General features: G+C 40.9%; 5 protein-coding genes and 2 long non-coding RNA genes across 57 annotated transcripts; 4 read left to right on the top strand and 3 right to left on the bottom strand.

Moving 5' to 3' along the window:
* Positions 1 to 1,559: 1,559 nt before the first annotated feature.
* Positions 1,560 to 10,886, top strand: NME1 (NME/NM23 nucleoside diphosphate kinase 1). Of its 3 annotated transcripts, NM_001204876.1 has the most exons (5): positions 1,637 to 1,740; positions 4,088 to 4,217; positions 8,687 to 8,788; positions 9,969 to 10,081; positions 10,540 to 10,886. In NM_001204876.1, the coding sequence occupies exons 2-5, from the start codon at positions 4,092 to 4,094 to the stop codon at positions 10,655 to 10,657; spliced, it is 459 nt and encodes a 152-aa protein (NP_001191805.1). In that variant the 5' UTR covers positions 1,637 to 1,740; positions 4,088 to 4,091; the 3' UTR covers positions 10,658 to 10,886. The 3 variants fall into 3 exon arrangements, with proteins under 3 accessions (XP_035153744.1, NP_001191805.1, XP_008995604.1); XM_035297853.3 differs by lacking the exon at positions 4,088 to 4,217 and having other exon boundaries at positions 1,560 to 1,740; positions 10,540 to 10,859; XM_008997356.5 differs by lacking the exon at positions 9,969 to 10,081 and having other exon boundaries at positions 1,683 to 1,740; positions 10,540 to 10,859.
* A 4,117-nt stretch (positions 10,887 to 15,003) lies between these two features.
* Positions 15,004 to 21,283, top strand: NME2 (NME/NM23 nucleoside diphosphate kinase 2). Of its 2 annotated transcripts, none has more exons than XM_035297860.2 (5): positions 15,004 to 15,097; positions 15,970 to 16,099; positions 17,674 to 17,775; positions 19,166 to 19,278; positions 21,027 to 21,283. In XM_035297860.2, exons 2-5 carry the CDS (start codon positions 15,974 to 15,976, stop codon positions 21,142 to 21,144), a joined length of 459 nt encoding a protein of 152 aa, XP_035153751.1. In that variant the 5' UTR covers positions 15,004 to 15,097; positions 15,970 to 15,973; the 3' UTR covers positions 21,145 to 21,283. The 2 variants fall into 2 exon arrangements, with proteins under 2 accessions (XP_035153751.1, NP_001191806.1); NM_001204877.1 differs by lacking the exon at positions 15,004 to 15,097 and adding an exon at positions 15,428 to 15,654.
* Positions 21,284 to 25,743: 4,460 nt separating this feature from the next.
* MBTD1 (mbt domain containing 1) lies at positions 25,744 to 103,840 on the bottom strand. 40 transcript variants are annotated; one of them, XM_035301183.3, is made up of 19 exons: positions 103,008 to 103,041; positions 102,026 to 102,089; positions 97,943 to 98,041; positions 74,366 to 74,567; positions 70,343 to 70,482; positions 68,932 to 69,046; positions 67,326 to 67,408; positions 56,853 to 56,970; positions 53,551 to 53,685; positions 52,878 to 52,966; positions 52,429 to 52,663; positions 51,766 to 51,821; positions 51,337 to 51,441; positions 44,946 to 45,093; positions 43,180 to 43,262; positions 42,545 to 42,779; positions 41,965 to 42,042; positions 36,330 to 36,521; positions 25,744 to 28,968 (listed from the first exon to the last, which is right to left on the bottom strand). In XM_035301183.3, exons 4-19 carry the CDS (start codon positions 74,517 to 74,519, stop codon positions 28,850 to 28,852), a joined length of 2,085 nt encoding a protein of 694 aa, XP_035157074.1. In that variant the 5' UTR covers positions 74,520 to 74,567; positions 97,943 to 98,041; positions 102,026 to 102,089; positions 103,008 to 103,041; the 3' UTR covers positions 25,744 to 28,849. The 40 variants fall into 40 exon arrangements, 39 of the variants coding, with proteins under 39 accessions (XP_035157074.1, XP_078230276.1, XP_035157069.1 ...); XM_078374150.1 differs by lacking the exon at positions 97,943 to 98,041 and adding an exon at positions 80,904 to 81,025; XM_035301178.3 differs by lacking the exon at positions 103,008 to 103,041 and adding an exon at positions 102,724 to 102,961.
* UTP18 (UTP18 small subunit processome component) lies at positions 103,441 to 134,509 on the top strand. 2 transcript variants are annotated; one of them, XR_001911739.4, is made up of 14 exons: positions 103,441 to 103,814; positions 106,158 to 106,270; positions 109,464 to 109,562; positions 111,769 to 111,836; positions 113,827 to 113,915; positions 115,613 to 115,738; positions 116,895 to 117,069; positions 120,040 to 120,140; positions 120,423 to 120,513; positions 122,182 to 122,305; positions 125,095 to 125,174; positions 131,996 to 132,138; positions 133,533 to 133,571; positions 134,357 to 134,509. XR_001911739.4 is itself a non-coding variant. In XM_002748415.6 (14 exons), exons 1-13 carry the CDS (start codon positions 103,473 to 103,475, stop codon positions 133,555 to 133,557), a joined length of 1,671 nt encoding a protein of 556 aa, XP_002748461.4. In that variant the 5' UTR covers positions 103,441 to 103,472; the 3' UTR covers positions 133,558 to 133,571; positions 134,357 to 134,509. The 2 variants fall into 2 exon arrangements, 1 of the variants encoding a protein (XP_002748461.4); XM_002748415.6 differs by having other exon boundaries at positions 125,000 to 125,174.
* Positions 134,510 to 525,501: 390,992 nt separating this feature from the next.
* CA10 (carbonic anhydrase 10) lies at positions 525,502 to 1,069,378 on the bottom strand. 8 transcript variants are annotated; one of them, XM_078374145.1, is made up of 11 exons: positions 1,068,653 to 1,069,378; positions 1,067,105 to 1,067,729; positions 977,578 to 977,652; positions 930,555 to 930,687; positions 827,731 to 827,873; positions 642,355 to 642,540; positions 547,961 to 548,056; positions 543,495 to 543,567; positions 530,593 to 530,747; positions 528,570 to 528,744; positions 525,502 to 526,796 (listed from the first exon to the last, which is right to left on the bottom strand). In XM_078374145.1, the coding sequence occupies exons 4-11, from the start codon at positions 930,556 to 930,558 to the stop codon at positions 526,774 to 526,776; spliced, it is 855 nt and encodes a 284-aa protein (XP_078230271.1). In that variant the 5' UTR covers positions 930,559 to 930,687; positions 977,578 to 977,652; positions 1,067,105 to 1,067,729; positions 1,068,653 to 1,069,378; the 3' UTR covers positions 525,502 to 526,773. The 8 variants fall into 8 exon arrangements, with proteins under 8 accessions (XP_078230271.1, XP_078230270.1, XP_078230272.1 ...); XM_078374144.1 differs by having other exon boundaries at positions 1,067,105 to 1,067,726; XM_078374146.1 differs by having other exon boundaries at positions 1,069,297 to 1,069,378.
* On the top strand, positions 557,742 to 568,417 carry LOC103793261 (uncharacterized). The gene is made up of 4 exons (XR_008481634.2): positions 557,742 to 557,917; positions 560,724 to 560,884; positions 563,708 to 563,783; positions 568,307 to 568,417. It is a non-coding gene; the product is annotated as an uncharacterized LOC103793261 (long non-coding RNA).
* Positions 1,069,379 to 1,080,145: 10,767 nt separating the features above from the next.
* Positions 1,080,146 to 1,117,745, bottom strand: LOC118153445 (uncharacterized). Its single transcript, XR_004742663.3, has 3 exons — positions 1,117,712 to 1,117,745; positions 1,117,256 to 1,117,340; positions 1,080,146 to 1,081,802 (listed from the first exon to the last, which is right to left on the bottom strand). It is a non-coding gene; the product is annotated as an uncharacterized LOC118153445 (long non-coding RNA).
* Positions 1,117,746 to 1,119,297: the final 1,552 nt, after the last annotated feature.

Raw genomic sequence — 1,119,297 nt, 5'->3', positions numbered from 1 at the left:
CCACCATGCCCAGCTAATTTTTTTTTGTATTTTTAGTAGAGACGGGGTTTTACCATATTGACCAGGATGGTCTTGATCTCTTGACCTCGTGATCCACCTGCCTCGGCCTCCCAAAGTGCTGGGATTACAGGCTTGAGCCACTGCGCCCGGCCTTTACATTTAAATCTATGATTCGAGTTAATTTTGTATGAGATGTGAGTTTTAGATTGAGGTTAATTTTTTGCGTCTATATTTGTCCAATTGCTCCAGCATCATTTGTTGAAAAGGCTCCTGATTCCATTTTTGTACCTTTCCCCATTCAGTTCCCCTTAAGAGCAGTGAGAATTTTTTTTCCCCTGAAAACGTTTATCAGTGATGATGTCACGGCTTGTGCAAAATCTGTACTAGCATCTCACAACATAAGATTTGGCTCTGGCCGGGAGCGGTGGGTCAAGCCTGTAATCCCTGCACTTTGTGAGGCTAAGGCAGATGTATCAAGGGGTCAGGAGATCGAGACCATCCTGGTTAACACTGTGAAACCCCGTCTCTACTAAAAATATAAAAATTAGCCAGGCATGATGGTGCGGGCCTGTAGTCCCAGCTACTCGCGAGGCTGAGGCAGGAGAATCGCTTGAACCCGGGAGGCAGAGATTGTAGTGAGTGGAGATTCTGCCATTGCACACCAGGCGGGGTGACAGAGCCAGACAATGTCTAAACAAATGAATAAGTAAGCAAGTAGGAAATCAACGGCCAGTCATGGCAGCTCACGCCTGTAATCCCAGCACTTTAGGAGGCCAAGGTGGGTGGATCACCAGGTCAAAAGTTCGAGACCAGCCTGGCCAACATGGTGAAACCCATCTCTACTAAAAATACAGAATTAGCCAGGCATGGTGGCAGGCCCCTGTAGTCACAGCTACTCGGGAGGCTGAGGCAGGAGAATCGCTTGAAAGCGGGAGACGGAGGTTGCACCGCGCCACTGCACTCCAGCCTAAGCGATAGAGCAAGACTCTGTCTCAGAGAAAAGATTTGGCTCTATTCTAACCGTGTTTTCTGCCACTCGATGCCCACCGTAATGCCTGGCTCTTAGAGGATCACTGGGCTTGCCCCCTCACTTCAGGCAGGTCTGTTCTATTATCACTTCCTCAGAGATTTCTCTGGCCTTCTCTTCACAGCACTTACATAATATGATCTATTACATATTAATTTGCTTATTTGTTTCGTTTTCGTATACTCCCATCCCTCCCAGAAGCTACAAGAGAGCATACTGTTGTATCCCTAGGGCCTAGAATACACATAGTGTACTCAATAGTAGGTGCACATAGTAGGTACTCAGTAAACAATATATTGCTTGACAGGCTAGAAGAGGTGAAGAAACACAAAGCAGGAGCGAAAAGTCTACTAGGTCAGGCGCTTTTTGGACTTCATGAAACGTGTGAGCGCCACCTCTCGGGAAGCCAATTTGCTCGCGAACGAAGGAAGTGAGTCAGAGAACTCGGGGGTGGAGGGAAGAAAGCACGCAGCTAACCGGAAGAGCCTGAAGAAGCTAGCGCCGGAAGTTAAACAGCAGAAAGTTGTTCCCTAGATTGACTGCCTACTCCCAAGAGGAAGCGTGGGCAAACGGTGTTCGGCAAAATGGGCTCTCTGGCAGCGGATCTGCGCAGAAGCGTTCCCTGCGTACAAGTGCTGCTAACCACGTGGAGCCCAGAGGCATTTCGGGTGCTGGAGGCTGCAGCCGGAGTTCAAGCCCAAGCTGCTGGAGGGGTAAGAGGAGTTTGGGATCCTCAGAGAAAAGGGAAAGAAATGGAGTTGCGAGAGTGGGGGAGGTGAGGCGGCTTAGTGAAGAAGAGAGTTCAGCTCTGAGAGGCGGCGAGGAGGATCTGATGCGAGGAAAGGCAGGGAGTGCCTGTGGACAGGTGCAGACCGGTCGGCGCGTGTCCCACGCTACGTGGACTCGCCATTGTCGGTGGCCGCTTTTCTTGTCAGGCCGCGACGACAGGGCTGTGCCTTATTTGTCTCTGTGGAGTGCAGTGCCGGGCATGGAGTTGGCGCTCAGTAAGTGCTTGCTGAATGACACGCGTGTGTGTGTCATTCATTCAACAGGCACTGAGTGCTTACTGTTGTGTCACTGGGATCGATGTGGACGGACATTTTTAGGGGCTATTTCTGGTGCTTTATCCCTATTTTTCTTTTTTTAATTTTTTTTTTTAAGTTGCTGCGTGACTCGGATTTAGTCCTATTTTCTCCTGGACAATCTATGCTTGTCCCAAGCCCCATCGGGAGATTCTCCACAGTCTTTGGGCATTCTCTCTCTCTCTCTCTCTCTCTCTCTCTCTCTCTCTAAGTTGCAGGGCGATGCTCATTTAAGACATTTTTTTTTTTTTTTGCTGTTATTGACTGCTAGTCCCTGTGGCTAGGTACCATAGACCTACACAGGAGTAAACCAACTTGGTGTGCAGGCCAGAGACCGGTGGGGAGGCAGACACACAAACAGAGAATTGGACTACAGTGCTAAGATGCTGTAAGAAGAGGTTAACTAAAGGACAGGAAGGTGGGGCCAAGGGGTGGTGCTGCTGTCTACTTTAGGAATTGTCTTTCAAGTCGAGGGGCCTCCTGTCTCAAGCTGTGATACAGGGTAGGTCATGAGCCCAGTCTTCTGTAAAATGAAGAGCTGAAATAGGTGCTCTATAGGCTTCCTTTCAGTATGATGCCCCATATCAGATATTACTGTCTTTAGTTCTCCCACACCCCACTGTTTTTTGGCTACTCAAAATATTCCTTGTATAAGGTGTAGCATATGTTACGAGAATGGATTAATGGGTTAGGAATTCTGGGTTTTGACCTTCATTCTGATGTTCTGGTCCTGTTTCCTAGTTTGTAAAATGAAGGGGGTTGCAACGATATATTCTGTAAAACTCTTAATGCTATGGCTGTGGCATTAAGTCAAACTATTATTCACACTACCTTGTACCAGACATCACTTTCACATTAGTAAAACTTTTATCAATGTAGTTTTCCCCAAGCTGGATTCTTGAGAAAGATAGTGCCTTGTTTTTACATCCTGTATCTTAGTTCCACCACAGTGTTTGTTACACAGTAGATGCTTGAAAGAAGCTTATTGGCCGGGTGCTGTGGTTCATGCCTGTAATTCCAGCACTTTGGGAGGCCGAGGTGGGCAGATCATGAGATCAAGAGATCAAGACCATCCTGGCCAACATGGTGACACCCTGTCTCTACTAAAAATACAAAAATTAGCTGGGCATGGTGAGCACCTGTAGTCCCAGCTACTAGGGAGGTTGAGGCAGGAGAATTGCTTCAACCCAGGAAGCAGAGGTTGCAGTGACCTGAGATCGTGCCATTGCACTCCAGCCTGGTGACAGAGCGAGACTCTGTCTCAAAAAAAAAAAAAATGTTTATTAAATCAAATGGGGGCCAGCCTGAGGCTCACGCCTGTAATCCCAGCACCATGGGAGGCCGAGGCAGGTGGATCACTTGAGGTGAGGAGTTGAGACCACCCTGGCCAACATGGTAAAACCCCGTTTCTACTTAAAAAAAAATACAAAAATTACCTGGATGTGGTGGCGCTTGCCTGTTGTCCCAATTACTCGGGAGGTTGAGGTGGGAGAATTGCTTGAACCTGGGAAACAGAGGTTGCAGTGAGCTGAGATCATGCCACTGCACTTCATCCTGGGTGACAAAGCAAGACCCAATACAAAAAACAAAAAAATCAAATGGGGCTTGGTGCGATGGCTCATGGCCGTAATCCTAGCACTTTGGTAGGCTGGGGTAGATGGGTCACTTGAGGACAGGAGTTTGAAACCAGCCTGGGCAACATGGTGAAACCCCATCTCTTGAGAAAAAAGCAAAAGAAATAAAAATAAAATAAATCAAATGGGATAGATATTACAGTCCTTGCTTTTGGACCATTCCCCAGTTTGACATATTAGTTCATTGATGAGAGGACTAGGGAGGAATTGGGTTTTTACCAGAGGGAGACCTGGAGCTGACCCAACAGATTTAAAGCAGCTTTATGGGATAATCCGCTTGAGAAGGATGACAATGTAGGCAAGCGATTCCGTGCTGTTTCATTCCTCTACCTGCCTATCCCCAGGACCATGGCCAACTGTGAGCGTACCTTCATTGCGATCAAACCAGATGGGGTCCAGCGGGGTCTTGTGGGAGAGATTATCAAGCGTTTTGAGCAGAAGGGGTTCCGCCTTGTTGGTCTGAAATTCATGCAGGTACGTGGACTTCATTGTTCCCATTTTGATTCCTTTGTAGTATAGGAGAACACTGTGATGAACCTGCTTCTCCCGACCTTTCTTACTTAAACTTCTCCATGGTAGAGTGAACACAAACGTCTTGAGACCTGGAAACTCCTCAGTGCCCTAGCGCTGGGCTACGTCTTGGAACAAACCAAGTTATTTAGGATTTTCCGAAATAGTCTCTGTAATATGAGGTGCATTGCTAAGGGAAAAGCAGAGCAGAGTTCCACATATGACTGTACTTCTGTAATTTCTGATTCAGAGCTGGGCATGTTTTTCTTGGTCTTGAGCTTCCTGAGCAGGTAATTTTAGAGAGATTTTTTTCCCCCTTTGAGACTTATCATCATCCTACCATCATCAATTACTAGACACTAATAAATGCTTAGTGTCTAGCATATATTAGGTATCATAGGAGCTTGTGGAGGAAAACTATGGTTTTGCTTTTGGGGAGGTTCTTCTGAAATAGGAGAAAGCAGATGCACCTGCAAGCTACTTAAAAAGCAGTCTTTTGATAAATGTAAAGGATGGATTGACCAAGAACCCGTCTTCAAACAAATTCCAGAGATTAGAATTCAAATTCTTGGCTGGGCGAGGTGCAGTGGCTCACGCCTGTAATCCCAGAACTTTGGGAAGCCAGGGCGGGCTGATCACTTGAGGTCAGGAGTTGCAGACTAGCCTGGCTAACATGGCAAAACCCTGTCTCTACTAAAAATACAACAATTAGCCGGGTGTCAGGGCAGGTGCCTGTAATCCCAGCTACTTGGGAAGCTGGCTGAGATATAATAATTGTTTGAACCCAGGAGGGGGAGGTTGCAATGAGCTGAGATTGTACCGCACTGCAGCCTGAGTACAGAGGGAGACTGTCTCCCCCTCCCCCCCAAAAAAAGAATACCAATTCTCAAATCAGATAGGTGACAGTTTGTTTTCCTCAAAGGGAATCAATTTTGGACCCTTCTAGTGCATTTTAAAATTTAGTTTGACTTGCAATTTACTTCCTATGTGATGTTTTTAGGAAAACTGCTTTGGGGCCGGCTCAGTGACTCGGGCCTGTAATCCCAGCAGTTTGGGAGCCTCCGTCTTAAAAAAAAGAAAGAAAAAACTGCTTTAATGTAAGAGAGGGTAGACTGATGTTCATGCTGAGAGGAGAATGTGGTGTCCAAGGTTAACGAGCTGGCATCTAATAAAGGTTTTCTTGCTGCATCACCCCATGGCAGAATGGAAGGGCAAGAGAGCGCAAGAGTGAGAGAGAGAGCTAGAGAGAGAGCACGATGGGGACTGACCTTGATTTTATAACATACCTACTCCTGAGATAAGACATTATTCATGAGGGTGAAGCCCTCATGACCTAAATACCTGCCAGTAGGCCCCACCTCCCAACATTGTTACATTGGGAATTAAATTTCCAACATGTGAACTTCGGGGGCCACATTCAAAGCACAGCAGAAGGTAAAATGAAATGAATGTGTTGTTGATCAGGCATTTACCATCTGCTGGCACATGTGTTTTCTGATTTAGTCTTCATGCCAGCCTTGAGAAGTCCTTATTCCTGTTCTCATGGTTGTTAGTGATGAGCAGCCTAAGGCTTGGAGAGCTTCAGTGATGTGCCTGATAGCATACAGTCAGTGAAGACACTGGGATTTTAACTTGAGGCTCTCTGACCTTTGAGTGCGGACATTTTCTCCTTTACATTTAATTTCCTATCAAGGATATGTGGGTTTGGTGAAGAATGAATGGAAGGATAGCTGCCATGACTCAAAAGGGGCATTTAAATCTGGTGTGGAGGTAGGAAGCAAGGGGGAACTTGAGCTTCTCAGCCCCTGAGCCCTTAAAAAAGCCTGTAATCTGTTTTGCAGACTAAGCATAATTAGTTAGGGCCTGTATGGTGGCTCACACCTGTAATCCCAGCATTTTGGGAGGCCAAGGCGGGCAGATCATTTGAGGTCAGGAGTTCAAGACCAGCCTAGCCAACATGGTAAAACCCCATCTCTACTAAAAATGCAAAGTTTAGCCAGGTGTGGTGGCACATGCCTGTAGACCCAGGTACCACGGAGGCTGAGTCAGGAGGGTGGCTTGAACTCTGGAGGTGGAGGTTGAAGTGAGTGGATTTCAAGTCACTGCACTCCGGGCTGGGCAACAGAGCAAGACCCTGTCTCAAAAATAGATAATCAGTTATCGGTGTAGTGGTGCACACCTGTAGTCCTAGTTACTGAGAGTCTGAGATGAGAGGATTGCTTGAGCCTGGGAGTTTGAGGCCGCAGTGAGCTATGATCATGCCACTGCACTCCAGCCTGGGTGACAGAGAGACCCTATCCCAAAACAAACAGCAACAACAAAAAGGTAATTGGAACCAATTAATAGATTTAAAAGAGGACTCTGGTAAGGGAAAGTGACCTCAGTGTCGGTTAGGAGACTTGTACTGCAAAAGTCTTCATTTGGATAGGAAAGGACAGGGTGAGGATTGGATCCCTACCACGGAATGATTATATGGCCATATAGTTTTACTTTGGCAAGTGATGATCAACTGGTGGCTGAATGATGGGGCTTCTCAGCAGCCAGTCTCCACATTTGTGAGTGTCTCTAATGTGTGCGATATGCGTTATACAGTGCAATACCACAGAGCTGGAAAAACCAGGGGACCCTGTTAGACTTTAACAAGCATATATGCAGTACAAGAGAGAACACAGCCAGGCTGAGTTGAAACTACAGATGATTTGTTCTCTAGCTAACGTGATTTTTTCCCGCATATTAGCCTTGGAGTGTGAGAGGTTCTAATTCATTTTTCAGCAAAATTATTTATTGCTAGATGTCATGCACTTTTGTGTGGTTTGTAGATACCTTTGGGAATCACATGGTCATCATGCTGGGCTTTTATCCTCTGAATAAACGTGAAATATCCCTGGGTAATGGCCTGGTTTAGTTTGCTGCTCATCAAATGCCAAGACTTTCTTTCTGGTGTCCTTCTAACATTTTATTTGGGGTTTACTCTGGGAATGGAATTTATTGTAGTGTTAATTTTCCCATCTAAAATGAGATGCTTGAGGGCCAAGCATTGTGGCTCACACCTGTAAGCCCAGTATTTTGGGAAGCCGAGGCCGGAGGATCTCTTGAGTCCAAGAGTTTGAGACCTGCCTAGGCAACATAGTGAGACCCTATCTCTATAAATAATTTTTTAAAATTAGCCAGGAATGGCCAGGTGTGGTGCCTTATGCCTGTAATCCCAGCACTTTGGGGGGCTGAGGCAGGCAGATCACCTGAGGTCAGGAGTTTGAGACCAGCCTGGCCAACATGATGAAACCCCAGATCTACTGAAAATACAAAAATTGTCTGGGCATGGTGGTGGGTGCCTGTAATCCCAGCTATTTGGGAGGCTGAGGCAGGAGAATTGCTTGAATCTGGGAAGCAGAGGTTGCAGTGAGCAGAGATCACTCCACTGCACTCCAGCCTGGGCAACAGAGGGAGACTCTGTCTCAAAAAAAAAAAAGAAAGAAAATTAGCCAGGTCTGATGGTGTGTTTCTATCTACTAAGGAGTCTGAGGAGGATCACTTGAGCCTGGGAATTTGAGGTGTTTTTTTTTTTATTTATTTTTTTTAACACAGTCTGTCACCCAGGCTGGAGTGCAGTGGCATAATCTCAGCTCACTGCAACCTCTGCCTCACAGGTTCAAGTGATTCTCCTGCCTTAGTCTCCCGAGTAGCTGAGACTACAGGTGTGTGCCACCACATCTGGCTAATCTTTGTATTTTTAGTAGAGACAGGCTTTCACTATGTTGGCCAGGCTGGTCTTGAACTCCTGACCTCGTGATCCGCCGGTCTGGGCCTCCCAAAGTACTGGGATTATAGGTGTGAGCCACAGTGCCTGGCCTTTTTTGTTTTGTTTTGTTTTTGAGACGGTGTTTCACCCTTGTTGCCCAGGCTGGAGTGTAATGGCATGAGCTCAGCTCACCACAACCTCTACCTCCTGAGTTCCAGGGTTTCTCCTGTCTCAGCCTCCCAGGTAGCTGGGATTACAGGCATGCACCACCATACCTGGCTAATTTTGTATTTTAAGTAGAGACGGGGTTTCTCCGTGTTGGTCAGGCTAGTCTTGAACTCCTGACCTCAGGCGATCCTCCCACCTCGACTTCTTAAAGCGCTGGGATTATAGGTGTGAGCCAACACAATGCCTGGCCTAGAGTTTGAGGTTTTTTTTTAATGAGAGAGCTGGATTTAATTTTAATGTTCTGTGGTTTTATTCTTAATAGGGAGATAATTGGTATAAAATTATAGAAGCACTTTTGAGTCCTGTCACTGCTCCCTTCCAGTGTGGAGAATGAATTGGGTTACAACAGAATCAGTGAGCCCAGCCGCTCATGTTTTACATAGCAGGGTGGGTGAGGGGGAATTAAATGGATTGCATGTTCTTAGATGGTTTGGGGGCCATTCTCATTCTTTCTCATGTTGAATAGGCCTCTGAAGACCTTCTCAAGGAACACTACATCGACCTGAAGGACCGTCCATTCTTTGCTGGCCTGGTGAAATACATGCACTCAGGGCCGGTAGTTGCCATGGTGAGTGCCTGTGTGGGATACTCCAAGCATGCATTGCTTGTGATCTGTGCCAGGCTCTCTTCTAGACGCTGGGGATACAGTCGTGAATGAGAACAAATAGATATGTTTTCATATATCAGCTAATGGTTAGTGATATGCCCAGAAATGAAATAGGTTAGTTACAGGCCCAGAAATGAATAGGAGTAGCAAGTGATCACTTGACATTAGATGATCAAAGAACGCAATTTTTTTTTTTTTTTGAGATGGAGTTTCGCTGTTGTTACCCAGACTGGAGTGCAATGGCATGATCTCGGCTCACTGCAACTTCCGCCTCCTGGGTTCAAGCAATTCTCCTGCCTCAGCCTCCCAAGTAGCTGGGACTACAGGCGCGTACCACCATGCCCAGCTAATTTTGGTATTTTTAGTAGAGATGGGGTTTCACCTTGTTGACCAGGATGGTCTCGATCTCTTGACCTCATGATCCACCCACCTCAGCCTCCCAAAGTGCTGCGATTATAGGCGTGAGCCACCGTGCCCGGCTATTTTTTTTTTTTTTTAAGATGGGGTTTCACCATGTTGGTCAGGCTGGTCTTGAACTCCTGACCTCAGGTGATCTGCCCGCTTTGGCCTCCAAAGTGCTTGGATTACAGGCGTGAGCCACCACGCCCAGCCAAGAATGCAATTTCAAGCTCAGCCTTAATGACAAGAAGCAGCCAGCCACGTACAGAATCACAGTGAAGAGCATTTCCAGCCAAGAAAACAGCATGCACAAAAGGCCCAGGATGGGAATGAGCTTGGCGTTTTGAAGTACAGAAAGAGAGTTGAAATGCCTGAAGCCTGATGGCTGGGAGGGAAGTTGGGGTGGGAGGAGTTCAGAGGCATGGGCAAGGGCCCCTCTCTTGGGGGAGTGTGTTGACCATGTACTTCCTGAGTGCTGCGAAGCTACTGGACCCTTCACATTTGGGATTTTAAAGAGGCTGCTCTGGTTGCTGTATAGGGAATGCATTGTAGAAAGGCAAGCCTGAGGGCAGGGAGACCAGGTTCCCGAATGCTGGAACAAGTGAATACTCTAAACATTGGTTCAGTGAGTGAATGTCATCTTATGGAGCCTTTGTATTTTTCCTTTTTTGAATTAATAGTTACCAGATTTTCTGCTGAGATTGGTTTTCTTCCTTGACCTTATCTTCTTCTGTCCTTGGAGGTCTGGGAGGGGCTGAATGTGGTGAAGACAGGCCGAGTCATGCTCGGGGAGACCAACCCTGCGGACTCCAAGCCTGGGACCATCCGTGGAGACTTCTGCATACAAGTTGGCAGGTGAGATGTTGGTGTTCTCCCTGCTTTTCCAAATTCTGGTTTAGTTGCCATAAGGATTCGGGTTTCTAAGGCTGGAGGTAGACATGATACCATATGCAGGTTGATTTTATTGGAGTTTCTTGTTTTCTTCCTTGTTAAGTTGGTGGTTTGGCTTTGGTTGTTAATATCACTGTGGTTGTACCTCTCTTACACAAAGTGTAGAACCTGGTACAACATACTTTGCTGGCCAGAGTCTTTCCCGAAGGCTCTCACTGTTTGCACCAGTGTGACCAGGAAGGCTGGATGTGGGGAGGGCATTCATCACCGTTATATAATGGCCACTGTAGGCTTTTTCTTTTAACACAGTCTAATGTCCATGGAGCTTCAGCTTTTATGCTGCAGTGGCTGTAGATTTCTGGCAATGGGCGCATTTGAATCCTTCTGGTCTTGGTAATGTGACTGTCTCTTTCTCCACCCAGGAACATCATACATGGCAGCGATTCCGTGGAGAGTGCAGAGAAGGAGATCGGCTTGTGGTTTCACCCTGAGGAACTGGTAGATTACAAGAGCTGTGCTCAGAACTGGATCTATGAATGACCAGACGGCAGACCACAATGCTTTTCACATTCATTTCCCCTCCTTCCCGCGGGCAGAGGACCAGGCTGTAGGAAATCTAGTTATTTACAGGAGCTTCTTCATAATCTGAAGGGAAACTCTTGGAGCTGTGAGTGCTCCCTGTACAGTGTTACCATCCCCTACCTCGGATTAAAATGCTTCCTCCCACCAGAGGATTCATGGAGTTGGCTACTTGGTTTTGCTTTTTTTTTTTTTTTCATGTACACGGAATAACCTGACCTAATAGAGAGTGTAAATACTATATAAATCATTTATATTGATTTCTCACATACACACAGGCATTGCCTGCCTCTCTCCTTAACCCTTGCATCCTTTCCACCCTGGGCACTGAGCCAGCCAACAGGCATGTATGGAGCATCTGCGAGGCGGCCAAGACTGGACTAGGTGCAGAGGATTCATCAGAAGTAAAAGAAAGTATGAGGGCTGGGTGTGGTGGCTTGTGCTTGTGATCACAGCTACTTGGGAGGCTAAGGTGGGAGACCAGCCTGGGCAACATAGCAAGACTGTCTCATTTAAAAAAAAAAATAGCCCAGGAATGATGGCTCATGCCTTTAATCCCAATGATTCAGGAAGCTGGCAGGGAGAATCACTAGAGGCCAGAAGTTCAAGTCCAGCGTGGGCAACATAACAAGACACGTGTTTACAAGAAAATTAGACAGCTCTAGTGCTGTGCACCTTTAGTCCTAGCTGTTAGGGAGGCATAGGCAGGAGGATTGCTTGTGCCCAGGAGTTCAAGGCTGCAGTGAGCCATGATCCTGCTATTGTACTTCAGCCTGGGCGACAGAGTGAAAGCAGTCTCTTAAATAAAAATAAAAAGATATCCATCCTGTTCTTGAGAAGCTCTTGGAGATTCAGTGAATGGGGGAGTGTGAGAAGTTGTAATTACTCCAAATATCAGAAAAGCTAGGTAGACAATATGCCTGGAGCCTTGAGATGGCCTCAAATGAAGCTGGAGCTCTTGTAAGTAGCTTTGATTTGTTAGGATATTGATATGGTTGCTTTAACAGAGACAAGACAGAAATATACTTCTCTTTCATTTGAAAGTTAAAGTGTGGGCTGAGTGTGGTGGCTCACGTCTGTAATCCCAGCATTTTGGGAGGCCGAGGCGAGTGGATCACCTGAGGTCAGGAGTTCAAGACCAGCCTGGCCAACCTGGTGAAACCCTGTCTCTACTAAAAATACAGAAATGAGCTGGGTGTGGTGGGCACCTGTAATCCCAGCTACTCAGGAGGTTGAGGCAGAAGAATTGCTTGAACCCAGGAGGTGGAGGTTTTAGTGAGTCGAGATCACGCCCTTACGCTCCAGCCTGGGTAGCAAGAGCAAAACTCTGTCTTGAAAAAAAAAAAAAAAAACAATCAAGTGTGGTTGGGTGCGGTGACTCATGCCTATAGTCCCAGCACTTTGGGAGACTAAGGCAGGAGGATTTCTTGAGCCCAGGAGTTTGAGGTGTTTTTGTTTTGTTTTGTTTTTTTTGAGGCTGAGTTTCGCTCTTGTTACCCAGGCTGTAGTGCAATGGCGTGATCTCGGCTCACCTTAACCTCCACCTCCTGGGTTCAGGCAATTCTCCTGCCTCAGCCTCCTGAGTAGCTGGGATTACAGGCGTGCGCCACCATGCCCAGCTAATTTTTTGTATTTTTAGTAGAGACAGGGTTTCACCATGTTGACCAGGACGGTCTCGATTTCTTGACCTCATGATCCACCCGCCTTGGCCTCCCAAAGTGCTGGGATTACAGGTGTGAGCCACCGCACCCGGCCAAGGTGGGTTTTTATGTTTGTTTTTAAGATGGAGTCTTGCTCTGTCACCCAGGCTGGAGTGCAGTGGCACAATCTCAGCTCACTGCAATCTCTGCTTCCCGGGTTCAAGTGATTCTCCTGCTGTAGTCTCCTGAGTAGCTGAGACAACAGGGCCTTTGGGAGGCCCAGGCAGGCCGATCGCTTGAGTTCAGCAGTTTGAGACCAGCCTGGGTGACAAAGTGAGACCTCATCTCTACCAAACATTAAAAAATTCGTTGGGTGCAGTGGTACATTCCTGTAGTCCCAGCTACTCAGGAGGCTGAGGTAGGAGGACTGCTTGAGGCTGGGAGGTTGGAGCAGTAACCTGTGATCCTGCCTCTGCACTCTAGTCTGGGTGACAGAGTGAGACCCTGTCTTCCAAAAAAAAGCTCAGGCTGGGCACGGTAGCTCACGCCTGTAATCCCAGCACTTTGGGAGGCCAAGGCGGGTGGATCATGAGGTCAGGAGATGGAGACCATCCTGGCCAACATGGTGAAACCCCATCTCAAAAAAAAAAAAAAAAAAAAAAAAGGCTGGGCACAGTGGCTCACGCCTGTAATCCCAGCACTTTGGGAGGCTGAGGCGGGTGGATCACAAGGTCAAGAGATCAAGACCATCCTGGTCAACATGGTGAAACCCCGTCTCTACTAAAAATACAAAAAATTAGCTGGGCATGGTGGCGCACACCTGTAATCCCAGCTACTCTGGAGGCTGAGGCAGGAGAATTGCCTGAACCCAGGAGGCAGAGGTTGCGGTGAGCTGGGATCGCACCATTGCACTCCGGCCTGGGTAACTCCATCTAAAAAAAAAAAAAAAGAAAAAGAAAAATCCCTAGCTGTTCAGTAGGGGTGGTGATGGTGATGGTGGTAAGGCTCCAATCCTTAAGGTGGTCTACACACACCTGGCTCCTTCTAATCAGTCCTACTTGGATTACCACCCCATGTCCCTACCTGCAAGTTGGGAAGGGAAGTGGAAGAAGCATCCCTTTTAAAGAGACAACTCTGATTTACAACCTTCACTTTCTCTCACATCCCATTGGAACTTAGTCATATGGCTGCATCTAGCTGCAAGAGAAACTGGAATTTTTGTTTCTTTTTGAGACAGGATCTCGCTCTGTCACCTAGGATGGAGTGCCGTGGCGTTATCACAGCAGTTCACTGCAGCCTTGCCCTCTCTGGGCCCAAGTGATCCTCCTACCTCAACCTCCTGAGTAGCTGGGACTGCAGGCACATGCCACCACACCCAGCTAATTTTTGTATTTTCTGTAGAGATAGGGTTTCATTGGCCAGGGACCGTGACTCAGGCCTGTAATCCCAGCACTTTGGGAGGCTGAGGCAGTTGGATCATGAGGTCAGGAGTTCGAGACCATCCTGGCCAACATAGTGAAACCTTGTCTCTACTAAAAATACAAAAAAAAAAAAAAAAAAAAAAAAGAGAGAGAGAGAGATGTTGCCCAGGCTGGTCTCCAACTGCTGGGCTCAAGCAATCTGCCTGCCTGGGCATCCCAAAGTGCTAGGATTATAGCGTGAGCCACTGCGCCCAGCCTGAGGGTTTTTCTTATCTTTCTGTTCATCTGGCTTCGGTAGAGGCAACAGAAGGGAAGGGACTTCTCATGATGGGGGAAAAAAGGGTAGCTGGGTTGGGCTGCCTTTACGGACTGATGAGGGTGAGATAAATTTCTGTTAATATTTCACATGGTGTGACCTGTTTGTTTTGGGGCATCAGATGAGCATACCAGGACTTGTGTGTAGTGAAGCTGGAGGGTTACAACCTCCCCAGCTAAAGACAGTCTTCCCAGGAAGGAAAGAAGAGGTGAGAGCAGAGGTGTGGTCTTGACTGTACCCTAAGTAGCCATCAGTGACCTGACCAAGGGGCAAATAGCCCTCCACCAGACAGAGAAAAGTCCATGAAATTTCCAGACCTGTTTCCATAGTTGACATTTGGTAATCCAAATGAGAGTGTGCCCCCAAACGAGGGCACGTGGCAGTCGTTGTCAATGTCTGCTGGGCTCTGTAACTAGAAGTTTGGAAAGCAGATGAGGTATAACAGAGGCCAGGTTGCCATCCATCTGGCCAGTGACAAGTGATCAGCGCAGTGCTAGGGGTACTCGGGTGATTTGTGGTCAGCTCAGAGTCTTGAGGGGAAGTAAGTAGGCTTCCACCATCTCAGGGCAGCACCACCGCTGTGCTGCTGTCAGTGCTGCAGGTGCTGAGAGGAGGGGCTTGTGACTACCCCAGGGAAGCTGGGCACCACCAAAGGGAGCTTGTTTGCCAGGCACATGGCAAGTTGGAATTGTCTACAAGTTGATGACAGCCCTGATCTCTGTGATAGGATCTTGATTCTCCTCAGCGTCCAGGGGCGAGGCTCAGGGCGAACTGAAAACTTGACCACATTTTAGTGCCGGGTGGGCATGGTTCCCCATCTCAGGGTGGGAGTAGGGTGTCTGATTGGGGCTCGAAATGTAGGTGGGGAGGTGGCAGCCAGGGAGCAGGGCATCCTGCGAAAAGAGCATCTCGGTAAGGAGTCTGAACGCCATTCCTGCAGGTGAGGGAGTCATCAAGGCAGAGCAGAGGCAGGACCAGATGGCTGTTTGAGGTGCTGAGCGAGGCTCCCGGCTTTCAGGGAGAGGTAAGATCGAGGCCCGTTTGGAGGCTGAGGCTTAACCAGGGCTCAAGCAGCGGGAAGGGAAGGCTGGACTTCAGAGGTAGGGAGGATAAGGACAGTGGGTGCACCATGGGGAGGGAGAATCAATTCAAGGTTAACGCCAGTGCTCGGGCGGATGGTGAAAGCAGCAGATGGCCCTGACCGGGGAGGGAACTCGAGCACAGGAGCAGGGTGTGTGTGTGTGTGCTTGTGCGTGTGTGTAGAAGCTTTTGGGGTCACGGGAAGTACTGAGAGGTGAGGAGTGGGATTTGGGACGTAAGAATCACTTCCTGTCTCTGGATCCGTCTCGATCTCTGCCCAGCGAGGGCGCGCCCCGGTTGGGCGTGGGCACTGCGTTGTAGGGCCGCGTCCGGCCGGGCGGGTGGGGAGTCCCCGCGGGTTGGGCGGCCCGGCCTTCTGGGGTGTGGCCGCAGCGCGCTCCGCCCCGCGCCCCTCCTCCGCCGCTGGCTCCGGGTGTGGTGGTCGCTCCAGCTCTCTGCTCCGGCACCGCAGCGCCGCCGCCCGGCCCCGCCAGCTTTCCGGTAAGGCTTGGGGGCGCATCCCCTGGCGACTCCTCCGGCTTCCTAATCCGCTTGCGCGGCCGCGGGTCTGTGGGTGGCCCTCGATTTCCCGCAAGTCCTGCCCGGGGTCGGAGCGGGAGATTTCCTTGCCGCGTGAGCCCCGCGGGCCTCCGGGCTCCGCACAGGGACGCCGGCCCTGAGCGGGCGGAAGCGCCCGGGAAGCCACGTGTCCCTGCGGCCGCGCGCGGTGGGGGAGGCGGGCCCGGCGGCGCCCACGTGGCCTCCGCCCCCCGGACCGGACTAGCCCGGGCCCTGACTGCACCTCTCGCCCGGCAGGACCATGGCCAACCTCGAGCGTACCTTCATCGCCATCAAGCCAGACGGCGTGCAGCGCGGCCTGGTGGGCGAGATCATCAAGCGCTTCGAGCAGAAGGGGTTCCGCCTCGTGGCCATGAAGTTCCTCCGGGTAACTTGCCCCGGTCGCCCCTTCCCCAGCTGCAGCTGGCTCGTGGGTGTTTTTTTCTCCCGGCAGCGGTTTATCCGCGTTGCCTTTCCGAGTCCATTTCGCGCCCACTAGAATCCTTTTGCCCTCTGCCCCCGCCCACGGCTGCTCGGGCCTGGAGACCTTTTCCCGAGGCGGTGGGGACAGACGCCCTTGGGAAGGTGAACCGCGGGTAGCGTGACTCGCACTCTGGGTTTGGCTTCCTTCCCGCGGGCCGCCACCTGCCTACCCGCCGCAGGTGGCGGCAGGGAGCGGAGTAAACCCCGGGCGCCAGACCCCTGCGCTTGCCCACGCGGGTCCACCTAGGCACAGAATGGAGGTTTGGAATCTTTTGTGCTTTAGTCTGAAACTACAAGTTCCAGTGCGGTGCCCCTCCTTTAGCATGGGGTAGGAACTGTATTTTCCACATTAAATTTGGGGCACAGATCTGAATCCCTACACTTTGGGGTTAGTATCTAAGTACTGAAATTTAACCAAGCTCGTCGGTGAAGAAGACAGTGTTCTCAGTTATCATCTGAAATATTTAAAAGGGTATTGTGCGTAGTCCAGGGGGGTTTAATATGACCTCTGCCTGACATATGACTTGACATATGTACTTAAGTTGCAGCCACAATTTAACTCCCTAAATCTAGATCCTCAAACCACCTACTTCTTAGGATTACAAAATCCTCAGTGTCACTTGACAGTATGAGAGTGTTTTTACGATTAGAACAGTCTTGGCCAGGTGCGGGGCTCACAATACTCTCAGCGATTTGGGAGGCAGAGATGGGTGGAGCCCAGGAGTTGGAGATCAGTCTGAGCCACATGACAAGCCCCTGTCTCTACCAAAAATTAAAAAAAAAAAAGATTAACTGGGCATGGTTGAGTGCACCTGTAGTTCTAACTACCTGAGAGACTGAAGTGGGAAAATCACTTGAGACCTGGAAGTTGAGGCTGCAGTGAGCCGTGCTTGTGCCACTGCTTTCCAGCCTGGGTGATGTGAGACCCTGTCTCCTAAAACAAACTGAAACAACAAACCAAAAAAGAACAATCTTCCTGCTAAAATGGCGTTAGTTTCGTGGTTTGGATGGGATTTTGAAAATATTTCTATGAATTGGCCGGGCGCAGTGGCTCACGCCTGTAATCCCGGCACTTTGGTAGGCTGAGGTGAGTGGATCATGGGGTCAGGAGATCGAGACTATCCTGGTTTACACGGTGAAACCCCGTCTCTACTAAAAATACGAAAAAATTGGTTGGGCGTGGGGGCGCATGCCTGTAATCCCAGCTATTCGGGAGGCTGAGGCAGGAGAATCGCTTCAACCCGAGAGGCGGAGGTTGCAGTGAGCGAAGATCCACCACTGCACTCCAGCCTGGGCAACAGGAGCGATCTCTGTCTCAAAAACAAATTTTTTTTTTAATATATCTATCTCCACACACTTATGTGGGCTAGAATGGAAAACCGGACTTTTAGAGACCCTGCTATACTAATGGGAGGTTCAGAGGTTGGGATGGAATCTTTCCAGCTGTATTCTTAACTGGCACCTCCTCTCGAATGCCAGGCCTCTGAGGAACACCTGAAGCAGCATTACATTGACCTGAAAGACCGCCCATTCTTCCCTGGGCTGGTGAAGTACATGAACTCAGGGCCAGTTGTGGCCATGGTGAGTGCTTGTGGGGAATATGGAAAATGAAGAAAAAGTGCTCAGCTTTTTTAGACATCTCCCTCAGCTAATCTAAATCATTTTATGAATGGAACCTGCTGAAGTTACTTAACTGAGCAACTAGGAGCTTGGGAGGAGAAAGCAAAATCAGACCTTAGAAATGGGAAGGATATTAGCTGGGCATGGGTGCACGCCTGTAATCCCAGTTGCTCGGGAAGCTGCGGCAGGAGAATTGCTTGGACCCAGGAGGCGAGGTTGCAGTGAGCCCAGATCCGCCACTGACCTCCAGCCTGGGTGATAGAGCGATACTCTGTCTCAACAAAAAAAAGAAAGAAAAGAAAAAAGAAATGGAAGGGTGTTTTCAGGTAGCTTTCTACGTTTTCAGGTAGAATCTCATTGTCTATAAGAGTGCTGCATTTCTGGGCCAGGCGCAGTGGCTCACGCCTGTAATCCCAGCACTTTGGGAGGCTGAGGCGGGTGGATCACCTGAGGCCAGGAGTTCAAGACCAGCTTGGCCAACATGGTGAGACTCCGTTTCTACTAAAAAAATACAAAAATTAGCTGGGCGTGGTAGCATGTGCCTGTAGTCCCAGCTACTCGGGAGGCTGAGGCAGGAGAATTGCTTGAACGTGGGAGGCGGAGGTTGCAGTGAGCCAAGATTGCACCCCTGCACTCCACCTTGATGCCTGCTGACAGACTCTATCTCAAAAAAAAAAAAATTGTTAAATTTCTTCAATTTGACAGGTGTTTTAGACTTTAATGTTTCCTAGATTAAAAAACTTTTTCCTATTTTCTTATATTTTTCCATGAAATTTCTGAATTTTTCCATGAAAAATTCAAATATAAGAAGCAGAAGTTTGGAATCCTATACTAGATGTGGTTTCTTCTGGATGGCGCCGATGATGTCCAGCTGGGAGTGCAGAGAATAGGAGAGAGTGAAATAGGGAGGCACTGAAATTGTTGAAAGTACACCTATTTCCTGTTCACCAAGTGTGACGTTTTCTTCCTTCTGCTGTCCCTGGAATACTTTCTGTAGAATGCTAGTCTTCATTTTCCCTGTTCTAGCAGTCTCCTGGGATGCCCTTCCCACCGATCTAGTCCAGTCTGGCCACTTTTGCCTTTCTTCTGTGTTTATGGCTGCATAAGGATTCTTCAACATTGTTTATCTGTCTCAGCTAAACTGGGAAGTCCCCAAGTTGGGTGGACTTTTCTTTGAATCCTAGTAATACATTTGGAATGGAGTTTTTATTTAGGCCTCTACTCTGTGCTGGGGTCAGCTGATAATATCACTGATTGGTCTTATTGATGTGTCCTGTCAGGTAGGAATAAATGTTAGCCCCTAGCTGTCCTGAGTGGCAGATCTGATGTAAATTCATTTCACACTGTCCAGGTCTGGGAGGGGCTGAATGTGGTGAAGACAGGTCGAGTGATGCTTGGGGAGACCAATCCAGCAGATTCTAAGCCAGGCACCATTCGTGGGGACTTCTGCATTCAGGTTGGCAGGTAAGTCCAGGGACAGGAGGGTGGATGACTTTTGTGCAACACCATTTAAAGCAGACATTAAGTGCATCCTACTTTTTGAAGAATGTGAACTTATAGTTACTATTTTTTTCTTGAGATGGAGTCTTGCTCTGTTGCCCAGGCTGGAGTGCACTGGTGCCATCTCAGCTCACTGCAGCCTCCACCTCCCGGTTCAAGCGATCCTCCTGTCTCAACCTCCCAAGTAGCTGGGATTATAGGTGCATGCCACTATGCTGGCTAATTTTTGTATTTTTGGTAGAGATGGGGTTTCACCATGTTGGCCAGACTCGTCTCCAACTCCTGACCTCAAGTGATTCACCCGCCTCGGCCTCGGAAGGTGGTGGGATTACAGACATGAGGTACTGCACCTGGCCTGAACTTTTAAATTAGGTGGTGATTATCATTGTATAAAAGCTTTCAGCCCAGGGGATCACGCTTGTAATCCGAGCACTTTGGGAGGCTGAGGCGGGTGGATCACCTGAGATGAGGAGTTTGAGACCAGCCTGGTCAACATGGTGAAACCCTGTCTCTACTAAAAATAAAAAATTAGTTGGGCGTGGTGGTGCATGCTTGTAATCCTAGCTACTCAGGAGGCTGAGACAGAATTTCTGGAACCCGGGATGAGGAGGCTACAGTGAGCTGAGATCACGCCACTGTACTCTAGCCTGGGCAACAAGAGCTAAACTCCATCTCAAAAAAAAAAAAAAAGGCTGGGCATGGTGGCTCACGCCTGTAATCCCAGCATTATAGGAGGCTGAGGTGGGCAGATCATGAAGTCAGGAGTTTGAGACCAGCCTGGTTAACATGGTAAAACCCCATCTCTACTAAAAATACAAAAAATTAGCTAGGTATGGTGGCATGCGCCTGTAGTCCCAGCTACTCAGGAGGCTGAGGCAGGAGAATTGCTTGAACTCAGGAGGCGGAGGTTGCAGTGAGCTGAGGTCTTGCCACTGCACCCCAGCCTGGGCGACAGAGTGAGACTCTGTCTCAAAAAAAAAGCTGTCATAGATTGCTTATTCCCTAGGTAAGCTTTCATAGATTGCTTATTCACTAGGTTAATTTTAAGCAAGATACTACAAGGGAGCTCTATATGGTGGTTCCTATGTAGCACAGAAGACAATGCTAGGTGTGGAGAAGGGAAGATTTCTAGCCATGAGTACTTTGTCCCTGGGTGTGTCGCTTAACCATTTGGTTCCCTCGCCTGTACACAGTCTATTCAAAACCTTTACAAAGTTGTGAGGTTCAAGTGGAATAAAGGGATTGTTATTAATAAGCAGTGTTATGTCATGGCTGGGCTTTGCAAATCAGAGTTGTAAGATGCAGTGGAACTGGCCTATGACAATGAACACATCATATCTAGTTGGGATGTTGATCTGGAGTGCGTTTGAATATTACCGTATTTTCCAAAATTTGAGGAGGAATGCTTTATGTTATCAGCAATCTTGGGGTACACGCACTATTTTGATGGTGGGTGCTGGACTTGAAAGCATAATACAGTTAAACAAGGAGTGTTTGGAACCAAGCACCTTTACAGTTGTATATCTGCTTTTGAGAGGAAACACTTTGGGGGTATAAATGGGTCTGCTGCTTCAAGTGGCAGTTTGGCTGAAAAAGTCTGGAGTGGCTGTCCGTTGCTGTACCCATGATACAGACTTCTGCACTTTAAAACACGGTGACAAAAAAAAAGAAATGAACAAAACACAGTGACTAGCAATTGTTTTCTTTCTTAGGAACATCATTCATGGCAGTGACTCAGTAAAAAGTGCTGACAAAGAAATCAGCCTGTGGTTTAAGCCTGAAGAACTGGTTGACTACAAGTCTTGTGCTCATGACTGGGTCTATGAATAAGAGGGGACACAGCAGCAGTCTCCTTCAGCCCGGCTTGGTGTGTCCCTGGACACAGCTCTTCATTCCACTGACTTAGAAGCAACAGGATTGATCGTTCTTTTGTAGAGCATATTTGCCAGTAAAGCCTTTGGAAACTGGACACTGTCTCCTTGTGCTTATTTGATACTGAGTTGAAAGAAGTGACTTGGTTCCCTGGCTATATAGTAGCATTATCTGCATCTAAATCCTGCTTATTGTCAAAGAATAATTGATCCTTCTAAGAACCTGGGTATACCTCAAGTCACTCTATGAGGGAAAATGGTAGGGCTGAAGAGGAAAAGCATGGCCCTCGCTGTGTATCTAAGGAAACGAATAAGGAAATCAAACTAAGCATCCCAACTACTTTAGCTAATGCATAAATGTATATTCCTGTATGAGAGATTTTTATGGCTGGGCGCCACGGGTCACGCCTGTAATCCCCTCACTTTGGGAGGTCAAGGCGGGTGGACCATCTGAGGTCAGGAGTTTGAGACAAGCTTGGAGCCTGGCCGACGTGGTGAAACCTGTCTCTACTAAAAATACAATTAGCCAGGCATGGTGGCAGGCACCTGTAATCCCAGCTACTAGCTACTCGGGAGGCTGAGGCAGGAGAATGGCTTGAACCCGGGAGGTGGAGGTTGCAGTGAGCCACGATCGTGCCATTGCACTCCAGCCTGGGAAACGAGAGTAAGACTCCATCTCAAAAAAAAAAAAAAGTAAAAGCTAAATGTCACTCCTGTGTATGATAATCCTATGCTTTTAATTTATACTGCGACAGTAGCTGTAAGACAATAACATTGTGATTTAAGTACATATTTGGTCTCTGCCTCTGGTTCCTGGCACACAGCTCCTAAAACCCTGGTAATCTCAAATGTTAGGTTCCTTATATGCTAATGAGATAACTGGTGGCTATAGGAGCTCCTGGATAGTCTCCCTACAACCCCCAAGAAGAGGAGAGCGGCTAAGGTTGAATTACACAATCAGCCACGCCTATGTAATGAAGCCTCCATAAAACCCCTAAAGAATATGGTGTGGGGAGCTTCCAGATTGCTGAGGTGCTTGGCGGGTGGTACACTCTGAGGGCCGTGGAAGCTCCATGCCATTTTCCACATACCCTGCCCCATGCATCTGGTCCATTTATATCCTCTCTTTTAGAGATGGAAGTCTCGCTATGTTGTCCAGGCTAGCCTTTAACTCCTGGGCTCAAACAATCCTCCCAACTCAGCCTCCTGAGTAGCTGGGATCACAGATGCACACCAGCTATATCCTTTATTGAACCAATAAATATAAGCAGTTGTTCCCCGAGTTCTATGACCCTTTCCAGCAAATTAACTGAATCTAAGGAACAGGTCATGGGAATCCTTAATTTACAGCCAATTCCTCAGAAGAACAAAGTTGTAACCTGGGCCGGGCGTGGTGGTGCGTGCCTGTAGTCCTGGCTACTCGGGAGGCTGAGGTGGGAGGATCACTTGAGCCCAGGAGTTCTGGTTTATAGTGTGCTATGCTGATCAGGTGTTTGGCATCAATATGGTGACCTCCCAGGAGTGGGGGACCGCCAGATTGCCTAAGGAGGGGTGAACCAGCCCAGGTTGGAAATGGAGCAGGTCAAAACTCCCGTGCTGATCAGTAGTGGGATCGTGCTAGTGAATAGCCACTGCACTCCAGCCTGGGCAACATGGCGAGACCCCATCTCTTAAAAAAAAAAAAAAGTTGTAACCTGGGGCTTGCAATTGGCATCTGAAATGGGGGCAGTCTTGGAGGCTGGAGTCCTTAACCTGTGTGATCTGAATCCAGGTAGACAACATCAGAATTGAAGGAGAGGACACCCACCTGGTAACTGCAGAGAAACGCTCGGTGTGAAGGGAAATGGCCCCTTACATCTGGTGTCAGAAGCGTTGAGGTCAGTGACAGAATAGGGAGAAAACAATTTTCCTTTGGAATGATGTAATACTTTTAATGTTTTAGTACAAAAAAGCCTGTCTAGATTCTAGTTTCAACAATTGATAAGTTTAACATTTTAAAAATCATTCCTCAATTTCAAATGTAATTCATCTATATTTATATGTTACATTCTCATCAGAGGTAAGCGAAGTTTGATATTCCTGAGCACCTGCATCTCACTGCTCCTTGGTGACACTGATGCAGGCTGGTGGAGGTACCTGGGTTAGGAGCAGCAGCAAAGCACGGGCTTACTCTGCCCGGGCTGTTCAAAGAACTTTACAGACACGCATTCATTGCACCTTCATGACTCTGGGGAGGCAGGCACCAGTTTACAACGGAGGAAACTGAGCCGCGTTACATAACTAGCCAGTGGAGGAGGAGCCAGTTTCCAGCCTGAGAGCTGGCTTCAGACTCCATGCCCATGGCCACTATGCTTTACTGCCGCCATTTTTTTTTTAAACTGCTTTTAAATAGTTTCCCGACTGAGTGAGGAACTGAGTTTGGAGGGTAAGTGACCTCAATCTGTAGTGGTAAAAGCTGAGTAAGGTTTTGGATGTTACGACTCAATTTGTTAGAATTGAATGAGAAATACTGGTTCACAGCTGTAATCCAGCACTTTAGGCCGAGGCAGTGAGACAGGTGGATCACCTGAGGTCGGGAGTTTGAGAACAGCCAGACCAACATGGTGAAACCCTGTTACTACTAAAAATGCAAAATTAGCCGTGTGGTGATGCATGCCTGTAATCCCAGCTACTAGGAAAGTTGAGGCAAGAGAATAGCTTGAACCAGGGAGGTGGGGGTTGCAGTTAGCTGAGATCGCACCACTGCACTCCAGCCTGGGTGACAGAGCGAGACTCCATCTCAAAAAAAAAAAAAAAAAAAACACAAAAAAAAGGAAAAAAGAAAAATATATTTATCAAAACTCATGGGATAGTAAATGAGCACCAACCTGGGAATTCCAGCTTACTAAGGCAACTGTTCAAATCACATAAGGAAGAAAGCAGGGCAGAAATTAGGCTTCTGTTTTCCTTGGAATGCATTATATTTTTCATATATATGTATTTCCATATTTTATATATATATTTCTATATTATATATATAGATGGAGTCTTACACTGTCACCCAGGCTGGAGTACAGTGGTGTGATCTTGGCTCACTGCAACTTTAGCCTCCCGGGATCAAGCGATTCTCCTGCCTCAGCCTCCTGAGTGGCACTGGAATTAATTACAGACACCCACCACCACACCCACTTAATTTTTGTATTTTTAGTATAGACAGGGTTTCACCATGTTGGTCAGGATGATCTCAATCTCCTGACCTCATGATCCACACGCCTCGGCCTCCCAAAGTGCTGGGATTACAGGCACGAGCCACTGCGCCCAGCCCCATTTTATATTAATATATTTTTTATTTCTTTGAGACCGTTTCCCTCTTGCTGTCCAGGCTGGAGTGCAATGGTGCGATCTCAGCTTACCACAACCTCCGCCTTCCGGGTTCAATAGATTCTCCTGCCTCAGCCTCCTAAGTAGCTGGGATTACAGGCATGTGCCACCATGTCCGGCTAATTTGGTATTTTTAGTTGATATGGGGTTTCTCTATGTTGGTCAGGGTGGTGTTGAACTCCTGACCTCAGGTGAACCACCTGCCTCAGCCTTCCAAAGTGCTGGGATTACACGTGTGAGCCACTATGCCTGGCCAAATGCATTACATTTTTCTAAAGTGTGAAATTGATCCCTGAAGAGACCCAGTCCATTCATTACTATCTTACATATCCTTTTCCAATTCATAAATATCTCTACCAACTGCATGTGCAGTGAAAGTTGAATAATTTTCCAAAGAAGCCAGCTGTGGGTAAAGGAAGGCTTTTTTGCATTCCCTTTTAATGTTAAGGGCAAGAGCTAGCTGGGACACTTTATTTACATCTGATTAATTTTGCTGCTGAGGTTAATGGAGTTAAAAAATCAAGTCTCATCTGGGCACAGTGGCTCACGCCTGTAATCCCAGCACTTTGGGAGGCCGAGGCGGGTGGATCACGAGGTCAAGAGATCGAGACCATCCTGGTCAACATGGTGAAACCCCGTCTCTACCAAAAATACAAAAAATTAGCTGGGCATGGTGGCACGTGCCTGTAATCCCAGCTACTCAGGAGGCTGAAGCAGGACAATTGCCTGAACCCAGGAGGCGGAGGTTGCGGTGAGCCGAGATCGCGTCATTGCACTCCAGCCTGGGTAATAAGAGTGAAACTCCGTCTCAAAAATAAATAAATAAATAAAAATAAAAAAATAAAAAGTCTCCTACTAAGCATGCCAACCCCAAAACACAATGTTCTAGCTAAGGTGATTTAATTTCCCCATACAGGTTTCTATTCACCTTGGCTCCTGCTGTGGTTTTTGCCCTTTCCCTCCCTGCCCATGAAATTCCACCACCAATGCACCTGGTCCATAAGTCTAACCATACTACTCTTGGCTCCCTCATGAGCTGGTGGTAATTCTTCCTCACAGCACTCATGTGCCTGCTATTCCTTATTAGAGGAAAGGACTGAGCCAACGTTCATAGGGGTCTGTGACTGTTTATAGCGGGCACGCAATAGAAAAGCAACCCCCCAAACCAAAGCATGTTAAAGAACCACTCAAATCCAGCTTAACTTTAACATTTTATTTTGTGTAAAAAAGGGCAAATTTAGTGAATTATTTTCATCTTGTACACAAAGTTATAGTTTTAATGCTTTTCACATCCATGCGGAAAATTTGCAATTTGGTAAAAATGAAAGGAACATAAATTTCTCCAAAGGAATTTTTCACGCCATTATATATACACTTCATGAGAAAGTTTCAAACACTTTCTCAATGATCACGAGTTACCAAGAAAATAAAAGATTAAATTTGTACAGTTATTGATCTATATATCAAATACATACAGAAATGATGTAAAAACCTTATGCAGTTTACTTTGACTCTGTCCTCAAAAGATTTGCCCAGGGACAGATGCTTTTCTTTTGTATAAATGACTGTGGCTTTATTTAAAATATGAAAATCAAAGGAAGAAACCCAGTTTAATCACAGTATTTTTAAAATCCCTTCCCAATATTAAAGGATCATTACCAATATATAGCACCATAATACAAATATTGATGGGAGAGGGTATTCACATCACGCAAAATTAATAATAATAAAAACAAACAAACACTGAAAACCCGTGTTAGTATCGTAGAATAAGAAGTTGATAACAGCTTTAGCTTTCCTCATACACAGCAAGGAAAAGGTTAAAGAGTTTAAACTACCAAAAGTCCCCAAATAAATCCTAACAGGAAAAAACAAAACAAAACAGAAAAACAAACCAAAGGTCAGCAGTACATTTTGAACCGTAAAGGAGAATGGGGCGGCTGAGTTGTATAACTGGAGTTATGGCTAAGACATAAATCTCCGCTGCATTCATTTTTTTTGTCAGCAGCAGGAGTTAGTGTGAACAATAAAGAGGGCTTTAGGTTGTGTTTAGACTGTAGGAAAGTCCTTACCAACCTTCAACTGCTGGTCACGGGATCAAGACAAGAAACACTTCATGAATTAGGAAATTCTAAAACACTCAGAGCCTGGTTTTGCTGTAGAATTGGAAGCTTATGAAAGCTGGCTGTAAATGAGCATTTCATATATTACCAGGACTGACTGGCTCCAAATCATCTCTTTCCTGGTTTATTCAGTTCCCCATGGAGCCCCTAAATCCAAGGTACTGGCAGAGTACACCATACAACAGGCTTCTTGTGCCTGTACTGTGGAATCAGTCCTGGGTTTCATTCAGTGAGCCTGAGAATAAAGACTGCTGTAACCCTTGCTTTGGAATACTTCTACGCTTTAAGTTTACGAGAAGATTTTTCAAAGTTAGATATGGGAAGTGTGAGGATGTCACATTTACAGTAGGTCCCTCTCAGCAATGTTAAGATAAATATCCAGTAATTTAACAGCTGAATTCACATACATTTGACACATGAGAATCAACTTGTGTTGATGTAATCTGCATTTATGCCCCTAAAGAGTAGGTATTAAGAAATGGTGACATGCGATTCCATACATTCTTACACTATAAAGTAACAAATTTTACTTCCAGTAGCTATTACAAAACCTTATGTTATTAACCCCTCTTGCATAGAATGAGGTAAACCTGTGCGTATTACCAATGTTATTATTCCCAAAAGTAGAGCAATATTTTAGAAAATAAATTGCTGGTTTTTTAACGTTCTATGCATTTTAAAATTCAAACAAAAATCTTACCTAAAATGGTCTCCTGGGGCTTTCCATTAACTTTTTTTAAAGCATTCCATAGGCTGAAGGACCATAGAGGTTAATCATTTTGATTAATTTCTAATTAGCCCTACCTATATTCCAGAGAAGATGGTCAATATCACCACTCTGAAGAGGCCAGGCTAAGACCCAGAAGCACTTCTAGAACAGATGCAATTAATTCCTGAGAGTTTAGTTTATGAACCTCACTGGTAAACGCTAGAGCGCTCTCATTCAGTCACAGCTCAGTAGAAAGTTAGAAAATGCAGAGAGCAAACCTTTCACCAATTTACCCTTGTATCCTTTTTTTTTTTTTTTAAAGGAAGCCATGTGAATTTTAAAACAGGGAATGTTCAAAAATGGTCCAAATCGGTTATTAAAACAAGTCCTGAATACAATTAAAGACAATTGTGTGTGTGTGTGTGTGTATGGAATTTTAAGAAAATTAAATTCTCTTTCAAATTAGTTTTCTAACAAATCCAGGATAGATAAAAGCAGAGCTGGAATGATTTTGAAATCTAAACTTATTTTGGCTTTGAATGATTTTCAATCCGATTCTCCTGATAATACAGAACATCTCATTTTGGTTGTGGTTATACCAAGTTGTTATCTCACAGACAGAGGGAAATGGCAGAGAAATGATCAGAATCCCTTTTGTGGGGTATTTTTTTCAGTAAGGAAAACAAAATAAACTTAGGACAATATTGCATTTTCCCCAACCCCTCAACATGTAGACGGAGATCCTGTATATCCTGTCAACCATTCCAGTTTAACACTTTAGTGTTAGGATAATTTAAATCATTTTTTAATTAAAACAGAACATATGAAAGTATCCAGAGTTCTTCCAGTTTCATATAGAACTCCAAATAAATTTTCACAGAATGTAAAATATTTCTGTACAAACATTTAAAATGGGCTGTGATAAAATGCCAACAAGCAGAAATAAGGACCCTTTCCATGACCTATGTGGTGATGACCCCTCCATGAGGAGTTCAGTTGCATATTTCTGCAGCAAAGGAAGCTGGAGATGTGACTGGCCTAACTTCTAAAAATCCCAAAATCTCCCAACAGGTACCAAAAAGGTTCATTTGTAATGACAGTTCATTTGCATTTAACAACTATATCCTTCTTAAATCATTTCCTTCAATCCTGCTACCTAAACTTTAATCTTACCAAAAAAGTTAGAATTTCAGTTCTTGTTAACAATGCACATAAATCCAAACTTGGAAAATATTACAAAATTCTTTCAAAAGCTTCAAATACAACACAAAAATTGTCCATCTTTATAAATTGAAAATTTCCCCACCCCCCCGACTAAAATAGTTTCCCCACCCACCTGAAAAATCTGGAACTGAAATCTTCTATGTTTAGCAAAATGTCCCAGTAGAACAGCCCCCTGTACAGCTGGATTGATTATAAATCAGTCCTGTGTAAAATCCTTCCCCTCCCGCCCTCACAGTTTCTGAGCCACCTCACGGCTCTTGTTTGATGTAGAAGTTGGCAGAGCCATTGCTTTCCTGATCAGAAGCTCCTTGGAGGAAATTATAATCCTCTCCATCCAGCAACTCCTCTTTCAGCTGCAGTGTCGTCACTGAATGAAAGAGAGAGAAACATATGGGCTACTAAGTCTCGCTAGAGTACTCAGATTGCCTGTAATCTTCATGTTCCATAAGCCTTACAGTTAGTAAGACTTCTTCATTTCCTCAGTAACTTAAAGTTAAATCCCTGAAGTATGAGCATTCAGTTAATTTTAATTTTCAAAGTATATTAGCAGTTAAGGAATGTTCTGGAAAGGAATAATACTGCATGAGGAACACTGCACAATGGACATCGTCAATGAAATGTGTGGGGTAATAATGCTCACTAATCTGGGAGAGAATTTTGTTTATGATTAAGTATTCACTTTTACGTCAATGTTTGTACAATCATGTAGTTCTTGCACGGTTCTTAAGTAAAATCTTTTTTTTTTTTTTTTTTGAGACAGAGCCTCACTCTGTCACTAGGCTGAAGCACAGTGGCATAATCTTAGCTCACTGCAATCTCTGCCTCTCGGGTTCAAGTGATTCCTGTCTCAGCCTCCTGAGTACTGGGATTACAGGCATGTAATCCCGGCTAATTTTTTGTACTTTAGTAGAGACAGGGTTTTGTCATGTTGGCCAGGATGGTCTAAATCTTCTGACCTCGTGATCCACCTGCCTTGGCCTCTTAAATACAATCTTTAATAATTCTCAATACAATAAATATGACTTTAATATATTATTATTCCCAGGAGTCCTTTTTTCTTTTTGAGACTTTTTGTCTTGCCAGGTTGGAGTGCAGTGGCGCCATTTTGGCTAACTGCAACCTCTGTCTCTCAGGTTCAAGCGATTCCCCTACCTCAGCCTCCTGAGTAGCTGGGACTACAGGTGTTTGCCACCACGCCCAGCTAATTTTTGTATTTTTAGTAGAGATGAGATTTCACCCCTTCCAGGATGGTCTCAATCTCTTGATCTCATGAGCCACCTACCCCAGCCTCCCAAAGTGCTGGGATTATAGGCACGAGCCACCATGCTCGCCCCCAAGGCGTACTTTTATTAAAAATACTCTCTGAGGAAAAAGATAGAAATCTGATGTTAAATAGAAACATTAAAAAATTATCTATAAATTGGCCAGGCGTGGTGGCTCATGCCTGTACTCCCAACACTTTGGAAGGCCAAAGCCGGTGGATCACCTGAGGTCAGGAGTTCTAGAACAGCGTGGCCAACATGGTAAAACCCCGTCTCTACAAAAAAATTAGCTGGACATGGTGGTGTGAGCCTATATAGTCCCAGCTACTTGGGCTGAAGCGAGAGAATAGCTTGAACTTGGGCGACAGAGGTTGGCAGTGAGCTGAGATCACACCACTACACTCCAGCCTGGGCAACAGAACGAGACTCCATCTCTATAAAAAAAAAAAAAGCCATAAATTATATAAGGATGTAACACATATTTATAAAAAATAAATCTGGGCACAGTGGCTCACGCCTATAATCCCAGCACTTTGGGAGGCTTAGAAGGGCAGATCACAAGGTCAGGAGTTTGAGACCAGTCTGGTCAACATAGTGAAAATCACTTGCTACTAAAAATACAAGAAATTAGCCAGGTGTGGTTGTGTACACCTGTAATCCCTGCTGCTCGGGAGGCTGAGGCAGGAGAATCATGTGAATCTGGGAGGCAGAGGTTGCAGTGAGCCAAGATCCTGACATTGCACTCCGGCCCCAGCAACAGTGTGACTCTACTTCCAAAAATGAAAGAACAAAGAAAAAACAATCTGGGCTGGATGTGGTGGCCGCCTGGGCAACGTAGCAAATTCCTATCTCTACGAAAAAAAGAAAAAAATGAAAGAGCTGGGTATGGTGGTGCAAGCCTGTAGTCCCATAGTACAGTGACCTATGATTGTGTCATTGCACTCTAGCCTGAGTGACAGAGCGAGACCCTGTGTACCTCCCCTCTACCAAGAAAAATGAACATTCAATTCCTGAGCTGGGTGTGGCAGCTTACAGTTCTAGCTATGTGGGAGGACATGGCAGGAGGTAAGTTCAAGGCTGAGTGCCTGCCGGAGTTCTTATCTGATAACTTACTTTTTAATGAAAACCAATTAACAGCATAGTCATGTTTCCATAGGTCTTTAGTATGGAAAACTGCCTTTCAGTGTCATATACATATATTAAGACACAGGGGGGGTCTCACTATGTTGCCCAGGCTGGCCTTGAACTCCTAGCCTCAAGCAACCTGCTGCCTCAGCCTCCTGAGTAGCTGGGATTACAGTAGTGCGCCAATGCACTTGGCTCAGTTTCCAGTATTTTTAGGTGGAGCTTAGGTTTCTGAGTAGCCACAGAAGTCATGCTAGCAGAATTTGTAGTGACAAGAGGGCTCTTTCTAATCCACGAGCAAGGATGGAGAGAAAGAAATTTCATCTTTTTGGGTCCAAACTGGTCTTCAGCAAAAATTTTAGGCTGAGTTTAACTCTGAGATTTTCCTATCTTCTTTCATAAATGCTTCTTGTTACTGGCCCTCAACACATTTATCTAGTACCACAAGATTGCCCTGTGTAAAGCCTACAGAACTTTTCCATTCAAAAGCAACTTGTCTGCATTTTTTTCCCCTAATGAAAACGACCTCAGCAGCTGGGTGTGGTGGCTCACGACTGTAATCCAAGCACTTTGGAGGCCAAGGCGGACAGATCACCTGAGGTCAGGAGTTCAAGACCAGCTTGACCAACATGGTGAAACCCCATCTTAAAAAAAAACAAAAAACAAAACAACAAAATGGCCTCAGCTAGGTTATCAGATACTAGTTTCAGTAACTAGCAACCTCTACAGATGTGTTCAGATTTCTTTTTTTCTGTCACTCAGGCTAGAGTGCAATGGTGTGATCTCAGCTCACTGCAACCTCTACTTCCAGGATTCAAGTGATTCTCCAGTCTCAGCCTTCTGAGTAGCTGGGATTACAGACACCTGCCACCATACCTGGCTAATTTTTAAATTTTTAGTAGAGACAGGGTTTCTCCATGTTGGCCAGTTTGGTCTCAAACTCCTGACCACAGGTGATCCGCCCTCCTCGGCCTCCCAAAGTGCTGGGATTACAGCTATAAGCCACCACGCCCAGCTGTGTTCAGGTTTCTTAAAAAGTTACTGTCTAACCAAAGTTGAGCTCAAATAATTTAAAGAACAGATGAGGTGGTCTCTTGTGCTAACATATCCACTGGAATCTAGTACCACGGTGAGCAATGCTACCTTCTTCCCCAACTTCCTTAGCATACATGAATCTGCTAAATCAGAAGTCAGAAACTGCTTTTTCCACTCTTGCTTGGGCCCTGTGCATTTTTTTTTTGAGACATAATCTGACTCCATCACCCACACTGGAGTGCAATGGCGTGATCTCAGCTCACTGCAACTTCTGCCTCCTGGGTTCAAGTGACTCTCATGCCTCTGCCTCCTGAGTGGCTGAGATTACAGGTGTGCACTACCATGCTCGGTGAATTCTTTTGTATTTTTGTAAAGATGAGGTTTCACCATGTTGACCAGGCTGGTCTCGAACTCCTAGCCTCATGTTATTTGCCCACCTTGGCCTCCCAAAGTGTTGGGATCACAGGTGTGAGCCACTGCGCCCGGTCTCTTTACACATTTGAATGGTTCTTTATGCATTTGACTGGGTATTTCAAAACAAGAGATTTCGCATGAAAATCTGAAAAGTAGATAGACTTGGCAACATGAGTGCAGCATCCTTAAATTGCTGTGATCAATGGGAACTGACTGGCTACTATCCCCTGAATCTGGGCAGCTTGAGATCTGTCCATCACAGAGCTCACCACCCATGCTGCCCACAATACTCACTTAGGTAACCACCAGCCCCTGCAGGCATCTGGTTCCAAATCAAAGGTAAAAGTTTCGTTTTACTCTATTTCGTATCTTTTCATTAATAAAGGAAGTGAGAGGATACACATCATGGGATGTGAACTGAAAACTGCTCATACAGAGAAAAAAAAGTCAATTTAGAGCAGAATGAGAACTCAATAGAGTACTGGATACGTAGTATATCATTTAAGTTTTTCATGAGGCAAAGGCAGCCTCATATGTAGAATAATATTAAAATTGCTACAACCTTTTTTTTTTTTTTGAGACGGAGTCCCCTTCTCTCGCCCAGGCTGGAGTGCAGTGGTGCAATCTTGGCTCACTGCAACCTCCGTCTCCTGGGTTCAAGTGGCTCTCCTCCTTCAGCCTCCTGAATAGCTGGGATTACAGGTACGCAACCCCACGCCAAGCTAATTTTTTTGGATTTTTAGTAGAGACGGGGTTTCACCATGTTGGCCAGGTTGGTCTTGAACTCCTGACCTTGTGATCCGCCCACCTCAGCCTCCCAAAGTGCTGGGATTACAGGTGTGAGCCACTGCACCCAGCCTTGCTACAACTTTTAAAGTAAAATAGTACAGTCAGAGAAATACTTCAGGTCTTTATTTTCTTTTTTAGTAGAAATGGGGTTTCACCATGTTGGTCAGGTTGGTCTTGAACTCCTGACCTCATGATCCGCCCACCTTGGTCTCCCCAAGTGCTGGATTACAGGTGCGAGCTGCCATGCCTGGCCCATGTCTTGATTTTAGTTACAAGCAATTAGTTTAAAAAGAAAAGTCGCTGACATCTTACTTGCTAATTTAAAGAATAATCTTTTTTTTTTTTTGAGACGGAGTTTTGCTCTGTCATCCAGGCTGAAGTGCAGTGGAACAATCTCGGATCCCTGCAACCTAAGCCTCCCAGGTTCAAGCGATTCTCCTGCCTCAGCCTCCCAAGTAGCTGGGATTACAGGTGTGTACCACCACGCCTGGCTAATTTTTGTATTTTTAGAAGAGATGAGGTTTCCCCATATTCCCCATGCCAGGCTGGTTTCGAACTCCTGACCTCAGGTGATCCACCTGCCTTGGCCTCCCAAAGTGCTGGGATTACAGGTGTAAGCCACTGTGCCCAGCCAAGAAAAATCTTTTGAGAGACAGCAATTTATTTGGTACTGGTTTTGGTATTAGTGATCAAAAATTTAACTGGCCAAAGACAGAAAAGTGAATACATTATGCATATATTCATAGCAAACAAACACCCATCGGACTGTTAAAAGGTACAGCCAACAAGACTGTGCAGATCATTCTTCCTCTCATCAAAAAAATTACTTAATATAAATAAAAATGTTTTTATGAGGAACAGCATCAAGTGTATAACAGTTATCCTTCAACTCTAACCAGCATGCAGTGATTCAGTGTGAGGGCCATTTTAACAATACTTAGAACATATACACATGGACAAGAAAACAAACCCAGGTTTCATTAAAGGTGCAGTACCCACAATAAAAGGTTGATTAAAACAGTATCTTGTTATATGATGACTGGATGGCTAAATGAATGAGAAAAGAATTATCGTGGTTCAAGATCAAACATGTTTCATTCAAACAGATGTTTTTTAAAAAAATGCAAGCAGCAGCTGAGATTCTAAAGCATATCCTGAAACTATATGTAATACCACTAACAACAAATTTCTGGATTATGCTTCTAGTTATGTTAAAATATGAAAATGATGTGCTAAAAAAAGTCACTCAAGATAAAGGTGAAACACTCACTCAGATGTGCAATGTTTTAATGCAGAGTTTCATTGTTTTCATGGAATCTAAAGCAAAGCCTGTCTGGTATCTTCACATGAATCATTTCTCCTTTCCAGGCCTTCTCAATAAATGATGGATGAAATAAAACAGATCCTGTGGTTGAATGTCACTTTCTTATATGAATGCCTTTTCTTAGCTCCCATTTTAGAAGGCAGTCACTTTGTTGACACTAATCACTAACATTTCAGGAGATAAGCTAACTGAAATCATTCTTCCAGTTACAAAGCCCAAAAATAATAAACTCTCTCAACAGCTAAGGAAATGATAGCTTTCAAATAGTTAAGGTAGCAATGTAGTCCCTACTTAGTTTCATCAGAGAAAAATCACAAGTCCCACAAACTCAGCTCAGAAGATACTAGAAACACCAGTGGAAGAAGGAAGTCACAAAGGGGGCCAGGGTAGTTTCCATCTAGTACGTCTACTCCAAATGCTGGGGTTTTGCCAGTGCCAGAAGTTGTTTTAAATGAATCAGTAACCTATCACGAAATGTGACATACATCTTCAAAATCAGCCTCATGCTTAAAGAAAATACATCCAAGATGCAATAAAAACTCAAATACATTTGGAACTCGCAATAGCCTTAACACCAGACTATTTCACACAAAAGTGCAAAAGGAAAAAAGCTAAACAGACAAGCAAAGAAACTGGAATGCTCTTTAGACTTTGAGCATTTTTCTGTTAAAGGGCAGGTAACACTGGACTGACAAATCCTAATTTGTTTTTCATATGAAAGAAGTAATTTCCTCTGAATAGGAGAATATCACCACGATCTTCAGAGAAACAGACTGGGAAGGGGCAAGATGACCTAATACATTGTGAGGGAGGCAAAAGCTAAGGAACACATCCTAAAATGGCAAAAAACCTCAAACAACCAACAACAGAAACAAACAAGAAAACCCCTTTAGGTGCAAAATATTAGCGAACAGAAGAATGAGAAGAAAACAGAGCTAGGTAACAAGTTCCATCTAGGTTTTCAACACCCAAGACCTTTTACAGAATGCTGATTAGAGAAAACACTTTAGTCTAAAAGCAATAGTTAGCATATGACAGAACATATGCCAAGGCAAGTATAACTTTGGCTTTGAAGCTTTAAGTGAAGTCCTTCTCAGACCCTATGATAATACCAAGCCTGTTCTTAGTAATTACAAAGGGCAAAACCTTCTGCAGTCTTCTTTACAATCTACTACCTTGGCCTAACTAATTAAACTCAAACAAATTCATTTACCATTTAATCGCTCTACACATATGATCATGAACTTGCAGAAATAATAAAATACAAATATTGTATTTCCAAATTTGTAATTCAACTAAAACTGTGATCACTTAACTGCCAAAACTGAAATTAAACTGGAATTCAAAACACATCCTTTCCATGGACGAGACACTAGGAAATGTTATGAACAAAGCCTCGTTCTTGTGTCTGATTAATCAGACAGACTTATCCCTAATGACGCACTTTATCCTCAAGTCAAGCCACATACAATTCTGCAATGAGGAATGTTCAAAACCATGAAATATTACAAGTTGCCTCGCAATTCTAGAACTTGAAATTATAACTACCCTTATTTGAAGCTCAGAAGTATTTTATAACAAAGTAAAAATCCTTCCCTGATGTTTTGTCCTAGTGAAGTGACTATTAAGGACTAGTGAAATGAATTCTTTAGTTGAAAGAAAAAGAAAAAAAAATTCAATGAGTCAGCATCTGTCATGCCAGACCATGCTTTGTCTCCCACCACCCTACCCAGAAGTTTTACCCTCTAAAGTACCTGAGGTGCTGATGTGACTAATTACCTGTTTTGAGGCTGGGACTGAACTCTCGGCTAGTGCTGGGAGGTGGGAAGGCCTCCGGGGCTGTCTGTGCTGGAAGGGTTCGATATGGAGGAGGAGTCAACTCTTCGTCACCAGAGAAGCTCCTCCGCACCCCACCTGTCATGGGCAGGCTCGACAAACTGACAGGCTTCTTCCCAACTGGCATCTTCCTCTCTAAATATCAAGTCAGACTAAAGTAAGCTTTCACTTACATGCGTGGTAAGAAAAGTGCATTATATAACTAGGAAAGTTGTGTTGCACAGGACACTGAAAAGAGAACCAATTATGCAAAGTTTGTATTTCTGAAAACAAGAGAGAGGGTGAGTGTGTGTTGGGGGGGATGGTTTCTACTCTCTGAGAGTCTGGTAATACTTGTTCTGACTCTCAAGTAAATTTAAAACAAAACAAAGTAAAATGAATTACAGAGAGCTTTAAGAACAGCTGGCTAATTTCTTTCAAGAGAGTCTCTGCTTGAGGTGGGGTAAAAAGTCAATGGAAGAAAGAAAGGGTCTTAAAACACTATTTTTAGGGTAGCATTCATCGCTCATATAGGCCCAAACACTGGTGGAGAAATCAAAGCAAAACAGTTTAAATGAATTATCTGGGTGCAGGATGTTATTGATATGAGATGTGCGCCCCTAACTTTTAGTTTACAATTCACTTTTAGAAAATCTAATTCTCACTCTGAAAAGTATTTCCAAATTCAAAGCTTATTGCCTGCAAATTCTTAAGCAATCTGATTTATTCTGAAACAAATTTATCAGGCTGGGCATGGTGGCTCATGCCTGTAATCCCAGCACCTTGGGAGGCCAAGGCAGAAGAATGATGATGGCTTGAGGCCAGGAGTTTAAGATCAGCCTGGGCAACATAGTGAGACCTGTGTCTACAAAAAATAAAAAAAATTAGCTAGGCATGGCCAGAGTTTGAGGTGGGAGATTTGCTTGAGCCCAGGGGTTCAAGGCTGCAGTGAGCTATGAATGCACTGCTGTGCTCCAGGCTGAATAACAAAGTGAGACTCTGTCTCAAAAAAAAAAAAGAAAAAAAAAATTATCACACCCTTCAGCTACAGTTTTCTATACAAATATAAGCCTTCCAAGACATGTACAGTGCCTTTTGCCAACCAAAAAATACTGTGAACTCTGTAAATACTGCAGAACCAAGCACAGAGGCTCATGCATGCAATCCCAGGACTTTGGGAGGCCGAGATGGGCAGAACATCTGAGTTCAGGAGTTCAAGACCAGCCTGGCCAACATGGTGAAACCCTCTGTACTAAAATACAAAAAATAGCTGGGTGCAGTGGCACGTGCCTGTAATTCCAGCTACTTGGGAGGCTGAGGCAGGAGAATCGCTTGAACTGGGGAGGCAGAGGTTGTGGTGGTGAGCCGAGATCACACCACTGCACTCCAGCCTGCGTGACACAGCAAGACTCTTATCTCAAAAAAAATAAATAAATAAATAAAAAGTCAGAAGAATCCTTATCTTTGTGACTGAGTTATGTCTGTTTTCTTCCAGATGATAGAATGAACCAAGTATAAACAATAAAAAATTATGCTTCACAAAATCAAAACTAAAAGGTAAATCTACACAGTATTCCTATGTAAAGTGATGTGGGATTTAAGCTGTCACTGAGTAGATCCAATACTCAAGAGCCAAACCAAAATCACACGCAGCAACAACTTAAGACTTTCCTAACATACTATCTACTCGAGATAAACACGCAAGGAGAAACATCCAACTCTGACTACTTAGAGAAGTCCCTGAAAATGGTGAGATTTAAAGCAGAAATTACTGCTGCTTTTCCTGCTCTAGAATTACCACACCTTAAGAGAAAGAGGCTTTTGAAACCGTACAGTGTATAAGATTCTTTTGGCAGAACATTCTAATCTCAAGTGTTAGTAGTAACTATGCCTCCTTCAGGGCATGAACACAGCCTACTACCAAGCAAGCTAGACCAATGAAGCCAGTTAGCTATTTCTGTGTAAAACAAGTACTACCAGAATATACCACTAGCAGATGATTTTAAGTTCAAAAAGACCAATGAGCTATCAGATGAAACAACAAAGCCAGAATATGATAATCTCCCAAGGCAAACTTAAAAACAAACAAAAGGTTTTACAGCCCATCTGGTATTGATGTCAGTCTGCCTGCAATGGATGACAGGTTTCTAAACCCCAAATTCTTTATTTGTGTTACTAAAGTTAGTGAGAAAACTTTCTAACAAACTGTCGAGTAATATAAAAAAATAAGAAGAGGCAGCACCATTAGAGTGAAAAACTGCCGCTTCTTAATACGGCACTATACTTCCTTATCTAATTTCAACATTCAAAAAGTTTTTAAAAAAAGCTTTGCAACAAAGCCGTTATATCACTTGGTGATAACTATGATTTTTATTTGGCCCATTTAATGTAAATGTTTATATATATATATATATATATATATTTGCTTTAGAAAATGCTTCAGAGTCTGGAGTGTTACATAATGTATGTTACACAGACTGTATTTCTCTTCTAAAGTCTGAAAAAATTCTGAATTCCAAAGCACATCTGGTCCCAAGGGCATCTAATGAGGTCCATGGTTCTTTTCTATGTTCAAAGAACAATTAAAGGCATTAGAAATGTTGTCATACTATTAGGAAATATTAAAACATTATAGTTAAGGAATATAATATGTTACATGTAGACCAAAATTCATTTTTTTTAGTGAATCCAGAACTGTGGTCATGGTAAGTATCATTAAAAACTGGGATGCTAATATTACTTCATTAATTACATATTTCCTTCCATATTTCTAGCCCATTAATTCAAAATAATTTAAACCCCACAAGCCCGAAACAAATCCTATAAGAGTCACACTGAGGGAGGCAAATGAACTGTCTACACAAAACTCACATATTTGTTCTAAAAAGCAATGTCATATAGCCACTGAGTAATAAAAATCATTCTTAATTTGACATCTTGGAAAGAAAGTTCTGAAATTCCAAATTCTTATCCAACATAAAGTGAAAGCAGATGTTATTTACTTCACAGAAAGCTTAGTGATCATACCTACTATTGTCAGTCCACTGACATAAATGACGTTCCCATGTGAATTCTTCCTACTCATTTACAGATACATGAGAACTCCCTTTCATCTGCCTGGTTTGGCAAAAATAATTCTGGACCTGTGGGAGGCTTGTGCCTATAAACAGAGGTCAAGAGACAGGCCTGTTGGTTGCTACTTGTGTGAGACTGACCTGGGGTTTGTGCTGGGAGAAAGCCTGTTTTTCAAAGTACCAGTACAGTGGACAGTAGAAATTTTTGTTTCCCACTTAACAAGCAAACATCAGAAAGGTAAGAACAGAGTGTATTTGATTCTTCTTGCCATTTCAGTCTCTAGGTTGTTAATGAGGCAGATCAGCACATACCTGAGCATACATGACAAGTCATCTGGAAAAACCTGTTTCAGTTTTAATTCTTAAGTGTACTTTTAACATTTTAAATAGCTTGCCTTTCATTCTTTCTTTTTTTTTTTTATAAAGACGGGTTTCACCATGTTGGTCAGGCTGGTCTTGAACTCCCGACCTCAGGTGATCCGCCCGCCTTGGCCTCCAAAGTGCTTGGATTATAGGCGTGAGCCACCACGCCCAGCCACTTGCTTGCTTTTCTTTTTTTTCCATGTTGCCCAGGCTGGTCTCAAGCCATCTGCCCACCTTGGCCTCCCAAAGTAGCTGGGATTACAAGCATGAGCCACTGTGCCCAGCCTAATTAAAAAATATCTTTACTCGCCAGGTGTCATGGCTCACGCCTGTAATCCCAGCACTTCCAGAGGCCAAGGAGAACAGATCACAAGGTCAGGAGATGGAGACCAACCTGGCCAACGTGGTGAAATCTCGTCTTTACTAAAAATACAAAAATTAGCTGGGCGTGGTGGCACGCACCTGTCATCCCTCAGGGGGCTGAGGCAGGAGAATTGTTTGAACCCGGGAGGCGGAGGTTGTAGTGAGCCGAGATTGCGCCACTGCACTCTAGCCTGGCAACAGAGCAAGACTCTGTCTCAAAAAAAAAAAAAAAAAAAAATCTTTAAAATAAAAATTGGCCTGACTCAGCAGATCACGCCTGTAATCCCAGCACTTTGGGAGGCTGAGGCGGGCAGATGGAACAAATGAACACAGGAGTTTGAGACCAGCCTGGGCAACATGGTGAGACAACATTTCTATAAAAATATAAAAGCTAGCTGGGCATGGTGGTATACTCCTGTAGTAGCAGCTACTCCAGGGTCTGAGGTAGGAGGGTTGTTTGTACCTGGGAAGTTGAAGACGTATCCCAGCCTGTGCAACAGAGTGAGACTCTGTCCCAAAAACAAACAAACAAACAAAAAACCTTATCTAAGAAAGAAATGAAATATGGCCAGGTGTGGTGGCTCATGCCTGTAATTCCAGCACTTTGGGAAGCTAAGATTTCTAAGCAGATCGCTTGAGCCCAGAAGTTTGAGACCAGCCTGGGCAACATGGCGAGACCCTGTCTCTAAAAAAAATCCCTCCCCTTTCTTGGCAGCACGTGCCTGTGGTCCAAGCTACTCAGGAGGCTGGGTGGGAGGACTGCTTGAGCCAGGGAAGGTCAAGGCTGTAGTGAGCAGAGATTGCGTTCCTGCACTCCATTCCAGCCTGGGCAACAAAGTGAGACCCTGCCTCTCAAAAAAAAAAAAAAAAAAAAAAAAAAAAAAAAAAAAAAAAAAAATTAAATATTCCATGACAAGTTTTATGAAGAGAGAAAGCTATGACTTTCTATGGTGGGGAAGTAAGATTTTAAAAAATCAAATATGGTTAATATATTTTATATTACTTTGGCTATAAATGCCAGCAACAATTCACTGTAAGGTAAAATATGGTACAGAAAGCATTTCTAGAAAAATTTGCTGAAGCATGACTTTGTTAGCCATCAACCTGGATTTCTTACCAGTATCACTCTAGAAAGTTTTGCTAAGAAAAATGGGTTTATTAGGCTTCACATCTACTGTAACCATCAAGTGTCTGCTAATTTTTTTTTCTTTGAGACGGAGTCTTGCTCTGTTGCCCAGGCTAGAGTGCAGTGGCACTATCTTAGCTCACTGCAACTTACGCCTCCTGGGTTCAAGCGATTCTCCTGCCTCAGCCTCCCAAGTAGCTGGGACTACAGGCGCATGCCATCACGCCCGGCTAATTTTTTGCATTTTTAGTAGAGACGGGGTTTCACTGTGTTAGCCAGGATGGTCTCGATCTCCTGACCTCAAGTGATCCACCCGCCTTGGCCTCCCAAAATGCTGGGATTACAGGCATGAGCTACCGTGCCCGGCCGCTAATTTATTTTTTTAAATAGTTTTTAAAAAGGATTAACTTCTAATGGTTTTACATATTATTTCAAGAATCATTCACAGGCTCTATTCTTTACCACATATGCTTTAAATACTGTGGTAATAATTTCCCCTGTCAGTAAAATATATTGAAAGGGTTTGCCTTTTATGGCATACTGCACCTTTAAGCATAATACATAATGCACAATCATCAGTTCTCACAAGAGATATCATTTTCTGTCCAAGAATACTGTGATTCCAATTAGTTAACAATTAGAAAATGTATGTGAACACCACGTGGTGACCCACTTTTCTTATGTCCTTTGTATTGCTGGGACTTAGCCTTTTTCTTCTGTTTCGATGAAGCTGATTGGTTTTCTCTTGATGCTGAAAAATAAAAGGGAAAATTGGTACCAAATAATTGCTTACAACTTAGATGATACAGTTGTCTAGATACAACTTAGATGAACTGTCTTTACCAAGACCATTAAACTCATTTAAGTACATGATGCTTTGAAAATAAGGGTACTTGTTCCCACAAAACCATAGCCTCAACAAGAGAGATTCCACTATTTACTCAAAAGTATTTATTACATACCAACAAACTTTTAGTCTATAATTTTTAACTCACTAAAATAGTAAGTCTAGTTTAATTTGGTGACTGTTGTGCTTCTATAGTCATTATGTAATTGACTACTGGGTTCACACTGCCATGGTACACATGGTCTGATTCTGTGATATTGTTGTTGAGTCTTAATGTCTTACCTGGCAACCAATCAGACATAGGTATATTCTTGTCCTGTGAGCTCACAAGATGATTTATGTGAGATAGTCCTCTGGAGAATTGCTGATTTTTACAAAAGGACACCTTTTCTGTATACCAACTTACACTGTGATGCAGGAGGCTGTAGCTGATATCCAGTTAACTGACACCACCCTACAGGATAGAGGTCAGGGGACTCACAGTCTACCCACTGATCATACTCTTCTTCCCATCCATCAAAATGTATCCTCAAGAGACGATGAATAATTCGAGTTACTGTGGCTACACAAATTAAACGTGGCTCCATGAGATCTACTGCTTCTAATTTCATTCCTACACGAAATCCGTGATTTGGAACATCCTGACACAGAGAAGAAAACATTAATATTGGTATAAAGAAGAAAGAATGTGCAACCCTACTATCACTAAGAAAGCCAAAAACAGAAGCAAGTAGCCAAATAACGTAATTTAAACCATAAATTTCAAATAATTCTTTAAATATAATACGAAGGTGAAGTATTTAAGAACTAGTTAGGAAAAGTATTCATTTCTATTTCACTCAGATTAAAAATGAAACATAATTTGGAAACAAGTTTCGATTCCTAGATAAAAGAAACTTATATTGTTTCCTTGCTATATTATGCTTATTTATATCTCCACTAAGAAATTTTAATCTAAGGCAAAGACATTTTTATTAACATACATTCTATTTGTGGGGCATCACAACGTCCTCACGTAATTATACTCCCACTTAAATTTACCTTATTAAATAGTTTTACTGGTGCTGCAATGGAGCCAGTTTCCCTGAGGTAGTCAAACCATTTAAAAGGAAGTTTTGTGTAACCTAAAAAACACAACTGGTTTAAGTCTGGGTTCATTTAAAATTCGCATAATATGAAGATGCAGACAAAAAGTAACAGTGCACAAAATCTCAAGGGCATAGGTTATATGATCAACTTTATTTTTTTTGAGACAGGGTCTTGCTCTATCACCCAGGCTGGAGTGCAGTGGCGCCCTCAACGGCTTACTGCAGCCTCAATCTCCAGGGTTTAAGTGATCCTCCTGCCTTAGTCTATTAGCTGGGACTACAGGTGCATGCCTCTGTGACAGGATAATTTTTTTGCTGTTTTTAGTAGAGACAAGGTCTCCCTACGTTGCCCAGTTTTTCTCAAACTCCTAGTCTCGAGCAATCCTCCTGCTTCAGTCTCCCAAAGTCCTGGGATTACAGGTGTAAACCACTGCATCTGGCCTATATGATTAATTTTTAACTCATGCTAATACTGCCAAGTGCAATAATTCCTCCATGTTACATAGATTTCTCTCCCTTTTCTAGAAACACTGGTGTGCCTACTTACTCTAACACAGAAGTGGCTCTCTTTTTCTGTTTACTATAAGGATATATTTTTGCTCCTTCAATCCTATACTTTAGAAGAGTCTAGCACCTAACACTGTGGAGTGATATTTTTCTTTCCTTCCAAGAAAGAAACCTAGCCGAGCAAATACTACTTTTATAGACCTCTGTTATAGCTTTCCTCCTTTCTTAGAGAAACAACTTAATGCTCAAATACTAAAATCGGGAAAAACACTGGTTAAACCATAAGTAAAACAGTAATCTTTTTAAAAGTCTACCTAGGGCTGGATGCAGTGGTGCATGCCTACAATCCCAGCACACTGGGAAGCCAAGGTAGGTGTCTACAGGGCAAAACGCGGTCTCTATGAAAAATAAAAAAATTAGCTGTGTATGGTGGTGCATGCCTGTAATTCTGCTACTTGGGATGGGAGGCAGGAGAATCACTTGAGCCTGGGAGGCAGAGGCTGTAGAGAGTTGAAATAGCACCACTGCATTCCAGCCTGGGTGACAGAGAGAGACTGTCTTCAAAAAAAAAAAAAAAAAAAAAAAGTCCACATAGCTAAGTGTGATGGTTCATCCCTAATCCCAGCACTTTGGGGAGACTGAGGTGGGAGAATCACTTGAGGCCAGGACTTCAAGACCAGCTTTGGGTAACATAGTGAGATTCCCATCTGTACGTACATACAAAGAAAAAAGAAAAAAAAAGTCAGGCATGATTGTGCTTTTCAGCTGTAGTTTCTGCTATTAAGGAGGCTGAGGTGGGAGGATTGCTTGGGCCCAGGAGTTGGAAGCTACTGTGAGCTATGATTGTGCCATGGGCACAATTCAACCTGGGCAACAAAGCAAGACCCTGTCTTTATTGGGGGAAAAAAAATCATCAATGCCATAAGCCTATTGAACCTATATTACCGATTCAACAGAGTATGAGAATACCAATTCATATTATAAAATACACAGATGCTCAGGAAAAATTCTATACTACTGTAATTTATTAAAGTAAGCTAGAATACAGTACTTTATGTTTTTAGAGCAACCTACAGCTCTTGCATGTATGTGTATCCACACACATTATATCTACTCTGCAAGAAAACCTAGGGCTGCGTTAAGTGTTGTTAACAGAAACCATGTAAGAAGAAAGCAAGAATTAAAATCCAGTGTTTACATTAGATGAAGTACCTCTGGGTGGAGTAAGTTCAATCATGTTAATTTCACAGAAACCGACAGGGAAAATAGAAGGAGAGGTTGCATGATAACAGAACCAGTCAGATCCGTCTGCTGCTTCTGAGCCATCGATCCCAATCATCAGGAATCCGTCAGCTAGCACCTTTCAAATTAAGAGAATCCTAAGTACTTGAAATTAGATACCACTATTATAAAAATAATATTTTGACATTCTAAAATAAAGGAAAAATCTATTATATAAAGGTCTCTTAAAAGTAAAACAAGCTTCTTTATTGAGTTATGTTAACAGAAGTTCCAATGAAAAAAATCTATGTAAATTCTAGCGTGTTCCAGAAATAAAAGCAGGATTACTTAGAACTGACCTCAGAGGTTTGGGAAATGCAGTGCCTTTGACCATGGCTATAGCCACCTGCTGTTGCAGCATCATGAAACTGGACTGAGTGCTCTTAAAATTTACCCATCTAATCTCAGCTAAGCTCCAAGTCCTACTTGGTAACACTTTTACTTCTTTCTTTTTGATTTATCGCAGAGTTTTTCTGACCTGTCTCCACCTTCTTCAAGCTCCAACTTGATCTCTTTTATGCTACAGATAACCATACTCCTCTATGGCAGATGCTAAGGATGGTCCATGTAAGGGTCCTCTTGTTCCTTTCTTCAAGCCTCAGAGACTGTTGTAACAAGTACCTCACTCCCCCTTTTTGAGTAAAGGTCTCCCTCTGTCACTCAGGCTAGAGTGTAATTGTGCGAACATGGCTCACTGCAGCCTTGACCTCCCCAGCTCAAGCAATCCTTCTGTCTCTGCTTCCCAAGTAGCTAGGACTACAGGTGCACACCATCACACTTGGCTAATTTTTAAATTTTCATTTTATAGAGACGGGGCCTCACCATGTTGCTCAGGCTGATCTCAAACTCCTGGGCTCAACTGATCCTTGTGCCTCGGACAAGGATCCCAAAGTGCTGGGATTACAGGCACGAGCCACCTTGCCCAGCTTCCCCCCACACCCTCCCCCTCTTTTTTCTGAGACAGAGTTTTACTTTTGTCTCTCAGGCTGGAGTGTGATGGTGCAATCTCGGCTCACTGCAACCTCCACCTCCAGGGTTCAAGTGATTGTCCTGCCTCAGCCTCCCAAGTAGCTGGGATTACAGGCATGCGCCATCATGCCCGGCTAATTTTTGTATTTTTAGTAGAGATGGGGTTTCGTCATGTTGGCCAGATTAGTCTCAAACTCCTGACCTCAGGTGATCCACCCACCTCAGCCAGGCTGCCCCTCTTTTTAAAACTAAGACAAACTGGCCGGGTGCAGGGGCTCATACTTGTAATACCAGTACTTTGGGAAGCTGAGGTGGCCGGATCACCTGAGGTTGGGAGTTTGAGACCAGCCTGACCAACATGGAGAAACCCACCTTTACTAAAAATACAAAATCAGCTGGGTGTGGTGGTGCATGCCTGTAATCCCAGCTACGTGGGAGGCTGAGGCAGGAGCTGAGGCTCCTGCAGTCAGGAGGTGGAAGCTATAGTAAGCTGAGATCATGCCACTGCATTCTAGCCTAGGCAGTAAGAGTGAAACTCCATCTCAAAAAAAAAAAACAAAAAACAAAAAACTAGGCGCGGTGGTTCACGCCTGTAATTCCAGCACTTTGGGAGGCCGAGACAGGTGGGTCACGAAGTCAAGAGATGGAGACCACCCTGGTCAACATGGTGAAACCCCGTCTCTACTAAAAATACAAAAAATTAGCTAGGCATGGTGGTGCACACCTGTAATCCCAGCTACTCAGGAGGCTGAGGCAGGAGAATTGCCTGAACCCAGGAGGCAGAGGTTGCAGTGAGCCGAGATCGCGTCATTGCACTCCAGCCTGGGTAACAAGAGTGAAACTCAGTCTCAAAAAACAAACAAACAAACAAACAAAAAACAACCAACCAACCAACCAACCAACCAACCAACCAACCAACCAACCAAACCTCCCACCCCCAAAAAACACTCTAAGACAAACTTCCCCATCTTGCCCTATTACCACTGGAATTATGATCTCAAAAGAGCATCTCTTACACTCTAATGTTTCCCAGTTTCCATTATACTAAAAATATTTTGGCTGGGTGTGGTGGCTAATGCCTGTAATCCCAGTGCTTTGGGAGGCCCAGGAGGGCTGATCACCTGAGGTCAGAAGTTCGAGACCAGCTTGGCCAACATGGCAAAACCTTGTCTCCACTAAAAATATAAAAATTAGCTGGCTGGGTGCGGTGGCTCAAGCCTGTAATCCCAGCACTTTGGGAGGCTGAGGCGGGTGGATCACGAGGTCAGGAGATCGAGACCATCCTGGTCAACATGGTGAAACCCCATCTCTACTAAAAAACATACAAAAAAAAAAAAAAAATTAGCTGGGCATGGTGGCGCGTGCCTGTAATCCCAGCTACTCAGGAGGCTGAGGCAGGAGAATTGCCTGAACCCAGGAGGCAAAGGTTGCCGTGAGCTGAGATCGCGCCATTGCACTCCAGCCTGGGTAACAAGCGCGAAATTCCGTTTCAAAAAAAAAAAAAAAAAAATTAGCTGAGCGTGGTGGTGGGCACCTGTAATCCCAGTACTTGGAAGGCTGAGGCAGGGAGAATTGACTGAACCCAGGAGGCGGAGATTGCAGTGAGCCGAGACTGCACCACTGTATTCCAGCCTGGGTGACAGAGTAAGACTCCATCTAAATAAAAAAAAAATTTACTTTGAAATAGATAAAAATTATAGAATAAACTCTGTTCACCCAGAGACTCAAGTTACATACTATGCAACTCCCTGCAGTCTGATTTTTGTCTTTATCTACTCTTTTATTGTGTGTGTGTGTGTGTGTGTGTGTGTGTGTGTCTGTGTATCTATATACATACATATTTTTTTTCTGAGATGGAGTCTCACTTTGTTGATCAGGCTGGAGTGCCATGGTGTAATCTCAGCTCACTGCAACCTCCCCTTCCCAGGTTCAAGTAATTCTCCTGCCTCAGCCTCCTGAGTAGCTGGGATTACAGGTGCTCAACATCACATTTGACTGATTTTTATATTTTTAGTAGAGATGGGGTTTCACCATGTTAACTGGGCTGGTCTTGAACTCCTGGCCTCAAGTGATCCTCTTGCTTCTGCCTCCCAAATATTCTTTTATATATTTGTTGAATTTTTGCTTTTGGCTATCTTTTTTCCTACAGTATTTTGCCTTTATCTAAACTGCTAAGTTCATGAATAAACTCCTAGTTTGCCCAACCCTATGGCCTTTTCTCCCAGCACTACTTTCCTCAAACTTGAGCCTCACTAAATATCTTTTGAGACAAGGTCACCCAGGCTGGGATGCAGTAGTGTGATCACGGCTCACTGCAGCCAACTTCCCTGAGCTCAGGTGATCCACCATAGCCTCCTGGGCAGCTGGGACTATAGGTATACCACCACACCCAGCCAACTTTGTAGAGACAGGGTTGTCCTATTGCTTAGGCTGGTTGAGAACTCCTGGGGGCCATAGCAGGCTCAAGGGATCTGCTTGCCTCTGCCTCCCAAAGTGCTAGGATTACAAGTGTGAGCTACCGCACCCAGCCTGCTCTTAACTTTCTGAAACATTTTCTCCTAGTCTCGTAACACATTCTGGTCTACCAATCAATCTTCTCAACCTTCTGATCATTCTTTCTCAATTCCTTTCGGTACTTGGCTCCTTCACCTCCAACCTTCAAGTTTCTGATTGCAGCTCTTCTTTCTGTTTTGATGACCTTATCCACCTCAGTACTACAATGATCAACTTCTAAACCGGTGATTCCTAAGGTTTTATCATGAGTTTGCCTCCCTTCCAGTGTCTTGGTCCAGCATTTTACTTGCGTGCTGAACGTATTCTTGGCGTTAGTACAGGGTATCAAATCCGTTAACACTTCTTACGGATTAGAGGTAATCAATCACCGTGTTCCACAACTCTATCTCACCTTGCCATTAATCTCTGTCTTGACTTTGATATCCTGTTTGATATCACTGCTTTCAGCCATCCTCTATGGATTCTGCCCCTCTTACACAGTAAAACTTTCCTTCAGTCTGATCTCCGTTCAGGCCAGAACCTTTACCAAGCTATCCTGTCTACTAAAGAACTCTTGGGTGACCTGACCAAGTGTTTAAAGCCTGTAATACTGGTTCCACGTTATCTTTTTTTTTTTTTTTGAGACGGAGTTTCGCTGTTGTTACCCAGGCTGGAGTGCAATGGCATGATCTCAGCTCACCACAACCTCCGCTTTCTGGGTTCAAGCAATTCTCCTGCCTCAGCCTCCCGAGTGGCTGGGACTACAGGCACACGCCACCATGCCCAGCTAATTTTTATATTGGTTCCACGTTATCTTTTGGTCTCTTCCCCCAAGTTCCTTTCTTTGGTTATTTCTACATGTTAAACATGTATACTAACTTTCCTACCCTCAAGCTTGACAGCTTTGCCTAAGACTTCTGGACAGAACTACCCCACTTACATGGGATTCCTTTCTTCATTCTTTTAAATACAGCTGACTGGACAAGAAACTTGTATGCATCATGTATGGAACCAAACCAAAGGCTTAGCTCAGCTATTCAGACTCTGTCTCAGTAATTAGAACACACACAGAGACTACTGTCAAGTCATGGGTAGGAGCTGGATCTGAAAGGATCCCACCTCAGCCTCCCAAAGTACTGGAATTATAAGCATGAGCCACCACACCTAGCCTTTATTGGGATTCTGATTGTGTCGATATGGAGGTCACGGAAATCCATGTTTTTTGTTTGTTTGTTTTGCTGTTGGTTGAGATGGAGTCTTGCTCTATGACTAAGGCTAGAGTGCACTGGCACAATATCAGTTCACTGCAATCTCCACCTCCCGGGTTCAAGCGCTTCTCTTGCCTCAGTCTTTTGAGTAGCTGGGATTATAGGCAAGCACCACCACACCTGGCTAATTTTTGTATTTTTAGTGGAGATGGGGTTTCATCATGTTGACCAGGCTGGTCTTAAACTCCTGACCTCAAGTGATCCACTCACCTTGGCCTCTCAAAGTACTGGGGCATCCAGCCTTTTCTTTTTCTTTTTAACATGATTGAGAGTGTTTCGGGAATCTGTGTTTTAAATCTTATCAGCTTGTTCTGCTCATTAGTCAGGAAAAGAGGAAGAACAGGGTTTGGAGCCAGTCTTGTCTAGCTGTGTGACCATGTGACATGACAGCTATCGTAACTGTTTTTCTTTTATCTAAAGGTTTTAAATGGTTGAGATGCAAATCACGATATAAGTTACATCTTTATGTAAGTAGATTTTCCATCAGTGGTTCTTGACCATGGCTGTACATGAGATTCACCTAGAGCCTTAAAAAAAAACACCAATGTTAGCCAGGCATGGCGGCTCCTGTTTGTAATACCAGTTACTCAGAAGGCTGAGGCAGGAGGATTGCTTGAGCTCAGGAGTTCGAGACTATCCTGGGTAATACACTGAGACCCCACTGCTAAGAAAACAACAACGACAAAATTAGCTGGGTGTGGTGGCATGCACCTGTTGTCCCAGCTACTTGGGAGGCTGAGGCAGGAGGACTGCTTCAGCCTGGGAGGGAGGCAGAGGTTGCAGTGAGCTGAGATTGTGTTACTAAACTCCAGCCTGGGCAAGAGAGTGAGACCACATCTAAAAAAAAATGCTGGGTGCCGTGGCTCCCGGCTACAATCCCAGCACTTTAGGAGGACTGCTTGAGCCCAGTAGTCTGAGACCAGCCTGGGCAACCTAGGGAGACCCTGTAGCTACAAAAATAAAACTAAGAAAATTAGCCAGGCATGATAGCACACACCTGTGGTCCCAGCCACTCTGGAGGCTGAGGTCATTGGAGCCTGTGATCACAGTACTGCACTCTAGCCTGGGCAAGAGAGAGAGAGAGAGACAGACAGAGAGAGAGAGAGAGAGAGAGAGACTGTGCCTCAAAAAAAATGAATAAACCAACCAAAAAACCCGAAGACCCTCTCTTCTAGGCCTTTTAGTAAGAGCAGTTTCAGATGAGAGGGAAAAGAGAAAAGAAGCAATAAAGTACTACGAAAAAGAAGAAAAAGGCCTAAAAAGGAAACATTGGAAACTCAAGATACACTTGGCCTTGTTACAATTCCGAATTGGACTAGTCTTGACTAGAAGTAACGTAAATATTTTTCCTCTAAATTAGGATATACTTCCACAAATAAATGTAGCAGACTCAAAGTGACAATCCTGACAATAAACTATATAGGAAAGATCAGAGAATTCAAATTTATTTTGAAATTCCTAGCAACCTCCTCCCTATTAAAGATACACACATACACATTTGATGTCAAAATGAATATGCTTGGAGACTCCTTCTATTGCTTACACCCAAATCCTATCATTTCATTTCTATGTTTTAAAACCCATTAACTTACCTTTCTAATGGTTGCGACACATATAGTAGAAAGATTTAACGGGTCTATAGCTTCCAATTTCATTCCTTCCTTGAACCATTCCCCACTCTGGTCTACTTCTTTTACCTAAAGAATTATATGAAAGCACATCTACTGTTACTAATGTTGTTATTTTAATAACTAAAATATTACCAATGTGAAAAGATTTACCAGGTACCTTCTCCTACCTACCTAATATTATAACTCCAACTTCCACTAAGGTTTAGAGAGAATTCAGACAGACAGAATTTAAGAATAATCATAATAAAGAGTTGTGACACCTATGGATTTACAAGTCTTAATTCTCTTAAGTGAACATATGTAATTGTGATTTCCATCATTTTAGGAAAAAACCCACAACCCTCTTTCAAACCTAATTTACAAATGAGGGTTCTTATAAAAACTTCTTACCTTAGCAAATAAATGTGGTGGTGTATCAAAATGTCCATCCTGTTTCTTTGTAATATCTACAAGGAAAAGTTACACACTAATCTGTCAGCATTTGTGAGAAGACCAAAAACCACGTTCTTTGAAGGCTTCAAACTCTCAAAGTATGTCACACTATAAAACATGGCAAAAAGACATGCCTTCTACATTTGGGATGAATACTATCCTTTAATAGTCTTTTCTCTCTTCAGCGTACATGTGCAGCATATATGCTTCTAAATACATTTAGCCAATTTTAATGCTCATAGTTTTAATGTAATTCCCTAGAGAATTACAACTTTAGAAGTATGTTTTCATGTGCTTAGTATTAAATCTACCACATTTAATCTCGCTGTTTTGATTAAAACTGAATGAAAAGGGAAAGGTATCTTTAGATCTTTCAAATGGGCTGAATAATAAAAGAAACAATTGTAGTTGTGACCAAAAGTGCATTCGTTTGGAGAACAAGTGGAAGGAGTATAAAAAAATTTACTAGGACACCAATATGGTGTGAACCTCCACTAATTAAGGTTGAATAAGCATCCCAAACCAACTATGTTTGATCTACGCAATACTGTAGAGAAAAGTAACTAGTATAATTCAACCTCAATGATACTTTCGACAGGAGTTCTTGTGATAGGTGCTTACCAGATCTTTTGAAACGATGACCTATGCTTCGAGACCAACCGATATGATGAATCAATGGGCTATGCATATGGCACCAGAAGTCATCTGTTCTATCTTCGCTTTCTTCATACACTAGTCTTAATCTTCCTCCAATTACACTTTCCACAACTGCTACTCGTGTTCGACACAAATGCCTCTTGTCAACCACTTCTACTCTCATGCAAGGTTTGAAAGGATACTGCATACTCTCTGAAACCTTAAAACAAAAGAATACAAAAAAAAAAAAAAAAACTGCTCGAAATTTGTGACAAATGTCTACAAGGAATTTTCGTATTATACTGTAAAAAATACTGAATGTGCTTGAAATATAACACAGATCATCAGGTTCACAAAATTAAACCAATTCTTTAAAAATGTTTGTTACCCTTGTTTTATAGAGCTCTTCAGTCTTTATAAGATCCTGTTTTTACCTTTTGTGAGAAATCAGGAGGAAGTGTTTTGGCACCAGTGAGTCGTTTCACTAAAAAAGCTTTCCAGTTTGTATACTTATGCTGAATAGCTAAAATAGAAGAAATAACCAGTTACACTTTGCAAAAAAGAAGTGCTTCATAAACTGTTTTAAAAAAGGTAACAAATTTCCTTGCAAGTCAGACTACTAACATTCTGAAAAGTAAATATACAGAAAGCAAGTATAGGTCTTGCCAGCAAAAGGCTGCTTGACACCAAAAAAAATTATTTTAATTTCTTTGTTTTTTTTTGAGATGGAGTCTTGCTCTGTCGCCCAGGCTGGAGTGTAGTGGTGCAATCTCAGCTCAGGAGTGATTGCAACCTCCATCTCCTGGGTTCAAGCGATTTTTCTGCCTCTGCCTCCTGAGTAGCTGGGCTACAGGCACACGCCAACATGCCGGGCTAATTTTTGTACTTTTAGTAAAGACAGGGTGTCGCCATGTTGGTTGGTCAGGCTGGTCTCAAACTCCTGACCTCAACTGATTCACCTGCCTTGGCCTCCCAAAGTGCTGGGATTACACGCATGAGTCCCTATGCCAGGTCTTTAATTTCCATATTACTTTAACATTACTATGTGTAAAACAGCATTAAAGTACACATATATAAAATTACAGTAAGGGTAAATGAGCTACTTACTTCTAGGAGGAACAAGAGGTTTTCCGCTGGCTGCACACCAACCAACTGGATGGATATCAGAACCACATATATTGCACCAAAAGTCCAGAGCAGAGTCACTTTCAAATCCTTCATATCTTAAAAGGGCGTTGTAACCTGAAACCCAGAATTAAATCACTACACAGTAATAAAATTAAATAAAACAGTAGAGCATCTGATAGCAGTTGTCAAACTAGTGTCTATCTGCAGTAGAATCACCTGAAGGGTTTGTTAACAGACAGATGGCTGGGTCCCACTCCAGAGATTCTGATTTTGTAGATCTTGGGTGGAACTGAGAATATGCCTTTTTAACAAGTCCTCAGGTGATGCTCTTGCTGCTGGTCTAGGGACCAAACTTTGAGAAGCATTTGTTCAGTGTAGTTAGTTCAACTGTTTTCAGAGCATGGCATCCTTGAATGTATTTCAACTGTACCCATAATTTCTTTTTCTTTTCTTTCTTGAGATGGAGTCTTGCTCTGTTGCCTAGGCTGGAGTGCAGAGGCACGATCTTGCCTCACTATAACCTTGACCTCCTGGGTTTAAGTGATTCTCTTACCTCACATTCCTGAGTAGCTGGGATTACAGATATATATATATAATTATGTATATAACATATATATTATATAATATATAATATAAAACATAAATATGTATTATTTATATTATATATAATTACATATATGAATTTATGGAGATAGGATCTTGCTCTATCACTCAGGTTGGAGTGTACTAGTATGATCTTGGCTTGCTGCACCTCCACCTCCTGGGTTCAAGTGATTCTCCTACCTCAGCCTCCAAGTAGCTGGGATTACAGGTATGTGCCACCACGCCCAGCTAATGTTTGTATTTTGAAGAGACACGGTTTCACCATGTTGGTCAAGCTGGTCTTGAACTCCCGATCTCAGGTGATCTGCTCGCCTTGGTCTCCCAAAGTGCTAGGAATACAGGCATGAGCCACTGTGTCTGACCTTAAAGTATATTTCAAAGAAATTGCTTTATCCAGCAGCTTAGGTGGACAATTACTCCTCGGTAATTTCAATGTGGCTACTTTAAGAATCTAAATTTTTCTGTCCTATGTATTTAGAAATGAGATTTGAATATGCCAGGTAAAAAGTTTAATAAACACAAAGAAAATCATGTAAAATGAGTTAAAAACTGTATGTCCTAGGCTAATAGGAATCCTTGTTCTTGGAAAGCACAAAAAATAAGTAATATATCCTATTTATAATTTTATAAACTTTCTGACGATAAAAGATTCAGATTTAATTTAAGGCCTTTAATGAAATAGAAAAGGGCCAATATATGTGTATTGCAGGTTAGGAGCCAAGTTCAGTCAGCATTTTCATGTCTGTGAAAATTTATATCATTAAACGTTCAGTTTTAAAATTCAGTAATTTCACAGAACGATTTATGAGTTTGCTAATTATTGCTGAACTCTAGCTTCTGGTTAACATTAGGCTTACTTCCACAATGGGATTAAAGAGGCTTAAAAGAAGATACATGATGCAATTAGATAAACAAGAAATGTAAAATCAGAGATGGAAGGCTGAAGTAACTTTTCGACAGTAAATGCACTGATCTTAAGAGCTATTTAAATGTAACTAACTTAAACACCCAGGACAAAAATAATATGCTGTTGTTTTAAATTACAGTGTAGAGAATAAGCATTTGCTGAATGCTTATACAGCAGGGAAAATGTTACAAGAAAAAGATGGGGAATTGACCTGGATAATACAGTTAAGTACAGAGATGGGACACTCTTGCAAGAGGTGACAAAAATGTGCTGTATGAAGGTGACAGGGAGATTGGCCTCATTACAATGGACCATTTATGCTGGAGAACAACAATACATCTGGCACATGGTATATGGTGCAACTCATCAATAACCATAAAAACTGGCCATCGGCTGGGTGCGGTGGCTCACGCCTGTAATCCCAGCACTTTGGGAGGCCGAGGCGGGTGGATCACGAGGTCAAGAGATCGAGACCATCCTGGTCAACAAGGTGAAACCCTGTCTCTACTAAAAATACAAAAATTAGCTGGGCATGGTGGTGTGTGCCTGTAGTCCCAGCTACTTGGGAGGCTGAGGCAGGAGAATTGCTTGAACCCAGGAGGCAGAGGTTGCGGTGAGCCGAGATCGTGCCATTGCACTCCAGTCTGGGTAACAACAGCGAAACTCCGTCTCAAAAAAAAAAAAACTGGCCATCTTGATCCTTTAAAAAGCCATTAAAAATGCTTGAACAGAAAAACAAAATAATTTTTAGGTCAATTAAGTCAATTAGCAGTACACAGTAGAGCAGTCTGCAGAGTGTTTTGAGGCAAATGCCAGAAATGAGACTAGAGAGAATAGGAGGAGTTACGTATCTGTCACAGTAGTAATTGAAGATAACTTTTCTATTGAGTGGCTGCCTGCCTCTTCTTTATACTGCCCGACTACACTAGTCACTGAGTATCTTACCATATTAATGGCTGTAGTATTCAACATTTGACAGATGTGAGCATGCTGGAAAAAATACAAGTTTTACAATTCTGGACCCCATCCTCTGTCCACATTGCCTATTATAGTAGATACCTAACATGTTTATTTCATGAGCAGTAAAGGGCTTGGTATGGTAGAAGCAGTGGGAATAAAGAGAAAGGAAGAACCCAAGATATATATTTGTCAATACTTGTATAAATTTGGTATTAAGGTTCTTACGACTTTTTTAATATGGAGAATGGGTCTTGCCATATTGCCCAGGTGAGTCTTGAACTCCTAGGCTCAAGCTGTCCTCCTGCCTCTGCCCCACTAAGAGCTGTGATTACAGGCATAAGCCACCGTGGCCAGCTCTTATCACTTTTTTTAGCACCTCAACTTTCGATACTTTTCAAAGTAACATATACATTATGACCAATATATCTGGTCTGTTGCTGGATTATTTTTATGGCTGTGACCTAAGAATGGCTTTTACATTTTTAATGGCTGAATACATAACAATTCATGATACATAACAATAAAATGAAGTTCAAATGTCCTATAAATAAGGTTCTACTGGAACACAGTTAAGTCCATTTGTTTATGTACTGCTAAGGACGCTTTCATGCTATGATGATAGAGATGAGCAGCTGTGATAGAGATCAGATTGCCTGCAAAGGTGAAAATACTTGTTTGGCTTTTCACAGAAAACAATTTGCCAACCCCTGCCCTATATCATATTTTTATTTGGCAATACTTGCAAAATTGATAAACATGCTTTTTTACAAAAGTTTACAAGGATTACTAAATGATTATTCATGCTTTTCACCTGCTAATTTTACAATTCCAGCAATCCAGAAGACTTTGGTAGGTAGGCTGCAGTCTGTATTGGGAACTTCTACTCTCACATTTTCTGAGATATCACCCCAGCAGGTCCCCATAGGTGCCTGTCATATAAACATCATTAAATTATTGTCTTATTAAGAGAAAGCCTAAAACATATGAATGAAAATTAAGCATTACCATCAATAATAGGAATGTTAAACTAAAAATGTCATTTTAATTCATATTTATTTAATTTGTTTCATAGAATGCTATCTGGAAAAAGCCAGTGTCAGGGACAAAGGAGAGCATTCACATATATTAGACTAGGTCCATGCTGACTTCAAAATTTGATACTGTCCTAATACAAGATTTAAGCAGCAACTTTTCTAAGAGCAGAATTACAAACTCGATAGCAGGTTTCACAGGATTAAGCTGATTTAAGAAATTTATTATTTTTAATATGTACTGAATGAATACTTCACCCTAGATGTGGCCAGAGAGCAGAAAGAAAAACAATTCCAGTCAGCAACGTGGTTTCCAACAACATGAATAAGAGAAATGAAACTAGATTATTTGTATATTTAATTTAAGTTAAATTCACAGACTATAAATCTAGTCCATGAAGATGGACATGAGGGAAAAGCACTGCAGAGTTATTAAGAAGGTGGCATTGAAGAGTTTTGGAGATGAGTACCATGGTAAACTATTTAAATTATTATTTCAAAATTTCCCATGCAGAAATTGCTAGAAAGAGAAAACTTCCAATGTTAGAACTAGTAATCACTAGCTTTCCACAGCAAATGGTTAAGATGGGGACTCGGAAAATCAATTAAATGAGCATCACGAAGGGATTTTCCGAAATCTAACAGATGTTCCCAGAGTACTGTTTCCATTACATTTTAACCTTTAAAACTCAAGGCAATTCACAACTACTTGGAACTTATGCAATGGGAAATTAAGTCAAATAAGCAAATTTAAGAATATAAATGCTGATAATACTAAACAGTTTGTGTTGCTCTGGACAATGAGTTCCTCATTAAATTTAGAACCTTGATCATAAAGAAAAGGATTGTGTGAGGTTATAGAAGACTTGAGAGTATGAACAAATCAGGAAAAACCAAAATAGCCTCAAAGCTCAAAGATGAACAGAGATATCTAGGAGTTACATGAACTAGCCAATTTGAACACTGGGCAAATGTTCTCCATGCAAGGACCCTCCTACTTTGGTGGATGCTAACCCAACAGGAGGATTAGCCTAAAACAATATTAAACCCCTACCCTCTCAAGAGTTTCTGGAATTTCTGAAGGAGAGGAAGAGAATGTCAAATACTAAAGTTGAATAAGTCTAGAAACCAAAGACAGAATCAATTAATAGCTACAGGTTTAAGTAAGCAATGAGTGTACCTCAGTAACTTGACAATATGGACTATCTCAACTATTTACAGTTCTGGAAGGGTACAAACAATTATCTCTCCGAGTTGTGCAAAAGATAATATATTCATTGTGACTACCTCTTCCTTTTTTTTTTTAAACTGAAAGACTGGACTCTTCAGGTTCTGCTATCTTTCCCTTATATCATTCTAGACTGTAGGGCCATCCCTATTGCCAGCAGATATGATCATAAAAGGAGAAACTAGAAGGAAAACAGGTAACATAGATTAAGCTAACATATATTAACACAAAAGGCATGTATTCATTTATGTGAGGATGTACCATTTACAGCAGTTAAATGAATGCAGTACAGCATCCATCCCTCTTTGGTTACCAAATCTGTGAATAGGGTTTATTTTTCATTGAGAAGAAAGAGGCATGCTTGTGCTAATGAGTTGGGGGTCAGGTTGGCACACTGCTAAGTTAGTTTGGCATATAGGACTCCCTTTTGAGCTAAATGTGACAATCTGTCATATTGACTTTCATTTCTTTAAAGCCTTACATTTGCTGAAAGAAAAATTTTAATCATATTTTATTAAAGAAAACAAAATGTCAATATGCTTGCTTAAAAAATAATGTTCACTTGGTGGAGAATATGATGTTTTGGTCCCTACAGTCTGGATTGGTATAGGAGAAAGTAGCAGAAAGTGACATTTGTTCTTGCCTGTAAGGTTGTGGTTCTGCTAGGCCCTCTTAAACCAATCCATATGGTTTATTCTAAGAAAAAAATGAAGAAACAAAAAACATCAACAAGAAAGAGCACCACGGTCATAGCATAGTATGTGCTCAATGTGTTGAAACAATATGGTAATTTCAGATATGTCTGCCCTTTTGTTTAAAATGAATATTCTTAAACTGTAGAAGACTAAATGACCCAAGGCTTGACAGCCATCTTCATCCAAGTCATCTGTCTTCTCTTGCTGGCAGGAGGGATACCTCTGAAAGTCTGGATTGGCATAGCCTGAACTAGCAGAACCATAATTTACAGGTAACAACAAATTTACCTTCCAGACTCAGGACGCGAGGTCCACCTCAGGCTCCTCCCAAACAAGGAAGATCTGCTCCACCACTTCCTGCTCCAGGGCCACTCGTGAGGGCTATCTGGGAGCGACTCTCCTTCCCTGCAAGGTAAGCTGTCATCAGGTCCTGCAGGACATGGCCAAATCCAAATGCTAAGGGGTCCCCAACACAAATGTATGACAACCTCCACCTGACTGTAAGAGAATAACTGGGTGGGAAGTCTTATTTCCTGTACTTCAAGATCATTCCCAGATAGTCCAATGGCTCAGCCGGCTAGTATTCAGACTCTCAGAGGGCTAATGCACTGCACATAGAATGCTTTATGGCAGAGACAGAGATTTCCCTCCGCAGAGCTGCCAACCACAGATAACCATACCATCTTGAATATTAATCTGTAAGTGGGCAGAGATAAGATCTGAAGTCGCATATAGGTAACCAAGAAGGAATATTTATCCCAGTGAGATGGCAAACGTACAAAAAGCCACCATTAAAATGCCTTCAGACTAATAGGCATATGATTACTAAAGTACATCTAGCAGAGAATGATGAAATATTATTTGGCCAAAAATGGGAGAAAACATTACAGAAATTTAAGTAGAAAGAAATCAGAGTTCCTAAGTACTACTTACTAGAATTGGTAGAAAGTAGAAAAAGAAAAAAAACCTGTTCCTATATTCTCCAGAGTCCACTCACCTTTTTTTTTTTTTTAAAATTTTATTTATTTAAGATGGGGTTTCACCGTGTTGGTCAGGCTGGTCTCGAACTCCTAACCTCGTGATCCTCCCACCTCGGTCTCCCAAAGTGCTGGGATTACAGGCATGAACCACCGTGCCCAGCCACCTTTTTTGTTTTTTTTTTTTTTTGAGGCAAAGTTTTTTCCGCTCTTGTCACCCAGGCTGGAGTGTAATGGCACAATCTCGGCTCACTGCAACCTTCCCCTCCTGGGTTCAAGTGATTCATGCACTACCATGCCCAGCTTTTTGTATTTTTAGTAGAGACGGGATTTCTACATGTTCATCAGGCTGGTCTCAAACTCCCAATCTCAGGCAATCTGCCCGCCTTGGCCTCTCGAAGTGCTGGGATTACAGGCATGAGTCACCATGCCTGGTCATTTTTTTTTTTTTTTTTTTTTTTTGAGACAGTCTTACTCTGTCACCCAGGCTGGAGTGAAGTGGCAAGATCTCAGCTCATTGAACCTACGCCTCCTCGTTTCAAGCCATTCTCCTGCCTCAACTTCCGAGTAGCTGGGATTTACAGGTGCGTATGACCAAGCCTAATTTTTGTATTTTTAGTAGAGACAGGGTTTCACCATGTTGGCCGGGCTGGTCTCTACTCCTGACCTCAGGTGATCCGCCTGCCTTGGCCTCCCAAAGTGCTGAGATTATAGGTGTGAGCCACAATGCCCAATCTCTGCTCACCTTTTGACTTGATACCAGAATCTATCTTTTGGGTGGTGGCAGCAGACAGATGGGGAGTCCAAGGAGAGGACAAAAAGGAAAATGGGATACCTGGGGCAGAAGTAAGATTAAGGCTGAGATAATGCTATGCATATGTAAAAAGAGGAAGCACTGGCTAGTAATTTGCAAGGTGGCTGGGCCAGATGGCTGGTGCCTATAAGCCTATAATCCCAGCACTTAGGGAGGACAAGGCGGGTGGATCACCTGAGGTAAGGAGTTCAAGACAAGCCTGGCCAGCATGGAGAAACCCTGTCTCTTGGCTGGATGTGGTGGCACATGTTTGTAGTTCTAGCTACTCAGGAGGCTGAGGCAGGAGAATCGCTTGAAACCAGAAGACTGCAGGAGGCTGCTGTGAGACGGGATCGTGCCACTGCACTTCAGCCTGGGCAACAGAGCAAGACTCCGTCTCCAAAATAAAAATAAAAATAAAAAAATAGTCCATAATTCCATATTAAACCAATATTATTAAAGAACCAGCCTGGTGTGGTGGCAGCACTCTGGGAGGCCAAGGTGGGCAGATCACTTGAGGCCAGAAGTTCAAGACCAGCCTGGCCAACAAGGTAAAACCCCATGTCTAACACAACTACAAAAATTAGTCAGGTGTGGAAGCATGCACCTATAGTCCCATCTAGTCAGCAGGCTGAAGCAGGAGAATCGCTGAACCCTGCAAGCGGAGTTTGTAGTGAGCCAAAATGGTGCCACTGCACTCCAGCCTAAGCAACAGAGTGAGACTCCATCTTAGAAAAAAATAACAAATAAAACAAATTAAAGTTAGGTTTTCTTTAAAATATAACAGAAAGATAGGGCCAGGTGCCATGGCTCATGCCTGTAATCCCAGTACTTTGGGAGGCAAAGCTGGGAGGATTGCTTGTACCCAGTGGTTCACAATTAGCCTGGGCAACATGGTGAAACCCCGTCTTTACTAACAATAGAAAAAATTAATACAAAAATTAGCTGGATATGGTGGGGTGTGCCTGTAGTCCCAGCTACTTGCGAAGTTAAGTTGGGAGAGTCACCTGAGCCCAAGAAGTCGAGGCTGCAGTAAGCTGTAATCATGCTTACACTGCACTCTAGCCTGGGCGACAAGAGTGAGGCTGTTTAAAAAAAAAGACGGGTGATGTTTATTATGTTAGAGTCCACTGCTTTCCTGGAGAGAGTTTATTTCATGGCAACACTTATTCTAGCTAAATGAAATGGAGCACTAACAAATACCAGAAACTAATTTAAGTTTTATTTCCATTAGAAAAAAAAATCCTGTAATCTAGGATGCTATACTGAAGATTTTAACTTTAGTTAAAATGGAGATGAAGTAATATGATTAATTTCCAACCTTCCATAGAGTCCCGTGTGTGGGGTCATGACTAGGAAAAAAACAAAAATAACTTTACTTAAAAAAGATTTTACTAATAAGCACAAAACTGAGAATTAAATCACGAGTTTTACTATAAACTACTGTTACTATACACACACAAAAGGGCTTTTTTTTTCTTCCTTAAAACCTAAAGTATGTATGATACACACTGCAAAAAAACATGGTAATTTTATCCCTTCAAAAAAAGCTGACATACATACATGTCAGGCACAAGAAAGAGAATTAGAATATGTCACATAAGTAACAAGAGGTATCTGTGGAGGCAGAAAGAAAAAGTATGCAGCCAGGTGCAGTGGCTCATGCCTGTAATCCCAGCACTTTGGGAGGCTGAGGCGGGTGGATCACGAAGTCAGGAGTTCGAGACCAGCCTGATCAACATGGTGAAACAATGTCTCTACTAAAAATACAAAAATTAGCCAGGTGTGGTGGCGTGGGTCTGTAATCCTAGCCACTCAGGAGGCTGAGGCAGGAGAATCGCTTGAGCCTTGGAGGTGGAGGTTGCAGTGAGCTGAGAGATTCTGCCACTGCACTCCAGCCTGGGCAACAGAACAAGACTCCACATAAAAAAAAAAAAACAAAAAAAACAAAAAAAGAGAAAAAGTATGTTAATTCAGCTGAAAAGTTTCTGCATATATGTATACAGAGGACTTTTTTTGGTACAAACTATAACTGTATTTAAGAAAACAGGATAGTTTCAGCATTTCTGGTCTTAGTAAAGACAGCATCAGTAAGACATGAGATTATTAGTTTAGGTACCCAACAGAAAAAATCTGAAGTCTGTAAATATATAACTGAAAGAAGACGACTTTAGCTTTTATATGGCTTTATGTACATTTATACATTTTGACCCATGCTAGAATACATAGGAAAAAACAGTTTTATTTGATTTCACATGGCAAATAATGGGAACTAGGAGTGCTTCAATTTAAAGTCTTAATTAAAAAAATTATAAAGAGTACTTTTTAGAGACAAGGTCTCACTCTGCCATCTAGGTGGGAGTGCAGTGGTATGATCATGGTTAACTGGAGCCCTGACCTTCTGGGTTCAAGCGATCCTTCCCTTTCAGCCTCCTGAGTGGCTGGGACTACAGGCATGTGCTACCACACCCAGCTAATTAAAATTTTTTTTTTTTGTAGAAATGAGGTCTTACTATGTTGCCCAGGCTGGTCGCAAACCCTTGAGTTCAAGTGATCCTCCTGCCTTGGCCTCCCAAAGTGTTGGGAATTCAGGTGTGAGCCGCTGCTCTTGGCCTAGAATGCTTTAAAGCTAAATATTCTGAATACATATAAATCAACTCGAGGCTCCAACAGGTTAAAGTTAAATTACTAACAGTAAATAATCTATAAACTTCTTTTATCTATACATTGCAACTAACTGGCATATGATACTGTATTAGTATTTTGGAAATTTTTCCACCATTAGGATAGATATGGATACTGCTCTTAGTGGCTTAAAAAAAAAAAAACAAAAAGAAAGACTTGCGTTATGAAAAATGGGTTAAAGCCCAAAGCTGAAAATTATAGTTCAGCTACTCAAAAAAGAAGCCACTAAGAGCAGTATCCATATCTACCCTAATGGTGCAATGCTAGAAGCAAGAATTCTTCAGATGGACTTGCTGAACCAGATGATTTTAAAGATGCCTTCTACCTTAGTGACCATATGATCTATTATTAATTAAAAGTGATATTACTCAATTTAGTGATTTCCAACCTCAGGAACCACCAAGGATGGGTGTTCAATTGTCAGGAGGCAAGGCTGTGGTAGTAACACCCCATCCCTGCCAGACCAATCAATGCAGTTTCCTCTTATCCTGTGTTCTGAGGTCTGAGTATGATTTTTATTAGAAAAAAGGGGAATTCTTGCCCAATGTATGGCCAGGGGGAAAAAGAAAGGGCAATTATGAAGCTTAAATAAAAGTCTGGAAAACCCTTAAATATAATGAAAGATATATCAGCCAATCATTAACATACAGATTTTTAAGGCGGGGGAGAAGAGAGAGAGAGAGAGAGAAAGAGAGAGAGAGAGAGAGAGTGTGTGTGTGTGTGTGTGTGTGTGTGTGTGTGTATTTGCAGAGATAGGGTCTTGCTATATTGACCAGGCTGGCCTCAAGCCATCTTCCTATCTTGGCCTCCCAAAATGTTGGCATTACAGGTATGAGACATTGTCCCAGCCCAAGTAGATATATTAAGTGACAACTGGGGCTTGATTTCCATTGCTGATTGTCAAAAAAAATTGTCAAATATTGTGTAATTGAGTGATTGAGTATAAGCCACTATGCAGAGTTACAGGAATTATCAAAAAGGATATAAACCTATGATCTATTCTATAGAAAGTTCATTCTCAGAAGCTTAAAAACAGACCATGGAAAGAAGAATTATATTCTTGAAATTCTATTCTATGATTTTAGAACTAATCACAATAATATCTAAGTGCTGGAAAACAGAAAGTGTTTACCTGGGATCCTTATTCTAGAAGAGGTTGGGTTAAGTTAAAGAAGCCAGGGCTGTCATTCAATCACAACAGCTCTGCTTCCATGTTACACTCTGGGTGTTCTTTCATAAATTATGTTTCAAAAGAATTCCCTAGGAGCAGGAAAGGCTCCCAACTTGTGCTCAAGTAGAAGAGAAGGCAGGTGCAGAGTCTGGAACAAGGAGGCTCTTCCTGACTAATGAACCAGTTTCAGAGCAAGTATCAAGTCTTAGAAGACTTTGATGATACAAGGGAGAATCTTGTGCTACCCATAGCTCGTGACAATAGGTTTTCTAAAGTCAAAGCTACTAACTCCCCTTTGAGACCCAGAAAACTGTCTCAGAGGGGACAACCAGGAAGAGTCAACTCTAAAGGACAAAATCTAGTGCAGCATGAGGTCTGACTCCCTTAGCCAAATGGCTTCAAATGAATACGCTGGTTAAGGTTAGAGAGCAAATTCTGAACAAAAACATACTAAGGAATTACTAATACAGGTTTTTCCTGTTTGATAAGGCAGTAAAGAGAAGTAAATGGAACAGGAAAGCACTGGGTCCACATAACTGAGGAACAGATGGCTCACTTCTGAGTGACAAAGCAGAGGCTCCACATTCTTATCATTAATCATGCAGTAAGGTTAGCTGCTCAATTCCGTATGATAGAATATTTCAATCTCAAAAAAGGCAGAGTTGAACAAAAGTAAATCAAGTTTTATAATCCTAGAGATTTCCTCATAAAGAACTTTAATATAGTATAACAATTCAAATATTTGGACAGACAATAAAATATTATGCTTCTGGGACTGAAATGCTATTCTTTTTAATACCCTGACTACCTACAGAAAATAGTTCAACATGGTTTATAATATACAAACACATACCAAGAGAGAGAAAAGCAATCCAGAAGGAGACAACAGACAAATGTTCTAGGAATCTGAGATGAAAGAGTTACTGTAACTGATAATTCTGAGCTTCTAAGTACCAGGAAAGCAATATCCCAAGAGAAGAGAGTTAATGATTTTCTTTTTAAAAATCTCTCTTTAAAGCTGCTATTGCTATGTATGGAATATCTCTCAAAAATGTGACACTATTCTCAACATTACAGCAAAATAAATCAGCTACTTTACACGGAAATAAGATTTCATTAAGGCAACATGTCACTGACTAAGGGCTTCACTGTACTTTCAAGAATGAGAATTAGTAAATTTACATGCTTGACTTCGACCAAAATCCTTTACTGGTCATGAATGAGTGAAAATTCATATAAGATTCCTACAACAGAAACCCAAGCTCAGCTTTGTTCAATGCTGTTATCTAAAAATAAAGCCCTATATTATTATTATGATTTTTGATACTAAGTCTCGCTCTATTGCCCAGGCTGGAGTACAATGGTGCAATCTCAGCTTACTGCTACCTCTGCCTCCCAGGTTCAAGTGATTCTCGTGCTTCAGCCTCTCCAGTAGCTGGGAGTATAGGCACCTGCCATCACGCCTGGCTAATCTTTGTATCTTTAGTAAAAATGGGATTTCACCACATTGCCAGGCTAGTCTTGAACTTCTGACCTCAGGTGATCTGCCTGCCTCGGCCTCCCCACATGCTGGGATTACAGGCGTGAGCCACTGCACCTGGCCTAAAGCCCTAAATTAACAAAATGTTAAGTGCAAACAAAATTTCACGTATTTTCTAAATTCTCTTTTCTTCTTAGACATGGACAACAGCAGATTGGCTCTTTAAGTATTAATTAAAGTTGTAGTCAGGTTAAAAATAGTATTGGAGAGAATTAATCAAATCTAAAGGAATAAAATAATCAAAAGGAAAGAACTTGTTATCAGATACATTTTAAACATAATTATAAATTATTTTAAATGCTCTGTAACAATCCACTTGCCAAAAAGAATACCTTTTAAAGGGTTTCTCATGATATGTATATAGATATATACACAACACATATTTCAGCTCTCTATGTTACTAATAGTTCCTTGTTTTTGTAACTTAACATTTGGAGACAAAAAACTAGAAAAAAGATCATTCCTCTTCTGAATTAGCAGATCAAATTGCAGATTTAAGTAACATACATAATGACTGGTTTCTGTTAGGTCAAATCATATGACATTGTCAATATGTACTATTTTTGATATACAATACTAGCAATTTCATTTACTTTTGTTTTTTGTAGAAAAGAGGTCTCACTATGTAGCCCAGGATGGTCTTGAACCCCTGGCCTCAAGTGATCTTCCTGCTTCATTCTCCCAAGTTGCTATGAATTCAGTGTAAGCCACTGTGCCTGGACAAAACTAGCAGTTCAACTTGATAGGAAAATCTGACATGGCTGAGTGTGGTGGCTCATACCTATAATCCCAGCATTCCGGGAGGCCAAGGTGAGAGGACTGCTTGATGTCAGAAGTTTGACACTAGCCCGGGCAACACAGCAAGACCCTATCTTTACAAAAAGTTAAATAAATAAATAAATATAAAAGAAAATTAGATGAGACTAGTACTTCTCCCTGTTTAAAATAACTTCAAACTGCAATTTCTTTATAGGAAACTTGTACTTATAAAACTTATACAAGTTCTTTTTACTTATTATTAAGTATAATAACAAAAGAAGCATTTCAATTACAAGGTATAAAAACAAAACACCTTCTAAGGATAAGACGCTTAGGTGTTATTGTACCTTCAGATTTAAACAATGACTCAGTACTTCAAAATAAGGTGAGCAATTCTGTACTTACATGTTTAAAACAGGTAACTGGAGCCGCTATAAAGCTATTGCTATTAATGTAGTTACCCCAGCTGAAACCTTCCATGGAGACTGCTGAAATAAAACAAATTCAGATACATTATAACCCTCAAATCTTTTATTTGTAAGAAGGTTATTGTTAAAATGTGTGCAAGGACATAAAATTAACTTATCCCATGTAAAGAACATTTTCTTTATGTAAAGATCAAATAACTTCTCTAAATAGCTTTAGTTTATACCATATTTGCAAACAAACAGGAGTTTCTTAACTGTTCTATACATGAGACATGCTCCTGAGGAAGTAAGGTACAAGCTCTTCAGTTAAGGGGAGCAAAGAGCAGTTGAGAGAAGTGTCTAGAATGACAAATACTGTTACGGCTGCTTTTGTGTTTTATTTCCATTCAGTTCTTGCCATGAACCTCAGTGAGATATCTACCCCACATCACTTTCAATTGCTTCACTTTCTACTTATCTCCTTGCCTTTGTACTTCTATTAAGAATCTTCTGGCTGGGTGCTGTGGCTCACGCCTGTAATCCCAGCACTCTGGGAGGCGGAGGTGGGGAGGATCCTTTGAAGTCGGGAGTTTGAGAACAGCCTGGCCAACATGGTAAAACCCCATGTCTACTAAAAATACAAAAATTAGCTGGGCACTGTGGTGCCTGCCTGTAGTCCCAGCTACTTGGGAGACTGAGGCAGGAGAATGCCTTGAATCAAGGAAGCGGAGGTTGCAGTGAGCTGAGATCATGCCACTGCACTCCAGCCTGGGGGACAGAGTGAGACTCCATCTCAACAAAAAAAGAATCTGTTAGGCCAGGCGCAGTGGCTCACATCTGTAATCCCAGCATGCTGGGAGGCTGAAGCGGGTAGATCACCTGAGGTTACGAGTTCCAGATCAGCCTGGCCAATATGGTGAAACCCCGACTACTAAAAATACAAAAATTAACCGAGTATGGTGGCGTGCACCTGTAGTCTCAGCTATTCAGGAAGCTGAGGCATGAGAATCACTTGAACCCATAAGGCAGAGGTTACAGTGAGCCAAGATCACACCACTAGACTCCAGCCTGGGTAACAGAGCAAGGCTCTGTCTCCAAAAAAAAAAAAAAAAAAAAAATCTTTTATTAGAAATGGTCCTTTCCTTAATCCTTCTTCTCACTACTCTTCCTCCCTCAATCCCTTTGAAGCCTGCTGAATGTCCTATTTCTTTCCCTGATATCTTCACAATGCTACCTATTATTCACAGCACAGAGAATCAGTACATGAAAAATAAGCAATAAATCAAATAAAAACATTGAGGATTGAAGATCTTGTTGCATAAAAAAGTAAAAAAAAAAGAAAAGAAAGACTAAAAAAATGCCAAAAAAACCAAAAAACATTAAGGAGATTGCCAAAAGCACTTTAACTTATACATGCAACTATTCTCTTCTAGAGTAATTTATCAAAATCAAAACCACCATTAGGAAGCTTAGAACCGTAATGTGCTAACAGGACATAGAAACAGCTTAGTCAAACACACAGAATTCAAAATTATAATGTCATTAATTAAAACTAAATCAATTAATGTCAAATATTTCACCTCTGTCAGATTCACCAATATTACCTGCTTTTGTCTTTGCTTGATTTTGCAAGGTAGCTTGATACTGAGCATATGCGGCTAGCTTAGCAACTAAAGGCTGTTTCTGAAGAACTTTTGCTTTCTTTGTTGGAGGCTTACCCTAAAACAAGAAGAGTTAAGTAAATAGGATTCTTTTTCATCCCCACAACACCACAATTTAACTGGACTGCATACTACTCATTCTGCTTAAGTAAACATTGAGGGTTTAGAAAATTATTAAAGCAGAGGAAACATACAAGAATTTTAACATGAGAAATTTTTTCTGGAGTTCTGCTACAATGTAGATATCTACTGTGGGTAGCAGAGCTGGCATAGACTACAACAGCAATATGCAAATTAATATGTTAATAAAAAATTATATCCCACAAGATGTTAAAATACAGGCTGTGGTGGATACTTGATTCCTTCTTATAGTAGATAGAACCAGTGGTTATTTACTCATGCAGGTTGCCAAGCATTGCTATTTATATGGTAAGAGAAGATAATTTAATGTTCAAAGAGCAAGTGACTGAGGTTTATACCTTTAGTGCTAACGCAAAAGATCAATGACAAAATGATCATGGGCCAAATTCACAGTGTGACAAACTGCCATCCATTTGGGTACAGACCACTGCTCAGGATCTTTAGGTACTGTCTATCTGAAATATAGAAATACATCTAAGTGATGTATTTCCTTAATTTGGAGTACTTAAATAACCCTTTTAGTGCTATATAATGATCACAATAATAAATGAGAAGACTGTGATCATCCAATAAAAATACTGCAAAAATCGGTTAAGTTAATGCCTTTAAAAAGTTGTTTACATCTTACAATAGTAAAAACTTAGTCAAATGGTCAAGTCTCCAGTCATTTTGTAGGCACTGATATAAATTTAAAGCAAGACGATTTTCTTTCCATACCACAAGTGTTGTCAAAAGGTTAGTTGGATTAACCAAATACATTTGGTCAAGGTAGCAAATGGATTGTACTAAAGAGTACAAAGTGAGAACGGTGAGAAAATAAAACCAGAGATTAAATTATTCCCTCCCAAATGCTGAAGAGTCTACCTTGATGTAGAAGGAAAGGAAACAAGAGGAAACAAGGGGAACAGGAAAATGGCTTCGATTTCTGTACGTAAAAAAGTGTTTATACTTATTTGGAAAAAGGATATTTAAATTAACTTACACAAATAATAGTTTATTTTGGATAGTATGCCTTATTGCCTTATTCATTTAAAATAGTTTTTCAATTTTATAGGCTGAATAAACTTTGGGGCTCACATGTTTCCTAAAGATGTCGGTATAAAATGACATCTGACTAAGTGGGCAGAGGTGGAGTGCAGTGAATTCCAGTCAAATGGCAGAGAAATGGCGAAAGCCATAGAAATAATGGATATAAATATGAAGGTTTCTGTACCGTTACCTGAAGTCTGGCCAAAATGCTTGCCTTCTTGGAGTTTGACGAGTAACTTCTGGAACATGAAACGCTACAGAAACGCTTTGTTTTAGAGTAAAAAGCATCTCGGACGCCAACCATCCCACACATCTCACAGGTAGCTAATTAAAATAAAAACACTGGAGTTATGATCACATAATAAAATCAATCTTCATCTAACAGTTTAATAATTTCTCCAACCATCTGAAAGTTTTAATTGAAGAATTTGCCTTGAACATTACTTCTACCTCCTATGCAAATAATAAAGAGGCCTGCACAGAGGAGTCAGAGAGAACAGTGGCATCGTGCCATGGTGATGGGTTCTAGAAGGTCTGATAGTAGCTTGAGGTCTGAAAGGCTTTAAAAAAGGTCAACAGAAACAGGACAAACAGCTAAGCTGGATTCAACTATCATTTCCATAGTGCTTACCATTTGCCAGGCATTTTCATATACAATGAATTCCAGCTTTTGAAATGATTACACATTAAAGATGGCAAGTGCCACACAACTGAATATTAAAAACAAAGTATAACACATGTCTTTAAAATACTGCAATGGTTGAAACCTAAAAAGGAGTAATATTCAGAAAAATGCCAAGAGCAATATGAGGATTCCTTCAAGCTATGTTTAGGGGACAAGAAGAAAGGTTCAAAGTTTGAGGTAGAGGCCAGGTACAGTGACTCATGTTGATAATTGCAGAACTCTGGGAGGCCAAGACAGGAAAACTGCTTGAGGCCAGGAGTATGAGACTAGCCTGGGCAAGAAAGCAAGATCCAGTCTCTTCAAAAAATAAAAATAAATGTAAAAAAGAGCCAGGCCTGGTGGCACACACCTATAGTCTCAGCTATTCAGGAGGCTGAGGCGGGAGGATTGCTTAAGTCCAGGAGTTCATGGTCACAGTGAGCTATCATTGCACCACTGCACTCTAGCCTGGACAACGGAAGGAGATCCTGTCTCAAAAAAAAAAAAAAGTTTGACGGAGGTGCTCTATTATTAACCAGTGACGGTGGGAAACAGCAGAACTCTTGACTACTATTCCATAATAGATAATAATCGGAAAGGTAAAATTAGACAAGGTTCACAAGAATTAAAGTTCGAAAAAGATAAACAACAAGTAACATAGCAAATCACTGCTTTAGTGAGTTAAAAGTCTCCACCCAAACAGATAAACTGGAGAGGCCTGTAGTGTAACTGGTACAGTTGGCTCTGTGCTTCCATGGGTTTTAAACCTGTGGATTCAATCAAAAGCAGACTGAAAATACTTGGGGAAAAAAATTGTGTCTGTACTGAACATATACAGACTGTTTTTTTCTTCTTATTCTCTAAACAGTATAGTATTAACAATTATTTGCATGGCATTTACATTGTATTAGGTATTATAAGTAATCTAGACATTTTAAAGTATATAGAAGGATGTGTACAAGTTATATGCAGATACATTTTCTTTAAGAAACTTGGAACATTTATGAATTTTGGTATCTGAGGGAGGTCTTGGAACGAATCCCCCATGGATACCAAGGGACAACTGTACTTACAAATCTATGAGAAATCTTGGAAAAAAGATAAATTGCTAGAAGATTGCAGGTGAACAAAGGGTATCTACTGGGAGAAAAAACTGAATGGTTTTCTGTTGCAAAAATTCTAGAACAGATTGTTAAAGAAGGTTCCCTGACCACCTAGACAGAAAAGTGGTGATCCCAAGGAAACAGTAAATCTTTGCCAAGAATGACACATGTCAAACTAGAATTCCCACAGGTAGGATGCAAGTTCCATCAGGACATGGAGCTTTTTCTGTGTCATACATCTGCATATCTCCAGTATTTAAAAAAGATGTTAGCACACACAAAGCTTCAATAAACATTATTCCCTTTTATGATAGGATTACTAGACTGCTATGTTATAATCAAACCATGGCAAGAATATACACTAACCCAAGTTAACACATTTGACAAAATCTCATGTAGCTTTGACAACAGAATTGAGAAATTTCAGCTAAAGTAGAGGACACCAGGTAGGTTTTAACTGGTAGGATGTCCACCCCCAGTAAGCCCTGATAAATAAAGTTTTTTGATATGGTCTGCAGGACTCTCTATCAGCCCCTGTGCTGTTCATCTTTTTAACCAAAAGACTAGAATAGGACGAACAGGGTGGAATTATCAAAACTGTAAATGATATAAAACTGAAAGATTAGATGACACAGCATTCAACATTAGATGACAGAATTAGCTATCAAAAATTTCTAAGACTAGGCTAGGTGCAGTGGCTCATGCCTGTAATCCCAGCACTTTGGGAGGCCGAAGCAGGCAGATCGATTGAGCTCAGGAGTTTGAGACCAGCCTGGGTAATATAGTGAAAATTGTGCATCTCTGAAAAAAACACAAAAATTAGCCAGGTGTGGTAGAATGTGCCTATAGTACCTGCTACTTGGGAGGCCGACGGGAGAGGATCACCTGAGTTCGGGAGGCAGAGACTGCACTGAGCTGAGATCTTGCCATTGCACGCCTGCCTGGGTAACAGAGCAAGACTGTCTCTAAATAAGTAAATAAATATTTCTAGGCCTGGTATGATGGTTCACCCCTGTAATCCCAGCACTTTGGGAGGCTGAGGCAGGTGGATCACTTGAGGTCAGGCGTTTGAGACTAGCCTGGCCAACATGGTGAAACCCCATCTTTACTAAAAACACAAAAATATGCCAGGCATCAGGCATGGTGGTGCAGGCCTGTAGTCCCAGCTACTCGGGAGACTGAGTCAGGAGAATTGCTTGAACCTAGGAGGCGGAGGCTGTAGTGAGTCAAGATTACACCACTATACTCCAGCCTGGGCAACAGAGTGAGACTGTCTCAAAAAATAAAAATTAAAAAAAAATCCTAAGACTGAAAGCAAGAAAAAGGTTACACAGAGAGATCCAAAGTCCTACACCTTGAGTTTAAAAAGTTAACTGCAGTAAGACTAATTTAAACTGGTTTAGTTTATGTAGTAAAGGTCAAAGGACATCAGTTATTTACAAGTTCATTATTATTTTCAAGAAAGCTAAAGCAATTTTGGTGGCACACTGGAAACAGTATCTCGAAAAAAGGAGCTAAAGGTTGAACAATCTTCTGCCCTCACACAGGGTGACCAACTATTTGCTTGGGTCTCACATTTTCTGGATAGTAAAACCAGGACAGTTCCAGACAAATCAGGATGAACTGTTACCCTACTACCACATAATCTGAAGTATCCCCAGAACACAGTGACCAGGATATTGAGGAATTAAATCACTGTGACCCACCATGAGAGAAATGGCTGAAGCAACTATGGCTTCTTGGCAAGCCTAAGAGATAAACTAGAATGAAGCGTTCTAGTGTGGAAAAAAAAGATGTCGTTAGAAAAAGGATTAGAATTATTCTGTGTAGGTTTAAATAAAAAGTGAAACTTTCCAGACTCCCAGAAGCAAAGCTAAAAAGGCAAAACCAAGACCAAAAGATAAAAGTTGGAGGAAGGAAATTTGGTTTATAAAGAGACTATTCTAGTAATTTGAGATACTAAGAAATGAAACTGCTTCCTTTTGCGTTTCCTTTTTCTTTTTCAAGCCAGGTTTTAGGCAGAAAGAAATTCCTTACTGAGTCAGAGAATACCCCAATCTCCAGTAATGTTAAAACAGAAATTATAAGGAAGTCATATAGAGGAGGGAGCCCAGTCTTGAATGTCTCTTTCGACTCCTTAAGCCTATGATCCTACGCACTTGCACTGTTACACAGGCATTTCTTATTTAATTACTGAATTTATGTCCACATGAAGTTTCTCATGGGCCTTTTGTTTTTTACTCTGTTGTATTTGCTTTCCACTAGGAGGTAGGCAAAATAAAGAGTTAAACACCAACTCAGTGATCTTATCTCCAACTATAAACATCAGGCTTTATCTCTTCAAACTGCCTCTTAGTATGGAGAAATGACAGAAGAAATTAAATGAAAACACACCCTTAAACATAAAGCCGTATAACAGGTAAAGGTTATAAATACTCACCCATGCCAGATTTACCATCTGGGTACGTGTAGACTTGCCCATTGTTTTTGATAATTGGGAGATTAGAAGGTAAAGGAGCGACTTCTTCCTCACTCTCTTCAGAGCTGGAGCTGCTGCTTGTGTCCTCACTGCAGCTATCATAACCGTCAAACATCCCGAAAGAATCTCTTCTTTTCCTTTCAGATCGTGAAGAATGTTCAGTCTTTGAAGTAGAGAAACCAGTGACACATGACACAGCACTCATATACACCCCCTAAAAGACCTTAGCAAAAATTCTGGTAACAGATTTGACAAATGAAAATGTAGCCCTGAGAAATAACCATTTTATTTTCATTTCTTTATTTTTTTAATTTTTTGAGACAGAGTCTTGCTCTGTTACCCAGGCTGGAGTGCAGTGGCACAATCTTGGTTCACGGTAACCTCAACCTCCTGGGCACAGATGATTCTCCCACTTTGGCCTCCTGAGTAGCTGGGACTACAGGCAAGTGCCACCGTGCCAGAAAAATTTTTATGTTTATTTTGTAGGGATAGTTACAGGCTATTAGCATTTTTTAGGGTTTTGCCATGTTGCCCAGGCGGGTTTTTAATTCCTGGTCTCAATCTGACCGCCCTGACCTCCCAAAGTGTTCGGATTATGGGTGTCAGCCACCATGCCCAGCCTGATCATTTTTATTTTATAGTGAAAAGCTAGAGGTTTGTATTAAAATGGAATTCTCCACTTTTATGAGGCTAGGCTGGTTTTGAACTCCTGAACTCAGGTGATTTGCCCACCTCAGCCTCTCAAAGTGCTGGGATTACAGGCGTGAGCCACCTGGCCCAGTGGCTTTTATAATCATAGTTTTCACAGAGGCTTGTCTACTATTAATATATAGCCAGCTTGGTTAGTAGCTAATGTAAGTTTATTGACCCTTAAATGTCAACCCAGAATATCTTATTCTGACTCTATTTTCAGGGAATGTAGCCTTGAAATTTTAGGAGGTCAATTATTACAGATATTTTGTTTTCAATAGTTACAGGCTATTAGCATTTTTTAAAAAAGTACCATGGTCAAAGATGTTTGGGAAATTTTCCTCCTATCAAGGTCTTCTGGAGACTTTAATAGGCTTATGAACATATGATGATTAAAGCAGAATATACAATATGCAGTTTTCTCCAGAGTATCTTTTAGGACTGTTTTAGAGAAATGTTCTCTCATGTTTTCCATGGGCCTAGCACACACAGGAAATGATCATCTGCACAACACAAGGGAAATAAGCCCCTAGATGCACCCAGCCTAAGGCCTCTGACTGTCCTAAGTATCGTAGGAATGACTATTTTGACATACTCCTAATCTAAGGCACAGCAGTTGGTAAGCTTTATTTCACTTAGGGAATGTGGTTTTCTAAAGTCTTTTTTGTACTTTTATTCCCCCTGCAAACACTATTGATGACTTATCAAGTATTTTCTTATACATTAGGATAGAATATTAGTGACTAAATATTAATATGTAAACTATAATTGATTTGCCCTATGTTAAACATACCTTTTATTCACTATGAGGGTGCTTAGCTGGAAACTCCCAGGTTAGACCAAAACCCCTGAAAGGGCCTGCAACTTCACTGAACGGGTGAGTGAGAAAGAACCTGATTACATGCAAAAGATCTACAAGGGAACATTTCAGGTCCGTGCTCTGGGTGAATAGGCTTCTCTAGGATTTTGTAATCACAGGCCTGCTCTCAAGAATAAGTTTGAGGTTGAAATTTTCCCTCCCCTCTATGGTCAGGGAATTCCCAGGCCGAGACGTTAAAGTGGTTCCAGGCTACTAGTGCCCTTTGATACCTAGCAGAAGCAATCCTAAATTAGATCAGGGAATAAGTCACCTACCGTTCAGGCCTTTCAGCATTCCCACAGATTTTATCAAGTATGAGTGCACAATCAAATAGTAAACACATAATAAGCAATCTACCATAAGCAAGCATCAGCAGAAAGTGATTAAGAATCCCTAATACTTTGGGCATTGGAATTGACAGCGACAGAACATAAAATAACCATTATGAGTTGTTTAATAAGAAGTAAAAATATTACTGAAAAATAAGAAAGTATATAAAACAAACGCACACCAACTTATTAGACACGGATAAAGAGAATTAGGAAATGGAAGATACATGATAAACACTCAAAATGCAGCGAAGAAAAATACAAAACTGGAAAATAAGATGTTAAAATAAGAGAACAGAATGTAAAGATCCAAAAAAAGTCTAGTAAGAATTCTAAAGGAATGAATATGGAGAATGGAGAAGGCAATGTTGAATTAGATACTGACTAAGAATTCGGCAGAAATGAGAACATGAATTAGGCCAGACACAGTGGCTCATGTCTATACTCCCAGAACTTTTGGGAGACCACTTTGTGGCTCAGGCTGGTCTCAAACTCCTGCTTAAGGCCAGGAGTTTGAGACCAGCCTGAGCCACAAAGTGAGACACTGCCTCTACAAAAACAAAAAAAAATTAGGCAGCTGTTGTGGTATGTGCTTGTGGTCCCACCTACTCAGGAGACTGAGACAAGAGGCACCCTTGAGCCCAGGAGGTTGAGTCTGCAGTGAGCTGTGAGTGCACCACTGCATTCCGGCCTGAGCAAGAGTGAGACCTTCTCTCTCTCTCTCACACACACACACACACACACACACACGAGAGAGAGAGAGAGAGAGAGAGAGAGAGAGAGAGAGAGAGAGAGAGAGAGAGAAAGAACATGAATTCACAGATAAAACTATAATGTAAATTAAGCACAACAAAAAGATACCCACACCTAAGCAGATCACAGTAAAACTGCAGAACACCAAAGGAAAGATATTAAAAAGCAACCAATAACCACAATGCAGCTCAGCAGTCAACAAGCTCTGCTCAGGTACACAGTCCAATCCATTGCTTAGTACCTGACCATTCAATATGAGCAGACAGGCAGGGATCACCGATCATTTGAAAAAGGCCTCTAAGATTATGAAAGACCAAAACAAATCTCCAGGAAAAATGCATCTATAGAAAACAGAAGAAATACAGAAAAAAAACCCCAAAGTCTTCAGAGATTTAAGAATAGGATACTATCAGAGAACAAGATAGATCTTGGAATTTAAAAACAAAAATGGCAAAATAAATTCAATAAATGAATGATAAAGTCAAGAAAATCTCTCAAAAAGCATGTGTGTGGGTATACATGAGACAAAAAGCTAGGCAAAAAGAAAGAAAAACGTAAGAGTTCAATCTAGAAGATCCGTAATCCAATTAAGAGATATTCAAGAAACAGAAAACAGATGGGAAGAAAGTTACTTTTATAAAAGAAAAAAAAAAAACCTCCCAAGACCAAAATGGAGTGTCCATATTTAAAGAGACCATATTGGCCCAGATTAACGACTTAAAAAATTTTTTATACTAACATGCATCATTAAAACAATTCAGAACTGTGCCGATACTGGTAATAAAAGCTTCAACACTATGCTACACAAAAAGAGAAGGGTATCAAAGTATCAGTGGGCTTCTGAACAGCAAGACTGACAAATGTATTGTCTTCAGATTTCTAAAGAAAAAAATTCTTATCAGATAATCTATACTCAAAGCTCCAAGTGAAAATAAATAAAATTAAAAACAGAAAAAAGGGGAAAAAAATGAAAACAATGTTGGTTTTTTGAGAACCATAAAACTGATAAACCTCAAATCAGAGATAGAAAAAAAAGAAAGACACAAATATTCTAATACAAATAAAAGAAGTAACAAGTCCAGGCGTGGTGGCTCACACCTGTAATCCCAGCACTCTGAGAGGCCGAGGTAGGCGGATCACCTGAGGTCAGGAGTTCGAGACCAATCTGGCCAATGTAATGAAACCCCATCTCTACTAAAAATACAAAAATTAACTGGGTGTTGTGGCATACTCCTGTAGTCCCAGCTACTTGGGAGGCTGAGGCAGGAAAATTGACTGAAGCCACGAGGCAGAGGTTTCAGTGAGCTGAGATCGTGCCACTGCACTCCAGCCTGGGACACAGAACACACTTTGTGTGTGGGGGGCGGGGGGAGGAGAAACAAGTAAGTAACATTGCTGCAGATTCTATAGATATTAAAAATATTATCAACAACCTTATGACACTAAATGTGACAACTTGGATGAAATGGACAAATTCATTCAGAGACACAGAACCAAATGTCACTCATAAAAAAGATAACCAAATAATTCTGTTATCTACCGAATTTAGTTTTCAATAGAAACTAAATTTGTTAAAGATCTTCCCACAAATGAAACTCTAGGCTCAAATCGTTTTATTGGGGAATTCTACTTAGGAAATACTATAGACTTTATACCAACTTTTCTAGAATATTGAACAGGATGAAACAGTTTCCAAACTCATTCTATTAGGTCAGCATTACTTTGTTTCCCAAACCAGATAAAGCCATCAGAAGAAAACTACAGAATAATATCATGAATATAGAATGCAATTTTTTTTTTTTTTTTTTGAGACAGAGTCTCACTCAGTTGTCTAGGCTAGAGTCCAGCAGTGAGATCTTGGCTCACTGTGACTTCTGCCTCCTGGGTTCAAGCTCTTCTTGTGCCTTAGCCTCCTGAGTAGCTGGGATCACAGGTGTGTGCCACCATATCCGGCTAATTTTTGTATTTTTAGTAGAGGCGGGTTTCACCACATTGGTCAGGCTGGTCTCGAACTCCCGACCTCAGGTAATCCACCTGCCTTGGCCACCCAAAGCACTGGGATTACAGGTGTGAGCCATCATGCCCAACTGGATGAAAATATTAACAAAAAATTTTAGCAGGCTGAACCTAACAATATATAAAAAGAACACAGCATGACTAAATATGTTTCTTCCAGGAATGTAAAACTAATTCAACATTTGAAAAATCAACAAATTCACCACATTAACAGACCAAAGAGGAGCCATATAATCACCTTGAAATATGCAGAAAATGCACTTGATAAAATCCGACATTGATCCCTGAGATAAATATTCTTAGCAAACTAAGAATAAACTTCCTCACCTGATAAAGAGCATTTAGGAAAATTCTAATGCTAGCATCATACTTAATGGCAAAAGGCTGCCTTCTTTCCCCATAAGACCATATTGTACACTTTTGTTCAACACTGTATTAGAAGTTCTAATCAGTGCAATAAGGCACAAAAAAGAAGGGACTCCATATTCGAAAAGGAGTAAATACATCTTTATTCCCAGAAAAAATAATTACGTAGAAAATCTGATGCAATCTATGAAAAGCTATTGGGACAAATAAGCGAATTCAGCAAAACTGGAGGACACATTAACAAAGAAAAATTAGTTGTGTTTTTACATAGCAACAAACAACTGGAAACTGAAACTTTAAAACACTATTTACAATACTGTTGAAAATGACGAAACAATTGGGGATAAATCTGGTAAAAGATGTACAAGTCTGGTATCTTGAAATGACAAAATGTGGCTTAAAAAAATCTTTGTTTTTTGAGACGGAGTCTCTTTCTGTCATCCAAGCTGGAGTACAGTGGCATGACCTCGGCTCACTGCAACCTCTGCCTCCTGGGTTCAAGCAATTGATTCTCCTGCCTCAGCCTCAGAAGCTGAGCTTACAGGCGTGTACCACCATGCCCAGCTAATTTTTGTATTTTTAGTAGAGACAGGGTTTCACCATTTTGGCCAGGATGGTCTCGAACTCTTGATCTTGTGATCCAACCGCCTCGGCCTCCCAATGTGCTGGGATTACTGGCATGAGCCAGCGCGCCCAGCCTGTTTTTATTTTTTTGAGATGGGGTCTCACACTGTTGGCCAGGCTGGGGTGCAGTGGCATGATCTCAGCTCACTGCAACCTTCACCTCCTGGGTTGAAGCAATTCTCCTGCCTCCCGAGTAGCTAGGATTATAGGCATGTGCCCCTATGCCCAGCTAATTGTTGTACTTTTAGGAGAGAAAGGGTTTCACCATGTTGGCCAGGATGGTCTCAAACTCCTGGACTGAAGTGATCTGCTTGCCTCGGCCTCCCAAAGCTGGGATTACAGGCATGAACCGCTGCGTCCGGCCTATGTTTTCTATGACACTTTGTGTATAGCTCATCAAGGTCAGCCTTGTTCATCTTCTATCCTCCTAGTATGTGGCACAGTTCAATGGTGTGGCACAAGGCCTGAGGCAGGGAGGTCCCTGATGCCCTCGCAGGCCCTGGAGGAACCTCCATTGCCTCTCCCTGTTTGCTTGTATATCTATAGATGTATATGGTCAACTGATTTTTGACAAAGCTCAAAAAGCAATTTAGTAGAGGAAAAAAAATAGTCTTTGAACAAATGGTGCTAGAAGAATTAAGAAATTCATATGCCAAAGTACCACTTAAATCCATACTTCACATCATATATAAAAATTAACTGAAAGGCCAGGCGCGGTGGCTTAAGCCTGTAATCCCAGCACTTTGGGAGGCCAAGGCAGGCGGATCACCTGAGGTCAGTAGTTCAAGACCATCCTGGCCAACACAGTGAAACCCCATCTCTACGAAAAATACAAACATTAGCTGTGTGTGGTGGTGGGTACCTGTATTGTCAGCTACTTGGGAGGCTGAGGTGGAAGAATCACTTGAATCCAGGAGGTGGAGGTTGCAGTGAGTTAAGATCGTGACATTACATTCCAGTCTGGGCAAAAGTGCGAGACTCCATCTCAAAAAAGAAGAAAAAAAAGAAAAAAAATTCATAAACCAGATTTTGTCAAAATTAAGAATTTCTGCTCTCTGAAAGACAATGGTAAGAGAGTAAGACGCAGACTGGGAAAAAATATTTGCAAATCACAGATTTGATAAGGAATTTCTTTCTAGAAGTATTAAAACTCAATGACTGAAATAACTCAATTTAAAAAAAGGGGCAAAAGATCTAAACAGAAATTCAAAGATATACAGATGGCCAATTAACAATATGAAAAGATACTCAACATCACCTGTCACTGAGAAAACACAAATTAAAACCACAAAAAACTGTAACATACCTATTAGAATGGCTAAAATTTATAAAAGTCCTATACAGTAAGTATGGCAAATAGAATTCTCATATATTATGGATGGGAATGTAAAATGGTACAAACATGTTGGAAAGCAGGGTCTTTTTCTTTTTTTTTGAAATGAAGTCTTGCTGTCACCCAGGCTGGAGTGCAATAGCATGATCTCGACTCACCGTTCCTTCCACCTCCCAGGTTCAAGCTATTCTTCTGCCTCAGCCTCCTGAGTAACTGGGATTACTGGTGCCTGCCACCATGCCCAGCTAATAGTTTTGTATTTTTAGTAGAGACAGAGTTTTACTATGTTGGCCAGGCTGGTCTCAAACTCCTGACCTCGTGATCCACCTGCCTTGGCCTCCCAAAGTGCTAGAATTACAGGCTTGAACTACTGCGCCTGGCCCAGGCAGTTTCTTAAAAAGTTAAACAATTACCTACCACCCATTCCACTCACAGATACGTATCTGAGAGAAATAAAGGCATCAGCCCATACAAAGACATAAACACCAATGATCATGATAGCCCCAAACTGGAAACAATCTAAATGCCCATCAATAAGTGATTACACAAATTGTGGTACATCCATACAATGATTCCATTTTGCTCCTCGGTAATAAAAAGGAATGAATTATTGATATACACAGTGTGGATAAACCTCATAATAATTATGAGTGAAAGCCAGACCCCCAAAATGTCTTACTGTATGACTTTTTACAAATGCAAACTAGCTGTACAGTGACAGAGGCAGGTCAGTAATTACCTGGGGATGGGGTAAGGGCCAGGAGTGGAAAAGAGGAGTTATAAAGGAGTGTGAGGAAACTCTTAGAGATGAGGTAATATACTGTTTTGATTGTGGTGATGGTTTCATAAGCGTACACCTATGTTTACATGCAGTTAAATTTTGTCAATTTTTACTTCAATAAAGCCATTAAAAAAATCTATATCCAGCCAAATTATCAACCATGTCTAATGGCAGAAAATGTATTTTCAGATATGCCTCTGAAGCCCCTTCAAAAATCTTAGTTCCCATGTTCACTTTTTCTCAGGAGATGATTAGAAAATACGCTTCATTATAACATCAAAGTAGCCAAGAAAGAAGAAGAATGGTTGACTTAGGAACTAAAAATGATTCAATACAGCACAGAAGTAAAAAGAGCTTCTAAAGCAATGATAAAGGATGTCTCAGGGTTACAGCTGTATATAGCAGATTTAGACAGCAGTGTTAGGGAGAGAGGATGGACGACGGCTCTGGAAAGGCTCTAGGAAAAATATGAATTTTTGTGTTTGGAACTTGTTGCAGCAGCATGTGGAAAAAGGCCACAGAAACTTTCAACACTGACTAAATGAAAAAAATGAACCAATCAGTAACTGCAGGAAACAAAGTTGTATCAGAAAGGAAATAGTACAGTGACTGGCTGGGAAGCTGTAAATACTATTTCTGTACTATATAAACACTAGCAATGTAAACAAAACTGTGATAAAAGTCAATGAAGTGGGCTTGGCACGGTAGCTCAGGCTCGTAATCCCAGAACTTTGGGGAGCTGAGGTGGACAGATCACTTGAGACCAGTCTGGCTAACATGGTGAAACTCGTCTCCACGAAAAATACATAAATTAACTGGATGTGGTGGTGCAAGCCTGTAGTCCCAGCTATTTGGGAGGCAGAGGCAGGGGAACTGCTTGAAATTGGGAGGTGGAGGCTGCAGTGAGCCGAGATCACACCACTGCACTCCAGCTTGGGCAACCAAGCAAGTCTCCGTCTCAAAAAAAAGTCAATGAAGTGGGTAAGTGTGAAAACAAGGTGACTCATTTCCCAATGAGAGTTAAAAAGCGAATTTTAAAAATCAACTTGAATAGAAACAGTTTAGGGGATAGAGATTAAAAGAGCAAATGTCTATTTGTATCAACTAATACATTTTTATTTTTCATAAAGCTTAATTCATTAAATTTAAATTACTGCCCTTTATTATAAGATCATGCCCTTTTTACTTTCATTTAAGGATGGTTATAGGTTTTTACTATTAAATACTTACCTTTTTATTTATAAATTTGTAAGTTACTTAAGTTCCAACAATAAAAGAACATCTGGACACTCTTTATCCTGACTGACCAATGATTAACATTTTCTCCCAATTATTCCTCTCTATACTTTCCCCCCTCAACCATTAATCAGTGGTTTATATGCTTTAAGCCCTTTCACTTCTAAATCGGAACTAGAAGCACAGCTCAGGATTTCTTAACCTTGGCAGTATTACTTTGGGCCAGAAAATGCTTTGCTGTAGGAGGCGAGTCTGTACATTATAAGATGTATAGTATCATTTCTGGTAGCAACACTCGCTTTTATCCCCTAGCTGTGACAACCAAAAACATCTTTAGACATTGCCAAATGACCCCTGGGAGAAAAAAAAAATGTCAGTTGAGAACTACTGCCTCATTCTTCAATGCACCTTTCCTAATAGAAGGATATTCTCTTACATAACCACAGGTCAGCTATCATCTTCAAGGAATTTAACATAAACCCAATACTTAATCATCTCATCTACCGTCCATACTCCAGTTTTGTCAACTGATTCAACAAAACCCTTCTTTACAGGATCTTTCTTCAGTCCAGGATCATATATTTCATTTGTCATGTGCCTTAGTCTTCAATGTAGGAGACCTTATCTTTTAAAATATTTGATGTCTTTTAAGAATGCAGTCCCTTTAAGACATTTTATCCTTTTTCTATAAATCTGTAACTATTCTCAAAGTAGTTTTTTCTTATTTTTTGAGAAGCTATAAGTTTTACAGAAAAAGTGAAAATTTTGTAGAGTTCATGTATGCGCTAGTTTCCCTAATTAACATCTTACATTAATATTGAACACGCTAAAATAAAAGAAACACTGATACATATACCGTCACTAGAGCCTATTCATTTTTACTGTTCTTTTTACATTCCAAGATCCCATAGTACATTTAGTTACTGTAAGTCTTCATTACTTAAGTTGTCCTACGGCTTCTCTTGGTTGTGACAATTTCTCAGGTTTTCCTGTTTTTTTTCTTTTTTTTTTTTTATGAGCTTGACAGTTTTGAGGAATCTTCGTCAAATATTTTGCAGACTGTTGTACGGGAATTTGTCTGATAGCTTCATTATCAGGCTGGAGTTAGTTTTTGGCAGGTACATCACAGAGGTAAAGTGTCCTTTGTATCACAGCATTTCAATGATCTTGATCATCTGGTTGAGGTAGTGTTTATCAGCTTTCTCTGCTGTGAAGTTACTTTGAATCTCTTCCCAAACTGTACTCTTTGGAAGAAAGTGATTATGTATACCCCACATATAAGGAGCAGGGAGTTAGTTAGACTCCCCTCCTTGAGAGTGAAGTATTCCTATGAAGTATCTGGAATTCTTCTGCATAGATTTCCTTTTTTAAAAAATAAAAATTTCCTCATTTTAGGTTTTAGGTGTCCACAGGATTACAGTCAGGTTGCACTACCTAACTGATGCTATCATTTTCAAGGCATCAAATCCAGATGCATGATGTCCATCTGTCCCTTACTGGGGATGTTAACTTTTTCTTTCTTTTTTTTTTTGAGACAGGTTTGGTCTCCCTTTGTTACCCAGGCTGGAGTGCAGGGATGTGATTTTGGCTCACTGCAACCTCCACCTCCAGGGTTCAAGCAATCCTTCTGTCTCAACCTCCTGAATGTCTGGGATTACACATGTGTGCCACCTTGCCCAGCTAATTTTTCTCTACTGTACTTTTATTTTCTTTAATAAGCAATCTATGGGAGGCACTTGCAGAAAATTCAAATATTCAGCTCACTAAATTTTCACTCCAGATTTAGACTCCAATAATTCTGGCCCAATCTCTCACCGTGATGATTTCCCAACCCCAACATTCCCTCTATGTTTATCAGTCATCATTCTCTAAGGAAGAGCTCTCTTTTTATTATTGGTATCAACTCATAGATTTCTATTTTTCAATGTTATATTTTTTATTTTTTGAGATAGAGTCTTGCTGTTGCCCAGGCTGGAAAGCAGTGGCACGATCTTGGCTCACCGCAACCTCTGCCTCCCAGGTGCAAGTGATTCTTCTGCTTCAGCCTCCCAAGTAGCTGGGATTACAGGTGCCTGCCACCATGCCTGGCTGGTTTTTTTGGTACTTTTAGTAGAGACAGGTTTTTAGCATGTTGGCCAGGCTGGTTTTGAACTCCTGACCTCAAGCGATCTGCCCACCTTGGCCTCCCAAGGTGCTAGGATTACAGGCATGAGCCACGACACTCAGACTACTTTTCAAGGTTTTATAACTCATCATTAATTATCTGGGGATCATATTGTCCCAGGGTAGGCCAGTGAAAGCCCCTTAGAGCCTTTTCCTGTGTCACTGACATGCCTCTAACAATTTTTTGAGCATTTCCCTACTTTCTGGCATAACAAGATATTCCAGGCTTATCTTATAACCAGTTCTCTGTCCCAGCCCTGGAACCAAACATTTCTCCAAACAGCCTTGGTATCTTTTAGCGGGGAATAATATAAGAAATAAAGATCTAGGCATTCCATATACTTATTGCTATTTGGTTATCTCTTTGATTCTAGGCCCTTTCAGTGGACAAAAAATATATACACACATGTATGTGACATATGTATACATACATGTATTTTAGAAAATTAGGAGTTCACACTTAAATGCCCAATTCCAAGCAATCCCCACAGGGCTTTCTTCTCACCTTCCCACACTTCACATTTGTGTCTCTTTGACAGAATGCTGGCTCTTAACAAAAACGTGTCTACTCAACTGTTCAATCCTTTTAGACATTTAAATAGTTATAGAAGCATTACATCATACCACTTCAAAAAGCAGTTTTCAATATTTCTTTGCAGTCACTTCTCTCTAGACTGAATACTGAGTATTAAAAGTTACTTGGATTATTTATTTCAATGCGGTTATTACTGATTTGAAGTAAGTTAGAATCGGTTTGCTTTTGGTTTTTAATCTCCTCCATCATCCTTATTGAATTAGTTTCATTTTTTGGGGGGACTACTGAGAAGATCATCCTTCCAGCAAAAATAAAGAACTATACAAACAGCTGCAACTCAAAGAAATGTCATTTCCTTCCCTGCCTCACCACCCACCCTGTTAAGTGCGTAACCAACTTTATCACTTTCTGGTTCATTTTTCTTGTTTGTGTACATTTTGAAAAAGTAAACAGCTATACGTACAGGTATACATAAGTTTTCTTATTTCCATTTCTTAACCAAAGTCCCATACTGTATTCCTGTCCTTTGTTTTTACTGCTTTAGAAATATATTCTGGAAATCACTCCATTTCAGTGTATTGACATCTGCCTTAATCTTCCGGCAGCTGCACAGTACTGCACTGTGCTATGTTTATTCAACCAATCTCTCCTTTCAACATTCAGATTTCAGTGTTTTGCCGTTACAAATATGCTGCAGCAAATTTATGCATCTGTGTTTTTATACTGTGCAGGGTATGTAACTCCAGGGTATATTCTCAGAAATGGGATTGCTGGGTAGGATATGTATATATGTAATTTTGTTAGATATTGCCAAATTCCACTCCAAAGAAATGTTATCATTTGCACCAGCAATAGTGACAGTGCTTGTTTCCCCAGAGGCACTGGGAATGTATTGTTAAGTATCTGAATTTTTCCCAAAATGATGGATGAAAAATGGTATGCCAGTGTAGTTGCCACTGTCGTCTTTTTTCTTTTTTTGAGATAGTCTTGCTCTGTTGCCCAAGCTGGAGTGCAGTGGCGCAATCTCAGCTCACTGCAACCTCCACCACCGGATTCAAGTGATTCTCCTGGCTTCAGCCTCCCAAATAGCTGGGATTACAGGCATGCACTACCATGCCCAGCTAATTTTTATATTTTTAGTAGAGATGGGGTTTCACTATGTTGGCCAGGCTGGTCTCAAACTCCTGATCTCATGTGATCCACCCACCTTGGCCTCCCAAAGTGCTGGGATTACAGGTGTGAGCCACCATGCCTGGCCTGTCATTTTTTTCCTTAAACCTTCTATTTGGAAATAACTTTGAACTTTCAGAAAAGTTAGGATAATAGTCCAATGAAGTCCTGTGTACTCTACTCAAATTCACCAACTACTAATATTTTGCCCCATTTTCTTCTTCTCTAAACACGTAGTTTTTCTGAACAATTTGAAAGTTAAAAAAAAAATTAAAAAAAAAAAAAAAAAGAAAGTATCCCAAAATAACTCAATGTGCATTTCCTTGGAATAAAAACATTTTCTTATAACTGGAACATCTTTATCAATTTTAGAAAATCTGACAATATATGATACTTTTCCCTAATTTACCATCCTACATTCCAACTGACTCAATGTCTTTACAGCACTCCCTCCTCCAAGTCCAGGATCACATAAAAACTAAAAAGTTGTATTTATCTTTTTAGTTTCCCTTAGTCTGGAAGATTAGTTGTAATTTTTTTTAGACACAGGGTCTCAGTATGTTGACCAGACTGGACTCAAACTCTTGGTGTCAAGTGATCCTCCCACCACAGCCTCCTGAGTAGCTGGGATTACAAGTGTACACCACCATGTTTGGTTTGAAATTATTTTTCAAGAATGCAAGCAAGCCCCTTCCCCCTTAAAAGAATGCTTCTTATTTGAGGTTCATCTGATGTGTCCTTAAGAGACTCTGGTTATGTACCCCATAATATTACATTTGTCCTCAGGATATTGTATCCAGAGGCACAAGATTTCTACCCGTCTCTCACCAGTGATATTAATTTTGATTACTCTGTCAAGGTGCAGTCCAGCTTTCCACTGTATACTGTGTATTTCTCCTTGCAATAAGCAACCTCAGGGACACACAGAAATATGAACACACTATTTCTCATTGAAATTTCACTGACATTCTTAAATTTGGCATTCAATGATAGCTTGTACTAAAGCAAACATTAATATGTGTCTGCAAAATGATTTTCCAACTCCAGCACTTTTTCCTTACTAGCCAGCAAGAAATCCTGCCATCACCCCCTTTTATGCACATACCTACCTATTCATTATCAGTATGAATTTACTATTTTTTTCCCAATGGTTTATCATTCACCATTCTTCTTCTGGGGCTCAAAATATCTCACATTTGGCCAAGATGATGCTACTGAACTCTTTCCTGTCTTTTTTTTTTTTTTTTTTTTGAGACAGTCTCCCTTTATTGCCCAGGCTAGAGTACAGTGGTGTGATCTCAAGTCACTGCAATCTCCGTCTCCCAGGTTCAAGTAATTTTTGTGCCTAAGCCTTCTGAATAGCTGGGATTATAGTTATGAACCAACAAGTCAGGCAAATTTTTGTATTCTTAGTAGACGCAGGGTTTCGCCATGCTGGCCAGGCTGGTCTCAAGCTCCTGGCCTCAAGTGATCTTCCTGATTCAGCCTCCCGAAGTGCTGGGATTACAGACGCAACCCACTGTGCCATGCCTCCTGTGTCCTTTTGCCATACTTCCATCATTTTTTTGAGGAATGCCTTTCCAGGCTCAATTTATACCTATGCTGCTCCAGCCCTGAAATCAATAATTTCTCCTAGAAACTCTAGTCCTTATTAGTGAAGAACTGGTATTGAAAGCCAAGATCTGGGAACTCGGTGCAGTTTTCCAGAGCATTTTTTGTATCTTCTTTTGTATGGTTTGTCTGTGCCCACCTTTTGCCTTTTTTTTTTTTAAAGGTTTTTAGTGTTAATTTTCTTCAAAGTTCTTTGCATTGAGAAATTTCATTTATCCTTTATCTGTATGTATGGAAAATTGTGATTTTGCCCATGAGGTTTTTCCACATATATTTAAAATATCTTAGCGAAATTTATCAGCATTTTATTTTACTGTACCTTGATTATGAGTCCAAACTTTTTCCTAAAGCATGGTACAAAAAAAATTTCCCATATTTTTTCCTGGCATTTATATAGTTTTCATATTTAGATCTGATGTGTCTGGAATTTGATGATGATGAATGGCACGAAGAACAGCTCTAACAATACCTTTTTTCCCCCAAATGGCTGTCTAGTTGCGCCAACATCCTTTATCAAAACGTTCATCTTTGTCTCAGTGATTTAAATACCACTTTAAGTGCTAGGTTTCCATATGTAGTTGTGTTCATTTCTGGATTTCATACTATTTCATTGATCTATTCTTGCGCCAATGTCTTGCTTTTTGAATCATTAAGGGTTTGTAATGTATTTTGATTATCTTGTAGAGCTAGAGATCCCCTCAAAAATCTTTTAATGTTTTTACATTCTTGCATGTATATTTTTCCAAGTGCACTTCAGTATTAGATAGCTCAACGCTATACCAAAAAGTTCTTAGTCTTTTTATTAGGATCTCATTAAATTTCTAGGTAACTTTGGAAAAAGTGACATTTTGATGTCTAAAGAACAATGGATGTCTTTCCATTTCTTCAAGTCTGCTTTGTGTCTTTTGAGAATATTTTATATAGCTTGCTTCACATAGGTTTTTAACAATGTTTTAAAAAAGAAAATCCTTAGGAATTTAATTACCAGTTGAGTATTCCTTATCCAAAATACTTGGGACCAGAAGTGTTTCAGAGTTTGGAGTATGTGCACATACGTAGTAAGATATCTTGGGGATGGGACCCAAGTCTCAACACAAAATTCACTTGTTTCATATCCAACACATAGCCTGAAGATAATTTTATACAGTACAAGAAAACTTTTGTGCATAAAATAAGGTGTGTGTACACTGAACCAGCAGAAAGCAAAGGTGTCACTATCTCAGTTGCCTAAGTGGTTGATCTGTGGTGTCATGTCTATGCTCAAAGAGTTTCAAATTTCGGAGCATTCTGGACTTTGGGTTTTTGGATTAGGGATGCTCAAACTATGTTTTGTTGTTGCTATTGTAATTTTCTCTTGTTATATTTTCTTAACTGGTTATTTTCTCAGTACATGAAGATTTATTTTATATTTTATATTTTAAGGTAGTTTTGTCACTGATTTTCTAAGGCTTTCCAGATAAACAATCATGTCACTAACAAAGAATCTTTTCTTTTCCCACTTGTATGCTTCTTTTTTTCTTTTCTATCTGTATTGGTTCATATTTCCAGTATAATGTTAAGTCACGAGAAAATGGGCATCCTTACTTTATTCTCAATTGTGGTGTTTCTTAATAAGATTCTGGCTTTAGGGTTAAGGCTATGTACGTATGCATATATGATTATTTACAAAAATCAAAATATTGTATGTTAAGGAAGTATTCATCCATTCCCATTTTCTGAAGCTTTTGTTAGGAACAGGTGTTGAATTTTCTCATAGGCTTTTCCAGCTCCTATAAAGAGAACACAACTTTTCTCTTTTGACCGAGTAACATGGTGAATTACATAAATAGACTTCCAAATACTGAATCATCCTTGTATTCCGTTATAAAACTCATTTCATCAAAATGTATTTTTGTAATGTGGTGTGAGAGACTACACAATAATAGTTTTCCATTATTATTTGCACTTGGTATCTCTGTAATTTTCATTTTTTGAGCTATCTTTATCAGGCTCAGAAATCAGTATTACTTTTTTTTTTTTTTTTGAGTCAGGGTCTTACTCTATTGCCCAGGCTAGAGTGCAGTTGGCATAATCTTGGCTCACTGCAGCCTCAACCCTCCTGGGCTCAAGTGATCCTCCCACCCCACCCTCCTAAGTAGCTGGGACTATAGGCACACACCACAGTGCTCAGCTAATTTTTTAATAGAGATGAAGTCTCACTATATTGCCCAGGTTGATCTCAAACTCCTGGGTCAAGTGATCCTCCTGCCTTGGCCTCCCAAAATGTTGGGATTACAGGTGTGAGCCACTGCACACAGTCCAGTACTACTCGTGTCATAAAAATAATTAGCTTTCCATTTTCTATATTCATGTAGTATTGGGAGTATCTGGTCAGGCAGAATTACCCTGTGAAAGCACTTGGGCCTGGTGTTCGGTGGGACAGTTCTTTGATAAACTTTTATTTCTTCTGGGAAAACTGGTCTTATTTTCTTTTAATTTCTAATGAGGTCAATTTTATTAAACTCTATTTTCCTAAGAAATTATCCATTTCATCTAGGTTTTGTAATGTATTTTGTAGAGATGTGCAAAATAGTTCTGTATGATTTTCTCAATTTCCTCTGTATCCAATGTTATTTTCCTCTTGTCGTTTCTTAAAATTTTATTTGTACCTTCTTCCTTTTCCCACTTGGTTAAATTATCTATTATGTGACTCTTCCCCTAAGGGTTGAAGATTGATTCATCAACTAGATGTATAATTTTTCTGTTCTTTAACTCATTAACTTTTATTTCTTTTCTTGTTCTTTTGGCTTACTTTGTTAATTTCTGAATTGGGAATTTATTTTCATTTATGTAAGTATTTAGGGCTATGGATTTTCCTTGGCTCACTGCTTTAAATGTACTCCACAGATTCTGGCATGTAGTATTTTCATTATCACCATTTTCCAGAAACTGTGCAATTTGTGTTTCCCTTTTACCTGTCAAACTTTTAAAAACTGAGGCATGCTGTTGAACACTTATCAAAATATAGGACTTTCTTTCACTCTAGAAAGCTCCTTCCTGTACTTTCCCACTCGATTGCTCCCCAATAGTGAGTTCTATCAGCTTTGGCTAAATTTTGTATATATTGAAGATTTTATATAAATGGCATAAAACTGTACAAATATTTCTGTCTAATTTCTTCCAGTGAGCATAGTATTTTTGAGATTTATCCATGTTATATGTATAAATGGTTTATTTTTATTGCTGAGTAATATTCTTCAACGTATCAGCTCTTTCTGCATCCAGATTCTGCTATGAATAAAGCTGCCACGAAAATTCTGGTACAAGGTTTTCTGTGAATACATAATACAAGGTTTCTTCATTTTCAAGATGGAAGTGAAATGTCTTTTTGCTTTTTGGATTTTTGTTTTCTTGTATGGGACCTACTGCTTTTTTAATAGATGGACAATTTTTGTGAATATTTTGTGTTTAAAAAGAACATATTCTCTGGCCAGGAGTGATGGCTCACACCTATAATCTCAGTACTTTGGGAGGCCAAGGTGGGAAGACTGCTTGAGCCCAGGAGCTTGAGACCAGCTTGGGCAACATGGCAAGACTTTATCGCTACAAAAAAAAAAAAAAAAAAAAAAAAAAATCAGCTGGGCATGGTGATGGGCACCTGTGGCCCAGCTACTTGGGAGGCCGAGGTGGGGTGGGGAGGTCAAGGCTGCATTGAGCTGTGATCATGCCATTGTAATCCAGTCTGGGAGACAGGGTCGGGGAGAAGGGAGAGAATATATTCTTGGTTATTAGGGATATACTCATAGATTTGCATTATGTTATTTGTATCTTTTATATCCTTTTTAATCCACTACATCTTGTGCTAAGTGTCAAAGTTTCCTGATTTTAGTTTTTTATTTCTTATGTTTTATATAGATTTTGCTTTATACAGATTGTTGCTGTGCTATTTGGTGCACATTTAACTGTTATTCTTCGCTGTGAATCATGGTTTTTAGCATTATAAACTGTTCTCCCTTGTCTGATTTAATGCTTTTTTTGGTTTGAATTCAACTTTGCTATCAGCATTGCCAGTCTTGCATTCTTGGGGTTTCTATTTGCCTGACACATCTTTGTCCAGACCTTTATGTTTGCTCTCAATTCTCCACATATTTTATAATTAGGGGGTGCATTATGTACTGTATACCTTTTTTCCCCGTTGTAGCATGGTTTTCTTTGTCCCTCAGTATTTTGGAAAGTTCTCCTAATGCTTATCTTTATATTAATAGCATTTACAGTACCTCATATCTTTTTTCTTACCTCATCTTTTCTATTTGGTCTTTAGATGGTATTCTCTGACTCCTTCATATTACTTAAACTACAGTAGTTAATCTTATTCTAATTCTGAGAAGAACAGTTCTAGATAGGGTCTTGTTCTATTGCCCAGGCAGGAGTACAGTTGAGCCAACACTGCTCTCTGCAGCCTTGATCTCCTGGACTCAAATGATCCTCCTACTTCAGCCTGAGTAGTTGGGACTAGAGGCATGAGCCACCACACCTGGCTAATTAACCTTTTTTTGTTGTTGTTGCAGCGACTGGGTCTCACTATGTTGCCCAGGCTGGTCTCTAAGTCCTAGGCTCAAATAATCCACCCACCCTGGCCTCCCAAAGTGCTGGGATTACAGATGTGAGCCACCACACATGGCCTTAAGTTTTTCCTTTTCTTTCTCTCTCCTCTCCCATTATATTTTAGTTGCATTCTTTTTATTTTGTCAGAATGTATGTTTATGTACTACTCTATTCTCTAGGTCCCTACTATTCATTTTAATCTTAGTTCAAAAGATGCCTGAAATACTTATTGTCATAGTCTTTTTGCAGGAATTTCTCAAACATCTCTTTTAGATAAAAGTCATCCTTTTAGTGTATCCTCAGAAGAGGTGAATACAGTATTCCCTGAGTTCTTACATGTTCAAACTATCATTCTACAGTCTTAATACCTGAACAACAGTTGGCTGGATATAAAATCTTTGGCTAGCAGTTACTTTCCTCATGCTGCTCCACTGTCTTGCTTTGTTTGTTGCTTTTGAGAAATCTGACACTGGTCTAATTCTCCTGCCTCTATCTTGCCTCTGTGTCACTAGGCTTTGCCTAGAGACCCTGAAAATTCTTTGTATTTTTAGAGTCATACAGCTTTACTAGGAAATATGCTTGAGTGTGCCTTCTGGTATGATCTTCAGATCTCTTTTCACTTCCAGAAAGTTCTCTTGGATTATCGTTTTAAATATTATTTTCTCTTCTTGAAGGACATCAACGATATACATTAGACTTTTGATCCACCTCCCATTTCAACTTTGTCAATTTTCAAAACAAAGATCTCAGCTCAATTATCCCATTTTCCTGCTTCTCTTCAATATGTTTTATTACATCTGCATTTGAATTTGTCGTATGGGAATATTAAAACTTCATTATTTGCATGATTTAATCTTTTTTTCTTATTTTTCCGTTTAATCTACTTCATGCTCATTCTTAATGCTTTTTGTTCCTGAGTTTTGTATTTGTCTCAGAATATTAAATTTTATTTTTCAAATCCCCAAACATTGGTTTGAAAATGTTTAATTTCACTTGGAGTGTTATGTCAATCTTTTCCTGCTTTTTTGATGGTGGTAGATCTTCATCAGCTGACATGGCTGATTCACATTTCCTGTTTGTTTTTCTTACAGTAGTTCTATATGAATATGGCCTGCTCTATTTCTGTTCATTTCATAGGCAGAGCTCCTAGTTCAAGAACATCCTCTTCTCTAAGTTCAGTTTCTTTCTTTTCCTGAAGAATTTTTTCTTCTTCCTTCTTCTTCACTGCCATGTCTCCAAGTCTTCATCTTTCCTTATGAGGCAATGCTTATAATTTAAAGCTACCAATTCTGGAACTGCTTACCTTTAAGCTCTTCTCCTATACATAGGGCTGTGAACTATCAAACTCCAGACCTATAAGCAATGTTTTGGAACTACTTTTGGATTTTCTCTTTCTGGGAGAGGATCTTTGTACCTTGTGTAAAACTTTCATGCTCCCATACCTCTTTTAGTAAATTTGTCAAGACTTTCCTTTCCCACTCTTAACCCCCAGAGGAATGAGCATAAGGAGCGTTTGGAATTTGGTTCATTTCTCTACCTATAAGAATCTACAAATCTCTATAGGTAGAGAAATAAACTAAATTTATGAGTTGAACTCATAAACACATTTCATCCCATGGGAGTTTACCTGTAAATTCTACAATAACCTAATATTGGACTTGCTCTGTTGTCCAGGCCGGACTGCAGCAGCACGATTTTGACCCCCGGGGTTCAAGCGAGCCTCCTGAGAAGCTGGGAATACAGGCATGTGCCATAACACTTGGCTAATTTTTGTATTTTTGATAGAGATGGGGTTTTGCCGTATTGGCCAGGCTGGTCTCAAATTCCTGGCCTCAAGTGATTTGCCCACTTCAGCCTCCCAAAGTGTTGGGATTAGAGGCATGAGCCACCGCACCCAGCCATACTGGACTATTTTTGTTATTGATCTGTTATGGTTACTATTATATTATTTGTAATATGCTCATTATGTATCAGGCATAGTCAGTGCTTAATCTGTAGTGGTGCATTTAAACCTTACAAGTATTACTCTCATTTTATGGGAGGAAACAACGGCTCAAATAGGCTAAGCAACTTGCCCAAGATCATATAACTACCACGAACACTAATAATATGAATTATGGGACTACTTTTAAAATGCTTTGAATTTTAACCTTCTTCCCCACCTCCAATACTGTTTCTGTCGCTAGCCTCTGTAAGCACAGAAAACAAACATCAAATAAGTATGTTTCAAGTAATGTGTCTTCTTGAACATTTTGTTCTTCAAAATAAAACTTGAGGCCAGGTATGGTGGCTCACACCTGTTATTCCAGCACTTTGGCAGAACAAGGTAGGTGGACCACTTCAAGTCAGGAGTCCCAGACCAGCCTGGCCAATATGGTGAAACCCCATGTCTAGTAAAAATACAAAAATCAGCCAGACGTGGTGGTGGGCACGTGTAGTCCCAGCTACTAGGGTGGCTGAGGCAGGAGAATCTCTTGAACCCGGGAGGGAGAGGGTGCAGGGAGCCATGATTGTGCCACTGCATTCCAACCTGGGTGATAGAGTAAGATTCTGTCTTAAAAAACAAATGGACAAACAAAACAAAACCAAAAAACAGAAAATCATATTAGATGACTACTTAAGGTCTTGAACATAGGGAGATGGGATGACAGCAGGTAGGTAAACCTTGCTTTGTATTTGGGTGTATATGCTAATTCCCTATCTACTATAAAGTCAGCAGATAATGTCTAAATTCATACACTAAATAAATAAGCCTAAACTTTTGAATTAGAGATAGATACTAGATGAAAAAGCTAAAAGAATGAAAGTAGTTATCTTGCCAGAGCTGAACTGGGACAGGAACCATTTTTTTGGGAGTACTTTTAGCATTGTTTAATTATCATACTATCAAGTGTATTACTTTGATAAAAATAAAAGTTAATTTTTATGAAGTATATAGTACATTAAAAAAAGTAAGTTGGTGAATATTGAGAGACTGATATCTGGTATTTGGCAAATACATGTGGGAAAAATAGTGCTCATACATAGTTGGTAGGAAGGTAAACTTACACCATTTTCTTGGAAAGTGATTTGACATTACATATGAAAACTTAAAATGGCTATGCCTTTTGACTAGGTAATTCCATTTTTAGGAATCTGTGCTTCAGAAATACTCATACATAAAAGGACAAAGGATCTTTGTAGAAGGATGTCTACTAATGTAATAATATTGAAAAACGAGACAATCTAATAATCAGCAGGGGAATGATGAGCAACAGGTAAAATACTGAGTGGAAAAAATAAATCACAATATATAGTAGAATAAAATATATCACAGTATGACTCACTTTTTATTCAAAGAAATATACACTGGCATATACACAGATTGATATATGTATGTTTGTATGTGCACTAAGAAAGACCTTAGGAGTAGCTAAAATTTTAGCAAGTTGAGAGTAGGATGGGAAGATAAATCTAACTTTTTACTATTTTTTTTAAACATCATAGGTGTTCTTTTATAATGAAAAATAAAAGGTTTTTATAGTGACAAAATTAAAGAAGAGAGCACAAATCACAACAGAACTTCACTGTCCTACTGTAATTGTCACCTAGGTAAAACTTCCTCCCTATGAAATCTATAAAGGAATTAAGAGGCATAGTCATTAACTTATTGGTATAATCAAACGGAAACAAAACATCTCTAGGAGAAATGACAGAAAACACTTGAAATCTTAAATGCAGGTGTCAATAAATATGCAGCTAAGTAATATTTAGTAGTATCATTTCAATATGAATAAACTCATCAGATATGAATAAACTCATCAGGAGTCAACCAATTCTTCATTAACCAAAACCACTGGAAGCAGTGGCTCACATAATTTTCAAAGTTCTATATTTAGCTATGGAACAAATATTTTATAGAACCTTAAATTTCAATGTTGTATGTATGAGATCATGAAGTTCAATACAGAAATTAATACATATTCTCTGATGACTGACCTTGATAGGAGCTCAAGGGCTATTTAGCTCCTGCAGGCCTCTTTTTCATTCTATTATACCATGAGGATGAAAGCAGAGTCTGATGTAGTGATAAAACTCATCAGTGTAAAGAGAAATGCCTTCGTTCTTTCTAAGCTTACTATTATAAGGAGCATAAATGGTAAGGATTTGGGATTACTGGTTTTTTATTTCCTACAAATTCAATGTGTAAGAATAAAGTCATGTCAATGATACAATCAAGAGGAAACCAAAAGCAATAATATTTTAAATAACCCATCTAAAGAAATGGAAAAACACCCAGGAAAATGACAGGAGAGGACAATATTCTATATAGCAGTATTTTAAGATTTAAAGCAACAGTGAGCAAAAGGAAGTAATTCTTTGATCTACAAGAAACACAAATTTCTGCCTCTTTGGGCTCAACTTCTAGTCCTACCATTATGACTTTGGATGTAACAATTACTTGGGTCTCAGTTTCCCTCTCTTCTAAATAAGGAAAACATCACTTACCACACAGGAAGGATGTATGATAAAATAAAATAATTCACATGAATAGGCTTTCAGATCTCCTGAAGAAAGCTATGAATCCTTAAGTACGAACCTGGAAAGCTAATTAAAAATAAGATGACCATATCAAAATTAAGTCTGCAACACACAGTGGCCTAGAGGTTCCCTAAGATCATTATTAGCTATCAATTCTACCCCAAATAACAGTGTAAATGTAGTCTGAATGATCAAACAAGATCATTTATTAGTATGTTAACTTAGAGAAAATAAACAGCTTATTCAGTGTCATATTGACTTGATACAACCTAAAAACACTTCATTTAAAATGGTAACATTCTCCTGGTGTTAACCTTTTAAAAATATATTTGGAACTGGTTGCTTAGAAGATATATAACCACTGAACAATATTAACTACAGGGTATTAATAATTAAACAAAGTTGGGTTAAACACACACAAGGGGGATACTTTTCTGGTGTATAAAATAATCTCTAGCAGTCTTAGAAGTCTAAAAGTAAAGTAATAGATGATGATAATTTTTTTTTTTTCCTTTTTGAGACAGTGTCTCACTCCATCGCCCAGGCTGGAGTAGTGGCACAATCATGGCTCACTTCAACCTTGGCCTCCCAGACTCAAGCAATCCTCCTACCTCAGTCACCCGAGTAGCTGGGACCAGAGGCATGTGCCACCACACTTGACTAATTTTTGTATTTTTTTTTTTTTTTTTTGTAGAGACAGGGTTTTGCCATGTTGCCCAGGCTGATCTTGAACTCCTGGGCTCAAGTAATCTGCCTGCCTCGGCCTCCCAAAGTGTTGGGATTACAGGCATGAGCCACCACACCTGGCTGATATTAACCAATGTTTACTGAATGATATATACAAATCATTATGCTTAGCACCAGAAATACAAAGAAATATTAGACTTAACATTCTTGTCCTACAATTAGACTGCAAACTGTGGTCAAATAATTGGGCCACAACATTTAACTAATGAGTATTCTATACAACCAGTTTTAAAAGACGAGCAGTAGGAACTAAACAGCAAAAAAGAATAAAGGAGGAAATCCTGGGAACACATATTAACATTTTAACTTATGACTTGTCTCACCTTTTATAGCAGCTTACATTTTTTTAAGCAGTGGGCATAACATCCGAGTGGAGGTTTACAGAAACTACAAGGAGTCAGGGCTGATGTTCACCCCGTATTTCATATAAGGAAAGTGAAGCTTTCAAAGAGGTTACGCAACTTGCCTAAGATCACAGCTCAGAGAGCTAGCTGGCCGACTGTCCAGAGCTCACTTCTACCACACTAAATTCTGAATTATCAGTGCTAAAGTGAGAACTTGAAGGGACCTCAGACATCTCCTAATGGAGTGCTTCCCTAACCAACCTGATAAACTTTCTGGGTATACCTTAAAAACACATTCCCACAACCCACTGCAGACTTCCTAAATAACTTGTAGGAGAGAGGTTTTGCATTTTAACAAGAGCTCTCAAGAAGTGATTCTAATGAGAAGTCATGCTTAGAAAACACTGCACTAATATATCTGTATGTCCAGTATGCCAGACATCTGGCTGCTTAAATTTACGTTGACTGAAACAGTAAAATTAAAAATTGAGTTCTTCAATTTTTAGTTTCACTAGCTACATTCCAAGTGCTCAACAGCCACATGTGGCTAGTGGCTACCACAACTGAACAGCAAAAATACAGGAAATTTCCATCATTGCAGAAAGTTCTATTGGATTATGCTGATACTAGATCAACCATTCAATTGCCATAAGAAAACTGAGGCACAAGATCTCGTCCATCAAGGCTATGGAGATAGTCAGCCGTAGAACTGCGACACCAACCTCACTGCCAGCGCCCCTCCTACTGTATCACTTCATCCTATCTCATATTCAGGGTTTGTTCAAATGGGAATTATTTCCTTTTCACCTTTTCTTGTGGGTTCCAGCAAAGTAAGAAGAGAAATTCTAAATTTGTATATTAAAAAAACCCCCTAAGAACCTAAGAAAAAGTTTATTAAAAAAAGATTAAATCAGTCTGCAATTTGCATAAAATCAAGTCATCTTGGACAGTTAAGAATACTGTGGTGTGAGGAGACATAGCTTATCTTGTATTAACTATTGTAGTCCTTTCTCTTATTGTCCTGATGCTTTCATTCTCTTTCTTGAATTCGAAACCCTCTGACTAATGATACTAAGAGTGAAAGGTTAAATCTTATTTAGCAAACATTTTAAAGATGAAAAATTGAGAGATAGCAAAGAGCAACCCAGAGAATGTCACTTGTTTAATGTTAGAATCTGGTAACTCAGACCACTGAGCACTCTTCGCTTTTAGCAATTCAGTGGTTTAGTATTTACACTAATGTTGTTTTCACTTTTAAACTACAGTTTATGGCTTCCTTTGACCACTGTGCTATGTTTGAAAACTAGTTAAAATAAGTTGTTTTAATTTTCAACATAATTGAGGGGCCAAAAGCAGCACTGTAACATCTAGAAAGGTTTAGGTAATAAGGTCAACATATAACCAGCTTTAAAAACTATGGCAGTGTCTTTAAAAATAAAACCAGTTGTTCCTGTCTAGTATGTTTAGAATGCAAATGTCTCCAAAGTCAGTCAACTTAAGTCATGACAGTTCATGTTTAAAGCTGGGAAACAACTTGGAACTCCTTATTAAAATGTTAAAAACCCAATTATTACAGCTCTATTGATTTTTTCACTAGCTAAATTCTAGTGAGTAGATTTAGAAGAAATATTTTATATCAAACATTACATAAAGTTAGAAATTGGATGGTTAAAAAACATGACCCAACGTAAGGCACTATGGACAAATACTTATTCAAGACAGATGTTGCCATAATTTGCAAGGTACTCGCAAGCATTCAGTATGGTGTTCTATATAAATAGAAGCTACCTGTTATTCAGAGAAGGAGGTAGTGCAAAGAAAAAAAAAAGATCATTTCTTTCTGAACACTCTTTGGTGTTGAGGTAAACAAATGAAAAATAAAATAACAGCCTAACACAAGAGCAAAGCAACAGTCTCTAAGTTATAAAAGGAGGAGAGAAAAATCGAGTTTAACCTTTGAAACAGGAGACTGGGGCTTAAGGTGTAATTTATTTGCTGGCTTTTAGATCAGAGGCATTATTTCTACACCGTATCTATTATGTCTTGACCCCCACTTGACTATATTAGAGAGAAACAAGTACATCCAAGATTCTTAAGCCAACACAACTACTTTTGGAGGCAGCATGGCTCATCAAATGAAGAAGTATGTTAGAAAAACGTCCAGTGACAATAGTTTCAACGGAACTGTCTCAACCACCCACTGATAAATACTGGTGCATGTGAGTATAAGGAAAGGAGAATTGAAATACTGTAAACTCTAAACAAGTATTAAAATGGTCCATAAATTTCAAATCTCATAATAGAGAGAGTTGAAAAAAAACGAAGAGTAAAAGCATTTGGAAGAGGGGCCCTTGGAGGAAAGACCAGCTTCCAAGGAACACAGGTCAAATGAGTGGAGGCGGTAGTTCTTCTAATCATCCCCTCTACCAGGTGATGCTTCAGTACTATCCTTAACAGGCAATTTTAGACATCCTTAGAAGTGATTTAGGAAACAAGCAAATGTGCTTTGTGATACAAGAACTACGGAGATAATGTTGAAATTTCTAACTTCAAAAAGATGCACTAGTGAGAGAAAACAGACACGAAATTCCCATATTCTAATTCTCTAGCTTCCTGTAGAAAAATATCATCTTTAGGCATGTAAGCCAGCACATTTGACACTGACCCTGCAAAGTTTTCGGCTGGCCCTCACTATCTCTCAGCCCCCCTCTTCCTCCACTTCCCTGCTGTTCTTTCCTGGCACACAAAATATAGGCCAATGAGCAGTGGGTGGGTGAGGAGGATGTGAGAGAAAATTTGAGAAGTAAAAAAAGGAGCAACTTAACCAGGACATGAATGAGACTGAAGGGTCTAACAAGGGTAGGCAAACAACAATTAGAACTACTGAAAAATGGGCTTTCCCGGGCAGTAGTGAGCGCTCAGTGCTTTTAGGGGTTTAAGCAGGGGCCAGGCTACCTACCACTTGTCAGAGAGGCTGCAGAGGGAACGGCTGCTTTGGATGACCTCTAATGTCTCTTCCGACTCTGAAATGTTAGGATTCTTATTTCACAAAGGAGAACGCAATAATCATAGAAGCCCACTGACTGGGAACCCTTTTAAATACGCAGCCTTGGAGGCTGATTCCCAAACACCACTCCCACCTCTCCCGCACGTGCCCACCCCGCCCCCTTTCAATATTTCCACCTCCACGTGCAAATTGCCTCGCGGCACTGGCCCCAAGGCGGATAGACACCTTCCCCTGCAAAGCACCAAAACTATGCTCGCCCTCCTTCCAAAGAAGTGAGGACTACTACACTCTCCCACCCAGGGTGGCTAAAAAAGGAAAAGTCTCAGATCCAGCCTTTCTCCCCTAGCCAGAGCAGGGGACGGGGACGGGGGCGGGACACAGAGAAAAACTTTCTTCTCAAAATTTTCTTCCAGAGGGTGGAGGAAATGGAGAGAACCCCAACGAGTCCGGGGCTGAGGGGGTGGGGGGAGGGGAACCCCTGAATCGTTTAACGGCTGGAAGGGGGAGGGGGACTCCAGAGGTTGAGGGGGCGTGGGATGGAGAAGCAGGCCAGGGAGCGGGGTCAGGGAGCTGCGGGGTTCCTGGGGTCGGGGAGCTGCAGGCGTCCCCCCGACCTGGCACACAAAGCGGCTGCCGCGCTCGGCTCTCACCAGATCCTTTGTGTTTTCCATCAGGGCCTCATGGGTAGGGGTTGTCCGTGCTCCCCGAGCCCGCGGCGCCCCCTCCCAGGGCTGGGGGCAGGTGCCTCTCCCCGGGACTGCGGCGATACAGGGGGCCCCCGGCTGGGTCCAGACCGGTGGCGGCTGCGGCAGCCCCCGGATTTCCCCCCTTTAACTCGGGTGGCCCCAGGATATCAACAACATTAGCATAGCCCTCCCTCCCCAGCGCGCCTGCGCCGTGACCCGCGCCCCGATTGGCCCACTTCCCTACATACCCTCCTCTCTCGCTTCCAGCGTGGGACCCTCGGCAGGCTCCGTACTCCACGGACCGTACCAAGACGAAGGGTGGAAAGCTTATCGAGGCTTGTGTCAAGTCCAGTGATTAAAGTCAGGAGGAAAAGTAGAAGTTTCATTCAGTCGTCCCAGTGTATAATTGGGCTTTCTTGAGCTCCTTTCAATATGTTGCAGCTGCGAAGTTGTGTTGGAAAAATTTTCCACTCCAGTCACGCCGCTTCCCTCTACACCCGGAAGATTGGACCTCCCGGAGGAACTCCCACACGGGGCGGGGCCGGCTAGGGGAGCGGGAGTTACGTAGAGGGAGGGAGTGTTGGTCACGTGGCAAGGGGCTGCGCAGGCTCCTTCCAGCCCCCGGGGCTCCGGCGGCGGCGGACAGAGAGTCGCCTGGGCGCATGCGCAGCGAGGTTCCACGTGAGCGCCTGCGTTTCTCCTCAAACCCAAGGATGCCGCCGGAACGGAGGAAACGAATGAAACTGGATCGGAGAACAGGAGCAAAGCCGAAGCGGAAGCCCGGAACGAGGCCAGATTGGAAAGCGAGAGCCGGACCGGGCGGGCCGCCCCAAAAGGCTGCCCGTTCATCCCAGCGGAAACCGCCGGCTCGGCCGAGCGCGGCCGCCGCTGCAATCGCAGTCGCGGCGGCCGAGGAGGAGAGACGGCTTCGGCAGCGGAACCGTCTGACGCTGGAGGAGGACAAACCGGCCGTGGAGCGGTGCCTGGAGGAGCTGGTCTTCGGCGAAGTCGAGGACGACGAGGACGAGCTGCTGCGGCGTCTGCGAGGCCGGCGGGTGAGGGAGGCCGCGGCGCGCGGTCTGGGCGCGCTGGGGCGGGGCGCGCGGTGGGCGGTGAAGCTCCGGGGGGCGGAGCCTGGGCGACCTGCGCCGGCGGGGAGCGCTCAGGTGGGAGGGAGCCCGAGAACGCGGGTGCCGAGGGTCGCAGCTGCGGGTCCCTCGCCTCCCAGCGCTGGACTGAAAGTCTCTGGAGGGCGGGGACCGCGCCTTTCTCCGCCCCCGGAGGCGCCGCTCTTCGGGTATCCGCTTTGCGAACTGTGGTCTTGAGCATCTTTCGCTGCTGCTCCGCTCCTCTAGTCTCTCCCCAAACTGAGCCTGGTCGTTTGATCACCTGCCTCAATTCCTTGTGATTCAGAAATTCCATTTGGCTAATGGAATCAGTTAGTTGGCACGGGCCTGGGCATCTATCTGGGTTTTAACTATCTTCCCCATGTGACAATGAGACACACCGTCTTTTGAGACTGATCGTGTATTCGTCCATTTAGCAAAATATTGGTGAACCTGTTTGTTGCCAGATACCCAATCTGGCAATGGCAAACGCTGCGTGATTGATCTTACTTTTTGCACACATTTTGCCATTCCTTTAGTTCTATATCTGGCTTTTCTTGAGAGATAGAATCCCAGACATTGTTCGAGGCACTGGAGGAGACACAGCAATGGACGAAACTGCCAAAAACCCTGCCCTTTTGGAGCTTGTATGCTAGTGGCAGAGACAAGATAGATGAAATAAATGAGTAAACTTCAGGTTTGTTGGTGACAAGTGCTGAAGAGAAAAAAGGACATTCGGGAAAGCAGGATGAGCTTGTGTAGAGGAGGCCTGTTAAATTTTAGATGGCGGGGGCCGAGGAAAGCTCACTGAGAATTACCCAGTCCATGTTTATTACACGAATGCTGACCTAGCTAATGTCAGCTGCTTATCAGAGCCTCCTTTGGGTGCTTGTGGGAGAAGTGGCAGCCATCTATTTGGGAAGTAGAGAACTACCACTGGAAAAATGCTGAACTGTGACAGCTTTGTCGTCTGGAAAAGGACCAGTGTACTGAGGTGGGCGCTGTTGGGTTTGAAGGCACGTAGACTGGTAGTAGAGCAAGTAGAAATCACTTGGACATTTCTATCGTGGTTTTGGGAAGCTCAAGCTCACTTCAAGGGATGTTCTGTGGTCTAGGTTTAGATTTGATAGTATAACTTTATGGTATAAATTCATAATTTTATAATTTAGATTTGATGTTATAAACGTATTTACTAGTTATTTAATGATATAGTCTCACCCTGTCACCCAGACTGGAGTGCAGCAGCCCCAATTAGTCTTCCAGCTCTCTTATGCTAATAGTAACTGGTTGCTCTTCCTGTTCGTCACAGATAATTATATCTGCACAACGCTTTAAAGTAAGCTCAGAAGGCAGCTTCATCCTCCTAGGCTCAATTGATCCTCCTACCTCAGCCTCCCAAGTAGCTGGGACCACAGGTGCACACCACCACACCCAGTTAATTTTTAAAATGTTTTGGCTGGTCGCGGTGGCTCACACCTGTAATCCCAGCACTTTGGGAGGCCGAGGTGGGTGGATCAGGAGGTCAGGAGATCGAGACCATCCTGGCTAACACAGTGAAATACGGTCTCTACTAAAAATACAAAAAATTAGCCTGGTGTAGTGGCACGTGCCTGTAGTGTCAGCTATTAGGGAGGCTGAGGCAGGAGAATCGCTTGAACCTGAGAGGCAGAAGTTGTGGTGAGCCGAGATGGCACCACTGCACTCCAGCATGGGTGACAGAGTTAGACTCCATCTCCCCCCTAAAAAAAAAAATTTGTAGAGACAACGTCTCCCTATGTTGCCCAGGCTGGTCTCGAACTCCTGGTCCCAAGCAGCCCTCCCACCTTGACCCAAGTGTTGTGATTACAGTCATCGTGAGCTACTGTGCTCTGCTGGTCTAAAGTTTCTTAAGAAGGTAGGAAGTCAGAAACGGTTTAGGAAAATAAATCTTTGACTCTAGTTTGGCTCCTAGTCCTGTAATTTCTGTAGCTTTGGCATTTCTCCTGCTTCTTTTTTCATCTGTGGACTCACCTTTTGTTCTTGTCTTACTTGGTGTCCTTTCTGCATGTTGAGTGTTAACCTTTTCTCCTTGACTGTTCCATCTTGCCTCACCTATCCAGTCGGTGGTGCAATCCTCTGGTTTCTTCATTTTCTGCCCCTGCCTGCAGCATTTACAGTGGTAGCATTCCATTCCATTCTTTATCAGAGGGCAGTAGAAAAAACATTCTATGAGCCATTTGTCTGTAAGGCCTGTGTGTCTGCAATCATGGGATAGGAAAAAAACAGTGCTCGAGGGTGTTTTGTCTGCTGTAGGTTCAAAGACATGAAGACTCGGGTGACTCAGAAGTGGAGAATGAAGCAAAAGATAATTTTCCACCTCAAAAGAAGCCAGTTTGGGTGGATGAAGAAGATGAAGATGAGGAAATGTAAGTTGTGGAACTTTTCTTCCAAATCCCTCTGGAGACTTTAAAAGTTATTTTGCAGATTTTAAAACCATTCTTTTTATGAATTTGTGATTATATGAAGATTTGAAAACTATGTGCAAGTATAGAAAAGATCTCATCGTTCTTAATCCCACCACCAAGGGAGAACTGCTGTTGATATGTTGTCATACTTTTCTGTCTCATTATCCTCTTCTTTGCTGTGTACAGTAGCTAAGACAATACAGTGTTTAAAGTCAGATCTCAGTTTGCCTCCTCATTTGGCCAGTTTCTAATTGACCATTGGCAGTTTGGAACCTACATTTTTTTCCTTTTTGAAATGGGCACAATGGTAGTAACTATCAGAAGTTTGTGGAATTAAACAAAATAGTACATGTAGAACTTTTAGCACAGTGCCTGAAACTGAGTAAAGGCTAAAAAGCAGGTAGCTCACACTGTAGGAACTGTCATAGATGAGAATATACTGTATGCTGGATTTAACATTTTGACTTTTTCCACGTAAAATTACTTTGTAAGGGTTTTTCTGTACTTAAAAAAAATAGACATTTGAAAATGGCTGTGTTGTAGTCCATTATGTGAATTAACCATAATTTATGTGGCTATTGTTGGGTAGATTTTCTTTTTCCCTTTTTTAAAAAAAATTATTGTTTTTTTGAGATGAAATCTTTCTCTATCACCCAGGCTGGAGTGCAGTGGTGCGATCTTGGCTCACTGCAGCCTCCGCCTCCCAGGTTCAAGTGGTTGTCCATCCTCAGCGTCCCGAGTAGCTGGGACTGCAGGGCGCACCACCACACCTGGCTAATTTTTGTATTTTTAGTAGAGATGGGGTTTTGCCATGTTAGCCAGGCTGGTCTCAAACTCCTGACCTCAAGTGATATGGCTTCCCAAAGTGCTGGGATTACAGGTGTGAACCACTGCGCCCAGCCTTATTTTTCCCTTTAAATTTGCCAAGACCAGCTTAGTTGTAGAGACCCCAATCCAGGTGGCGCTGAGGGAATTAAGAAACAGAAACAAAGATAGAGTGCAAAAGCAGGATCAGAGTGGGACGTCAGGGAACTAACAGCATTTCCCAGCTGAGAGCCCAGAGTAGACTCTCACCCACGTATTTATTCTTTGTGAACAAGTGATTATTTTTAATAAGCAGGTGCTCAGTGTTTCTTCATGGAATAAAGATAGACTAAACAGGCACATAGTGCCTGTTCACTACTAAAATAAAAATAAGCTAGAAAGCACTCTCTGTGAGTCAGCAATGGGGACAAGGTCATGTGTCCTGTGTTTTGGGAACTGGTATAACTAGTGCATGACCAGTACATATCACCTCCTAGTCTAGCAGTTTTCTGCTTGGGGATGGCTTGGTGTTCCTTGCCATCACTTCTCAGAAAACAGCATATCTCAGCATTAATGTTTATCACATCTTTATGAATAAACCTTTGTTCATTTTCTAATTTATTGCCTTAAGAAAGATTCTTTGAAGTAGAAGTACATGATCAAAGAGCACAGTTATGTTTTAAGACTCTTGATAAGTACTTCCAGACTGCAAGCTATGAGGTCCTACCAGTTTACCTTCCCATTGAAAGGTGTCAGTTTTAGTTTATTCTTAGAAGCAATGATTTATTTATTTTTTTCAGACTTTGTCAGTTTGGTGATGGGTACTATCTCTACTTAATTTATTTTGAGAAAACGTTTTTGTGTTCAGTCATTGTCATTTCATTTTTTTTTTTTTGAGACTCTCAACCTTTCATCCAGGCTGGAGTTCAGTGGCGCGATTTTGGCTCACTGCAACCTCTGCCTCCCAGGTTCAAGCAGTTCTGCTTCAGCCTCCCAAATAGCTGGGACTACAGGTGCATGCCACCATGCCCAGCTAATTTTGTATTTTTGATAGAGACAGGGTTTCACCATGTTGGCCAGGCTGGTCTTGAACTTTTGACCTCAAGTGATCCACCTGCCTCGGCCTCCCAAAGTGCTGGGATTACAGACATGAGCCACCACACTTGGCCTCATTTCTTATAAATATTCTTATTATGTGTTTGTCTATTGGAGACTTTTAAAATAATCTTGGTATATTAGTTCCTGAACATATTGAGAACTTCAAACCATTGTATGTTAGATTTATTGTAGGTTTTCCGCCAGCTTGCTGTGCATAGAAGTTTTAAATTTTTATGTAGTCAATCTGTGAATGTTTTCTTTTGTTATTTTTACTACTGTTTTTAATAGTAAATTGTTCTTTATTAGAGACAGATGGTTGCCCATATTTTTACTTCATAGTATTTTAAGGTTTGCTCTTTTTTTGAGTCTTAGTTTCACTCTTCTTGCCCAGGCGGCGGGAGTATAGTGGCGCGATCTTGGCTCACTGCAACCTCTGCCTCCTGGGTTCAGGCGATTCCCCTGCCTCAGCCTTTCAAGTAGCTGGGATTACAGTTAACTGCTACCACAGTGGACTAATTTTTGTATTTTTGTTAGAGATGGGGTTCGACCATGTTGGCCCGGCTAGTCTCGAACTCCCAACCTCCAGTGATCCGGCCATCTTGGCATCCTAAAGTGCTGGGATTACAGGCAAGAGCCACTGCACCTGGATTTTTTTTTTTTTGAGATAGAGTCTCACTCTTTTCCCCAGGCTGGAGTGCAGTGGTGCCATCTGGGCTCACTGCAGCCTCTGCCTTCTGAGTTTAAGTGATTCTTCTGCCTCAGCCTCCTGAGTAGCTAGGACTACAGGCACGTGCCACCATGCCCAGATAATTTCTGTATTTTTAGTAGAGACAATGTTTTAGCATGTTGGCCAGGCTGGTCTCGAACTCCTGACCTCAAGTGATTGACCCACCTCAGCCTCCCAAAGTGCTGGGATTACAGGCATGAGCCACCATGTCCAGCCTAAGGTTTGCTCTTTATTTATTTAACTCTTTGATTTACCTGGATTTATTTTGGAGAATTTAATAAACTGTGTGTAGATGAGTCATGATCAATTTTCTCAAATACTAGCTCTCCAAAGTGTAAACTCGATGATCTGAAAATTAGAGTCTACTTTTTTGTTTTAGGAAGAACAGAAAATGCATATGAAATGTTCACATTTAAAAATCTTGACCTATATTGTTTCATTAAACATTTTTCTCCCAGTGCTAAAAGCAGCAACTATTTATAACTCTTTAAAAGTTGTTTAACATTTGCTGTTCTGTTTTCATAGGGTTGACATGGTGAACAATCGGTTTCGGAAAGATATGATGAAAAATGCTAGTGAAAGTCAACTTTCGAAAGACAACCTTAAGAAGAGACTTAAAGAAGAGTGAGTGTTCTTTTAAATGTGATTTACCAAGAGGTGTATATAACCATCACGCAGTCGTTAACTGAACCGCTTCTTGTGTAGTTTTCCATTTTGAAACAGTAAGAGCACTGCTATTGCAGGCAGTGACTAAATTTCTGTAGTTTTTGGGGAGAGGGGGCAAAACAGAAACATAAAATTTGGAAAAAACTTAACAATCTTACTGCTCAAATACAATCAGTAAAAATATTGCTTACTTGCTTGTTCATTTGCATATGGTAAACCATAATTTTATAATGTGAACATTTTCAAAAATTGTAAATGGCTGCCACCTGGGTTCAATTTTTTTTTTTTTAAACATTTTGTCGTATTTGCTTTATATATTTGGGGGATGTGTGTGAGTTCCCAATCTATTTGAGAGTAAGGTACAGATAATGTGACACTCTGCCTATAAATTTGTCAATGTTCATCTCTTAAAATTAAGGACATTTTCCTTCATATTCACAATACTATTGTCACACCTAAGAAAATTAGTAACTTATGGCTAGTCCATGTTAGTTTTTTAAATTGTTGTAAGGTACATACATTTTATTTGGATTTTATGTCCCTTAAATTTATTTTACTTAATTCATTTTTCTCTAGATAGGCTCTCACTCTGTCACTCAGGTTGAAATGGAGTGGTGCCTTCATAGTTCATAGCGGCCTATACCTCCTGGGCTCCCCATAGCTGGGGCTACAGGCATGTGCCACCTTAATTTTTAAACGTTTTTGTAGAAATGGGGACGTACTATGTTGCTCTTGAGCACCTGGGCTCAAGAAATCCTCCCACCTCAGCCTCCTGAGTAGCTGGTACTGCAGGTGCGTGCCATCATGCCCAGCTAATTTTTGTATTCTTTTGTAGAGATGAAGTTTTTCGCCGTGTCATCCAGGCTGGTCTTGAACCCCTGGGCTCAAGCAGTTCGCCCACCTTCACCTCCCAAAGTGCTGGGATTTCAGACGTGAGCCACTGTGCCCAGCCATACCTGTTCTTAAGTGGTCAGACCTGTTGTCTTGTAGAATATCCCAAATTCTGAAATTTTAGGATTCTTTTTTTTATTTATGTGAAATTCACATAACGGTATTAGCCATTTAAAGTGTAAATGTGGTGGCATTTAGTATTCAGAAGGTTGTGCCACCACCTCTTCAATCTAGTTCTAAAACTTCTTTATTTTTTTTGGTTCTAAAACATTTTTATCACCTCAAAAGAAAACTCTCCATTAATTAGTCACTCGGCATTTCCTCTTCTCTCAATCTAATTATTTTTTTCTTTATGTTGTGTAACTTGTTCTGTCATCTGTATTTTCTGTTAAGTTGGGCTTTAAGGCTTGGTTAGAATTCAGTTTACATGTTTCGATGAGGAGTATGTTAAGATGATGTGTTCCATACACTGCCCCTCAAAGTCTGTATCAGCCTCTTTCAAGTCTGATCTTTTTCTCAGCTTTGTTCCAGAGTCTTATAAAATGCCTTTGGGGAAATTCTTGGTGGTAATAGGGTTCATCTTGTTTATTTCCCTTCTCTGAGGGATCACAGTTCTATATGCTGTCATCCAGTTTCCGAGAAAAGTTGTTTCATATATTTTGTTCAGGTTTCTAGTTGTTTATGGCTAGTGGGCTTAGTTTGGTGAGCTAGTCTGTATTTCTGCATTAAAAAATTAAAATAACTCTTTGCCCTCTTCCAGATACCAGATTTTAAGAACACAACTATCATGCTTCTCTTAAAGCTTACTTTTTCTAGAGTGAAATGCTTCTATTTTATTCAGATGATGATGTTTTGTATATTCTTACCAATCTGGTCAATTTGTTTCAGACATGTTCTAGTGTGTAGTAGTGTGTAGTCTGTGTACTATGGCGTTGGCTTAAAACCACAAAGAGACTTCTTTACTTAGTCCTGTTATCTGGGGTGTGTTGATATGAACAAATAAGACAACCATGTAACTAGAGGAAGATAATTAACAATAAACATGTATCCAGGACTAGTTTAAGTGGGCAGAGGTTTATGAAAGTTTCCAATATAGGTGGGTGGGGACTGTTCTGTGTGAGTTAAGGTAATAACGTCTGTTCTTAAAGGTAGTTACTTCTTTGGAAGAGATTCTATACAGGGTTATCCAACCTATTTGCTTTAACCATACGTATCAAGCTGTATGGACATGTAGTTGTTGCCATAAATTTATTTTTCATATATTTTTGCTTAGATTCCAGCATGCCATGGGAGGAGTACCTGCCTGGGCAGAGACTAATAAGCGGAAATCATCTTCAGATGGTGAGTGTCGCTATCTCTGTTTAAATTAGTATGTAAGTCCCTGTTCCTGTTTGTTATTATTTGAACTTTCTTCTGAAGCTCATTAAAACCTGGTAGTTCTTGCCTGACACAGTGGCTCATGCCTGTAATCTCAGCAGTTTAGGAGCCCGAGGTGAGTGGATCGCTTGAGCCCAGGAGTTCAAGACCAGAGTGGGTGACATGGCGAAATCTCATCTCTACAAAAAATACAAAAATTAGTCAAACATGTTGGTGTGTTTCTGTAGTCCCAGCTACTCAGGAGGCTGGTGGGAAGTTGCTTGAGCCAGGGAGGTCTAGGGTGTGATGAACTGTGATGGTGCCACTGTACTCTAGCCTGGGTGACAAAGTGAGACCCTGTCTCAAACCCCAAAAAATCGTTTTTGATTGTAGGTTTTAAGTTTATCTTGTACCATAGCTATTTTCTGCTTTTTCGATCTTTTGAGTTTAACTTTTATAAATATGGATGGCTTAGCTAAAATCTGGTTTGTGTAATTGGAGTTACACATTTTAGACTTGGAATTAACCTCTGAAATCTTGAGAGTCCAGAGTATATCCTCTTACATCATGTAGGAGCTCCTTCCTTAGCATCCTTGATGTCTGATGAGCTTCAATTTGATTATGACCACCACCTCTGTCCCCTTTCTCCCTGCCCTGTTAGTCTTTATGGTATGTAAATACAGAGAGTCCATACAAAGAGCCAGTGTTTTATATAATTATGTTAGAAAAGACAATCTGTTATTAAGTAGAAATTGACCATCTTTTTTCTAGCCAGTTGCATTTAGAGCTTGAAGGAATCTTGTTTTTAGTCAAGTTATCTTGTCAGTATTTGCCTGGTTATATTTCATTGAGTGCTGGACATTGCATATAAAAATAATGTAGATTAATTAGAACTAGGATGGTGGTGTATATGTTTAGTTCTAGGTAGATAGCTTGGCAGGGAACACTAGCAATCCCAGAACATCTTATTTTGATGAGGAATTGTGAAGATTCAAAGCTGAGTTTCAGTTTTTGGAAGATTTTCTTATAATTCTGATTTCACCTTTAATCCTAGTGGTAGACTTTTGTGGCCCCAATCCAAAATCTGGTTGTTTACCAGACCCTGTCAAGAAGCTTAGAGCTAGTTCTTGCCTTCTTAGCTCCACAAGTGTTTTAAGTTTGCTCAGCTTCTTAGCTGTCTCCACTAGAATCATCAGTTATCTCCAGGAGAAAAGCAGCTCTATCAGCTTTTTGAAGTTTCTGTTACATAGATTGCTGACATTGGTCTTTCAGTCAGCTAAAAGTTCTAATTCTTTTTCATGTGAATTGTTAAGCCAGATCAGTAGCCAACGTATTGCCAAGTTTGCCATAATTATGAGTTGCTCTTTTAAATGAAATGCTGGCTTTAAACTTTTATTTCACTTCATCTTGTTTTAGTAACCATCTGTGTATGTGTTAGTCTCTCATTCCAGAATTAAACTTTGATTTTAACTATGGATGTTAAGCTTTGTGTCATCTTTTTCTTCTCCTTTAAATGTTTCTTTATTCCTTTTTTTTGCAGTTTTGCTTTTACCAATTGCACTTTAAAAAAAGCAATTGAGGGCCGGGTGCGGTGGCTCACACCTGTAATCCCAGCACTTTGGGAGGCTGAGGCAGGTGGATCACGAGGTCAAGAGATCGCGACCATCCTGGTCAACATGGTGAAACCCCGTCTCTACTAAAAATAGAAAAAAGTAGCTGGGCATGGTGGCGCGTGCCTGTAGTCCCAGCTACTCACGAGGCTGAGGCAGGAGCATTGCCTGAACCCAGGAGGCGGAGGTTGCGGTGAGCCGAGATCGCGCCATTGCACTCCAGCCTGGGTAACAAGAGCGAAACTCCGTCTCAAAAAAAAAAAAAAAAAAAAAAAAGAAAGAAAATATATTCATAGAAGTTTGGGGTAGGGGAAGGGCCAGCTCACTGATTCTAAAGGTCAGCCTTCTGGGTTTGTTTGACTTAGATGAAAGTGAAGAGGATGAAGATGATTTGTTGCAAAGGACTGGGAATTTCATATCCACATCAACTTCTCTTCCAAGAGGAATCTTGAAGGTGAGAATCAGTGAAGTTGGGGGACCCTATCCAACTACTTACTTCTGCAGTTTAATCTGCTTCCCAGTTACAGATGTATGGATTCCTATTATCTGTCGGATTAAATATGTTTGCTGTAATTTTACCCTGGTAATACTTATGTTATTTTTTTTTTTTTTTCCTTTTGCAAAAATGTTCAAGAGGTTTTATGTTCCCATTGCTTGAGCCCAGGAGTTTGAAGCTACAGTGAACTGTGATGGAACCACTACACTTTAGCCCGGGTGAAAGCGAGACCCTATCTCTAAAATATAAATAAATAAATCAATTTCCCAATAATTCTAGGAATCCTGTTTCGTTTATCTTCATTTTCATTGGCATCAGCCTGGTCCATACTGCTGTCATCTCTTATCTGGCATATTGCAGTAGCTTTGTGACTGGTCTCTCTACTTCCACTTTACCTCTTTTTAAATGATTCTTCGTATAGCAGCCCAGAGGGATCTTTTAAAAATAAAGTATCAGGTCATGTCTCATTGCTTTTTGAACACTTTTGAATTCCTTGTTGTATTCTACACTGCCCTTTACAATCTGGCTTCTGCCTGCATCCTTAGCCTCATCTCAGACCTGTTTTCCATGATTTCCCACTTGAGTCACACAAGTCTTTCTGTTTCTTGAATATGCTGGGTCCTTTCTTGCCTGTAACCCTTTGCTCTTGCCCTTTTGTTCTGCCTGTCTTGTCTTCAGGCAATCCTAATGACTAGCTCATTCTTACGTTTCTGCTCAAATGGCATCTTAGACAAGACTTAAGTGGTCTACACTCTTCACTTTCAAACTTATCACCATGTCTAGCTTGTTCATTGTGCTAACCAGTTGCCTACCTAGCATAGTACTTTAAATATCTGTCATATTAACAGATCTCTTTGTGACATAGATATCTTTCCTTACTATACAATGGCATAAGTAATTAGATGGGGCAGGGGAACCTATTATGATAAATTACTAGGAAATAGAGTGGTTTTGTCTCCTCCCACCTTATGAGGACAATTCATTTAGCCCTTCACAGGGTGAATTCACTTTCATTAAATATGTAACTTACCATAAAAATATAACATCACTGGTTACAAACAAAACACATACTTTTGTTTTTAACTGAATTTAAAAGATTTAAGGGAAAACCTGTAAAACCAAGTAAATAACAAAATAGTCCAGGTGATGCACGAGATTACCATTACTTTAAACCTGGAACCAGGTACCCTATGAGAAGGAAGTAAGCAGTCTGTGCCAATCAGACCTGTGGGGACAACTGCACAGTACCTCTTGCATTTGTGCCATGAATGCACAGGTGCCACGGCCAAAGTAGAAGTTTTAAGTGAAATTTCCCCAGAAGCGAAAGTCTCTTAACACAAGTGTATGTATTTTGGGGAAATGACTACATACTAGTGCTCCAGGAATGAGGAATACATTCAGATTTCTAGATGTGGAAAGCACTTTAATGATTTAATCTTTTTATTTGAAAGATGGTAAAAATGGATTCTTGTGTGGTAAAGTGACTTGCTAGTTGGTGCCAGAGCTGTGGTCTTTTTTTTTCTTTGAGTTGTGGTCCTTTGTTTACCATTCCAGTGCATTTTTTTCTGCATTATAAAGGATAGTATCTTCATGCTGTAAAGAAAACAATGTTAATTCATTTGAATTGGTAAAATCCCAGCTTTCATTTTCTGTAGATGAAGAACTGCCAGCATGCTAATGCTGAACGTCCTACTGCTGCTCGCATCTCATCTGTGCAGTTCCATCCTGGTGCACAGATTGTGATGGTCGCTGGATTAGATAACGCTGTATCACTATTTCAGGTATGCATCTTTACTTACTTATTTCTAATGTATTAATTTTATTTAAAAACGAGACATTTGCAACCCGAAATGCAAAAACAGTGAAAAAAATATTCATGGCTAAAATGTCATACCCCAAAGTGTAGCTAAGTCTCACAGAAGTGAGAGTTCGTTTGCTTGGAAATGCTAAATGGAACATCCAGTCGGCATACTGCCCCTGCTTCTTTCTCCAAAGTTTATTGTCACTGTTGTCAAGCACAGCTGCTCACCCCTTGCCTGCTCATAGTTTTGGTAGCTCACCATCTCTTGCCCACTCAGATTTTTATTGAATGCACCTGTGTATGACTTCAATGTACAAGGAGCCATAATGGGGATTTGGAGTAAAGTGTTTTTCTTCCACTGAAGAAGAAAAATTTTTACTAAGTTTTACTATGTTATAAAACTTAGTAAAATATTGGTTTAAAATAATTGAGAAGTGATGAATATATTAATCATGTAAGTGAATATAGTATCTCTACAAAAACATGTTTTTTAAATTTTCTGGTGAGTTATTTGAGCAAAGCGATAATATGAACTCATGTCTTTGCTGCGTCTTCCATGTTTATTCATTTAACACTGATGTACTCTGATAGTTTCGTGGGTTGCAACAATAAACAGACCTGGCCCTTCACTTAAGGATGTGACTCTCTGATGGGGGTGCAGATGGTGAACACATGATTCCAAATGTAACCATTCAGTCCTGCAGATGCTTCATAGTATCTCCTTGTGGATAGGGTATCCCAGCTTTCTTTTAGAGAATACTGCTTGGTCCAGTTCATGTAGTTTGGATGGGGCTGACTCCATCTCCTTATCTGTGGGTGGACAAACTCAAGAAATTAGTAAGGCAAGGTATGGGGAAGGAGCATGGAGCCTCCGTGCCTTCTTAGGACATGCCGCCTCCCCAGCACCTACATGTGTTCAGCAACCCAGAAGCTCTCTGAACCCTTTCTGTTAAGATGTTTATGAAGGCCTGTTGACATAGGCATGATGGATTAAATAATTGGCCATTGCTACTTAACTCAACCCTCAGCCCCTTGGTTATGTATTTTTAAATGAACACTTGTAGTGAAATGCATATACTACCAGGATACAGGGTCCATGGAAATAATCAAAACAACCATTTTGTACTTCCTTACAGGTTGATGGAAAAACAAATCCTAAAATCCAGAGCATCTATTTGGAAAGGTTTCCAATCTTTAAGGCTTGTTTTAGTGCTAATGGGGAAGAAGTTTTAGCCACCAGTACCCACAGCAAGGTTCTTTATGTCTATGACATGCTAGCTGGAAAGTTAATTCCTGTGCATCAAGTGAGAGGTAAGATTTGTATTGAACACACACAACCAATCATTTTCCCTAAGGTGAGTTTATGTAACTGTGTTTACAACTACTTTTTTCACTCCATAGGATTCTTAAAAGTAACAGTTTCTTTAGGCATAGTATTTGGAAAACGTCATTTTGCTTTTGAGATAACATGTTTGAATGAAACCAGTGAACTTTTTAATTAAACTCTTATGGCATGATCATAGTTTGGAAATATATATTCCTCCTAAACCAGATAAGTAATTGCAAATATTTGGCTGTAAAGTTAGCAGTTGATGCAGCAGTCGAAACATGAGCCATGGAGCTAGAAGACCTGGGTTCCATTTCTCTGGACAAACTTTTTCACCCTCTGGACTTCAGGAAACTTGGATATCCTCTAGTTTTAGTGTTATTTATAATAAAATTTTAATTTATATCTGAAGGGAATAAAGCACTGCTTTTGGAGGTACTTCCGTATTTTAAAGAATGAACTACTTAAAAAATAATGCTTTTTTAGCAGGTGAAAATTTATCTGCCCTCTACCATACCCATTCTTCTCCTGTATTTCCCTACTCTTTTACCCCAAAATACACCGAAACCTTCATGCATCCTTTGGGAACCAAAGCCCTTCTAATGAGGTTGTCTGGCTAATCTCAGGAGGTAGTGTTGGCATATGGCACGGATCACTGGTGCTCTCCCTATTAAACTGCACGTGCGTATAGCTGGAAAGGACAAGAGTAGCTCTCTATAATCATTTTTCTACTAGTGGTTGAAAGTGGATGGGGCCAACTTCAGAAACATTTATGATGTTTATCTTCAGCATTTTCAATCTTTGCTTTCTTATGTTTCTGACACTTTGAATGATACTTTCCAAGTAGATCCTTGGTTTATCTAATTATACTCTAAGGTAGAGCTTCTCAGAGTTAATGTGCATGTGAATCACCTGGAGATCTCATTAAGCGGCAGATTCTGATTCCATAGGTCTTGGTGGGTTGATTCTGCATTTCTGATTCTCTCAGGTGATGATGATGCTATGGTCCATGGACCTCACTTGGTTAAAAAGCCTGAAAACATCTTCTCATATTGAAATAGAAAACAATATGTAGTAGTTATTATTATCATAATATATATTTTTTGAGACGGAGTTTCGCTCTTGTTACCCAGGCTGGAGTGCAATGGCGCGATCTCGGCTCACCGCAACCTCTGCCTCCTGGGTTCAGGCAATTCTCCTGCCTCAGCCTCCTGAGTAGCTGGGACTACAGGCACACGCCGCCATGCCCAGCTAATTTTTGTATTTTTAGTAGAGACGGGGTTTCACCATGTTGACCAGGATGGTCTCGATCTCTTGACCTCGTGATCCACCCGCCTCGGCCTCCCCAAATGCTGGGATTACAGGCTTGAGCCACCACGCCCGGCCGATTATTTTTACATATCATTTCACTAATCAAAAGTAATGGACTTCAGCTTCTCCTTGCCTTGCACCCTCTTGGGAGAAAGCACACCATGTGTTGGCCAGCATACAGTTAGTGATCTTTACTGTGGATCTGCTAGGTGTGCAGGAGTGGGTGTCCAGTCACCAAGTGCTTTTGAGACATGGCACTGATCTTTCCTTCCCAGTATTTCTCCTTTTCTCTTTCCACTTTCACATTTCCACTGCCTGATACCGTGCTATTAGGATTAGGTCTATAGGGGTTTCCAGCTGTGGCTTCGCATGGTGCTAAAAGAAGCCTCCCGTCCTTGCCTCATCATGTAATGATACCTTCCTTATGTTTCGAACTACTTCAGTATGCTTTAGTCATTACATATGGTTTACTCAGAAACTGAATTCAAATTATTGTTAATAGGGGTACTGAAGTGCCTTTCATCATAAGGAGACTGGTCATCAGCAGAAGTAACCCCAGTTTTGGAATAATGTGTGTCTGAAATGATATTGGGGAACATGAGTCCAAGCAAGAGAACTAAACTATAATCTTTGGGAGGCAGGACTAGAGTGGGGCCCAATTTGAAGTAGTGGGAAGTAGCCTTAATCAGCGTTTTCCTGTAGTAGAACAAGGGTCCTTAACCAGATTTTTGTAAATCCTTTATCTCTGATTGATATTTTAACTCAGCAACTTTACATTTAAAAAATAAAGACATAGATTTTTGGCTAGGCAATATATTCACATAGTATAAAAATCTAATATGTACAATCGAATGGATAGTGGAAACTCTTCTGCTATATCTCCCTGGCCACCTACTTTCTTTCCTTGGAGGTAGCCAGTTGTATGCATTCTTACACATCCTATTAGGTAACTTTTTAATGAGTAACTTGGCTCTGTAAGCCTTTCAATATTAGGAGGAGTCTCTTGTATAGTCAATATTAACTTTTCAAGCACGGAAAAAGAGACATATCCTTTTGTAAATACCTAGCTCTTCTATGATTTGGTTACATGACTCACATCCAGAGATGCTAGTCAGTCATTAAGTAAACTGACATTTTGTGAAAAGTTGTTTCTGTCTTACGAAGATGAGACTCCTGTCCATCATGGGATGCTTAGTAGGTGGCCAGCAACTAGTTTATGTATGTTTTTATGTTTTTGGCTGTCTCTAATGGCAGTGTATTTCCCTTCTGGTAATGAACTTTGTAACAGAAGTATACTTTATCCTTTTAGTTAATTAGAGGTATTACTGTGTATATTTGGAAAATTAGTTGATACGTTTACAGTTTAGCAGTTTAGAGACCCGAATCTCTGGCCTACAAGCAAAATGGTGAATGCTAATCAGGACAAAGAAGAGAAGTTTGCTAAGTGCTTTGTAGTGACTTTATGTTTGGGTCGTTTGGGTCAGTGATGCCTGGGTTTAGACTTATTCAGGGCCTGAGCCAGGGTTTTCTTTAATTTGAGCCACTTACATATTTCAAAAGGTAAGAAACTTGTTTGTCAATAGATGATAGTTTTATTGAAAACTATATTAAACTTTATCTAATTGCATCATCTCCTTTCTTAGGTTTGAAAGAGAAGATAGTGAGGAGCTTTGAAGTCTCCCCAGATGGGTCCTTCTTGCTCATAAATGGCATTGCTGGGTATTTGCATTTGCTGTCAATGAAGGTAAAGCATTATGATTACTATGTGTTCTTCCCCAACAAGACATTAGTGTAGGGATACTCTTGAACCTTAACTCAGTGTGTCCTTAAATCTGCACCTCCAAGTAGAGGAGCATAGGTGGGACTTGGAGAGAAGTTGTGGGCAATTGGGAGGGACCTTTTGATTACAGGGAAAAACAAAGTTGAGTAGGTACTAGAAAACAGAGAACTAGGTTGTTTTTCCTCTACATGTGTGATTCTTCTGTACACTTTCTAGCAGTTTGATAAATATTATTTATGGTTTTAGACCAAAGAACTGATTGGAAGCATGAAAATTAATGGAAGGGTTGCAGCATCCACCTTCTCTTCAGATAGTAAGAAAGTATATACCTCTTCGGGTAAGTCAATGACATGAAAGAAGCTAAGGATTTTTTTACATTTTAAATTTTGATCCTGGCACGGTGGCTCACGCCTCTAATCCCAGCACTTTGGGAGGCCGAGGTGGGCGGATCACTTGAGGTCATGGGTTCGAGACCAGCCTGGCCAACATGGTAAAACCCTACTAAAAATACAAAAAGTAGCCGGGCATGGTGGCACGGGCCTGTAATCCCAGCTTGGCTGAGGTGGGAGAATAGTTTGAACCCAGGAGGCAGAGGTTGCAGTGAGCTGTGCTCGTCCAGCTGGACTGCTGTCCAGCCTGGGGGACAGAATGAGACTCTGTCTCTAAATAAATAAATGAATAAATTTTAGTCATTTATCCTGGGCCACAGAGCGAGAGTCTGTCTCAAAAAATAAAAAATAGTGGCTCATGCCTGTATTCCCAGCACTTTGGGAGACTGAGGCAAGTGGATCATTTGAGGTCAGGAGTTTAAGACCAGCCTGGCCAACATGGTGAGACCCTGACTCTACTAAAAATACAAAATTTAGCCAGGCGTAGTGGCGCGTGCCGGTAATCCTAGCTAGTTGGGAGGCTGAGGCAGGAGAATTGTTTGAACCTGGGAGACAGAGGCTCATTGATAATATATTCCTGAAAGGAAAGATATTGAGATATTGAGAAAAGGAAGAGATAAAATAGTGAGGATCCACTTTTGAGAGGGTTGTAGTGTCATTACAGTAAACTATTTATGCTTATTCATAAGCTTGTGTTTAGCATTTTTTATCATTTACATAACTTGGTAATAGATAAATTTCGTGTGTCTTCTTAATTATAAATTCCTGTGGTCTGAATCAGTTCATTTTTCACTTCTTCCTCCTCCATCATCATTAAAAGTTTGGTATCTAAATCACTAACCTTGCCTATTAGGTACTCTAATGACTGTCGATAGATGTTGGAAGAGCTATGCTACTGAATGGTGTTTTTTTCTGCTTCAGATTTTTACTCCAGTAATTTATCTGAGTGAAACACCGCAGCTTTTTCTAAAAGTTCAACTCAAACCAACAAATTGTGATTTTTTTCTTGTAAACCTAAAGGTATTGTCTATTAATGACTAATTGATGCAGTTTTCTTCTATATATATGTGAATGTATACAAGAACTATTCTTAGGCTTATATATTCTTATATAAGAACTATTCTTAGTTTTATAAACTATTCTTAGGCTGGGCAACTATTCTCACACCTGTAATCCTAGCACTTTGGGAGTCTGAGGTGGGTGGATCACCTGAGGTTAGGAGTTTGAGAGCAGCCTGGCCAGCATGGTGAAACCCTATCTCTACTAAAAATACAAAAATTAACTGGGCGTGGTGGCACATGCCTGTAATCCCAGCTACTTGGGAGGCTAAGGCAGGAAAATTGCTTGAAGCCAGGAGAAGGAGGTTGCAGTGAGCCAAGAAGGTGCCATTGCACTCCAGTCTGGGTGCCAAGAGCAAAACTTCATCTCAAAAAAAAAAAAAAAAAAAAGAAAAGAAAAATATTCTTAGTTCAGTAGTCCAGTTTTCTAGAACTAGGAGGGTTATGATAGGTCTATTTGTAGTCTGTTGTACTATTCAGAGGAACTGAGAGTGGTCAGTTTACTTGCCTTTCAAGTTTAAAGTAAAATTAACACTCTTTTTTGGCCCTTTTATTAAGGGGATGGAGAAGTTTATGTTTGGGATGTGAACTCAAGGAAATGCCTTAACAGATTTGTTGATGAAGGCAGTTTATATGGATTAAGCATTGCCACATCTAGGAATGGACAGTATGTTGCTTGTGGGTAAGTAAAGAGAGGTTATTGTAACCTTAATCACATTGTGCTGACGAGAATATGATAAGGAATTGAGTATACTAGATGGTGCATGAGTAGTTCTTTTTATAAACTATTCAGTAATATGAAATTGGTGAACTCAGCTGAGCCTTTTGTATTTTATCATCTTTGTGCAGTGTTTAATAATAATAACACAGCAGTTCTCCCCTTATCTGGAGTTTCACGGTTTGTGTTTTTAGTTACCTGTGTTAATCACAATCTGAAAATACATAAATTATTTTGAGAGCAAGAGACCACATTCACATAACTTTTATTGCACTATAATATTATAATTGTTCTATTTTATTATTATTGTTTTAGTCTCTTACTATGCCTAATTTATAAACGTGTGTATAGGAGAAAACATAGTACACATAGGATTTAGTAATCCACAATTTGAGGCATCCACTGGAGGTCTTGGAACATACCCCTATAGGTAAGGAGGGTTTACTCTAATTGCAGTTGAATACTTTTGTAGCAAAGAAAATGCTGGCCCTACCTTATATCATTGTATTTTTATCCTATATTTGAAATACCTGTTTGATCACAGCAAGTTTTCCTATGATTATTTTCAGTTTCTTTTTTTTTTTTTGAGACAGAGTTTTGCTCTTGTTACCCGGGCTGGAGTGCAATGGCGTGATCTCAGCTCACCACAACATCCGCCTCCTGGGTTCAGACAGTTCTCCTGCCTCAGCCTCCTGAGTAGCTGGGATTACAGTCATGCACCACCATGCCCAGCTAATTTTTTTGTATTTTTAGTAGAGACGGGGTTTTACCATGTTGACCAGGATGGTCTCAATCTCTTGACCTTGTGATCCACCCGCCTCAGCCTCCCAAAGTGCTGGGATTACAGGCTTGAGCCACTGTGCCCGGCCCAGTTTCTTGTCATTGATGAGGAGATAGAATAAGTAACTTTAGTTGGGTTTAAATCTTAAAGATACCTACAGCATTTTTTCTTCATCCAGTTGGAGGTATAAATAAAAAACATGTTCCTTGGAAATACCATTTATTAGTATTGTAGAAACTTTAAAAATACTATCTAGAACACATTTGTGCTATTACTGAAAAAATTGGTTATTACATTGGGGAAAACATGGCTCTGTTCCACTTGATTCTGAAGATGCAGGGTAGGAGGATGAGGCATTGGATACTTGGCAGTAATTCTAAGCTACCTTGCTAAATCACTAATTAGCACCCATAATTCTATAACTTTAAGGAATATGCTTTTATGATTTTCTTAGATCAAACCCAGTTGAGCCATGAAATGATTTCAGTCAAATCCTCCCTGGGGTTGGAAGTCAAGGGGTCTTGCTGTCCAGAAACTTAGTATACTCTCTACTCTTTGATCACTCCCTCCTTCAAGGTTAAAACTGGGGAAACTGCTTGTATATATATCCCTACCACCATTTACAAATTTGGCTTGGGAAGGCTGTGGAACTTGGAGACCAGGCCATCTGCCTTAGGCAGTAGAACAGTGACAGATCCCTTGGAGGAGGAGTGCCCAGATGAAGGCCCCTTCTTTTCCCTTCCAGTCACCATACCTGTGTCAAGCCTGTAGTGAGGACATCTCAGCACAAGCCAAGACTTTGCCAGAGTAGTGTGTGCTATGGCAGCGATTCATGAGTAGCAGATCTGGGAATAAAGCGCCTTTAAAACAAAGACTGGTTTAAACTCATAAGTAATTTTAAGCAGAACTGTATTTGCCTCTTTGTGGGGCAAGAAAAACTGCACAAAAAGGACCTTCACTCAAATTTGTGAAGCCAATGAAGTTAGTGTTTTTCTGGTCCTTGCTCTCTCTCTTTTCTATCACTTTTTATTAGTCCCCTTTCAAGGGCCTATACAGGAAAGAATCTAATACTATAGCTTAAACTCATTTAATTTTAATTGCCCTTCAGTGTAATTGAATTCTGATGTGCTTGGCCAAACACCATTTAAGCCTTCAGAATCTTTTAAGTTATTCTTAAAGAATCTCAAGCAAATCTTTAAGCTTTTAGAAGAGGAAGAAAGGGACAGGGAGATGAGCCTTGAGGTCACTGTAGCAATAGGCATGCATCAGGTAATGAGTCACTAGGACAGTGGGAATGGGAATAGGGGAATAGGCACAGGATGTTTGTAATGTATTTGGTAAGTGCTTGGAAGATGGAGAGTGGGAGAGAAGCATTCACATTCTCAGAGTCCAGGCCTGTGTGCAACCAGAGGAGTGGAATTGTCATTGAAGGGAAGGGGGAGGAGGAGGGGTGATGGTGTTAGAAGAGATCATATGCATGTGGTGGCCCCCAACAGACCGTTAGGAATGCAGTGCATAGTTAGGACTAAAGGCACTGATTTAGATGTGGTGGGTGATTAGGTGCTCTGGGGGAGTAAATGAGATGAATGAGACACTAGAAGTAGGTTGGAGAAAGAGGTGACTGTGAAGGAAACAGGATGCAAGAAGAGTCTGTAAAGTTCAGCCTTCAAGAAGTCAACTAAAGGGGGAGAATTTGAATTCCGTTTTCAGCCGGTTGGAGGTTCTTGAGGACATTTGTTGCTATAGTGGCTGTGACTGGTCTCTTTGTAACACATGATTCCTGCAAATACCAGTTTGTAAGGTTAAATCTGTCACTCAGGTTTTGAAAGCCCTTTTACTTGTTTTTAAATCTATTTTAATCCCTTTTCTCTTTGTAGTTCTAATTGTGGAGTGGTAAATATATACAATCAAGATTCTTGTCTCCAAGAAACAAACCCAAAGCCAATAAAAGCTGTAATGAACTTGGTTACAGGTGTTACTTCGCTGACCTTCAATCCAACTACAGAAATCTTGGCAATTGCTTCAGAAAAAATGAAAGAAGCCGTCAGATTGGTAAATATTTCATTACCCCTTTATCATTGTTAATTTTTAAATTTAAGTTGAAATCATGGAAGAGTAATAGGAAAGGAGAGTGTTGAATTGTTTTTAAAATAGTGACTTCTTTTGATGTAGAAATGATGAGTATTGTAGCTTTTGAATGTAGTTGTGGGAAGGGTGCACAATAGCCACACATTTGTATTATGTCATTTCTTTTAGGAAAGGTCTGCTGTCCATTCTCACCATTCCTAAAGTGGTGGTCCTCATTTTCAGAGGTTTCTTTTTCTTTCTTTCCTTCCTTCCTTCCTTCCTTCCTTCCTTCCTTCCTTCCTTCCTTCCTTCCTTCCTTCCTTCCTTCCTTCCTTCCTTCCTTTCTTTCTTTTCTTTCTTTCTTCTTTCTTTCTTTCTTTTTTTGAGACGGAGTTTCGCTGTTGTTACCCAGACTGGAGTGCAATGGCACGATCTCGGCTCACCGCAATCTCCGCCTTCTGGGTTCAAGCAGTTCTCCTGCCTCAGCCTCCCAAGTAGCTGGGACTACAGGCACGCACCACCATGCCCAGCTAATTTTTGTATTTTTAGTAGAGACGGAGTTTCATCATGTTGACCAGGATGGTCTCAATCTCTTGACCTCGTCATCCACCTGCCTCAGCCTCCCAAAGTGCTGGGATTATAGGTGTGAGCCACTGCGCCTGGCCCAGAGGTTTCTTTCAGTGTTAATGTTAAGGACTGTTTTTAAGGCAGACACTTCATTCCTTCACAATTTTCTTTTCTCATCTACCTTTTAAAGGCCTGTTGTCTTCACAGAACAGAGGCAATTCTTAGGTTTTGAAAGTCAGTTGAACTTGAAAATTAAATTGTATAAAAGTACTGTAATTTAAATAGCTAGGTAGTTCTTGTGAATATACCCTCTGTATCAGGAATCCTCAGGACCACCTCCAGGTTTGGTGGCTAACTAGAAAGACTTATAGGACTCTGCATATGTTCATTGAACTCATGGCTAAAATTTATTGCAGTGAAAAGGATACTAAGCAAAATCAGCAAAGGGAAAAGGTACATGGGGTAAAGTCTGTAGGAAAGAGTCCTCTCCTAGTGGAGCCACACAGGACGGGTTTAATTCCTCCAGTAAAAGAGTTCTGATAACATCTGTTAAGTGTTTTCTTCCTGGGAAGTTCATTAGAGACTCACTGTTGAAGGTTTTTATTGGGGGTTCATATAGGTACCGTTTGCCTAGCATGTATCGAAATTCTAGATTCCCAGAAGAAAAGCCAGGTGTTTAGCATAAACTGCATTGTTTGTACAAACAGTTTAGGCACAGTGAGCTACCCATATCATTTAGGAACGTTTAATGCTAGTATAAGGAACTGCAGGCTAGTCACCATGCGATGGCCACCCTTGTAAGCAGACCTTTCTAAGGATACTGGCTTCAGGCCTATGTAAACTCTTTTCTGCCCAGCCTCAGAGCTTAGCTTAAATATCACCCCATCTCTGTGAAGTTTCCTGCCCTTCAAGCAGAACCAATTTCCTCATTCATTTAACAGTTTTTTTGCTCAAGGCACCAGGTATATAGAAGAAATAGAACTTTGAATAGCAGTATTATGTTTGCTGCTGTTATGTGTATACTACCAGATTGTACACACTTTACAAAGTGTGTTATTTTTATTGTGCTCACTTGGTAAAAAGGCTTGCATCTGCCATCAGCTTTGTATTAGAGCGTATAGTTTACAAAGATTTACAAAGAGTTCTGCAAAAAATTTGAGCCAAGTAACAGTTCTTCAGAGGATTAACCTGACCAAAATAAATAGTTAACAAAGGCTAGAATTATGATTTAGATTCCACATTTTTTTTTCTAGCAGTTCATTGGTTTTCTGACTGAATTCTGCAAGGCTCTAGATTCTGCACAGGTCTTTATATGGCATGTAGATCAAGGAGGAGGCTAAGCTCCTACTTGTATCATACAGAGCAGTGTCACTGTTGTCTGTGGCATATACTGGGATTCTGCATGTGATTTCCCAGGCCTGTAATCCCAGAACTTTGGGAAGCTGAGGTGGGTGTATCACTTGAGGTCAGGAGTTTAAGACCAGTCTGGCCAACATGATGAAACCTCTTCTGTACTAAAAATACAAAAATGAGCTGGGCGTGGCAGTGGGTGCCTGTAATCCAAGCATCTGTGGAGGCTGAGGCGCAGGAGATTCACTTGAGCCCAGGAGGTGGAGGTTGTAGTGAGCCAAGATCGTGCCTCTGCACTCCAGCCTGGGTGACAGAAGAAGATTCTGTCTCAAAAACAACAAAAAGAAATTTTGTTTTTTTATTATACTTTAAATTATGAGATACATGTGCAGGTTTGTTACATAGGTATACACGTGCCATGGTGGTTTGCCGCACAAAAAGAAATGTTTTGCCGGAAAAAGAGTGTGAAAAATACAGCATAGGATTTTATTGCCTCTCTGTTGAACGAATCATTTGATAAATGAGAAGGTTCTAATTCAAGTCAGCTTTAAAATCCCTGCTCCTCTAATGGGAGTGGTGTACTAGTAATATTAACCTGTTGCACTAGTAGGAGACTCAGAAGTCAAATTCCTATTACATCTACAATTTTGGATGTAGTAGAACCGTCACGGAACTTCCCACCCATTAAATCAAGGATAAGTGAGTGTTTACTTCTTGAATTTTGATATCTGGACACTTAATTGTCATGATAGAAATGGTATTAGAAAGGCTGGCCACTGTGGCTCATGCCTGTAATCCCAGCACTTTGGGAGTCTGAGGCGGTGGGATCACCTAGTGCTAATAAGGGAGCTATAAATAGATGTCAGAACACAGCATAGTTTTAACCAGGTGGGATCATTGGCCTGAGGGAGGATTCACAATGCAGTGAGAGAGTACACTGGGGAATTTAGCAGGTAGATACTACTGATCTCTTAGGAGGACATTGTAAACAACCCCCCTCCTTTCCCTGATATTCCCAGTCTGTAGCAGAGATAAAGTTTAAGAATAGATCAGGTGTGGTGGCTCACACCTTAATCCCAGCACTTTGAGAGGCTAAGGAAAGAGGAACACTTGAGGCCAGGAGTTTGAGACTCGCCTGGGCAATATAGTGAGACCCTGCCTCTCTCTATGAATTTTAAGTTTAAAAATAAGTTTTCTGTAAGTTGGCATTTATCTTTCACCAGAAGGACATACTGTCCCATTGTGTGACTCCATGCTCCTGTGTATGGTTTTGTAGGTTATTTGTTGCATTGGGGGCACCATGGCCTAGAGGGATACCATTTACATCAGAGACTGTGTGTGTATTTACCACAAGTTTTCTGGTGCTGTGTTTTGTCTATTTAGCTACAAAAATAAGTAGCCACCTTCTGGTAAAAAACCCAGTTACACAGACTAGGCATGTTGGGTCACTCCGGGCAGATCACCTGAAGTTGGGAGTTTGAGACTAGTCTGACTAACATGGAGAAACCCCATCTCTACTAAAAATATAAAATTAGCTGGGTGTGGTGGCGCATGCCTGTAATCCCAGCTACTTGGGAGGCTGAGGCAGAAGAATCACTAGAACTTGGGAGGCAGAGGTTGCAACGAGCTGAGATTGTACCACTGCCTGGGCAGCAAGAGCAAAACTGTGTCTCAAGAAAAAATCCAGTTACACTCTTATTTTTAAATATACAATGGTATGTCTTATTTATTATTCTATTTTTTTGCTCTTATTTGTAATTAGCAATTGATTTCATTATACATGAATCCAAATTAGGAGACCATTTTCCCCCAAATTTGGTTGGAAATAAAAAGCTGGTATAGCCGGGCATGGTGGCTCACGCCTGTAATCCCAGCACTTTGGGAGGCTGAGGCGGGTGGATCACGAGGTCAAGAGATCGAGACCATCCTGGTCAACATGGTGAAACCCCGTCTCTACTAAAAATACAAAAAATTAGCTGGGCATGGTGGTGCGTGCCTGTAATCCCAGCTACTCAGGATGCTGAGGCAGGAGAATTGCCTGAATACAGGAGGCGGAGGTTGTGGTGAGCCGAGATCGGGCCATTGCACTCCAGCCTGGGTAACAAGAGCGAAACTCCGTCTCAAAAAAAAAAAAAAAAAAAAAAGCTGGTATATTAGTATATTAGTTTTCACACTGCTATAAAGAATGCCACCTGAGACTGGGTAATTTACAAAGCAAAGAGGTTTAATTAACTCACATTCCCCATGGCTTGGAAGGGGTCAGGAAACTTATAATCGTGGTGGACGGGGAAGCAGGTACCTTCTTCACAAGGTGGCAGGAGAGAGTAGTGGTGCAAAGAAGGAACTTCCAAACACTTAGAGAACCATCAGAGCTCATGAGAACTCACTATCATGAGAAAAGCATGGGGGAAACTGCCCCCATAATCCAATCACCTCCCTCCCTCTACACCTGGGGATTACAATTAGAGATGAGATTTGGATGGGGACACAACTAAACCATATCAGCTGGTTTAACATAATTATCTTTAAGAAGTCATTGCTGGGTGGTGGCTTACACCTGTAATCCTGGCACTTCAGGAGGCCAAAGCAGGGGATCCTTTTGAGGACAGGAGTTCGAGACCAGCCTGGCCAACATGGTGACACCCCAGTTTTTACTAAAAATACAAAAATTAGCTGGGTGTGGTGGTGCACACCTATAATCCCGCTACTCAGGCGGCTGAGACAGAAGAATTGCTGGAACCCCGGAGGCAGAGGTTGCAGTAAGCTGAGATCGCACCATTGCACTCCAGCCTGGGCAACAGAGAGACTCCAACTCAAAAAAAAAAATAATAATAATTCAGATAGGTTGATTCTGGTGTATTTTGATTAGGAAGAGTCAGAAAACCAGCTCCCCAAACTTCAGAGTCATTCCAGGAGCGTTGGTGAGTGAATGCCTGAGGCATGGTTTCATAGTATCAGGTGAATAGGGTGGGAACAAAAGGCAGAGGTAGAACAGCTTTCTCCTTAGCCTTTGCAGCAAATGTTTTTCTCCTGATCATCTGCTCTCCTGATACTTTGGATCATCTGTTCATACTTGGCACATGCCTGGAGGATACAAACTTACAGTAATCCAAGAAAAACACAGTTAAGCCAAGGTACTTATCACACATTTATATAATACCTGCCTTCCCAAATTAAATGTAAATAAATTTTGCAATATCCATGTTGTGGCTTCTCGCTGTAAAACAGGAATCTGCTTTACTATGTGCTTGAAGAAATACCTATACTCAAAGTAATTTCTTGAAGAACCTGTATAAAGAGTGGTATTTAAAAACTTCAGACAGGAAGATCAAATTGGGGTACTGCCAGCTTCTTAGCTTTAATGGGTCAAGACCACTTCTCATTAGCACCGTTACCTTCACATTGATGCCATGCTGTGCAGGCAGAACCTGCCTTCTGGCAAAGTTGAGAATAATTGAATGTGGCTTGGAGAGTCACTGTAAACAGTATTTTCTTGACAAAATGGTCAGTAAGTATGTATTAGAGGGAATTTGGCCCAGTGTGTGACTGACTGAAACCAGTTTAATGGGTGTATGTATCAGTGGGTTTTACCTAGCACTTGTCTGTGAAAATCACTTCAATTGATTGTATAAAGTCTGACCTAAAAGTGTAGAGGATGAGAAACTGCCCAGGTGAGTAGCTGAGTGATACACTCGTATGTATTAGAACATGTATGAAGATGCTGTATCTCTTGGGAGAGCTAGAGAACTTCTGAAGGTGAGTGTTGTTAACAATTGTGACCTAAAGCTAACTGCTTCCTTACCTGGGTTTTATTCAACCACTAATTGGGTGAGGACCTGTCTCAACTCTCTTGAACTTAGGAAGTAGACTCTGGAGAAAGACTGTGTGTTCCTCCTCATGCTTAGGCCTGGCTTTGAGGTGAGCTTTGGGCTTTCTCTAAATTGGAACAGTTTCACTTGGAGTTAGGTTTTCATGATTCAGCCCTCTTTGAGGAGAAATTGTAAAAGGAAAAGAGCATATATAATAGTTGAAAATTAAAAGTATAAAATAGCAATTTTATTATATTAGAATATATGTGGTATGACTTTGCCTAGGCTTCAGTTACGTAAAATCAGACTCTGTATATAATGTTTAATTTTTTTTTCACCATCTAACCAGGTGAATCTTCATAATGTCTAAAAATCTCTTTCCCCTTTGATCAGATTTTATCATTCTTTACTGTGGTCGTTAAGCTAGAGTGGGTACTTTTCGCTTTAGTTTATTCATTAATTTATTAAGCAAACATTTGAATCTCTGAGGCATCATGCTAGATGCTGTATTGATGTTTTATCTCTGTCCTCCTTTCCTGCTCAGTTAATAACACATTAAAGATCAGATTTTACAGTGTGTACACACCAACACAGAGTGGAATAATAGACATCGGAGACTTGGAAGGGTGGGAGTATGGGAGCGGGAGTAAGGGGTGAGAAATTATCTGATGGGTACAGTGTGTATCAAGCTTGTCCAACTTTCTTAAGCTCATCACCTGTTGTTAGTGTATTTTATGTGTGGCCCAAGACAATTCTTCCACTGTGGCCCAGGGAAGCCAAAAGATTTGACACCCTATCCACCGTTGGAGTGATGGTGACACTAAGAGCCCAGACTTCACCACTATGCAGGAGAGCCATGTAGCAAAACTGCAGTCGTGTCTCTTAACTCTAAAAATAAAGTGAAAAAAAAATTAAAGATCAAAGCTTAATTTTGGAATAGTTTTCTGGACTAATAGACTACTTTCTTGTGTACTACAATCAGAATGGGCTTTTTGTTTGAGCAGATAGAATGAAGATGACGATGTAAGAAACGTGAGTTACAAGTCTTTGCAGTTTAAAACTTTTTATTATCTCCCACAGGTTCATCTTCCCTCCTGTACAGTATTTTCAAACTTCCCAGTCATTAAGAAGAAGAATATTTCTCATGTTCATACCATGGATTTTTCTCCCAGAAGTGGATACTTTGCTTTGGGGAATGAAAAGGGCAAGGCCCTGATGTATAGGTAGGTATTATTTGTGATTAAAAATCAGAGGTACCTATAAACTAGTTCTGACAATATGAAGAGATACTATATATTTCTAATTCTACAATTAATTGTAGCATATTCATCTTGACTCTCATCTTCATTATCTTAAGTTGTGTATTTTTATACCATAAAATGTCACTAGCAGAAAAGTTCACCTGGTGAATATATATATTTTTTGGAAAGCAATATTTTGAGAATGTCAAACTGAGGAAAAGTAGCCAATAGATTAACTTTCGCTGATTTGATAAATCAGTTTACTCCACTAGATTTAATTGATTTCTTTTTAAAAGGTGTTTCTTTCCCTGTAGCTGTAAGCTGTAAATAAGGGTATTAACCATAAAGGTAACCAGAACTTAAATGTGCTGTCCAGGTTCTTTTCTTTACCCAACATACTTGGCTATAAAACAGGAACAAACAAAACCTAATGGCATCATTGCTAGAAGATAGAGGTGACAAGGTGGATCTTTCAGAGAGAGCTAAAGAGCTTTCAGTAGAAAACCTGTGATGTAGATCACAGCCCTCTTTCCTTGCTCCCGTTGGTAGTGAATGCTACATAGAACCCTTTATGTCTGTGTGCTTTAGGGAATGCCTGCTTTCAAAATGAACTGAAATCGGGAGTGAAGAAAAGGAGAAATGTAAATTGGTTTTGAGCAAATAGTTGTGAAAGGAGAATATACCAGACAATAAATTGGTTTTAAGTTCTACTTACTTTGAGAGGAAAATGGGTCATGCCAGGATAATGTCATCAGTCTCATTTCAGATCAGATTTGGTGTGGTTCTATTTCAGTTTGCATTTTATAAAAGGATGCAGATTCTTTTTTTTTTTTTTAAGATGGGGTTTCACCATGTTGGTCAGCTGGTCTTGAATTCCTGACCTCAAGTGATCCACCCACCTTGGCCTCCAAAGTGCTTGGATTACAGGCATCAGCCACTGCGCCCGGCCAGGATGCAGATTCTTACTGCACTTAGAATTCTCTTCCAAATCCTTTGGTATTTTTATAACTGAAAATTTCTTTTTTCTAAGACCCAAAGGCCATTATATTTTTCACCAGAACATTGCTGTTTAGAATGATACTATTTCTGGCTATACCAGTAGCTGGGATGGACTGATGACATTTTTATTGATTATGTCTGATCAGGTATTTCATAAACCCTCATGTGAAACTTTGGAGTAAGCTTACTCATGTTATCTAAAAATCTGAGATAACATTCAGATCCTCCGGACTGTTAGATGGAGGAGTCTGAACCTAACTGCCTGTGATTACTTATTTTTGCCACTAAAATCTTCCTAAGTGCCATTCTGTGATCTCATTGAAAATACTGTGGGTAATTACAAAGTTGTTTAGATGACTTATTTTTTACTTTTTTAGGTTGCACCATTACTCAGACTTCTAAAGAGACTATTTGAAGTAAGAAAACCCTTTTCTTACAAATTCTGCAGGTTTTAAGGTTACACCCATTGCTGTTAGTTGGTAGAAGCAGCACATTAGCTGAGCTTTGTTTCTCTGCCCCTAGGTTACTGCATCTTTATTTAGAGGGGTGGGATGGAAGTAAATCAGGAACTGTCTAGCTGGACTTGAACCTTTCTTGGGAATTTCTTATCTCAAATCACAACAATCTGGCTGGATTCTTCTGAGTTCTGAAATCTAATATTGCATTCGGTAATTGTCATCAAAATTGTAATTACTGAACATGTTTAATCCACAAAAGACTTAATAACACAGAGAGATGGATCTTCAGATATAGCTATGGCTTGTATGGGCTTAAATCCTCTTATCATATATATGTTTCTTGAGAGATTGCAAGCAGTTTGGCCTATTTCACGGAGTAGATAATGGGGCTGGCCATTAGTTCCGCTTCCCCGTATTTAAAATCGTAGAACATCCGTCCTTTCTCTTGGCTTCCTTTCAGGCCTGAGATGTGGTGGTTCTGAGATTGAGCTTTGCAGTTGACCTCTTCATCACCCAGTTGACTGTCTCCTCAGAGATTAATGACTGTTGAGAGACTTTGAGAATGCAGATGGATTTAATTAGGAAAAGGGATTTTTAAAGGTACAGGCATTTTGGGCAAAGCTTTAGCTAGGAAGGGAAAGCAGTTTAGCTGTCCTGACTCTAAAGATTACATTGCCAGCACATGTTTGTTGATGACCCGCAGCTATAAATCAGGTATGTAATGTCTTTTGTTCTTTCCTCAGGTCCAGTTGAGTCACAAGAGAAGCCTGTCTTGATAATATCGTCTCAGAAACTTTCTGGAATGTGTGATAATATTTGGAAAATGATTTATAGAGCCAGCTGTGCTTAAGAGCCAGTAATGTCTTAATAAACATGTGGCAGCTTTTGTTTGAAAATAAGTGTATGTGGTTCTTCCCTCCACCCCCAACACACACACACACACAAACTTGGATGCATTTAAGACTAAATGTGAGAAATTAGAAACACCTGTCTGTAGCTAAAAATAATATAAGCAGATTTTCTCATACTTCGCAGCTAACCCTGATGGGTATTTTCCCCCATCTCTCCATGCTTCAGGGTATCAGCTAACAGATAGTCTCATGAGATGTGGAGGTCAGTCTGTTTGATAAGAGAGCAGTGAAATCTCACATAGTGAACTTTGAACTTCCAAGTCTTCCAGGAAAGGTGATTTTGGAAATGAAAAGGCTTTTCTGGGCTTATTACTTCATCATTGTTACTGTTATTTGGAGAGAAGGCACAGTAAACCTGGTAGTCTTGTCCTATGGATTATTAGCCACAGCCCTTTCTGGAAATGTTTGTTATGTCATCTTAAATGTTTAATTTGGATTTCAAGGTTGACAGCTGGCTCTATAGTTTTCTTATAGCCTTGTTTGAAACTAGTCCTTACATTTCTTAGGAAAAACTGACACTATATCATGCATTTAAGAAGTATTACAGGGGTTGGGAGGGTGTTAGGAGAACTATCAAGTTAGGTCTAATAGCTTTCAGCCCCACCATCTACTAAAACATGGAAAAGAGAAGTCAGGGTGGAGGAGGGAGTTTTTTCAGCAACAGGGAGTAGCTCTGCCCAGTGAAGTAATAGGTCCCAGGTCCTTCATGTCTTCAAGGCTCTCCTAGGTCCACTGGAGAGGATGTAGGACATAGGGCAGTCCAATAGGTGTGGGTTACATTAACTTAGCCCAGCACTTTTCTAAAAGAACATTTTCTCTTGAGATAACTATTGCTATCTGATTGTGGAGACCCTTCCCCTACTTCCTCCTTTTTCAGCAACTTTTTTCATATTAAATAATGTTAACGCTAAAACCTGAAGTTCCTGAAACCAGGGGGCTTGTCAGTGCTGTTTGGCTCTCCCATTGCTAGAGGGCAGCATTGGATCACATGAATATTGAAGGCAAGTCTTTTGGAGCTTTTTCCTGTCACCTTGTCCTGAGCTTCAGCTAAATTGTTTCAGAAACGGACACCAAGCCTTATATGTGCTTATTTTGCCTATGGTTTTCAGTTCCCAGAAGTGTGACGATTTATAGGAACTTACTGTAGAGAAAATGATGGAAGCAGAATCTAAATTTTAGCTGTTCTTTGTTAAACTCTCTAGATCATTTTTATACTCTACTGGGAGTAGAATAAGAATCCAGTTCTAATCTCCAAGGTAGACAGATGTGCTATTTGTTCTACGGAGAGATGCTACTAATTCTGTGTCTTGTATTTTAATGTTTATTTTTCCCCCTCAGTGGAAGTTAAGAGATTTGAGTCAGGCTCTCATTGTGATGCCTTGTAACCGGTGCCAAGCTAATTCTTCAAGGAAATGAGATCCACAGCCATGAACTTTACAAATTCTCTTTTGGCAGTTTCTGTGACAGCATGAAATGCATGCTATGGCTCATTTCCCTGTTTGGCGGGGGGAGACCATCTTGAGCTGTGAGGTGATATTTTGCCATCCAGAGCCACATAGGATGTTCTTGTGTATACTTTGAGTGATAAATTGACAAGTTGAAATCTTTGATGTATCCCATTCATCTCTCCCCCCATCCTCACTAATATTTAGTGAACTGAAGAATTTTATTAGTCTTTTGAAGAAGTTTCCTCTGTTTAAACAAAGTATAGATTAAAAGTCATTTGCCTTACTGATGGGTGTTAAGTGTGTGTGGATGTGTGTGTTTCTGGTGAGTATATGTAACTTGTTCTAAGCAGACCAGCTGTAGGGTTTGTAAGCATAGCTGCATCTCCAGTTTGGGTACAGGATGGAGCCAAGCAAATACCCATGAGGTCAGGTGCTTGCTCACACCTTTGAAGAGTTCTTAAGTTACTTGGGATGATACTCAAATGCATCTGCAAAGTCATTATGAGGGACAATTTCTTGATCCACAAGGGGCGGGGTTTCAAAGGCAGGAGTTTCTTGGCTCCACCCCTCCATCCGGGAACCAAAGGAGTTTCAAATGTAAAGTTCTTTAGGTTTCCGGAGCAGGCTAGGTAGAGAAATCCAGGTGGGCTCCTTTGTTCAAAAACCTGCCAAAAGCTCTGGGAGGAGCCGGCTCTGTAGCTCAGAGTTGTGAACCAGATAGCCAATCTGGTATCAAAGACAAAGATCAATCACTCCAGAGGACGTTTGAAAGAACTCTCACTGGACGAGAACACGAGTGAGAAAAGAATAACTCCAGGGTTAAAACGCCGCTGCTCTTTACCTATGTGGATATCCGTCTCCAGATTCCCCTCCCAAAACAGTGTGGGAGCTCTCTCTGTCTTTCTCTCTCACTGCCTAATAAATCACTTTTCTGCAAAACTCTTTGGGACCACGATATTTATTCGGTAAGCTCGCCGCGCTTCCGTGGCCCCTTTCCCCATTCTTCCAGGTAAGAGAGGCCAAGGACCTCATCAGAACGGGGAGGGAGCTGAGTATGCAGCCCTGCACCGTTACAATTATACAAGAAACAAAGTATTTTCCATTTTTTTATTTTAAACAAATAGAGGCTGGGGCAAGAGGCTTGGGGAGAAAGTAGGCTGTGGGGGTGCGGATAGCATTTCTGACCCCCTGGTGCTGTTATTGTGCTGACATCAGCATATATACATAGAATTTCCTCTGTGAGGAAAATAGCTGTCACTTTACAGGGAAGTAAGTTGAGGTTTCAAGAGATTGAACATCTTGGTCCCAAAGCCATCATCTTGACAGATCAGTGGTCCACAAAGCAGGATTTGCATACCTTAAGGGTATGAGATACAGCCCTTTAGATTGTGGGAAGGAAATATTAGAACTTCTATGCTGTGTAAAAAGTATTTTTGTTCCATAATGTATTCATCATATAGGTAACTTAGAAACAGGGTTTTGGGGGTTTTTTTTTGGTTGTTTTGAGACAGTTTTGGTCTGGTTGCCCAGGCTGGAGTGTAATGTCGTGATCTTGGCTCACTGCAACCTCTGCCTCCTAGGTTCAAGCAATTCTCCTGCCTCAGCCTCCCAAGTAGCTCATTATAGGTGCCTGCCACCACTCCCAGCTTTTTTTTTTTTTTTTTTTTTTTAATTTTTAGTAGAGATAGCATTTCACCATGTTGGGCAGGCTGGTCTTGAACACCTGACCTCAGGTGAGCCACCAACCTCAGCCTCCCAAAGTGCTGGGATTACAGGCAAGAGCCACCATGCCCAGCCATAAACAGGTATGTTTACATTGGGGGTACATTCAATGTACATACACACACACACACACACACACACACATATATTTTGGGACAGGGTCTTGCTTTATCACCCAGGCGGGAGTACCGTGGTGTGATTGTGGTTCACTGCAGCCTCAATCTCCCAGGTTCAAGAGATCCTCCCACCTCAGCCTCCTGAGTGGCTGGGACTACAGAGGTATGCCACCACACCCACATGGCAAAACCCCATCTATACTAAAAAATACAAAAATTAGCCAGGAGTGGTGGTACATGCCTGTAATCCCAGCTCCTTGGGAGGTTGAGGCAGGAGAATCACTTGAACCCAGGAGGCAGAGGTTGCAGTGAGTTGAGATTTCGCTACTATTCTCCAGCCTGGAGACAGAGAGAGACTCCATCTCAGAAAAAAAAAAAAAAAAAAAAAGGATGAGAGATTAGTATAATAGTATGCATCACCTAGATTCAAAGACATCAGGTTGTGGAAATCTTTATATCCTCACCCACAAACTCTGTTTTATTTTGAAGCAAAGACAAGATGTATTATTTCATCTGTAGTATATACAGAGATGTGTTTTAAGAATGTAAATGTTAACATGCTATGCTTGCTTAAAATTCTTCAACAGCTCTTCTCTCCCACTCTTTAATTTCCTCATACGTAGAAAGGGCATAAAAACAGACCTGCCTTGTGGGATGAGTTATGACAGCACCTGGCCCAGAACACATTCTCAGTGAATGTTAGTTACCATCATTATAATCATTTTGACGGTGGTCAGCTGCAAGATGATGTTCAAGCTCCTTAGCTTCTTAGAAAGGCCTGTTATTTTGGCCTTTTCACATCTCTCCAGCTTTCTCACTTCTATGATGCTGCACAAATCTTGAGCTACTTGTGATTTCCCTGAATAAGCCAAGCTGTTGTTCTCCTCCATGACTTTGTTTTGCTAATGTTTCTTCCTTGCTTTTTCCTTTGCTTCCTTTCAAACGTTGCTTATCTAGCAAGACTTGGTTGGCATTTCTTGTCTACATTTTTTGACTCTAAATGGTAAACGGGATGGACTTTTACTATAGTACCTAAATGGTAAACTGGGTGGACTTTTGATATAATACCCTTTATTTTATTTGTTTATTCACTACTAGATGTTGTTCATAATCTCATGAGTGAAAAATGATTCCTATTATTTTATTTTACTTTTTGAGACAAAGTCACGCTCTGTTGCCAGGCTGGAGTGTAGTGGCACAATCTCAGCTCACTGCAACCTCTGCCTCCTGGGTTCAAGCAATTCTCCTGCCTCAGCCTCCCAAGTAGCTGGGACTACAGGCATGGGCCACCATGCCCAGGTAATTTTTGTATTTTTAGTAGAGATGGGGTTTTACCATGTTGGCCAGGATGGTCTCAATCTCTTGACCTGGTGATCCACCCGCTTTGGCCTCCCAAAGTGCTGGGATTACAGGCATGAGCCATCGTGCCCCGTCAATTATTCCTATTATTATTTTAGTTTGCTCAAGCTGTGATTTTGATTTCTCTCACTGAAAAATGGGCAACGCAATGTAAATCAGGTAATTTACATTGTTAGAGAGGTTTATGCTAGTTCATCAGGGAAAGCAATACTTTCCTGCCTCCACATTCTTGACATGTATTTGTTAACTCATTTCTTTCCTGTTATATTTTATTCACCTTTGTGTCGCCAGCATTTAGTTCAATGCTTGCTCCATATATTAGATATATAATTTTATAAACTTAAAAAATATGATGATTAGCCGGGCGCAGTGGCTCACGCCTGTCATCCCAGCACTTTGGGAGGCCGAGGCAGGCAGATCACAAGGTCAGGAGTTTGAGACCAGCCTGGCCAATATGATAAAAGCCCGTCTCTACTAAAAATACAAAAATTAGCTAGGCATAGTGGCTCATGCTTGTAGTCCCAGCTACTACTCAGGCTGTGGTAGGAGAATTGCTTGAACCTAGGAGGCGAAGGTTGCAGTGAGCCGAGATCACACCACTGCACTCTAGCCTGGATAACAGAGTGAGACTCTGACTCAAAAAAGCAAACAAACAAAAATGACGATTACATATAGAACAAAAAGTTGGCAACAAAGAGTCAAACTCAATAAAACATTTGAGGAAATTATTCTGAGCCAAATATGAGTGAGCAAGGCCCAATGCAGATTCTCAAGAGATCCTGAGAACATGTGCCCAAGGTGCTTGGGTTACAGCTTGATTTTAGACATTTTAGGGGGACAGATGTGTGAAAGGAAAATAAATCTTGGGACCCCAAAATCACTAAGCTAAAGGGAAAAGTCAAGCTGGGAACTGCTTAGGGCAAACCTGTCTTCCATTCTATTCAGTCATCCCTCTGCTCACTGAGATAAATGCATGTCTGATTGCCTCCTTTGGAAAGGTTAATCAGAAACTCAAAAGAATGCAACCATTTGTCTCTCATCTACCTGAGACCTGGAAGCCCCCTCTCTGCTTCAAGTTGTTCTGCCTTTCTGGGCTGAACCAAAGTACCTCTTACATATATTGGTTGATGTTTCATGTCTCTCTAAAGTGTATAAAACCAAGCTATGCCCCAATTGCCTTGGGCACATGTCTTCAGGACCTCTTGAGGCTGGGTAACGGGTGTGCATCTTCAACTTTGGCAAAATTAACTTTCTAAATTAATGGAGACTGTCTTAGATACAAGCAGACATCAGTGGGTATATACGTAAGGTATACATTGGTTGGGTCTGGAATGGTTGGACGACTTGAAGGGCTGGAGGGTTTCCAACTTGTAGGTGGATTGAAAGATTTTCTAGCTTGGGTGCAGTGGCTTATACCTGTAATCCCAGCACTTTGAAAGGCTGAAGTGGGAGGACTGCTTGAGCCCAGGAATTCAAGACCAGCCTAGGCAACATAGTGAGACCCCATGTCTGCAAAAAATTTTAAAAATTAGCCATGTGCGGTGGTGCGTGCCTGTAGTCTCAGCTACATGGAAAGTGGGAGGATAGCTCGAGCCCAAGAATTCGAGGCTGCAGTGAGCCACTGCTCTCCAGCCTGGGTGACACAGTGAGATCTTGTCTTTCCTCCTGCACCATCCTCCGCCCCCGCCAAAATATCCCCAAAGATTTTCTGATTGACAATTGGTTGAAAGAGTTAGGTTATTATCTAAAGACCTGAAATCAATAAAAAGCAACTTTTGGGTTAAGATAAGGTGTTGTGGAATCCAAAGTTCTTATTATTGCAGATGAAGCCTCTAGGTAGCTGGCTTCAGGGAGAATAGATGGCAAATGTCTCTTATCAGACCCATAAAGGTACCAGATTCTTAATTAAATATCTCCTGGATCAGGAAAAGACCTGGAAAGGGAAGAGGATTCTCTACAGAATGTGGATTTTCCCTAAAAGAGAGCTTTGTAGGGCTGTTTCAAAATATGTCAAAGAAATATATTTTTGGGTAGACTATTTGTATTCTCTCAGGGCCTGCTATCTGTCATGTGATGCTATACTAGAGACATGTTGGAATTTGGTATCTTACTGTTACAAAGAGTTTCTTTTATCAATCTTAAGATCTCTATTTTAATGATAATGCTGGTCAGCTGTGCCTGAATTCCATAGGGAGGAGGGTATACCAAGGGAGGTTCAGCCTTCCTTCCTACCATGGCCTTAACTGGTTTTTCAGGTTGACTTTGGAAATGCCCTTGGCTGAGAGGTGGTTGTCCATTCAGTCATTTTATTTTTGGCTTACAGAGTAAATATGAAGTGAGGGCTAAAAGCACATTTTCTGAATCCCATGTCAAAATACATGGACTAACTGGGGATTTTTGTGCCATTTTCAGATGTAAGATGCTGTCTTGGAGGTATGGTATGAATGTAGAAAAGATGAAAATTTTGTGTATTTTGATGGTTTGTACAGAGAGCAAATCAGAATATTTGGAATTGGGACTATTTGGGGTTTTAAATTGTAAAGAAGAGCATAAGAGGGAATGCTGAGGCATAAGGAGAGATGAACTGTAGGTTGCTGTAGGCAAAATTCAAGTCAGTTTTTAAAATAGATGATGAGTTGAAAATAAACCATGAAACTGAATTAGCCAGCAGCTGGCAAATGCATTTTCTCATTGACAGCTAAACAGTGATAAAATCCCCTCACTGTAGATCCTACCTCCCTTTCAGAAAGCACATATGGGCTTGCCATAGTAAAATAAAATCAAATTCCCAAAAGTTCCAGTAAGTTTATATGCTGTCATTTTTATATGCCTCCTGTTCTCCACCAAACCCTTGCTTCCTCAAACGCAACATCTTCCTTCTGCTGCCCTCATCTGGATTTTCAGGTCATCCATCCACCCATCCATCCCTCCTCCCCTCCACCCAATGAGAATCAATGGAGTTCCTGTGGATGTCAGGCACTGTGTGGTTCACGCCGGATTCCCAGCACTTACAGAGGCAAAGTCATAGATTAGTCAATTACAAGTTGGACAAACATGACCGAAAGAGAAACAGTGAGGAAGGAGACCGAAGCGTCCAAGATCACCTCCCCCTTGACTTCCACACCGCATTTCAATAGAAGAAAAGGCTGACTGCCTGGCGCCTCCTAAATCGCCTTCCTATCGAGAGCAGGCATAGTATAGGGGAATCTCTCCGGAAGACACTGTTTTAAAGATCAAATCACCACTCCACTCCTCCTCCATCGACCAAGACCCTTTCACATGTAATTTCTAAAACTGTAAACCCAAGACCCTTTCACATGTAATTTCTAAAACTGTAAACCCAAGACCCTTTCACGTGTAAGACCAAGAGTTGTAAGCCTATATAAAGGCAGAGCTTCTCTTTGTTAGAGGAGCGTGGCTGTTAGACAACCACGTCGCCTTGCTACCGGCTGAAATAACCTCTTCCTTCCTAATTCAGTGTCCAAGAGGTCTGTTTATCGCAGCCCTTCCTGCTTCAGCAGGACCTGGTCTGAAGGGTCCTAGAAGTCTTCCTGAGGAAGCTATGTTTAAGCTGAATTCAGAAGAGTGAGTAGAAGTTGGCCAGGAGTATTTCATCTCAGCTGCCTCGCCTGGCTCCATTTCTCCCCAGGCCTGCCCTCCCTTGTCCTCTGGAATTCCTTGTCCTACTATGAAAGCTCCCTGTGCATGTATTGACTGCTGCTCTTTTGGGATCCCTGGGTTCTCCCTGAAGCTCCTGGGTCTCCAGTGGGCCTCTCCTCTTTGATGGCTCTGCCCACCTCCCCATTTCAGTTTGGCAACAGAATGCTCTTGTGGGCCGAGCCTGGTGGCTCACGCCTGTAATCCCAGCACTTTGGGAGGCCACGGTGGGCAGATTTCTTGAGCCCAGGAGTTCAAGACTAACCTGGACAACATGGTGAAACCTGTTTCTACAAAAAAAAAAAAAAATAATACAAAAAATTATCCAGGTGTGGGTGGCACACACCCATAGTGCCAGTTAATCTGGAGGCTGAGCCCAGGAGGTCAAGGGTACAATGAGCTGTGGTCATGTCACTGCACTTCAGCCTGGGTGACAGAGTGAGACCGTGTCTCAAAGAAAGAAAAAATTGCTACTATGACTCTTCCTTCTTACACAGTGCTCTAATATGACTTTTATAGGATCCGGTAATCATTTTGTCTTATTTCCAAACTTTTCTTATCATAGCATTGCTACATTGATAAGGCATTTAGCACTGGGTCCAGCACAGGGTAAGCTCTTCATATATATTACTCCTACTATTATTTTTAAAAGACTCTCATAGTACATTGAATATACCAGGATCTTCATAACTGCTGACTCTTCTCCGTTTATCCCAGTGCTCATGGGCCAGGCAAGGCAGAGAAGATAGAGTTGTAGGAATCAAATGTTTACTGAGTACCTTAGAGATCGTGTGGTTCTGACAATGGGAAGGCTGTGTCCAAGGTTACACAACTTGTTAATTAATGTTAGAGCTGGACCTGGGATCCAGGTCTTCGTACTTGAGCATAGGTGTCCTGATTTGTGCTTTAATGCTGTTTCTGTGACAGTACCCCACGCTCTTCCAGTCTCTTTGGGGTCTCTGTCTTTTATCACTAGAAAGTGAGAAAGGCCTTGACTCTGCTCTATGAAGTCTTTTTTGGTTTCCTCTGCAAAAAGTGGACTATCTCATGTAACCCCAGAAACTGGGAATTTTCTCCAGAGAGCATCCCTATCTGTCTTTCAGGGATGTGGTGGGGTTGGGGAAGGATAAAATGCCCCCTCCTGCTACTTACCAGAGTCTGACTCATCTGAGCATTTGGAGGACCTATATCCTGGAATCTCCCTACATTCCTCAATCTTTGCTTACAAGTGTCCTTGAAGCATCCCTCTGCTTTGCTTCGGGAGGAATTGCCTTGTAGGCAACAGTTCATACCTACAGTCATCTTCTGTTGCAGAGTTTTAAGTACACAAGGTCCTTTTAGAGATGTGCTCCAGGAGGCAGTATGGCATCAGAGTTAAGAACGCAGAACCTGGAGTTAGTCTGCTTGGGTTTAATGTCAGCCTTAACTTGGGCAATTATTTAAACTCTCCAAGTCTCAGTTTCTTCGCCTGTAAAAGAGGGACAACAATCAAGGCTACTTCAGAGGGCTGTTGGAGATTTAAGAGGTGCTATGATGTATAAAGCACATGGCCCACTGCCTGGTACATAGCAAGCTTTCAATAAATGCCAGCTGTTATTATTTTCTCATCTGAACCCTGCAGCAGCCTTGGGAGATAGTCAGGGCAGGTGTTATTAACCCTTCTATACCCCTGGGAAGACTGAGCTTCAGAAATGTTAAATGACTTGATCTGAGGTCACAAAGCCAGTGAATGGCAGTCAGGACCAGAGGTGGCCTGACTCTGAGTTCAGTGTACCTTCTCCCTCTGAGTGGCCTCTGAAATGAATGGTACTTCCATTGGGGACCTGCCTGACCGACTTTCATGTCTGTGAATTCTCTTTCCTTCCAGCTTCTCCTCCTCTTGTCAGAATTCTGCCTGGTGTTAGTCTCCAGAAACCGACCAGTCTCAAAACGCTACCTATCTCTGTGAGGCCAGGATGCAGGCCTCACAGGAGGATTCAGGAGGGCTACTCAGTCACTGGAAGGCTGGTGAGTTCCTGCTCACGCAGCGAAAGCATGGAGCCTTCAGCTGGGATTTAACTTAGTCGTCTATTGGGTGAAATTACGTTGAATCCCTTCAACTTGAAATAAAATCTAACATATGTTTGTGCATTTGAAAATTGCAGAATGATTCAATTTTATATGAAGTATTGTAATATATACATGATATTACTGAAAATATACTAATAAGCTTTTACTTGCATTTTATACAAAGGATAACTTCTTATGCAAGGCCTCTGGGCTTCTTGCTTTTATATGTTACCAAGAACATTCCATTTTGTTGAGTAAAAGCATTGAGTTTCATTCTTCTTTGTTGTCTGATAGGTTGGCAGTGTGGGAATATTGCTTGCTTATTTTCTTCCCTCTTGAGTATTCACTCCTGAAACAAAGGGCAGTTTCACCTGTTGACCGGGTGAAGCTGGGTAAGTTGTTGAAGCTCTCTCTGAGGATCATCTGAAATGATGATTCTTACCTCACAGACCTGTGTAAAGGATTCAACGAGTTGATGTATTGTAAAGAGCCTTGCATAGCACTGTCCTTGACATTTAGTAGGGGCTTGGTCAGCCTGAGTTCATCTTATGTGTGTATCTCAGTCCTTCACATTTATCCATTCATAGTAACATTCATGACTCCATTTGTTCCGAAACCTGTGAGGCACATGGGACCAGCATGAATTTGAAATAAAGAAATATATGGCTAAATTGCTTTATAAAAACCTTTATCAGTTTATACTACCATCAACTCTGTGAGTGAAAGTTCCCAATTTACTTAAGCATACTTCCACTGCTTTTATTGAAAAATAAAACACAGATACAAAAACCCACACCTAACACATACACGGCTTAATGAATTATTGAAGTGAATACCATCCGAGATAAGAAGTAGAACTCTGCCACCCACCCCAGAACCTGTGCCCCTTTCCCGCATCCCAATTGCCTACCCCTCCCTCTCTGTACAGTCACTCTCCCGACTTTTGTAGAAATCACTTACTTGCTTTTTAACGTTTTTTTAATACTCCAAATGTGCATCTCAAGATACTCTAGTCTTGCTCATTTAAAAAAAGTGGTAATTTTTTAAAGCCTCTGTTATTCTGTAAATTCTTCCTCCATCCCTTTTTTTTTTCTTTACAATTTACCTGTAGAAGAATTCAGGCCATTCGACTTATAGAGTTTCCTGCAGTCTGGGTTTTGCTGATTGCATACTCATGGTGCAGTTAAACATATTCCTCAGTCTTCGGTGTTTTCTACAAATTGACAGGTAGTTCAGAGACTGGATTAGAACTCAGGTTCAGTCTCTTTGGGAAGATATAGGCATGGCCATAGGAAATGGATAATATCCAATGGTGTCTTTATTTTGGGTTTGTAACCATTCATATGTACTGAGGGCTGCAGAATGGTGATATTCTATCATTTCTTTTCCACGTGTTAGTTGAAACACTTTTATAAAGGGAAACTCACCCTTGTTTGTTATTTGTTTACCCAGTGGCACAGTTCCTATAGGAAAGGCTAGATTAATGCTAGAGTTTTTACCTTTTACCTACTGGTTTTCGAGACAATGAATTAGTTCCCTATCATCCTCTGAGAGTGACCAATCATTTAAAAATATCATTATGAATTCATATAATGATTCAAATTTGTGTTTAAATTTGAATAGTTTAAATATATTTGATGGGTTTTAGTCTATTGCAAAGGTTTAAATATATTTGATGGGTTTTAGTTTATTGCAAGCTTGTCTAGCTTAGGCCCCTGGTCTGTATGCAGCCCAGACAGCTTTGAATGTGGCCTAACACAAATTTGTAAACTTTCTTAAAACATTATGAGATTTTTTTTTTTTAAGCTCATCAGCTGTTGTTAGTGTTAGTGTATTTTGTGTGTGGCCTAAGAGAAGTCTTCTTCCAGTGTGGCCCAGGGAAGCCAAAAGATTGGATACCCCTGGTCTGTTGTAATTATGATCATTGAAGCTCAAGTTGTCCCCCATCTTTGGTCAGTGGAAGATTTTTCAGGTTTGATCCTAAGCCCTTTTGATGTGACCGTAGTGGTTTTTTATAGTTTCCTTATTATTGGGCAGGAGGAAGTGTTCCAGACTCATGTTGTATATTTCCTGCTCGAGTCATAGAATGAGCCGTTTCTCTGAGAATCACTGGTTTCTTTGGATAAGAAATTGTGATGGTTAATACTGTCAACTTGATTGAATTGAAAGATGCAAAGTATTGTTCCTGGGTGTGTCTGTGAGGGTGTTGCCAAAGGAAATTAACATTTGACTCAGTGGACAGGGAGAGGCAGACCCACCCTCAATCAGAATGGGCACAATCTGAGCTCAATCTAATCAGCTACCAGCACAGCTAGAATAAAGCAGGCAGAAGATGGAAAGAACAGACTTGCTAGGTCTTCCGACCTTCATCTTTCTCCCGTGCCAGATGCTTCCTGCCCTCGAACATCAGACTCCAAGCTCTTCAGCTTTTGGACTCTGGTTTGCCAGGGCTTTCTGACCTTTAGCCACAGACCGAAGATTGTACTTTTGGCTTCTCTACTTTGAAGGTGTTAGGACTCGAGCTGACTTCCTTGCTTCTTAGCTTGCAGATGGCCTATTGTAGGACTTCACTTTGCCACTGTGTGAGTCAGTACTGCTTAATAAACTCCCCCTTATATATACATCTATCCTATTAGTCCTGTTCCTCTAGAGAAGCCTAAGACAAAATTGTACATCAAGACCACAATCTGTTAGTGATGATCATTACTACTGAGGCTGGGTCTTCTATCTAGACCTTTTCAATAAACAAAAGTGGGGGTACATGAGGTAAGGAATTTATTTTATGTTGACAACATTTGTCTGTGCCTTTTAAAATTGAAGATCAGTTTTACTGGATATAAAATCTTTGGCTCTTTCTTTCCTTGGGTATCTTAAATATGTGAATTCCGTTTTCTTTTACCATAAAGTATTGCTGTTGAAGAGTCTGTTAATAAGCTGAATTTCTTTTCCTTCTTAAATCATGTACTCTAATTTTCTTTATAGCTAAAGACTTTTATTCAAAGTACAGTAATTTTACCAGAATGTCTTGGTACTGGTCTTCCGGGTAAATATTCTCAAAGATGAGTTCTGCTTTTTAAATATGAAGCTTGAAATCATTTTTTTTATTTCAGGAAAGTTTTCTTGAATTATAGTTTTTAGTGTCTGCTCTGTTCCCTTGTTTCAGTTTTCCTTTGAGAGTTTATTATCTGTATGTATGATCTTTGCCTGTCTTCACTATTTGTCAATTTCTCTTGAGTTCTATTTATCTCTTCATTTTTTTAAGATTTTTTTCCTGTTTTTCTCCTATTTCTGTCTCTCTTTTTTTTCTGAATAGAGATGGGGTCTCCCTATGTTTCCCAGGCTGGTCTTAAACTCCTGGGTTCAAGTGATCCTACTGCCTGCGCCTCTTAAAGTGCTGAGATTATAGGCACGAGCCACCATGCTGGGGCCTCACGTATTTCTCTTGAGACACATGTGTTTATTTGATCTTGTGTTCTTTCTAGTTTAGTCTTCAGTTCTGAAATGTTTTTTCTCTCAATTCTTTCCTGAATTCTGTTACGTCACTTCTGACTTTTTCTGATTTATAATGTTCTTTTATGTCTTGTAGTTTAAAAAATGTGTTTGAGCTTGGAAACTGTAATGGTTTTATGGAAGAGTCTTTCTGGTGTGCAGTTTCTCCTAAACATCAGGCCCAATCCTGGAAGTAAATGCTGAGTCCTACTCCTTAGAGCCAGACATTTGGCCTTTAGCCCTTTCTTCTGATAGCTGCTATCTCTATGTAATACGATAATACTACTATTCCATGGTTTATCTTCTTTAGACATTTTATGTTTACTTCCTTCTGTAACATTTAAATGAGAATTTATCTCTATTGCACCAGTCTTGCTTTCCCTATTCAGTCCTCCCAATACAGTAATTTTATTATGTTTTGTTGTTTTATTATGACTAAGTGAATATTATTAACTAGAAATGGAAATGGCATATTTTGATTACAATTAATTTATTATATTGCCTTCTTTTATCATGTCTTCCTTTTGTTTTTGTGTTTTCCTCTGGCTGTGCCATTAGATCAAACAGTGCTCTGTTTTCCCAAATCTTCCCTCTGCTCCCATCTGGACTCTGGGATTCTCCTTGCCTGCTCTCTTGGTGGTTGGCCTCTGTCTCCTGATTCCCACATTCTCCATTTTCTTGGTTTAGTCCCTTGCTTTTTCCTATCACATTCTCAAGTAATTTTCTAAAATAGGATGTATTGGAAGTAAATTTTCTGAGAACTTAAAAATATCTACTTGAATCTGAAAATCAAACCCGTTAGAATTCTGAGGCATTGTTCTTCCGGTAGACAATATTACTGTTCTGAAATCTGATACTATTCTGATTCTATTTACTTTCAAAGCAATTTTTAAATTTTTTGCCTTTTTCTTTGGAAGGCTTTAGAATCCATTCTTTATTTTTGGTACTGCAGGATTTTACGATAATGTCCCTTGGTTTGTGTCTTTTTGCATCCCTCGTTCTGGGTTCTCCGTGGAACTTGGTATCTGTCAACAGCTCTGGGAATTAACTTGAACTGTTTCATCAATAATTCTATTGTCTCTAGTTTTTCTGTTTCTCTCTCTATACCAGGACTCCTAAGTCAATAGTTAGATTTTGGACTTCTTGAATTAAAATATCTCTCATTTTTTCCTCCTATATCTTCTGTCTCTATTTTTTGTTCTGCTTTCTGACTTTATCTTCTGACTTTTTTTGTAAAATTTTCATAGTTTAGCAGATATTTTTAAATTTATTGAACTCTTGTTTTTCAACTTTATTTTCCATAAAGGCTTCTTATTTTATGGATGCAATATCTACTCTCTTTTAAGAAAATAATGATAGAGTTTTAGGTTACAATGATACTTTTTCTTATTTGTCCTTTTTTATGTTGTAGAGTTTTATTTATTATGTACTTAAAAAATTTTTTTCCCCCATCTTTCTCAGGAAATCTGGTGATTCCTGGCTGGTCCTCAATTTTTTTTTTTTTTTTTTGTGACTGAGTCTCCTCCTGTTGCCAGGCTGGAGAGCAGTGGCGCCATCTTGGCTCACTGCAACCTCTGCCTCCCAGGTTCAAGCGATTCTCCTGCCTTAGCCAACCGAGTAGCTGGTACTACAGGCATGAGCCACCGTGCCTGGCTAATTTTGTGTTTTTAGAAGAGATGGGGTTTCTCCATGTTGGTCAGGCTGGTCTCAAACTCCGACCTCAGGTGATTCGCCCGCCTCGGTCTCCCAAAGTGCTGAGATTACAGGCGTGAGCCGCTATACCTGGTGAGACTACGCTTACTTAGTTGGGTTCTCTTTTGTGGTGTAGGTGCTGGGAAGTTGCATTAAGCAGAAATCTGATTTACATTCTGCTAGATACTGAAATGAATGCAATGAAATAGGTTTACTGCATTTGATTCTATGAGTTTGCCTTATTACCTCAATATTTCTAGGTGGTGACAAAACAAAGACTTAGGGTGTCGGAGAGTCTTTGGAACATCAGGACTGTATTTGGAACATCACGACTGGAGCCAGGCTCTGGCTCAGAATTCCAGTTTCTCATGTCCAGGCTTTCCTTCTTTGCTTCCTTACTGTTCCCACTGTACCTGGTACCTGCTAATCTTCGTCTCTTGTGGTTTGGAGCAACAGCTAAGTCATCTTTGTGTCTACCACATTGAACACAGTGCCTAGTGCAAAACAGGCAGTTGATGGACAAATGATCACTTAGATGATCAGGTTTACAATTTGTATTATTTGTTTATATATCTGCTTCTTCCTATAAGAATATCAGTGTCTCGAGGGTAGGGATCTGGTCCTATTCGTTTTTGAAACTCTCTGGCCTCGTGTTTATTAATAAGACTAAGTGGGAAGAGAATATCAAAGACCTTTAACAAAGGACCATCGTTTTTGTGTGTCCTGGTGTTTTAAGAGATGAAAGTGCTTTTGCAGCTGTGGCTTCTAAGACTAAGAGAAGAGATTGAACAAAGCCAAATTTACTCAAAGCACAACATATCTGTGCACGTATTCAGGTCTGTCTCCAGCATCCCAGTCAGAGCAGCAGTCCCTCCCTCCATAGTCTGATACAGATTTCAGACTTGCATCTCCCTAGGACAATACCACTTGCACCATTGGAAAAATGCATTCTTGCTTACTCTAGCAGCTGATTAAATTCTAGTTCCCCATGATGCCTGGAACTTGCTTGAGGACTGGTGGAGTACCTAGACTGTAGACTTCATTCTGAAGTCCCACGAACTCCCAAAGAACCCACCATACAGCCCATGATGCAGGCACACTTCAGGTACCACAACCATATGACTACAGGCCCACTACTTCTTGAAAGCCAAAGGGGACCTGCCTCTCTTGGGGCTGGCCTGCCTCTCTTGGGGAAGCCAATCTAGATGGCTTCAGAGGCCTCTGTGTGTTCCATATCCTTGCCATGTTCCTTGGGCCATGCAATACTGATGATGATTCAAACAATTTTTTAGTGAGCACTTATCAGTGTACCAGGTGCTGTGCTAAATGTGCTTCAAACAACATTTCATTGAACTCCCACGATTCAATGAATTCATTTTTATGGCAGATGAAGGCTCTGAGAAGTTAGGCAATTTTTCTCCAGGTCACAGTACAAGTAAGTAGAAGAGCCAGGACTCAAACTCAGGCTTGTTAGGAGTGTCTAAAATCCATGTTCCTAATAACTTGTAGCATGAGACTTCCCAGAAGCAAGCTGTGAGATGGAGATTTGTATGCAGGAGATTTATGAGGGAATGTGCTTGGGATCAACACCGATGGAAAGAATGAGTTGGAAGCAGGAGGGGGCAGATAAAGAAGCTGAGCACTGATGAAGTCCTAATAAAAGCCTCCACCAGCTCCCAGGGAACTCTGAAGCTGGGGTGGCCCTTTAGAATCATCCTAAGTTGGGACATAGAAACTGGAAAGAGGAGAAACCTACAAAATAATTAAGAAACAGTTTTACATTGTCACTCCAGGGAAGCTTGTTAGTTTATTCACTTAACTTGCCCATTCATTCATTGATTCATTTGTTCATTCATTCAGTGTGCCAGATTAGGTGCTGGATTCTGGGGCGGGGGTGAGGTACAAAGATGGGGTCGTCTTAGTTAGTTTGGGCTCCTGTAACAAAAATCAAGACAGGGTGGCTTATAAACAGCAGACATTGACGTATAGTTCTGGAGGCTGGAAGTCAGATCAGGGGCACAACAACCTTCTAGTGAGGGCCCTCTTCTGGGTTGCAGACTGCTGACTTCTTATCCTCAAGCTGCAGAAAGAGCTAGAGAGCTCGCTGGGGTCTCTTTTGTAAGGTACTAATCCCATTCATGAGGGTGGAGTCACCTTCATAACCTAATTACTCCCAAAGGCCGCACCTCCATTATCCCCTTGGGGTTAGGATTTCAGTGTATGAATTCTGGGGAAACACACTTAGTCCATGACAGGGGCCAAGGGAGTGAGGTGGGGTCAGAAACCAAGGCCCTCAGATGTGTGTGTGGCTGGGTGGTGGGTAAGAAAGTCACCGATGTGGTTTCTCCACATGTCCTCTTTATCCAGGCTCTTTGATTCTTCCCAAGAGGGAGGAGACCAGCATTGGGAAGAAAAGAGAAGAGAGGTGGCAAATTATTACCCATTAAGTTCCGGAGCCACAGGAGCAGGCGTAAAGTAGAAAGATTTGGAAAGAAGGTGTGATCAGTGGAAATCAGATTTTCCTCCTCTCCTTCTGCTGGGACAGATGAAGATGTGACGGGCACAGGGGATGGACATAAGAGAAGCCATGGTAGGGAGGGCTGGTTAGGAAAAAATGGGTGGTGGGGAAAACATACTAGTTAACTCTTCAAAATTTATCCCAGGGCAGAGGATTGCAGGTGTGTGGACAGGAGATAAAGAGAGCAGATGAATTTCAGGGGCCAGGGAAAAATCAATAGTCAGGGTGGTTGGAGGCTGACACCAAAGGGGTGTGTCTCTGCTGGGTTATGTGGATCTCAGGCTGGTGTTGGGTCCAGGAGGGTCTGACCTTGCAGTGATGGACCAAGATGAGGCTGAGTGGGTGAAGGGTGAGAGCACAGGCCTGCGAGAAGGTAAAGAGTTTGCCCATAAAAAAGGGGACGTAGCGGTTTCTACACGAGGTCCTATCATCCACCCCAGGCTGGTTTCTAGGAAAAAGGACCCATGGTCTGAAGCACAAGGGAGTATTGGCAGGGAGCTAAGTCACTTGCAGAGGCCTTTCTGAATGGTGGGTTCTGAGGTGACTGTAGCCAGGTGTGGTGTCTCCACCCCTGGCCTTGCGTGGAGATCCCCGGAAGCGAAGCTACAGGGACAAAGCAGAAGGAAGGGGATGTAGGCAGTGACTGTGTCCCCCTAAAATTCATGCTGATGTCCTAACCCCTGGTAACTTGGAATGTGAATGTATTTGGAGACAGGGTCTCTAAATAGGTCATTAAGATAAAATGAGGTCATATGGTGGGTCTCAACCAATATGACCGGTGTGTTTACAAGAAGAGATCAGGACACAGAAAACACACAGAGAGCTGATCAGGTGGACACACAGCAAGCTAAAGAGAGAGGCTGCCAACGAAACCAACTGTCAGAGTTCTAGCCTCCAAATCTGTGAGAACATAAGATTCTGTGGCTTAAGGCACCCAGCTTGTGGTACTTTGCTATGGCAGACCTGGCCAGCTGTGAACAATAGCCATTTGATTTCTTCTCTAAGTAGATTCCAGGCACGCTGTCCTTGCTTCGCAGATGCTTACTGAGCACTTGCTGAGTCCTGCACCCAGCTGGCTGCTCGGGAAAGTGAGGGGCGCGAGGCACTGTCTCCCCTTGCAGAGCTCACTAGAGGAATAAACCTTTGTAGAGGAAGGTTTGATGGGCCTTTCTGGAAGAAGTACTCATAGGAAAACCCAAAAGCTCAACAGATACTGTCTCCTTGGATAACATTAGCAGCTATGATCTCCATCTTCCCATGGCGTTAGGGATTCAGATACCAAGGATCAGAGAAGGAAGTTCAGCATCACAAGGCAGGAAGAGGAAGAAATCTGGACACTGCTTCCTAACTCTAAACTGCGTCATTTCTTGTGTATCTCATTAGCTCTTCCCGATGGCACCCATCAACTTTAGCATACTGGCCAGCTGGAATAGATGTCCTTTGGCATTCTTAAGATCTGAGACTGTGATGGTTAATTTTAGGGCATCAACTTGGCTGGGTCGAGGAATGCCTCAGTGGCTGGGTGGATCATCATTCCTGGGTGTGTCTGTGAGAGGGTTTCCAGAGGAGATTCACATGTGAGCCAGCGGGCTGGGAGGAAGACCCGTTCTCAGTGTGAGTGGGCATCATCCAATCAGCTCAAAGTCAGGCTGGGACAAACAGGCAGAAGAAGGAGGATACTCTCTCTCCCCTTTCTGGAGCAGGATGCCTTTTCTCCTTGGACATCAGACTGCAGGCTTTTGGATTCTAGGACTTGTACCAACAGCTTCACAAGGGGTCTCAGGCTTTCAGCCTCCAAGGAGGGTCTGTGCTGTTGGCCTCCCTGATTCTGAGGCATCCAGACTTGGACTGAGACATGCGGGCTTCTCTGATTCTCTAGCTTGCGGATGGCCTATCACGTTACTTCTCCGCCTCTGTAATCACATGGGCCAGTGCCCCCTAACACATTTCTTTTCACATATTCTACTGGTTCTGTCTCTCTGGAGAACCTTGGCTAATACAGACACGGAGCATTTGAAATGAGAGTATTTCTGATCCTGTTCCTCAAGAAGCAGTGGGTCAGAGCACACCTCTTTAACTTCTGAATGTTCTCACAGTTAGAAAGAATCAGTTTCAGGTGATTTTGAAGAGCCCACTTGGATTTCACTCTCCAGCTCTTAGGAAGCTCAGGCTTCCTTATTTCCTCTAGGATTTTCCTTTCTTGCTAGGGAGAGAGGCTCCCCAACCACTGCCCAGCCCATGGGACACACTGAATCTGGTGGTGGATGCTCTGACCTGTGGTGCGTGATCGGTAAACCTTGGGGCACTTGAGGGAGGGGGAGGAGCAGGTGGCAGCTCAATAAGAAAGACGAGAGGCATATAATTGCCACTGATATTTGCAGCTGCTGTAAATCCCCTCGAAGAGACCCTGCCTCTCAATGGGTTGCTTTCACGGGGAGATGTGATCCACCTCGATGAATCACTTGTGGCTTCATTAGTCTCTCCCCGACATTTAATAGTAGCTAAAACCCAGCCCTCCAGGGCCAGGCTTAGGCCACCCACACCAGGAGGAAAAGTGTCAGGCTGGGAGGCTCAAGTCAACAAGGGACAGGGCTGGTTTTCCTCCTGTGAGGAGCAAATCTGTTGCTACCAGGGAAGATTAAATACAAAGATAGAGAAATAAACAAAAAAACACTGGTCGTAAGATGCTTAGAAAGTAGGGGAAAAAGAGAGCTGGCATTTATAGAGCACTCAAATCCTTCCTGAGCTCGAACATTCTGGATTCTTCCCAAACGTCTGTCTGCTATACATATATCATCTCATTTCATCTTCACCAAGGGCCTCCGATTATTGATTTATTTATTCATTTATTTTTTTGAGACAGGGTCTTGCTGTCCTAGGCTGAAGTGTGGTGGTGTGATCTTGGCTCACTGCAACCTCTGCCTCTCAGATCAAGTAATTCTCCTGCCTTAGCTTCCCAAGTAGCTGGGACTATAGGCATGCGCCACCATGTTGTCTAATTTTTTTTTTGTATATATATATATATATATATATTTTTTTTTTTTTTTTAGCAGAGATGGCATTTCACCATGTTGGCCAGGCTGGTTTTAAACTCCTGACCTCAGTTGATTCGCTTGTTTCAGTCTCCCAAAGTTTTGTGATTACAGGTATAAGCCACCGTATCCAGTCCATTTTATTATTTTAATTTTAATTTTTTTTTGAGACAGGGTCTGGTTCTGTTATTCAGACTGGAGTGTGCAATCTTTGCTCACTGCAGCCTCTGCCTTCTAGACTCAGGGGATCCTCCCACCTTGGCCTCCTGAGTAGCTGGGACCACAGGCACACGCCATCATGCTTGGCAAATATTTTGTATTTTTAGTAGAGATGGGGTTTTGCCATGTTGCCCAGGCTGGTCTCCAACTCCTGAGCTCAAAAGATCCGCCTGCCTTAACTTTCCAAAATGCTGGGATTACAGGCATGAGCTACCACATGTAGCCTGATTATTCATTTTAGAGAGAAGAAACGGAGACCCTGGGAGCTTAAGGATCTCGCTTGGCTGCCCAGGTGTAAGGGCTGTGGAAGTCTCAGTTTACGTTCCTCATACTCTTCCAGTGCAGCCCACACATTCAAAATGAGGGTTGGCATACTACAGGCTGCAGGCTAAGTCCACCACACTGCCAGTTTCTGTGTGGCCTATGATCTAGGAATGGGTTTTACATTTTTTTTCCTCTTTTTGAGACAGTCTTGCTCTGACACTCAGGCTGGGGTGCAGTGGCCCGACCTCTGCAGCCTTTGCTTCCTGGACTCAAGTGATCCTCCCACCTCAGGCACTGATGAAGCTGGACTACGAGTGCATACCACCATGCTCAGCTGGTTAAATTTTTTTTTTTTTTTTTTTTGTAGAGACAAAGTCTCATTATATTGTCTAGGTTGGTCTTGAACTCCTGGATTCAAGTGGTCCTCCAGCTTTGCCTTCTCGGTTGCAGTGAGCCGAGATTGCACTGCTGCACTCCAATCTGGGCAACAAAGCCAGACCCTGTGTCAAAAAAATAAAATGAAATGAATAATCACAGGCCCTGGGTGAAGATTAAATGAGAGTGTGGGCATGAGCCACTGCACCTGGCCTTTTAACATTTTTTAGTAGTCAAAAAAATAAATAAATAATATTTGATGACACATGAAAACTGATATTCAGATTTTGGTGTCCATAAATAAAGTTTTATTGGAACACAGAGCTGCTCATTTACTTATGGATTATCTCTGGCTGCTTTTGCCCAACCATGACAGAGTTGAATAGTCTTGACAGAGACACTGTGGACAGCCATGCTTAAAAATATGTACTAACTGGACTTTTACAGAAAAAGCTCACTAACCCCATTCAAACTGATTCCCAGTCATCCTAAATGACAGGGAAAGATGGATAGAGTTCAGACATGGATGCACATTTTATTGATAACCAACTTTGTTAGACATAATTAAACACTCACAATTCCAGAAACATCAAACACTGTTCCATCACCAGCCAGGAATGGTCCCATGAGGGCTTTAGGATTTATAAGCATCATTAAATATTGAAGTAAAGACTTCTCAGCCACTTCAATGATTTGCCTTGAAGGTACTTAATATTTTCAAGTAAATGCCAGGGTTGGAGTTTTGAATGTAACTGGAAGAGTTTGTTCATTTCTTTGTCCCTTGATTATCGTGTGCATGTGATTACTGCAAACAAAAAGAATGTTTATACTTCCCCCAAAGTTGCTCAGCTCAGGGTTTGTGGCTACCTAATTTATCAATGGTGGTGGTAGATATCATGTTTGTCCATTTCAGGTAAAAAGGAAGCAAAGGAAGAAAGAGAAAAGACGACAACCCACATAGGCTGTTAACCAGGTCAGTGGTTTTATTGTCACGCGCTTTTAAAAGAACATGCACGAGTGAGCTGTCTCACTTTCCAGTCCAAGAGTGTTTGATTCCTCTGTGATGAAAAATTCCGTGACCTGGCAGGAAAACACCCCAAGAAGGGCAGGAGGGAAAAATTCTTTCTCTTTGTTTTCCAATACGGCTTTCTTTGATTCAAGAAGGGTCTCCTCTCCTCTACATCGCTGTCCTGCTCATGACCCCAGAAGATCTCAGGTTGAGTGTGTTTGTCCTATGCCTTCTTCAAGCTTCACCTCTTCTGTGAGCCTCCTAGGTGGGCTCCTTCTGGCTAAATCTTCCTCCTCACTGTTGCCATTATATCTTAGGCAAGCACCTGACTTATCCAAAGGTACATGCCTTATCGTAGAATACTAGTCTGTTTACTTAGCTATTTTCCCATGACTATGGGCTTTTTAAGAGGTGCTGTGTTATTTTTTTACTTCTATACCCTCAGCACCCCAAACAGTACCCAATACAAAGCTGTTCTTCACTAAATATGGATTAATTGAATAATGAATAGGGTTGGGGGCATTTTCAGGGAGGGTGTCCACTGGGCTGAAATTCTGGGGCCTGAATGCATCAGTCCTTTCTCCTCTGGATGAGAAAGAAGAGGGACAGTACCCATTAGACCCCAAGGGAAGCCTTCTGCAGCCCAAAAGACCCCTTTGATCAGAAGACAGACGAAACAGTTCTAAAGAAAGTGAATGTGAAGATTCAGACTTTAAAATGAGCCTTGCAGACCTGCTGGCAGTGACAAGAATTACTTGTGGACAGCACCTTGTGGTTCCCACGACCCCATTTAGATCTCATCATGATCCTGTGGAGTGGACGTTATTTTCTGCTTTACAGGGGAGAGAGGCCAAACTCATGAACTGACCTCTCTGACATCGCTTACTTCAACAGTTAAGTGATGACTCAAGCTTGGCCTTTTGTTCTAGAACCCAGTACGCTTTCCTTCAGGAGGAAATCTACCTCTCTTTATGATGGTGACTTCAAAGAAAATTCTAACCTCTTTTATTCTTGCTTTCTGGTAATCTTCAACTAGGTAATTATCCCGTTCTTACTCATTAACTGTTCTCCCTCAAAATGAAAGATCGATGCACCTGTGCCTTCTGTCCGGGCTTTTAGTTGCTGTCTTCCTAGCATTTTAGTCCTAGAAGCTTGTCCTTCAGGGTGGTGGAAGGAGCTAGACGGGGGACAGGGTTCTGACCTTAGAGCATGCAGGATTTAAAGCAGGAGGGCCAAATTCAGTCATCAGATGTGGGCACCAGAGGCGTGCCTGAGATGGGGGCTGTGGGAAATGTGTGTGAAGCTGCTGAAAATGAGGATGGAATGGACACCAAGAGCCAGGTCATGGCCCAGCCAAAGGGTCTGTAACAATGGCTGCAAGAGGGACTGTGGGTCAGGGTGGACACCTGGGTGCTTGGGAGGGAAGTTCACTTCTGCACCAGAGCAGGAGCCATGCCTGCTTTTCATTCCTTTTTTCTTAGCCACTGAATTTGGAATGGGGCCTGGTGTCGTCTGGGGTGGAGAAGATGCGGAATTCACTGTGGCCAGGTTCACAGCACAGCCAGGGGAACCACTGTAGCCTCCACATGGAACCATTTAATGGCTCGGGTGGGTTTGTACGACAGATTATGAAACCTGGGTCTTTGTAAGGTATGGACACAGGGGAAGGGTCTGAGACCAGTGCTCCCGTGTGGCTCATGGCGTTGGGTACTGTGCTGGGCACACAGTGGGTGATAAGTTCAATAAATGGCACCCTCAGCCATCCCATTAGGCAGCCCCAAAACCAAGAGTCAATCTTGGTGCTTCCTCCTTTTACCCTCCAGTCACTGAGTCTGTCAGTGATACTGCTGTAATAGCTCTGCACTCTGCCCGTGATTCTTTAACTGGTAGCTACCACGCTAGTACAAGCCCACATCACTTTTCTCCTGAAGTTCTGTAACATTCTCACGTCTGTTCTCCTCACATGCCCTGGAGCCTGCACTGTCTCTGATGCCTATCATTCCCAACCTGCATCCAGGGATCTTTTATTATTGATTTATTTATTTTAGCTTCAGGGGGCTACGTATGCTTGTTTATTACATGTGTATATTGCATACTGGTAAGGATTGGGCTTCTAGTGTGCCTATTACCCAAATAGTGAACACTGTACCCTGTAGGAAAATTTTCAACTCCCCCCTCCCTCTTCCTGCTATAAAAATGCAAATCTGATCATATCTGGAACTCCCCTTTCACCCCATTCCTTGTTTTTTTGAGACTGAGTTTCACTCTTATTGCCCAGGCTGGAGTGCAGTGTTGTCATCTCAGCTCACTGCAACCTCCACCTCCGAGGTTCAAACAGTTCTCCTGCCTCAGCCTCCCAAGTAGCTAGGATTACAGGAGTGTGCCACCACACCCAGCTTATTTTTTGTGTTTTTAGTAGAGACAGGATGTCACCATGTTGACCAGGCTGGTTTCGAATTCCAGCCCTCAGGTGACCCACCCACCTTGGCCTCCCAAAGTGCTGGGATTACAGGCATGAGCCCCTCCCCCCCCGCCCCTTTTTTTGAGATGATCTCACTGTCTCCCAGGCTGGAGTGCAGTGGTGTGATCAAGGCTCACTGCAGCTTTGACCTACTGGGTTCAATCCATTCTTCCGCCTCAGCCTCCCAAGTAGCTGGGATTACAGGTGTGCACCACCACGCCTAGCCCCATCATGCCTTAGATCACATCTCAAGTATTATTTTATTTTCTTTCTTTTTTTTTTTTTTGAGACAGAGTCTCACTCTGTTGCCCAGATGGGAGTTCAGTGGTGTGATCTTGGCTCACTGCAACCTCTGTCTCCCAAGGTCAAGCAATTAATTCTCTGCCTCAGCCTCCCGTGCAGCTGAGAGAACAGGCACTCACCACCATGCCGGCTAATTTTTGTATTTTTAGCAGAGACAGAGGTTGCACCATGTTGGCCAGGCTGGTCTCGAACTCCTGACCTCAGGTGATCTGCTCACCTCAGCCTTCTAAAGTTCTGGGATTACAGGTGTGAGCCACTGCACCCAGCCACAAGCATTGTTTTCTTCAACCAGGTCAGGTCTTTCTGTAATTTGCTCTCAAAGTATCATGTACTGTTCCTTCCATGCCCTAATCAGGTTTTTTAGGCATACAGGCATACTGGTTTTTTTTTTTTTGCATGTGACATATTAATTCATTTTCCCTCCACTAGACACTAAATGCTATGAGAAGAAGGACTGTGCTTATTTTTGCTCATCCATGACCGTGTTTCCCAAGCAACTGATACTTGGTCGGTTAAATGAATAAATAAATAAGTACATTTCAGTGAATGAAGGAATGAATGCATAAATGGATGGAGATGAGAATAACGACGCATGGCCGCCTGTTGTGCGGGGATTGAAGGGAACACAGAACAAGACAGGGCATTAGGCTGCGACCCCTTGTCTTCTGCAAGAGTGTGGAGACTCATTTCTGAAACACTTCCTTAAAAACATGTATTATTGGCCAAGCATGGTGGCTCATGCCTGTAATCACAGCACTTTGGGAGGCCGAGGTGGCCAATCACCTGAGGTCAGCAGTTCGAAACCAGCCTGGCTCACCTGGCGACACCCCATTTTTACTAAAAATGCAAAAATTAGCTGGGCATGGTGGTGTACGCCTATAAGCACAGCTACTCAGGAGGTTGAGGCAGGAGAATCACTTGAACCTGGGAGGTGGAGGTTGCAGTGAGCTGAGATTGTACTTTTTTTTGACTCTGTTGCACTCCAGCCTAGGCAACAGTCTCAAACCAAACCAAACCAAACCAAACCACACCATGTTTTATTATTCTAAGAGGCTTCCCTAAATGTATGTAGCTGTAGAAAAGTAAAACTGGAATCACATAATGTAATCTGACCCCCCAAAAAGCTAATTTGTTCTTATCTAGGCAAAATTAAACAAACTAGAGATTATAATGTAACATGAGTGAATCTCTTAGAACTAAGAGGAAGGGAGAGGAGAATAGGAAAGGTGAGTACATAGGATGGGTCTGTACAGTCTTATGTGACTTCTTTTGGCTTCTTGGTGCTCGAATGATTTTAGCTTTGGGCCAAAGGCATTTGCCTCAGTGTGCTGCTGTCTCTGGAAACCAGCCCTCCTCTTCTTGTTGCACCTCCCAGGTGAGGTGCCTCAGGACTGTTGATTTGACCCCACTTTACAGATGCTACCGCTGAGGCTGCATGAACACAATAACTGGGCCAGAGACAATAAACGTGCTTTTCCCTCCGCCCAAGCTTCTCCTTCATCCAGTGCACACACAGCGCTCCATAAATGAAAACGATTCCTACTGTCACCAGAATCCACCCTTACTCACCGTAGCAGGCTGAGACAAAACTTATCCCCCAAACCCATGCTGTGCTGGTGCCCAAACAACCAGTCTAGCCCCCAGTCTCTGTCTCCTTTACCTCCCTGGCTCAGTGCTCTTGGAGTGGATTGAGGAGGGGTGGGGCAGTGGAGGAGGAGGGCCGGGGAAGAGGGCAGAGTTGTGTCAGTGAGTACTGATGGTGTCGTGGGAAGTTCCCAGGCTTTGGAGTCAAGTATACCTACGTTCAGATTATGGCTGTCCTTGTAGCAATTTATTAAACCTTTCTGAGACTTTGCATTCTCATCTGTGAAATGAGCTTGGTAGGAACTACCTTGCAGGATTGCTGTAAGGATTGAATATGGAAGGCAGCCAGCACAGACACTGCATGCAGTTGGGACCCCTTAGGGTTTGCTTATTTTTCTTTTTATGTCTCTCCTTTTGGAAGTACACACGGTGCAGAAGATGGGTGTGCATTTTGCAGCCAAACTGATTTGGGCGAGATCCTGGCTTGATCATGGACTAGCTGTGTGGTTTTGTACAAGTGGCTTAACCTCTCAGAGACTTTATTTCTTTGTCTACAAACTAGGGATAGCAGATGGGGGAGGGTCTGCCTTGCAAGTTGAGAATTACACAGGAAACCGTGTGCTCGGTGCCTGATGCAGAGTCTGGGAGTGAATTCATTACATGTAAATTTCCTTTTCTTGTTCTTTTGTGGATTGATGGAGTGATTCATAGTTATTTGCCCATCTAGGGGTGATCGAATCTTATAAAACACACACACAAACACAAACAAAAACACACTCGGAAGGAGATGTGAGCCCAGGAATAGCCCTGCAGAATATTAACGAAGACATCTGCTTTCACAGCCTGTCTACACAAAGGGCTGCTGTGGATCCCGCTTGCGTTGGTATGCTGGTGGTGCACCAGAACTACAGCTTTGTACAAGACAGGGCCTCTGCCTCTGACAGACTCTGCTCTGTCTGGCCCATGCAGCTTCCAAGACATCCTAGATGACAAAACTCCCCCTGTTATTTCAGGAAGTGAAGATCCTTTCATTTCACTTATAAAAATGGCCATTAAAATAAATCCAAAACTTCACGTCCTAAGCTAACCCCTGAGGGCGTTTTTCTACATTTGTCCACAGATGAGGGAGAAACGTTCCTTCTAGAGTTGTTCTTAGCACCAAGGTTTCTTTTTTTTTGAAAGCTAGCAAGAGCTGAGTGTTCCGTGAAGAGACTCGTGCTTTGCTCTGACATTGCCAGTTCTCTGAAAGCTCCCGATGCATCCATGTTTCATCAGTTTTATGTGAAACGTGGACAGCGGGAAAAGGGTTTCTATGAAACTTCTGCCTGCCTCAAACTATATGTAAATGGATTTTGGGCTTTGGAGTGAGACTCACCTGTTTACCAACCATTTACTTACCTTGAGCAGACGCCTTAATCTTTTGGAGCCTCGGTTTTCTCACTTGTAAAATGGGAGAGGCAGGAGAATCAGCAGTTCAGAAGCTTGTTATGAACTGCTATGGTGTTTGTTCAGCATCCAGCATGAAACAGTATAGATACTGGGCAGTGTTCCCCTTTCCTTCTCGTCATTTTTACAGAGGTCAGTTCAAAGGGTGAGTGAATTAAGGGTGATTATGCCAAGCTCCCTCAAACAGGCCATGAGTATAGTTGGCCACCTGGCTGAAGAGGACAGTAGGCCTCTAGATTGCTTGTAGGCAGCGGCTTTCAGGGCTCAGGACCTGCTTGTCCAGGCAAGGCAAGGTGTAAAGGAAAACTGGGGTTGCACGTGATGTAGACGCAGGTCCCTGGGGTCTCTCTCCTCTGCTTATTGGATGGCACCTTCCCACCTGTCCTTTTTCACCATAGTCATTTGACAGTTGTGGCCCCGGCAGATGAGACTTCCTTTCCCAGTGTTCAGGTGACATCCCCTGGGCACTGAGGGCTTCCAGGTGTGAGGCTGGTGACTTTTTGACTGGCTGTGGTTTAAGCAGCGCCTGCTGATCAGTTAACTGATGCTTGCTTCAGGTGATTTCTTCTCCCCTCCCCAACTCCTCCCCTCCCTATTCACCAGGTCATTTTGTCTGCCCTTCCCCTTTCAGGGTGGATTGGTGGGAGAAGCATAGCTCTTCGTGTCAGACCACAAATTTGGGCTCACCATCATCATGTGTGACTTCTGATGATATGTAACCTCTCCAAGTCTCAGTTTTTTTATCTGTAAAATAAGGAGATTATGCCTGTCTCAGCATTTCTAAAATACCTTCTATGGAGTTCTGGTTTGGTGGGTTGCCACAGGTGTCACATAAACAAAGAAACGTGATTTGGAAAGTACTGGCAATGCTGGGTCAGGTGAAGATAAAGACACTTCTTCACTGCAGGACTTCTTGCAATGCCAATCTTCAAGAAGGGCATATAATATTCAACATTTCCAAACCTATGTTACCACTTTTTTTTTTAAACAAACAGAACTTCCCCTTAGACATGAAAGGTGATATAATGCAGTGGTGAAGGACGCAGGCTTGGGAGCCAGATGGCCTGAGCACAAGCCCCACCTTTGTTCCTTACTAATTGAATCAGTTGTTTACTGCCATGTGACAATGGACCACAAGCATAGTGGCTGAAAACAATGCACTTTTGTTATATTAAAGTTGCCATGGGTCTGGAATCCAGGAGAGCTGAGCTGAGTCATTGCTTTAGTGCCTCTCATGAGGCTTCACTCAAGGTCCTGGCAAGGGTTGGGTTCTCATCTGAAGTCTCTGCTGGGGAAGGATCTGCTTCCAAGCCAATGGGACTGTTGTTAGGACTCACTTAGTTCCCTGTGAGCTGTTGGCTGGAGATGTGGGCTTTTTCCAGCATAACCTTCTGCCTCATTAAACACAGTGAAAAAGATAGTCCGCTAGCAAGATGGAAGGCACGATCTCATGTAGCCTAATCATGGATGTAACAGCCTGTCTCCTTTGCTATATTCTATTGGTTAGAAGCAGTCAGTAGGCCAGCCCACACTCAAGGAGAGAGACTATGCAGTGGTATGGATACCCGAAGGTGGGGTCTTCAAAGACCATCTGAGAGCCTGCCTGTCCCAGTAGTTGTGTGACTTTGGGCAATAACTGAATTCTTCTCATCTGTAACATTGGTATGGTAATAATAACATCTTTATAAAGTTGTTGTGATTAAATGAACACATGTAAAACAGTGCTTGGCACATAATAGGCCCTATCTAAATATTTGTCTTTATAGTTAACTAGACCGGTGTCTGGCATATAAAGAAAGCACAGTAAACATTGGTTGAATCAATGCGATTGTAGTTCCATTGCAGTTACATGGAACATGGTTTGGGAAGGCTGCCCTACTTAAGAATGCTGCAAGAGTTCAATGTGGGAAGCTATGTGAAGCGCCTAGCACAGTCCCAGGCACTTGCTAGGTCCCCTCCTACTTCCAGGTTTGGACGTACAGCTGAGATTAAAAGCTCAAGAGAGGTCAGGTCCCAGTTTCTCCCTCTGTTCGTCTCCTCCTTCTCTCCCTCCCTTTCTCTTTCTCCTTCCCTCCTACACCAATAGTAATTTTCTCGGTACAGTGCCTGGTTGGTGCCATCAGCAGTTAAACGCTTCATAGTGGCTCTGGATGAGGCTGGCAATGACAATTAAGTGTACTTCAGGGGCCTGGGCGGAGACGGAAATGAGGTGAATGGGGAAAAAGAGAATAAAGGTCTAAGGAACTGGAAAAAAAGACACAGAAAGGACCACTTTGAAGAGCAATGTTATTTTTTCTCTATGTACCTAAGAGTTTTGAGATGCTTTAATAATCACTCTTAGAATCTTACAAGTACTCTTGCATATTTTCTTCCATCCTGGCTTCCCTTAATCACCATATTCAAAGCAGATATTTCTTCTTAGTCTTCTCCTCTGAAAATTGTTGCCTCATGTCTACTTTTAAGTGAATTAAAACTGAGCCAATGAGTTAATGAAAATAACTTACGGCCAGATGTGGTGGCTCACGCCTGTAATCTCAGCACTTTGGGAGGCCGAGGCAGGTGGATCACTTGAGTTCAGGAGTTCAAGTGGTGAACTTCGCCTGGCCAAGATGGTGAAACCACATCTCTACTAAAAATATAAAAATTAGCCGGGCATGGTGGTGAGTGCCTGTCATCTCAGCTGCACGGGAGGCTGAGGCAGAGAATTGCTTGACCTTGGGAGGCAGAGGTTGCAGTGAGCTGAGATCGCACCACTGCACTGCAGCCTGGGCGACAGAGCAAGACTCTCTCAAAAAAACAAAAACAAAAGCAAAAAACAGCTGACATCAGTCTGGTGCTCTGGATTTGCAACCTTGTATTTGAAACTCGCAACAACCCAGGGAGGTGGGTACTGGAATATTGCTGTTTTCTTCATTTTATGGTGGAGAGAAAGTTTGAGGATGCTGACGTGATCTTGTCAGCATCAGGACATCTGATGTAAACATACATAAAACAGTGCTTGGCAAATAACAGGCCTTATATAAACATTTGTCTTTATAGTTACCTAGACCCTCAGCATCTAACCCCCAGCCAAGGTGTTCTTCCCACTCAGTCATTCATAGGCAGTTCATATTAATGGCAGCTTATTCGCAAACCCAGGCCATTCTACAAAAACATTATCTGTTGGCTGTCAGTTGGGGATCAATGAACGTCTTTAGTTTTGAGAAACAGTTATCAGACTCTTCCTACTGAGCCTCCCAGAGTCTTACAAGACACTCTCATGTTGTAATTTGCCTTCTTTCAACCAGCAAAGGAATGGTTGGAAGCCAAGCTAGGTAAGGGGAGTGGCTGCCTAGGATGTCTTGGTTTGTCTGGAAGGCTTTTTGGTGTCTTTTGGCTCTATCCCTTATGCTGGCTGTCCTCCAGGGAGCAGGCTGGGCACAGGGCTGTGATGCCAGTGACTGGGCACTCAGACCCCTCTTGTTCCATCAGTGTCCAGAAAGGGGCCAACAGCAGCAGCTTCTGGATGCATTCCTCTTTGCTCTCTTGGGGAGGCCAGTCCCGAGCACACTTTTCTCTTGGTGATGTGCTGGATCCAAAGACTTGGTTGGATCCTTCTCCCATGTCCATATTGCTTTTGTCCTGTGGTTCCCAATCAGGGGTGATTTTATGTGTACTTCCTCCCTCCTGGAGACATTTGGCAATGTCTGGAGACAGTTTGGATGGTCACAGCTGGGTGGGGAGGAGGGATTGTTATGGGTATTTAGGGGTGGAGGCCAGGGCTGCAGCTAAACATCCTAAAAAGCACAGGACTGCCTTGCCACAAGAAATAATTACCCAGACAAAATGTCAGCAGTGCTAAGGTTGACAAATCCAGCTTAGCTCTATTCTTTTTTTTTGTCTCCCGAGATGGAGTCTAGGTCTGTCACCCAGGCTGGAGTGCAGTGGCGTGATCTTGGTTCACTACAACCTCCGCCTCCTGAGTTCAAGCAATTCTCCTGCCTTAGCCTCCCAAGTAGCTGGGATTATAGCCTGCCACCACACCCAGCTAATTTGTATTTTCAGTAGGGATGGGGTTTCACTGTGTTGGCCAGGCTGATCTCGAACTCCTGACATTGTGATCTGCCCAACTTGGCCTCCCAAAGCGCTGGGATTACAAGTGTGAGCCACCGTGCCCAGCCAGCTCTATTCTTTTAGGAGGCCCAGTGGGTCTGGAGGTTGAGCTGGAAGAAGAAGGAAACTGGGTGTTTGTCTTTTTTACATCTCAGAGTACTCTGTAGGGATGGGCTCAGGCTGCTAAGGAGGTACTTGTCTTCAGGGCACCCCATCACTGCCCCCAGCAACTCCTACTTATCTAGCTCTCCTTGACCTGTGTTAATTCTGTTTTAAACCAGTACTGTTTGACTGGCAGAGGCATCTCCCCCCGAGTTCCTATGCCTGGCCTGCTTTTGGCCGTGGCCTTGATGGCTCCAGTTGGGAATCCATGTGTTACTGTTTGGAGAGAGTCATATTTTTTACAGCAACATAACCCATTTTACCTTTACAGTAATTGTTTTGGAATAAGAAGTAATCATCCAGGACTGACCAACTTGCTTTTCTAAGCGCTCCTTTCTCACTCCTGGCAAATTGCTTTGAGAATTGAACAAAGCCCGGCTCAATCATGCAGGGTATCCATTCCAAAGGAGCCGGTGAAGTAAATCTGTGTTAAGCCAGCTCGAGTCATGCCTCCTCCTCCCTTTTCCCAAGGATCAAATAGTGAGCGTGTGCTTCATTCCACACGCCCCTCTGTCTTGGGGATGGGTGCTTTAAGCCCGGGGCTTGACCTGGGCATTTGCGACGCTCACGGGACTGCAGAGGAATCTTGGTGCAATAGACTGTGGTATTAAAGAGCTTTTGGTCCTGGGGGCTGAGGTCGGAGTTAGCACTTTCCACGTGGCTGTTGAAGTTAATTTATGGAAGGCTTTCCCTGATGTATGTCCTGTGGAATGTTAAATAGGGATTGATTGAAGAACTAGTCAAATGGGTTGGAGAACTCATGTTTTTTGTTGCAAGACTTCTCAAGGTCTTTAAATGGTTAACGAGCTGTGTGACTTGATATAGCGACAAATTTGTTTGGTCTTAGAACTCTGTTTTTATGGAGCATCTCCCAAGGTGAGTGATCTGCTGAAAAGGATGTCATCATATTGGAAAGGGGAAGAATTCCATCTCCTCCTCGCTCCCCTCCTCCCCCTTCCCTGCCCCTTCCTTCCTTTCCTGTGATACGATACAAGATTGTTGTTCTGGGAGAAGTCCTCTTTTCATTCATAAAATGAAGTTTTGTGAGGCATCGAGGTCTGATGGAAGCAATCATAGGTGCTCCCACCTCAAGGACTTCAAAAGTGCGTCTCCCTCTCTTGCCCAAGCTAACTCCTGCTTATTCATTTTCCTGGGCTCAGTTTACACATCACATCCTTAAAAAAGCTTTTCCTGGGCCTTGGCTCAGGGAATATCTGGGATCATAGCCCAGATCAGCTGCTTGCTAGCTGCCTGAACTCACTGGTTCAGTTGTCAACATAAGATTGCAAGAGAACTCATGTATATATTTCTGTGTATTCCTGGCGCTTGTATTTGAAGTCCAAGAAGAGGACTGTGATTATTTCTTACTTGTAGGATGATGGCAATGTCAGCAGTGCTGACAAACCCAGTTTGTAAGAAGAGCTCTTGGCTGGGTGTGGTGGCTTGAGCCGGTAATCCCAGCACTTTGGGAGGCCAAGGTGGGAGGATTGCTTGAGCCCAGTAGTTTGAGACCAGCCTGGGCAACATAGGTAGAACTCATCTCTACTAAAAATAAAAAAATTAGCTGGGCGTAGTGGTGCACACCTGTAATCCCAACTACTTGGAGGCTGAGGTGGGAGGATTGCTTGAGCCCAGGAAGTTGAGGCTACAGTGAGCTGAGACTGTGCTACTGCATTCCAGCCTGGGTGATAGAGTGAGATGCTGCCTCAAAAAAAAAAAAAAAAATTCTTGCCCTGGGTGTAGATGGGGTCTTCACTGAGTCCTGTGCTGTGCGTAGTTCTTCCTGCACGCCAGCCTCCTCTGTGCTCTGAGGGGTAGAAAAGGAGCACCAGAATGCGAATCGGGAGCCCAGGGTTCCAGGCTAAACTTCAATTATACTCCCAGGGTTTGAGGTATGCGGAGCTGTAACACGCTGATCTCCAGAAGTAATTTATTTCTATTTGTGTCATCTCCCACAAATGCTATTGTGAGAACTGCTGCCATCTTGGTTGTATGTGACTGGGAGTCAAAATGAACAGGTACAGCACCAGCGACCACCCCTGCAGCACCAGAAGGCTTATGAATCAAGTCTCAGAGCAGCTCTGCGGGCTTGTTGTCTCAGGAGATGCCAAACCACAGCCCTTCTATTCATTCTCTCATGAGTTCAGCAGACACTGATTGAGCCTGACCCTGAGCCAGGCTCCATCACGGCAGGGTACGGGGCATACAGAATGAATGAGACAGTGTCCTTAACTCAAAGCGATCGTCCTCAGTTTCTCCAGACCAGAGGAACCAACCTTCCCACTGCTGTGTCTCTAATCTGCAGTCAGGTGCAGTCAAACTTCTTGAGTCCAGTTTGCATAGTGGCAGCTGTTCCTCTCATTCATCTATGTTGCCTCTTGCCTCAGGGGTGCAGCCTCTTAGTTTATAGGCCAAGAATTTTAGGGGGATCTTTCTACTCCTCTCCACAGACCTCTACCCTGGCCCATGGAGGTGAGAACCTTTGCTCTCATGCCCCCCTGCTCAGGGAAGTACTGCCGGGTAAGCTCTGTTCCTTTCTCCACCCTCCTGTTTCTTTTCATTAGAGGACTGGTTGAATCATGTTTTGCTGCTGGGTGGGGTTCCTAGTGCCTCAGCAGTGGGAAAGAGGCTCTACTCTATCTTTGTTTTTTTTTTTTTTGAGACAGAGTCTCTCTCTGTTGCCCAGGCTGGAGTGCAGTGGCGTGATCTCGGCTCACTGCAACTTCTGCCTCCCAGGTTCAAGCAATTCCGTTGCCTCAGCCTCCCAAGTAGCTGGGACTGCAGGTGCACACCACCACGCCCAGCTAATTTTTTGTATTTTTTTTCAGTAGATACAGGGTTTCACCAAGTTGCCCAGACTGGTTGCAAACTCTGGAGCTCAGACAATCCGCCTGCCTCGGCCTCCCAAAGTACTGGGATTACAGGCATGAGCCACCCTGTCTGGCCCACTCTGCCTTTTTGACCTGTTTGCCCCAGGACTAAAAGACCTCAGTTCTCACTCCAAGCCTGTCCAGGTGAGGCATCCTCAAGGTCTGGTGGGTTCTAAAGTCTAGTTCTGGGGCAGGTGTCAGAGGCCTCCACTTTGGCCTCTGTCTAATCTGTGTTTGCCATTCCAGCTTTGTCAGAGGGCTCCACTTTTGGTGGTTTGGGGGTATAAAACTGGTCTTTCATAAATGGGAAACTCTAGTTCCCCTTGTCTTGGTTAGCTGGTCAGCGAGAGGGGAAGAGTCGGTGCCTGTGTTCTGGCTCCAGCCCTGACCCAGACCTCTAAACTTCAAAGAGGAGATGGTGAGGGCCCTGCTCAAGGTCCTGAGGACTCTCAGAAGATGTGGGACTTGAATTCATGTCTCCTGATTCTTGGTGCAGTGCCCCCTCCCATACCCTCTCTCCTCCTCAAATGGACAGAACTCACCAGTTGGCTCTCTGCTTGTTGAAAAGAGGGTATTGCTGGGTAGACACAATGATAAAAATATGGAATCTAGACCCAGAGAAAATTGGGTTTCAACATTTTGAATTTTCCCTTACATCTTAATTCCCTCCTCTGGAAACAGGGTTAATCAGGATGTTTTTCTCAGTGTTATGACAAGCACGAAATGAAAGAATCCACATACCATACGCAACACAGTGCCTGGAACAGAGCAATTGCTCTGTAAATGTGACCTATTTTCACGTCATATCAAATGAAACTTCACACTAGAAAAATTTGTCCCAAGAAGAGGAAAACAGTATCCAGCTGATTGTAAAGTACCAGCTGTGGCATTTTCCTAATGAACAGCATATCAGCTCAGTTTTTGAGGAGGAGTAATTCCTGTTGGAATTTACCTGGGTATTGTAACTGTTCCCTACTGGCCGTGTGGCCCAGGCTGAATGCTCTCAGTATATACATCTAGAACACTGCAGGCGCCAATATCTATAAATAGGGAGGAAGCTATAAATGAGAGCTCATTAAGTTCTTACTGACTGCTGAAAAGTAAATTAGAAAAAACAAACAGAGCTGAACATTTGTGTAAACCTCAATCTTTTTGATGTTTTTCAATTAGCAGAGCCATTTTTCATGGGAAAAATTAATGGCTGTCAGGTGCCACCTGGCTTATAGGATCCAGTGACAATTTGTTTTAATGACCACTTTCTACCTCTGGATTCAGGTAGGCATGACCAGTTACAGGCCATTGACAGTGGCAGGAGGCAGAGGGGAGTGGGCCTTTAGGGAGCATGGCCTCCATGCCAGGTGCGGTGACAGGCTTGCCATGCATGCCCTTCCTTGAATTTCCTCCATGGCCCAATGAAGCTGTTGTTATGCTCATTTTATACATGGGGTTCTGAGAGGTGAAGAAATTGCCCAAGGTCACACATAGATGTGCAGGGCAGTCTGATTCTATAGTTTGCGTTGATTCCACTAAACCACATTCTGCAGAGGGAGAAAGATTTGGCAGGAAGGAGGGAGGTGTTTGGTGATCTCTGGCAGGCAGCCTGCAACAAGGGTGGGGTTGAACCAAGTGGTGGGGGTTGACATGGGCAGAATCCAGCAGAAAGGACCCTGGTGTGGGAGATACTTAGGATTCTGTTAGTGTGGAGGTCTCTCTTGGAATAGCAAAGCATTTGTCACCAGTCTGGAGCTCAGAGTGGCGGTCCAGTCCCTGGCAGAGAGACAGTGAGAGCAAATCAGGAGCCAGGCAGATTGTCGATTTCAGAAGGGACTTGAGTTAGCAGGTGCTCAGTATATACTCAGTCAGACCACTGCATTGTTGATGAGGCCAAGAAACTAGAGGCAGACACTAAGTTAAAGGCCACCTCGAATGCTGGGACCACCCCATTGGCAATGGTGCAGTAGCAAGGAAGACTGATGCAGAGGGGACACATTCCATCTGGAGCTGCCTTTGGGAGGGAAGTAAAGGGAAGAACCTACACGTGGAGTCAGAAGCCTCAGCTGTGGGCAGGGCAGGAGCAGTGGGGCAGGCCTGAGAGCCAGGCAGGGGCTAATGACCATGATGACAGCTTTCATGGATTGTGGGATGGGCCCTTTTATGCATAATCTTTAATCCTGAAATAACTTCAAGAGATAGGCACTACTATCTCTTTTTGTAGATGGGGAAATGCAAGTGCAGAGAGGTGAGGTCACTCGCTTGTGGGCACACAGTGGCCATCTGGCAGAGCAGAAATGAAAACCCAAAGATCTGTGCATGTTCCTCCCACCCCCATACTGCCTCCCTGCCATCCCTATTCAAAACAGATAATTACTTTCTCCATTCACTGTTTCCTCCCTGCCCTGCCTGTAACTGACCAACGCCAGTCTGCAGAAACAGCAGTGGTCTTGGATCTAATTTTCTGGTCATTATAACCGAGACTGCAGAGAACATCTTGGCTCTAGGGACGAATCTGTCTGATGACAGTGCACACGTGAGCTCCTTCCTAGGCTGGGGGTGAAGCCACTGGACCTGACAGTTGCAACTTACTCTCATTTTTGGTAGTGCATGACTGGGCAAGAGAAGAAAAAACCTGCTAAGTGATTCTTTTATTTTAAAGAGTATTTCCCCAAGGTGCAGGAATCGGCCGTTGGGATCCGAGCTTCTGTTCCAGGGGAGGGCGATTTAGGAACAGCTCTGCCTTCCTCAGGCAGGGCAGGGACTCAGTGACCTTGGAAGGATTCCTTGCAGCCGCAGGCTCCTCTTAGGAGTTTTGCTGACTGGTTTGAACTTGACTTTGTACCTGGCAGTAGACAGAAGTGTTAAGGTTTTTTATAGGTCTCTCCGTTTTCTTTCCTCTTCTCTTTCTAATTGCTGAGGTTCATAATTACTCTGTTCACCCTTTTGTAGTTGGATGACTGATTTTTGTTGTTGTTGCTCTTTCTTTGGGCAGTTTGAATATTCTTTGAGGTACACCCCTAGGAGCCTTCCAGAAGCCACATTCTTCTTCTGGGCAATTCTAGGGAGATGGTGTTTGTTCCAACCCTGGCCTTGCTGTTTGACTGTTAACGGTTTATTCTCTGTCTCTGTTCCTCTCTCTTTACAGGATTATTTATATACCAGTTCATCTACCCACCAATAGTCAGTTTATCTATTTAACTATCCATTTGTTCCTCCATGGATGTCATGGTTCTGCATTAGCAAAGATTATGATGCTTGGCTGAGGCACAGCCTTGTAGACTACTCATGCTTTCATGTAGCCGTAGAAAGCAAAGAGTTAAATAAAACATGAAAAATGCAGTCAATCTCAAACCTTGTTGAAATTTATCATTTTTCTTTCTTTCTTTCTTTCTTTCTTTTTTTTTTTTTTTTGAGACAGTCTCTGTCGCCAGAGAGACTCCAGGCTGGAGTGCAGTGGCACAATCTCGGCTTACTGCAACCTCTGCCTCCCAGGTTCAAGCAATTCTCCTGCCTCAGCCTCCTGAGTAGCTGGGATTACAGGCACGTGCCACCGTGCCCAGCTAATTTTTTTTGTATTTTTAGTAGAGACAGGGTTTCACCATGTTGGCCAGGATGGTCTCGATCTCTTGACCTCGTGATCTGCCCACCTTGGCCTCCCAAAGTGCTGGGATTACAGGCTTGAGCCACCACGTCTGGCCCAAAATTTATCATTTTTCTTTTGGGCCCTAAAAGGTTCTCTTCTTGTCTGTGTTGGAGACGGAGCAGAAAGAAAATCAGCTTTATGTCAATGGGGTTTTAGATCTCATCCAGAGGTCAGATTTGTAAGGTTGAAGGAATTAGGTGGGCACCCAAAGGTGAGGACAGCTGCTGATTGATCTCTCCTGACTGCCCACAGGGCTGGTCTCTGGGTCTTGTACCTAGATCTCAGGTGAGGGAGGGTTTGGGAATCACTGCTTGTCCTTGATCACTTTGTTCTACAGAGTCACCCCCAGATACCCATTCACAATTCTGTGTAAGTAACCTTGGAATGGGGAGGTTCTGGTACATTTTTAGGTGCCTATCTGATTTCCTTTTATGTTTTTCAGAATTAATCCACTTTAATTTTTAAACCTTTTTTTTTTTAGATGGAGTCTCACTCTGTTGCCCAGGTTGGAATGCAGTGGCATGATCTCAGCTCACTGCAACCTCTGCCTCCTGGGTTAAAACCATTCTCCTGCTTCAGCCTACCAAGCTAGGACTACAGGTGCGTGCCACCATACCTGGCTAGTTTTCGTATTTTTAGTAGAGACAGGGTTTCACTATGTTGGCCAGGCTGGTCTTGAACTCCTGACCTTAAGAGATCCTCCTGCCTCAGCCTCCCAAAGTGCTGAGATTACAGGTGTGAGCCACCATGCCTGGCTAATTTAAACTTTTAATTGATAAATAATAATCATATATATTTATGGGGTACAATGTGATGTTTCCATACATGTAGACATTGTGAAATTGATAAAATCAAGCTAATGAACATATCCATCACCTCAATATTTAGCATTTTTTTGTGGTGAGAACATTTAAAATCTACTTCTATGAGTTCAGCTTTTGAAGATTTCTTATATGGTTGGGTACAGTGGCTCATCTCTGTAATCTGAGCACTTTGGGAGGCTGAGACGGGTGGATCACCTAATGTGGTGTTCGCGCCAAAGGCTCGAGACAGTTAGTTGACTTGCCCAGTTTGGCTGCTGGACCTGTACTGCATTTCCTCACCTTGAGGGCTGTCAAGTGAGACAAAAGGACCGTGAGCTGATTCACTAAAAGCAACAACAGGATGCAAAGCAAAGGCCTGCAGTTTATGAGGACATTGTGCTGTCTGCTTCCATGTCCCCCCTCAGTCTCTGTGTAAGCAATAAACTTGCTGCAATTGAAATGTCTAAGAGGAGCAGAGACCTCTGCCCATATTTTCCCTGGAGCCAAGCCTTTGTTTTAGCTCCTGATGAAAAACAGGTTTAACCAGCCACCTTAAGGGTGCCATTGTATCTTTGGAATGTAAAATCATTGAAATGTAAACTACTACCACTAGCCCCCTTAAACTGCTTCCTGAGCAGGATATCACAAGCCCTGGATATCTTTTTTATGAAGTTTCTGTTTCCTTTATGTCTACCCCTTTGTTTCTTTCTGCTGAGATGAGGTAAATGTAAACAAGACAAAAGGTATAAAAGCTGTAACCCACAAAAATAAATTTGCTGCGTTTTGGCCATAATCTTCACGCAGCCTTCCAGACTCTACTTTTCTATATTCTTTCTTTTCCGCGCACTCTCTCTCTCAGGTTGAACGAGACATCTACGTTGGCGGTCTCGGGGACTCCCGCAGGTCGGTAGTCCCCCGGCAGACGTGCCGGACCCCGACAACCTAAGGTCAGGAGTTCGAGACCAACCTGACCAATATAGTGAAATCCTGTCTCTACTAAAAATAAAAAAATTAGCTGGGTGTCGTGGCTGTAGTCCCAGCTATTTGGGAGACTGAGACAGGAGAATTGCTTGAGCCTGGGAGATGGAGGTTGCAGTAAGGTTGCACTCCAGCCTGGGCGACAGAGCGAGATGCCATCTCAAAAAAATAAAAAGAAAAAAAGGATTCCATATATATGCGAGATCATGTGTAGTATTTGTCTTTCTGTGCCTGGCTTATATCACTGAGCATAATGTCATCTAGATTCATCCATATCTTCTTGTTTTTCAAGGCTGGATAGTATTCTATTGTACATACAGACACCACATTTTAAAACCCATTTATTCATCCATGGGCACTTACGTTTTTTCCAGATCTTGGCTATTGTAAATGATGTGGCAATGAACATGGGATGCAGACATCTGCTCGACATACTGATCTCAATTCCTTTGAATATATACCCGGAAGTGGGATTGGTGAATCATATGGCAGTTCTGCTTTCAATTTTGTGAGGAGCCACCATACTGTTTTCCACAATGACTGTCCTCGTTTCCATTCCCACCAATGATGTACAGGAGTTCCCCTTTCTCTACGTCTTTGGCAGCATTTGTTAATTTTTGAAAAGAGCCATTCTAACTAGGGTACAGTGATATTTTACTGTGGCCTTGATTTGCATTTCCCTAGTGATTACTGATATTGGGCATTTTTTCATATATCTGTTGGTCACTTACACAGCCTTTTGAGAAATGGATATTCAGATCTTCTGCCCATTTTAAAATAGAGTGGGCCGGGTGCAGTGGCTCATGCCTGTTATCCCTGCACTTTGGGAGGCTGAGGCAGCTGGATCGCTTGAGCTCAGGAGTTTGAGACCAGCCTGGGCAACATGATGAAGCCCTATCTTTACTAAAACCAAAACCAACACCAAAGCCACAACCAAAACAGAAAATTAGCTGAGTATGGTGGCACACACCTGTTCCAGTTTAAGATTAAGTAGTCCCAGCTACTCAAGAGACTGAAGTGGGAAGATCACTTGAGCTGGGGAGGTGGATATTGCAGTGAGCCAAGATCATGCCACTGTACTCCAGCCTGGGTGATAGAGTGAGAGCTTGTCTCAAAAACAAAACACACAAACAAACAAGAGTTATTTGTTTTCCTATTACTGAGTAGTTTGAGTTCCTTATGTATTTTGGATGTTAGTGCCTTTATCTAATGCATGATTTGCAAATATTTTTTTCCTGTCTATAGGTTATCTCTTCACCCTGTTGTTTTCTTTGCTGTGCAGAAGCTTTTCAGCTTGATACAATCCCATTTGTCTATTTTTGCTTTTGTTGCCAGTGCTTTTGAGGTAAATGATATCCAAGAAATAATTTCCAAGACCAATGTTGTAGAGCTTTCCCTGTTTTCTTCGCCTAGTTTTATAGGTTCCTATCTGCCTTTCTTAATAGCCATTCATGGAGAAGCCAGGACAAGCTGCTGGTACTCCAGGGGCTGTAGTTTCTCTGCTTGTCTTTGTTCTCCTAGAATATTCTGAGTTGAATAAAATAGTGTTACGTCACCCTTCTATTTCCATCAATGTGTGAGACTAGCTTTTATACAATGGCTATTTTTAAAACTTCTTAGATATTTGAACTCGATTTCAAGCAGTTTTGCTGAATTTAGAGTCCCATATTGACAATTTTTTGATAGTGTAATATCAAACAATGAAGTTTTATCTTGTCGTTTTCTGCAGCAAAAAGGAAAGGGACATCTCTTGTAAATATGCTGTCTAAAGTTGTAAACTGTCCTTTTTTGAAAGGGACATTTCTTGAAAGGGATCATTTTAAGAGTGAGGATCCTGATGTCAGATCCCCTGGGTTCAAATCCCAGCTCCACCACTGATTTTCTATGTTACCCAGGGCGAATTACTGAACCTTTCTATGCCTCATTCTCCTTATCTGTAAGACACAGAAATGACACTAGTAATTACTATGGATTGGCCAGCAGTGCTGTGGATTGGCTTGCTCAATCTCCATTCCAGTCTCCTTCTAGGCCGCCTTCCCGTACTATGGAGCCTGGAAAGCAACAATCTATGTTTTTCAGAGGCTTTGCAGCTAGGGCTTAGAATACCGTGTAGGGTCTAATTGTAATTAGAGACATTTGCCCAGGTATTAGAAGGCCAAGTGAGGCCTCGCACAGGCCTTCATCCTGACCCTTCTGCTGGCAAGCAAGGGAGTACGAGTACAAGGTTTCATTACACTGTTCTAATATCCTCTCCCTGCCTTCTGGAATGAGCAGTAGTTATGCAGACAGTATTTGGGGGCAGAGAATTCCCCATTCTGGCTTGTGACCTCTGGCTCACTGCACTGGGGCTGTGTCATGGACTTAGTAGTCGAGCGTCAACCTTAGAAATAGCATCTCCCAAAATTAACCAGTTCTTACTGTTCTGGAAATCAGTCCTGGCACCTAGTCTGGAGCCTACTCCTCCAGCTCTTCCAATGATTCTGTAGTGCCTAACTTCTTTTATTAAATCTCTTTCTGCTTAAGCTACCCAGAGTTGTTCCAGTTTCCTTCCTTCCTTCCTTCCTTCCTTCCTTCCTTCCTTCCTTCCTTCCTTCCTTCCTTCCCTTCTCCTTCTCCCTCCCTCCCTCCCTCCCTCCCTCCCTCCCTCCCTCCCTCCCTCCTTCCCTCCTTCCCTCCTTCCCTCCTTCCCTCCTTCCCTCCTTCCCCCCTTCCTTCCTTCCTTCCTTCCTTCCTTCCTTCCTTCCTTCCTTCCTTCCTTCCTTCCTTCCTTCCTTCCTTCCTTTCTGATGGAGTCTTGCTCTGTTGCCCAGGCTAGAGTACAATGGTGCAATCTCAGCTCACTGCAACCCCCACCTCTCCGGTTCAAGCAGTTCTCCTGCCTCCGCCTCCTGAGTAGCTGGGATTACAGGCGTGCCACCATGCCCAGTTAATTTTTGTATTTTTAGTAGAGACGAGGTTTCACTGTATTGGCCAGGCTGGTCTCAAACTGCTGACCTCGTGATCCACCTACCTCAGCCTCCCAAAGTGTTGGGATCACAGGTGTGAGCCACTGCTCCTGGCCTGAACCAGTTTCTTATACTAAACCCCAGCTGATATGGTTGGCGTGAGAATTCAAGGAGGTCATGAAAGTCCTATACTGCAGTGCCTGGCACATGGTTAGCATGGTCACTGTTTAACAAGTATCTGTTATTATCACCATCCATTGCTGTCCTCATTATTCCATTTCAAATGTGTCCTTTCTTCCTGGACTGGCTGTTGGTCTGAAATGAGGTGATTTGAATAGAATGCTCCTAAGGCCCCCTCTGGCTGAGCCATTCTAGGATTTTAAGGATGTCTAACCCTGCTCTAGCTGCTATAACAAAATACTATTACTGGTGGAAGGTATCCCAGTTACTGTCAGTGAATGCATATGGTCTACAGCAACCTCAGTTCTTGCCTCCTCAGAAGAAAGAATTTGACTGAGGGACATGATGCAGAAAAAGAGACTGAGGCAAGTTTCAGAGAAGGAGTGGAAGTTTATTTAAATTGGCTTTAGAACAAGAAAGAGAGTATGCTTGGAGGAAACCCAAGTGGGCACGTGAAGGTCAAGTGAGGAGTTTAACTGCGATCCTAGGACTTTATAGGCCAAGCCTTTCCCAGGATTCTTCTCTGAGGATGGGCTGCCCACAAGTGAAGTGCCCTTCTTATGCTTGGGAAGTGAGAACATGCAATGTGCTTAGGAAGCTGTATGCCCATCTGAGGCTTTTCCTCCCTTTTCCAGTGGAGTGCCCCGGAAGGGCATACTCCATCATTTTGTCTCTTAATGCAGATGCCCGGGAAGTTGCTTCTTCCTGGGCATCTGCAGTCAATTAACCCTTTAGTACAACAGGTGTGGACCTTCAGGAATGGCCTCTCCCTGGTGCTGACTGCCGATTTATCATTTTTATTTAATTCTTTATTTTTTTGAGACAGGGTCTCCCTTTGTCACCCAGGCTGGAGTGCAGTGGTGCAATCTTGGCTCACTGCAACCTCAGCCTCCCAGCTTCAAGCAATTCTCCTTCCTCAGCTTCCTGAGTAGCTGGGATTACAGGCATGTGCTACCACAGCCCTGGCTAACTTTTGTATTTTCAGTAGAGACAGGGTTTCAGCATATTGATCAGGATGGTCTCGAACTCCCAGCCTCAAGTGATCCACCTGCCTCGGCCTCCCAAAGTGCTGGGATTATAGGCATGAGCCACTGCACCTGGACTTAACACTTTTAGAGAGAAAAGGTCATAATTGCTGAACCATCACCCCACACTGTTAGTGGGTGTCTAACTACCGCTCATGCCTGTCTAACTACCTGTAACATTACCATAGACTGGGTGGGTTAACAACAGACATTTATTTCTCACAGTTCTAGAGGCTGGAATTCCAAGATCAGGGTGCCATCATGGTGGAGTTCTCGTGAGGGCCCTCCCCCTGGCTTGTGGATGGCCTCTGTCTCACAGTAGCCTCCTTCTCACTGTATCCTTGCATGGTGAATAGAGGTCTTTAGTCTCTTGTTGTAATGACATGATTCCCATTGTGGGGGCCCCACCCTCATGACCTTATCTAAACCTAATTACCTCCCAAAGGCCCCCCCCCCCAATACCATCACCTTAGGCATTAGGGATTTAACATATGAATTTTTGTGGGGACACCAACACTCAGTCCATAACAAAAGGTCAGGATACAATCTAAGGTGAGGGGAACCCAGCAGGTTCTCTGTATATGCAGCAAAAACACCAGGGGAGAGTCTGCAGGTGAGCTTAGGCCAGCGCTGTCCAGAGTTGCTGCCTGGCAGGGTTTCTGGGTCTGATCTTTTATGACAGAACACAACTTTTCTCTGTATTGACTTCAATGGAAGGATCCCTGCTGCCACCCTCTCGGGTTTCTTTTACATGCTCATAGCTCTATGGCTTGAGAGAACCTCTCACAATCAAACCAGCTTGGACTTGATAACTCTATACAGACAAATGAATGAGACATCCTCCCAGGAATTCTAGTGTTGGAAAGAGCACCAGGCTGGGAGTCAGAAGTCTCAGGTCCTAGCTCTGTTACTTATTTACCTGTGTGTGATAAGTAGAATTTTTGATGCTGCAAAAGAAGTAGCACTCGAATATAAATTTCCCCAGCAAGGCAATTTACTTCTGCAGAAGGATGCGGCTCACAGATGGAACAGTGTTGAGTATCCACCTGGACAAGGGAGGAAGGGGTACTTATGCCTGATGGGGTCGCCCTTACTGCTGTGTCGTTCCCCTTTTGGCTAGGGTTAGACCGCACAAGCTAGACTAATCCTGATTGGCTATTTTAAAGAGAGCAGGGGTCTGAGCTGGAGTGGCAGGGTGGGTGTTTTGGTGGGAAGGACGGTAATGGGTGGTCAGAGCAGGGAGCCAGGGGTGACCCAGGTCAAAGAAGGTGACCGGAGCAGGTGACTGAAGCAGATGACCAGAATGAGTCAGGACAGAGTCAGGGGCTGGGGGAACAGATGTTAGCTACTGATTAGAACTGGTGGAGAAGGTTGTTTACTGGAATTACAAGGAAGATAAACTTTAAAATAGGTAATTGAAGAATAAGAGAGCTGAACACACTGACATACTGATTCTTTGAAGAGAACTTGGGGTTCACTATATCTAACATGTGTAACCTTGGACAACCCTTCCCGTCTTTGAGCCTCAGTTCCCTATTTGTAAAAGGATTCAGGGCCAGCTCATTGCCCTCTCAGCACGGGGGATGGGAGATGGTTTCTAAGTCCCCTTTTGCAGGAATGTCTTATAATTCTTCATTCATTCTAGGAGCATTCTTTGCTTTTCATATTCAAATAGCCTTGTTCTTGCATCTCTTTTCTCTTTTACCCAATCCAGTTGGCATCACTCAAAGTACTTTTTAAGATTTTATGACTTTTCTGAAATAATTTTCCGAGTCTGACTAGTTCTTTGATCCATCCTTTGTGTTTTTCCTTTGGGGTGTGGGTAGGGGAAGGAGTGGGTCATTCAGGGAGAAGGCTTCCTTCTGGGCTGCTGATAGCTGCTGGGGCCACGAGGGGGTGTCTTTGCTGCTGTGGACTTGGCATAGGCAGAGTTAGGTTTGGATCACACTGCTCTGCTCTGAGAGCTGTTGTCTGGCTGCTTATGGTGCAAGGACTGAGTTTCTTTGTCACCCTGCCGTTTTACTCTGGATAGCTATAGTGTGGAGTGGGCAGCTAGAGTGCTGTTGTATTGAATGCTGACAAAGCACTGGAAAACCAGAAAATGGGGTACAGGAGATGCGAACCCCTCTTTGTTGATATCTTGTATTTGTAGCATCTCTCAAATGTGAACTCCCTAATCGTTGACCCTCACTGGTATTTATTTCTACCATAGCAAAGCACACAAACCAGGAGGCTTAAAACAACAGAAACTGGGCTGGGCGCGGTGGCTCATGCCTGTAATCCCAGTATTTTGGAAGGCCGAGGCAGGTGGATCACCTGAAGTCAGGAGTTTGAGATCAGGCTGGCCAACATGGTCAAACCCTGTCTTTACTAAAAATACAAAAATTAGCTGGGCATGGTGGCGGGTGCCTGTAATCCCAGTTCCTCGGAAGACTGAGGCAGGAGAATCGCTGGAACCCGGGAGGTGGATGTTGCCGTGAGCCGAGATCGCACCATTGCACTCCAGCCTGGTCAGCAAAGAGCAAAACTCTGTCTCAAAAAACAGAAACAAAACAAAAACACAACAGAAACCAACTGTCACAGTTCTGGAGGTTAGACGTCTGAAATCGAGTTGTTGGCAGGGCCACACTCGCTCTGAAACCTGGAGCCAGGAGAGGCCTTCCTTGCTTCTTCCTAGCTTCTGGTGGTGGTGGCAATTCTTGGGTTCCTTGGCTTGCACCTGTAGCGCTTCAGTCCCTGCTTCTGTTGTCTCAAAGCATTCTCCCCTTGAGTATATGTGTGTTTTCTAATGAGACCAGTTATATTGGATGAAGGGCTGCCCTATTCCAGGATGACCTCATTTTAACTAATTACATCTGCAGTCATCTTATTTCCCAATAAGGTAACATTTTCTGGTACTGGGAGTTAGGTGTTTGTCATATCTTTTTGGGGGATACAGTACAAGCCATCACATTACTGTGAGATATCTTTATCCTTATTTTTGTAGGTGAAAAAATAGGCTCAGAGATATCTGTGACTCCTATAGTTCACACAGATAGCAAGTGGCAGAGTCAGAATTTAGGGTATGATTTGCCTGATTCCAGTATGTCTGTGCTTTTGTGATAACAGCTTTTCCATCCCAGCGTCTGGAGTACCTGGGACAGAGGGACCTGCTGAAGGATTGGGGAGTGTGTGTTAAACATGCCTGGGCCTGGGCATTTGTATTTTAAATAAGCTGCCCAGGTGCTTCTGAGACATACTAAAAGTTGGGAACCCTTGCATTACATCTTGGTTCCTGTCTCAGGCTAAGGGAGTTGGGGAGTTGAACAGCTGCTGATTGTTCAGATGGAAAGGGGTGGTGGGTGGGTAGTAAGAGTCTAAACTGGCATCTCTCAAACCTCACTGTGCACATGAATCATCTGGGGATCTTGTGAAAATGCAGATTCAGAGTCTAGAGTACTGGGGAGGGAGCTGTGATTCTGCATTTCTAGCAAGTTCTTAGGTGTTGCTGATGCAGAGGCTGTGCGGACCACACTTAGAGTGGAGGTGTCCTAGATAGGACATGGTGGGTGACAAATCAAGGATGGATCCTCCATTCTGCCTACACATGAAGACCACCTGGTGGGTTTTTGACATTTGAATCTCCAGCTCCCACCCCTAGAGAGAACTGGTATTTTTAAAAAGCTTCTTGAGCAAGTCCACTGTGTGGCCAAAATTAGGACTCACTATTTTTTTTTAAAATTTATTTATTATATTTTAAATTCTGGGGTACATGTGCAGAACACACAGGTTTGTTACATAGGTATACACATGCCATGGTGGTTTGCTGCATCCATCACCCCGTCATCTATATTAGCTATTTCTCCTAATGCTATCCCTCCCCTATCCCCCAACTCCCTGCTATCCCTCTCCTAGTCCCCCACCCCCTGACAGACCCTGGTGTGTGATATTCCCCTCCCTGTGTCCATATGTTCTCATTGTTCAACACCCACTTATGAGTGAGAACATGCAGTGTTTGGTTTTCTGTTCTTGTGTCAGTTTGCTGAGAATGATGGTTTCCAGCTTCATTCATGTCCCTGCAAAGGACATGAACTCATCTTTTTTTTTTACGGCTGCATAGTATTCCATGGTGAATATGTGCCACATTTTCCTTATGCAGTCTATCTTTGATGGGCATTTGGGTTGGTTCCAAGTCTTTGCTACTGTGAACAGTGCCATAATAAACATACATGTGCATGTGTCTTTATAATAGAATGAATTATAATCCTTTGGGTATATACCCAGTAATGGGATTGCTGAGGACCCAGTATTTTTTTTTGAGACGGAATTTCACTCTTGTTACCCAGGCTGGAGTGCAATGATGCGATCTCGGCTCACCACAACCTCCGTCCCCTGGGTTCAGGCAATTCTCCTGCCTCAGCCTCCCGAGTAGCCGGGATCACAGGCACACGCCACCGTGCCCAGCTATTTTTTGTAATTTTTAGTAGAGATGGGGTTCCACCATGCCGACCAGGATGGTCTCGATCTGCCGACCTCGTGATCCACCCGCCTTGGCCTCCCAAACTGCTGGGATTACAGGCTTGAGCCACTGCGCCTGGCCTTTTTTTTTTTTCTTTTAATTTTTTATTGCATTTTAGGTTTTGGGGTACATGTGCAGAACATGCAAGACAGTTGCATAGGTACACACATGGCAGTGTGTTTTGCTTCCTTTCTCCCCTTCATCCACATTTGGCATTTCTCCCCAGGCTATCCCTCCCCAGCTTCCCCTCCACCGCTGGCCCTCCCCTTTTACCCCCAATAGGCCCCAGTGTTTAATACTCCCCTCCCTGTGTCCATGTGTTCTCAGTTTTCATCACCCGCCTATGAGTGAGAATATGCGGTATTTCATTTTCTGTTCTTGTGTCAGTTTGCTGAGAATGATGTTCTCCAGATTCATCCATGTCCCTACAAATGACACAAACTCATCATTTCTGATTGCTGCATAATATTCCATGGTGTATATGTGCCACATTTTCCCAATCCAGTCTATCATAATCAATGGGCATTTGGGTTGGTTCCAGGTTTTGCTATTGTAAACAGTGCTGCAATGAACATTCGTGTGCATGTGTCCTTATAGTAGAACGATTTATAGTCCTTTGGATATATACCCAGTAATGGGATTGCTGGGTCAAATGGAATTTCTATTTCTAAGGCCTTGAGGAATCGCCACACTGTCTTCCACAATGGTTGAACTAATTTACACTCCCACCAACAGTGTAAAAGTGTTCCTTTTTCTCCACATCCTCTCCAGCATCTGTTGTCTCCAGATTTTTTAATGATCGCCATTCTAACTGGCGTGAGATGGTATCTCAATGTGGTTTTGATTTGCATCTCTCTAATGACCAGTGATGATTAGCATTTTTTCATATGATTGTTGGCCTCATATATGTCTTCTTTTGTAAAGTGTCTGTTCATATGCTTTGCCTATTTTTGAATGGGCTTGTTTGTTTTTTTCCTGTAAATCTGAGTTCTTTGTAAATTCTGGATATCAGCCCTTTGTCAGATGGGTAAACTGCAAAAATTTTTTCCTGTTCTGTTGGTTGCCGATTCACTCTAGTGACTGTTTCTTTTGCTGCGCAGAAGCTGTGGAGTTTCATTAGGTCCCATTTGTCTATTTTGGCTTTTGTTGCCAATGCTTTTGGTGTTTTGTTCATGATGTCCTTGCCTACTCCTATGTCCTGGATAGTTTTGCCTAGATTTCCTTCTAGGGTTTTTATGGTGCCAGGTCTTATGTTTAAGTCTTTAATCCATCTGGAATTAATTTTAGTGTAATGTGTCAGGAAGGGGTCCAGTTTCTGCTTTCTGCACATGGCTAGTCAGTTTTCCCAACACCATTTATTAAACAGGGAATCCTTTCCCCATTGCTTGTTTTTGTTGGGTTTATTAAAGATTGTATGGTTGTAGATATGCTGTGTTGCCTCCAATGCCTCTGTTTTGTTCCATTGGTCTATATTTCTGTTTTGGTACCAGTACCATGCTGTTTTGATTACTGTAGCCTTGTAATATAGTTTGAAATCTGGTAGTGTGATGCCTCCCGCTGTGTTCTTTTTGCTTAGAATTGACTTGGCTATGCGGGCTCTCTTTTGGTTCCATATGAAGTTCATGGTGGTTTTTTCCAGTTCTGTGAAGAAAGTCAATGGTAGCTTGATGGGGATAGCGTTGATGCTGTAAATTACTTTGGGCAGTATAGCCATTTTCACGATGTTAATTCTTCCTAACCATGAACATGGGATGTTTCTCCATCTGTTTGTGTCCTCTCTGATTTCGTTGAGCAGTGGTTTGTAGTTTTCCTTGAAGAGGTCCCTTACGTTCCTTGTGAGTTGCATTCCTAGGTATTTTATTCTTTTTGTAGCAATTGTGAATGGTAGTTCGTTCTTGATTTGGCTTTCTTTAAGTCTGTTATTGGTGTATAGGAATGCTTGTGATTTTTGCACATTGATTTTATATCCTGAGACTTTGCTGAAGTTGCTTATCAGTTTCAGGAGTTTTTGGGCTAAGGCGATGGGGTCTTCTAGGTATACTATCATGTCGTCTGCAAATAGAGACAATTTGGCTTCCACCTTTCCTATTTGAATGCCCTTTATTTCTTTTTCTTGCCTGATTTTTCTGGCTAGAACTTCTAGTACTATATTGAATAGGAGTGGTGAAAGAGGGCATCCTTGTCTAGTGCCGGATTTCACAGGGAATGCTTCCAGTTTTTGCCCATTCAGTATGATATTGGGTGTTGGTTTGTCGTAAATAGCTTTTATTACTTTGAGATATGTTCCATCAATACCGAGTTTATTGAGGGTTTTTAGCATAAAGGGCTGTGGAATTTTGTCAAATGCCTTCTCTGCGTCAATTGAGATAATCATGTGGTTTTTGTTTTTGGTTCTGTTTATGTGGTGAATTACGTTTATAGACTTGCGTATATTGAACCAGCCTTGCATCCCCGGGATGAATCCTACTTGATCATGATGGATAAGTTTTTTGATGTGCTGTTGCAATCGGCTTGCCAATATTTTATTGAAGATTTTTGCATCTATGTTCATCATGGATATTAGCCTGAAGTTTTCTTTTCTTGTTGGATCTCTGCCGGGTTTTGGTATCTGGATGATGCTGGTCTCATAAAATGATTTGGGAAGGATTCCCTCTTTTTGGATTATTTGGAATAGTTTCAGAAGGAACGGTACCAGCTCCTCTTTGAGTGTCTGGTAGAATTCAGCTGTGAACCCATCTGGACCTGGGCTTTTTTTGTGTGGTAGGCTCTTAATTGCTGCCTCGACTTCTGACCTTGTTATTGGTCTATTCATAGTTTCAGCTTCCTCCTGGTTTAGGCTTGGGAGGATGCAGGTGTCCAGGAATCTATCCATTTCTTCCAGGTTTACTAGTTTATGTGCATAGAGTTGTTTATAATATTCGCTGATGATGGTTTGAATTTCTGTGGAATCTGTGGTGATTTCCCCTTTATCACTTTTTATTGCATCTATTTGGTTGTTCTCTCTTTTCTTTTTTATCAATCTGGCTAGTGGTTTGTCTATTTTGTTGATCTTTTCAAAAAACCAGCTCTTGGATTTATTGATTTTTTGAAGGGTTTTTCGTGTCTCTATCTCCTTCCGTTCAGCTCTGATCTTAGTTATTTCTTGTCTTCTGCTAGGTTTTGAGTTTTTTTGATCTTGCTCCTCTAGCTCTTTCAGTTTTGATGAAAGGGTGTCAATTTTGGATCTCTCCATTCTCCTCAATATGGGCACTTGTTGCTATATATTTTCCTCTAGAGACTGCTTTAAATGTGTCCCAGAGATTCTGGCATGTTGTGTGTTCGTTCTCATTGGTTTCGAAGAACTTCTTTATTTCTGCCTTCATTTCATTGTTTATCCAGTCAACATTCAAGAGCCAGTTGTTCAGTTTCCATGAAGCTGTGCGGTTCTGGGTTGGTTTCTGTATTATGAGTTCTAACTTGATTGCACTATGGTCTGAGAGGCTGTTTGTTATGATTTCAGTTGTTTTGCATTTGCTGAGGAGTGCTTTACTTCCAATTATGTGGTCAATTTTAGAGTAGGTGTGATGTGGTGCTGAGAAGAATGTATATTTTGTGGATTTGGGGTGGAGAGTTCTGTAAATATCTATCAGGTTTGCTTGTTCCAGGTCTGAGTTCAAGCCCTGGATATTCTTGATTTTCTGTCTGGTTGATCTGCCTATTATTGACAGTGGAGTGTTAAAGTCGCCCACTATTATTGTGTGGGAGTCTAAGTCTCTTTGTAAGTCATTAAGAACTTGCTTTATGTATCTGGGTGCTCCTGTATTGGGTCCATATATGTTTAGGATTGTTAGCTCTTCTTGTTGTATTGATCCTTTTATCATTATGTAATGGTCTTCTTTGTCTCTTTTGATCTTTGTTGCTTTAAAGTCTATTTTATCGGAGATGAGAATTGCAACTCCTGCTTTTTTTTGCTCTCCATTTGCTTGGTAAATCTTCCTCCATCCCTTTATTTTGAGCCTTTGTGTATCCTTGCATGTGAGATGGGTTTCTTGGATACTGCACACTGATGGGTTTTGGTTTTTTATCCCATTTGCCAGTCTGTGTCTTTTGATTTGTGCATTTAGTCCATCTACATATAGGGTTAATATTGTTATATATGAATTTGATACTGCCATTTTGATGCTAGCTGGCTGTTTTGCCCGTTAGTTGATGTAGATTCTTCATTATGTTGATGCTCTTTAGCATTTAGTGTGATTTTGGAATGGCTGGTACTGGTTGTTCCTTTCTATGTGTAGTGCCTCTTTCAGGAGCTCTTGTAAAGCAGGCCTGGTGGTAACAAAATCTCTGAGTACTTGCTTGTTCGCAAAGGATTTCATTTTTCCTTCACTTATGAAGCTCAGTTTAGCTGGATATGAAATTCTGGGTTGAAAGTTATTTTCTTTAAGGATGTTGAATATTGGCCCCCACTCTCTTCTGGCTTGTAGAGTTTCTGCCGAGAGATCTGCTGTGAGTCTGATGGGCTTCCCTTTGTGGGTGACCTGACCTTTCTCTCTGGCTGCCCTTAGTATTTTCTCCTTTATTTCAACCCTGGTGAATCTGATGATTATGTGCCTTGGGGTTGCTCTTCTTGCGGAATATCTTTGTGGTGTTCTCTGTATTTCCTGCATTTGAGTGTTGGCCTGCCTTGCTAGGTGGGGGAAGTTTTCCTGGATGATGTCCTGAAGAGTCTTTTCCAGCTTGGATTCATTCTCTTCGTCACATTCTGGTACACCTATCAAACATATGTTAGGTCTCTTCACATAGTCCCACATTTCTTGGAGACTTTGTTCATTCCTTTTTGCGCTTTTTTCTCTAATCTTGGTTTCTTGTTTTATTTCATTGAGTTGATCTTCGACTTCTGATATTCTTTCTTCTGCTTGGTCAATTCGGCTGTTGAAACTTGTACATGCTTCGCAAAGTTCTCGTATTGTGTTTTTCAGCTCCTTCAATTCATTCATATTCCTCTCTAAGTTATCCATTCTTGTTATCATTTCCTCGAATCTTTTTTCAAGGTTCTTAGTTTCTTTGCATTGATTTAAAACATGTTCTTTTAGCTCACAAAAGTTTCTCATTATCCACCTTCTGAAGTCTAATTCCGTCATTTCGTCACAGTCATTCTCCGTCCAGCTTTGTTCCCTTGCTGGTGAGGAGTTTTGGTCCTTTGTAGGAGTCGAGGTGTTCTGGTTTTTGGTGTTTTCCTCCTTTTTGCGCTGGTTTCTTCCCATCTTTGTGGATTTATCCACCTGTCGTCTGAGTAGTTGCTGACTTTTCGATTGGGTCTCTGAGTGGACGCCCAGATTGTTGATGATGAAGTATTTCTGTTACTTGGTTTTCCTTCTACCAGTCTAGCCCGTCCACTGTATGACTGCTGAGGTCCACTCCAGGCCCTGCTTGTCTGGGGTGCACCTATAGCGGCCTCTGCGCGTTCACCGAGAGCTTCAATCCTGGGTTGTTCTCACCGCGCCATCTTGAGTCTGTCTCCGGACCCAGTATTTTTAAGCATGGTGAGGGGTGTCAGGATGCATATACAGAGTGGGTGTCTGCTTTTTTGTTGTCCTGCACTTTTTCCTTTGGAAAGTCTCCGTCCTGCCCCTACTGATTTGTGGCTGCTTATCTGGAGGCTGAATTCAGAGCCAAAGAATGAGGTCTGGTTCACTTGGTTGGAGGGGGTGGGGCAGGGACTCTTCCTGTGCCCCACTGTCATTTATGCCAGAGCTCTGAGTGCTGAGTTTTCCCAGGGGCTCTGAAAATTAGAGTGGGTTGTTGTTTTCTAGCTGGTGTTCAGGCCTCCAGTTTCCTCCTTTAAAGTGCTGCCTGCCTCACCCAACAACTTTCTGACTCAAATCCGCAGGCTCAATTCCTCTTCTTATCTACTCCAGCCTTGGGATGGCATCTCTGATAAGTTCTGCCACATCCATTGTTAGGTTCACGACCATGCCACAGGGCATGTTGAAGTCCAGAGGGAGTGGGTGGATGAGCAGAAAGAGCGCTTAGGGGGCCATAGTCAGGTGAGTTATTATTTTTTTCAGCAGCAGCTCTCATTGACCGCTTTCTCACACTGTTCACCCCGTCTCAGCTGCTTGGGCTGGCGGCCTCCACACATAGCCACATGGCCTGCTCTCCCTTGCCTTCAGGGTCAACAACTTAACTCTTTCTCTCTTTGGGCACCAGTGCGCACCATGCCATGGCTCCCCTCTTTCCATCTTGCAGTTGGACAGCTTTGGCTCTCTCTTTGTCTGGGCACTAGAATGCCTGCAGAGAGTCAACAGGGCAATTAGACCTTTTATAGACAATAGAGGTGTAGAGCCAAGTGATGGCCTTCCCATGTTATGTGTATGGTAATGAGTGGAGTTATACACCTGTGCTCTGAACTTGCTGAGTCACATGGGATGTAAACATCCTAACTCGGCCTATCCTTGCCCAAAGTACAGCCGTGTTCCTTACACCCATGCAGTTCATATTGGGTAGAAACAGATCCAATGTGCAGTATATAGACTATGCTTATTTAACCTCCCTCCCTAACAGCCCTTCTTCCCACCCCCATATTTTTACTGGATTTGGTCCCAAGGCTTCTGATTTTAACCATTGTACTGATACAGAAGGGCTGGGTTCCCAGCTAAACCCCACCCTTAAGCCTGCAACTGTACCCTAAGTGAAAATGGCTGATCCCATTTTCTGTCCAAATGTTGCCTTTTTGGCTGCTCGCCCATATCCTGTGCCCGTCAAAGACTTTAGCTGGCAGAGCAACACAGGAAGCCGAGCATCGAGGATACAGGTGGCTAGGCAGTGAGCAGAGAAGCAACTGAGCACTGAAGACTATGGATAGAAGTGGCTGACTTCAGACAGTATGGCTTCCGAGAGGGGCCTGGTGGAAGATGGCTGAACTTCGGGGAAAGATCCCTTCCCATCCCCTTTCCAGCCTCCCTTTCCACTGAGAGCCACCCACCACTCAACAGTCTTCCGCATTCATCACTTTTCAAACGGTTCATGTGACCTGATTCTTCCTGGACGCTGGACAAGAACCCAGGTACTGAGAGGGCAGGGGCTGCCACCCTGACCCTCCACTGAGCTGGCTGGCACTTGGCTGATCCCGGATGGCAGAACTGAAAGAGCACTGGTTGTAACATGCTTGGACGCCACTGTGGGTCCCACACAGAGCCTGCTCCCACCAGAGAAGAGTGACTGGCGGGTTCCAGTTCTGTTTCCAGTTCCAGTGTTTGCTCGCTTGGATTCCTGCATAGGCTTACTCACACGCTCCCTCCTGCGAGGAGTGGCCAGTGGCAGGCTGACTGAAATGAGCCACTCCTGTTCCTGCTCGCAAAGGGGGTCAAGGGAACTGTCTAGTCTCAGCATTGACCAAAACTGTTCATGAACCCCTGTGGTGGGTAGTGGTTTAGGGCAGCAGTGGTCGTGGGAGACATTTTAATCCTGTGCATTAGTTTTCTGATGTGTAAAATGGAGCTAGTGGCAGCATCTGCCTCATAGCATTATGAGTGTGTGGGATGAATTAACTGGGATGATTTCTGTAAAGCATTTTGGGCAGTGCCTGCGCATGAAATGTATCTTCAAGGCACTGGCTGGCCACAGCCTGGGTGAGACGAACCTTTAGGGCCATCTGCTGCCCAGAGCTCAGGACTCTGCTTTTCTGTCTCTCTAGAAAGGGACAAAATGGGGAGGTTGGCAAAGGGGACTTTGGGTCAACTTGTTCCTCACCAAGATCTGTCTTTTTCTTTCCATTCTTCTTCCTTCTCTGAGTTTAATTTTTTAAAAGCCACCCTTCTAGAGTAAATTAAATTGTTTAATGAGACAATATGATGTGGTGGTTAGAAGCATGGACTCTGAAATCCACTAACTAGAAGCTGTGCCATTGTGGACAAATACTTCCCCTCTCTGTCTCAGCTTCCTTATCTGTAAAACAGGGATCACAATGGTACCTGTCTCCTAGTGCCATCGAGATAGTGCAGATGGGCAGCGCACAGGGCAGAGCCTGGTGCTTAGAAAGTACTCGGTCTCTGTTATTACTGACTGCAAGCCTGGCAGCAGCCCTATATTATAGGGCTTCACATCTCCTTTAATCCCCCAACTACCCTACGAGGAAGGAGGTATCACCTCCGTTTCACAGATTAGGAAATGGAGGCTTAGAGGTTTGTGAAATGGGTTCAGATCACATAACTAATAAGTAGTGGAGCCGAGATTTGAACCTTGGAAGTTTAGCTAAAAAGCCTGAGATCTTTCTTCTCCAGGGATTCTTAACGGGGGTCCCACAACGCCTAGTAGATTATTTGTGATTTTCGTTGGGTTTGGGGACTCTTAAATTGTTTCAAAATCAGGCGTTTGTGTTTTTGGGAAATCAGGGTCAAGATCAGGGTCCGTTGCTTTCTTTAGATCCACAGAATGAACTACTGCATGATTCCAACTTTCTTATAAGATAGAAAAATTATTTAATGAACTCCAAATGTATGAAACTGCCATTGTTGAGATGAGGCAATTAATTGGGCTGTAATGCAGATGGACTCCTAGAATTAATAATTTCCATGTTCATACTCTGTGCACACCACTCTAGTGCCTCTAGTGCCATTTCAGCCCCTGTGGTTCTGGGCAGTCTCAGTCAGAAGGATAGCATGCTTCAGAAAGCCTGCAGTCCCCCTGCGGAGGTAGACCCAGAGTCCTGGGTTTCACTGCCAGCACTGCGTCTAACCCTCGGGGCTTTTTCCTCTTTGTGTGTAACATGTGAGGATTGCCCTGCTGCACTCTGAGTCTCTCTGATGTCTTTCCTATGTGAAATCAAGATGGAGATCAGGAGTTGCCTTCCTTAAATAAGGGCAGGCACGTTGTGGGTAGACAGAAGAATGGAAACATAACTGGTCAGCCATTCATCTGCTGCATCTGGGGATGGACCTAAGTTGGGCAGGAGCCTCACATATCACTCCTCCTCTCCTTTCTCCATGCTACGGCCACTACTGAGGACTGCAGAGTCAGAGATGGAGAAGGCCATGGAGGCATCTCTTAATTTACCCCGTCATGCTACTGAGCAAACTGAGGCCCAGAGATGGGGAATGCCTTACATAAGGTCACATGGCTAGCATCTGGATTGGGACTTAAGCCCAAGTTTCCAGAATCCAAATCTGATGTCTACTTACAAAACCAACTAGTACACAAAGAGATCTAGGGGCCTTCTCAGGACTACTCAAATATGATAAATCTGGGGTCTGGCGGAATCCTGGGACACATTTCTGCAAATGCTGTTCTCTTTCCCAGTGCCTCATCATGGACATGCCTTTCTGTGGGACGTTCTTACCCATCCAGACCTTCATTCACTGCAGGAGGGGAGAGGGGAGGATGAAAGGAGAATATCAGCTCCAGCGTGTGTGCCTCTGTCCTGGGCAAGAGGGAGTGTCCATGCCCTTGCTACTTGGCATTCTGCCAAAGACTGGCTGTTATTGTGAGCACATTCCCAGCCTGCCAGCCTCTTTTTTTCCCTACAGGGGTATGGGCTTCCTAAGGGGAATTGGATATAGCCTTTTATGTCCCATTCTTATGTGGCAGATCCCAATAATAAGGGAAAAAAGACTGCGCCAGGAGCTTTCCTTCCATCCCTGTGACTGTTCTCAGGGCTCCCTTGACTGCTTTGGGAAACTCTGGGTTTGCTCTTCAAATCCTGGATGGGGAAGCCAGGGGACTGGAAAGCAGGCCGGCCCTGATGATGGCCGGCCCTGATGATGGCCGGCCCTGCTTCACTTGGCCATCTTACCCACAGTCTGGAGTGGAAACAGGTCCAATAACCTGACTGTGGGTTCTGGGTAGTCAGAGCCAGGGCAGGTCTGTGTTCTGGTAGGGGCTGCGAGGAGGCCTGCCTCATACACAGTTAGTGGCAGTACCTGAAGGCAGTGAGGAGGTGTGGTATGTACACTGCCTTTCACAACTGCAGAAATGGCCACTGATTTCTTTCATCCTCCTCAGTGGCCTCGAAGCCCCTGGACAGAGCTTTCTACCAGAGCATTATTTCCCTTAAGGGTTGGCTCAGATCACTTTGACTATTCTGCATCTGTTGTGCGCAGTGAACATACTTGTGGGGCAACTACTTGGTGCCTGTGAAAAACACTTAGGCAGTGTCAGTTGTTTTAATTGAACGCAAAGAAGAGAGTGATTGATTTTTTCTGAGTGATATCAGAGAGAGCTTTCCAAGGGTGACTATTTTGTTTCCTGTTTTTGCTGAAACTTGTTTCTCAAGGAATTCTTCAGATAATCTTAGGCTAATGGCTTCCTGCTTATTTAATGTAAAAAGTGGGAAGGGATTTCTACTTTTTTGTTTTTTTTTTTTTTTAAGACAGGGTTTCACCATGTTGGCCAGGCTGGTCTTGAACTCCTGACCTCAGGTGATCTGCCCGCCTCAGCCTCCCAAAGTGCTGAGATTACAGGTGTGAGCCACTATGCCTGGTCTAGGGATTTCTACTTTTTAAAGGGAACAGCTTTAATAAAGACATGGGCTTATTCAGAGGAGGGAGTACAGACAGGGGCGGTGGAAGTCAGATAGTACAGGTTCTTATATGCCACGCAAGGGATCTTAGGTTTTATCCTTTGGTGTGAGGGAGTCAGGGAAGGTTGTTAACTGACAGAACAGCAAGATTGGCTCTGTTTTTGAGACAGGTAAGTCACTTTGGGTAAAAGAAAACTTTAGACAATGTAAATTTAACAGAGTTTATTTGAGCAAAGTACAATTCATGAATTGGGCAGCACTCAGAACCAGGAGAGGCTGAGAGCTTTCATAGGCTGAACATGGAAGTAAAGTAGAGAAATCATCTGACTGGCAGCAGGTAGGCATTTGCTTTATTTGGGCAAATATGATTGGCCGAAGCTTGGCCATTTGTGGTTGGCTGAAGCTGGCTATTTGTTACCAAATATATATTCCTAGTTAGGTTGCAGTCTGTTACTAAGTTAGGTTGCAGTTTGTTATTTAGGAACTCAAAATACCAGACAGCCTTAGGCTGATGACCCACTGCTTATTTAATTTAACACTTTGGTGGCTGTGTTGGCAATAGGTTGTAGAGAAAAGATCAGAGACAGAAAATCACTCTGCATCCATCATATTTCCTGGGTAATCTGTGATGATTACTTTGTGTTTTTTGAGACAAGGTCTCTTTCTGTCTCCCAGGTTGGAGTGCAGTGGTGTGATCTTGGCTCATGGCAACCTCTGCTTCCTGGGTTCATGTGATTCTCCTACCTCAGCCTCCTGAGTAGCTGGGACTATAGGTGTGCACCACCATGCGCAGCTAATTTTTGTATTTTTAATAGAGAAAGGGTTTCACCATGCTGGCCAGGCTGGTCTCAAACTCCTGACTTCAGGTAATCCATCCAGCTTGGCCTCCCAAAGTGCTGGGATTACAGGTGTGTGCCACTGCTCCCAGCTGATGATTACTTTTTACTATGACTCTTTGAAGAAGTTAAGGTTACCTTTTTGGAAGGAACCAACCAACTAACCAACCAGCTAATCAACCAACCCACACATCCACCTCAATTTTATGAGGACTCTATATAGCCAAGATTTTACTTTACTTGGTGCTTATTAAAAGAAGTAAAAATTAAAAAAGCAAATCTAAAATTGCCTCTGGGATTCCTTGACTAGACTTAATATGGATTGAAGCTTGATGTGGAAACTCCCTGAAGTACTTTGGAAGCAACAGACAAATGGGTTGATTATTGCTTTTCCTTTGTTATAAGAACTTGAAAGAGTTTTGCAGTCAGACAACCTGGATCCTGAATTGATTTGTTTATTCATTTTTGAGACATAGTTTGGCTCTGTCGTCATGCCAGAGTGCAGTGTTGTGATCTCAGCTCACTGCAACCTCCATCTCCCAGGTTCAAGTGATTCTCGTGCCTCAGCCTCCTGAGTAGCTGGGATTAATAGGCACCTGCCAGCACGCCCAGCTAATTTTTGCATTTTTATTAGAGATTGGGTTTCATCATGTTGATCAGGCTGGTTTTGAACTCCTGGCCTTAAGTGATCCACCTGCCTCAGCTTCCCAAAGTGCTGGGATTACAGATGTTAGCCATCGCACTTGGCCTGGATCCTGAATTTAAATGCCATCATTGCTACTTACTAGCTTTGTATCCTTGGTTAAATTTCTTTGTCTTTCTGAGCCTCAGTTCACCCAATTGCAAAATGCAGATAATATCTAATTCAGAGGATGAAATGACAGGTGTGTTTAAGGTACTTTCTGTGGGCATTGGGTAGATGTGCTCCATTGTGGACTATGCGTGTTGATAGAAAGCAGTTGTCAGAGTGGTTTCTCAGTGTGGGCATCTCTCTAAGCCTGACCTTCCAGACCACCTATGAGTCATTACCTCCTTCAGTATATGTGACTGAGCATCCATGACATGCCTGGTGGAGAAGAACTGGGCATGCCTGGTGGAGAATGAGAAGCTGGGACAACATGGCATGAGAGAGAGCACCCGCTCTGGGAGCTCAGAGATTTGTGCCAGCAGCAGGATGGGTTTTCTCTCCTAATTCTGTTTCTCCCTGGTTGGTTATTAGCACACCTTGTTCCTCCCGATTGAGAAGTGCTTAAGTGGGAGCTGCTACAGCTAGGGGCAGCATCCCTGGTGGCATGCTGGTGGTAGGGGAAACCAGATGGGGACAAAGAGCCAGTCAGGACACATGTGGCTGATCACCTCTGGACCCAGGAGGATTCAGCTACTCAGTTCCTAGTTTCTCCAATTGTAGATTCCCTATCCCTGTTCTTTTCATGGTTCATAGTTTTTTTCTTTAAAGTAAAAGGTAACATGCATCATCACCTGTGAAAAAAGGGGAAAAATAAAACAAACACAAAAAGTAACATACACCATAAATATCCTTCTCCTAAAAGTATATCTTACTATCTGCCCGTTCATCCATCCATCATAACAGTGGCTGACGTGTGAAGGTTTACCAAGTGCCAGCCACTGTGCTGTGAGGTTTGCAGAGGAGGTCCTTATAGCGCCTTATAGCAACTCTGTGAGAGATGCCACTGTTGTCCCTGTTTCTAAGGTGAGAACATAAGATACACGGAGGTTAAGGAATTTGCCCAAGGCCACAAATTAGGAAGTGGCAAAGCCAACCAGGAACTCCACTGGCCAGGCGCCAAAGCCCAAGCCCTGATCCCCTACTGGGGCCATGCTGCTTCTCTGCTAGTCGATGGCATGGAGAGATGTCTGCAGGGGCTTGCCCCAAGTACTAATGCTGGCTAGATCAGAGTGACTGCATTTGGGGTGACTTGTGACTTTAGTCTTTAAATTCTTCAGGCGTTTCAATTTTTAAATATGAGCATGGATCATTTTTATAATAGCGCAATTAAAAAAAACTAGTTGCAGAGAATCCTCAAAGCATATGATTTGGGGAATGGGAAACAGAAAGCAGGGATTTTTTTTTTTTTTTTTTTTTTGGTAGGGGGCAGACAAAGGAGAGGGCTAGGAGGAGGGAGAAGAAACTGATTTTGACCATCATCTCAGGGTGCTCATCACTGGATGGGTCCTCCTCCACTGCCTTGCTGTCTCTCGGCCACAAGATGGCAATCACAGCACAAGGACGGATGGGATCCAGCCTCCTGGAAGGAACGCTGTGCGTGTGTCTCCCAGCTACAGAGAAGATTCCCTAATGGATAGTTGGGGGAAGGGGCTTTTAGAGAGGGACTGAAAAGCTGACATCCCCTGCTGACCCAGACTCCAGGCAGTCCAGCAGTCATAGTTAGCCACTTCCATTTGCAGTAACCCCATACCTCTTCCCAGAACACAGCTACATTGTCCATTTTGCTTTCAGATGAAAGAGACATAGAGACAAAATGACACAGAGGTTTCTGGGCACAGAATGAGTGCCAGTGAGCCTGGAGAATGGGTTACTTGTAATCTGTGGGGTTATTTATCCTGTGATGTGATAGATTCTTTTTTTTTTTTCTTCCATGGATAGAAATTAATGCTGGCCTTCTAGATGCAGAGGCTACAAAGCAAATCCCATGGTAGTCAGCTGGTGGTCTTCTCTGGGGTCTTCCCAGGTGGGTATCTGGGTAGGGCAGCTTCCATGGAGGCTCAGCTTTTGGGAGATTCCCAGGGAGGAAGACTATCAAGAAAAGACTGGGCTTGGTTCCTGTAGTGAAACTGGGGAAGTGCACAGGCGAATGGAGAGGAAACTTTGAGTGGGATCATGGCATTTCTACCACTTAAGATGCCCAGCTGGGCATACCTGGATTGGACTCAGGCCAGGGAAGTGAAGGCAGGACTCCTGTATCAGTTAGCACTAGTGACTCTAACAGATGAAACTTAAAATCTCGGCTGCTTACCACAATAGAAGTTCATTTCCTGCTTGTGTAAGGTTCAAAATGGCTGATCCTGATCAGCTAGTGGATACTTCTTCTTCAAATGGGGATCCAAGCACCCAACCTCCTTCCAACTTGGGACTCTTCCATTTTCAACATGTGGCTTCTACAGACTTAGAAGAAGTGGAAAGAACCTGGAGGACCACCCATGGGTGGAATTCTAGCCAGGCCCAATGTAGGTGGAAGCATCACTTCCACCTTCATTCCATTGGCCAGAAATAAGTCATGTGGCCAACCCTAACTACAAAGGAGAATGGGAAATGTAGTCTAGTCTGTGCCTGGGAGAATGAGGAAACAGGGTTTGTGTATAACCAGCCATCTCTGCCCCAGACTCATTCTTTATATGGAGGATAGAGTTTATTCCAAATGAATAATCAGATTTGCACAGACAGATACTCATGCACAAAGATGGTCATTGATCTGTTATTATAAAAGTAAATGTTTAGAATCAATGTACACGTTTAACCATAACGTACTAAAGAACTTACAGTCTACTCACACAAAAGTGTCACACAGACGTGTCAGAGGCAGTCCCCAAAATTGTGTGGTGGAAGAACATGTTGGCCCTTCGGAAATCACAGTGCTTTGTTAAGTAGCAATCTCAGGAAGCCTTAGGGTTCACGTGGGGCACAAATAAATTCAAATAGGCATCACCTATTTTCATTTCAGTGTTCTACCACTTAGAGTTATGCACAAAATATTTACTTTAAATATAACCCTTTAGAATATTCTCTCTGTATTTCTAAGAACATATTTCCTCAAAAGCAGAATGTACAATTGAATTATATTGCAGACTTTGTAGGAGACTACTTAATTCACTTTTTATCTCCCTGGTTCAGATACTGACTCCCACCCGGATCATAGCATCACAGGGCAGAGACTGTGTCAGGCTTGTTTACTGCTCTACACACAGTGAGGCGTCCAGAGCAGGCATTTGGTAAATATTTATTGACTCAAGTTGAATTGAATGGGATGATGTCAAATGAAAAAAAAAAACAGCTGGAGTAAAAACAAGGGGAAAAAAATAAATGTATGGTATGATGCCAGCTATGTAAAGAGAAGTTCAGATATGCATCTGAAAAGACTGCAAGAGAACATTTCAGCACAATGGGATTGCCTCTTGTTCTTTCACTTAGGGTGGTCTCTATTTTCCATTCCTTTTACAGTGAACCATTTGCATAATCATTTACAGCTCTCATGTACGTGGTCAAGATGAAAATTAAAGAATGCTGCTGTAGGGACCACAAAGGTACTTTGGGAAAGGTGTCACAGGGTGAGGGATACAATACTTCCTGGAGGTGATGGGCAGGTAGGTGGGGGAGCTACTTACATCACTTATGCTTAGACCCTTGTTCTGGGAACGGGGCCAGAGCCCAGGCTGGATGCAGGGAGCTGGGAGCACTTCTTTGTCGCATCCTCATCCTGATCCCTCTTGACTGTCCCTCTGAAATGTGAGCCTGTCCCTCATCTGTGCTGACAGTGTGTAGGTTTCACCTCTGGGGAGAGGTGTGGGTAGGCTGTCATCACAGGCTGGGTAGGCAGTTCTGTATCTCTTCTAGAAACCTCCCCACCCTCCTAGGATTATCAGTAAAATACAGGACACAGGTTGAATTTGAATTTCAGATAAACAATGAGCAATATTTTAGTATGAATATGTCCCAAATATTTCTTTTTTTTATTTTTATTTTATTTATTTTATTTTTTAAATTTTTTATTGGATTTTAGGTTTTGGGGTACATGAGCAGAGCATGCAAGACAGTTGCATAGGTATGCACATGGCAGTGTGCTTTGCTTTGCTTCTCCCCTTCACCCACATTTGGCATTTCTCACCAGGCTATCCCTCCCCACCTCCCCCTCCCACTGGCCGTCCCCTTTTCCCCCCAATAGACCCCAGTGTTTAGTACTCCCCTTTCTGTGTCCATGTGTTCTCATTTTTCATCACCCGCCTATGAGTGAGAATATGCGGTGTTTCATTTTCTGTTCTTGTGTCAGTTTGCTGAGGATGATGTTCTCCAGATTCATCCATGTCACTCTTTGTATAACATCACCAAGCTAAAGAGCCTTGTTTAGGTGAAGTGGCCTGCTTTGTAAACAATGAAGTCGTCCGAGCCTTGTTGGTGGCCACCTCAACGCAGTTGTAACTTCAGCTTCTTCACTTCCTCTCCTCACTTCCCTTTGCTTTTCTCAGTCTCTACATTCCTCCCACAGGACGGCCAGCAGCAGTGTCTGAACTGAAGGCCGCATTGCCTGTCTCAGGGTATGTGACTTCGGGATGTTTTTCTTGGAGAAGCCCACCTGGGGCGGATCAGACCCTGATGGATAGCTTTTGAGGGTTCATCCCTTCCTGGACAGCATCTTTTTTTCTGGCCAACTCTGCCCCTTATTGGGTTGCTATCTCCCAGGCCTCTGTTTCCCCAGGTCCTCAATAAGGTTGCAAGGCTCCCAGCTTCTCCTGGAGTCTCTTTTCTCTGAAAGCAGCATCCTGCCTTTTTGAAGTTTTCTCAAGACAGCCCAGGTTTATAGTGGAATATATCTGGATAAAAATGACAAACATTTCCATTGTAAAACATTTCTGAGACATTTAAAAACATTCACGAAAGCCAGGCTGTGGTGTGCTGACTTTGAATGGGTGTAGCGGGGAAAGAGGGTTCGGGAGTGGGTGTATGGTAAGAAAAAGACATTTGCAGTCAGAGAAGCAGGAGTGGAGTTGCAGACTGAGCTTGGAGTCTTGGAAGCCTTCACAATTGCTGGGAAGCAGAGGAAGTGCTAGAGTCCACAAAGGGGAAACGGAAGCAGAGAACAAAATAATCTTGCAAGCAAATGAGGCAAATAGGGGTTCCAAGCAGAATATGCAGGGTTTGACTTGGTTCCAGCAGATGATGCCTTTGATAGGCAGCTGTGAGCCCTCCTGCTGGAGATGCCAGGGAGTGGGTCTGACTGAGAGCATGGCCCACTCTCTCACAGGTCCTTACTTCTTCTTCTTCTTCTTCTTTTTTTTTAGTAGAGATGGGGTTTTACCATGTTGGCCACGATAGTCTTGATCTCTTAACCTAGTGATCCGCTCGCCTTGGCCTCCCAAAGTGCTGGGATTACAGGTGGAAGCCACCGTACCTGGCCAGGTCCTTACTTCTTATACTCATCAACTGAAAGCCAAATCAGTCCTTTGTGTTGCTTTTGGTTTTGAAAAGCAAACTTTCAGAGGAGGGTTGAGAATAAATTGTCCATGAATATGGAATGTTCCATTTTTCAAAACTTTAGTTTGAACCATATACATTTCGGAGACCTAGCTGCTTTGGTCTTAGAAAAACAGCAATTTTTAGGCCAGGCACAGTGGCTCACACCTGTAATCCCAGCACTTTGGGAGGCCGAGGTGGGCAGATCACTTGACGCCAGGAGTTCGAGACCAGCCTGGTCAACATGGTGAAACTGCATCTCTACTAAAAATCCAAAAATTAGCCAGGCATGGTGGTGAGTGCCTGTAATCCCACCTACTCAGGAGGCTGAGGCACAAGAATCACTTGAACCCTGGGGGGCAGAGTTTGCAGTGAGCTGAGACTGTGCCACTGCACTTCAGCCTGGGCAATAGAATGAGACTCCATCAAACAAAAACAAAAACAAAACAAAACAAAACAACAATTTTATATGCTACAGTCATAAAACGACACACAAGTACAGACACACACATGCACATAAACACAAACCATCGTGGAAGATAAACTCTTGCTGCCAGGGCTTGGTAACGGGGCTCTGAATGGCCAGCCTTGTCGCAGACAGCTGCTGTGGCTGACGTTGTGATACAAGGTCTCCTGGAGTTTTTTCTCATAATTTTAAATGGAAACAAACAATTTGCCCAATCTCCTCTACTTAATCAGCACCTTATTCTGGAGAAACTGCTTTGCTTCTGGTTTCTCCATAAGACTCCCAGCCTTGAAGTTCTCTGGCCCATCCCAGGGAACCAGGGCAGGGTCCTGTTAGGGTTAAGTTCTCTTTGCCATAAATGTCAAATTATTTTTGGAACATGAGCCATATCCTGAATTGTTTTGTGTATCACTATTGTTAACCTATGTATTAGTTATAACTGAGAGGCGCCTGAACCTTCATGTTGTCAAAAGACCACCTGGATTCACTGCTTTCCAACCATTGTCCTATGCCTGTGACCCTGTGACCTCCTGAGATGTCCATGATGGGTAAAAAGCAAAATACTCGTCTAGTAAGAGACGACATGTCCCCAAGAATGTGGGCAGGATGTGGAAACTGCATCCTGGAAGGTAAAGCAGGATCAGGGCCCTTAAAACAGCAAGAGTCACGGAATTTCAATGAGGCCGATGACAGAATAAACTGGCAAAGGCCAGAAACCAGGGTAGGAGAGTGTTCAGCCTGTGAGTATTCATGTGGACAGTAGTCCGTTGAGATGAGTGATTTCTTCTTTGATTGTCCTATCCTGTTTCCTTTATTGAACCTCATCAATACATTGAAGGGAGTAATTCCTACCTCATAGGGTGGGATTGAGTATCTGAGGAAGCAAGGTAAGTGGAAGCATGTTATAAATGGTAAAGCTGTATGTAAATGCCATGTGTGATGAATAGTGAGAACTTCCTTCCTGGGGGGTCAGTTAAGGGAGAAGGGAGGTAGTAGACTTTGAGAATCTGACCACCAGGGAGTGGTTCTAGTAACCTAGGGCAGAAGAATGGACTGTAATTCTGGGTGGGTGAACAGGAATGGAGCCGGATTGCTAGGAAACCAGCCTCAGTCCTGCTGGAATGAAGGATGTGATGAACGGTGCTAAATGCACATGATAAATTCAGGCTCTTCTGAGCTTCCAGAGACTGAGGGTTACCCCTGCACTGCTGCTACCATTGTGTAGCTTTGGCCTGCTATTTCCTCAGGGATCTGGAAACATAGAGGCCCTGGGAATGGCTCCCTTACAGACTATTCTCCAAGGGCTCAGAGAGGGTATGTTGTAGTGTAATGTTCCCCAAGCAGAAGTAACCATAAAACATGTAATTAATTAGTGGCTAATTTTTTGAGATAGGGTCTCATTCTATCACCCAGGCTGGAGTACAGTTACATGATCATAACTCACTGCAGATTCAAACTCCTGGGCTCAAGGGATCCTCCCACCTTAGCCTCCCGAGTAGTTAGGACTGCAGGCATGCACTACCATGCTTGGCTGATTTTGAAAATTTTTTTTGTGGTGATGGGGTCTCACTATATTGCCCAGGCTGGTCTTTTTTTTTTTTTTTTTGAGTTCTATAAATGTTTATTAAGTTTACTTGTTCTGGATCTGAGTTCAAGTCCTGGATATCCTTGTTAATTTTTTGTCTCATTGATCTATCTAATACTGATGTTGAAATCTCCCTCTACTACTGTGTGGGAGTCCAAGTCTCTTTACAAGTCTTATGTATCCTGTATTGGGTGCGTACACATCCAGGATTGTCAGCTCTTCTTGTTGCGTTGATCCTTTTACCATCTTTGCCTCTTTTGATCTTTCTTGCTTTAAAATTCATTCCATCAGAGGCGAGAATTGCAACCTCTACTTTTTATTTATTTATTTATTTATTTTTGCTCTCCATTTGGTTGACAAATCTTTCTCCATCCCTTTGTTTTGACTCTTTATGTATCCTTGCATGTAAGATGGGTCTGGATGCAGCATACCAATGGGTTTTGCCTGTATCTTTTGATTGGGGGATTTAGTCAATTTAAATTTAAGGTTATTGCCATTTGATGTTAGCTGGCTATTTTGCCCATTAGTTGATATAAATTCTTCATTATGTTGATACTCTTTACTTTTTGGTATATTTTTAGAAAGGCTAATACTGGTTGTTCCTTACTATGTGTAATGCTTCTTTCAGAAGCTCTTGTAAAGCAGGCCTGGTGGTAATGAAGTCTCTGAGTACTTGGTTATTCACAAAAGGTTTTATTTTTCCTTCGATTGTAAAGCTTAGTTTGGCTGGATGTGAAATTCTGGGTTGAAAGTTCTTTTCTTTAAGGATGTTGAATATTGGCCCCCACTCTCTTCTGGCTTGTAGGGTTTCTGCTGAGAGATCTGCTGTAAGTCTGATAGGCTTCCCTTTATGGGTAACCTGACCTATCTCTCTGGCTGCCCTTAGTATTTTCTCCTTCTTTTCAACCCTGGCGAATCTAACGATTATGTGCCTTGGGGTTGCTCTTCTTGAGGAATATCTTTGTGGTGTTCTCTGTATTACCTGGAGTTGAATATTGTCCTGCCTTGCTAGGTTGGGAAAGTTTTCCTGAATAATATCCCAAAGAGTATTTTCCTGCTTGGATTCATTCTCTTTGTCACATTCAGGTACACCTATCAAATGTAGATTAGGTCTTTTCACATAGTTCCATATTTCTTGGAGGCTTTGCTCATTCCTTTTTATCCATTTTACTCTATTCTTGTCTTCTCTTTTTATTTCATTAAGTTGGTCTTCAACCTCTAATATCCTTTCTTCTGATGGATCGATTCGGCTGTTAAAACTTGTGCATACTTCACGAAGTTCTCATGTTGTATTTTTCAATTCCGTTAATTCACTTATATTCCTCTCTATATTGTCTATTCTTGTTAGCATTTCATCAAACATTTTTTCAAAGTTCTTAGTTTCTTTGCATTGGGTTAGAACAAGTTCCTTCAACTCCCAGAAGTTTCTTATCATCCACCTTCTGAAGCCTGCCTCTGTTAATGGAACACAGTCCTTCTCCATCAGGCCTTGTTCCATTGCTGATGAGGAACTGTAATCCCCTGTAGAGGGAGAGGCATTCTGATTTTGGGTATTCTCAGCCTTTTTAGGCTGGTTTTTTCCCTTCGTTATAAATTTATCCATCTGTCGTGTCTGTAATTACCGCCTTTCTAATTAGGTTTCTGAATGGACGTCCAATTTATTGATTCCCAGCACCACTGTTCGGTGTTAAGATTGATGGTGCTTTTCTGACTGCACCAAAAACTGCCGTGCCAAGGGGCTGGCAAAACCGCTGCGCCGGCCACAAGAGTCATGATGGCGACCTGTGGGGCTCCTTCGCTGGGAATCTCCTGGTCTGTGAGCAACAAAAATTCATCTAAAAGTGTGGCGTCCTCTTGTTTTCTGCACTTTCACTGAGAGCCACAATCCCGAGCTGCTAATGATCAGCCATCTTGGATCACTCTATTGCCCAGGCTGAAGTGCAGTGGCACAGTCTCAGCTTACTGCAAACTCTGCCACCCAGGGTTCAAGTGATTCTCGTGCCTCAGCCTCCTGAGTAGGTGGGATTACAGGCGCCCACCACCATGCCTGGCTAATTTTTGGATTTTTAGTAGAGATGCAGTTTCACCATGTTGACTAGGCTGGTCTTAAACTCCTGACCTCAAGTGATTCTCCTGCCTTGGCCTCCCAAAGTGTTGGGATTATGGGCATCAGCCACTGCACTTGGTCTCATGAAACATTTTAGAAATCATAGTATAATGATGTATAGCAACAGCAGTTTGAGTATACATGTTCACTAGTCAATCAATGTTGAAATCCTATATATACATGTAAATTATAGGAAAAAGCACTTCACATATCCTGTGTTCTAATAGTTGTGCCTGCTATTAGTTTCCATGGTATCGAGTACGTCCCTTGTTCTCCTTGCAATGAAAAAATCTTAAATACAAGCGATTAAGCACAACTCAAACTAACTTAAGACAAAAGCAAGATAATTTCCTGGCTTCATCACTGGAGATGTGAAATATCACTGGACAGCCAATTGTAGGATTCTAGGTCCCTCTCTCTTTCTTGCAACTTCTTGGACCAGTTATCTCCACACGATGGGCAAGATGGCCCCAGCATCCCATGCTGAGCAACACCAGTGGAAAGACAGAGTCTTTCAGAATACCAATGGTAGACAAGTTTCAGGGAGATTCTCATTGGTTCACCTTTGGTCATATGTCCATTTTCAAACCAATCACTGTGGCCAGGAGGATGGGAGTATTCTGACTGACCTCTTGGGAGGGGTGGGTAGAACCAGCCTCCTTTCTATCACAGAGAGAGAATACATTATTTGTGGGAAAGGGGAATTCTGTTGCTGGAAGAAAGAGAGGAGCGGGTGCTGGAGGACAAAAACAAGTACTTTAATGTTACAGCTTGCTGATTGTCCACTCTCACTCTCCAAGGCAAGGATCTATGTCTATCTTGCCCACCACAGTATTCTCACACAGAGCTTGGCATGTGGTCAGTACTATGTATATATGTTATCATTAATGAGTAAATGGACAAATGAATTAGATACTTCAGCAATGTAGTTGGCAAACTGTGCATCTTTATTGGGCCTTCCTGATATTCATAGGTATAATGTACTGCTTTTAAAAAAAATTGAGGTGAAATTTACAGAAATTAAAATAACCATCTAAAAGTATACAGCTCAGTGGTGTTTAGTGCATTCACAATGTTGTACAACCAGCAGTATATCAAGTTCCAAAACATTTTCATCACCCCGAAAGAAAATGTCATACCTACTGAAGCAGCCACTCTCCATTTCCCCATCCCTCAGCCCCTGGAAACCAACAGTCTGTTTCTATCTCTATAGACTTACCTAGTCCAGATATTTTGTATAACATATGGTTTCTTAATGAAAACAACTGAGGCTGGACATGGTGGCTCATGCCTGTAATCTCAGCACTTTGGAAGGGTGAGGTGGGTGGATCCCCTGAGGTCAGGAGTTCAAGATCAGCCTGGCCAACATGGTGAAACACCTATAGTCCCAGCTACTCAGAGAGGTGAGGCAGGAGAGTGAATCTGGGAGGCGGAGGTTGCAGTGAGCCTAGATTGTGCCATTGCACTCCAGACTGAACAACAGAGCGAGTCTCCATCTCAAAAAAAAAAGAAGAAAAAAAGAAAACATCTGAACAAATCTGTGGGGTATTTTTCTTACATTTACCAGACTGAAGAAAAATAATGCTTCTAATATTTGGTTGCAAACAGCACGCACCAGCTTGAGCCGGCTTAACTGAGAGAGCTCCTTCTGGAAGCCATGTCTAGTCAGGGGGTCTGGGGCCAGGATCTGAAGACTTGCCAGAGTTCCACACTGTCTTTTGCTTTTGTTTCTTTTTTTTCTATCAGTTTCTTTTTCTTTTGTTCAGACAGGTTTCCTTGCTTTTTAGAACACATGGTAGAAGATGCCCTTTCCCCAGCTACCATTTTAATGTCCCTTCTGTTCCAGCCACATTCAGAGGCTATCTGGCTCTGGATCCCACTTCTCAACTTCTAGGAGAGGAAATCAATCTCTCCAGTGTGGACCAGTGTCCCCCCTCCTTGTCCCTTACTGTGAGTCTTGGGGCAGGGCTATCAGTCAGGTGACAAAGGAGCTTTATGGAGAGCAGAAGGTGACATGAGTCCAAGACCAGCAGCCACTCAAAGGCTAGGGCTTCTCATCTAGAGACCTGCCTCTTGCTCAGAGCCAAAGGGCTGCTCTGGCCTCCTTCAGCATGCTTGTAATTGATTTTGCTTTAGTAGATTCCATGACCCTTCTTGAGATAATAAAAAGGACTAACATAAAATTCTCCCAAACAAAATCAATTGCTTTCCTTTTTGTACCAGCATACAGAGGCAGGTGGTCTGCCATTCCTCTGAGTGAGCAGACTCCTGAAGTGTGGTGCCCAGGGCCCAGGGGAGGCGGGCTGCCTGGTGTGGAGGGCATTTATGCCAGTGCAAGGCGGGTTTCAGGTGGCAGTGTGAGTCACATGGGTCTGAGTCTCATGTCTCTCTTAGACCTTTGCCCCATTTCTTGGCTCAGGAACTTTCCTGCTTTCCTGACAGAAGTCTTTGCAGTTGGCTGGCTTCCCAGTGCCAGAGGGAAGGGGCTAAGTCATGGTGTTGGCAAGTTAGAAGTGGAGACTCCCAGCTACTTTGTTCACAAAGGGTACCTGCTGGGCATTCAGGAGAATGGCTTCCACATCTCCAGGTGGTCCGTAAGCATCTGGCTGCTGCAGGCTGCCCTGACAGCTAAGCAGAAAGGGTTCTTTTCTGGGAGAGCAAGGGCCAGGTGCGCAGCAGCCTACCTGGAACTGTACTTCCAAATTCCAGGTGAGCGCCAGCCTCCAGATCAACCCAGCTGAGGCCTCCGTACACTCCCCAGGTTGAGGAAGGAGAACAAGCATGCACTTGGGAGCTAAGCCAAACTATATTTGGAATCTGGTTCTGCTGCTTCTTCGTTGTGTGGCCTTGGACAACTCCATCTCAGCTTCCTTATCTATAAAATGAGACTCATCATGTGTGTCGTTTGCTCTATTGATGTAAGGATCATATTAGGCCCAGAGCTTAGTGTGGTGGCACAGAAGAGTTTTGCTTACCCTAAAGAAAGAAAACCAATTGATTTTATTATTGCATGGTGAGTCAGGAAGAACATGTGCTGCTTTGGTTCATTTAGTGTGTTTCTTCATCAGCATCAGAACTCATATCTTAAATTGCTGATTGTCTCTGGGCAAAGGGCTTCAACTCTTTTGGCCTCAGTTTTCTCATCTGTCAAATGAGGTAAAACCATCCCTGAGGTCCCACCTGGCAGAAAAGGTCAGGTATATGGAGTCCTCCAGGATGGGAGTGAGAGCCTCCCATAGCCTAGCCAAGGACGCTTATAAGACTGCTAGAAACTGGGGGGCGTGGCTCTGACCCTAGCAGTTAGAGACATAAATAAGCAGGGAGGGAGTGGTCCTGAAGAGCTGTTTGTTTCAATGTATGTGAAGAGAAGAGGCTGCTCTGCCATTGGACTTTCCAGATTTTGTGCTTGACTAATGTAGCTTGACGTTGCCAGTCCAAGACTTGTAAATTACAAAGTTTTTTCCATACCAAATGCCACTTGAATATGATATCAAAGGTGACTTGTTCATCTTGGCAACTTACAATGAACATAGAGAATTATCATTTCTATAATGACTTTTCCATGCAGTTTCAGAACAGAAAATCTAATATCGTGGAAGACAGTACACCAAAGGAGCCCAGAGCAGCAATATCACCTTGACAGGGCCATTTCTGTGGTCATCCAGGAAATCTTACTTGCAATATGCAAGAAAAGGTTTGAGTGTGATGCACAAGCTGATTTATTTGCTCCAAGGACTGCCCAGGCTTCATTTTATTGTAGGTGACATCCTTCATAAAGCCCGGCCCAGGGCCGTCATGTGACACTGTCAGTCATTTCCCCTGGGACCACAGGCTTCTACAGGCCTCCTGGAGTAGACTGTGGCATGGTTCATATACCTCTGTGGATGCCAGGTGACTGGTGGATACTAATGGGTGCTGAGAGAGGAGGTGGAACAGTGTAGAAAGAGAACTTGGAGCTCCCAGTGTTAGTCCCAGTACATCTCTTTGCTGTGTGGTTTTGGGCACATTATTTCATCTCTCTGAACTCTAACATAGGGAAGTAGCCCTGTGCTCTCTCCATCAAGAGACCATCAGGAGAAAGATGTCAGCTAATGTATGCTGAAAATGCTTTGTAAACTGTATACATACAAGTGGTATTCTGCTTATTGCAACCACGGTTGACTAGCTGATTATTATAGTTACGTGTCAGTGTGGATACCAGCAGGCTTTGGGGCAAAGAAAGGGATTCTTGGAGGAGTTGTGGGGCACTAGGGAAAGGGTGTTTACTTAGCTACACATTCTACATATGGTTGCCTAGCCAAGAAATGGTGGGGTAGGGCTTTAATCTTGCCTACACCCACACACTCTCAAAGTCCCTAGTTGTTTTTTTAACTCTGTTCTGTGCAACCCTAGAATGTTCATAGGGATTTCAGGGAGATTCTGCAACTATCTGATTATCACTGTTTTAGATGCTGGGGGATAAGCAGTGGTATTGTTACATTATGGCCCTATGACAGGTCATGTGCCAACTGGTAGAATTTGAATTCACATCCACCTCTGGCCCAGTGATATCCTTGGTTACCTTGGTTATTCCCAAATATGAACATGTAGAAATGACCATCAATCTCACGCTCGGGCAAAGCCTCCAGACCGTTCTGACGATGTAAGGTTTTCCATCCTTCTTTCTTTTCTGGAGTTTGGTGATCTCCTGATGAGCACGTGTTTGAACATACTGACTGTAACTTCCTTCAGCTACGTGGGAGACTGCTGATTGAAAGCAAAATGCCTGTCCTTGCAAAGTTCAGGTGTAATTAACATGGTGAGAAGGGGAGGAGAGCAATTTGGATTTCATTGCTTGAGAGCTTTGCCCCTTGAGAATACTTTGTGGCTGAAGAAATGACCCTATAGGCTCACTGTAGCATTTTTCTTGGAATAAATGACAAACATCCATCATGTAATACATCCCCTGCAACATTTCAGCCTGTCACTAATGACCTTATTGGAAAGAACATTTGATTTAAGATTTAAACCTTTCACGACAACCTCTCTTAGCTTGGATACATACATTTGAAATAAAATTAATATGGTTTTAGCCTGCGGTCAAGTAGTAAATCCATGACTTTTCTGGGTTTAAGAATCAGCAGTCTTCTCTTCAGCCCCTTCTCCAATTCTTTAAAACAAATGTGCTTAAATCAACCCTTGCTGAGTTCTGGAAATATATTTAGATGGCTTCATCCATTTTTGACCAAATGATGGAATATTCTCTGAGGTGTCAAAAGAATTATTATCTTGTTTTAGGAGTCAAGTTTGGAGCAGCAAGTGTCTGTTATTCTCTCGGATAGCTGTACATCAGATTAGAAACTGATGGTCCTGTGGCTGAGGAAGAATGATTTAAGTCAGGAGAAAAGACAATGAATATTGTCATGCATCTGACAGTGTCTGTAAAGCTGAAGAAACGTTGTTGCTTCTATTAGAAACTTTTTTTTGGTTGGAGACAGTCTTGCTCTGTCACTCAGACTGGGGTGCAGTGGTGCGATCTTGGCTCACGCCAACCTCCACCTCCTGGGTTCAAGCAACTCTGGTGCCTCAGCCTCTCTGGTAGCTGGGATTACAGGCATAGGTCACCACTCCTGGCTTTACTTTTCTATACATCCATTAGCAACAACTTAGTTCCTGCATTTTAAACCTATGATGGGAGAGATGTAGCCCTGACCTTGGTATCTTTTGCTTAGGATGTTGTAGTGTGTGTCATACTTGTTTGCTAACTAGATCAGTTTCAGGGTTGCGGGCACACGCATGCAGCTTTCTTGTGCTTTTATTCCTGCCTGCAGAACTGTGGACACTGAAACTTCTGAGTTCCTGCGGGCTCCTTGAGGAGGTCTTTGGCGCTGGATGTAGTTCAGGAACTTGGTTCCTTACTGAAATGGGGAAAGTGTCTACACTTGTATCATGACTTTCCAGGTCCTCTGCCAGCCACTCTTGCAGGTGCTGAGCATACACCAGCAAACAAGACAGATGTGGCCTGTGGGCTCGTAATGGTTCCATCCAGCAGGGAGGTGGGTTCGCCAACAGGCAAGTGCTAGAGAAAGTTGAAAAATGCTGAGAGGGAAGCACAGGACCCTGTGGGAACATATGGCAAGGAGAATTTACCTGGAGTGGGTTACCGGAAGGTCCTCAAGAGGAGGTGGCATTTATGCTGTGTATGTCACCCTGGAAGCATGGGACATAGGCGACAAAGCAGGTCTGGCTTCTGCTCACACCACCTTGCAGAGACTGTCATGGGGCTCTTATTCCAGGACTGTGGTCAGAATCACCCAACCTTCACCAACCTTCCCAAAAAAATTCTCTTTCCAAAAATTTATGTATCACATTTCCTTTCTCTTAAGCTTAGGTCCCTACCTCCCAGGAGGCCTCTGTTTCCTCTTGGCACACAGATTATCAGAGGGCATCTCACTGATTTCTCAGATTTCCCAGATATGCCTAAACTGATGTCCCCTTAGTTGAGGCCCAGACAGGGCCTCTAGTAGATTTTAAAAAAGAAGTAGATTTTAAAAGGTTTATAAATAATAATTTCTCCTACCCCAGATGGAGAAAAGGGTACACACCTGAGAGCTTAGACCCGTTCCACGCTCAGGTTATGGGAAGGAGAAAAGACCGACTCAAGCTCATCAGGGCCTGGGGAGGTGCCAGGTGGAGCTTTAGGCAGTGTCAGGGCCATGGCTGTGCCTGTGGACTGGCTGGATCACAGTCATGGCCATGACCAGGCTGCTCCAGAGCAACAGCTGCTTCAGGGTGTGGATGCTGACCATGTGGTCCTAGGTAGGGGGGCTCTTGTGGAGTTTGGGGTGCCGTGTCTTTTCTGTGGATTTGGTGTGCGGCACCTTTCCTGTGTAAAGGCAAACAGCCCAGCCTTTTAGAGTTTACATTTCACCAGAGTTAAATGTTTTTCTTGAGGTGGTTTTAAGGGCTCTGTTTCAGCCCAGAGCTCCTTCATAGACAGGCCATAAAAGGGCCCTGCCTGTGTGCCACTAGATGGGGGAGTCTTCCCGAGGACCCTCATAAAGGGATTCTCTGCCCATGGCCTCCTCAACCTGCCATCCTGCTTGGGGTCTGTTTTTTTGGGAGGGACATAGTTTCTCCCTTGTTGCCAAAGCTAGAGTGCAATAGCGTGATCTTGGCTCACTGCAACCTCCGTATCCTGGGTTCAAGTCATTCTCCTGCCTCAGCCTTCCAAGTAGCTGGGATTACAGGCATGTGCCACCACACCCGGGTAATTTTGTATTTTTAGTAGAGATGGGCTTTCACCATGTTGGCCAGGCTGGTCTTGAACTCCTGACCTCAGGTAATCTGCTCACCTTGGCCTCCCAAAGTGCTGGGATTACAGGTGTGAACCACTGTGCCCAGCCTAATTCCTGTTTTAAAATGGAAACCTACTCGTGCCACTGAGAGTAGAATATAAACTCTCAGGCTGGTGAAGAGGCCCTGACAGTGTGGGTTTTACCCACCTGTGCAAGCTTGTCTCCTGCTCCTTATCTCCCCTCAAGCCTAGGCCTGCAGATACCCTGGCCTCTGGTCCGATCGTTATTTTCTGGCTTTGTTCCTGCCCCCTTTTCCTGATAGGGCTCCTCAATCTGAATGAGGAGCCACAGTGATGCTCTCTCTTACCAGCCTGTCTGTCTTTGATGGCACCATGCATGGGAACCATGAGTGTCTGCCTCACCCACTTAGCCTAGTGCTTGTGAGGAAACAGACTAGGCATGCCTTATTAGATATCCTTGAACAGGGCCTCACCCCAGGAGGCCCCCACATTTGTTGAACAACAGACTGATGTAATGGGAGGCACTCTACTGCGCTGTCCATTATCGCAGCTGCTAGCCTCATGTGACTATTGATATTTAAGTTCATTACAAATAAATAAAGTTAAAAATTCAGGACCTCAGGCACACTATCCACATTTTAAGGGCTTAATAGCCACCTGTGTCTGGTGGCTACTACACTGGACAGTACAGAAAATTTTCACCATTCCAGAAAGTTCTACCAGGCTGGGTTGCTAACAGGTGCAAATATCAGTCTGTTTACTTAGGTGGTTAAGAAATGTAACTTCATTTGCTATGACTGAATTTAATACTTATTTCAAGCCCTTATCGGATGGGGTGAAGGACACTTAATGAATGGTCTTTTTGGGGTCCTTCTCCTGTTTCCTGTGATGGGATGGATTCTGGGACCTTATATAACGGTAAGTCTGACATACGGTAAGACCTTACATAACGTTAAGGTGTTGGTAGTGTCTCTGCTGTCGTTTCCAAGGTGTCTTCCCCCTCATCCCAGCATCAGTCTGTGAAGGACAAATTGTGCTAAAAGTCTTTTAATAAAAATGAGCAACCCTGGCCTTTCTATCTCCCAGTTCCATTCCTTCTCATTCCCTAGAAACAATCCTTTCCATGTAAGAAAAATCGACTTCTCCAGGTTTGTAAATAATATGCGTATATGGCTTTCTCTCGATTTGTCCACTTTAGACATTCTCTACCCAATTCCTATCATGGTAGATGAGAATCCTTTGCTTTTGTTCACCCTCTTCAGTGCTCTCATCCCTCCAATCTAGTTGTATTGCAGGTGTTTGGCACACAAAGTGTTTCACCGTTATAACTATACTGCTGCTGCTCACTATTGAATGTGCTGTGATCTTATGTCCTTCCTTGAACAACTCTTTTAAAATGTTAATAATTATGACCATTTATTTGCTTTCTTGTTTTCTTTGTGTTTCTGGCTAAGCCTCCTCACATCTTCCAATAATTCTGTGAAACAGTCTTTGATACAAATGCCCATGTAGTCAAATCTTTTTCCCCTCCCCTGGAGTCATCTCTCTTGGAGCCCTCTGTCCCGCTGCCCCAGCCTGTCCTGGGTGCCTCCACCTGCTGCACACCCAGCACCCTGGGGTGCCACTTACTTCTCTCCTGTGTTGGAAACTCTGCTTCCTCAATCCCACCGCTCTGTTTATTGTGATTTGGTCTGTCATGTTGGTGCAGGACAGCTGCTGGCTGGTTCCTGAGACAAGGGTACACGAAGATATTCTTTTTGAGTACATGAGCATCTGAAAGTATCTTTTCTTGCATCACACTTGACGGATAGTCTGGTCAGGGCAAGAATTTTAGGCTGAAAATAATTTTTAGTTAGAATTTTAAGATGTTGCTTCATTATCTTCTAGCTTTTCGTGTTGCAGTTGAGAAGTTCTGTACTAACTAGTCTGTAGATCTAGTGATGAGATAGGGAGAGACAGGCGGAGAGAGAGAAGAAGAAGTAAGGTGGAGTGGAGTGTATGGGTCAGGGTTCTCTAGAGGGACAGAACTAAGGATAGGTGTATACATGAAGGGAGTTGATTAGGAGAATTGACTAACATGATCACAAGGTGAAGTCCCACAATAGGCTCTCTGCAAGTTGAGGAGCGAGGAAGCCAGTAGTGGCTCAGTCCAAGTCCACAAACCTCAAAAGTAGGGAGGCCGACAGTACAGCCTTAAGTCTGTGGCCAAAGGCCTGATAGCCCCTGGCAAGCCGCTGGTCTAAGTCCAGGAGTCCAAAGACAAAGAACTTGGAGTCTGAAGTTTGAGGGCAGGAAGCAACCAGCGAGGGAGAAAGATGAAGGCTGGAAGACTCAGCAAGTTTACTCCTTTTAACCTCTTCTGCCTGCTTTATTCTAGCAGTGCCGGTAGCTGATTAGATGGTGTCCACCCATATTGAGGGTGGGTCTGCCTCTCCCACTCCACTGACTCAAATGAAAATCTCTGTCAACACCTCACAGACATACCCAGAAAGGATACTTTACATCCTTTAATCCAATCAAGATGACAATATTAACCATAAGAGGAGAGAGGGAGAGACAGACAGACAGAGAGACAGACAGGGAGACACCGAGACCCAGGTGAAAACTGCAGTGTCTTTTATAACCAAATCTTGGAAATGACTTACTGTCATCTCTGCTGTATTCTACTAGTCGCACAAACTGACCCTGGTGCAATGTGCAGGAACAAATGCAACTGTGTGAACACCAGAATATGAGGATCCTCGTGGATCATCCTGAAGATTAGCCATCACAGGGTCTATTGATTCTTTATGCAGACTCTCAAGAAGTCCCCCTGTTTTTAGTGCCCCGCCCCTCAAGGCATCTGCTGCCTCCAGTCCTCTCTGCCTCTCAGGGGGTCTGAGGGGTGAACTGGTTTTCTTCTTGCTGATGATCTCTTCCTCTGGATGTTTAGTTTTGACCTTTCTCTGCCATGACCTTTTCCATTCCTCCGTCCTCCTCTATTTCTACATGTCATGGTTTGATTTATGGATAACTTGTAGCCCGGTTAATTTGGTTTCTGGTATCGTTTCCCTCTTGTTATTCTGAGATAATTTTTCAGAAGGAAAGGGGGTGGAAGGAGTTTTGTGTTACCATTTTGGAACCAGAAGTCTTTCCAGGAAATCTCTAGCTAGTCCAGCTTTGCTCTTCTTCATGTTTCTTCTATGCCCCACACCCACTCAGATTTTAGGATTTTCAGTCAAAAAGCCAAGAATGACTCACTTGTCTCTGTATTTCGCTATGTGATTTCTTCCTTGAAATGGTAACTATGGAATGAATGCTCATATTCATGGACAAAGAAGAGCAAAGGATAAAGGAAATGTGTGGAGGTGGGAAATTTTGGTAATTTATCATATCTTATTTTATGATAAAAGTTAAAGATTAAAAAAATTAAAGCTGGGTGTTGATTGCTTATGCCTGTAATCCCAGAACTTTGGGAGGCTGAGGCGGTTAGATTGCTTGGGCTTGGGAGTTTGAGACCAGCCTGTGCAACACAGGGAGACCCCATCTCTACAAAAAATAAAAAAACATTAGCTGGGCGTGGTGGTACATGTCTGTAGACCCAGCTACTCGGAGACTGAGGTAGGAGGCTTGTCTGAGCCTGGGAATTTGAGGCTGTAGTGAGCTGTGATGGCACCACAACACTCCAGCCTGGGTGACAGAGTGAGAAGAAAACTAAAGATCAGGAAAATTGAAAATATCAGAGAGGAGCTGGGAACCAAGTTATGAGGCATGCTTTCCGATTTAAAATGGCAACAAGAAGAAACCAACCTGAATGCTAGAAAGAAGGAAGAGACCTTGGTAGGTTAACTAGGGGATCTCTAAGAAATCTTGGCATGCCAACAAATTTATGACCCAGGGAAAACCTAGTTAAAGAGATCACCGGCCAGACCACTCACTTTACAAATGGGAAAACTGAGGTCAGAGGGGAGAAGGGACTTGGCCAAGGCCACCCGGCCAGTTAATAGCGGAGATGGAATGTGAACTTTAGTTTTAACGTTGGTGCTTTTTCCTTTACATCACGAAGCTGTCTAGGTTTTTATAGCATCCCTCCTTTTTTATATTTTGGTAAATGTTTTCGACAATTATCTCTTCACCTCTTTATTTCTGAAGAGAAAGAACATAATTCTTACTGATACCTAGATGGCCTTCTCTCTGCCGTCAGTCTTGATCATGGCAGCTCTGTGCGGAGAATAAATAAAGAACTTCAGGAAACACAGTTTGAAGGCAAGAAGTCATCTTCACTGTAGCACTTCACAGAGCCTTTGCCTGGTTAGAGCACCTGTGACTCTTCATGGAGATGTTATAGTCAGCGTCCTGCTCGGATCAGCTGCAGAACATGGTTCCACACACTGAGTGGCTTGAGAAACAGGAATTTGTTTTCTCACAGTTCTGGAGGCTGGAATTCTGAGATCCAGATGTTGGCAGGTTTGGTCTCCTGAGGTCATCGCTCCTTCGCTTGCAGACGGCCCCCTTCCCGCTGTGTCCTCACGTGACCTTTCTTCTGCACGTACATCTTCCTGGTATCTCCCGGTCAGATTCCTAAAGGACTCATTTTAACTTAATCTCCTTTTAAAGACCCGATTTACAAGTACAGTCACCCTCAGAGACACTGGGAGTTAGGACATCAACGAATGACTTCAGGAGAGGCATAATTGAGCCTGTAGCAGGGTCTCCCTGTCTCAGTGGATGGTGGAATCCTTTGCCGTGTTGAGGAATTTGTGTTTTAGGAGACAGTCTTTGTGGAAAGGTGCTCTAGGGAAGCCAAACAAATAGGCCACAGTTGTGAAGGACCATGGACGTGAAGTGATGTCCATACACTGGTGTGAGTGATGTCATGACGGAGATCAGGAGCGTGTGATGGAACTGAGTCTCCCCAGTTTCTCTCTCATCACTACCTCTCTCTGCTGGGCTTCATTAAGTTTCATTCCCTTTTCCTTCAGGGGAGCTCGCTCCATGACCCTCCAAGAGAGTATTTCTTGTCAGCTTTAGTGTAAAAAGACTATAATGGCCTCAGCTTGGGTCACATTTATTGAGGGCTATTTGGTTCTTTTATGGGCCCCGGGTTGGGTATAATCCAGGAATGGGAATGAAAGAGCTTGGGGTGAATGAAAATCACATCCACCGCAGAGAAGATAGAAAATGCCTTTTCATTGCGGTGAGGCTGAAGGAGGGACACAGTGGTCCAATCCCAGGGGAAGCAGAGCTGGTGGAGAAGAGAAGTGTCTCCCAGCATCTATGCTGTATCAGCCAGGATTTATCCTGTGTTTTGAATGTAATGGTCAGTTAGGTGTGGCCTCGAGAAGAGACAAAGGAGAGCCTCAGAAAGACAAAGTTGATTGTACACTCAGGTCCTAAACTAGCCTGTGGGCTAGTTTAAATAACTTTAGTGACCCCGAGCTGAAGGGTGGAGTTGCTAAGGATGAACGTTGTGTGTGTGTACCAGTTGCCTGATACCAACCCTGGGATGTTGAAGGCAGAGAATATTGCCTCCTGGGGATCACCGGCCAGATAGAAGAGGTGCGGCTCTATATCTATTGGTTTGTGTATTTTTATTTTAGCATGTCTTGGCTGAGCTCTTTGCACTCTGTAAGAGTTGGCTAACTCAGGGCAGTCTGTCCCCACCTAGAAATGTTACTAAGGTATCAAAACATGGCCGTGGACGGTGGCTCATGCCTGCAATCCCCGCACTTTGGATGGCCGAGGCAGACAGCTCACTTGAGGTCAGGAGTCAAGACCAGTCTGGCCAACATGGTAAAAACGTGTCTCTACTAAAAATGTAAAAATTAGCTGGATGTGGCGGCAGGCACCTATAATCCCAGCTACCTGGAACTAGAGAATCTCTCGAACCCGGGAGGTGGAGGTGGCAGTCAGCTGAGATCGCGTCACTCCACTCCAACCTGGGTGACAGAGCAAGACTCCAACACACACACACATACCCCAAAACATTCTAACATATAGAAAAAAAAAAGACAATACAAGTTTCAATCAGAGAAATGGAACCCTAGGAGATATACACATAGTTACAAGCTTAGACCTGTCTCAATTGTGGAAGTTGTTTAAACAGTCTCTATTAGGCTTTTGTCTTATGCTGAAGCATGAAGTTGTCCCAGCAGGCAGTCAGGAAGGGACAATGGATTTCAAGTGGGGAAGAATAAAGACAGAACATGAGTGAGAACCCACCAGGACAGACTAGAACTTGCGCCGTTCTCATTGCCTGCAGCCTAGATGATGTGTTCATACCGTGGTGGAGGCAGGAGCCCTTCATCACAGAGCTAAATGCACGCCTGGCCTAGCAGTCGGAGAGGGCTAAGGAGGCTCCAAGGGAAGGAGAGACAGTTGCAGACCTGACGCTGCCCCGGTGCCAAGGAGGTGAGTCATCAGAGAAGGGACAACCTGTGAGCTACAAAAACAGCGATGATTCTGCTCTAACCTGTGGTCAAACCTAATGGGAAGCCACGGGGAAAATAAATTTTGGGAAAACAGGTTCAGCCTAGATACACTGATAGATCACAGCGCCACTTCATTTGTTTAGCTGGAGCACTGGATAGGAGGTACCAACAATGAACTGTGTGTGTGTGTGTGTGTGTGTGTGTTTGTGTGTGTGTGTGTGTATGTGTGTGTCTGGGGCAGGGCAGTGGCTGTGGAGCGAATGGGTAGACAGTTCAGGCAGAATTGCTGGGAACCACCATCACAAGGTGGAGGGAGCTTGTACTGAGGCTGACATGTGGAGACTCTTGTTCCCTCTGTTTACCCTCCTTGCTGGCCACTGTGAGCTGCCCTTGCCATTGGTTCTATGGAGTGAAGAGACAGTGGAAAGCAGCATTCTTTACTTACTTATTTTTTTTTAACTTAAGTTCAAATTCTCCCAAGGGACTGAGGGCTGGAGCTCTGGAACATTGGGCTGAGGCTGGAGACACTCAAAGACTTAAAGGGACACCATGTGTGGGAAGGAGGATGACACATGGACACTTACCAGTATACAGCCATTTTTCATGGTAAGGCCAGTGAAGAGTCAGCATTTTCAAACAGATTGAAATCAACTGCAATGATTGTTTTGTGGTTGGTGTATTTGGCTGTAGACAGTTTGGGCACACAGTCTTGAGTTTAAGGGTAAGAGTGAGCCAGTAAGAGGGAAAATAAAGAAGACTACACATTTCTGGGGATCAGGTCAAAAACATTTTAGGTGCCAAAGGGTGGCTTGTGATGACGTATTTGTGGCTGAGCTGGGGAGTGCATCAGTACTTTCTTTTTTAGGAATTCTGAAGAATTCCTGCCTTCAGAATTATCCTGAACTTGTTACACTCAATAGTTCCTGATTTAGAGAACACCGATGCCTGTCTTTCTTTGTGTCTGCGGGTAGAGGGCCTCCACCATTCATTCATTCAGCAGTTTTCTCAGAGACGATTATGTCCCAGGCTCTATTCTGTGTGAGATCCTGGGATACAGTCCTGAACCTTGGGGACTCATGGTCACAGGTTTTGGGTGTGGGGAAGAGGTAGAATCAGCTGGGAAGACAACATACTAAGTTATGGCATGATAAAAGGTACATAGGGTCTGCTGCGACACAGCCTAGTGGTTTTTGTCAATGGGGTGTAGATTAAGTATTAGCTTCCCTCCTGCTTCCATGGTCCTTTTCAGACCATTACTCATCCATCCTCATGAAAAACCCTTTCTCCTCTCAGGTTATCCTCATTTGGTCAATAAAACCAATAGGCTTGAGAGAGAAGGTGCCACTTTGTCTGGGATCAAAGGATGGGAAGTTCTTCCAGCTGAAAACTATGAGGGGAGAGGCTAAAGAAGGGCATTAGAGGCTAAGCAAAGAGTATATCCAATACATCTTTACTATTATTATTATTTTTGAGATGCAGTCTTGCTCTTTTGCCCAGGCTGGAGTGCAATGGCATAGGCTGAGCTCACCATAACCTCCACCTCCTGGGTTCAAGCGATTCTCTTGCTTCAGCCTTCTGAGTAGCTAGGACTACAGGCACATGCCACCATGCCTGGCTAATTTTTGTATTTTTAGTAGAGATGGGGATTCACTATGTTGGCCAGGCTGATCTTGACCTCCTGGCCTCGTGATCCACTCTCTTGTTTTAGGCCTCTAGGCACTGCTTTCAGCTTCCCTCAGTTTCCAGTGAGGTTACCCTTGTGGCTCCAGAACAATGCTCTGTTGCCCATCCCTTGAGAGAATCTAGTATTCTCAGTGTGTTGACTCTACCTTCTCCAGTTAATTCTCCTAGTAACCATGTTTCTAGGAAATCTTGTCCTTGAAGACAACAGAGAAAGAAATCAATGAACTGCAAGGAGCCCATTTAGCATTGAGACCATTTAAAATAGGAAAGGTACCAAGATAAATGTCTGTGTGCAAATTGAGGTTCTTTTCTACAATTATGTTTGCATAAGTGGCTCATAGCCAGAGATTTCCCCTCACAGAAGGTTGAGTTTTATTTTTTTCTTTATCAAGCCCTGAAGTAGTGTAATTGACATGAAGTTTGTAGGCTCACTACATAATTCAGTCTGTTTGCCAAACTGGACCTTAAATTCAAAACAAAACAAAACAAAACAAAACGTAGTTTCATACTTTTCCAGCTTTATGGAATTCAGAATGATATGCAAGGGAAGAAGCCTTTGATTAGATTTAAACAGACATCTTGAATAGAACCTGAAACGGGGAAAGAAAGCTGCACTGCCTTTTGATTCTGCAAAAATAAAACCAATTTGCCTTAAAAAAAACCTTGTCTCAGTTTCTTTCTTTCTTGGTATTTGCAAGTTAAATAGGATTAAATCCCAATCAGCCATTCATTATACACTTGCTAAATATGTAGACTCAGACTTGGTTAAGAGTTCAAGTCGAATGTCAGGTGCTTTGATTTACAGGAAACTTCTGGAGCTGCTTGTAGTATCATCTTTTCCAACTTAAAAAATAAATCTTGGCCAGGTGCAGTGGCCCACACCTATATCCCTGCACTTTGGGAAGCTGAGGTGGGTGGATGGCTTGAGCTCAGGAATTCAAAAGCAGCCTGGGAAACATGGTACAACCTCATCTCTACAAAAAAAAAAACAAAACAAAAATTAGCTAAGTATTGTGGTGCATGCCTGTAGGGCTGAGGTGGGAGGATCCCCTGAGCCAGGGAGGCGGACGTTGCAGTTTGCGAAGATCATGTCACTGCACTCCAGCCTGGGTGACAGAGCCAGACACTGTCTCAAAGAAAAAAAAAAAGTATGTCTTCGTTTGTTTCATAATTTAGAACTCAACCCTTCACGTCTGTAGACAAAATATAACTTTTTAAAATCTGGAGCATGGCCAAAGATACTGGAATGCATAACTTTAAGGCCACATAAAAGAAATCCATACATTCAAAATATCTAAAAATCAAGGGCTACTTATAAAGTTCTAATGTTTTATTTCTTGATATTCATTTTAACTTCCATTTCAATTTTGAGGCCCCATAGAATGAGTATTTGGTTTCCTTTTGCCACCATGGAGAAGACGTTTTGAAAATGAAGAATCTGTTTTTGTGGAGGCCAAACATCAGTGATAAACGAAGTTCTTTCCTGACACGGTCACCTGGGGATGGAGATGTCAGAGCAGATCACTGTTCCAGAGAGGAAATAAGATTTCATCAGCTGCCTGGTTGCCTCCAGAGCATGGTCAGATGGTCTTTATTGGATGGAAATAGAAATGCCTCTTTTTTTTTTTTGGCACAAGAATTTCGGCTAAAATAAGACCAGCAGGACTTCTATGCTGAGGCCTTGGTAAAGGGAAGCACAGGGTAAATATATGTACATAACTGGCTCACCATGCCAGGAACTCTGTATTCATAACCTGTGACTGCCCTAAAGGGACAGATTCAAATTCAAAGCATGCAGATCCTTGGCTGTTTGATTTCAGACACAAAATTGGAAACAGCTGATAAACATACACAGCACGAATCTCATTCCCATTCCCTCTGTGTTGTGTTACACTGGGCTCGGCAGCGCGGCAGAACCCTGCCAACTGAGGCCTAGAAGGATTCCCATCTCCTCCCATGGGCAGGAGTACCACTGTTTCAATGAAGAGTCTTCTAAACTACCTCCATTTCTCCAGTGTGTGAAATAGACGAGGTCTAGAGGGGTCCGGATGGGTGCAAGCTGCCTTTCCGTGGACTGGGGGAATGAGAGGAGGCTTACCTACACAGGGATGTCCTCACATCCTTTTCGGGTGAGCAGCCAATGAGGCCCACAAGATCTTACTTACAAACTACACCAGTGATACCTCCAGGGCGTGGTGACTCCATGTCCCATGATTCTGAGGTATAAACAAGGTATGTTCTGATCAATGGATCATATATTCTTTTCTTTTTTATTTTTGAGATGGAGTTTTGCTCTGTTGCCCAGGATGGAGTGTAGTGGCACAATCTTGGCTCACTGCAATCTCTGCCTCCCTGGTTCTAGCGATTCTCCTGCCTCACCCTCCTGAGTAGCTGGGATTACAGGGGCTTGCCAGCACATCCGGCTAATTTTTTTTATTTTTAGTAGACACAGTGTTTCACCATGTTGGTCAGGCTGGTCTTCAACTCTTGGCCTCAGGTGATCCACCTGCCTCGGCCTCCCAAAGTGCTGGGATTACAGGAGTGAGCCACTACGCCAGGCCCTGGATCAGATTCTGTCTCTTTCTCTGTCTGCCTTCTAATTCTTGGCTTTTTGGAATCAAAACTCAACTCTGTATTTCCTTAAATGGGCAGTTTTTGCATTAATCATTGAAAGCTCAGAAGCAGGGCTTAGGTTACTTGTCTTGCTGAACAATTGTCTGAGGTCTAACAATATAGAAAGACATTTTTAAAGTTCTCCAATTAGGCACTGTCATGTATGTTCTGGACTTTGTGAAACCTTGGAGGAAATGGACATCTTTGCTTCTGGGGCAGAGCAGCTGGCAACATTACAATCTGGGCCCATTTGGTGCCCTGCCAGCTCCAGGGCAACGAAGTGGGAATCTGTGATTAGCAATTCATGGAGTTCTCATTCTTAATCATTAGGCAGTTTGTTATTAATGATTCTTGGGTATTCCAAGCACTAATAAAACTAATGGTCACTTTTGAATATGAGCACAGTTCTGGGTCCCTTTTAGATATGGGTGGTTGTCGGCTGTGTGGAGTGACTCACGCCTGTAATCCCAGCACTTTGGGAGGCCGAGACGGGAGGATCACCTGAGGTCAGCAGTTTAAGACCAGCCTAACCAACATGGAGATACCCCGTCTCTACTAAAAATACCAAAAAAACCCCCAAAACAACAACAACAAAAAAACACAGCTGGTCACAATGGTGTGCTCCTATAGTTTCAGCTACTCAGGAAGCTGAGGCAGGAGAATTGCTTGAACCTGGGAAGCAGAGGTTGCAGTGAGCTGAGATCATGCTACTGCACTCCAGCCTGGGTGACAGAGTGAGACTCTGTTTAAAAAAAAAAAAAAAAGCGTGATTGTCAAATACCTGTGTTTTAGAGTGAGTGTCATGCCCAGATTGCCATTTTGGAGATCGCTCTCTCCCAGGTGTGGAGAGAGAGCTAAGAACCTATGCCATCTCAGCCCCTTAACCATACAGCTGATTGAGCTGGGGTGGACACCTAACTCAGGGAGATCACCAATACATTGAGCCAATCAATCTCTATTGAACAACAGAATGAAAGGATATAGAGACTGACTGGATGGGATGGTGTTAGACAAGGACATTCATGCAATGTTGGGGCCAGAGTTGGAGCCAGGGCCAGGCAGACCCACGGGCAAGACCCAAAGACAGCCTAGTTTCCTGTCTTTGGATGCTTGATTGCTTATTGTAGCCCTACAATGACTCCATCCAGCCCAAGAGGGTTTCTTTTCCTTGCAAGGAAACAACCCCTGACCAGAAGAATACCCCTGATGAGGAGAGGTGCCTCATCACAGAATCAGGAACAGTCAGAGTCTCAGTAGGAAGATTTGCAGCTTCCAAGTGGAGCTGGATGAGTCATCTGTGGAGACAGGGTATGGTATTTATGGCATGAAAGGCAAGGTGTGCCTACGCAATGATCCCTCCAGGCACAAGTGTCCTGTGGTGGGGAAGAGGAAAGGAGGGAAGGTTACCAAGGGTCTGTTGGTCTCAGGCATTGTGTTAGGTGCTTTACTCTTATTTTGTTCTTTGGTAGTGTTGGTAGGTTGAATAATGACCCCTAGAATTATGTCTACATCCTAATCCCCAGAATCTGTGAATGTTATGTTACATAGCAGAAGGGACTTTGCAGATGGAAGTTAATGATCTTAAGATTGGGCTTATCCTGGGCTACCCACATGAGCCTGGTGTAATCATAAGGGCCCTTTCTTATAAGAGGGAGCTGGAAGGGTCAGAGTCAGAGAAGGCAATGTGATACAGCAGTAATTGGAGCAATGTGCTTTAAAGATGGAGGAAAGGGCCACGAACCGAGAAGTACAGGTGGCCGTTAGAAGCTGAAAAAGCAGGGAAATGGATTCTCCTCTCAGACCCCCTGGAAGGAACTGGCCCTGCTGACATCTTGACTTTAGCCCAGTGAATCTGAATTCAGACTTCTGAGCTCTAGAACTGTAAGAGAATAAATCTGTGTTGTGTTAAGGCACTAAATTTGCGGCGTATATTTTAGCAGCAATGGGAAACTAATATAGTTGTATTTTTTTTTAACAGTTGTATTCTTATAATCCTCATTTTTACAAACGAGGAAGCTCAGTGAGGTTGAGCAACTTGCTCAAAGACACACAGCTAGCAAGCAGTGGAACAAAGGCTGTCAGACTCAGATCCTCTGCTTTTCCTACCACCTGATTTTGCTGCCTGAGCAATCTGCTTTCCTGAGCACGTCTGCACACATCAAAGGCTCTGTCTGTGTTCACTGGGTGAATGCATGGCGTTCTGGAGTCAGAAGGATATGGCATGACCTGTCAACAGCCTTCCTTTCAACAACTGTACAGAAATGCATGTAACCTTCTATGGCCCTAGCATCTGGACCCTCCCACCTAGATCTGGCATCTGGGTCTCTTAGGTGCCTGCTTCTTTCAGGATGCAGGAGTGGGTCTGATTTATTATGGTGCATTCCCCAATTTCATGCCAAATGATTCAATTACAGTCACCCTCAGCGCTCAGGAGAGGCTTCCTGCTGGCTCACAGAGACGAGACCAGAGGTGGCCCGGAGCATGTAGAAAAATTTCACCTTATTATTTATTGGAGAGGGAAGTGGCATTTCTCCCACTTTGGAGTAGGTTAGTTAATCACAATGTATGGGAGAAGAGGGAGGAAGAATCTTCCCATTTCTAAAGCAAAGTCAGGTTTTAATGAGGAAATATGGTAATGTTTTTACTTTATTTTCACTGGCTGCCTGTGCCTGTCAGCTCAGTTACTCCTGCTCTATTGAAAGGAACAACGGTTTGTTTATTGACTTCCCACTATCATGCAGACAATGGCTCCCATTTATTAAGTATGTACTGTGTGCCAGGCACTGTGCTTGGCAATTTACAAGTTATCCTTAAACTGAGCCTGGAAAGTGAATATCAGTATGCTTATCTTCCAAATCAGAAAACAGAGGCTCACGTAAATGAAGGAATTTGCCCAGTAACAACCAACTGGTCAGCTATGATTTAAACCTAGGCTTTTCTGAATCTGGAGCTTTTATCCTCTCCAGAAGTGATGGCAGAATTCTTTTTTTTCAGACGGAGTCTTGCTCTGTGGCCCAGGCTGAAGTGCAGTGGGATGATCTCGACTCACTGCAACCCCTGCCTACCGGTTCAAGTGATTCTCCTGCCTCAGCCTCCTGAGTAGCTGGGAATACAGGCATATGTTACCGTGCCCAGCTAATTTTTCTCTTTTTAGTAGAGACAGGGTTTCACCATGTTGGCCAGGCTGGTCTTGAACTCCTGACCTTAAGTGATCCACCCACCTTGGTCTCCCAAAGTGCTGGGATTACAGGTGTGAGCCACTGTGCCCAGCTGATAGCAGGATTCTTATTTGGGTATTTTATTGGCCTCTCTGTACATCCTGCAGCTCTTAGTTAAGATGTGAATTCCTTCATGTGGCCTTCTCTTATCCCACAAGTCGAGGCTTTCCTTAGTACTGGGTACTCACCCCACTCAGTGCCTTGTGGCCGTACTGTAATTGTCTGCTCTTTCTCTGTGTCCCTGCTATGCTGTAGCTCCTTGAGGGCAAACACAGCATGCTGTGTCCTGCACAGAGCAGGCATCCAATACTCGCTTGGGGAATATAGAAAGGAATGAACGGCATCCATACTCACACAAATACTGTCACTGAAAATTACCACGACCTGTAGATACCATTTGGGGAAGGCACCATAATTTGCAAAGTGCATTCAAACATCACTTTTAAAAATATGGAATTCATGAAGAGTGATCCGAATGACTGATTATTGTGAGATTATTGGAACAATTTATTGGTGTTTAGCTAAACCTTAAAGGACTTATTGTACCACATGCAGGAGAATTCCCTAAAATGATCAAATTAGTTTGCTTAATGCTGACATTCTCTGCAGACTGGCACAGAAGGGCTGAGAAAACATTGCTTTGTTTCCAGATTGTATTTGAAATTTTATTTTCAAAGCATCCCTTCGGATGGGTCCATGTTATTGCTCACTCCTTTTTTTTTCTTTTTTTTTTGAGATGGCGTTTCACTCGTTGCCCAGGCTGGAGTGCAAATGGTGTGATCTTGGCTCACTGTAACCTCCACCTCCCAGGTTCAAGTGATTCTTCTGCCTCAACCTCCCAAGTGGCTGGAATTACAGGCGCCTGCCACAATGCTCAGCTAATTTTTTATATTTTTAGTAGAGACAGGGTTTCACCGTGTTGGAAAGGCTAGTCTTGAACTCCTGACCTCAGGTGATCTACCCGCCTCCACCTCCCAAAGTGCTGGGATTATGGGCGTAAGCCACCACGCCTGGCCAGCTCACTCCTTTTCTTGCTCAAAATTTGTTCCTTTGGGCCCATTTGAATGCAAGCAGGACTGTGTCTTGTTCACTCCCCTATTTCCCTGGCACCTAGGACAGTTCCTACCTCATGGGAGCTTCTCAATTAATATTTATTGATTCATTCGTGGGCTCTTCCTAGTTGATATAGTGAAAGGATCAGAGAGGCCAAAAAGGTTACACGCAGGAGCAGTAGATGGAGATGCGGAACCTGTCAGTATCTCACTCTCCAACATGCTGCTTATCTGGTGCATCTACTACTACTGGCCTCTCAAGCCAGGTGGGGCCATCCGCACACCATGCACCATACTTCTTTGCACCCCCCCCAAGTAAGTCCTGAATGCTAGAGGATGTTCTAGGCACTCATTAAGTCTTCCCTTATGACTCATGCTTGACCCTGACCTCTTCTTCCATTTTTTTGCTTGTCTCCTTGTTCCAAATTTCTTGACATGGCCTCAAGCTCTATTCCTCAGCTCTGATCCTGGTCCATAGCCTTTCCTTGAAACCAGACTGCCTGGATTTGAATCCCAGCTTCATCCACTGCCTAGCTGTGTGGCTTTCCACAGTTCCTTAACCTCTCTGCTCCTCAGTTTCCTCATCTATAAAATGGGGATACAAGCTTTGCTTGTAAGAGGGCCGCTGAAAACTAGATGAGTTAATATGTGTACAGTGCTTGGCCCAGCACCTGAAATGCAGTAAACTCCAAATCCTTATTTGCTGTTATTCTTATTATGTGGTCCTTCTTGGGCTTTTGGTGTGCCACCAGAGACATAGAGTCTCAGTGTAAGATAAAACCCTTGGTAACATCCATGACATCTGGCGGGGTGTGGTTATGTGGACTATTGCCAGAATGAAAGTCTTACCCTCAACTCAACCAAGAAAAACACACAAAATCCAGAGGGTAAAAGCCATTTCCTTCCTGCTTCATTTGACCATGCTTTCAGTCTGCAATGAACTCCCATTACTAGATGCCTGGGAGGCTCTTTTCTCTCTGATCCTCTTCTTTCTTGTCCACTTCCCACCCTGGGACCCTGTTGGTCTTTTCAGGCTCTTGCTTCTCCCGTCAGAGTTCCAGCTCCGCCCTGAAGGGCTTCATCTTAGGCCTAACCCTGGGCCCTGAAGGTCTTGCCAAGTCTTCTGAGTGAAACCTCCATATGACCAAAAACCCTTGCTTTGTCATTATCTACAGTCCCTTACAGGAGAACCTGAGGGTGTCATTATCCTAACAAACTGCTTCTTTTCCAGCCTTGCCAAAGACCTTGACTCAGGAAGAAGTGAGCGTGGGAGGAAGGGAATGAGGGAGCAGGGAAGGAACCCCATTCTGTCTCAGAGAGCCCAGGCAGAGCACCTTTTCCCATGGTGGGCGGGGTGGGTGGTGATGATGTTGTCAGCCTGGAAGGCGTGAGTTGCTTGGGATCCAGCTGCATGGAGTATAATTTCAAACCATGCAGCCAGAGCCTGATTCTGCTACTAAAAACCACCTGCTCTCATCACCATGCAGACCCTGATGGAAAGAGGCACTAATTTACAAGAAGGGTTCCAAGCAGCAGACGTGTCAATACAGGACTTTCCACTCAGGCGGGGAAATAAATCTCCTTTTGGAATTAATGCCATGATTGACTTTAGAGCCCGTGAACTTGTTATGCAATTGATCTCTGAGTAAAGTGAGCACGTGACTAACAGGTATAGCATGTGTCGCTCTCATATTTTTTCACTGCCTCCCATCTCGTTCCTCTTCTTCCCCTCTCCCAGGGAAGTCTGGCCTGAACCAGGGAGATTCAATCTGTTTTCCTTTTTAATGATACCCTGGGGGAAAGGTACGCTAAAAAGCAACTGTGACTTTTCAGCCTACTGTTTCAACTGTTGTTGTAGCCAGAAAGTTATGTCCTAGATCTGACTTGCATCCCTCATGCTGTACTCTGGGCCAATTTCTGTTAGTTCAGATCACTGTGGAGAGGAACAGTAACAGGTCTGGAAAGTAAAGACTATACGGTCTGTGCATCCTCAGATATCTCCACTGCCAAGTCCTTCATCCCCACATGGCTCCTACTTGTGTCTTTCTTTGCTTCCATCACAATACTTCTCACCTCCCTCCTCCTTCTTCTTCTTCCCCTCCTCCTCTTCTTCCTCCTCCTCCTTCTTCTTTTCTTTCTTTTTCTTTTATTTAGAGATGGGGTCTTGCTCTATTGCCCCAGCTGGAGTACAGGGGTGCAGTCGTAGCTCACAGCAGCGTTGAACTCCTGGGCTCAACTGATCCTCCTGCCTCAGCCTCCAGAGTAGCTAGGGTTAGACGTGCACACTCCCACATCCAGCCTCCCTTCTTAATTATACTGGAAAGTGGTGACAGGTTGTGGGAACTTAGGCCCTGGGACCCTGCTGATGGTAAAATGTTGGAAGCTGAAATGACAGGCACGCTGCTAAGTTTTAAAAGGCTGCATGCCCTAGCTTTGAAGCTTGGTCTGATTTATTTATGGGCTGGCCTCCATCATCCAGAGTACAGCATTATATCAGCCAGTGTGCTGAAGGTGCCCCCAGTGGTTTATGGCTGTGATAATGGAGTTGTTATGGGCCCTAGTGAGCTGGAATTTATCAAGGCTCAGGTTCTTCTCTGGGTAGCTGGCTCTGAGATGTCACTTAACCTTTGTTAACAACAGCAGTAATAACAATAGCAATAATAATAATAATAATAAAAATAGCTCATGCCTGCTAAGCCTTTATTAGGTGCTGGGCACATATGTTAACACTTAATGTACATTATTTCATGCTTCTAAAATAGTCTTATAAGGCAGACATTATTTTATTACCAGTTTACAAAGGTGCAGTGTACAGCCGTGTTGAAGTTAAACAGTGTTCCCAAGGCCATGTAGTTGGTAGGATTTGAGCTGGGAATTCAAACCCAGATAGTCTGAATCCAGAGCCCAGATTCTCATTGCTCTCTCAGCAGCCACAAGAAGAAGGGGACTCTTTCACTCTGACACTGACATTGAGGAGCTTCCTATTCCTGGCAGACTCTGATGTGTGTGTTTGTGTGTGCATGAGCAGGTGTGTTTGCATGAGCGATTGCAGTCAGTGCAGCAGCACTGTGGGCTGTCCCAGTTGATGACTCTGGGCTCTGCGGCACCTTGGCCTTTGCCTGCCCAGTCCCACTCCCTTGTTCTCTAGTGTGGATTTCCAGAGTACCTTGGAGGGAGAGGCCAGGGATAGAAAACTCAAGGTCATTCCCCAACCCCACTCCATGGTACTTTCTTCCCTGGTGTTAATCCCAGCCTCCTGTCAGTTTCTTATATGCAGGCTCAATCAGTGCTTCCCTGGGGACCATGCTCTACAGCACAGGGGGCTTTAATGTGCACACCTTACTTAGACCTCAGAGCACGCTCTGAATGACTCATGTAGGAGAGGCGGGGAGCATGACTAACAAAAATAAGCCAAGGGATTAAGAGACTGGAAGATTCCCAGGCCAAGCTATTGTCAAACTGGTGAATATGAATGCAGCTAAAGGAAGAAGGAGTCCAACAGGAGGAGAACTGGTAAAATGCATGAAGGCACATACTTGTAATGGGCTATCAGGCAACCATTGAATTAATGATCAATAAGATGGAAGCATGAGAAGATGTTTGCTGGCTGGGTACAGTGCTTCATGCTGGTAATCCCAGCACTTTGGGAGGCCGAGGCAGAGAGATCACTTGAAGTCAAGAGTTCGAGACCAGCCTGGCTAACACGGTGAAAACCTGTCTTTACCATAAATACAAAAATTAGCCGGGTGTGGTGGTTCATGTCTATAATCCCAGCTACTCAGGAGGCTGAGGCAGGAGAATTGCTTGAACCTGAGGGGCAGAGGTTGCAGTGAGCCGAGATTTCGCCCTGCACTCCAGTGACAGAGTGAGACTCTGTCTCAAAAAAAAAGGAAAGAAAAGAAAAAAGTTTTTTTGCCATATATTATTTAGTGAAGCAAAAAGTGACCAGGAAGCATATATAACACAATGCCAGTCTTATAAAAGCACATATGAGTATGTGTATGTATATATGCATATATGTACATATTTATGTGTATATATAATACCATGTAGAGAAAAAAGGTTGAATGTCTGTATTCCAAAATATTGACTGAGTCTTCAGTCAATGATGTTAGGGTGGTGGATTGTGGATGATTTATACTAATTTTCTTTAGTGTAGTTTTGAATTTCCTGGAATGAATTTGTATTTGGAATCAGATCAACACTTTTTAAAGAAAGAAAGAAAGAGCCATTAAAGGGAAGTATTTAGCCATAAAGTTATGCTCTAGGTCTGACTTGTATCTCTTGTGCTGCACATCAGTCCAGATCACTGTGAAGAGGAACAGCAACATGTCTGAAAAATAGAGACTGTATGCTCTGTCCATCTTCAGGTAACTCTACTGCCCATGACCAGTTTTCCTCCCCGGGAAAATGGGGAGCCAGAGAGAGAACTGGAAGGTACAATGTGGGCACCTGTAATCCCAGCTACTCGGGAGGCTGAGGTAGGAGAATTGCTTAAACCCAGGAGGCAGAAGTTGCAGTGAGCTGAGACCATGCCACAGCACTCCAACCTGGGTGACAAATGAGACTCTGTCTCAAAAAAAAAATTGACGTGCAGTGTACAGCAATGATCTGGTCATTGAGACCTGAATTTGGGCCATGAGGATTCCAGTCCCTGTTATGTCCAGAGATAGATCATGAGCTGGGGCTCACCTTGGCTTCCCATTTCCCCTGGCTGATTCCACACCCACTGGGATTTGAATTTGACCTATGTGTGCTCTGATGTTGGGAAGGGGTGTGTGCTGATTTAGGGACTGGAACATTCTCGTTACCAAAAAAGAACTGTTTCCCCCATGAGAAACAGATACTTTGGCATTCAGATTTATAATGAATCTTTTATGAGCTTGGTTAATGGGAGTTTGTCTAAGAGAGACAGATCAGTTAACTGTTTGCCTTGCAAGCTGAGGACCAGACCTGGGGAAGTGGTGGTGAGGTTGATGGCCTCTGTGGCTAGAGCTGGTCAACTAGCTTTTCCCTGGCAGTAGCTGTCCTTAGGGAACAACGTGATATACTGGAAGGGGGTTGAACTTGGAACTAGGTGGATCCACAGTCAAATGCTAGCTCTATCTTTTTCTTGTTTTTTTTTTTTTTTTTTTTTTTTTTAGACAGAATCTTACTCTGTCACCCAAGCTGGAGTGCAGTGGTGTGATCTCGGCTCACCACAACCTCCGCCTGCCGGGTTCAAGTGATTCTCCTTCCTCAGCTTTTTAAGTAGCTAGGATTACAGGCACATGTCACCACGCCTGGCTAATTTTTTGTGTTTTTGCTAGAGGCAGGGTTTTACCATGTTAGCCAGGATGGTCTCCATCTCCTGACCTCATGATCCACCCACCTTGGCCTCCCAAAGTGCTGGGATTACAGGCATGAACCACCGGGCCCAGCCTCTATCATTTTTTTTTTTTAAGTAATGTGACATTGATATAGTTTGGCTCTGTGTCTCCACCCAAATCTCACCTTGAATCCTAACAATCCCCATGTGCCATGGGAGGGATCTGGTGGGAGGTAATTGAATCGTGGGGGCAGGTTTCTATCCTGCTGTTCTGATGATAGTGAATAGGTCTCATGAAATCTGATGGTTTTTTATTTTATTTTATTATTTATTTATTTTTTGAGACAGAGTTTCGCTCTTGTCACCCAGGCTGGAGTGCAATGGCGCGATCTTGGCTCACCGCAACCTCTGCCTCCTGTGTTCAGGCAATTCTCCTGCCTCAGCCTCCTGAGTAGCTGGGATTACAGGCACGCGCCACCGTGCCCAGCTAATTTTTTGTATTTTTAGTAGAGATGGGGTTTCACCATGTTGGCCAGGATGGTCTCGATCTCTTGGCCTCATGATCCACCCGCCTTGGCCTCCCGACTGATGGTTTTCTAAAGGCAAGATCCCCTGCACACATCGTGCTGGCTGCCATGTAAGACATCCCTTGCTCTTCCTTTGTCTTCCGTCATGATTGTGACGCCTCCCCAGCCACATGGAGGGTTAAACCTCTTTCCTTTTTAAATTACTCAATCTCGGCTATGAGCAGCACAAGAACAGACTATCAAGTGCTTGCTTAACCTCTCTGACACCTGCCTTTCTTATCTGAAAAGTGGATGTGATAATACATCATGGAGTTCCTATGGGGATTAGATGGAATATGGAGTAGAAAGTCCCTGGCACCTGGTTGGCATGTAACAGTAGTCAGTTGTTTTGTCTGCAATATCAGGGATGGCAGGAATAACTGATAACAGTGTCCCTATTATCCCTGACCTTGGGTCCAGGGAGATTCTATGTTCTTTGCTCAAGGTGACACAGTAAAAGCAGACCAGGGATCAGGTCTTCTCCTTGCTGGTGATGGTTTCCACTCCCATATGGCTTTGGGTCTGTCTAGGGCAGGGTTGCCCAACTGTGGCCCACAGGCTGAATCTGGCCCACTGCCTGTTTTTGTAAGTAAAGTTTTACTGGGAAACAGCCGTGCTCATTCATTTACATATTATCTATGGCTTAACGACAGAGTTGAGGAGTTGTGGCAGTCTGCATGGCCCACAGAGCCCAAAGTATCTAATCTCTGGACCTTTACAGAAAAAGTGTATTGATTCCTGACATAGAACATCACTGACTTCTAAAATGGGATGAATTTCAAAATGAAGAATCACATAATCAGAAGAGTGAGAAACCCCCAAAATGTTAAGGCAGAGAAGAATTTGTGAGAAAACACCACTCTCCAGGGAAAGGAGCAAGGGGGAATGAAGGGAGGATACAGACCCTCCACAGATCTGGCAATAGCAGCCAGGAAATGTTAGGAAATGGATAAATCTGCTTCATTTAATTCCTCTGTCTCTGTGGGGGATGCAAAGCCTTTTGCAGAGATTGTGGGAAAATATGTGTTGAAGGTCTGGCAAAAGGCCAGGTCTCGAGATGGTCCTTCTGAAAGCCTGGCCCATGACAGACAGGGCTCTCCTCTACTATTTATCCTCCCTGGCTCTAGGTTCTGACTTCAATGCCCAGAACTTGATGTTTCTTGGAAATTCATCATCTCTGCAGCTAATGGGTCCCCAAGCCTTGTCTACTCAGACTCCTTAAATACATCTCCAGTCTGTCCCTTACTCTCGATCCCCACTGCCACCATTCTAGTTCATGCCTCATTATCTCTCACTAGGATTTCTGTACTAACATCTGCCTATCATCTCTCCATCCACCCAGCTGCACTGAGGATCTGCACTGGACTAAGTCCTGGGGCAATGCTGGGCATGATATACTCTTTGCCTTCAAGGCCTCACTAGCAAACAGTCTTTTGTTTTTGAGATGGAGTCTTACTCTGTCAGCAGGCTGGAGTGCAGTGGTACCATCTCGGCTCACTGCAACCTCTGCCTCCCAGATTCAAGTGAGTCTCCTGCCTCAGCTTCCCGAGTAGCTGGGACTACAGGGGCCTGCCACCACACTCAGCTGATTTTTGTATTTTTAGTAGAGACGAGGTTTAACCACGTTGGCCAGGATGGTCTTGATTTCTTGACCTTGTGATCCGCCCGTCTCAGCTTCCCAAAGAGCTTGGACTACAGGTGTGAGCCACTGCGCCTGGCCACTAATAGTCTTTAATAACTGAATTTCCACTTTCAGCCTCACCTCCACACAGGTTCCTCCACTTCCTCCCTGTTGCAAGGTGATCTTTCAAAAGCACACCTTTGATTTTGCTGTTGCCCTAGTTAAAACCCTTTAATAACTTCCTACTGATTATAGGACAAGGCCCAAAGTCCGTGTGAGGCGTTTATGCTCCTCTGCTTCCTGCATACCTTTCCAGCCTTTTCTCACATGAATCTAAATTTCAATGTACAACGTCTACTTATTGTTTAAGCTCAAGATAAGGTTTCATATTGTATTAAGGTAAGTAATGCTATGTTCTGCTGAAGTAACAAATACACTCTGAAATCTCAGTATATTGCTTTCTTCAATCTAATGTGACATTCCTGGTTTGGCAGCTTTCCTGGGCAGCTCTCCTCCAAGCAATAACTCAGGGATCCAGGAGCCTTCCATCTCTACAAGTGATTGTAAGTTCACCCTGGAATCATCCAGCCAGGAGATGAGAGGATAAAAGTGTATGGGTGAGGCCAGGTGTGGTGACTCATGCCTGTAATCCCAGCATTTTGGGAGGCTGAGGCAGGCATATTATTTGAGGCTAGGAGTTTGAGATCAGCCTGGGCAACATGGCAAAACTCTCTTTACTAAAAATATGAAAATTAGCCGAGCGTGGTGACATACATCTGTAATCCCAGGTACTCAGGTGGCTAAAGCAGAATGACTTGAACCTGGGAGGAAGAGGTTGTAGTGAGCTGAGCTTGCACCACTGCACTCCAGCCTGGGTGGCAGAGGGAGACTCTGTTTCAAAAAAAAAAAAAAGTATGGGTGGATTCTTAGGAAGTTTTAGGAGCCAGGTTTTATATCACTCTGGTCCCATTTTATTGACTAGAGCTCAATTGCATGGCCTGTGAACTGCACAGGAGGCTGGGAAATGTGACTGAGTTGTGTGCCCAGGAGGACAAAGAATGGGTTTGATGGACAAATGGCATATTTCTGTCGCTCAGATCTTAATGAGTTTGTCCTTGCTATTTCCTCTAAACTCTTCTTCCCTAAATGAAACCCTTAAAGTTTAAGCCTGAACTCTTCTCCCCCTGTTTCTCTGGGTGAGCGAACATTTCCTTATTCTTCCAGGCTCAGCCTAAACATCACCAATCTGGAAGCCTTTCCTGGCTCTGAATGAGGCACCCGTTCCTCTCTTTGCTTCATAGAACTTTGTGTATTGTCAACATTAGTTAGACTTTTCTAGGTGCCAGACCCTGTTCTGAGCTAATTTATTTTTTTCATTGTCCATTTCTTTATTATCCTTTAGAGTCTAAAACTTCCTCATGCTAAAATGTATAGCCACTGATTTCTGCCTCTTCATTTACTGGAACTTCTAGTCTGATGGCAAACTTTTTTTTTTTAATATTTGTGTTTTATTATTGAAGATTTAGAGTCACAATAAATACAAGCAGTAATCTCCTCCATCCCCTAAAGCCCCCACAAATACTCTGCACAAGTGTAACCATCTATTACACTTTCTTTGTTAAGGATTATAAAATTACGGGCTGTCCTTTTTAACAGCTCAACCTGAGTTCTTTAGGCTAACATCATGTGCAACATAATTCGGCGTCAAAGAAAAACCCTAAGGCAGAGCAGCAAGGACCATCCTTTCCCTCATGGGCACCCATGGGATGAGACTATTTCTATAGAAAACTCCCCCTGTGTCTCCCTGTCCATCTGAGCTCTCTAAATGCATAACTCTTATGACCCTTAGACAAACCCTATGGATAAATACAATTATTATCCCCAATTCAAAGATGAGGAACCTGAGGCTTATGCAATAAAGCAAATGTCCAGGGGTTTTATTACATCACAGTCCAGTTGTACAGATTTGTTTTCTGGTCTGTGATTCCTATGGAACCATGACTTCCTCACAGGCAGGAGCCTGGTTTTATTCACTGTCTATGCCCCAAATGTGATATGTCTTCAGGAACTATTATTATATGAAGAAATGTTGCCATTGAATGTGTTAATGTGCTTACTGATCAGTGAATTTATTTTATTTATTTATTTTTTTGAGAGAAGGAAAGAAAAAAAAATAATAAGTAAAGGAGAGGAAGAAAGAGGAAGAGAAAGGGGGAGAGTAAATGGAAATATTGCTTTATTCTGAAAAAAATTGGGTATTAATAATGGCCAATCAATGTTTCATTTAAACTTATGGGTAGGTGTGATGTGGTATTGACAAGAATGTATATTTTGTGTATTTGAAGTGGAGAGCTCTATAAATATTTATTAAGTTTACTTGTTCCGGATCTGAGTTTGAGTCCTGGATATCCTTATTAATTTTCTGTCTCATTGAGTCTAAGTCTCTATGTATCTGGGTGTTAGGATTGTTAGCTCTTGTTGTTGCATTGAGCCTTTTACCACTATATCTTTGTTGCTTTAAAATCTATTTTATCCACTATGAGAATTGCAACTCCTGCTTTTTATTTATTTATTATTTATTTTTGCTCTCCATTTGGTTGGTAAATCTTTCTCCATCCCTTTGTTTTGAGTCTTTGTGTATCCTTGCATGTGAAACAGGTCTGGATGTAACATGCCGTTGGGTTTTGGTTGTGTCTTTGGATTGGGGGATTTAGTCGATTTAAATTTAGGGTTACTGCCATTTGATGTTGACTGGCTGTTTTATCCATTCGTTGATGTAAATTCTTCTTTATGTTGATGCTCTTTATTTTTTGGTGTATTTTTAGAAAGGCTAATACTGGTTGTTTCTTTCTGTGTGTAATGCTTCTTTCAGAAGCTCTTGTAAAGCAGGCCTGGTGGTAATAAAATCTCTGAGTTCTTGCTTGTTCATAAAAGATTTTATTTTTCCTTCAGTTGTGAAGCTTAGTTTGGCTGGATATGAAATTCTGGGCTGAAGGTTCTGTTCTTTGAGGATGTTGAATATCGGCCCCCACTCTCTTCTGGCTTGTAGAGTTTCTGCTGAGAGATTTGCTGTAAGTCTGATAGGCTTGCCTTTGCGGGTAACTTGACCTTTCTCTCTGGCTGCCCTTAGTATTTTCTCCTTCGTTTCAACCCTGGTGAATCTAATGATTATGTGCCTTGGGGTTGCTCTTCTTGAGGAATATCTTTGTGGTGTTCTCTGTATTACCTGGGGCTGAATGTTGACCTGCTTTGCTAGTTTAGGAAAATTTTCCTGAATAATATCCTGAAGGGTATTTTCCAGCTTGGATTCATTCTCTCTGTCGCATTCAGGTACACCTATCAAACGTAAATTTGGTCTTTTCACATAGTCCCACATTTCTTGGAGACTTTGCTCATTCCTTTTTATCCTTTTTTCTCTAATCTTTTCTTCACGTTTTATTTCATTAAGTTGGACTTTGACCTCTGATATCCCTTCGTCTGCTTGAACAATTCGAGTGTTTAAATCTGTGCATACTTCTCGGAGTTCCTGTATTGTATTCTTCACTTCCATTAATTCACTCATACTCCTCTCTAAGTTGTCTATTCTCATTAGGATTTCATCAAACCTTTTTTCAAAGTTCCTAGTTTCTTTACGTTGGGCTACAACATGTTCTTTTAACTCACCGAAGTTTGTTATTATCCATTCCTTGAAGAGTGATTCTGTCATCGGGATGCACTCGTTCTCCATCAAGCCTTGTTCCATTGTTGATGTGGAACTGTGATCATCTTTAGAGGGAGAGGCGTTCTGACTTTGAGTATTCTCAGCTTTTTTATGCTGGTTTCTTCCTGCCATTGTAAATTTATCCTCCTGTTGTCTTTGAATTTACCAACTTTCAGATTAGGTCTCTTGAGTGGGCGTCCAGGTTGTTAGTTCCCAGGGCCAGAGCAGCGGTGTTATAACTGATGGTGCTTTTCTTCCCAGGATTCTCCTGTCTGGCTTCCTTTCTGTGTCCGTAGTAGGCGACTCTGCCTTCCCTGGGCTCCAAACCTCAGTCAGAAGGGGAACTGGTCCCGTTTACTCTGCCCCTAGTGCTGCCGAGCCGAGGTGCCGGCAGAACTGCTGCGCCGGCCACGAGAGTCGCGCTGGCCACCCGTGTGTTTCCTCCACTGGGGGATCTTCTACTCCGTGAGCGACCAGAATTTGTCTGAAAGTGTGGCCTCCTCTAGTTCTCCGCGCCTTCCCTGAGAGCTGCAATCCTGGGATGTTAGCGATCGGCCATCTTGGATCGTTCCCCAGTGAATTTATTTTATACTCATATTTAACAGGGTATACATATTTATTCCAGGGTGGATTTAAGGACTGAATCATCAGCCAGTGATGGATGGCTCAGTCTTGTTTTTTTGAGGCAGGGTCTCGCTCTGTTACCCAGGCTGGAGTGCAGTGGTGCCATCTCGATTCACTGCAACCTCTGCCTCCTGGGTCCAAGCAGTCCTCCCACCTTAGCCCTCCAAGTAGCTGGGACCACAGCCATGCATGATCATGCCTGGCTAATTTTTGTACTTTTTGTAGAGTCAGGGTTTTGTTATGTTGCCCAGGATGGTCTCAAACTCCTGAGCTCAAGTGATTTGCCTGCCTTGACCTCCCAAAGTGCTGGGAGGTGTAAGTCACTGCGTCTGGCCTGGATGGCTGGTTTTTTTAGAAGGGGTACATGATCAACAGGACACCCCAGTGGTGTTTGCAGGTACTACAACAGAAATCTGCTTTGGATGTAGCACCTGCCTTACAAGCTGTTATGTCTTGTGTGATGATCTTCAAACAGCTGGGCTGCGTTGAGATCTGTCATGTACCGAGTTCAGACATACTTGCTCCTGATCCCACAACTTGAGACAAATCAGATGTCATATGCCTTTAGTGTGACCTACAGGAAAGCTTTGATTCCAGCATTTCGTAAGGTGGCCAGTAACACTTTTTGGGCTCAGGGAATTAGCAGTGCAGTTAAATGGATCCAGATGCGCTAAGCTTGAGTGCGGTGTTGTTGGTGTGGAATTGAAGGATGCATGGAAGACTCATGCATTGCAAATGCTCATCATCTAGGGCCGGAGGAGGAGATGAAGGATCAATAATGCCTACCTGATAAGGTTGCTGTGAGGAGAAAATGAGATAATGGAGGTGAAGCACATGGCACAGCGATGGGTACGTTAGTAAGTGCGCAGTGAGTATTAGCTGTTATATTATTATGAGTGCAGTACAGTAAGATGAGTGTTATCTTGGTGGCATGAACAAAATACTATAGGATCCCAGAGTGTCCCACTGTACCTGGAGAATTGCGGGAGATATCACAGAGGAAGTGAGATTTGAACAAGACTTCAATGGATAAATAGGAATGCTCTGGATAGATAAAATAATGGTGAGGCTGGGAATGGGTATAGAGGTAGAGGAAAGTAGAGGTATAAAAAATTTTATCTCTGAGAATAATAGGTAGCTTTGGTGAAAAGTGTAGAGGGTACTATGGAAGAAAGGCAAAGAAATGTCAAAGCTGGTGTGGTAGGCAGAACATGCTTCCTGCCCTCCAGATGTCCACATCCTACTCCCTGGTACCTGTGAATATGTTACTTTACACGCAAAGGGGAATTAATATAGAAGGAATGAAGGTTGCCAAAAAGCTGATCTTAAAATAGGGAGTTTATCCTGGATCATCCAGGGGGTTTCAATGTAAGTCACAAATGTCCTTGAAAGTAGAAGAGGGATGCAGAGGAAGGAGTCAGAATAATGCAATGTGAGAAAGACTCAACTCACTTTGAGCTCAACTGGCTTTGATGATGGAGAAGGGAGCCATGAGCCAAGGAGTGACCTCTAGAAACGTTAGAGGCAAGGAAAAAACCTTCTCCCACAGAGGCTTCAGAAAGGAGCATGATTGTGATGACACCTTGATTTTAGTTCAGTGAGACTTGTGCTGGACTTTCAACCTCCAGAACTTCAAGGGAATAATTTTGTGTTGCTGAAGCCACCAAGGTCGTAGTCATTCATTGTAGCAACAATAGAAACCGAATACAGACTGGGAAGAGAGGATGTAGGGGAGGAGCCTGAAAAGTGGGCAGAGCCGGGTTATGAAAAGCTTCATAGGTTATATTCTTTTTTCCTACAGGGCAGAGATTCCAAAAAAATGTTCTGTCCTTTGATATATTCTGCAGAAATGGGGTTTAAGCATAAAATCCCTTTGGGTATCAATGCATACTCTTGTCCCTATTTGAAGATTTATAATGATTATTAATAATGCAAAAACACCTAGAAATTATGCAGCAAAGAGACCCGTTTAACTTTGTCTAATCAAGTATTTCCTAAATTTATTTGATCATCAAATTTTCCTTTTTTTTTCACCTAAGATGGGTTAACATCTCAAAGCATTTCAGAAATTCTGCTATATGATGGGAACGCATCAGAGTTTTAATTTTAACAAATAAGTTTATTTTTCAGTTGAAAAGGTAGTATAACTTCATTAGGAAAAATAGACAAAAGGGAAAAATCTATGGTGAATTTTATCACCCCAATCCAACTACTAGTTGGTGTATTTTTATATCTATCTTTTATACATATCTATTATTTTTCATATTTTTAGTGTATCTACATATCTTCTAGGCCTTTTACTATTTATATCATAGAATTTTAGAAACTTTAAGTAGTATTTATAGTCATCATAAATGTAATTCTTTAGTCAGGGAAGGGAGATAATATGATCAGATTGTGGTAATGTCACCATGAAGATGGAGTGAGGAGGGTGGGGAAGATGAGTTAGGGAGCTACTGATAGAATCCAGAAAAGATAAAATGAAGATCTGAATCAAGGAAATAGCAGTTGTGATAGGCAGGAAGAATTGACAAAGACCCCTCATGGGGGTGAGGAAAAGTCGAAGTCAAGGGTAGTGTGACTTCTAGCTTGAGTGACTTTGGGAATTGACATGCTGTCACCACAGATAGAGGACGAAGGACAAAGAGCAAGTTTTTAACAATTGTGGGTAGATGAAATAAGTTTCATTTTAGATGTAGTCAGCTTGGGGTGCTAGTGGGACTCAGGTAGGTCTGTGAATGGCATTTGTGTGAAAGCCTGGGCTGCTGATACGGGTTTAGGTGTCATGAATATTTGGATGGATAAGTTTGAATGGGCATTAATTGATACCAAGAAGTGATTTTGAGAAGCCAGGAAGAGAGCATGATAGAAAGTAAAGAACTGGACTCTGGGGAATGCCTTTATTTAAGGGTCAGATAGAGGAATTGGGGTCAATGAAAAGACTGAGGAGAAATAGCCGGAGAAATAGAATAACCAGAGGTAGAGAGAGCTGTCACAAAAACCAGGAGAGCACAGAATTTTAACAAGGAATCAGTGGCTAATACTAACAAATTCTACCAAGACGTCAAATTGGATAAATGCTGGAATGACGAAGCCACTGGATGTGATATATGGCTGCCAATGACTTTTGTGAGAATAGGAGGTCAGACCCAGACTATATTGGGCTGAAGCATCAGTGGGCTGATGGTACAGCAAACAAAATACTATGAAAGGCCCTCATGCTAAATACAATCAACTATAATTTTTAATAAACTTTTTTTTTGAGATGGGGTCTCACTGTGTCACCTAGACTGGATGACAGTGGCACAGTCATGGCTCATGGCAACCTCAGCCTTCTAGGCTCAGGCAATCTTCCCATTTTAGCTTCCTGAGTAGCTGGGACCACAGATGCATGCCATCATGCCTGGCTAATTTTTTGTGCTTTTGGTAGAGACTGGGTTTTGCCATGTTGCCCAGGTTGGTCTTGAACTCCTGAGCTCAGGTGATCCACCCACCTCAGCCTCCCAAAGTACTGAGATTCAGGAGTGAGCCACCATGTCTGGCCTTAACTTTTAATAATTAATTAACACCTTACTTTTAAAAATAAGAGAAATCACCAAGAGCAAGAATAAAACCAAATACAAATTCTTCATAAAAATCAGAGAGTTAAACACAGATCAGGAAGGAGGGAGCTGTGAGCAATAAACAAACTCAAACAGGGGGACTTCCTGAGGGGCAAATACAATGTCAGCTCTATAAATGGGAGATTAGATCTTGGAACCCTGGCAAAGGAGAGGAGCTGAAAGGGTCAAGACCCAGTCAGTAGAGGCCTTTGAATCTGGCAGGAGTAAACATGTCCTGCCCAGAGGAAAGTATTTCCAGTTTAGGCCCTGAGAATTCCCAGTATTAAGTTCTATAAAATATAAGCCTACAGTAAAAATATTGCCAAACATTTAGATGGGAAACAAACCAGTATAAATGGGAATTATTGGAATAGAAAAAGAGATTTAGATTTTCAAGGACTTCAAATATTGTAATTATCAGATATAGAATATAAGGCAACTAAGTATGGAATGTCTAAAGATACAAAAGATGAAATGAACTATGAGCAAGAAACAAGAAGTCATAAAAATGTTAGGCAGATTTTAAAAGGTAGAAAAATAGACATTTTAAAAATAAAAATGTAATTGTTGAAATTAAAACCTCAGTGGATGTGTTAAACAGCAGACAAGAGGAAGATGAAGAGAGAATTAGTGAACTGGAAGATAGGTCTACAAATTATAAAGAATGAAGCATGAAGAGATAAAGAATTGATAAATAGTAAAGAGAGACAAGAGACATTGAGAATCACATGAGAATGTGTGGACATGTCTCATCAGGAGCACAGAAGGAAACAACAGAGACAATGGAGGAGAGAAAATAGTTGAAGAAATAATTTCTGTAACTGACAAAAGTTACTCTTAATCAGGAAGCAAAACAAATCTCATTCAGGATAAATAAAAATAAATTTATTCCTAGACTTTTTATCATGAAGTTGCAGAATCCTCAAATGAAGATAAAATCTTGAAAGCAGCTAGAGAAAAAGGACAGATCATGAACAAGGAAGCAACTATTAGATTGATGGTAGACTTTTACCAATAGCAAAAGACAGAAGACAATGGAATAATATCTTCAAAGTGCCAAAGGAAAATTACCAACAATTTAGAGTTATCTATACAGTAATAATGAGACTACAAAACAAAATTTCATATTAGCAAAAGCCAAGAATTTATCACCAGCAGACTTTCACTAAGGAAACTTCTAAAGGATTGGACTTCAGAAGGAAAATGATCCAGGAAAAATGTCTGAAATATAAGAAGGAATGGTGAGTGAATACATGAGAAAATATATCAGTAAATGTAAGTAAGCATTGTCTGTCTGTAATGATGAATGGTGATAAAGATGATGATGATGATAATGTCAAATTTGCGAGATAACAGAAAGGACAGAACTAAAATGCTGGATAATAAGAACACATACATTGGTAGGCAGTGGTTAAAATGGCGTATTCTGAGTCCTTGTCTTATTGAAAGGTGGATGGATCTAAGATACTGAATAATTTAGATTTCGTTATGCTAAGTATTTCTGGTAGAATTTTAAGGGTAACTACTAAAGTAATAAAAACAGATTGTATAGTACTTTTTTGTTTTTGATCTTTGAGATGGAGTCTCATCTGTCACCCAGGCTGAAATGCAGTGGTGAAATCTCGGCTCACTGCAAACTCTACCTCTTGGTTCAAGTGATCCTCCCACCTCAGCCTCCTAAGTAGCTAGGATTACAGGTGTGTACCACCATGCCTGCCTAATTTCTTATATTTTTAGTAGAGACAGGGTTTCACCATTTGGCCATGCTGGTCTCAAACTCTTGACCTCAAATGATCTGCCTGTCTTGGCCCCCCATAAAGCGCTGGAGTTATAGATGTGAACCACCATGCCTGATTTAAATTTTAAATGAATAGAGGAGAAATGAAATATATTGTGAAATGTTAGAAAATTAGAGGTCTGCCAGCTTTGCTATAATGAACAGACAAGAAAGACTTGCAATTAATGTAATATTTATGATTAACTGGTGCTCCTAAAAAGGTTAGTTTTAAATTATTTGAATAGCATGTGGTAAAATTTTCACTTTTCTTACTCAGTATTCATTACCTCTTTTTCTAATAACAAAACCACAATCTCCCTCAGCTCCTGACAGGGTAGTACAAGAAAAGGAGGAAGAAAAGAAAAAGTAAATTAAAATAAGTAGAAAGCACAAAGTAAGATGGTGGAAACCCAGTCCATATGTATCAACAACAATAACTCTGAATGAATTAAACTCACCAGCTATTGATGGTTTGCCAGATTGGATGGAAAAGAGTGAATAGTATGTGAGGAAGTGACAGATAGTACATCATTTTTAAGGAAATTTGGCTGTCAGTGGGAGAATCAAGACAGGATAATTCCATAGGTCAGAAAGAGCTTTGAGGGAGACATTTTTAGAATTAGCAATATTTGAATATCAAGTACTTCCAAAGTCATGTGATGCATAGAGTGAGAGGAAGGCTTTATTTGACTACCCCAAAGGGTGAGCACTGTCTTCCAGTGCTTAGTGTATAATTTCTAGAATTTAAAAATTGCTTGGTAGTGAGACTGAGATGGAAGAAAGGATAGTTGTGAAAGGGTCTTTGCCTTTTTTTTTTTTTTTCCTGAGACAGAGTCTCACTCTGTTACCCAGACTGGAGTACAGTGTTGTGATCTCAGCTCACTGTAACCTCTGCCTCCTGGGTTCAAGAGATTCTTGTGCCTCAGCCTCCCTCTTGAGTAGCTGGGATACAGGTACACATCACCACACTGGCTAATTTTTGTATTTTTAGTAGAGATGGGGTTTCATCATGTTGGCCAAGCTGGTCTTGAACTCCTGACCTCAAGTGATCCACCCACCTTGGCCCCCCAAAGTACTGGGAATACGGGGGTGAGCTACTGTGCCTGGCCGTGAAAGGATCTTTGAAACAGGGAGGACAGACCTAGGGAAATCTTGCAGAAATACATTACCTACTTAGGATGCATTAACCACCCAATGGCATTACTACATATTGTTATTCTGCTGTGGAGGGGAAAGTGTTCTATGTCTTGCAGGTATAATAAATGATTTGAAGGCAGCATGGTATAGTGGAAAGACTTCAGAATTTGAACTAGAACTTTGTCCTGGATCCTAGCTCCTGGCTCCATGACTGTGTGGCTGTGAAGTTAGACAATTTTTTTCAGCTATCTGGCACTTACAATTCTTTGCTGGGAAACAAGAGCATCGGATAGAATCTCTATGATTTCTCCCACTTTTCACCTTTTCTGAGGGACTGGGTTCCCTCAGAAGTCTCAGGTAAATGGCGTCGTCCCGATTCAATGAGGTCTATTCTTTCCTTTACCCCAACTGCATAGCTTACCCTGGAAATGGAAAGAAGCACTGGATCCTAAGACAATGTGTTGGAATATCTGGGGGATTTGTTGTGCAAATCTCAAGACTGAATAGTCTCTTAAGCAGCACTTACCAAAATATATTTCAGGGGACACTAGTCCTATGAGACAGTCTATCAAGTAAGTTTGGAAATGCATTCCCTATTTCCTTTTAGTGATGTCCAGTGTACAGCAACAAGTCAGACACTGATGACCTGGATCAAAAAGGATTATGATTGATTAGCACAGATCCTCCAGGACTGAGGTGGACATTCATGGAGTCACTCAGGAGGGACCTCCAAACCCATGTTGTGGGCAAGGAGAGAGGGAAGAGTTCATTCTTTGCTTTTGCCCCTGAGTGTAGCCATCACTCTCTAGAGGTCAGGTTTTTGTGAGTATTTTCCAGAAATTAAAAATCATTTGGTAGTAAGGATAGGGTCAGGAGATAGAATGGTGGCAAACTGTGAGATGAATAAGAACCTCACCCACCATAAGGCTGTCTGCTTTACTTAGGGGTTGGGCAAAATCGTGTTTCTCAGTAGCAGTGGTTATGAATTTTTTGGAGTCAAACTTCTGTTAGATGAATTTTGTTTTGAGGGGCTGGAAAAGTACAAAAACTAGGCTGAGTGGAAACATTGACTGAGGAGGGGTTGGTGGAAATTGTGTCATCTCTTGGCCAACTTGCTCTTGTGGATTCAAGGAGTGTCATCTGAAAAGTCTTCCCCTGCTGAGGCCTTATCCAATCATCAAACTGCCAACAGTGTACTGCTATAATTGCCCACAGCATGCTCCGATAACTGCCCATAGTGTGCCAGACTCTGTGCTAGCTCTTGGGGAGTAAAGTGATGAGGAAGAAACAGACTTGGTACAGGGAACTCAGAATCCAGGAATTCTAAAAAATCCAGGAAACAGACTAGGAGCTTTTCCCGACATGTACCGTACCTATTAGACAGATGAGGTGGGGGCATGTAACATAACCTGGGAGTGGTGGGGAAGGTTTCTTGGGGGAGTTGATGCCTGAGCTGAGTATTATGGTTGTGTAGGCGTCAGTCAGATGAAGAGTGGTTGCAGATGAGCAAGGAGAGCCTCTTGGGACAGTTGAGAACAACAGCACTGGGGGCAAAACAGCAAGTTGGGGACAAGAAGCTGTTCTGTGTTGCTGGAAGGAAATGTGTGAGGTGGGAGAGGTGCAACGTGAGCCGGGAGAAGTAAGTAAGCACCAGGTTATAAGGAATCTGATGGCCATGATAAGGAACTAGGGCTTCTTTAGTCTAAGATTAGTGTTTTGAAAAGTTCATTCCCCATAGTCTTTGCATTAGCATCATCTGAAATGCTTGGTAAAAAAAAATCAGGGTTTGCAGAGTGAGAACCTTTGAAAGAGGATCCCAGAAATTCGCATTTTAAAGAAGCTTCCAGGTGATTCTGGTGTACCTTGAAGTTGAGAACTCTTGTGGAAATAGACAAGAGTCATTGAAGAGTTTTAAGTGGTGATGTTGCTGAATCTGGGGTTTAGATAGCTCTCCCTGGAGTTAAGTGGAGGATAGATTAGAGAAAGGCAGGGAGACCACTTAGGAATCTCTTGAAATAATCCTGGTGAAAGCTTAGTATGATTTGACCACAGTAGGGTTAGTCAGGATGCAGAGATGCTGATGTGGCCACAGATGCAAGAGTACCTGAGTAAGCATGGTGATGGCAGTGTCTGAGAATCACTAGCTAGAGGAAGTGTGGGCACACTATACCTACTATACACACAGGTGCACAAAGGGAGCAAAGACCATTATCTTCAGGTATAAAAGCAAAGATATTCAATGTTTTTGCCAATGGCCAGAGACTTCTCTGGGTCTCTGGGTAATTTTTTAAGATATCAAATTTCCTACTTGCAGAATGGGGAAAATCAGAATGAGCTTGACACAAAAGTTGCAAGTGGTGGGATCTAAGTTTTCTTCTCCTGACCCCAAACACAGTCTTCTCTCAGGACTCTGCTATTAATAGTCAGGTGTTTAACAGTCCAGATCTTTTTCTACAATAGTGCACGTGTATAGGAAAAGATCTGGATAATAAATAGAGTTTTATTTTGCATGCACTTGTGTGTTCTTTTACATGGATGGAATACTGTAGATAAATTGCAACTGGCTTTTTTTCTTTTAATAACCTGTTTTGGAGATTCTTACGTGTTAGTTTTTGCAAACTGGAATCATTCTTTCAACCTACTTCATTATTTTCCTTGGAAGAGAGGTAGCAGTTTTCTATTTCACCCTCGAGCTTTCTAAATCCAAATGCAGAACTGCTTCCCTTGTAGCAGGTGGGGACTTGGCGCCCTCATCCTTCACTCCCCACATCTCTCACTGACACCAGAGCCATTATTTCTCTTGTTCCTCAGAAACTTGATCTCACTGCAGTGAAGTCTCTTTCTCTGGTAGCCAGCCAGGCCACATCTTTGAGAGGCTACCTGGCTATATCTGGTGGGCACAAGAGAGCAGGCTCACTGCAGCCCTGAAGAATGCCTTTGTGGAGAAAGATACAGGAACCCTCCGTGGTGTGCATTGACGTGTGGAGTGCCCCCATGGCATGGGATTTTGCTTATATAGATTATATTTGGTACATTCTCAATTAAGCTGAGCATTCCTATTTCCATGTATTTATTGTTCACCTTTTTATAAGTTCAAGAGTCTGCTAATAGAAGACACTGGAGAGACACTGGAAGAAAAAAAAGTCCTTGATAAAGAATTGCATGATTCAAAAAACATATATAATTTCAGCACTTGTAAGAGATGTGAAAGTTATAGCAGATTTGTCCCAGCCACATCTCTTCATGCAGACATTGGCATAGGTTACTCATAACAAGATCAGCCAAGATGTTATTGGCTGAAAATAATTGGATGGTCTGAGTGAACCACAGAGCGAGGGTTGCTGAGACATTGCCAGCTTCTCCACCCACATGCTAATGGAAGAGTTGTATGGAGTTTATTTAACTGAAGCCATCAGAGTGGAAACTACTGAAAACCTGCTGCTTCTATTTATTCTCTGGGTTTCTATGGAGAGAAGAGTTCCAAGTAGTGATACTCTTAAAGAGAAATATATGAAGCAAACAGTGCCCTGGTTGCCAGGGAGGGGCATAAGCTTGGTTGAAGTAGGTGACTGTATTTGAGGGGTGATTTGAGGGGTGCTGTATGATTACAGGAAGGGGAGAAAAATGGTGTCCCCTCAAGTTTTATTAATAGTAATTGATACGGTTTGGCTGTGTCCCCACTCAAATCTCATCCTGAATTGTAGCTCCCATAATTCCCTTGTGTTGTGGGAGGGACCCAGTGGGAGGTAATTGAATCATGGGGGCAGGTCTTTCCTGTACTGTTCTCATCATAGTGAGTAAGTCTCATGAGATCCAATGATTTTATAAAGGGGAGTTCCCCTGGATACACTCTTTCTTACTGCCATGTAAGATGTGACTTTGCTCCTTATTTGCCTTCTACCATGATTATGCGGCCTCTCAGCCATGTGAAACTGTGAATCAATTAAGCCTCTTTCCTTTATAAATTACCCAGTCTTGGTATGTCTTTATTAGCAGTGTGAGAAAAGACCAGTACAGTAATGATAATGGTAAAATAGTAATAGTTCACACATACCTTTTATGAGCACCTACTGTGTTCTACTCACTGTCTCACTTAATTGGCAGGCATCTATGAGGTGGGTGGAGGTGAATGTTTATCTTTATTTTACCATTAAGTTTCAGAAGGTTAAGTGAATTGCCTGAGGTCATACAGCTGATAGGGGATAGTGCCTACATTTGAAAATAGGTCATGTGATCCTACAACGTTTGCTTGTCACGTCTAGGTTGTATGGCTACAGATATCGATATTCAAATTGAGGGAGGAGAAAGTGCAGAGGGGCAGCAGATCGGCCAGAGAGGAATCAGCTTTAATTGATCACAAGATTATCAGCCATTGTTTTAGACTCTAAAACACTGACGGATATGTGTGCCAGAGTCTCATGATCAGAAAGTTCTTTCTAGGGGCTTGCTGTCTTTCACTCTGTCCTCCCATTTGACATCATGACCATCCTGAGAGATAATCGATGTGTTGTTCTCAGGTGCCATGGTTCGGTATTCTTTAGAGTTGTGCACTTTCTTTCTTAAGGGTCAGGAGGTCACCAGAATGAACAGCATCTTGAAAGTGAGTATTTGCCCATCCTGGATCAGAGGGAGGTCCTCTATCATGTGGTCTGAGATAGTGCAGCCACGGGGAGACTTAATTGTGCAGGAGTGGAGAAAAGGTCCTACCTGCGAGGGCTTATCTGAAGAGGGAGGACACCCACAGTCATGAGGTCACAAGGCTTTGTGATTTGCAGCAGGCTGGGAAGTGAGGTGGTGGAACAGGCTATTTGGAGATTGTGAATGGATAGTAGATGTGAAGCATATACCTTTGGTGGTACTGGTTGCTGGGCATGGGGGCTTGGATTGCAGTCTTCCAGGGCTGAGCATGGGGAACAGGGCCCAGCACATTCCTTAAACATGGCATTAATTATACCTACTTTTATATAGTGCTTTTCATTGTGCAAAATGCTTTCACTTCAGCATGCAATATATTTGCTGCATTAAACAGAATAAAAGGGGATCTCTGTTACAGCTTGTTGCCTGGAAGTTCACACATGTCCATGCATATTATGGTAATTTTGAAAGAAGTCACTGAGTCTGACGAGGTTTATCATATACCTCAACTTCAACTTTTGGGTTGGTTTATTACTTTGAAATGAAGTGGCAGCAGGTATATTCCTGTGAGTATTCTGGGAGAAGTCTATGGTCCAGAGAATCATGGATGAACATACAAAGGTGTCTAACCCTCTTCGTGAGAGATAGTGAGCATGTTAGGCTAAGAATAACCTTTGACGTAAAAGGGGGGCATGAATATGCTGGCATAATCTACAGAGGGACAATCTCTACTACTGGTAGCTCTGCTCATCTCTCTATCTCCACCTGGTTCTTTCTTTTGTGACACATTGAATTGGAAATTCCTTGTTTCGAGGCCACTCAGGCCCATTCCTCCTTCTTTTGGTGATAGCACCTAGAATTTCCTTTGAGCTACTCCTTCCTCATGCTTAGGCCACAGGTGTTAGATGAAGATGGCTCCATTACTGGCTTTGGGGGCTCCATTGCTAGCTATGGCCACACCTGGCATGTCAGACCACTGAATTCCTCTAGCCACAGTGATTGATTTGGGGTGGGCAGGTGACTAGCATTTAGTGGATGCTATAGGAAAGAGAGAGACCCTCTTTCCACTGCCTGGGATCTTGACATGTCGAGGATGGGAGGCTCTAACCAGCAGTAGCCACCCTGTTGCCAGGAGGGAAGACCTTGCCTGAGAATTGAGCTGATGGATGTAGCAGAACCTAGAGAAGAAACCAGTTCTCGATGTCATCAGTTGGGTCCCTGCATCAAACTTCTATCAGATTCTCAGCAGGAAACAGACAGAATACTCAAAAGAGCATAACTGAACACAGGCGAACGCCAGGAGTATTTGGAGAGGTGTGGAGGAGGAGTAGGGGAACGAGAAAGCATAGTGAATCATGCAGGGACGAGCAATGGTGGGAAGCTGTTAGTACCTGTAGTCCTGAAGGGTTGAGGGGAGGGAACAGTGTTTCCAGAGCCTGACAGGAGCTGAGCCATGGAAGTGGGGTGGTGGTGGCAGAGGAATGCAGCTATTGGCAGACTGTGATGAGGCAGGGAGGAAGTGGGAATGGGCTAGGGAAAGCAAATGTGCTGATCATACTCTCCTGGATCCTTCTCATCTTCTGCTGGCACCTGCATTGATTGGACACAACAATCAAGGCCAGAGATTAAGGTCAGCCTTTCAGACACAGGACACAGCAGAGAAGGGCAGACAGTGGATCTGGGGTGGGGGAGGTAAGTGGAGAAAACCAGCACAAAGCTAATGTCTGTTAGATTTGTCAGTTAGGAAAACCAATAATCCTTTTTGTATAAGCTAGTTTTCAGTACCTGGTCTATCATTTATACTGTAAGAGTCCTAGGTAATATATAAATCTTACTGACTAGCTCTTATGGTAGTTATTGCCTATGTCTTATCTTCCCTTTTATATGTGGGCCCTTTGAGGATCAGGACTGTCTTTTACATTTCTGTATTTTCAGTACAGAGTCTGGCACAGAGTAGGAGCTCAGTAAATGCTTGCTGAAGTGTGTCGAGCTGACTTCCTGGCAGAGGGAAGGGCTCACACAAAGACAAAAGGCATGTCTACCATGGCACTTAGCTGCAAGGTGGGGAGCTGCATATATCCATCCTGAGCTGCTTCACCACTGCTGTGAAAGCAGAGAAAGCTTGAGTGCATGGAAAAGGAATCTGGGTAAGTGCATGGGAGGATGGGAAGAAGCAGAGAGAGGCCCGTCAGTGTTCCAGGGTGTGGATTTGATGGGCATCCATGATGAGATTTCTCAGGGGCAATGAGACATTTGTTCAGCAAAAAACCTGGGGTAGAACCTCAGTGTTAAAAGCTCCAGTAGAAGTCATCTGATAGAATTCCCAACATGGGACATCATAGTGTGGGGTTGAAGTGGGAGGGCAGGATGGATGATTGCAAAGCACCAACATAAAGCTGGTGATCCAGTATAACATGCTAATACCTTGGGGGAAAGAGAAATGCAAGACAGGGTGAAAAAATTCAGGGAAGGGCTCTGATTGGCCTGGCTGAGTCCAATGCCTATTCCTTCTACCAATCACAGAGGCCAGAAGGTCTCTTGCTTCTTCCGGCATCAGTTACCAGAAGAGCTGAGGAAAAGGCTGCTGGGAAGACAGAAACTATGAGTTTTGATATTTCTAACCATTCCTGTCAGTCTGGAGCCAGTATCTGTATCTTGTTTTTCACAGATGGCATTCCAAAGACAGCAAACCAGAGGGATAGTTGGGGGTTCTCAGGGGCCGTAAAATGCTACAGGCAAGAAAGATGTGGGCTTTCTTAAACAATTGGCTGTAAAAAACAGAGGGAACACAGTCAAACTCTGAATGCATTCTGGGCTTTCCAGCTTTTATGCCTCAAGGCAGTGGTTCTCAAAGTGTGTGCTGGGGAGCCCTGGGGGATTCTGAGATTTCTTTCAGAGGGCCCTCAAGGTCAAAACTATTTTCATAATAAAATAAGATGTTATTTGCTTATGTTACTGTCATTGCCTCACCGGTGTGCAGTGGAGGAGAGTGCAGTGTTCCAGGGGCTGCCTGGCCTGTGACAAGGTTACAGATTCAATGTTGAAGCAGGCATGAGCACTCAGCTCTTCTGGGAAGCCAGCCATCAAAGAAGTCAGCAGCAATGCAATACAGTCCCATTCTTTTATTTTTTTTTGAAAATATTTTATGTAAAAATAGATATTTATTTTAGCACGCAATGAGTTTATTAGTTATTTTAAAGATGAATTAATGTGTACATTTGTAGAGATTTCCCAGTTTTAATTTCTGATATGCAAGTATTGATAGATGTTACTTACATAAACAAGAGCTCTTTGGGGTCCTCATTAATTTTTAAGACTATGAAGACATCCTGGGATTAAGCAGTTTGAGAGTCACTCACTGCCTTAGGGTAATGTTAAGTCCCTGGCAATGAACCGGGGAAGGGAATTCACCTTTTTTTTGCTTGCAGCTGGTTTCCAATAGTCTGTTTTAATACTGAAGTTATATTGAATGAATGATAGTACTTGTCATCCTGTGGAGCTAGCCCCATGGAGACAGGAGAGTGTGCAGGGAGTAGTGGAAAGATCATGCATGAAATTTAGTCAGGCAGTCTTGTCTTTAACTTAAAGTTCCTCTGGGCAAGTGATTGTGATCAAATTACTTACTATTTCTGAACTGCAATTTCTCATCGGTAAAATGTAGCTAGGAACAGCTATCAAACTCACCAAAATGTTGTGGGGATTAAATGAGGTGTTTGTGAAACCATTGAACCCACTGCCAGGTATATAACAGGTGCTCCATAAATATTAGCCTCCCTTCCTCCCTCTCAGGGTGCTCCAGCCTCAGTCCTTTTAGAGTCTCCAATATGAATTATTGTCTGAAATGCTTCACAAGCATAGTACAGACTGGTCTCCGGCCTTTTCTTGTCCTATAAGTCTTTTGTCCCTAAAGAATCATTTCTCTGGCTCATGGATCCCCTCCTGCCTTTTTTTTTTTTTTCCCCAATATCAGAGCCACTGAATTCCACTTTCTGGGTTTGCTTACCCTTGATGGATATAGTGGAAGCACAGGAGAATTTTGTAGACAGATATACCATCAGTGGATTTTTCTTTATGAACACACCCTTCTTTTCTTTTGGGATCAGAAATGGCTTGAAGGGGAGAGGAAAAGGCCCCAGTCAGAGAGTTACCTAGCAACTGTTGGAACTCAGGTGAAATCTGCTAATTAGATTGATGTGGAGTGTGGTCAGAGAGGAGTTGCCTAGCAACCAGCAGTCTCCTGGACCTTGCTGCAGATTTTGGTGGACAGCATCCATACTCTCCCAAGAAGGGCTTCCCCAAAGTTGCTTTGCATGTGGAAATTTCCACCCAAATATATCCATCCTGCTCTCTCTTTCTCTCTCCTTTTCTCCTCTATACCTCTTTTCCCTTTTACTCTGCATCAATCAATAAACCAGGCAGGTAAAAGAAAGTTGAACTTTTTGGGGACACCACTATGTCTAGTAGAAAGAGCATGAGTTCTGGAGTCAAATAAATCTGAGTTTCAAACCCATTCTGTCACTTACTGGCTCTATGAGTTAGATAGATTACCTCATCTAAGAGTCAGTTTGTTCATCTATGAAATGGGAGATAATAGAGCCAAGATCAGAAGGCTATTGAGAGGTTTAAATCAGGTAAGACCCAGAGTGCCTGACATATAGCAATACTCGCCAAACATTACTTCCTTCTATTCACGCTCTTTCCATATGAGGTATTACAGACTCTGTATGGAATCAATCAGAAGGATTAATATATTAGAAATGCATGCCTAAACATAAATATTACAGAGGGGTGTACTATATAGTTACTGGTATATATCATATTTTATGTAGATAGATATAAACCACTTTTACCAGTTCTTCAAAACTAGGCATTTAGACAGTGGAAAAAGAGAATGAAATATGTTTGAATATTGGTGAAGTTTTGTTTTGTTTTGTTTTCATCCTGCCCATGGAAGATGCTGTCAGATCGTAAGTTTTTTTTAACAGCAGAAACGTAAGGATGCTGTGGTAGACCGAAGAGTGGCTCCTCAAAGAGGTTCACATCCCAATCTCTGGAACCTGTGAACATGTTGCTTTACATGACAGAGGGATTTTACAGCCTCGATTAAATTAAGGGTCATGAGATGAAGTTATCCTGGGTCCTTATTATAGGGTCTTTATAAGGAAAATGGGGCAGGAGAGGCAGGAGGAGATGACAGAAGCAGAGATCCAAGAAGAGGGAGATTCGAAGATGTTACACTGTGGGTTCTGAAGGAGAAAGGGATCACCAGTTAAGGAACACAGGTGGTCTCGGGAAGCTGGGATGGCAAGGGAGCCAATCTCTCTTACAGCCTCCAGAGTAAATGCAGGCAGCCCAGCCAACCTCTTGATGCGTTAGCCCAGTGAGATCCATTTTTGACTTCTGTTCTCTAGAACTGTAAGATAATAAATGTGTGTTGTTTTTAAGCTACTAAATTTGTGACAATCCAAGAGTTTGAGACCAGCCTGCCCAACGTGATGAGACCCTGTCTCTACTAAAAATACAAAAATCAGCCAGGTGTGGTGGCATGTGCCTGTAATCCCAGCTACTTGGGATGCTGAGGCAGGAGAATTGCTTGAACATGGGAGGTGGAGGTTGCAGAGAGCCGAGATCACTCACTGCACTCCAGCTTGGGTGACAGCAAGACTCAAAAAAAAAAAAAAAAAAAAAAATTACAACAGTTTCTCACAGCAGCAATAGGAAATGAAACTTAGAGTGTTTGGAGGGGGCTCAGACGTCTGGATACTTGACCCCACTGTGCTCCTATGATGCCCTTGACTGGTTGAGGCAATGTTTTTCCACCTGTTCATTGAAGGGATTGGATTAAACTGGCATCTCTGTTGGGCCCCTCAATATAGCCCTTGTGTGGTCTAGGCTCCAGGACTGGCTGGTGGAGACAGTTGGAGTGAGTAATGAAACAGTGTTGCTAGGTTCTTTGGAGGGCTTGTGTTCATTCAACAAACTGGTACTTAATAGGAACCAGGTGCTGTGGTAATTGCTGGGAATATAAAGACAAATAAGCTGCTTTTACCCATGCAGAAATGAGTCCAGTGGGAGAGGGAGTGAGGGGGGTAACGCAGTAGTGCTGGGCCAGGAGTTTCCAAGGTGGTGGGGGCAGGACTGAGGCTCCTGACTGCTGTGAAGGTGAAACTCCCCCCAAGTAAAGAATAGGCAATACTTAGCAGGAAGGGAGATGAGTGAAGGTGATTTCCCAGGCAGAGCGGCACAAAGGCAGGGAGGCACAGGGTGTGGAGTGTCTGCGTTGCAGCAAAGGAAACCAGGCCATTTGAGTGGGGGGAGGGGTAGAGTGTGCAGGCTGGGAGTCAGAACTTGGGGGGGCCCCATCAGCCACTCTGAGGGCAGCGGGGAACCCCTAAATGGTTCTCCTTGGGGCATGGCAAGATGCCTTCATTTGCTGTGATTATTTTTCACTTTGATATTTTAAAGCTAGAGAGGCTTTGGGATAGAGCCTTGTCAGCAAATCACTTCCTATTATATTGGGGATATTAAATAATGCAAAGACCTAGAAAGAAATTTGTCAGAGTATTAACTCAGGAGTTAAACTACTTGGCCCTAAGTCTTGGTTCCATCATTTACTAACTGTATGACCTTGGGCAGACCGCTCAGCTCCGTTAGGTGCCTGTTTCCTCATCTATAAAATGGGGATGATCGTAGAATTACCTCAGAGTTATATGAATAGAATAAAGGTCTTAGAGCACTGCCTAGAATACAATAAGTGTTCTGTAAGTCTTTGCTGTTATAATTTCTGATAAGACCACAAACATTGGGATTTTTTTTAATGACATGAGCCTCAATAGCACAGTGTTTGGTATGAGGGAGGAGGCTCTTTTAGACTCTGTCCACGGGGGCTCGTTACTGCATATGGTCAGGTCACCAAGGTGAACCTTGTTAAAACTCCAATTCTTGTTCAACTCTGTCTGGCAGCAAAGACTCCAAGGAGACCATTAGGGTGACACTCTGGGGTATTTCAGGAATGTTCTCTGTATCCTGGTGTCCCAGTTGAATAGGACTGGCAGGGCTGCGCATGGCAAAGCTTACACTGAGGCCAAGCTTTATCTTTGGTTTCCTCTGCTATCCCTTGACAGGGTCTGGCGGGCTGTTTGACCTCAGGCAAGTCACTCTGCCTTTGGAGGTTTACTTTTCTTGCCCATGAACAGGGGCCAATGATAATACCAGTCTTTATCTAACTCAAGGAATTGTTCATTCACTATATTAGTGGCCTATGGCTGCATTATTACACCAAAATGTAGCGGCTCAAGACAACAAACATTTTATTATCTCTCAGTTTTTCTGTTGGTCAGGAATCTGGGCACAGCTCAGCTGGGTACCTCTGGCTTCGGGTCGCTCATGAGATTGTAATCAAGCCGTGGGCCGAGTCTGCAGTCATCTCAAGGGTCAACGTCAAGTTCACTTGCATGCCCTTGGTATCCGTCTGCTGGGGCTGCCATAGCAAAAGACCACAGACTGGGTGGCTTGCACAACAGGAATTAATTTTCTCACAGTTCTGGAGCCTGGAAGTCCAAGATCAAGGGGCTGGCAGGGTCGGTCTCTCCTGAGTCCTCTGTTCTTGGCTTGCAGATGCTGTGTCCTCACGTGGCCTTTTCTCTGTGCTTATGCATCCCAGGGATCTTTTCCTGTTCTTATAAGCACACCAGTTCTACTGGATTAGACCCCACCCTCATGTCCTCATTTAACTTTAATTACTTCTTTAAAGGCCCTATTTCCAAATGTAGTCACACTGGGGCCTAGGGCTTCAATGTATGAATTTTGGGGCAACACAACTCAGGCCATATAGTTCTTCACCACCCAGGCCTCTCCATGGACTGCCTGAGTGTTCTTATGACATAGGAGCTGGTGATCTGTGGGAGAATCTGAAAGCACTCCCAAAAGTCCTTGTATAACTGAATCTTCGAAATGATCTTTATCACTTCCGCTCCCATCACTACTGCAGTATTCTATTTGTGAGAACAGAGTCACTCAGACCAGCTTGTACTCAAGGAGGGGATTTACCATAAGGGGATGGGTTCCATGAGGAGAGATCATTGGGTGCCATCCCAGAGGTTGCCTATCACAGCCATTCATTCACACAATACAAATTTACTGAGTGCCTGCTATGCACCGCTGGCGATACAACAGCAAGTTAGACAGACACAATTCTGTGTCTCCTAGAGCTTGCATTCTGTTGGGGAGACAGCTATATACTGACAGAGTAGGAGCACCGTCATCTCGGACAAACACTGCCACTTTAAGTTTCAGCTCCCTTTCTAGTCTTATGCATTTCAAGGAAATCACTTCTAACAACAAGCAGCCAGAAAGAGCAGACAGTAAAACACAGATAAGACAGCTTGGGCACCCAGAGAGGTTGGGGGAAAACTGCCAAACTTCACCCTTATACAGTGGGCCCCATGCAGTAAAACAATAAGCCTTAATAATCACATTCCTGTCCATTCAGGTACACTAAGATAGGGGAGCTAAAAGCAGACTCAGGGGGTATGCCTGCAGTTGCAGAAAGATGTATGAGAACTGACACAAAACTCTCCCTCCCACATGAGCACAGCAAAGAAACACAGAAGCAGTCCAAGCCTCTGATAAACTCCCACACCTTAAATCCTTAAAAAACTCTTAGTCTGTAAGAGTAGGCTCTGACCTAACTCGGCCAGAAGCCACTCTCAGGTCCACTTTCTCGAAAATAAAGCTGCCCTTGACTGTCAAGCCACCTTTCATGTTTCTTTTCTTTTCCTTTAAATCTTAACACATTCCTGGTGCTAGATTTATCTAGAGAAATAAAGATATAGATATAGATCTCTATGTATTTAGGTTCAGGTGGTGATCAGTGCTCTGGAGGAATACAGAGCAGGATGGAGGATGGCGTCATGGAGAGAAGGTTGTGCCTATTGATACAGCCACTGACAGCTTCTCTGTTGGGGCCACAGAGCCCTTCAATAAGGGGAGGGCGGATACCTGGACGGAAGAAAAGCCTGTGCTGCTTTGTTGTTAGAACAAATCAAAATCACATGCTTGAAAGTGCCTTGTAAATGGACAAGTGTTATGCAACTGTAAGGTGGTGGTGTTATTATTGTTGACAGTTTTTGTTGCCTGCCCAATCCCATACAACCTTGTCCAGCCTGCCTCATTAAGGGATTAGCCGATCAATGCTTAGAAGGTATTGTAAACAGTGCTGCAATGAACATTCGTGTGCATGTGTCCTTATAGTAGAACGATTTATAGTCCTTTGGATATATACCCAGTAATGGGATTGCTGGGTCAAATGGAATTTCTATTTCTAGGTCCTTGAGGAATCGCCACACTGTCTTCCACACTCGTTGAACTAATTTACACTCCCACCAGCAGTATAAAAGTGTTCCTATTTCTCCACATCCTCTCCAGCATCTGTTGTCTCCAGATTTTTTAATGATAGCCATTCTAACTGGCGTGAGATGGTATCTCAACGTAGTTTTGATTTGCATTTCTCTAATGACCACTCATGATGAGCATTTTTTCATATGTTTGTTGGCCTCATGTATGTCTTCTTTTGTAAAGTGTCTGTTCATATCCTTTATCCACTTTTGAATGGGCTTGTTTGTTTTCTTCTTGTAAATCTGTTTGAGTTCTTTGTAAATTCTGGATATCAGCCCTTTGTCAGATGGTTAAACTCCAAAAATTTTTTCTCATTCTGTTGGTTGCCAATTCATTCTAATGACTGTTTCTTTTGCCTGGAATCAACCCAAATGCCCATCGTTGAAAGACTGGACAGGGAAAATGTGGCACATATACACCATGGAATATTATGCAGCAATCAAAAATGATGAGTTTGTTTCCTTTGTAGGGACATGAATGAACCTGGAGAACATCATTCTCTACAAACTGACACAATACAGAAAATGAAATACTGCATGTTCTCACTCATAGGCAGGTGTTGAACAATGAGAACACATGGACACAGGGAGGGGAGCACTACACACTGGGGTCTGTTGGGGGGAATAGGGGAGGGACAGCGGGGGGTGGGGAGTTGGGGAGAGATAGCATGGGGAGAAATGCCAGATATAGGTGAAGGGGAGGAAGGCAGTGAATCACACTGCCACGTGTGTACCCATGCAACTATCTTGCATGTTCTTCACATGTACCCCAAAACCTAAAATGCAATAAAAAAAAAAAGGTTGTTTGTGCAGAGTAATTGCTTTTTTTTCCCCTGTAGGGAATATCTTTCTTTCTTCTGATCATATAGTGATACATGCTCATTGTAAGCAAAATTCAAACAATACAGGCAATTAAAACTTCAAAGGAGATACTTGCAACTAAGAAAGATTTGACTAAATAAGATAATTAGAATGTATCACATGCCATGTCCTGGAGGCTGCTTTAGGTGGAATAGCTCAGGTGCCTGCCATCCTCTTGGTTTTCCCAACGGGGAAGGTAGTGTTCTGGTGCTCTGGTGTGCAGGAACTGGCCCAGGCCACAGTGCTGGGATTTAGACCTGGGTGGACTCTACCCAAGTCCTTGCTGCTTCCTCCACATTGTGGTGCCCTCCATGGATGGACATTCACAGATAAGGAAATGGGCAAAATGTTGTTTTTGGCTTGCAGATAAGCAAGGGACTTTCCAGTGCTCCTCAGCACTGATCTTCTGCCCTCAGCTGATCCCTGTGTTCTGGGAAAGGAGATTGGAGGAAATGGCAATAGGACATTTAAGTGTTATACCTGTTTTCTGACTCAGATGGCCTAGTGGGTATTATCCCCGTTAAAATGTTTTCTGTTACTGTTCATAGGAAAAGACAGAAGTGAAGTCTCCTAGTGAGAGTGGGTGCTCACACTACTTGATAAATGGTCTCATTATTAAACTACAAGACCTTCTAATAGGGACAAGAGCTTGATTTTACCAAATCACCTGGAGTATAAGCTGCAGACTCTTTTCTTTTGAAATAATAATGGCTATTATTTATTGACCCTATACTGTGTGCCAGGCACCATCCTAAACACCTTTAAATAATTAATTAAATCACAAAAACTTAGAAGTAAAATTTCTGCTTTGTAGGGTAGATACATATTTAACTTTTTAAGAAACTGACAAACAGTTCTCCAAAGTTGGTTATACTATTTTACATTCTTACCAAGAATTATGAGAGTGATAGTTACTCAACATCCTTTTCAGTGGTGTCTATCTTTTCTACTACATGGTGTCTATCTTTTTCATTTTATCAGTTAAAGCAGGTATATAGTGGTATTTTATCATGGTTTAAATTACTCTGAATATTAATGATGTTAAATATTTTTTCATGTACTCATTACATGTGTAATTCATTTTTAAATTTTCTGATAATTATTAATAAATAGTTTAAGACTATGAATTTTCCTCTAAGTATGGGTTTATATCCTAAAGAGTTTGAAAGAAGTGATCTAATTTTTGTTAGCCTTAAATAATTTTATCTTTTTTGTTTTTTTCTTTTTTAGAGACTGAGGTCTTGCTCTTTCACCTAGGCTGGAGTGCAGTAGTGTGATTATAGTTCACTGCACCCTTGAACTTCTGGGCTCAAGCTATCCTCACACCTCAATCTTCTGAGTATTTGGGACTACAGGCATGTACCACTACATCTGGCTAACTTTTTATTTTTATTTTTTTAGAGATGGGATCTTTGTTGCCCAGACTGATTTAAAACTTCTGGGCCCAAGTGGTCCTCCCACCTAATTCTCCCAAGTAGCTGGGATTACAGGCTTGAGCCACTGTGCCTGGCAATTTTAAAATTTTATTTCTAATAATTTAAAAAATTCCCAAGTTATTTAAAGGATAATTTTCAGGTTTCTCCAATGATTAAAATTTTTGTTTGCTTATCTGTATATTCTGAATGTGTACAATGATAGTCAATTAGCATGGCCTGTAAAATACTAACATTTTAGAAAAAAAGTATGTGGCCAGGTATATGATCCCTATTTTAAAATCTTCTATGGGAATAAAGAATATATTTTTTTTTTTAGTGTACATGGTTCTCTTTCTACATATTAAATCAGTATTGATAATTATGTGGCCAAGATGATATCTATACTTGTTCTTTCTTTTGTCTGTTTAATCTATAGAATTTGAAGAGCGGTGTTTTAGATTCTCACTATGCTTTTTTTTTTTTTAAATTGAATTTGCCTTGCATTTCTAAGAGCCTTTGCCTTGTAGATTGTTCAGTGCATACGTTTTCATGACTATAGCTACTTCTTCTCAGAGTGCCCTTTTATCATTAAGAATATCTTCCTTTAAACTGTTTAAATTTTTGGCCTAACATTCTATTCTTAGCCCTTAATATCTTCACCGATGTTTCTTTTTGTTTGCTTTTGTCTGATATATGTTTGCTCATGCAATTGTTTTCACCTTCCCTCTGTCATTTTGTTTTAGGTCCATCTCTTATCCATTGCATATAATTGGATTTTTGTTTTTCCAACCCATCCCCAAAGATCTTCATCATTTCACAGTGAAATTTAACCCTCTCACATGAGTTTGGCATCCAGGAGGCTTGGTCTCACTCCTGCCGTTTAATTTTATGCTTTCTGTTTATTACACTTTCTATTGGTTTCCTCATTTCTGCTTTACTTACATTTGTTAAGTTGTTAAAGTTTATTTATTCCTTTCCTTCCATTCCAGTCCGTCAGAAGTTCTGATATAAATTCATATCTACTTGTGTTTACATTTAATATACATAAACATATCTCTCCAACAATTATACAAATGAAATAGTGATCATGTCCCTCCAGTTTTGCCAAAATAATTTGGAATTTTAATTTTATGTTAACTTTTTTCTTAGAGCATGTCTCTTACAGTTTAAGAATCCATTTATACTTTCATTGCAATTTCAAGTCCCACTTCTACCATTTACTTAGATTTAATTATTATTTATTTATTTATTTATTTTTGAGACGGAGTTTTGCTCTTGTTACCCAGGCTGGAGGGCAATGGTGCCATCTCGGCTCAGCGCAACCTCCGCCTCCTGGGTTCAGGCAATTCTCCTGCCTCAGCCTCCTAAGTAGCTGAGATTACAGGCACGTGCCACCATGCCCAGGTAATTTTGTATTTTTAGTAGAGACAGGGTTTCACCATGTTGACCAGGATGGTCTCGATCTCTTGACCTCATGATCCACCCGCCTCAGCCTCCCAAAGTGCTGGAATTACAGGCTTGAGCCACCGCACCAGGCCAGATTTAATTATTAATAAATGTTTATTCAATTGAATTATATGCGGGCATTTTTGGTCTCTTTGTTCATATGCTTGAGGACAGGGACCATTAAAAAAAATAAGTGTTCTGTATTCTCCCAGAGCCTTATACATGGTAAGCAATTCACTACTATGATGTTGAGGACATAACATTGGCCGTCAAGTTTGACCTATTTTTGCCCCAGCTTTGCCCCTTGTTAGTCACCTGAGCTTGCTAACATTACTGACCATCAGCTTTCTTAACTCTGAGATGGGCATAACTTGGCAGGGTAGTGAATGAAGTTAAGGGGATCAAATCTGCAAGAATTCTGAGAATCAGCTTGTGCAGCTGAAACCACCTTTGCAAAATAATGACTGAGACAGTAAAACAGACTTAACCGACTCCATCTTGTTTCTAACCTTTAAGCTGCGCTGTTCCTTCCTGGGTGTAGGCTGAACTAACTTAGAGAGGAATTTAGTTTATAGTTTATAATTTAAAATAAAGACCATGGCAGCCCTTTCCTAAAACAAACCTCCTTCTTGCCTGGGCACTAGCCTGCTTTTGTAGGACCAATAAATTAGCCACAAGATTATAAATTATGGTTTAGGAATCATGTGGCTGGAGGCTACAAGATTCTTTTTTTTTTATTGCATTTTAGGTTTTGGGGTACATGTGCAGAACATGCAAGATAGTTGCATAGGTACACACGTGGCAGTGTGTTTTGCTGCCTTCCTCCCCTTCACCCACATTTGGCATTTCTCCCCATGCTATTCCTCCCCAGCTCCCCCCCACCCCCCACTGTCCCTCACCTATTCCCCCGAACAGATCCCAGTGTGTAGTGCTCCCTTCCCTGTGTCCATGTGTTCTCATTGTTCATCCGCCTATGAGTGAGAATATGCAGTATTTCATTTTCTGTTCTTGTGTCAGTTTGCTGAGAATGATGTTCTCCAGATTCATCCATGTCCCTACAAAGGACACGAACTCATCATTTTTGATTGCTGCATAATATTCCATGGTGTATATATGCCACATTTTCCCAGTCCAGTCTATCATCGATGGGCATTTGGGTTGGTTCCAGGTCTTTGCTATTGTAAACAGTGCTGCAATGAACATTCGGCTACAAGATTCTAACCCTCCCTAAACTGTCAGCTGGGAAATTGCAAAACCCCACACATTCCCCAGCATCTCCACCTACAGTCTGCAGCCACCTCTTAGCTGAGTTCTCCCAAAATACTTTCAGCTGAAAACCAAAGGTAGCAAAAACTCCAGTAAGTAGTCTTTGCATCCGGGACACATCTCAGAGTCTGTAAGCTTTGACTCTGTTTTTCTTCTTTCCCCACCTATTTGTTCATCCAGCAGCTGTGTAATCACCCAACGGGTTCACCTTGCTCAGTGCTTGAGATATTTTGCAGACCCTGCACTTGATGGATTAGCTGGCACCACCCAGATGGATAGACTGGCTCATCTGATCTTGTGGACCTCAGCTGGCTCAGGACAAGAGGTCAGCTTCAGCTTCCTATGATTTCATCTCCTACCTAACCAATCAGCACTCCTGGCTCACTGGCTTCCCCCCTCCCCCCACCAAGTTGTTCTTAAAAACTCCGACTCCTTTGAGTGATAATAAAACTCCGGTCTCCTGTAGGGCAGGCTCTGCAGCGAATTCCTCTTTATTGCAGTTCTCCGGTCTTGATATATCCAGTTGTGTCTAGGCAGCGAGCAAGGCGAACCCATTGGGCGGTTACACAGCTGCTGGATAAACAAATAGGTGGGAAAAGAAGAAAAACAGAGTCAAAGCTTACAGACTCTGAGATGTGTCCTGGATGCAAAGACTACTTCCTGGAGTTTTGCTACGTTTGGTTTTCAGCTGAAAGTATTTTGGGAGAGCTCAGCTAAGAGGTGGCTGCAGACTCTAGGTGGAGATGCTGGGGAATGTGTGGGGTTTTGCGATTTCCCAAGCTCTAGATATACAGCCAGGTGAGCCCCTATGCAAGACTCAGGCTGCTTGCCACGTGGGGCACTATGCAGTCATGATATTTACCAGCAGTCAATCCCAGAGGGAACCTCAGACGGGTGACTTGGACTTGGCAAGGGCATGCTTGGTTTCCAGGGACTTTGTGCAGTCAGATTGATTTCTGCTCCCCTGTGACCAGAGGACACTGGTGCTTATCTTTGTCTCCTCCAGCCTTTGTTTGCCTGACCCCTTGGCTCCCTTTTTAATGCTACTTTAAAATTTTAAGGTTTCTTTTATTAAATATCACAGACCTTTCTTCCTCTTTTTTTTAAATCTGGGAGCTTACCACTCAAGCTGGCCCAGCCTGATGTTTTTTTGCTTTGTATTTTCACGAGGATGAGATAAGTCCCCATGACCTCTCCTGGCTTTTTTTTGCTGGTGCTGCTTGTTAACTCTAGTAACTCTCAGCATTTTCTTTGCTTCCTTTCTCTGGCATTTCTGCCAAAGTGTTTCTGAATGTTCAAGGCCTGAGCGAGGTTCAGCTAGATTTGCTCTTAAACGCGCCTCATCCAAGGCTTCCCTTTGCACTCATGCTGGGCTTAGTACCCAGCAAAGGAGTACTTAGCAAAGGAGTGGTCCATCCTTTGCCCTAGCTGAGATCCTTTCCCCACTTTAATTAACTTTTTAGTTTGGATTTTCAGGAAAACTGCAAAGATAGTACAGAATTCCCAAATACTCTTCATCAGCTTGCCTCACTGTTAACCTTTTTTGATACAATAGTATTAATTACAGGCTTCAGAATTTATCTTCTCCACAAATGTTTTTTTCTGTTCTAGGACCTGATCTGGGATCTCACACTGTGTGTAGCTGTCAGAGGTTCTTAGCTTCCTCCCATCCATGACTGTGTCTCTGTGTTTTATTGTCATGATCTTGAAAGTTTTGAAGAGTATCACATTTGAATATATGGGAACGCAAGTTTTACTGCATTTGGAAAGGAGGAAGAGCAATGTATGAATTACTTTCTGCCTTCTCAGTGTGGACGTCTGCTCTTGTCTAATCCATTTTTCCAGTAGCAGCATCAACACTCTCAGAAACTTTTTTTTTTTGACAGAGTCTCACTCATTACCCAGGGTGGACTGCAGTGGCACGATCTCAGCTCACTGCAACCTCCACCTCCTGGTTCAAGCAATTCTCCTGCTTCAGCCTCCTGAGTAGCTGGGACTACAGGTGTACATCACCATGCTTGGCTTTTTTTTTTTTTTGTATTTTTTTTTAGTAGATTTGGGGTTTTGCCATGTTGGCCAGGCTGGTCTCAAACCCCTGACCTCAGGTGATTCACCTGCCTTGGCCTCCCAAAATTCTGGAATTACAGGTGTGAGTCACCGTGTCTGGCTTCAGAAGCTTTTTATAAAGCAGTTGGGGCAATGAATTTGCTTCCCCATCCAGAGGTTTGACTAGGTGATATGTAACTTTTTTAAAAAACTTTTTTATTTCCAGAGGTTATTGGGGAACATGTGGTGTTTGGTTACATGAGTAAGTTCTTTAGCAGTGATTTGTGAGATTTTGGTGTACCCGTCACCTGAGCCAGTATCACTGCACCCTATTTGTAGACTTTAATCCCTAACTGTTATCTGCATGACCCTGACTTAGTATATGAACAAGGAGCGTGTGGTGTCAACAGGTTTGTGATGCCCCTGGGTGATGTCATATTTGATTGTGCCCACATTCCCTATAGGCACATAGCTGAGCTAGAATTTGCAAAAACTAGCATTTATTTATTTTAGCTTTTTGGCAGGGGCACCCCTCTAGCACCTGGGGGCACATATTCCACCCCCCCACCTGCACCCCTGCTCACCCATTTCTTATTTCTGCCTTTGTGGGGTCGCAAAGTCTAAATTAGAGCACTAGTAATGGCAGTCCAGATGTCACAACTCAAAAGACATAGCTGTCTTTATCTGAATGTGGCACCTGGGCATGTCTCAGCTGCAGGAACACCCAGACTGCCCCACATCAGAATACTGGGAAGTCTGGTTACAGAGAATATTGAGGACCCCTTTAGGGATGGGAGGATACAGCAAAGGACCACGGGAGTCTGGGTGGGGGATGGAGAAGGTGAAAGGCATTCAGATCCAATGTGTGCGGATGGGTGTCTTGTGGCTGGCTGAGCTCCCCCTTTCTCTGTGCTTCTCTGCCTCCCCAAAGACACCTCTGACTGGCTTATCAGGAAAGGGAGGCCCTAGAATAGATGACTGATCCCAGAGAGATCTCTGGGACTGCATGGGGGCCTGACTTGGTGCTTGGAACGGGTGGCAATGCTTCTGGAGAGTGGCAGATTGTTAGTATTTTTGTGGACGAGGCACTGATGGGCTGCAGAGTCCTTTGTTTGTCCTGGCTCTGCCACCAACACTTGGTGGGGTTCTGGTAACCCACCATTTTTTCTTTCCTTGTCTGTGAAAACAAGGGGAGAGGGGGAGGCTGGATGAGATAATTCCAAGATTCCTTCAAACTCTAGCACATTAAGATTCGTATTTAGCTCTGTCACACCCAAGATAACTTGACTCACCCCCCATCTGAGGACTCACTCTGTTCTTCATGTGCCATGATGTGAAAACTCTTGAGAGCCTCGTGGTGCTGGCAAGCATCCTCTGGCATCCATGTCTTGTTCCTAACTGTATCTCGGTATCCTTTGGGACAATTACCTTTTGTCCAGTGGCTTTAGTCTGGCAGAGCCCTGACTACCAATAAACATGAGGGGGACATATGACCCAAACACTGCCGAAGAGATGCTTTTCTTTTTCTCTAGAATTTGAATTTCGAGCAAATGGGAAAAGGTTGTAAACATCATCCATTGGTGTCTCCTGGATCTGGCTGCCCCTGCGGTAGGACCATTTCTGTTCTTCCTGCTTCCAGAACTGTCTGTGCCGCCTAGCAGCATCCAGGCCTGGGCTCCAGCCTTCCAGTGGATTCCGAGAGCCTCTGATTGCCTTCCCTGGGATCACTCTTTGCTTAAGTTAGGCAAAGTCACTTTCCGTTGTTTGCAACCCCATTGTGGCAAGAAATGTGCTCTGTGTTTCAGAATTTCTGAAAGTGCTGGGAAGTGCAGGCCATGCATGCCACCCAGTGACATTCAGGCTCTGGAGTGAACAGGCCTAAGACAAATTGGATGTGACATCTAGTGGCTCCTTCGCTCATTGGTGTCCTTGGATAGGTCTCCCAAACTCCCTAAGCCTGTTTTCTTTTCTATAAAATGGAAATAATAATGATGCCAGTTACATAGAATGGCTGTAAAGACTGAAGAAACATACACATAGTCAGTTCTCAATCAACACCGGCTTTGATTGTGATTACAATCATGAACGCTTGGATAACAGTGCTGTGTTAGATCTCATCTATCTCTGGGTCCCCCAAATAACTAGGAACAGAGACTGAGGATAATAATAATGATGATGACAACAAAAACATGGCACACTTATAAAGTACTAAGTATGTCCCAGGTACTGTCTTAAGTTCTTTATATATTAACTCACTCAGTCCTCACAATCACCTTTTATGGTAACATTCTCTTACTACCGCTACTTAGCAAATGAGGTGTTGAGACGTAGAGCAGTTAACTTGCTCAAGGCCTCCAGAGGTTCTTGGTCTGCTCTGATGTTTTCTGTCTGACAGAGAGAAGGCTGAGCAGACACGCTAACATCAAACACACACTGCAGAATTCATGTGCTTTCTCTGCATGCCTCTCCTGGTCTTGGGGAGGGCCTCGTTGCTGCATTCGGGAAGGGAGAGGCTTCATCAGTAGGCATGACTCGTAGCTGAGCCTGTGCTCCCGGATTTGTTCGCGAAGTGAGATTCCATTGTGTTTATTGCAAACAGACAGGCAGCTCCGTTTCCTGTTGGTTCTGCTTCCTTCCTATTAAATTACTGAACTGTGAGGACTGGGGAGGGTGGGCAGAAAGGGAGATGAAACAGGGTTAAGAGGATTCTGTTTGGCAAGTAATGAATTCTCTGGCAGCTCTTCCCACTTAGTTTGGATGCATCCATACAATGTGAAGATGGGCTTAATTGCTTCGTGTTGGTGGCAGCGCTCAGAAGATGAGGATTGACTTTCCTACTGGGGAACTGGCCTGCGGACCAGGCATCTATTGCTGAGGCCAGATGAAAATTGGCCTCTGGCCACACACTATTGCTCTGGCCACACACTGCCACAGCCAGGAGAGATGCAGCAAAGCCATGCAGTGTCAACTTAGGTTTGAGGAAGGGATCAGGTCAGAGCTGAGGGACTCCCTATCACTGAGTTCCCTGCCATCAACACAACTACAGGGCAGGGCAGGAGTGACCACACATCCAGAGCCCACTGTGGAGGAGACATAGCAACAGGCCCTTTCACGCTTGCTTAATCCTCATGTCGGCCCCATGCAATTATTTTATTTTCCTACTGTATAGACAGGAAGTTGAAGCTTGGAGAGATTCTGTGAATTGCTGAAGGACACAGAGCAGAGCCAGGATTCAGATTCAGATCTGCTTGACTCCAAGGCCATTCCACAAATCTCCCTTTTCCCTTGAACCCTGTGATGTGACCGCTGGGTCATTTCTGCTCAGATTTCCATTCCTGAACCATTTCCAGCTGTTTAAATGGAGTAGGAGAATGCAGGGAATGGATGAAACTCACAGAGAGGAGAATGCCTTTGCTTTGGGTTTGGCTGTTAAAGAGGAGGTGGCAGTTGACATGAGGGGGCATTTTTCTCAAGCAAAGGAAGCCTGTACTAAGGCATAGTGCCTGGGCTGGAGAGGTCCAAGCAGGTCGGAGGCCTGAAGGAATCAGCGAGGTTAGTTCTCAACTGTGGGGGATTTGGTAATGTCTGGAAACGTTTTTGGTTGTCATGATGGTGCTGGGTGCATGCTACTAGCCTCTGGTGGGTCGATGCCAGACTCAACATGCACAGGATAGCTTCCCACAATATGGAATCAACTGACCTGAAATATAAATGGTGCTGAGATTGAGAAAGTCTGATCTTGGAAACCCCTTCTCGGCATATGTGGAAACAGGGTTTCCAGGAGTTGGATGCCTACCCCTAAGTCACACAGCTCAAGTGAGGCAGAGATGAGACCTGAGTGGAGGTTTGTGGCACCCCAGGTGTCTTAGTCTGTTTTCTGTTGCTTTCAACAGAATACCCAAAGCCAAATAATTTACAAAGAAAAGGAATTTATTTATTACAATTATGGAGGCTAAGTGTAAGAGCTACATCTGGTGAGGCCTTCTTGCTGGTGGTGAGTCTCTGTGGAGTCCTGAGGTAACACAGGGCATTATATGGTGAGGGGACTGGGCATGCTCACTCAGCTCTCTCTTCCTCTTCTTATAAAGCGACCAGCCTCACTCCCAGGATAACCATGACTCCAAGACTTCACTAATCCATTCATGAGAGCAGAGCCCTTGGGACCTAATCACCTCTTAAAAGCCCCATCTCTCAATACTGCCACACTGGGGATTACGTTTCAACATATGTTTTGGAGGGGACAGAGATTCAAACCATAGCGTCATAGCTGAGTGATATTTACACCATGCAATGGGCTTAGTCAAGTAATTCAGGAATGGATTTTCTGATAGATGGGCATGGTCCAGGGCAGCTCAGCTCAAGTTGCCCAGGCTGGGAAAGGGCCAGGCCTCTCTCCTTGAGGAAGAGATGCTTCTTGTCTGCTGAGGTGTCGATGGGGTCCAGGGCCAAGAGGCGGAAGGGGCACTGTGGGAATTCCTTGGATCCAGCATGAACTGGGAGCTAATGAGAGAGGCTGACGGGAGGTCTTGGCCAACTCTTCTCTCCTATTCCTGAGCTTCCACTTCCACTGCCAGGCCTGCTGTGGCCTTCATGCCCATCCAATGGGAAGCACAGGACAAATAGCTCCCGACTCCTGAATAGCCTTTGATAGCACTGTGTGGTACTCTGTCTCTATATTGACTGTGGGAGCCTCTCCACAAATTGGTGAGGTTAGTTAGGGGGCAGTGAGGGGTGTGGCTATTCCCATTTTAGAGACCATGGAAGTGAGGCTGAGGAGGTGAACCACTGGACCACACATTGTGCCAGGAGCCCAGGTGAATCAGCAACCCCGCCCTCTGATCTGCACCTGGTATTCTGTCATCTACTCTTCCCAATGAGAGGAGAGCTCTTTCAGTTTGAGTACTGTGTAGGTATTGCCTCTCTTTCTGATCACTTCTCTGTATTCCTGCCATGTACCCTGTTTCTCAAGGGTGCGAATAACTCAGGTTTTACTTTCCAACTAGCATATATGTTCTATGTTTAATTTTCACTTAGATAAATGAACCTGCCACTGTGAGGCATGATGCCATAGCAGGGATATGGTGTTGGCTGGGGCATAGTACCTCCTCTCTGCATGCTCAGTATAGTAGGAGAGAGAGAGAGAAAATACAGTGATTGAGGAGTAAACACAGGGGGATACCCTCCAAAGGCATACCCCTTCTGGCTTTGGAGGGCTCCTGAACCTGCATCAACCACTGACCTCACTTTACTACTTTATAATTTGCAGAGGTCTCTCCAGGAGACTTCAGGCTTCTTCAGAGCAGAGAGTGTTTCTTTTCACTTTTCTCTTTCCTGCCCTTAGAGAGTGCTTGGCACATTCTTAGCTCTTTCCTGGATCTATCACATTCTCTTTGTTAAGTACTGAGAGGCAATTTGTAGCTATCTCCATCAGTAGGAGAGCTGACTCCAACTAGGTCTCTGCTGGAAACCCTCCGACAGAGGTGGGGGTTATCCTGCTCTCCTGAACCTTGAATGTTAGGGGCAGAATCCCAGAGGCCTGGTCATGCCACCTGGGGACATGGGTGGGCCTCTCTCCGGGAGCTGGCTCACAGTTCCCACACTGTCTCCTACAACTGTTCTTTGACACACTTATGAGGACAACATTTCTCCTATCTGTCAGAACATAGTCAACATTTAGTGTCTGAGTCCCCACTTCCCTCTGCATTTCTAGCTACCTGTTTGAATGTTGTTAGGCAGCCAGCCACAGGGACTGAGGCGATTGAAGCTCCGAGGCAGCTGCTGGCTTCTGAAGCAGAGACTGGGAGACTGGCTGTCAGTTCCTGCTCCTCTGCTTCAGAGCCCTGCCGGTTTTGCAATAACATCTCCAGAACGTGTCTAACCACACGTTACAATGATCCTCTCCAGGCCCTGCACTGCTTTTCCTTAGAATCTCCCCTGAGCCTGATGGCACACAACTTCTACCAGGGAGTCCATTACACCCCTAATTTCTTTCTGTGCTGTGTCAGCCAGTCTTCTTGGGCTTCTGCCTTGGCAGGTGGGCTGGGTAGGGATTTTCCATCAGTCCAAGCATGTCTTTTGACAAAGACTTCAACTTTAAAGAAATTCTATATCTCTAGATGCCAATTCTTCAGAGCAATTTTCAGAGGCCTCTTTGCCTGCTTTCACTCGAGGGAAATTTCTGGCCCTCAGACCATGAGTACTTGGCTCTCTGACAGTGTACCTGCACCCACCACCCTCATGGTGACATTCATCTCAAAGGAGTTTTAGAACTTCCTTCTGACTCTTGAGAGATCCTCCTAAGGGGATTTTCCAAACTGTTAGGAGAAAAGGGAGGTGGGTAGATAGCAAGTCTGAACATGGGAGAGGGACACATGATGCCGCTGAAGATAGGGACACCCCATAGGGGCGTCCCTCCCAATTCCCTCACGATATAAGCTAAATATGGGGCTCTTGGAATTGGTTGACTGAGCTGAGGCTTCTGGGCATTGAGATAACATTATTTAATGACAGTGGTGGGAATAAACCCCTCTAAAGGCAGTGAAACAGGAGGGATGTCTCAACAGGAAGAGTTAGAAATTCACCCTTTACTTATTATTTTCTTTTTATTTTGAAAAAATCAGCTTTTGTAGGCTGAAAGAAATTAACTCTTTATCTAGAGTTATTTATAGTTCCTCTGGAGTGAGAGAGGAAGATGTCACCCATGCAGTGCTCTGTGGAATGATCTGAGCCACCACTTCTGCCTTGGGGACACCATCTGGGGAAGTATCTGAATGCTTCGGTTACGCAAAGTGTTTTGGGGTCTCTAATAAGTCACTTTAAGGGTGAGGCCTAGAGAGCATGGCCTTTTGTTGAACAGTTTGTAAGCTCTCAAATGTGAGTAAATATGACAAGGGTCTTGGGAGATACAGAAAGCTGAAGAAACCTAGCTGGAGTCTCTAGACTGTTGAAAAACATGGTGAGGAGAAATTTCCATTACAGGGGATGGGAGTGGTGCAGGAGGATTTTTGAGAATGGGGATACAGAGCCCAGAAATAAGGCCACACCCCTATGGCTATCTGATCTTCGACAAAGCAAGCAATGGGTGAAGAACTCCTTGTTTGATAAATGGTGTTGGGTTGACTGACTAGCCATATGCAGAAGATTGAAACTGGACTTCTTCCTCATACCATATACAGAAATGAACTCAAGATGGATTAAAGACTTAAATGTAAAACCCAGAACTATAAAAACTCTGGAAGGCAACCTAGGCATACCACCTTGGATACAGGAATGAGCAAAGAATTCATGATGAAGATGCTAAAAGAAATTGCAGCAAAAACAAAAATTGACAAGTGGTATCTAATTAAACCTAAGAGCTTCTGTAGAGCAAAATAAACTATCAACAGAGTTAACAGAGTAAAAAACCTGTAGAATAGGAGAAAACATTTGCAAGCTAAGCATCCCACAAAGGTCTTATATCCAGCATCTATAAGGAACTCAAACAATTTACAAGAAAATAACCTAACAATCCCAGAAAAAAGTGGGCCAAGGACATGAACAGACATTTTGCTAAAGAAGACATACATGTGGCCAACAAGAAAATGAGAAAAAGCTCAATATCATGATCATTAGAGAAATGCAAATCAAAACCACAGTGAGATATAGCATCTCACACCAGTCAGAATTGCTGTTATTAAACAGTCAAAAAGCAACAGATGCTGGCAAGGTTGTAGAGAAAAGGGAATACTTGTGCATTGTTAGTAGAGTTTAAATTAGTGCAACGATTGTGGAAAGCAGTGTGGTGACTCCCTCTAAGAGCTAAAAACAGGACTACCATTTGACCCAGCAAACCTACTACTGCGTATATACCCAGAAGAATAGAAATCATTCTACCATAAAAACACATGCACACGAATGTTCATTGCAGCACTATTCACAATAGCAAAGACATGAGATCAACCCAAATGCCCATCAGTGACAGACTGGATAAAAAATGTGGTACATATGTACCATAAATACTATACAGCCATGAAAAAGAACAAGATCATGTCTTTTGCAGGAACATGATGGAGCCAGAGGCCATTATCCTTAGCAAACTAATGCAGAAACAGAAAACTAAATAGAGCATATTCTTACTTATAAGAGAAAGCTAAATGAGGACACCTCATGGACACAAAGAGGAGAACAACAGACATTGATTGGGAACTCCTTGAGGGTGGAGGGTGAGAGGAGGGAGAGGAGCAGAAAAACAAGATAATCTTGTTGTACAGATTCTTTTGTCACCCAGGTACTAAACCTAGTACTATTGGGTACCCTACCACTGCTTTATCAACTAAGTTCTTCAGTAGTTTAAAATCCTTTGTTGTCATTACAACAACGTTCATGGCATTTTCACGAGGAGTAAACCTCATCTCAAGAAACCACTTTCTTTGCTCATCCATAAGAAACAACCCCTCATCCATTCAAATTTGATCACGAGATTGCAGCAATCCAGTTACATCTTCAGGTTCACTTCTAATTCCAGTTCTCTTGCTGTTTCTCCCACATCCACAGTTACTTCTTTCACTGAAATTTTGAACCTGTCAAAACTGGCTACCACTGTTGGGTACCAGGTTTAGTAACCAGGGTGACAAAAAAATCTGTACGGCAGACCTCCATGATACCAGTTAACCTGGGTAACAAACCTGCACATGTACTCCTGAACCTGAAATAGAAATAAAAAAAGAATGGGGATTTTTAAGTTACAAGTTGTTTTGCTGTGAAATAAGTCCCCAGCCATTGCATCAAATACTCAGTAAATCCTTCTAGCTCTATGCGAGTGATTTGGGCAAAATCAGAAAAAACCCACAAAAACTCTGTTGCATGAAGACAAGAAATAACAAAGATCGGAGCAAAACTGAAGGAGATAGAGACACAAAAAAGCCTTCAAAAATTAATAAATCCAGGAGCTGATTTTTTGAAAAGATCAATAAAATAGACCGCTAGCTAGATTAATAAAGAAGAAGCCGGGCACGGTGGCTCACGCCTGTAATCCCAGCACTTCGGGAGGCCAAGGCGGGTGGATCACGAGGTCAAGAGATCAAGACCATCCTGGTCAACATGGTGAACCCCATCTCTACTAAAAATACAAAAAATTAGCTGGGCATGGTGGTGCGTGCCTGTAATCCCAGCTACTCAGGAGGCTGAGGCAGGAGAATTGCCTGAACCCAGGAGGTGGAGGTTGCGGTGAGCCGAGATGGCACCATTGCACTCCAGACTGGGTAACAAAAAGCGAAACTCCATCTCAAAAAAAAAAAATAGATGCAATAAAAAATGATAAAGGAGAGATCACCACTGATTCCTCGGAAATACAAACTACCATCAGAGATACTACAAACAACTCTATGCACATAAACCAGTAAATCTGGAAGAAATGGATAAATTCCTGGACACTTGCACACTCCCAAGACTAAGCCAAGAAGAAGTTGAAACCCTGAATAGACCAATAACAAGGTCTGAGTTGAGGCAGCAATTAATAGCCTACCAACCAACCAAAGTCCAGGTTCAGACAGGTTCACAGCTGAATTCTACCAGTGGTACAAAGAGGAGTTGGTACCACTCCTGTTGAAACTATTCCAAACAATAAAAAAAGAGAGAATCCTGCCTAACTCTATGAGACCAACATCATTCTGATACCAAAATATGGCAGAGACACAACTAAAAAAGAAAACTATAGGCCAATATCCATGATGAACATTGATGCAAAAATCCTCAATAAAATACTTGCAAACTGAATCCAACAGGACACCAAAAAGCTTATCCACCACGATCAAGTTGGCTTCATCCCAGGGATGCAAGGCTGGTTCAGCATATGCAAATCTATAAATGTAATTCACCACATAAACAGGACCAAAGACAAAAAACACATGATTATCTCAAAAGATGCAGAGAAGGCCTTCGACAAAATTCAACAGCCCTTTATGCTAAAAACTCTCAATAAACTAGGTATCAATGGAACGTATCTCAAAACAATAAAAGCTATTTACTACAAACCCACAGCCAATATCATACTCAATAGGCAAAAATTAGAAGCATTTTCTTTAAAAACTGTCACTAGACAAGCATGCCCTCTCTCGCCACTCCTATTCAATATAGTATTGGAAGTTCTACCTAGAGCAATTAGGCAAGAAAGAGAAAATGAAAGGCATTCAGTTAGGAAAAGAAGTCAAATTGTCTCTATTTGAAGATGACATGATTGTATATTGAGAAGACCCCATTGTCTCAGCCCAAAACCTCCTTAAGCTGATAAACAACTTTGGCAAAGTCTCAGGATACAAAATCAATGTCCAGAAATCACAAGCATTCCTATACACCAATAACAGACAGAGAGCCAAATCATAAGCAAATTCCCATTTACAATTGCTACAAAGAGAATAAAATACCTAGGAATACAACCATCAAAGGAGGTAAAAGATCTCTTCAAGGAGAACTACAAACCACTGATCAAGGAAATAAGAGAGGAAACAAACAGATGGAAAAACATTCCATTCTCATGGTTAGGAAGAATTAATATTGTGAAAATGGCCATACTGCCCAAAGTAGTATGTAGATTCAGTGCTATCACCATCAAGCTACCAATGACCTTCTTCACAGAACTGGAAAAAACCACTTTAAAATTCATATGGAACCAAAAGAGAGCCCACATAGCCAAGACAATCCTAAGCAAAAAGAACAAAGCTGGAGGCATCATGCTACCTGACTTCAAACTATCCTACAGGGCTACAGGAATCAAAACAGCATGGTACTGGTATCAAAACAGAGATATAGACCAATGGAACAGAACAGAGGTCTTGCAGGCAATGCCACATATCTACAACCATCTGATCTTTGACAAACATGACAAAAGCAAGCAATGGGGAAAGGATTCCCTGTTTAATAAACGGTGTTGGGAAAACTGGCTAGCCCTATGCAGGAAGCTGAAACTGGACCCCTTCCTTACATCTTATACAAAAATCAACTCCAGATGGATTACAGATTTAAAATAAGAACTAACACCATAAAAACCCTAGAAGAAAACCTAGGCAAAACCATTCAGGACATAGGCACAGGCAAGGACTTAATGATTAAAACACCAAAAGCAATGGCAACAAAAGCCAAAATAGACAAATGGGACCTAATTAAACTTAAGAGCTTCTGCAGAGCAAAAGAAACAATCATTAGAGTAAACCGGCAACCAACAGAATGGGAAAAAATTTCACAATCTACCCATCTGACAAAGGACTAATATCCAGACTCTACAAAGAACTCCTGCAGATTTATAGGAAAATAAACGCACTCAAAAGTGGGTGAAGGATCTGAACAAACACTTTTATTTTTATTTTTATTGCATTTTAGGTTTTGGGGTACATGTGAAGAACATGCAAGATAGTTGCATAGGTACACATGTGGCAGTGTGATTCGCTGCCTTCCTCCCCTTCACCTATATCTGGCATTTCTCCCCATGCTCTCTCTCCCCAACTCCCCACCCCCTGCTGTTCCTCCCCTATTCCCCCCAACAGACCCCAGTGTGTAGTGCTCCCCTCCCTGTGTCCATGTGTTCTCATTGTTCAACACCTGCCTATGAGTGAGAACATGCGGTATTTCGTTTTTCTGTTCTTGTGTCAGTTTGGTGAGAATGATGTTCTCCAGGTTCATCCATGTCTCTACAAAGAACACGGACTCATCGTTTTTTTACGGCTGCATAGTATTCCATGGTATATATGTGCCACATTCTTTTTGTCCAGTCCATCATCGATGGGCATTTGGGTTGGTTTCAGGTCTTTGCTATAGTAAACAGTGCTGCAATGAACATACATGTGTATGTGTCTTTATGATAGAATGATTTATAATCCTTTGGATATATACCCAGTAATGGGATTGCTAGGTCAAATGCAATTTCTATTTCTAGATCCTTGAGGAATTGCCACACTGTCTTCCACAATAGTTGAACTAACTTACACTCCCACCAGCAGTGTTAAAGTGTTCCTATTTCTCCACATGTGTTGTCTCCAGATTTTTTAATGATTGCCATTCTAAATGGCCTGAGATGGTATCTCAATGTGGTTTTGATTTTCCTTTCTCTAATGACCAGTGATGAAGAGCATTTTTTCATATGTTTGTTGGCCACGTAATTGGAACACTTTACAAAAGAAGACATACATGAGGCCAACAAACATAGGAAAAATGCTCATCATCACTGGTCATTAGAGAAAGAAAAATCAAAACCACATTGAGATACCATCTCATGCCAGTTAGAATGGCGATCATTAAAAAATCTGGAGACAACATGCTGGAGAGGATGTGGAGAAATAGGAACACTTTACACTGTTGGTGGGAGTGTAAATTAGTTCAACCATTGTGGAAGACAGTGTGGCGATTCCTCAAGGATCTAGAAATAGAAATTGCATTTGACCCAGCAATCCCATTACTGAGTATATATCCAAAGGATTATAAATCGTTCTATCATAAAGACACATGCACTTGTATGTTCATTGCAGCACTGTTTACTATAGCGAAGACCTGGAACCAACCCAAATGCCCATCGATGATGGACTGGACAAAAAAATGTGGCACATATATACCATGGAACACTATGCAGCCATAAAAAAAAGATGAGTGTGTGTTCTTTGCAGAGACATGGATGAACCTGGAGAACATCATTCTCACCAAACTGACACAAGAACAGAAAAACCAAACACCAAATGTTTTCACTCATAGGTGGGTGATGAACAATGAGAACACTTGGGCACAGGGAAGGGAACAACACTCACAGGGCTAGGTTGGGGGGTGGAGGGGAAAGGAGCAGGGAACAGTGGGGCGGCAGGCAGGAGGGGGAGGGATAACACTGGGAGAAATGCCTGATATAGGCAACGATGGGGATGGGGGATGGAGACAGCACTCCACCATGGCATGTATGTATCTATGCAATAATCCTGCAGGATGCAGGATGTGCACATGTACCCCAGAGCCCAAATACAATAAAAAAACAAACAAGCAAAACTCTGTTGCACATCATTGTGCTGAGCCTCTATTGACCTCAATAGGGAAGATATCAGGCTCAAGAGGCCAAAGAAGACACTCAGAACCAGTTAATGAGACATGGGGTGTCATTAGGGGCTTCCATACAAGGGAGACAGTGCAGTGGCAGCAGGCTGGACAAGATGACCACAGGCCCCAGCAGCTGCATGCTGTGCAGGAAAACTGCAACTACCTGTAAATGTCCTCATGCAGTTTATGTAGCATTTTCATTTACTACCCTCCCTCCACCTGGCAATCTTCATTTAACCCAAAACTCAGGGCCTCAATCTCCTATACAGCCCGTGTTTCACCAGATGGGCCAGGGACTCAGATGTTGATCTTAGATAAGGAATGAATCTCCAGGTTGGCCACTCTTGGATTCTCTAGCTCGGAACACCATTCAGGTGCATCTGACATACAGGGTCGTTCTGAGGGTGTGCTTAAATGATTGCTGTCAGGTGTGTTTACCCTACACCCATTAGGATCAGTGAGTGCAGAGGAAAGAAGAGGTGGGGAAGGGAATTCACAAACAAGACAGAGGTAAGACCAGGATTCAAAGGCAGTGGAGGTCACAAAAATGTATGTCTTTGGGGATTTACAGAAATCTTAGAAAGGGCTTTGGTCTTCTAGGAGGTTGTGGAAGGAAAGTTTCCAATTTTATTTGAATCTGAAAGCTTAGAAAAACTTTATACAGGGGGATTCCCGGGCGAGATGGCCAAATAGGAACAGCTCCCGTCTGCAGCTCCCAGCGAGACCAAGGCATAAGGTGGGTGATTTCTGCATTTCCAATTGAGGTTCCTGGCTCATCTTAGTGGGACTGGTCAGACAGTGGGTGCAGCCCACAGAGGGTGAGCTGAAGCAGAGTTGGTGGGGGCTCACCTCACCGAGGAAGCAGAAGGGGTCGGGGAACTCCCTCCCCTAACCAAGGGAAGCCATGAGGTACTATGCCGTGAGGGATGGAGCTATCCATCCCAGATACTACACTTTTCCACCGTCTTGGTGACCCACAGACCAGGAGATTCCCTCAGGTGCCTACATTACCAGGGCCCTGGGTTTCAAGCACAAAGCTGGGCAGCCATCTGGGCAGACAGCAAGTTAGCTGCAAGGGTTTTTTTTTTTTGTACTCCAGTGGCACCTCGAATGCCAATGAGACAGAACCGTTCATTCCCCTGGACAGGGGCTAAAGCCAGGGAGCCAAGTGGTCTTGCCCAGTGGGTCCCAATCCCACAGAGTCCAGCTGACTAAGATCCACAGACTTGAAATTCTCGCTGCCAGCACAGCATTCTGAAGTCAACCTAGGAAGCTCGAGCTTGGTGGGGGAGGGACATCCATCATTATTGAGGCTTGAGTAGGTGGTTTTCCCCTCATAGTGTAAACAAAGCCCCAGGAAGTTCAAACTGGGCAGAGCCCACCACAGCTTGGCAAAGCCACTGTAGCCAGACTGCCTGTCTAGATTCCTCCTCTCTGGGCAGGGCATCTCTGAAAGAAAGGAAGCAGCCCCAGTCAGGGGCTTACAGATAAAACTCACCCTCTTCCTGGGACAGAACAGCCAGGGTAAAAGGCAGCTGTGGATGCACCCTCAGCAGACTTAAATGTTCACACCTTCTGGCTCTGAAGAGAGGAGCGGACCTCCCAGCACAGCACTCAAGCTCTGCTAAGAGACAGACTGCCTCCTCAAGTGGGTCCCTGAGCCCCCTGCCTCCTGGTGGGGAGATACCTCTTACAGGAGAGTTCTGGCTGGCATCTGGCAGATGCCCCGTTTGGGACAAATGTTACAGAGGAAGGAGTAGCAATCTTTGCTGTTCTGCAGCCTCTGCTGGTGATACTGAGGCAAACAGGGTCTGGAGTGGACCTTCAGCAAATGCCCACAGACCTGCAGAAGAGGGGCATGACTGTTAGGAAAACTAACAAACAGGAAGCAATAGCATCAATATCAACAAAAAGGACGACCGCTCAAAAACCGCATCTGAAGATCCCCAACATCAAAGAACGAAGGTAGACAAATCCACGAAGATGAGGAAAAACCAGTGCAAGAAGTCTGAAAATTCCAAAAACCAGAATGCCTCTTCTCCTCCAAAGGATCACAACTCTTCACCAACCAGGGAAAAAAACTGGATGAAAAATGAGTGAGATGAATTGACGGAAGTAGGCTTCAGGAGGTGGGTAATAAACTGAACTCAAGAACATTAAGAGCCTTGATAAAGGGTTACAGGAACTGCTAACTAGCATAAGCAGTTTAGCGATAACATAAATGACCCGATGGAGCTGAAAAACACAGCACGAGAACTTCATAAAACATACACCAGTGTCAATAGCCAAATCAGTCAAGCGGAAGAAAGGCTATCAGAGATTGAAGACCAACATAACAAAATAAAGCGTGAAGACATGATTAGAGAAAAAAAAGAATGAAAAAGAATGAACAAAGCCTCCGATAAATATGGGACCATGTGAAGATACAACCTATGTTTGATTGGTGTACCTGGAAGTGACCGGGAGAATGGAACCAAGTTGGAAAACACACTTCAGGATATTATCCAGGAGCACTTCCTCAACCTAGCAAGACAGGCCAACCTTCAAATTCAGGAAATACAGAGAACACAGCAAAGATACTCCTTGAGAAGAGCAACCCAAGACACGTAATCGTTAGATTTGACAAGGTTGAAATGAAGGAAAAAATGTTAAGGGCAGCCAGACAGAAAGGTCAGATTACCCACAATGGGAAGCCTATCAGACTCACAGAAGATCTCTCTGCAGAAACCCTACATGCCAGAAAAGAGGGGAACCAATATTCAACATTCCTAAAGAAAAGAATTTTCAACCCAGAATTTCACATCCAGCCAAACAGCTTCATAAGTGAAGGAGAAATAAAACCCTTTACAGACAAGCAAATGCTGAGGGATTTTTGTCACCACCAGGCCTGCCTTACAAGAGCTCCTGAAGGAAGCATTAAATATGGAAAGGAAAAACCGGTACCAGCCACTGCAAAAATGTACCAAACTGTAAAAACCATCAACACTATGAAGAAACTGCATCAACTAATGGGCAAAATAACCAGCTAGCATCATAACAACAGGATTGAATTCACACTTAACAATATTGACCTTAAATGTAAATGAGCTAAATGCCCCAATTAAAAGACACAGACTGAAAAATTGCATAGAGTCAAGACCCATCGGTGTACTGTATTCAGGAGACCCATCTCACATGCAAAGACATACATAGGTTCAAAATAAAGGGATGAAGGAAAATTTACCAAGAAAATAAAAAGGGAGGGTTGCAATCCTAGTCTCTGATAAAAAAGACTTTAAATCAACAAAGATCAAAAAAGACAAAGAAAGGCATTGCATAATGGTAAAGGGATCAATGCAACCAGAAGAGCTAACTATCTTAAATATATATGCACCCCATAGAGGAGAAGCCAGATTCATAAAGCAAGTTCTTAATGACTTAAAAGGAGACTTAGACTCCCACACAATAATAATGGCAGACTTTAACACTCCACTGTCAATATTAGACAAATCAACCAGACAGAAATTTAACGAGGATATCCAGGACCTGAACTCAGACCTGGAACAAGCAAACCTGATAGACATTTACAGAACTCTCCACCCCAAATTCACAGAATATACATTCTTCTCAGCACCACATCACACCTACTCTAAAATTGACCACATAATCAGAAGTAAATCACTCCTCAGCAAATGCAAAAGAAGGGAAATCATAACAAACAGTCTCTCATACCACAGTGCAATCAAATTAGAAATCAGGATTAAGAAAATACCCACCCACACACACACCCACACATTTCCACACCCCCCACACACCCACACACACCCCCCCACATCCCCCCCACACCCCCACACCCCCACATACCCACCTACTCACCCCCACACCCACACACACACACACACCCCACACCCACAGGGCACTGGTTCCCCAAGATGAAAGAAACCCTCAGAATTTGTACCAGTGATTACCAACAAATATGTATTGATCACCTACTGCATACCATACCAGACACTGCCAACTGTCAGGCCTGGCATACAGTAGGACTCAACCTTTGCAAAGCTAGACTCATGATGTGGGCAGAGCTAAAGTCTAAATTTTCGCTGAAATTACTATCGCAGCTAATGGCCAGGCAGAATCTGTACCTTTGAGGCTTTTTTTTTTTTTTTTTTAACAATTTCTCTCTCTCTCTGTCTGTATCTGTCTATCTCTCTTTCTTGTACTTGCCTTTTGGGCATTTTAAAAAGAAAACCTTATACAGCATCCAAGTATGTTTGAATGCACATGCGTACATGTGCACACACACACACACACACACACACAAAAGAAAAAAGTTTAGGAAGTTCACACCTCAAACTATTTGACTGCATCTGGGGAATACTACAATACTGCTTGGTGTGAGTGATCTGAAGGTTGAGGGGACTGTTTTCTTTTTTCAATGTATACACTTCAAAATTATTTCAATCACAAGCACATTAATATATTATTTTATAAAAACTAAAAACAATGCAAATGCCCATAATCTTACTGCCCAGATGTAACAACTTTAACATTTAATATGCATTCTTTCTGATTTTCCCTCTAATTTTAAATTTATTTTTAAATTGACATCTTTCTCATGTTTATCTATATATAAGTACATATACATGTATGTGCAAAAAAATTAACTGTACTTGTCATGTAGCCTGCTTTTACAGCTTAATAATATATCTTAGACATATTTTCATGTCCTCAAAATAGATATGTAGCATTTTTTTTTTTTGAGACAAGTCTTGCTCTGTCACCCAGGCAGGAGGGGATCTGCAAACCTTGAACTCTCAGACTCAAAGGATCCTCCCACCTCAGCCTACCAAGTAACTGTGGCTACAGGTGCATGCTACCATGCCTGGATAATTTTTAAAACTTTTTTTGTAGAGATGGGAGTAAGCGGGTTTCACTATGTTGCCCAGGCTGGTTTTGAACTCCTGGCCTCAAGCGATCCTCACACCTTGGCCTCCCAAAGTGCTGGGATTATGTAGCTAAAAAGTATGAAAAGACACATCTATAAGGATACTCATTGCAATGCTGTTTATAGTAGCAAAAAAACAAAATGAAAACAAGCCTTAATGTCTGTTAATAGAGAATCAGTTACATAAACCATGAGACACATATATAATGGAATATCATGAAGCTATTGAAAGATGATGGAGCCAGGTATGGTGTATGTGTGTCTCATGGTTTATGTAACCAATTCTCTATTAACAGACATTAAGGCTATTTATTTATTACTTATTTTTTGCTACTATAAACAGCATTGCAATGAGTATCTTTATAGATACGTCTTTTCACGCTTTTTAGTTACAGCCATAGAAAACGTTCTAAGAGTTGGAATTACTGGATCAAAGAATAGTTGTGTTAAAAATTTTGATACATATTATCTAACATTCCTCCAGAAATGTACCAATTTCCACTTCTACTACCAGCAATCAGTACACACATATTTTTTGAACACTTACTGTATTCTAGACAAATAAGACATTATTTTTGCCCTGAGGGGGTTTACATGCTGTTAGGTGGTTTGTTAACACATACTCAGGTTCCCAATGATTTAACAAGCACTTACACAGTGCTTAGTACCATGTGACATATCCTATTCTAAGGAGCTTAAAATATTAAGTCATTTAATCCTCATGACAACCCTAAAAGTTGGTACTGTTATTATCTCCACTTTACAAATGGAGGAGCTAAGCAAAGTAGGTAAGCAACTTGCTCAAGTTTATACAGGTGATAAGTGGCAGAGCTAGAAGTGAAATCTGAGAAACGTGGCTCCAGAATTTGTTCTTAATCCTGTACTGTGGCTCCTCTTGGCACAGCAGGTAATGACGCTCTCAGCAGTGACATAATAGATTCAGTGACTTGGAAAACCTCCTTTCAGTGATGAAAGTGAATAGGGAGATGGTCTTTCAATTGGCCAAGCTCATCCTTTCAGGGCTAGGAGAGAAAGACATGATTTTGTGATTTTCAGGTTGAGCACTTAGGAATCTGTTCTTTTCCTGAACTGAAATGGGAAACCCACAAGGGAGGTAGATTGAGGGTGGAGATGAAAGACAGAGACTTCTGTTTTGGATTTGTTGATGCAAAGTGTTGTTAGCTGTCCAGATGAAAGGGCCAGATGGCAGGGCGCGGTGGCTCATGCCTACAATCCCAGCACTTCGGGAGGCTGAGGCGGGTGGATCACAAGTTCAAGAGATTGAGATCATCCTGGCCAATATGCTGAAACCCTGTCTCTATTAAAAATATAAAAATTAGCTGGGCATGGTGGTGGGTGCCTGTAGTACCAGCTACTTGGGAGGCAGAGGTAGGAGAATTGCTTGAACCAAGGAGGCGGAGGTTGCAGTGAGCCAAGACAGTGCCACTGCACTCCAGCCTGGCAACAGAGCTAGACCTTGTCTTAAAAAAAAAAAAAAGATGGGGCCAGGCAGCAGAGGGAAATGCATATTTGGTGCTAGGAAGAGGAGATAGGTCCAGAGGAATGTCCTGAGTGTCACCAGCCTAGGGGAAGGCAGTAAGGCCATGAGAGGGGTGTGATCCCACAGGGATGAGGAAGAGCAGAGGTTCAAAGGCTGGGCCTTGAGAATGCCTTCATTTAAGGGGGTGGTACTCAACCTTGGCTGCATGCTGGGGTCACTTAGGGGCTATAAAACCTCCTGATGCTTGGGTCTCACTTCCAGATCTTCTGATTTCATTCGCTGAAAGGCAACCTGGATATCATAATGGTGTTTGTGTGTGTGTGTGTGTGTGTGAGAGAGAGAGAATGCTTTAAAAATAATAATTTGTTTTTGGTATCTGACTTTTTAAGGCTTCCCAGGTAGTAATACTGTATAGCTAAAGTGAAGAGCAATCAGTTAAAGGGGATGATAGAAGAGAAATACAAGAAGCCATCTCATAGGGCCAGAGAGACTTTAGAAGTGTGTTCATTTGTTCTGCAACATGTGGTGAGTACCTAATAATAATAGCTACCACCCAGTGAAAGCTTTGCTGTGCCAGGCCCTGTGCTGAATGATTGGCACACAGTATCTCATCTAATGCTCACACAACACAACACTATGAGATATTCTTACCTCCTTCTGCAGATGGAGAAACTAAGAATCAGGGAAGTCAAATCCTGTCTAAAGTCATACTTCTAAAACTTAGTGGGAGAGTCAGGACTCAAATGCGGTATGGAGTATCTTCTAAACCCTTGGCGTTAATCACTGTGTTACGCTGCCCACCACCTGCCAGACTTTGTGCTTGGGACTCTCGAGCAGCTTGCAGTCTTGTGGGCATAGAAGAGTTACATATAACGAGGTAAGTGCTACGGTGGAGAAGTTTCAGTGTCCCAGTGAAGAAAGCTTATAATAGCCTGGAGGACTCAAGGAAAGCTTTGCCTGTGAGCAAATGCCTTGGGAAATATTTTCTATTTATCCCTGCACTCCGAAATAGTCTCCACCTCTTGGCAGGGGAACACATGTCTGTAGGGAGAAAAGAACCGATGGTGGCCAACTTGAAGATAAGCAACTACAGTCTTGATCATGGGCACCTCTGAGAGAGGCCTGGTAGCTGTTAACTTTCCTTTCAGACCCTTTGGGTTTATGAAGATGACAAAATTGCTCAAGTGAATGGCAGTCAGATTGGTTTCTGTCTACTTTCATTTATTTAGTTTGATTTGAATTTTAGAGACAGGGTCTTGCTCTGTCACCCAGTCTGGAATGCAGTCGTACAATCATAGCTCACTGCTGCCTGGAACTCCTGGGCTAGGGTGATCCTCCGCCTCAGCCTCCCAAGCAGCTGGGATTACAGGTGCACACCACCACACCTCACTAAGTTTTTAAAGTTTTTGTAGAGACAAGGTTTTTCTATGTTGCCCAGGCTGTTCTCAAACTTCTGGCCTTCAGTGATTCTTTCAGTTTTCCAAAATGCTGGGATTACAAGTGTCACCCACTGTGCCTGGCCATCTCTCTAGTTTTAAACTACCCTATAGCAAGATCCACAACTGGAAAGGGGCTCCTAACCTCAGTCACACTCTGAAGAATTCTGTATGAGCGGAGCAGCCAGCTGGGCCAGTGATAGTACTCACTGCCTTCAAGAGAAATGACCTCTGTAAAGTTTGATATCTTATTTGGAAAGGTGTCTTCTGAGTCAATGTGAATTTACTGTATTTGGAGGGAGAAAGGGCACATTTCAACTTTCAGAAACAGGAAGCTAAAAGTGGGCATCAGTCAGGGTTGTCATCATCTTATATATCCTAACTGCGTTTGCGCTGATGTCATCCTTGACTACATGAGTCAGAACATAATAAACTTTAAAACTGCCGGAAGAAAGACTGCTGCCCATGCTTGTGATTTATGACACAACTCCAAAGCTGCTACATTTTCTGTGCTTACCATTTCTATTTGCATGATGTGCAAAAGAGGAACAAGAAGCTTAACTCTTTCTTTGACATGGTCATACAAGACTGGTCTCAGAGGGAATCAGGATTGCTTTGTACCTTTTAAAATAGGGTCCTTAGCGTCTATTTTCATGATGTTCAAAAGAGGAACAAGAAGCTTAACTCTTTCTTTGACATGGTCATACAAGACTGGTCTCAGAGGGAATCAGGATTGCTTTGTACCTTTTAAAATAGGGTCCTTAGCGTCTATTTTTGATTGAGAGAAACACCTTTGTATTAACCACACAACTCCACTCTCTGTTCCATCCCTGAGGCTGCTCAAGGGAACCAGCTTATAAACAGGTTTAATTGAGGTTTCTTGAAAGTCAGGGAGTTGAGAACACTTTTATTTGAATGCAATAGCTGTATCAATTTAAGATGCAATTAGTGACCAAATATATAAGTTTATACAAGTGGCCCTTACCAATTTGCAGACTTTTTCAAAATTGAGTTTACTGTTAGTGAAATTATTCAGGGCTAAGACAGTCAACATTAGGATGGTTAAAAATGGTAAGGAATGTTAATACTTATGTCCTTGTTGGTTCAGGCTGCTTTAAGAAAATACTTTTGGTGGTTTTTAAACAGCACTTATTTCTCACAAGTCTGGAGGCTAGAAAGTCCAAGATCAAGTTGCCAGCAGATTTGGTGTCTGGTGAGGGTCCATTTCTTATAGACAATGCCTTCTTGTGGTGTCCTCAGAAAATGGAAGGCACAAAAGAGCTCCCTTATAAAAAGACATGAAGATCTGGTATGGCTCATGCCTATAATCCCAGCACTTTGGAGGCTGGGATGGGCAGATCACCTGAGGTCAGAAGTTCAAGACCAGCCTGGCCAACATGGTGAAATCCTGTCTCTACTGAAAATCCACACATTAGCTGGGCCTGGTGGCAGTCGCCTGTAATCCCAGCTTCTCTGGAGGCTGAGGCAGGAGTATTGCTTGAACCTGGGAGGCAGAGGTTGCAGTGAGCCAAGATCATGTCCCTGCACTCCAGCCTGGGCGACAGAGAAAGACTCAGTCTAAAAAAAAAAAAAAAAGACATTTGAGGGTGTGTTTCCTTTCCCCTTCTGCTCTTTACCATGTAAGAGTACAATGGGGGGAGTGATTCAAGATGGCATTGTAGGAGCAGCTCAGGATTGCAGCTACCAGTGAAAGCGCAGAGGGTGAGTGGATGCTGCATTTCCAGATGGATCTTTATTGCCCGCAGACCAGGAGATTCCCAGGTGTAGGAGTCCCACGGGTCACCAATGTGGCTGTTTTGGCCGGCGCGGCTGTTTCAGCAGGCATGGCTGTTTTGGCCGGTGCTGCAGCGCAGCAGCTCTCCATACAAAATACACTGGTCTGGTTGCCCTGTTAAACTGGCAATTGGAGATCCAGGAAGGCAGATTAGCCCATTCATCTGATTAAATGGATTAAAACATAAAGCCAGGCCAGAAGATTCCTGGGCAGCAATGTTGTTTCAGCTGGTACAGTGGGTCACCGCAAAAAAAATCACACAGATCTCAGTGCCCTTTCAGCATGTGACTGGAATGCCTGGAAGAGAGTCAACTGTTCAACTTAGAAAAAAAAGGGCTCTGAGGCAGGGAGCCAGGTGATCAGGCTCGACAGGTCCCACGCCCACAAAAACAAACAAACAAACAAACAAAAAACAGCAATTGGAAATGCTCGGGGTTGAGAGTTTCATGGCAAGCACAGCTAAAACTGGGACAGCCCAGCTCTGTGGGGGAGGGGCGTCCACCATTACTGAGGCACTCCAACCCTACAAAGGTACTCCACCATTGCTGACACAGCCTGCCATTGCCGAGGCAACCCACCATAACAAAGAGAGTTCGCCACTACAGAGGTGGGCCAACTTTGCCAAGGCAGTTCTAACCACACCCATACAAACAGGACTGCAGGGAAATACACATGGCAACAGGGTGAAGCCAGCAGCAGGGTGGAACACACAAAGCCTCTGCAAACCTTCAGCAAAGCCTCTGCAGGCAGTGACTAGGCTGCCTCCTTGCTGGACATGACAGCCCTAAAAAAAAAAAAAAAAAAAAGGCAGCAATGTAACGGATACTCACAATTAAAGCCCTAACTCCCTGGGACAGAGCACCTGGGGGAAAGAAGGGAGTTTATGAGTTCTGCTGCAGCAGACTTAAATGTATGTGCCTAGCAGCTCTCAATGAACAACGGAGCTCACAATTCAGTACTTGAGCTCCTATAAAGAACAGACTGTCTCCTCAAGCAGCTCCCTGACCCCCATATATCCAAAGAGTCACCTCAAAAAGGACTGATTAGATTGACATTTGGCCACCATCATTCTGGGACAAAGATAATAGAAGAAGAAACTGATAGCAACCCTTACTGTTCTGCAGCTGATGCAGGTGACCCCCAGGGAAGCTGGACAGTGAACCCCCAGGGCCTGAGGTGAACCTCAGTAGTCCTACAGCAGAGGGGCAAGACTGTTAGAAGGGAAACTAAGAAATAGAAATAACTTCATGATCCACAATCTGGATGTCCACTCAGAGACCCAATCTGAAAATCAGCAACTACACAGAAGACAGGTGGATAAATCCACAAAGATGGGAAGAAAACAGCTCAAAAAGGAGGAAAACACCCGAAACCAGAACCCCTCTCCTCCTACAAGGGATCACAATTCACCAGCAAGGGAACAAAGCTGGACAAAGAATGAGTGTGATGAAATGACAAAACCAGGCTTTAGAAGATGGGTAATGAGAAACTTCCGTGAGCTAAATGAACATGTTATAACTCAATGCAAAGAAACTAAGAACCTTGAAAAAAGATTAGAAGAAATGATAACAAGAATGGACAACTTAGAGAGAAATATGAGTGAATTGATGGAGCTGAAAAACACAACATGAGAACTTCGTGAAGCATGCACAAGTTTCAACAGCTGAATTGACCAAGCAGAAGAAAAGATATCAGAGGTCGAAGATCAACTCTGAAATAAAATGAGAACGCAAGATTAGAGAAAAAAGCACAGAAAGGATTGAACAAAGTCTCCAAGAAATGTGGGACTATGTAAAGAGACCTAATCTACGTTTGATAGGTGTACCTGAATATGACGAAGAGAATGAATCCAAGCTGGAAAATACTCTTCAGGATATTATCCAGGAAAACTTCCCCAACCTAGCAAGGCAGGCCAATATTCAACTCCAGGAAATACAGAGAACACCACAAATATATTCTGCAAGAAGAGCAACCCCAAGGCATATAATCGTCAGATTCACCAGGGTTGAAATGAAGGAGAAAATGCTACAGGCAGCCAGAGAGAAAGGTTGGGTTACTCACAAAGGGAAGCCCATCAGACTCACAGCAGATCTCTCGGCAGAAACCCTACAAGCCAGAAGAGAGTGGGGGCCAATATTCAACATCCTTAAAGAAAAGAACTTTCAACCCAGAATTTCATATCTAGCCAAACTGAGCTTCATAAGTGAAGGAAAAATAAAATCCTTCACGAAGCAGAGGGGCAAGTACTCAGAGATTTTGTCACCACCAGGCCTGCTTTACAAGAGCTCCTGAAAGAGGCACTACACATAGAAAGAAACAACCATTACCAGTCACTCCAAAAACACACCAAATGGTAAAGAGCATCAACAAAATGAAGAGTTTGCATCAACAAATGAGCAAAACAGCCAGCTAACATCAAAATGGCAGTGTCAAACTCACGCATAACAATATTAACCCTAAATGTAAATGGGCTAAATGCACCAATCAAAAGACACAGACTGGCAAATTGGATAAAAAGCCAAAACCCATTGGTGTGCTGTATCCAGGAAACCCATCTCACATGCAAGGATACACAAAGGCTCAAAATAAAGGGATGGAGGAAGATTTACCAAGCAAATGGAGAAAGAGAGAGAGAAAAAGCAGGAGTTGCAATTCTCATCTCCGATAAAATAGACTTTAAAGCAACAAAGATCAAAAGGGACAAAGAAGGACATTACATAATGGTAAAAGGATCAATACAACAAGAAGAGCTAATGATCCTAAATATATATGGACTTTATATAGGAGCACCCAGATATATAAGGCAAGTTCTTAATGACTTACAAAGAGACTTAGACTCCCACACAGTAATAGTGGGAGACTTTAACACTCCACTGTCAATATTAGAAAGATCAATCAGACAAAAAATTAATAAGGATATCCAGATCTTGAACTCAGACCTGGAAAAAGCAAACCCGATAGACATTTACAGAACTCTCCACCCCAAATCCACAGAATATACATTCTTCTCAGCACCACATCACACCCACTTGAAAATTAACCACATAATTGGAAGTAAATCACTCCTCAGCAAATGCAAAAGAATGAAAATCATAACAAACAGTCTCTCAGATTACAGTGCAATCAAGTTAGAACTCAGAATTCAGAAACTAACTCAGAACCACTCAGCTTCATGGAAAGTGAACAACTGGCTCTTGAATGTTGACTGGATAAACAATGAAATAAAGAACTTCTTCAAAACCAACAAGAATATCTGGGACACATTTAAAGCAGTCTCTAGAGACAAATATATAGCAATCAGTGCCCACATGAGAAGAGTGAAGAAATTCAAAATTGACACCCTATCATCAAAATTGAAAGAGCTAGAGGAGCAAGATCAAAAAAACTTAAAACCTAGCAGAAGACAAGAAATAACTAAGATCAGAGCAGAACTGAAGGAGATAGAGACATGAAAAACTTTTCAAAAAATTAATAAACCCAGGAGGTGGTTTTTTGAAAAGATCAACAAAATAGACCACTAGCCAGATTAATAAAAGAGAAAATAGAGAATAACCAAATAGATGCAATAAAAAATGATAAAGGGGAAATCACCATAGATTCCACAGAAATTCAAACCATCATCAGAGAATATTACAAACAACTCTATGCACATAAACTAGTAAACCTGGAAGAATGCATAAATTCCTGGACACTTGTGTCCTCCCAAGCCTAAACCAGGAAGAAGTCGAAACCATGAATAGACCAATAACAAGATCTAAAGTTGAGGCAGCAATTAAGAGCCTACCACACAAAAAAAGTCCAGGTCCAGATGGGTTCACAGCTGAATTCTATCAGACACAGAAAGAGGAACTGCTACCATCCCTTCTGAAACTATCCCAAAGAATCCAAAAAGAGAAAATCCTTCCCAAATCATTTTATGAGACCAACATCATCCTGATACCAAAACCCGGCAGAGACTCAACAAGAAAAGAAAACTTCAGGCCAATATCCATGATGAACGTAGATGCAAAAATCTTCAATAAAATACTGGCAAGCCGCTTGCAACAGCACATCAAAAAGCTTATCCACTATGATCAAGTAGGATTCATCCTGGGGATGCAAGACTGGTTCAACATAGGCAAGTCTATAAACATAATTCACCACATAAACAGAACCAAAACCAAAAACCGCATGATTATCTCAATTGACGCAGAGAAGGCCTTTGACAAATTCAGCAGCCCTTTATGCTATAAACCCTCAATAAACTTGGTATTGATGGAACGTATCTCAAAATAATAAAAGCCATTTACCACAAACCAATAGCCATTATCATACTGAATGGGCAAAAATTGGAAGCATTCCCTTTGAAATCTGGCACTAGACAAGGGTGCCCTCTCTCACCACTCCTTTTCAATATAGTACTGGAAGTTCTAGCCAGGGCAATCAGGCACGAAAAAGAAATAAAGGGTATTCAAATAGGAAAGGAGAAAGCCAAATTGTCTCTATTTGCAGATGACATGATAGTGTATCTAGAAGACCCAATTGTCTCAGTCCAAAAACTCCTGAAACTGTTAAGCAACTTCAGCAACGTCTCAGGATACAAAATCAATGTGCAAAAATCACAAGCATTCTTATACACCAGTAACAGACTTAAAGAGAGCCAAATCAAGAACAAACTGCTATTCACAATTGCTACAAAGAGAATAAAATACCTAGGAATACAACTAACAAGGAACATAAAGGACCTCTTCAAGGACAACTAAAAACCACTGGTCAACGAAATAAGAGAGGACACAAACAGATGGAGAAACATTCCATGTTCATGGTTAGGAAGAATCAATACCGTGAAAATGACCATACTGCCCAAAGTAATTTATAGATTGAATGCTATCCCCATCAAGCTACCAATGACCTTCTTCACAGAACTGGAAAAATCTATTTTAAACTTCATATGGAACCTAAATAGAGCCCACATAGCCAAGTCAATTCTAAGTAAAAAGAACACAGCAGGAGGCATCACACTACTGGACTTCAAACTGTACTACAAGGCTACAGTAATCAAAACAGCATGGTACTGGTACTAAAACAGAGATATAGACCAATGGAACAAAACAGAGGCATTGGAGGCAACACAACATATCTACTACCATACAATCTTTGATAAACCTGACAAAAGCAATGGGGAAAGGATTCCCTGTTTAATAAATGGTGTTGGGAAAACTGGCTAGCCATGTGCAGAAAGCAGAAACTGGACCGCTTCCTGACACCTTACACTAAAATTAACTCCAGATGAATTAAAGACTTAAACATAAGACCTGGCACCATAAAATCCCTAGAAGAAAATCTAGGCAAAACCATTCAGGACATAGGAGTAGGAGAGGACTTCATGACCAAAACACCAAAAGCATTGGCAACAAAAGCCAAAATAGACAAATGGGACCTAATGAAACTCCACCGCTTCTGCATGGCAAAAGAAATAGTCACTAGAGTGAATCAGCAACCAACAGAATGGGAAAAAATTTTTGCAGTGTACCCATCTGACAAAGGGCTGATATCCAGAATGTACAAAGAACTAAAACAGATTTACAAGAAAAAAACAAGCAAGCCCATTCAGAAATGGGCAAAGGACATGAACAGACATTTTACAAAAGAAGACATGCATGAGGCCAACAAACATATGAAAAAAATGCTCATCATGAGTGGTCATTAGAGAAATGCAAATCAAAACTACATTGAGATAACATCTCACGCCAGTTAGAATGGCGATCATTAAAAAATCTGGAGACAGCAGATGCTGGAGAGGATGCGAAGAAAAAGGAATACCTTAACACTGTTGGTGGGAGTGTAAATTAGTTCAACCATTGTGGAAGACAGTGTGGCGATTCCTCAAGGACCTAGAAATAGAAATTTCATTTGACCCAGCTATTCCATTACTGGATATATATCCAAAGGATTATAAATCGTTCTACTATAAGGACACATGCACACTAATGTTCATTGAAGCACTGTTTACATTAGCAAAGACCTGGAACCAACCCAAATGCCCATCGATGATAGACTGGACTGGGGAAATGTGGCACATATACACCATGGAATATTATGCAGCAATCAAAAACGATGAGTTCATATTTTTTGTAGGGACATGGATGAATCTGGAGAGCATCATTCTCAGCAAACTGACACAAGAACAGAAAATGAAATACCACATGTTCTCACTCATAGGCGGGTGATCAACAATGAGAACACATGGACACAGGGAGGGGAGCACTACACACTGCGGTCTATTGGGGGGAATAGGGGTGGGACAGCTTGGTGGGGAGCTGGGGAGGGATAGCATGGGGAGAAATGCCAGATGTGGGTGAAGGGGAGGAAGGCAGCAAATCCCACTGCCATGTGTATACCTATGTAACTATCTTGCATGTTCTGCACATGTACCCCAAAACCTAAAATTCAATGAAAAAAATTATAATTGTGCTGCCTAATATTATATCCCAGGATAACTAGGAGATGCTGATGAGGGAATATATATAATGTAACATATGATGTGCTATTTAAAAAAAAAAGAGTACAATGGAAGGCCAGGCTCGGTGGCTTAAGTCTGTAATCCCAGCACTTTGGGAGTCCGAGGCGGGTGGATAACGAGGTCAAGAGATCAAGGCCATCCTGGTCAACATGGTGAAACCCTGTCTCTACTAAAAATACAAAAAATTAGCTGGGCACAGTGTTGCATGTATGTAATCCCAGCTACTCAGGAGGCTGTGGCAGGAGAAATGCCTGAACCCAGGAGGCGGAGGTTGAGGTGAGCCAAGATCACGCCATTGCACTCCAGCCTGGGTATCAAGAGCAAAACTCCATCTCAAAACAAAACAAAATAAAACAAAAACAACAAAAAAGAGTACATCTGCAAACCAGGAATCAGCTACCTTCAGACACTGGATCTACCAGCACCTCGATCTTGGATTTCTCAGCTTCAAAAACTGAGAAATATATTTTTGTTGTTTACACCACCCAGTCAGTGGTATTTTGTTACAGCAGCTCAAACTGATTAAGACAGAGGGAAAGATTAAAGAGACTTGAAAACTTGAATGTGTTTAAATGTGTAGATGTGAAGGAAGTGGGGCAGAGAGGGGGGAGAGAGAGGGAGAGAGAAAGAAGAGAGAGAGAGAGAATGAGAGAAAGATATTGATTGACTGATTGTAGGTCCAGAGGAGGCTGAGAATAATTAACAGGTGGAAGGGGATGGCATCCAGTTCAGGGGTGAGGAGGTTTGTTAGAATGTTGTTGGTTGCAACCCACCCAAGTTACTTCAGGTAATGGAGTTTATTAACAGTTTGCTGTATGCATGGAACCCCAGGAAAAGTTGAATGACCAGACTTAGGAAGAGCATGGCCCTAGCAGTGCTGGGCTGCAGATTTCCACTCCAGGGCACGAGATTCAGGAACTCTTTTGCCAGCTCTGACTATAGCAGCTGGTATCTTTTTTTCCCAGCATCTCCAGTTTATGTCTTGGGGGAAAATATCTGATTAGCCTAGCCCATTGTTTTCTTTCAAACCATGTCATAGACTACTGGCCAGTCAATGAATTGGTTATGGTTAAGTTAAGAGGTTCACTTTTTATTTTTTTTGAGATGGAGTCTCTCTCAGTCTGCAGGCTGAAGTGCAATAGCATGATCTCGGCCCACTGAAACCTCCTTTTCCCGGGTTCAAGCAATTCTCCTGCTTCAGCCTCTCAAGTAGCTGGGACTACAGGTGTGCACCATCATGCCCAGCTAATTTTTAGTAGAGGCAGGGTTTCACCATGTTGACTAGGATCGTCTCGATCTCTTGTGATCCACCCACCTTGGCCTCCAAAAGTGCTGAGATCACAGGCATGAGCCACCACGCCTGGCCAAGAGGTTTACTTTTGATCCAATCAGTGGCTACCTTTCCTCTCCCTGCCAGATAGATGATTGCTTCCATGAAGAGGAGAAGACTTAGTAGAAAGGGACGTTAGGTTCAGCAAATCTTCCTCTCCCATTTTTCCTTCATTTAAAAAACTATAAAGTAAATGGATGATTACAGATAAACTTATAAACTTATAAAATTTTTCCCAAATTCACTTTTATTTCCTTTCCCCCATCTGTCCTTTCCATTCTTTTTCAGAGAGGCAGTCACTATCATAAACTAATGGATTGTTTTGGAAAAAAACATCTACATGGATTGAATCTTTCTTTTTTTTTTAAATTTTTTATTTGATTATAGGTTTTGGGGTACATGAGCAGAGCATGCGAGACAGTTGCGTAGGTACACACATGGCAGTGTGCTTTGCTTTTCTTCTCCCCTTCACCCACATTTGGCATTTCTCTCCAGGCTATCCCTCCCCACCTCCCCCTCCCACTGCCCCACCCCTTTTCCCCCCAATAGACCCCAGTGTTTAGTACTCCCCTTTCTGTGTCCATGTGTTCTCATTTTTCATCACCCACCTATGAGTGAGAATATGCGGTGTTTCGTTTTCTGTTCTTGTGTCAGTTTGCTGAGGATGATGTTCTCCAGATTCATCCATGTCCCTACAAACGACACGAACTCATCATTTCTGATTGCTGCATAATATTCCATGGTGTATATGTGCCACATTTTTCCAATCCTGTCTATTATCAATAGGCATTTGGGTTGATTCCAGGTCTTTGCTATTGTAAACAGTGCTGCAATGAACATTCGTGTACATGTGTCCTTATAGTAGAACGATTTATAGTCTTTTGGATATATACCCAGTAATGGGATTGCTGGGTCAAATGGAATTTCTATTTCTACGGCCTTGAGGAATCGCCACACTGTCTTCCACAATGGTTGAACTAATTTACACTCCCACCAACAGTGTAAAAGCGTTCCTTTTTCTCCACATCCTCTCCAGCATCTGTTGTCTCCAGATTTTTTAATGATCGCCATTCTAACTGGCGTGAGATGGTATCTCAATGTGGTTTTGATTTGCATCTCTCTGATGACCAGTGACGATGAGCATTTTTTCATATGATTGTTGGCCTCATATATGTCTTCTTTCGTAAAGTATCTGTTCATATCCTTTGCCCACTTTTGAATGGGCTTGTTTGTTTTTTTCCTGTAAATCTGCTTGAGTTCTTTGTAAATTCTGGATATCAGCCCTTTGTCAGATGGGTAGACTGCGAAAATTTTTTCCCATTCTGTTGGTTGCCGATCCACTCTAGTGACTGTTTCTTTTGCCGTGCAGAAGCTGTGGAGTTTCATTAGGTCCCATTTGTCTATTTTGGCTTTTGTTGCCAATGCTTTTGGTGTTTTGTTCATGAAGTCCTTGCCTACTCCTATGTCCTGGATAGTTTTGCCTAGATTTCCTTCTAGGGTTTTTATGGTGCCAGGTCTTATGTTTAAGTCTTTAATCCATCTGGAGTTAATTTTAGTGTAAGGTGTCAGGAAGGGGTCTAGTTTCTGCTTTCTGCACATGGCTAGCCAGTTTTCCCAACACCATTTGTTAAACATGGAATCCTTGCCCCATTGCTTGTTTTTGTCAGGTTTATCAAAGATTGTATAGTTGTATGTATGTTGTGTTGCCTCCGGTGCCTCTGTTTTGTTCCATTGGTCTATATCTCTGTTTTGGTACCAGTACCATGCTGTTTTGATTACTGTAGCCTTGTAGTATAGTTTAAAATCCGGTAGTGTGATGCCCCCCGCTGTGTTCTTTTTGCTTAGAATTTACTTGGCTATGCGGGCTCTCTTTTGGTTCCATATGAAGTTCATGGTGGTTTTTTCCAGTTCTGTGAAGAAAGTCAATGGTAGCTTGATGGGGATAGCGTTGATTCTGTAAATTACTTTGGGCAGTATAGCCATTTTCACGATATTAATTCTTTCTAACCACGAACATGGAATGTTTCTCCATCTGTTTGTGTCCTCTCTGATTTCGTTGAGCAGTGGTTTGTAGTTCTCCTTGAAGAGGTCCCTTACGTTCCTTCTGAGTTGTATTCCAAGGTATTTTATTCTTTTTGTAGCAATTGCGAATGGCAGTTCGCTCTTGATTTGGCTTTCTTTAAGTCTGTTATTGGTGTAGACGAATGCTTGTGATTTTTGCACATTGATTTTATATCCTGAGACTTTGCTGAAGTTGCTTATCAGTTTCAGGAGTTTTTGGGCTGAGGCAATGGGGTCTTCTAGGTATACTATCATGTCGTCTGCAAATAGAGACAATTTGGCTTCCACCTTTCCTATTTGAATACCCTTTATTTCTTTTTCTTGCCTGATTGCTCTGGCTAGAACTTCCAGTACTATATTGAATAGGAGTGGTGAGAGAGGGCATCCTTGTCTAGTGCCAGATTTCAAAGGGAATGCTTCCAATTTTTGCCCATTCAGTATGATATTGGCTGTTGGTTTGCCATAAATAGCTTTTATTACTTTGAGATACGTTCCATCGATACCGAGTTTATTGAGGGTTTTTAGCATAAAGGGCTGTGGAATTTTGTCAAATGCCTTCTCAGCATCAATTTAGATAATCATGTGGTTTTTGTTTTTGGTTCTGTTTATGTGGCGAATTACGTTGATAGACTTGCGTATGTTGAACCAGCCTTGCATCCCCGGGATGAATCCTACTTGATCATGATGAATAAGTTTTTTGATTTGCTGTTGCAATCGGCTTGCCAGTATTTTATTGAAGATTTTTGCATCTATGTTCATCATGGATATTGGCCTGAAGTTTTCTTTTCTCGTTGGGTCTCTGCCGGGTTTTGGTATCAGGATGATGTTGGTCTCATAAAATGATTTGGGAAGGATTCCCTCTTTTTGGATTGTTTGAAATAGTTTTAGAAGGAATGGTACCAGCTCCTCCTTGTGTGTCTGGTAGAATTCGGCTGTGAATCCGTCTGGACCGGGGCTTTTTTTGTGAGGTAGGCTCTTAATTGCTGCCTCGACTTCAGACCTTGTTATTGGTCTATTCACAGTTTCAGCTTCCTCCTGGTTTAGGCTTTAGAGGACACAGGAGTCCAGGAATTTATCCATTTCTTCCAGGTTTACTAGTTTATGCGCATATAGTTGTTTGTAATATTCTCTGATGATGGTTTGAATTTCTGTGGAATCTGTGGTGATTTCCCCTTTATTATTTTTTATTGCATCTATTTGGTTGTTCTCTCTCTTTTTTTTAATCAATCTGGCTAGTGGTCTGTCTATTTTGTTGATCTTTTCAAAAAACCAGCTCTTGGATTTATTGATTTTTTGAAGGGTTTTTCGTGTCTCAATCTCCTTCAGCTCAGCTCTGATCTTAGTAATTTCTTGTCTTCTGCTGGGTTTTGAGTTTTTTTGATCTTGCTCCTCTAGCTCTTTCAATTTTGACGATAGGGTGTCAATTTTGGATCTCTCCATTCTCCTCATATGGGCACTTATTGCTACATACTTTCCTCTAGAGACTGCTTTAAATGTGTCCCAGAGATTCTGGCATGTTGTGTCTTTGTTCTCATTGGTTTCGAAGAACTTCTTTATTTCTGCCTTCATTTCGTTGTTTACCCAGCCAACATTCAAGAGCCAGTTGTTCAGTTTCCATGAAGCTGTGCGGTTCTGGGTCGGTTTCTGAATTCTGAGTTCTAACTTGATTGCACTATGGTCTGAGAGGCTGTTTGTTATGATTTCAGTTGTTTTGCATTTGTTGAGCAGTGCTTTACTTCCAATTATGTGGTCAATTTTAGAGTAGGTGTGATGTGGTGCTGAGAAGAATGTGTATTCTGTGGATTTGGGGTGGAGAGTTCTGTAAATGTCCACCAGGTTTGCTTGCTCCAGGTCTGAGTTCAAGCCCTGGATATCCTTGTTGATTTTCTGTCTGGTTGATCTGTCTAGTATTGACAGTGGAGTGTTAAAGTCTCCCACTATTATTGTGTGGGATTCTAAGTCCTTTTGTAAGTCATTAAGAACTTGCCTTATGTATCTGGGTGCTCCTGTGTTGGGTCCATATATGTTTAGGATCGTTAGCTCTTCTTGTTGTATCGATCCTTTTACCATTATGTAATGGCCTTCTTTGTCTCTTTTGATCTTTGTTGCTTTAAAGTCTATTTTATCAGAGATGAGAATTGCAACTCCTGCTTTTTTTTGCTTTCCATTAGCTTGGTAAATCTTCCTCCATCCCTTGATTTTGAGCCTTTGTGTATCCTTGCATGTGAGATGGGTTTCCTGGATACAGCACACTGATGGGTTTTGGATTTTTATCCAATTTGCCAGTCTGTGTCTTTTGATTGGTGCATTTAGTCCATTTACATTTAGGGTTAATATTGTTATGTGTGAATTTGATACTGCCATTTTGATGCTAAGTGGCTGTTTTGCCTGTTAGTTGTTGTAGATTCTTCATTATGTTGAAGCTCTTTAGCATTCAGTGTGATTTTGGAATGGCTGGTACTGATTGATCCTTTCTATGTGTAGTGCCTCTTTTAGGAGCTCTTGTAAAGCAGGCCTGGTGGTGACAAAATCTCTGAGTACTTGCTTGTTCACAAAGGATTTTATTCTTCCTTCACTTCTGAAGCTCAGTTTGGCTGGATATGAAATTCTGGGTTGAAAGTTCTTTTCTTTAAGAATGTTGAATATTGGCCCCCACTCTCTTCTGGCTTGTAGTGTTTCTGCCGAGAGATCTGCTGTGAGTCTGATGGGCTTCCCTTTGTGGGTGACCCGACCTTTCTCTCTGGCTGCCCTTAGTATTCTCTCCTTTATTTCAACCCTGTTGAATCTGACGATTATGTGCCTTGGGGATGCTCTTCTTGCGGAATATCTTTGTGGTGTTCTCTGTATTTCCTGCAATTGAGTGTTTGCTTGTCTTTCTAGGTGGGGGAAATTTTCCTGGATGATGTCCTGAAGAGTATTTTCCAGCTTGGATTCATTCTCTTCGTCCCCTTCTGGTACACCTATCAAACGTAGGTTAGGTCTTTTCACATAGTCCCACATTTCTTGGAGACTTTGTTAATTCCTTTTTCTGCTTTTTTCTCTGATCTTGGTTTCTCATTCTATTTCATTGAGTTGGTCTTCGACTTCAGATATTCTTTCTTCTGCTTGGTCAATTCAGCTATTGAAACTTGTGTTTGCTTCGCGAAGTTCTCGTATTGTGTTTTTCAGCTCCTTTAATTCATTCATATTCCTCTCTAAGGTATCCATTCTTGTTATCATTTCCTCGAATCTTTTTTCAAATCTTTTTTCAAGGTTCTTAGTTTCTTTGCATTGATTTAATACATGATCTTTTAGCTCACAAAAGTTTCTCATTATCCATCTTCTGAAGTCTAATTCTGTCATTTCGTCACAGTCATTCTCCGTCCAGCTTTGCTCCCTTGCTGGTGAGGAGTTTTGGTCCTTTCTAGGAGGCGAGGTGTTCTGGTTTTGGGTGTTTTCCTCCTTTTTGCGCTGGTTTCTTCCCATCTTTGTGGATTTGTCCGCTGGTTGTCTGCGTAGTTGCTGACTTTTCGTTTGGGTCTCTGAGTGGACACCCAGAATGTTGATGATGAAGTATTTCTGTTGCTTGGTTTTCCTTCTACCAGTCTAGCCCCTTCGCTGTACGACTGCTGAGGTCCGCTCCAGACCCTGCTTGTCTGGGGTGCACCTCTAGTAGCTGTGGCACAGCGAGGGATGCTACCAGTTTCTTTTTCTGCTCTCCTTGTCCCAGGATGATGCCTGCCTAATGTCAGTCTTTTGGATATAGAGGGGTCAGGGAGCTGCTTGCGGAGACAGTTTGTACTTTATAGGGGTTTAATTGCTGAGCTGTGCACTCTGTTGTTCATTCAGGGCTGTTATGCTGCTATGTTTGATTCTGCTGCAACAGAGCTCATTAAAAAACCCTTTTTTTTTTTCTCAAATTCTCTGTGTTGAGGGGTTTGGGCTTTATTTTTGGATGTCCCATCAGGTGTCCTGCCCAGCTAGAAGGCAGACTAGCCACTGTTTGGCTGTTGAGGCTCCGCCCTGCTGTTGTGTGATTCGCGCTGTTCCTGCCAGCTCTGCTGTGGTCTCCGCCACGCTCTGCGGCGGAGTCTCTTCATTGTAGCGTGTTGCCTCAGCAACGGCAGGCTGCGTCAGCAGTGGGCGTGTATCTCAGTAGGGATGGGTTGCCTCGGCAACGGCTGGCTGCGTCAGCAGTGGGCGTGTATCTCAGTTGGGGTGGGTTGCCTCGGCAACGGCTGGCTGCGTCAGCAGTGGGCGTGTATCTCAGTTGGGGCGGGTTGCCTCGGTAGTGGTGGACGCCCCTCCCCCACAGAGCGTCTCGGACCATCTGCTCGGGATAGTTTGAAATCGCGGTTTTGTTTGTCCCACTGGGTATCCCAATCCCTGCAATCCCCTGGGCTGGCCTATTGTCCAAGTCTCATTCAGTCTCAAGTCCAGCCCTCTCAAATCTCAGGTTGCTGGTTCAACAGGGCACCCGGACAAGCGCGCCCTGTGGGGATTGCTGGGTAGGGCCGGCCGCCGCCGCCCTGGCTGCCGGCTTCGCCAGGCAGACCTACTGCCTGGCGTCCCATGTCTTTTTTATACTTGGGAGTTTCCCCGTTCTGTAGGCAACAAAGATCAGTCTGGAAATCCGCTCTGACTCACCGTTTGCAGATTCAACGAGAAGAGCTCCAATCCTGGGTTGTTCTCACAGCGCCATCTTGATGGATTGAATCTTTCTATTTATAAACTTGGCATATCTCTGTCTTTAGGTGTTCTTTAGAATTTCCAATAATGTTCTGTGATTTCCCTATAAAGTTCTTACACATCTTATTTATTCAGAGGTATAGAGAATGTTGCAACAAGGGTTACTTTTTTCTATTATAATTTCTTACTGATTATATTTGTATAAAGGTACTCCACTGATTTTAACATTTTGATTTTACACTTGGCAATCCTGATGAATTCTCTTATTCTTATAATTTTTAGATATCTTGAATTTTCTATGTCAGAAATCTGCAAGTCTTTATTTCTAATTCTTATGCATTTTATTTATTTTTCTTATCTAAATTCATTGATTAGGGCCTGCTTTACACTGTTGAATAAGAAAGCGACAGTGAGCAACTAATTCTTGACTTTAATATGAGTACTTCTAAGGTTTTGCTATTAGCTATAATGTTTGTTGTACATTTTTGGTTAAAAACTTTTTTTATTAAGTTAAGAAAGTTTTCTTCTATTCCTAGATTGTAAAAAAGTTTCAATTTTGAATGTAATGAATTTCATGAGGACATGGGGTTTTATCTCTTGTTCCGAGTGGCTAGATTAGTGCCTGTAGGCCATGAGTAAATTATTTATTGAATGAACAAATAAATGGGTTAATTGGAGCTCATAAAATAATTTGCTTTTTGACATATCTATTGATGTAATTACATACTTTTCCTTTTTAAGATCGTTAATGTGTCTTTTTGCTCATTGGCCAATTGCCGCTCACCATATATACATAGGACTCACAACTGGATTTCTTCTTTTGTAGATGTTCAAAAAACTACACAATTACTACTATGAGTCTTTATTCATTTGATGCATGTTTATTGAGCATTGACTATGGATTAAGTATTATGGTAGCTGTTAGAAAGCTGAAGCTGGGAGATGACTCAAGATGGCGCTGTGAGAACAACCCAGGATTGAGGCTCTCACTGGATGCGCGGAGAAGGTGAGTCAGGGACGCATTTCCAGACGGACCTTTGTTGCCCACAGAATGGGGAAATTCCCAGATATAAAACAAACGCGGGACACCAGCCAGAGATCTTGACTGGTGTAGCCAGCAGTCGGTGCGGCTGTGGCCCATGCCGGAGCGCAGAGGTGCTCCACAGAGGTCCGCACAAAAGCGCACTGTTCCGGGTGCCCTGGTGAACTGGCAACCTGAGACCTGAGAGGGCTGAACTTGAGACTGAACGGGACTTGAACAGTGAGCCAGCCCAGGACAAAGCGTTAGGGTAGCGCAGTGCAACAAACAAAACGGGATTCCAAACGCTCGCTGTTAGGAGGTTACCTTAAGGCGCAGCTCCGTGTGGGAGAAGCATCCACCATTACCGAGACAATCAGCCCCTATTGAGGTACACACCCATTGCTGACGCAGCCTGCCATTGCCGAGGCAACCCAGTACAACAGAGAGACTCTGCCGCAGGGCGGAGTCCGTCACTGCAGGGCAGAGCCCGCGGCTGCAGGGTGGAGACCGCAGAAACAGGGTAAACCTCACCAGCAGGGCGGAGCCTCGGCAGGAAAAGACTGCCTCCTAGCTGGGCAGGACAACCTGGCAGACACTCAAAAATAAAGCCCCAACCCCTTCAAAAAGAGCAGCTGAGAAAAAAGGGCTTTTTTTTTGAGTTCTGTTGCAGCAGAACTAAACATAGCAGCCTAACAGCCCTGAATGAACAACAGAGCTCACAGATCAGCACTTGAGCTCCTATAAAGTACAGACTGTCTCCTCAAGTGGCTCCCTGACCCCTCTATATCCAAAAGACTGACATTTGGCAGACATCATTCTGGGACAAAGATAGCAGAAAAAGAAACTGGTAGCATCCCTACTGTTCCGCAGCTGCTATAGGTGTACCCCAGACAAGCAGGGCCTGGAGTGGACCTCTGCAGTCGTACAGCAAAGGGGCTAGATTGGTAGAAGAAAAACCAAGTAACAGAAATACTTCATCATCAACAATCTTGGGTTCCACCCAGAGACCCAATCGAAAAGTCAGCAACTACACAGACAACAGGTGGATAAATCCACAAAGATGGGAAGAAACCAGCGCAAAAAGGAGGAAAACACCCTAAACCAGAACACCTTGCCTCCTAGAAAGGACCAAAACTCCTCACCAGCAAGGGAACAAAGCTGGACAGAGAATGACTGTGACAAAATGACGGAATTAGACTTCAGAAGGTGGATAATGAGAAACTTTTGTGAGCTAAAAGAACATGTTTTAAATCAATGCAAAGAAACTAAGAACCTTGAAAAAAGATTCGAGGAAATGATAACAAGAATGGATAACTTAGAGAGGAATATGAATGAATTAAAGGAGATGAAAAACACAATATGAGAACTTCGCGAAGCATGCACAAGTTTCAATAGCCAAATTGACCAAGCAGAAGAAAGAATATCAGAAGTCGAAGATCAACTCAATGAAATAAAATGAGAAACCAAGATCAGAGAAAAAAGCGCAAAAAGGAATGAACAAAGTCTCCAAGAAATGTGGGACTATGTAAAGAGACCTAACCTACGTTTGATAGGTGTACCAGAATGTGACGAAGAGAATGAATCAAAGTTGGAAAATACTCTTCAGGACATTATCCAGGAAAATTTCCCCCACCTTGCAAGACAGGCCAACACTCAATTGCAGGAAATACAGAGAACACCACAAAGATATTCCGCAAGAAGAGCAACCCCAAGGCACATAATCGTCAGATTCAACAAGGTTGAAATAAAGGAGAAAATACTAAGGGCAGCCAGAGAGAAAGGTCACATCACTCACAAAGGGAAGCCCATCAGACTCACAGAAGATCTCTCGGCAGAAACTCTGCAAGCCAGAAGAGAGTGGGGCCTATATTCAACATCCTTAAAGAAAAGAACTTTCAACCCAGAATTTCATATCCAGCTAAACTGAGCTTTAGAAGTGAAGGAAAAAATAAAATCCTTTGTGAAAAAGCAAGTATTCAGAGATTTTGTCACAACCAGGCCTGCTTTACAAGAGCTCCTGAAAGAGGCACTACACATAGAAAGGAACAACCAGTACCAGCCATTCCAAAATCACACTAATTGCTAAAGAGCATCAACATAATGAAGAATCTACAACAACTAACAGGCAAAACAGGCAGCTAGCATCAAAATGGCAGTATCAAATTCACACATAACAATACTGACCCTAAATTTAAATGGACTAAATGCACCCATCAAAAGACACAGACTGGCAAATTGGATAAAAATCCAAAACCCATCAGTGTGCTGTATCCAGGAAACCCATCTCACATGCAAGGATACACAAAGGCTCAAAATAAAGGGATGGAGGAAGATTTACCAAGCAAATGGAGAGCAAAAAAAAGCAGGAGTTGCAATTCTCATCTCTGATAAAATAGACTTTAAAGCAACAAAGATCAAAAGAGACAAAGAAGGCCATTACATAATGGTAAAAGGATCGATACAACAAGAAGAGCTAACGATCCTAAACATATATGGACCCAACACAGGAGCACCCAGATACATAAGGCAAGTTCTTAAAGACTTACAAAAAGACTTAGACTCCCACACAATTATAGTGGGAGACTTTAACACCCCACTGTCAATATTAGACAGATCAACCAGACAGAAAATCAACAAGGATATCCAGGGCTTGAACTCAGACCTGGAGCAAGCAAACCTGATAGACATCTACAGAACTCTCCACCCCAAATCCACAGAATATACATTCTTCTCAGCACCACATCACACCTACTCTAAAATTGACCACATAATTGGAAGTAAAGCACTGCTCAGCAAATGCAAAACAACTGAAATCATAACAAACAGCCTCTCAGACCATAGTGCAATCAAGTTAGAACTCAGAATTCAGAAACCGACCCAGAACCGCACAGCTTCATGGAAACTGAACAACTGGCTCTTGAATGTTGACTGGATCAACAACGAAATGAAGGCAGAAATAAAGAAGTTCTTCGAAACCAATGAGAACAAAGACACAACATGCCAGAATCTCTGGGACACATTTAAAGCAGTCTCTAGAGGAAAGTATATAGCAATAAGTGCCCATATGAGAGGAGTGGAGAGATCCAAAATTGACACTCTATCATCAAAATTGAAAGAGCTAGAGGAGCAAGATCAAAAAAACTCAAAACCCAGCAGAAGACAAGAAATAACTAAGATCAGAGCTGAACTGAAGGAGATTGAGATAGGAAAACCCTCCAAAAAATCAATAAATCCAAGAGCTGGTTTTTTGAAAAGATCAACAAAATAGACAGACCACTAGCTAGATTGATTAAAAAGAAAAGAGAGAACAACCAAATAGATGCAATAAAAAATGATAAAGGGGAAATCACCACAGATTCCACAGAAATTCAAACCATCATAAGAGAATATTACAAACAACTTTACGCACATAAGCTAGCAAACCTGGAAGAAATGGATAAATTCCTGGACTCCTGTGTCCTCCCAAGCCTAAACCAGGAGGAAGCTGAAACTATGAATAGACCAATAACAAGGGCAGAAGTCGAGGCAGCAATTAAGAGCCTACCACACAAAAAAAGCCCAGGTCCAGACGGGTTCACAGCCAAATTCTACCAGACACACAAAGAGGAGCTGGTACCATTCCTTCTGAAACTATTTCAAATAATCCAAAAAGAAGGAATCCTTCCCAAATCATTCTATGAGACCAATGTCATCCTGATACCAAAACCCGGCAGAGACCCAACAAGAAAAGAAAACTTCAGGCCAATATTCATGATGAACATAGATGCGAAAATCTTCAATAAAATGCTGGCAAGCCGATTGCAACAACAAATCAAGAAACTTATCCATCATGATCAAGTAGGATTCATCCCGGGGATGCAAGGCTGGTTCAACATACGCAAGTGTATAAACATAATTCGCCACATAAACAGAACCAAAAACAAAAACCACATGATTATCTCAATTGACGCAGAGAAGGCATTTGACAAAATTCAACAGCCCTTTATGCTAAAAACCCTCAATAAACTCGGTATTGATGGAACATATCTCAAAGTAATAAAAGCTGTTTATGACAAACCAACAGCCAGTATCATACTGAATGGGCAAAAACTGGAAGCATTCCCTTTGAAATCCGGCACTAGACAAGGATGCCCTCTTTCACCACTCCTATTCAATATAGTACTGGAAGTTCTAGTACTATAGTTCTAGTACTGGAAGGCAAGAAAAAGAAATAAAGGGTATTCAAATAGGAAAGGAGGAAGCCAAATTGTCTCTATTTGCAGACGACGTGATAGTATACCTAGAAGACCCCATCGCCTCAGCCCAAAAACTCCTGAAACTGATAAGCAACTTCAGCAAAGTCTCAGGATATAAAATCAATGTGCAAAAATCACAAGCCTTCCTCTACACCAATAACAGACTTAAAGAAAGCCAAATCAAGAATGAACTGCCATTCACAATTGCTACAAAAAGAATAAAATACCTTTTAATACAACTCACAAGGAATGTAAGGGACCTCTTCAAGGAAAACTACAAACCACTGCTCAACAAAGTCAGAGAGGACACAAACAGATGGAGAAACAGTCCATGTTCATGGTTAGGAAGAATTAATATCATAAAAATGGCTATACTGCCCAAAGTAATTTACAGAATCAATGCTATACCCTTCAAGCTACCATCGACTTTCTTCACAGAACTGGAGAAAACCACCACGAACTTCATATGGAACCAAAAGAGAGCCCGCATAGCCAAGTCAATTCTAAGCAAAAAGAACACAGCGGGGGGCGTCACACTACCGAATTTCAAACTATACTACAAGGCTACAGTAATAAAAACAGCATGGTACTGGTACCAAAACAGAGATATAGACCAATGGAACAGAACAGAGGCAACAGAGGCAACACAACATATCTACAACCACACAATCTTTGATAAACCTGTCAAAAACAAGCAATGGGGAAAGGATTCCATGTTCAACAAATGGTGTTGGGAAAACTGGCTAGCCATATGCAGAAAGCAGAAACTGGACCCCTTCCTGACACCTTACACTACAATTAACTCCCGATGGATTAAAGACTTAAACATTAGACCCGGCACAATAAAAACCCTAGAAGGAAATCTAGGCAAAACTATCCAGGACATAGGAGTAGGCAAGGACTTCATGAACAAAACACCAAAAGCATTGGCAACAAAAGCCAAAATAGACAAATGGGACCTAATGAAACTCCACAGTTTCTGCATGGGAAAGGAAACAGTCAATAGAGTGAATCGGCAACGAACAGAATGGGAAAAATTTTTGCAGTCTACCCATCTGACAAAGGGCTGATATCCAGAATTTACAAAGAACTCAAACAGATTTACAGGACAAAAACAAGCCCATTCAAAAGTGGGCAAAGGATATGAACAGATACTTTACGAAAGAAGACATATATGAGGCCAACAATCATATGAAAAAATGCTCATCGTCACTGGTCATCAGAGAGATGCAAATCAAAACCACATGGAGATACCATCTCACGCCAGTTAGAATGGTGATCATTAAAAAATCTGGAGACAATAGATGCTGGAGAGGATGTGGAGAAAAAGGAACACTTTTACACTGTTGGTGGGAGTGTAAATTAGTTCAACCATTGTGGAAGACAGTGTGGCAATTCCTCAAGGCCTTAGAAATAGAAATTCCATTTGACCCAGCAATCCCATTACTGGGTATATATCCAAAAGGCTATAAGTCGTTCTACTATAAGGACACATGTACACGAATGTTCATTGCAGCACTGTTTACAATAGCAAAGACTTGGAATCAACCCAAATGCCCATTGATGATAGACTGGATTGGAAAAATGTGGCACATATACACCATGGAATATTATGCAGCAATCATAAATGATGAGTTTGTGTCATTTGTAGGGACATGAATGAATCTGGAGAACATCATCCTCAGCAAACTGACACAAGAACAGAAAATGAAACACCGCATATTCTCACTCATAGGTGGGTGATGAAAAATGAGAATGCATGGACACAGAGAGAAGAGTACTAAACACTGGGGTCTATTGGGGGGAAATGGGGAGGGCCAGTGGGAGGGGGAGGTGGGGAGGGATAGCCTGGGGAGAAATGCCAAATGTGGGTGAAGGGGAGAAAGAAAGCAAAACACACTGCCATGTGTGTACCTATGCAACTGTCTTGCATGTTCTGCACATGTACCCCCAAACCTAAAATGCAATAAAAAATTAAAAAAAAAAAAAAAAAGAAAGCCGAAGCTGAAGAAGAACCAATCAATTTCATAATTCATATGAATATTCATGGCATCATATTGCTGGGAAGATCACCATCTTCAATGAGATCTGGAGTCAGTTACCCCATTTTTTTTTTTTTTTGCCTTGGTTTGCCTCTAACCAGGTAGCTGATTTTGGGTCAGTCACATTCTCTGACAGGATCTCTTCTCTTACCTGTTAAAAAACTGGGCTGGATGAGATCTTGTTGAGTTCAAACATCCTCTGGCCTGTGGGTCAACGGTATCCACAGCTTCTCTCTCAGCTTTGTTGGCCACTGCCTGCCACAGAGCTTTGGCATTCAGGGACTGCTTAATAAATATGTAATGAATAAATGATTGAATCAACTTGTACATGTGTCAGACCTGAAAGAGACATAGCATCAGAGCTTGGCAAACAGTGAAAGCTAAAAAATAAATAAATAAATAAAATCTGAGCAGCTGAATGAATGAATGAATGAGGGGAAGTTATAGATCAGTTGGTCCAGTCAGTTCATTTTATAGATGAGAAAACTAAGAACACATTCTCAGAGGGGCTTTATGACACATCTTTTCATCTGAGTGAATAAATGGAGCCCATTAACACCTAAACTGAATATGAAGTGCAAACAGTATCAGGCAAGACATCAATCAGCACACATGTTGTCCTTTCATTGAAAAGCTTCTTGAATAAACACATTTGTGGAAGAACTCCCTTAATAGCCCTCGCTGGAGAGTGGAAAGATTGCTGGACCTGCTGACAGAAGATATGGCCTCTGCTTATGGCTCTTGAACCCTCTCTCACAGTGATTTCTCTTTTTTCTTAAAAACAAAAGCAAAACCTGGAAAGTACAGTGGATGATCTACAAACACTTATAATCTAACCATTCAGAATTAAAAATGATTTTGTCCTATTTGCTTTTCATAAGACATAGAAACTCCTATAAGTAAAGGTAAGCCTCTCTTTCAGCCTTATGCACTGACCCAGGCCTTCTCTCCCTGCAGGCAGTTACTACCCTCAATTTTATATCCTTCTGCTCCTGCTTTTCCTCCTTTTGTTTTTGAGTTCAGCTTTGTATTTTGTCTTTTCACATTTTTATATTAATAATGCTTTATTGAGTTACAATTTATATACAGTAAAAGATACAATCTTGCTCTATTGCCCAGGCTGGAGTGCAGTGGCTTGATCTCAGCTCACTGCAATCTCCGCCTCCCAGGTTCAAGCAATTCTCCTGCTTCAGCCTTCCGAATAGCTGCCTGGCTAATTTTTATATTTTTAGTAGAGACAGGGTTTCACCATGTTGGTCAGGATGGTCTTGAACTCCTGACCTCGTGATCTGCCCGCCTCGACCTCCCAAGTGTTGGGATTACAGGTGTGAGCCACTGGACCCAGTCCAAAATATAAAATGTTAAGTGTACTTAACATACATGTGACATCAAGAAAGAACCTATCTCAGCTGGGCATGCTGGCTCATGCCTGTAATCCCAATACTTTGGGAGGCCAAGGTAGGCAAATTGCTCGAAGCCAGGAGTTGGAGAACAGCCTGGGCAACATGAAGAAACCCTGTCTCTACAAAAAAAAAATTATAAAAATTAGCCTTGTGTGCACTTGTAGTCCCAGCTACTTGGGAGGATGAGGCGAGAGGATCACTTGAGCTTGGGAAGTCAAGGCTGCAGTGAGCTATGATTGCCCTACTATACTCCATCCTGGGCAACAGAGCGAGACTCTGTTTCTAACCAAAAAACAAAAACCATTTCTCTCACTCCAAAATTTTCCTTTGGGTCCCTTTCTTGGTGGTACCATCTCTCCTAAGAGTTAGCCTAATTTTTATTACAGTACATTTGCCTGTTCTTGAACATGGTGTAAATGCAATCCCACAATATGCACTCTTGTGTGTGCTTCTTTTGTTCAACATTATGATGAAGATATTTATCCATATTAATACTTGTCTCAGTACTTTATACCCTTTTATTGCTGGATACTATTTTATGTATGAATATAGGACAATATGTTTATTCCATAACTATGTACTTTTATATATTTAAAAAACTAAAAAAACTTGTAGGGCAGTTTTCTGGGTATCCTAGGACCAACCCAATTTCCAACCCAGTTTCAGGTTTTTATGTGTAGTTCTTAAGAATAACTATAGAAGGTGCTGGGAATTCAACAGCCTGATATAAAGAGAGACTGGCCAGAACAGACTCGGCTCCTCCAGTCCCTGCTAGAAACAGGATGCCCTTTAGCACTTCAGCACAGTGATTCTGTGACCTCTGGGGTACAGAACCCCAGGGCTGGCTGCATTCTAGGGTGCTCCAGCTGTATTATAAGGGGAGCATGAGAAGATGAAATGAGACTCCATCTGCCTCAGCAGCTTTCCTGAGCCTCGGGGGAACCAGCTTTTCATGAATCCCAGTCTTCCATCGTCACTTGCTGTCTGTCTGTAAATATTAAGCCTGTTTCATATCAGTTGCACGTGTGATTGTCCCATCTTCTCACTGGACTCATGCAAGTAGTGAAAGTGCAGCCCCAGACACAGTGGGCTGAACCTGCCGCCTAAGCAGGTCTGGCATTTCTGTTTTGTTATTGGAAGTGGGTATTATACGATTATATATGTGCATTTTACTTTTTTTTTTGAGACAGAGACTCACTCTGTTGCCAGATTGGAGTGCAGTGGCATGATCTTGGCTCACTGTAACCTCTGTCTCTCTTGTTCAAGCGATTCTCCTGCCTCAGCCTCTGGAGTAGCTAGGACTATAGGTGCGCAACACCACATCCAACCAATTTTTTGTATTTTTAATATAGATAGGGTTTCACCGTGTTAGCCAGGATGGTCTCAATCTCCTGACCTTGTGATCTGCCAGTCTTGGCCTCTCAGAGTGCTGGGATTACAGGAATAAGCCACTGCACCCGGCCTTCCCTGACTTTCTTTATGCTTAGAAGCATTTGTTTCTTTCTCTGTGAAATGATCTTGCTGAGTAAATGTGCCCTGTGAGACATTTCTCAAAAGAAAACATACCAGCAGCCAACACACATATGGAAACAAGCTTAACATCACTAATCATTGGAGGAAAGTCAAAGCCACAATGAGATACCACCTCACACTAGTCAGAATGGCTATTATAAAAAAGTCAAAAGACAATGAATGCTGGTGAAGCTGTGGAGAAAAGGGAACACTTATACACTGTTGGTGGGAATGTAAATTAATTTTGCCACTGTGGAAAGCAGTTTGGAGGTTTCTCAAAGAACTTAAAACAGAACTACCATTTGACTCAGCAATCCCATTAGTAGTTATATACTAAAGATAAAAAATTGTTTTACCAAAAAGACACATGTGCTTGTATGTTCTTTGCAGCACTGTTCACAATAGTAGACATGGAATCAACTTAGGTGCCCATCAGTGGAGGATTAGATAAAGAAAATATAGTAAATATAGGCTGGGTGGGATGGCTTACACCTGTAATCCTAACACTTTGGGAGGCTGAGGGGGGCAGATCACGAGGTCAAGAAATTGAGACCATCCTGGCTAAACTGGTGAAACTCTGTCTCTACTAAAAATACAAAAATTAGCTGGGCATGGTGGTGCATACCACCCATCTACTCAGGAGGCTGAGGCAGGAGAATCGCTTGAACCCAGGAGGCAGAGGTTTCAGTGAGCTGAGATCGTGCCCCTGCACTCCAGTCTGGTGACAGAGCGAGACTCCATCTCAAAAAAAGAAAAAAAAAAGGGAATATGGTAAATATACACCATAGAATACTATGAAGCCATAAAAAGGAAAAAAATAACATTCTGTGCAGCAACATGGATTCAGCTGGAATCTGTTATCCTAAACAAATTAATGCAGGAACAGAAAACCAAATACCCCATATTCTCACTTATAAATGGAAGCTAAACATTGGGTATATATGGACATAAAATTGGGAACAACAGATACTGAGAACAACTAAGGGGGGCCATCAAGGGCTGAAAGACACCTGTTGTGTACCATGTACACTATCTGGGTGATGGGACCAGTCATACCCAATCTTCAGCATCATGCAATATGCCGATTTAACAAATCTGCACATGTACCCCCGAATCTAAAATAAAAGTTGAAATTATATATTAAAAACTTAAAGTTAGGCCTGTTCCTGTCCCCACTAAACAAATATTAAATAAATATTTAAAGAATATCTACTTGAGGCTGGGCGTGGTGGCACATGCCCATCATTCCAGCATTTTGGGAGGCCAAGTTGAGTGCATCACTTGAGCCCAGGAGTTTGAGACCAGCCTGGGCAACATGGTGAAACTCTCTACAAAAAATAAACAAAATTAGCCTTGTATGGTGGCACATACTGCTACTTGGGAGGCTGAGGTGGGAGAATCACCTGAGCTTGGCAAGTCGAGGCTGCAGAGAGCTGTGATCATGCCATTGTAATCCAGGCAGGGTGTCGAAGTGAGACCTTGTCTTAAAAAACAAACAAACAAAAAACTACTTGAAATGGAAATAAATCATTAGCCTGTGCAATGTAGTCTCATATTCCAGGCAGATTCTTTATAATCCTTGACTAAGCATGTCCAAACCTCTAAACTAGTGTAATAGCTAAAGTGGGAAGTGATACATACATTTAAAATCAATAAAACAGTAAGACCCTGAAAAAAATATCCTGTAAAGGCACCATTCCCAGACTGATTCTGGAATACCCCAGAGCAGTGGTTTCTGGCATTCAGAAATCCCTGTGGGGCTTAAAAGTTATCCTTAAGATTCAGAGTCAGTAGGTTTGGGATGGAGCTCAGGCATTTCTTTTTTCTAGTTACACATAGTTAAAAATTACTGCCTGAGAGTCTCCAATAATATTAATAGCTCTCATGTTCAAGAGAAGTACTCAAAGAATTTGCTCTATTGGGGAGGGTGAGGTAGGGGGAGCTCTTGAGTCCAGGAATTTGAGAAGACTGTTAGCTATGATCGCCACTGCAGTCTAGCTTGGGTGACAGAGTGAAAACCTGTCTCTTAAATAAAAGAAAAAGTGAGAGAAGATTCAAGATGGTGCTGTAGGAGCAGCTCAGGATTGCAGCTCCCAGTGAAAGCACAGAGGGTGAGTGGATGCCACATTTCCAGATGGATCTTTATTGCCCACAGACCAGGAGATTCCCAGGTGGAGAAGCCCCGTGGGTCGCCAGTGCAGCTTTTTCAGCCAGTGTGGCTGTTTCAGCTGACATGGCTCTTTTGGCCGTCATGGCTGTTTCAACCAGTGGTGCGGCTGTTTCGGCCAATGCCGCAGCACAGCAGCTCTCCATAAAAAATACACTGGTCAGGTTGCCCTGTTAAACTGGCAATTGGAGATCCAGGAAGGCAGATTAGCCCATTCGTCTGATTAAAAAAGACTGAAACATAGAGTGAGGCCAGGAGATTCCCATGCAGTGACATTGTTTCAGCCAGTGCAGTGGGTCGTTGCACAGAAAATCACACAGATCCCAGTGCCCTTTCAGCATGTGACTGGAACACCTGGGAGAGAGTCAATGGTGCAACTTAAAAAAAAAAGGCTCTGAGGCAGGGAGCCAGGTGATCAGGCTTGACAGGTCCCACACCCACAAAAATAAACAAACAAACAAACAAACAAAAACAGCAATTGGAAACGCTCGGGTTGAGAGTTTTATGGCAAGAACAGCTAAACCCGGGATGGTCCAGCTCTGTGGCAGAGGGGCGTCTGACATTTCCGAGGCATTCCACTCCTACAGAGGTAGTCGTCCATTGCTGATGCAGCCTGCCATTGCTGAGGCAACCTGCCGTTGTGAAGGCAACTCACCATAACAGAGAGAGTCCGCCATCACAGAGGCGGGCCACCATTGCTGAGGCAGTTCTAACCACACCCATATAAGTAGGACTGCAGGGAATTATACACAGCAACAGGGCGGAGCCCACAGCAGGAGGGTGGACCCCACAGCAGATCAGCAAGGCCACTGCAGGCAGACAGTGACTAGGCTGCCTCCTTGCTGGGCAGGACAGCCCTGAAAGAAAAAACAAAAACAGTAGTGCAACAAATACTCATAAATAAAGCCCTAACTCCCTGGGACAGAGCACCTGGAAGAAAAAAAAGGGGGTTTATGAGTTCTGCTGCAGCAGACTTAAACGTACCTGCCTAGCAGCTCTGAATGAACAACAGAGCTCACAGTTCAGCACTTGAGCTCCTATAAAGAACAGACTGTCTCCTCAAGCAGCTCCCTGACCCCTGTATATACAAAGAGTCATCTCACAAAGGACTGATCAGACTGACATTTGGCCGGCATGATTCTGGGAAAAAGATAGCAAAAGAAGAAACTGTTAGCAACTCTTACTGTTCTGCAGCTGCTGCAGGTGATCTCCAGGCAAGCAGGGCCTGGAGTGAACCTCAGCAGTCCTACAGCAGAGGGACAAGAAAAAACTAAGAAACAGAAATAACTTCATGATCAACAATCTGGACATCCAATCAGAGACCCAATCTGAAAATCAGCAACTACACAGATGACAGGTGGATAAATCCACAAAGATGGTAAGAAACCAGCTCAAAAAGGAGACAAACACCCAAAACCAGAACACCTCGCCTCCTGAAATGGATCACAACTCCTCACCAGCAAGGGAACAAAGTTGGATGAAGAATAAGTGTGATGAAATGACAGAATCAGACTTTGGAAGGTGGGTAATGAGAAAATTCCATGAACTAAATGAACATGTTCTAAATCAATGCAAAGAAACTAAGAACCTTGAAAAAAGATTTGAGGAAATTGATAGCAAGAATGGACAATTTAGAGAGGAATATGAGGGAATTGATGGAGCTGAAAAACAGAACACAAGAACTTCGTGAAGCATGCACAAGTTTCAACAGCCGAATTGACCAAGCATAAGAAAGATATCAGAGGTTGAATATCAACTCAATGAAATAAAACAAGAAGGCAAGATTAGAGAAAAAAGCAGAAAAAGGAATGAACAAAGTCTCCAAGAAATGTGGGACTATGTGAAGAGACCTAATCTACGTTTGATAGGTGTACCTGAATGTGATGAAGAGAATGAATCCAAGCTGGAAAATACTCCACAGAATATTATCCAGGAAAATTTCCCCAACCTAGCAAGGCAGGCCAATATTCAAGTCCAGGAAATACAGAGAACACCACAAAGATATTCTGCAAGAAGAGCAACCCCAAGGCACATAATTGTCAGATTCACCAGGGTTGAAATGAAGGAGAAAATGCTACAGGCAGCCAGAGGGAAAGGTTGGGTCACCCACAAAGGGAAGCCCATCAGACTCACAGCAGATCTCTCAGCAGAAACCCTGCAAGCCAGAAGAGAGCAGGGGAAAATATTCAACATCCTTAAAAAAAAGAACTTTCAACCCAGAATTTCATATCCAGCTAAACTGAGCTTCATAAGTGAAGGAAAAATAAAATCATTTGTGAACAAACAAGTACTCAGAGATTTTGTCACCACCAGGCCTGCATTACAAGAGCTCCTGAAAGAGGCACTACACATAGAAAGAAACAACCAGTACCAGCCACTCCAAAAACATACCAAATGGTAAAGAGCATCAACAAAATGAAGAATCTGCATCAACTATTGGGCAAAACAGACAAGCCAGATAGCATCAAAAGGGTAGTATCAAATTCACACATACCAATATTAACCCTAAATGTAAATGGACTAAATGCACCAATCAAAAGACACAGACTGGCAAATTGGATAAAAAACCAAAACCCATCAGTGTGCTGTATCCAGATATCCTATCTCACATGCAAGGATACACAAAGGCTCAAAATAAAGGGATGGAGGAAGATTTACCAAGCAAATGGAGAGAAAAAAAAGCAAAAGTTGCAATTCTCATCTCTGATAAAATAGATTTTAAAGCAACAAAGATCAAAAGAGACAAAAAAGGACATTACATAATGGTAAAAGGATCGATGCAACAGGAAGAGCTAATGATTCTAAATATATATGGACCCAATACAGGAGCACCCAGATACAGAAGGCAAGCTCTTAATGACTTACAGAGATTTAGACTCCCACACAATAATAGTGGGAGACTTTAACACTCCACTGTCAATATTAGACAGATCAACCAGACAGAAAATCAACAAGGATATCCAGGGCTTGAACTCAGACCTGGAACAAGCAAACCTAATAGACATTTACAGAATACTCCACCCAAAATCCAAAAATTATACATTCTTTTCAGCACTGCATCACGCCTACTCTAAAATTGACCACATAATTGGAAATAAAGCACTTCTTGGCAAATGCAAAACAACAGACATAATAACAAACAGTCTCTCAGACCACAGTACAATCAAGTTAGAACTCAGAATTCAGAAACTAATTGAGAACTGCACAGCTTCATGGAAAGTGAACAACTGGCTCTTGAATGTTGACTGGATAAACAATGAAATGAAAGCAGAAATAAAGAAGCTCTTCAAAACCAATGAGAACAAAGAAACAACATACCAGAATCTCTGGGACACATTTCAAGCAGTCTCTAGAGGAAAATATATAGCAATAAGTGCCCATATGAGAAGAGTGGAGAGATCCAAAATTGACACCTTATCATCAAAATTGAAAGAGCTAGAGGAGCAAGATCAAAAAAAAACTTAAAACCTCGCAGAAGACGAGAAATAACTAAGGTCAGAGACGAACTTAAAGAGATAGAGACATAAAAAACTTTTCAAAAAGTCAATAAATCCAGAAGGTGGCTTTTCAAAAAGATCAACAAAATAAACAGACTACTAGCCATATTAATAAAAGAAAAAAGAGAGAACAACCAAATAGATGCAATAAAAAATGATAAAGGGGAAATCACAGATTTCACAGAAATTTAAACCATCATCAGAAATATTACAAACAACTCTATGCACATAAACTAGTAAACCTGGAAGAAATTGATAAATTCCTGGACACTTGTGTCCTCCCAAGCCTAAACCAGGAGGAAGCAGAAACTATAAATACACTAATAACAAAATATGAAGTCGAGGCAGCAATTAAGAGCCTACCACACAAAAAAAGCCCAGGTCCAGACGGGTTCACAGCCGAATTCTACCAGACACACAAAGAGGAGCTGGTACCATTCCTTCTGAAACTATTCCAAATAATCCAAAAAGAGAAAATCCTTCCCAAATCATTTTATGAGACCAACATCATCCTGATACTAACACCCGGCAGAGACTCAACAAGAAAAGAAAACTTCAGGCCAATATCCATGATTAACATAGACGCCAAAATATTCAATAAAATTCTGGCAAGTCGATTGCAACAGCACATCAAAAAACTTATCCACTATGATCAAGTAGAATTCATCCCAGGGATGCAAGACTAGTTCAAAATATGCAAATCTATAAACGTAATTCACCACATAAACAGAACCAAAAACAAAAACCACATGATTATCTCAATTGATGCAGAAAAGGCCTTTGACAAAATTCAGCAGCAATTTATGCTATAAACCCTCAATAAACTCGGTATTGATGGAACATATCTCAAAGTAATAAAAGCTATTTACGACAAACCAACAGCCAATATCATACTGAATGGGCAAAAACAGGAAGCATTCCCTTTGAAATCCGGCACTAGACAAGGATGCCCTCTCTCACCACTCGTATTCAATATAGTACTGGAAGTTCTAGCCAGAGCAATCAGGCAAGAAAAAGAAATAAAGGGTATTCAAATAGGAAAGGAGGAAGCCAAATCGTCTCTATTTGCAGACGACATGATAGTGTATCTAGAAGACCCCATCGTCTCAGCCCAAAAACTCCTGAAACTGATAAGCAACTTCAGCAAAGTCTCAGAATACAAAACAATGTGCAAAAATCACAAGCATTCCTATACACCAATAACAGACTTAAAGAGAGCCAAATCAAGAACTAACTCCCATTCACAATTGCTACAAAGAGAATTAAATACCTAGGAATACAACTAACAAGGAACGTAAAGGACCTCTTCAAGGACAACTACAAACCACTGCTCAACAAAATAAGAGAAGACACAAACAGATGAAGAAACATTTCATGTTCATGGTTAGGAGAAATCAATATCGTGAAAATGGCCATACTGCCCAAAGTAATTTACAGATCTAACACTATCTCCATCAAGCTACCAATGACCTTCTTCACAGAACTGGAAAAAACTACCTTAAACTTCATATGGAACCAAAAGAGAGCCCGCATTGCCAGGTCAATCCTAAGCAAAAAGAACACAGTGGGGGGCATCACACTACTGGATTTCAAACTGTACTACAAGGCTACAGTAATCAAAACAGTATGGTACTGGTATCAAAACAGAAATATAGACCAATGGAACAGAACAGAGGCATTGGAGGCAACACAACATATCTACTACCATACAATCTTTGATAAACCTGACAAAAACAAGCAATGGGGAAAGGAGTCCCTGTTTAACAAATGGTGTTGGGAAAACTGGCTAGCCATGTGCAGAAAGCAGAAACTGGACCCCTTCCTGACACCTTACACTAAAGCTAACTCCACATGGATTAAAGACTTAAACATAAGACCTGGCACCATAAAAACCCTAGAAGAAAATCTAGGCAAAACCATTCAGGACATAGGAGTAGGCAAGGACTTCATGACCAAAACAGCAAAAGCATTGGCAACAAAAGCCAAAATAGACAAAGGGGACCTAATGAGACTCCACATCTTCTGCACGGCAAAAGAAACAGTCATTAGAGTGAACCAGCAACCCAGAGAATGGGAAAAAATTTTTGCAGTTTACTCATCTGACAAAGGGCTGATATCCAGAATTTACAAAGAAATAAAACAGATTTACAAGAAAAAAACAAACAAGCCCATTCAGAAATGGACAAAGGATATGAACAGACACTTTAAAAAAGAAGACATACAAGAGGCCAACAAACATATGAAAAAATGCTCATCATCGCTGGTCATTAGAGAAATTCAAATCAAAACCACATTGAGATACCATCTCACGCCAGTTAGAATGGCGATCATTAAAGAATCTGGAGACAGCAGTTGCTGGAGAGGATGTGGAGAAATAGGAACATTTTAACACTGTTGGTGGGAGTGTAAATTAGTTCAACCATTGTGGAAGACAGTGTGACGATTTCTCAAGGACCTAGAAATAGAAATTTCATTTGACCCAGCAATTCCATTACTGGGTATATATCCAAAGGATTATAAATCATTCTACTATAAGAACACATGCGAGAGGACTCAAGATGGCGCTGTGAGAACAACCCAGGATTGGAGCTCTCGTTGAGTCCGCAAAGAGGTGAGTCCGAGCTGCATTTTTAGACTGATCTTTGTTGCCCACAGAACGGGTAAACTCCCAAGTATAGAAAAGACACAGGACGCTAGGCAGTAAGTCTGCATGGCGAAGCCGGCAGCCGGGGTGGCGGCGGCCGGCCCTACCCAGCAATCCCCACAGGGAGCGCTTGTCCGGGTGCCCTGTTGAACTGGCAACCTGAGACTTGAGAGGGCTGGACTTGAGACTGAACGAGACTTGGACAGTAGGCCAGCCCAGGGGATTGCAGGGACAGAGCGTTCAGGATACCCAGTGGGACGAAAAAAACCGCGATTTCAAACTATCCCGAGCAGACGGTCCGAGACGCTCTGTGGGGGAGGGGCGTCCACCACTACCGAGGCAACCTGCCCCAACTGAGATACACACCCACTGCTGAAGCAGCCAGCCGTTGCCGATGCAACCTGTCCCTACTGAGATACACACCCACTGCGGACGCAGCCTCCCGTTGCCGAGGCAACCCGTCCCTACTGAGATACACGCCCACTGCTAACGCAGCCTGCCATTGCCGAGGCAACACGCTACAACGAAGGGACTCCACTGCAGGGCATGGCGGAGACCACAGCAGAGCCTGCAGGAACAGGGCGAATCACACAACAGCAGGGCGGAGTCTCGGCAGGCAAAGAGTGGCTAGTCTGCCTCCTAGCTGGGCAGGACACCTCATAGAACATCGAAAAATAAAGCCCGAACACCCCAACACAGAGCATTTGAGAAAAAAAGGGTTTTTTTAATGAGCTCTGTTGCAGCAGAATCAAACATAGCAGCCTAACAGCTCTGAATGAACAACAGAGCTCACAGCTCAGAAATTGAGCTCCTAAAAAGAACAGACTGTCTCCTCAAGCAGCTCCCTGACCCCTCTATATCCAAAAGACTGACATTTGGCAGGCATCATCCTGGGACAAAGATAGCAGAAAAAGAAACTGGTAGCATCCCTCGCTGTGCCACAGCTGCTAGAGGTGCACCCCAGACAAGCAGGGCCTAGAGTGGACCTCAGCAGTCGTACAGCGAAGGGGCTAGGCTGGTAGAAGGAAAACCAAGTAACAGAAATACTTCATCATCAACAATCTGGGCGTCCACTCAGAGACCCAATCGAAAAGTCAGCAACTACACAGACGACAAGCAGATAAACCCACAAAGATGGGAAGAAACCAGCGCAAAAAGGAGGAAAACACCCGAAACCAGAACACCTCGCCTCCTAGAAAGGACCAAAACTCCTCACCAGCAAGGGAACAAAGCTGGACGGAGAATGACTGTGATGAAATGACGGAATTAGACTTCAGAAGGTGGATAATGAGAAACTTTTGTGAGCTAAAAGAAAATGTATTAAATCAATGCAAAGAAACTAAGGAACTTAAAAAAAGATATGAGGAAATGATAACAAGAATGGATAACTTAGAGAGGAATATGAATGAATTAAAGGAGCTGAAAAACACAATACGAGAACTTCACGAAGCATGCACAAGTTTCAATAGCCGAATTGACCAAGCAGAAGAAAGAATATCTGAAGTCGAAGACCAACTCAGTGAAATTAAATGAGAAACCAAGATTAGAGAAAAAAGCGCAAAAAGGAATGAACAAAGTCTCCAAGAAATGTGGGACTATGTAAAGAGACCTAACCTACGTTTGATAGGTGTACCAGAAGGGGATGAAGAGAATGAATCCAAGCTAGAAAATACTCTTCAGGACATCATCCAGGAAAACTTCCCCCACCTAGCAAGACAGGCCAACACTCAAATGCAGGAAATACAGAGAACACCACAAAGATATTCTGCAAGAAGAGCAACCCCAAGGCACATAATCGTCAGATTCAACACGGTTGAAATAAAGGAGAAAATACTAAGGGCAGCCAGAGAGAAAGGTCGAGTTACCCACAAAGGGAAGCCCATCAGACACACAGCAGATCTCTCGGCAGAAACACTACAAGCCAGAAGAGAGTGGGGGCCAATATTCAACATTCTTCAAGAAAAGAACTTTCAACCCAGAATTTCATATCCAGCCAAACTGAGCTTCTGAAGTGAAGGAAAAATAAAATCCTTTGCGAACAAGCAAGTACTCAGAGATTTTGTCACCACCAGGCCTGCTTTACAAGAGCTCCTAAAAGAGGCACTACACATAGAAAGGAACAACCAGTACCAGCCATTCCAAAATCACACTAAATGCTAAAGAGCATCAACATAATGAAGAATCTACAAAAACTAACAGGCAAAACAGCCACTTAGCATCAAAATGGCAGTATCAAATTCACACATAACAATACTGACCCTAAATGTAAATGGACTAAATGCACCAATCAAAAGACACAGACTGGCAAATTGGATAAAAATCCAAAACCCATCAGTGTGCTGTATCCAGGAAACCCATCTCACATGCAAGGATACACAAAGTCTCAAAATAAAGGGTTGGAGGAAGATTTACCAAGCAAATGGAGAGCAAAAAAAAAGCAGAAGTTGCAATGCTCATCTCTGATAAAATAGACTTTAAGGCAACAAAGATCAAAAGAGACAAAGAAGGCCATTACATAATGGTAAAAGGATCAATAAAACAAGAAGAGCTAACGATCCTAAACATATATGGACCCAATGCAGGAGCACCCAGATACATAAGGCAAGTTCTTAATGACTTACAAAGAGACTTAGACTCCCACACAATAATAGTGGGAGACTTTAACACTCCACTGTCAATATTAGACAGATCGACCAGACAGAAAATCAACAAGGATATCCAGGGCTTGAACTCAGACCTGGAGCAAGCAAACCTGATAGACATCTACAGAACTCTCCACCACAAATCCACAGAATATACATTCTTCTCAGCACCACATCACACCTACTCAAAAATTGACCACATAATTGGAAGTAAAGCACTGCTCAACAAATGCAAAACAACTGAAATCATAACAAACAGCCTCTCAGACCATACTGCAATCAAGTTAGAACTCAGAATACAGAAACCAACCCAGAACCGCACAGCTTTATGGAAACTGCACAACTGGCTCTTGAATGTTGACTGGGTAAACAATGAAATGAAGTCAGAAATAAAGAAGTTCTTCAAAACCAATGAGAACGAAGACACAACATGCCAGAACCACTGGGACACATTTAAAGCAGTCTCTAGAGGAAAGTATATAGCAATAAGTGCCCATATGAGGAGAATGGAGAGATCCAAAATTGACACCCTATCCTCAAAATTGAAAGAGCTAGAGGAGCAAGATCAAAAAAACTCAAAACCTAGCAGAAGACAAGAAATAACTAAGATCAGAGCAGAACTGAAGGAGATAGAGACACGAAAAACCCTTCAAAAAATCAATAAATCCAAGAGCTGGTTTTTTGAAAAGATCAACAAAATAGACAGACCACTAGCCAGACTGATAAAAAAGAAAAGAGAGAACAACCAAATAGATGCAATAAAAAATGATAAAGGGGAAATCACCACAGATTCCACAGAAATTCAAACCATCATCAGAGAATATTACAAGCAACTCTCTGCACATAAACTAGTAAACATGGAAGAAATGGATAGATTCCTGGACTCCTGCATCCTCCCAAGCCTAAACCAGGAGGAAGCTGAAACTATGTATACACCAATAACAAGGTCAGAAGTCGAGGCAGCAATTAAGAGCCTACCACACAAAAAAAGCCCAGGTCCAGACAGGTTCACAGTTGAATTCTACCAGACACACAAAGAGGAGCTGGTACCATTCCTTCTGAAACTATTTCAAACAATCCAAAAAGAGGGAATACTTCCCAAATCATTTTATGAGACCAACATCATTCTGATACCAAAACCCGGAAGAGACCCAACAAGAAAAGAAAACTTCAGGCCAATATCCATGATGAACATAGATGCAAAAATCTTCAGTAAAATATTGGCAAGCCAAATGCAACAGCAAATCAAAAAACTTATTCACCAGGATTCATCCTGGGGATGCAAGGCTGGTTCAACATATGCAAGTCTATCAACGTAATTCACCACATAAACAGAACCAAAAACAAAAACCACATGATTATCTCAATTGACGCAGAGAAGGCATTTGACAAAATTCAACAGCCCTTTATGCTAAAAACCCTAAATAAACTCGGTATCGATGGAACGTATCTCAAAGTAATAAAAGCTATTTATGACAAACCAACAGCCAATATCATACTGAATGGGCAAAAACTGGAAGCATTCCCTTTGAAATCTGGCACTAGACAAGGATGCCCTCTTTCACCACTCCTATTCAATATAGTTCTGGAAGTTCTAGCCAGAGCAATCAGGCAAGAAAAAGAAATAAAGGGTATTCAAATAGGAAAGGAGGAAGCCAAATTGTCTCTATTTGCAGACGACATGATAGTATACCTAGAAGACCCCATCACCTCAGCCCAAAAACTCCTGAAACTGATAAGCAACTTCAGCAAAGTCTCAGGATTTAAAATCAATGTGCAAAAATCACAAGCATTCATCTACACCAATAACAGACTTAAAGAAAGCCAAATCAAGAACGAACTGCCATTCACAATTGCTACAAAAAGAATAAAATACCTTGGAATACAACTCACAAGGAACATAATGGACCTCTTCAAGGAGAACTACAAACCACTGCTCAACGAAATCAGAGAGGACACAAACAGATGGAGAAATATTCCATGTTCATGGTTAGAAAGAATTAACATCGTGAAAATGGCTATACTGCCCAAAGTAATTTACAGAATCAACGCTATCCCCTTCAAGCTACCATTGATTTTCTTCACAGAACTGGAAAAAACCACCATGAATTTCATATGGAACCAAAAGAGAGCCCGCATAGCCAAGTAAATTCTAAGCAAAAAGAACACAGCGGGGGGCATCACACTACCGGATTTCAAACTATACTACAAGGCTACAGTAATCAAAACAGCATGGTACTGGTACCAAAACAGAGATATAGACCAATGGAACAAAACAGAGGCACCGGAGGCAACACAACATACATACAACTATACAATCTTTGATGAACCTGACAAAAACAAGCAAGGGGGATAGGATTCCCTGTTTAACAAATGGTGTTGGGAAAACTGGCTAGCCACGTGCAGAAAGCAGAAACTGGACCCCTTCCTGACACCTTACACTAAAATTAACTCCAGATGGATTAAAGACTTAAACATAAGACCTGGCACCATAAAAACCCTAGAAGGAAATCTAGGCAAAACTATCCAGGACATAGGAGTAGGCAAGGACTTCATGAACAAAACACCAAAAGCATTGGCAACAAAAGCCAAAATAGACAAAACGGACCTAATGAAACTCCACAGCTTCTGCACGGCAAAAGAAACAGTCACTAGAGTGGATCGGCAACCAACAGAATGGGAAAAAATCTTTGCAGTTTACCCATCTGACAAAGGGCTGATATCCAGAATTTACAAAGAACTCAAACGAATTTACAGGAAAAAAAGAAGCACATTCAAAAGTGGGCAAAGGATATGAACAGACACTTTACGAAAGAAGACATATATGAGGCCAACAATCATATAAAAAAATGCTCATCATCACTGGTCATCAGAGAGATGCAAATCAAAACCACATTGAGATACCATCTCACGCCAGTTAGAATGGCGATCATTAAAAAATCTGGAGACAACAGATGCTGGAGAGGATGTGGAGAAAAAGGAACACTTTTACACTGTTGGTGGGAGTGTAAATTAGTTCAACCATTGTGGAAGATAGTGTGGCGATTCCTCAAGGCCTTAGAAATAGAAATTCCATTTGACCCAGCAATCCCATTACTGGGTATATATCCAAAAGACTATAAATCGTTCTACTATAAGAACACATGTACACGAATGTTCATTGCAGCACTGTTTACAATAGCAAAGACCTGGAATCAACCCAAATGCCCATTGATAATAGACAGGATTGGAAAAATGTGGCACATATACACCATGGAATATTATGCAGCAATCAGAAATGATGAGTTTGTGTCGTTTGTAGGGACATGGATGAATCTGGAGAACGTCATCCTCAGCAAACTGACACAAGAACAGAAAATGAAACACTGCATATTCTCACTCATAGGCGGGTGATGAAAAATGAGAACACATGGACACAGAAAGGGGAGTACTAAACACTGGGGTCTATTGGGGGGAAAAGGGGAGGGCCAGTGGGAGGGGGAGGTGGGGAGGGATAGCCTGGGGAGAAATGCCAAATGTGGGTGAAGGGGAGAAGGAAAGAAAAGAACACTGCCATGTGTGTTCCTATGCAACTGTCTTGCATGCTCTGCTGATGTACCCCAAAACCTAAAATCCAATAAAAAATTAAAAAAAAAAAAAAAAAGAAGACATGCACATGAATGTTCACTGCAGCACTGTTTACAATAGCAAAGACCTGTAATCAACCCAAATGCCCATTGATGGTAGACGGGACTGGGAAAATGTGGCACATATACACCATGGAATATTATGCAGCAATCAAAAATGATGAGTTCGTGTCCTCTGTAGGGACATGGATGAACCTGGAGAACATCATTCTCACCAAACTGACAGAAGAACAGAGAATGAAATAGTGCATGATCTCACTCATAGGTGAGTGATGAACAAGGAGAACACATGGACACAGGGAGGGGAACACTACACACTGGGGTCTATTTGGGGGAATAGGGGAGGGACAGCGTGTGGGGGTGTTCGGGAGAGATAGCTTGGGGAAAAATGCCAGATGTGGGTGAAGGGGAGGAAGGCAGCAACTCACACTGCCACGTGTATACCTATGCAACTATCTTGCATGTTCTTCACATGTACCCCAAAACCTAAAATGCAATTAAAAAAAAACTAGGAGAAAACAAAACAAAACAAAACAAAATTAAGAAAAAAAGAAAAAGAAAAAGCCACAGCAATACGAAACCTGCCGCAAAGAAGCACATAATAAAGTGTCATGTCTCAGCACTTTGGGAGGCCAAGGAGGGTGGATCACGAGGTCAAGAGATCAAGATTATCCTGGTCAACATGGTGAAACCCTGTCTGTACTAAAAATACAAAAAATTAGCTGGGCATGGTGGTGTGTGCTTGTAATCCCAGGTACTCAGGAGGCTGAGGCAGGAGAATCACCTGAACCCAGGAGGCAGAGGTTGCGGTGAGCCGAGATCACGCCGTTTCACTGCAGCCTGGGTAACAAGAGCGAAACTCTGCGTCGAAAAAAAAAAAAAAAGTATCAGGTATTACAGATCACTAAGAGGAGGAGGGAGTGTTTTAAAATCAAACCAGCTCTTTAGCATGTGTTGGAAAAGTCCCTGGCCTGGGGAGATCTGTCTTCTGGATCCAGCTGTATGACTTTGGGCAAGTTGCTTAACATCTCTGGGCCTCAGATTCTCCCATTAGAATAGGAAGAGTTGGGCTAGAAAGTTCCTGAGATTCTCTCCATCTCTTGTTCACAGTGCTTCTGAGATACAAGAGGAGGTCTACATGAAAGAATTTGGCCCAGCACTCATCCTTACTATGGATAATACCCAGGGGAATGATGCTTCCTTTCTGCTAGATTAATTTTATTCATGACAGGCCTATGAAGCAAGGTAAATCCTTTGATCCACATGGATCCTTTGCAAGAAGAATGTGGTTTGGAGCTGTAAGAAATATAAAAACACTGCTAAGTCTGTGAGAGGGATTTGCACTCTACTGAAACACTGGTTCATGCCTCTGTACATGCAAGTAAACAGCTAATGATTTGCCTTCAGGAATCAATTGCCCATCCACAGCAAGTAACTGCACAGAAATTTGGGCCACATCCTAGAATTATAATCTGCAGAAACTAACATGGTGTCAGGCACATAGTTGGTGCTCAGTAAATACCTGATAACTAAACAATCTATTTGGAGGTGCTTTGTGGACTCTCCTTCTTCATTTTGTGGAGAGAAAGTAGCTGTTACCCCTGCTGTCGCCACACAATTTATATTCGAATAATGGACTGCTTGCTGCTGCTTTACATCACAGGGGAAGGGTTTGAGGAAATAGGTATGTTTGGGGTGGGTGTAGAGAGTCAGGGGCAGAATTTGTCCACAAGATTTTTTTTGGATCCAAATTACCCTCAATCTGAGAAAGGGGGTGGACATTATGAGAGTCCTTTTTGAAAAGGAGCATCTTCCCCAAAGATATCTAGAGCAAGCAGTTTCATTTAAAATGGATTTCTTGATTTTTCTGGTCCTCCCCCACCTTCACAATTGCTTGTTCTCGTGTTGTGTTTTTCAGCTCCATCAATTCATAAGTTCTTCTCTAAGCTGTTTATTCTAGTTAGCATTTTGTCAAACCTTTTTTCATCGTTCTTAGTTTCTTGCATTGGGTTAGAACATGTTCTTTTAGCTCAGAGAAGTTTGTTATTATCTGCTTTCTGAAGCCTGTTTCTGTCAATTCATCAGACTCATTCTCCATCCAGCCTTGTTCCCTTGCTGAAGAGGAGTTGTGATCACTTGGAGGAGGAGAGGCATTCTGGTTTTGTTTGTTTTTATCCTCTTTGCACTGTTTTTTTCCCATCTTTATGGATTTTTCTCCCTGTGGTCTTTGTAGTTGTGACTTTCGGATGGGGTCTCTGAGTGGATGTCCTTTTTGTTGATGATGAAGTTATTTCTGTTTCTTAGTTTTCCTTCTAACATCAGTCCCCTCTTCTCTAGGACTGCTGGGGGTTTACTCCAGACCCTGTTTGCCTGAAAATCACCTGTGGTGTCTGCAGAACAGTAAGGGTTGCTGCCAGTTTCTTCTGATATCTTCATCCCTGAAGGATATCTGCCAGATGTCAGCTGGAGCTCTCCTTTATGAGGTGTCTCTTTGGATATACAGGGGTTGGGGAGCTGCTTGAGGAGACAGTCTGTCCTTTAAAGGAGCTCAAGTGTTGAGCTGTGAGCTCCATTGTTCCATTCAGAGCTGCTGGGCAGGTACATTTAAGTCTGCTGCAGCAGAACTCATAACTGCCCTTTTACCCCTGTGCTCTGTCCTGGGGAGGTGGGACTTTATTAATAAGTTCCTGACATACTGCTCCCTTTTTTCAGTGATACCCTTCCCAGCGAGGAGGTAGTCTAGTCACAGTCTGCCAGCAGAGGTGTTGATGAGCTGTCATGGGCTGTGCCCACCTGCTGTGTGAACTTCCTTGCGGTTTTGTTTATAAAGGTATAGTTAGAACTGCCTCAGTCATGGCGGTCTGCCTTGGTAATGATGGTCTGCCTCAGTAATGGCGGACTGTCTCTGTAATGGCAGACTGCCTGAGTAGTGGTGGACTGCCTTGGTAATGGTGGATGCCCTTCCCCACACAGAGCTGGACCATCCCACTCCAGTGGGTTTCAAGCAAGTTTCAGGCAGAGCTCTGCTTGCTGAAACTCTCAATCCAAAGCATTTCAAGTTGCTGGTATTTGTGGGGGTGGGACCTACTGAGCGAGATCACCTGGCTCCCTGTATCAGCCCCCTTTTCTTCAATTGAATGGGCCAGACTCTGTCTCCTAAGTGTTCCAGGTGCCAGTGAAAACAGCTGCCCAGATTTGTGTGAGTTTTTGTATAGAGACCTGCTGCACCAGCTAAAACAGCCATGCTGGAGACCTGTGGTACTTTTCCACCCTGGAATCTCCTGGTCTGTGGAGAGCAAAAACTCTTTTGGAAATACAGTGATCACTTACTCTCTGCGTTCTTGCCTGGAACTGCACTCTGGAGCTGTTCCTATTCGGCCTTCTTGGATTGTCCTACAATAATGCCATTTAATTTTTTTAAATTGCATTTTAGGTTGTGGGGTACATGTGCGGAACATGCAAGATAGTTGCATAGGTACACACATGGCAGTGTGTTTTGCTGCCTTCCTCTCCTTCATCCACATTTGGCATTTATCCCCAGGCTATCCCTCCTCAGCTCTCCTCCCCCGCTATCTCTCCCCCATTACCCCCAATAGACCCCAGTGTGTAGTACTCCCTTCCCTGTGTCCATGTGTTCTCATTTTTCATCACCCGCCTACGAGTGAGAATATGCAGCATTTCATTTTCTGTTCTTGTGTCAGTTTGTTGAGAATGATGTTCTCCAGATTCATCCATGACCCTACAAAGGACACAAACTCATCATTTTTGATTGCTGCATAATAATCCATGATGTATATGTGTCACATTTTCCAAGTCCAGTCTATCATCAATGGGCATTTGGGTTGGTTGCAGGTCTTTGCTATTGTAAACAGTGCTGCAATGAACATTCGTATGCATGTGTCCTTATAGTAGAATAATTTACAGTCCTTTGGATATATACCCAGTAATGGGATTGCTGGGTCAATTGGAATTTCTATTTCTAAGGCTTTGAGGAATTGCCACACTGTCTTCCACAATGGTTGAACTAATTCACACTCCCACCAACAGTGTTAAAATGTTCCTATTTCTCCACATCCTCTCCAGCATCTGCTGTCTCCAGATTCTTTAATGATCGCCATTCTAACTGGCGTGAGATGGTATCTCAATGTGGTTTTGATTTGAATTTCTCTAATGACCAGTGATGATGAGCATTTTTTCATATGTTTGTTGGCCTCATGTGTGTCTTCTTTTGTAAAGTGTCTGTTCATATCCTTTGCCCATTTTTGAATGGGCTTGTTTGTTTGTTTCCTGTAAATCTGTTTGAGTTCTTTGTAGATTCTGGATATCAGCCCTTTGTCAGATGGGTACACTGCAAAAATTTTTTCCCATTCTGTTGGTTGCCAATTCACTCTAGTGACTGTTTCTTTTGCCATGCAGAAGCTGTGGAGTTTGATTAGGTCCCCTTTGTCTATTTTGGCTTTTGTTGCCAATGCTTTTGGTGTTTTGTTCATGAAGTCCTTGCCTACTCCTATGTCCTGAATGGTTTTGCCTAGATTTTCTTCTAGGGTTTTTATGGTGCCAGGTCTTATGTTTAAGTCTTTAATTCATCTGGAGTTAATTTTAGTGTAAGGTGTCAGGAAGGGTCTAGTTTCTGCTTTCTGCACATGGCTAGCCAGTTTTCCCAACACCATTTGTTAAACAGGGACTCCTTTCCCCATTGCTTGTTTTTGTCAGGTTTATCAAAGATTGTATGGTAGTAGATATGTTGTGTTGCATCTGATGCCTCTGTTCTGTTCCATTGGTCTATATTTCTGTTTTGGTACCAGTACCATGCTGTTTTTATTACTGTAGCCTTGTAGTACAGTTTGAAGTCTGGTAGTGTGATGCCTCCTGCTGTGTTCTTTTTGCCTAGAATTGGCTTGGCTATGCAGGCTCTCTTTTGGTTTCATATGAAGTTCATGGTGGTTTTTTTCCAGTTCTGTGAAGAAAGTCAGTGGTAGCTTGATGGGGATAGCGTTGATTCTGTAAATTACTTTGGGCAGTATAGCCATTTTCACGATATTGATTCCTCCTAACCATGAACATGGAAAGTTTCTCCATCTGTTTGTGTCTTTTCTTATTTCGTTGAGCAGTGGTTTGTAGTTGTCCTTGAAGAGGTCCCTTATGATCCTTGTAAGTTGTATATCTAGGTATTTTATTCTTTTTGTAGCAATTGTGAATGGGAGTTCATTCTTGATTTGGCTCTCTTTAAGTCTGTTATTGGTGTATAGGAATGCTTGTAATTTTTGCACATTGATTTTATATCCTGAGACTTTGCTGAAGTTGCTTACCAGTTTCAGGAGTTTTTGGGCTGAGGCGATGGGTTCTTCTAAGTATACTATCATGTCATCTGCAAATAGAGACGATTTGGCTTCCACCTTTCCTATTTAAATACCTTTTATTTCTTTTTCTTGCCTGATTCTTCTGGCTAGAACTTCCAGTACTATATTGAATAGGAGTGTTGAAAGAGGGCATCCTTGTCTAGTGCCGGATTTCAAAGGGAATGCTTCCAGTTTTTGCCCATTCAGTACGATATTGGCTGTTGGTTTGTCATAAATAGCTTTTATTACTTTGAGATACGTTCCATCAATACTGAGTTTATTGAGGGTTTATAGCATAAATGGCTGCTGAATTTTGTCAAAAGCCTTCTCTGTGTCAATTGAGATAATCATGTAGTTTTTGTTTTTGGTTCTGTTTATGTGGTGAATTACGTTTATAGACTTGTGTATGTTGAACCAGCCTTGCATCCCCAGCTGAATCGTACTTGATCATGGTGGATAAGCTTTTTGATGTGCTGTTGCAATCAGCTTGCCAGTATTTTATTGAATATTTTGGCGTCTATGTTAATCATGGATATTGGCCTGAAGTTTTCTTTTCTTGTTGAGTCTCTTCCAGGTTTTGGTATCAGGATGATGTTGGTCTCATAAAATGATTTGGGAAGGATTTTCTCTTTTTGGATTATTTGGAATAGTTTCAGAAGGAATGGTACCAGCTCCTCTTTGTGTGTCTGGTAGAATTTGGCTGTGAACCCATCTGGACCTGAGCTTTTTTTGTGTGGTAGGCTCTTAATTGCTGCCTCGACTTCAGACCTTGTTATTGGTGTATTCATAGTTTCAGCTTCCTCCTGGTTTAGGCTTGGGAGGACACAGGAGTCCAGGAATTTATCCATTTCTTCTAGGTTTACTAGTTTATGTGCATAGAGTTGCTTGTAATATTCTCTGATGATGGTTTGAATTTTTGTGGAGTCTGTGGTGATGTCCCCTTTATCGTTTTTTATTGCATCTATTTGGTTGTTCTCTCTTTTTTCTTTTATTAATCTGGCTAGTGGTCTGTCTATTTTGTTGATCTTTTAAAAAAACCAGCTCTTGGATTTATTGATTTTTTGAAGAGTTTTTTTGTGTCTCTATCTTCTTCATTTTTGCTCTGATCTTAGTTATTTCTTGTCTTCTGCTAGGTTTTGAGTTTTTTTGATCTTGCTCCTCTAGCGTTTTTAATTTTGATGATAGGGTGTCAATTTTGGATCTCTCCACTCTTTTCATATGGGCACTGATTGCTATATATTTTCCTCTGGAGACTGCTTTAAATGTGTCCCAGAGATTCTGGTATGTTGTGTCTTCATTCTCATTGTTTTTGAAAAACTTCTTTATTTCTGTCTTCATTTCATTTTTTATCCAATCTACATTCAAGAGCCAGTTGTTCAGTTTCCCTGAAGCCGTGTGGTTCTCAGTTTCTGAATTCTGAGTTCTAACTTGATTGCACTGTGGTCTGAGAGACTGTTTGTTATTATATCTGTTGTTTTGCATCTGCCAAGGAGTGCTTTACTTCCAATTATGTGGCCAATTTTAGAGTAGGTGTGATGTGGTGCTGAGAAGAATGTATATTCTGTGGATTTGGGGTGGAGAGTTCTGTAAATGTCTATCAGGTTTGCTTGTTCCAGGTCTGAGTTCAAGTACCGGATATCCTTGTTAATATTCTGTCTGGTTGATCTGTCTAATATTGACAGTGGAGTGTTAAAGTCTCCCACTATTATTGTGTGGGAGTCTAAGTCTCTTTGTAAGTCGTTAAGAACTTGCCTTATATTTCTGGGTGCTCCTGTATTGGGTTCATATATATTTAGGGTCATTAGCTCTTCTTGTTGTATTGATCCTTTTACCATTATGTAATGCCCTTTTTTGTTCTTTTGATCTTTGTTGCTTTAAAGTCTATTTTATCAGAGATGAGAATTGCAACTCCTGCTTTGTTTTCCTCTCCATTTGCTTGGTAAATCTTCCTTCATCCCTTTATTTTGAGCCTTTGTGTATCCTTGCATGTGTGATGGGTTTCCTGGATACAGCACACCGATGGGTTTTGGCTGTTTATTCAATTTGCCAGTCTGTGTCTTTTGATTGGTGCATTTAGTCCATCTACATTTAGGGTTAATATTGTTATGTTTGAATTTTATCCTGTCATTTTGATGCTAGCTGCCTGTTTTGCCCATTAGTTGATGCAGATTCTTCATTTTGTTGATGCTCTTTAGCATTTGGAATGTTTTGGAGTGGCTGGTACTGATTGTTTCTTTCTATATGTAGTGTCTCTTTCAGCAGCTCTTGTAAAGCAGGCCTGGTGGTGACAAAATCTCTGAGTACTTGCTTGTTTGCATAGGATTTTATTTTTCCTTCACCTCTGAAGGTCAGTTTGGCTGGATATGAAATTCTGGGTTGAAAGTTCTTTTCTTTAAGGATGTTGAATATTGGCCCCCACTCTCTTCTGGCTTGTAGAGTTTCTGCCGAGAGATCTGCTGTGAGTCTGATGGGCTTCCCTTTGTGGGTAACCCAACCTTTCTCTCTGGCTGCCCTTTGTATTTTCTCCTTTATTTCAACCCTGGTGAATCTGGGGATTATGTGCCTTGGGGTTGCTCTTCTTGAGGAATATCTTTGTGGTGTTCTCTGTATTTCCTGGACTTGAATATTGGCCTGATTTGCTAGGTTGGGGAAGTTTACCTGGATAATATCCTGTGGAGTATTTTCCAGCTTGGATTTATTCTCTTGGTCACATTCTGGAACACCTATGAAACATAGGTTAGGTCTCTTCACATAGTCCGACATTTCTTGGAGACTTTGTTCATTCCTTTTTGTGCTTTTTTCTCTAATCTTGGTTTCTCATTTTATCTCATTTTATTTCATTGAGTTGATTTTTGACTTCTGATATTCTTTCTTCTGCTTGGTCAATTCGGCTGTTGAAACTTGTGCATGCTTCACGAAGTTCTCATGTTGTGTTTTTCAACTCCTTCAATTCATTCATATTTCTCTCTAAGCTGTCCATTCTTGTTATCATACCTGAAATCTTTTTTCAAATTTTTTCTCAAGGTTCTTAGTTTCTTTGCATTGATTTAGAACATGTTCTTTTAGCTCACGGACGTTTCTCATTACCCACCTTCTGAAGTCTGATTTCGTCATTTCAGCACACTCATTCTCTGTCCAGCTTTGTTCCCTTACTGGTGAGGATTTTTGATCCTTTGTAGGAGGCGAGGTGTTCTGGTTTTGGGTGTTTTCCTCCTTTTTGCGCTGGTTTCTTCCCATCGTTTTGGATTATCCACCTGTTGTCTGAGTGGTTGCTGATTTTCCAATTGGGTCTCTGAGTGGACGCCCAGATTGTTGATGATGAACTATTTCTGTTTCTTAGTTTTCCTTCTAACAGTCTAGCCCCACTGCTGTAGGACTGCTGAGGTCCCCCCCAGGCCCTGCTTGTCTGGGAAACTCCTGTAGCAGCTGTGGAACCGTGAGGGTTGCTATCAGATTCTTCTTCTGCTATCTTTGTCCCAGAATGATGCCCTCCAAATGTCAGTCTAATTAGTCCTCTTTGAGGTGAGTCTTTGCATATACAGGGGTCAGGGAGCTGCTTGAGGAGGCGGTCTGTACTTAAAGGAACTCAAGTGCTGAGCTGTGTGCTCCATTGATCATTCAGGGCTCTTAGGCAGGTACGTTTAAGTCTGCTGCAGCAGAAGTCATAAAACTCCTTTTTTTTCCTCAGATGCTCTGTCTCGGGGAGTTAGGGCTTTCTTTATGAATATCCGTTGCACTGTCCTGCCCAGCTAGGAGGAAGTCTAGTCACTATTTGCCTGATGAGGCTCTGCCTTGCTGCTGTGGGGTCTGCCCTGTTGCTGTGGGCTCTGCCTTGCTGACATGGGCTTTGCCCTGTTGCCATGGGCTCCACCCTTTTTGTGGAGTCTCTCTGTTATGGTGAATTGCCTCGGCAATGGCAGGCTGCGTCAGCAATGGGAGTGTACCTCAGTAGGGGTGGAATGCCTTGGCCATGGCAGACGCCCCTCCCCCACCGAGGTGCACCATCCTGGGTTCAGCTGTGCCCTCAGTGAAACTCTCAACTTTGAGCATTTCAAATCGCCATTTTCTTTGTCCCTGTGGGGTGGGACCCACCGAACCTGATCACCTAGCTCCCTGCCTCAGAGCCCTTTTTTTTGTTTAAGTTGAACGGTTGACTCTCTCCCAGGTGTTTCAGTCGCCTGCTGATAGGGCACTGGGATCTGTGTGATTTCCCATGCAGCGACCCACTGCGCTGGCTCAAACATTGCTTCCCAGGAATCTCCTGGTCTGGCTTACTGTCCAAGTCCCGTTTAATCCGATGGATATGCTAATCTGCCCTCCCAAATCTCAGATTGCCAGTTTAACAGGGCCCCCAGACCAGTGCATTTTGTGTGGAGTGCCGCTGCATTGCGGCACCAGCTGAAATGTCCACACCAGCCAAAACAGCTGTACTGGAATCCTCTGTCTCTCCTAGACCTGGGAATTTCCCTGTTCTGTGGGCAACAAAGATCTGTCTGGAAATGCAGCTTGCACTCACCCTCTGCGTCTTCACTGAGAGCTGCAATCCTGAGTTGCTCCTATCATGCCATCCTCTTTTTCCTCCCCATTTAATTAGTTTTAACAGAACCAAACTATTTATCTCTAAGGTTCATGAGAATTACATTAAAAAGCACTATTAAAATAAATTATGATTACCACAACAGAGATTCTTTTTTTTCAACCCAGCTCAATCAGCCTCTGCTAAAAATGAATTACCTAGACAAAATTTTTAAGCAAGTGGGCAAATTTGCTGCAGTGGGCAGTTTCCTTAGCTTTTTTGAATTGTGAATTTTTTTTTTTCATCAGGTCATTAGAGAATAATCTGAAGAATTTATACTGTTTTGAAAAAGTAAACGAAAAATCCCCTAAGAGTTAGTTCCAAATATTCAGGTCTCCAGGTATCACTCTTCCAGTATTTCCTGAAAATTTTAATGGAAGTTCTCTACATGGTTACACAGGAAAGAAGTTTGTGCTTCAGTGGAAAATTATGCATTGCTTAGTGCATATGCTTTCAGATTATTTTATTCTGATTATATGGGAGCTTTGTACCTGTTATAAAGGGAATTCTGTGTCCCCAGAAGTAATATGTTGAAGTCTTAACTCACAGTATCTCAGAGTATGACCTTGTTTGGAATTAGGGTAATTGTAGATGCAATTAGTTAAGATGAGGTTATACTGGAATAGGGTGTTCCCCTAATTCAGTATGACTGGTGTTACTTTAAAAAAGGGGAAATGTGGACATGGGCACACACAAGGAGAATGCTGTCATGTGAAGATGAAGGCACAGATCTGGGCGATGCCTCTATAAGCCAAGGAATGTAGCAGATTGCCAGCAAACCAACAGAAGTTAGGTGAGAGGTATGGAATGGATTCTTTCTCACAGCCCTATTGACACCTTGATAGTGGACTCTCAACCTTCAGAACTGTGAGACAATAAATTTCTGCTTTTTAAGCCACCCTATTTGTGGTACTTTGTTAAGACAGCCCTAGTAAAGGAATACATTGCCTCTGAGCTATTTTAACCTAGAAATTGTAGGTAACTGTTAGCAATGCAAAATAATTATTGTCCACAGAAATGAAAATTTTGTGCTATCCACATAGAGATTTAACTGGCTTCTTTCCCCACTATGAAAGAAACCAGTTTTGCTTTCATTTGCATGTTCATTTCAGTATTCTTCATCTATAAATGTGGCTGCCTTTGGTTTGTCTTTTGAATAGGTTGTTAACATCTTAGTGGTTCCCTCATTTGGTCATAAATCAAAATCTTGAACACAAGTTAAGTTTTTATCTGTATGAGAGTCATAATTTTACATTTTTTTGAGGGGATAAATTATCTTCTAACAGTTCTTTATTAGTACAGAGTTCTTCCATGTGTTTATTTTATGTATTTTTAAACATTTCTCTTTTTCTGCTTTTGATACTAGTATTCCAGTGGGTCAGAGACAGATGCATCTGTGCTATACTGAGGAAGGGTTGTCTGTGGGACACAATAGCTCTCATCATACTTGAAGCTGCTATTATCACTTGAAGGAGGAAGCAGTCATTCTGTGTTTCTTCTAGCAGCTGTCAGTTACAGGGAGACAATGTGGTTCCACAGAAAGATAACCTTGCTGATCATCAGAGCTGGCTAAGATAAAATGAACTGTCTTGGAAGTGAAAAGTTTTCATTTTTGGGATGTGCAGGGGGTTTTGTATGCTTTTTTGGTGGGCTGTTGTATCAAGGTTTAAAGATCAAAGTGTTAGCTGAAAGTTTTAGGTCCCTTCTTGGCGTGAGAATCAATAATCTGAAGATGTAAAGACCGACATTAACATCCTCTCCTCTGCCTCTTCTCTTGCTTCCTTGCCTTCACTAAACAATTCCAAGTCCTTTTCCCCTTCTTCTGTAGTTCTGTAGCCTCTCAGCCAATCTCTTATTTTCTCTTCAGTCTTGAGATGTCTTTATTTTTTGGAAAAGGGTACTGCTTTCTCATCATTAGCTTGAGTTCGCCAGGCTGCTTATCAGACTGAGACAGGATGGAACATCTGGAGTGTGTCCTCTGAGCCTGGGCCTGGGGACTTCTAGTGCAGCAGGTTGTCTGTGACAACGGTGTCACTAATAAGTGGCTAAGAGACAGTGTGAATGGGGTGTTACTGCCTGACACATTGTCTGGGGCTCTGATCTAGCAAAAACTTGGACAGTATAATTAATGCCGTACGCATATTGTCTAATGCCATAATAAATCTGCCCATGATGGCTTCTTATGGGTGTTTTCTAGCTCTTGGTGTTAAGCTTCATGAGTTCCTGTCACTGCTTTTTAGTCATGTCATCATTTGCAGCTTATAATTTGCAAAATGAGAGAGACACCTATTAGCATGGAGCCAGTTAAGGTTACACCGGTGACTTCATTATACACTATACCTCTTGCAGGTTTATAATTATGCAGTTAAAAAAATGAGAAAAATTGCCAAAGACAGTTGCTTGACATAGATATATAGATTCAGTCCACAAGAATTACTGATATAATTTTGTTTTGACTTTTCTTTATTAAAAAAAGTAGATTAAAAAATCAGTGAGCACCTTCATCTGTGTGCACAGAAATTCCAATGTAGTTTCAATGTGTGAAGTTTATGAGTGTAACACAGGTCGTATCTTGGATATTTTAAAAAACTATCTCAGGACTGGCAGAGTGGTTGACATCTGTAATCCCAGCACTTTTGGAGGCTGAGGCAGGTGGATCACCTGAGGTCAGGAGTTCGAGACCAGCCTGGCCAACAAGTGAAACCCTGTCTCTACTAAAATAGAAAAATTAGCCGGGCATGGTAGCATGTGCCTGTAGTCCCAGCTACTTGGGAGGCTGAGGCAGAAGAATCACTTGAGCCCAAGAGGCAGAGGTTGCAGTGAACCAAGATTACACCACTGCCTGGGCAATAGAGCAAGACCTGGTCTCAAAAAACAACAACAAAAAAACAAAAAAAGACACACAGAAAACCAAACACACACACATACACACACACACACATACACACACACACAGGACAAAAAAATCTTAATTTGTCTTTGGCAGGCAGCAAGTCACTCTCGCTGTAATAGAAGGTGAAACTTCTGTTCATTTATTGTTGAGAATCATTAGTCTTCCAGGATGTTGCTATTATAGACTGTGTTGCAGATTCAAAAGGTGATGGTGAGATACAGATTTGACCAAGGGCAGGCAGTTGGTTCTGAGTCCTCACTACAGGCAAGTGCAGGGGTCCTGTTACCAAAACAATGGTTTGTAAGCTTGAGTCAAGTGTTGCAAATTGCTAGCATGCCATCAAATCAACCAGAAAGACAGCAATTCAGCCAGTCCACAGGCAGCTGGTCATCTTTCTTCATACATAAAGAAGCTCCTTTTACTTTGTTCCCATCTAATGTGAACCCTCACCTCATCAGCCAGAGGTGCACAGCCAGTGCCAGCCATGGAAAGCTCAGTGACCACTTGGGAGTCTGCACTATAGAGTCCTCAGGGCCAGAGTTCCCTCCTTCCTCTTTTGACTAACTCCTTCCTGGGAAACTCATGTCTATTGGTTACCAGTCCTTGGATATCCTCCCTCCATTTACTGGTTATTCCATCATGTCTCGTTACACCTCTATTACAATGAGAGGAATTGTTTAGGGGTTTCTTCTCCTAGGAGAAGCATATTACATCTCTTCATGGGATTTCTGGCTAATCCATTAACTCAAGAAAATTGCTGGCTCTAAGGGTATTCACACTATAAAACTTCTCTTTTTCTTTTCAAATAAGTGTTTAACTTCATAAATCATGTATCCCAAAGAGAATCATTTTCATAACTTATGAAGATAACCAAAGAGAAAATATTATATCTCCTTTTTTTTCCTTTGCAATTTGAGGATATATTTATCTCCTTAGGATTCATGATTCTGAAAAACTCAAGGTAAATGGAGTTCTTATAAACTATGTCTTATTTCATCACTAGTTTACATGATCATCTGTAAGCTTAGATTTCAGGTTAATTTCTTTCTGATGGTCATTTAGTGAGAGCTCCCAATGATCTGCTTCCAGGTTTTATAGTCAAGTTGTTAATGATCCACAAACCAGCCCTTTAATTTACTAAAGACTTGATATTTTTCATATAAAGACATTTCAAGGCAAAGAAGAGTTCTGGCCTACAATGGATCATACCTTGTTTCTATTTATAAACTCAGATGCATGTCTATTAGATGTTGTGTAATTGCATGTGGGAACAACTGGGTGTCAGGAAAGCTGGGTTTTAGACCTGACTTTGCTACTAATATGGAATAGAATCAGCATCTGAAGATATTTGACATAATCCTGATACTCCCATCTTTGTCTGTGGCAGACATTGCTAATCAATCAAGGTAAGATTTCAAGTGGAGCTCAGAGACAGCCTCAGAATTCTTCTCAAAGTGGCTCTCTAGGCTGCTTTTGCTAATTGATTAGGATTACTAGAGATGAAAACTACTTGCCACTCTAGGGCAAAGCAATTCTTTTTTATCCAAAATTCTATTGTCGTATATGTATATAATCAGTGTTCTTGGGGGAAAAAGGTAAATTAATCGAGTAATACTTTTTTGTTTTCGATCTGAACTCTGGGTTTTCAAAAGTCAAAACTTTGATGGGGTCTTCATGAGATGTGCTGGAAACTCAGGAACTTGGCTCTTGGGAGGCACAGGAGGTCAGAGCAGAGGCTGAGGACACTATGCTACAGTGAATAGATTTGATAAGAGTAAGTTAGAGATCCAATACCCAATGTGGAAATCAAATAGGTTTGATAAGAATGGCTTAGAGATCCAATAGCCAATGTTGAAATCAAATAGAGTTGATAAGGGTGTCTTAGAGACCCAATAGTCAATGTTGAAATGATTATTTGAGCTTGTGTTAGCAGGTGTTGGAATTCAGGGAGCCCAGTTTTGGGCAGGAAACTGGGCATGTAAGCAGAAGATGATAGATCTTCAAGAGGGTGAGGTGTTCATTTTCACATCTATGCATAGCAAGTTCACAGCTTGTGTACAGGGGTACAAACAGCAGTGTTCAGCTTCCAGAGAGAGATGGGGGCTTGCAGATAAAAGGCAGTGTCCAAGTCCCAGCCAAGAGGGTGTGCTTGAGTGAGGGCTAGAGTTGGGAAGCTTGCCAGGAAAAGCTGCAATCATGGGTAAATGCTTTATTCAGGGTTTACCCTCAGCTCACTCAATAACAGGTCCAGGGCAGAGATGTTATTTACACCTGTCATTAGACCTCAAAGGGAAGTCTGGGGAAAGCTGGGGCCATTACCGATATTGGCAAGTGTTTACATTTCACAGCACTCGTGTGCTGGGACTTTCTGCAATATAACCAAGGATCTGCCTGACTTGCAAACAGGTCCTGCACTGACGCCAACTCTCTGAGTCAGAGTTAATAAAAGTCTCTGGAGTTCAGGGAGCAGGTGTCTTCTATAGGTTATTTCAGAGCTGCTGGAGGCTGAGGACACAAAACTCCTATAAAGCTTGTGGGAAAAATTTTTTGATTGAATTGGATCTGGAGATTGAGTCCAGTGAGAAGTTTTGATCATGGTTTTCTTTCCTCAGTTGTCTCTTGATGTGCTGTGTGGACTGAGCTTAATTAAAGGCCTCATGCTGGAGAAGGAGCTGTCCAGAAAACCTAAGTGGCCTGACATGCTCTTTCATAATCATCGCCATTTAACACAGAAGAAAATCCACCCCCACTCCCATTCCAACCCCTTGGCCTGGATTGGGAATAGGACCCTTCCTCTTTTTTTCTTTTTTTTTTTTTGCACCCAATTACATGCTGCCTGCCATGGATCAGATCATGTGGTTCTGCTGTGCTCATTTGCTTAGTGCAGTGAATCTCAGACCTGGCTGCATGTTAGAATCACCAGAGGAGCTTCAAATGGCAATCCTATGCCTGGACCCACCACAAAGATTTTGATTTAATTACTCTGTGGTTGGGTCTGGGTGTTAGTTTTTTTTTTTTTTTTAGGTGTCCTAGATTAGTCTAATGTGTGTGAAGGGTGAGAGCCTTAGTGGGAATCTCTGGGATAATAACTAGGCTCTGAAAACAGTGGTTTGTTCAGAAAATGGCTGGAGTTAATTAAGCAGCAAAAAGAAGGTTTTAAAAGGGGATGTTGGCCAGGCACAGTGGCTGACACCTGTAATCCTAACACTTTGGGAGGTAGAGCAGGAGGATCGCTTGAGGCCAGGAGTACAAGACCAGCCTGGACACCATAGCAAGACTCTGTCTCTACCAAAATAAATAAATAATTTAAAAAATAAAGAGAATATTTATAAAAAGTAAATAAAATGCATTATAAAAAGGGGGGCCTACAGTCTGATCACCCTACAATCTGACCTACAGTCCGGCTACTCTAATGTGCTAAGGGAATCATTTGAAACAGCCAAACTCATTAGAAAAGACAGTTTTGGGCCAGGCGCAGTGGCTCATGCCTGTAATCCCAGCACTTTGGGAGGCCGAGGTGGGTGGATCATGAGGTCAAGAGATCGAGACCATCCTGGTCAACATGGTGAAACCCTGTCTCTACTAAAAATATAGCTGGGCATGGTGGTGCCTGCCCGTAATCCCAGCTACTCAGGAGGCTGAGGCAGGAGAATTGCCTGCACCCAAGAGGTGGAGGTTGCGTTGTGGTGAGCCGAGATTGCGCCATTTCACTCCAGCCTGGGTAACAAGAGCAAAACTCCGTCTCAAAAAAAAAAAAAGAAAAGAAAAGACAGTTTTATTTGTTCTCCTACCAGTAGGCTGAGTAGTGGGAGAAGAGTTTGTGTGTGGTAAAGCCATCTTAGGCCACTCTGTAGAGGAGTTCACTATAATATACCTGATTTAGTCCCGTGTCTCTCTTTCTTGTTCCAAACCAACATTTAACACTGGTACTGTATTTTTACAGTAACTTATTGAGGAAAAATTTACATACCAAAATGCACACATCTTGAGTGTACATCTAGGAGGAATTTTAATCATGTGACCACCACCCAGATCAAGATTTAATTACAGAAATAGTTGGCTTGTGCTCCTTTCTAGCTGATAACCTGGCCAGAGTTAACCACTTCTCTGATAAGAAATTCACTGTCATTTTTCTTGGTTTTCATAGACAAGATATTGTTTTCTCTGGTTGCTTCAAGTTTTGCTCTTTCTCTTTAGTTTTCACAAGTTTAATTCTGATGTGTCTTGGAGCAGATTTCTTTGGGTTTATCCTGTTTGAGATATGCAAAGATTTCTGAATCTATAGTTATAATGTCTCTTGTAAATCTGGGAATTTTTCAGCCGTTACATTTGCAAGTGCTTTTCCAGCCCTGCCTTCTTTTCCCACTCTTTTCAGGACTCCCATGACATGAAAGTGAGGTCTTTTGTTATAGTCCTATGTCCCTGAGGGTCTGTTCATTTTTTTTCAGCCTAGTTCTTCTTTGTTATTCAGATTATGTAATTTCTACCTTCCTGTTCACTGATTGTTTTCTCTATTCTCTCCATTCTGCCATTGAACCCATCGACTGAGCTTTTTATTTCTGTTATTGTATTCTTCAGTTTTAAAATGTCCCTTTGGGTCCTTTTTATATCTTCTATTTTTTTGCTGAGACTTTCTATTTCTTTGTTAAGGCTTTCAACATTTTTCATTTATTTCAAGAGTGGATGTAAATGCTTCATTGAAGCACCTTTAAAACCATTTTTATGAAAACAATTTAAAAAATAGAGATGAGGTCTTGCTATGTTGCACAGGCTGGTCTCAAAGTTTTCCCATCTCCTAAATGTTGGGATTACAGTTATGAGCCATCGTACCTGGCCTATTGAAGTACTTTAAAAAAATCATGGTTGCAGCTGGGGTGGCTCACGTCTGTAATCCCAGCCTTTGGGAGGCTGAGGTGGGTGGATTACTTGAGGTCAGGAGTTCAAAATTAGCCAGGCCAAAATGGTGAAACCCCATCTCTACTAAAAATATGAAAAAAATTAGCTGGGCATGGTGGTGGGTGCCTGTAATCTCAGCTTCTTGGGAGGGTGAGGCAGGAGAATCACTTGAAGTGGGGAGGTGGAGGTTGCAGTGAGTTGAGCTCAGGCCATTGCACTCCAGCCTGGGTAATAAGAACAAAACTTCATCTCAAAAAAAAAATCATGGTTGCATTAAGATCTTCGTTGGATTATTTTAACATCTCTATCATTTTGGCATTGGAATCTATTGTCTTTTTTTCTCATTCAGTTTGAGATATTCTTGGTTCTTAGCATGGTGAGTGATTTTCTATTGAGACCTGATTTTCATATTATATCTTAAAACTCTGGATCGTTTTAAAGCGTCTGTTTTAGTTGGGTTTCTCTGACATTGCTCTGGGGAAGGGGAAATACCACCTCAACCTGACAGGTGAAGGTATGATTCCAGATTTCCTACTTAACCTCTGTGGACTTCCAGTGTGTGTGTGTGGTTTCTTGTTACCTCTGAGTAGGAGTTCAAGTGCAGGCTCCCTGTGTGGTCTCCACTGATCCTGTGGTCAGAGGAGGCTCAGTACGAGTTGTCAGGGATGAAAGTCCTGGCTTCCTGCTTGTCCTTCTCTGACCCTACCTACGCTGGCAGGGGCATTGGAGTGTTTTGTTGTAGTGAGAGTGGAAGCCTAGGCTTTTCATTTGGCCTCTCCTGATGTGGGTGGAGAGTGCTCACAGTTTTTTTTCTGTGGTGTTTGGTTGAAGCAAAGTTGTTTTTGTCTTTAAGTTTTTCTGTCTGCCAGTATGTCCCTTTCCTGCTTGTTTGGCTGGAGGGGTCAGACTTTTGCTAGGGCTTTTGTTTTTTGTGCCTGTTGGCATTTCTGGATTGCTAGCATTTTCTTTGCTCCAAGTCGGATATAGGAGGCAAAAAGAAAACCCAGGGAACTCACCACTAAGTCACTCCTTAGATCCTGGGATCATTAGCTAGTCTGCCTTTTATTCATCTTTCTGAATCTTTTTATGTTTCACTTGTAGTAATGTTCAGTGTTTTCAGTTGTACTTAGCAGAAGAAATAGAAAAATGCTGGAGGTGGGAGTTTTATTCTTCCTTTATTTTTTGAAGCATATTGTTGCTGTATATAGAATTTAATGTTGGCAGTTTTTTTTCCTTTCAAGCATTTAAAATATGTAATTCTTTTTTTTTAAATTTTTTTATTGGATTTTAGGTTTTGGGGTACATGAGCAGAGCATGCAAGACAGTTGCGTAAGAACACACATGGCAGTGTGCTTTTCTTTCCTTCTCCCCTTCACCCACATTTGGCATTTCTCCCCAGGCTATCCCTCCCCACCTCCCCCTCCCACTGGCCCTCCCCTTTTCCCCCCAATAGACCCCAGTGTTTAGTACTCCCCTTTCTGTGTCCATGTGTTCTCATTTTTCATCACCCGCCTATGAGTGAGAATATGTGGTGTTTCATTTTCTGTTCTTGTGTCAGTTTGCTGAGGATGATGTTCTCCAGATTCATCCATGTCCCTACAAACGACACAAACTCATCATTTCTGATTGCTGCATAATATTCCATGGTGTATATGTGCCACATTTTTCCCATCCAGTCTATTATCAATGGGCATTTTGGTTGATTCCAGGTCTTTGCTATTGTAAACAGTGCTGCAATGAACATTCGTGTACATGTGTCCTTATAGTAGAACGATTTATAGTCTTTTGGATATATACCCAGTAATGGGATTGCTGGGTCAAATGGAATTTCTATTTCTAAGGCCTTGAGGAATCGCCACACTGTCTTCCACAATGGTTGAACTAATTTACACTCCCACCAACAGTGTAAGAGTGTTCCTTTTTCTCCACATCCTCTCCAGCATCTGTTGTCTCCAGATTTTTTAATGATCGCCATTCTAATTGGCGTGAGATGGTATCTCAATGTGGTTTTGATTTGCATCTCTCTGATGACCAGTGACGATGAGCATTTTTTCATATGATTGTTGGCCTCATATATGTCTTCTTTCATAAAGTGTCTGTTCATATCCTTTGCCCACTTTTGAATGGGCTTGTTTTTTTCCTGTAAATCCATTTACTAGAGTGGATCGGCAACTAAAATATGTAATTCTATTGTTCTCTGGCTTCCACTGTTTCTAAAGAGAAGTTACTCATTGTTCTTATTATTCCCCTAAATGCAATATGCCTTTCTTTCTCTTCTGGCTGCTTTTAAGATTTTCTCTTTATCTTTGCTTTTCAACATTTTGACTGTGACATATTAGTTGTAGGTTTCTTTGCCCTTATTCTGCATAGAGTTTGTAGAGCCTCCTGAATCTGTAGGTTGATAATTTTAATCAATTTTGGAAAATTCTTGGCTATTATTTAAACATTTAAAACATAAAAGTGTTCTGTGTTTTCTATTTTTCTGGGATTCCAATTACACATTGGATATTGTCCCAGAGGTCTCTGAAGCTTTTTTCTTTGTTTCCCCTATATATAATTTTTCTCTCTATGCTTCAATTTGGATAATTTCTACTAACCTGTCTTCAAGTTTATTATTTCTTCTTTTTCTTTTCTTTTTTAAATGGAGTCTTTCAGGCCAGGCATGGTGGCTCAAGCCTGTAATGCCAGCACTTTGAGAGGCCAAGGTGGGTGGGTCACCTGAGGTCAGGAGTTCAAGATCAGCATGACCAATATGGTGAAATCCCATCTCTAAAAAAAGAAATAAAAGAAAAGAGATGGAGTCTTTCTCTGTCATCTGGGCTGGAGTGCAGTGGTGTGATCTCAGCTCACTGCGACCTCCGCCTCCTGAGTTCAAGCAATTCTCTTGTATCAGCCCTCCTTCACCACTAACCCAGTAGCTGGGATGACAGGTGCACACCACCACACCCAGATAGTTTTTGTACTTTAGTAGAGAGGGGGTTTCACCACATTGGTCAGGCTGGTCTTGAACTCCTGACCTCAAGTGATCCTTCTGCCTTGCCCTCCCAAAGTGCTGGGATTACAGAAGTGAGCCACTGCGCCCAGCCAATCATTTCATCTATATCCAGTCTGTTGTTAAGGCTAGTCAGTGATTTCTTCAATTCAGATATTTTATTTTTCAGTTTGGTTTTCCTTGATTTGCCTTTATCTATGGAAATTCCCCATCTTTTCACTCAATTTATTGATAGTGTCCTCTAGTTTATTTATTATATGGAGAATAATCACTTTAAAGATATTGTCTGTGTATTCCAACATCTTGGTCATCTGTGGAACTACTTACTTGTGTTAACTACTTTTTCTTCTGGTTATGAGTCACATTATATATAGTAGAATAGTAGCACCTGAAATAGATAATTTCCCCTAAAAGAGATTGTTCTTTCCATCATCAGGCAGTTAGGGCAAGGATTGGTTTGTTTTATCTACTTAGAAGTCGAGCTGGTTTGGAACTTATTTGTTGCTTAATTTGCTAAAGCACCTCTGAAAGGACCTATCAATGTCTTGATAGTAATCAAGTCCCTCCCCATAGCAGAGCTTTGGAATATGAACACTGACATACCTCACAAATATTGTAAGTTTGGTTTGAGACCACTGCAATAAAGTGAATATCACAGAACTCTAATAAATAGATATTCATTATTAAGTGGTTTGAAATACTTTCTTCGTTTTTCTATTTATGGTAACATTAAGAATCAGAATTTGACTGCAGTGCTTCTCAACTCTCTATGGGTGAGGTCTCTTTCCAAGACCCACACAGACCTGGAGAGAAGCCTAGCTCTAGTTCCTTTTATGAGGTTCACACAGAAGAGGGCAGGTCCATCATCAGGTTCTGCCATTGCTGCTGCTGCTTCACGTAACCTGCCTGTTTTATGTCTGGGTGATTGGCAATGATGTCATTCAGTTACAGCCTTTTTGTTCTCCTTTTGGGAACCATGAGTTGGTATTTCTAAATTATCTAACAGAGACTTTACAAATAAGCAAGTTCACAATAGAAAGATTATAGAACTCACAGGCATCCATTGACTTCACTTTTGTAATTGGTGCAAATTAATGAGTCTTTTAGTCTAAAAATTTTTACCAAGTCCACAAAGGGAGGAAGTACTGTCATATGGTAGGGAGCCAAGGCTTCATCAGAAGCTCCTATATTTTTATTGCTAAGTGTTATTTGGATTCTAAATCGGCTTAAATTCCTTGAAGGCAGGACTGTGTTTAGTTCCCTGTTATAGTCCCTGTCCTTGCCACACAACAGGGTCTCAGTAAATATTTATTAAGTGAATTGCCAAGAGGCTAATTTTACTTTCTAGGAATAGCAATACATATGAAATACAGGTACCAACAGTTTTGTAAAACACATAAAGTGAAAGGCCCAGACTGAGAGAGCAGCTAAAGGAATGGGCCAAGAGGCTTGTGTATCCCACAAGAATTATTGTGCATGGAGACTATTATGCATGGATTTTCTGACTTGAGGACCTAATTCTATGCACAGACATATTTATAAAAGATGGAATTGCCAAGATAATGACTGTTACATTATGGAGACAGACATTGTCTAAGCCATTATATGTTCCTAGGAAATTGTCTCTAGTAAGGAGAGAACCAGACATGAATGTGCACTAATTTGGCCAAAAAGCAGACAATATCGAGGACACCGTGTTATCCTGGGAGAAATCTTGAGCATCTGTTTACTGAAATAGTTTTGAATGTATTAGATGCTCTGGATGAAACCAAAAGGCTAAGTGGGATAAATATGTGAAGGCCTAAATTACTCCCTAAAATGGAACCAAGAACGATACAGTCAGAGAGTATGTTATGATCTTAACAAAGCAACTGCTGACTTCATTGCCCCTTTGTAGATATTCTCAGCCCTGGGCGCATGCCGACTGGGAAGGGGAGTATAGGTGATTACAAAGCCTTTAAAAAAAAATTTTTTTTTTTTAATGAGATGTAGCCTTACTCTGTCACCAGGCTGGAGTGCACTGGCGCCATCTCGGCTCACTGCAACCTCTGCCTCCCAGGTTCAAGTGATTCTCCTGCCTCAACCTCCTGAGTAGCTGGGACTATAGGTGCCCACCACCATGCCTGGCTAACTTTTTGTATTTTAGTAGAGACGGGGTTTTACGATGTTGGCCAGGATAGTGTTGATCTCCTGACCTCATGATCTGCTTGCCTCAGCCTCCCAAAGTGCTGGGATTACAGGTTTAAGCCACTGCGCCTGGCCACAAAGCTTTAAGCTATTCATTTTTTTTTCCTTTCTTGTGCTGTAACATTTATTTATTATTATTTTATTTTAGATTCAAGGGGTGTGCTTGTTACATGGGTATATTGCATAATGTTGGGGATTGGGCATCTAATGTGCCCATATTATTTTAACTTTACTGATATTATTTTATACATATAAGATTCAATAGAAGAAATTTATTACCCTCTGAATTTCCCAGGAAATTATTGTTATTTATTTTATGATTATTACTGAAAACAATTCTGTGTTATAGAGGAGGGGGGTATTATATATTATAAAATTATTTGTCCCAGGTGTCTGTCAATTATGCTAAGCATGCCCCCTCTTAGAGGCCATGGGATTTCTGCCCAACTTGTGAGAAAATGGTGAAAAGGAAGGCTAATTTTTCTCTGAAGAGAGATGAGAACCTTTGCAGTTCGGTGTGTCTCTGGGAGTTAAGGTTAAGTCCATCACGTTTGAAGATTTTACCTTCCCCAGGTGATAATGTGTGTATGTGTATGCAAATGGTTGATGACCAATATCACAAAGAGGTGTGGTTTTCTTTTTTTTTTTGAGACGGAGTTTCGCTCTTGTTACCCAGGCTGGAGTGCCATGGTGCGATCTTGGCTCACCGCAACCTCTGCCTCCTGGGTTCAGGCAATTCTCCTGCCTCAGCCTCCTGAGTAGCTGGGATTACAGGCACGTGCCACCATGCCCAGCTAATTTTTTTTTATTTTTAGTAGAGACAGGGTTTCACCATGTTGACCAGGATGGTCTTGATCTCTTGACCTCATGATCCACCCACCTCGGCCTCCCAAAGTGCTGGGATTACAGGTGTGAGCCACCGTGCCCGGCCGAGGTGTGGTTTTCAAGATGATGAAGAGTTATGCTGTTTATTTTTTAAGGGCATAACATAAAAAGGAAAAATGAGTAAGTGAATAAATAAAATGACTAAACAGTCTCTGTGAATTCTGGGAGCTCTTCAGTGTTGTAACCCAGGAAGTGTCACCCTACGAATCTCCCTGCCTCAAGAGGGAGCCATTTTCAGAGTTAAGTCCAGGCAGGAAGAGAGTCCACCTACAAAGGCACTACCCTATCTGTCATCTGAGTGTGTGGAAGGCAATCACAGTCAAGAGTCATGTCAGCACAGAGCCCTCACATTAGAGAGACAGAGTGGCTGCATCACAGACACGGCCACCGTGTGGCACAGTGGGCTGCAGAAAGCAAAACCTTTTGCTACTGCCAGTGAATAAAAACCTAATACAATCTATGGTTGAGATGTGTCTTTGCTAGTTAAGGTATGTCTCAAGAACAACAGGAATCCCCACCATTCTAGAACATGCATTTCCTTGTGAGTATAACTGAAAAATTTAAGTGACTCTTACAAAAATGATTTATTGCTCACCCAACAAGCAATTTTTATTTTATACTGGCTATAAAATGTCCCAAAGCCATTTTACAAATTGCCTTTATTGTTATTATATAGAATGCATGGTGGAGTCCATTAAATTAGAGATGCCAAACGTGACATTTCACCCTGAATGTTCAATTCTCTTATAAGAACCATTACTTTCTGAGACATCTTCATTTTTTCTTCATTTTTGTCATCAGCACAAGCAACTGACTTTCTTTTGGGAGCCACTTTGTACGCAGAAACTAAACTTCTTCACTTCACAGAACTTATGGTGTATGTAACAACGAGGGGACAGTGACTGACTCGTGTTGAAATGCAGATTTGGGAATCCGACTAGGTTTACTCACTAGCTAAGTTGAGACTTGGCTAAGACGACTGATCCTGTGGAATGTAGGATTGAAGTTAGTGCCTCAAAAAAACTGCAAAACAGTACATGCCAAAGACCTTCCGTGCCATTCAAGCACGGTCAAAACTGTGAATGTTAAATCCAAAGGGTCATGCAGCTTGATAAGTCTTCTGGAACTTAAAAATTGTATATTGAATGGCTGCAAAGGCAGAGGATAAGTCAAAGTAGCATTTGCCAAGAGCAGCCTAATTATGAAAAAAAGGATTTAGGACAGATAAGAACACTTGTGAGTCTGCTGGTGGAGAGTCACCAGATTTGTACTGTGTAGGAAATAGGGGACTCAGGACGAGAATCCCCCACGTAGTCTCTGTTGTTCGTTGTGCATTGACAAGCAGAGTAATCCAGATGGTGTCCTTATCAGGGAGAAGGGAGGTTGTTGACATTCTCCAGAAATTATGTTGCTGCCTTCATAAAGTTTCAAGTTACAGAATGTTGGTCAAAAGTACAAAGTTTTGGTTAGGAGGAATAAGTTCTATTGCACAGTGTGGGGACTATAGCTAATAAGAATATATTTTCATAACTCAAAGTAAAATAAAAAAATAAAGACAATATATTTTATATTTTACAATTGCTTAAAAAGTAGATTTTAAATGTTTGCACCAGACCAAAAAAATGTGAAGTGATAGATATGTTAATTAGCTTGATCCTTTTTAATTTTCCCCCGAGACGGAGTTTCGCTCTTATGCCTAGGCTGGAGTGAAGTGAAATGGTCTTGGCTCACTGCAACCTCCATTCCCCAGGTTCAAGCAATTCTCCTGCCTCAGCCTCCAGAGTAGCTGGGATTACGGGTGTGCGCCACCATGCCCAGCTAATTTTTGTATTTTTAGTAGAGATGGGATTTCGCCACATTGGCCAGGCTGGTCTTGAATTCCTAACCTCAGGCGATCCAACTGCCTTGGCCTCCCAAGTGTTAAATCACAACAGGTTTCTTAAAAAATCATCACTCAATGTACTTAAATAAGTTTGGGGCCAGGTGTGGTGGCTCACGCCTGTGATCCCAGTGTTTTGGGAGGTAAAAATAGGAGGATTGCTTGAGCTGAGGAGTTTGAGACCAGCCTGGGAAACATGGTGAGACCTCTGTCTTTACAAAAATAAAAAAAAAAAAATTAACTGAACATGATGGTGGATGCCTGTAGTCCTAGCTACTTGGGAGGCTGAGGTCAGAGGATCGCTTGAGCCCAGGAGGCTGAGGTTATAGTGAGCTGTGATGGCATCACTGCACTTCAGCCTGGGTGAAAGAGTAAGATAAGCCAAAAGTTTTGGCTTGTCAAAAATCAACTTTTGACTGTTTACAATAGCAAAGACCTGGAACCAACCCAAATGCCCATCAATGATAGACTGGGCAAGGAAAATGTGGCACATATACACCATGGAATACTATGCAGCCATAAAAAACGATGAGTTCAGGTTCTTTGTAGGGACATGGATGAATCTGGGAACCATTGTTCTCAGCAAACTGCCACAAGAACAGAAAATCAAATACCAGATGTTCTCACTTGTAGGTGGGTGTTGAACAATGAGAACACATGGACACAGGGAGGGGAGCATCATACACTGGGGTCTGTTGGGGGGGGACTAGGGGAGGGAAAGCAGGGCATGGGGAGGTTGGGGAGAGATAATATGGGGAGTAATGCCAGATATAGATGATGGGGGATGGAGGCAGCAAACCACCTTGCCATGTATGTACCTATGCAACAATCCTGCATGATCTGCACATGTACACCAGAACCTAAAGTACGATAAAAAACAATCAGCTTTTGAACATCTTTGCAGTGGCCAGCCTTGCTTGTAGGGTCTAGCACGTGTTTGCTCAATGCCCTTCTCTTGCCTGGAATCCTAGGCTGGTGCTCTCCATCCTCCTCGTGTTCCACATGGGATTAGGTCCTCCATCAACCCCAATGACAGTGATGCCAGCTGCTTCCTTAGTGATTCTTTACCCCACAGTCTGGTATGGCTCAGGACCCTCAATTGCCCCCTTGCTCTTCGAGAATGAGACCTCAGGTGCTCTGAAAACATTTTCCTCCTCTGTTGCCTGGTATCCAGGGAACCTCTTTGGGCATTGCTTTCTGCACCTGCCTGCTGCATCTGTCCCACATTTGGGTAGAGCCTCTAGATTTGATTTTGTTCTGGCTTCTCTGCCTGCTTCATTAGACTTGATGATTCAGAAGGTTCCTTGCTTCTGAATACTCTTTGTATTTGCACATGCTAGGTAGGCTCTGAATGTTTGTGTCTCCCACCAAATTCGTAAGTTACTAGCTCCCAATGAGATGGGGTTTGGAGGTGGGGCTGTTGGGACTAATTAGGTCATGAGGGTGGAGTCCTCATGAATGGGGTTAGTGCCCTTATAAGGATGGTCATGCCTGTAATCCCAGCACTTTGGGAGACTGAGCTGGGGTGGATCACCTGAGGTTAGGCATTTGAGACCAGCCTGGCCAACAAGTAAAACCCAGGCTCTACTAAAAATGCAAAAATTAGCCGGATGTAGTGGTGGTGCCTGTAGTCCCAGCTATTCGGGAGGGTGAGGCAGGAGAATTGCTTGAATCCAAGAGGTTAAGGTTGCAGTGAGCTGAGATTGCACCATTACACTCCAGGCTGGGCCAGAGTGAGACTCTGTCTCAAAAAACAAAACAAAAACAAGCAAGAGCCCAGAGAGCTCCCTTGTCTTTTCTTCCATATGAGGACACAGCAGGAAGACAGCTGTCCATGAAGTAGTAAGAAGGCCTTCACCAGACACTGAATATACCTTGACCTTGGACTTCTTGGCCTCCAGAACTGTGAGAAATACATTTCTGTTGTTTACAAGCCACGGGGTCCGTGGTGTTTTGCTATAGCAGACCGAATGGACTAAGATGGCAGTTTTCCATTTCCTTTTGTTCTCCATTTCACCCTGTGGCTCTGCCTTGCTGTCACACCCACTTGGCATGCTCCTGAAATCCAGCCTGGCTGGAGCCCCCACTCATCTGGGAGAGAGCTTAGAGCCCCTGAGTGGCCCTCCAGATGCTTGTGGTTTCCAGTTTCATTGACACTCCCCCAGGTGGGGCCAGGACCATGCAGGAGCATGCAGTGGAGGAAGGCAATGCAGCGGCTGCTCACCTGAATTCTCAGGAGCACTGGCGAGGCCCCTGGCAGCACACACCTCACTCTCGTTTCCAAATGTGGACACTGCTGGAAGCATTAGTGAGTGGAATTCTGCACCAGGGAGGGGAATCCATTCTCATTTCGTTCACACACTTGGATATTAGTTGTTATTAAGTCTTGGTACAATGTCAGCTCCTCAAATTGGGAGCAAGACTATCTACCACCTATTGTATAGAGAGTGTGTGTGCTTGTGTGTGCGTGTATGTATTCTGCGGTTTTCATTTTCACCTCAGTGATTTCAGATTTGAAGACCATAATGGAATCTGATCTTCTTGGCTGTTAGGGGGCTTTGGAAGGCTCCTGAGAGCAGAGATTGGTGTTTTCCGAGTTGTTTGCTAACAGGCTGTGGAAGATCGTCAATTAGAGACTGAGTCTGCCTGCCACGCTGATTACCCTTTAGACTTCATTTCAGGTGAAAGGCAAGCTATGCTGTCCTCAGGCCAGTAGAATTCGACTGCTTTTAATTCAGCTGTGTTTGGGAACATGGAGCTGCTAAAAATACTTTGTTTCCTTGGAAGATAAGTTGACACAGAAACTAAAAAGGAACAAATAGCTTCACTTGAGATCCAACACCCTCAATCTAGTCAAGGGAGACAGTTGATAACTGAATGAATTAGTAAATTGTAGCGTGAGCTAGATGGTACTGAGTGTTATGACAAAGAATAAGCAGAGGTTTGGGGAGTGCTTGGGAGGGTGAGACATAAAATCGGGTGGTCAGAGCAGGCCACATTTAACTCTTTGGAAACAGGGAGTGGTGAATGACGTGGGTGTCTGGGGAAAGGTGTTCTGGAGAGGGGACCCTGCCAGTGCAAAGGCCCTGAGGTGGGAGCATGTCTGGATTTGGGAAACAGCAAAAACAATGGCTGGGGTATAAGGAGTGAAGGGGGTTGGATGTAATGTCAGAAACTTAATGTTGGGGAGGGACTTGTTGAATAAGATGGGGAGCCATTGGAGGGGTTGAGCAGAGGAGTGCAATACCCAGGACAAGCTGAATGTGACACATAGATTTCCTTTCAGGCCTCTGACTACTCTAGACTTTGTTTCCTAGACACATCAGTTTGGGGAATAGAACTAAGCTCATAATTTAACAATAATACAACTATACTTCTCTGGTTCTGCCCTAATGTGCTTTGTAAGAATTCCAACCCATCCTAAAATTTATCACGGTGAGTTCAGGAAGACTCTACATGGGTAAGTGTTCACTTACCCAGCCCTCCAAGCTACCACGTTCTTCTGTTTTCCTTTCCTCCTGCTCTGGTTGCTACAAGGGAGTTTCCTCTGGGTCTTGATATTTTAATGTTCTCTGATGTTCTCTTGTCTTCTCATAAATCTCCATTCCAGGCTATGCTGGTCTGGCTCACTGTATCATGGTTTGTAGTTGAGAGTAATAAAACCTACCCTAGTTAATTTAAGCAGAAAAGGAATTTGTTAAAGAATACCAGGTTGTTTAAAGAATCATAGAAGAGATCAGAGAATCAGGCTTTGAGCAACACAGCTAAACAAAGCCCAACTACATGGGTTGACTGCTCACTTTCCTGTTGTGTAGGGGCAGTGTGGCTCATGCTGCCAGTGCTGGGCCTGGCACGCTGACTGCTAAGACCTTTGCTATTGCTGCCTTTGAGGGCCAGCTGTAACCCTGCCATGCTTTCCCATTCTGCCAGAGGGTCCCCACATGGTGCCTCCTTCTTCACATCACTTCCCTTCATACTGAAGCCTGTGCTCCATGCCCTGGCTGCAAAGAAGACTGGGGATGGAAGATTCTGACCTGGGGAGGCAGTAGTACCCTACTGGAAAGTTTCCTAAACTCAGAAAGGCTATTCATACAGTTCTGGATACCAGAAATTATGAAAAATCTCCTTGGTATTCACTATTCAGGCCGTTGGGGCTGTTCTGTGCTTCAATAATGGCTTTGAAATGGAGATAATGCCTTTCACCCCTCATTAACACCTTAGGCTCCCTTCTTCATACCATAGATTTATTACTGTAATTTAAAAAATTACTAGATGGAGGACAAAGAGCCTACAAAGAAGTCCTGATGATCAGGTCATTGTCCTACAGGCAAAGAATGAGATGCTACTCTCATTCTTCAAATACTCTTGAGAAGAGTATTTTTATTTTTGTTGAAGAAGTATATACTTGTAATTTTAAAAAGTCAAGTACTGCTAAAATGCTTATTTAAAAAATACCCAGCTTTCCCCTGCTTAACAGTCTTCCTCCATCTTTTGGGAAGAAGTCATTTGAGCTTTTAATCTTTTTCTTCTGGTATTTACCCTGATATTTCTAAATAGTATAGACATGCTGCCCTATCTGGATTAATCACTTCCAGACAGTGTTTATTACGGAGACTTTTAAATCTCCATTACCAGTTGCTATCTCCTACCATCTCAATATAATTAGAACATTACATAACCATAGTAAAGTCCATATTTACTGTTCTTAGTATATTGTTTGATCTTGCTTGTTCTGGATAAGCTAAGAGTATATTATTCTCATTCCTTCTTGAACAACTTATTTTTCCAAAAACTGATAAGTATCTCATTTATTTCTACTTCTTTTATTTTCTGGAATCTTGGGCTAAATTTTTCTACATCTTGCCAGAGCTCTATAAAGTTTCACTCAATTCAGTTTTCTACATGTGCTACAGGAACAACAGCTTCATATGCATGCTATGCAGTAACAGACCAATGTAGTGAGACAGCAGGGTTTGAAGCAGAGAAAGAGTTTAATGATTTCGGGGTGTCAAGTGAGGAGATGGGAGGAGACCCTCAAATCTATTTCTCCAAGGAGTTATTGGCTGAGGTTTTTAAGGGGATTATGGAGGGTGAGGGTTTAAAAAACTGGTGTCATTGATTGGCTGGGGTAAAGGGAATGAAATCATAAGGTTATGGAAACTGCATTTTTTTGGGTGAGTCAGCTTCTCATGGGGTCCTTCAGACCAGCTAATGTCAGTAATTTCACTGGGACACAGGACCTGAAAGAGTATATCAAGTGGAAAAGTTAACATTTTATAATGTTTAAATTGTTATCTACAGAGTAGTTCATGGGAACTATAATCTTGTAACAGGCTCTGAAGCTGTAACAGTGATTCTGAAGCAATATGCACCAAAAAATTATGAGAAAGCAGATCAAAGAGCAAGTTGACCTAATGATTAATGCTGAGTGTGCTGCAAGCCTGGTTTATTTTAGTGTTTCTTCCCACCCTTCCCTGATGAATTTTATAAAGTTAATAGGGATAGTTTCTTATGTACCTGCTAGACAGTGTTAAAATCATTTAAGATTTTAATGCTTCTTAGAGGCTAACTTTTCCTAGAGCCTTCCTCCCCTTGCTTTGGTCACAAAGATTTATTTCCTGAGTTGCTTCCCAGATGTCATCCTGGGCATTCCCTCTGTCTTTCTCCTATCTTGAATCTCCTATTTCCTGGATGCTATGTAATCTTTTTTTTTCTTGTTTAATTCCATCATTTTTGTGGAGCCCATTTCCTGTAGTTTTCTAAGGAAAAGGATTGTGACAAATATATTTTATAAGATTCTAACTTTTTATTCTACTTTAACAATTGATTGATAGTTTAAATGGGTATAGAATTTTATATTGGAAACAGTTTTCTCAGAGTACATAAGGTGCTACTCTACCTTCTTCTTGCTTCCAGTACTGTTATTTAAAAATCTGATGCAATTCTCATTCTTCATTTTTTTTGTATGTGACTTGCTTTTTTCTGGAAACTTTTAAGATTTTTTGAAATCTTCTCTTTATACGTAGTGTTCTGAAATTGCACAAATGATGTACTTTTATTAATTTAGTATGTTACATACTGGTATGCTCTTTCAATTTGAATAGTTGTTCAAATGGAAAATTTTCTTGTAGTATTTCTTTGATAATTCCATTTTCTTTTCTTCTTTTAAGAGACAGAATCTCACTCTGTTGCCCTGGTGGGAGTACAATGGTGCAATTACAATGCGCTGTAACGTTGCACTCTTGGGCTCAAACAAGCCTCCTGCCTCAGGTTCCTAAGTAGCTAGGACTATAGGCATGTGCCATCATACTCAGCTAATTAAAAATTTTTAAAAAATGGAATCTGTGTTGCCCAAGCTGGTCTCACACTTTTGGACTCAAGCTATCCTCCCACATGACCCTCCCAAAGTTCTGGGATTGCAGGAATGTGCCACCCACTCTGCTGAGCCTTTTTTTTTCTCTGTTTTTGGCATCCCGATGAGGCAGATATGGTCCACTTGCATTGATCCTCTGTTTCCCTCATTTTTCCTCTCCTAGTATCTACCTCTATCTTTTTGTTCAATAATTTAAAAAATCCGGGTATAACATTTAAATTTCTAAAAGCATATTCATATTCTCTGAATGTTTCTTTTAGTAAGATAGTAGCCTTTCTTCATCCTCTAAAGTCATTGATTATTATTGATTATAATTTTCTCAACATTTTCTCTTGCTTCTTGTCTTATCTGTTTTTCTCCCCTGTTCTTTTTGTGCTGTTTGTTTTAGCCTCTGTCTTTAAACTTGACCAAAGCCTGGTGCCCATTCATATTTAAGAATAAGGCACTAGAGGCCCGGCGCGGTGGCTCAAGCCTGTAATCCCAGCACTTTGGGAGGCCGATACGGGTGGATCATGAGGTCAAGTGATCGAGACCATTCTGGTCAACATGGTGAAACCCCATCTCTATTAAAAATACAAAAAATTAGCTGAGCACAGTGGCGTGTGCCTGTAATCCCAGCTACTCAGGAGGCTGAGGCAGGAGAATTGCCTGAACCCAGGAGGCAGAGGTTGTAGTGAGCCGAGATCGTGCCATTGCACTCCAGCCTGGGTAACAAGAGCGAAACTCCGTCTCAAAAAAAAAAAAAAAAGAAAAGTATAGGGCACTAGAAAACCAATTAGACTTGGGCTGTTCTTGTTGACTTACAGAGTTTCAAGCAGAAAAACTTGTTGGCCAGCTAGATTGCCCCAAATGTCACTATTTATTGGGTTTCCCTTCAATCCTTCACCCCCAGGGTGTTTTATTTTTTTAAAATCTTGCAGAGTAGAAGGCTAAATGACAATGTTCTGAAGCTGGAATTGGGAAAATAATTGGAGTCTCACATTCAGGATACAGTATTCAGTTAATTCTCTCTGGTTTGAGTTTGATTCGCATGCCCTTCTCTGGGCCTGATGTCCCTGAGATGAGGCAAGTCTGGTTCAGCTCATGTAGAGAATCTATATCTCATCACCTGATGGGATGTTAACGGGATAATTTCTTCATAGTGCACAGTGATGGTTCTACTCTTGCCTTCTAGGTACCCGGTGGCTCCAGTTCCTTAGTCTTCCTTGGATTCTTCAGGGTAGGTGAGCCCCCTTCTCACTGTTATGTCCCTCTAAAGACACTAAAGTGTTAGTTCACTCTGCCCTGCTGAGTCATTTTCTATTCCTCTATTTGCTTTCTGGATTCATCTCATGTGGTTCTAAGTTATAGATCTTGCCTAGTATGATAAAAAATGGAATTTGTGTTCCTTTTTCTTGTTCCCTTTGTTTTATAGTAGGAAGCTCCTTTTATGAACACAAGGACATTATATATTAGAAAAAGAGTGTGTGACTTACCTAGATTTATCCCAAAAATGTCCCTCAGAGCCAGGGTGACCATACAACTTCTAAGACACTTCAGAATTAAGCTGAAAGAGGTAACAGGGTTACCTGCTGAGCAACAGGTGCAAACTGGGACTGTCCTGGGAGAACTGGGACATAGGATCACTCTGCATAGATTTCAAACTTTCTTTCAATTTCTATAGTGCCAACTGAATAATATTTTTTTTTCAAAAAAGATAAAACTCTCCCTTTTAAAAGTTATTTTTAATGCAGTGCCTTTTTATCTTGGATTCTAACACATATCCACAAGACTAGACTAGACAATGAGGTAAAAAACAGACATTATGCTGTATTCAAAGTTGCCCCTCCCTTCCTGACCCTCTATTCTGTTTGGTTCATACTTTCTCCTTCAACTCTTTCTCCCCCGGGATGGATTATTTCACAGGGGTCTCCTTAGCGCCTCATGCAAACTGACCCTTGGAAGGCCTGCACCACCAGCCTTCCACTCATGCCCAGATATATTTGAATTATAATGAACACAGCTTAGGCTTTTAAGTCTGGACCTCTGTGAGTGAATGTAGTCATGCCTGTACTACTTCCTTGGGGTTTGTAGGAATGGGGTTTGCAGTAGAAAAGGGATTGCAGGTATAGACTGGATTGGAAAAATGTGGCACATATACACCATGGAATATTATGTAGCAATCAGAAATGATGAGTTTGTGTCGTTTGTAGGGACATGGATGAATCTGGAGAACGTCATCCTCAGCAAACTGACACAAGAACAGAAAATGAAACACCGCATATTCTCACTCATAGGCGGGTGATGAAAAATGAGAACACATGGACACAGAAAGGGGAGTACTAAACACTGGGGTCTATTGGGGGGAAAAGGGGAGGGCCAGTGGGAGGGGGAGGTGGGGAGGGATAGCCTGGAAAGAAATGCCAAATGTGGGTGAAGGGGAGAAGGAAAGAAAAGCACACTGCCATGTGTGTTCCTACGCAACTGTCTTGTACTCTGCTCATGTACCCCAAAACCTAAAATCCAATAAAAAATTAAAAAAAAAAAAAAAAAAAAAAGAAAAGGGATTGCAACAAGTTGAATACAGAAGTTCTCTTGGAAAGTTTATACCAGGCAAGAGATACAAGCTGCATCACCACCACCCATCCCTGCTGTTCCCTGCTCCCCCAGGTCCTTGAGACCTTGGAGTTTCTCTTCCTCTTTTTGCTTCCAGCCCTTTTCTCTGCCCCTTAATTTACTATTTATTTCACCAAAAATACATTGGTGTCTACTGCATGTCAGACACCGGATGAGTCCTGAAGGCAAGGCATACTTGCTATTAAGGATGTTATAGTCTAGATATGCCTAGGCATAAGAGGGTCAATATTTTTGAAAGACTTTCCTTAGAGGTGATTTCCTTTCATGTAGGAACAGGAGGAAGGAATCCCTTCTGGTAGGGGGAGAAAGAATTGGCAGTAGAGAGGAGAATCAAGGAGTGGTGGATGCACCCGAGGACTTGGTAGGGGAAAACCCGGTGGCAGGGAACGTCACATTTCTTAAGCCATAGCCTAAGAGAACTGCAAGGCCTTTAGAGATGCACCAGTTTCACTATGGTGCCTGGTAACACAGTATTGGTTGAGACTGAATGTAGATTAGACATGGCTGTTGGAAGTTTCCAAGAAGCTGGGCCTGAAAAAGTTCTCCAGTTCTTCAGAGTCCATAGACAATGTCCCGGGAGTGAGAGGCTCCCTAGAGCCTCAGTGAAGCCTGTGCAAGTGCCAGAGAGGCAAGGAGCCAAGGAGGCCTCATGTTGGAACAGAAAGGCCATAGAGGGTAGGGCATGATGATGAGAGGCCTTGGCTGGGACCACACTCTTATCTAGGAGCCCTTTTTCTTTAATGCTTCCTTTGGGCTAATCTATTACTGTTTGCAGCCTTAAAACACTAGGATTTTACAATCCTTTGAGGCCCCCAATTCAATCTCTTATTAAAAGCAGAAAAAAATTTAAGCCTTTCTTCAACTTCTTGTCTATAACTACAGGTTCCATTGGCACATGCTCTGGCTTCCAAGTGATGCCAGGTGACAGGTGTAATGTTTTGCCATGGAATATTGTGGGTCTCCATCTTTCCACTCTGAGAACAGTTTCCTCTCTGCCTGTCACCTGAGTGCTAAGACAACACTGTGATTAGTTTTTATTATGTCAGTATACCTTTTCAAGTTACCAGCTTCTGTTTTAAATAGAATAATGTTAGCTGCTATAACAATAATCACCCAAGTCTTAGTGGCTTCTCACAGTAGGAATTGTTTTCCCATGTGAAGTGCAATTTTCCTGATGATCACACAGTTGTCCTAAAAGCAAAGATTCAGGGACTCAGAGAGTCCTTCCACTCATGGGCCTCAGAGTCTCCTGCATTTAGCCAGAAAATGAAGAAAGACTATGGGTGCTCATGCCTAAGAGGTGTCTATGGGCCAGCCCTGAAAGTGGCACCAATATTTCTGTTTATATGTTATTGGTTGGAAGAGAAAATGGGTTTGGTGAAGAGTGAGCCAGTCTTTGCCAAGCATCTTTATTTAACTGCCATGTGCGTGTGCTTTAACAGTGTAACACACCTTAGATCCTTTTGGAAACATGCATGTTAAAAATTAATTTAAGAAGACACATAATTTGCCTCTCTTCTTCAAGAAATTCTTTTCTATAAAATGTAAGGCAGGGAATAATTATTTCATGGTCTTCTCTCAGTTTGAGAAGCCCAGGAATAGGGAAGGACACTCATGGTCCTTTCCTGCCTGTGAGTTGGGTCCCTGCCATTGGTAATGGTCAGATCACAAACACTCTCCTCAGCACCTAATTCCAATTTAGAGATTTTCTCCTGCATAAACTTTCTTCTTTGTTTTTAAATGACCTCATTCTTCCGAATCTCCATCATCACTGACCAACCTTTCATCTAGCTTGGTTTGGATTCATGAGTGAGGCTTTGGTTTGTGTACTTTTATTTTGATTCAGCATTGTTTTTTTGTTTTTTTTTTGCAATTTCTCTTTGGACTCACAAATCACACCTGGTCAGCACTGTTCCTCTGCCCGAGCTGGTCCAGGGTGGGAGATTTTAAAGACCCTGGAGCTCCAAGATAACTTCTCCTGGGCATTGCCCTTGGCAGGTTGAGAACTCTGGGTGGATTATGGACAGTGAGATCTTTGTTCTTGGCTTGTGTGCTCATTCCACCCCACACCCTGGGCCCTTCCTGGCCTTGTCCTCTCCCTTGGCCTGGCTGCCCTTGCTGCAAGCAGGGAGTACCCAACCGCCTCCTGATGGGCCATCTGTAGGCACATTTGCTTTCTGGCAAACTTCTTTGCATAAGCAGCTTTTAAGCGTGATTTGTGTGGCTTGTCCAGGTTTCTGATTTTCGAATCACATCCTGAATATTTACTGTACCTCTTTGGTTCACTATTTTCGGCAAAATTGGAACCCTTTCCCTCTCTGCCAATATACTCTTTTGAGCCTTTTACATAATAAAAGGCTTGAGTTTCAGCATTAATCATTGTGATTAATGTGATTCCACTAATAACCTTTTTCTACTTGGGAAGGCTCCAATTATGGCTATATTTCGTGTCTGGCCTTGGGCCAGCTTCTAACCCGATGATCCAGGTTTTTATTGGCTTCACGATTCCTCAGCATGGACATTAACCTCTCCTGTATCCACTTTCTCCTACAGATTTCAAGCGGAGCCAATCCTCCAAACCTTCTGCTGATCCACCCTTGAATAAAATGAGGCTGGCTGCCTGGTGAGGGGAGGTCTGCCTCTCTCTCTGTAAGCTCAGACACGAGCTTATTCAGGGATTCTTGATGGTTTCCCCAAAGGTGATGTCAAGCCACATCCGGGCTTCATAATTCTTTGGCTTACCACTCACCCTTATAATTAATAATGGAACCTTGCCAGAAACTTTTTTCTTTAGACTGTTTTTCAAGGAGAACATTCAAAGGAGTCTTTGGCTTAAACTGTTCACAAGCTCTGGATTCCCTTCTTTCAGACACAGTAGAGGAAATAGGCTAGAACTTCAAAGAGGTAATATGAGATAAGGAAAATGACAGGGTCTTTGAGATCAGACAGCATTAGTTGTGTGACCTTGACAGAATTATGTAACTTCTATGAGTCTCAATTTTCTCATTTGTGAAATGGGAATATGATTATCTATCTTACAGGGTTGGGATGAGTATTAGATGGAATAATGCATCTAATGTAACTGCCAGTTCCATTTCCAGAAACACAGGAGTCTAAGTGGTCTGAAAATCTTCCTACTAGAAAATACCCAGAAATGTTCAGTAGAATGTAATGAACATCCTTTTATTTTTTCACCAGTAGATTTCATTCTTGATTTTTACATCTATTCTCACTCATAGTGATATGGGAAAAAAGACTGTTCAATCATCACACATAATAGGTAGATTTAAATGTACATTATAACACACTGACGTAAGATGTTTAGTTGTTTTACACCAATGTAGTTTCACTAGTAGTTTTCAGAAAGGATTAGCTTTCCAATTTTTATTTATAAACATTAGAAATGATCATAAGAAATAACAAAATTTAACCAGGAAAAACATCTTTTCAAATGCCTAGAACCAGAGGGAACTGAAGAATGGGGCTGATAGTCACGCAGTCTCAGAGGGGCCAGAGTTTATTGTTGTTGGTAAATGGTGGGATTGGATTTTTTATTTTGGTGGGCATTGTTTTATTTTATTTTAAAAATAATTTTAGATTCAAGGAGTATATGTGCAGGTTTGTTACATGGATATATTACATAATTATGAGGTTTGGGCTTCTAGTGTACCCATTACCCGAATAGTGAACATTGTACCCAATAGGTCATTTTAAAATTTTTGTCTGTATTTTTTTTGAGACAGGGTCTCACTCTGTTGCCCAGACTGGAGTGCAGTGGTGTGATCATGGCTCATTGCAGCCTTGACCTTCTGGGCTCAAGCGATGCTTAGTTGGGACTACAGGCACGAACCACCAAGCTCGGCTAATTTTTGTATTTGTTGTAGAGATATGGTTTTACCATGTTGCCCAGGCTGGTCTCAAACTCTTGGGCTCAAGCAGGAGTTGAGCGCAAGCAGGCCTAATTTTCCTGCCTTGGCCTCCCAAAGTGCTAGGATTACAGATATGAGCCTCTGCGCCTAGCCCAATAAGTAATTTTTAAATCCCGTATCTCCTCCCATTCCTTCCCCTTTTGGAGTCCTCAGTGTCTATTATTTCCATCTTTATGTCTATGAGTTGCTTATAAGTCAAAACATGCAGTATTTGATTTTCTGTTTCCAAGTTATTTCACTTAGGATAATGGCCTACAACTCTGTGATGCTGCAAAGAACATGATTTCATTCTTTTTTATGACTGCATAGTATTCCATTGTGTGTATAGCCCATATATTTTTTTTATCTGATCATCTGCTAATGGACAGTTAGGTTGATTTCATGACACTGCTGTTGTGAATAGTGCTGTGATAAACATGAGTGCAGGTATCTTTTTGATATAATAATTTCTTTTCCTTTGGGTAGATGCCCAGTAGTGGGATTGCTGGGTCAAATGGTAATTCTATTTTTGGTTATTTGAGAAATCTCCATACAATATTCCATAGAGGTTGTGCTAATTTACTTTCCCGCCAACAATGCATAAAGCTTCTAGGGTTTAAAGCTCACATGGATAAGGGAGATGAGGTCTTGAGCCCTTGTGTGGCAGGAAATTGTAATAGAGATCCCTGAAAAAATTGGGGCATTGAAAAGCTACACCTTTGGAGAAATAGATCTATAGAAAAAAAGCCCACTCACTGGCAAAGACACTATAGTGAGATTTATCTGTCTTCTCTTGAGTTCTGAGTGGGGGATAAAATTTCCCCTTGAGAATGCATAACAATATTCATTCACAACACACTTTTTTTTGCACAAGTTTGAGATTCTAATTTATTCTACTTGCATGGTCTTGGGAGCCATTAAGCTGAAAAATGAATATGGCACTGGTTCCAGGCAAGTAATATCCTTGGAATGACCATAGAAGCAAATATAAAACTACCCTGGAGAGCAGGATAGACCCTTACCTCAGGCTGCTTGGTATTTGCACAGATAGAGCTCTACTAGAATTGAACTCAAAAACCAAAATTACAAAACACACAAGGAAACCATCTGCTATATCTAAGAGTCACTAGGCAAAAGAGACAGCATGACTGGAGCCCCAAGAGCTTCCAGTAACAGAGCTATTAGTGGAGACCATGAAATGAGTATACTAAGAAAATCATCAAAGTTATAATAGAAGAAAGTGAAAATATGGGGAAAAAATAAAGCAGGAGAGCCAAAAGGAGCTTGAAATGAAAAATGCAGCAATTGAAATGAAAGCTCAGTGGGCAGAGTAAAGAGTGCATTGGCCACAGTGGTGAGAACAGGACTGAACAGAATTGCTTGCAATTAGTAGATGCTCTTAAATTTCTAGCAATCTCTCTTTGAGAAACATTGAGGTGTTAGTTTCTTGGGAGGTGAAGAGGGTTTAGAAGCATGTATGTTCATTTTTAGGTCAGTGAATACATTTAAAAAAATCGATATACTTTATTTTTTAGAGCAGTTTTAAGTTCACAGAAGAATTGAGGGAAATATACAGAGAGTTCCTATATACCTTCATCCCTACACATGCACAACATCTCCCACTGTAGACCTGTGGTGCTAGAGTGGTACATTTGTTACAACTGATGAACCTACATTCACACATCGTCACTCACAATCTACAGTTTACATTAGGGTTCACTGTTTATGTTGTACATTATGTAGATTTTGAAAAATACATAATGATGTGTATCATTAGGGTATCCTACAGCATAGTCTTATTGCCCTAAAAATCCTCTGTGTTGTTTATTCATTCTTCTCCTTCCTTAACTCCTGGCAACCACTGATCTTTTTACTGTCTTTATAGTTTTGCCATTTTTAAAATGTCATATTTTTGGAATCATATAACATGTAGCCTTTTCTGATTGGCTTCTTTCACTTAGAACTATTTAAGCTTCCTCCATGTCTTCCGTAGCTTGATAGCTCTTTTATTTTATTTTATTTTTCTTGAAGTTCCAGGATACATGTGCAGAATGTGCTGGTTTGTTATGTGAGTATATGTGTGCCATGGTGGTTTGCTGCAGCTATCTACCTGTCAAAGGTCCCTCAGACTCTTTGGTAGATCTTGTTCTAGTCTGTGCAATTTACATGGGAAAGGGGCACTTTCTATTCTATTTGCTGTACTCCTTTGTGGATTATTTCCAACAGAGGTCAGATTTTTCTATTATTAAATATCTAAAGAACTTAATGTGTTATATAAAGTCATAAAAGCATTCTAAAGGCCAATTTATCAGCTAAGCAGAGGCAGCTAATGGAAATCTCCATCCACCAGTAAATTTGATGCAGTGAGAAGGTGGTAGGTGGAGCTGAAAGAGGAAGGTGAAATTGTCTTTGGCTTGAACAGGGCTCACCTACAATAGTGTAACTGATAAGACAGGTTTCCCAATGCAAAGTATAATTGGTCCCTCTTGCATGTAACCAATAGAGCACCCCTCCTTTTCACAGCTAGCTGGGACAGTGGGTTTAGCTAAGAAAGGATGAGGTTTCTGGATGGAGGGAGTAGGAAGAAAGTGAATTTTTCCTTTTTGGTGGTGTAAATTTGCCAGAGAAAACACTATAGACCTCCCAGTGTTGTAGATCAGAGCAAGGTTACCTGTGTTACCCTAAGCTTTTCTTACCTCCCTCTCCTCCCTATTTCCTTCCCTTTTCCCATTTCATGTCTGGTTGTTTTCCTGGTAGTCTGTGTGTAGTGGTGGTGGCAAGTGTTGCTGCTGTCTGGAGACATCTGCTGGACATCTCACCTTTGATGAATCTTCTTACTGTTGACTTCCGCTGGTAACCTCTTGCCTTGGACACAGGTGTGCTGGTCACACACAGCTCAGGAGCCTTGCTGAAGTGGATCATGTACATTACCTTAGAACCACCATTGCCCTTCAAAATTCTCTTTATAAGGAATAGAAGAAACTAATTTTATTTCTTCAAGGCAATATGGTTCCTGAAGTGATGCTGCTATTAGGTGCTGGATGGATTGCTATAGCAATGTTTCCTTGCCTACCAGGAACAAAAGGTGGGGCACAGGGTCCAGGAGAGGAGCTTAAGAAAACATTGATATCTACCAGGTAAGGCTCTACAATGGAAGCATAGGATTTCAGGATTTTTACAGTGACTACTTTAAATTCTCTCATTTTACTGATTAGAAATGGAAGTAAATGGAGTACTTGTTCAAGGTCACAAAAGACAGAAACTCCTTTGTTTTAATGATAGATCATGTATGACTTGCCTCTTGAAACCTTAGATTCAAGGCTGCATGATGGCTGCCACAAAAACGCCAGCTGTTCTGGTTGAGTTAAATAGAGAGGGGAGATGGTTACTACTTATTCAATATCTATTTTCCCTTCTTTATTATGAATAGGACTCCAGCTAAAAGATGATGCATCCACTACATTTACCAGTTTTTTTTTTTTTGTGACAGATGGGGTGACCATGTGACACAATTCTGGGTAATGAGATGTAAGTGAAGTCACTGGGTGGAATTGCTGAGAAGGTTCCCTTATAGCAGGGAAGACTCAGCTATTATGCCATTTCTCTTTAACCCTCTTCTTTTTGCCTAGAATTTGGATGACATATTAGAGGTAGAACAGTCTTCCAGTCACCATTAAGCCAAGAGAATTGCATGAGTTTGGCTTGAACTTGAGCCAAAGCTTACGCAATTCTCTTGGTCTGATGGTGACTGGAAGACAAAGTTGTACTCAGAGGTGCTGAACTGACACCAGCAACTCCTACTTTCTGAGTTGATTAAGCTACTATAAATTGAGCTTTCTATTGTTTGTCAAACATATTCCTCTGATAGAGCAAAAAAAAAAAGTGTACATATATCTTAGTTCCCTTCCAGTAGACTTTTACATGATTAAGTAGTATTACTAGTATTAGTAAACTGATTATTAGAGAGTGAGCTTGTTTACATTACCAGAGGATTTTTCCTATTACCAAAGATTACAGGGATCACACAAAAGATCTTTCAATTGCATCTTTTTAAGTGTTTATTGATCATTTCATACTAACAGAAAAAACTACAAGTGGAGTTGTTCCATTCTATTGCTTATTAAGAATCAATCAGAAACCACAATAAAACACATCTGAAAGTATAATGATCAAAAGAAGACTTTCATATTACTAGTTAATTTTTTTTTTTACAAACCAGGCAGAAAACTCAAATGTTATGTGCCCTGGTTCAATGCCAGAGACCTGTCTACCCTAGTACAGTGGACTTGAATACATTTATTTCTCACCATGTGTCATTCTTTCTATGAAACCTACTCCAAGAATTTTCTCCCCATTTATATTAAAAGCTCCTCTATCCTCCTGGACATCCAGCTTGAAATTGCCATTGTCCTTTCTCCCTGCTCTGCAACATTCAATCAATTTTCAAATCTTAGGTGGGTTGGGAACATGGAGAAAAGGATCCAGTTATTCTCTGTAACCTCAATCTCATATGCTCTTTGGTGTGACCACTCATTAGCTGCTTGCATAGGAAATACCAGTTTGTATGATGATGACATTTGAGGCTTATGTGATTGCTTTGATCTATTAGTTCTGGAGACCAAACACCCAATTACAGCCAACAGAACACTTTTAATTGGGACACAGAGGTAAAAGGACTTTGTGTTGCCATAGTTTCAGAGGCACATATGTGGTCAGATGCCTAATGCTGGATTTATTTTCAGACATAAGATATTATTGACAGTGAGCTCTGGTGACTCAGGGACATCTGCTGTTGTGGTAGGAGCAGAATGTGGCCCTGAAGCTCAGCTAAAACCAGGTTCTCAGGCAGACACATTCTGTAATGGTGCTGCTTTCAATGCGTTTAGTTTTCTATCCTTAGGTCTACCTCTGAAGGGGAAATACTAACCTGCTCACTCATAAGTACTTTGCCAATAGACTATTGTTCTGAGTGGCAGGAAAAAAAGAAAAAAAAAAGAAAAGAAAAAAAAATAAAGAAAAAGAAAAAGGCCAGTGGGAACCTCTAAGCAAGTTAGTGACTTCAGCACTGGGATCTAGTTCTTACCATTGGAGAATCTCATGGAAATGGTAAAGGGTATAAAGAAAGGAGAAATCTGCACAAGACATGAGAAATGTTTATAGACACATATGCTAGAAATCATAGCCTTTCTGCTAAAAATGGATCTAAAGAAGGGCTGATTGGATTAATGACTTCTTTTATACTTAAAACCAGTGTGTCTGGGAGGTGAGCAGGAGATATTTTGCCAGAATTCAGACACCTTTCCATTCTAAGGGATGCCAGCTGGAGGCAAGAGTGGGCAGCAGCCAGGCAGAGAGGAATGTCTGGATCTTGCAAGAAGGCCATTAAGTGTTCTATGCCAGCGTGGTACCTGCTCACAGACTGTACTTGGCACAGATGTTTCTGCCAGGCGAAGCATGGGGGCACTCCCCGGCTGACTCTTGGCTGCCACTCTAGCATGGCAAATAAATTTGTAAACACAGAGATTAAATTTCTGCAGTAGTGTCATATAGCTTCCGCTTCCTCCCTTGGGCTGCTGGATCTCTGTAGTTCTGCAGTTAATTTAAACTGTTCTCTTTCCCCTGTATCAAAATTGCACAGGTCACATTCTTTAATGCTATTAATAAATAAAAGTAGAAATAAAACTGCTACCACTAGAAAATGAAAAACAAAACAAATGCAGAACATTCACCTAAACAATTATTAGGTCAAGGAATAATTAAGAAGTGTACTTGGACTTTGGGAGGCCAAAGCAGGTGGGTTGCTTGAGACCAGGAGTTCGAGACCAGCCCGGCCAACATGGTTGCTTGAACTCAGGAGGTGGAGGTTGCAGTGACCCGAGATCATGCCACTGCACTCCAGCCTGGATGACAGAGCAAGACTCTGTCTTAGAAAAAAAATAAGTACACTTAGAGTCTAGTTAGACAATAGTTCTTACCTAGTTAGACAATAATGACATTGAGGATGCTAGATATCCAGCATTATAGGATATGACCAAAATTGTACTTAGGGAAAATACATGACCTTAAATACATATGCATATACATATGCATATACCTATACCTATACCTATACATATACCTATACCTATACATATACCTATACCTATACATATACCTATACCTATACATATACATATACCTATACATATACCTATACCTATACCTATACATATACATATACCTATACATATACCTATACCTATACCTATACCTATACCTATACCTATACCTATACCTATACCTATACATATACCTATACCTATACATATACATATACATAAACCAGTACATATACATATAACATATACCTATACCTATACATATACCTATACATGTACATAACATGTATTTATATATATTTCTATATTAGAAATATATATATTTTATACACATATAACACATATATTATACATATATGTATAATACATATATGTATAAAAATATATATATATATTTATTTTGAAACGGAGTATCACTCTGTCACCAGGCTGGAGTGTAGTGGCATGATCTCGGCTCACTGCAACCTACACCTCCTATATTCAAGCAATTCTCCTGCCTCAGCCTCCCGAGTAGCTGGGATTACAGGCAGGCACTACCACACCCAGCTAAGTTTTGTATTTGTAGCAGAGACACGGTTTCACCATGTCGGTCAGGATGGTCTCAATCTCTTGACTTTGTGATCTGCTGCCTCGGCCTCCCAAAGTGCTGAGATTACAGGCGTGAGCCACTGCATCTGACCTGAATACCTTTATTTTTAAACAAGGCATAAACTGCATACAAAAATTTAATTCAGTAATTAGAAAAACAAACATGCTTAATGTGAAGCAAATAAAAATTATAGGAGAACTTAAAAAAAAGTAATAGACCAGGTGCTAACAATTAAAATCAAGAATTAAGAGAAAACATAAACACAAAACATGAGGAATTAGAAAGAGGATGTAACAATAGATATTTAAGGGAAGGATAAAATTCTACTATATGATAACAAATTTGAAAATATAAAAGGAATGGATAATTTTCTGAGAGAATATAGATGATCATAATTGATTCAAGAAGAAGTAGAAAGTATGAATAACCCATTCATTAGGGAAGGCAATTTAAAAGTCTGTGGTACAGATACAAGGCTTCAGCTTAGCGATTTGAGAGACATCTGGGTTTCAAAGAAGCCTTTAACAATGCTGTGTTACTAGAAATTCATGGGTAATCTATTGTATACTTTCATTATTTGCTAGACATGTGCAGCCAAATGCAACAGACAGTGTTTTCTTTTGTGTTAACTGTTCACTTATTCCCTTGTTTTCCATATATTCCAAATTGCCAGTGGTGTGCTGGTTGCAAGATACCCCAAACACTCCAGAGATAGGATTGTGGAATAGGATCTCATGAATAGGAGAAAATGATGCCACTCTGAAAAGTTGGCTTCTTTTTGATTGGCAAAAGATCAACTCATCAAGCCTCTTGCCTCTACACAAAGACTGAATAATCAGATCTCAGTACTTTAGGATTTTCAGTCATGCTTCATTGGAAGACGGTGCAATGAGGGGCCAGGTTGACATCTCATTCCTGTAATCCTGGCACTTTGGGAGGCTGAGACAGGAGGATCACCTGAGCCCAGGAGTTTGAGACCAGGGCAACACAATGAGATCCTGTCTCTACAAAAAAATAGGAATAATTAGCTGGGCATGGTGGACCCAGCTACTAGGGGACTGAGATGGGAGGACTGCTTGAACCCAGGAACTCAAGATTACAAGAGGTTATGATTGTGCTATTGCACTGCAGCCTGGGCAACATAGCAAGACCCTGTCACTATAAATAAAAAATCAAATAAAGTACAATGGGGCAGTGGAGAGGGTGACTCAGGATATGATGTGAAAGCTCTGATTGGGCCTAGGCCCAGGTTCTTGGTCCTATAGGGGAGGCTTCCTTAATTCCCAGTCCTGCCTCCATCTCCTGCTGTGCACATGAGTCCAGGTCCGCCTGTCAGGCACTGCTGATGAAAGTCTCTGAGTCCTGTGATATTTATACACCAACCCATGAACCCCCCACACAGTGGAAGTGAAACTGGATAAACTATTGGGTGCTTGGGTCCTGGAAGACTTAAAGAAAATTGAAAGTAAAGTCCTCTAGGTAACTAAAGAAGGAGGAAAGAGGGAAACTTACAAGTAGTGTGATCCTTTAGCCTGAGAAGGAATAGGCCTGAATGACAGGTGCTACAATCTAGCCCCTTTTTCACCTGTTTCTTCAAGATCTTAAGCAAGTTGCTTGGTCTCTCTAAGTCTTAGTTTTATTTGCAAAACAAGAATCTCCTGTGCCCTTCAAAATCTGACATTCTCTGGTTTTTCTGCAAGTTCTGAAGACAAGGACCTTTGCCTACTATTGCCAGGCAAGATTTGGTGCTCTGTTGTTACATAAAGGCATCTGTTTTCCTCTCTGGAAGGTTCTTAGTTCTGGTCTCCTTTCCCTGCTGATGGATTTCTTGTCTCTCTGCTGGAATCTGCTTCCATTTATTCTTTCTTCAGTTCTTCCTTCTTTGTTTCCCGACTGACAAATGATGGAGAAACAGGCCTGTGGCAGGAATGAGAGCTGGCTGTGCCTGAAGGAGGCTCTGTTCAAATCACTGCAAAGTTCTTAAACTGCATGCCCATGGAAGTATTGATTCTGATTTTATTTTCTCCTTTTGGTCAGGAATCTTGATGGAACTGCAGGTAGCCGCGATTACCACGGGCTGACTCCTATTAAGTTCCCAAATATACTTTCCTGAAATTTCTACTCTGTCCATACTACCTAGTTTCAATGAAAAGAGAAAGGTTACAAATTTTATATATAAAAGTGGGTATTGAAAAATTCCTCTGGTCAACTCCAGGTCAGCATCCAATTCACAACACTTTATGAGAGTGATTCTTTCAGAGAGAGGTTTTTTTTTTTCAGCCCATGAAGTGACTTTCACAAGATACGGGGCCAGCTGGGATGACAGCGTGAAAACTCTTCTTTGTATGAAAAGCTGACAGGGGTGAGAAGAGGCAGCCAGGCCTGTCTGTGTCTGCCTGGTTTGGAGGGAGGAAGAGGCTGGTAGTGCTGTGGTCTATGGACACTCAGGTGGGGACTGCCAGATGCCTGGAGGGAATCCACTTGCGGTTCCCTCCCCTGTTCTCTTTAAATGCCAGAAGACAACAAGCCTTCGTGAAGTCCCTTGTTGGTCATACAAACTTGATATCATTTAATTCATCCAATAACTTTTGAGTATATACTACAAGCCAGGTGAAGGGCATATAGTGGTGATTCATCTGTGTCAGGAAGCTTGATTAGAAAATTAAAAAAAAAATTTCCATAAGTTATTGGGGTGTGGTTAGTATTTGGTTATATGAGTAAGTTCTTTTTTTTTTTGACACGGAGTTTCGCTCTTGTTACCCAGGCTGGAGTGCAATGGCGCGATCTCGGCTCACCGCAACCTCCACCTCCTGGGTTCAGGCAATTCTCCTGCCTCAGCCTCCTGAGTAGCTGGGATTACAGGCACGTGCCACCATGCCCAGCTAATTTTTTGTATTTTTAGTTGAGATGGGGTTTCACCATGTTGACCAGGACGGTCTCGATCTCTTGACCTCGTGATCCACCCGCCTCGGCCTCCCAAATGAGTAAGTTCTTTAGTGGAGATTTGTGAGAACCTGGTGCACCTGTCACCCGAGCAGTATAAACTGCACCATACTTGTAGTCTTTTATCACTCGACCCTCTCCCCTTCTTCCTCCCAAGTCTCCAAAGTCCATTGCATCATTCTTATGCCTTTAGGAAGCTTATTATTATTATTATTATTATTATTTTTACAACAAACCTATGTTAAATATTATTTTCTCTAAGACTTGGATTGTTTCCTTGTTGCAAAGCTTATAAAAACTTGACTTCTGGAGTAAGATGTGCTAGTTTGGGTCCTTCAAGAAGCAAACACCAGGATGAGTTAGGCATGCAAGAATTCATAGGGAAAGATGAATTTCCTGATGAGGGAAAATTGGAAGAGAGACAGAGAAGACTGGGAGAGGCATCAGACTGTGCTGTAGGTTTGGCCCCTGAGAGAGAGAGATGGAAGGAAGCCATGTAGGCAGGAAAGCAGGCAGGCAGGAAGGAAAGAAAGAAGAGAATGAGGGAAGAACTGCAGTATAGCTTTAAGGAGCTATTCTGATGGAGAGTCTGGAGCTAAATTTATTCATGAGAAGACTCTCGCATCTCCCCAGAAGAACACACCTGCTGTGCTCAGTCATTGGCACAGAGCAGCCCCTGGGATATGTGGCTTTATGTGAAAGCAGCAGTGGATTTCAGAGTGCATCAGGGCTGTGGGCCAGTTACCCTCCTGGGCTGGAGGATCTGAAAGGCACTGCCACTTTGCCAATCCCTGTTTTGCTGAGGCAGGAGAATAGGGTTTGGAGGCAGAAATGTAAGTCTGATTCATGCTTATTTCCTAGAACTAAATTGAAAGGAAAACCCCAACTTTCCACACCTTAGTAACAAAAGGATGAGGCTACTCCCTTTGCAAACCACCCACTTTTCTGTGTGGCAGATAAAAAAATTGAAAGTACCTCTGTTGCTTTCCACAGCCATACTGGTTGCAGGCCAAGTCTTCCTTTGCATAGGAGTGCAACTTTGTAACTTCACATTAGCCTCTGATTGGTTGCTTTCTGTAACCAATTAGACATTTGTGTAGGAGTGTAACCTTTGTAGCTTCACTTCAGCCTCTGATTGGTTGCAGAAAGCTTGCTTTCTGAAGTGGTGGCCTGCAATCAGTCTGATTGGTTGCAGAAAGCAATGAGACTGATTGCAGGCCAACACTTCATTTGCATGGGGTATACACCAGGTGGCCAGTGGGAAACATCTAGTTGGTATTTGGATCCCAGAAGATTCTGTAACTGGGGCCCTTGAGCTGCCACTCGGCCCGCTCCCACTCTGTGGAATGTACTTTCATTTTTAGTAAATCTCGGCTTTCCTTGCTTCATTCTTTCCTTGCCCCATGGTGCATTTTGTCCAATTCTTTGTTCAAAATGCCAAGAACCTGGACAACTTGCAGTCAAGACCCTCTACCATTAACATTGCCATTCACTATCCAGGTGATGGTGGGCAAGTTAAGTAATTTCTCTTAGTCTCATTTTCCTCATCTTTAAGATAATTCATTTCTTAATTTTGAAATTCAATGAAGGAATGTATGAGATAATGCATCTGAGAAAGCTGTGTCCAGTGCTTGGCAATAGCAAGCTCTTGATGTATGCTGATTATTACTAAGTTTTGTTATGTTGATGGTTCCAGCTTTAATTTGTTCAAGTGAAATGTTTCTTACACCTAAATATAGAAAACAGGTTGGAGTAAAGCTTTCTAGTTGAAGGGCAGTGGGAAGCGCTGTCTGCTGGGCCTCCCCTATGCTGCTACCCTAACCCTTGGGACATCTCTGAGGAAACCTGGGAACTGGAGAAACATGAGGTGGAATCACATCATACACACATTTAGTGCAGGTGTATTTTTGAATTTTTAGGTTGATGGATTATTTAAAATCAATAGTTTTATTTTATAATAATGCTTTTTTATTATACTTTAAGTTCTGAGTTACATGTGCAGAACATCTAGGTTTGTTACCTAGGTATATATGTGCCATGGTGGCTTGCTGCACCCATCAACCCATCATCTACATTAGGCATTTCTCCTAATACTCTGCCTCCCCTAACTCCCCAGACCCTAGTGTGTGATGTTCCCCTCCCTGTGTCCATGTGTTCTCACTGTTCAACTCCCACTTATGAGTGAGAACCTGTAGTGTTTGGTTTTATGTTCCTGTGTTAGTTTGCTGAGAATGATGGTTTCCAGCTTCATCCATGTCCCTGCAAAGGGCATGAACTCATCCATTTTTATGGCTTAATTTTCTTTACCCAGTCTATCATTGATGGGCATTTGGGTTGGTTCCAAGTCTTTGCTATTGTGAACAGTGCTGCAATAAACATACATGTGCATGTGTCTTTATAATAGAATGATTTATAATCCTTTGGGTATATACCTAGTAATGGGATTGCTGGGTCAAATGGTGTTTCTGGTTCTAGATCCCTGAGGAATTGCCACTGTCTTCCACAATGGTTGAACTAATTTACATTCCCACCAACAGTATAAAAGTGTTCTTATTTCTCCACATCTCCACTTTTAAATGATCTTAATAAAAATTAAAAAAGCATTATTGCTTTTTAATTTTTATTAAAACTATTAAAAATAATATAGAGTAAAATGAACTTTTTGAGGGTGTACCATTCTATGAGTTTTAACATATGCATAGATTTGTGTAACTACCACAACCATGGAAATACAGAACAGATTCCTCAGTTACCCCTTTATCATTACACCCTCCCCAGCTCTTAACTTCTGGCAACTACTTACCTGCTCTTCATCACTACGATTTGTTTTTCTGAGAATGTTCAGTAGAAGGTATCAATCAATATTTTGGGACTAGCTTCTTTCATTCAGCAAAATGCCTTTGACAACCATCCAAGTTGTGTGTATCAATAGTTGGTTCCCTTTATTGCTGAGTAATATTGCAGTGTATGGATGTCCCACAGTTTGCTTATCCATTTTCCTGCTAAACAAACTTTGGGTTGTTTCCAGTTTAAATATACCTGGCACATAGTTGGGGGTAATCAATAAATGGGAGCTGCCATTATGGAGGCTAAGAATAAAGCCCACATTTCAGCACACTCTATGGGCTTCTTGTATGTCTTCTTTCTTTTTAAACCCCATGGTTTGGTTTTCTACTGCAATTATTTTCCTGCTTATAAGTCACTGAATGGAATGAGTCAAAATTCATTTCCTTTGGGCCTCAGTAGCTAAGGTAGGGAGGCAGCTACCTACTAATGCCTTGTCTTTGTCAGTTTCTTGCTCTCTGATTGTCTCTTCCCAAGGTGAGATTCTCCCCCGCCCCAGGTTATAAGCAATGGTTTCAGGACCAAACTGTATCATTGAATGTGATTGAATGCACACCTAGGACTGTAGCTTGATTCACTTAACTTTCTCTCCCAGATTCTTCTACTTTATATTCTTAAGCCACTCATGTACAGCATGCCCTTTTATCCATCCCAGCTGACATTTTTCAAGCATTTTAGCAACTCTGACCTCATTCTTTATTTAGCAACTTCATTAGTTCAGTCCCAAGCTGTTACACATCCTCTTCACTAATACCAACATAATTAGGATTTGTTTGAGTAATGAAGACACACATGCTATTTAAATTGCAGCTGGTGTCGGAGGAAAGTAGAGCTGGTTAAATGGAAGGCCTTTCATTCCGTTGAGTCTTCCAGGGTTTGGTCTGGCTGTTCAAAGGGAGTCTGGAGCAGAGGTTGTCATTGGGATCTGGGAAGAACAGAAAGACTCTACCTAACAAAGGGAGAAGACTTCGGAATTTCCAGGGAGCAATCCAAGAGGGCAAGAGTCAGGAGGAATAAAGGGAGGCAAAGCATGAGAGAAGAACCTACAAGATGGCACTAGGCTCGGAACCTCATGGGCGAGGTAGCCATTGAGAAATCCCCATGGGTGAATTTTCTCTACTTTCCTGTGATACAATATTCACACGTTATAATGATGTTAACAATGTGACCTATCAATTAACCACTTTCCTTCCCCTTGGGTTCTAAATGGTTGAGTGTAGATATCTGGATTCAAAGGTGATAAGGTTGTTCTCCTAAGAACAAGGCTGTCTGGTGTTCAATTTGAAACGGCTCATATAGTCCTTTTCTCTCCCTTCTTTCCCCAGACTTCTTAGTAATATCAAATACACACCCAAATGGCCCCCAAGAATGATTTCATCCTGGAAAACACAAGATCTCTTTCTAATTTCTATGTCAACAGGAAGTGGGGGAGAGAAGGAATTGACGTTGGATGGAGACAAGATAAATACAATGACTACAAAGGTAAGAGTTTGGAGCCAGAGAGGGCACTTCTCCTTGCTCCCACCACTTATCCACCAAGAACCCACCTCAAGTTGGGGAGAGCTTTACGCTCTGTAGGAGGTGGGATGAAGGGTATTATGCGATGAATTCTGTCCTTTCAAAGTTCATATGTTGAGGTTCCAACTTCCACTACCTTAGACAAGGCCGTTGGAGAGGTATTTAAGGTTAAACAAGGTGGTGGGGCTGTAACCCAGTAGCTCTGGTGTCCTTATAAGAAGAAAAAGAGACACCCAGATGCACATGCACAGAGAAAAGTCCATGTGAGGACACAGCGAGAAGACAGATGTCTGCAAGTCTAGGGGAGAGGCCTCAGGAGAAACCAACCCTGCTGGCACCTTGGTCTTGGACTTCCAGTCTCCAGAACTGCAAGAAATAAATTTCTGTTGGTTAAGCTACCCAGTCTGCGGTATTTTGTTTTGTTTCTAGGCAGCCCTAGAAAATTAGTACAAGAAATTAGGTGATCTCATCTACATCTTAAGAGGCAGGGAGATCTCAGCTGACATCTGGAATATATTTGGTAAGAAATGATGTCTGTGGAACCAACCTAAATGCCCATCAGTGATAGACTGGATAAAGAAAATGTGGTACATAGACACCATGGAATACTATGCAGCCATAAAAAAGAGCGAGACCACATCCTTTGCAGGGACATGGATGGAGTTGGAAGCTGTTATCTTCAGCAAACTAATGCAGAGACAGAAAACAGAACACGTATTCTCACTTATAAGTGGGAGCTGAATGCTGAGAACACATGGACACATGGGAGGAAACAACACAGTCTGGGGCCTGTTGGGGGTGGCAAGGATAGAGGGAGCAAGAGCATCAGGAAGAATAGTTAATGCTTGCTGGGCTTAATACCTAGGTGATGGGATGATCTGTGCAGCTAACCACCATGGCACATGTTTACCAATGTAACAGACCTGCATATCCTGCACATGTATCCCTGAACTTAAAAAATAAGTTGAAGGAGAAAAAAACCCACAACCCCCCCCCAAACAACACACTACCATCTAAATAAAAACAAAAAAAAATATCCGCATCCCATCTTATACAGAGCATGACATAGAGGCAGCTGAGGTGCAGGGGGAAAGCACTGAGATACAGAGACACAGACCCGGCTACTTCTTAGACAGATAGGTGACAGCAAAAACAAACAAACAACAAACAAAAACAAAAACCAACTAACCCAAACCAACAAAAACCCACAATAAACAAACAAACAAAAAACCCCAAGGCCAAAAACCAGCCAACCAAACAGAAAATCATTGTGTTTAGATCCTCGCCAGCCTGCGACCTTGAACAAGAATCTTTCTGAGCCCCAGTTTCTTCCAGCAGCAACAGAAGGATAGTAAACTTGTCACGACTGCTTTACGGGCTTTGTAGACACGGAAAGAGTACACAAAAAGTCTTTATTACTTGGAAAGCATGATGGGTAAACTGATTAGCTTTCTTGCCTCATTTGTCTTTTCTTCAGGAGCTAGTGGAATCACGTGGTTGTTGAATCAAGAATAGTCAAAAGCAAATGATGCTTGTTATAAAGATGACCAGCTTTAGAAGTACCTCTGTCATCTCTAACATAAGAAAAAAAAGACATCTCCTGAATGAAGAATGAACAGAAATACCTTGTGCTTCTAAAATGTGTCAGAAAATACACTGAGTTGTCACTAATAGGGAAAGCTCCAGTGTTTTTGTCTATTTTCATAAATAACGATGGCTTCTATTGGCAAAAACTTTTCCAAAAGGAAATTTTGAAAAACGTATCAAGATTCTTAAAAATATATTCATACTCTTTGACACAGTAGTTCCATATAATAATGTATCCTAAAGAAATAATTTAAAATGTAGAAAGCCATATGGTGAAGAGATTTCCTATAACTTTATTTACTATGATATAAATTTGGAAATACCCTAAACATTTAAAGTTAGGAGATTGACTAAGTAAGTTGTGGTACATTCACATAATGAAAGATAGTGTAATCATTAAAAAATACGTAAAGGTATATATATCTTTTTAAACAAGAAAGGCAGAATTCAAACAAAATTGGAAGGAAATTCAACAAAATGATAGATGTGTGGTTGGTAGTAGAATTATTTATTTTTATTTAAGGGTTTATATGTCTGTTGATAAATTTCCATAGTGAACCTGCATTAGTTTTACAATAGAAAAAAATAAAATATGATGAAGCGAAGGTCAAATAGAAAGATAAGGCCTGGGCGTGGTGGCTCAACGCCTGCAATCCCAGCACTTTGGGAGGCTGAGGCGGGAGGATCACTTGAGGTCAGGAGTTCAAGATCAGTCTGGCCAACACGATGAAACCCTGTCTCTACTAAAAATACAAAAATTAGGTGGGCATAGTTGTGTGCGCCTTGTAGTCCTGGTTACTCAGGAGGCTGAGGCAGGAGAATTGCTTGAACCTGGAAGCATAAGTCGCAGTGAGCTGAGATGGTTCTGCACTCCAGCCTGGGTGACAGAGCGAGACTCTTTCTCAAAAAAGAAAAAGATAACAGTGTATAAGTACTTCCCCCCCTCCTCTGTGTTACAGAATTATAACACGGAGACAATTTTGCCTATCTGAATATCCCACAGGAAGTGTGAATTTCAAATGAAGTAAGGTATGAAAACATTTCTTCTCTTCTCATCTTCCTCCTCAGCACGTAAGAGAACAATGACGCTTCTGCCCAGCCAGCAGGGAAGAAGTGAAAAGAGACCTTCTATTTCTCCTTCCACCCATTCATTCTTCACCTCTTTCTAGTGGAGGGGTGTAGCTGGCCTGACTGGTGAAGCAGTGAAGCCAATGATGTTGTTAGCCTAGTTTATCTACTAGTGGGTTTGTGTTTCCTTCTGGCTGGTTAGACTAAATTGGAGGTTTCTAGCCCTGGCTTCATATTATAATGAATTGGAGAACTTAAAAAAAATATTGGTGCCTAGGCCTTAGCTCCAGACTTCCCTGGTCTTGGGTAAGCCCCAGGCAACAATGTTTTTAGAAGCTCCCAGGTGATTTTAATGTGTAGTCATGGTTGAGAAACCCTGGATTGATGGAAGCAGGCCCTTTGCATGTCTGGTCTTCGGAGGGTGCACAAGCAGGGTGCACTACTTAACTAGCCTGGTCTTGGCTCTTTCTGTTCCAGCTTCTTAGCCAGAGAATACAGGAAGGGGAGAAGACCAGCAATTTCTTGGGGGCTGATTGTCTTCAGTTTGTAAGGCAGAGAGCACATTTAGGACTTCATTCAAACAGTGTTCTTTGATCTAGTTTTATCATTAATGAGGCTGATCTTACTCTGGGCCTCATTTGATTCCATTCTCTACCAGTTAGAGCCCAGAGGGCAGGAGGAGGACTTAATTGACAGTTTCTATCCCCAACACCATAATAAAGTGTGACTACTGTATCACTGAGAAAACAGGGTAAGCAGTACACAGCTCTGCAAGGGGAAGCAGAGAAGGATTAGCAAGCTGGGCTTCAGATGGAGCATATGAGTCTACTAGGCCCGGAAGGTAAAGGAGGGAGGATATTTCAGATAGAGAGACCAGGGAAGTCTGGAGCTAAGGCCTAGGCACCAATATTTTTTTAAAGTTCTCCAATTCATTATAATATGAAGCCAGGGCTAGAAACCTCCAATTTAGTCTAACCAGCCAGAAGGAAACACAAACCCACTAGTAGATTACTACTAGAGTAGTAGTAATTATTACCAGAGTAATAGAGGGTATTTCAGATAGAGACATAAGAAAACCCAAAAACCAAAGTGTTTTTTTTTTTCCTATTCCCTCTCACGTACTACTCAACACAACATTTCTGACATCAGATTCATGGGGGAGGTTTCCTCACACACCAAGCAAGCAATTCTTCAGTGGACACCAGCTGGATATCTTCTCATTCAATTCAATTCAAGCTGTGGGATCTGAGACAATATCAGATCCCACAGGTTGAGGGCTCAGTCCTGCAAGTCTCCTGCCTCCCACCCCAACGTCAGATGCCAATTGCAAGCTCAGGTTGTGACCTGTGCTTCTGACCCACCAGCTGTCTATTGTGGTTTCCGTGACCCCCTGCTTAGGCTTGATTAAGTTGCCAGGGCAGCTCACAGAACTCAGGGAAACACTTTACTTATTTATTGCAAAGGATATGACAAAGGTTGCAGATGAGTAGCCAGATAGGGAAAGTCATGTGGGAAGGGCTAAGAAACTTCCACAGCCTCGCCACCCTCCTAGAACCTCAATATGTTCAACCATCCAGAAGTTTCCTTAACCTAGTCCTTTTAGGTTTGTATGGAGGATTCATTACACAGGCAAAATTGATCAGATTATTGGCCATTGGTGATCAACTCAACCTTCAACTCCTTTTTCCCCCTTGGAGGTTGGGGTGAGCTGGATGTTCCAAACCTCTAATCACATGGCTGGTTCTCAGCTCCCATCCTGGGCTACCCAGGAGCCCACCAAGAGTCACCTCATTAGAACAAAAGAGGCTCCTATCACCTAGGAAATCCCAAGGGATTTAGGAGCTCTGTGTCATACACTCCTATCACTCAAGAAATTATAAGGGTTTTACGATCTCTGTGTCAGGAACTTGGCTCAAGGCCAAATATTAGAACAAAAGCTTCTCTTAGCACCCTTAATTACAGAGGTTTTAGGAGCTCTGTGCCAGGAAGCAGGAATGAAGACCAAATATATATCTATATCTATATATCTATATATCTTATTTTAAGTTATAATGTCACAGAGAGAAGGTGTGGAGATGTGAAAATCCTCAGTGTCCTGAGTTCAGCAGTAAGTCTTGCGATTGAAAGACAGAGAGAACGTTTGGAGAATGTCACATGAGACTAGAAATGTATATTGGGGTCTGGAGTGCCATGCTAATGAGTATGAATTCTGTCCTGAAGAAACTTTATAGCCATGAGAAAAACCTATGCATGGTTCAAAGCTATGATTCAGTGGCCAATGTTCCATGTGGGTTTTTTTTTTTTTTGAAAAGGAGTCTTGCTGTGTCGCCCAGGCTGGAGTGTAGTGGTGCTACACTGGGCTCACTGCAGCCTCCGCCTCCCGGGTTCAAGCGATTCTCCTGCCTCCGCCTTCTGAGTAGCTGGGATTACAGGTGCATCAGTCCCCCAGTGTGCTGGGATTACAGGCATGAGCCACTGTGCCTGGCCCTTGATGTGGGTTTTAAACGTGTTTGCTGGGTGCTCTGTGACCCCAGGTGGGACTGGAACAAGTAGTTTTCATGCAGGATGTCTAGTTGAAAATTCTCTTTCATCTCTTAGCCTCTTCTCCATTTTTTTTCTGCAGCAATTTGAGAAGTAAATGAGCCATCACAAGCAGAGTTCCTTGCAAGGCTGACTCTAGGCAAACCTGTTGAGTCGACATTTGTGGTGGCACCTTCAGTTTTCTCCAGCCTCGTTGCAACTGGTGGGCTCTTTCCACTCCTTCATGCAGACGCTCTGCCTTCGCCCTCCATCAACACCTTCCTGTAGGGAAGGAGCTGGATCTCATCTTCATGGGACAAAGGCTGGGTGACAGCTGATAGCTTTGCTGTTTTTTTTTTTTTTTGCCATTGCCAAAAGACCAAAAAGAGAAAAAAAAGGCTAAACTCCTTAAGCTGGGTAAGTGAAGACCAGGCATCAGTCATCAGCCAGTAGGTAAAGAAAATGTTATTCAGGCAGGAAGACACTATCACTCTCCCTGAGGCTGCTGTCTACACTACTGATGGCTGCGTAGCCCCCTCTTAAGAATGTGAAGAGGCAGGTGTGTACGCACTTGTGAGTGCGCACATGTCCATCATCACTGCTTTGATTCAGAAAACTCTTGTTGAATACAAGGTTTATCTGCCCACCCTGGGCTTGTGAGTTTGAGGTGGTGTTTCAGAAATATTGAAGCATCATGAGTGAGGAGACCAAGGGAATTCCCTTCCTCCCCCTTTTTTCTTGACTGGGCAGAGTTTCTTTAAACTGTCACATATGAAGCAAGCACCCTGTGGAAGAGAAGCTTCAACACAAATGTGCCTTTTGCAGTCTTGTTTTAGAAACACATTCTTACAGCTGTTCCTCACACATTCTTCCATTTTGCCATCAACCCTTACAACTTCAACAAAAAGAAGCAAGAATTTGTGGAGCACCTGCTAAGTTCTGAGAAATGTGCTGTGTGCTGAGGATACAAAGGTGAATAATCTTGACACAATTCCTGTCCTCCAGGTGATCTCAGCGTAGCAGAAGAGATAGACACAAAAAAGGTTAATTGTGTTATTGAGAGATCTAGTACAGGGCCCAGGAACATAGAGAAAAGGCATCTTTCAGAAGTCCATTGCTTTTGGGCAGTCTGGAGGTTGTTGGTGATCCAGGAGAAGGAATTTCAATAAAGCAGTCACAGGAGGCAAAAGTCAAATGTTAGTGGGTTGAAAATAAATGGAAAGAGAAAAAGTGTAGAAAGCAACTGTAAATTACTATTTTGAGAAATTTGGATGAGTGAGTGAGGAGAAACTCGATATCAGCTGGAGGGGCACAGGATAAATGAAGGCTTTTTAGAATTTATTTTTATTCATTAAATATTTATTGACTCCCTGGTATATGCCAGGCATCCTTGTGCTAAGTACTGATGCAATAATGAACATGGCAGACACAAACTCTTGCTTCCAGAGAATTTGTAATCTAATGGTTGGCAAAAAGAAGTCATGGCCAGAGAAGAACAGGGAAACGAGGAGGCAACTTCAAGGCAAAGAGGGCACTGGGAGAAAAGTGTGTAGAGAAAAAAGCATATAGCAGGTGTGTGCATTTTTATAATTAACTGAGTCCATACTTTATTCAGATTGTCTTAGTTTTCAATCTTGTTCCCTTCTCTTCCAGGATCCCACATTACATTTCACTGCCACATCTTAGCTCCTCTTGGCTGTGACAGTTTCTCAGGTTTTCCCAAGTTTTGATGACCTTAACAGTTTCAGGGAGTCCTGGTCAGGCATTTCCTAGAATGTCCTTATTGGGATTTGTCTGACAGTTTTCTCTTATTAAACTGGGGTTATGAGTTTTTGAGAGAAAACCCCAAAGGTCAAGTGCCATTCTCATCACATCATATCAAGGGGACCTACTGTCAACATGACTTATTACTGTTGATGTTGACCTTGATCAACTGGCTTGAAGTAGTGTGTATCAGCTTTCCTGCTGGAATGTTATTCCCGAAGTCACTGTGTGCTACTCACACTCAAGGAGTGGAAAGCTATGCTCTATTTACTTTAAGATGGGGTGTTTGATACTTCAATTATTTGGAATTCTTCTATGTAGGAGATTTGTCTATTCTCCCTAATTAATTCATTAATTCAATATTTTATTTATATCCATTTGGACTAATAGATAATTATTTCACACTTTGGGTTATAATCCAATACTACTTTATTTTGTTGTTCAAATTATTCCAGTTTTGGCCATCAGGAACTCTTTCAGCTGGCTCCTGTGTCCCTTTGACATATTGTTATTATTGTGATTGAAAAAAATTATTATTTTCAACACTTCTTTGCTTTCTTGTACTATGAACTTTTCCCGGCTCATCTCGTTTATTCTCTGCTCCATTCCTAGACTCATCTATTTCTCCAAGGAGACCTGGTTTATTTTATTCAAGAACGGTATTAGAAACCAAGATTTGGGAGCTAGATATGATCATTGATAATGGAAGGCTATTGCTTGTAGATGCTGTTAGCTATCAGAGTGAGGAAGTACATATCTATAACTATTGTTGTATGTATTCATCTGTAAATATATTTAGCCAAATATGAGCTCATACTGATTTCTCTGACATTCATGTAGTATCACATGGATCATTCCAGCCTCTCTCATCTGTAACCTACTGCTGAACAGTTAGAATCTAGTTTCCATCATCTTCCATGTGTTCTATTAATGGTTCAATTCTGGTGTTCATGCATAGTGCTTTCAGAATTGTTAATCTTTGCCTCTCTGGGACACGACTTTCATCAGAGTATAATGCTTATACACAATTATTTTGCCTTTAATCTTACAAATAGCACTGATTTCTAAATGTCTTAGTCTGTTTTCTGCTGCAGCACAGAATACCACAGATAGAGTAATTTATAAAGAAAAGAAGTGCATTGACTGCTGGTGCTGGAGGTTGGGAAGTCTAAGATCAAGGGACTGCATCTCGTGAGGGCCTTCTTGCTGTGTCATAACATAATGGAAGGCAAGGAGGGCCAAAGAGGGTGACAGCATATGAGACAGAGAGAAAAAAAGGGATCTGAACTCCCGTAATTAACCCATTCCCACAATAACAGCATTAATTCACTCATGAGACTGAAGCCCTCATGACCTAATCAGTTATTAAAGTTTCTATCTCTTAATATCATCAAAACAGCAATTAAATTTCAACATGAGTTTTGGAGCAGATATTCAAACCATAGCGACAAAATTATAAAGGTCAGCATAATTCTCTCCACCTCCTTCAGAAAGGTTATTTTATACATTATGATGTAGTCAGATTACTTCGTCACAGTCTGCATTCCACTTTGTAATCTCATGACCACCTAAATGAATTTTTTAAATGTGCATATACTAAGGTTTACTTTGTGTTGTAAATCTTTATAGATTTTGACAAATGCAAAATGCTGTGTATCCACTATTATATCATCATATAGAATAGTTTTACTATCCTAAAAAACCCCTCCTCTCTTCCAAGCCTTGATCTGTTTATTGACTTTATAGTTCTGCTTTTTCCAGAATGTCATATGAATGAATTTTTTTCAGACTGGCTTTGCTCATTTAGCAATATTCATGAAAGATTCATTCATGACTTTGAATGGCTTGATAGGTCATTCCTTTTTCATGACTGAATAGTATTCCACTGGATGGATGTACCACAGTTTGTTTATCAACTGTTGCAGAACAACAATGTTGTCCTAGAAACATTGATGTGTAAGTTTTGTCAAAGGATAATTGCACTGGGCAAGTTAAATAGGCAAAGGGGACTTTATTCCAGACTATTAAGACAGGGGAATGTTTTTTGAAATTAACTACGCTGAAAAAAAAGAAAGAGATTTTAAGTGCTGGGGTGAGCTAGTGAAAAAGTACTGAAGGATTTTTTTTTTTTTGAGATGGAGTTTCACTCATGTTGCCCAGGCTGGACTGAAATGGTGTGATCTTGGCTCACTGCAACCTCCGCCTCCTGGGTTCAAGTGATTCTCCTGCCTCAGCCTCCCACATAGTTGAGATTACAGGCATGCACCACCACACCTGGCTAATTTTGTATTTTTAGTAGAGACAGGGTTTCTCCATGTTGGTCAGGCTGGTCTCGAACTCCCAACCTCAGGTAATCCGCCTGACTCGGCCTACCAAAGTGCTGGGATTACAGGTGTGAGCCACCACACCCTGCCCGGTACTGGAGGATATTAAGGTGAAGGTTGGCTAATGTGATCAGAGCATTTGTGATTACTAGTTAGCACTTTTGAAGTTAGACTCCTTCCACAGAGACTGGGAGATAGGGGCACAATACTTATTGATGTTTACATTTCAAAGGGACAGCTCCCAGGTCCTTGAGACATTCCTGGGTGGAAAAACTGGCAAAGGGCTGGAAGAAGATTTATATCACAAAGGGGCAGATAAAGAACTTACAATACCAATTTTTCTAAAGTAAATGATCTGAGAAAAGGGAGGTTTAGGGACCCGTGCTCAGGGAGAAAACTGTCTAAAGAGGAGACAAGCTGAGGAGAATGTTAGGACCATTCTTGGTCCATTTTTGTATAGCTTAAGTCTTCAAATCATTTGAACAAATACCAAGGAGCATGATTGCTGGATAGTATGGTAAGACTATGCTTAACTTCTTAAGAAACCGCTAAACTATCTTCAAAGTGATGCACTATTTTTCTTCCTACAAGCAGTGACTGAGAGCTCCTGTTCCTCCACATCCAGAAACTGGCATCATCTGTTTTTCAGATTTTATCTATTTAAATAGGCATGCAGTAGGTATTCTTTTAAACAGACATACTCCCTCATGTCACCAGCTTCCCAAGTCCTGCAGAAATTCCTCTGTCAGCCTTCCTTCTCCACATACGCTACCTTCTTCCAGTTGTCTGGTTTTCCCAGGCTCCACTTCATGGATTCTTTCTCCAACACTCTGCTGTTCCTGAGTCTTGTAACCCACTTCTTCTCCAAGTCCAAGTCTAAGACTAGGTTATTGAATATATCATGTATATGAAAACTGAAATCTCCTGCTGGGGTAAAGCAGAAAACCATGAGTAGGTTCCAACATCTTCAGGGAATGAGGGGAAGTGCTAAGAGGATGCTGGATGGTCACATGCATAGAGGTTAAGGGTAATCACACACCAATGGTGTGAGCCCCAGGGGAAGAGGAAAAGGACAAGGTCTATAAAGTGGCAATGGGGATCCAGTAGAGAAGTCTGACTCAAATTTGGTATAAAGTGTGGTATGAAGTTACCCTCAGGTGAGGGTCAGATTCTCATTAAGCCTGGGAGTGAGAAAAAGGCTCTACAAAGAGGCCAAGGATACAGAATTTTTAACATTAACAATGGGATGAGTTTTTCCATGGAGAGAGCTAAGATTATTTTTTGTTTCTTTGATTTTTATTTTTAGTAGGCGGGCACTATTCTGGACTCAAGACTGAAGAATAGCAGACTGAAGCCTTGCTAAGCAGCAGTCAGCTAGAATACAAGAGTGATGAGATGGGGAAAAGTCCTTGCCTTTCTTTGGGTGATTAAAGATAAGAACTCTGGTAGCAAGTGACTTGCCTCAAACTACTTAATTTTGGTTAAAAAAAAAAATAGCAGGATATTTGACCCCAGAAATGGCCGAGGGTTCACAAAATATATATTGCTTGGTCTTGAAAAGGTGTGAGAGCTGCCGTGTGGCTTGTAGGCAGAGATGGAAATAATCCAGCTCTGGGTGGACATCATTTCATGGTTTGAGGTGTGATGGCAAATGCCCAGATTGGGAAAAGGATCCCATAAAGATGTCTGCATGTCTGCAGAAGTCATGTCTATAGAATGGCCCTTGGGAAGGTGTGGCAGTAGTAGAAATATGCCACTCAGCCCTTTTTCAAGAGAACCTGCAGCAGGGAGAATAGTTGAGTGACAGCTTACAGCTATTGTCGCATGGATGCCAAGGCCACACTCTCCAGGCTGCTTCCAACCAATGGTAGGTGCAGCTGGCTTACTAGCACTGCCCTATTTCTGCCCAGTGCTGGATTTCCCTAATGGGCAACTTTTGCTTGGAGACTCTGTATTGGCCAGGTCAAAATTTTCTCACAATTGCATTGCAATCTGAGGCTCTTCCTATCTAATTCTTCCTTCCTTCTCTCCTTTCTCAGGTGTCAGACCTGCACATACTCCTCTTGCCTATCCCACTCCTTCACCCTTAATCCTTCATGGCCATTTCCCTAATAAGTCTTTTGCACATTTAATTCCGTCTTGGGGGCTGCTGCTCAGAGGACCTCAACTGACACAGTATGGGAGTGTCAAAGGACTTTGTTCTATGTAGAGCCCATCTCAGCAAGTTCAAAGGGTCGTGTTTCTGTTCATTCATTTGTTTTTGTCACCCCCTGACCTCTCATATTTGATACTTGGCATTGCTCCCTTAGCTATGACTGTGAACCTGCCTGCATTACTTTGGGGAAACCCCTCTCACTGCAACCTGGTGCTGGAATCCTCCTTCTACTTCAGCATCTTATTTATGGGAGGAACTCCTTCTAACACATTCCAGCTCATGAGCACAAATCAGGTGTTTTTACTAAATGTGTGCAGCCCTTGCAGGCTGAGAATTAAAGTATTCCTATACTAGCTGGAATGTAAACTGGTCCTACAACAGACTGCAGGTAGTCCTAGAGCCCGGACCTGTTGGAAGATAGCTGTACCTTGGAAGCTGACAGTAAGCTCTCAGGGATAGGCTGGGATTTTGTTCTCATTCTTGAACCTCGTGGTTAGGTAGACATACAGGCAGTATCTGCAGAATTCTCAGGAGGGTCCAGGAGGTATAAAACCCCACTGAGAATGGCAAATAAAGTTTCCCAAAGAATCTCATGGAATGATTATTCTTTATTCCTATTTCCCCTTCTCTCCTCTTTTCACAGCATACACAAAAGGCCTGTGGTCTGATACCCCTACAGCAAGAGCAGTTTCCACTGTGAGGTCTGAGGAATAAGATAGGGTCACTGACGGGAAATGAGTCACTCATTCAGAAATCAGGGGTATTAGGAACAGTGATGAATGGGGTGGTTCAGGTGTAGTTGACTATGAGGGTCTGGAAACTTGTGAAAGCACTAAGGTCTGGTTTCATTGGCTGCCGCCTACAAGGTAGGTGTGGTGATGGGTTTTCTGGATGAAAATCTCAGGAAAAGGCAGTTGCTGTGAGGATCACTGCGGACAATGGATATTCAGGCACTTTGTAAATGAAAAGATCATATAGCACTGAGGGTCATAGGTCCTGGCTTGGGTACCCATGGGAGTAGGACACTCTTATGAGTCATGGCACTTCTCTGCTTTGTTTCCCAATCTAAAATCCTGGCCACCCCTCATCTCTCCTTGCAGCCTGGCTGAGGGAATCAGTGAGGGAGCAGACAGGAACACATTTTTCCTTTGTTCTATCCTGCAAACACAGCTCTGTGCAGATAAGGCTCTGTTACAGAACCTGTTAAGACTCATGAACCAAATCAAGCGATACAATGTGGCTCCTAGGCTAGCAGATGCATTATTTCCCATCTCTAACCCATGTGGCTTCCCAGAGGGAAGGGAGGGAGCTCTGGCAGTGTGAGCAGAAGAGCTGGCTATGCCATGCTTTGGGGAAGAGGAAAGGGCAAGACGTGTGTGTCTGGTGTTTGTTCTCTGCCAGCACTTCCTGCTCCTTTGTTCTTCTTTGCCCAGTCATTGTTATTTTTTAAAAAATTAGACAAAAGTAACTTTATTATGTTTTCTAAAAATTATGATTCTAAGCATCGCTATTGAAAAATTATCAGACTCAATATTGATTTAGCTTACACTCTGTGCCAGGTACTAGGCTAAGCACTTTATATGCATGGGCAACATGAGAAGGAAGAAACTATTGCTATACCTACTTTACAGATGGGCAAAGTGTGGCTGAGAAAAGTTAGCTAATTTGCTGAAGACATAGGCTAGTATTGTAAGGGATGGAACGGAGGCTTTGTTTTAAAGACCCTGTCCTCAAAGAAATACCTTAATGCTTTTCCTTACGTAGAAATACAAGCTGCTATAAAGACAAGCAATAAAAGCATTCACGATCTCATCCCCCAAAGAAAACTGTTGTTAACATTTTGGTATATAGCCTTCTGGGTATTTTCTATGCTATTTTACAGTTTTTTTTTTTTTGCAATTTTCTTCAATAATGTCCTATGAACATTTTTCCATATGAATATATATCATTCCAAAGAATTATTTTTAAAAAATGATTGCATACTGTTTACTTATATGAATGCACCATATTTTTTAAAACCAATCTCTATTTCTTGGGTATTGCCACTATTTTGCTCTTATAAACAATGCTGTGGTGAACATCCTTGCTCATGCATCTTTGAACACTTGTCTGATATACTCCGTAGCATACATTGCTAGAAGTGGAACTGAGAGTTAAAGTAGCCGTAAACATCTTAAACATGACACATATTGACAGATTACCTTCCGAAGGGGATATACGGATTTACATTTCCACAAGCAGGATTCTTTCTGAATAAGTTTGAGATGTACCATTTAGAATAATCCCTCTCCTCTCTTTTTTCTGTCACTCACTGGTACTCACTTTGATATCTGTCCCTCTTAATTTTTGGATTTACTTTCTGTTTTGGTCTCTTACAGTTTGGAGGCTCTCCAAATATTCTCCTCATGTTGTTTAAAAATTATTTTATTGGTGCAAATTTTGCATATCATATAATTTACCCTTTTGAAGTACACAATTTAATGATTTTTAATTAAATTTACCAAGTGGCGCATCCACCACCATAAATCAGATTAGAGTATTCTGCACAGCAAAAAAATCAGCAGAGAAAAGAGACAACGCATAGAGTGGGAAAAATATTCATGAGCTGTGCATCCAGCAAAGGACTAATATCCATAATCTTCAAGGAACTCAAAGAAATCAGCAAGGACAAAGCAAATAATTCCATCAAAAAGTGGGCTAAGGACATGAATAGACAATTCTGAAAAGAAGACAAACAAATGGCCAAAAAACATAAAAAAATGCTCAACATCACTAATGATCAGGGAAATGCACATCAAAACCACAACGAGATACCTCCTTATTCCTGCAAGAATGGCCATACTTAGAAAATCAATAAATAATAGATGTGGATGTGGATGTGGTGAAAAAGGAGCACTTTTATCCTGCTGGTAGGAATGTAAATGAGCATAACCACTAACAGTATGAAGATTCCTTAAAGAACTAAAAATAGAACTACCATTACATCCACAATCCCACTACTGGGAATTAAGCAAGAGGAAAAGAAGTCTTTATATGAAAAAAACACTTGCAAATGCATGTTTAGAGCAGCACAATTCACAGTTGCAAAAATATGGAACCAGCCTAAATGCTCAATAACCAATGAGTGGATAAAGATAATGTGATACACACACACTCACACACACACACACACACACAGACACACACATAAAGATAATATATCCATATATATGGATAAAGATAATATGATACACACACACACATAAAGATAATATATCCATATATGTGGATAAAGATAATGTGACACACACACACACACACACACATACACACCATGGAATACTACTCAGCCATAAAAAGGAATGAAATAATGGCATTTGCAGCAACCTGGATGGAACTGGAGACCATTATTCTAAATGAAGTAACTCAGGAATGGAAAACCAAACATTGTATGTTCTCACTTATAAGCAGGAATTAAGCTATGAAGACATAAAGGCATAAGAATGATGTAATGGACTTTGGGAACTCAGGGGGAAGCATGGTGGGGGTGAGGGGTAAAAGACTACACATTGGGTACAGTATACCCTGCTTGGGTGACGGGTGCACCAAAATCTCAGAAATCGCCACTAAAGAGCTTTTGCTGCAACTAAACACCACCTGTTTCCTCAAAACTATTGAAATAAAAATAAAAAAGAATATTCTTATCATCTTAATGGGCTCTCTCATTAATATTTACTGCTAATATATGTCTTTCCCTCTTCTCCCTCCTTTCCCCAAGTAACCAGTAATTTATTTTCTGTCTCTATAGCTTTGTCGTTTCTGGATACTTCATGTACATGGAATCATTCAATATGTGGTGTCTTGTCCAACATGTTTTTGAGGTCCATCCATGTCATAGCATGTATTGGTAGTGCTAAATAATTTACATTATATGTGTGTGCCATGTTTTGTCTCATCATTCATTCACCAGTTAATGGACATTTGGGTTGTTTCCATATTTTTTTTTTGAGATGGAGTCTTGCCCTGTTGTTAGGCTGGAGTGCAGTGGTGCGATCTCGGCTCACTGCAACCTCTGCCTCCCGGGTTCAAGCCATTCTCCAGCCTCAGCCTCCCGACAGCTGACCAATTGTTTGATATTATGAACAGCACTGCTGAGAATGTCCATGTGCAAGTCTGTGTGTACATATGTTTTCATTTTTCTTGAGTAGGCACCTAAGACTGAAATTGCTGCATCATAAGGAAAACTCCTGTTTCACTTTTTAAGAAGTTGCCGAAGTGTTTACCAAAGTAGCTGTGCCTTTTTATATTCGTACCAGCAGTAAATGAGGGTTCTGGTTTTCCGCATCCTCACCAACATCTATTATTGCATTTCTTTTTTATTATAGTCATTAGTGGGTATGAAATGGTATCTCATTGTGGCTTTAATCTGCATCTTCCTAATGACTAATGATGTTGAGCATTTTTTATGTGCTTTAATTTTTTAAAATTAAAGATATCCATTGTACAAAATTAAAAATATGCAGAAAAGTCAAAAATGAAAATCTCTTATATTTCCACAATCTAGATATAACCATTGTTACTATTTGAAATGTTTTTTCAGTCATATATATGTGTGTGCCTTGTTTACAAATTGGGGTCCTACCATATATGCTGCTTGGAAAATTATTCTTTCCTTTCACATTTCCTCATATGATTAGAGATTCTTCTATAACTTTGGTTATAACTTCTCCTTCCTCAATGTACATATTCTGATCAGTCTTACAAATGAAATCTTTTGTGGAATCCCACAAAATGGAAACGGGAGCTTCTCTAAATAGAGGTTGAGTAGAGTAGGTCATGCTAGATCACTTGGCCTTTTTGTGGCTTCTGAGAACCTCTCTTATATATTATTTTTAATGGCTGCAACTAATTCCCTATATTGAACATTGAGATTACATAGAGGCTAAGAAGATAGGAGCCAGCCTGCTGGGATTTGAATCTCAGCTCTGCTACTTATTTGCAATGTATTCAGTGGTGCCCTTGGCCTTGGTTTCCTTGTTTATAAATGGGGAATAGTAGTATTACTCACTTCCATAGGAGAGCTGTGTGGGCATACATGCAATGCGTACAAGAATTTTGCCTCCCTCAGTAGGAGTTACTTAATTTCACATTTGTATAATTTAAAATGAACAGTTTTAAAAGATGTATGTGACAGGCTAACAATCACTGCCTTGGTAGGTCACATAAACAGGTCAATGGGGTAGTTCAGAGACAGGAAGTCAGTTTATACTCTAATTCTCAATGTGCAGCTATAATAAGAGGTCTTGAAAATTTACCTTTAGTATTGTCACAATTTCTACAAGGCCGTGTTTTGATGATTTTGTGAAATGAGAGACTGCGAGAAAAGGTATTACATTAAAATTTATAAAAGACTTAACTATTGTGTTCAAAATATAAGATTCTGAACATAATCTGCCCCAGAACACCCTGATGCTTCAGTATTGTTTGTTCAAAAAAGCTTTTCAAGAAAAGGGTTTCCTCCTAAAGAAGATTTCTAATGCCAAGGTCTATGGGTAGTTTTGGAAAGAGGTAGCTTCTACAGTGTTTGCTCATCCTGTTTTAAATATGTATTAATATTTAAGCAACATATACACTTTGAATTGCTTCCATTTTTTTTTCTCTGAGGCCTTGATCTTTCAACCAAGGGTTTGTTGACTAAGTGAATGACTGTCTTTTATTTAAATCTGCTTGCATGTCCCATAGTAACAATTTATTGCTTATATCATATAAATCCTGCCTGTTTGCTGTATTGCTAGACATTATGCAAGTTTTGGTTATTATTACAAAGGAATATTTCCCTCCATGATTTCATTACATTTCCAACTGATTACTATTGATATGGTTGATATGCAAATAAAGCTAACCTGCCACATTTCAGTTCAAATCCATAGATTTCAGCAGTGTCACATTTAGCAGAACAAAAGGCTGATATTTAAAATAATTGAAAAACAATGAAAATCTTTCCTGAAGGCTCACAAAAGGGTGCAAGAGGAGCATTACATTGCATGGTGTGCAGCAAAGCAGGCTAGAGACCTCAACATCGGTTCACCCATCCTGCCAGCCGTGTATCTCTCTCTCTCTCTCCATTCACCTCTTCCAGATTGATTCTGCTCTTCCTTGGGTAGCACTAAGCCCTTTTAAATGTCACCCAAACTAGTATTTCTAGGATTATTCCAATTCTGCCTGACTATTCATTACTCTGATCAGTACCATGCAAGCTGAGACCCTTGGTCACTTGAGCAACAAAACATCCTGTACTAGTTATCTATTGCTACATGACAAATTACTGCAGCCTTAGCACCTTAAAGCAACATTTATTATCTCACGGGTTCTCTGAGTCAGAAATCTGGGAGCAGCTTAGCTGAATGGCTCTGGTGCAAGTTCTCTCATGAGGCTGCGGTTAAGCTGTTGACCAGGGCTGCAGTTATTTCAAGATTCAATGAGTGGGAGGAGCTGCTTCCAAGCTGCTGGGAGGCCTTAGTTTCTTGTGGCGATGGTTTGAAAGTTTTGTCCCCTCCACCTTCATGCATTGGAGGCTTAATTCCCAATGCAACAGCATTGGGAGGTGGGGCCTGATGGGAGTTGTTTGGGTTATCAGGGCTCTGCCCGCAGGAATGCGTTAGTGTCACTGTAAAAAAGGCTTGCCGGAGTGGGTTTGCTCTCCTTCTCTTCTGTTATATAAGGACACATGTTTCCTCCAGAGGATGTAGCATTCAAGGCATCATCTTGGAAGAATAGAGATTGGGCCTCACCTGCCAGCACCTTGGTCTTGTACTTTCCAGCCTCCAGAACTGAGAAACAAATGTCTGTTCTCTATAAATTACCCAATCTGTAATATTCTGTTATGGCAGCACAAAATGAACTATAAGACTTGCCATGTGGGGACCTACATAGGCTGAGTGTCTTCATCATGTGTTAGCTGGCTTTGCCCAGAACACACAGAGAGAGAAAGTGATGAGAGAGAGAAAGAGAGAGCACCCAAGTCAGAAGAAAGCAGGAGTAAAATGAAGCCTTACTTCTTGGGAGACATATTAAAGAATTGTGAATATATCTTTAAAACCCTCATGGATTCTTTTTTATAGTGAGTTGGGAAAGAATGTAAATTATTAGGCTATTTTTTAAGACTTGGATTTTTTTAAAAGATGTGCATAAAAATGCTATTGATTTCTGTGTTTGCATTTTGTAATTAGCCAGTTTACCAAACTGTTATTAGATCAAAAGCCTTCAGTTAATCCTTCTGGGGTTTCCAGGTAGATAATCGCATTTTTCCTTTCCTCTAATATTTATACTGTTTTTCTCTCTCTCATTTTCCCAATCACTGGCTAGAATTAGCTGAATAACAACAATAAATAATAAAGATAAGTAATAATGGCGATAGCAGACATTCCTGTTTCATTTCTCAGAATGTCTTCAGTATTTATTTCATTGATCAAAATGATGTTGGCTGCCCTTGGTTTCTTATGTTAAGGAAGCACCTTTTTCTGCGCTAGTTTACTAAAATTTTAAACTTGTCTTGGTTTTTGGAAGTTGTTTTTATTGTAAGGTTTTAGGAACTGTACATTCTTGGATTTCCTCAAGCTTCAAATGAAGACTCCAGGCTTTCAGAATCCTAGCACGTGGCCAGGCCCGACCCCATGTCCTAAGGGTTAGTTAGACAGGAAAATTCTGACATTTAGCCTTGAACTTACTCCTCCTAAGTTCTTTCCTGTCCCTCTTCTACAGTCTCCCCCAAATAACTCGTTGTTACATTCCATTTGCTGGTCCCCAGAGAGCTTATTGATAAGGGAGAAAGTGAATGATCTGGGCAAGACCTGTCACGGTGGTTCATGCCTGTCATCCCAGCATTTTGGGAGGGTGATGTGGGTGGATCACTTGAGGTCGGGAGTTTGAGACCAGACTGGCCAACATGGTGAAACCCCATCTCTACTAAAAAAATACAAAAATTAGCTGGGTGTGGTGGTGGGTACCTGTAATCCCAGCTACTCAGGAGGCTGAGGCAGGAGAATTGCTTGAACCTAGGAGGTGGAGGTTGCAGTGGGTTGAGATGGTACCACTCTACTCCAGCCTGGGTGACAGAGCAAGACTCTATCTCAAAAACAAAAACAAACAAGAATTGTCTGGGCAAAGGACTGCTCTTACACCAACCAACACAGGAAGATCAGAGCCCTCTAAGGCTGGACTCCACTCACCCCTGCCCTTCTCTCTCCCCTGGAGGGAGTCAGGTGATTCTTGTCATCCCTGAAGAGCCTCCAGACCAATGGTTGAGTCGTGGTCCTCAGGGCTAGTAGTGCAGTATGCAGGAGAACCTGTGCAGGTAGGTTTTTCTGCAAATCACTTCTCCAGGAGATTGAATGGTGGGCAACCAGTCAGTATCCGCCCCACTCCATGACCTTGTTAATAAGTTCAACCCTTGCATTACGGCGATCTCTTGTTTGCTAACTCAGGGGAAAACTGGTTTGCTATAATAGTTGGATAAAATGAGCCTCATGACTGCCCCCATTAAAGGATGATCTTTAGTCTTGCTTCTCAAAGTGCCAACCAGCAACATCAGTGTCACCTGGGGGCCTGTTAGGACTGCAGACTCTCAGACCCCACACATACCTACAGAATCAGAAACTGCATTTTAACAAAATCCACAGCTGATTTTCATGCACATTAAGATTTGAGAAGTATTAAAGCACCTTGGCTGCACATTCAATCTTCCTGAGGGCTTTAACAAAACTACAGTGCTCAGGCCACACCCTAGACTAGTGTGTTTCAACCATGAGGATTTTGCCCCACACTTCCTAATTTGCCAATGTTTGGAGATAGTTTTGGTTGTTATAAGTGGGTTGCAGGTATTACTGGCATCTAGTGGGTAAAGGTCAGGTAGAGGTCACTGAAGCTTCCTTCCGTGCACAGGACAGCCTCTCAAAAAATTGTTCAGCTCAAAATGTGAATAATATCCAGGTTGAGAAACCCTGCCCAGAATTTCTGAGGGCAGTGACCAGACATCATCAATCTCCCAGTTTTCCTGATGTTAAGAATCCCCTAGGGGCTGGATGTGGTGGCTCAGACCTGTAATCTCAGCCCTTTTGGAGGCTGAGGCAGGAGGATGGCTTGAGACCAGCCTTGGTGGCCTAGTGAGAAGTTGTCCCTACAAAAATTAATTTTAAAAAATTGGCTGAGTGTGGTGGTATGTGCCTGTAGTCCCAGCTACTCAGGAGGCTGAGGCAGGAGGATCACTTGAGACCAGGAGTTCAAAGCTATAGTGAGGGATGACTGAGCCACTGTACTCCAGCCTGGGCAACAGCGTGAGATTCTGTCTGTCAAAACAAACAAACGAATTAACAAAATAACAAAAAACAAAACAAAAAAATTCGCCCAAACGAACCAACCAAATGAAAAAGAATCCTCTGGGGCTGATCAGTGTTGGAGGAGGGGCCTGCTGGGAGGTGACTGGATCATGGGGGCGGACTTCCCCCTTGCTGTTCTCGTGATAGTGAGTGAGTTCTCATGAGATCTGGTTGTTTAAAAGGGTGTAGCACCTCCCCGTTTGCTGTCTTCTTCCTGCTCCAGCTATATGAGACGTGTTTGCTTCTCCTCTGCCTTCCGCCAGGATTGTGAGTTTCCTGAGGCCTTCCCAGCCAGGCTTCCTGTACAGCCTGCAGAACCGTGAGCCAGTTAAACCTATTTTCTTTATAAATTACCTGGTCTCAGGTAGTTCTTTATAGCAATGTGAGAATGAATTAATATACCAGGTTATCAGTTAGCTTAGGAAATGTATTCCTAAAGATATGCTGAAGTTGAGTCAGGATGCAGGTATGAGTTGGCATCTAGGGACAAAAGCCAGGGTGGGGGAGCCCCTGCACAAATCGAGTCAGTCCTATTGAGCAGCTGCCCTTATCCTGTATACCAGCTGCATCCCAGCCTCCAATCTGTGTGTCCCTCAGGCCGAAAAGGAGATGCTGTTCTTCTGTCCATCTGAACTAAGGTACCTGCCACAGATTGGTCTTGAAATGGATTCAGAGGCAATGGGTGTGTGACAGACACACAAGTAATACAGTGTCTAAGTGCTCACAGCCTTGACCTCTCCATTGCTTTCTGGAGGGATCCACAAATCACCTACCTGGCTTCTGGGCCTTGCTGTGTTGGTTAGAATCAAGAATGGGGAGGATCAAAGGGAAGCTAAGAAGTGGTTATTGATTTCTAAGAGAGGGTAGTATTGAGAGAGATCACGATGAATGAAATACTTATTTTTCAGTGTATGCATCTTTTGAATCTATTTGGAAGTTTTTTGGAAATGTAACATTGCCAAATGGCCACGAGGTAGTCTTGTTATACCCACAAGTTAGATGGTTTTGTGAACCAGTGTGAACCAAAACCTGGTCCATTTGGCTTTTTTTTTTTTTTTGGCGGGGTTAGAGTCTCACTCTGTCGCCCAGGCTAGAGTGGAGTGACATGATCTCAGCTCAGTGCAACCTCTACCTCCTGAGTTCAAGCGATTCTCTTGTCTCAGGCTTCTGAGTAGCTGGGATTACAGGTGCGCACCACCACACCTGTCTAATTTTTGTATTCTTATTGAAGACTAGATTTTACCATGTTGGCCAGGCTGCTCTTGAACTCCTGATATCATGATCTGCCGACCTTGGCCTCCCAAAGTGCTGGGATTTCAGGATTGAGCCACCACACTCGGCCTGACCATCTTTCTTTTGGCTCTCTCTCTGCCCTTGGTAATTTTCCTGACCTATATTCCATTTTCCCTCTTCCTTTTGCAAGGTATGTGTCATTTCAATTTGCAATTTCAACATGGGATGAGGAATTTTTAAGTAAATCTGGGTTTAGTGAGACAAATTAAAATCCAATTAAGGAAATAAAATAGTGAACGGGTGAAGTGTCTATGAGAGTTCTTGGGGGCTGGGGTGGGATTGGTTTGAGCTCACAAAACAGCCGAAAATTACCCGCAGGGGATGAACTCCATAGCGAAGGCTTAGACAGCAAAGCTGAAAATAGGGGGTAATTACAGGCAAGAGTCTGTGACTGCTCGATAGAGGTGTGAGAAACAGGTTGCAAGGGAAATGTATTTGATTAAAAAGCAGCTTAACCTCTCCAAGAAGCCTGGATTGAAAAAAAAAAAAAAAGGAAGAAGAAAATTATGAAACTGCCATGAAACTTCACATGAGGCAAATGAGAGGGTGTGGAAGCAAACATACTTGTTTATATTTCTTGTAGGGACTCTTAGAGGGATTAAAATAAGCTTGGGAACATGGCTTGAGACCCTGCCCTGTTGCAGGGGCTGTGCTAGGGGCCCAGGATACAGACACTGAGGAAGAAGCACAGAGCCTTTCTGCAAGTGCTTGCAGGCTGGTGTGGGAGAGATGGGCAGGAGCATGTGGAGAGAGGCTGTTTTTGCCAGTTCAGGCTGCTGCAGCAAAGCACTATAGTCTGGGTAGCTTCTACACACTACAAATATACTTCTCACAGCTCTGGAGGCTGGAAGTCCAAGGTCAGGGTGCCAGCATGGTCTAATTCTGATGAACATCCTCTTCTGGGTTACACATGGCTGCCTTCTCATGTTTTCACATGGGGTGAGGTGGGCATGAGAGAGAGGTCAAGAGGGTAGGGGGGGAGAGAAAGAAAGCTCTTATGAGGGCACTAATCTTATTCATGAGAGCTCCATTCTCATGACCTAATCACCTCCTGATATGACTTGGCTGTGTCTCCACCCAAATCTCATTTTGAATTGTAGTTTCCATAATCCCCATGTGCCAGGGGAGGGAGCCAGTGGGAGATCATTGAATCATAGTGGTGGGTCTTTCCTATGCTGTTCTTGTGAGAGTAAGTCTCATGAGATCTGATGGTTTTATAAAGGGACGTTCCCCTGCACATGTTCTCTTGCCTGTCGCCAGATGAGATGTCACTTTGCTTCTCCTTTGCCTTCTGCCATGATTGTGAGGCCTCCCTAGCCATGTGGAACTGTAAGTCCATTAAACCACTTTCCTTTATAAATTACCCAGTCTCAGGTGTGTCTGTATTAGTGGCATGAAAACAGACTAATAACACCTCCCACGGCTGTGCATCCTAGTACTTTCACATTGAGAGTTAGAATTTTCGCATATGAATTTGTTGGGGATAGGGACACAAACATTTAGTTCCTAACAGATGCCCCACTCACCTGCTTCTAAAGGTATGAGCCTGGGATGATGGATGCTGCTTTCTCTTTGACAATCAGGTGGGTCCTTCATTATCTGTTGGAGGCATTGCTGCAGGTCTGAGTTGCTGCAGACTGCTAGGATCCTGCCTACTGGGGGAAGAGAGAATGGAATACAGAATTAGGACCTGGACTAAGGTGAGGTGAGTAAGGCACTCGTCTCAGGCACAAACCTAAAGGGGTGCCCAGGAACTAATATAATATATTATAATATAATACTAATATAATATAAAGTAATTATATTGTAATGCAACATGTGAAAAGCAAATAAGAATACAGCATATCCCAATGAACAAAACATCAACATTTCAAATAAAGAAAGGGTCAAGAACATTGTTATGCCAAGGCATCCTGAAGCCTGAGGCAAAAGGACAGATCAGAAATACTGATCCTGTTTTTTATTTCATGTTTTGATATTTTGTTCATCTTGGGATTTTTTTGCATTAATTTTGATTTTTAAAAAATGTTGCATTGAAATATTCTTTCTCTTGATTATGGGTGTTTTTGGCACCCCTTTGGAGCTGCGCCCAAGGCAAGTCCCAGCCCTGTGAAGAGGAGAGACGGTGGTGTCTCCAAGGTGGCCCTGTGGACTCGTGCTAAGCCTTCTGGGTGAGAGAGCTGTCAGTTTGAGGGGAAGAGACTGTTTGCACTAGGGGCTCATGGGATTTGGGAAGCAGAGTGGCATCGGGCCCAGTGACAACCTAAGACAGAGCCTTGGGCAAGGGGCGTTCTCCCTATCTCTGAAAGAACTTGGTGTGACTCTGTGCAGTAGGAATAGAAAGGAATTCAACATTAGGCAGGCCCCAGAGGGTTTGATGGCTGCGGAGTGCGGCCTCCTTGAAGCATGTCCCTTGCACAGTGTGAACAGTTTGTCTTTGCAGTTCTGGTTCTTTATATAGTAAGCACTAAGTGTCCATTGAGTGAAAGGGCAAATACAATTGGTGATATGTGCTGTGCCGTCATATGGTTAGACTTCCTGGAACCCCAGGAGGAGAGTTTGAAAAGATCTAACTGCAAAAACATTGTATTTCCTGGCCCCCAGAGAACAAAGAATACTTCTTCACTTGAAAAATTGTGATAAAATATACATAACATTAGCCATTTTAACTATTTTTAAACATTTAGTGGCATTAGTACATTCACATTGTTGTGCGACTATCACCACCATCCATCCCCAGAAATTTTTCATCTCCGTGAACAGAAACTCCTTAACCAGGAACTTCTTATTTCCTCTCCTCCCAGCCTTTGCTAAAGCACCATTCTATTTCCTGTTTATCCATCTGATTGCCTTAGATACCTCATTAAATGAAATAATATAACCTTTTTTTTTTTTTGTAATGAGCTCACATTACTTAGCATGATATCTCTAAGGTTCATCTATGTTATCTATGTTATAGCATACAACAGGATTTCTTCCTTTTTTTTTTTGAACTGGAATCTCACTCTGTCACCCAGGCTGGAGTGCAGTGGTGCTATCTTGGTGCACTGCAACCTCTACCTCCAGGGTTCAAGCAGTTCTTGTGCCGCAGCCTCCTGAGTAGCTGGGATTACAGGCATACACAACCACACCTGGCTAACTTTTATATTTTTGGTAGAGACGGGATTTTAGCATGTTGTCCAGGCCGGTCTCAAACTCCTGACCTCAAGTGATCCTCCCTCCTTGGCCTCCTTAAGTGTTAGGATTACAGATGTGAGCCACCAACCTCGGCCAGAGTTCTTTTCCTTTTTAATGTCCCATTATACATATATGACTACATTTGTTAATCCATTTGCCCATGAACAGACCTTGGGTTGCGTCCATCCCTTGGCTATTGTGAGTAATGCTGCAAAGAACACATTCTCCTGCTTCTTACTCTAGGAGAAACAAAGGAGAGGCCCCTGAAGGGTGGGACCCATTTTGATTCTAGTTTATCCTGTACTGTGGGATCGGCCTCCTGTATAGTCAGTGATGTCACTCTAGACCCTCTGAAGACTCATTTGTATTCTTGGCATTGGGTTTGCTATTGCAGATACAAAATCAACTAAGATGTATCCTTCCCTTCAAATAGCTCAGTTTAGCATGGGAGGAGGGGGTTCAGGGAGCCTGTGGGGGCAGATCCATCAGCAAATGATTCTACTTGGATGTAGGTTTGGTCGGAGAAGCAATAGCTTCTCTTTATTTAGGTCTTAGTGCAAGTGGGGAACTCTTGTAAGAGAAGAAGGTTTTGCTAAAGTGGGCATGATAAAAAATGTGGACTTGATGGAGATTTTGAAGTCTTGATCAATATACCTTTTATTTACAGACTATTCAAGTTAGGTGGGTACTTCCAGTTCTGAGACTAGATAATTCTTATATGGCCAATGAGCATTTTGCTGTCTGGGAGTTCCTGAGCTAGGGAGACAAAAGGGCTGCTGAGGAGGGAACTGTATGCATTACGCCCCGTTCTCACTCATAAACACACACACCTGTGTCCTGAACAGATCAGCCTTCAGAAAGTCCTTGAAACCAACAGTCCATTGGGCTGATTTCACAGGAATGCTTCATGGCTGAGAGAGAACCATCCAGCCTATTAAAAGTCATATACCCTCTTTAATGTGGATGATAAAACTTTAATTAAAATGGTGATTAGAAACAGAATAATAATGACCACTAATAAAGTAGTTTATAGAAATCGATAGCTTTACAAAGAGCAGTTGCCGGTGGCTTGCTGCAGGCAGCCTCAGAGCATGGGCTCTGGGCAGGGCAAAAGGATTAGGGAAAGGGTTTACTGGAATAGAGAGATAACATAAAAGGCAATTTATAATGTGTGACTTCGAGCAATGAGCTAGGGAAAATGGAAAGCTGCGATGTGGATGGAATTCGTTGTACCTTTGCATTATGAATGAGCTTTACAAGATTGCAGGCCACAGCCAGGATTTGGTAACTTGTGTACAAATGAACATTATCTACATTGTTCTTTCTTTTTGTGTGGTCTGTGTATCTTAGGATGAGAGGCAGCACAAATGAAACCCGTGTCTGAGAAAGCCTTTAGCAATTGATGCCATATTAACAGTAATAAAGGCCAAGGTAGTAATAATAACAATAATATAATAGTGAACACCTACTAAGTGCCTTACACTTTTAGATTTCATTGCTGCCAGGTAAATAGTATCTCTCCATTAAATGATGCAGAAGACTCATACTGAGAAACGAAAAGGGAATTCAGGGAAGATTTCCCAGAGGATACATTTTAAATGCAGGGTTAGAAAGAGAGTGAGAGACTTGCTCCAGTAGAGGGAGATGGAGAGGGAATTTTATAGTGGGAAGAATTTCAGGAAGGTTCCATTCACCTTCTCCCATGCCTCCCCATACACTACCTCCCCTTAGAAGTGCAACTCGAGACATGCACTACAGCCACATAATAGATTTTTGTCATCATATGATGGTCTTGGCATTTTTTTTCAATACCTTAAGTTCTAGGATACATGCGCAGTACGTGCAAGTTTATTACATAGGTATGTACGTGCCATGGTAGTTTGCTGGGAAAAAAATGGAATGTCTTATAATTTTTTAATCATGCTCATTTATGCCAAGCATAGTGAATAAGTCAATTAGCATTTTGAAAATGCAATGTGAGATATTGAAAAGTACCGGATAACTGATACCTGGAATCGGGCAGATGTAAGGTTAGACGCCAGCTCTGATACTCACTGGCTGCTTGACCCTGGGCCTTGCTTTCCTTTCTTTTCTTTCTTCTCTCGTTCTTTCAACAGAATCCTGCTCTGTTGCCCAGGATGAAGTGTAGTGGTGCAATCTTGGCTCACTGCAACCTTTGCCTCCCAGGTTCAAGTGATTCTCCCACCTCAGCCTCCCAAGTAGCTGGGATTACAGGCACCTGCCACCACACCTCGCTAATTTTTTGTATTTTTAGTAGAGATGGGGTTTCACCACGTTGGCCAGGCTGGTCTAGAACTCCTGATCTCAGGTGTTCCACCACCTTGGCCTCCTAAAGTGCTGGGATTACACTGTAGGTGTGAGCCACTGCACCCGGCCCACTTAGGCTTAAGTCTCAGTATTGTCATCAGAAAAATGGGGCTGATATTTACCGCATGGGGTTCTTGTGAGGATTATACTAGAATTTAACAAGAGAATATTTATAAAGCATCTAGCTGATAAAACATGCTTGAGGAATGTTGCTTTTGCAAACTATTTCCCACCGTGGATCCAACTTCTGTCACCAAGCACAGTGAACAGGGCCAGGGCTGCTGGGCTGTGGTGACTGAGGCCTAAGTGGCCTATTTCCTGTTCTGTCACTCCTTGTCATGTCACTGTTTTATTTCTTTATAACACTACTTCTAGAAACGTGCTTAGTTCTTTATTTGCATCTTCGTTTATTGGCTGTAACCCTTCTCTGCTTATTAAGCGTTAGGAATGGCTTGACATGGTTTGCTGGGCCTGGATTACGCCTCTAATCCAAGCAATTTGGGAGGCCGAGGTGGGTGGATCACCTGAGATGAGGAGTTTGAGACCAGCCTGACCAACATAGAGAAACCCCATCTCTACTAAAAATACAAAATTAGCTGGGTGTGGTGGTGCATGCCTGTAATCCCAGCTACTTGGGAGGCTGAGGCGGGAGAATCGCTTGAACCAGGGAGGTGGTGGTTGCAGTGAGCTGAGATTCACTATTGCACTCCAGCCTGGGCAACAAAACTGAAACTGTCTCAAAACCAAACAAACAAAAAAGCCTTAGGAATGAACTTGCCAGTTGGTTGGGGCAGTGTTCTTGACTGAGGCTGATATCTTGACTGAGTTCCTGCATCCTGTCCCTCTGTTGCTTCTTCAGGGACTCTGCTCCAGTGATGATCTCCTTTTCTGTAATAATTGAATTTTCTCTGTGGGTTTACATCCCCTGCACACAGATGGACCATTGTCACTCATCTTTAAAACAAAATGAGATCCATATCCTCTTGACCCCTGCATCTCCCTCCAGCTGCCACCCAATTCCTCTGCTTCTCTTCATAAGGAAACAAGATTGTCTACACTCCCTCTCCCCAGTTCCTCACCTCCCATTTTCTTCTAATGGCTCCTCAATTGGGTGGTCACTGCCACCTGTTCAAGAAAACTCCCCTTAATAATAAGGGTCATCTGTGATGACATTCAGCTAAAACCAGTGGTCAATCCCGGAAACTGCTTTCCTGGTACTCAGCAGCATTTGAAAGGGTGGGCTAACCTCTCTCTAGGCCTCTGGGAGACCCTTCTCCTGGGTTTCCTTTTCCTTTTTCCCTCCCAGACCCCTCAGCTGGCTCTCCGGCCCCAGCCAGGCTCTCCAGGCCCAGGACTCTGACCTCAGTGGTCTTCCTCTTCATTTACACTTGGTCTCCAGTGACCTCACCCCTCCTCATCCTCCATATGCTGAGGCCTCATTACATACCTCTCTCCAGGGACCAGCCTTCACTATCCAAGAGCCACCCCCTCCCATCTCCACTGGGATGTTCCATTGTCATGTCAAACAAAATGTGGCCAAATGCAGCATTTGATTTTCTTCCAGCTCCATCCCTCACTCTGTTCTCTCCATCTTTGCAAAGAGTACCCCCATCCGTCTCATCCCTCAGGCCCAAAGCCTGAGCTGTTTTATTTCCTCTCTTTCTACACACTCCTAAATGCAATCCATTAATACATCCTATGGACTTTGTTTCCAAATTTTTCCATCACTTCTCCTGTCCGGTATGAGTCATCATTTCTTGCTTGACTCTTGCAACAGCTTCCTGATCTCCTGGCTCTGTTTCTGCCTCTACTCCTGCTCTCCCGGTCCATCTTCCATACGGCAGCCTGAATGATCTTTCTAAAGTAGAAATCAGATCAGGACACTTTGCTGCTTAAGGAATGGCTTCCATTTCATTTAGGGAAACACCCCTCAACCCCTACAAAACTTGTTCCATGACCTATAAGGCCCTATAAGTCCCTGGTTACCTCTCTAGTCTTAGCTGTCTCTGGCTTGCTTTCTGACCCTCACACATGCCAAGGTCTTCCCTGCTTTTGTTTATTTGTACTGGTCATGCCTCCCTTGGAATACTCTTCCCTCAGAGTTTCTCACAAACCTGTTCCTCATTGTTCAGCTCTTAATTAAAACGTCGCCGGGCACGGTGGCTCACGCCTGTAATTCCAGCACTTTGGGAGGCCGAGGTGGGTGGATCATGAGGTCAAGAGATCGAGACCATCCTGGTCAACATGGTGAAACCCCGTCTCTACTAAAAATACAAAAAAATTAGCTGGGCATGGTGGGGCGTGCCTGTAATCCCAGCTACTCAGGAGGCTGAGGCAGCAGTTCCTGCCTGAACCCAGGAAGTGGAGGTTGCAGTGAGCCGAGATTGCGCCATTGCACTCCAGCCTGGGTAACAAGAACAAAGAACAAAACTCCATCTCAAAAAAAAAAAAAAAGTCATCTCCTTAGGGCTTCCCCATCATCCCTGGCTAACCACCTGGATATGGTTTAGATTCGTGTCCTTGCTCAAATCTTGAGTTGAATTGTCATCCCTGGTGTTGGTGGAGGGGACTCGTGGGAGGTGATCGGATTACGGGGGCTGAACCTCCTCCTTGTTCTTGTAATAGTGAGTTCTCATGAGATCTCGTTGTTTAAAACTGTGTAGCCCCTCCCAGCTTGCTCTCTCCTTTATCTCCAGCTATGTAAGACGTGCCTGCTTCCCTTTGCCTTCTGCCATGATTGGTAAGTTTCCTGAGGCCTCTTCAATCATGCTTCCTGTACAACCTACAGAACTGTGAGTCAATTAAATGTCTTTTCTTTATATATTACCCAGTCTCAGGTAGTTCTTTAAGGCAATGCAGGAATGCACTAATACTTAACCCCTCTTTCTCCATCTTCTCTTAATCTGATTGCACTTAGCACCTGAAAGTATTTCATGTATTCATTTCCACCTGTTTGGCCTGCTTTACTGAAATATGTACTTTTGAGATGCTGTATCTCCAGGTTCTGGAATAATTAATACTTTGCACATAGTAGGGGCTCAGTAAATGTTTGTGGCATGAATGAATAAAAGGCCGCTTGAAGGGCTTGTTTACCCAGTGAAGCAATATAAAATTCTGATTCACCTCTAGCTACTCCCCTTCACTCCCCATGTCTTTCCTCCCTGCTTTGGATTCATTGAATAAAAATTTCATAAGGATTTGGACCACAACACAGAAAGACTTGGGAGGAAACACTGCATAATCCAGTGATTTTAAGAGTCCCCAAGTTCTAATTAGTATGGTGTACGGCAGTGTTGCTAAATGAACTGTAATAGTCTTACCAGGTCAAAACCCAGCTTTGTAGGGCAGCTCAAAATAGAGGCTATGCTCTTTTTGTCTTTAGCAGGGCAGTCTGCCGAGTCTCCAAAGGTGTATTAAGGTTTAATAGACAAATAATGTACTTGGTGGAATCGTGCAAGAGGAGAGACACTTGCAAACTCCCTGGGGTGCGACTTCCGGATATTGAAGTTTCCTTCAGGGGCATTTGGGGCTTGGATGGATGGTTTCAATTAGAATTCAATCAGCATCAATCAAGGCGAACTCCAGGGGCAGCCAATTCATCCCAAGTGCCCCTACCCCAACTCCCTCCCAAGTTTTCCCTCTTTCAGGGCAGTTCTGAAACAAACCTCTGCATAGGCACAGGCATGAGAAGGACTTGCTCTCGATTGAATTCAGCGTGGAACTAGGAACCCTTAACCATCATGTTCAAGCCCGCTTACAGACCAGCTGACCCTGACCACCCTGTCTGACCTTTTACTGGCCCTTTAGGTGGTTGGGTTTGCTACATAGAGCATATAAAAGTGAACTTCTAGCACTTTCTCACCATTCACGCCTTAGTTCTGAACCACTTGTGACAACTCATCATATAACTTGCGGTCAGTCCACCTGGCTTCTGACTTGAATATTATCACATTCCTTGGTTGGGCTCAGAAATTGCCTCTTGCTACTTTTGTGACTTAATGCTTCCACGTTTTTCTTTACATAATAATAACTACACATACATATGTGTGTCTATACTACATGAGTGCTGTGTGGTTTTGAGACAAGCTGAATCCATTTGCTGGAGTGGGAACTTTGGCTTAGTGGTACATGTTGCCAGGAGTACTGTTCACCTGGAAATTTCATGGACCTCTTGGGATATTAGAGGAGAGTATTTTGAAGCTGATGGTTAAATTTTGGGAAATCAAAATCAAGTTTCTCGTCCAGGTGTGGTGGCTCACACCTGTAATCCCAGCACTTTGAGAGGCCTAGGTGGGCGGATCATTTGAGGTCAGGAGTTCAAGATCAGCCTGGTCAACATGGTGAAACCCTCTCTCTACTAAAAATATAAAAATTAGCCAGACATGGTGGCAGGTGCCTGTAATCCCAACTACTCAGAAGGCTGAGGCAGGAGAGTCGCTTGAGCCTGGGTGGAAGAGGTACAGTGAGCTGAGATGGCGCCACTGCTCTCCAGCCTGGGCAATAGAGTGAGACTCTGTCTCATAAAAAAGAAAGGTCTCTTCAGCTGGGAGAGGAGGATAAACTCTATTATCCACCTTTGGGGGATGATCGGGGGAAGTTCATGGCATACGTTAGAATTTTCCCTTGATGTTGAGTTTCTTCCTGTTTTGAGGCACAAACTGATTATTAACAAGGAAAGAGACTTTGTATATCTCATAGATGGTGACACTCAAATGTTCTCTAAACCAGTTTCACAGGGGACCATGTCTTGGGATTCTTAGTGAAGAACAGACACTTTCACTACAAAGGCCCCCTTCTTGGGAATATAGTAACGTAGTGTTAATCCTTAACCCTCTTTCCCCCATCTCCAAGGAAACACAGGCATACAGGATCAACAACTTGGGGAGTGATGAGATTTCCTGGTGTTAAGTATCATAGCAGTTGATTAAAATACTGTTCAGCAGAACAGAAAAGGGGACACCATGGCACAAGGCAGAAAATGTCAGTGGTCAGGAGGGGATGCTATTCTCCTGCAACCTACTAGATGAAAGCATCCTAGAGACTGTACAAGGTGAGGACTTAAGGTCCCATTGAATGGCTCCTTTTTCTCCCCTTAATCATGGCTTCTGTAGATTTCTTACATAGGTTTGGCATCACTAACTTGAGTTACTGATATGTTTCTGCCTCCTTCTTGGTTGGAAACCATGGGTCTACCACAATGCCTGCAAAGTTGCTTACTCACAGAAGGCATCAAGAAGGCTTGTTAAACACGATGGATTTAGGCATGAGCTTTCTTCCATTAAAAATAACTTGAGAAAACTCTTGGCATATTAGAATTCAGAGGACCCCCAAATGCCAGCTCTATAGCTTGAAAAGCTGAGTCAGCTTCTCAAAGAGGTAAAAAGCAAGATTGGCAATTAAAGAGGAAATGTCAAGCCAGCAGGGCAGGCCCGAGGCATTCTGTGCTCTTAGCAGGTGTAATTGTCCAGGTGGAGCCCTCGCTGCCAGCTTGGCCCAAGTGTCAGGTGATGAGGAACAGTGCTCTTGACCTTTCAGCTTTGCAGCAGAGCCTTTTGCCCAAGGAGCTGGCAGATATAATCTGCTCCATGAACTGAAGCAGCAGTAGGCACATTTGGGGACTGGAATTTCTCTGTAGAGGTATGAGTACAGCTCACCTTGGGGATGTGTGTTTTCACTCCTGAAGTCACCCACACCTGCAGCCCCAGGACAGGAGAGCACTGACCTCACTGGGGAGACTTTGCACCCCAGCCCAGTGCCAAGGGGGTATTTGGTGAGCTCTAGAAGTTTCATTTACTTTGTATCTCTCTCTTTTTTTGTTCTGTTTTACCTTAAAAAAAAACCAACGTAGGTTCAGGGGTACAGGTGAAGGTTTGTTACATAGGTAAACATGCATCACAGGGGTTTGATGTACAGATTATTTCATCACCCAGGTATTAAGCCCAGTATCCAATAGTGATCTGTTCTGCTCCTTTCCCTCCTACCATCAACCCTCAAGTAGACCCCAGTGTCTGCTGTTTCCTTCTTTGTGTTCATAAGTTCTTATTTAGCTCCCACTTTTAAGTGAAAGCATGCACTATTTTATTTTCTGTTCCTGTGTTAGTTTGCTAAGGATAACAGCCTCCAGCTCCATTCATGTTCCTGCCAAAGACCTTGATCTCATTCTTTTTTATGGCTGCATAGTATTCCATAGTATATCTGTATCACATTTTCTTTATCCAATCTGGCATTGATGGTCATTTAGGTTGATTCTATGTCTTTGCTATTGTGACTAGTGCTGCAATGAACATTCATGTGCATGTGTCTTTATGGTAGAATAGTTTATATTTCTTTGGGTATATACCCAGTAATAGGATTGCTGGGTTCACTTTCATTGGATAATAGCCCAGTGTGTGATAAGAGCACCAGCTCGAGAGTCAGTGGCTTGGATTTGAATTTTGACTTGTTGTAACCAGATGACTTGGACACATAAGCACTCTGAGATTCCATGTCTTCCCTCCTAAAAGGGGATGACAATGTCTGATGTAAAGTTACACCATGGGCAGGAAGGAAGTGCTGTTCCTTTTCCCATCTTAAGTGATTTCCATATTGTTACCAGAGTTGACTCTTGACCATATGATGAGGTTGTCCTCTTGCGCGTCCTCTCCCTTCTTGTTGACAGGTGTTCCCCACTTTGTTGTTTTCTGCCTATATAGATACCTTCTCTGGCCCATGGTCCCTTATCTGGAGTTTTCCTGTCCACTAACCCCTATCAAAGCTAACCCATCATACCATGTATTTTCTCAGGCCTTTGCTCCAAACAGAAAATTGTCATCTTATGCGTCTTCCTATTATATTTTTCCTGTAGGGAGCAAGGCCTTCAATCCTTAGTCTAACAGATAAGTGATATCCATTTAAGACTATTGTGTATGGCTCTGAGCCCACTGACCATTAGGATTTCCTGAGCCACTAGGGATTCATGGCACTGAGAGGGACAGCTTTCCCCTAGTCTCAGGGGCACTGCTCATTCTTCATAGCAGTTTCTGCTTGGGAGCCCCATCATTTCTGTTGTCACACAGTGGGGCTGGAGTCTGCTTGTGAATCCCTCTTCTTTAATGGGGACCCTCATCCCCTTCCGGGTCTTGCCAACGTTCCTTCTGGAAGTTGGATTCTCAGTCATTCCTAGCCATCAGATGGCACTCATTGCTTGGCTCTGTGTATGGCTGCTGCCTGGTTCTTCCTGCAACCACATCCCATGCTCTAAGTTGGGGTCCCTTGCGTTGCAGCTCCAACCCAGCCAAACCTGAGACCACCACATCCTGCTGGATGATGGGTTTTGGACTGATGGTTTTCCCATTTAGGGACTAGCTCTGATGCTGAGTTATTTCTCTTAGTTCCCATCACTTTGATCCTGGCTCCTCCTCTTCCTTCTGCCCTAGGGGGCTAAGGGCCCAGAATTCCTCCTGCTTATGCTTCATGATTAAGCTCATGAGCTTAATCCTACCAGTAGTATTGGTTTAGGATTTATATCCATTCCCTTTCTCACATACTTTCAAAAGCACTCCAGGCAGCTTTTAATAAACAATACTTAAAGTTTGCCTAAACAGACACACACTGAATCACTAAATGGAGGAGACAGTAAGAGGGACAATAAAAAGCCCAGGTTAAGGATGTTCTTGTCCTTGATAACTAGATTTTCAATTGAGTTTTCTAACAGCCAGAGCAAACAAAAACATCAGCTGTGTGGCTCTCTTTTCTAGTGAATGGTGGCATACTGAAATCCTGCTGAATGTTACTTAATTTTATATCTTTAGGTTAATGTTGTGCATTGTTTCAGTTGAAATTCTTCTTTTTTTTTTTTTCTTTTGAGACAGAGTCTCGCTCACTCTGCTGCCCAGGCCAGAGTGCAGTGGCATGATCCTGGCTCAATGCAACCTCTGCTTCCTAGGTTCAAGTGATTCTTCTGCTTCCGCCTCCCGAGTAACTGGGACCATAGGCGCCCATCACCACGTCTGGCTAATTTTTGTGTTTTTAGTAGGAGTGGATTTCACCATGTTGATCAGGCTGGTCTTGAACTCCTGGCTCAAGTAACCTGCCCATCTTGGCTTCCCAAAGTGCTGAGACTAGAGGAATGAGTTACCACACCCAGCCTAAAATTTCTTGAATGTGCTTAAGGAAGAAATTGGACAAAAATCATTTTAAGCATCATGATAGATCAATTCAACTCAACCAAGATTGGTTTATTTTTTTAATTAAGCATACCAAGTACCCAATCTGCCAATGTGAAACACTGTCACATATGCTATGGGAGATAGAAAGAAAGTGAACCTTTCTGTGAGTGGCTCACATTGTAGAAAGGGAGAGACACACCATATATTTGAGAAACAAGGTAGGAAGTAGTAGGAGCTATAAAAGCGGCACAGACACTGTGTTGGGAGAGTCCAGAAGAGGGATCAGGGATCCAAAACTTTCTGAAGTGATGTGATTGAGACAGGTAGGGTCTATGCAAGCAGAACTGGGAGGACAAGGAGGAGAAAAGGTCTTTTAAAGTTGAAGGAACAACGTGACCCCCAAGCGCAGATATAAGAATTGTAGGCTGTGTTTGGGGAAAAATTTGGTGTCAGGGGGTCCGTGGCTTGTTGACGAGATTCTAGTACACCTTCTTGAAATATAGAAGAAGTCAAGGAGCATGAAGGCAGCATGATAGGTTGGGGCACAAAGAGGCTGAATGCCATGCCTAGAGGTCAGAAAGAGCTAAGTAGAGTAAGACAGGGAGCCTAGGATCTATGTTTCCTGAACTTGGGGTTGTATCCTGCAACTAAGAGAAACCAGTGGAAGGTCTTGAGCCAGAAAGGGGTATGTCCAGAATTGGGCTTGATGTAAATTACTTTGTCAGGTGAATGCTGGAAAAATTGAAGCTGGAGACACTTGAGACCAGGGTCAATGCTGCTGTACTAGTTGAGGTAAGAGGTGAAGATAGATGAGCTGGAGACTGGGCAGTCAGGATGGAGAGGGAGTAGATGGATGCATGAGATATCATCGCTCAGTGTCTTTCCCTGGGTTCTGAGCTTTAATGCACCCTCATTGCCTTGGCTATGCATGAAGCAGTGTAATTAAGCAGCTGAGTGGAAGTTGGAATCAGACAGACATGGGTTCAAATCCTACCCCACCACTCACCACCTGTATGATTTTGAACAAATCACTTGCTTTTCTTTAGCATCTCACTCCTAACATGAGGGTAAGAATAGCACAAGGCCGTGTGAAGATTCAATGAGAGAATCAATGTGAAGTGCTTCCTGTGGTACTTGGCCCAGAAGGTCTCTGTTTCCCAGATGTTCTTCTGAATCCTGGGTCATGAGACCAGATGCCTGGGTACTTGCCCAGATGCCTGCAAGTTACCTACCTCCTTGACCTTGGACTTCGCCTTTTCTGTGTAACATTGTTTACCTCTTCCTGGATCTGCTCTATTGCTTGACTCTGACCTTTGATAAAGGATTCATCTTTGCCCCAGATCTGTGCTCTAGATCTACGTGGTAGCCACGAGACACATGGGGCTATGGGCATTTGAAATATGAGATGTAAGTGCAAAGTATACAATGGATTTCAAAGATTCAGTATGAAAAACATGAAAAAGCTAACTAATAATATTGACTACATATTAAAATGATAGTATTCTATTTTGGTTATATGGAATTAAGTAAAACATATTAAAATTTGACTTTAATGCTTCTCTTTTTGAGAGGGTAACAATGAAGCTAAGTTGATTGAGAACTTACTGTGTGCTCGGCGCTGTTCTAGATATTTCACATGATTTGGGTCATTTAGACAACACAGCAATGCTATGAGTTCCTTTTATTAGCCTTCTTTTTACAGTTACTGTTATTAGACTGTTACGTAGAGCATTTAGGATAATTCCTCAATCACCTGTTTTTTTTTTTTTTTCCTTTTTGAGATGGAGTCTCACTCTGTTGGCTCAGACTGGAGTGCAATGGTACCATCAGCTCACTGCATCCTCTGCCTGCCAGGTTCAAGCAATTCTCCTGCCTCAACCTCCCAAGTAGCTGGGTCTATAGGTGTGCACCACCATGCCCAGCTAATTTTTTTTTTTTGTATTTTTAGTAGAGATGGGTTTTTACCATTTTGGCAAGGCTGGTCTCAAACTCCTGATCTTGTGATTTGTCTGCCTCACCCTCCCAAAGTACTGGGATTACAGGCGTGAGTCACCGCGCCTGTCAACCACCTGTATCTTTATACTTTTTAAAGTGTGGCCTATTAGAAAATTTTAAGTTACATACGTGGCTCACATCATATTTCTATTGGATGGCGCTGTTCTAGACCAGAAGTAGGCAAATATACTCCTTTGCCAAATCTGGCGCTCTGCCTGCTTTTGCATGGACCACCAGTGAAGAATGGATTTTACATTTTTATTTTTCAATTTTTCAGAGGCAGGGTCTACTTCTGTTGCCCAGGCTGGAGTGCAGTGGTGTGATCATAGCTCACTGCAGCCTCAAACTCCTAGGCTTAAGCAATCCTTCCACCTCAGTCTACCAAGTTAAGACTACAGGCATGCATCATTATGCCTGGCTAGTTTTTTTTGTTTTGTTCTATTTTGTAGATAAGGAGTCTTGCTGTGTTGTCCAGGCTGGTCTCAAACTCCCGGCCTCAAGTGATCCTCTTGCCTTGGCCTCCCAAAGTGCTGAAATTAGGGGAATGAGCCACCATGCCTGACCTGTTTTTAAATAGTTGAAGAAAACATCAAAAGAAGAAGAATATTTCATGAGAGTTACCTGAAATTTGAATTTCAATGTCTCCAAATAGAGCTTTATTGGGGCACAGATGCACATTCATTTATGAATTGCGTGTGGCTGCTTTCATGTCACAGCAGAACTGTGTAGTAGACAAAGAACTTAAAGCCCACAAAGCCTAAGCTATTGACCATCTGGCATTTTACAGAAAGTTTGTTGACTCCTGCTATAAACATTCTCCTGAGTTTGGACTGTTTCCTCCATCCTGACCGCTCGATCCTGGATCATTCTCTTCTTTTCTGAATTAGTGTCACTTGTCTATACCTTATTCTGGATTCTAGACTCACCCGGGAACCTGTAACGCTGCTTCTTGGTTCTGTAGCCATAACCTGCCTCCTCATATAACCTGCTATGGACAGGGTGCCATTTCCTGTCCATAGTCATTGTGTGTCACTTGTAGCTGCCACACGAGGCTTGCACACAGGTGACGTGTATGTGATTATGGAGTCAGCCATTCTGCTTGGGCGTGTGTCTTTGATGTTGCATCTTGATGTTTTTTGTGAGTTGGGATTTGCCATAAACCAAGCACAAATGCGCTGAAAACACCAGCTTCTGAGGCTCACAAATTGCTGCAGGAGACAGACGGCAATGCTGCCACCATGATGGGAATGGCCATCTGCTGTTATCAGTGTGCAGGATGCCACTCAGGGAGTGGAGCTCACGGAATAGAATGAAAACATCTGTTTTCAAGCCTGGATGCGATGTCTCCAAAGAGCACAAGACAGTGATAGCCAATGAGAGGAGAGGTTCTGGGCCTCAAGACAGACCTTACAAGAAGTCCCTCTCCCTTGTAGCCCACCACCACCACCACCACCACAACTACGACCACCACCACAAACCCTCTTTCTTTGAGAAAATTTGATTCTTTTTACCATAAAAGAAAGACATATTCACTGTTAAAAAAAAAGTGATGTGATTTGGGCAGGGAGGATTCTGGAACTTGAGTTGAATTTGCAAACCTCATACCGACTCTCAAATTCTCTCTCTTTTGTGATAACTTAAGGATCCATTACAAGCACTGGCTTTTCTTCCTGACTCTGTTTCCATAGGAAGAATTCTTGCTCAGGAGGTTTTTTTTGATTCTAATTTAAAAAGCCTTCAGGTGGGTCTTTCCTGCCAGTTCACGTAACTTGCCTGGACCTATCTGAATCCCAGTGGTAGGCATAAATTAGGTTCAAGATTCTGACAAGCTTGGCTGTGTGCAATTTGAGGTCAAACTGCGCAGTTTTCAACTTAGTAGCCTGCTGCCCAATACAGTGTCTGTCCATATCGAAGTACCCTTATAGATCTATGTGGTAGCCACTAGATACATGGGGTTACTGAGCACTTGAAATGTAAGTATAAAATATACAACGGATTTCAAAGATTCAGTATGAAAAATGTAGCTACTTAATATATTGACTACATATTGAACTAATAGCTTTCTATTTTGGTTATGTTGAATTAAATACTTAGGTCTTTCCCCCTCTAGACCTGGTAATACCCAACCAATAGCCTAGAATTGTCCACATCAGCTTTGCTGTACCTCCCTAGACTCCTCCTTTCTCCCTGTCTGCATTCTTTCCACCCTAATTGCTCATAGCCTTGTGTTCTCATTCCTTCGGGCATCCCACTTAAGCACTCCACTGGTACTCAGACCTCTTTCTTTTATTCTTATGTGAATAAACTTACCTCTCCCATGTCACATTTGTTCAGGGTTACTGTCTTGGTGAAGGAGATGAAAAAAACCATCAAGAGCTAAATTGTTGGTAGCCACCAAGTTAGTGGACCCATGTAGCTTCAGATAGGTAGAAAATAGAGTCGTGGTTGCTGTGTCAGTGAATCCTTAGATTGCTATTTGACTGTTGGTCATACATTTAGAATAAACTCCCCTTTACTAGAGCTGATTAAAATGGGTTTGTTCCTTGACACTCAATGTGCTTTCAGCAGAGCAACCAACATTCTTTTAAATAACACACAGTTAATTTCAGAGGTTCCTCTGTGTTTTTGGGAGGTTTCATGGGAGTCCATTTCTTTTGGTATGAGGAGCAAATGGTCTTGTTGCCACTACTGTCCAGGTCAAAGAGAAGCCATCTAATGTTTTTGGTGTCATCTCTTTAAATCAAAGCAAGCACAAGAAACTTCTGTTTTCTTCCTTGGGAAAAATGGGCATCTCAACACTTTTTTTTTCTGTATGACTTTCTGATAATTTCAATTGTTCATTCAGTCATTCATTCAATGAATATCCACTGACATTATAATGAGTAGGAAGATGTGATGGGACTAGGGATACCGTGTCAAAAAGGTGCCAATTCACTTGGACATTCTGGTGAATGATGACATTTAATAAACCACAAGAAAAATATAAGATAGTAATAAGGTAACACAGAGAATCAAAACAGAGCAATGTAGTTAATAGGTGGCTATTTTAGATTATGTATTTCTACTCTGAGAAGCTGGCGTTTAAGCCAATATCTGAATGTCAAGGAGGAATCAGCTATTTAGAAGTCAGGGAATGCAAAGGCCCTAAGATAGAATCAAGCACAGTGTGTGCACAGAGGATGCTTACGGGGGATGGAGAAGTGGAAGGTGATACAGACAGAAATGTGAGTAGAGGGCATGCCATGTAGGGCTTTGTAAGTCAGGGGAAGAAGACTGTTTGAAGTATTATAGATACTCTTGGAGGCCCCCTGCTTAAAAAATGAGCTGTAATCCAGCACTTTGGGAGGCTGAGGCAGGTGGATCATCTAAGATCAGGAGTTTGAGACTGACCTGGGCAACATGGTAAAACCCTGTCTCTAATAAGAATATAAAAAATTAGTCAGATGTGGTGGTGAGCACCAGTAATCCTAGATACTTGGGAGACTGAGGCAGGAGAATTGCTTGAACCCAGGAGGTGGCGGTTGCAGTGAGCCAAGATGGTGCCATTGCACTCCAGCCTGGGTGACAGAGCGAGATTCCATCTCAAAAAAAAAAAAAAAACCAAAGAGGTATAGTTTACATATCATAATTCACCTATTCAAGTATGCAATTAAATGAGTTTTAATAAATTTGCAGAAGTATGTAATGATCACTGCAGTTCAATTTTAGAACATTTTCATCACCTTCAGCAAAACTCCCCCTGCCTCTTCGCAGTCATTCCTTATTCCCATGCCCAGTTCTTGGCAACTGTTCATCTGCTCTCTGTCTTCAATAATTATTCCCTATAAAGGAGTTATATAATATGTAGTGTTTTGAATTTGACTCTTTCACTGACTACTTTCATGAGTTTTTGAGACTCATCCATGTCGTGGCCCATACTTCTCTCTCACTTCTCTCTCTCTCTCTTTTTTTAATGCTGAGTAGCAGTTCATGGTATGGGTAGCCCATGTTTTGATTATTCACCCACCAGTTACTTTCTTCCAAAACATACCCACCAGTTGATGGACACAGGGTTATTTTTAGATTTTGGTTATTATAAAAATAAGTAGCAGCTCTGAAGATTTTAAACAGTGACTAACATGATCTGTCAGGTAGGAAGATTATGGTGGCTAATCTTGAGGGTGTTAAGGGTGGAATGAAGATAATGCAGCAGTGGAAGCAGGAAGAGCAGTTAAACTATTGCAGTTGCCTAGACAAGCATGATAGTACTTGGAACAGGGGAATAAAGTATTAGTGATGGAGGGGAGTGTAGGAACTTGGAGTATGTTTTGGAATAGTAAGAAGTGTCCGCTGATGGATTGGCTGTGGTACAAGAAAAGTTTGGTAGATAAAGAACAAACAATTTGAGTCCCTAATCATCATTTGAGTAGAGCCCTGAGATTTAGATTTCTCTAAACCACCTGCGATACTGGAAGACAGTGGAGAAGTATCTATGGAGTCTGTGGAAAAGATGGTTGATCCAAGAATTTATACTCAGCCATGGTGTCTTTCAGATATAAAGGCCACAGACAAAAGGTATCATATATACATATTTCAAAGCCTATAAAATCTCAGATAATACAGCACTCTCTATATACCTTCTTAAAAATTTTAACAAAAGATGGTATATATGGCATAGCCTTGTTCTTATCTATTTACCTATTATCTCCTTAGCTGTCTTTCTCTTTGCCTATTCATCCATAATTTTACCTGTATGGGAAATACATGGGAATTATCTTACATAATAGCAAAAACATTAGTTATTTCTGATTGATTGGTTGGAATCAATTTTAAGCCTCGTTTTTTAAAAAAATTTGTTTACATTTAAAAATAACAAATTGTATTTCTTTAAATTAAAGAAAATATATACCATAATTACAGCTAAGTTGTGAACAAAAGGAAAGAAACACCAAGTATTGTGGAGCCATAAGCTGGAAGGGGCTTGTGTCCTTACTGGCTTTCTTTAGAAGCTGTATCAACCCTTGTCAATTCCCCTGTGGACTTCTCATTACAAAAAAACATTACACTCTTGGATTGAAGCATTAATGTTAGGTTTCTGTTAAATGCAGCTGACAGAAATACTGACAATATGTAATTTTATCAGGTGTGTTAATTAAGCCAATTTTGTATTTTCCTCTTTTCCTTGCATTAGTTTAGGAATCCAGTTGGTTAACTGGTTTTATATTGGCTTTGGGGTGATCAGATGATAAACTTTGAACTACCTGGAATTGGAGGGAGTGACTGCTGGCATTCTATTGAGGTCACAACTTTTAGTATGTTCAAATTTGTTTTCTTACTGTCTTTGTTACCATATTTCTGTTGTCAAATTGTCAGTGATAATCTATATCCTGTGCTAGCAGGACACCCAAGAGAGTTCGAAACTAGCTCCATTACCGCCTTGTCCATTGATGAAAAGTTGTGAGTGTGTGATTTAGTATCTTAGCAGGACTCTGGTAATTAGAGGTGACCTGACAACTCTATTATTAAACCCTGGTTATTCTTATATGTTTAATTAACGATAAAACTTAGAATCCAACCTCATTATGTTACTATAAATCATGAGAACAGAATGAGAAAAAACGACTTTGGGAGATTTAGGTGGAAAAAAGTATTTTTATTTTGTTTTTATTATACTTTAAGTTCTGGGGTACATGTACAGAATGTGCAGGTTTGTTACATAGGTATACATGTGCCATGGTGGTTTGCTGTATCCATCACCCCATCATCTACTTTACGTATTTCTCCTAAAGCTATTCCTCCCGTATCCCCCATACCCTTCTATCCCTCTCCTAGAACCTTACCCCCTGACAGGCCCAGTGTGTGATATTCTCCTTCCTGTGTCCATGTGTTCTCATTGTTCAACTCCCACTTATGAGTGAAAATATGCAGTGTTTGGTTTTCTGTTCTTGTCTTAGTTTGCTGAGAATGATGGTTTCCAGCTTCATCCATGTCTGCAAAGAACATGAACTCATCCTTTTTTATGGCTGCATAGCATTCCGTGGTGTATATGTATTACATTTTCTTTATCCAGTCTATCATTGATGGGCATTTGGGTTGGTTGCAAGTCTTTGGTATTGTGAACAGTGCCACAATAAACATACATCTACACGTCTTTATAATGGAATGATTTATAATCATTTGGGTGTATACCCAGTAATGGAATTTGCTGTGTCAAATGGTATTTCTAGTTCTAGATCCTTGAGGAATCACCACTCTGTCTTCTACAATGGTTGAACTAATTTACATTCCTACCAACAGTGTAAAAGCTTTCTATTTCTCCACATTCTCTCCAGCATCTGTTGTCTCCTGACTTTCTGGTAATTGCCATTTTAACTGGTGTGAAATGGTATCCCATTGTGGTTTTGATTTGTGTTTCTGTAATGACCAGTGATGATGAGCTTTTTTTCATGTTTGTTGGCTGCATAAAATCTCCTTTTGAGAAGTGTCTGTTCATATCTTTTGCCCACTTTTTCACAGAGTTGTTTTTTTCTTGTAAATTTAAGTTCTTTGTAGATTCTGGATATTAGCCCTTTGTCAGTTGGATAGATTGCAAAAATTTTCTCCCATTCTGTAGGTTGCCTGTTCACTCTAATGATAGTTTCTTTTGCTGTGGAGAAGCTCTTTCGTTTTGTTGACATTGCTTTTGGTGTTTTACTCATGAAGTCTTTGCCTATGCCTATGTCCTGAATGGTATTGCCTAGGTTTTCTCTCAGGGTGTTTATGGTTTTAGGTTTTATGTTTAAGTCTTTAATCCATCTTGAGTTAATTTTTATATAAAGTGTAAAGAAGGGATTCAGTTTCAGCCTTCTGCACATGGCTAGCTAGTTTTCCCAACACCATTTATTAAATTGGGAACTGTTTCCTCCTTGTTTGTTTTTGTTATGTTTGTCAAAGATCAGAAGAATGTAGAATGTGTGGCATTATTTCTGAGGCCTCTGTTCTGTTCCATTGGTTTATATATCTGTTTTGGTACCAGTACCATGCTGTTTTGATTCCTGTAGCCTTGTAGGATAGTTTGAAATCAGGTAGCATGATGCCTCCATGTTTGTTTGTTTTGCTCAGGATTGTCTTGGTTTTGAGGGCTTTTTTTGGTTTCATATGAAATTTAAAGTAGTTTTTTTTCCAATTCTCTGATGAAAGTCAATGGTAGCTTGATGGGAATAGTACTGAATCTATAAATTCCTTTGGGCAGTATGACCATTTACATGATATTGATTCTTCCTAACCATGAGCATGGAATGTTTTTCCATTTGTTTGTTTCCTCTCTTATTTCCGTGAGCAGTGGTTTGTAGTTCTCCTTGAAGAGGTCCTTCACATCCCTTGTAAGTTGTATTCCTAGGTATTTTATTATCTTTGTATCAACTGTGAATGGGAGTTTACTCATGATTTGTCTCTCTGTTTGTCTGTTATTGCTGTATAGGAATGCTTGTGATTTTTGCACAGTGATTTTGTATCCTGAGATTTCAGTGAAGTTGCTTATCAGCTTGAGGAGATTTGGGGCTGAGATCTTCTATAAATATAATCATGGCATCTACAAATAGAGACAATTTGACTTCCTCTTTTCCTAACTGAATACCCTTTATTTCTTTCTCTTGCCTTATTGCCCTACCATAACTTCCAATACTATGTTGAATAGGAGTGGTGAGACAGGGCAACCTTGTCTTGTGCTGCTTTTCAAAGATATAATGCTTCCAGCTTTTGCCCATGCAGTATGATATTGACTGTGGGTTTGTCATAAACAGCTCTTATTATTTTGAACTACGTTCCATCAATACCCAGTCTATTGAGAGTTTTTAGCATGAAGGCTGTTGAATTTTGTTGAAGATCTTCTCTGCATTTATTGAGATAATCATGTGGTTTTTGTCTTTGGTTCTGTTTATGTGACGGATTATGTTTATCAGTTTGCTTATGTTGAACCAGTCTTGCATCCTGGGAATGAAGCTGACTTGATTGTGGTGGATTAGCTTTTCAATGTACTGTTGGATTTGGTATGCCAGTATTTTGTTGAGGATTTTCACATTGATGTTCCTCAGGGATATTGACTTGAAATTTTCTATTTTATTTATGTCTCTGCTAGGTTTTGGTATCAAGATGATGCTGGCCTCATAAAATAAGTTGAGGAGGATTCCCTCTTTTTCTGTTGTTTGGAATAGTTTCAGAAGGAATGGTATCAGCTCCTCTTTGTACCTCTGGTAGGATTCAGCTGTGAAACCATCTGGTCCTGGACTTTTTTTGGTTGGTAGGCTATTAATTACTGCCTCAGTTTCAGAACTTGTTATTGGTCTATTCAGGGATTTGACTTCTTCCCAATTTAGTCTTGTGAGATTGTAAGTGTCCATGAATTAATCTACTTCTTCTCAATTTTCTGGTTTATTTGCATATAGGTGTTTATAGTGTTCTCTGATGGTAGTTTGTATTTCTGTGGGATCAGTGCTGATATCTCCTTTATCATTTTTTATTGCATCTGTTTGATTCTTCTCTGTTTTCTTCTTTATTAGTCTGGCTAGTGGTCTATCTATTTTCTTAATTTTTAAAAAAACTGGCTCCTGGATTTATTGATTTTTTTGAAGGGTTTTTCATGTCTCTATCTTTCAGTTCTGCTCTGATCTTACTTATTTCTTGTCTTCTGCTAGCTTTTGAATTTGTTTGCTCTTGCTTCTCTAGTTCTTTTAATTGTGATGTTACGGTGTCAATTTTAGATATTTCCTGCTTTCTCTTGTGGGCATTTAGTGCTATAACTTTTCCTTTACACACTCCTTTAATGTGTCCAGAGATTCTGGTACATTGTTAACCTCTCATTGATTTCAAAGAACTTCTTTATTTCTACCATCATTTTGTTATTTATCCAGTAGTCACTCAGGAGCAGGTTGTTCAGTTTTCATGTAATTGTGCAGTTTTGGGTGAGTTTCTTAATCCCAAGTCTAATTTGATTACACTGTGGTCTGATAGACTGTTTGTTATGATTTGCATTCTTTTCATTTGCTGAGGAGTGTTTTACTTCCAATTATGTGGTACATTTTAGAATAAGTGTGATGTGGTGCTGAGAAGAATGTATATTCTGTGGTTTTAGGGGGGAGAGTTCTATAGATGTCTATTAGGTCCGCTTGGTTCAGATCTGAGTTCAATTCCTGGATATCCTTGTTAATTTTCTGTCTTGATGATCTGTCTAATATTGACAGTGGAGTGTTAGTCTCCCACTGTTGTTTTATGGACATCTAAGTCTCTTTGTAGTCTCTAAGAATTTGCTTTATGAATCTGGCTTCTCCTGTATTGGGTGCATATATATTTAGGATAGTTAGCTCTTGTTGCATTGATCCCTTTATCATTATGTAATGCCATTCTTTGTCTCTTTTGATCCTTGTTTGTTTAAAGTCTGCTTTATCAGAGACTAGGATTGCAACCCCTGCTTCTTCTTTTTTTTTTTTTTTGCTTTTATTTGATTGGTAAATATTCCTCCATCCCGTAATTTTGAGCCTATGTGTGTTTTTGTGTGTGAGATGTGTCTCCTGAATACAACACACTGATGGGTCTTGACTCTTTATCCAATTTGCCAGTCTGTGTCTTTTGATTGGGGCATTTAGCCCATTTGTATTTAAGATTAATATTGTTAGGTGTGAATTGATCCTGCTATTATGATGCTAGCTTGTTACTTTGCCTGTTAGTTGATGCAGTTTCTTTGTAGCATTGATGGTCTTTACATTTTGGTATGTTTTTGCAGTGGCTGGTACTGGTTGTTCCTTTCTGTATTTAGAGCTCTTATAAGGCAGGCCTAGTGGTGACAAAATCTCTTAGCATTTGCTTGCCTGTAAAGAATTTTATTTCTCCTTCACTTATGAAGCTTAGTTTAGCTGGATATGAAATTCTTAGTTGAAAATTCTTTAAGAATGTTGACTATTTTCCCCCACTATCTTCTAGTTTGTAGGGTTTCTGTGGAGAGATCTGCTGTTAGTCTGATGGGCTTCCCTTTGTGGGTAACCTGACCTTTCTCTCTGGCTGCTCTTAACATTTTTTCCTTCATTTTAGCCATGGTGAATATGACAATTATGTGTCATATTCTTTTCTTGAGGGGTATTTTTGTGGTATTCTTTGTATTTCCTGAATTTGAATGTTGGCCTGCCTTGCTAGGCTGGGGAGGTTCTCCTGGATAACATCCTGAAGAGTTTTTTCCAAGTTGGTTTCATTCTCCCCATCACTGATCAAATGTAGATTTGGTCTTTTCACAGAGTCCCCTATTTCTTGGAGCCTTTGTTCATTTCTTTTCACTCTTTTTTCTCTAATCTTGCCTTCTTGCTTTATTTCGTTGAGTTGATCTTCAATCTCTGATATCCTTTCTTTCACTTGATCAGTTCGTCTATTGAAACTTGTGTATGCTTCACGAAGTTCTGATGCTGTGTTTTTCAGCTCCATCAGGTCATTTATATTCTTCTGTAAAGTGGTTATTCTAGTAAGCAATTTGTCTATCCTTTTATCAAGGTTCTTAGCTTCCTTGCACTGGGTTAGAACATGCTCCTTTAGCTCAGAGAAATTTGTTATTACCCACCTTCTGAAGCCTGCTTCTGTCCATTAGTGAAACTCATTCTCTGTCAAGTTTTGTTCCCTTGCTGGTGAGGAGTTGTGATTCCTTGGAGAAGAGATGTTCTGGTTTTTGGAATTTTCAGCCTTTCGGGGTTGGTTTCTTCCCATCTTGGTGGATTTATCTACCTTTGGTCTTTGAAGTCCATGACCTTTGTATGGAGTCTCTGAGTGGACGTCCTTTTTGTTAATGTTGATACTATTTCTTTCTGTGTTAGTTTTCTTTCTGATAGTCAGGATCCTCTGCCTCAGGGCTGCTGGAGTTTGCTGGAGGTCCACTTGAGACCCTGCTTACCTGGGTATCACCAGCAAAGGCTGCAGAACAGCAAAGATTGTTGCCTGATCCTTCTTTTGGTAGCTTCGTCCCAGAGGGGTACCTGCCAGATGCCAGCCACAGCTGTCCTGTATGAGGTGTTTGTTGATCCCTACTGGGAGGTGTCTCCTGGTCAGGATACATGGGGTCAGGGAGCCACTTGAAGAGGCATTCTGTCCCTTGTCAGAGCTTGAAAGTTGTGCTGGGAGCTCCGCTGCTGTCTTCAGAGTTGCCAGGCAGGGACGTTTAAGTTTGCTGAAACTTTGTCCACAACACCTTTTTTCCCAGGTGCTCTGTCCCAGGAAGGTGGGTGCTTTATTTATAAGTCCCCGACTGGGGCTGCTGCCTTTTTTCAGAGATACCCTGTCCAGCAAGGAGGGAATCTAGTGAAGCAGTCTGCTTGCAGTTGGCTTGTTGAGCTATGGTCAAACTTCCTTGTGGCTTTGTTTACACTGTGATTTTAAAACCACCTACTTGAGCCTCAGCAATGGTGGACACTCCTCCCCCCAACCTAGCCTAAGTGTCCCAGGTAGAGCTCAGACTGCTGCGCTGGCTATGAGAATTTCAAGCCAGTAGATCTTAGCTTGCTGGCCTATGGCGGGGGGGGGGGAGGGGGGGGGGCGGGTGGGATCTGCCAAGCCGGACCATTTGGCTCCCTGGCTTCAGCCCCCTTTCCAGGGGAGTGAGAAATTCTGTTTTTCTGGTGTTTCAGATGCCACTGGGATAGGGAAAAAAAAAATGCTGAGGCTAGCTCAATGTCTGCCCAAATGGTCACCCAGTTTTGTGCTGGAAACCCAGGGCCCTGGTGGTGTAGGTACTGGAGGCAGTCTCCTGGTCTGTGGGTTGTGAAGACTGTGAAAAAAGCACAGTGTCTGGGCCAGAGTGCAGGGTGCAGTCCCTAATGGCTTCCCTTGGCTAGGAGAGGGAGTTCTCTGACCTCTTGGCACTTCCTGGGCGAGGCGATGCCCCACCCTGCTTCGGCTTGCCCTCCTTGGGCTGCACACACTGTCCAACCAGTCCTAATGAGATGAACCAGGTACCTCAGTTGGAAATGCAGAAATCACCCACCTTCTGTGTCCATCTCGCTGGGAGCTGCATGCCAGAGCTGTTCCTATTTGGCCATATTGGAAACTCCAAATGAAAAAAATATTTTTAAATTAAGAATGTTTAGAAGACCTTGTAAATTCTCCTCTGGCATATTTAAAAAGATGACAACCTGTTTTTCTCCCCCCACCTCCCTCAGTGACTAATTGTTCTTTTGGTTAGTGGGGACATCAAGATGGCCTCTCCCTATCCCTCTGGCTCTGTGTGTGTGGTATAAAATGCTGGCTCTGATGTGTTAGGAAACAGACCTTTTCAAAGTGGCAAATCAGATTCTTTGCAGAATTCTTGCTCAGAAGCAGCCATTTCTCAGTGGGTTTCTTGGGTCCTGAAGCTTTGAATGCAAGCCTGCCCATTTTTTATCACCAACTGTGGGCACACGTCAATGGAAAATGCAGGACTGAAAGCCAGGACAGGGGTCAGGGGCTAGCAGAGGGCAAGAAAAGCGAATTTAGAATTAAGTCAAGCTGGGTATCTTGAGACAGGGAGATCTAGAAATGAGTGATCAAAATAGTAGAAGGGCAGCTAGACAAGTAATTGGGTTTCTGATTATGTGGAAGGTAACGATCAAAAGCAGGGCAGAAAGAACAGATCAACAGTCACATAGAGTAAATGCAATGCTGTATTCATGATTGAGTCCTGGAATAGAAAAAGGACATTAGTGGAATAATTGCTGAACTCTGAATAGAGTCTGTAATTTCATTAATCGTATTATACCAATGTTAATTTCTTAGTCTTGATAAGTGTCTCAGGGATATGTAAGGTGTTAACATTAGGGGCCTGCATGAGTGGTGGGAAGATACCTCAGAGCAAGCAGATATGTGATCTCTGTACTTTGCAACTCTTCCATGAATCTAAAATGATTTCAAAATGAAAAGTTTAAAAATGCCAAAGAGAGAGGAAGATAGAAACTGGAAAAGCACATGATGGTAGCTTCTGGGGAGCAGGTATTGTTCTGTTTCTTGATCTGTGTGCTGATTACACAGTATGTTCATGTTGCACAATTTCATCTGGCTGTACATTTTTGATTAGTGCACTTTTCTGTATATGTGCTGTACTTCAAAACCAAGTTTACTTAAAAAATGTGTCAGCCACAGCAGACAGGATATGCTTTGATGCCTTTAAAATTCAGGCAAAATCTGCTTCAAGTTATGTTTTAAATTTGTGAACTCAGTTCATAGCTGGGGTGAAGGACCAACCCTGAAGCTCAAGCTCACCCTCTTTCCCATCAGTTAGGGCAAAGGCTGGGAATGTGTTAATGACCATAGTGCCATCACTTGGTAGCTCTTGGAATTAAGTTTTCCACATTGAAGTTCAAAGAGTCTGGGATGCTTCTGAGTCACAGCATTGCCTACTCTCTTTGTTAGCCCCAGACTAGACTCTGGCTTATTGACTCTGCCTGGCTCTCCAAGAGAATACTTACCCTTGGCTAGTGTTGGCCTGTTCTGACCTTTAGGACAGTCTCACATGTATGCACCATATATCAACCAGCTGATGAAGGTGAGCCATAGTGGTTTCAGGGCTGTTTATTGCAATTGACTTGCACTCTCCCTGCTTGTTTCTGCTCTGATGCTGTCCCTGCCTAACTCTGAACCTTTGGCACTGCCCCCACAGTGTTATTCCTCTGGGTCTTTGACTTTTGTATTTGCATTGGTCTCTTTGGCATTGGATTCATGGTTCTCTCTAATAGACTTTGGCTTGTAGCCTGTCTCAATCTGAACTGCCCTCACTATACATGGCCCTTTAGAAACCAATCTGATAATTTCTTTTTGGCTGATGTCCTCCAGCGTTGGGCTCCCCAGTGAGATGGTTAGGAGTGGTATTCCAGTAGCTATGACCTTGATGGAGGATTGAATCATGCTCCTCATTCCCCTACCACTAGCTAGGGTCCTATAATGAATAAGTTGATCACTTGAATCATGCAAACTCTTCCCTTGACTTCATGTACTCTCCACTCTTGAGCTTTGCTATTGTGCTCTTCTGTCAGTTTGGACTTGTCAGTGTTGATACTTACCCAAACCATGCTTGAGCTAATTAGACCCTTTGGCCATGATATCCTGAATTGATGTGGTCTTCTCTGAAGAAGAACCAGCTTCTATAGTCTGGTCAGCTCCTCACCTCAGCGATGCCCTCTCAACAACAGCTGGAATGGCTGGCTCTTAGCACATTTTGACCTTGATTCCAACCATATTCTTTCCAAACAGCTTAAAGGCAAGAGTATGTGGTGAGTAGGTAAATTATGTGGTCACTTCAGGAAGGCATGTGTCTTTTTTGTCTCATTTAATAAACATGGTTCCCTTATCCATGCTTGGAAAACCTGCTCTGGCATTTGTAGATTCTATTTCCAAACATCCTGTAGACCCCTCCCAGTCTCCCATTCCATCACTCCTTCCTCATGGCTTTCTTGTGGCTCAGTGTTCCCTTATTTGGATTCTAATTCCCAATTTCCTTTCCACACCTCGGTTGGCCCCCTGGTTTGAGCCACTGTTTTGGCTTTGTCATTGACAGCTTTCTAGGAAACGATCTTGATATTGGTCCTCCTGCCCCACATATGGGGGTGGGGGTGGGGCTGCAGGTAAGAGGCATCCTGACTGTGTGTCCTACCCTCTTAGTAATGGGACTGACCTACCAGCAATGTTTTCCTTGATCTTTGGCTTCCTTGTTCCTTTCTTTCCTTGTTAGCGTAAGTAATTTTATTCATAGGCACACTCTGGGGACTGATTGTTGGAGGTATTTCCTACTTTCCCTAAATTTTCTGGGAGAACTTCATAATCAGCTCAGGCTTAGTAGACCAGTAGTTTTACCATTCTGCTAAGATACTTCATTTTGGTAGTCTTTCCCCCATCTAGATTAGGGAGTAATAGGGTGACAATTTGGGACATTTTAAATGTGGAGGCTGTGTAAGACTTGATTGTTTGGCTAATCCAGTACCCACTCCTCTTTTGCTCACCTGCTCTATAGAGGCTAGAAAAGCTAAATGCTTATTACTCAGCCTCCCTTGCTCCTGGGAATGGTTCCCCCATAAAGAGATGAACACAGCTGATATCATCTCTACTTTTTTCCTTGTGAGAACATGTGGATCAAATAACTGGAGCTGAAGCCTCCAACTTAAAACCGTATGGGAAAGGCTAAGAAGATTGCCAAGAAATTGGCCATGCAATCATTGAGCTACTATCAACTGTTTACTTTTAGACTTCTTATAGGGAAAATGTCTTATTTGTTTCAACTAAATAAAAATACTTTATTTGCTTAAATTAGAGTGTCCTATTTTATATTTTTCAGCCCAAATAATTCCCAATTGCTAGAGACCTGGCTAATAACAAAGGTGGCACAATGAAGGAGTGGACACAGATCTGTGCTGCTGCCTGGACTAAACTATGAGGGGGGAAATTAGGCTTCTTTATCCAGAGCTTTAGTGGAGAACTCATGATTGTAGTGAGGATGCAGGCTGCAGAGCTGAGTAGCTGCCTAACATGCTGCAGACTGATTATCTTAGACTAATAGGGAAGATAATCTGAGGCAAGTATGATGAGGTCACATTAGCCTCTATTCTCTTAGCCATACAAACTCGGGCAGCTCTCAGCCTGAGCTTGAGCACATCGCTCTTAATGGTGATAAAAACTATCAGCTTTTTGACCCAATTTAGCAATTTGCTTTCTTCTCTCTCTCTCATTTGCCTGACCTTAAAAATATAACTGTCTCTCTGAAAAAGAGAGATCCTGTGCTCACATCTTGGAGCAGTAGTTCTCAGGGGGAGAAGGTGACATTTCCTCTCCCCATGCAGGGGACATTTGGCAATGTCTGGAGACATTTTTGGTTGCCATAACTTGGAGGGGATGCTCCTGGTTCCTAGTGAGTAGAGGGCGGAGTTGCAACTAAACATCCTCCAGTCCACAGGACAGCCCCTTACAACTGCGGTCCCCAACCTTTTTGGCACCAGTGACCAGTTTTGTAAAAGAGAATTTTTTTTCCACGGACTAGGTTGGGGGTGGGGAGAGATGGTTTTGGGATGATTCAAGCCATTAGATTTATTGTGTACTTTATTTATTTTTATTATTATGTTGTAATATATAATGAAAAAATAGAATTCACCATAGTGTAGAATCAGTGGGAGCCCTGAGCTTGTTTCCTGCAACTAGATGATCCAATCTGAGGGTGATGGGAGACAGTGACAGATCATGAGGCATTAGATTCTTATATGGAGCACACAACATAGATCCCTTACATGCACAGCTCACAGTAGGGTTTGTGCTCCTATGAGAATCTAATGCTGCCACTGATCTGACAGGTAGTGGAGCTCAGGCAACATTGTGAGTGATGGGAGTGGCTGTAAATACAGATGAAGCTTCCCTGGCTTGCCCACTGCTTACCTCCTGCTATGTGGTCAAGTTCCTAACAGACCCTGGACAAGTACCTACAATAGTAGGGCCCCTACCTACAACAGTAATTATGCAACCCAGGATATCACTAGTGCTGGGTTTAGAAGCTCTGTTTCAGACCCATTAATCAATTGCATCATTTGGGTTTAAATCCTTGGCTATCTCTCAGCTTCTACTTCCATTTATAATAACTGTTGGCTTTGGGAATCCTATTGAATCTGTCTCCAGGACTCTGTTTGGTCATTGCCCTCATTAGGTCTGGCCTCAAGCCCTGAAAAAGAGACTCAGACAGGAGCGGGGTGTTCTAGAGCGACATTGTCTTGTTTTCCTAATAAGCCCTGGGAGAAAGAAGGCAAGACAGAAGCGATTAGGATAAAGTGTAGGATGGTTTTGTCTGAGTGGTAGAGGTGAAATGGGATCTTGTCTGTGTCAGGTAAAACTAGGAGGCCCACGACATGAAGGAATTGGAAGTAGGTGAATGGCTGCTAAAGCTGAACAATAAAGGGCAATTGATGCAAAGTAGCATGTGAAGAAATCATGTAAGGTGGATTTATAGGAGGCTAAATTAAACTGACATTGTTCAAGGTACAACATCGCACAGAAAGTGGAAGGCAGGGCAGAAGGGAGAGCCAAGGGGACTGGGAGAGTCCCAGTAGTGGACGAGCTACCTGTACCTCAAAGAAAGAGGGCTTTGAAATGGACACAATGCCTGCCCCAAACAGCTTCTTGCACTCTACTAAGGTAAGAGAATAATCACTGGCACTTCAGGGCTTAATAAGTCTCTGGTTTAGCCGTAAAGGCTCCTGTTAGGTAGCAACTGGCTGCACTTGCAAGACCAGTGGTTCTTTTTTTTTTTTTTTTGAGACGGAGTTTCGCTCTTGTTACCCAGGCTAGAGTGCAATGGCGCGATCCCGGCTCACCGCAACCTCCGCCTCCTGGGTTCAGGCAATTCTCCTGCCTCAGCCTCCCTAGCTTGGATTACAGGCATGCGCCACCATGCCCAGCTAATTTTTTGTACTTTTTTAGTAGAGACGGGGTTTCACCATGTTGACCAGGATGGTCTCGATCTCTTGACCTCGTGATCCACCCGCCTCGGCCTCCCAAAGTGCTGGGATTACAGGCTTGAGCCACCACGCCCGGCCAAGACCAGTGGTTCTTAATAGGATGAAAGGAATTTCTTCTCACTCATTCAGGTCTGCTCTATCACCATTTTAGGGAAGTTTTCTGATACACTGCATGGCCAAGGAATCAATTTTTTGGTTAATTGGACACTTCAGTTAATGCAGAATTAACATGAGGCTGGGGAATGGTGGCAAGAGTCCTGGGCTTAGATCAAAGGCATAGCTCTGTTGCTTTTTAGTGAATTACATCAATTATCCAAGCTTCAGGCTTTGAATTTTCTGAGATCATACACCTGGCCTGTTTGTCAGTGATAATGCAGAAATCAAATGAGGTGATGATGTAGGAGTGTTTTGAACATTCTATATCGAAATATACATATTCAAGAGATTATATTATCACATATACTAACCATGAATTGCTATTATCAGGGAATTAGAATGAAGTACACATAAAGTTCAAATTACACAGAATAAATTTTATTCTCTTACATGATACAGAATAGTTTTCTGCATCAGAGAGAAGGAAATGGCAGAGAAAAAAGAAATGCAGAAATTTCAAAGTTGCTGTCCAGGGTTCTGGCCTCTAAAGTAAAAAACTTGATGTTTCACCCTTTATTTACTGAAACATATTAAGATGTTTCAGATTATGCAAAGGAAGACTCAGGAGTGCAGATTCCAGAGGTAAACTTGAGAAGAGTTGAGTTTCAGAAGAAGCCAGAGAGTGAAGGGAGACTAGAAATGAAGGGACAGAGGGGGCTGAGCACTGTGGTGCTGTAAATTTTCACGCTTCAGATCTTCAGACACCTGCTACTTCCTCAAATGACTCCAGAGAGTAGTGTCCACTTTGGGGCAGACGTTGAGTGTCACCACAGAAAATGGACTGAGTTCCCGATGAATGAGAGACAGAGGAAAAAGAGATGCTGTAGGTGTTGGTAGTGAAAGCAGAGTAGCTGGGACTCAAAACTGTAATATAGGGTAACTCTTAAGGTCTCTCGTAGTTTTAGCACTGAAACTATATCTCAGGAAACCCCTTAGTCCCAGGCAAATAGGGAGAGTTTGTCACCTTCTAAGTGTGATGCTGGGATAGGAAAAGTTAGAATTTCCAGAAATCTTTAGAAAGCTGTTGGACCCTCTCACCAGGCATAATTAGAAAAATGAGACAACTAAAACGTCCCTAAGGACAGGATGACATCTTGTTTGATAGAGACTAGAATATTTAGGTTAATAAAGACATTGGATTGATATGGAGGTAGAAGAGAGCACAAGTCTTGCTGTTTTCATTGGTTTGCATTAGTTTTCCCTAATTCTGGAATTTCTTGGGCTATTGTTTCTTTAATTTATCTTCAAAGAAGAATGTATTCAAGGTTCTTGCATGTGAAATTCAGGGTAAAAGAAGAGACATGACTCTAAAAGTACTCATGAATAAAAGTAAAAACAAAAGCCAAAAATCCCTATTTTATTAAAAAATGGAATTTCAGAAAAGCTACAAGAAATGGGATGTAGTTTAAAGACCACCAATATACTCTTTTTCCAGATTAGCTATTGTTACCATTTTAGCCCATTTGCTTTATGATTTTTCTTTCTACAAACACACACATACACACACACATTTTCTGAAACTTTTGGTATGTTTGCATCTATCATGGCCCTTTGCCCCTAAATACTTTAAATATGTATATCCTAAGAATAGGAATATTCTCTTATATGTCAACTTCAGTAATTTAAGACTAATATGATGCCTTAAACTGCCATGCATATTCCAATTTTATCAATTCAATTATGTCCATTAGAGCACTTTTTTCCTTCCAGTACAGGAACAAATGTAGGCTCAAGTACTTCATTTAGTTGTCACATCTCTTTAGCCTTCTTTAATCTGAAACATTTTGCAGCCTTTATCATTTATAACATTGTTGTTTTTGAAGATACAATCCTGTTTTTGTGTTTAACAAAAGTTTCTTGTTTTGGGATTTTTCTGATGTTTCCTTGTGGCTAGGTTCAGGTTATGTGTCCTTGCTTGAATGCTGTATAAGCAATTCTATGTCCTTCTCAAGGAATCATATCTGAAGGTGCCCATCTCCATGTGTCCCACACTGATGTTAATTTTGACCATCCAGTCAAAGAGTTCCTCTGATTATGCACTATTGAGTTACTGTTTTTCCTCATACATATACATTCTTTTTTTCTATTTTAAGTGTATTTTAAAAATACATTCTTCATAAATTCTAAATATAGATATTATTAGCATCTCACCTGATTTCAGACCTGTACCTTCTTTGCAACCATGGGCAGGTAAAAAGTGTGACATGTTTTCATTTCTATTTGCACTACAAGAGAAAGTTGTATTTAAGTTTTCTACTCTGTTTCTGGAACTAAACCAACCTCTGAAGATTTCTTTGTACTTGAGTAAAGAAGTGAAAAATAAAACCAAAAACCAAAAAAAAAAAAAAAAGAAAGAAAAGAAAACAAATATCCTACCCTAGTCACTCTGTCTCCTCCATGGGAGGAGATGATTGGGTTTCACTGAACTAACTATTCTAAGAGCACATTTCCATTTGCTGCCTCTTGATGAGAATTTGACTGGAAGGTCCCTGGAAAAATGAGAGGAAACTGGGCTAATATCTTAGTGGTAAAACAACATAGGAAAAATTAAATATATCCTAGTTATGAGTTCATATCACTTGTATCACATTGACACTGATAAGCAGTGTAGCTTTCAACAAGAGGAAGGCAGAGAGTTCATTGTTAGTAAAGACAAATTTGATTTCAAGTGAGAATAATGTTGGCGTAACATTACTTCAAGGACTAATATGGACCTAGAACATGCTTGCGGGTGTTAAGCATCACAGACGAAGATGTAGAAGTGCTCTACTTTTCTACAGAGTGTGGCCTTCCTATCTGCCTTTTCTATTGTCAAGTTTCTCTTCTACCTAATACTTTCACCTACAGTGCCCTGTGGCCACCCTTGGCTTTGATTCCTGGTTTCTTGTTGAGATTCAGTTCACATGCAGTTTTCATGTGAACTGATGACTGGGAATAAGCGCCTTGTTTGGCATAGGCTTAGGATATTTGATACGTGTGTATCGCCCTTATGGGCTGCTCAGCCTGGCCCCATGGGCACCAGATGAAGAGGGAAATGAGCTGACAATGCTGAGAGAACTATATTAGACCCTAACTCCTGACACAGTTGACCATGTGCAGTCCTTCTCCCAATGTGGAAGAAGGCAGGAAGCAGACCCACTACTTAGCCCCTGCATGGGATCAGGCAGCAAATAAGCAAATTTGTGCCCCCAGAGAGTGTGGAGATCCATCAGATCTTAAGTGGGGTAGTTAAGGAAGGGAAACCAATCTTAGGACTAAGATTTAGAATCAAATGGGGATCAGCACATGGAGGTAGATAAAAACAGGTAGAAGCAGGGTAGAATTAGTGAGCAAGATTGTTGCTTGCACTAATTTTGGAGGTGGGGATCTTAGGTCAAATTTCAGTTTTAGAAAGTCAAAGACGTGTCAAGAAGATAAGGCTGGGTTCCTTTAAAGGCACCAGCATGCCATGGACAATCTCTTTAGTGCTACACTGATGTTTTGGCAATTGTCTAGCAAATTTGAGCAGGGAAGCTCTACATTAAAGGAACAATGTAGAATCACTCAGTGGTGAGGGTTACAAGCAAGGTGACTGTTTTAGGTTTCTCACTGATTTTAAGATTTCTCACTTAAGGCCAGGCATGGTGGCTCACACCTGAAATCCCAGAATTTTGGGAGGCAGTGGTGGGAGGATCAGATGAGGCTAGGAGTTGAAGACCAGCCTGGGCAACATAGGGGACCTTATCTCTACTAAAACAAACAAACAAAAATTAGATGAGTGTGGTGTCGCATGCCTGTAGTCCCAGCTAGTCAGGATGCTGAGGGTGGGAGGATCACTTGAGCCAAGAAGTTCAAGGTTGTAGTGAGCTATGATTGTGCCACTACACTCCAGCATGGGTGACAGGGCAAGACTTTGTTTCAAAAAAAAAAAAAAAATTCTCACTTAGAATCTTGCAAATTGGAAAGTTGAGAAAGCAAATGCTAGTGGGGAATGTTGTCTCTAGGTTTTCTCTATACACATCAGGGGAAGAGATATTGGGGCAACAACATATTAAAAAAAAACTATAATATTTTCTGCAATATTCCTTAGTCAGAGCTGGAAATTTTGATTGTTCCAGATATTTTTAGCAGCTCAGGTTGCTATCAGCTATAGTTATATAATTTTGGCACCAGCTTCTGTTATACTACTAAGCTTAGTTCTCATAATCCTGTGAAATAGGTACTATTGTTTTCCTCTTTTTAAAAATGAGAACACAAGAGACATGAAGTTAAGAAATTTTCTCAAGTGGCCAAGCTGAGGCTTAAACCTGGGGCTCTTAGTCCTGTGTTCTTCTGCAGTGCTTCTTAATTCATTTGAGGTCAGAAATTCTTTTTTGTTTTTTTGACAGTCAGATAATTTTATTTCATTTTTTTCCCCAGGATTTTAGAGTTCTTCTTAAAATTGAGATATGATTCAAGCATCATAAAAGCAATCCCTTAAAAGTACAGTTGAGTGGGTTTTTTTTTTTTACATATTCACAAAGTTGCGTGAAAATCACTGGTATCTAATTCCAGAACATTTGAATCACCCCACAAAGAAACCCTAAACCAATGATTAAACTCTCCCCATTCCCCATTTCCCAAGCCCCTAGTAAGCACTACTCTACTTTCCATTTCTGTGGATTTGCTATTCTGGAAATTTCGTATCAGTGTAATCATACACTATTTAGCCATTAGCGTTTGGCATTCACCCAGCATCAGGAATTCTTAAAGCCTACGTTATGTGAGCTGTGGATGCTCTTTCCAGAAAATTGTACTGTGGGCATTTTATCTAAAGCTTCAGGGGGATCAAGACCGTCTGGGATTCCTCTGATGAACTGAAAGTTAAGAACTTCTGAATATATGTATGTGTGCATATATACATCTACAATTTTTTTTAAAAGAAAAAGATGTGTGTATATACACATATGTAAATAACTGTTTACAAAAATGCATTCTGAGTTTAAAATTGTTCATATAAAGTTTTAGAATACAATATATTTCTGAGTTGAGGTTTGCTGGCATAAAGTTTTGAAGCAAATACTACCCATGCCTCACCGGCAATTTTTTTGGTACTTCTTGTTCTAGCATATTCTGATTAACCCTACTACAGGCTCTTAAAATCCTACACTTGAGAGTTTTCTAAACTTGCAGTTGGGGCAACCAGAATTGTTGGGGGTTTAATGACCCTGGTAATAGTCATTGGCCAATGAAATATGGAAACTGGAGGATAAATAACCCTGCTTCCTCACCCCTTGAGAGAGACAACTCGGGTGGGTTCTACCTTGGCTCTCAATGTTTCCCAGCTGAACTGATCTTTAGATTTTGCAGTGGAAACCTGTTTGATAATATACTCTTTATTGACATTCTTCCCATCTCCATCTCACTTTTCTACTACCCTAACCATGTTTCTTGGGACCACGTTTCAAACAAATTTCCTGTATGCAAATCCTTGTCTCAGGGTCTGTTTCTGGGGGAATGTGGCCTCAGGTAAGATTGTACAAGTATGGTGACAATTTTTAAATGATATCCTATGCAATGCAATGCAAGATTTTAGACACTTATCAAATGACAAAGTCTAGCTTTGAATGCTTTTGTCATTGTGTAAAGCCCAGTCTAACCTATTGGAGGATGAGAAGCCATATGGAAAAAAATGTTGCCCTCCCAGTCAATAGTTGCAGCCATCTGCCAGATGCCAGACATGTGAGTTGCCATTGGGAACCATCTAGTCCAGCCAACTACCACTTGACCATAAAAACACAAATGAACATAGCTGACACCAAATGGAGTGAAGAGGAGCCATCCCAGCTGAGCCCTGCCCAAATTATCAGCCCTTTGAATCAAGAGGAGCTGTAGTCAAACAACCTTGACTACATTAGAACCTGCTACAGATCATGGGATCATGACTTTGAGCCTGATACTGTGATTAAATGAGAATTCGGGAGTTTTGGGAGAGGGTGAGTATATTTCATGTATTTCACATGCATCACTGGGGTCAGAGGGAGGACAGTGGTAGTTAGTTGGAATACTGGCCCCCAGTAAATGATGCCTCCTTGTCTTCTCCCTTTGCAATGTGACTTTGTTTTTCTCTTCATCCACACATGGAGTCTATTTCCCCACTTCCTGGATCTGTGCTGTCTTTGTGACTTTCACTAATAAAATACTACAGAAGTGACATCTGAGACTTCTGAGGCTCAACCTCAAGAGGCCTTACAACTGTCACTGTCATCTTCATGGAATGCCCCTGTCATCATGGAAAAAGCCTGGTTTAATTACTGGGGAAGAGGAGCCTTTCAAAGGACAGGCATGGCATACTGGCTGAAAGCCCCAGGTAACTGCCAAACACGTGACTCTCTGGGTCAGCCAGCCAACAGCTGACCAGCACAAATGCATGAGTCAGCCACCTGTTATCATGTGGAACAGAGATGAGCCATCCCAGTGGAGCCCTACCAAATTGACAACCCAAAGAATTGCTAAGGGGGAAAAAAGATGATGTCTACACATAGTGCTTAATCTTGCTGAGTTTTTCTCTCCATGGCCTCATGACACCAAGCCAAGGAAACAAAGATGGCTCCAACATTAAGGCTGAAGACCCTGCCTTGCCCACTGCCAAGATTACTTTCTCAGTGAGGGCCACTCAGTCTTTTCTTGACTCATATATCCATGACACAGGGGCTAAGGATCCTTTGGATTTGTTACAATGAAAGACCACTGGGCCTTTCCAATTTTCCCTGGAGTTGAACCAACCACCAAGCTAAAAGAGATTATGTATAGCAAACTGACATTGATGAAGGAAGACCCTGTGCAGGACTCAGGATGTTTCATGGATCTGTAAATCTTGGCATATCCTTGTAAAACTCAAGAGTATGTAAGTGAGTCACAACCCTGTTACTGTACTTTTGCCCTTTGCTTCTCATGTTAAAAGTCATGGAAAATACTTTAACTGAGAAGAAGATATAAAAAGAGAAACAGAAGGAGGTGTTCATCAGAAAGAGCAAAAAAAAAAAAAAACACACAAAAAACAAAAAACAAAAAACAACAACAACAACAACAAAAAAGCACCAGTTACCATGTAGCAGTGATAATTTCAATTTGAAATAGTTTTGTTTTGGGGATACTTAAAGAAAGCTGGTTTTGACACATTTTTCTCCATCCTCTTCTTTCTTCTATGTTCCTCATGAGATATTTATATTGGAGCTTCAGGTATTATATTGGAGCTTCAGAGCACATTTTGGGACAGCTTTCCTTACTTTCTGAACATTTATCCTCCTTTTGTGGAGAGACATTATAACACTTTTTACATGTGTAATTTCAGATTTCCTGCCCTTCCCACTTTTGTTCTTCACTTGTCCCCTCTTAGGGTAGAAAATGCTAGAGAAAATGCTGATTTCTGATGAAAATAATGCAATTATTGATTTTCCATGCTATCTTTGAAACTATTCAACTACTGATCAATTTATGCATATATTGTGTGGTTCCTCTAAAAATAGCAGAGTTTTCCAGACCTCAAAAATACAGGTTCATGGAGGTCATTGTGTTATTCAAACCAGCCAAGCATAGAAAGACAGATGTTGCATGTCCTGTCTTATAGGTGGGAGCTAAAAAAGTTAATCCCATGAAGATAGAGAATAGAATGATATGTACCAGAGGCTGGGCAGGGTGCGCAGTGTGAGTGGAGAATGAAGACAGATTGGTTAATGGGTATAAACATACAGTTACATAGAGAGGCTAAGTTCTAATGTTCAGAGCCGAGTAGAGAAACTACAGTTAACCACAATGTATTATATATTTCAAAATAGAAGAGAGTACTTGAAATATTCCCAACACATAGAAAGGATAAATATGCAAGGTGATGGATACCCCAAATGCCCTATTTGATGGTTACACATTCTATGCATATAGCAAAATATGAGTACCACCAAAATATGTACAAATATCAGGTATCAATAAAAATACAAGGTCATTATCTCCTATTACTAAATTTAAATTAGAGGGAACTCTGCATTGCTAAAAGTCCTTTTGCCAAGTGTGCGTACATTTGAATACTCTTCTGTTTGCCACAGTCCTTCTGGTCTGTTGATCCTAGGCAGTCCTATGGTTATAAGGGCAGGGATAATATCCAGGGACTATAATGTGGATATAACCTCACAGGAAATACAGTGCAGATAGAAAGTCACACTTTAGCCTTCCCATACTCGATAATAAACCAATATAATGGTTAATTTGGAAGTTTTTGCTTATGCATACACCCCAAATCTGTTTTTTCTTTCTTTCTGTAGTTATACTGTGACAGGCAAGAAAAATTATGACTCTATTAGTATCTTTGTAGAATCTCTTCCACTCTGCTAGGTAAAATTCTGGGTTTTCTGTTTGACTTTTTTCCCTCCTTTCATCTGCATTCTTCCCCCGAATCCAGCCAAGATGACATGAGAGAAAAAATAGCAATGGCAGAGGGTGAGGAGGAGGAAGGGAAAGGAACAGTAAAGGGGTGTTGAGGAAGGCAGAACTGTTTGTTAGAACCTCCTTGGGAATGTTTTTAAAATACCAGTGCAAGGATTCCTGGGCAACAGCTCCAGTCTGCAGCTCCCAGTGAGACCACCTCAGAAGGTGGGTGATTTCTACATTTCCAACTGAGGTACCCAGTTCATCTCATTGGGACTGGCTAGACAGTGGGTATGGCTGATGGAGGGCCAGCAGAAGCAGTGTGGGGCATTAGGAGCCCACTGGGAAGTGGGAAGCACAAGGAGTTGGGGAACTCACTCCCCTAGCTGAGGGAAGCTGTGAGGGACTGTGCCATGAGGGATAGTGCTATCTGTCCCAGATACTATGCTTTTCCTACAGTCTTCACAACACGCAGACCAGGCACCCTCAGGTGCCTACACCACCAGGGCTCTGGTTTCAAGCACAAAACCGGGCAGCCATTTGGGCAGACACCAAGTTAGATGCGGGAGTGTTTTTCATACCCCAGTGGTGCCTGGAGCACCAGCAAGACAGAACCATTCACTCCCCTGGAAAGGGGGCTGAAGCCAGGAGCCAAGTGGTCTAGCTCAGCAGATCCCACCCCAATGGAGCCAAACAAGCTAAGATCCACTGGCTTGAAATTCCTGCTGCCAGCACAGCAATCTGAAGTTGACCTGAGACACTCAAGCTTGGTGGAAGAGGGGCATCTGCCATTACTGAGGCTTGAGTAGGCGGGTTTTCCCTCACAGTGTAAACAAAGCCTCCAGGAAGTTAGGACAGGGCAAAGCCCACCACAGCACTGCAAAGCTGCTGCAGCCAGACTGCCTCTGTAGATTCCTCCTCTCTTGGCAGGGCATCTCTGAAAGAAAGGCAGCAGCCCTGGTCAGGGGCTTATAGATAAAACTCCCACCTTCCTGGGACAGAGCACCTGGGGGAAGGAGTGTCTGTGGGCACAGCCTCAGCAGACTTAAACGTTTCTGCTTGCTGGCTCTGAAGAAAGCAGCAGATCTCCCAGCACAGTGCTCGAGCTCAGCTGAGTGACAAATGGCCTCTTCAAGTGGGTCCCTGACCCCCATGCCTCCTGACAGGGAGACACCTCATACAGGAAAGCTCAACTTGGCATCTGGGGGGTGCCCCTCTGGGACAAAGTTTCCAGAGGAGGGAGAAGGCAGCAATCTTTAATGTTCTGCAGCCTCTGCTGGTAGTACCCAGGCAAACAGGGTCTGGGGTGAACCTACAGCAAATGCCAGCATACCTGCCAAAGAGCTGTTTGACTATTAGGAGAAAAATTAACAAACAGGAAGCAATAGTATCAACATCAACAAAAAGGACAACCACTCAAAAACCCCTTCTGAAAGGTCACCAACATCAAAGGTCAAAGATAGATAAATCCACAAAGATGAGGAACAACCAGCACAAAGATGCTGAGAATTAAAAAAAACAGAACGCCTCTTCTCCTACAAAGGATCACAACCCCTCACCAGCAAGGGAACAAAACTGGATGGAGAATAAACCTGACAAATTGACAAAAGTAGGCTTCAGAAGGTGGGCAGTAACAAACTCCTCTAAGCCAAAGGATCATGTTCTAACCCAATGCAAGGAAGCCAAGAACCTTGATAAAAGGTTACAGGAACTGCTAACTAGAATAACCAGTTTAGAGAAGAAAATAAATGACCCAATAGAGCTGAAAAACACAGCATGAGAACTTCATGAAGCATATGTAAGTATCAATATCTGAATTGATCAAGTGGGAAAAAGGATATCAGAGATTGAAGACTGACTTAATGAAATAAAGTGTAAAGACAAGATTAGAGAAAAAAGAGTGAAAAGGAATAAACAAAGCCTCCAAAAAACATGGGACTATGTGAAAAAAACCAAACCTACGTTTTATTGGTGTACTGGAAAATGACAAGGAGAGTGGAACCAAGCTGGAAAATACACTTCAGGATATTATCTGGGAGAACTTCCCCAACCTAGCAAGACAGGCCAACACTGAAATTCAGGAAATACAGAGAATACCACAAAGATACTCCTCAAGAAGAGCAATCCCAAGACACATAATCATCAGATTCACCAAAATTAAAATTAAGGAAAAAACATTAAGGGCAGCTGGAGAGGAAGGTTGGGTTGCCCACAAAGGGAAGCCCATCAGACTCACAGCAGATCTCTTGGCAGAAACCCTACAAGCCAGGAGAGAGTGGGGGCCAATATTCAATATTCTTAAAATAATTTTCAACTCAGAATTTCATATCCAGCCAAACTAAGCTTCATAAGTGAAGAATAAACAAAATCCTTTACTGACAAGCAAATGCTGAGGGATTTTTGTCACCTCCAGACCTGCCTTACAAGAGCTCCTGAAAGAAGCACATATGGAAAGGAAAAACCAGTACAGCCACTGCAAAAACATACCAAAATGTAAAGACCATCAACACTATGAAGAAACTGCATCAACTAATGGGCAAAATAACCAGCTAGCATCATAACGACAGGATCAAATTCACACATAGCAATATTAACGTTAAATGTAAGTGGTCTAAATGCCCAAGTTAAAAGACACAGAGTGACAAATTGGATAAAGAGTCAAGACTCATTGGTGTGTTGTATTCAGGAGACCCATCTCACATGCAATGACACACATAGGCTCAAAACAAAGGATGGAAGATTTCACAAGCAAGTGGAAAGCAGAAAAAAAAAAAAAAGGGCAGGAGTGATCAAAAAAGACAAAGAAGGGCATTATATAATGGTAAAGAGCTAACTCTTCTAAATATATATACACACAATATAGGAGCACCCAGATTCATAAAGCAAGTTCTTAGAAACATAGAAAGAGACTTAGACTTCCACACGATAATAGTGGTAAACTTTAACACCCCACTGTCAATATTAGACAGATCAACAAGGCATAAAATTAACAAAGATGTTCAGGACTTTAATTCAGCTCTGGACAAAGTGGACCTAATAGACATCTACAGAATTCTCCACCCCAAATCAACAGCATTCTTCTCAGCACCACATAGCACTTATTCTAAAATCAGTAACATAATCAGAAGTAAAACACTTCCTTAGCAAATGCAAAAGAACAGAAATCATAACAGTCTCTCAGACCACAGGAAAATCAAATTAGAACTCAGGATTAAGAAACTTACTTAAAACCACAGAACTACATGGAAATTGGACAACCTGGTGCTGAATGACTACTGTGTAAATAATGAAATTAAGGTGGAGATAAATTAGTTCTTTGAAACCAATGAGAACAAAACACAATGTACCAGAATCTCTGGGACACAACTAATGCAGTGTCTAGAGGGAAATTTATGGTACTAAATGCCCACATGAAAAAGTAAGAAAGATCTAAAATTGTCACCCTAATATCATAATTAAAAGAACTAGAGAAGCAAGAGCAAACAAATTCAAAAGCTGGCAGAAGACAAATAACTAAGATCATAGGAGAACTGAAGGAGATAGAGACATGAAAAACCCTTCAAAAAAAAAAACAAATTCAGGAGCTGTTTTTTTGAAAAGATAAAATAGACTGCTAGCCAGACTAATAAAGAAAAGAGAAAGAATCAAATAGACACAATAAAAATGAGAAAGGGATATCACTACTGATCCCACAGAAATGCAAACTACCCTCAGAGAATACTATAAACAAACAGAGTAGAAAATCTAGATGAAATATACACAAACTAGAAAATCTAGAAGAAATGGATAATATTCTGGATATACACATCCTCCCAAGTCTGAACCAGGAAGAAGTCAAATCCCTGAATAGATCAATAACAAGTTCTGAAATTGAGGCAGTAATTAATAGCCTACCAACCAGAAAAAGCCCAAAACCAAAAAGATTCACAGCCAGATTTTACCAGAGGTACAAAGAGGAGGTGGTACCATTCCTTCTGAAACTATTTCAAACAATAGCAAAAGAGGGAATCTTCCCTAACTCATTTAATGAGGGTAGCATCATCCTGATACCAAAACTTGGCAGAGACTCAACTAAAAAAATTTCAGGCCAGTAACCCTGATGAACATTGATGTGAAAATCCTCAATAAAATACTGGCAAACCAAATCCAACAGCACATTAAAAAGTTTATCCAAGGAAAAAGAAGATGGAGCAGTAGGAGCAACTCAGGATTGCAGCTCTCAGTGAAGGTGCAGAAGGTGAGTCCAAGCCGCATTTCCAGACGGATCTTTGTTGCCCACAGAATGGGGAAATTCCCAGGTGTAGGAGAGACATGGGATGCCAGCACAGCTGTCTTGGCTGGCGCGGCCATTTCGGCCAGCGCCGCAGCACAGCAGCATTCCACACAAAATACACTGGTCTGGGTGCCCTGTTAAACTGGCAATTTGAGATTTGCAAGGGCAGATTAGCATATCCATCTGATTAAATGGGACTTGGACAGCGAGTCAGACCAGGAGATTCCCAGGAAGCAATGTTTGAGCCAACACAGTGGGTCGCTGCACGAGAAATCACACAGATCCTGGTGCCCTATCAGCAGGCGACTGAAACACCTGGGAGAGAGTCAACCATTCAACTTAAAAAAAAAAAAGGGGGGCTCTGAGGCAGGGAGCCAGGTGATCAGGCTCAGCAGGTCCCACCCTCACAGGGACAAAGAAAATGGTGATTCAAAATGCTCGGGGTTGAGAGTTTCACTGCGGGCACAGCTGAACCCAGGATGGTGCAGCTCGGTGGGGGAGGGGCGTCTGCCATTACCGAGGCATTCCGCCCCTACTGAGGTACACTCCCATTGCTGACGCAGCCTGCCATTGCTGAGGCAACCTGCCATAACAGAGAGACTCCTCCAATACAGAGACAGGCCACTATCACTACAGCAGTTTTAATGACACCCATATAAACAGGACTACAGGGAATTACACTCGGCAGCAGGGCAGAGCCTACAGCAACAGGTGGAGCATGGCAGCAGGGCGGAGCTCACAGCAGCAGGACAGAGCCCACAGCAACCGGGCAGACCCCACGGTAGCAGGGCGGAGCCTCGGCAGGCAAACAGTGACTAGACTGCTTCGTAGCTGGGCAGGTCAGTGCAATGGGTACTCATAAAGAAAGTCCTAACTCCCCGAGAGAGAGCATCTGAAGAAAAAAAGGGGTTTTATAAGCTCTGCTGCAGCAGACTTAAATGTATCTGCCTAACAGCCCTGAATGAACAATGGAGCTCACAGCTCAGCACTTGAGCTCCTATAAAGTACAGACCATCTCCTCAAGCAGCTCCCTGACCCTGTATATCCAAAGAGTCACCTCAAAAAGGACTGATCAGACTGACATTTGGCGGGCATCATTCTGGGACAAAGATAGAAGCAGAAGAAACTGGTAGCATCCCTCACTGTTCTGTAGCTGCTACAGGTATACCCCAGACAAGAAGGGCCTGGAGTGAACCTCAGCAGTCACGCAGCAGAGAAGCTAGACTGTTAGAAGGAAAACTAAGTAACAGAAATACTTCATCATCAACAATCTGGGTGTCCACTTAGAGACCCAATCGAAAAGTCAGCAACTACACAGATGACAGGTGGATAAATCCACAAAGATGGGAAGAAACCAGCACAAAAAGGAGGAAAACCCCTGAAACCAAAACACCTCACCTCCTTCAAAAAACCAAAACTCCAGGGAGACTGACTCAAGATGGGGTGGTGAGAACAACCCAGGATTGAAGCTCTCGGTGAATGCGCGGAGGGTGAGTCAGGGCCGCATTTCCAGACAGATCTTTGTTGCCCACAGAATGGGGAAATTCCCAGGTATAAAAGAGACGTGGGACACCAGCGAAGCGGGTTTGGCTGGTGCAGCCAGTGGCCGGTGTTGCCGGCGGCCGGCACTGCAGCACAGTGGTGCTCCACAGCACTCCGCACAAAGCGCACTGGTCCGGGTGCCCTGTTGAACCAGGAATCTGAGACTTGAGAAGGCAGATTGGCATAACCATCTGATTGAATGGGACTTGGACAGTGAGCAAGGCCAGGAGATTGCAGGGAAATGGCGTTTGGGCCAGGGCAGTGGGACAAACAAAACGGCGATTCCAAACGCTCCGGGTAGAGAGTTTCACTGTGGGCAGAGCTCAACCCAGGATGGTGCGGCTCGATGGGGGAGGGGTGTTTGCCATTACCGAGGCAACCCACCCCTACTGAGGTACACTCTCATTGCTGACGCAGCCTGACATTGCCGAGACAACCCACCACAAGAGAGAGACTCCGCCGCAGGGCATAGCCCATGGCAGAAGGGCGGAGACCACAGCAGCAGGGCAGAGCCTGCAGCAACAGGGCAGACCTCACACCAGCAGGGTAGAGCCTTGACAGGCAAATAGTGACTAGACTGCCTCCTAGCTGGGCAGGACAGCGCAACGGACACATAAAGAAAACCCCAATACCGAGAGACAGAGCATCTGAGAAAAAAGGTTTTTTTTTTGTGAGTTCTGCTGCAGCAGAATTAAATGTAGCAGCCTAACAGCCCTGAATGAACAACAGAGCTCACAGATCAGTACTTGAGCTCCTATAAAGTACAGACTGTCTCCTCAAGCAGCTCCCTGACTCCTCTACATCCAGAAGACTGACATTTGGCAGGCATCATTTTGGGACAAAGATGGCAGAAAAAGAAACTGGTAGCATCCCTCACTGTTCCGCAGCTGCTATAGGTGCACCCCAGAGAAGCAGGGCCTGGAGTGGACCTCTGCAGTCATACAGCGAAGGGGCTAGTCTGGTAGAAGGAAAACCAAGTAACAGAAACACTTCATTATCAACAATCTGGGCGTCCACTCAGAGACCCAATCGAAAAGTCAGCAACTACTCAGACGACAGGTGGATAAATCCACAAAGATGGGAAGAAACCGGTGCAAAAAGGAGGAAAACACCCGAAACCTAAAAAGGACCAAAACTCCTCACCAGCAAGGGAACAAAGCTGGACTGAGAATGACTGTGACGAAATGATGGAATTAGACTTCAGAAGGTGGATAATGAGAAACTTTTGTGAGCTAAAAGAACATGTTTTAAATCAATGCAAAGAAACTGAGAACCTTGAAAAAAGATTTGAAAAAAGATTCGAGGAAATGATAACAGGAATGGATAACTTAGAGACGAATATGAATGAATTGAAGGAACTGAAAAACACAATACAAGAACTTCGTGAAGCATGCATAAGTTTCAACAGCCGAATTGACCAAGCAGAAGAAAGAATATCAGAAGTCGAAGATCAACTCAATGAAATAAAACAAGAAACCAAGATTAGAGAAAAAAGCACAAAAAGGAATGAACAAAGTCTCCAAGAAATGTGGGACTATGTGAAGAGACCTAACCTACGTTTGATAGGCGTACCAGAATGTGACGAAGAGAATGAATCCAAGCTGGAAAACACTCTTCAGGACATTATCCAGGAAAATTTCCCCCACCTACCAAGACAGGCCAACACTCAAATGCAGGAAATACAGAGAACACCACAAAGATATTCCGCAAGAAGAGTAACCACAAGGCACATAATCGTCAGATTCACCAGGGTTGAAATAAAGGAGAGAATACTAAGGGCAGCCAGAGAGAAAGGTCGGGTCACCCACAAAGGGAAGACCATCAGACTCACAGCAGATCTCTTGGCAGAAACTCTACAAGCCAGAAGAGAGTGGGGGATAATATTCAACATCCTTGAAAGAAAAGAACTTTCATCCCAGAATTTCGTATCCAGCCAAACTGAGCTTCAGAAGTGAAGGAAAAATAAAATCCTTTGTGAACAAACAAGTACTCAGAGATTTTGTCTCCATCAGGCCTGCTATACAAGAGCTCCTGAAAGAGGCACTACACATAGAAAGGAACAACCAGTACCAGCCATTCCAAAATCACACTAAGTGCTAAAGAGCATCAACATAATGAAGAATCTACATCAACTAATGGGCAAAACAGCCAGCTAGCATCAAAATGGCAGTATCAAATTCACACATAACAATATTAACCCTAAATGTAAATGGACTAAATGCACCAATCAAAAGACACAGACTGGCAAATTGGATAAAAAACCAAAACCCATCAGTGTGCTGTATCCAGGAAACCCATCTCACATGCAAGGATACACAAAGGCTCAAAATAAAGGGATGGAGGAAGATTTACCAAGCAAATGGAGAGCAAAAAAAAAAAAGCTGGAGTTGCAATCCTCATCTCTGATAAAATGGACTTTAAAGCAACAAAGATCAAAAGAGACAAAGAAGGCCATTACATAATGGTAAAAGGATGGATACAACAAGAAGAGCTAACAATACTAAACATATATGGACCCAATACAGGAGCACCCAGATACTTAAGGCAAGTTCTTAATGACTTACAAAGAGACTTAGACTCCCACACAATAATAGTGGGAGACTTTAACACTCCACTGTCAATAATAGACAGATCAACCAGACAGAAAATCAACAAAAATATCCAGGGCTTGAACTCAGACCTGGAGCAAGCAAACCTGATAGACATTTACAGAACTATCCACCCCAAATACACAGAATATACATTCTTCTCAGCACCACATCACACCTACTCTAAAATTGACCACATAATTGGAAGTAAAGCACTCTTCGGCAAATGCAAAACAACTGAAATCATAACAAACAGTCTCTCAGACCATAGTGCAATCAAGTTAGAACTCGGAATTCAGAAACCAACCCAGAACCGCACATCTTTATGGAAACTGAACAACTGGCTCTTGAATGTTGACTGGATAAACAATGAAATGAAGGCAGAAATAAAGAAGTTCTTCGAAACCAATGAGAACGAAGACACAACATGCCAGAATCTCTGAAACACATTTAAAGCAGTCTCTAGAGAAAAATATATAGCAATAAGTGCCCATATGAGGAGAATGGAGAGATCCAAAATGGACACCCTATCATCAAAATTGAAAGAGCTAGAGGAGCAAGATCAAAAAAACTCAAAACCCAGCAGAAGACAAGAAATAACTAAGATCAGAGCTAAACCGAAGGAGATAGAGACACGAAAAACCCTTCAAAAAATCAATAAATCCAAGAGCTGGTTCTTTGAAAAGATCAACAAAATAGACAAACCACTAGCCAGATTGATAAAAAAGAAAAGAGAGAACAACCAAATAGATGCAATAAAAAATGATAAAGGGGAAATCACCACAGATTCCACAGAAATTCAAACCATCATCAGAGAATATTACAAACAACTCTATGCACATAAACTAGTAAACCTGGAAGAAATGGATAAATTCCTGGACTCCTGTGTCCTCCCAAGCCTAAACCAGGAGGAAGCTGAAACTATGAATAGACCAATAACAAGGTCAGAAGTCGAGGCAGCAATTAAGAGCCTACCACACAAAAAAAAAACCCAGGTCCAGATGGGTTCACAGCCGAAATCTACCAGACACTCAAAGAGGAGCTGGTACCATTCCTTCTGAAACTCTTCCAAATAATCCAAAAAGAGGGAATCCTTCCCAAATCATTCTATGAGACCAGCATCATCCTGATACCAAAACCCGGCAGAGACCCAACAAGAAAAGAAAACTTCAGGCCAATATCCATGATGAACATAGATGCAAAAATCTTCAATAAAATATTGGCAAGCCGATTGCAACAGCAAATCAAAAAACTTATCCATCATGATCAAGTAGGATTCATCCCGGGGATGCAAGGCTGGTTCAACATAGGCAAGTCTATAAACGTAATTCTCCACATAAACAGAACCAAAGACAAAAACCACATGATTATCTCAATTGATGCAGAGAAGGCATTTGACAAAATTCAACAGTCCTTTATGCTAAAAACATTCAATAAACTCGGTATCAATGGAACGTATCTCAAAGTAGTAAAAGCTATTTACGACAAACCAACAGCCAATATCATACTGAATGGGCAAAAACTGAAAGCATTCCCTTTGAAATCCGGCACTAGACAAGGGTGTTCTCTCTCACCACTCCTATACAATATAGAACTGGAAGTTCTAGCCAGAGCAATCAGGCAAGAAAAATAGAAAACGTGGCATTCAAATAGAAAACGTGGAAGCCAAATTGTCTCTATTTGCAGACAACATGATAGTATACCTAGAAGACCCCATCGCCTTAGCCCAAAAACTCCTGAAACTGATAAGCAACTTCAGCAAAGTCTCAGGATATAAAATCAATGTGCAAATATCACAAGCATTCCTCTACACCAATAACAAACGTAAAGAAAGCCAAATCAAGAACGAACTGCCATTCACAATTGCTACAAAAAGAATAAAATACCTAGGAATACAACTTACAAGGATCATAAGGGACCTCTTCAAGAAAAACTACAAACCACTGCTCAACGAAATAAGAGAGGACAGAAACAGATGGAGAAACATTCCATGTTCATGGTTAGGAAGAATTAATACCATGAAAATGGCTATACAGCCCAAAGTAATTTACAGAATTAGCGCTATCCCCATCAAGCTACCACTGACTTTCTTCACAGAACTGGAAAAAACCACCATGAACTTCATATGAAACCAAAATAGAGCCCGCATAGCCAAGTCAATTCTAAGCAAAAGAACACAGTGGGGGGCATCACACTACTGGATTTCAAACTATACTACAAGGCTACAGTAATCAAAACAGCATGGTACTGGTACCAAAACAGAGATATAGACCAATGGAACAAAACAGAGGCATCGGAGGCAACACAACATATCTACAACTATACAATCTTTGATAAACCTGACAAAAACAAGCAATGGGGAAAGGATTCCCTGTTTAATAAATGGTGTTGGGAAAACTGGCTAGCCATGTGCAGAAAGCAGAAACTGGACCCCTTCCTGACACCTTACACTAAAATTAACTCCAGATGAATTAAAGACTTAAACATAAGACCTGGCACCATAAAAACCCTAGAAGAAAATCTAGGCAAAACCATCCAGGACATAGGAGTAGGCAAGGACTTCATGATGAAAACATCAAAAGCATTGGCAACAAAAGCCAAAATAGACAAATGGGACCTAATGAAACTCCACAGCTTCTGCACAGCAAAAGAAACAGTCACTAGAGTGAATCGGCAACCAACAGAATGGAAAAAATTTTTTGCAGTTTACCCATCTGACAAAGGGCTGATATCCAGAATTTACAAAGAACTCAAATGGATTTACAGGAAAAAAACAAACAAGCCCATTCAAAAGTGGGCAAAGGATATGAACAGACACTTTTCAAAAGAAGACATATATGAGGCCACCAATCATATGAAAAATTGCTCATCATCACTGGTCATTAGAGAGATGCAAATCAAAGCCACATTGAGATATCATCTCACGCCAGTTAGAATGGCGATCATTAAAAAATCTGGAGACAACAGATGCTGGAGAGGATGTGGAGAAATAGGAGCACTTTTACACTGTTGGTGGGAGTGTAAATTAGTTCAACCATTGTGGAAGACAGTGTGGCAATTCCTCAAGGTCTTAGAAATAGAAATTCCATTTGACCCAGCAATCCCATTACTGGGCATATATCCAAAGGACTATAAATCGTTCTACTATAAGGACACATGCACACGAATGTTCATTGCAACACTGTTTACAGTAGCAAAGACCTGGAACCAACCCAAATGCCCATCGATGATAGACTGGACTGGGAAAATGTGGCACATATACACCATGGAATATTATGCAGCAATCAAAAATGATGAGTTCGTGTCCTCTGTAGGGACATGGATGAATCTGGAGAACATCATTCTCAGCAAACTGACACAAGAACAGAAAATGAAATACCACATATTGTCACTCATAGGCAGGTGATGAAAAATGCGAACACATGGACACAGGGAAGGGAGTACTACACACTGGGGTCCATTGGGGGGAATAGGGGAGGGACAGCAGAGGGGGGAGCTGGGGAGGGATAGCTTGGGGAGAAATGCCAAATGTGGGTGAAGGGGAGGAAGGCAGAAAAACACAGTGCCATGTGTGTACCTATGCAACTATCTTGCATGTTCTGCACATGTACCCCAAAACCTAAAGTGCAATAAAAAAATAAAAAATAAATAAGTAAATAAAAAGTTTATCCACCACCATCAAGTATACTTCATCCCTGGATGCAAGGCTGGTTCATCATATGCAAATCAATAAACATAATTCATCACATAAACAGAACGAAGTATAAAAACCACATGATTATCTCCATAGATGCAGAGAAGGCTTTGATAAAATTTAACCACCCTTAATGCTAAAAACTCTGAATAAAGTAGAAATTGATGGAACGTATCTCAAAATAATAAAAGCTATTTATGACAAACTCACAGCCAATATCATACTGAATGGGGAAAAGCTGGAAGGATTTTCTTTGCAAACCAGCACCAAACAAATATGCCCTCTCACCACTCCTATTCAACATAGTATTGGAAGTTCTGGCTAGGGCAGTTTGGCAAAAGAAAGAAATAGAGTATTCAAATAGGAATAGAGGAAGTCAAATTACCTTTGTTTGGAGATGGCATGATTATATACTTAGAAAACCCCATCATCTCAGCCACAAAATTCCTTAAGCTGATAAGCAACTTCAGCAAAGTCTCAGGGTAAAAAATTAATGTGCAAAAATTACAAGCATTTCTCTATAATAATAATAGCCAAATAGTGAGTGAACTCTAATTCACAATTGCTACAAAAAGAATAAAATACCTAGGAATACAACTTACAAGGGATATGAAGGACCTCTTCTAGGAGAATTACAAACCACTGCTCAAGGAAATGAGAGGATATAAACAAATGAAAAAACATTCCGAGATGGCGCTGTGAGAACAACCCAGGATTGGAGCTCTCATTGAATCTGCAAAGAGGTGAGTCGGAGTTGCATTTCCAGACTGATCTTCGTTGCCCACAGAATGGGGAAACTCCTAAGTGTAAGGGAGACACGGGATGCCAGGCAGTAAGTCTGCCTGGTGACGCCCGCAGCCGGGGCGGCGGTGGCCGGCCCTACCCAGCAATCCCCACAGGGTGCGCTTGTCTGGGTGCCCTGTTGAACCAGCAACCTGAGACTTGAGAGGGCTGGACTTGAGACTGAACGAGACTTGGACAGTAGGGCAGCCCAGGGGATTGCAGGGACAGAACGTTCAGGGTACCCAGTGGGACGAACAAAACCGCGATTTCAAACTATCCCGAGCAGACGGTCCGAGACACTCTGTGGGGGAGGGGCGTCCACCACTACCGAGGCGACCCACCCCAACTGAGATACACGCCCACTGCTGATGCAGCCTCCCATTGCCGAGGCAACCCGTCCCTACTGAGATACACGCCCACTGCTGACGCAGCCTGCCGTTTCCGAGGCAACACACTACAACGAAGAGACTCCGCCACAGGGTGTGGCAGAGACCACAGCAGAGCCTGCAGGAACAGGGGGAATCACACAACAGCAGGGCGGAGACTCGGCAGGCAAACAGTGGCTAGTCTGCCTCCTAGCTGGGCAGGACACCTCAACCGACATTGAAAAATAAAGCCCGAACCCCCCAACACAGAGCATTTGAGAAAAAAAGGGTTTTTTTTAATGAGCTCTGTTGCAGCAGAATCAAACATAGCAGCCTAACAGCCCTGAATGAACAACAGAGCTCACAGCTCAGAAATTGAGCTCCTAAAAAGAACAGACTGTCTCCTCAAGCAGCTCCCTGACCCCTCTATATCCAAAAGACTGACATTTGGCAGGCATCATCCTGGGACAAAGATAGCAGAAAAAGAAACAGGTAGCATCCCTCACTGTGCCACAGCTGCTAGAGGTGCACCCCAGACAAGCAGGGCCTAGAGTGGACCTCAGCAGTCGTACAGCGAAGGGGCTAGGCTGGTAGAAGGAAAATCAAGTAACAGAAATACTTCATCATCAACAATCTGGGTGTCCACTCAGAGACCCAATCGAAAAGTCAGCAACTACGCAGACAAGTGGATAAACCCACAAAGATGGGAAGAAACCAGCGCAAAAAGGAGGAAAACACCCGAAACCAGAACACCTCTCCTCCTAGAAAGGACCAAAACTCCTCACCAGCAAGGGAACAAAGCTGGACGGAGAATGACTGTGACGAAATGACGGAATTAGACTTCAGAAGGTGGATAATGAGAAACTTTTGTGAGCTAAAAGAACATGTATTATATCAATGCAAAGAAACTAAGGAACTTAAAAAAAGATATGAGGAAATGATAACAAGAATGGATAACTTAGAGAGGAATATGAATGAATTAAAGGAGCTGAAAAACACAATACGAGAACTTCGCGAAGCATACACAAGTTTCAATAGCCGAATTGACCAAGCAGAAGAAAGAATATCTGAAGTCGAAGACCAACTCAATGAAATTAAACGAGAAACCAAGATCAGAGAAAAAAGTGCAAAAAGGAATGAACAAAGTCTCCAAGAAATGTGGGACTATGTGAAAAGACCTAACCTACATTTGATAGGCGTACCAGAAGGGGACGAAGAGAATGAATCCAAGCTGGAAAATACTCTTCAGGACATCATCCAGGAAAATTTCCCCCACCTAGCAAGACAGGCCAACACTCAAATGCAGGAAATACAGAGAACACCACAAAGATATTCTGCAAGAAGAGCAACCCCAAGGCACATAATCGTCAGATTCAACAAGGTTGAAATAAAGGAGAAAATACTAAGGGCAGCCAGAGAGAAAGGTCGAGTTACCCACAAACGGAAGCCCATCAGACTCACAGCAGATCTCTCGGCAGAAACACTACAAGCCAGAAGAGAGTGGGGGCCAATATTCAACATCCTTAAAGAAAAGAACTTTCAACCCAGAATTTCATATCCAGCCAAACTGAGCTTCATAAGTGAAGGAAAAATGAAATCCTTTGCGAACAAGCAAGTACTCAGAGATTTTGTCACTACCAGGCCTGCTTTACAAGAGCTCCTGAAAGAGGCACTACACATAGAAAGGAACAACCAGTACCAGCCATTCCAAAATCACACTAAATGCTAAAGAGCATCAACATAATGAAGAATCTACAACAACTAACAGGCAAAACAGCCACTTAGCATCAAAATGGCAGTATCAAATTCACACATAACAATATTAACCCTAAATGTAAATGGACTAAATGCACCAATCAAAAGACACAGACTGGCAAATTGGATAAAAATCCAAAACCCATCAGTGTGCTGTATCCAGGAAACCCATCTCACATGCAAGGATACACAAAGGCTCAAAATAAAGGGATGGAGGAAGATTTACCAAGCAAATGGAGAGCAAAAAAAAAAAGCAGGAGTTGCAATGCTCATCTCTGATAAAATAGACTTTAAAGCAACAAAGATCAAAAGAGACAAAGAAGGCCATTACATAATGGTAAAAGGATCAATAAAACAAGAAGAGCTAACGATCCTAAACATATATGGACCCAATGCAGGAGCACCCAGATACATAAGGCAAGTTCTTAATGACTTAAAAAGAGACTTAGACTCCCACACAATAATAGTGGGAGACTTTAACACTCCACTGTCAATATTAGACAGATCAACCAGAAAGAAAATCAACAAGGATATCCAGGGCTTGAACTCAGACCTGGAGCAAGCAAACCTGATAGATATTTACAGAACTCTCCACCCCAAGTCCACAGAATATACATTCTTCTCAGCACCACATCACACCTACTCAAAAATTGACCACATAATTGGAAGTAAAGCACTGCTCAACAAATGCAAAACAACTGAAATCATAACAAACAGCCTCTCAGACCATAGTGCAATCAAGTTAGAACTCAGAATACAGAAACCAACCCAGAACCGCACAGCTTCATGGAAACTGAACAACTGGCTCTTGAATGTTGACTGGGTAAACAATGAAATGAAGTCAGAAATAAAGAAGTTCTTCGAAACCAATGAGAACGAAGACACAACATGCCAGAACCTCTGGGACACATTTAAAGCAGTCTCTAGAGGAAAGTATATAGCAATAAGTGCCCATATGAGGAGAATGGAGAGATCCAAAATTGACACCCTATTGTCAAAATTGAATGAGCTAGAGGAGCACGATCAAAAAAACTCAAAACCCAGCAAAAGACAAGAAATAACTAAGATCAGAGCTGAACTGAAGGAGATTGAGACACGAAAAACCCTTCAAAAAATCAATAAATCCAAGAGCTGGTTTTTTGAAAAGATCAACAAAATAGACAGACCACTAGCCAGATTGATTAAAAAGAAAAGAGAGAACAACCAAATAGATGCAATAAAAAAAGATAAAGGGGAAATCACCACAGATTCCACAGAAATTCATACCATCATCAGAGAATATTACAAACAACTCTATGCACATAAACTAGTAAACCTGGAAGAAATGGATAAATTCCTAGACTCCTGCATCCTCCCAAATCTAAACCAGGAGGAAGCTGAAACTATGAATCTACCAATAACAACGTCAGAAGTCGACCAGCAATTAAGAGCCTACCACACAAAAAAAGCCCAGGTCCAGATGGGTTCACAGCCGAATTCTACCAGACACACAAAGAGGAGCTGGTACCATTCCTTCTAAAACTATTTCAAACAATCCAAAAAGAGGGAATCCTTCCCAAATCATTTTATGAGACCAACATCATTCTGATACCAAAACCCGGCAGAGACCCAACAAGAAAAGAAAACTTCAGGCCAATATCCATGATGAACATAGATGCAAAAATCTTCAATAAAATATTGGCAAGCCGAATGCAACAGCAAATCAAAAAACTTATTCACCATGATCAAGTAGGATTCATCCCGGGGATGCAAGGCTGGTTCAACATACGCAAGTCTATAAACGTAATTCACCACATAAACAGAACCAAAACCAAAAACCACATGATTATCTCAATTGACGCAGAGAAGGGATTTGACAAAATTCAACAGCCCTTTATGCTAAAAACCTCAATAAACTCGGTATCGATGGAACGTATCTCAAAGTAATAAAAGCTATTTATGACAAACCAACAGCCAATATCATACTGAATGGGCGAAAACTGGAAGCATTCCCTTTGAAATCTGGCACTAGACAAGGATGCCCTCTTTCACCACTCCTATTCAATATAGTTCTGGAAGTTCTAGCCAGAGCAATCAGGCAAGAAAATGAAATAAAGGGTATTCAAATAGGAAAGGTGGAAGCCAAATTGTCTCTATTTGCAGATGACATGATAGTATACCTAGAAGACCCCATCACCTCAGCCCAAAAACTCCTGAAACTGATAAGCAACTTCAGCAAAGTCTCAGGATATAAAATCAATGTGCTAAAATCACAAGCATTCCTTTACACCAATAACAGACTTAAAGAAAGCAAATCAAGAACAAACTGCCATTCACAATTGCTACAAAAAGAATAAAATACCTTGGAATACAACTCACAAGGAACATAAGGGACCTCTTCAAGGAGAACTACAAACCACTGCTCAATGAAATCAGAGAGGACACAAACGGATGGAGAAACATTCCATGTTCATGGTTAGGAAGAATTAACATCGTGAAAATGGCTGTAGTGCCCAAAGTAATTTACAGAATCAACGCTATCCCCATCAAGCTACCATTGACTTTCTTCACAGAACTGGAAAAAACCACCATGATCTTCATATGGAACCAAAAGAGAGCCCGCATAGCCAAGTCAATTCTAAGCAAAAAGAACACAGTGGGGGGCATCACACTACCGGATTTCAAACTATACTACAAGGCTACAGTAATCAAAACAGCATGGTACTGGTACCAAAACAGAGATATAAACCAATGGAACAGAACAGAGGCACCGGAGGCAACACAACATATCTACAACTATACAATCTTTGATAAACCTGACAAAAACAAGCAAGGGGGAAAGGATTCCCTGTTTAACAAATGGTGTTGGGAAAACTGGCTAGCCATGTGCAGAAAGCAGAAACTGGACCCCTTCCTGACACCTTACACTAAAATTAACTCCAGATGGATTAAAGACTTAAACATAAGACCTGGCATGATAAAAACCCTAGAAGGAAATCTAGGCAAAACTATCCAGGACATAGGAGTAGGCAAGGACTTCATGAACAAAACACCAAAAGCATTGGCAACAAAAGCCAAAATAGACAAATGGGACCTAATGAAACTCCACAGCTTCTGCATGGCAAAAGAAACAGTCACTAGAGTGGATCGGCAACCAACAGAATGGGAAAAAATCTTTGCAGTTTACCCATCTGACAAAGGGCTGATATCCAGAATTTACAAAGAACTCAAACGGATTTACAGGAAAAAAACAAACAAGCCCATTCAAAAGTGGGCAAAGGATATGAACAGACACTTTACGAAAGAAGACATATATGAGGCCAACAATCATATGAAAAAATGCTCATCATCACTGGTCATCAGAGAGATGCAAATCAAAACCACATTGAGGTACCATCTCACGCCAGTTAGAATGGCGATCATTAAAAAATCTGGAGACAACTGATGCTGGAGAGGATGTGGAGAAAAAGGAACACTCTTACACTGTTGGTGGGATTGTAAATTAGTTCAACCATTGTGGAAGACAGTGTGGCGATTCCTCAAGGCCTTAGAAATAGAAATTCCATTTGACCCAGCAATCCCATTACTGGGTATATATCCAAAAGACTATAAATCGTTCTACTATAAGGACACATGTACACGAATGTTCATTGCAGCACTGTTTACAATAGCAAAGACCTGGAATCAACCCAAATGCCCATTGATAATAGACTGGATTGGAAAAATGTGGCACATATACACCGTGGAATATTATGCAGCAATCAGAAATGATGAGTTTGTGTCGTTTGTAGGGACATGGATGAATCTGGAGAACGTCATCCTCAGCAAACTGACACAAGAACAGGAATTGAAACACCACATATTCTCACTCATAGGCGGGTGATGAATAATGAGAACACATGGACACAGAAAGGGGAGTACTAAACACTGGGGTCTATTGGGGGGAAAAGGGGAGGGCCAGTGGGAGGGGGAGGTGGGGAGGGATACCCTGGGGAGAAATGCCGAATGTGGGTGAAGGGGAGAAGGAAAGAAAAGCACACTGCCATGTGTGTTCCTACGCAACTGTTTTGCATGCTCTGCTCATGTACCCCAAAACCTAAAATCCAATAAAAAATTAAAAAAAAAAACAAAAAAAACATTCCATGCTCATTGTTAGGAAGAATCAATATTGTGAAAATGGCCATACTTCCCAAGTAATTTATAGATTCAATGCTATTCCCATAAAACTACCATTGACTCTTCACAGCTTTAGAAAAACTACTTTAAATTTCATATGGAACCAAAAAAGCCTATATCGCCAAGGCAATCCTAAGCAAAAAGAACAAAACTGGAGGCATTATGCTAGCTGACTTCAAACTATACTACAAGTCTACAGTAACAAAAATGGCATGGTACTGGTACCAAAACAGGTATGTAGACCAGTGGACCAGAACAGCAGCCTCAGAAATAACACCACACATCTACAACTATCTGATCTTTGAGAAATTTGACAAATACAAGCAATAAGGAAAGGATACCCCAATTTAGTAAATGGTGTTGGGAAAACTGGCTAGCCATATGCAGAAAACTGAAACTGGACCCCTTCCAGTTTGTAAACCTTATACAAAAATTAACTCAAGATGGATTAAAGCTTTAAATGTAAGACCTAAAACCATAAAAACCCTAGAGGAAAACCTATGAAATACCATTTAGGACATGGCTATAATCAAAGACTTCATGAGTAAGACACCAAAAGCACTCACAATAAAAGCCAAAATTGACGAATGAGATCTAATTAAAGAGCTTCTGCACAGCAAAAGAAACTACCATCAGAGTGAACAGGCAACTTACAGAATGGAAGAAAATTTTTGCAATCTACCCATTTGACAAAGGGCTAATATCCAGAATCTACAAGGAACTTAAATTTATAGGAAAAAAACCCCAAAAAGTGGGTGAAGGAAATGAACAGACTCCCTCCCTCTCTTTCTTTTCCTTTCTTGTCTTGTTCTGTTGCCCAGGCTGCAGTGCAATGGCACAATCTCAGCTCACTGCAACCTTTGTATCTCAGGTTCTAGCAATTCCCTGCCTCAGCCTCCCAAGTAGGTGGGAGTACAGGTGCACATTGCTAAACCCAGCTAATTCTTTGTATTTTAGTAGAAATGTGGTTTCACTGTGTGGCCCAGGCTAGTCTCAAATTCCTGAGCTCAGGCACTCCACCTACGTTGGCCTCCTAAAGTGCTATGATTCAAAAGAAGACATTTATGAGCCAACAAACATGAAGAAAAGCCCATCATCACTGGTCATTAGAGAAATGCAAATAAAAACCACAGTCAGATACCATCTCATGCCAGTTAGAATGGCAATCATGAAAAAGACAGAAAATAACAGATGGAGAAGATGTGGAGAAATAGGAACACTTATACACTGTTGGCGGGAGTGTAAATTAGTTCAACCATTGTGAAGGACAGTGTGGCAATTTCTCAAGGATCTAGAACTAGAAATACCATTTGACCCAGCAATCCCATTACTGGGTATATACCCAAAGGATTATAAATCATTCTATAGACACATGCACAGAGATGTTTATCGTGGCACTGTTTACAACAGCAAGAACTTGGAACCAACCCAATTGCCCATCAATGATAGACTGGATAAAGAAAATGTGGCACATATACCCCATGGAATACTATGAAGCCATAAAAAATGATGAGTTTGTGTCCTTTGCAGAGACATGGATGAATCTGGAAACCATCATTCTCAGTAAACTAACACAGGAACAGAAAACCAAGCACTGCATGTTCTTACTCATAAGTGGGAGTTGAACAATGAGAACATATGGGCACAGGGAGGGGAACATCACACTGGGGCCTGTTGGAAGGTGGTGGCAGGATAGGGGAGGAATAGCATTGGGAGAAACACCTAATGTAGATGATGGGTTGATGGCTGCATCAAACCACCATGGCACATGTATACCTATGTAATCTGCATGTTCTGCACATGTAGCCTAGAACTTAAAGTATAATAATAAAAAGTAAAATGCTAATACATGGATCTCTGACTTAACTGGTCTAGGGATTGGCATTTTAATAAAACTACATTGGTGATTCAACTGAGCATCCAGGGTTTAGGGCCGTTGAGGTTGAAATTTGATTGAGAGTTTGGAAAGAAGGAGGTTTCAGTGTAGTTTTGGCTTGTGAGAAAATTGGAAATCAAGATGATCAGGAGAAAGAGGATTTGAGAAAGTGTTAAGTAGTAGTGCTGTGGGCACACATGGTTTCTCAAGTTGCCTGCTTGGCCCCCTTCCAAGTTTTACTTTCCTTCCCTTTATTACTGTTCTAAAGCTTTTAAATAAACTTTCACTCCTGCTCTGACAAAATAGTGCTGCAGATTATAAGTTGGATCTTTAATTTTTTTTTCCCCAAGAGATGCATGTAGAGATTAAAATTGCTTTTGGTTGCTAATCTGTAGTCTTTGAAGACAACATCGTCTTGCTATGGCAAGACTTTTCCTCTTCTGGATTCACCAGTCCTCTTTATAGAATTTAAAATGAAGGGATCCACAGAGCTTTCTATGAAACTGTTAAGACCATGTACTTCTTACCTTTAAACACCCCATATACGAACTCCCTGCCTCCCCTGACTACACTGTCCAAGAGACCATTTCCAAGAAGGACATCACCATCTGATTATCTGCCTCCTTGTAAGACAGTGTTTTCCAAATTATAGAGTAGTGGAATCAATTCAATGCATTGTGACCAGCGTGTTATCTTTCTAATGAAAACAAAATAGACAAGGGAAAAAACAGATTTTCAAAACAAGCCGTGTGACAGATAGTAAAGGCAGGTATCATCTGTTAAAGCCTTTGTTTCACTATATGTACATTAATGCATCATTTCTTATATTTAAAAAAATTTAAATTGACAAAATTGTATATGTTTACATTATTTGCTGTGGTTTGAATATTTGTCCAGTATTCATATGTTGAAATCTAATTCTCAAAGTATTAAGAGGTGGTGCGTTTGGGAGGTAACTAGTTCATGATGGCAAATCCTACATGAATGGGATTAGTGCCTTTATAAAAGAGGTTTGAGGAAGTTCTTTTGCCCATCTACCATGTAAGGAGTCAGCACAGGGCACCATCTGTGAATCAGAGAGCTTTGACCAGACATTGAATCTCCTGGTGCCCTGATCTTGAACTTTACAGCCTCCAGAGCTGTTGTCTATAAATTATATGGTCTAAGACATTTTGTTATGGCAGCCCAGATAGAATAAGACAGTATACAACATGATGTGTGTGTGTGTGTGTGTACACACAATATAACAATATATTGTATACTTGAAAATTTCTAGGAGAGTAGATTCTAAATGTTTTCACCACAAGAGAAATGTTAAGTATATAAGGTAATGGATATACTAATTAGCTTGATGTAGCTATTTCATAGCTAAATTATACATTATAAGTGTGTGTAAGTTCAAGATTAGGGCACCGGCAGATTCGCAGATTCAGTGTCCGGTGAAAGCTCTCTGTTTATAGATAGTGCCATGCTGCTGCTGAGTCTTCACTTGGCAGGGAAGCAAAGGAACTCCTTCAAACCCCAAACCTGTGTGTGTGTGTGTTGGGAGTATACATATTGTGTATAATGTATAATTTAGCTATGAAATAGCTAATAAATATATCTATTACCTTACATAATATTTCTTTTGTGGTGAGAACATTTAGAATCTACTGCTCTAGCAATTTTCAAGTGTACAATATATTGTGATTAACTGTAGTCAATAGGTTGTACAGTAGATCTCTTGAACTCGCTCTTCCTGTCTAACTGAACTTTGGTATATTTTGACCAACATCTTCCCCAAGCCCCTTCCTCTCAGTCCCTGGTAACCACCATTCTACTCTGATTTTGAGTTGGGCTTTCTCAGATTCCACAGATAAGTGAGATCATGCAGTTGTCTTTCTGTGCTTGGCTTATTTCACTTAGAGTAATGTCCTCCAAGTTTATTTATGTTGTTGAAAATCAGGATTTCCTCTTTTTTTTTTTTTTTAAGGCTGAACAGTATTCCATTGTGTATATATTGGCACATTAAGAAACCTAAGTGTCCATTGCTGGGCACTTAGGTGTATTTCATGGTTGGTTATTGTGAGTAACACTACATTGAACATGGGAGTTGAGTTATCTCTTTGACATACTGATTTTTATTTCTTTTGCATACATACCTGGAAGAGGGATTGCTGGATCATACGGTAGTTCTATTTTGAATTTTTTTGGAAACCTCTACATTGTTTTTCATGATGTCTGTACTTATATTAGTGTTGCTATAAGGTATTTCTTTTGGTGAATTTCAGTCAGAAGTGATTGAAAGCCACTGCCCTAAGTGACCACAAGGACCAATTGCATCAACCCTTATGTGTGTTTACCTCACTTACCAAGGCTTTAAAGATTCTCATTTGACCCATTTTCACTTGGACTCTCATCAACTTATGGGTGTGTACATCCCCCTCTCTGACCCAATATATCACCCCTTGAACTCCTCAGACCTTTCCACTCTGCCCTTTTAAATTCACTGGTCTGTTAATAGCAAAATTCCCAGCATTCTCAAACTCTCTTTGTAACATTACTTCCTTTCCTTGCTCTATATGAAAACTGACTTTCCCCTGAAGCCACTGGTTCCCCTATATCCTCTCATGCAGGTTTTCCTTACCCTACTTCCTGCCAACTACTGGTCCTGAAGGTGCTGTAAGTATCTTTCTGTTCCTCATGCTCACTTCCAGACCATTGTTTCTTCTGCACCCTTAAAGAACCTAGCTCCTTCAGACCATACCATTCACTGCCCTTCCTTGTTGTAGACATCTTCAGTTCTTTCTTTTTTTAAATATATATATTTTTATTACACTTTAGGTTCTGGGATACATGTGAAGAACATGCAGGATTGTTGCATAGGTACATACATGGCAATGTGGTTCACTGCCTCCATCCCTGTCACCTATATTTGTCATTTCTCCCTATTTTATCCCTTCCCAACTCACTACCCCCGATGGTCCCTCCATTAGTCTTCCCCAATAGACCCCAGTGTGTGATGCTCCCCTCCCTGTGTCCATGTGTTCTCATTGTTCAACACCCACCTATGAGTGAGAACATGTTGTGTTTGATTTTCCGTTCTTGTGTCAGTTTGCTGAGAATGATGGTTTCCAGGTTCATCCATGTCCCTACAAAGGACATAAACTCAGCATTTTTTATGGCTGCATAGTATTCCATGGTGTGTATGTGCCACATTTTCCCTGTCCAGTCTATCATCAGTGGGCATTTGGGTTGGTTCCAGATCTTTGCTATTGTAAACAGTGCTGCAATGAACATACGTGTGCATGTGTCTTTATAATAAAACAATTTATAATCTTTTGGGTATATACCCGGTAATGGGATTGCTGGGTCAAATGGAATTTCTATTTCTAGGTCCTTGAGGAATCACCACACTGTATTCCACAATGGTTGAACTAGTTTACACTCCCACCAGTGGTGTAAAAGTGTTCCTATTTCTCCACATCCTCTCCAGCATCTCCAGATTTTTTAATGATCGCCATTCTCACTGGCGTGAGATGGTATCTCAATGGGGTTTGATTTGCATTTTTCTAATGACCAGGATGATGAGCATTTTTTCACGTGTTTATTGACCTCATATATGTCTTCTTTTGAAAAGTGTCTGTTCATATCCTTCGCCTACTTTTGAATGAGTTTGTTTTTTTCTTGTAAATCTTTTGAGTTCTTTGTCAATTCTGGATATTAGCCCTTTGTCAGATGGGTAGATTGCAAAAATTATTTCCCATTCTGTTGGTTGCTGGTTCACTCTAATGATTGTTTCTTTTGCTGTGTAGAAGCTCTGGAGTTTACTTAGATCCCATTTGTCTATTTTGGCTTTTCTTGCCAGTGCTTTCGGTGTTTTAGTCATGAAGACCTTGACTGTGCCTATGTCCTGAATGGTTTTGCCTAGGTTTTCTTCTAGAGTTTTTATGATGTTAGGCCTTATGTTTAAGTCCTTAATCCATCTGCAGTTAATTTTATTTTAAAGTATCAGGAAGAGGTCCAGTTTCTGCTTTCTGCACATGGCTAGCCAGTTTTCCTAACACCATTTATTAAACAGGAAATCCTTTCCCCATTGCTTGTTTTTGTCATGTTTGTCAAAGATCAGATGATTGTAGATGTGTGGCATTGCCTCCAAAGCCTCTGTTCTGTTCCATTGGTCTATATCTCTGTTTTGGTACCAGTACTATGCTGTTTTGATTACTGTAGCCTTGTAGTATAGTTTGAAGTCCGGTAATGTGATGCCTCCCACTGTGTTCTTTGTGCTTAGAATAAATCTTCCTCCATCCCTTTATTTTGAGCCTTTGTGTATCCTTGCATGTGAGGTGGGTTTCCTGGATACAGCACACCAATGGGTTTTGGCTTTTTATCCAATTTGCCAGTCTGTGTTTTTTGGTTGGTGCATTTAGCCCATTTACATTTAGGGTTAATATTGTTATGTGTGAATTTGATTCTGCCATTTTGATGCTAGCTGGCTGTTTTGCCCATTAGTTGATGCAGATTCTTCAATTTGTTGATGCTCTTTAGCATTTGGTATGTTTTTGGAGTGGCTGGTACTGGTTGTTTCTTTCTATGTGTAGTGCCTCTTTCAGGAGCTCTTGTAAAGCAGTCCTGGTGGTGACAAAATCTCTGAGTACTTGCTTGTTCGCAAAGGATTTTATTTTTCCTTCACTTCTGAAGCTCAGTTTGGCTGGATATGAAATTCTGGGTTGAAAGTTCTTTTCTTTAAAGATGATGAATATTGGCCCCCTCTCTCTTCTGGCTTGTAGGGTTTCTGCCAAGAGATCTGCTGTGAGTCTGATGGGCTTCCCTTTGTGCGTAACCCGACCTTTCTCTCTGGCTGCCCTTAGCATTTTCTCCTTCATTTCAACCCTGGTGAATCTGGTGATTATGTGCCTTGGGGTTGCTCTTCTTGAGGAATATCTTTGTGGTGTTTTCTGTGTTTCCTGGACTTGAATATTGGCCTGCCTTGCTAGGTTGTTGAAGTTTTCCTGGATAATATTCTGAAGAGTATTTTCCAGCTTTGATTCATTCTCTTTGTTACATTCAAGTACACCTATCAAATGTAGATTAGGTCTCTTCACATAGATTCACATTTCTTGGAGACTTTGTTCATTTTTTTTTTTTTGCACTTTTTTCTCTAATCTTGCCTTCTCATTTTATTTCATTGAGTTGATCTTCGACCTCTGATATCCTTTTTTCTGCTTGGTCAATATGGCTGTTGAAACTTGTGCATGCTTCGTGAAGTTCTCGTATTGTGTTTTTCAGCTCCATCAATTCACTCATATTTCTCTCCAAGTTGTCGATTCTTGTTATCATTTCCTCAAATATTTTTTCAAGGTTCGTAGTTTCTTTGCATTGAGTTGGAACATGTTCTTTTAGCTCATGGAAGTTTCTCATTACCCACCTTCTGAAGTCTGATTCTGTCATTTCATCACACTCATTGTCCATCCAGCTTTGTTCCCTTGCTGGTGAGGAGTTGTGATCTGTTGTAGGAGGAGAGGTGTTCCGGTTTCCAGTGTTTTCCTCCTTTTTTCACTGGTTTCTTCCCATCTTTGTGGATTTATCCACCTGTCATGTGTGTAGTTGCTGATTTTCAGATTGAATCTCTGAATGGACATCCAGGTTGTTGATGATGAAGTTATTTCTGTTTCTTAGTTTTCCTTCTAACAGTCTGGCCCCTCTGCTGTAGGACTGCTGAGGTTCACTCCAGGCCCTGCTTACCTGGGGATCACTTGCAGCAGCTGCAGAGCAGTAAGGGTTGCTACCAGTTTCTTCTTCTGCTATCTTTGTTCCAGAATGATGCCCACCAAATGTCAGTCTGATCAGTCCTTTGTGAGTTGACTCTTTGGATATACGGGGATCTGGGAGCTGCTTGAGGAGACAGTCTGTTTTTTATAGGAGCTCAAGTGCTGAGCTGTGAGCTCCATTGTTCATTCAGAGCTGCTAGGCAGGTACGTTTAGGTCTGCTGCAGCAGAACTCATAAACCACCTTTTTTTTTTGTCCCAGGTGTCCTGGGGCCTTAGGGCTTTATTTATGAGTACTCATTATGCTGCTGCCTTTTTTTTTTTTCAGGGCTGTCCTGCACAGCAAGGACACAGCCTAGTCACTGTCTGCCTGCAGAGGCTTTGCTGAGCTGCTGTGGGCTCCACCCTGCTGTCATGTGAACTTCCCTGCAGTCCTGTTTATATGGGTGTGGTTAGAACTGCCTTCACAATGGTGGCACGCCTCTGTAATGGCGACTCTCTCTGTTATGGTGGGTTGCCTTGGCAATGGCAAGCTGCCTCAGCAATGGCTCACTACCTCCATAGGGATGGATTGCCTTGGTAATGGTGGACGCCCCTCCCCCTCAGAGCTGGGCCATCCCGGGTTTGGGTTCAGTTGTGCTTGCCATGAAACTCTCAACCCCAAGCATTTCCAATTGCTGTCTTTTTTTGTTTTTGTGGGGGTGGGACCTGCTGAGCCTGATCACCTGGCTCCCTGCTTCAAAGCCTTTTTTTTTTTTTTTTAAGTTGAACAGTTGGCTCTCTCCCAAGAGTTCCAATCACCTGCTGAAAGAGTGCCGGGATCTGTGTGATTTTCCATGCAGTGACCCCATGTGCCAGCTGAAACAACGGTGCTGCCCGGGAATCTCCTGGCCTGGCTCCCTACTTCAGACCCCTGTTTAATCAGATGAATGGGTGAATCTGCCTTCTCAGAGCTCCAATTGCCAGCTTAAAATGGCAACCAGACCAGCGTATTTTGTATGGAGAACTGCCGCACTGGGGCACCAGCAAAACAGACGCACCAGCTAAAACAGCTGTGATGGCCAAAACAGCCATGCTGGTGACCTGTGGGTCTCCTCCGCCTGGGAATCTCCTGGTCTGTGGGCAATAAAGATTTGTCTGGAAATGCGGCGTCCACTCACCCTCTGCACTTTCACTGGGAGCTGCAATCCTGAGCTGCTCCTAAAGGGCCATGTTGGATCTTCCTCTGGGGATGGGTCTCAGGCTGAAGATGGTTCTCTATCATCCTAGAAGCATAAGAATTGATTTAAGTTTCTTATAGATGCTAGATATTCGACCTCTGGCAGATGCATAGTTTTCAAATTTTTCCCCATTCTGTAGCTTATTTTTTTGCACCGTTGATAGTTTCTTTGCTGTGCAGAAGCTCTTTAGATAGTTTCTTTGCTGTGCAGAAGCTCTTTAGTTTAAGTAGATCCCATTTGTCATTTTTTGCTTTTATTGCAATGCCAGAGCCTCCCTGGCCTCTGCTGTTTGTTGGGCACAGCAAACATGCCCCTGCCTCAGAGCTTCTGTGATTGCTTTTTTCCTTGCTTGGAATGTTCTGCCTCTGGATATTTGCATGGTTTCATTTAGCTCTGTGCTGAAAACACCTTTCCTGAAAGGGAATTTTCCTCTAAAAAGAAGAAAATAAAAAATATTATTTCCAGGTTTTCTTTTTTTTTAGTGGTTACAAATCTTTATTTTTAAATTTTCTTCTATTTTTATTTTGATTATTTATTTATTTTATTGCATTTTAGGTTTTGGGGTACATGTGCAGAACATGCAAGATAGTTGCATAGGTACACATGTGGCAGTGTGATTTGCTGCCTTCCTCCCCTTCACCTATATCTGGCATTTCTTCCACGTTATCTCTCCCCAACTCCCCACCCCCCGTACCTTTCCTATTCCCCCCAACAGACCCCAGTGTATAGTGCTCCTCTTTCTGTGTCCATGTGTTCTCATTGTTCAACACCCACCTATGAGTGAGAACATGCGGTATTTCATTTTGTGTTCTTGGGTCAGTTTGCTGAGAATGATGTTCTCCAGGTTCATCCATGTCCCTGCAAAGGACACGAACTCATCGTTTTTGATTGCTGCATTATATTCCATGGTGTATATGTGCCACATTTTTCCTGTACAATCTATCATCAATGGGCATTTGGGTTGATTTCAGGTCTTTGCTATTGTAAACAGTGCTGCAATGAACATTCGTGTGCACGTGTCCTTATAGTAGAACGATTTATAATCATTTGGATATATACCCAGTAATGGGATTGCTGGGTCAAATGGAATTTCTATTTCTAGGTCTTGAGGAATCACCACACTGTCTTCCACAATGGTTGAACTAATTTACACTCCCACCAGCAGTGTAAAAGTGTTCCTATTTCTCCACATCCTCTCCAGCATCTGTTGTCTCCAGATTTTTAATGATCACCGTTATAATTGGTGTGAGATGGTATCTCAATGTAGTCTTGATTTTCATTTTTCTAATGACCACTGATGATGAGTATTTTTCATATTTTGTTGGCCTCATGTATGTCTTCTTTTAAGTGTCTGTTCATATCCTTTGTCCACTATTGAATGGGCTTGTTTGTTTTTTTCTTGTAAATTTGTTTGAGTTCTTTGTAAATTCTGGATATCAGCCCTTTGTCAGATGGGTAAACTGCAAAAATTTTTTCCCATTCTGTTGGTTGCCGATTCACTCTAATGACTGTTTCTTTTGCCGTGCAGAAGCTGTGGAGTTTGTTTAGGTCCCACTTGTCTATTTTGGCTTTTGTTGCCAATGCTTATGGTGTTTTGGTCATAAAGTTCTTGCCTACTTCTATGTCCTGAATGGTTTTACCTAGATTTTCTTCTTGGGTTTTTATGGTGTTAGGTCTTATGTTTAAGTCTTTAATCCATCTGGAGTTAATTTTAGTGTAAGGTGTCAGGAAGGGGTCCAGTTTCTGCTTTCTGCACATAGCTAGCTAGTTTTCCCAACACCATTTATTAAACAGGAAATCCTTTCCCCATTGCTTTTTTTTGTCAGGTTTGTCAAAGATTGTATGGTTGTAGATATGTCATGTTGCCTCCAATGCCTCTGTTCTGTTCCATTGGTCTATATCTCTGTTTTGGTACCAGTACGATGCTGTTTTGATTACTGTAGCCCTGTAGTATAGTCTGAAGTCTGGTAGTGTGATGCCTTTTGCTGTGTTCTCTTTACTTAGAATTGACTTGGCTATGTGGGCTCTCTTTAGGTTCCATATGAAGTTTAAGGTAGTTTTTTCCAGTTCTGTGAAGAAGTCATTGGTAGCTTGATGGGGATACGGTTGAATGTATAAATTACTTTGGGCAGTATGGCCATTTTCATGATATTAATTCTTCCTAACCATGAACATGGAATGTTTCTCCATATTTGTGTCCTCTCTTATTTTGTTGAGCAGTGGTTTGCAGTTATCCTTGAAGAGGTTCTTTACATTCCTTGTTAGTTGTATTTTTAGGTATTTTATTCTCTTTGTAGCAGTTGTGAATGGCAGTTCATTCTTGATTTGGCTCTCTTTAAGTCTGTTATTGGTGTATAGGAATGCTTGTGATTTTTGCACATTGATTTTGTATTCTGAGACTTTGCTGTAGTTGCTTATCAATTTTAGGAGATTTTGGGCTGAGACAATGGGGTCTTCTAGATATACAATCATGTCGTCAGCAAATAGAGACAATTTGTCTTCCTCCTTTCCTATTTGAATGCCCTTTATTTCTTTTTCTTCCCTGATTGCTCTGGCTAGAACTTCCAGTACTATATTGAATAGGAGTGGTGAGAGAGGGCATTCTTGTCTAGTGCCAGATATCAAAGGGAATGCTTCCAGTTTTTGTCCCTTTAGTATGATATTGGCTGTTGGTTTGTCATAAATGGCTTTTATTATTTTGAGATACGTTCCGTCAATCCTGAGTTTATTGAGGGTTTTTAGCATAAAGGGCTGTTGAATTTTGTCAAAGGCCTTCTTTGTATCAATTGGGATAATCATGTGGTTTTCATTTTTGTTTCTGTTTATGTGGTGAATTACGTTTATAGACTTGTGTATGTTGAACCAGCCTTGCATCCCCAGAATAAATACCAATTGATCATGGTGGATAAGTTTTTTGATGTTCTGTTCCAATCGGCTTGCCAGTATTTTAGTGAAGATTTTTGCGTCTATGTTCATCATGGATATTGGCCTGAAGTTTTCTTTTCTTGTTGAGTCTCTGCTGGGTGTTGGTATCAGAATGATGTTGATCTCACAAAATGATTTGGGAAAGATTCTCTCTTTTTGGATTATTTGGAAGAGTTTCAGAAGGAATGGTACCAGCCCCTCTTTGTATGTCTGGTATAATTCGGCTGTGAATCCATCTGGACCTGAGCTTTTTTGTGTGGTAGGCTCTTAATTGCTGCCTCGACTTCAGACCTTGTTATTGGTCTATTCATGGTTTCGACTTCTTCCTGGTTGAGGCTTGGGAGGATGCAAGTGTCCAGGAATTTATCCATTTCTTCCAGGTTTACTAGTTTATGTGCATAGAGTTGTTTGTAATATTCTCTGATGATGGTTTGAATTTCTGTGGGATCTGTGGTGATTTCCCCTTTATTGTTTTTTATTGCATCTATTTGGTTATTCTCTCTTTTCTTTTTTATTAATCTGGCTAGTGGTCTGTCTATTTTGTTGATCTTTTCGAAAACCAGCTCCTGGATTTATTGATTTTTTTGAAGGGTTTTTTGTGTCTCTATCTCCTTCAGTTCTGCTCTGGTCTTAGTTATTTCTTGTCTTCTGCTAGGTATTGAGTTTTTTTGATCTTGCTTTTCTAGCTCTTTCAATTTTGATAATAGGGTGTCAATTTTGAATTTCTCCTTTCCTCTCATGTAGGCAGTATTGCTATCACTATATATTTTCCTTTAGAGATGGCTTGAAATGTGTCCCAGAGATTCTGGTATGTTGTGTCTTTGTTTTCGTTGGTTTCAAAGAACTTCTTTACTTCTGCCTTCATTTCATTGTTTATTCAGTCAACATTCAAGAGCCAGTTGTTCAGTTTCCATGAAGCTGTGCAGTTCTGAGTTAGTTTCTGAATTCTGAGTTCTAACTTGATTGCACTGTGGTCTGAGAGACTGTTTTTTATGATTTCCATTCTTTTGCAATTGCTGAGAAGTGATTTACTTCCAATTATGTGGTGAATTTTAGAGTAGGTGTGATGTGGTGCTGAGAAGAATGTATATTCTGTGGATTTGGGGTGGAGAGTTCTGTAAATGTCTATCAGGTTTGCTTGTTCAGGTCTGAGTTCAAGTCGTGGATATCCTTGCTAATTTTCTGTCTGGTTGATCTGTCTAATATTGACAGTGGAGTGTAAAGTCTCCCACTGTTATTATGTGGGAGTCTAAGTGTCTTTTAAAGGCATTAAGAACTTTCCTTATGTATCTGGGTGCTCCTGTATTGGGTGCATATATATTTAGGATCATCAGCTCTTCTTGTTGTATTGATCCTTTTACCATTATGTAATGACCTTCTTTGTCTCTTTTGATTGTTGCTTTAAAGTCTATTTTATCAGAGATGAGAATTGCAACTCCTGCTTTTTGTTTTGCTTTTCATTTGCTTTATTTTGAACCTATGTGTATCCTTACATGTGAGATGGGTTTCCTGGATACAGCACACTCATGGGATTTGGCTTTTTATCCAATTTGCCAGTCTGTGTCTTTTGATTGGTGCATTTAGTCCATTTACATTTAGGGTTAATATTGTTATGTGTGAATTTGATCCTGCCATTTTGATGCTAGCTGGCTGTTTTTCCCATTAGTTGATGCAGATTCTTCATTTTATTGATGCTCTTTAGCATTTTGTATGTTTTTGGAGTGGCTGGTACTGGTTGTTTCTTTCTGTGTGTAGTGCCTCTTTCAGGAGCTCTTGTAAAGCAGTCCTGGTGGTGACAAAATCTCTGAGTACTTGCTTGTTCGCAAAGGATTTTATTTTTCCTTCACCTCTGAAGCTCAGTTTGGCTGGATATGAAATTCTGGGTTGAAAGTTCTTTTCTTCAAGGATGTTGAATATTGTCCCCCACTCTCTTCTGGCTTGTAGAGTTTCTGCCGAGAGATCTGCTGTGAGTCTGATGGGCTTCCCTCTGTGGGTAACCTGACCTTTCTCTCTGACTGCCCTTAGCATTTTCTCCTTCATTTCAACCCTGGTGAATCTGACGATTATGTGCCTTGGGGTTGCTCTTCTTGAGGAATATCTTTGTGGTGTTTTCTGTGTTTCCTGGACTTGAATATTGGCCTGCCTTGCTAGGTTGTGGAAGTTTTCCTGGATAATATTCTGAAGAGTGTTTTCCAGCTTGGATTCATTCTCTTCATCACATTCTGGTACACCTAACAAAGGTAGATTAGTTCTCTTCACATAGTCTCACATTTCTTGGAGACTTTTTTCATTTTTTTTTTTTGCACTTTTTTCTCTAATCTTGCCTTCTCATTTTATTTCATTGAGTTGATCTTCGACCTCTGATATCCTTTTTTCTGCTTGGTCAATATGGCTGTTGAAACTTGTGCATGCTTTGTGAAGTTCTTGTGTTGTATTTTTCAGCTCCATTTATTCACTCATATTCCTTTCTAAGTTGTTCATTCTTGTTAACATTTTCTCAAATCTTTTTCAAGGTTCATAGTTTCTTTGCATTATGTTAGAACATGTTCTTTTAACTCACAGAAATTTCTTATTACCCACCTTCTGAATTCTGATTCTGTCATTTCATCACACTCATTGTCCATCCAGCTTTGTTCCCTTGCTGGTGAGGAGTTGTGATCCATTGTAGGAGGAGAGGTGTTCTGGTTTTGGGTGTTTTCCTCCTTTTTTAAAAAACATTATTTTATATTTTTTTATAGTACTGATTTTAAATACTCATGTATTCATCATTGGTTATTTTTCTCTTTAAATGTAAAATCCATTAAGAGATTCATTTTGTTTTATTTAATGCTCTATGTTTAGCACTTAGTTTTCCTTTTTGCACTGGTTTCTTCCCATCTTTGTGGATTTATCCACCTGTCGTGTGTGTAGTTGCTGATTTTCAGATTGGGTCTCCGAATGGAAGTCCAGGTTGTTGATGATGAAGTTATTTCTGTTTCTTAGTTTTCCTTCTAACAGTCTGGCCCCTATGCTGTAGGACTGCTGAGGTTCACTCCAGGCCCTGCTTACCTGGGGATCACTTGCAGCAGCTGCAGAGCAGTAAGGGTTGCTGCCAGTTTCTTCTTCTGCTCTCTTTGTCCCAGAATGATGCCTGCGAAATGTCAGTCTGGTGAGGTGACTCTTTGGATATATGGGTATCATGAAGCTGCTTGAGAAGAAAGTCCATTCTTTTTAGGAGCTCAATTGTTGAGCTATGAGCTCCATTGTTCATTCAGAGCTGCTAGGCAGGTACATTTAAGTCTGCTGCAGCAGAACTCACAAACCGCCTTTTTTTCTTCAGGTGCTCTGTCCCGGGGAGTTAGGGCTTAATTATGAGTGTCTGTTCTGCTGTTCCCTTTTTTTTTCTTCCATGTCTGCCCTGCCCAGCTAGGAGGCAGCCTAGTCACTGTCTGCCTGCAGAAGCTCCGCATTGATGCCCTTGAACTTCCCTGTAGTCCTGTTTATATGGGTGTGGTTAGAACTGCCTTGGCAATGGTGGCCCGCCTCTGTAATGGCAAACTCTCTCTGTTGTGGCGTGTTGCCTTGGCAACAGCAAGGTGCCTCAGCAATGGCGGACTACCTTTGTAGGGGTGGAGTGCCTCGGTAATGGCGGACGCTTTTCCCCCACTGAGCTGCACTGTCCTGGGTTCAGCTGTGCTTGCAGTGAAACTCTCAACCCCAAGCATTTCCAATTTCTGGTTTTTGTTTGTTTGTTTTTGTGGGGGTGGGACGTGCTGAGCCTGATCACCTGGTTTCCTGCCTCAGAGCCTTTTTGTTTTTTGTTTTTAAGTTGAAAGGTTGACTCTCTCCTAGGTGTTCCAGTCACCTGCTGAAATGGCACTGGGATCTGTGTGATTTCCCGTGCGGCAACCTACTGCACCGGCTGAAACAACAGTGCTGCCCAGGAATCTCCTTGCCAGCTTAAAAGGGCAACCAGACAAGTGTATTTTGTATGGAGAGCCATGGCACCGTGGCACTGGCAAAACAGCCGCACCAGCTAAAACAGCCCCACTGGCCAAAACAGCCACGCTGGCGACCCATAGGGTCCTCTGCCTAGGAGTCTCCTGGTCCGTGGGCAATAAAGATCCATCTGGAAATGCGGCGTCCACTCACCCTCTGCACTTTCACTGGGAGCTGGGATCCTGAGCTGCTCCTAAAAGGGCCATCTTGGATCTTCCCATTTCCAGGTGTTCTTTAGCCCCTTACATTATTTTATATTTTTTTATAGTACTTATTTTAAACACTCATGTGTTCATTATTGGTTATTTTTCTCTTTAAATGTAAAATCCATTAAGAGATACAGTTTGTTTTATTTAATGCTCTATGTTTAGCACTTAGTTTTCAACAAATATTTGTTGAATGAATAAACAGAAGAATGCATGATTGATACTGACACTGAGCCATGTGGGTCCTAGGACTTATTGGGGTTACATGTACATGTTCATGTAGTCTCTAAGCTTCTGTTTTAGACTCAGTCTAGGGGAAGCTCTGCTGCTCACTGGTATCAGGCTTTTCCTCTAATGACACCTATTTTAGACACTGACTTTCATTATATTGAAGATTTAAAAACTTGATAATGAAAATGTAAGTCAGATTATTTCACTTCCATGCTTAAATTATCAAATAATTTCCAATTACAGAACAAAATTCAAACTCCTTTCTCTGGCCAAATAGACTTGACCCTATCTGTCCTCTTCCAATCACTTTTCTGACCTCTTCTCCTTGTAGTCTTCCTTTTGCTCCTTCTCCTTTAACCACATTTGGTTTCCTTCCATTCTTTGAACAGCACCCTGGCTCACTCCTTATTGCCTTTAAACTTATGTCTCTGTTTAGAACACTATTCCCAGATTTTCATTTTTTTTTTTTCGAGACGGAGTTTTACTTTTGTTACCCAGGCTGGAGTGCAATGGCACAATCTTGGCTCACCGCAACCTCCACCTCCTGGGTTCAGGCAATTCTTCTGCCCCAGCCTCCTGAGTAGCTGGGATTACAGGCACATGCCGCCATGCCCAGCTAATTTTTTGTCTCTTTAGTAGAGACGGGGTTTCACCATTTTGACCAGGATGGTCTTGATCTCTTGACCTTGTGATCCACCTGTCTCGGCCTCCCAAAGTGCTGGGATTACAGGCTTGAGCCACCGCACCCAGCTTATTTTTATTTTTTTAATGCTTCATCAATCATTGCAAACATCACCTTGCCAGAGAGATCTTTATTGCCAAGGTAGCTCTCTCCCTTGTACCACCTTGCTTTATTTTCCAAGGAGCCCTTCTCACTCCCTAAAAATTATCTGGCTTTTAAAATGGTTGATGCTGTCTCTCTTCTCAGGCAGAACCTTGTTTTATTTGCTAGTATATTCCTAGTGCCTAGACAAACTGTGTGTGATACTCAATAGGTGTGCAATAAATATTTGCTGAATACAGATACCCCTTGATTTACAATGGGGTTACAATCTCATTAACCTATTGCAAGTCAAAATATCTTAAGTAAAAAATGAAATCAACATACCTAACCTACTGATAATCATAGCTTAGCCTAGCCTACCTTAAATGTGCTCAGAACACTTACATTAGCCTAGAGTAGAACAGAATAATCAAATACAAGGTTATTTTATAATAAAGTGTTGAATATCTTTTGTAATCTGTTGAATACTGAAAGTGAAAAGCAGAGCAGTCATATGGGTACTCTAAGTATGATTTCCTCTGAATGCATATTGCTTTCACACTACTGTAATGTCAGAGAATCCAAGTTGAACCATTGTAAGTTTGGGACCATCTGTAAATGCTTCATCAGTATTATTTAAGGGATAAAATGCTAGCTTTAAGTGAAATGTAGATGCTCTTAGAAATAATATGAGCACTTTAGGGAACTTCCTGTTTGTAATAAATTATAATTAATTGACTTCACACTCATGCATACTTTCCTACGAAAGCCTTTCTTGGTTCAGAAAGAAGACATTAATTTCTAGTTGCTGATTATAAATGAGGTATGTTTTGTCACTCATACTCTGTGTTTGAAGACTGTTCTTACTATGATCTGCTGCTTATCTGAGTCTTGTCCTTTTGTGAATGCATGTAGGCTAGTATTTGCCTCTCATCTATGGGGTCTTTGCCCTTGGCTTCTGGTTTATCAGCTGCAGGCCGTCTCTGCTGCTGTTAAGAAGAAAAGTATTAATCTTCTTTATTATTTTATGTATTATTTATGCCCCACCTGCTTCAAAAACCAATTCGAGGCAGCTAACTTATCTTAATTACATTTGACTTTGTCCTTTGAAGCTTCCAGGCCCTGTAAGGTTTCTTAGCAGTGCCACTAGGTCTTTGATTTCTTCTTGAAAAGTACAATGTTGGGTGAGTGGATTGAATAATCTCTGGGATCTTTTATAGTTGTGACATTCTGAACCTCCCTTCACAAAATAAAGGCAGTTAATGACCAGTCACCTAGGGAGGCTGCATAACTCACCCACTTTTTCTCTTTTTTGGTTATGTCTTCACCACTTCCAGCTATACTTCTTGGGATACTAAGTTTGAAGTGTAATGTATGTAATATTTTCTTTTTAAAAAAATTAAAATGTGAACTCTTAAGTTGTTATATGTGAAACTCTAACACCATTTATTGAGCACCTAGTATTTGCCAGGTACTATCATTTTTCTTATTTAATGTATATAATTTAATTTATACAAAATTTCTATTATGTAGATATTAGTACCCACATTCTGCAGAATAGAACAACTAGGGATCAGAAGAGTTAAGTAACTTATGTAGAATAAAATAATAATAAGGGCCAGGACCATGATTTGAAGTTGGCTCCATAAATCAGAATACTCTGAGGCTGGCCTCTGCAGATGTATGTACTCCTATGGGTATAAATCATAGAAAAAGAGAAATTCAATCTTAACATTGGAGTTGGGATGGACTAAGGGAAGCAAAAAGCTGTGGATAGAAACAATGCCTTCTCTGCTTCTGAGGTATACATATTTGTGAAGCTACATATATGCTACAACTGCTGTGGCAACAGTAGGCTGTTGGATAGATAGATGGGATCACATTTGACTGTGGTCTTTAAGATTTCATAACAGTTAGCTCAGTCAGCAGAATGCAGGTTGAGGTAAAGAATTTGCTTTCTAGGCAGAATAAATAGCATGTGTGAATCCCTTAAGATGAAGTGCACTTGGAAACTATGACATGTTTGGTAGAACTAGAGTGTAGGCTCTGACTGGCTGCATGTTTGAGAAAGTGTTGGAAATGAGCCTGGAAAGATCAGCAGAGGCAAGGTTATGAAGAGCCGTTTGTATTTCACTAAGTATCTTGGCATGGGTCCCGTAAGTGATGGAGGATCGTTGAATAATTGAAGAGGAGTGATGTGATCTGGCTTTGCCTTATAAAGCTTGCTTTCTCTTAGGACCTGAACTAGCTATTGTTGGCCAGTTATGAGTATTCCCTTTGGAGAACACCTCATCTTTCTGTGGGCCAGGATTCTTACCACGTTACCCAGCACCTGTGTATGGAAGGTGATACATCAAGGACAAGCAATGTCAGAGCCTGAATGGGACTCTGCAGATGGAAGACCCCAAAACTCAGTCTTGAAAGGCATTTTTCTATTGCTGTTAAGATTACAAGGGAGACTGTGTTTGCCTCAAATGTCAAGGCATTCTGTGAGTAAATTTTCTGCTAGAGGTGAATCAGTGTCAATTTGAATTCATACAATAAACGCTGGAAAACAGAATTCAATTATGGTCCTCTTTCCCTTCACAGCTAAAAGGAGCTGAATACTTTGCCTCATGTTCAGACTCCTGGAGGGAACAGTGGACAGCTTCTGGAGTGAACCAGAAGGGAACAGAGAAAAAGGATGGAGACCTTGAGGCAGAGGTTTTGTCTATAGATCCTCAATACCCAGATAGGATTCTAACACCAACCACAACACTCCCCAGGCAATGCATTTAAAATGGAAGTGTAACCAATGTTTATAAACTGCTTGTTGATTGGGAAAACATTTTCCAAACATAGCTTAAGGTGCCTTGCACCTTGTCCTTCCTTCCTTCTTCCTCCCCACAAAGATATTCATGCTTTCATTTTCAGAAGCTGAATATCTTATGTTATATGATAAAGGGGAATTAAGTTTGCAAATGGAATTTAGGCTGCCAGTCAGCTGACCTTGAATGGGGAGGTTATCCTGGATTATCTGGGTGACTCCAGTGTAATCACAAGTATCTGAACTTGTCGATTATCGGATGCTATAAAGTATGGTTGAAAATTCTTAAAAGTTACAAGTGGAAAATTAAAAAAAATTATTTTAAATTTATTTTTGATTTTATAAACTCATTTTAGATTGAAAATGTGAAGTTGTTGCGTAGTAAAATTTTTTAGACTCTTTCCCCAGTCTGACAAAACATGCCAATTCTGTTGTAAAAGCTGTATGTGCTAGGGAGGATGATAGCCCAGTGGTTTACGGGCTTTGGAATCAGACAGACACAATTTAGAATACATTCAAAACTTGAGTGTCAGCTGGGCATGGTGGCTCATGCCTGTAATCTCAGTAACTTGGAAGGCTGAGGCAGGAGGATTGCTTGAGCCCAGGAGTTTGAGACCAGCTTGGGCAACATAGCGAGACCTCATCGCTACAAAAATTTAAAAACATTTAGCTGGTTATAGTGGCACTTGCCCATAGTCCTAGCTACTTGGGAGGCTCAGGTGGGTGGATTCCTTGAGCCCAGGAGTTCAGGGCTGCAGTGAGCTATGATAGCATGACCTCACTCTAGTCTGGGCAACGAAGTGAGACCAAGTCTGAAAAAAAACCCCAAAACAGAACCAAAACCCCCAAAACAAAAAAAAAAAGTGTGTCCTTGGGTCAATCATTTCATCTCTGTAAATTTTAGTTTCCCATCTAGTCCATCCGCATTTCTGATACTTACTTCCAGTTCTGGCACTGACTTGCTTGATCTGAGTTCTCAGCATTTATCTTGGCCTCCTGACACTTCCATTTTCAGTTTATCTTTCTACTTGACATTAGTGCTTGTAGATGACTGATAATAACACTTTCTCCTTCCATTGTCTCCCAACTACCTCCTGCTCTGGAAGGTCCTGGGACCCCCTTCCTTGTAAACTGCCTATGATTGGCAGAATAATGTCCTTCCTTCCTCCTTCCTCCCCACAAAGATGTTCATGCTTTCATTTTCAGAAGCTAAATATCTTATGTTATATGATAAAGGGGAATTAAGGTTGCAAATGGAATTTAGGCTGCCAGTCAGCTAACCTTGAATGGCGAGGTTATCCTGGATTATCTGGGTGACTCCAGTGTAATCACAAGTATCTGTACTAGGGAAAGGGGGGTCAGGGGAGTCAGGGTCAGAGTAATGTATGTGATACTTGAATGACCATTGCTGGCATTGAAGATGGAAGGGGCTGTGGCCCAGGAATGTGGGGAAGCTCTAGGAGCTGCGAAGGGAAAGAGGACAGTCTTCCTGAGCCTCCTGGAAAAACTGTTCTGTCAACACTTGGATTTTTGCAGAGCATGACCTTGTTTAGATCTCTAGGACTGTAAGATAATGCAGTTCTGTTGTTTTAAGCTGCTAAATTTGTGGCAATGTGTTTGAGTGGCAATAGGAAACGAATGCTCTGCTCTTTTGGGCAGACCATGTGCCTTCTGGTGGATCAGCTCAGACTTAAAGACAAGAGGACAAGGTAATATGGATTTCAGAATATTTCCAAAAAGACCTGATGCACAGACAATTTAGGACAAATAATACCAATCCATTGCTTACCCCAGCTATCTAGTCCCATTTCAATGTGGAGAGAAAAGACCCTTTATGACTTTTTCTATTATTTCCACTAAATACTTTGGTTAATCATCCACCTTTCTTCCCTTTCCCTTTCCTTTTGATATGGAGAGAAAACACCCTTTATTCCTTTTTATTATTTTCCACTAAAATATTTTGGTTAATCTCTCCTCTCCTCTCCTCTCCAAGAGGAAAGACCCGTTATTACTTTTTTTATTTTTTATTGTACTTTAGGTTCTGGGATACATGTGCAGATCATGCAGGATTGTTGCCTAGGTACCTACATGGCAAGGTGGTTTGCTCCCTTTTTTCCCCCATCACCTATATCTGGTATTTCTTGCCATGTTATCCCTCCTCACCCTCCCCACCCCCTGCTGTCCCTCCCCTAGTCTCTCCCAACAGACTGCAGTGGGTAATGCTCCCCTCCCTGTGTTCACGTGTTCTAATTGTTCAACACCCACCTATGAGTGATACCATGCGGTGTTTGATTTTCTGTTCTTATGTTAGTTTGCTGAGAAAGATGGTTTCCAGATTCACCCATGTCCCTATGAAGGACACAAACTCATCGTTTTTTATGGCTGCATAGTATTCCATGGTGTATATGTGCCACATTTTCTTTATCCAGGCTATTGTTGATAGACATTTGGGTTGGTTCCAGGTCTTTGGTATTGTAAACAGTGCTGCAATGAACATATGTGTGCATGTGTCTTTATAATACTACAATTTCTAATTCTCTGGGTATATACCCAGTAATGGGATTGCTGGGTCAAATGGTATTTCTATTTCTAGGTCCTTGAGGAATTGCCACACTGTCTTCCACAATGGTTGCACTAATTTGCACTCCCACCAACAGTGTAGAAGTGTTCCTATTTCTCCACATCCTCTCCAGCATCTGTTGTCTTCTGATTTTTTAATGATTGCCATTTTAACTGGAGTGAAATTGATCTCAATGTGGTTTTGATTTGCATTTCTCTAATGGCTAGAGATGATGAGCATTTTTTCATATGTTTGTTGATTTCATATATGTATTCTTTTGTAAAATGTCTCTTCATATCCTTTGCTCACTTTTGAATAGGCTTGTTTTTTTCTTTTAAATCTGTTTTAGTTTTTTGTAGATTCTGGATATTAGTCCTTTGTCAGATGGGTAGATTGCAAAAATTTTTTCCCATTCTGTTGGTTGCCAGTTCACTCTAATGATTGTTCCTTTGCTGTACAGAAGCTCTGGAGTTTAATTAGATCCCATTTGTCTCTCTTGGCTTTTGTCATAATTACTTCTGGTGTTTTAGCCATATGAAGACGTTGCCTATGCCTATGTCCTGAATGGTTTTGCCTAGGTTTTCTTGTAGGATTTTTATAGTGTTAGGTCTTATGTTTAGATCTTTAATCCATCTGGAGTTAATTTTAGTGAAGGTGTCAGGAAGGGGTCCAGTTTCTGTTTTCTGCACATTGCTTGCCAGTTTTCCAAACACCATTTATTAAACAGGGAATCCTTTCCCCATTGCTTGTTTTTCTCAGATTTGTCAAAGGTCAGATGATTGTAGAAGTGTTGTGTTGCTTCTGAGGCCTCTGTTGTGTTCCATTGGTCTATATCTCTGTTTTAGTACCAGTACCATGTTGTTTTGATTACTGTAGCCTTGTAATATAGTTTGAAGTCAGGCAGCATTATGCCTCCAGCTTTGTTCTTTTTGCTTAGGATTGTTTTGGCTATGTGGGCTCTCTTTTGTTTCTGTTTGAAGTTTGAAGTGTTTTTTCCAGTTCTTTGAAGAAGGTCATTGGAAGCTTGATGGGGATAGCATTGAATCTATAAATTACTTTGAGTAATCTGGCCATTTTCACAGTGTTGATTCTTCCCAACCATGAACATGGAATGTTTTTCCATCTGTTTGCATCCTCTCTTATTTCATTGAGCAGTGGTTTATAGGTCTCCTTGAAGAGATTCTTTACATCCTTTGTTAGTTGTACTCCTAGGTATTTTATTCTCTTTGTAGCAATTGTGAATGGGAGTTCATTTTTGATTTGGCTCTCTGATTGTCTGTTATTGGTGTATAGAAATGCTTGTGATTACAATAAAAAGAAATTAAAAAAAAATGAAATGCTTGTGATTTTGGCACATTGATTTTGTATCCTGAGACTTTGCTGAAGTTGCTTATCAGTTTCAGGAGATTTTGGGCTGAGACCATGGGGTCTTCTAAATATACAATAATGTCATCTGCAAATAGAGACAATTTGACTTTCTCTTTTTCTAATTGAATACCCTTTATTTCTTTTTCTTGCCTGATTGCTCTGGTTAGAACTTCCAATACCATATTGAATAGGAGGGCATCCTTGTCTTGTGCCAGATTTCAAAGGGAATGTTTCCTGTTTTTCCCCTTTTAGTATGATATTGGCTGTGGGTTTGTCATAAATAGCTTTTGTTATTTTGTGATATGTTCCATTGATACTTAATTTATTGAGGGTTTTTAGCATAAAGGACTGTTGAATTTTGTCAAAGGCCTTCTCTGCATCTATTGAGATAATCACATGGTTTTTTTCTTTGGTTCTGTTTATGTGATGGATTATATTTATAGACTTAAGTATGTTGAACCAGCCTTGAATCCCCGGGATGAAGCCTACTCGATCATGATGAATAAGCTTTTTGATGTTGCATTTGGTTTGCCAGTATTTTATTGAAGATTTTTGCATCTATGTTCATCATGGATATTGGCCTGAAGTTTTCTTTTCTTGTTGATTCTCTGGTGGGTTTTGGTATCAGGATGATGTTGGTCTCATAAAATGAGTTGGGGAGGATTCCCTCTTTTTGTATTGTTTGGAATCATTTTAGAAGGAATGGTACCAGCTCCTCTTTGTATGTCTGGTAGAATTCGGCTGTGGACCCATTTGGACCTGGGCTTTTTTTTGGTTGGTAGACTATTAATTGCCGCATCAACTTCAGCCCTTTTTATTGGTTATTCAGGGTTTCAACTTCTTCCTGGTTTAGTCTTGGGAGAGTGCAAGTGTCCAGGAATTTATCCATTTCTTCCAGATTTACTGGTTTGTGTGCAGAGTTGTTTGTAGTAATCTCTGATGGTAGTTTGTATTTTTGTAAACTCTGTGGTGATGTCCCCTTTAATGTTTTTTATTGCATCTATTTGATTCTTCTCTCTTTTCTTTTTTATTAATCTGGCTAGCAGCCTGTCTATTTTGTTGATCTTTTAAAAAAACTAGCTCTTGGATTTATTGATTTTTTTTGAAGGATTTTGTTGTCTCTATTTCCTTCAGTTCTGCTCTGCTCTTAGTTATTTCTTGTCTTCTGCTAGCTTTTGAGTTTTTTTGATTGTGCTCCTCTAACTCTTTCAATTTTGATGATAGTTTGTCCATTTTAGACCTTTCCTTGCTCCTCATATGGGCATTTATTGCTATGAATTTCCCTCTAGACACTACTTTAAATGTGTCCCAGAGATTCAAGTATGTTTTGTCTTCATTCTCATTGGTTTCAAAGAACATCATTATTTCTGCCTTCATTTCATTGTTTATCCAGTCGACATTCAGAAGCCAGTTGTTCCTTGAAGTTGTGCAGTTTTGAGTTTTGTTTTTTCTAATCCTGAGTTCTAGTTTGATGCACTGTGGTCTGAGACACTGTTCGTTATGATTTCTGTTCTTTTGCATTTGCTGAGGAGTGATTTACTTCAAATTATGTGGTTGATTTTATAGTAAGTGCAATATGGTGCTGAGAAGAATGTATATTCTATGGATTTGGAGTTGAGAGTTCTGTAAATGTCTATTATTTTTGCTTGGTTCAAATCTGCATTCAAGTCCTGGATTTCCTTGTTGATATTTTTGTCTCATTGATCTGTCCAATATTGACAGTGCAGTGTTGAAGTCTCCCACTATTATTATGCAGGAGACTGAGTCTCTTTGTAGGTGTTAAGGACTTGCTTTATGTATCTAGGTTCTCCTGTATTGGGTGCATATATATTTAGGATAGATAGTTCTTGTTGTTGTATTGATCCTTTTACCATTATGTAATGCCTTTCTTTGTCTCTTTTGATCTTTGTTGGTTTAAAGTTTGTTTTATCAGAGACTAGGATTGCCACCCCTGCTTTTTTTTGCTCTCCATTTCCTTGGTAAATTTTCTTCCATCCCTTTTATTTTCTTCCATCCCGAAGTTGCTGTTCTGCCCTGTTCAGGCAGCTCACTGAGGCTTTTCAGCCCAGCAAAGATCTCCTGTTCTGTGGGTTGTAGAGGGCTTGGGTAGAGAGCTATATATGAACCGAAGTCCCAGAGGAAGAGATTCCTTTATTACTTTTTATTATTCTCTACTAAATACTTGGTTAATCTTGCATATTTCCTTCCTCTTCCCCTTCCCTAGCATTTTGCCATAAGCACTACATTTTTATCTTACAAAAATATTTTTCTTCCGTCCCTTTATTTTGAGTCTATGTGTGTCTTTGCATGTGAAGTGGGTCTCCTGAATACAGCATACTGAGAGTTATTGGCTTTTTATCCAATTTGCCAGTCTGTGTCTTTTGATTGGGGCATTTAGTCCATTTACATTTAATGTTAATATTGTTATGTGTGAATTTGATCCTGCCATTTTATTACCAGTTGGTTGTTTTGCACTTTGGTTGGCGTAATTTCTTCATTGCATCATTGGTCTTTACCATTTGGTTCTTTTTTGCAGTGGCTGGTAACAGTTTTTCCTTTCTGTGTTTAGTGCTTCCCTCAGGAGCTCTTGTAGGGCAGGTCTGGTAGTGACAAAAGGTCTCAGCAATTGCTTGTTTATGGAGGATTTTATTTCTCCATTACTTATGAAGTTTAGTTTGGCTGGATGTGAAATTCTGGGTTAAAAGTTCTTTTCTTTAAGGATATTGAATATTGGCCCCACTCTCTTCTGGCTTCCAGGGTTTTTGCCAAGAGATTTGCTGTGAGTCTCATGTGCTTCCTTTTGTGAATGACTTGACCTTTTTTGCTGGTGGCTATTAGTATTTTTTCTTTCGTTTCAACCCTTGTGAATCTGATGATTATGTGCCTTGGGGTTGCTCTTCTAGGGGAGTATCGTTGTGGTGTTCTCTGTATTTCCTGTATGGCCTGCCTTGCAAGGTTGGGGAAGTTCTCCTGGATAGTATCCTGAAGAATGTTTTCCAGCTTGGATTCATTCTCCTTGTCATCTTCTGGTACACTGATCAGGATAGATTTGGTCCTTTCACATAATCCCATATATCTTGAAGGCTTTGTTCATTTCTTTTCACTCTTTGTTCTCTTTTCTTGCCTTCTCCTTTTGTTTCATTGAGTTGATATTCAATCTCTGATATCCTTTCTTCTGCTTGATCTATTCGGCTATTGAAACTTGTGTATGCATCACGAAGTTCTTGTGCTGTGTTTTTCAGCTCGATCAAGTCGTTTATGTTCTTCTCTAAGCTGGGTATTCTAGATAGCATTTTGTCTAAACTTTTTTCAAGGTTTTTAGTTTCTTTGCATTGTGTTAAAACATGTTCCTTTAACTCAGAAAAGTTCGTTATTATCCACCTTCTGAAGTCTGCTTCTGTCAGTTCATCAGATTAGTTCTCCTTCGAGCTTCGTTCCCTTGCTGGTGAGGAGTTGTGATTTTTGTGGTGGGGGAGAGGCACTCTGGTTTTTGATGGTGTCATTCTTCTTGTGCTGTTTTTTTCCCATCTCATTGGATTTACATGGTTTTGATCTCAGGTAGCTGCTTGGGGAGGCGGCCTTTCCTTTGCCTGCCTGCAGAGGCGCTGCTGGGCTGCCACGGGTTCAGTGCAGCTGCTGCATCTTTAATTTACTCAGGAAAGTTAGGCTGGCTTCTGCAATGACGGCTGCCCCTCCCCCATGGAGCTGGATAGTTCCTGGTGGCTCTCTAGGTGTGAAACTCTGGCTTGAGAGGATTTTTTCAGTCTGCTGGGCTTTGTCGAGGGGGTGGGGGACCCGTCCTGCCATATGGGTTGTTTCCCTGTTTTCAGTTCCCTTTCCCTCTCACGGGAGGGTAGATCCATCCAATTGGCTTTCTGGCTTTCATGTCAGCCACTGCTTCTGCCTAGATCTATGCTGACAGCCCTGGCACTGGCCGAAGTTGCTTTCTGCCCTGTTCAGGCAGCTCGCTGAGGCTTTTCAGCCCAGCAAAGATCTCCTGTTCTGTGGGCTGTAGAGGGCTTGGGTAGAGAGCTGTATGTGAACCGAAGTCCCAGAGGAGGAGATCCCTTTATTACTTTTTATTATTCTCTACTAAATACTTGGTTAATCTTGCATATTCCCTTCCTCTTCCCCTTCCGGAGCATTTTGCCATAAGCACTACATTTTTATCTTACAAAAATATTTTTAAATGATTTTAAAAGGATTATGTTATAGAAACATAGAATGCTAAGGGAGATTTCTATACTTTTAATCTTCTTAAGTAATGGTCCTCTTTATCAACTGAAATGTGATGTGACTGCATAATATATAAAACAGATGATGGGAAATAGTTCAGGTAGAAATGGATTGACGATGGGGAGGGGAGAAGGTCCCTAATGTTCAGCCTCATCCTCTGTGGTCCCTGAGGCATCTTGTTGGAGCTCCAGTGAAATTGTTGTTCCAGATTTGAGCTTTCATTCGACAGATGGGAGCACAGTCAGTGCAAGAGCTCATGACCAGGTAATGCCAGGATGGAGTCTTGAACTTGGGCCTCTAGGCCTGGCTCTCAGACTGTGTTCTTTCCACTCAAATACATTAGCCTAAAACCAAATTCTTGTTTTGTTTTTTTCCTAACTAATAAGGTGAAAGACACAGGTGTTCTCTGGTGGGGGAGTGGCAGAATATTTTTTCATCCAGGAAATTCAGATATCATCATGTATTAGCTACGAAAATAATTTCTGAAATCTGCTACAACCATTCCATAGATGAGAAAACTGAGGTTCAGAAAGGTGAAATGACATACCTCCTATCCATTTCCAGCTCAGATCTCAATCAGAAAGTGTCTCTGCTCATTAGAGGTGATGAAAACCCTCTTCTATCACAGTGGAAGGCTGTGCCACCTTTCTGAGCACTCTGGTTAAAAAAAAAAATATGAGGATTTATTCTTGATAGGAATACACACAGCCAATATTTTGTGCTTGTTGGATTACATTAGAGGAAAATATTGCCTTCTGTGGAAATCAATGAAAAATGGCTAAATCCTTAAGGAGTTCTCTTTGAGCAGGTGGAATTACTAATGAGGACCTATAGCAAGAAGCTAGCTTGGGAAACAGGTGATCCTTAACATCGGAAGAAAAAAGGACCCAACCCAGACAAGCACTGAGAGTTATCATTGCCCTTTCCTGAAGAGCAAGCATAGATGAGGATCAGGACTCATGTCTTTTTTCTAGTCCACTTAATACACATTCACATAGTAAGTAGTCCTCTTTTTTATTCTTTTTTGAGATGGAGTCTTGCTCTGTCACCCAGGCTGGAGTGCTGTAGTGTGATCTCAGCTCACTGCAACCTCTGCCTCCTGGGTTCAAGCTATTCTCCTTCATCAGCCTCCCAAGTAACTGAGACTACAGTCGTGCACACCATGCCCAGCTAATTTTTGTATTTTTAGTAGAGATGGGGTTTTACCATGTTGGCCAGGATGGTCTTAATCTCCTGACCTTGTGATCCACCTGCCTCTGCCTTCCAAAGTGCTGGGATTACAGGTTCTTATTCCAGACTAAGGCTCTAATTGTTCTTCACAAATCCACCCTAGGCATTGCTGTGTCTCATATTGGGGCTCGTGCTCAGTTAGTGCACACCTCTATGCCTTACCAATAGGCATCTGCTCTGACTGGCCAGGGCCGATGCCATAACTGTCATTACAGGTTTTGAATATCACCCCGATACAAATACCAGGATCAGTCAAGATTCCGGTGCCTATGGCGAGCCAAGCTAGGTAAGCAAGGTCACTTAGAGAATTCCTTCTCAGTAAAATTTATTTTAATATGGGTGAACTATTAAGTGATGGAGCCCGAATTCCAACCCCTTTCTAATCGGCTTCCACGGCCATATACTTTTCAGCACATGGTGCTGCTGCAGTTCAGGTGATGAAAAGCATTTTTCAATTTGATGTTTTCATCTGCATTTTATTAGTCTATTTCTAGAGAAAACACTATTTGTACATCATTTTGCTTGCAGGCTTGTCCTTATTATTTTTTCCCTACCTCACATGGTGGGCCCAGGATCTGATTTTCTCTCAGCTCTTGGCATATTTCTCATTCCCTCTTGGAGCAATTTACCCTCTGTGACAGTCCATCTGTCTCTCCTGCTCCCATTTATGAATACTCTGCCTTTTCCAATTTTCCTTATTTCCTCTTTAATATAATCTGTGTAGTTTTCCCTGACCTTTTCCAGCCCTTCAGATGGCCCATTTATTCCTTATCAATGCCGTTTGACTGGTGGAATCTTGCAGAGTGCATTGACAGTGTTTCTCTCATATCTTGCCCTGTCGTCACTCTTTCTTAACTGTCTTATTGACCTTTAGTTGTATGTTATGGGTTTGTGTTTTTCTGTTATTAAAAATAAAAAAACTGCAAACATTAAATGTGCAGGCATTATCTGAGTGTTCCTATTTGAGAGCTTATCTGGGCTATGTGCCTGCTGAAGTTGGTAGAAGGGACTGTGTGGACTTATACCTTTCAGAGGCCACTTCTGAAGCTTGTGGAGGATTATTTGATGGTCCTTGTTGATAAGTGTCATCAAGTACATGGTTAAAAGAAAATCCTTAGCCAAATGAAATTTAACAGAGTTGAACTAAGCAAAGGACGATTCATGAATCAGGCAGCCTCCTAAGCCAGAGTAGGCTTGGAGACACTCCCACACAACCATGTGGTAGAAAAAGATTTATAGAAGGAAAAGGAAGGAAAGTGACATATAGAAAATGGAAGTCAGGTACAGAAACAGCTGTATGGGTTACAGTTTGGCTTTTGCCTTATTTGAACACAATTTGAAGAGCTGGCCCCCTTTGAATGGCCAAAACCTGGCAATTGGCACCAGAGTGGGTTACAGTCTGTTTACTCCTCCATTTAAGTTATAGTTCCCTATGTACAGAGAAGTCTTTAGGCTGAGGTTAAAATATGTAAGGAAGGCTGAGCAGGTGGATTGCTTGAGCCCAGGAGTTCGAGACTAGCCTGGAAAACATGGCAAAACCCCGTCTCTACAAAAAATATCAAAATTAGGTGGGCATGGTGGTGTGTACCTGTAGTCCCAGCTATTTGGGAGGCTGAAATGGGAGGATTGCTTGCACCCAGGAGGTTGAGGCTGCAGTGAGTTGTGATTGCACCACTGTACTCCAGCCTGGGTGACAGAGTGAGACCCTGTCTTAAAAAAAAAATAAGGAGTCAGCTTTAGGCTAAACTTCATTTAATAACATTTAGTCTTTTACACAGGATCAGCAAACTCTTCCTGTAAAGGGCCTGATGGGAAAGATTTTCAGCTTCTCTGGCTATGCAGTTTCTATTGCTGCAGCACAAAAGCAGTCTAAGGCATCATGTAAAGGAATAGGCATGACTGTTTCAATACAACTATTCACACAAACAGGCAGTGGGCCAGATTTTGTTGAGGGACCTTTGTTGACTTCTGTTTTAATTTTTATTTTATAGCTTTTACTTTTTCTTATCTATTTGTGCCTCTGCCTTGGGTGTATTTAAAAGTGTTTCTTCAGTAGTAAGTTAGCATTCCATCCTGGGATATTCTCAGAGGTCACCTAGAGAGGGAGAGAGCAGTAGGGAAAAGGGAGTTTGGTGTGCTGTTTTGGCATTGACAGAGGGTCTCTCATTCAGACCTGCTTGAAGAAGTTGAACGTGTTGTAGGTAGGAGATAGCCTGAATTAGGAGAGTGAATATTTGGTGTGACCCTGAATATTTTGCTCAGGAGCTTGGTAAATTTGAGTAAGTCACACTGTGTTTTTGGATTTTACTGATCTTATCTGTGAAATGGCGTCATTATTATTAATTATTACATGTAATCTATACTGTTTTATTTCACATCTCTGATTATCATTTGCTAGCTGGCACAAGGACTCATATCTTGAGAGCATTGTTGTCTTCTAATATCTCAAGAATAATGTAGTGTATGAATTATAATGAAGTCTTCCTGTAACAGGAAATCAAAATATTAGACATTAGAAAATACAGATAAAATTGAAGATAAAAAATGCACAAGACCCATGATAATTGTAATATCACAGTATATATTTTCTTCTATATTTTTCTGAGTAGTTATATATTGTATATAATGGGGCATATTGCTTTGAAAATGGCTGGTTTTCACTTAATGTATTATCAATGAATATTCATCTTATCATTTATAATAGCTAAAATATCCTATTTTTATATACAGAATATTTTATGTACCACATGTGTATTCATTCTTTTTGCTCCATAAAGACAATGACATTATTCTGCCTACAAGTGAACCTGACTTTAGTTGGAGGCAGCATAGAATAATAGTTAAGAGTAGTGGGCTTTGAATTCAGTTAGATCTTGGCATTATTTTGGATTTGCCACTTATAAGTGTTAACATCATCAAATGAAGAATGATGAAGTTCATTACTTTGGAAAGGAGAGCTTTATTTCTCATAAAGGGTTGTAGCTTGCAGGGAGGCCATTCTAATAGGCTGGGAAGCATAGCCTTGGGCTAGAAGCCAGTAACAGGCCTTTGAGGGAGAGGCAAAGGGAATGGGAATTTATGCTGAATGAGGTGGCCAAATACACATGTTTAATAAGCTGCAGGAGGAGTCATGAATGCTTATGAAATGAGGAACATGTGCATGCACACTGAGCTTCATGTCACTCCATGGATCCCTGTGCAGAAAAGGGCAGCGTTAGCATGATCTGAGCATGGAATTTTCATCCCTCTGACATCAAAGGGTGAAGCAGAGGACATAAAAGCCCTTTCTGCATATCCTCTGTAGACTGGCAAGAATCACTCCATGGTCAGTTGTCTCTTATTAGGAAGAAATGCTGGTTGTTGTGGGGAAACCCCAAAATGGATGGGTAGCATTAGGTGGTTGGTTGATATCAGTGGTGGGGTCTTTCAAAAGAGCCAGTTTCTGTTTAAACCTTAGGGAAGAAGCCCTAATGGTGTTTAGTGAGGGGAGGAGGTATAACAAGGCATATCTGATCACTCATCCTGTGGTGGCTGGGGATTCAGCTACCAAGGCTTCTCTGGGATTGCCTTTATTTTTATTTCTCAATTGATAGTTTGGATATTTGTTTCAACCCAAATATCATGTTGAATTGTAATCCCCAATGCTAGAGGTGGGGCCTGGTGGGAGGTATTTGGATCATGGGGGTGAATTCCTCATGGCTTGAAGCTGTCTTTGTGATGGTTCTTGTGAGAGCTGGTCATTTAAAAGTGTGTGGCACCTCCATCCCCACTCCTCTCTCTCTCCCTCTCTCTCTCACTTGCTTCTGCTTTTGTCATGTGATGTGCTTGCTACTCTTTTACTTCCTGCCATTATTGTAAACTTCCTAAGGCCTCCCCAGAAGCTGAGAAGATACCAGCACCATGTTTCTGATAAAGCATGCAAAACCATGAACTAACTAAACCTCTTTTCCTTATAAATTACCCAGTCTCAGGTATTTCATTATAGCCTTGCAAGAATTGCTGAACACAGAAAATTGGTATTGAAGAATGAGGAATTCTTATAAAAATATCTGTAAATGTGGAAGCAACTTTGGAACTGTGTAACAGGCAGAGGTTGGAAGAGTTTAGAAGGCTCAGAAGAAGACAGGAAGAGGAGAAAAAGTTTGGAACTTCTTAGAGATGGGGTAAATGGTTGTGAACAAAATGCTCATAGTGATATAAATGGTGAAGTCCAGGCTGACGAGATCTGATAGTACAGAGGAACTTATTGGAAACTGGAGCAAAGATCACACATGTTATACCTTAGCAAAGAACTTGGATGCCTTCCATTCATGCCCTAGGGATCTGTAGAAGTTTGAACTAAAGAGTGATAATGTAGGGTATCTGGTGGAAGAAATTTCTAAGCAGCAGTGTTCGAGATATGGCCTGGCTGCTTCCAGCAACCAGTGCTAAAATGTGGGAGCAAAGAAATGACCTAAAGTTGGAACATACAGTTAAAAGGGAGGCAGATTGAGTTTGGAAAATTTACAGCCTGACCACATGGCAGAGAAAGTAAACCCTTTTTAGGGAGAGGAATTCAAGCAGGCTCCAAGCAACCACTTGCTAGAGAAATCTGCATAACTAAAAAGGAACCAAGTGTTAATAGCCAAGATAATTGGAAAAAGACCTGAAAGACATTTCAGAGACTTTTGTGGCAGTTCTTGCCATTACAGGCCTAGAGGCCCAGGAGGGAAGAACAGTTTTGTGGGCCAGGCCCAGGGCCGCACTGCCATGCCCAGCCTTGGGACACTGCTCTTCACAATCAGCTGCTCTAGCTCCAGTTGTGGCTCAGAAGGTCCCAGGTGCAGCTCAGGTTGCTACTTTGGAGAATGCAAGCCATAAGTCTTGGTAGCTTCCATGTGGTGTTAAGTTTACAGGTCCACAGATTGCAAGAGTGAAGAATGCTTGGCAGCCTCTGCCTAGATTTTACAGAATGTATGAGAAAACCTAAGTGCCCAGGTAGAAACCAGCTGCAGGGTCAAAGGGAAATGTGGAGTTGGAGGCCCCAAAAAGAGTCCCCAATGAATCATTGTCTAGTGGAGTTAAGAGAAGGGGGCCACTGTTCTCTAGACCCCAGGATGGTAGATTGACTGGCAGCTTACACCCTGTTCCTGGAAAAGTATAGGCACTGAACAACCTGTAAGAGCAGTCTTAGAGGCTGAACCCTAAAAATCCACAAAGTGGAGTTGCTCAAGGCTGTAGGAGTCACCCCTTTCCACCAGTGTGCCCTGCATGTAGGACATAGAGTCAAAGGAAATTATTTGGAGCTTTAAGATTTAATGACCATCTTTCTGGGTTTTGAACTTGCACAGGGCCTGTAGTACCTTTATTTTGGTCAATTTCTCCCTACTGGAATTGAGAAGTTTATCCAATGCCTATACCTCCATTGTATCTTGGAAGAAGTAACCAACTTGTTTTTAATTTTGCAGGTTTGTAGGTGGAAGGGATTTGCCTTGTCTCAGATGAGACTTTGGACTTTTGAATTAATGCTGAAATGAGTTAAGACTTTGGAGGATTGTTGGGAAGGCATGATTGTATTTTGCAATGTGAGAAAGATAGGAGATTTTGGGGGAACTCCTGGCATAATCGTATTTTGCAATATGATGTAAAATCCTAAGTCCCCTCTCTAACCATCCAAATGGATCCCCCCTCTTGGCCAAGGGTATCCAAAGTTAACCTGAAAAATCTATTTCAGGTAATGATGAGAAGGAGGAGCCAGACATGCATCATTAATTATACCCACTTTCCTTTTGGAATTACTGATAGAACAGACTCTTTAGTCTGAAAAGAAACATTTACAATCTGTTCTCTCTGAAGCTTGTTACCTGGAGGCTTCATCTGAATGATAAAACCTTGGTCTCCACAACCCTTTATTGTAACTGAGACATTACTTTCTATTGATAGTAACTCTTTTAACCAATTGCCAATTAGAAAATCTTTGCATATGTCTATTATTTGGAAGTCCCCACTTCCTGTTGTCTTACCTTTCCAGACCAAACCAACGTACATCATACATGTATTAATTAATGCTTTATGCCTCCCAAAAATGTATAAAACCAAATTGTGGCCCAATCACCTTGGGCACATGTTTTCAGAATCTCCTGAGGGCTTTGTCATAGGCTATTAGTCACTCATGTTTTGCTCAGAATAAACCTCTTCAAATATTTTACAGAGTTTGACTCTTCATCAACAGTGAGAGGAAAGAGATTTGGGAGGGGCCAGGGGCAGAATGATATAGTTTGGATATTTGTCCCCACCCAAATCTCATGTTGAATTGTAATCCCCCATACTGGAAGTGGGGCCTGGTGGGAAGTGTTTTGATCATGGGGGCAGATACATCATGGCTTGGTGCTGTCTTCATGATAGTGAGTTCTTGGAGATCTGGTCATTTAAACATGTGAGGTACCCACCCTTGACCCTTCTCTCTTGGCCCTGCTTTCATTCTTTGCCTTCTGCTATAATCAAAAGCTTCCTGGGGCTCCCCAGAAGCTAAGCAGATGCCAGCACCATGCTTTCTGGAAAGTCTGCAGAACCATGAGCCAATTAAACTTCCTTTTCTGATAAGTTACCCAGTCACAGGTATTTCTGTATAGTGATGTAAGAATGGCCTATACGTCAACCTAAATAAAAAGAAAGAGGTTCTCTAAAAGTAAATGATATTCATTTGGGAGTAGGGCATTGCAATGGGATTACACATGCCCTAGTAAACTATGTGAGTATTCAGGGAAGTAAAATAAGAAAAAGGGTTTTAAAGAGAAAATGAAGAGATCATATAATTGTTTTGAGATAATTATCCTTGGTGACAATGATTAATAGCAGTCTGAGGTTGAATAGTCTGTTGCTGGGCAGATGTCCTTGTAGAATTATATTTTTTATGACGTTATGATGGCCTTTGTGCAAGATTGTGTTTCTTTGCAGTCTTTTGTGACAGTTTTTGTTATCAGCCACTTATGCATGAGAATTCTCTCTTCATGGCCTTCCACATCTATTTGTCAGGGTTATTTGACACAAATGAATTGATTTTTATTCTGACAACTTTCATATAAGCCATATGATTTTAGGGAATTCTCTTAACTTACCCCCAGTTTCACAAGCAATATAATATGTATAATAACTCTAACTTCACAGTGGTATTTGAGAATTACATTACATATAAAGTATGTAATGTTCTTAGCATAGGGCTCAGCACAGAATGGTTCTGCAGTTGCTGGTAAGTGCAATGACCATTCATTTATCAGTGCAATAACATTTACTGAATAGCTATAGACTTTCAGTCACTATGACAAATTCTTAGACTAAAGATCTAGAATATAGCCCCATCCCTGCCTTGAAGAAGCTCCAGATAAGTAAAAACACAGTTACGGAACAAGGAGATAAGGGCAGCAACATTGAGGAATGCACAGGGAGTAAGGAAGGAGATGGTGCATAGACTTCTTAGGTGGCAGGTCATTTCAGGGACACAAGTATCATGTCCTCTAGGCTTGTCTTTGCTTTCTCTTTTCCTCATGCAGCAGAAGTGTAGTGTAACAAAAATCATATTCAGTCCTTGTTTCTGGTTCTGGAAATAGAACTTCTAAGCCTTTGGAATTTTCTGAGTGATAAGAGTGTCTTTTGTTACACAAAACAAGCAGTTTTTGATTATACTTCAGTTTAGGCTAACGACTGATTTTGGGTGGGGATCCTAGACAGTCTCTGGATAGGTCCGGCTACCAGAAAGACCAAGTGATTAAAGAGTAGACACTTTCAGTTCCATCACAAAGTATTAGGAAGGAGGATAGAGCTGGAGATAAAGCTTTATAAAAACTCTTGAATGACAAGCTCTGATGTGATCCCAGGTTGGTGGACACATGGAGGTGTTGGGAGGGTGCCATGCCCAGAGAAGGCATGGAAGGAAGCACCATATACCCCTCCACCTCCATCTTTGCCATATGCATCTCATATTTGGCTATTCCTGAGCTGTATCCTTTATAATAAACCTGTAAAAATAAGTATAAAATATTTCCTTGGGTTTTGTGAACCATTCTAGCAAATAATTGAACCCAAGGGGAGGGGGTGGTAAGAAGCCCCAATTTATAGTCAGTTGGTTAGAAGTATAAGAGGTCGGGACTTATAACTGGCATCTGAAGTTGGTGCAGTCTTGTGGAGTAAGCCTTCAACTTGTGGGATCTGATGCTGACTTCAGGTAGTGTCAAAATCAATTGAGTTATTGGATGCCCAGTTGGTGTCCAGAGAGTTGGAGAATTTCTTGGTATATATTTGGTATCTAAAGTGTTGTGTGAATGGAGGAAAAGTTTTTAAAGAAGAGGAAATCAGTTTCTTCTAGCACCATGAGTAAGGATGCCTGGGTCAGCTTCACAAACATGTCTCCTGTGTGCTTGCTCTGTGACTTGGAATATACCTTCTCCATCCCTAATATTTATGTTCTGGTGACATGTTGTTCAAGGCCAAGAGAGATTCAGCCTTATGAAACCTGGGCCAGCCCATGTTGGCCAATGGGCCATGAATGACCCAACAGAACAGTGCTTATTAGATAGAAACTTCAGGTTGAGTATCTCTTATCCAAAATGCCTGAAACCAGAAGTGTTTCAGATTTTAGATTTCGGGATATTTGCATATACATATTGGGATATCATGGGGATAGGGCCCAAGTCTAAACATATAATTCAGTTATGTTTCATATATATCTATATATGAGAAGGTAGTTTTATATGATATCTTAAAGAATTTTGTGCATGAAGCAGTTTGTGTACATTGAACCATAAGAAAGCAAAGGAGTCTATCTTATCACCCATGTGGATGATCTGTAGTTGTCTGACATCACCGTCATTCCTGACTGAATTTATATGCTACCATAAGCAATCATTTTGTTACATTTATTCACCCATAGGTACTTAACATTAAAAAAATGACATGCTATTAATAGAGTGAACAAATAGTATGTTCAGGATAACCAAGCAGTACAGTAGCGTTGCCATAATACCTGCATCTGCTGTTAGACTTCAGCAACGGCTGCCAAGCAGCCTTTCAGTCTCCACCTTTGATGCTGTGTTTTGACTTAAGTTACTGTGCACTGTATTTCATTTTTCTTTGGTGATAAGAAAAATCTGAAGCAGCTGAGGGCCTAGGACATAGGTCACTTGGGATGAGGAGGCATTGTGCTGGATGGCATTTTAAAACTGTATCCTCCAGGATCACTTGCTTCATGATTGGCTTTTATCTTAGAAGATTCTCTTTGGTTTAAACTGACATGATTTCTTGTTCCGTTGTGAACACATGCTGCTCTAGTTCTTCTAAAAGCCCATTATACATTTTCTTCATATTGTCTACGGGCACTTTTTCTGCAGTGTTAACAATGTCATCTTTGTCACTGTTAATCACCTTGATTTACAATCACTTTTGCTATTTCACCAACCATCAATGAATGAACAACTGTAACCTTATTATTATAAAAAAGCTTGTGTCTATTAGAGATAGTTTTCTCATTCAAGCCCTCTGCTTAAAAAGCAAAGTAAGGGATGAATTAACATATTTAATAGACAAAGGATTATTCCTATTAGTATATAAAGAACTCATACAAATCAGTAAGAAAGACAACCTAACAGAAAAATGGTCAGAATTAGATAATTTACAGAAGAAAGAAGAGTACCAATAAATATTTGAAAAACTATATACTCTAATAACCAAGGAAATAAAAATTTAGGTAACAATGAATGAGATATTATTTTTAAACCTATCAGATCTGCAAAAAAACTAAAAAGTAAGAAAGCCCAGGATTGAATGGGATTGTGAGAAAATAGAGACAGTCATGTACTGTAGATGGATGTCCAATCAGTAGAGTCTTTATGGAGGGCCTTTTGGCCATACGTATTGAAAACATAATTGAACATGCTTTCACCCAGAAATTCCAATTCCAGATTTTTGTTCTAGAGAAATACTTATTCCTGTGCACAAATATGTACAAGGATACTCATTACAGAGTTGTTTGCACTTGTGAGAGTTAACCTAAATGTTTATCAAGTGGAAGTTGATTGAATAATCACACACACACACACACACACACACACACACACACGATGGAAATTGACAACAGTTTAGAATAATGAGATAGATATACACATGCCCAGACATAGGAAGATCACTGAGATAGAAAGTTATTTTGCATATTTTATATAACATATGACACATATAAATATATATAATCTTATTTTAAAAATCCAAACAATGCATTTATATATGCACTGTAAATATGAGAATGCATTTTTAAAAAGTCTACATAGATAAAACCTAAAATGTTATTCAGTTACCTTTGGGGAGGAGGATGGCGTTGGGGGTAAGAGGTGGAAGACAAAGAAGAACTTTTTTCTTTTACTCAATGTATTTTTTTATTGTTTAAAATTTTAATCCTGAGAATGTGTTCTCAATTATTTTAGAAAAAGTCAAGATGTGGGAACATGTGTAATTCCAGAAAAGTACAGCTGGGGACATATGCTGGGGCCAGATGATGCAAGCCCTGTATCTCAGGCTCAAGGATAAACCCATTTGGCGGGCAATGGGGAGCTATGGAAAGGTCTAAGAAGAGAAGAAAGGGATGAAGCCTACATTTCTGATGGCCACCCCTGGCGGCAGCTAGAGAATGGGGAATGCAACAGGGTCACTATGTGTTTATCAAACAGATAGGTGAATGACTATCTTATGGGAAAGTCTGAGTATAAAATCACAAGTTTCACCTCTGAGATGATTTGTCTCTGTCTTTCCAAATCAGTTCAGAGAATGCATTAGCAGCTTTGAAGTCAGATTGAAAAATGAGGGCGCTAGACTGAATACAAGTTGTGAACCATCATCATCTGCTTAGTATGATTATTCTCAGTAGTCGAGTCTTGACTCTTTGGTGAAGTTTGTCATAACCAATTTGTTGGTAGTTATGAAGTAACAGCATTTGCAAGCAATGTATTTAGGAAAAGTGAGAGCAGCCCCGAGATTATGTTTATAGAAGTATTATCTCTGATGTGTAGCATTCTGATATGTTTTCTTCAGTGGAGGGGAAGGGATGGGCACCAGGCAGGGCGCTGGGGGAAATCGGACTTATGTGTCTTTCCTGTGACATTTATTGGCCTGGGAGGAAATTTTCAAAGCCACTGTCTTGAGGAAAGGATTATGGCCCCCCTTATAGCTGAAGTACTGTAGAATTGAGTATGTTGTTTAAAACAGCTTTCCATTCATTCTATTCTCAGGTGAATTTCTAATTACTGACCCCAACGCTCTGGTCACTTCCAAGTTTGTTCACTTTGCCATTGGTATGCTGGTAAACCAGCTCTCCAGGAAGAAGAAAAAAGCCTGGTTTGTAGTGTTTGCCAATTTCCATGATGTAAATTTCTCCCACCGTGGCAGATTTCAAACCACCAATGATTTAACAACTAGCTTGCAAAATTCTTGAATATTTTGCAGTCAGCTTTCTGTGAGCTGGTATGAGTTGCCCCAGTACACCATTGCTCCTTGACCTGAAACATAACTGTAATTGAAAACAAAACAAAACAAAATCCTGTGTTCTGGTCTAACTTAGGGAATGGCGTGGTGAAGAGGTATTATTAACCTACATCTGCCCTGTCTCTCTCCTCTACTTTGTCAGGAACTCTTTCTTGATAGCACAGTAGCCTAAGTGATCATAACCCCATTTTATGGAGGAGAAAGCTGAAATTCAGAAAGAAATAACTTGCTCAAGATTCTCTGTGTCAGTATATCTGGACGTAAATTCCCTCGAGAAGAATGGGCCTCCCCCAAGGTCCAATGCATCAACTCCTGCGCAACAGACCCTTACAATCAAATAAAGCAGCTCATGCACAGTCCTCTGTAGTTATAAGGAAAAGAGCATGACTTAAGTGTTTCCACAAAGATTTAATTCTCACAATGCTTTTACTTTTATGAAAATGTTAAGTGAAAAGTGGTTAATTGTAAAATGTGAGAGAAATGCTAGTTAATAACTACTTGTTCATATTGACTATAATGTCATTCATCCTCACAGTGGCCCTATGTCATAGGCAAGATGATCTCCAGGCTGGAAGTGCAGATGCGGAGAGTCTGAGAGGTTAATTCATTTACTTGAGGGCTGATAGCCTGTGAAGGGCTAATCCCAAGGGCTGGATCTGCAACCCATATCTTCAAAAGCCCAGCATGTTCCATCACATTGCTTTTTTGTACAAGTCCTTTCTTCTCTACTGGGTTATGACCCTGTGAGGGCCAAGATTCTCCTTTGTCTCTGATGTCTTTGCTGTTCACCAGCCAAAATGAGCTTTGATTTCCAGGATTTCCAGGAGGTAGTTTTTGGCCTGGTCTAGGTAACACGGTTAGCTAATGCAGTCATTCAACTGATTCTCATACGAATCCCTTAGCTCACTAAGGGAGAAATCCAGATAGACCTTTTACATCAGATAAGGCACTTGGGAAATTGCAGCTAAGTAAGAAATTGTTGTTGACTGAGTTCTCCCTATCTGTGCAACTGAAAAAGCAGCCCAAGTTTCCTGTACAAAGTAGAGCTGAATCATGAGCTTTATAAAGAGGGCAGCACATCTGTCAGGTCGCTGACATGAGATGTCTGCTTCTGAGTTCCCAGTCTACTCACAAAGGGTTTGCAGCCTCCATTCCCCACCATTCAGTTGGACTTGCACACACTTCGCCTTCTTGCCTGCACCTAGTTGTTTTGATTTCCTGGCTTCTCACTCCAACTTATTTTCTGGCTTGTGGTCAGTCTTTAATAACCTGCTGGGAAACAGAAGGAAGGCCAGAGTGTAACGAAGGATGGGTAGGGTTGCGAGAGGTGAGCCTGAAGTGAGACATACGGGCAATAGGCATTGTGTACGGACTTGCGTTCAAACTTTTTCTGGTATGTGTGTCTTTGCAACAGTAGGTTACATTCCTTGGGGACAGGAGCCAATTCCTGTTCCTTAGAGTAAATAGCACAGTGAAAAAGTAAATATTTATTGAGTGAAAGCCAGTGAGGAGAGCTGCTGTAGCTTCGGGCAGGTCACTTGACTTGTCTGTACATCACTTTGATAATTTTAAAATAAAGGTAGGAATAAAAAGGCTCCAAAGTTGCAAGGTATAAAAAAGGGATCAGCAAACTGTTCCTATAAAGGTTCAGAGAGCAAATACTTTAGGCTTTTCAGGCCATATGGTCTCTGTGGGACTACTCAACCCTACTGTTGTACCACAAGAGCAGACACAGAACAATGAGCATGGCTGTGTTCCAATAAAACTTTATTTATACAAATAAGCAGTGGGCTGATGCTGGTATAGAGAGAAGGACTTGAGAAATGAGATTAGATCCATGGGGGCTTGACTCCTACCTTGGACACTAAAAAATTGACTTCAGGCAAGTTCATTCATCTTTCTGACCCTGAGATTGTTCAGCCATAAAGACCATGACGCCTGGCGTCTGGCACAGGTAGTCATTGCTGCTTTCATTCTTATTTTCATTATTCTAGCTCTACTATTCAAGGAGTCTCTGAGTCTCAGAATCCTGCTGGTATTGTTAGTTTAGGCTTCTCTGAGATGTAGGCTGACAGCTCCTAGGTGACATTTCCTTTGAGAAACAATAAACCATTTGAGCAGATTCCTTATCCAGGCTTGTGCCATGGGGATGGATAAAGAGAAGCTTTAGGAATAGCATTCTGAGTGGGCTATTGGAACTTTACTTTTTAAAATGCCAGCCTGGATCAGGCACTGTGGCACACAATCCTAGAACTTGGGGAGGCAAAGTGGGGGGACCACTGGAGGCCGTAAGCTTAAGACCAGCCTGGGCAACATAGCAAGACCCTGTCTTTCCCAGAAAAAAATAAAATAAAATGCCAGCTTGGACCCCTCCCTTTGATATTTTTTCTTTTTCAGGCAGCCTGTGCCCTCTGCTCTGAGCTTCAGGGAGGCCCACCTAGGTCCCACCTAGGTCCCCTCCATGTGTTATCCTGGCCTTTGCTCCCATTCCTTCCCAAGGCCTTCATCAGAGGACCTGGAACCTGGCCTCTTGGGTCACAGGAAACACAGACCTGCAGGTCAGTTGCAGGTCATTGACTGTCAGGGTTCAGGTGGCATCGTGTAATTCAAGGCAAGTATAGGAAATAAAGCCAGGTCTTCTGAGACCTGGGGAGTGATGAGGAACTGATCACAGTATCCCAAAGTAGGGGTTGAGCAGGTAGCCCTGTTGTCAAAATTGCCCAGGTGTCAGTCCTGGCTCACCACTTGTTACCTGGGCAAGTGCTGATTACCTAATGTGGACAATGAAGACTATAATTGTACCTATGACAGAAGAGTGCAGGAAGGGTTAACTACGGCTGTTTCTTCTAAGAAGCACTTGATGTTCAGCTGCTGAGAGGCTGCTCTGTTCCCTCTCTCCAGTGTGCATACTTAACGGCTTGCACAGGACCCCGAGGGCTGACTTCAGCTCTGGATTTTACATGACTGTGGCATTGCCTGACTGCATGGTTTGATTTCTCGGTAGCTCTTCTTAGCAGTCATTTAATTATTTCTTTAATTCATTCTTCATTCATTTACATATCTATTCATTCCACATTAATTGGGCATCTACTATGTGCCAGGCATTATGCTTCCTGCTCGTTACAAATAAGACATGATGCTTGCCTCCAGGGAGTTGCTCATCTAGCAGGTAGTAGATAAGCAGACAACTGGAGTACAGTGCAAAAGTGCAATACAGACATGTACATAGAGGAAGGGCGGGTGGTGAAGTCAGTGGAGGTTCTGCCAGGAAGTGGTACTTACAATGCTTTTACTATGCAGGTGAGAGTGGTTGGGGAAGGATGTTTCAAGCAGAGAGAAAAGCATATACCAAGGCTTGAAGTGCTGTGCTTTGTTCAAGGCCTTTGCCGTGAAAGGTTCAAGTAATTTGTGTGATCAGAACATAGGAGAGAGAGTCTGAGGTCTGAGAGCAGTGGGGAAAGGTGGGGATCAGATAATAAAAGGCCTTATGGATCCTACTAAGATCTTTATTCCAAGGGCCATGGGGAAACCTTGAAAGATATAAGCAGGAAGTGAAAGGTCAGATGAGCCTGGGGGCTGCAGGGGAGGCTTCTGGAGACTTCCTCAACAAATCGGCTCTGTTGCCACTGCAGCCAGAAGCCCTTAGTGTATAGCAGTGTTGGTTTTTCCTTTTTGCATTATTTTTTGTTTTTTGGACAAATCCATAAGAAAATGTCATTTACACTCTAAAGGGTGTTTTGCCCAGGGCAGAACTGGACATCAGACCCAAGCTGCTGTACAGTGACAGGTTGCTATAGGAAATGAGGTACTTGGCGTGAATAGGTAATGGTCCCAACTATTTTACAGAAAGCTCAAAACTTCAGACTTGAACTCTTTCAGGATGCGTTTTCCGTCTCCCAGTCCTGGGTAATTGCTCCCTGCACTGTGTACCCTTTGTGTTTTGTTCAAGTTTTGGCTGACCTCTTCCTGTTTCAGATGCAGGAAGTTAATCCGTCTCCCTTGTCAGAGTCCTGACCTCTCTGGAAGAAGGCATGGGGCTTACCTCATCTTGTGTCCTTCACGGCATGCTGTAGAGTTGCCTGCCCAAGGGAAATGCTTAATTAAGATGCTGTTTAAAATCTGATTGTTGTTTTAAATCTGATTTAAAAATTCCCTCCTTTACTGTATGGGTGAGGAATTTAAGAGGGAGGGAGGAAGGGAACAAAGAAGGAAGGGAAGAAGGATGGAAGGAAAGAAGGAAGAAAGGAAGGAACGAAAAAAAGTTTTTTTCTTTTTTCTGGTATTTTTTCTTCTTTTATTGAAGGCTCCCCTCTCTGGCTGGCACTGCACCTGTATTGCTCATCTCATTGTCAGGAAAGGGATGGTTTCACCCTGTTTTCATAGATAAGAAAAATGAGGCTCAGAGAGGCCAAGGAACCTGCCTACATTTGTGAAACAAATTACTGTCCCATCTGCATCTAGACTCAATTCTCCTTCTAGCACATGCCACATCTCCCTGGGCCTGAGGCTGCAGTGAGGACCCACGCTGCACTGAATCTATCAGCCTTGGGGTCTACATCCTCATTTGGCCTCCGAATCTTTGACATGGGACACAGCTGCTCTCTTGAGGAGGCCACCAGGTACCCAGACACACACAACATAACGCCTTAGCCAAGGGAACACAGTGGAGACTCGCGTCATGAATATATGAAACCCATGGGGCAGAGGAAGGAAGCATATGATTTCTGAGGCCTTGTAACTACAGGAAGGGCTGGTCCCTGGAGATGTGGCCTTCGACAGACAATCCAGACACTGTCAGCCTACTGCCTGGGAGAGAGAGCTGTGGGAATAAATAGCTCCACCTCACTCTCTCCCCATCCTCTAGTCTCTCGCTTGTCACAGGGCTATTACTGGTCCCAGCTGGGAGTGAGAGCCGGGGAGCCTGCTAATGGGTGCCAAGGTCAGTCTCCTGGGGTGCAGAGCAGGATAAAGACGAGTGGAAAATGGGTCTAGAAGGGAAAAGATGGTATAGCTAGACGGTATAGTGCCCAGGGAAGTGGGGAAGCTCTGTCCTGGGCCTTGTGGATGGAGAGGGCCCCGGACTCAGGTGTCTGCTAAGTGTGTGCGTGTTCCTACAGCAACATTCGCTTTCACAGGCCGCCTTCCCCTGTGAGGTAAGTCTCCCTCTCCCAGGGCTTGCACAGGTAGAAGGGCAGGTCAACCTGCTACTGAGTGAAATTGTTACCTCCCACCCAGGCGGCCCAGCTTTCTCCCAGGGCAGACCCCACTGGACCAAGAGCAGCAAACCTTCTCAAGAGCAGGATGGGCCCTGGAGACAGAGTAACTGTTTCTTTCTTTTTTTAAAATTGTACTTTAGGTTCTGGGGTGCATGTGCAGATCATGCAGGATTGTTGCATAGGTACATACATTAGCAAGGTGGTTTGCTGCCTCCATCCCCCGCCGTCTCTTATATCTGGTATTTCTCCCCATGTTACCCCTTCCCAGCCCCTACTGTCCCTCCTCTAGCCCCCCTCAACAGACCGCAGTGTGTGATGCTCCCCCGCCTGTGTCCATGTGTTCTCATTGCTCAGCACCCACCTATGAGTAAGAACATCTGGTGTTTGACCTTCTCTTCTTGTGTCAGTTTGCAGAGAATGATGGTTTTGATTCATCCATGTCCCTACAAAGGACACGAACTCATCATTTTTTATGGCTGCATACTATTCCATGGCGTATATGTGCCACATTTTCTGTGTCTGTGACTGTGTTTCTTAAGGCAGCAGCAGAGTGGGTAGCACTCCTCCCTGTACTGCCTGTATAGGTGTGTATTGCAAAAAGAAAAAAAAGAAAAAAAGAAAAAAAAGTCTGTACTGCAGGCACTTTTAAACTGCGCTCTAATTGTTTGCTTACCTGTTACTTGCTAGATGAGCAACTCCCTGGAGGCAAGCATCATGTCTTATTTACAATCTGAGCAGGAAGCATAATGCCTGGCGCATAGTAGATACCCAATTAATGTGGAATGAATAGATACGTAAATGAATAAATTAAAGAATGAATGAAACAACTAAATGAATGATAAGAGCTGCTGAGAAATCAAACCATGCATTCATGCGATGCCACAGTCATGTAATATCCAGGGCTGAGGCCAGAAAAAAACAATCTTGTCTCCCTTCTAGTCAAACAGGAAGGCTACATTTCCTAGTTTCGTTTGCAGTTAGAGTGGGCCATGTGATTGGATCCTGGCCAGTAAGATGTGGCTGTGAATGAGAGATGACACTTCCCAGTCTTAACATTAGATCTCTTGAGTCATTGTCCACAAACTCTGGTTTTCCATCTATGCTGCTAGAAGCAAAGGACTCTCTTCTTCAAAATTGATGGTGGTATCTGTGATGGTTAATTTTAGGGTCCACCTGACTGAATTAAGACATACCTAGAGAACTGGTAAAGAATTACTTCTGGGTGTGTTTGTGACGGTGTTTCCAGAGAAGAAAGGCATGTGAGTCAATGGACTGGGTGGGGAAGATTAGTCCTCAACATGAATGGGCCCACAGCTAATTGGATGGTGCTTGTCCACATTGAGGACTAACCTTCCCACTCAGTCCATCTCTCCCACTCTCCCCCTTTCTCCCTCCCTCTCTCCCTCTCTTTTCCCCTCCCTCTCCCTCTCTGCCTCAGCCTCTCCCTCTCTGCCTCTCCTTCTCTACCTCTCCCTTTCTTTCTCTCTCTCCCTCTTTCCCTCCCCACCACCATCCGTATCCTACTGCTTCCGTCCCTCTGGAGAATCCTGATTAACACTGTGGCTGTATGTTTAATTTAGCAGTATCTTAAGTGGGAAAAAGAACTTGGATCCCTGAGTCACCCCCTGCTTGGAGGACACCTACCAAAGAGAGTTGACGTTGATACTGAACTGTAATGTAAGATAAATGTAAATTTTTCTTATATTAAGCTTTTGGGGTTGTCATAGCAGCTAGCTTTAACCTCACTAATTAATACACTCTTCTCCTCCTAGTTTTAACATTGCCTAATTCATGCTACCTCAAAAGTGTGCTGAGCTTTTAAATGAAACTATTCAGAGAAACATTTCTACCAGTGTGTGGGAGGAGACACTACCTCTATTTTGGCATTTTACTTTTAGAGAAAGATAAAAATAACACCTGATGCTGACTCTATGGTCAATGCTATGCTAGAAAATATGCTTGGCATGTTCACACATTAACTCAGGTAATCCTTTCAACAATCATGAGAGATTATTTATTATTCATTACCTCTGCTTGGCATAAGAAGAAACTGTGGCTCAAAAAAAATCAAATAACTTTCAATCATTGCACAGCTGGGGAGCCATCAAGTTACTAGTAACCTGGAAGGAAGAAGGAAACTTCAGATGACACAATACAAGAAAGACTCAAAAAGTCATATGAAGAACAAGATATTACCTGTAATGCAGAGGGGACCAGAGTCAATGAGCCGTTAGAATTCAGAAAAGTTCACCAAGGATTGTGTAAAACACACATGTATGTTCTCAGTGGAAAAAGAAAAAAGAGAAGGCAACATGCTACCCATTTATGTGAGAAAACTGAGGCTCCTAGAGGTGAAGTGCCTCATCCATGTCACCTGGCTAGTAAGATGGAACCCTGGGATTGGAACCCATGTTCAAAGCCCACTCTTTTTTTCTTCTACTGATAATCAAACCTCCCCTAGAAAGTGGTCAGTCTCTAATCAGAGCTTCTAGAACTTTCCTGCTCAATTTAAAAAGGAACCCACCATGTAGCCACATCTCAACACTAGAGGAACCAAGCTTGGGTGATGGACCTGCACCTCTGGTAGGTGGGAGCAACTGGCACATGAAAGGATCCCAACTTTGACAGATTTCTTCACCCCACTCAAAGTCTTATGTTCACTTTGCTTCTGCTAATGCGTGTGTGTGTGTGTGTGTGTGTGTGTGTGTGTGTGCAGTTATGAATCTAAAAACTATCAGTATCAACCTATGCCTTTAATTCTTTTCTTTCCAAAAGCTGTCAATTTTATAGAATGTGCTCAAGGAGAGCAACTAGCTCTGTCTTGAATCTCAAATGTGGGCTGACGTGTGGGGGTTTCTTGGAGGTGGTAGAGTAGTTATTTCCTGAGGTTTCTGGCAGCTAGGGTAACCAAATTTCTCCTCTGTTTTTATTAAATTATGCTCTCCTACTAAGGTTTCCTTGGTGTCATCCGTTCTTCCCAACTCTGGCTTTCTGGGAAGGCCGGCTTGTTCGCCACTTGAGTGAGGGTTCAGCTGTCTGCACTCCTGGAATTAAGCCACTTGCACCACTTCCTCTTGTCAGTGTTCAGTCTCCTCTTGAAAATATTTATTATCTATTTTTCATTCTCTGCTTCCCTTGGGTGTTTGACAGATCTGTAGTTATTTCCAGACTTTGTACACTACAGGAAGGAGTCTGGGTTCTCTCTGTTGCTGGGCTTCTCTCTATAATTGGTTTGGGTCTTTATCATGCAAACTTCCCTTCTGAATAATTCTGTAACAAGAGTCGAGAAGATGGCCTCAATGGTTTGACAGTTGTTTTGATTCACTGGAAACAAAACAATTGCTCTAAGCCTCAACGACTACTTGTCTCCCTCTGAATAGGGAAAAATAACTGGGAGCCCATGGCCGAGCTGCCTACTATTAGTTTAGACTCTGGCAGGCAAGGAACTCCATGGCACGCCGCTGGCCGGAGGATGAGCTCACTTCTCTTTGCCCAAAGGATGGTAAATATCTGAGGTGAAAGTGTGGCTGGATGTCTACAGTAGCGATCTCCCCAGTCCCAGAGTAACCCCGGTATAAGGAGGGATGCTGACATTTCAGGGACAGAGGAGTAGTATAGTTAGATGTAGTGTTAAACAATCTGAGAGACCTTGGCTTCAATCCTGGGTCTGCCACTTTACTAAGATGAGGCTATTGAGCAAGTTGCTTCAACACTCTGAACCTTTGTTGGGCTCACTGTGTTTAGAGACAGCAAGTATTATTTTTTAATGATAGAATACTGTTGGAGGATTGGATAAAATCATGCTGGTAAAGGGCTTAGCATAATGTCTGGCACATGGAAGGTATTCATGGGGTTTTAGAGAGGTTTTTTTAATATAACAAACAATTGAGAGCCATTGTAAGTCGTGAGCAAGAATATGGCATAGCCATATGGGATCTGGAAATACATCTGAGACTTAGATTCAGAGAACCTGCGGAGGGGAGGGAGAGGCAGCTTTACATCCCTACTGGTCAGATAGAAAGAAGCGCAAAGTCCCACCCATCTAAACTTGGTGGCTCCCTGTTCCTTTCTCTTTCCAACCCCTGGGGACCACCAGTCTGTCTCTATGGATCTACGTACTCTGGATATTTCACAGAAATGAAAGCATGCAGCATGTGGCCTTTCGTGTCTAGCTTCTTTCACATAGCATAATATGCTTAGGTTCATCCCTGGTGCGGTGTGTTTCAGTACATCATTCTTTTTTATGGATGAATAATAGTCATTGTAGCATATTTTGCTTATCCATTCATCCATCCATAGGCATGTGGGCTGTTTCCATCTCTTGGCTGTTGTGACTTGTGCTGCTGTAAACATGCTTGACGTGTACTTGTTTGCATACCTGTTTTCAATTTCTTGGGGTATATTCTGGCTACTTATTTTAATTACTCTCTGCTGTGTTTTTTGCCACATTTTCTGAGTGGCACCATGACAGAGTGATGAGGCATGAGGACTCTGGTACCTGGCTCTCTTCTTTGCTGCTTTCTGGTTGAACCATACTGGTCAAGGGTCTTGACCTCGCTGTACCTCTGTGTTCCCCTCTGTAAAATGGAGTTCATTCTCTATAGGGTTGTAATGATCAGATGAATTGATACCTGTAAAGCACATAGTCTGTGTGTAATGCACATTAGCAATCACTGCTGTCTCTCTTTTTAGTACTTACTTCCTGGACTCTCCTTTTGGAGCCCGCTCATATTAGGATCTTTCATCTATTTCCTGGAGCAGCCTGTGACTAAACTGTGACCAGTTTCTTCCTGGGTAAGGTGGTTGAGCCACTGGCCTGTCCCGTTAACATAGAGAGTCCTGGGAACTTAGGAAGTCAGCTTCTCAGGAACAGGAAGAAGGCACCCAACAAGTTTAGAGGAGTGGGGCTTTGCGCTTATTTCCATCTGACCAGCAGGGATGTAAAGCTGCCTCTCCCTCCCCTCCATGGGTTCTCTGGATCTAAGTCTCAGATGTATGTCCAGATCCCATATGGCTATGCCATATTATTGCTCACGACTTACAATGGCTTTCTATTGTTAGTTATATTAAGAAAACATCTCTAAAACCCCATGAAGTAGATAGCTCTCTCTCTCTCTGTTTCATTTTTCTGTACATGCTTGCAAACGGGGTAAGGGAGATTTCTCTACTTTCTATGGATGAGGAGTCTTTGACTCAGAGGCATGACATAATTGTCAAGTGTCATCAGCATGTGAATTGCAGAGTCCAGACTAGTAGACATGAGCAGACCCAGGAGCACCTGCTATTTCTGGTTTGCACACTGCCTTCCCTCTCTCACCTCCTGGTATCAAACCCAGCTGATTTTTCCTTGGTCCACTTTCATCTGATCTCTACTAAGCCAGTAAATTCTTATCATGCCCAGAGCACCTGCCAGGCTCATTCTAGCTTCAGATCTTAGCCCCAGCTGTTCTGTTTGTCTGGAACACCATCCTGCCTCCCACCTATTCCAATCCTGCCACCTGGCAGGCCTAATTCAAATCCCTCTTTCTTCACTAAAGTTTCCTACTGAGCTTTTCAATCAAGACCTTGTTCTTCTTTCCTGAATTTCCTATCATTTTTCAAGTTGCTGCTCTTTGGCCCTCAGCTAGCACAAGCAGTGTCTTTGTGTGAATTACAAGAAGACATTCATTTACCCTAGGCTGATGAATTGCAAAAGGATGTCTTTAGTCTTCTCAGCTGGGTACCTTTGGACAGTGTGCTGACTGTACATCCATACTCAGCCAACTTGCCTGTCTGACAGTTTCAAAATATTGCTTTCTGAGTGTTAAACATTCCTCAGTCACATAGATTGCAAGATTTCCATGCTCATTTGTGTGTCTTCCCAATTAGATTTGAAGCTTCTTGAGGGCAAGAACCACTGTTTTTCCTTCAGTTTTCCCTGCTGTGCCTGTTCCAAAGCCAGGTGCAAAGTCTCTGGTGTCCAGCAAATGAAGTGACTTAGAGGAAGTGTGTTAGCCTTGGCTCTGAAGGGACCCAGCAAAACTCTTGCAGGAAGGAGCTGACTGACACCCACAGGTGACCTTAGCCACACTGGCTCTTTCACTGTTTTGGGGGCACACCCACTGACTGCCGTTCCATCATTTTGAGCTTTATCAGCTGAAATGACACTCTTCAGGGAAGGCTTCTCTCTCAGAAGCCTCTGTTAGAATCAATTTCTACCTCCTATAATTTCCAAGGTGGCCTCTTCTAACCCACAGTTCTCAACTCTTAAAAGTATTTCTTAAGATGCAGCTCAAATTTTTACCTTTAAAATCTGTATCAGGAAGGTATATCCCAAAATACATTGGGGCCACATCTCCCCTTCTGTAATGTGTTCTTTTGTGGACAAGGTTTGTGCCTGGCACATAGTAGGCCTTCATGCAATGGCTTTTGAATCTGTGTCCACCAGGTTCCCTACTTGTGTACATTTTCCAGCAATGCATCTTCATTCACTGCAGCAAAAGTATTTGTATCCCTTCTATTAGCACTATTTGACATTTGTTTAACACTTTGCCCAAGCTTTTCTCATCTCTTCTGTGGTTTTGTTTTCTAAACCTGTTAGGTTGTGAGAAAAGAAATTATATTCATTTCACTCATGAGGCACCTTAACTCCAGGAAGCAGAAGTATCTTATCTCATTGTCTGGTGACAGGGGTGAGGCTGTGACTCACTCAGGTAACCTGTCAGGCACAGTGACAGTTCAGCTCTGTTTCCTCCTCTTAACTCGTCTGAAGTTTACCACTCGATGTTCTTAGAATTCCCGGAGTCTGATCCCTGAGGTAAAGAGGCCAATTTGGGTGGGAGGGGTCAGCATCCTCATCAACTCTAGAAATCCTACTACAGGTTGAGTGTCGCAGATCCAAAAATTTGAAATCCAAGATGCTCTAAAATTCAAAACTGTTTTGACTGTTGACGTAGTGCTCAAAGGAAAGGCTCATTGGAGTATTTTGGATTTTCAGATTTGAGATGCTCTAAAGTGATATTCTGCAAATATTTCAAAACCTGAAAAAGTCAGAAACACTTCAGCCTTTCAGATAAGGGATAATCAGCCTGTAGTACATCTCACTGTATTCATGTGTCAGAACCTAGCATCCTGGGCCCCTAAAAGAATGGCTTTTTTCTTTCATCCACTCTTAATTCTACTGTTCTATCTGAGCATCTGTTTTTCTGTCTACAGTTCCAAAGGGAAGCACTATTCCATTCTGGCATCAGCTAAGAAATGTTCACCCGAGGCTTCTCTAGCCTCAGCCTTTGCTGTAACCTGTATGTATTTGGAATTGTTTGGAAAAATACCCTTTTTTTCCCCTTGGAAACTATTTTCTAGAGGAAAGGAAATGTCTCTGTATATTTGCAGATAGAAGAGTAGAATCACCTGTGACTTTGAAAAAAACATTTAAAAATCTATTGATGGCATGGACTCAAGAGTCAGACTGATTTATTTGGTCTGGGGTTGGGAACGATTGGCAGAGTTCCTATACCTTGGGTCCCGTCTTAGTCCATTTGGCCTGTTTTTTTTTTTTTTTTTTTTTTTTGAGACGGAGTTTCGCTCTTGTTACCCAGGCTGGAGTGCAATGGCGCAATCTCGGCTCACCGCAACCTCTGCCTCCTGGGTTCAGGCAATTCTCCTGCCTCAGCCTCCCAAGTAGTTGGGATTACAGGCACGCACCACCATGCCCAGCTAATTTTTGTATTTTTAGTAGAGACGGGGTTTCACCATTTTGACCAGGATGGTCTCGATCTCTTGACCTCGTGATCCACCTGCCTCGGCCTCCCAAAGTGCTGGGATTACAGGCTTGAGCCACCGCGCCCGGCCTGGCCTGTTTTTAATAAAATACCATAAGCTGGCTGTATTATAATCAACAGAAATTTATTTCTCACAGTTCTGGAGGCTGGAAAGTCCAAGATCAAGGCAGACTCAGTGTCTGGTAAGGGTACTTTCTGCCTTATAGATGGTGCCTTCTTGCTGTGTCCTCACATGGTAGAAGGGGCAAGGCATCTCTCTCATGCCTCTTTTATAAAGACACTAATGCCATCCATGAGGGCTCCACTCCTCATGACCTCATTACCTCCCAATAGCCCTACCTCCTAATACATTTGCCTTGGGGATTAAAATTTCAACATATGAGTTTTAGGCAGACACAAACATTCAGATTAGGCCAGACATGGTAACTCACACCTGTAATTTCAGCACTTTGGGAGGCTGAGGTGGGAGAATCACTTGAGCCCGGGAGGTTGATACCAGTCTGTGCAATATAATGAGAGCTTGTTTCAACTAAAAATAATAAAAATTAGCCAGGCATGGTTGCACATACCTGTAGTTCAGCTACTGGGGAGGTTGGGGTGGGAGAATGGCTTGAGCCGAGGAGATCGAGGCTACAGTGAGCTATGCTTGTGCTACTGTACTCCAGACTGGGAGACAGAGTGAAAACCTGTTTCAGAAACAAACAAACACAAAATTCAGACCATAACAGATCCAGAATAAAGAATAAGACTAGAATGGCTACAGTCCCAAAGGGAAGCACTATCCATTCTGGCATCAGCTAAGAAATGTTCACCTGAGGCTTCTCTAGCGTCAGCCTTTGCTTTAACTCTGTTTCTATTACACACCAGCTATATAATCCTGGATGTGTATGGTTAACTTTTTGATAACTTCCTTATCTATAAAATAAGGTCAAGAGCTACTTGGCAGAACTGCTCAGAGCACCAAATAAAATAAAGAATGTATGTAAAATACATGTAAAATAACCCAGCACTGTGCCTGATACATACTGGGTACATAGGTCAACAACTCTGAATTGAAAATAATACTATCCACCATTCAATAAGAAAATTCTATGTAGCAATATTTTTTTTGCGTATCTCCTATTTTGCAAAGCATTATGATGTGATTTCTTTCTATTTCTTTTTCTGTGCATAGAAGGGAGAAAGACAAAGATGAATGAAGAGATCATCTCTGTCTTCAGGGAACTTCAAATTGTCACGCACAGACAAAAATATAGAACCACATGAAGTTTTTTTATATATTACATACACGCATTTCTAGCATAGAACCAAATGAAGTAAATGTTAATTAGAGATATAATCAATATGCTGTGTGAGCTCAGAGAATGAAAGAAATCATTTCCCCTGAGGAGATGAAGGAAACCTGCAAAGTGGCATTTGAGCTGGGTCTCTTTAAAGGTACGTTATCTTTCCATAGGTGAGGAAGGATCAGAAAGAGCATTTTAAGCTGACCGATGACATGGACTGTGGTTAGGAGGCTAGAAAGTATGAGCGAGTGTCTAGATGTCAGCACAGGGTGTAGGATAGCTGGTCCCCCAGCATGTATCAGGAGGGCTGAGACGCAAGTTTCTGGACCTCTGCTAAGAATCTATTAAGAAAGGCTTTGTGAAGGATTTTGATTATTTAACCTTGAAACAACTGGGGACTGTTGAAAGCTTGAGTGTTGGGAGATGTGGTCTGGTTGGAGGTTTTCATTCATTGGCCCTAGTGATGAGATGGGAGTGGGCTGGCCATGTCCGGGTCGTAAGGTGACTCTCTAACCCTTCCTCCCCACCTGAACCATGGCTAAGACCTCAGACACCTTGTGAAGAGCAGCTCAGGCAATTCTCCTGGGTCCTGATTCCTATGTTTATTCCAGGTCTGGCATCCAGGTGCTGTCCTCTTGCATTGCACCTGAAATCGGTTTTTTTACCAAATCAATTTGGAGTGCTGCCCTGTTGGATTTTCTGTGTGGCTTTGTATTCTGGTCTCCTCTTTGGGAAGTGTCTGAGATTGTTCCCTACATACTCCTCAGAACAGCCTAAATTTCCTTCAACATTTATTCAGGGTGAATTCAGGTTTCCTTTATATAAGAATGGTGTTTGGGTATTTTTATACTCTTGACCCAGGGTCTCTCACTTATCTGATGACTGGAGGCAGAAGGACCTTCTGGGTAGATATTGTTGTAGTCCAGGGCCAAGAGGATGAGGGCTGGGACTAGGTCTTGTCACAGGGCTGAAGGGTTGTGGAGGGAGTGTGGCATAAGAGAGGCTCGATGGAGTTAGAACTGATGGGGCCATAGCTGGCTTATAACTTTTAGTGATGGACCAAGCTTATGTTTCTGAACTTCTGGTATCCTGACTCACAGCTTGTTTTCATTTGTTTGTAATAGTCTGAGGTCTTGGAAACTTTGCAATCCGAGTCATTAGAAGTGAACTTGGGGTGGAGTTTAGAAGACTGGTGCCAAGCCAGTATTTCAAATAGTTATGTTTCTGTTACTTGAAAAGAGAGAGATTTGTTATTCAAACTTCGGACCTGTTAATTGAAGGAGGAAATTGGGATGGGGAACATCTGAGGCCATCCAAAATAGTTAACATGCATAGGAATCTGGATCTGATTCTGAAAAGGGAATGGCCATTAGATAACTCTGGCCTCTGGGCTCCCATGGATGCCCCTCAGAGCTGAACCCTCCTCTGAGAAGGTCCTTTAGATAGAGTGTGATCCCTAAATCTTGCTGCATGTGGGAATCATCTGCAGATGTTTACAATACACTGAAGGCTGCTCCCAGACATCTCATTTAAGTGATATGCAGGACAACCTGGGCGTTGGGATTTTAAAAACTTTCTAGGAGATTCTTTTCTAAAATTATTACTATATATTTTATTGAGTTATATTTTTATTATTGACATATAAAATGAATGACATATATAAGGTAATTATATTTTTATGATATATAAAAACATTGCATATATTTAATGTATGTACATCTTTTTTTACGTATATATATATGCCTTGATGAGTTTGAAGAGAAGTATACACCTTTGAAGCTATCACCATCAATAATGCCTAAATGCAACATCTATCTCTAAAAGTTTCCTCACCTTTTGTCATAGGAACACTTAGCATAAGATCTATCCTATTATATTTATGTATACAGTTTAAAAAAATAAAAGATAGCATTGTTAACTATAGGTATTGTGCTCTGCAGTAGAGCTTTAGGACTTACTTATCCTGCATAACTAAAACAATGTACCTTTAGACCAACGCCGCCCTGATTTCCCCTCCCCTAAGGTCCTGGTAACCACCGTTCTACTCTCTGCTTCTGAGTTTGACTATTTTAGATTCCAAATATAAACGGGGTCATGTAGTATTTGTTCTTCTGTGTCTTGCTTATTTCATTTAGTACTCCCACAACTCAATAGCAAAAAGCCCGAATAATTGGATTAAGAAACGGGTAAAAGACCTGAATAGTCATTTCTCCAAAGATGACATACAAGTGGCCAACAGGTATATGAAAAGGTGTTCAACATCACTAATCATCACGGAAATGCAAATCAAAACTACAATGAGATACCACCTCACACGTGTTAGGTTGGCTATTATCAAGCAAACCAAAGAAAGCAAATGTTGGCAAAAATGTGGGGAAAAGGGAATCCTTGTATCCTGTTGATGGGAATGTGAATTGGTACAGACCATGGAAAAGAATATGGAGATTCCACAAAAAATTAAATAGACCCATTGTATGATCCAACAATCCCACTTCTGCATATATACCTAAAAGAATTGAAATCAGGATTGCAAAGAGATATCTGTACCCCACATTCGCTGCAACATTATTTATAATAGCAAAGACATGGATAAAAGCTAAAATGTCACTGACAGATGAACAGGTAAAGAAAATGTGGCATAGACAAACAATGGAGTATTACTCAGCCTTAAAAAGAAGGAAAGCTTGCCATGTGTCAACATGAATGAACTTGGAGGACACTATGCTAAGGAGGTTCTACTATGTAGTAAAGTTTGGGAACTTCTGGAGTAGCAAGTAGTGGGGATGAATATTTGATTTATGGTGGTTCTCACACTTGAATGTGCATCGGAATCACCTAGGGGGCTTGTTAAAACACAGATGGTTGGGCCTCACCCTCTGAATGTCAGTAGATCTGCAGCAGGGTCTTAAAATTTGCATTTCTAACCAGCTCCTACGTGATGCTGATGATTGGGGCCATGCTTTGAGAACCACTGGCTTAGAAGAGTTGAGTCTGGCATTGCCACCTGAGAGCTATGTGACCCTGAGTCTATCACCTGGTCTATGAGAAGCCCCTTTCTGCATTTATAACCCAGGGACAGCAGTGGCAATTACTTTGTGGGTTATTGTGTGGGTAAAATGAGGTGGTATTTGTAAATTGCTTGGCACAGGGCTTGGAGCACAGAAAATGTGCAAACTGTGGCAGGCCTTATCAATAATAGCATGTTTTTTCAGCTGGAGTCTTGGCAGATCTTTCCTTCTGTTCAGTTGTGCTAGCTGGTGAATAATATTACAGTGAGTTTCTGCTCCTAGAGGTCCCACTTTTAGGATTCCTGGAAAAGGAAAACTGAGATACTCTCATGAATTGCAGGTGTTCTGGGTTCCAGCAGGAAGGGTCCACCCTTGGGGTGTGGGCATATGCTAATTAACCATTGTCAGCCATCCTCTTTGGCCTGATATGTGTATTATGGGCTGTGGTTAAGGACTGCTTTCCTGTCCAGATTCCATGTGATTCTCTCACTGTCCTGTACCACATTGCAGACACATTTAGTGCAGTGAGTTGTGGTTGTCCTGATATCGCCATGGAAACTTAACTGCTACAGAGGGAGATGGGAACAAGGCCCTAAATGGTCTTAGAAACCACAGAATATGTCCCCAAGAAGGGACTGGGGCTGTGGATTTCACACGGTGTTTTCTTTCTTATTATTTTTTTTGAGACAGAGTCTCTGTTACCCAGGCTTGAGTGCAGTGGCATGATGGATCTTGGCTCCCTGCAAGGAATAAAATTATATCAATAGATTTCGCAGCCCATGAGCACTTGGGAAGTCCAAGGGCTCTTTGGTACTTTAAAAACTACTACCATTTCTTTTTCTTTTCTTTTCTTTCTTCCTTTTTTTTTTTTTTTTTTGAGTGGTAACTAATCTAGCTAATCTTTTTATTACTCCCACGTACTTTGAGGGGAAAGTGACTGCATTTTCTCTTTATAGTTTGGGAAACTCAGTGAGTATGGAGAAAGGGGCATTTACGACTGGCCCAGAAAGTCAGAGACAGGAGCCAGTTTGTCCCATTTGAGTCCTGTTTGGCCAAGGTGAAAAGTCTGCCTATGCCCAGGGACCGTAGGGGTTATATAGCCTGGGGTTTTCTTTGTTCTCACTGGACTAAAGAACTGAGTGAGAGGCACAGTTAGGGAATGAAGAGTGGAAAGGCCAGGGGAGGTCATCTTGTCCAAACCATTTGTAGACAAGGACTCAGTCCCAGGGAGGGGAGTTGACTTGCCCAGTGTCAGAGAGGATGCTGTGATGGGATGGGGCCTAGAAACCCAGTCACCTGTCTGCCTTCTTGCTCGTGCTTCTCTTTCTCTTCCTCAATGTATCTTAGGCATTTATCTATGTGCTGTCTGCTGGGTATCTGTTGCTTTTGTTTGCTGTCAATCTAATGTCCTTGTTGTGATTGATGCTACCATCACCCTGTAAAGGAAGGCATGGTATGATTCAGATAAACTTTTAATAGGAAGGTCATACAAATGTTCTACTATTGGTACCATTTACAGAACAGCCATTGCAGGTATTGTGCGAGCTGCTTTAAGTAGCTACATAGTATTTAAGCCTCATAACTCATAGAGGCAGTTATTAACCTCCCCAATGTACAGATAGAGAAGTAAAGCAATTTGCCTAGGGTCACACAGCAGGCAAGAGGCAGAGTAAAGTTGATTTAACATCTATATTCTTCAGCTCTTATACTATATCGCTGCCTGCCATTGCAGGATAAGAAAGATTCTACCTCAGAAGCAGTAGCAAGTCACGTTTAAAAAAAGAAAAGATTGCCACCTGCTCAGTGAATATTTGGTTCTCTGGAAAAATAAGGTTGCTAAGAAATAGGCCTAGATGCCATCATAGTTAAGGCTGTTGTGTGTCTGACATTGATGCAAAAAGTAAAAGAGAAAATCCAGTTGTAAAGTATATTATTTTGAATATGAAATAACTGGGTGTTTTGAATTTTTTTATTGTCAATCTACCTAGTCATTAGGCTGAAGTTTTTGATATGCCTGGGAATGTTCTCATTTGCACAGACTCTCCTTTGCCTGAGCTTTCCCCCTGCCAGGAGAGTGTGGCAGAAAGGAGAGATGAAAGTTATATTTAATTTGGCCACTGAACAAACATCCAAGTATTCTCTTCCAGCAGCTAAGCCTATATGTTTTCTCAACAGGGTATTAATTACCTGGCTCTGGGAATGGCCAGACAGGCTGTTCTGGCTGCCCTGCCAGCCCCATATGCAATTGCTCCTGTACCCAGCAGGACTCAGAGGCTTCAGCAGGGAGTATCCTCTTTTTCAATAAACTCAGACATGGGTACTGGGTAACTTGTTAAACACATTTATTGATTTCTTGACAGTAACCAAACACAGTGAGTGACCATTATAAACAAGAAAAGAAAGGCATTCGTTTGTACTTTGTGAAATCTGGCTGCACCTGGAGAGAAAAGATACCCCTTTCCCAGGAACTTACAAGGCAAAGTGCATTCCTTCACTGGAGCATCACAGGGGGGCATGGCAGTTTTGAAACGCAAGAAATCTGTCGCCTGCTATCTCAGGCTGAAGCTCACCTCATGTGAATGATCGAGCCATGGAGTGAAATTAAAGTTATACTTGCTTAGCAAATGCATTCCTGATTGCCACAAACTCAGTAAAAATTGGCTGCAAATGAACAAAACATGTAGATGAAGGAACAAGTGAAATCAAAGAATGCAGTTGCATGGAGCCAGGGCTTAGCCTGTAAGGAAGGAGAACAGACCAAAGCCAGAAAAATGAAATTAACTCGTTAAACACATTTATTGAGCTGTTAACAATAACCAAACACAATGTATGACCTTTGGAAAACAAGAAACAGCAAATGGATCATTTTTGATCTTGGCAAATCCTACTACAGTTATGTGACAAAGAGGGAAATAATTCCATTTCTTTATAGTCTGTGGTGATATATATACAATGTGTAGCTCTTCAATGTCTGTCCTTTTTTTTTTCTTTTTAAATTGTTGAGTAAACAGAAGAATCATAATCTAGAAATAAGTGTCCTTGGCCAACTTTGTCCTGCTCACTTGCTACCAGACCCTCAAAGGATCCTAGGACACTGTCTGAAATTACTTGATGCAAAGTCCGTTTGATGCCATCAGAGCTGTATTTTCTCCTCTCTCTTTTGGAAGAATTTTGTATGTACAAAGGCTGAAAAGTCTCATTGGGTAGATTTATTAGTTCAGGAAAAACGGTATCAAAATTGTAATCAGGTTAACTGGTTATTTTCTTCTAAGACTTCTTATGAATGAATGAGACTTTTGTTTCTGAAACTTGACTTCCCATAATGGAGGTTGTAAGAGAGCGTATGTGTGTAGGTATGTTTGCATATGTGTGTGTGCATGTGCAAGTGCTTGTGTGTGTGTGTTTGTGAGTATGTCTGAGAGATGTATTCCTCTGCCATAGTTTTGCAGACACTTTTCATGAAGAAAGGGCCAATCCCAAGAATGAATGAGGCTTGGGGAAAAGGAGGAGAGAGAAGAAAGAAAGGGGACATTCAAGGTTACATCAATTCACAGTTGTAGCATTTCACTGAGGTGGGATTCTTCTTGGCTTTGTTCCCTACTTGAGGAGCCATTCGTTTACTGCAAAGAGAGAAAGAAAGAAAAAAATCACACATACAACACAAAACAAGGCATACTGGAGTAATCTGCACACAGTTTTAGGGAATTCCTCCAAAGGGGAAGGGCCTGTTTTGTAAATGCCTGCTTACTTATAGGCATTCTAACTACCCGCTTCCAATTCTCCGTGACCTTCTAGGCCTGTACTGACCAATATGGTGGTCACCAGCTGCCACATGTGGCTACTGTGAATTTAAATTAAAAAGTTAGTTGCATCATTATCCTAGTCACCCATCCAATGTTCAATAGCCACAAATGGCTAGTAGCTGCTGTATTAGACAATGCAGGATAGCCCCTCTACCTATCATGAAAACATTCTCATGATCACAGAAAGTTCTAGTGGATGACACTGCTCTATGCCAGGGAGGGGCAAACAGCAGTCCACAGATCTAATCCAGCGCAATACCTGTTTTTATAAATAAAGTTGTATTGGAACACAGCCATACCCATTCATTTGCATATTATCAATGGCTGATTTCACACTACAATGCCAGAGTGCCACAGAGATTTTATGGCTTCAAAGCTTAACATATTTACTTTCTGTCCTTTACAGAAAAAGTGTATAGACTCCTATTCTAGCCTGTAAGCTCTGTGTGGATAGGGGTCGTATCTGTCACCCATCACCCAGTTAAGTAACTGACACATAGTCGGGACACAATATAAGGGTGTTGACTAAAGAGAAGCAGCAATGAATGAGTTGGATATTTACTTTTCTGGTAGTTCTGGCTGGAAGGGAGTGGAAAATCGATAGTTTGGGCATGCAAGTGTGTCTGAGAGAGAATAAAGAAGGTGAAGTGGGGAAGTAGGAATGAAGTAGAGGATCAAGGGGTAGTGGTGGAGGCTGCTTCTAAAGCTGTGTGGTAATAACCACAGCCCTCCTGTTTGGGGGACATGTTATTTCTGCAAAGGGCTTTCCATCCAGGCTCTTGTTTGCTTCCTTTAACAAGCTGTGAAGTAGATGGCATAGGAACAGTCATGAAGAAGCCAGGTCTCGGGGGTAAACAATGTGGCTGGGTTTGCACAGCTTGTTAGAACCAGGCGCAGAACTTGAGTGTCCTGACTTCCAGTCCAGGGCTCTCCAGGACCCCATCCTGCCTCCATCTTTCCTTCCACAGTGAGTGTTTACCACAGTGTTTAACAGATATTTAGTAGTAGGCAGAAGGGAAGAGAGAGAGGGCTGGGTGTGGACCACAGAATTACAAGAGGCAGATGTCACCTTAACCATTTCTAGGGACATAGCACTGGGCAAAGATACATTCGCCCATTGGATCCAAATGGCCTGGCCTTTAGAGTATTTGTTCACCTTCTACGGGAAAGGGGGCATTTCTTGCATATAATTAAATGTCTAATGCTTTTTGCTGTCCTGTTCTAACAGATAACCTTGGGAACATCAGCCTTTGTGGGCTCTTCTGTAAAATGGCAATAAAAAGAAGCTGTCTTGCCTGATATAGAGGGGGTTTAAAGGTTTGATATATGTGTTTAAGGGTTATATATCTCTCACATATATCAAAACTCTACATTCTATCTATCTATCTACCTACTGATTGACCGACCGACCTAGACGTATTCATACAAATATCTGTATTTTGTATAACAAACCTTTAGACCTTCATCACCATGCAAATGGAGTGTGATGGTTATTGTCATTTATAGTCATCGTTCATATAATAGAAGATAATGCCAGGCCTTTAAGAACAGGTGGCCTAGATCCTTCAGGCTCTGAGCCACCGCACCCACCTCTATACTGAAGCTTCTGGGCTCGGTTGTTGGGACAGTCCTTCCCCTGTAAACTGAAGTTGATGTTGGTGCGGATGCAGCGGTTGTTGAGCGGCTGTACAGGCCTGAAGTTGTCACTCATGCTCAGAAAGATCTGAGATGGCTGGTTCTGGCTGAGTAGGCGTAAGGAATGCATCTGAGGAGAGAGAAGTAGCGTGAGATCCAACCATCCTCTTAAATGCTCTAGGGAAGAAGTAAGACCACAGTGACTGTGGCCAAGCTAGGTGGTATCAGCTGGATGAGGAAAGGGCTGTATAAGCCCCACAGGTTCCCTTTTTCCCATGGGTTCAGTCGAGCTGAAGGCCCACTATGTCTCCATGCATGAAGCCAGCCTTGTTTCTAGCTTACTAGCATGTATATGCCTCTGAACAAGTCACTTGCACTCTCTCACCCTCAAATGCAGCATCCATAAGAGGAGGAAATCTGGCTAGGCTTCTCTAGGCTTCTTTCTCTCTCTGATACTCTTTGGTTCAATAATTCCATGACTCCCACATGGTATTGATTGGTCCAGGGATCAGAGCGAAACTGAGCTGGACCAGTTTGGTTTCTTTTTGGTGAGACTATGAGGGCCAGGAGGCTGTACCATGTTTGCAGCCGTGTTCTGCCATAGGACTGTGAGGCAAAAGAAGACAGTCTCTAGCAGGAGAGAAGAATGAAGTAAATGTGTGGTGAGAAGAGGGCAACAGAGAGAAGGCACTTCTGGGGTTCCCATTCCAGTACATTTCTGATTTTAAATTCTGTTTAAGATGCCCCTGTAGCTCTCGAGTAAATCTTTTCTTCTCTAAGCTCAAGCTTCAGCAGGGAGTTACTTCTGCCTGTCACCCAGCAAGTCCCAATCAGTACAGATAGGACAAGGCACTTCAATGGTTGTCAGGTGCCGAACACATATCCCGTCAAGGAGACTGGCTTCTGCTTCCTTTGCTCATCTCTCTTTTGAATTTTTTTTATAGGCTTCCACAGTGATAGAATGTCAGAACTGGAACAAACTCATGTAATTCACCCCCCCTCGATAAAGAAGAGGAGTGTTCATTTCGTAGAGGTGGGGTGACAGGCCTGAAGAGCACAATAAGCCGTGTAGCCGAGCTCACACAGGAGGACGGATCTGCTCCCCCTCCAGTTCTGAAGAGTACTAACTCTGTGAGATGATCCAAAAAACCCCCTACATTCAAATATGTGTGTGAAAGGCTACATATCACAACACTTCCTCTTAAAGACTGACGCATGTATTCACATTTAAGAAGAACCCCAGAAGTTCTTCAACAATGGAATCTATTGAACTTTTTAAAACCCAACTTTTTCAAGTACATGCTGACATTTTGCTTCCTTTCTGAACACCATAGTTGCAGAATACACTCTGGGAACTAAGGGCTGTCTTTTCCCACTGAGACAGGTGAGATGCTTCTATAATTAGTTCAGGCTAAGCCTTTTGGATGTAGGCTTTTTAAACTTAGGCATATGGGTTGAATTGTGTACCACTGAAATTCATAAGCTGAAGGTACTGGTAACCCCCAGTACCTCAGAATGGGATCTTATTTGGAAATAGTCACTGCAAATGTAATCAGCAAAGAGAAGCTTATTGGGGTAGGGTTTAATGCAATACAGAAGGTGTCTTTATAAAAAGGGGAAATTTGGACACAGAGCCTCAGACACAGGGAGAACACCTTATAAACATGGAGGTAGATCTTGGGGTGATGCTTGTAAATGCCAAAGCACACTAACGATTATCAGCAAACCACCAGAAGCTAGGGGAGATGCATGGAACACATACATCCCTCTGAAGGAAACAGTGCTGCTGACACCTTGGTCTTGGACATCTAATCTCCAGAACTGTGGGGCAATAGGTTTGTGTCGGTTTAAACTATCTGGTTGGTGGTACTTTGTTACCGTGGTCCTAGTAAACTATTACCATAGGCACTCCACAATTCAGTGATTTTTTTTTAACATCATTCTTCTCCATTAGTTAAAGGACCAGAGAGAAACTCACCTGCATCCTCGTTATATAGACAGGTTTGTTCATTATTATCCAACTTGCTGTCTCATAGCAGGGTGGGATAGTCATTGACCCATCGTAAGTAATGAAACTAGAGGTCTCTGGATATAGTTCCTCTATATTAAGTCCCTGTAGTAAATAAGCATCATCTAGAGAAGAAAAGAAGATTTAAAAATTAGGTTTCTTGAGAAAGGGATGGTATTGCTGACATATACATACATATCTATATTTCCTTTTTGAATTCTAGAAGACTGTATCTGTCAGGATAGGCAGCAGAAACAAGGAGCTGTCCCCCAAATCTCAGTTGTTTTAAGCAGTAAGGATTTATTCCTTGCTCACACATATGCTCATTCCAGGTTGGCTGAGGGCTTCCCTCCATGTCACTGTTGCTCATGCTTTGGGACCTGGGTTCTTAGAGCAGTAAACACCTGGACCTGTGTGGATCAAGTGACAGAAGCAAAGGCATGGTGAATGTGTGTTCTCTCTGAAAACTTCCGTCCTAGAAGTGGCACATATTTGTGCTCATGTTTTGGTGGCCAAAGAAGTCACATGGTTAAGGCTGATGTCAGGGATGCAAGGAAGCACATTCCTTCCGCAGGATGGGGTCCTGAGCATCGGTGAGGTGTAAAGCAATGCTGTCTACCACAGGGATTGTTGGGGGGTCTTTGGTTCTAGTCCCTGAGATCTGGATTCTGAGGCATTACAGGTATCATGAGATGGACAATTAAAGCTTCAAGACTGTTGAAAGTCACCTGGTGACCATTCTTAAAACAATAATAAGAAAATATTTTTGGATAAAAAAGTAAATCTGGCCAAATCTGACTGTGAGATTCTATGGTTAAGCTCAACAATGAATTTTTTTTGTGGATTTCCCCTCTCTCAGGTCTATGCAGATAGCCTCTTCTCTTACACCTATTTGAGGTTTTCATATCCATATATCTTGTATTATTAAATATAGTAATTCAGTGGTAAAAATGACATAAGTACAGCTCAGACTATATGAAAAAGAGAAAAAGAAAACAATTTCCATCATCTAAAACTGATACTATTAGCATATTGGTGTTTTTCCTGTTAATTTTTATTCAACATATTGGTTATATTTTTGATAAAATTGTATGCATTGGAGTTTTAAAATATCAGTAAATTGCCATGTATCTCTCATCTCCTACCCTCTTCATGATCCTTCTTCCTTTTAGCGTATGATTGCTCTCTTCCGCTGGCTTCAAAAGCACCATAATTAGTATTTCCATTTTTCTTGCCATTCCTTCTCAAGTTCTGTTGTTGTCTCCTGATCTTCTGCCTGCTTCTCTCAGTGATGCAATTCCCCAAGGATCAGTCCAAGGCTCCCTTCTTTTCTTACTCTAGCCTCTCATCTGAGAGTAGCTTATCTACCTCCATGGTTTCACTTGCCTTCTGTATCCCAGTGATTCCATATCTGTGTCTCTAGAGGTATCACATCCCTATGGGTGCCATGAGCATTCCTCAGTGTAGCCAGTCCAGGAGACCTGGAGAACACATGGCAGGGTCCCAAAGCCTGGCTGGCAGAGGGCTAAGACTGGCTCCCCAGGCCCATGGATGCACACATGTTCTCTCGTCCATGTATCTAACTCCCCTTGGGAAAGGACTTACTCTTCAGTGGTTGTGGTAACCTCTTCAGTTTAGTATTGTGCAATTATATATGGTAACGGAGGACTTTCGCGTAGAGCTGGAACCTCACTGACACAATGAGATGGGTCAGGCAGATGGTAACATCCTCATTGACAAGAAATTAAAGATCAGAGAGGCAAAGTAACCTGCCTGAGGCCACAGGGGTAGCTGGTGACTGCAGAGTGGAAATTAGAACTCAGATCTTCCGACCTCCAGACCAAGGTCATTTGTTCATTCAGCAATTATTCACTAAGAACCTCTTTGTGCTAGGCACAGTGTTAAGCTCTGGGGACAGAGCAGTTAACAAGATAGATGCAGTCCCTGCCCTTATTCTAGTTGGAGAGATAGATAACAAATGGCAAAATAAAGATGTGTAGGCTATAATGTCACCGTAATAAGTGCACCTTGACCTGCCTGTGCTTACCTATTAATTAATGCTACTAATTTATTTTCCTGGGCAAAGATGCTGTCTCCTCCATTTCTTCCTCTAGAAATTGCTCATTTAGCTTTCTCTGATAAGAAAAAGCCACCTTTGCCAAGGGAACTTGAATTTCAGTGTTTCTTTGTCTATTAAATTTTGAACAAATCAAGGGAACTAATGGTTTGGAATGATATAAATATAATTCGCCTACTCCATTCGAAGCTGCCCCTCCTGGCCTCCTACTCCCTTGATGGGGTAAGGGAGCCCCTTCAGGGTTCCATCCATGCATAGCCTCTGAGGAAGAGAGCTCCATTAAGCTGGTTTTGGAGACCAGCCCTAGGAGGAAGGAATTCCTTTCACTTTTCATTTAAATGTTCCTACCTTTCTGTCAAAACACCAAGGAACAAGGGCCTGTTCAAGAGAGACACGGCGTTTGGAATATAGCCAGCCTGGGTCTGCAGTATGGCCTGTTTGGGCAGATGCTTCCATAACAAAATCACAGGGCCCAGGGCACACACCCACGTGAGGGACCTTGGGAGTTACATCAGGGGCCAACACAGTAAGTTGACATTGGATATCAGCATTTGTCTCGGACTGCCTCTTAAGTCCCTAATACATGTTGGGCACTAACCCAGGTATAAATGAGTGGGAAATAATTAAGTGACTGCAGAAGGTATCATAGAGATAATTACATCAATCTGCAATGGGGCCAGAGAGAGGCTGTGAGTTCTGCCTGGGTCGGGGATGTGGGGGACTCAGGAAGGAATAAATTGAGGGGTTGACTTGAACTGCATCTAAAACAGCAGCAGGTGATCAGTGTGTAGCTGGCAAGGAGGTAGGGTGTCAAGGGCACTGTACCACAGTAAAGAGACAGCCAAGGAAAGAGTGGTGTGTATTTGGGGATAGATGGAGTGAGCTGCAGGGGGTTGTGGAGATGCAAGAAGAGGGCTGCCGTGAGAAATGTGGCTGGTGAGGTCAGCACAGGCCTCTCCAGAAGGTCTTCCCTGTGCTGCTGGGACTTTGGGCTTCATCCGGAGGCAATGCAGAACCACTGAAGGGTTTGAAGCCAGGGAGTAGCATGATCAGATTTGCACTTAATGAGGCTTGCTCTGATGGTGGTTTGGCCTGAAGATTAACATATTGAATAAGAGAAGGAAGCATTCGGCACATTTTTGTTAAAGGTCAATGTGATTTGTTTAACCAAGCTTGCACGAGGTGCACACTGGGTACTCTAGCATGCTGTTATTATTGCATTTTATTTTATTTGGGGCAGTGGGGAGGAGTAAAGGAAGCAGTAGAAAGGTATTCCAGGCATGACTGGAATAAAGAAAAGGAACATTTTTTTGTTTCTTTGAAACTAAAACCAGCCTTTGTACTGCAGCTATATTTGTGGAAAAGATTGGGGGCTGGGTGTGGGGCAGGCTGGGAGTAAGAGGCAAAGGTTATGCTCAGGGATACACGGCAGGTTTCCAAAACACTGTAGTGCTGATGATACCCCGGACTCTACCCACTGAGGTCCTGCCGGGAGATCCTCTTGGTCCACTTCCTCTGCAAGACGCAGCAGTCATCAGAGGACATAGGCAGCTTCTGCTCTCCTGACATCCTCACTCCCCATTGTGTTCTTTCTGTGAATCTTGTTAATACTTCTACTCTACCTTTTGCCCTTTTCATATCCTCACACAACAGAACTTTGAAAGACCCAGTGTGGAGAGTATGAGTTTTAGACTCCCATCTCAGTTGGAGTGCTGGCTTTGCTGCTTACTGTCTGTGTGTCCTTGGACCCACAGGTACCCATCTGCACCTCTGTTTCTACCTCTGTAATATGCAGATGGTTGGGGTACTTGGCTCATGGAGTTGTTTGATGAATAAACATGATCATGTTTTTCAGGTACCTAGCACAAGGCGTGGTCCAGGTTTGTCACGTCCTCTTGCCCTGCCCTGGAGTGTCCTTGCCCTGCTTCCCCTGGATAACTACTGCTCTTCTCTGCAAGGACTCCCTGGCTTCCCCAGCTGGGCCAGCACCCTCCTCTTTCACTGTGTTTACTGAATTAGCTTGCCAATGATTATTTGCATACTTGACTGTCCCTGCTAAGCTGTGAGCCCTCGGGGAAGGGTTTGCATCTTTTATCTCTGAGCTCCCAAATGCCAGCATGAGTCCACCACAAACTGGGTGTTTGGTAAACACTGCATGAATGAATGAATGAATGAATGAATGAATGAATGAAATGATTTCTGCTCAGCAGCTCTACCTGCTGGCAGTGCTGGGTAGGAAGCAAGGGAGGAAGAGAGGACATCATCTATCAGATGATGGGAAGCATCTCTGCGGTTCTAGTCAGCATCTTTAGCTTAAATCCATGCTGCCTACCATCTCCCCGATATGTGTGAAACTCTAAGACATCAGGGTAAGATTGCCTGCCCTGTTTCCACCTCGCTATGGTATTACCAGGTTTTCATACCAAACACCTGTACCTTCTTATTTGCATTGCTGAATCTGTGTGAATTTAACATCTAATGTTTGTTTTCATGACTCACAATGCTGCCTCAAAGGCTGCCATTACATCAGTCTCTATCTTTTAGGAATTGGCATTTGAAAACCACTGGCTACCTTTCTGCATCTTCTTTTCTCTCTATTGAAGCTTGCTTAGTATGTTTGATAGGACAGAAGCAGGAAGGACCCAAGAAAAGAACATGAGTAAAACCGAAGTTTTCAGCCCTAATGTCACTGGGTGTTTTACAGGGACAATTAGGACAGGAACTAATTTTCAGCCACAAACTATCTTGCCCATATAGCAGCTAGCAGAAAACCATTGTTTGATTTTGATCAGTGTTATTGTCTGGGCATTATAGACAGAAGGGAGACTGAGAACCAATATGCCAGAGTGGGGAGTCTCCTCTCTAAACTTCCATGGCTCTATTCGCGAGTAAGGATGCAAAGATCTAGAGGAGGTCAGAGTTGTTTGTGAACAAAGATGCAAATTTGGGGTGAAGCTCAGAGGCCAATGGGAGTGATCATGCATGCCTCTGCTAGCTTTAAGATATTTATTGGAGGAAGTGATGACAGATGTTCACATCAAGTTCATGAATAGTTTTATAGAGAGGTTTCTTTACCTATTCCCCATCTTTCTCTCTTTCTTCCTCTCTCTCTCTCTCTCTCATATCTCTATCACCTGTCTATTTACCTGTCATATGAGGAAATAGCTTATAAAGGGCAAATCCTAGATGTCAAGTCAAGAGTCTTAATTCAAGTCTGAGTTCTAATGGTAGCTTTGCCAGCAACTCATTTTTCCCTCATAGAAAAGAATGCAACCTCCTACTTGAGGGTACCAAACAGTCATGGAAAATTGCATCTTCAGGTATTATAAAAAATTTTCTATGAATCCAAAAACATCTTCCAACATACACAAGTTTGTTAGCCAAATTTATCTTAGGTGGGTCAAATTTCTGTATGACAGTGTTATAATTTTTTATATGTTGGCTATATCTTTATAGTAAAGGAAGACCCCTTGGATCTTGAATAATCAGTAAGTGCAGAATATTTGTGTATAGCTTGTAGCCCAATTTTATTATTTCAAATGGCTGCAGAAGTTGACAGCTGAACCTTTGATTTTATGACATGTTTTTGATGAATCTGTAATTTATCTTATGCTGAGTTCTTAGTCATGGTTACAGCTCCCAAGTTCACTTTTTCTTTTTGTTAGAGATGTACACTATGATAAAATGCCTAGGATGGCATGGGGTGGGTGGAGGGAAATTTTCCCTCAGTCTGAGCTTTATTTTATTTTATTTTCTAGTCTGCATTTAACAGGCAGCCTCTGTTAAATGCATTGTGCTTACTCATGAGGGCCACTGATGAGATTTAATATTGCCTGGCTTCTTGCTTATGAAGTTCCCATTTGAAGAGAACGATTCCAATGAGAACAAGGCACAGCAGTTTCAGAGATCAATACTAGGCTTGTTCCTGATCAATATGGAACTATTTGGCAATTTTCTCATATAGAATGACATTTCCCCTTGTAATCGGAGGCAAATTCAACTGAAATGAAAAAAGGCAATTACTAAAGAATGAAGTAATATGATATTTTGTTTTACACAAACAATAAATGGAAAAAGGGGCCTCTGAGAATTGGATTCATGGAGGTAAGCTGCTCCTGTTCTGTTCCTTGCTGACGTGAGTAACTACTTAGATTACAACATCGAAAGTGGTGTGCTGCATTTTGAATTCTGTGAAAACATTTCCAAAGCCGTTCCTTTGAAATGAAAGTACAAGTTCAATTAAGCATAGAGAAAGGCACCAGGAGCAATATGCTTAAACTCCTTGGTGATATTTCATCACATTTAACATCGTATCCCTCTGAGGGGCAGCACATAAAACACTTCCCAAAGAACTGAGAAGTATAAGGCAGTTCCAAGTTGGTCTGTTCTTGCCTATACATTCATCTTTTAGCTGAATAGAAGATTTGGGGGTGGGGTACATAAAGCAAAGTTATAAACAGGTAAGACTGAAAAAGATGCTTTAAAGGGCTTGTGCCACGTGTCAAAACACCATATTTAAAAGCTATTTAAAAGCTCTCCTCCAAATGCCTTCAATGGTGTGGTTTCATTTCCTTAGAGGAAATACATTAAGACAATAGCCATATTCTTTTTTTTTTTTTGATGGAGTCTCACTCTGTTGCCCACACTGGAGTGCAGTGGTGTGATCTTGGCTCACTGTAACCTCTACCTTCCAGGTTCCAGCAATTCTCCTGCCTCAGCCTCCTAAGTAGCTGGAATTACAGGTACCTGCCACCATGCCAAGCTAATTTTTGTATTTTTGGTAGAGATGGTGTTTCATCATGGTGGCCAGGCTGGTGCTGAACTCCTGACTTCAGGTGATTTGCCCATCTTGGCCTCCCAAAGTGCTGGGATTATAGGCGTGAGTCACTGCGCCTGGTCGCCATAGCTTTTTAAATTTGAAATTTGTGGTCCTTTGGATTCTTATTGGACTAAAGCTCACCACTGTATTTATTAACTATGAAATGAATGGGGCATGTGACATTGAAGGAGAATGAAGCTACCAAAATAATAGTGTCCTAGGATGTTGGAAGAAAGTGATCATTTATATGCAATGTTCTAATAGCTATTCCCTCTTACCCATTTAAGAAGGCTCTTTGCATTCCACTGGTCACTAGTTTAGCCACTTGAAAATAGCATAAAATCTCTTTTTAAGAAAATTCTGGCTCAATGAAATCAGCTAGATACTAAAATGATGAGAATACTACCTTTTATTTAATTGGGATTCTGTTAATCAATGCTAACTAACACCAGAGAAATGGAGGGATATTAGCATTATTCCAATACAGTACATTAAAAAATTAAAATACTTCAAGTAAATTACCAATATCTCCTCCAGAAAATCCATTCAGAAAATCTATTTTTCAATGTCATGATTTCAGTCTTAATTCCCAATCTGTTGAAGGGGAATTTGACTTTAATAAGATGGATTTTCTTTAGAAGACTTTCTAAATTCAGCCTGAATTTAATTCAGGCTGGTCTTTTCCATTGCCAGTCCCAGTTACTGAGAGTGTTTTATAAGTTTCACTCAGACATATGAAATCTAAGCTTGCAAGGAAAAGTAGTAGAATCTCATTAAGTCATTATCATCCCCTGCATGGATTCAAACATAGGAGTGGTGTTTCATCTAAAGTAAGCAAATTCTGTTGCCTGTGTGTCCTGTATTGCCTTTATCTTCAACATAATTTTTATTTGGTGCCATAGCAACCTGCCTCCTGCCGTGCAGGAAGCTGGATTTGACAGCCACGTACCTTAGGACAACTTAGAAATACACATTTATTGAACACCTAGTTTATACCACTCACTGCTTAGGCAACTGACTCATTACCTTGTTTGATTTCATGTCAACTCTCAATATCAGCATTAATATCCTCCTCTTACAGATGAGGGAGATGCTTAGAAGCTTGCTTGAGTCAGGCAACAAAGGAAGGGGTAGAGCCAGGATAGGAGCCCAGATCTCTCTTCACTCGAACACACTGCCTCCCATGAGTGTGGTGCCTTGACCAGAGTGGCATTTAGCTTCCAAAATTCCTAATCCTTTTGGCGAGATTCTCCCTCTTTCTGCCTCTTAGGAATTCCCTGGCATTGATTTTCTTAGCTGGTTCAGAAAAATGATTTTGCACAATTCCCCCCTTTTTTTGGTCATTCATTCTGTGCCCAATCCTACAAACTGGGTAAATAGGCTGTTTCTCTTCCAGCTGCCATGTTGTGATTTCACCCTGCTGCCTCCATGCCTGCAGCACCTCCCTGCACCTTCTCAGCGAGCTGATGAGGCAGCCACACCGGAGCCTTTTCCAGGGTGGGATTTTAAAGATATCTTTAGCAGTGATTTTCAATCCTAAGTCATGCAGATCTGAGTTGCTCTTTCAAAAGTGAGGATATGTCCCGCCTCTCTTCTCTATTTATTCTTATTCCCAGGATTTCACTAGCGTTTAAACGCCATCTGGGTGCCAATGTCTTCCACATTTATATCTCCAGTTCTCCCTCCTGAAATCCAGACTCATATAGCCAACTGCCTACTCCACACCTCTTCTTAGGTACCTTATAAACATCTCAAGCTCAGCATGTTCAAAATTTCTGATTTTCTCCCCACCCACGAATCTGCTTCATCCAGTCTCCCCATCTCAGTTATTGAAAATGTCTTCCTTCCAGTGGCTCAGGCTAAAAGGCTTAGTCATCCCCCACTCCCCTCTTTCTCTCACATAAAACATCAGATATATTATCAGATAGCATTACATTTCTTGTCCTTTTCTTCAGAATATACCCAGTTATTTCTCACAACCTCCCTGCCAATCCCCATCAACCTGGTCATGATCAGTGCCACCGTCTCATTTGGGTTGCTGCAATCATCTTCACTGTTGACTCTACTCCTTGTGGTCTATTCTCAACCAAGCAATGAAGTGATCCTTTTGTCAGAGATTATGCCACTCTGCTTAAAGACCTAGATTGGCTTCTTGGGACAATGACCTTCAAGGGGCAGATGTGCACAAGAATGACCCCCTCTAGAATTAATCTCTGTGCCTTCTCTGGTGACTATGTATATCAGTAATGGCAATGTCACTGTGTCCCTCTGAATGACTGATTTCCGCTGGAGATCCCATGTTCCAGGCCAGGCAGGAGTTGGAGAGAGCTTGGGTCAGGATGGACTTGAACTGTCAAAGTTCCCGTCAGTTGTGTGGTTAGTATATGTTCCTTTCAAGTGGAGGAACATGCAAACAGCAAAGAGATGCTTCTTTAAACTGAATCAAAGTTGGAATTAAGAGAAAAACGTGCTGACGACTTACATAGAATGTGAAAGTATCTGTATTGCAATTAGTTTTAAGACCCCAGAGCTAAGCTTTCCTTGTTCCTTAGGAAGAAAGCACAAAGGGAAGGAAAAGAGAGGAAACAGTACCTAGGAGGACCTGTATTTGGATCCTTGCTCTTCCACTATGGAAGAATAGACTATTTTTTCAGGAAATGTTCCCTTCTTCCTCATCTTCTTCTCCTTGGGAGGATCTTTCATGTTCAGCTTGGCCATATGGCTTGCTTTGTCTTGTGGAAGTGGACAGAGTGAGTGTGTGTGAATTTCATAACTGGGCCTTAAGTCACATCACTTATTTCTGCCCTTCACCATGAGAAGTACTTGCCCTAGATATCATCTTGATCCTAGAAAAATGACAGCCATGTGGAGCTGGGCTGCTTCTGTAGCTGGAGGCAGAGCCACCCCTACCAACCCACAGAGGCAGCAATAAGAAGTTGATGCTTATCACTGAATGCTTGTTTATTATGCAGAAGTTGCTGACTGATACAGCCAATTACTCAGTATGAGTCATTGGTCAAATGACTTCACTTCTGAAGCCTTGATTTTCCTGTCTGTGAACTGGGGATGGCAATCATACCACTCTGAAGGACTTTGTGAGCACTAGGTAAGGAGCCTGTATATAAAACATAGACCTTGATGTATGGGAAGTGCTCAGTGAGCTCATCTCTATATTCTTGGGGCTCAGCACCTTGCAGAGTAGATACTGCATGTAAATAAGAAGGGCAAATTGAAGCTCTGCTGGGATGCAGTTCTGGGTAGCAGCAGTAGAATGGGCAGGGGTGGAGGTTAGGTGTCTCAGTAGCATGGTAGAAATGATGGAGTGTGGGTTGATTTCTCTCTTTGGCACACTTAGAAGGTTGAAAACAGCATACCCTGATAGAGACCCCTGAGCAGGTGGCATTGTTTTCATCTTAACCTGAATTTATGGGTCAGTGCTGACCCTACCTGCTGTCTGTTGCACAGCCTGGGGAGAAACTTCAAGTCTAGTGTTTCCCACCCCCTGGCTGTGTTCTAGTGAATGACTCCTGTTCCACTTGGGCCGACCTTCTGGCTGCCCTAGGGACAAAAGAGAGCTGTGGTTTTCTGCTGAGCAAATCAATCCCTTTCTGCCACAGTGTTCTGGGCAAAGCAGTGTTGAGGCCATTCTCATGAATTGGCCATCATTATCCCTGTGGTGCTGCTCCCTTCAGGTATGTGACAAAGGTCACTACAGAGGGCATCTCCATTATTCCTTGCAGGATTACAGGAGCACAAAATTCCTGTTATTACAGTGCCTAAATCAGCTACCTTTCCCCCATGCAGGCCAGGATTTCTTTATCTTGCTTTGGCCCCACTTTCTCTTCCCTGGGCCCTGACGAGTGTAGAGTGTGGGGATCAGAAGGAGAGGATGCTCCTGCTGGCTTCTATTTGCATTTCTAGGAATGTGTCTTCAGAGGGGGCAAGGGTGTTTAAATGTCTGCCTTCCTGCCTTCTGCATAAACACCTTGATATGGCTCCAGATCTGGCTCCAGAACATCTTTCTTAGCATTCCCTCTGCCCCGTCACTGCTTCTAAAGGAGGCCATTCATCCTTCTATTCACCCAGGCCATCACCAGTGCTAACTGGGCATGCCTCGTCTTAGGCACTGAGAGGAAGAGCTGATGAAGACAGAGTTCCTCCTTCTGAACTCTGATGGCCTTCAGTGCTCTCCAGGTTTTGTGCATTTGGTTCCCCACACTTGGAATGCTTTTCCTTCCCTCCCTCCCTTTCTTCCTTTCCTTCCTTCCATCCATCTTTCCCTTCTTCCCCTTCCCCTCCCTCGGCTATCTTGCTCCTCCCTCAGTGGCACAAGCCACGGTGCTTAATATTAAGCAGGCCAGGAGTGGGGGTAGGGTGGGAAGGAAAGTCCCTCTAATGATTGACTCTGCAACTGGCAATCTGTTAGACTGTGTGTTGGGGCTTAATGTGTGATTTCATGCATTTTCACGGTCTCTAAATTGCAAATCCAAGATTATTTGAAAACATTTTATTTAATTTTCATGCTTTTTTAATCAAAAAAGTTAAAAGAATAATAATCTTTTATGGGCAGTTATAAATGTGCTATTTACACACAAGACAGAAATATCTCCCTTAGCTGAGCAATCTAAGTGTGTGCTTAGCGAGGACTCCATAGGAATACTAATGAGGAAAGGCAGACGATGCTTGGAGACAACTTAATTCATTCTTCTGGGCAATGTCTATCTAGGTGGAGTGGGATTCTCCAGGTTCATTCCTCCCAACCTCCCAGCCTATGCAGATGGGAGGGATTTGGCAGGGAGCACTGGGTAGGTGTAGGGCTGCTGCCTGGGCCATCTTTATGTCCCTGGGGCCTTGCTAGGTGCCTGTGATGGGATAGGCATGCAGGAAATGTTCGTCAAATACGTGAGTAAATGGCTGAGTGAAGGATTCTCCATACTCTTCCCTTGGCAGCCCAAGGTGAGATCTGTACACATTCATTCCTTTTTTTTTTTCACATCGCCATCAGAGATAGAAGCAGCAGACACAGCTGAGCTCCTGGCTTGGTGAAGGGCACACCAAGGTGAGGTTGGGTTGTGGGGTGATGGGATGTTTTGTTAGAATCATTATTTACCTATTTCTTGATTCAGAATTTCAGACCTAGAAGGAATTTGGAAACTTGACGTTCAACTTTTTTACTTTACAAGATGAATGACAGAGTCAAAGTGAGGAAACTCCTTGATGAAGGACAAAGCCAAGACTTGAATCCCAGTATCCTGCTCATTCCTAATTAGGCAAAGACGGTTTTCTTTTCTCATACTTATTTCTTTCATCTGTTGGTGTGCACTATCTAACACAACTTTTCCCAAATCCTCCAACTTCTGGGAGTGCTGGGGATGGCAGCAGTATCTTGTTTCCGTCCTCCTTTAACTTTGCACTGTTCTCTCTTTTCTGTGTAAGGAGTCTGGGGATAAAACACTCTGGAAACCCAAGGAAACTGGCAGAGTCCTCTACATCCATGGGCCACACATGTGGATAAGAGAGATGCCTGCCATCCTGTCTCTGCCTGGAAAGGAGATCCAGCCACACACACAGAGCTGGTCTAGCTGAGGGCTTCTGTAAGTGTTGAGATTGGATCCAGAGTACCTGATGAGTGCTTTCTCAACCCCATAATTGGCAAAGCCCCAACTGTGCCAGCTGACATGGTGGAGCATGTCAGCCAGCAGAGTCCCCTGGCTCATTACCAATCCATGGGATAACGATGACCACCATAATCATTATCGCCTTAGACAAGCGTGGATGACAAAGGCACCCTAGGGATTTCTGCTCGAAATGAGCTGCTGCTTAGCCAAACCAAACTCTCCAGAGTGACTTCCGACAGAATTGCAGCATCATAAAACTGAAAAGGGCCCATGGAGATCATCAGTTCTGGCTTTCTGCCTTCAGGCAGGACTAACCTTTATAGAATAGTTGCCATAGAGGAAATTGAACCAAACTTACTTTTATATGTTATTCTTGTGATAGTATCTCTGTTGAGCATTCGATTAAGAAATGGATTTGATGAATCAGAAACCTGGAGGAGAAAAGAAAATATCAATGGCTGGGCATCACTCTTGCAGGACAAACATCTCCCCCTGCATTCACTTATTCACTCATAGCTATTGAGTACCTACCATGAGCCAAATGCAATGACAGCTGGAAATTCAGAGATCAAAGCCAGAGTCCCTACTCTCAAGGACACCTTAGTCTAGAGAGGAAGACAGGTAAATGAACAAATCATTCTCATATAGTGTGAAGAGTGCTATGATTGAGTCACTGGTGTAATGACGTTGGAGAAAGACTGCCCACTGCCTGAGAATCTGTCATGAGTCTGGGAAGATGGGTAGAAGTTAACAAAGAGTTTTGGTGGTAGAGTGTGGAAAGGGAGGAAAGGCAAGGAAAAGCATTTCATACAGAGAATCTGTACATATGCGGACATGAGGAAGTGAGAACCAGGCATGCTCCTGCAAGGGCTTCAGTGTACTTGAAACTGAGCATGTGGGGAAGGATGGGATGTGAGCCTAGAGAGATTGGCAGGGGCAGATCACATCAGGCTTTTAAGCAAGGTAGGAAGGGGAAATTTTTCTAGATAGAGAGTGGAACAGAAAGAGTACCCAGAATAGGGGCATCAGGAAAAGGGAAAAAACTGAAAAGTAGTATAGAATCTTGGTATATCACTGCTCATTATTGCATGAATTGACTATATCATAAGCCATGTTAATTCAACCATCCATTCATCCATCCATCCATCCATCCATCCATCCATCCATCCATCCATCCAACAAATATCTGCAGAGGGTCTATTATGGGCTAATCATTATACCAGATGTTTAGAGATCAGTTCCCATTTTATGCCTATGCCCGTATAGCTTCAAATTCCTCCTTAGGGAGAAGAAACCAGGTTTCCAGGGGCTTCAGGGGGGAACCGTCATTGATGAGACTGTGATGTGGCCCTACCTAAGAAAAGGGTTTTCTTAACAACCCCCGTTTACTCAGCCTTTTCCGGAGGACCATTGTTCATCCTAATTTCTCTCCTACCTTGCATAGCTTTGCCCTGTAATTTATGCCTCAGCAGCTAATCGGATGTTGTGACACATCAACATTTTACATCTGATTTATCTGAGGGTTGGAAAAATTGCAGCAGATGATGATTATTATTAGATAAGCAACAGGTAATTTTAGCTTGGAGAAAGCACAGACTGTTTATTTTCCCTCCATCTGTCTCTCTTTTTTCAGTTTCCTGGCTGTGTTGTGGTGAGACACACACTAAAGGGAGCTTGGTGAGTGACAAAGCCCAGTGGAGGTAAAAGTCCACCCCTGAATAGAAGAAGTCCCAAATTGAATACTGCCGCTCCCCTCAGTGCTATATACAGGGTTTACTTTGACTTCCTCTTCAGCCTTTAAAAGATAGCTTGGAGCCTACTTCTGGTGCTGATGCATCCCATGAGAGAAAGATGGCTAGGAATATACTGTCATGGCAGGTAAGGGATCTGCCATCTACCTTATTCGCTGCGTGCCTTGGGCTTTTGATACCTGGTGAGTCTGGGCAGCCCTCACATTGGGATCAGACCCTTTTGAGCTGATTAAAAATAATTGAAAAATTTCCAAAGTGCACACAGATGATTTGTGGGCTATAGTGTGTTGGCTGCGTGGGTGAGAGGATAAAATATGTACTTGGTATAAGTGAGCTTAAGTGGGAAGTTAATGGTGTGTGATTGAGCAGTGATTACAGCCAAATCTCAGTCCCCTGTGGTCACAGAAAGGGTGGGGGATTTGTGGAGGACAGAGATAAATAAAATGCACAGATAAGCAAGTATCTCCTTTTAGCCAATAACTCCAACTTTTCTATGGCTCAGCTTTTAGCCAGGGCAATGGGTTAAACTACTAGGATATGGGGCTTGTCATATCCCATTCCTGCCCTTCCCTTCCCTGCGAAGGGAAGGCAGAGAGTTCAGAAGGAGGGGAGGACAACTACAAGGGGCTGTGTGTGCACCCTTAGAGACCAAAGGCTTTGTTCATCTCATTTCTGGGTACCAGTGCCTAGCAGACGGCTGGCTGGTAGTACCCCATGCTCCATCAGAATTTAGAGATGAGTTAATGGTCAGCCACAGCTTGGACAACTCGTGATGTTGGTTTTCTGAGTTGATTATGTGGAGCAAAGACAGAAATGTCATGGCTTATTTTGAGATCTAGCAAGAAAGCTTCAGGTCTGCTCAGGGAAAGAATGGCTTCATCCCTAGGGGCCAAATTGACCTGAGAAGATGCAGGACGTAGTTATTATCCCTTCACTGACCTCAGAGTCCACAGCTTAAGTTCTTTTCAACAACCTGTGGGCAAGCAGCCAGGACCTGCAAACCCTAACTGTGAGTCGTGTTCTTGGTGGGAGTGAATGTTTCTATAGGGACGCTTGTGAAACACACCAGTAGTTTGCTGTTGGCTTCCTGGCGTATCCATCACTCTGTCAGCTGTAATGTACCCGTGATTCCAGGATGACAGTCACTGCCTCAAACTTTCATCCAAGTGAGGCAACGTCAGGGCCAAGGCTGAGACACCCTCCAAAGGACAGGCATTGCTGGGGCAGGCAGGATTTGTGCTGGGAAAGCCACAGGGGGAGGTGAGCTCCTGGACATGCATGACAATATTGTGACATATCTACAGGCTTCACAGTGAGTGCAGCCCAGGCTGAATGCACAAGTTGGTCATCAATGCCATAATCAGGGCTGGATTAAGAGAGAAATTTGCCCTGTGCTTATGAGTAGCATGGGAAGAATGTATTAAAATGTCGTTTTCTCCCTTCTTGCCCTAGTTGCTTTCTCCCAGCTCTATTGGAGAGGCATAGAATGAGAATAAGGTCATGAGTAATAAAGTCAGGGAACACTCGGGTCCTCTCCTGGCTGGGCTGTTATAAGTGACCTGAACTTGGGTGATATGCCAAAGGTTTTCTGAACCATTTTACTCATTGGTAAGATACAACACTAATGTCCAGCCTCTGAGTTTATTATTAAACAATCAAATAGGTATAAAATGCATATCATAGTGTCTGGCATTGAGAAATCTACTGTTTATTAGTTCCATGTTTGTGGTGATGCCAGGAGAGAGTTACAGATACGATTAGGATATGTGCTGGGACCAGTTTCCTTTGAGATGTCATGTCAAGTATCACAAAGGCACAAAAGCCTAAAAATATGCTTCCTTGGCCAAATGTCCCTTCCTCTCTTTGCTAATGACAAACCAAAGGATGGACAAACCAGGGGAGGGTGAAGTTAGTGGCCAGGGATAGTAACATGTCACAGAGGCTTTGTCCAGCCCCTGCCCAGTGCATAGGTCTGCCCTGATCTGACCGTGGGGAGGGTGAGGAAGTTAGGAAAGGGTATGAAGTGGATGTCTGGGGGGCGTGAAATTCCTGTTGCACAGGGAAATGCTTTTGGGGGGCGGGGAGGGGGAGTAGTGCCCATTCTTCTGAGTAATGATGATGTCATCATGAGAGCCTTGTTAAAACTTCCTGGTGGCAAATGCTGGGTTTCTATTGATCATCTCCATCAGATTCCCAGTTCTAATTGGGGCACTTTCTCTAATGATCTGGCCAAAACTTCGCCAGGAGCTAGCACAGTGACTGCCAATGTTTGGAACTGCCACATGTTGCTTTTAAAATTTTTATTTTTCCAATTAGAAAAGCAATTTCTTTTTTTATTAAAAAATTTGCATACCTGCTTCTCTCTACATCTGCTAAAATGTTAAAGGTAATTGGTATTGTTATTATTTTCTTTAACAAATTAGAATGTGCTTGGTTGGAGATTTTATGTTGTTATGTTTGACTGTTAGGGAGATGTGGAGTTTCCTTAGAATGTCATAAAGTCATTGTGGGTGATCTTATTGCCAGGGATGTTTATGAAGGAACGGGAGAGTGAGAGAGAAAGATGAGGAACGGGAGAGTGAGAGAGAAAGATGATGCTCAGAGCAACTGTGGGAAAGCTGGAAGGAGCTATTTAGTGCAGTGCCTGGAGGGGAGAGACACCTTGCTGCTTCCTGTGTTTACAAGGGGCAGCTGAATGGTGAACAGGGCTTTAATCCTGTGGGGCATTAGTGAGCCACCCACCCTTCTCGTTATTACATCCTTCTGATTTGATTGCATTAGGTGGGTCTTAAAGCCTGCTCCTGTTTCCAGCACCCTTTTTCTTTCTAGGACAGAAGATGCTTGAATCCTCAGGCCCTGATGCTCTGAAATGGAGCTTATCATTTTTGCATCTCACTGCAGGGGACCTCATTTTTCATAAATCTCATGTATATAAAAGTCACCACCCTGTAGTTTTCTTAGGCATGGATAGCACCCCTTTTAATAATTCTAACTCCAACAGAGACCGTAAATTGGTATTCTGATTGAGGTGGGGATGGTAGAAGAGAAGAATGAAAGAATGCAAGAGACTTACTTTTATAAATATAGAAACTACCACCAATCCATTTGGACTCTTTGCAGCTTCTGTGACATTTGTATATAGCTCATGGTTATAGTGGATGAGCTGCACCTGGCAGGAGGGAAAAATGAGAATCAGAACAATAATCCAACACGAAAAGGTAGGAGGCATAGCATTTGCCCCTACATAAGGGTGAACTGCAAAGTATATTGAGGAACAACTTGGAAGACAATCCTAATTGAAGGGATTTCAGAGGGATATGTGTATGTATGGTGTAAAATGCATGCACACACACACACAAATACCCATACATATTTGCAAATGTTTTCTGGTAACAAGCACACTTTTAATAAGTTTAGAGCCCATCAGGCTCTGGCTCCATCTCAGGACATTTCCCCTAAAGTGTGTGTAAAGTGAATTTTCCTTCTTAAGAACGGAACTGCCCTGCAGGGGTGGACGTTGTCTCCCTGCTGCACCAACAGCTGCCACTGGCAGCCAGTAAATCTTCCTTGTAGCCTCGGGGTGAACAGAGAGCTGTTAGGTCCTGAGTGAGCCGTGACCTGGGATGAAACTGGCCAGCCTGCAAGATGAAGGAGTAGCTGATGGATCAGGCTTCTGATGCACCGGCCTGCCCCAGTCATCTGATTGTGCAGGACTTGACTTCCTCCTCTTTCAACAAGGATCAGCAGTCTACCTGTTGAACCTTCTCCCTGTTACTCAATTTTTTTTTTTTTTTTAATTTTTTATTGGATTATAGGTTTTGGGGTACATGAGCAGAGCATGCAAGACAGTTGCGTAGGTACACACATGGCAGTGTGCTTTGCTTTTCTTCTCCCCTTCACCCATTACTCAATTTTTTAAAATTCATTTTTAAAAATTGTATATCTGCATACATATATGTTGAAACAGATGCTCCAGCAATTTTTAGCCACATGATCAAGTTACCCCCCCCCATCACTGGGATCAATTGTTTCCTCTGAAAAATTGGTATAATTATCTCTCCTTGAAATTCATCTCAAGGCTGTGATTTTAAAATACTTTTTTCTTAACAGTATGGAAACAAAATTTTTTAACAAATTAAAATATAGAAGTCAAAAAAGTGATGCCCCCAGCCACGTCTTTCTAATTCTAGTCCAAGCTATACATACAACTATGAACAGTTTAGTGTACATCCTTGTGGATGCTTGTTTTGTGCCTATAAATCAAACAAACACATATAGGTATAAAAAACAATCTGCCAGTCCACAGTAAGTGTTAAAACATAGAAAAGGGATGATTAATAATTATGCTTCTGAACTTGATTTTTTCAAATTTAAAAGTAGTTTTTAGCTATCTTTCTTAGTCAATGCATATAGACCTCCCCAAGTCTTCCTAATAACCATGGAGTTCTCAGTTGCACAAATGCCCCATAACATATTTAAACATATTTTCACTGGCTTTTGGGTGGTTTCTATTTTTTTTGTCTCTTGTAAACAATGTCACAGCAAGCACATCATATATCTTTCTGTAATGGTGTTAGCATTTTCCAGAGGCTGATTTGAGAATCCAATAAGGCAGTGCATGCAGAAGTGATCTGTGGCTCTGAAAGTATGAGAGTCCTCGTTATTGCCAAGATCTCGTATTGCATTAAAAAAGGTGAAGTTTTAGAAGTTGAGAAATGTGATGATCAAAAAAGATGCTTTTCCTTGAACTTTGAGAAAAACAAAACATATCAAACCCAGTGGTTTACAGCCTTCACTGCGCATCTAGATCACCTGGATGCTTTTAAAGCCCACCTTTGCCTGTCTAAGCCTTCTCACATTCTGATTTAATTGATTTGGGGTGATATTTGTGTTCATCAAAAGCTTGCCAGCTAGAGGGAAGTTGGAGCTGAGAACAAGTGGAACATAACCAATGAACATGAATATCCCATCAATGCCTAATCAGATGGACAGTACCTTGAATCTGAGAATATCCTGAACCTCCTGAGGTAGTGGAACTTCTCATGAAGACAGAACATGTTACTGATGCTCTTGAAATATCCTATTTGCTTACTGGCTTTTCACCTATGAGTTTTGCCAGTGGAGACAGATGACTCTACAGTAGCTACTCTGCCACCAGAAAGGTAACCACAGGAAGTGCTTGCTTTGCCTCTGCAGGACTTTTAATCTCCCCTCCCTTATGCCCCACACAACCAGGACTTTTGCAGGTGCAGAAATGTTGCCAGGTGGAAGAATCAGGGACTAGGGGGTTCTCACACACTCAGCACACTTCCCTTTCAGTGCTGAGTAAGTGTCTAATGAGAACAAAACACAACCTGCCATCTGCTAAGATCTTCCCACTGATACAGGTGACCAACAAAACTGCCAGGGGATGCGCCAGTGCTTCTGGACATGCCTTCAAGTTACAGCATATTCTGAACACCAGAGCAGGGAAGTCAAAGGCAATCCAGTGAAGTGATCCTTCTGTCCAGCTTACAAGCCAGAAAAAGGCAGGAAGAAGTCTCTTGGGCCGTGGGATGCCCCATAGGGTGGGATTCTTTCGGGGGCCAGGAGCTGTAGGAAAGGGGCTGGTGAGTACAGGGCTGAGGCTGTGCTCTGCTTTCAGCTTAAGTGAACACATTTAAAACTTTGATCTGAAGTCATGCCTCTTCTCTGTTCCAAGGTGAGTTGGCTAGGATTCTGATATCAGGAGCTTTGGTTTCTATTAGCAGTTGTTGATGGACTGCCCATTGTGTTAGGTTGAACCAGATGAAATTGACCTTTTGCTTTACAAAACTGGTGAATTTATAGAATTAATACATTCTAGAAATAAAGCTATTTTGAATATGGGTTTTGAGCATTATCTTTCTGACCCCCAGTCAGATGATAATAAGATGACATAGTGCTTGGCTACTCAGTGTGTGCTCTAGGGATCAGCAGCAGCCTCAGCATCTGGGAGCTTATTAGAATTTGGAGCCCTGTCCCAGGTCTCCTGAATCAGGATCTGCATTTTCTCAAATTCCTAGTGATTTGAATGCATGCTAAAGTTGCAGAAGCACTGCTTTAGCAGATACTGTTGGCTGGTGGGCAGAGTCCTATTTTATCTGGCTGTTTACCCCTTCTCCACTTTAGTTTGGGTGGGTTAAGGCGTCCATGTATTACCTATGTTGGAAGACAGGCTGAGTCCAGATCGTAGAAGACCTAGAACATCAGCAATAGAAGGGCTTTGAGCAGGGAATGAGATAATCGGCTGGACTGTAAGAGGGCAGATTGGATCCAGGAGAAATTAGTGGGTGTTGGGGGGTGTTTGATGTCATGTGATGGCTATTAAGGCAGAGATGTGGTCTACAGGCCTTTGCAGTTTATAGAATGTGTATGTTTGTGTGCTGAGGTGGCACCAGGAGAATCCCCTGGCAATGGAACATCTAGGAGCAACAGGAAAGCCCAGGAGACAGTTTGACAGTTACCAGGCTTTCTGTTCTCAGATGTAAGAACGCAAATTGGGCATCAAAGGTAACCTGGGACCTGTACCAGTTCATGCACCAGCAGCAGGGCTCAAGCATGAAAAAGTGCTGCTGCTTTTCTACCACCCCCCCCCACCAGGCCTCTGTTGGTGGTGGTCACAGTTCCTGCAGCTACTGCCTTTGCTCTTCCCTAGCCAGACACAAGGATGCCAACCCAGTGCCCACTAACCACTTACAACATGCACGAGTCCATGTAGGTCTGGAGAAAAGGTGGGTTCACCACTTTTCCTACCATCAATTTGGGCTTGGGGAGCAGCAATGTGCAAATCACGTCCTGCTGGGGAGAGAGTATCAGATTGGCAGACAGGTTCTGACAGTGATGCTTGTGGAGTACTTTTTGCCATTTATAGGCAACACTTTTAAATCTCAACCCTATAAAATCTGAATTTTGAATAACTTAGATGGGCCCTAAGCTATACTTTAACTGAGCCCCCAACTTTAAGGCTTATGCAGAGTAATCGGAGTGTCTGATATGAAACAGATGATCAGTAAGTGACTGTTCAACTGAGCAAGTGCATGATTTGACTAAGACTGCAGGGACAATGAGAGCAAACTCTTTGGGGACTAATGATGACATGCTAATTAAACATCAAGTTCAAGGCTTTAAGACATTCATTAAAGAGATGCCTCCAGGGCTTCTGCTAGTTTAGTTGGAATTACCATGTGAAAGGGCTAAACCTGGATTCCTGGAAATTATTTTATAATCTTGACTTTTAAAATTAATTTTACATGAGTATCCTCCTAGAGAAGCTTCCTGGAAATGCAAGACTGAGAAACGGCAGGCAGTCTTCCAGAGAATACTACCAGTCTTGTCATGTTGCTCCAACATGGCAGGTGCCATGCTCGAGTGCATTCTCTGTATCTAAGTCCTCCATGACCTGATGTGACTTGTCCTTGTGTTCTCATCTCAGAAAGGCCACCTCACCTCCGTCCTTTACGTGGGCCTGGAATTCATTGGTTCCAAAAATCTTTGAGGGTCAAGTATGAGCTGAGGTCAGTTGGAATAAAACTGAGAAAGTCTTTGCCCTCTTAGAGATAGTTTCAGATGGCGGCAAAGATAGCTTTGAAGGAAACGAAACAAGATTTTGACTTACAAAGTGAAAGGCAGTAGTGGAAAGAATGGGGGCGGGGATGCAGAATTGGAAGCAACATTCAGTAGTATAGTTGGTGAAAGTCTTTGGGGAGGCTAACATGTAAGCTGAATTCTGATGATGAAAAGGAGCCAGGTATGGGAAGAGCAGAGGGAGGCGTATCACTTGCAGAGAACACGGCCGAGGCAAAGAGCCTGAGGTAGGGACAAGCAGCTGAGAATGGCTGGGAAAGGATGAAGGTGGCTCAAGATGGAACCAGTTCATGCAAGGCTTTGTAGATCATGGTGAGGGGCTTTGATTTTATTCTAAACACAATAGGAAGTCACAGGTGTTAAAGAAGAAACCAATTGAACCGATGTGCACTTTTGAAAGATCTCTCTGATGTGGAGGAGGGCAAAGAGGGGACTGAGGAAGTCTTCCCTACCCTTATTTACCTTATAGTTCAGCTGGAATTGTGCCCAGTTCCTACGACTATTTGAGTTCACCCTCAAGCACATGCTATTTTGAAATGATCCTCTTTGTGTCTCATCTTCTCCAGGGCTCCTTCCATGAAGCACTGACTCTGAGCACCAAGTGAAGCTCCTCTCTCCTCTCCTCAGTGCTGTCATCCAGGAGGCAAGTTTGTGATGGTTAATTTTATATGGCAACTTGACTGGGCAAAGGGATGCCCAGATAGTAGGAAAAACATTATGTCTGGGTGTGCCTGTGAAGGTGCTTCTAGAAGATATTAGCATTTGAACCAGTAGACTGAGTAAAAAAGATCTGGCCCTATCACTTTGGGTGGGCAGCATCCAATCTATTGCAGATATTAATAGAATAAAAAGTTGGAGGATTCTCTCTTTTTCCTTGAGCTGGGACATCCCTCTTTTTTTGCCCTTGGACATCAAAGCTCCTGGTTCTTGGGTCTTTAGATTTTAGACTCTGGGACTTCCAACACCTCTCTCCCTGTGGTTTGGGATTGGGAATTACACCATCAGCTCCCTCCTAGTTCTCCAGCTTGCAGACTGCATATTGTGGGACTTCTTGGCTTCCATAATTGTGTGAGCCAATTCCCATAATAAATCTCCTCTTATGTATCTGGATATATATCCTATTAATTCTGTTTGTCTAGAGAACTCTGACTAATCAAAATTCAAAATATTCTGCAACCAAGATGGCATGGGGACTGGGTGATCAGAACAGATGTAAACCACAGACACCAGGTACAGTCACGTGTGTGCTGAATATCATCGTCAGAGTTAGTCATCATCACCACTTGTTGACGACCATCACCAACATTTGTTGAGCACCTCTTTGTGCCAGAGATGATGCCAGCAAGAACATCTCATTGAATTCTTGAAAAATTCCATGAGTTAGTGCCATTTTTCCATTTGAGTCATGGGGACGCCAAGCCTCTGAGAGACAGTGGAAGAGCTGGGATTGCGCCCAGTTCCTGTGACTATTGGAGTTCAGACTCGAGCATGTGCTATTTTGAAACTATTCTCCTTGTGTCTGTCTCTACTTTTGGGCAAACATCTCAAGGCCATGGATATTCATCATCACATCCCCAGTGATGGGATCTGGCTCAGAGGAGATGTTGGCAAGCATTTGCTGAATGAATACCAATTTGACATCTTGTAGAGTCTTAGTCTTAGAAGGGGTCTTAGAGAAAACCAAGGCCTTAGTTCTCAGCCTGTTACTTTAAAGAATGAAGACAGTGAGGATCAAAGAGGAGCTATGTCTTGCATGATTATGCAGTCATTCATAGATCCAATCATTCAACATGTGTTTACTGAGCAACTCCTGAGGGAGAGTGGTATGAGGAGAGATTGTATTGGAAGGCAGGAGAAGACCGTGGAGATCTTGGCAGGCCAAGGTAGGGGTATTGATTCCATCCAAAGGGTGATGAAGAATTTCACTTATGTTCTAGAATTCTCTTAGGACCAGAGGCAAAGCTTCTCCTGTGCACATAATTGAAGCAGGATCCTGAAAACCATTGGCCTTTGGTGACCAGTAACTCAGCTTTCAAGCTAACAGACAAGTACTCCTCTGTGTTAAATGAGCAGACCAGCTGCAAGCAGGCTTCCAAGTTGACACAAGCCATGCTTGTCATCGGTTAAGCTGGGAGCAGCTTCAGCTGCACAGGTCTCAACAGTTTTCATTTTGTGGTAGCAAGGTGAGGCACCAGTGCATGCCGGGGGCTGCTAACTCACCCCTCATGCCTCAGAGGGCAACGGGCTGTGTTCTCAGACCTTAGATTTCCTTTCTCAGCATGATGCTCCATTAGCAGAAGCCCTTTGGGGAACACAAAAGAAAAGCCTTGTAACTGAAGACCACACATGATGTTCAGAGTGACAGTGCTGTCACCTTACCCCTGCTTAAACACCTCAGTGGCTTCACACTGCCTGTAACATAAAGATGCACATCTGTGTCCCCTGACTTTTCTAGCCACATCTCCTTGTTTTCTGTGTTCTGCTCAGGGTCTTTCAGTCTCTCTTATATACTGGGCTTCCTCCTTTCCTAGAACCTGTTTCTTATTGCTTCCCTTCCCTCAAACAGAGAAGGGAGGGAATACCCTTAGGGCCAGAGGCAAAGCTTAAGTTCCTAAGGATAACTTAGGACCTAAGTTAATGACTTTCTATAAATAAGTTCTAGCTTATTAATTGTTGTTCCAGCAACAGCTGCTGAAATGTGATCGCCCCTCAAATACAAAACACCTTTCCTTTTTTCTTTACTTTCTTGTAGAACGACACTATGTGCATACTCTAAAGGAAAATGAGTAATCACTGTCACTTTTTGGCCGTGTGACCTCAGAAGACGTGCTTAACCTCTCTGTGCCTTAATGTCTTCCTTTGCCTATTTTAGGAACAAATGTGGTCATATGAGTGAGCTCTTTTATTCAGAGAAGAATAAGGGAAGAATAAGAGAAGGTAAGGGAGGGAATACCCTTCCCTCCCTTCTCTGTTTGACTCCTGCTTATGAACTCCTTTGTATCTTAGCTCAAGGGTCACCTGTTGAGGGAGATCCCCATAACCCACTCTCATGGCACTCTGTACTTTTCAAAATACATATCACAGTTTTAGCTTGACATTTACTGTGGGACTGAGGAATGCTCGCCTCTTTCACTAGACATCAGGCTTCATCCAGGCCAGGGCTCTATTGTATCCGTCCCTATGACATCCCCTATACCCAGCACTGTACCTGGCACATATTAACTGTATCAAGGCAGAAATAATTGGTAAATGAATGAATGAAGCAGTGCAGGCTGTGTCTTGTATAATGAAGTGTGACGTCCCAAGGGATGGGGGGAGAAAGGTGCTTGACTGAGCTGGTTAAAGAACAGTCTGGAATTCCAAAGCGTATCTCTAATGGGAACCAAGACACTGAGTATCACATTGGGCTATATGGGTTGCAAAGCCTGGTTTCACCCCTGGGTACTGTTAGGTGAGCAAGTCTCTCATCTATCACAGGCATAGTAATAATAATTCATAACTAATACTCATAGAATGGTGTGATGATTCTATAAGACTGAATATACAAAAGCACTTAGCCCAGGGCCTGACAGGCAGTAAGCATCCAATATTAGCTATTATTGTTGTTGTTATGCAATATTATACAAGCAATAGATAATACAGCCTCAGCTCCTGCAGAAATAGGGGTTAGGTATGTGCAGGTATCCTTTGTGGATCCTGACATTGTGCCTGTTCTTCAAAGAATCTTGAGGAAGGTATCACTTATTGGAGCACCCACTGTGTTTCAGACACTGAATGAGGCAAGAACTTTTAAAGAGAAATGCATTCTGAATGGCTCACACTGTAATTCAAAGGTCAGCAGACTTTTTCTGTAAAGATTCAGATAGTAAATAGTTGGATCTATGTCAGCTATGTAGTACGTGTCACAACTACTCAACTCTGCTTTTGTAGTATGAAAGCAGTCACGGACGAAATATAAAAGAATGGGCGTGGCTGGGTTCCAGTAAAACTACAGAAAGGCTATATATGGTCTGTGACCGTAGTTTACTGACCCTTGCTGGTGTAAGTTTGGGAGATGAATAAAGAACTTCCAGGACGTATGTTTTCCAGTAAGTGTTCTATACAGAGAGAAGGAAAATACATGTTGAGAGAACCTAAGCATTAAGCTCTCTTTCCTTTAAATGACGATGATTACTATTGTCACTTTTCTATGGTCCTTTAGACTTTTCAAGGAATATTCAACTCAAGTGAGCTTAATTCTACTCAACATACAGGTCCCAAATGCCCATCTTATGCCAGATCCCAGAAGTCCAGAGATGAATGCTATATATTTCATATTTTAAAGGAGCTCATGCATATGACAACATTTGTTCCTAAAATAGGCAAAGGAAGACATTAAGGCACAGAGAGGTTAAGCACCTCTTCTGAGGTCACAGGGCCAAAAAGTGACAGTGACTATTCATTATACTTTAGAGTATGCAAATAGTGTCTTTCTACAAGAAAGTAAAGAAAAAAGGAAAGGTGTTTTGTATTTGAGGGGCGATCACATTTCAGCAGCTGTTGCTGGAACAACAATTATAAGCTAGAACTTATTTATAGAAAGTCATTAACAAGTTTGTCTTTATGTGTAAGAGCACACACAGTCTGCAGAGAACACAGTTTGATGTTTACCAACCGCCACGTTCTCACCCTAAGGTTCGGCAGTTATCACTGGTCTGCCCAGTGATGAGATTTTCTTCATTGTAGGATATGGAATGAAATTATGGCTAAAAATAAGAATTTTTTCATAGTTTCATTGAGTGAAGACCCCAAAAATGTGGTCTGGCTATCAGAGCAACCTAGAAAACCAGAGTGAAATATAATTATTTTTCCCCCCATAAAAGAACAAAGCTTGGATTTTTTTTCTTCTACTTCTCCCTTTTGGAATAAAAACTTGGATTTTAAAGCATGTTTTTCATCAAGTTATCTGGCAGTTTGCACAAATATAGAGTCAGGTATTTGGGTGCAGAATCATGCTGGAAAATGCAAGACCTTGAGGCTAGTCTTCTGTCCAAGTAACTTAGCTCCTCTAATTAGTGTTTAATCCGTAATATAGGGATGCATCTAAGAACTGTCCTGAGAGTGAAACAAGATAATCAATGTCACCGTCTTTCAGGAACTTGGCACAGTATAAGCAAGCAAGAGAAACAGACGAGATAGCACCCAAAGAATCAGGGATGCTCCGTAATGCTTTTTTTTTTTTTTTTTTTTTTCTGAAACATTCTGAAATAGCTGCTTCCAGAAGCCAACTTTTCTTCTATGATCCTTTCCCAAAGCATCTGTATCCTTTCCACTTCTCATTAAAGAAGCTGCTGAGAGCCAGAGCGGGATGAGCCTCCTGCCGTGACACCTAGATCCTCCCAAAAGTGACTTCTAGGCAGTGGCTGCCACCGTGCAAGAATTAAAGGTGAGGTCTGCAGGTTCTTTTGAAACCTCTGATGATTTTAGTTAATGCTCCTCCTCACTGATGTCCTACAACTTGCCCTCTTTTTCTCTGCATCTGCCTATTTCCTCCCCATGCTCCTATGACCTCAAACTCATCACAGCACAGGGCATGGATGAAGAGAATTTGGCTCTGGATTCAAGTGCTGGGTCTTTTTGTCTTTTTGAACTTCAGCTTTTTCACAGGCAAAACTGTGATGACAGCATCACCACTCAAAGAATTGTGCTGATTAAGTGAGCTCAGGTGTACACATGAGATAAAGGGAGCTTCAAATGCAGTGCCTGGCACAAAGTAAGCCCTCATTAAATGGGAGTTGCAATGATTATTATAAAAAATGTCTGGCTGCCGGGGATTAGATAAAGAGGGAGGCCCTAGAATGATGAAGTGACTTAAGTTCCATAGATAACAGTAAAGTCAGGTCATTCACACTTTTGGACTGTATTTCTTGAGTGTCCATATATTATTCATGTTTGTGTCTTTATCTTATTGTCAGATGACTACCAAGAAGATTTTGCCAGTCTTTTCTTTCTGCAGCCGTATTCTTATATTATGAAAATAGATACACTGAACATGTCTCAAACTGTATACCTTGTCTCTTAGGATTCTTGTCAATTCTGTAGAGGAGTTTGCCCCTTGAGAACCTCTGTACTGGTATGTACAGGGCATTTTTAAGTATTTATTAAGTCATTCCAGAATCCACATAAATACTGTTAAAGACTCGCTTTGTTTTAACTAATTTAGAGATTTAATGTTAAGTAGTTCATTCAAATTAAGGCAAGACTTATTTTTGGTCATCTCCTACCCACAAAAAGTGTTGGTCCAGATGGGTTTACAAGTATGTTCTAGCAGATATCTGAGGGGGAGACTGTAAGATAAGATATATCTTACAATCATATATGCAAAAAGCCCAATTAATACTAGCTAGTAGAAAACAGCATTAAAAATAATTTATTACAATCAAGTAGGGCTCATATCAGGAGTTAAGGGTAAATCAATGATGGAGAAATCTTCCAATGTGATCTTGTACATTAACTGAATGAAGTAGAAAAAAAAAGGGCTATGAACATCTCAATAGGGACGACCTATGTTTACATACATCTAACCAAATTAACATCCATTTTCGTGGAATTACTTCTCACTTAAATGGACGAACTGTACAAAAAACAAAATAGAATCCAACGCTTCAACCTGATACCTGGGATGTCTTTTGCCTAAGGTCTGAGCTCTGGAGTGAATGAGGAAGAGAGCTTCCCGGTGATCATGAGACAATTTGGGCCAAAGCATGTCTCTGGAATGCTGAGAAAGGCTCTGAAAGCTTCAGCAAGGTGGTGTCCAGAGCACAGTGTGATTGAATGACATTTCAGGGGACCACAGTGCAAGGTTTTATCCTGTTCTAGTTATTCATAAAGGTTTATAGCTTCACTGGTACAGATATGACTAAATTGAAGAGGAATGTGATTTGTCAAATATCGAGGGCAATGACTCTCACTACTTGTAATAATAGATGCACGCTAAAGGCTTGACTGAGAAGACTCTTCCTAGCTCACTTCACAGTTAGTCCCCATCCTGGGGGAAGGAAAGACGGAATCCTCACACACTGCTTGCCAAAGCCCTCTTATTCACTCAGGGTTACTTCAGAAGAGTCACTTTAGGTGGCTACTCTCCTAACTGACCTATTCATGGAAAATAGACACATAACTTCTATTAGATAAAGGAGGAGGGTTTTCTCTCCTCTCATAAATGAGGCTGCATAGGAATTTGGATAAAATGTTCACAAAACTAGGCTTGCTTTTGTACACATTAATTGCATAAAGAGTGATATATAAAAAGCAGAAACACATACTGGTTTGTTCCAAAGCCATTAAACTCGCAGTGGATTGACTGTGAGGATGAAGACTAGAAAGTGCATAGGGCTGGGAGTCAAAGGGGCTGGGTTTTAAATGACAGCTCTGCCACTCAGTAGGTAGGTGTGCTCGGGAGGTCACTGTCCCCTGTTAGATCTCAGGGTCTTTATCTGGAAAACATGGAGATTTTAAGGACAGGGTTTTTTGATCCTTCTAAAACATTGGTGGGAAATATAGGATGTTGCCTCCTAACTTTCCATCAAAGTCAACTAAGTTACAGTCATACATTCCTTAACGACCAGGATGCATTCTGAGAAATGCGTTATTAGGTGATTTTGTCATTGTGTGAACATCATAGAGTGTACTTATGTAAACCTAGATGGTTTAGGTTTACATAAGTGGTATAGCCTATTGCTCCTAGGCTACAAGCCTGCACAGCATTTTACTGTACTGAATACCATAGGCAATGCAGTGGTGAGCATTTGTGTATCTAAACATAGAAAAAGGTTCCATCAAAATATGGTATTGTAATCTTAGGGGACCATTGTCACATAGGCAGCCTGTCTTTGACAGAAATGTTGCTATGTGGTATGTGACTGTACATAGAATTGAAACCAAATATTTAAACCAAAGTTTCAGTAGGCAGCATGTTTATGCCCAGGGTTGCAAATGGGTGACTATGGGACCAGGCTGGTTGCATCGACAGAGAAGAAGGCTAGGCAAGGACCATGGCCAAAAAATATATCAATGTGCAGCTTAGTCCCCTGGCCTTCTGGCAGCCACTTGGTGACTTTCTCCATTTGATTGTGTTTAGGTCAAATTGAACCAAATTCAAATGAAACTAAAAATCCCAAACCTGAGAACTGCCACCCAAACCTTCACTCATTTATTCTTCCAACAAACCTTTATGTGTTTCCCTTTGCCAGGCACTGTGCTGGGCATGAAGAGAAGAAAAGAGGGAAGACTTTTGAGGCAGTAGAAGGCACACGTGCAAATGTCCTGTAGCATCATGGAAGACCATGTGTAAGAGGAAGAGGCTGGAGCCCAGAAGGGAAGAGGAATGAGATAGGCTGACCCAGGAGGAAAGGTAAGAACAGATTGCATTCAGTCTCGGAGACCCGGGTAAGAATATTGCCTTTATCCTAAGAACAGTGGAAAGTCATCACACGTGTGAAGATGGAGAAGTGGGTGTACGTGCAGGAGTAAGGAATGTTGATGACAGCAGCTTTGTTTCTAATGCTCAATTGAAAACTCTAGAGAGAAGTGACCCTTTACTATACCACATTTTCTTTTCTTTTCTCTCTTTCTCTCTTTTTGAGATGGAGTTTTGTTCTTGTTGCAGAGGCTGGAGTGCAGTTGTGTGATTTCAACTCACTGCAACCTTCACCTCCTGTGTTCAGTGACTCTCCTGCCTCAGCTTCCTGAGTAGCTAGGATTCCAGGTGCACACCACCATGCCCGGCTAATTTTTGTATTTTTTAGTAGAGATGAAGTTTCACCATGTTGGCCAGGCTGGTCTCAAACTTCTGACCTCAGGTGATCCATCCATCTTGGCCTCCTAAAGCGCTGCAATTACAGGCATGAGCCGCCTGGCCATATAGCACATTTCCTCACTGTGGCATCTGATTCTTCCAGAAATTACACTGCCAACTGCCTGCCAACTTTCCCCTATTCCTGCCCTTCCAGAGCCTGCCTAGGTTCTTGGTGAGCCAGGCATTCCTAACCTTGGAATCAAATCACCCAAATTTAATAACATCTCTCATATGCCAGTACTTGACAAAAGTAATTTGAATATCTGCCTGAGTATTAAGATTTTAACTATACAAGGCACCACCAATTATTTCATGATTTATTTTCTTAATAAAAAAGCAAATAAGAAAATGATGTATCATTTCAGATTGCAAGGAACAGGAGATCCCAACACAGGCTTCTGAAAAATTGGGAAAAGCATCCAAGAAGAGCACAAAAATGAGTAATGAGCACAAAACCACTTTTGGTGAATACAGAAAAGTATTAGTTTATTCCAAGAAACAAGACACATTTCATCCAATTATTGGAAAATAAATGGCAAGAAATATCACATACCAAGAAAGTCCCTGTATTTATGTGGAAAAGTACAAAAGCATTGATTCAGGAACTAATTTGAACAATCCGGGGTTAGTCACATTGATTCCCACCTGTTGCTGCAATTTGAAATGAAGCCAAATGCTAGAGGACAATGACATCTGTTTTACAGGCTCTTATATGCCACTAGGAGGGAGGGAGCCACAAGGACACACCACATTGAAGAAGGAATTATGAACTCTGATGAAAGGGCCTTTGCAAGTTAAATCTCAGCATCCAGCTCTCCCCCTTTTCCCCAGACAGTGTTACTAGAGACCAGTGAACAGTGGGGTCTGAACAAGTCTTCATTGTGTGTGACCGTCCATGCTTGTAGGGCCTTTGGAAGCTTTGCACCACTCCCGCTAATTGCTTGCAGTACTTCCATCATGATGTCAATCCCAAATACCAGCAACACATTTGAAAACAGCCCTCATGGTATGTATGGGTGTGTCCTGCTCAGATAGAGGGCTGTGGCTAGGAAAGTCAGTTTCCTTTTCGGTAAATTGAAAGAATGATAGGTTCTTGTGCTACACATTTCTGCTGAGCATCTTCATGAAGGCTGCAGTGTCTTAGGGGTCCAACAAAAAAATGACCTTGGGTTGTAGCATCCTTCCTGCTGCACCCTGTGTGGTCATTCAGTGTCACTTCTGTGGTGGATGCAGCTGGTTCTTTCCTAGTGGATTTTGTTTTATAGAAGGATCTTTGGTCCTGTGACTGAAAGGTGAGTTGGGGGTGAGAGTGGGGAAGGGAGACAGGAGGAGGGAAAGCCAAATTACTCTCACTGTACTGCAGGGAAGTCCAGATGGTGTCCTTGTCCTAAGCTTCCAAAATATACTCTGGGAGGGAAACAGAGACAGCATTTTGCTGACAGCACTTGGGAACAGGCATGTGGGCAGTCTATATTAAGACTTCAGTATCCATTCCAAGTGTATCTCTGTATGCGAGAGCACTGTGGCTTTACTTGGAAACCACTGGTCCCAATCTCTGGAGCAGATTTCATTTTTCATTCTTTCCTCCCTATCCTTGTAACCCAGGCCCAGCCAGTCAGCAAAGGGTTTTCCCCCAAATAACATGGCTCCCTTTAGGACCTCTGTCTTTTGCCAGGGTAAAGGCTGTTTCCAGTAGAACTAGGTCAGCTAGAGGGGAAGGTCTTCACCCCTTGGGTATTCAGAGTCGGAGGCATTCCCAAGGGTGAGTGGGGACAGTGTGATTCCCATCCACAGAGTGGTGGCACCCATGCCATACCAGCTACTATACCAGGGAGGGGCAATTTCAAGATGGAGACTCAGTCTTGGCCTCAAGCAGTTTTCAGTCCAGGGAGAGAAAACCAGCTCTTGCAGGCAGAGTTTTATAATTTACAATGTGTCTGCCTGCCCACTTCCTTTCTGAACCCAAACTATAGCCCTTCTGTGAATTAGTCCAGGGTACTTTGAAACTTTCAGACAGGAGGAACTGAAATATCACATACCAAGGACTCAAAGTCACTTAGTTGTTTATCAACATATCTAGACTTGAATCCGGTTCTCTGATTCCCAACCACAGTTTATTTTCCATCTGTAGTCTTGGTCAAGCTGCTGATATTGTCTGGTGTACCCCCGATATAGTTTGGCTGTGTCCCCACCCAAATCTCATCTTGAATTGTAGCTCCCATAATTCCCACATGTTGTGGGAGGGATCTGGTGGGAGTTAATTGAATCATGGGGGTAGTTTCTCCCATACCGTTCTCATGATGGTGAATAAGTCTCATGAGTTCTGATTTTATCAGGGGAAAACCCTTTCACTTGGTTCTCATGTTCTCTCTTTGCCAGCTGCCATGTAAGATGTCCCTTCAGCCTTCCTTCGCCTTCCACCATGATTGTGAGGCCTCCCTAGCAATGTGGAACTGTGAGTCAATTAAACCCCTTTCCTTTATAAATTACCCAGTCTCAGGTATGTTTGCATTAGCAGCACGAAAGTGGAATAATACACCTCCCTACTCTTGTCTGCCCATCTTATCTTGCCTGATCTTCATTTAGAAGAATTACAATAGCTATCATTTAAGGAGAGTTTCCCATGTGCTATCAGGGTCCTAACGCCCTACAGAAGTCATCTTATTCAGTTCTCACAACACATGTACAGGCAGAGATTACTGTCCCCATTTAGCAGATGGGAAAACTGAGGTGGGGGTGGTGAAATAAATAACTTGCTTGAGGTCACTTGGTTAGTAAAAGGCAGAGCCACATGTTAGACTTGGTTTGTTGGCTACAGAAGTAGCCCCTTTTTACCAAGGATTTCAGGGAGGTTCTCTGATCGTTTGGGTCCATATTCTTCTTTTTTTTTTCCCTGGAATCTCTGGTACACCAACCTATGTGTGAACCTGGGGAATTCATCTCTTGTTGGGACCTGGCTGAGGGGTTCAATGACTCCTGAGCTGCATTCCAGCTCTTTCTCTGGCTTTATCTGGATCATCCAAACTTCCCCAAGTTTCCAGGCATTTATCTCTTATATTCACAAGGAGTAACAACACAGCTAGTGAACACTAGTGAACATTATTGGGCTATAATATGAGCCAGGCTGTGCTAGCCAGTTCTCATGCATTATTTCATTTAATCCTCACAAAAATTCCACATATGAGAACTTTATCACCTCCGATTTAGAGTTAACGAAACTGAGGCTTAGAGATGTTAAGAATTGTGTCCAAGTCACAAAGTTATTAATAGAAGAAGAGCTTGTACCTGATGCCAAAGACAGAATGTTAAGTACTAAGTTACTTGGCCTCCTCTCCAATGGGTGGAAATGCTCTGGGACTTGGGATTATCACTGAGGCTTAGTGGGTGGCTAAATAAATGAGTCCCTGTGGAAGGAAGTCTCCTTGCATTCTTGTAGTGAGTGTTTTACTTCATTCCAGCTGTGGAGAAATAGGCGCAGCTGGCTTGGTGTATCTGTCAGCCGTTAGTCTTGGGTTCTGTCTTCTAGGTAGGAGCTACCCCAGACACAGCACTAACCCTCTCCTGCAGGTTCTGATTGGGAAATAGTCTTTGGCTCTTCGCAGCTGCTTATGCTGTCTCCTTCCCACCTTCAGGGCTCCCTGCCTTGAGCTGTCTCTCAGTGTTTTCCACAGCTCAATTCTGACTTTTCCAGCCTTCTTTCATCTCCTCCTCAACAACATGTACCTGTCATTGAAGGGGCTCTTTGATGCCCCCTGAACATGCCCCACAGTTTCACACATTTGGGTCTTCGTCCATGTGGTTTGTCTCCATCCAGAATGGCCATTGTTAGTGGAAAGCCCCTCCTAAATTGCTATCTTCTCCATACTGGCCTCCTGGATTTTCCTATATAAATTTGCTCTCTTCCTCCTCCTGAATTCTTGTAACATTAAAACGTGGACCTGACTATGCTTTAAATGATAACTTTTGTGCTTGTAGCAGTTCCTCCATAGCCTGTGAGTAGTAAGAAGAGTTAGAAATCTAACCCCAGCCTTGCCACCACTTAATAACTGTGACTTAGGGCATTGACTTAACCTCTCTGAACTTCATCTTTAAGGCAGAGATAATACTACCTATTTCCCTAGTTGTTGTAAGGATTACATAAGTTAATGCATGTAAAACACCTAGTATCCACCAGACACGCAATAGGCACTCAAGAATCTTATTTATATTATTACCTCTTCTCCAAAATACACACAGACACACACACACAAGCAATACTACTGCTGCCACCACCCCCACAAAGATGGCTCAATGCCCAGTGCATACAGGAACACAGCATGCCAGAGCTATAAAGTTCACTAGCAGTCCATGGGTTAGTCACTGTTTTGCAAATGAGTAACTAGCACCTGGGTTGGGATCAGTTGGCCTAAGTTAGTACAGTAATACAGATAACATTTATTGGGTACAACCCCAAGGCATTGTACTTGGTGTTTTATAAGCATTATCTTATTGGATCCTCCTAATGAATCCCCTATGGGGTTAGATAATAACGTTTTCATCATGCCTATTTTGCAGAGTGGCGGGGGCCGGGGGACCAAACCTTAGAGGTTAAGTAGTTTACCCAATAAGTTGAAGAGCTAGAAATTGGGCCCCAGGAGCCTAATATTAGAGCCTGGCTCTTAACCAGAAACCAGAATGAAGGTGAACTGCAGACAGCCTGCAGTATTTTCAGAGTACTCTCCAGTGTCCCAGGAAGGGCTTCAGAAATTCAGAAAAAGCTCATTTCTTGATTCCCATGCCATTTGCCCAGGGGAGCTGAATTGAACAGAAATGAATTCTACCAGCCTAGATCCCTTACCCTGCCAGTCCCTGTCTTCTCCCAGAATAGTTAAAATGAGTTCCCTGAGGTCTGCTTTCTAGAGGGGAGGGAGCTCCAATGGCTTTGCAGGAGGGGAAACCTGGAAGAAGAACTCCACCAACTGAGTTTATTCCAAGGCATACCCAAGAAACAGATACTCTTGACTCTGTTTTGGCTGAGACAAAATGCACACCTCTGCTGTTGGTCTGAGTTGAACAGTCTTGTGGCCCTAATGCCTATCACACTGGATGGTTTCAGGCAAGGGCCATTCTTTGCTTTCTTGGTCTGTGAATTCAGTGATGGGAAAATGAACCCCCTAGTCCCAGCCAGCCCTGGATCTTCTCTTGTGTTCATTTTCCTTTGGCATTTGGTAAGCAGGAACCTTGATGTCCCAGATGCTAGAGACAAGGGGTGGTCCAAGGTAATCCATGCAACTACCTCAGCTTGCTGTGGTGAATTGTGTCTATGCAAGAAGGACTTATGAGCACTCAGTGGGAATTCTGTACTTCAAATAGCCTATTCCCAGTCAAGCTCATTATCCTGCCACCCCGAACTCCAAATCGCCGCCTCCTCCTCCTGTGTCCCCTCTAACATGGCCATCATCCTCCCAGTGCTACATTTATAGACTTGAGCGCCTACAGAGACTCTTTTGTCTTCCTTATTCGTGAGAGCTCATTAGTCACGAAGTTCTGTGGATTTTTGTAATATGCTTCACAGTTCTTGCAACTATTGCTGTCCTCGTTAGGCCCAGTGCTACTGCTTCAGATCAGGGCCTCAAGTCGTCTTACCTGCTTATTGCATCATCTCCTAACCGGCCTTGCTGCTTCCAACCTTATGTCTCTCCAAGCCAGTCTCTCCATAGCCATTGTGATGGCTCTAGGACTAAACATTTCACTTCCCTGCATAGGAAATCCTTCGGTGGCACCTTAGGTTCCTCTGGCCAATGTCCAGGCTCTTTTAGCCACCCTGAAAGGCCCTCCATGACCTCCAGCCTCACCATTCACCTTCCTGCCACTGCATTTTCCTGGGTGGACCTGGCTGTTTGCACATCCGTATCTGTAAACACACCTTCCCCTCCTCCTAGAATGTCCTTCCCCCAGGTTCATCTGGGAAACTCTTACTCGTCCTTCAAAACCCTGCTCAGGCTTCACCCTGCAGGTAGAGAAGCTCATGCATACCTCTCTGTCACCACCACGCCCGCAAAATACCTCTGTTAAGGCCTCAACTGCTCCATATTGCAATTATTTGTGTATAGGGCATCTCCCAGGTAAAATGAGAATTGCTTGAGGGCCGGACAGTGGTTTATAGAAATTATTTCCCCAGGACCTAGCACAGCTCCTGACACATCATATGCATTAAATATACTTTGTTGATGTAGATGGTTTTTCCTGAATTGATCCAGCTGATTCCTTTCACAAGCACAACCACCTCAGGGAAGAAAAACAGTCCTCTTACTTAGGAAAAAAATTACTTAACATGTCTTTAAACTGTAAAACCCTTGAACAAGCGCTTTATTCTTCCTGTGTGGCTACTTTTTCTTTTTTATTGTGTGGCTGTGGCCTGGATAAAGTTGTCTGAGTTTTATTCATTTCTTAACTCTGATCGTTATCTGGTGAGGGAGTGGGGGATGGGATGAAACAACAAAAAATATATTCTAGCTTTTTTCTTTCCCAGAGACATATATAGAGCAGCCTCTGAAGAAGTATTAATATTGGAAAAGATGTTATTATCTGCATTATATTAATTAATCCATACATCTACCTGTCATTCTTTCTTTGGCTCTTCTCAGTGGTGTGCTCTTCCACTGCTGGTAAATTGGCCCAATAAATCTGGGGAAACCACCTCTATTTCCAGAAGTTCACTTAACATTTTATCACATGGCTGTGGACTCAGGATTGAAGTCAGTTAAAAAGATTAATACCATTTAATACCACCCAGAAGGAAGATGCCAGAAGTCTGTTTAAGGTCTTGTTATTCATGTCTTCATTTCCTTTGTGTGTGTATTGTGATAAGCATAGCCATCCTTTTTAGGTTGCTGCTAATAACTACTTAAAATGATTAAGGTAACTAGTTATTTCCTGCAAGAAAATTGCTCTGCTGTCATTAACATGAAATTAACACAGCTCCCGTTTCATCTTTAGCACACAGCCTGTTGCCCCTGGTTGCCTTAAATAAACAGAACCATCTCCAGAAAGCTGTGCATTCCTTTGTAAGAGATAATTTCTGAAGAGGCAAGGAGGTAAGAAAGCGTAGTTTTGCAGAGGACATTGCCCATGGAGGTGCTTGGTGGAGGGAAAACCACAGTCCCCCAAACTGCCATGAGGTTTGGAGGAGTAATTAGCATAATTGTCATTATTCTGTGGCCTGAGCAATGTGAATGGGATCCATGCCCTTTAAAATTACCAATTAGCAGCTGGGCATAGTGGCTCATGTCTGTAATCCTAGCACTTCAGGAGGCTGAGGCTGGTGGATCACCTAAGGTCAGGAGTTCAAGAACAACCCGGCCAAACCCTATCTCTACTAAAAATACAAAAATTAGCCAGGTGTGGTGGCACACACCTGCAGTCCCAGCTACTTAGGAGGCTGAGGTTGCAGTGAGTTGAAATCATGCCACTGCACTCCAGCCTTGGTGACAGAGCGAGACTCTGCCTCAAAAAAACAAAAATTAGTCAGGTGTGGGGGCAGGCATCTGTGGCAGGAGAATTGCTTGAACCCTGGGGGTGGAGGTTGCAGTGAGCCGAGATTGCACCACTGTACTCCAGCCTGGGTGAAGAGCAAAACTGCATCTCACACAGACAAAAAAAAACCTTCTAATTCTCTGAATCAGTGGTTCTATTAGGTTCTATTAGCAATTACTTTTATACTAACCTAATAAAATTTTCTCTTACTTGGACACATGCAAGAGAGTGAGAGACACTCCCATGGAAATACTCTGCTTTTGAGAAGGATCTACACATATCTTATAGGGGCATGAAGTGGTGTGATGCTTGCAATGTCCTGAGTATTAATCATAAGTCAGCAATGGCTGGTTATTGGGAGTCTTGGCACAAATAAGATTGGCTAGTGCTACTTAAAGCGGAGTCTGTGAACATGTGTGTACAAGTTTTAGTTCGAGTAGCTGTTTTCAGTTCTTTTGGGTATATACCTAGGACTGGGATGCTGGGTTATATGATAAGTTTATGTTCAACTTTTTGAGGAACCACCAAATTGTTTTCCTATATTTTAAAATTGAGGACTTATGAGTGCCAGGCCCTGAGTTGAAGAATTCACAAGATAGTGTACTTGCAGAGTGAACATCTAGAGGCAGGAGGAGACCAGAGGGCTGGAGTAGTTCAAGTCATCTTTGGGAATCTGTCACAGTTGTCCCTCTTGCTCTTATTTTTCCTTCCTACGCCACTCTGATTGTCTGCTATGAGTGGCATCACCTAAGAGCATATTAGACCTGCAGAATCTGGCACGCTGCCCAGACCTACTGCACCAGGATTTCTGGGGGTGAGGTCCAGGAATCTGTTATTAAGAAGCCTTCTAGGTGGTTCTGATGATTACTCAAGATTGAGAAGCTCGGAGATAGATGTAGGTGCAGTGTTATCCTTGTTGCTCTCACATCAGAAACACTATTGGCTGCAAAGTGAGCGACAGATACTGCTTTAGAGATAGCGTTGAATCTGCTCTAATTTAAAGACAGTGAATCATATGCAACACTTCCTATTTTTAGCAAGTTATGTGCATCCACTTCACTTACAACTAACTGTAAAACCCTATCATTTCCAGGCAGAGTCACCTCAGTTCCATGTCATGCCAGGGGCTCTTAATTTGTCACAGCAGAAATAATCCAGTGTCATGTTAGTAATACTGAGACTGTGCTCTTCTTTGCCACCCAGGCCAGCCTGCATGTGTGATGATGGGTCTACCACAGAGTTCACAGCCACAGAGTGCCAACAGCAGCCTCGATTTGATATTTGGGGTTTGTTTTAAGCCTTCCCTGTTTCTGCTGTCAAGAAGTGGCAATGTAGTAGGGTGTTGAAAGAGCATACATTTTGGTGTCAAATAGACCAGGGTTCAAATTCCAATTCTGCTACTTGAGCCTGCAAAATGGGTTAATAATATCTATTATGTAGAATACTATTTGTTCAATAAATGGTTGTGATATGGTTTGGGTCTCTGTCACCACCCAAATCTCATGTTCAACTGTGATACCGAGTGTTGGAGGTCACTGGATCATGTGGGCAGAGTTCTCATGATGGCTTAGCACCATCCACTGGGGGCTGTTCTTTTGATACTATCTTGTTGTTTAAAAGTGTGTAGTACCTCCTCCCTTGTGCTCTTCTTCCTGCTCCAGCCATATGAAGACACCTGCTCCTGCTTTGTCTTCTGCTATGATTCTAAGTTCCCTGAGGCCCCTCTAGAAGCAAATGCTAGCATGCTTCCTGTAAAGCCTGCAGAACCATGAGCCAATGAAACCTCTTTTCTTGTAATGTACCCAGTCCCAGGCATTTCTTTGTAGCAATGTGAGAATGAACTAATATAAGTGGTTATTACTGTAATTAATTATCGCTGAATTAAAAAATATGTGCATAGAAAGAGGGAGACAGGGTGGAGCGAGAGAGTACTGTCACAAATTCCTAAAGACTTCTTCGCTACTTTGGCCCTCTGTCTCCTCTTGGCTCTAGATGTTGTCATCCCAGTGCACTAGTTTGTGAACTCTTCAACTCAGTGCTTGGTACAGGTTAAGTGCTCAGTTAAAAAATGTGGAAAACAATCTGGTAGGTGCCTCAAAAAGTTAAACATATAATTACTGTATAACCCAGTAATGCCAATCCTAGGTGTATACCCCTGATACCACCAAATGAAAATAGGTACCCAAACTGAAAACTGTACACCCATGTTTATAGCAGCATTGTTCACAATAGCCAAAAGGTAGAAACAACCCCAATGTCCATCAATGAATGAATGGACAAATCGTGGTATACCCATGAAATGGAGTATTATCCTGCCATGAAAAGGAAGAAATTATGATACATGCTACAATATGGATGAACCTTGGAAACATGCTATGTGAAAGAAACCAGACAAAAAAGTGCCCACATAATGTATAATAATATAAAAACTCTAGAACAGGTAAATCTATAGAGACAGGTTGCCAGAAGCTAAGGAAGGGAGAAATGGGAGTGACTTTAATAGATAATGGAGTTTCCTTTTGGAGTGATGAAATATTTTGGAACTAGATAAAGGTGGTTGCACAACATAATGACTGCTAAGTGCCATTACATTTTTCACTTTAAAATGGTTACTAAAATAACTCCAGATGGATTAAAGACTTAAGCATAAGACCTAACACCGTAAAAACCCTAGAAGAAAATCTAGGCAAAACCTTTCAGGATATAGGCATAGGCAAGGACTTCATGACTAGAACACCAAAAACATTGGCAACAAAAGCCAAAATAGACAAATGGGACCTAATTAAACTACAGAGCTTCTGCACAGCAAAAGGAACAATCATCAGAGTGAACTGACAACCAATAGAATGGGAAAAATTTTTTGCAATCTACCCATCTGACAAAGGGCCAATATCCAGAATCTACAAAGAACTAAAACAGATTTACAAGAAAAAAGCCCATTCAAAGGATATGAACAGACACGTTTCAAAAGAAGACATACATGAGGCCAATAAACATAGGAAAAATGTTCATCAGCACTAGTCATTAGGGAAATGCAAATCAAAACCACATTGAGATACCATCTCACGCCAGCTAGAATGGCGATCATTAAAAAATCTGGAGACAACAGATGCTGGAGAGGATCTGGAGAAATAGGAACACTTTTACACTGTTGTTGGGAGTGTAAATTAGTTTAACCATTGTGGAAGACAGTGTGGGGATTCCTCAAGGGCCTAGAAATAGAAATTCCATTTGACCCAGCAATCCCATTACTGGGTATATATTCAAGGGATTATAAATCGTTCTATCATAAGTACAAAGGCACACGAATGTTCACTGAAGTACTGTTTACAAAGCAAGGACTTGGAACCAACCCAAATGCCCATTGATGATAGACTGGACAGGAAAAATATGGCACATATGTACCATGGAGTACTATGCAGCCATAAAAAACGATGAGTTTGTGTCCTTTATAGGGACATGGATGAACCTGGAAACCATCATTCTCAGCAAACTGACACAAGAACAGAAAATCAAACACTGCATTTTCTCACTCATAGGTGGGTGTTGAACAATGAGAACACATGGACATAGGGATGGGAGCATCACACACTGAGGTCTGTGGTGGGGAATTAGGGGAGGGAAAACATAGGGAAAAATGCCAGATATAGGTGATGGGGAGGAAGGCAGCAAACCACGTTGCCATGTATGTACCTATACAACAATCTTGCATGTTCTTCACATGTACCCCAGAACCTAAAGTGCAATAAAATATATGTATAAAAAATGGTTATTTTTATGCTATTAAAATGAAAAAACGAAAAATATATATGTATATTTGTTTACAGAACAATAAAAGATGAAAGGCTGAGCCTGAACAACTGATTTAGTTATTCCTGAAAAGCAAAGTCATTTAAAAAAATTTTACTTCTGTTGCTTCTGGCTGTAACTGAAAATCCCTCAGTCCATGTGGGGAACTGATGAAGAATAAGCAGCCCTCCAGTAAGTGCATGTGGTCATTAACTTGGCCTTGCTGGTCCATGGATTTCAGGCAAAAATCAGGAACTGTGAAAGTTATTGATAACTCAGTTGCTTCTAAGACAGGTGAACTGTAAGACAGGGCCATAGCAATGGTTTAATGCAGTCAAGAGAAAAATGTGAAGGAGAAGGATACAGGCAAGTTCTCCTGAGAGACAGATCCAGGAGCATAAAATTGGCAGTTCTTCTCCATTAAACAATTTGGGATGATCTGAAGTCTCCTCCAAGTTCCTGTCTCTCTCTTTATCTTAATTAGCAAAGAAAGTATTAGGTACAGTAAGCCCTCTCCTTCCCTAATGGATTAGCCAGCAAATAGGAAACTAAGCTTTTGGGAGAGACTAATAATAGAATGAAAGGAAAGAAGGACAAGGACTGCCTGTAGACTTAAGCTTTCTCCATTCATTCATTCGCTCCTTCATGCTCCAAAGCAATTGCATTTCTTACTTGTATAGTAGTCATTCTTTACCCTCAAAGAGTTTACCATTTATTGATGGGGGTGGGGGACCTGGACACAAGTGTACAGTAAACCACAGTATTGCATGTCAGACCGTACTGTGCACATGAATCCTTTGGCAATCTTGTTAAAATGCAGATTCAGATTCATTATGTCTGGGGCAGGGTCTGAGACTGTGTAAGAGTACTGAGGTGAAGCCTGTGGTCCTAGTTTGAGGTGTTAGAATGTGATAACCACAGTAAAAAGGTGATGCTGTACAACAGATTTCAGCAAACAGCCTATTTTTGGCCTATGAGCTAAGGATGGTAATACATTTTTAAATGGCTGGGGAAAAACCAAAACAAATGAAGAAGAAGCCTGTTTCAGGACAACTGAAAATTACATAAAATTCAAATTTGAGCATTATTTCATTGCAACAGTCACCCCTATTTGTTTGTATATTGCCTATGACTGCTTTCCCACTACAAAGGCAGAGTTGAGTAGTTGCAACTGAGACCATATGGTCACAAAGCCTAACATATTTACTATCTGGCCCTTTGTGGGAAAAAAAATTCTATGCTTGGTATAAAGGAATAGGGGATTTCAGGAGAGAGGAAGAGATCATTTAGATTCATCAGGGGAGACTTCATGAAGAAAGAGCATCTGATTAGGTTGGCCAGTGGGTAAGATCTGAGTGGCAGCCTTTGAGGAGGAAGGAAATCTAGTGAGTGCACAGGCCCAGAAGTAAGCAAAGCAGGTGGCATGACTGCTGATCTCAGTATCAAAACCCTTACCAAGCCAGGTTGCTCTCCAGACTGCCAGCTCCCCTCTGAATGGGAAAAAGAAATGATCTGACACATGGAAACTCTGGTTCCCAACTGGGCAAGTGGATGGTGGACTACATGTGTATCTGTGAGCAATAATGAAACCCAGGTATAACAGTGGATTTCTGGGTGAGAATTTGGAACCCTGTGGTTCTCAAAGTTGGGGAGTGACAATCCCACACCCTACTCCCCTGGGAGTGTTTGGAAGTGTCTGGGTTGTCGTAATACTTAGAAGACATCTCCTAATATTTACTGCCCAGGAGTCAAGAATGCTAAAGGATTTGTAGTGGAATACAGAAGACTATAGTTCTGGGCAAGGTCACATGTCCTCTCCTGAATGTCAACAGCACCCTCAATAACACACAGGCTGAGGACTCTTCCATGGTGTGGAATGACCATAGGTTGAGAAATGAAAAGTCTTGGAGGAAGGGAATGGAACCCTCTTAGATAGTGGTGAATGGAGACCAAGCAAGAAGGTGGATTGATGCTGTTCCTTGGCAGTGAGACCAAAAGACTTTGACCTCTCCCCGCCGCACATTCCAGGAGAGCCAGAATGACAGGTTAGTGCACAAATCCAAAGAGAATCTATATTGTAAGGGATATTTATAGTGCCTATGAAATGTAAGATTTGCATGATGGGTAAAGGTCAATGACCATTATTCACAACCAGTCTTCCAGCCTTAATCTGCAGTCAGAAAGAGCTGGGTATGAGTTCAGTTTTGTCTCTTCCTAGCTGGGGACACCTGGGCAAGTTATTTTAAATTTTCTTATTTTCTGATCTGCAAAATGGGTATGGTAATAGATTGTTTTAAGTATTGATTGAGATAATCTGGGGGCAGGCTTAGCACACTACTGGGGCCCCTAGTGGCGCTCTGTGAATGAGTTTCCTTCTCTCTCTACTTCAATGAACATGAACTGATTTTCTGATGCCATCAGTGCTGCTGTTGGTATCAGAATAGCAGGTGGGAAAACTAGAGGGGAACCAATTTTAGCCACCTGTGACATTGGTTGATGTAAGGCATAGCTTCTCAACCTTGGCACTGTTCATATTTTGGGCTGAATAATTTTTTGTTGTGGGGGGTACTCTGTGCATTGTAAGATGTCTGATAGTATCCCTGAACTCTACCCACTAGAGATGCTAGTAGAACTCCCAGTTATGATAACGCAACTGTCTCTAGACATTGCCAAATGTCCCCTGGAAGGCAATATGGTCCTCAATTGAGACCACTTGTTTAAGGTGAGAGAAAAATAAGTTGTGGCTGTTTATCTTAGTATACAAATATAAGGGGTATAACTGCAGTTTTGTCACATGGATATATTGTGTGGTAGTGAGTATGGACTTTTGGTGTAACCATCACCCAAATAACATACATTGCAGCCATCAGGTAATTTCTCATCCCTCCCCCTGCTACCCTTCTGAGTCTCCAGTGTCGATAAGTCCATACTGTACATCCATGGGTACATATTATTATGCTTCCACTTAGACGTGGGAACATGAGGTATGCGACTTTCTGATTTGTGACTACTTGAGAGGAAGAGATAAATGCAGGGTTGCTTTGATTTTTGTCTTAGCAAAAATTTTGACCATAAATCTGTAAATACAACATACCATGTTTTCCCTTAATGCCATGCACTCCATTCGATCCTGGGGACTAGACAGAAATACATGGCCCCTGTTCTCTAGGTGGGGGACAACATTTTTTTTGCAGAGCCTGACCTGGGGAAGAAGACTCTTGAAACTCTGGCCCTCAAGCAGCCATTCCTTTTCCAGGCAGAGTCTGCCATCGGGTTTCTAAGAAAGATGTGATTGGGCAGCCACACTGATAAGATGGGAGGCCAGGTGGATTTATGTGCATGTTTATTCTGAGAGTTGGACCAAGGCACATGCTGAACCCGCTGGCAAAATGAAAGTTCCCCTTGCCACCGTGAGGAGGCTAAATTTATCTCGGGAGATGTGTTTTGGTTGACAAGACTGATTATATGGGGTTTATTGTTTGTATGAGTATAATGTACTCGGGGCTCAAGGCAGAAGGTGGATTTTATAAATCAGCAGATAAGTAAAATAAATGCATTGGGCTAGATACTCCTGCTCCCTGGATAAAGGTGAAAGGGGATGGTGAAATACATTTAATGCAGAAAATGAAGGGAATCCAATAAACCCAGGGGATTCTTTAAGTGACCACTTACTGCCATTACCCAAAGGCTTCATCCCATTTACCCCATCTACCCATGGCTATCTATTCTATGAGAATATTCTGGAACTTTGTATATGCATTGGAAACAAGCTTGTCTCCTTACCTTTAATAACCAAATGTAAGGAAATGGAAAGATGGAACATGCCCTGATAAAGGCGGGGCAAAGAAAAGAAACCTGACGTTGACGAAGGACTCCTGTGGCAGGCACAGTGCCAGGTGCTTGATACATACATCATTTCATTTAATTCACACAAAAATCCTGTGGGTGATTATTTCCCAAATTTGACTGCTTATAAGAACCACCAGGCAGGCTTATGATAAATCCAGAAGTCTTTGTCCCTCCCTTGGACCTACGGAATCCTATTCTTGGGGGAAACATGAAAATCTGTATTTTTAACCATCACTTCAGGGGTTTCTAATGATCAGGCTAGTTTGGAAAACACTTCATTAAAGCTTAATTTATCACCCCCAAGTTACACAGATGTGGAAAGTGGCTTTGCCTGACCCTTAAGTCTAAACCCTTTTCATGGCTTCATGCTGCCTCCTTAGAAATGACAGGTCCAATTAAGACTCAGACGAGATGGGCTTAAAATTTGTCTCTGCTTTGCATATCAGCTCCTCAGAGCTTTGAGAGTCAGTGTGGTGGAGAGGACATGACCGCTGGAACTGGAGTCCAAGGACTGAGTTACAGCTGTGCAGTTGATTAGCTCTGTGACCTTGGGTGAGTTACTAAAGCTCTCCTGGTCAGTTTTTTCATCTGTAAAATGGTGATTAAAAAAAAAAATCACACTTGCTCTGACTGCCTCCAGATCCACTGTGTGAACCGAATGAGATAATGGACAGGAAAATGTTTTGCAAATGGTAAAGCTGCCTATGGGGTCTTAATGTTACCTGGTCCTGATGGAGTTGACACCCCAATTATCTGTGTAACCAGTTTCTTTTCATGCAATACGTAAAGCTTTGAACTTTTCTTCTCACCTTTGGATGGCTTCACATGGCGTGGATGATGTGAAAACAAGAAATTCACATTTATTGACAGATGAAATAAAGTATGAAAAGTGATCTCTGGCAAAGGCTGCTAGTCAGTGCAAGAAACCCTGGGACAAGCCACCCTCTGAAGGCATCTGCACGTGTGTTCTTGGAAATTCCTGATATGAGACAGCCAGTGCTCCATTGGATTAATGTGGATAAGTGAATATTAATAGAACCACGACTTTAGGAAGGATAATTGGGGATTGCCTCGATCACTCTCAAGTGGCTGGGACTGTCAGCACCTTCAGACTCCTAAGCCTGGTCCCACCCTGCAGCAGGCTGAATAAGTAGGTCCTCAAAGATGTTCATGTTCTAATCCCCGGAACCTGTGAAAATGTCATCTTATGTGAAAAAAAGAACTTTGCAGACATAATTAAGTTGAGGATCTTGAAAAGATGGGAGAGATTATCCTGGATTATCCAAGAGAGCTCAACATAATCACGGGGATCTTTCCAACTGAATGAGGAAAGGAGGAGAGCAGAGGAGGAGATGTGATGTAGGACCAGAGGTTGGAATGTGCTGAGTATGAGGTCTCAACTGGCCATTGCTGGCTTTGAGGAAGGATTCTGCCCTCCATCCTCCAGAAAGAATGAAGCCCTACCAACACCTGGATCTTAGCTCAGTGAAACCCACTTTGGGCTTCTGACCCCCATAACTGTAAGATAATAAACGTGTGTAGGTTTGAGCTACTACATTTGTGGTAGTGTTTGAGCCACTACGTTTGTGGTAGTGTGCCCTGCTATGCTAGGAAACCAGTGATCTCCCACCTTTCCTGGTGTTTGTCAGTGGGGTACTGTTGTCATGTGAGTGGAGGCTGGGTCTTAGCATAGCAGGGTGCCTAGCGCCTGGTAGGTACTAAATGCCAGCCTCTCTTCCAAATCATTGTAACTACCCAAAATGTGCCATGGCCTGGTTGAAAGGCACAGCTTACAGTGCTGGGACATCTGGAGACTAAAAGAATATGTAGGAATGGGCTTCAGAAAAGCAAAAGTAAAATATATATTTAAAGCGTAATGGTTCTCTTTAGTATTAATTTGCTCATTATGAGACTGGAAACTTCTTTAGGCCTACATGACCTCTGTACATCCAGATCCACCGCCTGGCCCAGAGCTGGTGCTAAGTGCTTGTGAAGAAAATACATGGATTATTTGATTATTTCTCACTCCTCCAAAATGCCTTAAAATATTAAAAAGTGTAAGCTGAAAATAATGAAATCAAATGCCATTAAAAGGAGCAGAGAAAGAGATACCTAGATGCCTGGGGTGGCCTTGAATTCCTGACTGCAAGAGTTAGGCATTAACCCACTTGAACACCTTCTTGGGTCTCATGTGGGTCAAAGGCAAATTGTAGGATATTAGGAGGGACATACTGTTTACCAGATACAGCCATCTGAGGACTCTTATGCTAAAAATACAAATATATGTTTGATCTCCAGAAATATCCCTTACAATTAGGCTAGAGATGGTTGAAAAACACATCCAGCTTGATTAGAGATAGCCAGAGGCATACTACTATGAACGGTTTATTATTGATATTTCTGGAGGCTACGAATGATGGGAAGATGGCATGAAGACTCAGATTTGGAGTCTAAATCATTTGAGACTCTCTCTCAGTGTCATAATCAGGACTGGAAGGGAAGTCCCAGATGCGGGGAGTGGGAGATGGAAGGGGTTGAGTGTCGTGTGTCTTCGGCTAAAGAAAACAAGCCCACTTGTTTGCTCTCCAGCCCCTTGTGTCTCCTCCTGCCTCTGCAAAGCTGCCAGGTACAACTGCTCTGTGTTATTGATGCTAATGACCCACGTAATGGCCCTGCAAGAAGGATTTCAAATCTGCACATGATGGCTTTTGCAGGCATGACAAATCACTGAACCTTGCAATCAAATGCAGAGGGTCCCAGATCACTGAAGGACTTGGGATGATGAATGATAAAATGCAGTTTAATACGGACAAATGTAAAATAATTTGTCTTGGAACAAACAATCAGAAGGAGGAACAGCTGCTAAATGAATTGGTTTGCATTACACTGACCAGGGAATAGAAATGGGCTTGAGCGGCAGCCAGTCAACAGAGGTGAAGGCTGGAGAGGCTGGTCCCTGTTGTAGGAAAATAACCCTAGAAAAGTCAGAGGGAGGAGAATGATCAAGTTAACTCCTGCCTCACAGGAACCTGATACTCCACAAAGAGGAATACAAATGGCCTGACACCCATTCTGAGTTCAATGCTCAAGCTCCTTGTCAGTTCCTCTGGTCAACCTCCAAATCTGGGGTGCCCCAGGGTTTGGTGTGCTAACACGGTTTGTCTGTGTTCTCACCCAAATCTCGCCTTGAATTGTAGTAATCCCTATGGGTCAAGGGCAGGACCAGGTGGAGGTAATTGAATCATCATTGGGTATGGGCGGGAGGTAGTTTTCCCTGTACTTCTGGTGGTGAATAAGTCTCATGAGATCTGATGGTATTATAAATGGGAGTACCCCTGCACAGGCTCTCTTGCTTGCCACCATGTTAAGACATTGCTTTGGTCCTCATTCACCTTCCACCATGATTGTAAGACCTCCCCAGCCATGTGGAACTGTGAGCCAATTAAACTTCTTTCCTTTATAAATTACCCAGTTTCAGGCACATATTTATTAGCATCATAAGAACAGACTAATACAGTTGCTCTAGGACTTAGGTCTTTGCTTTCTCCTCTTCAGCCTCACTATCTCAGCAAAGAATCTCAATCAGTCCTGTGACTTTTAAATATCATCTGTATTCTGAAGATACTCAGAGTTACATCTTGAATTGACCTCTCCCTAGCTTAGATCTCGTAGTCAGTGGGACTCAAAGTTTTCTATGCATTGTAATCACCTTGAGGATATTTTAAAAAATCTTAATGTCTACACCCTAGACTAACAAAGTCAGGATCTCTAGGAGTGGGACCGAGGCATTAGTTTTAACTCTATGGTAATTCCAATGTACAGCTAAGTTTGAGAACCATCGCTCTAGACCTCTATATCCAACTACTTAATCTCTTTTCCAGGATGTATAATTAGCATTTCAAACATAATATGACCAAACAAACTTCATTATTATTCCTACTTCACACTTGATAATCTTTAGACTTTCCCATCCATTGATTGCTCAAGCCCCAAATGTAAGTTTGATTCTAGTTTTTTTCTTTTTCTCTCACTACCTACAACTACTCCACCAAATTCTTTGGGTCCAACTTGAAAATATACAATGTCATTCTACCATCAAGTCCTACCTGGACCGCTGCAAGTTTTAATTAGTCTTTGCTTACATTTGGCTCTTTGCTCCCTTTTCCCTCTTGTATCCAAAGTAATCTTAAAATTAAAACCAGGTCATGTCACACCCCTGCTTAAAAACCTCCAATGGCTTCTATCCCATGTGGTACAAAATGCAAGCTCATTGTCCTGACTTCTGAAGCCCTCAGTGACTTTCTCCATCTTAACATTTCTGACCTCATATTGTATCATGTGTCCCTTATCCATCAGGCTCATTCTCTCCCATGTTTGGAATTTTGCACCGTTTCATTTGTGTAAAATGTACTTCTTTTGATCTGTACAGGGCTCATTGGATCTTGTCATTTAGATCACACCATAAAAATGTCTCCTCTTTAGATCATTCTTAGTCATTCAATATCATTAGTCATTTATCACCATGTAGTATTTTCTTGTTTATTACCTACAAGCCCTCACTAGAATGAAAATTCCATGAAACAGGAACCTAGTCTATTTTGTTCACTGCTAAATTCTCAGTTCCTAATACAGAGCCTGGTACATAAGAGGTGCTCAATAAATATATGCTGAATGAATGAATACATTTTATCAATGAAAGAAAGCAAGGCCCAGAGAAACTAGCTTAAGATTTTATAGCTTGTAGTGGCCATGCTCTATGGTTTATACCAGTGGTTTCCAGAATCTTTCCAGGTCAAAGTTTTTGTCAATCCAAAATCAAATGAGAAAGAGATCATGGCAGTTCTATCAAATATAAATAACTTCTGGATATTTTGAGATCATTTACTTCTTGCTTTTTTGATATTAAAGTGTCCTTGCTCTTATAAAATGCTATTGATAATGTATGACAACTTATTTGGGAGTTTAACTTTCTCAACAAAGTAAAAACTGTGATAATCCAATAATGTTTCTAGTTTACTAAAAAAGTTATGATTGTGGTATCCAGCCTCCTGCCCCCTGATATTCATGCTCCTGTGTGGTTTCCTCTCATGTTGCATAGAGTTGAACTGTGAAACCAACAGGATACTGAGTAAATGACACTGTGTGACTTCCAAAGCCACATTATAAAACACCACATCTTCCTTCTTATGCTCCCTTGATCACCTGCTTTGGGGAGATACGGCTGCAATGTCATGTGAACACTTGGAAGCAGCCCTATAGGAAATGTGTGTGGTGAGGAGCTGAGGCCTCCTGCCATCAAGCAGCACTGACTCACCACTCATATGAGTAAGCCACCTTGGAAGTGAATCTTCTACCCTAGTCAAGCCTTCAGATGACTGCAGTCTTGGGTAACATCAGCCTGCAACCTCTTGGAAGACCCCTAGCCAGAACTACCCAGCTAAGCCACTCCCAGATTCCTGAAACTGTGTGAGATAATGTTGTTTTCTTTTAAGTCATTACATTTTGGGATAATGAATTATGCAGCTAATACATTGATTAATAAAATTCCAAGAGTCTGGAGACCTCTGCATTGCTCTAATCTTTTCTGAATCATGGTTTTCACGACTGGCTAGTTTAACCACTAAACATCCCTAAGCTTTACCTTTCTTGTCTGTAACACAGAAATAGTATTAGTATTCATCCTTACTTCTTAGGAGACGATGTCTGTGTTAGGAACTATTATTAAATGTTGTTCTATATTATTAAGGACTATTTCATGCCTACATGACTTGGCCTTACCATCTTCTATGCCTGAATTGTATCCCTTTCCTCATCTGCCTGCAGAATTACTCCTTATTCCGGATCTAGGACAAGTATCTATCCTCTATGATGCCTTTCTTGACCTTAGAAGAGCTGATTCTTTCCTCCTTTGTCCCTGTGTTCTTTTCTCTATTATAGCACTTAACATTGTGTATTACAATTGGTTACTGACATGTCCATCTCTTCTGCCATATACAATCCTACCAAGCACTTGTTTGGCCATCACTACACGCCAGGCCTTAACACTTCTATATATCGACTCATGTAATTGTTACAATAACTCTATGAAGCAAGCATTATTTTTATCTCTATTTTTATATAAGGGGAAACGGAGGCACAGAGAGGTTTAAGCATGCACTAGAGCCAGGATTAAAACATGGGCATTTCAGCTCCCAATGTGTGCTCTTAACCATATCATTCCTTAAGAGAAAGGGAGCCCTCTATGGACAGAACCCTGGCTCATTTATGTTGGCCTCCCTAGTACCCACTAGAGTTTCAGGAATATGGGAAACCTGTAATCAAAATAACAGCAGTTATTATCTGCTATATAAAATTCTATGCTAAGCACTTTACAAAGCAGGGATTTAAAAAATCGCCATTTACAAATGAGAACCCTAAGGCTTAGTGAGGCTAAATAACTTCATGTAAGGCTCCTAGGGGTGGCATAGCAGTCAGGATTCCAGCCCAGGGCCATTTGATTCCAAGGGCCATTCTTTTTTCATGACATCAAACACTCCCAATAATCTTGAATGAATGAATGAATGAATGATTACATAAATATGTGAAGGAATCTTTGTCGTAAGTTGGCAAAGGAGAAAGTGGATGATCCATGTCTACTTACTTCTACTTTGAGATAAATATAATTTGAAATGATAATGGGGTTATTGAGATATAAGGAAATAATGCCACAGTAAGAAGAACATTGGCTTTGTGATGGATAGCTTTTTATTTTATGTGACCTGCTGATTCTGCTGATTGCCAGTGACAACTTCCAGTATAGAAACTGACATCCTTTACAATTTGAGCTGTCCTCAGCCTCCAAGTGCCCTTTGGTGCGGAGAACATGCCTTTTCTTTCTCTTTTTTTCCCCTTCCTTCCTTCCTTTCATCTTTTGTTTAGCGTTATTTTAAAATTTATTTATATTTTTAACTGATAAATGAAATTGAACATATTTTGTGCAATGCATTGTTTTGAAATACATATACATTGTGGATTGACTAAATCTAGCTAATTAACATATGCATTACTTCACATATTTATTTTGTTTGTGGTGAGGACACTTAAAATCTACTCTAAGCAATTTTTTTTTTTGAGACAGAGTCTCACTCTTTTACCCAGGCTGTAGTGCAGTGGTGTGATCTCAGCTTACTGCAACCTCTGCCTCCCTGGTTCAAATGATTCCCCTGCCTCAGCCTCCTGAGTAGCTGGAATTATAGACACACACCACCACACCCAGCTAATTTTTGTATTTGTAGTAGAGATGGGGTTTCACCATGTTGGTCAGGCTTGTCTTGAACTTGTGACCTCAGGTGATCTGCCTGCCTCAGCCTCCCAAAGTGCTGGGGTTATAGGCGTGAGTCACTGTGCCTGGCCCCTCACTTAGCAACTTTTAAGACCACAGTACATTGCTATTAACTATAGTCATTACGTTGTACAGTAGGGCTATTGAACTTATTCGACCTAAAATTTTGTACACTTTGACTGACATCTCTCAAACCCCCAGCCTTCCTCCAGCCTCTGGTAACCAACATTCTTCTCTTGACTTCTATGAGTTTAACTTTTTAAGATTCCATGTGTGATATGGTTTGGCTGTGTCCCCACCCAAATCTCATCTTGAATTATTGCTCCCCTAATCCCCATGTGTCATGGAATGGACCTGGTAGGAGGCAATTGAATCATGGGGGTGGGTGTTCCCATGCTGTTCTCGTAATAGTAAATAAGTCTCGCAAGATCTGATGGTTTTATAAAGGGCATTTCCCCTGCACATGCTACCTTTGCCTGCTGCCAAGTAAGATGTGCCTTTGCTTCTCTTTCACCTTCCACCATAATTGTGAGGCTTCCCAAGCCATGCAGAACTGTGAGTCCATTAAACCTCTTTTTCTTTATAAATTATCAAGTCTTGAGTATTTCTTCATATCTGTTTGAAAATGGACTAATACAACATGTGAGATCATGTGGCATTTGTCTGTGCCTGGCTTATTTCACTTAGCATAATGTCTTCCAGATTCATCTAGGTTGTCTCAAATGATAAAATTTCCTTCTTTCTTTTTTAAGGCTGAGTAGTATTCCATTGTGTATATCCACCACATTTTCTTTATCCATTCATCTTCTGATGAACACTTAGGTTGATTTCATATCTTAGCTATTGTAAATAGTACTACAATAAACATAGGATGCAGATATCATTTAAATATACTTATTCCATATCCTTTGGGCATATATACAGTAATGGGATTTCTGGATCCTAAGGTGGAATTTTTTGAGGAATCTTCATACTGTTTTCCATAATGGCTATGCTAATTTGCATTCCCATCAATAGTGTTCCAGGGTTCCCTTTTCTTCACACACTTTGCACATCCTCTCCAATACTTGTTATGTTTCATCTTTTTGATAATAGATATTCTAAGTTGTGAGGTGATATCTCACTGTGATTTTAATTTGCATTTGTCTGATGATTAGTGATGTTGAACATTTTATCATGTACCTATTGGTCATTGGTATGTAATTTTGAGAACTATCTGTTCCATTTTTAAATCAGGTTGCCCATTTTAAAATCAGATTGTTTTTACTACAATTTAGTTGCTTGAGTTCCTTATATATTTTGGATATCAACTTCTTATCAGGTATATGGTTTACAAATATTAATGCTTTCTCTCCTGTAGGTTGTCTCTATGCTCTGTTGATTATTTCCTGGGCTGCACAGGTTTTCAGGTTGATGTAGTCCCATTTGTCTATTTTTACTTTTATTGCTGGTGCTTTTGTGTTCATATACAAAAAAATAATCATTGCCTAGACCAGTGTCATTGAACTTTTCCATTATGTTTTCTTCTAGTAGTTTTATAGCTTCGGGTCTTGCGTTTAAGTCTTTAATCCATTTTTAGTTGACTTTTGTGGTGCATGCTGTGAGTTAGTGTCTAAGTTTATTCTTCTACACATGACTATCCAGTTTTCCAAACACCATTTATTGAAGAGACTGTCCTTTCCCCTGTGTGTGTTTTTGACACCTTCGTCACCCTTGCTATCATACTGGCTTGAGTTACTTTCAGATGTTGCTGAGAAAAAAAATCCCAACCCACAGGGATGCTTAAAAATAAAACATGGCTCTAAAAACTTGTTTTAAAAGTGCTTTTTAATAGATCTTGAGTTGTGTCATGATTCCATATTTTAGGATTTTTTTCTATTTCTATCAACAATGCCATTGGTATTTTGATAGGGATTGCCTGAATCTGTAGACCATTCTGGGTAGTATAGATATTTTACCAATATTAATTCTTCCAGCTCATGAGCATGGGCTATCTCACTATATTTTTGTCCTCTTCAATTTCTTTTCTTAGTGTTTTATTGATTTCCTTGTGGATAGCTTTTACTTCTTTGGTTAATTTATTCTTAGGGTTTTTTGGGGGGGGTAGCTATTGTAAATGAGATTGATTTCATGATTCCTTTTTCAGGTTGATCACTGTTAACATGTAATGCTACAGCATGTTATCTATTTATCATTTACCATAGGAATAATAGATTTTTTTAAACCTAAGATTATCTCATTTGCAAACAAGAATAATTTGGCTTCTTTCTTTACCACTTGGATGCCCGTTATTTTTTTCTTTTGCTTAATTGCTCATGAACCCTCCAGTACTATGTTGAATAAATGTGGTGAAAGTGATCATCTTTGTCGTGTACCAGCCCTTATTTCTGTTCATCACTGAATAATATTTCATTGCGTAGATGAACCACGGTTCATTCATTAGTTATTGGCCTATTGAAGGACATATTGGTGTTTCTAAGTTTTCACAGTTATGAATAAATCTGCTATAAATATTTGTGTCCAGGTGTTTGTGTGGAAATAAGTTTTTATTCATTTGAATGAACATCAAGGAATGTTATTATGAATTGACCAGTTTCAACTGGCTATGACTGGCTTTGACTGGTTTTGAGCAGCCATCATCACTGGTTTTGGCTGTCCACAATCAGCTTCAACTGGTTTCCACCAGTTTTGAATGTTCTTGGCTGGAGTTGGCCAGTTTCAACAGATCTTGGTTTCAGTCAGTTTCAGCTGGTTCCATTTGGTTTTGACTTGTTTCAAATAGCTTCTGCTACTTTGCACTGGTTATAACAGATTTTGACTAGTTTTAGCCAGTTTTGACTGGTTTCAGCAGGGCTCAAATGGTTCCAGCTGATTTTGACCAGTTTCTCCTGGTTTTAACTGGTTTTAGCCAGCTTCAGCCAATGTTGACTGGTTTCATCCAGCTTTGACCAGTTTCAGCTAGCTTCAGCCATCTTTTTTGACTAGCTTCAGCTGATTTCAACTGGTTTAAAGCAGTGGCAGCCAGTTTTGACCAGTTTCAGCCAGTTTTAGCTGGTTTTAACTGGTCTTGAACAGTTTAGACTCCTCTGGGCAATTATACCTTTTCTGTTTTTTTTTTTTTTTAAAAATAATTTCAACATTTTTGACTTGGCGGTATATGTGCAGGTTTGTTACTTGGGTATATTGAGTGTTGCTGAGGTTTGGGCTATGACTGCTCTCATCACCCAGGTGCTGAGCATAGTACCCAATAGTTTTTCAGCTTTTGACCCCCTTCCCAGCAAGCCCTGACCATCTAGTAGTCCCCAGTGTTTGTCTTTGTCATCTTTATGTCCATGAGTACCCAGTGTTTACTTCCTATTTATAAGTGAGAAGATGCAATATTTGGTTTTCTCTTTCCATGTTAATTTGCTTAGGATAATGGCCTCCAGCTGCATCCATGTTGCTGCAGAAAACATTTCATTCTTTTTTTATGGCTGTGTAACATTTCATGGTTTATATGCACCACATTTTCTTTCTTCAATTCACTGTAAATGGGCACCAAGGTTGATCCAGGTCTTTGCTATTGTAAATAGTACTGTGATGAACACATGATGATCCATGTCTTTGCTATTGTAAATAGTACTGGGGTGCATGTGTCTTTTTGGAAGAACTATTTATTTTCTTTTGGATAGATACCCTGTAATGGGATTGTGAGGTTGAATGGTAGTTCTGTTTTAAGTTCTTTGAGAAATTCCCAAACTGCTTTCCACAGTGGCAGAACTATTTGTATTCCCACCAATAGTGTATAAGTATTTCCTTTTTTTCCATAGCCTTGCCAGTATCTGTTGTTTTTTTGACTTTTAGTAATAGCCATTCTGTCTGGTGTGAGATGGTATCTCATTGTTTTTTTGATTCGCATTTCTCTGATTATTGGTGATGTGAAAAAAATTTTTTTTGTTGTTGTTCACTTGTGTGTTTTCTTTTGAGAAGTAGCTGTTCATGTCTTTTGCCCACTTTTTAATGGGGTTAATTTTTTTCTTGTTCAGTTGTTTAAGTTTCTTGTAGGTTCTGGATATCAGAGGTTTGTTGGATGCACAGTTGGTGAGTATTTTCTTTAATTCTGTGGGTTGTCTTTTTACTCGGTTGATAGTTCCTTTTGCTGTGTGGAAGATCTTTCATTTAATTAGGTTCTACTTGTCAATTTTTGTTTTTGTTGTAATTGCTTTTGAGAACTTAGTCATATACTGTTTCCCAAGGCCAACATCCAGAATGGTGTTTCCTAGGTTTTCTTTTAGGATTCTTGTAGTTTGAGGTCTTACATTTATATCATTAATAGATCTTGAGATGGCTTTTGTATATAGTGAAAGGTGGGGGTCCAGTTTGATTCTTCTGCATATGGCTATGCTGGCTATTCCAGCACCATTTATTGAATAGGAAGTCCTTTTCCCATTGCTTATTTCTACTTTGTTGCATATTAGATGGGTGTGGGTGTATGGCTTATTTCTAAATTCTCTATTCTGTCCCATTGTTCTATGTGTCTGTTTTTGTACCAGTACCATGCTGTTTTGGTTACTGTATAGTATAGTTTGAAGTTGGGTAATGTGATTCCTCCAGCTTTGTTCTTTTTGCTTAGGATTGCTTTGGCTACCCATGTTCTTTTTTGGTTCCATATGAATTTTAGAATAGTTTTTTTTTCTGTTTTTGTGAAAAATGATGGTAGCTTGATAAGAATAGCATTGAATCTATAGATTTCTTTGAGCAGTATGGCCATTTTAATAAAACTGATTATTCCAATCCATGAACACGAAATATTTTTCCATTTGTTTGTGTCCTCTGTGATTTCTTTCAGTTTTTTTTTTTTTAATTCCCCTTGTAGAGATCTTTCTCCTCCTTGGTTAGATGTATTCTTATGATGTGTGTGTGTGTGTGTGTGTGTGTGTGTGTTGTAAATGGGATTGTATTCTTGATAAGACTCTCAGCTTAAATGTTATTGGTGTATAGAAATGATAGATTTTTGTACACTGATTGTGTATCCTGAAACTTTACTGAAATCATTTATCAGTGCCAGAAGCTTTTTGACAGAGTACTTAGGGTTTTCTAGGTATCATATAATCAGCAAAAGGAGATAGTTTGACTTCTTCTTTTCCTATTTGGATGCATTTTATTTCTTTCTCTTGACAAATTGCTCTGGCAAGGACTTCCAGTACTGTGTTGAATAGAAGTGAGAGTGAGCATCTTTCATTTTTTCCAGTTCTCAAGGGAAATGCTTCCAGCTTTTAACTGTTCAGTGTAATGTTGGCTGTGATTTTGTCATAGACGGCTCCTATTATTTTGAGGTATGTTTCTTTGATGGCTAAGGGTTTTTAAAAAAATCACATGGGGTATTGGATTTTATTAAAAGCTTTTTCTATTCTATTGAGATGATTATATGGTTTTTATTTTTAATTCTGTTTATGTGGTGAAACACATCTATTGGTTTGTATATATTGAACCAACCTTGTACCTCAGGAATGAAGCCTGTATGATCATGGTGAATTAACTTTTTAATGTGCTCCTGGATTAGTAGTATTTTGTTGCAGATTTTTGCATCTATGTTCATCAGCGATATTGAAATTTAGTGTTCTTCTTTGTTGTTGTATGTTTGCTAGGTTTTGGTATCAGGTTGATGCTGACTTCTTTGTGGAAAGAGTTAGGGAGGAGTTCTACCTCCTTGATCTTTTGGAATAGTTTCAATAGAGTTGGTACCAGCTCTTCTTCGTTTACATGGTAGAATTTGGCTGGGAATCCACCTGATTTGTTATTTTATTTTTGTTGGTAGGTTTTAAATTACTGATTCAGTTTTGGAACTTAATATTGGTCTGTTCGGGGTTTCCATTTCTTCCTCATTCGATCTGGGGAGGTTGCATGTTTTCAGAAATTTATGTACTTCTGTAGGATTGTTGTAACGCTGCCTTCACAGATTCTGATTGTGCTTATTTGGGTCTTCTCTCTTTTCCTTTGTTAATCTAGCTAGTGATCTATTGATCTTGTTTATCTTTTCGAAAAGCCACCTTCTGTTTTTTTTTTGATTCTTTGTATGGATTTTGGATTGCCAAATTCATTCAGTTCTGTTTGATTTTAGTTATTTCTTTTCTTCTGCTATCTTTGAGGTTAGTTCATTCTTGTTTTTCTAATTCCTCTAGATATGATGTTAGATTGTTAATCTGAGATCTTCCTAACTTTTTGAGTCTGGTGTTTGGCACTATAGACTTTCCCCTTAACATGGCTTTCGCTGTATCCCAGATATTTTGGCATGTTGGACCTCTGTTTTTATTTATTTCAACGAATTTTTGGATTTCTTGGATAGAACTACACAAGCATAGGCAGCAAAAAACAAACATATAGTTTCATCAAACTAAAATGAGTTTGATGCAGCCATATTCTTCTGCACAGCAAAGAAAACAAGAGTGAAGAGACATCTTGGAGATTGACATGTGTATATGTCTGTGTCGATGTGATTCTGCTATGGGAAATTATTCAGTAAACCACAGGACTTTGATTTTAATTTATACACATGGGTAGGTATCTTCCAGGGGCTTCTTAAGAGGTAATAAAGCAAATCAATAATAATAAAAAGCATTGTGTTAGAGCTGGAGTGTAACATCAAGTATGTACTATCTCCTTGTGGGCAAATTACTTACTTAAACTCTCTGTACCTTTGCCTTCCTATCAGTAAAATGGGAAAAGTATCATGTATTTTAGTTTCAATGTGAGAATTAAACATACATAAAGCTCTACCTGACTTGGGCTTTCCATCCTTCTCTGAGCTTATGTCCTAAGATACTCTCCCCAATGCTCATTTCTTTCCGGCTGCCTCAGTTTCTTAGTCATTCCTCAAATTCACTGGCAAGTGCCTGCCTCAGGGCCTTGGTACCAGCTCTCTCAGATCCCCAGATAGCTCACCACAAGTCTTGGCTCTCATGTCTCCTCCTCCATGAGGCTCATCCTGACTCCTCTGATTAGTTCTGTATTCTCCTCCTGTCACTCCCAAGACCCCTTGCTTTGCTTTCTCTTCTTTCCAGAGCAGTTAACATCTCCTTGCAGATGAGATGTTGTATTTATTTATTACTTAGTATCTATCTCCAACTGCTAGAATGTAAGCCATATTATGGCCAGGGCCTTTGAGTTTTATATGATATATCCCCAGAAACTAGAACACAGCCTGGTACATATAAGGCATCCCACAAATATTCACTGAATGAATGAATGAATGAAATCACTCAGTACAGTGCCTGGCATATTGTATACATCTAATGAATGTAGCTATTATTGTTACCTGGATGCCTCCAGGCTTCTCATCCTGGGGCTGTGAATAATTTTAATGCCCAGTTTCACTACTTGCCAAACCTGAACACCTGCAGGATGTCACCCTACTTTCAACCACTACCATGATGTCTTCTCCAGTCATTTATAATTGGGGCCAGGTGGCCATCTGATTTTGTTCTTTAGCTCTGGGCTTGTGGTGGCATTAGGTACTTGAAGTCCTGTGTGGGTGGCCCCTCTCTGCCCAGCAGCTGCTGCCCTCTGTGGCATGCTGCTTCCCTGCCTCCCTACTGGACTGGTGGGTCCTGCTGCTGCTTCCTCATCACCTTTCCAGACACAGCAGATGCTGCTGTTGCTACTCCCTATCCTTTCTGACTGCTGTCGCTGTGTTCTCCCTAGAAACTCAGAAAATGCTTCGCTCCCTCACCCTCCGTCTGCTGGCTCATCTGGACCCTGAACTGAAGCAGCGTGTGCTTCAAGCCTCTCAAGGTTGCTGGACAAAACAGTCGTCTTCAGTTTTCACTTAGGACCAGTATCTGACAAAGAGACACCATCCTGCCCTTAATTTTCTCATCTCCCTTCTGTTTTTCTTCCTGCTTTACCGAGATATAACTCAAAGAAAGCAATGTATGTGTTTAAGGTATACAACCTGATGTTTTAATATTTGTAGACATTGTGAAATAATCTATCAAGTTAATTAAGATATCCATCATCTCACATAGTTACCTTTTCTCTTTTTTCTTTGGTGAGAGCACTTAAGAGCTACCCCATACAAATTTCAAATATACAATACGGTATTGTTAACTGTTGTCACATTACAGTGCATTAAATCTCCAGAATTTATACATATGCATACTGAAACTTTGTACCCCTTGCCCAACATCTCCTCCTTTCTCCTCCTTCCAAAGCCTGGTAACCACCACCTACTCTCTGCTTCTACGAGCTTGACTGTTTTAGATTCCACATATAAGACAATACATAGTATTTGCCTTTCAGTGCCAGGCTTATATCCCTTAGCCTAATGTCCTCCAGGTTGGTCCATGTTGCAAATGGCAGGATTTCCTTAGTTTTTAAGGCTGGATAATATTCCATTTTCATTATTTTCATTACCCATTCATCTGTTCATGAACGTTAGGTTGTTTCCGTATCTTGGCTATTATGAATAAGGCTCCAATGAAAATGGGAGTGCAAATATCTGTTCAGGATAAAAATTTTATTCCCTGAGCTGGGTGTGGTGGCCCACACATACCTCTAATCCCAGCACTTTGGGAGGCTGAGGCAGGTGGATCACCTGAGATCAGATGTTCGAGACCAGCCTGGCCAACATAATGAAACCCCGTCTCTACTAAAAATATAAAAAAATTAGCTGGGTGTGGTGGTGGGTGCCTGTAATTCCAGCTATTTGGGAGGCTGAGGCAGGAGAATTGCTTGAACCCAGGAGGCAGAGGTTGCAGTGAGCCAAGATCGTGCCATTGCACTCTAGCCGGGGCGATGAGAGCAAAACAACAAACAAAAAATTATTTCGTTTGGGTGTATACCCAGAAGTGGGGTTGCTGGATAGTAAGGTGGTTTTATTTCTAATTTTTTGAGGAGCCTCCATAGTGCTTCTAGCTTTCTTTGAACTAATCTGCTCCCTTTCTTGCAAGCAGAGACACACACGGCCCCAGACCTACGAATTCCTGCAAATGCCTGTCTGCCAGCAGGTGTTTGCTTAGCCCAATCTTTGCCTAGCTTCAGCCAAGACATCCCTCCAGAGCATAAAAAAAGTCATCATTTTTTAAAATATAGAAAAATTCTAATGCTTTATTGCATGTCGGTAGACCGCTGTTCCCTTCAAAGGTCCATTTCTGCATGACAAGGCTACTTGCATGTACCAACAGATGGTCCACGGTAACAGGGCATTGCTGATCTTGTTACAATGAAATCTATTAAATGAAAAATTCTCCCCAGCAGATGTGTACCCCAGCTTCATCCCCATGTGGGTATCAATCCCTTCATGAGACATTGTTTTGGTCGTATTTATAAGCAGACAGTTGCAGGATAGAGAGGCAACTGTTATTAGTATTAATTATAATCTCTTGCATTTATCTAGTGCTTCATGCTTTTTCAAAAACACTTCCACAGCTGTTCCTTCATTTGACTCTTGCAACGTCCCCATGGGGTAGACATCAGAGTTGATGGCAAGGGAGCGGGGAAGGCACGCAAAGTACTTTCCTTCCTTCCTTTCACGATCTCAGAGTAAGTTTGCATCATGGTGGTAGAGGGAGGCCTGGCCATCAGGTGGTAGGCCGCACAATGCTGCAGAGAGAACCAGATTGGGAATCCCAGCTCTGCCTTTGAAACAGGAGAGTGTCCTTGGAAAACAAAACTGGTAAATGTCCCTGTCAATAAAGCAGTCTTAGCTGGGTTACTGCAGTGGCCTCCTAACCGGTCTCCCTGCTGTCCTTGTCTTGCTTCCATCTGTCCTCGATGCAGCAGCCAGAAGGAGTGTTTTAAGTCATAGTTAAGATCATATCACTGCACTGCTCATAGACCCTCCCAAAGCTCCCCACCCCACTCAGAGTAAGAATGGAATCCTGATAATGGCTGACAAGACCCCTGGGTTTTGTTTGATATCTTCTCTGGCCCCTTCTCCCACCTCCGTTTGCTCACACTGTGGCCACATTGGCCTTCTTGGTGCTCCTTGAACATGGCACAATTCCATAGGCCTCCATGGCACCTGCTTCCTCTGCTGCCACATTCTTCCCCACCTGTGCCTGCCTCGCTCTCTCACAGCCTTCCATCTGCTCATGTCTCACCTTCTCCATGAAGCCTGTCCCAATAACTCTATGCCTTCCTTGCCTGCTCAACCTCTCCTTCCTAATCCTTCTCACCTGTTCTCTGGATTGATTTTCATGACAGCACCTAGAATCGCCCAACATTCCGTAAGTGGTTGGTTCCTGGGGCTGCCAGAACACCACAAACTGAGGGACATGGATGGAGCTGGAAGTCATTATCCTCAGCAAACTAACACAGGAACAGAAAACCAAACAGCGCATGTTCTCACTCCTAAGTGGGAGCTGAACAAAGAGAACACGTGGACACAGGGAGGGAACCACACACCTTGGGGCCTGCTGGGGGCAAAGGAAGCAGGGAGGGAGAGCAGCAGGATAAAGAGCTAATGCTTGCAGGGCCTAATACCTAGGTGATGGGTCGATAGGTGCAGCAAACCACCATAGCACTCCTATACCTATGTAACAAACTTGTATGCCCTGCACGTGTATCCCAGAACTTAAAAATTTAAAAAAATACACAGAATTTCTTTTTCAAAAGTCTGATATCAAGGTGCTGGCAGGGTTGTTTCCTTCTGGAGGCTTGGAGGAAGATCTGTCCTATGCTCTCCGCTAGCTTCTGGTGGTTGCTGGCACCATCACTCCAGCCTCTGCCTCTGTCTTCACATGGCTGTCTTCTGTCTGTGCCCAAACGCTCCTCTTTTCACAAGGACATCAGTTACTGAATCAGGGCCCACCTTAATTCAATATGACTTCATTTTAACTTGACTGAGCACATCTGTAAAGGCCCTGATTCCAAATGAGGTCACGTTCAGAGGCTCTGGGTTTTAGGACTGCAACATATCTTTTTGGAGGACTCAATACAACCCATGACACTCAAATTTATTTATTTTTATTGTGTCTCTTGTTTCTTATTTGTTTACCTCTGCTCAGTAAGCTCTGTGAAGGTTAGGACCTTTAATATATGAGCTGGTAGGATCCCATGATACTCACAAATGTCAGCTTCCTTCCCTCAAGTTCTTAATCCTTTAAATATTATTTATATCCCCAAATGAAAGTCTCATAATAGTTAATTCTCAATTATTCACCCATATTTGGTAACTAGCCAAAAAAGCAATTTCACAGTCATTTGCAAGGTATTGCAAGAAAAATCCTATTTTGACAAATTAGACATTCTATTAAAGTTTCTAGCTTGCATTCACATTCCATTTACTTAGAGGCAGCCATGGTCTACAGAAGGTTATATGACTAGAGACAGTTCTCAGACACATTGTCTCCACTCAGAACCTCTTTCTACGGACCTTGTAGTCACCATGTGCACCTCTGGCCACCCCATCCTGCCCTGGGTCTTGCCTTCAGCTTGGTACCTTACCCAGATGTCACGAATACTTCTCAGAACCTGCCAACCAGACTAGAGAATCAGACCCCTACCATCCAAGAGCCAGAAGGGGTCCTAAAAATCATTCATTTATTCACTTCACAGTATACTTCTTGAGCACCTGTTATGTGCCAAGCAACGTGAGTTTCCTATTCTATTCCCTTTAAACCTCACAGCACTGCACAAGATAGATATTATGGTCCCTGCATTCCAGATGAGAGCACAGAGGCAAAGAGTGGTTGAGAGACTTGTTGTGACTACTCAGCTAGCGGGAGATAGATCCAGATTCAGATCCAGCATTCCTAGATCCGGAGCCCTTTACATGACTTTGCCTTGAACTACTGGGCCTCTGCTATTCAAACACTCTCATCCGTTCCTTGGTGGTCCACTAGATAGCTAATAGAAGGTGGATGACAGGTCGTTCTTATTCTCGGGCTTGAAGATAATTTTATACACTAGTTGATGTTTTCTCTTTTACAGAGAATCTACACCTTTATAAGATCACTTTCATGAAGGCAGAGCAGGTGCTGTGTGATGGTGGCTTCCACCTGCACCCCAGACTCCCTCTCCTTTTTTCTCTACTCTGCCTGAGGAGACCCACTGTGTGTGGGGTCTCACTCATTGGCTCCATATCTCTGGCTATCAAAGGTTTCTGCCATGGCCACACTGGAAGGAAACCAGAGGGAGGTAAACAGGGAGATCATGGCCCTTCTACCCTGCTTCCTGCTCTGTGAAACTGTCTCAGGCTGGCTGTGTCCCAAAGGTCCCTGTGTCTCTCAGGAATGCCAGCTCTACAAGAATCTCTCCCCTTTCAGTTCCTATAACCTCTCCTTCCCCTTGTCTCTTTAGACCTTGGAGTACTAGCAGCCAGGTTCTTTCTATCTCCAGGTTCGGGCATTGTCTCTGGTGGCTTCCTTATACCCATGCCTTTGTGAATGGTGTTTTTGTAATACACTGTCCTCAAATAATTCAATTTTGACTGTCCTATGTGCATCCTGCTGAGAGTTTGTTGTATACACATTAGTGTGCACATTTAGCAGAGAAGGAGACTGAAGCTCGGGGAGGTTAAGTCTCTTTCTCTAGGTCATATTGTAGAGAAAGTAGCTGACTGGGGACTTGAATGAGGTCCCTAGTTTCATGCTCTAAGGGCAAAGAGGAATGTCCATTTGGCCTGAGATAAGCCTCTTGACTGTACATAATGGGTAATCAACAAATGTTGGCTGATGATGAAGATGCTTTCTTTGTTCATCAGTGATAGTGATTACGTTCTAAAGAACTCCGACCGGGAGTGTCCCTAGCAGATCTGAGTCTGTGTATTGGCCCTGGGATGGGCAAGCCCCTTAGACTCTATGGTCTCATTCTCTTTGTTTACAAAATTGAGATAAGGCCTCATTCTCCCCTCCATATTGTTTTGAGAATAAAATGAAAGCATATGTGTCAAGGGTATGTTTTGGCAATAGTCTCTGAGCCATATTCTGAGCATCCCCATGCTGCTGTCACTCAAGATAATATTTCATCAGCATTCCATTCAGGGTCATCCCTTAATGAGGTAGGGGATGTACAAGAGTCATGGGGTGGCAAAGGGTGGGCTCCTGAGGAAACACTTAGGGAACTGGGCTTTCTGCCATTAAAAGAGAAAAAACCTTTGTGGTGACCTAATTAAAGTTTTTAAAATTAAATTTGGACAGTTAGCAAGCTAGGCTCCTTTCCAGGAAAAATAAGGAGTCAGTGCATGACCTAACCGGTCCCAGGCTGCTTGCCATTCCAAACCATTGCAGTAAGTTTATCACCTTCTTTCAGGGACTGAGGTTCCCAGGCACAGACTTGGATAAGAAAGGATGTCCTATGTGGTCACACTGATGCTGTGGCCCAAGAGTGGTTGCCATGACTTGAGAAAAGTTATGAAGTATAATTCTCACTAAAGGAAAAATGATTTCTCTTTCCACTGTTTCTACGGAAGCTTATGGATTGTAAAAGAAAAGGTATCCTTTCAAATCCATCTATCCATGTACCTACACATCCAACCAACCATCCATCCATCCATCCATCATCCATCCATCTATCCACCTATTCTTCCAGCCATTTATCCACCCATCTCTTATTCATCCTTTCAACATATACTGAGTTGCCACTTCCACCAAACACTGGAGATTCTATACTAAATATGACACAATCAATACTTTGAAAGAGTCCAGGCTTCATGTAAATGCACATAACTGAAACAATGGTTACAAGCAGAAGGCTTTAAGTCAAAAGACTTTGGTTTGAGAGTTGACTTGGTAATTTAAGTGGCCCTGTGGTCTTGGGCAAGTGTTTCTCTGTAGGCCAAATTTTTCATCCATAAAATAATGTAGCTGAACTAGAGGAACGCTCTCTAAGATCTCTTCCTGGTCAGATATGCTAAGATTCTATGTCCAGGCAAATTCAGTGGAAAATAAGGTCATCATGTGAGTGCAGACAGTGCAATAATCTAGTCAGCAGTCTCTTCTGTCCACCGTGCCCATCCACTCCATCTTCTACAGTGTAGTCAGAGTCATCTTTTCAAATGAAAATCTACCACAGCCAGGCATGGTAGCTCACTCCTGTAATCCCAGCACTTTGGAAGGCTAAGGTGGCAGATCACCTGAGGTCACGAGTTTGAGACCAGCCTGGTCAATGTGGAAAAACCCCAACTATACTAAAAATACAAAAATTATCCTGGCGTGATGGCACATACCTGTAATCCCAGCTATCAGGGAGGCTGAGGCAGGAGAATTGCTTGAACCCGGAAGCTGGAGGTTGCAGTAAGCCGAGATCATGCCACTGCACTCCAGCCTGGGCAACAGAGCAAGACTCTGTCTCAAAAGAAGAGAAAGGAAAAGAAAGAAACAAGAAAAGAAAATCTATCATATCTTTCTTTTCATTCATCCCTGTAGTGGTGGATTCTATTCCTCTTTGGCTAAAGATCAACATTCTTAAGGAAGGTCTTTGCGGCTCTTTCCAATTCTCCAGCTCGTTTTGCATCAAGCTTTGACTTGCTTTCTTTGCTCCTTAAACTTGCTATGTTTTCTCTTATTACAAAGCTTCCATGTGGACCACCCATACCTTTCTCCATCTTCTATCCTGGGAGAACTGCTCATCCTTCAGATAGCAGCCTACTCACCATTTCTTCAGGGACACTTTCTCTCACCTCCAGGTGAGGCCTGGCTCCTATATATACACATAGGCCAATGTTTCTTCCTTTTACAGCACAACCCTCACCGTGAACTTAGCAGAGGGGTTCCTTAGTTTAACAGGGGGCCGCCCCACCAGCCTACCAGCCTCATGGGAGAGGGAACTGAGTCTAGTTTGCTCACGTCTGCATTTTCTAAAACAGTGCTTGGCATATAGAGGACCCTCAGCAAGCATTTTTCTGAACAAACATGGAAAATATGGTACCATAGGCTGATAAATATGAATTCCTCACACTTGGAGATGACAGAAAACAGCGTCCTTATTGGGGTAATTCATTTAAAGAAAAAAGTCTTAAAGCCACCCATATGATGTAAACTCACTGCACATAAGAGCAAGGTGCTCTCTAAACCCCACAGGTCGTCCAGGGTGTCTCACAAACCTTAAGGGGGAGGACTCTTTTGAACCAAAATGGATGTAACAATAGCTGTGAAGCCACTGCTGAGCTGTTGACGGAGGGTATAGGTGACAGGTAGAGATGGAGAAAAGAAAAGGCCAGAGAGACAGAATTTGATCAGGGGTCTCTGCCACTGTGCAAGGCAGGGGTTGTTTTTCAGTCTAGAATTTTGGTTAAGTAGTTGAAAAAGCCCTAGAGGAAAAAGAACAATCCGTAAGTTTTCTTGAGTGTGGTTAAAAAGCATTTTGAGTAGGAATTGGGTAGCACAGTGGTGAGTGCATGGCAGACAGGCCTGGTTGAAGTCATGGTTCCAGCACTGAGAGGCTGTGCAGCGCTGGACAGGTCACTTTGTTCTGAACCTCAATTTCCTCATTTGTGGGGATGATGGTATGTTTAGCACTGGGGTTTGCGGAGAGGAAATGGAGTATGTGAGCTCATGCTTCACACAGGGCCTGGCATGTACTCAGCGCTCTGTAAGTGAAAGCTGTTGCCGGTGAGATGAATTACTTTGTCATAATTCTGTGCTCACCTAACTGTCCATCTGGTCTGCATTTGGTTCCTGAGTAAACCCATTTGCCAGAAACGGGCTCTCATGGAACCCGTTCCTTTTTGCAGCTCTAAACCCTGACTCCTCTCTTTTTCTCCATAGCACACCAAGTCTAGCCGCAACTTGAGTTGGCTCTCCCTTCAAAATGCATGCAGAGTCCAATTGCTTCTCTCTCCTTTTGCTGCTGCTGCCCTGGTTCAAGCTGCCAGCATCCCTTCCCCAGATGACTGCTGTGGTCTCCTAATAGGCCTCCCTGCCTGGAACTTTGCCTGCTGTGGTCTTCTCTTGGCCAACAGCCAGAAAAAGCCTGCTAAAAGCTAAATCAGATCATGCCACTCCCCTGCTTAAAGAAAGACCTCTGACAACTCCTATCACACTTAGAAGAAAACCCATATCCTGATCCAGTCCCCTAAACCTTCAGGATTCACATTAGCCAACTTTTTTGATCCTATCTACACTCTCCTAATGCATAGGTTCCAGCTACAATGGTCTTGCCACACCCCAGGCACACTCCTGCCTGAGAACTGGAAGCCTGTCTACCTGGAAACTTGCAAGCTAGCCTTTCCTTCTCCTTTAGGTCTTTGTTCACATGCCACACTCTAACTGAGGCCTTCCCTGACTGCCTCATTTAACACTGCAACCCCCACCCCACACTGGACGCCTTTTCCTATAACTCATCTCCTACTTTATGTTACCCACAGCACTTGTCACTGTTTTCTCCCTAGCTATTTTACATATTTGCCTATTGTCTGTCTCTCCCATAAGTTCCATTACAAAAGAGTTTTCGTTCCTTTTTTGTTCCCTGTTGTTCCTTGGTGCCCAGATTCTCATAGAAGCAACGTGCTAGCTGCTTAATCAGTATTTATCATATGAATGAATGGTCAGCCTACTTCTTAGGGGTATAGAAGCCTTCTGTGTATGCTCAGAGAACTGTCCTGGACAGTAAGGTTGGTGTGGGCCGGGCTCCCTGAACATTCTCTTTATAGAGATTCTGCTAAAATCGAATTGCCGAATTCTCTGGACTGCAGAGTCAGTCTGGGACCTTAGATGTTCCTGATACCTAGCTTCAGCTTTAGGCACTGTGACACATATTTGCAATGGTGGAGAATGAGTCAGACTCTAATAAGGTGTAAATAGTCGGCTACTCACCTCCTGAAGGTGAATTAGCTCTCACAGGTCACCATAAATATCTCTCAGTTCCCTGAAGCAGAAACATACTTGCTGATGTGCATAAATAGCCAAAAGGGTAGGAAATGGCAAAGTCTGCCATTATTCATCCACTTTCCAGGGAAGGAACACAGATAAATATATATGTGAATTAACACAGGCATTGTGCCTGCTGAGCAGGTGAACAGGGAAGGAAAGTGTGTGTGTGTGTGTGTGTGTGTGTGTGTGTGTTTCTCATTTGCTATCCTTAATCAGGAAAATGGAATTCCTTCTGGACTACCTCATGGCCAAATTTGAAGCTGTACCTTTTTTTCTGTTTTGGAGAATAGTGGTTTGGCTTTTACAGAAAAACTGGCGGTAGTTCTGAGTAAGAGAAACACAAAGGTGGTGATTCCTAGAACTCTTCAGGCTTTTCCAAATTGGGACACTGCTTGGTCAAAGGATGAGCTGCTGGCGATTCATGATAAAGGCACTTGAGGGGATAAGACACTCATGGAGACATTGGAAGCAGGATGCCAACCCAGGAAGGATCTGGAAGTAGAAGTGAGTGGACGATGGCACTAAAAGTGGAAGAAAATCATGAAAGACATGATCTCTCCTTGCTGCTTCAGTGATTACAAGTAGGCTCCAGTAGTCCTTTCAATCGGATTCTGTTGAAGACCGTATTATTTAAATGCCTTTCTCAGAAGCTTCAAAAGGAGGGGGAGCAAGTAGAGAGGAAGAGAAAAGAGCTCTCATGCCTCCCCTATGACTTGGCCCTGGGTGGGGAGGGCACAGGTGCTGAATGGCAAAGCATTGGCTTGCTACTCTGATGGCCATGCTGATGGGACACATGGAAGGAGAGGCATTGAACACTTACACTTTCACAGAATTTTCATTGTCAATATGCAACTTGTGGTAGGTTGTAGTTAAATCAATTAGTTGTTGTTTATCAACATTTTTTGTATCCTCATGTTAAGGAACCCAAATTAGAAAATAATGTCTGTAGAGCAAGTATATTTTTCCCCAGGTATACTGAGTGGCAGCTCTTATCAAGAGAAGTATACTATCAAAAATAGTAACTTGGACTCTGAGATGGTTAATATTGAGTGTCAACTTGATCGGATTGAAGGATGCAAAGTACTGTTCCTGGGCATGGCTGTGAGGGTGTTGCCAAAGGAGATTAACAGTTGAGTCACTGGACTGGGAGAGGCAGGCCCACCCTCAATCTCAGTGGGCACTATCTAATAAGCTGCCAGTGCGGCTAGAACAAAGCAAGCAGAAGAACGTGGAAGGACTAGACTTGCTGAGTCTTCCAGCCCTCATCCTTCTCCTGGGCTGGTTGCTTCCTGCCCTTGAATATCGTACTGCAGGTTCTTCAGCTTTTGGACTCTTGGACTTACACCAGTGGTTTGCCAGGGGCCCTTGGACCTTCAGCTACAGACTGAAGGATGCACTGTTGGCTTCCCTACTTTTGAGGTTTTGGGACTCAGATGGGCTTCCTTGCTCCTCAGCTTGCAGACAGCCTATTTTGGGACTTCACTTTGTGATCCTGTGAGTCAATACGCCTTAATAACCTCCCTTCACCGGGCGCAGAGGCCCATGCCTGTAATCCCAGCACTTTGGGAGCCCGAGGTGGGTGGATCACAAGGTCAAGAGATCAAGACCAGCCTGGTCAACATGGTGAAACCCCGTCTCTACTAAAAATACAAAAAAAAAAAAAAAATTAGCTGGGCATGGTGGCACATGCCTGTAATCCCAGCTACTCAGGAGGCTGAGGCAGGAGAATTGCCTGAACCCAGGAGGCCGAGGTTGCGGTGAGCCGAGATCGTGCCATTGCGCTCCAGCCTGGGTAACAAGCACGAAACTTGGTCTCAAAAAATAAATAAATAAATAAACTCCCCTTCATATATACATCTATCTTATTAGTTCTATCTCTTCAGAGAACCCTGACTAATACAGACTCTAAGGACAGAGACTCATTCATTCATCTATTCATTCCTATATCCATCTGTTCATTTACTTGCTCATCTAGCAAATATATTTTGAGCACTTACTATGTATCAGGCAGTTGTCCTGATACAGAAGTCAACAAGATAAACAAAATCCCTCTTTTGAAGCTTGAATTGCAGTGGGGAAGACAATAAATGAAAAATAGAAAAGCTAACTTTAGAGAGTGGCGAGTACTATAGAGATAAGAAAATTGGTGAGTGATACAGAGTTCTGGGGGTTAGAGTTCAGGCTACTTCAGAAAGGATGGTTAGGAAATGCTTTTCTGGGAAGGGATCTTGGTACCCAGACCTGAACAATGGGAGGACCCAGCCACATAAAGATTTAAGTGGACTCACAATCTTTGAAGTGTATTAATATCACCTAGAGTTTTTAAAAACAGGTGGACCCCACCTCCAGAGGTTGAAATTTCATTGACCTCAATATGAAGCTTAAAATTATTCTAATGTGTAGCCAGGGCTGCAAACCAACGTAGACCAGAAGTGGAACTTACTAGACAGAATAGCATATGCAAATGGCCTAAGGTAGCGACTGGCTTGGAGTGCTCCCAAGGCAGAAAGAAGCTAGGTACGGGTGGAAGGGAATGATGGAATGAGAGGGAGGTAAGACACAAATTTGGAGAGTGAGTCAGGGTTTATACTGCTTAGGTGAGCTGGTGAGCATGTCACAGATCTACAACTGTACCCCACAGTGCACGGAAGTCCACAGAAAACAGTCGTTCCTTGCTGTATGCAGTGGCATTATCTTGTGAGGAGCCAGGGAGGTGTAGTGGGTGGCAGGGAGAAAACCCCACACATTTCACTTCGTCAGTGTCATCACCCAGCAAACTAATCTGAACTGCAGAATTTCTCTGGTGATCAGCTGCCTATTTTCCTGGGGTTGATCAATCTATGAAAAGTTTCCAAATTGTGTTAAAACTGCCAGTTTCTCGACAAACAGCACAGAGTGTACTTTCCAGGGAGAAAAGTTCAATAATTAAAATGAGTCAGCACTGAAGAACTGGAGGGCGGTTTGATCTAGTTTAGCAGCCGACATTTTCTTAGCAGAAAAATGCAATATCCATAATACATTATTTTGTGCTGAACAGAAGTCAACTAGAACAGAAGTGTCTCAGGAGGGACCAAAGTCAGCTTGCCAGAAAATCTCTTTGAAGGCAGCAGAAAACCTGGTCTTCAAAAGCTGAAGTTGGGGAGTGGCTGTGGGGCCATGTCTCAGGTGCCTGCAGGTTGGAAGAGCTCCCTGAGCTGTTTTGACAGGGGCTCCCCTCTTGCTCTCTCCAGAGTAATTCTAAAGGGCAGATGAACCCAACACCCAGGTTGTCTGAACACCTGGAGTTTAGAAGCCTGACTTCTCACCAGCAGCAGAAAGATCTACTCAGTGTTGGGCAGCTGTTATTCTAGGGACTAAGTCTGCCTTTGCTTGGGGTGTTACCACAGGAGGTGGGAGTTCGGGGGTAGTTTTTGTTTTTTCTGAGAAAAGAAGAGCTATTAAAGGAGAACATCATTTCCTCTGGGTGGTAAGGGTCCCTGCAAAACATCCCCCACTGAGTTTCCAGGAAGAGTGCAAACTGCCAAACCTGAAAGTGGTTTGGCTTAGGGTGTAAGTCCCGGCCAGAGCTTGCAAGTTCTCCCAGTGCCTGCAGCACAGTCTCTCTTCCCGGGCTGGCTCTGCAACTTCAGGAAAACAGAGAAATTGGCTCTCTTCTGGCCTCCTGAAGTTCATGCAATTATGGGCCCAACTAAATTTGTGTTAGATTATGCCAACGACTGAACAGCATTTTGCTGCTTTTTTAAAAAAATTTTTTTTGCTTCACTGACAATAGTCCAAGAGAGGAAGCCTTCAATTAGAGTAGCAGAAAATACTGATTAGAATCAATCAACACCTCTAGAAGTTTAAACACTTAAGTTAATTAAATGGTTCAGTAAACTTGAAGTGAAACTTGCAAACAGAAATTGCAATGTATAAAAGGATGCTTAGATTTTTAAAAAACAGGTAATTATCCAACAAGCTCAACATCAACCTCACCAAAGGCTCTGTGAAAATGATCAGGCAGGGAGTGCATTAATTTTCAGTGCAACTCACACTTTGGTTCATATCACTACTCAAAAGCAAAAACTCATGACTCCTGTCAGTGGGTGTGGTGCTCACACACACACACACACACACACACACACGCACACAGACTGGTTTAGAGATATACTATTGGGAAACTGGCAATGTACACGTGGTTATATGAAGAGTCCTGAATATTTTAAGAGATCACTGTTTCCTTACCCTCAGTACAAACAAAATCCTGCAAAACCAGATTTTGCTGATCTTGTTTAATTTTAGGGAAGGGCCCAATCTGAATGAGTGAAGACATGAAATACAGATTTTTTCTTCCAGAAACTAAAAATTTGTAACTCTTCTGCTGCAAAATAAAGTCAAACTAGATGTCTTCTGCTGGGTTACCTTAGATACAGCCTGAGATGGAGAGTCTAGTTCTAGTGCTTTGCTGAGGATATAGTCCCTAGAAAAGAAGAAGGAGGAAAGTGGGATAGAGCTGAAACAAAGATCTCAGCAAGGCTTTTGGCTTTCCTGCAGATTGCTTCAGTCTGAGCCCACAGAAAAGCGCTGGAGTATGAATCTCACAAAAAATTAGTTCCACCAGAGGCAAGAAGATCAGCCACTCATGCCTCTTGACATGTATGTATTAGTCACTGGCTGTGGGCTTCTGCTGGGGGTGAGGTGGGAGTGTAGCCTCTTGAGCAATTAGCAAAGGGCAATCCCCCAGGAAAAGCAGTGGCTGTGAGGTGTGATCAAAGTCACAGCTGCTGGGGGAGAGGTGCAGCGGCTACCAGATGGGATCTGGGCAGGACGTCTACGTGACTGGACCAAGGAACTTCTGCCTCATGGAGAGGTAGGGAGGGATAGCATTAGGAGAAATACCTAATGTAGATGATGGGTCGATGGGTGCAGCAAACCACTATGACACGTGTATACCCATGTAACAAATCTGCATGTCTGTACATGTATCCCAGAACTGAAAGTATAACAAAAAGTAATAATCAAAATAAATAAATATAAATGTAAACACACAAAACATTTCACAAACACCCCATTGAAGATGAATAACTTGCTACTTGAGGTCAGTCCCATCAGAAGACATGGGTTGAGCTCTTGTGTATTTTTTTATTAGTAATGAGGCCTTGTACCTCAGTTGTCCAATCTTTAAAATAAGGGAAAATCACACCATGACGGTGCTCTTGTGAGGGTTAGGAGAAATGGCACATGAATATACTTAGTAATTTAGCTTTTTCTCATAAAATGCTTTACTTTGGCAGAAAAACTGAAGTGCAGGAACAGAGACACTTCAAGCTAAAGGATTAGAAGCCTCTAATAATAAAATTTTACTCTGTCAAGATAAAGCAATACTGGAACTGTGCTGTAAAGTCAATAGTCACTGGGGATTGATATTGATCGAGAGAATACACTTTTAGGAATGAAGTTACTCCATAAAGCCAGGCACATTGAGAGTGAGCATCTCCTTGTTTCATCTCCCCACATAGTTTGCAGGTCAGGCTCTGAACTCTTTTTAACTAGAAAAATTGTGAGTTGGAAATAAAACAGGTGTTGGCCATTAATGAGGTCTCTATGTGCAACACTTACTATACTCTCTCTCCGACTATGTGGAGCAATTTCTGTTTTTGGGGGTTTGCCAAAAGCAAAGTAACATTTCCTACTGCCTTCCGTAAAGGCAGGAGGAGAGTGAGTGGCTTTGTCTGTGCAGGACACAGAGCTGCAGGAACTCTGTGACTTGGTGTTCCCACTGTCTGATGATCTGCCATGTCCTCCACAGACCCTCTTTTCTTGCCACTGCTGGGCAGCTGTCTCTGGGTCCAGAGCAGGCAGTCATCACAGAAACTCAGCCGAACAGTAAACGGGAGGTTATGCTTTCATCAGGACCATGAAGACTTCACTTGTTCAACCAAGTAACTCCCCAAGAAAGTATTTTCCTGTTTTAGAGATCTGGAAGGACTGGGGGCTGCTATTCAAGATGACCTTGCACACTCACGGAATGGTTTGAGCATCGTTCTTATCATTGATTAAGGGACTGGATCAATGGCTGGACTTCAGGCCTGGTCAGAAGGAGAAAGGAGCCCATGATTGGCTACTTCTTGGCTGTGTCATGACCAGAGCAAGGGCATAGATATTTAACAGGCAGTGTAAGGTTACAATGAGAAATATCCATTTATTGAACCCATCAAAAATGTCTAGTGGGGACAACAGGAGGACCTGAGGACATTGGTGATGGTAAGTCATTTGACAAAAATAGGGCCTGAAAACCCCACAAATTTTGGTTCTGTATCTTTTGAAAAATATCACTCCCTAGTTGACACTTAAGCCTAGGACCAAGGGCTAGCTTCCCTAATCACTAGGCTTACTTCCTAGAGCAAAGGGTTGAGTGTGGGCACAGGCATCTGTTGTTATCTTGCCCAGCATCTATTTATCCCCCTTCCCTTGGTAACAGCACCCTTCCTTTTGTTTGGAGAACTGTGCCTACTGCATTTCCATATGGCCCTGGGGGACATCAATCCCAGTACCCTGCTCCTGGGTAGGTTCATAACCTTAGAGGTTGGCCAGACTCAGTCTCCCAGGAATCTGAATTATAAGTACAGTGAAATATAAATGGAAGGTGAATGAAGACAAGTCAATTTGATTAGAGTGCTCAAAAAAGAAAAGAAGAATCTGAGATCCCTGGTACTGACCTGATGTTCCTGACCTTCTTGTTGTCCTTTATTCTATGAATTACCTAGTGTTCTCTCAAATACAGTAATCCTTAAATTAACTAGAGTGGCTTTCTGCTTCTTACAGTCAAAGAATACCGAGTGCTCCAGTGTAGGGGACCATGGTGCCCCTAAGGAGAGAAAGGTCATTCTTCCTTTCTCTTGCTCTGTCTGTATATGTATGCATTTGTGCTGGTATTTAAGCACTGACACCAGTCCCCGAGGCTTCCACAAAAGGTACTTCAGGCCCCTTTTCAATTTGAGAGGCGGGGTGTGATATTATAGGTTACCATCCATCACTTTCTTAAAGAGGCAGAATCTCAGAGGGCAGCAAGCATAGGTTTTGCAATGCAGAGAAAATTGAGTTTGACAGCTGGTTCCATCATTTGCAATGTGTGTAATCTTGGGCAAGTTCTGTATCCTTTCACCTTCATCACCCATAAAATGGGTACAATAATAGCTATCTTCTCACGGGGGTTTGTAAGATTTAACTAAGGCAATGTACAAAAAGGGCCAAGTATTGTGACTTGCACTAGAAAAATAATTTCCTCTCTCCTTCTGGAGCTCTTTGGGAGATGGGCTGGAGTCCTCATCACTGTGGTTATTTTGCAAGGTTGAACCTTCTTCAGATACCTGATGAGGCCACATTCAGGTGGGTGGGGAGAGATACATGGTGGTTTCAAACATGGGAGATACGACTGAGAAGGCGATGGTTGCTCTTGCTAAGACAATGCACTTCGATGGTGATGGGAGAAGCTTAGTTTAGATGTAAGCAAGGATGTGCTCAGGTGGAGAGAAGAAGGAAGCCACTGATACAAGAAGTCTACAGAATGCCAATTTTTAAATTGATGTCTATGTGGGATAATTTCAGTTTATGGACTGAGAAGATACTGGGCAGGGAGGAGTGAAATATCATGGTTCTTCCTTCACATTTGTGATTGTGGCTAAATAGATGCTCATTATTCAGAGAATGAAGAAAATAGCAGAGCCTGGCAACACAGGAACCCTCTTCTGAAATTATCAGTACATTATAAGAGTTCTAGCTTTTCAATAACTGTAGTTCTTATAGCTTCATGTTCTCACATTCTAAGTTTATTGTGGTGAAAAGAACAAAATAAGGGAGGATTAAAATATTTTTGTGGAGAAGTTTCAAGTAATCAAAAAAAATTTTTTTTCCTTTTTCAAAATTTTTGTGGGTACATAGTACTTGTACCTATTTTTGGGGTACGTGAGATGTTTTGATATAGGCATGCAATGTTATTGCTGCAAATTTGTTATAACTACAAAATGGAGAATGAGGTATCCATCCCCTCAAGTATTTACCCTTTGTGTTACAAACGATCCAATTATACTCTTTTAGGTATTTTTAAATGCACAATTAAGTTATTATTGACTACAGTCACACAGGAACTGTATGATCGAATGTGTGATCCGATTGCAGATCTTGCTCATTCATTCTTTTCTGTTTTTTTCAGACGGAGTTTTGCCCTGTCACCCAGGCTGGAGTGTACTGGCGCAATCTTGGCTCACTACAAATTTTGCCTCCTGGGTTCAAGCAATTCTCCTGTCTCAGCCTTGTGAGTAGCTGGGATTACAGGCTCCTATCACCACTCCCAGCTATCTTTAGTTTTTTAGTCGAGACGGAGTTTCACCATGTTGGCCAGGCTGGTCTGGAACTCCTGACCTCAGGCGATCCACCCACCTAAGCCTCGCAAAGTATTGGGATTACAGGCATGAGCCACCACTCCTGGACCTCATTCTTTCTAATTATTATTTTTTGCACCCATTAATAATTCCCACCTCCTCTCCAGCCCCCTACTACCCTTCACAGTCTCTGGTAATCATCCTCCAAGTAATTTGATTCAGAATTTTGTGTTTGTTTTCCTGAATCAATAAATCTTACACAAAACAATGTGAAAATGGCTAGTTTCTTTCCTTTGATCCCCACCTGGGGACGGTCCCCTTGGTCACCTTACTCAATAGTTCTCCCTCTAGATTTGATCCAGTAAATGAGATTGAGTGATATATAATAGACCTTTTAATCACTTTCAGAAGAATTGGGTTGGGGTGGAAAAGCCCTGGGCCTGGACGGGAGTAGATTAGGGAACTGGATCAGTATTTTTGGGAGAAGCAACCTGGGGCAAGAAACTACCCCCAAATAAAAGGATACCTAAAATATTCATGGTTCCCCACCTTTTTTTGGGCCTCAAAAGGTGATATTTATTCAGAGAAAAAAAAAAAGCCCAGAAGTCCACCCACTGGCTCCTTCTCGGTCCCCTCCTGGTTCTCGCCAGCCCCAGGGTTGAGCTCTGGTTGGAATGTGCAGCAGGGTTGCCCCTAAGCTGATGTTAGTGACATGGTTCAAATACTGTCTCTTCACTTACCAATGTATGAATTTGGGGCTCATTAAGATGCAGCTCCCTCCATGGCATCTTATAGGAGAGTTATTTAAGGATGTGCTGCATACCCCACTGAATCACAGGCCTCAGTAAATGTTGAATTAGGTATAAAATCCTCTCCTTTATGCACCCTTCAACTTTAAGCCTTATTACTGAACAACGATAGGAAAATGGTTTATCATTCAACAGAAAGCCCAAGGTTGGTCAAGGTCATGGTAGGTCCAGCATTTGTTCATCAAGTTTATATATAGTTTTCTGAGCTTTGAATATGTTGTCAGGGAGATCTTAAATGGGATGAGACACAGATAAATGAATTACAGTGTTACTTGAGTAATCTGTGCCATAGGTTGCTGCCATCTTTGTAACCCCCACTTGTAAAATAATAAGACATATAATATTGGTCTCTGTCACAGAGCTGGCACAGAGCTCCTAAAATCCCTGTAATTTCCTGAGTGATAGGAGTGCTAGAATTTTTTGTTCTAATGCTTAGCTTCTGCTTCAGTTCCTGAGACAGAGCTCCTAATACCCTTGTAGATACGGATGCTAGAATTTTTTAACATTTGGTCATTGACCCTCTTTTTCTGACACAGAACTTCTAAATCCCTTGGAATTTCCTGGGTGATAGGAGCCTCTTTTGTTCTAATGAGATGACTGTTGGTGGGCACCTGGCTAGCCCAACATGGGCCTGGTTGCCAGGAAAATGAACCATGTGATTAAAAGTAGAACGACTATTTGATCTAGCAATCCAGAGGAAAAGAAATCATTATTTGAAAAAGATACTTGCACACACATGTTTATAGCAGCACAATTCACAATGGCAGAATCATGGAATCCACCCAAATGCCCATCAATCAACAAGTAGATAAAGATACTGTGGGGTGTGTGTGTGTGTGTGTATGACGGAATACTACTCAGCCATAAAAATGAATGAATTAACAGCATTTTCAGTGACCTGGATGAGACTGGAGACTATTATTTTAAGTAAAGTAACTCAGGAATGGAAAATCAAACACTGTATGTTCTCACTGATGTGTAGGAGGTAAGCTATGAGAACACAAAGGCATAAGAATGATACAATGGACTTTGGGGACTTGGGGGGAAGAGTGGGAGTGGGTGAGGGACAAAAGACATACAAATATGGTACACTGTATACTGCTCAGGTGACGCATGCACCAAAATCTCATAAATCACCACTAAAGAACTTACTCACGTAACCAAATACCACCTGCACCTCAGTAACTTACAGAAAAAAAGATTAAAAATAAAATAAAAAAAACAAAGTAGCTTACAGTAAAAAATAAATAAGTAAATAAATAAAAATAAAGTATTGGAACTTTCAGCTCCACCTAAACCTCCAGGAAGAAGAGAGAGACTGAAAGTTGAGCTAATCACCAATGACCAATGATTTCATCAATTGTGCCTAGGTAAGGAAGCCTCCATAAACACTCAAAAGGACTGAGTTCTGGGGACTTCCAGATAGCTGAACACATGGAGGTTCCTGGAAGGCCTGGAGAGCGCACAGAAGCTCCTTAACCCTTCCCCATACCTTGCTCTATATAGTTCTTCCCCCGGCTGTTCATTTGTGTCTTATATCCTTCGTAGTATACTGGTCAGTGTTTCTCTGAGCTCTGTGAGCCACTCTAGCAAATTAATTGAACCCAAAAAAGGGGTCAGGCAACACGAATCACATGGGAACATGGGTCACAACCTGTGCTTGTTATTGGCATCTGAAGCAAGGGGAAAACTAAGCCCCTCCACCTGTGGGAGCTGATGCTATCTCCAAGTAGATAGTGTCAGAATTGAATTGAATAAGAGAATGCCCAGCTGGTGTCTGCCGCAGAATTGATTGCTTAGTTGATGGTGGGAAGAAATCCTCACGTGTTTTGGTAACCAGAGGTCACAGAAGTGTTGATTGTTGAGCGAGAGGATAGAAAAAAAAAAACCCACTTTGCTTTTTTTCCCTCCATATCTCATACTACTGCCCTGAGGATGTCTTCTGTACCTCTATTTATAGCACAGCATCACACACTGGAAGCACTGGCACTTCCAAAAATGGTCACACTTTTTACTCTGACCTCACTCCAGTTCTTTATTCCCTTCTGAGAGCTCATCTGAGCACACCACACATCAGCATGTGTGCAGAACTACATTATGGAGAAGAGGGATTTGATGAATCATAAAATCTCACACAGCACTGGAAAAAGTCCAGGATAAATGGGCTTTGAATAAAATAAATGCCACCAGAACCCCCACATAAATGATGCATGACATTGCCTGCAACCTGAGGCATGAAAGCATGAAATTTTAAACTCCCAGATGGCTCCTTCTCTGTTCTTTCCAACTTACCCTCACAAAACTTCTCTTACCACTGAACCTAGGTGACATGTGCACTTCACCTATTGCTGAAAAGTAGACTAGAAAGTTGAGTCACTGGGGAATTGAAGGCAAGATCCATGGTGTATTACCCCTGTAGCCCAGCACCTAATTTAAGTGTGGGACATGGCAAGTTTCAGAAAATGTTTTTGGCATGTTTACAGAAAGGAAGGAAGGAGCTGCCTCTGTTCTGGAGAACACCCATCGGATGTCTTCCATTCATGATGTCCCAGCCCTCTCTATGCTTGGGTGATTTAAAAGGTTAAGTGTTGGCCAGGTGCAGTGGCTTATGCTTGAAATCCCAGCACTTTGAGAAGCTGAGGTCGGGAGGATCCCTTAAGACCAGGAGTTCGAGACAAGCCTGGGTAGCATAGTGAGATCCTGTCTTTACAAAAAGTAAAAAGAATAGCCAGGCATGATGGCATGAGCCTGTAATCCCAGCTACTCAGGAAGTTAAGGCGGGGGATATCACAAGTCCAGGAATTTGAAGCTGAAGTGAGCTGTAATCCCATCACTGCAGCCTGGGTGGCAGAGACAGACCCTGTCTCAAAAAAATTAAAAATAAAAAAACCTTTCCAGCCTTTTAAGAAGGCAATGAAGTGGGCTTTGAGACCAGAGAGTCTGCAGTTTGGTTCTCAGCTCTAGAACATAATAGGCATGAGATCCCTGAACCCTGGTTTTCCCCTACTGACAGGATGATATAAGTGTAATTATAATTGTGGTATAATAATTATTATTTGGTTAATAAGAAATATTATTTGGCTTTTGTCTGTGGTTCCTGGCACAGAATTTCGAAAACTCTTGGTATTTCTGGCTTGGAACATGAAGACAGGAGGAAGTAGGATGGGACAAGTAGAATGAATTACTCTGTTACTTGAGTAATCTATGCAATAGGTTGCTGCCATCTTTGGAAACCTACTGCAGTGAGGAAGTCTTCTGCACTTCCTTCCACAGCACAATATTGTATCCTGGAAGCAGTGGACACACCTGAATGATGAGAGAATCTTTGTTATTCAGAATGAGCTCCTTTTAATCATATCTGAGTTTATGCTAATAAGATAACTTAAGGTGGGAACCCTACATGGCCTCAGGAAGAGGCTGGTCACCAGAATGACAACAGATTAGAGGGATGAAACTTCAGTCCCATCCACCAACCTGAAAGTTGGAGATATAAGCTCTATAAAAAGTCTTGAACAAGTGTCCATCAATGGATAAATGGATAAAGAAAATATGGTATATATACACAATGAAATACTATACAGCCCTTAAAAAGGAAGGAAATTCTTGATTTGCAACAACATGGCTGGAACTGGAGGACATTATGCTAACTGAAATAAGCCTGGCAAAGAAGGACAAATACCAACGGATCTCACCTCTATGTAGAGTCTAAAAAAGTCAATCTTGTAGAAACAGAGTAGAAAGGTGGTTACCAGAGGTCGGTGGGGAGACGGAGGGAGAAAGGGTAGAAAATTTCAGGGAGACAGGAGGAATAAGTTTTAATGATCTATTATGCTCTGCTCTATGGTGACCAAAATTAGTAATAACATATTGTATATTTTAAAATTGCTAAAAGAATCCATTGTTAGCATTCTCACCACAAAAGATGATGTTAGTGAGGTGATGGATATGTTAATTAGCTTGATTAAATCTTTCTACAATATATACCTAGATCAAACTAACACATTGTATCCCATATATATACACAATTATTATTTGTCAGTTAAAAATAAACTTTATTAGGCTGGGTGTGGTGGCTCATGCCTGTAATTCTAGCACTTTGTCAGGCTGAGAGGGGCAGATCACCTGAGGTCAGGAGTTTAAGACCAGCCTGGCCAACACGGTGAAATCCTATCTCTACCAAGAATACAACAAAATTAGCTGGGCATGGTGGCATCAGCCTTTGATCCCAGCTACTGGGAAGGCTGAGGCAGGAGACTCACTTGAATCCCCGAGGCAGAGATTGCAGTGAGCCAAGATAATGCCATTGTACCGCAGCCTGGGGGACAGAGCGAGACTCCATCTCAAAAAAAAAAAGAGAAACTTTTATTTTTTAAATTTATTTATTTTTGAGATGGAGCCTCATCGTATCATTAAGGATGTAGTGCAGTGGCGCAATCTCGGCTCACTGTAACCTCCACCTCCTAGGTTCAAGTGATTCTCCTGCCTCAGCTTTCTGAGTAAACGGGATTACACAGGTGCCTGCCAACATGCCCAGTTAATTTTTCTATTTTTAGTAGAGATGGGGTTTCACTTATTGGCCAGGCTGTTCTTGAACTCCTGACCTCAACGATCCACTCTCCTTGCTTCTCAAAGTGTTGGGATTACAGCATGAGCTATCGAGCCTGGCCAGTTAAAAATAAACTTTAAAATGTATAAGTTAAAAATCGATCTACTCTAAGGACACATGCACACGAATGTTCATTGCAGTACTGTTTACAATAGCAAAGACCTGGAACCAACCCAAAGGCCCATCGATGATAGACTGGACTGGGAAAATGTGGCACATATACACCATGGAATGTTATGCAGCAATCAAAAATGATGAGTTTGTGTCCTTTGTAGGGACATGGATGAATCTGGAGAACATCATTCTCAGCAAACTGACACAAGAACAGAAAATGAAATACCGCATATTCTCACTCACAGGTGGGTGATGAACAATGAGAACACATGGACACAGGGAAGGGAGCACTACACACTGGGATCTATTGGGGGGAATAGGGGAGGGACAGCGGTGGGGGGAGCTGGGGAGGGATAGCATGGGGAGAAATGCTAAATGTGGGTGAAAGGGAGGAAGGCAGCAAAACACACTGCCACGTGTGTACCTATGCAACTATCTTGTATGTTCTGCACATGTACCCCAAAACCTAAAATGCAATTAAAAAAAAATCCTATCCATCAAGTGAGGGGTCATCTTTTTTTTTTAAAAAAGTCTTCATGAGATTTGATGAGCTTCCAGGTTGGTGAACATATTGAGGTGCTTGGACGGTGGTGTACCCAAAGAAGGCCTAGAAGCTTCATGCATATTCCCCGCCCCTGCCCTTAGTCCTGCTGCAAGCTTACACTGTGCACCTGTTCCACGTGGCTGTTCCTGAGTTGTAGCCTTTATAATAAACCAGAGTTTATGATGTTTCTTTGAGTTCTGTGAGTCATTCTAGCAAATTATTAAACCTGAAGAAGAGTTGTAGGATTTATAGTTGCTTAGTCAGTTTGAGGCCTAGACTTATGATTGGCCTCTGAAATAGGAGGAGTCTGATGAAACTGAATGCTTTATCTCATGGGATCTGATATTAACTTTAGGTAGATCAGTCTGAGAATGGAATGGAGACTTTGTTGGTATTAAAAGACAATAATAATAATAATAATAATACATGATGCTTTTACAGCATTACTTCTGAGACAGCTGAATTCTCTAATGCACCCAGAGTGACTAGAAGGCAATAGCACTTGTTTGTGCTTGTTTGCTGTCATGCCTCACCAGCCTCTTCGATGATCTGGGCTAATTCCAGTGGCCCAACTCCTTGCTCCAATATCAGGGTCTGTTGGAAATTTGTAGGTGTGTGTGTGACATTTTACCCCTAATAAGCATCTTTTCAACAGGACTGATGTGGGTATCCTGTTAATCCAGTTATATTTTGCGTGCTTTCTAAGTTTTCTTTAATTGAAGAAATGAGAAGGAGGGATGCATTTTTGTAGTCACAGCTTGTGTAAGTAACTCTGCTAAACAGTAGGTTGTGCAATGGCCTCAGGGCCTCCTGCGCCCCCTGCTCCTTTACCAAAATTAAAAGGATGCCATGGACTTTCATACAGTTTCTTATTTGACACTCACACTAGCCCTGGGAGGATGTTTCGAGTAGACATATTATCACTACTTTCCAAATGAGAGAATGGAATCTCAGAAAGACAGACTTATAATAAAAGAATCAAAGCGTATTAGACCTGGAGGGCATTTTGGAGGTCATGTGGCAAAATCCCTTCCTTTTATGAATGGAAAATGAAGCCTGGATCAGGAAGTGATTTGCCCAAAGACACATGGTCACTGGTAGAGCTGGGATCGAAACCCCTTTGTCTTGATTCTTAGTTTGGTGTTTTTTCCTTTGGTTATGTCATTAGGCCCCCAGTGCAGATTTTCTTTATAGTAAATCTAGGATTTACCTCCTCCCCTCCCTGACAGTACTATTGTATGTGAAATATAGACTCCTCCTCAAGTGAGTTTCCCTCCTGTTGAGACAAAGGTTGGGAAAATGTAATGAGACCAACAGCACTCAGCTTTATTAATGAGCCTTTCAAGATGCCTCCTGCTTCCCACACGTGGGACTGGACCAAATGGGACAGTTGCCCAACAAGAGCCCAAGGGAAGGAGAATGTGAGGCATGAGTCAAACCTGGACATGCACTTACTCAAGCTAGCCTAGCGCATGTAGTGGGTGGGAGAACCTGAACTGTGACAGGGAGGATGAAGGTTGCAGCTAAAAATTAGTGCTGAATGTCAAGTTCAAAAGGTGAGGCTAGGGATGAGACTGGAGGATGAATCATGAAGTTGAAGCCAAAAGATTCAAGGAAAGAATGGATTTCGTATGAGAAACGTGGTTCAGAACTCAAGATGTGAACACCCAGGAAGTGCTACCGGTATGTGAGCTTGGTGCCTGGGATGTGGTGATGGTGTCCAGCAGGACAAGACAGGTGTCTTCTGAGTGATCCCACAGACACCATCTACTGGAAAGACACACACTTTAGGGAAATAACATCCATAATTCCAAGGAATTACATATATATGCTGTCTGGGGAAGCTTTTTGAAACTCAGTTCATCTTTCCTTTGATGTGGAAAAAGCACAATTAGACTGAAATCTTTTTTAGGCTACTTGTCCTTCAGATAGGGTGCCTGCTGACCCTATTATCTTTGCCAAAATCAGAATCCTTCATGTCTGACGCATGTGCTGGTGCAATGCTATCTGGGCTTCAGTGTGAAGCTGTTTTCCCCCTCTGCCCTCTTTCCCATCTGTCCTCACATTTCTGAGTACAGATTAAAAGCCTGGTACTCATTAGCTGGGCACCGCCGCAGCCAGTCAGCCCATGTTTACTGGGTGCCCAGGGGTGCCTGGCACTGCCCTGGGCACCTGCAAGAGAAGCCAATGGCTCTGACATCCCTTGCCCTGAGTCCTGGCTCCCAACAGTGCTGCAGGGCAGATGAACAGGCCTCACAAATAGTAATTAGGAGGATAAGCGGGGCCGGGAGTTTGTTATTTTGAGGGGGCTGGAGAGGAATGAGGTTTTGGATGGAATTAGAAAGTGTGAGATTTTGTAAACAGTCATTTTAAATGAAAGAACTTCCAACAGTGCAGTTTATATTACTGTCCTTACAGAGTGGCAGACACACCCATTCTCATGAATTCTGTAATGATGGAATATGAAAGAATACTGCCAAAATAAGTGACCTTCCTTGGTTGGGAGATGTATTGAGGTTATTTGGGTCTGCCTGCTTATTTTCTACTTAAGGAAATTATTCCATAAATATGTTTAGGAGTGTTTAGTTGGGACACATACTTTTAAATAACCTGGATGTTCAGAGTGGGCTCACTATAAACATTGGCAGTTGCCAGCAAAAGTATAAGATCGGCTAGAATTCCCATGCTTTGGATGAGGTAAAAGAGGCCCAAATGCCTCTGAATGAAACAACATTCCCCACTCTGTCTTTGCCTAATAAAACTGCACTCACTCTGAACTTTGGAAATCAAAAGCAGCTTTATTTTGCGTGGAGAACTGTGGGTAAATTTTTTCCTTTTTTTGTTTTTTCAGAATATCATTATGTTGTCTGTGCAGTGTGGAAAACAATTACCTGCTCTCTAAAGAGATGAAGGTTTACAACTGAAAATACGATGTGAAAGAGAGTATTTCCCTTCCTGACGTGAGAATAAAACTGGACCATGCCTGTCCCTGAAGACCCAGGGAAAATTCCATTCCCTCGATGAATTTCCCCTCTTAAATATCTTTGTGCTTCCTGAGGGCCCAGCACACTGGTATGAGTCTACAGGCCACTTAGTAAACACTTGAAGATAAAGGGCACAGTAATAGCTAATGTAGTGATAACAGTTTTCACTGTTGAGTGCCTCCCAGGAGCCAGCTCTGGTGGGAGCAGTTTTATGGTCCTCAATAGTCGGCATCTGCATTCCTCATAATGAACCAGCAAGGAAGGAATTATAGCCCATTTCACAAACGGTCAGCCTGAGACTCATAGAAGTGAAGTCTAAGGCCACACAGTCAGTAAGTGGCAGGACTGGAATCTGATTTCAAAGCACCTGCTCTGTGCAGAGATCTCAGTGGCTTCTGCATAGGAGAGGACACACGTTGCTGTGACCAGCCAGTGTGCTCCTCTTTATCTGCACCTGGACAGGACAAAGATTCATGAGTGGGCCAGAGCCCCTTTGAAAATAGCTTTTGAATAACCCATATGAGAAAGGACCAGTAAGTTGCCTTGGTTTCTTAGTTTTCCCATTGCTGTACCTTGAACTTTAATAAAATGCATATTTTTTATTAGTTTTGCTAAATGTCAAGGTTTCATCAGCGTGAGCCACACTTTTCAGGGAGGGAAGTGTGCACCACTGCCCAGCATATCAACAAGGCAAGGTAAGCTTTCCCAGTAATCCTCTCTGTGGCAGGGCCAGCAGTGCAGCCCTCCTGGGTGTCTCCACACATCCCTAGGATGCAGGAGTGGGCAAAGGGGAGGTACCCAGTGGCCACTTGCTGGCTGATTGATAAAGAGCAATTTTTGGTTTCTTCCTCCTTCTCTAGCATCCAGGGGGGTCTGTCAGCTCACTGAGAGAGACTCTTTTTCTCTTGAGATTTCTCTGCCCTTTCTCTGCTCCCATCCCACATGCCTGTTTCTCAGGCTTGAGTAGAAGGCAGATGCTCACAGCCAGCTGTGACGAGCTCTGGGCTGGTCCTTTACTCATATATGTGTGCACATGTGCATTCATTATTTATAGAGTGCCTACTCTATGCTCGACATTGTGTTCTAAGCAAGACAGGAACCCTGAACCATCTTGGGGATGGGAAGACCCTATAGGTACAAAAAAATGTGAAGTATGATGAGAACATGTTTATATATTCTGTGAGAGCCCAGAAGCGTCATTCACTCTGTCAGGTGAAAGTGGTGATGCCAGGGCTGTAGGAGAAGTCTTCATAGCTCAGGTGCTCATTTAAACTGAATCCTGAAAGAGAAGTAGGATTTGATAGGCAAACAGGGCAGGGGTATGGAGTGTTCTGGCCAGACGAATGCCTATGTAAAGGCCTGGAAAAACATGGTTTTCAGAGAAGAATCTAGGAAATTCTCATTCTCTGTTTATGTAAATGCGACATATCCTTTAAGTCCAGCCCAAGTCCCCGTTTCTCTGAGAGGCTGATCTAGACTATGCCAGGAAACACCTTGCTCTCCTTTTAAAATACTCCTGGGCCGGGCATGGTGGCTCACGCCTGTAATTCCAGCACTTTGGGAGGCTGAGGAGGGCAGATCATGAGGTCAGGAGTGCAGGACCAGCCTGGCCAACCTAGTGAAACACCTTCTCTACTAAAAAATACAAAAAAATTAGCTGGGCATGGTGGTGTGTGCCTATAGTTCCAGCTACTCAGGATGTTGAGGCAGAAGAATCGCTTGAACGTGGGTGGTGAAGGTTGCAGTGAGCTGAGATCATACCACTTCACTCCAGCTTGGGCAAGAGAGAGAGACTTTGTCCCCAAAAGAAAGTAATAATCATCATTCTGATGTTGGTCAAAGGATCCAAAATTTCAGTTTGGACAGGAGAAATAAGTTCAAGAGAGCTATTATACAACACAGCGACTGTAGTTAAAAACAACACACTACACATACTTGGAAATTGCTGAGAGAGATTTTTAAGTATTCTCACCACAAGAAAATGATAAGTATGCAAAATAATGTATGTGTTAATTAGCCTGATTTAGCCCTTCCACAAAATACACATATTTCAAAACATGTTATACACCAAAAATAAATACAATTTTGGTCAATTGAAAAAAATGTTAAATATATACAAAAATTCTGTAGCATTATCTGTCTATACTTAATCAACAACTAGAGCCTTGTGCTATTACTTAACTCTCCAATGGATATCTATTTTTTTCCCCTTATTATACTGGTAGCCCTTGGAAGGCACAGAGCATACTCTATATATATTCTGTTTTCCCTACTATGACAAGCAGAGAACAGAGTACTTAAAAATATTTAACATGTATCTAGAATAAGCCAGAAAAAGACTTAGAGATTTTTCAGAGAACTGCCCTCATTTGACAAATGAGAGGCTCAGCAAGGGGAAACAAACTTTAATGAAATCATTTGGTGGCACAGGTGGGATCAGAACGCAGGTCTTCTGATTCTCAGGTGGCCTGCCTATTTCATCAGCTGCTTCCCTGTTTGTTGTGGGCGGGTGCATAGATGGATCTCATGGGTGTGCAATGCGTGTTCATTGCAGCCTTGTCTCAGTGCCGCCTACTCTTCAGCTACCTGCTAAGCCTCTTCATCTCTTTCTCTATTGCCTCCACACTATCTTGGGGGAGGCAAGTTTGTTTTTCCAAAGTGGAGACTCCTCAGCAATGAACTATCTCCTACCAGAGCTTTCTGAGGACACTTTTCATAGAGCAGTTGGTATTAAGGGGAGGGGGGAAGAAAGGGAGTGGAGAGGATATAATTTCCTGCTTTCATTTCTAATTCTTCAGGAGGAAAAGGCTTCCCCCCTCTGTCTTTGGTGAGTGTTTTCAGAGTAATAATCAGCTGGAGTAGGAGGGGTATCCCACACATTTTTAATGAACTCAGATTAATGAGATGTCACCAAGATGATTTTTTTTTTTTTTTTACTTTAAAATGAAGTTTCTCTCGTCTTAGAGCCTTTGATTTAGAAGATCCTTATGAACAGAGATGACTGCATTTCAGTGATGCCCAGAAATGCCTTGATCACATACAGTGGCTCACCCTGGTCCTGGGCTAAGCTGCCACTTTTTACAGCTATGCCTCAGGCTGAGGGCAGTCCTTTTCCTATTCTAAAATCAAAATAGGGTAATAGTGATATTTCCTTATATTTGTAAATAGTGACTTGCAAAGTACTTCGAGCTTGGTAAAGCACTTTAAATGCTTCCTTTATTTTTTTAAAGATGCCATCGCTGATTTTACTGCATGTCTGTCCTATTTATTTATCAAATATTTATTGAGTGCCTATTACCATTCTAAACATTAGGAACACAGCAGTGAAAAAAGACAGGCAATGCCCCTATTATTGCAGAACTTTCTTTTTTTTTTTCAAAAAAAGACAGGCTGGGTGCAGTGGCTCGTGCCATAATCCCAGCACTCTGGGAGGCCGAGGTGGGCGGATCATGAAATCAGGAGATGGAGACCATCCTGGCCAACATGGCGAAACCTGGTCTCTACTAAAAATACAAAAATTAACTGGGTATGGTGGCAGAGGCTTGTAATCCCAGCTACTCAGGTGGCTGAGGCATGAGAATTGCTTGAACCCAGGAGGCAGAGGTTGCAATGAGCCAAGATTGCGCCACTGCACTCCAGCCTGGGCAACAAGTGCAAAACTCTGTCCAAAAAAAAAAAGATACTTTTGTAGATCTTTTTTTTTTAAAGATTAAAAAAAAAATTTTAATGACAGAGTCTCACTGATGCCTAGGCTGGAGTGCAGTGGCGTGATCATAGTTCACTGCAGCCTTGAACACTTGGGCCCAAGCAATCCTCCACTTCAGTCCCTTGAGTAGCTGAGACTGCAGATGCATGACACCACGACACCACACCCAGCTAATTTTGTTGTTGTTGATTTTTGGTACAGACAAGGTCTTGCTATGTTACCCAGACTGTTCTTGAACTCCTGGACTCAAGCGATCCCCATCTTAGCCTCCAACACTTCTGGGATTATAGGTGTGAACCACTGTGCCAGGCCTTTAAATACCTTTTATTTTAAAATAATTTTAGTTTTGTAGAAGAGTTGTTAAGATAGCAGAGGATGTTTGCATATAACTTGCATCCATCTTCCCTTAACATTTCTTATTGAAAAAATTAACACTGGCACAACACTATGAAATAAACTAGAGACTATATTCAGATTCTCCTACTTTTTCTACTACTGTCCTTTTTCTGTTGCAGAATCCAGTCCAAGATCGCACATACATTTGGTTGTTATCTCTACTGAGTCTCTTCCAATCTGTGATAGATCCTCTGTCTCTCTCACTTTTCACAACCTTCACACTTTTGAAGGGTACTTATCAGATTTTTTTGTAGAATGTCCCTCAGTTTATGTTTGTCTGATGTGCTCTTACAATTATACTGGCCTTCTGGATTTTTGATATGTCACAGAGGGGAAGTGCCCTTCTCATTGCATCAGAGGTACCCAATATCCGCAGGACGTCCCTGGTACAGTTACCTTTGATCACTTGGCCCAGGTGGTGTCTGCCAGGTTCCTTCTCTGTGAAGATATTATTTTCCCTTTCTATTTGCTCTTCTTTGGAAGCAAGTTACCAAGTCCTGCCCACCACACTAAAGAGGAGGAGAATAAGCAGAGCTTGCTTTTTAGTGAAAGGATTCAGAAAATAATGGAGTAAATAAACATGAAAAATTATCAGTGAATGATGTTTTGAGCAGAGAAGTAAAAATTAGTGCTGTGATTGTGAGTGACTGGGTAGTTAGGGACAGTTTCAGTTGAGATCCAAATAATGAGTTTGCCAAGAAAAGACCAGGGGGAGGAGCCTGCTAGAGAGGGAACAGCTTCCAGGGCAGGAGCAAGCTTGGCATGATCAGACCATGCCTCTCCCCTGTCCAAAACCCTCCAATGACTCCCATTCCACCAGAAGGAAAGCTGCAGTCCCAACACTGGCCCACATGGTCTGCACAATCTGTCCCCCATTTGACCTCTGGCCCCACTGACCATCTTGCTATTCCTCAAACACACCAAGCACACTCCACACTTAGACCTTTGCGTTGGCAGCTCCTTATGGAGAAACTGTTCTCCTATTTACTCTCGTGGTCATTTCCCTCACTTCTCTAAGGTTTTATTCAATGTCATCTTTTCAGATACTTAATCTTTTTTTTCCTGTATCAACACCCACACCCACACCCACACCCACACTCACACCCACACCCACACACACACACAGAGAGAGAGAGAGAGAGAGAGAGAAAAAGAGAGAGAGAGAGAGAGAGAGAGAGAGAGAGAGAGAGAGAGAGAGAGAGAAGGTGCCCCAGCTCCTAGAAGTACTGGCACATGGGCTAGAGGGAAGCCCATTGCATATAATTAAGTCTTGGAAACTTTCTTAAACTAACTGGGCCTGCTTAAAATGCCAATAGGCAACCGTGACTCTTTAGCGTCTACCTCCTTAAGGATGTTTTTTTGGCCGTTATCACCGCCGAGTTGACAAGTAATCAATTCCTTTGCTCCGTGCTTTAGACACTGCCTACATTTCAGGTATTAGCAAATTCTGCTGCTCCCTCTTCATTTGCTGGTGATTAAAGAGGCATATGTATCATGCCTCCCACCAGCTGACATGAGTTGTATGATATCATACAGTTTTTACTAAACATCATAAATCTCTGCTTTCTCTAATGATGTGGATGTGGATATTGTGGTTACATTTCTTTTCAGAGAAAATAAAAGGCAAGTCAAACCATGTGGTCAGATTAAGAGAAATAAGTCTTGAATAAGAATCTCTCCTAAATGGCCAATGAATCAGCACAGAAAATAAATCAGTGAGGCATGAGTTAGTACCACTATCATTCTCATTTTACAGATGAATAAACTGAGGCAGGGAGTGAAAAATAACTTTCCTAAGGCTAGTACCAGCAACAGAGCCGAGAGTCCAGTTCAAGCCATCTGGATGTGCCCACAGTCCCCTGGCACTGGCTGTGGTGAGGAGAACTCCTATTGTAGACAGTGCCTTCTCCTAGCAAAACATCACCAAAGAAAGACTGTAAATATCTCTTTCCTAGAACGGAAGCTCCCTGAGGGCAAGAATTATGAATGACTCATAATTGAACCTAGAGATTGGCAAAATAATTCAAACAGCAGGAACTGAAATAGGTGTCTGCAAGGAGTGAATATTACTCTTATACAGAGTTCAGATTATTCATTGTTTTGGATTTGTCGTTCTTCTGTTTCCTGGTGAGGAAGGCATCAGAGACACCGGTCACACTGTAATGTAAGAATCTGTTTTCCTTAGTTGGATTCCTTTTCTACACTTTTTGGGTATTATTTCCTTGTAGAAATGTTTTGTAAATCTGGCCAGAAAAATCAACAGGGAGTTAAGGGAGGTTAAAGGAATTAACATGTATTTGCATCAAAGCCAGGCCCGCTGTAGCTAAGTAGTGGTTTTGTAAATGTAACCCTGACACCAGCTCTGAACCCAAGCAAACATTCCTTTTCCTTTAGAAAAGAAATCAAATACATGCCAGTATGAAAACAATGCATCCTCCATATTAAAGTTCCACTGGAACTAAACTTTTAATTAAAACGAGCACAAAAATTAAATAATATAACCTGCAATGTTGATCAAGCTTAGCCTCTGCCCAAGAAAGCTGTGTGTTTCTAACCTATTGACATGTTTCAAAACATTAATAACAGGAAAACTATCCCAGTGGGGATATCTTGGACTTAAATATCCAAAAGGTTTTTGGAAGGTGTCCTACATCTGGGACTATTACAAAAGGTAAATCAACACCAGGGATTAAAAAAAAAGTTTAGGTTGTTTTACTACTTTGGAAGGGACCAATACTAAATACAGTTGTTACAGACCAATCTCCCCTCCCTAGATCAGATGGTCCCTGACCTGAGCGGACAACAGGGAGCTAGGAGGATTGGTTGCACGGGATGGTGCACACCTAACGGGCTCCAGATCAAGGAAGGGAAATGGATCCTGGTCAGTGTAGAATCTGGAACAATATAAACAATTCTTCTTTTTGGTCTGAGTTCTGGAAACTGACAGGGAGACAAGAGATGCGGACATATCTGAAGGGCCATTATGTAAGAAAAGTTCCTTCTTGGTGGTGGGGGAAGTCCTTGTTTTAACTATTCTACGTTAGACCACATGCATTTTAAAATCTATGACATCTCATCAGCCTGCAACTGGAGAAGAGAGACCCAAGAGATGGTAAAAAAAAACCAAAAAGCCAAAACCAAACCAAGCCAAACCAAAACAAAACAAAAATATTCTTTTTTTTTTATGAGACAGGGTCTCACTCTGTTGCCCAGGTTGCAGTGCAGTGACAAGATCTTGGTTTACTACAATCCCTGCCTTCTGAATTCAAGCGATTCTTGTGCCTCAGCCTCCCAAGTACCTGGGATTACCGACACCCACCAGCACATCCGGCTAATTGTTGTGTTTTCACTATGTCGGCCTGGCTGGTCGTCAACTCCTGGCCTCAAGTGATCTGCCTGCTCCAGCCTCCCAAAGCGCTGGCACCCTGTGCCAGACCCAGTGCTAAGGTTCTTTATCTCACGCTAACTCCTTTTATCCCAACAATAGCCCTTTGAGGTTGACATTATTATTATCAGTATTCTCACTTGGGAAGAGCCTAGGTAGAAGGCACACAGTAGGTGGCAGAGCTGTCATTCAAATGTGTTTGCTTGAAGCTAATGCTAACGCCAGAGCAACTCATCTGAACCCCACCCAGTGATTATGCATTGACTGGCAGAAAGGAAGGAGAGGGAGAACAATGTTAGCAGCCAGGAAGATGAATCACATGGCTGTGACGTGCCACTGATGTCCCTGGGATGAGTGAGACTGTTGTGACACTCAAGTACAAGATGCTAAATTCTTTGAGTGCACATTATGGATTGCTTATAGCTATTCTTTCTATTAATGGGTGATATTTCTGTTTGTCTGGGATGCTTTTATCCTATTTCAGCTATGTTCCTGCTTCTCTTTCAAGATCTTGCTTATGTCAGAAAGTCTTCTTCACCCCCCTGATTTGAGTCAGATGTGTTAACAGCACTTGAGCTTGTGAATTTTGTCAGGCTGATCTGAATAGAACTGTCTATCTTCCCCACTGGGGCAGATATCTTTTAGGGAGTCTGTGGAACTGACAGTGTCTACCTTCTCCAGATAACTGTTCTCTCCACCATATGGGCAGGTAACTAAGACCTATTTATCTACACGACCTCATCCCACATGGATAGCTGATTAGGTCAGAGGGGACATAAGGTCCAGGCTGGGAAAATCAAATTTCTTCTTTGGAGAATTTGGAATTGGGATAAAGAGCCAGCCAGCTCATCAGTACAAGAGGGTCTTTTGCCAAAGGAACATAGACTTGGGAGCTGAAGTAGGACCATTTCTACCCTCTATATACACAGAAAAAAAAAAAGATAGCTCATGGGGAGAATGAGAATAAGGGCATCTCGCAGAGATGAGCAATGGAGTAGGAGTGATGACCTGGTTCATGACCTGGTTTCAGTTTTGGCTTTCAGTTCCTTCATTTGCCCAGTTACCCTTGAGTTCTATGACATATCCCAAAGGTCTTCTAGTAAATCTCCCTTTTAGCTCAACCCCATTTGAGTGAGTTTCTGTTACTTGCACCCCAAAGCACTTTACCTAAGATGCCATCAGGAACTAGAGCCCCCAGAGGACAGTGGGAGGATTTGTTCATAGTGCAGTCCTAAGCTAGCACAATTTCTCGCTTAGTTCTGAATTTTTGTTGAATTTTACTGACATGATACAGCTTTTCTATCTCTGAGATAGAGATAACACTACCTGGTCCTCCCCAAATTGCCATATGCTCCAGGAAATTAAATGAATGGAAACCAAGGGCTGGCTGGTTCCGCTGAAAGCCACACTTCGCCTCACTGTTCCGTCTCGTTCCCAGTTTGAGAAGGCAGGGAGGCTGGGAAGCAGAAAAGCTCTCAGAAGACATCAAACAGCGGGAGAAAGTGACAGGCGAGACAGGGTTTGAAAGGGGCTTGTTTTGTTCTGAGTGCTTTGGAATCAACTTGTTCTTTAATTAAGGGGGAAAAACCACCCTCCAGCTAGTAAAGACACCCCTAAGACAATTAAAATAATGTAAATCAAGCTAAATGAATACTCCAGAAGCAGCACTAGAGCTTTATAGGATGGAGTGTTTGGATGCCCCTGAGGTTTTAAAAGCAAAGCCTGCAACTGCTTTTTGGAGCGGAAACACGCTCCCTTTTGTTTGATGGCAAAGGAGGCTAAATGCCGACACCAATAGGATTCACGGAGGAGTTGGAGGTGACAGAAGCTTCTTGCTGTTTCTGCTCTCTAAAGACCAGAATTGAAACAAAACCTGAGTGGATGACGCTGATAATTCCTGGGGTTGCCTCCTAGGGGTGCTCAGTGGAGAGAAATCATTTAACTTGTAATTAATTATACAAAGCAAAATGGTTCAAGGGGAACCTAGAGTTACTAGTAAAATACCTTATTCACTACAGGGGCATTTTACCTGGGAGGTGCAAAATGACTGAGGTGTGACTGTGTGTGTGTGACTATGTACGTGGGGGGGGCTGTGTATGTGTGTGACTGTGTGTGTGGGGCTGTGTATGTGTGTGACTGTGTGTGTGACTGTGTGCGGGGGGCTGTGTATGTGTGTGACTGTGTGTGTGACTGTGTGTGTGGGGCTGTGTATGTGTGTGACTGTGTGTGTGGGGGGCTGTGTATGTGTGTGACTGTGTGTGTGGGGGGCTGTGTATGTGTGTGACTGTGGGGGGGCTGTGTATATGTGTGACTCTGTGTGTGTGTGTGTGCACGCACGTGTGTGCGAGCGCATGCTACTAGTATGGTAGTGGCAGGAGCAGGAGGTTCAATATTTTGAGCATTGTACCAAGAAAAGGTCACACATCCAAGTGAGCAGAACAATTTGAACTTTAATTTTTGGTGTTACATCACATGACTTAATTTCCCAAGATTTTACCTTAAAGGAGGTATGAGGGTGGTTACAAAGTGTCTACTCAATCTACACGAGGTGGGGGGAACCTCTCCAATATTACACAATGAATTTATTACACATCGAATTTATTACATATCAATGTTTCTGACCCTCAAGAGAGCACTGTAACTCCTCAATCAATGCTTTATAAGTGATGACAAAATTATGCAGTATTTTACTTCCATAGGCCTCTTGGTGCTGGAAGCGCTACTCTAATCCTTTCATTTCTGAAGGTGAAAGGAGGTACTATAATATTAGTTACACCAGGACTAACTGGTGTCAACCTGGGCTGTTCAGGCAAAGCAAGGCAGGTGATAGTGCTATCTCGCCAGCTCGGAGCTTTGCTTCAAACTCACAAGGAATGAGGAATATTCTATTTGCTGGTCCTCTTTGCTAGAATAAACTGCCATCTGGGGGCAGTAAGGATACCACCTGGAGGCCAGGAAGGGGAGGGTGCTTTCTTGCAGAACCGCAAGCTGATGCATTTTCTCCACAATTAACTGGGCTTAGTAGGGGCTTTACTGTCTTCTGCAGGCCTGAGTGAGTGTCTTAGTCCATTTATATCAGAATATCGGAGATGGGGTAATTTATAAAGGGCAGAAATTTATTTTTCACAGTTCTGGAGGCTCGAGAGTCTAAGATCAACACAGCTGGCTCAGTTCTCTGGTGGAGGCTGCAGCCTCTGGAGGAGAGGAATGCTGTGTCCTCCCATGGCAGAAGGCAGAAGAGAAAGGAGGAGGAAGATTTTTCTCCTGGCAGCCCTACAGCAGGGAGCACTGACGTTGATAAGAAAACAGCATTCAAAAGGGCCCTCAATCAATCTTCTTAGAATAAGCATATCAGGAACCAACTCACAACTGCTGATGTAATTTTTAAGAATTTCACTTCCTGCGTGGAAGATGCTCTGGATTCTTGTTAGATGTGGATAGAGGATGGAAATACGGACCCTGTATATATACAGCATGGAATACTACACAGTCATAAAAAGAACAAAATTATGCCTTTTGCAGTAAGATAGATGCAGCTGGAGGCCATTATCCTAAGTGAATTAATGTAGTAACAGAAAATCAAATACTGCATGTTCTCACTTATAAGTGGGAGCCAAACATTGAGTACTCAGGCATAAAAATGGCAACAACAGATACTGAGGACTCCTGGAGGGGTAGAAAGGGAGGGAAGCAAGTGCTCAGTACTATGCTCAGTGCCTGGGTGATGGAATCATTCATATCCTAACCTCAGCATCACGAGATATACCCAATCAACAAACCTGCACATATACTCCATCTCCGAATCCAAAATAAAAGTTGAAATTATTAAAAAAAATGTGGCCCACAGATGACGCAGCTTGAAGAAGCATGTCATTGCTAATAAAAACCACCATTTTGGGGCACTAATTCTGTGCAAGGAATTGAGTCTTTTTTTTAAACATTGATCCTCTTAATCCATAAAACCACTCTATGAAATGGAACTGTTCTGTCTCCTACTTGTGCTGATGGTCATCCAAATCTGTCTACCTGTTAAACTTCAGAGAACTGTAAGCCAAAAGAAAAAGTCAATTCTACTGTAGGACAACTTAAAACAACAAAAACAACAAAAAGACCCTGTACTGTATACATCCATGGATTGAAATTCAAGAAAAGCAAAACTCTAGTGATTGCCGATCAGTGATGCCAGGGGCTAGGGTTGGAGGGAAAGGACTGCAGAGGAACATGGCAACTTTCTGGGGTGATGGAAGTGTTCTAGATTATTGTGGCCATGGTTACACAACTGTGTATCTGTGAAAAAGCATCACATTTTGCAGTTTAAATTCTTGTTTTTTTTTTTTTTTTTTGTATGCAAACTATACCTCAGCAAAGCTGGGGGAAACCACCTTGTAGCATGGACAGCATCCCTATTTGTCTCAATAATGAGGAAATTGAGGCACAATGAGGTTGAATAAATTGCCCAGGGTCACAGCTGACAGAGCCAGGATTCAAACACAGGAATGAATAATTCCACCAATTTTCACTTCCACAATTAACAGCTGCTCATGCAAGTAGGTCATGGCCCTTAACCTGGGCCATGGGAACACATTAGCCCTAGAGAGGCAGCTGCAACAGGCAGGAAATGCTTGAACCCCACTGAGGACCTTACAGAAAAAGCAGCTGTTCTGGGGTGGCCATTTGAGTCCACACACAATTAGTCTTTCCCAAAGCAGCCACAATTATTTGATTTGAAAAACTAGTGCCGGGATGCTAAGTCCTGATTGCAGCTATCTGATGGCCCCTGGGCCTTCCCCCCTTTTCTTGGCTGGGAGTGTGATTTAAATCCTCCTGGCTAAGCTCATTTTGCCAAACAGCTCCTGCAGGATTCATTTCTAAGGCTGAGTCCAGAAATTTCTAGCTCAGCAAATAGATCCAAAGCAAGATAATGAATTCACCCAAGCTACCTCTGAGACTAAGGAATATGGTTTCTTCTGCTTTGCAGAGGCAAATAGATGTGTTTATACACAAATTTACCGACATACAATGCCTTGCTTGTTATAAAGAAGAGAGGAAAAATATAACTGTACATCCGTATGTAACTTCCCAGTAGCTGTCCGTCTGGGAGGGGAAGGTGAATGAAGCCACGGTCCTCAGCAGGAACACAGAATGATGCTGTGTCATATTTCACACCGTTGCTGTACCACTTGGAGAAAGAGGCTCCTGTCTCACTTTACAGCTAGAAAAAATGCAGACTGTTCTTAAGGGTAATGCAGAACTGAGAGGAACTGAAAGATCATCTCAGGTAACAGCATTGGGCACTTATGATTAGAAGAACGGACTTAGGATCAAGCAGCTACTTCGTGGCAGTCAGAGAGGTAAGGCGACTGTGTAAGGCCACTCAGCACATAGCTGGAGTCAGAGACCCGGGTTCTCTTCCCTGGACCAGTCATGCAACTGAAAGCAGGTTCTTTAACCTCTCAAGGTTTCGGCTCCTTGAATATAAAATGAGGCTAATGAGTGCCAGCTCACAAGCTTATTGTGGGGACCGGCTGTGATCAGGCCCTAAGCACAATGCCTGAGACGCAGTACATGCTCCATAAATTACAGCTGATGGTGGAAGTCCTTTTAGTTCACTGTGGTTATGCTAATATATCTTATCTTCAAGGGCTTTGGACTAGATGAGTTCTAAGGTGAACCTTAGAACTTAGTTATTAGCTAGCCAATAACTGACTTGGACAGCGCTTTATGGCTTAAAAAGCCCTATCACGGAAGAATTTCCTTTGCATTGCACAATTACCCTATAACACACAGAGAACCAGCTTCATAAGCCCCATTTTCCAGTTTAAAATACTCAAAAAGGCAAAGCGATTTACTGAATTCTACCTTTTCCAAGATCACGCAGCTAGTAAGGGGCAGAGAGGAGTGTTGAAGTCAGATCTTCTAAGTCACAATGTTGCCCTCTGTTCAGTGGCCCAAGTGTCCAGCTCTTAGGCCACTGTCCTTCCCCTTAGTGTGTGTGTGTTCCTGCTTCTCTGCAGCTCCCCTTCCAGCCAAGCCAACCATTGCTCTTGGAGTCTGCCTCTCACCAGCCAATCCAATGAATAATCATGAGAGTAACCCTACTATTGCCCTTTTACTGCAGAGATGGGGATAGATTTATAGAGGCTGACTCTGGCTGGTATTTGGGAACAGATAATTACCTTCACTTACTATATCCTAGGCTGCTTTGGCTAAATATTTACTGCCCAGAATTCTGCCCTTTCCAACCAATTCTGAACACAAGCATGCCACAGGCAACTAAGTGGCATATTTCATTTGGGGCAACCATAAATCTAAAGCTTCCACCAGAAATGACGCAAAAAATTAATGGAACATGAAATCAAGTAAATGGAATGGAGTACAGTAATTAGTTCATATTTTAATCCTCAGGTCTGTTTATTATCTGTCAACTGGCGAGCAATTAAGTCGGCACCATTGAAATGATTAGCTTTGTTTCAGCAGAAGTTTATCGATATGTCAGAGCAAATGAATCCAGGGGTTTTAAATGGCTTTATTTTGGATTGTAGAGCAGCACATCCATGGAGCAGCTAGACATCTAATGATTTAATTTAGCAATATTATTATCTAGATTACTTATATTTAATATTACAGAACTGTTCTGGAGGGTTATGGGGAATGTGGGCGGGGAAGATTTAAACTGCATAGAAGCATTGCTTCTGTTCTAAGGTTCTCAATGTAGTATGATTGCCTTTTCATATTGAGACTTAAGAAGAATGTTTAAGATACTATATTTTTTGGCCAGGTGTGGTGGCTCATGGCTGTAATCCCAGCACTTTGGGGGGCTGAGGTGGGCAGATCACAAGGTCAGGAGTTCCAGACCAGCCTGACCAACATGGTGAAACCTTGTCTCTGCTAAAAACACAAAAACTGCTCAGCGTGGTGGCGCACACCTGTCATCCCAGCTACTCAGGAAGCTGGGGCAGCAGAATCACTCAAACCCGGAGGCGGAGGTCACAGTGAGACGGGATTGCGCCACTGCACTCCAGCCTGGGTGACAGAGTGAGACTCCATCTCAAAAAAAAAAAAAAAAAAAAGAAAAAGAGATATTTTAGCCTTCCAACATTTAATTCTCAGATTTATCTCAGTTGGGCACTATCATGGCTTGCTCTCACATTGGTGGTCTTTTCTCAGGGGTGATTTGGTGATTTCTAGATCCGTTTCTTCATGGATGCTCATCATGGCTTGTGTTTGGTAAAATAATCTGCCAATGTCTTTGCCGTTTTACGGCTGACTCTGTAAATGCCCTGTAATGGGGCTGTGCTCACAAATGCGGGACATCTGATTCTCAGGCTCTATTTGCTCTACGTAGTGACTAAATCAGGGGACCTAAAAAGGTTTTTTGAATCTTGAGATTCAAAAATTAAAAATCCTCAATTAAGAGTCAGGAAACTTGGATTCTGGTCCTAATTCTGCCACTAAATCTCAGTGACCTTGGGCTGGTCTCTTGCCCTTTCTGACATTTGATTTTTCCTTTGTACATACAGGAAGTGCACTGGAAGAGATGGTCTCAAAAGTTCCTCCCTCTGATACTGTCACTTTAGACGGAGGCTTGGAGTAGATTTGTCCTTTCCAAGTTCAGGTCTCTGTCTTGAAGTGAGAGACGTGACCTTTCACGGAACCTCTACAAATTTTCATGAACTGTTGATCATATCAGAGTCACAATGAATATAGGCCATTCTTACTTAACACTTTCTTTTCCAGTTGATTTTATTCCTGCAGCATTGGAAATGAGTTAAAAAACACAGCTGGTTCACGGAAGCACTGTGAGCGGTACTCGTCCCTCTAACTGCAGTGTCACTGGCTACTAAAGAAACGAAGGCCTCGTTCAACACTTGCAAAATGATAATAGCCATGGTCTCCATGGTGACAGGTCTGAGGCAGGACCCTGATCAAATTTCAGTTAATGCCTGTCTTTAATATTGTCCTTTGTAATGTCACACTTCCCTCCTTGCTTTGGATGAAACATCAGCCAGGAGATGAGAGGCAAGTGGAGGAGGATGGTGGCTGTTATGCCATCCTGGGGGTCCAGGCCAGAGTTATGATGCAGATTAAGCTGGAGTCAATAGGATAATGAGTTGATCGCAAGAGGCTGTCTTCTAATGCAATGTCCTCTCTCTTAGGCTGCACTGGTGACTAATACTGGCAGTTCAGGAACTGCTGACTTGATTGGGCTGTGCTTTCCCAGAAGTAATTATAAAAAATGCCCAGAGGGAGATCTTCTCCTTAGATCAGAGTCATCATTTGCTTGCTGGTATCGCTGTAATGCACCTGGCCACCATCTGAGTTTCTGCCTGTTTTCTTTGCTTCTCGAAGGTCAGTTTGCTCACTCCAGGTGGGGCTGGTTCCTAGAATCTAGAACTTTGATGTCTAGCATTGGCAAAGCTCCCTAGTCCGATCCTAGGAGTAATTCCAGGGCTGAAATGAAGACTCTAAATGAATTTTTCTGGTACACGGGCTCTCAATTGTTCGATTATTTCTCCCAGGTACACTAAACATTTTATTTACCTTGTATTTGTGAATAATTTAACATAAAAAAGTTCTAGAACCTCTTAATATTGATGACAACTTTATTAGGTTTGCCATTATGACAACAGAATTTAATTCATGATATATTGGGCATAGTTTAGGTAATTTGAAAGCTATAGTCTTAAATTATCTTCGTTTACTCATTTGATCTCTGCTCAGCAATACCTACCCAGTGCCCATTATGGGTATGGGGAGATATTTAAAAAGTACAACCAACTCTGCGACTGTAGGGAGTTAACAGTCTGACTGGAAAGACAGGATCCTCTACTAGACTGGAGGCTCCTTAAAGGCAGGCACTATGGCCTATCCGTCTTTGAATTTCCCTACCAAGCTAGGGTCCAGAGCAGATGAGTAATCATTTGTATTGGGTTTATGGATAAACTGTGGGCTACATGAGGCAGTGTTACTAATCAGAAGACCTGAATTAAGTCCAATCTTGGTTATGTATTGCCTGGATAATCTTGGGCCTTTGTTAACCCAAGAAGGTGGTAACATTGAGAGCAAACATGTTTGAGGTTTAGTGATGAAATGGGAGAATTTCTGTAACTGTGCTTCAGAATTTATTTGGAGTAAAAACTGAAGTCCATACAAAGTGCACGTAGAGAGGACCCACGTGGTCTGCAGCAGCCCCTGGCCCTGCTCTGCCCTCTCTAACCTCCTGCCCCATCACTCCCACGTGTGCTCATGCTTCCTCCGCTCTTCCTTGCACACTCACAAGCTCCCTCCCACTTCAGAGCTATGGTACTGGTGATTGCCTCTGCCTAGGATGTCCTTCCCCAGACATCTTCCTGGCAAGCTCACCAATGTCATCTTCTCATCGAGGCATATACTGGCCACACTATTTAAACTTGTATCTCACTCTTTTCACTCCTCATTCTTGGATCTCTCTTATTTTGCTCTAGTTCTGTCTCTGTAGCATTTAGCATATTCTAAATTAACATGTAAATGTGCTCATGTATTATGTTTATTATTTATGATCTGTTTACCTTCACTAGACTGTAAACACCTTACGGGTAGATATTTTTATTTGTTTTACTCACTGTAGCACATAATAGATACTCAATCAGTATTTGTTAACTGGATGAATGAATGAAGGTAAATGACAAAGCATGTAAACAGTAGCCAAGTGTTCACAGTGAGATTTTGCAGCCACCTGTGGGCATGACTGGGTTAGTTCTAGATTGTGCTGCACATTAATTAATTCAAGCCTGTGCCTTGTCCTTCCCATGGCTCTTAAATCCCTCCAGGGTAGCCCTTAATTGTTCAATCCTTTTGTTCCCTTTATTGCATTTAGGATAGGCCTAGGTGTGGGCCTTCTAACATTTTAAATTTCTCAAAGCATATTTCTGTCCCAGAGAAATCCCAGGATATGTCTTAGTAGTAACTGCAAACTGAACCACTCTACTTCTTTTACAGTTTCTTTTCTTTCTTTTTTTTTTTTTTAGATGGAGTCTCTCTCTCTCTGTAGCCCAGGCTGGAACACAGTGGTGCTATCTCGGCTCACTGCATCCTCCACCTCCCAGGTCCCAGTTCAAGCAATTCTCCTACCTCAGCCTCTCAAGTGGCTGGGATTACAGGCATGAGCCAATGCCCAGCTAATTTTTGTATTTTTTAGTAGAGACAGGTTTCACCATCTTGGCCAGTCTGGTCTTGAACTCCTGACCTTGTGATCTGCCTGCCTTGGCCTCCCAAAGTGCTGGGATTACAGCATGAGCCATCGCGCCTGGCCTTCTTTTACAGTTTCTAATGGAACGTAATGCTTTGGGTGGCCTTCATTAAAACGCCCCATCTTCAATTTAAATGGGGCTGTATATTTCCTGTATAGTCAATGAATGCAACATACCTCAGAATTTCAGGGAAAAAAAAGCCTATAAGATTTTTGTTCCTGGGACACAAATGGTTGACTGAGTTGTTGACTCAGTGATTTAATGAATCATTCCACAAACACCACTTAAGCATTGACTGTCAGGTACTGTGCTAGGTGCATGACATGCAAAGATGAATGGGTCTTGTCCTTAAGAGTTTTACCAAGGCCATTTATTCCCTCATTCAGTATATATTTATTTATTTATATATTTATAAATTTTAATAAATTTATAAAATTTATATATTTATATATAAATTTATAAAATTTATATATTTATATATAAATATATAAATATTTATATATTTATAAATAAATAAATATATTTATTGACTATATGTGTGAGGTGCTGGGAATACAGCAATGATCAATATAAAATTCTCATCAACAGAGAACTGTGGTTGCCATAGAATTGAGATTAAACAGTTACAAAACCCACAGTGATGGGCAATATAATAGATTGGGGTCAGCTAAAAAGGCCAGGTAGTAAATATTTTGACTTTTGCAAGCTGCATATGGTCGGTCAGTCTCTCTCTTTTTAATAGTATCCTTTAAAAATGTAAACCATTCTTAGCTCCTAGGCTGGATTTGGCCCACAGGGGATGGTTTGTAAACCCCTGTAATAGATGAATAAACAGGATCTTCGGGAAGTCAAGAGGAGGCAGCAACTTCCTGTCTGGGAGGAGAGAAAGGGGCTTGGAAGCTATGATGGCAGACTGTGGCAGATGGGGGAAGGGAGATGGGGCTGACATTCAGAGTCGAGGGAACAGCTTTATCATGGCATATAAGTAGCACTTCTGTATGTACTGTCCATGTACCTGTTCTTAAACTTCCCAATCCTCATTCCCTCTCAATCTTCAAGCGCCAACAGAACACCAATGGAGCATCTCCATCAGGAGGTCCTGGCTGAGCAGCAAAGTGCTAATTAGATTGCGTGAGCTCCCCCCACAAGCTATTCAGTAGCAAATGGAGCCCTGGCTCTCAAGGATGTTCTCCTCAGCACTTTTCATATGCTAGCACACTTCAGGACAATTTGATGTTAGATGCGTATTCCTACAAATTTGTGTTGCTTTAGTGAAGCCAGTCTCTCAAGGATGCAAATAATTGATTCCTGGAAGAGGACAAGGCCTGCATTTTCTGTTGTTTAGTTTCAGTTGTTGGTTCTGAGATAATTGTTTTCTCTTTTCTGATTCAGAGCCACTGAGAGAGGGAGAGAAAGCCCCATATTTTACAGATGACTTTAATTCTCTCTTTTTAATTAAACACATCCTATCTACATCACCATAGCAACAGCTATGGACTTTTCCCTCTCTCAGGTGTGTTTTGAGCCGGATCAGAGATTCCAGAGGCTGAGATGTAGAAAGGTCAAGGTGTTTCTACTTTGCCTTCAGAGGGAGCAGCAAGTGGGTCAGGTTGCACAGCTACTCACCCATTCTTTCCTTAATGCTATCCACTGAGAGCCATTTCATAATCCCCTTCTGGAATAAGCCTCAAATATAATTCACACTATGTGGTAATATCAATATACATATTCCTCGATAGACTTTGCACGTCTGTGGGCAGAAGCTGCCCTCTGGCCCATGCCTAGCTCAGAGCCTATTACACGGCAGAGGTACGAGAGTCACGTGATGAGTGGATGAAATTAACAGGAGGAACTGGCTATAGATTTTGCATGAAGCAGCTAATACAGTTCTCAGTGTACCCCTCTCCCCCCTTGGAAAGAAGACCTTAAAGGATTTTTAAACGAATTTGTCCAATTTATCCCAAAGAAGAAAGATTCTTCCTGTCTAGTCCCACTACTGCAATGGAATTCAAGGCATGATTCTTTTCAAATATTTTTTGTCTGGCTAATGTATTTGCTTCTTTTCATAAATACCCTACGTTATACTGGACATTAATCTAACCATTTAGACATGATTAGCAAGCTAAGGGTCTTACTTATTAAAAACAGTTAATTTTTCCTTCTTAAAGAAATGGAGACATTTGAATCCGTGAATGTGCTCATTTATCACCAACCCTTAACAAGGAATCCAGGAGTTCTCTGTGTAGGACATGAGTAATTTTTATAAAAATGCAGTTGCTGACTGTGTCATACATCCACGCAGCTTTATAAAACAAGGCAAATGATTACCATCAATTACAATAACCTTGCTAGACAAGACTGCAATTAATCTACAGCTCTTCAGATAACGACTGTTGCACTGTGCCAAGGAAAATGCCTGGCATTAATTGACTTATCACGATCAGCAATGATAGATAGGGCAGATGGCATGAGATTATTCACTGTCAACAAAATAAACACATGCTTTCTTGCCAGAAGTGTCTACTTGGGTCCTCTCAAAGGACAGCCAAAAATAGAGGCCAAAGGTGGCTTTGAAGGTGGCACAAAATAAAAATTAAGGTAACCAGAGGCACGCAATCTACCCACATAATAAACCTGCACGTGAATACTTTAATCTATAATAAAAGTTGAAATTCATTTTTTAAAAAAGTTAACCTTCAGGATGAGATATATTGACTTTTACTGAGGTGAATCCTCAGCAGAACACAACTGAAGGAAATTTCTATAAGAAAATCATGGATTGGCGTGGTGGCTCACGCCTGTAATCTCAGCCCTTTGGGAGGCCCAGGTGGGTAGATCACTGGAGGTCGGGAGTTCAAGACCAGGCTGGCTAACATGGTGAAACCCCATCTCTACTTAAAAAATATAAAAAGTTAGCCAGGCATGGTGGCACGCACCTGTAATCCCAGCTACTAGAGAGGCTGAGGCAGGAGAATCTCCTGAACCTCGGAGACGGAGGTTGCAGTGAACTGAGATCATGCCACTGCACTTCAGCCTGGGTGACAGAGCAAGATTCCATCTCAAAAAAAAAAAAAAAAAAAAAGATTATGGATTGTGTAGAATTTCAACATCAGAAGATACATTAAAACTGATAGTTTTCCCTTATCATTCAAATGTGAGTCACTTTTAAGGAGTCACCAAGTTCTGTTTGGTGCTTAATAATTCCAGTAATGGAGCTGGATAGAGTGAATCACACCTATAATCCTAGCAATTTGGGAGGCCAAGACAAAAGAATTGTTTGAGCCAAGGAGTTAGAGGTTACAGGGAACTGTGATGGTGCCACTGTACTTCAGCCTAGGTAACAGAGTGAGCAGAGTGAGACTATTTTTCTCTCTCTCTCAAAAAAAAAAAAAAAAAAAAAAAAGGAATTCCAGTACTAGGATGTCATAATTTTTAGAGGCAAACTCATTTCATCAATGTATCATTTTCTTCATTAGAACACATACATAGCTGAATAACCTTCTTCTGTAGCTTCCACCTACTGGCCCTAGGTGTTTTCCCTTATGCTACATAGAAGATGCCAAACTCTTCTTGCTCACTGAATCCTTAAATGGGATCTCAAAGGTCAACTGCTTATCCCACTACTTTGCATATAACATTGTTCTGAGGACTTCAAAATTCTGGTCTCTTGCATCTAAACCCATACAGTTCGTCTATAGACTACTGACATTGAGGGGCTTGGAAACAAATGTGATATGATGAATTCAGTCTATCCAGGGCAAGGTATAATTATACCTATGCTGAGGCCAGTGCTCAAGCCTACCTTGGAGCAGCGGATATGTACAGTGACCACCCAACTTGGGAAGCTGTTCTCCAAGTCTCATCAGTCTAGACAGCACCCCAGCCTTGCCATTTCCAGGGGACAATGACCAAGGTGTCCTCCTTCCCCCTCTTTTTTGCAGTGTAATTTCATTAAGTCCTCTTTGTTTAGAAAACTGGGGGAATTCAGGCAGAGTTTCACCTAAAATTGGCATAGTGGTCGCTAACCAAAATTTCTTGTGGGAAGTTTTACAAATGTGCAAACTTGGACCCTATTCCCTGAGACTCTGATTCAGTTGGTTTGGGGAGGAATGAGAGGAAAATATTTGACGAAGCTTCCCAGTTAATTGTGATTTGCAACCCTGCTTACATACATGCTTTCTTCACTCAATGCTCTCTTCACTGGGTACATATAATAATGTCTGAATGTGGAAGTGCTTCACAAGCCTAATCATCAGACTCTCTTGGGAACTTTTAAAATGAAAATCTTTGGAGCACCTGATACCTGTTGTCTGGGGTAGGTCTAGGAAAATTTATATACTAAGAGAACAAATTACTGTATGTTTCCCTTAAGGGTTTTGGAAGCACTCATTTACTCTAAAATTGTGGTTCATGTATAAGTTACAAAGCACCCTTATCATATACTGAAGAAACGAGTGACACTAGTGACACTAAAGAATAATACAATGTAAGAATTTTAGCCTTGTAAACATCTATATGTTTTCCATCATTCGCTTAACAAATATTTCTACTTTGAGGCAGTGTTGTGATAGGTGCTAGAATATGATAGAATATGGGGGAGAAAAAGAAATAATAGCAACCAAAAAAATTAGCAAGTAAGCCAACAGATAAAATAATTACAAATCTTAAAATAACTTATTAAGAGGAAGAGTTCATCTAATTTTGAATATTCTCTAATTCAGACTGGCAGTACCCAGTTGTGCTCAAATCGTGAGTTTTGGTCCTGCTTTCATTGTATTTCTTGTACTCTAGTTCAGAATCCGCAATTTGGGAACCCTGCATTACAATGCATTTGGCAGGCATCCCTAATCAGTCCTAGCATTTTTTCCCCCTACAGATCCAGGAGAGAGACCCATACTACAGCTCAACCCTATTGTCTATGCAGGCATTAAGAATAGATCACAGATAAAACGCTAGATGAAATCTTTATGCAGCTTCTCTAGCACACACTGCCCTGACATGCCTCGGGGCTTTTGCTCATGCTAGCCCTCATGTCCTGCTTTATCATTGTTGTCTATCAATCATTGAGTACCTTCAGTATTCTTACATCTGGAATCTCATTTCCTGCTTTTTCATTGTTGTCTATCAATCATTGAGTATCTTCAGTATTCTTACATCTGGAATCTCATTTCCTGCTTTATCACTGTTGTCTATCAATCATTGAGTACCTTCAGTATTCTTACATCTGGAATCTCATTTCCTGCTTTTTCATTGTTGTCTATCAATCATTGAGTATCTTCAGTATTCTTACATCTGGAATCTCACTTAATTTTTAAAATAACCTCTAAAAGTATCTAAACTGTACCTTAGAAGGTCCAAGTAACATCCCAAGATCACACAATGTGTATCAAAGCAAGACTACAAAACTCAGGTCATTGGACTCCAAAGCTGATGATCTTAAAATTGTTCATTATTGCCTCTCTTTATAGCCCAGTTCAAAGGGTGCCTTCTGTATGAAGCTTCTCCTGACCCCTTCAAGGAAAATTTGTCACTTCTTCCCTTGAGTTTTCCAGGGCCTTTGTACATCTCCATTACAGAATGACATTATACTTTAATGACTTGAATATAGCACTCTTTGAGCTCCTCTGTGGTAGGAACCTGTTTTTTTCTTTTTAAATCTCTGTATCCCTGGTAACCAGCTGAGTGCCTAGGCAGGCTCTTAGTGATGCATTTGGAATGCACATTAAAATCTGGCTGCTGGACTCATTAAGTTTGCGGGTCTATTTCTTAGTGCTTGGTCTTAACACACTAAAAACAAGGCCGGATTTATACATGACCTTTAAAAAAATAAAAAGACCACATGTTATACATATTTTTGTAATTTCAAAACCTTCCTGACATCAGTTATTGAGGACTGTAAAGCAGAAACCTAGTTACAGGGCATTTAGAATCTAAGGACCCCTGATCCCCAGTTCATAAACACCCTCTAGAATAATGGAGGTAAAACAGATCAAATTAACTACACCCTGCTTGTGAAGTATCACACCACAGATGACAACTGTTTACACTGTAGCTCTTGTCCAATAAATGAAACTGTGGTTGGGCGCTCCGCTGTGGCCTGAGTTCTGTCTGGGTTGATGGTGGCACACAGTGATATTTCCATTTTGCAGAAACTCAGTCAAACTATTTAGTTGCCTGACACTTATTTCACAGTATGTTATAGTTTTATGAAAATATGACTCATTATATTCAAAAGAAAAGTGATGGAATCTGTGCTTTCATATGTGACACATGAGAGGCCGATTGCCCAGATAGGCATGATTAAAGATGTATTATATATATAAGGTGAGGGCTTGGGGTTGAAATAATGCTCTAGAAATATCACTGGGCATGAGTCTCAAGAGAGCTGCACCTGTGTCCCAGAAGGAAAGAGCCAGTTTCATTACAGCCTTCCCTGGGCAATACTAGAAGCTTGTTACTGACTTCATGTCAATCTGCAAAGGACAGATGGAGAAAGAAGGCATGGGCCTTCTCAAGTCATAGATTAGAGAGAATCTTTCCCTTTGTTATGTTATCCCATCTTGGATATAAACAAGCACCCAATCTTATAAGTTGACATTTAACCTTAGTACTTTGACAGACTAACATACCTCTCCAGAGAAGGCCTGTCCATTGAGGAGGTGCTCCGACCCTTGGCTGTCCTCACTCCCAAAGTGTAGCCGGATCTCCTCCAGCCGGTGGCTGTATGTCATGGGCCCTCCAGATATGTTGACCAAGTGCTCCTTGTCCAGGCGAAGGGACACGTGTCTTCCAGTGTTGTACATGGTCCCACTGACCTGCAAGGTGACCAGCAACAGGTCAAGAAAGGCCCTCCTTCTTCTATGCCTCCCCAAACCCAGCACGGTGCTTGGATCAACACCTTTTGCTTCCTCTTGATGGGAAGATGGGCTAATTTCACATACGGAGTAGGCAGTGGCAGCCACCACAGAAGGTATACAGGGGATCTATGGTAATTCCTGTGAGGCATAAACCACATTATCCCTTAGGAATTTGAGGTAAGAATTCAAAGGAGACTTTTCACCAATTGTGACTAATGTTTTGTGCATTGCATCTTATGAAAAATGGAACCAACCTAAATGCCCATCAAAGATAGATGGGATAAAGAAAATGTGGCACATACACACCATGGAATATTATGCAGCCATAAAAAAGGATGGGTTCATGTTCTTTGCAGGGACATGGATGAAGCTGGAAGCCATCATTCTCAGCAAAGTAACACAAGAACAGAAAAACAAACATCACATGTTCTCCCTTATAAGTGGGAGTTGAACAATGAGAATGATGGACACAGGGAGGGGAATATCACAAGCCGGGACCTGTTGCGGGGTGGGAGACTAGAGGAGGGAGAGCATTAGGAGAAATACCTAATGCAGATGATGGTTTGGTGAGGTATAGCAAACCACAATGGCATGCGTATACCTGTGTAACAAACCTGCACATTCTGCACATGTACCCCGGAACTTAAAGTATAATGATTTAAAAAAAAATGAACTTAGTCCTTCTTACTATAAGTGATTGGAATGTAAAGATACTGCAAGAGTTCTAAAGCTGTGAGAATTTGGAGAAAGCAGTTAGCAAGGTGTGAGATACCAAGAAGGCCAAATGAGACGGGCAAGAGAAAATGAGTGAACAGAAGCAGACCTGAATGGGAGACCAAAAGTCTGGGTCTGAATTCTCAAGTGCCCTGTCTGGTGCGTCTTGGTAGGTCCTTTTCCTGCCGTGCAATGAGACATTATTTGGAATCCTCACAGCTTGTGGGCCTCAGTGTTAAACTAAAGGGATTCACTCAAGTTTCCAATGTCATAGATTCCCAGACTTACTCCTTATTCCTGATTCCATCTTGCTTCAGCCTCTCCAAACTGCTAACACTACTGCTTGGCATCCCTTTTCCTTCTTTCCTTCCTTGTTGGACTTGATGTTCAGCTTCATTTTCCTGACTGTGACCTTAGCACTTCCCAACCACAATTGATTCTAGAACACTCGTTCCCACTGAAACTCAACTTTCGTACTCTCTTGGGTGGACTTAGCTCTGGGAGTAGGATCTCGAGCTTAGGAAAGACTTTGAATGAGTCTGAAAGGAGTGTTTCTGGGTTATGAAATGCTGAAATACTTGGATTTTCTTCCTGCTTACTCTGACTTCTTTGGGCCAAGCCTTCAGCCCTAGTGATTTCCTGAAGGGCTTCTGTAACTTCTGATACCTTCAATAGACATGGTTTTCATATATATGATCTATAGCACTACCCTTTACCTGCCCCCTCCTACCTTTCTGACACTGGTATTGTGAATGATTAGCTGTTGGGTTGTTCACTGTTGCAGAGATCATATCGCTCACCAAATACTCCAGTGACTCACTTTGTTTGCTGCCACCTTACTGTAGAATGGAGCCCATGTGACTGGCAGGGGCCATGGGCTGGGAGGGGTTATGGCAAGTGTCACTTCCAGGCTGAAACAGTGGATTCCCCAGACTCACCTTCCCCTGGTACATCGACCAATGGCATTATATGGGAATGGAAATGTGGTGCAGCGACTGCATGGAGCTCATGTCAGCCTGGACTCCTAGACACGATGTGCAGTTTGAAAAAATGGCAGGAATTCTTCCCCTCCCTGTAACTACACTCCCAACAATGTGACTTTGTAACTGCTCTCATCTAGGTAAGAGGCTATTTCTCTACCTCACATCTGGGCTGGCCTTGTCACTTACTTTGGCCAAGAGCATGTGGTGCATACAAGAGTAGACCTTGAGGCCATGCATGCTTCTTCACTTCCTCCTGGAGCTGCGAACTACCATGCAAGTGAGCCTGGGCTAGCCTGCTGCAGATGGGACAATAGTGAGGAGAGCCATCCCAGAAAGGCTGTCCTAGAACTGGCTACTCTGCCGCTGATCCACTAGCTGACTGGCCCAGCTGAGACTGGCTTAGCCTGGCCTAGATCAGAAATGTCCACTGACCCATCGGCTTGGAGCTAAACAATTATTTAAGTATCTACATTTTGGGGTGGTTTGTTATGCAGCAAAAGTGAACTGATATACACTAAGTCAGTCATCATCTCGCTCCTGTGAATCTGGAACTATCAATAGAAACTCTCTGGATAATCTCTGTTGAGTTCCTCAACTGCAAGGTCACATGGGTCCCAACCATATTGTTAAGGAGAGAAAGGCAGATCAGAGAGAGGGGACTGAGGCTGATGTACCAACAGCGACAGAGGAGAACACACAATAGGGAAGGAGTGGAGAGAATATTAACTCCAGATATCTTTGTATCTCTTTGCTCTAGTTCCTTCAAGAGGCCTGAACTCTACTTTCTAATATTCTATATCTTACCAATAGATTTTTTTAAATCTCCAGTTTTCTATTCCTTGCAACCAAATGATCCATGCCAATGACATCACTCCTGTTCACCAGCCTCAAATAAATGTACATTGAGTTAGTGTGAGATAATCAGAACTTGTCTCTTTTTCATTTCCCATAACTTCCTTTTCAGGACAATAGTTCATGACAGGTTTGTGTTTGACATGACTTCCATCTCTAAATATAACTTATTTTTCTAATTATTAATACATAGGCATTATTATATGGTTCAAAAGATACAGGTCAGCTCAGGAAAGAAAAATCAGCCACAATTTCACAATTAACCAGTAATCGCCACTAATATTTTGGCAAATATATATATACTTTTCACACTCCTACCTATAGATTGACCCAGATTTTAATGAGATCATTTGATATATGTGCATTATAAATATATAATAAAGGAATTTTCATTTGCATATATGTGTATTGTATAAGACTCTATATGTTATTTTTACTAACGTGTATTTCCATGTCATTAACTATTCTTTACCAATATCACTTTGAAATGTCTACATCATATTCCCTTGTAAATATATATAGCTGATTGTTGAATCTTTACATTCCTTTCACGTTTTCATTATTGTAAAAAAAATCTGTAATAAACATCTTTACAGATAAGTCTTTTCACTAATCTAGAGATATTTCATTATGCAAATCCTAGGTCAAATAGTGTACACATTATTACAGCACTTACTATGTACTGTGGCATCCATCTGCTGTGGGGACTAGATCCCACAGAGCAGGGCTGGAGCTCTGTAATTCCCTTCAAATGACATTAAGCACAGAACCATGGAATTCAATCCAGTGACATTCTATGGTATGAAAGGCAACAAAAAATACTGCTCTGAGTTCCTATGGCATGCATGCTCTGCACCATTGGGCAAGTATCTTGGGCTTCCTAGCACTTCCAGAAATTCTTTCATCTATGTCTGTCTAATGTTCCCATGAAAATTCTTGCCCATCAAATCAAGGCACTGACTACATTTGATGCTTGCCTGAATTTTCTCAGGACTTGGGAAACATACTGGTACCAGCAGGTGGAAAACTCAGGAGCCCTGGAGTGAAAAGATTCTCAGTCTGCCTCTTGTTAGTCATGTGACCTTGGGTGGTTTACTTAATTTCTTGACGCTCCAGTTTTCTTAACCATAGAGATAACAGAATTTTCTCTATGAAAATGATAGACAAAAAAGTTATAAGGCACATTGAAAACAAATAGCAAAATGACAAAGTCTCTTCTTATCAGTAATTACTTTAAATGTAAATGGATTCCACTTACACTGTATCTAAAGTAGTCAAAATCATAGAAACAGAAAGTAGAATTGTGATTGCCAGGGACTGAGGGAGGGAGGAAGAGAGAGTGTTTAATGAGTATAAAGTTTCAGTTTTGCAAAATAAAAAGAGTTCTGGAAACAGATGGTGGTGATGGTTTTACAACAATATGAATGTACTTAACACCACTGAACTGTACACTTAAAATGGTTAACATGGTGAACTGTATGTCATAAGTATTTTACAACAATAAAAGGTTGGTAAAAATTGCCCTCGCGAGGTTTTTGTGATAATTAAATAATAGATGCAATGGTCACACATGTTTATTCTCTTCCTTCCCTTACCCTTGGCTATTATGGCATGGGTATCTAGGTGATATTGAAGGATTCTCATTGATCTATTTTCCCCATGTCTTCCCCAATTCCCAGAGCCCGGTGGAATATAATGTTCCTTGCTAAATGTCATAATGAAGAACTGGAGCTGACTTCTGCCTTGTGATGATTCACTGGTCTCTCATTTTGGATTTTAAGGCGCTAGACGTGAGGAAAATGTAAGATCATCTTGAAGGCCACGAAGCAAACCCCAAACCAGAAGGAGAAATATACCAGTGTGCCTTCCAGTTTTTCCATCCCACTTCCAGACCACTTCTGCACACATGGCTCTGTCTTCGTTGATTCATTCAATTGGTCAATTACACAGAAAAAAACCCCACAAAAACATTCAATGCACTTAACTGTGTACTAGGAGCTGGAGCTGGGGATAGTGTGGCTGTGAACAAAGCAGGCCCTCTCCCTGCCATCATGGAGCTCGTACTCCATTATGAAGAGACCTGAATGGGGCGTAAAGTTATGGACAGTGCATAACTGCTATCATTCTCCTATGCGTTCTTACAATTAGATGCAACACCCCCTTATCTCCACTCTTCCCCTAGACACCGAAATAACATTAATTTGTATTAATCAAAAAGAGCTGTGTAGCCAGGGTACGGTTTGTTGCACTTTAATTTAAAAATAAAGGCTTGACAACATTATGTATGATATCTAAGGGTACATCTGCACTATAGTAATTAACACTGCAGCAGTGTCATTTTATGTTGAATGCTAATTACTGTGTTTTCAATGAATGACTTTGGTGCACAGCATGTTGGAAAAAGTTGTATTATGCAGACCAGGAAACAAAGCAGAATGGAGAATTGAAGCTGCAGGGGATATCCAGGTTGCCTCTGGCTGCCTCACAGTTATTTTTGCTTTATCTTAATTCACTGCAAAACAAGGTGCCAGATGTGTGTGATGTCCATTTTACCAGCAAGGGAAGTAAGTAGGGGCTGGTGGAGATTCAGTGACTTATCCAGAATCACATAGTGGCAGGTTGTAAACCCAGGTGTTCTGATTCCAAGACTAATGATCCTGATGTAAGCAAATGCAAGTATCCTCGCTCATTTCAGAGAAAAAATATGTTGGGGGCGGTCAGGCACGGTGGATCACGCCTGTCATCCTGGCATTTTGGGAAGTCGAGGCAGGTGGATCACTTGAGGTCAGGGGCTTGAGACCAGCTTGGCCAACATGGTGAAACCTCATCTCTACTAAAAATACAATTAGCTGGGTGTGGTGGCGGGTACTTGTAATCCCAGCTACTGGGAAGGTTGAGGCAGGAGAATTGTTTGAACCCGGGAGGTAGAGGTTGTGGTGAGCTGAGGTTGAGCCACTGCACTGCAGCCTGGGTGACAGAATGAGACTCCATCTCAAAATAAATAAAACACAAGATAAAATAAATAAATAAAAATAAAAACATATGTTGGGGATTTTCATTTATTCTCCCGTCTGCATATGTAGATCTTAGGCAGTTCAGATAAAGTGGGATCTTTTTTTGCTATTTGTTTATTTATTTATTTTTAGGATATTCCTAATGCCAAAAAGTGGGATCTTTTTCAGGAAAAGAGAGGACTGACTGTAAGTGGAAACTAGGCCGCTGAAGTTCATCCCAGGAGGAGGCCTGGAGAAATCTGAAGGTCAAGGAAGTCCCTCAGTTTCCTCACCTGCAGAACGTATGCTGGTTTGAGACTGGTTGGAGCTAGATATATTGAGGACAGCAGGTACTAGGTACTCCACAGATGTGCCTGTCCAGGTTGTATGCCAATCAACATTATCTTGATAGCCTGAGACCATCTAGAAGCAATATGTTCTTTTGCAAAATAAAAATTTTATGCCTGGTGTATTTATTTTGCAAAATTAGATGTCCTGGCATAGCAAACATAGTGCTTTGCAGCAGTCTGTGATTCAGGGCCTCTAATAAATGGGGTCATCTTTTTTCATTCTGGTGACACCATCCTGTTAGAGGGAAATAAATTTGGTCTGTACATTTTTAAGGTAAGAAAAATGTTCATTCTTTGAAAGTCAGCCACAATCCTGTTCATAATAGATGGCACATCTTGGTTTGAACCCTTACTTGGTGTCACTGAGGGTGGCAAGCTCTGAACCTGAACTTTCAATCATCACAATTTCTCCTTCACCAAACCCAGCACCAAACATGGTGTGGTACTTGACACCATTTGCTTGCTCTCAGTGGGAAGATATTAGGCTAGACCTTCATATGGAGGGCAGGCCTCCCACAGGGCATACCTGTCTTTCCTGGCTTCTGTGGCACTTTCCACAGAAGCAAACAGCCATCAGTGGGGGGCCAGAACTTGCCCTCAGCTATCTTTGGCTCTAAAGCCTATGCTTTTAACCACTGGAAATTGTTAGATTGTGCAGCTATTTTTTTAATTTTGAGTCTGAGTCTCGTTCTGTTGCCCATACTTGAGTGCAGTAGTGTGATCTTGGCTCACTGCAACCTCCGCCTCCTGGGTTCAAGTGATTCTCCCACCACAGCCTCCGAAGTAGGTGAGATTATAGGCACCCACCATCATGCCTGGCTAATTTTTGTATTTTTTTAGAGACAGGGTTTCACTATGTTGGCCAGGCTGGTCTTGAACTCCTGACCTCAGGTGATCCACCCACCTTGGCCTCCCAAAGTGCTAGGATTACTGGTGTGAGCCTTTCTGCCCAGCTGCAACTGATTATTTAACAATGTAATATTTATAGTATTTTTCTTCAAGAGGTGGGTTCAGAGTGTGGGAGCCTCACAGTAGTTTGGAGTTCAGGATGTTTAGGATTACTTACTGTTTACTTAGGGTTCTCTAGAGAAACAGATTGTATGTGTGTGTGTATACATATGTATGTATACACACATGTAAGACAACACATGCACATGCACACACATGTAAAATAAAGAGATTTAAGAATTGTCTCATCTGATTACAGACATTGGCAAGTCCAAAAGTTGCAGAGTGAGCCCGTAGGCTGGAGACAAGAGCTGATGCCGCCGCTTCCTTCTGAAGGTTCCCTGCTGCAGAATTCCTTCTTGTTCGAGGAGGTCAGTCTTTTCAATCTCTTGAGGCTTCCACTGAATGGATGAGGCCCATCAACCTTATGCAGGACCATCTGCTTTACTCAAATTCCACTGATTTAAATGTTTATCTCATCCATAGACACTCTCGTAGAAATATCCCAATTAATGTTTGACCAAATATTTGAGAGCCATGGCCCAGCCAAGTTAACATGTAAATTAACCACTACACTTACTTTCAAATTCTATTTGCCTTCTTTCTTACATCTGTTCAAATAGCTGTTAACCACATAGTTGTTCTGATACCACACATGAAGGGTTACATATGTAATGCAAATAGGTATGTGTATATGCATGTATATATTACATAGATACATTATCTACATATGTATATACTTACATACACATGTACATTATATATAATACAAACACATACATTTTATGTGTATTTTATATTTTCTACATCACGTAATTTTCAAAGTCAGCTATATAAAGACCGTTTTCTAAATGTCAGTCACATGGAAGAACCACTTTGAAAAAATGTACATCTGAATGACAGAACAATTATAAAAAAATAATTTAACTTTTCTCATTAAAGAATAAGGCAGGTTTATCCTTGAGTATAGATGGGATCTTGGAGATTATTTTGATGTAAATCCCTTATTGTTTTGGGTCTTAGATGTTATATAACCTCATATTTTTAGATAAAAATGAGGAGGAGGTATATTTTTTATAAAGACCAATTCACAAAATACATGTCAAAGGTCTTTGAGTTTAATGGAGATAGTGCTTATAGGTGGATGTTTATTGCAGAAAGCTAAGTTAGAGGAAATCTTACCTTCAGAAATTCCAAAAGATTCAGTAAGTAGCTACTTGCTTCATGTGACACAAAGATTATGGGAGGTTTCCAATATGTTCTCTCTCAAGGCAGTCTGACTTAGATCTCCTCTAATATAGTAAAAAATAATTCTCTGCAGCTTAAATGGAAATATCACCCTACAAATGGAGTAGCCGAGAGGAAAGAGAACTTCAGTCGGGTTGAAGGAAGAGATGGCCCATCTGATGTGTACAGGGGCTACTTGCATTCTTCACACAGTTAGGAAAGGAAGGGTGAGGGACACCTACGAATTTGAAGGATTTACTATGTGTCAGGTGTTACACTACTTTTTAGATTAGAAAATCAGGCACAGGTAGGCTCAGAATTCTACTCTAAGATACAAAAGGAACAAGATACAACATGGTACTAGAATTCAAGTCATCATGACCCAAAGCTCATGCACTTCCCAGGGTCTCAAAGAGCAGCTTCAAAGCCACTATAGAGAGGGTGCACCCCCATTTCTCAGTGACTCTGTACATTTCAGAAACTTAATGATGTTCTTTTTATTTATTTACTATTCTATATGGATTTAGCACCCAGGCCCTGTTAACTGGTAGCATAGGAGCACTGGCATTCTTGCCTTTGGGATTTGGGATATAGTCTTATTCAGCAGATTTTTTTTTTTTTTTTTTTTACCAACAAGAATGAGCTTTAATCAACATGTTTTCTTTTACCGTAACTATAAAAACACATAACTATAAACATACTGGTGGTAATGGACTACAACATCCATGACAGTGGCTTGACTGTGGTGTACTGTGGGCAGTGTACTCAGTCCCTTTCCATACATCATCTCATCTCATCCTTATACTGCCCAGGTGAGGAAGGCATTCTCCATATTCTATGTATGAGGAGATAGAAGCTCAAAGGGGTTAAACGACTTTACCTAAAGCACCACAGTTGGAAACTGGCAGTCCCAGAGTTCTAGCCCAGGCCTATTTGATGCACATTCCATAGCTCTTTGAAAGAGAAGTCAGAAGTTGGTAAGAAGAGTGTTGGGAGATGAGGTAGGGATTAAGGATCAACTCTTAATCAAAATACAAGGTCTGCATGGGTTTAATGCAGATTGGGTTTAATGTGTCCAGACCTGGTCTAGACCCAGGGTGGCAGGACAATTTCAGTCCCCGCTTGCTGTGAGTTGAGAGATGGGTCATACCCAACTCTCCTAGTGTTGGCTGAGCAACTGGGCGGCTGAGCTCATAATGCTGGAAAGTCACACCATGCTAAGAAGAGTTAGTGGAGAAGGTTCAACAGCCATGTCGTGAATTAGGTGACCTTTCTTTGCAACTTAAGTTTCCTGTTATATGTCTCTGGCCACTCTGCTGAGGTGTGGAATAGGCCTTCTTTGCAATGTAATTAGTGAGGCTGAGATTTAAGAACACTATGTAGTCTAGTTTTCTGCAAAGTAGCTCAAGAGATCACAGGACTTATGTGTAAAGAGTGAATACACAATGCCAGTGTGCTGCTTGCTCACATGGGCACTTGGAAAGCATCACTGCAAGAAAAATAAAAAAAACATAGTGCCAAAAACTGGAGTCAAATCATTGGCTTCAGTGCAGCATAGCAGACACACAAATTAGCAAACTTAGGGGCGTGTAGATTCTAAAGCTAAAGGACTTCAGAGATCATCAAACCCAACGTATTCAATAAATCAGGGAACTGAGACACAGAGTGGCTGGGTGAGCTGTCCAGGATTATGCAAATAAGTGGCAAACCCAAGATTAGAAATCAACTCACTGACTGTTTCTTGCTCTGTGTAGCACACTTCCCCTTCCACTTATTCTCTTGCTTTTCCTTTAAATTATCTTATGCTGAGGGTACTTACGAATACTGACTTAAAGTTAGAAATGCTAGAGCACCATAAGTGTGTGTATACACAACTACCACAACCTACAGAAAAATAGAAACAATTCAAGTTGACATCTGAACCTGCCATTTACATGATACCATGAATCTAGATACTGGGCTCAGTGTTTGTCCAGAGGTTTTATGCTATGTAGATTTCACTGTATTGATTAGAAATGGAAAAGATTAGAGGCTAGATGAGAGCACAGTAGCAGAAGGTGTGGAGCTTCAGGAGTAGAAATTTTTTTTTTTTTTTTGGCAATGCATGTCTGAAAGAAAGCAGAAGGAAAATATTTCGAGCTTGTGGGTTTAGATGTAGGTCAATAAGAAAATGGAAGCAGATTGGAGTAATCTACTTAGAGTTACCATTGGTAGGATTGGGTAGGAGAGTTGATGTACTTCTAAGATCTCACCTACCAGTCTTAACTCTGCAGGGAAAATAGTATTTTTTTCCCTTAGGAATGTTGTTTACTCTGATCTTTCTTATCCATCCAACTGAGTCAGCCTGTGTTTCCTCTGTGAAAAGACTAGGATTTTGGAATCCACACTGAAAAACCAGATGAAATGATCACATGTGCTGCTTATTATTATATTAATCCTATTATTATTAAAAACGTTGAATCTGTTTTTGATAATATTGACTTTTCAAATAATAGATAATTTATTTTCACACCCTGCAGGGATGCTAGGTAGCACCATTGCAGTGAAGCATCTCTTCAACTTGATTGATGCTGGTGGTAATGCCAAAAGACACAGAGAACAGATGTGAAAGATACTGCCTGGTCCACTAAGACATAGGCTAAATCAAGAGAATGCTCCTTTTCCTCTATCCTACCCAAGGAGACCGTGAGCTGGCATTAGGCTGAACATGTTCTCGCCACGTGTAGTCATTGGCACTGAAGCCCGTCACCTATTTCAGGCTGCCCAGCCTCTGACCAGGAAGGTGCACTTCAGAGAGTGGTATCTGGAATGAGTGTTTCCCCCACAATCCTGGTATGTGGGTTTCTGGGGGTGAGTCCCATGTATTTCTTTCCTACTGGACCACCACTGCCAACCAATGGTTTTATTGGTTTAATATTGTTATTTTAATAATTTAGTATTATCAGTAAAATTCAAATTTGATAATTTGTCTTCTGTGTCTGCTTAGGTACCTCACGAACATTTGAAATCCTGACATAAAACCTGCAAGGTCGGCATGAGCCTCCCACTGTCTAGTAGGAGGGTGGTGCCGTGTGCTCAGGTCTATGGCCAGTGGGTTCAAGAGCCAGATGGTGAATTCAAGACTGTCTGATCTCAAAGTCAGTCTCCTTATGCTTCACTGTGCTTCTCCTAACTGTCAACAAGCAGGCCTAGTCTGTATGACCCCAGTTCAGTTTGGGTTTCTGGTTTAGGTCTGTAATTCCTTTACCTGGGTTAAAACTCTGCTGTAAACCTTAGCTCACTCTTAATGTAGAGAGCGCAGAGTTCTTGCCAACCCCCTCATTGGTTGTCTGGATCCATTTTTTTTTTAACTTCTTAGTGAGTGGCTGGAGTCTTATGCCAACTGGATAAAGTTACTGGAGCCAAGATGGTACCAGCTGATTATTAGCAGTATGTCCCCAGTGGAACTGTCTGCACTGCTGCTCCTTTCATGGGTAGAGGGCCCACCTTAGCTGTCTATGCCAGCCCAAATCAAGCTTGGGTTGAATATACTTCTTTGCTGTGTGTGGGTGCTTAAAATATATTTTAATATATCAAACACTTTTAATATATTATGTGTATTTTAGATATATAATATATAAAATATTTAACATGTTTTATTATAATATATAATAATTTATATTTAATATTTTTTTGGTAAGGATAATACAGGCATGATTGGATGTCTATTTACCTATGTTGATTCCTGCCATATCTCAGCACCTTTGCAATGTTTCCTTTCCATTTGTTGAACGAAAATGGATAAACTTTTGCATTGAGCATCATCTGGGTACCTGGGTCCAACCTCCACCCCCTATTCTGCCTCAGTAGGTCTGAGGTGGGACTCAGGTATCTGATATCTGCCTCTTTTGGTCTCCCTTTGATATTCATTTGAACTGAGTTTCCAGTTCTTCGGTGCTGGGGGAAAGGGACACAGAAATATAGAGTACGTTTCTTTATCCTTTCTCCATCCTCCTTTCATGCCTCAAGGAATTGCTTTGATAATTGTAAAGATATAGCACTAAAGCTCTTTCTAAATATATGTAGTGGGTTATACATTGATTCATCTTCAGGCCATCATTTTCCCCTAAACTATGAAAATTCAAGGGTAAGCTGCTTTAATTAACATACTAAAACTTACCTTAGAAAGCTTATTTCTAACTTAATGTCATTTAATTCAATCCCTGATTCACAGGGCTTTAGGCAAATAACTCCTGATCTCTAGTTATTTTATCTCCAAAAAGGAAAATGCCTTTTCAGGGTTCCTGTGGAACACAGTGGTGCACAGGACGCTGCCAGGGTCCACAGATCACCTTCTTAACATTCCCTGTGTGCTCATCACTGGTCAGATGTTAGAATCCTTGATGCCAGTTTTTCAAAGAAAGTAGAAATAGCAAATGTTTGGGGGATAATTAGATAGTAAGTCTCTTTGCTCTTTTGTCATTTCATTGTATGCAAGTTAAGCATGTAACATTTATTTCCCACGGTGTCCTTTTCCCTGTGGGCTCTCACTCACTGTGACTGCTGTCCTCTAGGACACACTCAGCCAGCCGCAGTGGTCAGCAGGCAGTGTAAATCAGTGAGACAGGCCAGGTGTGTGACAGCGGGGAGTGTTGGGACGGTGCGGGTATGGAGGAGCGTCATCTCTCATCTTTCAGATGTTTTTAGGGCAGTATTCAGGACACCGGGAGATGGTCTCTGGAGGAGAGGCAGACAGGAATGCAGGAAAAGGAGGGAAGGGGATGTAAGACTCACTTTTCATTTTGTGCCCTTTCATGTTTGAATTTTGAAAATAAAGAAAATGATTTTTAAATGAAATAAAATATACCGTAGACAATCACATCTGATGGTATAACCTGCCCTGTGCGACGAGAGTCCTGTCCAATACAGCAACTATCCAGTAGAAACAGAGAGCAAACTACATCTGCAATTTTTAAATTTTCTAGTAGCCACATTAATGAAACAAAACAGTGAGATTAATGTTAGGGGCATATTTCATGTAACCCAATATAACCAAAATATTATTTGAACAGGTAATCAATATAATAATTATAAATGAGGTATTTTACATTCACTTTTCATAAGGTGAAAATTAAAATTCTCAGAAATTTAATTTGTATTTTATACTCAAAACACGTTACAATTCGAACGCACCACATTTCAGGGACTCAATCCCAGCATGTGGTTAGTGGCTACCATTCTGAACAGTGCAGCCCGGCCAGTCTTCCTTCCCAAGCTGTCCCCACTCGTGCGATCACAGCTATATTAAGGAGCAGCCAGCTGCACAGCTGCTGAGGATACCAGGCTCCAAGGATACCAACACTCCAGGAATAAATTAGGAGTCTAACGCCAATAACTTATATTTGTTTCCTACCCCAAAAATAGACAGATAGGCCTCTATCTGTTGAGGTTTTTTCTTTTTGTGTGTGTGATTCATCTCGCAAGCTTTATGGTCCAACCATCCTGGGAGCAGCCAAGTGACAGTCGCTTGGGTTGGCAATTAGAGTCTATTGATGTTGAAACTCAGTAATGCATAGCTTAGTGCTATTTACTAGGAATACATAATGTGTCCCATTATCTAAATTATAAACCTCTTCATATCTCTCCTAAGAATTTGGTGGAATCTGAAAATCATTAAAAAGAACTGAAAAGATAAATGACATAAAAGTGGGAAGCCTTTTGTTCACAGGTATATTTGTTGGGGGATCATGGAAGAATTCCCAGGGGCTTTCACTTCGCTGCTTCTTCCTCCTCCCAAGATGACATAATTCCTGTTCCTGTCTTGAAGGTCAATCATTTACTCTAATCATCGAAGCTCTTAGTCCGGTCAGTTAATGACTGTGCATTTGCTATTTCACATTGCTGTCCAGTTCTCACATATTTGCATCTCTCAGTGGCTCTGCAAGTGTAATGAACATTTTCTGTGCTGTGGAAGCAAGGCGTTAGGGTCCTAAACTGATAAATAAACATCATCTACAACCAAAATCCAAACAGGATTCTACCCTTCATACACTTATTACTGGACTCATCACTGATGCTATTTACCACTGAGGCCCTTAACAGGTGAAGTGTGACCACAGAAAAAGATACCAATTTCTAGAAACTACACTCATCTTTTCTAGAAGCAAGCAACCAAGACTGTATTTTCTAACTAGACGTCACTAGTAGTAGTATATCTAATCAGCTAGTCGTATATCTATTAGCTAGATATACTACTAATAATCCATCAATATCATTACCATCTATTGAGCTCGATATGGCTGCAACTATGCATGCATTAGCCACTTGATCCTTGCCACTACCCCATGAAGTGGATATTTTTATTTTCACCATCTGATGAAGAAACTGAGGCTCTGTGAGGGTAAACAGGCCACAGATCTATAAGTATAAGAGATAATACATGTGAAAAAGCCCATGCTGATTGCATGCTGAGCTGCTGTATTGGCTCTAGGGAAAAGAGATGACTTCTGCCCAAGGGTACCAGGGACATTTCCTGGAGGAGTGGGCATTTGATATCACTCTTGGAGCATGGGTTATTGGCTCTAAGGAGGAGAGAGAATTTCTGTCCAGGGGTACCATGGACATTTCCTGGAGGAGTGGGCATTTGATATCACTCTTGGAGCATGGGTTATTGGCTCTAAGGAGGAGAGAGAATTTCTGTCCAGGGGTACCATGGGCATTTTCCAGGGGAGTGGGCATTTGAAATGGGTCTGTATGGGTAGGATGCAGGCATCTGGAGATACCTAGAATAGGGAATAAAACCAGTGAAGGCTTGGGAATGGGCAAATATAAAGTATGCAAAAGGAATGGCAATAGTGACAAGTCCAGTGTTCCCAGAGTGATTGGAACAGGAGCAGCTGAGGGGAGGGGTTTGCACAGAGGATCTGTGACGGTAGGTGCCAAACACTCACTGTGTGACAGATCCTTTGCTAGGGCTTCACATAGTTCTATTATTTACTTTCCACCAAAATCTTCATGGTAGGAAGTATTACTATCTCTGCATCCCAAATAAAGAACACCAGGCTCTGAGAGGCTATGTAACTTGCCTAGGTCACATGCTAGCAAGAAAAGGAGGGAGGATTTGAATGTTCATCTGTCCAACCCTTTGCACTACAAAATGAAATAAATCATGTTTAAAAAGGACATGTGGACATAATGTCCTCTTTTTAGGCTCTACCCTGCTACACCAATTCTCCGGATTTGCCACATTTCTGTATCGAGGAGAGCCCCCACTCTCAGTGCCTCCTCTGTGATACGCACCCCCATCTCCACTTCCACCACCCCTCTTTCAACAGTCACCTCCCTCTTGCCTAGTCTTTGCCTAACAGGAATAAAATATAAAAATCAACAATCAAGGAAAGCCCAATAGCATGATTATCAGGTAGCTGACGGCACTGGCTAGGATTTTACCTTACGAGTGAGAAGATTTATATTGCAATAATCAATATCTCAGAAATATGTAGCTCAGTTTATGTAACTGCCATTCCATTTCATGGCTTCAAAGCAGTGGTTCTATTAGCCAATTTGGGTCTTTAATATAGTGAAATGCCTACTGAGGGAAGTTGGTGGAGTATGTGCTGTGGGGGTGGGGAGTCTTTATTGCTATCTAATGACCCTAAAAATCAGCTCTCTGAGTATCCAGCATGGGAAAGAAAATGGAACCCTTCAATCTCACCCATGACAAAAGTATTGAGTGGCTCTGAAGTTATTTGTACAATTGATCCAGCTAATATCAGGAAAGTATGTTCACCAGATGAATTAGAGACAATTAAATGCAATTCTGTGCTGTTTTCTATAAACAGAAGACAATAATAAACCCATAGGGTACAGGCAAAATCATATGATCCATTTTAACACCCTTTCTGTCCCACTTTCACCATTCTCGTCCACTGAAAAGCCTCTCAGATTTCTACTAAATGAGGTGATTTCATGGTACATTTCTGTTATGCAATCCCCTTACCTCTTTTACTGTCAATGAACTTAAATGCTCACAGCAGAACCTATTTTCACTAGTTCCTTCCAGCTGTTTATACACACACACACACTTACCAGAGGAAACTTTTCTTCTTCTTCTCCTCCTTCACTTCTGACATATGATCATTCAACAATATAAAGAAATTCCACCTCCTAAAAGCCCCTTTCTCTCTGTCTCTGCTAACCTATCTTATTCTATCCATCATCTTATTCTGTCCCCTCCTCTCTGTCCCCCAGACATGGCCCATTTTAAGCCCTTATTTTACCATGTTTCCTGAAGTATGCCATAGGTTGCAGAATATATCCTGATTTTATGTACCACCATGAAAATAAAAAAAAACAAATAAAATAAAATATGCCATCGTTTGTAAGAGGCCTCTTAAAGACATGTTGAAACATGAAAAGAAAATGTACATCTTAAATGGATGATACACAGTATCTCTTTGAAACTCTTATTACTGTCTCCTGACTGCTCATGCCCACGATCTTGTAGTGGCACAACCACTGCTTTTTATCTCAGCAGGAGCCCTTCACAATCAGGTCTTGAGCTACATCTCCTTTTTCTAGGCTTGGAAAGCTCCTTCTCATTCTCTAAGACCATCTCCTCAAAGTCCTTTGAAATCCCACAGGCTTGTGATGATGCTTCCCTGAGTTCCTATGACATCCTTAACTTCCTCGAGTGTAATAGCACATACACATTGCTTTGTAATTATCTGCCCATGTTTCACTATGAGAAACACTTGGAGGACAGACTATGTGTCTCGTTCACCTCAATATCGCCAGTCCCTAACATAGCATAGGGCAAGTCCTCTGTGTATTGCTGAAAGCAAAGGGCTGAGTGATACATGTAGCTTCTGAGCACAGTCACTAGAGGGCAGTGTGGAACCATCCCATTACCCAGAACTGCGGTTCCCCCAGAATCTAGGTTGCAGAGGTTGTAGGAAGCTGGCCTCCTGTGGGCAAAATGGCTGAGAGCCTAGGAGGCTACATAACCCCAAGAGCCCAGTACCATTCTGCAGAATCGACCCTGAGGATGCTCCTAGCATCTCTGTATTTCTTGTCAACCTGCCCACTAGGTGCTTTCAAGTGGCTGTCTCAGCACATTTCTTGATTAAGAGTCAAATGCTCTTCCTAGCTTTCTACCCTATGGGGATGGGGACAGAGGCCACAGACAGGAAAATAAATGTCTCCTTAACATCTCCATTTTCATTTCTAATAAAGGCAGGCTTACTGTGAAGGGCCTGCAATATAATTGCTCCACTTTGAAGAACAACAGGTAGCAGCATCAATATTTGATTTTTAAAAGGTTGTGTGAACAGTTTTAAATATTAAAGATAAAGGCAAAGACTTAGATCGTCTTTTTATCTCAGCAGTTGAAGATTTTAAATGAAAAATGGTGCTAATGAGCAGAATAAGACTGTTTACCCATCAAATGGTATCTGGGTGCAATAAAGCAAAATCATTTTGGGGTGGGGTGGGGAGAAGGGGTGGAAAGCAGTATCTGCACCAGGGAAGTTTTCTGTTCATTATCTCTGTAATGAGAGAAAAATAAAGCCGCTCTGCTGGAGTAACTTTCTTCTATCTCATTGTGGGCTGTTTAGCTCCCTCAATGAATGGTCTGGGACTGGCTCTGAGAAACCTCATAAATTAACTATCCAACTTCCTGGCTAATGAGCCCAATATGTCAATTTCTAGTGATCAAAATGATGCAATTCAATACAGCACAGTTCATTTTGTAAGGAAATATACTCTTAATAGAGAGAACTGCAGGGTCACGGTCTTCCCAAGATAATTATGGGCGAGAGGTATTAGAGGCATGGAGCTATACTTACTGTCTGGAGGTATCCCATGGGGTTTGTGTGGCAGATATTGTCTTTCAGGGACAATAAATTCCTTCATTATACTTCCATTACTGCATTAATGCAGTGATCTCGGTCTTACTTGTAACCAAGAAGGTTGGTTATTCCTGAAACTTGGCATTTAATGCCAATGAGAGCTTGCAAGGCAGGCAGCTCCCTGCATGTGCTGTGTGAGTAGTTGGGGCATGGGGGGTGGCGGTAGAGAATCCAGCAGAAATGCCAAGAACTAGAAGGGTACCAGGGTAGTGTCTGGAGGCCTGAGATGGCTCTGGCCAGACAGACAGATGGATATCTGGAAAAGTCAGGGGTAAGTGGTCTGAGAGCCAAGAGTAAATTACAGCTGAAAAGAGAAGCTGAAATCACTAAGAGGCAAGCAGTGCCAAGTGTGAAATCCAGCCTGAGAAAGCAGGTGGTCCTGAAGGTGAAGCAAACAGATGCAATTTAAAAAACAGGAATGCTGGGCAGCAAAAGCATTCAGGAACTGGGTTTGGAAGTAAGAAGTGATGCTGGAAACTCATTCTAATTCAGGGTTGCCTATGAGGTATGAGGAAAAACCAGGCACTTGATGGTGGTGGAGCCAAGGGCAGCCCCAGCCTATGGTGTGTCTTTCAAAGGCTCCTGCCCAAGACAGACCCTTTAAGAGCAAGGACTCCATGTTCAGTCTTGCTGGAAGTGCTTGATTCTATAATCTGCACCCAAGAATGATAAGATACTTATTTGGTTTTAAAGTTAACAGTGGATGAAAATGAATTCCACAAATCTTCATATGGGAGCTGATGAATATCCAGCATGCTACCTAACCACGCTGGGAGGCTCTGATCTGGTGGGGAGAACCAGGTGGGAAATACTGGTTTCACTAGGATTTTTCAACTTGACTCCGGTGGAGTGGACAGGTGACACGGTGGGTGACAGGACAGCTCTTGGCGTCAGCTTCAAGTTCTGCGTCCTTTGCTCTTAGTGTCATGGTGTTGGGCAGGTTGCTTAACTTCTCCGAGCTGTGGTTTCCTTAACTGACATTTAATTTGCTGGGCAATCTATCTATTTGCAGGGAAGTGGGGGAGAGAAATGAATATGTCAGTTTGCTTATTTTTGCTTATTTTTATTTCTCCAACACCAAAGATAAGAAAACATAAGTTATAAACAGAATCAGGATTCTTTCCCTTGAAGCAATTCTTATCTAAAATGGACTTTCGCCCGGAAAGTAAGGTTGTTGTTAAGTAACTTGGAAAAATAATTTGTGAAAAGAAAAATTTTCTATGAATCAGAGGGCTCAAAATTATAATGTGTTAATTAGGACGTGTTTACTTAAGGTGAGAAGTGGATTGTGCTAAGTTCAACATTCTGCCAGAGGTCCTTGATAGGCAATGACTAGCAATGCTCATTAGCTTGCTCCATCCTTGAAATAAAACTCATTGTCCAGAAGTTTTGGGAAGTGCCTTGGCAGAGAGTAGCTACTAGTTTGAAAAACACCTTCTTTGACTTTTGACTATTACCTTGTCTTTGCCTTTGACTAAATCTTGTGCACTGAACGTTTTCTATCTGCAAGTTCATTTTGAATGTTCTTTCATTTGATGTTTATAATAATTGCATGAGGAGAGTTTAATTACGCCTGTGTTTACAGAAGAGAAAACTGAGGCTAGGGAGTTTAACGTAATCATATGGTTAGCTACGAACAGAAGAGGGGAGCTTCATGGTCACACTTCATTCACCCTTGAGTGAATTATGTATCACATTTTTCTAGTACTTCATCCTCAGTGACCTCTAAATTGGAATCACTTAAATTTGTAGACTAAATTTGATATTTTGGAATAATTTTAGTAGGTTTGCAGAAAGGTTGCAAAGATAGTACAGAGAATTCCATATATCCCTCACCCAGCTTCCCCTAACATTGACATCTTATGTAATCATTGTACGTTTGTTACAACTAGTAAGTTAACATTGTTTCACCACTATCAACTAAACCAGTGGTCCCCAATCTTTTTGGCATCAGGTACTGGTTTCACGGAAGACTATGTTTCCCGAGACCTAGGGGTGAGGGGACAGCTTTGGGATGATCCAGTGCATAACATGTGCTGGACACTTTATTTCTATTATTATTACATTGTAACATATAATGAAATAATTAAACAACTCACCATAATGCAAAATCAGTGGGAACCCTGAGTTTTTTTTTTGCGGGGGGGCCAGATAGTCCCATCTGGGGATGATGGATTATCATTAGACAGTGACAGATTATCAGGCATTAGATTCTCATAAGGTGCACACAACTTAGATCTCTCACATGCACAGATCATAATAGGATTCATACTCTTAACAGAACCTAATGCTGCTGCTGATCTGACAGGAGGTAGAGATCAGGCAGTAATGGGGAGCAATGGGGAGTGGTCCATGAAAAATCAAACTTGGGGGTTGGGGACCCCTAAACTAAGCTACAGACTTTATTTGGATTTTACCAGTTTTCTTCACTTGTGTCTGTTTTCTATTCCTGAATGCAAGTCGGGATACCACATTGCATTTAGTGACTCTCAGTTTTAACCTGATTATTTGCCACAACTTCATTTGGGAAGAGGTTGGGGTACGGATAAAGGCTGACATTTTTAGTAGCCTGGATGCACACAAAGAGGTGCTTTTCCTTTTTTGCTTGCTTGTTCATTTTTTTTTTTATTTTGCTTCCGGTTGTAGCAGTTCTGAAAACTCATGGCACATGATACTTTCATTTCAGCCTGGGATCTTAGTCTGCTTAGACAATGGGCGCCAAGTTTTGGGATTGAGATTCAGCTCAAAAGCAACTCTCCATCATTGTCTTCCTTCAATGACAGGAAATTTCAAATCAACTTCGGGCTTTAGCGTTCAGCATGCCAGACATTCCTGAAGTTTCCATGATTGCCAATAAATAAGACATTCCATCATCTTTAAGACGTCAGATCTTCTGATAAATTGAATTTCATAACATATTGCTCTATTGATCTTAGTGCTCAACTTTCAATAAGGCAAGCCAGCAAGAGTTGCTGGCTGGTACTTTTTCTGCAGCGAGGGTGTCATGTGCTTCCGTGGTGAGAGACGTTTATGAGGCCAGGGTCCCTGACTTTAAATTTCAGTTCCTGGCACTATATCAAGTCCACAGTGATGAGAGTTACCTTCTCTCCAGTGCTGCTGCTTTAACTTTACAGTAAAATTTTACTTATGCTTATTAAACCATGTGGAACAAACCCTGTGAGTCTACTCTGCAAGTCATGTAAGCTAGTCCTTGGCACACAGTGGGTTTGTGATCTCTGTTAGATCTCTCTTTCCAGCCAGGACAAAGGAAAATCAAACTTGTCTAAGAACTCAATTTTTGAGAGTTCAAAAGGAGAGGGCCAATGATGAAAACTGATGACATGGCAAGACTGAGAAGAAAAAGCACAGCATTTCTTCTCCACCCCAGTTTTTCCAGGGCTGCTCTGGAAATCATCTGCAGTGATGTGCAGGGTTTTTTTTTTTTTAATTTAAAAACAAATAACATTTTCATACTTTTATAATGACAACAGGTCTTGAATGCCATCTGTTCTTGCCATTTGTTACGGCAACTCAATGAGAAAACAGCATTTGGATGACTAATATTTAGCTTGTTCATAGTTTTTAAAATGGATGGACAGATTCCCTTGAGATTATATCCCAGGATCTAGGGTGAGTTAGTGAGGTGGGGGTTAGACCACTGGCCACACTGGGTCACTCACCCAGCATTTCTTAAGCAATCACAAGGTGCCAGGTAGTGTGCTAGAACTAGAAATAATAGAAAGATAGAGAGTCATCTCTCTGGTGGGGACTGAGTTGTAATTACACAATTCTATTTAGGATGGTAAGTGCTAAGACAGAGGTTTGCAAAGGGTGCTAGTGAAATATGTAAGGGCAGTTAATGACTCACACTGTGTGTGTGTGTGTGTGTGTGTGTGTGTATTTGGTGGTGATGGGGAGTGGGTAAAGGGATACTTTGAAACATTTCCAGGAAGGAAATAAACCTGACATCAGTCTAGCAGAATTAGTAGACATCAGCCATATGTAAAAAGGGGTAGATCCAGGCTCACATAAATTCTGCGAGATCTGCAGAGTGCATCAAGGATATATAGACTCAGTTATCCTTCTGTTAGAACTGGGCCAGAGAAAAAGAGTATTTAATACAGCTGGCTAGTGAGTTAAACACAATGTCCTGGGCACTCGCCAGTGCATCCTAAAACAACTGATCAACATGAATTGATTGCTCAGCCCCAGACCAGGTAAAGAGGGGATACAAGAGAAGCCAACGTGGTTGATGATGGAGGGCAGTTGCAATTCAGCCACAGACAATGATCAAATAGCAATGTGGGGAAGTGTGTAAAATATGGGGGTTCATTTGTGCTTAAGGAATGGATGTATCCTTTGTTAGTCTGAGGCCATAAAGTTGCTACTCTGAGTCTTTTTTAGGCCAGTTGCTGGAGGATCTGGTGTAGAAAAGCTAGACAGGAGATCTAGGAGGCTTCCTCCTGAATCTGAGATTCTGTATCTCTGTTGCTCTTTTATAGGACTGAGGTTAAACCTTTTAAAAATAGCTTCTGTAGTTTTTTGTTTTTTTCCCGATAGAGCTATATTTGGGAGTACCTGTCTGTTTTCAATTCATGAGAATGCACAGCAACTGCACATTGTAAAATGCATTCCTGGCACCCTCCCCGCCCAGAAATAAAAAGCTTTCCAGGCATGACTTCTACCTTATGCTCTAAATCATAGTTATCTGTGGTGAGCATCAAGTTACCAAGTGTGGCTATAACATCCTATGTTTTCTTCATACACTATGGAGAAACAAAGAATCCGTAAACAATGAAAACTATGGAGACACAAATCCTCCCCCCAAACCCTAGGCTTGGAGGGGCACAAAATAAAACCACCATTAATACTAATATCTGCTAAACTGTATTGAATGTTTCCTCTGTGCAAGACCCTGCGCGGAGCACTATATTTCACTGAAGCATCACGGCAATCCTATGAGCTGGTACTGATTGTATTAGGCTGTTCTCATGCTGCTATATACAGATACCTGAGGCTGGGTAATTTATAAAGAAAAGAGTTTTAGTTGGCTCATGGTTCTGCAGAGGAAGTGTGGTACCATCATCAGCTTGGCTTCTGAGGAGGCCCAGGGAGCCTTTATTCTTGGCAGAGGGCAAAGAGAGAGCAGGCATCTCACATGGCCAAGTGGGAGCAAGTGGGGGAGGGGGAGAGAGAGGAGAGGGGGACAGAGAGAGAGAGAGGAGAGGGGAGAGGGGAGAGGGGAGAGGGAAGAGGAGAGAGAGAGGAGAGAGGAGAGAGGAGAGAGGAGAGAGGAGCGAGGAGAGAGGAGAGAGGAGAGAGGAGAGAGAGAGGAGAGAGGAGAGAGGAGAGAAAAGAGAGGAGAGAGGAGAGAGGAGAGAGAGATGTGGGAGGTGCCACACTCTTTTAAAAAGACCAGATCTCCTGTGAACCCAGAGTGAGAGCTCACTCACCACCAAGCCATTCATGAGGGATCCACCCCCATGATCCAAACACCTCCCACTGGGCTCCCTCTCTGATACTAGGGATTATATTTCAATATGAGATTTAGATGGGAACAAATATCACCAATATTACATTTGTTTTATATATATAAAAACAGAGACTCAGAGAGGATGATTTATCTGTCCAAAATCACAGAGCTAGGAGGTGATGAAACTAGGTCATCAAGCCAGGCTTGCCCACTGCAAAGACTTCTCCCTGTTCCCTCACCTCCCAGAAGTAAGAAAATGGAGTTTCCCCACACCACAGACAGCATTGCCTACAATCTATAATGGCTATGGTGGATCTGGAGACCGATTTTCCATGAAACTCGACAGTCATACACTTGGAAATCTCGGGTTCTGTCTTTCCCCCTTTTGCCATGGTGGTGGTCCCACTATGTCTCGGCCTTGCCACCTCTTCCTAAATTTGAGAAAGTAAATTTTAGCCAGCCCTGACTCTTTCCTGTTGACTAAGCAAGCACTGGTTGAACTTGTACTTGGACCAAGGTTTTCCTAGGTTCTGAGTGGTGGAATGGGGCAGGAGGGGAGAAGACTGGTGAGGTGAGGTGAGGTTTGGCCAATAACATCAATATGACTCCTTTCCATTCAAAGATGGTTCACATACCCATTCTCCTACAGTTCCTAGAGAAGAATTTCTGAAGGAGGAACAGGCACCCCATCTCACGAGTGAGGACAAAGCCTCTCACAGAGTGTATGCACCTCATCCGTGGCCACGTGCTGTGCAGAGCCACGGTTCACTGACTATCCCTGCCATGCCTCCTGGAGTCTTACACCTCCTCTTACTTTCCTCAATTTCATTCTCACACTCAACTGAACCTCTGTGTGCCTCACCTTCCTCGTGTGTACATGGGAGAACAATAGTGGCTACTGTTTTGTTGTGAAGATTCAACAAGGTGATACATGTAAAGAGAGAAGAGTACATAACACAGAACAATTACTTAACAAACATGAGGTACAAGTAGTTAGTTACCACGACTAATCACTGGTATTACCATTACTACCAATCCTACGATGCTCACACAAGTAACAATTATAAAGTTATATGCAAATAAATGCAAATGAGCACAGGCCCTTGCTTATTATTTTACAATGAAAGTGTTGAATGATATGGGGCAAAAAAAGTGATATAAAGTAAGATTTTCTAAACTTGGCTGTTTCTGATATATATATTCCTAACATTTCATGTTTCAGTAATTAAGGCCACAAAGAGAACTAAAATACGAACTAAATCCTGGAGGAATTTCCAAATGGGAAAAAATGGAAAGACAGACACAGAGAGAGGCGACCAGGTTAAAATGAGGCAAGGCCCACAACTGCCATGGGAACAGGGACGACAAAGAGAGAAGCATTTTTTTTTCTTTGAACTAGGCCAGCTAACACAGTTACATAACTTAATCCTTGTAACTGTCATGTGAGATACAAGGTATTAGCCTCATTTTACAAATATGGAAATTGAGACTCAAGTTTAAGTACCTTGTTGAAGTCACAAAATGAAATGGAATTTTAACAGACATTTACTCTAAAACCCATGCTTTTTCTACCTCTCTACCACCAGCAGAAGCCTCTGTGGAGAACAGCGTTTGAGGTCTCTCCTCTCTGAACTCTCAGATCACTTGGCATCTCTGTAATTCACACACACAACACTCACACAGGGTATGCATTGCTTTATGTGCACACCAGCCCATCAGCTTCTTGAAGACAGAGTCAGCATCTTAGTCGCTTTTCTATTTCCTACCTAACATATTGACTTGAACATGGTTAAGTATCTGTTGAATAACCTAATAGAGAGGAGAGATTCTATGATATAAAAGATAGAGGAGAATGCAAAAGCTTTCATGATCAAAAATTGCTCAGTGTGTAGAACATTCTGGAAGCCAGGCTGGAGTGATATATTCCCACCCATGGTCTTAGAGGACTGACTCAAGTACGGATCCTTTACTGAAGCTGAGCTGCTTAGATAATTGTCTTTCTAATTTGGGCCTAAGACTAGAAGATTACATCTGTGCTGGTCTCTTAGATACAGGGGATATAAACTGAGGCACTGTGGGCTGGTCATCTCCTGTCTGAGAAGCAGAGAGGAGGATGAAGTAGACATTTAGAAGGAAGAAATCCTCAGAGCCTGGTAGAGAAGTTGCTAGATTTCTGCAGGGTGATCCTCATGGAAGGATCTCACTGGACTTTTGGAGCCAGATTGCTCAGGTCCAAGTCTTGGTTCTGCTCATTATAATCAGCATGACCATGGGAAAACTGTTTAACCAGCCCATGCCTCAGTTTACCCTCTGTGAAATGAGGATGATAATACCTTCCCCAGCGTCCCACGTCATGTGCTTCAGCACATTGCTGGATGTGTCATACAACCTCGATGAACTGTGGCTATCATTTTAAGATTGTGCCTCCATTTGATTCTGCTGGGCTTTCCATCTGAATGTTTCCAGCATCCTGGATACTTTTTCCTTCCTTCCTTCAGAACCCGTAGAAGTGCAATTGCGCTTACAACACAAAACAAATCAAAGTTGGCTTGGTTGCTGGTAGAGAGACCTGTTTCTTCAGTGGTTTCTGCCTGAGCGTATTTATCAGCTACTAGTCAGAAACACACACCTGTCTTTTTATAAGTGGCACCCCAGGTCCCAGCACATTTCAAAGCACAGACTCTTCTCCTATGGAGAAGGGCCTCTATTTGTTTGTCGTCTTTGATTCTCTGGGCTTCTTATTAATTTGGTATAGGGCTGGGGACATTAATGTCCTCTCGTTGTCAAGTACATTCTCCAAAGTCATGAATAATCATGTTGTCATGCCTGTGTGACTTAAAATACAAAAGGTGCAATTTATGCAAGTTTTAAAGTTACTTTTTCAAAAGAGTTCAACCAATGAAGCTGTCAGGCTGTCAGAATGTAAGCACCAAACTAGAACCTTAGCTGTTACTTATGAATTTTCAAAGAACTTTAGCACATTTTTAATTGGCTTCTCCCCCTGCCCCCAAGCCTGCAAAACAATCTGTGTGGCTATTATATTCTGTGAGTGGGGTGGCAATATAATGCTAGATTGGTGGGAGGGGTGGGTGCAAATCTGGCTTCATTCAAGGTCATCTTCTAGGCTCAAGGCCATGGGCCAAAGACTAGTTTTTTTCAGACCATACGTAATTTTAATTTTTATTAAAAGAAAGATAAGGAAAGAAAGCAGGATGCCAAATAGCCAAGGTGCATGCAGGGGTTTTTACTACATATACCCTATAGTTACACACCATTTCTCCAAGCACTTACGTGTACCCCAATCTACCTGACCTTCCCAACAGCACTGTTGATTCCCCTCCTCTTACAGATGGGTAAGCAGGTTCCTAGGCCTTGGGTGACCATTGTCCCCCATGCCTCCTGACTCATGAGAAGGGACTCTTCCCAGAGAAACACTTTTGGACTCTACCCCCTTCTTACTCCTCTAAAGGGGGGAGGGACTCCTTACTCTGGTGACTTTGAGTGGAAGGGCTGGGCCTGTGAGGCTCAATGCCACAATCTCTGCTCCTAAAGGCCTGCTCACAGAGGGGGCACAGTCTTTATTCTCTTGGCTGTGCTGGGACTTCAGTGGTAAAGGCTCGCCCTCTCTGAGGTCAGCCTGATGGTTTAGGGTAAGTTTAATTTGGGGTGATGTGAACAGTGTTCTCAAATTCACTTTGCAGCGTATGTAGGCTGCATCCTCTAACAGTTTTCATCATCAGTAAAGCTAACATTTTGGCTTTCACCTGACTCCTGGGCCTTTCTCTTACTTAATTTGAACCAAGCAGGGTACAAGGGGGTGGGAAGGGAATGTTATTTACTAGCCCTCTCCAACACAAAGAAGAAGAATCTATTGTAAATAGCAAAGCTGTTATTTATTCCACACATATTTATGGGGTATCTACTATGTGTCAGGGCCCAGATTTTAAATAAAGAATCCTTAACAAGTATGTATTTTAATGGTGGAGAAAGGCATTTAACAATTAAATGCACAATTACACGGCAATAAGGACACAGCGAAGAAACATGGGATGCTGGGAGAATGTATAACAGGGAGCACAACATAGTCTTGTCTGGAAGTTGAAGGTTGTTTTCTCTAAGCAAGTGACATTTAAATAGGACTCTGAGGGATTAGTAGGAAGAGGGCCAAGCAAAGTATGTATGTGGGAAAGAGTGAGGGATGATTTCCTCACATGGTACTGGGGAACCTGAAGGGAATCAGGGGAGGCTGATGCAGCTGGTAAGGCAGGCCAATTGTGCAGGGTCTAGAGAAGATCTTAGAAATGGGAAGGCATCAAAAGCCTTAAAGCAAGAGTGAGATATTCTGAGATTTGACTTTCACAAAGGTAAAGAATGGATTAGAGCCAAGGCAAGGAGATCTCCTGAGATCAGGAGTTCGAGACCAGCCTGATCAACATGGCAAAAACCTGTCTCTACTAAAAATACAAAAATTAGCTGGACATGGTGGTGCACACCTGTAGTTCCAGCTACTCGGGAGGCTGAGGCAGGAGAATCACTTGAACTTGAGAGGGGGAGGTTGCAGTGAGCCAAGATTAAGCCATTGCACTCCAGCTTAGGTGACAGAGTGAGACTCCATCTTAAAAAAAAAAAAAAAAAAAGAATGGATTAGGGCAAGAGCAGAAGCAGGAACCTACCTACCTAGGAGCCCATTACCATAATTCAAATATGACATAGAGATAGAAACTCATCTTGTTGTAATAGAGATGGTTTAGGTATCTTAGTCTGTGTTGCTTGCAAAGCAGACCCTGAGACACAAATACAGTAATTTATCGGGGAAGTGATTTCAGGGAATAGCAGTAGAAGGGGATGGTGAGAAAGGGAAGAGAAGGAAGTCAATAAGGCATGAGTAATAAAGCTATGAGGGCAACTGGAGCTTGATCTCACTGGTACACAGGCCTTAGAACAGCACTGACCACTGGAAACAATGTAGGATCATGTATGTAGTTTAAAATTTTATAGTACAGGAGGCTGAGGCAGGAGAATTGCTTGAACCTGGGAGGTGGAGGTTGCAGTGGGCAGAGATAGCGCCATGGCACCCCAGCCTCAGCAACAGAGCGAGACTCCATTAAAAACAAATTAGGTAAAAAAAATAAAATTTTATAGTAGCCACATTAACAAATGAAAAAGAAAACAGGTGAAATTAGTTTTAAGAATATAGACCATTTAGCTCAATGTATCCCAAAGATGATCATTTTAACAGGTAGTCAAAATAAAATTATTAATATTTTACATGCATTAATATGAAATCTTCAAAATCCAGCACCTCACAACCTAAGTACCAGATTTTCTCATAAGTACTTGATCTGTGTTTAAATTTCGTAAACTTTATAGTTGAAAAAAAATTCACACACTTAAGTCATACTAACAGATTTAAAAACTTTCCAGTAACTGAACTGAGTATCTGTTTTTCAATTTAAATTAGTCCAAATTAAGTAAAGTTAAATGTCAGTTATTTGCACTGGCCCCATTTCAAGAGCTCAGTAGTCATATGTGGCTAGTACCTACTTGTATTGGCAGTTCAGTCCTAGAGAATCCCATCTGTATGGTGGGGCAGGGGTTTTCTTACACCAACTGCAGTCAGTGGCTGAGGACCGCTCCTGGCACCTCAGGCCTGCTTGTGATTGGGCAGAGCGGACTCTGGCAGCCAGAGGAAGCCACAGGCAACTGGTAGTTGGGTGGCCATTAACTCTGCTGTAAGTAAAACCCAAGGGGAATAGGGCTGAAGCCACTCCAAGAGGATTCATGTTGGAAACAGTTTCTAGACTGTACAAAATGACAGGAAAAAAAAAGAAATCAAATTATTTGTAGGTTTCTGGCTTACAATTGTGTGAATAGTAGTAGCATTTACTGAGATAGGAAAGATAGGAGGAGGCCTTCATTTGGGAAGAAGACCATTGGTTTGATTCTGAACATCTGAGTTTGGAGTTTCTGTGAAAGATTCAAGGACTGATGTTGAGTTGGCTCTGAGATAGACCAGCTGAGAGATCAGGAAAGATTTCAGGACAATTTAGAGCTTGACTAATAAAAATAACATGCACAGTGGACCCATGAATGGCATGGGTTTGAAGTGCATGTTCACTTCTACACAGATTTTCTTTAACCAAATGTGGATCAAAAATGCAATGTTTGAGGGATATAAAACCCACGCACACGGAGGGCTGAGTTTTGTTCTGTAAGTGAGTTCTGCTGAGCCCACTATAGGACTTGAGTATCAGTGGATTTGCGTAGACTTAGAGGTCCTGGAACCAATCCCTTGTGTATACTGAGGGACAACTATAAAGGAAATAATCAGCTATGTGCCAAGTCATCTTAAATTTTATAGAATAGCTCCTAGGCTGAGCCCAAGATGAAATAATGGCCAAGTTGCAGATATTAATATTTATAGGCCAGGCGCAGAGGCTCACACCTGTGATCCCAGCACTTTGGGTGGACTGCTTGTACCCAGGAGCTCAAGGCCAGCTTGGGCAGCATGGCAAGACCCTATCTTTACAAAACATAAAAATATTAAGCCAGGTGTGGTGGCATGCACCTGTGGTCCCTGCTACTCTGGAGGCTGAGGTGGGAGGATTGCTTGAGGATGGGAGGTTGAGGCTGCAGTGAGCCATAATTGTGCCACTGCACTCTAGGCTGGGTGGCAGAGCAAAACTGTTTCTCACTGTCCATATATATTATATATAGATATATATGATGTGGTTACTGATGGAGCCTTATCTGTTGTGAGACAGGATTGGCTCACAGTGCTCCCCTCAGTTTAGATAGAAAAGAACCTTTAGGAATATATGTTCCCCTTTGCTCTCTGAGTCCAACCACCTTTTGTTGACAAATGATGGTAAAGAGAGCTGTGTTGGGTAATGGACACAGTCTTTAGAAAGTGCACTCTCATTCTAAATAACAGCAGGCTTCAGATTTATGCCACCTTTTTCTGGGTGTTTGTTTACCTTGGCTAGTCTTTTGGGACCCATCAACTCTGAATGCCCTGTTTCATGGTACAAGGCCACTACTGGGTACATGGGAAGCTCTCCCCAGACTCAAGTGATGGACTGGAGAAGCACCGCAGGCACGGCTCACAGCTCTTCAGACCCGGCATCCTGTGGAAGTCAAGCTTGTCCAGCTGGCCTTGCCTATACGCTTCTTCAGGGGAATGGATTGCTGTATAAGTACTCTTCAGATAGCTTTCTACGGATAAGGCCACCAAACAGGTGATCCAGATAATGAAGTCTTATAGGATTTCACACTGTACTAGTAGGTTTTATTCCATCAACTTAGATGGGATTGCAGAAAACACACCTTGACCACATAGTAATAGTCCTGATGGCTGTAAAAGCACATGTAACACCTTTACGCGGAGGAAATAACTCAGTGTCAATCATTTGTTCAACTCAAAGTGGTAACGTGCCTACATTTCCCCAGGCCTTGTGCAAGGCAGGGGACTCAGAGGTGAGCAGGGCAGTTTCTGCTCCCGAGACAATTAGAGGAAGGCATGCTAGAAGTTACAACAAAGGGAGGGGACCCCAGAAGTGGGGCCTCTAGCTCCAGCTGCTCAGGGAGGAAGAGAGGGGTAAGTGTTTCCTGGAGAAATAATCTGCTTAGCTGAAACTGCTGAGGAAAGAGAAACACTGGAGCCTCGTGTTCTTGGGTCAGAGTTGGACCTGGGAACTTAGGTTTCTACCTCCTAGAAGGGCCTGACCTCCATCAGCCAGCTGAATTAGCGCTTTTCCTACAGCAAGAATGAGAGAGACTTTGTGGCAGGAAGTACAGAGCGTGGGGATTGAGAAGAAACCGAAAACTGTAATAATACTGAAGCCCTTAGAGCCAGGAAGGGCACTTGTGGGTGCAAAGGAACAGGTGTTTGGGAGTCAGTAGGTTATAGGCACTGTTTTCCCTTTCCAAAAATGGGAGGAAGATATGTGCTTCGAGTGAGACCCCTGTGGAGGGGCTGGGTGTCTTGAGGCTCCCTGCCTGGCACCCCTGCTCTGCCCTCCACCTTCCCAGATGGAATTCTGGCCACAAGTTATCAGGTTGCAGATAAACAGTGAATACTTTACTTTTCTTTTTTGAATTTCATCATTCTTCCCCCTAGAATGATTCGTTACAAATTCCGTGTCCATGTGATACATTAATATTGATTAAGAAACAGGTGCTCTCAGATTCAATTAGCAAAACCATAATTATTCACAGAGGGTTATGCTGGAAGATTGGGGGAAAATGTGCAGGTGTGCAAAGAGCCTAATCTGAAGGTGCTGCAGCAGGTCTTGAAAAATGCATCTCTTCCAGCAAATGCTTTCCTGGAATTACCCTTTGTTCGGGTGACTAATGGACTTGCCATTTCAACCAAACAGTGACGCTGAACCTCCGTGCCTTAGGAGCCGGCAAAACTTCACATTTGGAGTCAGACTCCTATGTCGGCGTTCCCAAGCTTGCCTATCAACCACTGAGGGTGTTTGAAACACACAGCTTCCTTGGCCCCACTCTAGGCGATTCAGGTACGGCAAATTTAGGTGAGGAACCTGAAAATCTGCACCTTGGACAGTAATTCGTGTGCCTCTTGTCACAGACAAGTTAGGGAATGCGCCTCAGGAGAAGGCTGGAGCTGACTGGGGCTGGGAAGTGCTGCCTGTGGTTGGATGATGGTGGGTACCACAGTGACATCAGCCAACACCTTTCTGGCTTGGTTTTGCCATATGTAGTAACCAGAGGCTATGTCACTTTCTGAGCATGCTGAGTGAGTAGCACTCTACTCTAGCACACATAAAAACAGGAAGGAACACCAAAATTTGGCAATAAATACTTTTTTATAGAAGAAAACTAAATAGATTCTAGAGTATAATCACAGACACTCAACCTGACTTCTAGAATGTTATCAGGCTTCTTTCTAGCAAAACCTTTCCTTTGACAACAAAAGAGTTTGTGACTTAGCTGTCTTCCTGACTTGTATTTTAGAGTGCTGAACTTCAGTCGTAGACATCAGAGGCTCATAGAATTTTCAGGGCAGGGAGGGACATTTGCAATAATTCATGGTGCAGATGAAGGCATGCAGGCTCAGCGAGGTGAAGGGACTTGCTCAGTGCTGTTCAGGAGACGAGGTGGGAAACCTAAAGATGAGGCACCACATTTTCTGAGTCTTGTCTTCCAGCCTCCGGTGCCTCTTTCTGGCCAACACACAGTTTCTGAGATCCCCTCATTAGGTGACTATGGTATGCTAAGAAGCAGGGAAATAAGCAAGGATTTCATTTTCTTTCCAAACGTATTAAGTGAGAGCCCGATATGTTCAAGGAGTTGGATGGCATGATGAGGGGTAAGGATGCAAGGTCACATGGACATGCAAATGAACGACTGCAATGAAACATGACAAACGCAAGACTACAAGTACACACAGAACCACAGCAACTCAAGAGAGAAAGTGACTAACTCCTCGAAAAATTAGGGACATCTCAGAGGGTACTGAGTCAAAAGTCAAAGCTTGTTACACCCTGATGAAAGAAATGGCACTCCTGGCAGGAAGACCAGCAAGAGCAAGAGCCTGGAGGTTTTGAAGTGTAAAGCAAGTGTCTGCAAACATTTTCTGTGAAGAGCAAAGAAGCAAAGATCTTAGGCTTTGTGGGTCATATGGATTCAACTCTGTTGTGGTAGCATGAGAACCACCATGACAACATGTAAGTAAATGGGCATGGCAGTGGGCTGAGAAAACTATTTACAAAATCAGGCAGAGAGCTAGATTTGGCCGGTGGGCTGCAGTTTGTTGACACTTGCTTCAAAATATGTGTATATCATAAGTAGTTCAGAATGGCTGGAGCATAGAGCTTGGGGAGGAAGAACTGGGAGGGAAGGTGTGACAAAAGATGAATCTGATCAGCCTGGTAAAGATAAGATCAAGAAGGGACTCAAATGGTAAATACATGCTTGGACAAGTTATTTATCTTCTCGGAACCTTACTTTTCTCATCTGTAAAGTGGGAATAAAAGTAATTCCTGAGAAGAATTGTTGGGGATATTATTATATCTAAGATAAATCCAACACAGTTCTTGACGTTTAGTGGGTGTTGTAAAATGTTCACTGCTATTAATGACATTTTCTCCATAAATGGGATGCATTTGAAGATGAAAATGGGAGACTGTCACGAGTTCAGAAATAGGCTCCAGAAGCAAGGTACTTTGTTTTTTTTCCAGCAGGTTAAATAAGGAGAGATGCTATTTGGCCATGAGTCCAGAGGGGAAGTCTTCAACTGATGCTCTAGGTCAAATGGCCTCTTATTATCTGAACTCACTTGCATCAATAATGATGAAAATCTGTTTGTTCATTTCCTCCAATGGACTTTGAGTTCCTTGAAAATGGACCAATTCATTTGTCATCCACAGAACCAAAAACACTATGGGACTCAATGAATGGCTAATAAAGATTCCTTTGTGTCTGTTTCTCTGTCTGCATGTGACAGTTTCCTTCTCTTTTCCCCTTTGAGCCCCACCTTTATCCCTATGCCATGTAGACTTTGCTCTTAGAACAATCATGACATGTAACAATTTTTGAATTCTTAATATTATATTAGCTTACTATATCATTAGGAATTTTAATCTATTGATCTCAGCTAATATCTCTATTATGCCGAGAAGACATAATATTATCAATATTTATTCTAATCACTCTCATGACTTTAAATGTACCTGTCATTCTTCCATCCATAATACCCATTATCCTTAGTGTTGGCTGCCTGCGAAGCCGCAATAGTTCTTGCCGTATTAGTTCGAACCTCTAACACATATGACCTAGACTACATATAAAACCTAAACTTACTTCAGTGATAATCCTTAACAATAAGTGTATCCCACTTTATATCTTCTATAATGAGGTAGGCATTATACAACAACGAGACAGGTATTGTTGTTATTGCTATTTTGTAGATGAGGAAACTGAGCTCAGAAGATTTGCTCCAAATCTTAACAGCTAGTAAGTGGCAGGACTGGGACTTGACTTCTCTGACTCTCAAGCCTGAGTTTGTGCACTGTCTTCCAATGCTCCAATTCATTCCAGGTAAGTTAGTCTCTTTCCCCAAGCAGACTATTTGCTGAATATTTTCTTTTTCTCAGTACCCAACCTAATGTAAAAAAGCAGACATTTATTAAATACTCAGAGATTTAATGTGAAAGGACCTTTGTCCCATGCTCACTTTATTATTCCAAAGAATATACTACTAACTTGTTCCGGCTTTTGGGAATCACCACTCTTTTGACAAATGGGAAAAATGAAAATATTTTTCTCTGTTATATGCTAAGCAGCATTCTAACAGCTGCCTGAAAATCTAGGCTTCCCATCCATCACACTAGCACCTGGATGCTGTAATCACAGATGACAAACCAGCTCATCAGTACATTCTCATTGCAGAACAGGCTTGATACTAGGGACCTTCATGGAGAAAACATTTTCTCCATCAAAATGAAGCCAAGACCCACTGGACTAGAATCTTCCTTTTAACAATGGCAGATGGTATCCAGCATTGGTTCATTCCTTTCTGATAAGAAAAGGCCAAGCTTACTTCTTTCATTCCTTTATTCTCCATGGAATCAGGAAAACAGAAAGAAAAGTATGATAGTAATGTGTCCATTTTCTGATTGTCCAGCATCCAACCCCCTTGACCAAGAGGGACTCTCTCTCTCCTTCAGTATGTATGGTCCTTGCAGGAAAGCAATTCTCAATGCCTGTCCCCCACTCTAGAGAGGTGGGGCTTTCTAGATCCTTCCAATATTCCTGGATCAGCTAGGAGGCAGGATATTACATCTTGGATATGTGATAGCAAATGGTGGCTTGGTGGACGTCAGCTTGACCCAGCAGTGGTAGAGGAGAAATAGCAGCAGTGACGTGTCAGTGTCACTGACAGCCTCCTGACTAGCATGCGGTCATCCCTGATGCTGGGCCTCCCTTGCTCCAAGTCTGTTCTTCTAGTTTCCCACCAATCTCCTCCCAGAAAAATCTCCATTTTGCTTAAGACAGCCAGAGTTGATTTCTGTTGCTTGCAACCATGAATCCTGAGTGTCATAATATGGAATATAGACTTTTTAAAAATCAACAATCATCCAACTAACTACTGTCTAAATAATCATCTCTTTTCCCTGGAGTTATTTCACTGGCTGAAGAGAAACTACTTTTTTCCTTCCTTCCCATATTTCAGAGGCAATGATAAGCAGGGCCACGTCCCCAAAGCAGGAACTTTGTTGAAAATGAATACTTACTGAAGGGCCCGTTAGAGAAGTATGAAAGCCTGTGTTGATTTTGCTCACTGCTCTATTCTCAAAATGTAGAACTTTGCTTCACACACACTGGGTACTCTGATTAATGAATTAATTAAATGGTACTTATTAATGGCTAGATAAAAACTCAGATATTTTCACATTTAGTCTTCACAATAAATACACAAACTAGCTACCACTGTCTACATGATACACATAAAGAAAAACCAAATCCCAGCAAGGTCAAGTTGCTTTCCCATTATAGCTGATTAATATTGGAGGTGGAATTCTCAGTAAGGACCACCTAACTCCAATCCAGGCTTTTTCCATTCCCTATACTGAGGCAGGCAAGGAGAAGAAGAATGGAGAAGGAAAAAAGGAGCTGAAAAGAAAGAAATAGAGAAAAGAAAATGAGAGAAGAAAAGAAAAGGCAGTAAGGTGAGGTGAAGGTCTGGTTGGTTTAAAGGTAGGTCCTTTTCTTCAGATAAATGAGAATTTCCTCAGACACAAATGGCAGAGAAGAGGGTGGGCTCTGTTGGGTGCTGAGGCTCTGCAGTGGGACCAGGAGGCTGAGGTTCATCACGGCCCAGAGAGAGCAGGTGTGAGGGGGCCCTGAGCAGACAGCACAGCAGTTCCCAGAAACAGCTGTGTCAGAGCAAGGCTGGAAAGCTGGCCTGCTCCCCATCTTTAGAATCTGTCCACTGGGCTCCTTGAGAGAAGAGAGGCCTACCAGGGATGTGGAGTGCAGCGGGGATGGCGCAGAAAGGGAGCTGCTTAATCCAGCAGGCAGCACTGTGCAAATGGTACCTGGAACCCTTTCCTTACCTCTACTTGCCTAGGGGTTAAATATTATTATTCCCATTCTTCAGACAGTGAAGTGAACCAGACAGCTTCAGGTGCCCAAGGCCAAGTACCCAGTATAGACTCTGGGAAGACTTCTCAAAGGAGTTGGCTGGACCTCAGGGAGCTGGCAAACCCGTGTATGTGGTGGCGATGCTACCTTCTTAGCCAGGAAGGAACACCCCATCCAGGTGGTGCCCGGAGCCCAGGAGAACCCTGCAGTGCTGTGATTCTTTAGCTTCTGGAAGGTGTGAGGGAAACATGGGAGACAGTTATGCCTGGTTTTGGAAATTAGGGCAGTTTAATTTAAAATGGGTCAATTTAAAACAGCTCTCATCAAAACCTACTATAGAACACTAGAACTTACTCCCTCTGACTGAATTTTTTTACATAACCAACCTCTGTTTATCTCTTCTCCCGCCCCTTCCTAGCCTCTGGTGATTACCATTCTATGTTCTACCTCCATGAGAACAACGTTTTTTAGCTTCCACACAGTAGTGAGAACATGCCATATTTGTCTTTTTTAATATAACTTTTTATTTTTAAGTTTTGTGGGTGCACAGTAGGTGTATATATTTATGGGGTACATGAGATGCTTTGATACAGGCATGCAATGCATAATAATCACATCATGGAAAATGGAGCATCCATCCCCTCAAGGACTTGTCCTTCATGTAACAAATGATCCAATTATTCTCTATTAGTTATTTACAAATATATAACTCAATGATTGTTGACTATGGTCACCCTGTTGTGTTATCAAGTATTAGGCCTTATTCTTTCATTCTGTTTTTTTTTTTTTTTATATTCATTAACCATCCCAACCAGCCCAAAGCTCCCCAGTGTGCTTCCCAGCTTCTGGTAACCATCTGCCTACTCCCTATCTCCATGAATCAGTCGTTTCGATTTTTAGATCCCACAAACAAATGAGAACTGGCTTATTTCACTTAACATAATGATCTCCAGTTCCACCTGTGTTGTTGCTAATGACAGGATCTCATTCTTTTTAATGGCTGAATAGTACCCCATTGTGTGTGTGTACCACATTTTCTTTCTTTCTTTTTTTTTTTCTGATACAGAGTTTTGCTTTGTTCCCCAGGCTAGAGTGCAGTGGTGCAATCTCTGCTCACTGAAACCTCTGCCTCCTGGGTTCAAGCAATTGCCTGCCTCAGCCTCCCAAATAGCTGGGATTATAGGTGCCTGCCAACATGCCCAGCTAATTTTTGTATTTTTAGTAGAGACGGGGTTTCACCATCTTGGCCAGGCTGGTCTTGAGTGCCTGACCTCGTGATCCACCCACCTTGGCCTCCCAGTGTTGGGGTTAGAGGCATGAGCCACTGTGCCTGGCCCATATTTTCTTTATTCATCTGCTGATGGACACTTAGGTTGCTTCCAAATCTTGGCTGTTGTGAACAGGGCTGTAACAAACGTGAGAGTGCAGATATCTTTTCAATATACTGATTTCCTTTCTTATGGGTGTACACCTAGCAGTGGGATTGCTGAATCATAGGGTAACTCTATTTTCAGTTTTTTGAGGAACCTCCAAACTGTTCTCCATAGCAGTTGTACTAATTTACATTCCTACCAACAGTGTACCAGGGTTCCCTTTTCTTTACATCTTCGCCAGCATTTGTTACTGCCTATCTTTTGGATATAAGCAATTTTAACTGGGGTGAGATGATGTCTCACTGTAGTTTTGATTTGCATTTCTCTGATGATCAATGACATTGAGCAACTCTTCATATTTCTATTTACCATTTGTATGTCTTCTTTCGAGAAATGTGTATTAAATATTTTGCTCATTTTTAAGCTGGATTATATTTTTACCTATAGAATTATTTGAACTCCTTATATATTTTGGTTATTAATCCTTTGTCAGATGGGTGGTTTGCAAGTATTTTCTCCCATTCCTCAGTTGTCTCTTTACTTGGATAACTGTTTCTTTTGCTGTGCACAAAAGTTTTAACTTGATGTGATTCCATTTGTTCATTTTTGCTTTAGTTTCCTGTGCTTATAGTGTATTACTCAAGAAATCTTTGTGCAGACTGATGTCCTGGAGAGTTTTCCCAATGTTTTCATGTAGTGGTTTTATAGTTTGAGGCTGTAGATTTAATTATTTAATCCATTTTAATTTGATTTATGTATAAGGAAAAATATAAGGGTCTAGTTTCATTCTTCTGCATATGGATATCCAGTTTTTCCAGCACCATTTATAGAAGAGACTGTCTTTTCCCCACTGCATATTCTTGGCACCATTATTAAAAGTTAGTTTACCATAGGTGTGTGGAATTGTTTCTGCATTCTTTGTTCTGTTCAATTGGCCTATGTGTCTGTTTTTATGACAGTACCATGCTGTTTTTGTTACTAGAGCTCTGTAGTATAATTTGATGTCAGGTATTGTGATTTGTCCAATTTTGTCCTTTTTGCTCAGAAAAGCTTTGGCTATTTCGGGTCTTTTGTGGTTCCATATACATTTTAGAATTGTTTTTCTATTTCTCTAAAGAATGCCATTGATATTTCAATAGGAATTGCATTGAATCTATAGATTGCCTTGGTTAGTATGGACATTGTAACAATACTGAGTCTTCCAATTCATGAACATGGAATATCTTTCCACTTTCCACTTTTTTGGTGTCCTCTTCAATTACTTTCATCAGTGTTTTCTTGTTTTCATTATGGCAATCTTTCACTTATTTGGCTAATTGCTAGGTATTTAATTTTATCTGTGGCTGTTGTAAATGGGATTACTTTTTTGATTTCTTTTTTAGAGTGTTCATTGTTGGCATATAGAAATTCTGCTGATAAATTCTATTCTTCTAGAAGAAAGGGAGAAAGAGCATTTAGGGAAAACCAGTGGCCTCTGCCACTGAGAATGAGGGAGAACTGCCAGTTTTCTCCCCTCAGGAAAGGGTAGTGTGATACGCTTAGAGCAGTTTGGAGAACCAGAGTTTCCTAATGCCCAGGATTCTCTTGGAAACCCTCTTCTCAGTTATCTAGATTCCACTCCTTCCCAAAAATGTTCTTACGAGCCACAGCCCTGGCAAAGATGTAAGTCTAACTGATACTGTAATCTAGCAACTATAAACGCTATCTCTGTGTTTCATTAAAAAAAAAAGAAAGAAAGAAATGCTACTGATTTTTCTATGTTGATTTTGTATCCTTCTACTTTACTGAATTTGTTTATGAGTTCTACTAGCTGTGTGTGTGTGTGTGTGTGTGTGTGTGTGTGTGTGTGTGTGTGGTCTTTAGGCTTTTCCAAATATAAGATCAGGTGGGGCGCAGTGGCTCATGCCTGTAATCCCAGCACTTTGGGAGGCTGAGGCAGGCAGAACACTTGAGCTCAGGAGTTCAAGACCAGCTTGGGCAATGTGGTGAAACCCTGTCCCTATGGGAAAAAAAAAAAAATTAGCCAGGCATGGTGACATGTGACTGTAATCCCAGCTACTCAGGAGGCTGAGGCACAAGAATCACTTGAGCCCAGGAGGCAGAAATTTTAATGAGCTGTGATTGTGCCACTGCATTGCAGCTTGGGTGACAGAATGAGATCCTGTCTCAAAACAAACAAACACAAACAAGCAAAAGATCGTATCATCTATAAACAAAGATAATTTGACTTCTTCTTTCCAGTTTGAATGCTCTTTATAGCTTTGTTTTGTCTGATTGCTCTTGCTAGGAATTCTAGTAATGTGTTGTTGAGTAATATGTTATTCAAAGTATGTTATTCAAGAAAGTGGGCATTCTTGTCATGTTTTAGTTCTTAGAGAAAGGGCTTTCAGATTTTCCCCATTCAGTATGATGCTAGATGTGGGCCTGTCAAATATAGTTTTTATTGTGGTGAGGTATGTTCCTTCTATACTTGGTTTTTTTGATGAATTTTGTCCTGAAGGAATGTTGAATTTTATATAATTTTTTTTAGGATTAATGGAAATGATAATGTAGTTTTTGTCCTTCACTCTGTTGACATGATGTATCATATTGATTTGGTATGTTGAACCATCCTTGCATCCCAGGGATAATCTCACTTGGCCATGATGTATGCTCTTTGTAATATACTGTTGAATCTGGTTTGCTAATATTGTGTTGAGGAATTTTACATCAATATTCATTAGGGATATTGCCTGTAGTTGTGTGTTTCTTTGGTGTGTCTTTGTCTGGTTTTGGTATTAGGGTAATACTGGCATAGAATGAGTTTGAAAGTATTCCCTTCTTCTCCATTTTTTGGATTTGTTTGAGTAGGATTGGTAGTTTTCTTTAAATGTTTGGTAGAATTCAGCAGTGAAGTCAGTCAGGTTCCAGGCTTTTATTGGGAGATTTTCCAAATTATTGGCACGTAGTTGCACATAGCAGCTAGTAATAATCCTTTGAATTTCCGTGGTATCATGGTTCATTTTCTTTCTTTCTTTAATTTTCTTTTCTTTTCCTTCCTTTCTTTTGTCTTTCTTTTTTTCAGAGTCCCACTCTGTCACCCAGACTGGAGTGCAGTGGTACAATCTCAGCTCACTGCAACATCTGCCTCCCAGGCTCAAGTGATTCTCCTGCCTCTGCCTCCCAAATAGCTGGGGCTACAGATGAACACCACTATGCTTGGCTACTTCTTTTTTTCCTTTTGTATTTTTAGTAGAGATGGGGTTTCACCATGTTGGCCACACTGGTCTTAAACTCCTGACTGCAAGTGATATGCCTCTGCCTTCCAAAGTGCTGGGATTACAGCATAAGCCACTCCACCTGGCCTCAGTGGTGTCAGTTTTAATGTCTCTTTTTTTGTCTGATTTTAGTTTGATTTAACTTTTTGTTTCATTGATATTTTGTATTGTGATTTCTGCTCTGTTACTTATTATTTCTTTTCTTCTACTAAGTTTAGATTCGGTTAGTGCTTGCTTTTCTAGTTCTTTAAGATACACAGTTAGGTTGTTTATTTGAAGTTTTTCTTCTTTTTTGATGTAGGCACTTAGAGCTATAAACTTCCCTGTTAGTACTGCTTTTGCTGCTTTTTGCTATGTTTTCATTATCATTTGTTTCAATAATTTTTAATTTCCTTCTGAATTTTATTACCAACCCACTGGTCATTCAGAAACATATTGTTTAATTTCCACTTATCTATTTAGTTTCTGCAATTCCTCTTTCATTGATTTCTAGTTTTGTTCTATTATGATCAGAGAAGATGCTTGATAGTATTTCAAATTTTTTGGATGTTTTAAAACTTGTTTTGTGTCCTAACATATGGTCTATCACTGAAAACGGTCCAAGTGCTGAGGAAACAAATGTGTATTCTGCAGCCATTGGGTGAAATGTTGTGTAAATACGTACCACATTTGTCTTTCTGTGCCTAGCTTTTTTCACTTAACATGATGACCATGGAGAAAAATTGATTATGCCAGTCACTTTATTCCTGTCTCTGCTGTTCCATCTTTTTTTTCTGTCTCTATGGCCAATGCAGAGGACTCAGCATGCCTTGCACATGAGCTCCAGAAATGGGAAATTTTGTTTTGTGGTTTAACATTACCTTGGGGTAGAGGGAAATAGGGAGAATGCTGGGCTATGAACTTCTGGCACTGTCTGAATTTCCTGACAACTTCCTTTGTTATCAATGGCCATTTGGGGGGAAAAAATCAAGGAAACAAAAAATAAGATGTTATGAAACCACGTGGCACGGTTTTATATGATGGGAGTGGGTTTAGGATTAGTTGCTTGCCTATCAGTTAGCCACATTATTGAAAAGGAGGAAAGACTGCAGCAAACTGAATCAAGACTGGAACAGTGCCAGGCATAATGGCTCACACCTGTAATCCCAGCACTGTAGGAGGCCGAGGCTGGCGGATCACAAGGTCAAGAAATCGAGACCATCCTGGTCAACATGGTGAAACCCTGTCTCTACTAAAAATACAAAAATTAGCTGGGCATAGTGGCACATGCCTATAATCCCAGCTACTCGGGAGGCTGAGGCAGGAGAATCCCTTGAACCAGGGAGTCAGAGGTTGCAGTGAGCTGAGATTGCACCACTGCACTTCAGCCTGGTGACAGAGCAAGATTCTGTCTCAAAAAAAAAAAAAAGGGGGGGGAACAATAATCCTTGACAATCTTTAATTTGCTAAAAACTTACTACATTATAATCTAAGAGGCTAGATACCCCACAGAAACCAGGTTTTATCCTGTATTGAAACTGCTGGCAAGATGGGAAGATAAAATAAAAGGTTTGCTTGGTTAGAAGTGGAGTGTAGAGACATTTGCTGTAGTTTGGTAATAAACTTGTCTCCTGCACAATGGACAGTGGAAATGCTGAACAGCTGCTGATTGGTAAATTAGTACACAGACCCACATGGTATCTGTAGAGGAAAGACACTTTCTTTTTCCCCTGTGTCTTTTAGACAGATGTTTGGTGTTCCTTGTGCTTTCTTTCCTTACCATTTCATTTCTGACCTTTCTTTGTCAACTCTTCATTCAGTGTGGGGTTATCATTTATCCACCTGCTGTGCCTCCATCTGCCTTCCAATGCCTGAGCATGCTCAGATTCTGGATGTCCAATGCAATCTGATAGGGAATTACTTTTCAGAGTTCCTTTCTCTTTGTACTCAACACATCAAACAGCAAACAGTGACTGTGGTACCTACCTCTGCAAAGTCAACAGATGCCAGGTAGTTCAGAAAAAGGCTGAATTGAACTAGGCAGGACACATATCTGCAAATTAAAACAACTGCTTTCCTGAGAAGGTTTTGTTGGGTCTTGAAAGGCCCATGGAGAGAAGTTAATTACACCAGTCACCTTGAATTTCTTAAATATCACAAGAGGGAAAGGCGTGTTTTGAGTTTGTTTCTGGTTCCATTGTTAACAACAAAAATGAGCCTGTTAACAGGGCATTATGCTGCCTGCGCTCCCACGTTTAGAGAGGGGTGTAAAAACTGGAAAGAAAGCTGCTGGAAGTGGCCCCTTCTTCGGTCGGTGAGCCTACATGGTTGGTTCAAGGTCATATAGCTAATTGTGGTAGAGGGGGATGTGGAGACTATGTCATTTTACCCCTGGGTTGGCAGGTGTCATCTCACTATATTGTATTAATTTTAATTCCTCTATATTGGGCTGTAAGACTCCCCTTCCTAGTCAACTAGAGTTCTATTTTTATTTAAAATTTAATCATGTGGTATTTACTAAATAACACCAAAGACACAAAACCATGTAAGTATCATGTATTATATATCTATATATACACGACATATAACATGCAACATCATCAATTTCCTTACTCTTCTTTTTTTTTTGAGATGGAGTTTCGGTCTTGTTACCCAGCCTGGAGTGCAATGGCGCGATCTCAGCTCACCGCAACCTCTGCCTCCTGGGTCCAGGCAATTCTCTTGCCTCAGCCTCCTGAGGAGCTGGGATTACAGGCACATGCCACCGTGCCCAGCTAATTTTTTGTATTTTTAGTAGAGACGGGGTTTCACCATGTTGACCAGGATGGTCTCAATCTCTTGACCTCGTGATCCACCCACCTCGGCCTCCCAAAGTGCTGGGATTACAGGCCTGAGCCACTGCACCCGGCCAATTTCCTTATTCTTTCAACAAGTATTTATTTAGGGCATTTGTGCAAAGCACTGGAATAGAGATTGTCAGAGTTTCAAAGGTAAATATAAGAAATCTACAGTGGAGTGAAAAAGTTGAGAAATAAAAAGTAGGGAGTACAACCCAGGAAATGTATTAATTGCAGGTTAACCAAAGGTATTTCCATGTCTATAAGGCAAGATACTTGAGGCTTTTAAAACATGCCAAATCCTCACTTTAAATAGGATTTACTGTAAAGTTTTACTTAGAGGGAATTATTTGGGACGGTCAGTTAATCAGAACTGTTTTTGGAGTTCTGCTTTGGGAGAAAGAGACCACAAAGAACGCAGGATCGCATCAGAAAAGAGCCTGGGTTCTGTTCCAGATTTTCCAGAAGCCTTAACTTCTCTATAGCTCAGTTTCATTTACTGAAAAAGGCCAATGTGAGGCTTCATTGCGTGGGCGAGAGAATAAAATGTGTGCAGAGTATGCACAGGCCCAGAGTCTGACATTCAGCCCCTGCTTAGTAAATGCTTATTTTATTTCTCATTTCTAAAAATGCACTTCCCGAGGACTTCCCTGGGCTTGATCCATACTCAAAGCTGTCTCTGGCACCATCCACACCATAAGATAAAACAGTGAGGACCAACATTCAAAATGATGGCAGCGAGGCCCCAGGAAAGCTGTAGCCATCTAAACACAATTCTGTTCTCACCAACGTGTTCCAATTACCAAAGAAGAGCAATGGAGTTACACATTTTGGAAGGAAAAGGAAAAAGCATTTGCCACATAGTCAACCAGAAGATTCAATGAACCAGAATGCAGCGGCTATGAGAATTGTGGGTGACTGAGGTTTTGTTTTATATTAACAGAACAAAGGTCTGTGTTTCTCGGCATCACTTCCTCCAGGAGGTAAAGGACCCAAGTGCCCTTACTAAAAATAGTCTCTCGCAGATCTGTCCAGTGCTGACAGAGCTCAGGGCTCACCCCAGGGAGGCACGAGGTGACCTCTGCGTGACCCTCATCCTCACTAGTGGTGGTCACAGGGCGTCAGTGTCCTGGGCAGTTGTAGGAAGGAACAGGTGTGAGTATCCGCGTGCTAATGCTTCCAAATGTGTCAGATCTCTCTGCTTTCCAAAAATAGATTTTGCGGGTAGATTGAAGTGAGAAAGAATTCAAAGCACAAGAAAATCATGGCATAAAAAAATCGTGGAAAGCAGAGCTATTGATTAGAGGCTTTATTTTATAGCGTGGGACTTGCAGTCTGGAATGGGACAGAGGTTTCTAGTAAGTAGCAGCAGTGAGACTAGAACCTGGGGGTGCTGGTTTTTCATCCAGCATTTTTTGCTGACATCTCTGTGATCTCATTCTTGACCTTCTTTCCTAAGGCCACCCTAGGACCCCTAACATGGAATCAGATGTTACCGATAGAAGGCATTGTACAGAGTCTGTGTTCCAATGCTGTTCTTTTTTTAAAGGTGACCACTGAGGCCGAGAAAAGGGAAAGTGCCTTATCTGGGATCTCATGGAAGTTAACGATAAAGCCTGACTGAGATCACCTGCCCTACCATAGACCCAGTGCCATTTCTACCGCAGTGTGCAGACTTCAAAGAGGACCAGAGTGCTCCCCTCATCCCCAGGGACTGCAAGTTCAAGTGTCCTGTCTGCACTATCTTGAGGCCATTCTAGGCTATTGTGTACAGAAATCTATATTCTATGGGGTGAGGGAGAGAGAGAGGAGATTGAGTCAAAAAAATAGATTAGTTGACCTATTACTCCCTAGTCTTAATATTTTTTAGGTAATTTGAGTAAAACTCATGAATCCTGGAGCACTCTAACTTGGGGTTAAATCTAAGTTCACAACAATAGTCATAAAATTGTATTGTTCTGGGCTTTTTCTCTACCTCTAGTTAGGGTGCTGGAACTCTTCAAATGGGGGAGGCCATTCTCCTAACTTTAATGTAGCATCTGTTATTTCATCCTCTTCCTCTCCAACTCCCTGAGGTCTTTTTTTTTTGAGATGGAGTTTCACTCCTGTTGCCAAGGCTGGAGTGCAATGCTGCAATCTCAGCTCATGGCAACCTCCACCTCCTGGGTTCGAGCAATTCTCCTGCCTCAGCCTCCCGAGTAGCTGGGATTACAGGCGCGTGCCACCATGCCCAGCTAATTTTTGTATTTTTCCAAGAGATGGGGTTTCACCATGTTGACCAGGATGGTCTTGATCTCCTGCCCTGAGGTCTTTTCCATTGCCAAGTCCTCTTGCATCCATACAAGGAGCCCTCTATTTTCACACAAGGCCTGGGGAGGTCACAGCAAAGCCAGTTCCCACAGCCATTAGATATATTGGCACTTTTTTCTGTAAACTATAGAAAAGGTGTCTTTAAAGATGAGGATGGTGACCTCCCTAACAGTGATTCAGTCATTATCCCCATCTTTAAAGACCTATTTTTTACTCCCAGAAGCATCTCATACATACTTAGGTTTCAAGCCACAGACCATCTGCCAGCTGTTTCTGCCAGAACAGCTGCCCGCCAAAGGAAGATGGACCAAGAGAGCCTCTGCCCAGCTTCAGAGTGCATCTCCAGCATCAGAGAGGCAGGCAGCCTTGTCATGGGCAGCCCCAGCTGTTGGTGGATGACGCAGCCAACTTGGACATGGAACAGGCACCGAGGGCGTTAAAGCAGGATGGAAAAGGATATGGAGGTGTCCACATGGTGCAATGCGTTGCTGTTTCTGTGGACTTCCCATGGTCAAGCTTCAAACCTTATCTTGTTCTAAATCATAACATGCATGTGTGTGTGCACACACACACACACACACACACACACACACAGTCACTGACTCATGAGGTGACCTGACCTAAGAATCATTTAATCCAGTGGTTCTTAAAATTGAATATACCTACTGACCATCTGGGGAGCTTTTAGAAATCACAGACTCGCAGGCCCCAGCCCTGACATACTGAATGAGAATTATCAAGAGGTAAACCTCTTCACTCTCTTAAAAAGAAAGAAACAAAGAAATCTATACTTGACAAGATTTCCATATCATTTGGGTGGAGCTAATCTCCCACACATCCACAGACTAGCATGTAGGGGCTACTGATCACAGTTCAAGTATCCACCCATCGCTGCCATTTTTATTGAAGAGGACACAATGGCCTCGGGAGAGGAAGTGACTTGCCTTAAACAAAGCCCTGCCAGAAATGGAACTATGAGACTAGAAATAAATGGCTTCACTTCTTATGTTTTGCTCCTTCTCACAATGCACGTGCCCTGTTCCTTAATGATGGCCACAGCTCCCTTCCTATTTTTCTTTATTCTTAATACAACACATGCACATTTGGCCAGGCAAGCACATTTACTGATAAAAAATATGTAACCTTCCTTCCTAAGGGAAGTTCAGGTTTCTTCTATGTTGTTTAAGGGAAGCCCCAAAAGCTTTAGAGATCAGCCTCTGAGAATGTATAAATACAATTGTGTATGTGCATCTGTGTCTGTTTTAGCCAAGACATTTCACAGCTTTCACAGATACCCATGGCATTTATCTATATCCCTAAAATGGCTAAAACTTCTGGCTTATAATATCCCTAATAAGAGGAAACTGTTTTGAAGGAGATGGTCTAGAACTTAAAAAAGAATAAAAAATAATTTTACTTGAGAGATGCAGCTTAAGTTACTACTTTTTGGTGTATCTAGCTGTGCCAGACATAGTGGAAATGTTCAATAAAATGTCAGCATAGAAGACATAATCATAAAAGCTAATGCAGCTTGAGAATTATTTTTAATTGGCTTGAAGATACATTGTCACTAGTCGGAAGCACAAGTATGGCCAACCCAAAGTGCCTCAAGGAAAAGGGAAGAGAAGCCAGAGAAGGCTTAAGACATAGACTTGGAAGGATAATAAAACATTTTATCAGGGCAGGACTTGAGAGGAATATAAAGCAGTAACTTTTAATTAAAGTTATGCTAGTACACTAATTTGGGCAACCAAGATTCATAATTAAAATTTTATGCCAACTCTGCGCATCACCAAACATTTTTAACGGCTCCAGGAAGAACATGATGTGGGTATAGGATACATTGCAGTGAACATCAAGGGAGCCAGTCAAATGCACAAGGTGGGGAGACGGGGGGAGTAGCTAGGAAGCTTTGTTCCACAAACTCTGAGAGCTTCCTTCTGAAAAATGGGGAGTCATAGCTACTTGGTCAAAGGAGTGTCCAAATGTCTTTCACAGCACAGCAAAGTACCACTTGCTGGTATTTTTCGCCTTCCCCAATTCAATATGGTTCTTTGAAGGCAGGAATAACTTCTTTCATCTTTTTATCCTCCGTGCTTAAGACACTGACTTGTATCCATTATTTAGTTCCTTAACAGTGCTGCAAAATAAACCACCATAAACCCTCAGTGGCAGATAACAATTTATTTAGTTTATAAGTCTTTGAGGTTCTGGTGTTTTAGCTGGATGTGCTCATATTTCTGTGGTTATCTGCAAGTCATCTAGGCAGCTCTGCTAAGCTTGCTGTGTTTGCTCATCTATCTGGGGAATTGCTGGCTCTTTGCTGATCTAGCATGGTCTTAGTTGGGAAGATGGGGCAACTTTGCTCTTCACCATGAATCTCAACCTCCAGCAGGTTCGCTTGGGTAAAATCTTCTAACATTTCATTGGCCACAGCAAGTCACATGGCTATGTTCAGAGTCAAAAGGAGAGAGTGCTACCAAATTATGTGGCAAAAGGTATGAAAATAAAAGACACTAAATAATTAGGGCCATTAATGCAATAAGTCTCTTACACGACTAGACTAGGGTAAAGACTCAAGAAAAGTTTGTTGCAAAAAAAATGAGTATATTATCCAAGGAAGATATACAAATGGCTCATAGGCATATAAAAAGAATGATCACATCAATAATGATCAGGGTTAAGCAAGTTAAACCTATAGTGAGAGGCCATTTCACTCCCACTAGGATGGTTAAAATTTAAAAAGTCAGATAATTACAAGTGTTGATGAGGATACAGAAAAACTGGAAGCCTCATAGACTGCTTGGAGAAATATATGTTGGTGCAGCCACTTTGGAAAGCAGTTTGGAATTTCCTAAAAAAGTTAAACATAGGGTTACCACTTGATACAACAATTCCACTCCTAGGTATATGCCCAAGAGAAATAAAAATATATGTCCACACAAATGACTATAATAATATGAACATTATTAGTCATAATAGCTAAAGGGGGAAAACAACCTGGATATTCACCAACTGATTAGTAAATAAAATGTAGTAGATCCACATAATGAAATATTATTCAGACACAAAAAGGAATGAAGTACCAATACATGTGACATGAATGAACCTTGAAAACATTACGTTAGATAAAAGAAAACAGACACAAAGGGCTATGTATGCTATGATTCCGTTTATATGAAATGTCTAGAATAGGCAATCTGTAGAGCTAGAAAGTTGTTTAGTGGTTGTCTAAGTCTGGTGGGTCAGAGGGAAATGGGGGTGACTTCTAATGCATTTCTTAATAGAGTGATAAAAATGTTTGAAAATTGATCATGGTGGTGGTTGCACAACTCTGTGGATGCACAAAAAAATTATACACTTGAAATGGGTGAATTTTATGGTGTCTCAATAAACCTTCTACAAAAAAGGAACCAAATGAGATAACTCCTTTAAAGTTACCCAGCACAGTACCTTATAACCTTGGCTAAGTTAACCATACTTCATAAAATCTATGATGCTGTAGATTGTAAGAGACACCATTATTTAATATCCACCAAGTAAAAAATTACCAAGTAAACTATGACAGATAATCAGTTATAAGATGTGTCATAATTTTGAAGATGTTAAAGTATGGAAAAATGCATATTACAACCAATGAATTATGGCATGTGTTGAAGAAATAGCATCTGAAGTTAAATCTATTCAACTGAGTAGATGTTTCTGTCTTCAGATTCCATTTTTAGGCTCAGATATCTTTCATAGGTTAATGGATTTTGGAGGTGTCCATCTTTGACTCTTAGCCTTCATCACATTCAGCAGGTGTACCCAGAAGAAGTGCCTGTCCTCTCCGGTCCAGTCCTACCTTGCGCTCTGTCATTCCCCTTACAGTTCTATCCTAGGAGTGCCTTGTGTGCCTGAGAATCTCCTGTGTTTTTGAAGGTATGGATTCCTTAGTTTGAAGTGGACCTCCCTTTCTCTCATGGACTGGAGGTCACTTCTGCCTCCCATACCCTTCATGTATCTTCTCTCTCTCCAGTGATGGGATGTGACTGGGATAAACAAGGAGAGTGCTTTGTTGTGGCAAGAGACATCTGGTCCCCAGTGGCAGCTTCCATGGAGAAGAGTGTGTAAAACCACACACATGTTCACTTTTGTTTGGGTGAGGAGTAGTCAGAGCTGTTGACTGACGGATAATAGAATGCATGAAAAGTCCACCCATCTATCTTGTGGTCATCAGTAAATCTCTAGTCTCCCTTGGGGACTGGGGAGAATTATTTTCTCTCTCTTGCAATTTACAAGTCTCATCTAGGAAAGATAAGACAATGGTTTCATTGTTGGCAGGCTGTCATGCACTTTCTTAACAGCATGAGTGTGCTTTCAAATTTTCAAACTAGAGAAAAAAAGGTTCTTCTGTTTTGTCTTCCATATATGTGAACCTTACATGAGCTGCAGAATTGTTCTATGAAGACAATGAAAAATGTGTGATCAGAAACCTTTCTCAGAAACAAAATCCAGAAAGAGAAGGGTACACAGTGTGGTAGATGCGACATCTACATCACTACAGTTCTCTTCGGCTGGCGTTTTGTTCTGGATGATTCCAGGTTTACAGCAGAACTTCATGAAAATTATAGTGAGGTAAGAGGAAGGCATTCTAGTGCCAGACAGCCCACATTTCATGGTAGGCATCTAACCCAGTGACAGCAGCAAGTCTTTGATCATGGTGCACAAGGTGTGTAATTCCCATAGCGGTTCTTGTATTTGACACATGTGAGATTTTCTTTTTGAAGTCTCAATTTCAACCCTAGTGAAGATGCTGCTCAGAGAACAATTACCCATAGACCATAGCTGATGACGTTTCCTGGGAAGGAGGTGCAGGGTGTGGTCTAGATGCCCACAGTTGGTTGTTCATGACTCAGAGATGAAAACTAGCATCATTCTTCATCTGGGTTCCAAATGGTGGAAAGTGATTGATTGGCATATCCTGTGAAGGATTCTGAGGCTGCTTTAGAACTTTAGGTGGAAGCCAACTATTATTGATCATTTCTATCTATGGATTTAGCTAAGGCTTGGGGTAGAGCTGAGTTCTGCCCATTATACTACGTCTCATTAATTTCCTCTCAGGGAGACAGTATCTCAGCAGGAAATGAATTGGAGTCAGGCAAACCTGGTTTCTATCCTGGTTCTATTTTCCATCACATGATAGCGGGGCAATTTATTTAATCTTCCTGAACTTCCATTTTCTCCTCTGACAAGTGGGAAGAATGACCACAAGTGATCTCTAACATAGAGCTCACTTTGCCATGCAATGTCCAAAACGGCTTTGTCTATTTAACTCTTGTGATCTTCATAAATGCCTAGCAGAATCAATACCTGGCAACTGTAGAAGACAGACACTTTTCACGTGGGAAAACTCTTTCCCCTCAGGCTAGTGCCTGCAGACCGAGTCCAATGTACTCTGCAGGCTCTGCTTGGATCGTTGGTGCCTGAAGTCTGAAAACAAAACAAAAAAAAAACCCAGAAGCACTCCCTACATCTGGGAATTAATCCTGAGGTGAAGGGGGGTTGCTGAGTCTGGATTCAGCCTGAGGGGCGGATGGCTGAGTGTCCCGAGTGTCCCCACCTCCGGTTCATGTGGTGATGACACTGACAGCTGTGGTAAGGAAGGGCCTTGCCACCTCCATGCCATGCTCATTAAGCCATGATATCTAATAGCCAACAGCTCTGCAACCTGTACCTGTTTCTGAGGAGTCAAGCTCTATCTGCTTCCAGGCTCTGCTGAATCTGCTTATATTTAAGTGCCCCATTCCTTTCCCAATAGTAGTAAAACAGCCATCTCATTGACATTAAGTGCAGAGTAGCAGACAGCAAGACTCCTATTTCAAAATCTCAGGACCCTGCCAGCTATGACAAGACACCCTTCTGGCTACAGAATTAACATGCTACTCCTGGTTTAAATGGTGCACGGGAGCTGGGGGGAGGGATTAGGCTAACACATGGCAAACCAGGTTTTTCCTTATTTTCCCTGACATCACTTGAGAATTCCCAGAAAATGGATAGTTTTCAACTCTGATTTGTGGGCAACTAGGATAATCTTGCAGGAAGGCTGTTCAGGAAGATGGGTTTGGGGTTTGTTCCCTGAGAAGCTGATGAGGATGGGGTTTTCTGCCTAGTGATTTCTGCAGCAGAAGTGGCCCTGTCTTCCATCCTCCTGGGAGGGGGCCTCCTTTTCCTGAGCCTTCACTGTCTCACAATGAAGTGGCTCAGGAACTGGACAGCTCTCCCTGCAGAGTCTCCTGCTCCCGTATTCCTACATTCCAGGCCTCAGCTGGAGACCACACTTTTCCTTCCTGCCTCTTCTCTCCAAATCCTGGTTTCTCAGTCTCTCTCCTAGCCTTACAATCTAATATAGCAACAACAACAACAACAACAAAATTTCTGCCTATTTTGAAATCATGGAAAATTGTTGGTTTATTTCTACCTTTTTTGGGTGGCGTGAGGGAACAAGCAAAGAAATACTACATTTTAGGAAAAGTGGAAATGTGCACAATGCTTATTTTTAAGTTCCAGTTTTAGTCATTTTAGGAGCATCAGGCTATCCTCTACAACTCAGTTTTCTGATTAACTGGTGACTGGTATATTACATTTTAAAGTATAATTTAGTCAGACAATAATTACCAGTGAACTAATTAAATTTACTTTCAATGTTTTTCACTTTCACTGCAATGAACCTGTAAGTTACTGAGCTGCAAGGAACCTAGCCATCTTTCCTTTTGTCAGAGAATGAAAAGCAGGCAAAGCAATGATAATTAGAGGCTTTCTTCCACACTGTATTTTATATGAACTGTGTAGTAGTTAAGTACACAGGCCCAGGAGCTGAGCTGTTTGGTTCCTGGTATGACTTGGGTACTCACTGGCTGTGCGATCTTGACCATGTTACTAAACCTCTCTATTCCGCAGTTTCTTCATATTAGTGCTCATCTCATAGAGTCACTGTGAATAAATTAGTCAGTTATTATACACTTTTTAGAATGGTGCTGGGTACATATTTAAATTAGTATTCTCTACTATGGTTTTTAAACAGTCTTTGCACTTTCTAAACGTATCTCCTCCAACGTCAAGCCTATTAGAAATACAAATTTCTATAAATGAATCTGAAGAAAAAAGAGAACAAGAATGTAAAGTCATTGATGATAATGTTGCCACACAAAATGAGTCAATCATTCATAAATTCTGACCCATCACTGTCCACACTTCCGTTTCTAGTGCTTCTCTCTCGTCCTCTTCCCAGACAGCTGCTCACTTACTGAGCTCGGACCAAGTTCCCTCCCATTTTGCTCACCCAGCTCTCCTCCCAGCCCTAGACTCTTCTTTTACGTATTGGGTCTTCTCTTTTGAAACTGGTCCCTGAATGTCATTCACGGTCAACTTTTGACTTCATGTTGGACATTCTGGTTTCCCCTTATTGAAATAAGCTTCTGTTTCTGCTAATCTAGACTCTCAGTCTTCACTAAGACTTGACCTTAGTTTCCATTTTCACTCTTGCAGCTTGAATAGAGCACCAGAGAGAACAAATGAATGTGCTTTTCCAGGAGAAATAGTCACACACATTTCACTAGAAATGGGGGAGGGAGCCTGATGACTTTCTAGCTCATTTTTACTAATTAAATATGTATGTGATGCTATTTATATTTTATTATTTAGCAACTTGTGTTTGTTGCATTGTCTTAGTGAATGCAAAAACAACCATAAGCGTTTGCACAGGTTTATAGCACTTTCTTTAACCCTCTTTTTGCCAGAAGGTCTTAAGTTCCTCAACTGCAAATTTTCCCACTTTGAGGGTGGAGAACTAGGGAAGGGAGAGAGAGTACTTTCCTGAACTTTCCATTCCATATTGCTGGGCTCCTCCACGGAGCATCTGCATTTCCTGTGTCTGGGGTTTTTCCACATTCCTTTCCAAGGTTATGGGACCATCATGCTGGTCTCAGTGGTCCCTTTCAGCACTGTCTCAGTGATTTTCACAGAAACATCTTCGTTCCAGCTACGTTTGCCACTCTGGGCAGTTCTTTGGCAAACACACCACATTGATATGCCATATTCTTTCATGTTTCTGTGCCTTAGTGAGGGCTTCCCCTCCATCTTCTACTATTCTATTTATTTAATAAACATATTATGCAGCTACTATGTGCTAGAGACTGGGGATTCAAAGGTGACTGAGTAAAAGTCTCTCCCTTAAGGGAGATTTTATTATAATTCCTGAGAAGGACAAATACTGAGTAAACAGTTACTGTGACTAAGACAATCAGAGTGCTGTGAAGGCAATAACCAGGGTGATAGGGCAGTGTTTCTCAGTTGTGTATATACATCAGAATTCTTTGGAGAGCTTCCAAACTTAAGGGTGCCTGGGCCCCATTCTCAGATCAATTAAATCAGAATTTCTGGGAATGAGGCCTAAGTTCTTGTTTTTTGTTTTTTTTGAGAAGGAGTCTCACTCTGTTGCCCAGGCTAGAGTGCAGTGGTGCAATCTCGGCTCACTGCAACCTCTGCCTCCTGAATTCAAGTGATTCTCCTGTCTCAGCCTCCTGAGTAGCTGTGACGACAGGCATCCACCACCATGTCCGGCTAATTTTTTGTATTTTTAGTAGAGATGGGGTTTCACTGTGTTAGCCAGGATGGTCTCAATCTCCTGACCTCATGATCCACCTGCCTCGGCCTCCCAAAGTGCTGGGATTACAGGTGTGAGCCACTGTGCTTGGCACCTTAAGTTCTAGCATTTTTAAAAGCTCCCCAAGAAAATTTTAAAAACAGCTTTATTGAAGAATAATTTACATACCATAATATTCACCTGTTGTAAGTGTACAATTCAATGATTTTTAATACATTACAGAATTGTGCAACCATCCCCACAGTTCAATTTTAGAACATTTCCATCACCCAAAAAGCTTCCTCCTGCCCATTTACAGTAACTCCCCCTCCCACCCCTGGACAACCACTGATCTGCTTTCTACAGAGTTGCCTTTTCTAGACAATTCATTCCCCAGGGAATTTTATGGTGTCGTCTGAATTGAGGACCTTTATGACCGAGCAAATGAGGAAGAGAATGGTGAAGTTAGATCTGGAGGATGAGAACAAACCAGCTGTGTAAGCAGTGTGTAGAAGAGCACTCTGGCAGAGGGCATAGCAAGGGCTAGGGTGTGGAGGAGGGAAAGAACTTGGTCCAGGAGCAGAAAGGAGGCTGCCACACTTAATGAGCAAGGGTGAGAGTAGAGCAAGAGGCATGGTCCAGAACCTTCAGAGCTTTGTGGAACGGTGAGGAGCTTGAGTGTTCATCCGGGAGCACTGGGAGATCACAAAGGGGTTTTATATAGTGTGTGACATACTTCAATCCTCATTAAAAAAATTCTGAGCAGTTTTGTAGAGACTAGATTAGAGGAGGGCAAAAGAGAGAAGCAGGAAGGTCAGTTAGAAGGCTAGTTCTATGTGACTGAATTCAACTCATTCTTTAAGGCCTGATTAAATGTGAACCTTTTTTTTTTTTTTCCTGAAGTGGAATCTTGCTCTATTGCCCAGACTGGAGTGCAGTGGTGCGATCTTGGCTCACTGTAACCTCTGCCTCTCTAGTTCAAGCGATTCTCCTGCCTCAGCCTCCCGAGTAGCTGAGACTACAGGCACATGCCACCACACCCAGCTAATTTTTGTATTTTTAGTAGAGATGGGGTTTCACCATGTTGGCCAGAATGGTCTTGATCTCTTGACCTCATGATCCACCCACCTCGGCCTCCCAAACTGCTGGGATTATGGGCATGATAAATGTGACCTATTTTTGGAGACTCTCTCCGTGTTCCTGCTTTCGCTTCCATAGAGCTCAATTTACACTTTCATTAAACAAACAATTATAATAATCTGTTTACATGTCTGTCATAGGCTATCAACTTGTTTGGTGGATTGCATGGGGAAAAACATCTCACTGAACAAGTAAATTAATGGTAAATACAATAAACAAATAAAAATGAGAAAGAAGAATTATATGTTGTTTTTCCTTCTATTTCTAGCACTTGGCACTATGCCTGGTGCAGTAACAGGTGTTCAGGAAATAAATGTCTGTTGAATTGAATGATGCATCTCTTTAAGGATCAAGACCATGCTTCATGTTTTGAATCTCCACCAGAAGTGCAATTTAATGTACAAAGTAGGCAATGCATAATTTCATGTTGCATTCATGAATCCACCTTGAAATTGGATTCCATCAGCACATGGAGTATAACGCATGATAATTATGTATCGTTTTCAAAGTACTTTCCTTCATTGGGGAAATTGTTGCTGAGCACCTATGAGATAACAGGCATTATGTTATATGGTGCTGGCTAGTACCTGGTTTAACCAGATAGTAAAAGTCCCCTTGAGAGGGGCTGTCGTTTTGTTGAAGGAAGCTAAGGAGCAAGGGATCATGTAACAGGCTTGAGGGGAGGAAAGTCCAATTTCATTATTCCCATTTTACAGGTTAAAGTGTCTGTCTAAGGTAATCGTTGTGATGCAAACCTGTGCCTTCTGCCTCCAAGTCCTTTTGCTGACTAGTAGCTCTTGGAAAGGAATGCCACATCTGGGACATCTGGGAGTTTCCCTGTAGAAAGCAATGACTGTCTCTAGCATGCACACCATGGTGAACTCTTTTGAAACATGGAATTTGCAGCTGGAGGAGAACTTGGAGAGCATTTGCTTCGGCTTTTATTTTATAGATTACGAAACTGAGGCCCAGAGAAACAAAAGGACTTCTTTCAGGTTGCACAGGCATTTAGTCAGAAGGCCATGCATTCTCAGAGTGAAAAGTCCTCATTCAATTTATTGTTAAGGAAATTTAGAACCAGCAACATGAAATGATTTGTCTAAAATCACACAACTAGGAAATGACAGAGCTCCAACAAGAACTCTGGTCCTCTAGCTCTTGGATCACTTTTCTCACCACTATTCCATAGAACACTTGAATGCTTATATCTGTTGTCCAGCAAAAGACATATAAAAATGTTCATGCCACCTTTTTTCATAATGGCCCCAAATAGAAATATCAAAAACATCCCTTGGAGGTAGAATGGGTGCATACATTGTGGTTTGGTGACAAGATGGAATATTACACAACACTGAAAAAGAATGCACTACTGCTTCACAAAACAAACATGGGTAAATTTTAACAGGTACAATCATGGGCAAAATAAATCAGATAAAAAGAATCCAGATTGCATGATTTCACTTATGTGAAGTTCAAGACCAGGCCAAATAGTGACTGAGGTCTCAATAGTGCCAGTGGCTATGGCTGAAGTGGAACATTAGTAGAACCTTACAGGATGCTGGGAATGTTCTGTGTCTGGATCTGGTGGAGGTAGCACAGGAGTATCAACGTGGATAAAAATTCACCAAGATATCCTCTTAGATCTGTGTGCATTTCTAAATGCAAGTTATACCTCAATAGATGCAACGAATGAAAAATAAAGTTATCATCTGTCTCATCCTGTTGTTTTCATGACAGCTCTGAGAGGTAAGACCAGGTTTAAGAATATGAGGCTCCACTAGGTGCAGTGGCTCACAGCTGTAATCCCAGCACTTTGGGAGGCTGAGGCAGGTGAATCATAAGGTCAAAAGATCGAGACCAACCTGGCCAACATGGTGAAACCCCATCTTTACTAAAAATACAAAAAATTAGCCAGGCGTGGTGCCACGCACCTGTAGTCCCAGCTACCTGGGAGGCTGAGGCAGGAGAATCACTTGAACCTGGGAGACAAAGGTTGCAGTGAGCCAAGATTGCACCACTGCATTCCAACCTGGTGACAGAAAGAGACTCCCTCCCTCTCTCTCTCTCTCTCTCTCTCTCTCTATATATATATATATATATATATATATATATATATATATATATATTATATATATAATATACACACACACAAACACACACACATATGTATATACATATATATGTATATATATACACACACATATGTGTATATACACACGCACATATATATGTATGTATATATATATGAGGCTCAGGAATTTGCTGACCAATCTCAAAGCCCAGGAAACATGACAGCCAAGCCATAATCTCTGCTTGAAAAAGCTACTGGTTTTCAGTCAATAGAAGAAAGATTTTAAGTTTCTTAGAGAGTTTATAAATGTGTTAATTCAGTCATCAAGATTTTGTATTGCAATACATGTTTATCTAATGGGTTTAGATTAGGCAATTTATGCAACTTGCTTGTTATTTTCGAATTAACTTCTGAAATCCTCTTTCTCTGACTCTTCAACCTATTGGAGTCTGGATCTAAGGAATTTCATTTTTTCTTTTAACAGTACCTACGACTCTTTTTTCTTTTTCTTTTTTACTTATCTAAAAGTTCTACAGGCAATTTCAGATTTATATCTGCATCTCTGTTTCTTGAACTGTTGATTTTGTTTTGTTTTGGGGGAAGACTCTATCCATGCAAAAGCTAACTGCTATTATTTAGAATAGAAACGAATAGAAAGCAAATAAATGACCAATGATAGGAATGCTTAAAAAAACTATAATGCATCTGCTACATGGAATATAATGCAGCCATTAAAATCTAACAATAGCTTGGAAAGTGCTTATAATATGGTAAGTGGAAAAAGCAAGCAAAATTGTTCATATAGCATGTCTTGATTAAGCAAAATTACACATGTATAAAAATAAAATATACTAAATGTCAACAGTGATTATGCTTAGGTAGGAGAACTAGGGTATATGGTTCTTTTTCCTACTTTTCTGTATTTCCCAAATTTTCTTTAAAGAATATGCACTATATTTATAATTTCAAAAATGTCATCTTTGAAGACAAACAAAATTCATTTCCAATATCTTTAAGGCTTCCTTTCTAAATGTATTCTGTTTTTCAAAGCTATTGGGTTTCTCTTATTACTAATAACATTATAGTTTTAAATCAGCAAACTGAAGTTTATTAAGCCCTGACTTGGCATCTAGAACTTCTCATAGCACTATGCAGTCTAAAAAAAATACCATGATGCAAATAAAAGGAACAAAAGCAATAGGGAAAAAATAGAGGCCAATGTAAGAAGGAAAACTAATGCTTTATTATGACCTATACTTATTAGACCCTTGAAATAAGTTTTCTTATAAACACTCCCTGATGAAAGTAAATATGATCATTCCCATTTGTTTATTCCACAAACATTTCTAAACATCCATTATGTGTCAGGCACTGTGTTCAATGCTGAGGTTACAAAGATAAGTAAGATACTAACCTTATGACTGTATATAAATTACACCAAAATGATGACACCTAAATTTATACTTAACAAAAGTATAGCCCTTTATCTCAAGGAAGCTTTCCCACTGAATGGATGTGAAAAACAGATTCAGAAATGTTAAATGACTTGTCTAGTGTCTCACAGAAAGACAGTGCTGGAGCCAGGATTTAAATGAAGATCTCTTGGGCTTAACATGCTCTTTGTAGCACATCCAGTGGCTCCTCTGCAACGTATTGGTGTCGAAGACCACCACATGATGCAGTTGACGGACGCCGCAGGACTGACAAACTCCTTAGTAGCTGGCAAGCCTTTCCTGAACAATGGAGGACCTCACTGGGCTTTATTGTGTGTAAGATTTGGATATGTGAACATACTGGGGAAGATATTAATAGCAGCTCGGAAAGGCAGGCAGGTGAGAATGACCCCATGTTCATGGTGTTGGGGTATAGCAGGGGAGGGTGTGCTGGGTTGAGGTGGGTGGTGATTTTCCTTCAGGGAATCACAACTGAGTCCAGTGAATTATGTCAAATACAATGCAGAGGCTGCAATGAGGAATGACAAAGAGCCAGCCATTGATTCCTCAGATACTCATCAAACATCTATATTTGGTTGGGGGCTAGAAATGAAGTGATGTATAGGCCACCATCCAGCCTCACTGAGTCTTGGAAGGAAAGTGGGTCCATAATCAGATCATGAGGGCATAACATGGGACAGAATGTTGTCATTCAGCTTTCAGCCTCAAATTGTTACCTCTGCAGAAAGGCCCAGACTGTAGTAGTGATCCAGTCATTTCCCAACTACCTCAGTCTTAAATCTATACAGAATATTAATCAATATTGGTTATGCTTCTCAGTTTGTCACTTTTAAGCAAAAATTATTGCTTATCTCTTTTCATTAGAATATAAAATCCAAGAGAGCAGGAATCATGCTTGTCTGATTTCTAGTTGAATTCTTAGATCTCCAAACAAAGCTTCGAAAAGGAAACATTTACTAAATATTTATTGAGTTAATTAACTGATTTTTTTCGAGCACTAAGAAGGGTTTCTAGCCTGAACAGGAATCAGGGGGTGGATGTCAGGGAAGGCTTCCTGCAGGAGGTAGCAGTGAGATGAACCTTAAAGGATGAGCAGGATCTCTAAGAAATCAGGACAAGAACCAGAGAGCTGAGGAAAGGCAGGACGGGCATTCTAGGGCACAAGGACAGCAAAGGCAGACAACAGTGGTGAAACGTGGTATGCAGGGGAGCTGGGAAGTGTCAGGCAGGACTTGCCTACAAGAAGCAGCCCCAGAACTTTCCGTTTTATTTGAAGGACAAAGGAGATCAATTAGAGAGTTTGTAGGTGGAGATATGACATAATCAGGTAGGTCTGCATTGTGAATCACCAGGTCAAGAGATCGAGACCATCCTGACTAACACGGTAAAACCCTGTCTCTACTAAAAATACAAAAAAAATTGGCTGGGCGTGGTGGCATGTGCCTGTAGTCCCAGCTACCCAGGAGGCTGAGGCAGGAGAATTGCTTGAACCTGGGAGGCAGAGGTTGCAGTGAACCGAGATCGTGCCACTGCACTCCAGCCTGGCGCCTGGTGACAGACCAAGACTCTGTCTCAAAAAAAAAAAAAAAAAAAAGTTATGCAGTATGGAAAGACACATTTGGGTAACATAAGATTGGGGTGAGGATCCCTGTTGAGAAAAAGTGGCCCATGACCTCCAGGAGCTGGGCTGGGACTATCAGCCAGGCTCATTTGATCAACATACATATTTTCTCCAACCACACCAGGCAAGGCCACTGCAATACCAATGGGTCAAGTCAAAAAACAAAATAACTGCATAATAATTTCTGAACACAGCCTGGGCGCAGAGGCTCAGGCCTGTAATCCCAGCACTTTGGGAGGCCGAGGTGGGCAGATCACCTGAGATCAGGAGTTTGAGACCAGCCTGGCCAACATGGCGAAACTCCGTCTCTACTAAAAATTCAAAAATAAGCTGGGCTTGGTGGCAGGTGCCTGTAATTCCAGGTACTTGAGAAACTGAGGTGAGAGAATTGCTTGAACTCAGGAGGGGCAAGGTTGCACCACTGCACTCCAGCCTGGATGAGAGAGAGAGACTCCATCCCTCAAACAAAAAAAAAAAAAAAAAAAAAAAAAAAAAAAAATCTGAATGAGAACAAAAAGCCTGAACATCATCCAAACTATAAAAATGACCAAACATTTCCCTTTCTTGGCTAATATGAATGGCTAATTTTTTTCCTAATTACAGTTTTAATCCTGCTGCATCCCTCCAGCTGTGTAGATAAGATTTACTAGGATAAGCAATCTTAGAACTAGCCCCGCTTCCTGACAGCACAGTCCAGAGCAAAGCCCTGTTTCCTTGAACTATCTTCCAAAGTATCTCAATCTGAATCTGTAAGTCCCTCCTACAACCTCTTGCTGATATGCCTCATGATATCTTACACTATGTATTGTCCCTCATTAGAAACAGCAATACACTCAACTTGTTCAACTGCAGATGTGTTCCCGTCTTTGTCTGGAAGGCGATGGCACTGCCAAAGGTTGCTGCAGCCACTAATATGTGGGAGCACACCTGTACCAGCTCATGTGAGCTGATGGCCAAATTCTTAGGAATTTCACAAGCCAAGTATTAAACATACCACTACTACAAATTAAGTTGTATAAACTTAGAATTAAGTACATTTAAAGATATTAAAAACAATGATAATACATTCTTCAAAGCTCATTACTTTCCAATTCTTTTCATACTTTTACTATTACATTTTCTCTGGAGTCCATTAGCATCGGTTGTATCTATACAGTAAAAATAGCATAAAATGGTGTCCTGCTGTACATCTCTTCACAATTCCATGTTTAGTGTCAGCATGTTGCTATGAAATTTGCCATAGTGAAAATATTTACACCATTGAAATTGGCAAACACTACAAACCAAGGCTTCTGCTTCACTTTCTCCTGTTGATTGGTAAACATTTACTAGCGCACCACTGCTTACACTAATGCACAGATGTTGAGGCCTTATACAAGGCATTGAGAACAAGGCTGGAGACCTGTGGATGGATTCAAGAACTGTTTAGGTGATAATATAATCGATAGAGAAGAAAATTAATTATCTAAACTCTTTTCCTGCCCCCGGCATAAAAAGTATAAGCATCAGATTTCCTTTATCTAGGGAGTTCCATCTTTGGGCACTAAGATAGCCTTTTGTAAAGCTGTCCTGAGTCCCACCTGCCCCCAGGGTGATTGCTTGTCTACGGCATAAGTACAAGAAAAGGCAAGAAATAGCTCAGGGAAGTATTGCTGACAGCACTCTTGGAGTACTGATGAGAACCATCAGGATGAGGGGACCTGCTTAACCATCTCCCAAATAGCTCCCCATTTTCAACTAAGAGAACGGTCACAATAGGTGAGCCTTACTTTCATGTCACGGGCTGTTTAGAAATAAACGTGCACAGGTTATTTATTTACTGTAAAAAGTTCAATCAGCATTAAAATTTCACTTGGACTAAATCAGATAATAGAAGAAGCACAGAGTGAATTAAAAAAGCACAGAGTGAATAGAAAAGAGAGTCCTAGATAACAGATTAAAAATTATACCACTGGGAGAGGAACAAGAGCACTGCGCTCTGAAGGAAGCAGCTTCCTCTAGTGATGGTATCTGGCACATTAATAGTCCAGGTAATTAATGGTTGTAAAACACTTCAAAAGCATAAAGCACTGCATCAATGCTGAGACATAATTGTGCCATTATAACAGAACGTGGAGCTTCATTACTGCACACCTACAGTGCAGGTTTTTAAATTGCTGCAGTTTTGGCATAAATCCACTGGCTTCCATCAGGCACTGGCCTGCCCCATTCACCCAGGCTGCTGTCAGGGGCCATGCCTGTGCTTACATGTAAAATAAGAGGTGGTCAGCACATCCCCCTTCTCCCTCATAGAGCCCTTTCAGATGATCAGGCCCTGTTTAGAACTCCAGTAAGTCCCACTATTGGGTGAACCTAAGGTCAATGTTATGTTTCACCAGAAGGTCTAGGATCATTCCATCTGCTTCTCTTACCCACTGTGAAGGGACCTGCCCATTAGTGAGAGTTGCAGCTTTAGTGGCTTCTCCATAAAGCTATGTGCAATTGTACAATGAGAGTGAAAGCTTTCCCCTCTGAATGGCTCCGCTCCCACACTAGAGTCCTGATGTTCCATAGAATACACCGAGTTTTCCAACCGCTTTTGGAAAGCAGGTATTATATAAAATTTCTACTTTATAGATAGGGGATGAAAGGCTCAAAAGGTCAAGTCAAATGCAGAGGGCTCAAGCTTAGTTCTGACCCTAAATCTAGCATCCTTTCCTCAGCGCTTCCAAGCTCTCGGGTGGCTTATGCCACTGTTTGATTTTCTACTGCCTTGCTTCCTGCTGCAGTCAAAATGATCACGACGCCTATGACAGGAGCCACTGTCATTGCAGAGTGCTTCTCCAGTGCTCAGAATGCTTTGGTATTTGTCATTTTAATCAATCTGGTCTGTGACTTCATTTCTAGCTGCATGACCTTGAACAAGACCTTAACCTCTTGGGGCCTCAGTTACTTCAATTATCACATTCATTTGCTCAACATTGAAGAAGGCTGGCAAAATTTTATTAGTAGTAAATTATTAATAAATATGCATTAGTAATGAACTCTTAAACTTTTATAACTCTTCAGAGTTTACAAAGCACTTTCTCAAGTGTCTTCTCATCTCTTTGCCCAACAGTTCTGGAAGGTCGGTGAGGCAGATGTTACTACTCCAGTGTGATTGTGAAGAAACTGGGGCCTACAGAGACTTCAGAGGCATTTTATATAAAATGTATTTTGGGAAAATATTAGTCCCTGAAGATATTCTATAAAGTAATGGATGAGTGGGAAATGCTGCACTCTATGTCCCCTACTTACAAAAAAGGGCAAGGTAAATTACAGGCTCTGATAAGAGCTGCGGTAAGGAAACCTGCTTAATTTTGTTTAAAGATGTTTGCTAAAACATATAATCATGAAAGAGAAACTGCCTTCTCTGAACACCTATTAATATTTTGTAAAAGTAGGTTTTTTGGTGTTCCTGTTCTGTGGAACCTTTAGTATAATCAAGTTGAAGAAATTTGATCAAGGTCATGTGTCTGGCGGAAGCAGTTCTGTTTCTGAGTCAATATGCAGTTGACTTGCATAATAGCAGAAACATCTTAAATTTCTCTGTCCATGACAAATTTAACAATTTTGTTGAGTTTCCTAGCTGTTTTGGCTCAATGGAGTTGGGCAACCACTCGGACCCCCATCAAACTCCACTTGTTGCTAGTTAAATCCTAAGTTACCTATACTGAGTAAATTTCACATCACTGTGTAGCTGGTGCAGATTCTCCCTTATCTCTCTTAAACATCCAGCCAAAGGTACAGGGGTGGGAGTTTGGGGAAAATTGTGGTGAAACTTCTGGGGTCTTATTGGCTTTTCTTTCTGGGTTGTGTTGAACATTCTAGAGACAGTACTAAACACCAACAACTAGCTAAAGAGACTGACACAGCAGTTCTCAGCTAGAAGCAGCTCAACCCCTGCCTCCTGCCTGGGGACATTTGAAAGTATCTGGGGACATTTTTGGCTGTCGCCCCAGATGGGTGGTACTGGCATCTAGTGAGCAGAGGCCAGGGATAATGCTGAATACCCCTGATATTGGTATGATCATTGGTATGATATGAAGGATAACTTTCCACAACAAAGAATTAACCTGCACCAACATCAAAAGTGCTGATGTGGAGAGACCTTGGACCTAAGGAAGTGAGATGGTCTGGGTTGCATGCCCAATTATTGAGGCAGCTTGTATTCGTGGAGACACCACTGCTCGGTTGCCTGAAAGTCAGTGTTCAAGTCCTGCTTGCACCAGTGTGAGAAAGACTTCTGGTGCTCACTGCCATGCAGCTCTCCTCTCCTTCCTGGTGCAGATAAAATTCATGCAGTGAGCTCCTCCCTGCCTCTTACCATGGTCTGGTGAGTCCTGGGACTTAGTGCCTGGCAGTGAGCTGCAGATGAAATGATGAGGCCCCTACGCCTTACTTTTCTCTAGTAGGTGGTGATGGGGAGGGATGGACTGCAGGCTCTTTTTTGCAGATAAAGAACCTGGAGGATTCTGCCCTCCTCAGACTCAATGGGAAGCCTAGAGTTGGCTGGACACAGAAGAACACAAGCATGCCTGCCACCTATGGACCCTGTGCCAACTGAATTTAAAGCCAGAACCTGCAGTCCTGTGTCACTTGCTTGACTAGTTAACTGTATTGATGAGTACATGGGTTTGTTTCCTTTTATGAAGTAGACAGACATCCTCAGATCTGGAAGGCATGCATGGGGCAAAAGACCAAAGCTTGTTTGTCCCGTATCTTTCCAGTGGTACATCCCTTAGTATCGGTATGTAGCAGTACAGAAGATATGCTCACACCCAGTCTACGTACGAGGAAACTGAGTCACAGAGAGGTTAAGCGAATATGGGAAGGAACCTACCATATAAAGACAAGTGTAGTCAAAGAACTTGCCCACCGTGGTATAATTAGTAAGTGGCAGAGCTGGGATTTTTAACCTAGCTTGATTCCATGCCTAGCAGTCTAGCCAGCCCAACATCGCTTTCTCCATCATTTTCACTGCTGTTAGTATCATCATCTGACAGTCTTTGTGCAGTGTATGTTTGCCAAGTATAACTGTGACAAGGCTGCTGCCAGAATGGTCTTTTGAGTGATACAAGTCAACTTTTGTTTGTCTCTGCTGTTGAATTGCTGTGTGATCCTAAGAAAGTCATTTAACCTCTCTGAGCCTCACTTCATTCAACTGTCAGAACAGAATTGTAATTCTTATCCTACCTCACTGAGTAATTCCAAATTCATTTAAATAAGAAAGGAAATAAGTTAGCTGGGTAAATCTTTCTAAGTCTCTGCACTAAAAAATATTTTTCTTTGAAATACTCACAAAACTGACAACTGCCAAAATTAGCATCTGACTGTTAAGTATATCTTATTTGCTTCTTACAGCACATTGTAGAATGATGTAATGCCAGCACTGGAAGGGCATTTAGGTCACCTTTCTGAACGAATCCTCCTTTTAGCTGTTGAAGACACAGGCATCTAGGGAGGCAGAAGGATTTGCTTTGTGTCACCTAGGAATTATGAGCTGAGACTAGAACTCTGGTCCTTGGTTCCCAGGGACCTGTTTTCTCCACACTATCTTACTGACTCCTGAAGGAGGGACTGTTTTGTGATGATGGTTATCTGAGTGCAGAAGTCACAACTAACGTGTCTCTTTTCTTTCAGAGTAGGTGTGCAACGTTAAATCCACCAACTTTGGCTTCAGAAAGACCTGAGCTTCATTGATGCCTCTGCCACTGATAAACCATGCGATCTTGGGCTCTTTTATTTCCTTCCTGCAGATTCTTAGCTTCCCCACGTGTAAAACAAGTATAATAGCCCTTACCTCACAGGGTGTTGAGAGTTAAATAAGATGATGTGGATAAAGCGTGTAATAAAGTCCCTGGTATGTTGTAAGTCTCCATCAATGCAGCTGTTATCATAGTTACTGTTTTAGCTGCCCAGCATAAGGATCCTACATCAAAGCCTCCTTTGCACAATTTACTCATGGGGCAGGAAAGAGGCTATGATGTATCCTCCTGAGGTCCATAAACAGGATGCAAAAAAACAAGTCATAAGCAACCATGGCCATCTGCCCAGTTTTATAACTGAGAAAAATGCCATCTTAGAAAATCACTGCTAGTTTAGGTCTCTTGCTTGGAATCACTAAATGTGAGTTTAAATCTGTATTTATTTTGTGTTCTTATGTCAGCAGGTGTGGGTATGAGGAAACCATCGATAAACACTTTAAACTTCCTGAGTTAGAGCTCCTGTGGACGCTTTCTTTCTGGTCAAGAGTTGGTACGGGCCACTTGATTCAATCGCCACTGGGGGCAGCCTCCTTCCTGGCCACAGAGCTGATCCTCAGCACTTGGTGGCTCCGGAGATCCATGCCACCGCACACCCTTACTAACTGTGAGATGTCTTGAAGCATTAAGCTTTGAGGAAGTCGATGCCCAGGAAAGAGGCCTCTTCGCCACTGACAGAGGTCATAGGCTCGCCGGCTTACACACAACCAAGCTCTCAGCGGAGCCCTGTGGGGATGGGAGCTGTTTGGGGCTAATTAACCTCATTAAGAAACTGCCGATGAGCTAATGGAATTGAAATGTAGTCACCTTCTGAAGTCACTTAGCAGATTTGTAGCCTAAAAATAAAGTAACTTCCCAGCAGTTTCCCAAGGCCCCAAAGTCTGTGCTCATATTTCTTCTAAGAGAAAGTAGCGCAGATGCGGTTCTCTTCCCAGCTGGGCCAGAGCCTGGAACATGGAGGGGCTTCTAGTACAGTGCATAACTCTCCCCTCTCTTCCTGTTGCCTCCAGACTCAGCCTCCAGAGCCCTACTCAAATCCTGCTCCCTACTGGAAAATGCATGCATGCTTTCCATCTGTCTCTCAGTTTCTTGGTCGCTGTTTCCATGTTCCTCTTTGTTTATCCCCCTCTCTGTCTCTGGTCTGTCCTTGTTTGAGGATTTACTCTGTGTTGAGTTCTCAAATACATTTTCTCAATCATTCTAAGAACCTGAGGAGGTTGTTACTGCCATTGTTCCCGTTATATATATAAGGCATAGAGAGGTTAAAAGACTTGTCCCAAGTTCCACAGCTTGCAAGTTGCCAGAATTTGAACCCAAGAAGTCTGACTCCAGAACATGAACCTGAGACCTCCCCAGGCAATACTCCCTTCAACTATGAGTTCTTTGAATGTTCTGTTTGCACCTACACAATTTCCCACTCCACTGTGTTCTTACCTTGTGCATGTCCAGCGAACCTCCCCAATTGGCACACAGTGGGTATTCAGCCCATGTTTGCTGGAGGACTCATGGGGTATAAACTTTTGAAGGCAAGGATATTGTTTTATAAATCTGGGGACTCCCCTGTCCCTACTCTGATTTTCTTGTGCCAAGTTGAGCTCATAGTTTGAATCTGTCATGTTCTTTCTGAACAGCTGGTAGTCTTTTTTTTTTTTTAAGTTCTCATGTCTAGATGAAATCTCTGATACCTATAGTTTGAATCACATTTGAAAATTTCCACCTACACCTGAAGACTACTTAACACCAAGCTACTTTAATAGGGCAGAAAAACATGGAGCTTTGAGTCAGAAGACCTAGGTTTGACACTCCGTTCTGTTATCCATTGGCTGTGACCTTTGGCAATTGGCTCAAGATTCTCGAGCTTCAATTTTGTCATTTGTAAAATGAGCATACTAGCATCTACTCATTTAGACCCCTTCACAGAGTTACTGTGAGGGTTAAGTTAGATAATACATTGCATCTAACTTGTACATCAGTTATTATTCTTACCACAAACTGGATGCAGAAGTGTTTCTCTTGGTAGAATAACTGAGCAGTAATTTATTTTGGATACCAAAACCAGTAGAAAGTTTGAGGATGGTTACCCCAGGTGAAATTCCTTAGTCAAAGGACTGTAGCTGATTAATTTCTTCTAAGATAGATCAATCCATCCATCCATCCATCCATCCATCCATCCATCCATCCATCCATCCATCCTGCCTCCCTCCCTCCCTCCCTCCTTTTCTCCTTCCCTCCTTCCCAATATTTACTGTGCACAGAATGCATGGCAGGTACTAGATGCTAAGTGATAGATATTCAGGTGCTAGATGTTGGGTAGATGAAACCAAATGAAAAAGCTCCTTCCCCTCATGGGAACCCACAGTTAAAAAGGGAATAGAGACCGGTGAATCCCTAACCACCTTGAAGTAGGCCAAGTGCCATGGACAAGTGGAAAGACGGAAAGTCATTGTTGAACCAACATCCTTGGAATCATCTTTGACTCCACAGTTTCTCTTATATCTTGTAGTCTACCTATCTGCAAATCATGCCAGCTTTACTCCAAATACATCATAAATCTGATCATCGCCCTTTCCCCGCAGCTGCTCCCTCGGTCCAAATGACCATCTCTCCCAAGAACTAATTTGAACAGCTTCTGAATTGGTCTTCCTCCTTTTACCTTCCCTTCTATCTGATCTAGTCTACATCCAGGGGCCAGGAAGAACTTGTAAAAACCTAAGTCAGAACATGTCACTCCTCTGCTCAGAGCCCCTAAGTGGCTTCTCATTTCACTCAGTGTAAAATCTGAGGTCCTCACATGGTTCTGGATAATCTGATCCTGGATACTCTCTGCTTTCACCTGTGGTCACCCCTTTCCAACTCAGGCCACATACATCAGCCTCCTTGCTTGGCCCTGATGACTTCCAGCACATGCTCACCCGAGAGTTTTTACAGAGACTTTGACACCAATCCTGGCCTAGACTATCCTTTCTGCAGATATACATGTAGATTATCCCTCACTTTCTTTAAGCCTCTGCTCATATCTCATACTAAAAACCCCATCCTTGGCCAGATGTAGTGGCTCCCTCCTATAATCCCAGCCCTTTGGTAGGTTGAGGCAGGAAGATCACCTGAGGTCACCACAACAGGCCTGGCCAACATGGCACAACCCTGTCTCTACTAAGAATACAAAAGTTAGCTGGGCGTGATGGTGTGTGCCTGTAATTCCAGCTACTGAGGAGGCTGAGACACAAGAATAGCTTTAACGGAGAGGCAGAGGTTGTAGTGAGCTGGGATCTGCCACTGCACTCCAGCCTTGGCAACAGAGCAAGACTGTCTCAAAAACAAAAAACAAAAAACATCCCTGATCATACTCACTCATTATTACTACCCACATTCTCTTATTATTACTACTCTCCTGCTTAATTTTTCTTCAAAGGACTTAATACCACTGGACATACATAAATTGTTGAGGTGTTTACCGTCCTTCACTCCATTAGAATGAAAGCTGGTTTGGTTCATTGATGTATTTCTAGTAACTGTAACAGTGTCTGGCACATAGTAGGGACTCAATACATATAAGTAGAAAGAACGCATAGAGTGGTGCACTAGAGACAAAAAAGGGGGCATCTAACTGCACTTGGTCGTGAGTCCTTCTTGGAGACCTGCTCCAAGATTTGAAGAATTAAAAGGTGTTAGGCAGGCAGAGACGGAAGGAAGAAGGTATTTGATGGGAGGTCCAAATATCATGTGAAAAGACTCAAAGGAAAGAAAGACCATGATGAATTTTTGAAATTGTTGGTGTTTCTAGATGGAATGACAGCCAGAATCCTTTGACAATGGCCTAAGGAGGAGGCAAAGACATACTCAAGTGCCCTCCCTTACCCACTTCTGCTGCTTAATAATCCACTAGAGGTTTTTATTAACAGAGATTTTAAACGTTTCACCATGCCTGCCTTTTCTAACCTGGGTAGCATTTTATTTATTTTACTTTTGTTTTCCTTTTTGTGTTTTCCTTGATTTTTAACAGACACAGAAAGTCCAGATGAAGAAGAGGTATTTTTCCTTTCTTTACATGTTGCTGTGCTGGAACCCAACAGCCACGAGATAGTGAAACGCCCAGGCGGTCACATCGGAACCTCAGCAAAGGACCATATGGGCTGGGTCCAGACAGATCAGCCGACCCCCAGGAAGCTGCAGTGGGTATATGCAGTAGGGTCACTGCAGTTCAGAGTATGGAGCAGCCCCTCCAGTTCCAGCCAAAGGCAAGAACTTGTGCGACGTTCTGTACCCATGGTTGGATGCTGCTCTGGGTAGGAATCATGTTCACTTTGGATACTAATTGTCAAGGGGCTGCTTTCCAGTTCTGTCTAACATTTTTATTCTCTTCTGCATATCTGGGTTCTCCTCTGTTCTCTTTGTATGGAACAGGATGAAGCCCAAGTGTGCTCATTATGGAGGGAGAACAAGGTGGAACTTTTCCGATCACTCCATTTTCCAGGTCTCAGGGCTGGAGATCTTCATGCTCCCAGAGCTGAACCAGGGGATGCGGACCACTCTTAAGACTTGAACACTGTGTCTGTGCACTTAGTGGTAGAATTGTTAGAATTGCCTGGAGTTCTGAAGTGTCAGCTTCATAGGTGGCAGCATAGCCATGTCCATGGGTCCCAACCTGTCATTCCAAAGTTATCTTTTTCTAGCTAGAGCCATATAAATAATTATTTATTAAGTCACTAGGCTGTGTTATGCATTGTGACGCATGTTAGACATAATTGTCTCATTTATTCCTCTTTATAACCTTTCTCTAATCTCGTCCTCTCTGCTGCCATCACTCTGTCACTCCACCCTGGTTTGCTTTCCTTCTAAGCGTTTACCATAACTAGGCTACATGGTATTTCATATTATTTTTACTGATCATTGCTCTCTCAAACTAAAACGAAAACATCGTAAGAATAGAGACGTGTAGTTTTGTTAACTTATATTCCATATGCCTCAAGAACATAATAGGTGCCCAATACATATTTGTTGGTAGATGATTGAACATATGAGTTAGGTTTATGACTCTTTCACTGATAAATAAATCTAATGTTTAAAAAGGAGATAAATTACCCATGGTAACATATTCAGGATGCGGCTGGGAACAGATCTGAGCCAGGATTTAAGCTTGTTCCCCATGAGTTCAAAGACATCTCATTTAATACATCCCTCCAGGTGGTCTATACTCTAGCAGGGCCGGGTATTGGCCAGTATGGGGAAGAGAGGCACTCATCTCCATGCACCAACATTCAATGACCAAAATAAATAACACTGTAATATACTTTAAAAATTCAGAAATTTTAATGCCAAAACCCTACGGTGAACAAAACTTTAAAATTTTAAATAAAGGCGAGATCAGTCTTACTGATTTTTTCCTTTTGCCTCAGACTTCAATATGGCTGAGACCAGCCTGATCCCATCCTTATATAAAATGGTTACACCGTGACCCCTACCCCACTCTAGTCATAGTTACGTGTTGGATCTTTTATTCTTTGGACATGTCTTCCCTTCAGGCCTTTGTGCTCCTAGACTTTGGGATATCAGCCTCTTGGAACATGTGCACTTTTGTGTGTTTTAGCTATATTCTTAAACCACAGTGAGCTGACCATGTACCACTGTGTGACATCTCTCCCGTACTGCTGCTTCATCAATTCTGACTTCCTCACCTGACTAACCGATGGCCATTTGCAGGCGTGGCCTCGGCAGCGGCGCTGGCTAGCCACTGGTTCACTTTGTCAGTATCACTCTCTATTCTGCCTGCTGTTCAACTTTCAGATTGTTTTGTTGCATTTCCTTTATTATTTTGTGATCATGGGTGGAAAACAGAAAAATGAAAGAGCTGAATCTAGCAAGAGGAAGCATAAGTCTGCTAATCTAATCTAATAGGAACAAAAATGGAAATCATTAGGCATGTCAAAAGCAATGTTTTCTCAGCTCAATCAGAGGCCTGCTGCTCTTGCCTGTTGACTGTGTGTCCACATGTGTAAGAACAGAACAGGATTAAAGAATGCATACGACTGCCGAAGATACGTTATCAAAGACTGTGCCAAAAGCTGAAGTTTAATCAGGCTTTGATGCTTTCTCCCTTCCTTTTAAAGCTCTTCTGGGACCATCTTTGTAATATTATTATAATTATTAATGTAGAATATACTCTGTACCCGACACTTAGCACTGTGTATGAATTAACTTACATAATCCTCATAAGAACCCTATGGGGTAAGTGTGAACCTTGCCTGTTTTATCTGTGCTACGTATTATAGACGAAAAAGCAGGCACAGAGAGGTTAATCAACTTGCACAAGGTCACACATCCAGTGAGCATCAGAGCGTGGACTTAACCCAGTTAGTCTGACTTCACAATTCCATCTTTTAAACCAGGATTCCAAACCTCTTATGCAACATGTACATCAACTGCACTTCGCGTGTTTCACTTTTGCACATGTTCATTTTTGTTTTCAATTGCATACTCATTACATACAGGCATAGTATCTTGCCTATGCCCCCTCCCATTTTTGCTCATCTTAACCCTTGCCTTTTCTAAGGCTCAGATGAAAGCCACCTCTTCCGCGATAAAGGAAACGCAACACGATGATTCAAATGTTGCCCATCAGGCAGTACAGGCAGTGGCTCTGACAGACTGAACCAGTTGCCTTCCCTGATACTCCAAGACAGGACTTCTCTGTCATTCCTGGAATGACAGAGCACCTATTTCTTAACATACTTTATTGATCTTTCACTCTACACACTTATAATCTCTCTTAATCCATTGTGTGGATTTCATCTTTGCTTTGTGCAAAATGGCATGGTAATAAGTTCTTGCTGAAGTGGGTACAGAGGAATGGGGTCTGCCAGGAGGAATGGCCTCTCAGCTCCTGGGAGGCCTGAGGTTTTTGGGGATTTTCCATGGTCTTTTTATACTGTGGATGGGAAGTATAAAGTGCTATACACATGTGGAAGAACTGAAGTGTACTATCTACTGGAAAGCGAAGCAGCAAGTGACTAATGACAACATCCTTTCATGGAGATGACCCTTCTGGGACACTGTCAGCAAAGTACCCCATTGATGGGGTGGAAATTGTACCAGATTGGTTTCAGGAAATTCTGCCTTCAGGTTCCAACGTGACCTTTCCAGCTCTGATGTGAGAAAGGCAGCTTCTTCATGTGTAAAATATGGGTAATTACTCTTGTGCTGTGTACCTCACGGGCTGCTGTGACAGCAAATGAAAGATGATATGAAAGGACTTCATAAGCTATGAAACAATGAGGCAGTTGGAAGGCGATCAGATTTTCCCTGGGTGGATTTAATCATGCTTAGTCCATTTTCCATGCACCCGTCAGAGCCTTGCTTGTGTGGATATTCAGAGTTACCCCTAGCTCCGGCCTCCTCTCTTTCCCACCCATCTCTGCTCTGGGAGGTTGGCCTTTAGGGTCAGCAGTGGCTCCCTTAATCTCTGCCCTCTGGTTGGTTTAGCCAATGGGGGTCCCTGGCAGGAAGACTGGAATGAGGAAGGAACAGGAAGCCAGGGTATTTATTCTATTGTCCTCACCCTACTCAGGGTCTCATTGGTCTGGTTTTGTTCCTCACCTGAGGTCACTGCTGCCTTCAAGGAGGCCCTCTCTACCTGGCTTTCTCATTCATGTATCCCTTCAAGCCTAAAGGCAGTGACAGCCAGTGCTGGGCACTGCACTATCCCTGTGGTTTCTCTCCACCCTGCACACAGCTTTGCAAATAGTCCCTCTACCAAACTCTCCTCAAGTTCTCCAATAAGTGCTACCGTTTCCTACTGGGACCCTCATGATTCATCTGCTCAAGGTTTTACTTTCTCTGTGAGGCCTTCCTAGCAGACCCCAACCCAGCAGACAGCGACTCCACCTGGCACTGAACTCAAAGCTCTGTTTTATTTCTTTATTAGTTTTGCCAAAGCGAATACCATGGAACATTCAATCTAATGGATATTAGTGACATAAAAAATTATTTTCTAATATCTTTGGGAGACGCAAAGTTAAACAGACTATATCACGACCACCCCCTTTTATTTTCAATCTGCAAGACTTCTCAGAACATTTCATTTGGTTTTGTGCAAATTATGCATCAGTAGAAGAGAAACCACACACACACACACACACACACACACACACACACACACACACACGATGGGAAGGAAGGCAGCAAACCACATTGCCATGTATATACCTATGCAACAATCTCGCATGTTCTTCACATGTGTCCCAAAACCTAGAACACAATAAAAAATATATATATATAAACAAAACTGTAAGGAGCCGCCGGGCGCAGTGGCTCACGCCTATAATCCCAGCACTTTGGGAGGCCAAGGCGGGTGGATCACGAGGTCGAGAGATTGAGACCATCCTGGTCAACAAGGTGAAACTCCGTCTCTACTAAAAATACAAAAATTATCTGGGCATGGTGGTGCGCGCCTGTAGTCCTAGCTACTTGGGAGGCTGAGGCAGGAGAATTGCTGGAACCCAGAGGGCAGAGGTTGCGGTGAGCCGAGATCGTGCCATTGCACTCCAGCCTGGGTAACAACAGCGAAACTGTCTCAAAAATAAAAAACAAAAAACCCCACAAAACTGTAAGGAGTCTTCTATTATAAAATGTATCACTATTTTAAAGATGTTAAAATGAGAAAAAATGTTGGTTTTAGAATCATGTAATATGGTAATATGTAGACATTACAAGTTTTCTTACTTAAGGAACCATTTTTGGAACAAAAACCTCACAGAAATAGAGGTGTAAGGACATATTTTGGCAAACTCTTATACCTACCAGCTAACAGCATACATGATACCTATATATTTCTTTCATGATTGCATTAAATACAATAGCTGTAGATGATTAATCTCTTGCTGGCAGTGATCATTACTAGTTCCATCTTTAGACACAGAGCTAAGGCATCCTATGGCTGTGTGGGTACTTGGTGATTGAGTAGGCTCTGTGGCACAGGCTGGCTAGCTGTTCACCTAGCCCGGTTCTGTTTCCTCCTGTACACAAAATGAACTGCATTTTCCCCAGCTTTCCTTAAACTTAGGTGTGGCCATGTGAGTTCCAGCTAACAGAATGTAGTTAGAAATCATGTGGGCCACTTTCAAGCCTGTCCCATAAAACTCTCCCCTTTTCGTTCTCGTCTCCCATATGCTGGCAGGATGTCAATACCCAGGATAAACTTGGAAACCTTGCACTGAAGATGGCAGCCACCTCTCCAGCCTCCATCTCTGAATACATGAACTTCCCTTATACCCCTCTTCCCACTGCCACTATTTGGACTTAGAGTAAGCAGTAAATGGCCAGGCGTGGTGGCTTATGCCTGTAGTCCCAGCACTTTGGGAAGCTGAGGCAGGCAGATTGCAAGGTCAGGAGATCGAGACCATCCTGGCTAACATGGTGAAACCCTGTCACTATTAAAATACAAAAAACTAGCCAAGCATGGTAGTGCATGCCTCTAGTCCCAGCTACGCAGGAGGCTGAGGCAGGGAATCGCTTAGACCCGGAAGGCAGAGGTTGCAGTGAGCTGAGATTGCACCACTGTGTACTCCAGTCTGTCAAAAAAAAAAAAAAAAAGAGAAACTTCTACTGTACAAAGTCAGTGAGATTGTAGAATTCATCTGTTACTGTGTCTGGTGTTGTACAAACCCACCCAGCCTCTTGTGACTAGGGAGTTAGGAGGGCCAAGGTGGTCGCCTATAGCTGGGCACTGCAGCCAGTGGTTTTCCTGATTTATAGAGGCTTGGCCTCTTCAAACTCAGAACATCCCTCTGCATCCAGACTTCTTCTCTCTGAAGTCTCCCCCATGTCCCAGCCTGCCTGGCTGTTCCCTTGCCCATTCTTCCTGCTCCTGTGCACATAACTTTATGCAAGCACTTGTTAAACTGCATTTCGTTTCTCTGCATACATGTTGATTTTCCTCCTTTGACCATGAGATCCATGGGGTCAGAGACCTTAATGTTATTATTGTCCTTCCTCTCAATGTTTTATGTGGGGCTTGGAATTGGGTAGATACTGAAAAAAAAAAAAAAAAAAAGAATAAATGAATTCCTAGACCTTATTATAACCAAAATAAGGCATTTTGAACTTTTACTTCCCTATATATTAGACTACCCACCAGTAAATTCTACCACTGAAACAAATAAAAAAACGAACTCCAGACACTCCAAGAGCAATCAGAGCTTCAAGAACAACAAACATGGTAAACAAAACCATTTTAATGCTCCAGCTTTCCAAAAGGGTGGTGTTATAGCTAAATGCATTTTGTTCATGAAATAAATCTTTCAAAGATTTACTGGCTGAGTAAACATTTATGTTGAGTTGCTTCATCTTTTTTTGTCTCTCTTTTTCTCATTTGTAATGTGTGAAGAATAAAAATACCTCGTTGATATGAAGAGTTATGTTAAAATAGTGCACGGCACATAGTAAGTGCTCACTAAATGTTTGCTATTTTTGTTATTTCATAGGTGAAGAGTTTCATTCCCTGATTTTATTAAGATGTCTGGTTGTTACCTGAGTCATTCAACTACCTGCCTCCCCAGGTCAGTTTCAGCTCATAGCCTACGTCTGTATGGCTCTGCAAGCTGAGAATGGTTGTTATATTTTAAAGGAATACAACAAAAAAAAAAAATAAGGAAGAGTAAAAAGAAAAAGAACATGCCTAAAATATGTACTCTTCAGTTGTTTACAGAAAAACGTTTGCTAATCCTTGCCTAAGGGTAATAGCTCAAAGACTGCCCCCATGGATGTATTTGGAATCCTCTAAATAGCCCATTGCAGCTTCCCTGCAGTTTCCTCCTTGAATTTTTAAAGTGTTTGAAATTTTTACCAAGTCTGTAGCTTTGGTGGCTGTAAAGATTCATTATACATAGGGATTGTCCAAGTTACAGAAACAGAGCAGTGAGGTGCTGAGGCTGTGTTCCATGAGGGTTCAAAAGATTACCCCTGTGACATCTTGCAAAGACAGTGCTTTGCAAATAAAGGCAGCCATGAGGAGCTACATTGAAAAGCTTCATGCTAATAATTAGGAAAAAGAGTCATAAGGGAGGTATGTATTTGACAATCAATGCCCTCCTCTATGCAGAAAGACTACAAAAGGAAAGAGATGGAAAAGTAGCATTTATGTGGGTACCTACTATATGCCAGGCATTGTGCTAGATGCCTTCATTTGCATTTCATTAAATGCTAGCATAGTAGCATTTAAATTCTCATAGCAGCCCAGCAAGGTGCTTATAATGATCATCCCAAATTTTCCAGCAAGGAAATTCTAGTTCAGAGAGGCAAGTGGCTTGCTCAATCAAGGTCTCTTTTGGACAGGATTGGAGTCTACGCTAGGTTGGTTTCTAAGCCCTGGTTCTTTCCTAGAACATAAGGTGGTTGAGACTTTGTTATGACATTCAGAAGTAGCCCGACCCACAGGAAGGAAGGGATCAGTGTAGTCATAAAGAGGTCAGGAAAGTATTTACACACAGGTGACTGAGCATGAAGAGTAGGCTGGGGAGCCCAGAAAAGTCTGTGGATGTAGTAATAAATGAGATTCATGCACAGTAGAACAGGGAGGCCTTCCCATACCCCCTCTCAGATGTACCTAATTTAGAAAAAGTATTGTACTTTTAAAGAAACAATTTTTGAGATCCATTCCAGCCTTATAATTATATACTGCCATGTTTCGTAGTTTTCATTGTTTTTATTCATGAAGGGTTTATGATCAGTTGATGCCAAAAGGTTATAACTCTTGACTAACTTTAGGAATTCACCTCATTAAATGGTTTTGTCATAACCCCGAGCTTGCAGGGTCAGGGCCCAAGCATTCCAGGGATAGAAAGCTGACATTTCTGCTTCAGCAAAGAGGCCAACATGCAATTTCTCTGCTTGCTTCACACCTGACAGGGGAGAGAGCCACGAAACAGAATACTTGACTGACACTGGCTTAACGAATGATGATGTGTTTGCGTCACTCTAGTAGATAGTTGCCATTTGTGGCTGTTCCACACCTTCCCTATATTTTGGTTAAATCTTATATTACAAGTCTTTCCTGCTCAAAAATAAGAGGCTAGAAAACTGGTATTTGCAGACTTCGCAGCTTGAGTTCAGGCCTGAACTTGTGTTCTATTTTCACGATTGGATGTAATGGCACAAATTGCTATTGCTAAGCACCAACTTATACCAATCGACTATACCCGTGTAAGACTCGGATTCATGAGTGAGCAAGGTGAGGGGGTGGCCACGTGTGAGCACTCCCTATGCCGAGATTCACCATGGCAGAGGCTGCTGCTTCTTCCAAGGAGTCAAGCAGAGCTTCTAGCATTCCAGCATATGCAGAACTGGGGCTGAGAGGCAAGGGCTACGATGCTGATGGTGATGGTGATGCTGTCACTAAAACAGGTGGCATGGTTGGACACTGTTCTTGTCTCCGTAGTTTCAAAGGCTGGCTCTCGCTGGCCCTCCTGGAGAGTCTGTGAGTCCCCTAACATCCTGTTAAAATTATTTCTTTTTAAAACTTGAACTAACCACAGTGGATGCTGTTTGCAATTCAGATTCTTGTCAAGTAACAAGAAGTAAGGGGCAGGAATAGGTGATTTCAGGGTTACTGTGATGGCTCAAAGTATCAGTAAGGATTCAGCCTCCATCTTCCCATGTTTTGTGAGTTTATTTTTTATATTATTGTTGGTTGTCTAATAGTCACTGTCAACGACCAAGAAGACTATTAAAGGCTCCAAGTAGCACATCTTCCCAATTTATTTTTCCAAGGAGAAAAGAAAAAGCAGCAGCAGCAGCAAAAGACCTTCCTTCCACCTTATTTTTCACTGACTGGACAGGGTTATAAGGTCACCACTAGTTGCAAAAGGATCTGACAAGGAAGAATGTGATAGCCATGGTAAGCTCAGACCAACCATGCTTTATTACCGGGGCGAAGACATTCAGATTCTACTGTAAAAAAGGAGGGAGGGGAGGGGCTGCTGGGTAGACAGCTCATATCTACCAGAATCCCACTCCAAGCTTGCTCCCTCTTTGACAAGATCTGAAAACGGGACTCTACTCCTAGAAGAGGGAGCTTTCCTAGAAAATTCCCATTCCTATTTTCCCCTGGCCAACTTCTAGATGTTTCAAGACCTTTAGTTGGACCCACTGTCAGAGAAACCTGGGTCTGAATCTGGCTCTTCCATGCCCTCAGTGCAACCTCTGCCAGGGTTTCCTCACTTCTCTTTCTTCATCTATAATGTGGGGATAGCAATAGTGCTGCCTCATGAGTCGTTGTGAAGACTAAATGCTATAGTGACACACAATCCCTGAATATGATAAGCAATAACTACTTTAGAAGGAGGAGAAGGACTAGTGTGGAGTGTTCTGACACACAGTCCTTCTAGGGAGGGTGACTGACAACGCATGTATATAACCTGGTGATTTTAGAATAAAGGTAGTTTGGTGCCATGTGTAAGGTGAGGGTTTCCTCAGATATGTGCTCACAGGTGTGTTGCAGAAACAATGTTATGTGCATCAGCTTATTTTATCTCATACAACACCTGTATATAGGTGATGACTCAAAGACTTAAAGATGTTCATGATGAATCTGAAGGAAGAATCTTAAGCGTTAGGTAGAATCACTCATTCAGGTCTACCTGGACTCTTGACATTCAACCTCAGTGCCTGGAAACTGAACAGGAATGTCAGTAGCAGATTGCCTGATGGCCATCGAGGATTTACCTGGAGAAAACCCAGGAGCTTTAAGCTTGTTTTCTTTAAGTATCAGCAGCACAGGCTTGTGAAGCAGCAATTTCATGTTTATGTTTAGTCTCCAGAGATTGAAGACAAGGATCATATTACTGGAGAGAAATTTTGAACAACCGAAGAAAGGACATGGGGTATAAGCTAGGCAACAGTGAAATGAGTGGCCTTAGTGAGCAGTGAGTTTCCTGTCACTGAGGGTAATGAAGCAGCATATCACCTATAGAGGTGATTCGTGCTTCAGATGGAGGCAGGGAAGCAAGGGTGGATACTTCTGAGGACCTTTTCAGTTCTGAGATCCCAAATTCTGTGAGGGCTAGGGGCAGGGCAACACCAGCCACACAGGAATTTCTGGAATGGATGGAACCTACCCTTTCAGCTGTGAGAGGTGCTGAATTTAAAGAGGCCCTCTGGAGCCAAACACAAGTGTAGATTCCTCTGCTCTCCCCTCGTGCCTCTGCTGGGACAATACTATAAAGTCCTCCAAGTGTCCAGGCTTCTCCCTTGAGCTTTAGTTAGAGTAGCTTGTTCTGAAAGGGAATCTGGCTGTCCATTCTCACTGGTGGATCTCAGGAATGCCACCATCCTAGAGGCCAGGAGAAACCAGTGCATCTTCTTGTCAACGTTCTTTCCCTCCAATGTGACACAGATTAAGAGCTTATTTTCCAACAGCCTTTGATGCAGTTTTAAACATTTACCCTCAGGATTATTTCTCTTTCTCTTGTTCTCCCAACTTCTAGCCAGCTGATTAAAATTCTAGTTCAGTTAGAATACTCTTTCAAAGTGGGCCATTCAGAATTAAGCCAAAAGCACTGAACTTACTAGAGGTCTAGCACTTTTGATTCATCTTTAATTAATACTTTGCTTTAATTTTCAATGCTACCTTTAAAACACAGAGCTGTGTTCAAACCACAAACTCATTATCTCATCATTTTGTAAGGCAGGACTGCCTGTCAGAGAAAAAGAAAAGGGTACTGTGTAGTAGTCTCTTCCTGGAAGTCGGTTTTTTAAAGTTTGCATTGATAGACAGTAGTTCTGAAATATGTATATATATATTAGAAGACAACCATCTTCTAAAAGATCTAAAGAATCAGCTGGGAGAAAATTACAGTAACACAGGGTAAAATAATATTATGCTGCATTGACATAAATTTATCTTTGTTATTTATCCTGATGACTTTATGTTTTTTATTGGTGTATTACATTGCTGAAATGTGGTTTATAATTTAATTTCCACTGCCAAGCACAGAGAAGCCACTGGAGGCATTATAATGAGGAAAGAATAGTCATGGTATGACCACAGAAAAAGATGCGAAGATGATTTATGTAACTTTCTTTTCCTATTTGCAGTTCATTAAGTCACTGTCTTTTCCCAATGGCCAAGTGAAAATTAAAGCACTTCAGAGAAGAACTTGGGGTCAGCATCATTAGGGGAAGAGAAATGGATGCCTTGATGAACTTGACTATAGAAATCTATAGAGCACAACTTAGCCTTCAAATTGATCTTGGATGCTCAAAGGCAGGTTTAAGACTGAACAAATCTTTTTAATGCATGTTCTTTCCCTTTCAAAAGCAACATATGATGTATGCATGAGAATGATTTAGAGATTTTCTCACTTCAATTCATAAAGTGTAACTGCATGTAGCACTTTCTGGGATTTCATGGGAAAACAGGAAGAGAATGGATACTCTTCATGAACCTGCCTCCTTCCTCAGATTCTCTGTCCATGCCCCTGAAAGACATCGTCTGTACAACAGCAATTACTTAGAGGAAAGGGAAGTTGCTTGCTGTCCAAATAATCATAAGATCGAGCCACGGATGTTTCACTTTCTGTTTAACTGCAGGTTCAGAGACACCAGCAGACTCTATGCATCTGGGCTGGCAAGAAGCAATGAGGATTCTTTTCCCCAGTATCACACGATCTCCCTTCTCCATGAGGAGCAGGAGCTTCCACATGAAGCAGGTGAAAAAGCAGTAAGGCTTTCGTTTCAGACAAACATGGCTTTGAACCCATGCTTCTCCACTTACTGTGAGTCTTGAGATTCCACTTACGTAATCTCCACTTACGTTGCTGAGATTAGTTGAACTCCAGATTTTTCAGTTGCCAAAAGGTGCCAATTAAACTTACTTCATATAGTTGTCTAGAGAATTAAAGATACTCATCAGTGGGGACTAAAGGTAAGGCAACCATCTCAGTGTCATGCAAAAGAGACTTTATTGGGCAAATTTATGGGCAGAGGATCAGCATGACAAGTCTATTCGGTCCTCTGACAGAGAGTGGTTCCTGAGTTGGCAAGATATAGTGTGAGGTTGTGCTCTGGGAATGGGATCCAACACATACCTGCTACTCTAGCATTTTATAGGAAGAACATGTGAGAATTCTCAAAAGAGCAGCAAAAGCAATCTGACCGTGTGCCCCAGCTGCTCAAGGGAGTTGTAGATAAACATCTTGCAGTTGGACATCAGCTTTTCAGGGGTGTATTTATTCCTAGGCTGATGGCCCCCATTTGCAGGTAGTCTTGGCCCCTTCCACTGGAAGAGTTAAGTGTTAACCAGAGAGTGACACATGCTGGGCACACAAGGTGGGGCAGATGCTTTCAGCAGCAGGCAGCAAGGTTTGCATTTTCATTGAGGCTATGCCTTGGAGTATATGGTTGAGAGGAGAGACTACTTTCCCTTGACCCATATATTTTGTGAGTAAAGATTTACTTTGTGGCATTTCAGAGGTGGAACTGTGGCCTACTGAAGACACAGCTGTACTTCAATATCCCAGCTATCTATGGCTCACCACGCCCATTCAGCAATCAGGCTTTCCTCCTCTGCTACGTGGTGAGTTCAGTATCAGCACTGAAAGCAAACTAGCAGAAGGAAAAATGAAATTAGGTTTCTAAGAAAGGCATTGTCATCTTTCTATTCAACAAAACAAACATTCACATTGTACCTACTTGATGCCAAGAAATGTAGCTGTGGGAAGGGATTTAATAACAACAACAATAATTCCTAACAGTGATTGAGCTTGACTGCCTGCAGGCAGTGCTCTAAGTACTTTACGTGTTTTATAAAAATAACATATAACACCTGCCTTTGATTTAAGTGGGAAGTCAGCTACTTAACCAACCTAAGAGGCAGTGCTGGCGCTCAGTGCCATAAGAATGTAATAGACAGAATTCAACTGCAGCAGAGAAGGGTTGCAAGGAAGGTCAGAGACGGTGACGTTTGAGCCAGAAGGGTAAGAATTAGCCACACAGAAGAGGAATGGAAGGAAGAACATGAATAAAGGCATAATGGTGATTAAGACCCAAGGGCAAGGAGAGAAAAGAGGAGGCAGAGAAAAAAAATGAAATAAGATGTAACAGATTTATACTTGCAGCCATCATCAATATACCTCTCTGTGAAGGTTTCTGTTTCCATACACACTTTTCTTTCACGGACTTGGAAGGGACTGTGAGAAGCAAAAACAAATAGGACTATAAGAGCCTTTGTTGACTTGGCCAAAAAGCAAGGCATCATGTCTATAGACTAAAGATTGGGTCTCCATTTCTCACAGCCATTTCAGGTAAACACACTGTTAAGGAAAACTGCCATTACTCCTCTTGTGATCTTTCAAGCCCGCACGAATTGTTTGTAAATTTGGTGAGACGCTCTATGTAAAAGCACTTTGAAAAAGGTAGCAGGACTCAACAGGCAGGCAAAGTTAGTCTGGTAAAGAAGTCAGGTTCCTCCTTTGCAGTCAGAGCTCACAGGTCACAGGCAGCCATGGCCAAGGAGTCTAAGGGCAGAGCTACAACAGCACAGGGCACTTGGATAACTCAGGTCTTCTCCCCACTCGCCTGTGGGGAGCCCTCACCCCATAGCATCCTGCCCACACCCTTCCACACCAGGTAGTAAAGGCTCCCAGAGAAGAAAAAGACATGGGTTCATTCGTTTGCAAATGCTGAACATTTGTGAAGTGCCCGGGTCAAGTGCTTTGGATACCTTTGTTAAGGATCTCTCAGTGTATGAGGAAAAGAGACTTGTAAGAAAATAATTGCGTATAATGTGCTGAATGTTATAAAACTATGATGGCACAAAGGAGGGAGGCAATTGATGGGGTGAGGTGTGTCAGGGAGGGTGTGGGTACAGTAAATACTCCCCAAAGATGAATATACTTAAATATGACAGAGAGAAAGGAGCTTGTTATGAGTTTTAATTCTTAGTGTATATATTTAGTTCCTTCCATTGGAAAGTTTTACCCAGGGAGTAAAGCACTTGTCAGGGCATAAATGAATAATGAAGGAGGAAAAGGGGGCATGAGGCTGGGGAGAAGGATGGACTAGGGAGTGAAATATTGTATGAGCATTTATAATGCCATAAGAAATGGTACATATCCACTGGTTTCAGTTCAGGCCACACGCACACGCGCGCGCGCACACACACACACACACAGACACGCAACTCGGGAAGGTCAGTGATAAGGTTAGTGCTATGTAAGCTCAAGCCTTCAGGAAAATTCTCCGAGGAAGAGGTCCTAAAGGAAAACAGAGTTAGCAGGACTTGCACAGCTTTCCTTTGCAAGTCCAGTGTCCAGAAAATATAAACATCTTTTAGCATTATCCTGGCACCTGTTATAACAGTAGACCTGCTTCTACCAATTACAGTGGGGATGAGGTGAGGGCTGAAGCTTCTGAGGGTCTATCCAGATTAGATGGATAGATTGATATCGATATATAAAATTTCATTTGATTCTCATGATCACATTACAGTGCTGAGTATGAAAGGCTAGATCCATTTCACCGACGTCTGGAAATCGTGGCTTAGAGTTATGAAATAATTATCTAAAGTGACATCAGTTGTACAAGTCAGGACTGGAACCCAGGCCTCCTTTATGTCAAAGTATTTGTCTTTCCCACTATGCAGTGTTTCCCTGAAAGCATTAGCTGGAATGATTGCTTCATCAGAGAGTGCCTTTTGTTTGCTCATGATCAAATGTGAAAATGCAACATATTTTATATATGTCATATATACCTCTGAGGGATTATTATAGTTATTTGTCATAATTTCAGTGTTATTGAAAACTTACCATTATTTATAACTTTAAAATTTTATTTTTGAGTCAGGTCCATGGGAGGTTAGATATTTGGAGTTTCAAATCAGTTAATTATGTAATAAAAATGCAATATAACATCTGCTCTTCAAGTTAACATTTCTTCTCTCCTGGTCAAGGGCAAATTTGGATGATGAAAGCATTTGTATATTCTCAGACTCTGAAATCCTTACAGTAATATTTATCACCACTGATCTAAAAATTGGAGAGCAAGTGTCTTGAAGCATTTTATCTTTCCAACGTATAATTAATTACCTTGTTTAAAACTCTTATGAAGTAGGTGGTACAGGTATTATCATCCTCATCTTATATTCTTCCACTAATTCATTCATTTTACAAATATACATTAACAGATTTTAAAAATCTAAGCCCCAGGGAGATAGTTGATTTACCTCTAAGTCAATAGAAGGAGCAAATGACAGACTGGAATATCAAGGCTCCTGGCTCTGGGTTCCAAATTTAGGGCATTTCTATTAAACCATCTTGCCTGAGTCTCAGTATTAACCTATGTCTTGTGTGTGTGTGTGTGTGTATATCTCTCTCCTTGATATCTTAATGTCCTAGCATATTTAATATTTATATGGTAGAAAATATCCTGATGGAATGAGTAGCTTCTAAATCAACGCCCATTTGCCTCCAAACCCCCTCTCCATGGAAATGTGGGTCTTAGGACTGCTGTAGTTTCAGCAATCCTGAGAAATAAATGTATGAAGTGGCTTGTGCACTAACTCAATTACAGGGGATGGGACTGCTTAATTATCATGAGGAGCTGAATGCAGTTAATACTCAGAGGAAAAGAGCCTTGTTTCTTAGTTTCTTTGAAGACTATTATTTTGTGGAATGACTTCATACATTATCAAAACTTCCACAGAAATTCAATGAGACATTGCATAGTAAAGCAAGAGCCCTTTCCCTTTACACAGCAAATATCTCTGCATACCCTGTGCTTCTCAAACACAAAGAAGATGGTTGGAAAACACACAGTTATGCTCAAGGGAGCCTGCAGATTAGCTCTCCAGCACCATCCACAACCTTGCTCCTGCCCTTCTCATCTCCACTTCTCCTATCGAACAATGAATCACTCCTTCCCATCTACCACCATTGTGCCCTTTATAGAACTCTATGAATAGTAAAGCTCTTTTGTTTTCATTTTTTAAATTTTCTTTCCTACAAAATTGTGTCCTTACGAAAGTCAGAGATCGATGTTGTTTTATTTTTATTTGTAACCTCAGTGCCTAACACAGCACCTAGCACAAGGCAGGCACTACACAATGTTTGTTGGAAGAGACACAAATGCACAAAATCATGGTTTCCATCCTCAGTTAATTACACGTTTATTGTTAAGCAAAAGAAGCAACAGGCTTTGAACATATTCTGGTGCTTCCCTACCATGTGCAGAATGTTGTGATTAGAAAGGCACTACCTTGCAGAAGAGGCAGTTAAAAACAGAAATGACGAAAAAATGTATTAATTTATTTCTTAGATATTAGGTAAATATTCATTCTGCTCCAGGTATGAGCTGATAATTAGACATATAAAGTAATGGCAGGGGACCCACAAGTGGCTTATAGCTTGATAGAAAGAGATTGGTCTATAATCAACTAACTAAAATAAACCAAAGTCCTAAATGGAAAGAAGACTGAAATGTAAAATTAGAAAACTTCAGAAGAGATGCAAATATAGTTCTGGCAGAGAAATCCATGTGAAAATCAATTCCAGGAATCGGCAATGGGTCTCTAACATTTAGATAAAATGTTACTCAGTGTTAGGCGGTGTTGCACGTTTCTTCCTTCTACCGTATCATTTATTCCTTACACTTACCCTGGAAAATAAATACCCAACTCCTTTTACAGATAAACACCTGGGATCATGGGTATAAAGTAAATGCAGTGGTTAAGTATACCTGTTTTGGAGTCTAGCAGAGCTAGTTTTGAATACTGGGTCCATAACTTAACTGTGTAACCTTGGACAAATCACGTTACGCCTCAGGATTTTTACCACAGAAAGTGGCTAATGATAGTGCCCACTTCAGTGGAGAGCAGGTAAAGTCTTTAATATGGACCCCACTAAGTGCTGACTATTTCTTTAGTTTGAGAGCATATTGCGAGCAAGGATCAAGATAGGGTTTCATGCTCAGGCTTTCTTTATCACAGAGCTCATGCTGTTTTTACTGAGTTTGTTGCCTTTCTGGGCAAACTGGATAATTGATATACATTCATTAGATGTCTGATGTGGGCAAAAAGGCAGAATGCAGTCGTTCTGACTGCATTATTAGGGCATTTCTGTCCCAACAATAGATTTTGTAATGTACTTGAACTCTGAATCCAATCCCAATCTTTAATTTACTCACACACACACACACACACACACACACACAAAATATAGTTTCTTGTATCTATGACACAGAGTTGGTAAGTGATAGATAATGGGAAGGAGAAATTAAGACTCTTTCCTGTGTTTTTGACTTTGGAGAGTAGGTCTTAGCTTGAGGAAGGGAAGAATGATGATTTCAGTTTTGAATATATTGGGTCTGAGATTCCCAAGCATTATACAAGTACAGAGGAAAGTGCAAGCGGAAAAGCTATCATCTGTAGGAAACTGACTATAAGAAAGAAGGCCAAGAAGCTTTGAGCATGAAAATACAATATGAAAACCAAAGCCAAAAAAAAAAAATGTGGCCATGACTACAGATATCTTAAAGAAAACAGACCAGCACTGAAACCAAAGCAGCAACAGAGGCAGACCTCAGGGAGAACAAACTCACAGTTTATCATTTATGAAACAGAAAGCAAACCAGGGCAGAGTCCATTTCATGAGACCCATGTGGTTGCTCGGAAGCAGAGCTGAAGTAATATTCTGGAAGGCTAAGTGATGGTGGCAGAGCGAGATGGTAATGGCCTTCAGTTTTATCAACCAGGTAGTCAGGATCCTGCTTTCCTGAAGAGAACCAGTTTCTTATATGCCACGTCCCTTTTGTTTACCCATAAGAAAGACTATCTCTCTTGGTTCCTTCCATTCCTTTTCCTATAGCAGCATGTCCGTGTGGGGGTTCAGTCAGGATGGTGGGAGAGACTGTAAAATTGTAAAAGTTACAAACCTTCTTGGAAGGCCAGAAGGTTTTTGCAAAAGCCTTGGGAAGGAGGTTATGGCTGAAGGTAACCTAATCCCCTTTCCTTGTGCAAATCACATAGAGCAGATATGAAGGAATAAAAAGGAGTTTATCTAAATAAGTTGTTTACTCATGTGGTCCTAAAACTAGCCTTTCATTATTTATGGGCCAGATGGCTCTCTCGGGGGCGGGGGGTGGCAGTTGGGAGAGCAACCAGGTAGGTTTATTACCCACAAATGGTGTTTGCTTTAGCTCTAGGAACCTGGCCTTTAATCTTTACCCTCTAATGGTGTTGACTCAAAGCCTTTGTCATTGAATGTATGCTGAATAAAGGCTGGCAAGGCCAGAGAGTTGAGGCTGTGGCTGCTGTATCTTTACAGCACTCTCCTTGAGTGCCTGTGAGTGGCCATGGACCTCTAGCCCACTCTTCACTCTATTATGTGTTTGAGTGTATTTGTTCATACATTGCTGGGTTGGGGTCTGTGGGGCAGACCCCGACATGTCAGGACTTCACCCTCCTACATCAACCTTGGGTCTTCAGTCCGTGTGTCATTCATAGTTGTCATCTTATGTGACTGTGTGTAGAGAGATACTGATAGTTAATTTTTATAGTCCCCTTTCCTGGTATCGTGGCCTCTACACACAGCTATGATACTAGTATCATCTCTAACTCTGGCAGCATCTTCCCCAGTAAACCAGTGTGCAAAAAGTGTCTCTTCCTTGCTAGTGACATTTTACTGAATAGTGCTCATGGCAGTGTTTCTGGTGGACATCTGGCTCTTTCACAGGGGAATTTCCAATGTGAGTGTAGGAAGAGAAACCTACAAATAAACTCCAATAAATAGGATAAATAGCAGGATGTATGCACAAGGTTTCATGAGAAATCATGCTAGAGTTCATTGCACTTCAAAGAAACCTTGGCTAATCTTCAAAATCACTATGTAAACACAGGCAGAAGCTCCCTCCAAGCAAAGCACACAGCATGGACTGATTTATTATTTTGGCTACTTTTTCAAACCACTTTGGCAAAAGGAGCAGAAAATCTGGACTTAGCCAGCTTAAATTTAAGATTTATTATCTCCCAGAGCAAGGTGTCCACAGGTCAGGAGAGCTCCAGGGAGGTTATCTTAGGACTCTGACCCCACTTCACTGTGACCCTGTCTTCCTTTCCAAGCTTTTCTTCCTCAGCAGATCCAGATATCATATCCAGGCTTGCCGATGACTAGAGGAAGAGAAGGGGCTTTCTTTTCCTTGTGCCTCTTTTATTTTTTAAATTTTTTTGAGAAGGAATTTTGCTCTTGTTGCCCAGGCTGGAGTACAATGGCATGATCTCAGCTCACCATAACTTTTGCCTCCCAGTTTCAAGGGATCCTCCTGTCTTAGCCTCCCAAGTAGCTGTGATTATAGGCATGTAGCACCATGCTTGGCTAATTTTATATTTTTAGTAAAGATTGGGTTTCTCCATGTTGGTCAGGCTGGTCTCAAACTCCTGACCTCAGGTGATCTGCCCATCTCAGCCAAAGTGCTGGGATTACAGGTGTGAGCCACCACACCTGGCCTTTTTTGGGCCTCTTTTAAGATCAAGGAAATATTTCTCATAAATGCTTTGACAGTTTCTCATTTCACTGGTCTCAACAAGGTCTGTGTGTATAGCTCTAAACCCAGTCACTTATAAGCAGAATGGGATACCTGTGATGGTCTTAGATTATTCAGAATTTGCCCCCCATGGGGGATAGGTTCATGTTTTCTGAGAGGGCCTACCTGAACAAAATCTATACTCCAGCAATGAAGAAGAGAAGGTCAGATTTTAAGTGTAGAGCCAACAGGGTCTGCTACAGTTACTCTCTCTATATAACACTTTTTATTTTTTTTTAAAAGAGAAGAAACAAAAACAAACACAAAGGATGCTATTAGAATAGGACCAGGCTCAAGAAGATACACTGATTCTGGGAAAAGGAACTCTGCATATGGACAGCATGACACTATTATAGAGAAAATCTGAAGATCTACAGAACTGGCTGCCTGTGAGCAACAGCTGCAGAAATGTAAAATATCTCCTGTGTCTCCATTAAACACTACTGAGATTGAGCACTATGCCATGTCAGATAACTCTGTTCACTATCAGAATGTGTGCAGTTTTAGGTGAGCAGTCATTATATGTTACACCATGTGCAGTTTTAAAGAGTCACGGTTACTAGATTTACTTGTTGGAAACATATCCTTATAAAAGATAAGCCACCGTTGGCATGAAACTCTCTTTCACGTATATACTTACACAGAAAAATATGCATAACTAATCATTTATTTTTTCATTCATATTTAACCTTTTTTTTTTTTTTTGCTTTTAGTAAGAGTCATATCAATGAAAATGGAAACATTTAGTCTGAGAATGTTAACAGCGTATGGTTTGGAACCACACAACCTGACCCCATATCTTCAGCTGACTTTCAGTTTTTGTAAATGAACATGTGAGAGACAACCAAAAATTTATTTCTGTTGCAGAAAAATGAGCAGAATGAGAGCTATGAATGGGTTATTTTCAGAAGCTGAAAAAGGGGAATGCTTATATGCAGGCTTATTAAATTACCTGCAAATGGTAAGTACAATGACCATCTCCATTGTTAAAAATTCATTGGGAATGTGTGGAAGCTGGGATTGATGGAGATACTGAAGTGACAGCCAAAATTCACCCAGAAACAAGCTAAAGTGAAGGTCAAAAAAAAAAAAAATAGCTGCAGAAGAAACAAACCATGGAGACATCTGCAGCAGCTGAGGCAATCTGTTCTTGAAGACAGCAAGGAACTCCAGGCATCTAGCACATTCCAAGTGGGTAAAGTGGGACTGGGTGGATTGCTGTGGAAAGGAGCCATGCTCTAAAGAAAGACAGACTGCTTCTCATGGCTGGGCCGCTAATGTTTGGCTCGAAAAACTTATTTAACTGACAACTCTCTAACTACGCAGCCTTTGAATAAACCATGACATTTGTAAGAAAAGAAATCTTTTCATTTATTTTTGTTGCACTGGTTTTTGCCTTGCACACTGGTTTAAGACTTTGTGGTAGTTCTGAAGAACAAATTTTAGACCCCTGCTACAGGGCAGGTTAAAATGGAATCATCCAAAAAAGAACATTTTACTTCTTTGTTTGCAGTAGTGAAGAAAGAAAACAGATTATACTAGTCAGTGTACAAAAGTCAATCATTTACTGCTCTCTGGGTATTTAAGAACTGCTCCTTACATACTGTTGTAACAGGTACACATAGCAAATGGCAAAAACATAAGGAGCAAGTCAAATTAAATACTAAATGTATTATGTTAAACAGTAGCTGGCACATACTGGATACCTATTAAATATTAGTTACAAAAGTGAAAAAAAAAAAGTGGAATAATCCAGTTGCTGGTTGGTTCCCCCTGCCCCCCCACACGTGAAGTCTCCCTTGGAATCAACCAGATCTCCTCTTGGTTATCTGAAATGATGTGTACTCATCTTCAGTAAAGAAGTTCATGACACAATTACATGCTAGTAATAGTGTCTAATTATATGTGCCAACCTTTCCCTACAGCAATATACTTCCGTTCAACATAATTCTAATATATTACTTTTTATGGTATTGCATGAAAGAAGATAGATTATAATGATATCTTTAGGCGGCCAGAAGCGTAGCTGTAGAAAGAAGAGAAAAATTCAGGGAGTTCTTATTACCTGGTTTTCATGATTGGAGTCTCCACAGTTGCAAAGTTTTACAGAAAAGTAAATTCACAATAGCATGAAAATAGTCGTCACGGAATTGACCACTTATAAAATCAGTCTCCATTCAAAATCAGTCTCCACTTAACACTAGAATCTTAGGCAACATCAAAACTGATCTCTCATCAACTCTTGTAAAATAGTCTTATAAAAATGCTCTGTAAATTGATTATAGGGTAAATTTTTAAATTTCCCCCAGAAATGGGAGATTCATGAAGTTAAAAAAAAGTGATGTTGAAGAACTGCTGGAATCACATGCAGAATTATTGGTATGATGATGTGACCGAAACATTACTACATCTTATTTGAAGAAGAGGAAATTTTAAGGATAATGATAGTCTAGGCTTATAGAAGGGAAAGCCATGAATCTCAATGGAATTAGGGAATATTGATAAAATACTTGCATTTTGCAAAATAACTCTATGATTATGTTAAGAAAGTCAAACTTTAAGTGAGAAATATGATGTGAAATCATTAATTTTTCATTAGAAAAATTACGCCCAAAAATTGAAACAAAACATGACAATTTATCCTTCAAGAATTAGTGAATAGTTACATTTATCACCTGAAATATTTTTCAAATTCAAGTAAAATATATTAATTTTAAATTTTTATTGCAAAATCCAAGTCAAAATACTTTTACTTATTTTTCTTTTTATTATACTTTAACTTCTGGGGTATATGTGCAGAACGTGCAGGTTACATACAATCATAAAGGCATGTGCACACATGTTTATTGTGGCACTGTTTACAATAGCAAAGACTTGGAACCAACCCAAATGCCCATCAATGATAGACCTGATAAAGATAATGTGGCACATATACACCATGGAATACTACGCAGGCATAAAAAGTATGAGTTCATGTCCTTTGCAGGGACATGGATGAAGCTAGAAACCATCATTCTTAGCAAACCAACACAAGAACAGAAAACCAAATACTGCATGTTCTTACTCATAAGTGGGTATTGAACAATGAGAACACATTTGCTCATCTTAAAATGAATTTTGGTTCTCATTTAAGATAACTCACTTAAAATAGCCTTTTCTAGGTATCCATTGTCATTAAATAACATGGAATGCCTGTAAATATTCTTTTCTTATTTCACTGAGCTATGCAATCTCACATGAGACTAGAAAGTGCTAGCATAACACATATCTGGAATGGAAGTATAACACTGTTCTTAGGGTAGTTTCAAAATATGTCCACAAATTTTTTGATACTTCTCTCTTCAAGAGGCAGAGCCTAATTCTTCTTGAGTGTAGCCTGTACTTATGACTTCGAGCTAATGAATAAAACAAAACAGAAATGATAGTGGGTAGAGTGGATTGCATAGAAACACCATTCCGCAAATTTGATGCCCACCCAGAACCTCAGAATGTGACCTTATGAGGACATAGGGTCTTTGCAGATATAATTGGTAAGATGAGGTCATTATGGCTGGCCCTAATCCAATGACTGGTGCTCCTAGACAAACAGATACACAGGCAGAAGACAGCCGTTTGAAGATGGAGGCAAATAACAGAATGATGCATCCACAAGCCAAGCAATGCTGAGGTTTGACGGTATAAGTGCAAATCCGCTTATACAGCAGCCTCAGAACTGCAGGCTCACACCAGAAATGAGGAAGACGCAAGGAAGGATTCTTCCCCTAGAAACTTCAGAGGGAGCACAGCTCTGCCGACATTTAAATTTTGAACATTTCACCCCCACATGTGAGACAGAATAATTTTTCTATTGTTTTAAGCCACCAGTTTGTGGCACTTTGCTATGGAAGCCCTAGAACATCAGCACAGGAGATCACTTCAAAGACTGTGAGATGAAGGCACTGTGGCTTCCTTTTTGTTCACTCTCTCTTGGATCTCTCACTCCAGTGGAAGTTGGCTGTCAAGTTATGAAGATACTCAAGCAGCCTGCAGAGAGGCCCTGTGGTGAGGAACTGAGCCTCCTGCCAATGGGCATGTGACTGAGGGGTCTTGAAAACAGACCTTAGTCCAGACTCCACATGACTACAGCCCCTGCCTGAGGAACCCTGAGCCAGAACCCTAACGAAGCTACTTCCAAATTCCTGATCCACCAAAACTGCGTGAAACTCAATATTGTTTTAAACCACTGAGCATTGGCATAATTTTTATGCTGCAATGAAAACAGTCCCCTTTGTTCTTTCAGATCCAATTTCCCCGACTCAAAAGTTTCTGAAGACCTAACTATACTCAAAATGCACTCAACATTCAACAGATCTTTCTTCTTCCAAGGCTCTGATAACTTTTCATAACTTTATTTCCACTCTTTACCCACCTCTTTTTTGACAGGATAAAAAGTGGGCTTCCTTCTTGAACAGAATGCTCTGTCATAGAGGCTCATCATCTCTGATATGTGAAGATTCTAAATAAAGGGCGACTGCCTTCTGTGAATGAGATTTATCAGTTTTATTACCTTAGATATTTCAAAAATGATCTGAAGTTTCTCATATTCCCTTGGAAAATGCTCATGATTGTGAATGCCAACATTGGCATTCTATCCAGTAAGCTTTAGAGGACATTCAAAGGAACTCACATATCTATGTGAACAGCTGGTCCCTGGTCTCCCTGATTCTTCAAGAGCCCAGTGAGGGCAGCTTGCTGCTCCAACAGTTTTTTCAGTGAGGAAGGGAGAGGATACTGTCCATGGAGCAGAGAGAATAGAAGCACATATTACAGGTTTACAGAGGAGGCATTGAGCTTTGCCTGAGTTCATCCAAATTGATCAAGTGCCTGCCATGCACTGGGCACAATAGGTTAAGGGCCTGTCATTATCCACCAGGATGTGCCTTCCATGTGATAGCTGCATCCATCCAATGTTGAAGATGGAAGAGTTAGAGCAGGGGAGGAAAAGCAAATCCACTTACACAGCAGCCTCAGAACTGCAGGCTCACACCCCTTGGGTGCAGAGACAAGCTCTGATGACTGTCTGAGTGTGGAAAGCCTGAGCTGGGGCTGCCTATGGAAAGAAATGCCAGCTAATCTTATGCGCCCATTGCTGCACAATGATCTAAGGGCTTTACAGATATTAGCCCTGGAAATCCTCATAACCACCTTAACATGAAGGTACAATTATTATCCTCATTTCACAAATAAAGACATTGAAACATAGGAAGAGGCAAAGCTGAGTTTAAACCTGGGCGGTCTGGCCTCAGGCCATGGCCCTCCATATTAATCTCTGCATAGTCTCTTGAATGCCAGCAAAAAGGATGTTTTACTCTTTACTACATCTGATTTGGAATTTTGATAAAAATGATGCGAGGCAGAATTTCAAGCCTTTTAAGCAAATCATGCAAGTCTAATGCTGGCCAGCTTGCTCTGCCACTGTGGGCTGATTTGTGTCTACGCTGGGTAGATAGGTTTTAGGAAAGTGCATGACGGGAGGGAGACTCAGCTGTTTTGTGATCATGTCCTAAAATGGTTAGGAAGCCAGTGGCTGACTTTGATCCTTGTAGCACCATAAATAAGTCTAAATAAATTTTAATGTACTATGTTGGAATGAAATTAATTATGTGTGTTGATAGTTGCCTGGCGAGGTAGGCAGATCAGTAGAATGTGGAATAATAGGGAGAGTTTTGTGTTATATAACAAAACCAAAACCATTCCTATGATGCCCTGGATGACAGTTAGGGAATTTCTGGAGCTCAACATAGATTTATTTTAAATAGAGGCTGGTAACGAAAAGAGATTCTGAGTCTCACATTAGCTACACTGCATCAGCCCTCTCTCCTTAATCTGTGGCTCCAAATAATTTTGTAAGTAGATAAAATTCTGAACCCATCCAAGAATAATATAATCAGACAACTAATACTGCAATCTTTCCTCTCTCGGAAAATCTCTCCAGAAGGCAAATGATGTAGTCTCCTTTTTAAGCATCCTCTGCTTTTCTGTTAGTTTAAAGTTAGTCTCATTGCAGGGATCACATCAGCTTTTGACAGGCTAAGGGTGATGAATGGACCTCTGGATATTTAGAGCATGCCAAAATCCTTTTACGTCTGTTATTGCAGTGTACCCTTGAGTATAGTCTCCCTAACTTTTTCAATATCATGGTCACTTGGGATATGATAATAACACATTTTTATCTAATTCCAAAATGCACTTTTTTGCATGATAAAAATCTCTTAAGTTGGGATATATCTTACACTTGTTAGCACCTTACAATTGCTGTCATCTTGGCAGCAGGAACATGGTACATAAAATCATGCTGCTTCTTGTGTTGGCTGGAATCAGTGGGATATGGTATTTATGCAGCATGCTGGGGTAAATGCATTAGGCTTCGTCTGGTTGGAGGCAGCCATTCCTGGGTTTCTGTAGCCAACGCTTCTAGGAAGCACCCCTTGGGGAATGTGAAACTCAATCTCTCAGGACACCTGTGATTCATCTGTGACACCTCAGGAGTGTGTCTTGAGACATGCCTCCTCAAGTCTGAGCCACCCTATCTACAAAACAGAGATCAGAACAGCGCTTTCCAGATGAGACCTTTTGGGGACCTTCTGCAACTTTATGTACAGAAAGTACCTTTCATATCATCTGACATCAAGGAATTTCAGTTACTGCTGTTGGCATTACAGAGCCAGGGCTAGGTTAAGGCAACTGAGGCATTCATCTTGGGCGCAAAATTTAAGAGGTGCCAAAATCTCAGTATTGAGATAAATGCTATTTTCACGCAATATTTTTAAAAGCCAAAATTAATTCAAGAAAAGATGAAAAATATCAAAATTTTAAACAGAGACAGGATCCAGCTCTTCATTCAGTTGATGCATCGCATTGACTTATCCTGGTCAGTCCTTTCAGATCCTGTCTTGAATATTTAAAATACTGCATTAAAATGCTATTTATCTTGATTACTAGGTTTTTTGGTGTTCCCTTAAATTTCACACCTGAGGCTTGTGCTTCACTCCCCTCACCCTCATCTCGACTCTGGTGACATTTCTGATGATTGTTTCAAATTGTGCCTAAATTAGTCTGATGTTAGCTATCTGTTGAGTCATATACTCATTCAGCAAGCCTCCAATCTGTTTCTGGTACTGTGGCAGGCAATGGAGATACACAGTACTGGCCTGTGGAGAATGCACATAAGCAAACAAACACGTGCCATATATACTTTAGGGCTATTGTGAATGCATCTAGTCATTGATTCATTCCAAAATGCTCAGGAAGCACCTCCTCTGAGTGTGCCCAATATGAACCTGGGACAACTGGAGTCACAGGAAGAAAATAGTCACTATGTGAGTCAGTGTTTCCTTATAAAACATTTATAGTGGCAGAAGGCAGTCATGAGAAATCCTTTTGGAACTAAAAAACTGCTGTGGGCAGGGCATGGTGGCTCATGCCTGCAATCCCAGTACTTTGGGAGGCCAAGGCAGGAGAAATACTTGAGCCCAGGAGTTCTCCACCAGTTGGGGCAAAAATGGAAGATCCTGTTTCTAAAATAATAATACAAATAGCTAGACATGGTGGTGCATGCCTGTGGTCTCAGCTACTGAGGAGGCTGAGGCAGGAGGATTTCTTGAGGCCGGGAGGTTGAGGCTACAGTGCAGTGAGCTGTGTTTGTACCACTGCATTCCAGCCTCGGCACAGAATGAGATCTTGTCTGCCTGTCTCTCTCTCTCTCTCTCTCTCTCTCTTTCTCTCTCTCTCTCTATATATACATACACACACACACACACACACACACACACACACACACATATTATCATAAATATATACTATATTATATATCATGTTATATTTAATTAAATATAATATACATCAACTATATATATTTGATTGTATATATATCAAATGTATGTACATATATATATATAAAATCAAATATATATATATTTGATTACTAAGTTTATTGGAGTCCCTTTAAATATATGTAGTTGTGGCTAGCTCACATGATCACCTAGCTAGCACGTAAGATACACATAATTAAATGTCTGTTGAATGACTGTTCAAATAAATGGCTTCCTCTAAGTAAGATGGAGATGATGAGATTACACTATGCCCACCTAGAACTCCTTTGTGTGCCTTGGATGCTGGAGGGTTTGGTGCAGCAGAAAGATCTGTGGTCAGTAGATCTGAACTTGAAGCTTGGTACCATTGATTATCTGTGTGACCTTGATCAATGTATTTAATCTTTCTACAACTATTTCCTTTAATAAGGTCAATAGTACCACATGTGCAGGTCTTTAGTGAGATTATAGATCTGTGAAGTGCTTCATAGTCTGCCTCATAGAAGGAACTTGGTGGATGTGCATTGCTTTCTTTTCTATTTTGTTTCAGAACTTGATGGAAGAAAGGCTGAGTCAACCCCAGGCAAAGAAGATCACTTGGGAAAGGGGTAATGAGATTTCACAGCAGCTGTCATGCCAAGGGCTCTGACCACACAAAGAACGAGACCACTCTGCTTCTTTGCCTCAATATCCCATAAGCAAGTCGAATATGGGATGTGAATAACTCAAGTCTATTTCCACAAGACAGTCATGGAAGGAGTGGCTTCTTCAGGAAAGATGCCAAACTGGGGTCTTTAGAAACAGCCTCCTGAAGAAATGCTTCAGGGACAGGGAAATATACATGCTGTAAGCAGAGAAGTCCTGAGTGCGACAGCAGAGATGCAAATTGGGGCTGTGTCATGAAAACAAAAGTTAAACCATAAAATGTCACTTTACATGCAGTTTAAGAGAGATCTATGAGAAATAAACTTTAGAAAACTGCTCACATATATCAGTGTATTACAGGTGCCTGGAAGAGCATTTCTGTGAAAATATGCAGTATGGCATATGTATAAATCTGTCCTGAGTTTTATGGTTCATATACAGAATCATAATGTATATAAAGAGGAGGAACACAGAGATCCAGTTTATTGCTTTAACCCATGCTAGTTAAATGGACTTGGAATAATCCACTGAACGTATACAGAATCAAATAAGTACAGTCACCATCTAGTGGAATGCCAGCAGCAAAGGTGGGTCTGTTTGCATGCATTTTGTAGGGTGGCAAGTGGGTGGAGAACAGACTGAGATTTCTTGACCATTTGCAATGGGTGAGGTCTCTGCAAAGCACCTTGTGTTCATTCTCTTCCTCAGCCTTCCCATAACTTTATGAGGCAGGTACTACTGTCTCCATTTCATAAATGGGAGAACCGACAGGCAAGAGGTTGAGTTACGTGTGGAAGGGCACACAGGTAGCAGATATTGCCCTGGAATAGAAGCCTCATGAAAGCAAGGGCTTTGCACATTACAGTATCCTCAGCTCTTAGAACAGTGCCCAGCACCTAGTAAGTGCTCAGTGCATATGCTGTGCAAGTGAATGAAGATGGCAAACCTGGATTCAGCTGACTTTTTGTCTGGTGTCTTCCCATAGAATCTTTGCAGTGATGACAGGAATGAAGCAGCTTATCTGTACAGAAGGAAGGATTCACGGGAGTGCAGAGAGAGCTGCAGCCTCTGAGAGGGCAGGTGATGGAGATCCTTTGGGAAGTCACAGTTTAAAGGGCAAGCTGTCCCTTCTTCCCAGTGCCTGCCCTGTCCATTCCTGCAGACTGTGCTGTCATACTAAATTCTTCCTGTGCTCACACAGTAGCTTCTGAGGAGCAAAGAGGAGGCAGCATGGAGTCTAGGAAGACCGAGATGCGTGGGGTCAGCAGACCCAGTTCCAAGCTCAGCACTGTCACTTATTAGCTATGTGACTTTGGAGGTGCCAACCAACCCTATGAAATGAGTACATGAATGCCCATCTTACTGTCTTACAGGCTGAACACAGCTTCACAGGCTAGATACTGCCCAACTCCACAGCCTGTAACCTGCAATGCAAATGGTGGTTTTTGAAGTTGTACAATACAGTGGTCCTGCTCCTGGATGAAGACAAGGGTACACAGGAGAAAGAAGGCACAGACAGGCCGGGGACAGTGGCTCAAGCCTGTAATCCCAGCACTTTGGAAGGCTACAGGCGGATCACAAGGTCAGGAGTTCAAGACCAGCCTGGTCAATATGGTGAAACCCCATCTCCACTAAAAATATAAATATTATCTGGGTATTGTGGCTGTTAGTCCCAGCTACTCGGCAGGCTGAGGCAGAAGAATTGCTTGAACCTGGGAGGCAGAGATTGTAGTGAGCTGAGATCATTCCATTGCACTTCAGCCTAGGCAACAGAGCGAGACTCTGTGTCAAAAAAGCAAACAAAACAAAAACAAACAAACAAACAAAAAAAACAAAAGGCACAAGAGAAGCCAGCCAAACCTGCATTCAAACCTCAGCTCTGCCACTCTCAAGCTGTGCCATGTTGCCTCAGTTTCCTCACCTGTAAGTGAGAATAAAAGAAATATCTATCTCATGAGTCGTTTTGAGGATGAAATTAATACATGTAAAGAATCTGGGCCGGGTGCGGTGGCTCACGCCTGTAATCCCAGCACTTTGGGAGGCCGACGCGGGTGGATCACGAGGTCAAGAGATCGAGACCATCCTGGTCAACATGGTGAAACCCCGTCTCTACTAAAAATACAAAACATTAGCTGGGCATGGTGACACGTGCCTGTAATCCCAGCTACTCAGGAGGCTGAGGCAGGAGAATTGCCTGAACCCAGGAGGCGGAGGTTGTGGTGAGCCGAGATCGTGCCATTGCACTCCAGCCTGGGTAACAAGAGTGAAACTCCATCTCAAAAAAAAAAAAAGAAAAAAAAAAAAAAAAGAATCTGGAAGGCATATAGCAAGTGAACAAGAACTATTTTATTGTTATTTTAAATTTATGATATAGTTTTATTATTTTTTTACTCTGTATTAAGGCAACTTGTTTTAGGGTCTTTTCCTGACCAGACTGGAAGCTTCTGGAAGTTAAGAGTTGTATCAATTTTTCCACATGTCACCCTTTGTTTAGTGATGGGCAAATACGGGGCCCTTGATAAATATTTGCTGAACTAATCTAAACCAGTTATTGTCAAATAAAATCCCTAGTCTCTTTGACCATGTCTCCTTATGAATTGCTTTCTTCTGCTTCAAACATTGGAAAATTTGAGCCAAATGCTTGTTTCGGTTAAAAGGTTTAGATTTCACTGAACTTCAGATTTTGTTAAACTTTCCTTCACTTTTAGTTCCATCTTAAATCCCCATATTTTGAAAGAAATTAAGGAAAAGCTCTCTATCTGGCTGCTAGCCAGAAATCCACACAAAATAAAGAATTCTGTTAGAGAGGAGTTTAACAAATCTGCTGCTCTTCTTTGGGTTATACAGTTACGTAGAAGACATATAAAGGGAACATTTTCCACCCAGGACCCAGCTAGCATCATGCAGCCTTTAAACCTTCCAGGGCCAGTGTTAGAATCTGGGCAGCAGCACTGGGTTTGTCATTTGCAGTATTCATTTGTCCATGTTTGCAAGACAGTATCGGGGTGGATGGGCACTCAGCCATGACCACAGCCCAGCTTCATTCAAACAGATTCCAGCTGCACCGAGTCGGGGAGAGGATATCACATTTGTCTGTGTTCTTCACTCTATAATGATAACTGGACATGATCAAGTGCCAGAGAAACTGCAGACAAAAAGCCCCCATTGATTTTCTGAAATATTTAGAAATTTGCATAATAATTCTTCAGTATTAAATGTGTGTCACAAATAGTACTGTTATAGTACTACTAGTCACCTGCTTACATATTACATTTAGTCATCATGGCAGTTAAGGTAGGGATGATGAAACTTCAGATTACAGACTCAGAGAGGTAAGGTAATTTTCCCAAAGTCACACAGGTGAGATTTAAATCCAGGTCTGAATCTGAATGCCCTATGCTGAATTAAACACTTGGGCTGTGGACTCAGAAGGATCTAGATGTAAATTCTAGGTCTGCTGCTTAAGAGTTGTATTGTTTTGGGGAACCCATTAAGCTTTACCGATATCAGTTCAACCACACGGTAAAATGAGAGTAAGAACTCCACTCATATTACAGTGTTGTCGTGAAGGTTAAGTGAGATTTGGCACCTGAGTCTCTCAGCACAATGTTTGCCACAAAGTAAACAATTAATCGAGTTCAGATTGTTTATTGCTACTGTTTAAATTTACTCCTCCTACATCATGCTACTTACATAATTCAGGTATCTCCCATTCTCTTAATTCTTAAGAGAACATTGGCTTTACAGATGTTTAATTTAGAAGCCCAAATTTGTCTAAGGTGTTTTATTTAAATGAAAATGCAGTCTATTTAGAAATAGTGGGGCTTTATCATATGTCCTTGGAAAAATTGAAAGGGGACAAGTGGATAGCTAAATAGAGCTTGAGTCTACTGAGAGACATTAACCTGAATGCTAATATATTTGTTGTTTAATAAAAGAGAAAATCTTTTTAAAGTCCAAACAATGATATTTAACTGAGTAATAAACCCCACAGAAACTGCTGTTTGGGAGTGGGGAGATGAAGTACTACGGATATCTAATGCTGGCAGCCTTGGCGCTGCCACCTGCTGTCCCTGCTCTTCAGACTGTTCTGCATAAGACTGGACAAGGGATGATCTGGGGCATGGCCTGGAGCTTGTCTGCTGTCCCTGCACTTATCAGGGGTCTTGCTCTATGTGCAGGGAGCTCTGGCTACCTAGAATGTCTGCCCCAGTGATTCCTTTAATCAGATACGGCCTGCCCATATTGGGAGTCCCCTAAACCCCAACAGAGGCACGTGCCCATGATTTTGAACTTAGCCCAGGTTACCTCTTGGTGCATTTACTCCAATCTGTGTTTCTGTCTGCTCTTGGTTCCTTGGTTCTCCAGACCCATTAGCTCTCTGTGTCCACCGTAGGATTCCTGATATAGTTTGGCTCTGTGTCCCCACCCAAATCTCATCTCAAATTGTAATCCCCACGTGTTGAGGGAGGGAGGTGAATGGATCATGGGAGCAGTTTCCCCCATGCCGTTCTCATGATAGTGAGTGAATTGTCATGAGATCTGATGTTTTTGTAAGTGTTTAACATCTCCTCCTTCACATGCTTGCTCTCCTGCTGCATTGTGAAGAAGGTGTCTGCTTCCCCATCTGCCATAATTATAAGTTTCCTGAGGCCTCTCCAGCCATATGGAACTGTAAGTCGATTAAACCTTTTTCCTTTATAAACTACCTAGTCTCAGGGAAGTTCTTTATAGTGGTGTGAAAACGAACTAATACACTTGGCCTTGGTGACCTGTTATAGAGGTATGGTTTATGACTCAGTCTCTGCATCTGCTCTCAGATACACTTCAGATGTTTATCTTCTGGTCCTGCACTTGCCCATGGATGAGAGGCACCTTCTCCTCCCCAAGATTCTCAGGGAACCTTCAGCCAATTGGCTTGCTCAACAGTTTTCTTTCTCCACCCTCCTCAGGAGGTTACTCTGGACAACCAGTGGTCCCTAATGAGAAACTGAGGCCAAGTAAATGGGTTCACAGAGTAGGCGTGGCAGCAGCTTCACCCCTGCTGGACATTGTTTATGTTCAGTGAGGTCAGACAGTCTTTGGTCATGCAGGAGACCTACGATTAGGACCAGGTATTGGGAAGCAATGACAGAGCTGTGGCTGGGAAATGTTTCTCCAGGAGAGAGTGAAATGCATGTCCATGCAATTTGTAAATGAACAGCAGGCACTCAATCTCTTGGTTTTATGACTACTTGGCTTTATGAGTAGTTTTCAGAGGCTAGTTTTGTAGGCAGATCCCCTTTAACCTGTGGAATTTGGATGAAGAGATGAGACGGCTGAGAAGTCACTTCCTAATGACAGCAGCATCTGAGAAAGCTGAGTTCTGCTCAGTCATCATCCCAGGACTGTGGAGGGGTCTGGGAGGGCAGAGGCATTAAGTCTGTGGTTCCCCTTTCTCTCTTCTAGAAGAGGACATATGGTACATGGCACTCCAAAGGCTTCTGGGCATGTGGCTTATAACCTAACAGAAGAAACTGGAGCATATTCAAAGCTTACCATGGTGCCCACAGGGGATTAAGCAAAGCAGAGAATAACGTGATCACTCATCTTTCTTTAGCATTGGGTGTGTGTCAGGTCAGTGTCCCAGTGTTTTGTCCAGCTCAGCTCACTTAACCCTCACAACTACCTTATTCTCTTTTCACCCCAAGTTCACAGATGAGAAAATGGAGGTACAGGGAGACTGAGTAACTGGCTCCAGGTAACTCCAGAGTCAGTATTCTGATGTTGCCCCTCTTACATCCATTTGGTTCTGGGGGAGACTGAGTGCAAAACCTGATAGGAAGAGATGTGGGTAGAGGACCAGTTTTGGGTTAAAGTCACCCCGGGTGGGGCTATGGCTCTCTTTCTTACTGCTTTGGTACACTGGCAAAATTACTTTACCTTGGTTTTCTTATCTATGCAATGGAAGATACTGCCAGCTTGCAGAGTTACGAGGAAGAGGTTAAATAGTGTATCTCACCAAGGCCACAGTGCCTGCTCCACAATGAGCATTTGATATATGTTAGCTCTTATTACTATACGAAAAGCACTTTGTAAAATTTGAACTATAATAGACCTTTAAAATTCACAAGAGCAAGAGTGTAATATGCACCATCCTTTTAAAAAATAAAGTTGACAATTAAACTATCACACATCATTGACTATAAAACCCATCTCAACTTCAGTGGTGCTAAATGCAAAATATAATATAGTCGGCCTAGGTGCAAACAACTCAAAAAGCATTTGAGATCCCCTTCCACCGAAACTCCAGCAAGAAGGGAAAGAAATGCAAAGGAACAAAGACAGAACTGGTTTCTTGAGGAGCACAGTGCCCAGATCATAAGACAAAGGAAAAGGAACACACAGATGTTCATCCAGGCCAGCTTTCTGCTGGTAGGTAATAATGAAGGCAATTAGGTGCTGGCTGGTCTCTTCAGCATTCATGGAGCTGCAGAGTTTAATAATGTTGAAATCTGGTGCTACCCCAAAGTAAAAAGAGGTAATGATAAAAGTTGTAATTAATTCCTTAAATGAATTCTTAAAATGTCAAAATTTGAAGTACACGAGTAATCAGTGTACGAAAAGAGGCTGCAAGGTATAGAGGGGGAAAGAGCGGGAGACTTGGAGCCTGAAGACTGTTGTCATGGTCTTTGCTTTCCTCCGTAATTGCTGACACGACCTGGACCTGGACAAGCTGATTCACCTTGGGACTCAATTACCATATCTACCAATGAGAGTTGAAGGAGCAAACAGTCAGATTCTTCCAGCTCTTAGCAGGTATGCCTGTGCCCAGAGCAAATGTGCAAGGGTTCAGCTGAAGAGGGCATTAGGAAAGTGAACTTTCTAATGTTTCCAGTTTCCCAACCTGTGTCCTGGACCTTCCTGGCTCTTGGCTGCCAATGCTTTCTATTTGCAGAAGGACTGACATGCTTGATTAAAATGTCTAAAGTACATCCGGTCCTAATGTATTAGATCTTTCTTTCCTTCCATGCGATAGCAGCAGCAGAAACTCTGCGTTGCAAACTGATAGTTTGTTTCCCAATGTTAATTCTAGTTATTTAAGGGGTCATCCACATGAAAACTGGTGAGGGAGACATTTCAGTAAAAACAACAACAACAACAACTCCCTGGGTCCCCAAGTGTTTTACAGGAGACTGCAAGGAGTCTAGAAACACTTAATATAAAAGGACAGATAGTTGTAAAGTAAGTGGCCGCCAAGGAGCACAAAAATAATGATGAGGCACGCAAATCACAGACAAACAAGTAGAAAATTCAGAACCATGATAGAAGCAGCATAAACACCAAACTTCTGCACAAACCAGCCCTTTATTGATTTACTTGGTCCAAAACTGGGAGGAATACAAAGCTGAATATGCCACAATTCCCCTTTCCAGTCGGTTCCCACATTCTCATGGGGCAGAAAGGCAGCCTCAACATCTGTTTACTGCAAGCTGCTTGTACAGAGTCCTAGGATGGAGGTATGATGAAAGGTTACCTTGAGGTCTGAGGAACCCCAAGTTGAATCAGGAGGCTTATGAATGGCTCCAAAGAGGGGGAGGTCAGGTGGGGTTCAACAGGCTGATGAAATGGTTCTACATGTAGAGAAAGATGAAACTGGCATTCTAAATGACTGAAGCAACATACAAAAAGTCCATGGTTCAGGATAATAGTCCAGGGTGAGTGGTGGCTGAATTGTGAGTTTTACAGGTGTTTGTGTGTACATGTGCTGTAGGAGACAGACAGAGAGGTTGATCTTATCTTATATGCAGTGCAGAGCAATTCGTCTTGAGGAGAAAAGTGATATGAGAATTGCATAATCAAGGATTTAGAAATTTATCCTCCAAACAAATTGAAACCATTGTTTTTTAATTACCATAATATTGTCATTTATGAAGTGTCTAACATCACCAGGTATTTTACAATTGTGATGTCCTTGCCAAAACCCTCCTAAATGTGTATTATGATCCCATTTTACAGATGATGACATTGAGGTTCTGAGAAGAAACATAATCTGCATATCATGGCAGATCGAGGACTAAAGAAAAGGCTGTCAGATTCAAAAGGCTGCTCTGCTCCCACCTGCAGTATGCGCCTTCTACTGCATGCTACTGATTTTGGCAGCCAAGAGCATGACTCTGTATTTTAAGAGGAAAAGCCAGAGATGAAAAATACCATCATTAGCATAGCTCCTCAAGGTCACTCTTAGGAATCCGAAGCACCATACCATGCAGCACTACACAATAATCTGGTTCGCATAATGATGCTGGCCCAATTTATCTGTCATGATATGGCTAAGACACACATGGCTTCATGCACCAAACTACTATTGCAACAAACTATCAGCAAAAAACTATTATGGGGTTTGGGCGAAGAGCAACAGTCCTATTTTGTATCCCCACAGCCATTCTCATAGGAAAGCGTTGAAAATAGAATGAAGTTTATCTTTATGATCTGAATGACATAAGAGACAGTGGATGATACAAGCCCAATGTTCTGTTTTCATAATTTTATGATTTCCTATCTAGTCTGCAGGGGCAAGTACAACAATAACCTCTCTGATTCTGTGATAGCATCTGTCCGTAGAAAACACTCATTTTTAGCACGGTCAGGGTTGAAACTGAATGAGAAATTCAGGGGTTTCTCCTTAGCCCCAGTTGTTCGATCTTCAGAGACCCACTGTCTAAAATTCAGGGGAAAGGGGGCTCAGTTAACTTCATATTGACTTTTTCTTCATGTTTATAACTGTGACATGAAACCATAACTATATTATTATGTAAACTGAGAAACAGAAGAAGAGAGAAGTGACTCATTACCTATCTCTCTGAGAACTTCCACCAGAAATATAAATCATGTAAGTTTCAGAATTCTAGGTGGGCACCTAGAATCCTCCACTTATAGTTTTCTTGGGAGCAGATTAAAAAGAAAGGAAACCATATGTTCCACTTTAGTGAGCAAGAGTGAAGGGACGTTGGTATTAAAAGCCGAAGCAAAACAGGCAGATGAGAGCTTCATTTTCTACTGAGAAGGCATGGGTGCAATTCACCTGCAGGCCATTTTCACTGGAGGACGTGGAAAATGTGCCCGTGCAGAGACAAGGCATCCCTATAGTCTATCCCTTCCACCAATTTTCAGTGTTTTCCTGAACAGATTTCAAGCTACAAAACAGTCAGCTGCTGGGTAATAGCTCCGGTTACAGCTGAAAATGTTAGTCATTTCATTATACACACTCCAAAAGGGGTATATAAAAGTTGTTTACAAGGGCAAAGCCACAGTTCTGAAAGCTGGCTTTAAGAGCTCCTTCTACCTTGCCATATTTTAATTCTTTGAACCTGCAGCAACAATTACATTTTTATAACTGCTGGCACAGGAAGTTATTAAAACGCTTGGTTCTATGTGTCTTGGTCCTTGCCTCTGCTGGAACATTGTAAATTGTTATGGCTAGCACATTTGTGCAAACCTACTGAGAGAAACATCGTATCAAAATAATTTCAGTGGCTAGTGAAGCGTAGTTCAGGACCACCTTAAAGTCTAGGCCGTGTGATGCAGCGATTAAAAGGAAAGGTGCTGAGTCAGCGGGACCAAGCTTGAATTCTAGAGCTGCCTTTTAATCCCTCTGGGAGCATGTCACTTAGCCTGTCAAAGTCTCAGTGTTCCCATCCACAAAACGGGAACAATAAGGGTACCTCCATATATAGGATGTGGCAGGAATTAAATGAGACATACAAAGCATCTAGTAAGTACCCAAAGTTGATTCATAATTAACAAACATTAAATGCTAATTACTAACATTTATTTTTATTACCAATTAGTTGTTAGTAATAAATAATTAATAAAAGGTTAATTAACACTAGATGTTAGTTCATTAATAACATTAAATGTTAATTATTGGATTGATACCATTTTCTCTTCTACATCAGGGCAGAATTCTTGAATCTGTGGCAGAATAAAATTTCATGACCAAATCCATATAAGAAATTGTTGCAATCACTTTCTTAAAAGTACTGAAAGTGAACAATGACAAAACTCTACCTTGTCTCTCCTTCACCAAGGGGTTCTAGCCCACAGCAAGATTGACTCTCTGCCTGGCCATGTCTGTGAGTGAGTGACAGCAGGTAAACAATTGTTGGCATCCCAAACTAGTACGTTAGTGTCTCCCCAGTCGCCCCATTTGTTATCCTCTTCCCTCATATTGGAATTACCTGGCTCAGGAGAGTTGCCAAGAATATACTTTTGCCTGGGTTTTGAAATCACCCTGGGATACCCAGTCACCCACTGAGGCTTTGTGGCACATGATTCTTTGTGCCACGTTTCACACAGGTCACTGAAGGGCTGTCAATATTGGCATCATGAGAGCTGAGTTCAAGTCCTGGAGCTACCTCCTATCGATGATACAGTTTTGAACACATTACCTGAACCCTGAGCCTCTGTTTTCTCATACAAAACATGAAGAATGGAGATCATATTATTTATTTCATGGATTTTGTTGTGAAGACTAAAAGATGTGATGCAAAAGGGTCTTATAAAGTTTAAAGAGCCACATAGATGTTATCACTTTTGGTAAACAGATCATCAATGCTGGATCAGTTGCTTATATTAAGAATTCTGAGGGTTTCTGTGGCTGAAGATTGCCATGATACACATAAGAATAAATGTTATATTTCTTATTTAAAGGTTAGAGAGGTGAAATTGGATAAGGATAGGGTACAATGGTGAGAGGTGAGGGGCTATTTGTCCAGGGCTGTGTCAGGCTACAGGGATGCAGTAAAGGAAGTGTGCAAAGAGAGATCAAGAGGTACCTACTCCTGATCTATTAGAACTGAACTTCTTTACATTTTTCTACCTTTCTTACAGGCATATCCCATTTCATTCTTATGTTCTTTCCAAATCTCATTCCTGGAAACTCTCCTCTAGTCTCTTGCGACACTTTGGACTTAGCACTTATCAAGCATTCATTTTTAAATGGTAGATGCTTTTACAGGATCCAGTGCTGACCCCACAAAATTAGCCCTTCCTATTTAGAACCACCCAATTATGTAGCTCCAGCACAGCCAGATTTTGCAATTCTCTTTGCCTCACCAGTCTTAAGGCTGTATTTTCAGCATTGTCTCATTTTCTTTCTTTAAAACACCCAGCAAACTGAATGGCTGGGAGTCTGACTGCAAACAATGGTTAGGAGAGTGGCCAAATATGTGATGTTTCTGAATATGGAGGAGGTGGGCCTGGCATTCCATGCTGCAGATATGCAAGAATAACTGAAGGAAAGAACCAACTGGTGGGGCATGTTTGGCTCCTGCCCACATTCACTTTTCCTAGAGAGTCTTGGAGGATGGATGCTTTTCCCCTAAGTTAGGCTTTATCCTCCTTTTAGGCTTTTACCTATATAACAGAAACAGGCTATGGACTTTTAATGATATATTTGTACATGCCAGTAATATACATCATACTTTAGATATATATTATATATATATCTAGAGATGATACCACTGCCTATCAATAGTTGCTCTGCTGTATGTATACATAAACACAACACAGCAGTGATTGATTTCTCTCTCCCACTAAAATACCTTTAGAATTAGAAGCCCCTCCAGCAGCCATCTTGATGAACTAAGATTTGTGGAAGCAAACAAAAACAGACTGAGCATGGCACGAAGATAGTACACTAAGTATTGGACTTAATCGTACTCCCCACAACCTGTGGGCTATATTGGGCTGACCTCCTATTAAGCCAGGAACAGAAAGCGCACTCTTTGAAATCTTAACATAAAATATCTTACCTACCATTTATGAAGTTGCTGTCTTTCAGCTTCACATCTAACTTCCCGGACTTTGCTTTGAGGTGCTGGGACTAAGGACTAGCAAACTGAATTTCTGCTTTGCCAGCTGATCCTTGTTAGGCTCTGCCAGTAGGGGGTGCTAAAGGAGACTGTGAGGCCAGAGGACGCGGGAGACATTTGATACCCTTAGTAGTATCTGCTTAGTGTTTGCTCCTGGCAAAGTGTTACTGGCCTTGCTTTTTCATTCTGGCAGCAGCAGTTTTCCTCCCTCTAACAGCAGTCTAATTCAGTTTGTAGCTTCTCCAACATTGCAGAACCAGCCTCATTGTGGAAATTTTCTAAAACCACGAGTTAAAATTGCAAAAGTGGAAAAATAAGGATGTGAGAGAGATTTAAAAAAATGATGCACATATATGAAGTATAGGATTAAAAAGGCATCAGAAAAAGCTTTACCTGTGAAAAACTCCTCTTTTCTCCCTATTACATTTTAAACCTCCTGAATTTGAAAAAACGAGAACCAGGTCACAATTGCAGGTGTGTGTGTGTGTGTGTGTGTGTGTGTGTGTGTGTGTTTTGAATGAGATGATTTGGGTCAACTTTCTATCTACCAACTTTACATACTATTGTTTCAAAGGAGACTCAGCATAGCAAAGAGAGAGCATGATAAAAAATTCATGGGAAAAAAAGCTGCAATCAATGTAGAATGAGACTTTGAAAACTAGCCAATTAATCTGGCTTTGCTTTGTTTCCCTCATATTGAGGGACTTGATTTACATAAAATAAGTCTAATGTGAACAATGAATACATACACAGAAAATAAGAGTTGAATAAAAGATTACTTATGTATATGACTAGACACTTCAAAGGCTCATCATGAAAGATGAATCACCAAAGGCTAGATCTGAAAAGAACTCCAGACCATGATTTTCTTAAAATGAACTCTACTGGATTCGGTAAGGCTAGAAAGGGTTCAAAACAGAACTGTAAGCCTTCTCTATGGTCCACCATATACAACAGCCATCTGCTTGCTATTACCATTAATTTCTGCCTTAATTTTCTTGTAGATAGAACCAGATAGAACAGACACTCTCTTGCTAATGCCATTAATTTTTGCCTTTATTCTCTCACAGATAGAGTCAGGACCAATTAGTGGAAAACACACAGTGGTAAATTTCAACTCCTTGCAGAAACTTTCTAATGATCTCATCTGTATGATGAAGGCATTGGCTACTTATCCTACCTAGGAAGGTAGTTAATTTGCTACAACTAGTATTAGTCAAGGTTAAGCTGGAGGACAGCTTGAATCTAGAATCAGATGGGGGAGTCCCTTTTGCACTGAAATTCCTAGGGCTCTTTAGCAACCAGTAAAAAGAATATGTTACAATAGAAATTTACACCTCTATTCATTTAGATAAGGGAGGATTTGAGACAGAACCGGCCTTTAACAGGAGTCTTTTTTGGGGCTTCAACCTCAGCACCTTCTCTCACCTCCAGGTGTGCATTATACTACCCTAGAGGAGACAGAATGCCTTACAGCAATCATATTTTTCAGAGGCTAAGTTGCTCTTCCCAAAGAAAATACAGTGTAATAATCATGGATAAGAGTTCTGGGTTCAGAAACAATCTTTGCTTGGATTGCCACAGCAAAATATCATAGACTGAGTGGTTTAAACAACAGAAATGTATTTCCGTACAGTTATGGAGTCTGGAAGTCTAAGATTAGGGTGCTATTGTGGTTGAGTTCTGGTGTTTTTGGTTTTCCTCTGTTCATATGGTATTTTTGTGTGTGTGTGTGTGAGTGTGAGGAGTTGGGGAGAGAAGAGACCAAGCTAGCTGGACTCTACTGAGCAGGGCACTAATCCCATCATGAGGGTCCTACCCTCACAACCTCATCTGATGCAGATTACCTACTGAAGGCCCCATATCCACATACCAATACTCTAGACATTAAGCCTTCAATACAGGAATATGGAGGGGAGGCACAAATAACATAAACCGGGAGTGTGAAGCAAAGGTATGGCAACTTGCTAGCTGGAAGACTTTGGGTGAATGGTATATACCCTCTAAATCTCACATACTTCACTGGAAAACACAAACTACAATAACTTCTTGATGAGGTTTTAGGGTATAAGTCAACAAACAGTAAGCACATTTCACGTAAAAATAGTCCAAGAAATGTAGCCACTACTACTGTTATTAGTATCATCATCAATTCAGATGGGACAAGGATGACTCTGAAAGTTATTCCATATGCTGCTCTTTCTGTCTCCATTACCTGGCTCCAGATTGTTTTGCTAATTATTAGTCATGCTTAAACTCAGCTCAAGTTTTACTTTGTCTAGAAGGCCACCTTTGATTATCCCCATGAGTTAGATGGCGCGGACCTTGCTCTTTCATGACATACTAGGATATATTTGCGTGCAAGCGGCCTTCCTACAGCTCGGTGAATGTGACTGTTTTTCTTTTAATTTGCTAGCTAGACTCTGAGCTACTTGAAGAACTACCTGGAGTTAGTCCAAGCTTCACAGTTAAGGGCATAGTTTTCTACACACTCCTCTCACTTAAGATGCCAGTCACAAGTTTGGAGGTCTCTTGGGCCACTGTCACTTTTGATTAGCTGGATACAAATTCACTGGTCCCCATGGACACCCTCAGGTTTGGTAATTCAATAGAACACCTCACAAAACTCAGGAACATGCTATGCTTGTGATTAGAATACAAATAGGAACCAACCAAAAGAAGAGATGCATAGAAAGAAGTCTGGGAGGATTCTAAATGTAAAGCTCCCACCATCCTCACAGATGTCTTACCCTCTTGGAACATCAATATGTGACAATACTTACAAGACTGCCAACCAGGGAAGCTCACCTGAGCTGTGCCCAGAGATTTTACTGAGGCTTCATTATGCCCACTGATCGACTGAGCCATGTGGCTGAACTCAATAACCAGTCCCTTTCCTTTCCCCAGGGTTGGGTCAATATTAGGCAGCTCGAAGCCCCAGCCTTCTAATCACACAGTTGGTCTAATGCAGCCAGCTCTCATCTTGACTCACCTTATTAGTGTAATCTATACAGAAACCCACCATGAGTCACCTCACTAGCAAAAACTATCAGGTATCTGTTCCAAAGGGTCCACCATGGATAACAAAGACATTCCTATCACTTGGGAAATTCCAACAGTTTAGTGGTTACTTCCCAGAAACCAGGGAAAAAGGAAAGCCACATTTTTTATTACATAGGGACAAAGATTATGCACCGTAAGTTGCTTAGCAACGTACCCAAAACATGGTAGGTGGTCCATAAATATTTGCTAAATGAGTAGCAGAGTGAGTAATAAAAGTCAAGACAAGGCCACTGTTTTAACCTTACATAAGGAGAGTTGGCTAATTAATTTTTCTGGATAGATTTACTTCTGGCATTTAACGGCTTCACATCTCTTGTTCTTTTTCCTTCTCTACTTTCTCCTATTTTCATTGAATTCTTCCCACTATCACCATTTCTTACTACTGTGAAACAGACTTTGAATTTCTAGTTAAAACCCTGCTTTTGCCTTTCACACCTTTTCAATGGGATTTTACAGTTCTCAGAGCTGAGGAAGTGAAACAGAAAACACTGTGTAAGAAAATAAAATTCTCTCAGTAACAGAAATGCCTTGATGCAGGACAGCATTTCAGTTCTAGTGTTCATTTCCCTCTACATTATATTAATGTCACTTGAGTTGCCACTCCATTACTTATTATTAGTCAAATCAATAAGCAACATGCAGGCTCAGAACTCACTGCCTGTCAAACTGAGGCATGCAGGTGGAGCTGTTAATGCAAACTGATATTTCAGACGTCAAAGGGCACATTGGCTCCTGAGCAAGCTTTGAGGAGTGCAGTTTAGTTCAACAAACAATTACGGAGTGCCTCATACGTGTCAGATGTTGGTCTGGGGGCCAAGAATACCAGTACTAAGAAGGCACGGCGTCTTCTTGAGGAACCTAGTGTCTTAGGGACAGTGGGGATAGGGACAGGCAGAATGGACTTTCCCTCTGAGGTCCTTTAATTCAAAAAAATTCTTCAGGTTCTCTTCATCACCTTCTGAAGTATGACTGGTATGCTTCATGTTGCATTTCTTCTATTGCACCCCAACACTCCTCATCTTACTTTCCTGCTTAATTTTTCTCCATGGTACTCACCAACCTCTGACACACAATATAATTTGCCTATTGGTTTATGTGCTTGTCTCTCCCCCAGCTAGAATGTAAGCTCCATGAAGGCAAGCGTTTTTGTCTAGTCATTTATAGCCAGATGTCTGGTTTCTAAATCTGCATCTGAAACATGGTAGATGTTCAATAAAAGTTTGTTAAATTAATGAATGTATCTACTAATTAGAGGGTTCCCCCTGTGGCCCAAACATCTAAGACTCCTCTTGGCTAATAAAAATTTTGAAAAGACCTTTATATTGCAATTGCCCTCCAGAGTGGGCTGGACATGTTCCTTAGGCTGCCAGGCCACAGGGCACTGTCCATGGCTTCAGGGAGGAGGGGAGGGAACCAACATGGAGTCAAAACCAGACAACATAATACCTGTTGTCTCATTCAACCCTTGCTGCATCCCTGTGAGATAGAATTTATTCTTCTAATTTCAGAAATGAGGAGATGGGTGGTGAAAGAGCTTGTCTACAGTCCCACAGCTCATCCGTGCTAGAGCTAAGCTTTACATCCATGCCTGAGGGATGCCATGGTTCATGCTTTCCTCACCTATGATGTTAGGCTGCCTCTATTTCATATCCTGGTGAATGTGAAAAATAAGGAAGATGCATTTGCTCCACTGGAGGCACTCACAGCCTAAACTAGACAAATATGCACAGAGGAAACCACATTGATTCTGTAAGATGGGACCATGCATCCCTTTGCACCATTCACAGAAGGCTGAACAGGTATAAAAACGATGCAGTGAATGAGCTATTCGCTTCCCTCATCTGCCTGTTGACTGTGCCTTGGTGACTTACTCTTAAGAGACATCAAAAGAGGAAGTAAATCGCTGTTGCCAAATAAACAAAGGCAATGTTTTAAAAGTCTCTGTCATGTCCTGCTAGCTCCTGACTATGCTACTAAGCCTATTTCAACTGTCTTTAATCTTAGTCTGACTCATTCCAGTTGAGAACTACCACTCTCCATGTCTGAACCAACAACACCCCAGGGAGGCACTAGGTTAGGAACCATTCCAACCCTCGAGCAGGAAGGAGACTCTGAAAATAGCATACTGTCTCCATGCCTTGCTTAAAGGTGGACTGGAATTCACATAATAGCTTCTTTAAGTAACCATGCCTCCTGCACTCCCCCTAAACCTCCTTGACACTTTGTGACTCTTTTTGTTGGCAGCCAGTTTTTACTCCTTTTCTTTCCTTTGTTCTACTCTCACTCCTATCAGTGTTTCCCCCAAAGTGGGCCATGCTTCCAGCAACTCCTCAGCCATGACGGGTTTCTCTGTATCTAGAGCATAAGCAACTAGTTGATGCTAAGACCTCTGCTTTGTAATTGCCCTTGCTCCTTCTGCACCCTGGATAGGTATAGCTGACCTTCACTGAACTAACACTCAAGATACCTGCCAGACTTCATAATTCCTGGCTTCTCCTTTGGAAGTGACAGGGCTTCCTCACCCTCCATTATACCACTTCTAGGGTGGTTGGCTAGTCAACCATTGAATCAACCCAGATGTCTTCTAATGTAGTCACATGGTTCATGATTTTTTTTTTTTTTTGTAAAGCTTAGAAGAAATGTAGCTCCATATAGTGGCTTTTAAACCCTATAAAATAACACTGAATATTTTAATGCAAGTTAGATAATTATCAATAGGAAAATCAAAGGGAAATTTGAAAATGGTAGGAAGAACAATTCCTCAGAAATACTCTCCTTAATTCAGAAGTTAAAACTCAGAAGTACCTGGATCACACCAAGCTGATGGACCCCTGGTATACGGAATGACCACAGTGGTTTATTTCTGTTTGGTTGGTAATGAGATTGACATATTTCTTTGGCTCACTTGTGCTATTAAAAAAAGAGCCTCTAAATAGAGACTGCTGCCTATTTCAGTAAGAAATGAGGCCACATGTCAATAGAATATAGGTAACTAGACATTTGTAACACTGGGCAGTGATGCAGAGTTGACTAGCAAGCGTAACTGCAGTAAGTAAGATGCTCTCTGCTCCTAGTTATGATGACTCGTGGCACACTGAAAGGAAAAAGCATGATTTTCAAGAAAATGAGATTCTCAAAATTAAGATGGGGTTTAAAAGTGCCTAAATAGAATTGGAAATAACCTAACTATTGAATGAGACTATAGAGTGTAATGGTTAAGAGCATGGGCTTTAGAGGAAGACAGATCTGAATTGAAATATCAATTTTAACAGGTATTAGCTTTGACATGCAGCAAGTTCTTTAAATTCTCTTAGTCTCAGTTTTCTTTATAATGAAACAAGATGCTCACTGTTTATTCTCTAGGTGATTGTGAGAATTAAAGAGACATTGCAGATAAAGGACAGACTGCACTTGTCATACAGCCGGTGCTAAAACAAACAGACAAATCAACCAACCAACCCCAAACAGAAAACTACCTATATTGTTTTCATAGTTCACCAGCAATTCCAGCTGCTGGAAGACAACCAGTCAGGGACCTACTGAAGCTAAGTCAGTCTACAGATGAGATGCATGTCTGTAACTGATTACATTCAGACCTAGAGGTAATTGGCAGTCTGGTCCCCTCTGGGCAGAATCTGGGGTTCTGCCTCATGAACTCAATCTGTATCAGGAAAAATCTTCCCAGAATGGAAAATGTTAAAAGAAAGTTCCAAACATGCCTAATTATTTCTAACAGCTTCTAAAAACCTCTCAAAATGAATTCTGCATAAGATGTAAATCTAAACAGTTTGATGATGACTGACAATTTCTACATTATCCAGTCGTCAAAAATAAATAAGCTTGGGTTTTCTTTCAACAATTCTATGACAGTGTTCAAAAAAAGCAGGTGTAAGACACACATAAACACACACACACACACACACACACACACACAAAGAGAAAGATGTTCTACTTTGGCTCTCTCTTGTATCTGGAAATCATTCATCTTATCTGCTGCTCGCTCTCCGTCTCTTTTTAAGTAAACATTAATCCGCACAGATGGTGAACCCTGGTAATCTCTGCTACCAGCTGCAGAGAAGAATTTTTAATGAAATGGGAATTTAAAGGTTTTACACACAAAGCACCAGAATCTATTTCACTCCTTCTCATAATACTCAAATTATTTTTACTGCCATGGGTTATAAATGCATGTTTATGGTACTGCTTCTGAGAGAAACTGACCTATTGCTCAGAAGATGCTTACTGCTTTAAGCATGCTGTCTCCCGCCTCACCTAGTATAAGGGTGTCAAGTCCCCAGTAAAAGGCACTCAGTGGTTCAGATTACAAGATTTATCACTGGACTGACCTTATTTTACACTATGAACCCTACCCAATCTGTGCCTGACTTTTGTTGATATGTCTCCTGATCTTCTGGCCTCCCTTTTAATAAATTCCACAGAGTTGTGGCCTTGATTTAGCTGCATCTCTTAACTGAAAGATTTGATTCCTGGGTTTTTCTCCCCCTAGTCAAGCACTGCTCAGACTAACCACCTGGTATTTTGACATCTCCTGCTTGGCCTCATGACCTCCCCTTATAAATAACACTTACGGGCATCTCTATTGGACACCACTCAGTGTTTAGAGTCACTAGCTTACCTCAATTCTTGCCCAAGAGTGTTGATATTAAACAGTCATGATCATTCTGAAATCTTATAAGAAAGAAATCCCAAGTTAGCCATGAAGCCAAAAGATTTGTTTTTTTTTTTTTTACAAAAGATGTTTAAAAGGTTACATAAACACACAAGTATAAAATTTAATTTTAAAAATGTCACAAATTAAGGCTACATATACAAGAAGAAAATATTAATAAGATTAGGAACTTCATCTCTATTGATGTTATGAAAGTTTCAGTCTTGAACATTGACGTCTGGCCACAAAACCAATTACAAACCATTTCAAATGCACTGGGAAAAGATTTCAATGTAACGGAAAGTGTATCTGCTTAAAGGTCAGAAAGCCTAAGAGCTGGTCTTCTTGGTCCTGCCATCTACCCACTCAGTTGGTAGTTGGACTCAGTTTCCTGACGTGTAAGTTTACTTCTGTGGCCTCCTAGGTCTGAGTAATATGAACTCATCAGGAAACGATATAAAATGTAGTAGTAAACTTAACAGGAGACTTCCTGTCAGATCCTTGAAATGATTTCATATGATGGACATGTAGAAGGCAGGTTTCAGAACCCTGGACAGAGCTAACTTGACTCGGAGGCACGGAGTGAAAGTAATTTAGGCTGAGTATAGTGGCTCATGCCTGTAACCCCAGAACTTTGGGAGACTGAGAGGAGAGAATCACTTAAGGCCAGGAGCTTGAGACAAACCTGGGAAATAGAAAATCCCTGTCTCTACAAAAAGTAATAATATGAAAAAGCAGTTTTTCTGCCAGAGTAGGAAAAAAAAAAATCAAAGGATGAGAAAATGTATGAATGTCAAATTTTTGGGAAGACCGGCCTCAACTACCTAAAATGGAGTTTCTTACTATGTTTTTTGTGCTCCCAAAGCACTGTATAAAGATGTCTATTAGACCCATGTTAACATCCCTGGAAAGATCATGAGTTTCTTAAAGCAGGGCTTCTCAATGTTTTAGTGTTTGCCTGAGTCATCACAGCCAATCTTCAGACCTTCCTGCCCAAATCACTCTTTAATTAGTGTTTATTAAGACCAATCTATTGGTGCATGGACTTTTAGGATTCAAGAATATGACATACAGTTATGATGCTCTGTCTTAGCCTCTCCTTATAAGGAAGTTGAAAGCTGAAAGAATCACATTGAATCAAAGCCAGTGATAGAATTATTTCAGTGACTGACTATACTTATACAGTTAGCAGCCCCTCCTAGGAGATTGCCCTGCTGATCCAAGAATCACCAAGAGCTTTTCCTGAGCCATAGCTTTATAGGGCATGTTATGCTATTTTGCCCATCATGAAAGAGCTGGCAGTCCACAAATCACCTGAGGGCAGGATCACCCTTTGAAGTGACTTCAGCAAATGATTTGTGTAGGTTAATGTGAACCTCCTATGGCTGTGCTGTCATCAAAACACTGAGTCAAATCAAGTAAGTCCATCAAGGTGTTATAAAATATGCATGCAAAGAGAATGGATGTGATGTTGTTCAGAATAATAAAACAGTCCATAAAAGCTATGAAATAAATCAGCTGTTCTTTCAGGCATGGAATAGAAAACACCACATACATCCATACATATTATATATGCTGTAAGCACACATTTATTATATATGAGTACTTAGTGACATGCTAGAGAAAACAAAGTGATTAAGGTGTTTGCCTCATGGAAGTGTTCACCATCAAGGAAGCATTGGCACATTGACTGAAACAATCCTTTGCTCTCTGATCAATGGCTTTGCCAAGGACAATCTCACTGGTGAACACTTCTTGTGGAGAACACATGTATCCCTAAAAAGGATGAATTACAAATAAAAAATACAGTGGGTGTGGGGGAATCACACTCAGGCAGCTAGCTCTAAGATGTTCTAAAGGGATTCCTTGCTTTTCTCTAAAAATATATTCTTAATATCAGATCATGGGGAAAAATGTACCCTCACCCTTCAGAAGAAACAATGAATGGTAGAGATTTCTTCTCTTTTACCCTCCCTCCTTCTTTACTTTCTTCTTCTTCTTCTTTTTTTTTTTTTTTTGTGAGACAGAGTCTCATTCTGTTACCCACGCTGGAGTGCAGTGGTGCAATCTTGGCTAACTGCAACCTCTGCCTCCTGGGCTCAAGGGATTCTCTTATCTCAGCCTCCCAAATAGCTGGGACTACAGGTATGTACCACCATGCCTAGCTAATTTTTATATTTTTAGTTGAGATTGGGTTTCACCATATTGGTCAGGCCTGTTTCAAACTCTTGACTTAAGGTGATCCACCCATACTGGCCTGCCAAAGTGCTGGGATTATAGGCACGAGCCACCACGCTATCCCTTCCTTCTTCTTTAACCCCTTTATTTCTTTTTTTTGGGGGAGGGGGAGGTAGAGTGCACTCTAATACCAGTTGCTTCTTTGCATTCTATATAAGCAATGTTAGCATTATTTACTGAGCATGCATATGTGACAGCCCTTTTCTATGTACAGAGGAACAGAACCACAGACACAAATGAGCTACCACCACTACCCTGAGAAAGTACATCATGTACCTTCGGAGACTCATGTGTAGGCAATTAATGCTAATGCCAACAAGAATGAAATATGTACCTTGAAAGGTAACATAAGCAAAGGAAAGAATTGCTAATCCCAAATGTAGAGATTTTGGAAAAGGGTCCCGGTGTACTGTAAAACATGGCATTTGAATTTTGACTGAGGAATAGGATTTTTATTGGTAAAGAAATGGGCAAAGCATATCCAGGTAAGAAACAGCATTTTTAAAGACAGAGAGCAGAAAGGCAGTGGCTACACTTGGTCTTCTCTATGGAGAATCTCTGCAGTACTGGTACACACATAAGTCTCTGGCTAGAATGGAAACACCTTTCCCTCCTTTTGATAGCACAAAGAATGGGGCTATTCCAAAGAGTGACTTGGAACCTTAGTCATAGTGTTTTTTCAGCTTTATTACTCGCCTACCTGTGATAAGGGCCTCCCCCAGCAACATGTCTTGAATCCCTAAAAGTTTGTCTCTCCTTCCTAGGGCTCATGGTTAACACAGGGGCCAGAGACCAAGCGAGTTCGAGAGTAGCACCTGAAACTATTGTTTCTTCAGATATTATCAAGCCCATCCCACCAGATTTATGACAAACCTATGGTGTCCTTCCCCCATGAGAGACTTCTTTGTCTCTCTCTGCTATCCACCTTCTGTCAGGAGATTTCCAGTGTTTAGACATCTCAGTACATGTCAGAACTCCAAATGTAGAAAGGATTTAAGTTTCCTTGTAAGGGTATCCTAGGTCCTGAAGAAATTGAGACTATTTACAGAATTGTCTAGAGCTGGCTCATACTAGCTTGCAAGAGCCAATTGTTAAATTTTCAGGAATTTTGCAAACTGGTTGGTACCATATTGGTAGCTTGAAACTGGCCATGGTTGGATTATTTATATCACAAAGGCTGGCAAAGGCTACGGTACAGGACTCTTATTTTCAGGGAGTTGTTATTAGATTTTCCAATACTGCACCAAGTATTTCGCTCTAAAGAGTCCCAAACATTCCATGCTAGTTAGCCAAAAGCACCTCAGTGACTTTCAGAGGATTACCATCTTACTCCATATGCATGGAATGTTGGTGTCTGAGGGAGTGTTAAGAGATACATATCAACAATGGCGCTGATCAAACACCCACTGTTAAAACTTCAACGTCCTGTTGGAAGAGAAGTGCTAGAGTTTACTTTCTAAGCGTGTTGGCTCTAATCTTTACTAACTGTGGGATCTGAGCAAAGTTATTTAAGTGTCTTGTTTTTTTTCCCTCACTTGCAAAGTGGGAACCATAATACTTATGTAACAGAGTTATATTAAAAATTAAATAATATTTGAAGGTACTTAGAACAATGTACAGAGCAGAGTAAGTACCCAATACATGACTATGAGGATAGACAACTAGATTCTAATGCTGGCCCTGCTGCTTATCAGTTTTTACCATCTCGTTAAACTTATTTCACTTCTCTGAGCCTCAGTATTTTTCCTATAAAGAATTGGAAAAACATAAACTCCTTCACAGGGTGCAGTGTATTAGGTAGTTGGCACTCAGCATTCGTTCCATCATCCTTCTGATCTCAGTATTACAGGACCTGGGAGGCTAAAAACTACATTTCCCACACTCCCTCGGAGCTAGTATTCATAAATGAATTAGATTCCACCAATATGATGTATGTGTTTGAAATGCAGATGCAAGATAGAGGCCAATTTTGTGCTTTTTGGCTTTCTTTATTGGCAAGCAGAGCTGTGGAAATGTTGGGCTTCACTGCAGCACTGTTATTGTAGAGACGAGGTCTCTGTATGTTGCCCAGGCTGGTCTCAAACTCCTAAGCTCAAGTGATCCTCCCACCCTGGCCTCTCAGAGTGCTGGGATTACAGGCATGAGTGATTGCACCTGGCAGTTTTTATTTCCTTAGTGCAATTTTCATTTCTTTAGAGTCCATGATGGCCATGGGGGTGTGAGAGGCAATTGTGCTGGCTGGAGTGTACCTTAGGTTCCTCTCCTTTTGACTGTGGCAGTAGAAGCAGCTCTCCTGGTTTCCACAGCATTGTTCTGGGAGTCACTCCTGAGCATCCAGCCTAGTGTTTTTCTTCAGCCTGTTCCATGATGTAAATACACAATTCACTGTCTAAAATGACCAAAAACGTGTTTGTGTTCTGCAACTAGACCCTGATTGATAAGCAGGTTTGGAAGGATTATACAGGCACATAGGATAGTGCACCTGCAACATTTACTACTGTGCCTGGCTTCTGTTGTGTGTTCTTAATGAATTTAACTTGTTTTTCTTCCCAGACATATCAACCCTCCTTTCTTGATGAAAGAAAAAGACAGAGGTCACCATAGCTTGTAATCAGCATGTTTTGTTTTATGAACTTTCTGTGTCTAGTGTAGGGAAAGTGTATATGTTTGCTTCCTGAAGAATCCAGACCAATGCTCTAAGTCCATTTTTGTACATATAAATACTTGAAGGATACCAAACAATATTACAAGACTGTGGCTCTCATGGACAGGACTGTGTGGTATATTTCCTTGAGATTTAAGAACATCTACTCTAGGAGTCATGATAAAAAAAAAAAGCCAAAAACTTGGCTCTCCTTTTTCTGCTCTTTTATTCAAATTATTTTCAAATTTGTTTCCCAGGCAATAGTAATTGTTTCAGTAATTAAATAGGCAGGAGGTGGGCAGAGCTGATTAGAATAGCCTCTGATCACCCGCACCAATAAAACCATATGAGAGAGCACCAGGTGACCTCATTATTAACATGGTCTATTATATTAACCTTGTTCCACATGTAAAATATGCTGAAAACATTGATATTCAGCTCTTCCTGGTTTTGTTTCTGATACCTCAGGCAATGGCTCACTATTAGAATTAAATACTGCGAGATTATTACAAAATGAAGGTCTGAAAAAATGAAATGTATATATGAGTTGAAATAACTCTAACATCAAATTCAGTGTCTGCTTCTCTTCTCTTGCTATTGCAACTTGAATTGGGTCTTTTCTCCTGGCGACATGTCTCCATGACTACTCTTGGGCATCCTGTATAGGGTATGCATCCCGCAGCCTTGACCTCCTGTGTTGAAACCATCCCCGTACCTCAGCCTCCCAAGTAGCTGGGACTACAGGTACGAGCCACTATGCCCAGCTAATTGTTTAATGATTTTTAGAGATGGGAGTCTCCCTATATTTCCCAGGAACCAGGAGAGCTGCTTCTACTCCTTATATTTCCCAGGTTAGTCCTGAACTCCTGGGCTCAAGCAATCCTCCCATCTTGGCCTTCCAGTGCTAGGATTAGAGGTGTGAGCCACCATATCCAGCCTAGAAAGGTAGTTTTGACTTGGATCTAGATCTGTGTTTCTAGACTGATGGAGAACCATAATATTATTACAAGGATCCCAAGTCACCATGAGTACACTTAACACTTTCAAGAGTCAACACAATGGAACAACAAATACTTTTGAACTTAAAAGTCATTTAAGCTCTGCTTACAGCTCAGAGTACTTGCTTGTGTGGAGGCAGCTTTAAGCAATGGTGAAGAAGGCTGTCTCTACAGTCATTCTAATCTGGGTTCTGTTCCTTATTCTGCATCCCAATCTCTGGGTCACAGACAAGTCTCTCAGCCCCTGTTCTTTTGTGTTTTTACTTGTTTTTAATTTTTTCAACTTAAAAATTATTTACATTGCCAAAGTTTATTTTTTGCCTGGAGAGGTATATAGTTCAATGAGTTTTAGTACATGTAAATTCGTGTAGCCACTGCCAAAATCAGGATACAGAACAATTCCAAAATCCCTAACATTTCCCTCAAGCAGTTCCTTTGAACTCAACTCCCCCTCACCACCCTCTGACACTTCTTACTCCTGGAAACCACTGAATAATATCTATTTCTATTTTCTTTTTTCCAAAATGTTCTGTAAATGGAGTCATATAATATATAATTTTTGGAGCCAGTTTCCTTGACTTAGCATAATGCCTTTGAGATTCATATATGCTATTGCATTTATCAGTGGTTCATTTCTTTTTAATTGCTAAGTAGTATTCCATTGTATGGGGGACCATGGCTTGTTTATATATTTAACTGTGGAAGGACATTAGACTTGTTTCCAGTTTTCAGTGATTATGGATAATACAACAAAAACATTCATGTATAGGTTTTGTGTGAAGACAAAATTTTATTTCTTCCTTCTCTCTCTCTTTCTTTCTTTCTTTTCTTTTTTTTGGAAACAGGGTCTCACCCTGCCACCCAGGCTGGAGTACAGTGGCATGATCTCAGCTCACTGCATCCTGGACCTCCCAGGCTCAAGCAACCCTCCCACCTCAGCCTCTTGAGTAGCTGAGACTGCAGGGGCATGTCAGCATACCCAGCTAATTGTTTTCATATTTTATTGTAGAGATGAGTTCTCTCTATGTTGCCCAGGCTGGTCTCAAACTCCCAAGCTCAAGTGATCCTCCTGCCCTGGCTTCTCAGAGTGCTGGGATTACATGCATCAGTGCACCTGGCAGTTTTTATTCCTTTAGTGCAAGATTTCTCCACCTTGAATTTAAAATAGAATAACCCTTTGTTGTGGGAATGTCCTGTGCATTGCAGGATGTTTGGCAGCAACCTGGGACCTACTCATTATGTACCTGTAACAGCCTCTGAACCAGTTGTGAAAACCAAAATGTCTCCTCACATTACCAAATGCTGGGGGGCAAAATAGACTTCAATGAAGACTCAGTGCTCTAAGGTGAAAAAGTCATAATCAGGATCCTGATCCATATCTTAAGTGTATGTTTCACTTTAAATGAAGCTGCCAGGCTATTTTTCAGGGCATCTGTACCATTTTGCACCCCCTCCAGTTATGCCTGAGAGTTCTAATTGCTCTGAATCTTTGTCAGTACTTGAAATTAGCAGGTTTCTTAAATATTTTGCCATTCTATGATTAGGAAGTTTCTTGATTTTAAAATCAGGGATAACGACACTGTGACAGATATTAGTGCATGCAACTCATTAATATTTCTAGTTCTGCAATCTCCTCACTTGAGAAAGTTTTATTTCCTGCTTTAAGTTGTATGTGACTATGTAAAGTGGCTTGGCCAGAGTGAAAGTGAAGTGGGTCACGTCATGGTGGACATGTGTAGGAGCTGCTGCTCCATCTTCCCTCCCCCAAGCTTTAGCAACCACCTACAGTCCAGATGGTGGAGATGTCATCAGCCAATATTGCTGAGTGGAAATGACATGGAAGAGAGTCTCCTGCCAAACCTCAAATGGACACGAGGTACGAGTGAGAAATAAACCTTTGTTTAATTCCACTGGTTTTTGAGATTGTTTGCTAGCTTATTTTTGACTAAATAAAATTCCTATGTGATAGGCTCATTGTGAGCATTCATATGACGAATGTCGGTAATGAATTTAACACAGTTCTTATCTCAAAAGAAGTTCAGAGTGAGTGATTGCTACTATTATAACTGATCACTCTTCTCTGACCATCCCACACCATGATGATTCTCCCTCTTATAAACTCATGGCTTTTACTCTCTGTGATGCATTAGCAGAACTACCTTAGCTTCTTCAATGCACCTTGGCAATAAATCAAATTCAAAGATATGAAGTAAAGTAGGTACCCATTTCATTGACCACCTGACTATCAGGTGTGCTGCTACACCATCTAATGTTCAAGAAGGTAGCATCACTGTGTTGACACAAACATATTCTTCTAAATGATAATTAGCACTATTAAGTCATTTTAAAACCTGTCTTCTATAGGTCAGTGTATAGAAGGTCTTTAATTAACCAGCAACTTTTTCACATTTTTAAAAATATGCTTGTCCATTTCCTAAGAATGTAAAGAGAGGTAAAGAGGTATAAAAACACACTGCTTCTCAAAGCTAATCAGAATTACCGTAGAAAGTTGGGAATTCTGGTTCTAAAATGTAACCACATTGAGTCCTAAGGCTTAACATATTTTTAAAAGTTCTCCACATAATTCTGATGGGTAGACAAGTTCAGAATCCCCTGCATTAGTTGTAGAAAGGTAGGAAGTATGACCCTAAGAAACCTGGCAAGACTCAGAAAAACTCCTGCAGTCACTCCAGCTATTTAGGGTTGTAAACAGTCTGTCTATACAACCTACCTGGCAGAATCACAATCTATCATAGGATATTTTTCACATTATTGTTCAAGATTGAAATGTATCCCTGGCTCCGATCTAACTGGCAGGCAGACCAGCGGAATAGAACTCAACTCTGTAGGCACCAGGGATCATATCTGCAAAATGTGGTTTGGGCTTCCACCTATAAAAATCTTGGATTATCTTCTGTGATCCAGGTATTCATTTTAGTTACTCAACTAGATTATTACATGTGTTGAGGTATCTTCTACCCTTTCCAGGATTTCAATACATAATGTTAGCCAAAGAAATGTTTTTCAAACTTATAACTATTCATTCACTGACAAACAGGGTGCTCTTCCAAGGACCTCATCAGTTCAAGTTTTGGTTTTAAAATAGTATTTTTATCATTCCAAATATAATATGTTCTTATTCTCTTTTTCTGTATATTTTATATTTAAATATAAATATATAAATATATATTTTATATATACAGAGGGAGAATTTTACACACACACACACACACACACACACACACACACACAATGAATAAATATAGCAATAAAATTATATAATTCCCAAACCTCAAAATAACCACTGTTGGTATTTCAGATTATTGTTTTTATTTTTAAATAAAGACATATGCTATATAACTTTGTAACTTTCCTTTTAATTTTCCATTATAACATGAAAACTTTCCAATGATTCAAATTATTCAAAATGGAACTTAAAAAACTGAATAGTATCTTATTAGATGGTTATCATATTTATGTAGCCATTTACCTACTGTCAGATATTTCAGGTGGTTTCTAATTATTGTCCACTGAAAATGGTGTTACAGTGTTTTATCTGTATCTATATTGCTTCAGAATAAACTACCAGAATTGGAATTACTGGAAAGACAAATACTACAAACAGCTGCATAAGCCTTTAAAATGTTCTGTTTTAATTCATTCCTTCTTCTACTCACCTTCCTTACTACTCCCAAGATTATCTATGTAACCTGGAGATTCTACCCTCTCTGCATTCTACTTCATTAAATCTATTATGGGATCTCCACTCATGATGGTGGACTAATCACACTTATTTAACAACTTCCAACTTCTCAATATTATTAAAATGAACAAAAAGTTCTAAAATAGAGAACTAAATCTGTGAAACTCTAGAAAACAGTAATGGATGGAAACTTTAAGAAACTTCTGAATGATGAAGAGCAAGTAAAATAGGCCTGGCTGGAAGTGAAGACTAGAGAACAGAGCAGCCCAGAGTTGATCAATGAAAAGCTCACTGCATCAAAAAGTGGGCGAAGGATATGAACAGACACTTCTCAAAAGAAGACATTTATGAAGCCAACAAACATATGAAAAAAACCTCATCATCACTGGTCATTAGAAAGATGCAAATAGGAACACAATGAGATACTATCTCACACCAGTCAGAATGGCGATCATTAAAAAGTCAGAAAACAACAGACGCCGGAGAGGATGTGAAGAAATAGGAAGACTTTTACACTGCTGATGGGAGTGTAAATTACTTTAAGCATTGTGGAAGACGATGTGGCAATTCCTCAAGGATCTAGAGCCAGAAATATCATTTGACTCAGTAATCCCATTACTGGGTATATACCCAAAGGAGTACAAATCATTCTTTTATAAAGACACATGCACACACATGTTTATTGCAGCACTGTTCACAATAGCAAAGACTTGGAACCAACCTAAATGCCCATCAATGATAGCCTGGATAGAGAAAATGTGGCATATATACACCATGGAATACTATGTAGCCATAAAAAAGGATGAGTTCATGTCCTTTGTAGGGACAGGGATGAAGCTGGAAACCATCAGTCTCAGCAAACTAACACAGGACAGAAAAACAAACACTGCATGTTCTCACTCATAAGTAGGAGTTGAACAATGAGAACACATGGACACAGAGGGGGCAACATCACACGGCAGGGCCTGTCAGAGGTGGAGGGCTAGGGAAGAGCATTAGAAGAAACAACTGATGTATATGATGGGTTGATGGGTGCAGCAAACCACCATGGCACGTGACTACGTATGTAACAAACCTGCACATTCTGCACATGTACCCCAGAACTTAAATTGAAAAAAGAAAGAAAGAAAAGCTCACTGCAGAGAGGTCAGTCATTGCTCCCCATAGAATTCTGGAGAAACTATGAACACAAGGAGCAGTAATGAAATGCAAAAAACTCCCCTATTAAATTCTTCTTATCCATATTAGAGAGGAGAATTCTCTTAAAAAGAAAAGGAAGTGACGTGTCCATGAGTGAATTTCACTGACCAATACACTCCTTGAGTGAAAGTGTATTAACAATGTCTTCTATTTTCTGTATGCTTTGGTATCTGGGGCCTTGCTGATTCAGGAGGAAGTTCCCCACCTCCCCAGGGTTAGCCAGTTCCTAGAGTAAATAAACAATTTGCCTCAGTATGGCTTTCATATACAAACTGGCCAATCCAGAATCCTCACCTCAACTATGGGCTCTCATACTCCAGGCCACTAAACACCTGCTCTAATCACCCCAGAGCCTGCTGAAATTACCAAATAAGCCAATCCTAATGCTGCTTTCCTTGCCTTGCCTCTTCCAGCAGAAACCATAACCAAGGCTCTTACCCACAGTTCCCTCCTCCCTTTATTCCTCCTGACCAACCCTGGTATGTCCCTATGTGGTACTGAGCAGATTGGCATTCCCCTTCCTCTTGGGAACTGTGAGCAACAAAATGCCTGCCTGCCTTCTCCCTTCTTCCTTTCCTTCCCTTCCTCCCTTTCTTCCCTCCCTTCCTTTCTCTCTCTCTCTCCCTTTCTCTCTTTCTTCATTCCTTTCCCTTCTTTCCCTTTCTCTTTCTTTTTCTGACAGTGTCTTGCTCTGTCTCCCAGGCTGGAATGCAGTGGCACGATCTTGCCTCACTGCAATCTCTGTCCCCAGGGCTCTAGCGATCCTCCCACCTCAGCTTAACACCTAGAGGGGACTACAGGTGTGTGCCGATCATCCAGCTAATTTTTTTTTTTTTGTAGCGATGGCATCTCGCAATGTTGCCGAGGCTTGTCTTGAACTCCTAGGCTGAAGCAATCCTCCTGCCTCAGCCTTCCAAAATGCTGGGATTATAGGTGTGAGCCATTATCCCCACAAATGTCTTTTCAGTGGCAATTATTTCCTGATCTGTTGGCCTCACTGTACCTCACATTTTTAATATGTACACCATATTTTTTAATACAAGCCTTCCTTACTGTGGTGCTTCTGGTGTTCCCAACTTAACAGTTGACTCCCTGCCAATCTCCTAGAGAAAACCATGTCTACTGGCATATGCAGTAAGTGTCAGTAATAAAAACCAAATAACTAATAAATGACCTATATGGAAGGATGAAGAACAAACAACGTTCATAGTGCATGGATAGATGAAGAAAGAAACTAAAAGAGGGAGCACAGAACAGATTTCTACATATACGTGTAGAAATGTAGTTGACTTTCAAATTAGTCGTGGTTAAACAACTTATTTAATAAATTGGGTAATTGAAAAAAGTTATATCTTTTTATCATGAACTTTTTAACATGAATTAAAAATAATTTTGAGAGAGATTATAGACATAAATGTAAAAAAATTATTAAATTAATGTAATAATTGTTTTTAATCTTATGCTGAAGAAGGCTTTGCCAATAAAGGATGAAACCCAGAATTCGCAAAGATTGATGCATTTTATATTTTAAAAATGGGAGTTTTTATATACAGCAAAAGTCACCATAAACACATTCAGAAGATAAATGATAAAAAGAAAAAAAATTGCAACGCCTAAAACATGGGAATGGTTAATATTCATAATGCATAAAAAACATAAAAATCAATATGAAAAAGACAGCCTTTCTGATAGAAAAAAAAGAACAGGGATATGAATAGGCAATTTACATACAAACACAAAAGGCAAACACCTGAAAAGATGATGAATGTCACTAACAGGGAGTTGCAAATTTTGTCAATAATGAGAAGGCATTTTGCCCATATTAGACTGTCAAAAATTATCAAGACTGATAATATCCAGGTTTGGCAAAGCTGGTGGGTGGTGGGTGGAGATGGAGCATCTTTCACTGTTAATGAGAGGAAAACAGCTTTGGAGGAGACAAACAGGCAGAATCTATCCAAACCACAAGTTTGTAAGTTTTTGGTTTGGCAATTTTACTTCTAGATACATATCCTACTGGAATGTTTTCTCAGATGCATAATGACACGTGTGAAAAATGTTAGATGCAATATTATTTGGAATAGTAAAAAAGTGGAGGAATGCTAAAGGTTCATCAATAGACATGGTTGAATATTGTGGAAAACTTTGCATTGGCTATAAACAAAAGAATAGAGTCACATGAACTGACTTTTAAATAGATACGTATGTTACATTGTTGGCTAAAAAGTTGCAAAATGATATAACATGTATAGTATTAGCTATACATGTGTTTAGCTGTATATGTGTTTATAAAGATACTTTCTATAAGATAGCTATTCATATGTACAAAATATAAATAATTGATGAAAAACTGTTTCCTAATGTTACTATGTTAAATCATCATATCCTTTTACACTTTTCCCAGCTGATCGTTTGAACTCCCATAAACTTTAGTACAAGGAAATCCAGGATCTCCCACCTGAGATTGCCTATCCCCAAAATTGCCCAAAAACCTTAGCACCTCATGAATGCCAACTGTAAATTGTGTGTGTGTATGGGTGTTGGGAGAGGATGGCAATTCATCTTCCAGACTCAAAAGATGCTGCTAAATGGGGCTGGTTTTCTCAAGGTGTCACCTGACTACACCAACCTGGTGGCATAATCAGGTCTATGATGGTAACACCTGACTGTGATGATGTTCCCTGATGTAGGCATGTCAAGTACTTGGTACTTGTAGGGGGATGCTCCCCACGCTCTTGGCCTTTGGGCTGTTTAGCTGAGAGTATGGCTCTCTGTACTCACTTCCCTTGTTCCTACACAAACAACTTCCAGGGTCCCTCCCATTCAGAGCACTGAGTCAGACTGGAATCTATCAGCTTAGAGACCCAACCTTGCCATCTGCCTTCCCTCTCTCGGGAGCCTATGAAGAGGTCCAGGAAGGTTTTTTAAAAAAAATCTCAGAAGTTGCTGTGTGTTCTCCTTTCTCAGAATAGAATAATAGTTTGGCACTTTTCTCTAGAAAAAAATTATGCTTCCAACAGATATAATCCTGGCTGGGTACATCTTGGGTAAGGTACTGGTGGAAAATTTTGTTCACAGGATAGATTATATGCACACAGTGCAGGTCTAGAAAAATTTACCCTAAACTATTAATTAGTTGTGAGTCATCTCCTTTTGGGAAGGCGGGGAGTGATGGGAGTGAAACTAACTACTGTCAGCCACATTTACTCCTTAGCACTTTGGAGTAAACTTTGGTTCGATTTCATTTTGAGAAGGTTAACAAACTTACACACACATACACAAACATACATGCAAATCAACTTAAAAATAATACAATAAAATTTCTCTCCTTTGATTAATTTTTCCTTTTCTGTTGGATCATTCTTCTCAGTGGATACTAAATGCTCTGCTATTCTTTCCAACTAAAAAACAAAACCCCCTCCTGATCACTTCCCACCTGTGCTATTACTACTCCTTATCTCTAAGCTTTTTACATCAACAGTCCTCAAGTGTTATCCATATTCATTTGTAAATCCTTTCCTCTCATTGTCTCACGAATATGTGTTAACGATGTCTTTCGCCATCCCATGCACCAGTACCACTCTTGTTAAGGCCACTAATAAATGGACTCCACACTGTTGACTCCATGGTCATTTTCACTCTTTGCCGTACTTGACCCATGAACAGCCCCTTCTGCCTTAGTACCCTTTTTTCTTTTGTCTTCCAGGATATCACACTCTTCTAGTTTTCTGGCTCCCTCCCTGGCAGCTCTGTCTTAGCCTCCGTTTCTAATTCCATCTCATTTCCTCCCCATCTTAATGGTAGGTGCTCCAGGGCTCAGTCCTTAGGCCTTTTGTTTAGCATGATTTCATTAGACATGGCTTTGAATATCATCTATGTTGAATATACCTCAACATTTTTATCTTAGTCTAACCCTGTCCAGCATTTTAGGTTGACATACTCTACCTCCTATTTAAGGTCTCCATTTAGATGTTTGACAAATATGTCAAACTCAGCATACTCAAAACTGGCTCATCTCATGCTCTCCCAAACCTGCTTTTCTTTATTCTGCTGCAAAATGATAAAGGATAACTTCAATCCCTTCAATTGCTCAGGAGAAAACTTTGCAGTCATCCTTGACCCTTCTTTGTTTTCACATTCCATATTTAACCTATCAGCAAAATTTGTTGACTCTACCTTCAAATTCTTCTCACGAGCTCTTCTGTTACCTTCCTCAAGACACAGCCACCCTTTCCCTAGATTGTTGCAATGGTCTTTTCACTGGCCACCTGGACTCAGTCTGTGAGAAACTTCCATAGTGTTCAACACGGAGTGATGCTCTCTAAAACAGATGGCCAATTTGCTCACAAATGTACAGAATTTTCTCACTGTGCTAAAGTTGAAAGCAAAATCCTTGCGACCCCTCTTACCTTATTGTCCTCCACTCCTCCACTCTCCCTCTCAGCCTCCAAGCTTTCTCCAGAACAGGTGTCTTGGGACTTTGCATCTGCTATTCTCCCTGCTTGGGCCACTCTACCCTGCAAACATCCAATGGCTTGCAAATTTAACTCCTCCAGGTCTTTGACTTATGTTCTGTTCTCAGTGAGGCTTTCCATGACTATGGGATTAAAAATAGCACCCAGCTTCTCCCACCCTCTATTTCCTAACCTCCTTTTCAGCATTTTCTTCTTCATAGCACTTAGTACAAAATGATTAGTATTCCAGTGCTGCTGTAACAAATTAGCACAACCTGGGAGGCTTTGCACAACAGAAATGCATTGCCTCACAAACTCTGAAATCAAGGTACTGTCACACTTGGTTCCTTCTGGAGGTTCTAAGGGAGAATCTGTGCTATGTCTCTGTCCTAGCTTACGGTAGTCACAAGCAATCCTAGGAGTTCCTTTGTTTGTAGACACATAATTCCAATGCCTTTCTCCATTAACACATGGCTTTCTTCCTTATTTGTCTGTATTCTTGTATCTTCACATGACCTTTGTCTATGAGGATACCGGTCACTGAATTTAGTGTCCGCCCTAATTCAGTACGACCTCATCTGAGTTTGACTATATCTGCAGACTATTTCCAGATGAAATCACATTCACAGGTATCAGGGATTAGGGCTTCAGCATATATTATTGGGGGAGGCAGTTCAACCCCTAGCACCATATGACATACAACATATTTTTCCTTAGTTTGTTGTCTTTCTTTTTATACAAGAATGCAAGCACTAAGAAAACAGAGTTTTGTTTGATTTCTTTTCCCACTGGTATACCTGAGTGGGATGCAACCCAGAAAGACTTGTTGAATGACTAAAACCCCCTGCTAGCTCATCATGACCAAGAGGATAAAGGTCCAAACACTGGATACAGCATTCATGCTCTTAGGCAAACTGGTCCTCACTGAACTCTTCACTCTTAGCTTTCATCACTTCCCTCAGTATCTCCCCTTGCTACAAAGGTGAACTCCTGGCTCTTCCTCAAACACACACTTTCACAACTTCCCTTGTTTGCTCTTTCACTCCCCAAAACCCCCATCTACTCCTCTTTTCCTTTATGAAACATATTTCTCTGTTAAAATCTTATACATTCTCTTAACACCAGCTCAGTCCTCACTCTGAAACCTTCCATATGAACGGTTAATAACCTCTTTTTCTGGGTCCCTTTCAGTTGTTCTTTTCTGCATTAGAATTTTATCACCTTAGTACATGAATGTATTGGTGTAGAATCATGACAACCAAGATCATCTCCATTCATTTGGGAGATCTTTCAGAGATGGGCCAATGCCTTCCTTATCTCTTCATTTTTCCTGCAGTCCAACCTGCAGCATCTATCCAGTGCTGGGACTGTAATAGCTACATGCTAATTACCTGTCAACCAAATGAAAGAAGTAGGGTAGATTTGCCTTCTTAAGCTTTGAAGCAACAGCAAATATAATTTTTACACTGGATATATGTACTACAGAGTTAGCCATTAAGTAGGTGGGAAAGATGAGGTTTCTAACCAAGGCATTTTGGAAGTTACTATAAACAAGTGCCTTCGAGGAAAGGCCTCAGTCATGGTCAGAGAATGCAGAGAGATGAGCATAGGAGCACACACAAGAGACTATTCAGGAGGGCAAAAAATGGACTTAAGCTGTCTAATTGCTAATGCCCTTCCAGTAAGTGAAGGGAAGAATCCTCCCACAGCCACCTGCATTGCTTCTAAAGACCATCCTTTAGAGCCACTTTTAGAGGTATTTTGAGCATTGTGGGTGAATTTAGCAGTGTGGTCTTAGATAGAGATAAGACTGAGGAGCTATAAAAACTGCACCCTCCAATTATAAAACCCTCCTGGAGTAACAATTCCCTCCCACAGTGTAACTGAAAAGTGCAATTGATTTTATCTTCAAACAGTGTCCCAAAAATCTTAGAGCCACTCTGTTAGAATAACTCGATTGATTTTAATAAACCTAATTCCTGGGTCTAAGATGCCATGAAATCAGATCCTTGCAGTAGTGTACTAGAATTTGCATTGGCAGTAAGCTCCCAGGAAACTATGAGAATACTAATATTTGAGGATTTCTACATTAAGGAAACCCATCCCTAAATCCACCTATATGATTTATCATGGTCAACCATTGTGATGGTTAATTTTATATGTCAACATGACTGGGCTAATGGATGCCCAGAGAATGGGTAAAACATTACATTTGGGTGTGTCTGTGTAGGTGTTTCTGGAAGAGATTAGCATTTGAATCAGTAGAACTAGTAAATAGTTCTCACCAGAATGGGCCAGCATGATCCAATTTGTTGAAAGCTCAAATAGAACAAAGCAAAGGAAAAGTGAATTTGCTCTTTGCTTAAGCTTGGATATCCACCTTCTCCTGCCCTGGGATTTTGGTGCTACTTGTCCTTAAGACTTCAAACTAGAACCTGGACTTATCCCATCAGCTCCCCTTGTGCACCCTGCTCCATTCTCATGCCTTTGGTCTTGGGATCGAAACACACCACTGGCTTTCCAGATTTTCTAGCTCGCAGATAGCAGATCATGAAAATTCCTGATATCCCTAATCATGTAAACAAATTCCTATGATGAATCTCCTCATATAGATATCCTATAAGTCTGTTTTGGTGGAGAACTCTGATTAATACTATTCTATTCTTGAAAAGCTGGAAAGAACAAAAATGAGAAAATCACAAGTCTTCCTATAGATTTATTTGTCTTCAAGTTAGGGTCTCCTTAAATACTCACCTCCTCTAATAGAACTGCTTTTAAAGAATAGACACCCAGAAAGAAGCCTGCAGGCTGAGGCAAGCAGACTCACAAGGCTGATACACGGAATGGAGGAGAGCAGCAGTTCTTGAGAGCTTGGTAGCAATCATGCCCGAAGGCAAGTGGGGACTCTCAGACATAGAAACTCTGGGCAGACATTCTGTATACCTTCCACCAACCCAGAACTAAATGTAGACTTCAAATACTGGAAACAGCAAAATCTTTGGACTAAAATATAACATGGTTGGGATCCTTGCTCTGCCAGTCATTTTTGGTTCAGTGAATCTGGGGAATTTATTTATCTCAGCCTCGGTTTCTGCATCTGCACAATGGGAACAACATCACCACTTAGCTGGCCTATCGTGAAGATTAAATGAAATAAAGTGAGTGTGATCACTTCACATGATAGTTGAAACTGGGAAGTTCCTGAAATATAACATCTTCTAGATTTCTTTATCTTGTCTCCAGTAAGAGATAATCAGAAGGTGACACTGATTAAAAAAAAAAAAAAGGAAAAGGAAAGAAGGAAGGGTGAGAGGAAGTAAAACAGAAGGAAAAGGAAATGGAAAAAAAGAAAAGATACATAAATAGAAGAAAATTAGCTTGGTTCAGTTTGGCCGATGAAATAAGCTACCTGCAAATATAATCTTTTACTGAACATTTACATTAAAATCTTTAAAGGGTACACCATGCCACTGATTGCTCTAAATAACTACATAGTAGAATAAGGACCACTTTATATAGCTGAGAATGAAATAATATGAAGGTAAACATTGAAAAGCTCTGAAAGAATCCTAAATTTTTTTTCCTTCCTTCAGATGTCAAAATACTCATCTCAAAAGATATTTTTAAATTGCATTCCTCTTTCAAGATTCTTCTATCCCTTGTGTCTCTTGCTTTGGAATGAAAGAAATAACTTAGTTGGAAATGACATAATCTCTGGTAGGATGGGAGAGGAGTTTAAATAAATTCCAATTGACCATCTTCTGGATCTTCATAGATATTGATAATGTTTTGCCACTGAGTTTTGTGGAAACTGGAGAGAAAAATAATCTCGTTAGTGTGTTCTGCTGTTCTCATTACCTACTGCTACCTAACAAATCAACTTCAAAATTTAGTGGCTTATAATGCTTATTATTATAACTCATGGATCCCTGGATTGAGTGGAATCAGCTGGGCGACTCTCACTTGGGGGGCCTTTAAAATGGCTGTAATCTGGAGAAAAATTATTTGAAGTTTCTCTGGGCTGGATGTCTAAGATAGTTCACTTGCAAGGCTGACAGTTGCTCTTAGAAGTTGGCCAGGAGCTCAGCTTGGGCTGTCAATCGGAAGAACAACACTTGGCCTCTCTCGATAGCTTTGGCTTCTTGGGCATGGTGGCTGAATTCTGTGAGGGAGAGTCCCACAGTGAGAATTTCAAGAGACTCAGAAGGAGATTGCAAAGTTTCTTATGACCTAATTGTGGAAGTCATGCAGTATTACCTCTACGACCTTCTATTGATTACACAGAGTAGTCAAGAATTAAGCAGGTGGCCAGGTGTGGTGGCTCATGCCTGTCATCCTAGCACTTTGGGAGGCTGGGGAAGGCAGATTGTTTGAACCCAGGAGTTCAACACTAATGTGGGCAACGTGGTAAAATCCTGTCTCTATAAAAAATTAGCCAGGTGTGGTGGTGCAGGTCTGTAATCTAAGCTACTCAGGAGGCTGAAGTGGGAGGATCACCTAAACCTGGGAGGTTGAGGCTGCAGTGAACCATGACTGCGCCACTGCACTCCAGCCTAAATGACAGAGTGAGACCCTGTCTCAAAAAATAAAAGAAAATATAAAAGAATCAAGTGCATTAGTACTTGAGTACACGAGGTTCATTGGGGATGACCTTTGGAGACTAGCTGCTGGGCTTGCCTACAATGTAATTAAACTTTCTGCTCATAGGAGCATTTCTATCTTTGCCAGATCAATAGTGGGATCACGTACCATTTAACTAAAAACTTCAAATGGAAGTTTCACCTGCGTGTATGAAAACAAGGTTTCCATCAAAGGTAACCAAACACATGACCAAATGTGTTTTTGCCAAATAATTTGGGAAAGGGTTTTCATTAGATGAACACCCACTGGAGACATCATGCTTTGAGACTTTCTGACTTCAATCCCTAGAGAGAAAGAGAGTTGGAGTCTTCCAGTTTCCAAGCAGTCCTGGGGAAGTAGGTTGGCCCAGATGAACCCTTTACATTGATTACCTTGGGCAGCTCAAGTCACCTAGTTTTCTTCACTTAAAGAAAAGGAGGTAGCAACGCTGGATGAATTTGAGGACACTTTCCTCCTGATTTTCCGTTAAAGTGCCAGTGGCTTAGTGTTTTGGAGGGAACTCACAGAACAGAACACTTCAGTGAACTTCTGGTTGTTGCTTTACATTTTTACTTAATAATCTCCCTTTTGTCTGTGTTTTGATTCATTCACAGGGATAGAGTAGGCAGGGTATGTAGAATCTTACTCCATCACAGCATGAAGCTGAGTGAAGACGTTAGACCACGGCACCTGTATATATTGGGCTTGATTTGTGGGTTTTTTAATTCATCAGTATATGACCCATTGACCCTTGCTCAATATTGCTGATCCTTGGCTTTCTCATTTTGTAAAAAAATATACCAAACCCATAATTTTGTTGAGAGGAACCAAAGAGCTGAACTTTAAGATCCTACCCTAGGTCTCTGTACTACTGGGCTATTTTGTTGTTTGGTTTTTGCCTTTTTAACCTCACCTGAATGATTTAATAGTTATGGTGAACCTGTAGCTTTTAGTTACCACACATCTCTTTGAGAAGTAGTCAGGGTACAAATAATACACATAAATAAAAAATGAGTGAACAGTATATTAAAGCAAAGTAAGCCTGCTTAAAAATTTGAACTCAAGTCATAGTTTCAAACCAATAAAAAATATTTATTGGGTCACGTATATGTAGTGTACTGTACTACGCTCTGTAGAGGACTGAATTCATATTTTGTCCATGTATCCAAAGCCACTTTTATTCTACTTATCAGGAGGTTACTGAATTTGGAGCCAGTTGACAGTTATGCCAGGAAAACAGACCAATCTGCCTGCCTGTCAAGGAGAGAATTAAAAACTTGTTTCTGCTCAGTGCACAGCAGACAGCCTGGAAAGAGTCTTGTGAACCAAGCACGGCAAACAAGGCTATTTCTCCTCCTTTCCAGGTTTTTATAAGTAGGTCAACAATAGCTCAGGAAAGATGGGATTCCAAATCTAAGAAAATGAGATTGAAAAAGATGCAAACAGCAGTAGAGACAAATAAGAGATTCCAATGATTATCGGTGGTATCTAAAACAAAAGGAAAGAACCAAAAACAATCACATCTACTACTAGCCATTCATTACCACGGAGGTACTAAGGATCCACTGGGCAAGGTGCCGTGTAGCGTTTGAAGTAGTGTGCGTGATTGGGAGTGGTTGTTGGTGGTGAATAACAAGGCTTACGGTATTGCACAAAGGGAGAGATGAGACAGACACTCAAATAACTGTAATTCAAGAGAGAAAGTGCTAAATATTAAAGAAGATGACAGTTTTAAGGAATGAGAAATGGCACCATTAGGCAGCATGAGGAAGACCTGTTGAATGGGAAGGTCAGACTTCAGCCTGGCCTTGAAACAGGCTGAAATCTGACCTCCCCATTCAACAGGTCTTACTGTGGTAACCATTAGCAGTTTGGTTTAGATGAATCATAGTTTGTGAATGGAAGAAGTGGAAGACAAGTCTGGAAAGAAGATGAGAAGAGATCTTTTTTCTGAACTTTTCTTCTTTCTTCTAGATGCCAGACTCTAGAGCATCTTCAATATTGATCTGAAGGGTTTACATTTTACTTGGGAAGTGTTATCAGGTAAAAATGTAGTCAGCTGCGGTTCATGGAAAAGCATAAAAGACAGTGGTTTACATGAGAAAGGAGTTGGTTTATTGTATGGAATAAGAAGTCAGGAGGCAGGCAGGTGAGGATTGGTACGGTGGCTCAGGAGGTCACGGAACACTCAGATTCCTTCCAATTGCCCCACTCTGACATTCTGCGCAGGTGGCTTTCACTCTTATGATGGAAACATGACTGCTCCCTTCCAGCCCCATGTCTGCACTATAAGCAGGAAGAATGTTTAAGGGTAAAGGAACATACTGGCCAATCCCCTCCAAAAAACTGTCACCTACATCCCCCTGGCTAGGAATGTATGGTTCCATCCCTAACTACATGGGAGGCTGAGAAATTGAGTATTTTCTATTTTCTGAGTCTGTGGCAAAGAAAACTCAGAGAAAAGGTAACTATGAGTCCCTTTTTAATAGCTAGTTCATGGTGTCTGCCATTTGACTATTATGATTTTTGAGTGGAGAAATAAAACAATGCTTGATGATTAATGTGGCTGTAATACACACCGGATTTGGAGAGAATAGTTACAAAGAGAAAGATGAGAACTCAAGGTGCAGAGACATGAGTACTGGATCATGGTCCTCTATGAGAAAGTGGTGGAACTGGGATTTCAATCCCTGCTAGTTGTTCCCAGTCTTTTTCCAGCTATCTCTGAAAGCTGACTCAGTAAGGAGTCAGCTTTAACAGAACTATCTCTTATATAGAGCCATCTGCCTAAACATCAATGCTAGGAAGCCATTAATTCATTTATTCCTTCAATTCTGCTTTAATTATATACCATTGTTTTGTAAACAATTCTGGGAGAAGATGAAATAAAAGGAAAGAATGAGAATTCAGAGAAAGGTGGAGATAGGTTCAAATCCATCCAATTCTCTTGCTAATGGTGTGATTTTACATGAGTCATAAATTCTCTGGCCTTCAATATCCTTAGGGGAATAACAATGGCAGAAACGTATAAGATAAGATAATCTGGTTATGACAAATATATGGCCAATATGGGTTAGTTGGCCCAACTTCCATTCCAAATTTATTCTCCCCAGCCAATTCCAGGCAGTTTGTGTGTTACTATTCTGGCCAATTAGACATAGGTGAGATTGGCTATAGTCTCAATGATACTTCTATTCTGATACAGGTTTCTTCTTTTTATACTCCTTTCTTCCTGCTGGTGGGCATGATGGCTGAAGTTGACTCAGTCATTTTAGCACAATGTGAACAAGACCATGTGAGTACTAGAGGCTTCATTATAAATAACACTGAGCAACTGGACCAGCGCTAGCAGCTGCAAATCCTCACACTTCTCATTATGTGACAAAAATAAACTACTTGTCTTAGACACATCTTTTTCATTACTTCCAGTTAAAAACACTTAAAATTGATACAGTTTATAAAAGTACTTGGTACTTACTTAATACTCAATAAGTGATATTTATTATTATTATTGTTATTAATATTACTTTTATCATTTTTATAAGTTGTATAACATCAAGTTACAGGCTAACATAGACAAAAAGACTATCATCAAAATACATAAGTATGTGATATTCTCATGAAAAATGAAAATAAAGTCATCGTGAAGGATGGAGAGTAACATAAAACCATGTTGGTTCTGCATGGGTGGAAACTATCTGTACAGATGTTGGGAAAATCCATGCTCTAAGCCTGAAGCCAGTGCTATAGTAAAGGACTCTCTCTCCAGATGCAGAAACACAGCAACCATGACAGGAGATGGGGGAGGGAAGCATTTCCACTGGGGTATTTTGCATGATGACTGTAAAATTCGTGCCTGGACTTCAAAAGAGGGATTTTGTCTCTATGACTTAAATATGGTGTTCAGTGTTCACGGATAGAGAATGTAGTCAAACTAGCAGAGAGTCTGGTTTCTGGGAAAGAATTTAGAAATAGGGAAAGCTAAGGTCCATAGAAATAAATTATCTGACCTTCAGACTTCTCTAGCCAACTACTGAATGAGATAAATTGATAATCTACAATGTATGCTAAATGTTCAGAATAAAACTAAAGTGCAAAATTGAATCATACAAACAATAGACACCATGAAGAATAAAAAGGCTGATTTTTTAAAAAGTAACTCCAGTAAATAACATAGCTTATGTATAGATATGTTTGCTAAATAAGCAACTGATCCAGTAAATAACAAGGTTATTCAGACAAAATCAGAGATCCTATATTTGTGAGGTCAATATAGATCAAAATTTTTATGTACCTTTTTTTTTTTTTTTTTGAGACAGAGCCTCACTCCATCACCAGGCGCCAGGCTGGAGTGCAATGGCACAATCTCGGCTCACTGCAACCTCCCCCTCCCGGGTTCAAGCAATTCTCCTGCCTCAGCCTCCTGAGTAGCTGGGACTACAGGAGCGCACCACCACACCCAGCTAATTATTTTGTATTTTTAGTAGAGATGGGGTTTCACCATGTTGGCCAGGATGGTCTCGACTTCTTGACCTTGTGATCTGCACACCTCAACCTCCCAAAGTGCTGGGATTACAGGCATGAGCCATCACACCCTGCCAATTTTTAAGTACTTATCTATTGTCTATATAACTTATATTCACGTATACATTTTTTGAAAAATATTTATTACATTTACAGAGACACATACATGGCAATATAATAAACAATAGAAAAAATAATTTAGTATTCAAGATAGCTGACTATGCATGTCTCCAACCTCATATCCCACTAAATAACACAAGATATTCCCAAAGAGGATGAAATTACAACATCACTAGAAAAGTATAGGGAGCTTGCATTTGGCAGATCAGAATACTGAGGAATGACTGAAAGGTGTAAGTCAGATAGTAACATATTGACTGAGAATATAAAAAATAATTCTTAATACCCAAAATGGAAGAAAGAAGGGGCCAAGAAAATATGATTTCCCAGCAAAATTCTTTGGGGACTCCAAGATCAGGGGGCAGAGAAAGGTGAGGGGTAACTAATAAAGAACCCCGAAAGAGCTGTCCCATTCAAAAGGCTAACACTGTGTTTGTCCCTGAGCAAAGTTGAAGGAATAGCTTCCTGAATCAATGGGTGAATCAACAGTGAGAGGTTGCCGGAGTGGGCAGTAGCATCAAAAAAGATGGAGCACTGAACTTCCAAGTTACTTTGACTACCATAACGATCCATTAAAGGATAAAATCTCATACTTTCTAAGGAAAAGACTTTCCAGTGCTCCATCCACTGAAAGGAACCAGGGCTTCTGTCTTCAGAATCCACACCCATTGTTGGAGGCACAAGAATTTTTTCATGTAAGGAAAATTACATTTCAGGTACCAATTATGTTTTCTTAGATTCTGATTTATAAATGTAAATAAATAACTTTATCCCTTCAAAGGAATGCCCCTAGTTAACATCTTGATTTTAGCCTAGTAAAATCAACTTCAGATTCTAACCTCTAAAACAATAAAATAATCAATTTGTGTTGTTTTTAGTCACTAAGTTTATGGTACTTTGTTACAAAAGCAATAGGAAACTATTACACAGAGAGAACAGATTCAATAGACCCAATACCTCTGTAGTGAGAAATCACAAGGAAAGAAAGAGATGTAGATGGAGGGTATGATGCAATCAAATAAATAATAGAAAGACTGACTCTAAGCTAGAAGGGGACTTGAGTTTTCAGAGAAGAAATGGCCAACTGAATCCTTTATGGCAAAATTGTAAAAAACTGGAATCCCTAAGGATACAGAAAAATCTCACAACCTCCTATAAAGAAAAATGTAAGGTTGCTATAAAGGAATTATTATTCTCATCACTGAGTCCATTATTTTTTGAGCTAAGTATTTTACTTTAATCATCACCTCAGCAGGACCCTATACCATGCTCTTATCTACTAGTATGAGGATATGGAAAAGAGGATCTTCGAAGTTATGCAGTTATGCGGCGAGTCAGTGGTAGAAACAGAATTAAAACTCAACTTCAGAAACATGGGTTTCTGGAGCCCATTACATTAATTGCTAGCGTCCAACTTCTCATTTACCAATTCAAAAAACAGGAAAACAATGAACCAATGCCTGTAAGAAGCTAAAGATGTACATTTTCAAGCTCAAGTCCTATCATTAAAGGAAGGGGTAGAGGAGAATGACACTTTTAGACATACAAGAACATAGAAAGTTTACCTCTCGCATAACCTTTTCTGAAAACAAAGCAACAACAAAAGACATCAGGTTGTACTTCAGCAAGATAAAGTTGAGACACAGAAATACATAACACACTAATAAAATGAGCAACGATATCAGTAAAACTTATAGCTAATACTAAGTAATGATTGAAAATATGGCAGTGAAATTTAATGGAATTGTTAAGTAGGTAGTTATAAAACAGAAGAGGCACAAAGTAAAAAATTAACAATCTGGAACCAAAAATTCAAGATAATTTTCAAGAATACCAAAGAAGTAGTAAGGAAGAAATAAAGGGAGGTTATAAAATACCAACGATACAACCTGTGTTTGGTTTAAGTGAGGTTGTTGTAGATGCTATTTTTATTTGGACGGGAAAATAATTTGATTGTGACAAGTTTAAGAATGTTCATTAGCAGAACAAAAATGTAAGGCAAGAATTTCAAACTGTGAGGTAAACTGGAAATAAAAAACAAGAAAATAAATAATGAAAAACATGAAATAAGTACAAATGCATAAGACAATATAATGAATATCAGTTGAATGTTTGCTACCTTCTCTAAAGTATTCTAGCAATAGGCAATGACCATGTTACAGTTTTTTTTAAAAATCAACTTCATCAAGGTATTATTTGCATACAATAAAATGCACAGATTTTTATTTATTCTTAACTTTTATATTGGATTCAGGGGTACATGTGCAGGTTTGGTATATAGGTAGATTGCATGTCATGGGGATTTGGTGTACAAAGTATTTAATCGCCCAGGTAATATGCACAGTAACCAGTAGGCAGTTTTCTAATCCTCACCTTCCTGTCTCCCTCTACCCTGAAGGAGGCCCCAGTGTCTGTTGTTCCCTTCTCTGTGTCCACATGTACTCAATGTTTAGCTGTCACTCATCAGTGAGAACATGTGATATTTCATTTTCTATGCCTGCATTAGTTTACTGAGGATAATGAGTTCCAGCTCTGTCTATGTTGCTTCAAAGGACATGATCTTATTCCTTTTATGGCTGGGAACTATGGTGTATAGGTACCACATTTTCTTTCTCCAGTCTAATGATGATGGGCATTTAGGTTGATTCCATGTCTTTGCTATTGTGAATAGTGCTGTGATGAAGACACATGTGCATGTACCTTTGAATATAAAACACAATAATGGGATTGCTGGGTCAAATGGTAGTTCCATTTTAAGTTATTTGAGAAATTGCCAAACTGTTTCCCACCAGCAGTGTATAAGCATTCCCTTTTCTCTGTAACCTCGCCAGCATCTGTTACTTTTTGACTTTTTAATAGTAGTGAATATTAATACTGAGAACAATACATAAAAGAAAAAAGAATCAAAGAATGATTTTATTAAAATACATATGGGGAGATTAAAAAATTTTGTGGATACCAAATTAAGGATATAGAGAATTTCAATAACATAATAAACAATCTAGAAAAAATGAGAGAGAAAAGGGAGAGAAGAAGGAAGCAAGGAAAGAAGGATGAAATGGAGGGGAGAAGGAAGAAGGAAAGAAAGAAATTAACCAAGAGAATGGAATTGAATTCAATTCCACAAAAACATTGAATTTTGTTCCAGACATACTGAGACTGTATATTCCTTTTATATACCTATGAAATATTTATAAAAATTGATCACACAGTTTACCACAAAGATAATCTCAGTAAATATACAAAGACTCATATTCTACAAGTCAGATTCTCTGCAATAAAGTTGGATATTAAAAGCAAAGTTGTAATAGAAAAGTTAAAAAAAAATAGAAAAATCAAAATTCTTGGACATTTTAAAGTACTCATGTATGTAACATTTTAGGTAAAGGGAATGTCAAGAGTGACCATCCAGACTCCTTTGAGATGAGAAAAAATAAGAATAGGATATGAAGTTCACACATAAATGTCATAAAGAACATCAGGTTTAGAAAGCAAAAACTTAACACTTTTTATGCAGCAGTAGTCACAAACTGATTAAAAGAAGAGAAAAAAACTCTTACAGACTTTGATAAATGCTTACCACCAATAACTTACAAAGAGAATCTACAAATTTAGAAGTCAATAGAGAAATGGGTAAAGATTTATACTGGCAACTGATCCAGAAATAAATAGAAATGGATAATAAACATAGCAACAATGTTCATGTTGGCAACGAATGAGAGAAATGCAAATTAAAACAAGATATAGTTTTTATCCATTAGACTGCAAAATTTTAAAATGCTCCACTATCAATTTTAGTCTGGTGTGTAGAAAGAAGTTTTTTTTTTTTTCTTTTCTTTTCTTTTCTTTTCTTTTTTTGAGACAAAGTCTTGCTCTGTCACCCAGGCTGGTGTATAGCAGCACAATAGAGGCTCACTGCAACCTCTGCTTCCTGGGTTCAGGCAATTTTTGTGTCTTAGCCTCACTAGTAGCTGGGATTACAGGTGCATGCTGCTATACCCGGCTAATTTTTGCATTTTTAGTGGTGATGGGGTTTTGCCATGTCACCCAGGCTGGTCTCAAACTCCTGACCTCAAGTGACAAGCATTCTAATACCTTATTGGTTAGTGTTTACATTGGTTCGGTCTCACGGAAGGTAATTTAGGAGTACTCCTCAGAAATTTTAAAATATTGATTCTTCTACATAGACTACTTCTAGGAATGTATACTGCAGGAAACTCACTGTATGATTATTTGAAGAGAAAAAAATTGAAGATTTCAATTTTGACAACAGAATGGCTAGACAAAATAAGGAGCTGCCATACCATGGGATACTAAGCAATTTTTTAACAAATACAGAACTTTATGTACTGCCATGGAAGAATGTTCATATATTGCTAAGTAAAAAAAAGCATGTGCACATGCACACACCTGTTTACATGTACACATGTATGTATGTATATATGCACATATGTTAGGTATTTGACAGTTTAGGGAAATGTCTAAAAGGACACACAATGCTGAACTGTCAACAATGAAATTCCCTAGGTAGTGATCCTTAGCTCGATACCACTGTATTTAAACTTGAACTTGTGTCAGGCGCTCACGCCTGTAATCCCTGCACTTTGGGAGGCTGAGTGGGCAGATCACAAGGTCAAGAGATCGAGACCATCCTGGCCAACATGATGAAACCCAGTGTCTACTAAAAATACAAAAATTAGCTGGGCATGGTGGTTTATGCCTGTAATCTCAGTTACTGGGGAAGCTGAGGCAGGAGAATCACTTAAACCCAGAGGTGAGGTTGCAGTGAGCCAAGATCGTGCACTCCAGCCTGGTGACTAAGGGAGACTCCATCTCAAAAAACAAAACAAAACAAAACACAAAACTTGAACTCGTAACATTGCTTTTATAATTACCCCCAAAATAGACAAATTGATCATGGTAAAAGCAAGATAAGATTAGAATAATAAGAGGACACTGGGGTACATGAATTCACATAAAACCAGGAATTTAATAGAGCTAGTTGAGTCATAAATCCAGTATTGAGCATCCCAGTGGTCAAAGCAAGAAGGAAAGCATATCTAGTATAACGGTCACAGAAACCACAATAACCTTGCGAGACAGTGGCCAGATTCTCTAGTGGTACCATTTTTCTAGGCATTTTCTACATATTCTCCTTGGGCTTCATATAAAGCACTGATGCAAGTGACCTCAACAACTCTATCCACAATAAACACCACGACTAATTTCTAAGGCTACTTCTTAAACTAACCACTCACTTATCAGATTAGTCCCAAAGAAGAACAAATTTCTTCTTTTTTGAGAAAACATCAGTGAGTCTGAGATTAGTTCTTCAGACAGAAACATAGCAACCTCATTAAAAGAAATTGCTACCCATTTGTACAAAGTGAAGATATAAGGAACGAATGCTTGGTGGGGGAGTTTGAGATAAAGCAAGGTTTGCTTTCACAAACTCCTCCCTCAAAGATTGAAGCTCTTTGTAAACCAAAGCCATGACTGGGACTGGCTAAAGAGTATGATGACAATCTGGGGATACAGAGACTCTACCTCATTCATACATAATACGGGGAGTTCATTAATTTCATGTTAGCAAGTGACAAATCTGTTCCTGAGCAGGACAAACAAAATGCAACAATTTGTGGCTTAGAAAAAGATCAGGCCAATACATTCCAACAAAGGGACTTCCATTATGATGTCCTGTTCTTACTTAATAAGAAGATGGTAAGAAAAGGATGTTCATTCCAAAGTGATGTGAAAGGTTTACCTTGCCTTGTTTTAGGGTAGGACATAATTATCCAGGTCAGTCATACTTGTTCTTTTGACTTCCTAGCATATGTATTAAATTTGTCACTTCATGAAGCATGAAATTACCTTTTCAATACTAATTCAATAATAATGTTGAATAACCTCTGAGCAATTATCACCCTAATAAGGAAATACTATCACCCCTGCTCCTGTCTCCATCACCTTCAGTTACTAAGAACAGCCTTCTTTGTTTATATTGTAAAGGAGATAAAACTGATTTGATGAGTATTTCCAAATCAAGCTAAAGAGAAACATCTCAAACATTTGGAATCCCAACCCACGCCCCACCCCCCAGACATTTACTACCTCCTTGAAACTTCTGGAACCATTTATGGCACTGTCACCTTTATTATGATGAAAAACACATTAAGTCATCCTCTAAGGGCTTATACTTTTATTAGTCATAAGACCTTTTGTGATCAGATCACAAAATTCTAGACAGAGCAATAATAAAATTAAAAATAACAGAAGTGTTCATGATAGTAATTATTGTAATACTATAACAAAAGTAATTGTTACCCTTTCACGGGTGTTTATTATTTGCTAGGCATTTTGTTAAGTGCTTCCCTAGTATTATTTTATTTAATCTTCATAGCTTCCTTGCTTCATACAGGTGGCAAAATTGTGGCTTAGTGTGTGCAATGGACTGAATGTTTGTGTTCTCCCAGAATTCACATGTTGAAATTCTAATCCTCAGTGTGACACTATTAGGTGGTGGAGCCTTTCGGAGCAATTAGGCCATGAGCATAGAGCCTTTATAAATGCTTTTGGATACCCCAATAAAAAGAGACCCCAGAGAGCTCTCTTGCTCTCTTTCTGCCATGTGAGGATAGAAGGAATATCTGCCACACAAATGAGGACCCTCACCAGAACCTGCCCATCTGGGCACCCTGATCTCAGACTTCTAGCCTCCAGCACTGTGAGAAATCAATGGCTGTTGTCCATAAGGCACTGAGTCTATGGCGCTTTGTTATAGCAACCCAAATGGACTAAGAGTGAGAGCTTCTGAAATATCTTCAAGTCTCAGAGTTATTAAGTACAAATTGAGATTTAAATCAAGGCCTGAGTATACAACCCCATGACCTCTCCATTCTTCCACAGTAGCAGAAGAAGCTGCAGAAAACATCAAGTCTGTAGCCATGTAGTTCTGTAATAGAGGAAGCACTCTGAGTTCACAAATTGGGAACTCAGGTTTCTAATTACAAGTGTTTACTTCTGGCTTCCCTTGCCCAGAATCAATGGCAAATGAGGAGAAAATGGCATTCATTTATTCAGTACATTTTCATTCTGGCAGTTGCCATTTGCTAAGTAGTGTGCTGGGTAAAATTATGTGGTTCCTGCCCCAATGGAGTTTGTGGTATAGTGGGGAAGGCAGGTAGAATTTGAATAATTACACAAACTTAGGTAAAATTATAATGGTCATAACTGCTAAAAAGGAATAGTAAAAGGTTCAATAAGAGTTTATTATAAGGTCATGGTAAGGAATTTTGTCTTATCATAATCACTTGAAAAAGTTCTCCCATCCGAGTACTAATCAGGGCTGTACCTTCTTACCTTTTGAGATCAGATGAACACTTGAAAACTTCTGAAAGATTTTAAACATTGCTAGTGTAGGAGATTATGAGATTCTAAATTCAAAACCTCGGGATATGGTTCAAGCCTATAATCCCAGCACTTTGGGAGGCCGAGGCGGCTGGATCACGAGGTCAACAGATCAAGACCATCCTGGTCAACATGGTGAAACCCCGTCTCTACTAAAAATACAAAAAATACAGCGTGCCTGTAATCCCAGCTACTCAGGATGCTGAGGCAGGAGAATTGCCTGAACCTAGGAGGTGGAGGTTGCAGTGAGCCGAGATTGCACCATTGCACTCCAGCCTGCGTAACAAGAGCGAAACTCCGTCTCAAAACAACAACAACAACAACAAACAACAACAACAACAACAACAAACCTTGGGATAAAGAGAACGGAAGATGAATGGGAACATATCAATGAGAAGGGAGGATGATCTGGATTAGGATAGAGTTGGGAGTACACAGAGAAGCGGATGGATTCCTGGAGGTATACAGGAGGAAGTACTGACATTCACATATGGCAAATCATTCCATGAAATCAAGCCTAGACTGTGTTCTTAGCAAAACGTGATAGCCCTCTTCTGACTATGATGGGGCTTTATCCATCTATTTGAATCTTAATTGGTTTCGAAGCTGCTTAATAAGGTGGTTTTTTTTTTTTTTTTCTTTCTTTTTGAGACAGAGTCTTACTCTGTCACTTGGGCTGGAATGCAGTGGTGCGATCTTGGCTCACTGCAACCTACAACTCCTGGGTTCAAGTGATTTTCCTGCCTCAGCCTCCCAAGTGGCTGGGACCACAGGCACGCACCACCATGCCCAGCTAACTTTTGCTTAATATAGATGCTGTTTTGCCATGTTTGCCGGGCCGGTCCTGAATCCTTGACCTCAAGTGATGTTCCCACTTTGGCCTCCCGAAGCACTTACAGGTGTAAGCCACTGTGCCTGGCCTTATTAAGTATTTTAAAGGTCTGTACTTAATGGAATGCAAGGGATTTTTAAATGTATTTTTCTTCTAAGTGACTCTAGTTAAAATCAAATTGGCTTACTATATGGTTGAGAGAGATATGGGCTCTATGGGTCTCTCTGAGATACAGAGGGAAACCCAAACCACACTTTATGCTTCTTATCTAAAAATAAAAACATATGAGATACTATTGCTGAGTTTTCTGTTAGTGTTTCATATTGCGCTTTCTCAGCTCCTCATGTCAGATGTCTCCACTTGATAGCTCATATATATTCTATATGACACTGTGATATGCTGTGTATGGTACACCTGGCTGGACCATGCATGAAAGTAAAAATAATTGCTATAAATCTAAGATAAAATTAGCCCACACTTACATGAATCATGCAGTGGTGTCATTGTCTAGTTATAGTTAGGTGTAATACTTTGCGTTTTGCCATTTCTGAGATTGATCTCGCTCTCTCATCTTTCTGTTTTTAAGTAAAAAATGAACAGTGTCCGGTAAATTGTGGATCATTTGGGCAGTAGATCCACCCTTTGGCAGAGGCCAAAGAGAAGCCAGATAAAACCTTCCTTGATGTAAAGTTCCCCCACTTTTCATAAACTTGGTCTAAACTTCTTTCCTCAATCTAACCTCCTCTTTATCCTCTATGGCAGATGATTTTCTTTTTCACTCCTGTTTTTATTCTCCTTACTTCACCCTTAAATTTCACTTGGTATCACTTTCCAGGCTACTCTTGATTATAATTGATGTTGTCTTAGAAACCCTACTTCAGATCACTTTGAGAAGAAGGATGTGGAAGAGGAAGGGAAGGAGGAGGAAAATAAATGATATGACGATGCCAATAATAGGTAAGACTTGTTGGGTGCATCTCTTCAGCAGGCACTGTGCTGAGTACTTCACATAGGCTGCATGTCCCCACAATCCTTCCTGATGAGGAAAGTACTTACTGTTATCCCCATCACCTATATCAACAAATGACTCTCTGAAAGGCTAAGTGACTTACCCAAGATCACACTGCTAAAACATAACAGAATGGAATTCAAACCCAGAGCCTTTGCGCTTAGTCACTGGTACGTTGCCTCTAGGAATACCCGTTCTTCTTTAGTCCAGGCCTTCAAATCCTCTCCTGTGGATGCATTCTAGTCCTGCAGGACAGGACCCAGTAGGCAGAAGTCATGAAGATACAGCTCTGTCTGTGTAATAGGGCCCAGGCTAGAGTCAGCTTCTATTGAGTATTGCTTCTATTTAGTGAAGATGACAAGAAGGTAACAGACTACTCAAAGGTTAAATGCTCTAACCCACATATGCTGGCAAACAGAGCTATGAATATGAGCACCGGGAACTTGATAAATTCTCATGGGTGTTCCTATTATGCTAGCTATAACACTCACATACATTATGTGTCCAGTGTAGGGAGGCTAAAGGGGAAAAAGAATTATTAATGTCATGTAATTTTTACAAGTTTCTATGTTCCTTGCATTTTGAGAGGGTTTGATTATGACAAGGCAACAGTGAAATAATTCCTTAAGCATTTTATTAAAAAATGAGGCTGGGTGCGATGGCTCACACCTCTAATCCCAGCACTTTGGGAGGCTGAGGTGGGCGGATTACAAAGTCAACATGGTGAAACCCTGTCTGTACTAAAAATACAAAAAAATTAGCTGGGCATGGTGGCAGGCGCCTGTAGTCCTAGCTACTTGGGAGGCTGAGGCAGAAGAATTGCTTGGACCCAGGAGGTGGAGGTTGCAGTGAGCCGAGATTGCACCACTGCATTCCAGCCTGGTGACAGAGCAAGACTCTGTCTTAAAAAAAAAAAAAAAAGAATTAGTAGTGTAGGAATTATTCATAATGTCTAAAATTCAGAAACACCATATGTCTAATACAAGAAAACATTAGATCCTGGCACTTTGGGAGGCTGAGGCAGGCAGATCACCTGAAGTCAGGAATTTGAGACCAGCCTGGCCAACATGGTGAAACCCTGTCTCTACTAAAAATACAAAAATTAGCTGGGTGTGGAGGCACACACCTGTAGTCCCAGCTACTCAGGAGTCTGAGGAATAAGAATGGCCTGAACCCAGGAGGGAGACGTTGAGGTGAGCTGAGATAGCGCCACTGCACTCTAGTCTGGGTGACGGAGCGAGACTCTGTCTCAAAAGAAATATTAGGTATACCATGGTAATTTTAATGAGGACGACAATGTGGTTGTTGACAACAGCAGCAGTTAACATTTATTGATACTTCATTAGGAATCATTAAGAACAGATTCACTCTCTCATTTTTTCCTCACAACAATCTCGCAAAACTAAGTTATAAAGTTAGTGTAAGATAATGTTGCCAAGAGTTTATAATAAGGCAAAGAAATGGAAAAAGCAAGACATACAATTTCATCTTTTATAAGGGAAAAACAACTTACTGCAAAAACTGGAAAGAAATATATATAATATTAACAGCTGTTGGTTCTCAAAGGTAGAACTATGTGTAGTTTTTCCTTTCTTCTTTTCTTTCTTCTTTTTCTCTTATAAGCCCTGTTACTTTTACAACGGGAAAATATGAGAAAATTTATTTAAAATAAACAGATGATGTGCAATTTGTTTTCTGGCGATGACTAGGCAATGTGTATTCTCAAAGGATCTTTTGGAGCCTCAAGGAAACCTAGGTTAGATTTTGCTATACATCAGTTAAAAATGTATTTCCTACTGTTCCCTCTTGGAGGCATCACTGCAGAATGCACCGAAAGAGAAACATGGTTATAGACTTCTCAGAAATGGAAAGATGCTCTCTGATAAGTGATAATGGAAAGAAAGAAGTCACCTCAGGTATCATGATGATTTATACTTTTCTCAGTAACGTTATTTTTTATCTTTTTTTTTTTTTTTTCACATTTGAGCCTCCTTACAAGACCCACAAGAGACTAGGACACCAGGCATTATCAAAGCCCATGTTACAGAAAATGAGGGACAGGGAGCATAGTTACCTGCCAAGGCCACACAATGAACTATTAAAAACCTAAGCACAGAACACAATCTTAACTCTTAACTCAGTGCTTTCTCCATGACGACAGCTTATCTGTGAGTCCTGATTACTCTTGTCAGGAAAGACAAGCCTATCAATATATCAGCTATCTAAGATATTTATGGATGAAGGTTCTGTGTAACATCTGCTGTAAATTCAGTTTACAACTCCCGGCAAAATCAAAGGAATACCAGTTGTATCCCACCTTTTACTCTGCCATTCATTGACGCTCACTGATTGCACACAGAGAACTATCAACGTGTTGCGCATCCAGTGATGCTTGCCTTCAGGTAGCTTATGGTGGAGAAGCAGTTAATTAAATCTAGAAGTATAATACAATGGGTTCAGCAACATGAAGGAGACATAATGAGGTGTCATGGGATCTCAGTAGAGGAACACGCTGCATGCCATTCATTGACTCATTCATTCAACAAATAAAAAATGCCTTTCCGTTGCCATCCTTTGTGTTGAATTCTGGGGATACACAGTGAATATAGACACATGATATTTATCCTCAAGGATTATCATCTAGTGGGAAATTAAAGATTAACCAAATGATTCTATAGACCTACATTAAATCAGAAGTAACAAATGTGGCAAAGGATAGTTAATGCTGTAAAAAGCATGTGATCCAGCAAAAGAAACTATCATTAGAGTGACAACAGAATGGGAGATTTTTTTTTGCCATCTACCCATCTGCCAAAGGGCTAATATCCAGAATCTACAAAGAACTTAAACAAATTTACAAGAAAAAGATAATCCCATCAAAAACTGGGTGAAGGATATGAACAGACACTTCTCAAAAGAAGACATTTATGCAGCCAACAAACATATGAAAAAAAGCTCACTATCACTGGTCATTAGAGAAATGCAAATCAAAACCACACTGAGGTATTATCTCATGCCAGTTAGAATGGTGATCATTAAAAAATCAGAAGACAACAGAAGCTGGAGAGGATGTAGAGAAATAGGAATGCTTTTACACTGTTGGTGGGAGTGTAAATTAGTTCAACCATTGTGGAAGACAGTGTGGCAATTTCTTAAGGATCTAGAAATAGAAATAGCATTTGACCCCGCAATCTCATTACTGGGTATATACCCAAAGGATTATAAATTATTCTACTATAAAGACACATGCACACATATGTTTATTGCAGCACTGTTCACAATAGCAAAGACTTGGAACCAATCCAAATGCCTATCAATGATAAAGAAAATATGGCACATATACACCATGGAATACTATGCAGCCATAAACATGGATGAGTTCATGTCCTTTGCAGGGACATGGATGAAGCTGGAAACCATCATTCTCAGCAAACTGACACAAAAACAGAAAACCAAACACCAAATGTTCTCATTCATAAGTGGGTGTTGAACAATGAGAACACATGGATACAGGGAGGGGAACATCACACAGTAGGGCCTGTAGAAGGGTGGAGGGGATAGGGGAGGATAGCAGGGGGGATAGGGAAGGGATAGCATTAGGAGAAATACCTAATGTAGATGACGGGGTGGCAGATGCAGCAAACTACCATGGCATGTATATACCTATGTAACAAACCTGCACGTGTACCCCAGAACTTAAAGTATAATTTAAAAAATTTCCAAGAGCTTCACACATAATAAAATATTATTTGTAATAAACTGGTAAACATTAAAAAAAAAGCATGTGATCTATCCTGATTCAAGTGTTTCTTTGCAGCCCTCTACTAGAAACTTCGTATTTCTCTAGACAACGAACAATAAACACTACTAATCATTCTCATCCTTAATGATAATAATGGCTCTAGTAATAAAAATAGGAATAGCCCCCTCTAGTAGTAAAATTAGGAATTCTCCCCGGAGGAAAATTTATATTTCCTCCAAGGCTTGGCCATTCATAAAGAGTTTTCAGGTGCTGATTGGAAGAGGCTTATTTAATATTGCTTATATTCTTTATTGTAATAATATGATAGGCTATTTCTTACCACACTGCTGCTTCCTTTTCCTGCTCAACAGCCCTGCATATAGTAGATGCTAATCTTCCTGTTCTCAGTTTATATATGGTGTGTAATGTTGGACTGTTCCTCTTTACCCAGTGAGCCAGGCACACACTAACGGAGAGAAAACTGCAATCATAGCCACAGTGTTCATAGTAAAGCATTCACTCCCAACCTGAAGCATCTTCTGCTGAGGGTAACAGATGGCATCAGGATGCCTATGTTAGAAGTAAAGCAAACCTGATTATACTCTTTCTAATTTTTTCCCCTCCTACATGAAGCACACTGTAGCCACCTCACAGAATATGGTGATGTGTCAAAACTTAATTAGCCAACACTTGTACCCCATCTACATTATGTCAAAAACTACGCTTTCAAGAACAAGAGAAGAGAGCTCCAAAATTTGCTGGAAGGCAGAGAATCCTTAGAACACAAAGGAAAGAGAATAATGTAGTAAGCTATTTTCTATTATTGAGGCCTTAATTCTTTCTTGGCTAATCAGAAACAGGAGAAAAATTTATTGGTTCCCTGGATGTACCAAGAGTGAAACTCTGTCTTAAAAAAACAAAAAAAGAAAAGCTCTTGACCTTCTTCATGGACAGAGGATGGATGAAGCTGGGGGCTCTTCTCATGCTGCATTGGCTAATTGAGTATTCAGCCCCAAAGCTGTGAGCATGGCCATTAAGAGGCAAGGAGCTGGGCCATAGGAGAAGAAAAATGGTCAGAGAGGGATGAGGGGTTTGGGCAAATGGTTTGCACTGAGTCTCAGGGGAGTTAATTCCCCCTGACCTCAGGACTGCCATATCTTCCTTACAAAAATGGAAAAATCTACAACCTGATAATGTATGTGGGAAATCTATGGTCTGGTGTGTATGTGTGTGGGACTAGAAGCAAGCATATTTGAAATAATCACAGTTTCTGTTTATCTGGTATGCATCATAGGGTGACCAACCAACCCTGTTTGCTTAGGATGGAGGGGTTTTCTAAGATGCAAGAATTTCAGTGTTCAAACTGAGAAAGCCCCAGGAAATCTGAGACCACCCTCAATGTGGCTCTTACAAAATTCTTATATACTTGTAAGGTCATGTTGATCTGTGCAGTGCTGTCGCCTTTGTTATCTCCTCTGACCAATGTGGAGGAATGAGGCTGCCTACTTGTAGGAACATCAGAGATCTTTCTCACTGCTAAACTGGCTCATCTATCCAAATCCCTCACTCTTCTCCTGCCATTTTTCTTCTCCGGTGGCTCAGCTCCTTGCCTCTTAATGGCCATGCTCATAGCTTTGGGGCTGAATACTCAATGAGCCACTGCAGCATGAGAAGAGTCCTGCAGCTTCATCCATCCTCTGTCCATGAAGAAGATCAAGAGCTGTTTTTAAATTATTATTATTTTGAGACAGAGTTTCACTCTTGTTGCCCAGGCTGGAGTGCAGTGGTGCTATCTCGACTCACCGCAACCTCTGCCTCCAGGGTTCAAGTGATTCTCCTGCTTCAGCCTCCTAAGTAGTTGGGATTACAGTCATGCGCCACAGTGGCTGGCTAATTTTGTTATTTTTTTTTCAGTAGAGACAGGGTTTCTCCATTTTGTTCAGGTTGACCTCAAACTCCTGACCTCAGGTGATCTGCCCGCCTCAGCCTTCCAAAGTGCTGGGATTACAGACATCTGGCCCTTTTTGTATTTTCTAGGGATTTTTCACCAGAGTATAGAAAAAAAAATCATGAGATAAACTTTTAAGTCATAAAAGGAACTAAAAAATCTCACAATAAAATTATGCATTTGGAAATCTTATATGCACATGGAGCAAGTTCTCAGTTTGCTTATGTATTAAGTTCATTCCCCAGAGGGTCAGTGCCTCCTTTAATCTATTCCTAAGCCCCCTTCACCTCTATTATTTGCAGGCTGGGTGAGGAAGCCTTTATCCTAGGCTGCTTCTGCTTCTCATGCCCACAGGAGGCAGTGCATGTAATACAAACTATATGGAATTTGGACCTCTCTAGCTTGTTCAGAGCAGGTTTAAGGTCCTTGCTCTGCCACATTTTAGTTCAATATACTTAGATGGATTATTTAATCCTCTAAATCTCAGTTCACCTGTTATATTTTCAGAGACCTAGAAATGTTAAAAAATACTATTTACATGTTCCCAGCCTCCTAAGGTGGCTGCTTCATTTGCTCTCATGTTCAGCATGACAGATAATTGCAAGACATACAAGAATTACAACCATCAAAGACGTAAGTAAATTCTCTATATTCTTTTCATGATGACAAAATAAGCAGTTGAATATCTGTCCTAAGATTGGAAATCAAAAAGTGTATCCATCAGTGCTCCATAAATTGCAGTTGACTCTTCCCTGTGGTACTAAGACAGCTGTGGAGGTGGAAAATGGGGCTTAGACTTGGAGATAGGAGTCTTTGGGGAAATTGTTTGCACCGAGTCTCAGACGGAGTTAATTCCCCCTGACCTCATGGACCTGTTGTAAAGATTAATTGAGAAGTGATCTAAATGGGTATGGCACAGAGTAAGCTCTTGACTTGGTTAAGTTGGGCACACTTCTTTTCTCCTCCTGGCACAATGCATAGAAGTGCCACATGCTATTAAGTGGTATTTCTGTCATTTTCTGGCTCTCCTTGCCTGCTTACAGTTCATGGTCCATCATCATTATCAGCTTTTTTTTTTTTTTTTACAACTCAACCCTTTGCTATTCTCTTTCATCAAACTCACCTGTCAGTCCTTATAGCTGGTGGGCCTAGCTCTCTGCCTTCTCTGTTCTTATCCCCAAGCTGTCCAGTGAATCTGGATAAAGACATACAGTTATCATTTCATCTGTAATCGTACATCTCAAATGTGTTTCACTCTCCCACATCGTTCCAGTCAACTCATGCTCCCACATTCAGGGATAGCTATTTTATTATCTGCCTTTCCCACCACTCAGATTTCCAATTCCAGCTCCTCTCTCTCAGTTGATGACCTGGATTCTCATTGGACAACATAAAGCAGAGGTACTTGATCCTCCCACAGCCAAACCTACTTCCCCAGCTGCTCCCACACGGAGACCCTCCTTTGCCCCTCCAGTTATGGGGATGAGCTATCCCTTCACCTACTGAGGGCCAGCACCTCCTTTCTTGGATAGGAGCCCACATTCTCTTGTGTGGAGGAGGACTTGACACCTACAGAGAAACTGTATTTCCTTAGCAACACCAGTGAATTGGATTATTCCCACCAACGTGAGTATGTCCTAATATGTCCTGGATGAAAATAGATCCTTATTTTGATCCCTGTTTATCTCTAGCTACCCTACCCCTACTTTTTGCTCCCTTTTATGTCAAAAAAATTTTAAATAGTTTTTATACTGTCTTCATGATCTCATTCTATATTCATTTATCAACTTTCTGAGCAACTATTTCCCCCCCACTATTCCACTGAAAGTGCTCCCATCAATGACTTCTGTCTTGCTAAATCAAAGGATCAGCTAATTGCTCTTTCCAGGAAAAACCTTGTTCTTCATTTGGCTTTTATGACACCACAGTCTCTGGATTTCCCTCCTTTCTCACTGGATGTGCTGTCTCAGTCTCCATTGCTGGTGCCTCCCTTGCTGCCAGTCTCTAAAAGTGGGGATACCAGAGGACTCAATTCTTTTTTTTTATAGTGTTACAAATTAAGTTTATTAGTATAAATGATTAGTGCCTATGTTGTAAATTGTTATAATTATTTTTTAAAAATTTAAACCCAAAGTGGGAGGATCTCTTGAGCCCAGGAGTTTGAGACCAGCCTGGGCAACACAGCGAGACACCATCTTTACAAAAAATTCAAAAATTAGACGGGCATGGTGACATGTACCTGCAGTCCCAGCCATCTGGGAGGCCAAGGTGGGAGGACCGCCCAAGGCTTGGAGGTTGAGGCTGCAGTGAGAGCCATGATAGCACTACCGCACCCCGGGCTGGGCTCAATTCTTAGCCCTCTTGTCTAACTATACTCACTTCTTAGATAGTCTAACCTAGGCCCATGGCTTTAAACGTCTGTTATATGCCATGGACCAACACATTTATGTCTTTAGCCCCAGTCTCTCTCAGTTTCCAGACATGTATTTTGCCTATGTGACATTTCTACTTGCATGTCTAAAAGGCACCTCAAACTCAGTAATTCCAAATATGAATTCCCGATCTTCCATCCCTGCCAAAACCCCCTCCTTCCTCAGTCTTCTCTAATTCAATGTATCAAAGTCCCATTCACTCAATGACTACTCTGTTTCTCTCATAACCAATGTCCAATCCATCTGCACGTCCTGCTTGCCCTACCTTTGAAACAGATACTACACTACATCACTTATCTGAACCTTGAATATACGGTGTCTTACATCTTTTCCAGATGACACAGTGGCTTCCTGGCATTTTGTTTCCATCCTTACCTTGTATAGTCAACTTCACACACAGCAGTCAAAGTGATCTTTTAATGACTTAAACCAAGTCCTTCCACTTTTCTATTGAAAGCTTTCCAGTGGTTTCCTGTAACATCTGCATTAAAATCAAGCTTGTTTCCATAGCCTATATGGCTCTTGACAATCAGACTTTCGGGCATTCTTCTGTAACCTGAATTCACCCTTTGCTCACTCTCCTCTGTTTCGAGTGACCTTCTTCCTGTTTATTGAATGTGCCAAGTCTGTACCACCTGATGGTCTTTGAGCAGCTGTTCTCTTTGGCTCAATAATCAACTTCCTGGTGTTCACCTGTTCTCTCCACTTAGGTTGGCTCAAATGTCACCTCTTCCTTCAGTGGGGCCTTCCCGGCTGCCCAATCTAAAATAGCAACTCCAGCCTTTTTTCATTCTGTTTTATTTACATTAAATTACCACATTAAAAATACTTTACATATATATGTTTATATGTATGCATATATATATTTACGTACTTTTTTGGTTTAACATCTGTTCTTGACCAGATTTCTCTTCAAGGCTGAAGGACTTATTCCTCCAGCTGCTGGGAATCCTCAGTGGCCATCTCTTTCCCAGAACTGTCTTTAGCTGATAAGAGTCCCTGTCCAAGATCACACCTCATTCCCAGTTAGCCCACAGTCAATGACTGACCTATACACCTGTCTGAAGATGAGGGTTCCCTCGCCTCAGTGGGGGACCATTTTGAAGGCTCATCCCAGCTTCAGAGCTTGCCACAGGGTCACCTGCAGTCTTCGCTGAGCCTGCCTCATAGTCCAGTCCTTCTTTCTTCCTTTTCCCTACGGGACTTAAGCTCGAGATACCTTTCCAATTAACTTCCTGGGGAACTTGATCTGTAAAACCTTCGTTAAAACATAAGTTTCACCAGTGCTTATGCCTCATCTGTCTGATATTTAGTTGCCTAACCAGAGCCTATAACAGTGCTGGCACATAGCAGGTGTTCAATAAATAGTGAGTAAATGAACGAATAAAGTAGAATGGCTGGGATCAGACCCAGTCCTGCATGATCTCAAAGGCGCTGTGTTCTCTGCCCCACAAACACTGCCATCCAGGCAATTCTGACTTACAATTAGAAATTCAGTTCCATTTGAAATTCTGCCCTTGCTTCTCCATGCACCTGGTACCAGATGAAACTTACAGTTAGCTAAAGCACACAGATTAATTGAAAGAACTCATTCCCACAAATGGGGAACCTGGGAGAGCTCATGCATGGCGGTGTAATTACTTTGGTCACATTGACACATCAGAAGGTCCCTTGAGATCCCAGAGTCAGGCTCAGCCCGAGGTTTCCATCTGAACTTTGAATTTCCATAGGCCTCTCTCCCTTGAAGTTAAATGACATAATTTAACAAACTTTGAGTGTGTGAATAATTTCTCCTTTTCTTCTGCCCTGGTATGTACACTGATATTAAAGACTAAAATATTTATCATGCTGGCAGTTCCTGCCTGCTGGATTTGATTCTGTTAAGAAGGTGAGTTTTCCTCTGAAAGTGTTTGACTTCATATCTTCTTATTCTTGACTTCCACTTTAGACACTTTTGGCATTAGCTAGTTCTACACCAAAATAAAATGGGAGGCAGCCAATAGGTATAGCTAAGTATACTGACCATACTCATTCCTGACTACTGGGGAAACACAAATCCCGTTACTAAACCAAAAGCCAGTTCAGATAAGGAATGATGCTATATCTTCCAAATGACTCCTGTCGCATTCACTGGATTAAAACCTGCACCATCACCACTTATATTCCAGTGATGTATTTAGTACCCTACTTCACCAAATCCCTGGGAAAGCCAGGACTGAAACATCTGTCCAAATGCAGAGAGAATCAAACTCTGATTATGCTAATCTGATATGGACACAAAGACATTAGTAAAATAGGTCACTTTCACTGAATAAAATGCCCTTCACTTTCGTAACTGATATTTTTTGACTTCATCTGGTTTTCTGCAAAAGCCAGAGATACAGTTGCTTACATTTCAGGGTAGACTGTACCTCCAGTGAATGCATGCTCCAGCACACATGATATTTCAAAGCAGCCATGCTGTCTTTCCCATAGCCACTATAAATGTGCAGGCATTTCCTCGTCATAGGTGAGATAGGAGGTGAAAGGTGTACTGAGATATCTCTTTCCTGGCCTCTGTTAAAGATTAAAAAAAACTAATTTTTCCAGCTAAAGCAATACCAAATAAGACTGCATGTCATCTCTGGTTCTGTAGAATTACGCTGCAGAGGAGCTCAAAGTTCTTTGGAACTGGAAATCAGGCTTGCAGAATGAGTCACTATTTATCGGAAGACCGAGAATCCAGCTTGCTACCATGATTTCAAGGAATTGAAAGCTACACAAGTCAGGTGGAATTCAGAGGTAAATGCTGCAAATTTGAAAGAGGGAAGCTCAGCGTCCTCTGCTCTTTCTACTGAGCTATTTCGAGACATAGGAAGACACTAAAGAAACATGGCAAATATTAGAAATAAAAAGCAATCCTTTATTAGAGCAAAATTACAGTGTTGAGATGAAATGGAACCTGTCAATTTCCAATCATCCATTCAGAGGACAAAGACTCCATTTCAGGGAATCTTCTACAGATGTTCTTTTGATAGCTTTTTATTTAATAGTCAACTGGAGGCTCAGCTTTTTATAATTTAGTTTCCCAGAAAAAGCATCCTATTCTCTTAGATCATGTAGTACCTCTGAGATCTGCAGTATTCACTTTTCGGCAGTGTTCGCATCTCATTGACGTTACTGCAGAAAGTCACAAGAATGTCGAGAAAGACCCCTTTCTTCAACGACCCACCCGCTGGCCCATTGCCGCTTTCTCTATTTTGGCTGCACTGGCTCTTTTAAACGATTGCAATTGGAAATATTTTTCCCCTCAATTTAAAATATTATAGACACATAAGGTTGCCCTGCACTGCTTGCTTAAACGATCTGTTCCTCCTCTTACTGTCATCTTTTCTTTTCATATCCTGGTAACTGAGGCTATTTAAACAGAGGCACCATGAGAAGCAGGGCGATAGGAATTAGTCACAGGAGGGGAGGCTCATGTCCTTTGGTGGGTTCATGCTGGAGGGTGGGAGGAAGAGAGGCTAGAGAGGGACATGGTGAGAGGGCAGCATTAGAGACAATGAGCTCAATCCCCCTTGATCCTGCCCTTAAGCTCTTTCAGAAAACTTAATCTCCAAAGATTTAGTTTAATTTTGATTATAAACAAAACATCCTTCTGCCAATGGTAATTGATAACAGCAGAAGAGCAAGGAAACACTTGAGCTGATTTCCCTCTCCTAAATCAGCTGTTCCTGATGGCGCACAGCTTCATTTAATTGTTTTGTATTTCCTTCTACCTTGTCTCATTCCACAAAAGACTTGTTATGGCTTACAGGAAAACAAAAACATATTGTATCTAACATTATGTCTAACGACAACAACAACAAAAATCAGATCAGGTTAAAGACAAATTCAGATAGAATGGCAGGAGCCAGAGTAATTCGGCAGTTTACAAGTTCCTCTAATTTTATTACAAGTGAAAATTTGGCTCTGAAGGCTTTGACACTCAAAGCAAAATGGACAATATAGTTACACAGTTCCTACAGAGAGGGGAAAAGAAACCACATTGATTGTTCAAAGGAAGCAAGGTTTTTCCCAGTACTTCGGGTTAAACAAATTTCTCATCTAGGGCTTCCTTCAGGAAGACACAATGACACAATGTCCTTTACAAAATGCCAATAGCAATTCCCCCAAACTGCTCATAAAATTAAGTTTTGCAAAGCAAAATGAATCTTAAAGGTGTTTATCACTGCAAGGAGGGGACACATTTGGTCTGTAATTTATCACCTTTCAATTTATCACCGTTGTCAACTCTGAACTGTTCTATGTTAAATTTTCAAGTAAAATCCAGTCTCTGTAGTGAAAAGAATGTGGGTAGAAGACAGAGGTGACCATGCACATTGGTCCGTGGAATAAAAGTGGAGATGGAAGTGGGCCGATTTTAAACCTAAGGGATTATGTGGCATTGCGAGGTTCCACTTGCCCCTCCAGGAGCTTTTAATCTCAGTCAAGAGGACATGCTCCTTGTAGCTGCTGCCTCTTTACCCTGGGCCACAGAATACACCTGACCTTGACTTGAAGCTTGAATCAGACCTTTCACAGCAGAACTGAAGACTCATGAGCAACACATACATGTTGTTTTACACCACTAAGATTTTTGTGGTTGTTAGCTTTATCATGGCAATAACTTACCAACGCCCTGCCTTGACAACTTCACAAAGTTGTGCAGATTAAGCGAGGGAATGACCTTGGATATTATTCGCATATCCAGATTTAATGAGCAAGTGAAGAATTAGAGAAAATGATTCATTCTGCATAGCATTGCCAGATCCATTAGTTGACATATTATATGGATGCTTCTGTATTGCAATAGGGCTTGTGTATATTTGGTCTGCCAAGCAGGAGTGGAAGGCTAAGTTGAGACTGCTAGTTGGAATGATACCAAAAGGACAATTTAGACGTTCAAAAGAATGAGACAGAGTAGTAATAAGCTACAACAGGAGTTTGAAAACCAGAATGGAAGTCTGGCTGGTCTATAGTTAGGCACTAATCATCTGATATGATGGAGAAGCCTCTGCTGAATCTGTAGAATTCTGAATTACCTATCGGTCAATTTTGGGGGAACATCATAGAAGTGATAATGAAGTCATTCATATTTCTCGATATTCTTTAACCTTGTTTGGTCATCCTGGTCCAAATAAGTAAAATAAACATTTATCAAGCACTGACCAACCATTTCAGTGCATATTAATCGGGCACCTACTATGTGCAAAATAATCTGCAGCCTCAGAAATAAGCAAACAGACCATTAGACATGGTTAAATATATGACAAATTATAAATTATGAGTGATTACATGAGTAATTTGCATACATGACTGTACTTCATGAAGATTAGGAAGTATAGATATCACATTCTATAAAGCCCCCACATCCAGCACCCATCTCACCATGTTATATGGAGCACCTTTACCTCTCTTGTGGACTAAGCAGCATAGTCAACTTGATGGAATAAATAACACCGACTTCAAGTCACAAGCATATTATTACATGAGTAGCCTCTATTGACATCATTTCCGGGCTCAGCTGTTCCTCTGTAAAATTAAAATTAAATTGTGGAAACACTATGTGTTAGGCACAATAATGGGAGCATTCCAATAAGCTGTAATCCTCACCACCATTTTTAAATATGAACTCCGGTCTATAAGTCAGGAAAGAGGCTGAAGGAGGTAAAGTAACTTGCTTAGGGACCACTGGAGTCCAAGTGCACTCCTCGATTTCATGCATCCTGCCACCTTCAAAGTTTATTTACTGCACTCCATATGGTATACTCACTACAAAGCAAATAGCAATGAAAAAAAAAAAAAGAAAAAAATTGCCTGCCATTTCTCTTCTTCATAGCTAGTGAAAGAGTTTACTAACATCAGTGTCAATGATCATAAAGCTAAAAGGTCCTAAGCCTTAAATTTGCTTTTCAAATACCAGTATTTCAGAGGCAGATTACCTGACTCCAATAATATGCCTCAAACCTTGCACTGTGTGTGCAATGAAAGGGAATATTTTCATCCATTATAAGAGGCTGTCAGAGGAAAACATTTTCCTGATATCATACCCAAGAGAACAGCGTGTGAGGCAACATTATCATATTTTACTGAACTTTCATATACTCCATGCAGTATAATGTATATTTTATCTTCTGAAAAGCCTTGGTAACAAAAGGATAAAATATCTATCTAAAACTCAAAGTACATTCTAATAATGCTGCATTCACATTAATAGCATTTGAAAAAAAATCTCATAGCCTTCTGCAGGCAGTTCACTTGTCTGTGCTAAGAATCTATCCTTCAGTTACAGGAGGAAAAGCTCAGCCCAGTGGCTTTGCCCACTCTTTGTAGCTGGGGAAGAGAAGCAAGCTAAGGGGCACAGTAAAGGGCACCCATTAACTAAGGCTTCCTCATGAATGGCAGGATAGTGGAGGAATTTCTTTCCTGTGCACAGGGAGTTAAGTATGAGCTGAATTTGCATATCTCTCTAGAATCACAAGGGTATTGATTCTAGCCTCTAAGACATATTTACATAAAGGTTTCAGGGCACTCTCAGGAAACAGCAAAGGAGACTTTGGAACTGACAGTGATAATCCCCAGAAAAGCAGGGGGAGGAAATGCACCAATTTTTGGCAGTTAAAGAATTGAAGACAGAGTGAGTCTAAAGACATACATGCCTAGCAGAGACATCCTTGTGTTGGTAATTCAGTCTCTGAGTCTCACCTAGTGCAGTTCACTCAAATCGCATTCTAGCAAGTCCCCAGGCATCTTGTTTTAAACTGTTTGAGACTTTTGTGAAATCTGGGGAAGCCATGCTATCTTCTGGGAAACTTGAAAGAAGACTCAAGTCCCTTCAAGGTCAGACCTTTCAGGCTTGGGAAAAATTTCTGTATTTGCTTTGGAGAAATACCACTGTCATGATGGAAGTAGCAGTGTCATGTTTCAGCAGTGCTTGCAAGAGTAAAGTAGAATGCTGTTGGGTGAGAAGAGTCTGAATAACCACATCTCCCGAAGCACCAGCCTCCAAGGAAACGTGTCTCCCAGGACTGTGCAGAAGGGATGACCCTGGGAGGCTGGGGTAAGCTGGCAGCAATAGTGTTTGGTGGATGCTGAGCCGAATATCATTGCAATCAAAGCCTTTGATTATCCTCTTCCTGATGTGACTTGGGAACTAAAGGTCACCTTTGAATTCCTTTCAGTCTTAACACTGAACTAGAAAAAGAACAAATCTTACATTTCCATCAATTACCATTGTTATTATCCACACAGAACTGAGGGCAGCCTGAGAAATGAATGGCAGGGATGTGTCAGCTCTGCCTCTGTTAAATTATGCACATCATATGAAATGACTTAAAGGATGACTGCCTAGGAGAAACAGAGACAGGCCATTTACACTGGCCAGTCCTTTGAGGCTCATGACTTTAAAAGTTATTCCTGATCTGCTCTGAGCCCCGAGGAACTTGGAAATGTGCCTGTTAGGGTTTCCAAAGTGCAATCATGTTTTTGGGGTGAACATCCCAGCCGCAAAAACACTAAGGTCTGTCCTCATTACAAAGTAAGAGACCAAGCAATGAAGAGAGACTGCAGAGGAGACAGAGAAAGCACCATTGCCATTTTTCTTACAGAGAGAAAGCATATATATCCTGCCCTGGAAATTAAAACTATGTGTTTTCCCCTGACTCTATAGCTGTCAGAAATGGTACAGTGATGATAACTATCTTGGGCACTTTATGTGCCATTTTTTCGAAGAAGGGTGTAAAAAAATTAACTACCCATTCAGAAATGACATTCATTATGTAATTCGCCACCTTGCCAGGGAAGAGAGCAACAGCCAGATAACAAAGCAGACATGTAGCACCACTCCTAAGGATAAAATAGGTATGGTGCTAGACCCAAAACAAACAGGCTGCAGAGATGCAATTAACAGGCTGAAATATGGTGATATCAGGACACCCACCTTCCCTCATGCTCTCAAAACATGGCAAAGAGAAGGAAATTGGCTGAAGGTCAGGACTCCTCTGACTATGCTGCCTTCTTCCTAAGCCCTTGATATAGATAGAATATATTTCTCCCCTGTCTTCAGTTTCAGTGCAACGTTGTGGAAAGGAAACCAGTTTTGGAGTTAGACAATCTAAGATGGAAATTCAGCTCTGTTTCTCGTCATCTCTGTAACTCTGGGTAAATTATTTAACAACTGCACATTTCAGTTTCCTGGTTTGTAAAACTGACCATCTCAGGTCATTTGGGGAACTAAAGGAGATAAAATATGAATGTATAAATGGAGGTAGTAGGTACTCAATATATTTAGTCCCTTTCCCTTTTTTCATTAATTTGTAATTCTAAGATCTGGGGTATTTTAGAATTCATCTATTTATTGTTTCATTCAACAAACACTTACTGACTGCTTTCTGTGTATTACACACCTTGCTGCTAACCAGATGCTGTCTGATACAGCCATAAAACTTAGTGGGCCAAAAGGAACCCAGACTGTAGGTTGAACAGGGGTCATCCATATGCAGATCCTATGCCTCATATCTGTTCATGTCTTAAGCACACCATCCATGTAGGAAATACCAGATCTCATGGTAATTGGCAGGGACAATTTATTCATCCAGACAGATTTTGTTGCTCCCACTTGAATGCCTCCTTTAGAATTCTGTTAATTCACCTAAAAGGTGATCAACAAACTCTAACATTCTTCCCTTCAGTTAACAGATTGATTCCAATAGATTGATTCCAATCTATTGAAAGTCAAATTAAGGTTCTCGCCAAGTGTAATCCTGGGAGTTTGTGTAACATTCAGCTTTCCCATGTCTTCATGATTCTTTTAATTTTATATTTCTAATCATAGAGGCCAACAACATAAAACACAGCACTGTTTGACTATATTAATAAAGTTACTTATTTACATATTTGTGACCACTTACTTTCCCCCATTACATTCCTCCAAGTGGATAACTCACAGTTATTAACTTTCAGGAAGCCCCTATATATCATAGCATCATACCATTAAGCCCTTTGGAAATTCATCACAAATCAGTATACAGATGACATTGATGTCTTATTGCTATTCATTCCTCCCGGGCCGTTTTTAGCAGTTCATTTTTTATATCTCTGCAGTGCAGAAATATGGCTCACTCCAGTATCTGTCCTTTCTGTAATCGCTAAAGGAAAGCTTGGCAGTTGTCATATATTACACTCTTGAGGAAAATACTAGTAATACATCGAATTGATTGAACAGCATGGACTCAAAACTGCTTGGCATAGGGCTATTTCCTCACTGCTATTCAGATTTTTGTAAAAAAAAAAAAAATCTTACCTTTTAGATTCAGAAACTGTGAATCATTAACAGGCAATGTGTAGAATAAGGATCACATACTTGGAAAAGCCTAAAAGTTCCTCCCTATTTCCTCTCTTTAGGTTTTGAACATATTTCCAGCATGTATTTACAGTGCTGCATGCTATGCTGCTGGAAGCACAGTGTCATTCTCTGGAAGCTGATTGGCATCTGGGTTCTGAAACAGCCCAGGGCTTCCCAGCTCTGGAGGAGTAGAAGCTTAAACTCATAATGAAGTTGAGAACATTGTGACTGCTAAGGCAGTGGGCAAAAGCCAAACCTATATGCCAACCTTTTCATTGCAAAGGCATCGGAAGAAGGACTCTGGTCTTGGAGGAGGCAAGCAAGGAAACAAGACTGGCATGGTTTGTCTGTGTCCCCACCCAAATCTCACCTGGAATGGCAGCTCCCACAATTCCCATGTTATGGAACAGACCTGGTGGGAGGTAATTGAATCACAGGGGTGGGTCTTTCCTGTGCTATTCTCCTGAGAATGAATACATTTCATGAGATTTGACGGTTTTATAAAGGGGAATTTCCCTGCACGAATTCTCTTCTCTTGTCTGCTGCCATGTGAGACATGCCTTTGACCTTCCACCATGCTTGTGGGGCCTCCCCAGCCATGTGGAACTGTGAATCCATGAAACCTCTTTTCCCTTATAAATTACCCAGTCTTAGGTATGTCTTTATTAGCAGCATGAAAACTGATGAATACAAAGATGTACTAAAAGAGGAATTAAGATGAAAGTAAGATAAGTCATAGCTCCATATAATCATACCTGTGCTTTTCACCGCCCCTCACCTTTGTGAAGGAGGTAGTAGCAACTGGGCCTGGGAGACCTGAAATAACAGGGCACAGGCAGTTCAGTTTGAATCATTCTTCAGGAGGCCAAACCATGACCAATGGAGTCCTTTCGGATATGAATATTTGTAATGAATCTGAGGCTTTCTTCCCAACACCAGCTATAATAGTTAGTGATACACCTGGGTTCACATTTTAAGGCCACTGGACATGTCCCCCAGTTTCTATTAATTTTGGCTGCAATCAACTCACCTTTCTTCTGGGAATTGCCCTTGACCTATAAGAACAGTGGTGTGCTGATAAATCTGTATCATCCAGCTTTCCAGCCAAAATAAATAAATAAAATTAAATAATAAAGCCCTGATACGTAGCATTTGCAGATTTCTGTGCTGTTAACACACTCTGCCATGGTGGATTTCAAGTCACCACCTTGATGGCACCCAATGTGGAGGTGGGAATAGAGACACATGTTGGGCTCTGAAAGGCAGAATAAACCAACTCGTTAAGGATACCACTGTACGGGAGACACCTTGCCTGGGAATAGCAGGAAAAGATGTGCCTTCTAGAAGGTACTGAAGGCTGCCTCTCTGTCTCCTAGGAGTGGGTGGCAGGACAAGAGCACTTTGGTGTTATTCACATGTAAGAGGTCCCTGTGTGTGTTAAGCTGTCCATGCCTTGTTATATAGAAAGAGACAGGGCTGGGTAATTTATAAAGAAAAGAGGTTTAAGTGGCTTGCAGTTCTGTAGGCTGTACAAGCATCATGGTGCTGGCATCTGCTTAGCTTCTGGGGAAGCCTCAGGGAGTTTTTATTCATGGCAGTAAAAGTGTCAGCAGGCAAGTCACATGGCAAAAGCAGGAACAAGAGCCAGAAAGGGGGATGATGCCACACATTTTAAACAACCAGATCTGGTGAGAACTCACTCAGCAGGACAGCACCGAGAGGATGGCCCTAAACCATTAATGAGAAATCCATCCCTACAGTCCGATTACCTCCTGCCAGGCCCTACCTTCAGTATTAAAGATCGTAATTCAACATGAGATTCAAAGGGCGCGATATCCAAACTGTATCACTGTGGGATCAGGCTATGGTTGGACTCCAGTTAAACTCGTATCTTTGCTGAACTTCTCCCCAGGCCTACTTCCCCCATTCTCTGGCAGCTTTCATCCAAGAAGACTTCTTCATAAAATTATTTGCATAAGAATCCTCATCTCAACCTCCAAACCTATGCTTAGAGAGCATCCGACTCTGGAAGGGTGACACAACACTTATTTTGAACTGATAATTTTGTGAAAATCTTATTCTATTTGAATTTGACAAGCTCAGAATAAATGATGTGCAAGTCAACAAACACTGAACTGATTTCTGTATTCAAACCTACCTAGCAACGAAGCATGAAATAGCAACATACTAAGCGTGGTATGTATTCATTTTCTCCATCATAGCACAAGTAATACATTCTGCTTATATTGAGAAATTAGTGAAAATAGCAACTTGGCTTAAAGTGAAACAAGAGTGGATTTTCCTTAACTTAAAAAAATAGTTTCTGCATATTTCAGAGGAAAATGTACATTGAGAAAAATCTCTGCTCCTTAGATGAGATGTGAAAAATATTCCTGATATGAAGGTGGCAGAAAATATTTTTAGGCAGGTGAGATGCTGATAGTGTGATAGGTTTCTATTAGATATAACATACCAAACTGTGTGAGTGTACACATTTTCACTCATTGGTAAAAATTGTGCCTTCATCTTATGATATCATATGTAAATGTTTCATGTGGGTTAGAGCATGCGTGTTTCAGAGCTAAGGGCCAGAACGGACTGACATCATATCAAGTGTCACATCTGATGAGGATCTGAGTAAAAACAGAACATGCATCTTTTCAGAACATTAGGTGGGAAAAGACATCAACAAAATAAAACATTCGCCTTACTGAATAGACTCTGGGTTTGCTATATGAGAAAAACAGATATTAGGCTGAATGGCTTATTTCAACATTATCTGCAGTTTGGATCTTGGCCCTAGTATATTACAGAGCAAGGAACTAAAACATCTAACTTTTAAAAATGTTAAAAATATGACATACTGGAAAGAGATGGCTTACTTTAGTTATACTTAATCTTTCATGCAACATTAATAACGTTGTATCTATATGACATTAAATCTCCGTCGGAAAACCTAAGTCTGAGACTTTCTCAGATATTCAACTGTTTGCACCGCATGGACTTTCCAAATTGCATTATTTATCCCAGTTTCTCAGTTTTAATCCAGTTCTTTTGTTTCAGAAACCAAGCTTTGAAGAAAATGAGCATTTCCTTAAGTCCTTCTAACAGAATCTACTATATTTCCTTTCTGATGTAGTGGATAAATTATTAATTTTTATTTTAATTTGCCAACCAAAGATAGCTGGTTTATAGGCAATAATATCCCTTTAATAACATTAAAAGTCTCTAAAGTTCACATAGAACAACTTTGTGAGTTTATTCAAATAGTCAGGCTTACAACGAATAGATCAACTAATTTCAGAGCCTTCTTGGGGAGAATGCGCAACTGATACCAGCTTTTTAAAGTCAACATCAAAAGCTTATTTTGGGTGTATGTGACTGTTTCTCCCGTGGTCCAGGAGATTATCAGTCTTGTGTTTTTAACTAATGTAAAACCATTTGTCTTAGGCTGCTTGACAAGTGAAGCTAGCTGGAAAGAAGTCTGTAAAAATTAGGTCATGGGTTTTTCTTTTCTCTCCCATGTTTAGATAGATGGTAAGAGAGCTGAGCTGCAAGCAGTGTTATATGAATAGCACATTTTGTTGCCTATGTTTAAGAGGCTGGTTGTTTTGTAAAATGTCTGTTAGTTTTATTTGTTTGTTTTTTGAGACCGAGTCTCACTCTGTCACCCAGGCTGGAGTGCAGTGGTGCAATCTTGGCTCACTGCAACCTCTTCCTCCCTGGTTCAAATGATTCTGCTGCCTCAGCCTCTTGAGTAGCTGGGACTTCAGGTGTGCGCCACCACGCCCAGCTAATTTTTGTATTTTTTTTTTAGTAGAAACAGGGTTTCACCATATTGGTCAGGCTGGTCTTGAACTCCTGACCTGGTGATCTACCTGCCTTCCTCGGCCTCCCAAAGTGCTGGGATTACAGGAGTGAGCCATTACACCTGGCCAAATGCCTGTTAGTTTTATCTGTGGGATTACACAACCAGAAAACTAAAGTGGTATGATGTGATGGATATTGAACTCATGAGATTCCTGGAGAACAGTCTCTGTTCTAGGAATTCATCTGCCTATACATTAATTAAACATCTCAAGTTAGTCCTTCCATATTTTTAATAAAAATTATGCTCAGTTCTGGGATAACTTAAATTTTCTCTAAGTATTGTCACTAAAATTGTACAACTGTCAATCTTTCTGTGTTTAGTTAAAATGTTCTATGAAAGGGGAGAACAAATTTCACCCATACAGAAAAGAGAAGGCACCGGTTCCTTGGTCATATGTACACAGAACCAGGAGAAAATAGGGAGGAAGGGAAAGGACAGGGAAAGAGACACCAGGAAAAGAGAGAGAGAGAGAGAAGATTGGAAATAAAGAGCGGAGAGAAAAGAAAAGGCTAAGAGAGAAAAAGAGATTTCAAAAAGGAGAAAAAAATAGAAGTATAGAGAAATAAAGGAACATGATGCAGGAAAGAAGAGCAAATTTTTTTTTTTTTTTAAATACTCACCAGAGGAGTAAAGAATGAGAGAGAATTTGAGACACTTATGCAATAGAAAAGCCAACAACCAGGTGTTTGGGAGATTTGCCTAATGGTTGCCTTGATTTTCTGGATGATGTCAACAGGTGAGCATTACAAGGAACTGCCAAGACAGTGAACGGCAATTCTCAGCCTAGATCTAAGCTCAGCAATGGTGCATGAGAACCTGATACCCACAACAGAATGCCTCTGCGCTGAATCCATTTCCCAACTTAAAATACAGCATCTTAGTCGTTCACGTTTTGCTTCTGTTTCATCACTTTTCACTGCTACACACTGAAATCTTTCACTCCCTGCAAAACCTCTGCTCTGAGTACAAACACAATTACCTTGGTCTCATTTTTAAAATCCATAATCAAAGTCCTCTTTTATAACATTCATTTTGTTCTGAATCCGTCATTCCAGCTACTCAAGCACAAAATACCAAAGGAGAGAGTCTGTATCTAAAACTTTAAAGAATAATTTTGATAGTGGTTGAGAAGAAGATGATGCAAGTATCTTCCAATGCTAGCGCTTTAAAGATTGTTTTCCTTTAGGAGGATTTACATCCTAGTTAAGTCCTCATTCCAGGGTGGCTGCAAGAAAATATATTCCACATATCCCATCTAACCACTGCTCACACGGAATCAAAGTACATACAGGTTGGAAGGGGGTTCACAGGTCAAGTCAAAGCTGTCATCTGATGCTTCAGTGTGTTCTACAATTTCAAGTATCCCTGAGTGCCCATCAGAACTCTTTTTGTGCCAAGGGTCTCAATGAAACAGAAGGTCATTCAATTTTCACATAGCTTGAATTCCTACTTTGAAGTCCGGCCAAAGCGGCTTCCAAAGAGCAGGGCTAGTTCTCTCTCTGTCTCAGCCTGCACAGAAAAGGTACAATTAAAAGTCAGCTGTAATGACTTCTTAAAATCTTTTCCTTTCCAATAGATGCATAGATTGACAGAGAAAATTGAATACAGAACATTTTGATTTTTCATGACTTTTTCTTCTTCTGGATTTTATTTTGTCAATGTCTTTTCTATTAGTTAATCTTACCATCAGCACTAGGGGAACTGATGGCAGGATTCCAGATACTGTCTTATCAGTGAAGGGTATTGCACGACAATGGCCTCACTTGTCATGGATGTAGAACCTATGTACTTCGTAATTAGACTGAATTTATCTCTTGCCATTTTTCCTGTGTTATTTACTCAACTAAGCACATTATCCATTAACTTCCTTTACTTTTTCACATGTAGTGTTGCTGCAGAATATCTTGCTCAGCCTGAATCTGTGACATTTTATGTAAATAAATGTTTGAGAGGAGAGTTTTATCTTTATGCCTACTGATTTTTAACCTTTTGGGTTGGAGGTACTAGCGAGGTGGCTCTGAATTCCTCTTCTGTCTTTTAAAGAGTTGAAATCACTTCACCTCTCAGTACCTATGCTATGAATTCTAATGCAAACATTAGTTTCTTTGACGGAGAAAATCAAGTGAGAGTTGTGTTTTCTTGTTGACACCACCACCACCTGTAATGGTAGCTGACAACATGTTCTTCTCTGCCATACTGGCTTGATAATTTGCATTATAACTTGCCTAATGAGTGCATTCTTTCATATAATTCTCCATCACCAGCTTGTGAAGAAGGTAGTCTGATGATGGTCCTTTTAAAAATGAGGAAACCTAAGCTTAGAGAAGTTAAGCCAAATAAACCCTTTATTTGGTAATCAAAGATAATCCTGGTTCACTTTGAATCACCCAGCACCTTCTCACATGTGCCTATGACAGTACTGGCTAGGCAATGGCAATCTAAAATTCAAACCCAATTCTCACATCTGGTCATCCCTGGCCCTTTATTCTCCCCCAAATGGAGGTACACATCGTCTTACTTACCTTTCTTCCCCTAACCACAACTTTTGAAAGTGCTCCTCATTTTTTGGAAACCTCAACTTGTTCTGGGCTTTATTCTCTGTGAAACCATTTACAAATCATTTCTCCTCTGGTCCTCCTTGGCCATACATAAGCCCTTTCTCCTACATCTCTTACATGCCATTTAACAATATTATTTCTCATAAAATTCCCTGTGCAGACACATCTGTTATCTTTAGCCCGTACCAGTTCCTTTTTTGGCACTATCATTTGGAATTGTATTACCGTAATCTTATTTTTAAGAGCTTCCCAATCCACTAGAGTCATCTTCCATGAGGCAATGAGATTACATCAATTTTAATCATGATATTTTAAAAAATCTGCCTTTTGAAGTTTTCATATCCATGTCTGGCAATGCCTATTTTTTTTAAACTTTGCTACCATTATTTCTAAGATAACACACCTGCTTTTTCCTAGAGTTACTGTCCATTCCACATCACTAAGCCTTTCCTTGTTGGTTAGAATTAGATGTAAATAAACAGACCCCTTGGTGCTTAAAGACAGCTAGTGAGCTTTAAATGAGTAAGGATACTTATCCATGAAAATTTAACATCAGTCATCCAATAAAAATCAGAACGACTGCAACACATTTAGATGAAAAAAATCGATCTACCTTCTTCTTTCCACTTTCTGCACATGGAGTAAGATCATCTGACATTTAAAGATCCTCCTGCAACCTACATATATTTCTACCTCCCTTTTCATGCTAGCTCATATCCTAGTACCTCCATAAAGTCTTTTTGGACCAACCCAACTTCTTATTCTCATTAAAACATTAATGCCAAGATGATTGATTTGCTAATTAATCATTTCTTAATATCTATTCCACTATTATCTCAAATAGTTATTTAAATCAGTTACTGCCATTTAACTTCTATGTATCTATATTTTCTCCCAAAACATATCGTAAATTTTTTGAAGGAACATAAAAGCCTCAAACATAAAAGGGTTCAGAACATAGCAATGCGGACATGTTGTGAATGGCAATGATTAACAACTACAGTCAACTAAATTTTGCAGTCAGGTTCACAGGAAAATTTAAAAACAGAGAAGTGATAAGATTTTAAATACCAAACGAATTCACATTTCATTTTTTTCAATTTATTTTAATAGTCATAAAAACACAATAACTGAAGATTAGTTTTGGTAACAGATTCTGTGTATATCAAAGTTATTTTTCCATCATGGGCCTCCTCACATTTCCCCCACCTTGGATCATAGCAACTATTGGTGAATTCCACCTGAACGCTTTTCTTAGTAAGCAAGGGTACTCTTGGTTCAATTCAAATCAGCCAGCAATGTCATGGATAACCCCATGGATATAAAATGAAAATATGAAAGAATATTTATGATAAGGAGCTCTTAATCTAAGGGCTAATATCTATAGTATATTTGTCTTATTATTCCTTACAAGGAAAGCAATAATAATACTATACGCCAAACTTCAGATGCTAAAATAAATGTAAGTAAGGTGCTTAAGAACCAAATAAAGAGAGATTTCAGTTAGCTAAAGAGATCAAGAGGAGTTTAATGAAAGAGATATTACTGGAGCCACAGAGGTTTAATAATAAAAAAGTGGGGGTTGGGACTCCTTAGGCAAGTGGGGTGAAGGGCATATTGTGCCCAGAGCACAGATCCCAGGAAAAGGTGAGAGGGACATTCATTTTTTTTTTCTTTAAGTTTACACTTTCATTGGGAATAAAAGGTATGTACAAAATATAGTATAACTGTCTCTGGAAAGGAGATTTGGGGCTTTATTACAAGGGCTGTGAATGCCAGGCTGAAGCATTTATACCTCATTTATAGACAATTATGAGTTTTATTAGCTCATATTAATTTCATGGGAAATGTGGAAATTTCCATGTAGACACACCTATAGCTTTGTGTTGAATGTCTTCTGATCGTCCATTTGGATCTATCTTTACCTTGCTTAGGGGCTTGGGGGCTGGCTTGCATGGACTGATTCAACAAGCACCTTTGGCTACTGCCTTCTTTCCATAAGAGGGGAGGAAGGGAGTACAGTCAGGGCCTTGTTCCCTGTTCATTCCAGCGGTTGCCCTGAGCTGGTTGCTTCTCTCATTGAAGGTCAGGTGTCCCTCTCTATGGTTGGTTCTTTTGCTCTTCAGGTTCTGGTCATCACTCCCTCTCCTCAACCCTTCCAGACCTGTGGTGGTTACAAATGACCCATCTGTGAGCAATGTTCCATGTCTCTTGCTGAGACTCTTCCTGATATAAGCCCCAGGTATCAAGAAACCAAGAGGAAATTGTGACAACAGTAGTTTTAGCCTCCACTGGGCAAAATTTCAAACAAGAAACTTGAAGATATGGGGGAAAGGCTGTTTCTTTGAGATAATCCATGTAGGTCCACAGTCCACTGATGCGGACTCTTCTCTTTTTTGCTTCTCTCTCTTTCTGTCTCTGTTTTTGAAGATGGAGTCTCATTATGTTGCTCAGGACTTGAACTCCTAGCTTCAAGTGATCCTTGTACTTTAGCCTCCTGAGTAGCTGGAATTACAGGTGCCAGCCACTGCACCTGCATATTACTTTTATATTCCTGACTGCCAATAGGCTGAGGTCAATTATTTCTACGACCTGCCTCCTCCCCAGAGGCTTCAAAATCCTCTGCCCTCTGTATCAAGAACAGATTGTATTCCAAAAACGTTACTGAATGTTGCTGAAAGTCTGTCAAGTTGTTAGGGAAATGAGAGATCACTTCACAACCATTAGGATGGCTATTTAAAAATAAATAAGTAACAATGAACAAACCAAGCGTCTGTGAGGATATGGCAAGACTGATATCCACGTGTTGCTGATGGGAATGTAAAATACTACAGCCACTGTGGAAAACAGTGTGACAGTCCTCAAAAAGTTAAACATACATATGCCCCAGTAATTCCACTCCTTGCTATACGCCCAGAACAACTGGAAGCAGGGACTCAAACAATTAGTTGTTTACCAATTTTCATAGCAGCATAATTCACAATAATCAGAAGCTGGATGCGACCCAAATGTCTATCAACAGAGCAGACAAACAAAATGTGGTATATACATACAATGGAGTATCATGTAGCCTTAAAAATGAATTAAATGGATACATGCTCCAACATGGATGGACCTTGAAAACATTATGTTCAGTGAAATAAGTCAGACATAAAAGATAAGTATTACATAATTCTACTTCTATGAGGTACTGAGAGCAGGCAAATTCATAGAAACAGAAAGAAGGTGGCACTGTTCACAAAAGCAAAGACTTGGAACCAACCAAAATGCCCATTAATGATAGACTGGATAAAGAAAATGTGGCACATACACACCATGGAATACTACACAGCCATAAAAAGGCTGTGAAATAAGTCAGACATAAAAGATAAGTATTACATAATTCTACTTCTATGAGGTACTGAGAGCAGGCAAATTCATAGAAACAGAAAGAAGGTGGCACTGTTCACAAAAGCAAAGACTTGGAACCAACCAAAATGCCCATTAATGATAGACTGGATAAAGAAAATGTGGCACATACACACCATGGAATACTACACAGCCATAAAAAGGATGAGTTCATGCTCTTTGCAGGGACATGGATGAAGCTGGAAACTATCATTCTCAGCAAACTGACACAAGAACAGAAAACCAAACACTGCATGTTCTCACTCATAAGAGGGTGTTGAACAATGAGAACACATAGACACAGGGAGGGGAACATCACACACTGCATCCTGTCAGGGGGTAGGGGCTAGGGGATGGATACTAGGAGAAATACCTAATGTCGATGATGGGGTGATGGATGCAGCAAACCACTATGGCACATGTATACCTTTGTAACCTGCATGTTCTGCACATGTACCCCAGAACTTAAAGTATAATTAAAAAAAAAAGAGAGAGACAGAAAGTAGGACAAAGATTACCAGGGGGTGGTGGGACAGAAAATGGGGAGTTCTTGTTTACTGGGTACAGAGTTTCAAGTTGGGATGATAAAAAAGTTACAAAAATGCATAGTTGTGATGAATGCACAACAGCCTGAATGTATTCAATGTCACTGAACCATACACTTTAAAACTGTAGAAGAAGAAGGTGGCTTTTGAATGTTCTGCAACAGAGACCAAACACAGTATCCACATGAAGAACTACTGCAGTGTAGGACTCCTCAAAATGATGAGATAAGACTGAGGGTGGAGAGGAGCTCAGGCTCCAGCACGGGACCGGATGTGTCATGAGCTGGCTTCCAAGGGTGCCGTCACAAATCTAAGCTGCTATGAATCCGTGATTAGATTCATTTTGATTGTTTCCCTGTTGTACAGAAAAAGGTTGTTTCTGGCTATACTTTTATTAAAAAGCCAAAAAGTTTTTAAAAAATAATGTGTTGATTTGTGGTTAGTAAACCACTAAAATCTTTATATTCACATCTATTATTTTAGTTCTCTTTTGGTATGGCAAAAATTACCCCATAATTAGTGGTTTAAGTTAGCTTAAATTTATTGTCTTATACGTGGGAAGTTAGAAATCTCAAATCAGTTTTGCTGGGCTAAAATCAAGGTGTCAGTAGGGCTGCATTCCTTCTGGAAGCTCCAAGGAAGAATCTGTTTCTTTGCCCTTTGCAGCTTCTAGAAGACTCTTTGGCTCATGGCCCTGTATCACTCCCACCTCTCCTCTCATCCTCACATCTCTGTTCTCTGATTCGGACTCTGCTGCCTCTGTCTTTTCCTTTTAAGGACTCTGTGATTACAAGGGGTTTACCTGGATGGCCCAGGGTAACCTTCCAGTTTTAAAATCCTATATTTAATCATATCTTCAGGATACTTTCTGCTATGTAAAGTGACACATTTACATGTCCTGCGGATTAAGATGTGGACATCTTTGGGAGTGGGCATTCTTCTATCTACCACATTTATCAACTCCAAATATATTTTGATATGAAATGGAGAGAGAGGTTAGAACGTAAGTGTTTTTCAGATAACCAAATGCAAGCCTGTGTTATCAAATCTAGAAACTTTAGAAAAGAAAAAATAAAACAGTATTATCCTTCATCACAGTCTCTTTTTTATGCATATCTTGGACACTTTTTAAACCACATTGGGATCATGAAGTGGATAATTTTAGATCCTACCTTTTACACTTAACGCATGATAAGGAATTGTCATGTCATTAACTACTGAGGTGTCTATTGTATTAAATGAGTTAAAAGATGAGAAAAGATGGTGGAACTAATTTTTGGTTAAAATGGTAGAATCGGCAGGTGGGTTTTAGTCTCGGTTTAAATGTTTTTTCTCCGTTTAGATATTTTAGATCAGCAGATAGGTTTCTATGTGCCATATTTCCTCCCTGAAAGCTAAACTCACAACCTTTCAGTGCCCACCTACATCAAATGCTCAAAGCAAGTATCTATATTCCAAAATAATTAAGTGAAGTTATCCATATTTTGCTGAGGAATTTTCTCATCCTATATTTCATTTACAAATTACTAAGAATCTCACTTATGTGACTAAAATTAAAACACAAAACACTGTGTACACATACTTTGAACAGGGCAAAAAGACATGAACGATAAAAATTTTTGTGAAATTTTACAAGTTCAATGGCTAACAACGGTCTCAATCTTTAAAACAGTCATTGAGGCTTAACTCAGTATAAAACATCATTTATATCATAATCCAGCTTCTTCATATATGGAGACTTTAAACAATCTGAAACCACAAAGAATTATCTCCCTATCCTCCTTCTTTCTGATTCTTGAGTTAATTTAACAGCTTTAATAAGAATGGATTAATTAGCTCCAAACAATTTAGCAATTGGAAGTTAAATTTAACAGGGTCAAAGGCTGGAGATTGGTTCCAAAGTAGGAATCTTTTATCTACATGCAACTCAGCCTTAAGGGTGTGCCATTTGTAAAAAAACAATTACATATTTAATATCCCTTATGCAAAATGCTTGTGATCAGAAGTGTTTCAAATTTTATTAATTTTGGATATTTGCATTTATATAGCTTGGGGATGGGACCCAAGTCTAAATAAAAACATTCATGTGTGTTTCAAATACATTATGTCTTATGTACAGAGCCTGAAGGATTTATATGCAATATTTTAAATAACTTTTTGCATGAAACACAGTTTGGACTGCATTTTGACTGCAACCTGTCACATGAGGCTAAAAGGTGAAATAAATCTCATTTTTAAGTGAGAATGATTTCTCTTACATTCAAGGCATAGTGCATAGGATGAGAAGTTTACTCCAGAGTAAAAAATAACTAAACTTCCTTCTTATTCTTGTACTGAGGTTGAATTTTGGCCTTAAACTATGGTAAATAAAGCCCTGTTCCTTCATTTGAGTCTAATGTCAGGCCAAATATGTTAAAATAAACATAGTAACACGAGTCAGGGGGTTCCAGAGAGCTGCATCATGGTTTTGTGCATAAGATACATTTAAACACCAGGAAGAATAATGCTTGTGGAAAAAATGTGACACAAAACACATAGTTACTGGGGTGCATTTCACCTACTGACACCCAGCTGGTCTCAGACTTCAAAATGTGGCATCTTGCCCAAACCCTACAAAACTTTCCCGTCTTACAGGGTGATTTTCAAATTGATTATGTTGGGTATTTCTTTAGGGGAAAATGAAATTCAGAGCAGTGATCTGAATTCTCACTTTCAAAACAAGTCTCCAACTCATTAAACATCACCTTCAAAACATGATGATGCTAACATGATTTACCTACTGCCTATCAAATTAAGGCATTTCATTACCAAATAATTTATCCTACGATCAACTATATTTTATTTTCTACCTTTCACCAATGCAAAAGGAACCATCAGACAGTTCTCAGTTCTTCAAATCACCAACAACAAAAGTTGTGCCAGATATAAATATTTACATCATGAAAAGTAAATGTTGCCAAGATTCCAAACTCCAATGCATTTGAAAATTGATTTGGATCAGGTATGCTTTACAGAATTGGAAAGATACAAAATCATCTGTTCAAAATAAAACCTCTAAAACATAAAAACCCCAAATCATAACATGTGAGTGATTTTTTAAACACTAGACAATCTCCCAATCTCTTCTTTCCCAATAAATTTTAGGGAAAAGCTGTATAGACATTTTTTTCTCTTTCACATCAACATTTTTCCTTGGAAAAATGTTATTGGAAAATAAAAATCATATATCCATTGTATGTGTTAACTTGACACATTTTCCATCTCAATCTCAATCTATACTTTATCTAAAAACCCTTAAAATGCTTGCCATAACTCTTAGGAAAAGGATTCAGTTCCCCAGCATGCCTCAGGATTTGCCCTCTGCTGTCCTCTCCAGCCTACCATCTTGCAAGCCCCTCTTCAGTCTGTGTTCAGCTTTGCTGGCTATGTTTCAGGTTATTTCTGGAACTCAGGCACCAAACCCCATTCTGTATCTTGGACTTTTCTCCCTCTGCTTTTCCTTTTGCTTAGAATGCAATCAACCCCTACATCACCCTCTCCAAGAAAAAAGGATGACTGAATATTTCATCATAACTGCAACTTCTCTTTCTTAAATACTGACCAGCAAACACACACATGTTCATGACTTTAAATAATTCGTTTTAAAGAGAGGTGTACTTAGAAACCATGGCAAATTCCTTGTAGGATTTATAAAAATAACACTGAAAATGGAACAATAATTAGGATAGCTTAGTTTTATACAGAATTAGAGCAATAAACCAAATGACCTGTATACAACCTTTCCACAAAATGCTTCTCAAGTAATATTTACAACCATACACAAATGCTAGGTAACTAAATAGTGTTGACCACATGCAATGTCTTTTAAAACCTGCCTTTTGAGCTGAGTCAAAGTCACTTACACCTTTTTGATGAGTCATTAGGGTGTGTGTGTTTGTTACAGTTACATTGTATGAGAAAATATATTTCAATATATCAGAAGGAGAAAAAAATTAACTTACAAACTTCATGGTATTTATGGTGAACAGACTGCACAAAGGAAGAGAGAACAGAGCCCAATCAGCCCAAACCCTAATGAATCAGCCGCTGGTATTAACAAAAGCTGTCAACAAGTTTAACCTCAATTTTTTTCCACACATGTTATTTTCCATATCTCTTGAGTTAGCAACAGTTTAATTACCTTCAAACACAATTTTCTGCATGTGCATTTTTTTATGCCCTTAACAACCTACTCAACAGTAAACGATAGCCAAGTAAACATGAACCAACAAGAGAAATGCTAAGATTCCAGTGATGAGAAGACTCGATGGGCACTGTGCCCTTGCACAAATTAAGGAGGAGCTCATTATGGGGGGAGGAGAGTGAAGGAGGGATTTAGGTGTGAGAATCGCAAAGCCCAGCTCAGCATTTCCATGTAGGTGCTCGGATTCTTAGCCAGCAAGATGCCCCTAGGAAGATTAATTATTGATTTTCTTATAAATCATCTAAGGTGATTTTTGTTTGTTTTTTTTCCTCCCAAGATGATAAACGTCTGATTTTACTTTTGTTAATTGGTTTTCCCACTTCGCTAAGGTTAAAAGAAGGCCTAGTAAAGCATTTTCTTAGAGGAAAGATTTTTCCAGCATGATAGGCAGCAGTGGTCACTATGCTTTCTGTTCTTTATGGGGGTACCAAGGTTGCCTGATAAGACCTCAGGCAACCTCCAGGAGGCACAGAATAATTAGAAACACAAGAATTTGACTATTTAGGGAGAAAAAGCGTAATGTAGACATATTTCTATCTAATGGCAGCAGGTCTGAAGTCTGTGCTATCCTAGGTGGGCGGCAAATTCATCACAGAGACTGAAGCCTCAAGGATCAGCTTTCAGAATCAAGATGGCCCCATCTTCAACTTTACCATGGAAGCAATATGGTGGCTTACCTTCCTGCCCCCTGTGTTGATGCGAAGAGGTGTCAGAAAGGGGTCAAAAATCATGTGACTGGTCTCTATGTTGACTGGCGACTGCCGTTTCCCCACCGAGCAAAGATTCCAAGCTGAGTTCACCAATCCCCAGAAAGAAGGAACTAGAAACAGAAAGAAATTATAGAATTAGGCTGAGTGGCAGGTTGGGGAAACAACATAAACAAACAGGGCTACGTACAAGAGCAGTAAAAATGGAAGAGAACCACCAAATGCTTCCATCCATGGAGATCCCTGGGAGTTGCTATGGGATTTTCCTGGCCTGCATCTTGGTCCACTTCTCTAAGTCCTACCTTCGTGATCTCATCATCAGATTTCCTTGCTTGAGGCCCACTTATCCTGCGGTTTCTTTGTTGAGGACAGTCATCATTAACTCTTTAATGCTAACATCATTGCTCAGTACACATCATCTCTGCAATATACCTGAGGTAGTCCAAATATTTAGCAATTCCCTTGAGCTGATGCTCTGCTTTTCCTATCTGACAAGAATCATGTGAAAATCAACCTTATCCTATTTAGAAGTTTTTCAAAGAGAGTGTCATTCAGTATACACAAAGTGTTTTTCTTTGGGTTGTCAAGACTAAATTGAGGGAGTGACTTGTTTTATGTGCCTGCCCCCCGTGTCAATGCCAGACAAGAGCTTAGCAACCTGACTTCATCTTTGTTTAGTTCAACACTGTGTCATTAACCTAATGGAACAGAAGACAAAGACTTGGTGTTCATCTGATAGGCAGAAAAATGACATTGAGACCTGAGCACAAATACCCAAAGGAAACCATCCACTCATTTTCAGTATCACATTAAAACATCTATTAGAATAAGTGTCTATGGCAATTTCCAGTTCTATTTCTCTTTATTTAAGAATGTTTTCAGGGCAAGGGTGGGGAGCCAGCCTACTAATTTTATATTAGTGAAGATCAAAACCATACTTTCAGCCTTGACCTGCCCCTCTCAGTACTTCCATTGAGTCTCTGGATCCATGGATCCTTCAAATTCCCCCAGGGATTATATGGCCAATCATTCATCCACGCATAAGATGTGCCATGAACTCCTATTTTGCATCATGCCCTGGATTAGGCTGAATCTTGAGAAAGGCAGATAAGCATAAGAACAGCTGACACACTAGGGAGGTCACTAGTGTTAGGTCGAGTGTGATATTAGCCAACCCTGCCAGGGTAGAGGGGAGTCAGGGAGTGACTCCTGGAGGAGATGTACCTATCAATCAAGTTAGTCTCCTTAAATGGACCTGTCCTCTCAAAACTCAGATTTAATTAAACTCAAATTGAATAAAGCCTTTAACTTATAATAGCCATCATTCTGCCTATAGCATAGATGGAAAAAACTTAGGCTAAAGACAAGTTTGGCAGACACTTGCCAAAGATACTCAAATTCTAGGGCTCTCTTCTTGTTACAGGCAAGTGTAACAGACGTGGGAGGAGAACTAAGAACAAGTTCCTTGGCAAACACTTCAAAGTCAACATAAGATGGGCCTCATTTTGAAAGATGACAAATATCTAATTTGGTTTCATCCATGCCAATAAGCCTCTGGTAGTCCATTCCCTTTAGCTTAAGGAGTTTGAATGGGCTTTTTAGTCATTAATGATTTCCAAAAATGGTAGCAATGGCCTGAGTTACAGAGGGAGAAAGAGAAGGAGGAGGAGAAACGAGAACACTGACACATGTGCATGTGCTTCATCGGCACTCTTATCATTGCTTAAAAATATGTTATCACTGGCCGTGCGTGGTGGCTCACATCTGTAATTTCAGCACTTTGGGAGGCCGAGGCAGGAGAATCATGAGGTCAGGAGTTTGAGACCAGCCTGGACAACATGGCGAAACCCCTTCTCTACTAAAAATACAAAAAATTAGTTGGATGTGGTGGCAGGTGCCTCTAATCCCAGGTACTCAGGAAGCTGAGGCAGGAGAATTGCTGAAACCCGGGAGGCAGAGGTTACAGTGAGTTAAGATTGCACCACTGCACTCCAGCCTGGGCGATAGTGCAAGACTCCATCTAAAAAGTATACATACATATATACGTTATCACTATAGATTACTTAACACCTTTAGAAGGTACCATGTCCTAGCAAGACTAGAATATTTAAGAAAATTTTTAAGTGCATTATGAACACACTTACATTATACATATAAACTTGTCTTTCCTAAACTACTCATTTTTTAAAAAACACTGACTTAATCTTGTATTTATTTATCCCTCAGTAATCTCAAATTTATTATGAAATAAAGCCTTCATTAGGGCATTCTCCTAGCAATCTTTGTCAGTAATGCACACACAAGTGGCAAATGTGAGGATGCCAGGGATATACTCAGGGCACCTCCACAAGCGAGCTGAGAGGCCCTTGGTAAGTCATGTGTCTCTTGGACCTGGGTCATTCTTCATGGTTCCTGTGGTAGGCTGAATAATGACTCCCACAGATGATGTTTACATCCCGATCCTCAGAACCTGTGAATATGCTGTCTTGGGTGGTAAAGAGTATTTTAAGTTAAGGGTCTTGAGATGGAGAAATTACCTAGGATTATCTGGGTTGGCCCAGTGTAATCACAAAAAGTCCATATAAGAGAAAGGTAGGAGGGTCAGAGATATAGAGTAAAGATATATGGATGGAAAGAGAGGTCCGTCAGAAGAGAACATAATACTGTGTTGGCTTTGAAGGTGGAGGAAGGAGACATGAACCAGGAATGCAGGCAGCCTCTAGAAGCTGGAATAGGCAAGACAAGGCATTTTCCACCTAGACCTCCTTGCTGTAAGGAATACAGGCTGCTGACACCATGGTTTTTAACCCCTTGAGATTATTTGTTTTCACTTTTGACCTTCAGAAACAGAAGATAATAAATGTGTGCTGTTGTAAGCCAGACAGTTGTGATCATTTGTTGTAACAGTAATAGAAAAGTAACACAGCACCCCTTTACCTTTAAAACTGTAAGACAATAACCTCTTTGATAATCAAGACGTCTATGATGCTTGCAGGGCTCTCCCTAGAAGGCAGCTGCATGATAAAAGTAGTTACAGCTGGTGCACACTGCATGTCATCTACTCCCATGAAAAGCATTAACAAAAATAATTCCAAGCCCATAAATGGATTGTAAGACTGCTATTATGTGGCAACATGGGTGGGCATCTGCTGCTGTACTTTACTAATAAACGTCATGCCCAAAAAGTACCCCCACAGAAACAAAAACAGCAAAAGCTTTATGAGAACATCTGCCTTCTCTTTTACTGGGCATGGAATTCTTTATGACAAACAGTTTCAGGGTTTTATATCCCCACTTCACTATCGAAGCCTGAGTCTCTGATGCTAATCACCTGCTTAGCCAATCGAGGAACAACCGAGAAACAATCTCACCCGCTCAGCTGCTTCCCTCATGCTCCAGTCCTGAAGGGGTATCTAAGTTTATTTACCACTGAATTGCTGATTTTAAATCAGCTATGAATTAATAGCTCTTCAGAAATAAAAGCCACCTTACAGATCATCTGACTTAAATGCATGACATGGATTTAAGGTCATAGCAGCAGGGAGTAAAGTCCTCCACTCTTGGTCACACAGCCCGGTAGAGGTGAGAAAGGACAGAGTAAAGAATAGAACTGGGGTCTCAAGATTCCCAGTGCCACTGAGCCTCTGCTGCTCTAAACCCCTTTCTCTTTAGCAGGCTCTACACATAAGCAGATTATCGTAGGAAATTTCAGTTAATTGTTGCCAAGACCCCTGTAAGACTTTTGATATCATTTCTCTTTTGATAAATCATGAGTCAGATTAGTGTCTATTTTCCAGTTAAAATAAATTTCTAGTGCAAAGGTTCAAATCAAACTGCTTTGAAGCTCAACTATTCTAAATAAAATTAGGATTTTAAGGGAGCCATGCAACCATGGGGCAACACACACAGAATGGTCTGGGTATGAAAATACTTCAGTGCAGGTGATGGAGAATGTGTTTGGGTCCCATCTGCAGGCCCCTGAGGAGACCTAATGGGATGATTACACACAAAGAGCTGCTTCAGGGATAGTTTCTGGGGTCAGCTGTACCAGGCAAGGTTTTAGTACAGATAAAAATAAGAAGTCCATGCTGTTTGAAGCAGTGTTAAGTGCTGGGGCAATAATTAAGGTATTGAAGCTAGTCCAGGGACCTCAAGTGCCAGATGGACCAGAATAGGTCTGCAAATGTGGTGTGATCTGGATTCTAGGGAAATGGTTGAGGACAAAGGCTGTGAAAACAGGAGGGCAGGAAGTGCCCGTACTTACTGGGGCACAGGAGCGAGATGGCTGACTTTGCATGCAGAGCAAGGATGGGCATATGAGCTAAGGTTTCAAGATTTAGAGTGAGAAACTTGCCCCGTGGGTTTGTGCAGAACTCTCAGTTATCCCCAAGGTTCTGATACTTAACTACCCTTCACAGTGTTATCCTTCAGGTTTATAGATATCCATGTCATCTTTAGGGGCAAAAGTGGGTATATAACCACTGCTGTGGCAGGCACTGCTTCTATTTCTAAGCTAAGAGAAATATTGTTGAATTCTTTTTCTCTCCATGGCTATCCTCCCAGATCAGATTTCTAAACTTTTATTTTTTACAGCCTCCGTTATTATGGCTTATTAGCTAATGCCGTGTCTTTTTTCTTTTTAGCTTCATAATACAACTTATTGTTGAGAGAAAATGCAAATAAAGCAAAACACAAATAAAGTAAGAATCACTCTCATTAACGGACAACCAGTCTGATTATGTTTGAATTCCATCATCCCTGGCATCCTTTTTGCACAATCTTCTAATTTACATATAAACTAGAACACAAAACAGACCTGAATATTTTTTGTAAATTAATTTTCACGCAGACTAAACCATGGAACTTAACTGCTGCATCACAGCGATGTGTTATCTTGCCAAAATATTTCCCAATGGCACTACTGCCATTCTTGCCATAAATTACAAATCCCAAACGTTCTCTTGGCTCTGAGTCCAGTGAGTTATGAAAGATGTTCAGTGACTGTGATTTCAACTGCTTAAATCACGAGCCTTGGCAAACCCCAAGCAAAACTTATCGGCTGCTTGTTCACATCCAGGCAATAAAAAAAGCTCCAGTTGTTTATTAACACACCTTGGCAACGCCCAGACAAAAACAACAAAGTTTTCACCAACAACGAGAAATAGGTCAGGAGAGCAAGGAACCAGAGGAATCAAGTCCGATAATGAGAGTCAAAACCGGCCTTATGACATCTTTGTCCTAGAGAAGATATTCCAAAGTTAGATTGTAATTTTAGGCATCTTCCTTTTTCATTCGTCCTGAGCCAGCAGCATTTGCTGTTGTGGGCAGGATGTTAGACATTTGGAATTAATTTATACAGCTTATGTGAATTTGCTAAGTCCTATGGCAACAAGATAAATTCAATTCAAAAGCATCTACTGACAGCGTCTGATGTGCCAGGCATTAGGTTTTGGCACTGAGAGTTGATGCAACGAATCTTTACTGAGGACCTACTAGGTGTCAGGCACTGCCATCTGTTCTGGGAAGTTAACAATGAATGAGAGAAATGGTTCCTATTCTCAGGAATATTGCAGGCTAGTGGGAAATATGGGAGATAAGTTTATATATGTCTGTCTGTGCAAAGCTTTTGGTAAGCATGTTGTAGAGACAAGATGGAAATGAATCATAGTGTAAAGTGTGGATGGGAGAGATAACCTAGGTAGCATGGTCAGGTTTGGTCTCTCTGGAAGCATCATCTGGTAAACTCTGGAAGAACTGGAAAAACTGCTTCTTAGCAATGGCAGGGGAAAGGACATCTAAGGCAGAGGAAAAGAGCAGCGGTCTTGGCAGAGAAGTGCTGGATGTGTTTAGGAACTGAGAGGAAGTCAGTGGACTTGAGCCTGATGAACCAGATGAGGAAAAGAGTGAAATGAGATGGGGCTGGCTGGATAGACCAGGAGCAGATGGTTTAGGGCTCTGCAGACCACACTAAGGAGTTTGCATTTTACTCCAAACTAATAGAAAGGCACTGAGAGTTTAGGCAGGGAAGTACCATGGTCTGATTTATGAATTAAAGGCAGGTATCTGTTTCCACTGGAACACAGCCAAGAGCAAGCTTGATTATCCTTGGAGTAGTTTGAATGGGAAAAGAATTGGTTCCCAAGCAACAGTTGGGGACATAGGTTTTTACATGAATTTAATCCTATTGCCTTGAGTGTGTTTAAATTCTATCTCAAGGCAGAACTAATTGAATGTTTTAAAAATTACTCTTTTCAACGTATGTGCTAATAAAATCATGTTTTCCTAGGATCCAACTAGTGTTTTACAAGCCATTCTTTGAAGCAAGGAAGATTTTCCTGCAGACACTCAGCTAAAGCAACCTTTTCTCATTTTCAAGCAATAAAGTAAGTCCCCTACTTTTTGGTCAAGAGAAAGCAAATGAAAGTTGGGAAAATGAATACTGGCATAAAACATATCTATAGTGAATTCAATCCTACAAATAAAGCCTTCCACTTCAATATAGCAATCTCTACTTTGGGGTTATAAAGCACATGAATACATTTTAAATAAGAACTCATATCTTTCCCTTGCTCTTTTCCTCACCGATTCTGATTTACTGTCTCTTCTTCGCTTCTCAACTGTAATAAATCTCCACTTTGAGCCATTATTAATGAGCAAGTTTAAAATACCCACTGCTGCAGGCTTTTGGTCCCTTTCTGATTTCAGATTTATTTCATAGATGGAGTTGGACTTAAAGTTAACCCCTTTGCTGATGAGTTCTTCCTCCATGCAGGGCCACTGACTCATAGCTCATGGAGGGTCTTTAACTAAGGCTGCCCATTGTTAAAGATAAGTTCTCCCACTGAGAACGAGGGCTGTCACTTGGGAACTCTAAGGAATTGCACACACCCTATTTAATCCATAATCATTAATTTGTGTATTCATCTAAAATAATGAACCAGAGATAGAAGGATAAATCAAAATGTATCTAATGAACTAGGGATAGAAGGGTAAATCAAAATGTTCCCACTCTTCAGGACACTCAGTATGGTGAGAAGATAGACAAGCTAACAAATAGTTATAACAAAACATGATAAGTGTTATAATAAAGGTATATGTATATTAAAGCTTATATTAATTCAGAGCAAGCAGCAGGCTGACCCTGGCTCTTTTCTCAAGTGCTAAGGTAAGCCTTGCTAGTAGAGAGTGCACTGTTTTAAGACATACACGTCTTGTAACTAGTGAAAACGCTGAAGCATTTCCTCAGAGATATACTAGTCCTAACAACTAGGATGGATTATTGCTGGAATGCAAACTATTATTGAGGGAGAATTGAAGCCACTGAATCTTCTGACTTCTTCAATGTTTCTCCTCTACAGCTATTATTCTATGGGGAATAGATCCTTACCACAGAACCGTGAGAAGGTGGCTACATGACTAGGTGAATTCATTTCTCTATCTATAAAAATGGGGATGACAACTACTTCACAGAGTTGTTGGGAAGATTGTGAGAATGTATTTATAAATGGCCTAGCATAATGTTGGCTCTATAATAAAAATTTAAAACATTGAAGAAGGGGTTGAGTGAGGAGGGGGAACAGCACGAACCACGCCGTGATTCCAACACTGTAGCATTCTCAGGGCAGAGACAGATGAGGGTGAGGGAGGGATCCAGGCAGAAGGATACAGGGAGGCAGCTTTCAGATGCCCACTCAAGCCAACCTGGTTTCAGAACAGTGAGCTCTGATGGGAGTCTAGGTCACAGGATTAGTTGCTTAATTCCATACTTTCAATAAGCCATGCACATTTATTTCTCGGATCCATAGCTCTCAATGTCTGGATACATGGAGGAAGTGAGCAGTGATATGGGTCATCCAGATATATATTATATATTATAGATACAGATATATATATATATTATATAACAGATACAGATATATATTACAGATACAGATTTATATATTATATAACACACACATATATAACAGATTATAAGAAAAGTCATTTTAATTTAGCTGAAAGAAAAGTCATTTTAATTTAGCTTTTTGCAGGTTGTCAGATTATTTATTTGTGCAGCAGCAGCTTCTTCCCTCTTCTTGTTTGTGCTTAGTTCTAAGTGGTGACTGGCTTGATCCCCAAAAACACATCACTGAAGGTAAAGAGAAAGGAAGGAAGAGGGAATTCTCTTCTGCTGATTACCACTGGTTAACGAGTTCTGTTCTAGGAACTTGTCACATCTTATCTTGCTCAATCCTCCTCAATATTATTATTTTACAGGTGAGAAAAATAATACTCGAAGAGGTTAAATGACTTTCCAAGTTCACCCGGCCAGTAGATTAGGGAACTAGAATTTGAGCTCAGTTCCTTTCTTTAAAACAAACAAACAAAAAATCAAAGAAAGTAATGCATGTATGATAACATGCCAAATGATACACAGGTGTATAAAGCAACAGGTAATAATCTGTTCCTCCTTCCAGTGACACCCTGAGGTAACCAATGTGAGAGTGTATTAGACATATTCAACATCTTTCAGTGTGCTCCTACAACACATATAAATACAGATATATATTATATATATTACAGATACAGATATATTTTATATATATGTAACAGATACAGATCTATATTATATATTATAGATACAGATATTTATTATATATATAACAGATACAGATATATATTACAGATACAGATTTATATATTATATAACACATATATATAACAGACTTAAATATATATATTTTTGATAGGTCCGTTTCTAAAAATCAGTATTTTTATAAAAAGTAACATCATGCCATGGATGTCCCTCCATGTCCATACTAATAGAGCTGCTCTTTCTTGTGTAAAGCTACAGAACTTGCATAGTTTGAATGCACCTCACTTCTCTCAATCATTCCCTAGATGAAAGACGTTAAAGTTATTTCCATCTTACCTTAGCATGAAAATCAATGCTGCAGTAAATAGCCTCAGAGATATTCTTTTTCATACTGGTGCCTTCATTTCAGTAGGAAAGGTTCCTAAAGGTAGTATTGTTCAGTCAAGGAATGCACATGCTTTATTTTAATAGATGCTGTCAAATTAGTTTCAAAGATACTGATAGTGACTTTGATGAATATTTACTCGCCTATCAGTATGTGTGATGCGTCCATTTTCCCACAATCTCCATATATTGGATGTTATTTATTATTTATTTACAGCAATCTACAAAAAAAATGGCATCTCACCGATTTAATTTGCATTTTCTAGCTACTAGAAATATTTCTAGTATATTCTCATATGCTCATTGGTTATTTGCATTTCTCTTCTGATTGTATTATTCACATATTTTTTCTCTGGGTTAATGGTTTTCATTTTAACTTTAGCTGTCATGTGAAATGTAGAGATATTAACCTTTTGTGATATGGTCTAAATATTTTCTCCTACCTCTTATCTAGCTTTTAAATCTCATTTTTGGTATTTTGCTATAAAAGGATTTTGCCATTTTGTAAGGTTGGATTTGTTGAGTTTTTTTGTTTGTACAGTTTCTGGGTTTTCTCCCTCATTTGAAATGGCCTTTCCAACTACACGTTATATACATGTTTTCCTTAAATTTTTATAAAAAAATTTATTATACTTCTTACAACTTGATGAAAAATATACCAGTGATTAATATTTGTGATGCTATGAGACAGGGGTCTAATATTTTTTTCTAGATAAAAAGTGAAGAGTGCCAGCATTATTTATTAAACAAACTATCTTTCACCATCAAATCGAATGCCCCTTCTATCATAGATTAAATTTCTTAATGTACTGGATTTGCTTCTGGTCTTTTTAGATTGTTTCACCTATTTGTGTATTCCTGTGTCAGTGCCATGCTGTTTTCAGTATAGTAACATGTATGGTAATTTATATGACAAAATGTCCTGATCAAAAGACTGTGCTTTTCCTCTGCTATAACTATAGGACCATGAACACCCGAGCTCCAGGGAAATGTGGAGTTAGGACTAACGATCCTAGGAAACCCTTACACCGTTGGAGCATTCTTGGGGGCACAAAACCATGAGAGGTTATCTGGCTCCTCCTCATGTCTTCAGGTAGTTATGTACTTCAGCCATACTCAGTAGAGGACAGTGCCTGCCCCTTTCCTCAAAAAGCCCTCAGGGGAAAATTTACTCTTTTAATCACCTTGGAGGTAGAATTATTATTGCCTTGATTCTCAACAGTTTTACATGAATCTGAGACATAGAGATGTTACACTAACTTGTTCAAGATCAACAACAACAACAAAACACCCTGGCAAGTGGTGAAGTCAAAATTCAAAACTCAGATTTTCTGGCTCCAGATTCATTGTTCTTTTAACTCCTGTGCTATACTTCCTTCCTATTCTGGTACCCTGACTTAAGCCAAACATGCTTCTCTTCAGCCTCTGTCTCCTCATTTGTAAAATCAGGGTCCTAAGAGGATACACTTTGCTGAATATCTTTGTCCACCAAAGCGATAATGAAAAATCAAAACAACAAAATTAGCAATGACTATCATAGCCAATTCTATTTACTCATGGAGTCATGGCATATACCATTGGTGGGAGACCAGAAAGAAGGTAGCTTTATATCAAATTATTCATAAGTGCAGTCCCCAAAAATGGGTACAAGTATTCCCATTTTATAGATAGGAAACTGAGGCTCACAGAGTTGAGTAATTTATTCAAGGATATTCAGCCAGTGCACAGCTAAGCTGGTGCTTTGAACTCACCTCCAGAATTCTCATTCTCATTCTGCTCTTATTCATTCCTCAGACCCAGCCCAGAATTAAGAGAAATTAAGCTGCCATCATTGTTTCCTCCTCAATATTTTGTTTTCCCAGAGTTAAGGCTACTGAATCAGATGGCTTGTTCTTGTAAGAACCATGGTAAGACATAGCAGACAGTCTGGCTTATGTAGGCATTAAGCTCTGTGTGCCTGTATCAAGTTTAAGATCTAGTCTAACAGTTGCATTAAGCATTATCAGGTTACAGTTTGGTGGCAATTTTTCTTGCCCCATGTAATTACAGGTGCTTCAGATAAAATCTGAAATTAGTTGATCAAAGCTGGGAATTAAAGCCACAAAGATAAGAATGTCTCAATGCATGTCAATAAACCAGCCCATTAATTATTTCTATGTACTCAAATCTGAAGAAAATGACCAGGCTGACGCTTCTGGATAATCACATTACCTACTTGATATTTTGGCAAAAGCTGAATCTTCTTGGCTTCCAGAAGCACATACCAGTAATGCCGAAACCAGCAGGGACATGAGAATTAAATGCCAGATAAAAATAATATGGCCACTGAAAATGGGTGATCATCTTCAGCCTTTGTAAATTCTGCAAGTTCACTAAAACAGTATCAGGTAATGATTTCCTACAAATTCAAACATCTGGTGAAGCACTTATAAAATCCTGCAAAACATCTGGATATTTTGGAATACACTGTCCTCTATCTTAGTATGTAAACATCTCACTGTCCCTCTATCCCTCTAACACTCACTCAGTATGTATGTGCAAATTATACCCTTACGCAAATGTCAAAAGTAGGTGAATAATAAAGGGTAAACTGTAGAGTTGCAAACCCTACCACCTATTAATAACTCTATATAAAGATCAGTTGAGCTTAGCCTTATAACCCATTGCAATAGTGGATACCTCAGTTTTTGCAATTTTTTATTGTGTTGACATTTGTGTAATTCTATAGAAATCTCCAGCTGTTCCAGTCTGTCTTTAGATTTATGTGTATGTAGGGTATTTTCTTTATCATTTACAAAAAACAGGGCTCAGTTAACTTTATGAGACATGAGGAAAAATAATCTTCATTCTGCCACTGAGTTTTGGAGTCCAAACACAACACAATTGGTCACCAAACATGCAACAAAACCACATGTATGATATGTTTGTGTTTTAATAATTTTGCACTTGGATTCCTTGTCCAGTAAATGTGCAATATGCTTTTTATTGAGGTGCTAGATTTAGCTTCTATGATATAGTGTCTTGACCAACATATTTAATTTGTCCTCTTAACTTTTCTGTTAGATGTTTGTGTTATCACACTTCCTGTTAGCCAAGAAGGTAATCTTGTAGGCATTTATTTTATATATATATATTTATAAATATATATATATATATATCTGTCATCCTGTATATATTTTATACCTGTCATCCCTTATATATATTTATATATATATATAAATATATATACACTTATATATATAAGTATATATACACTTATATATATAAATATATATACACTTATATATATAAATATATATACTTATATATATATAAAAATATATATAATATATATATAATACATATATAATACATATATATACCTGTCATCCCTTAAATCTTACCAATGATCAAAGTTGGGTCACAGCTTTGAATGCTTTGAATGTTGAACCTGGCTACTAGTAGCCTAATCCAGGTTCCCACTGCCACGTACCTTAGCTTTTGCTACAATATCTTACAAAAGTTTCCTTTCACAAATGACTTGAAAGCTTGGCAGACAAGGAAAGACCAGGACTGAAAGCTGGGCTAGGTCCATGGTCCATAACAGAATTTAGTGCACAACAATGTCAGGATAAGATTACTCTAGACCTGAGTTCCCTTGCAGCCCTGGAGTTCTGATTTGATGCCACCACTACATTGCCAGTTTTCATGCCAATACTTGAAACAATACAGATAGGCAACAACTACTTATTGAATGAATGGATAGATGGATACATAAAAGAATGCATACCTGCACTTAGGTTTTCATTTTTAAAGAAACTTCTCATTTCCATAGAGTACTGTATAAAAAATGCAATGATAAATGAGTGTACGCTGGCTTTGTCAATTGTACATTCTTGGTTTTCAATGATTCACATTTACATTGCAATGTGCATACAAATGAGCAGCACTTTCTTGGTCAGCAAGGTCTCTGTATTTCAGTACAATTTTGCCATCCAGACAGGACAACAGCTTACATTCATGTACGAAACACAAGGATTGTAACTTTGTTACAATGCTTGCTTAAGTATACGGCATGGATATCGGCTTTTTCCTTTATTGTTGCTTCCCAAAGGGCTTAGCAAACCCTACTCCAACTTGAAGCCTCCCTAGGAGACCCCCAATAATCCAGCAAAAGAAATTCATGCTGATCTAAATCAAGCTAACCCTTTTTTAGGCACTGATCAAGTGTAGAAAATTCTCTCAAATCAATGGCTTCAGATATTAAAGTTCAACATTTTTGTGTGTGTGTGAAATAGTGAGAATATGAAGTTTTCTCAGTACCACTGGTGATGCTGCCCTGGTTTTCGCCAAGAACTCAAACTGCCCTGAGGAAACACCAGTCCATGGTGACAAGTCATGAAAAGAATATTTGAGTTTTGAAGGCTGTGATGCCTAAGACAGTCATAAGCACTGCTAGGAAATTGGATTAGCAGTGGCTACATTCTAAAAAGTTTCCTCTGAAGCAGCCTAAGCGTTAGTTCCAGATTCATCATAAGACTGCCCCTTACTCCCCTTTTCTATTTATTTTTGCATTGAGAAATCTGGCTAAATTAGCAGAGCTCTAATCTTTGTATTACTTTATGGTTTATAAAGAATGTTCTCAAAACACAAATGTTTCACTATTACTTTATACAGTAGTACATAATTTCATATGGCAGTTCAATAAAAGCCCCTTGTATAAAGTCCAAGTCACCAAACATGAGATTGTATACCTTCTTCTCTCAGGAGGCAACTCTTTAAATTTCTCTTTGATCTAAAGAACAGGAAGAAAAATCCAAATCCAGAAGGAATCAGAAGTGATGCATTACTGACACCTATAAATATATACCAATGAAGACTTCGTGTAGTGATAAAGCACTAATTTCAGGGCTTAGCAAGACTCTATGAGCATAAGAGGCATTGGTTAATACTGGTTCAGTGAGGAAATAAGGGAATAGATTAATGTTTACAAAGAAAGGAAAACAAGAATAATGGTTAAAGGGTCAAAGGTCTTTGCAGAATGCCATAAACAGAGTTGGTCTAATGCTGTGGTTAAATGGTTAATATTGATTAAATGCTAAACCCATTCTAGGCCCCATTCTAAGTGTTTGACATATGTATAACTCTTTTAACCCTAACAACGTTCCTAGGACGTAGGTATAGTTACTATCCCCATTTTATACTTTAGAAAACTGAGATACGAGGAGATTTGAAGCAAATTTCCAAAGTATTACAGCTAGAAAGTATTCAAAGCAAGGCAGGCTGGCTCCAGAGCCTATACCCCTTAACCACTGTGTGATCCTCTGTTATTTTAATTTATGACTTTCAGGATAAACAACTGAATGGAGTGCTTGTTGCAAGTGCCAACTGGGACTCAAACCAGAGATTAAATAAGTCTATGGTGGGACCCAGAGATTTACATGATTTAGCAGGCAGCCCAGGTGTTTCCAATGCAATTATCCATAGGTCATGGACAGGAGAAACCAGCTGATGAAATTAACATTTATTGGAAGAAAGCAGGTTTCTCAGCTTTACAAGGTCAGCAACATGATCTTAACAATGACAGGCCTAAAGGGAAAAACACATCCACTGAGGAATCAATAAGGAAGTATGGAACAGAGAAACAAACTTTCAAACTTGGTCCCTGCCCTACCCCATGAGAGAGGTACAGAGCAGTACCTCTTGGTGGGGTTAGTAAAATTTCACTGGGACCCACCATTGCTCTCAATTTTGTCTGCCTTTTGTTCTAATTCTTTGTCCACCAAACAGCCTTTAGATAAAGGTTACCAAGTGTTATAATCCCAAGAAAGAAAAAGAATGTCTTGGATGGCAGACATGAACAGTTCTGTTACAGAAAGGGGATTTCCCAATTCCTGCATGATAAAATGAGCTGTCATAATGGCTTATTCATCATCCTGTGCTATTTTAATGATCACCAGTCAGCCTTAAGGTCCTAATCAGTGGATATACCAAGACTACCCTGTTTCTGGATTTAAGAATCTGTTTATCAGACACATGCCCATGAGATTTTAACTAGTATGTGGCCCCCAACAGGCACTGCCGGCAACCAGACCCCACCTCTCAATGCCCTACCTCTGCAGGCTACCCCTACCTTATGGGAGAAGAGTCTGCAACTCATCATCACTTTAGAAACAATAAGCTGCATTTAAAAACCAAAAATAATTTGTGCACAAAGACATTAACCAGAACATAATTTATAATAATGAAGCACTGAAAACAATCTAAATGTGTAGCAATAATAGGGGAATGGTTTAGTAAATTAGGGACACTCACATAAATATTGGTGCAGTCATTAACATAAATTTTAACAATTCAGCAAATTTTTATATATAGCCTCAAATATATAAAACAATGTGCACTGGAGGGACAAAATTAACCAAACTGTAGATAGTAGTTATCTCTGGATAGTGAAATTATAGGTGAATATTAACATATATGTATATTCATTCTAAGGTATTTACAATGAGCATGTAGCACTTTCACAAATTAAAACATTTAAAAAAATAAGACTGCTTCTTTGGGTGAAAATGTTAACACTACAGAGAATTGTATTCTGTTAAACTGATTAATTTTCTTATCACATCTCTTTCCATTAGCAAGGAAATGATAAAGAGACTCTACCTCTCTGCATCCACTTTCTGAATTTCTGGGTCAATTAGGATGATCAGGGTAGACCCAGGAATAAAATGCAGGTGGTAAGCCCTCCCCTCATAGGAAAGGAGAGAAAGGGCAGTCACCCTTAGCAATTGTTCAAAAGAAGACCTGGGAGACCTCTCTATATCAAGCAAGAGTTCCTTCTTTGCATCCCTGCCCTTGGACAAGAGAAGCTAACAGGGATTTAGTTAATTGGCTGGTTTTCATCCTAATTGGCTGATGAATCTATTCCAATCTCAAGAAAAATTGCAGAGGAGCAAACAAATAACAGGAGGGATCAGCTGCCCATTGATGTTTTAACAACCACATTTTATGTGTCAGGAGGTCTGAGGTCCTGGAGCTCAGAGTATTAGCTTTCCTGGAGACTGGGGGCTCCATCAAGGTTGGATAAATATCCCTGCTGGGACACCACAGGCTTTCCTGTCTTGTTGAAGGAAAACTGAAACCAATGGCACACATTGGATTTTGTCATCTAATGCTAAATTCAGATTAAATTAATACAGACTTGTTCTGGGGCAGGGACAGAAGACTCTGTGGGGCTGAGGCTCTTGCATCATGTGGGCCTTCTGAAGGTGCCAGGTAAGTCCATGTCAGTTGTTTGTGCCTTCTTTTCTCACACCAGTCAGTTCTACCACTTAACAGGGGTTAACAATCCCATTCCCTGGGACTGTCCGCAAAGAATCAGATAAAACCTCTTAGTAGAGCGAGCCTTCTATAAAATGTTGCAGTGGGCTACATTAGTCTTCCATACCTTTTCACCTGCCTTTTAAGCTGCCTTCCCCGCGGCTCCCTTACCAGGTAGCCCATTTCCATTTCTCACTCCCTTTCAGTCTATCTCTCCTGCTCCCCATACAAGATTATACCTCTCACCATCACATAGTCTGAACTGCTGATCGGTACTTATGATCAGACATAAGCAAAAACAGTCTTAGGAAAGGTGGAGATGATGATTGAAATTTCTGCTAGAAATGAAATTCAGGCCAGATGAAGTCTATGGCCAAACCATCCTAAAAAGATGGCAGGAAATCTTACCACTCGGGACAACAAGGATGAACCTAGAGGGTGGTGTATTAACTAAGTAAGCCAGTCACAGGAAACAAATACTGCATTATCTCACTTACATGTGGATTCTAAAAAAGTTGAACTCAGAATCAGAGAACAGAATGGTAGTTGCCAGGTGCTGGGACAAGAGAACAATTGGGGAGATGTTGGTCAAAGGATATACAATTTCAGTTAGGAGGAATAAGTTCCAGAAATCTATTGTATTAACAGGGTAATTATAGTTAAAAACAATGTATTATTGTCTACTTGGAAATTGCTAAGGGCAGATTTTAAGTGTTTCCCATCACAATAAACTAAGTGTGTGAGGTAAGATATATGTTAATTAACTTTAGTTGACTTCAATCTTTCCATCAGATGCTTGTAGTATCTCTGGGGATTAAGAACAATCACGGCTCCTCATTGCCACTGGTGCACTGGGCCTCCTTTACTCTGGCTTCCAATACCCTCTGTTGTCTGGCAGCAATCCAGCCCTTGGGGCTTGTCTTCCGTGGTTCCTCATTTTGGCCTCTGGCTGGATGAAAGTCTGACACTCCCAGTGCTTTCCTTTCTTTATCATACCATGTCCCTCACCTAGCATGCCTACCCATTCAAATTCTACTCATTTTCCAAGGCTGGACTCAAGTCTTGCTTCCTTTGAGGATTTTCCTCAGTGCTTCTTACATTAAGTAGTACTTTCTTTTTACTCTAAAATTCTGTTGTATCTGATGTCTCTCTTATGCCATTTGTAATATATCTTATAACAATAGCAGACATCATGTTTTTGTGTCTTAATATTCCTTGTAGTTTATAGTATGATAATGGAATCTCCATTGATGAATGAGGAGTGAATTTTTAAGGTGTCCTGAACACAAACTGAGTGAATACTACCACACCACACAGATGAACCTTTCTCTCATTCTTGCTTAGTTGCTCTGCCTCTCATACATTTGCACATTTCTGTCAGTGAGCACAACTTGAGTATGTAAATTGAAAAATAAAATATTGATAGAGAGAAAAACAGTAAAAACAAAACTAATGATGAATGCTTCCATTGTCTCAGAAATGGCAGACCTTTTTCTACTTGGCCTTTAGAATGTGATTATTTAAGAATTTCTGTATGCAGAATCTACCTTGTTCTGCAGAGGCCCTCGGGCACTTTTTACAATGTAACACCTTGATTTTGGAATGCATCTTCATGTAAAAAAAAAAAAAAGCCCAAGACCTTGTCTAGACTTTCTGAACCACCTTTATTTGTGTGGTGTAAAAGACTGGTAGGAGCAGCCCAGATGACTATAGTGAATGGGAGAGCATCATGAAATCCGAGGGAGGTTCACATACGTGAGGTTTGTAAACAGAGCATGTGTTCTTGACAGTGTAGACGTGACCTTGCCAGTCTCTTTGCAGACTATATTAGTGCTGTGCAAATATTTCTACTCAATTGTAAAGGCACATTATACTCCAGGAAATTATTCTCCCAGCAAACAGACAGATGTTTAACTTCACTTTAATATGACACTATAATCTGAATTCTTAATGTGAGACAGGGGTCCTGTTGGAGCTAGGATAAAACTACACATGCAAAGTTTTAACAATGTGGCACTTTGCAGCATAGATTAAGTCATTACCTCTTTCTGACTAAAACTTTCTGCTCCTTCTTTCAAGCCCCTCTTGCAGCATCATGCACAGGGGCCATGGTGCACTTAGCACACCTTGGAAATCCTGAGATGACGCAGGATGCAGGAGGTGGCTGTGAGGATGTTTATCAGCCTCTCTGAGTACTTTCAAACACTTCTGCTTGCAAATCTCTGCAGAATAACATGGAGCAACTTAGGTCCAATTGTGAGGTTCTGCTCTTAGGAGAATATGAAACATGCCTATGCTAGAGATATTAGCAAGGCTTAAGAAATTCAAGGAGAAAGAAAAAGGTAGCTTCGGTAGACCAAACCCATATATCTAGATTCACTTTGGGGGGCTTTGGCATACAACAAATGTTTGAAAAACTCTGTCCCTGTCATGAAAGCCCTCCCCCTCTCACACAAAGAGGCTCCCTTATCTTTCACTCTACATACCATTCTGGCCTTCCCGCCCGGCCACAGCCACCTCCCGCCCAGCAACCGGCTGACCAATCACCACCTGCCTCATCAGCTCTCCCCAGCTTCCCGCCGCCCAGCTTCCCGCCACCCAGCTTCCCGCCGCCCGGCTTCCCCGCCCGGCAGTTTAAACTGACCAACCGTTGCCCGCCACCTCGGCTCTCCCGGCCTTCCCACTCCCTCGGCCCTTCAGCCCCCTATAAAAGAACCCTGCTCCTCTGAGCGCACACGGCCATTTTCCTGTTCTTCCTGACTGGCCCACCTGGAGGCTCTTTCCTCTCAATAAAGCCTGAACTTAAGACTTTCTTCTAACCTGCGGTCCGTTTTTTTCCAAATGTGCTCTGTCTTCCTGTAGAGGGTAGGTCAGACAAGTGGTGCCAAAACCCGGGAGTTGGGGCCGCCGGCCCAGCCACGGCCCCCTCCCCCGACCTACCCAACACTGGCCCTGCCACCTCTGTGCTCCGATTAAGGTAAGCCAAGTTTTTTTCTTGCTTTACCTTCTCCCCCCCGCCCACGGCACGGTTGCAGCTGCTCCCCTCCGGCGTTCCGCACAGACTCCTCGCCTAGTCTCGGCCGAGCCGAGGTAGTCCTCCATTCCGGCTCCTGGAGCCTTCCGAGGGGTAGCTGCCAGACGGGGGACGCCCCTCTGACCGCTTCCCTAACCGTACTTGACCGTATTCCTGGGAATTTGCAACAAAAGGGGACGCCTTTTCTTTGCATCTACCCGACCGCACTGGAGGGTCTGTAGCTGCGCCCGCCATGGGAAATTCGGAGTTCAAAATACCAACTAGCACCCCCCTTGGGTGCTTACTGCAAAATTTTACCAAATTGGGATACTCCCAAACCCTCAGAAAGAAAAAGCTTGTCTTCCTGTCCCAGGTGGCTTGGCCCCAATACAAACTCAGTAACCAGTCACATTGGCCCCCGACTGGCACTTTCGATTTCAACACCCTCCGAGATCTCGACAATTTTTGTCGCTGCGCGGGCAAGGACAATGAAATTCCTTACGTCCAGGCTTTTTGGGACCTCCATACCCACCCTGATTTATGTTCTTCCTGCTCCACCTACCAAATCCTCTTAGCTCGTACCCCTCGTAAATCTTCCTCCACTACCTCTCCCCCTCCCTACTCCTCACCAGAAGATCTGCCTGAACATCTGTCCCCTCCTGCCAACCTCGGCAACCAGTCGCCATCAACAGCATGCCCTTCCCCCACTCCCTCTGCACCTTCTACCTCAGAGGCCATGCCTTGCCCTTCCTCCAGTCCCTCTGGGCCCCCTCCCTTGGAGGCCGCACTTCCTCTTGCCTCCCCGGTGGCAGCCCACACCCGCTCTCACCAACCAACTATCCTGGCCCCACTCCGAGAAGTAGCAGGCACTGAAGGCTTAGTCAGGGTCCATGTTCCTTTCTCACTCCAAGACCTGTCCCAAATTGAGAAACGTTTAGGATCCTTCTCAGCCGACTCGTCCACCTACATTAAGGAATTCCAATACCTCACTCAAGCGTACAGCCTCACTTGGCATGATATTCACGTTATCTGTACCTCCACCCTCACTGCAGAAGAGCACAAGCGCATCCTAGCAGCAGCCAGACACCAAGCAGATAGAGATCATGCTATAGATAACCAGATCCCCCTAGGCCCCGAAGTAATCCCAAGTGAAGACCCACAATGAAACTATCAGGCTAGTCGAGGGTCTGATATACCCAAGAGAGACCGCATGATTAGATACCTCCTCAGGGGAATGGATATTGTATCTAACAAAGTTGTAAACTATAATAAACTAAGGGAAGTCACCCAACTACCCGATGAGAATCCTGCCCTTTTTCTCGCCTGCCTACAAGAAGCCCTAGTCCAGTACACTCGGCTAGATCCAGCCTCCCAAAATGGGGCCACTGTACTAGCCTCCCATTTTATCTCCCAATCAGCACCCGACATAAAAAAGAAATTAAAGAAAGCAGAAGAGGGGCCGGAGACTCCCATCCAAGACCTGGTAAAAATGGCCTTTAAAGTATTCAATGCCAGGGAAGATGCGGCTGAGGCTGCCCGCCAAACTCGCATGAAGCAGAAGGTTGCCCTCCAGACCCAAGCCCTAGTGGCAGCCCTAAGGCCGGCAGGGAACCAGAAGCCCAAGGCTGAAACCTGTACCCCTCCGGAGACATGTTTCAAATGTGGAAGGAAAGGACACTGGTCCCGGGCCTGTCCACAACCACGGCCACCAACTAAGCCTTGCCCTACCTGTCAGCTCCCGGGACACTGGAAGTCAGACTGCCCCAGCTTCCCCAGGGTGCCGGTTCCTCAAAACAGACACACTGGCGTTACGCAGCCGGCGGTCTAGGGAGGAGCCTGCCTGCCAGGAGCCAACCTCTGAGGGAGCTCCATTCCCCAATCTACTAGGGCTGCTAGACGACTAGTGGGGCCCTGGCTCCCCGACTCCGGTTACCCTCGCCGAGCCTAGGGCCACACTTCAGGTAGCGGGTAAAAGTGTCTCCTTCTCGCTGGACACGGGGGCTACCTACTCCGTACTTCCTTCCTATTCTGGCTGTCTTACCCCTTCCCAGGTCTCAGTCATGGGAATCGATGGGACCCCAAATATCCCCTACCAAACCCCACCGCTCATGTGCTCATATAACTCCACTCTATTTACCCACTCCTTTTTAGTAATCCCCACCTGCCCAGTACCCCTCCTAGGACGAGACATCCTTTCAAAGTTAAAGGCCGTCATAACCTTCCCCACCGCCAACCCACACAGCCTCTTTCTCCTAGCCCTCACCCCAGATACCGAACCCCAAAAAGCCCTATCCGAACTACTCCCCGGAGTCCACCCTCAGGTCTGGGACATTAACAATCCTTCTGTAGCTACACACCACCAGCCAGTTCAGGTCTGCCTTAAAGACTCCTCGCCTCGTTTTCTCTCCCGCCCTCAATTTCCCATCTCTAAAGCCCACTGTATGGGTATCCGACCCATCATAGAGAAACTAAAAGGTCAAGGCCTCCTAACCCCCATTAACTCCCTATGTAATACCCCCATCCTCCCAGTATGAAAACCCTCAGGACAATATAGACTGGTCCAGGACTTGCGCTTAATCAATGAAGCCGTAATTCCCATACATCCAGTTGTCCCCAACCCATACACCATTCTCTCTCACATTCCCCCAGGGACCACCTGCTTCTCAGTCTTAGACCTAAAAGATGCCTTCTTTACTATACCTCTACACCCTAACTCCTACTTTATCTTTGCCTTCACTTGGGATGATCCCCTTATGAACATGTCCCAACAACTGGCCTGGAAAGTCCTTCCATAGGGCTTCCGAGATAGCCCCCACCTGTTCGGCCAGGCACTCGCCACCGACCTGCTCCACTGCAACCTCAAGCCCTCTCACCTCCTCCAGTATGTAGATGACCTTCTTATCTGCTCTCCCACCCGCCAGGAGTGCATCCAGGCCACCACCGCCCTACTCAATTTCCTAGGAGACAGGGGATACTGGGTGTCACCCACCAAAGCACAAATAGCCTCACTCACCGTCACCTACCTAGGTATACAGCTCACGCCTGGGCGACGGTCCATCACAATCGACCCACTACAAGCCTTAAAGGCTCTCCAGGCCCCTGAGTCAGTGAAAGAAATCCTCTCCTTCCTAGGACTAGTAGGGTTTTTTCGCCACTGGGTACCTAATTATGCTTTGCTAGCTAAGCCCCTATACCATGCTGCTGCAGAAGCCCCCGAGGGACCGCTTTCCTCACCAGGTTCTGTCTATCGGGCGTTCAAGTCATTGCTTAATGCCTTATGTACCTTCACCAGCCTAGCCCTGCCTAATCCCAACTTACCCTTCCAATTATACATGGATGAGAAACAACACACAGCTGTAGGAGTGCTAGTCCAATCAGTAGGAAAGACCCTTTTGCCCATAGCCTACCTGTCTAGACAACTTGACCCAACTGAATGAGGATGGCAGCCCTGCCTCGGAGCCCTAGCTGCAGTGGTCACCCTAACCACAGAAGCTCTTAAGATCAATCTACAACTCCCGCTCCAAGTCTTTTCTCCACACAGGCTGACTGAATTGCTCAGCCAACACTCCCTGCCCCACCTCGGGCCCTCCCATATCCAACTGCTTCACCTGCTGTTTATTGAGAACCCCACCATCACCCTCTCCCACTGCTCCTCGTTAAACCCGGCTATCCTCCTCTCTTGCCCTCCGTATGCCAGCCCCCTACATTTCTGTACTGAAATCCTCAAATTAGCCCAGTTCCCTCGCCCCGACTTGCTCCCTCGACCCTTACCATCTGCCTCCATCACCCTATTCGTTGATGGCAGCTCTATACCCCATCCCACCGGCCCACAGAGAGCAGCCTATGCTATAGTAACTCACTCTGAAATTATAGAAACCCGCCCCCTTCCTCTTGGGACCACTTCACAACAGGCCGAACTAGTCGCCCTTACCCGGGCCCTATCCTGGTCCCAGAACAAAGAAGTGAATATATATACTGACTCCAAGTATGCCTTCCTCACAGCTCACTCACACTGCATGATCTGAAAAGAACAGGGCTTCCTCACCACTAAGGGCACACCCGTCCTCAATGGAAAACTCATTGCTGCCCTTATCCAGGCTGTTCAACTCCCTAGCAAGGTAGCCATCGTCCACTGTAAAGGGCACCAGTCCCTGAACTCACCCGTGGCCGCGGGGAATGCCTTTGCAGACCGGGTGGCTAAAGATACGGCAAGAAACCATCCGCCACCCACTTCCACTCTCTGTTTCCTGTCCAAGTCATATAGCCCCCAATACTCTGCCTCAGAACTTCAAATCCTCCAGTCTACCCCTGGGGTGCGGTTCAAGGAGGACTGGGCCTTCAAGCATAACCTCCTCATCCTCCCTGAAAAGCAAAGGTACCAAATAATCCAAGACATCCACAACTCACTCCACATTGGACCTAAAGCCCTATACCAGTTCCTCAACCCACTTTTTCACCCCCACCACCTCCTCAGTACCATACAGGAAGTCCAGTCCTCCTGTACTGTCTGCGCGAAAACTAATTCCCAGGGTTCCTGTCATCCTCGGTGCCAGCTTCATCAGCTACGCGGGTTTCTACCTGGCCAAGACTGGCAAATCGATTTTACCCATATGCCAAAGCACAAATAGTACCGATATCTGCTAACCATTGTTGACACTTTTTCAGGCTGGATCAAAGCTTACCCCACAGCCTCTGAGTCTGCAGGGACGGTAGCCACTCATCTCATTCAAGACGTCATCCCACGCTTTGGACTCCCGGCCACCATACAGTCACACAACGGCCCAGCCTTTATCTCCAAGGTCACTAATGCTGTTTCTACCTCTCTAGGAATTCAGTGGAAGCTACACGCCGCCTACCATCCTCAGTCCTCTGGTAAGGTGGAACGGGCCAATGGCCTCATCAAAGAACATCTGACCAAGCTGATGCTTGAGCTCCGCCAATCCTGGGTAACCTTGCTTCCTATCACCCTCACCAGGTTAAGAGCAAGCCCCTGAGGCCCATCGCAGCTTAGCCCGTTTGAACTGCTGTATGGTCGCCCCTTCCTACTTTCAACTCCCCCACCGCCAGAAACCACACCTCTAGACAGTTACCTCCCTTACTTTACTCTCCTTCGAAACCTTCTCCTAGAGCACGCCGACGCCTCTCTTCCCCAACCCACCCAGCCATCTGAAAATACGCAAAAAGTCTCCCCTGGAGACTCAATTCTTATTAAATCCCTCTCCCCAAAGCCCCTCGCCCCCAAGTGGGAGGGACCATACACCGTCATCCTCACCACCCCATCAGCCATAAAAGTCGCTGAAGTCCCATCTTGGGTTCACCTGTCCCGGGTAAAAAAGGCCCCTCATGGACCCCCATCAGGTTGGAAAGCTGTTCCTACTGGCCCTCTATCTATCAAACTTACTAAAGCCTAGCAGCCACACCTCTTACAGATGGAGGTTTTACCTGACTGAGAACTATACCAAAACCACCTTCATCTGTAACACCCCCCCCATACAGCCACAACCATCTTCTTGCAACTTCCGACTGCCCCGCAGCCAGATGCCAAAGCACCATATACCTGAACTTTACTAAATTCTACAATGTCCATGAAGGAATTAGGATTTTACCTGTCATATGCTTCAACTATGACCAACCATCAGGAAAATGCAGTAATACTCCCTGGCGCTCCTGCATGGGTTGCACCTGGGGCTACTGTTCTCTACATATAGCCACTGACATAAGGCGGCACCCAAACACTCCTGCCTGGCTCAAAATTATTCCAGACATAGATGGAGAAGGAAATGTCAGAATCGGTTCCACATGGTATTCTCTTCTCATACCTGACCCTTGGAATGACTGGTGGAAAAGCCCCCAGGAAGCTGCCTTATATGATTACCGAGACACCGCATATCCCTCTTCCCACCTGTATATTTGGTGGGCATACGTACGTACGGCCCACCAAGTCCATTCCGCTATTAACCTACAAGAACAATCCCTAAATACCCAACTGCAACCGCGCTCGTCTCCGTTTTCCTGGCTAACTTTCCTTAAAGAGGGAATCAAGCTAGCTAACATCTCAGGATTAACTGACCTAACCTCATGCCTCATGTGTGCCTCCTTGGGACAGACCCCCTTTGTAGCAGTCCCCTATCCTATCCCTCTCAATTCTTTGGCCACAGCCTCTCCCTTCTCCCCCATCAAAGAGGTAGATCTCTATACTCCACCCGACTTCATGCAGTTACCGATGTACTACTCCCTAGGCCGAAGCTACCCCAACTGTAACAGAACCATACTAGTAACCACGAATCTAACAGCCCCACAGGGAACATTTTTTTGGTGTAATAGAACCTTAACAAAAACTCTTCACACCGGCCAATCCTCAACTCTCTTATGCCTCCCAGTGAACTTAGTCCCCTGACTCACTATATATTCATCAGCCGAATTCCAAATGCTACAGGTACCGCTCCACCACACCCGGTGGGCTGCTTTTTTACCCCTAGCCGTAGGCCTCTCCCTTGCAACCTCAGCACTTGCAGCTGGATTGGGAGGAGGAGCACTAACCCACTCTCACCAAGCCATAGCCCGGCTAACCTCACAATTCCAAACTGCTATTGATGACTCTGCTGAGTCGTTAGCATCACTCCAATGACAGATTACCTCAGTTGCCCAAGTTGCCTTACAGAACCAAAGAGCCCTGGACCTGCTCACCGCTAAATGAGGAGGAACCTGCATCTTCCTACAAGAAGAGTGCTGCTACTACATTAATGAATCTGGCCTAGTAGAAACCCGAATCGAGAACCTCCAGAAACTTAAAGCTAACCTGCAGAATCAAAAATTCTCAGCTGAAGCCACAGTGTGGTGGTCTTCCTCTATGTATACCCTCTTGTCCCCGTTGCTTGGGCCCCTGATAGCCGTTTGCCTAATCTTACTTGTTGCTCCTTGTTTTCTACAGTTCCTACAATGGCGCTTTCAAGAACTAACTCGAGTCACCATCCACCAAATGCTGCTCCAACCTTACCCCGAACAAGTGCTAGAAGCAGACCTCTCCCCGAACATCCAGGCTACTTAAGAAAAGAAACCTCTTCAAAACCCCCGTCGACCCTTGTCAGCAGGAAGTAGCCAGAGAGACAACTGACGCCCCTGACCCCCCTCCCTTTTCTTTTCTTTTAAGGAGTCGGGAATGTTTGGAAAACTGTCCCTGTCGTGAAAGCCCTCCCCCTCCCACACAAAGAGGCTCCCTTATCTTTCACTCTACATACCATTCTGGCCTTCCCGCCCGGCCGCAGCCACCTCCTGCCGGCAACCGGCTGACCAATCACCACCTGCCTCATCAGCTCTCCCCAGCTTCCCGCCGCCCAGCTTCCCGCCATCCAGCTTCCCGCTGCCCGGCTTCCCCGCCCAGCAGTTTAAACTGACCAACTGTTGCCCGCCACCTCGGCTCTCCCGGCCTTCCCACTCCCTCGGCCCTTCAGCCCCCTATAAAAGAACCATGCTCCTCTGAGTGCGCGCGGCCATTTTTCTGTTCTTCCCGACTGGCCCGCCCGGAGGTTCTTTCCTCTCAATAAAGCCTGAACTTAAGACTTTTTTCTAACCTGCGGTCCGGTTTTTTCCGAACGAGCTCTGTCTTCCCATAGAGGGTAGGTCAGACAACAAACAGATCCATCTTCAACCTGCTAGTTGTTGTCAGGGTTAATCATCCTTTAGGACTTCAAGTAAAAGGCCCAGGAAACTGAGATCAACTCAAGTTTAGACACAGTGGAATTTCTTTTACTTCTGGGACTTAGCAATAAGACTACCACCCTTGTGAGGTTCTCTCACTTTTCAATCCACTTTTCTGCACTCTGCCTGTGTTGTTGGGGCTGGGGCTCAATAAGCCATATTTCTGCTTTGTCAGCTCATTTCTGCAGGCTCTGCCCATGGGAAATTCAGAGGGATACTGGAAGGCTGAAGCTCTTTCCATTTGCCTCCTGTTCCTTTCTGTTGGCATTATTCCAGCGATGGGTCATTGCCCTGGCACTTGGTTCCACTTTGCAGATTTATCCTCCCATATTCCTAGAACCAGACTCATCATAACCCTTTGGAGACATCAACACTAACCCAGCTGCAACACTCCCCAGAGGACTGGGTTCTGGTTCTGCAAGGGCCTCCTCCAAGCTCCAGCGTCCTCAACAGCAGGTAGGGAGAGCCCTGCTCTGAGTCTCCACTTCTGTGGTCTATGATGCTCAGCTTCTAAATTCTTATCTAAGGCCCTTCCTCTTATTCCATGGTCCCTGAACTGGTAGTTGGTTCCTTTTATTATGACTTTTGTGGTGCGCCAGGATCTTTTTTGTGTGTACCTTTCTAGCCCACTAATATCCAATTTAAAAATTACTTTATATTAAATTATCACAGTTGAGATAGTTGCATTGTTTCTATTTTCTTCACTGGGCCATAATTGACATAACTTACTACATGTAACAGAGTCACACAGATTTTTTCTATATTGCTGATATTATATATTTTGAAAGATATGTTCATGTGCTAAAAATGTATGATTAATCTGCATCTACTAAAAAGAACACGATAGATCAATATTACTGTCCTGAAAGAAGCCCATAATATACTGAGTGATAATATCAGTGATTTTTTATTAGTAAGCATTTGTTTCACAATTAGAGAAAAATAAATGAAATTGTTAAGAAGTAAAAAATAACAGGATACTATGATCTCTATGAGAGTACTTTATTATCCCTATTTAAATTTAAATAACTCTTAGAATTTCTTTAACATATGCAATTGGGGAAGCAAGATTTTTCTTCTGCCCAATATTTGATTGAGATTGCAATAACCATCAAATAATTAAGATGCCTTTTTATGATTTTCTCACAATTTGAAACCCCAAACATTTATATAATATGTGTAATTCAAACGCACACATGCTACTGCATCTAAAATTTAACTTTTTAGCTAAATATAGCTAAAACCAACTCATAGGAAAGTCTACAGCTGGGAAGAAGAATTAGTAAAAACTTTAATTATGGTCTCATTTACACTCCTATTTTCAAACTCATTCATGAATTAATTTTAACTCTGTGCCTATGCCTTCAATCAAACCATAAGTACCTGTCAGATGACACTGTTTGAATATCTGCACATATGTTGGAAATTTCTACTCTTTGATTCCTTTGTCAAAATTTCCACTTAGAGCTGCGTGGGTGAGGCTCTAAGGCACAGGCAAGGAGGTTAGTCTCTCACTATGGCCAAGATTCCATAGCCAAAGAATGTTGATTTAGCATGTAACCAACATAGAACTCCTTATTAAGACAGTTGTCCCTCAGCATCTTATAAAGCAGGAAGGGAGTATGCTGTAGGAAGCAAGTGTTGAGCAGGAACTACAGAAGACTGGACATGAGGGTGATGCTCCATAGAGGAACCTTGGGCTAATCTTCCTTCATCTGTGAAAATGGACATTGGACTACAGAGCTTTGCTGCCCCTAAGCAGCCTGCAATTCTACAAGATCACTTAACTGCAATGTCTTAAAGTAACTCAGTCTAAGGCAAGGGTTGAAAAGATTTTGGATAGTCTATCCCTATCATGGAAAAAAAATGCCACCATATGATTATTTATTCAAAAATTACATATGGATGCTGTTATACTAATTATTAGTACATTTAGGAACAAGAGTATTGGGTAGACTGTAAGACTGAATATCAGCCTGCACCCTCTCATTCAGTTATAGTCACACTGACCTTCTTCCTGATCCGTAACCTTGCCAAGCATGCCTGATCTCACCATCTCCGCACTGGATGCCTCTCTGTCCACTAGTCATTTGGTTCATATTCTCACCTACTTCAGGACTGCTCAAAGGTCAATCTCAGAAGTCCTTCTCTGACTTCTCGTGTTATGTCTGACCCTCCATCTCCCTCTTACTCTAGAACACTTGTGCTGGGTTTCTCTGTTTACCTTACAGACACTGCTTCCCCCTTCTCTGTCCTTTTCTGTGCCCTAGGAGGCTGACTTCCATGCATGACATTCAACTGGGCTCCCCTGAATTCTGACTTCTCTTTGGGTTTGGCTAATAGGAGGCACTAGGAGGGAACTGGAGGATGAGAGGAGAGATACCTTAACATTTATTCCATCAGCAACTACCCTAGCAGGGCTATGGATAGGAAATGGCCTTTTCCTCTCCCAAGGGCACACCTCCTACTGGGTGTCCTTCTCCTACAACCAATCACTACTTCCTCTTCATCTGGGCAACCACTCCTTCTATTCTTAGAAGCCCCTGGACTATTTCACCATTCCCTGTTGGTTTCTCTTAAACCCTGCCTAGCTTTCTAAAAATCGCTTTTTGTGCACTCTCCTCAGACATTTACTTTGAGCATGCCATCTGTTTCTTCCCAGGACCCTGAATGATACAGCACTTATCACCAATAAATATAGCATATATTTATATTGATAGTCTGATTCCTCCCATTTGAATGTAAAATAGCTGAGGACAGAGATTTTTCAACTGTTGTTGCTTTCTGCTATGTGCTTTGTTCCTAGGATAGTGTAAGCTCTTAGTAGGCACCCGGGTAGCTGCCAAATATATAGATGAATAATATTTTTCCTCCTAGGTCCCAGTGGATTGTCTTGCATGTTCCATTTTGAAAATCACCAACTTAAGGGACAAATACATATTATTCTTCACCAGGTTTTACTAAGTGTTGGACTAACTTAGCTTAATTCTTACAAAATACACATCCCTGATTATTTTTAAAGCACATAAAATGTAATTTAGCAGCAAACTCTACTGGAAGATTGCACTTTCCTCCCCCAATTTCTTGTAATGAAAGCGCCAACAGATATTGAGCCAATCACAAGAAGGACCTTATTAGTTCACCTTTTTAAGTTGTCTTTGACTTAACAGATTTGTCCTTCTCCCTCTTGATTTCTGTTTTAAGAGCATTTCTTCTTTTCTTTCAATAAAGAACATAAAAACTGCCCAACAAAGCAAAGCCTTGGCTTACTCACTTTGTCCCTACTTGCAACAGGAGAAAAATCAATCAAAATCCTGTTCCCCAGCTTAGTTACTTAATTTGCATATAATGCTCCATTACTTAATGAACTTACAGATCCTAGGGCTTAGTTGCCCAGGTCAGACTTCACAACTGTCTTTGGTAACAACATTCCTTACAGCAGAAAAGCTAATCAAAATAAAATGATTTTTTTAAAATGAGAAACATACAAATACTTTTTTGTTCACTATGTGAAAATTTGGGTAATGGATTCTTTATGAATTGCTCTATGCCTTTTAAACATGCTCAGTACTTTACTACTGGATAAACCAGATTATTTTTCACATGGCTGACTTTCCTTTCTCTGCATTAATCAATAACTGCAGCTGTACTCTAAGAGTTGCCACCATACTGAATAAAATCTGATCCTCAAGACAACCTCATGGAACCTGCTGAGGTTGCCTTAGGAGGGAGAACCTAAGTGGCGAGAAACTGCTGAATCCAGCATCCAGGAGGAAACAGTCTGTACACACAATAACTTCTATGTGCATGTGGCTACATTTTTTAATGCTGTGCTCATCTCTGGCTATATATAGTAGTATGAGTAAGAGTTTTCTCAAGTTCTTTTAAGTTTCTTGAGCTGCAAATCAAAACATTGTGATGTTCAAACAGTCTTTGGGAAAAAGAGAAAATTAACTGCCAATCTTATTAAAATGGAACTCTACTTTCTATTAGAACCAGAATGGAATAGTTTGCATGAATAGGTATGTGCCAAATAAGATAGAATTCTCTATCACTTGAATGGCATTTGTATTTTCTCTCTGCCAGCAGTGGTATGACTCTCCAATGTTGCATCAGTTTGCTAAAGCTGCTATAACAAGTATCACACACTGGGTGGTGAAATGACAGAACTTTACTGTCTCACCGTTCTGGAGACAGTTCTCATTTAACTTGAATAATTACATTTGCAACAACCCTTTTTCCAAGTAAAGTTACATTCTGAGGTACTGGGGGTTAGGAATTCAACATGTACATTTGGGGAAGGTGACATAACTATGCATTGACTCATGCTCAGCTATTTGGGAGGCTGAGTTGGGAGGATCATTTGAACCAAGGAGTTGAAGGCTGCAATAAGCTATGACCATGTCACCACACTCCAGCCTGGGTGACAGAGAGGGACCCTGTCTCTTAAAAAAAAAAAGTAAAACTAAAAGGAGATCAATAAATTTTGGGGGGACACAATTTAATCGATAACAAATGGTAAAATAAACAATGTTAGGTCTTAAGTAAATAGTAAGAGACATTTGATTCAGCTCTTTTGTTTTTTAGTGATAAATAGAAAGGGAAAGTGATGCATCCAGAGTTACCTGTCAGCAATAGCAGCATAGAGAGACTCAGAGCATGAGGCATAAGGCCTTATAAGCACACACTGCCTTGATGAGCACACACTACCTTTATTTCATTCTTCCCAAAGATGAGACTCACATGCATTTGTGGAGAGGAAGTAGCAGCCGTGACTTATGACTTATCATATATGAAAATCCCATCCAAAGACTTATGTGACGTATCTACAGCACCTTGTTTTGTGGAGATCATCCAAAATAGAAGAATTAAAAAAGGACTAGGCTGCTCTTGAACTCCTGCCTTCAAGAGATCCTCCTGCCTCAGTCTCTCAAAGTATTAAAATTAGAGGCATGAGCCACTGCACGCAGCCTAGATTCAAAGTCTTACACAAACTTCCCTTGTTTAAATCACTGTGTGGTTTGTCTCCTGATTGGACTCAGACTGCTACAGCATGTTTTAATACCAGTTTGTTTTTACATTTAAATATTTGCTCCATCAGGAATTTATCCTGGTATAAGCTGTGAATATGGATCTAGCTTTATTTTTCACAGATGGCTATATTTTGATCCAAACATTTATTGGAAACCCTTTTTCCTAACACATTTTAAATAGCATCTTTATTGTATACTAAATTCCCACATCTATTTGGGTTTATTTCTGGACTTTAAATTGTATTCCTTTATATTACAGTCTCTGTCTTTTTCATCACCACCACTACATTGTTTGAATAACTGTTTAATATCAGATGAGAATAATCCCTGGATATTTTTAAATTTGAACTTTGTTATCAGAATGTCTAGTTTTCCTGTTGGAAATTTTATTGGGAATTGCAATACGTTTGTGATTTGTCTGAGTCTTCTCAAGAACTAGCCGCTTTTTATTTGTTCAAGTCTCTTGGTGTTTCTCAATAGTATTAAACATTTTTTGAATTGACAAAAGGAATATCATATATATTAATAGCATACCACATATTTGATATAAATATACAATAGCATTTTAATTCCTATAAATCTTGCATATTAATTTTATTCCTAAATATTTGATCATTTTGGTTATTGTGATGGCATCTTTTCTTCCATTATAATTTTTTAACTTGTTGCTCTTAGACATATAAAGGGTACAAATATCAAAAATAAAAAGGGAAAGGATGATTTGAGTACTGAATAATAAAACTTTAGTACCAGACACAGTATCTGGCAATTGCTCAGCACTCTAATAACATTAAATCAATAAATAAAACCAATTTTAAGAGTGATAAGTATTACTCATTTTTGGTTAGTGCTTCCACCATATGAAGTATGTTCAAATCCATTATCATTTGTTCTCTGCAGACTCTGAGTGACAAACATTATTCTCATTGACAGAAAAAATCTGAGGTTCAAAGATAAGTGACTTTTTAAACTAAAGTGTTACAACTCAGTTTGACAAAGCTTGTATGGTATTGTAATTTCAGACTCAATTTCCAGTGCTCTCTTTCCTAAATTTTTATTGTTTTGAGCAAAATTAAACATCCAAAAAGTTTATTTACTTCCATTTTTCCTATGCCTCCCTTGAAATGTAAATTTAGCACAAGCCAACCATCTCTTTCTAAGCATTTCCAAACACTTGAGACATCCACTTCTTTGCACTTAGCAGATGGTCATAAAATATGAACAAATGATGACAGTTCATCCTTAGACCCTAGGGAGTCACAGAGTCACATAAGCGTAGGATTTGAATAGGCTTCGAGGATTGCTAAATAATGTCCTCTGTTTTATAAATAAAAAAAGCTAAGGTACTAGGTCCCAGAGCAAGTAAAAAACCCAGATATCCTCGCTCTCAACCCAGTGTTCCGAGGCTTGTAAGATCTGGCACTGGTTTAATCAGAGAGTGACCAGCTGGAATAAAGTCCTGATCAGATTGCTTTTATTCCACTTTCTCTGAAGCCAAGAAAGGTCATTAAAGATGCACAGGAGAGACTGCAAATGAGTACAATACTGTGCAACAGTGATATTCAGAATTATTAAATTGGAAACCCTGGTGCCCTTTGCAGGCACAAAGCAGCTCCTCTGTAAGGAAATGAAAAGAGGTTGCATGTCGAGGGATGAGGCTTCCTTCTATAGAGACCCCATTTAAGCTCCAGAGGAAGGAACATCAATTCATTCCAGGGAGTATGTGTAACAGATAATGTATGCTTCTTTTCAGGCTGTCAAGATTCACAAAAGAGATAGGAAGTTTGAGGCTCTATTACTGGTGACCTTCCCACAGAATATACTGCATCTTGTTTTTAAAAATAGCTTGGCTCTTGGGTGGAGTATTTGATGGCCTTCATAAAGGAACAGAAAACTTTGGGAGAAGTATTGAAAGGACTCAAGAGTGAGAAAGAGGAAGAGGAAAGCAAGTGGCAAAAAAGAAGAGAGAACCGGTTTCCTCCTGCTCCTTCATTTTTCTGGATCTCAAAGTGGTCACCTCTTTGATCTCAGAGCCTCATTACCTCTGAGTGCCTTTCCTGATGGCCTCAACTCATCTCCACCATCCTTCACATGGCTAAACAGGTTGGATTTTGTCATCACTCATGGAAACCTTTGTTATTTCCACATTATAAAGTCCGCACTCCTCGCATGGCACACCAGGTGCTTTTTGGAAATTCAGCTTCCTCTCCAGGATCATGTTCTGCTCCACTTCTCCAGGTAACTCATGTTTTGGCCATGCTGGTAAACTTCTCAAATATGCCAATGGCTCCCCACTCTCTCGGGCATGCTTTTTTTCCCCCTTTCCTTCATCAGTCAATATTATTCCCAAGAATCAAGGCTCAGATCAGAAGCTATGTTTGTGAGAAACCTTCTAGCCAAAATGAATCACTCCTCCACCTAAGCTTTTTCTCTGATCTCAAAGCCTTCTACTCTAAGCTCTGGTTCTTTTGATTAGATCTAAAGACAAAGTCATTTATAAACTGATGATAGATTGAATAAGTTTCATTCTCACTCATAAGTGGAAGTTGAACAATGAGAACACATGGACATAGGGAGGGAACATCACATACCGTGGCCTATCAGCGGGTGGTGGGAGAAGGGGAGGGAGAACATTACGACAAATACCTAATGCATGGGAAGCTTAAAACCTAGATGACAGGTTGATAGGTGCAGCAAACCACCATGGCACATGTATACCTATGTAACAAACCTGCATATTCTGTACATGCATCCCAGAACTTAAATAACAAAAAATTTATTTGGACTAATTTTAGATTTCCAAAAATGTTACAGAGATAGTATAGAGAGTTCTGCCTAATAATTTTTAGAAGAAATATTTTATAGAAAAGCATAAAGGATGATATTAAAAACACCTGTATGCACATTTTCCATCTTTTCCAAATCTCAACATTTTGCCATTTGCTTCAGATTTTTTTTTAAAGATACAAAACAATACTTGGTCCTCTGTATATGTCTCCTAGATTGCAAGGAGACTTGATTCTAATTCTTCCTACTCAGAATTAATCACTAACCTGATTGGCATTTGTGGTTAATTGGCCTGCTTGTATACATCCGGCATAATTCTATATATAGATCAGCTGTACATATTTTGATTCTCACTCGATACATTTGTGATTTTGTATAGTTCATTCATTGAATGTTCTGTACAGTATTTTATTGTATGAATACAGAAAAATAATTCTCTTTGATGGATATAAATTTTAGTATCTCATTTGTTTCTTAATGTAGAATAAGAGAAACATACAACAGTGCACATTGCAGCACTGCTTGTATTAGCAGAAATAGGAAGTGGATGTGAATTGATCCATTAACTGCGAATCTTACCCATCCTTAAACACCATTTAAGCCCTTACGGTAGAAAAGAAATTACAGGGAAATCAAAATGATACACTTGGCAGTGGTGAGAGGTTTCCTGTTCCTTTTGGTTAAGCAAAAAACTTTTTATTCTTTAGACCTACAAAAAAGCAGAGGCTTTTTTTATTTTTGACCCACACCCAAAGCAGAGGGAAATCAATCAGCATTTTTAAGGAAACTACACATGCTATAGGGGCCCTTTTGCCTCTGCCAACCTCTTCCAAGTCTGAAGAATGGAGGTAGGAGAATTTGTTCATGCTATTGTACAGAACGGTAGAATTAAGTCCAAATGACACCTGGAGTGTCACCTCTTTAAATCCTAGTTTTCTGTATTCAGCACTGGCCCAGATTGCTTTTATCTTCTCTTGAAATAATAAACTCTTTTACAAAAAATGATTTTTTTCCTCAGTTTTAAAATATGCTATAAGTAATTCTACAGAATAGAGGGTCACAGATGAGCTCGAGTATTTTGTGAGCTAATTAAAGTAGAATTTGGATTTATTTCTTAATGATTTTATACAAATTGAAAGGAAAGCAAGAAATGTTATTCCAAGGGGTTCAAGGCAGGCCCTGGCACCATCTCACTTCCCACTGGTTCTACTGAAGCATTTACATTTATCGCTTTTTTCCTTCTGTTTATTATGAGAGTACCTATTTTTATAGCATGATGGTAGAACATTGAGGTGAATAAGATGATGTCTGCTCTCGAGAAGATACTTGCTATTTCCCAAATATATGAAAAATTTTTTGTTTTTAAGATAGAGTGATGGTATGGTTCACTGAGGAAGGTAGGAGATTGAGTAGGAGTTCTGGAAGGTCACAGAGGAAGTACATTCCACATAGATGGGGCACACCACTGAAGGCCAAGTTGTAACCATCTATCACTTCTTCAAGGAACACCTGCAACAGCCCAAATTCTGGTTTTCATAGTGTGGTCAATTCCATCACTGCCCAAACCGTGATGTAAGAGAAATAATACAACTTAGCTCAAGAGAATAAAAACAAAATGGGGTGTGCCACGCACCTGCTATTTTGAACTATTTTCTGCTCTCCAAGAGTGCCATGCATGTGCAAGCCTCCAAGCCTTTGCTGATACTCCTGCTTTGAATGGCATTCCCTGTATTCTGTACCTCTCCATGGCATAATGCACCCTTAAAGCTAATTTTAAGCATTGTCTTTCTAGGAAACCTTCCTCACTCCCTACCAGAGGGTTGAATCATCCCCCGCTCCCCCGTGTGCATTCTCGGAGAAGGCTGTTTCTGCCTCCATAAAATACAGCACTCAGCACAGTCTGACAAATAGTCTCGTAAATTGTGCATGCCTCTGTGTCCTTTACTCTTAGAAGGCAGGCACTCATCTAATTCGTCTTTGTCGTGCCCTCAATCTGTGGCACAGTACTAACATATAGCAAGTGTCCAATGTGAAGTTCATCAAATGACAAGTGTAGCTGAAAAGAAAAAAACACATAGTATTGGGAATTAGAGTAGTCAACACACAGTGGTAATATAATGGCCTCAAACTCCATGTCAGTATGATTCTGCTGAAAATAACTGAGTTTTTTTAAATAACTGGCATTAATTGCCTTGGCTTTACCAAGAGATCTTAGGTTGAACTCCCTGGGCAAGCAACCAAATTGTGTATGTTTGGGTGGGTGAGGGTATTCATGAATCTCTTTAGAAATTATGTTCAAAGCAGGCTATCTCCTGCTGGATTCACTGCCTTTTCTAGATAGCAATGGTGAAATGTTTACTTTTATTAAAGTAAATAAATAGCTCAAAATTGTGTCCAGGAAGAAAAACTTAGAGGCATGAAGAAACACACTAGGCAGGAAATATAAAGTGTATTATTTTCCCCTCAATATTATGGTTCATTATATTTTTGAAACAGTTGTGAATGGCTTTTCCCTAGGTGCTATCTGGCCTCCTTTCTCTACAAAATTTACAGGAAAAGAGAAATACACCTTAGCAAGGAAGGCTAAGAAAAATTATTTTAAAACTCAAACATATCAGGCTAATATATTCATGATATAAAAACAAAGCAAACAAGCAAATAGATAAGCAAAAACAAAAGAAGAAGAAAAACATGAGAATACCAATAGAAGGAAAAATATGTAATTCAGTTTGGTTCCAGTTCTGGCTGTGATTGGGTAAGCATATACCACCCTCCATTTCCCATTGATTACAAATAAATAAATGTAAGGAGTCTATCTGAAAATTCGGAAAAGTGAATAAATAACAGGTGAATTGGAGAGTGACATAAAAACTGAAAGTAGTAGTACCAAGATAGTACTGAGTTTAATGGTATTTTCAATTTTCTTCTTAATCCTCCAGCCTGGCCTCTAGGACAGCCCAAATCCCAGAACTGCACATTAGGGACAGACAGAAAACACTTCAAGGGAAAGGTTTGCACCTGTCTCTATCCTAGACAAGCCCCGGTTACAAAGCCTTACACAATTGAAAGCAGCAACTATGCATACACCTCAAACTCAGAAAGACATTTTTTATTTTTGAGCAGAGAAACTGGAAAACTGGGTTCTTGTGTTCGGTGTATGTGTGTGTGTGTGTGTATGCACGCGTGCGCGTGTGTGTGCACATGCACGTGCGTGTGTACGTGTGTTGTGTGTGTGAATACTCATTAAATTTCTCTTTCCAGCCTCTGCTTGTTTTGCCCTCAAGGGAAGCAAGTCATCATGGGAAGTGTGAAATAGCACAGGGAAACTAAAGCCCTGCCTTTTATGATAGAGGATCAGAGAAATAAGCCCCTGGGGACTACAGAGTGAAGAGAAATATGGAGGAGAAAGTGGTAGAGAAAAAAGTACACCTAATTTTGTGTATGAAGTCCCAGGCTCACCACTGAGTGGCACATGTGTTAAAATTACCCAAAGCAGCATAACAACCACTTTAATAATTGAACTATGAAACAGAACAAAGCTCAGGTTGAACCCTGGGTGGGTGGTGTATGTGTGTGTAGCAGACAAACTAGCTCTACAGAGGGTCTGAAAACTAAACTAACACAGAAGCCAAAGTCTACACAAAGCAGGTTGAGGCTAGACTTGTGACAAGAACCACAGGAGACTGATTTCCTGCCATGACAAAAAAAGAAAAAGAATATTCTATAGAGAATTTAACAGGACCAAAGTCTGATATATAATACCCAATTGACCAGAAGATAACCCCAAATTACAAAAAAAGATAATCTCAAAAGTCAATCAACTGACATCAATCCCCAAGGTGACCCATATGTTGAAATTATTAGACAAAGATTTTAAAGTAGTTATTTTAACTATCCTCCATGATGAGAAAAAAGTCTTTAAAAATAGATGGAAAGACAAATGTTGTAAGGAAATAATAGAAAATATAAATAAGAAGTAAATAAATATTTTAAAAATAAAAAATAACTGAAAAATGTAATGGATGAGTGCAATAGCAGAATGGAGATGCCAGAAAAAAAAGAGTCACTGAATTTAAAAAACAGATCAACAGAAATAATCCTTTATAAATAAGAGAGAAAAGCACAAATAAAAAATATGAGCAGAGCCTCAGGGACATGTGGGACAGGTCTTGCATTTATGTTACTAGAATACCAGAGGGAGACAGGTAAGAGATTGGTGCAGAAAAAAGATAGCTAAAATGTTCTCAAATCTGTGGAAACTGGAAAGCCACAAATTTACGGATTTAGGAGGCTGAGAAACCCCCTCCCCAAGAAAATTTCATGCAGAGGAAATCCAAAGATAGATTTAAAAAAAGCATTAAAAGCATCAAGTAAAATGGAAACTTTACATATAGGAGAAAAAAGATTCAAATGACAAAGTATTTCAGTGAAAAATTACAGAATACAGAAGGCGGTATTATATAAACTATTAAAGTGTTGACAGTGAACAGTTAATTCAAAATTCTGTATTCACCAAAAATTTCCTTCAGAAAAAAGTGAAAAAAAGACCTTCTGATCACAGAAAAATTAAACTAGAACTCAAAAACAGATATTTAAAAACCTCTAAATATTGAAAAATTAAATAACACACTTTCAAATAATCCAAATATGAAAGAGGAATTCAAAAGAAACATTAGAATATATTTTGAACAAAGTGATAATGAAAATACCCCAAGTGATGGTCAGTACTGTGTTTTCAACTTGGCTAAGTGGTAGTCCTTGTTATTTAATCAAACATGAGTCTAGGTGTTGCTGTGAGGTATTTTGTAGACATAATTACAGTATAATTATTTAGCTTTAAGTAAGAAGATTATTAGTTGAAAGGCCTTAAGAGCAGAACTGAGGTTTCCCTAAAGCAAAAGAAGACATTCTAACTGTAGATTGCAGCTTTGGCGCCAAAACATGCCCAAGAGTTCCAGCTTCTAATGGCTTGCCCTATGGATTTTGAATGTCTGTAGCCAGAGCCACAATTGCATAAGCCCATTTCTTGCCTGTACACTCTCTCTCTGTACTCACACACATGTGTGCATGCATGCATGCATGCACGTGCACACACACACACACTCTCTTTCTTTAGGGAAACTGACTGACATACCTCATATTAAAATTTCTGTAATGAATTTAAAGCTTTATCTAGAGAAAAAAGTTATAGCATTAAATGCAGAAAAGTTATATCACTAAAAACCGAATTAGAAGTGAAAAAATTCAAATCAATAACCTAGGCTTCCATATTAAAATATTGGAAAATAAAAAGCAATTAAGCCGGAACCAAGCAGAGAAAAACAAATGTCAAAAACAAAAGAAAAAAAATAAATGAAATTTAAAATGCAATACAACAGAGTCAATGAAAACAAACAGTGGTTTGTTGAAAAGGTCAATAAAACTGATAAACTTCTAAGAAGACGACAAAAGAGAGAAGTAGCAAATTTCTATTAGGAATGAGAAGAAGATATAACACTACAGACCACACAGACATTAAAACGATATTGAGAGAAAATTATAGACAACTCTATTCCCCCAAATTTGACAACTCAGATTAAATAAATCAATTTCTTGAAAGATAAAAACTACCAAAAGTCACAAGCAATGGGGCGGTAGTAGTCACCTAGATCAGCAGTCTGAGCCAATCAACGCATCCTGTACATAGATTCTAGTGCATGGATGCTCTCTCTGCTCTGTGTCCAAGCAGATCTCCAGGCATTCAAAGCATGTGCTCACCCTGATTGACAGCTTGAGCTGCCTCACCCTTCCTGCACAGAAATCATGGTACACCCAGGCCCTCTCCACTTCATGCCCAAGCAGATATCCAGGCAGTCAAAGCACCAAGTCACCTGGGTTAGCAGACTGAGCCACCCCTCCTGTGCAGAGACTGTGGTGAAATACTGAGCCACCCAACCCCTCCTGCACAGAGACTGCGGTGAAATACTGAGCCACCCAAAACCCTGTGCAGAGACTGTGGTGAAGCAGGGCCCTCTCTGCCCCATGCCCAGGCACACCCCCAGGCAGTCAGAATGCACATTTGCCTGGATTATAAACCTGAACTGCCCCAACCTTTCTGTGCAGAGATTGTGGCGCAGTGGGGCCCTCTACACTCTCTGACTAGGCATATGACCAGGCAACTGGAGCACACACTTTACTGGATCAGGAGTTTAGGCTGACCTCGCTGCTGTGCAGAGAACTTGGGGCAAGGGAGGTTTCTTAGGCCCTTGCCTAGTCACACCTCTGAGGGCTTGGTGGCCATTCACTGCTTTCTTGCTTGGTGCTGATGCATGTGGTTGACACTTGGGGACCTGTATGTGGGCCTGCTCAGTCTGACCCCACCCATCTGGGTCCCCACACCCCTTAGGGCTGAGCAGAGAGCTCAGACCACTGTCTGCTCCATGGATGAGCTCATTTGCTAGAGGTAACAGAGAGCTTCTACTGGTAAATAAGAATCAAATATATACCCAGGCATGTTGGCCACAGCCAGCTCTTACCATAAGCACTGTCTACTGGCTTGTAAGTGAAACCACACAGCTCAACATAAAATTTACCAAAAGGAGGTACACATGGCTATAGAAGCAAAACAAAACTCAACATTCTCTATGGTCACACCACACAGGGAGGGGCGAAAGAAAGGGAAAGAAAAAACCCACCAATAATATTATAGGTAAAGAAAAAAAAAAAGAAAAAATCCAACACATAGTTAAATAATTATAAAAATTAGAAGTCCTGTCATCTCTAGATGAGAAAAAAAATAGTTTGAGAATTCTGGCACCATGAAAAATCTGAATGTAGTGATGCCACCAAAGGATCACAATAGTTCTCCAGTGATGGTCTCCAACCAGAATGCAAATTCAGAAATGACAAAGAACTCAAAGCATGGAATGAGAGGAAGTCCAATGAGATCTAAAACAAGGTTAAAAGTCAACACAAATAAACTTCTAAATAGACCAATGAAATGAAAAAGAGACAAACACCTTACAAAGAAACCAATCAGAGCTTCTAGAATTGAAAAACTCACTTAAGGAATTTCAAAATATAACTGAAATCTTTCAACAGAATGGACTAGAAAGAAGAAAGAATTTCAAAACTTGATGACTAGTCTTTTGAACTAACTCAGACAAAAATTAAGAAAAATTTTAGAAAAATGAATAGTCTTTGAGAAATGTGAGATTATGTAAAATGAACAAACTAACAAATTATTGGCATTCCTGAGAGGGAACAAGAAAACATAAGCAAACTGGGAAACATATTTGAGGAGCTAATTCAGGAAAATTTCCAGGCCAGGCACAGTGGCTCACACCTGTAATACCAGCACTTTAGGAGGCCAAGGCAAGCAGATCACAAGGTCAAGAGATCGAGACCATCCTGGCCAACATGGTGAAACCCTATCTGTATTAAAAATACAAAAAATTATCTGGATGTGGTGGTGCCTGCCTGTAGTCCCGACTACTTGGGAGGCTGAGGCAGGAGGATAGCTTGTACCTGGGAGGTGGAGGCTGCAGTGAGCCAAGATCATGCCACTATACTCCAGCCTGGTGACAGACCAAGACTCAGTCTCAAAAAAAAAAAAAAAAAAGAAAGAAAGAAAAGAAAACTTTCCTAATCTTGCTAGAGAGGTAGATATAGATACAAGAAGCCCAGAGAACACCTGAGGTATCCTATGCAAAATGAACATCACCAAAGCAATTGCCCACTAGACTGTCCAAGGTCAATACTAAGAAAAAAACCTTAGGTAGCTAGAGAAAAAGATCAGATCATGTATAAAGGGAACCACCTCAGGCTAACTGCGGACTTCTCAGCATAAACCTGACAAGTCAGGAGATGCTGGGATCTATTTTTAGCATTTTTAAAGAGAAGAAATTCCAACAAAGAATCTCACATCCTGCAAAATTAACCTTCCTAAGTGAAGGAGAAATAAAATGCTTTAAAAACAAGCAAGTGCTGAGGGAATTTGTTACCATTAGAACAGCCTTACAAGAGACCCGTAAGGGAATTCTAAACATGGAAACAAATGAATGATACCTGCTGCCATAAAAATACACCTAAGTACATACCCCACAGGCCATAGAAAGCAGCCAAACAATAAAAACTATCAAACAACCAGCTAACAACTTCACAATAGAATAAAAATCTTGCATATCAATATTAACCTTCGATGTAAATGGTCTAAACACCCCACTTAAAAGGCACAGAGTTGCTAGTTGAATAAAAAACAAGACTTATTCATCTGCTGTCTTCCAGAGACCAATCTCAAACTGCATTCATAGGTTCAAAGTAAAGGGCGGGAGAAGGATCTATAACACAAATAGAAAAAAATTTAAAAAGAGCAGGAGTCAGTTTTATTAAAACAGGTAAAACAGACTTTAAACCACCAACAGTAATTTAAAAAAAAAAGACAAAGAGGAGCATCAAATAATGAAAAAGCGTTCATGTCAACAAGCTTTACTATATACTAAGTATGTATGCCTCCAACAATGGAGCACACAGATACATAAAACAACTTCTAGAACTACAGAAAAACTTACACAGCCACACAGCAATCATGGGGGACTTCGGTACCCCAATAACAGCATTAGATGGATCATCAAGGCAGAACTCTAAAAGAAATTCTGAACTAAATTTGACATTTTGACCAGTGGGACCTAATAGAAATCTATATAACACTCCACACAGAAACCACAGAATATACATTCTTCTCAACTGCACATGGAACATACACCAAGATTGACCACATGCTTGGCCATAAAACAAGTCTCAATAATTTCAAAAAACAAATTGAAATTAAACCAACCATACTCTCAGACCACAGTGGTCTATAAAAATAGAAATCCACACCAAGAAGATCCCCTACCTCCAACCACACAATTACATGGAAACATAACAACTTGCTCCTGAATGTCTTTTGGGTAAAAAGCAAATTTAAAGCAGAAATAAAAAATATTTGAAATAAATGAAAAGAGACGCTATATATCAAAATCTCTGGGATGCAGTGAAAAACAGTGCTAAAAGGAAAGTTTAAAGCACTAAACACCTACCTCAAAAACTTAGATATCAAATTTGTGATCTATCATTGCACCTAGAGGAACCTGACAAACAAGAACAAACTGACCCCAAAGCTAGTGAGGGACAATGGTAACTTCCCTTTCCAGTTCCACAAGGGGCGTGGTTTCAAAGGCAAGAACTTCCCAGCACCATGCCTCCATCCACCTCCCCATCCGGGAACCTAGAGTTCTTTGTCTAACTTTCCCACCCACGGGTTAGGTAAAATTCCAGGTGAGCTTCCTTTGCTCAAAAAGCCCACCAAAAGTCCTGGAACGAAGGGCTCTGTTGTGGGCCCAAGCAACCAATCTGAAATCAGACTCGAAGATCAATTGCTCTGAAGGAAGTTTGAAAGAACTTCTCTCATTGAACAAGAAGATGAATGGAGAGGAAATAACTTCAAAGTTAAAACCCCACTGCTCCTTACCTGTGCAGATTCCTTCTCTGGATCCTCTCCCATGGCAATGTGGGAGCTGTTTTTCCCTCTCTACCTGTGAAGATTTCCCTCTCTAGGATCCCTTCCCACAACAGTGTGGGAGCTCTCTCTACTTCTCTCCCCTTCTCTCTCTGCCTAATAAATTGATCTCTACAAAACTCTTTGGGTCAGATACTTACTTAACAGATAAGCTCACCCTGCTGCCAGGGCTACTTCCCCATTCCTGGGGCCAGGAAGCCAAAGAACCTGGGAGCTGAGGCCCATCCTGTCCCATGACCTGATTACACTAGCAATAGAAAAGAAATAACTAAAATCAGACAAGAACTGAAAGAAATTGAGACTCCCCAAATCCATACAAAGGATCAACAAAACAAAAATTCATTGTTTGAAAAGATAAATAGTATCAATAGACCACTATTTAGATTAAAAAATAAACAGAGAAGGTCCAAATAAGCACAATCAGGAACAACAAAAATGACATTATAACCAATCCCATAGAAATAAAAAAGATCATCAGAGAGCATTATGAACACCTCTATGCATACAAACTAGAAAACCTAGAGCAAATGGATTAATTCCTTGAAATGCCCAACCTGCCAAAATTGAATCAAGAAGAAACTGAAACCCTGAACAAACCAATGAGTTCTGAAATTAAATCAGTCACATAAAAAAGCCCCAAATCACATAGATTCACAGCTAAATTGTACCAGACACACAAAGAAAAGCTAGTATCAATTCTACTGAAACTGTTTCAACAAATCAAGGAGGAAGGATTCCTCCCTGACTCATTCTATGAAACCAGCATCAGCCTGATACTAAAACCTGGTAAAGATAATTTAAAAATAAAATCTGTAGGCCAATATTCCTGATGAACATAGACACAAAAATTCTTAACAAAATACTAGCAAATCAAATCCAGCAGTACATCAAAAAGTTAATTCACCATGATCAAGTAGGCTTCATTCCTGGGATGCAAGGTTGGCTCAACATATACAAATCAATACATGTAACTCACCACATAAACATAATTAAAACAAAAAAACATACAATTATCTCAATAAATGCAGAAAACAACTTTTATAAAATCTAGAATCTCCTCATATTAAAAACCCTCAAGAGAATAAGCATTAAAGGAACATACTTCAAAATAATTAGTGCCATCTATCACAACCCACAGCCAACATAACAGGCAAAAGCTGAAAGCATTCAGGAATTTTCCTTAGAACTGGAATAAAACAAGGATGCCCACTCTTACCACTCCTATTCAACATTGTACTACAAGTCCTAGCCAGAACAATCAGGAAAGAGAAAAAATAAAAAGCATCCAAATAGGAAGAGGGAAAGTAAAACTCTTTGTCTTCACTGCTGATATGATACTATATTTACAAAACCCTAAAGACTCTGTCAAAAGGCTCCTCAAACTGACAACTTCAGTAAAGTTTCGTGATACAGTCAACATAAAAAAACCAGTACTATTTCTATACACTAATAACATTCAAGCTGAGAGCCAAATCAAGAATGTAATCTAATTTCCAGTAGCCATATGAAAAACACTTAAAAAATATATCTAACCAAGGAGGTGAGAGATAGCTATAAGGAGAACCTCAAAACACCACTCAATGAAAGACAGATGACACAGATGGAAGAACATTCCATGCTCATGAACCAGGAGGATCAATACTGTTAAAATGGCCATGCTGCCCAATGCAATATACAGATTCAATTCTATTCCTACTATATTACTGATGTAATTTTTCACAGAACCAGAAAGAATAATTCTAAAATTTATATGAAACTCAAAACGATCCTGAATAGCCAAAACAATTCTATGAAAAAGAAGCAGCCAGAGTCATGGCATTACCTGACTTCAAACTATACTATAAGCCTATGGTAATCAAAATACCATGGTACTGGTATAAAAACAGACATACAGATCAACAGAATAGAATAGAGAATCCAGATGTAAGCCACACACCCATAATCATCTGATCTTCAACAAAGTCAAGAAAAATAAGCACTGGGAAAGGAATCCCTATTAGATAATAGTGCTGGGATAGCTGGTTAGCTGTATGCAGAATGAAGCTGGACCCTTACTTTTCTTTTCACCATATACAAAACTTAATTCGGGATGAACTGAAGATTTAAAAGTAAGACATCCAACTATAAAAATCCCAGAAGAAAATCTAAGAAATACAATTCTGGACATTTGTCTTGGGACAGAATTTACGAGTATGTCCTCAAAAGCAACTGCAACAAGAAGAAAAATTGGCAACCAGGATCTAATTAAACTAAAGAGCCTCTCCACAGAAAAAAGAAACTATCAACAGACTAACCCTACAAAATAAAAGAAAATGTTCACAAAGTACACATCTAATAAAGGCCTAATTGACGACTTTAATAAACTTCTGTCAACCTCTTCAATAGGAGGCAGTCATGTACACTCAGAATATCAAAAGTTTGCTAATGGAGGTAGGAGTAATCTAGGGAAGCCTCTTTACAATTTTTAGTATTTACTCTATGTTCTAATGCTTTAAAGTAAGAAGTGACTGTCTTCAGCCTATCCTTTCATTTGAAGCTACATCTAATATCTAGACTCTATAAGGAACTTAAACAACTCAACAAACCAAAACCCCATTACAAAGCAGGCAAAAGACATGAACAGCCATTTCTCAAAAGAAGACAACATACATATGAAAAGATTCTCAACATCACTAATCATCAGAGAAATTCTAATTAAAACCACAGAGATACCATTTGACATGTCAGAATGGCTATCGCTAAAAAGTCAAAAAACAATAGATACTGATGAGGCTGCAGAGAAAAGAGAACACTTACATACTGTTGGTAGAAATGTAAATTAGTTTAGCCACAGTGGAAAGCAGTTTGGAAATTTCTCAAAGAATCTTAGAACTACAATCTGACCAATAATACCATTACTGGATATATATATACAAAAGAATGTAACTCATTCTATCAAAAAGACACATGCACTTGTATGTTCATTGTAGCACTATTCACAGTAGCAAAGACATGAAATCTCCTAGGTGCTCCTTAATGGTAGACTGGATAAAGAAAATGTGGTACCTTTATACCACTATGAAGCTCTAAAAATGAGTAAACTCGATGGAAGAAGAGAAGATGGCACTGTAGGAGCAGCTCAGGATTGCAGCTCCCAGTGAAAGCACAGAGGGTGAGTGGATGCTGCATTTCCAGACGGATCTTTATTGCCCACAGACCAGGAGATTCCCAGGTGGAGGAGCCCCATGGGTCGCCAGTGCGGCTGTTTTGGCTGGTACAGCTGTTTTGGCTGGCACCGCAGTGCAGCAGCTCTCCATACAAAATACACTGGTCTGGTTGCCCTGTTAAACTGGCAATTGGAGATCCAGGAAGGCAGATTAGCACATTCATCTGCCTTAAACAGGACTGAAACATAAAGCCAGGCCAGGAGATTCCTGGACAGTGACATTTCAGCCGGCACAGTGGGTCGCCACATGGGAAATCACACAGATCCCGGGGCCCTTCCAGCAAGTGTATATTTAAAGAGTCACCTCACAAAGACTGATCGGGCTGACATTTGGCGGGCATCATTCTGGGACAAAGATAGCAGAAGAAGAATCTGGTAACAACCCTTACTGTTCTGCAGCTGCTGCAGGTGTTCCCAAGGCAAGCAGGTCCTGGAGTGGACTTCAGCAGTCCTATAGCAGAGGGGCCAGACTGTTAGAAGGAAAACTAAGAAACAGAAATAACTTCATCATCAATAATCTGGACGTTCACTCAGAGACCCCATTGGAAAATCAGCAACTACACAGACAACAGGTGGATAAATCCACAAAGATGGGAAGAAACCAGTGCAAAAAGGAGAAAAAAACCCTGAAACCAGAACCCCTCTCCTCCTACAAGGGATCACAACTCTTCACCAGCAAGGGAACAAAGCTGGATGTAGAATGAGTGTGATGAAATGACAGAATCAGACTTCAGAAGGTGGGTAATGAGAAACTTCCATGAGCTAAAAGAACATGTTTTAACTAAATGCAAAGAAACTAAGAACCTTGAAAAAAGATTTGATGAAATGATAACAAGAAGAGACAACTTAGAGAGGAATATGAATGAATTGATGGAGCTGAAAAACACAACATAAGAACTTCATGAAGCATGCACAAGCTTCAACAGCCAAATTGACCAGGCAGAAGAAAGGATATCAGAGGTCGAAGATCAACTCAATGAAATAAAATGAGAAGGCAAGATTAGAGAAAAAAGCACAAAAAGGAATGAACAAAGTCTCCAAGAAATGTGGGACTATGTGAAGAGACCTAATCTACATTTGACAGGTGTACCTGAATGTGATGAAGAGAATGAATCCAAGCTGGAAAACACTCTTCAGGATATTATCCAGGAAAACTTCCTCAACCTAGCAAGGCAGGCCAATATTCAAGTCCAGGAAATACAGAGAACATGACAAAGATATTCCACAAGAGCATCCCCAAGGCACATAATCGTCAGATTCACCAGGGTTGAAATGAAGGAGAAAATGCTAAGGGCAGCCAGAGAGAAAGTTTGGGTCACCCACAGGGGGAAGCCCAGCAGACTCACAGCAGATCTCTCGGCAGAAACCCTACAAACAAGAAGAGAGTGGGGGCCAATATTCAACATCCTTAAAGAAAAGAACTTTCAACCCAGAATTTCATATCCAGCCAAACTAAGCTTCTTAAGTGAAGGAAAAATGAAATCCTTTGCAAACAAGCAAGTACTCAGAGATTTTGTTACCACCAGGCCTGCTTTACAAGAGCTCCTGAAAGATGCACTACACACAGAAAGGAAAAACCAGTACCAGACACTCCAAAAACATACCAAATGCTAAAGAGCATCAACAAAATGAAGAATCTGCATCAACTAATGGGCAAAACAGCCAGCTAGCATCAAAACTGCAGGATGAAATTCACACATAACAATATTAACCCTAAATGTAAATGGGCTAAAGGCACCAATCAAAAGACACAGACTGGCAAATTGGATAAAAAACCAAAACCCATTGGTGTGCTGTACCCAGGAAACCCATCTCACATGCAAGGATACACAAAGGTTGTAAATAAAGGGTGGAGGAAGATTTACCAAGCAAATGGAGAGCAAAAAAAGGCAGGAGTTGGAATTCTCATCTCGGATAAAATAGACTTTAAAGCAACAAAGATCAAAAGAGACAAAGAAGGACATTACTTAATGGTAAAAGGATTGATACAACAAAAAGAGCTAACGATTCTAAATATATATGGACCTAATACAGGAGCACCCAGATATATAAGGAAAGTTCTTAATGACTTACAAAGAGACTTAGACTCTCACACAATAGTAGTGGGAGACTTTAACACTCCACTGTCAATATTAGACAGATCAACCAGACAGAAAATTAACAAGGATATCCAGGACTTGAACTCAGACCTGTAAGAAGCAAACCTGATAGACATTTACAGAACTCTCCACCCCAATTCCACAGAATATACATTCTTCTCAGCACCACATCACACCTACTCTAAAGTTGACCACATAACTGGAAGTAAATCACTCCTCAGCAAATGCAAAACAACTGAAATCATAACAAACAGTCTCTCAGACCATAGTGCAATCAAGTTAGAACTCAGAATCCAGAAACTAACTCATAACTGCACAGCTTCATGGAAACTGAACAACTGGCTCTTGAATGTTGACTGGATAAACAATGAAATGAAGGCAGAAATAAAGAAGTTCTTCAAAACCAACGAGAACAAGACACAACATACCAGAATCTCTGGGACACATTTAAAGCAGTTTCTAGAGGAAAATATATAGCAATAAGTGCCCACATGAGAAGAGTGGAGAGATCCAAAATTGACACCCTATCATCAAAATTGAAAAAGCTAGAGGAGCAAAAACAAAAAAAATTCAAAACCTAGCAGAAGACAAGAAATAATTAAGATCAGAGCAGAACTGAAGGAGACAGAGACACAAAAAAACCCTTCAAAAAATCAATAAATCCAAGAGTTGGGTTTTTTGAAAAGATCAACAAAATAGACAGACCACTAGCCAGATTAATAAAAAAGAAAAGAGAGAAAACCAAATAGATGCAATAAAAAACGATAAAGGGGAAATCACCACAGATTCCACAGATATTTAAACCATCATCAGAGAATATTACAAACAACTCTATGCACATAAACTAGTAAACCTGGAAGAAATGGATAAATTCCTGGACACTTGTGTCCTCCCAAGCCTAAACCAGGAAGAAGTCAAAACTCTGAATAGAACAATAACAAGGTCTGAAGTTGAGGCAGCAATTAAAAGCCTACCACACCAAAAAAGCCCAGGTCCAAATGGGTTCACAGCCGAATTCTACCAGACACATAAAGAGGAACTGTTGCCATTCCTTCTGAAACTATTCCAAATAATCCAAAAAGAGAAAATCCTTCCCAAATCATTTTATGAGACCATCATCATCCTGATACCAAAACCCGGCAGAGACTCAACAAGAAAAGAAAACTTCAGGCCAATATCCATGATGAACATAGATGCAAAAATCTTCAATAAAATACTGGCAAGCCGATTGCAACAGCACATCAAAAAGCTTATCCACTATGATCAAGTAGGATTCATCCTGGGGATGCAAGGCTGGTTCAACATACGCAAGTCTATAAACGTAATTCTCCACATAAACAGAACCAAAAACAAAAACCACATGATTATCTCAATTGACGCAGAGAAGGCTTTTGACAAAATTCAATAGCCCTAAAAATTCTCAATAAACTCGGTATTGATGGAACATATCTCAAAATAATAAAAGCTATTTATGACAAACCAACAGTCAATATCATACTGAATGGGCAAAAACTGGAAGCATTCCCTTTGAAATCTGGCACTAGACAAGGATGCCCTCTCTCACCACTCCTATTCAATATAGTACTGGAAGTTCTAGCCAGAGCAATCAGGCAAGAAAAAGAAATAAAGGGTATTCAAATAGGAAAGGTGGAAGCCAAATTGTCTCTATTTGCAGATGACATGATAGTATACCTAGAAGACCCCATTGCCTCAGCCCAAAAACTCCTGAAACTGATAAGCAACTTCAGCAAAGTCTCAGAATATAAAATCAATGTGCAAAAATCACAAGCATTCCTATACACAAATAACAGACTTAAAGAGAGCCAAATCAAAAACGAACTGCCATTCACAATTGCTACAAAGAGAATAAAATATCTAGGAATACAACTAACAAGGAACGTAAAGGACGTCTTCAAGGAGAACTACAAACCACTGCTCAATGAAATAAGAGAGGACACAGACAGATGGAGAAACATTCCATGTTCATGGTTAGGAACAATCAATATTGTGAAAATGGCCATACTGCCCAAAGTAATTTACAGATTCAATGCTATCCCCATCAAGCTACCAATGACCTTCTTCACAGAACTGGAAAAAAAACACCTTAAACTTCATATGGAACCAAAAGAGAGCCCGCATAGCCAAGTCAACTCTAAGTAAAAAGAACACGGTGGGTGGCATCACACTACCAGACTTCAAAATATACTACAAGGCTACAGTAATCAAAACAGCATGATACTGATACCAAAACAGAGATATAGACCAATGGAACAGAACAGAAGCATTGGAGGCAATACAACACATCTGCAACCATACAATCTTGGATAAACCTGACAAAAACAAGCAATGGGGAAACGATTCTCTGTTTAATAAATGGTGTTGGGAAAACTGGCTAGCCATGTGCAGAAAGCAGAAACTGGACCCCTTCCTGACACCTTACACTAAAGTTAACTCCAGATGGATTAAAGACTTAAATATAAGACCTAACACCATGAAAACCCTAGAAGAAAATCTAGGCAATACCATTCAGGACATAGGAGTAGGCAAGGACTTCATGACCAAAACACCAAAAGCATTGGCAACAAAAGCCAAAATAGACAAATGGGACCTAATCAAACTCCACAGATTCTGCACAGGAAAAGAAACAGTCACTAGAGTGAATCAGCAACCAACAGAATGGGAAAAAAATTTTGCAGTTTACCCACCTGACAAAGGGCTGATATCCAGAATTTACAAAGAACTAAAACAGATTTACAAGAAAAAAACAAACAAGCCCATCAAAAATGGGCAAAGGATATGAACAGACACTTTACAAAAGAAGACATACATGAGGCCAACAAACATGAAAAAATGCTCATCATCACTGGCCATTAGAGAAATGAAAATCAAAACTACATTGAGATACCATCTCACGCCAATTACAATGGCGATCATCAAAAAATCTGGAGACAGCAGATGCTGGAGAGGATGTGGAGAAATAGGAATACTTTTACACTGCTGTTGGGAATCTAAATTAGTTCAACCATTGTGGAAGACAGTGTGGCGATTCCTCAAGGACCTAGAAATAGAAATTCCATTTGACCCAGCAATCCCATCACTGGGTATATATCCAAAGGGCTATAAATCGTTCTACCATAAGGACACATGCACATGAATGTTCATTGCAGCACTGTTTACAATAGCAAAGACCTAGAACCAACCCAAATGCTCATCGATGATAGACTGGACAGGGAAAATGTGGTACATATACACCATGGAATATTATGCAGCCATCAAAAACGATGAGTTTGTGTCCTTTGTAGGGACATGGATGAACCTGGAGAACATCATTCTCAGCAAACAAGAGAATGAAATACCACATGTTCTCACTCATAGGCGGGTGATGAACAATAAGAACACATGGACACAAGGAGGGGAGCACTACACACTGGGGTCTATTGTGGGGAATAGTGGAGGGACAGTGCAGCAGGGGAGTTGGGGAGAGATAGCATGGAGAGAAATGCCAGATATAGGTGAAGCGGAGGAAGGCAGCAAATCACACTGCCACGTGTGTCCCTATGCAACTATCTTGCATGTTCTTCACATGTACCCCAAAACCTAAAATGCAAAAAAAAGAAAAAAGAAATGTAAAATCCAGCAATTTGATCTTTCATTTATATCCAACATAAATGTATGCCTACATTCAATAAAATACTTATGAGAATGCTCATAAAAAATTAGGAAACTGATGTCCTCTGCAGCAACACAGCTGCAACTAGAGGCCATTACCCTAAGCAAATTAATTCAGAAACAGCAATCTAAATACTGCATGTTCTCACTTATAAGTGGGGCCTAATCATTGGGTATTTATTAAAGATGGGAGCAATAGACATGTCAAACTACTACAGGGGAAAGTGAGAGAAGGCACAGAGAGTGGAAAAACTGTCAGGTCCTATGCTCACTACCTTAGTGATGGGATCATTTATATTCTGGACTTCAGCATCATGAGATATACCCATGTAACAAACCTGTACATGTACTGCTAATCTAAAATGAAAGTTAAAATTACAAACAAATTAGGAAGGTAGAAAACTAAATATGGCCTTCCAATATTTTCCAGCCTAATGCCTGGAACTGTTGGTAAGATAAGATCTCATTCCTGTATGTCATCCTATATTGAAACGGGAGAGTATTGAGGTATAAGTAACCCAATCACATGATCCATTTAAAAGCACAGGGTTTTCTCCAGCTAAGAACAGAAAAGAAAATCAGAGACATTCCAAGGGTGGTGAAGATACAGAGCAAGAGAAATGCTAACATTGCTGGGGGAACATAAGATAGTACAGCCACTCTAATAAACAATTGGGTATCTGTTATAAACGTATCTTTTGTAACCCACCTAGGCCACAGCACAGCATTACCCTAGAGAAATGTACATTATATTCAATCAAAAACTGTATGCAGATATTTATAGTAGCAGGTATTTACAGCAGCGTTCTCCATTATCACCCCAAACTAGAAATACCCTATATGTCCCTCAACTGGTGAGTGGAAAAACAAAGTGTGGTTTTTGTTGCTGAGAAATATTCCACGGTAGAGTTGAAGTACTATTCAGTAATAAAAAGGAATGAACTGCTGATACATGTAACATCATGAACGAATCTCAAATACGTTGTAATGAGCACAAACAAAACAAAAACAACAGATTCAAAGGTTGCCTACTGTATATTTCCATTTATATGACTTTCTAAAGAAACAGACACTATAGAGACAGACAGGTGGTGGCCAAAAGTTAGGAGATAGGGATTAATATTGACCACAGAAAGGTAATACTAGGGGATCTTGAGGGGTGAGTGAACTGTTCTGCAACCTGATTCTAATAGCGGTCACATGACTCAGAACTATACACCACAAAAGAGTCAATTTTATTGTATGTAAATGAAAAATAAAAATGGTGAACTGCTTTGATTAGCTTCCACGTTGTAATCTAAAATTTTAAACTCAAATTTGTATCTGAGTGGCAATGAGGGGCATGATGATACTTACCAAGTAGTTTTAGGAAAAATGATTCACTCAGTTAAAATATTTACCGTGAAAACAAATCTGTAAGGTGAACACAATCATCATTTTTAAACCTATTAAATATTAGTTTTCTTTTGCTTTTAACTTGGACTACATTGAATATCTTTTATTCTAAGCTGCTTTCATCTAATAGACATTGCTCAGGTCTTCAAGAATCATCGAAGCATGGATTTTTTTCTACCCAGCTTTGATAAGAAAGTAAACAAAAGCCCACATATGTTTGGATAAAGGGCAGCAATCTGTTCCAAATATCACGTAAAATGTCTTCAAAACCTAAATAAGCCTGCTTTTTGAGCTTCGTCTCCTGCCTATTTCTCTCCCCAATACTCCTACCACAATGAACTAATTAACAATAATAATACAGTTATTTCTAATTATTTACCATCTTCTCTGTGACAGGTACTTTGTTAGATGCTTTACATATGCCGTCACATTCTAGATAAAATAATGGTTCCTATTTTACAGGTGAGAAAACACACTCATCTAGTTTAAACACTTGCCGAAGGTCAAATATCTGGTAGGTGGGCAGAGTGTGGTTTCACAGTATGTCTGAGTCCAGATGTCTATGCCCTTTCTATTACTATGCCACACTCATAGCTTTGCTATTTTCCCTCAATAGTTCTTCAAATGTGATGCCTTTTTTCACTTTATTTCTAGCAAACTGACAGTCTTAGAGGAGAACAGTGTCGCCTCTAGGATGTCTTCCCTAATCTGCTATGTTGAAGGAAGAATGAATAGATTGGAACCATGAGAAACAGCCCAGTTTTTACTTCAACTCGGCTACACATTCCTGCTCCAGATAGATAGATATTTATTAAATAACCCCTGTGTTCGAGGGGCTGCGTTAAGCAATGGAGATTGGATCAAAAATTTTATAAAAGAAATAAACCATAAGAAACTTTTGTGGGGATCTTCTGAGGAGGAAATAGCAGAAAAGTCCACTCCAGGCAGAGGGAAATAGTATTAACAAAGAAATGAAAACAAAATAAAAATTACGCTCTGAGAAACTACGCTTTTTGCCCCTTAAATGCTCTTTGCTTCTTTTCACAGCTGTCCGACAGTAGAGATTGGGTGCTCTAAGCTGCAGTGAAACGACCAAAGCATATGGAGTTACTAGTCGGGCTGTTCATAGAGTAATATAAGCTCACAGAATAGCTAGCCCAAGGATTGGAAGGGGGAGAGATGGAGCACACACCTCAGGCCAATGTAGATTTCGTACTCCAAATAGAATTTTTATAGCGTCTTTAATTAAAAAGATACTATGCAAGGCTGGGCAAAAGCTTGTCCAATTCTGAGCTACCCAAGCTAAGTCTTTACTTCATTTACATCCTATTAAACACAATCTTCTCAAATATCCTTTTATGACATCTAGAAAGTCTTATTCTTCAATTTAATTTTATGAGACTGTGAATTAAAAATATATGTGAAAAATAGAGGGAATTATCCAAAAAGGCATTTCCTTCAGGAAAGAAAAAAAAAATCCTCCACAAAGTAAAAGGAATATTTTAGTTTTATTATTTTTTTGTTCCTCTTACACATGAAGAATAAAAAGAGAATGAAAAGCCTAAAAATCTGAATTAAAAGCTACTATTGCAGCTTATTTTAAATTTTATCCTATACAGTTTTCACAGAGAAAAAGTGATTCTGTTATCACCCTGCATAATTTTTTTTATAGTGGTGTTGCTAAGCCAATGCTGAGATGACTATTTGGCTTATTCAGAATTATGTGAACTATTAGGTTTCATGAGATAAGCATGATATGCATTAATCCTTTTGTGATCTAATTCAAGTCTTTCAAAGTTACTAAAGCATGTCTTTCAAAGATTCTTTATCCTTTTATCCTGAAAATATTCAGTGTTTTGTTTATTCTGCTTATCACAAATCACAGAGACGTCTGATTTGCTCTCTTACAATTTCCTTTTAAAAATAAAGTAACATTAATATTGTAAACTAAAATACCTACACAGAGGAACCAAGAAGAACCAGCAATAATAAGTGGTTTTGAGACTGGAAAGAGAAGCAGTAGAGAAAGTGGAAATGCAGTGGTGAAAATTTACTCGACGACATAATGGACTTGCAAGGCAAATATTGCCCTGATCATTCCATATTTGGGTAGGTACTATATGGTAATTGGTGTTCATGCATTAGTGGGTGTTTTCTAAATATAATTTCAAAATACAGTATAAAAGAAATTCCAGATCAGACTTTTGACTTGATTGGAATATTTTCATAAATTATTTAGTAGCTAAAGATCTAGAGCTGTTCATTAATCTCAGACCAACATTTTTGGAAAGTCTCAAACCACGGGGCTTTGAGAGTCATTTCTCAAACCACTCCGCATTTTCATAAGCAGTGTCTAGAGGCTAACCTAGAATACAACATGTGCATTTTTACAGGCACCTCCAAGCTTACAGTTTTATCTGTAAAGGGCAACATTATGCTTACTATCTTCAGAGGATGAAGAGCAGAAAAATTATATGAAATTTCTACCAAACAATTTCTTTCCTAAGAAGCACAAAATACTTAGTTGAGATTTTGTTTTAGTCTGTCCTTGGGCATGATGAATCAAAAAGACATCTGTGTATGAGATATGGATCTTGTATTATAAGGGAAATCTTCAGAAAGTCTAGGCTTTTCCTTTTGAAGGACAAAGCTTAGTCAACATTATTTAGGGATGATAGAGCTAGACAGCAACCATTATAGAAAATTATTATTTGCTTAATCAGAACTTGCACTATTTCAGATAACATTAATGTAGGAGTGAAAGTTAATCTTATTTATTGATTTTTATTAGTAGGCAAACCAGAATTTTAACAAGATATTGGAAATGTTTAAAAATACTAATGTATTTTTGAGATTTCCATTTCTACCATTTAAAAAAGGACTCATGTTTCAATGTTCTGTGTTAATAAAAAGTGATTCTTACTTGTTTGTATGTAGAATAAAGATATGAGATCTATTTTATTAGCCTAAGATAGTCTAACATATATTTGAAATAATTTTAAATATTTTATTTGAAATTATTAAAATTAAAATTAAAAATTTCATTAAGATTTCCTCTCAATTTATAAGAATTATTCCTATATTCTACCAACCAACATTTATTTAGTTTCTGTTGATTTCTCAGAGTAGTCATTTGATCACACTGGAGGGGGATTAAAAAGTAAGTCTAAGCACACTTTTCTTATTTCAAATATCTTGCAGCCATGGAGGTAGAAAAAGATATGGGCATTTGCAATTACTTAACAAAATAGAACCAGAAATTATAGAAAATGTGATATGTGAGTTATATAAGGGAAGGATGCCATTTGGGGAATCAAAAAAAGAACAAGATTACAGAAGATATGTGAGATTACTCAGTTCTCTTTTCTTTTTTTCTGGTTGTGGAAAGCCTCAGACTAAACACTGAAAACTTCTTGGAGATCAGCTGAAAAACCAATGCCATGGTCATAATTTGCCATTTTACTTTTTATGTTCACTAACATTCAGGAGTCCTAAATCTTTATTTTTGGATTCAATATCTAAAGTTAATACTCACAATTATTGATGGTATTCTAAAATAAGTTTTGTCTAATGCACTTTTCTGAACATGTAAGTTATCTAAAAACAGTTGTGACTTTCATTGCTGTTATAAACAGAGATTTAAAAGAATTGACATAGAAGGATAAAAGAATTGATATAGAAATTCATAAGATTCCTGGCATAGAGGAGGTCCATCCATTAAAGGAAGTAGATTTAGTAACAGATAAATCTCATATACTGTAATAGCACAATGTACTGAGTGATCAAAAGGAGGCCCTTGTTCGAAAATATCACACATTTCTGAAAATCATGTCTTGTATTTCCCTAGTGATCATGTTGAACTTTTATTCATATGATTGTTGGCTGCATGTATCTCTTCTTTCGAAAAGTGTCTATTCATATACTTTGCCCACTTTTTAATGCAGCTGCTTTTTAAAATACATTTAAGTTCTTTATATATATTGGGTATTAAACCTTTGTCAGTTGCATAGTTTGCAAATATTTTCCTCCATTCTGTAGGTTGTCTCTTTACTCTATTCAGAGTTTCTTTTGCTGTGCAGAATCTCTTAAGTTTAATTAGATTCCATTTGTCAATTTTGCTTTTGTTGAAATTGATTTTGGTTTCTTTGTCACAAAATCTTTGCCTATTCCTATGTCTAGGATGGTATTGCCTAGGTTGTCTTCCAGGATTTTTATAGTTTTGGATTTTAAATTTAAGTCTTTAACCCATCTTGAGTTAATTTTTGTATATCAATCTAGGAAGTTGTATATACTCAAGGAAGTTGTATAAGGAAAGGGTCCAGCTTCAATCTTCTGCACATGGCTAGCCAGTTCTCCCAGCACCACTTATTGAATAGGGAGTCCTTTCCCCATTGCTTGTTTTTGTCAGCTTTGTTGATGATCAGATGGTTGTAGGTGTGCAGGCTTATCTCTGGACTTCCTATTCTGTTCCATTGACCAGTTATATTGACCAGTTAATTCACAAACTGTGATATATAGCTGAACAACATGCATATACAAAAGGGTTCAACATCATTAGCCGTCAGGGAAAATGCACATTAAAAACACAATTATCATTACATACCCAATAAAATAGATAAAATTGAAAACACTGGTGACACTAAATGCTGGTGAGAAGGTAAAACAACTCCAATACCCACATATTGCTGTTGCAAGTATAAAATGGTATGGCCATTTTGGAAGTTCTGATAGTTTCTTAAAAGGTTACAAATAGACCTACCATAGGATTAGGCTTTTTCAGTATTAAATATTTATGCAATAAGTATTAAAATCTATGTTCACATAAAGACTTACACACAAATATTCATAGGATCTTTATTCATCATAACCCAAAATGAAACACCCCAAATAGTCATCAATAATCAAAAGGAAAATAGATAAACTGTGATAGAGTCATAGAGTGAAATGCTGTCTGGTAGTAAAAAGCAATGATCTATTGATACATGCAACACGGGTGAATCTCCAAAACATATGTTAAGCAAAAATGTCAAACAGAAAAAGAATACATACTAAAGAACTATAGTATATGAAGTTCTAGGATAGGAAAAACTGACCTATGGTGAAAGAAATCAGAGTATTGGTTCTCTCTTGAGGAGGTGGTTGACTGAGAAAGGACCCAAGGGAACTCTTTGGGGTAATGAAAGTGTTATATCTTGGTAGAGATGTGTTACATAGATGTTTACACTTGTCAAAATTCACTGAATTTTACAGTTATGGTATATGCATTTCACTGTAAATAAATTACATTTTTATTTCTGCAAGACTACCCATGTGATTAGCAATAAAACCTGACACTTGCTTCTGCCTGCCCTAGGACAGCCATTTTGTTTATTTTCTCCCCCTGTTACCGGGATGTACAACAAATAATAATCAAAATAGCAGAATCTGACAATACTGAAATTGATCTGAACACTGGGAAGATACTAAGACAAAAGAACTCAAATGTTAGGAAGAAATGGGCTGAATTCAGTAAACTACTGTATTTTTAATCTTTTTTTCCTAACATTTTCTAGGGTAAGCTGAACATAATATATAAGGTTATTAAGAACTTAAGGCACACTTGGAAAATCCCACTAAGGCTTATAGATTAAACAAATACCAGATGTGGAACTACATTCTTAATCATGAAAATTTAACTTACAATGTACCATCAGATTATACAAATTATTTGGAACATTTCCTCCCTCTTACTTCTAACAGTTAGAACTATGGGGGCTAGGTAAACATTAAGGAGAAATTATGCATAAATAATACAGACACTGTGCTTTCACACAGTGTTTTTCCTGGTATTTAACATTTGCCAGCATACCCACTGTGTGCAACCTTCCCCTGGGGATTTAGCGGGGGTGGAGATAAAGGCAGTGAAGTCAGGAAGACTCTCATCACCACTATCAACAACCACAATGTGTTCGGCTCTTGGTTGACTTAAATTGTATAATCAGGGTCTATCCAGACATTTAGCTATATTCTATCATACATGATGGAGCCTTTCATGTTTACGAGTTAAAGGTGTCTGGGGGGGAAATGTAATGCCCTGATTGATTCCAACCTTCAAAAACAAAGGATTAAGTCAACAAAACAATAAAGAAGATCCCAGTTTCACATGTTCAAACTATGGTTGAACTAACTTGTAACTGCAAAGGCCATTCCAAACCATGTCTGGTGGTCGATACTCCTTTATGTCTCTAATTGGAATGTTCTCTCTCCTTTTCCTTGATGGTTAAAGCCTTACTCTTAAGATTGGCAAATACCACAACCTTTTCCCAGTAAATTACTTCATCAACTTTAGGTATTTTAAATATATTTGCTCATGTCTCTTTTCTACAAGACTAGGAGCTCACCGAGGGCAGGTTCCTTGTAATGTTAATCATTGTCCTTGGGGTCTGGTTCATAGTAAGTATCAAATAACTGTTTGATAAGGGATCAATGACCTGTATGATGCAGAAATTTTCAAATACTGTCACTCCTAAAATTAGATTAGCTGCCAAATTTATGAAGATAATTTCAGCTTAAGATATTCAGTCATGTTGTAAATCATTTTTTCTCTTGAGTCCTCCTCTGCAGTAGATATTGCTTTTTATCTCAAGCCTAATCTACTCTCATATCTTTGAGTCTGCTTTCAATTTTGTTATAGAAAATGATGTATTTTTTCTATTTCGCTCAAACTCTATTGTGTTTTATATTTGGTCACACTTAATAGACTTTGCCATTTATCCACCATGAGACTAACTCTGTCCAGATAACTGACCATTTAATGCTCCCTGTCAGCTTTCTGGTCATCAGCAAACCTGAGCACTTTTCAAGCTATATTCTTATCTAGGGCATTCATAACAGAGAGTGCTTTCTACCAACACGAATAACTTTTCTTTCTTTTCTAAAAACAAATTGGAGGTTATTGCACACAATCTCTTTCACATCAGCCTTTCTGACTTGTCTGACTGATTTCTTACAGTATGATGTGCAATATTAAAAGTACCATGGAAATCTCAATAAATTATCTGTACCTAGATTACCTTTTCTCTGTCTCCTGAATGAAATAATGTACTTTACTTAAATAACTCTTGGAACAGATGGCAGGTCTTATTTGTTTTTGTGAATACCAGTTTACAAAAAAATTTTTAAAAAAGGTTTTTGGCTTTTTTTCCTTTTTCTGCCAGGTGACTGCATATGTATTTCACCTTTTATTTGTTTACTTTTTATAGACTTAAAATCATATACAAAAGCAAAACAAAATGAGACACTGTATATGAGTGTGTATCAGCCATAAAAAGAACACTATAATTAGTTAAAGTTTCAGCAAACATCCAGCAACAAGTTCTAGTTCCTGAAAAACGATAATGAAAGTCAATGACTTTGTTAGTCCCTCACCCTTTCTTGATTGGAGATAAAATTTTAAAATCCTATGTCAACAAATCAAGGACAGTACTGTCACTGCTTGGGTGGCAGGTGGAAGACTTTTTCAACTGTTTTGGTAAGAGTACTTTGATTTTTGTTCCTTTTGGCAAATATTTCCAACATGAAGTCTCTATGCAAGAGTTGACTTTGAATAGTATAACTATCATGGCTTTTGTATTTTGATTAGTTTCCTCAAATTATTCTTATTCTGGTACTTTTCAATCTTTAATAAATTCTCGATCTATTAGACTACTAATGTAATGAAAGCACTCTCTCCTTTCACCAAGTAATGTACATCTACCCATCTATAATTCTATATACAACCTCACAGAATAGCATCATGGGAAAAGAGATACAAAACAAATCAAAACAAGAAGGTCAGTAACACAGTGTGAAAAGCAAACTCACTTTAATTCAAGCCCATTAAAGTGTTCCACTGAAAGGATCATTTCATGTGCAAAATAAAAATTGAAACTATAACTATTCTGAACTTTTATGTACTGAATCATATAGTACTGAAATACCTAGAGCAGGATGACAGTGAATGAAGGGAAATTTAAGAGAGAAAGTAAAGGAAACAGTTTGGTAGATAATTTCTAATCCTTTCAGTTTTTAACTACTAAAAAGACAAAATGAGGGAAGAAAATAGAGCACCTGAACAACATAATAAAGTTCATCTAATATGTGTATGTGTTTGTGCCAACAAACATTTGTAAATATGATCATGTTTTTATGCCATAAACATCTTCAATAAATTAAAAATATGGAACTTAACAAAGTATAAACAATGACAACAAGCTACTTAGATTTAAATTTTCTCTACTAGTCCTTATATCCAAAAGGACATTAAACTCATTAAACACGAACTATAAAATAACTAAAATATATTTGACCTGTGAAATATAGTTTGAGCTTCACTTGGAGAAAAGTTTAGATAATTAAATTAACAAATCAAATTCACCTAAGAAGATTTAAAAAGAACAAACAAACAAACAAAATAACCACAAGACAGACAAAGAGGGAATCCTCCCTAAATCAATCTATGAAGCCAGCATCATGCTAATAGCAAAACCTGGAAAGGACATAAGCAAAAAAGAAAACCACAGACCAATATCCCTGATGAAGATAGATGCCAAAATCCTTAACAAAATACTAGCTAACTGAATTCAACAACATATCCAAAAGATAATCCACCATGATCAACTGAGTTTTATACCAGGAACGCAGGGATGATTTTAACATATTCAAGTCAATAAATGTGATACACCACATAAACAGAATTAAAAACAAAAATCACATGATCATCTCAATAGACACAGTAAAAGCATTTGGCAACATCCAGCATCCTTTATGATTAAAACTGTCAGCAAACCTGGCATACAAGGGACATACCCCAATGCAATAAAAGCCTCTAGACAAACCCACAGCCAACATGATACTGAATGGAGGAAAGTTGAAAGCATTTCCTCTAAGAACTGAAATAAGACAAGGACACCCACTCTCACCAGTTCTTTTCAGTATAGTACTCGAAGTCCTAGCTGGAGCAATCAGACAGGAGAAAGAAATAAAGGGCATCCAAATTGGTAAAGAAGAAGTCAGACTGTCACTATTGGCTGATGATCTGATTGTATACTTAGAAAATCCTAAAGACTCCTCCAAAAAGCTCCTAGAACTGATAAAAGAATTCAGCAAATCTCCAGATACAAAATTAATGTACACAAATTAGTAGCTCTCCTATAAATCAACAGCAAATAAGGAACTCAACCCCTTTTACAATATCTCTAAAAAAAAAAAATAATTCAGAATATACCTAATCAAGCAGGTGAAAGATTTCTACAAAACACTGCTGATAGAAATCACAGATGACTCAAACACATGAAAACATATCCCATGCTCATGGATAGGTAGACTATTGTAAAAATGAACATACTGCCAAAAGTAATCTACAAATTCAATGCAATTACCATCAAAATACCACCATCATTCCTTATGGAACTAGAAAAAAGCAATCCCCAAATTCATAGGGAACCAAAAAAGAACCCGCATAGCCAAAGCAAGACTAAGCAAAAATAACAAATATGGAGACATCACATTACCTGATTTCAAACTATGCTTTAAGACCATAGTCACCTAAACAGCATGGTACTGATTGAAAAATAGGCACATAGACCAATGGAACAGAATAGAGAACCCAGAAATAAATCTAAATACTTAAAGCCAACTAACATTTGGCAAAGTAAACAAGACTAAGTGCATAAAAAACACCCTATTCAACAAATGGTGCTGGGATAATTGGCAAGCCACATGTAAGAGAATGAAATTGGACCCTCATCTCTCATCTTACACAAAAATCAACTCAAGATTGATTAAGGACTTAAATCTAAGACCTCAAACTATAAAAGTTCTAGAAAATAACATCAGAAAAACCCTAGTAGACATTGGTGTAGGCAGGAATTTTATGACAAATAACCAAAAGCAAATGCAAGAAAAAGAAACAATGACAAATAGCTGGGACTTAATCGAAGTAAAGAGCTTTAGCATGGCAAAGGGAACAGTCAGCAGAGCAAACAGACCATCTACAGACTGGGAGAAAATTTTCGCCATCTATACATCTGCCAAAGGAATAATATCCAGAGTCTACAACGAATGTCAACAAATTAGCGAGAAAAAAAACAATCCCATCAAAAAGCAGGCTAAGGACATAACAGACAATTCTTAAAAGAAGATATAAAAATGGCCAACAAACATAAGAAAAAGTGCTTAACATGACTAATGATCAGGGAAATGCGAATCAAAACCACAATGTGATACCACCTTACTCCTGCAAGAATGGTCATAATCAAAAAATAAAAATCAGTAGATGTTGGCATGGATGTGCTAAACAGGGAACACTTCCACACTGCTGGTGAGAATGTAAACTAGTAGTACAACCACTATGCAAAACTGTGGAGATTCTTGAAGAACTAAAAGTAGAGCTACCATTTGCTCCAGCAATTTCAATCCGGGGTATCTACCCAGAGGAAAGAAAGTCATTATATGAAAAAGATGCTTGCATATGCATGTTTATAGCAGCACAATTAGCAATTGCAAAAACATGGAACCAACCTAAGTGCCCACCAGTCAATGAGTGGATAAACAAATTGATATATATATATCACAACAAATATGGAGGCCTCACGTTACCAGATTTCAAACTATACTAAAAGGCCATAGTCACCAAAACAGCATGGTACTGATCTAAAAATAGGCACATAGACCAATGGAACAGAATAGAGAGTCCAGAAATAAACCTAAATACTTAAAGACAACTGATCTTTGGCAAAGCAAACAAAACCAAAGTGAGTGAAGGTCACCCTATTCAACAAATGGTGTTGGGATAATTGGTAAGCCATATATATATGCACATGCATATATATATAAAATGGAATACTACTCATCCATAAAAGGGAATGAATTAATGGCATTCATAGCAACCTGATGAGATTGGAGACTACTATTCTAAGTGCAGTAACTCGGGAATGGAAAACCAAACATTATATGTTCCCACTCATCAGTGAAAGGTACGCTACGAGGATGCAAAGGCACATGAATAACTCAATGAACTCTGGGGACTTGGAGGAAAGGGTGGGAGGGGGGCATGGAATAAAAGACTACAAATAGGGTGCAATGTGTACCGCTTAGGTGATGGGTGCACCAAAATCTCACAAATCACCACTAAAGAATTTATGATGTAAGCAACTACCACCTGTTCCCCAACAACTTATGGAAATAAAAAATTAAAAAATACATGTAGAAAAGATAAAAAAGGATGAGAAGTAATTAATTAAAAATCCATTCAACAGATACCTATTTATAATATTCTATGTGCCAGATAAAAGCAGAAAATAAAAGACAGAAAACCTGCAGATCTGACTATTAAATCTTTGGTCTATGAAAAAAAGTAATAGCAATAAATAACAAATCAAAATAGGTCAACTATTAACCAAGGCAATTCAGAGAGGGGTACAGTACGAGTATATAAAAATTGAAAGTCAAAAGAAAAACAAAGTTTGAGGGAATTTGTCATCAGCAGACCTGCGTTGCAAGAAATGTTAACCTAAGTTCATCTGAAGAAGGAAAATAATATAGGTCAGAAAACTCAGATCTATTTAAGAAAGGAACAATATTATAGAAAGAACAAATGAAGGTAAAATAAAATCTTTTCTGTTTCTTATTCTTTAATACTCTAACAGATAACAGTTTGTTCAACGTAATCATGTATCTTGTGACTATAATTTATGCACAGGTGAAATGAATAATAGCAAGGTCATAAGAGAAAGGAGGTAAGAATTGGGAATACTTTAAGAAACTTGCATGACCTGTGAAGTTGTATAGCTGTATTTGAAAGTGAACTTGGATTCGCTGTCAATGCATTTTGCAAACCCCAGGGAAACCACTGCATTAAAAAAGAAAAAGTATGGTTAAGAGACAGAAATCGAGTTGGGTTTTAGATACAACTTTGAGAAAGTTATTAAATATGCAAGTAGAGTTGGTGGGGAAGATGAAGAAAAATCAGGTAAGAAAATGAAATGTAGCAGTTAGTAAGACAGGAGAAAAACCAAGAGACGATGGTTTCCAGAACGCCCATGAAGAAAGATTCTCACACAAGGAGGTTAAAAAGTATATTATTAGGCCGGGTGCGGTGGCTCAAGCCTGTAATCCCAGCACTTTGGGAGGCCGAGGCAGGTGGATCACGAGGTCAACAGATCGAGACCATCCTGGTCAACATGGTGAAACCTCGTCTCTACTAAAATTACAAAAAATTAGTTGGGCATGGTGGTGCGTGCCTGTAATCCCAGCTGCTCGGGAGGCTGAAGCAGGAGAATTGCCGGAACCCAGGAGGCGGAGATTGCGGTGAGCCGAGATCGCGCCATTGCACTCCAGCCTGGGTAACAAGAGCGAAACTCCGTCTCAAAAAAAAGTATATTATTAAATGTCGAGTACATATAAAACAGAATTTCAACAGTGCTTGTTTCAGTGTGGTGGTTTTACCAGGTAATTTAATTTTTTCCATTCTGTTTCTACCTTTTAAAACTGTCTTGCAGTAAATATGCAACACTGTTGTAATAAGAAATAAAATAAAAATCATTTTTAAAGTATCAGATCCTTAACTCCTACCCAAAATAAACATTATTTTTACCTTTCTACTAGTGTCAGCTTCTAAGTACAATGCTGTATTATAGGGAAATCTGTTGGTAAAAATGTCCTAGGGCAGCACTGTTCAATAGAGATACAATAGGAGATGCATATATAATTTTAAATTTTCTAGTATACACATTGAAAAAATATGTGAAATTAATATTTTATTAGCTTAGTGTATACAATGTCTTATAGTTTCAACAATATAGCCAATACAAAAATACTAATGATTGATTTTACGTTTTTTGGGGGGATATGTTTGAAATCCTTTGTATACATCACACTTATAACACTTCTCAATTTATATTTGTTTCAAGTTCTTAACAGCTGCATGTGGCCAGTATCTACCAATTTGGACAGTATGTTCTAGACCTGTGCTCTTCAAAATATGGTTCACAGATCAGCAGGATTGGCTTCACCCAGGAAATTATAATAAGTGCAGAATCTCAGTCCTTAGCCTGGAGCTACTGTATCAGAATCTCTTTCTTTTTTTTTTTTTTTTTAACTTTTAGGTTTAGGAATGCAAGTACAGCCTTGTTACATAGGTAAAGTTTTGTCATGGGGGTTTTTGGTACAGATTATTTTATCACCCAGGTATTAAGCCTAGCATCCATTAGTTGTTTTTCCGATCTTCTCCTTTCTTCCAATGTTCCACCCTCTGAAATGCCCCAGTATGTGTTGTTCCCCTCTCAATGTCCATGTGTTCTCACCATTTAGCTCCCACTTATAAGTGAGAACATGTGGTATTTGGTTCTTGTGTTAGATTGCCAAAGATAATGGCTTCAAAGGAATATAAATCATTCTATTATAAAGACACATGCATGTGTATGTTCACTGCAGCACTATTCATGATAGCAAAGACATAAAATCAACTTAAATGTCCATGAATGAGAGACTGGATAAAGAAAAGGTGGTACATGTATACCATGGAATACTATGCAACTGTAAAAAATAGATTATGTCCTTTGCAGGGACATGGATAGATGGAGCTGAAGGCCATTATCCTTAGCAAACAAACACAGGAACTGAATCTCTGTTTCTAACAAGTACTCAGACGATACTGTTGCTGCTAGGTTCACAGACCACACTTTGAGTAGCAAGACTACCTATATCCAACTGAATCATTTTCTAGTAGCTCTTCAGCAGTTCCTTAATCTGTCTTCTGCTGCAGTTCTCTCTCTCTTTGTGTCCATCATTCCTCCAAACAGCAATGATTACTTGCTGGTTACTGCGTGCTAATGCTTTACAAGTTTTATCATCTACATTTTACAGAAGAAAAAACAGAGGCACAAATAGATTATGAAACTTGCTCAATATCACCCAGCTAATAATTAGTGGAATTGGGATTTGAAACCAACTAGTCTGCTTCCATAATCCAGCATCCTAACCAATCATTTTTTTTCTCTATGTGTCTCTTCTACCTAAGATACATCTAGCTCTTCAAAGATATATATCTTATACATATTTTCTCTACAACAACTATTTAATACAGTAAATGTTTTTGTAAAGATGGGAAGGATGGCTTCCTTCATGTTTGCCTGCTAGGACTGCCCTTCCAGGACCAATTGCCCCAGAAACCAACTGCCCTGTTTTACAGGTGCTAGTAGACATATTATTGTGTAGCAGCCATGGTCAACACACCTGCCAGGTGCTAGCTCTGTGTCTATCATTTCACATTAATATTAAGAACATATGAAATTGTATAATATCCAAACTGAATTTTTGCTAAAAATGTATTTTTACTAATTAAAAAAAATTAATCTAACTGATAATCTAACAGGTCTGACATTTACGAGCAGAAGTTGTGCTAACCAGTGAAATGCCCATAAAGGAAGTAGTAGGGGAGAAAGTATGAAGCTGGGATAATTCTAAGTCCAAACCACTTTCTTGATATCCAGGTGGTTAATTTTACCACACATCCATTAGTGATCCTCTTTTCAGATTCTCTTGCCTTTTATTCTAATCAATCTAATTCCATTTACATTTTCTTAGTTAACATGCCTGCTTTTTGGAAAGGGTCCAAGTCTTCTTCCTTTGGAACTTTCAACTCTCTATTTCTCATTTGACTGCACTAAAGCAGCTGGGATGTTTTTGAGAGTTATGGGTAGGGAAGCTCTTTGTGCCCTTAGGTAGATGCACACATTGGCTGTCAACAACTACTTGATTTTCCTAGGAGGTGCTTCCAGGAGAGAAACACCACTTGTCTCTTAGATGGCCCCAGTCTTTGCCTCAAATAAAGCAGATACCAGAAACAGGGAGAAGAACCTGCCCTTTTATGAGAGGTATAAAGATAACAATGGTGTGCATATATCTCCACCACTTAAGAGCTGTGTGCCCTCTGACAAGTTACTCAGGCTCTCTGAACCTTATGTTTTTAACTGTGTCAACACAAACTAGATAACCACTATGAATCTCAGGTTCCGTCTATAAATAACTTGGCATTTTAACTTATCACCTAGGGTTTCTGACAGCAATGAAAAAAATGATGAAAAATATAGTGCAGATTCCAACACCTGACAAATAATACTTCATCAGCATTTTCCTTCAATACATTTCCTAGCGAACCACAGGAGTTTTAAGACCTCAACTTGTTATTATCCCTATTTTAAACTTTCTAATGGCCAACTGCAAACATCTCCATGTCAACTTCCTCCAAAACATACTTGTCCTTCAGATGTATTTCTTGCTGAATAATCTTTGTATGCAATGACCCCTGTATTTACTTACTTACAACTGCATTATAAACGTCCTAGGAGATGTTTATCCTAGGTTAGTTTTATTTCATTTTTGGGGCATTTATTACAATCCCAGAAATAAACAGGTGCTTAATAAATGCTTTTCGTTGGTGCCAACCATTCCTAAAGTCTTTAGATAGCCTTTCATAATTACCCCCTCCTCTGCCCACTCTAGCTCCATCCTCTCATCTTACTCTGGGGCCCTCCATCACAGACCTCACTCACTTTACTGCAAGTTGGGTATTGTTCCTTCGTTCTCATTATAAAACATTTCAAACATACAGAGAAGGAAAACATCTACTATTTACTCTACCACTCAATTTTTCATGTATGTTGACATTTGTTATATTATTTTGGTCCTGGTTTTAACGATTATAAATGTTTCAGATACAGCTGTGAACCTTCCAATCCTATTCCCTTCCTCCTTCCTTGGAGGCAACCACTGTCCTGCTGTGTCTGTAGTTTTATTTTTGCTTTACTTTAAAACAAAGGAGTTACAATATCCCTTTGAAAGGGTTATGAGGCTTCAGTAAAATAAAATTTATGCTGTGACTGACAGAGTTAAAACAATAGTTGTCTCTGTCATCCTCATCATCACCATCACTGTTCTCATCACTCTTGACCTCATCATTTTTCTCTGCACATTCATCTGTCTCCTCCAGTAGGGCTTTGCTTTTCTGAGATCTGGAACTACACGTTTTTACTATATACCCACAGCTTAGCCTAGTTCCTGACACACAGGAAACACACAAAACTTGTGAAGTACATACATGCTATAAACGCTGGACTGAGCGCCTTCTGTTCTCTGATTTCAGGCATCGTCTTAGAGCACGTGAGGCATAGTTCTTTACCAGTTCTCTAAAATAGTAACTTAACCAGAATATGCAGGCTAAAATCCATTCATCCTCAAAAACCCAGAGTAATGACAATTTCTTCATTCTTTCAAGTGGCCTGGCTCGCCTGATTGTTAGTGTCATGTATTCATCCTCAATACCTGACACCAGAAAAACAAAAACAAAAACAACCAGGACAAAATTGAGGTTCCCGAAGTCCAGAGGCTGAACTAAAAGATAATAGATAGATGAACACTCAGTCTTCTGGCATCCTGGATATCCTCTCAGCCTTTTAGACTGCTATAACCCAACTTGCTGTTTCCCCTTCAATTACCAAGATTTACAGAATAAAGAATCTGAACTTGCCTTTAAAAATTATTTGCAGTAAAATTTGATTTTGTTTACTTGATGCTAAATACTGATAGTCAAGGAAGATGCAGTCAATCTTACTCGTTTTTCCCCATACGCTAATTAAACATTTTAGTGCAGATATCAGCATAATTAAATAATTAGGAAACAATAAGAAGTGCTTGGGATAATTTGTAATATCAGTGCACTGATGCATTGGGTCCAGATACCAGGATTTGATTGGCAGGACTTTATTAGGTTTTGGCAGCACTTAGGTAGGCTGGGAGCTCCTTTATGAGGCTCTTGCACATTAATCCAAGCTCCTGTTCTCGTTAATACTGATGAGTGAAGGCAGTTAATTGAATTATGTATGAAGCACTGCTGATTAAATAATATTTTACTCCCTACTATAGAATTAGCTCTGCTGGATTAACATCTACTGTTATCTCTGACACTTAATGTTATAAGGACCTCTTCTCAAGCATACACTTTGATTCTTTTCCATCTGTTCAACTGATGCATCATCTCAGTTGCCACTGGAACAAACTATCCTTCAGCTCTGACATAAGGTCACTTTGGAGAACAGATATAGTTATTTATTAGCATCTGTCTAACCATGAACAGAAATCCTCCCTAGTGTCTCCAGTATTCTAAGGGCATTATTATTTAAATTCACTGTGGAATGTGAAGAAAAATTCTAATTATTTATTATTGTATTCTGCTTAAGGTGACAGGAAGAGAAAATAACTCAAAGTCTCCCAAATCAGCCTTAAAAATAAGTATTATTTTGAGGGGCATATGTGGTTTTGCCTAAATTTGTACACCTTCTCTTCTCATGTAATCTGGTGTTGAGAAAACAGAAGTCTTTCCTAGTGGAAGATATACTCAAGTTTCTTTTTCTCTCTCTCCTACCTCACTCCTTCCTTTCTTCCCTCTCTTCTTTTATCAAGAAATTACTGAGTGCCAGATGCTGTGATGGGTACTGACATGTAGAGATAAACAACCAGTAGTTCCTCTTTTAGAGGAGTTCATGTCTTAGCAGGCAATAAAATAGACACATATTTAATATCATGTGGCATATAATATATGCTACATAATAGAGATGCACATGGGCAGAAGAGAGAATGACTAACCCTACTTGGAGAAATGGCAAAAACTTTGAAAGTGGAAGCAACACATGGTGAATCTTAAAGAGTGAATAGATTATGTCTAGGTTCTGACTCCATCAGAAAGAAGAAAAAAGAGTACATTAAATTGTAGGTAGCCCCATTGCCCATTGAGGTATGAGTAGGGATTAAGTTGATACATAATTCAAGAGTTTTGTTTCCCCTTATGACTTGGATAAGATTTGTTGAATTGTGTCCTTAGTCTTCCAAGGATAATGCTGTATTAAGAGCGTATATGGTACAATGGAAGGAACATAGATTGGGCAAGAGACCAAATTTGTATGTGACCTTAGTCAAGTCACATTTCTTTTCTAGGCTTTAAATTTTCAACTGTAATATAAGGAGTTTTTGGCAGAAAACATTTGGCTGAAGATTTGCAAAAATCCTGAGAGACAATAGGAAATGAGATTGGTCTGTCATTAAGAGAGGTAGGCTGGAAGACTACCTTGGTGAATTTACTATAGTTCAGTGTCTGGTGTCTAATTTTAAAGTCCAGAAACTTCTCATCAGTGCTACAGAGACCTGGACTTGAATACCTGATCTACACAGACTAAATTTAGGAGAGATTAAACTATATAAATGTGGATCAATTTACTGATTTATAGTAAATATTCTTGTCAGCTTACCCTAAAATTTCTCATTAAAAATTACAGAGAAATCTACATTTTAATCAAAAGTTACTTAAGCCTGGACTCCCAGCAAAAGGAATTGAATGATTAAAATATTTTATGATATTAGATCCTGAAAGCACCTACCTCACTATATATCCATGGTAGAGTTTTGTCTTTCAGGGGAAATAGCTTTAATAAGATGGGCCAGAAGCAGTTTTCTAAGGACACTGTTAAAAAATTGCCTCTCATACTTTCTTTTCTTCTAGACTTTTACTATGCACCAATTTTCCTTTTCTATAGGTCTTTTTTCTTTTCTACAGATTACTACAATAGATGCTTGAATGGAACTGAATGTGATGGGAACCAGAAATCAACAAATATGCATAGTCATATAAGAAGAAAGAGAATAAAGCTGATAAAATATCAAGATTATGGTTGATAAACAAAGTTATGATAGAGGGGTAAGACCATGTAATATGATTTATTGTTCACATCTCAAGTTTCAAAATATTTAATACAAACCAAACAACTAAGAGAAAAAAAATAAAGCCCAACACCCAGCACTTGGATTATGAGAAAAATGTAATTCTTTAATTAAAATTATTAATTGCTTTTATGTTGTGCTTCGCTTACTACAAATAAGTTTATAAAATAGGGAATATGATACCTGAAACACAAATACTGAATTTTCAACTAAGAATTTTGTTTATATGCCTTAGCATTGTTTTTTTAAAGATATGCAAATAATGATTTAACTAAATAATTGAAATTTGGTAATTAGGAGAAGACATCATTCAACCAGTGAGAAAATTTTAAAAACCTCATGGGCCACTTTAACATTTTTATGAAAGTTATACTAAATCCTTACATTTGGTGACACTCCCTAAATAAAAGGAATCAGGTCTAACAAAAACAGGATGTAAACAGAGAAAAGTATAACCAAGGTTAATTCCAAAATTTATGTACTATCTAAGAAAGTTATGTGTTCTTTGTGCAAAGGTTCTCTGACTATCCGGGCTTGAAGATGACTCAACTGAGATGGTTGGATTTTCAGAACTAATTTCCTGTGTTATTCTTGCTTTCAAACCTTTCCAGTGGCTGCCTTTTAGCAGTGGAACCAAACTGGGTCAGCTTTTGTGTCCCCTCACATATTACATTTCTTCTTCCTTTAGGAGCGGTCACTTTTCTCCTCCTTGAAATAAATTCATCTAAAGAGAATTTCTCTCAATCAACTTCCCATCATTCTCTCTGGAGTCCTCAGAACTATTATACTGTCAAAAGCACGCCATCCATGCATTCACTGAAACACAACTATTGAAAGCTTAATAATAATAGTAGTTACTACTTGCTGAACTCCTCAGATATGCTTTGTTACCTGCACTGTGGGGTCAGTAATAAATAAAGCATTTTTGTCCTTGAGGAGCTCCCAGTAAACCAAGAGAGGCAAATATGTAGGTAGTTATCCATGTCAGAGGAAGAGCACCAATGAGGAAGCAGCTCATTCAAATGGTTACTCTCCCACATCCTCTATTCATGGTGTCATCATCCACCCTGTCCTCCACACTTCACAATCACACCCCTCTCCTCTTTCACCTTTTCATATCAAATGGTATTTTCTCCTTCAGAAATATGTCTCTTATGACTGTCAATAAACTAGGTCCTCCATATCTCTTGCCTGGACAACTACAATAATGTCTTTCTTCCTTAAATTATTATTTTTAAGCAGCACTGGCTCAAAAATTTCCACTAGGTCTGACTTATTCGCAGAACAAGTTTAATCTCCTCGACATGGCCCATGGTTTAACTCTTTCTAGTGTGGCCTTCTTATATTCCTCCAGCCTAATTTCTCATCTCACATTCCAGGATACACTAAAACTTTCTTAATTCCTTAAACATGCCCTCTTCTTTCAATTGTCTGTAGCTTACAGCAGGTACTTTTCTCTACTTGGTACGGATTTCTTTCTGACCCCATCTTCTTTATAAAAATGCTTATTCAGTAGATCAAAAATCATGCCCAGTTGGCCTTTTTGACACCCACCTTGTAAAGGGCTAACAGATGGCTACACCCAACCACAGCAGGCTACTCCAAATGAGAGCAAAAACTTCCTTGTACATAAGATCTGAGGACCCCACTCCAGCCAAACACAAAACTACACAGGTGGTAAAAATGTCACCAAGAGAAATTCTGTGATATGCTCAACTATATCTCCCAGATCTAAAGATGTAAATAATTTCTGAAAATACCTTTCTTACAGCCAACAGATGTAGGCTAGGGGGTTGAGAGCTTCTGGGTGACAGAGACTAGGTTGTACCTTAAGCTTCATGACTTTCAGCCCTTCTGTCTGGTTGGTCCCTGCTGACCCTTTAAGTTTTGGCTTATGTTCAACCTCCTCAAGAGATCTTTCTAGATGCTCAACCAAGACTGATCCCCTGCTATCATCTTTCTTATAGAATCTGGTTCTTTTCCTTCATAGTACTTATACTAATTTACCATTGTAGATTTATTATTTGTTTGCTGTATTTTTCTGCACTCGTTCATAAGCTTTGTAATGACACGTTCATCCATGCACACCTAGCACAGTTTTGTTCATCCATACATACCGAGCACTAGCCTGGCACAGAGTAAGTCTCAATAACTATGTGTGGAATAAATACAACTTCATTTTGCATCCTGCCAGATAACATAAAAGTATAAAAAAGTAGAAGATGGCATGTTCTTAGTTTAGCCCATGGATAAATCAATTATCGATGAAAATCTACTTCTATCAGAGTAGCTAAATGGTTTCCAAGAATTTTGTCTATATGAGGAAACTATGGATACCTTGAGACAAAGGGGGGAATAAGTACTTTGAAATTTGCAATCATGGTCAGATAACTTTTTCTCAAACTCCCCAGGGGATGGAAAATTCATCTGGAGGTAGAAGAGAGTTAAGCTGTCCAAGTTTCTTTCAAGAAACATGTTGACTATTTTGAGGGGAAAAAATTTTAGATGTAACACAATGTTGAGACAAATATTATTTGACTCAAACTGGGAGAAATCATATTTAAAATAGCATGGTCTAAAACACTAAAACAACAGGGCAATACTTTCAGGGATCATCAATGAAAACTGACACCACTGAGTAAACATCTCACTAGATTCTCAGTGATAGAAGCACTCAGAGTAATGGAAGAAAGTCAACATAAGCTGTTGGAACAATGTCAGCCTCCTGTGACAACCCTAAGCTCACTTTCCTGGTGGGAACCACAGAGACAGAAACATGTAGGGAGTATGATTATCAAGTGGTAAACTGGAGAGCAGCATATTAACTGTAGTATCTGCCAATGTAAAGGATTGGTCACCCTGGACCCAGCCCAGTTGCAGACAGAGGAAGTATTGGGAGGCTAAGTTGTTGCACTGGGTGGGGACCCAGGTCAAAGCCTATGTTCTTTACAGTGCCATGTCCTTTGTTCATCCACCTTAGACTGCTACATACTGGGGAACGAGGATAAAAATGACTCATCATGTGAGAAAATGAATGAACAATGAAAGTAGAGTAACAATTTTGTGCTCAATTACACATTCAGACTCCGGGTGCTATAGATAGCTAGAGACAAGAGAATGGGCATCCAGAAAAGGACAAGGTACAAGTAATTGCTCTCCTCCAGTTCTTCATTGAGTTGTCAGCCAAGAATAAATTTAACTTACTTTCTTTTAATGCCTGTCCCTGGGCATTTCTTATCTCATAAAACACCAATCTCATAAAATTAGAGCACCATCCCATCTTCCTTCAATGGATTTTTCTTCTTATTTTCTTATTAATTAAAATATAATGCTCTAAACTCTGATAGTACCCCTTTCACTGTGGGCTTCCCAGCTCACTTTCTACAGTACATCAACTTATTTATATTTATCTGTCCTAATACATATATTTTCAATTGGTTTCTATTAGGCAACACACCACAGGGAAAGAGTCTAGTATTAAAATCACACTGTGTAGTTTAATTTCACTTCAATGCTAGGACTCTGGTTTTAATCAACTTATTCTTATCACAGAATAATTATCAGTACTCATTCAGGGGTGTCAGGTAGCCCATAAGCTGAGAATAACCAAATGAGTCTTCCATATGGAATAGCACATTCCTTCCACTTCGCATAAACTGAAGCTAAAGCCAGGTTCCAAATTGGTCTGGTGAAACTGTAACTGACTCTGTATTACCAACTTATATTGGAAATTAATAGGATGAATAATCTAAAATCATAGGTAGTTCTGAATTAATGATATTTGCCTTGAGTAACACAATACATGCATTTTCCCTCTAAAATATTTACCTTCCTTATTAATGATGTTTTCTTGATCTCTAAGTAGACATTAAGAAACAGAGGACAGTACTTTTTAGAATGCCAAGCAAGCACTGTTTAGGTACTTTGTAAACATTGTTTTGTGCAATCATTCCATGATGAAGGCATTCATCTAGTTTACAGAGGAGAAAGAGCAGCTGAGGATTATGGGAAAATCTCTGGGCTAAGAGAAATTTATGATCTCTAGATCATCCCATATGTACTAAAAATGGAGGATATGTGCTGTGGCAATATGGCTAAGTTGGAATTTTGTTTTCAAAAGTTCTTTTGCTACCATTCCGAGTTAGTGTGGGTCACAAGAGACATTTTGTGTGGGACTGGAAGGCAGAAGTAAGGTGTCAGCCATGTTCTTTTTTTGTGTGGGCAAGATTGGTGCTGGGTACGAGGCACTGTTGTAGTGCACACGTCTCATCACTTTTCTGCCAGCCTGAGTTGTTAGTGTGGGGCAGTGACTGGGCCTGAACGACCTTCATTTCCTACTGTACATTCTCTGTGTGTTCATATCTATGAAGAAGGGTGCCAGCTCTTCCTGTAGATTATTCTATCATCAAAGTTGAAAGCTGGGTATGGTGAGAGACTGATGTATGTTTCAGCTGTCCTCATAGGTTCCAGCCTAACCATTTTGTCTTTGTTTCCCCAACTTCACATCCATGTTTTCTTCTCTACTGCTTTACATGTGGACTTCAGGCTCTAGCACCAAGACATAGAAGCAGTAGCTTCACATAGATTGTTTATCCAGCACCCATAATTGCATAACATCCAATCCTTGTAATAATTCCTTACTCTTTAGAGCTCCATTCAGGTCTGCTTCTCCGATCAAACTCTGACAATGAGAAATCCTAGGCAATCATTCCTCTCTTCACATAACTGTTTCTTAATCAATAATTAGTCCTTGGGCTCTATGGTGAAAATGAAGGGTAACCCAGAATTGTGAGAAGGGTTTTTTCTTTCTGTTCAGATAGTTCACAAAATAGTCAATTTACATTTTAATAATTATACGCTAAATTAACAGGTGATGCTGTTGTGAAGGTAAGAATCACCATTGAGAATTATGTCTTGGACTTCATGATGTGAGCAATATTTCAAGGAAGTCCTCAAGCCCTAAGCCACTGATGTGAAGAAGCCTGTGAAGAAGATGAAGGTTAAGAGTAAGACCTCTGGTTGCTGAATGTCCTGTTTTCATGCAGGTGTAGTGAAAGCAATAAATCCAAACATGAGTTTAACACCTTGCTTCTTTCAAGTGCTTTCACAGCTAGTGGCCACACTTGTCAAAATGCCTGCCTTATAGAGTTGCTGTGAGAAACTCACTGATAATAGATCTGGAGACCTCAAGATGAAGCTAGGCTCACAGTTGTGAATTCATGGTAATTACTATGTTTTACATTTGTATGTTTCTTTGACTTTTGCTAGCTCTCTTCAATGGATCCTCAGAGTAATCTTGAAATGCTGTTAATATCCACTTTCCTTAGGAGGAAGTAAACATAGAGTATAAAAGTGGCTTACTTGAAGGTCATATGGCTGGCAAGTGGTGGAACAAGGACTAATAATCGATTCACTGAAATGATGATAGAGCTGATAAGCATGGAACATGTAAGCATGTGTCAGATATTGCCTACGCATGTCAGTTTAATTCATCCTCACAAATAAACCTATGAGGATAATAATAGTAACCTATTATTTTATAGATTAGGGAACTGAGGTTCAAATATTAAGAGAGGTTATCTCTTTATGTTGTATCCCAGTTAAAGGGTAATGAGGATTAAAATCTCAACTATAGATGATCAACCGGCTGGGGGTGGGGTGGGTACAGTGTTCTGAGTTTAGCTTAATAATAGTGAAACAGTATAGGACTTATCTCAAACTATTATTCTGAGGACTAACAAATCTAAGATAAGTAAGCTGCTGATATCATGCCTGACATGTATTGAGCACTCCTTTTGTTGTTCATTGTCTCACTCACTAGGGCTTAGTCTAAGAAGACCTAGTGCCTTTATTGCTTATGCCAGAGATTAGTTCACTATGGTCCATGGGTCAAATCCAGCCTGAGACCTGTTTCTGTGTGGCCTATGATGTAAGAATGGTTTTTACCTTTTCAAAGGATTGTAAAAAACAAAGAAGAATATGTAACAGAGGCCTGTGTGGCTTGTAAACCCTAAAATATTCACTACCTGGCCTTTTATAGAAAAATTTTCCAAACCATAGACTATCCATGCTGTTTTTTTTTTTTTTTTTTTTGACCTGGAGATGCAGAACTGAGCGATCCAGAAAGCCTGTATTGATTTACTCTAAAAAGGCAGAGCTCAACCTAGAGAGTGAATAGATCTTAGAAGACAGGAGGAGTGAATGAAAGAAGCAGAAGAAAGCTGTGTTTGGTGTTTTTCAGTGAAGTGAATAAGAACAAATGAGATTGTAGATACTCTCTGCCATCACTATAGCACCTTTCTGTAAGCAATTAAAGGATAAGGAACTATTATGGGGAAATGTTTTTTTTTTTTTTTAAATAGTGGATATCGCTCCTGTCATGCCATGTAATCTCTTACCATTTTTAGAAGACATTCTAGTACAGATCATGATAACTTTTTGAAAGCAGATGTGTGTTTTCTTTAGGGCGTTGCACTGTATAGAAATAGGTCATGAGGCAGACCAACTTTAGTAGAGTTACATATGTATCTTCTAAAAAACTATCCTGCCTGCAGCAGATTTTAAGTTTCTACTATTCACATCTTTCCATGATAAATATGTGTGTTTGGGAGACAGCATTTATCTTCATGAAAAACACACACAAAGAGATGCCAAGTCATTGTGCTAGAGAAGTCCGGGACATCTGGCTTCCATTTGGCTGACCCTGAAGGTTACCCTGAGGTTCAAGGCTACTAGCCTCCTTTCTAGCTCAAAAATAAGGAGGGACAAGAAGCACTTAAGACAGATAACCTGATCATCACTCTGGGTTTTATCCTGGTTTTACCAAAAATCTGTTAGGAAGAGAGTAAAGAGTCCGTATATTAAAGCAAGCAAATACTTCCAAGGCTGCCATTAAACTTTAATTAAAAACATGAATCTCCTGGAAATGTTTCTTGGTTGGCCCATTGCAGAGATAAAGTGTGTGAGGAAAAAAAAAGCAGCGATCTATATCAGGAAGAGGGGAGGCCAGAGGGCATATGAGGCAAATCTACAAATTCATAGAGGGCCATAAAAAGTCCCAGGTGCCTCTGAGACTAGAAACAGGACGTGCTACTGCAAAGAAATGACCAGCATGGGGTCAGTGAACAGAGAATGTAGAGAAGGGAAGGTGGACAGTTATGGAGTCAAATAAAGAGGGTCCAGTATCTAAACAAATGGTGAGACTTCAAGGGTTTTTTAAATGTATGCCCACACACACATAAATAATGAACATGCACTACCTATACATTTATTTATTATTTTAAATGCACAACTTTTATTTTATTCTTAAAATTCATATAGAGAGAAAGAATCAAGTTCTCCATTTCAGAAATTAAAAAAGTTTCAAAAAGGAAAAGGAAACATATCCATTAAGCTCGTCTGATTGACATTCAGGCACTCCACGGACATTTCCACATTGCCTCATGTAAGCAAGAAGCCAGTGTGCTTATTATCATGCATGTAGTCATTATCGTAGTCTTTTAACATATGAGAAAGTTGAAACTGAGAAGTTTATTTGAGATCTCATACAAGTAACAAGTTCTAAAGCTGGAATTTGAACTCTATGACTGGCTATAACCTCGACCTCTTTCCATTATACAACCCTTCCTTCTCTATGTAGGATTATCCTACCTTCAGAAATAAGGAGAGAAAGGTTTGCACAGGAATGAGGTTTGCTGTCTCTAAGTCTCTTGTTATTTCTAGATATCAAGATGCTTCCACTTTGTTCTTCAAGTTATATGCTGGACCTGTCAACAGATTGATCTCCTTTTTAATCCCTGTATATATCCCCATTAACCTGTGGACCATTGTACATGTCACTCCCCTTGCCACAGATATTTTGACCTGTTATTTAGACCTTTCAAGTTAAATCTGAGCATCAGCTCCTCCTGGAAATCTTCCCTCACCCCTTTTTCACTGTGACAACCATCATGGCTCCCCAAGGATGCCCTCCAGTTTATAAAAATGCCTGTCGTGTGGGTTCCCATAATACCTTATCCTCTCCCTATCCAGCAAGGACCACAGTACATTGTAAGAACCAGATTGCATATTTGCTTCTTTTATTTTACTATAACTTCCCTGAAGGCAGGGGCTGTGCTATTTCCCCAGGCTCCAGCATGGTCCTTGACTACCACCAGTGGTCACTTAGTATCTGTTAAAAGAATGAGTAGATGAAATCTTTGTTTTCTTATGTAATACTTTTTAGGCTAGAATTTTGAATAGTAGATAAAGGAAATACAAACAGGAAAGTTCCTTATTTTATTATTTATACATTGATATTAGAGTAGGAGAGACTTAAGACAGAGGGATTTGTTATGGAACTTGCAAATCAGGTAGAAAACAAAAGTTCACACGTAAGGGAAATGGGTGCACTTAGTTGCAATGGCTTTCTTGAAAGAAACAGCAAAGAAAGAGACCTCCCAACTGTCCTGTTGGCTTTTATCAGCTTTTCCTATGTTTTGATACTCAGCTAGTCAAATCAGTATCTCTTCTGTTTCCATGTGCAAAAAAGCTTATTAATAAGGGATTAAAACATTTCCTAAAAATATCTGGAATAGATACTTACAGTAGAAAACTAAAAACAACAACAACAAAAGAACCTAACACAACACATAAATAAGTAGGTATCTCTTATGAGGACAACCACCAAAAATAACATGCACATCCCAAAGGGCTGCTTCCTAGTTATATTAATACATCAAAATATCCACTTACAATGATTTATTTGTAGATCTTGATGCTGAAAACCCATTTATCATTTGCAATGCAATTTGCTCATCTTTATAGATCATAAAAATTCACTGAATTATGCTTCTTCTTATGGTATAATTTAATATCTTGTTTTTCAGCACTAGAATAAATCCCCATGATAAGTAATAATTTCCCTATGTTACCCTTTAGCAGTCAGTCATAATCAATGCATTTTATATACACACATGCATATGAAAAGTTAATGAAACAAATTTCTCACCTCATAATTTCTTAACTGGATCCCAAACCAAAAGAACAGAGAAAAGTACCTAACCTATTTAGGAATCAGAACAACAAAATTACCCAGTTAATAAGAAAGTCAGCTATATATATCTAGAATAAGTATAACATCTTGCTTATTCCACCAAAACTGTAGTTTATAACCAATATTGTGAAAAAGACATATGTGTGTGTTTTCTTAGAAGTTCACAGTAGAGATTCCTAGTACAGCCATTCTATCTATGCCTTAGACAGTAACGAGAGAATCAAATGATGTACATTGGAGATCTGAAATAAATTTATGACTTTTGCATTATTAATGTGCATGACACTGTCTTATCTTATTTTCACAACATTTCTACAAAAAGATCTAAGTGCTTCAATAATTAATATGTACTTTTTCAATCCTTTAGAGAAACCAAGGCATGGAGAAGTTCAGAGAATGCTTCAAAAATACTAATGAGATAGTGATAAATGATAAATGATAAAACAAGACTAGTTCTTATTCTATAAGATAACAGACCAATCATATCCTCTAATGCAAAACTCTCTATTTTTAGTATACAATTATTAAAATACCCAATTATTTTTAGCCTTTGAAGAAATTTGCTAATTGTTCTCAGCCATCCAAAGGTGGGTCAAGAACAAGATCCTTTTTTTTCCCCTTCAGTCATAAACTTGTCTAAAATAGAGTAAAACAAAGACTTAGGAAATAAGACTCTCAAGTACTAAAATGCTTTTGAACTTCAATGGCATATTAGCAAGCTTTTCTGAAGTATATAACCAAGATCCTGAATCTCCATAAATCTCAAGTTTTGAATACCTCTAGAGCACATCATTTCTTGCATAAAATAAAGTGCGAAATAATAATTCGGTGAACTCTTTAGAAACTTAATGATTCTATAAATACACTAATGGAATCATTTAAAAATGCATAAAAATAAATTCTGCTTCCCAAATAAACACACCACCTCATTATGCTTCCACAGTACTGCTGCAATACTGTGAAGTTACTGGAATCTTAGTAAACTTTTAATCTCCATTAATTATTATCTCTAAACAATGAATAATAATAGATAACTTCCAAGGCTTACTGAGATGAAGAAGGTGGGCAGTCCCCCTTGGGCTACTCCCTGGCCAAAGAGACTGGCCAGATCACACTGTGTGTTTCCAGTCTATGCTTCAGTGGTATTATACTCATCACACGTTATGACTCTTTATGGCACTTTGTCAACAGGAAACACCATGAGTGTTGCATGCCTCCTGGAAGAGCTCTCTTCAGAGGGTTTGGAGAAGAGCCATCAAAGCCATTTCACAGATCGACAATTCTTTACCAGAATTTCATGGTCCAGGGTAGCAGTAGTAGGGGGCTATTGGGGTTTTGTATGCTATGTTGATGTAATGATAAACTTCCCAAAAAGATCCTTTTATATCCTCACAAGTTCTGTTTCAGAGAACTTTCCCTAAAATGTATTGATCTCTTGGCTCTACTGACTCATACTAATTAGTCATATGATAAACAACCAGGGGCTGGAGAATGGTGGGCCATAAAGCAAATTTACTTTCAACATCTGGACCTGGAAGGAGAAGAGTGACACTTGAAGAGGTAAGAAAGGTGAGGGGTTAGCGGATTTAAAGGTTCAAAGCAAAAAGAAGATGAAAAAAGACTGCCCTTGTGTATACAAATCTCCATCCCACACAGAGCTTCCTTTGGTCTTAAAGGTGATGCCAGATTGCAACTTTTATCTGATGTACCCTGTGAGGTAATGAGGTGGTCAAAAAGATGATGATGCAAAAGGTACATACTATAAAATTGCTGATCAACAGAGACCAGAGATTTTGGGGCCTCTGTCTCTGTACAAAGAAGTAGCACGTGATATTATTTCTATTGAATGCTCCAGCATTAGACTAGCAGTTCCTACACAAAAAAAAGATTAAGTCATGATGGGCAAATTATTCTATTCTGTCTCTTTGTTCCCAACTAGCTATACTGAAAAAGAAAATGGGGTAGACTTGGGGCTGAAATTATAAAATATCACAATAAAGAGTTTCATAAAATGCAGAAAATAATATAAAAATGCCAATGCCATGTACCTCTACTCAGATTTAGCAAATGTTAACACTTGCAATTCTTTCAACAAATTTCTCTTTGTGAGAAAAATGCAAATGCAGGAGAAGATCAATTTTTGTCACTTTTAAACATTTTTTTCCCCTCTTTCCCTAGAGGTAATCAAGGTCCCAGATCCGTTTTATATCCTTTCTGATTGCTGTTCATATATTTTTATCACCTATCTGCATCTCCACACAACACACAGCATTTGAGTTTTTAAAAGTTTCACTTAAATATAATCATACAGTATTTATGCTGCAATTTGCTTTTTCACACAAGATTGGTTAAGATTTTTCAGAGCTGATATGAGAAAATATAGCTCATTTATTTTAAGCTCAAGAATACATTCCTTTATAAATACCTCTTCTAAAAAATATCAGTGTGATTCTTTGACCCTCTTGGAATTTTAATTAGAATATTACTAAATTGATTAGCTGAGATAATCAATGTCTTCATTATATTAACTTTTGCCAGTCATGCACATTGTGATTCTTGCTCTTTCATTCAATCTTTTAGATCCTTTAGTTACACATTAGAATTTTTTTGATTGCTGTTAAAGGTATTCCACAAATAATATGCACATAGTTACAGGTTCCTTGTAGTCATTGTCATCAATGCTAATATTTTTCTTATTATATTCTCATTTGTTATGGCCAAGGCATAAAAACACTCTCAAGTTTTTATATTGATCTGATATTCAATAAACTTTTTAAACACTCTTCTAACAGTTTGGCTGTAAATTCATTTTCAAATATCCATATAATCATATTCAAATAGTGACAATTGTTTTTTTCTTCTTTGCCAATCAACCTATAGTTTATTTTCTTCTCTCTTCTTTCTAGTAACAAATTTAAGTGCTAGCAATGGCCCTGAATTTCTTATATCTTATTAAATATCTGCCTTTAATGAAAAAATTAATTACATTTCATTCATAAAGAAGGTGTTTTCTAGAGAATGTTGGATACTCTTCAATAGATTAAGAATATTTGATCCTTACATTGATAAGAAATTTTGTTATGAATAATGCTGAAATTGAGAAATATTTTTCCTGCTTCTATTGAAGTGATTATGTGATTATTTTCTTTAAAAAATGTACAGAATTTTACTGAGAGATTTTTATGAATTTTTATGCTAGTGGCCTACTGTTATATTCCTGGGGCAAAGAGACTTTTAAAAAACAGTTCAGTGTATTTTTAGTACTCTGTTGGATTTAATTTGCTGTTGTATTTACAATTTTGTATATGTGATCACATGTGAGAATAGCTTATACTTTTGTTTCCTCTTCTGTTTTTACCTCGTTTTGATGTTAAGAACATATTAGTCTCATAAAATGAATTGGGTAGCACTCTTTCTTTTTCTGTTCTCTGAAATAGTTTAGACTAATATGGACTATCATCTATTCATAAATCCATTTATATCTATAGTTTTTCTAAGAAAGACATTTTATAATAGCTACTGGTTCATTCTTGTTTCAAACTAATTTTTCAAGCAAGTTTAATAATTTATTAAGAAAATTATCCATCTCTTAACATTTTAAATATTTGCTGTAATAAAATAACTGATCAAAATAGTATTATAATTTTCTTTTATCTTTCCATTGTATCTACATTATTTTTTCATTACTCATTCAGTCTCTATTCTTAATCAATCTTGCTTATTTATTCTTTAATACAATCAGTTTTATTTTTCAAAGGGCTAATTTTTCTTGTATTGATCATCTCTTGTTTATTTTATTACTGCTTCTTTCCAGGGGATTCCTTTGCAAACAAAGTTCTAAACCATTTGAGGAAAACTATTACAAAGAAAGTTGATAATATCGACAATTAAGATTTGACTATATTCAAGATGGAATAAAAATAAAGAGGACACTGAAAGTCAATTTTAAATGAGACGGTTTTTAATACCTGACTAGATAAAAATGTAAGAACTATTTTTTATTAAGAAGATAAGGTGTTAGACAACAATTACTAGTGGATGGGGGCATAAAGTATTCAATGTAAAATTGTCTTTTGGTGGGAATAGCATAGAGAAACTAAATAATTTGCACATTGCTTAAGTATGCTAATAATTTAATGGAGTACTCTGCTAGAGCCTTGCTAATTTCAATTTTTTTTTAATATTACTGCTATATGTATGAATCAGAAGAAGGGCAATTCCATCTTGACTGGAAATCCATAGTCTACATATTGGAAGTGACAGATCCTCTAATATCTTTCTTTTACTTAAGGAAATTTTGAGAGATAACCTCAGTGTTAAGTGTCGTGTAGACTTTAGATACACAAAGCTCTTCGAACTTGCTAAATTAAAAAAAAATGCAATTAAAACATAAATGTAGTGGGCTTCCTATCTGAGCTTATTTCTTGATCCTGCTTCTGAATACCTTTCTCTCTTCCCAAACAGAATAGTTGATGCTGCTCTTGAAGGTTTGGCCTTTTCCTTCCTTTCTTTGTTTAGTTTCACCTTTCCCTCAGTTTCTCACCTAAACACTAGATCCTAAGCTCCTAGAGAATGGGAAGTGCTCCTTATCATTTTGACTTTAGTGCCTGTACAGTACCTGGCACAGAGTACTCAACAAAGATTTCTCTAATAGTTATAAGTGCTTCCTTTTGCCATTTATGTTAGTCTATCCCATCTCTACAAATATGAACATAGCCCTTAAAGACACTACAAGTCTAAATCTCACTCCTTCAAGATTCAGCCTTCCTCTATTGTAAAGCATTCCTTTATAGTCACAACTGGAAAAATTTAATTTTGAAAGTTTTTTTTAACATGTTTCTTTTATGCCCCTTATAGTTTTCTCTAAGATAATAATTTATGGACATAGATTGTCTTTTTTATAGGATTGTAAACCCTCTAAGACCAAGATCCATCTATTTTTTGTTCTATACATAGCAAATTATAAATATTTGATGAATAGTTTATAACATAAAGGCAAATGATCAAGTTTGGATTTTTTACTTGTTTGCCATTTAATTAATCACTATGTTCACCAGGCCTATATAAAGATTGCTGAACTATGGTGCTGACATGTCACCTGGAGAGCAGATGTCCTCCTATGAACATGAAATGTTGTCTTCCTTCCCTTTAACAAGAATCAGTCCCTCAACATTGGCTTTGGAGCAAGGCAACATAAAATTACCAGGCTTTTAGAGTACCTCTAAAGCAAAGGTCAATTATAATTTGTTGGAGCATTTCTCTTCTAAACTGATAATTCTGAGATGTTTAACTTTAGAGTGATAAAAAATTATGATTCCAAACTTACATTTTAAATCAGAATGAGCAAATTTGACAAAAACAAAGATAAATAGATGGGGCTTAATTAAACTAAAAAGCTTTTGCACAGCAAAAAAATAAATAAATAAATCAGAAGAGTTAACAGACAACCCACAGAGTGGGAGAAAATCTTCACACTTTATATACCTGATAAAGGGCTAATATCCAAAATTTATGAAGAACTCAAATCAGCAAGGAAAAATAACAAGCAATCCTATCAAAAAGTGGGCTAAGGACATGAATAGACAATTCTCAAAAGAAGATACACAAATGGCCAACAAGCATATGGAAAAATGCTCAGCATCACTAATTATCAGGGTAATGCAAATCAAAACTGCAGCACAATACCACCCCACTCCTACAAGAATGGCCATAATAAAAAAATCAGAACTAAAGTAGTTCTACCATTTAAACCAGCAATCCCACTTCTTGGTATCTACCCAGGGGTACTTGCACATACATGTTTATAGCAGCACAATTGGCAATCGCAAAAATATGGAACCAATGCAGATGCCCATCCATCAACCAGTGGATAAAAAAAATGTGCTGTGTGTGTATATGTGTTTGTATATACACATACATCATGGAATATTAGCTATAAAAAGGAACAAAATAATGGCATTCACAGCAATCTGGATGGAAGTGGAGACTACTGATCTAAGTGAAGTAACCTAGGAATGGAAAACCAAACATTGTATGTTCTCACTCATATGTGGGAGCTAAGCTATGAGGACGCAAAGGCATAGAATGATACACTGGACTTTGGGGACTCAGAGGAAAGGTGGGGAATGGTGAGAGATAAAAGACTGCACATTGGGTAGGTTACACTACTCAGGTGATGAGTGCAACAATATCCCAGAAATAACCATGAAATAACTTAAAGACCACCTGAAACATTTTTACATTTTGTTCAACATGGATTTATTAATATATGTTTATTTCAGTAAAATGCATGTTAGTGTTATTTCAATTAGACTCAGAAAAGCCAATGTAATCAAAACTTAACTCCATTCTATCAGTAGATAGATGATTGAGGTTTCAGTTCTATGAGCAGGGAATGAAGTCAAGTTTCAGCAAATTTACTGCAGAGAACAGTCAGTAGCAGCATGAAAGGTGGAATGCTACCGCACAAGCAGTGGGGCCACAGAGACATGGGATCCTGTCCTGAGTCAGCTAATTACCAACCTGGGAAAGTTACTTAGCCCTTGTGAGCCTTACTTTCTATGCCTAAAAACTGGGAATGGTCATTCTGATTTGAAGAAAGGTTGTTGGGGGAAAAGGGGAGGGTCAGTGGGAGGGGGATGTGGGGAGGGATAGCCTGGGGAGAAATGCCAAATGTGGGTGAAGGGGAGAAGAAAAGCAAAGCACACTGCCATGTGTGTACCTACGCAACTATCTTGCATGCTCTGCTCATGTACCCCAAAACCTATAATCCAATAAAAAAATTAAAAAAAAAAAAAAAAGAATACTGAAATATATGTATGCTCCTAATACCATATTTGGAGCCTATCATTTATGTTATAATGATAGGCTTTATCATGATCATTTATGATGATGATGATGAAAATTTTCCACAAAGTCAGCAATCCTGGGCTTAACAGCCCTATGGTCAGCCTTGCAAATTGGAACTTGAGTTTTTGCTTCAATCAGGTAGAAGTTTGTCCTCAGGGTCATGATCATGACAGTATACTCAGGTGCAAATACTTAATGGCAATTTTAAAAGTTTCATTTTCAATGGTTTGGTCATTAATCTTTTTAAAATAATCATAATACAGTGAAATAGTCCATCATAAGAAGAAGAAGTAGCCAAATAATTTTGTTCAGTTATATTAACCAATATATAAAACATGAAATGCTTTATTAGAGCAAATGAGGAAGAAAAATCTACTTTGACAAAAGAAAATTTGGATTTTTTTCTGTACTATATATCAATGGTCTTTAATACGGGAGAGCTATTTCCCACTTTATAATGAAAATTTATGTTAAATACACATGGAACACAAGGACTGAATGTATAAGTGACATGACCCAGGAAGAACTACAGGAGATCATGATACAAAAACAAGGGTCTATGAATTGGTGGGGAAGAGAGAGCCATCAAGATGACAGAGACCAGAAATACACACTAATGGAGAAACGACTTCAACATTATGGAAGACACAGGTAAAAACTCAAAAAGAAATGAGAATTGCTTTCCCAGGTAACCAGTCTCAAGGATATGGTGGTGAAGACAGTTGTGTTTTAATGTGATCCTCAGAAAAAGTGACAGAATAGTCTGTGAAACCAGACAGGAGTGAAGGTGAACCCAAATCTGTGATGAGTGAAGGAGGCCACACCAGGGATGAGGAGGAAGCCTGGCCAAGGAGACCTTCCACCTGGGAGCCACAACATGCCATGAACTGAGTTGGTTATGCTAGTTTGTCATTTTGTAGGTATAATATTAATGCTAAGCAATTTGTTATAAGATCTCTGGTAATCCTTATAATGATTCTGTGATAGTTATTATCTTGATACTACAGATGAAGAAACTGAGGGAAAAAAAGATGTTAAGTAACTTTTGCTGATTCTTTTGAAATCCCTAATTCTCACAAGAACCAAGGTTCAGTATTATTAACTTTATTTTCAGGTAAGAAACTGAAATTTGGAGACACTGAGTCAGTTAACAATGACCACATAGATGACAGGTAGAAGAATCTAAATTTGAATATGGATCTGTGAGAAAACACAGAATCACAGACATGCATATATGAGGACTTGGGATAATAATGCACTGCCTCCTACTATCCTAAATGGTAGATGCTGAGGCTAGGTCACATGGTTGTGAAATAGCTACTATATGCTCATCAGGTGATGAGTGCAACAATATCCCAGAAATTAATCACCATGATCAAACTTTATAGAATTTCAGAGATGAAAGGGCCCTTAAAATATCTTTTATTCCAATATGCTTACTTTATACATGAAGAAATACTCTAAGAAATGTAAATGGTCCAAAGTTAAACTATGTTCAGTATGTTCAGTAATTATTAATCTAAAGAATGGGAGTCATGCACATGAAGTTGAACCTGTCCCACCTACATGTGTAATTCTGTGATACCAAACTTAACATTTTCTAATTAATTGTCTATAAGTTTTTAATATCAAATAATTCCCTTTGTAAAAATAGAAAACTGGAGAATGTTAAGTTTGAACATAAAAGGAAATGGCAATGTGTTAATTATTTTTAAACGTCCTATTTTAAAGTTAGGTGGCTGTCAGTGTTTCCTTTTTCTGCTCAGGCTTGACTTTGAGGGGGCTTCTTCTGCCATAAATAGGGAATTAGGAAAACTATGCCTATTTATCTAAAAACAAAAATACCAATGTGGCTTATTTGCTGGCCAATGTGTATATGTAGACATCAATGTAATGTGAGAAATTTTAACTTAATGCTGCAATGAGTATAAGAAAATCTTAAATTGCTAAAGCAATCATCCTCTGGGAACCAGGAAAAGCAAAAACAAAATTGTTCTATAGAAACACTTTTACAACCATCCTCACAAGGAGCTTCCACAGAAAAAGGGATATCCATTGAATAAAAGGTTCTTAGCCAAAATTAGAGACAATGGGAAGAAATAAATCAACTTAGGAAGAGTCAGAGCTAAAATTAAACTGAGAATGTATGCTGTAAGAACAAAAAGAATATATACTCTTGAAAAAGGACAATGTACTTGTAATAAAAATGTAAAAGGACAGATAGAAAGCACAATCATAATGAAAGAACAAGAACCCCTATGGGAAAAGGAAAAATCAGATTTAAAAAGAAACCAAAGTAGACCGGTAAAAATGAAAATTGTAAGAATAAAATTAAAATGCAGTGGGTGTATTAAACAACAGATATGATTAGCTAAGAGGGCATTAGAGAATTGGAAAACAGATGTGAAGAAGCCACACAGAATTCAGCATACAGAGAGAAATATTTTTTAAAAAATGTAAAACATAGATGAAGAGATATGGAGCACAGAAAGAAACAGATTACCTTCCAAGAAACAATTTATTTGAGTATATACTTGTGGGTTGTTAGTCTTCCCTTATGTCTTTGATGATAATATTTAACTGGCTTCCCCTGTTGATTTTGTGATATCTGAGTTACTTACACATTCAGAAGTGGATTACAGTCATCCCACAATATCCGCAGGGGACTGGTTTCAGAACCCCACTCTGATACCAAAATCTGTAGTTGCTGAAGTCTTTTATATAAAATAACACAGTATAGTTGACCCTCCATAGCTATAGTTTCCACATTTACAGAGAACTTAATGTGCTGTGCTGATCAAATTTTGATTCTCTTAACTCATGTAAGCATAGTATAAATTTAAATATTTATTAAATGAATATAAATAGAACTCTAGGAAACTAGAGGAAGCAAAGATAAAGCATAACAAAAATATGATAGAAAGTGGTAGAAATTTGACCAACTATACCAGTAATCATGATGAAAATTGGAATTAAACTTCCATATTAAAAAACAGTATCAGATGCCATTTAGAAATAACTCAACCTTATAATAAAAAATTATAAATTCATATAAATTATTAATGAAAATTATAAATTCATATGAAAAAGGAAAGCACCAAGACACATCTAGAAATATAAGGAATGATGACTAATTATGCTAGATGATTTCAGGACCTATACAAGTATAAGCTGTAGACAACAACTAGACCAGTGGAAGAAGGGAAAGCCCAGACTCACACGCATTATGTAGGAAGCTGGAATATGGAGAACATGGCATTAAAATCAATATGGACTTAAGGATAGACTATTTAACTTATTTTAGTCATTCAGCTGGCTGTGGGAAATAATTGGATCCCTACCTCATATTAATACAATTCAAGAATTTCATACAGATAAAATACCAAAATGTAAAAAGCAAAATTATAAAATTTAGAGAGAAATATGAAACATTTTTATAACTTTAGCATAAGGGAGGATTAATGAAATGAGGCTATCAAGGAAATCTATCAGCCATCAAGGAAAAGTTAGATAAGTAGATAAATGTGACATATTAACATTTTTAATTGTCTGAAAAAGCAAAGTTAAATGCCTTAGACTGGGAGAAGATATCTGCTGGGCACATAAGTGACATTTTTCGATGACTGATATAGTTCATAAAATGTTAGTTGTTAACAAAGCACATGATGAGGAGAACACTGAAATAATGAACAAATCCTAAAACAGTTAAGGCTGAGTTGGATGGATCACTTGAGGTCAGAGATTCAAGACTAGCCTGGCCAATACAGTAAAACCCTGTCTCTACTAAAGATACAAAAATTATCCAGGCATGATGGCACATACCTGTAATCCCAGCTACTCAGAAGGCTAAGGTAGGAGCTGCCTGAAACTGGTAGTTGGAGGTTGCAGTGAACCGAGATTGCACCACTGCCCTCCAGCCTAGGTGACAGAATGAGACTCCATCTCAAAATTTATTATTTAGTTAATTAATTAATAAAATAAAATAAAATAGTCTGGCACTTTCTTCCTTGCTCTATTGCTCCTTTCTCACCCTTTGACCTGCTTCTCCTTTGTCTTCCACCATGATTGGAAGATTCTTGAGTCTCTCACCAGAAGCAGATGCTGGTGAGATGCTTTCTGTACAGTCTGCAGAACTGTGAGCCAAATAAACCTCTTCTCTTTATAAATTACCCAATTTCAAATATTCCTTTATAGCTATACAAAACAGATAAACACAGAAAATTGGTACTGAGGCATGAAGCACTGCTATAAGGATACCTGAAAATGTGGAAGCAGCTTTGGGACTTGCTAACTGGCAAATGTTGGAAGAGTTTAGAGGTCTCAGAAGAAGACAGGAAGATGAAGATAAGTTTGGAAATTCTCAGAGACTTGTTAAGTGATTGTGACTGAAATACTGATAGAAACATGGACCGTGAAGGCAAGGCTATTTAAGTGTTTTATGAAAATGAGGAAGTTATTAGGATCCAGAGTAAAATTTAACCATGTTACCTGCTAGCAAAGAACTTAGCAGCACTGTGTCCGTGTCCTAGTGATCTGTGGAAGTTTGAACTTAAGAGGAATGACTTAGGGTATCTGGTGGAAGAAATTTCTAAGCAGTAGTAGTCAAGATGTGGCACAGCTGCTTCTAACAGCCTATAATTAATTAGATGCAATCTCAAAGGAATTAAAGTTTGAATTTATAATTAAAAGGAATGCAGGGTGTAAAAATTTGGAAAATTTACAGTATGGCTTCATGATAAAGAAGGAAAGACCTTGGTGGCTCATGCCTGTAATCCCAGCACTTTGGGAGGCCGAGGCGGGTGGATCATGAGGTTGAGAGATCGAGACCATCCTGGTCAACATGGTGAAACTCTGTCTCTACTAAAAATACAAAAAAATTAGCTGGGCATAGTGGCGGGTGCCTGTAATCCCAGCTACTCAGGACGCTGAGGCAGGAGACTTGCCTGAACCCAGGAGGCGGAGGCTGCGGTGAGCCGAGATCGCGCCATTGCACTCCAGCCTGGGTAACAAGAGCAAAACTCTGTCTCAAAAAAAAAAAAAAAAAGAAGGAGGAGGAGAAAAGACCTTTTCAGGAGAAAAATCCAAGCAGGCTGTAGAGCAACCACTTGCTAGAGAGATTCACGTGACTAAATGAGAGCCATGCACTCACAGCCAAGGCAATGGGATAAAGGCCTCAAAGGCATTTCACAAGTTTTTGAGACAGGCCCTTTTATCACATGCCCAGAGGCCTGGAATTAAGAATGGTTTCATAAGCCAGGCCTGGGGCATTGCTTCCCTGCACAGACTCAGGACACCGCTCCCCACTTCCTGGCTGTTCTAGCTCTGGCTGGGGCTCAAAGGGTCCCCGGTACAAATCCAGCCAGCCGCTTCAGATGGCACAAGCTATAAGCCTTTTCAGCTTCCACATGGCACAAGGTATTCAAGCCCTCTGAACCAAAGAGGGAAGGAGGCTTGCCAGCTTCCACCCAGATTTCAGAGGATGTATGGAAAAGCCTGGATACTCAGAAGTCTGCTTCAGGGGAAGAGCCCTCAGAGAGAGGCTCTGCTAGGGCAGTGCAGAGTGGAAGTGTGGGGTTGGAGGCCCTATACAAAGTCCCCACCAGCACACTCCCTAGTGGAGCTGTAGGAAGGGTCACGCTGCCCTCCAGACCAAATAATGGTAGAGCCACTTATACCCTCAGTTTGGAAAAGCCACAGGCAATAGACTCCAACCTGTGAGAGCAGCCATGGGGGCTGTAACTTGCAAAGCCATACAGATAGGCCAGCCCAAGGCCTTAGGAGGCCATCCCTTGTGCCCATGTTCCCAGGATGCAAGATAGAGTCAAAAGAGATTACTATGGAAATTTAAGATTTAACATCTGCTCTGCTGTGTTTCAGACTTGCATGGGGCTTGTTGCTCCTTTCTTTTGGCCAATTTCTGCCTTTTGGAATAGCAATATTTACCCAATGCCTGTACCATCATTGCATCTTGAAAGTAAACAACTTATTTTTGATTTGACAATCTCATGGGTAGAAGCAGCTTGCCTTGAGTCACAGATGAGTCTAAGTCCCTTAGACTTTTGAGTGATGTTGGAATGAGTTAAGACTTTTGGGGACTATTGGGAAGGAATGATTATATTTTGCAAAGTGAGGTGAACATGAAATTTGGAGGACCAGGGAAGAAATGATATGTATGGATGTTTTGCCATTTCCAAATCTCATGTTCAAATGTGGCCTCCAGTGTTGGAGGTGGACCTAGTGGGAGGTGTTTGAATCATGGGGGTGGATTCCTCATGAATGGCTTAGTGCTGTCCCCATGATAGAGTGAGTTCTCATTCTATGAGTTCACATGATATCTGGTTGTTTAAAAGTGACTGACACTCCTTCCTCTATCTCTTGCTCCCTCTCTGACCATGTGACATGCTTGCTCCCACTTTCCTTCCACCATGATTGGAAGCTTCCGGAGGCCATCACCACAAGAAGATTCTGATGCTATGCTTCCTGTACACCCAGAAGAATTACAAGACAAATAAACCTCTTTTATTTATAAATTACAGCATTCCAGGTGTTCCTTTATAGCAGCACAAAATAGAATAACATATCATTCTAGCTTCTTTCACAAACACCAAGATTCAGACATTTTAGTGGTTTAAAATTAAGGTCAAGATTCTCTTGTTTTTATTCCATTATTTTCCTTAATGAACAAAATGTTAGTTGTGAAATTATACATTTTAATGAAATTTAGTATAGCCACTTACATTAATGTTGTACATTGTAAACATATTAATGTTTCTCTGTATGGTCTCTCATACCAAAAATGTTATCTTTGACTGATTCACCCTCTCTGAATATGGGGAGAGAAGGGTTATTTTGGTTTGGTTTTAATTTTGTCAATCCCACAAGCAGCTTTCAGCAGACAGAAGGGATTTTCTTACACGCAACAATCCAAGCATACACTTTATAATTTTTTTTTAACTACGTTTAAATTGATGTATACAACACATGCAGAAAAGTGCACAAATAAGTATATAACCTGATTCATTTCTACAAAGCAAATACCTCTATATCTTTGCCACCAAAAATCTAGGTGCTACAATAAAAAATAGAATAATTCCAGCATCTCAGAAGCCCCAGGTGGAAGTAGTAATATTTAAGAAGTATTTTGTAATTTCCATCTAATTGTTTCTTCGATCCATGTGTTATTTAGAAATATGTTGCCTCATTTTCCAATATTTGGGAATACGTTTGGGAATTTTCTCATTATATTCCTGTTATTTACTTACAGTGTAATATCACTGTGAAGACTATACACACACACACACACACACAAATTGGCTTGGTGTTTTGGTGTTTTCCAGGTTTTTTTAAAAAAATGTTTGTCATATTAGTTGTTGAGAATTGTTCTTAGTCTCCTACAATAATTACAGATTGTTATGTTCTTCACTTAGTTCGATCAATTTTTGCTTTACTGAAATTGAGTCTATGATTTGAGGTGAGTACACATTTAGAACTGATATATCTTTTTAGTGAATTGATCCTTTTATTACTGTAACATGTCCTGTTTACCTCTAGTAATATTTTTGCCTTAAATATCCATTACCTTATATTAAACAATTTGGATGATATATTTTCAGATATTTTTGGCACTTCCTGAACAATGCAAGCTTTTAGAAGCCTCAAATTCAATGATGCCCTTTCCATATTTTATGTCATTGTTTTGGGGGGTATTTTAGTTTTGCCTACCTTTTAAACTCAAAACAATATTAGTAGCATTATATTTTAATATCACTTTATAGGGCCAATATTAATTTATATGTATGCTTTTCCCTCATTACTTTCTGAATTTTCTTGCTTCAATCTAGGATTTTTCTTCTGCCTAAATAATTCACTTGTATTTTGTTTTCTTCAAATATGTCAGTTTTGTTTATCTAAAAATATATTTTGTCTTCACACTGAAAGGATAATTTTACTTTGTATAGAATTTCAAAATTTCTGTGATTGGCCTTAAATCTTAAAAAATGTCATTCCATTTATTCTGCCTTTCACAACTTTTATTCAACTTCTATTTTAGATTCAGGGGTTACATGAGTGAGTTTGTTACATGGGTATATTGCAGGATGCTGAAATTTGGGGGATAATTGATTCCACCACCCAGGTAGTAAAAAATAGTACCCAATAAATAGTTTTTCAACCCTTGCCCATCCTTCTTTACCCTCTCTAGTAATCTCTAGTTCTACTGTTGCCATCTTTACATCCATGTGTACTTAATGTTTAGCTACCATATAAGAGTGCATGTCATATTTGGGCTTCTGCTTTTGTTAGTTTGCTTAGTATAATGGCCTCCAGCATCACTCATTGTTACTGCAAAGGACATGATTTTGTTCTTTTTTAAATTGCTGTGTAGTTTTACATGGTTTATATGTGCCACATTTTATTTATCCAATCTATCATTGATGAGTATCAAGGTTGATTCCATGTAACAAACTTATGTACTCCCTGAATCTAAAATAAAAGTTGAATAAAAGTTATGGAAGGCAGAATAAATGGAATTACATTTTTTAAGAATTAAAGCCAATCACAGAAATTTTAAAATTCTGTATCAATTATGGGCATCGAGGTTGATTCCATGTCTTTGCCACTGTGAATACCACTGCAATGAACATACGACTACATGTTTCTTTTTGGTAGAACGATTTATTTTCCTTTGGAAATATACCCAGTAATGGGATTGCTGGGTTGAAGAGTAGTTCTATATATCTAGCTCTTTGAGAAATCTTTAAACTTCTTTCCACAGTAACTGAACTAATTTATATTCCCACCAACAGTGTGTAAGCATTCCCTTATCTCTGCAACCTTGTCAATATTTGCTATTTTTCTATTTTTAATAGCCATGCTGATTGATTTGATATCTCATTGTAATTTTGATTTGCTTTTCTCTGATAATTAGTAATGCTATATGTCTTTGTTTTAGAAGAATAAAATAAAAATCTATACAAAGGATTAAGAAAACAAAAGTTTATTTTTGTAAGGGTAAAAAAGATCAGTAGACCACTAGCTGGATTAACAAGAAAAAAAGGGAGAATATTCAAATAAGCATTATAAGAAACAACAAAGGTGACATTACAACCAATCCCACAGAAACACAAAAGTTACTCAGAGATTATTATGAACACCTGTATACACAAAACAGAAAATCTAGAGAAAATGAATAAATTCCCAGGAACATACAACCTTTCAAGATTACATCAGGAAGAAATTGAAACCCTGAACAGAACAATATCATGTGCCAGAATTGAATCAGGCATTAAAAGACTACCGACCAAAAAGGCCCAGGACCAGATGGATTCACAGCCAAATTCTACCAGACATACAAAGGAGAGTTGGTACCAATCCCTACTGAAACTATTCTAGAAAATCAAAGAGGAGAGACTCCTTCCTAATTCATTCAATGAAGTCAGCATCAGCTCGACATTAAAGCCCAGCAAAGACACAGTGAGAAAAGAAAACTACAGACTACCATCCTTGATGAACACAGATATGAAAATCCTCAATAAAATACTAGCAAAGTGATTCTAGCATCATAGAAAAATATTAATTCGCTGCAATCAAGCAGGTGTTATTCCTGGGTTGCAAGGTTGGTTTAACATCCGCAAATTGGTAAATGTGATTCATGACATGAACAGAATTAAAAACACAAACCATATGATCATCTTGAGAGACACAGAAAGATTTCAGGAAAATCCAACATCTCTTCATTATAAAAAACCCTCAACAAAGTAGGCATTGAAAGAATGTATCTCAAAATTATTGGCACCATCTGTGAGAAACACACAGCCAACATCATACTGAATAGGCAAAAGCTAGAAAGATTCCCCTTAATAACTAGAACAAGGAAAGGATGCCCAGTAGCACTACTCCTATTCAATTGAGTACTGAAACTCCTAGACAGACCAACCAGGCAAGAGAAAGAAATAAAATTCATCCAAATAGGAAAAAAAATCAAATTATCTTTCTTTGCTGACTGCATGATTTTATACCTAGACAACTCTAAAGACTCCACTAAAAGGCTCCTAAAACTGATAAACAACTTAAATAAAGTTTCAAGATATAAAATAAATGTGCAAAAATAAGTGCTTTTTCTATACACCAATAATGTTCAAGCTGACAGTCAAATCAAGAACACAATCCCATTTACAATAGCAACAAAAAATAAAATAACTAGGAACACATCTAGCCAACGGGTGAAAAGTTTCTACAAGGAGAACTAACAAACACTGCTGAAAGAAATCACAGGTGACACAAACAAATGAAGAAACATTCCATGCTCACAAATTGGAAGAATCAGTATCATTAAAATGAGTATATTGCCCAAAGCAATCTACAGATTTGATGCTATTCCTAGCAAACTGCCAATGTCTTTTTTCAAGGAATTGGAAGTGTCAATCCTAAAATTCATATGGAACTCGAAAAGAGCCCAAATGGCTAAACAATCCTAAGCAAAAATGAAAGTCTAACTTCATCACATTACCCAACTTCAAACTATATAACAAGGCTCTAGTAATCAAAACAGTAATGGTTATAGTGAAAAAAACAGACTCATACACCTATGGAACAAAACAGAGAGCCCAGAAATAAAGCCATATCCCTACAACCAACCAACTGATCTTTGACAAAGTCAACAAAAAAAAGCAATGGGGAAAAGACTTTTTTTGTGTGAACATTTTCATTTTTATTAGATATTGATAAATTACACATTCTTTAGATAAATTAAACATAAGCAGTATAGTTGCAATTGACTTTTCTATTATTATTATACTTCAAGTTCTTGGGCACATGTGCAGAAATTGTAGGTTTGTTACATAGGTATACACATGCCATGGTGGTTTGCTGCATCCATCCCCCTGTTATTTATATTAGGAATTTCTCCTAAGGTTATCCCTTCCCAATCTACCAACCCCCTGCTATTCCTCCCGTAGCCCCACATCCCCTGACAGGTCCTGGTGTATGATGTTCCCCTCCCTGTGTCCATTTGTTCTCATTGTTAAACACCCACTTATGAGTGAGAACATGCAGTGTTTGGTTTTCTGTTCTTGCATCAGTTTGCTGAGAATGATGGTTTCCAGCTTCATCCATGTCCCTGCAAAGAACATGAACTCATCCTTTTTTATGGCTGCATAGTATTCCATCCTTTATATATGCCACATTTTCTTTATCCAGTCTATCATTGATGGGCATTTGGGTTGGTTCCAAGCCTTTGCTATTTGTCAACAGTGTTACAATAAATATACATGTGCATGTGTCTTTATAATCCTTTGTGTATATACCCAGTAATGGGATTACCTGGTCATATGGTATTTCTATCTCTAAATCCTTGAGGAATTGTCACACTGTCTTCCACAACGGTTGAACTAATTTACACTCCCACCAACAGTGTAAAACTGTTTCTATTTCTCCACATCCTCTGCAATGGGGAAAGGACCTTCTATTCAATAAATGGTGTTGGGACAATGGCTGTGCATATGCAGAATGAAACTAAACCTCTATCATTCACTGTAAACAAAAATCAACTCGAGATGGATTAAAGATTTAAATCTAAGACCTAAAACTATAAAAATCCCATACGAAAACAAAGGAAATACCCTAATGGACATAGGTCTTGGCAAAGAATTTTGACTAAGCCCTCAAGAGCAACTGCAACAACAACAACAACAACAACAAAAAAAAACCCCCAAATTTACAAATGATATGTGATTCAACTAATGAGCTTCTACACAGCAAAAGAAACTATCAACAGAGTAAACAGACAGCTTACAGAATGCGCCCCCCCAAAAATCGCAAACTATGCATGCAACAAAGGTCCACTATGTCGAATGTAAGAGGAACTTAAGCAATTCAACAACCAATAAACAACCCCATTAAAAAGTGGGCAACAGATATAATTTATGTTGAATGAAGTCTGCATTTTATTTCTTTTTCTTTAAAAGTTATATGTCTCTTTTCCTTCTGTCTATATTTAAATTTTTTACTTTTATTTTTTAACAGTTTTACTATGTTTTTACCTCTGTGCAGTTTTGTTTTATTTTATTCTTCTCGGGGTTTGACAGGTTTCTTGGCTCTGCGGGTTAGTGTGTTTATCAGTTTTGGGACATTCCCACTCATTGTCTCATCAAACATGACTCCTACCTTATTCTGCACTTCCCTTCTCTCTGGGCTCTTGGCTGCTTAGGGCTTGGTAACCTCAGTTACTGTAAAAACCTTCCTGGGATGTTTTAAAATTATTTTATATACATTATCTAGTTCTCTGCAAAAGAATCAATCTGATCTAAGCTGATCCTCCATAGCCAGAAGGAGAACATCCCCTTTTGAGGTGATACTTCTTATACTGTCATATTCCTAGTCATAGACTGTACACATAATATACTTATTTTTACTTAGAAATAGTCACATATGTGAAATGTGAGCAAAGTTTAAGTTATGTAAGAAGATAATGTTGAGCCTATTAAATAACATCAAAATCTGCTGTCCTAGACACCAATTGCCCTAAGTGAGAGTACTAGGGCAGTATGACCTCACTACAAACCCATGCGTGCTTGTGGGGCTGCCAAATCGCAAGCTGGAGTCAGTAGCCGGTAGAATAAACCTACTTCCAGAAATCCCAAGGCAAAGAAAAGCAGAGGAAGGGAGCCACATGAAAGCAGCAGCAGCGTGGTATACTGCATATTGGAAGATATCCAGAAGCACCTTGGGGCCCTAGCAGGCTACATTCTCATCCATAGATGATGCCCAGGCCTCTCTCTAAAAACAGATAACTCTCTAAGCTTCAGGTTCCTTAAAATGATAATCATGACTATATTACATGCTGGTAGTGACTGTAAATAATAAACATGCAAAGTACTTAGAATAGTGTCTCATTTATGGTAACTGCTTAATAAGTCAAAGCTATAATAATGGTGATAGTGATAATGATGACTATGCGTAAGATATTGATGATGGTCATGAAGTAAAAATGATTATCTTTACCAGGAAAAAGAGGATATCATACATACAGTATATGCATATATACACTCCCCCCAAAGTCCATTATGATGAAATGCTAGACTTCTCCTTTTCCCTTGACCTTAATATACAGTAGATATGTATGCTTGAAGCATCCCAAAACCTTCCCTCCCAACCCCTGGTTCATGGAAAAAATGTCTTACATATACATACATACTGTATTTTAAGGTCAAGGGAAAAAGGGAAGTCTAGTGTTTATTGCTTTTAAAATCTACTTTCTACTGTAAAGTGGTCATGCTTCTAAGCCTCTATCTGATTGAACTGGCTGAGTTTTATATAAGGGCACCAGTGTCTTAAACAGGGTCTCTGTGACATAGGACATACCTCCACCTGGGTTCTACTCCACTTTCCTTCATACCAGTAATGTCAAGGAGAAAATAAAGCTAACTTACTCATTGTCAGAGCTTGAAGAAGGACTTCACACTAGTTTAGATAGCTCAGAATTTCAGGATGATTAATAAACAAGGGCTCCAAGGAGAAACAGCACATACTTCAGAAGAGACATATTCCTCATTGTGGCTCTTGCTGGAAAATATTGATAATAGAAAGCAATTTTCCCAGGGCTCATTCACATAGGACTAGATGGATTTTTTGCTTCAAATACACTGCATTTTTGAAAGAGGATAATTAAAAAAAATTCTAACTGCCACTTAAACCAAATGGGTAAGGCACCTAGATAGAAAATGATAAAATCAGGACAGTGCCATTTCTATTTATGAACACCTTTCCTGTCTTCATTTAACTTAGAATATTTTTGATTGTAGAGAAGTAAAACATGCATAAAATGACAGCCTTTTCAGCATGTGATAGGCAACTTTGTTGATACAAATGGATTTGATTATTGCTTTTAAAGCTGTGGATTGATGGTAGAAAGGCAGAATTGATGGTGACAGGGAAGAGATGGAATCCTTACGGGAATGGCTGAGGAAATAAACTTGGCCAGGATATATTTTTCTGCTTTTTTATGTACAAAAAAATACATAGTATGTAATATAATGTGTATATTACATATAAATATATGTGTGTGTGCATACATATACATGTACACACAGAAGGGAAATACCTTTTAAATGGAGGGAAGAATAACAGTCTTCCTCTAATATGGCTGAAGTTAAGATTCTAGCAAATATGGGCTCCCATATGTAAGTAAACTTGTCCCAGTGAAGACAGAGGAAATTGTCTAAGAAAGCCAAAGGGTCTTCCACCGAGGAAGAACAGACTGACGTAAGTTAGGGGCCCCATGAAGCTGAGGATGCTTCATCAAAGCGGGCATAAATGTGCACTAGTGTAAAATTACATATGCCTCCAAGTCTCCTCTGAACCACCACTGTCTTTCTAGGACTTGAGGAATCTCACTTTCCTCTAAACTCCTACAACTCCTATGGTTCTCTACTCAACAGCACCTACTAGGTCCCCCCGTTTTTTTCTAGCTTAATCCTCCCAGGGACCTAGAGTTTTCAAAACCAGAGGCCTCCTAGAGCAGCGGTCTCGATCATACTGGTCTGTTTTCACACAGCTAATAAAGACATACCCAGGACTGGGTAATTTGTAAAAGAAAGATGTTTCATTGAGTCACAGTTTAGCACGGCTGGGGAGGACCCAGGAAACTAACAAAAGGGGAAGCAAACAGGTCCTTCTTTACATGGTGGCAGCAAGAAGTGCCGAGCCAGAGTGGGAAAAGCCCCTTATAAAACCATCATATCTCGAGAGAGCTCATTATTACAAGAACAGCAGCATGGGGGTAACCACCCTCATGATTCAAGTACCACCCATGCATGGGCTCCTTCCCACAACATATGGGGATGATGGGAACTACAATTCAATGTGAGATTTGCGTGAGGACACAGCCAAGTCATGCCATTAACGTTTCTGGCATGAGGAACCAGTTTTGTGGAAGACATTTTTTTTCATGGACCTCGGGTAGAGATTGGGGCAAAAGTTTCAGGATGATTCAAGCACATTACCTTTATTGTATACTGATTTCTATTATTATGTTGTAATATTTAATTAAATAATTATACAACCTTATCATAAGGTAGAATCAATTGGAATCTGGAACGTAATGTAGAATCACGGAATCCTGGAACTAGATGGTCCTATCCAGGGGTGCTGGGAGACAGTGACAGATCATCAGGCATTATTAGATTCTTGTAAAGAGCACGCAACCTAGATCCCTTGCATGTGCAGTTCACAATAGGGTTTGCCCTCCTATGAGAATCTAAAGCAGCCACTGATCTGACAGGAGCTGAAGCTCAGGTGGTATGTGTGATGGGGAGTGACTATAAATGCAGGTGAAGCTTCCCTCACTCACCTGCTGCTGCTTAACTCCTGCTGGGTGGCCCAGTCCCTAACACACCTTAGACTGGTATGGGGGTAGAGGGTAGGGGGGTGCTGGAGGCTCCTCTCCGAGAGGAAAGGAAATGCAACAGACTTTCGTCTTGGAATCCCCTCATTTGTTCTCGGTTTTCTCGTCTATAATAAGAGGGGTTTGAACTATATCTGAAGTCTGCCCCAGCTGGGTGCTCTGGAAGTCTCGGATCTAAAATTGGGGAAAGAAGACATGCACACAGGAGAAATTATATTTTAAAAATCTATGTAGTGTAGGAAGGAAGGAAGCCCTGAGGCTGAAGTAGTGACTATCCCACTCTTCTTACAGAAGCCATGTTCAGAAGAAAAGCAAGATGCAGACCCTCATTCCCCATTTCCCCCTCATCCTTACTCAGAATCAGAGCTAATCTTTCTTAGGAAATAATCTCTTTCCAGAAGTGAACCAGATATTACACTTTGCATTTTTCAGATGAGAAATCTGTGAGCCAAAGTTGAGTAATTTGTACACAGAGACACAGTGTATCTAATGAGTGGTAGAGAGAAATAAGTAGAAGACAGGGACAGTCATTTGGCAGAATCTCACTTCCCTTGAACCCTTGTGTCAAGACCTTCCGGTACCCTACTTTCCATACTGGTAGGCTGGACTATTTTCTGCTCAGGTGAGTTCTCTCAAGCCTTCTTGCTGACCATCACTTTATATTGGCTGACCGCTCAGAATTTTCCCTCTGTAAACACAAGTAGCAATATCTGAGTCCATGCCTCCCAGGGAGAGTAAGATAAATGAGATAATAAAGGTGAGAACCAAATGAGTTCCTCTTAATGATGGTGTTAAAAAACCCATGAGTTACTATGGTGTTATTAACAAAATACAGAGGCTGCAGAGTTACATTTGGCCAAATTCTTACACCTCTCACTTTTTTTAGCAAGGAGACACATATATATGAAATCAGTGTTTCTCAATAGTGAAAGTGACTACAAGTGTGTTCTCATTTTTAAAGAAATCCACTCTACGCAAACCTGATTGACAGAAAAAGTGTACCAATCAAGGATCTATACATATAGCTATCTTTCATAGAACTATTCTTGTTTTCATTGTTTAAAAACTTCAATATACTTCATACTTTGTGGCATTTCAGTGAAACTAGAATTATAAAACAATGACTTATTGAAAACCTGTTTATTATTATTTTATTGTACTTTAGGTTCTGAGGTACATGTGCAGATCATGCAGGATTGTTGCATAGGTACACACATGGCAATGTGGTTTGCTGCCTCCATCCACACATCACCTACATCTGGAATTTCTCCCCATGTTATCCCTCCCTGACCTCTCCACCCCTCTGTTGCCCCTTCCTTGGGCCCCGCCCCCCACCAACAGAGCCCAGTGTGTGATGCTCCCCTCCCTGTATCCATGTGTTCTCATTGTTCAACACCCACCTATGAGTGAGAACATTTGGTGTTTGATTTGTGTCAATTTGCTGAGAATGATGGTTTCCAGATTCATTCACATCCCTACAAAGAACATGAACTCATCACTTTTTATGGCTGCACAGTATTCCATGGTGTATATGTGCCACATTTTCCTTGTCTGGTCTATTGTCGATGGGCAAGTGGGTTGGTTCCAGGTCTTTGCTATTGTAAACAGTGCTGCTATGAACATATGTGTGCATGTGTCTTTATAAAAGAATTATTCATAGTCCTTTAGGTATATACCCAGTAATACAATTGCTGGGTTAAATGGAATTTCTGTTTTTAGGTCCTTGAGGAAGCGTCACACTGTCTTCCACAATGGTTGAACTAGTTTACATTCCCACCAACAGTGTAAAAGTGTTCCTATTTCTCCACATACTCTCCAGCATCTGTTGTCTCCAGATTTTTTTAATAATCACCATTCTAACTGGTGTGAGGTGGTATCTCAATGTGGTTTTTATTTGCATTTCTCTAATAATCAGTGATGATAAGCATTTTTTCATATGTTTCTTGGCCTCATACATGTCTTTTGAAAAGTGTCTGTTCATATCCTTCTCCCACTTTTGGATGGGTTTGTTTTTTTCTTGTAAATCTGTTTTAGTTCTTTGTAGACTCTGAATATTAGCCCTTTGTCAGATGGGTAGATTGCAAAATTTTTTTCCCATTCTGTTGGTTGCTGGTTCACTCTAATGATTGTTTCTTTTGCTGTACAGAAGCTCTGGAGTTTAATTAGTTTCATTTATTTTGGCTTTTGTTGCCAATGCTTTTGGTGGTTTAGTCATGAAGTCCTTGCCTATGCCTATGTCCTCAATGGTTTTGCCTAGGTTTCCTTCTAGTGTTTTTATGGTCTTAGGTCTTATGCTTAAGTCTTTAATCCATCTGGAGTTAATTTTAGTGTAAGGTGTCAGGAAGGGGTCCAGTTTCTGCTTTCCACACATTGCTAGCCAGTTTTCCCAACACCATTTATTAAACAGGGAATCCTTTCCCCATTGCTTTTGTCAGGTTTGTCAAAGATCAGATGGGTGTAGATGTGTGGCATTGCCTCCAAGGCATCTGTTCTGTTTCATTGGTGTATATCGCTGTTTTGGTACCAGTACCATGCTGTTTTAATTACTGTAGCTTTGTAGTATAGTTTGAAATCAGGGAGCATGATGCCTCCGGCTTTCTTCTTTTTGCTTAGGATTTTCTTGGGTATGTGGTCTCTCTTTTGGTTCCATATGAAGTTTAAGGTGTTTTTTTTTTCAGTTCTGTGAAGAAGGTGATTGGTAGCTTGATGGGATAGCATTGAATCTATAACTTTGTCAGTTGTATTCCTAGGTATTTTATTCTCTTTGTAGCAATTGTGAATGGGAGTTTGCTCATGATTTGGCTCTCTGTTAGTCTGTTATTGGTATATAGAACTGCTGTGATTTCTGCACATTGATTTTGGATCCTGAGACTTTGCTGAAGTTGCTTATCAGTTTCAGGAGATTTTGGGCTGAGATGATAGGGTCTTCTAAATATACAACCGTGTCATCTGCAAATAGAGACAATTTAACTTCCTGTTTTCCTAACTGAATACCCTATATGTTGTTCCCTTGCCTAATTATTCTGGCTAGAACTTCCAATACTATATTGAATAGGAGTGGTGATAGAGGCCATCTTTGTCTAGTGCAGGATTTCAAAGGAAATGCTTCCAGTTTTTGCCCATACAGTATGATACTGGCTGTAGGTTTGTCATAAATAGCTTTTATTATTTTGAGATATGTTCATTTGATACTAGTTTAATGAGGGTTTTTAGCATAAAGTGCTGCTGAATTTTGTCAAAGGCCTTCTCTGCAACTGTTGAGATAATCATGTGGTTTTTGTCTTTGGTTTTGTTTATGTGATAGATTACCATAATAGACTTGCATATGTTGAATGAGCCTTGCATCCCCAGAATGAAGCTTACCTGTTCATGATGGATAAGCTTTTTGATGTGCTATTCCAATCTGTTTGCCAGTATTTTATTGAATATTTTTGCACCTATGTTCATCATGGATATTGGCCTGAAGTTTTCTTTTTGATGCTCTCCCAGGTTTTGTTATCAGGATGATGGTGGTCTCATAAAATGATTTGGGAAGGATTCCCTCTTTTTGTATTATTTGGAATAGTTTCAGAAGGAATGGTACCAGCTCATCTTTGTGTGTCTGGTAGAATTAGGCTCTGAACCCATCTGGACCTGGGTTTTTTTGGTTGGTAGGCTATTAATCGCTGCCTCAACTTCAGTCCTTGTTATTGTCTATTCAAGGTTTCAACTTCTTCCTGGTTTAGACTTGGGAGGATGCAAGTGTCCAGGAATTTATCCATTTCTTCCAGTGTTACTGGTTTATGTGCATAGAGTTTTTTGTAGTAATCTCTGATTGTAGTTTGCATTTCTGTTGTTTCAGTGGTGATATCCCCTTTATCATTTTTTATTGCTTCTATTTGATTCCTCTCATTAATATGGCTAGCTGTCTAATTGGTTGATCTTTTCAAAAAACAGCTCCTGGATTTATTAATTTTTTTGAAAGATTTTTTGTGTCTCTATCTCCTTCAGTTCTGCTCTGATCTTAGTTATTTCTTTTCTTCTGCTAGCTTTTGAGTTTTTTTGATATTGATCTCTAGCTCTTTCAATTTTGATGATAAGGTGTCAATTTTAGATCTTTCGTCACTTCTCTGGTGGGCATTTATTGCTACAAGTTTCCCTCGAGAGACTGCTTTAAATGTGTCCCAGAGATTCTGGTATGTTGTGTCTTCGTTCTCATTGGTTTTAACCAACATCTTTATTTCTGTCTTCATTTCATTGTTTATCAAGTCGACATTCAGGAGCTAGTTGTTTAGTTTCCATGAAGTTGTGCAGTTCTGAGTTAGTATCTTAATTCTGAGTTCTACTTTCATTGCACTGTGGTCTGAGAGACTGTTATGATTTCTGTTCTTTTGCATTTGCTGAGGAGTGATTTACTTCCAATTATGTGGTCAATTTTAGAGTAGGTGCCATGGGGTGCCAGGAAGAATATATATTCTCTGGATTTTGGGTGGAGATTTCTGTAGATGTCTATTAGGTCCGCTTGGTCCAGATCTGATTTTAAGTCCTGGATATATTGTTAATTTTCTGTCCCATTGATCTGTCTAATATTGACAGTGGAGTGTTAATGTCTCCCACTATTATTGTGTGGGAGTCTAAGTCCCTTTGTAGGTCGTTAAGAACTTGCTTTACATACCTGGGTGATTCTGTATTGGATGTATATATATTTAGGATCATTAGTCCTTCTTGATGCATTGATCCTTTTACCATTATGCAATGCCCTTCTTTGTCTCTTTTGATCTTTGTTGCTTTAAAGTACATTTTATCAGAGACTAGGATTCCAACTCCTGCTTTTTTTTGCTCTCCATTTGCTTGATAAATCTTCCTCCATCCCTTTATTTTTAGCCTTTGTGTGTCCTTGCATATGAGACGGGTTTTCTGAATACAGCACCCTAATGGTATTAGACTTTTTATCCAAATTGTCAGTCTGTGTCTTTTGCTTGGGGCATTTAGCCCATTTACATTTAAGGTTAATATTGTTATGTGTGAATTTGATCCTGCCATTTTGATGCTATCTGGGTTTTTGCCCGTTAGTTGACACAGTTTCTTCATTGTGTTGATGGTCTTTACCATTTGGTATATTTTTGGAGTGGCTGGTACTGGTTGTTCCTTTCCTTGTTTAGTGCTTCCTTCAGGAGCTCTTGTAAGGCAGGCCTAGTGGTGATGAAATCTCTCAGCAACTGCTTGTCCATAAAGGATTTTCTTTCTCCTTCACGTATGAAGCTTAGCTTGGCTGGATATGAAATTCTAGGTTGAAATTTTTACCTTTCCCCACATAGCTTACACTAAAACCCTTCCCAGCTTGTGGCATGGAGAATGTATTTTTCTGGTATTACATTTTCTTTCCAACCCTTTTCCTGCCCCTCAATGCTGTTTAGTAATCTTATTTAAAACTACTGGATAATTCCTTTGAGGGTGCTATCATAGCCCAAATATGACAAGGTCTGAGGTTTTTCACCAGTAGTCATTGAACATCTTCAGTTTTAAATTATAAGTTAGTTCTATAACTTAACTGAGCCTATTTACGTTTATTTACTGCTGAAGTTCTCTCAGATCTTGCTTCCTTTCAAATCTTCTCTATAACCCAAGAAGCTGAAGGAACCCACCTAGATCTCCTGGACCCCCTCTTGTCTAATTTAGGTAGATTATCATAGGAGATGGACAATTAAATTTAAGGTCTCAAGAGATTATCTCAAAACACGCTTCTTGTCAACAAACCCAATCATATTCCCATACCTTTGAGTGCTCTTCCTGATTCTAGAGCAAATAACACTGATTTAGATAGAACATCATGTTTCTGAACTTTGGATAATCCTGTTGAGATTGAGGCAGAGGTGCATTAATGGAGCACAGGTGTTAGAGTGAAATCACACCCACCCCCTGCCCTGGAACAGACCACAACAGGCTTAGGAAGGTTGCTCAATGTCTCAAGGCCTCAGCTGCTTCTTATCTGCAAAACACCAAGGATTCCCATCCCCATCACTGCTGTGGGAGATCAGCAAGGCATAAAGTACCTGTTGGGGTGTCTGGCCAATAGTGGTAGCTGATTCAGTCACATTCAGTGACCCTCACAGTCACCTTGAGCTTGACTCTCTCAAGAAAAGTGAAGAAATTAAGACTTATGAGCCATTGAACCTTGATCACAAATATTCTAAGAAACTTACAACTCCTAAGCCATGTTTCATTTCAAATCCAAGTATGAAAGAAGCTATGTAACTGAACTAAAAAGTGTATCAACTTTATAATTTATTATATTACAACACTTATGTATACATCTCACACACTATGTATTTATACTTTTAGAGAGAAAGACTTTTATAAGGCATTTTATGTCAAGCGAGGGCATCTGTTCATTTGTATAGAGCATTTACTGCTTTGCTGCAGAGTGCAGAGGAATGACTTTGCTCCTCATACCCTAAAATTGAGTCCACCAAGGATGAAACACAGGCTTGTAGTAGCAAAGGCTTCAGTCCAGCTGAGCAGTAAATCCTGGCTGCCCCTGATGATCACAGGGACTGGCTCCTGGCAATAATTTTATGTCATTATCCTATCCTAGAAATGCACGAATGGTTCTGGCCTTTAAAAACAGATTTAAGAGGATGCATTTATCTTGACATTATCAGCCTTTTAAAGATCATGCTGTAGGGGCTGTTGACCTTTCTATCTTAACGATGAGTTGCAAAACAGTGGGATAACATCAACGGACGAAAGGGAGAAAGAGTGTGTACTGAGGAGCAGCAGCCATGGAGAGGAGGAGGTGAGAACGGGATGTCCAGGCACCCAAAGTAAACTTGCTTCAGTCCTGCAGAAAACGGAGTCACAGGAGGAAGAACCCCACATAAACAGAGTCACAGGAGCTACAAACAGAATTCCAGCTCCATCTCTGCTCTAAATATGCAGTCTTTGCGTATTGTGATAGTTAATTTTAGGTTTCAGCTTGACTGGAATGAGGAGAACCTAAACACTTGGTAAAGCATTATTTTTATGTGTCTGTAGGGGTTTTTTGAGGAGATTAGCACGTGGGTCTGAGTAGAATAGGTGGGGAAGATCTGCCTTCAATACGAGGTGGCACCATTCATCCTTCTGAGTCCAGAGAGAACAAAAAAACAGATGAATGTGTCAATCTATCTTCTCAAACTGGAATACACTCTTCCTCTCTTGTTCTTGAACAAAAACTTTAGGCTCCCAGCCTTTGGGCTCTAGAACTTATGCCAGCAGCCCCTTTCCCTCACTGAGGCTCTCAGGTCTTTGGTCATGGAACGGGGACTATTGTAAGCTTCCCTAGTTCTGAGGCCTTTGGTCTTAGATGGAGCCACATTACTGGCCTCCCAGGGTCTTTGGCATGAGAATGTCACGGGACTTCTCGGCCTTCATAATCACATCAGCCAACGCTTTTAATATCGCTTCTGATTTATCTATACACATTTTATTAATTCTGTCTCTCTGGAGAACCCTAACAGAGGCATACATCAAGGCATGAGTCAAGAGAAATAAGATATTTGGCTTATTAAGTGGTGGGCAAAGACTCCAACTTTCTTTTTTTTTTTTTTTTGAGATGGAGTCTCACTCTTGCCCAGGCGGGAGTGTAGTGAGACAATCTCAGCTTATTGCAACCTCCGCCTCCTGGGTTCAAGCGATTTTCATGCCTCAGCCTCCTGAGTAGCTGGGAAAGGCATGCGCCACCATGCCTCGCTAATTTTTGTATTTTTAGTAGAGATGGGGCTTTGCCATGTTAGCCAGGCTGGTTTTAAATTCCTGACTTCCAGTGATCCACCCATCTTAGCCTCCCAAAGTGCTGGGATTATAGGCATGAGCCACTGGGCCTGGCTGTGACTCCAACTCTCAAATGGGTAAAGCACAAACACATGTACTTAACTGCACCCAATCTTGTAAGTTTCGACACTTTAAAAATATAGGTAGTGTTGATCAATTCACCACTGTATAATAGGAATAACATGAGATTCCGTGACAGTTCTTGTGAAGGATTCATACAAAACTCGATTATTTTCTAGTAGAGTTTCCCAAAGTATTTTTAAAAAATATCAAGGGTTTCTTAATAACAAAGAGTTCTTCGCACAGTTCTTTGGTGATACCATATGTTAATAAATGCTAACATCTTCTCCCATTCTCCCAAATTTCCCTTTTGCAGTAACTTGCTCAGTCTATAAATCATATGATGAAAAAAATATGGTTGATAAAAATTGGAAACTAAGAAGGTCTGGTTTCCCTGAAATTTTTGAGATACAGTTACCATGAACACATATTTAGGGTAATATGGAACTTTAACAGACAAACAGAAATTTGAACTTGAAAGCAATCTGAAAAAATACAAGCACTGCCATGAGCACAGTAAAGATCTCTAATACAAACAAATAAAAATCGAGAACTGGCTGTTCTGCTGTACCCAACAGAGAGGTCATATCAATGCACAAACTAAAATGTATAATTGTATGGTTACCCACTACCACTACAGCCCAGTGAATGCTTTAAATCCCAGACATGGTTAAAATATAGCTGGTAATGTGATTTTCTTTTAAACCAAATATAGTGGATGAACCATAATACCTTGCAGGAGCAGATGAACTAGTATTTCCAAGGCAACCAAAGCATATCAATATCACTTTATTATTATTATTTTTATTCTGCAAGGAACCTTCCTTGAAGAGCAATTCCTTTTATGCATAGGTCTGCTTGATAGCTTTCTGAATAATTCTGATCTATAAGGCTTTTTACCTCTTTTTGCATGCTGGAAACACACTGACTTAATCTAATTATCGCATGAAACTCAACTCTTAAATAAAGCTTGAAGTAAAATTAGAAAGCAGCCTCTTTCTTTTCCTTTAGTTACTGTCTTCATGGTACCTTCCTCTTGGCAGATTGCTCATAAGAAAATGGGCTGTGCTGCTGCAGCAAAAGCGTTTTTTACGCTTTTCTCTGGCAACAAGAGGTGAGTTTGGGCCAAGTTGGGCCCTATGAAAAGAGAATAAAACATGACTGGAAACCCTCCTTCTGGGTGACAAAGGAGTGGCTGGCTTGATGCAAACATTTACTGAGCAAATATTGGAAGTCAGGCACTTTGGAAAGATCAGTGGTCTAGAAAATCTCAGATTTGCCAGGGAGAAAAATGGGCCAACATGGGATGTCAATATACTCCAATAAAGCCCTTAACAGAGTTAGCATTAGGGTCAACATTGACTCATTACCCAAACAGGATGACATTTGCTAATGAAAGAGGCAGTGTCAATCATCATGCAAGGGCAACTGACAAACGTTATCCTAATTAGGGTCTGAATGTTTTGGAACACAAAGGAGAATCCTAGTAGAGGTATACATCAAGGCCTGAGTCAAGGGAACTAAGATATTTGGCTTATGAAGTGGTTGGCAATGACTGCAACTCCAACATGGATTTGGAGGAAGGTGTGTCACCAGAGTTTTCAGAGGAATTTTTGCATTGGATCATGAAGGAAAAACAGATGTTAAGTGGAGAATCAGAAGAATGTTACATATAAAAATGAACCAGCAAGGACAAAGATATGAAGTAGTAAAATTGGATACTGTGGCTCATACCAATTTGAACCCAAGAAAACAATTAGATGATTTCATTTTTCCCCTTCACACTGAAAAAATACAAGACTGACACTGCCAAGTACTGATAAGGACATAGATTAATACTCCACATATAGGTAGAACTAATTTAGAGAACACCACAGAAAACATCTAATAAAACTGAAGATGCACATACCCTATAATCTAGAAATAAAATTCCCAATATAAACCCACATGGGTTTTGAAGAATACAACAGAACATTCGCTGCATATTGTTTATCATAGTGAAAAATTAGAAATAAGTTTTCATGAAATGCAGAATGGAAAAATAAATTGTAGTAAATTCATTTAATATGGTACTATGCAGCAGTTAAATGAACTAAAACCCAATGGATCTATGAAAATAAGTAAGCCTCAACAAACATATTAAATGGAAAAAGAAAACAACAAACAAACTACAGAAATATATGTACTATAAGATACCATACTAATAAAGATTAACAGCATGGAAATGTACTACAAACTGTTTAATGTATATGTTAAAAAGCTTGCACGTCTATTGCAAATAATATTGCAATGAACATGGGAGTGAAAGTATCATCTTGATCAAATACAATAAGGTTTGCACTCCTATGAGATTATTCAGCCCTTAAAAAGAAGAAAATCCTGCCATTTGCATCAACATGAATGAACGTAGAGGACATTATGCTAAGTGGAATAAGCCAAATACAGAAATAGAAATATTGTGTTATATCACTTATATGTGAAATCTAAACTCGTCAAACTCATAGAAGCAGAGTGGAACAGTGGTTGACAAAAATCGGGGAAGGGGTAAGTGCGGTGATATTAGTCAAAGGGTACAAAGTACTTCATATGCACTTGGAACATAAAAGCCCTAGCGATCTACTGTACAGGATAGTGCCTATAGTGAACAGTACTGTATTATATACTTAAATATTTGCTAAGAGGGTAGATCTTATGTAAAATGCTCTTATCACACAAAAAATAGTAGTAAAAATAATAAAGAGAGCAGAAATAAACTTCTGGAGGTGATAGGTTTATGGCATAGATTGTGGTGATGGTTTCATGAGTGTGTATTTATCTCTAAACTCATGAAGTTGTATATATTAAATATGTATAAATTATATCACAGTAAAGTTTTTTAAGCTTTTGTGAGAATGCAAATATAGAGTCTTGGATAGTGGTTTGCTCTAGGTAGAAAAGTAAAGAAGAGAATTGATTAAGATGTACATAATTGCCTTTAACTATGATTGCATCTTTATTTCTTAGAAGAGGGAAACGTGAAACAAAATTGGCAGCAGGTGTTTTAGATCTGATAGTGCTGGGTGATGGGTACAGAGGAGTCCACTCTATTTTATGGGGATATTAGCGGGGATCTGAAGCCAGGCTGTCTGAGTCCAATCCAGTCCAGCTCAACCACTTCACCAGTGCATGACACCCTGGGAGAATGATTTTACCTCTCCAAGTCTCAACTCCTTACCTATAAAATATGGCTAATAACAGTGCTGCAAGGACTAAATGAGTTAGTGTTTGAAAGCTCTTAGAGACTACAGGAATAAATATAAGTGATAGTGAAATAAAAATAAACAATTAATGTAGCATACAATTCAATTAGGTAGAGGACAGGAGAGCTGGGATAGGTGATAATAACCTTACTTCAATTTCATTTTTCATGACAAGGAAACTAAGGTTTGGGGAGTATGACTAAATTTTATTACAAGGTAGATACAATCAGAGTTTTCACACTGGGCACATAATAAGGAAATTGTGTAACTGGAAGGATCCTTGGTGATACTACTGATAGGGACAGAAGGCAGAGAAATTGTAGGCAGAAAAGGGCAGATCTCTGGTAAAGCCCTACCTTCAAGCTGAAAAGTCTGAAACAACAGCCCAAAGTGAGGAATTCTATCCCTATTTTTCTGCTTGAATGTTTCCTTTTCCTAAACCACCCATGGCTTCACTGAGCCCCATCCTGTGCTTATAAAGAACCCAGACTCAGCTGGTAGAGAGAAGCAGCAGCCAGATGTTGGAGAGAAGTGGCTTGACTTCAGAGGGATGGCTTGACAGAATAATTTCAGATAAGAATCTGGCCAGAGATGGCTGGACTTCAAGGGAAGATTAGCTATGCCCTCACCCATCCCCTTTTTAGCTCCCCTTTCCACTGAGAGCCACTTTCGTCCACAATAAAATCTCCTGCATTTGCCATTATTCAATTTGTTTGTGTGACCTCACTTTTCCTGGATGCTAAACAAGAGTTTGAGAGCCATGGGTGTGGATAGAAAAATCTGTCACACTGGCCCTTTGCCCTTGCTGGCAGAGGGCAGCTACCTCACACAAAAATTCCAAGGACCCACTAAGCTGTTAACACTTAAGCCATTCATAGATGGCAGTGCTAAAAGAGCACTGTATCACACACTCTGGGCCTTCTGGGGTCTCAGGCACCCCCACCTGGATGCTGCTGTGGGACCCACATGGAGTTCACTCCTGCTGGTGCTAATGCGGCCAGCCGGGTCCAACACTCAGGCAATTGAGTTCCTGCCTCATTTGCTCATGAGCTCTCTCCCACAAGGAGTTGAAGGTAGCTAGCTAAAAACAAGGCACCCCTGTTGTGAGTCCCATGAAGAGGTCAGGAAAATATCCTGCTTCACTATCATTTAGTGCAGAAGTTGGCAAAACTTTTCCATACAAAAACAGGCCTTGGGTAGGATTTGGCTCACGGACTCTCAGGCTGCAGTTTGCCAACCCCTGGTCTACTGGCTCTCAAATATTCCATGCATCAGAATCCCCTGGAGAGCTAGTTAAACACAGGTTGTTAGGTCACACTCCACACTCCCAGAGTTTCTGATTCTGTAGGGGTGGGACCTGAGAATGTGCTTTTCCAACAAGTTCCAAGAGGATGTTGGTGCTGCTGCTGGGCCAGAGGCCACACTTAGGGGTGTCCACTTTAATAATGTAACTTTCTCATTTTATACACGAATAGAATGAGGCCAGAAATACTGATCCAATTTTTTAAGTGAGGTCAGACAGCAAGTAAGAGAATTTGGACTTCATTTAAAATCTTATTTTAAAACAACATATAAAATTACAACTGTATCCTGGGTGCTGTAATAGGCTCTGGGTATAAAAAGATAAATGTGACATGATCCTTGCCTACTAGAGGCTTGCAGTCTAGTGGAAGAAATGACATAATAGATGATACAGTATATAGGACCCCTGAGAGCACAGGAAACATTGGGACCCCAGAGAATTAGCTGGGTTCTTGAAGGAGGGGCCACCTGGAGTATCTTGAAGGATAAACAGTATTCATCCAGTAAAAATAAGCAGATGAGAGGAGGAAATTTCAGGTAGATGGAACAGATTGTATAAAGCATCAGAGAAGCAACATGGCATCATGCTTAACAGTAGGAATTCTGGATCTGCCACTTGCCAGCTGCAAGCCGGGTCAGTTATTTAACCTGAAAACCTCAGTGTCTTCTTCCAAACAAAGGGACAATAAAAAAAAAAACTGACCACATAGGGTTGATGTGTGAATTACATAAGATAATGAATATATAATGTTTTGACCTAGTGCCTGAAACACAATTATTCCTTAATAAATATGGGCAATTGTTATTAGTATTATTATCATAGCCAGTGATGTATGAGAGCATGATACATTCACAGTCATTAATGAACTAGAGTATGAGGTGCAGGTGGAGCTACTGAGGCAGGCAAGGCCAGAAAATGAAGGACCTTAGTCCTTGCCAGCCTCAGGGAGGGCAATGAGCAGACACTGGCAGAAGAATGGCATGCTAAGGTCTACATTATAATTGAAGGAAGAGAGAATGATTAACCCAAGTGATGTGGTAACTCAAGAAGTGGGGAAAGATTTTGAAGAAAAGGTGATGATGTCAATTGTGGAAATCAGTGGGATATCAAAATGGAAATGACTGGAACTCAAAGATCTTGGCAACCCAAATTTGAAATCCCTTGGTTGGCAGTTGAATAGATGGAAGTGAAATAAATCACTCTGTAATATTATGTAGGGAGAAGAGAGTTCACACCAGTGCTTAAAAAGTCAGCATTGAGAAGGAGAAAAGAAGAATCATGAGACACTATCCAAGTAGCTAATAGAGAATAATTTTAAGGAGTCGTTGCAGTCAACAATATAGAATACTCCGGAGATCAAGCAAGATACAGATCAGCGAGTAACACCAGGATTTAGAACCAGGAGAGGCATTTAAAACTCTGATTTATACTAGGTGGAATGCATTGTGTATATTTCATAAAGAAATAGATATTTGCATATAAGAAGGTAAAGGGGATAAGCAGAAATTAAGTCTGAGAGTAATTTTTCTCCCTGTAACAAATGAAATACTGTCCTCCTAAAAACCTCCAGAAGAATAAAGGTTTGAAAGCTTTACTCTCACCCTCTCCCCAAGGATATTCCAGGCCCTCTGTGATCTGCCCTGGATGACACTATTCCAGCCTCAACTTTCAGACATTTTTATGAAGATTGTCTTAACCATGAAGAGTCTGTATTTTTCCAATACACACCATGACTTTTCTAGCTTCTGTGTCTTTGGTCATTCTGTTCCCTCAGTGAACAATTCCCTTATCTTTTCCTAAAATTAGGAAATAATTCTACTCATACCTTAAAGCTTGATTCTTGTTCCATACCAGACCCTTGTTATCTTGCCCACCTACTACCACCCTCTGGCCCAATACTCTTCATAGCATTTTTTCACAACCTACACTTCAAGTATTTACCTCCTCAATTCCTCAAGGTGAAAAACTACTCCTTCTCTGTTGGTCTGTATTCCATCCAATTGTTCTATTGTATCCAAGTGCCTGATATATAGAAGACACTCAATGAACAGTATTGAATGGATGGAGGAAACAGGTGTCATGCTTAATATGAATTTCTAAGTAATTTAGGACAAGCAAAAGAAAATTCGTTTAGAAGTTATGCACATAAACGGAACACCTGAGTGGGATACAGAGAACTAAAGTTTAAGGAGAGGATATGGGGGTGGGGAAGACTTACAAAGAAAAGTAACCAGGTACCTACTAGGCACACTTGTCACCAGTAATTTTATCAACACATGAACTCTAAAACAGTGTTGTTATTCTCATTTCATGAATGAGTGCACAGAAGCTTGGAGAGACTACCAATTTGTGGCCCAAATTGAGCAGTTTGTGTCAGTATTGAAATGAGTATGATTCTTACAATACTTCAGTATTCTGACACCATGTTGCTTTTAGGAATTGGAATACACAAGACTAGACTGAATTAAAGATTAAAACAAGAAGCAAATAGACACTTGGCGTCTATTAACTGATCTATAAATGGTGTCTGTACTGCTGAGGCGAGAACAGGTACGTGTATAAAGGATGGATTTATAAAGGAGAGAAATCAGATCTGTTCCATCTACTTGCTTCATACAATTGTGGTGAGAAGCAAATAAGACATTTAGTGGGCATTTTGCAAAACTGGAGCAACTCTGTGTATCTAAGAGACAATAAATTGTAGGACCCCTGACTTCCTCCTTGCGCTATACTTTTAAACATGTCCCTAGCCAATTTTTTGCTTATCTGTTCCTTTTTGTCCTAATCATCATAATATAACTGCAATAAAGATTTGGTGTTTCTCTGAGTCCTGCTTCAAATTAATTTAATAACATGGTATATTTCAAGAACTATTTCAAACAGTTTAGTAGAAATTTTTGACAGGGGTTCAAAGGCCTGTTCCATCACACACCAACTATGTGACCACATGGAACATGTGGAAATAATTTTATTTCTCTTGGCCTCACTTTCTTTACCTATAAAGTGAGAGAATGGAATTAAATGATTTCCAACATTTTTCCCAACTCATGCATTTTATAATTATTTAGTCTTCTGGAATTCCTGTGATAAGGGAAATGTAGTTTAATTTCCCCATCTTGACAATTTGGTTCTTAGGAATCTGAGAATGTCTTTATTTTATTGTTCTTGATATGATTCTGAGAAAGAAAATGTACATTAGACAAAATTCTCTATGAGCATTATTATTATAGCACCGAAATCCAGGATAAGTAACTTTTTCCTCTAAGTATTAGATTAGGTTTCTATTCTCACTGTTGTCAGGGATTAAAAAATACTTCCATTCCATGTAGCACCTTTTCTCAGCTGGAAGCTGATAGAAAATTTCAGGAGAGAAGTGATCATCTTAAACAGCAGGCACTTGCTTTAATTCAGGGAATAAAAGTTACATTGATTGTTTTTAAAGTGATCTGAAACCAGCACGAATCTCTATCTAAAGCCCAGACAGATGGACGAACCAATGGGCTCCCTGTGAGCATCTCTGCTACCCATGTATCAATTGGGTAGAAAGTAAATGTGTTTTAAATTACCTTTAGTTTCAGATACACCTAGAAATTAAATCTCTACACATTTGAAAAAAGTTAATACCACCTTAAGCTGCATTAATAGAAATCTAATTTCCTTGTCATGGAAGTAATTGACCCATTCACTCTATATTTAAGTTAGAGTATTCATTTATTGTAATAACGCTAAGTGTAAAAGAAACACATTAGAATTTGTCCAAAGAATAATGGGCAGTATGGACGGAGGGTCTGAAAGCCATGTTCTCTGTAAGACAACAGGGGATTGTAATTCAGATAAAAACTATTTAAGGGAGACCAAATAATGGTGGTCAATGATTAATACCTAACACAATACATTCTATGTTTTTCAGGAGGACAGAGCAGATCAACAGGAGGAAGAGATATTTGGCTGAATGGTACATAGAAGATTCCAAAGGATCAAGCAATCCTGCATTAGAACAGGTCCTCTCAGAAGATGACACTGATTAGACACACCACGTGTGTAAGGAGAGGGCAAATGGCTATCAGTTGGAGATGATATAGCTAGGAAGTAACAAAGATTCTTTATAGAATTAAGATGATCTTTTTTCTTTTTTTGGAGTCATTCTCAAGTGACCTTTAAAATCAGTAACAGAAAACCACCATCTCCACTAGAGGAAAGACATGGGCTTTCATCTTCATCTGTAAACATGGAACTCTGATATCAAACCAGTATCAGGTACTTGCTCTATTTATGAGTGCTCATGTTTGTTTTCCACTAGTCACGTCATTTTTACTACAGGTGCTAGGACTCTCAGATCCTTCTCTATGACAGTAATTTGCTTTCTGTTTTTCCTTGAAAGCCTTATGTGCATTCTAGAGATGCTGAATGTAGGTCTCCAAATAGAGAATGATTAAAGAAACTGTCATTTCGGACCACCATGGAATGACAGGGATGAGATTACCCTTGTGCCTTAAACAATTAGATAATTAGTATAGATACATAAAAAGTGTTTTTCAGACATTGGACAGCAGGTTAAGCAGGACAATGATCCCTGAAAGAAGAGGAACAAACAAGATGACCTCTATAAATGGCCCAGAGCATCATCTGAAAAAAATGTTTCCAGGTCAAAGCACAGAGAGGGAGAACCCAAATCGAATCTGGTAGCCTCACTGAGTGGAGGAGACAGAGTTCACAGTTTGGAGATACCAAGGCAGCTAGAAATTATGGTGCAAGTTACTGAAGAGGAATAAACTATACCAAGATGGAGTGCCAGAAATGAGCAGATGGGTCTTTTTGAGTCTTTGGCTGAGGATGAGTGTTAGCATGCTTGAGAGAAGACTACCCAAAGCCAAGGTAAAAAACTAAAACAGGTAATCACAACAAAGGTCACAAAGGGCTGGGAAGAGTTTGTATTCCCAATAGGTAAAGAGGAAATACATAGGTATATAATACACACGGTATCAGGTAGAACCCATGAAAGGGCATGGTCTTGGTACAGAAGCTAAATTCGGTTTAGAATCATTTATGGAACTACCCTAATGAAGCAAAGATTCAAAGGCTGCAAAAGATTCCAAGTAACTTAACTGCATACTGGAAAAAAGATCCAACACTAGAAATGGAATATGACAAAATCCAGCAATCCAAAAAGTAAAATTCACAATATCTACCATCAATTCAACATGGCAAGTCTTACAAAGAAGCAAGAAAAGATAACCTATGCCTAAGAGAAAAACCAATCAATGGAAACAAAAGCAGAAATAACACAAATGATGCAATTAACAGACAGAAACTTTAAGATGACATTATCATGATTTTCCATATGTTCAGGAAGCAGCATGAGCATGATGAGAAGAGAAATGGAAGCATTTTATTCCTCAACTTTATTAAGGTATAATTGACAAATAATAATTGGATATATTTAAGGCACGCACATTATTTGATATATGTATACGTTGTGAAATGATTACCACAATCAAATTTATAAACACATCCATTACCTCACATAATTACCTTTTGTGAGAATCTGTAGTGAGAACACTTAAGATCTCTTTAGTGAATTAAAGTATACAATATATATATTATTAAATATAGTCACCATGCTGTATATTAGATACTCAGTACTTATTCATTTTATAATGAAAGTCTGTACTCTTTGATGAAGATCTCTCTATTTTTCCTGTGCTCTGCTCTTTCTCCTTCTCCAGGCTCTGACAATTACCATTTTACCCTCTGCTTCTATGAGTTCAAATTTTTTTGATTTCACATATAAGTGAGATCATATAGTACTTGTCTTTCTATGTCTGGCTTATTTCATTTTACATAACGTCCTCTAGGTTCATCCATGGTGTGGCAAGTGACAGGATTTTCTTCTTTTTTACATTTAGATAATATTCCTGTGTGTGTATGTGAGAAAAAATTGCATTTTCTTTATCCGTTTATCCATTGATGGATACTTAGATTGTTTCCATCTCTTGGCTATGATGAACAGCGTTGCAACAAACACGACAGTTCAGGCATCTTAGAGATACTGATGTCATTTTCTTTGGTTATATACCCAGAAGTGAGACAGCAGGATCATGTAGTAGTTTGATTTTAAAGTTTTTTGAAGAATCTCCATACTGTTTCCATACTGGCTGCACAAATTTCCATTTCCATCAACAGTGTATAGGGTTCACTTTTCTTCTCATCTTCACCAACATTTTTTATCGCTTTCTTTTTCATAATAGCCATCCTAACAGGTATAAAGTGATGTCTCATTGTGGTTTTAATTTGCACGTCTCTGATGATTAATGATGTCCAAACCTTTTCATGTACCTACTGGTCAATTGTATGGCTTTTAAAAAAAGTATTCAGCTAGCACAATCTTAAAATAGGGTATTTTGTTTGGTTTGGTTGCCATTGAATTGTGTAAATTTCTTATACGTTTTGGAAATTAATTATCAGATATATAATTTGCAAATATTTTCTCCCATTCTGTAGGTTGCCTTTTAATCTTAATTTTTTTCTTTGTTGTGCAGAAGCTTTTTAGTTCAATGCAGTCCAACTTTTTTCTTTTTGTGTTGCCTATGCTTTTGGTGTTATATTTAAAGTATCATTGACAAGACCAACATCAAGGAGCTTTCCTCCTATGTTTACTTCTAGGAGTATTAGTTTCAGATGTTATATTTAATCCTTAATCCATTTCAAGTTTTTTTCTGCGTGTGTATGATGTAAAACAAGAGTCTAATTTCATTATTTTGTATGTGAATATCTAGTTTTCCCAACAACATTTATAAAAGAAACTATCCTTTCCCTGTTGCATATTCTTGACATCCTATCAAAGATGAGTTAAGTGACGTCCATAGGTTTATTTCTGGGCTCTTATTCTGTCCTATTGTGTGTTTTTATTTCACTACAATACAGTTTCGATTACCAGAGCTTTCTAATATAGTTTGAAATCAGAAAGGGTGATGCTTCCAGTGTTGTTATTGCAACTCAAGATTGCATTGGCTATTCAGAGGCGTCTGGTTGCATGTAAATTATACAATTGTTTTTTCTATTTATGTGAATAATTCCACTGGAATTATGTTGAATCTGTAGATAACTATAGCATGAGCATTTTAACAACTTTAATCCTTTCAATTCATTAACACAGAATATCATTCTATTTATTTGTGTCTTCTTTCATCAGGATCTCAGTTTGCACTATACAGATCTTGTATCTCCTTGGTTATATTTATTCCTAAGTATTTTATTCTTTTTGGTGCTATTGTAAATTTAATTGTTTTCTTAATCTCTTTTTTTGGATAGTTTGTTGCTAATACACAGAAACAAATTTTTTTGCATGTTGATTTTACATCCTGCAACTTTACTAAATTTATTAGTTCTAACAGTTTTTTTGGTGTACTTTTAGCATTTTCTATAAATAAGGTCATGTCATCTGCAGAGAGAGACTATTTAATTTCTTCCTTTCTGATTTGAATCTTTTATTTCCTTTTTTTATTTATAGCTCTGGCTAGAACTTCTAATACTATGTTGAATAAACATTATGAGAGTGGGCACTCCTCTCTTTTTTCTGATGTAAGAGAAAGAGCTTTCAGCTTTTCACTGTTGCATAGGATGTTAGCTGTGGGCTTGTCATACATGGCCTTTATTATGTTGAGGTTACATTTTTTCTATAGCTCATTTGTTGAGAATTTTTATTATGAAAGGATATTGAATTTTGTCAAATGCATTTTCTCCATTATTGAAATAATCATATATTTTTCATAATCCATTTTGCTACGTGGTACATCATGTTTACTGACTTCTGTTTGTTAAACCATTCTTGCTTTCCAGTGATAAATCCTACTTGATCAGGGCATATGATTCTAATAATGTGCTGTTGAATTCAATTTGCTAGTATTTTGTTGAGGACTTCTGCATCCATGTTCAGCAGTGGTATTGGCCTGTAATGTTCTGTTCTTATAGTGTTCTTATCTGGCTTTGGTATGAAGGTCATGCTGCCCTTGTAAAATGACTTTGGAAGAATTCTGTCCTCTTTAACTTCATCAAAGAGTTTGACAAGGACTGTATTAATTCGTCTTTAAATGTTTGGTAGAATTCACCCATGATCCATTTGGTCCTGGATTTGCCTTTGTTAAAATGTTTTTGATTACTGGTTTCATCTCTTTTCTCATTTTTGGTCTGTTCAGATTTTCTGTTTCTTCATGGTTAGTCTTGATAGGTTGTATGTTTCTGAGAATTTATTTTTTATTTTTATTTAAGAGAGAGTCATCTTCTGTTGTCCAGGTTAGATGACACTGGCATGATGATCACTCACTGCAGCTTCAACCTCCTAGGCTCAATCAATCCTCCCACTTCAGCTTCTAAAGTAGCTGGGACGATAGGCGCATGCCACCACACCTGGTTAATTTTTGTATTTTTTGTAGAGATATGGTTTTGTCATGTTGCCCAGGTTGGTCTCAAACTCTTGAGCTCAAGCCCTCTGTCTGCCTTGGCCTTTTAAAGTGCTGCAGTTACAACTGTCAGCCACTGCACCCAGACTGGGAATTTCTTTAGAGAAACTGAAACTTTAAAAATTATACAAAGTGGTCGGCCGGGTGCGATGGTTCATGCCTGTAATCCCAACACTTTGGTAGGCTGAGGTGGGTAGAACACGAGGTCAGAAGTTTGAGACCAGCCTGACTGACATGGTGAAACCCCTTCTCTACTAAAAATACAAAAATTAGCCAGGTGTGGTGGTACATGCCTATAATCCCAGCTACTCAGGAGGCTATGGTAGGAGAATCACTTGAATCTGGGAGGCAGAGGTTGCAGTGAGCAGAGATTGTGCCATTGCACTCTAGACTGGGAAACAGAGTGAGACTTTATGTCAAAAAAAAAAAATTATACAAAGGGATCTTCTAGACATAAAAAATTGAAATACCTGAAATGAGAAAATATAACTTCATGAGATTAATAGCAGATTAAACACTGCAGAAGAAAAGATCTTGAACTAGAGGAAATGGCAATAGCAACTATTTTGAAGTTCTCTTATTAGTATATGAAAATCTTACAAAAGTATACTTCCATTGCCCTCCTCTTGGCTTTATTAATGTCATACATTTTATTCCTACTCATGTTATAAACTGTATTACAATGGTTATTTTCACTTTAAATCATAAGCTCTTTTTTAAAGAAATTAAAAATGAGAAAAATCTTTCATTTTTAATCAATATTTAACTTTTATGATGTTTATTCCTTGTGTAGATTGAAATTTCCATCTAAATAACTATCATTTCTTATCTGTTGTATTCTATTTGCTAATACTTTGTTAAGTATTTTTGCACTTATGTTTAAGAGGTATATTGGTCTAAAAATGGTTTTTTTTTTCCTATATAATGTGTTTGTTTGGTTTTAGTATCAAGGTGATTCTACATCTGGTCTCATGAAATGAGCTGTAAAGTTTTGATTATTGGTTTCATCTCTTTTCTCATTATTGGCCTGTTTGGACATTCTGTTTCTTCATGTTCATCTTGATAGGTTGTATGTTTACCGTCTATCATCTAGATAGATGTCTTCCATAATTTCTTTATTTTCTATAAAGATTTATTTAATTTCTATAAAGATTTATAATTACTACTTCTATTTCTTTAATTGTTACATGTTTATCCAGATTATTTCTTCTGTAATAAGCTGTAGTAGAATGCATTTTCAAGGACTTTGTCAAGTGCAGTTTACCAGAAATACAATGTTGGTTCAACATTCAAAAACAAATCATTAATTCAACACTTTAACAAAGACATACATGAGGCCAACAATCATATGAAAAAATGCTCATCATCACTGGTCATTAGAGAAATGCAAATCAAAACTACATTGAGATACCATCTCATGCCAGTTAGAATGGCTATCATTAAAAAATCTGGTGACAACAGATGCTGGAGAGGATGTGGAGAAATAGGAACACTTTTACACTGCTGGTGGGAGTGTAAATTAGTTCAACCATTGTGGAAGACAGTGTGGCGATTTCTCAAGGCCTTAGAAATAGAAATTCCATTTGACCCAGCAATCCCATTACTAGGTATATATCCAAAGGACTATAAATCGTTCTACTATAAGGACACATGCACACGAATGTTCATTGCAGCACTGTTTACAATAGCAAAGACCTGGAACCAACCCAAATTCCCATCGATGATAGACTTGACTGTGAAAATGTGGCACATATACACCATGGAATATTATGCAGCCATCAAAAACGATGAGTTCTTGTCCTTCGTAGGGACATGGATGAAACTGAAGAACATCATTCTCAGCAAACTGACACAAGAACAGAAAATGAAATACTGCATATTATCACTCATAGGCGGATGACGAACAATGAGAACACATGGACACAGGGAGGGGAGCACTACACACTGGGGTCTATTGTGGGAAATAGGGGAGGGACAGTGGCGGGGGAGCTGGGGAGGGATAGCATGGGGAGAAATGCCAGATGTGGGTGAAGGGGAGGAAGGCAGCAAATCACACTGCCACGTGTGTACCTATGCAACTATCTTGCATGTTCTGCACCTGTACCCCAAAACCTAAAATGCAATAATAATAATAATAATAAAACTAAAAATGAAAGACCACACAACCATTTCCATAGATGCAGCAATTCCTCTCCTAGGTATTTAATCAAGAGAAATAAAAACATATGTTCATACATGGATTTTGCAGATAAATGTTCATAACAGTTTTATTTTAGACAAAATCTAGAAACAACTCAAATGTTCATTGATATGTGATTGTGATGTATGTATTGAATAAATCACTATTCAGCAATATTAAAGAATGAACTACTGATATAGCCAACAATATAGCACGGATGAACCTTAATAGCACCATGCTACAAAGGAAGTAAATGCTACAAAAGATTATATGACATGATTCTGTTAATATAAACCTCTAGGAAATGTAAAATTATATTGATTTCCAAGGGTATAGAGGTCAGAGGAGTTGATCAACCATGGGTCACAAGGCGACATTTTGGGAGGATAAAAATATTACATAAACTGATATTAGTTATGGTACTGTATACATTTGTGAAAACTCATAAGATTGTAAATTTGAAATCAAAGAATTTACTGTAAGTAAATTGTATCTCAGTAAAATAGATTTTTGAAACACTGTAAGGTTTTCACTAGTCTTAAATTTTTCATAGACTCTAAACTCTCCGTACCTTTTTTCATAATTCTTTTAAAATAAAAGCTCAATTTTAACAGAATTCTCACATAAAATTCACGTAAATTATTTTAAAAAATTGAAAATGTAGAAATGTACAGAAAGGATAGTAACCATCATCTAGAAATATATGCTTATTTTTTGTAGCTTTCCTTTCAGAGGTTTTCTGATGTAGTTATGAGAGAATATAAAAAAATGAATCATACTATATATTTGATCCAATATCTTGCTTTTATTACTGAAACTACAAAGCTAAAACTTAATATATGGAGTTTATTTTCCCAATCTGAAAACCCATAATATGTAGTTCATAAGTATTGCAAAATAACTCTTTCCAACTTAAAAAATTTCAGTTAGAAAATATGTTTTATTGTGAAAAAGTATTATATTAGTAAAACAAAAACCTGAAAAAGTTTCATTTGGTCTTATTTAGATGAAAACAAATGAATTTTCAAGACTTGCTTCTCATCTATATACCAATGGCTCTTCCCAATCCCCCACACCCACAAAAATAAAAAAAATAATAAACCTTTGTTTTTTGGTTTTATTTCTTTTGCTGAAGCATCTGAGAGGCAGTTTGCTGAGTGCTAACTAAACTGGGGTAAAAAAACGTCTTGTTTAGCGTTCACCCTATCTGCGAAAGGCTTAACTTTGAAGTCAGTTCCTTAACATTCTTGGATTTAGTATATATTTCAGGAAAGGTGTAATAAATCACTCTATGATACGAATGCATCTGGGAAGCAAAGTCATTCCACTGGAAAGCAAGACAAAGGGGGCAGTGCTCTGCAGGTACTAATCAGATTGCAAGAAGCAGCTGAGAGAGATTTCTTGCATCTGTTTATCAAGTACATAAATACTGTAAGCACCTACTGTTAGCCAGGCACCTTGCAGGCAGTATAGCGGGTGAAAAAATACAAATTATTTGCCCTCTAGGACTTGACAATCTGTACACACAGATTCCTATAATGTGATGTCTATGGTAAAGAGTACAAAGAAAGTTTAAGAATTCAGAATAGAGTTTGATCACTTCCAGCTGAAAAATCAAGAAGTCATGGAAGGAGGGACTCTAAAGCTGGCTTGTGTGGAATGAGTCAGATTCCAACAGGCAGGTATAGAAGCTTTCAGGGTGAGGTAGAGTAGGAAAATAATCTAAATATGCTGAGAGGCATGACAAAGTTGCTGAGCTGAGAATGCTGAGGACATACCTAGGGAAGGGTTAATTAGTCCAGGTTGACAGCAATAGCCACATGCTGGGGAATTGCGGCTGATGAGCTTGAAAGTTGAGGCTAAATTACAGATGGCTGTAGCTACCAGGAGAGGAGTGTAGACATTGCTCTACAAGAAATGAGCGGTCGCTGAAGGTTTTTGATCAAGGTTTATAATAGGATGCCGTTGTGCTTGGATTAATCTTGTTGCAATAACTAAAAAATGATTGGAGAAGCCTGAAACCACAATGGTAGCGGAAGGCATACAATAAAATGACATCCATAAGAATTATTCTGTATTTAAAAGCTATGAGTTTGAGCAATACTGACTTTAAGTGGTGCAAGTTAGGAAGAATCAAGATCCAGAAGGCTAAAAAGGAGCAGATGTACTTTCATTCCCATCTCACATATTCACTTATGACTGGGAGAATCTCGCTGAATTCAGGTGAGACCACAGGATGCTCAGAATAGTATCATGGCAGAGTACTTACAGTGTGAATTCTGCAGCTGGACTGCCTGCATTTGAATCCAATTCTGCTTCTTACTAGCTATGTGACCTTGAGTAAGTTACTAAACCTACACATGCCTCCTCTTGTAAAATAGAGCCAACAATCATAACAATTTCTTTATGTGAAAGTTATGAGAAATAAACAAGTTAACATTTGCAAAGTGCTTGGAATCACGCCTGGCACAAAGTAAGTATTTTACAAGTGTTTGTGAAACAAAACCTCACCATGTTCATACAGTCCTGTATTAATGTGACTTGTCATAGTGGGTGAAACTTTTGGCATCTCTGCCCATCTCCTAAAGTGCTTTCTTAGTTCTTAATCTTTTGTTTGAAAGCTATATTTTCTCTTTAGCCAATTTCATTCACTCAGTGGCTTTAAATATCATTTGCATGTTGGCAGGAAACAAATGTGTATGTCCCCTCAGACTTCTCTTGCCAACAAGATGCCTCCTTTTCAAAGTTTTACAAGTGCATCAAAATTAACATGACTAAAATAGAATACAGTCATGTGCTGCATATGGATGTTTCAGTCAATGGTGGACTGCATATACAATCATGGTCCCATAAGACTATACTAGAATACCATATTTTTTTACTGGAACCTTTCTATGTTTAGCTATGTTTAGATACACAAATACTTAACCATTATGTCCTAGTTGGCTACAGTATTCGGGACAGTGACATACTGTGTAGGTTTGTATCCTCGAAGCAATACGCTATACCATACAGACTAGGTGTACAGTAGGCAATGTCACGTAAATTTGTGTAAGTGCATTCTATTGTGTGTACACACAACAATGAAATAGCCTAGTACATCTACCAGAACATATCCCCAGTGGTAAGTGACACATGACTGTATTTGACTCCACCAGCACCCAACTTGAATCTCCTACAGTTTAACAATTCACATAATGGCACCATCATTCATGGAGGTGTTGAAACCCTAAACTTAAGATTCAGCCTGCATTGCTTTTTATTTCCCATTCAATATATCAACATGTTCTGTAGACATCATCTCCAAAACATTTCCAGAGTCAGTCCATTTATCCCATTTAGTGCTCTCTTTACTCCTGACTCTCCAGGTCTCATCAATATTCGTTTTTTTTTTTTTGGAGACAGAGTCTCACTCTGTCACCAGCCTGGAGTGCAGTGGTGCGAACCGCAACCCCTGCCTCCTGAGTTCAAACAATTCTCCTGACTCAGCCTCCCGAGTAGCTGGGACTACAGCCACGCACCACAATGCCCAGCTATTTTTTGTATTTTTAGTAGAGGTGCGGTTTTACCATGTTGACCAGGATGGTCTTGGTCTCCTGATCTCGTGATCCACCACCTCAGCCTCCCAAAGTGCTGAGATTACAGGCATGAGCCACTATGCCCAGCTGAGTCACTACTATTTCTTAAATGCACTTACTTCTGTAATAGACATCTAATCAGTTTCTCCAAGTTCACGCTTGCCCTCTTCTAGTCGATTCTCCCCACAATGGCTAAACTGATTGGTAAACAATGTATATCATGCATGCCACTACACTGTTTAACACCTCAGTATTCTCACATCATCTACAGAGCCTCTTCTTCCAAGCTTCTCATTCTCTTTTCATGTTTTTCAATCCTTTCCTCGGCTTTCTCTATTATCCACAAATAGGCCAAGCTCTTTCTGACTTCAAGGACTTCTGAGGTTTGTGCTCCACCTTGTTGCAATTTTCCAAACTTGCTGGTCCACTGAACCAATTCTACTTAACATTCAGGGTTCCCTCCAGATGACATCTTCCCAGCAAGGCCCGCCCATTCTCATCTCCTCCATAGAATACGCATACATTGAAAATGTATATTTATTGTGGGCTTTTTAGGTTGACATTTGCCTTCACTCCAAAATTATAAGCTGAGAGGACAAGACCATATTTGTTTTGTTCACTACTATGCACCCAGACCCTGTTCAGTGCCTGAATTTAAATGTATATTTCAACAAGAAAGGAAAGAAAAAAATGGAAGGAAGGAAGGGATGGAGGGAGGGAGGGAGGGAGTAAATGAAAGAAAGAAATGAGGGAAGATGAAGAAAGAGAAGAAAAGGAGAAAAGAAACAAAGATATACAAATCCTGGAAGGCAATCTAGGCAATACCATTCAGGACAGGCACAAGCAAAGATTTCATGTTGGAGACACCGATTACGGCAATAGGAATAATTGACAAATGGGATCTAATTAAAAAACTTTTGCACAGCAAAATAAACTATCAACAAAGTAAACAGACAACTACAGAATGGGAGAACATTTTTCCAAACTATACATTTGACAAACGTCTAATATCCAGCATCTGTAGATAACTTAAATTTACAAGAAAAAAACAACTTCATCAAAAAGTGCGCCAAGTACAAGGACAGACATTTTTGACAGAAGACATACATGCTGCCAACAAGCCTATAAAAATAGCTCCACATCACTGATCATTAGAGAAATGAAAACCAAAACCACAATGATACCATCTCACACCAATCAGAATGGCTATATTAAGTCAAAATATAACAGATGCTGGTGAGGTTGTGGAGAAAAATGAATGGTTTTACACTGTCGATGGGAGTATAAATTAGTTCAACCATCGTGGAAGACAGTGTGACAATTCCACAAAGACCTAAAGGGAGAAATACCATTCAAACCAGCAGCCCCACTACTGGGCATATACCCAAAAGAATATAAATCACTCTATTATAAAGGCACATGCATACATATGTTCACTGTAGGACTATTCACAATAGCAAATACATGGAATCCACCTAAATGCTCATCAATAATGGACTGGTTGAAGAAAATGTGGTACATATACACCATGGAATACTATGTGTCCATAAAAAAGAATAAGATCATGTCCTCTGCAGGGACATAAATGGAGCTAGCAGCCATTATCCTTAGTAAACTAACACAGGATCAGAATACCAAATACTTCATGTTCTCACTTACATGTGAGAGCTAAATGATGAAAACACAGGGACACAGAGGGGAACAATACATACCGGGCCTTTCAGAGGATGGAGGGTGAGAGAAGGGAGGGGATCAGGAAAGATAACTAATGGGTACTAGCCTTAATACCTGTGTGATGAAATAACCTGTACAATGACCCCCCATGCCTCAAGCTTACCTATGTAACAAAAGAACCTGCATTTGTACCTCTGAACTTAAAAAGTTTTTTGTTTGTTTTCTTTGTTTTTAAAAACACAGGCATTCACCAACCCTGGCTAATAGCCATTAACTTTTGCCTCTCAGACCTGGCAAGGCATTAAAACAATGGAGTTGAGAAGAAAAAACCAGTTTGGTATGAAAAGAGAACTCACTCTGTTTGGCTTAATTATCATTCAGGGCACACATATTTACTCTCTTCTCAATGCATGCTTCCCACATGTGATAACAAAACAGATATTATAAAAGAAATGAATACACAACAACTTCAGTAAATATGAACAAGTGGCGCTTGTAGGGCCAGGAATTTTGAGGAGTTTTCAAAAGACATCAAGTGGATAGGATCAGATTTAATAAAATAATAAATAAATAACTAGGACTGAGAATAAGCTCCTTGCATTGTAATAGCTTTTCTTCCTAACTTCTCACTGGCTCCCTAAAAAAAGGTTAAACCTGTTGACAGAAGTAGTGGGAGCAGAGGCAGCTGACATAGGGAAATAACTAGAGTACAACCTATGAAAGCCTCAGCTGCTTTTCCTTCCCTTCCTTTGCATATTAATGCTAAGGCTGGATATGGCATTTGCTCCCATGTTGAAACCACGTAAAGGGCCTTCCAATAAAGCAATACGGTATGTGTGATTCTGTGTGTGTGTGTGTGTGTGTGTGTGTGTGTGTGTGTGTCTGAATGTGAGTGGTGTGTTTGTGTGGTGACTTCCCAGTATAAGCCTGAGACTAGGGAGAAGCAGACCAAACCAAGGTAACTTCAGAATCACAGCTGGAAAAATAAGGACAATTCTTTAGAGGACTAAAATGCAACCATACATATCACTTCCTAATGTTTCCTTTACTTTAGAAATAGATTTTACCAACTTGTCTCTTTATCTTCTGCTTCTGTATTTTGAAGGAAGATAGTGCAATCAGCATCTGCTCCATTTTTAACCCTCTCATTAAAAGTAGGGGCCTATAATAGACAGAGGCATAACTGCAGAGGAACCCATACCAGTTTCCAATACTAACTGAAATATTTGTTTAAAACAGGAACAAATAAATATAACCAGACATCATGAAATGATTTCAAGACATCTGGAAATCAACAGCATGAGAGAGAAGAACCAAGACTAACAGAAAGAGGTAACATAAAAACAAAAGAAAACTTTAAAAATGTCTAATCAGTATACTTGTGAGATGTGACAAACTAATATGTCTATAAAATAAGAAAATTACTCATAAACAGATAAATAGAAAAATTAAAATACTTTTTGAAGTTAAAATATAATTGTCAAAATTTAAGAAGTTAACAGAAGTCCTGTACAAAAGAATGGACATTGCTGAAAGCCAAAGAAGAAATATGGAAGAAAGGAAATCTAAAAATTAATACAAAAAGGCAGAGATAGAAATTGAGTGCAAAGAAAGGATATAGAAATTATAAATGGAAAGAAAAAAAGGCATAAAAGACCCATATGTTCCAAAACCTATCCAGAATAGAGAATAGAAGGAATAGATGGGAGAAGATAATCAAAGAAATAATAGAAGAAAATTTTTCTAGAAGTGATTTGAATATTCAATTCATCAATAAGATTTAGTGAGCTCTTACTTTCTGCCAGGCATTGTTCTTAGCATTTATTGATCAGGAAAAAAAAACAGGAAAAAAAATATCTCTGCCTTGCACAAATAATTAACAAATATATACACTTAGATATATTCCAGTGACATTTTTGAACTTTGAGAAAAAAGATAATATCTTAAAAGCTAGTAAGGGCTTGGGCTGGTAGGGAACATTTATCTACGAAAGCATCAGATTTATCTGGGACTCTTTGCAAGCTGACAATAAAATAACACCTATGAATATCTTAAGAAAGGAAGGTAATTTTGACACTAGAATTCTAGTACCAGACGAACTGTCAATAAAGTGTGAGGTGAAGAAAAACCTTTTATTGAACATCTGAGGACCCAGAAAATTCATCACTCATGTACCCTTCCTGTGAACAAAAGCAAAGGAAAACTGCAATGTGGAGTTTCTGAAACTATAAAGTGAATTTAAATACACACCACAAAATATGAGAAAGAATAGGAATAATCCAGGCAGTAAAACAAAGTCAGTATGATATCTGAAAATCGAGCTTAGAAAGCCATCAGTTGACATTAGAATAGCATATTAGAGGCTCTAAAAATGTCTTCAAGAAAAAGTTACATAACAGAAAATGTGTGATTAAAAATCAAGAGTGTAAATGTATTGTGAAACTGATATAGTATATTATAAAAAGTCTTATAATAATATATTGCTGATACAGTTTCATACTGATAAATTGAAGGATTATTTTCTCCTGATTAGTTATAAAAAGGTAATATTTTCCCAGTAAAAATAAATGTAATAAAGGCATGGTCTAAATATAAAACACTGTAAAATAAAGCATAATTCTGGGCAACTGATACAGTGTTAGAAAGACATTTCAGGGGAAAAACAGCTTATCTCCAAGAATAAGGCAGGTAGCCTCAAATAAAGCATAATAGCATTTACCATTGATATTAGCTACACCATGTGAAGTTCAGGTGCTCACATCAGGAGGTGAAGCTGTCCAAATTCTTGGAATATGAGGTTGCAACTGGGAAGGAACTGGAACTAGGGTGGGAGATTTTGTAGTTGTTCCCATATAGCAGGTGACCATGGATGGAAGCTGTGAGAAGAGGAGATGGCAGATGAGGAGGCTCTGGAAGTCCACCTTTTAGGAAGTGAAATGAGGAAGAACAGGCACAGCAGGCTGCAAAGGAGCCCTCAAATCTAAAAATGTGCACTCTTCCAGAAAGGAGGAGGAAGTGTCCAAAATGGGATCCATTGGTGATTAGTGATTGGAAAGGAGCCAAGGGCACTTGGCAGGAACTGATGGCCCAATTCTGCTCAGTGAGGAAAGAAGGCAGCTTGCAGGGCAATTTGGAGTTAGAATGCAAAAATCATCACAGTCACCACAGTTACTCGTAAGAAGCCATGAAGCTGGTTGGTGGAGAAAAAGAAGCCCTAACCTCAGCCATGAGCATCAAAACGGGTCCTTCAACTCAGGCGGGGCTGGGGCTTGCTTGTGTTGTAAAACTTTCAAAGGAAGAACATCCCATGCTTGATACTTGCTGCATAAAAGCTTTGCTATATAGTCTGTCTTTCTTAAAACTGTTATAGAAACTACATTTCATAAGTGTCCACAGGCATATCCCTGTCATTCTTTTGCAGTTATAAGAAGTAGAATTCCTGGTTGGGGGTTATAGTCTTGCTGTCTTTGATTTTCTTCTACCTGACGAAAAGGCATACCCTGAGGTTAAAGCATCCTACTGTGTATTCTGTAAACAATCCCATTATCATACAGCAACCCAATGAGCACTATTTGCCTTCACAAAGTATCAACAGATAACTAAGTTGCTCTTCAGTACAGCTGTAACTGTGGCTTATGAAGGCAACCAAGTCACATCTTTCAAAATGGCTTTGCCAGAAGAGAAGGGTGAATTTTCATCTAGTTGGCAAGTCAGAGGCCAACAGCACAAATGTTAACCCAGTTAGCTCACTCAGTGAAACCATGTATTTCATGCCCTGAAGGCAGCCAGGAGGTCTGATTTTGGGTTGCTCATTCCTTGGATGGGTTTTCAGTGAGTGGAAAGTTACTGAGCCTGAGGCTGGATATGACGGCATAGCTGAAGCATCTGACCTCAGAGGTGATCATTTTTTAAACCCTCTCTAAACAACACAATTATTTTCTCTAATAATCATACAATAATCATTCATATTAAAATAATCATTTTTCTTTATAACAATTTAAAAAGAAATTCAAATGCTAAAGGCATTATTCAGATTCAACGAAATATTTAATGTATGAATTTGCATTTGCCAAGAAAATATACCTTGCAGTTTACATCCTGCTTCAGTGTTTTAAATTTTAAGTACAAATAAAAGCTCCCAATAGTCAAACAAAATGACACAGTGGATGTAATTCAAGTTCTGTTCTTTGTGTTTACAATCACAACACTATTGTTTATTTTATATGAACTGCTGAATTTCAGGAATATGCAGTACAACAGGGATGGGAGACAGGACCTGTGCTACAGTGGCTCCACCAATCTGGAACCCTTGGGAACGTTCTCTCAAAACAAAACTCATGTAGCTGAATGCCTCCATGCTGCAGACTGACTGAATAATGAGAGTTTGCAAATCAAATTCTATGTACAACACAGTGCTTTTTAAAGGATCAGTAACAAAAACGTGTATTGATATGAAGATTATGTATATACAGTTGACCCATGAACAATGTGGGTGTGAACTACGTGGGTCCACTTATACACAGATTATTTTCAATAAGTTTCACCGAGGGTGCCTGCCTCCCCTTCCCTCCCATCTATCTACCTCTTCTGCCTCTGCCACCACTGAAACAGCATAACCAACCCTCTTTTCCCTCCTCCTCAGCATACTCAACATGAAGCCAACAAGGATGAAGACCTTTGTGATAATCCACTTCCACTTAGTGAACAGTAAATATATTTTCTTTTCCTTATGACTTTCTTAATAGCATTTTATTTTCTCCAGCTTCTTTAATTGTAGGAATATAATATATGTAACACACAAAATATGTGTTCATGAACTATTTGTTATCAGTAAGGCTTCTGGTCAACCACAGGCTATTAGTAGTCAAGTTTTAAGGGAGTCAAAGTTACACATGGATTTTTGATGGGGGGTCACCATCTCTAATCCCCACATTTCTCAAGGGTAAATTATTTTGTTAAAACTCAATAGTAACTACAGCAATTGTTTAGAGTTTAGATCAACAAAAGTTTTTTCAAAGTGGAGTATTTTATCACTGGCATTTTTATAATTTCTGGCATCTGGGGATAATAAAAAGCAGGTCAAACTTTCGGTGGGTTTCATTATTATTATTAAATTCTCTCCAGACAATGCATGCTCTTAGTCGGCACCCAGCATAGAACTTTCCTTTGTGCACTTCTGACTGTGTAGGTCCCAAAGTTCCAAAAGTGCTTCTCAAGAGGTTGATTAGCTAGAACCACTTGTGTTGATTGGCCAGAAATTTCCTTGTGTGACCGGGAAAGCCATGAACCTCTGAGAAGGATTGCTACAAAAGCCTATCCAACAGGAGTACTTCATACTGGATGATTGCAATGTGACCCAAACCTCAGTGCTGAAATATATATGCACATTTATATATACTTACATGAGGTGGTGTCTTTAAGTACAATATGCTATAGTTGGCACATATTGAAAAACTTTTACATGTGACTCCCTGGATTGGAAGGATGTGTTAGGAACTCAGAGTAGTGGTACAACTGATTGTGTTCTTTTTATGCAACTTTAAATAGCCTAAAGCAAAATAATAATAATAAATAGTAATATCTTTGTATACTTTCATAGCCTATGATGCAGGACTAGCTTTAATACAAAATTTTATTTTCACAAAAATATTTGAGGCACAGCTCTTATTAAACGTATTTTACAAATGTGTAAACTGAGACATTAGGTGATTTTCAAACACTACTGTCCATCAATGGTTGGAATGCAATAGAGTGGGACCCTAAGCATGACCTTCTGAGTTCAGAGTGCTTTCCACCATGCAGCTCTGAAGCGTTGTAGGGACTCTCGTAGATGGCAAGTAGGACTGCTTACTGGTTACAATAAGTTTTCAATCTGTTATTTAGTAGCTGTTCAGATTTCACTATGTTTAATGCACCAGCAATGACCTTTTCCATCTTGCATACCTGGCAGATGCCTATACATCTTTTTTTTTTTTAAATTGTACTTTAGGTTCTGGGGTACATGTGCAGATCATGCAGGATTGTTGCATAGGTACACACATTGCTCTGTGGTTTGCTGCCTAGGTGACGGGGAGATGCCTATACATCTTTTAAGCCCAATCTCAAGAGAAGCCTTCATTTGCAAAGCCTTTTCTGACACCACGAGTAGGGTTAATTGCTTTATCTTTTGTTAAGCCAATCCACACATGTGGATCCCACCACTCATGTCTCACAAGCCGTATTAGGCTAAACTGTAACTTCTAACTTGCATGTCTGTCTCTAAACTCAACTGCAAGCTCCTAAGATCAGGAACTGTCGTTTATTCTTATTTGTATCGCTAGTGTCTAGGTGTCGGCACATCAGGCTCTGAGTAAATTTTACACACTGTGCATCCCTATTTCTGGGAAAAAACATAACAAAGTATTTCTAATTGAGGGTGAGTCAGTGTCACGTCACCCTCTCACACTGAGAGAATACATCCATTAAATTTTGCTTGCTTTCTCTTAGAGATGAAAAATCAGAAATCTAGAGACAAAGAGACTTGCATCACTGCCTCCACTTACAAACACTGATATTGAAAACATAATAAAATTATCCTGTGAATGAAATCAATATTCTGTTTCTTAATGCTGCTAAATACAACTTCCAAAGCAATCTTAGCAAGCTGACAAAAAATATCAGAGCTGAAATGGGTATTTGAAAACCATGCAGCTCAATACCCTGGTTCTACATGTGAGGAAAACAAAGTCCTGATATGCTAAGTGACTTACCTAAGATCTCATGTTTGGTCGGTGGAAGACACAAGCCACTGGGCATTTTCCAATACCCATTGCCACATCTATTATCCAAAGGAAGAAGGCAATCGATAATAAAAGCAAAGTCCAGGGGGCAAAATACTGGTGTGCTCACCCACACACTCCCTGTTTGAGAAAATTCAATGGCTGAAATATGAGAGAATTGTTCAATCTGCCACAAGACTTATTAAAATGGAAGTTTTATTCTTAAGATAACTTGAAACAAAATTCTACTCTCAAACACAAAGGTTTACATATACTTTTGTAGCAAAATAATTAATGTCATAAGGTAAGACATCAGAAAGGGCTTTGGAGTACAGTCCAATTCGAGAAATACTACCTGTCAAGGCAAGAAATCTAGGTTCTAGGTCCAACTCCAAGATTTGTGTTTTCTACCACTAAAGATAAATCTTTAGCCTTGTTAAATCTTCCACATCTACTGATTGGTGATAGAAATATGTGTCTATCTTTTTATAAGTTTCACAAATGAGACAAACACATGCTGATATCATGCACCCTCTGATAGGATGTAATGCAAATGGCACTCTCTCTCCAGGGAACATTTCCCCCAAACTCACAATCCCAGACTAATCAAGAAAAGCATCAAATGCACAGAAATTCAGAAATTTTATACAAAATAGCTCATCAACATTTCTCAAAACTGTCAGTCATTAAAAAACAAGAAAAGATTAAGAAACTTTCACAGCTCAGAGGAGACTAAAGAGACATGAAGGCTAAAGGTAATGTGGTTTCCTAAATTGGATTATGCATCAGAAATAGAACTGTGGAAAAACTAAAATATCGTTTGAAAATCTAGAGTTTAGTTTAATAGTAATGTATCCAGGTTGGTTTCTTAGTTTTGACAAATGTATATGCGAATGTAAGATGTTAAATTAGGGGAACTTGGGTAGAATATATGGAAACTCCCTGTAAATCTAAAGTCATTCCAAAATTTAAAAAAAAACTCCCTGTAAATCTAAAGTCATTCCAAAATTTTTTAAAAAAAACAACTATTTTTAAAGATAAGATGACACCTGGAAAGACTTTCTAAAATGTAATAAATGATATCCAAATGCTAGATCACATCTAGAGAGAAGTTAGCTTTGTGTTTTCAGTGGATTAATTTGGTATATAGCCTTTTATTTTTGCCTCCAGTTTTTTCCCTAGAAGATAAGCAGAACAGTACTATTTTCTAGCCAAGAAGTAGTATCATCTGTTAATTAGATTTATACATATCTGTAGTGAAAAGAGCACTGGATTAGAAGTGTGCTTATTTCCAGACCTGTACTGTAAATTTAGAAAATAACTTCACCTAACTTGTTCTGTTTTCTCATCTGGAAAAAGCAAGGTACAAGTGCAAATTTTATAAGGGTTTAATGAAGTAATATGAGTGAAGATGTACTGATGGCTACAAAATTATATGTTCATGTAATGGGTTACTATGCTTCCATTAGCTTCGGAGACAATGTGAGTATGAAAAAAAGAATAACAGTCTTCTCAAAATGTGGGAAGACCATATATTCTACTCCTCCAAACCTGTGAATGTATTACTTTATATGGCAAAATATACTTTGCAGATATGATTGTATCAAGGACCTTGAGATAGACAGATCATCCTAGACTATCCAGATGGGCCAAATGCAATCATAAACATTCTGAAAAGTGGGAGGCAGAAGGGTCTGAGTTAGAGAAAGATGTGTGATAACAGCAGCACAGACTGGAGGCATGCAAGGAAGAGGCCCTGTGCCAAGTAATGCAGGTGGCTTCTAGAATGCGGGAAAGGCAAGGGATTGCTTACTCCTCAGAGCCTCCATAAGGTAGACTGCCCTACTGACACCGTGATTTTAAGTGTGTCCAACCTTTAAAATGGTATTAGAATAAATCTGTTGTTTCTAGCTACTAACTTTAGCGTAATTTGTTACAAGAGTGATATGGTTAGGCTTTGTGTCCCCACGTAAATTTCATCTTAAATTGTAATTCCCAGGTGCTGAGAGAGAAACCGAGTGGGAGGTGATTAGATCATGGGGGCAGTTTCCCCACATGTTGTTCTCATGAGACTGAGTTCTCATGAAATCTGATGGTTTTATAAGTGTTTGATAATTCCTCTCTTGCTGGCAGTTTCTCTCTCCTGCCTCCATGTGAAGAAGGTCTTCGCTTCACTTTCACCTCCTGCCATGATTGTGAGTTTCTTAAGGCCTCCCAGGCATGTGGAACTGTGAGTCAATTAAACCTTCTTTGTTTATAAATTACCCAGTCTTGGGTAGTATCTTCATAGCAGTGTGAAAAAGGACTAGTACAAGGAGCAACAGGAAACTATATACAATGACTTTAAATATAATTTAATTGGGATGTATTGAAGGATAAGTTTATCAAAGGGAGACTGAATGCAGGTCTCTTGAAAGGGGTGGTCACATAGTGAATTTATGAGGGAGAAAACCTCAGTAATTCACTATATGCAGCAAAGCAAAGCTTTCAAGAAATGATGTGGCCACTTTTTTTTTTTTTTGAGATGGAGTATTGCTTTGTTGCTCAGGCTGGATGCAGTTGTGTGATCTTGGCTCACAGCAACCTCTGCCTCCTGGGTTCAAGTGAGACCTATGTCCCAGCCTCCCAAGTAGCTGGGACTACAGGTGCCCACCACCATGCATGGCTAAGGTGTGGCCACTTTGAACAGCTTACAGTAAGATATGGCAGCAAAGGAATTACCTAAAGGTAGAACATATAGTTAAAAGGAAAGCAGAGTATAAAAACCTGGAAAATCAGTCTAACCATGTGACAAGATAGGAAAGAATGTTTTCAGGAGAAAAACCCAATGGTGCTGAGGGGTAACAACTTGCTAAAGAGATTAGCATGGATAAAAAGAGAGTCAGGTATGAAGAGTCAAGAAAATTGGTAAAAGGTTTTCCAGAAATGTTTGTAGCCCCCTCCCATCACAGGCCCAGAGGCCTAGGATAACAAAATGGTTTCAGGGAAGAGGCCCAAGTTACCCCCAAGCCTCTTTGGTATGCTTTCCCAACATTCAAGGTGCTCCAGCTCCAGCTGAGGCACAAATAGCCCCATGTACTATTCCAGCTGCTATGCCAGAGTGTGTAAGCCAGAAACCTCAGCAGCATCCACTTGGTGCTAAGTTTGTAGGCTCCTAGAATGCAAAAGCAGTAGAAGCTGCCAAGTCTCTAGATTTCAGAGGATGTATTGGAAAGCCTGGGTGCCCAGGAATAAGTCTTCTGCAGGTATGGAGCTCCCACAGAGAGCCTCTACTAGGGCAATACCCATGGGAACTATGGGAACAGGGGTTCTTTAGACCCCAGAATTATATAGCCACTGGCAATGAGCCACACTAGCATGGAAATGCTGCAGGTACTAGATTCCAAACTGTAAGAGCAGCCACATGGGCTGCATTGAAAAAAAACTGTGGGGGCAGGGCTTTATGAAGGCTTGGGAGTTCACTTCTCATATCAGTGTGACCAGGATGCAGGACATGGAGTCAAAGATTATTCTGGAGCTTTGAGATTTAATGTCTGCCCTGCCAGGTATTAGACTTGCATAAATAGTGCTACCCATTTCTTTTGGCCAATTTTTCTCTTTGTGAATGGGAATGTTTACCTAATACCTGTGCAACCATCACATATTGGTAGTAGCTTAATTGCTTTTGATTTCACAGGCTCATAGGTGGAGGAAGGACTTGCCTTGAGTCTCAGATGAGATTTTGTACTTTTGAGTAGATTCTAGAACATGTTAAGACTTTGGGGACTATTGGGATAGAATGATTGTCTTTTGCAATGTGAGAAGGATGTGAGGCATGGAGAGCCAAGGGTAAAATGCTTCAATCTGAATATTTGAACTTTCAATCCTCATGTTAAAGTTTTATTCTCAAAATGTTGCAGGTGGGGTCTAATGGGAGGTGTTTGGGTCATAGAGGCAGATTCCTCATGAATGGCTTGGTATCATCCTTATGGTAATGAGTAAGTTCTTGCTCTACTGGTTCTTGTAAGAGCTTGTTGTTGAAAAGAACCTTGCAACTTCTCTGTATTTTTTGCTTCCTCTCTCACCATGTGGTCTTTGCACATGCTGCCTCCCCTTTCCTTTGCACTATGAGTAGAAATTGCCTGAGGCCCTCACCATATCTGGACGCTGGTGCCATGCTTCTTGTACACCAGCCCGTAGAACCATGAACTAAATGAATCTCTTTATCTCAAAATTCTTTATGAATTATCCAGCCTCAGGTATTTTTTTATGGCAACACAAATGGAGTAAGACAGCCCCCAAGATTCCTACCTCCTAGCATGAGTGGGATTTTTGAGTATAATGAAATTTCACTTCTTTGATTAGATTACAGTTTCTGGCAAAGACAAAAGGATTCTGCAGATGTGAATAATATTCTTAATCAGTTGACTTTGAGTTAATAAAAATGCATGGTATACTGAATGGGCTTGACCTTTAAAAGAGTATAGGCCTTCTCAGGATGGGGAGATTCAAAGCAAGTGAATCACTTTCCTGCCAACCTTGAAGATGCAAACATCTGTGTTGTGAACTATGGAGCAGTGACAGCCTATAGGAGTCTAGAGTCTCAGTCCTACAACTGCATGGAACTGAATTATGCCAAGGACCTGCATGAGCTTGGCCTCAGATAAGAATGCAGCCAGAATGACACCTTTTTTAGCCTTATGGGACTCAATAGAAAATCCATTTAAGCCATGTCCAGACTTCTGACCCAAGAAAACTGTGAAACAATAAATGAGTATCATTTTAAGCTACTAAATAACTGGTAATTCTTTTGCAGCAACCAAAAAATCCATGCAGGTACCACTTCATGAATTAAGCAATGAGGAGCATGCACAGCCCCAGGCAGGCCATCCTGAATCAGCAAATTATCCCTATCATCCAGCCAGCTTTCTTTCTTGGGAGTATTGTGGAGAAAGAAGACTTTAAACTCCTTTCCCCTGTTAACCATGAGACTTTTTTAAACAAACAAACAAAAAAAATGGACATTTTGATAAACAGATATTAATGGTAACCCATACGTGGTTGGGTATAATTACTTTCATTGTCTAATAATCTTTAGATTTTAAAACTACCCAAGAAGAAAGGGATGGAAAATAGCATGTTGGGAAGGTTATTGGCCTGGGTGAGCCATTTCTACCCAATTTTAAAGAATACAACAAATGATGCTGTCCTGAGCCATAGCAGCCAGTGAGGTCCAATGCTGATCAAAAATGACAGCAATGAGTTCCTCCATTAATCATTCAGAGGAATTCTGTATTATGATGTTAAGCTGCTAAATAAGTGGTGATCTATGATTCCTCAGAAATCCCTGTTTCCCAGATCTCAGAGGAAGAGTAAATTGCTTATAATTATTTATTGTCCTTTATTTCCAGGATCTCCATCCAAATACTTTGTCTGGCCCACAAGGCCCTCTGTGAGCTGGTTTCTGACTACCCCAATCTCCAACCACTTTGCACTTGTCACTTTCCACTCCAGCCACAGTGACTTTTGTTCCATTTCTCATACATGTCATGCACATGCTTGAGGCTCATTCTTTTGCCTTCAATAGCTGGTCTAAGCCCACTCTGCACTAGCTATGTCCTTCCGTAGCTTAGCTTCTCCTGGATTACACAAGGAGGCTCTTCTTGATCTCCAGACTATTTCTACTGAGCTTCTCAAAACCTTGAGTACCTTCCCTTTGTAGCATGTACTGCAGATTGTACTGATGTATGTGTTATTATTTTATAACTCAATTTAAAGGTTGAGGAATAGCCCTTGACTCTGTCTCTAGAGTCAAGACTTTCTTTTGTCTTTTTCATTAAGGAGCAAAGATTGCTGTCTATTCTGACCCAAGTTTGTTTGGCAAACATTGAGTCCTTGCTGAATGGAAGGCCTGAGGTATATCCTGGAGGGATAGGTGGTGGAAAGAGACAAGGTCCCTAACCCTAGAAGCTGCACCCTCCCCAGACCCCTCACTGCTCCTATCTTAGATCATACCACCCTCTTCTCTGACTTTGAATTCTATAAATGTTTCAACCTCTCCTTTGGTTCTTTAGGATAAAATCCAAACTTCTAGTTCCTTTCGGGTAAAATCCAAACTCCCAGTTGGTATGGTCCTCCATAATCAGGCCTCTGCTGCTCTCCAAGGCCTTAATTCCCAGAGTTCCTCCTGCTCTAGTGAATATTCTCTTCCAAGCCTCCAGGCCTTTGCCCATGGGTATAGTTTGGCTGTGTCCCTACCCAAATCTCATCTTGGATTGTAGTTCTCATAATCCCCTGGATTGTAGGAGGGACCTGGTAGGATGTAATTGAATCATGTGGGTGGTTACTTCCATGCTGTTCTCTTGACAGTGAGTGAGTTTTCATCTGATCTGGTGGTTCCTTCACTCAGCTCTTCTCCTTCCTGCTGCCTTCCTTCCTCTTCTGACACGATAGCAAGTTTCCTGAGGCCTCCCAAACCATACTGAACTGTGAGTCAATTAAACTTCTTATCTTTGTAAATTAACCAATCTCATGCAGTTTATTATAACAGTATGAAAACAGACTAATACAGTAAACTGGTATCACAGAGAGTCAGGTGCTGCTACCAAGATACCCAAAAATATGGAAGTGACTTTGGAACTGGGTAACAGGCAGAGGTTGGAATGGTTTGGAGGGTTTAGAAGGAGACAGGAAGATGTGGGAAAGTTAGAAACTTCCTAGAAATTTGTTGAATGGCTTTGATCAAAATGCTGATGGCGATATGGATAATGAAGTACAGCAGGTTAAGGTGGTCTCAGCTAGGTCTCCACCCAAATCTCACCTTGAATTGTAATAATCCCCACATGTCAAAGGCAGGGTCAGGTGGAGATAACTGAATCACGGAGGTGGTTTCCCCCATACTGTTTTCATGGTAATGAGTCTCATCAGATCTGATGGTTTTATAAATGGGAGTTCCTCTGCACAAGCTCTCTTGCCTGCTGCCATGTAAGACGCGACTTTGCTTCTAGTTTGTAAATCTTAGCCAAGAGTAACCCTCTGGGACTGGTAAGGGTCTCCTTCCCTGAGTGTATGATGGTATGGAGAGTGAATGTGCAAACACAATCAGGGCTCTGCCTGCAAGACAGACTCTAGTTGTGAGTGAGGTCAGAGAAAAGCATAGGTTTCAGCAGGTAAACAACATCTGTTAAACACTGGGCAGGCAGAATCCCAACATTGTGTTGCCTCCTTTGCATGTATAAACCCTATTGGAGCCCTTGTTACCCTGAGTCATGGGTTTTATGACTTACCTTCCTTTAGACTGTAGACTCACCTTTGAGTAAGAATCATCTGTTGGTTACCCCTTTATTAACCACCCAAACTTGGGGCTCAGAACAAGGTACATACTCCATAAATGGTATTGAGCTGACCAAAGGCGGGCATTTGGGTGCTGAATTAACTTTGCACTCACCATTGTTATAGATAGAGCTCATACGTTTTTATCCACCACAGCTTTGTTGAAGTCACAGATTCACAACCGTTATGCCAACTGACTATTATTTCTAGACACTTCAGTGAGGAACTTATGGGACAATAAAACTAGTTGAGTCATATCAAGTTCTCTATTTCACACATCCATAACCTGAAAAAAAATCTCAGTAAGAAACTGAAGAACACTCTTAGCTTTATAGTCAAGTAGTAAGAGTTAAGGGTTCCATTTTTTTGTGACAACTACCCACTCAGATAAAGTAGGTCATCTGGAGTCAGATGTCAGAGCCCCAGGTTCAATTACTTAATTCACGAATTCTCATGACTCTTATTCTTTTCAATACAGTTGGAGTTCCTAAATGTTAGAAAGTGAAATCATCAGATACCAATCCTCCCTACCAAAAAGCCAAAAGGCTTTAGGACTGTTAAATTCAGAGGATGAGGAAGCCATCTTTTAGTTGTCCACTGTATAGAAACTCTTGACCTTATAAATTCAAGCATCCCCCTTGTGTCAAGCATCTTCAGAAACCCTTGCACATATTACTGCAACTTCCAGTTTGTAGTCGTCTGCCTCTTCTCAAGCAGATACCAGTAACAATTGACATATACTGACTCAACACGCACCAGACATTACCGAAGCACTTTACCTCCATTACGTAATTTAATCCTCAGTACACCTCACAAGGCTGATTTAATTCTTATCTCCGCTTTACAGATGAAGAACCCAGAGGGCGTAGAATAGGTATGTAACTTGCTGACAGTCCTACTATGAGGAAACCACAGAACGCAGATTCAAGCCCCATCAAGTCTGACTTCGGAGGCCATGATAAGACTTAAATATCTTACTGCTTCCCATGTAGTAGGGTTTACATATATTATCACAATTACATTTGAGAGTGAGGAAAAGTTCAATTCTTTTATATCAACACATAAGGGAACAACAAAAATTCTTTCCTGTGGTTGTCTTAGAAGGAAAACCAACTCAAAAAAAAGTTGAACAAATATAAAGAAAGAATGTGACAACAGAGAAGAAAACATCAAAAAGTGTGAGGCAGACACACAACATTTTGCAGCGACAACCCAGTGTTACCTATGGCCATGTCAATCACTACAGAAGATGCTCTTTAGGGGTAGTACTAATTTAGCAAGCCTTCTTATCACCTGGAAGGAATACCCTTTGTTTCCCTAATTCCATACTCACAAGGTACAAGAATATAATTATAAATGTAAATTCCAGGATACCTTGAAGATGACAGATTTCTTAGGAGAAAAAAAGCATATAAACATGCTAGTTCTTTAAAAGGGACACCCTCAATTGTAAATATTGAATGGTATTTATCAACATTATTTCACATGAACATAGCTTGTGCCAATGAAATTGTTATAACATTATCATTAGAAACTGGTCATTTCTAGATGCATTAATCAAGTTCAGTTTCTATGTTCACTGGGCCATAGAATAGATGTGTCATAGTAAATTTATCAAGTTAATAATGTTCATTTCTGAGGCTATTTGGCAGCCAGCTGGCTTTTCCCTGGGTCATCCACTCTCCCTTACCATGCCTGCTTTCCTCCTACTTCAAAGTCTCAAGAAGACTTTTAATTGCTCCATCATACAAATGAGAAAAATGGTGCTCAGAGGGGTTTTGTGACTTGCTTAGCTCTGCACAGCTGGTGTAATAGACTCTACAGAAGGACAGGAAAAGAAGATATAGAAGCCATGAATGAACGAGGTGACCTGGGACACTGCTCTTTCTATTTGCCACCAACTACAGAGACCTCAACTGACATCTCCAGCCCTCTGTTGTCAGTGCCTGAGTAGGGATTGCACACTGACTCCTGTTGAGAGCTTTATTTCTTATTCTCACATCTGAGCAGTTAAAAATACTTTAAAATATGTCACCTGCCTTCCCTTCTATCCTTGCCTTTTGCTTGCTTTTTCTCTTGCCTCTCTCTTTACTAAAGCAGCAAAAGCAAGTGGACCATTAAAAGCAAGAGGACCATAATGAGGGTAAGAGTAGTGGGAGGAGATGTAAGGACCCTCCACCTTGCTTCTGAACTAAAGTCATAATATAATCCTTCCTTTAATCTGTCTTTAGTTCTCTGTCCTCTGCCCCATGCTGACAGGATCCACTTTGCCTGGTATTTTTAGCTGGTGCTTGGCCCGATGTGCTAAGTCCTGGCCATGGATGCTGCTGAAGTGACAGCATGTGTTCCAGCAAGCTTCATGGCCATGGTCAGTCTTTTCATAGCTCCTCTTTCATTAATGTTAAAAAATGGCTCTTCCTCACTTAACCAGATGTCAGCAGACAGAGCTTGGGCCCTCAAGCATCCACCTCCCTCCCCCTGCCAGGCATCTATAGATGGAAGGACATTGAAACTGCAGGCTCAGATGGGGAAAAAAAAGTCTCTCATTGCCGGTTATGTAACAAAATTTGTCTTGATAGAGTATTCATCAAACACATAAATTAGACTACCTCACTTTTTGCAATATAAAATCCTGGAAATAATGCTAGATATCATTCTAAATGTTTTTAAAATATATAAGAATTAATGTGTAACTTACCTGGAACAAAGCTTCCCTGGACCACCTCCTTGTATGCCCACCAGCCTTCATGGATTTTTGGTGAATTCTGTTGAGCTAAAGGAAAAGCAAAAGAGAGAGACTGAGATAAGAGAAGCACTGTGCCTTGGCTGCCCAAGCAAGAAGGGTGAGGGTCCGTAAAGTAACCCTCTTCTACCCCAAAGTCATACCACAACAGCAACCTTCCTTCTCCCTTCCCCTTTCTATTCAAATACATCACTGATGAGTAAATATTTTATAATAGAATTTTTATTGAAAGTACTCAGATATTTTGATTGATGTTAAAGAGACGGTAATTATGCATTTAAGTCCCCTGCTACTTGTCTGACTGTCCTCTTCATCTTACACACACACACACACACACACACTCTTACACACACACACACCCTTGCTGGAATTGAGGACAGGAGGCAAATCCCAACCATGTATGTTCATGGAACCCTTGTTTTGGTAGAGATTAAAGTTTGCTGAAGGAGTCAGTCTAGAAGGCTGAAAGGTATACACAGCCAGCTTTCCTTAGGTCCCAGGAAAACAAAAATATGTAGAATATGGTCCCAGGAAAATGTAAAAAATATAAATAACTGTGGTGAAGGTTTTTGACATCACAGGAGAAACGGGCAGAGGGCTCAAGTTACTGAAAAATATCACGGAGATCCATGATCTCGTACTGACATGACCTCTGGGAAACCCTTGAATTCATGACAGTTGACAAGTGAATTGGGCAATGCCATTACACAAGCATGTGAACTCCAAAGTATAGATGATAAATAAACTTATGCTTATCCCTTTATCAAACTGCATTCATGTTTCAAGTCCCAGCCACAATGGAAGAAAATAAGTAAATCGATCATATTTGTAATTGGGCTAGTATAGAATTAATATTAAACCTTCACTTTTTTCATTTCCTTCTTTAAATCTTGTGGGTTTTTTTTTCCAGCCTTCCTCTTCAAAGCTGTAGCAAAAAGACTCATAATTCTGAGTTAGAAAGAATGGGTTTAAGACAATGACTCTGAATTCAAGACTTTGTATAGAGAGAAGATTTACTAGATTCCTCTAGCCTCCAGATGAGCTTGTATTGTTTAGCCTCAAGTCTTTTCTCATAGTATAGTGGAGATACCTTTCTTCCTGTGATTTTAAGAGCTCTGAGGCTTATATCTTCGTGGTTGAAGGAGATTTTCTGACATAGGATGAGTGAAACTGGAGCCTACTTCTGGAACTGACAGTGGGCTTAGGGGACTTTAAAAACAGATAGAAGAGAGGCAAAGAGCTTACTTAAGACTCTGGAAAAATTACACCTTTAAAGTTGCCCAGCACAAATCTAGGGCATGGACACACAAAAGTGTACTTTCCTGGTATTGTTATTGTCCCTGTGGTATGGATAAGGTTTAGACATTTCCATAGCCCTTGAAGAAGATCCCAAGGTCAGCTGAGTTGGAAGCCAGTGCATCTGCCCCTGGACAGCAGGCTAAGGAGTAAGTGACCTCAAAGTGCAAGCTGGAATGGTTCTGTCTAACCAGAGAGTCAGGCAAAAGATTCCGCTGAGACTCTGAGAATTTGTATCTCAAGGGAAAGACAAGGAGATATTAAGTCAGCCAAGAGGTCTTTAGGCCCAACCAAGTTGAGAAACCAAATCAAGGGTGATATGGCTGCAAAATTCACCAAGTGGGTAGACAAAGAACACTTTTCTAGAGTTCAGAAAGGATTCTGATTCTTCCTGACCCACCCTCCTTCTCCCCCAGTTCGTCTTCATAGGAGCCAGAGGAGAATCACAAAGGCTTAGAAACCTGTGAGATCAGATATCTAATGGCCCTCTTATGAAGCAACTGCTTTGTAATGCTGGCCTTGACTGTAATTAAATAAAATTCACAGACAACACAACCTACTAAACAGCAACAACGAATCCAAACCCCAACCCTGACATAATTCACTAAACTTCAGCTTAGCTCTGCTAGATATGTTAAGATGTCTCCAGTCTGGGAAAAATGTACATTTCTAACATCTTGAAAGTTTTGAACTATAAACGTCACCTAAAGCTTTGCATCAGAGATAAGCCAGGACTGGATTTCTTTATCACAGACAAAACCTTCTGAGATTTATAAAAACTCACACCAAGTTTTAGCCAATCAGGATTGCTGACTGTCATGACAATTTAAATCATAAATGTAGCCTTCTCTCTTTATGCTAGGAGCTGGTCATTGGGCAAGTTGCATTGTCTTGCATATGTTTCATTAAACCAAATAAATATCCACTTATGCTCAGTTTTTGTTTCACATTAAGATTTTATCTAATTTTTTACAATATTTACACACACTCTAAAAATTTAATATGGTACTTTGACTATAATAAAAATAAAAGAAATATAATTGAAAATAATATATATTTCAATATGAAAATGCCTGAGCATGAATGCTAGAACAGAGATGGGAAAACCAGTGCCTGCTAACCAAATAGAGCCCACTGCCTGTTTCTGTACTGTCCAAGAACTAAAAATGAATTTACATTTTTAAATGGCTGGAAAAAAAAGTTGAAAAAATATTTTGACATGTTAAAATTATATTACATTCAAATTTCAGTGTCCATAACATTTCATTGCCAAACAACCACACATAATTATTTACATGTTCTCTAGAGTTGCTTTCTCACTGCAGTGGCAGAGTAGAATATTATGACAGAGACCATTTGGCCCACAAAGCCTAAAATGCTTCCTCCACCGCTCTTTACTGAAAAAATTTGTTGAGTACTAATTTACATACATAATTTCAAAAAGAAAAACAATCAATATAATTAATATAGTGCTTTATAATACAAGGGGGAATACAAGGAACATAATGCATAATAAAATATTACATATTTCAATCTGAAAATACTCAGGCATGATGCACTAGAAGATAAAAATGAAAAAGTTGGATTCTTGATTGACAGAGACCCGAATAACAACTTTCTATTATATTGGAGATTCCAGAATCCACAAATGGCATTGCTCTCAATGGTATGTGATTTTCCAAAATAGTGAACAACTCTTGTCAAACATTAGAACACAATTAAGTACCACTTTCTCTTGATTTACATGATCTTTGCGTTTCTAAAGAACCAGGTATAATAGAACTTTGTAAGACATGCTTTGTGAGCATATGCAAAATGGTGTTTGATTGGATGGTCAGATAAATAAAACAGTTTTTCACTCACTTGAATGTCTGTTTGGACATGGGATAATTTATCACCGGTTCTAACTACCTAGTATGTTGCAGAGCATAGCATCTCTGTCTGCCTTTACTTGGTGCTAACTGCTACTCTTTTGTTATAAGAAGCTCAAGCATCCTCATCTATTTCCAAAATATTCCCCCAGAGACAGTGACATCCCTGCTGACAGTCACTGACCTAACGGTGCTATTTATAGTACTTATATATAATAAAAGAGATAAAATGAAACATTACATTGAACACTAATCAGAAGATAGTGCTTTATCTAAATCGACAAGACACCTTTCCCTATATATCTGAATTGTAGTGTCATACCAAATACATTTGCCACTCCATTACACATTCAAATATTTTTTCTTTTTCCTTTTTTTTTTTTTTTTTTTTTTTGCCAATCAGTTTGAGCTTCTGAGGTTGCTCAGGTTAGCCTTGAACTGATGACCTCGCCTTCGCGAGCGCCATGACCTCCGGCGGGAGCCACTTTGGACCCCCTCAAATATTTTTTCTACTCTTTCCTGCCATTTGACCATATCATTCAGAAACTTTCATTTCTACAGGGGATAAAGCAGTAAGGAAAAAAGAGAAAGCATAGATGTGTGTTGTTAGGATGGCAAAAAAGGGGACGCTAACTCAAATAAAAACTGAGTAAGATGACTAGATTCCTAGATTTTTAGATGCATTCCTCTTTTTATCTCTCTTCTTACATGTGCACATCTTCTACACACGCCTATAAGGACAACCTATCAGTCGAACTGAAATATCAATTTAAGAAACATCCCTCTAGAAGGAGGAAGAAAGAGTATTGCAACTGACAAGATTATCACCAAAAGTCTCTGTTTTGTCCAGAAAGTTGCAAAACACTTGGCTCTTTCTTCATCTCCAGTCATCACTTCTTCAGCTATCCCATCCGTTTAGAACTATGTAAGATGTTAGCAGGTAATAAGACAATCAGACCATCTGAATAAAGCCTATTGGAATGGTAGAACTGCAGACCTCCTGTTAGCTGTCTTTGATGTGCCTTGTGAAGAACCGATTTCACCCTCAAAAATCAATCAGCCTGAAGAGCCCATTTGATGTCTATCAATTATAAAATATAATAGCTGCAGACTCGAGTTGAAGAAAATAAAGAGGTTTTATGTAATATGTTTTGAAATGCCTTCGATTCTCAGTCTGGCCTCATACTGTTTGGCAATTTAGAAAAGAGAAGATGGTATATTTAAAAACGTACCTCATTTAAAGTTCTGCCACAGTACTATAAGAAATTTATTTTAGACGGAGCTCCTAGAGAGATACAAGATTCCCGTTTTAATGCCTCCCACCAGATCCTTGGTAGTCATCTTGTTGTTGTTTACATGTGATTTGAAGTGAGTGAAAAGCTGATTGAGAATTCCTCAGAGCAAACAGGTGAGCAGAAAGCCGTCTGAGCTTTTACAGCATTCTCTGCTCCTCTTTGCCTATGTATGGATCAGAATTTTTTAATGTGCAACCAGCCCCTGGGAGAAATCCAGGTGTCTAATTAAAAAAACTGTTGACAATAAAAATTGTCATCACTGCCAGAGGAAAAGATATACATAGCAAGGAAAAAATCTATTTCAATTTTATTCTTGGTTTATTTTTCACTGTGACAGTTTGAGAACTGATGAGTTTCAAAAGAAAACTCTGAACCTCAGGATTTTGAGAGACAACATTCATTGCTCCAGTGGCTTCTTATACAAACGAGCAGAATTATCTTACATAATTCTACTTCTGAATGAATGGGATAGCTGAAGAAGCCATGACTGGGGATGAAGAAAGAGTAAAATGTTTTGCAACACTTTTTGGATGAAACAGAGGCTTCTGATGATCCCTTCTTGCCCAGAGAAAGAATCTCATTTATAAGAGTTTGGAGTCTTAGAACAGAGGTCAGCAAATTTTTTCTATAAAGGGCAACATAATACATATTTCAGACTTTGAAGCCCATACTATCTCTGTGCCAACTACGCAACTTTGCCACTGTAATAGGAAAGCAACCACATACAATATGAAGGGGGATAGCTGTGTGCCAATACAGTTTTATTTATAAAAACAGAGAGCTGGATTTGATCTGTAGGCCATAGTTTGCTCAGTCCTGTCTTGGATCTAAAAGATTTTTGTTATCTAGTTCTGTTTCTTACTTAAATGTTTAGAAGTGAGCTACTTTACACACAAAAAAAAAAAAATCAGAAAGAATGTTGAAATATATGGGCTTCTAAATTACATGTACCTGGTATCTGTTCAATATGCACTGCAGAAGGTATATGTCATGCTAAATCATTTACAGATCTGAAATTGGTCACCAGCATCTACATAAAATTGAATATTTCCCTCTCTCCACCTGATTTCCATTTGGTTAAACCATCAAAGTTGGTGGAGTCTCATATAAACAAGGCGAACAACCCATGCTGGGTTTTTCAAAGCAGTCAACAAAGACCTAAACAATACCTTAATCCCCTTTTATCCTTCCCACAAGTTCATAAAATCTGCCGAGCAAGTTTGGGTCTGTCAACCAACTCAAGAAAATTATGTCCATATTCCCATTGATCACAAACACAGGCATCACACCAACAAGTCTTTGGATGCAGACTATAACCTCCCAAGGATGAAGTGGTCTGGAGTATAGATAAATCCCTATCATTAACAGAGTTTACTGCTTCAAATCATGTAATTTAACTAACTTAGGTTCAGAGAAAACCTAACTGTGAAATACCTCCATTTGGAAATCATAGAGATCTCTTGACCTGGTGGGAAATAAGGCTTCAAAGCAGCATCTGAGACATCACAGTTGAGGTGGGGAAGGAATTGGTGTAATAGGAAACAGAGCAGCCCTCGCAAAGGGATCCATCTGGGGAAGGGGCATTACTTAATAAAACTCCACCATCAGTCAAAAACATACCAAACCATAAGCACGCACATTGCAAAAATGAGCTTCTGCGCCCTGGATTAGTACAATTACACCTGTGCCAAGTGGTCTACAACTAGCAAAGATGGAGCCAGATATAGAGGAGAGGCAGAGTACACATGCCGCTGTGGTTACTTCATTTTAATGTAATGGTAGAAGCACTGAGTGGTTGTTTCCCTCAGAAACTGCATTTCTCCGCTGGAGGAGGTAACTCAAGGAGGGAGGAACCATAAGTTCGAAGGTAAAAAAAGTACTTCTAACATTGGATGCATATTCATGACATCACTGTCTTTCCTTGAATGGCCAATTCTGTCTTCTAAGTGGGAAACAGGAACATTGAGAAGTGCATGGATCATCGGAAGAAACATAAATGACTGCCCCATTGAGCTGCATGGCACTCACAGGACAGGGATAATGCCCTTCCTCCAGTGCTTGACTTTGATGACACCCAGAAGGTATTTTTCTTCTGTGCACTCTGAATAACATGTGGTCTGACATTCTAACATTTAGATAGTGCCCCACACTATCTGTTTTCATATCATTCTTTCCCGCCTAATGGTAACCTTCCTGAGGTCAGAGAATATACCTTATTTTAAAACTCTATTGTTTGTGCAAAAGCTTAGTACATATGCCAGAAGAATGTTACGTGAATGCCTGATACATGTGGTAGTGAAGCTGTATATTATCCCAACTTGCAGCCCAGCTCACACAATCCTTGGGAGATTTTAGTCTATATTCAAAGACTTGTGGGTATGATGCCTGTATTTGTGATCAGTGGGAATGTGGACAAAAACGGTTTCAGGTTGGTTGACAGGCCCACACTTGCTTGACAGATGGAAGAGCACCAGGAGCTGACACCCTGCCTAGGGAAATCAAAGCCCGAGCAAACCCACTTTTATTTAGCACAATGTGTTTCATTTAAAAGCAAAGGGGAAAATGTGTCATACCTGGAACTATTTACATCTCTGTCATTCTTTACTTTTCCCAAATTCACAAGACAGGATGAAACTCATTTCTCTCTCTCCATCCTATGTGACACCCCCACTTATGAAAACTAGACAGGACACTCAAATCATTGAGAATTGTACTGGCTAACAGGTGACAAAGCTACTGTTTCCAAGCAGAGAAGATGGGTATGACCTAGAATCACCTTGCATGTTGGATCAGACCTAAGCAAGCTGACAAAATTATATTTGTGTTGGGAAATAAGAAAGTTTGGTGGGTAGCCTGTATTATTTTCACCTACAAAGCTTAGCATGATACTATTGTTAAGAAGCTCAAAGGTAACTAGAGTTGAAAATCAATAAGAAAGTCCCTGTTATGGCTGATTCTCAGCCCAGTATTCTAGAATTTCTGCAATTTGGGTTTACCACACATTTTAATCTCATTTCTCATAGTATTTACCAGAGTCGTTCTTCCTGCTGTCCCCAAGTATACCATGTTTCTTACTTTCTCCCCACCTTCACTCCGCCCTTTTTTCCCCTGAAATTCCCTCTTTATCTACTTTCTATTGACCTGGTCTTACTGAATTCTCAAAGCCTCTCCAATTCCCACTCCTTTCAACATCTAATGATCATTCCAACTCTACTGTAATCCCTCACTTCCCCGAATTTCAGAACTTTGGTGTCTATTCTTCATTCACCATTCTTATTAATTCAAAACATTGAATGAGTACCTATGACTGTCAGGAAGTGTTCTGAGCTTTAAAGGTACAAAGTCCCTGTTTTCCATGAAGTTATTAGATTGGTGTAAAAGTAATTGCGGTGGCAAAACCACAGTTAATTTTGCATCAACCTAATACATTCTCCGTGAGGGAGACAGAGAAAAGGAAACAACCGAATTCACATATTTAAGAAAAATTGGACAAAAGCACTCTGCAGTATCGAGGGTGAGGTCGTAACACTATTAGAAGAACATATTAGATTGTGTGACACTGATGGTCTCTGGAATTATGACAGAGATTTAGATAACAAAAAAATTCTGGCTTCATGAAGATCAATAGTGGTAGAATTTCAAGTGGATTCAAAGACTGAAAATTGGCAAAAATAAATTTAACTTCTTCAAGAAGACTAAAAGTGCCCAGGAGGTGTGGCAATAGTAGATGCAGGGAGAGGGAGGCTAAAAATGAGGCTGGACAATGGAGGTAGTGGCCCAGGAGAAAGATGGTGGTGGCTTCAACTAGAGCAGTTCTAGTGAAAATAGTACATGATAAGATTCAGACAAAGCATGGATAGGACTTGCTAATGAACTGGATGATGGAAGTTGAAGACCATATATCAAGGATAACTCCCATCCTTTCTAGTCTGAGTGACTAAATGTTGGCAGTTACTGAGAAGACCAGGGAGACAGAGGGAGGAGGAGTTTGGGAGCATAAAGTCAAGAGTTCTGTTAGAGATAGCTAGTAAGTATTAGGGGGAGATAGATGTCAAATAGGCAGTTGGACATAAAATGAGTTCTGAGAAGAAGATGAGATACATGTTTATAGTTAAATATTATATATTTAAAATATATAATATTTAAATCCAGGAGTCTAAGAGAAGTCACCAAAAATGTGAAAACTGTGTAGAAAGAAACCAGAAGAGACACTGAGTACACTCCAGAATATTCAATATTTTAAGGTTGAATAGAGGATCAAAGTCCAAAATGAGACTGAAAGAGGCCACTAAAGTTAACAGAAGAGAAAATAGCCCAGTGCCATTTCTCTCTCCTATTCTTTTTGACTTTGTTTCTCTGTGTGTGTGTATGTATCTGTGTGTATATATGTGTGTATATATATGTGTGTATGTGTATATATATGTGTGTATATATCTGTATATACACACACACACCCACACACACATATATACACACACACTTTTCATAGCTTTGTATCTATGAAATAATTGCAAAGATAATGCAGAGTTCTCATTATATAATTCATACTCAGGTTCCCTGACATTTAACATTCTATGCGGACTATGTTATGTTTGTTGCAATTAGTGAATATTGATACATTATTAACTAAAGTCCACACTTTATTCAGATTTCTTACATTTTTCACCTGATGTCCTTTTTTTTGCCCTAGGATCTCGTGCGGTATCTCACGTTACATTTAGTTGTCATTTCTCTTTAGTCTCCTCATGGCTGCAACACTTTCTTTGTATATTTAATGTATATTTTGCTATTACTCCTCTCTCCCTGAATAAATTAAAACTGTCTCAAAGGTAAAAATGTTGTGCCTTGTCCTCCATAATGCAACACATATCATAGGTACACTGGCACAGTGCTTAAGTATCTGTTTAATAAATCTAGGAAATGGAGAATGACATGTGAAGCTCCATTTATGAATGTTATTTATAACTTTTATAGAAATATTCACTCTTATGGCTCCTCTCTATTATTTCCTTGGAATAAGTTTAATGATAAAAGGTCCTTAGAATTCAAAGAAGAGTGTAACTCAAACAATGATAGTGGAACACTAAAGAAAAGGGAAAAAAGATCCCCTCTAGTCTCTGTAATTTTAAGAGGGTAGGTATAATTTTTTTGCTTTCACCAAATATTACTTCTTGAATTTTTTTCATTCTTATTTTTAATGTGCAGACAATAGTCCTTTCAGTAGATATGCCATAATTTACCAATTATTCCTTCCCTATTGGTTATCTAGTTGTTAGAATACTGCACTTAACCTTTTCAAGTGCAAACCTTCCCTTTTTCATCCTCCTTTAGAACCTTTTTTTTAGCACAGTGTGCCAAGATCAGAGTCAAGAGACAAAAGTATATATGTGAAGTTACTTTGCAAAAAACGTTGTAACAATCTGCATTCCCACAATAGTATAAATTATTATTATTTCTGAAAGAAAAATTCTGGCAGTACTCTCAGGACAAATACATAACAATGTTAATCCATTTAAACATAATTTTGACTTCTGACAAACAGCAACTTAAAATCATCACTACTGTATCTAATGAATGATTCTGTTGTCATGAGTTCATGAGATGGATATTTCATAGAAATCTATTCCATATTTTTACTATTATTTATCTGTTTGGAATCAGGTATAAATTTATTCTCTGTAAATATTCTAGCTCCTTTTCATAGTAGAGTGCATTTATGTTTTTAAACAGATGGATGAAGCTTCAGATCCCAAGAGTTCAAGTCCATGCCCAGGTTCATGCTGCCTTCCATAAATCACAGCCGTAAGGAAGATGTGTATGTGCTGTATTCAGAATACTAGAAGTATACTGATATAATCAATCCATTTTCAAACTGCAATTGGAAAGAAGCTATTGGTAATTTCTAAAATCAATGGGTCAGTCAGTTGTGGGATTAATCTCATATCACATAAAACATTGTGTCACAGCTAGAAGCTCTGAATGAGACTAAAATATCCTTGCATCTCTCTTAAGCTGGAATTCAGCAAGGCTAAATGCAATGAAAAGAAAGGGATCAAGCAGAATTGTTGCTTTGAGAGTCAGTGTGAAATGATGGAAAACATATGGTACCCTAGTGTTAAATAATAAATTTACTACTAATCATGTCACTTTAAGCAAATTATTTCTTTTAAAAAATGTTTATATAAATTTAAAAAGTACAAATTCAGTTTTAAAAACTACAGATATATTGCCCAGTGGTGAAGCCTGGGCTTCTGGTGTAACCCTCACCTTAATAGGTATATTGCACCCCTTAAGGAATTTCCCATCTGTCATCCCCCTCACCCACCCATCCTTCTAAGTCTCCAATGTCTATTATTCCCCTATCTCCATGTGTACACATTATTATAGCTTATAGCTCTCACTTGTAAGTATTTATGTGTGTGTTTGACTTTGTTTATGTCACTTAAGATAATGGTCTTCAGTTTCATCCATGTTGCCTCAAAAGACATTATTTCATTCTTTTTTTATGGCTGAGTAGTATTCCATGGTATTTATGTAAGCCATTTTCTTTATCTACTTACCCATTAACAGAGACTTAGGTTGATTCTATACCTTTGCTCTTGTGAATAGTGCTGCTATAAACATATAAATGCAGTTATTTTTTGATGTAAAGATTTCTTTTTTAGAGTAAATACCCAACAGTGTGATTGCTAGATTGAATGGCAGTCTATTTCTAGTCACTGAGGAAACTCCTGTAAATTATGAGACAACTTGTGGAAGAAAACATAGCCCTGCCTGACTGAGGAAGACTTCAGGAGCCTCCGAGGACATTCATGCTATTTGTGGGTCAAAGTAGAGTCACTGAATAAACTTGGGGAAGAAGACTCAAGACTCGCAGCAAGAAAACAACCGATTCAGGGAACTCATGCAGGAAACGTGGTCTTTGCTGGGACAAAGGCCAGAGAAAGCCCAATGCCTGATGGAAAACTAGGCCGAATGACTATTGTTTTTCATGTTAATTTGCCATGGTGGGACATAAAGTCATATGCAAACCACAGAAAAAGGCCAGGGTCATTTTATTCATTAATTTTTTTATGTATCATAATGCAACATACTTTTGTCCTTCATTCCGATTCCAATCCACACAGCATTTGCTGAGCATGCACCATATGACAGGTGCTGTCACATACTTATAAGTGGTAGAGCCAGTGAATTATTACCGTATCTGGGCTTTCCAGACAAGCCAAACTGAGCTTCATTATATAAATAACCAAAACCAAACTAAAATGTGAACACTGAATTGTCTGGAGAGTTATAACTGAGAAGATTTGAGCACCATCCCTATATCTCAGCTACTACTTCAATGAGGATGACTCTCAAATTTATATTCCTCACCTGGATTTTTCATTCCAGTTCCATGAAACCTTTTTTAGCAGCCTACTAATTAGAATATTGCTGTTTTCCAGGACCTTATGGCCACAACTATCTTCTGGCCCTGTGGGCAATAATAGTGCTATTAATCCCCCAATATTAATTCCCCTCTTAATAAGGAAAACCCTGGTTTTCGTAAGACATAAAGACTATACGGCTCTATCTCCCCTGTAGCTAGGTGTGGACACGTGACTTAGTTCCGGTCAAGGAGATGTTAGGAAATTCAGAGTTCCAGGAAGTATTACAAGGAAATGCTATGCCTGTCCTCACCTCTTCCAGCAAGCTGGGATGTGGACATGATAGCTAGACTTCACATAGCCATCCTGAACCATCATGCAAATGCTCCCTTTTCCGCATCAAGACAGAAAGAGCTGGGATCCCTGCACAGCCTACATTTATAAAATATAAACAAACATCCATCTTTAGAATTATCCATCACTCATAGCTGAAACTAATCCTAGCTGATACACACTTGCCTTCAGTACCTATGGAGTGAAGACATTGACTCTACTTCTACTATAGTTCCAACCCATTCTTTCCTTCACATTTCTATGCCTAGACACAGATCCTAGACAAAGGCCCTCAGTAATTACTTACACAGCCAATTATAGTGGCCTAATAACTGTACTGCTGTGTCCATCATGGTCTCTGCTGTTGTCTTCACACCTCCTGCATGATTACCTTTCCTGTCTATATCAGAACCATGTCCATGTTTTCTTTTACTTTTGAGGGGCAGTGAACATGCAGAGTTTTCTTATGAAGCTCATTTATCAACCATTTACAATGCAGTGTCCAAACTCATTCACCATCTTTCAAGGCTCTCCACAAAGCCCTTCAATGACTCCCTATTGGTTACACAATAATGTGCAAGTGTTCCAGTGAAACTGTCAACAACCTGTATGGTGTGCTCAACTTATCTGTTTTCCAAAACTCATCCTATCTCCTTTGGGCTCTTTTCTCTGTGCTCTCGTGGCATTTATTATATATGTTTACTTTATCACATATATATTTTTCTTAAATCACCTCTTCATGAGGTTGTGCTCCTGTCAGAATAGGTGTTCAGTAAATATATTTGGGCCAAGCTAAATTTAAACACTTGTTTCTCCCTGACTGACCCTACGTCCTAGTCAGACAGAACTATCTGCTCTTGGTGATGTTTGCCATATGCTCTATCTACTTACTTTACTGGAATATTATATTCTTTACTGTACATCCAAAGTAAACCAATATTTCAAGTGTCTGCTCAAACACTACCTTCTAAAACCTTCCCTGGTTTCTCCAGGCAAAAGAAAGACTTATGACCTGGTGCGGTGGCTGATGCCTGTAGTCCCAGCATTTTGGGAGGACAAAGCGGGTGGATTACGAGATCAGGAGCTCAAGACCAGCCTTTCCAACATGGTGAAACCCTGTCTCTACTAAAAATACAAAAATTAGCTGGGCATGGCAGTGTGCACCTGTAATCCCAGCTACTCAGGAAGCTGAAGCACGAGAATTATTTGATTCCGGGAGGTGGAGTTTGCAGTGAGCCAAGATTGCATCACTGTACTCCAGCCTGAGCAACAAAGTGAAACCCCCCTGTCACCCACCAAAAAAAAAAAAAAAAAAAAAAGCTTTATTATCTCCAAAGTTTCTTACCATATTATATAAAATTTATTTCATTTCAGTCCAATTCAGTATGATTCAATTCAATCGAATCCAGAAAATAATAATATTTAGAACATACTCATTATGTTTGAATACTTATTCTAGGTCTTTTTTTTGGAGTTGTTTATAGTGCAACGAGAAATCAGGGGATGTGTTTAATATATTCTAGGCTAAGGTCCGTGCAATATACAAATTAAGATAATGATAGTGTTGACAATGCTTGTTTACCTGCTGAAAGATGCAAACTCTAAAATCTCAATGGCACCATTCAAGTTTATTTTTCATACATATAAATTTCCAAACTGGTTTTCCTGATTGGCATATAGCTCTCCAAGTTAGGGCCCATGCTCCTTCTTTCCTCTGGTTCTGCTCTCTGCAATACATGACTTCAATACATGACTAGACTTATACTGTGTAGGTCAAGCCAGAATAGAAAAACTCATGGAGGATCTCTCAAAAGTTGTTTTCCTGGTTTAAACCTAGAATTAATACTCACTACTTCAGCCTGCATTTCATTGACTGGGACTTAGTCTCATTAATACAACTAAATATAAAAGGAGGCTAGGGAAATGTAGTTCCGCTGTGGACTACACAGCGGTGTTGCATTGGATAGAACTGAAGGAAGTCTTGTAGAATCCCTCACACACCACAGTGATAATGAAGAGAATTTGAAAGTTTTCCACCCTTTAAGATGGACCAGCAAGAGGAGTAAATATGTTTTGGAGAACATGCAGCCAGAGTGATTATAACTTTTAATTTGTCTAGAATATTCCATTTGCATTTGTTGTCCCAATATAATCATAAATAGGGTCTCAAAGATGCCCCAGGTTAGGTGATAAATTGTCCTTGCCACATGCAGCTTTAGCCATTTTGGAGACTCTGCCTGTAGGGCATTTAGATTTGTATCATATCATCCACTTGCTGACCCACAGTTTGTCTTGTATGCTTGTTGTCTAAACTAAATTAAGAATGTGCATCTTCTCCCAATCTTCCTACAACCTGTCTCTTTCCCCTAATTTCTTACTAACATTTGCCAGCCAATAAGTCTATATAAACAATTCAATTGGCTACAGAAAAAAAACACAATTATTAGAAACCTGATGACCTAGATTCCTTTCCTTGTATGTATGTATGTATGTATGTATGTATGTATGTATTTATTTATTTATTTATTTTTGAGACAAAGTCTTGCTTTGTCACCCAGGCCTGAGGGTAGTGGCGCGTTCTTGCCTGGCTGCAACCTCCACCTCTTTGCCTCCTGGATTCAAGCGATTCTCATGCCTCTGCCTCCTGAGTAGCTGGGATTACAGGCATGTGCTATACCCAGCTAATTTTTTGTATTTTTAGTAGAGTCACAGGTTTGCCATGTTGGCCATACTAGTCTCAAACTCCAGACCTCAGGTGATCCTTTCACCTTGGCCTCCCAAAGTGCTGGGATTACAGATGTGAGCAACTGTGCCTGGTCCCTTTTTTTTATATTTAAATGCTAGATGAAAAGAGGCAAATGTCAAGAAAATAAGCTTATTAGAGGTATTAAAGGCTGAGTGGTAGAAGGTATGGAGAATGGTTCCCTCTTCTCTAAATAGCTTTTCTTCATCAGCAAATATTTAACACAACTCCGTATGCCGTCTTCAGTTCTGTTCTATACAGTGAGAGTAGCTGCTGGAATGAGTTGTACTACAAATTACTGAACATAATAAGTTATAACTCTCTTATACTGAAATTATTTAATTAAATTAATTTTCTCCTAAATATGGGCCAGCATGTTCAGAAAAATGAAAATACGACATAGATTATAGATGTGGAAGGGATATTTAAGACAATGTTTTCTGTCCCTTTATCAGATGGGGGAACAGTCCTAGAGGAATAAAAACCCTCAGAAGAGTTAATAGTAGGAGCCAACACTATGAGGGCTTAAGGTGACCAAATTGCTGCTCTTTCAATGACATAAAAGGATTTTAAAAGGAGCTGAAGGCTCCTTAGTAAACTAACACAGGAACAGAACACCAAATACCCTATGTTTTTACAAGTGGGAGCTAAATGATGAGAGCACATGGACATGTAGAAGGGAACAACACACACAGGCCTATTGGAGGATGGAGGGTGGGGAAAGGGAACAGATCAGAAAAACAACAACTGGGTACCAGGCTTAACACCTGGGTGATGAAATCATCTATACAACAAGCCCCCATGACACAAGTTTACCTATGTAACAAACCTGCACATGTACCCTTGAACTTAAAAAAAAAAAAAGTTGAAAAAAAAAGAATTGTAAAAGGAAGAATTAGTTTTCAGCTAAACAGAACACCTGAATTCAGTTATTTTGGATAATTAGTTCACTAGTCAGCAAACTCCAAAGTTTTAAATATCACATGCATTTATTCCATCAAAGAAAATGGTAACAATGAGATTCTGTCTTGATGGCACGTAGAAACGGGACTCTAGAGGAGGACGTGTACTCTGTCTAGGAAAATGGAGAGGAAGAGCAGCTTGGCAAGCTCCCAGGTCACAAGTTATAGTAAGCACCTTTTGTTCTTCCATTATTCATCTCCAAACTCTACCAGGCACCCTCAAGGTCTATTCACTTTGCACATCAAAGACAGATGATTATGAATGAAAGAGAGAACCAATGGGAACCTGCTTTCCCTGAGATCCCCCTCTAAAAGGTAATCTTTAAAGGAACAAAGGCAAATACACTTCACAATAGGCATTTTTTCCCTCAAGCAATAAGTTTCCTCAAATTTCTGGGAATGCCAAGAACACTATATTTTTGTTATAAATGTTGCATGCCGGCATACGATTATGAGAGCAAGAAATGAAAAGAAAAAAACCCCAAGGAATACTTTCCCCCCATCCCCCGAATACTTTTTAAAATTACAGGTGAGGCAGATGCCACTCAAGAGCCACAGCATCCCCAATTTTCAGAAAAAAAAAAAAAAATCATCAAGCACACAAGTGAAAAATACACTATAGATTATGTGTAAATCTGTCAATAAAATGCTTTTATCATCGTGGCCAGATTTCTTGGATTATACTTTGTTTGGAAAGTAAGCAATTTCATCCTTAGGTTAATGCTCTGCAGTGCTACAACTCCACTTCCTGTGGAAGAGTTAGGATCATGTAATCATGAACTTCAAAAGGCAGGCAAAACCAGACCCAGAAAATGTTCTGCATGCTGCTGATGCAAATGTTGTGCTCTAATTTTAAAGGTCAAAAAGATAGGATAGGAAGATTAAAGAAGTGTGCATGGAATACATTAATATTGGCCTTAGCTGAGTTTTTGTGTTACTATGTGTTTACTTACTACAGTGTTCAATGAAAAGATGCTGGTCTTGGTGAGTGTATAATGTGTGGAAGTGTCACTACAGGGTAGACTGGCATTAGGTCTTGGACTGGAGTTGGATTCCAAGGTGTTCTTTGCAGCCAAAAGTTAGTCAAGAGAAGAAATAATAGCTAACATTTAAATAGCTTTTGTAGGATGGCACTGTTCTAAGCATTTTATATATGTATTGACTCATTAAACTCATATCAACTATCTTTAGTGTCTTATCTGCAGGGGATTATGTTCCAAGAACCTCAGTGGGTGCCTGAAGTCTCAGATAGTTTGTGACCATTTATACTGTTTTTTTTTTGCTTTCTATACATACTTATGATAAAGTTTAATTTACAAATTAGCCACCGTATGAGATTAATAGTAGCTAGTAAACAATAGAACAATTAAATAAGGTTTACCTTAACACTGATAATATAAAATGTATATTTATGTATATGACATTGATAATACGCATATTTTAAAACTCTCAAAATAAAACTATAAATTTTATGCATGCATGCATATGTGGTAAAGTTATAAAACCATGTATACATATTAACTTTGAGAAATTGGTTCTCTATCTGGAGAGGAAGGGAGATAATGGGGAATAGAATTTGGAAAGGATACACCGATTACTACTAATTTTATTTATTTAAAATATAAGAAGGAAATATGGCAAAATATTAGTATTTGCTATTTTAGAATAATGGGTTATTAGTATTTCACATATTCTCAGTTTTTCCAGTATGCTTAAAAGAAGCCATAATTTTAAAATAGAAAAGGAAAAATATAGTTGTAAACAAACAAGTTATTAGATAACCTTAAACATGTGTTTTTAAAAATTAGCTAGAAAAATGCAACCTCAGAAGAAAAGAGTAAGACAGATAAATCAGTAAGGCAGAGATCAGTGAGAATCTTTATAGCTCAGAATAGGCTGAATAGGTGTCAATTCTTAAATAGATGTAGTTTGGGAGGCTGAGGCAGGAGGATCACAAGGTCAGGAGTTTGAGATCAGCCTGACCAACATGGTGAAACTCCGTCTCTCCTAAAAATACAAAAATTAGCTGGGCGTGGTGGTGTGCACCTGTAATCTCAGCTGTTCAGGAGGCTGAGACAGGAGAATCACTTGAACCCAGGAGAATTAGGTAATATTACGAGAGTATTTAATTACCTAGAAGAACAATATTTTTAAAAAAGAAAATTCTAGGGATTTACTTGTGCAGATATCAAAACTTTATAAAGTTATAAAAACTAATATGGTGAGGTATTGATAAGTAATTGACAGGTCAGTGAAACAGCATTGATGATGCTGAAATATTACGTAGCATATTTTTATACAAGATGTAACAGTGTAAATATCAAAATCTATGGCAAAGAAGTGGACCATTTAACAATTACTAAGCAAATCAGCTAATTGTAACAAAAATGATTAAATATATTTGTCACAATATACATCCTAGAATGATTTAAAAGTTAAATGTAAATTGGAAATTTAAAAATAATATAACTATTTTTTTCTGTAAATAAAGCATCTTTAAGTTAATGTAGGCTCCTCTTTGTCCTAAACTTAAGGGTTTTTAATGCATTCTAGGTAGACCAGCAGCCTAACTCTCACAGAACATTCAGAGAAAATAAATTCTGCCCACACCCCTATGGAAGATGAACTGGAACATGGTGTAAAACTGGGTTACAGGTCTATGTAGATCATCTGATGATCTAGGCTTCTTTAAAGGAAAGATAAGTGGATCCCCTACAGAAGTTATCATGAGCCAAGGAAGACAAAGATTTATGTAAATAGCTGCTGACTATACACTCTTATTAGTTAACGTACGAATAACAGAATTTTGAACAATAGACCATTAGCTAAATATATCATGGAACACTCATACTAAGAAATACTAAATGTGTTTGAAGATAGAAAAATCCTCACCAAAAAATACTATCTGAAAAAAACCAGGATATAAAAAAGTATATAAAATAAGATCCTAATTTTGAGAAGAAAAAAAAAAACGAAAGCAAATACAACCAAATGTTAAGTGAGGTTATTATCAGGTGGTATGATGAAGTTAAGTTAATTTTCTAACCATTATTTTCCTGTAATTTCCAACTTTTTTTGCAACGTGTATGTTTTTATGATTAGGATAAAAATGTTATAAAAATTTTTTAAAAGGCAAAAGCTCCTACTGTGTGCTGAGCTTCCCAGAACCAGTGACGCAGGTTTCACCCTAACAACTTCTCAGTGGTGTAAATATTGAGTTTTCCCAATATTAATATTTAATTTTCAGTGCTATAGATGGGAGTAAGAAAGCCCAAAGGACATTTACCGTTTCTGAGCATAATTTCTCACTCCTGCATATTGGCCACTGTGTTGCTGCCTAAACAACAATTTCCCACCATTCTTAGTTACTCATCTTGCTCATGCATAAAAATACATGTTAAATCCGAGAAACCACCCTAAGGGTGATTAATGATGAGGACAGACTGGAGTATTACTTCGAGCTCCAAGATCAGGAAACTTGGTAACACTTTGGACTAAATTTTGAATTGCAGTTGTACAAGACAATGAACATCCCTTTGGGGTGATGGGTTTTTTTTTTGCTGTATATGCCAGAATTCAATTTGGCAGGAAACTGCAAACACTTTAGTAACCCAAAGACTGTTATATCAGGGTTCCGGGGTGCCCTCAGTTCCCCTAAGACGACGTTTGGGTTCTTGGTCTATCGCCTTCTCAAGAATGAGAGGGGAGACCACGGCACAGTGCACTCATAAAAGTAAATGGTGGACTCAAAAATGTTTGTATAACGTGATTTATTTAAAGCAGAGAGAGAAAAAGGAGAACGAGAAACAGCTAACTCTCAACACTGAGTGACAGAAAGAAAAGCCGCTCTCACACTGAGTGAGAAGGGTTCCCAGAGGGGGAAAACCAGAAGGAAAGCCCCTTTCACGCTGAGTGAGAGACTCGAGGATGGAATCCAGGAGAGGAAAGACAGCTTCCACACTGAGTGATACGAAATTGAGAGAGCGAGCTTGGAGTTTAGGAGAGGAAAAGCATCTACCACGAGAGAGTGTTCGTGGAAGGGGACCCAAACATGGAGTCCAAAGGGGTGTGGAAGAAGGGGACTTTTAACCTGGGAGGAACCCCCACCTTCTCTAAGACCCCAGGCCAATGAAAGGAGTTCCTTAGAATTTCTGCTGTAAAAGCACACTGCCATGTGTGTACCTACGCAACTGTCTTGCATGCTCTGCTCATGTACCCCAAAACCTATAATCCAATAAAAAATTAAAAAAAAAAAAAAAAAAAAAAAGAATTTCTGCTGTAGTAATTGACTTTTTGACCCTTTCCCATGCCCTCAAAAATTAAAACAGAGACCATTAAATCTCCTGGATGGAAAGAGACGGGAGTGAAGCATGGTGCTGGGAACTTCTTGCCCTTAAAACTATGCCCCTGGTGGACCCAGAAAGAGAATACCTTCCCTCAAGACCATCTTCATGATGCAGGGTTTCCTAAGAGGACATCCACTACACAATGAAATAAATGTGCCCTGCGAAGACCTGCTTTCTGCATAGCCAGTGGGGTTTCATAAGCCATGTTGAAAATGGGATAGATGTTACCTATTACCTTCGAAAGGTATATGCTGCCTATACTGTTCACACACCTGGGCTTCTAAATCACTACACAAACGTCTACATGTCGATATATTTTTCTATGGGAGGGATTAGTGAAAACAACCTTTCTCTGCCGCCGGTCTTTCTTTGCCTTTCCCTGTCTCTGTATCTGTCCCTATCTCTCCTTTGTTTCTCCCTCTTTGTGTGTGCTTCTATGACTGTCTGCATTCTTCTCAGCGTCTATCTCTGTCTCATTCTCTGTACAACATTCTTGTCCAAGGAATGTTTTCTTAAAAGGGAAGAGGACTAATAGAGCATTTACTTTTTCTGGCTCTATGTTTGTTACTTTACATACGCTATTTAATTCAAGCTATTCAGCAATCCTAAGAGGAAGAAATAAAGTTTTTAAGAAAAAAACAAAAACATTTCTTGTAAATCAGTACACTGAGGCTCACAGAAGAATTCTGTCCAAAGATCATCTATTCACAGAAAACAAAAGATGTTTGATAGTGAGTCCCCGTGGATGCTGGAGTAACACCCTTTTTTGGTATATGGTCATGCTTGCAGAGGGCACCTTCTCTGTGATACAGGGCTATTCTTCCTCATCTATAGGCTAGGAAATCCATGGCCAAAGATGTAAACTGACCTAACCCACAGGTATAAAGGCAGCAGAGCAACCAGCCCCCATCCTTCCCACCTCCATTCCCTTCCCACCAGCTCTCTTTAACTTCCTGCAACCTGATCTTCATTCCCGAGACAAAATAAACATATCCTTCATAGGGTTTTCTAATGCTGTAGGCCCAATGTCCTTCACTCAGTCTTCACAGTACTTGCTCTCTGAGGATTGAGCACCATGGAGCTCATCTTCTTAAGCTGCTCTTTCCTTAGCTTCTGTAAGATAATATGGCATTTGATTTCTATTTATTCTCTGTAAAAAAAAAAAAAAAAGGTAACATAGTTTGTCTATGGAAGTCCTCACCTAATGTTGTCGATAGGTTCTTGGAAACTGGAACTTAAAGCAAAACAATGTATAGTCAGTCTTTCAATAATGTCATTTCCTTCATGGTAATTTTTTTATAATGTTGATGAGAAACAAAGTTTGGCTTTGTTTGTAGGTTGCTTCACTTAAAGTTCATTTCCAAGAGTCTATTGGTAATGTTAAGTGGGACTTACTGTTCATGTATTTATATATGTGTACATACATATATACACATACATATATCAGGAAGGTAAATGGGGGTACACAGCTGGGAAAACCAAGCAACATAGAAATGGGTACATATTAGCTGCTTAATATGCTAATTTGCTGAATTAATGAAATAACTAACTCATAGAATTCTCCCAATCTAAGCCAATTTTTCACTTCAGCCAACTAGAAAAGTGCCCCATAAATGCAATGTGTTTTCTTGCTCACATCCCTAGACCTCACTTGAGATCCATCCCTCAGTACAAATGCTATTTACATCCTGACTGAAACCATCACCCACAGAAAATCTCCTTTGTTGCTGTGAAGTCTTTGTTACTCTTCTTTTCTAAATGTTTATGACAATGTTCACCTATTTAGCAATTTATCCTTTGTTTTTCTGTGGGGTTTTTCATCATTACTTTTGTGTTATTTCACTCCTTCCTCGTTGTCATTGTCTCTTCACCTAAGTAAGGTAACCTTACTTCTGTGTCTTTGTTGTGTCCCTTTAAGAGAAGATGCTAGTATAAACGTTTAATTTATTAATATTTTGAGTGCTAGAGGCCAGCACTTTTAAGTATTGTTAGCTTTTATGCAGTAGAATGGAAAAGGGAGTAATAATTAAATTTTCTGAGAGTCTCCTCTGTACTAGATGTTTTACACATATATCTTGTTTTATTCTCACCAGAAATTTATTAGGTAGGTTTCATGTTATTTACACATGAGGAAACTGAAGGTCAAAATTATTTGATCAGGTTCATTTCTCTGGTAAGTTGGAAAGCTGGGTCTTGAAAGCAAGATTCAACTCTAAAGATTATGTTCTTAAAATTATGTCACACTAAACAATAAAGTTTCTTGAAGAATAGATGGGAAGATATCATCAGGAAACTTTTTTTTTTAGCAGGACACAAATAGCACTAACCACTAGGGAAATAATTGATTAACTGGGCTTCTTTAAAATGAAGAATGTCTGTTCACCTAAAGGTATCATTAAAAGAGTGAAAAGGTAATTCATGAGTTGGGAGAGGATACATATATACAGGTAAAATTCTTGAATTTAGAATGTATTGTATCCAAAATATTCTCATACAGTATCCAGAAATACTTTAAACATTAATAGGGAAAGGACAAATATCCCATTTATGGGCAAGAGACTTGATAGACCCTTGATATAGGAGAATATCCAAATGGCCAGTAAGCATATGAAAACTTGCTCAACATTACTCAAATTTAAATGCCAATGAAATACCACTAACACCACCAGAATGACTAAAATTAACACATTGAATAATTATCAAGTATTGGCAGGAATGTGGTACTACTGAAATTCTCATATACTGCTGGTGATAATATAAATTGGTATAGTCACTTTGGATATGCTTTTGGCCATATCTTCTAAAGTTCATAAAAACTACAAATTTAATCTACTCTATGACAACCTCTATGACAACAATTTCACTCCTAGGTGTATATGCAAAACAATATTAGTGCACATGTCTACTAGAACACATGTACAGAATGTTTACATCAGTTTTATTTATCATAGCCAAAGACTGAACAACCCACATCTACTGACACCAGAATGGAGAAATATGTTTTTGTACATTCATACAATGGCATACTACACGTTGAATGAATGAATAATTCCTACTTGAACATTGGTGAATCTCAGATTGCAGAGTAAAAGAAGCCAGACACAAACAGTACATTCTGCATGATGTTTTGTATGTGAAGTTTAAAAACAGGCAAAACAAGTTCATAGTTATAAAAGGTCAGAATATGTCTTTCTTCTTTTGTGGGGGAGTGAGGGTTTTGGTAATTGACTGGGAAGGGATAGGGATGAACCTACTGGAGTGATAAAAATATTTCATATTTTGATTGCTATGATAGTTATGTGGTATATACATGTATAAAATTAATCTGTACAATTAAGATTTATGCATTTTATATGTTAATCTCAATTTAAAGAGCAAATAATTAACCAAACAGCACTCTATCTCTCAATGAGAAGAGCAAGGCAAATGGAAATATACTTGTAACTATACCAGTTTCCTGAATAAGAATTTATGTGATCTCTCCATTTCATATTAATAATTGAAGTCCAAGGAAAACATTTGTCTCTCTTGACACTCTGACATGCTTCCCTTTATCAGATAATAAAACCGTACATCCTGTTATGTCTCACCTCTGTCAGGAAGCACACACGAATTCAATACTAAATATATCATTTTAGCCTGGGTTTTAGTATATTTACTTTCATTCTTTCTTTCTGCTCCTCACTTCCCAAACTCCAACCCCACCTCCATTCTGAGGAAAATCTTATATGTATGCCTTTCAGTACCTTAAAACCATGTTGAATGAAGGTAAGATTATAACATGATATACTAAATGAACAAGGTGCTTAGCACAGAAATTGAAAGGTCGTATAAAAGGAGAGAAATATTCAGTGTCAGAAAACTTTAGCTTGACTCTGTATGTCCTTTATTACCTGTGAAATCTTGGGTTCGATTTGTTGAACCTTGGTCCTGTCACCTCTAAAAACCAGGCTACCCCTAATTACCTCCCAGTATTGTGAATATCTCTTGGGGTAAAGCATGTAGGGAAAACACTGTGAAGCATGTAGGGAAAACACTGAACTAGAAAGCATGGGTAGAAGGGTTGACAAAAAATGCCAATATAGGGGTGCATGGGCTGTCATCAGAGAAGCAGCAGGTCCGAATGTCCACTGCAGCTTGAACATCTCATTGCTCTCCATCTGTCACTTTTTCTCTGACCCACATTTCCTTTCTGGAACTTGGTGGGTGTTCTCACTAATGAACACACCTTCTACTGTCAGGAAGGAGGACTCTCAACAAGAAGCCTGTGAGAGTGTCTTAAAAGGCTTGGCTGGATAATAACCAAGGAACTCAAACCACTTGTGTACCTTCTTTTCTCCTTCTTTAGAGAAAAAGCTCCTGGACACTTTGGTACATCTGATTACAGAAGAAAGAGATGAGAACTGGCTCTAAGGACAGAGTGAACAGTCTTTTATCCCCCACCCCATCAACGTTCATGACAATTGGTTTCCCTCAGTTTTTAAGAATTACTACATATCAGATTCCAAGAAGCTCAGGCAATAACATAGTAGACACCAATGTCTCCAATATCCTTCTGGAAGAGCCGTTGATATTTTGCTCAATGTACTAAGATTAAATTACAGATAGGGTCGATGTTCTACTCTGCATCCTTTCCCTTTCTCTCCCCTCCCTTGAGGTACTTCATTTCTGAGGTTAGTGAAAGAAATTTGGATATATGCTTTTGGTTTTCTATCCAGAGTCTTCATATAATATGCTATCAGTATCATTAAAGTCACAGAAAATGCATCTATCCCTGTTTATCCTTTGTAACTTGCTTTTCTCATTTATCACAATGCAGATACAATTCCTCCATTTTAACTGCAATGTATAAATCATTATGGATTTGTCCATTCTGTTACAATAAATAGCTAGATCCACCCCACTACTACCATTTTTAGCTATTTTAAATTGTACCGCAATAAATATCCTTGTGTAGATCTCATTGTTTATGAACTAAGGTATCCCATTTTTAAAAAGTCTAGAATGGATGCTGAGAAGCAGAATTGCTCACTTGTAGAGCATGCCTATCTTCAAATAAATTAGATATTTCTAAAGTGGTTATAACAATTTAAAGTGCCACATCTTTTGGCCACAGTTCGTATAATCACATTTTTAAATGTGTGTCAATAGATGGGTTTGTAATGCTATGCTACTGCAATTTTAATTTCCCCTGAATCCCAGGGAGGCTGAGCAAATTTTTCATACATTTATGGCTGTAGGAATTTCTTTATCTACACACAGTCTTGTTTATATATTTTGCACATCAAATGGTTTATTAGACTGTTTGGATAATTCTGGTTCCAGAACATTCCAGTTCTCCCAGCAAAGCTCAACCCATTTTTCTCACACTTTTAATTTTCAGAAGTTTCTTTCTTAAAATCGAACCTGAATCTGCATTGTTGATATTTCTATCCAGTACACTGGTTTTGCACTCTGGGATGATACAGAATAAGTCTGATCTTTCTTTCATATCACTGCCTTACATATCCAATTGTTCATTTATTTATTCATTCCTTCACACATTTACTCACTTATTCATTTCAGCAAACATGAATTAAGTACTCACCAAAGTCAGGAATAAGACCTGGGTCAAGCCATAAAGAGGTAAGTTGAGTAAAGGAGACAGACATCGAATTAACTAATGATGCAACATGGTAAACCCAGCAATAGTGGTATGCACAAGAAACAAAGATAGGACAGAATGAGGATGACTTTAACAGATATTCACCCTCTCACCACACCATTTATTAAAATAGACATTTCTATAAAACTTGCCTGCAGTAAGTATCCCCTGCCATAGGCCTCTTCTTTTCCTTATCACCTGGCCTCTCTTCCAGGGGGAAGTCTCCCTAGTATTTCTATGTCAGTTAAGGGGGTGGCAGGGTGTGAGAGGTATATCAGGACCTTATGTCTGTGCTGCACCTGGCTTCTGTTCTGATGGGGTGGTGCCCGGAACTGCATTACATGTTTGTCCTTTTTGGAAGGAGCTACTTTCACTTGTGTCCTGGTTACAGGTATTCTCACCATCCCCATCATTCTGTTTCAGATCGATCTTTATCCTTCACACATTACAGTGCTCAAAACAATACATAGGTTCATGGGAAAATAGTCTAAGCACAGTGATTAAGAAATTTCAGTGTCTTCATGAAACATCTACATGTTTTTAAATTGAAGATTATGATTAGAAGGGCTGTGCTGGGGCCTGAGATTCTGTATTTCTGTCAACCTGCCTGGAGATGCCAATGCTGCTAGTCTGAGGACCATATTTTGAGTAGCAAGGGTCTTTCCAGCTTAAAATGTAGCTGAACCCACACCACCATAATTCTGACCCAACACTAACAACACAGCCCAATGTCAAACCAGTTCTTTGATTTGACACAAAACAGTGTCACACTATAGACACATATTGACCTAAGTTCTCTAAGTCTTTTTAGGAAGGGCAAAAGTTAAAGCCAATACAACTTAATCTTCCCTTTATGGAGATACAATTTTGCATACACATATCTCTTTGTAGCTATACTAGTTTGGAGGCTAGTGATATTGGGCGGGGGCGGGGGCATAATACCCACCTGTTCCTCTTCCTGTCAGTCCACAGAGAAGGAATACCTAGCATGCATCCAACAATGCACCTGTGCTTCTTTAGCTGTATAAATGTCCATATATTAAAGAAATCCTCCGGGGAGCTAAGGATCTAAGTAAGACACATCTTTACAATGTTTCATTCATTTCTGCAACAAATAGTGCATGAGCATTCATACCTGGTGGTTGTTGCTTTAGGTAATGAGACAAGGTGCTTCCTCTCATGGAATTTATATTCTGCTGGGGTCAGATATGCTGCAAAAATACATGAATAAACAAGAAGAATCTTTATGGTGGTGTTACCCTGAAAATAATAGCAAGAGGTGAGGGTGGCAGGGTGGCTCCAATGGATTGGGTGGTCAGGATGTCATTTAAGCTCAGATCTGAATGACTATCAGGAAGAAGCCACATATAGATAATAAAAAAAGCATTACAGGCAGGAAAATAGATGGTACTAGAATTTGAAGCAGGCAAGAGCTTAATATGCTCACAGATCAGGAAGGTCAGCAAACTTCCTGGACCATAATGAATGGGGGTTGAGATAGAGCACACTGACATTGAAAAGGGAGAAAAGGGTCAGATCCTGCTGAGCCACATAAGTCAGGGTCAGGAGTATAGATTTTATTCTAAGTGTGATATGCAGCCTTAAGTATCATTGAGGTTTTGGATTTTAGAGGTAGAGTCTATAAGGCTTCAGATAGAATTACTGGGTATCTACTTTTTCTGTTTGTTTTTGGCTTCAGCAGTCAGTTAGCTGTTGGGGTCATTTTACTTGGTTGGGGAAACTGTCGTATGGGTAATATCTGAGGAGAGAATACAAGAGTTTCGTCTGATCATGGTAAGTTTCAGATGGCTACCAGTCATCCACGTGTTGGTGCCAAGGTGACTTGGAAATAAGAGTCCTGGAGAACCAATTTGCTGTCAGGAGAGAGCATAAGACCTGGCACATTCAGCAGATGGTTCTTAAGGCATACCCATAGGGAATGTCATACTAACAAATTGATCAGAGGAGGAAAGACCAGCAAAGGAAATTGAGAAGTGGCCAGTTAAGGCAAAGGAAAAATGAAAAGAGGAAGACTGAAGATACAGAGTCTTGTGAGCTCAAAGAAGTGTTTCAAGGAGGCAGGGGCCGACTATGTCATACTACTGTAAGGTCATGGTAGCTAAGAATAGGGGAAAACCCACCAGATTTGGCAATACATAGATTCCTGGTGACCTTGACAACAGTGGCCCTAGTGAAGTGGTAGAAAGGAAAGTCTGATCAGATGGGTTGAAAAGAGAATGCCAGAAAAGTAAAAAGATTGTGGATAATAAGCTCAAGACTTTATGTGAAGGGAGTGAAGAGAGTGGTAGTTGGAAGGAAACAAGAGGTCAGTTTTTTAATAGGAGATCCAAGAGGATAGCTGTACAATAATGGAAATGGACTAGTTGAGAGGAATAATGTGATGATTCAGGAATAAAGGAAGGTAATGGCAGGTGCAAAGACCTTCAGAAGGTGAGAAGGATCAGGATCCAGACCAAAGCATTAGGAATGATTTTCGATAGGCACAGAGACATTATCTTCATAGAGACAGGACTGAAAGAGACAGGGGAGAGATACAAATAGTTTATTTGGGCAGTGAAAAGGTATAGGGGTTTCTGTCTGCCTCAATTTTCTTCTATATAAGCAGAGGAGAAATAAAATCCTTTATGGACAAGCAACTGCTGAGATATTTCGTGACCACCAGGTCTGCCCTACAAGAGCTCCTAAAGGAAGCACTAAACATGGAAAGGAACAACCAGTACCAGCCACTGCAAAAACATACCAAACTGTAAAGACCATCGACACTATGAAGAAACTGCATCAACTAATGGGCAAAACAAGCAGCTAGCATCAAAATGGCAGGATCAAATTTGCACATAACAGTATTAACCTTAAATGTCAATGGGCTAAATGCCCCAGTCAAAAGACACAGACTGACAAATCAGACAAAAAGTCAAGACCCTTCAGTGTGCTGTAGTCAGGAAGCCCATCTCACATACAAAGACACACACAAGCTCAAAATAAAGGGATGGAGGAAGTTTTACTAAGCAAATGGAGAGAAAAAAAAAAAAAAGCAGGGGTTACAATCCTAGTCTCTGATAAAACAGACTTTAACAAAGATCAAAAGAGATGAAGAAGGCATTACATAATGGTAACGGGATTAATACAACAAGAATAGCTATTTTTAATATATATGCACCCAATATAGGAGCACCCAGATACATAAAGCAAGTTATTAATGACTTACAAAGAGACTTAGACTCCCACACAATAATAGTGGGAGATTTTAACACCCCACTGTCAATACTAGACAGATCAATGAGACAGGAAATTAACAAGGCTATACAGGACTTGAACTCAGATCTGGACCCGACAGACCTAATAGACATCTACAGAACTCTTCACCCCAAAACCATTCTTCTCAGTGCCACATTGCACTTATTCTAAAATTGATCACATAATTGGCAGTAAAACACTCTTCAGCAAATGCAAAACAATGGAAATCATAACAAACAGTCTCTCAGACCACAGTGCAATCAAATCAGAACTCAGGATTAAGAAACTCACTCAAAACTGCACAACTACATAGAAACTACACAACCTACTTCTGAATCACTACTGGATAAATAATGAAATGAAGGCAGAAATAAAGTTGTTCTTCAAAACCAATGAGAACAAAGACACAACATACCAGCATCTCTGGGATACATCTAAAGCAGTGTCTAGAGGGAAATTTATAGCACTAAATGCCCAAGAGAGAAGCAAGTAAACATATAAAATTGACACCCTAATGTCATGATTAAAAGAACTAGAAGAGTAAGATTGAACAAATTGAAAAGCTAGCAGAAGACAAGAAATAACTAAGATCAAAGCAAAAATAAAAGATATAGAGACACAAATCCTTCAAAAAAATAGATAAATCCAGGAGCTGGTTTCTCTGAAAAGATCAACAAAATAGATAGACCACTAGCCAGACTAATAAAAAAAGAAAAGAGAAGATTCAAATAGATGCAGTAAAAAACAATAAAGGGACTATCACCACCAATCCCACAGAAACACAAATTACCATCAGAACACCTCTATACTAAACCAGTAAATCTAGAAGAAATGGGTAAATTCCTGGACACTTACACCCTCCCAAGAATAAACCAGGAAGAAGTTGAATTCCTGAATAGACCAATATAGCAAGGTCTGAAGTTGAGGCAGCAATGAATAGCCTACCAACCAAAAGAAGTCCAGGACCAGACAGGTTCACAGCTGAATTCTACCAGAGGTACAAAGAGGAGCTGGTGGCATTCCTTCTGAAACTATTCCAAACAATACAAAAAGAGAATCCTCTCTAACTCATTTCATGAGACCAATATAATTCTGATACCAAAACCTAGCAGAGATGTAACTAAAAAGAAAATTTCAGGCCAATATCCATGATGAACATTGGTGCAAAAATCTTCAATAAAATACTGGCAAACCGATCAGCACATGAAAAGCCTTATCCATCATGATCAATTTGGCTTCATTCCAGGGATGCAAGGCTGGTTCAACATCCACAAATCTATAAACGTACTCCAACACATAAACAGAACCAAAGACAAAACCACATGATTATCTCAATAGATGCAGAAAAGGCCTTCGACAAAATTCAAAAACATCACCCATTCTCAAGGGCAACAGGACTGTCAAGAAAAACAGACAAGCCGACACCTAGTGAGGCCGCACAAACTGTAAGTGAAAACAAAAACAAAAGCAAAACTCTACATGAAAGTGGGCAAGAAAAAGGTAAGGAACTTCTAAACAGAGAAATGGGCAGAGGACATGTGACATCCTCAACAGTATAAAAACCCCTTAAAATTATGGAACTATGTCTTATACTGTCTCACTTCTCCCACACCATTTCTGACACTTAAAATGGTACCATTGATAGCCTTCTTCCCATCTCCTGTCTCTCATGCTGGTATGTTGAGAATCTCACTCATTCTCCAAGGAACATCTCAAATATATCAGCACATCAAGCCTTTCCTGATATCCATCAAGGTCACCCACCATTGATCTTGCCCTACTTTGGTTTCTCATAGCTTTATTACATGCTTAGCAAAGTCTTTCTTGTACTGTATTATAGCTTTGGTAGGCTCTTTGAAGGAAATAATTATATGTTCATTGTCTATGATGCCTTCTAAATAGTTTTTGCTCCTCTGACTCCCAGAATTAGCAAATATTAGCTAATTCTTTGCCCAAATGAGGCTCTCTTTTGTTTCTGAGTCAATAAAGTTGCAAAACTTAGACTTTAACATATTTCCCCAAGAAGCCTAGTCTCAACAACCCTGAGAATAACGTAAACTGATGCCATCATTCCCAGCCAGCAGGATTTTTTTTTGATGTACATGTTGATGGCCTCCAGTAATGAGATCCAGGTGAGAGCTAAGTCCCTTCCTTTACAGCTCAGCCACTAGGTGGAATGTTGCAATGAAAACATGTATCTGACTGATTTCTACAACACATACACCCTTTTATCCCTGAGCATGTACACAAATTTTTTTTTCTTATGTGAGTTGGTGAAGTACCATCTCTGTTCTTTAAGACACTTTCAAAAGGAACCTTGTATAAAAAGATTACTTGAGGCAAATGTGACATGTCAGCAGCAGAATTCAGCCAATATTCCAGTTAAAATCAGCCAACCAAATTCTCTGTTAAGTGAAAGGACACAAGACTTATTAAATGGATCCCTAAGCTAGGGGCACCACTAGAAAAAAGCATATAGCTTTTGGGCTTGCTAGATCCTCACACCTCATTTGTTCAAGGAAAGCAGTTTCTATACATACTTCTGACCAGTCCACATGTCTTGAAGACCATCCATTTCACCAGTAAAAAATTATTTATAATGTTTCTTATGTTAACCAACAAAGTCTGTAGGTAGAGATTTATGTATAGAGAGCTGATCACTTGTCTTGGCTGCTTTTGAACTGTTGACTACTAATTATTTTCTCTTCAATGCTACCCTCTGGAGAAAAGCTTCTTCAAATATTAGCTGTTCCTAGGGTATGAATAAAATCAACTTAAACATTTATCACATAGGGTTTAAATAGAAATATTCAAAGGTAAATAATAAAACACCTAAATTAATAAATTTCTTTCTCCCTCCCTTTCTTTTTTCTTTCCTTTCTCTCCTTGTTTTTTCTCTGTTTTCTGTTCATTTTTTCCTTGGTAGTTCATACTGAAGAGTGATTGAGTCATTGTAAAGGATATTTTGGAGTGCATATTTTTTCCACTAAAATTAAAATCCACAGACAATTCTGCTCTCCAAAATCCCTCCTTGGCCACCCTGACACCTGCAGCTCTCCCTTCCTGAATCCTGTAGAATCCCGAATCCTCTTGTAGCATTTCAAATTACTTTCCCATGTATTTTGACTCCCAATATAGCACTCTGTCAGCCCTTAACTTCCCAGCCTCAACACCAAGATTCTCAGGAAAACAGAGACTCCTCCAGAGAATTCAGTCTGGCTTCCTTCGAAGGCTGTTTGTGGAACATCTTTGTTTACTTAAATATGTCCTTGAGGTCTCTACCTTTTCTCATCTCCTTAGTAAACAACTTTGCTGAATGACTCTCTCAAGCAAATACACTGTTATTAAAATAAAATGGAGTCCAGGGATGAAAAATTCTACGGCAGACATATTTAGGCCTTGAATATGACCTTAAACTTGTTTGATTTGCAACCATAAGTGAAACTTGAGCTATTTCTTATAAATGCCTACATTAAGAAAAATGAAATTTAAGTGAAACAATCAAAGGCTGCCGTGTAACATGGAGTTATACAAGTAGAAGCTTTTCAGTAGGATAGAGAAAATGAGGCAACTGTATAACCAAAACCAATCAGATCTATCATCCTTGCCTTGCTTCTGTGTTCACTATAAAAGCCTTTTCCTTGGGCTTCTTCAATGGAACCCTGAACCTCTTGCTGTCTGATTCATGAGTCACTGTTTGCTCAAAGAAATTCTACAAAATTGTATTGTGCCTCAGTTTATCTTTTAACAGTATTCTTCTCAATGTTTGTAAATAAAATTTCCTCATCCTCATGATAGACCTAAGAATGAGACATCATTCTTAATGATTAAACCTTACACAAGGTCCAAAATGCATGTCATCCCAGATATATTCTTATTTACCCTCCACCCTCTATGGAAGTCACTTACTCTTGACCTGAATATACATCCTTAGGGGCTTTCATGTATTAGATTTTTTTTTCCTGCTATGTGTATGCACTTCTTCTTTTTGATGTCTTTGGGTTATCTCAGCCTAAGGTAATCATCAGAATAAAGTAGAGATTTTGAAACTACCTAGATCTTTTTAATCAGAGTCTCAGGGGTTATGCCCAGAATCTGTGTTTTGTAAAACCATCTTCCCTTGTAATATTTGTACACAGCCCTGAGTAAGACATCCCCACCACTGAACACAGGTGGATAGCATTATTGTTTTCTTTCTTTGGGCATCAGCACACCATCTCCTGTGGTTAGATAGAGAATTAAGGCTTTTCAACCATCACAAGCTGTAGCATTTGCTCCAGTATCAACTCCCTGTCAATCACTCTCCCAGTCATCCACGGCACAACCCACAGTGACAACCTGCCAGAGAGGCAGGTTTGTGCTTGTTCGCACATCGTTTTTATATCCTTGGGTGTCACCCGAACCTCATTCTTGCTCCCCCACAGAAAGCTCGTCAATCTTGCGCAAGAGCAAGTCTGGGTACGCCCCCTCCTAATCAGAGCAATTCAATAATCTGTGCTTGTGCCTGAGACTGCTGATGCTTACATTAGGGAAACTCAAGCTTTGCTACCTTCCCTACTGGATTACGTGGCCATGACTGTTTGGTGCTGCAGCTAAAATGAACTAGGGTGATTTCAGCATGACGTTTGTCTTTAGTCACAAAGCTGGGAACTACTGTTGGTGGTTAAAAATACACGAAATGAAGGATGCATTTGTTGTATCATCTCATTTCTTCTTCTAAGGCTCTCATTTGTTTCAAGCATATGGCCCAAGTTTCTCCTTACTGCACGAAGCAGTCACCCCAGCACTTGGGTGGTTAGCTGGATGATATGACTTCACACTGACATGGGCGCTGCCTCACACCTTAGATGTTCCCACATGGGCAGCCTGATGTAGTGAAGCAACCTCGGGCTTTGGAGCCAGACTGATCTAGGTTCAAATCTCAACTCTGCCACCCAAAGTTCTATGGCCTTGTGCCAATGACCAGACTTAACCAAGATTCCATTTGCTATCCATAAAATGAGGATAATAATAAAATAATAATACCTGCTTCACAAGTCTAATGGACTTAAAATGACATTAGGACTTCCGTTAGGCAATTAGCACCTGCTCATTCCTCCTTTGGCTCCCTTTACAAAGGAGGGTGGGGTCCCTCATCATACCTCCTGCCTTTTTTTTTTCTCCCCCTCTGAGACAGTGTCTGGTTCTGGCTCTCTCACCTAGGCTGGAGTGCAGTGGCATATTTCTGCTCACTGCAACCTTGGCCTCTCAGGTTCAAGCCAACCCTCCTGCCTCAGCCTCCCTAGTAGCTGACTAGGACTACAGGTGCACGTCACCATGCCCGGCTAATTCTTGAAGTTTTTTTTGTAGAGACTGGTTTTCATCATGTTGCCCAGGCTGGTCTTGAATTCCTGAGCTCAAGCAACCTGCCAGCCTCAACCTCCCAAAATGCTGGCATTATAGGTGTGTGCCACTGTGCCTGGCCCTCCTGTCCTGCTTTTATCTTTCTCAAACAAGGCCCCAAACAATAACTACCAGAGAGCTCTGTCAAAATACCCATTCTTTCACCCCTAGAACCAACCCTCTTTAAAATCTCCAAGCTTACCTCCTCCTCTCTCAGTGCCTTCTCCAAATGTTTCCCAGGTTCTGGACTCCGTGGCACAGCAAGTGAAGCATTGAGGGTGCTAACTTGCTGGGGAGATGCTCACTCTCTCCCCAGTCCTAAGTGCCGACTCCTTAAATTGTGGGCCCTGGGGGCCTCTCGCTAGTCTTGGCCCTGTTACGGCTTTCTGTCGATTCATCACTTGCTGCACTGATGACAACCATTTCTTTTCCTCAGTAGGTTAGATAAAGCTTAGATTAATTAACAGTAGAGCTTAGGCAACTTTTCTTGCTGGAGTACTTATAAAAAAATAAGTGTTTTCTGAGAGCCACGCAGACTGCTGAAATATCACCAACCTAGCTGCATGTGAGACTCACCTGAAGTCCAGACCCCCATCCTCCGGGGATTCTGGCTCAAGTAGCCTGAAGCGGGGCCATATGGGTAATTTTAAATAGCTTCCCAGGTGATTCGTAAGATGATTAGGATCAAATCACAGGCCTGGGCTCAAGGAATCTGTATTCAAGCTCCCAGGTGATTCCTATCCACACTAAAGCTTAAACACCCTCTGGCCTCCTGTTAAACTCTCCAGATCTGAAGTCAGACCCAGGTTCAAATCCTTATTCTTGCACTCACAATCATATTACTTTGAGCAAGGTACTTACCCATTTCTTCACCTACAAAATGACAATAATAACAGTACCTGCCACAGAAATGTTTATGGGAATTAAGTCAGTCACTTAGCATAGTGTGTGACATACAGCAAGTCTCACTGAGTGATATTATTATTAGCATGTTAAAGCATTTATTGAGCCCTTAGTATGGATGAGCATTTTATATGTGTGTATATGTGAGACACAGTGTCTAATCTCCAGTCCAGGGATCTTGGGCTACTTAATGCCTTTGTGCATTAAGTAAACAGCAGAAAAGAAGCAAGTCATGAGGATTCAATGAAATATTGCACGAAAAGTGTTTAGCAGAGGCCTGGTACATAGTAAATAATAAATGCTGTTATAACTTCATGTAACTGTAGATTTTCAATAAAAGTCGATAATTCTGGAGTAATTTTAATACATTTCCTGTCCAAGAAAATACTCAGCTTGGCTCCTAAGTAAAGCCAAAAATCTTTCTTGTACTTATTTCTTAGCTTTTGCTACAGGGGCTGGCCCACATCAGGGGTTTGAGGAATGTTTTCCAAATGCACAAATGAATGGATTACTAGGGAATTTCCACTTGCTTTCACTCTCCACACTGATCTCACCTATGTCTCAAGATTGTGAAAGTCTTCTGACCACCGGGCCATTCATTGTTTCCAAATGCTGCAACCCGCCCTCCCGCCTGGGGCTCTAATCAAGAGCAGAACTGATTTATGCTGCAGGTGGAGTCAGCCAGGGAGGTGGAATCCTCCACCGCTGATTTTTTTATTGCTGAGTCCTTGAAAATTGAATAGGGAGGAAAAGGGAGGTGTGAGAAATGAGTTAAGAGCTACTCCCCATCACATTTGATGAGAGGTCCTTTCACTCTGGAAGAGTATAGCTTTTTTATTGTTAATATGAAAATTCTATAAGTTCTACAAAAACACATGTCAAGTCTCATGCTGTCTTCCACCTGACAGCTACCAAGAGCCCTGACTATGATGGAATAGCAAGCTGCCTGGATTTCTAGGCTTAATTAAGGAACTGTAACAGGCTATACTATAACTCTGTAATACTCCTTGGTGAATGACTACAGCAGATAAAGAAAAATTGGTTGCTTCCATTTAGCAGATATTGATTTAAGAGTTTGTTTAAAAACATTTAGACTAACTTGGTTCTTTGTTTTATTTATTCACTTCCATGCATTAATTGAAAGCCCACAGCTCAGATTGCATTAACTTCATCGCCCTCTACTGGCCACATACTGAAGTAGATGCCTGTTTTTGACCGCGTCCTACAAAAAACTACATTTTTAGAAAGTACTGGCCTTTTCAACTCAAACATACTTTTTCAAGGTCAATTATAAGTATGGTGGAGAGACTCCTCTATACTAAACCCCAAATTGTCTGCTCTTGTTTCTGAATATTCTGCTTCCTAAAAGATCTTTCAATTTCATATATTTGATAATTTAAGAAGAACCGTGACCAGGAGCCAGAAGATCTGAGTTCACATGGGCATACCCTCTCATCTGTGAAAGGAGAAGGTTGAGACGAGACAGGCACAAGGCTTCTATTTAATCTCTCAAGCTGGGGTGGTAAGGACTGCACCCCACGTTAGAAGTCAGGTGCCCTGCAATCGAGTCCCGATTTGAGGTTTGGTTCCGATTCCCTTTAAGTCTTGCTATAAAGTGAACAAGGAGGGTATGCAATCTCCAGGATTCCTTTGAATTCTGATATGTTAGGACTCAAGTCATACTAACCTCGAGCACATATAAGTGACAGGAAGGAATTTTCAGAAAAATAATTCCTCTTAAACCCTTTTTAAAAGATTGTTTTTTCCTTTTTTCATAGGATGATTTTCTAGAAAACATAGGATTTCTTCCTTACAAAGCTCTTCATACTTGCAGCTGAAACTATTGTCTCCACATGAACAGTTTTAATAAACTGTTACATTTTTATTATCTAGAACATAGGAGAGAAAAAAAAAATCCAACACCAGACTCTAGATAGAGACCTATTGCAGATTCTTATAATTTGGGGGAAAAAAATGAAATAATGAGGCCCTTCAAGTCCAAGGGAGAACAGCTGGTTCTGAGTCCCTATGCAGAAGCTGCACTGCTTCCCCCCACAAAGCAAAGCTGCAACATCATCAGCAACCTTTTGCTTCCATCGTTTTTGGTGGATTATCCAGTCCCCAGTCACAGTTCAAAGGAGACATTTGTTCAGGCAAGGCGAGCACAGTATAATCCTCCTTCCTTGCAACAAACATTAACAGCATTTAAGAAAGTCAGAGCAAGGCACTCCTGGGATAACTTCTTTTTCTACCATGAGAGAAAGCAGAAAATGCCACATAGAACAATGTAAGATTGATTGACTTAGCAATGCTTTGGCCTGGTGAAAATTTACCAAGTTTCAAGAATTTGTTTTTAAAAATAAAAATCTTTGCATTTAATTAGCCAGCAACTTACTCTATCAGGCACTTTCAAATGAATAATTGTATTTGCTTCTTAAAAATCAATGCTAGGTATATCATCCAGGTCATTGCAAATGCTGTTAATTCATTCCTTTTATGGAATACTACTCAGCACATATAAATGACAAGGAATATGGATTACTACTCAGCCATAAAAGGAATGGATTAGCAGCATTTGCAATAACCTGGATGATAATGGAGACTATTATTCTAAATGAAGTAACTCAGGAATGGAACACTAAACATCATATGTTCTTGCTGATATGGGGGAGATAAGCTATGAGGATGCAAAAGCATAAGAATGATACAATGGACTTTGGGGACTTGTGGGGAAGAGTGGGAGGAAGGTGAGGGATAAAAGATGACAAATATGGTGCAGTGTATACTGCTCAGGTAATGAGTTCGCCAAAATCTCACAAATCACCACTAAAGAACTTACTCATGGAACCAAATACCAGCTGTACCCGAACAACTTATGGAAAAATAAAATACTTAGGTATTCACTTTAAAAAAAATCTAAAAAACACATACAGGATTTATATATTAAGTTACAAATTCTGATGAAAGAAATCAAAGGAGACCTCAATGAATGGAGACATCCTTACTTTGTTCATGGATTAGAGAACTCAATATAAGAAAGCTGCCAATTCTCCCCAAATCAATCTGTAAGCTTATTACAACAACAGCAATGAAGCCAGTACTAGGAAGGGGGTTAGAGGGGCATTATGCTCACGTTGTAGATGATACTTAAGAAAATTATGTACCTTCCCTACAAAGAGCAAATCACACAGATAAAAGGTACTATGTTCTGATATTTAAAATTTTGCTGTAAGATTTTCTAAGGAAACACTCAAGTCCTTCTAAAGATGTTAGGGCTATATGAATGCATATATGGGTATATCATCTTTTCCAAAGAGAGAAAAAACAAAATAAACCATGTGTTTCTAGAGAAAAACCAAAGCAACAGAGCAGAGAGAAGTAATGTCTGAGCTTGAGTCTGAACTAACTTTTCCAAAGCTAGAGTTCTATTCAATGTGAGTATCTTCCAGAACAAGGCACTGTGTGGGAAACATTGGAGAAAGCTGTCATCTTTCCCCAGCTCATTTCCTGGTTGGGGAATAAACTATGGCAGATTAATGCAGATTACATTGTGTTCTCTCTGAGGCCTGTGGACAAATAGTGGCTATTAGTTTCTAGGGACTGGAAATTAATAAAGAAGGAGTTTAACACAAGTCACATTCAATCCCATGAACAAATCTTTAAAATCTATCAGGCCTAGTTCAAAAATATGTCTCACATTCCATCATTCTCTCCATCTCTACTATTACCATCCGAGATTAGTGGTCCAAATGATAGGAACAGGATCATCAATGGTGTGTGTCATGACTTTCAGGTAGTCAATTTCAAAGACGGCAATCTCAAGGAAGAGTCCTCTTCCTTTCGGACTTAAAGAATTTAAGATTCTCTTCCTATTGTCTCGGGAATCTAGAAGCATCACATCCCATGCCTTCTCTGGTATCATGATCACAGAAGTTTTATCTGCGACAGGTGTATGAAGAGCCTATATAACATTACTGTGCATGCTCATACCCTCCTAATCTCATCCACATGACTATTCTGCAAACACAAAGCATAAAATACCCCAGACTAGGCAGCAGCATGAGTCCAACTAAAAAAATTGAGAGATCAGCATGGTCTCTGTATAAGCATGTGATAAAATCTCTATAGTCATGTTTTTCAAGTGAATGCTAGCTCTCCCTCCCCTGGATTCCCCACAACTTTTCTTCCATTCTCTGATAATAGTTTTTTATTTTCTTTATCTGCCTATTAAACTGTAAGCTCCTGTAGGTAGGGAGCAAGGAGGATCATGTGTGTTACTCAACTCAGACGGCAGGACAGAATAAGGAGTCTGACAGACTTATCCTGGAAAGCCAACCTAACTCAATGTAGGGCTTCGGGCACGTAACCTCCCTGAGCCTCAATTCTAATAGGAAAACAGTTATTGTAAGTATCTAATGACTTTTATGTAAATTGTTTAGCCAATACTTGCCCACAGCAATTGATGTGATAAATAATAGCACTGTATCTTAGGCTGGGCTCTCTAGAGGTAATATTTGAGATGGAGATTCTAGTGTCTATGATTTAGCTAAAGGAGAGGTCTCAGAAAGAAGGGAGTGAGGGAAGTGAGATAGAGTGGGGAGAGGAGCTAAGCTGAACTCTGACTTCAGCCTGATCCCACAGGGAGGTCTCAAGCATAAATTGCACCAACAAGTTGGTTCCCTCTTGGGATGGGTCCATCCATTTCTATCCTCCCCCCATTCAAAGCCTCCATGTCCATTGGTTACTGGCTATAGGCTGCCTCCCTTTGGGGCAGAGAAGGACATATCCTTCATGCCCAATCAGCTCCCATGGCCAAGGAAAATTCCCTGAAGAATAGGGCAGTTGTGAGCTGACACCAACCTACACTCACAGCAACCGTGTAAGGGAGATCTTGGCAAGGCACCAGCAGCATCCGCTATATTATTATTATATTTGTGTCATCCTATGTCCAAATATGAGCTTTTGATATGACAGGGACTCAATAAATAGTTGAACTAAATTAAAGAATCTAAATTGTATAGGCTATGCAAAACCAACATGAATAGCTTATGTCTCATCCACATGTCCAAAGTCTTTGGAGACAGCTGTCACATTCCTTCCCTTCACTGGCCCTCAGAATTGCCAAGTCTACACAAGGCTGTAGCATGCTCCTAATTCCTTGGCACACTGATTATGTGTAAAGCTCGCTTAACTGTAAATTTTCTTGCTTCGCTTGTTTCAAAGATTTTCTGGTGCTAATTACACCTACGCTTACATCCAAATATTTCATTGTGATGTAGATTATACTTGTAAGTGCATGAATTATTCTTCGAAGGCAAAAGGAATTAATAATGTTTCACCATTCACTGTGACATGTTTCCAAGCATGTAAGTGACAGACGCACTTTTAAATAATGTACTTTTTTTACTCCTTGACAAGCAGGAACCCAGATTTAAAGAGATAGAAGATGTGAAGAATTTCCTTGTGGATCTATTGATGTCATGCTTGGGTTTCCATTTCCATCAGCAAATGCATGAATAAGTAATGTACTCAGGTCCCAGTACCTGCTTAGATTAGATTGTATCAGCAGCCTTACACTCTGAAACACCATTAGGACAAATCCCCAGACACCCAGGGATAGGCAGAGAGAGCTGGGTTGGTCATCAGTAGGAATGGAGAAAAGCATTTATAAATCACAAGGTGATTTATAAAGGTCAGTTATTAGTATTAATTATTCTACCATTAACTTTATGTTCAGTGCTCCTGGCTCTACCTACGTCTCCTTCTGAATTAATCAGCCCCTTCCAGAGATTTTACATCTGTTCAGGTGACTGGAGACAAATAAAAAGGAGCCTAAACAGGTTGAAGAACCAGCTCTCTTCCTGTACTTTTATGTGATACTCTCTCTACTGGTAGAGACTAAATTTAATTCAGAAAACAAATCTAGGTCTTTGGAGACCCTTAATTATGAGCGGCCAATAGATAACATATATAAAGGAAATGGGGGTTTTATACATCATCATCACCCTCATGAGGTCAAGGAAATGAATGTCTAAAAACTAGTTGAGTTTCAGAAAATTCATGTGTGTGAAACAAGTGGATTCACTGCCCCAATTCACCAGATTTCATTTTAGTTCTATTAGACCATGAGGTATTTTACAAAAGAAGAAAAAGCAAAAAACCAAAACTCACTATTTGATATAGGCAATACAAAAAATTAGCCTAGCATGTATTGATACATCCACTGTAATGGCAGAAGCAGACTTTAATTTTGGAAAGGAATATAGCTGAGGTCTAGATTAGAAGCCCATGAACTATGGACCAAATCTCTCTTTTGCCTGTTTCTGTTAGTTAAGTTTCATTAGAACACAGCCATGCCCATGTATTTACATATTGCCTATGCTGCTTTTAGGATAATAGGAGTAGAGTTGAATAGGTGAGAAAAAGACCATGCTGGCCCACAGTGCCAAAAGATATTTATTATTTGACCCTTTACAGAAAATGTTTGCTGACTCTTGCTCTACAGCCAAACTGCTTGGGATTAAATACTGGCTCTATCACTTATTAGCTGTGGTACTTTCAGAAAGTTTCTCAGTATCATCATAATGGCAAAACTAACAATACCTACCACTTAGGGTTGATGTGAAGATTGAGTAAGTTTAAATATTCAAAGTGCTTAGACCAGCATCTAGCGTATATTCATGATTCAATAACTATTAGCCATTATTATTACGAGCAGCAAGAACAAATATGCCTTTCCCCATATATATCGTTGGCTCTCTTGTCAACAGAACCACCCAAAGGCCCTTCTGCCCTTTCTTATGGATAAGTTTGGAATGTCTATCCAACTTTCTGAATGCAGACAGATACTTTCTAGGTATTCTATAGCAGCTGTTCAGAGGGGAAACAATTTCTTTTCTTCTCCTCACTTTATTCTTAGAATATGTCTTCAGTAAAAAGCTCAAGCAGAGATTTCAAACCTCCTTCCTCTGTCTAAAATATTTAATGGCCAGCCTAATAACCCTGGTAAAACAACAGGTTTGTTTTCACACTGACAGTGTTTTCTCATCTTTAGAATCAATTAGAGGTTGTTAAGATACTGTATGATCAGAGATTGGCTTAGAATATAAACCTTGAATTCCTAAGAGACTTTATAAGTTTGTCCAGATTAGATGCTTAAGATGAACAGAGGGCTCAGCCTCTGTAAGGGAAGAATGTAAAGTGAGAGTAAAATTAGGAGAAGTTTGACCAATCCACCTCCTTGAGGAGTACAGATGAATGAATAGATTACACTTCTTTCTCTCTCCCTTTCACTTCCTTTTCACCTTTTGTTTATGGCCAGGTTAATAATAAAAAGTTCAGTGTTCAGAGTTCTAAAAAATATATATATGTATATTAATACTCATATGTATAGGGCACTGCCCTGGGTACCGTGGAGAAAATCAATGTGGTAAAATTCTCATCCTAGGGAGTTAAAAATCCACTTGGGGAAACAAGACAAGCCCATGAAAAGTTAAATAGCAATTAATTAGTTCAATGACAGTACAAGACAACAATGGAAAAGATATTGCCATGCAGTAAGTAATTAGTTGCTAAATTCAGATAGTTAATATTATGGAAATTTCAGGGAAAAATAAGATCCACATGATGTAAATTTATTAATAAAAACACAAGAAAATGGCCCTCCTTCTTCCTCCTACTGAAGGAAGATAAAAAAATGCTAAAGTTAAATATGTATTTATATCTCAAGTGAGTAATTTAAGGTGTTTTCATTTAAAATAAACATTAATTAACTAGCTTCCCAGGATAACAATGCATGTGAATCAGTCACCGAACCTTGTTTTCTAATAATTTCAGTTGTAACGTGTAGGTTAGACCAAAAGATTCAAAGGGAAATCAGGACACCAGCAATGGTGAAGATTTGAGAAGAAGGCATACTCCTGTAGCAAAACCAGGAGGATGGGATGGGCTCCTGAACAGCACCAAAAGACCCACAAGGTGACAGAACATCACTGAATTCAGAGTAACCTCCCCAGGGACAGTATGAATGAACAGGCATGGCTCAATTCTAAAACAGTCTAGAAAGATTAAGCTAAAACACCTACAAGTGAGTCTCCTGAATGAAGCTTCCTTATCATATTCACCAATTCACTGTAGCCACCCTTATTTCCTAGATGTTTAGGGAAGAGGCGTATTTCCGGATATACCACCAAATTCAAATGTAACTACACCCTCAGATTTCTGTTCCTTTTGGACCACTAGAGTTATTTTGGAACTTGATGATCTGCTTATATAAACTCCATGAGCATAGCAGTTAAGAATGTGACTCCCAAACCAAACTACCTGGGTTCCAATCCCAATCCCAATCCCACTGTTGTTATCTGGAACAAATTGCTTATCCATCCACTGAGCCTCAGTTTACCCAGTTGTAAATGGGAAGGGTACTAGTATTAAACTCACGGAGTTGTCATTAGGGCCAAATGAACTAATACATGTGAAGCTCTTTGAACTACCCTGATACATAGTAAATACCTTCTAAATATAAGTTGGCATACCCTTCACTGCTAAGTAACAGGGTAGAATTAGTAATTCTTTTAATTACTTAACATGCCAGTTACAGAGGCACCCTGCCTCCTTCTCTGGTACCAACACTGGTCCTACAAATGGAGATAAAACAAGTTTGAGTTTATCAATTTGGTAGTCTTTCTGGCCTTGTATGTATCTTACCTCACTCCTTCTACTAATAGGACCTAATTATAATATTATAATTAATTCTAAAATTCTCCTTCTACCTATCAGGTCCTGGCTTCAGACTACCCCAGTGTTTCTCTGGAAAGAGCCTTTAGTGTTGACCCATGTCAGTGATTCTAAAAACTAAGTTATTGCATCCCAGCCATTCTCCATCCACTGGTGCCCCCTAATGCTATGCCCTGCCACTGACAGATGCAGAAGGCAGATAAAGAAGGGTCCCTGGAGAATTTCTGGTCCCCAGAGAATTTCCCCACAAGTATTTACACCAGATGTTTTTGTGCAGATAAGGGAACCTGCACAGGGTCTTTTCTGGGCATGCCCCCATGCCCTGAAGGAATGGGGTGGAGTCACCAGGAATTCACACCTTATGCAGGGGAAGAACCTGGCCTTTTCAGCTTCTATATGGTGGCCTGATATTTAATCTGTGAGTTAGGAGCCTATTGGTAGGACCTCCTCTTTTTTTGTTGAGGGCTTTCTTTTTGCCTAAAACATCCACTTTCTTCAACCTTCAAAGTGTCTGCATGCCTAATTTTTCCTGGTCTTGAGACAAGAACCTAGATTTTAGCCAAGCTGAGGAGCAAAAAATCCTGCATCATTTTGCTGGCCCATACGGGGACCTGAGGAAGGGTCAGTAAAATGTGGACCTGAAGATCTCTTTCCCTTTCATTTTGGAGCCTTCTTGTCCTCAGACTTCTCTAAAGGTAGAAAAAACTGAGACTTGCCTTGTCGCTCTTGAGGGTTAGGAATGTTGGCCTTAGTTCAGCCCAGTTTCTTCTATGGCAGTTTCCTTTTCGTGTTGGGACTATAATTGCAGCTATGCTTTCTTTCACAAAATTACATCCCAACCCCAATGGCCACAGGTACATGCACAGGACGGGACAAGTGAGCAGCAGCTCCCCACTCTCTCCCTTCTTGCCTGGGGGCTGGGACACATGGTCCAAGGGCCCTGCATGGCTTGCTGGCCAGCATTCGCTGCCATGTACCATGGCCTCTTCCCCTCTCCTAGCCGGTCCAGCTCAGTTCAACAGCAATAAGAATAAGAGGTTATTCTCCTAGGCATCTTTTCAGCCCTGCACTTAAGCTATTGTTTTGTTCTTTTTTCCACTCTGTCAAAAGTTAACTTTTATGTGAGAGATTTTTCCTTTTAGAAGGTGTTTTTACTAGGCCAGGACCCCATTTCCCAAGACTCTTTTCTCTCTCCCCTGTTAGAGAGGGACTCAGTTCCACGGCTTTGCCTTAACATTCAGCTTATAAGGAATCCATGCCACACCATGAGACATATTTTTGTCCCAAACTCAATTCCAGGCTTTGGAACTTGAAGGCTACTGACAGCAGGTCGGAAGCAGGTGAGACACGGCATCCATGGGTAAGAGCAGATAATCCCTCCCACTAGGCCCCCCATTAACATGTGTGAAAGCTACATGGACACCCATGGGCAGCACTCTGTCATGGTCACTGGGATTTGGGAATGTAAAAATGGAAGAAGGAAAAGGATGCTTTTTACTTCTCTCCCTCATGTACCCTGGGTATTTGCTAAAAAGAGAAACGAACAAGGGATGCCTTCTCCCCTAGAAAGGGTAGCCATTCATCTTCAGTCTAGTTGGCTTGAAACTGAGCTTGAAGGAAGGGACCCAGAAGCCTGACATGCTGGCCAAAGGGCAAAGGATTTTTTTTTTCCTGTAGGGCTTTTGGCTTCCCTCTTCCTATGCAAATCAGTAAAAGGAATGATAAGGATCACTGTTTATATTTTCTGTAAAGTTATGATTAATAAAAAAGGATTTATGAAGTTGGTCTTAAGCTGCAGCCAATCTGGTATGCTTTGCGTGTCTTAATTGAGGCTTGTTGGTTTCACTGGTGAGGTTACTTTTGATAAAGTTCAAAAGCTAGACATACAGGCTCTTGGCATGGCTAAAGTCAGCTAATAAGGGATTTAAAAGGATTTTCTTAAAGAGCACTCAGCTTAATTAGAGGTGTATATCCAAGTTATAGGTATATCTAAAAGGCCTTCATGTTTTCCTCTTCTTGAATCTTGTTTTGCTGAAAAAAAGTTTTTCCTCAGTTGACTGAATTATATTTCTCCATTTTGCCTGGCCACTCTTAATGCAAGCATGAAAGGCCCTACGATAATTTCTGATGGCCTGGGACTCCTTGGGAAAGACAGAAAAGGCACCATGGATTCTATTTTGGGAGAAACCTCTGTTTTTCCTCATGGAACCCTTGGGAATTAAAAGTGGATAAACCCCTCTCAAAATCTTTTTGTCTTCCAGCTACACCATTTATTGGGCCATAGAAACAGTGTGCTCTTAAAGGGCTCCACCCTGAGGCCAGTAATCCAATTGGAATTGTTGAAATTGGGATTTTCTTTTCTTCTTTTCTCCACCCTGAGAATTGAGTTTGGCAAATGATAAATTTTATAGCTACTGGGTCTTCTTCTGTCTGTGCAGTTATATATATGTTGTGTGTGATGTCTATAAAAAAGAGCTCTAGGGCCGGGCGCGGTGGCTCAAGCCTGTAATCCCAGCACTTTGGGAGGCCGAGGCGGGTGGATCACGTGGTCAAGAGATCGAGACCATCCTGGTCAACATGGTGAAACCCCATCTCTAATAAAAATACAAAAAAAAAAAAAAAAAAATTAGCTGGGCATGGTGGCGTGTGCCTGTAATCCCAGCTACTCAGGAGGCTGAGGCAGGAGAATTGCCTGAACCCAGGAGGCGGAGGTTGCGGTGAGCCGAGATCGCGCCATTGCACTCCAGCCTGGGTAACAAGAGGAAACTCCGTCTCAAAAAAAAAAAAAAAAAAAGAGCTCTAATTAATTGGCTTTAAGAAAAATAAGCACTTAGATCAAATATTTTTGAAGGAAAGATAAAAGCCATAATGCATTTTAGTTAACATGACTTTAGTCCTTGAGAAATAAAAACAGTTCTAAAGATTATTGGTAAAATGCAAATATTGTTTAAATGTAAATAGGTGATCTATATTATATGGGTCAAATACTAGGTTTGCTAACTACTTTAAAGTTATAAACTGCTTCTTTAGCTGCTGAGAACTGTTCCACTGGTCTGCTTTACAACTGTTCAGGCCTAGGGAAATGTGGAATTAGCCACTCCCTAATCATGCTGGAAGGAGTCAAACTTTATCAGTGCCTAGTACATAATTAGAACAACTTACCAGATTTTATATTACAGTTAAAAATTGCTAAGAGTTACAACTATAACATATAATTGAGACCACTGAAAATAGATTTACATGCAAGGTGTGTAAGAACAGTAAAATGTGTTTTTAGTAAAAGATTCTAAGAAGGCATGTAAATGTAAATTTTTGCCTAGGGATAAAGAATTGTTTTAAATTAGATATGATAAAGCTAAAGGTTTAAACACATTGCAGAATATTTCTAAGAATTAATCCTGCAAAAGAAATTCTGTGTGCGAACATTGACTAAATTCAAAGGGTATTATACAGCTCTTCCGTAAACGGAGCATTGAAATAACAGCATCTTAAGGTACTAATTTGCTCTTTAGCAAAATTTGCTAATAGTAAGGGTAAAATTACTATTAATGTAAGGGTAAATTTGCTTAATAGCAAGGGTAAAATTACTATTAATGTAAGAATAAAATTGTACAAGATTTTTATGTACCATGTACTAGTAAAGGATAATGAACGATTTTCATCTGCCTTCCTGATAGACTGCCAAGGAAAAGAAAGAGAAGAAAAGAGAAAAGTTTTTGGGAAAGCTAAGTCTTCCCTGTTAATGAGTAAGAATGTTTTGGCTTATTTTAAAATTCCTAAGTCCTCATTTTGGCAAAATAAATAACTTATGGTAATCTAAAATTCTATTTTATAACATCAAGTGTTTTAAACTTTTAACATATTTAACAGGCTTCCCTGAATCTAATTTCAGCTTCAGGGTGTCTTTTCTGACCCCTAGCTTTTGGATGCTACAGATGGCCCCTGGAGCATCCAAGAGAGAGGTAAACCGGATTATCTGACATATTTAGGTACATGGGACTGCCAAAATGATGTTTAATCTTTTTCAGGTTATAATTTAGGGAATAATATTAATACATGTTCCAAAGTTATATGGCATTTCTAAAATTATAATGTCTGAGTATATGCTATCAATCACGATTGAGGTCGATGTTATGTTAAGTTATTGTAAACCACAGAGATAACCACATTTCTTTGTCAATCGTATTTTTGACTGTAACAACCCTGGAATTTTTTTTGTTTTTAATTCACAGAAAATTATCTTGTTTTGATCCTGTCCAAAAGATGTTTTATAATCAGCTATAAAACTTTGACGGGTGCTCTCAAATGCAGGTTTCTGATAACTTTGGAGATTGTGGCATTGGAATAAACAAAATGCACAGGATTAATGAAGAGCTGAAACGTTCACAAACGTCAAACAGAACAAGAATTAATGGAATGGACTGAACTTATAGAAAACTGAAGCAGTCTTTTAAATTTTGGCTTAGAACACTGCTGATCTTTGTTTTGTTTTTCAGTCAAGGAAACTTATTTTGAGCTAATTATGGCCATTAATAATTGAGTAAAATGTAATTCTGTGAACAAAATTTGGAGCACATGTGTTTTTCTCTGCTTGGTTTTTCCAGAATTTAGAAACTAGTCATGAGTATTTGTGACTTATGGCAATATAGTTATTTGTGTCAGTGCAATAAGAATCCATTTTCTTTTGCAACAGGATGCAAGTGGAGAAACTGATTGTTTCATCACAGCTTTGACTGGAAGGGTATGTGTCCCTTTAAGGAACCAAGCTTGACTTGAAGAGCTGATAAAAAGTCCCTTGGGAAACCTGGCCTCATACCTTGTCTATACAGTCCCTGTACAGGGTTTCTAACCTGTGGTAACTAAAGGATGCCACTTTCTAACAAGCCCAGGAACCCCATGTTTTTGGGACCTCAAGAAGAGAATTTATCCAACTCAGGTATCTGAGGGTACAAACCCGTGACTGGGATCACCTTTAAAAAAAAAAAGAAAAAAGTCCTATCTGAGATTCCTTGTGGAACAGAGTTCCATCAAAGCCAGTCTGGAAGGTCTATGTAAGATAATTATTTCTGCTGCACTTTATGCAAATAATCAGGCCAAGTATAAGACTAAAGTCTATTTTGCAAAGAACTTAGTCCCATCATGATTTGTTTTTAACAAGAATGAGGACTGGAGAGAGAGAAATTATGTTCTAGAACTTATATATTTGTCATTAAATTCTAGACTAATTAGTCATTTTAGGTCCCCCCGCCAGCCCCCACCGTCATTATAAACTAACTGCTTATTCCTGTGAACCAATCAGTATATCTCTGGCTTCAGCTCAGAAGAAACAAAAGGGGTGGGTAACATAAAAATCTGCATCAATATTCTAGTTCTGGGCAATTATCCTGCAAATCCTGGCAGGAGACTGGAATAAATAGTGTGCCTACCGCCTGGACGTTTCCTTTTTGGGAAAATAAGACCAAAGGAGCTAACCAAAGTCAAGTCCTCATGCACCAAAATCTCAGCAAGCATAACTATAGCCACCAGTTATCTGGGTATGCCCAGCAGCCTTGGGATTTTTTAGTTGCCCTTACCCATCCCTTTTTGTTTCATTTTGATACATGTTTTCCAATAACTTGTTTTGTCTCTTCTGGCCTTTAGGCCATCAAACTCCAAATGGTCATGCCACTGGAGCCTTTGATGATGTCCCCTTTTACCAGGCACCCTTGAATAGGGTTCTGATGGAGATCTCATTGCTGTTTTCTCAAAACAGTGCCCCCATCAGCAGAAAGCAGTTAAGATTGGTCTTTATCCTTATCCTTATTCTAGGGGCAGTTGGATGTACTTTTTTAGCGGAGGAATGATAGATGCAGGAGGCAGATAAGGAAGGGCCCCTGGAGAATCTCTGACCTGCCCCACGGTGTTTATGCCAGATATCTTTGCAGATAAGGGAACCTGCACAGGGTCTTGCCTGGGCTTGGCTGCAAGGGACTGGAGGCCCATGTACACTGGGGCAATGGGGTGGAGCTACCAGGAATCCATACCTCATGCAGGGAGAGGGGACTGGTCTCTTCAGCTTGTGTGTGGTAGCCTGGTATTCAGTCTGTGAGGTGGTATCCTCTTGGCAGGACCCTCTCTTTGCTGAGCTTTCTTTTATCCTGATAAATCTACCCTCCTTACCCTTCAATGTGTCTGTATGCCTAAGCTGTCCTGTGACACAAGAACCTGGATTTTAGCTAAACTAAGGAGGAAGAAATGCTGTATCATTACCTTCTGAGAACTTGTCTGTGGTAGAACTACTCAAATGATAACTGCATATTTACCTGGATACATTCCACTGTTCTGTTGAAATATTTTCCCATCAGCTCCTCTGCCTCCAAGAATCTGGTTTCCATGTCTTTGCCATGTGTGATTTGGTAATCTACTCAAATGGTGTCAGAGTTTTCCATATAGCAGATAGCCTCAAAAGGCTGAATCACCTTCTCTCTTGCAGACGTTATGGCAAATACACCAAGAGTTCCTTCCAAGCATTCTCAAGGGATTCACCTTCTCTGCCTCATCTCTGGTCATTTGGTTTGACAAAATGAGAAGACAAAGGTGACATTCAGAACTCCTTGATTCTGCTATTATTGGCAAAACTGCCTCATTAGCATTAAAATAGGGAGAAGATCTAGGTGAAAAGGGAGATTGCTTAAAAAAGACAAAAAAAAAAAAAAAAAAAGAAAGACTTCTGCTTAGCATGCAAACTAAAGCCTAATACTTAGTGTGTACTGCAGAACAGAGTTGCTGAATAGTTCTTCCATAAATCATTCTACAATGCTTAGGTATGTGAAGCTGTGAACCCATTCCATAATTTTCATTAGAAAGAGACCTTCATTTCAAAAGACAGAATTGCCGTCCCTCAGTAGACATCCTCCAGAAATCACATAAAAGGGAAAAAAAATGAGGGAATCTCCAGCTGTCTCTAAACACACACACACACACACACACACACACACACACACACACACACCAGGGCAAAATATTAACTTCCAATCACTGCTAGAAGCCACTAGGTTAATCACAGCTCAGACACAGTGCAAATTGTGTTACAAAAGCAAGCACGTCTCCCAGACAACAATCCTCCCCCTCCTGCACACCTGTGCTGCCTTCTCATCCAATGGCCTCCAGAAACCTGTAGGCAAGAAGCTGATTATTAGGAGCCTTGACCTACTCACTCCTCAACCTCTGGCACATCTCTCAGAATGTAACAATTATTATCCTACCACCAAGAGCAGCAAACTAAAATCTCATCCACAAATATACTTCTTATTGCCTTTCATTGTGCAGCAAATATCCTTTTATGTATACCTCAATCAGAATTACCCAAGCAGCCATTAACAGAGCTTGGAAAGGGGGAAGAGCAAGAAAAAGTTCTAAAACCAGACAAATGAGCTGCAAAGTCAAATTGGTATGAAGAACCCACAGATGCTGGGGACTAGTTGATGGACGTTAGGAATAGAAGTCAAAATTTAAGGTGCATTACAAAGCTCAGTGACTGAGATAGATAAATTACATTCTAATGCAATACACTTTTAAAAATAGAAGTTAATGCAGATAAATTCACTGTGAACCAAATATCAAAATTTTAAATAATAAAATTCAGTAATATCATCATGAGCCATTTTAAAGCCTAAGGCAAAAGAGAAAATCAGTAATGCTGATCGTGTTTTTATTAAAATTTTGGATATTTCATTCATCATGGATTTTTGCATGAATTTTGATTTTAAAAAAGTATTTATTAAAATATTACAAATCTTGATTTTGGAGTCTCTTGGCACCTCTTAAATTTGCACCAAGGCAAGCACCTTGCTTATCTCATTATTATTCCTGCCCTGCTCCAAATTACTGATAATTCTTATATCACTAGAAAGAACAAGGGTACTGCCTTCTGATGTAGCCTTTCAAAATATTGCTACCCATCTTAAAAAAATTAGAGGCCCCAGAATTAGTACAGGTGGAATAGAGGCCAGGTCCTACTTAAGCATTCTTAGCTTAAATATACTTCCTGGGTTCAAATGCTATGGCTTTTGTTCAAGAGAAACTGTAATTGGAAAGTTCTAAATATAACATTAATTTTTCCATTTCTGCTGCATTTTGGGTTTTGGTTTACAAGCAAGATACTTTCAGATCAATAATTTCCAACCTTTATGCCATCAAATACTTCTTCTCTTCACCTGTAACCAGGGATTGTGTTTTAAAACACATTTTTTTTTTTTTTGCCAAACATCTATGAATGCATTTATACATAAATTCTATCCACCATTTAATAGGCCAAGATATCTGTATTTGCAAATCATATCTTCTGATCAATGGGAGATCACCTGTGATTGCCAGAGCAATTGAGCAAGAGCCAGCACAATTATGACCAAAGGTGGAGATACCTGACCTGCAAGTCAGCCTGCCCAGCCTCATCAATGATGCTGCAATTTCATTATTTTGAAATACTGAGTTCTCAAAAATAATTATAACGAAATATTAATTTAAAAGAGCGACATGAAAGAAATATAGGTATACCATGTTTTCACCTAGCTTTATAAGAAAATAATAAGTAAAAAAATGTTTGGTATAGTAACAGGATTACATATAAGTGTGTGTGTGTGTGTGTGTGTGTGTGTGTGCGATGTTTTCATTTAAAAGTTGAAGAAGTATTCAGATCTCCATTACCAGCTTTCTAGTTCTTTGGGGACCTTAGGACCTCCTAGGTAGGAACCATTGTTTTGTTGAAATGAATCAGCCACGGCAAAAGACTGAAAGAGATCTGGTAGAATGATGAGTTTCTGACCACGTATGAATGAATACAAGGCTTATAAATATACGGAAGGAAAGCCGGCAAAGGGACCCAAAGCCATTGACCAAAGCTTGACACAATTAATTAAAAAATAGCATTTCCAGATGTTTTTCAAGGTTATCTCCAAGAATGTAAGCTCCTTGAGTTGCCCAAACCACGGTATGTCCTTATATCCTGCAGTGTCCTCCCAGGACAGACTCAATGCATATTTATTGAATAAATAAATGAATGAGGAATCCTTCTTTTATCACCACTGGTTTAACATGTGAATAAACTTTAAAAGGCATCAGGATTGGAAAAGTGTGCCATTAAGATAGATATGAGGCTGGGCACAGTGGCTCATGCCTGTATTCCCAACACTTTGGGTGGCCGAGGTGGGCAGATCATGAGGTCAGGAGTTTGAGACCAGGCTGGCCAACATAGTGAAGCCTCGTCTCTACTAAAAATACAAAAAATTAGCTGGCCGTGGTGGCAGGCATCTATAATCCCAGCTACTTGGGAGGCTGAGGCAGTAGAATCGCTTGAACCTGGGAGGCAGAGGTTACAGTGAGCTGAGATTGCACCACTGCACTCTGGCCTGGGTGACAATGCAAGACTCAATCTCAAAAAATAAATAAAATTATAAAAAAGATAGATATGGACATCCAATAGGAGCAGAGCCTTGGGCCCCTGTTTAAAAAAGGCATCACATCAAAAACAATCATTAAGAGACATTATAAAGCACCTCATTCATTCACACCTGTTGACTGACAAATCAATGATATGTTCCACAGATGCGTCCTCTTGCATTTGTCCCACTTGACCTCTTCAATCTGTTGTTCAAGATAGTATAGAACCTTAACCACACTCATTTATTCTTCATTTTCACTATGGTGCTCCATCCTGTACTTCCTGACTCTCCAACACACTAGTTTATCCTCTCTAGTCCTATATTTATCATCTCTCCTTCATCCCATTTCCCATCCAGACAGTTTGGTCCTGCATAGATAATTTCTTGCTCACTTTTTGAGTGGTTCCTCATAAAAATTCTATGAAGCAGGTAATGCAAAAGTTATTACTGGTCCCATTCTATGGATGGAGAATCTGAAGTTCAGGGAATTTGAGAGTGATGACCACAGATCTCAATAACTGATAGCTCTGGGATTCAGAACAGATCTCTTTTCCCCAGGGTGAGCAATTTCCAACTACCTTCATGTGTGTACAGAATTCCATTATATTACCAAGGACCTCAGCCTGGTATATAGCATGCAGTTGTTTAAAGCCTGACATAAGAAGGGATGTAAGTCATGTAGGAAGGTCCAGATGATACTAGAGAGCCATATCTTCCTGTGCCTATGAAAGAAAATTATAATTCTTTAGCATGATATATAAGATATTCACAATTTGGCTTGTCTGACTTTCCAGCTTTTTTCTCCATGACTCCTCATTAACCTCACAGTACCCAAATCATGCTGACCTGGAAGGATCCCTTATCCTCCACCTTCATGCCTCTAAGCCTTTGCCTATGCTGTTTCATCCACAAAGCCTCTCCCACCCTGTTCACCAAGCAAATTCCAATTCATCCTTCTAGAACCTGTTAAGTGTGACTTAGGAAGCTTTCTCACTGAGTGAGCTTGCTCTCCTCTGTGCCCACAACACTGTTACTTCAGCAGCTTCCACAGAAAGCTAAGGTCCATATCTTTCTACATGGCAGTCAAGACCCTTCATGATCTGATTTGTGCTTACATCTTCAGTCTTATCTTTTCCGATCCCTACCGTGCCCTCATGCTATTCTCTGTCCATAATGAAATACTTTCAGTTTTCACAACCATGCCACTCTCTGTCTCTCCTCTCAGTTTTTTCACACACAGCTCCTTCTGCCTCCTTCATGGCTTTTGCTAGGAAAATTTCAACTCAGTGTTTGTGAGGTCTTAGCTGAGGTGTCACATTCTTCTGGAAGCTCCCTGAGTCAGTGTTGGTGTCAATCTTCCTTGCTGCCTGGTGCTTCCACCACCATGGTACCTCCTTGCCAGCATCTCATTGATAAGTAGTTAGTGACTGATTCTTCCAATGTGACTGTAGGGTGACGGGTCCCCCACCAGGTTACTTAAGGGTGTATATTCAGTACCTACATCTTGACAGCTGGCTGGTTGGTGAGCCAAGGCCATGGTGACCAGCCAAGGAGCAGGTATCCCTGAGAACCCAAACATCCGAGAGTATGAGAACATCTGAGAACCTATCAAGGAAAACAGTCCCATCACACATGCACAGTAGGCAAAGAGCTAGAGAATTAGCTTAAAAGCAGCTTAGAGATGGGAAGTGGGGTGGATCTCTAAAGCTGCCTTGCTGTCTGCCATCCAGGAGTGCCCTATATAAATCTTAACTCGTCTGCTTTCCAGGCTTCACTTGTCCAAGTAATTCTTTGGTCTCTTGACACCTTCCTAGTTTAGGGATGGGGTGTTTTTCTCATAACAATTATCCTTAAAGATTTTTTTCTTCTTTAATATATTTCCTGCCTTTCCCAGAAGAGACTGTGATCAGTTTCTCCTTGATTTTCCTTATTGAAGATTCATTTCCATATTTTCAGTTTCCACTCTTTAGAGAGTTCTCCCATTGTTTTGGGGGTGACTGATTGAGGGTGACTGATGTTATTGTTTGAGGGTGACTGATGTGGTGGAAAGAATGCTGGATTGGGTGCTAGCTCGGGCTCACATCCTATCCACTCATTCATTTGTTCTTTCTTTTTTGTTGTTATTCTTTTTCTCTCTCTCTTTTTTTTAACTTATACTTTAAGTTCTGGGGCACATGTGCCAATCATGCAGGATTGTTACATAGGTATACACATGCCATGGTGGTTTACTGCATCCGTTCCCCCATCACCTACATTAGGTATTTCTCCTAATGTCATCCCTCCCCAATCCCCCCACTCCCTACTATCCCTCCTCTATCCCCCTTACCCCCCAACAGATCCTGGTATGTGATGTTCCCCTCCCTGTGTCCATGTGTTCTCATTGCTCAACACCCACTTATGAGTTTCAACAGCTATTTATGGAATACTTTCTACCTATGTGCTAGGTACTATTCTAGGTGATGAAGGGAATCAGCAAAGCCTCTGCCCTCTTAAGGCTTTCCAGTAAGGGAGTTAGACCAGATTAAAAAAAGATAATTACATATATAATGTAATATATACGAGTGGTAAATGTTATGAGGAAAAACATGGCTATGATATTGCTCATCCTATCCTGGACAAACCTGGTAAAGCCCTCTGAAACTCAATGTTATAAAATAACATTATAAAATGGTGCTAATAATATCTGCTCTAAATAACTGGCAAGGGTGGCTGTGAGGCTCACATATTAAAGATTAGGAATGCATTCTGGAAAACAGATCAAGTATATGACTTTATGCTTATTATTTTAATTTTGATGTAATGCAGTGTCTATTTACCCTTTTCAAGGGCCAACACAGAATTAAAAAAAAAATCCATCAGTCATTTAGATGTTTGAAAATGAGCAAATGTCTGGCTGACAGCTTTGGTCTTCATCTGAATGTTTGTATAACCTATCTGCATGGTTGGAAAAGTCACGCATTTACTGCTGTGCCCTTGAAAGCATCAATCTCTGAGATGATTATTTTTTTCTTATACTATTGAGATAATGGTAATTTTCCTGTCTAAATGTAAATTTTAAATGGGCATTTTCATGCTCACTTTGAAAAACAAGCTAAGCAGGACTGTCCATCTCACATAAATGTTATTTATATTTCTACGTAGCTCATTTTTATTTGGGGTATATGTGAATTCTAACAATGCGTGGGAGAACATTAAATCATTGCCCATGAAACTTAGGAATCAAATTTAATTTTGCAACTGTTTGCAAAATTTCAAAAAATGGCAGCATACTTTATTTTAAGTAGCTTTATAAAGGATTAGTACATAAAAATTCACTAAGCAATGCCTTTTCTATGTTACATTTTGCTAAAGAATGTTTTGATGTCAACCTCTCTGAAAGCTGACTAGAAGTGACGGGAGAATATAGCAAATGGAGGAGAGCACTGGCCTCTTTGTTTTACTTGTGTATTTGTATATTTATTTGCAATTATACAATACGATCTGAACACATGCTCACAATAATTTAGATGCTACTTAAAAGGCTCAAATTTCTCTTACCTATTCTCCTCCCTCATCATAACCTTACCCCAACCATGAAGTAATTACTGTTATCAACTTGGTATGTATCCTTCTAGAGTTTTTAATATAAAATCACAAACATTATATATATATAGACAGATAGATATAGATATAGATGTGTATATAGATAGATAGACAGATAGATAAATATTTTATATAAATAGCACACTATAAATATTGCCCAGCAAGTTTGTTTCCTACCTTACCATGTGGGGACATCAAGTTCTAGCACATTCCTCTTCACTGTGGCATAATATTATATTACATGGATCCACTACACTTTAGCTACCCCATTCCTGGTGGGTGGGCATTTGGGCTGTTTCTGATGTATTATGTTGTATATGCTTCCTAGGACACATGTCTGTATATTTCTCCAGGATATACACTGAGAAATGTAATTATGGCTTCAGAGGTGTTCACTTCCTTTTCCCCCTTTAAATTTAAATAGATCCTGCAGACTTGCCCTCCAATAATGAAGTAACAATGTACACGTTCACCAACAGAATCAACTCCAGTTAAGGATCTCTGTGCTGCTCTAGAGAGGTAGTCAGCTGGGCAGGAGAAGCTGGTGTCCTCTAGCTCTCCGAGCGTTATGAACATACATTCAGTAGGCAAATCCCGAGAGGTGAAAGGAGCTCAGCTGGCAATGATTCTCCCTTTTTCATTTCACTAGAGCAAACTCCTTTTCAATGCTTCTTTGTCCTTTCTTGTTTCAGTTTTCAGCTGTCCTAGATCTTTGATAACAGTTATCCTGTGAACCTGTGTTTCTCCTGACCATTAAAATTATCCATTGAAATTAATAACAACTACCATTGATTAACTGACATACACTTTGCATGTACCATCTCAGTTAATCCTCAACATAACTCCATGAGATAGGTATTGCTTTGATCTACATTTTTCAAATAAGTATACAGTCAAAGCGGTATGTAAATCTACCCAGGGACATAACATCTATTAAGACATAGAGCAGAAATCTGAATCTGGGCTGGGTGGTTTCAACACCAGCTCAGGGGCTTTGAGCCACTAGGCTCCACTGCAAGCAATCATTCCCTTCTCTGCTCTCCTAAGGCTGTTTCTCTCTGCCTCCCTTGTAACAGGCATTGCTTTCTACCTTTTATTAGTTATTTATCAATAGGATTTATCTTATCTTTTAGCCTGTTAGCATCTCAACTGAAAAATGCATGGATGAGTCACCTCTGTCTCCAAGACCATTTCAAAAAATACAATACCTCAAACACAGTAGGAACTTGATAAATATATCTTGAAAGAAAGACATACTTACCATTCAGCTTCACAAAAGTTCTCCCTTACAATCCAAGATCACTGAGTGTCCACCTGCTGAATCTGACAATGGCCTTCATGGGTAACCCACTGTGGCATCTTTTAAGGAGGTAATTCTCACATCAGAACCTCCAGATATGAATGGTTTCTAATCATATCTTAGTGGTAGCACTAAGAACCATTTGCTTTATGGTCCATTCTCAAAGGACTCCACTGATGCAGGATCTGATGACTTCATCTGAGTTAATTGATGTCATTTATTAATTAGAATTAATTTACCTTAATTGATCAATTGGAGACCTTCATATCTTGCAACCCTCCAATTCTAAACCCTGTTTTCTATCTTCCATTTCAAGACCTCTTGTTCCAGCATTTAACCCCGGTTTTTAGTCTTTTGGGTATGCCTTTATTTTGCCTTCCAACTTAGCTGCTGAGGGAAATCCTGATTTGACTGGCTTCCATGACAGCTAAACATCTGGATATTGTCTCTTGAGTTACCTTTCAGTTCATGCCCTACTTCCAAAGGGTGAATCACACCCTACCCTTGACTATTGCAAATCCTCACTATTTCAGCTTAGATCCAGCATCTTGATTTCTTGTTTATTTGAATAGTAACTGAAATAACATATAAGAAACACTGTAACAAGAACTATCAGTGTTCTATTGAAAGAGGTGGCCCATGTCATGAAGACTAAGCCACCACTTTCTCCTCTACCTCTCTGTAGCCTACTCATCCTGAAAGCTATAGTCCCTGTTTCCTTCCTCAACTGTCCCCAACAGTTATTAGAAACTTTATTAACTTCTGATATTCATCAACCAAACTAGCATTTAATTATATATGGTCTCATAGTGTTTTATGTGATCTGTCATCTCCCTTATTAGGCAAAAAGCTTCTTGTAGCAGGGAACATATTACCATACTCTCCTTTCTCATCATTGTCCTCTTCACCATTGCAAATATTTATTTAACTTACTGAGTGCAGAATGCTTTACAAGAATTCATTTAATCTTCACAAGAACACTATGAGGTAGATGCCATTGCTAACCCCATTATGCAGATAAGAAAAAACTGAACACAGACAGGAAAAGTAACTTGCTCAAGATCACATGGATATACTATGCAGTGAAACAGGTATTTGAATCTTGGCAGCCTGGTTCTAGAGTCTAAGAGCTTAATCAATGAGACATCCTCTTTCATGTGATCCTTTTATAATACCAAAGCCAGATGAGAACATAGATACAGTACTAAATAGTAATGAATGAGTAGAAAGTAAGTACTTACTAGATGCCTAATTTATAGTTTGATGCCCATGGTCTTTTCAGTGTCCTTGAGTCCTCTCTATAATCACCTCAAGACTCAACAGCATATGGTTCAATTACTTAGCACAGGCCTGGACATAGGGAAGGGGCTAGACTGAAACAAGATTGGTTGACAATTCTGCACAGAAAAGTAAACAATCAACAGTTTAAAGAGAACACCCACCATGCATTTGATATCCAAAATATACAAGAAACTCCATAATAATAAAACAACTCACTTTAAAAATATCCAAAGAATCTGAATAGACATTTTTCAAAAGAAAGCATGTAAGTCGCCAACAGGTATGTGAAAAAATGCTCAACATCACTAATGATTAGTGAAATAAAGATTTAAACCACAATGAGATATCACCTTATCCCTGTTAGGATGGCTTTTACCAAAAAGACGAAGGATAACAAGTGTTATGAGGATACGGAAAAAAGAGAACCCTTGTGGACTGTCGGTGAGAACGCAAATCAGTACAGTCATTAAGAAAAACATGTATGGTGGCTCCTAAAAAAGTTAAAAATAGTGCTACCGTATGATCCAGCAATCCCATTTCTGGGTCTGTATTCAGAGTATATGGAATCAGAGGTTGAAGAGAAACCTGCATCACCATGTTTACTGCAGCACTGTTCACAGTAGCTAAAACATGGAATCAACCTAAGTGTCTGTTAGTGGGTGAATGAATAAATAAATGTGCTATTCACACAAACAGAATCCCATCCAGCCTTGAAATAGAAGGAAACTCTGTCATTTGCAACAACATGTATAAACCTAGAAGACATTACAATAATTGAAATAAGTCAGAAAAAGACAAATATCACATTATCTCACTTATATGTGGAATGTAATAAAGTTGAACTTAAAGAAACAGAAAGTAGAATGGTGGTTACTAGAGACTGGATGGTGGGAGATTGAGGAGATTGTGGTCAAAGGATATACCTTTCTTTCTTTCCTTCTTTCTTTCTTTCTTCTTTCTTTCTTTCTTTCTTTCTTTCTTTCTTTCTTTCTTTCTTTCTTTCTTTCTTTTTCTTTCTCTCTCTCTCTTTATCTTTCTTTCTTTTTTTTTTTTTGAGATGGGATCTTGCTCTGTTACCCAGGCTGGAGTTCAGTGGCAGTATCATAGTTCACCAAAGCCCCAGACTCTTGGGCTTAAGTGATCCTTCCACCTCAGCCTCCTGAGTAGCTGTGACAACAGGCACATACCACCAAAGGATATAAATTTCAATTAGACAACAGGAATACGTTCAAGAGATCTATTGTACACCATGGTGACTATAGTGAATAACAATGTATTGTATACTTGAAAATTGCTCAAAGAGTATATTTTAAGTGCTCTTAAAAAATAAGAATGTGTGGTAATGCATATGTATAATTAGCTTGATTTAGTTATCTCACGATGTATATATATAAATCAAAACACAATATTACATATGATAAATATATATAATTTTTATTCTTTTATTTATTTATTTATTTATTTTTGTTTGTTTGTTTTGGTTTTTTGGAGATGGACTCTCACTCTGTCACCCAGGCTGGAGTGCAGTGGCCTGATTTTGGCTCACTGCAACATCCGCCTCCCCAGTTCAAGCACTTCTCCTACCTCCGCCTCCCGAGTAGCTGGGACTATAGGGCATGCCACCACGCCCAGTTAATTTTTGTATATTTAGTAGAGATGGGGTTTCACCATGTTGGCTAGGATGGTCTTGATCTCTTGACCTCATGATCTGCCTGCTTCTGCCTCCCAAAGTGCTGGGATTACAGGCATGAGCCACTGTGCCCAGCTACAATTTTTATTTTTAAATTAAAAAAAATTTAAACAACTTGCCCACAAGAGCTGTGGAAGCAATGGAGAGGCAGATTCAGAGGAAGACACTGCAAGAGAGGTGGTTTGACCAGAGAGGCATGGGGCATGACAACAGGATATGGTCCAGATGGGGCAGGCAATGAAGTACATGGGGGGCTAAGAAAATGGACTTTTAAAGAGGACTGCCTGAATGGGAATCCCGGTGTCATGGAGTCCCACTCATGGAACTATTGGGAGCTATGTGAGTCACTTCTTCTAAAGTGCTAAGCACGGTAAAGGAGAAAGCAGGTGTGCTCTACCTGTTAACTGCTAAATTATTCAGAATAGTTAGAATGAAGGCCAATATCTCACTTCCGGGTTTCTGACTTATCTGTGAGGCACAGCAACAGGGAATGAAGGCACAGTGAACATGCAGAATTCAGCATCTTTCCTCAGGCTGTGGTCATCTGAGCATACTTGGTTTTAGTGAAGTTAGCCTATAGGCAGCTTTAGAATCAGAGGGAGGATTTGGGGCTCTAAGCCTAGAGATCCCAAGGTCCCTGTGTAAGTTAACACAACAGAAATGCATGTACTAGGTACAGGACAGAGGGCCCTCATCAGAACTGGGGCACAAATTGGGGGCTTGGTCCGTCCCAGATACAGGTGAAATCTTATGGCTCAACTGAGGCATAAGACCACAGTAAGACAGCAGCAAGGGTACCTTGGAGCAGAGCCTAATACACAGGGTGGAATTATAGGGCTTAAATCAGGGCTACCTCTTCTCAGGAGTAGCCCAGAGGACCATGGGCATGCTGAGTATGCAGATAAGGATTATATAACTCCTAAGGTAAAGAAAAGCTGGGATTCTAGGCTGGACTGAATCCAGGTTGCATGGAGCTGCTTCACTGCCCTGTCCAGGCCTCACCTTCTTGGTGAGCAAGCAGTCTGGTACCATGCCCTTTGGTGAAAGCAGGCACAGAGCAGGTTACTGACCCTGGGGAACGAAAGTCAAGGTGTCATTCAGCACAGCCCATGGTGCAAACCTCTCAGGGAAGCCTTGGAGCCTCCAATGCCCCAGTGGTGGGGCATCCGTCCTCTGGGCAGGGAGCTTCAATTCACACAGCAGGAGAGCCATAACATAGCAGGAGACACACAGAAGGCTTTCAAATGTCTATTTTTTAAAGTGGTTAACAAAGCAAGAGAGAAACTGTCAGAGATCTGCAATGCAGAGTGTAATCCAGAAAGTCAGCGAAGGAAGCAGAATATAGGGGACTGGAAGAAGAGACTTCAGGATTTGGAAAGAGTGAAGCAAAACGTGGTGACAAGAGGCCAGGTGCGGTGGCCAGGCCTATAATCCCAGCACTTTGGGATGCCAAGGCAGGTGGATCACAGGGTCAAGAGATCAAGACCATCCTGGTCAACATGGTGAAACCCCATCTCTACTAAAAATACAAAAATTAGCTGGGCATGGTGGCACATGCCTGCAGTCCCAGTTACTTGGGAGGCTGAATTGCTTGGACCCAGGAGGCAGAGGTTGCAGTGAGCCGAGATCGCGCCATTGCACTCCAGCCTGGGTAACAAGAGCAAAACTACATCTCAAAAAAAAAAAAAAGTGGTAACAAGAAAAAAAAATCACATGTCGGAAACTGCTCAAATCTCAAGTCAACATTTACAGAACAATATTTTCCATTCTTCCGACTGCTCTTGACAAATTTTTACTTGTTCTTAACTCTAGCTCAAAGTCCAACCCTTTAGACAAAGCCATGTTTTAATAGACACAGTGTTTCCAATAGCATATTTCAAAATGTTATGCAAAGAATTATGACTCCAGATATTATAGCCACCCATCATTTTCTTGAGAGTATTTATCTTTATATCTCCAGGACTTGGTAAAGCTCCTGGCACACATTAGATAATGCTCAATTAATGATCACTAAATGAATAGAGGATAAAAGAATGAAGAAGGAATGACAGAGGGAAGGAAGGAAAGAGGGAAAGAAGATGCTTTATGATTGCACAGGGTGCATAGAGGGGATGTGGGAGGTGAGATTTATAAAGGTGTCTTAGCGTATCATGCTGGTGATGTGGGCCAAGTTAAGCATTTCAGCTTTTAACCACTGGCAAGGTAGCATAATACAAGGTTGTAAAGCAGAATGTTTCAAAGAGCTACCTCCAATGCTTTCCCCCAGTGCCCTCTTCACCCTACATGTTATCAATCTCATTTCTTCCCTGCTTTGAACTAATGTGCTCACATCCGAAGATTTGGCATATATAGACTCATTCAAAACAAAATGTTTCAAGTTCTCCAAGAAATAATCCTAAACCTCAACTTCTCCGAGAAATAATCCTAAAATAACCTCCCAGCCGCTTCTTTGTTACTCAGTACTTTATTCTTAACGTATCCTAAGCTTATACCTATTTATTTGTCCCTTGGGAGGTGATAGTTTTCTTTAAGAGTTATGAGTGTACTTTTTAGTGCCAAACGTGGGTTCAAAGCCTAGCTCATCCACCCACAAGCTTTCTATCTTTAACTAAATTATTTAATATCACTAAGCCTCAGTCTGTTCACCTCTATAGGCGTGATAAATAATGCCACATGATTTGGGTAAGAATCGAAGGCAACTGTAAAGTTTAAACATGAACTAAACAGTCAATACCCACAGCTAGTAATAGTGCTGCCAATATTATTTAACAGTATTAATAATAATAAATTTGTTCTTATGCCCTGGTGTACTCTCTGGGAGAAAAAACTGTCTTCTCTTTCTTTGGTTATTTCTTTCTCTCTCCCCTCCTACAACTGCACATCTGCCTTTTTCTTTCACAGTGTTTTGCAATTCTCTGTGTGACTCAAAGCACAGCTCAGGTTATACACGACAACTTCTACTGTGCCCTCACACTGTGAATGTCACCGCCATCCACCCCATGCATGAGCCAGAACCCTGGTCTTCTTCTGACTCACCATTCTCCCTCACCCGCACCATACACAGTTCCTCAAGCTCTGTTAATCCACATCCTGAACAGCTCTTGATGCTGGCCATTTCTCCCCGTGTGCCACCACCTTCAACAGGTTACCTGCATCTCCAACCCAGACTGCTACCAGAGCCTCCTGTCTGCCCTCCTGAGGCTGTCCATGAGGAATCAAAATGAAATCCTAAGCCTGCCAACTGAAGAGACCCTCTATTGGCCAAGGGGACCCTGGAGTAACCTTGAACACTGAGTTCTCAGCCATGACAGGATGGGAGGTCAGACACGCCTCAGTATACCTCTCCTCCACTAACGGCGTTAAGCTTTCCTCCCTAAGGGAAAAACAGAAACTAGCTCTTTGGAAAGACTCCACTTTTGATATCAACCAACCACCCGATGCTGCCCCTCCTTTTTTTGCCTAAGAAGAGACCACTGACCATGCAATGGTTCTGGTCAGTCTACAGAAAATGTGCAGTAAAGGCTTTTGTGTCCTCTGCTTCACCTTTTGACATCAGAGGGCTGAAAACTCCACCCCTGGATCATGCTAATGCTACCATTTTTTGTATATGGGACCCATGAAGGGGCATGAAGCTCAACTGCACAGGACCACGTTTCTTCTTTCGTGAATATCCACGACTCCTCCTATAGCTTATTAAAAATGTATATTCAGCCACCCTGCTCAGCACTCTTTCCTATTCCCTTTGTCTCTCCTTGAAGGATCTGCTTCCAACTTCTGGCAGGAAGCTATGCTTCCTAGCCTGTGGGAGTGGGCACCCTGCAGGCTGCAACACTGAGAAAGAATGGTATTTTCCCTATGACCCTTATCATTCTTCAGTTGATACTTGTCTCCCTCTCTGTTCCTCATTCCTGCTCAGTTCTCCACTCTGTAGCCAGAGGGATCTTCTAAAAGCACAACCATGATATGTGAGACCCCCACCCTAAGGCCCTCTTCTGGCCTCCCATTGCTCTTAGCATATACATGCAACTTGTTAAACATGGTTATTTAATTGTCATGCTTATTATCTGTGCTGGAGCCACACTGACTTTCTATCAGGCCTCGTCTTTGCATAGGCTGTTGTTATTCCCTCCAATAAGCTCTCCAAATAAATAAGCCTTGCACAATACTGCTTAAAAAACAAAGTTAAGTCCTGAACTCTGGACTAGGAAGGTCTCTTTTTAGTTCAGGATATTATATGTCACTGATATTAAAGCACTGTGTGGAGACAAGTCTCAGAGAAAAAGGCGAGGCTGGCAGAATACAAGAGAAAGTGATGGATGGAGGAACTGGGTGCCTAAAAGCAACTCATTTCACTTTTCTAAATGTGCCCTGTCAAAATGAAGGGAGCAGACCCAGTAAGGCTTAAGTTAGTGGATGCACAATAAAGTAGAATATTTATCTTCACTCGGGAGCTGGAGACCATTAGCATTAGAAAACACCACGAAGTCTGTCTCCTAACTTGCCTGGGGCCCTTGGAACGGGGAGGATCCTGATTTAATGAGCAAGTTACACCATCTGTCAACAGGACTGCTGAGAGGTAATTCAGCCAACAGCAGCTCCCAGAAGCTAAGGAGCAAAACACTTGGGTGCTATTTGTGTAAGACATGGCCCCTAGCTTCACAGTCAAGGAATCCTATGCACCCTAACTACTCCAGCTGGGAGTGATGAGTGGTATCTGTGTGTCTTGCTCACAGTGCAGCCAGCTTCAGCTTTTTTGTGTGGGTGCTTGATGAGCTTTGCCTGAGGAAGGCATCCAGCTAGAAATAGGGTCTTGGAGAGTTCCCTCTGTCCCCCTTCCTAAGCCTAATAATTTCTGGCAAGAGGCTACAAGGGGTATTAACATAAACAATGTCATTGGCCAAAGTATTCACATTGTGATGGATGGAGGGAAGGAGGTGATGGGAGATTATAATTCATGTATATTCCTTGTGAGATATGATTTTGGAATGGAAATAATCTAAAAGAATAAATTTTGCACCTAGGTAAGTGAAAGCAACATAGGGTTGCTTTGTAAAATACGTCGGTTGTAAAATAACGTGACCTTTTACCAAATGAACTGATAATTAATATCCAAATGAAGTTTTTTTCCTCTATAAAAAATTAGTCAACTTAGAAATCTATATAAATTATTCATCTGTATTTCTATAGCTCATTTTATAATATCTATTAAATGTTGCAGTTTACTTATGTGGTGATTTTTATTTTTTCATACACATGTGAGTCCCTAGCCCAGGGCTCGGCACATAGGCAGGCAGAGTGGCAAAAGTGTATAGACATAAAAGTCAAGTGACCTGAAATTCAAATCCCAGCTCTCTTACTTAGCAGTGAAAATTTAGTCATATTTCCTAAGCCTCAGTTTTCTTATCTGCAAAATGGGGAGAACAACTATCCATTTCTCCTGGGTTTGATGTAACAATTAAATGAAATAAATCATATAAAATATTACTGTTATCTGTAACACACAGGAAACATTCAATAAATGTTGACTACTGTTAGATACATATTCAAGTGAAAATATTCATTTCAGTATAATGCTTTTATGCATAAATTGTGAAATCAACTCCTATTGTTCAAAACCCATTGCTTAAAAGAGACAATATAAATTTGGGGTAGGATTTGATATGAAGAGACAACTGAAAATCAGTTAAATATAAGCCTGGTGTCTATGGACTTCTTGACTGTTAGCTTTGAGTCTTACTCTCTTATTCTCCTTTGAAGCCATAATATCTTTCTCAGTTCTTGGCACTCAGCTCCAGTAAATATTTATTTAATAAATGGAACATTTGTTGGATAAATCATGGGGAGAATAAAGTGGGTGAACAATCAGAAGCAATTTTCCTTAGCTTGTTCACCCAACCTAGCTTTAGGATTCTATTAGAATGCTCTTAAAAGGTGGAGAGCGCTGGATGTGGGAAATATGAATAATTTTTCTAGCTTTCCTTCACGGCAGCTGTGCTGGGTATTTGTCATGCTCTCTGGACTCTCATCACATTCTGAATTCCTGTCCTATGTGCGTTGCTTTCCTATTGCTGCTGTAACAGGTTACTACGCATTTCGTAGCTTAAAACAACACAAATGTATTCTCTTACACTTCGGGAGCTCAGAAATCTGAAATGAATCTTAATGGGCTAAAATCAAGGTGTTGGCAGGCATGCGTTCTTTCTTGTGGCTCCAGGGAAGAATTAATTTCCTTGCGTTTTCCAGCTACCGGAGACCTTTTACCTTGCTCGTAACCTCTTTCCTTCATCTTCAAAGCATATAAATCCAACCTCAGCTTCTGTTCTCATATCTTCTTTTCCTGACTCTGATCATCCTGCCTCTTTCTGATGACATTTGGCCCACCCAGATAATCTGGGATAATCTCCCAATCTCAAGATTTTTAATCATGAATGTAAATCCCTTTTACCATGTAAAACGAACATATTCACAGGTTCCTGGGATTAGAATTAGGACATGAACAACTTTGGGAGGCTATTCTTCAGGTAACCCACTGTGTTTGAAGTATTTCCTGCCTTTTGTATCCAGCCCCACCAGGTTGAATCATATACTTTACTTTTGACAGGAAGCAGGCATGTGACTGAACTTGGTCATTCAGATGCCTGAGACTATGGTTCTAAAGTGAGCAGCATAAGGGAGCAGGTTTGATACAGAATCCATCTTTTGATGAGGCTGGTAGCAGCAGTGTCCAGCTTCCCAGATACCAATGGTGTATAGAGCTCAGTCCACACCAGTGATGAGATTTGGCTGTTTCTACACAGCAGTGACAGGAGTCTTTTTCAGAGCGATGCCACAATATATCCTTGCAAGTACAGTTTCCAATTCCTATTTTTTGGCCTACCCTCAGACACTCTGTGAGGACCTCAAGTGCTTTAATAAAATGTTTTTTCTGCTTATACTAGTCCTAAAGGTTTTATTGTTTATAACTAAGGAACTCAATGGACATAGTCTCCTGTGCTAGGTTGTAAGAAGGGACTGGAGGGAGGCTAATGGAGTGCTCCTAGAAAACTGGAACAGCAAACAATAATTTGGGGCACCATTTAGGTGCCCAGTACTTAGTAAAAAAGGCCCTGAAGAAATGGAATGCAATCATTCAAAGTAGGAGTAGGTCAATGGCGCTGCCCTTTATAACACCTGGTGCAGGGGCAGGAGAGAAAGCGAATTTCCTCTGGAGCGCTGTTCTGAGACTCCAATCTTCATCTCTTCTCAATATAACAGAACAATTCAGTTAGAATTCTGTTTGTGAAGGAGTAGCAGGAGAGATTTGGATTAGGATTCTGGTCAGCATGGATGCACCCCTCAGTCATTCTCAAAGCACTTTATAGCCATGCGTTGTTTATATTGAATTGAATAGATTTGGATCTCCATTGGTTTAGAAAGCAAAATTATATCTGGCTTAAAACTGCTTTTTGCCTTTTGCTACACTTGCCTCTGCATTATCTAGAACTTGCTCACACATGGCTCTTACTTTATCCATCTGTAAGACAAAGTGTTCCCCCCCACACACACACACAAAATAATGTATTTCAATCCCTCTCTGTTCCATGTCTTCTGCTTGCAGTTTGGAGAGCTTGGTTCAAATCCTAACTCTAGCAGTTAGTAGCTGGGTGACTTGAACGAGTTACTTAACCTCTCTGAGCTTCCTTCTACAAAATGTTGATATTATACTTCCAAACAGACTTGTAGTGAAGACTGAATAAGTATGTGGTATGGTGGCCGAGTTCAGACTTGGGATTCAGACAGGTCCACGTTCAAATCTTAGCTTATATCTTAACAGCTGTGTGCTCCTCGGTGTTACCTGGGTACTGGTCTCCTCTCAATAGAATCAGAGATGGATAAGAGCTCCCACACAGAGTTAGAGATAAAATGAGATAACTAATGGAGAGCACTTTGCACAGTGCCTGTTAAGTTCTAATATTATGAACAGTTAAGTGGCTGCTGGGAGTGGGTGTTTGGAGTGAATCAAGGAATTATCAAATGAAAGAATAAAATCAACTTCATGTTTTCACACACCCCCACCACTGCCTTCCCTCAACACAGTCTCTAGTGATCTGAAATCCTTTCTAAGTAATTGTTAAAAAGTTGTTACTACTAACATGGTTCAAATCCATGGTTACCTGAGCAAGGATTACAGAGGGACTAACCACAAAGAAACATACAGAAATTTGGGGAGTGATGGAAATGTTCCACATCTTGGTTATGGTAGTGGTTACAGCACTATATTTTTCACCCCAAACTCATCAAACCATACACTTAAAATGAGTGCATTTTACATTTATTGCACTTCAATATAAGTTTATTTTAATTAATGTGTTGTGCATACTCTAGAGCAAGGGTTAGCAAACATTTTTCCGGAAAGGGCCAGATAGAAAGTAATCTGAGCTTTGCCCGCCATAGGCTCTGTTGTAGCTACTCAACTCTCGCCACTGCAGTGTAAAAGTAGCCATCAAAAATAGATTTTAGACAGTATATAAATGAATGGGTGTGGTTGTGTTTCAATCAAACATGATTCGTGAGCCAAAATTTGTTTTCATATGTCATAAAATATATTATTTCTTCTTTTGATTTTTTTCTCCAACTATCTGAAAATATAACAGCCATTCTTAGTCTGTGGGCCTTACAAAGACAGGCAATGGGCTGGATTTGGTTGGTGGGCCACTGTTTGTCAGCCCCTGCTCTAGAGTTCCAAAAGGCTTTGTCAGGCAGCGTTATGAAATCTGCTTTAGGGACTTAGTGCAAATGCCATGTCTAAAAGGACTGGGAGTCCAGCTCCTGTGAGCCCTGCAGGACCCTTGCCAGAACCCATTCCCTCTGTGGCCAGCCTAAGCTGCTGCTTCTTGACTTCAATTTTGCCATCTGTGCAGTGAGGACAACAATCATCTCTCAGAGCCTGGTAAAGCTCATTCAGCTTGTTATTTGAGAGAAAATATTCTATCCAAGTGCAGAAGCCGATCATGGCCTGGGTTATGAGTCTGGCCTGTCTCAATCATCAGGGGGAAAGGTTTGATTTCTCAGGTTGTCATTCCTAAAATTGCCTGTTCTCCAGGTGATGTTCTTATTTCTGAATACGGTCTGACCTTCATTCCCCAAAGAGAAGGGTTATTTTTTCAAAGAGCTGGCAGAAGAAAAGTACTCAGAAAGCTTGCTCCTTCCCTGCCAAACTGCCATCCCAGCACAAGCCATGCCTTAGGGGAGGGTGGCTTTCCCCCAGAATGTTTGCCTGGATGGGGCCGGGGGGTGGAGGGGCTCTAAGCTCCTCTAAGAGCAAAGGGAGCTTCATAAATGCAAACCAGCACAAGCTGAGCTTTCTTGTTTATGGTTTGTGACAGTAGAATGTACTTGAAGCATCACTTTGGGGTAGTAAAATGGCCAAGGTATCCACAAAAGTCAGGATAGTTCTTAGGTTCCTAAGGCTTCAAAGCTTTCAAAAATTGACTATTACATGTAAAATGCAATCAATCCCTTATTGAAAAAAAATATTATCCAGGCACCCAGCTCTTTCTCCCACCTGTTGGAAGCATTTGATTCAATTGTTTCTCACAAATGTATTTCTGGAAAGAGCCAGAGAATAAATGTTTTAGGCTTTGCAGGGAGTATGGTCTCTGTTGCAACTACTCAACGCCACTGTTGTGGTGTAAAAGAAGCCCTAGACAATACATCAATAATGAGCATGACCGTGTCTGAGTACAACTTTGTTTTCTAAGTTGTAAACAAACAAGTTGTGGGCTGGATTTAGTCCACAAGCTGTTGTTTGCTGAGCTCCAGTCTAAGCTGTGTTATATCTAGAAGGGACTAGGTGGGTTAGGAAAGAGAAAAAAATGACATAAATTAGCAGAGACTACTGGTGAGAATGTGGAAAAACTTATCATTACAGGTGAGAGAGTAAAACCCAACCAATGAGCATGTTGTATTAGGAGTGGGGTGAGGATACACTAAATGAATCCTGGCTGTGGTGAATTTTCCTGATGCAGGTAGAAAGGCAGCCAGTGGATGAGAGCATCAGGGACAGGAAGACCCAGTGGGGCATTGTGGGGAGATGCCGCTTTTGTGCCGGCTGGACTGCTCATAACAGCGTTCACAAAGGAGCCTCTGGTTGAACATATGAGAACCTATGAGTGAGTCAGGTAGGATTCAGGTGGGTCAAAACAAGGCAAAAACCACAGCATAAGCAAAAGCACAGGGAACTCTGTGCAAGGTGTCTTCACAGAATCCTGAGTTGGCAAATTAGAGCAAAGTTGGAAAGGTCAGTCTATGGCACATCATGGAAGACTTCTAAACATCATGTTCAAGTGTGAACTCTTTATTCTTAAGAGTCAGTGGTAGGTACTGAAGGTTTCTGAGCTTCTCGTACCATATCCCCTACAAAGCAGCTAACTCAAAAAGTCCTCCTCCTTTACAGAGACACTGTGGTTGGCTGCATCCCACGTGTTATGAACGTGATGCTACTACCAGATCACTTTTATTAAGCGATTATTATCCACCTGATAATACTGTACTAAATGCTTTACTTTCACATGTCATTTAATAATGCTTATAAAAAAAATCACTGATGGGATTATTTTTATCTCCATTTTACAGATTAGAAAACTGAGTTACATAAGAAATTAACTTACCCAAAGCCAACCAGCCTGTAAGAGGCAGAGTATGGGTTTAAATGCAGCTCTTAACCATTCTCAACTCAAACTATATGGCTTCTCAGTGCATTTAAACATATTTCTGCATTTTAATAGTTAAATAAAACACTTTTGACATCATTTCTAAATTGTTTTTCCAGTGCTTCCTCTCTTCAAAAATCCCCAATACTATAATTATGTTTGTCATCCTTTTGTCTTCCTATGAATCATTTTCTAAGATCACTAGATTAATAATAAAATATTTGTAAATTTAAACTTTGTTCTAATTTCATACAATCCCAGTGCACTGATTTAGTATGAAATCTTGATTTTCATTAATGGCATATCCATCCATCTATGTATATATTAGTTTCACATTATTTGGTCTACATTTTACGAGGATGTTACTTTAATGAACACAAGCCATATAGTTATCTCACATGAATTTTTGGCCAAACACAATAATGTGATATAATTTTAAATAAGTAAAAAATGCTTATGTAAGTAAAAGCTTAAAAAGATACAAACCAGAATACTAATAATAGTTGTATTAAAGTTATATGTGATTATAAGTGATCTGTTTTTTCTTTTTTATAAATTATTTTATATTAGTGTTAAAATTTCAAAATATAATCATGTGAAAAATGTTTTTTAAAAAAGAAAGGTTATAAAATAATACATTGGGAACTAATCAGCAACGAATGAAATAATCCCCAAATGCAAAAGTGATGATGTTCCATTACTTAAAGCTATTGGATCTCACTAAATCACTGGGACCCAAAATCAGGCTAGCTGGGGTGGGTCTATACTCAGCTTCTCTAAGTACAATCAATTTAAGAGAAACAGGAGTAGGGGTTTAGTGGATTAGTCACAGCAGGCCATTAATCTCTGCATTCTCAGTTGTAATCCAGCCTCTACCAATGAGATTGGAGGAAAAAAATCCTCCCCCCCGCCCCACACACACACAGAACAAACGTTGGGAAAAGCTCTAAAGCAGGCTCCTTAGAGACAAACATACTCAGGTCACAGTTTGCTTGTCTTTACTTAACATCAATACAGTATTTATCATCTGTCCTATTTCTTGTTGGTTTTCCTTTTATGCCTTTTGCTGAAATTCTTAGATCAGATATATTTGAAAAGGAACCATGCCGCAATCCCAGGAATAGCTCAGCATTTAATTATCATTTAAAAAAATCCTTCTTTCAAGTGAATATGAAACATAAATCAAAGCCATGTTTTCACGTTGTGAATAGGTTGAAAAAACATGGTTAAGGTTACCATAGCACAAATTAGTGCTTGGGGAAGCAGGTAAGACTGAACAATGAAAAGGAAATAGAGTAGCCAAATTCCAGTAAAAATGAGTGATAGTTTCAAAAATTGCAGGGTAAATAGTACAGCTTTTATCATAAATGGATTAGATCATAACAATGCCTCACTTCTTTATCGCTCTGGCAAATGACCTAGAATATACCAATGTATTAAGTAGGAAAAATAATAAGCAAATTCCTGAGCTAGGGTTCTGTTTATGCCACTACTGTCAAAGCCGAATATTTACTGGATTATATGAGACCATATGCCTACATTAGAGATTTTGATAAATTTAAAGTGCAGTTGTAAAATAAAAATATGTGGCATCAATTTCTTAATTTTAAGAAAATTATTAAAGAAACATATGGGTTAGACCAAGTAAACTGTCTCTGAAGATGAGTCTATGGAAAGACATGATTGTCTTCCTTATTACCTTTAAAATATTCCCCAAACATCCTAGTTTCCCCTAGTGAGTCAGATTCAACCAACCTTAACTGATTATGTGCTCTGTGCAGACATTGTGCTGAACACTTTCACATGCATTGGCTCATTTAACCCCCATGTTTTACATGATATTGCCAAATTCCTTCCTAATTTTACTCAACGTGTCTTTTATTCTTTTAGCTTCAGCCATAACGAAAGCAAAAGCCACCATTTATCAAGTGCCTTGTATGTACCAAGCACCAGGCTCCATTTTTATTTCAAGCCCCCTTAACTCCAAAGATAGGTGTTATTGCCTCCAATTTACAAATAAGAATACTGACACTTAGAGATGTTAAATAACTTCCTAAAGTCACACAGTAAGAAACAGCTGAGGTTAAATAGTAAGACAATGTATAATGTTTTTGATGAATGCTCTTCAATAAATCTGTAGCAGTCAATGACAACCCCTAGACTCTTCCCCAGCGTTGCACTAGATGGTTACAAGGCAATCGTTCTATTAGGCAATCTAATATTATTTAGGTTATTTTTCTCATAATGCCTTATCTTATGATTGCCCATCTAAACAGTCATTTTGCCACTTTTCTGTTCATTCACAGTAGTGAAAGATCTTCCTATATTTTTATCTCGCTGCCTCAACATTTCAAAAACTGGGGAGGTTTAGCATCAACAGCAAATTTGGACAATTTGCTGTAAAAGTCTCTTCATAGACTAAAATTCCCAAGTTGGAAAAGGACCTAGAAACTACTTAGTCAAATATGCCTGTTTTAACTGTTTAAAGGGAGAAAACTGGCCCCAGAATATTAAAATTAATTTCTCCATGGCACAGAGCTAGTAATGGCAAAAATTAACACTAAACACAACATGTCCTAATTTCCATCCTAATAAATCTCTTTAGCTAATCACCGAATTCTGTCCTCCCTATAATGTAGAAAAACGTGTTCCAGGAACAACAATGCTTCTTAAGGCTGAGGTTAAAAACTCTAGATCTAGAAAAGGTATTTATTTATTCTTAACCACAGTTTCCTCTCTCTAATCTAACTTGTTATGTTATGCAAAATAACATCTTGAATTCCATGGCTATTTAGGTTTGTTTAATAGATTTTGAGGTAAACCATAGCTGAAAGGATTTTGGAAAGGCTAGTCACTATTCCACATACTTGCTTACTCTGTCAAGGAATTCAAGCATATCACTAGCAGCTCATAAACAGGTTATATATTACTTTCGGATATAATGTGGTAAAACGATAAGGAACTTCAGACTGTTTGACCCAATCATCACAATACTGAGATTATTTTAAAAAAAATAATTTAATAGGGCTGGGCACAGTGGCTCACACCTGTAATCCCAGCACTTTGGGAGGCTGAGGCAGGCAGATCACAAGGTTAAGAGATTGAGACCATCCTGACCAACTTGGTGAAACCCTGCCTCTACTAACAATACAAAAATTAGCTGGGTATGGTGGCAGGCACCTGTAGTCCCAGCTAATTGGGAGGCTGAGGCAGGCAGATCACAAGGTTAAGAGACTGAGACCATCCTGACCAACTTGGTGAAACCCTGCCTCTACTAAAAATACAAAAATTAGCTGGGTATGGTGGCAGGCACCTGTAGTCCCAGCTAATTGGGAAGCTGAGGCAGGAGAATCACTTGAACCTAGGAGGTGGAGATTGCAGTAAGCCGAGATCTCGCCACTGCAGTCTGGTGACAGAGTGAGACTATGTCCCCCCCTGCCAAAAACAATTTAATAAATATCTACTTGCATAATGCCAAAAAATTTCATGAACTAGAAACAACATAGATGCTTAAAAACAAGGGAAAAGTTAAATATAAGTAATGCTATTTAAGATGAATAAACTACTATGGGGCTATAAGAAAAAAATAATGCATATTAAAGTGGTAGATACTAGCTAATTGTTCACAAATCATTTTCCCTTTGCTCCTGGCTATAAGGCTAGTTGACAACTCTCCCACTACTTTAAAATAAGATGTGACTGGCCGGGCACTTTGGCTCACACCTGAAATCCCAGCACTTTGGGAGGCTGAGACAGGAGGATCACTTGAGGTTGAGAGTCTGAGACCAGCCTGACCAACATGGTGAAAGCCCATGGTAAAAAAAATAAATAAAAATAGGCTGTGTCCATGTCACTGAGCAGAAAGGATGCACACAGCTTTCCTTCTTGGCCCACAACAACCCCTCCCATGGTCTTCTTCTACACGTTTTTCCCCATCTGGTGATGTTGATGTCTAGGAAAACTTTGGAAACCACAGGAGGTAGCAGAGCCCCCATTAGCCTGAGACTCCCAAGTCACTATTAAATATAGAATTTTTTTACCTTTTTCTTCCCTTCACCAAGCACCTACACACCCACACACATTCATTGACATCTATTGGACAGTTAATGCAAATAAGAAATAAGCCTCCATTGCGTTATGCCGCTGAGATTGTGGGGTGTATGTGTCAGAGTCCAGAATATCCTGAACTGACACAACTAGGAAGCAACATGGGGAAATACTTAAGATATAAAGTGTCTTTTTAAAGTACAAATTGGAAAAGTTATTTCAAAATTTAGTAAACAAAAATTTGGTCTATGGGGAATAATATTTTTTCTAAATTTTCTTTCATAATATTGTATCATATTTGGCATTAAAATACACTCAGCGATTCTCTGCTACACTCATGTTTGTGACACTAAAACATTTTGCATATAATATCCCTGTCTTGCAAGGACCACTGATCAAGGAAGAACATCTCACTTGACTACATGATGGCCTAAACAACCAATGCATAAACACAACTCTCATTTATTAAGTTGTTCAACTTGTCTTACTTTGGATGTGGCACATTATCTACTTTTACCTTGCTTAGTCAAGCTCTAATTTCAGCAGTTCCAAAAGCAGATAAAAAAAAAAAAAAGCCTGCACTAACTTACATACTTAAAATTGCTTGTGGCTCTCATTTAGCCAATAAAACTCAGTGCTAAAACAAACTAAAAGGCCACAAAGAACTTCACCACAGTGGAAAAACAGGAATAAAACTTGTTACAGAAATAAAACATAGTAACTTCACTACTTTATATTCCACTCTACAGGGGTTCGAGTCACTGTCATTTAGAGCCAGTATCATTACAGTACATTACAAGACTTAGACATCAAGTGACATATTTCTATTCACACCAGGTCATATAACAGAAACTTGATACCCACAAGTGTCTCACTCTAAAATCCCCAAACAGCCACTGAGAAATTAACAAAGGGCCCTTTTTTTCCTGTAACTCCCTTTCATTTTTTTCTATAATTAAAATAATAAGCAAACAACAACAAATTGTCCAATCGACCATTTCCTCACAGTTGTAAAGATTAACCAGGTGATTACAGCTGAATTCACTGCCAAGGACAGCAAATCCACTCTGTTTTTTCAATTTCTAGCTCTTCTCTTGTAAGAACCAGTCAGCTACACCACAATTCTGTTAAAAAAGGCCAGAGGGGAAGTAATGTTTTCTGACACAAGACTTAAAACACCATAGAGACCATAGTAATTTCCTGTATTGCTCTGCATCAAGACTAAAAAGACTAAAACGTGGGGTAGGCTATTCTCCCTAAAGCACTCTAGTTCAACACTAACTAGGGACCAGTGAGTGTTTTAAAGTGTTGTTTTCTCCCAAGCTGGAACTTGGTAAGAAATATCATACACGTCCTAAGCAATCTTCTCAAGTGGGAACAGAGAGGACATGCAGGAAAGAACGACAATGTCTCCACCCATCTTTCAACATCCTAGTTCAAGCCTTTGGCGTGGTGTCATGAACACAAAAGAGCCAAAATACATTGTAAACAACTATAAGTCACCCAAATAGGGATGGTTTAGTCAAATGGAAATGTAAGTCAGAGCAGGGACTAGAAAACTATCAAACATATTGCTCATTGGGAAGGTTCCCATTCTCTGTGACTCTGCACATTCAAATACCACTCAGAAACCTACATGCAGTAGAGAGAACACAGCAGCAGACAGAGGTGTCTTCTTCATCACCTCTCCCCCATGGCCTCAGCTCTTGTCCCCCAGTCTCCCCTGGATGCAGAAAAGCCATTCTCAATCACTCCTTGTTATTCATTTATGTGTTAATTCAGTCATTAATTATTAAGCATTTTCTAAATGCCAGCTACTTGGTCCGGTAATGGGAAAACAACACACACACACACACAATTGTGTGCACTACATACACATTCTATAGGTCAAAGACCATTGCTGTTTTGTTTGCTACATTTTATCTTATGCCTGGCCCAGTGCCCAACTTATAGGAGGCATTTGTTAGCATTTGTGAAATAAATTAACAAATACATTAAACCCTGGGAAGAAATATCTTCCATATATATATATATATATATTACTTTATTGTTCATTTCAAGAATCCTCTAAGGTATTTATTATTCTAACCTTGTGGTGGAGGACGGGTCTATGCTCCCTCAGTAAGTGCAGCAGCTATCAGAATTGTTTTCCTTGAGGGTAAAAAGGTAGCTGTGTGTGTAGTGAGAGAGAGGGGAGCGGAAAGAGAATATGTTGACTCATATCCTTCAGTAAATGTGTTTATTCCAACTCTGGCATTGCTGCCAAATGTGTTGCAAAGCCAGCAAGACTTGGCTCTGGAAAACTCACCTGAAAGTCACAGGCCTCATTTCCTGCTGCCAGCCCCTTCAGCCACCAGGCATGAAGTATTGGACAAAGTCAAAGATTAATTCTTCATTTACTACGCCAAAGGTACCACCTCTCCCAGCTCAGGAGGCAATGGCATTTGTATGCCGTCTCCTTCATAACCATTGATAATCTCTCCACTGCCATCCTGATGGCCCCCTCATGCAAATGTAATCAAACCCCACACTGGCTAACCCATTACCAGCCCAATCTTGCTAATAAACAACAATTGTGGCTTTGTTGTAAAAGTGATCCTAGACCATTCATCACCACCCACATCTTCCCACCCCAACCCCTGATTTCTGGAAATCCTTTAAAGTTCTGTTTAAAGTTACATGAAATAAACACTGCAAAACAGTTACAGAAAACCTTCACTAATCAATGAGTAAGATGATAATAGACATACTGTAAAATCCATGATCAGTCAATAGGGTCCTGGATTTTTTTTCCAAGGGTGTAAACATATGGCAATAAACTAAGTAAAGAGATGATATAAACTCTGTAATCTAAATCTGGGTTACTTCAAAAGCTTTTGGGGAGCCATCTGGAACCAGGGACAACACTGGAAAAAGACCAGTGGTCTGGGCTAAGTGGAGCATAGCTGGACAAGAGCCAACGCTTTAATACTGACTGGTGTCTTCTTAATGAAGGTTGCAAACTGCATACTCCCTTGGGCCTTTGAAAGATGGCTTTCATGCGCAGGGAGGCACAGGGTGATTTTTACTGAAGTTATTACATGCAAGGCATTACTGTTACTGAAATTATATACCCTAAATATCCTTCCATCTCAACCTCATCCATCACACTACACTCTTTAGTTGTGGCCATGTTGACTTCTTGGCCATCTCCTGAATTAATCATGTCCTATGTCCTATCTAATCTCCCTTCCTCTACAAATGTTGTTTCATAAGATCATCCATCTCTCATCACATCCCTCTTGGTTAATTAGCCAAAATTTTCCAGGACAACTCTTTAACATCCTTTGAGACTCACCCTAAGCATCCTCGACTAACATTACTTACTCTCCTTCTCCACCCCTTCTACCTTCAGGAGGAGTCAGATGTCCCTTCTCTCTTCTCCCCAAACATTTGCTATACTTCTTTTTATTACAATGCTTAGCACATTCTGTTGCGACTGCCAATATTTTAAAAATTAGTCTTTTACTAGATGAAGAATTTTTGGAGGAAAAGATCACTGTCTTAACTTATTCTGTTTGGATTCTGAGTACCTGATGTCTGGTGTACCCTCAATAAATGTTGAATGATTAATTGGATGAAGGAAACCATTTCAGTTTAGGCCTCTGCACTCATTCTATAGTAATGGACCATGGAATGGGTAAAATGGATATATCATTTAGTTAACCATGGGTATGTTCTGTTAAGTGAATGTGTACTCTATTGGAAGTAAGGGATGAACAGAATGTACTAAGATAAAACTGCTACACAATGCTTTGTAGTGCTTTGAGCATCTGTTTTTTGTCAAATAGTGTATCTACTGCTTAGCCCACAATTAATCTTCATGACACCAATACATGTACAGATGATTCATTTCTCTTAGCCTTCATCTAAAGCTGAAGACATTGTTATTATTATTAAAGTACAGAATTGAAGACATTTCTATTTGCTTTACCTGAAAATACCAAATCTCAAAGATCAGTGTAAATGAGGACCACAAGAGATTTTTTAATATGGAATTATTTTAATGTCTATCACTTAGAATGTCCCATAATGGCCTAATCAATCTATTAGGCCAGAATTATTTTTAAATGAGTTTTGTGATCAAGAGTAAATGTTGACAGAAAAAGAAGAGAAGGAGTTGGTTTTCTCGGTAATTTCTCATTACAATCAAAGTAAAGAAATATTTTATTAAGTTGCATATAAACTGATGTCATTTTTCTTAGCTCCCATTAGCTAGCTCCTCATAAGTAAAAGGTTAAGGGCTAAGCTTCTTATCATGTCTTACAATCCCTTTCACATTGACCTCAGGTTATTTTTGTAACCCCCATATCCAGTCATTTATTCCAATCCATCCCCTCCACATGCCCAGTCCACCATACATTGATATTTTGTCTTTTAAATGCCATATTGCCTATGAACATACTATTCTTGCCACATGATATGTCTTCCTTCTCCCTGTTTTTCCAAATCTCATGTATTCTTCTAGTTCTAGTTCAAAAATTTTCTGTAAATCTTTTCCCTTCCCCACTTGTTCCTACCAACAGAATTAATTGCTCTTTCTTTATACTCCAATTGTACTTTATACATACACTTCCATTATACAACCTGTACTCTATTGTTAAATACTAAGGACCAAGCATTGTTCATTTTTCTGATTCCAGTGCCTGGCATACAGTTTGCTGTCAATAATTTTTTGTTGAATATAGCATAAATGATTAAATAATTGATTGACATTTATAAAAACAGGTTGAGGCCGGGTGCGGTGGCTCACGCCTATAATCCCAGCACTTTGGGAGGCTGAGGCAGGTGGATCACAAGGTCAAGAGATCGAGACCATACTGGTCAACAAGGTGAAACCCCGTCTCTACTAAAAATACAAAAATTAGCTGGGCATGGTGGTGCATGCCTGTAGTCCCAGCTACTCGGGTGGCTGAAGCAGGAGAATTGCTTGAACCCAGAAGGCGGAGGTTGCAGTGAGCTGAGATCATGCCATTGCACTCCAGTCTGGGTAACAACAGTGAAACTTCGTCTCAAAAAAAAAAAAAAAAAAAACAGGTTGAAAGCGTCAACAAGTATTATTATTAATATCAATGATGATTATAATAATTTTATGGCAGCAACTTCAATTTACTGAATTATTAATATATTCAGGTAGTATGGCAGATTCTTATATACATTTTCTATATCTTTCCTTTTACAGCTGAGGAGTTAAGGTGCAAAGAACTTAAATGACTTATTCAAGACACACAAGAGTGACTCTCAAAGTTAGAATTCACACATCTGCCTATCTGGGCTCCAAAGCCCATGCTTACTCTCATATGATATGTATGAATTGGCCAGTGGTTACTGTATTCCAGATGCCACAATAGCCATTTTCCAAATGGTATTTTGTTGTCCTTATAATTACCCTGTAGAAACAACAACTTTGAGGGGTAAATATTATCCCTGTTTTACAGATAAGAAAATTGAGACTTACCTCCAGTCCCCTCCAGTAGACTCCTCCACAAGAAAAAATTTCAACTCAACTGTCTATGATCTCAAACAGGGTATAAACTATGTAAAGCACAGCAGTGGTTGTAGACATGCAACAGAAATTTAAAATCCAAAGAAATGTTAGAATTTCAAACAAAGTCTAACCAAGAATCCATTGAATCGATGCAAAGATCCGTAATAAAAAAGCAAGTCACAAAGCAAATGACTATATTAGGATACTTCATATTCTCTCAATTCAACTGCTCCCTAAGTGGGCTCATCCCAACTTTCCAGCATCTCTCAAAGTGAATCTTTTGTTTCATTTGGAACATTCTTTAGTGTACATCTTCTTTCTCTATTCCTCCTTTTTTATGATGAAATCCCCTCTCTCTTTCATCCAAACCTCCAAAAGCAATTTAATATACATCTTTTCTTTCATGTCTAGACTTCTACCTTCTATACAATTTAGACCAATTATCAAACAATTAGACATTATTCTTATTCCTTTATATCACAATGCATTTTAGCATTATAACTCTGCATTTATAATAATATCTGAACAAACATTAGTCATATTGCTTTATGTCATTCTAAACTATGTATCTCAACTTTGCTTCTATAACTATATCTAAAGTATGAATCATTCCATAATACAGTAATGACACAGATACTTTACACTTGCATAGTGCAAAACATGTTTCGAATCACTCTCTGATGTTTCCCTCAGCAATGCTTTGAAATAGGCAAAGGAAATATAATTTTTATTTTACTGATGAGGACTGAGATTCCAAGAGGTCAAGAAAACTGGCCAAAGTTATAAAGGTAACAGAGGTAGAGTCATATTGAAAGACATACATGAGGCCAAAAACATATGAAAAAATGCTCATCATCACTGGTCATTAGAGAAATGCAAATCAAAACTACATTGAGATGCCATCTCATGCCAGTTAGAATAGCGATCATTAAAAAATCTGGAGATGACAGATGCTGGAGAGGATGTGGAGAAATAGGAACACTTTTACACTGCTGGTGGGAGTGTAAATTAGTTCGACCATTGTGGAATACAGTGTGGTGATTCCTCAAGGACCTAGCAATAGAAATTCTATTTAACCCAGCAATCCCATTACTGTGTATATATCCAAAGGATTATAAATCATTCTACTATAAGTCCACATGCACACGAATGTTCATTGTAGCACTGTTTACAATAGCAAAGACCTGGAACCAACCCAAATGCCCATCGATGACAGACTGGACAGGGAAAATGTGGCACATATACACCATGGAATACTATGCAGCCATAAAAAACGATGAGCTCATGTCCTTTGTAGGGACATGGATGAACCTAGAAACTATCATTCTCAGCAAACTGACACAAGAACAGAAAATCAAACACTGCATGTTCTCACTCATAGGTGGGTGTCAAACAATGAGAACACATGGACACAGGGAGGGGAGCATCACACACTGGGGTCTGTCAGGGGGAAATAGGGGAGGGACAGTGGGGGGTGGGGAGTTGGGGAGAGATAGCATGGGGAGAAATGACAGATATAGGTGATAAGGAGGAAGGTAGCAAATCACACTGTCATGCTGTCATGTGTGTACCTGTGTAACAATCTTACATGTTCTTCCTATGTACCCTAAAACCTAAAATGCAATTAAAAAAATAATTATATAAAAAAAGGAAAAGGCAGAGCCGGCACTTCTCCAGCACTGAGAATTAGCTCTTTCTCAGCCACATATGAGATAAATTCAAATCTCCTTAGAAGTTGGCCAAACACAGTTGAAGTGAACAGGAAGACTGAACTATGAGTTACATCTGTTATTGTTAACAAAAAATCAAGCTGGCAGGGAATATCATGTCTTCAGATATTAGTCCATTATAATATGAGGCCATCATGATTAAGCATTTAGAACATTATTAATAATAGTATAATTATAATGAGGACAAAGGGGGTGGATATTAACAAAATAAAATTTGAGATCATTTCATGAGTATTATATATTTCATCTTGATCTTATCATTTAAATTCTGGGTTTTGTTGTTGTTGTTGTTTTGAGACAGGGTCTCACTCTGTCGCCCAGGCTGGAGTGTAGTGGTACGATCTTGGCTCACTACAGCCTCCGCCTCCTGGGTTTAGGCAATTCTCCCACCTCAGCCTCCTGAGTAGTTGGGATGACAGGCACACACCACCATGCCTGGCTAATTTTTGTATTGTTTTGGTCGAGGCAGGGTTTGGCCATGATGGCCAGGCTGAAATTCTGTTTTTGTAAATGTTTTGAAACTACTTATATAGAACTCTAGACATATAGAGAGGAAGTATTCCTGCATATTAGCATGTAATAGATTACTGACAGGTGTGCCCAGTGGAGCATAGGAAAGGACAGTGGATTGCCTCAATGATTAGACGTGGGATCTCACTTGCATGAATTGATAGGAGAGAAACAGCTAAGAAGCAGGAGGCTTGGAGATAATGAGTTCTGTCATGGAAGCTATTCAGACATAAGCTGTGATATGTGGTCATTTGATGGCATGGTAGAGGGGATTGTGGGAACGTTTGGAGATTTGGACGGAAGACTTTTGAAGACTTTCCACCTTGAATTCTTTGTTTGTTTTTGTTTTTGTTTTTAAGACTGAGTCTTACTCTGTCACCAGGGCTGCAGTGCAGTGGTGCGATCTTGGCTCACTGCAACCTCTGCCTCCCCGGTTCAAGAGATTCTCCTGCCTCAGATTCCTGAGTAGCTGGGATTACAGGTGTCCGCCACTATGCCCAGCTAAGTTTTTGTATTTTTAGTAGAGACAGGGTTTCACCATGTTAGCCAGGCTGGTCTCGAACTCCTGACCTCAGGTGATCTGCCTGTCTCAGCCTCGCAAAGTGCTGGGATTACAGGTGTGAGCCACCACGTCCGGCTCCACCCTGAATTCTATATTTCTATGTTTCTTCTGTGTTTCCAATGTACTTTGGCCAACTTATTTCATGGAATTTATCTCATTCTACCTGTCATTCTGTTGATTTATGTATTTGTCTCTTCTGAAAGATTAAATTTTTTGAGAGAGAAAAAAAAAGATAAGTTTCCATACTCTTTCTATAATGGCTTGCAACCATACACATTTATGATTCCTGGATCTCTTTTTGACCTAACCCCTAGGCCCAAGTGTGTAATGTTTAATTAAGGTGATAAATTGAGATGTTAGTTACTGACTTAGGCTGGTAATCAAACTCCTCTCCCCAGCCAAGGGACTGCCTGTCCACACTGACATTTACTTTTCCCTTGGGATTTTATAAAACTCCAAAAGACTTTCTTGACTTACTATCTGGAGAGTTTCATTTATGATGGTGGTTATCCGTCTGGGATATATGACATCACATGGGAAACTGGATTTAAAGAAACCATATTGCAAATGAGATAATCAGATAAGTAGTCTTTGTAAAAGTGGGGCTTTTTATTTGATGAGACATTCTATTTCAAGCCATATTAAAAGCATATGTAGTTTGCCATTTTGAAGCACTTTAAAGTTGGGTCTATACTGCATTAAAATATACAATAGAAAGAAAAGTTCTATTGATTCCCCTGAGTAATATGTATTATATGATTTCCAGGTAGTTTATTAAACTTTCTAAGCCTCAACTCCATATTGGGCTCACAAGAATAAAGTGGGTTATGCTCATGACTGTGCACCAAAGCTTAATGGTACCAGTCTCATTCATATGAGGAGGAAAATGAAGAGACCTTTCAAAATTGTTTAGTCAAGGCTTCCTGGAAAATAGGATTTGTGCTCAGTGTTATAGATGTGCTTGCTGATCATGGTTTTCTTTTTGCTTTTAAACAAGTTGACATGGAAAAAGGCAAAAGCTTACTCCACCATGAACCAAACCTATACAATGTCAGATTTGTAGGAAATAATGATACTATTGCATGCTTACTATGATATGGCAGAAACTGTGCTATGTGAAAATCACTAGACACAATATCTCATTTAGCTGATATAACAAACATGTGGGATGTGGATTATTATAGCTTTTCTACATGTAAGGAAACTGAAGTTAAGCCATTTTAATGTTACAATTAGGATAATAATGTAGTAAATGTTTCTTGTTTGTAGAGATTGCTGATACTAAGATGCTAGAGGCATTTGGGTAATAGTCTCATCTATTTGACTGACAGAGTAATGTACAACTCAAATGCTACCTTAATTCTGAACTGTAATCATCTTAAATTTAACTTCCAAATTTTTTAAAACTTATATTCATTTAACCCAATTTGTGCTTTCAGAGACATCAAAATAAAAAATATTAAATAAAAATATTTGAAAAGAATCTTGTACCAAAACATAAATGATATACTGAATTTTGATTCAGCTAGACATGGATGTAAAACCTCTAGGCTGAAGCTCTGTGGGCTTTGATTGCTATATCTATAAAATTGTCCCACAAATTCTAAGAGTAGATGAGTTAAATATGTGCAATATATGTAAAATGTATGAAAATGGCACTTAATTCAAACAATTCTTGATGTTATTATTTTGAATAAATGGGCAAAGAAGTAAAGTTACATAAGGAGGAAGTAGGATCCATTGTATAAATTAAATCAGGGAGCTCTGGTTTGACCAGGAAATTCTCTCCTCATACTGCTAAGCATGCATTCTTGCTGATCTGAGCTGCTTTGGTAGGAAGGGAATGGTGCTCTTGCAGTACACAGAAAAATCATTCTGGTTCTCTCTCCCTCTCTCTCTTTCTTTCTCTGGTCTCTTCACAGATCCTGGATGCCTTACATTTTCAGCAAAGTAAGATCTGAATTTAACGGAAAGCCAGAAGAACTCCCAAATCATATAATTCTCCCTTTAGTCTAGCTGTGTTGCATTAAGTAACCAAAACTGATGTGATTTCTCAAATAAAAGACATATATGCTACTGACCCAGCATCCAGCTAAGCCTGGCCAAACAGTCCCATTTTCCAACAGTTTCATTACAACCAAATTATTAGTGCAGAACCATCAAATATGCCAAGCCCAGGTGTCTGTACTTTAAGCAATATACCCAAACAGGCCCAAGGAGAAATTTGGGTTAGAGGAAGTGTTGGAACCTTTTGTTAACAAAACATTAAGCTAAAAAGCACCAGTGTGTTTCTGAAAGCAAATGCCACCAAAAGAAATTCAGTCAATATATCTTCTATACGACAAAGCTACTACCAACATTTTCCTTCTGCAAAGTGTTTAGACTGTAGACTTTTACTAGTCTTTTCCAGCCTGGTATTTCTCAGTAATGAAGCCAACTCTATCAATGTTTTAAGTATCAATGTCTGGTAAAGCTGTAAGGATTAGCACCCATTTACTGGTCAGGAAAATTCATTCCAAGATGGTAAAGAGGTGCTTTGCTTTTATTTATTTATTTTTGTAATTTAAGATTTAGTAGAGTCTATGATCACAGGATTATGTTCCTTTCACTAGAGCTCAGTCATAACTAAATTAAAACTGCAAATCATGGGAACAGAAATGAAAGACCCACTAAACTCTCCCAAAGCCACAATTATTCAACCTTAGTGTATTGCATTTCCTATACATCCTAAGGCTGTCAGATGGAAAAAGAATGGAGTCTGAGTCTCTCAAACTGTAACAATTGTGAGCCATAATCATATTACTAATCATAATTCTCACATACATGAGTATTATTGAGTGAGTGGCTCTGCTTACAGGAGGAGGAGGCCACCCTGGCCAGGAAGAAGGAATGGCCTTTTAAATTTGTTTATGGATTTGTAAAATAAAGAGTATATAATGTTGCATCTCTGCCTAAATGTCTTCATAAAGTACAAATTAGTGCAGATTCTAACTAGGCATTTGGAATGCTAACCTAGTTTTCTGTGTTTAGCTAATAGCTAGCAATTTTGTTTACACTTTCATCCTCTCATTACATAGCAATAATGATTATTTAGTAAATAAATGTGAAAGGCCATGTACTCCATAGCACTCCACCTGGGTTGGAAACAACCCCCCTCCTAATGCTTCCATTTGAATAATTTAGTTGCTGATACACCAAATAAAATATAGCTGTGACAGGTATCCCACTAATGCCTCTTTTGGAGGTCAAGATTAGACCCTTTCTCAGCCTGTTCCCTTCAGTGATTGCCTGGCCAAATTCAGAGTAAGGGCTGGGGACAAAGAGGATGCTGGAGGCAATCCAGAGCCTTAATCAATGTTAACCCTCTATAAATCTTAAAGGTACTCAGATGGCTTGTGTGATTTGAAAATTATTCGTGATACTGGGGAGAAGTAAGGAAAGGCTATTTTATAACTAGTCAAATACTCTGGAATAAGAGGGAGAGTTTGAAGTAGACATGTAGAAGAGAAAGATGTAAAATATGGCCTTGTGAGATGCCACCCAGTTCATTCTGGACATATGACTGATATAAACCTTTACAAATCACTTGAGAATTTTTACTTCTAGATACAGAATGAAATAATGGAAGTCCCAGTAGAGGAGTTGGGGTGACCCCAGGACACATTTTCTTGTCTCTCAGGTTCACAACACATTTCACTGATGTACCACAGAGACAAATTTCTTAATATGGTAGCCAAGCCCCACACAGAATGATTTTGGTTAACAGATTCCCACTCCTTCTCTATGAGGAGAAAATTGGAAATGTAGCGTGGAATTTGGAACAGGGTCCAGGGTGAAGGCAGATCTAGGGTTTTTTTCTCCTGTCCAGAATCAGGTCTGGCTTGAGGGGAGGGGACTGACAGGGCTGAAGAGGCAGGAAACATGTCTCTCCACCCCAACGCTGCTTAAATGTGGCTGCTCAAAGGGGCAATATCCTGCTCTCCTCTTCTGATGACTTCATGGGAAGTTGGCCAAGTCCCCAGTTCTGCAGAAGGAATGCAGGCAGAAGGGAGCACTACAAATGGGCTTTTCCTTGGGTGTTTAAGCAGCAGGTGTGAAGGGAAATGGGGTGGGTGCCTTCAATGGGAGGAGCCACTGAACTGGGCAATACTGATGGTCCAGGGGCTTTCCCCTTTCCCTCCCAGCTTCCTCCCATCCCCAATTCCCTGCACCGACAAAGACACTGCTCAAAAACCCGAACCTGTCCTATCACACTCAGGCACAGGTGTGCACAAGCCCTACCTCTTCACCTCAACACCCTGAATTCCCATTTGCTTTTAAAAGCACAGACAGGCACAAGTAAACTGAGAGGTCTGAGCCAGCATCCTTGCTACTGGGAATTAAGAAACACCATGATGCAAAGTGGTATTTGTGACACTGTGGTGCTTTAAAAAGAAAATTGGGGAGTACAGGGGGGTGTACCAGCAGGTTTCAAAGCATCGCAATCAGTCCCTATGTGTTTGAGGAAGGCATGGAGGACATCTCTCTGATTCCTGCTGAATACTCTCCAGTCCCGCATCCCCCCCCCCCCCACCCCGCAGTCTCTTGAAAGTGTTTTTATACCGGGGCAGGGCCCTGCGTTCATTTAGCCAGCCAGGAACCACCAAGTTTGGGAACTTTGAAAGCCAGGGGATGGGGGTGGTGGTTGCCAAGGCTCAGATTTCGGCGCCAGAGTTCTCAGCCAGGAAAACAGTTGAAAATCAACACCCATCTGCCTCTTCTTTCCAATCCCCCACCACTTTTTCTTTCACCCTTCCAGGACTGCACACAGATCCTAACCGCCCCCCCCCCCCCCCCCCCCACACACACACCCTTGGGCTGAGAAGGTTTTTGATTATGAAGGCGGCAAACCCGCAGAACTGAAAGGGTCTCACCACCCGCTTCTCCCGCGGCTACATACAATAAAACCCCATACACCCCAAACATCACAACAGAACCCCAATCCGCCAGTGCGTTCCGCGCGTCCCATACCTGATATGCAGACGATGAAATTGGCTTGAAGAAGAAAAAGCACCTCCCAGACTATTTCCATTCTCTGATTCTCATTCCAAGTGCATCACTCGACGGGAAAACAGGGGGGCCAGGGGGGAGCCCGACACGGCACACACACATACACACGCGCACACACTTCCGAGCGAGTGCACACTCCCACCCGACAGCCGGCCAGGGACAGTCACCCCCAAGATCAATATCGCAGTTTAAATTGTTCCGGCAAATCTCCCCTCGGGCTGGACGGATGTGCGCCCCAGATGTGCTGACACATGTCCGATGTCTCGCCGCCTCGGAGGTCTCCCCGCTCGCGTGTCTCTTCTCTTCGCACCAGCGGCAACCGAACTAGCAGCGGCGGCGGCAGCCACCTGAAGGCACCAGCACTGGGCTCTTCTAGCAAAAGCGAGACCCCGATTCGCCTGGCGCCCCAAGAAGACATAGACGATAGCCCCCCGCCGGGCAGCGCCGTGCAATTCCGGGCTCCCGGGAGCGCGTAGCTGGCTGGCTAAGCCCCGGCACTCCGCGGCAAGTTGCACTCGAAGTCCGCCCCCCTCACCGGGGCATGGTCGGAGGGTGGCTGCTGCTCTCCGGGGCCGTTCTTCTCCTGCTGCCGGCGGGCGGGGAAGGAGCAGACACAGCAGACACACAGAGAAAGAGAGGCAGGAATTATTGCCCAAAACCGCCAGCCGCCGGCTGCCTCCGCCTACCCTCCCTGCTCCCCAAGTCCGCGCGTAGCCGGCCGCCTCTCAGCCGGGTTCCGGCCGTGCGTCCAGGGCGCCGAGTGGAAGGGCTGGGCCCCGGGGACGGGGGCGCGGTGGGGGCCCACGGACTCTCCAGGTCGCGCGCGCCCTGCCCGCTCCTCTGCTATTTTCCTGGACTCCCCCGAACCCCCAGTTGCCTGGCTTCCATCGCCCGCAACGAGCGCCGCTGCCGAGATTTTCCGCAATGCAACTGCAGGGGTCGTTATTTCCTCGCCTACGGATCCCGACGCTTCCCGACTACCAGAGAAGGAGGGCAGGTGGGGGCGGGAGGAGGAGGAGGAGGAGAAGGGGGCTCGGCCAGGTGAGCGTCCTCGCCGCCGCCGGGAGTCCCGGCGTCAGTCCCGCAGCCCGGCATCCGGGGGCGGAGGCAGGAGGCCCAGGCGGGGAGGTGAGGCTGTGCGCGTCGGAAAGGAGGAGGAGGAGGAGGCGGCGGCTGGGTGTCAGCTTCAGGCCACCTCGGCCGCCGCCTCGGCCCCAGTCCCTGGCAGCCGCCTCCGCACTCCGCCCCGCCCTGGCTGCCTCTGTTACCCCCCCGGATTTTCGAGTTTTTCTTCTTAAAAAGAACTTCGTGCTTGCGGGTTCGGCGCGGGAGACCCAGGCGGTACTCATCCTGCGAGTGCTGTGCTGTGCTCTCCCTCCGCTGCGAAATATTGGAGTTTTTTTTTTTTTTTTCATGATTCATTCCCTGCCCTCTCCATTTGGTCCCTTTCATGCCCCCCCCCACCCCGCCCCTTCCCCCTTCCCGCTCCAGTGCCCGAACACTACTTACCCCAGAGTTCTTTTCTCCGCAGCTTCCTAGACCAGGTGCAACTGTTGCCTGAGAGTCCCTGCCTCCCTCCTCCCGAAACGGGGGAATACCGCCTTTCCGAGTCTGGGTGCCAGCAGCGGCTGCTGCCAACTGCGTCTTTGCCCGACTCCAGGAGGATCTGGGACTATTGGAAGCCCGGGCTTTAGGGGAACGGGCTTCCCCTCTTCTCTTTCTTTTATTCTCTTTTTCTTTAGGGAAGCTCTAGTGCTTTGGAGGCCTTTGCTGGGCTTCAGGATACTTTCCGCCAAAGACACTCAGCAGCTTCCACTGAAGGAGATTTCCCCATCAAACCCGCGCGCGCGTGCACACACACACACCCAGCGCGCGGCTCTCCAGGGCCCCAGGGGAAGGTAGGGGCGGCGCGAGCACCACCCGCGCACCCTGGCCGAGGCCAGAGGCAGCCGGTCCACGGAAGGTCTTGTGGGGAGGCGGGCTGTCTACAGCCGGGGAAAGACTTGCACCCAGTTGCAGTGCGGATGCGGGAGAATTGGAAGAAAACCCTGTGCTGTTCGCCTAAGAGGGCTGGGAACGAAAGGGGAAAGATAAAATCTCAGATTTGTTTGCTTCCATCACTGCAGTGGTGGTTTGCGAAAGCCCAAACCTACCTCTTTGGGGTTACTGAAGAAGAGGAGGGCAGCGTAGAGGGAATCCTTGGGAAGATCCAGGATTTCTCGGCGCGCTTGTCCCGATTGGGAACTGTGACGTTAGGAGATGTTGCACAAGCGCGGATGAACACACACACAACAAACACAAACGCACACATACCCCGCGGGGATTTTTTCACTTTTAATGTTTGATGTTTAGAAGCGATTTCAGTATAAACCTCGGTCTTATAACTGCGTAAAGGTAGATAAGTGGAGAAGGAGGAGAGGGAGGTAAGGGTGCCGTTCATCCGCAGAGTCAATCTAGTGAATTCTCCCGTGTTGATCCCAGCACCCAGGCTGTGCGGCATCCAAGGGTGCGGAGTGGGAGCTAAAGGAGTTACATTACCATGCCCCCAGGATTCTCGAAGGGACTCCAACTGCTCAGGATTCTGGCGGGTCTTTTTGCTGAGTGGCGGGGGGGCAGAGGGAGGAACAAGAGAGAGCGCAGAGCTGATGAGCAGCTCTCAGCTGTCTGGGCTTGGCGGCTGCGGGAGCCAGAGCTTCGGAGTCCCACCAACTCTAGGGATTCGAAAAGGGAACCGCCTGCAGACCTGCCTACTCTTTAAGAAGGAAATGTGGCTGAGAGATCTGTTCTCTGAGACAAAGACCAAGGACTCCAGGTGGTCAACACGTTAAAAAGCTAGGCCCAGATGAAACAAATCCAGCATTCTTATTTAGAGAGCTTCCAGGCTCAGCAGGGAAAAGAATGAAATTTCAGAATATTAAACGAATCCCAGATAGTGAAAATAAGCCCGTTTTGGAAACATATGGGGGCGTTTGTCACTGTGCCTTGAAAGTAGGCTGCATGATTTGTTTGTTTTGGGGGGGGGGGAAGCAGTTTGACAAAGATAAGCAGATTCCATCCTGTTGGGAGTTCAGAACCATGGACAGCGACTCACCTACCTTCTGTACTTGGGTGGGGAGATACGCTGGCAGAAGAGCTCTCTCGTCCGGAAGCAGAAGCATGGTGCCTGAATTTTTATGCCACTACCCATTAATTTACGAATGATTTCTGCAATTATTAAGTGTCTTATATGTGTCAAACACTGTGGCAAGTTACTGGGGTTTTGTAACTGAAATGCATAATGCCTGCTTTCAAAAAGTCTACAGACCATATACCCCTCTATATTCTGCTTTAAGAACTAATGCCAGTAAAATAATACTTTATTTCCACCCTTTCAACCTGCATACTCACCTCCAGCATTCCTAAAGAATATTTAATCTGTGATCTGCCTCTGAGTGCTTTCAGGTTTTAAAAAATGTCAACTTATATGAGAGTGTTTGTTTTTTAAAAAGTTTTAATGTATTGATTGTTATGTGTGAAACATTATGTGTATTGATTGTGATGTGTGAAGATTATATGTGAAGCATTATGAATCCCTTACATAAATTATCTCATTTAATCATCATAATGTGACTGTGAGATAAATGTCATTATTACTTTCATTTTACTGACAATAAAACAATACCAGGGTAGTTATTTGTCCAAGGTTCACAGCTACTAATCAGTAGTGTAGAGACCATAGCTGGAAAGTCCAAACTCAGAAGCCATGTCACACCACTTCCTTATATGCTCTGTAAAATTAAAAATATCATCTTGGGGAGGTCACTTTGCACTTAAAGGAGCAGAAGTACACACATAACAACTTGAAGTTAATCAAAGGTAGTATAAAAAGTTAATGGTAGATAATGCAATTTAGAACACAACTTCATTAGAATTGGGAGAAGGAAAAGAAAATTGGGAATTAGAAGTAATAAAAAGCATTTCTAATGACAGAATTGGGGTGCCTGCTAGGTGTCAGTTCTGTTTTTGGCACTTAGAATATAGCAATGAACACAATAGTCCTCAGCATATTGATTCCATACTAGCAATTGCCAGAAGAAGGAGCCATACTTTCTTGAGTCATTTCCAGGCTACTCCATTTCTAGACTAGGTTGGTACATGTTTTTCTGAGAAATTCACCATCTTTATACAGAAAATAACTCAGCAAAAAAAATGTATTAAGTAGAAGCCTTTAAATTTAAGTAAATTCTGCCTCTCCTTTTTGTCATTTTTTAGCCCACAAAACAAAGAAATATGAAAAAATGTCCATGAAGCTAGAAATATGCTTTGCTCTCTTCATATTTTAATGTGCTTATATGCATATCTAAATAACTACCAAGAATCTCTTCATACCATACTTGTGTTTTTCTTGTTTCTTTCCTACTCCTCTACATTACTGCACTACAAATTCAGTGCAAGTATCTTACACATCTAACAGAGAGTCTTGACCAAGCCCACCCAAGTGTGAGAGATACCAATTGTCCTGTAGAAAGCAAGGAATTATATTTCCATTTAATTCCTTGCTTTCCAACAGATGACTTATCTGATGGTAAACTTTGTAAGAGTTTGACTTTCATTAGGGTACATTTATCAGAGGCCAGGCCTTACTGTATTAGAAGACACTCTTACCCACTTCTCTATTCTCTTGTTAAAACTGACCTCAGTCACAGTGAGCTCACAATTTTAGTGTGCATACCTATGAATATTTATTTTCTATGCCACTCTCAAAGAAGAGAGCTAGTAAGGTCTCTGTTTTCTTGTAGTTCTTAGCTTTCTGGGGCCAGTCAGAATCATGCATGTGGCTGGGAAAGCATATTTATAGCCTTCTTTGTAGACCCAATCACCCTTACACGTGATTTTCTAGTTTTGAATTTGGGGTGAATAATTGGAAAATGCCATTTTGAAACACATCAAGCTCTGTTTAAGGTCTGTTCTCTTTCCTATTTAGAGAATGTTTCTATTTTTAATTGCTTAGAGGCCAGAGGGAAAGAGAAGTTAGTGATTAAGCTACCCCTAACTTTTACCAAAAAGATAAAATTACCCAAGTAAATGGAAAGATATACCATGTTCATGAATAAGAAAGCTCAATATTGTTAAAATACCAATTTTTCCTGAGTAAATATAATCCCTATAAAAATCCCAGCAAATTTATAAATAGTAATTGATAAGCTGTTTTTAAAATCCATATAAAAATATGAAGGAACTTAAATAGCCAAAATACTTTTGAAAAAGAAAAACACATGAAGATGTAAAATTTAAATTAGCTGACTTCAAGGCCTATAAAGCTACGGTAATCAAGACAATGTAGTACTGGCATCAATATAGACAAATCAATAGAACAGAGAGAGTCTAAAAATAGACTGGCATGTATTGATTGAATTGATTTTCAACAAAGGTTCACATTCATTTCCTTAAAGGAAGAATACTCTGTTTAACAAATTGCTTTTTCAATATTTGGGTATCTATTTTTGGGAAAAAATAAAGATGAACTATAATCCATACCTTACACTACATAAAAAGAGACTAACTTGAAATGGATTGTAAACCTAAATGTAAAACCTAAGCCTTTAAAACTACTAGAAAAAAAAAAAACATAAAAGAAAATCTTTGTAAGTTTGGGTTAGACAAAGATTTCCTATATATGACACCAATATCATGATTAATTAAAAAATAATTAAACTTTGTTGGCATTAAGAACTTATGTTCTTCAAAAGACAGTTATAATTTTTTTTTTTTTTGAGACAGAGTGTCACTCTGTCACCCATGCAGGAGTGCAATGGCATGATCCCAGCTCACTGCAATCTCCACCTCCCGGATTCCAGCAATTCTCCTGTCTCAGCCTCCTGAGTAGCTGGGATTACAGGCACCCACCACTATGCTTAGCTAATTTTTGTATTTTTAGTAGAGACAGGGTTTCACCATGTTAGTCAGGTTGGTCTCAAACTCTTGACCTCAGGTGATCCGCCCACCTTGGGCTCCCAAAGTGCTGGGATTACAGGCATGAGCCACTGCATCCAGCCTGTGATAAGATAATTTTTAAAAGGCATAGTCTGAGAGAAAATGTTGGAAAATTATATATGGAACAAATGACTTGTAAATAAAACAGGTAAATAATTCTCAAAACCCAAAAAAATTTTTTAAATGGGCAAATGATTTGAGTAGACACTTTACATAATAATATATTAATGGCAATTAAGAATACAAAAAAAGCTCAACATTACTGGCAATTAGGAAAATTAAAATTAAAACTCCAATGAGTTACCAGTATACATATGTTAGTTTGGTAAAACTAAAAACAAAACAGAAAAACAAACAATACCAAGTGTTGGTGAGAATAAGCAACTGGAACTCTCATACATTGCTGGTGAAAATGTAAAATGATGCAACCACTTTAGAGAAATATTTGGCAGTTTCTTAAAAATTAAATATTAATATATATAAAGCATAAGACCTTGCCATTCTGTTCATAGATATTTATAAGCAGGAAAGAAAAGCTAATGTTTATACAAATACTTTTACTGAAATGTTGATAGTCCTTTATTTGTAATAGACATAACTAAAAGCAACCTATATGCCCGTCAACAGATAATAGATAATTGAATTATGGAATAATTATGCAGCGATACAAAAGTAATGGACTATTGCAACATGCAACAACATGGGTTAATCTCAAAATTATTACACTGAGTGAAAGAACTCCGATAAAATAGAGTACATATACTATGATTTCATTTATATGAGATTTTAGAAAACATAGGCTAATCTACACTGACAGAAATCAGAATAGTGGTTGCCTGGGGAGGCAGGAAGGAAAATGGGGAGGGACAAGAGGAAGAGACTGCAAAGGAACATAAGGAGACTTTTTGGGTTAATGGCTATGTTAATTATCTTAATTATGATGATGGTTTATGGGTGTACACATATGTCAAAAATTATCCAAGTATACACTTTAAACACATGCAGTTTGTTTTAGGTCAGTTTTACCTAATAATAATTCAGCCAAATGAATGAGTTTTTTGAGAAGATAAGGAGAAACTATAATTATAAATAGATATTTTAATAAAGTGTGGCTGGATTAGGCTTAGAGAAACTCAACATTACTGAACTGTTGTTTTTCTATGTGAAATGTTACTTACTACTAAATTACTTAAACTCTGAGAAATATTAAAAGGAATTATTTTTCTCTGCAATTTGTAAGCTCTGGTGTAAAAAAATAGCTTTGATGTTGTAGCTATATCTTTATCTACTTTACAGGCATTGGATTATTATATTATAAGGTAATTATCCTGTTGGGGCCATAGGGTAAAATCCCTGTTATTAATTGGGCAGATTTCCTTTGGAGACCGTGGAAAATACCCAGGTTGGCCAGACTTGGAGAGAGGCAGATTTTGGGATAAAAATAAAAACTCGAAATATGAGCCTTAGACTGTGGCTTAGCAATCAATACTTGGTTCATCGAGCAAAGATATCAGGTTAAAGTGTCTATGTACACTCAGGGGCATGTATAATGGTGCTTAGAAAGCTGAATGCTGTCATTGGGTTGTGGGCTGTGAGCTAGGCATGGAGGAAGGCTTTAGTAAGACAGAAAGGTACACTGAGGTGACCTAATGAAATTGGCATGTAACTCTGTGATCTGAGAGTAGTCACATCTGGTAACCAGTTACAAATTAGTCTCAATGTTATTCCTTTCTACTAGCTCCTCAGAAAACTATTTATAAGCATTGTAACATAGTTTGGAAAAATTCCGAGCAAACACATGTACTAAAATGATGAGGGGAATTGCTACGGTTCTGAAACCAATGTGGAGATGGTAGGAGAAGCAGAAACAAATGGTGGTGGTACCCAAATCACAGAGTAGAATGGACAACAACACAAAGTGCAGACCTGTGGCAGAACAGAGGTGGGGGATGGTGAAGACACTGGTGATGACAGGGATTATGAACAGATGAGTCAACCCTGAAGGGACTCCCCGAGATTTATTAGGTGTTCCAAACTATCTATCTGACAAGGAATTAATAACCAGAATATAAAAGGAGTTCAATCAACTCAATATAAAAAAATTTAATAATCTGATTTAAAAATGGGCATGAGATCTGAAGAGACGTTTATTTAAAGAAGACAAGCAAATGGCAAACAGCTATCTGAAAAAGTGCTCAATATCATTGTTCATCAGAGAAATGCAAATCAAAACTATAATGTCATCTCACCCCAGTTAAAATAGCTTTTTTTTTTTTTTTTGAGATGGAGTTTCACTCTTGTTATCCAGGCTGGAGTGCAATGGCGCGATCTCGGCTCACCGCAACCTCCGCCTCCTGGGTTCAGGCAATTCTCCTGCCTCAGCCTCCTGAGTAGCTGGGATTACAGGCACGCGCCACCATGCCCAGCTAATTTTTTGTATTTTTAGTAGAGACGGGGTTTCACCATGTTGATCAGGATGGTCTCGATCTCTTGACCTTGTGATCCACCCTCCTCGGCCTCCCAAAGTGCTGGGATTACAGGCTTGAGCCACGGCGCCTGGCCTTAAAATGGCTTTTATCCAAAAGACAGGCAATAATGAATACTGGTTGGAATATGGAGAAAAGGGAACCTCATGCCCTGTTGTTTGGAACGCAAATTGGTACTACAACTATAAAGAACAGTATGGAGGTTCCTCAAAACATTAAGAAAAATGGCAAAAACTGCAATTATTTTTGCACTGACCTAACTATGATCCAGCAATCCCACTCTTAGGTAATATAACCAAAAGAAAGGAAATCATTATATAGAACAGATATCTGTACTCCTATGTTGATAGCAACACTATTTACCATACTGAAGATTTGGAAGCAACCTAAGGGTTCATTAACAGAAGAATTGAAGAAGAAAGTATGGTACATATATACAGTAAGTTCTATTTAACCATAAAATATATGATATCTGTCATTTAACACAACATGGATAAAAGTGTAGGTCATTTTTTTAAATGAAATAAGCCAGGCAGAGAAAGACAGTGTTCTATGTTCTCACTAATTTATGGGAGCTGCAATGAAAATAACTGAACTTATGAAGTTAGAGAGTAGAATGACAGTTGCTAAGGGCTGGGAAGGGTCGTGGGGTGTGGGAGAAGTGGGGATGGTTAATGGGTACAAAAATATAATTAGATAGAATAAGCAAGATCTAATATTTGATAGCATAGGAGGGTGATTACAGTCAATGATAATTTATTGTACATTTAAAAATAACTTAAAAAGTATAATTGGAATGTTTGTAAATGATAAATGCTTGAGGTGATGGTTACCCTATGCCCCATTTACTCTGATGTGACTTTTACACATTGTATGTTGTGTCAAAATACCTCACATACTCTTTAAATATATACACTCATTACATATCCATAAACATTAAAAAAAAAAAAAAAACTAAAAGCTATCCAGTGAAGAAAAAGGTCAGGTGGGAATAAAAACACTGAAGAAAGTGTATGACTATTAAAAAAATTAATAGAAAGGAAAGAACTTCAAAAGGGGGACTAATAATCTACTCTCCAGTGCAAAGATTGGGGCTGTCAAGCTGTGTGTTAGCTTCTTATTTCTGCTGTAATAAATTATTACATACCGACCGGTCACAGTGGCTCACACCTGTAACCCTAGTACTTTGGGAGGCCAAGGTTGGTGGATCACCCGAGGTCAGAAGTTCAAGACCAGCCTGGTGGTCATGGTGAAACCCCATCTTTATAAAAAAAAAAAGTAAAATAAATTATTACATACCTAGTAACTTAAAATAACAAAAATGCATTTATTATTTATTTATACTTAAATTTACTCATTTATAATAAAAGATACCAATGAGGAGGTAGATCGGACAAGATCCAGGAGGGTCCTGAGTTCAGGAGTTTCTTACATGGAATTAGGGTGTGCCACCCTCTCAGCACATGGATGCATTCACCAACCTGAAGGCTCTAAAACAATGAAAATTTATCTTTGACTTCTGAAATCTGAAACAATTCTTCAGGTCAGTGTTCTTTGTGGTGGTTTTAGGGGAGAACCTTTTCCCTGCCTTTGCTGTATTCTAGATATTGTTTACATTCCTTGGCTCATGGCTCTCTTCCAGAAATGGTTTTACTCCACTTCCTGCTTTCATCCTCACATCTTCTCCTCTGAGTCTCTGATTCTCTCTTTTCCTTATAAGGATTCTTAGACTACATTGGACCCAAGTGGATATTTCAGGATAGTCTCTTCATCTCAAGATCTTTAATTTAATAACATCTGTCAAATATTTTTTGCCTTGTAAAGTAACACATTCCCACGCTTCAGGGATTAGGATATTAATATCTTTAGGAGGTCATTATTCTGCTTATCACAAGCAGGCTGATTTAGATCATATGAAGAATGCCAAGTGTAGATCAATGGAGCTTCTCATAAAGTAATTGAAAGAAAAAAAGCTGCCACTTTTCAATCTATGTACCTTACATTTTTCAATAGTGAGTTCATGAGGGTCATTTGAGGAATTGGTATGAGACCTTGTTCTCTATAAATGAGTCTATCAAGAGGAGATATTAAGGTATTTGAGTGGATACAGTTCATTTCTCTGGAGAAAGAATTTGGGGATGCTGAAATGGCATATACCACTAGAATAGATTATTTACCTCTCTTTGACATCAGAATAGATAATAGTTTAATTACCCCAGGCTCATTATATTTTAAAAATATGCTTTCTTCTAACCCATACTGTAATTTGTGTCCAACATCAAGGAATTAAAATGTTATAACTTATTTGCTATTTAAAATTTTGCAGATGGATAGTGAATATGATGAAATAATTCACATTAAGATTGTGGCATTTGGGCCAAGGCTTTGGGCATCATTTGAAAGTTAGTGAAGCCCATGTTATACTTTTCTTCTTTTTATTAAAATTAATTGCTCTCAAATATGCAACCTCCTTAACACAAGATCTTATAAATGGAAGACTTATTTGCAATGAGTATATAACGGGCACTCTAAATAATTGCTGAAAAATTGAATAGGTTTGTTTGTTTATTCAAATAAATCCACTTTTTCTTCCATTTTTTTAATAATGAATTTGATGACAAATGTTTTCTAATACGTTGGCAACCTGCTCTTTGCCCCTCAGCACATTAATATACTTTCAGTCCTAATGTAGTCTAACTCCCTTATTTTTTTCTGTAGGAAGTTGGAGGCTTAGGATTAGGTTAAGTGAAGCATTCAAGTTCAAACAGAGGCAAAAGTAGGTCAGAGTCAGAATTTCAGCCTTCCTAGTTAATTATTAGTTTTTATAAACCTTTCACCTCCATCATTCTTTTTGACCAAGTGACACAGTACAACAGCTGAAACAGATAGCAAATGTATTAGCCAAAACCATGCATTTTAGTGGGTGTTTTTCTTAGATTTTCTCTTTCTGTCCAATGCACTTTCAACACTACCTGACCATGTGTGTGTGTGTATGTGTGTGGGTGTGATTGGGTGGTATGTGTTTATTTTATATTAAGCACTTTCCAGTGAAGTTTTATATCCATGGGAACCCTTTGCTCTTCTCTGTGAGCCGGCTGCCCTACCATCAGGTAGCAGTTATAGATCAATATAGAATTATTTTAGTTTCATCATGGATCTTAGGTATAAAGAAAGGCTTTAATTAGCACAACAGTCTGCTTTCACAGCAGCTTGCATAATTTTGGAGTTAGCAACTAACACATTAGGTTTTAAAATTATTTGCTGAGCTTTTTTTTACATTGCCTTCCCAATGATTAGCATTAAAATTACAAGTATTAAGCTTCCTTTTGCACTTGAAAGACTCTTTGTAGTTCTCTATTCAGCAATGACTACATGCTAGATTATAGAGTTATGTGCCTCATTTATTTATTAGGAAAATTAACAAATAAAGGGTGTGGCAGACAGATCCACTATGAAAAATCAGAGATCTTGGACAAGAGTCTTTCCTCCCACAAGCCCATGGCTCTTTCCCTTCCCTTTCCACTCTAGGCTACTGTATCAACTGTCACGGACTCATGCAGGGTCTTTCAGGTTTGTATGAGCTATTGTAAGATCAGGTGCCTTAAGACCATGCTTTTACACACATCTATTTAACAGGTCATTCCTTAACCACAGATTCAGTCTTGGGTATGCACTCGTCAGCATTGCATTCTACTTTTGGGGAAAGAGATCATCCCCGGCCCTACCCAACCACCACAAACACACATCTTAACAGTATTAAACGTTAAATCCTTGTGTGAAATAACAATTCTTTTATTCACAGCATTGAGGAATGTTCAGTAAGTGAGGAATGCTGCAACTGGAAGGCTCTAAAAGGAAGTCCACTTCCAAATCAACACAGAAGATGAGACCCTACTATAGAGAGCTAGTTAATTTTCCTCTCCTGCCAATGAGATTTTCTGAATTGTATCCAACTTCAACAACAGATTTTTTTTCTCATTGATTCTATTGTGTGGATTTAATAAAGTAAGAGTTGAGTTACCATAGCAGAAAACCCTCAGATTTCTGGATCTGTTCTCTGATTGTTACTAGATAGAGAAGAAAACGAACCACACAAAAAGAACCTCCTGCCCAGCAGGACAAGAGAGATTGTGAGTAGCCATAATTCTATGATGGAGTTAACAACAACTGAGATGAAAGAAGTTTGTAAGAGTAAAGGTTTTCCTACAAAAATATAAGCATGCCATTGTCAGGTATTAAAATATATCCAGGTTGCTTTATAGGTCACAAAAACATATGACTAAGTAATGGTTCTTACCTCACTCGTTCAAAAGCTTTCTCTTAATGAATCTTTCAAGACTTGTATGAGTTAATATAACCTTATGATGAGAATTTCCTCTTGGGATGAGGAAGAACATAAATATTACCTATGAAAAGATATTCCATTTTCAGGTTCCATAAATTATTATTTCTTTAGGAAAATAGATTTTAAAATGAATGCTTAAAATCTATTTTCCTAAATATACTTAAATTATAAACTATTAAAATAAAAACTTACATCCTTTTCATCTGTGTTCACTCAACTTTTCTGATAATGAAACAGAAATTTCTGGTGGCTGTTTCTCACTTTCCTTCCCATGAAATAGGAAACAGACTGGCAACCTGCCCTTTTCCCCTCAGTCAATTTTTGTTGGAAATAAAATGAGCAGAATTAGCTCTATTTTCCCCTCTTGTATAAATATATTTCAGATATAGATGGCAGTAATTTTGGAGATGTTACCATAATAATGTTTGAGTTATTGGATTCAGCTCAATCAATAACTTCTTGAGTTAGCTTGTTGGATAGTTCTCAATAATCAAACATAAAGAACAGGGCTTCTTATCAAGCAGAAGGTGGGTGCTACTCTAAAATTCTTCTCATTTACCTTTAGGAGTTTTATAAAATTTTCAGAGAAAAATAGATTTTAATATACTCGAATTAGAAAGGCTCTTAAGGAGGTGTAAGGAGGCTAGGCACAGTGGCTGATGCCTGTAATCCCAGAGTTTTGAGAGGCTGAGGGAGGAGAATCACTTGAGACCAGGGGTTCAAGACCAGCCTGGGCAACATAGCGAGACCCCATTTCTACAAAAAAAAATTTTGAAAATATTAGCCAAGTGCTATGATATGTACCTGTATTCTCAGCTACTCAGGAGGCTGAGGTGGGGGTGGGGGGGAATTACTTGAGCCCAGGAGTTCGAGATTTCAGCGAGCTATGATTGTGTCACTGCACTCCAGCCTGGGTGACAAAGCAAGACCCTGTTTCTTAAAATAAAATAAAATAAAATAAAATAAATTTAAAAATGAGGTATAAGGAATGAAAGTGTCACAAAACCAAATGACAGAAAGTTTTGAATAAGGGTCATTGGTATAAGGAGTAGAGTCTCTATTGGTTCAGGAACTGATTTTATCCAAACACTGGTAACTGAGCTCTGTCAAGATAGCCTCTTTTCACCTCCTGTCTACCAGCTATCTATTTTCAACCAGCAGGGTGCAACCTTGAGTCAGGCTGGATATGCTTTATCCATGTGGAGAAGGAATGACCAAATTTAACATAAAGGTACCTAGAGGTAAGGGAACTTAAGAAACTCAATCTAACCATTCACACTGAAGCAAAGACATTTTGGGCTACTCTGGTGGAAACTCAAACGAGGTAATGCAGACCCGAAAAAACAAGGAGAGTCCTTCCAGGAACACAAAACACAAGTTATTTTTCAGAGAGAATTTAAGGTAGAGAACTGGTTGAACAGGCATTGGAGGACTAAAAAGCTACCATGAAACACCAAGTTAACACAGAGAGAATGGGAAACAGCTACGACTGTTATGACCACGAGCCAACATGAAGATATTAGGATGATAAGAACCTAGAAGCCTAGAGTAGGGGTCCCTGATAATCTAGGAACTGTACCTTGCAAGAGAGAGTGCATCCATTGTACTGGCACCTGAGAGCTCAGAGGAGGAGCTGTAACTCAGACCTCTGAGTACAGCCTCCCTTTCAGCTGACACTGAAACCTAGTTGGTGCTGGTTCTGAGACTGCCGAAAGAAACTGGAACGTGGAAGCAACTGCTGCTTGCTGAAGTGAAGAGCCGTTGCTGGGAAGACAATTGCAAACCAGGACACGAACGGGAATGGATCAAGTCCTTTCTTTGCACCTCTTGTTTTCTAGGCTTCCTTTAACACTCCCTGTTGGCAAAAAAAAAAAAAAAAACTAATAGAGAGCAAGTTGACCAAAGAGAAATGTGCTTGATGGAGACCCAGTAATAGCATCACAGAGTGTGGAGGGATTGGGAATTAAAAGATTATAGGTTAGGCTGGGCACGGTGGCTCACACCTGTAATCCCAGCCCTTTGACAGGCCGAGCTGGATGGATCACCTGAGGTCAGGAATTTGAAATCAACCTGGCCAACGTGGTGAAACTCGGTCTCCACTAAAAATACAAAAAAATTAGCCAAGTGTGGTGGCAGGTGCCTGTAATCACAGCTACTTGGAAGGCTGAGGCAGGAGAATTGCTTGAACCTGGGAGACAGAGGCTGCAGTGAGCTGAGACTGCACCACTGCACTCCAGCTTGGGCAAAAAGAACAGAACTGTCTCAAAAAAAATTGTAGGTTAATAACCCTTACACCCATTAATTACAACAATGATAGGACTTGGGTAAAAGAAAAATTAGCCTTTAATGTTGTAGAGCTGCATTGCCTATTATAGTGCAGGGTTTTGAGGATGAAGTGCTGCTCCTCAGAAGCTTTTCACAGTGCTTGATATTGAACCAGTGCACTTCTCTCTCATTCAACGGCAGTTCTGATATCTAACCCACAATTTCATATATATTTGGCTTTCCAAAAATCTGCTATTGAGCTAAGCTCTTGCTACCCTGTGAAATTAAGCAGCCTACCCCACAGTTTCCTTTCTACCTTCAAATTTGTCATCCTACAGCTCTGGCTTGCTGTTATCACAGTCAATGTCTAAGCCCTCCTTACAATCACAGTGGGTACTAGCCCCCAAATAGCTGATCACACCAAGGATGTTGCCTCACTTCTATGTCTCTAGAACCTACCAGAAAACAATGTTAATGATAAAGTAAAAAAAGATGTTTTCCAATCCAGAAACTTGACCCTGAAGTCATCTGAGTAAGAGAAACAATGCTGCTGACCTACAGTTTCAGAAACCATTGTAGGAATTCAGAAGAGGAATGCCCAATATCAACCATGTATTTGGGAAAATTTCGATGAAAGAAGTGGGTTGCCTTGAACTTAAAGATATGCCAACCCACACACCTGTAATCCCAGCTACTCAGGAGGCTGAGGGAGGAGAATTACTTAAACCCAGGAGGTGGAGGTTGCGGTGAGCTGAGATTGCACCATTGCACTCCAGCCTGGGTAACAAGAGTGAAACTCCGTCTCAAAAAAAAAAAAAAAAAAAAAAGTGCCAACCTCAGGCACTGTGGAGAATACAGTGGGTAAAGAAGCACTGCACCCTGAGTCAGAAAGCTGACATATGAATCTGAAGTCTGCCATTCTCCAGCTATGGGATTTTAAAAGACATTCAAGTTCTTGAGCCACAGTTTCTTTTGCAAAAGCAGAATAAAAATATATTTTATATAGACTGAGACAATGAAATGGAATAGTATAAATAAAAAGCATTTAACACATCATATATAATTATTAATTTATATAATTCTATGTAGAATTGTCATCGGACAATGTAATATGTGGTTTATGAGACATGCCAACCAAGAATTTTAAAAGACATTATACCAGACGTTTAATGTATACCAAGTTATAGTTCTCATGCATCCTATTCTATATCCCTTCCCCCCTCACCAATATAGCACCATGATCTTTGATTATCTGGATGGGAATGGGGGTTAGGGAAGGTAAAGTAAAGTGCAATAGATTATTATTCAATTAGACGTTTCTGTGTTAAGCAAATATTTATTTGGCATTCACTTAACAAGTCTTTTTTCTTGTTTTTATCAGAGAGGAAAAACACCAGGAAGATGAGTTTCTAAGGAATCAGAAGACATGAGTTGATGTCACTGCTCTGCAATTGAGAAGTTATCTGGGAAAGTTACTTTTTTTTAAATGATATAATTGCAGAGATATTTCCAGCCTCAGTCTTTGTTGTTGTTGTTTTTGTTTTTTAACTTTGTAATAGGTGAATTAATATCTAACCCATGGCTGTTTAGGGGAATGAATGAGATATTACATGTAAACTGCCTAGTTCAGAGTAAACCCTAAAAGCCCTAATGAGGGTCATTACTGTCAGCTCCTGAGCATTTAGTGTTATGTGGACTTTGGAATAAGTGAGATGAGGACTTGAGTCTTGGCTCTGCCACTTATTGGCTGTGTGATATCGGCTAAGTCATTTAAAATTTCCAGGTCTTAGTTTCTTCATCTTTGGAACAAAAAGAGTAATACTGAGTCTCCCTACCTTATGGAGTTACTCAGTGGCTGATCTGATGAAAAAAAAAAAAAATCAGTGCCAAACACTTTATATGTGTGCGCCTATGTGTATTTGAGTGTATATGTGTATGTTTTTATATATGTGTGTGAATTTGTATTAATATGTATATATGTGTTCATATGCATATCTATCTACACACATACACACACACACACACACACACACACACACACACACACATATGAAGGCCTATTTCAGATAGCATCTTAATATTAGATAATCTAGCTATTATGATCCTAGGACTGGAATTTACTGATTAAGACAAGGAAAGGGCATCAAAATCCAGGATCTGCTATCACAATTGAGGGAAGCAAATATAGCCTCTCAATTGTTACAAATAAACATTAATATCTTTATTCCATTCATTAATAATTAATTCCTCCAGGCTCTGATTCTTGTATAATTGTACCTTATGAAAGTCCACAGCAGAGAAATATTGTGCAAAATGCAAAACACCAATTTTATCATGAGTAATAAAAATTCAATTAAGTTTAGAATAAATGTGTGAGTTAGTAACCCAAGCTTAACATAAAGCCATGGAATGTAAATAGATTTTGGAAAACAAAATAACAAGGGTGTGACAATTTATAAAGTGTATTGAAAATCCATCATTGCTTTCTACACACTGGCAAGAAAAGGCCTGCATTACAGGAGAGAATAATTTTTGACATTTTTATTGTGCTTTATAGCCAGAACATTCCAAAGAGGAGATTGAATAGAAAACTTCCTATACAGATAGTCTGAGAAAAAAATATAAAGTAGAGACCTCCCAGAATTATTTTTTCCATGTTTCTTTGGTGGGGCCTGGAATTTTGCAGCATTGGTTAAAGGTCTTCATTCTAGACCAAAGTGATCAGGTTGAAGTGAATAATATGACCATGAACCTAGAATCAAGGTTTGAGGCCTGGTCTGCACTTGATTAAATCTGGACCAAGTGACTTAATATGTCTTATCTTCAATTACACATCAGAAAAGGAGAGAAACTAATGATGTTTATTGTTATGAAGCATTAAAATAAGATATTTGGTTTAATCACTGCATATATTAGGAAAGTTATGAATGTTATGCAAGAGATGAGATTATAAGTTAATTTGATGATTTCAGCATGTTTCTTTTTTAATCATGCAAATTAAAATTTGCAAGTTGAAATAATTTTTCTAATTTTATCCTTTGTCAAAATAATACAGAAATTCCTATTTAAAAAATAGATTTAAAAAGTCATGACAAAAGGAAGTAGTCATGTAACAGTCACAGTGATATTTTGAAGTACAAAGAAACTATTGTCAACAAGCCTTATCATTCACTTTCCTTAGCAAACTTGAATTTGTCAGTAATAAATATATTCTAAAGAATGAGCCATAGACTTGGAAGCAGTTTCTGAGAAAGTATTTCTTAAATGCCCTGAATAATGGTAACACGAGTAAAATCTCTGCATCAGAAAGAATGAGCCATAGACTTGGAAGCAGTTTCTGAGAAAGTATTTCTTAAATGCCCTGAATAATGTTAACACGAGTAAAATCTCTGCATCAGAGCACCTTGGGACTGGCACCGACCAATCAGACCACTTCCTGCAGCTATCTATTTTTGTGCTAAACTACTTTCTACAGCTGCGCTCATCAATGATTGTCCAGCTATACTTGGACATCTTGAATGATGACAGACCCATGATTTCACACTGAAGTCCATTCTATTTTTGATTATTTATGGCTATTAAATCCCTTTCTTAAAATGAACTTAGAATCTATTTTTCTGTAACTTTTATTCCTAAATATCCATCTATTCAGGCTCTACCTGTGCTCTCTTTACTCCTTTTTCAGGTGGTGATTTTTTAGGTTTTCAAATAATTTTATTCATTTTTTTAAAAAAAGATAAAGAGCCTTGTTAATTCAACCTAGTAAAGAGGATGTAGAATTAAATGCAGTATTTCTAGTGTGGTCTAATCAGAACAGATTGGGTGTGTGTACAGGTGTATGAGTGAGTGTGTATGTATATATATATATATATGCTTTTGCTTTTCCTAGACAGTGATGTTTACTTATTTATTCAATAAATAATAACTAAGGTCTTAGTACTGGACAGACACTGATACAGATAGTAAAACATTGGAGATGAACATAACAGACACTTTTTTTTGTTCTCATAAAGCTTATATTGGCTGGGTACAGTGGCTCATGCCTGTAATCCCAGCACTTTGGGAGGTTGAGGTAGACAGATCAGGAGATCGGGAGGTCAGGAGTTTAAGACCAGCCTGACCAACATGGTGAAACCCCATCTCTACTGAAAATACAAAAATTATCTGGGTGTGGTAGTGTGTGTCTGTAATCTCAGCTGCTCAGGAGGCTGAGGTAGGAGAATCATTTGAACCCAGTAGGTGAAGGTTGCAATGAGCTGAGATCATGCCACTGCATTCCAGCCTGGGTGACAGAGGGAGACTCCATCTAAAAAAAAAAATAAATAAACAAAAAGAAACTTACATTGTAGTTGGGGAATAGTAAGTATATCATCATATAATTATATATCAGATAGATAAATGAGAAGATTAAAGTAGAATAAGGTAACAGAGCATGAAGAGCAGGTAGTTCTTTCAGACCAAGGGATAAGAATAGGTTTTGCTAAGGAGAGAACATTCAAATTGGGACCTGATCAAAGTAAGGGGCGAAGTCACAGAGTCCAAAGAGCATTTCTGGTGGAGCTAATGGTAAGTACAAAGACCCAGAAGATCATGAACTTGGTATGAAAAACCACAAGAGATTTGTGTAGCTCTCTCAGAATGAACAAGAGGAAGGGTAGCTGGAGGTGAGGTCAGAGAGGTAGGCTGGAATCAGATGCGGTCGAACCTTGCAGGCTATGGTAATGTGTTGGATTCTACTCCTACAAGGCTGTAGAGGTCATTTGAGTGTTTTGCTCAAAGGCTTTACTGTTTTGAGAAGATTGCTGGCTTTATCTCCTGTGTAGAGAACTGGCCCAAGTAACAACAAAGAGGAGGACATGGAAAGTGGAAGCAGAGAGATCATCTGTGAGAAACTACAGCTGCAGACCAGGCAAGAGATGTTGGGGTCTTAGACTAGAGAAAGTGGTTGGATTTGGAATTTATTTCCAGGATAGTGTCTTCAAGATGTGTTGACAGTTATAGGAGATGGAGGAAAAAGAGGAGCTAAAGATTTTACTGTGGAACAAAGACATAATTGTTTTGCAAACAGGCAGAGAATCAGCAGATTCAAGGAAAAGTTTTATTGTAATGTGAAAAATAATAGGCCGGGCGCGGTGGCTTACGCCTGTAATCCCAGCACTTAGGGAGGCCGAGGCGGGTGGATCACGAGGTCAAGAGATCGAGACCATCCTGGACATGGTGAAACCCCGTCTCTACTAAAAATACAAAAATTAGCCGGGAGTGGTGGCACGCGCCTGTGGTCCCAGCTACTCGGGAGACTGAGGCGGAAGAATCGCTTGAACCCAGGCGGAGGTTCCAGTGAGCCGAGACTGCGCCACTGCACTCCAGCCTGGTGACAGAGTAAGACTCCATCTCAAAATAATAATAATAATAATAATAATAATATCCTGACATATCGCACTGATAGCCCGACATAGCCACTATGGCATTGGACTAGAACTCAGATACTTTTCTGAACTTTGCCACTCATAATTTTGTCTTGAATAAGAAATTTTCCATCTCTAGGCACTCCAGTTTCCTTATATGTAAAAATGAAAGAGTTAAATTAGATTCTCTCTAAAGGTTCATTTATTTCATTTATACTATGTCTCTAAGGATCAAACAAAACCTTTGTTTGCTAATAGATATTTTGAACTCATTAGTGACACTGCAGTGGACTTTGCTTCAGAGGGGCCTGTAAGGCAAATATTTCCCAAGGGGAAAGTGTACAGAATTCCATTAGGAATGTACTCAACAAATTGAAATGTCATTTAAAGCTGACAAAGAGTCCCATTTTGAAGACCCGACCTAATAAAGTGAATAAACAAAAATCTGCCTCACTAATGCTTGGGCAAAGGGAAGGGACTCAATCAAGTTATGATACACCGGTATGTGTTTGACAATGTTTCGAGTTACTTTGGCCAAAAACTAATCTAAAAAGTCAGTAAATGTTTGTTCAGTGGGGAAAGAAATGCATGGTGATTGAATTGCATATTACAGCTTCATTGATTGACAGCAAAAGTACTGAGATACTTGGTATGGTAAATTGAAACTCTGTTGCATAGGAATAAAATCAAGAGGAAACCTTGATTGTGTAATCAGAGCATGTTAACACATTGTTATTTCAAATGTGTGGGGTTATTTTGTTTCCTTTTGCAAAAAAAGAAAAAAAAAGCCTTGGTTTGTTTATACGAAAGATCCTATAGGTGAGGATCAGAACTATAAATAGGAAGGCAATAATAGCTAAAGATGGGGTAAAGGCGGAAAACGGGAAACATTTGGGCAAAATGGGAGAAAAATCTACAGCAGGAAAGAAGGCAAATTGAATACTATGCTACCTCTTTTTCTTCTGCTATTATGAATTAATAAAAGAGAGGGAATATAAAATAATCTTTCCATAAATATTGTCAGGTTCTTTTAATAACTACTTAACTCTTCCTGCACAGAGAAAAAGTTAATTTGGAAGCTTTCCATGTAAAATCATCCAAATACATAAAAAGTGAATTTATTTTAGTGATGCTTTGTCATTATTGTTTTCAGGCAGTTCTTCTCAAGCTGTAATGACCATAGGAACCACTTGAGGAGCTTGCTGAAAATTCAGACACCAGGACTTTATCCCTCAAAGATTCGGACTCCATGTTTCTTAGGTGGGGTCTTGCAGCTTACCTTTTTATTATTATTTGAGGAGTCTCAGTCTGCTGCCAGCCTGGAGTGCAGTGGTGTAGTCTCGGCTCACTGTAATCCCTGCAGCGCCTTCTGAGTTCAAGCGATTCTCCTACCTCAGCCTCCCAAGTAGCTGCGACTTCAGGCACATGCCACCGCGCCCAGCTAATTTTTGTATATTTAGTAGAGATGGGGTTTCACCATGTTGGCCAGGATGGTCTCGGTCTCTTGACCTCGTGATCTGCCTGCCTCGGCCTCCCAAAATGCTGGGATCACAGACGTCAGCCATTGCTCCTAGCCACAGATTACCTTTTAAACAAATATCCCAGGTGATTCTGATGCAGGTGGTCCACAGACCACACTTAATTATCTGTTTTTTAAGAGGCAATAGACTATGTAGTCTGGGTCTTTTCCTTGTATTGTACCTAAAGTGAAAATGATACTTTTTATAGTTTAGGAACATTTGTTCCTGAAGAGAGTCTATAGACAGAGGAAAACTATCTCTGCAATTACATCATCAAATTTGCTGACTGGACAGAATGCAAAGTACAATCTGAGAAATATGGCAGGACAATGAGGGCATAAGTGAAATAATTCAAGGTGAGAAACATTAAATGGAAAAAGCTGCTTATTTTATACTACTCACAGCACAGTCTGCAATAAAAGATAACAATTGTAAACATTTATGTACCAATTAATAAAATATCAAACATATTTTTTAAATGTAACTTTTGAGAAAGTAGAAAAATGTAAAATTGTGGAAGGTTTTAATACACCTTATAAATTCTATAATTGAAATATTCTAGTTTCATCCATTTTCTTCTGCATTTATTCTATTAAAGGCAACATAAACCTTCTATTGATTTTAGTAAAAAACATAAAAATTACCTATGCTTAGTTAACTTAGTATTAAAAAGCAAAGCATAGAAAGTGAGCAAAACAAGAACAAACGGAAATAATATTTATTTGAAACAAAAGCAGAAAGGAAAAGCCAAAGAATAGTCAAGACTTCAAGTTAATTAACAGCATATAACAATGATTTTAAGGGAGTGGTTCTCAGTAGCTTATATGCCAGATGTAAAGAGTAGTTTTGAATTGTCTAAATGAGCTTTTGGTGGTTTTCCTTTTTCCTTCCTCCAAATGTAGTGATGTTTATATTTATTCACTATAAATTCATGAAATGCATTTATGTGTGCACCACACTAAATGGAAGAAGAAACTATTATAAATAAAAAACGACTAATAAAAATTATTTTTACTTGCTTCCAGAATATGTGAGTAAATAATATAGCAACATAGTCTTTGATAACTTTCTTGCTTTCTGGTCTGATGAAATGCTACAAGCTCATCTGGTACAATTTCTGTCATCAACTCTCAAAGAGTCCTGGTATTTGAGACCATATTCTGTATGATAGGCGTGTTCAATGCTCCTAGATGGGCCATAATTTTTAGGTCTTTACACAGAATCAGAAGGGAAAATATATGCATACATGTATGTATGTGTGTGTACATATGTACATTTGTGTCTGTCAACACACATAAGTGCATGTTTATTTTAGTATGTTTGTTTGAAGATAAAACACATAAGTTTATGGTATTTCAAAATAAGCTTTCTTGGGCTATTAAGTTTTTAAATTAGTTTGTTCAAGCTTATATCTATACTTCATTCTTTCATCAAAAATCTTGGTTCCCAATACCAGCAAAATAAGTACTAATTTTTGAAATTATAAAATTCATGACAGTCCAGAATAACTACCAAACCTGCCACAAATGTAGAGATACATGTTTTCCATATATGTAAAATCTACTGTCCTCAGCGTGTATCTTACTAGAGATATTCAGTATAATAAACGTTTTAAAAGCACGAGAAATAATTATCCTATGTATGGCAGTGCCACCAGCTCAACACACAGTTAAGTTCTTTTATTTCATTATGATTTCTAGTTTTAGGAACTGCCTTTATATTTTTTATTTTCTAATTATGTTAAATATGTATTTTATCCCAAGATCAAGGGTATAAAACAAGCAGTATTTAAACATTTCTAACTTCTAATCTCAATCCTCCATATCCTCTTTCTTTCTTCCTCCCACAGGTTACCTTTTTATTTTTTTCAATTTTTCTATGACTTTTTGAAATAAGCAAACCAAACACACACATTTTTTCATCCCTTTTTTCAAATACATTTCTTCACCTTGATTTGGTTTTGTTTAATAATACATCATAGAGGCCCCTCCCCACCATAGGAATATGTAGAGAAACTATTATATTTTGTGTACTATTATAAATTTCTACCTATTACATAAAGCAATCTCAAAATTAATAGACTTTTTAAAAAGTTAGGGACTTTGACTAAATTCCAGGCCCCTGATCTTCTGTAATTAGCAAATAAAACAGCATTTGAGAGGCTCTAAAATGGATTCTTCGTACAATATTGTACAGAATTCAATACAGATTTCCTTGTACAGAAATTCATACCAAGAACTCCACTTTTATTGGTACTTCTAGAGATGGACTTTGCTGCTTAGCACATCCTCTTATTCATTACTTTATTTTGAATAAACAAATGTTTATTGAGCACTTCTTGCCAGTATCAGGCATATCAAAATATGCAAGATGCTCTCTTGCATATTTTCAGTGGTTATAATGTTAGCAGAGGAATCTCTTCAGTGGTTATAATGTTAGCAGAGGAATCACGTATTAAGTGCTTGGCACATGGCGCTGAAGTCCCTCTTTGTTCCATTCTGTTGGCGACAGCAAAGGGCATGGTGGAGGGGGGGCAAGTTGGAAGACTGCAGGTGGTGTCAGGTTGGTCCCTAAAAGTTACAGCTGGCTTAAATGTATAAGAAGAGACAGGGGTAGACATATAACACCTATTAATATTTTTCTTCTCCCCACCCTCCTCCCAGATAATTTCCTTCCTGTAGTGCTGTTTTTCATCTTCTGACTTACACCTTTGCTGTAACAGTCAGACTCTCTGCAGTAAGTATAACCATTCTCAGACTCATACCCCGTTTCCATTAGTTTATCATTTTAAACGTCTCCTTTAAATGCCTCCCCCCTCCCACCACCTTTCCCCTTCTCTAATATGTCTCTTTTATAGCTTTCCAGTCATCCCTGCTGTTTACTCTTTTATTCTGATGTAACCAATCAGACTCACACAAACCCAATTCATTCCAAAAGGAGACTTAATGTGCCATAAAACTAACAGGGAGATTGCTCTCAAGGTGGGCAATAAGCTGACACAGCACACAGGTAATATTTATACGGCAATGCTACTTCCTGAAATACCAGCCACTGCACTGCTTGCAAATCACAGGGTAATTATCTGCGTTAGGTCCTTAATCACCGGAGCAAAGCCTTTTATAAGTAAACACAAATAACTGAATGTGAGCCTGGATGCTTAGGAAAAATGAGACAAGGGAAAGACACTCTGTGAGGCTGAGGTGAGAACAGGTGGAGAGGAATCCTCCCTATAGTTTTTATGGGGCAATAAAGTACAGTGGTCAATGTGAGGGTCTCTGAATTCAGACACAGGTTTAAATAATGTAGTGACCTTGGGCCAGTTACTAATCCTGGATGTGCCTTGGTTTTGTTCCACAGTATATGACCAAAACACTCCCCATCTCGTGGATGTGTTATTTGTTGAGGTGCTAGTTAGATAAAGTGCTGACACTTAACACAAAGGTGTTTCTCTTTGTTACCAATATCACTGTCATATTTATGCTCATCTATCACTACCAAGATTTTCTTCTTAGAGACCTTTCTTTATTTTGGGAAGACCCAGAAGAAACCACAAATTGAACTGATTGTGACATCTGTTCTATCCTGTTTCTGCAGAGAAGACCTAGACACGGAGACTCACCCTTGAAGAAAAGGGTGACAGGAGCCACACTTTCAGTTTGCTGGTGTCATAGACTTACAGATGAGGAATGTTTGGAGAGAAGGAAAAAATGGTACCTTCACAAATGCTGCAGTTATGCTCCAGAGTTTACATAGCAAGCATTGGCTCTAGCTTGAGTATTACTAGTACTCATGTCTAAGGATTCCTGGCACATTTCAGAGCCTGCTTAACTGTGACCCTCACACCCACCTCCCCCAGCCCCTCATTGTTTAAATAAATATAGAATCGCAGGCCTTAATTTTGGATGAGATAATTTTGTTCTGATGAATCCAAGTCTTGCTTAAAATTATATACATGCTTTAAAAGCATACAGATAAAAACAACTTTAGCTCAATTTAGTTCTATCACCACTGTTACAAGGAGATCCTCATTGTATGTGCATTCCTGGATTTTTTCTGCTTTAATTTCAGCTGAATATTGTCATAGGCTGGAGGATCCCAGACATTTGAGAATAGATTCAAATCTGAGAATGGGCCTTGTGACTATTAAGAAAAAAAATCCTGTGAGTCTGGTAATAATAGCTCATATTTATTAGACATTTACTGTCTGTCAGGCTGAGCAATAAGAACTTTGTGTTAACTCATTAACTCCATCTCATATACTTTCAAAATAGCTATTATTATTTTTACATTACAGATGAGAAAACTGGCACACAAAGAGATTACATTACCTTTTCATAATTATACAGCTACTAAGTAGGGGTGAGGACATTGAGCCCAGATAATCAGGGATAGATAGATCCTGTGCATTTGACAACCACACTGCACTGCCAGTATTTTCTTCTCTTCAAGGCACCAGAGAAATAACCTTTCCAAAAATGAGTTGAAAAAAGCAAAATGCAATTATCAATAGCTAATAGCATAAATTAATATGTTTTTAAAAATTAAAATATAGTTATTACATCATGTCCTAAATAAATTGAGATTCTCGGTGAAAATGAGATTTCAAAGCACTTTTTGGATTCAATTTCTGATATGGTTAATCATGTAGACTTCGAGAACTCAAATGGCCTAAGAATATATTTCTACATTTTGCAAAAATCTATGGAGGGAAGAGTTATAGCCAAGGACACTACTGTGACTGAGTAGAGACTAGAGCCCTCCATCTCTGGTCCCTGGTGCTTTTCTCTTTTCTTGTTCACTCTGTAGATAGGTTAGAATTTTAATAAATCAAGAATAACGCATCTTGCTTTGATACAGACAAAATAAAATTAAGACAAACCTTAATATGAGGATGATAGCACCTACATGTATCTTAAGAGGCTACATTAGACCTGCCATGTCTAGCTAAATAGAATTTGGAGATAGAGAAATGATGATATGTTAGGCAGAGGAGAAAAATCTGTGGTCATATACTTCTGTGGCCCAATGTGAAAGCAATTCATTACTCCCAAACTATTGCCCTTGCTTTACAGGGATACAGGACCTAGGATGTCTCTTCTGAGACCATATGTCACTCTATGGACCATAGCTGTCATTGAGAGATAAAGCAATGTGTTATATTTGTCAGTCAATCTGGGTAGGGAGGGCCGTTTTCACTTTGTACAACTGTTATAACCAGCATGCTTAGTTGATTTTAAGTTAGTTGGACTGAGTTGCTTCTTATAAACAGTCCCCACTGTGTTTTCCATTCCTGAAACACACTTCCTTGAAATCCTGCTAAAATTATAGTAGCAATGTGGTGGGAGGGAGAATAATGGCCTGCCAAGGATGTCCACACCCTTGTCTCTGGAATCTGTGAATAAGTTACCTTACATGGTAAAAGGGACTTTACAGTTGTGATTAAGGGAATAGATTTTGAGATGAGATTATCCTAATGATTGAGGAGGGCCCAATTTTCCGTTTCCAAAAAACATGGGAGAGAAAAGCAGAAGGATTAGTCATCGAGATATGATGAAAGAAGAAAGAGGAGAAACTCCAAGTATGAGAGGGATTCAACTTGTCATTGTTAGTTTTAATAATAGAGGAAGGCAGCCTCTAGAAGCTGGGAATGGCTCTCAGTTGAGAGTCAGTAAAGAAATGGAGACCACAGTTTTATAATCACAAAGAAATGTACTTTGCTAACCACTTGAATGAATAAGGAATTAGAATCTCTCCTAGAGCTTCCAGAAGAAGCACAGCCCTTCCAACACCTTGCTTTTAACCTGGTGAGACCAAATGTTAGATTGACCTACACAACTGAAAGATAAATTTGCATTTTCTTAAGCCATTAAATTTGTGGTTATTTGTTATGCCATAATAGAAAGTGAATACGAATCCTTATTTGAAAACATTTCAACACTCTCAGTGATTTTCAGAATCAGAAGAGAACTTATTCAGACCAGTCTGCCTTCTTAACCAAGGGTTTTTTTTTTCTTCTTATTTCCCACTGTCCTGATTTTGTTCCTCTTCCCAATATATATTTTACAGATAGATATCCTTTGATTATCCACTGGTAGTTTCAATGTTGTAGATAGTGCCACACATTGAGCTTAATGTCAGTGTTTATGCAGAAATTGATCAGGCTGGGTGCAATGGTTCATGCCTGTAATCCCAGCACTTTGGGAGGTCGAGGCAGGTGGATCACCTGAGGTCAGGAGTTTGAGACCAGTCTGGCTAACATGGTGAAATCCCATTTCTTGTAAAAAGCACACAAAAAATTAGCCAGGCCTGGTGGCATATGCCTGTAATCCCAGCTACTTGAGAGGCTGAGGCAAAAGAATTGCTTGAATCCTGGAGGCAGATGTTGCAGTGAGCCGAGATCACACCATTGCACTCCACCTTGGACAACAAGAGTGAAGCTCCATCTCAAAAAAAAAAAAAAAAAAGTTGATCAAAATAATCTCTTTAAATTATAAAGCTACCAAATAAACAAAATTTATCACTGCCAAGTAATTTTCATAGAGACAGGTACATACTCTGTTGGCTACAAAGAATTAGAAAAAAAAAAGAGTTAATTACTCTCCCTCCTCTATAATTCATCTCATTGTATCTAGGGGGTTGGATTCATTTATTGGTTTTAGCTATTTAGGGCCTATTGGGCAGGTATGGGGTTAATTCAACCAAATCCACCAGGCTGAGAAAGAAAGTGAGTTAGTTTCCCAAAGGAAATTCATGGTCTTGCCCCCAGAAAGAGGGTATATGGATGCTAAGCTGAAAACAGCAGATGTTCAGGAAAGTATATTCCTTGCTGTTCAAAATATACCTATATACCTACATTCTCACACATAAAACTCACTCAAAGGGAAAAAGTTCGAATCCAGGATTCCTCCTTAACTGATATATAACTTTCTTGCTCACTTTGGGATGTAGCTCCTCCTTGTTTTTTAATATATGTCTAAATTATAAATTTATCTACATCTAACTTAAACAATATATTGTGGTGTACAGATGGTATAGGATTCCTCTTTGAAGAAGTAGATATTGGTGAATAGTACACAGTGGTTATATATCCATGGCAATCATCACATCCTGCAGGTCAGAAAGTAGGAATTTTTGTCTCTGATAAAGGCAGAAAGTCTTGGTCCATCAATCTGGAAACCCAGGTGTTCTCTAACACGTTGTTCTTTTTTCATTGCCCTCTGCAGCCAGATTTAAGAAGGCCATTCTCTGTGTATAGGTTGTGCCTCTTTAGCAGCCTACATGACACAGCGTGAGCTCAGGGAGATGGGAATTTTCTTAGGGATGAAGCTAGTGGTCCTCAACCATTTTTGTACCAGGGACCAGTATCGAGGAAGACAATTTTTCCACAGATAGGGGCAGAGATGGTTTCAGGATGAAACTGTTCCACCTCAGATCATCAGACATTAGTTAGATTCTCATAGGGAGTGTACAACCTAGATCACTTACATGCATAGTTCACAATAGGGTTTGTACTCCTGTGAGAATCTAATGCCTCAGCTGATCTGACAGAAGGTGGAGCTCAGGCAATAATGCTCACTTAGGCTACTCACCTTCTGTTGTGTGGCAGAGTTCCTAGCAGGCCATGGCACCATGGTACCAGTCAGTGGTACCATGATTGGAAACCCCCAAGTTAATCAATCGTGTAACAGTTAGATAAGCTTATGATTTGTTTTGTTATTTCTTAATACAATTATCTTAAAGGTTATTAGGTTATTTGTTTCTCTGCTTCTTCCAAATCAAATATGTTGCTGAGCTACAGTCTTCAAGTCCAGAACCTAATATAGGAATAGTGGTTTGCAGCAACCGACCTCAGACAGTTTTCTTGCTGCTTTTCTAGCCCTCACGTTAATAGCTTCCATATTTGACTAAGCTTCTGGACAATTCAAAATAGTCAGTCGGGGAGAAAGAGTCCCTGATATGCTCCTTGTCACAGTTCCTGATGTGCTCCTATATCTCAGCTCCATAGAGATTCAATCCAGCATCCTCCAACATGCACTCAGGAAACCACTTGCAAATTTCTGACAGTCTGCCCATTTTTTCCACTTGAAGAAGTTGGCCTTTACTATTTGCCACCAACAGTATGAGGTGGATATGACGGTGAATGTAGAAAAACTCTGTACAGAGCTGAAGTGTTCTTGATTTGCACTAAAGTGCTCATATGCATTTTAACATACTAATTAAATGTGTTTTCATTTGAGCCTTTATGACTTTAAGAGGGAAAAGGGGGTATTTGTATTCTGTTAGCAATAAAATGAAAAAAGAAAACTCCTGTCTTCTCATTTGTATGTAGCATATAAATGTATTTATTGTTTTAAAATTCTAATCTCCAAATTTGTCTCTTATCTGATGGTTTTGGAGCACTTTACATTTATTGTGACTAATTATAAATTTGGGATTATTGCTATCATCTTAGTTTGTGCTTTCCATTCACCAGGCTTCTTTTTAACTCATTTTTTCTTCCTTTTTACCTTCTTGGATTAATTAAGTAGTTTTTATTCCCTTTTTATTTTTTAATTGTTTTTGAAAATGCAGATATGTATGTATATAATATTATTGTGTATAAAATGTTTGATTGTTATGTTACCCAAATATAAAATATGCTTCTTAAGTCTAAAAGTAATTAATCTTTGTATTCTCCCTTTAATCACCATAATAATAATATTAAAATGCTTTAAGTCATTTACCTTATATGTTCATTTTGTCCAGTATTTTAATTCCTTCATGACTTTATACACTCAAAGTTACAAATGATTTTGAGTTATGTCCCACTGGATGATTGCTCAGTGAATGTTCACTCCTCAACATTTCCATTGGTGAAATGTTCCTTCATCGCCCCTTGCTCTGATCTAGATCACGTGGACTTGCTTTAGCCAATGGGATATTCATAAAGGTTGTGTGAGCAGAGAACTAGTACTTCATTCGTTCATGAGGATAAGTAATATTTCATTGTATGGATATATCACATTTTATTTATCCATTCAGAGTTGAAGTTTACAATTTTTTCAAATCCTTACCTATATGGTTATTTTCCATTTTAAAATTACAACTACCCTAGAGAGTATGAAGTAATATCTGATTGTGGTTTTGATGTGCATTTCCCCAATGAGTCATGCTGCAGTTATATATGAATTTTAGAATCAGTTTGTCAATTTCAGCAGAAGAGTGAGCTGAGATTTTTGGCAGAGATTGGACTGACTCTATATATCAGTTTGGAAAGTGTGGCAATCTTAACAATATAAAGCTTTTCAATCCATACACACTGATGTGTTTTCGTTCATTTAGCTCTTTAATTTATTTCAAGGGTGTTTTGTAGTTTTCAATCGGCAAGTTTTATACTTAAAGTTTTTCCTGAGTATTTTATTCTTTTTAATGCTATTGTAAATGGAATTATTTTCTTAATTTCTTTTTTAGATTTTTCATTGCTAACATGTAGAAATAACATTGTCTTCTGGCTACTCTTGTTGTAATCTTCCTTCCACTAGTGGCCTTCTAGACCACTAGAAGTTCACACAAACTTCTTTCCCGTGGTTAGTTATTTCTCATGTCTTTTCTAATTTTGGATGTAAAAGTTTCCTTAGACTGGCTTTCCCTGTGAAAATCCTGGGTGGCTTAAAAGCATGTTTCTCTAAGATGCTTTGGAATTTTCTTCTGCCTAGAACTTTCAGGTATTACAAATTGAGATTAATTTTGATATTCTCTTCTCTGTTTGGAAATCCATACTCCATGCAGATGGTATAAATTTGACACCAAATCCATATGCAACATAATATGATAATTACACACTTTTAAGGGTGAATTGTCTTTCCATGCAAAGACCAAGCAAAAGCAGACAAAGTATCTTTGATATATTTTACTAATCCCACTGTCAAGGTCCTCAGCTTGATGTAGGTGTCAGTTCCATATCCCTATTTCCCACTGGCCTGAGGTTTCATCTCCTGTGATAATGAATATAACAATACAAAAATACAGATCATAGAGGCTGACAGTATCTCCTAGGGAAGTTGCAGCTTCTGCTCACCTATTTACATTTGTAGTTTTCAGTATTCTCTTTATGTCTGGTCTCCAAGAATTTCCCTTCTCAGAATTTTAGCTATGCATTTAAAGAGTGTTCAACATATCATTGTAGACTTCCTGTTTGTTTAGTGGGAACATTTTCTGATTATCCAGTCTATTATTTGGGCAGAAGTCGAAGCTGAAACGTGTGTTGAGGGCCGAATTTTGGCTGCAGGAATATAGTGGGATCTGGCTAGCTTTCTACAAATGTATTCTGGTTGTTTTCACATGAAAAGAAAGTTAATTGGTTTTCCATCCTTAAGGACAAATAACTCGAGCTGAAAAGCCTACCATAGGATATAGGCTATAAAATGACAATATCTTACATAAACCTGGATTTTTCTGATTTCCTCCATATATATCTTAAAACTATATGATAAACTGTTTGAAAATAATTGCTGAATGATTTGTTTGGTCCCTCCAGAAAAGTGTTTTCTGTTAGTATGAAGGCCGGAGCTCTTGTTTTCTTTGACCACCACTGGTATTTAGGAATTCAGTGTTTCCTAGGAGGGCATCTGTTCTCATTTATATTCTTTCTCTCCCTTTTCAACAAGCTGGTGGCAATTCTGGTTTGTAGCATCACAAGGAGAAGTCCATTGAGATTGTTGCCCCTCACAGCTTCAAGAGTTTGATTTCTGTCTTTTCACTATAGCATTAGAACTTTATCACTTTAAACTGTAGCATTTTAGATAATGTCATGTTTATAAATTTTTACGATGTCTTACAAATTAGAATTATATTGAAACTAGAATAATTATGAAGAAAATAATAATACCACCTCCAAAACAGTAAAGGGGGATTTTCCAGTCAAGATGTACAAATGAATTACATAGGTCTCTTGCTTCATATTTCAAACACATATAGATGCTTCATGAAGGTGATGAGATTACAATAATCATTACGATAATATAAACATAGCACCAAAGTAAATGTTTTAAAAGAAATTTTACAACTATTGCACTAGAGTGGAAGAAGTAATCCCTGAAGTGTGTGAAATGGCATAGTTCATGGGGCAATTACATGGGATATATGCCTTAGGGCTAGTGAACAAAAACCTTCATAGAGCCTGGCTTCAAAGCCTCAGACCTCTCTCATAGTTGAAACAGGAACTATGGTCCTTTGTTAACTCTGGGAGATAGGCAAGGAGGTCTTTTTAGATAAAATTATCATTTCCAGTGTGCTTCAGAGAAGTCAGTCAGTTCCCCAAAGGCATGAATATAGAGAGTCGATGTGGGAGATGGAATAAAAATTATTGAGTGGTATATGCCTCTGAAGCTTGAATTCATACCCTATCCTTATATGCAAAAGCCCTTAGCTAGATACTAGTATAAACACTGGTCTGATACTGAGTCCTATTAGGGCCTTGCAAGGCTCATCATAAAACTGCCCCTAGGAGAACCTCCACAATATAGAAACAGTTGCAACTTCCTCAGAATTATTTTCTTAGGATCACAAAAGATCATTCTACAGACAAAAGTTACAAAGTACACAAGGAAATACATTGACATGAGAAAGAGGCAACTGAGCAGATTACAGAAATCACGAACAATGAGTTTCAGAAAATAGAGCACTCTGATATGGGTGTTAAATTAACTGTAAATGTTTAGGGAGATCAAATAAGGTATAGAAATAACAGAAAATTATGAAAATAGGCATATTTTTGAAAAGAACTAAATAAAAATAATAAATAATAAAATTTATAAACAAACACACAAACAAATACCTCAGGGAACAGACCAAAGAATAGACGAAACACAGCTGAAGAGAGAATTAGTATATTGCAAGAGGAAGCTTGATGAGTAAATCTCTCAGACAGATGAAGGATGAAAATTTGATAGTTATGAAGAAATAATAAAAATACCTCAACATAATTTCAACAATGTTTCAAGAAACTGACCCTAGTTTAAATCCTTAGAAAGGGGCAGAATCCGAATTAAAATTTCTGTTCTCTTTAAAGTCTACACTCTTAAGCCCCATGTGATATCTTTCTTGGGTGCCGAACAAGTGCATTAAATTTGGAAAGACAGATTCTCACAGGTCTTGTCATTGTTTTGTGAGGCAACATTTTTTGGAGATGGTTCTCAAAGAATAACAATGATGATGACAATTGGCACATACACATCTTTAAAATTTATAAAAATTTGTCTTAGTTTATGCTCAAAAGAACCCAGAAAAGTCATTTTTAAATGTTTATTTATCTTTTTATTTTTCCCATATAAAACAAAGAGTGTAAGGAAAAAAATGCTCTCAAAAGTAACCAAAGTTAACAGTACATTTTTACACCTTTATTGAGTGCTACTTACATGATATTAATGGTATTTAGTGGTCATAATTCTCATTTTACAAAGATTATGAGGCTGATAATCACGTTATTTGATTCCCAAAGTTACACTCTCTAAAGCATTTAATCTGGCTCAAATAAAGATCCTCTGATTCCAAATTCTAGACTGTTTATTATACAACATATGCAATTCCATACAACTTTAACTTTGCTGCCAATTTATGACACTTCTGAAACGGAAGTTGTGATTTTAAAATAACTTTCTGGAAGCCTTGTCCTAATTGGTAGCTCCTCCAATGGATGCTGATGGTGGGATGGTAAATGAGGCAATGAGTAAGTCTCAACTCCTCCATGTGCTGGTTACTCTCCTGCTCCCACTCACACTAAGTTACCCAAGCAGCCTCAGTAATTGATCATCTCTTTATAATCTGACACTGTGGAAACCACACTCCATAATTATATACCGCATATAGTATGTACCTGCATCATTAGACCACACTTGAATTACTAGTTAAAATAATAACTGCATTAGCAAAGAAATACTCATCAGTGTGTGCATCTGGCCTTGGGAATTCACAGCTGGCAACAACTATAAGTTCTCCTGGTCTATGAAAATGGCAATGGCTAGATGGTAAAAGATGAGTGCTAGTACTGCTTATGACACTTCTTAGTTCTGGGACCTTAGATTGGTAAATAAATCACTAAGGTTCTGTTTCCTGTTTTATAATAGAGACATCATAATTTTTGCCTCTAATAATTGTTGTGATGGTCAAATAAGTTAAGAGACACAAGCTTTGTAAACTGTATGGTACCATCTTATGATGTCTAATATAGTTCTCTGTGACCTGTGCGTTAGTCTCGTCTTGCCAGCAAGACTGTAAGACTTTGAGCTTATATTTTAAATATGCTTTGTTTTCACCTCCAAGAATACTGAGTTAGGCCGGGCTCTCACTAAGTACTTGCTAAAACGATAAAATTAAATATTTGTATCCTCTTATTGTTTGATTACATAGGTATTTACCATCTATCTTTTCCACAAGAATATAAATGTTATGAGGGAGACATTTGTCTTTTTTGTTCTTTGATAGATTACAAGCCCTAGAGCATTTTCTGACACATATAGACAGTCACTAAATATTTAATAATGAATAAATGAATGATGTTTCCTAAACAAGTAGCTTTTGGGGTGGGAAATTTAATATTATTCTTCATATTGTCATTGCCAAAGTATTTTTCTGGCCTGGTAGACATTTACCAATTGTTGCTGGATGCATTTTAAAACCCTCAAAAATTATAAATATTTTACTGCTTTCATGTTTGTTCTCACTACCCACACAACGTTTGCTCAGGTACAAATTACATCACACCCAAACTGTTCTTATAGTTTCTTATCTCCTGTTTGAATTCATTCTTCTGTAATTCATATTGCACTGTAATACCCTAAAAGCCTACCTAAAACACAGATTTCAATTTGTTGTTTCTCAGCCTGAAAATCTTTAATGGCTTCATATCACTAAAACACAAATTCTTCCCTTCAAGACTCTCTGCAATACATACAGCATCTGAATTTTGGTTCCTTTCCCTTGTGACTTCCTTTCTACCTGATACCACTATTTTGGCTAGCCTGTATACTTTTTCATGAATCTCATTTTTTTTTTCACTTTTGCTCCTGTGATTATATTAGTTGCTACATGAAATGTCCTTCCTCCATCTTGAACATGTCTATTACAGCCAGCAACCTTTATGTTTGAAAGCTCTGTCTAAATCATATCACACTTATCCAGAGTCCCTTTGGTTGAGCTTAATTTTTTTTACAAGATAATGGAAGATGGCAAAGATATATTGTAATTCATGTATGTTTTTCCTTATTTATTTATAATCATGTACTTTCAAAAAGGAGTTGAATTTCATTCTGTCTTATGGAAAGCTGTTGAAGTGATTTTAGCAGGAGAGTAGCACAATCTAAAGTTTTAAAGCAGGGTTTTTCAACTTCAGTACTATCGACATTGGATCATATAATTCTTTCTTGTAAATGGGTTTCTGCACATTGTAGGATGTTCAGCAGCATCTGTGGCTTCTACCTCTCAGATGCCCAGATGCCAGCACCACTACAATCTCCCATTAAGGGCTCACTGATACGGTTTGGCCTTGTGTCCTTACCCAAATCTCACCTTGAATTATAATCCCCACCATCTCCATGTGTCAACGGTGGGACCAGATGGAGGTAATTAGATCATGGGGGCAGTTTCCCTGTTGCTGTTCTTGTGATGGTGAATGAGTTCTCATGAGATATGATGGTTGCGTAAGTGTCTGGCATTCCCCTGCTTGCATTCACTCCATCCTGCTGCCTTGCAAAGAAGGTGCCTGCTTCTCCTTTGCCTTCTGCTATGATTGTAAGTTTCCTGAGGCTTCCTTAGCAATGTGGAATTGTAAGGCAATTAAACCTCTTTCCTTTATAAATTACCAAGTCTCAGGTATTGGCTATTTCTTCATAGCAGTGTGAGAATAGGCTAATACACTCACCAGCTCTATTTTCTCTAAACCTGCACGTGAGGCAGGAAGGAGAGAGAAGAAATTTTCACCAGACTTATGGCTGAAGCTTTACTGTAAACTGAGCAGAAATAAATAATTCAATAATGATTAACTGTTCTCTGATGAACAAGAAAAATATAGCAGGTTCAGACAATATAATTAGAAAGTCTATGCTATTATGTTAGATCTAATTGTATACAGATACAATGTTATTATTTGGAGAATACATATTTTCACAAGCACTTTTTTTTCTATTTTAAGCATTCATATTTGTCTCTCTATGGGATCAGACCGGGGCTTGACAAGCAGATTTAAAAGTTCAATTCAGAGTAAAGTGACAATAATGTACATCCAAACATGTTTAAAAACCACTACTACCATTGCAATATTCAGAATTTAAAATAGTTTATTTTTGCATTTGAAAGATAAAGATGCTCCTATCTTCTTGAAATCAAGTGTGAACAACAAATTCTAACTAACAGATGATAGACACATCAGCTCTTACTTTCTGCAGCCTCTGACTAGGCCAAATATCACTCCTTAATCCCAGCCTGCAGCCCAGGATGTCTGGAGCCAGTCCTGGCTCCAGGCAGGGGCAATAGAAGGAGCTCCATATGATTTACTTTTTGGCTCAGCTTTGAGGGTGTATTGCTTCCAGTTCTAACCCAACTTTGGAATCAGCTTCCCAATGATCTGGCTCCTAATTTGCTTTTTCAACTCCCTTAACGCCTGGATTTAATGTGTTGTAAACCAATTCTCTTCGTCCTGTTAAAGTTGTTGCCACTCTTTTTCTGATAGTGGCTTTTGAACTAAGGTATTCTTTTTATAGTTTGTCCTTTCTTTTGCAATGACAAAAGAATTTTTGAATTATTCACTAGAAAACCATTGGAGACTTGAATATTTATTACCTAAGAACACTAAAAATTTTCAATCACTGGAATTTTGGATCTGGGTGGAGAGCTCCTAATACGTAACAATCATTAAGTATTAACACCAATAATAACAGCAATCAGCAGCAGCAACACAAATGTGATAGTACATTGTTTTTTCCATTTATACTTCTCTGCCTACTCTTAATTCCTTCTAGTACTAGAGGTGTTCAGTAAGAAAAATAAATGATGGGGCCAAGCGCAGTGGCTCACGCCTATAATCCCAGCACTTTGGGAGGCCGAGGTGGGAGGATCACCAAGTCAAGAGATGGAGACCATCCTGGTCAACAAGGTGAAACTCTGTCTCTACTAAAAATACAAAAATTAGCTGGGCATGGTAGTGCATGCCTGTAGTCCCAGCTACTCGGGGGCTGAGGCAGGAGAATTGCTTGAACCCAGGAGGCGGAGGTTGCGGTGAGCCGAGATCGTGCCATTGCACTCCATTCTGGGTAACAATAGCGAAACTCCATCTCAAAATAAATAAATGAATAAAAAAGAAAGAAAGAAAGAAAGAAAGAAAGAAAGAAAGAAAGAAAGAAAGAAAGAAAGAAAGAAAGAAAGAAAGAGAGACAGTGTTTTTACAACAATGCATTGAAGTGATGCTATAAGAATAAGTAACAGAGTGTAGAGAAGAGTCTGTGTTGAATGAGATTGCCTCTTTAGGAGAGAGACTTACAGTCACTACACAGGGTGTTAACTCTAAAGAATCTGTTTCTCTTTCTCCAAGATGGAGCTCTGACCATTGCAAGAGAGTAGAGTAGTAGAAAAAGAGGAAGGGATAGAAAGGAGGAGGAAAGGGATAGACTGGAGATTAAAGAAACTCTGTTCTGTGAACTGATAGATTATTTGATGAGAAAGATAAAGACATCTTTGTTCCACCTCTGGCCTTTGGGAGTTCATGATTGCCTATTATTGGTTTTTGTATATACATACGGTAATGGATTGAATTTAGCCTACGTCCTACTGATTAAGAAGGAATCACCACAAAAAGTAACACTTTCCTTGCCTAATTATTCTGGCTAGAACTTCCAGTACTATGTTGACTATAAATGACAAGAATGGGCATCCTTGTCTTCTTGTTCTTGATCTCAGAGGAAAAAATTTTAATTTTTCACTGTTAAGTATGCTGCTAGCTGTGGACTTATAATTTATTATGTTGGGGTACATTCCCTCTATAACTAGTTTATTGAGCATATTTAATCTTGAAAGTGTTAAATTTTGTCTAGCTGTATTGACATCTGTTGAGCTGATTATGTGATTTTCATATTTTATTATGTTAATGCAGTGTATTCAAGTGGAATAGTTGTCTGAGGTAATACCTGAGGTATGTTGCCTCATGCCAAGGACATTAAGGACACAGACACACACAAGAAGTGACTTTAAGAGGAGAGGTTTCATAGGCAAAATAAAGGCGAGAATATCTCTCTCTCCTGAGAGAGAGGGGTGCCCTAGTGGGAATTCTGATCCATGCCTAGCGCACAGGTTTTATAGACAGGCTTGAGGAGGCAGTGTCTGATTTACATAAGGTCCAAAGATTGGTTGGACCAGGTGTGACATTTACATAGCTGACAGGGAAGCTGGCAGCCCCACCCTAATCTTAAGCTAGTGGGGTCTCTACTTGGCCCACAGCCATGTTGCTTACTCCTTACTATGCACGTGGTTGACAGGAAAGGCGGAAGATGGAGCCACCATTTTGAACATGCCTTGTCTCCAGGGAAACCCTTTCCTATTGGCAAGCTGCTGGCATTCACCTGTGCAAGCCTCCAGCTTGCTTGTCTATGTCTGCAGCTTGATTTTATAGGCTGCTCTTTAATAGAAAACAAAATGATTTGGAGGCTGTTTTTCATTAAAGAGAAAACCTTACTGAGGATTTCTTTACCCTCACTGCCTGCCTAAATAATTTCTTCTTAACTTCTATATCAGTATTAGAGATTATTCTCCAAGTATCACAATTACTGCTTTGCACATGGTAAACCATTATTGTACCCTGGGATAAATTCCACTTGATCATGGTGTATGATCCTTTCAATATCCTGTTAAAATCAGTTTTTAGTGTTTTGTTAAGAAGTTTTGCATTGAGAATGGAAAGGAAGAAGTAAAATTATCTTCGTTTGCAGATGACATGACCCTATTGGAAAAAAAAAAACTAAAAATTTTACAGAAAAATCGCTTGAACTAATAAGTAAACTCAGTAAACTTATAGGATACAACAGCAACATACAGCGCATTTCTATATATTAACAACCTTGCAGAAAGGAAATTTTAAAAATCCCATTTATAATAGCATAAAAAAAGAATAAAATACTTAGAAATATATTTAACCAAGGAGGTAAAAGACTTGAAACAAATTAAAAATTAAAGAAGAAACAAATAAATGGAATGACATCACATGTTCTTGAATTTTTAAGACTTAACATTGTTAAAATGTTTACACTACCCAAAGCTATATACAGATTCAGTGCCATTCTTTTCAAAATTCCCATGGCATTTTTTACAGAAATATAAAAAACAATCCTAAAATTCATATGGTGTCACAAAAGACCCAAAATAGTCAGATGATATTGAGAAAGAATAACGAAGAAGTCATCATGATTTCTGATTTCAAAATATATTAAAAACTACAGTGAAAACAAAGACAGACATATAGATGAGAGCTTAGAAATAAATCTATGCATATATGTTCATCTGATCTTCGACAAGGATGTCAAAAATACACAATGGAGAAAGGAGAGTATCTTTAATAAACAGTGCTGAGAAAACTAAATAACTACATGTTTTATAAAAAATTAACTCAAAATGAATAAAAACTTAAATGCAAGACCTGGAACTATAAATGTGCTAGAAGAATACATAGAGAAAAAACTTTTTGATATTGGTCTCAGGAATGATATTTTGATGATATTATGACATCAAAGGCAGAAGCAACAAAAGCAAAAATAGACAAGTGGCACTACAGAAGACTAAAAAACAACACTTCTGCAAATCAACAGAACGAAAAGGCAGCTTACAGAATGGGAGAAAATATTTACAAACCATATCTGATAGGGAGTTCATGTCCCAAATATATAAGGGACTCCTACAACTCAATAGCAAATGATAATATTAATAACCCAGTTAAAAAATTTGCAGAGGGCTTGAACAAACATTTCTCCAAAGAGGTCATACAAATAGCCAACAGGCATGAAGAGGTGCTCAATATCACTAATCATCAGTGAAATGCAAACCAAAACTCTAAGGAGAAATCACCCACATGTGTTAGGATGCCTATTGTTGACAAAGGAAACAAAAACAAAACTTAACAAGTGTTGGTAAAGATGCAGATAAATTGGAACCCTTGTACAATGTTAGTGGAAATGTAAAATGGTGTAGCCACCATGGTAAACAGTACAACGGTTTCTAAAATAATTAAACATAAAACTACCATATGATCCAGCAATCCCATTTCTGGGCATATAGCCAAAATAATTAAAACTAGGGTCTCAAAGAGATAACTGCATTCCTATGCTCATTGCAGCATCAATTATTCACAACAGCCAATGTATGGAAATAATCCAAATAAACATGGGCAGATGAATGGATAAAGAAAATGTGGAATATGCATATGATGGAATATTATTCAGCCTTAAATAAGAAGGCAGTCCTTCCATTTGCTACAATATGGATGAACCTGGAGCATATTATGGTACATAAATAGGGCAGTTATAGAAGGACAGACACTGCATGATTCCATTTATTCGAGGTATCTATACAATTGTCACTTGGGGGATTGGTTCCAGGACCCCACAGGATATCAAAATCTGTGGATGCTCAACTTCCTTATATAAAATGGCATAGTATTTGCATATTACCTGCATATATCCTCTGAATACTTTAAATTATCTCTAGATTATTTATAATGCCTAATACAATGTAGTTCTTATAGTATACTTTTAAATTTACGTTATTTTGTATTCAATTGTTTTTGTGTTTTTTTCCAAATATATATGTGTATTTTTTCAAATACTTTTGTTTTATTGTTGGTCAAATACACAGATGTGGAACTTGTGGATTGAATATGATAGTCAAACTCACAGAAGCAGAGAATAAGAGTGTTTCCAGGGGATAAGGGAGTGGGACGGGGAAAATGGAAAGTTGTTATTTAATGTGTATACAGCTTTAATTATGCTAAATGAATAAGTTCTAGAGATGTAATTACACAACTTTGTGCTAATAGTTAATACAGTATTGCATACACTAAGATTTGCTAAGAGGTAGATCTCATGTTAAATGTGCTTACCACAAAAAGTAAAAAGAAAAAAAGCAAGAACAACAAAATAACAAGGGGACACTCTGGAAGGAGTTGAATATGTCTTTTGCTTTGATTGTGGTGATGGCATCACAGGTGTTTTCCTATTTCCAAAGTCATCAAACTATACACAATAAATAGATTAAGTTATTTGTGTATCTATTAAAACCCAATGAGGCTGTTATATATGGTTAAATGTACGGCAGAATAGTAAGCTAAACTGTCATATCAGCTTTTCGAGTTAGTGAGATTATAAAAACAAATTTCGAAAAAAAAATAAGGAAACCTTAAGATTTATTTAAGGCTTGGACATGCCACCACCTTGCTGAGGGCTTGCTAAACCAGCCCTTTCTCTGTGCTTTTCCAATATCTGATTTCTTGCATGCTTCCTTCTCAATGAATTGGAAAAGCCAGTGCCAGCTGCAAGTACAGAAATACCTTGGAGGCATTGCTGCCAAATGAGTTCATGAGCAGGGACCAAAATAGGGCAGACTATTTTTTCCTAGGAGTCTGACTACCCAGAGGGCTGCCTGCTCTGCATTGGAGCTGCTTTGTTCATTTCTCAGTGACAAGAGCCTGGCAGCTGTCAAGAAAAGATCCTTGGAAGCCCAGATCTGAGGTAGAATGCAGCTTCCCCTTTCTAGGCTCTGACTGAATCGTTGCTCTCTGAGGATTGCTCTTGGACAAGCTCTGAGAGAGGACCACTGGGCTGTGTGATTGGCTGGTCTTTGTCACAAGTGCAGAATTTCACTCTGTGGCATACCAGAGTGCCGATTAGCTCTAGGGCTAATGAAACCTTGAAAACCTGGGTTGCAGACGTTTTCAGCTGGCTGTGGGGGAGCCTCTTCTTCCCAAAATAGCACTGCACATGGTTCCAACCCCTGCCCCTTACCCATTACCACTAATCACCCCCTTGAAGTGTTATGACTGTATAGCTATGGTGAGCTACATCAGAAGGGAAATAAATCCTCAAAGTGAAGTCAATTTGTCAGTGCAATATTAAAACAAAGTGTGGAGAAGGAACATTTCAGCAAAAGCCAAGCTCACTAACCTTTCAAAAGTAACTGTAGTTAATTTGAGCTGAATCAGGAAGACCATTTGGATGTCTTGTGTATTTATAAGCGTATGTGCAGGCTTTATTTTACCCCAAAGGCTGCTTGTAATTTTGTCCCCCTGCACATGTCTTCTCAAGCTGTAAACTGAATTTTTAGTCCTCATTTCTGTGTGTATATCGAACTCTGGTCACTGAGTTGGGGAAGTACTCAAATAATAACTTGATCCACCTTAGGGCTATTTCTTGGATATCACTTCCTTCCTCAGTTTCTCTGCCTGTTCCTCAGTCTTCACCTTCTCACCCCAAAGGAGACTGCTAGATGAATTTCAGAGATGGGATTTTTAATATAACATCTTAACTGATCTCCCTGTCTCCAGTTTCCATCTCTCTTGCTGAAAAGCAATGTATATACTCTTCTCCACATAGTTGTCAAAGTGATCTTTCAAAAATATATGCCCATAAACCTGCTCTCCCACTTGAAACTTCCATGGCTCCAAGTTGCCTACAGAAATAAGTCCAAACTAATACTGGAATTCATCGCTGTCCTACTTCTATGCATAGTCATGCTATATCATCGTTTCCATACATCTAATTGGAATGCTTCTTCCCCTTCATCTCATGGCCAGAGAAGTCCTATGTTCATGATGTCATTGGATTTTCACAATAACTTGATTTTCTAGATAGTGGAGGAAGTGTTTACAGATGAGGAAACTGAGGGTTCGAGAGACCAAGCATCTGGCCCAAGTTTACACAGTAAGTGGCAACACCAACACTTGAACCTACAGTTTTCTAACTACAAGTCTGGTATAGTTTTTATGTGTCTATTATGATTTCAAAGTTGCTTATTTTTAATTTGTAATGAAAATTCCAAAACTAAAGAAAAGGAACTTTTTCTGGTAGTACTTCCCTCAGAATTTACTCCCTTGTGACTAAAAACTGGAGAGGACTATCTCTGTCTTTCCCTCAAACTCCACTGCTATCCTAAGAAGTGCCACTCATGGGGAGGAACTTGAGTAGACACTGTTGGTGTCTGGTCCCTGTTTCCTAAGCTTTTTTTTTTTTCCTTTTCTTTTCCTTTTGAGATGCAGTCTTGCTCTGTCACCGAGGCTGGAGTGCAATGACACGATCTTGACTCACCGCAAACTCCACCTCCTGGGTTCAAGCAATTCTCTTGCCTTAGCCTCCCAAGGAGCTGGGTCTACAGGCCTGTGCCACCATGCCCAGCTAATTTTTGTATTTTTAGTAGAGACAGGGTTTCACCACTTTGGCCAGGATGGTCTCAAACTTCTGACCTTGTGATCCACCTGCCTCGGCCTCCCAAAATACTGGGACTGCAAGTGCAAACCACTGCACCCGCCCTTGCTAAGCTTTCTTTCTTACTGTTAGCATCTTTGCGTCTCTGCCTAGAGCCTTCTTTGGCTATGGGAACATGCTTTAGTGCACACGCAGGGCAGGCTGGAAGTGTCAGGGAACTTACCAGCCCAGGGCAGCTCTCAGCAATGACCAGCAATTATTGGCAGATAAATATTCCAGATTCCTGTCCCTCCTTTGGAAGAGGGTCAGTTCTGAGGTCTGTTTGGCACTATCTCTTACAGTTCTTCAAGGAAATGGGACCCTAATTACCCATAGCAGGAATCTGCTTATTAGTGGTCCCTGCATTAACTTTCTTCTCTTCTCTATCTCAGTTCCTTACTTCCCTGCTATACTTGCTCCCCTCCCAAATAAATTACTTGCACAAAAATTTGAATCTGTGGTCTTGCTTCCAGAGGCAACTAATTGAAGACTTTAATTCTTTCTTGAAGTCTGAGCCTTGAGCACGTGCAGATAGAGAATGTTAGCATTCTCTTCAGTTATCAAATCAGCTTGAAATATGAAAGTAACTGAGCCGCACAAACAGACTTCCCTCAGATTGGGCACGGGAGAAGATGAGCGTCAAATAGAGACAGGCCATTGGCCAAAAAGTACTGGAGCAGTGGTGAGAAACTGCTAGATGTATGCTAGCTCCAGTTTGTTATTTATGTGTTTGCATTTGTCATCAAATTCTGCCACTGCACATATCACCTTCCCACTATTCTCAGAGGAGGAAGTATGCTTTTTTCTGTTGCTAATTCTTCCTCCACCCATGCTACAATTTTATCCTGTTTCACCTCCTCAGGGACTCTGCTACATCACTTCTACCCTCTTTTGTTCTTGTAATTACCTCTTTTCACCCTTTACCCAAAGCTGAAATTTGTATTGTTCTTTTTCTATTTTCAGTAAAGCTTTTTAAAAAGGATAGATTCCTCTTACTGCCTTCTACTTCCTCACCTCCTACTCACTTCTCTGTCTACTGGAATTTGGCTTCTTCTCTCCTCATTTGATGGAAATGCCTTTTTTTTTTTTTTTTTTTTGAGGGTCAAAGTGATTGTCTTGTGGCAAAATCCAATTGTAAATTTTCAGCCCCTATATTACTTAACCTCTTCATGATAATTGATAGTACAGAGATGAAAAGCGATATTGCATGTAAGTGCTCAGTAATGTCATCTATTATTACTAAGATTATTACTGCCCACTTGCTAACTTCTTGAGACCTATTGAGGCCCCCTGCAAAGAATTTCTGGCTGTTTGCTTGCTTTTCTCCTCTTCTTCTGGTTTTTCTTACTTCATTCCGTTTATTAGACCTCATGTTTTTGCTCACTCTTTAAATGTCTGTGTTCCTACAGAGCTCTATTTCCTTCTTCTCTGACTCTACACATGCTCCCAGAGAGATTCTTTTTACTTCTATAACTTCAGAAATTGATTTCTCCAGTCCAGAGTTATTTGTTGAATTACATCTTTGATTTCTGATTATTTGATGAACATCCCAATCAGGAGGTTCTAAAAGGCTACCGAACTCAACATATGCAATGTGGAATTTATTTTCTTTTTTATGCTCTCTACCCCTCTATACATCTTCTCTAGTATTTTAATGACACCACCACCTCCTTACTAGCCCAAGCCAGAAACCTGCATAAAATCCTGTTTCTTTCCCACTGGCACACCAGCCACCCCTCCAACTGTGTCCAGTTATCTACTATAGCCCATAGATTATAATATCTGAATATGTCTCCAATCTGTTTCCTCCTATGCAACCCACAGATATTACTGGAGTTTGTGGTCTCATTATATCTTGCTGGGAAGCTTGCCCCAGCATCGTACTCGCCCCCTGTCTCCAGTCTTGTCTACTTCCAGTTTATTGTCTGATGCCAAAGATGTATTCAAAAATATAATTCTATATATAATATGACCATGTTTGAAATATTTTTATTGATCTTAATCACCCACATAAATAGAGAAGCCCTAGACTTATAAGAATCTTGATGATCTAGACAGGTTCAGCTTTGAAGCCCTATAAATCACCCCACTCCAAATATATCACAGCCATACAGACTGCTTAGCGGCATGCCCTGTTTTTGTTTCCATGACTTCCTGCTTTACACATTCCTCATCCCCACTCCCCCAGAGGAAGAATTAGGATTCCTGTACTGTGGTAAACATCTATCCTTTATCCCCACTCTATATCGTATTTAGAATAACTTGTTTATATGTTTGTCTTTTTTAGTAGCCTGTGAAGTCCTTAGAATTGAATATATTATTCCTCTTTAAAACCCCAGGGTTTATCAAAGTGCTTTAGTTCCCTCCAGACTATGGGTTTAGTAATTTCTATCCAATTCCTGTCTGTTATCTTTTAAAGACTGATTCACAGAAGTACTTCAGTGATTATGAAGAACAGAATAAATATGCAAAGACAAGAGTTTGGTTTCCAATATGAGAAAATTATGATCTGCTGGGAACTGTCAGAGGCCAAGGGTTCAAGTCCTAAATTGTGCTGGATTCTCTTTCTGTGAGTTTGAGCAAGTTACTTGAAACCCTCTGTCCTTAAATTGGCTCATCTTTAAAGGTATGTTAATAACTCCTGTTTTACCATCCTATTGTACAGATTACATGAGATAATATATGGCAAAACCCAACTTTGTAAATTGGAAAATGCTAAATAAATGCAAGATTTTATGATCACTACACATAAGTAGCTTATCAGATGTTGAAAACACAACTGCTCTGTCATTTGACATGATTTCAATGGCAAGAAACAAAACCAGAAAAACAGCTGCTTAGACAAATAGAGGCATGTTTTTTTTCATTGACTAGAAATATGGAGGTAAGTTGTTGGTCCCCTGGCTCATTGTGCTATCAGGACCTGAGGATCTGCTTCTAGTTTTACTCCATTATCTTTTTCTTCTTGGCTTTTGTCTTTACACTTGTTACCTCAAACTTGGCTGCAACAGTTACAAACATACATCTGCATCCAAGGTAGAAAGAAAGGAGATAAAGGGAGAAATGCCAGCTTACTTGTTCTTTTTATTAGGAAAGCACATGTGTTTCCAGAAGCTCCCATCAGACTTCTGCTCCCTTCTCATTGCCTGAAACTCACATGACCATTGTGAGCTGTATGGGGAACTGGATATGTGTTTAGCTTTCTCAGCCTGTATATGAAGGAGGGCAAAAAACAAGGGGCTGGCTGGAGGATGGATGTTGGGTTTGCCAGCTAACAGTGTTTGCCACATGTATCTTCCTGAAAATTCTGTTTTCAATCAGTTGATGAACAATAAAGCATAGCATTGTGTTCTCAAAGCTGCTTTCAGTGGGCATGGATTAATCATTAAGACTGATTAAGAGTCAGCATGTCTTTTCAGATGTCTGGTCTTTCCATCAAATATCAATACATTTTAAAATAAAGATCATGGAGTTCTGTCTTTAAGGAAGAGAAATTCACCCAAGGTTTATGCTCTGACCTCAGAAAAATGTACCCATTATACATTGGAGAGTAAATTAAGAGAAGAGACTCCCTGAGAATTGCTTTCCAGTACAATTTTCAGTACCATACAGTGTAGAAAGGCAAGCAAGAAAGGACTGAAGATGAGCGAAGATATATAAACAGGAAAGAGATGCCAGAAGAAAGCAAAAAATGAAATGAACAAACAAAATTAAAAGAATTTTATTCCACTTTCTACTCAAGTCCCCACATAGCATTTAATTTATAAAGAGCAACACAATTTCCCTCCCTATTCCCACCTCCTAGCTGGAATAACTGTAGGGAAACCCAGGAATTATTTAGGCTTGCTAGCAAGTTCACTGGGGTTATTTTCATTTTCTAGTTCTGGTATCATTACAAGCAGCTTCTTTCTTTTCATTAGTTATGTCACATAGAAATAGAGGGCACCTCAAACCATATGTTGATTGAAAGCATAGAAAGCCATGAATCTGTCTAAGGATCAGTTTGATCAAGGAGTATACCTTGTGCTGTGTCAGTTCTGCTGGGCTACACAGCGCTCTAGAGTAGAATAGCTCTGCAGCCCCAGCAGATGGCTACTTTCTGTTTTTAGAAGAGCCGACTTGGGATGCCTTATGCTTTTTATCTTGTTGAAAGGCGTTCTAAAAACTCGGAGCCTATCAATTGCTCTTCATCTTTTCCATTCAAGCTAGAGCAAAAAATGCATTAAAATTAATTTATTTTTTTAAAATGATAGGAATGGAATGTATAATGTCCTTCACAGAAATGTAGGAATTAATTTTAGCCATAAACCTGAGACCAGACTGCAAAATCACGATGAACTATTATAACCATCTGCACCTACCATTATGTGAAAAATTGCCTAGTCAAAGCAGTCTATTATGGGCTTCCTTCTAGGTCTTCACATCCCCTTCCTTCCTTCCTTTCTTCCTTTCTTCCTTTCTCCCTCCCTCCCTCCCTCCCTCCCTCCCTCCCTCCCTCCCTTCCTTCCTTCCTTCCTTCCTTCCCTCCTTCCTTCCTTCCTCCCTCCTTCCTTTCTCTCTCTTTCTTTCTTTCTTTCTTTCTTTCTTTCTTTCTTTCTTTCTTTCTTTCTTTCTTTCTTCTTTCTTTCTTTCTTCTCTCTCTCTCTCTCTCTCTCTCTCTCTTTCTTTCTTTCTTTCTTTCTTTTTTTCTCTCCTCCCTATAGTCCTTAGCTTAGGCCACAAAGGAGGTCAGATAGGTGACTTTATAATGTACCTAAATCATTCCACAGGCTTTTATTTTAAGATCTGAAAACACTTTTATCTGCAGTGCTAACATTGCAATGGCCAGTTCTTTTGTGAAGGACATGATTACATCTAGTCTCCTCTTTTTTTTTTTCCATATACATCACCTAGTGACATTTTCATGGTTAAAACTAAGACACCAGTTACTTAAATTGAAAATGTTTCAATTATGTTGAAAATGCATTTTTAGTTGAAGACAAGAATTTGATTTATTTGCTATCTGAATTCATACATTTTCATTGGTCAACAAGGCTTCAAATAGCTTTGAGTTGTCATCTTCAAATATCATAATTGCCATGCTCCTAAGTTGCACACAAGTGAAGGAAGTTGGCTAATGTGTTGAGATATGCAGACAGTTGGATAATTTTTTTCTTTAAAGTAAATTTAAAATTATATTTTTTCTTATGACTCCCTTGCAAAAGGTAGTGTTGAAAATATATAAAGAGAATGAATTCTAAAGGAGTGGATAGACCCTTAAGTTGGGAGAGCTAGAAAAGACACTCGGAGTTTAATTTTTCATGTTTAATCCTTCCCCCACTGCTAGTCTTTACTCCCCCACATTTTTCTTTAAGTAAGAACATAAGGGAAAAGACCTGCCTCCATGATTCAGTTACCCTCCCACCAGGCCCCTCCCATGACACATGGGATTATTATAATTTAAGGTGAGATTTGGATGGGGACACAACCAAACCATATCACCACTTAAAAAAAAACTTACTGGTTTGTCTAGCTTTGGTTCTGAACTTCTATGCTGGTGTCCTGATTCAGATGCTGGTTCCTCTAGGGAAGCCCAGGACACTTTGCTGAGACACTGAAATCTCACCAAGTGCTTGACATACATCTGTTTTAGAGATAAACACTGTTACTTACAGCCTGTGATGCTGACTGCACTCCTGTTCCATGTGGATGTTTCATTTGTAACCGGAATGCTTCCACTGTCTGGACTTGCTGTTTCCTGCCGTAGGAGAGCACAGGATCAGAAAAAGCTCAACCTCACCACATCCTTCTGAATATCATGATTATACTGCGAGTTACTTCCACGAAGAGCTTATCTTCCATTTAGTTAATTTATCCACCTAGATTTTATTCCAATCCAGCTTATTTTCTGTCTCTCACTGATGAGCTTCCATAGGTTCTTATACCAAGTTGTCTTGAGCTAAGAATTCTCTAGAAGATGTGCAGGTAAAAGAAAAGATGAATGTAGCTATCATTGTCAAAGCTAATCTGTGCAGGACATTAATATTGTCATATGACCTCCATTTCTTTTGAGCTACAACTCTTTGAAACTCTCTGTGTAAAGCCACAGCTAAGCTCCCAAAGACTTACTGTGGAGTTTCAGTACTACAACTCTTTCTTTCCTAGGAGATTTGGTGGAGCAGGGAATCATTTAAGTAATGCAAAGTCATTGCATTATTTGGAAATCTGCCCTTCTGTCTGATGTTGACCCATGTTTCTTGGACAAAGTTGAGGCACCCTTAACTTTCAACTTTGTTACTCATTCCACTACACAAACAGCTTTGCTGATAGGCTTACAAATGTCTTAAGTAGCAGAAGATAAACTAATTAGAAGCTCCTTTAAGACAATTTAACAGAATAAAAAATAAAATCCAGGAGTTATGGCTCACACCTGTAATCCTAGCACTTTGGGAGGCCGAAGCAGATGGATCACCTGATGTCAGGAGTTCAAGATTAGCCTGGCCGACATGCTGAAACACCATCTCTACTAAAAAATGTAAAAATTAGCTAGGCATGGTGGCACACACCTGTAATCCCAGCTACTCAGGAGGCTGAGGCAGAAGAATCGCTTGAATCTGGGAGGCAGTGGTTACAGTGAGCTGAGATTTTGTCATTACACTGCAGCCTGGGCAACAAAGAGATACCCTGTTTCCAAAAAAAAAAAAAAATCAGTTATAATTTTGGCCTTTATTTATGCAAATGATGACAAAACACGAAAGAGGTCTTGGGTACAATGTTTGGTTACTGAGGGGCTCTTGTGCGAGAATGAGTGGGACAAAGGGTCTTAGGTTGCTGTGTGCCAGTGCCTATATTTAATAAGTTCTCTAGAGGAAAAAACAATTGCTCTGGCCTCTGTGGAACGTAAAAGCAGAAACTGATGGAGGTCCCTGAATGACAACCATGGACTGTAATTGTTAACTTCCACAGATCTACAGTTGCAATATTTCCTCAATAAGGGCTCCTGACTCATTTCAGATTATTTTTTATTATTTCAAAATCAGAAAATAAACTTGGTAGTCTAATATGTTTTTACAATTAGGTAAATACTAAGATTATATTATAGACCCAACATGGATAAAATGCATGCTTTTTATTGCTTTTCTAGGAGTCGGGATGGATTTCTATCCAAAAACTCTTACTATTGCCCTGAGTTCCCATTACGACTAATGACACGAATTGACAGGAGCCAGGAGTATCATCTGCAATTGTGAACCAGAAGAAATTTTATGGATTAAAGAACCAGAAGTGCACAAATGGGACCTAGATTACTGCAGAGCCATTTGTATTTCTTAAGATTCTCTTGGTCACATGCAACAGAAATAACCCTGAGAAGCACAGGCACACTAAAAAATATATTACTGTAGTCACAATGTGGTATCTTACATAAATGAGGGAAGAAATGAATAACTAAGCCTCATGAGGGAAAGGAATAAGGACAGCATAGACACCTCCTCAGGAGACGTTTTGGACCTTTTCAGGGGCAGGTAATAACACATCAGCTTTAATTGTTCCCAGTTTTCAAATATCCTTATTCCAAATTTCAAAATCCCATGGGGTCTTTCTGGGTCCAGCATCTATCCTTGGATTACACTTTCATGGTCAGTGGGGTAGGGTCACACAGAAAGGACGAGGCTTCCGGAGCATAATTCTGTGACCTACAGGTCCAGCTCAGAGAA

The sequence above is a fragment of the Callithrix jacchus genome, chromosome 5 (genome assembly GCF_049354715.1).
Source record: "Callithrix jacchus isolate 240 chromosome 5, calJac240_pri, whole genome shotgun sequence".
Lineage (NCBI taxonomy): Eukaryota > Metazoa > Chordata > Mammalia > Primates > Cebidae > Callithrix > Callithrix jacchus.
This window is presented reverse-complemented; position numbering and strand designations above follow the sequence as displayed.

Coding starts and splice junctions, on each gene's coding strand:
- NME1 (XM_035297853.3), top strand. CDS start 1,612: ATGGGCTCTCTGGCAGCGGATCTGCGCAGAAGCGTTCCCTGCGTACAA. Junction 1,741..8,686: donor AAGCCCAAGCTGCTGGAGGG/GTAAGAGGAGTT, acceptor CATGTTGAATAG/GCCTCTGAAGACCTTCTCAA. Junction 8,789..9,968: donor CAGGGCCGGTAGTTGCCATG/GTGAGTGCCTGT, acceptor CTGTCCTTGGAG/GTCTGGGAGGGGCTGAATGT.
- NME2 (XM_035297860.2), top strand. CDS start 15,974: ATGGCCAACCTCGAGCGTACCTTCATCGCCATCAAGCCAGACGGCGTG. Junction 17,776..19,165: donor CAGGGCCAGTTGTGGCCATG/GTGAGTGCTTGT, acceptor CACACTGTCCAG/GTCTGGGAGGGGCTGAATGT. Junction 19,279..21,026: donor TTCTGCATTCAGGTTGGCAG/GTAAGTCCAGGG, acceptor TTTCTTTCTTAG/GAACATCATTCATGGCAGTG.
- MBTD1 (XM_035301171.3), bottom strand. CDS start 103,145: ATGAAACTTCTACTTTTCCTCCTGACTTTAATCACTGGACTTGACACA. Junction 69,047..70,342: donor TGGCCAGACTTCAGGTAACG/GTACAGAAACCT, acceptor TTCTTGTTTTAG/GGTAAGCCTCCAACAAAGAA. Junction 51,442..51,765: donor CACCACATTTATTTGCTAAG/GTAAGAAGTTTT, acceptor ATAATTCTTTAG/GTAAAAGAAGTAGACCAGAG.
- UTP18 (XM_002748415.6), top strand. CDS start 103,473: ATGCCGCCGGAACGGAGGAAACGAATGAAACTGGATCGGAGAACAGGA. Junction 120,141..120,422: donor TGCATTTGCTGTCAATGAAG/GTAAAGCATTAT, acceptor TTATGGTTTTAG/ACCAAAGAACTGATTGGAAG. Junction 125,175..131,995: donor TGAAAGAAGCCGTCAGATTG/GTAAATATTTCA, acceptor TATCTCCCACAG/GTTCATCTTCCCTCCTGTAC.
- CA10 (XM_078374141.1), bottom strand. CDS start 1,067,165: ATGGAAATAGTCTGGGAGGTGCTTTTTCTTCTTCAAGCCAATTTCATC. Junction 827,874..977,577: donor CCAGGGAAGCTTTGTTCCAG/GTAAGTTACACA, acceptor TTCTGTTTCTAG/TTCCTTCTTTCTGGGGATTG. Junction 530,748..543,494: donor CACAAGAATAACATATAAAA/GTAAGTTTGGTT, acceptor TTTCTTCTCTAG/ATGATGCTTATTTACTACAG.